The 1,153,433-nt window shown below is 45.4% G+C and overlaps 2 protein-coding genes and 1 pseudogene across 3 annotated transcripts; 1 reads left to right on the top strand and 2 right to left on the bottom strand.

Moving 5' to 3' along the window:
- Window positions 1-331,409: 331,409 nt before the first annotated feature.
- HPGD (15-hydroxyprostaglandin dehydrogenase) lies at window positions 331,410-463,529 on the bottom strand. Of its 2 annotated transcripts, XM_075347195.1 has the most exons (7): window positions 463,306-463,525; window positions 427,278-427,401; window positions 421,572-421,678; window positions 407,797-407,893; window positions 387,770-387,846; window positions 340,699-340,862; window positions 331,410-335,344 (listed from the first exon to the last, which is right to left on the bottom strand). In XM_075347195.1, exons 1-7 carry the CDS (start codon window positions 463,396-463,398, stop codon window positions 335,212-335,214), a joined length of 795 nt encoding a protein of 264 aa, XP_075203310.1. In that variant the 5' UTR covers window positions 463,399-463,525; the 3' UTR covers window positions 331,410-335,211. The 2 variants fall into 2 exon arrangements, with proteins under 2 accessions (XP_075203310.1, XP_075203311.1); XM_075347196.1 differs by lacking the exons at window positions 331,410-335,344; window positions 340,699-340,862 and adding an exon at window positions 381,492-381,864 and having other exon boundaries at window positions 463,306-463,529.
- A 67,335-nt stretch (window positions 463,530-530,864) lies between these two features.
- Window positions 530,865-1,033,262, bottom strand: GLRA3 (glycine receptor alpha 3). Its single transcript, XM_075347194.1, has 9 exons — window positions 1,032,909-1,033,262; window positions 888,250-888,377; window positions 848,781-848,848; window positions 663,551-663,774; window positions 641,684-641,766; window positions 639,363-639,500; window positions 629,573-629,787; window positions 567,118-567,264; window positions 530,865-531,442 (listed from the first exon to the last, which is right to left on the bottom strand). Exons 1-9 carry the CDS (start codon window positions 1,032,977-1,032,979, stop codon window positions 531,167-531,169), a joined length of 1,350 nt encoding a protein of 449 aa, XP_075203309.1. The 5' UTR covers window positions 1,032,980-1,033,262; the 3' UTR covers window positions 530,865-531,166.
- Window positions 900,913-986,239, top strand: LOC142303179 (uncharacterized; annotated as a pseudogene).
- Window positions 1,033,263-1,153,433: the final 120,171 nt, after the last annotated feature.

The following is a 1,153,433-nucleotide window of genomic DNA, read 5'->3' as shown; positions in this document are numbered from 1 at the left end:
TTATTGGTGCCATTTTTGGGCACATACCATTTTAATCGCTTCCTATTCCGATTTTTAGTATGCAGAATGAACAAAAAACATCAATTCAGGGATTGAGTATTTTTTTTGGCTTTCCACTATTGGTGAAAGGGATAAGACCGCTTTATTCTTCGGGTCAGTATGATTGTAGCGATACCCTAGTTATATTTTTTATGTTTTGCGCAATGAAAACTTTTATAGAATAAAGAATTGTTTGTTGGTGATGGGCGAATACTAACTATTCGTGATTAGATTATTCATAATGTAAAGTACTATTTCAGTATTTGTCACAAATAATGAACCTAATGCAAGTCAATAGTGAACCTGTTCATTTTTCTTGCCGTGATAAATCCTGGAATAGTAATTTGCCCATCTCTACTGTTTTTGAATTACTATATTCTGAGAGCTATAACTCTGTTTTTATTTTTCTGCTAATGGAGCTATTTGGCATCTCATTGTTAATGGGACAAGATGACTTTTTTTTAGTGATATTTTATTTACATTTGTCGTTTTGATTGTAATTTATTCTACTTTTTGTTCTGCGGTTTTATAAAAAAAGCACAGTTTTACAGAACTTTTTTAATTTATTGTCTTAATGGTGTTCACTGAAGGGGTTAACCCTTCACCCCTGGATGATTTTCTATCTTTTGTTTTTTGCTCGCCTTCTTCCGAGAGTCGCAACTTTTTTATTTTTCCATCAATCTTGCCATATGAGGGCTTATTTCTTGTAAGACGAGTTATACTTTTGAATGAAAGCATTAGTTGTACCACATAGTGTACTACAAAATGGGAAAAAATTCCAAGTGCGGTGAAGTTGCAAAAAAGGGAAACTGCCCGATTGTTTGGGGGATATTTTATTCACCATGTGCACTATATGGCAAAAGTGATGTATTGGTGTGATGCCTCAGGTTAGTATGATTTTGTAGATACCAAACATGTATACTTTTATTTTTGTCTAAAAGGTTAAAAAAAATTCAAAAGTTTGTCCAAAAAGAGAGTAGCGCTTTTGGCGCCATGTTCCAAGACCCATAGCATTCTTACTTTTTGGGATCTTGGGCTCAGTAATGGCTTATTTTTTGCGTCTTGAGCTATTGTTTTTAATTATACCATTTTTGTGCGGATGCTACATTTTTATCACCTATTATTCCATTTTAAAATGTTTTTGTGGCAACCAAAAAACGTAATTTTGGCATTTGGAAAAAAATTTCGTGCCACACCGTGTACTGATCAGATTTAGTGATTTTATATTTTGATAGAGCAGGCATTTCTGAGCACAAGGATACCAAATATGTGTATATATTCAATTTTGTTTAATTATTTTATTTTTCAATGGGGGAGAATGCAGGGTGATTTGAAGTTTTTATTTTTTTTTTTAATTTTTTTCCTATTTTTTTAAAACTATTTTTAGTTATTTTACTAGTCTCCCTAGGGGACTTTATTCCTGCACAGTCCGATTGCTTGTTCATTTCTACTGATCAGAGCAGCATTGCTCCGATCAGGAGAAATGCATCGTTCCTATGAGCTTACACCTGTCAGTGATGCAGTGACAGAAGCCTTTTAGACCATGCTCCTGCCATGGTCTAAAATGCTTGCCTTAGCTGGATGACCTCGAGGTCGACCTCCGGTTGCCATGGCAATGATTAGGACCTTGCGATAACATCACGGAAAATGGTAAGAACACTCCCTCTCCCAGCCTCCTAAATATTGTGATTGATATCAATTGTGGCATTTAAGGGGTTAAACAGCTTGGGGCAGTTCAGGTACTGCTCCTGGCTGAGATACACCAAAAACCACAACAACCATATAAGGCCTCTATTGCATGAAATCAATATAAACACCAAAGAAGAATATGCAGGCCATATTGTATAATGCAAAACACTTCATCTTTATTGACAATTAATATTTAAAAACACGTAACAATAATGGATCAGCCCAGGAGGGACGGCTGGAATAATGGGGAACACCAGGCACTTGTTGTTCTATCATTAATGGATAACCATATATGGGTAGTATGAAATGTTACTCTGTATCAGAAATCCTTCAAAACTACAAACCTTTCCCAATAGTAAACATTAAGTAATGTGTAAATTATAACAAGGATACAGTTTGCAGTATCAATATATTACTCCATGTAACATGTAACATAACATTACCAAAAGTCCAAAAGCGTAAGACTGCCACGGCCTCCCACAGACACACTGACGTGCGTTTCGCAACTAACCGTGCTTCATCCAGGAGTGATCTGTATTGGAAACGCTGACCTCTTTATAGGTAGGGAATCCCTCATAGATATAAAACCGGTGTGTTACTTAATGACGAAATGTCCGGGTTTGACCATGTGACACGCTCCGGTCACCGTAGCAACGGTTGTAAGCAATCATATTCACTCATGGAAAGTCCGTAACGTCATTTCCGGGTTTGAACATGTGACATGCTCCGGTCACCGTAGCGACAGTTGTAAACAAGCATATTCATTCGTGGAGAGTCCGTAACGTCATTTCCGGGAACGTCACATCGCTATCAGCCGTCCAAGGTGCCATAGAGACGTATCAAACATAGATCTGACACGTTATTTCCGGAGGCACTTCACTCGTAAGTATTAGTCGCCATGGTGAAATGTAAACATCAAGACGTCACCTCCGGATACATATAATAATCCCGTTTTCAAAGGACGCTGTAAAGACTTCCATGAGCATCTACCAGTATAAAACCCTAATATTTGCATCAAATTACAAAAGCATAATAGTGAAAGCTGAGGCAAGAAGAAGTATGTAATAATTGTCTATACTCAAGCGATCATGTATATATATATATGTGCATCTCGCTATCTGTGCATATATCTACGTTAATCACATATCCCTTTCCATATGATATAATATGAACATAAACCACAGTCTTTATAATTTCCATACTATTCATGTATAATTAAATAACAAAATAACAATAATAAGTGAAAAATCGATGAATATGAATGCCAGCCAGCACCCGTCCGAGAAATCTCGGGCGGGTGGTGGGAGCATAATACAGTGCTTACGTGAAAAAATGATATATAATATTTAATATATTCTCAATATATAAAATTTTTTTTAGTTATAATCAATTAGTGATTTTATGTTCTGATCAATGATCAATAGTAATAAAAAGCCCAAAATAAGGGGCCACAAGGGACCCATAAAGTCCATTGTGGCCCCTTATTTTGGGCTTTTTATTACTATTGATCATTGATCAGTACATAAAATCACTAATTGATTATAACTAAAAAAAGTTTTGTATATTGAGAATATATTAAATATTATATATAATTTTTTCACGTAAGCACTGTATTATGCTCCCACCACCCGCCCGAGATTTCTCGGACGGGTGCTGGCTGGCATTCATATTCATCGATTTTTCACTTATTATTGTTATTTTGTTATTTAATTATACATGAATAGTATGGAAATTATAAAGACTGTGGTTTATGTTCATATTATATCATATGGAAAGGGATATGTGATTAACGTAGATATATGCACAGATAGCGAGATGCACATATATATATATACATGATCGCTTGAGTACAGACAATTATTACATACTTCTTCTTGCCTCAGCTTTCACTATTATGCTTTTGTAATTTGATGCAAATATTAGGGTTTTATACTGGTAGATGCTCATGGAAGTCTTTACAGCGTCCTTTGAAAACGGGATTATTATGTGTATCCGGAGGTGACGTCTTGATGTTTACATTTCACCATGGCGACTAATACTTACGGGTGAAGTGCCTCCGGAAATAACGTGTCAGATCTATGTTTGATACATCTCTATGGCACCTTGGACTGCTGATAGCGATGTGACGTTCCCGGAAATGACGTTACGGACTCTCCACGAATGAATATGCTTGTTTACAACTGTCGCTACGGTGACCGGAGCGTGTCACATGTTCAAACCCGGAAATGACGTTACGGACTTTCCATGAGTGAATATGATTGTTTACAACCGTTGCTACGGTGACCGGAGCGTGTCACATGGTCAAACCCGGACATTTCGTCATTAAGTAACACACCGGTTTTATATCTATGAGGGATTCCCTACCTATAAAGAGGTCAGCGTTTCCAATACAGATCACTCCTGGACGAAGCACGTTTAGGTGCGAAACGCACGTCAGTGTGTCTGTGGGAGGCCGTGGCAGTCTTACGCTTTTGGACTTTTGGTAATGTTATGCTACATGTTACATGGAGTAATATATTGATACTGCAAACTGTATCCTTGTTATAATTTACACATTACTTAATGTTTACTATTGGGAAAGGTTTGTAGTTTTGAAGGATTTCTGATACAGAGTAACATTTCATACTACCCATATATGGTTATCCATTAATGATAGAACAACAAGTGCCTGGTGTTCCCCATTATTCCATCCGTCCCTCCTGGGCTGATCCATTATTGTTACGTGTTTTTAAATATTAATTGTCAATAAAGATGAAGTGTTTTGCATTATACAATATGGCCTGCATATTCTTCTTTGGTGTTTATCCTGGCTATGAGAGCCTAATTTGGCTGTCCCATAAGTTGAGCTACTGATGTCGATCACGCATTCACAGCTCCTGTGCACACATGATTGTCAGGATGTCCTGGTGAGTCCAAGGTTGGGAAGGGGTTATATACCAACTGGGGTCTATAGACTTATTAGCATCTCTTGAATTGGGGCATAACAAAGCTAATAAAACAAATTTACATGTCCTTCATCTTTTATATAATATGTGGGAGAAGAAAGGTCAAACAATTAAAGGAAACTGCATTGCACTTAATATCCTCTGACATGGAATAACAGAAATTTAGCAGAATTTAGCTGCATACAAGATCTAAGTAACAGGTAAGTGTTAGGCATCGTCAGAATGTCCCAAATGTTGGATAATATTTTTAAATAATTTCAACAGCTACAAGAAGAATTCCATTTACCCAATAGATGTCTTTATCAAAGTCTACACATTAACCACGTTTCTGAAACCTTAAGGCTGCTTTACACGTTTCAATTAAACGTACGATCGCATTTGCGATTGCACCAGCCCCCATCGTTTGTGCGGCACGGGCAATTTGTTGCCCGTGTCGCACAATGCTGTAACCCCCTGTCACACGCACTTACCTTCCATACGACCTCGCTGTGGGCGGCAAACATCCACTTCCTGAAGGGGGAGGGACGGTTGGCGTCACAGCGACGTCACACAGCGGCCAGCCAATAGAAGGGGCGGAGATGAGCGGGACGTAAACATCCCGCCCCCCTCCTTCCTTCAGCATTGCCGGCGGGACGCAGATAAGCGGTGTTCATCGTTCCCGGGGTGTCACACACAGCGATGTGTGCTGCCTCGGGAGCATTGAACAACTGGACGTTCAATTTTTAGAAAATGAACGACATGTATGCGATCAACGTTTTTGCGTACAATCGGAATCACACGTAGGTTTCACATGCTACTACAACACTAATGATGCCGGATGTGCATCACTTACGACGGGACCCCGCCGACACATCGTTAGATATAAAGTAGCATGTAAAGCCCGCTTTAGAAATAGAAATAAATCAATCTGTGTACAAAACAGTGGAATAATCTTCCCAATGAGATCTAGAGGCACTAGCTTAGGTCTCATTTACAAAATCCATGCTCTCTTAGTAAGTACTTGGATAAATATCCTTTCATAAGTATGCATAAATTGGAAAGAGATGTGTGATGGGTAACAAAAAGCCAATAGGAAATTATCTTGGAGTCAGTTCCTTTACTGTCTTTGAATGATGCGGCCAGACACTTACAGTTGTATACTTGCCATAGGGTTTGCAGATCTCCAGTATTACTGCATAAAATAGGACGGCCAAGTGTCCCAGATGTAATACAGAACCCACAGACTTTAATCATATGCTATGGGGATGTCCTCAACTTCATGGTTTCAAGATAAGATAGACATGATAGATAAAGTGTTTAGGTAAGACTGCTATAAATCAACTATTATACTTGTAAGCTAATTGCTAGATACTGGATTAAAAATTATATGTGCCAATTAAAAGGGAATTTATAAATAAGGTTAAACAAAGTTTGATTTATAAAAGTGCAATTTATGAAAAGAGAGGTACTAGTATGAAATTTGGAAAACTGGTATCAGTGGCTCATAACTCTTGCAGCCACTTCTGGGGTTATGTGAAAAAGTCAAAATTTATTGTGCAGTGTGTCTAACTGATACAGTTTAAAATGTCTTCGTCTTTAATTAAAATAGTAATTTATGCAACATGTGATATCTTGGATGCGATGGTGGGAAGAGGAGATGAGAGGGGAGTAGAGAAGGAGATCTTGTGAGGATCAAAGGTTACGTTCAGGTAAGTACCAGGAGACTAGGTCACAGATATAGGGAGGAGACAGGTTGTGGATGGCTTTGTATGTCATGGTTAGTGTTTTGAACTGGAGTTGTTGGGCAATAGGAAGCCAGTGAAGTGCTTTGCAGAGAGGAGAGGTCGTGGAGTAGCGGGGGGAAAGGTGGATTAGCTGGGCACTATAGTGGCCACAGAGCAGGAGGTTGCAATAATCCAGACAGGAGATAATAAGGGCATGTACTAGGGTTTTTGCAGCTTCTTGGGAAAGGAATGTACGGATCCGGGAAATATTTTTGAGTTGGAAGCGAAAGGAGGTGAAAAGGGCTTGGATATGTGGCTTGAAAGAGAGATCAGAGTCTAGGGTTACTCCCAGGCAGCGAGCGCGTGGCACTGGGGAAAGTGAGCAGATGGATATGTCAGGTGGGGGGGTTGAGTGAGGAGGAGGAAAGACAATGAATTCTGTTTTGTCCATGTTCAGTTTTAGGAATCGAGCAGAGAAAAAGGATGAAATAGACAGACATTGTGGGATTCTGGTTAGTAGGGAGGTGATGTCAGGTCCAGTGAGGTAGATCTGCGTGTCATGAGCATAGAGATGATACTGAAAGCCATGGGACTCTATGAGCTGTCCCAGGCCAAAGGTGTAAATGGAGAACAGCAGGGGTCCAAGAACTGAACCTTGGGGGACCCCGACAGATAGGGGGCGAGATGAGGAAGTGGTGTGAGAGTGGGAGACGTTGAAAGTTTGGTTGGATAAGTATGAGGAGATCCAAGATAGCGCCAAGTCTGTGATGCCCAGAGATGAGAGAATCTGTAGTAGGAGGGAGTGGTCTACTGTGTCGAAGGCAGAGGACAGGTCCAGGACGAGGAGGATAGAGTAGTCTCGCTTGGCTTTGGCGGTTAGTAGGTCGTTGGTGACTTTGGTCAGGGCAGTTTCAGTGGAATGATGGGGTCGGAAGCCAGATTGTAACCGGTCAAAGAGAGAGCAGGAAGAGAGGTATGAGGACAGTTCAAGATGGACATGTTGTTCCAGTAGTTTTGAGGCATAGGGGAGAAGTGATATGGGGCGATAGTTTGACACAGAGGAAGGGTCAAGGGAGGGCTTTTTGAGGATGGGTGTGATTGAGGCATGTTTAAAGCATGAAGGAAATACACCAGTTGTTAGTGATAGGTTGAAGAGATGGGTTAGGGTCAGGAGGACAACTGTGGTGAGATTGGAGATGAGGTGGGATGGGAGTGGATCAAGCAGGCAGGTTGTGAGATGTGATCTTGAGAGTAGAGTGGAAAGATGTTCTTCTGTCATGGTGGAGAAACTGGATTTGGATGAAGAAGGCTGAGTAGTTGTGGGGAGTGGCTGTGGTGATTGTGGGCCAAAGCTTGCTCTGATGTTATCAATCTTCTGGTTGAAGAAAGAGGCAAAGTCTTCAGCTGAGATGAGAGGAGAGGGAGGTGGTGCTGGTGGACGGAGGAGAGAGTTGAAAGTGTTGAATAGCTGTTTAGGGTTGTGGGATAGAGAGGATATAAGGGATGAGAAGTAGGTTTGTTTTGCAGCAGTGAGTGCAGACTTGAAAGTGGTGAGAGCTTGTTTGTATGTAACGAAGGCTTAGTGGAATGAGACCTCTTCCATCTGCACTCAGCAATTCTGGAAGCCCGTCTCAATTCTTTAGTCTGACTCGTGTGCCAGGGTTGCCTGTTGATTGTGCGGGTTTTGGTGTGTGTCAGGGGGGCAGCTGATTCGAGAGCTGCAGAGATGGTGGTGTTGTATAAAGTGGCAGCAGCATCTGCATTGTTTGAAGAAGCAATGTCTGCAAGAGGTAAAAGAGACTCAGAAAGTGCGTGTAAGTCAAGGTGATTGAGATTTCTGCGGGGCTGTGAAAGTTTGTAGAGGGGGGGTTGTGTACTTGGAGAAGAGAGGGATGAGAATGAGAGTAGGTTGTGGTCAGACAGGGGGAGAGGCGCGTTAGGTTAGATAGGGAACAGAGGCGAGTGAAGATGAGGTCCAGCGTGTGGCCATCTTTGTGAGTAGCTGCAGAGGACCATTGGGTGAGACTGAAGGAGGAAGTGAGTGTTAGAAGTTTGGAGACAGATGAGTGGGAAGTGTCAATGGGGATGTTAAAGTCACCCGTGATGATGGTGGGGATGTCGGTGGAAAGGAAATGTAGTAGCCAGGTGGTGAAATGGTCAAAAAAGGCAGTGGCTGGCCCTGGGGGGTGATACATGACAGCCAGTTGAAGGTTGGAGGGGGCGTAGATGCGTACGGAGTGCACCTCAAAAGAGGGGAGAGTAACCGAGGGTGGAATTAGTGGAATTAGTGTAAAGGAGCATTGGTCGGACAGGAGCAAACCAACTCCTCCACCATGCTTGTTACTGGGGCAGGGGCGTGTGAGAGTTGGAGACCACCATAAGAAAGTGCAGCAAAAAGGGGTAGGAGCAAGTGCTACATACTCACCGATCACCGGCACAGCTGTCCCAATGCTCCCGTGGCAGCTCTATGTTCTTCCCGAGCCGTCTGCTCATTAGGCATATTTCATATTCACTGCTTCTCTGCACACCGGCATCTGTGATTGGTTGCAGTCAGACACGCCCCCACACTGAGTGACAGCTGTCTGACTGCAACCAATCACAGTTGCTGGTGGGCGGGTCTATATCGTACAGTACAATAAATAAATAATTAAAAAAAAAACTGTGTGCAGTCCCCCAATTTTGATACCAGCCAAGATAAAGCCACACAGCTGCTGGCTGGTATTATCAGGCTGGGGAGACCCACGGTATTGGGAGCCCCCCAGCCTAAAAATATCAGCCGGCAGCTGATCAGTAGGTCCACAAAACAAACAGGAACTGAATAGGACAGACGTAATGGTCGTCTGAATGAGCCCTAAATGATAGAAGTGATAAAGTGTAAATAATATTGTGTTTATATCTTATATATCTGCATTGCCAAATTTCTTGTTGTAATATAATTAGCTTTATTTATTACATTCGGTGCCATTCCCTTACTGCAGACTCAAGGCACTACCTCTCTACTTGTGTAAAATAAATATTTGTTGTTTGAGTTATTACTAAGTCATCCTTTTCTGGGCTGCTGCATCCTTGAAACCTGTTTACATGTATTTAAATATGTATGCCATGCCTGGACTTTATTAACATTGTATGGAAAAGGGGGTTAGGAAAGCTTCAGGGAAAGGTTTTATTGTTGTGTTTTGTGCTTGTATCTTATGTGAAAAACCAGTATAAAGTATATAAAAAAGGGTAGAGATCTCTTTAATGAGATAGTTCCACCTCTTGTACAATGATTATATTACTGTGCATTTAACAGCAGCCATTGTATCATTAAATCACCTTTTAATACTCCTGATTTGTTATTTGGCTAGCTGGCGTATGTTTAATTTCCTACCTCTAAAATCCCCAATGCTACACCTCCTAAATTAGACCATGAAGATATTCTGGATTACAATCTACGTGCTGGTTTAGTGGATTTTTACCATCTATTGGGTAACATATGTTTCAGCCTGACAAATGTCTGCTTTGTAGCACTTCTTCTTCATCCAAGCTGACAGCGAATGACAGCAGTGATAACTTCAGACTCTCACTGCAGCTGAAGTAATAAGTTATATAAGCTATCTTCTTCCGTGAGATGCACTTTTACATCACATTCCTGCAGATGGATTTGTGATGATCGTTCTCACATGTGTAAAATTTCATTTTTTAACATCACCAAAATGGAACAATATGGAGAATCCATACTCAATGTTCAGACAGTAAAAGGCTGACTTTGTTGGTCAGGCGCAGCGCTCCCATGTTATATTATCTGTTTACAATTTCAGATCAGATCAGATGGGGAAGAGATTGAACGCTCTAATACCGGATTGTTGCCTTGATTGTCTCACAGGAAAGATAGTGGTGATGCCCACAGGAGATGAGCGTATACTGTATAAATTATGTATTCAATTCTTGTATCTGTATGAACTTTTAACTCTTTTTTTTTTACCATTGGTAAATACAATGCTTCACCTATTGTACCATCACCCATTCCCTGTAGACTGTGAGCCCTCGCGGGCAGGGTCCTCTCTCCTCCTATACCAGTCTGTCTTGTACCGTTAATGATTGTTGTACGTATACCCTCTTTCACTTGTAAAGCGCCATGGAATAAATGGCGCTATAATAATAAATAATAATAATAATAATAATAATAAGTAACAATAAAAATGTATAACTAAAATGTTAACTAATTTTTCATGCAACTTGTATGTTTTAGGTCCAAAAGACCCCATTAGCTTACAAATATTGCTATTCTCCCTACCAAATCTATCATAGCCACTGATGGCAATGTACCGGGTGGGCCATAAGTATGGATACATCCTCATAAAATGGGAGTGGTTGCTGATATTACCTTACCATTTGAGGCATATTAGTGTAACGGGGTGCCAGGGGTGCCTCGGGGGTTGTAGTCCTGGCCCCTTTTTCTATCAGGCTAACCCCCGGCTCCGCCGTCACTACTGGGACAGGGGATTGCTTGATGGGGCAGAGTGTGGTGGTACAGAGAACGCTGTCAGACGCAGGAAGACTTTGCAGACGGAGATCAGTTGAATCAGAATGCATGTTTATTGCACGTATCTTCACAACAGAGACAACAATCTAATACCGTCGATCCACAACTTCGGCTGGGGGAAAACTCTTCTTATCGTCTCCTCTAGTGGGGATGTGCCCGGCTACTCCACTTCACCTGGCTCCCACTCCGGCTACCGCAGACTTGACCCACCCAACTCTGTTTCACCTTAGAGGTCACTTTCTCTTTCTCTTTCCTTCGTTAGCTGTCCACCTAGCTCCCACACTCTGCCCCCACTGTTCCTTCTCCCCCGTCCCGGACTCGACTGCCTCCAGACTCAACCTTTTTTTTTCTACCACTCTCTCTCCCTCCCCCTTCTGCTGCCGGCTCCTCCTTTCTCCTGCACTGTTTCTATGGGGACAGCCGTCCCACCCGGCCACTAGGGGAAACCCACTAAAACAGTATAAACACAATTTATCATTAACATTAACATTACAACTTTATCTACCCCAGCATGGGGTATCTTCAGGGGGGGAAAACTACTCCTCTTTGTTAGGGGACCGTCCACCCCTTACATTCCTCCCCTCTTTTTGCCTTAGCCTCCCGGCAAGGCCCGCACCTGCAAAACACAAACTTAGCAGCAAAGTCACTTTTATAAAAACCTTAAAATGTTCACATAAAGGCACACTCAAGGGGCACACAAGTCCGGCGCCCGGAGTCCTTCCAAGGGAGCTCCCGGTCTTTGCAGTAGATTTGCCCGGAGGCCGTTAGCAGGCGCTCCCGGTCTTGGTTGATCTTCTGCCCGGAGGCTCTCACAGCACTCCCGGTCTTTGCAGGCAGGGAACACAAACAATAAAGCTTCCGTCAACATCACGGAGGGGAGTCCTTGAACAGTTCAGCATCAGGCTCCCTCCGGGCTCGGCACCTTGAACGTGGTTACAACTTTAACTCTTCACCGGTTCTTCTCCATAACTCCGGTACTTAACACAAGTATGTCCACCACCTCCGGTCGCTATGATTCACTCGGGGTGGTATGCACGCTGCCATTCAGCCCGCTGAGCCCTCACATAGTCGGACACGGATTGGCCTGGCAAGCGGCGCAGCCTCCGGAACGGTTCATAGTTGATCGGGGGCTCTACCTCCTCTGTCTCCGGTTTGGGCTCCTCAACCCCCGACGGGGGTGATGGGGTAGCTGAACGTGACGGCCGGGGACTACCAACGACGACCACTGGGTGTGTTACCATACTCTGGTGGATCGCTAACACCGCCGGTGTCCCCCTCTCCATCTCAGATGCCGGTCCGGCAACTACTTTGAGTGTTACCGCCAGCATATTTCTCGGCCGGCAAGTCTCAGCCAGCACCGGTCTCGGTTGAGTACGTCTCTGGTATTGGCATTCCTCCCACTCAATCTCTTGTTGCCACTGTGCGGCCTCTTGCTCGGTGGGCATCCGGGTCACTCCCACGGGAATGAGGCCCCGGCATCCCACATCTCTCCGGAATTTCACCTTTTCTCCCGGGTACAGAGTATGAAGGCGTTGTGGCAAGCCCTCAGTGTCCAGGTTAACCCGGTTGTAGAAAAAATGGTCCCTGGTCTCTTCGTCCTCAAGGAACCCGTAGCCTTCAGCCTGGTTGAATTTGACCACAATGCCAACGGTACATTGCCGATCAAACTCCTCGCTGAGGGGACCGGCCATCATCTCACGGGCCACGGTCTCGGCTAGTAACCTCTCCTGCACTGGGTCAGTTTCAGGCGGCGGAGACTGTCGTCGGGTCAGGGGCGTCGGTTTCACCGGCTCCCAAAAGAATCCCCACTCATCTTCTTCTAACTCCGGGGTCGGAACTTCTGTGGGGACTGGGGGACCCACCTTGTCTGGTGTAACCACCTCCGGACTCTGGAGAGGTGTTCCCAGGGTTTCGCTTCCCAGCCGAAGCTGCGCCTTGTAGGTGGCCCGAACTTCAGTAGAGGTTTCACCGGTCGCGGCATCCCAGGAAGTGACCCACGTTACTCCGGACCTCCTGGCACAGCCGGTAGTTTAAGGGTAAGTCCTTCCTCGGCTGCGGTCTGCTTCGGGCGTCCTCTGCCCAGGCTGGTTGCTACCAGCGCGCCCACTGCAGCTCGCTGTTTTCTCTGGGTCTCCATCTCACTCGAAGTCAGTCTCTGAGTTGGCGCTTCTTGCAGCCCTTCTTGTAATGGCGCCGGGGACAGTGGAGATGCTGGAGAAGGTGGAGGCGGGCCTTCTTTTCCCACTCTTGTATACACTCCACCCCCAGTCTCGCACATCAAATCGACCCAGCATAGGCGACTCTTCTTTTTTTCTGTACTGCCGCCCTCTTCACATGTTTTCAGCAACATCTTAGGGCCAGCACCTCCCCTCTTTGGACGGCGTACTCTGTACTTCTTTTTCTTCGCCGGCCAGATCAGGGTTCTTCTTTTGGCGCCAATCTTCCGCGCACCCACTGTGTTTGTGAAGACGGCGGCCATCTTAGCGCCATCTTGTGCCCGGTCCAACGCCTTAGGCACCACTTGTTCTTCCCAATATGGGATCGGGACCCTTCGCAGATAGTCCGGATCCTGCCGACTACGCCACATGTAACGGAGTGCCGGGGGTGCCTCGGGGGTTGTAGTCGTGGCCCCTTTTTCTATCAGGCTAACCCCCGGCTCCGCCGTCACTACTGGGACAGGGGATTGCTTGATGGGGCAGAGTGTGGTGGTACAGAGAACGCTGTCAGACGCAGGAAGACTTTGCAGACGGAGATCAGTTGAATCAGAATGCATGTTTATTGCACGTATCTTCACAACAGAGACAACAATCTAATAGCGTCGATCCACAACTTCGGCTGGGGGAAAACTCTTCTTATCATCTCCTCTAGTGGGGATGTGCCCGGCTACTCCACGTCACCTGGCTCCCACTCCGGCTACCGCAGACTTGACCCACCCAACTCTGTTTCACCTTAGAGGTCACTTTCTCTTTCTCTTTCCTTCATTAGCTGTCCACCTAGCTCCCACACTCTGCCCCCACTGTTCCTTCTCCCCCGTCCCAGACTCGACTGCCTCCAGACTCAACCTTTTTTTTTCTACCACTCTCTCTCCCTCCCCCTTCTGCTGCCGGCTCCTCCTTTCTCCTGCACTGTTTCTATGGGGACAGCCGTCCCACCCGGCCACTAGGGGAAACCCACTAAAACAGTATAAACACAATTTATCATTAACATTAACATTACAACTTTATCTACCCCAGCATGGGGTATCTTCAGGGGGGGAAAACTACTCCTCTTTGTAAGGGGACCGTCCACCCCTTACATTAGTACATGGGAGGGGCAAAATATTTGAGGACGGGTGACTCCATGGGTTTATCAGAGTGTATCCATACTTATGGCCCACCCTGTACATATAGGCTAAGCCTGGACATGGATGTTATGATTTTTTTGGTCCTTGAATTGGTCCGTAATAATAATATCTATTGAAGCCTAAGCTGATTTGAAATTTAAGAGGTCCTGCTTTTGTGTACGGCAGTGTTATGTGAGGCTATTCTCCCTTAGAATCAATAAAAGGTATTCAATTGGACAGGTAACTATTTTTTTCCATTTCAGATAAATATGGACATCAATAAATATTAGCAGAAACTATGAATTTGGAGGTATACAAAGATACATTTTGCAGTATTACAGTTGTATATAACTCAAAGGTTGTATGGAGCCATACCTTGGCCATTTCCATATGTCTTGGCCATTATATGCTTCATTTTTGTTGTTTGTTAAGTTGCATAGTCTGTGCAAATCTGAGAACAAAGGTTGTATTTCTTTTCTCTGTATTTACACTTAGTACTTTAAAGACCAAGCCAATTTTTTAAATCTGAGCAGCATCACTTTTGAGGTAATACCTGTGGAACACTCATCCCATATCCCAGTGATTCTGAGAATATTTTTCATGACATGTTGTTCTTCAAGTTAGTGGTAAGTTTGGGTTGATATTATTTCAGTTCATTTTGTGAAAATATCAGGCAGGGTTTGGAAGGGAAGGAACGTCATTTGACTTTTTGAACGCAAAATTGTCTGGATAGAGGACACCATGTCGTATTTAGAGAGCCCCTGATGTGCCTAAACAGTAGAAGACCTCCACAAGCAACCCCATTTTTAAAACTACACCCCTTAAGGATTTTTCTAGATGTTTGGTGAGCACTTTGAACCTCCAGGTTCTTCACAGAATTTTATAACATTGAGCCGTGAAAGTAAAAAATAATTTTTTACTACAAAATTGTTACTTCAACCAGATAGCTTTTATTTTCCACAAGAGTAAAAGGAAAAAATGCACCATGCTATGTATTGTGCAATTTCGTCTCACTGCGCTCATACCTTATATGTGGTAGAAATCAACTGTCTGGGCATGCAGCAGGGCTCAAAAGGGAAGGAGCGCCGTTTCACTTTTTGAACGCAAAATTTTCTGGGATAGTAGATGCCCTGTCGCATTTAGAAAGTTCCATATGTACCTAAATAGTGGAGCTCCCCCACAAGTGACCCCACTTTGGAAACTAGACCCCTCAAACAATTTATCCAAATGGTTGATGAGCACCTTGAAACTCTGGGTGCTTCACAGAATTTAATAGCGTTGAGCCGTGAATTAACCCTAAAGCTTTCATTTTCATAAGGGCCACAGGACATAATGGACCATTAAATTTGTTGTGCAATTTCTCCTCAGTACGCCAGTACCCCCCATATGTGGTTAAAAGCTACTATAGAGGCACAGTGCAAGGTGAAGAAGGGAAGGAGTACTATATTTAAAATAAGATTTAGATGGAATGGTTTGTGGGTAGCATGTCACATTGGCAATGCCCCTGGGGTACCTAAACAGTGGAACTCTACCACAAATGACCCCATTTTGGAAGCTAGAACCCTCAAAGAATTTTCCTAGATGTTTGGTGAGCACCTTGAACCGCCAGGTGCTTCACAGAATTTTATAAGATTGAGCTATTAAAATTAAAAAATACTTTTTTAATCACAAAATTATTGCTTTAACTCCAAAGGTATCAAATTCACTAGGGTAACAGGAGAAAATGGTATTTGACAATACCCAATATTTGGTCGAAAACTACTTTTGAGGAATAATGCAAAGTGAAAATGGGAAGGAGTGCCATATTTGAGTTTAAATATTGTTGGAATGGTTTGCGGGTGTTATGTCCCATTGGCAAAGCCCCTGAGGTGGCATAACAGCAGTAACCCCCACAAGTGACCCCATTTTACAAGCTGCACCCCTCAGTGAATTCATCCAGGGTGCATGAGCATATTGACACTACAGATGTGTCACAAAATGTTATACTATTGGTGGTAAACAAAAAATAGTTCAATTTTTACCATTAAATTGTTGTTTTAATCCCAGATTTCCAATTTTCACAAGAGAAATAGGTAAAAAAATGCCCCATAATGTGTTACACAATTTCATCTGAAAATGGCAATACCCCACGTGACTGTATAGTACTGTTTGGCCGCACTGCAGGGCTCAGGAGAAAAGAAGCACCCTTTGAATTTTTGGAGCAGAGATTTTCATACAATAGTTTGTGGTATCCATTTGCAAAGCCACTAAGTGCCAGAACTGAAGAAACCCCCTCAAGTGACCAAATTTTGCAAATTTTGGTAATTACACCCCTCTGGGAGTTCATATACAGGTGTAGTGATGATAACACCCATGAGGTCAAACATAGTGACTGTTTCAGAACTAAAAATTGCAAATAAGCCTTTGTTGTGCCCAATACATTGTAGTGACTGTACATTGTGCTCAGCTTGTGCTTTTGGAAACCTGCACCCCAAAAATCAAGTGGGCTCTCTTCACTACAATAATGCCAAACATGTGTGTGCTAACTGTGGTTTAGGCACATTGTGGTGCTCAGAAGGAAGGGGGGCATTTGGATTTGGGAGCTCATATTTTACTGGATTTCTTATTTGACAAGGGGTACCATAGCATTTTTCTAGAGCCTTTGTGCTACCAGTGACGCAAAAGCCCCCTATATTTCCATTAACAGATGATGGACCTGAGTGGGGACTTGAGTTGAGTTAAAAGCTATTTTGGTACAGAACACTTTGAATCAGTTCACATTTATCTTGTGATCTATGCTAAGCACTTACATCAGGGATTCCATTTACATCTCCGAAATATGTGATTCAGGTGAAACCCCCAAAAAATCCATTCACTAATGAGGCAGCAGAGTTACTCCAGACTCTATTTGGTCTCTATTCAGTGGTGTCCGTCTTCTCAAAGGTAAACAAAACTGTTGATGACCGCACTTTTGTGCATGTTTGAAAACAAGCATAAGATGGACACCGCTGGATCACAGGCCAGATGTAAAGTCATAGTGACTCCCTCTGTCTCATTATAGAGAATTTTTTGTTGGGAATTTTGTCTGAATTATGTTTTTCAGAGATTTAGACATAATCCCGCTGTAAGCGCTCAGCGTAGAGCACAGGATAAATTTGAGCCACGTTGTACTGCAATCTTTGGGAAGCAGAATGAACAAATCAAAAACAGTTGAAGATTTGGCTTTATTTATTTTTCACGCCATTCACTTTGCAGTGTAAGGCTAGGTTCACATTTCCGTTGTTTTGCATCAGTCACATGCGTTGCTTAACGCTTGTGACTGGTGCGTTGTACAACGGATGACAAAGAACAGAATTCATTGTCGGACGCCGTTGTGTGCGGGGGGTGGAGTTCGAGTTAGGTGGAGCCGAGCGGGGCCATGGCGCTGAGGACATCACTGCCGCGAGGACTGCAGGGCTGGGGATAGGTGAGTGTGTGTGTGTGTGTATGTGTATATGTGTGTGTGTATATACATGCGGAGGGTGGGAGGTGGCGGACCCGAGCGGGGAAGTGTCGGACTCCCTGCACACGTATCAAGGGTAAATATCGGGTAACTAAAAGCAAAGCACTTTGCTTGGTTACCCGATATTTATACTGGTTACCAGCGTGCACCGCTTAGCGCTGGCTCCCTGCACATGTAACCAGTGTAAATATCGGGTAACTAACCAAAGCACATTGCTTGGTAACCCGATGTGTATCCTGGTTACGGTGTGCAGGGAGCCAGAGAGAGCATGCAAAGTGAAATCCAACGGATTGCGCTGCTCAAAAAACGTTAGATGCTGCGTTCCTTCCGCCCCGCGGTCAGTCGTTCCACGACTGATCAGTCGGGCGGAGGGTGCAACGCAGCATCATCAGTCACAATCCGCCGCTCATACAAGTCTATGGGAACAACTGAATCCGCTAAACGGATTCCGTTGTTTACCAGAGCAGCGGATTGTGACTGATAAAATTTAACGGAAGTGTGAACCTAGCCTAAGCGATCAGGCAGTATTATTCCCCAGGTCAGTACAATTACAGCAACAATAGGTTTATCTTTTTTAGGTTTGGTGACTATCACGCTAAAAACACTTTTGGTTAATGTTTTTTGCATTACTGAATTTTAAAAGCTATAGCTTTTTTTATTTTTCTGATGACAGAGTCATGTGAGGACTTGTTTTTTGTGGGATGAGTTGGAGTTTTTATTGGTTCCATTTTTGGCCACATATTATGTTTTGATCACTTTATATTCCCCTTTTTCACTTTTTATAAGACAGGATCAAGAAGAAATAGCAATTCAGGAATTGTTTTTTCTACGCTGTGCACCATGTTGTAAAAGGGATAAGACCCGCAACACACATCCGTTTAATTTGTACGTGTGCGGTACGTATTTGCACATACCGGAGACACGTACACACGGAGACCCATGCTATTCAATGGTAGATGGCACACACGCGTAAAATCACACGGAACGTGTGTCCGTGTGGTAAGTACATGTGTGCGCTTTTCTACCCGGACGACATGTCCGTTTTTGGCCGGCAGCACGCAGGCACGGACCCGCTTTAGTCTATGGGTCCGTGCCTGCACGGACCGCACACGGTTTATTTTTTTTAATTAAATTCAGTATACTTACCTTTTTTTCTGCTGTTCTCAGTCATACTTACATTGGCTCTCGGTTTTTTTCTTCCCCCGGCTCATACCGCGCCCCGATCACCAGCGCAGTGAGGAACAGCTGTGCAGAGAATACGCGGCAACAATTACTTTGAATATGCCGGCCGCTCATTAATCAATCTCGTATTCCCTGCTTTCTCCACCCACAGATGCCTGTGATTGGTTGCAGTCAGACACGCCCCCCACGCTGAGTGACAGCTGTCTCACTGCACCCAATCACAGCAGCCGGTGGGCGTGTCTATACTGTGCAGTAAAATAAATAAATAAATAATTTAAAAAAACGGCGTGCGGTCCCCCCCAATTTCAATACCAGCCAGATAAAGCCATACGGCTGAAGGCTGGTATTCTCAGGATGGGGAGCCCCACGTTATGGGGAGCCCCCCAGCCTAACAATATCAGTCAGCAGCCACCCAGAATTGCCGCATACATTATATGCGACAGTTCTGGGACTGTACCCGGCTCTTCCCGATTTGCCCTGGTGCGTTGGCAAATCGGGGTAATAAGGAGTTATTGGCAGCCCATAGCTGCCAATAAGTCCTAGATTAATCATGTCAGGCGTCTCCCCGAGATACCTTTATAGTATCCAAATATTCCATCTGAAATACGCAAAATACCACTTACAGAATAACTGCCTGTTCCAAAAAGTTCAGAAACATTTTCATCAAGTCAAGTGAGGAAGAAGATTGTGGTTTCATGAAGCATCTTCCTCTCATGACTCAGACTTTCTGTCAGCAACCTCTACTGAATCACTCCTTATGACACAAAGAGAACTGAATGATCTTGTTAGAGATACGGATCTGCCCAAGAGTAAAGCTGAGCTTTTAGGTTCCAGCTTACGGTAGTGTAATCTTCTAATAGACGATGTTCAGATTTCTGGAGGTTCTTCAACGATTAGTCCAAAACAAGCATAAAAGACGTCTTGCTGCATAATGGCAATGAGCTAACTTCAATTTCAGTTGGTTATGCAGTCCACATGAAATAAATCTATGACAACATGAAACAGCTGTTCACCAACACTTGTGACCCCTCTGTGGGGACTTAAAGATGATTGTTCTCTTACTTGGTCTCCAGGGTTGATGCATAAAGTGCTGCTACTTTCTGTATAAATAGTATAGTCGTGGAAGAGAATATCAATACAATAAAAAAGATTGGCCCCTTCAATATTCACTTCAGCCAGGACATGAAAATGTCCTGCATCCAACACTTGTTGACCCACATAAGATTTTGTTACCATCATTGTATATCAAGTTAGGCCTAATGAACAACTTTGTAAAGGCAATGCATAAAAATGCAAAAACATTCAAGTATAGACAGTTGTGCTCAAAAGTTTACATACCCCGACAGATTTTTTTGCTTTCGTGGCCTTTTTAAGAGAATATAAATGATAACACAAAATTTTTTTCCCACTCATGGTAACTGTTTGGGTGAAGCCATGTATTGTCAAACTACTGTGTTTTCTCTTTTTAAATCATAATGACAACTAAAAACATCCTAATCATCCTGGTCAAAAGTTTACATACCTTGGTAATTATGGCCTGATAACATAGACAAAAGTTGACACAAATGGGTTTGAATGGCTAATAAAGGTAACATCCTCACCTGTGACCTGTTTGCTTGTAATCAGTGTGTGTGCATAAAAGCTGAGTGAGTTTCTGGGATCCATACAGACTCTTGCGTCTTTCATTCAGCCACTGATGTTTCTGAATTGTGAATGATGGAGAAAGCAAAAGAATTGTCAAATGATCTACGGGAAAAGATAGTTGAACTGTATAAAACAGGAAAGGGATACAAAGAGATATCCAAGGAATTGGTAATGCCAGTCAACAGTGTTCAAACTGTGATTAACAAATGCAAAATCAGGGGCTCTGTAAAAACCAAACTAGGATCAGGTAGACCAACAAACATTTTGTCCACAGCTGCCAGGAAAATTGTTCGGGATGCATAGAAAAACCCACAAATAACATCAGCTCAAATACAGGACTCACCGAAAACTAGCGGTGTGACTGTTTCAAGATGCACAGTAAGGAGGCATTTGAAGAAAAATGGGCTGCATGGTCAAATCGCCAGAAGAAAGTCATTACTGCACAAATGACACAAAGTATTTCGCCTACAATACTTCAAGAAGCACAGAGACAAGCCTCAAAACTTCTGGAACAAGTGAATTTGGAGTAATGAGACAAAAATCAAACTTTTTGGCTATAACCATAAACTTTACATGTGGAGAGGTGTCAACAAGGCCTATGATAAAAGGAACACCATTCCAACTGTAAAGCATGGAGGTAGATCACTGATGATGTGGGGATGTGGGAGCTACAAAGGCACAGGAAACTTGATCAAAGTTGAAGGAAAGATGAATGCAGCACGTTATCAACAAATACTGGAGGCAAATTTGCACTCATTAGCCCGGAAGCTGCGCATAGGACATATTTGGACATTCTAACATGACAATGGTCCAAAACACAAGGCCAAGTCAACCTGTCATTGGCTACAGAAAAACAAAGTGAAGGTTCTGGAGTGGCCATCTTAGTCTCCTGACCTCAATATCATTGAGCAACTCTGGGGAGAACTCAAGCACACAGTTCATGCAAGAAAGCCCAGGAATTTACAGGAACTGGAGGCTTTTTGACAAAAAGAAAGGGCAGCTTTACCATCTGAGAAAGTAAAGAGCCCCATCCACAACTACCACAAAAGACTTCAAGCTGTCATTGATGTTAGAGGGGGCAATACACGGTATTAAGAACTGGGGTATGTGAACTTTTGATCAGGGTCATTTGGATGTTTTTGGTTGTCATTATGATTTGAAAAGAGAAAACACAGTAGTTTGACAATGAATGGCTTCACCCAACCACTAACCATGAGTGGTAGAAAAAAAATGTTTATGTGTTATCATTCATATTCTCTGAAAAAAGGCCAAGAAAGCAACAGATCTACCGGGGTGTGTGTGTATATATATATATATATATATATATATATATATATATATATATATATATATATATATATGTATATGTATGTGTATATATATATATATATATATATATATATATATATATATATATATATATATATATAAAAATATATATATATATATTTATGTGTTTGTATACACAAATTTATATGCAAATAGATGCACATGAACACTACAATTTATTGGTGATCCTCCTTTGTGAAAAAAACTTTATTGGATGAAATTGATGAAAAATATTTTTTTCTAGAAATGTATTAACTGCAAAATAAAAACTAAAAGTAAAAAATATTACACAGAATTTTTATTGCCGTTATTCTTTACTTTATTTCATTTCATAACTGAACCTGACAGCTCTTGAAAATATGTAGAACAGTGTTACTGGACATGTGAACTTAGCCTTAGGGCGGCTTTGCACACTACGACATCGCAGGTGCGATGTTGGTGGGGTCAAATCGAAAGTGACGCACATCCGGCGTCACTTGCGATGTCGTAGTGTGTAAATCCTAGATGATACGATGAACGAGCACAAAGGCGTCGTTATCGTATCATCGGTGTATTCTCCGACATTTCCATAATGCCGGTGCAGCGACAGGAACGATGTAGTTCCTCGTTCCTCCGGCAGCACACATCGCTGTGTATGAAGCCGCAGGAGCGAGGAACATCTCCTTACCTGCCGCCGGCCACAATGCGGAAGGAAGGAGGTGGGCGGGATGTTTACATCCTGCTCATCTCCGCCCCTCTGCCGCTATTGGCCGCCTGCCGTATGACGTCGCTATGACGCCGCACGACCCGCCCCCATAGGAAGGAGGTGGGTCGCCGGCCAGAGCGACGGTCGCAGGGCAGGTGAGTGCATGTGAAGCTGGTGTAACGATAATTTTCACCATGCCAGCTATCACAAGATATCGTACCTGCGACGGGGGCGGGGACTATCGCGTGCGACATCGCAGCATCGGCTTACGATGTCGCAACGTGCAAAGCCCGCCTTACTCTTTACCTCTGCTATCTCTTAATAGGTTCTGAGCTTGTGAGCATGTCCCTTACTCCTCTTGTCTGAACGGTTGAATTGAGTCTTATTCTGTAATGTCTAATATTGTTTGTACATTTACCTTGAATTGTAAAGTGCTCTGGAATTTGTTGGTGCTATAGAAATAAAATTACATTTTTTATTATTATTATTATTATTATTATTATTTTGAGTCACCTACTATTTAGCACTACATTCCTCACAGACTGCACATCTTGTCTATTCTTAAAATGGTCACTGATAGTTGAGCATGTAACCAGACCTGTGCATCAGCCTTCTCCGATTAAAAAAACCATGGACTGTTCTGGTGACATGCTCCTCCTCCATCAGCCATTTTGAGAACAGAGCAGCTTTCCATCCATTCAGGAAGGAGGAGAACCTATAATACTTAGATATTGGTGTCCCTAACTTATTTGTAATAATGAAAATAAAATGGACGCCTTGAAAGCTTGGAAAAATTCACACAAAGGTTTCTCCATTTTTAACTGCTGCATTATCCATATACAATGTTTGTAATATACATTAAAGTGTTGGTCACTATTTTTCTTTATCAATGGTCTATCCTTAGGATAGGTCATCAATAGCTGATTGGTGGGGCTGCAACAACCTGCACCCACTGCACCAATCAGGTGTTACCAGCAGTGACCAAAAGTTCCCAGATGTTAAAAGGGGGTGGATCTGAAGTACTCAGTTACGACCATTAGAAATTATGGTGATGCTGTGTTCTAGAAGCATCTGAGAACTTTGTCGCATCCCCACCGATCAGATATTGATGTCCTATCTTAAGGATAGGCCATCTATGAAAAGTAGTGGTCAACCCCTTTAAGCTAGAAAATGTCTTTGACAAACTTGATTTTGTTATAGCAGTTAAAACTTGTCATAAAACAAACTGTTTCTTCTTATTGTTGTATCATTCACATAGCTACATTATTATTCAGGCCCCTTGTGATATCTGCTAATGATAAACTAATGGATATGCCTTGCTCTATAGCAGAGTGACTACAAATTCAGGTTCTGGACAATTAGCATTCTGATATGTGACATATGAGGCATATCAGCACATACCTTGCTCTGAGAAAATAGGTGTCCTCTTTGCTGTGTAAGGGGAGGCCAGATGAGGGTACTCATATCCATTGCTCCACAGCATTTGCACAACAACATTGCTGGAGGACCAGGGTCACCAGGAACTGATCTGTAAGAAGCGTGTTTCCTCGAGGGAAGAGTTAGAAGGGGTGCTTGAGTGATGTGATATCTGTGATGCAGTTAAAAAATATAAAAGGCTGGGCCAGCAGTGAGAAGGTGGAGTTGGCACCAAGATTACCAAGGGAGCAGTTGTGTGCACAGCAGGGCTGGCCCATATTGTCTGTGGGGGAAACATCTGGAAGTGAGCTGAGCCTAGAGGAATCTAAAGACCAAATACTATTGCCAGAAGAATCCAAATACCAAATACTATTGCCAGAGGAACTTGAAGAATGAATACCATCACCAGAGGAACCCCTAGAGTGAAAACCAAGCACCAAATACCGTTACCAGAACATGGAAAAATCTTCATTAAAACTTCATTTTATTCATAACCTTATAAAACAGTCCATGTTATTACAACTGCCCCACTAGAGGACGCGTTTCGAAAAAAACGCGTTTTTTTTGTGGGATTTTCTTGTGAATTTTTCTGCAATGATCTTGTGCTTTTTGTATTGCATGTAGTTTTTGTATCTTGCTGGATACAGAATCGGACAGGAATGAGTATGTGTAGTTTTTCCAGTGCCCTTTTCTTATGAGAAAAAAGAGGGCTACTTTAAAAAAGTTTTTTGGAATTTTGTAAAGAGTAATATATGAAGGTTTTTCAGAGAAATAAGTCTTTTTATAAGGGGTTTTTTTCATCTGAACCGACTTGCGGTTTTTTCCTCTGAACTGGCTTGCGGTTTTTTGATTGGGGGATTTAGTAGATATAGGGATAGGATGATAGAATGAGAAATCCAAAAATTAAAAATCAAAAATAAAATCAAAAATCAAAAATCAAGAGTGAAAATATATAAAACAAAATTAATTTAATTAATTAAAATGTAGGATAAATGGATAAGTAGTGCCGTAGGAGATTGTGGGAGGTTTTTTCTAGAACATTGGACATGTAGGGTTAATAGGAGGACTTCTTTGCTGCACCTTCTGAATTTTTCACTGGTTAATGCTGTTCATGTTGGGGTTTCAGCCCCTTTTTAATGAGTCAATTTTTTTCTCAAAAGAATTAGAGACGGATTAAGAACATGGTCGTTCGAAACGCGTCCTCTAGTGGGGCAGTTGTAATAACATGGACTGTTTTATAAGGTTATGAATAAAATGAAGTTTTAATGAAGATTTTTCCATGGACTTGGTTGCTGGATTTTTTCTAACTTTGACATGAGTTCTGCTACCTTCCATTCCGTGCACGGTCCTGGATAAGTGGTCTCCGGCAAGAATCAGGTGAGCTGGACAAAGTGATTTTGTTGTGTTTCGTTACCAGAACAGTATAAGACTATGTGATAAAACACCAAAGATTGGACATTGAATAAGAGATTGAGAAACTAACATTTGTTTCGGAGCAGCATCCAAGTGAAACGGGCCTTTGCTTTCCACCTTGATGTATGGTACTAAAGAGAGAGAATACTTGATTACTAAAGTTGACTAAATAGTTGATTAAGTAGATAAAGTTATGAAAGTTAAAATTTTTCATGTTTATTTGCATATTGTGACTATAGTTGGCGGCAACACAGGCACTCCCCTGACAGAAGGACCAGGGTTGGGTTATTGTTCAGAGAATTTGTTTATATTAACCCGCAGTGATTGCATGTACCTGATCAGTCGTGTGTAATTGTGAAACGTGCGAAATGTAATTTGATTGACTTAAGCGGGCTTTACACACAGCGACATCGCCCCGTTGGTTGTGCATCACGGGCAAATCGCTGCCCGTAGCGCACAACATTGCTAACAACCGTCACACGTACTTACCTGCCTAGCGACGTCGCTGTGGCCGGCGAACCGCCTCCTTTCTAAGTGGGCGGTTCGTGCGGCGTCACAGCGGTGTCACTAACGACCGGTCAACGATCAACGATTAGGTGAGTAATTTTGATCGTTTAACGGTCGTTCGTGCGTTTCACACGCAACAACGTCGCTAACGAGGCCGGATGTGCGTCACGAATTCAGTGACCCCAACGACATCTCGTTAGCGATGTCGTTGCTTGTAAAGCCCGCTTTACTTTCAGCTTTTGCGTTGCCCTTTTACTTACCCATCAATTCTCCATCTTCCTGCTCCCGCCTAAATAAACATCTGTTTTCACAATTGAGTCGTCCTTGCTGCATATCTGGCCTGGGTCTTACAACTGATCCCTAGAATTCAATGTTACCATGTCATTATGTTTGGTAGGATAATGAGGGAACCATTTTTGAGCTTATGCAAAAATTCTCAAAGTGAAATCAATCAATTAAAGCACAGTGTATATAAGATATTTTGTCAACCTCTATTACATATGCAAACGTCCAATTTATTTGCCATAGCAATGTAACTTCCAACCTGACATTAATTAGTTAGAAAATGTTAGACCCAAAGTAAAAGGATTACTGAATTGTTTTCTCATATATCAACCACAAGAAAACACACTTGTGGAAGGTGCTTGTATCTCATTTATGACAATTTTCCTCGGCTTTTCACAGCTGTATATCTCAGCCCAATTTCATGGTTCATTAGACAACGAGTCTGAAAGAAAACCTGTCACAAAGTTTGCTTTCAGCCATGACGTCCATGCTTTAGAGAATTGGCCTATGCAAACATCTTATGCACTCTAAAAGAAATTCAACCAGATTTGGGCAAGAGCAGTGTCATTTCTGATTACGGAAAGTGGTGTAGAAACACCTGGATACAAGATTTATGAGAATGTGTAAATCCTAAAAGCCCCAAGGTTTTATGGGCCTTTAGAGGAAAGACAGGAACTACATTAACACTTGTTAGTGTAACAGTTAATGGATTGCTTACCTCCAGTTCAAACGACCTTAAATGAATGTCAAAAAATAAATAGGGAAGAGAGGACTTTCAAAGTTAGATTCCCATTTTATGCTCAATAAATCAGTATTCCTCCGACTTCTATACTTACATTTTCACAACTGTATGACATATGTTTAAGACTTTCGATCATGATATTTTAAGATTGCAACAACCCTCTTAGGAGTCATTTTACATCCCTGGAGAAGTGTGTTGTAACCTATAGCAACCAATAAGAATGAAGAAACCAAACACCTGGACAATTTGCTCCAGGTTACTGTAGACTTGTGTATGGAACAATGTTATTTCATATATACACATTTACACTAGAACAATCCTATACATTATTTTTTTAATAATAAATAATAATAATAATTTATTGAAAATTCAAATAGAAATGCCCTCAACTCTATTAATATAGTGATATAGTATTGAGGCTTAAAGGATTTGTCTATTAAAAAAACTCTATTGAAGCTCTGCGACTTCAGCACCACTTTCCCAATGCTGTTTTTTTCTATTTTAACTTAAGGCGTTTTCCTAAGAACAAAGTTCATTTTAAAGTTAATTTTAATCAATAGATCTTGGAATCAAAATAGTTTCTACAATTGAATGTGTTTTAAAAAAAAAAAAAATCCTACACTGAGAAAATCTTATAAATGTGTCCCTGCTATGTACTGTGTAATGGCTGTGTCTGACTGTACAGGGACATGGTCTGGTCTGATCATACCACATCTCCTGGTCCGGGGAGTAAACAAAAAGTATATCTACTGGGCAAGGGAGGATGAAAAGAGTATACAGATAGCACAGTATGGGATCACCCATGATTCTTTTTGTGAGGTAAAACATTTCCCTGCTTGTTTTTTAAAAAATATTTTACCTCAAGTAAATAATTATTTGTGATTCCAAACTATAATGCCTGTATACTTTTTGTTTCCTCCCCTGCCCAGGAGATGTTGTATGATCAGACCATGTCCCTGTATAGTCAGACACGGCCATTACACAGTACATAACAGGGACACATATATAAGATTATCTCACCACAGGATATTTTTCTTAAACACATTGAATTGTGTGAAAATATTATTATTCCAAGATCTATTGAATAAAATGAACTTTGTTTGTGGGAGAACCCACTTTATGGGATTTAGTGATGCCCATCTAAAAAATGTTGCCAATCACCGATCTCAACTGTGATGCCGACATGAGCAATGCTATCAAGGGGGTAAATGACTGCAGAGTTCACAGTTTGTAGATGGGATGTCATTTATAAACACAATTTCTTAGTGTTTTTAAATGCTGGTAAAAAAGTTAAAGAATTTCCATAGCGTTTTAGTGTTATTATTGCTGTATAGAGAAGCCTATAGTAAGTAAAAACTGGAAAAAATATCATACACAGAGCATATTGCGGATTGAAAACAAGCTACAAACTGTTTTTTTTAACTGATTGCTACAATCCCCCCTCCTCCTCAAAAATGGTATGCATGTATAATTTTTAATAATGTGAATGCATAAGGAGAATTGAAAACCAGGGGTGTAATGATCGAAGTCACAGAGGTTGCGACCATTAATGAGCCCCTGCAACAGGAGGGTCCTCCGACATTAGCAGCAATTTCAGCTGCATATGTTTCAGAGGACGCACATTCGGCTGAATTGTATGAGGGCTCAGAGATCCAGCAGGTCCCTGCATTGCTTTACACACCACTGACTAATCAGAGGATGGCAGCCGATGTTGGCGTGCCAGTCACAGGCAGTGTATAACAGTGACATCATGCGTCTCCCATAGCATGCTCACCCATGTAAGCTGCTGTCCTTTGGACACAGGTTTTCAAGAACAGATTACCAAGAACGGGGCACAAGACACTGGACATCAGGAAGGACATCAGTCATCAGGTTGCAGGTACAGGACATCAGGCACAGAACATCTGGGACTGGTGCAAGACGTCAGGCTGGTACCAAGACAAAGAGTCACAGATAGGACAGGTCCAGGAATACAGACAGAACTAAAACAAAGTACTGATTACAAGCAGAACTGGAGCTGGACATAGGCAGACCAGAGCAACAGGCAGGACCAACACACTGGAACTAGGCCAGTGTGTTGGTCCTGCCTGTTGTCCCCCCGAGGAAGCATTTCTGCGAAACGCGTCGGGGCTTCTCCTTTCCTCCTACTGGACCCCTGACATGGCGTTTGCACTGGCACTTTAATATGGGTGAGTGATTGTCCCAACCTTTGCATAGGATATGAATAATTGTTCTGATATATGTCCTGTGGGACTATTTGTTCACCAATGACTCTGTATCATGTGATATCCTTGTAATATTGGGACTGCCCTGTTATTATATGATGCCGTTTGAGGTTCTTGTATGGGATATCTCTGTTTTCTATACACTCCAGCCACTGTTATAATTTTAATAATCCATTCTTGTGACAGTTCCCCTATTTTGTATAATATTGTGATAATAAAAAATTTTCATATATAACTTTTGGGTGCATTGTATATTTTTCTTCTAATTATGTATGGCCATACAAAACTCAGTCTCTTTTTTCTTTGCAAAATACCAGATGTAGTAGTATTTGATGTGGAGTGTATGGATTAATTAGAGTAAATTTTGAGTTTATTTTGCAATGAAAGTTACACTATTATTGTTACCTTCATGTTATGAGGTTAAAAAATGATCTATGAAACTAAAGCGGGCTTTACACGCTGCGACATCGCTAATGCGGAGTCATTGGGGTCACGGATTTTGTGACGCACATCCGGCCGCATTAGCGATGCCGTTGCGTCTGACACCGATAAGCGATTTTGCATCGTTGCAAAAACGTGCAAAATCGCTAATCGGCGACATGGGGGTCCATTCTTAAAAATCGTTACTGCAGCAGTAACGAAGTTGTTCCTCGTTCCTGCGGCAGCACACATCGCTACGTGTGACGCCGCAGGAACGAGGAAGCTCTCCTTACCTGCCTCCCGGCCGCTATGAGGAAGGAAGGAGGTGGGCGGGATGTTACGTCCCGCTCATCTCCGCCCCTCCGCTGCTATTGGGTGGCGGTTCAGTGACGCTTCAGTGACGTCGCTGTGACGCCGCACGGACCGCCCCCTTAGAAAGGAGGTGGTTCGCCCGTCACAGCGACGTCGCCGGAGAGGTAAGTATGTGTGACGGCTGTTGTGCGGCACGGGCAGCGATTTGCCTGTGTCGCGCAACAGATGGGGGCGGGTACCCACACTAGCGATATCGGGACTGATATCGCAGTGTGTAAAGTAGCCTTAAGTCTTACTAAAATTTGGGAAATTGTTCTTGAGATATTGATAGAAATCTTAATCTTCAAAGGTAATGTATGTACTCATGTATTCTGTCCAGTGTATATATTTTTTAATACATGTACATTCATGGCCAAAGGTTTTGGCACCCTTGAAATTATTCCAGATAATTTTTTCTCCCTTAAAATTATTGCAATTACACATTTTGTTATACACATTTTTTCCTCTGTGTGTATTGGAACAACACAAAAAACCTAAGGGGGGAAAAAAGGCAAATTGGACATAATTTCATATACAACTCCAAGCATGGGCCAGTCAAAATTGTTGGCAACCTCAACTTTATATTTGGTGGCGCAACGTTTGGAACAAATAACTGCAATTAATCGCTTCCTATAACCATCAACAACCTTCTTAAGGGCACTTTACACGCAGCAATATCGCTATCGATATTGCTAGCGAGCGTACCGGCCCCCGTCAGTTGTGCGTCACGGGCAAATCGCTGCCCGTGGCGCACAACATCGCTTACACCCGTCACACATACTTACCTGCCTAGCGACATCACTGTGGCCGGCGAACCACCTCCTTTCTTAGGGGGGGTTCGTGTGGCATCACAGCTGCGTCACTAAGCGGCTGCCCAATAGAAGCAGAGGGGCGTAGATGAGCGGGACGAACATCCCGCCCATCTCCTTCATTCCTCATTGTGGGCGGCTGGAGGTAAGTTGATGTTCCTCGTTCCTGCGTTGCACACGTAGCGATGTGTGCTGCCGCAGGAACGACGAACAACCTGCGTCCTGCAACAGCAACGATAATCGGGAATGGAACGACAGGTCAACGATCAACGATATGGTGAGTATTTTTGATCGTTAACGGTCGTTCTTGCGTTTCAGACGCAACGACGTCACTAACGAGGCCGGATGTGCGTCACGAATTCCGTGACCCCAACGACATCTCACTAGCGGTGTTGTTGCGTGTAAAGCGGCCTTTACACCTCTCAACTGGAATATTAGACTAATCTTTTTAAGAATGCTCCTGCTCCAGGTCTCTCATATTTGAAGGGTGACTTCTCCCAACAGCAGTTTATAGATCTCTCCACTGGTGTTCAATGGGATTTAGATCTCATTGCTGGCCATTTAAGAACTCTCCAGCACTTTGTTTCCATCAATTTCTGGGTGCTTCTTGAAGTATGTTGACCCATGACCTTGAATGTAAACTCAGCTTTCTGACATTCTGCATTGTGACCCAAAATCCTTTGGTAATCTTCAGATTTCACGATACCTTGCACACAGTCAAGGCACCCAGTGCCAGAGGAAGAAAAGCAACCCCAAAACATCTTTGAACCTCCACCATATTTGGCTGTAAGTACTGTGCTCTTTTTATGTAATCCTCATTCTGTTTCTGTAAACAGTAGAATGATGTTCTTTACCAAAAAGCTGTATCTTGGTCTCATCTGTCCACAAGACACTTTCCTAGAAGAATTGTAACTTGCGTACGTTTTAGCAAACTGCAGTCTAGGCTTTTTAGGTCTCTGTGTCTTCAGTGGGGTCCTTCTGGGTCTCCTGCCACAGCGTTTAATTTCATTCAAAGGTCGACAGATGGTTTGCGTTGACACTGATGCTATTATAGATGTTATGGAGAAAGCTTGGGACAGGGGCTATTATACTGGCTAGGGGGATCCTAGCTATCTCTGCCCTGTTCTCAGAGTTACCTCTGAAGATGAGGATATCTGAGCTGCCTTTCCAGCTCTGCTTCTGACTAGCCCTGATCTTATACCCACCTCCTCTCCTACCCCAGGGGAGGGCCACAAACAGGGGAACTAAAATACTTTCTCACAGCATGCTCACACACAGGTATAAGACAATAAAAGCTAAGGAGAAAAATAAGAGCAGGGAAGAAACAATAAGGTAATGAAAAAACTCCATAACAACTCCAAGCACCAAGCAATATATACACAAGCAGGACTGGGACACAACAGCACACAGACCAACACAGCAATAAATTATAGTCAGCGGAGAGAGACATATTCCATCATCTGAAAAGGTGGGGAGCAGATGTGATAGGTTTCCAACAACATGTGATCCCAGAGGTAACCATCTGACTATGAATGAGCACATAGCTGGTCAATGCCCGAGCCTGGCTTTTTAACTCAGAGACACCAGGGAAACCATGGGGTGGAGTGTCAGAATCTGTAGTGTGAAACGCGTATAATGCCGCCATGACAATCAGAAAGTTGGAGCAAAACTCCATGTGAAAGATGCATGCTGAGCTTGCAAGACACCTTGATTTTCTTTTAAACTTGATTGGGGCTGCTTATCCACAATTTGGATTATCCTGCATTGCAACCTTTCATCATTTTTTTTTCTGCTGTCAACGTGCAGAGAGATTAACTACAGTGCCAGGGGTTGTAAGCTTCTTGATTATGTTGAGCACCATGGACAAAGGAACATCAAAATCTCTGGAGATGGACTTGTTGATATTTTTAACAATTTTGGCTTTCAAGTCCACAGACAGTGCTCTTCTCCTCTTTCTGTTACCCAACCTTAGTGTAGGACACACAGATATACAATGCACAGATTGAGTCAACGTCTCCCCATTTTATCTGGCTTCCAGTGTGTTTTTCATGTTACCCACAGCTGTTATTTGCCACTGGTGAGTTTGAATGAGCATCACATGCTTTGAAACAAAATTTGAAAAAGTGCCAACAACATTGTCAGTCCCATTTTTAGGGTTTTGTGAAAATTATGTCCAATTTGCCTTTTTTTCTCAGTTCCTTGGTGTTGCTCCAATATACAGTACATAAAGGAAATAAACATCCACACAAGCCTCCTACCATACCTGAACAGGTAAAGGGTGAAATGTGAAAAGGCAGCTAATATTATTAATAATAATAATAATAATAATAATAATGATAATAATAATAATCGTGTACTTATTATGAGGGATTTTAACTATCCAGCCATTCAGTGGGACATAGAATCTTCAGGTTGTGCTAAAAGCTGTAAGTTCTTATCTACAATTCAAGACAATTTCCTCTCTCAGATGGTAGATGAACCGACGAGGGGAGATAATCTGCTAGATCTGGTCCTGTCAAATAGACCAGATACAATTTCAGATCTACAGGTCTGGGAGCACTTGGGCACCAGTGATCATAATATGGTAAGCTTCAAAGTAATATTCAATAAAACATTTAAAAGGGGAAATGCTAAAACCTGGAATTTTAGGAAAGCTGATTTCAATAAACTAAGGGAAGAGCTTAAATGTATAGATTGGGACAATGTCTTGGAAACTGGGGATACCGACCATAAATGGGGTAAGTTTAAGGATATACTCCTAGAGTCCTGTAAAAAACTTTATACCCTCTGGTAATAAAATGTCCAGGAATAAAAAGGAACCACTATGGATAAATAAGAATCTACATAGTAAATATAACAAAAACAAAGGGTATTTAAAATCTTGAAGGCTGAGAATACAGAAATAGCATTTCAAAAGTATAAAGATATCAATAGGAAATGTAAAAAAAAAAATCAAGCAAGCAAAATTCGCCAAGGACATTAAAATAAATCCCAAAATCTTTTATAAATACATTAATGCCAAAAGGAAAACAAAGGATAATATCTCCCCCTTAAAATATTTCAAAAAGTGGGTTATAGAGGACAAACAAAAGACTGAGATAATAAACAGGCACTTCTCATCAGTGTTCACCAAGGAACTGACTGTACCAGGGATCATTCAACAAGTGAAAAATCAAAGTTCACCACCCAATATAATTAATTTAACACAAGAAGAAGTATACCTGCTTCTAGTAAATTAAATATTGACAAATCCACTGGGTCATTTGGCATTCATCCTCGAATATTGAGGTAATTGAGCGCCATAATCGACAGACCACTGAATCTCATCTTTTTAGACTCGCTTGTAACAGGGTTGGTGCCTCAGGATTGGAGGATTGCTGATGTGGTTCCGATATTTAAGAAAGGTAAGAAGGTGGATCCAGGCAACTACCGTCCAATAAGCCTGACATCAGTAGTGTGCAAAACCTTTGAGGGCATTTTAAGGGATGACAGGCAAAAATATATTGCAAAAAATAATATAATAACTGACAGACAGCATGGATTCATGAAAGATAAGTCATGTCTAACCAACCTGTTGGGGTTCTATGAGGGGGTAAGTGCAAACTTGGATATTGGTAATGCAGCTGATGGGATTTATTTAGACTTTGCAAAGGCATTTGATACTGTACCACATAATAGCCTTATACTAAAGCTCAAGAAGCAAGGACTAGGGGAAACTATATGCAACTAGGTAAGGAATTGGCTAAAAGATAGGAAACAAAGACTAGTCATAAATGGTACATTCTCTAAATGGGCCATAGTCAGTAGTGGGGTGCCACAGGGATCTGTGCTAGGACCGATTCTTTTTTAATCTCTTTATTAATGACCTTGTGGATGGAATAGATAGTAAAGTGTCAGTCTTTGCTGATGACACCAAACTATGTAGGATATTAAAAACTGACCTTGATAGTACAATATTACAAAAAGATCTGGATAAGATGTCAGAATGGGCAGACACTTGACAAATGAGATTTAATGTTGATAAATGTAAAGTAATGCACCTAGGACGGAGTAATCCTATAACTGCGTATACATTAAATGGAAGTAAACTCGGGACTACAGAACAGGAGAAGGACTTGGGTATTCTTATTACAAATAAGCTGAGCAGCAGCACTCAATGTCAAGCAGCGGCTGCTAAAGCAAACAAGATTTTAGCGTGTATAAAAAGAGAGATTAGATCCCGTGATCCCAATGTATTGTTGCCCCTCTATAAATCACTTGTAAGGCCACATCTGGAATATGGGATCCAGTTTTGGGCTCCACATTTTAAAAAGGACATTCAGAAGTTAGAGGCAGTTCAGAGGCAGACAACTAGACTACTACAAGGAATGGAAGACCTCACATATGATGACAGGTTAGATATGTTTAGCTTAGAAAAAAGACGTCTCAGAGGAGATCTCATTTATATGTATGAATACATGTGTGGTCAATATAAAAGACTGGCACATGACTTATTCCTTCCAAAGACAATACTAAATATCAGGGGGCACTCACTGCGAATGGAAGAAAAGCGATTCCGGTAGGTAAATAGGAAAGGGTTCTTTGCAGTTAGAGCAGCCAGACTGTGGAATGCCCTACCACAAGAGGTAGTAATGGCAGATACTATACCGGCTTTTAAAAAAGGGCTGGATGATTTCCTAATTGTTAGTTATAAGTGACTTAGTGACAAAATGTAGAACTGGTGGAGGAAGGTTGAACTAGATGGACCTAGGTATTTTTTTATCAACCTAAGTAAGTTTGTAACTATGTAAGAACAAATCATGTGTAATTGCAATAATTTTTTGGGAAAATGCTTCATTTTCTGAAAAATTTCAAGGGTGCCAACACTTTTGACCATGACTGCATATATATACTTATATGTGTATATATATATATTTATATATATATCAGATCCAGGTTCTCTTGCCTTGTTCATTGTTTCCAGTGGTGATAGGAGCACTTGGAGCAGTGACCCCTAAGTTGGAAAAATGGCTGCAACAGATTCCAGGAGCAACATCTGAGCTCTCTGTCCAGAAGAGCGCAGTGCTGGGAACAACTAAGATCCTGCGCATAACCCCTCAAACTCCCAAGCCTCTGGTAGAGGACCCGAGAATGAGGAAGGACAAATAACCACCCACAGGGGGGTGAGAAGGTAATTTTTATTTTTTTAAATTTTTTTTATATATATGCACCTTATTAAATGACATAGCCGGGAGATTAAAAATTGATCACACTATTTTTAAATGTCATCATTATTTGCAAATTGGGATTCTGATCTGGAATATATATCCTAAGTTATATGTAAAGGGTTGTTAAAAATCTACATTTAACTTTTAGGATCGCTACTTCCAATAGGTGGCGCTTCGCTAGAGTTTGTCTCCAGTCCTGGAGAGACAATTTGAATATTTTGCAGAGGGGCGTGGCAGCTATAAGTCCCCTTACTTGAAAGCAGCCAGACTGGCTTGCAAAGTCTCCATAATTATTCATTATTTGAAAAATAATTTGATAATTCAATAAATTAAATATGTTAATTTATTTTATTATGCTTATCCTATAAACAAAGCCTGAACACAAGATTTTTCTGTATTACTTTCCTCATCAGTTATGTGTGTACTCATTTGAATGTGTGAAAATTGATAGCAATGCCTTTAAATTTCTAGATGAAGCACATGATCAGAGAATAACCAGATCCGTAATTACCATAATTAGCAATTATTTGTAATGAACACTGAATGACCTTCATTTGTCAGGATAATTTCACTTGCATTTAACCTCTCAAAAATGAAAACTTTTTAATATTTTACTAACATAATCAAGTACTACAGGGTGTTATGTTAACGAAGCTTAATTATGTTTCCTGATAAACTGAAGTTAATTACTAAACATATTCAGGTTACGGAAAGATTCATAATAATAAGCAGAAATGGGAAACACTCTAAGCATAGTTTACGATATTGCATTTATTCAAGTCCCAATTTTCACTTGGCTGGTTTCACCACTGGCCTGAACTGAGTGCGCAGCTTGCTTGAGTAGGTGGCCACTCTTAAGGGGGCTTTACACGCAGCGATATCGCTGGTGAAAGCACCCGCCCCCGTCGTTTGTGCGTCACGGGCAAATCGCTGCCCGTGGCGCACAATGACGCTGGGAGTAGTCACACGGGACTTACCTGCCTTGCGACGTCACTGTGACCGGCGATCCACCTCCTATTTAAGGGGGCGGTTCGTTTGGCGTCACAGCGGCGTCACGAAGCAGCCACCCAATAGAAGCGGAGGGGCGGAGATGAGCGGGCCAAACATCCCGCCCACCTCCTTATTCCTTCCTCATTGCGGGTGGCCGAAGGTACGAGGTTGTTCCACATGTAGTGATGTGTACTGCCAAAGGAACGACGAACAACCAGCGTCCTGCAACAGCAACGATATTATGAAAATGAACGACGTGTCAACGATCAATGATAAGGTGAGTATTTTTGATCGCTAACACTCGTTCGGAGCTGTTACACACAACGATGTCACTAACGAGGCTGGATGTGCGTCACGGAATCCATGACCCCGGCGATACATCGTTAGATACGTTGTTGCATGTAATGGGGCCTTTAGACCACAGAGTTGCTAGTAATTAATGCCAACGAGCAGCCATATTATAAGAACCGTAACATTTATATTTCCTTCAAAGAAGTTGTGTGAGGACTTATTTTTTGTATCGCTAGTTGACATTTTTGTTAATACCATTTTGCTATAGATATATTTTTATCACTTCTTACGACACGTGCGCAGGTTTGGTGAGTTTTTACCTCACTATTTGTAAGGCTAAACCAGGAGTGGGTGAAAAATACAGACGTGGTGTCCATTTCTATGATACTTTTCCTCTGATTGTTCAATTCCTGGTTTTGGCTTACAAGTACTTAACTAAAAAACTCACCAAATACTCAGTGTGTGTACGAGGCTTTATTGTTTTTTAATGTGTGGTGTCAGATAAAACACAGTTCTAGTGTGTTTTGTTTTTTTCTATACGGTGTTTATTGTATAGGTTATTTAATTTTATACTTTCATAAACTGGATTTTTACAATACCAAATGTTATTATTATTTTTATTTTTTTACAGTTCTTTAATTTTAATGTGGACAAATGGGGAATGATTATAATTTTTAAATATTTACATTTTATTTTTTTTAAATATTTTTTTTTCTTATTTATTTGTCCTCACAGGGAACTGGAACCAGCAATTGTATTAACACATATACTATATACTGCAATACCATGGTATTTCAGTATACAGTAAAAATCTGTCTTTTTTGAAGCTCAGCCTGCATGTCCCCATCTAGCATGGTAATCTATGGTTTCCTGCAATCACTTTGGGGGGAGCAGATGGCAGCGGATACGTGCAAGCAGCAGCGCATGCTACATTGAAATGTCACTGTTAGTGACATCAGGGTGCTACAAGGTTCTGCATCCCCACGAGGATGCAGGGCCTACCCCCTTAGGGACCCAGAACCCCAGTGCCAGTAATACCAAAACCTCAGGTAATCCCAGTTTTCCCCAACAATACCCCATACAATGGTACCTAGCTAGGGTGGGGCCATGGACGGCCGCCTAGAGGTGGAGCCACTCCTATCCACTAGTTGACCAGGTGGGAGGGGCAGACTGTGGAGAGAAGTCAGTAGTCAGAAGGAGAACTGCAGTAACAGTGGAGAGGTGGAAGTGAAGTGACGCCCTGACTCGGGTTGACGGTGACCTGGTACTCAGGACAGGTGGTTGCCGGTGGAGTACGGTGGAGTACTCCCGGAACTACGCTCCGACGGGGGTACAGGACCCTAAGGACAGGAAAGAGCTTCAAGCCGACCTGTTAACACCTGCACAGCAAAGGGGACCATCAAGGACCTTTTGTCCCTAAAGAAAACTCAGTAGCAAAGAGAGAGCCGGGGAAAGAACCAGAGACTCCAACCCCACAGAGATCACGCTACCATCAGGCGGACAGAGGTGGACAAACCACAAACCGGGGACCCCCAGTGTTCCATAGCATGGGGACCCACTTACCAGAGACAGGTGCAGGGGAAGAAGGTACCAGAGAACCAGTCTGTCACTGGGATGAAGGGGACCTGGAGGTGAAACCAGTCGGCCTCGGGCAACCAGTTAACACCCGAAAAGTGTGTAAACCAGTTGCACTGAATACCTGTCTGGGCTCCAGAGTTTAAATGGTTAACAGCCACAGGTGAATATCAGCTGCTGCCGCTGCTATTAGGTACAGACCTTGGCTATTTAATTTAGCCAACCTCTGATGAGTGTGGAGCTCAGTCCACACAACCCCCACCCACTCCATGATGGATATGTTCTTCATGAGCATTAAAGGAAATCTGTCAGCAGGCTTTTGCTACCTCATCTGAGAGCAGCATGATGTTGGCAAAGAAGCCCTGAGTTCAACGATGTATCACTTAGATTATCGTGTCCAGTCGTTCTGACACAGTGAAAGATTTTAGATTTTGTATGTAGCAGTGCTGGGAGAGCTTCCCCTGCCCACACAATGATTTCAGTGTACTTTTCCACAGACAGAAGCTGGTATTCTCTCCAGGGCGTGGAATAAGACTACAGCTCACGCACTGTTCGGACCAACAAATGATAGATTTAAGAGGCTAATACTAACACTGTACTGTAGGTAAACACAAAAAGACTGTGAAATAACAGATGCAGGGTTGAATTCTCTGTTCTAAGGGTAAGTTCACACAGTGCGTTTTTCGCTGCAGTTTTGTGCGTTTTTCAGGTTGTTTTTTTGCTCAGAAAACTGCATGAATTTGCTTCCCCAGAAAAGTCTATGAGTTAATTTTTGCTGTCTGCACACAGCGTTTTTTTTTAGCTGCGTTTTTGTGGGCACCACAAAAACGCAGCATGTCAATTATTTTTGCATTTTTCACTGCGTTTTCCACCCATTGAGTTCAATGAGATGTTCAAAAACGCAATGAAAGCCGCAAATTGCAAATATAGCTGTGTTTTACTGCGTTTTTATGACTAAAAACGCAGCTATAAACGCATGGGGTGGGTAGTAAAGTGACATGTACAGGAAGAGGATTCCTTCTGTCAGTAAACACAGAAGCATGAATCCTCCCGGTACCACCACCACTGCTTCCATTTCCCGCCCGGTGCCATGTCCGCTCCCGTGCAGGAGATGGAAGCGGCTGCTAAATCAAAAGTGAACAGTAGAAAAATCTCATACTCACCTGTCTGCAGACTCCCACTGCCATGTCCACTCCCAGCTCCTCTTCCCGGTACCGCCACTCCCGCTCTGGCTGTGTGCCGGCTCCCAGGCACGTACGATAGCTGCAGGACCTGGCTTTGATCACCTGATGCGGTCACCTGAGGCATCAGCTTATCGTAAGTCTCGCGGTGACGGATTCCCCGGTGCTTGCAGTCAGTTAATGACAGCTGCAGACAGGCCGGGGTGATCTCCGGAGTTCAGGTGAGAGCACTGGAGATTAGCCCGGGATGTCTGCAGCTGTCATGAACTGAACCGCAAGTGCCGGGGAATCAATCAATCACTCGGCGCTCGCTGCAAAGTCAAGGCTGCACGCCGGAGCTCAGGTGAGAGCTCTGGCGTGCAGTGCAGGTACCTGAATCCAGGCCTGGCATTACTGGAATTTCCTCCGGTAGCCAGTCCGACGCTGCACAGACATGTGTAGTTTGTTTTGTTTTCTTTTTTTGCACTGATGCATCAGTTGATTGTATAAAAGCCGTTTATACAATCAGCTGCTGTGTCATGTCATTCAGGCCTTGAACCTGACACATCATCTGATCGCTTTGCCTTCCAGCAAACCGATCAGATGATATTGGATCCGGATTGGACGGCGCGGGACCCTTGACCCTGGATTACTGCGGAGGGGGGTTCTTTATTTCAATAAAGATGGAGTCACTAATTGTTCTAATAAAAATATTTTTCTGTGTGTTGTGTCTTTTTTTTTATCTTTACTAGAAATGCATGTTGGCCATGTCTAATATTGGCGTGACATCATGAATTTCAGGCTTAGGGCCAGCGGATAATACACAGCTAGCCCTAACCCCATTATTACCCAGCGAGCCACCCGGCATCAGGGCAGCTGGAAGAGTTGGATACAGCGCCAGAAGATGGCGCTTCTATGAAAGCGCCATTTTCTGGGGTGGCTGCGGACTGCAATTCGCAGCGGGGGTGCCCAGAAAGCTTAGGCACCCTGCATTGTGGATTCCAATCCCCAGCTGCCTAGTTGTACCTGGCTGGACACAAAAATTGGGCGAAGCCCACGTAATTTTTTTAAAAAAATTATTTCATGAAATTCATGAAATAATTAAAAAAAAGGGCTTACCTATATTTTTGGTTCCCAGCCGGGTACAAATAGGCAGCTGGGGATTGGGGGCAGCCCGTACCTGCCTGCTGTACCTGGCTAGCATACAAAAATATGGCAACGTCCACATAATTTTTTTGGGCAGCAAAGAAATCCTGCATACAGTTCTGGAAGGAGGATGCTGAGCCTTGTAGTTCGTCAGCTGCTGTATTCTCTCCTGCATACACTATTGGATGGAGGATGCTGAGCCTTTTAGTTCTGCAGCTGCTGTCTGCTCTCCTGCATCCACTGGTGGATGGAGTATGCTGAGCCTTGTAGGTCTGCTCCCCCTGACTCTCCTTCCAGCATACAGTCCTGGATGGAGCATGCTGAGCCTTGTAGTTCTGCAGCTGTCTGCTCTCCTGCATACACTAGTGGAGAATGAAGAACATATTGAAGAAGGAAATGACATCAGACCTTTTGTCTTTTTTTTTTTTCAACAATTCTTACAGCATGCAGACATCAGATTATATTGCAGAAACCTGCTGACAGAGTTCTTTAAGGTGCTAATTGAGGCAAGTGAGGCCTGTAGTTATTTAGATGTTCATTTGTTGTTTTTTTTTGACCTTTTAAGTTGTCAACGTGCTTTTGAAATTTTGGAAGGCTAGCAACTAGTGATGGGCGAATAGTGAAATGCTTGAGTTTGGATTATTTGTCTTGAATATTTCATGCTATTTGTGAATTTGTCATGAATAATAAATCTAATGCAAGTCAATGGGAAACTCAAATAATTTTCTGGTGGACCTTCCCAGGATTTCTTGCGGGGCTGTAAAATTGCTGAAATGGATGGAAACGTGCTGAAATTAAATTAGAACTGTACAGGGAAGATGCCTGTACATCTCTCAAACACAGGTCGCTTCTGGAAACAATGTTGTCAGAGTGTTATGCCACTTTGAAGTACGGTCCCCTGCCTATTTCTGATAACTAGTGCAGGTAAAATAGACAGCAGGGGGTTACAGCCTCTAGCTGTGTGCTTTATCTTGGCTGGTTATCAAAAATAAAGGCTTGCCTAAGACTTTTTTAAAAAATATTTAAATAAATAATAAAAAAATGATGTGTTCCTCTGACCACTTTTGATAACCAGCGCAGGTAAAGGATACAGCTGGTGACTTGTATTTTCAGGCTGGTAAGGTCTATGGTTATTGGACCCTGCCCAATCAAAAAATAGCAGCTGTAGACACCCCAAAATGGGCACATTCATTAGTTGAATTAATTGTGGTGCTTTATCTGGCTCATCCTGATTGCTCTTGTGCTATGGGGTTGATGTCAGCTGTGATTTGTAAAAAAAACACACCCTCTTTCTACAAGAAGCTGTGACAAGCCTTGATGTCAGTCAGGTCATCAGAAATCACAGCTGGGTTCCCACAATACTGAGTGTGACCACTGGTGAACCCACTGCCAGATTGTGGGACATGACAGCTTACCAGTCTGGCAATCCGGCAGTCAGTGAATTCAGTTGCACCTGCTGATGGATCGACTGCTGTGCAGCCCTGTCCTACAATCTAACAGTCCAGCAATCCAGCAGCGGGTTCAACGTAGTTCACTGAGAGCAGTGAGGGAGCCCCCAACTGTTAATTCCAGTGACCTGATTGCTGGATTGCTGTGCAGCTGTGTCTTGCTAAACAACAGTCTGGCAATCCGAAAGTGAGGTTCATTTGAGTTCACTGAGAGCAGATGGGGAATCCCCCAGTGTGAACTCCAGTGACCTGACTTCTGGATTGCAGGATACGGCAGCACATCAGTCCAACAGTTCAGTAGCTGTGAGACCCAGAAACCTTGAAGGAGCCTTTAAAGTTCCTGGATTTCCCAGCTGCTGGGATATCTGGTTTCTCTGAACTCCAGTAAGTGTTCACAGCCTTCAGGTGTCCCAACAACTGGAAACTCCAGGAAACTTAAGGCTCCCTTAAAGACTCATTTAAAGTTTCCAAACCTCACAGCTGCCCTGAGACCCAGTGGCTGTCAGCTGTAGTAACCTTTTAGTTTACCATAGCTCACAGCCACAGGTCTCACAGCAGCTGTCAACCTGGTAACTTTAGGGGAGCCTTTAACATTCCTGGAGTTCCCAGCTACTGGGACATCTGGAGGCTGTGAACACTAGTAAGAATTCACAGCCTCCAGGCGTCCCAACAGCTGGGAACTGAAGGAACCTTAAAGGCTGTCTTAAAGGTTCCTTTAAGTTTTCCAATCCTTACATTTACTGGACTGGTGGACTGCTGTGCCGCCGTGTCCTGCAATCTGACGGTCCGGCAGTCAGGTCACCGGAGTTATTAGTGGGTGGGCTCTTCTGCTGCTCTTGGTGAAGTGAATTAAACCCAACTGCCAGATTGCCAAACTGTTGGATTGTGGGACAGAGCTGCACAGCAGTCCAGCAATGAGGTCACCAAGGTTTATACTCAGGGCTCCCCCGCTGCTCTCAGTGAACTCTGTTGATCCCACTGCCAGAATCCAGTAGCCGGTTCAACTGAGGTCACTGAGTGTGAACTCCGGTGACCTGACTGCCGAATTGCCAGACTGCAGTGATGCCATGTCCTGCAATCTGGCAGTCTGGCAATCCGGCAGCGGGTACATCAGTGGTCAGACTTGGTGCTGTGGGAACCCAGCTGTGAACTCTGGTGACCTGACTGATGTCATCGCTTCTCACAGATGGGTCCCCCAGTGCATCCGAGGAGATGCAATCATTGATCGCATTTTCCATCACTGCAGCTTCTGGATGTAGCAGAGCTGGGATGGTTGTGGAATGTCATGTGGATTACATCAGACCTGTGGGGGTGTTTTGGGGTTCATTAATTGGTGAAAGAGGGTTTTTTTATTGTTTAAAATAAGGGATTTTTGTGTTTGTGCTTTTTTGCTTAAAGCGCGACATGCACAACATGCATTTTTTACAAGGATGTGTGAAGGAGGCCTGAAATGTAGCAGACTCATACTGGCGAGCAGCCAGATAAAAGCAAAATAGGAGTGAAGATGTTTGCAACATGGAAAGCTAGCAAGTAAGGGGTGAGTAAAAGAGTGTATTAAAGGCCTGAAGGCAGGAATTCTAGCCTTACAGACTGTGCTGCTTATACCTAAAAATTGTATTTATTCTCTAATAATACTGCTCCTAACTGCATTTGGTATACAGCAAGCTGTTGGAGAAAGATTAGTGTATTACAGATCTGTAGGCAGATGTTCTATCCCTACAGACCTTGTAGGTGCTACCCAAAATTATATTCTATTCTCTAATAATACTGCTGTTAACTGCATTTAGTGTAGAACAAGCTGCTGGAGAAAGGTTTATGTATTAGAGGCCTGTAGGCAGGGATTCTAGCCTTACAGGTGATACCTAAAAATTCTATTCTATTCTCTATTAATACTGTTCGTAGCTGCTTTTAGTGTAGGGCAAGCTACTTGAGTAGGCATAGTGTACTACTGGCTTGTAGGCAGTGATTATAATCTTACAGATTGTGCTGCTGCTGAGTTAAAAATCTATTTTCTAATAATACTTTCTCACTCACTCACTCTTAGCTGCATTTAGTGTAGGGCAAGCTACGGGGGAAGGGTTAGTGTATTAGAGGCCTGTAGACAGGAATTCTAGCCTTAAAGACCTTGCTGGTGCTACCTAAAAATCTATTCTATTCTCTAATAATACCGTTCTTAGCTGCATTTAGTGTAGGGCAAGCTGTTGGAAAATTCTTAGTGTATTAGAGGTCTGTGGTCAGGGATTCTAGCCTTAAAGACCTTGCTGGTACCACCTAAAAATTCTATTCTATTCTTTAATAATACCGCTCTTAGCCACATTTAGTGTAATGCAAACTGCTGGAGAAGGGTTAGTAAATTAGAGGCCTGTAGGCAGGGATTCTAGTCTTACAGACCTTGCGGGTGCAACCTAAAACCAAAGTCCTTTTCAGGCCTACATCTATTCTTTTCCCTATTAATACCTCTATTAGCTGCATTCAGTATAGGGATAGCTGCTGGAGGAAGGATAGTTCTGGATCAGAGGCATATATTGTTTTACAGTAATTCTATAGGTATACTGCTGCTGCAACCTAACTGCATTAATCAGAGCATGGGTGTTGCTATGAGAGAAGTGCAGAGGTAATATGTTGGCAGCTGGGGATTGAGTAATGCAGAATGGCCAACGCCATCATGTTGAGGAAAGACTCGTTTTCCACAAGCCTAAAGGACAATATTTCCAGGGCAAGCAGTCAGGATATGCAAGGACCCTCTGTGTACTTACTACAGCTTCAGTCCCTGACAGAAGTTCTGTCACTTATCCATGTTATGTAAGTAAAAGCTTATAACCTGACTTTAAATTTATCCATTGGTTTCATAAATTACTCTTTTGAAAGCTGAAACCCTCCCAAATTTCGGTTAGGTTATGAAAATAAAGTTGCGGCAAAGCTGAAATAATAAAACAGAAAGGTCAGATTTTGGCAAGACAAAAGTTTTGTTGCCCACAGAAAGTAATGTGAAATTCAAACAAATAATTAGCTTCTAATACAAAGATATGTTCCATAACATTGGTAAATGAAGTTGTGGTGCTATTAGAACCATATTTAATATTTTGTGTGACTTCCACGAGCTTAAAGGATTGCATCCATGCGGTTCAAAAATGATTCATACAATTTATTGATGAAGTCATAAGGAATAGTAAATAATGCCTCCCAGGGTTCATCTAGATTCTTTGGTTTTTGTCTTCCAAGCTACCTCTTTCATCCTACCCCAAACATGCTCAATGATGTTCATGTCTGGTGACTGGGCTGGTCAGTTCTTGAGCACCTTGATCTTCTTTGCCAGGAGGAACTTTGTTGTAGAGATGGATGTATGATATGGAGCACCATCCTGCTGCAAGATTTGACCCTTTTTATGATTGGGAATGTAAGAGGTAGCTAATACTTCTTGATATTTTAGGCTATTGATATTGCCTTCCACCTTGCAAATGTTTTACACACCCCCATACTGAATGTGTGAAGCCCGGTCATCCCAGGGACATCGATCCACCTTCAGGGACGCCACAGGGTCTTCTTTAGTTTATGTCAAGGTAACAGGAATGTCAATTTTTGTATAATATGTGTCGTGACGCCACTCACGGTTTGCGGTCAGGGATATGGGTGGCCACTAGTGCAAATTTAACGAGCGTCTGGGGCTGATGGAGTCTGCAGTCGGATGGTGAGGCCTCCTGTGAGTGAGGCTGGCCCCAGGGGCTCGGGTGTGTAGGGTAGTGGGTCCAGGAATAATCCAGTTAGAGTCCAAAATGTCTTTCAATTGATCTTTACTCACTTAAGTTGTTTTCGTGGGGTACCCGGGCAATGCTGAGATTAACGAGATTGAAACCAGGAGCTCCTTCAGGCCAGTCTAAGGGTAACCATTAAATCACCTTCCTTGCACTTCTCTGTTCGAATAACCCCTGACTTGAAATACCGTGGGGTTCATCCAGGGAGTCGCTACTGCCTTTTCTCCCTTTTTGGCCCATTTGCCGGCAGCGTGGACCAAGTGAGATGGCTCCAGGCTCGATTCCCTTATGGGCCCCCTCATTGCTGCTGAGACTCGGACTCTAGATGGTTGGTGAGGGACTTGTAGTTCCCCTCACCGGCAGGTTTAGCAGATCAATAAATGGACGTCTACTCAAGGGACCTGTACCCCGTGCGTGCCTAATCACCAGCAGTCCCCATACTCAACTGACACTCTCTCTCTGTCTTTCTGACTGACTGGTAACCGTTCTCCCACGCTATCGGCTACTCCACGCGCGCAGAGTCTGACTAGTGGCCACGCGCGTCTCCCTTAGCAACTCCCGCGCTAACCACTATCAGACTGGCTTGCTCCACTCCTTTCCTGACAGCCTCTGCACTTTAGCTCCCAGCCCCTCCACTACACCCCTTGATGAGATATGGAGGCAAGCCCCCTCTTGAGTCTACCAAAGGGTCCCCTCTCAAGGTGTGGGAGACCTGGTTGCTATGTGTCTGTGCGTACACACCCTATTCCAGCCTTTAGGATTACCTGGAAGTACTGCCCCAGCATGGGTGCAGTACTCAGTGGTGCCTGACCAGTTCAGGGGCGCCACAAATGTAACCCCAGACCATGATCTTTTCACCACCAAACTTAACTGTTTTTTGAATCCATATGTGCTCTAGTAGGTCTCTTGCAGTTTTTGCAGCGGCTGTGGTGTAATTCAACTGAAGATTCATCAGAGAAATCCATTTTTTGCCACTTTTCCCGCATCCATCTGTTTAGCAGGCTGTGGGACTTGATAAATGCTACACGGTTTTTTAATTGCCTTTTGATTAGTGATAGCTTCTGGGCACTGATTCGACCATGGAGGACATTTCGAGGCAGAATCCTACGAACTGTTCTAGTTGACACAGAGACTTGAACTGACCAGGCCTTTTGGAGCTCTGCTGCAGTGGAAGAGAGGCTGGCGTTGGATTTTCTAACCAACAAATGTTCCTCCTGCGCAGTTGTCTTGCGGGGTCTGCAGACCTGGGCTTGTCAAAAACATCTCCAGTCTCTTCAATCTTTTTTTAATTCTTTGTACTTGACACTGAGACACATTAACGCCACCTCTGCAGTGGATCTGTTATTCAGCTTCTTGATAATCAATGCTTTGGTCGCAGGGTGGATTTTTGGCATGTTGTCAGAGGTCAAGTTGCAGTTCAACTGAAGGTCTGGGGTGCTGGGTTTCTTTTTATACATACCCACTAATTAACCGATCATTTAGTGAGCACAAGTGAGGATGTAAACTAGGATTGGGTGCAATTTATGACAAGGCAAGAACACTTTTGTCTTGCTAAAATCTGACTTTTCTGTGTTTAATTGTGATCAACGAGCATTTGAGTAGCGAGAGAAGCAGGATGGGGACGTTGATTATGGCATTATATCTGCTCACCATCTTGGTGAATTCCTCAAATTTTTTCAGTTGAGTGAGGGCCAGCTGCTAGTGTGACGCCCCTGGACTAGTCAGGGCGTGACAGTGTACTGCACTTCCTATTCTCTGGTGCAGTATTCAAACCCTCATGGTTCTGGGTTTCCAACCTATGGTACTGCCTCCATTAGCATCCAAAATCCCAACCACACCTTATACCACACCCTGTCAGGCACACCAGTGGGCTGCCTAGCTGGAATAGGGCCACCCACCTAGGAGTCAGGCAGGCTGGTGGGAGGGAAGTAGACAGAGAAGTTGTAGCCCTCGAAAAGTGAGGAGCTGGGGAGTGGTGGCTCCCTGTTTTGTGACAGGTTGGGTCGCAGACGGTAGTCTGGGCCAGAGGAGTCGGAGACCCAGTCGCAGTGTATTGAGGCTGGGTGCCTAGACCTGGTCTTGGAGGACGGGAGGAATCTGAATCTAATAACTGGTCCGGGACCAAAAGCACGGCGGGGTACAGTACCCTAGGTCGGGGAGTAGCTTCAGTCAACCCGGCAATTAACCTGTGGAGGATAGTGACTTTATAGACTGTCCCCAAGAAGCTCAGAGATTAGGGGCACTAATGCAACGAGGGAGATAGGGCTTTCCAACCCATGCAGCCCACAGAAATCCCAAGCATGAGCCCTTGAGAGCACAGCTCCACTACCAACAAGGAGGGAGCGGGGCCCGGACAGCTTTAAGCCAATGGGCCACCAGAACACTTCTAATTTGTCCACGGAGGCAGGCTCCGGATAACCCGGCAGTACTTTAGGGGACGGATACCCGGACGGACTACCCCCAGAGGGCAGCGGCATCCAGAGACTAGATTTACCTTGTTGTCAGAGTCTGCTTTGCGATCACACCATCACCGATACTGCCTGAGTGAGTACATGATCCTCCCCTGCTTCCAACCGGCCCTGTGCACCCCCGATCCACCAACACCCAGAGTCCTGGGGCCTCCCCTACCCATGGAGGGAACGTCATCTGGCTGCCCCACTTCATCTTCACCGGGTACTCCCATCGGCAGTGGTGGTACTCCCTTTCTGCGAACCACGGGTGACATCAAGAACTCTTATCCCTCTTTAAATAGCCCCCTTTATATTTGAGTGGCCGCAAGCCAGAGACCCTCAAGCCACAGCAGCAACCCCAGATCCAAGCGGTTCGACCGCTACAGGGGCGGCACACTAGCCCTCTAAAAATTTAGTGAGGGCCGCCTGCTGGCACTCCAAAAATTATGATTGAGAGCCATCTGTTGGTCCTTTAAAAATTATTCAATGTTTGCATACCTTAGCATCTCAGAGTGCAGCTGTATATTTGTTAGAGTAAATTTCATGTTCAGATTGCATCTCTTTACATTTATCGCTTAGGAATTGCCGTCAGTCTTCTTATGTTAGCATTTTCAGTTAATCATTTATTATACCCCTGGTGTCACTAGAAACCTGTTTTGATAAAAGGCTATCAGCAGGGCAGGCCAGCACCTCCAGGGCATACAGGGTCAGTTCATACATGTGTTCAGCTTGGTTACCCAATAGTTCCACGGCACAGAGTAATCAAGGAGGACGCTTGTACAGTATGGTCGGCTAGGTAACTTGACTATCTTCATAAACATTTCCCTCCTTGTTAACCCCTTAACAACTGCGGGCGATAAAATTACGTCCTAGCGGTCATATTGTTAATCTTCCCTGGCTGCTGCCAGCAGCCGGGGGAGATCGGCGCCCATCTCAGCTGATTTATACAGCTGATATGTGTGCATGCTAGACACGAGCGGAATCGTTATCCGCCCATGCCTTTTAACCCCTTAAATGGCGCTGTTAATAAGTGACAGCGCCATTATAACCGCAATCGCACTGGAACTTTACTTACAGGCCGATACCGAAAGTCACGTGAGGTGATCACATGGATCTGGTGGTTGTCATAGTAGCACAGGGTCATGTGATGACTCCTGTGATCACATGACTAAGGTCCTGTAAACAAACAGCCGAGTACTGGCTGTTACAAGAGATGATCATTTCTCCCAGTCTGAGCGAAACAGCTCTGATCGGGAGAAATAAATGAGCAATCAGACTGCTGATTGTTATAGTCCCCTAGGGAACCTAATAAAGTAAAAAAAAGTTTTGAAAAATTAAAAAAATAAAAAAAAAATAAAAGTTCAAATCACCCAACTTTAATCCCATTGAAACTTAAAGGGTTCAAAAAATAAAAAATATGCACTTATTTGGTATTGCCGCGTTCAGAAATACCTGATCTATCAAAACATAAAATCAATTAACCTGATTGGTAAATAACGTAGCGGCAAAAAAATTCCAAATGCCAAAATTACGTTTTTTGGTCGCAAATTTTGCGCAAAATGCAATAACAGGCGATCAAAACTAAGCATCTGCCCAAAAATTGTACCATTAAAAACAACAGCTCAAGATGCAAATAAAAAGCCATCACTGAGCCATAGATCCTGAAAAATGGAAACACTACGGGTCGCAGAAAATGGCGCAAAATCATACTCCATTTTTTTCGAACAAACTTCTGATTTTTTTTAACCCATTAGATAAAAGTAAACTTATTCATGTTTTGTGTCTATGAACTCGCACTTACCTGAGGCATCACCTCGACACATCAGTTTTATCATATAGTGAACACTGTCAATAAAATATCTCAAAAACAATAGTGCAATCATACTTTTTTTGAAATTTTTCCGCATTTGGAATTTTTTGCCATTCTTCAGTACACTATATAGTAAAACTCTTGGTTTCATTTAAAAGTACAGCTCATTCCACAAAAAACAAGCCCTCACATGACTATATTGACTGAAAAATAAAAAAGTTACGCCTCTCGGAAGAAAAATGGCAAAAAAATGAAAAGCGCAAAAAAAAGCGCATATATTGAAGGGGATAAACTACCCCCACATCAGTCCCTGGGCACTGGATGGATCAAATGAAATTGTCACAGACCTTTGAAAGTGTTCCCCTGCCTTTGATGGACCTAGTGTGTGTATCTCTTATCTCTCCCCTATGTTGCCCAAGGAACTGACATCTGCTGCCAGCATAGTCAGATGGGAAAATTTTGTACAAATTGTTCAACTAGGGTCTTCTGGTATTGCCCAATTTTAGTAGTTTTCTCCACCTCACCGCAGGAAGGAAAGATGGAAAGTTCTTCCTGTAGCATGGGTCAAGAAAGGTGAACAACCAGTAATCAGTGTTGGCCAAAATGTGTATAACGTGAGGGCCACGGGAAAGGCTGTGGGGTATAACTGGGACCCACACGTGGTGTACCTTTACAAGTAGCATCAATCATCAGAGCCATTATCACACACGACCATGCCTGGTTGTAGATTAAGCAGAGCAGCGGGAGTCACAGTTGTTAGGTCTGTTATACCTTTAAACAACTCTATCGCAGTCTGCTGTTTGTTACCTAAATAAATTATTTTCACCATAGCCTGTTGCTGCTTCACCAAGGCAGTGCTGCAGTGCTTCCAACTTATGACTGATATGGACATTGTGCTTGGAAATGACAACTCATAGCTGGAGAAGGAGGAGAACATGTAGTAACTGGTGTAGGAGGTGGAGGGAACCCTGATGGAACTAAAACCGATAGCATATGTACCATTACAGGGTTCGACTCTGTCCTGGCCTCCATAAAGTTAACACAGCGTGTTATCAGGCAAATGTGTCATCCCTGGCCACAAGCACTTGGCCATGTGTTGGCTTTTAAGTGGACCTTCCCAGTAACTTCATTGTTGGGGGCATGGGTGGTGTAATGGGACACGTGCATGTGTAATGCACAGACAGCACCCCAGAAAAAATACTAGTGCCCGTAGAACAAGTACTGAGGGCTGCTGGCCCTCTAACACTGATGATAACGCCCTGGCAGCTGGCCCTCTAAAAATTATGAGTACGGACTGGCTGTTGGCCCTGTAAAAATAAGTAAGGGCCTGTGGCTGGCCCTTTAAAAATTATAAATATGGGACAGCTCATGGCCCTCTAAAAATTATGAAACTCTGTCGGCGGCTGGCCCTCTAAAATTTATAAAAACAGGCCAGCTGCTGCTCCTCTAACAATTGATTGAGGCCCACCTGCTGGGCCTTTAAAAATTATTAGCGAGTGCCACATGATGACTCTGTGGATATGGTGGAGGAGGAGAAGGACAAGAACGTTAAAAAAAAAAATTAACTGTATACCTTTTTTGGGTGGAAAGAAGTGCATGGAAATGCACCAGAAACAAAAGGAACATTTGAATTGTCTTTATGTTCTGCTGCTGTCACCTGCTGCGGTTGAGAAGTCTGGGCCAACCCAGGCCTTGTTAGGCTATGTGCGCACGTCGCGTAAAAACATGCAGTTACGCTGCGCTTTGTAGCGCAGCGTAACTGCATGCGTCCTGCGTCCCCTGCACAGTCTATGGAGACTGTGCAGGGGCCGTGCGCACGTGGCGTTTAAGAGCGCAGCGCTTCGGCTACTGCCGAAGCGCTGCGCAAAAAGAAGTGACATGTCACTTCTTTCCTGCGCTTTGCCAGCAGCTCCTGCTCTGTCTATGGCAGGAGCTGCAGGCAGAGCGCATGGAATCGGCGCTCACTACGGACATTTCTGCAGCGATCTAAAGCGCACATGTGCTCTTCAGATCGCTGCAGAAATTTCTGCAGGGCTTGTACGCAACGTGCGCACATAGCCTTACTTTTGAGAGCAGTCAGCCTGTCAGCTTTTATAGTTTACAGGAGGGTGTGCCTAATAGTAATTATGCCGCCCTATGGCACTAAAAAAAACACAACATCAACTTAAGTGGGTAGAGATTAGTAATATGCAGTCTGCAATTCTCAGATTTGGTTCAACCCCGTGTAAAAAAAAAAAAGAAAGATGCATTCATGCAATGGGAGAAAGGCCCAAATGCACCTCTTGTGTGAATAAAAGGACAAAACTTGTGGTGTTCTTTCCTCTGGAATAGGTTGGAGATGTTTCCCCCACATGGTTCATGAATTTTCATTGGAAAAGGTCTTCACTCTCCAAGGATAGAAAAACTCGATAGCTGAGTAAAATGTGAGGGTCAGTGGCTGGCCCTCTAAAAATTATGAGTACAGGACTAGTGCTGTCCCTGTAAAAATTATCAGTGAAGGCTAGTGGCTGACCTTTTAAAAATTATGACTGAGAGCCAGCAGATGGCTTTCTAAAATTTATAAGTGAGGGACGGCAGCTAGCCCTTTAATGTTTATCAGTATTTTCCGGGTGCTGGCCCTCTAAAAATTGTAAGAACGGGCCAGCTAATTGCCCTCTAATAATTGATTGAGGCCCGTCTGCTGAGCCTCTAACAATTATGAGGTAGTGCTGCATGATGACTCTGTGAACATGGTGTCTGTGGAGGAGGATAAGAAAAATAAAAAAAAAGCATGCACCGTATACCGTTTTTGGACTACACTAGAAAAACAACAACATTTTAGCTGGTTTTATATTCCACTGTTGTCATCCACTAGGTTTGAGAAGTCAGTGCTAACCCAGGCCTTGTTAATTTTTATAGGGGGATGCACCTATTTGTTATTATGCCCCCTTGGAGCTAAAAACCCACAGAATTAACTTGAGCAGGGAGGGAGCAGTGACTGCAGCCTTCATGCCTCAGATTTGCCTCAACTCCTTGTAAAAAAAATAAAAATTATTCATACAATAGGAGAAAGGCCCAAATGCACGTCTTGTGTGAATAAATGGATAAAGGACTTGTGGTGTTTTTTCCTTCGGAATGGGTTGTAGATGTTCCCCCTACATGGTTCATGAATTTTCATTGGCAAAGGTCTCCTCTCTCCAAGAATTGTACCCTAGAGGGGGCTTTACACGCAGCGACATCGCTAGCGATGTCACTCGTGAAAGCACCCGGCCCCGTCGTTTGTGAGTCACGGGCAAATCGTTGCCCGTGGCGCACAATGATGCTGGGAGCCGTTACACATACTTACCTTCCTAGCGACGTCGCTGTGACGCCACACGAACCGCCCCCTTAGAAAAGAGGCTTTTCGCTGACCGATGAACAGCCTCTTTTCAAAGGGGGCGTTCCGTGCGGCGTCACAGTGACGTCACATGGCAGGCGTCCAATAGAAGTGGAGGGGCGGAGAGCAGCCACAGAAAGTCACGCCCACCTCGTTGTCGGCAGGACGCAGGTACGGTGTTGTTCGTCGTTCCAGGGGTGTCACACGTAGCGATGTGTGCTGCCTCAGGAACGATGAACAACCTGCGTCCTGCACGAGCACCGACATTTGGGAAATGGACGACGTATCAACAATCAACGATTTGGTGAGTATTTTACATCATTAGCGGTCGCTCGTACGTGTCACACGCAACGACGTCACTAACGAGGCCGGATGTGCGTCACGAATTCCGTGACCCCAACGACATCTTGTTAGCGATGTTGTTGCGTGTAACAGGGCCTTAAGTAATGGCCTCTGGGACTCCTTGCTGTTGGCCAAAGATGTCCCACTCCTTCTAAATGTAAGTGTTTTCTGAGGCCCTACTGTATGTGTATTCCAGGGTGTATTGCAGCCCCTCCTTTCAATTTGTGATAGGCCTTGCAGTTAGTACATAGGTTTCATTAGTCTAGGAGACCCACTCCTTACAAATAGAAAAAAAAATTGCGAAATCTCATGCACATGATTCCTAAAATGGAAAAATTATGTATTTTTGAAAGGAGCATGTCAATATGTTCACCGTTTTTGCAGCATTTTTGAAGCAGTTTTTTCAATATTGAAAGGAATGAGAAATTGCAAAATTGCACTAAAAATCCTACGTGTGAACATAGCCTAAAGTAATGGCGGCGTTTTTCTTTTTCTCTTGTTTTACTTTGCCTTTTACAGTCATATGAAAAAGTTTGGGCACCCCTATTAATGTTAACCTTTTTTCTTTATAACAATTTGGGTTTTTGCAACAGCTATTTCAGTTTCATATATCTAATAACTGATGGACTGAGTAATATTTCTGTATTGAAATGAGGTTTATTGTACTAACAGAAAATATGCAATCCGCACTTAAACAAAATTTGACCGATGCAAAAGTATGGGTACCTCAACATAAAAGTGACATTAATATTTTGTAGATCCTCCTTTTGCAAAAATAACAGCCTCTAGTCGCTTCCTGTAGCTTTTAATGAGTTCCTGGATCCTTGATGAAGGTATATTTGACCATTCCTGTTTACAAAACAATTCCAGTTCAGTTAAGTTTGATGGTCGCTGAGCATGGACAGCATGCTTCAAATCATCCCACAGATTTTCAATGATATTCAGGTCTGGGGACTGGGATGGCCATTCCAGAACATTGTAATTGTTCCTCTGCATGAATGCCTGAGTAGATTTGGAGTGGTGTTTTGGATCATTGTCTTGCTGAAATATCCATCCCCTGCGTAACTTCAACTTTGTCACTGATTCTTGCACATTATTGTCAAGAATCTGCTGATACTGAGTTGAATCCATGCGACCCTCAACGTTAACAAGATTCCCAGTGCCGGCATTGGCCACACAGCCCCAAAGCATGATGGAACATCCACCAAATTTTACTGTGGGTAGCAAGTGCTTTTCTTGGAATGCCGTGTTTTTTTGCCTCCATGCATAACACTGTTTTGTATGACCAAACAACTCAATCTTTGTTTCATCAGTCCACAGGACCTTCTTCCAAAATGTAACTGGCTTGCCCAAATGTGCTTTTGCATACCTCAGGCGACTCTGTTTGTAGCGTGCTTGCAGAAACGGCTTCTTTCGCATCACTCTCCCATACAGCTTCTCCTTGTGCAACGTGCACTGTATTGTTGACCGATGCACATTGACACCATCTGCAGCAAGATGATGCTGCAGGTCTTTGGAGGTGGCCTGTGGATTGTCCTTGACTGTTCTCACCATTCTTCTTCTCTGCCTTTCTGTTATTTTTCTTGGCCTGCCACTTCTGGGCTTAACAAGAACTGTACCTGTGTTCTTCCATTTCCTTACTATGTTCCTCACAGTGGAAACTGACAGTTTAAATCTCCGACACAACTTTTTGTATCCTTCCCCTGAACAACTATGTTGAATAATCTTTGTTTTCAGATCATTTGAGAAATGTTTTGCGGAGCCCACGATGCCACTCTTCATAGGAGATTCAAATAGGAGAACAACTTGCAAGTGGCCACCTTAACCCCTTCAGCCCCGGGGAACTTTCCGTTTTTGCGTTTTTGTTTTTTGCTCCCCTTCTTCCGAGAGCCGTAACTTTTTTATTTTTCCGTCAATCTTGCCATATGAGGGCTTGTTTTTTGTGGGACAAGTTGTACTTTTAAATGAAACCATAAGTTTTACCACTATATGGTAAAACTGATGTGTAGGTATGATGCCTGAGGTCGGTGCGAGTTTGTAAACACCAAACATGTATAGATTTACTTGTATCTAAGGGGTTGAAAAAAATTCACAAGTTTGTCCAATAAAAGTGGCGCACGTTTTGCGCCATTTTCCGAAACACGTAGCGCTCTTATTTTTTGGGATCTATGGCTCAGTGATGGCTTATTTTTTGCGTCTCGAGCTGATGTTTCTAATGGTAGCATTTTTGCGCAGATGCTACGTTTTGATCGCCTGTTATTATTGCATTTTGCGTAAAACTTGTGGCGACCAAAAAACGTAATTTTGTCATTTGGAATTTTTTTGCCACTACGCCGTTTACCAATCAGATTAATTGATTTTATAGTTTGATAGATCGGGCATTTCTGAACGCGGTGATACCAAATATGTGTATATTTATTTATTTTTTAACCCTTTAATTTTCAATGGGGGAAAGGGGGGTGATTTGAACTTTTAGGTTTTTTGTTTTTTTTTTACATTTTTTTAAAACTTTTTTTTTACTTTTTTTATTTTATTTTACTAGTCCCCCTAGCGGGCTATAGCGATCAGCAATCCGATTGCTGATCGCTATCTGCTGATCACAGCTATACCGCTGTAAACAGCAGAAATAGTCACTTTCTTTTTTCCTCTGCTCCGTGCTGAGGAAAAATGAAAGTGAAACTTCATAGCATCAGGCATCATCACATGACCCTGTGCTACGATGGCAACCACCGAACGTCACGTGATCACTCACGTGACGTCCGGAGGGGCGGCGGTAAGTAAAAAACATGGCCACGCGCATATAGATCTCACTGCCAGACTTTGGCAGCGAGATCTAAGGGGTTAATGTTCCGGGTGGAATGCGATTCCACTCGGAACATGTAGGCACACATGTCAGCTGTTGAAAACAGCTGATATGTGTGCCGATCCACGCTGCCTGCCCGTGGCAGGGGGCGGGGCTTACCGGGACACGATCCATGACGGAAAGATCCATCCATGGTCGTGAAGGGGTTAAATACCTCTTCTCATGATTGGATACACCTGCCTATGAAGTTCAAAGCTCAATGAGGTTACAAAACCAATTTAGTGCTTTAGTAAGTCAGTAAAAAGTAGTTAGGAGTGTTCAAATCAAGAAATTGATAAGGGTGCCCATACTTTTGCACCAGTCAAATTTTGTTTAAATGCGGATTGCACATTTTCTGTTAGTACAATAAACCTCATTTCAATCCAGAAATATTACTCAGTCCATCAGTTATTAGATATATGAAACTGAAATAGCTGTTGTAAAAACCCAAATTGTTATATAGAAAAAAGTTTAACATTAATAGGGGTGCCCAAACTTTTTCATATGAGTGTATGTAAATCATTACCCAGGAAAGAATGTTTCTTAATATTTTTCCAGTGAAATCCATTTTATCTTCAGTTTTGTATGTTTTATTGTCTGTCCGTAAAAGTGGCGTAATACTCTGACAACATTATTTTTAGCAGTGACCTTAAGCGGGCTTAACACGCTGCGACATCGCTAGCCGATGCTAGCGATGGCGAGCGTGATAGCACCCACCCCTATCGTTATGCCGATATGTGGAGATCGCTGCCGTAGAGAACATTATCGCTATGGCAGCGTCACACGCACTTACATGCTCGGCGTCGTCGCTGTGACCGGCAGACCGCCTCCTTTCTAAGGGGGCGGTTCACTCGGCGTAACAGCAACATCACTAAGTGGCCGCCCAATCAAAGCGGAGGGGCGGAGATGAGCGGGACGAACATCCCGCCCACCTTCTTCCTTCCTCATTGCTGGCGTGTGGCAGGTAAGGAGAGGTTCCTTGTTCCTGCGGCGTCACACGTAGCGATGTGTGCTGCCGAAGGGACGAGGATCAACTTCACCCAAGCGACAGCCGCGATAATTGGGAGAGGACCCCCATGTCAACAAGGAGTGATTTTGGATGTTTTTGCAACGATCCAAAATCGCTCCTAGGAGTCACACACAACGAAATCGCTACAGTGGCCGGATGTGCGTCACAAAATCTGTGACCCCAACGAGATCGCTGTAGCGATCTCGTAGCGTGTAAAGCCCGCTTTAGAGTCAAAGATGTGTCCAGGCGTCTTCCCCATGCTGTTTTTAGTCCATTTCAGGAGTGTTTGCATCTTTTCAGTGACTTACAGGTCTCCTCAGACCTTTAGAAGGGTGGGGGGAGGGACCTGAAAAAAAATGTCCATGGTTTTTGTATGATAGCCCAATAGATAATTTTTAGAGGCCTACCTCAAATAATCTCTTTTAGATATATATATACCTGACCTTGAACTGCCATGATTTTAATGCATCACTCTCAATGAAGTCTGGATTAATGTCATGGCGGGTGCCACTTTTTTCTTCTTTCACAGGATTACCTATAGGTGATTTTCCTACTCCTGACTATTCCTTTTACAGCTTGTCCATAGAACCATCCAAAAATAACACTTGCTACCATATTAATGGGTGCATTTGAATTTTGTTATTCTAAAAATGTCCACAAGCTTGCAGTATAAGTAACTCTGATTGACTTGAAGATCACGTTCACTATGTAGACCTGCAGATTGATGTTTTTCTCTCTCATTTGTTTCTTTTGTAACATTTAGTACAATAATTTCTTCCTGCTTCTATTTTGCAAATGTGTAATCAATCTATGAATAATTTACATGGCTTTTGGCGTTTCCATGCAAAGTATATTATAATTTTTCTAAACTGTGAACAAATTTCCATTTCTGCTATGTACCAAAGATTTTCTATTAGAATAGCAGAAAACATAATTGTAAAAGAAGCCAATTATACTTCTCATACATGTCTTAAAACTAGAAAAAAAGAAACTAAATGATATCCATAATCTTTCTTACAGAAAATATATACATTAATAGAGATTATAATTCTAATTTAGATTTTGATCATATCGATTTTTTTCTCACCTTTTATAGTTGTTTGATTTGATTTCTTACAGATTAGCTGTAGCTGAAATGTAGAATCCTATCTCACATAAACACGGTATATACGTAGTAAAATCAGCATTATATTTCATGGATTTATTTGATTAATGTTCAGAATTCTGCCATTTCTATTCTTGCTGCTCCTTTTACTGCATTCTGAGGTCTGTATTAATCCACGTTTGATGATAACTGTTTTTGTCACTTTTTCATTCTATATGTATGTAAGGCACAGAGGTCAGCATAAGTTCTTTCTGATGAATTCTTGATTCTTCAAGAACTTCTTTAACCCCTTTACCCCTGGACAATTTTCCATTTTTCCTTTTCTTTCCCTTTTTGCAAGGCTATAATGTTTATATTTTTTCATCAATATAGCTGTATGAAGGTTTTTTTGGCAGGACTAGTTGTACTTTTGAATCACACCATTCATCTGCAGTATAGTGTACTGGAAAATGTGCAAAAATCTAAGTGCTGTGAAATTGCAAAAAAGTGCAATTCCACAAGGGTTTTTGTAATTTTTTATTTATCATGTTCATTATATGGTAAAATTCACCTAGCAATCGGATTCCCCAGATCAGTAAAAGTACATAGATACCAAAAGTCTAGCTTTTTATTATATTATTATTATTATTATTATTATTAAAGTGGTTAAAAAAATGCAAACATTTGTCAAAAATATTTTTGATTTTGTGGCCATTTTTCAAGACGTGTAACGTTCTCATTTTTGAGGATCTAAGGCTGTCTGGTTGCTTAGTTTTTGAGCTAACATTTTTCTGATACCATTTTGGGGGAGATACAATGTTTTTCCCCTTTTATATTCCATTTTATTGCAACACTGTGGCTACTTAATTCTGGCATTTTGATTGTTGTTATCGTTATGTTGTTTACCAAAGAGATTCATTTACTTGATATTTTGATAGATTGCACATTTCTGAACTTGGTGATCCTAAATATGTTTATTTAAAAAAATAAAATAGTTTGTTTTTTATATGGAAAAAGAGCATGATTCGAACTTTTCTGTTTTTTTTAAATTTTTTTAATACTTTTTAAAATGTTTTTTTTTTTTACATGTTACAGTATTTAATAGTTCGCTTAGGAGACTTGAAGCTGCAATCGTATGATCGCCTGTGCTATACAGAGCAGTTCAGCAGCACTGTGCTATACAGGAGAAATGACGATCTATGAATACTGGCTCCCAGCCGGCGTTCCCAGGAGGATCGTGAGTACTGATGACTACGGGAGTCATCAGTTGATCCCCAGCTGTCATGACAACTCATCGGCGCCCTGTGATCACATGACAGGAGTACCGAGGAGTGGGATCAGTGACATGCTTCCTTTTATCACATGTTCAATGCCACTGTCAATCTCTGCATTTAACTGTTTGAGACAGTAAGGTAGCGGTGAGATGGGAGCGCTAGGAAGCAGGAGGACTGGGTAGGTTAGAATTTAAAACAAACCTTTTATTAAAACCCTCTAACGGTCACTATGCGTTTCAACAGCTGATTGCTTTCTTCTGGTTAACAGACGTGGTTGGATTTCTTATCTACCCAGGGCTGTTATAGACACTTGATGGCTGATTAAATCAGCTGTCAAGTGCCAGGCAAAATGGGGGTTCAGCGTGTGAGCCTGCTTCAAGGGCATGAAGATGGCCAATGTCATAAATATACATCCTCTGCAGAGTCGGGCGAATAGTAACTATTCATGTTTGGATAATGCTTACCGAATACTGAGTACTATTCCAGTATTCATCACAAGAAAAATGCTTGGGTTCCCTATTGATTTGCATTAGATTCATTATTCGTGATCGTGACATAGTACTTTGAGATTCATTACAAATAATCCGAACACGAATAGTTACTATTCACCCATCACTAGTCATCTGTGGTGAATGGGTGAAAAGCCCTCTTGACAGCTGAGAGTATTAGTAGCTTCTGGATACAAAATAAGCAAGGTGATAGAAATGGCAGAAGAACTAACTACTTTATATTCATAAAGCACAAAAAAATAGGCAGTAAACCTTTTCAAGATTTGTGCCAAGCTTTAAATTCATTAAGCATTGTGTCTTAATAAACCCGGCACATCTAATTCCTGCGTGCAACTCATCAAGACTGGAATAGAAAATGCCAGTCTCAATAAATCAGGGCATATGCCTTCTTATTCTAGATAGATTTTGTGCCTATTAAAGTCTTCAAGATGTCCCCCCTCATGGCCAGAGCTCAAGAGTAAGGGTTACTTAGCACACTACGACATCGCAAGCCGATGCTTGCGATGCCGAGCGCGATAGTCCCCGCCCCAGTCGCAGCAGCGATATCTTGTGATTGCTGCCGTAGCAAACATTATCGCTTTGGCAGCTTCACATGCACTCACCTGCCCTGCAACGTCGCTCTGGCCGGCGAACCACCTCCTTACTAAGGGGGCGGGTCATGCGGCGTCACAGCGATGTCACACGGCAGGCGGCCAATAGGAGCGGAGGGGCGGAGATGAGCGGGATGTAAACATCCCGCCCACCTCCTTCCTTCTGCATAGCCGGCGTGAGCCGCGGTGACGCAGGTAGGAGATGTTCCTCGCTCCTGCGGCTTCTCACACAGCAATGTGTGCTGCCGCAGGAACGAGGAACAACATCGTACCGTCGCTGCAGCTAAATTGTAGAAATGACGGACACTACACCGATGATACGATTACGACGCTTTTACGCTCGTTAATCGTATCAATAAGGATTTACACACTAGGATATCGACAGCGATGCCGGATGTGCGTCACTTTCGATCTGACCCCACCGACATCGCACCTGCGATATCGTAGTGTGCAAAGTACCCCTAAGAAATAAAGATCATCCTGCTTCAGAATTTTAGGATTTGATAAAAATGTCATGATTCGCGAAGTCAGGAGATATACACATATAGTCACTGAAATGCAAGATTTGTAAGAAACCCCATGAACAATAAATAACCCCTATCCGCACATTACCCAGCAGATCTATTGCTCCATTTCATTCTATACAATTTTATGGAGTATATAATCATTTTTTATTTAATAATGTAAAACATGGCACTCGTACCAGTTTGTTTTCCTTCTAAAAGACTGTACCTGTTTAAAGGGCTTTCCCACCAATTAGGGACTGCTGTCTATATGGCATACTGTGGCATTTATTAGACCATTCACACGTCTACCTTTTTATTACAGTTTCAACAGAAGAAGCGAAATTTATTGCCTTGGTTTCTGAAAATGTGTCTGGAATTCTTTAGTAAAATGTCTAATTGTTTATTACTGTGTTTAGAAATCTGTGTTTAATGTTTAATGATCTGAATCCTATACAGTATTATACAAGGCGCTTAAGGGCAGTTCAATGACATGTTCATTTCACCGTAATATTGCTTGGCTAGCTCATGAAAATATAGTACGTCGCTGCATCTAATAATGACTGCATTGCATGGCATATATATAGATTATTTACAAACTGTATATTACACATGTTCACATAATTATCCACCTAAGTTTGGATTCACGAGAGCAAACGTAAAAAATGATGTTTCTTCATCTGTATTGTGTTCTGTATGTCTGTTTTTCATATCTATATTGCATCCATAATCCATATACCCTTTTTTACATAATCATGTAATTCATATGTCCATTTTTTTATATGATCAATTTATATAATTGTATAATATAGTTTCCTATCTTAATATTTGTAATGCATCCATGACAATCACATGGCATACAGATGATAACCCATATGTGATCCATTTTTTTCTGCACTCATTGATCTATATTAAGTGAGTCTGATCCAGTACATGGACCAAGGTAGTGGATGCTGCAATGTTTACACATGTAAACCATAAGTCGATATGTAAAAAAACATTCATGCGACTACCACATTGACTTGTATTGCTCCTTGTACTGTCTGTATGCTATTTTGGATAAGAATGGCACACAGACATTGTATACCCATGACTGGATGAGCTGAAAGATGGAAAGATAGAGAGATGGAGAAATAGATGGAGAGATAGATGGAATGATAGATGAAGGGATGGATGGATGGATGGATGGATAGGTAGATAAATAGATAGATAAAGAGATAAATAATAGATAGGTAGGTAGATAGATAGAGGAAAGATAGATAGATACTGTAGATAGATAGAAGATAGATAGATAATAGAGATAGATAGAGAGATAGAGAGATAGATAGATAGATAGATAGATAGAGGAAAGATAGATAGATACTTTAGATAGATAGAAGATAGATAGATAATAGAGATAGATAGAGAGATAGAGAGATAGAGAGAGAGATAGATAGATAGATAGATATTGTAGATAAATGATAGAAAGACAGATGGATAGATAGATAGATAGATAGATAGATAGATAGGTAGGTAGATAGATAAAGAGATAAATAATAGATAGATAGATAGATAGATGGCCTTGTACTGTCTGTATGCTATTTTGGATAAGAATGGCACACAGACATTGTATACCCTTGACTGGATGAGCTGAAAGATGAAAAGATAGATAGATAGATAGATTTAGAGATAAATAGATACCGTAGATAGATAGAAGATAGATAATAGAGAGATAGATAGATATTGTAGATAAATGATAGAAAGACAGATGGATAGATAGACAGATAGATAGATAGGTAGATAGGTAGATAAATGGGTAGATTGTAGAAAAAATGCATATAATCTTGAGACAACTTACACCGAAACACAATGAGCACAATGCATTTGATTTAAGACTTAGGGTCACAGCTTCAGGCGAATTCCATCCTTCTTTAACAAGGTTGATCTCTGCTGCTCTGGTGGTCTTGTAGCTGTGCATTGTGTAAATTATGGCCCTTGTACTTCTCTATGTTGGGCCTTTGCATTTCTCTAATAATCACCCCATTACTTACTAAGCACCTTCAGGCCCATGGAACTGTTTTAAGAAAAAGCCTAATTAATTTAAAGGTAACCCTATTAAAATATATGTCAAAGTAGCCCAAGAGAACTAAAACATGCCAGCCAATAAAACCCTACATATTGGCCATATTAAAGGTAGGGAGCACAAAGTCTCTAATTATCAAGCGCACTAATAGACCACCTACCCAGCCCAGGAAAATTTTAAATGTGTTCACCATTATTGTAAGGCTCACAGCGGGATTTATCACAGATGACAGTACTCTTTAAAGTTCATGAAACTGCTCAATAATTTGCTGAAATGTGTCAAGTATTGTACTGAGATACCTTTGCCCTTCTAATATATTTTAAATTAATATAAATGGAAAAATCCATTAACTTTAAACTTTCAATATTACTATACTGTCTTGGAAATGAGCAAAAAAAGATAGAAACAGCTTTGCAATTTTGCACAAAAACTTGTTCTATTCATCGATTCATTCATTTTGTCTGTGGTTGTCCTAAGAGCAACATATATCAAGTATCCATAGGATCAGGCCCAGATTGGCCAACTGCCCCACTGGGAAAATTCCAAGTGGGCTGCAGCGCTCAGGTTTAAGTACATACTGGGCTGCCCGACCTGGTTTTATTACACCCACTCCAGGGTACTTCCCGCAGCAGCTATCGTCATGTAGAGAGCTGCATCCTTTGCCGATCATTAAATATAGCTTAATTTATGGACATCTAAGGATTGATTTTTTTTTTTTTTACCTGTGTGTATTGGATAAGTTGTTACTGATATCTGGTGAGAAAATCATGTCAATAGCACCTTTAGAAATACATTTGCTTAAAAAATTAGTGACATATTTAGTAGTTATTTCAACCGTTGTATGTGTATTTTTAATTTTTATTTTATTTCCTAATGAAATTAGAGAGGGGTGATTTGAACTTTTTTATATATGTTTTGCACAGTGAAATGAGTACTGTATCAAAATGGGTTGAGAGTAGAGATGAGCAAACCGGTCGCGGTTCGGCTCGAGTTCGGTTCACCGAACGGAGGTCTCGTTCGAGTTCGGTTCAGCGAACCACTCGAACCGCATAGGAAACAATGGCAGGCAATCACAAACACATAAAAACACCTAGAAAATACCCTCAAAGGTGTCCAAAAGGTGACAAACAACTCACAACACAACACAAACACATGGGAAAGTGACAAGGACATATACTCATGCGAAAACAAAAGAGCTGGACAAGGAAAAAGAGGAGGAGACACAGATATAAGCATGGCATGTCCTTCTAAAATCATGTAAAACACCGCAAGGTTACTCCAAGCGGAGTCTCCCTTTTTTTCCAAAAAATGGGCCACACACACATCCACCCCTTCAGTGGCAGCACTTGTGCCCCAGTTGTATACTTCACAGGTAGATTTGCATCAAGCACATTCAAAAATACGCCATCCTTAACCGTCCCCAGGATGACCCCGGGGTAGGTAGCAAAGTCTTTGCTGAACCATGACTTGTTCATCTTGGGTCCTTTTAAAAAATACAGCAAGCAAGGGTTGCTCCAAGCGGAGTCTCCCTTTTTTCCAAAAATTGGGCCACACACACACCCACCCCTTCAGTGGCAGCACTTGTGCCCCAGTTGTACACTTCATAGGTAGATTTACATCAAACACATTCAAAAATACGTCATCCTTAACCGTCCCCAGGATGACACCGGGGTAGGTAGCTAAGTCTTTCCTGATCCCAGCTCTGTTCATCTTGGATCATTTTTAAAAACAATGTAAGCAAGAGTTACTCCAAGCGGAGTCTCCCTTTTTTCCAAAAATTGGGCCCCTCACACACCCACCCCTTCAGTGGCAGCACTTGTGCCCCAGTTGTACACTTCACAGGTAGATTTGCATCAAGCACATTCAAAATCCACAAGCATTTACTCTCCCCAGGATGACACAGGGGTAGTAAATTCCTTGTGGATCCATGACTTGTTCATTTTGATGAACGTTAGTCTGTCCACATTGTCACTGGACAGACGCGTGCGCTTATCTGTCAGCACACACCCAGCAGCACTGAAGACACGTTCAGAGACAACGCTGGCAGCTGGACACGACAAAATCTCCAAGGCGTAAGTGGAGAGCTCTTGCCATTTTTCAAGATTTCAAGCCCAAAATGAGCAAGGCTCCATTTGCAAAGTCATGGCATCGATGTTCATTTGGAGATACTCCTGTATCATCCTCTCCAGCCGTTGACTATGTGTCAGACTTGTTGTCTCTGGTGGCCTTGCAAAGGATGGTCTAAAAAAATTATGAAAAGATTCAATAAAATTGCTGTTACCAGCACCAGATACGGTGCTACTCGTATGGGTAGACTGTTGAAGATGACGAGACTGTCCCATGTTTGTCAAGTTACGTCTGGGAGATTCACTCCCTGCACCACGGTTGTTTGGTGGAAAAGCCGACCTAAGATCGAGTAACAGCTTCTGCTGATACTCCTGCATACGTGCGTCCCTTTCTATGGCTGGAATTATGTCACAAAATTTGGACTTGTACCGGGGATCTAATAGTGTGGCAAGCCAGCACTCATCATCACTTCTAATTTTGAGAATACGAGGGTCATGTTGGAGGTAGTGCATCAAGAAGGCGCTCATGTGTCTTGCGCAGCCATGCGGACCAAGTCCACGCTGTGTTTGTGGCATAGAGGTGCTAACCGTTCTTTCTTCCTCTGACATCTCCCCCCAACCTCTTTCAACAGAAATTTGACCAAGGTCTCCCTCATCCGCTGAGTCTTCCATGTCCATGGACAGTTCGTCCTCCATTTCTTCATGTTCTCCTGCACCTTCCTCAACATTTCGCCTGCTACTATGCACCCTTGTTGATCCCTGTCCCCCATGGTCCCATGCCTGCCGCGTTGGTGATGATGAACGTCTGGACCCTGGTGATGTTGTTGTGTCTTACGCATATGAATCCTCCTGTAGTTCCTCCCCTTCCTGTTGTCCCACCCCCTGACTCCGAATAGTGTTTAGCGTGTGCTCCAGCATGTAAATGACTGGAATTGTCATGCTGATAATGGCATTGTCAGCGCTAAACATATTCGTCGCCATGTCGAAACTGTGCAGAAGGGTGCATAGGTCCTTGATCTGAGACCACTCCATCAGGGTGATCTGCCCCACCTCTGCATCTCGTTGGCCCAGGCTATACGTCATGACGTATTGCACCAGGGCTCGACGGTGCTGCCATAGTCGCTGTAACATGTGGAGAGTCGAATTCCAGCGTGTCGGCACATCGCATTTCAGGCGATGAACCGGCAGGCTGAAAGACTTCTGGAGTGATGCAAGTCGCTCAGCAGCGGTGGTTGAACGGCAGAAGTGAGCAGACAGTTTTCGTGCCCTGTTCAGAAGGCCATCTAGTCTGGGATAGTGTGTTAAAAATTGCTGGACAACAAGGTTCAACACGTGAGCCATACAAGACACGTGTGTCACCTTGCCCAGGCGAAGGGCCGCACCCAGGTTTGCAGCATTGTCGCACACGGCCTTACCAGGCTGCAGGTTGAGTGGAGATAACCATTTATTAAACTCAGTCTCCAGAGCTGCCCACAACTCAGCCACTGTGTGACTCTTATTTCCAAGACATTTCAAGCTAAAGACCGCCTGATGCCGTTGCGCTCTTCTGCCAGCATAGTAATGAGGTGTGCTTGATTCCTTCTGCGCAGTTACAACACTGGTAGCCTGACCAGGCAGGCTTGGGGTGGAGGTGGAGGACCCAGACGAGGTGGAGGGGGCAGAAGCAGTGGCGGAACTTGGACAGACAGAGGATTGACACACAAGTCATGGGGACGGCAAGACTTGTGCAGCAGACCCTTCACCATCTATCACCATAGTTACCCAGTGCCCAGTCAGCGACATGTAACGTCCCTGTCCATGCTTACTGGTCGGTGGTGAAATGCACCCGTTCACACACAGAGTTTCTCAAGGAAGCGGTGATGTTGTGTGCAACATGCTGGTGTAGCGCAGGCACACCTTTCTTAGAGAAGTAGTGGCAACTGGGCATCTGGTACTGGGGCACAGCGACAGACATAAGGTCTCTAAAATCCTGTGTGTCCACCAGGCGGAAAGGCAGCATTTCGGTAGCCAAGAGCTTACAGAGGGATAAAGTCAACCTCTTAGCTTTGTCATGGGTCGCAGGAAATGGAATTTTATTTGTCCACATCTGAGGGACAGAGATCTGGCTGCTGTGTGTAGATGGTGGTGAGTAGGGTGTCCGTGAAAAAAATGCAGGTTTGTGAGGAAAGTGCAGGCATAGACATGATGTTGCCTTCATCCAACGTTGATGCTATCAATGTCAGAGAGAGCTGTTGACACGCACTTGTTTCCCCTTCCAAACCAACTGACGACCTACCAAGCAAACTGCCTGTTGTGGTTACAGTGGTGGAAGTTGTGCGTAGAAAACCAGGTGTGACAGCTATCCCCACAGTCCTAAAAGATGAAGAGCATGCGGATGCACTTGAAGGGGCAGGCGGTGGATGGTTCGCTCTGCTAGACCGCATTGCAGCATGGTGAGCTTCTCACTGGGACATATGATATTTATTCATGTGACGATTCATGGAAGAAGTTGTCAAACTGCTGAGGTTTTGCCCTCTACTAACAGAATCACGACAAATTTTACATATCACATGATTTGTGCGATCTTTTTCTATGTCAAAAAAGGTCCAGGCTAGGCAAGGCTTAGAGGGCATGCGACCTGCTGAGCCCCCCCGACTAGTGCTCAGAGGCACAGTGGTGGCTGAGGATGCAGTTGTAGACGTGCTACCAGTACTACTACTCTGTCCAGGAAGGCGCAAGGTAACTTCGTCATCAGTAGCATCCTCCTCCACCTCCTCTGTTGACCTCCTTGAGTGCCTGACTGTGGGTTGAAAGTAGGTGGGATCTAGAACTTCCTCATCAAGCGTTGTGTTTGCACTCCCCTCCCCCTCAGACTGAGCCTCTTCCTGACATGAACCAATATTTAAGTTGTCATCCCAATCTGGTATCTGCGTCTCATCGTCATCAGTATGTTCCTCATTGTCTAAAACAACAGGTGTTACAGTTTGTGAATAAGGGTCAACATTATGCTCAGAAACTTGGTCCTCAGGCCTGAATCAGAGTCACAAAGGTTCTGGGCATCACTGCAGACCATTTCCTGGTCTGTACTCACTGTAGCTTGGGAGCAGACCTCTGATTCCCAGGCTATAGTGTGACTGAACAGCTCTGCAGACTCAGCCATCTCAGTTCCACCATACTGTGCAGGGCGGATGGAGACTTCAGAGCTGGTAGAAAGCAAGTGTGATTGGGATGACAACTCAGAGGACTGGTGTTTTTTGGATGCGGTAGGCTTATTAACAATGAGTTTGAGTGTGCAATGCAGTGGAGCTGCAAATAGCTTTGCACCAGTGGGACAATAATGGAAGTCCAACAGCCACTTTTAGGATGCCACTAAGTTTACTCGGTGTTTGCTAGTATAATGGCTTAGTAACAATGAGTTTGAATGTGCAATGCAGAGGTGCTACAAATAGATTTGCACTAGTGGGAAACTAATGGAAGTCCAACAGCCACTTTTAGGATGCCACTAAGTTTACTCAGTGTTTGCTAGTATAATGGCTTAGTAACAATGAGTTTGAGTGTGCAATTCAGTGGTGCTGCAAATAGATTTGCGCTAGTGGGACACTAATGGAAGTCCAACAGCCACTTTTAGGATGCCACTAAGTTTCCTCAGTGTTTGCTGGTATAATGGCTTAGTAACAATGAGCTTGAGTGTGCAAAGGACAGTAGGGTACAGTGGCAGGGTTGTGGGTCAGTGTACAGGAAAGGAAGCCTCACTTTCTATCCCTCCTAATGGTGAAATGCAGCGAGGAAGTCCCTGACCTTAGCTACACAGACGCTGTTATCTGTAGCTGTTAAAATCTGTTTCCACGGACCTGAGTGTCACCTATGGCTCTGAGCCTGCTGTTATTAGCCCTTACAAGGGCTAATAGAAACTTCTAGCCCTATTCTGTATAGTGCTGTGTGTAGAGCGTACACAGCAGTATCGGAGACAGGAGCTACGCCAGCGGTGACTGACACCCAGACGCAGAAGAGATAATGGCGTCCGGATGGGCAGATACCCGTTTTTATAATGCAGGGACATGTGACATGGACATCCTATCACACGTGCCGTTGCTTCTCTGGCTAAAAGTCCACTTAGCTGTGTGTGTGTGTCTGAGATTGGCTGACATGCTGGCCCGCCCCACTACACGCGCGCGCTTAGGGAAGGAAGACAAGGAAAAAAAAAAAAAATGGCGATCACCATTATCCCAGCAGCAGTGATCTGAATGCGCTGTTCCCGCACACTATACGCTGAAATTTCATAATAGTGTGAGTCACAGAGTGACTTACACTATTACAGCGGAAAGCCAGCTAGTAATTAGCTTGTCTTTTTGCTGCTAGAACCGTTCTCGAACGTAACTAGAACTATCAAGCTTTAGCAAAAAGCTCGAGTTCTAGTTCGATCTAGAACAGCCCCCAAAATCACTCGAACTGCGAACTGGAGAACCGCGAACCGCGCTCAACTCTAGTTGAGAGGCCACTATGTCAGGAAGAAGTCATTACTCCAAAAGAAACATAAACATCCAGATTGTTTGCAAATGCACACAGGAACAAAGACTTTATTTTTTGTGCAAGTAAAATATATCTTTGTACCGTGTTAGCCAGTAGAGATAAAAAAATTGTTTAAAAGAACAGAGAGTCCTTAGTGGTTGATACCTTTTAATGGCTAACTGAAAAGATGGTAATAATTGCAAGCTTTCGAGACTACTCAGGTCTCTTCATCAGGCATGGTATAACACAAAATTTGAAGAGTCACATATTTATACACAACAGGACTTAGAATAGTGCAGTAAAAAAAAAAACAAAAAAAAAACAAACAAGTTATATAAAACAGAACTATCTCTATGGCAGGGGGGCAAACTGTTGTGGCCAAACAGTTTACCCCCCTGCCATAGAGATAGTTCTGTTTTATATAACTTGTTTTTTTGTTTTTTTTTTACTGCACTATTCTAAGTCCTGTTGTGTATAAATATGTGACTCTTCAGATTTTGTGTTATACCATGCCTGATGAAGAGACCTGAGTAGTCTCGAAAGCTTGCAATTATTACCATCTTTTCAGTTAGCCATTAAAAGCTATCAACCACTGAGGACTCTCTGTTCTTTTAAACAATTTTTTTATTTTTTGTGGTCTGACAAAACTAAAATTGAACTGTTTGGTCATATTAAGCATTATTACTTTTGGAAGAAAAAGGGAGACGCTTTGAAGCCTAAGAACACCATCCTAACTGTGAAATATGGGGGTGGCAGCATCATGTTGTGGGGTTGTTTTGCTGCTGGAGGGACTGGTGCACTTCACAAAATAGATGGCATCATGAGAAAAGAAGTAACATCTCAAGACATCAGCCAGGAATTTAGCGAGCCGTGTGCAGTGTTTGATCTGTTCACTTTTGGGGTAAAATCAGCGTGTTAAGATGTAGTGTGCACACACAAATAAAAAAAAAATTGCAAAACCCCGCCCACTCTGCCCCAAAAGTGTTTTACTTACAGTGCTAATGTGTTATCATGACAGCCAGGGGTCAGCTGATGACCCCTGTCAATGGCGTAGTTCCTGTGAACACTGGTTAAGGGCTGATGTTCACAGGAGATCAGCATTTATGCTGTACAGAGCAGTGCTGAAGCATCGCTCTCTACAGCAGAAGTGATTGGACCATATCAGCTTCAAGTCCCCTAAATGGACTAGTAAAAAAAATAAACAGTGTAAAAAAAGTTTTTTTAACCCCTCTACGACCAAGGATGTAACTTTACTTCCTTGGTCGCCTATCTCCTGTTACCGTAGGCTCCGGTGGTGAGTCCGTGGTAATCCCTGCACATGTCTGCTGATCTTATCAGCAGACATGTTGGGCTGACACTCGCAGGGGAATCGGAGATCCACCCACACCTGTTAACCCTTTAGATTGTGCTGTCAAACACTGACAGCGCAATTACAATGGCTATGGCATGGATCTCACAGTTCCTGCAAAAAATAAGCCCTCATTGATGGAAAAATAAAAACGTTATGGCTCTCGCAAGAAGGGGAGGAAAAAATGAAAAAAAAAAGCAGAAAATCAAATGAAGGGGTTTAAATATGAAAAAATAAAAAAAATCACAAACATTCAAATCAACCCCCTTTTGCCAGATTAAAAATAAAACAAGTAACAAAAAGTAAAAAATATACATTTGGTATCGCCAAGTTCAGAAATACCCAATCTATCAAAATATAAAATAAATTAATCTGATCATACAAGGTGTAGTGAGAAAAAAATCAAAACGCCAGAATTACATTTCTTTGGTTGCCACAACATTGCAATAAAATACAATAGAAGGCAATAAAAACATTGCATCTATTAAAAAAATGGTATAACTAAAAACGCCAGCTCAAGAAGCAAAAAATAAGCCATCATACAACCCTAGAGCCAGAAAAATGAGAACTCTATGGGTCTTGGAAAATTACAACAAAAGTGCAATTCTATTTTTTTCAAATTTCTGATTGTTTTTCATCACTTAAGTAAAAAAAAAACAAAACTACTGTGTAACTACTGCACACACTGGCCAGGGTCTGGGCAGGCACAAGTAACCGACCTCCGTGGAAATCAGCTGCTCACTATGAAAGTTCTTATTGCAGATAGAAAAAGCAAGTCTATTGCAAAGTTGCTTATTTTCAGAAATCTAGCTCCATAAAGTATCTCAGATTGAGAATACACTTCTAGGCCACATTCACATGTCAGTAACTGGTCTGTTTTTTATCTCTGTGTTTGTAAGCCAAAACCAGGAGCAAAGGAAAAGTGTAATTAGTAAGGCCACTTTCATACGTAACATCAGTATTTGTGAGTCAAAATTAGGAATGTGTAAAAAATGCAGAAGTGGTGCCCTTATTTCTATTATGTTTTTCCTCTGTTTGCGCCACTCCTGATTTTGTCTTACAAATACTGATGTAAAAAACTGACCAAATACTGAACATGGGAACATGGCCTTAAATCGAAACTGTTAGGTACTGTGAATGAGCTAAAAGTTCTCAAAATACAGCACATAATGCCACGTACAAAAGAGGTTCATATACAGATGCAAAATTCATTACAATTTAGTCTGGAGAAAAGCTAGAAAGCCATTTCTAAAGCTTTAGAACTTTAGCAAACCAGAGTTAAGACCCTGTCACACACAGAGATAAATCTTTGGCAGATCTGTGGTTGCAGTGAAATCATGGACATATTGTTCCATTAGTACACAGCCACAAACCTGGCACTGATTGTCCACAATTTCACTGCAACCACAGATCTGCCGCAGATTTATCTCTGTGGGTGACAGGGCCTTAAGGGTACGATCACACGAGCGTTGAAATCGTACGAGTGACCAATACTAGTCAATGAGTGAGAGCTGTTGGTCAACTTTTTAGGCATCCATATTCTGGATGCGAGAAAAGCGGCATCATGCTGCGATTTGATCCAGAATACGTCCAAGACTCGCCAATACAAGTCAATGGGTTCAAGGGAAAAACTGATGTCACACGGACGGCACACGGACCATCCTAGTGACATCCATTTTTCTAAATACAATCCTATCATGTAGCATAGAACACTGTAAATGCTCCTGTACATGACTGTAAAATGAGTAACAACTGCTCAGGAAAAAAACGGATTGCACACTGACAGCACACTGACAGCACACTGACAGCACACAGATGAAAAGTGAGAAATAATTGTCCTACTCTCGCAAACGAGAATGGGACCGATTTTTCATACGTTTGTGTGAGTCCAGCCTAAGAGCCCCTATCCACATATGACAAAAACTTGGAACCACAGTAAAACTTCCAAGAAGTCGCTGGTGATGAGCAAATATATTTGGCACTATTCGTTACTCGCACAAATATTGTTTGAGTATTTTGGTAATCGCCTTGTGATTTTTGAGTCCCCTCCACAAATATTTGTGACCTGATTTTTCACCACTGAACATGCAGGGACTGCCTGCTAATCACAGCAATGCCATAGCCATCTTTGCTACTGGCATCACTGTGATTGGCAGGCACAGTGAAAAAAAAATGAAAGCTGGGGACTGGTATTCTCAGATTGGGAAGGTCCATGGTTATTGGGCGCTTCCTAGCATAAAAATAGCAGCCCACAAATAACCCACAATTGGCACATCCGTTAGACTTTCATATAATCATAGAATGGTAGAGTTGGAAAGGACCTCAAGAGCCATTGGGTCCAACCCCCTGCAAGTGCAGGCTTTCCTAAATCATCTCGGCTATATCATCCCAACTTTACCAGGCTCATCCCAATTGCCCTATTGCGGTGGCCATCGGGGTTGATGTCAGTTGTACGTTTTCAAAATTCACAGCTGCCATCCAGCAATGGGTTGGTAGTGGAGAGGTGTTTATGAGATCCCCCATAACCAACACTTTAAAGGGAACCTGTCACCAGTTTTATGGCCTATAAGCTGCGGCCACCACAAGTGCGCTCTTATATACAGCATTATAACAAGAGAAGGCAGAAGTGTGCAAATATCAAAAATAGGTCCAGTCCTCTGTTGAAGTTGGACTATCCTCTGCTCCCGAAAGGGAAAGCAATACCGTGGAGTAGGGCAATATATAGTTAATGCAGGTGAAAATAAGATACAGGGGATATACTGTCACGCTCCCCGGGTCCCCTGCCCTGCTTCCCGGCTCCCCTGCCTCGCTCCCCGGCTCACCTGCCACGCTCCCCGGCTTCCCTGCTTTGCTCCCCGGCTCCTCTGTTAGGCGTCCCCCGCTCCACAGCCTCCAGCCCCCATCACCTGCGGTCCCCAGGCGGCCCGGTCCCCGCTCCCGGCGCCCGTCGGCAGCTCTGCTCCAGGCCGGCTCCCCTGCTTCCTATTCACCGCTCCCTGCCCTGGCTTCTGGCACCCGGGCCTCGCGCATGCGCATTAGGGCGCACAAGCGGTCATTGACCCTCTCTTAAAGGGCCAGCGTCCACTGACAGGATATTGAACACACAGGTACAGGTTATAAAGGGGTTTAATGTCCAAGTGGGCGGGGCCTGTTCTTCGTGTTTTCCTAAGCTAGGAGTCAGGTCTCCTTGCGTTTGCTGGTATACTTACCTATCTCTCTTCTAGAGCCGCTCCTGCCTCGCCATCCGGTCCTGACGATTCCCGAACCCCGAACGCTGACTGTCTGCCATCCCGTCAGTCCGTACCATCTCTGATCCCTGTGGTGATCCGTCCTCTCGCTCCATCGGTTCTGGAATCTGCCTGACAACATCTCGGCCTCCGAACCTGAGCTCCGTCACCCGGACTACCATCAGTGACTCCGTGGTCCCAGGGACTTCTCCACTCCACTCTTTTGAACGGACTGTCCTGCTACCTGTAGTGCTCCGGCTACCGGACCCCTTGCCTTCAGTAAGGTGTTCGGCCCAGTGGATCCACCTCCTGGGTCTGCCCGTCCACCTGGCCCTAACAGTAAGAACAGGCCATGGATCCCGCCGCAGCACTAGCGGCCTTGCAGCAGGAACTCACACGCCAGCGTGAGACCCAGACCCGCATGCTGAACTTCATGACTTCTGTGGATACCCGCCTGAACGCGCTACAAGCAGCGGCCACATCCTCGGCATCTCGGGTTTCCACTGTACAATCCACGGCCACTGCTCCCGTGGCAGCCTCCTCGGATGCCTCCAGTCTTCGTTTGGCCTTACCACCCCGGTACGCCGGAGATCCCAAGACCTGCAGGGGATTCATCAATCAATGCTCTCTCCATTTCAAGCTGCTGCCACACTTGTTTGCCTCCGACCAAGCCAAGGTCGCGTTCATGATGTCCCATCTGGAGGGAGAGGCACTGGCCTGGATGAACCCCTTGTGGGAGAAGGAGGATCCGGTAACCACCAACATCCAGGAATTCCTGCAGGCATTTCGTGGCACCTTTGACGAGCCCGGACGCGCCTCCGCGTCTGCCTCATCTCTCCTCCGGCTACGTCAGGGGACTCTGACGGTGGGCCAATATGCCATCCGTTTTCGCACCTTGGCTTCGGAACTCGGGTGGAACAATGAGTCTCTAACCGCCGCCTTCTGGGAAGGACTCTCGGGTCGAATTAAAGATGAGCTGGCTGGTCGTGACGTGCCGTCCACCCTGGATGCCCTGATTGCCCTAGCGACTCGAGTGGATCTTCGCTTTCAGGAACGATCCAAAGAGGTGTTCCGTGAGAGACGTCCGATACGGCATTCCTCTCCTCCGCAGAAGCCCGCCGTACTTCAGTCAACGTCGTCTGGTGTCTCCGTCCACGAGCCCATGCAGATCGACCGTTTGCGACAGTCCGAACAACGCCGAGCAGAACGGCTCGCCAAGGGTCTCTGCTTCTACTGCGGAGAGGGTACACACCTTCTACGCTCCTGTCCAGAGAGGCCGGGAAACTCCAAAGCCTAGGGTTGGTAGGAGAGGCCACCCTAGGTGCTGGGACTCTCTCAGACCCGGTTACGTGGACTGTTCAAGTGACAACGGGAGAGACGCAGTTCACGGCCGAGGCGTACCTCGATTCCAGGGCAGCAGGCAATTTCATTCAGCAGGCCACGGTGGACAAGTACCAGGTGCCTGTTACTCCACTCGGCAAACCCCTCGTGATTGCCTCAGTAGATGGGAGACCCCTCTCTGACACCATCTCGTGGATCACCAAGCCGGTGGAACTGCGTATCGGTGCCCTGCACACCGAGAACATCGCTCTCTACGTCCTCCCACACATGTCTCATCAAATCCTGCTGGGACTCCCCTGGTTACGGACACACGAACCGTCAGTCAGCTGGGGTACTGGTGAAATCACCCGATGGGGCTCCTCTTGCCACGAGAACTGTCTGAAGACTATACAACCCATCCGACGACCTCCGGTTCCAGAGTCCCTAGCGGGACTGCCCTCGGCCTATTGGTCCTTCGCGGACGTCTTTGATAAAAAGGAGTCAGAGGTACTGCCGCCACATCGTCCTTACGATTGTGCCATCGACCTGCTCCCGGGAACTACACCACCTCGAGGACGGATATATCCGCTGTCTCCTGCTGAAACAAGGGCCATGTCTACCTACATCACAGAGAACCTGGCAAGGGGATTCATTCGGAGATCCTCCTCTCCTGCTGGAGCAGGCTTCTTCTTCGTTAAGAAGAAAGAGGGCGACCTACGCCCATGCATTGACTACCGGGGATTGAACCAAATCACCGTGAAAAATAAATACCCTCTGCCGCTCATCCCCGAATTGTTTGATCGGCTTAGAGGAGCTCGTGTGTTCACCAAGTTGGATCTTCGGGGTGCCTACAACCTGGTCCGCATCCGCTCTGGGGACGAATGGAAGACCGCGTTCAATACTCGCGATGGGCACTATGAATACTGTGATGCCCTTCAGCCTGTGTAACGCACCAGCAGTCTTTCAGGAATTGGTGAACGACGTGTTCCGGGACCTTCTCTACGTCTGTGTGGTGGTGTATCTTGATGATATCCTGGTCTTGTCTCCGGACCTCCAGACCCACAGAGAGAACGTGCAGCTGGTACTACAAAGACTGAGGGAGAGTCGTCTGTACGCCAAGTACGAGAAGTGTGTCTTCGAGCAGTCTTCTCTTCCCTTCCTGGGTTACGTAATCTCCGATACCGGCCTGCAGATGGATCCGGAGAAGGTCTCTTCCATTCTCAACTGGCCCCCTCCTTCTGGACTGAAGGCAATCTAACGCTTTCTGGGATTCGCAAACTATTACCGTCAGTTCATCCCTCACTTCTCTGCTCTGACTGCACCTCTCTCCGCCTTGACCAAGAAGGGGGCTAATCCAAAGGACTGGTCACCTGCGGCCGACGCCGCGTTTGGCTCCCTGAAGCGGGCATTTGCTTCCTCCCCTGTGCTCCACCGTCCGGAGTTAAACCGACAGTTCACCTTGGAGGTGGATGCCTCCTCCTCGGGAGCCGGAGCAGTGCTCATGCAGAAGTCCTCCTCCGGGAAGCTGGTTACTTGCGGTTTCTTCTCCAAGAGCTTCTCAGCGCCTGAACGCAACTACACCATCGGTGACCGAGAGTTATTGGCAGTCAAACTGGCTTTGGAGGAATGGCGCTACCTTCTGGAGGGAGCAGTGTACCCCGTGATCATTTACACGGACCACAAGAACCTGGAATACCTGCGGTCCGCTCAGCGACTGAACCCACGGCAAGCCAGGTGGTCCTTGTTCTTTGCCAGGTTCGATTTCCAGCTCCATTTCCGACCCGCGGACAAGAATGTACGCGCAGATGCCTTGTCCAGGTCATTCATGCCCATGGAGCAGGAGGAGGAGACATCCCAGCCCATCATCTGCCCTAGTAAAATCATTCCGGTGGCTCCTGTCACCCTGGCCCAGATACCGCCCGGGAAGACCTATGTCTCTGAGACTGACAGGCAAAAAGTGTTGCACTGGGGCCATGCCTCGAAAACAGCCGGCCATGCTGGTCAGAAGAGAACATGGAGTACAATTGTACGCCACTACTGGTGGCCATCCCTTCGCACGGACGTCGCTTCTTTTGTCTCAGCCTGCTCCTCTTGCGCCAGGAACAAGACGCCCAAACATCTGCCATATGGCCATCTTCTGCCTCTGCCTATATCCTCTGTTCCGTGGCAACACATTGCAATGGACTTTATTACGGACTTGCCCCTGTCCTCCGGACACAGTCATATGGGTCGTGGTGGATCGGTTCTCCAAAATGGCTCATTTCGTCCCTATGGCTGGACTGCCCTCAGCCCAGGAACTCGCTGACGCTTACATACAGCACATCTTCCGGTTGCATGGCTTTCCATCACACATTGTGTCCGACAGAGGAACTCAGTTTACCTCCCGCTTCTGGAGGGCTCTCTGCAAACATCTGGGAGTGACTCTGGACTTTTCTTCAGCCTACCATCCTCAGTCGAATGGCCAAGTGGAACGAGTCAATCAGATCTTGACCTCCTTCTTACGTCACTACGTCAACGCCCATCACGACGACTGGTCCACGCTTCTTCCTTGGGCTGAATTCTCCCATGACCACCACGTCAGTGAGTCCTCCTCCAGCTCTCCCTTCCATGTCGTTTACGGACTTCAGCCTTCCGTCCCGTTACCTGTATCCTCTTCCTCGGATGCTCTGCTGCTGATGCTGTAGCCCGTGACTTTGCAACAATTTGGGACTCTGTCAAGGCGTCCCTTGGACGTGCTTCCCTGCGGATGAAGAGACACGCAGACAAGAGGCGTCTGGATCCTCCGCGTTTCTCTCCAGGAGATCTGGTCTGGCTTGCTTCCAAGTACGTCCGATTGAAGCTACCATCATACAAGCTGGGTCCTCGCTACATCGGGCCGTTTAAAGTCCTCAGCAAGATAAATGAGGTCTCCTACAAGCTGCAGCTCCCGGCCACGATGAGGATACCCAACTCCTTCCACGTCTCCCTGCTCAAGCCGGTTGTCCTTTGTCCCTTCTCCGCTGCTGCCAGTTCGGCTCCTCCTCCTATTGCTGATGATGACAGCTATGCGGTAAGGTATATCGTGGCCATGAAAACCGTACGGGGCCGGCAGTTCTTCTTGGTGGACTGGGCAGGGTATGGTCCTGAGGATAGGTCCTGGGAACCCCGGGAGAATGTGGGTACTCCTCTGATACGTGCCTTCCTGTCCCGGTTGCGGGAAGGGGGGCATGGGGGGGGGTACTGTCACGCTCCCCGGGTCCCCTGCCCTGCTTCCCGGCTCCCCTGCCTCGCTTCCCGGCTCACCTGCCACGCTCCCCGGCTTCCCTGCTTCGCTCCCCGGCTCCTCTGTTAGGCGTCCCCCGCTCCACAGCCTCCAGCCCCCATCACCTGCGGTCCCCAGGCGGCCCGGTCCCCGCTCCCAGCGCCCGTCAGCAGCTCTGCTCCAGGCCGGCTCCCCTGCTTCCTATTCACCGCTCCCTGCCCTGGCTTCTGGCACCCGGGCCTCGCGCATGCGCATTAGGGCGCGCGCGCGGTCATTGACCCTCTCTTAAAGGGCCAGCGTCCACTGACAGGATATTGAACACACAGGTACAGGGTATAAAGGGGTTTAATGTCCAACTGGGCGGGGCCTGTTCTTCGTGTTTTCCTAAGCTAGGAGTCAGGTCTCCTTGCGTCTGCTGGTATACTTACCTATCTCTCTTCTAGAGCCGCTCCTGCCTCGCCATCCGGTCCTGACGATTCCCGAACCCCGAACGCTGACTGTCTGCCATCCCGTCAGTCCGTACCATCTCTGATCCCTGTGGTGATCCGTCCTCTCGCTCCATCGGTTCCGGAATCTGCCTGACAACATCTCGGCCTCCGAACCTGAGCTCCGTCACCCGGACTACCATCAGTGACTCCGTGGTCCCAGGGACTTTTCCACTCCACTCTTTTGAATGGACTGTCCTGCTACCTGTAGTGCTCCGGCTACCGGACCCCTTGCCTTCAGTAAGGTGTTCGGCCCAGTGGATCCACCTTCTGGCTCTGCCCGTCCACCTGGCCCTAACATATACCAAAAAATCCACAATACAATATATAATACACAGAGTCATACATAAATTTGAGTAAGAGTGGTATATGCACATAAAGCACATAGATTGGAATTAGATATACAATTGCAATTGATTATTATAAAACCACTATTAAGTCACTATAAACTCTGCAAGGAGAGAGTAACCCCAAGCAGGAGCGTAGATCCCCATAGATATAAAGACAACCTGCAGATATTATGCAAATATTATGCCCTAGTCACCAGCCAAAGCCGGATTTACCCATCAAAAAGGTAGCAGAGGATGCAGATCCTCACGTGTATCGTCACCAGCTAGGGTGACTTCATCAGGGGTGGTAGCTAGCTGGTGACGATACGCTTGGGGATCTGCATCCTCTGCTACCTTTTTGATGGGTAAATCTGTCAGCTTCTGATGTAGCAGAGCTGACAGCGTCGAGGGACATGGAAGGGTATTTGGGGACTTGAATAAAGTGGTGAAAGAGGGTTGGTTTTTTTTTGTTATTTATTTCAAATAAAGGATTTTTTGGTGTATGTGTTTATTTTCTTAAACTTACAGGTTAATCATGGAAGGTATCTCGGGGAGACGCCTGCCATGATTAATCTAGGACTTAGTGGCAGCTATGGGCTGCTGCCATTAACGCCTTATTACCTCGATTGCCACCGCACCAGGGCAATTCGGGATGGCCGGGTAGAGTCCCGTGACTGTCGCATCTAATGGATGCGGCTATTCCGGGCGGCTGCTGGCTGATATTGTTAGGGTGGTTGGCTCCCCATAACATGGGGCTCCCCATCCTGACAATACTAGCCTTCAGCTGTGTGGCTTTACCCTGGCTGGTATTAAAATTGGGGGTGACCGCACGCCGGTTTTTTTTAATTATTTATTTATTTTACTGCATGATATAGACCCGCCCACCGGCAGCTGTGATTGGTTACAGTGAGATAGCTGACTCTCATTGTGGGGACATGTCTGACTGCAACCAATCATAGGCACCGGTGGGCGGGTAAAGCAAAAAATATGAGATTGAATTATGAGCGGCCGGCTTTTTCAAAAGAGGAGAAGCCGCCGGAGCAGTGTGAACACCATGCAGCGCCGCGCCCGTTATCGGTGAGTATGAGAGAGGGGTCCGATTTGGACTGAGAAAAAAATAGCACATGGGAGCTGCCTCATTGATTAACATGTGTCCGAGTGCAATGCGAGAATTTCTCGCATTGCACTACAGCGAGAAAGTCGCAAGTGAGAAGCCGGCCTTAGTCTTTTTGTAGATATTAATTTTTAGTAATAGAGTGGCCATGTGCTGAGGTTCTCTTATACCCAATTTTAGGGTTCACGACCATAGTTGTAATCAGGGTTACTGGTTAATGCCCACCTAAGTGCACCATTTTATACAGGATACAGCCAGGCCCCTTAATGTGAGGCCTTGTATATTGGAGTTCCCGTTCCTGTATGGTGTACTTGGATAGTACTGGTGCAGCCCGCCTAGTCGAATAGTATTGGCGTAACTAATAGGCTGCTAGCCAGATATTGTGCACCTACATGTGTAAACAGCACCCTATACAAGCCATCTGTGTGCAATTTTATCATCCAACAATCACCCCCTGCATGATTGGAAGTGTGTGATTGATTTGCTTCTTTTGCACCTGTTATGCCTCCACCTTATTGAGGATCTTGCTGCATCCTGCTAGTGCATTAGTTCCTTGGCCTGGGCAGGTCATAACTGCTGCCCTCTATTTGCTGAACTCCTAGCTATGCCTATGATTAGGCAGTCTGCATTCACATAGAGTGACTTCAGACTTTCTGTCTAAGAGTTCACTCACATTTGCATATAGTATCTGACATAGCGTGTCTATCAATTTGCATTTGTGGAGACAGTATTGTACTTTCTTTCTGCTAGTCAGTGCAGCACATTACTTGTACTGTACCGCCGCACACCAACAGTTTTATTTTAAGCTTAAGTGCAGTTTAATTTGCTTTGTTTTTTACTGTACAGTATTTTGTATTAGTGTACTGTAATTTTATATGAATACAGTACATTATTTTGTATTACTTTAATAAGTTTGTATAAATACAGTAAATATTTTTGGGTTGTGGAATAAATTGTCTGTCTTTCAATTATTTCCTATGGGAAAATTCGCTTTGATATAATTGTAACTTGGATTAAGAGCGCATTCCCGGAACCAATTATGCTCGTAATCCAAGGTTCCACTGTATTCCTTTTAAAATGAAATGGTGAAGATCAGACACTGTGTAAGAACCAGAGTTTATCAGCTAGTTATTCACCTCTATGTTACTCCATTTATACTTAAATATTAGTATAAGAGATGAGTGAATATATTAGAATGAAATTTAATTCTACTCGAATATTGACTAAATGACTTAAAGAGCCATCCTCGGTGCAGTTTCTTATCATCATTGCCAATCACTGAATCTTTGGATGTCTTCACGCTATACTAGGGTTTTGGCTCTGATGAGGTCTGGGTGGGTTGTGGACATGTGCGTGCAAGGTCATGGTGCATGTTGTGACATGATGATGTTGCGGTTTTGCATTGTCATGCTATATTAGGAGAATCTGAAGTTACAAGCAATGTAACTTCAGAGTGCAGTTAGCAGGTAAACCACCAGAGGGCAATAGAGTAGTCAGAATACCGGGTCAGCAGCAGGAAATCTTATCAATAGCACAGGGATAGACAAATTGTGGTCAGGTGATAGCCGAGGGTCAGAAGCCGGGAAGTCACATATGCAACAGAAGGGAGAGATGGAGGTCGGGGTCAGGAACATGGATACAGGTCAAATGCCGTGAAGTCCAAGTACAAACAAGGGAGGAGGACAAACAGGTCAGGACTGGGATAAGACAAACACAGAAGGATACAAAGTAGACAGGAGCGGGTAGTCTGGGACTGGGACAGACGGACGAACATAGGAGTGTATGGGTCAGAATCAGGTAGCAGGGAAGCAAGATAGATCAGGTGACTCACCAGAGCCAGTAAAACACGCTGCAGAGCATAAACTATCATTGGCACTGAACCGAAGGTGCAGCACCAAGATATAGTGTCCCGGAAACCAGAGTGAGGCAGGGAGGAGTTAACCCCTGACATGACCAGGCCGGAGCTGGGAGAAACCCCAGTGGCAGATACCGGCCTGGATCATGACATGTATGCACTTGTGCAAAGTCTTACAAGGACTCATTGGAACCATAAGTTGCAGCCTAGCGAGAAGGCCACGACAATTTGCACTCGCAGCATCAATCAGAAGATGCAATGAGGACCGGAAAGTAGACATTGAAGAGCGGAGAGGCTGGATCAAAGAGGCTAGAGAGGTGAGTATAAAGATTTTTTACATTTTTTTTACATGTTACATTTATCATGCTGTGGGATGTGGAGATATTCCAAAGCATAATAAAGGACATTTAATTTATGGAAAATAAGTCCTCTGTGAATGGAATTTTCCAAGGAAAATCCATGTGAACAGGCGACTTTGAATTTTGCATGATACACTCAGCTACTATCAGAACCTTCATTAACTATAACTTAGTCATACTTGTTTAATAAATGTATATAAAATATATATGACAATGTAGACATCAATTTTGCTGTATTTTTTTTATTCCATGCACATTTTCTAGGAAACATATATTTTGTGGTAACAGACTGAATGAATACACATGTAATAACACATATGGTTTATTGGATAAAGAGACAATGGTCTCTACATCCTGAATGTCTTATTTGGTTATGACATATGGATCAGCTGAGAATTCTATCCTGGATGTGTTGGTAACAAGACAGAGGAACAGATGTTGTGGCTTATCGTAAGTAATGTTTCCTTTGCAGGCAGGTTATCCTTCATTCATACAGGATATTTCCTCACATGATCCTTTTGTCTTACAGGCATTGGAAGCAGTGTGGTAGTTCATTGCAATTTAACAAAATATGAGTGTACATGTAATTTTTGCTTAATTTGTTCATTTTGCAGAATAGGATAAAGCTCTTAAGATTTTATAAAACATTATAAAAAGATGTAAACATCATTTAAGGCGTTTACTTTTTCATTGCTCGTGGAAACTTTAACATGCAATACAATTATATATACAACACAATTGTGTGTGTGTACAGTTGAAACCAGAAGTTTACATTCACTATCTAAAAAGACACATATGCATGTTTTTCTCTCTATTTGACATGAAATCAGAATAATTTTTTCCCATTTTTGCTCATTAAGAATTACCAAAATTATTTATATTTGCCAAATGCCAGAATAATGAGAGGGAGAGAGAGAGAGAGAGAGAGAGAGAGAGAGAGAGAGAGAGAGAGAATGTTTTAAGGCATTTAACTTTCTGTAAAGTCAAAAGTTTACATACACTATGAGTACTATACTTTTAAACAATATGTGACAGCCCATATGATGATGTCATGTCTTTGGAAGCTTCTAATAGGTTTATTGGCAACATCTGAGTTAATTAGAGACACACTTGTGGATGTATTTTAATGCACACCTGAAACACACTTTTTGTGTAGGATCATGGGAAAAGTCAAAAGAAATCAGCCAAGATCTCAAGAAGAGAATTGTGGACTTGCACAAGTCTGGTTCATACTTGGATGCAATTTCCAGATACCTGAAGGTGCCTCATTCAACTGATAATGTCCAGCCAACAGAAAAGAGATGGGTTTGTGTACCAGAGATGAACATGCTTTGTCGCTGGACAACTTTTAGTTTCATCTCCCTCAAAAGATCAGTTAGGTTCAAGTCTGGAGGCTGGCAAGGCCACTCCAGGACCTTGAAATGCTTCTTATGGAGCTAGTCTTTAGTTAGTTGCCCTGGCTGTGTGGTTTTGGTATTGTTATGCTGGAAGAAATAGCCATGACTCATCTTCAATGCTCTTAGGGTGGAAACACATCTATGCGAGTAAAATCGGTCCGACTGGGCTGAAAAAAACTCGGCTGATTTTAGTTCACGTTAGGTGCGAGTGCAACGCAAGTGCGATGCTATTTCTGAGATTTTACTAGCGTGTGTAATGCATGTGTAATGCGTGTGTAATGCGTATTTTTTACTATGTCATCTGCCATTCAGCGCTGCTACATGGCCGCTGACAGCAGACACAGACAGCCATGTAGCAGAGCTGAATAGCCGCTGACAGCAGACACAGACAGAGCCGCACTGTCATAATGAACTCGGGTGAACTTAACCCGATTTCATTGTCATGCTGCGGCTCTGTCTGTGCCGCGTCCTGATTAGCGGTCACCAGTGAAGGACTCACCGGTGACCGCTAATCCCCTGAGTGACTGAAGTTAGCAGCCCTCTCTCATACTCACCGATCCCCGGCGCTGCACGACATTCACACTGCTCCGGCGGCTTTTACTATTTTGAAAAAGCCGGCCGCTTATTAAACAATCTCGTATTCCCTGCTTTCCCCGCCCACAGGCGCCTATGATTGGTTGCAGTGAGACACGCCCCCACGCTGAGTGACAGGTGTCTCACTGCACCCAATCACAGCAGCCGGTGGGCGGGTCTATACTGTGCAGTGAAATAAATAAATAAATAATTTAAAAAAATGGCGTGCGGTCCCCCCCAATTTTAATACCAGCCAGATAAAGCCATACGGCTGAAGGCTGGTATTCTCAGGATGGGGAGCTCCACGTTATGGGGAGCCCCCCACCCTAACAATATCAGCCAACAGCCGCCCAGAATTGCCGCATACATTATATGCGACAGTTCTGGGACTGTACCCGGCTCTTCCCGATTTGCCCTGGTGCATTGGCAAATCGGGGTAATAAGGATTTATTGGCAGCCCATAGCTGCCAATAAGTCCTAGATTAATCATGTCAGGCGTCTATGAGACACCCTCCATGATTAATCTGTAAGTTACAGTAAATAAACACACACACATGAAAAAATCCTTTATTTGAAATAAAAACACAAACACATTCCCTCATTACCAATTTAATAAGCCCCAAAAAGCCCTCCATATCCGGCATACTCCACGGACCTCCAGCGTCGCTTCCAGCATGAAGGTGACAGGAGCTGCAGAAGACACCGCCGCTCCGGTCACCTCCAAGCAGCAACTGAGGTGAGTAGCGCGATCTGCTGAGGTGTCACTGAGGTTACCCGCTGTCACCGCTGGATCCAGCGGTGACAGCGGGTAACCTCAGTGACACCTCAGCTGATCGCGCTACTCACCTCAGTTGCTGCTTGGAGGTGACCGGAGCGGCGGTGTCTTCTGCAGCTCCTGTCACCTTCATGCTGGAAGCGACGCTGGAGGTCCGTGGAGTACGCCGGATATGGAGGGCTTTTTGGGGCTTATTAAATTGGTAATGACGGAATGTGTTTGTGTTTTTATTTCAAATAAAGGATTTTTTCATGTGTGTGTGTTTATTTACTGTAACTTACAGATTAATCATGGAGGGTGTCTCATAGACGCCTGACATGATTAATCTAGGACTTATTGGCAGCTATGGGCTGCCAATAAATCCTTATTACCCCGATTTGCCAACGCACCAGGGCAAATCGGGAAGAGCCGGGTACAGTCCCAGAACTGTCGCATATAATGTATGCGGCAATTCTGGGCGGCTGTTGGCTGATATTGTTAGGGTGGGGGGTTCCCCATAACGTGGAGCTCCCCATCCTGAGAATACCAGCCTTTAGCCGTATGGCTTTATCTGGCTGGTATTAAAATTGGGGGGGACCGCACGACATTTTTTTTAATTATTTATTTATTTATTTCACTGCACAGTATAGACCCGCCCACCGGCTGCTGTGATTGGGTGCAGTGAGACACCTGTCACTCAGCGTGGGGGCGTGTCTCACTGCAACCAATCATAGGCGCCTGTGGGCGGGGAAAGCAGGGAATACGAGATTGTTTAATAAGCGGCCGGCTTTTTCAAAATAGTAAAAGCCGCCGGAGCAGTGAGAAAGCCGTGCAGCGCCGCGCCGGAGATCGGGGAACGGTGAGTATGAGAGAGGGGGGGAAACTGACCGACAGACTGTGAGAGAGGGACAGAGATAGTGACAGACCGACAGAGAGAGAATAGAGACCGAGAGGGAGAGACCGACTGACAGGGAATAGTGATTGACAGACATTGGGAGACATCGCTCGTTTCCAGTGTTTTAGGAAACATGCGAGAAATGTATGTAGAAAATCGGATGACACTAGGATGGTGTGCCGTCCCGTGACATCCGATTATTTACACGCTCCCATAGACTTGCATTGGAGAAACTTGCAGTAGAAACTCGCAAAAAAGCAGCATGCTGCGATTTTTTTCTCGGTCCGATTTGGACTGAGAAAAAAATCGCAGATGAGAGCTGAATCATTCACTAACATGTGTCCGATTCCAATGCGAGTTTTTCTCGCATTGCTCTACTGCGAGAAACTCGCAAGTGAGAAGCAGCCCTTACTGAGGGAAGGAGGTTGTTGGACAAAATCTTGCGATACATGACCCCATCCATCCTCCCTTCAATATTGAGCAGCTGTCCTGTCCCCTTTCCAGAAAAGCACACTCAAAGTATGATGTGTCCAATCCCATGCTTTGCGATTGGGATGTTGTTCTTGGAGTTATACTCATCCTTCTTCTTCCTCAAAACATGGCAAGTGGAGTTGATACCAAAGAGTTCTATTTTGGTCTCATCTGACCACGTGACCTTCTCTCAGTCCTCCTTTGGATAATCCAGATGGTCACTGGCCAGCTGCAAACGAGCCTCAACATGTGCTGCCATGAACAGGGGGACCTTGCATGGAGTCCTAGACCATGTCAGATTGACAGTCATCTTGAGTTTTTTCCATTTTCTAATAATTGCAACAACCTTTGTTGCCTTCTCACCAATATAGACTGCTTGCCTATTGTCCTGTAGCCCATCCCAGCCTTGTGCAGGTCTACAATTTTGTCCCTGATGTCCTTAGACAGCTCTTAAGTCTTGGCCATGGGGGTGAGGTGGGGGTGGGGGTGAGGTTGATTGAGTGTGTGAACAGGTGTCTTTTATACAGGTAACAAGTGTAAATAGGTGCAATAAATACAGGTAATGAGTGCAGAGTAGGAGGGCTTTTTAAAGAAAAAATAATCAATCTGTGGAAGCCAGAATTCTTGTTGGTTGGTAGGTGATGAAATACTTATTTAACGTAATAAAATGCAAATAAATTATTTAAAAATCATACAATGTGATCTTCTGGATTTTTTTTTATTCTGTCTACAATGAAAATTACAGCCCTCTCCATTCTTTGTAGGTGGGAACACTTGCAAAATCAACAGTGTATCAATTACTTATTTTCCGCACTGTATAGATGAAAAGTGAATGAACAAGAGATAAATCTAAATCAGGTAAATATTTGGTGTGACCACACACCTTCCAAACAGCATCTGTGATGCCCTGTTCTATCAGGTCGTCACAGGGTATTGTGCAATCTGCCCTTCTGCACAGTATCCACCTCCTCCTTGGTTACGGGTTCCTGACCTTTAGTGTTGCTAAGAATAAGCTAATCAAAATCCTAGGAACACTCTGCACCACACCCACCAGACACACCAATGGGTAGCCTGAAGGCAATAGGGCCGCCCACTTGGAGGGTTGGATAGGGAGGGTCAGGAGTGTCAGGAGACAGACAGTGTGAAGTGACTCTCAAGTGGAGAGGTCAGGAGCTGGTCTCCTCGTGTACTAGGTGGCAGACGTTGGTCTGGGCCTGGTAGGAGCTGGAACCCCGGTCGCAGGGGATCGTGACAAAGGGCAAGGACTGTCGAGGAGGGCAGCCGGCGGCCTTGTGCCATCTCTGGGCAGGGGCCAGGGCACAACGGGGTACATGGACCCTAGGCCGTGAAGTAGCTTCAAGCATTCTGGTAATTCACCCGACGAGGATGGAGTCTTCAAGATCCGTTCTCCACCCACTCCAAAATCGGGGGAACTAGCGCAACGAGGGGGATAGGACTTTCCCAATCCACAGTCCAGAAAATCCAAAGCCTGAACCCTGAGAGCAAGCTCACTCCATTAGCCATACGGGTGAGCGGGACCCGACTAGTTCTACACTACAGGGGCCAATCAGTAGAAAGGTGCCAAGGAAAAGGTCACAGGCTAACAAGCAACACCAATGGGCACGGGATCCAGGCGTGCTCCCTCCCTGCTGCAGTGGTGCTCAGAACTTTGGTTTACAAGTTGTCGGTGTCAGCATTATTGGACTGATTGAGTACGCAGTGACCCTTACCTCCCCAACGGTATTCCCCACTAGCATCACCGAGCCCCGGGTCATCCCCCCTATCCTCGGAGGGGTTAAACACCTGGCTGCTATTCCATTGCCACCGGGTGCTCCCAACGGCAGCGGTGGTACTTAACCTTACCACACACCGTGGGTGGCGTCACGACCTTTGAACATACAGTCCCCTGTAAATACCCCCCCTCTTTTATTTTGAGTGGCCTCAGGACCCCCGGGTCTGGAGACCCCTCGAGTTACCGCAGATCCGGATCCGAACAGCTCCGGCTGCTGACACAGGGGTGGTACACATCAGTTCTTTACTCTTGTAAAACTGGTATACTTACAAATTGTCTATCATGGTGAAAGGGGAGAGCACAGGGGACTGGGGCTCCTAGACTGGCCCACAGGCTAGAGGTCTCTAGCCATCTCTTACCTCAGAGTTACCTCTGGATGTGAAGATGTCTGAGCCACCACCCTGGCCCTGATACTGACCAGCACTTATCTCATACCCCCCCAATCACAAAGGAGGGCTAGGACAGGAGTGTGATAACACCAACAGAGATAGACAAACCAAGAAAATCAAAACTCTATCTCAAACCATGCTCACACAAAGGTATAAGACAATAGGGGCATAAGAGGAAAATAAGAGCAGGGAGGGAACAAGACAATGGATTTCTCCACAACAATACCAAGTGCAAAGCAACACAATCACCAGCAGTACTGGGACACAACAACACACAGGCCAGCACAGAATAAGACTATAGTCAGCGTGGGAAGACAGATTCTCCCATCTTAAAATGGCGGGGAGTAACTGTGATAGGTTTTCAACAACATATAATTCCAGGAGGTTACCAGCAGGGTAGCAGAGTTTAACTCTTGCTTGCCTGACTATCAATGAACACACAGATGGTCGATGCCCAAGCCTGCCGGTGTAACTCAGAAACACTAGAGAAACCATAGTGTGGAGTGTTAGAATCTGTAGCGTTAACAGTGTCTGATACCACAATGACACTCGGCAACTTTTGAGCAAAACTCCATGTGACATTGTCACAGATTTTGTAGGATTATTGTCAAGTGCATAAGTAACCAATTACACCAATATTTTTGAGAAATACGTTATTTTTAGCCCTGTATCCTATGGCTATCACACACAGAATCGGTCTTTGTGACTAAAATACAAACAATTTTACATGACTCCATCTAATCGCAAAACAGGTGAATGACATAGAACATCTGTACGAATTCCATAACCTAACACTATTGTAAGAGATTCAAGAAAGACAACCTATTTTCCATGTATCACCCTAAAACATTCCTGTGAGATTATAGAGCCAGAAGACAAACTCAGGTATTCTGCAGCTGACAATCTAGAGTGCTTTAAACAGAATGACCTATAAGATTAGAGAATAAGTATATTGACATGATTATGTGATCTGTCCTGAAGATCTATAAACCAACTACTCTATTTTAGGGAGAAAATTGTAGAAATGATGTAGTATCTGTGAAGTAGAACTGCTAGATAAGTGCACATCGTAAGATTTAGAAGCCCTATTTCAGACACATTCACGTCTGGGTTCTTTTATAGGATATTCTGCTGAATGTTATGGTATGTAAATATAATATTGTCTCCTCCATTATACTCATTGAACAAAAGTACATACTTAGAGAGTTATATCCCCCTATGGCTTACAGCCCCAAATTTACAGACTTCCCTCTTATAACTTCACATTATCCTACGGATGATTTCCAGATTTTTTTTTTATATTTTTCTATCCATTAAGATATTAATTGTTATATGAAATTGTCACGGGCGGAGGAGGGGACGCTGCGCTCACCCACTGCTCGGGTCCGGCTGCTGCTCGGTGGTGGCTCAAGCGGTGGGCCGGATTCCGGGGACTCGAGTGGCGCTCCTCGCCCGTGAGTGAAAGGGGGTGGTTTGGTTTAATATTGTCCGTGACGCCACCCACGGTTGTGGTAAGGTTGTGACACCACCGCTGCTCTGGACGGGGATCCCGGGAGCGATGACAGGAGCAGCTTGGATGTTGTTTCTCCCCTCCGTGGGTAGGGGGGTTGGTTGTCCCGGGGCCCGGTGAGGGGTAGGGATGGAAGGTAGGCGGGTTACGGGGCCTGGTGAGGTGCAGGGTCGCGGGGGCAGCGTGGTGCCACACGGCACGGTGGTACTCACTCAGCCAGTAATTTACACGGAGTCTCTGGTCAAACAAACGGCTGGATGCACGGGTCCCACAGGCGGCAGTGGTGTTTTTCCCCTGACCCCAGGTTGGTAGTGTAAGTCCTTTCCTGCACCTTCGTGTACGCTCTTCCTGCGCTCCGGTTTCCAGCTGGCTCCCCGGTTCGGTACCGGTGGGCTACCGCCCAGCCCCGGCTACCTACGGTTCCACCAAGACTGTCTTCCCGGCTCCTGCAGACGGCCACTACCGTCTGCCTGACTGGCTACACGAGGGCCCTAGGCTCCAACCTAGGCCCCTGTCTGCGTCTGCCTCTCTGCAGACCTCCTCTCTCTTCCTCTGCCTGGACTTCACTGCCTTGTTTCCTGCCTCAGACCAGCTAGACTCCTGGGTGGGTGTCTCCATCTGCCTGACTCCGCCCACCTGGTGTGTCTGTCTGAACCCGAGGGAGGAAATCAGGTTTCACTGGGGATGTCTGCTGTGAACTGCTGGGGGTGGGTGTGTGTGTGTGTGTGTGTTGTTACCTGTGGCCCCTGGCTTGTCCAGGGCGCCACAAAATAAATACATTTTTTATTCAAGCAGATTGCTGGAGTACACCTTTTAAAGTTATGCTACTTACTAATAATATGCATAACTCACCATGTTCAGAATTTTTGTTTGCTGATAGTGAATATTATTTCATTTCTACATTCAAAAGGCTTAAAACTAGTGATGAGCAACATGCTCAACACTTCTTGTTACTCAATCAAGCATCAGAGTTTAAAAATGCTCCAGTTTCCCATTGATTTCAGTATTCGAGTTGCGCCCAAGCACCCCAAGGCTCAATGTGGTAACGAGCAGTGGTGAGCATGCTCACTTATCACTAGTGAAAATCTGTCCTGATTCACGGATTAGTGAGGGGGTTGCACTCAGGGATTGACTTGGACTTAAATTCAGTGAGTCAAAAGTAGTTTAGTGAGCTCACCGATCTTCCCATGGATCCTTGGACCAGGGACTGTGTGGCTGGCATCCAGTATGTGAAGCATAAACTTAGAAAGGAAACATCCCGTGATCCATCTTTCATAAAAATTCTTGTCTTTATTGGTTCATATTAAAAAATGTCATGTACATATTCTGGATAACCGTCCCGCCCAACGCGATTTGGACTACGTCTTTTCTCAAAGGCATTTGAAAACGGACGTAGTCTGAAATGCATGGTGGGCAGGTGGGCAGCTGCTCTAGGAACCTTATGTGCTTTGTGTACTGGTCAGTGGTTGGTGGTCTGGGTGTTTTTTCCCTTCAGGCAGCATGGTCGTGAGGAAATATTTATGGTAAATGATTGTGCAGCATGATGTAAGCAAAGAGACCCTAAATCCAACTATGTATCACTTTAGTTTTAGTTTACTTAGTCAGCGGTTCTGACAAAATCAAAGTTTTTAGCCATGCAGCAGAGTTGAGAAAGCTGCCCCCTCCAGCCACACTAGGTTCTCTATATACAATGTCTATAGACTGCTGCAGGTGGCATGTTGTACTACCAGGCAGGAGGCAATGTAATCTGAACAATGATAAGGCCCTGGTGCGAAACTAATCATTGAAAGTAAACAGCAGGCAGCCTGATAAGAGAGGCATCCCTGAAATGTGTGTTTTAGCCCCTACAGCAGACTAGGTGAAGATTACATTGCAAAAAACCTGCTGATAGATTCCCTTTAGTGGGAAGCTACTGATGTATACTGTCAGATAGAGGCCATAAGGACATTCTTTTCGATTCTAATTGACCATATATTCAGTATTAGGTTTTTAGGTGTACATGCTAAGCTTGTGGCAATAATACAATCTGAATATAGCTTAATAGTGTCATTATCCTCAGTAAATGTTGCAGACTGTGGTCTCTTATCTTTATCAGATATCGGACTTCAACAATCATCTTGGGCAGAAGTAAGGTGCATTTACATAGGCCAACAATTCTTTTTAATCTCTTTAGTAATGACCTTGTGAATGGGATTAAGAATAACGTGTCAGTCTTTGCAGATGACACCAGATGTAAGAGATTAAAAATGGACCTTGATAATATAACCCCTTCACGACTGACTTATTTTACGCTTTCCGTTTTTTTTTTTTCACTATTCTTCCGAGAGACGCAACTTTTTTATTTTTCAGTCAGTCTGGTCATGTGAGGGTTCATTTTTTGCGGAACGAGCTGTACTTTTAAATTAGACCAAAATTTTTACTATATAGTGTACTGAAAAAAGTGCGGAAAAATTGCAAAAAAGTGTGATTGCACTATTGTTTTTGAGATATTTTGTTCACTGTGTTCAGTATATGGTAAAACTGATGTGTCACTGTGATGCCTCAGGTCAGTGCGAGTTAGTAGACACCAAACATGAATAAGTTTACTTTTATCTAAGGGGTTAAAAAAATCAGAAGTTTGTCCAAATAAAGTGGTGTACATTTTGTGCCATTTTCCACGACCCGTAGCATTCTCATTTTTTGGGATCTATGGCTCTCTGATGGCTTATTATTTTTATTTTTCTCGAGCTGATGTTTTTATCTAGTATCGGCCTGTAAGTAAATTTTCATCACAATCACGGTTTTAATGGCGCTGTCACTTATTAACAGTGCCATTTAAGGGGTTAAAAGGCACGGGTGGATAACGATTCCGCTCGTGCCTGGCAGGCACACATGTCAACTCTAGAAATCAGCTGAGATGTGCGCCGATCTACCCGGGCTGCTGGCAGCAGCCGGACACTTTGCAAATGAGATATGATATTGATAAATGTAGAGTAATGTATCTAGGACCAAGAGACCAAGTGACAGGACACATTATCTGAAAACAGTGTAAAAGCTATTTACACAAGTCACAAGATTTAACCCTTTTACTGCCAACAGCAAATAAATTGTTTTCTTAGCCAAGGAAGCAAAGTAATAGAAGGTTAACCTCCCTTTGGTTATCCCTTTCATTAAAGTCCCTGCAGCTAGTAAAATGCAGTAAAATGAGAGCTGTATAGCAAAATGGTAGGAGCTTCCAGAGGAGAACAAAGGAAGAGAGATTGACCAAACGTATCCACACACCGAAAAAAGCCCTACTTCCCTGCTGGATTGAGGGAAGAGGCTATGGTAAAGGCAGTGACCATGCTGCTTTTCAGTGTATAAGCTGCCTGCCAAAGCCTGCTCTTGCTATGCTCACTGTGAAAAGGAGGTCACGTCGCAGAGAGGGTGGGAAGTGAATCCCTGAAGCAGCGCAAAGATCTAAATATTCTATTACCTTAGAGACCTACAACGTGACAGAGAAGCCCACTGTTGGCACCGGCCCATCTGGCAATTGCTAGAGTTGCTAGATGGCCAGTATGGCACTGGTTGTAAAGTATATGAATATTTGAAAGTTTCTTTTTTGTCTTGAGACAAAACCACTTAAATCCATGGAGTATGTCTGGTATTGAGCGGGACACGACATGATTGAAGTGGCACTCAATCTGGGAATGTGCTGCATGTGTCATAAATCTCCGGTGTATAATTTGACACACAGTGTGACAGCTCAGTGCTTTGTCCTGTCTTGGATCACAATTAGGCCCTGTGCGTACTAGAAAATGGAATTTTCTTAAGAAAATTCCACAGGCTCTGAAAGATTACCGCACCCGCGGTATAAAACTGCAGCAAACCACACCCAAAAACCGCATGTGGTTTTACCGCGGCTTGCCATGGTTTTGTCGCGGTATTGCTGCAGTTTTGCCGCACATTGGTACATGTGTTTTAATACATTCAATGCAATAAAGCACGTTGAAAAAAAAAATAAAAAAGTGTCATTTCCTTCTGATAGATAAATAGATAGATGGATAGATAGAATAATAGATAGATAGATAGATAGATGGATAAATAAATAATAGAGGGATAGATAGATGGACAGATAATAGATAGATAGGTCCTGAAGTTCTTGCGAGCGGTAATGTGTTGACATCACCGACCGTGAGAATTGACCTGTAGTTACCCCTGCAACCTCGTTACTAGACTGCATTGAGTACTATGTGTCAGACACGGCTGGATCAATATGCAAGCGTCGTGGGACCTCTATGGATTATGCTGGAGCTGTGCGTTTGGGAGGGGGTTAATAAAGTGGTGAAAGAGGCGGCTCTTTTGTTTTATTTCAAACAAAGGATTTTTCGGTATGTGTGTTTATTTACTTTACTTACAGGTTAATCATGGGGGGTTTCTCATAGACGCCTGCCATGATTAACCTAACACTTAGTGGCAACTATGAGCTGCCATTAACTCCTTATTACCCTGATTGCCACCACATCACGGCAATCAGGAAGAGCTGGTGACACGCCGGGACTGTCGCATGATGGATGCGACTTTCTCGGTGCAGCTGCGGGCTGCTATTCTTGGCTGCAGGAGGGAGGGCATTAACCATGGCCCTCGCCCTCCCCAGCCTGAGAATACCTTAGGCTCTGTGCACACACTGCGGTTTTGCTGCATGTTTTTCTGCAGAAAATGTTTATAACCTTGCTGCAGTCCTTCCCCAGCAAAACCTATGGTAAAAAAAAAATTCTGTACGCACACTGCGTGTTTTTATTCACCAACAGGTTTTGCTGCATGTTTTCTGCAGCAAAAAGAATTGCATGTTAATGGTCAAAAACCGCAGGGAGCAACCTGCGGCAAAACCGCAACAAATTGCGGTAAAACCACATGCGGTTTTCGGGTGCGGTTTGCTGTGGTTTTTTACCGCGAGTGCGGTAATCTTTCAGAGGGTCCAGAATTTTCTTAAGAAAATTCCATTTTCTAGTGTGCACAGAGCCTAAAGCGGGCTTTACACGCTGCGACATCGCTAATGCGGAGTCGTTGGAGTCACGGAATTTGTGACGCACAACCGGCCGCATTAGCGATGCCGTTGCGTGTGACACCTATAAGCGATTTTGCATCGTTGCAAAAACGTGCAAAATCGCTAATCGGCGACACGGGGGTCCATTCTCACAAATCGTTACTGCAGCAGTAAAGAAGTTGTTCCTCGTTCCTGCGGCAGCACACATCGCTGCGTGTGACGCCGCAGGAACGAGGAAGCTCCACTTACCTGCCTCCCGGCCGCTATGCGGAAGGAAGGAGGTGGGCGGGATGTTACGTCCCGCTCATCTCCGCCCCTCCGCTGCTATTGGGCGGCGGTTCAGTGACGTCGCTGTGACGCCGCACGGACCGCCCCCTTAGAAAGGAGGCGGTTCGCCCGTCACAGCGACGTCGTCGGACAGGTAAGTAGTGTGACGGCTGTTGTGCGACACGGTCAGCGATTTGCCCGTGTCGCGCAACAGATGGGGGCGGGTACCCACACTAGCGATATCGGGACCGATATCGCAGTGTGTAAAGTAGCCTTAAGAATTAATATTATTATTATTTTCTGGTTTTACCTCTACTATAGTGCTATATTCCTTTTGATGAGTTTTGATCTGCACTTATTATTTAAATTAGGTTACTTACATTTTGTTCATTACATTTTTGAGTACTTTTTTTTTTTACAAGCATTTTCACCTATTTTTTTGTTGTTTTTGATCATATTTTAAATAAAGTTGGTTTGTTTTTTTTATTCTTACTGCTTTTTGGCTTTGAAAAAACTTTATTGACATATTTAGGTGTGGATTATATGCATTTTCGATGCATTTCTGCTGAGGAAACACAATAATATCACGTGTGTCTTTACCTGAAGATTTTCCCCCATCTACAGTAATGACAGTCTATGAGGAAAATCTGCACAGAAAACTCAGCGTACCTGTAAGAAAAATTGAAATTTTGTGGATGTGAATCTTGCACCGTACGTCAGATTACCCTGAGTACAGTAGTGGGCAGGAGATTTCTATAAATCCCATCTACTTTGCTGGAGCTGTAAGACGCTGCATTTTTGACACAGTGAAACTACAAAGCATCAAAAAGTAACCAAAAACTCATCATGGGAGTGTAGCCTAACACCAACATTATTTGGATGGTAATCACAAGCCATATACTGCCCTATCTATGCTCTGATCGCTGCTGCCTGCCTTCTAGATGCCACTGAATAACCATGGCAACCAGGTGCCTGCTCTGTGGCTGCCATTTTGATACTCCTGTGATGCTCAGGCACAAACTGAGGTTTGGAAGAGACAACAAATTACATTATATACAATATAAACTATGGTGTTGCAGAATACCATATGGTATAGCATAAGCCATCCGTCAACTGCAGGTTCCAATCCTGTAAGGGTACTAAGAAATAAAAAAACAAACAGTAAAACAGTTATAAAAGCATAGTCTATCAAAATAAACAATTCTGATCAATAAATGCCTTTTAAAGAGGAAAAAATGAAAATGGCAAAATTGTTTTTTTTTTCAATCACAACACTGCCGTAAAAAATACAATACAAACGATTGTTTGTAACCCGAATGGTATCAATAAAAATGTCTGCTTGTATACTTACAGCAACAAGAGGGCAACAGATCCAGTCAGCCCAGGCCAAAGAATCTACTGCACTGACAGAATGCAGCCAAACCCCTTAATATGATGGAGGCTTCAAGGTGCAAGGTGGAGCAATCAATCACACGCTACCAATCATGGAGGGGGTGATGCTAGATGATAAAATTTCACACTAGTGGCGTGTATAGGGCGCTGTTCACACATGTAAGTGCACGGTGTCCGGCTTGCAAGCTATTAGTGACGCCCATACTCAGCGTCGGACTGGCTACCGGAGAAACTGCAGAAATTCCAGTCCTGGCCGTGGTCACCTGCACTGAACTCCGGAGCTCTCACCTGAGCTCCAGAGTGGAGCCTGGACTGAGTTGCAGGTGTGAGCACCGACTGATTCCCCGGCTATCACAGTTCAGTCCATGACAGCGGGACAGGCCAGGTTCCACTCCGCAGCTCAGCTGAGAGCTCCTGAGTTCAGCGCAGGTAACCACGGCCAGGACTGGTATTACTGCAGTTCCTCCGGTAGCCAGTCTGATGCTGCCCATACTATTTGATCAGGTAGGTTGCCCAGACACTACCTAAGGGCAACATACAGGGACAGGGGCTCTAGTATACATGGCCTATATTAAGGGGCTTGACTCCATCCTGTATAAAAGTGTTCAAAAAAAATATATCAAATATATATGAGGTATGGATTTGTATATTAGCCAAAACACATAAGCTTGCAATCCAACGTCAAGGATCCTCAGTCCCTACACTGATAAATGAAAAAAATGGAATAGTATGGATGTCACTAATAGGTTGCTAGCTGGACACTGTGCACTTACAATATTACACAATTGTGCAATAAAACGTGCATAATTCTATTTTTTCCTTTTTAGTTTCGCCTGTTACCCGACCCCCACCCCCTTTTCCCAGTTATTATTTAAAATCCTTCAATAAAATACCTTTGAAAAAAAAACTTGCACAATTGAGACATTCAAATATCTGATTTTACCAGATAAATATAACATCACTATATAACAGTTTCCTTACTGGGATCTTAGGCTTGAAAATCTGCTTGTGACTGCTAATGCACTTGTAATGTGGGTTTAGTCTCACAAATAACCACTAGATGGCAGTATTGGATCATATCTGTTACTGGCGCATTAAAAAAACACCACTTTTTAGCATCTGCATGGGATGGGTAATTTGAAAATGGATCATTAATAATGATTCATTATGTAAATGTTTGCATTTTGGTGATTGTTATTATATTGTAGTTTTAGTTTCTGTTTAAACGGATTGAAGATTTAACATAAAATATTAGCGGATTATATAAGCCATGAATACGATGAGTATGAATATAGAAGGGCGCTTTATAGAAGAAATTAATATATTGCTTGCTTACCCATTTGTCTTTGGACTGGAGCACGGTGATCAGAGGACATGGCGTTCTGTGTTTTGGAATGTGCCTATGATTTTTTTTTTAATATGATGATTAAAAAAGTCTTTTTTTTTTTTTTTAATAAAACAGCTATGCAAAATTTGGATTTATAAAAACTATTTCAAATCCAATCGCTGATTATTATGTTATTTTATGCCTTTAACGCTTCTTTTTTTAACCATTACCTATGGTTTTTGCACAAATTACCCGTGAATTCACGTCCAACCGAGATTAACCATGAAAATCTTTATCGTAGCCAAAATGTACACAATATTATATATAAGTTTATTAAACATGCATTGTGCAACATTGATGGAAAATAATTCTTGCGCCTTTCCCTTTTCTCTTCAAAGATTCTCTTGATACCTTTTCTCTTATAGAAGTGCGGATCTTCTCTGTGAAGCATCCAGCAGACGTCCTCATCATGTTCACGTTCCATCTACCTTGGTATCGTCGTTCCATCTCCTTGATATCCTGAAGAAATCTTTGTCCTTGCTCTTCGCTAACAGCTCCAAGATTTTCAGGAAAGTAGTTCAGATGGGAATGTAAAAAGTGTAAGTTCAAATTCATCAGACACCCCAAGGCTTTGAAATGTTCCAGCATGTTCTTCACAATGGACTTTAAATTTTACATCTTTGTTGGTACCTAGAAATTTGTTCACAGTTTCTTTAAAAGAATACCAAGCCCTTTTCTCAATAGCTTTCATTTTTGTTCATGAATTTCTGAATATTCTGACCCACAAAAAATACCGTTCTTCTGTTTTACTTCAAATTGTCTCTTCAGGGAAAAAGGAGATGAACTCTAATGCCACCTAATGGAAGTAGCAATCATAAAAGTCAAAAGTGGCACTTTAACAAGCCTTTCCATATGACTTAGGATTTATACCTGATCAAAACCTCAATTTGCAGACACAGTGTTTCAGGATGGTTGCCTCTTGTCAGTGCAAAATATGAGGTCTGATCTGACTGTATGAGAAGCTATAGTGGGGTCTAAGGGGAAATCTTTTGACTATTAGGATTGCTACTTCCAATAGGTGGCACTAGAGTTTGCCTCCTTCCTCCCTGAAGAGACAATCTCCTCCCTGGCAGCCAGAATTGGTTTGTAATGTCTCCACAAGGAAAAAAGATTTTCCCTTAGACCCCACTATAGCTTCTTATACAGCCAGATCAGACCTTATACTTTGCACTGATGAGGGACAGCCATCCCGAAACACCGTGTCTGCAAATTGAGGTTCTGATCTGGCATAAATCCTAAGTCTTATGAAAAGGCTCTTACAGGCACACTTTTGACTTTTAGGATTGCTACTTCCAATATGTGGCACTAGAGTTTGTCTCCTTCCTTAATGAAGAGACAACTTGAATATTTCCCAGAGGAGCATTGCAGCTATAAGGCTGTGTGCACACGTTGCGTTTTTTACCGCGGAAACGCTGCGTTTTGAACCGCAGCGTTTCAGTGGCAAATTGCATGCGTTCAGCTTTCCCAGCAAAGTGTATGGGAAAGCTGAAAAATCAGTGCACACGCTGCGTTTCTTTCCGCAGCGTTTTGGATGCCAAAAATCGGTGCGGAAAGAAAAGCAGCATGTCACTTCTTTTGTGCGGTGCGGCTGCGTTCTCTCCCCCATTGAAATCAATGATGTGGGGTCAGAACGCAGCTACACCGCATGGACCTGCTTTTTTGTTGCGGTCCGCGGGCTTTGTCGGCACGCCAGAACGCAGGCATTTACCTGGAAGTGAGGTCAAGAGGTTTCCTGTTGACCTCACTTCCTGGCAAAGCCCCCGGTGTCGCCAAAGTGCCCGCCCCGATCCCCGACCCCCCTCCCGAAAATCCAACATGGCCGCGCGCACAGTAGCGCACCGGCCGCCCTGCTCCTATGTTATCTGTCGCATGTGCCTTGAGACATGCGACAGAAAAATGCACCCAGGCCCTGCCCGTTCACCCCAATTCCCCCCGGTGTCATACATACCTGTCCGGTCGCAGCGCTGATCCCCTGCGGCCCCCTCCTCCTTCACAGTGCATGCTGGCCGGTCACATGTGCAGAGCAGCTGACAGCCAGCACGGTGTTCAGAGAGCTGTGCTGGCTGCTCGGCAGTCTGCAGCTGTGACCCGGGGAGAGTGGGTGCAGATTTTTGCACCCACTCTCCTCAAATGGAGGGTCTGCCCTCCTAGAAAATGGGGGATACGTTCCCTGAACGTGCCCCCATATTCTAGAAGGTCCAGAGGCGACGTGGGACATCCAAATGGATTTCTGCGGACCCATTTTTTTTATTAAATTGGAGAACAAGGGAATGATTTGGGGAGTGTTTTTTCTAATAAAAAATTTTTTGTTGTCTTTTTTTGCTTTTGTTTACTGTCAATTAGTTATGTCGGGTGTCTGATAGACGCCGTGACATCACTAATTGCTGGGCTTGATGCCAGGTGACATTACACATCTGGTATCAACCCCATTTATTACCCCGTTAGCCAACGCACCAGGGCGCGGGATGAGTTGGGGCGAAGCGCCAGGATTGGCGCATCTAATGGATGCGCCACTTCTGGGGCGGCTGTGGCCTGCTATTTTTAGGCTGGGAAGAGTCCAATAACCATGGCTCTTCCCACCCTGAGAATACCAGACCTCAGCTGTCAGCTTCACCTTGGCTGGTGATCTAATTTGGGGGACCCCATGTTATTTTTTTTTTATTATTTTTATTTATAAATAAAAAAAAAAAACCTGGGGAGCCCTCCAAATTGATCACCAGCCAAGATGAAGCTGCCAGCTGTGGTTTGCAGGCTACAGCTGTCTACTTTACCCTGACTGGTTATCAAAAATAGGGGGGACCCCACGCCATTTTTTTTTTTTTGTTTTTGTGATAAAAACTAGGCTAGGCACCCTTTAGTGCCACATGAAAGGTACTAAAGGTGCCAGCTTAGAATATGCAGGCGGGGGTGGGACGTTGTATATATATTTGACCTCCATTGACGCTTTTTAGGCTGGATGCCCACAATCGGGGTTTGCAGCGTTTTGGACGCAGATTGTTTTCCCTGCGTCCATGACGCTGCGTTGTGCAGTAGAAGCACAGTGGAAGGATTTTTAGAAATCTCATGCCCACTGGGCTTCTTTTCTCCGCAGCATAAACCGACCGGTGGCGCAGCTTCCCGAGCCTCAGCATGTCAATTTATGCTGCGGAGACGAGAGTGTTCTCTGCAGGTAGCATAGAGCTCCACAGCAGCCTGAACCCAAATCGTGGGCATGGGCAGCTGCAGGAAGGCTGACACTGTGTACTAGACGCCGTGTCGCTGGATCATGGCCACATAGCCTTAGGCCCCTTTCACCCGTCAGTGATTCTGGGACGTTTGTGCTTTTTTTTAAACGTACCAGAATCACTGACATACGCAGACCCATTATAATGAATGGGTCTGCTCACACATCAGTGATTTGTCACTGCACGTGTCTCCATGCGGCGTACCCGCGTGTGAGTGATTGCCGCATGGAGACATGTCCATTTTTTTCTGGCATCACTGATGTTCCACGGACCACGCAGTGGTGTGATCTGTGAAACACGTTCCAGAAAAAAACGTGCTTTTAAAATAAAAATCATTTTAACTCACCCGGCGTCCAGCGATGTCCTCTGCAGCCCGTGCAGCTTGCTGCTTCTGAGCCGGCTCATTATTGTCGCGCATATTCATGATGCACGACACAGCCGACCCGGAAGCAGCTGCTGCGGGGGTCAGCGCCGGCCGGATGCTGCACCGCGGGAGCGATCAGCACCATGGAGAGCGGGAGCGGGTGCAGGTGAGTTAATCTCTAAGTGCAATCACGGGCCACGGAGAACGGAGCCCGGATTGCACTTAGACAACCCATGTGTGCCGTGATTCACGGCACATGGAGGGACATGTGCGTGTTTTACACGCCAGTGAAAAAGTCAGTGTTTTTCACTGACGTGTGAAACGGGCGTAAAAGTGAGAATATTGTTGCTACAGCAACATTTTGGGTGAAGTAGCTGTGGATTCAAAATGCTTAATATACTCCTGAATAAAATCCTTGAGGGGTGCAGATTCCAAAATGGGGTCACTTGTGGGGGTTTTCTGATGTATAGGTACCTAAGGGGCTCAGTGCGCGAAGTTTATTTCAACTTTTCCAAAATTCAAATGGTGCTCCTTCCATTCCAAGCCCTCCCATTTATCCAAACAGAATGTGGAGAAGGAAATGACATCACAGGTTTTTTTTTCCCAAAGGTCTGTGTTCAACCAACTTTATTAACACTGACAAGTCTTAAAAAACGCACCTAAAAAAACGCATGAAAAACGCATGAAAAACGCATGAAAAACGCATGCGTTTTCGATGCGTTGTTTCTCAAAAAGCATTGTTTACAATTCTCCCCTCTGCCAGAGGGTGCGTTTTTTTCCTCGCGGAAAAAAAAGCAACGTGTGCACATACCCTAAGACTCCTCATTGGTAGCTATAATTGGTTTGTCAGGTCTCTAAGGAGAAAAGATTTCCCCTTAGACCTCAGTCTTGCTTCTGAGAGTTACTTGGTACACAGGTACTTAAGGTTCTCCTTCTTTTGGTAGAGTTGTCACAAACTGCTTCATCAGTCCAAGCTTGTTCTTGACTTCAGGTTGGAAGGATGTTCTCATTGGCCAACATTTTGGGCTTTAATGATGAGGCCTCTCCCGGCTGTCATGAACTGTGATTAAAATAATCAATCTTTACTTCCCATAACATCCAATCATGGTGCAGCTTTATTTTTTTTATACTGCTGAAGTAAAATTAAAGATATGCTATGGACACCACCACACTCTTTTGAGCATGATTAAGAATATCTTTTCTGCCCAGAGGAGCCCATCACAACATAACGTCGATTAATTTCTATACAATCTAATGACACCAAAATCATCAACCAAAGGTCAAGCATAGGGGTCAATGTATGGTGCAAAAAAAAGCCTATGGAGTCAGTTTCTGTAAAAAAACTGGAAATGGAATTTTATTGATATTTTAAGTGAGTTCAGAGATCGAAAGTATATAAAAATCACCTCATATATTTCAAACAACTTTACTCTTGCAGACCTGTGTTTCAGTTCTATGAATACTTGCTGATCTTGAGAGTCAGTGTTTGTATTATTTGTTCTCATGGACTGGGAATTGTATTTCTACTTCTTGGCTGTATAATAACCATAGAAAGCAATCTTTCTGCATCTGAAGAGTCCACATGATTGACATTTGTAATAAAGCTGTTGTGAGATTATGCTTGCTTGCTCTGTCCCATTATTGGTCTTCATGTCACTCATTGTTCTCTATTAGTGACTGCAATATACTATAAAAACAATAATGTAGTCGGTTAACTGATGGCTAAAATTGTGTCTACTTTTACTAATATGAATTCTGTAGGCCACATCAGACTATCTGCAGTACATGAGGAGGAGAGCAGTAGAATACCTAGCTGTATAAAAGGCAGCACAATCCTGCTCGGTGGGTTCTTCATTAGCAGAGAAGGAGTTGAGTAGAAGTTCCAAATATAGATGAGTGATGGTTTAAGCAATTTCTTTAGCAGTAAGCAGCTAGGCATGTCAGTTTGACTCCAATGCTTCCATTCATGATAGTTTCAGTACTCTTGATGTTTCATCTACCCTGTCCTTGTTGCTCCAAAGCATCACTTTTTGGTGATTTTAGTAGCTCACGGGACATGATGTGGGCATGAGAGGGCATAGTGTGGCCTGTGGGTCACTTTTTTCAGCCCTTCGGCTTTTTCAGAAAGGATGACGGCTGTAGGCCACTCTTTGCCGAGGTCTGGTATATGATATACTGTGACTAAAGACAAGAGATAACATTTAACAAGTTATATTGTATCCGATGTCTGTATCACAGTATGTTACATACCAGTGATACACTAATGTGTACACTGATGTGTTTTACTACAGTCCCTGACAAAAGTTCTGTCGCTTATCTATGTTATGTAAATAAAAGCTTATCCTGACTTTAAATTCATCCATTGGTCTCATAAATTACTCTTTTGAAAGCTGAAACCCTCCCAAATTTGGTTTAGGGGTGCTTCACACACAGCGAGCTCGCTGCCGAGATCGCTGCTGAGTCACGCTTTTTGTGACGCAGCAGTGACCTCATTAGCGATCTCGCTGTGTGTGACAATGAGCAGCGATCTGGCCCCTGCTGCGAGATCGCTGCTCGTTACACACAGCCCTGGTTCGTTTTCTTCAAAGCCGCTCTCCCGCTGTGACACACAGATCGCTGTGTGTGACAGCGAGAGAGCGACAAATGAAGCGAGCAGGAGCCGGCATCTGACAGCTGAGGTAAGCTGTATCCAAGATAAACATCGGGTAACCAAGGTGGTTACCCGATATTTACCTTAGTTACGAGCCTCTGCAGCTCTCACGCTGCCTGTGCTGCCGGCTCCGGCTCTCTGCACATGTAGCTGCTGTACACATCGGGTTAATTAACCCGATGTGTACAGCAGCTAGGAGAGCAAGGAGCCAGCGCTAAGCAGTGTGCGCGGCTCCCTGCTCTCTGAACATGTAGCTGCATTACATATCGGATTAATTAACCCGATGTGTACTGTAGCTATGGTAGGAGAGCAAGGAGCCAGCGCTCAGTGTGCGCGGCTCCCTGCTCCCTGCACACACAGCTGTGCGCTGGTAACTAATGTAAACATCGGGTAACCATACCCGATGTTTACCTTAGTTACCAGTCTCCGCAGCTTCCAGACGGCAGCTCCGTGCAAGCGCAGCGTCGCTTGCACGTCGCTGCTGGCTGGGGGCTGTTAACTGGTCGCTGGTGAGATCTGCCTGTTTGACAGCTCACCAGCGACCATGTAGCGATGCAGCAGCGATCCTGACCAGGTCAGATCGCTGGTCGGATCGCTGCTGCATCGCTAAGTGTGAAGGTACCCTTAGGTTAAGAAAATAGAGTTGCTGCAAAGCTGAAATATTGATCATTTAATGAACACAGAAAGGTCAGATTTTGGCAAGACAAATGTTTTGTCGCCCACAGAAAGTAATGTGAAATTCAAACAAATAATTAACTTCTAATACAAAGATATGTTGCATAACATTGGTGAATGAAGTTGTGGTGCTATTAGAGCCATATTTAATATTTTGCGTGACTTCCCTGAGCTTGAAGGACTGCATCCATGCGGTTCAACAATGATTCATACAATTTATTGATGACGTCATCAGGAATAGCAAAGAATGCAGCCTTACATGCCTCCCAGAGTTCATCTAAATTCTTTGGGTTTGTTTGGTTTCCAAGCTTCCTCTTTCAACCTTCCCAAAACATGCTCAATGATCTTCATGTCTGGTGACTGGGCTGGCCAGTTCTTGAGCACCTTGATCTTCTTTGCCAGGAGGAACTTTGTTGTAGAGATGGATGTATGAGATGGAGCACCATCCTGCTGCAGAATTTGACCCCTTTTATGATTGTAAATGTAAGAGGTAGCTAATACTTCTTGATATTTTAGACTATTGATATTGCCTTCCACCTTGCAAATGTTTCGCACACCCCCATACTGAATGTAACTCCAGACCATGATATTTCAACCACCAAACTTAACTGTTTTCTGGATCCATACAGGCTCCAGTAGGTCTTCTGCAGTATTTTGCGGCGGCTATGGTGTAATTCAACTGAAAATTCCTCAGAGAAATCCACCTTCTGCCACTTTTCCATCTGTTTAGCAGGCTGTGGGACTTGGCAAATGCCACACGTTTTTTTAATTGCCTTTTGTTTAGTGCTGGCTTCTGGGCACTGATTCGACCATGGAGGCCATTTCGAGACAGAATCCTACAAACTGATCTAGTTGACACAGGGACTTGAGGTGACTAGGCCTTTTGGAGCTCTGCTGCAGTGGAAGAGGGGCTGGCTTTGGATTTTATAACCAACAAACGTTCCTCCTGAGCAATTGTCTTGCGGGGTCTGCCGGACCTGGGCTTGTCAAAAACATCTCCAGTCTCTTCAAATCTTTTTATAATTCTTTGTACTTGATGCTGAGACACATTAAAGGTGCCAGCCACCTCTGCAGTGGACCTGGTCTTCAGCCTCTTGATAATTAAGGCTTCGGTCGCAGGGTGTATTTTTGGCATGTTGTCAGAGGTCAAGTTGCAGTTCAACTGAAGTTCTGGGGTGCTGGGTTTCTTTTTATACACACCCACTAATTAACCGATCATTTAGTGAGCACAAGTGAGGATGTAAACTAGGATTGGGAGCATTATATGACAAGGTGACAAACTTTTGTCTTACCAAAATCTGACCTTTCTGTGTTCATTAAATGATCAATATTTCAGCTTTGTAGCAACTTTATTTTCATTATCTAAGCCAAATTTGGGAGAGTTTCAGCTTTCAAAAGAGTTATTTATGAAAACAATGGATGAATTTAAAGTTAGGTTATAAGCTTTTATTTACATAACATGGCTAAGCGACAGAACGTTTGTCAGGGACTGTATGTGCACATAAACTGTACATAGTGTTATATATAGACTTAAGGGTGCTTTACACACTGCGACATCGCTAGCGATCTCGTTAGCGATGTAACACGCCAGATCGCACATACGATTTGCCGAGACCGGCGCTACAAAAAAATGACCTATATGCGATCTCGGCAAATCTTATCTGCGATCTGGCGTGTCACATCGCTAACGAGATCGTCGGAATCGCTTTTCTTCCATTTGCAGTTTATGCCCCCTGGTCCTTAGTACTGTCTTTGGAAGAAATAAGTCATGTGCCAGGCCTTTATATTGACCACACATGTATTGATACATATAAATGAGATCTCCTCTGAGACGTCTTTTTTCTAAGCTAAACATATCTAACTTTTTCAACCTCTCATCATATGTGAGGCCTTCCATTCCTTGTAGTAGTCTAGTTAGCCGCCTTTGCACTGATTCTAACTTCTGTATGTCCGTCTTAAAATCCGGAGCCCAAAATTGGTTCCCATATTCCAGATGTGGCCTTACAAGTGATTTATAGAGAGGTAACAATACATTGGGATCCTGGGATCTAATCTCTCTTTTTGTACACCCTAAAATCTTGTTTGCTTTAGCAGCTGCTACTTGACATTGAGTGCTGCTGCTCAGCTTATTTGTAATGAGAGTACCCAAGTCCTTCTCCTGTTCTGTAGTCCCAAGTTTGCTTCCATTTAATGTATATGCAGCTATAGGATTACTCCGTTCTAGGAGCATTACTTTACATTTATCAACATTAAATCTCATTTGTCAAGTATCTGCCCATTCTGACATTTTATCCAGATCTTTTTGTAATATTGTACTATTAAGGTCAGTTTTTATATTCCTACATAGTTTGGTACAATCAGCAAAGACTGACACTTTACTATCAATCCCATCCACAAGGTCATTAATAAAGAGATTAAAAAGAATCGGTCCTAGCACAGATCCCTGCGGCACCCCACTGCTGACTATAGCCCATTTAGAGAATGTACCATTTATGACTACTCTTTGTTTCCTATCTTTTAGCCAATTCCTTACCCAGTTGCATATAGTTTCCCCTAGTCCTTGCTTCTGGAACTTTAGTATAAGGCTATTATGTGGTAAAGTATCAAATGCCTTTGCAAAGTCCAAATAAATCACATCAACTGCATTACCAATATCCAGATTTGCACTTACCTCCTCATAGAAATCCAACATGTTGGTTAGACACGACTTATCTTTAATGAATCCATGCTGTCTGTCAGTTATTATATTATTTTCTGCAATATATTTTTGCATGTCATCCCTTAAAATGCCCTCAAAAACTTTGCACACTACTGATGTCAGGCTTACTGGAAGGTAGTTGCCTGGATCTACCCTCTTAAGGCCCCTTTGCACACTGAAACTTTCTAGCGATCCCACCAGCGATCCCAACCTGGCCGAGATCGCTACAAAGTCTCTGGTGAGCTGTCAAACAGGCAAACCTGGCCAACGACGCAACAGCGATCCGGACCTGCAGAATGACCTAGCTAGTCATTAGGGACGTTGTAAAGCAGCTTTTTGAAAGGGAAGTCGCTGTAAAGTCCCCTTTACACACTAAAACTTTGCTGCACAGCGGGAAACAAAGGACCAAAGAATGGTCCTGAACGATTTGTAGTGATCACAACTTCACAGCAGGGGCCAGGTCGCTGATGTGTTTCACACACTGCAATGTCGCTGGGGAGGTCGCTATAACGTCACAAAACCGGTGACGTTACAGCGATGTCGTTTGCGATGTTGCAGTGTGTAAAGCCACCTTTACCTTTCTTAAATATCGGTACCACATCAGCAATCCTCCAATCCTGAGGCTCTAACCCTGTTACAAGCGAGTCTAGGCAAACCGATCAGATGATGTGTCAGGTTCAAGGACCTGAATCAAATGACACATCAGCTGATTGTTTAAAAGCCATTTAAAGCCATTGCCAGTAGCAAAAAAACTATGCTCACCTCTCTGCAGAATCCCGGGACATATCCGATCAGCTCCAATATCCACTGGTAAGAAGCTGATGCTGTCACCTGACAGCATCATCTGATCGTTTAAACTGGCTGAGCGGTAAAAAGCCAGCTGGCTTTTATGAACGATCAGCTGATTCATCATCGGATTGTTGAAAAGCCGGGAGGTATAAAGCCAGCCGGCTTTTCACTGCAGAACTTAAATGATCAGATGATGCTGTCGGGTGACAGCATTAGCTGATTACCGGGAGGTCCTGGAACCAATCGGACATGTCCTGGGAGTCTGCAGAGAGGCGAGTATGCTATTTTTTTCCTACTGTTCACTTTTGATTTCGCTTAGCAGCGAATGTACAGGCAGAGAGAAGCTGCCGCACATACGCTACTAAGCGAAAGTGCATGTCACACACGTCACATAAGAGGAGGAACACAGGATTCTTCCTCCCCCTCATTGTTCACAACAGTGACCTGGGAGTCAGAAATGCTTACAGGGGTCTTCCCCATGCTGCTCCATGTCATTTGAGCACTGTTGTTATACATTTGTGTTATTGTTAGGCTTTCTGCAGACCTCCGGGGGTGCAGCCGGAAAAATGCTCGAGTTTCCCATAGGTTAACATTGGGCTCGGTGCTCGGGTCGTGCACCCAAGCATTTCAATATGCTCAAGCCAAGCATTGAGCACCCGAGCATTTTACTGCTTGCTTATCGCTAGTCACTATAATTTAATCTGATATCTCCCATTATGCAGTGCCATTTTTAAGAACCCGAAAGGGGACGGAAACCTGGAGTTTCATTATTAACTTTGTTCTATTATCGTTTTTATAAATGTATTAATAAACATGAAGTTTTACCAATTTTATTTCTATGCAGATGCTGCACTACTCTACTTTATCTTGCATATATGCTTACCTGGGAAACAGCCTGGAATCTGTTCAATATAAACTTCTGAACTATTCTGTGTAAATTCTGAACTTAAAACATAATTTTTCTCTGTTTTCTAGAAGAAAACAAGTCCCCACCCATGTAAGTAACATCACCTCTGGGTACAAACTAAATTGAATACATGCTTAAAAGTTACCATTTTTGTGGGTAAGTGATGGAGCATTACTACTATAAAGCAGAGTGCAGCAGGTTACTCTGTCTTTTAAACAGTTCATGTAAGCCATGTACTATGGATACAGCAAAGTCAAGAACGAGAAAACCGACTCCAACATCAATGCACTCACCAAATATATCTTACTTACATTATGGGAATGCACATATCCAGGAAGTAGAATTAACATTCAAAATATTTTACCAAAACTCAGCCGGGAAGCCAAGACCATTGTGCTGCCATCTGAGAATCCTTGCAATATGTACCAACTACAAATACTATACATTTACCTACTGGTGCACCTCTCTAGACCGGCCTCCGATTACCTATTAACCCCCTTGACTCTGAAATAATTATATGCTTGCAACATCCGGGGTCACCCATGTACCAGCACAATGGTTCAAAACCTTATATTCAGTTATCTCTATAACCAAATCAAATGCATTCCCACCCCAGGTTGACTTCTAGAGAAAACAGACAGCTATTCCTTTCTCAATTACACATAGTATGTCTAACTGAAGAATCAAATTCAGCAGCTGCTAAACAGAAAATGAAGTTTAACAAACTTGAGCAATTATAAAATGTATTTCAGTAACTCACTCCTGGAATAGTTCAGATGTGGCCCAAAGTCCTTTGCGTGTCATGATGCTACCTATGTGTGGGTATTAAGTCCTTTATAACAGGCCAGGAAACAAGGAATGTTGCAGCTACGGTGGAGGATCCAGTCGCTGATCTTGCATTAAACTTTAGCCTGAACTAATCAATATACCTAACTGTTACGAGGGGGACCCGGGCGTGGACCATTTTAGCGCTTTCCCTGTGAGCAGGGACTGGACGAAGGCTACCTTCGCCTTCTCAGTAGCGTAATGAGTCGCGGACAACTCCAAGTAGGTGGTAACCTGGTTTATGAAACCACGGCACTCGGAGCTGTCCCCGCTGAAGCGCTCTGGGAGCGCAAGGCGAGGCGACCTTCCGCACAATTCCACAGCCTGAGTAGCCGCCTGGGTGGCGACTGTCGCTAGAGCAGTCTTATCGGGGGAAGACCGCTTCACTGCTGCCAATCGTGACTCCAACTGCTGCACATAACGCTGCAACTGCTGCTGCTCTTCCACCATAGCCAGACTGTTGGCGCGACCGTAATGTTACGAGGGGGACCCGGGGAAGCGTGCCAAGATGGGAAATGGACAGCTTCCGCCGGTCAAGGTTCACTGTGCGGTGTAAGGGACCGCTGCTATGGTCAGGAAAGAGTGAGCGGGTTGCTACTAGTGATCATCTGGAATGTCACAGACGATCTATGTACACCGGTCCGCCCTAACCCGTGAGGGTTGAATGGCTCGGGGCTCCTCGTTCAGTGTACTTGTTGCACGGGGACGCACGTGTGCTAGCGGGAGTCACAGGAATATGGCACGAGGGTAGCACAGAGGTGCCCACGCACGTGTGCTTCAGTAATAGGTGAGTCCGACAGAGACTCTAGGAGCTCACCTGGGACAGGAACACAGCCTGCTAAACAGAATACTGCCAGAGCAGCAAGGCAGGGGCAAGACCTGCAAACCAGGTGCTGCCTAAGCAGCAAGGGCAAAGCCCACAAAAGACAATGATGTCTGTATAGTGGCGTGGCAGCACGCTGCCAGACATCCAAACATAGGACGGTTGCGCGCCGCCATGAAGGCAGGGGGAGCTTTTAAGGAGGCGTAGCTCCACCCAAGGGCGGGCGCGAGACGGACGTGACGCAATCAGGATTCGTGACGTCCTGGCCCGGCCAGTCAGGATTCAGCAGATCACCAGCCTCGTCATCGGGCCATGTGATATCAGTGAGCGAATCAGAAGACGTCAAGTGGGGCACATGCTCATCTTCCTGTCTCTGGGTCATAAAGGCGGGATCCTCGGTTTCACAATGTGCAGAGATAAGGGAAGTCCTGCTGCTTCCCTGAGCATCCATCCTTTGCACACTGTGCAACCTCTCAGACCCTCTGTGATGCTGAGCAGGAAAGCACGTGGCAGGCAAGGGATGGAAGACTGCTTCATTCCTTGCAAAGGGAGAACCACTAGGTGTCACCCTTCTGCTGTGTCTGTGAGCAGGCATCTCCTGCAGACCGTGCAGTCTCCTAGACCTTCGGCGCTGCTGAACAGAAGGGCTTGTGGCAGACAAGGAATGGGAGACTACCTCATTCCTTGCAACCGGAGAGCCACGAGGCGTAACATTACCCCCCCATCTAGGGCCCCCTACCGGCCTGCGCTCGAAGGCCGCCACCAAACCCAGGGCATGGACATGACCCTCCAATTCCCAGGACCTATGCTTCGGTCCACGACCAACCCACTCTATGAGGAAGTACCTCTTGCCCTGTACGACTTTTGTTTTTACCAGCCTCGCTATTTCAGGGTCGTCGGACGAGGAGTCGGCCGTCGGCCACCAATCATGCCTGGCCTCTAGGACTCTGGCCCTTTTGGCCCAGAAGGGTCCCCCGACCTTGGAGGTATGGTCCCAGGACAGCACATCATTCCGTAGCCCAGGGGGAACGAGGGTCTGGCCAGGTAGCACCTGGTCTAGGGTAGTGGGTGACCCGGAGGTGCTCCCTACATGACCCTGCCCAGGACGAGATCTCCCCTGTTGCCCAGTTGAGTATCGGAGCATGCTGTTTCAACCAGGGAAGTCCGAGTAGGATCTCATCCGTCCCTTCTGGAAGCACCAGAAAGGATACCTGCTCATGGTGGCCTGGTGGTACATCCATCCTGAGAGGGACGGTGATCTGGTTAATGGGATCGACAAGTAGGGACCCGTTGACTTCCCGGATACTGATTGGTTTAGGCAACAGGACCAGGGGAACAGAGTACCTAGTTGCCAGGGATGCCGAAATGAAATTGCAGTCAGCGCCGGAGTCCAAGCAAGCCTGCGCAGAGAAGACAGTGGTGCCAAACTGCAACTGGGCGCTGATGGTTAACCTAGAAGGAGAGGCAGCGTCTAGGATCCCCCCTCTGATGGAAACTAGACGCTGTCTTTTTTTCCCAATGGTTTCGAACATCGGGTAGCTATATGTCCCCTCTGCCCACAGGCAAAGCAAACAACCGAAGGCCGAGAACCTGTGGTAGAGAAGACCACTTTGGACACTTCCATTGACTCCACGGGTTCGTCAACAGGGCTGGATGGGAGACCTGTCTGGTGGGGGAGAGGAGTCAGAGGCTCTGTAGGCCAGGTAGACGTGGGTGCCGAAGAGACATCGAGCCTCCGCTCCACATGGCGGATGTCTATGCGAGAGGCAAGCCGAATCAAGGACTCTAAGGTGGTCGGCACGTCACGCGTGGCCAGCGTATCTTTGACGAACCCTGCCAGACCCTCCCAGAACACAGGGACCAGGACTTTATCTGGCCAGTCCAGCTCTGCAGCGAGTGTCCTGAATTGCACCGCAAAGTCCCCGACTGAAATGGACCTTTGACGAAGGCGTAGGAGCCGCAGCGCGGAGTCGTGGGTGACTTGAGGCCCGAGGAACACCTTTCTCATGGCCTCAAAATAAGTTGGAAGGTGATTCACCACACGATCTCCGCGCTCCCACAATGGCGTGGACCATTTTAGCGCTTTCCCTGTGAGCAGGGACTGGACGAAGGCTACCTTCGCCTTCTCAGTAGCGTAATGAGTCGCGGACAACTCCAAGTAGGTGGTAACCTGGTTTATGAAACCACGGCACTCGGAGCTGTCCCCGCTGAAGCGCTCTGGGAGCGCAAGGCGAGGCGACCTTCCGCACAATTCCACAGCCTGAGTAGCCGCCTGGGTGGCGACTGTCGCTAGAGCAGCCTTATCGGGGGAAGACCGCTCCACTGCTGCCAATCGTGACTCCAACTGCTGCACATAACGCTGCAACTGCTGCTGCTCTTCCACCATAGCCAGACTGTTGGCGCAACCGTAATGTTACGAGGGGGACCCGGGGAAGCGTGCCAAGATGGGAAATGGACAGCTTCCGCCGGTCAAGGTTCACTGTGCGGTGTAAGGGACCGCTGCTATGGTCAGGAAAGAGTGAGCGGGTTGCTACTAGTGATCATCTGGAATGTCACAGACGATCTATGTACACCGGTCCGCCCTAACCCGTGAGGGTTGAATGGCTCGGGGCTCCTCGTTCAGTGTACTTGTTGCACGGGGACGCACGTGTGCTAGCGGGAGTCACAGGAATATGGCACGAGGGTAGCACAGAGGTGCCCACGCACGTGTGCTTCAGTAATAGGTGAGTCCGACAGAGACTCTAGGAGCTCACCTGGGACAGGAACACAGCCTGCTAAACAGAATACTGCCAGAGCAGCAAGGCAGGGGCAAGACCTGCAAACCAGGTGCTGCCTAAGCAGCAAGGGCAAAGCCCACAAAAGACAATGACGTCTGTACAGTGGCGTGGCAGCACACTGCCAGACATCCAAACATAGAAGGATGGTCACGCGCCACCATGAAGGCAAGGGGAGCTTTTAAAGAGGCGTAGCTCCACCGAAGGGCAGGCGCGAGACGGACGTGACGCAATCAGGATTCGTGACGTCATGGCCCGGCCAGTCAGGATTCAGCGCATCACCAGCTTCGTCATCGGGCCGTGTGATATCAGTGAGCGAATCAGAAGACGTCACGTGGGGCACATGCTCATCTTCCTGCCTCTGGGTCATAAAGGCGGGATCCTCGGTTTCACAATGTGCAGAGATAAGGGAAGTCCTGCTGCTTCCCTGAGCATCCATCCTTTGCACACTGCGCAACCTCTCAGACCCTCTGTGATGCTGAGCAGGAAAGCACGTGGCAGGCAAGGGATGGAAGACCGCTTCATTCCTTGCAAAGGGAGGACCACTAGGTGTCACCCTTCTGCTGTGTCTGTGAGCAGGCATCTCCTGCAGACCGCACAGTCTCCTAGACCTTCGGCGCTGCTGAACAGAAGGGCTCGTGGCAGACAAGGAATGGGAGACTACCTCATTCCTTGCAACTGGAGAGCCATGAGGTGTAACACCTAACTATAGGTTTGGTCCCAGTAAACCGTGTTTTGGCACTAAAACATAACATGCTGCATGCAAGGTTACGCACTGTGGCATTAAGCCTTACTGTGCCATGTTTGTTCCACATCTTGCCAATGGATGTAGATGGATCAAGATTTCCTCTGGCAGGTGAACTGTAGCACAAATGGCAATGATCTGGCTCCCTCACAGTGTCTAACACAGCTCACGTTCCTCCTTGGTCTTTTACCGTCTTACAGCGGCATCCCTGGCAGCAATTCTTCTACCATCTGACAAGGATCTGGTCACATCTTATGTTCGCTGGGCGAACAGGGATTTTAGCTAACCCACTGGGCCACAGCACACAGAAAACCCCAAGAGGCTTAACTATGGAACCACACCTGATTTCAGATGTGAGACCAGATGCCACTCGGGAAGACAGGTGCAGCAAGACAACAGCAGCAGCAGGTGTCAAGGTTCCAACCGGGATGGATGGATACGGCAGCAGCAGCTGGAGAGGCAGGTGTAGCGCCCTTGAATACATCAGGGTGCTTCTGGGAACTGCATCCTTTTCCCTCAGGTTGCAGGACCTACCCCCCCTGGTTCCAAATCCCAGAAACCGGTGTCACCTCCATCAGTACCACAAATCCCAATCAACATCTCACGTTATGACCTGTCAGACACACCAATGGGTTGGTATAGCTGAAAAAGGGCCACCCACCTAGGGGTCAGGCAGACTGGTGGGAGGGAGAGTCAGAGAGTCGAGTGAGAGCCCTCAAGGAGACCTCTCCCGGGGAGCTAGAAGGACCAAGGTTGGGTCGCAGACAGTGGTTCGGGACCAGAAGAGTCAGGGATCGGTAGCAGTGACATTGGACAGAGTGTGACGGACATAGTCGTGAAGGACTGTCAGCACCAGGAAGCCTAAAAGAATGGACCGGTACCAAGCACGACGGTTTACAGGACCCTAGGTCAGGAGCCGATTCAACATCCTGACAATTGACCTGCAAAGGAAGGGGACCTTCAGGGACCTTCCCAGAGAGCTCAGAAATCGAGGGTATTAGCACACCGCGGGGGACATGGTTTTCTAGAGAAAGCAGCCCACTAAAGTCCCAAGTTCCATCCCTTGGGAGTAAGTCTTCACTTAAAAACTGAAGAACGGGACCCTACAGCTTCAAGCTATAGGGACCCACACGAACACAAAACTGTGCACGGAGGCAAGCTCCGGATTACTATGTGACACCGGTGGGACCAGGTACTTAGATGGGCTCCCCGAAGTGGCAGCAGCACACAGAGACTTTGGTTTACCTGCAGCGTGTGTGTCTCCTTTATAAACCTCATCCAGCATCACGACTACCAACAGTGAGTACCCTGGTCCTCTGCACCCTGCGCTCCCAAATAGCTACCAACACCCTGAGCCCGGGCCTTCCCTACCTGTGGAGGGACTAACATCAGGCTGCTTAACTCCATCTGCCCCGGTACTCCTTACAGCAGCAGTGGTACTCCTATTACAGTAACCCACAGGTGGCGTCACAACCTTCTCTCCTGTAAATATCCCCTTTATATGGATCAAAGTGTCTGCCAAGCTGCGTCCGGACCCCTCGAGCCACAACGATCCTGGATCTGAGCAGCCCGACTAACACTGGGGCGGTACACAGGTATCATGGTTGGTGGCCAGTGTGGTGCCTTGCAGCAGCAGTGGCAGGTTAGGGAAAACAGCAGCAGTACACTGAAGTATAAACAAATGTCAGCAGTGGATCTAGCACTATACAACAGCAGCAGCAGTAGCAGTACAGTGCTAGTGGACCTGAGAACTAGCAATGTATAGACTCATTGCCCAGGTACCTTAAATAGCTGCAGGCTCTCAACTGACCTGAGAGGCACTTCCGGGTTAAGGGTATGCTGGCCCTTTAAGAAAGGGGCATGGCCACACTAGAGTTCCTAAGGCAGAACCAGGAAGCCTGCTGTGAGTACACAGCCTCTGGGAGACAGCAGCATGGGAAGGGAATGGAGCAGCCACCGCAGGAGAGCCTGATGGGTGAGGGGCCCAATGTCCCCACATGAGGAGGGGGGCACAACAATATTAGGATTGCAGCACTTAGCTGCTGCTCTGCTTCCATAATGATACTTCTCCATGCGGATGACTCTGGATTTCTGTCCGGTACATCCTGCCTCTTTCCTAGATAACAGCAGAATCCTTCTTAAAATGGCCGCACTTCCCTTTCATATGTTTTACAATCATATGTATGCAGTCTTTCTGCTGTACTTTAAGGCAGCGGCTCTTAGTGGCTGAATAATATTAGAAGTGAAACTGAGCAAAGTGTTACATTCATATGAACACAGTCAAGCACATCTGTATAATGCTGGTGAGCCAGTGCATACCTTCAACCACAGAGGATGAGGTTTGATTTATCACCTCACATTCATATGAATGCAAAGTAAATGCCCTAAAATCAGGGAATGCTTTACTCTCTAAGCTGTCAGTAGAGGGCAGTAAGCTGAGAACTGGGGTGGGTCAATCCTCGTCAGTATAGGCCCATATTTTGCTTTGATTATCACATTCAGGAAATTATTTATATACTTTACTAAGAGTTCTGAAAATATGACTATGTATACAATATACTAATACTACAAGTGATACTATGCTTGTATATGTAATATGAATGTAGCAAAAATGCAATTCTGATTTTAACAAATTGTCTTAGAAATGTACTGCAGTCTTCAGACATTCCTCATAGCTCACTGGGAGTATTTAAATCCGACCGTGCCAAGAAATACTGCATATATTTTGTGTCTGTAATGTATTTCAATGATTATCCACACTGCTTAAGTCTTGGATTGGAAATATAAAGGATTTTGTGGAGGAAAATGATTGAGAATATGTTCAATTATTCTATAAGTTGTCCTTTAATAGAATGTGTATTAAGATGTGGAAAGTATTCTATTCACTATATGCCAAACCATGTTCTACCGTATATGTAAAGATGATTGATGATGTTACTTAGAGACACAGGTGGAGACTACAAAGTGATGCAGAACTGCCACCCACCATGGATTTTATCCAAAAAGAGAAAGAAGAAATTGTCCAAAAACTATTTGAAAAATACAAACGTTTTCATATTATTGCTTGGCACATATACTGTATATCATATATCTTATTGGTACTTATATATTTTATAGATGTGCTTGGTACATATCAACTTATCATGTTCCAATATGAGATTCCTTGATGTGAGGTCAGTTCCAGTTCTGCAGGTTGATAGTGTTTTTATTACTCGGCAGCTTCCCTTTAACTGTAGAACTATTTTCTCTACAGCATGTAGCCCATTCTAGTGCCTTTTGGTGGTCATATTGCAGCATAAATAGGTTATTGCAATGTTGTGAAATGAAACAACAGCATTCCGGGGGCCGAATGTAGCTGCATGCTTAAGGGGTTAAAAACACATGAAGTTAATGTAGTTACTGCTACAATTTGTCAGAACAACGGGTCTTAATGAAAAAGAACATGCCATCTCTTCCATCAGACAGAAAATAATATTTTTCACCAACGAAATCGGTAATGTGTATCCAGCATATAACTGATGACCTCAGAAAAGACCCCCATTATAGGAAATAGCACAATGTATTTTGTTGTAATGGGAAAGTAATTCTTCAAAAATTGTCCCTATTATGAAACAAAATAGAGAATGAATCTACCAATGATGGATTTATGGGGCATTTATCTGATTGTGGGAGACACTTTTGTGTAAATTTTCCTTTAGCTGCAATAGTAACAGTGAGCGGCATTGTGTTTCCTACTCTCGTTCCTTCGACATAGGATATCTAGATTGTAAACCTTGCACATTAAGAGAACATTCCCTGAATGTAATGAGATATTGAGTTGTTGGAATGATTAGACAATCTTGAAAAGACGTAGTATGGCCTAATATGTGAAGGAACAATACCAATTACCTAAGTCCTCTAGGAATTCTGATTCCAGGCATATGTAAAACAATCAGGAGCGTTTATATACAATCCCTACTTTCCCAGCTAGGGTTATTCTGTACATCTATAGCGTCAAATGTTCTCCTTTTTCTCTGTAAACAATAGTTAGGATCACATCATTACATTGTGAGCGGAGACGTGAAGCAATTTTGGACAGACTGTTCAATCGAAGTGTTGACGGTCACCACACCTACTAGCCGCTAGAAGTTTTTTTGAGATAAGTGCTTTCCCTCTGTGCATTTTCCTGACTTTCTTTGATAACAGACTGTTCTCAATCAAAAAATAAACATGCACGCATTCAAAGAATGAAGGTCAGTTCAAGGTCACACCATAGCAGGCAGTAGACTAATCCAGACAATTGTTTATGAAGGTCTTTATTTTAATTCTTGGTTTTATTACATCAACTTTAACTATAGAAGCATTTTTAATTGACTTATTTTGACTACAATACTAAACATGCATTTACATTACATTGTTGGTGAATATTTACAGTTGTTTAATAATCTGTTTACACTTGTATAATACTATTCAGATACACACTATGTAATCTGTACCCCAAGGCTGCTATTGTTCTAAGCAGCACAGGTCTTGTTTACAGAGGGCAACAGCTGCCAAGAACAATTATTTTTTTGTGCAACCCAAAAGATCAATTGATCCAATGTACAAGCATTTTGCTGCTTTGTCAGGTGATTAGCAGCCTGTTTACACTACATGATTGTCATGAATGAACAATTCTAGGATCACTGATTTAAAATAATCATAAAGTGCCCACCTTAAGGGTTACCCGCCCTTCTGATGCAAATTCCCAAATAACTTCAAAATCATCAAGAGGAACCTAATTTCCATAGCAGGTATTTGGGGCCAAAATTGTAAAAATTGTTAGGTTATTGTAAATTTTTTTTAGGCATGACAGGATTGCTCACAATTTTGTTTCCCAGTAAAAGATTAGTAAATCTAGACACTTGCCAGTGTAGTACTAACCCACAATGTAAATATATCAATAAGACTTATGCCGGCGTCACACGGGATGATAAATCGTGCAATCGCATAAGCGATCGCACTCGCCTCCGTCGTTTGTGCGTCACGGGCAATTAGTTGCCCATGGCGCACAAAGTCGTTAACCCCCGTCACACGCACTTACCTCCCGGGCGACGTCGCTGTGGGTGGCGAACAGCCTCTTCCTGAAGGGGGAGGGACGTTCGGCATCAAAGTGACATCACACGGCAGCCGGCCAATAGAGGCGAAGGGGTGGAGATGTGCGGGACGTAAACATCCCGCCCACCTCCTTCCTTCTACATTGCCGGCGGGACGCAGGTAAGCTGTGTTCGTCGCTCCCGGGGTGTCACACATAGCAATGTGTGCTGCCTCGGGAATGACGAACAACTGGCGCGCAGAAGGAGGAACGACATTATGAAAATGAACAACGTGTCAACAAGCAACGATAAGGTGAGTATTTTTGCTCGTTCACAGTCGTTCGGAGGTGTCACACGGTACGGCATCTCTGACGAAGCCGGATGTGCGTCATGGAATCCGTGACCCCGACGACATATCGCCGGATATATCGTACCGTGTGACGCCTGATTTAGGGTCGTGTCACACGTATCGACACACCAACGATCCCACAAGCGATCTGACCTGGCAGGGATCATTGGTGCGTCACTACATGGTTGCTGGTGAGCTGTCAATCAGGCAGATCTCACCAGCGACCAGCCACCAGTGACTCGTGTAACGATCCTGCGCTTCGTAACCAGGGTAAATATGGGGTAACTAAGCAAAGCGCTTTGCTTAGTTACCCGATATTTACCCTGGTTACCAGCATACGCTGCTTACACGAGTCGGTGCTCGTTGGTCTCCCGCCGTCAAACATGCCGATGTGTGCTGCACAGTGGGAGACCAACGATCAAAAAAAGGTCCTGATCGTTTTGTAACGATCAGCGATCTCTCAGCAGGGGCCCGCTCGTTGCTATGTGTCACACATAGCGACATCGCTGGTGAGGTCGCTGATACGTCACAAAACCTGTGACGTTTCAGCGATCTCGCTATGTGTGACGGGGGCTTTATCGTAGGTAATCTGACAATGCATAATACATGTTATCTAGCTGTTTATAGGAAACATAGCATCATACAGAGTTTCATGGGCGATTCACGGCACAATTGTCACGCTACAAGCATGGCAAGCACATTCAAGCCAAAATGGAGTCTGATGCACAATGAAAAAACACCAAAACAACACCACAAACAGGGGGGAATGCTGAGAACATAACATAATGGAGGTCCCTGCCGCTAGGGAGAGGGGTGAGGGGGCACCTCCTGAACTCACCTCAAGCTGACTCCCGAGCTCCCTAGCGTCTCTATACAGGTTCTTTCAACCAGTCGGCGAGCAGAATATGTGATGCCCCTGAACTAGTCAGGGTGTCACAGGGTACTGCAGTCCTTTCCTTCTGGTGCAGGACTCAACCCCGCATGGTTCTAGGATCCCAACCATTGGTATTGCTCCATCAGTATGCAAATCCTAGTCACACCTCACACCACACCCTGTCAGGCACACTAGTGGGTGGTCCAGCTGGAACAGGAGGGCCACTCGCCTAGGGGGTCAGGCAGACTGGTGGGAGGGAGGAAGTCAGAGAGAGGAAGTGGAGAGCAAAGTTTAGGCAGAAGAGTAGTAGCTTCCAAAGAGAGAGGAGCTGGAAGTTGGAGCTCCCTGGGGACTTTTCGCTAGGTCGCGGACGGTGGTCTGAGACCAAAGGAGTCGGAGACCCGGTCACAGGGTACTGGAGAAGGGTGCCAGGCTTAGTTTGGGAGAACGTGCGGCACCGGAGTATTTAGTAACTGAATTGGTATCGAGCACGGCGGGGTACTGGACCCTAGATCAGGGAGTAGCTTCACGCAACCAGATAATTAACCTGTGGAGGATAGTCTCTTTATGAACTTTCCACAAGAGCTCAGAGATCGAAGGCATCAGCACAAAGAGGATCATAGGGTTTTCCAGCTTATGCGGCCCAAGTGAAATCACAAGTGTCAGCCATCGAGAGCACAGCTTCCCTACTTAACAGTGGGGAGCGGGACCCCGACAGCTTCAAGCAGAGGGGAGACTCAGAACATCTAAATTATAGTGCATAGAGGCAAGGTACAGATCAACAGCAATACCAACGGGAGCAGACTCCCAGACGGGCTCCCCTGAAGTGGCAGCGGCACCCAGAGACTTGGTTTACTTCTGAGTCTGCTTTGAGGTCGCATCACTACCAATACTGCCTGAGTGAGTATGCTGTCCTCCCCTGCTTCCAATCTGCACCATGCTCCCCTACACCTCTACCATCCAGAGTCCCGGGGCCTCTGGATGGAACATCATCTGGCTGCTCCACTCCATCTCCCCTGGGTACTCCCATTGGCAGCAGTGGTACTCCCCTTACCGCGAACCACGGGTGGCATCACGAACTCTTATCCCCTGTAAATACCCCCTTTACATTTGAAGTGGCCGCGAGCCCCCGGGTTCAGAGTTCCTCGAGCCACAGCAACCACCCTCGGATCCGAGCGGTTCGACCGCTGCAGGGGTGGCACAGATACCTTGGGCCTTGAGCTCACCCTGCGTAGTAAGTAGGCCGATGAGTTCACTAGACTCATCACTACAATACAGAGACACAAGGGAAGGAAAACAAACAGAGGAAATAACGCAACACAAAAGGATAAAGTCCGGCTTCTGGAACACTTAAACAGCAGGGATTTCTGGGTAACACCTCTATTTAAACCTGACGGGCGTGCCTACAAAGTAATTGAAGCAGAAGCACTTGGCTAGAGACTGCTGGAGAAGCTGCCAGGAGCAAAATTGACATTAACCGTTGAGGTACAAAAGGAATTAAAACCACATTTAAATGCGGAGTCCCAGATTCGATAAGGGACTCCAGTCCTTAAACTGCCGCTAGTCTCCAAAAACAGGGAGACAATCATGACAACAAGATAATGTAAAGTAGAGAATGTATTTGTGACACCCTGGACTAGCCAGGTTGTCACAGGTAGACCCCCGCACTACACCTGTCCACTAAAAAGGTGCCATCAACCAACCATTAAAACCTAGTCACCTCCCTCAGTGCTTGATGGACACACCAGGGGGCGGAGCCAGGTGGTTGGCGACGCCCACCAAGGAGTTCCGAGGGCCTGAGGCAGGAAAAACCAGATGATGAGTGGAGTTCAAGTGCAGAGTGGAGAAGGAGTGTTAGTGGAGTGAAGGTGTCTGACAGGTGCCGGGGTCGGAGCCCTGGTGCCTTGGCTAGGAGGCAAACAGTGGCCTTAGCCTGCAGGAGCTGGGAAGATGGCTCAGTGGAACCGTGGTGGACTGAGACAGGGTAGTGGCCCGCCGGTACCGACCCGGGGAACCGACTCAGAAACTGGAGCACACAGAGGGGTACTCAGACCCTGAAACAAGGTCCAGAATCCACTGGACTGAGTTAATTAACTGATTGCAGTCTGGACTATAGGTCCTTTCCCACCCAAGTCCCGACTGAAGACAACAGCCCACCGAGGGGGATAGAAAGCCACCGCACAGGCAGAGAGATCCCACGGGCCAGCGTCTGTGGCAAAAGGGCTCTCCCGACATCTACCAAGCCGGGGAGCGGACTCCTGATGCTGAAGCGCAGGCAGCCCAAGTACACAACACGGTGCAGGCCAAGACCACCGAACCGGGAGGGGGACCAGACGCAGCCGGCTGCGGGCACCGACCACCATCAATTGGTTTACCAGAGACTTGTGTGTGTCAATAACCATGAGTACAACAGTGCCATCCGGCAGCGCACCACCCTGCACCGCCCAGCTATCCCCAACGGGTCCTGGAGCCATCACCCCTACCCACGGAGGGGTTAAACATCTTGGTGCACTACCATCTCCCCCGGGTGCCCAGTAATCAAAGTGGTGGTGTCCAACTTCACCACGACCCGTGGGTGGCGTCACAAACTCAAACACGGTTCCGGCCGTGCACCTACCTAACCCCCACCAAAAGCGCTAGCACCCCCTTTCAGAGTGAAGTGACCCCGGGTCCGGAGACGCTCGAGCCACCCACCAACGAGCCCGGATCCGACCGCGGGGCGGTACATATTTACATTTATTTTATTCATTTTTTCAGCCTGCAGGCGCGAGATTATTGGCGGTGTGAGACTGTGACCGGGGTTATCTATGACGGCCGGTACGTCTCGCCCCGGTTGTGCTCACTCCATGTATAGAGAGCAACTCCACTCCGGGGTTTATGCTGTTTCCCTGCAGGCTGAAAGGAGGGTTAAAAGGAAACAGGAACATGGGCGTGGGGACTTAGTGTGAGGGAGTGAACACAACTCCCTGAGTGTCTGCCAGGGGAACACATGTATATGGTTGTTGGACTTGTGGTTTGTGTAATAAACCGTGTGCTGTGACCATTGGTGCCTGGATCCCGTGTCTTCTGCCGTGCAGCCTACCACGTTACCTCACAGATGGTGGAGAACGCGGGCATGCCAGCCCGGTGAGGTGTAGCATCCATCCCTGGTGACCCGGTAGCACATGTCCTGGATTCGAGCGGCTATACTACAGCCCAAACCCGGTGACGCCATGGAGGACATACTAAAGCAGCTGGCTCAGGCTAATGCACAGCAAGAACAGACCAATGCACACCTGCTCCGGTCGTTGGATCGTCAGCAGCAATCCTTGAAATTGCAGGAACAAAGACACCAAGAACAGATGGTTCTTCTGGCCAAGTCGATCCGTGCCGGACCGTCAGCAACAACCCCGGGACCGGGTGACGACGGCAGCGTCCGGAAAGTGGTGAGACAAGCGTTGCAAAAGATGACCCCGGGGGATGATGTGGAAGCGTTCCTGGCGGTGTTTGAGCGGGTGGCCGAGCGGGAGAAGCTGCCGACCCCCCAGTGGGCAGAGGTATTGTCGCCCTATCTGACGGGGGAGCCCCAAAAAGCGTACCTAGACCTTTGTACCGAGGACGCCATAGAATATGCGACCCTGAAAGCCAAAATACTTGCTCGGTTGGGGGTGAATACCTATGTACAAGCTCAGCGGGTAAATCAGTGGTTCTATGAGGAAGCCAAACCCGTACGCTCCCAGGCCTATGACTTATTGCATCTGGTAAAGAAGTGGTTGCAGCCTGACACTCTGAGCCCTGCGCAAATGGTGGAAAGGGTAGTAGTTGATCGCTTTGTGCGCACTTTACCCGTCACCATTCAACGGTGGGTAGGACAGGGCGACCCAAGTACCCTGGACCAATTAGTGTGCCTGGTGGAGCGGCATGTGGCTACGCAGGACTTGATACGGGACACTGAGACTTTGAGTACCGCCCGTCGGTCCGGCCCCTCCAAGCCTAGGGCCAAGGACCCACCGCTGACACCGGTGCGGGAGTCCGCTACCGTCCCGTCTGAGGCCGCGCCCGTCGTCCCTGAGGTCCGGAAGGCTATGTACCCTAAACGACAACTCATCAAGGGGGTTTCCTTCCCTATTAGATGTTGGCGGTGCCAGCGGGTGGGACATATGGAAGCCCAGTGTCCCCTCACCACGGAGCCCATGGATTGTGGGGTTACCCGGCGGGGTTCAATGTATGCTCAGGTGGTGTGTACCGCTGACTTTGTCTCCCCGGAGACTGCGCCCCACTTGTGCCAAATACAGGTGAATGGATGTCCGGTTACAGGCTTGTTGGATTCCGGAAGCTTAGTGACCCTTGTGCGATCAACCCTAAGGGCTGAAGTAAAGGCCACAGGACGTACCGTGGGGGTGGTTTGCATACATGGGGACCGCCGAGACTATCCCACGGGGATTGTCACCATCACAGCACCCTGCGGTCAGGTGCAACATGAGGTGGGACTTATTAACACTCTTCCCTATGACGTGATCCTAGGAAGGGATCTGCCCTATTTTTGGACTTTATGGAAGGGGCCTCCTAATTCCCCTCAGATATTGGACAGTCCGGGACCTGAGCCCGACAATCCCGAATCCGGGACGCCTGCCGTAGGGGTCCCCATGATAGGGACAGAATGTGAACCCGATAGGTCGCCCCTAGAGGTATTGGCAGGAGAGGCTGAGATGGTCGAGCCCATCCCGGAGTTTGAGGCGTCCCCGGATACGTTTGGGACAGCCCAACTCCAGGACCCTACATTAATACATGCCCGGAGTCGGGTGACAGTGGTTGACGGGGTGGCACAGCTGCCCGGTGCCCAGGTAAGGTACCCCCATTTCGCTCTTAAACAGGATTTACTCTACCGGGTAGATGAAATACGGGGCGTGGGGGTAGAGCAGTTGGTAGTGCCCCAGCCATATCGCCGGCAGGTCCTCGACTTGGCTCATAAACACCTGATGAGTGGCCACCTAGGGGTCAAGAAAACGCAGGAGCGAATATTGCAAAGGTTCTATTGGCCCGGGGTCTTTGGGGAGGTAAAACGGTTCTGCGAAACCTGCCCGGAGTGTCAGCTTACCGCACCCCTGGCCCACTTTCGCAGTCCGTTGGTACCATTACTCATTATAGAAGTCCCTTTTGAACGGATAGGGATGGATCTGGTGGGGCCCCTCGTAAAGTCCGCTCGAGGGCACCAACACATCCTAGTGATCGTTGACTATGCCACCCGGTATCCAGAGGCGATACCTCTCAGACATACTGCGGCGAAGCTTATAGCTCGGAAGTTGTTTGCTGTGTTCTGCCGGGTGGGGTTGCCCAAGGAGATCCTTACGGATCAGGGGACCCCATTCATGTCTAAAGTGACCAAAGAGCTATACCGGCTACTCCAGATCAAGCAGTTGCGTACGTCTGTGTATCATCCTCAGACGGACGGTTTAGTGGAACGATTCAATAAAACCCTGAAAACCATGCTCAAAAGGGGGATTTCCAAAGACGGGAAAGACTGGGATATGATGCTTCCCTATTTGATGTTTGCCATACGAGAGGTGCCACAGGCATCCACGGGGTTTTCGCCTTTTGAGTTGTTATATGGGCGACATCCCCGGGGATTGTTGGACCTGGCAAAGGAAACATGGGAGCAAGAGCCCACCCCCCATAAAAGTGTGATTGAACACATTTTAGGAATGCAGAACCGCATAAGCGCGGTCATGCCAATTGTGAAGGAGCATTTACAGGAGGCTCAGGCCGCGCAAAGCGGCCGCTACAATAGACAAGCCACCGCACCGTGCGGACCTTTAAACCCGGGGATCGGGTGTTGGTATTGATCCCCACGGCGGAGAGTAAATTCCTGGCTCAGTGGCAAGGCCCCTACGAGATAAAGGAAAGAGTCGGGGTGGTCAACTATAAGGTATTGCAGCCCGGTAGGCGGAAACCTGAACAAATATACCATGTCAACCTATTAAAACCGTGGCAGGAACGGGAAAGCCTGATGGTTGCTTTTTCCCGATCTCCCTCCTCTTCGGGTCGTTCAAACCCGGCTCCAGCGACTTCCGGAGAGGACGAACCGGAAGTAAGGATTGGAGAAGCCCTCACCAAGCAACAGAGGCGAGAGGCCAGACGGCTGGTTCAGCAGAACCCTGATGTCTTCTCCGAACTGCCTGGTAGGACCAGTCTGATACGACATGACATTGTCACCGAACCACACCTGAAGGTACGCCTGAAGTCATACCGGGTGCCGGAGGCTCGAAGACAAGCCATATCAGAGGAAGTGAAGACAATGCTACGCCTGGGAGTCATCGAAAAATCCCGGAGTGAATGGGCTAGTCCCATTGTCCTAATACCAAAACTCGATGGCTCCTTAAGGTTCTGCAATGACTTTAGGAGATTGAACGAAGTATCCAAGTTCGATCTCTACCCCATGCCCCGGGTGAATGAGCTGATTGATAGGTTGGGACAGGCGCGATATTTCACCACGCTCGACCTGACCAAGGGGTACTCGCAGGTGCCACTGACGGAGTCCGCCAAGGAGAAAACCGCTTTTGTTACGCCGGAGGGTCTCTTCCACTATGTTGTCTTGCCTTTTGGGTTACATGGCGCTCCGGCCACGTTCCAGAGGTTGATGGACCTGGTGCTGGAACCCCACCAGGCGTATGCATCAGCGTACCTTGATGACATCATTATTTACAGCTCTGAGTGGCAGACCCACTTGGAACAGGTACAAGCGGTGGTGAACGCGCTCCGAACAGCCGGATTGACAGCCAATCCCAAGAAATGTGCGTTGGGGCTCACGGAAGCCCGCTACTTGGGCTACGTAATAGGCCAAGGAGTGATTAAGCCCCAAATTAACAAAGTTGAGGCGATCCAGAAGTGGCCTAGACCCCTGACCACGAAGCAGGTTAGGGCCTTCCTGGGTATCGTGGGGTACAACAGGAGGTTTGTAAAAAATTTTGCGGGACTATCAGCCCCCTTGACGGACCTTCTCTGCAGAACTTCTGGTTTACGGTTGAACACCGGGCCGGTAGGTTGCAGGGCAACGCCGATGCCTTGTCCCGCGGCCCGTGTTTGATGGCGGGAGTTCAACCCCGCTCGCTTGAACTGAGGGGGGGGGTATGTGAGACTGTGACCGGGGTTATCTATGACGGCCGGTACATCTCGCCCCGGTTGTGCTCACTCCATGTATAGAGAGCAACTCCACTCCGGGGTTTATGCTGTTTCCCTGCAGGCTGAAAGGAGGGTTAAAAGGAAACAGGAACATGGGTGTGGGGACTTAGTGTGAGGGAGTGAACACAACTCCCTGAGTGTCTGCCAGGGGAACACATGTATATGGTTGTTGGACTTGTGGTTTGTGTAATAAACCGTGTGCTGTGACCATTGGTTCCTGGATCCCGTGTCTTCTGCCGTGCAGCCGACCACGTTACCTCACAGCGGGTACTTGACTGATGCTGGTGATGACAATGTCATTCAAGTACCCGCCCATAATCTCGCGCCTGCGCAAAACGATCACCGGCACTCGCAATTTGAACTGTTCTCAGTCCCGCGATACTGCCACTGGGCATGCTCCAAACTTCAGGAGCACTGAGTAACAGGAGAGCTGCGGCGTCATCTGTCAACCAACACTGGGGGACGGCGAACAGCGGCAGGAGGGGGAATAACGGACGCAATACAGCCCGCCCCAGTAACCATAAAACATTATTAGAATACCAAAAGGTGAAAAGATGCTAGAAGGTAAGATTTTATAAAGTGTTTATCTGAAAGGGGGGCCAGTAGGAAGATGAACCTTTTTAGACTGCAGCCGAGGAGCTGCAGAAGGGAATTCTTTTAGTTTAATAGCGAAATTTCAGGTGACAGGTTCCCTTTAAGATAGCAGCACAGCCCTGGCCTGTGTCACAGGGTGTGCATGCACAGGGTTATATGCTGGAGTCTTAAACAACTGGTGGCCCACTTTGCTGTTTAATGCTGCCGGCCCTTTAAGTGTGTGTGTGCACGCTTGCTCTGACATGAGCTGCAGCGTCGTGCACTCACAGAAAAAGGCTGCTGCGGTGCCCACAGCGCTCTTTCTGTCTGATGCTGGCCAATGCCAGCAACATACCGCATTTTTGTGGGCGGATTTCGCCCTCTCCTATGCATGGCCCACAGCCATCGCCCTACCCTGGACTTGCTGCAGCTCTCCATCCTCCCCCATCTCATGTATCTCAGTATGAAAACATTTTTATGTATATACAGCAGTCTCATTATTAGCTATATGATGTATATAGACTGCTGTAATTGCATCATATAGATGATACTACAACTGCTGTGTGTACATTACATAGGTGATACTTCCAGCCTGGAGGAGCCAGGCGGTTGGCTCCGCCCACCGAGGAGTTCACAGGCCCTGAGGCAGGAAGAACAGTGTAGTTCCCCGTGGGGAGCAGAGTTGAAGGGAGTGGAGTTGAGCTTTGACAGTGGAGTGGAGTGAATTTCAAGGGCAGACCTGTGCCTAGGTCTGCCATAGTCTACACAGGTGTCTGGGTTGGAGCCCAGTCACCTCTGGCAAGGAGGCAGACGGTGGTGGCCGCCTGCAGGAGCTGGGATTACAGCCGGTGGAACCGTAGGGACGGGCGGTGGCCTGCCGGTACCGAACCAGGGAACCGATTGGAAACCGGAGCACCAGGAGGGGTACTCAGACCCTGTACGAGGCCCAGAAACAACCGGGCTGAGTCAAATCAACTGATTGAGGACTGGACTTAAGGACCTATCCCACCTAAGACAACAGCTCAACCATTAGGGCAGTCATGGCGAACCTTTTACAGGCCGAGTGCCCAAACTGTAGCCCTAAATCCATTTTTTTCCCGAAGTGCCAACCAATCCTATTATGTAAATAATTGATTGTAACCTTACCTTTGCCGTCTTCTCTTCTCTTCAGCAGGGGGCATCACGCTCATGCTTACCACACATTGAAACTGAGCCCCTGCCCTTTCCAGACACAGCAGTTGGATTGATCTTTCTGGAAATAATTGCAGTATATTAGACAGAGATTTTAGCCTGGAATGCAATCAGATGCCACCCTGTAATCCACATCCACATTTCAAAGTCTGAACATCTTGAAATCCCATAAAGACGTGCGAGTTGCTTCCCTCCCCCTTCATTGTGTAGTTCTGTCCCCCTTCCTGGGCCACTTCCTGGTAAACATATCCCCCATCCTGATATATATTTCCTACATTCTGGTATATTTGTCCACATCATGGCCCCATTCCTGGTAAATGTATCCCATCCTGGTAAATGTATCCCATCCTGGTAAATGTACCCCATCATTGTAAATGTACCCCATCATTGTAAATGTATCCCATCCTGGCAATGTTCCCCCATGCTGTCAAATGACCCCATCCTGGTAAATGTACCTCATCCAGGCATGTTCCCTTATACTGGTAAATGTCCCCTTTCCTGGTAAATGTACCCCATCCTGATAAATGTCACCCTTCCTGGTAAATGTACCCCATCATTGTAAATGTACCCCATCATTGTAAATGTATCCCATCCTGGCATGTTCCCCCATGCTGTCAATTGACCCCATCCTGGTAAATGTACCTCATCCAGGCATGTTCCCTTATACTGGTAAATGTCCCCTTTCCTGGTAAATGTACCCCATCCTGATAAATGTCACCCTTCCTGCTAAATGTTCCTCATCCTGGCATGTTCATGTTCCCCCTATCCTGGCATGTTTTCCCCCATCCTTTCATGTTTCCCCCCATTCTGGTAAATGTATCCCCCATACTGGTAAATGTACCCCTTCCTGGCATGTTCCCCTTCCTGCTAAATGTACCCCATCCTTGCATGTTTCCCCCATCCTTGCATGTTTCCCCCATCCTTGCAGTCATGTTTCCCCCCATCCTTGCAGTCATGTTTCCCGCCATCCTTGCAGTCATGTTTCCCCCCATCCTTGCAGTCTTGTTTCCCCCCATCCTTGCAGTCTTGTTTCCCCCCATCCTTGCAGTCTTGTTTCCCCCATCCTTGCAGTCTTGTTTCCCCCCCATCCCTGCAGTCATGTTTCCCCCATCCTTGCAAACATGTTTCCCCCATCTTTGCACGTTTCTCTCCATCTTTGCACGTTTCCCCCATCCTTGCAGCCATGTTTGCCCCCGTGCTCTCCATGTTTGCCCCGTGCTCTCCATGTTTGCCCCGTGCTCTCCATGTTTGCCCCGTGCTCTCCATGTTTGCCCCGTGCTCTCCATGTTTGCTCCATGCTCTCCATGTTTGCTTCGTGCTCTCCATGTTTGCCCCGTGCTCTGTTTGCCCCGTGCTCTGTTTGCCCCGTGCTCTGTTTGCCCCGTGCTCTGTCTGTTTGCCCCATGCTCTGTCTGTTTGCCCCTTGCTCTGTCTGTTTGCCCCGTGCTCTGTCTGTTTGCCCCGTGCTCTGTATGCCCTGTGCTCTGTCTGTTTCTCCATGTTTGCTCCGTGCTCTCCATATTTGCCCCGTGCTCTCCATGTTTGCCCCGTGCTCTCCATGTTTGCCCCGTGCTCTCCATGTTTGCCCCGTGCTCTCCATGTTTGCCCCGTGCTCTCCATGTTTGCCCCGTGCTCTCCATGTTTGCCCCGTGCTCTCCATGTTTGCCCCGTGCTCTCCATGTTTGCTCCATGCTCTCCATGTTTGCTTCGTGCTCTCCATGTTTGCCCCATGCTCTGTTTGCCCCGTGCTCTGTTTGCCCCGTGCTCTGTTTGCCCCGTGCTCTGTCTGTTTGCCCCATGCTCTGTCTGTTTGCCCCGTGTTCTGTCTGTTTGCCCTGTGCTCTGTCTGTTTGCCCCTTGCTCTGTCTGTTTGCCCCGTGCTCTGTCTGTTTGCCCCGTGCTCTGTATGCCCTGTGCTCTGTCTGTTTCTCCATGTTTGCTCCGTGCTCTCCATGTTTGCCCCGTGCTCTCCATATTTGCCCCGTGCTCTCCATGTTTGCCCCATGCTCTCCATGTTTGCCCCGTGCTCTCCATGTTTGCCCCGTGCTCTCCATGTTTGCCCCGTGCTCTCCATGTTTGCCCCGTGCTCTCCATGTTTGCTCCGTGCTCTCCATATTTGCTCCGTGCTCTCCATGTTTTCCCCATGCTCTGTTTGTCCCGTGCTCTGTTTGCCCCGTGCTCTGTTTACCCCGTGCTCTGTCTGTTTGCCCCGTGCTCTGTCTGTTTGCCCCGTGCTCTGTCTATATGCCCCGTGCTCTGTCTATATGCCCCGTGCTCTGTCTGTTTGCCCTGTGCTCTGTTTGTTTGCCCCTTGCTCTGTCTGTTTGCCCCTTGCTCTGTCTGTTTGCCCCGTGCTCTGTCTGTTTGCCCCGTGCTCTGTATGCCCTGTGCTCTGTCTGTTTGCCCCGTGCTCTGTTTGCCCCGTGCTCTGTCTGTTTGCCCTGTGCTCTGTCTGTTTGCCCCGTGCTCTGTCTGTTTGCCCTGTGCTCTGTCTGTTTGCCCTGTGCTCTGTATGCCCCGTGATCTGCCTGTTTGCCCCGTGCTCTGTCTGTTTGCCCCGTGCTCTGTTTGCCCCGTGCTCTGTTTGCCCCGTGCTCTGTTTTCCCCGTGCTCTGTTTGCCCCGTGATCTGTATGCCCCGTGCTCTATATGCCCCGTGCTCTGTTTATATGCCCCGTGCTCTGTGTGCCCTGTGCTCTGTTTATATGCCCCGTGCTCTCCATGTTTGCCCTGTGCTCTGTATGCCCCGTGCTCTGTTTATATGCCCCGTGCTCTGTTTATATGCCCTGTGCTCTGTATGCCCCATGCTCTGTTTATATGCCCCGTGCTCTCCATGTTTGCCCTGTGCTCTGTATGTGTGGCGCCCCTAAGGCTTCCGTCGTCACAGGACATTGCACCCCATCCAGCGGTGTGATGCCCCATTCTGGGTGAGGAAAGGAGTGAACACCGGTCCCCTGGTAAATCTACACAACACCCATTGTTAGGTACATACTGGGACCAGGGACAGTGGCAGTAACCCTCCCATGCTGCATGCTGGGAGGGGCCGTAAGACCCATCCCTGCTCCTATAGGGTACAGCTTAGCAACTGGGGGGGTGGGAGGAGCCACCAGAGAGCAGTTAAGGAAAGGAAGGTCAGAGTTTCAGTTTACCTCAGAGAGTGAGAGAGTGAGGAGACAGCATGTAGCTGTGAAAGAGAAAGGAGCTCTGTGAGCTCAGAGTGTCCGCACAGAGAAAGCAACAGAAGAAAGAGAGAGAGTGGGGAGGCGGAGGAGGTCTGCAGGAGGCAGACGAGAAGGAGGGAAGGAAAGAAAGCTCCAAGTCAGTCAGGAGCTGAGAAGAAGAAAGAGACGCTTCCTGGTGAAGATCCTGGGACTCAGAGGGTCCAGGTGACACCAAGCAGAGAGAAGAAGGGATTCCAGGGCCACGGATAGCTGTAGAGCTGTGGTAGCCTGTTCCACAGGAACATCGGTGAAGGGATCAAGCTGCAACAGGGGACGGTCCCTAGAAACCGGAGGAGTGCAAAATCATCTCCAAACAGTAAAAACCGAGGCCCAGGGAAAGTTGTAAACTCCCCGGGCCACAGCCCACAGCAGAACCTCTAGAAAAGGGAGAATCATCCGACAGGTGACTCCCCAGCCTGGAGGCTGTAGTGGAGGCCGAGCAGGTTCATCCTAAAAGAGCTAGGCTTAGGAAGACAGCTGAAGACAGAGACACCTTAGAGAGAAGGCTACCGGTTTTTACTCCGAGAATCACCCAGAAACGGCGGAGGTCCCTGACAGTGGGTTCTAGTCGTCTGAGGGCACCAGTGTGCACATACCAGGACGTGTGAGTAAAGAACTTGAAACTGCACCCTTAGAGTTGCCTCTGTTATTCCGTCTGCTTAGACTTTCACTACACCATAGACTCTCACAAGCACCAACAGTGCCCCATGCTCTGTTTATATGCCCCGTGCTCTGTTTATATGACCCGTGCTCCCATGTTTCCCCCGTGCTCTCCATGCCCCGTGCTCTGTTTATATACCCCGTGCTCTCCATGCCCCGTGCACTCCATGCCCCGTGCTCTCCATGCCCCGTGCTCTGTTGATATACCCCGTACTCTCCATGCCCCGTGCTCTCCATGCCCCGTGCTCTTCATGCCCCGTGCTCTCCATATATACCCCGTGCTCTCCATGCCCCATGCTCTCCATGCCCCGTGCTCTCCATGCCCCGTGCTCTCCATGCCCTGTGCTCTCCATATATACCCCGTGCTCTCCATGCCCCGTGCTCTCCATGCCCCATGCTCTCCATGCCCCGTGCTCTCTATATATACCCCGTGCTCTGCATGCCCCGTGCTCTCCATATATACCCCGTGCTCTCCATATATACCCCGTGCTCTCCATGCCCCGTGCTCTGTTTATATAGCCCGTGCTCTCCATGCCCCGTGCTCTCCATGCCCCGTGCTCTCCATGCCCCGTGCTCTCCATATATACCCCGTGCTCTCCATATATACCCCGTGCTCTCCATGCCCCGTGCTTTCCATATATACCCCGTGCTTTCCATGCCCCTTGCTCTCCATGCCCCGAGCTCTGTTTATATACCCCGTGCTCTCCATGCCCCGTGCTCTCCATGCCCCGTGCTCTCCATGCCCCGTGCTCTCCATGCCCCGTGCTCTCCATATATACCCCGTGCTCTCCATACCCCGTGCTTTCCATGCCCCGTGCTCTCCATGCCCCGTGCTCTGTTTCTATGCCCCTTGCTGTTTATATGCCCCGTGCTCTCCATGCCCCGTGCTCTCCATGCGGCGTGCTCTCCATATATTCCCCGTGCTCTCCATGCCCGTGCTCTCCATATATACCCCGTGCTCTCCATGCCCCGTGCTCTCCATATATACCCCGTGCTCTCCATGCCCCGTGCTCTCCATATATGCCCCGTACTCTGTTTATATGCCCCGTGCTCTCCATGCCCCGTGCTCTCCATGCGGCGTGCTCTCCATATATACCCCGTGCTCTCCATGCCCCGTGCTCTCCATATATACCCCGTGCTCTCCATATATACCCTGTGCTCTCCATGCCCCGTGCTCTGCATATATACCCCGTGCTCTCCATGCCCCGTGCTCTCCATATATACCCCGTGCTCCCCATGCCCCGTGCTCTCCATATATACCCCGTGCTCTCCATATATACCCCGTGCTCTCCATGCCCCGTGCTCTCCATCTATATCCCGTGCTCTCCATGCCCTGTGCTCTCCATGCCCTGTGCTCTCCATATATACCCCGTGCTCTCCATGCCCGTGCTCTCCATATATACCCCGTGCTCTCCATGCCCTGTGCTTTCCATATATACCCCGTGCTCTCCATGCCCCGTGCTCTCCATGCCCCGTGCTCTCCATATATACCCCGTGCTCTCCCTGCCCCGTGCTCTCCATGCCCCGTGCTCTCCATATATACCTCTGTTATTCCGTCTGCTTAGACTTTCACTACACCATAGACTCTCACAAGCACCAACAGTGCCCCGGGCATTGCTCCACCTGTGGGGAGCAGTACCACCATTGCTGCCATATCATCACCCCGGAGGCCTCACACAGCAGCCGTGGCTTTATAGCCGCATACCACAGGTGGCGTCACGAACACAAACCCCAAGTCACTAGCCATATTTAACTGACACCCACCAGGGCCACGGAGTCGGGCCCCGCCACCACTGACAACCACCGGACTAGTCCGGCCCGGCACCAGGTGTCCCATAGCACTGGGGTGGGCGAGTCATATGCCCCGTGCTCTGTTTATATGCCCCGTGCTCTGTTTATATGACCCGTGCTCCCATGTTTCCCCCGTGCTCTCCATGCCCCGTGCTCTGTTTATATACCCCGTGCTCTCCATGCCCCGTGCACTCCATGCCCCGTGTTCTCCATGCCCCGTGCTCTGTTTATATACCCCGTACTCTCCATGCCCCGTGCTCTCCATGCCCCGTGCTCTTCATGCCCCGTGCTCTCCATATATACCCCGTGCTCTCCATGCCCCGTGCTCTCCATGCCCTGTGCTCTCCATATATACTCCGTGCTCTCCATGCCCCGTGCTCTCCATGCCCCATGCTCTCCATGCCCTGTGCTCTCTATATATACCCCGTGCTCTGCATGCCCCGTGCTCTCCATGCCCCGTGCTCTCCATATATACCCCGTGCTCTCCATGCCCCGTGCTCTGTTTATATAGCCCGTGCTCTCCATGCCCCGTGCTCTCCATATATACCCCGTGCTCTCCATGCCCCGTGCTCTCCATGCCCCGTGCTCTCCATATATACCCCGTGCTCTCCATATATACCCCGTGCTCTCCATGCCCCGTGTTTTCCATATATACCCCGTGCTTTCCATGCCCCGTGCTCTCCATGCCCCGTGCTCTGTTTATATACCCCGTGCTCTCCATGCCCCGTGCTCTCCATATATACCCCGTGCTCTCCATGCCCCGTGCTCTCCATGCCCCGTGCTCTCCATGCCCCGTGCTCTCCATATATACCCCGTGCTCTCCATGCCCCGTGCTTTCCATGCCCCGTGCTCTCCATGCCCCGTGCTCTGTTTCTATGCCCCTTGCTGTTTATATGCCCCGTGCTCCGTTTATATGCCCAGTGCTCTCCATGCCCCGTGCTCTCCATGCCCCGTGCTCTCCATATATAACCCGTGCTCTCCATGGCCCGTGCTCTCCATATATACCCCGTGCTCTCCATGCCCCGTGCTCTCCATATATACCCCATGCTCTTCATGCCCCGTGCTCTCATTATATACCCCGTGCTCCCCATGCCCCGTGCTCTCCATATATACCCCGTGCTCTCCATGCCCCGTGCTTTCCATGCCCCATGCTCTCCATGCCCCGTGGTTTGTTTTTATACCCCGTACTCTGTTTATATGCCCCGTGCTCTCCATGCCCCGTGCTCTCCATGCCCCGTGCTCTCCATATATACCCCGTGCTCTCCATGCCCCGTGCTCTTGTAATGGGGTCAACAAGTCCGACTGTATCCCTTCTGTAGAAATGGCTTTGAATACTGTTCCAGCAATTGCCCACAAGGGGGCAGCGTCGTACTGTACAACGACAAACACAGAGCTGGGAAATTCCCCACAGGAGCTGGTGTGTGAAAAACCAGAAGAGAAGACGCGGGAAAGTGGTGTTCAGCTCCGGAGCTCAGTGAGGAGAGTCCTGCGTGTGGTCTCCCTGAAGAGAGGGCTCGTTTTGCCGCAAAAGTCAGGAAGAAATCACCCGGTGAAAGCAGTTTCTGTCACTCCCAGTCTGCAGAACTTTGTTTTCCTCAGGGAGTTAACCGGAATACCGAGCACCGCCATCTGAGTGTAATTGCAGGGACTGTGACCTGCCTTCTTCTGCCCGGCGTGCTCCGGGACCAAAAGACTACTTATAATCCGTCACCAGCTGGGGAAGATAAAAGAAAAGAAAAGACCGAGGAGCTTCATCTCTCCAGCGCTGCACCGGGACCCATCACCGCGAGACCCCAGGCCTGCGACGTGGGAGCGACATCTTCTTTCGGGATAGACTGGTACGTGTTTGTAGGGAAAGTTAGGGAAAGTTGCCGCCATTTTTTTGTTGTTGTTTTTTTCTTGCTGCATACCCGGAAGGAGTGAAAGTCCAGGGGCTTCCTATACCCATGTGTGCAGATAGCTCAGTTGATTGTATTATAAACATGTTTCCTAGTAAAGAAATGTTACTACCGGTAAAATCTGAGTATGGGGATTTTGTTGGAATAGAGCATACACACACACCCGCGGCCCTCCCATCGGTCGCTTCACTCTCCATATATACCCCGTGCTCTCCATGCCCTGTGCTCTCCATATATACCCTGTGCTCTCCATGCCCCGTGCTCTCCATATATACCCCGTGCTCTCCATGCCCCGTGCTCTCCATATGCAGCACCCTGGGATATGCTTCCCCAGTGATCTGCAGGATCCTAAGGCTTTCTGGAACACCCTATGCTGACAACCCACACCTCAGTACCTCAAACACAGGTAGGGGCACATTCCCTGAGTCCTGGGCACAGCATGTAGAGGGTTAACAGTGATCAGATGTGAGAACCAATCCCTTAGCTGTTAGCCAGGGAAAGGGGTGTGGCTTGTGGGAAGCAAAAGGTGTTGCTAGGCAGAGTTGGCAGACAGGAAAAACGACAGTTGAAGGAGTGACAGTTGAAAGGAGCAAGTGAGTGAGAGGGGTGTGAGGATTGTGAGGAGACCCCCAAAAGACGACAAGGTGGTAGTAGCCTGAGGGTAGACAGATCCCAGGCACTACGCACGAGGGGGTACTGGACCCCATAGTAGACAACAGCTGCAGGCGGTCTGCTGATCCAGCCGTGTGTGGTAACTTCCAGGGTACCACACCACCCATAGGCTCAGGGACACAGCCTCATATATAGTCGGTTGACCAGCCGTGCCAAATTGCACTTGCAACATCAAGTTAGTAAATATCAGTTAATCTGCAAGAACTGTGTCGTGTCTATTACTGGCGAACCACAAGACGCAGCACACCTACATGGGACTTAAGCCCCTACTGGCGGAGGGTGCAAATACACTTGCTGCTATACCATCTGTCCCTAAAACCACAGCAGCGGTGGGACATCTTATTACCGCAACCCGCCAGTGGCGTCACAAGTGACATACAAAATAACCCTATTACCGAGCGCCCCCAGGTAACGGAACCGGACACGGCCACATGTGACGGTGATCCCCATTATCCACCACCCGGAACCGAGTATCCCAAGGGCCTGGGGCGTGGCAGCGCTCTACACATATATACCCCGTGCTCTCAATATATACCCCGTGCTCTCCATGCCCCGTGCTCTCCATATATACCCCGTGCTCTCCATGCCCCGTGCTCTCCATGCCCCGTGCTCTCCATATATACCCCGTGCTCTCCATATATACCCCGTGCTCTCCCTGCCCCGTGCTCTCCATGCCCCGTGCTCTCCATATATACCCCGTGCTCTCCATGCCCCGTGCTCTCCATATATACCCCGTGCTCTCCATGCCCCGTGCTCTCCATCTATACCCCGTGCTCTCTATATATACCCCGTGCTCTCCATCTATACCCCGTGCTCTCCATCTATACCCCGTACTCTCCATCTATACCCCGTGCTCTCCATCTATACCCCGTGCTCTCCATATATACCCCGTGCTCTCCATGCCCCGTGCTCTGTTTATATACCCTGTGCTCTCCATGCCCCGTGCTCTTCATAAATACCCCGTGCTCTCCATGCCCCGTGCTCTCCACATATACCCCGTGCTCTCCATATATACCCCGTACTCTCCATATATACCCTGTGCTCTCCATATATACCCCGTGCTCTCCATGCCCCGTGCTCTGTTTATATATCCCGTGCTCTCCATGCCCCGTGCTCTCCATATATACCCCGTGCTCTCCATATATACCCTGTGCTCTCCATATATACCCCGTGCTCTCCATGCCCCGTGCTCTGTTTATATATCCCGTGCTCTCCATGCCCCGTGCTCTCCATATATACCCCGTGCTCTCCATATATACCCTGTGCTCTCCATGCCCCGTGCTCTCCATGCCCCGTGCTCTGTTTATATATCCCGTGCTCTCCATTCCCCGTGCTCTCCATATATACCCCGTGCTCTCCATATATACCCTGTGCTCTCCATGCCCCGTGCTCTCCATATATACCCCGTGCTCTCCATATATACCCCGTGCTCTCCATATATACCCCGTGCTCTCCATGCCCCGTGCTCTCCATGCCCGTGCTCTCCATATATACCCCGTGCTCTCCATGCCCCGTGCTTTCCATGCCCCGTGCTCTCCATGCCCGTGCTCTGTTTATATGCCCCGTGCTCTCCATGCCCAGTGCTCTCCATGCGGCGTGCTCTCCATATATACCCCGTGCTCTCCATGCCCCGTACTCTCCATATATACCCCGTGCTCTCCATATATACCCCGTGCTCTCCATATATACCCCGTGCTCTCCATGCCCCGTGCTCTCCATATATACCCCGTGCTCTCCATGCCCCGTGCTCTCCATATATACCCCGTGCTCTCCATGCCCCGTGCTCTCCATATATACCCCGTGCTCTCCATGCCCCGTGCTCTCCATCTATATCCCGTGCTCTCCATGCCCTGTGCTCTCCATGCCCCGTGCTCTCCATATATACCCCGTGCTCTCTATGCCCTGTGCTCTCCATATATACCCCGTGCTCTCCATGCCCTGTGCTCTCCATATATACCCCGTGCTCTCCATGCCCCGTGCTCTCCATATATACCCCGTGCTCTCCATGCCCCGTGCTCTCCATATATACCCCGTGCTCTCCATCTATACCCCGTGCTCTTCATCTATACCCCGTGCTCTCCATCTATACCCCATGCTCTCCATATATACCCCGTGCTCTCCATGCCCCATGCTCTGTTTATATACCCCGTGCTCTCCATGCCCTGTGCTCTCCATATATACCCCGTGCTCTCCATGCCCCGTGCTCTCCACATATACCCCGTGCTCTCCATATATACCCCGTGCTCTCCATGCCCCGTGCTCTCTATATATACCCCGTGCTCTCCATATATACCCTGTGCTCTCCATATATACCCTGTGCTCTCCATATATACCCCGTGCTCTCCATGCCCCGTGCTCTGTTTATATACCCCGTGCTCTCCATGCCCCGTGCTCTCCATATATACCCCGTGCTCTCCATGCCTCGTGCTCTCCACATATACCCCGTGCTCTCCATATATACCCCGTGCTCTACATGCCCCGTACTCTCCATATATACCCCGTGCACTCCATATATACCCCGTGCTCTCCATGCCCCGTGCTCTCCATATATACCCCGTGCTCTCCATGCCCCGTGCTCTCCATATATACCCCGTGCTCTCCATATATACCCCGTGCTCTCCACATATACCCTGTGCTCTCCATATATACCCCGTGCTCTCCATGCCCCGTGCTCTGTTTATATACCCCGTGCTCTCCATGCCCTGTGCTCTCCATATATACCCTGTGCTCTCCATGCCCCGTGCTCTCTATGCCCTGTGCTCTCCATATATACCCCGTGCTCTCCATGCCCCGTGGTTTGTTTATATGCCCCGTACTCTGTTTATATGCCCCGTGCTCTTCATGCCCCGTGCTCTCCATGCCCCGTGCTCTCCATGCCCCGTGCTCTCCATGCCCCGTTCTCTCCATATATACCCCGTGCTTTCCATGCCCCGTGCTCTCCATATATACCCCGTGCTCTCCATGCCCCGTGCTCTCCATGCCCTGTGCTCTCCATATATACACCGTGTTCTCCATGCCCCGTGCTCTCCATATGCAGCACCCTGGGATATGCTTCCCCAGTGATCTGCAGGATCCTAAGGCTTTCTGGAACACCCTATGCTGACAACCCACACCTCAGTACCTCACACACAGGTAGGGGCACATTCCCTGAGACCTGGGCGCAGCATGTAGAGGTTTAACAGTGATCAGATGTGAGAACCAATCCCTTAGCTGTTAGCCTGGGAAAGGGGTGTGGCTTGTGGGAAGCAAAAGGTGTTGCTAGGCAGAGTTGGCAGAGAGGAAAAAGTACAGTTGAAGGAGTGACAGTTGAAAGGAGCAAGTGAGTGAGAGGGGTGTGAGGATTGTGAGGAGACCCCCAAAAGGCGACAAGGTGGTAGTAGCCTGAGGGTAGACAGATCCCAGGCACTACGCACGAGGGGGTACTGGACCCCATAGTAGATAACAGCTGCAGGCGGTCTGCTGATCCAGCCGTGTGTGGTAACTTCCAGGGTACCACACCACCCATAGGCTCAGGGACACAGCCTCATATATAGGACCCGGGAGAGGGCACAGAGAAGTAGCCTACCCCACAAGGGACCGCAAGGCCTGTCATACTGGGCCCGGAAAACAAAGGAGCGGAGCTCCGCAGGTCACTAACATCTTCAGGCAATGGGACCATCAGCTCTGCATGTGCACGGAGGGCTCAACTGGGACTCACGTCAGCACCGGGACAAAGGAAAGTCGGTTGACCAGCCGTGCCAAATTGCACTTGCAACATCAAGTGAGTAAATATCAGTAAATCTGCAAGAACTGTGTCGTGTCTATTACTGGCGAACCACAAGGCGCAGCACACCTACATGGGACTTAAGCCCCTACTGGCGGAGGGTGCAAATACACTTGCTGCTATACCATCTGTCCCTAAAACCACAGCAGCGGTGGGACATCTTATTACCGCAACCCGCCAGTGGCGTCACAAGTGACATACAAAATAACCCTATTACCGAGCGCCCCCAGGTAACGGAACCGGGCATGGCCACCTGTGACGGTGATCCCCATTATCCACCACCCGGAACCAAGTATCCCAAGGGCCTTGGGCATGGCAGCGCTCTACACATATATACCCCGTGCTCTCCATATATACCCCGTGCTCTCCCTGCCCCGAGCTCTCCATGCCCCGTGCTCTCCATATATACCCCGTGCTCTCCATGCCCCGTGATCTCCATATATGCCCCGTGCTCTCCATATATACCCCGTGCTCTCCATATATACCCCGTGCTCTACATCTATACCCCGTGCTCTCCATCTATACCCCGTGCTCTCCATCTATACCCCATGCTCTCCATATATACCCCGTGCTCTCCATGCCCCGTGCTCTGTTTATATACCCCGTGCTCTCCATGCCCCGTGCTCTCCATATATACCCCGTGCTCTCCATGCCCCGTGCTCTCCACATATACCCCGTGCTCTCCATATATACCCCGTGCTCTCCATGCCCCGTGCTCTCCATATATACCCCGTGCTCTCCATATAAACCCCGTGCTCTCCATGCCCCGTGCTCTCCATATATACCCCGTGCTCTCCATGCCCCGTGCTCTCCATATATACCCCGTGCTCTCCATATATACCCTGTGCTCTCCATATATACCCTGTGCTCTCCATATATACCCCGTGCTCTCCATGCCCCGTGCTCTTTTTATATACCCCGTGCTCTCCATCTATACCCCGTGCTCTCCATGCCCCGTGCTCTCCACATATACCCCGTGCTCTCCATATATACCCCGTGCTCTCCATGCCCCGTACTCTCCATATATACCCCGTGCACTCCATATATACCCCGTGCTCTCCATGCCCCGTGCTCTCCATATATACCCCGTGCTCTCCATGCCCCGTGCTCTCCATATATACCCCGTGCTCTCCATATATACCTCGTGCTCTCCACATATACCCTGTGCTCTCCATATATACCCCGTGCTCTCCATGCCCCGTGCTCTGTTTATATACCCCGTGCTCTCCATGCCCTGTGCTCTCCATATATACCTTGTGCTCTCCATGCCCCGTGCTCTCTATGCCCTGTGCTCTCCATATATACCCCGTGCTCTCCATGCCCCGTGCTCTCCATATATACCCCGTGCTCTCCATGCCCCGTGCTCTCCATATATACCCCGTGCTCTCCATGCCCCGTGTTCTCCATATATACCCCGTGCTCTCCATGCCCGTGCTCTGTTTATATGCCCCGTGCTGTTTATATGCCCCGTGCTCTGTTTATATGCCCCGTGCTCTCCATGCCCCGTGCTCTCCATATATACCCCGTGCTCTCCATATATACCCCGTGCTCTCCACATATACCCTGTGCTCTCCATATATACCCTGTGCTCTCCATGCCCCGTGCTCTGTTTATATACCCCGTGCTCTCCATGCCCTGTGCTCTCCATATATACCCTGTGCTCTCCATGCCTCGTGCTCTCTATGCCCTGTGCTCTCCATATATACCCCGTGCTCTCCATGCCCCGTGCTCTGTTTATATACCCCGTGCTCTCCATGCCCTGTGCACTCCATATATACCCTGTGCTCTCCATGCTCCGTGCTCTCCATATATAACCCGTGCTCTCTATGCCCCGTGCTCTCCATATATACCCCGTGCTCTCCATGCCCCGTGTTCTCCATATATACCCCGTTCTCTCCATGCCCCGTGCTCTCCATGCCCCGTTCTCTCCATATATACCTCGTGCTCTCCCTGCCCCGTGCTCTCCATGCCCGTGCTCTCCATATATACCCCGTGCTCTCCATGCCCAGTGCTCTCCATATATACCCCGTGCTCTCCATGCCCCGTGCTCTCCATATATACCCCGTGCTCTCCATCTATACCCCGTGCTCTCCATCTATACCCCGTGCTCTCCATATATACCCCGTGCTCTCCATGCCCCGTGCTCTGTTTATATACCCCGTGCTCTCCATGCCCCGTGCTCTCCATATATACCCCGTGCTCTCCATGCCCCGTGCTCTACACATATACCCCGTGATCTCCATATATACCCCGTGCTCTCCATATATACCCTGTGCTCTCCATATATACCCTGTGCTCTCCATATATACCCCGTGCTCTCCATGCCCCGTGCTCTGTTTATATACCCCGTGCTCTCCATGCCCCGTGCTCTCCATATATACCCCGTGCTCTCCATGCCCTGTGCTCTCCATATATACCCCGTGTTCTCCATATATACCCCGTGCTCTCCATATATACCCTGTGCTCTCCATATATACCCCGTGCTCTCCATGCCCCGTGCTCTGTTTATATACCCCATGCTCTCCATGCCCTGTGCACTCCATATATACCCTGTGCTCTCCATGCTCCGTGCTCTCCATATATAACCCGTGCTCTCCATGCCCCGTGCTCTCCATATATACCCCGTGCTCTCCTGCCCCGTGTTCTCCATATATACCCCGTGCTCTCCATGCCTGTTCTCTGTTTATATGCCCCGTGCTGTTTATATGCCCCGTGCTCTGTTTATATGCCCCGTGCTCTCCATGCCCCGTGCTCTCCATATATACCCCGTGCTCTCCATGCCCCGTGCTCTCCATATATACCCCGTTCTCTCCATGCCCCATGTTCTCCATATATACCCCGTTCTCTCCATGCCCCGTGCTCTCCATGCCCCGTGCTCTGTTTATATACCCCGTGCTCTCCATGCCCCATACTCTCCATATATACCCCGTGATTTCCATGCCCCGTGCTCTGTTTATATACCCTGTGCTCTCCATGCCCCGTACTCTCCATATATATCCTGTGCTCTCCATGCCCCCCCCCGTGCTCTCCATACATGCACCGTGCTCTCCATGCCCCGTGCTCTCCATACCCCGTGCTCTCCATATATATCCCGTGCTCTCCATATATACCCCGTGCTCTCCATGCCCCCTGCTCTCCATATATACCCCGTGCTCTCCATATATACCCCGTGCTCTCCATGCCCCGTGCTCTCCATATATATACCCCGTGCTCTCCATATATATGCCCCATGCTCTCCATTCCCCGTGCTCTCCATATATACCCCATGCTTTCCATGCCCTGTGCTCTCCATGCCCCGTGCTCTCCATATATACCCCGTGCTCTCCATATATACCCCGTGCTCTCCATATATACCCCGTGCTCTCCATGCTCCGTGCTCTCCATATATACCCCGTCCTCTCCATGCTCCGTGCTCTCCATATATACCTCGTGCTCTCCATGCCCCGTGCTCTCCATATATACCCCGTGCTCTTCATGCCCCGCGCTCTCCATATATACCCCGTGCTCTCCATGCCCCGCGCTCTCCATATATACCCCGTGCTCTCCATGCCCCGCGCTCTCCATATTTACCCCGTGCTCTCCATGCCCCGTGCTCTCCATGCCGCTGCTCTCCATATATACCCCGTGCTCCCCATGCCCCGTGCTCTCCATATATACCCCGTGCTCTCCATGCCCCGTGCTCTCCATGCCACGTGCTCTCCATATATACCCTGTGCTCTCCATGCCCCGTGCTCTCCATGACCCGTGCTCTCCATATATACCCCGTGCTCTCCATGACCCGTGCTCTCCATATATACCCCGTACTCTCCATGCCCCGTGCTCTCCATGCCCCGTGCTCTGTTTATATACCCCGTGCTCTCCATGCCCCGTGCTCTGTTTATATACCCCGTGCTCTCCATGCCCCGTGCTCTCCATATATACCCCGTGCTCTCCATGCCCCGTACTCTCCATATATATCCCGTGGTCTCCATGCCCGTGCTCTTTATATATACCCCATGCTCTCCATGCCCCGTGCTCTCCATGCCCTGTGCTCTCCATGCCCCATGCTCTCCATATATACCCCGTGCTCTCCATGCCCCGTGCTCTCCATATATACCCCGTGCTCTCCATATATACCCCGTGCTCTCCATGCCCCGTGCTCTCCATATATACCCCGTGCTCTCCATGTCCTGTGCTCTCCATGCCCCGTGCTCTGTTTATATACCCTGTGCTCTCCATGCCCCGTGCTCTCCATATATACCCCGTGCTCTCCATGCCCCGTGCTCTCCATGCCCCGTGCTCTCTCCATGCCCCGCGCTCTCCATATATACCCCGTGCTCTCCATCCCCCGCGCTCTCCATATATACCCCGTGCTCTCCATGCCCCGCGATCTCCATATATACCCCGTGTTCTCCATGCCCCTGCTCTCCATATATACCCCGTGTTCTCCATGCCCCGTGCTCTCCATATATGCCTCGTGCTCTCCATGCCACGTGCTCTTCATATATACCCCGTGCTCTCCATGCCCCGTGCTCTCCATATATACCCCGTGCTCTCCATGACCCGTGCTCTCATATATACCCCGTACTCTCCGTGTCCCGTGCTCTCCATGCCCCGTGCTCTGTTTATATACCCCGTGCTCTCCATGCCCCGTGCTCTCCATACATACCCCGTGCTCTCCATGCCCCGTGCTCTGTTTATATACCCCGTGTTCTCCATGCCCCGTGCTCTCCATGCCCCGTGCTCTCCATGCCCCGTGCTCTCCATGCCCCGTACTCTCCATATATATCCCGTGCTCTCCATATATACCCCGTGCTCTCCATATATACCCCGTGCTCTCCATGCCCCGTGCTCTCCATGCCCCGTGCTCTCCATGCCCCATGCTCTCCATATATACCCCGTGCTCTCCATACCCCGTGCTCTCCATATATACCCCGTGCTCTCCATATATACCCCATGCTCTCCATGCCCCGTGCTCTCCATGCCCCGTGCTCTGTTTATATACCCCGTGCTCTCCATGCCCCGTGCTCTCCATATATACCTTGTGCTCTCCATGCCCTGTGCTCTCCATATATACCCCGTGCTCTCCGTGCCCCGTGCTTTCCGTGCTCTCCATGCCCGATGCTCTGTTTATATGCCCCGTGCTGTTTATATGCCCCGTGCTCTGTTTATATGGCCCGTGCTCTCCATGCCCCGTGCTCTCCATGCCCCGTGCTCTCCATGCCCCATGCTCTCCATGCCCCGTGCTCTCAATGCCCCATGCTCTCCATGCCCCGTGCTCTCCATGCCCCGTGCTCTCCATGCCCCGTACTCTCCATATATACTCCGTGCTCTCCATGCCCCATGCTCTCCATGCCCCATGCTCTCCATGCCCCGTGCTCTTCATATATACCCCGTGCTTTCCATGCCCCGTGCTCTCCATGCCCTGTGCTCTCCATATATACCCTGTGCTCTCCATATATGCCCCGTGCTCTCCATGCCCCGTGCTCTGTTTATTTACCCCGTGCTCTCCATGCCCCGTGCTCTCCATATATACCCCGTGCTCTCCATGCCTCGTGCTTTCCGTGCCCCATGCTCTCCATGCCCCGTGCTCTGTTTATATGCCCCGTGCTGTTTATATGGCCCGTGCTCTCCATGCCCCGTGCTCTCCATGCCCCGTGCTCTCCATGCCCCGTGCTCTCCATGCCCCGTGCTCTCCATAAATACCCTGTGCTCTCCATGCCCCGTGCTCTCCATGCCCCATGCACTCCATGCCCCGTGCTCTCCATATATACCCCGTGCTCTCCATATATACCCCGTGCTCTCCATACCCCGTGCTCTCCATGCCCCGTGCTCTCCATGCCCCGTGCTCTCCATGCCCCGTGCTCTCGATATATACCCCGTGCTCTCCATGCCCCGTGCTTTCCATGCCCCATGCTCTCCATGCCCCGTGCTCTCCATATATACCCCATGCTCTCCATGCCCCGTGCTCTCCATATATACCCAGTGCTCTCCATGCCCCGTGCTCTCCATGCCCCGTGCTCTCCATGCCCCGTGCTCTCCATGCCCCGTGCTTTCCATATATACCCCGTGCTCTCCATATATACCCCGTGCTCTCCATACCCCGTGCTCTCCATATATACCCCGTGCTCTCCATGCCCCGTGCTCTCCATATATACCCCGTGCTCTCCATGCCCCGTGCTCTCCATGCCCCGTGCTCTCCATTCCCCGTGCTCTCCATATATACCCCGTGTTCTCCATGCCCCGTGCTTTCCATGCCCCATGCTCTCCATGCCCGGTGCTCTGTTTCTATGCCCCGTGCTGTTTATATTCCCCGTGCACTGTTTATATGCCCCGTGCTCTCCATGCCCCGTGCTCTCCATGCGGCGTGATCTCCATATATACCCCGTGCTCTCCATGCCCCGTGCTCTCCATATATACCCCGTGCTCTCCATGCCCCTTGCTCTCCTTGTCCCGTGCTTTGTTTATATACCCCGTGCTCCCCATGCCCCGTGCTCTCCATATATACCCCGTGCTCCCCATGCCCCGTGCTCTCCATATATACCCCGTGCTCTCCATGCCCCGTGCTCTCCATGTGACTCGCCCACCCCAGGGCTATGGGACACTCGGTGCCGGGCCGGACTAGTCCGGTGGTAGTCAGTGGTGGCTGGGCCCGGCTCCGTGGCCCTGGTGGGTGTCAGTTGAATATGTGGCTGATGAGTTGAAGTTAATGTTCGTGACGCCACCTGTGGTATGCGGCTATTAAGCCGCCGCTGCTATGGGAGAACTCCGGGGTGATGTTATGGCAGCTATGATGTTACTGCTCCCCACAGGTGGAGCGATGCCCCGGGATACAGTTGGTGCCCGTGAAAGTCTATGGTGTTGTGTGGCTAACACGGTGCAGGGCCGACAGGCGAGGAAAGAACCAGGCACAAACAACAGTCTCTTTACCTTCTCCTCTTTTACTCTGGGAACAGTCCAGTCCTGGGAGACCGTTACAGGTGGTGATGGGGATCCGGTCGGCCTGGAAGTACTTGGGATGATCTTTCTGGCCAGCTGAGTATGAGGCCTACTCCTGTACTTTGCTTTGTGATGATAGGACCCTGCTTCTCTGAATCCAGCAATGGCCCTCTTTGCTGCTGGGACCGATGGCACGTCCCTTCTTTCTGTAGGTGGCTGCGCAGACCCTCTCTCTGGTGCTTCTCCGCTGGAGTCCACACCGGGCCCTGATGCTGCAGCTGTACCTTGGATGTTTCTGGGCCAGGGGCTTGCAGCTCTCCTGCCCTTCGGACTCGGCTACCAGGGACGGATTTTATACCCTGGCAACCACAGACTCCGATGTCTGAGTCTCTCTGCTGCCTCTCAGCTATTCCTGCTTCTCTGGGCCAAGCTGCTCCAGCTCTAGGCCCCAGATTCACAGGACAGCTCACTCTGCGTCTGTTCACTTTCACTACTCCCTTCAGACTGACTCCACTTCCTCCCTCTGGTCAGGTAGAGGAAGGCTCCCTGGAATTCCAGGTTCAGAGCTCCCCCTGCTGGCCGGAGGGAGAACTGTGTTGGGTGTTAAACCTGCTGGCCAATGGATCTCCCAATTACCTCCAGGCTCAGCATTAACCCTTTGAGAGGGCAATGCTGTTGTGGCGACCAGGTCCTAGGGCGCCACACTCCCCCTTAGTTAAATTCAGTACTCCCGGACTGTGGAAACAAAACATAACATGTCATACATTTCATCCCAATATGGGAGGCACATTCTCTTTAACGTTACAAATTCAAACAGTACTATAAGAGTCCAGTGTGGCTCCCTGCCGGGTGTCCATTACACTGCTCCATGGGGGACCCGCCGCGATAAAACCCCCAACGTAGGCTCTGGGCGTGCGTCAGAGCATTGATGACCCCACTCTATGCACGCCGGACGGGTTTTTCTTCAGGGGTGTTGAGCACACTGGTGCTAACTATAAACAATTTAGGTGTTGGCCACCCATAGTCCAGTGGCCCAATTGTCCAATTTCGCAATCACAAAAAAAAAACATTTTGTACACGACATTACAGACTTTTCACATAACTATTTACATTCTAATAAATACTCTTTCTTTATATAGTTGATTCCCTATACCTTAGAGGGGGTTGTCCCCGAGTGCTGCGTTGAGACCTGCGTAGCTCTGGTGTTTGTCCCTGACTACTTAGTGTGTCTCCTATCTCAGCACTACCGGTAGGCCTAACCCCAATAGGTATGCATGATGATTGCCTATGTGGTCTAGGAGTCGCCAAGGGTATGACAGGTTCACCACTGACAGGGGGTTGATCCTCCTGTTCCACTGCTGGCGTGTCACCGCGTGTCGGGGCGGACGGTTCTTTGGGTGGATCCGGAACCTGTTCTGTTTCTGGCTCGACCAACTGTGGGAACGTCAGGACCGGTACCACTACGGCACCATTTATGCGGGTCCAAGTCTTGGGGAATTTGCCGAGGATCGTTTGTATCATCTCTTCCCCTTCTTCTCGAACTTCCTCCACTTCCCTTTGAACTTTGCACCGCTCAGGGCACGTCTTCAGGCGGTCTCTGGATATTGCTTGACAAGTCTTGCCTTCGTCCTTGCTTATGAGGCACACCTTACTGTTGTCAAAGTTGGAGGGGATAATGGTGTAGGGCTCGTTCTCCCACTGATCATCCAATTTATGCGTCCTCCGCTTCTTCTTGAGGACTTGTTCTCCAGGTGCTAAGGGAGTTGCTGGGGCCGTTTGATTGTACTGCTGCTCTTGTCTTGTTCTGGCTTGAGACAGGCTCCTCTCTACGCATTCCTGGACCTTACGGTACTGCTGCTGCCGTTCTGTATCCCAATCCTCTATTTCTTGAACCGCCTCAGGCGACACAGTCCCCATCTCAAAGTCTACAGGCAACCTGCCAGGTCTGGCTCGCATCAGGTAAGCGGGGCTGCAGTTGGTCGAATTTACTGGGATATGGTTGTACAGGTCGACCAGATCTGGCAGCTTCTCTGGCCATTGGTTCCTTTCTTCCAGAGGTAGAGTCTTCAGCATATCAATAACCACATGGTTCATTTTCTCGCACAGTCCATTGGTTTGGGGGTGGTACGGTGTTGTTCTGATTTTCTTACAACCGTACATGTTACAAAACTCTTGGAACACCTCCGCCTCGAACGCAGGGCCTTGATCGGTCAGTACCCTTTCCGGATAACCGTGAGGCCGGCAAAAGGATGCCTGGAACGCTTTAGCTGCTGTTCTGGCTGTCTGGTCCTTCACAGGCACTACTACCAGGAAACGAGAGTAATGGTCCACAATTGTGAGGGCGTACACATAGCCTGACCGGCTTGGTGTTAACTTCACGTGGTCCAGGGCCACCAACTCCAGGGGCTGCTTCGTAACAATTGGCTGTAGGGGAGACCTTTGGCTGGCATCATCCTTCCGCCTCAGGTTACACGGGCCACAGTCTCGGCACCACTTCTCGATCACCTTTCTCATGTGCACCCAATAGAACCGATCACGGAGTAGGGCCTCCAACTTCTTCCACCCAAAGTGGCCTGCGTTATCATGATAAGCTGCTAGGACCATTGGAGCATCCCTCTGCGGAACCACGATCTGCCAGACAAGTTCATTTGTTCGCCAGTTGACGTGTCTCTTGCAGAGCTTGCCTTGGTAGGTGAACAGTCGTCCCCTCTCTTTCCACAACTGCTGGGCTTCTTCTGGAGCATCTGGACCAAGATGAGTCTCAGCTTGTGCTAGCTTTTCTTTGACCAATCGCAGCGCCGGGTCACCGTTCTGTGTCTCTTCCCAATTATGGTGGAGTAATGGGTTAACCGGGACCTCGTGTTGGCTCGAGCGCTTCACTCCCACAGCATGCTCACACTGGGAAACGCCCTGATGATGGAAAGCCGGTAACTCTATCTCTTCGAGTTCATCCAGGTCTTCTCCAGATTCGGGTAAGTGAGGCATTCTGGACAGCGCATCAGCATTGTTATTCTTCTTGCCAGCCCGGTACTTGATGGTAAAGTCAAAGTTAGACAGCCGGGCCATCCATCGCTGTTCCAACGCCCCTAACTTGGCTGTTGCCAGGTGTGTCAACGGATTGTTGTCCGTGAAGATGGTGAACTTGGCCGACGCCAGATAGTGTTTGAAGCGTTCAGTCACTGCCCAAACAATAGCGAGGAACTCCAGCTTGAAGGAACTGTAATTTTCTGGATTCCTTTCTGTGGGCCGAAGCTTCCTACTGGCGTACGCTATCACCTTCTCCCTGCCTCCCTGCACCTGGGACAAAACGGCTCCCAGGCCCACGTTGCTGGCGTCCGTATACAGTACAAACGGCTGGCTGTAGTCAGGGTAGGCCAGAATTTCTTCTCCCGTGAGGGCCCCTTTCAGCTGGACAAAGGAGGTTTCTAGTTGGCTGCTCCATTCAAATGGAGGGCTCTGCTTCTTAGCCTGCTTTGGTTGGCCCACCAGGAGATCTTGAAGGGGCGCTGCTATCTTGGTGAAACCATCAATGAACCTTCGGTAGTAGCCCACCAGCCCAAGGAACTGCCGCACCTCCTTTACCGTGGTGGGTCTTGGCCAGTCCTTGATTACGGTGACTTTCTCCGGATCAGGTGCCACACCTTCTGCGCTGACCACATGACCCAGGTACTGTACCTTTGGCTTCAAGAGGTGACATTTGGACGGCTTGATCTTCAGGCCATATTTTGACAAAGACTCGAACACTTCTGCTAAGTGCTTCAGGTGGTCTTCATAAGTCTTGGAGTAGACTATGACGTCATCCAGGTACAACAGCACGGTTTCGAAGTTGTGGTGGCCCAAGCAGCACTCCATCAACCGTTGGAATGTCCCTGGGGCGTTGCAGAGCCCGAATGGCATGCAGTTGAACTCGCAGAGGCCCATCGGCGTCGTGAATGCAGTCTTCTCCTTGTCCGCCTCTGCCACGGGAACCTGCCAATACCCACTGGTGAGATCCAAGGTGGAGAAATAGTTAGCTGACTTTAAAGCTGTTAGTGACTCCTCTATTCTGGGTAGGGGATAAGCATCTTTATGTGTAATGCGGTTAATTTGCCTGTAATCTACACACATTCTCATTGTACCATCCTTTTTCTTTACGAGCACTAGTGGAGCTGCCCAGGGGCTACAACTATCTCTGATAACCCCAGCCTCCTTCATTTCCCGTAACATTTCTTTGGCACGCTGATACTGTGCGGGGGGTACAGGGCGGTATCTCTCTTTAACGGGGGGATGATCACCCGTGGGGATTTGATGTTTAACCCCTTTCACCTGCCCAAAATCTAGGGGGTGTTTGCTGAAGACCCGCTCGTACTCCTGTACCACCCGGTAAACCCCATTCTTTTGGTGTGAGGGGGTGGAGTCGGTGCCCACATGTAAGTTTTGGCACCAGTCTTCCAGCTGCCCCTTGGAGCCCTTGTCTTCCGCCTGGTCGGACGGGATCAAGGGTTCCACTGCTTTGATGGTGTTGTTGCTGACAGTGTACAGTTTTGCTACAGTGGCGTACCGGGGCAATTTGGCTTCCTCCTCCCCACAATTCAGGACACGGATGGGCACTCTCCCCTTGCGGACGTCTGCTACCCCTCTGGCTATCAGGACTCCAGGCCTACTGTCTGAATACACCGGTTCTACCAAGGCATGGTAATCCTGACCCTTGAGGCCTATTGCTGCCCGACACCATATCAACATTTCACTTCTTGGGGGTATTGCAATGGGTAGGGGGTCACTTACCCTCACACTGCCAATTTCTCCTCCGGCCAGCTCCACCTGCTGCCTCCTCATCAGGGCTCTGATCTCCCTCTGTAGGGCACGCTGCTGCCCGGAGCTGGCAGTTTCAGACGCCTGCTGCAACAAAATTATCACTTCGGCAATACAATTTTCTATCACATTTGTACCAATGGTTACCAGCGGGTCAGATTCTTTGCGATCAATATCTACAATTATCATCCCCTGACATGGCAATTCCACCCGCCCCACTTTAATGGTTACTTCTTTATACCCAATTTGAGGTAAGGGCTGTCCATTACTGGCCACAATTGTTAAATCATCATCTGGGCCATGGTCAATGTCTGAATCAGCCCAATATCTTTTGTACAGTTTATAGGGGATGGTCGTTACCTGGGACCCAGTATCCAGGAGGGCATTCAAAGGGATCCCATCCAGCACAACAGGAAGGACCGGTCGTCCTCCCACATACTTGCTGCGGCTGGGGGTTGAGCCGGGCTTCCTTACACCTGGGGGTCGGCTCCTGGCCCCAGGCTCGGCCCATTTAAAGGACAGTATCGTGCAATGTGGCCCGCCTGGCTGCAGCGGCGGCAGATCGGTTGTCCCGTTGAATCATACCGGTCTGTGTCTCTGCCTCGGGTCGGCGGAACCCTCCTCTGTCGCATCCATGGGACGTCATCTGGGCTGGAGGCCAACTCGATTTTTGCAGGCGATGGGGTCACTTGTAGGGACTGCACGATCTTGGCAAGGGCAGCTACAGTCTTGGTCAGCTCCTGGAACTGCTGTCTGAGCTCTGCAGTGGGATCCTTATCCAGGGACTGCGCCTCAGCCCCTGCAGTGGCTCGTGTTGCAGGCACCACCCCGGGGTACGTGATAGCAAGAGGCCGGAGGGGCACTGGGTCATTCGGTGTAGATTCTCTCAGTACCCGGATGGCCTGGTCCTTAAACTTTGCAAAGTCCAGAGCAGGGTTCTGCAGGACCATGATACGCAGCTGGGTCCTGTGGACATCTGACAGGAGCCCCTCTATGAACTGCTCAGTTAGGAGTTTGTGTTCTTCACGTACACTCTCTGGGTCCACTTGTTTAACCGCTTTCAGGGCCTCCTGCAGGTTTAAGGCATAGTCCCTTATGCTGTCTGTGGGCCGCTGCTTGCACCCAAAGAATCTCATCTTTATCTCTGCTGCGGTGCGGGTGTCAAAAGTACTCTTTAGCTTGGCCAGTATCTGGGTTACTGTCCCTTTATCTGTATCAGGCCAGGACTTCACTTCACGCTGGGCTGCGCCGGCTAGCTGTCCCATTAATATGCCCACCTTCTGGCTCTCAGTCAGCGGATACACCCGGAATAAGCTGTGCAGGCTTTCTCTGAAGTCACTCAAGGTATGGGACTCCCCGGAATACTGCGGCAGCCATTCTGCGCCCGGTATGTACGGCATGGTGATCGGCATTACCGGCGCTACAGCGGGGGATGGGGCGACGGCGACAGGGATCGCTTCGGCGGGCGCTGCGGCGTCTCGGGCTATGGCAGCCACCTGCCCTCCCTCTGCGTCGGACATCTTCCTCCCCCTTAGTGAACCTTACCAGGCTCCGTTCACTTTTCAAATTTCCTTCCGGGTCGCGCGGGGTTAACAGCGCTCTGCTCTGATGGCGCGCTCCCTTCGCGCTCTTTGTCAGGCACGCCCCCCTTCTTCCTGCGCTCAGTGAGGATAATGGCGGCGGCAGTTTTCAAACAGTGAAACACGCAGTAATACAGTCTTTAAAGCGCAATTATTCAGGCGCACAGTACCCGGTGGAACCGGGCACGAAATCCTGTTCGTGACGCCAAAAGTTGACTCGCCCACCCCAGGGCTATGGGACACTCGGTGCCGGGCCGGACTAGTCCGGTGGTAGTCAGTGGTGGCTGGGCCCGGCTCCGTGGCCCTGGTGGGTGTCAGTTGAATATGTGGCTGATGAGTTGAAGTTAATGTTCGTGACGCCACCTGTGGTATGCGGCTATTAAGCCGCCGCTGCTATGGGAGAACTCCGGGGTGATGTTATGGCAGCTATGATGTTACTGCTCCCCACAGGTGGAGCGATGCCCCGGGATACAGTTGGTGCCCGTGAAAGTCTATGGTGTTGTGTGGCTAACACGGTGCAGGGCCGACAGGCGAGGAAAGAACCAGGCACAAACAACAGTCTCTTTACCTTCTCCTCTTTTACTCTGGGAACAGTCCAGTCCTGGGAGACCGTTACAGGTGGTGATGGGGATCCGGTCGGCCTGGAAGTACTTGGGATGATCTTTCTGGCCAGCTGAGTATGAGGCCTACTCCTGTACTTTGCTTTGTGATGATAGGACCCTGCTTCTCTGAATCCAGCAATGGCCCTCTTTGCTGCTGGGACCGATGGCACGTCCCTTCTTTCTGTAGGTGGCTGCGCAGACCCTCTCTCTGGTGCTTCTCCGCTGGAGTCCACACCGGGCCCTGATGCTGCAGCTGTACCTTGGATGTTTCTGGGCCAGGGGCTTGCAGCTCTCCTGCCCTTCGGACTCGGCTACCAGGGACGGATTTTATACCCTGGCAACCACAGACTCCGATGTCTGAGTCTCTCTGCTGCCTCTCAGCTATTCCTGCTTCTCTGGGCCAAGCTGCTCCAGCTCTAGGCCCCAGATTCACAGGACAGCTCACTCTGCGTCTGTTCACTTTCACTACTCCCTTCAGACTGACTCCACTTCCTCCCTCTGGTCAGGTAGAGGAAGGCTCCCTGGAATTCCAGGTTCAGAGCTCCCCCTGCTGGCCGGAGGGAGAACTGTGTTGGGTGTTAAACCTGCTGGCCAATGGATCTCCCAATTACCTCCAGGCTCAGCATTAACCCTTTGAGAGGGCAATGCTGTTGTGGCGACCAGGTCCTAGGGCGCCACACATGCCCCATGCTCTCCATGCCCCGTGCTCTCCATATATACCCCGTGCTCTCCATGCCCCGTGCTTTCCATGCCCCGTGCTATCCATGCCCCATGCTCTCCATGCCCCGTGCTCTGTTTCTATGCCCCGTGCTGTTTATATTCCCCGTGCTCTGTTTATATGCCCCGTGCTCTCCATGCCCCGTGCTCTCCATGCGGCGTGCTCTCCATATATACCCCGTGCTCTCCATGCTCCGTGCTCTCCATATATACCCCGTGCTCTTCATATATACCCCGTGCTCTCCATGCCTCGTGCTCTCCATATATACCCCGTGCTCTCCATGCCCCGTGCTCTCCATATATACCCTGTGCTCTCCATGCCCACTACTCTCCATATATACCCCGTGCTCTGCATGCCCCGTGCGCTCCATATATACCCCGTGCTCTCTATGCCCCGTGCTCTCCATCTATATCCCGTGGTCTCCATGCCCTGTGCTCTCCATGCCCCGTGCTCTCCATATATACCCCGTGCTCTCCATGCCCCGTGCTCTCCATATATACCCCGTGCTCCCCATGCCCCGTGCTCTCCATATATACCCCGTGCTCTCCATGCCGTATGCTCTCATTATATACCCCGTGCTCTCCATTCCCCGTGCTCTCCATATATACCCCGTGCTCTCCATGCCCGTGCTCTGCTAATATGCCCCGTGCTGTTTATATGCCCCGTGCTCTGTTTATATGCTCCGTGCTCTCCATGCCCCGTGCTCTCCATATATACCCCTTGCTGTTTATGCCCCGTGCTCTCCATATATACCCCGTGGTCTCTATGCCCCGTGCTCTCCATAAATACCCCGTGCTCTCCATGCCCCGTGCTCTCCATATATACCTCGTGCTCTCCATGCCCAGTGCTCTCCATATATCCCGTGTGCTCTCCATGCCCCGTGCTTTCCATGCCCCGTGCTCTCCATGCTCCGTGCTCTCCATATATACCCCGTGCTCTCCATGCCCCGTGCTCTGCATATATACCCCGTGCTCTTCGTATATACCTTGTGCTCTCCATATATACCCCGTGCTCTCCATGCCCCGTACTCTTCATATATATCCCGTGCTCTCCATGCCCCCCCCGTGCTCTCCATACATGCCCTGTGCTCTCCATACCCCGTGCTCTCCATTCCCCGTGCTCTCCATATATACCACGTGCTCTCCATATATACTCCGTGCTATCCATGCCCCGTGCTCTTCATGCCCCGTGCTCTCCTTATATACCCCGTGCTCTCCATGCCACGTGCTCTCCATGCCCCGTGCTCTCCATATATATACCCCGTGCTCTCCATGCCCCGTTCTCTCCATATATATGCCCCGTGCTCTCCATGCCCCGTGCTCTCCATATATACCCCATGCTTTCCATGCCCTGTGCTCCCATGCCCCGTGCTCTCCATATATACCCCGTGCTCTCCATGCCTCGTGCTCTCCATGCCCCGTGCTCTCTATATATACCCCGTGCTCTCCATATATACGCCATGCTCTCCATGCCCCGTGCTCTCCATATATACCCTGTGCTCTCCATGCCCCGTGCTCTCCATGCCCCGTGCTCTCCATGCCCCGTGCTCTCCGTGCCCCGTGCTCTCCATATATACCCCGTGCTCTCCATGCCCCGCGCTCTCCATATATACCCCGTGCTCTCCATGCCCCGCGCTCTCCATATATACCCCGTGCTCTCCATGCCCCGTGCTCTCTATATTTACCCCGTGCTCTCCATGCCCCGTGCTCTCCATGCCCCTGCTCTCCATATATACCCCGTGCTCTCCGTGTCCCGTGCTCTCCATATATACCCCGTGCTCTCCATGCCCTGTGCTCTCCATGCCACGTGCTCTCCATATATACCCCGTGCTCTCCATGCCCCGTGTTCTCCATATATATCCCGTGCTCTCCATATATACCCCGTGCTCTCCATGCCCCGTGCTCTCCATATATACCCCGTGCTCTCCATGCCCCATGCTCTCCATATTTACCCCGTGCTCTCCATGCCCCTGCTCTCCATATATACCCCGTGCTCTCCATGCCCCTGCTCTCCATATATACCCCGTGCTCTCCATGCCCCGTGCTCTCCATATATACTCCGTGCTATCCATGCCCCGTGCTCTTCATGCCCCGTGCTCTCCTTATATACCCCGTGCTCTCCATGCCACGTGCTCTCCATGCCCCGTGCTCTCCATATATATACCCCGTGCTCTCCATGCCCCGTTCTCTCCATATATATGCCCCGTGCTCTCCATGCCCCGTGCTCTCCATATATACCCCATGCTTTCCATGCCCTGTGCTCCCATGCCCCGTGCTCTCCATATATACCCCGTGCTCTCCATGCCTCGTGCTCTCCATGCCCCGTGCTCTCTATATAAACCCCGTGCTCTCCATATATACCCCATGCTCTCCATGCCCCGTGCTCTCCATATATACCCTGTGCTCTCCATGCCCCGTGCTCTCCATGCCCCGTGCTCTCCATGCCCCGTGCTCTCCGTGCCCCGTGCTCTCCATATATACCCCGTGCTCTCCATGCCCCGCGCTCTCCATATATACCCCATGCTCTCCATGCCCCGCGCTCTCCATATATACCCCGTGCTCTCCATGCCCCGTGCTCTCTATATTTACCCCGTGCTCTCCATGCCCCGTGCTCTCCATGCCCCTGCTCTCCATATATACCCCGTGCTCTCCGTGTCCCGTGCTCTCCATATATACCCCGTGCTCTCCATGCCCTGTGCTCTCCATGCCACGTGCTCTCCATATATACCCCGTGCTCTCCATGCCCCGTGTTCTCCATATATATCCCGTGCTCTCCATATATACCCCGAGCTCTCCATGCCCCGTGCTCTCCATATATACCCCGTGCTCTCCATGCCCCATGCTCTCCATATTTACTCCGTGCTCTCCATGCCCGTGCTCTCCATGCCCCTGCTCTCCATATATACCCCGTGCTCTCCATGCCCCTGCTCTCCATATATACCCCGTGCTCTCCATGCCCCGTGCTCTCCATATATACCCCGTGCTCTCCATGCCCCGTGCTCTCCATGCCACGTGCTCTCCATATATACCCCGTGCTCTCCATGCCCCGTGTTCTCCATATATATCCCGTGCTCTCCATATATACCCCGTGCTCTCCCTATATACCCCGTGCTCTCCATGCCCCGTGCTCTGTTTATATGCTCCGTGCTGTTTATATGCCCCATGCTCTCCATGCCCCATGCTCTCCATATATACCCCGTGCTCTCCATATATACCCCGTGCTCTCCATGCCCCGTGCTCTCCATGCCCCGTGCTCTCCATATATACCCTGTGCTCTCCATGCCCCGTGCTCTCCATGCCCCGTGGTCTCCATGCCCCGTGGTCTCCATGCCCCGTGGTCTCCATGCTCCGTGCTCTCCATGCCCCGTTTTCTCCATGCCTTGTGCTCCCATGCCTCGTGCTCTCCATATATACCCCGTGCTCTCCATGCCCCATGCTCTCCATATATACCCCGTGCTCTCCATGCCCCGTGCTCTCCATATTTATCCCGTGCTCTCCATGCCCCGTGGTCTCCATATATACACCGTGCTCTCCATGCCCCGTGCTCTCCATATTTACCCTGTGCTCTAAATGCCCCGTGCTCTCCATATATATTCCGTGCTCTCCATGCCCCGTGCTCTCCATATATACCCCGTGCTCTCCATGCCCCGTGCTCTCCATATATACCCCGTGCTCTCCATGCCCCGTGCTCTCCATGCCCCATGCTCTCCATATATACCCCGTGCTCTCCATGCCCGTGCTCTGTTTATATGCCCCGTGCTGTTTATATGCCCCGTGCTCTGTTTATATGCCCCGTGCTCTCCATGCCCCGTGCTCTCCATATATACCCCTTGCTCTCCATGCCCCGTGCTCTCCATATATACCCCGTGGTATCTATGCCCCGTGCTCTCCATAAATACCCCGTGCTCTCCATGCCCCGTGGTCTCCATATATACCCCGTGCTCTCCATGCCCCGTGATCTCCATATACACCCCTTGCTCTCCATGCCCCGTGCTCTTTATATGTACCCCGTGCTCTCCATGCCCCGTGCTCTCCATATATACCCCGTGCTCTCCATGCCCCGTGCTCTCCATATATATCCCGTGCTCTCCATGCCCCGTGCTCTCCATATATATCCCGTGCTCTCCATGCCCCGTGCTCTCCATATATACCCCGTGCCCTCCATGCCCCGTGCTCTCCATATATGCCCCGTGCTCTATATATATGCCCCGTGCTCTCCATACATGCCCCGTGCTCTCCATATATGCCCCGTTCTCTCCATGCCCCGTGCTCTCCATATATACCCCGTGCTCTCCATGCCCCGTGCTCTCCATATATACCCCGTGCTCACCATGCCCCGTGCTCTCCATATATACCCCGTGCTCTCCATATATACCCCGTTCTCTCCATGCCCCGTACTCTCCATATATACCCCGTGCTCTCCATGCCCGTGCTCTGTTTATATGCCCCGTGCTGTTTATATGCCCCGTGCTCTGTTTATATGCCCCGTGCTCTCCATGCCCCGTGCTCTCCATATATACCCCTTGCTCTCCATGCCCCGTGCTCTCCATATATAGCCCGTGGTCTCTATGCCCCGTGCTCTCCATAAATACCCCGTGCTCTCCATGCCCCGTGGTCTCCATATATACCCCGTGCTCTCCATGCCCCGTGCTCTCCATATATACCCCGTGCTCTCCATGCCCCGTGCTCTCCATATATACCCCGTGCTCTCCATGCCCCGTGCTCTCCATATATACCCTGTGCTCTCCATGCCCCGTGCTCTCCATATATACCCCGTGCTCTCCATGCCCCGTGCTCTCCATATATACCCCGTGCTCTCCATGCCCTGTGCTCTCCATATATACCCCGTGCCCTCCATGCCCCGTGCTCTCCATATATGCCCCGTGCTCTCCATATATGCCCCGTGCTCTCCATATATGCCCCGTGCTCTCCATACCCCGTGCTCTCCATATATACCCCGTGCTCTCCATATATACCCCGTGCTCTCCATGCCCCTTGCTCTCCATATATACCCCTTGCTCTCCATATATACCCCGTTCTCTGTTTATATACCCCGTGCTCTCCATGCCCCATGCTCTCCATATATACCCTGTGCTCTCCATGCCCCGTGCTCTCCATGCCCCGTGCTCTGTTTATATGCCCCGTGCTCTCCATGCCCCGTGCTCTCCATGCCCCGTGCTCTCCATGCCCCGTGCTCTCCATATATACCCCGTGCTCTCTATGCCCCATGCTCTCTATGCCCCGTGCTCTCTATGCCCTGTGCTCTCTATGCCCCGTGCTCTCTATGCCCCGTGCTCTCCATATATACCCCGTGCTCTCCATGCCCCGTGCTCTCCATATATACCCCGTGCTCTCCATGCCCCCTGCTCTCCATATATACCCCGTGCTCTCCATATATACCCCATGCTTTCCATGCCCCTTGCTCTCCATATATACCCCTTGCTCTCCATATATACCCCGTGCTCTGTTTATATACCCCGTGCTCTCCATGCCCCATGCTCTCCATATATACCCTGTGCTCTCCATGCCCCGTGCTCTCCATGCCCCGTGCTCTGTTTATATGCCCCGTGCTCTCCATGCCCCGTGCTCTCCATGCCCCTTGCTCTCCATGCCCCGTGCTCTCTATGCCCCGTGCTCTCCATATATACCCAGTGCTCTCCATGCCCCGTGCTCTCCATGCCCCGTGCTCTGTTTATATGCCCCGTGCTGTTTATATGCCCCGTGCGCTCCATGCCCTGTGCTCTCCATGCCCCGTGCTCTCCATGCCCCATGCTATCCATATATACCCCGTGCTCTCCATGCCCCGTGCTCTCCATTTATACTCCGTGCTCTCCATGCCCCATGCTCTCCATTTATACCCCGTGCTCTCCATGCCCCGTGCTCTCCATATATACCCCGTGCTCTCCATGCCCCGTGCTCTCCATATATACCCCGTGCCCTCCATGCCCCGTGCTCTCCATATATGCCCCGTGCTCTATATATATGCCCCGTGCTCTATATATATGCCCCGTGCTCTCCATATATGCCCCGTGCTCTCCATATATGCCCCGTTCTCTCCATGCCCCGTGCTCTCCATATATACCCCGTGCTCTCCATGCCCCGTGCTCTCCATATATACCCCGTGCTCACCATGCCCCGTGCTCTCCATATATACCCCGTGCTCTCCATATATACCACGTGCTCTCCATGCCCGTGCTCTGTTTATATGCCCCGTGCTGTTTATATGCCCCGTGCTCTGTTTATATGCCCCGTGCTCTCCATGCCCCGTGCTCTCCATATATACCCCTTGCTCTCCATGCCCCGTGCTCTCCATATATACCCCGTGGTCTCTATGCCCCGTGCTCTCCATAAATACCCCGTGCTCTCCATGCCCCGTGGTCTCCATATATACCCCGTGCTCTCCATGCCCCGTGCTCTCCATATATACCCCGTGCTCTCCATGCCTCGTGCTCTCCATATATACCCCGTGCTCTCCATGCTCCGTGCTCTCCATATATACCCTGTGCTCTCCATGCCCCGTGCTCTCCATATATACCCCGTGCTCTCCATGCCCCGTGCTCTCCATATATACCCCGTGCTCTCCATGCCCTGTGCTCTCCATATATACCCCGTGCCCTCCATGCCCCGTGCTCTCCATATATGCCCCGTGCTCTCCATATATGCCCCGTGCTCTCCATATATGCCCCGTGCTCTCCATGCCTCGTGCTCTCCATATATACCCCGTGCTCTCCATATATACCCCGTGCTCTCCATGCCCCTTGCTCTCCATATATACCCCTTGCTCTCCATATATACCCCGTGCTCTGTTTATATACCCCGTGCTCTCCATGCCCCATGCTCTCCATATATACCCTGTGCTCTCCATGCCCCGTGCTCTCCATGCCCCGTGCTCTGTTTATATGCCCCGTGCTCTCCATGCCCCGTGCTCTCCATGCCCCGTGCTCTCCATGCCCCGTGCTCTCCATATATACCCCGTGCTCTCTATGCCCCATGCTCTCTATGCCCCGTGCTCTCTATGCCCTGTGCTCTCTATGCCCCGTGCTCTCTATGCCCCGTGCTCTCCATATATACCCCGTGCTCTCCATGCCCCGTGCTCTCCATATATACCCCGTGCTCTCCATGCCCCCTGCTCTCCATATATACCCCGTGCTCTCCATATATACCCCGTGCTCTCCATGCCCCTTGCTCTCCATATATACCCCTTGCTCTCCATATATACCCCGTGCTCTGTTTATATACCCCGTGCTCTCCATGCCCCATGCTCTCCATATATACCCTGTGCTCTCCATGTCCCGTGCTCTCCATGCCCCGTGCTCTGTTTATATGCCCCGTGCTCTCCATGCCCCGTGCTCTCCATGCCCCTTGCTCTCCATGCCCCGTGCTCTCCATATATACCCCGTGCTCTCTATGCCCCGTGCTCTCTATGCCCCGTGCTCTCTATGCCCCGTGCTTTCTATGCCCCGTGCTCTCCATATATACCCAGTGCTCTCCATGCCCCGTGCTCTCCATGCCCCGTGCTCTGTTTATATGCCCCGTGCTGTTTATATGCCCCATGCTCTGTTTATATGCCCCGTGCGCTCCATGCCCTGTGCTCTCCATGCCCCGTGCTCTCCATGCCCCATGCTATCCATATATACCCCGTGCTCTCCATGCCCCGTGCTCTCCATTTATACTCCGTGCTCTCCATGCCCCATGCTCTCCATTTATACCCCGTGCTCTCCATGTCCCGTGCTCTCCATATATACCCCGTGCTCTCCATGCCCCGTGCTCTCCATATATGCCACGTGCTCTCCATGCCCCGTGCTCTCCATATATACCCCGTGCTCTCCATGCCCTGTGCTCTCCATATATACCCTGTGCTCTCCATGCCCCGTGCTCTCCATATATGCCCCGTGCTCTTCATGCCCCGTGCTCTCCATATATGCCCCGTGCTCTCCATGCCCCGTGCTCTCCATATATACCCCGTGCTCTCCATGCCCCGTGCTTTCCATGCCCCGTGCTCTCCATGCCCCGTGCTCTCCATATATACCCCGTGCTCTCCATGCCCCGTGCTCTCCATACATACCCCGTGCTCTCCATGCCCCGTTCTCTCCATGCCCAGTGCTCCCCATGTTTCCCCCATGCTGGCACTGTCCCCACACCTTGGCACAGCCGCACACAGCTTAAAAATAAAAAAAAATAAAAACTCACCTTCTAGCAGCAGCTCCACCGCGCGGCCACAAGACACCGGCGCCGCCTACTGAGTGACGCTCCTTCGTCTCCTAGGCAACAAGCCTGCGGCCCAGGAGAGGAGGAGTGTCAGAGGGAGGAGAGATGTCTCCTCTGTTAAACACCACGTTGATCTGCCGGTGCGATCATATCGGCAGTTCAACGTGGCTCAGTGTGGCAACAGCGTGCGTGCCAACACAAAGGGCTCTGCGTGCCCAGTGTGGCACGCGCGCCATAGGTTCGCCATCACTGCATTAGGGTAACGCCACCGCCCAGGCATAGAGACCCGAGGGGCCAGCATCTGTGGGCAAAAAGGGCTCTCCCGGCACATACCAAGCCAGGGAGCGGACTACTGTTGCTCAGGCATAGGAGTCGACGTTTTCTACATAAATAAGGTGCAGGAGAAAGGCGGAAACCACCAACCTGAAAAGGGGAAAAGCACAGCCGGCTGTGGGCACCATTCACAATCTTGTTTGGTTTACCAGAGACTCCAGCTTGTTTGTAATAGTGAGTACAACAGTGGCTTCGGGCCGCGCACCGCACCGCACCGCACCAACACGCCAGCACCATCCATCCCCCCCGCCTCAGTACCTTCCTCGGGCCCCCGGGACCATCATTCCCCCTAACCACGGAGGGGTCAACACCAAGCTGTGCAACATCGTCCCCGGGAGCCTAGTCAACGGCAGCGGTGGTGTCCATCCATTCACCACAACCCGTGGGTGGCGTCACGAACTCAAATCCCCTACAAACAACCGCGGCTCCGGCCGTGGACCTCCCCACCGAAGTCCCTATGTGTAGCGCCAACCCCCCCTTTCAGAGCGACGTAACTCCCGGGTCCATGAGGAGCTCGAGACACCCACCAACGAGCACGGATCCGAGCGGCTTGGCAGCCGTCCGAGCCCCGGGATGGTACATCTACATTATGTAGTATATTCACAGCTCCACTCTATATTCCTAACCATAATACATAGTGTGGAGCTGTTTATATATTCGATTGTAGAATAAAGTATATTGTGGAGTTGTTTATGTTGTGAACACTTCTCCTTCTGTCCTGTATACAAGGTATACTTTTGAAATTTTCAGTATCTGCTCTAACTACAGTATGTATGTGTGTGTTTGTGTGTGCACCGTGGAATAAATAACACTAATAATAAAGAAATATATATAGACAAAGAGAGAATGGTAGCTTTGAAGAGCACCGGGTAAATGGATCTGTGGTTGATCATACACTGCTGCGCCATTCACATATGGCTCTTCAAATAACTCCTTTAGAACAGTAGTGGGGGCATGACAAAGTAAACTCAAAATTCGCTGACGGGGCTCAGGAGTGTCATGTTAGGTGGGCTAATGGGGTTTGTGTGCCAGGCCTGCTTTTCGGTCCCAGTCCGACCCTGCGTACTACATTGTAGTTGTGAAAATGCAACACTGTCTTTGCTAAAATATTGTTCAAAGTTTCACCTATCATTTTAATTTTGTAGAAATTATAGAACAATAGGAATTTTTGCAGGGTGTTTTTCCAATTAAAGATGACCTAAAAATAAGTTGACCTGCTTCTAGTACCTGCAGCAAACAGCTGATTTTGCCAGATGAATCGTCCAGTGCCTAAGAAATGGAGCATAACATGGCACTTTCTAAGATAAATAACTGTACAGAAAATATATGGATGGTTGGACCCTCATGGGAAACACATGGGACCCTTTGTATAACATCAGTATTCCCTAAAAAGTGCATATTGCCAGGATTGGCCTGACAACTTGTTTATTGGCAAACTGATGTTTTAAGGTGTCTGGCAGTTCCTTAAAGCATGACACAGTTGCTTTGGAGATTAGCTGGATATTGCTGGGAACTTTATAGCTTTAAAGTCCTTCCTACTGACATCTTTTGAAAAGGATTCCTTAAAGATATTACACACTTTGAACTTACCAAAGGGGAATTTATCCACTTAATGAGACTTCAGAGAAACATGAATAAAACCATACCAGTGGGCGACTGGTGTAAAGCTGAGCCAAATTTTTAGATCTTGTAAAAAGTCACAATTGATGAATTAGCCAAAAATGTCTGGAATCATTAAACTCACAAAACAAGAAAAAGCAGGCAAGCACATATAAAAGAGAATTAAAAAAAATGTACAAATAGACTAAATAATTGGGTGCAAACAAAAGACCCCAAAAAATAGAGGGAAAAAAGGAGGCCTTGAATGCCTAATTTGTCATTCATGAAAAGCATAAAGAATTACATTATAAGCCTAATTATTGTAATAAAGCTTAAGGCTAGCTTACATGGCAACTTTGACTGTGACATCTATCGCGGGGCTAATGTAGAGATGAGCGAACCGAAACTCTAAAGTTCAGGGATTGTACCGGACATCCTTTGTCCGTTGCTCAAATCCACAGTGGTGCAGCATTATATCACCCATCATGGCTGCAAAATTGGTGATACAACTGTGGTGGGATTGGATAGCGTTTTGAGCAACATTAGGGGGGTACCCCCATCAAGTCCCTTTTAAGAACTGAATCGTGGTGGATCTTCCAATTTGATTTTGTAATGTCCAATGGCATTAATGAAAATCTGCTCTTTATAGGGCACTATAAAACCTGAGGCTGTGGTGGTCTGGAAAGAAACTTGGGGTCACTATGTGGTCCATAATTACATTATGTATATACTAATGCGTGTTTATAAACTTGTCATTTTCACTTTTCCATTGCTCTTTTTCACTCTGTTTTGTGCCTTGTATTGTATATTTAATTTCAATATGTGATATATTGTGATTGCAGAACTATTCAAATATTGTGCCCATGTTTGTTATTGTTCTAACCATGATCCAGAGTATATTAAAATATCTTTTTAGATCTTATTTGGCAGTGAGGCGCCCAATTGATGTCCACATCTCCTTGTTGGCATTCTTACCTATGTATCCATGAAGACACTGAACGCTAAATGACGCTAATACTTGCCTCGCACTCCTTCTGGAGTTGCGGGGCGGGGCTTGACGTAATTTTCCGTCACATGACCAAATCTGACAGCGGTGCGTTCCATTATTGTATGCACGCTGTGAATTATGGTTCTGGGATAATATGAGAGTTGTAGGTTATGTAATTTCCGGTCAGATGAGCGGATCAATGTGTTCCACTGTAGAGCACACACTACAGCATGATTTCAATGGGACATGGGATTTGCAGGTGACGTCAATACTTCCATCTGGACCTCTGAGTGGTTCCTCACAGCATGTGTATGTAATTAATGTTTAGTTTTCCACATATATATGAAATGCCCTCGCCAGGGCTTGCAGGGATCGCACAGTCACCGGGCCGGTGGTGTTCGGGGTCCGGCTGTGAGTGGCCCGACCCGGCTTCCGTGACCCCGGCGGGTTTCATTAAAAATTTTGACAGTCCGATGTGACAAGGGGGTAATGGAAAGAGGGTGGCGGGGTTCCTAGCAGTTAATGTCATTTCAGGGGTGTGCACGGGTTTTTGCGCCCCGCTGTGGCTCCTCCCACAAAGGGCGGGCAAGTCCAGTCCATGTTGGTACACGTGGCGCCCATCCATTCTCAATGGACACCATTGGTACAGTCCCAGTCCAGTTGCCATCTGGTACCCGCAGCCGCGGGCACCCAAATAAATTGATGACACAGTCCAGTTTGACAGGTGTTATTCTCAAGGCACACGTCACCCGATGTTACTGGGTCTAGTACGGACCCTGCTCGCAGTGCCAAGTTGAAATGCCCACGCCGGGGCTTGCAGGGCTCGCACGGTCACCGGGCAAGTGGTGTTCGGGGTCAGGCTGTGAGTAGCCCAACCCGGCTTTCGTGACCCCGGCAGGTTTCATTAAAAATTTTGACGGTCCGATGTGACAAGGGGGTAATGGAAAGAGGGTGACGGGGTTCTTGGGGAGCACGTCACCTGTTGCAGCGATGACTGGGGTCCCCGCCTTCTGCGCTGCCGGGTCTCCCCCTCCCCCTGCAACTCTTCTCTCTCCCAGGAGCGGCATGGGACGGGAACGGGGGTTGCCTGCAGCGCCACCCATGGTATGCGGCCAGGTGACGAGCCGCTACTGCATAGTCTCTCTCTGGGGCAGCTGTTACATGCAGCCGAGATGGAATTGCACCCCACGGGTGGAGTGGGGGAGCCCCGGGAGTTTAGTGAGAATCGGGGGCGGCAGTCCACGGGAGCACCGGGGCACAGGACGGCGGCATTTTGCTCACAAGAGACACCGGGTGCGGGTTCCAGTTCCTTTATATTCACCGGTCTTTTCCAACATCGCACCCGGGTGCTGGTCCTCGCCTTTGTAGCCTCTGGTCAGTCCCGGGCAGGTCAGAAGCATGGTCCGGTAGGGTAAATCGAGGGTCTCTCTTTCGTGTGCATTCGGTTGCTGTCCCCGTCGCATGGAGCTTCTTGGGGACTCACCGCCTCTCTGTCTCTCTCTAGTACTCTGGTAGTGCTCCCCTTGAAAGAATCAGGGGTTACCCCAGGCATCACCAGGTACATGCTCCACGATCCCCAGTACCTGTACCCGTTCCCTTCCTCCAGGTGTTACTAGCCCTCGTCTGGCTGGTTCCCCTCTGCAGGAGCTACCCCTGCAGAGGTCTGTCCTCTTTCACATTCCAGATGGTTTTAGCTAGACTTCCTGTCTGCTCTACAGCTCACTCCTAGCTCAGGCCGCCACCCTACCAGGAATTCAGTACGTTGTCATGGTGATCTGTCTGTGTGAAGCCACCTGCTTCCTGCACATTTAGGAGACATGATGAGTCATGCAAATCTGAGCTATGTGCTGAAAATCTATTAACCCCTTCCTGGTGGTGTGATGTGTGTGTGTGTGTGTGAACTTACCTCCTCCTGCCCGGGAAAGGATATATTACAATACCCTGTAATGACCACGCTACTGGGGCGTTACATATATATCTCTATATATATATGATCTGGATACTTGGTTTATGTTAGTACACCCCTGCATATTCATAATACAGGCTTTGTGTGGGTACTTTGTGGAGGTACACTTAAAAAGGGTTTGTGGGGGTAATTTTATAAAAGGGTCTTTGTGGTCACTCTGCACCAGGCTCTGTGAGTTTACTCATAAAAAATGGTATCTGGGGGTACTCTTAAAAAGTGGTCTGTGTAGCCACTCTTTACGTAGGCAGTGTAATAATTTGCTGGGCACTTTTTCTCTGTATACAGGCTGTGTAATACTCTGCACTTTTTTTTGGTTACAAAGAATGAGGAGAGCATAAAAAAATGACATGGTGCTGCTGCTGTTGGTGGTGGAGCTGCTGCAAGGAGAGGACGTGGTTGATCTGTGCCAGCTAAGTGCCCAAATGAAACACCTTCCTCCTTGCATTCCTGTGACAAAGTAATTTATTAGGCCCGAGTACAGCTGCATGAAAGGTGAGGCCAAAACAAGTAGAGACGCTTTTAGATTGGATGGCTCCACTTCCTTCTCTTTGTCTTCCACCTGGTCTCCTTCTGAAAGTGCAGAGTTTTCACCTGCAGCTCATGCATATCTGCCTTCCACCTGACCCCCTAGCAAACTAGGCAAGCAGTCTGTGCCCCAAGTCATGCAGCAGTTACTTCTGATTTTTGATGACTCCACTGGCTGTGGTTCTGTGGGCCATCCCCTGGGATCTGACTCCAAAGTGGCAGAGATTAAGTGCACTGATGCCCAACCACTTGTTCAGTTTGAGAATGAGGATGTGGCAGGGCTAGTGCACACTGTCAGCGGACTACAGCAGCATGTCTCTGATGATGATGAAACACAGGTTCCCAATGGGCAAGGGTGAGGAGTGGCTGGAAGATAATGCAGGGTATGATGAGGTTTTAGACCTCACATGGAGTCAAGGCCGTCTGAGTTACTTGACCAGATCAGACGAAAAGGTGGCTGTCACGCTGGCAGACTACCCAGAGAGATGTCAGAGCTGCTACAAAAAGTGCAGGCTGTCTGTATGTGTCGCGGGCGGCGGGGCGCTGTGCTCGCTAATGCTCGGGTCCGGCGCTGCTGCGGCTGCTGCTGCTCGGTGGCTCGAGCGGTGGGCCAGATCCGGGGACTCGAGCGGCGCTCCTCGCCCGTGAGTGTAAAGGATGGTGGTTGGTTTGGGGATTTAGTCCGTGACGCCACCCACGGGTCGTGGTGAAGATGGGCACCACCGCTGCTGGTGACGGGGATCCTGGGAGCAATGGTAGGGAGCAGCTGGGATGTTGTTTTCCCCCTCCGTAAGTAGGGGTCGGTGGTCCCGGGGCCCAGTGGTGAGACGGGGAGGCAGGGCAGGTGAGGTGCAGGGTCGCAGGGACAGCGTGGCGCGGTGCCGGATGGCACGGGTGTACTGACTCAGCAAGAGATGCACAAAATCTCCAGTAAACCAAACGGCTGCATGGACGGGTCCCGCAGCTGGCTGCAGTGTCTCTCCCCGGACAGGTGATGGCGGCTGTCTTTCCCTGCACCTTTGTGTTCTGTTTTGACTACGATGGATCCCCAACGGTAGTCTGCTCCCCGGTGTATGGATGCCGGAGGAGCCCGTTTGCCTGCAGGCGCTGGCCCTTGGGTCTCTAGCCTTAGGCGGTAGCTGTATACCCTCACAGTGCGGACGGTTGCCTTCTAACTGGTCTTTGGCTCTTAGGAAACCCCTGGGGTTCCTGTCACACTCGGATTTGACTGTTGACGGCGACTCCAAGCCTAGTCGGGGTCCGATGGCCCTGCCTGTGTATGCTGGGTTCACTTCGCTCCCTGGTTGGTACCGGCGGGCCACCGCCCGACCCCGGTCCTACGGTTCCGCGTCGATTCACCACTCCTGCAGACGGCCACCACCGTCTGCCAACCTTGTTGTCAGTGCCTGGGCCACAAACCCAGACACTCTCCACTTTACTCCTCTCACTTCAACCTGGTGGGGGTGTGTGTGTGTTACCTGTGACGACCTGGCTAGTCCAGGGCGCCACATTCCCCCTTGGTGAAATGCAGACTGTCCGCGGGCTGCCCGTCCATCACCGGTTTTATTTATTTATTTTTTTTTAAACTGTAAAACATAAATTAACACGTAAACATTGAGAACACAAGCATTTTTGTCAGGTCACTTCAAACGTTACACATAAAACATTTTTAATAATGACGGACAGACGGATGTCTTCCGCTCTCCCACCCAAGCAACCTAGCCCTGAGGCTGCCCCTAAGAAGTGGGCAGCACCCCTTGACCCCAGTCCAGGTTCAGGCTGCCCGAGCGGGAACGGGTACGGTAACTCGCACCTGACTGTCACTTCAGGGGACCCCACATCCAAGGGGGACCCCTGACCCTCGGAGGATGGCCACTGGTCCTGGTGGTGGCCGGGCCCCAGCCTCCTCTGCTGCGGGCCCTTCCTCCAATCTGCCTCTCCGGAGGCGGCAACGGTATCCATCCCACAAAACTATTTACAAACCCACCAGTTTGTGGGTGGCCTGCTAGTTCTCGGCCATGTTCATGAGTAGTTTCTGATGTGGGTATGGCAATGAGCTTATCAACCGGGCAAGTTTAGTCCCAACGGGGACGGTTCTCTTCTCGGACGGCAATCAGATGATTTTTCGGTTTGATTCATTGTCATTCATTCACATATTTAACGGTGCTGGGGGTCCCAACGGGGACAACAGTATGCAACAGCGGACCGCTGCCTTCACTTCAGGTCGACCTCCTCGTGGACTTCCTCCACCTCAACATCCTGCTGGCAAGATGGGGGAGAGAACTGGGACTCCGCCTGGAAACTGCAGCCTACCCTCACTTTTACATCAAGGGCAAACCAGCCCCTCTACCCGCAGTGTCGGGTATAGGACACGAGGTCGCCTGGCAGCAGGTCTCGTCCTGGGTGGCCCGTCGGCAAATGGGCGTGCATGTAACGGCGAGCTACGAACACCTCGGCCTCCAGGCCCGGCTCATAAATAAAGCCATACCCCCGGTGGGGGTCAAATCTTCGGACCTGTCCTTCATACACCGGGCCCCGTACCCGGAATGTAGCATGGCGGAGGTTGTCCTTTTCGCGGATGGTGCGGGCCACCACTTCGGCTCTGTGCCGCTCTCTTTCCGCAATTTCCCGGCCCAGCGGGGTCAGCTCCCTGTCCCAGTAAGGGGTGTCTGCTTGCCCCCGCGCACGGGTCGGGCCCCGCAGAACTTCCTTTACGCTGCCCACAACTGGCGCCCTTTTTGGAAGTTCCCGCGGTGACATGGCCTGGGGTGCTGCCTGACAGTGGCGACCCGGCGCAGCCTCCGCCGAGGTTTGGGGTTTGGGTACAGGGGTCCTTACCGGCTGGGCCTCTGCCTCCTTTGGGGCCGGACAAACTACCGGAGCCGGGACGGATTTAGGTGCGGCCACTTCCGGTGCCGACAGCTCTTCCTCGCGGACGGGCACCTCCCGCTGGATCTTCCACGGTAACGGTGCGGGTCGTCTGCGGACATCACTTGCAGGCTGGTCCTCCAGGGTGGACGGCCGGAACTCCGCTACCGGTGGTGGGGGTAGTATGCCTAGTGGCGAGGCAGCAGCAACCGAAGCGGGTAGCGGGGGAGGCAGCAGGGTGAGTGGGCGTCGACTGGGCCCCTCAGCCGCAGCGACCGGTCCCTCGGGGACACAGGGGCATGGGTCACCTACCCGCTCCTCCAACTCCGTCTCCACCTCGCGTCTCCGCACGGCCGCCGCCACTTCTGCCATGTCGGCCATCCATTCCTCCACAAGGGACTTCACTTGGGCCTGCAGGCGGCTGCACATCTGCGTGGTCCAGACCTCTACCCACTCCGCTGTTCCTGGCGTGGGCTCTGGGGTTTCAGCGGTGCCGGACGGATGGGACATCATGCGCAGCAGTGTTCCAGGAACCAAATGTTTGCAGAGTCCTGGCGTCCCCGCTTTTATAGCCTCGGCTACATTAGGCAGACACACACCCGCCCCCCCTTGGTTCTCTTCAGCACTTCCGCTTGTTGGGGGCAGGGCTTCGCGTTCGCGCCTTCCCTGCTCAGGAAGATGCTCGAGCGGGAGATTTTCGCGCCCAAGATGGCGGCGCTTCAAAATTTTCGGCAGGACGCCGCCGGCGGAGATCACAAGGTGCACTTCTACTGGTAAGTAGATGGGTTCAATCCTGTTCGTGACGCCAAGTTGTCGCGGGTGGCGGGGCGCTGCGCTCACTAACGCTCGGGTCCGGCGCTGCTGCGGCTGCTGCTCGGTGGCTCGAGCGGTGGGCCGGATCCGGGGACTCGAGCGGCGCTCCTCGCCCGTGAGTGAAAAGGGTGGTGGTTGGTTTGGAGATTTAGTCCGTGATGCCACCCATGGGTCGTGGTGAAGATGGGCACCACCGCTGCTGGTGACGAGGATCCCGGGAGCGATGGTAGGGAGCAGCTGGGATGTTGTTTTCCCCCTCCGTGGGTAGGGGTCGGTGGTCCCGGGGCCCAGTGGTGAGACGGCGAGGCAGGGCAGGTGAGGTGCAGGGTCACAGGGACAGCGCGGCGCGGTGCCGGATGGCACGGGTGTACTCACTCAGCAAGAGATGCACAAAGTCTCCAGTAAACCAAATGGCTGGATGGACGGGTCCCACAGCCGGCTGCAGTGTCTCTCCCCGGACAGGTGATGGCAGCTGTCTTTCCCTGCACCTTTGTGTTCTGTTTTGACTACGATGGATCCCCAACGGTAGTCCGCTCCCCGGTGTATGGATGCCGGAGGAGCCCGTTTACCCACAGGCGCTGGCCTTTGGGTCTCTAACCTTAGGCGGTAGCTGTATACCCTCACGATGTGGATGGTTGCCTTCTAACGGGTCTTTGGCTGTTAGGAAACCCCAGGGTTCCTGTCACACTCGGATTTGACTGTTGACGGCGGCTCCAAGCCTAGTCGGGGTCCGATGGCCCTGCCTGTGTGTGCTGGCTTCACTTCGCTCCCTGGTCAGTACCGGCGGGCCACCGCCCAACCCCGGTCCTACAGTTCCGCGTCGATTCACCACTCCTGCAGACGGCCACCACCGTCTGTCAACCTTTTGTCAGTGCCCGGGCCACAAACCCAGACACTCTCCACTTTACTCCTCTCACTTCAACCTGGTGGGGGTGTGTGTGTGTTATCTGTGATGACCTGGCTAGTCCAGGGCGCCACATTCCCCCTTGGTGAAATGCAGACTGTCCGCGGGCTGCCCGTCTATCACCCGTTTTAGTTAATTTATGTTTTACAGTTTAAAAAAAAAATAACACGTAAACATTGAGAACACAAGCATTTTTGTCAGGTCACTTCAAACGTACCTACGGTTCCGCGTCGATTCACCACTCCTGCAGACGGCCATCACCGTCTGCCAACCTTGTTGTCAGTGCCTGGGCCACAAACCCAGACACTTTCCACTTTACTCCTCTCACTTCAACCTCCAGGACAAATCTGTCACTATTCCCGCCTCCAGGCCTGTGAACTCCTCGGTGGGTGGGGCCAACCGCTTGGCTCCGCCCCACCTGGTGTGGACATCAGACCCTGGAGGGAGGCAACAAGGGTTTTGTGTTTGGCTAATGTTACTGTCTAGTGGGGGTGGGGGTGTGTGTGTGTTACCTGTGATGACCTGGCTATTCCAGGGCGCCACATATGTGTTTTCAGCATTCTCACCCTTCTGCTGCTCACCTGTTTGTGATGTAGCATAACGTCTGTCTTTTCACTCACCGCCTTATATGCGATGCAACAAAAAGGTGGAATACCACCTTGCACATGCTGGAGAGACTGTGGGAGCAGCAGCAAGTGATAGTGTAGTTTTAGTTACAGCATGCACGGGTGAGTAGCTCTGTGGAACACCACTACTAGTGGGCCTCCATGTGGGACGTGTGTGAATGTTGTGCAGCTTCTAGTACTCCATGAGCATGGCCAGCACTGATGACTCCATCATCAGCATTAATATCCCAATTAATTGCCTCCTTGAAAAATGCTTCAGGTGATGATGGATGAGGTGGTGTCACAGGAGGAAAAGGAGGAGGAACAAGGACCATTCACATGATTATCATGCCAATCATCCACACATGGCCAGGTCAGACAGGAGTTTAAAGTAACTCCTGCTGCCTCATTACAGTGTCTGTTCCATTTGGAATTTTGTCTGAACCACGTTTTTCAGAACTCTACAGATAAGGGCTCATGTCCACTTACGATTTTCATGTGCGAGTGCGATCCGATAAAAAATCGTTTTTCACCGAGTCTCAGCTCACGCGTGTGTAAAATCGCACTGCACTCGCATGTTATGCGACTGCAGTGCAGTGCACGCATAGACAGACATCGGAGGAGATAGGGAGAAAGTGCTCCCTCCATCTTTTCCACTCCTGTGATGCGATCGCAAGATCGCATCACAGTCGCATGACCCTCGGCTGATGCATGCAGTAGAGGGTCATTAGCATATCGCTTCTGACACTCTTGCATCGGAAGCGGTACGCAAATGGACATGAGCACTAATTTCCAGTGTAAGCCCTCAGCACAGAGCGCAGGTTAAATGTGAGCCACACCTTACTGCAATTTTTGGGAGGCAGAATAAACAAATCAACAGTAGTTGAAGAATTGGCTTTCTTAATAAGGAAATGACCTTTCTTTTTTTTTCCAATGTGCTTCATTGCTTTGAATAGATTAAAACACATGTACCAACCTGAGCCAAAACCGCACCAAAAATGCATGCGGATTTCGGTGCGGTTTGTTTTGCGTTTTTTTTCCGCGTGTGTGGAAATCTTTCAGAGCCTGCAGATTTTTCTTAAGAAAATTCCATTTTCTAGTGCGCACAAGGCCTTAAAATGTGGGCTCTGAAAGGAAATTCTTAAAATTTGGGCTCTGTGAGGGAATTCTTAAAATGAGGGCTCTGTGAGGGAATTCTTAAAATTTGAGCTGTGTGTGGATATTCTTAAAATTTTGGTTATGAGGGGGAACTCTTAAAATTTGGATTTTATTAATTTACTTCATATTTAACCATGATTACTATGGAGACAGAACCCCTTTAAGTAATTTCCCTCTTCACATGTGTTTATCGGGCAATTGTCCTGCTCTTAGCCCCTTTTTTCTTTCTTATGCAGCCCCCCAGCCTTTTATATGACCATTTTACAGAAACAAAATGTGGGTCTCAATTGACTTCTATGAGGTTTGTGGTCCGGGATCAAGTTCATGTATCGAACCAAACTTTTAAGTATAGTTCGGCTAAACCTGGAGAACTCGAACATCCATGGGTCCCTTCATCCCTATTCACTAGATGTCGGAGCTGCATTTGCAGTGCAATACAAGTGAATAGGCTTACATTGTGACACAGAGGGTACTGTGACTACAACAAATCAGCTCTCTAGCAGATCTTTCACTAGTGTGCTGATTGTGAATGATGCCAATCAATAATGCAGTCCCTTTTTTCCAATAAAGTGATATATGTCCATGCTTGTACTGCAAAAAAGTAATTGGGGTATGTAATTGCATTGAGTCAACCAGGATGTCTTCACATGTTAAATCATACTGGTAGCTGTAACATTTGCATCAAGAGTGATATTACTCAATATAGCATTAAACAGTCTGAGAACTGGCAAGTTCATTCATGTAGTTTTTATAAAGCAACATTTCGTCAAAAAGTCAGATTTTCCACAAAGGAGGTTACATAATTCTAAGTCAAATTGCATTATTGATTGTGATTCACAAGTCATGTAATAATTTTAGTTTTCATGTAGAAGAGGTAATATTTGCATTTTAGCAAATGTTACAGTAGTGTTAGTGTGCCGTCACATTCATCAAAAGCTTGGAATAAACAACTTTAGTCTTAAAAAGGTTTGCTGAGTAAGTGAACCAGGCCTATATACTGTATAGTGACTAGAGATGGGTGAATAGTAACTATTCATATTTGGTTCATGCTTACCGACTACCACTACTGAATAATATTCCAGAATTAATCACAACAAGAAAAAAGCTCAGGTCCACATTGACTTGCATTAGGTTCGTTATTCGTAAACAATACTGGAATAGTACTTTTGGATTTATCACTAATAGTGATTGGCGGACCTGGACTCTAAAAGTCCGGATCTACGTGGTTTCAAATGTACCCAAGTAAAGGACCCGGGCTGGGAATTCTCAAGGAATTCTGGCCAATGATCTGGATCCAGTACTTGGGTAATGCAAAAAAATAAAGGTAAAAATATGAAAGCAAGCGACGTGGCTGTAACTGCTCCTGCTGCCGCCCATTCACTTCCGGGGCCGCTCATTAGGCTCATTCATATGCACTGCTTGACATCACTGAGACTGCCCTTGTTAGCTAGCTTGTCAGCTACCATCGTGTTTGCCGATCTCTACCTCCAGTGGCTTTAGTGAAGACTTGGTAACCATTGAGGTATGCTTCTCCAGGTCAGTGATCAGTGCCTTTGGTCCAGTGGATCCATTTATTCCTTTTTCGTCCTACAAGGATTACCACTCCTCAGCCTGGAAAGTAGCTGTTGCACATACTGCAGGCTCTATTGCTTGATCTACTTGGAAACAAGATGTAAACTATGTCAGATAAAAGCTCTCATGGCAGAAGAATAACAGAAGATAGAAAAAGCAGGTCAATTGCAAACTTGCCTTTTTCATGTTGTCTATCTATTTATACCAATTCCATAACATGAGAATACCCCTTCAAGTGTTTAAGTATCATGATAGTATATATAAAATTTAGCAAACACTAGGTGTGGGTTCACCACATCTGACAAAAAATCATGTGAGAAAGGTAAAACAAATTAGCCAAATAAAATATGCGATTTACTAGAGATTTGGGGTCTTATTTATTAAGGGGATGGCTATTCTTTGTCCCTTAACCCAGTGATATTCCCTTTAACAGACAGTGTGCGTGTGAACACAGCCTATATAACTATCACTGTAAAAAGGCCTAAAATAATCATGTGCCTATTGATATAAAAAATAAAATATGAACATAACATAAGATATCTACTATATAAAGCCTACAACCCGTAGTAACCCTCAGTCCGCTATAGCACCGCATGATCATCTCCACCCTCACCTACTGTATCCTCACCCTTCCCCTGTAGATTGTGAGTCCTCGCGGGCAGGGTCCTCTATCCTCCTGTACCAGACTGTGCCATGTATTTTTCATGATTATTGTACTTTGTCTATGTATGTCCCCCCCTTTTCACTTGTAAAGCGCCATGGAATAAATAACGTTTTAATAATAAATAATTATATCCAGTCATTTGTTGAACTTATGGCCCTGGTTTTCATGCAATTAGTATTTTCAAGTCTAAATTAAGAAGAGGTGATGTTCCTGGTATATGAGATCCATTTCCTTATAATAGCATGAATACTTTTAATGCATATCAGTCAAAGCTAATTAAGTTTTAGAAGATTTCTTGCGTATTCTGTGGTTGGTATAGAAAAGTCAGCAAATTGTTGAGGACTTCACCTTATTAGATGTCAGCAGAAAATATTGAAGTCTTGTGTTACATTGTGATCTCATTTACTTAGATATTTAGATTTATGATTTTAATTCTGCTTTTTAGTTTTTTTGAGGTGTGTTTCCCACTATGTCTTGTTGCTACCTGCCTTCATTTTGTAATTCTGGAATGTGAAATAGTTGAACAGTTGGTTCCATTTGATGTTCTGGAATCTCTGCTGGTTATTCCATCTCCTCAAGGGTCAGCGGTGATTTTTTCCTCTTCATTGCATTATGCCACTACAAATATCACAATGAGGTAGATTCTTTCCTTCTTCATCAAAAATAAAATATCTTTAGATAAAATTTTACATGTTTATTTGTATATGTTTATCTGCACTGTTTATATAAGTTTCAAAACATTATTCACAATAATCCTGACAAGACACCTTCAATCATAATACCAAATTTGTCTTTCATATAGTTCATTAAATTTCCATAGTGGAAACTGACCCTTAAAGGGAACCTGTCAGGTGCAATATGCACCCAGAGCCACAAGCAGTTCTGGGTGTATATTGCTAATCCCTGCCTAACCGTCCCTGTATACACTAGAATAGATAAAGAGATCTTTAGAAAAAGTATTTCTAAAGATCTTATATCCAAGGTTAATGAGCGCGGGGACTAGTACCAAGGGCGTTATATCCCCCGACTAGTCCGCCCTCTTAACATGGTAGCTTGCCTACATGGGCATACTAACATGCTATTCAATGCAGCATCATGAGTGGTGATGCTGCATTGAATAGGTCATCACAATTCATAATTCCACCTTTTTCCGAGGTAGTACTGGGTCCCCGTTACCTTTTGTGTGCCCTATACCCAAAAAGTGTCTTGACTAAGGGCTTTGTGCCTGAAACGCGTGTGTTTGCTCTATGCAATGATTTGTTTTTATATTCTGTTTTAACTCTATAATACAAGGTTTGTTTTAATCCATTTTTGCGACTGCTGTAAATTTACTTTGATCCTGCCTGTAAAACATTGTCCTGGGACCGGCCAGTGGCTCCGTGCACTGCACCCAGCTTCAATCATAATTGGCAAGTGAGATAATTCAACAACCTATTTTCCTTCTAGTGAATGGCTGCTTAGTGTGTGAGGTAGTGAGTGACCTAAATGGGGTCTTTTTTTCTTAAGGCCCCCATAAACATTAGACTAATGTTTGATGAACCCGCCCATGGTCTAATGTGTATGGGTGACGAAGGTTAACTAATCATTTTGAGAGCTGTCTATCACACATATCCGATATTGGACTACCGATAGCAATGTTCTCTCGGAACTAAGCTGCCGTCCAAAGGTCAGATGGCAGCTGTCTCAAAGAGGACATGAGCAACCAAGCACTCCTGTGTGTGGGTAAGTTGGTTGAGGTGTCTCTCAGCCGAATGATCTGCTGAAGAATTTCTCAGCCAACATGTCATGCTGTACAAAGGGTTAGTAAGATGTAATACAACGTATTCCCCACTAGGTGGCAGCAGAGTAGTGAAGTAGAGACGAAGTAATACTGTAAGAGATAGGCAGCTGAAGTACAGCAGTGTAACTTCAGCAGGCAGTAAAAAGGCAAACCACCAGGGGGCAATAGAGTAAGTCAAGTCACTGCAAAAGGAGGATCAAAATCAAGTCAGAAAACAGAACCGAGACAGAAGTCGGGAGATCAGGTATGCAGAGGGAAAAACAAACAACAAACAGAAGCGGGAAGTCAGGGACTGGGAAAGACGGATGAATGGGGTAGGGTACAGGTCAGGGCACAGTAACAAGGAGTCAGTTCAAAACAGGAAATCTCACCAGAGCCAGTCACAGACTGCAGAGCAAAACCAGCACCAGAATGCAAGTGCAGAGACCAGATATATAGTGTCTCCTAAAACCAGAACGAGGCTGATGGGAGTTAACCCCTGACATGACCAGGCCGGGTCTGGGAAACTCTGGATCAGGTAATGCTGGTTCTGGATCATGATGCAACAGCCATCTAACATGTGGCCAACCCAGCCTTAGATATGGAGTGACTCTAATGTGTGAAAGTTTGTGAAGAAAGTGTCTTAAGAATTGTGTGATAAAAGATTTAACCCCTTAACGACCGCCGATACGCCTTTTAACGGCGACAAATTAGGGTACTTCTTCCGATCTGCCGCTTTTTAATGGCGGTCAGAAAAAAGGGTCTAGCGCCCCCCAGAGTCAGAAAATTTCCGGGGTCTCAGCTGCCGGGGGTAGCTGAGACCCTGGAGATCATGATTCTGGCCGGTTTTTCCGGTCCCCGCTCACCTGATGACCGGTATACACCGTATACCGATGATCAGGTTACAGTAAATGACCGCGCCGGTAAAAAATCATTTATCTCCCATCTGGCATAAACAAACATGTCAGATGGGAGATAAATCTCATCCCCCGGTCCTCTCCGGTCCCCCGGTGTCGCCAAAGTGTCCCCCCACCCCCCCTTCCTCCCGAAAATCCAACATGGCGCCGCACATACCGGCACGCACAGCAGCGCGCCGGCCGCATTTCCCCCTTTCCTATGGTTTCTGTCGCATGTGCTATGACACATACGACAGAAACCTTCTCCCCAGGCCCTGCCAGGTCACCCCCTATTCCCACCCCGGTGTTCCCTGGTGTCCCCCGTACCTGTCGCAGCTCTGATCCCCCGCGGCCCCCTCCTCCTTCACAGTGCACGCCAGTCACACTGCAGAGCGCGGCTGTCAGCTTCCTGTGTCTGACTCAGAGAGCTGGCTGCTGCTGCTGCACGGAGTCTGCAGCTGTGACCCGGGGAGAGTGGGTGCAAATTATTTGCACCCACTCTCCTCAAATGTAGGGTCTGCACTCCTAGAAAATGGGGGATACGTTCCCTGAACGTGCCCCCCCATATTCTAGAAGGTCAAGAATCGCCGCGGGACTTTCACAATGGATTACAGCAGGGACCCGTTTTTTTTTTGTTTTTTTTTTTTTCAATAAATTGGCCAAAGAGGGAATGTTTTTGGGGAGTGTTTTTTCAAATAAATTTTTTTTTGTTGTCAAATTTTTTTTTTATTACTGTCAATTAGTTATGTCTGGTATCAAATAGACGCCATGACATCACTAATTGCTGGGCTTGATGCCAGGTGACATTACACATCTGGTATCAACCCCATTTATTACCCCGTTTGCCACCGCACCAGGGCGCGGGATGAGCTGGGGCGAAGCGCCAGGATTGGCGCATCTAATGGATGCGCCACTTCTGGGGCAGTTGCGGCCTGCTATTTTTAGGCTGGGAAGAGTCCAATAACCATGGCTCTTCCCACCCTGAGAATACCAGACCCCAGCTGTCAGCTTCACCTTGGCTGGTGATCTAATTTGGGGGGACTCTATGTTTTTGTTTTTTTTTTAATTATTTATTTATTTATAAATAATTAAAAAAAAAACAGCTTGGGGGAGCCCTCCAAATTGATTACCAGCCAAGGTGAAGCTGTCATCTGTGGTTTGCAGGCTACAGCTGTCTGCTTTACCCTAGCTGGCTATCAAAAATAGGGGGGACCCCTCGTCATTTATTTTAATTATTTTTTTTCTTTTTGGGCTAAATACAAGGCTAGGCACCCTTTAGTGCCACATGAAAGGCACTAAAGGGCGCCAGCTTAGAATATGCAGGGGGTGGGACGTTATATATGTTTGACATCTATCCATTCATCCATTGTAGCATTTTAGGCTATGTGCCCACAATCAGGGTTTGCAGCGTTTTGGGCGCAGAGTGTTTTCCCTGCGTCCATAACGCTGTGTTGTGCAGTAGAAGCACAGTGGAAGGATTTTTAGAAATCCCATGCCCACTGTGCTTCTTTTCTCCGCAGCATAAATCGACCTGTGGCGCAGCTTCCCGAGCCTCAGCATGTCAATTTATGCTGCGGAGACAAGAGTGTTCTCTGCAGGTAGAATAGAGCTAAAGTCCACAGCAGCCTGAACCCAAATCGTGGGCATGGGCAGCTGCGTTCTCCCATGGACAACACTCACATCTCTGCAGGAAGGCTGGCACTGTGTACTAGACGCCGTGTCGCTGGATCATGGCCACATAGCCTAAGGCTATGTGCGCACGTTGTGTACTAGCCCTGCAGAAATTTCTGCAGCGATCTGAAGAGCACACGTGCGCTTCAAATCGCTGCAGAAAATGTCCGTAGAGAAAAAAAAAAAGCCGATTCCATGCGCTCTGCCTGCAGCTCCTGCCATATACAGAGCAGGAGCTGCCGGCAAAGCGCACGGAAGAAGTGACATGTCACTTCTTAGAACGCAGCGCTTCGGGCAGCAGCCGAGGCGCTGCGCTCCAAGACGCCACGTGCGCACGGCCCCTGCACAATCTCCATAGACTGTGCAGGGGATGCAGGATGCATGCAGTTACGCTACGCTACAAAGCGCAGCGTAACTGCATGTATTTACACAACGTGCGCATATAGCCTAACAGTGAGAAATTTGTTGCACAGCAACATTTTTGTGAAGTACCTGTGGATTCAAAATGCTTACTATAGTCCTGAATAAAATCCTTGAGGGGTCCAGTTTCCAAAATGGAGTCACTTGTGGGGGGTTTCTAATGTATAGGTCCCCAAGAGGCCCTGCTAATGTGACAGGGTGCGCGCAATTTATTTCAACTTTTCCAAAATTCAAATGGTGCTCCTTCCATTCCAAGCCCTCCCATTAATCCAAACAGAGGTTTTTGGCCACATGTGGGGTATCCCTGCGCTTACAAGAAATTGGATAACAACCTGTGGGGTCCACGATTTGTTGTTGCCTCTTGAAAAAGTGAGGAATGTGATGCTAAAGCAACATTTTTGTGAAAAAAATGAAAATTTTCAATATGGCAACCTAAGCTTATCAAATTCTGTGAAGTATTCGTGGATTTAAAATGCTCAATATACACCTAGATAAAAGCCTTGAGGTGTCTTGTTTCCAGAATGGGGTCACTTGTGGGGGACCTCCACTGTTTAGGCACATTAGGGGCTTTCCAAATGCGACATAGCGTCCACTAATTATTCCAGCCAAATGTTCAGTCAAATGGCACTTTTTCCCTTCCGAGCCCTGCTGTGCACCCAAACAGTTGATTTCCACCACACATAAGGTATCAGCATACTCAGGAGAAATTGCACAATAAATTTTATGCTCCTTTTTTTCCTTTTACTCTTGTTAAAAAAAAGCTATGTGGTTGAAGTAACAATTTTGTGGTAAAAATGTATTTTTTTTATTTTCACAGCTCAACATTATAAACTTCTGTGAAGCACCTGGGGGTTCAGGGTACTCACGAAAGATCTAGATAAATTCCTTGAGGTGTCTATTTTCCAGAATGGGGTCACTTGTGGGGGACCTCTACTGCTTAGGCACCTCAGGGGCTCTCCTAATGCAACATGGTGTCCGCTATTGATTCCAGCCAATTTTGCAGTCAAATTGCACTCCTTCCTTTCCAAGACCTGCCGTGTGCCCAAACAGTTGATTTCCACCACATATAAGATATCACCAAACTCAGGAGAAATTGCACAATAAATTTCATGGTGATTTTTTTCCTGTTACCCTTGTGAAAAAAAGCTACCTGGTTGAAGTAACAATTTAGAGGTAAAATTTTATTTTTTTATTTTCATGGCTCAACGTTATACACTTCTGTGAAGCACCTGGGGGTTCAGGGTACTCACCAAACATCTAGATAAATTCCTTGAGAGGCCTAGTTTCCAATATGGGGTCACTTGTGGTGTTTTTTTTGCTGTTTACGTACCTTAGGGGTCCTCCAAATGCGACATGGTGCCCGCAATCTTTTTCAGCCAAATTTCCTTTCCAAAATTCAAATATTGCTCCTTTCATTCCAAGCCCTCCCATTTGTCCATACAAAGGTTTCAGACCACATGTGAGGTATCACCGCGCTCATAAAAAAGTGGGTAACAAACATTTGGGTCAAATTTTTGGAATTACCTCTTGAAAAAGTGAGAGAATTGATGCTAAAGCAACATTTTTGAGAAAAAAATGTCAATTTTCAATATGACAACGTAACGTTATCAAAATCTGTGAAGTACCTGTGGGTCCAAAAAGCTCACTATACCTCTCGATAGAAGCCTTAAGGGGTCTAGTTTCCAAAATGGGGTCACTTGAGGGGGGTTCCTGCTGTTAAGGTACCTTAAGGGATCTGTAAATGCAACATGGTGCCCGCAATCTGTTTCAGCCAACTTTGCTTTCCTAAATTCAAAAATTCCTCCTTTCATTCCAAGCCCTCCCATTTACCCAAACAAAGGTTTCTGACCACATGTGGGGTATCGGCGCGTTCATAAGAAAGTGGGTAACAAAGTGTGAGGTCCAATTTTTGGTGTTACCTCTTGAAAAAGTAAGAAAATTAGTGCTAAAGCAACATTTTTAGGTAAAATGTTAATTTTTTTTTTTTTCATTCCACATTACTTTAGTTCCTGTGAAGCACCTGAAGGGTTAATAAACTTCTTGGATGTGGTTTTGAGTACCTTGAGGGGTGCAAGTTTTAGAATTGTGTCACTTTTGGGTATTTTCTGTCACCTAGGCCTCTCAAAGTCACTTCAAATGGGATGTGGTCCCTAAAAAAATGGTTTTGTAAATTTTGTTGAAAAAATGGGAAATTGCTGATGAACTTTGAACCCTTCTAACTTCCTAACCCCAAAAAATGTTGTTTCAAAAATTGCGCTGATCTAAAGTAGACAAGTGGGAAATGTTATTTATTAACTATTTTGTGTGACATAACTCTCTGGTTTATGGGCATAAAAATTAAAAGTTTGAAAATTGCAAAATGTTTTATTTTTTTGTCAAATTTCAGATTTTTTCACAAATAAAATAAAAAAATATCATCCTAAATTTACCTCTATCACGAAGCCCAATATGTCACGAAAAAACAATCTCAGAATCACCAGGAACCATTGAAGCGTTCCAGAGTTATAACCTTATAAAGTGACACTGGTCAAAATTGCAAAAAATGGCCTGGGCATTAAGTACAAAACTGGCTTCGTACTTAAGGGGTTAACATTTAGATTTAGGTAACAGTGACAACCTAGTAGACTGAAACCCTTAAAAGCAAAGGACAGTGCCAGATGGACTAATATGTACCAAGAACAAGGGTCGCCAGTTTTTTTTTTTTGTATTGTGTACTGATTTAAATAAAAGGACCAAAGATAAAATATTTCAGTTTATGTAATAAGAAAATGTTATAAATTAAGCTGTTATCAGACTTACATGCTGTGATATTAGACCAACTGTTTACTAATGTGAGTTTCTTGGCAGTTGTGTGTGCAGCCTATATGTTTCCTATTTCTTATCTTTTATTTGGATATTATGCACTTTCATTCATATAACATAGTAATAACAACTTATCATCAGGGCAGAATAATGCTGTATAAGCTGCATTGTACATGTTGTTAATTAGAAATTAAGAAAAGTAGATCTTAATGCCAGCCATTGTGCCAAGCAGAGGGACCCTTTTTTTTTTTTTTACTAGTGGACCACTCCTTTAAGAAGACGTTCATACAATGCAATGCCTTTTTTTTTACACACCTGTTTGTGAATCATTGACTTGTACCTTTTTTTTGGAGAACTAAGATTTCTTAAGGCAACAGTTTGTCCTGTGCTTTCACCCACCTAAAGTACAAGCTTTACAAGTTCCCAATTCCTTACAGAGTGGAAATAGATTTGTATTTCATGTGATACAGTGACTCAGATGTCACGGTGACACAGCCCGAGAATGAAGTGGTGATTACGTCCTATAAATTAACTAAGGAGACTTTGTAACATTCACAGTAGGTTTATGGTAAAATAATACATGTACTCCTAACATTTAATCATATATTGTTTAATAGAAAGGTTTAAAGAATACTTATGAGAAATTACCCCTCTCCTTTTATTTTTCATATATTACAAATAAAAAATAAACCAAACTCTAAATATAAGTCATTAAAAAAATATTATGCAATATGTATATTATTACAGATTTTCCTGCCGCTCCTCAGCTTTACTATGATTGTTACATGCCCCACCAGGACCTGGGGGCACTCGGAACCGGGCCGGTTCTGTTTGGGAGGATGTCATAGCAACAGGGCCTGGCTCCATGACCCCGGCGGTGTTGTTTTTAAGATGGTGGGGGGAAAAAGTTATTTACAAGGGGTGATGATTTTTTGACTCCACCCGTGGTATGCAGCAAGATAGGTGCCACCACTGCTGTTTAGTTTCCTTGGTGATGCAGCAGAGTTGTTATAGCTCTCCACATCTAGAGCTGGGCCCCAGGGCTGTTGATGGGAGATAGGATGTAATGGCGGGGTGCAGGGCCAGAGGCGCAGGCAATAACTGGGCAACACAGGAATGTAGTCACAAGGTTTTTACTCACAGTTAATAGTTACAGGTTACCACGACTAGTCAAAGGCTGCCCTCAGAGTGCTGTGTCCTGCTGTGATGGGATCCAGCCGATCCCCGGATAGTTCGGATGCACAACCCGGTACACCCTTCTGTGTTCCTTCCCTGGTCATCTTCCTGCTCTGTCCTCTTCCGCCTGCCCTGCACCTCACACACAGAGCCCTGAGCCAGTGTCCGCAAATCCCTTTTATGGGTGGCTTTCTTGCCTTGTCCCTTGGTCCTATGTGATCACTTTTTCACTGGATCTGTGTGGATGTGGCTTCAGTACTTGAAGTAGCCTCAGCCTCTGGTTTGCTAGCTGAGTCTTGTAGTTCTCTACTAGTTGAGGGGGTGGTCCCCTTTGCGGCCAAGTCCCTCCACACTGGTATACTGGCTGTGGATGCGAGCCCACGGGTGTATGGCGCACGTCCCATGGTTCTGGGACTCCTTATTCCCTGATCCTGAGATGAGCTGGTCCTGCTCCAGACCCCAGGACCTCTCTCCTCTGCGTCCACTTCCTGACTGACTAACGTTCAACAATTTGTTCCTACTAACTAAATTCCACCTCCAGACTAGCTTCAGGACAGTGGTTTCCCTAAGGCGACAGCTTAGGTTGCAACTCGCCCTAATACGGCCTAATGGAGTGTTGCTAAATTAAGAGTGTTTGTGTCCAACGACTTGTGACGTCCTCCTTACACAGGAATGGGATACCACACCTCTGGCTAAGGTGCAGTACCTCTGTGGTGACTGTAGCCTCCAGGGGCGCCACATTTGTCACTCTGGAGCATTTTCACTCTAATCCAATAACAAACATAACAAGGACGTCTGTATTTATCACACACTCCTGTATTTTTCACTTACATATATTGATGTAAAATACTAACCAAATACTGATTTTGTGAACTTAGCCTTATGTGTGTTTTTAAAATACAGTTTTACGCACAGTCAAAAGCTAGAAAGATAGTTGGATATGTAGAAAGATAGATACTTTGCGTGAGAACAGCCGCGGGCATATAACTCTGTAATGAGTGCAGGCCACCTGCAATGACCTGAGCTAACCTTATTGCGTCAGCGCTCGTCACACCGGCAGTCACTCAAAGGCTGCTGTGTGAGCCCCAGCGGTGCCTTGACCTGACCTCATGAGATTATCTCAGGTCACTGCAGTGCTTCTCACAGCAGTGTGTGAGCTGAAATCACTGCTCTCCGAGCCAATGGGGAAAGTTATTTTCTTCATTGACTGGGACAGTGAGTATGGGATCAATACAAAAACTATCAAAGACCAAAGGGAAGACAATTGAAAAAGCATGATGCAAATGTCAAAATTCTTATAATTCCCTTATGTAAGGATTTAAATTCCGAAAAAAACTCCATCTACATAGTTTCAAAAAAGGATGTGTCGAAAACACACATGCACACCGGAGTACTTTTTTCATTAAAAATGATAAATTTATTAAACATGTAGAAAAAACACACAATTGTTAAAATACAATGATTTCATCAATAGGTAGGTACATATACAGGAGGACTTCTACCAAACAATCATCTCCCACATATAAATAATCAGGTGCCCAAATATATGATTTAAGCAATAAAGTTTACCTGATTCACAAAGGTAAGCAGCAGATATAATCTGGTCAATCACTGCGGCTATGCATATATCCTACAATCTGCTGCATACAAATGAAAACCATAGTGAACCCAGCACTGGCCAAAAACAGGGCTTAGTCAGAGTGATTAACACCGTGACACAAACTATGTATATAAGACTTACCCATATCTTGACAGTGCTGGCAATGGGCACACAGAGTGGGGGAAAGATTGCAGCTCCCAGTCCCGTACACATGTCGCTATCGCTTCCTCAGCGGGGTGGAGGCAGGGGCGGAAGTGCGCTTGTTTCCAGAATAACAAGATTATATACCCAAAGTTAATTAATTAGTCCACAGATGACGTGCGCTCGTCATTACGGCGCACGCGCAGTGATCAGCCCCCGGTAAAAGTGTACAACACACTGCAGCCCTCCAGCCCTAGCGCGCACGCTCAGGGAGAAAACTCCCGATGACGTCAATGGGCATGCGCGCTGGGCATTAGGAGGCCGCAGTGTGTATACACCCGGAAGAGACTGACAGAGAGCGCGCGCACAGACACGCGCACATCATAAGCGGACATATGGCAACACAAAACACCTAAGGTTCGTATAAATACTTTTAATACTAATGATAGTGACAAATAATATGTTAGAAATGATTTTGTAATTGGAAAAATACATTATATGAGAATAGAGAGATTAATATGTATAACCACATCTCCCTTCCAGGAAGGTGTACTGCCCATTTGAAACTGCGTATAATTTAGATATTATAATAATAATATCCAATATACGTGCGCAAACATATACCTACGAACGCACGTATAGAGACATACATATATAAAGGAGTCACTACAAGGGTCGCACTTATAACAAACCGTGGGTGACAGTCCCATAGATTATATAATATGGTCACAATAGAGACCAACATTAATTTTCTCAAGCAGTATTTTGTTATTATTTCATTAATTTCCTAAGAAAAGACTGCAAAATTGTATATTTATTTAAAAATATCACCACCAGGACACTGTAACGTTAACGGTCTTAAGGTGCGACCCCTCATCAAGGGAGAGATGATTACAAACATCATACAGTAAGAAGAGCAACAAAACATATGGGTTCTTCACAGTTTCTATATGCAAATAATAATATCATCAGAAAATGTCCATAAAATTGGTGAAGATTCAAATAGGTGAATGGTGTTCGGCAGATCTCAACTTCCACAAAACTATGGGGGTCTGGATCCATATGATGAATAGTCACTTAAAAACAAAGGAAACAAGACAAAACACAATTAAAATAAATCACAAGACACCAATTTATGTCTATTACTCCTAACTACCTACAGGAAAGGGGCAAAACTAAGTTTCTCATTAAGCCCATTCGGGGCCATAGTGCCTAGGGTGACTATCCATCGGCACTCTAATTGTGCCAGTTGTTTTTTTAGATCACCCCCTCTGATGCCACAATGTATGATGTCAATACCTTTCAATTTTAACCCGGAGGCATCACAATCATGAAAGGTCTTAAAATGCCTGGGGATTGTCCTGAGGGTGGTATCATCAATAACCTGTCTCGAGTTGACAATATCTCGAACGTGTTCTCTAGTTCTTACTCGAAGCTGCCTTGATGTCAACCCAACATACAGCTTCGAGCATGGACACGTAGCGAGATAGATAACAAAAGTGCTCTTACACGTTATATATTTTAGGATCTTAAACTTCTTACCACCATCTGCCGACCAAAAATCAGTACCCTGAACTATATTATTCTCTCTACAGGCCAGGCACTCACCACAGGTAAAACAGCCTTTTCTTTTTATGGGCTGTTGTGCAAGGAACGGATTGGTCACTTGAGCCACATAATGACTATCAACAAGGATGTCTTTGAGATTTCTCCCACGACGAGGTGTCATTAGGGGAATCTCCGAGACATTTTTGGACAGAATTTTATCAGTTTTTAATATAGCCCAATGTTTCTTCAGACAGTCTCTCATTCTATTCCATTGGCAGTTGAAAGTGGAAATGAATCTAATCTCATTACTTTTGATTTTTAAGTTTCTCTGAATCTACTGTCTTAAATAATAAATGTTAATTAATTATAATTAATTATTTATATGTGGGAGATGATTGTTTGGTAGAAGTCCTCCTGTATATGTACCTACCTATTGATGAAATCATTGTATTTTAACAATTGTGTGTTTTTTCTACATGTTTAATAAATTTATCATTTTTAATGAAAAAAGTACTCCGGTGTGCATGTGTGTTTTCGACACATCCTTTTTTGAAACTATGTAGATGGAGTTTTTTCGGAATTTAAATCCTTACATAAGGGAATTATAAGAATTTTGACATTTGCATCATGCTTTTTCAATTGTCTTCCCTTTGGTCTTTGATAGTTTTTGTATTGATTGTATCTGTGTTTTTCACAGCAAGTGATCTCGGAGACATGGATTACAGAGCCCGAGATCAGTCGTGGCTTTGTCAAATTAACGAGGTATTCAAGGAGGACTCCAGTGGGTGTTTTAATCTAAATCACAAGGATCATCTGACCCAGATTAATCATTTAAAATCACTACTCCACAGACGCACCAGAATATGGTGGAATAAAGGATTTCTTGAAAAATATGTAACTAAAGGCCTGATTCCACGTGGCCTACGGATTCAAGTATTCCCATCCTTTTCTGTGGAGGATGAGTGGTTCAGAAGGGGATGGGAAGAAAGCGCCAGTTTATGTTCCAGAAAATTTATGGAACTATTGATTAAATTTAATGATCAAACCATTAAGGAACTGGAAAAAGAAATTGAATCAGGATATCCTTAAAGGAGTTGTCCGACATTACCTTAACAAAAAATTTTGAGTTTATCTGTGCTGTATTGTCATATAAATCACACCTACATTGTTATTTTTTGTTTTCTAACTTCCAGCAAACATGACCACTTCCTGTGCAAAACCTCAGTCAGAGCTGTCACCACCCACCCTAGTGTCCAGCCTCGCCCCCTGCCCGCCCCCTGCACACACATTCCCTGTCAGTATTCTTCCCCAGCACCTGACCTGGTATCACTACAGCATTGCAAATAACAGCCCCACATCGATCTCTGCACCGCACACGCACACATATGGCTCTGCACCGCACACGTATGCTCTGCACCGCACACATATGGCTCTGTACCGCACATGCACACATATGGCTCTGTACCACACACGCACACATATAGCTCTGCACCGCACACGCACACATATGGCTCTGCACCACACACATATGGCTCTGCACCGCACACATATGGCTCTGCACCGCACACATATGGCTGTATACTGTGTACCGCACACGCACACATATGGCTCTGTACCGCACACGCACACATATGGCTCTGCACCGCACACGCACACATATGGCTCTGCACCACACACATATGGCTCTGCACCGCACACGCACACATATGGCTCTGTACCGCACACGCACACATATGGCTCTGCACCACACACATATGGCTCTGCACCGCACACACACACATATGGCTCTGCACCGCACACATATGGCTCTGCACCGCACACATATGGCTCTGTACCGCACACGCACACATATGGCTCTGCACCGCACATGCACACATATGGCTCTGCACCACACACATATGGCTCGGCACCGCGCACACACACATATGGCTCTGCACCGCACACATATGGCTCTGCACCGCACACGCACACATATGGCTCGGCACCGCACACGCATGGCTCTGTACCGCACACGCACGCATATGGCTCTGTACCGCACATGCACACATATGGCTCTGCACCGCATACATATGGCTCTGCATCGCACATGAACACATATGGCTCTGCACCGCACACGCATGGCTCTGCACCGCACACATATGGCTCTGCACCGCACACGCACACATATGGCTCTGCACACGCACACATATGGCTCTGCACCGCACACATATGGCTCTGCACCGCACACGCACACATATGGCTCTGCACCGCACACGCACACATATGGCTCTGCACCGCACACGCACACATATGGCTCTGCACCGCACACGCACACATATGGCTCTGCACACGCACACATATGGCTCTGCACACGCACACATGGCTCTGCAGACGCACACATATGGCTCTGCACACGCACAGATATGGCTCTGCACACGCACACATATGGTTCTGCACACGCACACATTGCTCTGCAGACGCACACATATGGCTCTGCACACGCACACATATGGCTCTGCACATGCACACATATGGCTCTGCACCCCCCCCCATAGGGAACACATGTAGGGAGTACATACTCACCCGTCCTCGGTCCCCGCCGCTCCTGCATGTTCGCCAGCTGTCTTTGCTTTGGACATATCAGCACAGTAGTGACGTCACCGCTGTGCTGAAGAGAGCACAGACAGCTGGAGGGAGTGATGAGAAGCAGCGCTGCGCTGCTTCTCATCAGCACTTTCAAATGTACCGGCATCTGTGATCTGTGATCTGCGATGCCGGTACATTTGAATGTGTGATCCTGAGCAGGGGGCCCGGTGCTGGCGCTGACACCACGGCAGCCGCCGCCAGGCCCCTCCCCCAGGTCACGGACCCCACAGCAAGTGCAGGGGGATGTTACTGGAGAGTAAAAGAGGTGCGGGGGAATGTGTGGGAGGGTGCAGGGAAGGGGGGCGGGGACTCCTCGTACTGTACAGCCCAGCAGGGAGGCGACATGCTGTTCCACATTTGCATGTCAACATGGCCCTGCCCATGTTGACATGAAATGACCGGAAGCAGCAAAATCGCGGGAGGAGCGGTCACATGACCGCTCTGAGCCGGGGGAGAGGGGCTGACAGCAGGGCAGGTAAGTGGTCTCTATCTACTTACCTGCCCCAATGTAGCCCAATAGGGAAATAAAAAAAAAAAGTCAAAGAAGCCGGATAACCCCTTTAAGAAAGAACTGAATCCTACAGAGCTGGCAAAGTTAAATTCTGATATTGAAGCTGATCTCACAAAGTGGGAAGGGGAATTGAAAATTACCAAAATTAAAAAATTCCAAAGGGACTTGACTGACCAACAGAATAATCAAATTTACAGATGGCGGAAAAAGAAATTGCCCCCTTTTCCTAGGAATAGATCAAGATCACAATCCTTTTCCTCAATTACCTCTGGGGAGGAATCTGATATGGAGGGTGCAAAAAGTGGACAAAGTCTTTTCAACACCTATAGAGGGGGTCCTAAAGAAACCTCTAGGATTATTAAGGGGAAAGGCCCTGCCAAAAGGAAAAATATATCCCCTGGGGCTATACAGGAGACTAAAAGAAAGCAAGGCCAACTCGAGGTAATAAACCTTTCTTCACATACCCTCTCTGAGGCCCAATGTCAGGTTTTGAAATTAGGCTTAACGTTTGTGCCGAACAATTCTTTTGATTATTTTACGGCAGTCAAGGACTTATTTCTTTTTTCCCGTAAATTAATCCTGAGGAAGTTACATTGCAAGAGGGAGGTGCCTGGGGTGCGTTTGACTGAGGCTGAACAAGAGGCCATCCACACATTAGAGGAACTATTGAGAGAACAGACAGCTGAACCTGTACAAAGATTTCCAGTTACTTTGCTGCCCAGATCGACTGCTTTTCCCCCTTTGTTGGTATGCTCTCAAATTGAAATATTCACAAAATTGGTCTTGGAAGAGTTTGGTAAGATCTCTAGATTCAACTATAGAGACAATCTGTCTAATGACCAGCGTAAGGCCCTGAGAGAGCTGAGAGAAATGAAGGACATTGTGATCAAAAGTGCCGACAAAGGGGGCAACGTAGTGATCTGGCCAACAACGTTATACGAACGTGAGGCATTCCGCCAACTGGGTAATAAAACAACTTATCAAAAACTCAGTTACAACCCTATCCCTGCATTCAATCTTGAATTACAGGAGATTTTGGATAGGGCCTTTGTACAAGGTATTATCCCTAAAAAGGTGATGGATGGGCTAGTGGTCAGACACCCTAAGGTCCCAACCTTCTACTTATTGACGAAGGTCCATAAGGATGCCACCAATCCCCCTGGACGTCCCATCGTCTCGGGGATTGGTGGCATCTGTGACCCCATCTGCAAGTTTGTGGAATTCTATCTTAATCCCCTTGTGCAAGATCTGCCTTCGTATACACGCGACACCACTGATGTGCTGACCAGGATGGAGGGACTTCACATCGAGCCTGATATGTTGTTGGTGGCGGCAGATGTGGAGTCCCTCTACACGTGTATAGCACATCAGGATGGTCTAGAGGCAGCAAGCCTTTTTCTCAATGGTAGCCGTTTGGACGAACCTACTCGTGGACTGGTTTTGGACTTGCTGGATTTTATTTTAACTCATAACGCATTTTTATTTAAAGACAGGTTTTATCTACAGAGACGTGGCACCGCCATGCGGGCAGCATGCGCACCGTCATACGCAAATCTATTTCTGGGCATGTGGGAGAGGGGGTTGTTCCATGAGGACAATCCCTTCTCCCATCATGTGATATGTTGGCATCGATATATTGATGACGTGCTGTTCCTGTGGCAGGGTGCCGCATCTCTGTTGGATGAATTTATGGTTTTTCTGAATACAAATAATCTTAATATTAAATTAACTTACACTGCAAGTCAGAAACAGATTGATTTTTTGGACATTCATTTTGAAGTGGGGGCTGATGGCGCTTTGCACACTGATATTCATCGGAAGGATACTTCCGTGAATTCCTTGTTGCATGCGTCATCGGCTCACACGAAGTCCACGATTAGGGCCGTCCCAACGGGACAATTTCTGAGGGTCAGGCGTGTCTGCTCAACGGAGCATTGTTTTGAAAGACAGTCACAGGATTTGAGGGCAAGATTCCAACAGAGGGGTTACAGTAACCAGGACATAAAAAGAGGTTATCTTAGGGCCAAACGCACTCCAAGAGAACATTTATTATTTAAGACAGTAGATTCAGAGAAACTTAAAAATCAAAGTAATGAGATTAGATTCATTTCCACATTCAACTGCCAATGGAATAGAATGAGAGACTGTCTGAAGAAACATTGGGCTATATTAAAAACTGATAAAATTCTGTCCAAAAATGTCTCGGAGATTCCCCTAATGACACCTCGTCGTGGGAGAAATCTCAAAGACATCCTTGTTGACAGTCATTATGTGGCTCAAGTGACCAATCCGTTCCTTGCACAACAGCCCATAAAAAGAAAAGGCTGTTTTACCTGTGGTGAGTGCCTGGCCTGTAGAGAGAATAATATAGTTCAGGGTACTGATTTTTGGTCGGCAGGTGGTGGTAAGAAGTTTAAGATCCTAAAATATATAACGTGTAAGAGCACTTTTGTTATCTATCTCGCTACGTGTCCATGCTCGAAGCTGTATGTTGGGTTGACATCAAGGCAGCTTCGAGTAAGGACTAGAGAACACGTTCGAGATATTGTCAACTCGAGACAGGTTATTGATGATACCACCCTCAGGACAATCCCCAGGCATTTTAAGACCTTTCATGATTGTGATGCCTCCGGGTTAAAATTGAAAGGTATTGACATAATACATTGTGGCATCAGAGGGGGTGATCTAAAAAAACAACTGGCACAATTAGAGTGCCGATGGATAGTCACCCTAGGCACTATGGCCCCGAATGGGCTTAATGAGAAACTTAGTTTTGCCCCTTTCCTGTAGGTAGTTAGGAGTAATAGACATAAATTGGTGTCTTGTGATTTATTTTAATTGTGTTTTGTCTTGTTTCCTTTGTTTTTAAGTGACTATTCATCATATGGATCCAGACCCCCATAGTTTTGTGGAAGTTGAGATCTGCCGAACACCATTCACCTATTTGAATCTTCACCAATTTTATGGACATTTTCTGATGATATTATTATTTGCATATAGAAACTGTGAAGAACCCATATGTTTTGTTGCTCTTCTTACTGTATGATGTTTGTAATCATCTCTCCCTTGATGAGGGGTCGCACCTTAAGACCGTTAACGTTACAGTGTCCTGGTGGTGATATTTTTAAATAAATATACAATTTTGCAGTCTTTTCTTAGGAAATTAATGAAATAATAACAAAATACTGCTTGAGAAAATTAATGTTGGTCTCTATTGTGACCATATTATATAATCTATGGGACTGTCACCCACGGTTTGTTATAAGTGCGACCCTTCTAGTGACTCCTTTTATATATGTATGTCTCTATACGTGCGTTCGTAGGTATATGTTTGCGCACGTATATTGGATATTATTATTATAATATCTAAATTATACGCAGTTTCAAATGGGCAGTACACCTTCCTGGAAGGGAGATGTGGTTATACATATTAATTTCTCTATTCTCATATAATGTATTTTTCCAATTACAAAATCATTTCTAACATATTATTTGTCACTATCATTAGTATTAAAAGTATTTATACGAACCTTAGGTGTTTTGTGTTGCCTTATGTCCGCTTATGATGTGCGCGTGTCTGTGCGCGCGCTCTCTGTCAGTCTCTTCCGGGTGTATACACCCTGCGGCCTCCTAATGCCCAGCGCGCATGCCCATTGACGTCATCGGGAGTTTTCTCCCTGAGCGTGCGCGCTAGGGCTGGAGGGCTGCAGTGTGTTGTACACTTTTACCGGGGGCTGATCACTGCGCGTGCGCCGTAATGACGAGCGCACGTCATCTGTGGACTAATTAATTAACTTTGGGTATATAATCTTGTTATTCTGGAAACAAGCGCACTTCCGCCCCTGCCTCCACCCCGCTGAGGAAGCGATAGCGACACGTGTACGGGACTGGGAGCTGCAATCTTTCCCCCACTCTGTGTGCCCATTGCCAGCACTGTAAAGATATGGGTAAGTCTTATATACATAGTTTGTGTCACGGTGTTAATCACTCTGACTAAGCCCTGTTTTTGGCCAGTGCTGGGTTCACTATGGTTTTCATTTGTATGCAGCAGATTGTAGGATATATGCATAGCCGCAGTGATTGACCAGATTATATCTGCTGCTTACCTTTGTGAATCAGGTAAAATTTATTGCTTGAATCATATATTTGGGCACCTGATTATTTATATGTGGGAGATGATTGTTTGGTAGAAGTCCTCCTGTATATGTACCTACCTATTGATGAAATGATTGTATTTTAACAATTGTGTGTTTTTTCTACATGTTTAATAAATTTATCATTTTTAATGAAAAAAGTACTCCAGTGTGCATGTGTGTTTTCGACACATCCTTTTTTGAAAGTGAGTATGGGATCGTTGTGGGACTCCCTTATTGGATTACACCGGACCCGGATTAGGGATTTTGCAGGAGAATAAATTTGTGAAAGAGGGTGTCTTTTGTCTTTATTTCTTTAATAAATTTATTTTTTATGTCTTTCAGGTTCTCTTTTAGGAACGGCGGTATAGATTACGTTAAACCTTTTTGTAAATAATTGTAATAAATTGATGCACGAGGGATGTAGTCAGGGGGTATTTGTCCACATAAAATTTATTTTCCTTTATTCTATTACTGAATTAGTAATTAGTAATTACTAATACCAGGGCTTGATTCAGAGCTGACATCAACCCTATTTATTACCCAGTTTGCCACCGTACCTAGGCAACAGGAAGAAGTGAGACAAAGCGCCAGGACCGGCGCATCTAATGGATGCGCCACTTCTGGGGTGACTGCAGCCTGCTATTTTTAGGCTTGGTAAATAATTTAAAATAACAGCATGGAGTGGCCTCTTTTTTTGGATAACCTGCCAAGGTAAAGCTGCCAGCTGTGGTCTGCAGACTGCAGCTTTCTGCTTTACCTTAGCTGGCTAACAAAAAGGAGGGAGACCCCACATAGTTTTTTCTTTAAATATTGAATTTGAGGCTAAAAACGAAAGCTAAACACCCTTAAGTGCCACATGAAAGGCACTAAAGTGTGCAAGCTTAAGGCCCCGTTACACGCAGCAACATCGCTAACGAGATATCGCTGGGGTCACGGAATTCGTGACACACATTCGGCTTCATTAGCAACGTTGTTGCGTGTGACACCTATGAGCGACCGCTAGCAATCAAAAATACTCACCTAATCATTGATCATTGACACGTCGTTCATTTTCAAAATATCGTTGCTGGTGCTGGACGCAGGTTGTTCGTCATTCCTGAGGCAGCACACATCGCTATGTGTGACACCCCGGGAACGATGAACAACAGCGTTCCTGAGTCCTCCGGCAACGAGGTGGGCGTGTTGTTAATGCTGGTCTCTGCCCCTCCACTTCTATTGGCCGGCCGCTGTGTGACGTTGCTGTGACGGCGCACAAACCTCCCCCTTAAAAAAAGAGGTTGTTCGCCGCCCACAGCGACGTCGCTAGGAAGGTAAGTCTGTTTTACGCGTCCTAGCGATATTGTTCGCCACGGGCAACAATTTGCCCGTGACGCAGAAACGACGGGGGCGGGTGCTTTACAACATGCAGGGGGGTGGGACATTATGTATGTGTGGCACATCTCTCTATCTATCTATGAAAGAAAGAAACAGTTGCACACTATAATGGCAGAGATTTAAACTTCTAATAACAAAAGTTTTTTGAGGTGTTTAGCATATTAGAATGGCCGCTGTATTACCTGCCCAGCAGCCACGTCACAGCAACCTCATTGTGCTGGGTCCTACTCTATATCACCTCTGTCTGGGCTCCTAAAAACCTACATATAAGCATGGTGAGTGACTCTAAAAGTTAAAGGAGTTATCCAACATAAACTCCAATTTTTTTTAAGCTAATCTGTGCCGTATTGTCATCTTAAACACCCCTAAATTTTTTTGTATTCTAACTTTTGTTCCTCTTGAATTATCCTTTTATTCTCTGCAGACACTTTATTTACCTGCAGCTCAAGCAAACATGAAATCTTCCTATGCCAAACCTCACAGTCAGAGCTGGCACTGCCCGGCCTCACTGTCCAGACCATCCTTCTGCCCGCCATCTGCACACTCATTGGCTGTCAGTATTCTGCCCAACACTGACCTCTCATCACTACAGCATTGCAAATAACAACCCCAAATAGGGCTCTGCACCCCACCACATAGGGCTTTGCACCACACCACATAGGGCTCCGCAGGCCCCACATAGCAATCTGCACCCGAACATGGTGCTTTGCACAGCCCACATGGCACTCTTCACCTCCCTCACACATCGCTCTGCACCCCCCACATATCGTTCTGTAATCCCTACACATCGCTTTGCACTCCCCCACATGGTGCTCTGCAACCCCCTCACATGGCGCTCAGCACCCCCCACATCGCTCTGCACCCCCTCACATTGCTCTGCACCCGCCACACATCGCTCTACACCCCGTCACACATCACTTTGCACCCCCACACACAGGGCTCTGCACCCCCCCACACACATCGCTCTGCACCCCCCACACACATCACTCTGCAACCCCCACACAGGGCTCTGCACCCCCCACACACATCGCTCTGCACTCCCTCACACATCTTTCTGCAGCCCATTATAGCCCCACCATGTAGAGAATAAATACTCACCTTTCCTCAGTCCCCACTGCTGCTCCTCGTTCGCTCGCTGTCTGTGCTCTGGCTATATCATATAAACCAGAAAAAACCTCTAAAACATAACATTTATTGTATTACTTAAAGGGAAGGTATCGTCAAAAAAAAAATAATAATAACTGAAAAAATGTAAAGTAATAATGTTTAAATGTTTTGTTTAAATATTATTTTTTTTTTAATTGTGCAAAATATAAAAAAAAAAATTAAAAAGTTTGATATTTTCCACTGTTAAACACTAGGGGGAGCAGATTCTGAAATCCTACTGAATTTCCACTGTATAAAAAGCTCAGATTACAGCCTGCCGTAAAGTGGGCGGAGTCTGCTCTCCTGTGTGTGATGGCACGTCTCCCCCCTCCTAATCTAAGTGTTTACAACAGATAACAGAGAATGACATGTAAGGACACAATGCACAGCCATTTTCCTGGTGACCAGAAATGTCTAAAGTGTCACCAAGGACAGCAGGATAGGATTAGATACACGGCTCTGCAGACAGTATCACACAGGATAGGATTAGATACACGGCTCTGCAGACAGTATCACACAGGATAGGATTAGATACACAGCTCAGCAGACAGTATCACACAGGAGAGGATTAGATACACAGCTCAGCAGACAGTATCACACAGGAAAGGATTAGATACACAGCTCAGCAGACAGTATCACACAGGAGAGGATTAGATACACAGCTCAGCAGACAGTATCACACAGTATAGGATTAGATACACAGCTCAGCAGATAGTATCACACAGGATAGGATTAGATACACAGCTCAGCAGACAGTATCAAAGGATATGATTAGATACACAGCCCTGCAGACAGTATCACACAGGATAGGATTAGATACACAGCTGTGCACACAGTATCACAGGATAGGATTAGATACACAGCTGTGCAGACAGTATCACACAGGAGAGGATTAGATACACAGCTGTGCAGACAGTATCACAGGATAGGATTAGATACACGGCTCAGCAGATACTATCACACAGGAGTATAAGATACACGGCTCAGCAGACAGTATCACACCGGACATGATTAGATACACAGCTCAGCAGACAGTATGACACGATAGGATTGGATACATGGCTCTGCAGACAGTATCACACAGGGTAGGATTAGATACACAGCCGTGCAGACCATATCACACAGCAGAGGATTAGATACACAGCTTTGCAGACATCACACAGGATAGGATTAGATACACAGCTGAGCAGACAGTATCACACGATAGGATTAGATACACAGCCCTGCAGACAGTATCACAGGATAGGATTAGATACACAGCTCAGCAGACAGTATCACACAACATAGGATTAGGTACACAGCCCTGCAGACAGTATTACACGATAGGATTAGATACACAGCCCTGCAGACAGTATTACACAATAGGATTAGATAGACAGCTCAGCAGACAGTATCACACAGAAGAGGATTAGATACACAGCCCTGCAGACAGTATCACACAGGAGAGGATTAGATAAACAGCCGTGCAGACAGTATCAGACAACATAGGATTAGATACACGGCTCAGCAGACAGTATCACATGACATGATTAGATACACAGCCGTACAGACAGTATCACACAGGAGAGAATTAGATACACGGCTCAGCAGACAGTATCACACAGGAGAGGATTAGATACACAACCCTGCAGACAGTATCGCCGGTACACACACAGATACTCACATGCAGTGGCGCGCGCATGCACACACACACACAATCACCCCTGATGGGGACCTTGTGCCACACACACACACACACACACAAAATCACCCCTGATGGGGACCTTGTGCCACACACACACACACACACACACAATCACCCCTGATGGGGACCTTGTGCCACACACAAACACACACACACACACACACACACAATCACCCCTGATGGGGACCTTGTGCCACACACACACACACACACACACACAATCACCCCTGATGGGGACCTTGTGACACACACACACACCTTTCACATCATTCCTCCCTGTGACCTCCGGTGGGCGCTCCAGGCAGCTGTGCTGCATGCCATCCTCCCCTGCGTCCGGCCGACATTTCACACCTCCGATCGCATACACTCACACATCCGATCGCATACACTCACACATCCGATCGCATACACTCACACATCCGATCGCATACACTTACACACACTCACGATATCACACATACCTGTACAATCGCGCGCACACACTCACAACATCCGGAGATATCACATGCTTCCCATGTGATCCTCTCGCAGGTCCTGGAAGCTCACTGCACAGCATCGCAAGCGCCGACACACACTCACAATCACCCCTGATGGGGCAGCGGGCAGAGCGGGGACTTGGGAGAACGGAGGGAGGGGAGTGTCATTGGAGACGCTAACGGCGGGGGGGAGTGGCGGCGGCAGTAGCTGGGGCAGAGCAGGGGCTGGGGAGAACGGAGGGACGGGATGTCATCGGAGACAGTAACGAAGGGAGGGAAGGGGGCCTGTACTCACACATCCCGGCAGGTGACAGGGGTAAAGTGGAGCAAACAGCACACGCTGTGAGCTCCACAATAATGGCGCTGAACTCCTCCCTCTGTTGTGTTCTGGACAGCCCAGGGGGCGCGTCTAGGTCACAGCAGACGCCCACTGTAACGTACTTCATGGGGTCGGAGCCCGACTATCAGAGTCTATGCACAGGGGCTGCCATAAAGGAAGGAGTTACTGTCGTTACACACACGGCAAATCCAGCATGGCAGCCCCCAGTGCCTCCAGTAAAATAAGAATTACATAAAAACTAAATAAACTGTGATTTTCATTTTGTATTAGAAATACTTGATTTCATAATCACTATTTTTAATACGAAAATAAAAAAACGCGATACCTTCCCTTTAAAATAGTCAAAATCTCAATCTAAAAACACTGGAGTAATGCCCATTTGTTACGGTCACTCATCAGGTCGTGAAGTGTAATGATATGTGAGGCCCTGAGATAGGGTAGTGGACAAGGGGCGTGCACCACCCGTTACAAGTAAGTTGTTAATGGAAAATAGCGATAGTGGGATAGGGGGACCTGATATTCCCTAATATTTATCCCTTCCTAGCAACGGAGGTCAGATACACCTTAAGTTTTTGGGTGCCCCCCGTTCCTCGGTAGCTAACCCTATTTGTCCCTGTCCCTATTCCTGGCTTAAAACCACCACCAGGTGCAGTGTGCTGGAGTGCTTAATAGTCATGTGTCGTAGGTCATGGTCCAATAACCCAAATATCATGCAAATATTATAAGTATCAATCCCCGGTTATGCAATTAACTATATAATTATAGCTCTTGGGGAGATACATAAAATCGGGGTATTAACCAAAGATATGATAGGCCTGATTGTCCCAGTACTTATCCTGCCAGGACTGGTCTTGATCCCGACGCGTTGTTTGTGGAGCGCTGTGTGTCTGCAGCGTTGTGTGTGTGTGGTGCTGTGTGTGTTGCGCGGTTTGTGTGGGTGTGTGTGTGTTTTGGGGGGAGGTATGTTTTGTGCAGTGTGTGTGTGTTGGAGGAGTAGTCCTGTGGAGAGAGGAGTATAATAGGAGTAGTAGTCCTGGGGGGAGAGGAGTATAATAGGAGGAGTAGTCCTGGGGAGAGAAGAGTATAATAGGAGGAGTAGTCCTGGGGGAGAGGAGTATAATAGGAGTAGTAGTCCTGGGGGGAGAGGAGTATAATAGGAGGAGTAGTCCTGGGGAGAGAGGAGTATAATAGGAGGAGTAGTCCTGGGGAGAGAGGAGGATAATAGGAGGAGTAGTCCTGGGGAGAGAGGAGTATAATAGGAGGAGTAGTCCTGGGGAGAGAGGAGGATAATAGGAGGAGTAGTCCTCGGGAGAGAGGAGGATAATAAGAGGAGTAGTCCTGGGGAGAGAGGAGTATAATAGGAGGAGTAGTCCTGGGGGGAGAGGAGTATAATAGGAGGAGTAGTCCTGGGGAGAGAGGAGTATAATAGGAGGAGTAGTCCTGGGGAGAGAGGAGTATAATAGGAGGAGTAGTCCTGGGGAGAGAGGAGTATAATAGGAGGAGTAGTCCTGGGGAGAGAGGAGGATAATAGGAGGAGTAGTCCTGGGGAGAGAGGAGTATAATAGGAGGAGTAGTCCTGGGGAGAGAGGAGGATAATAGGAGGAGTAGTCCTCGGGAGAGAGGAGGATAATAAGAGGAGTAGTCCTGGGGAGAGAGGAGTATAATAGGAGGAGTAGTCCTGGGGGGAGAGGAGTATAATAGGAGGAGTAGTCCTGGGGAGAGAGGAGTATAATAGGAGGAGTAGTCCTGGGGAGAGAGGAGTATAATAGGAGGAGTAGTCCTGGGGGGAGAGGAGGATAATAGGAGGAGTAGTCCTCGGGAGAGAGGAGGATAATAGGAGGAGTAGTCCTCAGGAGAGAGGAGTATAATAGGAGGAGTAGTCCTGTGGAGAGAGGTGTATAATAGGAGTAGTAGTCCTGGGGGGAGAGGAGTATAATAGGAGTAGTAGTCCTGGGGAGAGAGGAGTATAATAGAAGGAGTAGTCCTGGGGAGAGAGGAGGATAATAGGAGGAGTAGTCCTCGGGAGAGAGGAGTATAATAGGAGGAGTAGTCCTGGGGAGAGAGGAGTATAATAGGAGGAGTAGTCCTGGGGAGAGAGGAGTATAATAGGAGGAGTAGTCCTGGGGGGAGAGGAGTCTAATAGGAGGAGTAGTCCTGGGGAGAGAGGAGTATAATAGGAGGAGTAGTCCTGGGGGAAGAGGAGTATAATAGGAGGAGTAATCCTGGGGGGAGAGGAGGATAATAGGAGGAGTAGTCCTGAGGGAGAGGAGGATAATAGGAGGAGTAGTCCTGGGGGGAGAGGAGGATAATAAGAGGAGTAATCCTGGGGGGAGAGGAGGATAATAGGAGGAGTAGTCCTGAGGGAGAGGAGGATAATAGGAGGAGTAGTCCTGGGGGGAGAGGAGGATAATAGGAGGAGTAGTCCTGGGGAGAGAGGAGTCTAATAGGAGGAGTAGTCCTGGGGGGAGGTGTCTAATAGGTGGAGTAGTCCGGGGGGAGGTGTATAGGTGCCCAATGTGTGCGGGGGCCGTGGTTGAGCGGCCAATGCGTGCGGGGGGCGGGGTTGGGCCGAGCGGAGCTGCCAATGCGACGGTTGTCACTGTAATGACGTCATTTTGGCGCAAGACAGACAGACAGAATAAGGCAATTATATATATATCTACTTGGTTACGGATATGTGACATTTCGTTGAAACACTCGCTTTTTTAAACCACCTTCCTGTTTGATGCTTTACTAAATGTGACTAGCTAAGGATACGTTTCACATCTTTTATGCGTCTCTCACTATATGCCATGAGTACAGTCACTCTGCTCTATGAACATGTCATTTTGACAGGAAATTGAGATAAAACTACACAAATGGATGCTCAAATTTAATATCCAAAGTTGATATGTTTAGTGATACGTTGGAACCCAACTGTCTTGTGCCTACATAAGCAACATTCTTAGACATTCTCATCAAAATGTAGTAGAAATAACATACTGCTGAAGTTTGTATAACTTTGAATCAGCATAGCTTTAATTGTTACACTAAATCACTGTTTTCATTACAATAATGCGCAGTCTCATGATTCAAAATTCAATATTAATGTGTAATTCTTTACAATATTAGGTTATGAAGATAGCAACAACCAACACAGCAGCTTTCTTCACTGCTCATAATAAAAGGGATGTAACTCACTTACGTATAGTATACCTGTGCTGAGGTTGCTTGCTCACCATAGCTAATAGCAAAAAATATGCCACTACTCACTGATTGTTTTCTTAGATTTTTAATGAGAATATGAACTATTCACAGTGTTCTAAAATAAAGTATACCATATGACTGACCAATACTGGGGAACATTTCTACTTTACCTCCCAAAGACCTTCATCTGCCATTATGTGACTCCATGAAATTTTGATATTGAGATGAATTTGATTAAGTTTATAAATATATGTTCGGTCTACTTTTTGCTATGTAATCAGTCGGAACTTGTTATTTGTTCAGAAACCAGTTAACTACTGATAAGCAAGCACTAAAATGCTCAAGTACTCATTACTTGAATCGAGAGGTTCAGACGCTCGGACAGGCTCAACTTGAGTAATGAGTGTAATGAAAGTCAATGGGAATCTCAAACATTTTTTCAGAAAACCCTAACAGGAGGGCTGGGGAGAGTGGAAAAGTGCTGAAGTGGATGGAAAGAGCCCTCAAATCGAATGGTAGCAGCATAGAGAAGACACCTGGACGCATCTCTGACTCCTAGGTCGCTGCTGGGAACTCAATAAATACATTTTAAAAATAACATAAAGTCCCCCCGCCATTTTTGATAACTAGCCAAGGTAAAGCAGACAGCTGTGGGCTCAATATGAAAGGCCTGAAATTTCAGCATGAGTGGCGTAAATCTGAAGATTCTGAGAGGACTGAATGTGTGGTGGTGAGGAGCAGGGGAGTCAGAGATTTAAGGTGAAGGCATTTTTTTAACATTATATATTTTTATTATGTATAATGAGGGAAATTAAATTTGCACAAAATAACTTCTCAGTAAGTCGAATTTCTGGCAAAAGAGATTCTAATTTTGATTAATCTAATTTCCACTAAATGGAATTATTCATGCTTAATTGTATACAATTTGATACCTATGATTGTTTTGTACATTTCTACACCTTTTGAATTACTTGCTCTTAAAGATGTTGCCACAAAGAGGTTTTCACTAACTTTGCCGACTGTCAAGGTGGTGTCAGGTCTTGTTCAGATTGCAGATTCTGACACTCTGCCCGAGAGGTTCTCAAGTGTCTGGAAGCAACACAGGCAGACTGGGGAATCGACCTGCTGTGTGCTGATTCATAGACAGCCTACCAAGAGTTAATCTCTGCTAGTCTGCATGCTTGCTCTGTTTGATCACCTGTTGGAAGGGAGCCTGTCACATCTGCTAACCACATATATACTGGCTGACTCCATCCTGCTCTGCCAGCTACAGCTTGTCTTAGTTGGTCTGGTGTGATGTCCCAGATTCCCTAGTGCAAGTAGCTCTTGTTACTTTGTACGGCTGTGGAGTTTACCCCAGTTGTCTTTTGTAATTTCCTTCCTGTTCTTGTTTTTCTCCTGAATTTCTTTTTTTCCTATCGTGTGTGTGTGTGTGCGTGCGTGTGTGCGTGCGTGTGTGTACAGTGTGTCAAAGTTTTAGTTTTCCCTTGTCTGTCTTTATCTGTGTTTAACATCACACTCCTACCCTGTACTTCCTGGTGGGAGAGGAAGGGGAAGATCAGATAAGGTCTGGTCACTATAAGGGCCAGGAAGGGGAATCAGGCTTCTCCACCATCAGGAATATCCCTGAGGTTAGGGATAGCATAAGCCCCCTAGCATGAGGGACACCAAAGGGGCCTCTATTTCTTGTTTTCCGACAAGTAACATTGTGACAGAGTAAATTTAGTTTTAATCGTCACATAATCATAGCTCCCAACCATTCCAAATCTAGTGGGACAGTCCCTTTGTCCGGCATGGTCAGCTAATGTCCCTCCCTGCCATCATCAGTGTAACCCTGTGTAGCATCAGCATTAACCTGCTTAGTTCACAGTGTGCGGCATTGTTCAGATAAGCCAACAATACTGCTAGGTGAGGAGCTGCAGTGTCCCTTGAGAAGGTAGAAGCACTTTATCACCGCTTTTGTCTTCTTTTCTGCAGCTACAGCGATGAGCACCAAATACAGCTCTATGAGCACCATATACTGAAGAGAAGTTTCAGCACAGCAAAGGCTTCAATTAGACCCAGTGATCATCTATCCAAGGCTTGGAAAAGGCTTTGTGATGGGACTGAAATCTTGCCTCATTAGCTAATAAAAGCTTACTTTTTTCACAACCTATTTGAGTACTGCCTCCTATTTTTATTATATTTTAGTGCACTGGTGGACACAGACAGAAAAGGACCCTGTGTAAGAACAATATATGGGCACTTTGCAGTCCAATAGCTGACCATAATGCACAATTCCACCTGCTTTGAAGGTAGAAATGGACCCCCTTACCTCTTTAGTAGAGATGAGCGATGTTCGAGGTTCGCCAATTTCATGTTCGAGTGATTTTGGGGGGTGTTCGAGTCGCTCGAGGAACTCGAACGATTTACTAAAAGTTCGGTAGTTCGAGTTACATTCGAGAACGGTTCGATCACCAAAAAGCGTACCTAGTTAGTAGCTGGCTTTTCACTCTAATAGTGTGAGTCACTGTGAATCATGATATTATCAAAATTCAGCATATAGTGTGCGGGGGGGGGGACGGGGTTTAGATCAGTGCTGCTGCTGAGTGCTGAAAGAATGGCGATCGCCAGTTTTTTTTTTGTTTTTTTTTCCTAACCGCGCGTACAGTGGGGCGGGCCAGGCTGTCAGCAAATCACAGACACACACACAGCAAAGTGGATTTTTGCCAGACAAGCAAGGGCATGTGTCATAGGCTGTGCATGTCACATGTCCTTGCCCTATAAGACACGGCCATTTTCCCCATCGCCGCCATTACTGTATCTCTCTGCTGCGGGTGGGTGACAGTCACCGCTCCCGCTCCCGCTGCTGCTGTGTGCACTATAGACATACAGTGCAATATACACAGTGCTTTAGGGATTAGGGACTACTTGTAATTTCAGCCCTTTTCAGGGCTTCATTACAGCCATTCATAGCCATTGTTGCTAGGCAGTTCCGTGCTAATGCTGTGTAGGGTTTTATATAACAGTGTCTGGCTACATCAGCTCAGTGCATTTTTTCATTGGCAGGGATAGAAAGTGAGGCTTCCTTTGCTATCCTGCTACCTACAGCACCTGTGCATTCTACACACCTGCCCATTTTTGCTACGCAATTTTCATTGCCAAAAGTGCTGCCATTGTTAGGGCCATACTTTCATTGTCTGGGATAGACAGTGTCGGTTCTTCAGCTGTCAATAAAGCTAGACCACCTCTGCATTGTACACCACCTCTCCATTTTTGCGACCACATTTTAAGTGTCCAATCTGGCCACAAACAAAATGAGTGGCAAAAGGACAGATGCTGGTGGAAAGGGGAACAGGTGTGTTGGAAAGGGAAAAAAAGTTTGTGTCCGTGGGGGAGATGATAAAGCTACAGTAACATCTGCTGAAGAAAGGCCATCTTCCAGCAAAAGTAAGGCGGGCTTTGCACACTACGACATCGCAGGTGCGATGTCGGTGGGGTCAAATTGAAAATGACGTACTTCCGGCATCGCATGCGACATCGTAGTGTGTAAAGGCTCGATGATACGATTAACGAGCGCAAAAGCATCGTAATCGTATCATCGGTGCAGCATCGGCGTAATCCATGATTACGCTGACGCGACGGTCCAATGTTGTTCCTCGTTTCTGCGGCAGCACACATCGCGTGTGTGAAGCCGCAGGAGCGAGGAACATCTCCTACCGGTGTCACTGCGGCTTACGTAGGATATACGGAAGGAAGGAGGTGGGCGGGATGTTTACATCCCACTCATCTCCGCCCCTCCGCTCCTATTGGCCGCCTGCCGTGTGACGTCGCAATGACGGCCTTACGACCCTCCCCCTTAATAAGGAGGCGGGTCGCCGGCCAGAGCGACGGTCGCAGGACAGGTGAGTCCATGTGAAGCTGCCGTAGCGATAATGTTTGCTACGGCAGTTATCACAAGGATATCGCAGCTGCGACGGGGGCGGGGACTATCGCGCTCGGCATCGCAGCATCGGCCTGCGATGTCGCAGCGTGCAAAGTGCCCCTAAGATGTCTACTACTTTCCGTGGACAATCTGAGGTGATCCCTTTTTTACGGAACCGAACAACTCACTGACTCAACTGACATCCTTTAAAGGGAATCTGTCACCAGGTTTTTGTTGCCCCATCTGTGAGCAGCATAATGTAGAGACAGACAGACAGATTCCAGCGATGTGTCACTTACTGAGCTGTTTGCTGTCATTTTGACAAAATCACTGTTTTCTCTGCTGCAGATCTAGCAGTTATACAGAGCTCATGAATATGCTGGACTACTTGACAGCACACCCAGTAGTCCACTAATGATAATCTCCTGCTGATTAATCAGTGATTTTATCAAACCACACTAAGCAGCCCTATAAGTGAAACACCGGTGGAATGAGGATCTCTGCCCCTACATTATGCTGCTCTCAGATTAGATGGCAAAAACCTGGGGACAAATTTGCTTGTACTTTTTAATTCTGCACTCTAATTTTGAAAGTCTTTGGCATTCTTATGCAAGCTATACAAGGCAAGAATAATTACTTTACTATTCTTGAATTAACCTTCAGTATTGAAGATCAGAAAGAAGACTGTTACACATTTGATATTGAGGACATGAAAGTAACTGCATCACTTCTTAAGTTTGACGACTAAGAAACATTCCTATCATTTCCAAAGGTTTATATGAAAGATAATGCTTAGCAGACTTTGACTCTGTGTTTGTCCCCCGTTCAGTGATCCCATCTGAACCCCCCCCCACATAACGGAATCTGGGCAATGCGCTGACGGGACCATTGACTATAATTGTGGATAGCGTCACCATGTGCCCTGTCATGCATCATTTTCGGGCGTATTCGTCTCCTGGAGGCTGAGACGTAGATGTAGTAAAGATTTTGCGGGGGGTTCAGTTGTAAGTTCTTAGCTTATTTTATCTAAAAACTATGGTAGAGACAACCTACTCTTAAAAGCCAACCTATTGTGCTGCTCAGATCAATCTCTTGAATAAAGGTGAGCATGTGGTCTTTATTTTAACAAAGTGGAAAGCTTTATGCTTAAATTTCCAAATTTGGTGGAAACAGGGTCCTTCTCGTAGCGTAGTCCTACAAAACCCATCCATTCATCATGTCCTGTTTTTTGCCTCATCTTCAATTTCTAGTGGAGCTGGTAGAACTCACAGAAAACCAGGAAGTGCGGGTCTCTGCTCAATTTTTTTAAAAAACCCGGTTCCAGTCCGGAATCTGGTACCCATATGAGTCTATGGGAACTAGAATCTAGAGATTAAAAATGTTGGTGGAAGGGCTGGGGGGGATAGTGTACATGCACAGTGTACTCACAGAAGCTCTATGTCATGGCAGTAAGCTGCTTCCAGGTCGCACATTCACTTCCGGGGCTGTGTGCACTAAAAATAAAGGTATGACATAATTTGTCACATGATAGTGGGGAGCGTGTTCAAAATGCAGCCCGCGATATGTCCTGATATGCTCAGCCTGAGTGGCCTGCTTTCATGAAGCAGGCAGCCCAGGATGACCTGCGCCCACGATGTTTCCCCCTCTGCTCAGCCTGCGCCTCCTGGTGCATGAATCGTGCACCGCCCGCAGACTGTGTCTGTGTGCAGAAACATGAATGTGTGAACATGGACCTACATTACTGCTAAGGAAAATCTAAGAAAAATGAGATATTTAGCATATATAAATGGCCATTTGTTTATCTTCCCAGTTGCCCCTTCACAGCATATCTCGTAACTGGGTACCTACACTATACTGAAGCCTCTCTCTGGGTTAAAAACCTCCTGTGTATGGCCAAGTAGGAACCTGCTATATAGGATAAGATTACCTGTGGCACGTGGGGGAGGGGTGCATGGTCAGAAGGTATGACCCTCTTAATATAGACAAAAAGACTGACGGCACTCACCAAACTGAGGTGTGAACAGGTGCATAACTGAACATGTGCATATCTGACTGTGCACCCCTCCCCCATTTGCCACAGGTAATCTTACCTATATAGCAGGTTCCTACTTGCCCATACACAGGAGGTTTTTAACCCAGAGAGAGGCTTCAGCATAGTGTAGGCACCCAGTTATGAGATGCCGTGAAGGGGCAATTGGGCAGATATACAAATGGCCATTTCTATATGCTAAATATCTCATTTTTCTTAGATTTTCCTTAGCAGTAATGCAGCTCCATTTTTACACATTCATGGTTTCCATACTTTAGCATTATCAGAGTGCAAACTGTCTTTTTTTGTGAGCGGAAGCAGTCAGATGCTGTCACAAAGGCTGGGGGCGCGTCTGACTGCACCAATCACAGATGCCAGGCCTGCCAGTGGGCGGGGAAAGCTGTGCATATGAAATGAGCGGCACAGGGAGGCAGCAGGAGCAGCATACAGCCGGCCGGAGCCTGGGTAAGTATGAAGCTCTTTCTCCATTCTTAATTGCTTTATTTTTTCTATATTTTTTTTATTTTCTCGAGTGCTGGATCCAGATCAAACACCCAGAATCCTGGGCCCAGGTAACACCCATTTAGACTTTTACAGTCCGGCTTCGCTCAGCCCTAATTGTAAATTTATCTTGCACAACCTCTTTAATTATCTGGGGTCCCAGATGGCAGTTAGACTACTTCATCTAATATTTCATATTTATAGTAAAGAAAATAATAGCAAATCCTCAGCAGGAGCCCTTTAATGGATTCGCTACTTTAACCGTGAAACTTTGTAATATTTTTTCAGCTCACAAACAAGAAGCAATAAAAATGTTATTTTCCCATTATGATACAGCTCATCCCATTTTCCTGCCCTGCTAGCAAAAGTACTGCATATATGTTATGGCAATGAAACAAATAAACTAGTTTTCTCTGAATTATTCATTTTAGCACATTTGCATTGGTGTGGATTTCAGTATTAGTCATATTATTAGCATGGCAGCTAGTCCCGATGGTAATTAATTTACACATGGAGACTGTTTTCTCACTGCTTACTCCACATCCTTTCCCTAACAAGTGACTCTAGGCATAAGTAGAAATTAAACAATTCATATAAATGACGAGTGATCATTTATGTAATAAATATGGAACGTTCCAAATCCAAAAAGATATTCAAGATAAAAGGAAAAACACAACTACAAAGAATGTCCCTGTAATATATTTGATGCACCCCAGGGTTTTGGGGTTCTCGGTCCCGGGCTGTATGTTACTGGGATATTTCAATGGGTGGCCGTTGCCCAGTTACGTGACCCTCGGGGTCACTTAAAAGGGGAATTTGTACAGGGGAAAAATAAAAATAAAGCGTTTTTCGTGACACCACTTGCAGTATGTGGCTATATGGGGAAAGCCGCCGCTGCAAAGTCTCTCACTGCTGGGGCTGGTGGTACTGGGCAGCTTAAGGCTATGTGCGCACTAGTGCGTTTTACCCGCGGATTTACCCGCGGATTTGCCGCGGAAATTTCTTGAGAAATGTCTGCAATCTTTGTGCAGACATTTCCCAGCAAATCCTATGGTAAAAAAAAATAGCTGTGCGCACTGGTGCGGATTTTTCTCAAGAAATTTCCTTGAGAAGAATTTCTCGAGAAACTTTCGTGAGAAAATGAACATGTCCATTATTTCCGCAGGTACCCTGCGGATTTCGGTAGTACAGCCTGCAAAAATCCGCAGGGAACCACCCGCGGGAAAATCGCGGCAATTCCGCGGCTATTCCGCGGCAAATCCGCGGCAAATCCGCATGCGGATTTGGTGCGGATTTTTTCCGGAGGTCCGGAAATCTTTCACTCCCAGAAGTTTCTCAAGAAATTTTCTTGAGAAACTTCTCATTTCTAGTGCGCACATAGCCTTAGAGTGATGGCTTTCCGCAAGCAGAGCTAGACCCCAGGGGAGGATGATGGTAGTTGTAGTATATAGGTGCAGCCGTGTAGGAAGAATTCAGACAACACAGAACCTGCGGTTTAACTTGTGCTTTACTCACTGGTTTGGAGTTGCTGCTACCCGGTTTGTGCTGGTCTTTATCAATCCGGTATTCCCTTTGTTCCAGTGCCGGTGTAGTGACCTGGTGAGCTTTACTTCCATGCACCCTGTAGTCTGTAGTAGTCGGTGGGTCCCCGTGGCTTGGAGCGTCTTGGGGGTTCCCTCCTGTTGTTTCCGTCCTGGCCCGTATGGCAGGCAGCTTGAACTTCTCTTGGGTCAGACCTCTGTTCCCCTTCCCAGGTTCCCTCTCGGCTGCTGTGCCCCGGACACTAATGTCGGTAAGGTCCTTGATGGTCCCCTCGCCGGGCAGATTGTTATTAGGTGAGCCTGAAGCGTCTTCCTGAACTAGGGCTCTGTACCCTGCCGGTGATCGGTCCAGTGAGTACTTCACCGTACTCTCCCTGGTAACTGTACTCCTTTTACTCAGTAGTCACTTCACACTTTTTGTCAGCACATCAACTTCTGACTGATTTGATGTCTGGTTACTATTCAACAGACAAGATGTCCGTCGTCCGTTCACTCCACTGACCAACCCCTCCTCCTCCAAGGTCACTGACTAGTGGATTTGATGCATCCCAGCCTATAGGTGACCACCCGTCAAGTCCATCTCAAGCCTGTTACCCAGTCTGGGGAAAAGGGTGTGGTTTTGTATGTGTGTGTGTGTTGGTTTTACCAGCACTGGTCTTCCAGGAATCCGGGGTTGGATGTAGTACCCTGTGGAACCTAACAGTCAGGGGCGCCACATATTTAGCTTGCGAAATTCCTTCAACGAACCCCATTGCTGATGGTAGCACTTTGGTTTTCTTGGCAGTGCTGGTAAAGATGCTGATCAGTACAGGTGCAGACCACTCTTCCACTCAAGTATTTGCGATGCCTATGCCCAGTCAATGAATAGTAAAGCTGACTGGTGAATCAGAGGTCTAATACTGTATCCAATCAATCAGCATGTCACCCTTTTTAAATTTTCAGATTTACATTAATGTGGCCATTATTGTGTGAGCACTAGCGGACGCAGACAGAAAAGGACCCCTGTGAAAAAGCAGTAAATGGGCACTTCCCAGTCCATCATTATTAACAATTCCACCTACTTTGGAGGTGGTCATGGGCCCCCTTACCTCTTGAGCCCCTGTGCCCCTATACCCTTTACTCTTGACTAATCCTATTGCTGCTGCTTCGTTTTTTACCTTAGATTCATTTGGCCTTTCGCTTGCCTTAGCATGCCTCCCAGGTATTCAGACCCAGGTTCACCCCAACTTTGCCCTTATTTTGTTAGAGTGGTTATTCTCTGCCCCCATTCAGCTTGCCTGTGTTCGGGTACACTATTTAGCTTGCTCCACCAGTTTGAGACAAATCTGTAGTAGATGCAACGTGAGAATGCAAAGTCTGATTGTGGAAGGTAATTTTATGCTGAGGGAAAACATTAGAGTCCCAAAATAAAAGTCTGAAATATATTGAACTATCGTTAGATTCTAAGCAGTTTGTAAAAAAAAAAAAGTCAAGATGTCTTTGTATGACTAGACATATGAAAAAAACCCATGTTGAATATTTTCTTCATCTATTTTGTCTGTTTTGTTAAACTGTGGTAACTTTTGAATTTGAGCAACTAACTTTTTTTAGGGAGAAGTTTAAGAAAGCAAAGGTGGGTGAGAAAAGGCTTATGGCCCCATTACACGCAACGACATATCTAACGAGAAATCGCTGGGGTCATGGAATTCGTGACGCACATCCCTTCTTGTTAGCGACGTCGTTGCGTGTGACATTTACCAGCGACCACTAACGATCAAAAATACTCACCACATTGTTGATTGTTGACACGTCGTTCATTTCCAAAACATCATTCCTCGTTCAGGACGCAGGTTGTTTGTCATTCCTGAGGCAGCAGACATCGCTACGTGTGACACCCCAGGAACAACGAACAACAGCGTTCCTGCGTCCTCCGGCAACAAGGTGGGAGTGATGTACATGCGGCTGCTCTCCGCCCCTCCGCTTCAATTGGTGTCCTGCATAGTGACGTCACTGTGACTCTGCACGAACCGCCCCCCCCTTAAAAAAAGACGTTGTTTGGCGGCCACAGCGACGTCGGCGTTGTAAGGTAAGTTCGTGTGACACGTACCCGCGATATTGTAACGATTTGCCCATGACGCACAAACGACAGGGGCGGGTGCTTTCGCAAGCGACATCGCTAGCACTGTCGCTGCGTGTAAAGCAGCCTTTAGATCTGTTCATTGTCAACTGGCAATCAATTCTACATTAACAATGAACACCTAGCCATAAGGGGCATGATTTGCAGCTAAATTGTGCAGACATTTGTCAGCGTGGGTGTTCATGGTTCACTAATGTGCATTTAGCTGCATTTAGTCTAGTTTTACCCTAGTATGTCCTTTTTTCCTGCGTTACCTAACTTTTTTTTTTCAATCACATAAGTTGACTATTTGCATTGTGGTGTGACCGTAACTAACAGCTGCTGTTGGCTGATCCACAATCGTCTATATTGTTAGATCCTGAGTAAACATGAGTTTTATTAGAAGTTAGCAAAAATCCGCATTTTCCAAAATGAGGATTTTTGTGTAATTCACTTCTACGTAGATTCAGTGAAATGTTGACTGCTAGACACCATTTTTAATTAATAAAAGGCCATTAAAAAACTAAAAAAAAAACATATTTTCTTTGTTACCCGCTCTGTCCACACCGCAACTTCAGATCGCCTCTGCTTAAGCGGGGTTTACATGCTGCAACATCGTTAGCATCGGCTAGCGATGTCGAGTGCGATAGCACCCGCCCCCGTCGTACGAGCGATATTGTGTGATCGTTGCCGTAGCGAACATTATCGCTACGGCAGCGTCACACGCACATACCTGCTTTGCCACGTCGCTCTGGCCGGCGAACCGCCTCCTTTCTAAGGGGGCGGTTTGTGCAGCGTCACAGCAATGTCACACGGCAGGCGTCTAATAGAAGCTGAGGGGTGGAGATGAGCGGGACATAACATCCCGCCCACCTCCTTCCTTTCACATTGCCGGTGGAGGCAGGTAAGGAGATGTTCGTCGCTCCTGCGGTGTCACACACAGCGATGTCTGCTGCCGCAGGAACGAGGAACAACATCACTAATAAGCATTAAACTATTTTTTGTTTCAAGACGACCTCTCAGCGGTAAATGATTTTGACAGCTTTTGCGATCGTTTAAGGTCGCTCAAAAGTGTCACACGCTGCAATCTCGTTAATGAAGCCGGATGTGTGTCACAAACAACGTGACCCTGACGATAATTCATTAACGATATCGTAGAGTGTAAACCCCGCTTTACTCTGAAATCCCTGGGCTTTTAATACTGGGCCAGAGCTTCAAGCTTTGATGAGGGAGGATTTTGCCCAAACACACACAAGTTTATGGCATCATCTCATAGTGTGTACCAAGACCTTGTTCTCATGCACAAAGCCTTCCTGGGCCTTCACACGGCCAAAAGTTCCAGCCCAACATGAGAGGCCTGGGGATTTTTGGCGGTGAGGACCAGACAGGTTATGGAGAGAGGTGAAGGGACCGGAGAGTTGAGCGGTAAGGTGATCCTAGGTGTTTTTTTTTTTTACTTTTACATCTCAGGCTACTTTCACACATTCGGTTTGAGCACTGCGGCTCAATCCGGCTGTGAAACCTATGCAACGGATGCGGAGAAAACACCGTATCCTTTGCATAAGTTTTTACATGCGGCCCGTCCGTTTTTTTCCGGTTGCGGCACACTACTGAGCTTGCGCATTGGAAGAAACAGCATGCGGCGGCCGGATGCGTTTTTTGCCGCATCGCGCTGCATCCGGCGTCCATAGGCATGCATTGAAAAATGTGCTGCAGGATGCGGCGCGATGCGGGTTTTTTTGCCGGAGCAAAAAACGTGCCAGGGAACGTTCCATTCGGCCGCCCCATCAGCTAAATCTGCCACATCCGGCAAAAACCGGACCGAACACAAGCCCATGCGGCACAATGCGGCGCCAATGCAAGTCAATGCTGGAAAAAACGAAAACGGCAGCAAAAAAAAGGTTTTATTTTTTCAGCTGAGCGCCGGATTGTGCCGCACTGCTACAGCCGGATGTGTGAAAGTAGCCTTACAATTATTATGCTCTGGGATCTGGTGACATCATGGAGCATAATATAGGACATTAAATTCACAGAGAATAACTTCTTTGCAAAAATAATTTCCCTGGATGATCCATTCAAAGAGGCGCATTTGAATTTTGTCTGATCTGCTCCTCTCGAGTCCTCATAGTTCTTCACCATCATAGAGCAGACAAGGTTGCTTTTATGGGTCAGCAATAAGATGCTGCTATAAAAGTATGATCTCTTTACCCAACCTTTACAGATTTATATTAATAATTGGTAGCTCTAAAATATTATGTCATAAGATCAACAAAGTACAGTTTTATATTACTCTAATGAATACATTTGGATTTTTTTCCTAGTCTGCTTCTTTTAATTTTGAAAACTGTGTTCCAAAACAAGTTTAATAATGTAAGAATATGAGAAGCATTCTGTGATAAATGATGGATGCACACAAAGAGAGCAGCCCTCTTTATATATTCTGTTATTTATGCAACCTTCCCTGGTGGAAAACTCAGTAAAGCAACTACATTAACTTTATTAAAGGAAAATCCCTATGGAGATGCTGTGATTGAAAAAAAAGAAAGCGTTGTTTGTGAGTGTTCTGTTCCTTGACATCTGCTGTCAGAAATTATAGAAGTGCTGAACAATATAGTTTATAACTGTATTAAGCCAGGGCTTGGTAATGAAGGGTTGTATGGATGCATGGAAGGAATACCAAGGTGGTCATAAGACTCAACAAAAGTGAAATGTCTATAAAAATAATGATACAAACATTGCTACAAAAATAATTGTATTTCTCTTAACCTTCAGACGACTTTGTTTCACTCTACTTACTCTCAGTGATGTTTTTATGATTCCCCTGTCATTCACAGCCATGCCTTTAGGCAATCTTAGATGACATGCATTTTATTCCCCATAGAAGGTTAACAAGATCTTCTAAAGAAACAAGGCAATAAAGTGTAAACAAAATGGACCAAAAAATAGATCAATTCAGGAGCAGATTATAAAGGGGCAATCTAGGCTACCCAAGGCTCTGGGGGCCTATGGCCGAATTATCCACATTATAGTATTTTTTTAATCACTATTGGCGCCATACATCACTCGGCAGGGAACATTTGCATGAACAGAGAATTTCGGCATAGCTGTATGTACCAATACTGGCATCCTGCTTGGCGCTTTATCTATAACTCAAATACTAAAGGAATAATCTCGCTTGGGGGAGCCCATGTAATTAGAATGAATGGTAGGAGAGGACATGTAATTAGAATGAATTAGGGGAGGACATGAAACTGTAATGAAATCAGGGGAGAAGGCAAGTATATGATATTATTATGATTTTGGGAGGACATGTAATTAATGAATTGGTGTAGAGGGCATGTAATTGTAGTGAATTGGGGATCAGATGGAATTATAATACATTTGTTATGCGTGTGTAGAAGGAAAGGGCTAACTCGAGTTATCGTGTGGAATGAGGAGATAACTCGGGAGAATATCTTCGTGATTTTATTTTGCAGCGCATTTAAAAGTCAATATAACTCCTTCAGGAATCAAAATCACTGATGTACTGTACATCAGTGATTTTGATTCATGAATAAAGAGTTTATTGACTCTGAAACTCATTGAGGATGTACATCAGCGATTTTGACTCCTGAAGAAGGAGTTATAATAATAAGAATAAACAATAGATCACTTATTTTTTTCTTTGCCATGAAAGAGAGAAAATAAAGATATATACCGTATTTTTTGCTTTATTAGACGCACCTGATTATAAGACGCAACCCCAAATTTGGTAAAGGAAAAGAGAATTTTTTTTTTTAATGTTAAATGGGGTCCATCTTATAATTAGAGATGAGCGAACTGGTCCCGGTTCGGCTCGAGGCCGGTTCGCCGAACGGGGGTCCCGTTCGAGTTCGGTTCGTCGAACGTTCGACGAACCGAACTCGAACGTATAGGCTAGAATGGGAGGCAATCACAAACACATAAAAATGCATGATAAATGTACACAAACAGTTAATAAACATTGCCATAACACTTACCGGTCCTCGTGATCCCTTCTGCACTCTGTCTCCTGCCGCTATTCCATCCGATGATCGCTGAATCCTCCCGGTGACCTGCACTGCCAGCAGAGAAGCAGGACCTATCGTGACGTCAAAATAGCCATGTGACCAGTCACGTGGCTATTATCTCATTGGCTACAGACTGGTCACATGACTATGACACGTCATGTAGGACCTGCGAGTGCATCTCTCCGGTACACGGTGCACATATGTGTATCGCCGTGTACCGGCGACATGCTCTAGCACACGGTCGACTCCCCGTTCCGTTAGGGACCGGCTGACACAGCCGGTCATAATGGAGATCACCGTTGCCATAGCAACGCAGTTAGCGGTGACGTCATCGCTAACCGCGGCTCCGAGAGCACCGTTGCTATGGTAACGCGTCTGTCAGCGTTACCGCTGTTACCGCTAGCAGCCAGCACTGATCACTCACGGAGTGATGATTGTAGTGAGGATGGAGGTTCCCCAGCCCCAAGTGATGAGCTGGTGAATCTCATCCTTCCTCACTACAATCGTCACTACTACTACACTAGTGAGGATTGTAGTGAGGATGGAGGTTCCCCAGCCCCAAGTGATGAGCTGGTGAATCTCATCCTCACTACAATCGTCACTACTACTACACTAGAAAGTAAGAAGACAGAAGAGCAGGATCGTGGAGGGCTGACAGGGGGTAATAAAGATGGAGTCTCTAATGTGTCTGTGTATTTATTTCTATTAAAGTATTTTTTCTCTGTGTGGTGTCTTTTTTTTTAACCCTTTATTGGAGATTCTTAATGGCCGGGTCAAACGTGCCTGACATTAAGAATCTCTGGCTTAATACTGGCTGGTAAAACAAAGCCAGTATTAACTCATGATTACCCAACAAGCCACCCGGCTCCAGGGCTGTTGGAAGAGTTGGATACAGCGCCAGATGATGGCGCTTCTATGAGAGCGCCATTTTCTGGGACGGCTGCGGACTGAAATCCGCAGCAGAGGCGCCCACAAACCTCGGGCTAACCTGTGCTGCGGATTCCAATCCCCAGCTGCCTAGTTGTACCCGGCTGGACACAAAAATGGGGCGAAGCCCACGTCATTTGTTTTTTAATTATTTCATGAAATAAGTGAAATAATTAAAAAAAACGGGCTTCCCTATATTTTTGGTTCCCAGCCGGGTACAAATAGGCAACTGGGGGTTGGAGGCAGCCCGTGGCTGCCAGCTGTACCTGGCTAGCATACAAAAATATGGCGAAGCCCACGTCATTTTTTTGGTGGGCAAAAAACTTCTGCATACAGTCCTGGATGGAGTATGCTGAGCCTTGTAGTTCTGCAGCTGCTGTCTGCTCTTCTCCACACAGACAGACAGCAGCTGCAGAACTACAAGGCTCAGCATACTCCATCCAGGACTGTATGCAGAAGTTTTTTGCCCCCTGAAAAAATTATGTGGGCTTCGCCATATTTTTGTATGCTAGCCAGGTACAGCAGGCAGGTACGGCTGCCCCCAACCCCCAGTTGCCTATTTGTACCCGGCTGGGAACCAAAAATAAAGGGAAGCCCTTTTTTATTATTTCATGAATTTCATGAAATAATTAGAAAACAAATGACGTAGGCTTTGCCCCATTTTTGTGTCCAGCCAGGTACAACTAGGCAGCTGGGGATTGGAATCCGCACCACAGGTTGGCCTGAGCTTTCTGGGCCCCACTGCTGCAAATTGCAGTCTGCAGCCGCCTCAGAAAATGGCATTTTCATAGAAGCGCCATCTTCTGGCGCTGTATCCAACTCTTCCAGCACCTGCCTGCTATACCTGGCTAGCATACAAAAATATGGCGAAGCTCACGTCCTTTTTTTGTAGTTTTTTGGCAAAAAAAATAAAAAATGCTTCCCTGGATTTTACATTGCCAGTGAAGGTAACACCAAGCAGTGGGGGTTATCAGCCAGTAGCTGCTTGGATTACCCTTAGCTAGCAATACAAAAAATGCAGCGGGAGCCCATATATATTTTTTTTAATTATTTATTTAAATAACTAAAAATAAAATGGGCTTCCCTGTATTTTGATTGCTGGACATCACAGTGCTGTAAAAATAAATCTTTAAAAAAATGACGTAGCGCTCCGCGGTATTTTTGATTCTCAGCGCAGATAAAGCAGACAGCTATGGGTTGCCACCCCCATCTGCCTGCCGTTACCTTGGTTGTCAATCAAAATACAGGGAAGCCCATTAATTTTTTCTATTTAAAAAATAGTTAAAAAAAAAAAAATTACGTTGGGTCCCCCCATTTTTGATAGCCAGCTAGGGTAAAGCAGACGGCTGTAGCCTGAAAACCACAGCTGGCAGCTTTACCGTGGTTGGGGATCCAATGTGGAGGTCCCCTCAGGCTCTTTTTTTATAATTATTTTATAAATATTAATAATTACACAATAAAAGTAGGGTCCCCCCCAAATTGGATCACCAGCCAAGGTAAAGCGGACAGCTGTGGTCTGGTATTCTCAGGGTGGGAAGGTCCATAGTTATTGGGCCTTCACAGCCTAAAAATAGCAGGCCGCAGGCACCCCAGACGTGGCGCATCCACTAGATGCGCCAATCCTGGCGCTTCACCCCAGCTCATCCCGTGCCCTGGTGCAGTGGCAAACGGGGTAATAAATCGGGTTGATACTAGCTGTAAAGTCACCTGAGATCAAGCCCAGCAGTTTGTGATGTCATGGCGTCTATTAGATACCCAACATCATAAACTGTCAGTACTAACAAAAACAAAAAATCGACAAAAGAAATTTATTTGAAAAAACAGTCCCCAAAATATTTCCTCTTTCACCAATTTATTGTAAGAAAAAAAATAAAGGGGTCCCACGACGACTCTGGACCGTCTAGAATATGGGGGGGAGACACTCAGGGAACGTATCCCCCATTTTCTAGGAGTGCGGACCCTTCATGTGAGGAGTGTGGGTGCAATGAATCTGCACTCACTCTCCCCGGGTCCACAGCAGCAGAGTCCATGTCGTAATGGTTGCTACCAAAGCTGCAATGCCCTGCTCATGAGGTAAGGGCATGCCTAATCAGGAGAACTACTGTAGAGGAAGCTCTGCTCACTGGTATATAGGTGCTCAGAGGTAATAATAGATAAAATTAGTGAGTAACCTCGGCACTCTATATCTCCCAGACTAAGTCAGTAAGTCACAATGGATAGTAATGCAAAATCACTCTTTATTGGTCCGTATTAAGAAAATTTTTTTTTCATAAGCATATATGTTTTTGTCCAAAACAAGTTACAAATGACGTTTCGGCCTGAGCCTTCGTCAGATTGGACTTATCTGCATGTAATCATGAAAAATGACAATAATCAGTATCACATAAGAGTGAGAGAACAATAACATAAACTCGAACAATGTAGAGGTACAATTGGGATGCAGCAAAAAAATTGCAACACAGCAAGAACTGAAACACATGATACAAATGTCATAATACAGTACAAGGACAATATAGTAATGACAAATATGGGGTCAGAGTAGGCTTAGACAGCTCTGGTACGAAAGAGATGTCAATCATAAAGTAACATGTGCAGTAGGTGTAGAGCTACAGTATGCATGGCAGAGCTAATGGGTAGACCGACCATAGAAAAAGATCGGAGAAAAAGTGGAGAAAAAAGTGGAGAAAAAGTGAAGAATAAGTGGAGAATAAGTGGAGAATAAGTGGAGAATAAGTGGAGAATAAGTGGAGAAAAAGTGGAGAAAAAAGTGGAGAATAAGTGGAGAAAAAGTGGAGAAAAAAGTGGAGAATAAGTGGAGAAAAAAGTGGAGAAAAAAGTGGAGAAAAAAGTGGAGAAAAATTGGAGAAAAAAGTGGAGAAAAAAGTGGAGAAAAAAGTAGAGAAAAAGTGGAGAAAAAGTGGAGAAAAAATGGAGAAACAGTGGAGAAAAAAGTGGAGAAAAAAGTGGAGAAAAAAGTGGAGAAAAAAGTGGAGAAAAAAATGAAGAAAAAAATTCTCCACTTTTTCTCCATTTATTCTCCACTTTTTCTCCACTGTTTCTCCACTTTTTCTCCACTTTTTCTCCATTTTTTTCTCCACTTTTTCTCCACTTTTTCTCCATTTATTCTCCACTTTTTCTCCACTGTTTCTCCATTTTTTTCTCCACTTTTTCTCCACTGTTTCTCCATTTTATCTCCACTTTTTCTCCACTTTTTCTCCACTTTTTCTCCACTTTTTCTCCACTTTTTCTCCACTTTTTCTCCACTTTTTCTCCACTGTTTCTCCATTTTTTTCTCCACTTTTTCTCCACTTTTTCTCCACTGTTTCTCCACTGTTTCTCCATTTTTTTCTCCACTTTTTCTCCACTTTTTCTCCACTGTTTCTCCACTGTTTCTCTATTTTTTCTCCATTTTTTTCTCCACTTTTTCTCCATTTTTTTCTCCACTTTTTCTCCACTTTTTCTCCACTTTTTCTCCACTTTTTCTCCACTTTTTCTCCATCTTTTTCTCAAGTGGAGAAAAAAGTGGAGAAAAAAGTGGAGCACCCTTTGGTGCCTTTCATGTGGCACTAAGGGGTGCTTAGCTTTGTATTTAGCCAAAAAAATGAAAAAAAAATGACGTAGGGTTCCCCCTAGTTTTGTAGCCAGCTAGGGTAAAGCAGACGGCTGCAGCCTGCAGACCACAGCTGGCAACCTCACCTTGGCTGGTAATCCAAAACTGAGGGCACCCCACGCTGTTATTTTAAATTAAATAAATAATTAAAAAAAAAAACACGTAGGGGTCCCCCAAAATTGGATCACCAGCCAAGGTAAAGCAGACAGCTGGGGCCTGATATTCTCAGACTAGGGAGGTCCATGGTTATTGGACTCTCCCCAGCCTAAAAATAGCAGGCCGCAGCCGCCCCAGAAGTGGCGCATCCATTAGATGCGCCAATCCTGGTGCTTCGCCCCAGCTCATCCCGCGCCCTGGTGCGGTGGCAAACGGGGTAATATATGGGGTTAATACCAGATGTGTAATGTCACCTGGCATCAAGCCCTGGGGTTGGTGAGGTCAGGCGTCTATGAGATACCCGACATCATCAACCCAGTCAGTAATAAAAAAAATAGACGACAAACACATTTTTATTTGAAAAAACACTCCCCAAAACATTCCCTCTTTAACCAATTTATTAGAATGAAAAACAAATCTAGGTCTGGTGTAATCCAAGGGGTTGCCATGACGATCCACACTGTCCCAGTCAATGAAGAGCAGGATGTTCCCCATTGGCTGGGAGAGCAATGCAGTGACCTGAGCTAACATCAATGGGTCAGCCCAGGTCACTGCAGGGCATGACAAGTGCTGCTGTCAGCGAGGTACATTTCCTGCGCTGATCTCCAGCACTGCCGACAGCCCCTGTCACTGAGGTCAATGACCGGCGCCTTCACATCAAGTATCGCGAGAGGTCCGTGACGTCTCGGGTCGGAAGCGAGAGGTGATGTGACAAGCGGCGGCCATGGAGGACAGTGACAGCGCTGAGGTCGGGATGGCGGGACTTCATCACCGCAGGTAAGCCGAGCGGGGGGGGGGATGTGTGTGTGTGTGTGTGTGTATGTATGTGTACGTGTGTGTGTGTATATGTGTACATGCCGCGGGCAGGAGGGGGCGGAGTGAGCTGAGCGGGGAAGTGTGGGCTTCCTGCACGTAACTAAGATAAACAATGGGTTACTAACCAAAGCGCTTTGCTTGGATACCCGATGTTTATCTTGGTTACCAGCTTGTGGCAGGCTGCCAGCGATGGCTCCTGCTCACTGTAGCTGTAAAAAGCCCTGCTTTTTGCTGCTAGAACCGTTCTCGAACGTATCTAGAACTATCGAGCTTTTGCAAAAAGCTCGAGTTCTAGTTCGATCTCGAACAGCCCCAAAAATCACTCGAGCTTAGAACTGGAGAACCTCGAACCACGAACCGCGCTCAACTCTACTTATAATGCCAGTGTCCGTCTAACAAATCATATAGGGTATACAGTTAGGTCCAGAAATATTTGGACAGTGACACAAGTTTTGTTATTTTAGCTGTTTACAAAAACATGTTCAGAAATACAATTATATATATAATATGGGCTGAAAGTGCACACTCCCAGCTGCAATATGAGAGTTTTCACATCCAAATCGGAGAAAGGGTTTAGGAATCATAGCTCTGTAATGCATAGCCTCCTCTTTTTCAAGGGACCAAAAGTAATTGGACAAGGGACTCTAAGGGCTGCAATTAACTCTGAAGGCATCTCCCTCGTTAACCTGTAATCAATGAAGTAGTTAAAAGGTCTGGGGTTGATTACAGGTGTGTGGTTTTGCATTTGGAAGCTGTTGCTGTGACCAGACAACATGCGGTCTAAGGAACTCTCAATTGAGGTGAAGCAGAACATCCTGAGGCTGAAAAAAAAAGAAAAAATCCATCAGAGAGATAGCAGACATGCTTGGAGTAGCAAAATCAACAGTCGGGTACATTCTGAGAAAAAAGGAATTGACTGGTGAGCTTGGGAACTCAAAAAGGCCTGGCCGTCCACGGATGACAACAGTGGTGGATGATCGCCGCATACTTTGGTGAAGAAGAACCCGTTCACAACATCAACTGAAGTCCAGAACACTCTCAGTGAAGTAGGTGTATCTGTCTCTAAGTCAACAGTAAAGAGAAGACTCCATGAAAGTAAATACAAAGGGTTCACATCTAGATGCAAACCATTCATCAATTCCAAAAATAGACAGGCCAGAGTTAAATTTGCTGAAAAACACCTCATGAAGCCAGCTCAGTTCTGGAAAAGTATTCTATGGACAGATGAGACAAAGATCAACCTGTACCAGAATGATGGGAAGAAAAAAGTTTGGAGAAGAAAGGGAACGGCACATGATCCAAGGCACACCACATCCTCTGTAAAACATGGTGGAGGCAACGTGATGGCATGGGCATGCATGGCTTTCAATGGCACTAGGTCACTTGTGTTTATTGATGACATAACAGCAGACAAGAGTAGCCGGATGAATTCTGAAGTGTACTGGGATATACTTTCACCCCAGATTCAGCCAAATGCCACAAAGTTGATTGGACGGTGCTTCATAGTACAGATGGACAATGACCCCAAGCATACAGCCAAAGCTACCCAGGAGTTCATGAGTGCAAAAAAGTGGAACATTCTGCAATGGCCAAGTCAATCACCAGATCTTAACCCAATTGAGCATGCATTTCACTTGCTCAAATCCAGACTTAAGACGGAAAGACCCACAAACAAGCAAGACCTGAAGGCTGCAGCTGTAAAGGCCTGGCAAAGCGTTAAGAAGGAGGAAACCCAGCGTTTGGTGATCTCCATGGGTTCCAGACTTAAGGCAGTGATTGCCTCCAAAGGATTCGCAACAAAATATTGAAAATAAAAATATTTTGTTTGGGTTTGGTTTATTTGTCCAATTACTTTTGACCTCCTAAAATGTGGAGTGTTTGTAAAGAAATGTGTACAATTCCTACAATTTCTATCAGATATTTTTCTTCAAACCTTCAAATTAAACGTTACAATCTGCACTTGAATTCTGTTGTAGAGGTTTCATTTCAAATCCAATGTGGTGGCATGCAGAGCCCAACTCGCGAAAATTGTGCCACTGTCCAAATATTTCTGGACCTAACTGTATGTCCCTCATAGCCCCCCATCATAAAATTAGCCCCCCTAATCTGGATATGGCCCCCTTATATTGAATATAGCCCCCTTGTGATGGGACACGTCCCTCTGTGCTGCCCAAGGCCCCTATAGATGGCACACCTCCCCTATGTTTGATATGGCCCCCATACTGCTGCCCATGGCCACTATAGATGGCACATCTCCCCTGTGTTTGATATGCCCCCCATACTGCTGCCCATAATAAAATAAAACACTCTTTCCTTACCTTCTCAGCGCTGTAATCCCTGTGTCTCCCTCCTTGGGGTTGAGCTCCTCCTCCACTTCCTGGATCTTGCTGCCGGTCATGTGATCAGCACAGCAGAGTGATATCATCTCTGCGTGCCTTATCACAGACAACAGCAGCAGGAGACCGGGAGATCAGCGCTGGAGGTAAGTAAAGCTTTTTTTTATTTTACTATGGGCAGCAGTATGGGGGCCATATCTAACACAGGGGGGATCATGTGGGATCAAAGGGAGCACAGGCAGATATAATATGCCCCGCTCCCCAACCACACTGATGGACAGTGGCTGTGCATATTATATGAGCGGGAGCAGGAGATCTAACGCTACCGCCCGCAGCTTTCACCTGCCCCCAGCACCGCTCCAGAGTGGACCCTGCAGTGTATATATATATATATACTAGAAGGTGGCCCGATTCTACGCATCGGGTATTCTAGAATTTTCGTATTGTGTAGTTCATGTATGATTTTTGTTATATATATATATATATATATATATATATATATATATATATATATATATATCTATATCTATATATATATATATATAGATGTTGTTGTGTGTAGTTACCAAGTGTTTGTGTAGGGCGCTGTACATGTTCTGGATGTTGTCTGGGTGTGATGGGGGGTGAGAGCGGTGTTGTTTGTGTGTTGCGTTGTTTGTGGAGCGCTGTGTGTCTGTAGCGTTGTGTGTGTTGCGCAGTTTGTGTGTGTGTGGTGTGTTTTGGGGGGAGGTATGTTTTGTGCAATGTGCGTGTTGTGCGGTATGTGCGTATATTTGTGTGTGCAGCGTTGTCTGTGTGTGTGGGTGTCTGTGTAGGGCAGTTGTTTGTGGTTCCCAGTGTGTGTGTGTGGTGTGGTGTGTTGTGCAGTGCGCGCGCGTATGTGTGTGTGTTGGGGGGAGGTGTGCACTTCCCATCGTGCTCCATCCCCCATGCAGCGCACTCCCCATCGTGCTCCATCCCGTATGCTGCGCACCCCCCATCGTGCTCCATCTCCCATCCTGCGCACTCCCAAACGTGCTCCATCCGCCATGCTGCGCACTCCCAAACGTGCTCCATCCGCCATGCTGCGCACTCCCAAACGTGCTCCATCCGCCATGCTGCGCACTCCCTATCGTGCTCCATCCCCCATGCTGCGCACTCCCAAACGTGCTCCATCCGCCATGCTGCGCACTCCCCATCGTGCTCCATCTCCCATGCTGCGCACTCCCAAACGTGCTCCATCCGCCATGCTGCGCACTCCCAAACGTGCTCTATCCGCCATGCTGAGCACTCCCAAACGTGCTCCATCCGCCATACTCCGCACTCCCCATCGTGCTCCATCCCCCATGCAGCGCACTCCCTATCGTGCTCCATCCCCTATGCTGCGCACCCCCCATCGTGCTCCATCTCCCATGCTGCGCACTCCCAAACGTGCTCCATCAGCCATGCTGCGCACTCCCAAACGTGGTCCATCCGCCATGCTGCGCACTCCCAAACGTGCTCCATCCGCCATACTCCGCACTCCCCATCGTGCTGCATCCCCCATGCTGCGCACTCCCAAACGTGCTCCATCCGCCATGCTGCGCACTCCCAAACGTGCTCCATCCCCTATGCTGCGCACCCCCCATCGTGCTCCATCTCCCATCCTGCACACTCCCAAATGTGCTCCATTCGCCATGCTGCGCACTCCCAAACGTTCTCCATTCGCCATGCTGCGCACTCCCAAACGTGCTCCATCCGCCATACTGTGCACTCCCAAACGTGCTCCATCCGCCATGCTGCGCACTCCCCATCGTGCTCCATCCCCCATGCTGCGCACTCCCAAACGTGCTCCATCCGCCATGCTGCGCACTCCCCATCGTGCTCCATCTCCCATGCTGCGCACTCCCAAACGTGCTCCATTCGCCATGCTGCGCACTCCCAAACGTGGTCCATCCGCCATGCTGCGCACTCCCAAACTTGCTCCATCCGCCATACTCCGCACTCCCCATCGTGCTGCATCCCCCATGCTGCGCACTCCCAAACGTGCTCCATCCGCCATACTCCGCACTCCCCATCGTGCTGCATCCCCCATGCTGCGCACTCCCAAACGTGCTCCATCCGCCATGCTGCGCATTTCCAAACGTGCTCCATCCGCCATGCTGTGCACTCCCAAATGTGCTCCATCCGCCATGCTGCGCACTCCCAAACGTGCTCCATCCGCCATGCTGCGCACTCCCAAACGTGCTCCATCCGCCATGCTGCGCACTCCCAAAGGTGCTCCATCCGCCATGCTGCGCACTCCCAAACATGCTCCATCTGCCATGCTGCGCACTCCCAAACGTGCTCCATCCGCCATGCTGCGCACTCCCAAACGTGCTCCATCCGCCATGCTGCGCACTCCCAAACGTGCTCCATCCGCCATGCTGCGCACTCCCAAAGGTGCTCCATCCGCCATGCTGCGCCAGCATCAGCCTCTCTACCTGCAGCATCAGCCTCTCTCCTCCCAGCATCAGCCTCTCTGTCCCCAGCATCATCTCTGCGTGCCTTATAACAGACAACAGCAGCAGGAGACCGGGAGATCAGCGCTGGAGGTAAGTAAAGCTTTTTTTTATTTTACTATGGGCAGCAGTATGGGGGCCATATCTAACACAGGGGGGATCATGTGGGATCAAAGGGAGCACAGGCAGATATAATATGCCCCGCTCCCCAACCACACTGATGGACAGTGGCTGTGCATATTATATGAGCGGGAGCAGGAGATCTAACGCTACCGCCCGCAGCTTTCACTTGCCCCCAGCACCGCTCCAGAGTGGACCCTGCAGTGTATATATATATATACTAGAAGGTGGCCCGATTCTACGCATCGGGTATTCTAGAATTTACGTATTGTGTAGTTCATGTATGATTTTTGTTATATATATATATATATATATCTATATATATATATATAGATGTTGTTGTGTGTAGTTACCAAGTGTTTGTGTAGGGCGCTGTACATGTTCTGGATGTTGTCTGGGTGTGATGGGGGGTGAGAGCGGTGTTGTTTGTGTGTTGCGTTGTTTGTGGAGCGCTGTGTGTCTGTAGCGTTGTGTGTGTTGCGCAGTTTGTGTGTGTGTGGTGTGTTTTGGGGGGAGGTATGTTTTGTGCAATGTGCGTGTTGTGCGGTATGTGCGTATATTTGTGTGTGCAGCGTTGTCTGTGTGTGGGTGTCTGTGTAGGGCAGTTGTTTGTGGTTCCCAGTGTGTGTGTGTGTGGTGTGGTGTGTTGTGCAGTGCGCGCGCGTATGTGTGTGTGTTGGGGGGAGGTGTGCACTTCCCATCGTGCTCCATCCCGTATGCTGCGCACCCCCCATCGTGCTCCATCTCCCATCCTGCGCACTCCCAAACGTGCTCCATCCGCCATGCTGCGCACTCCCAAACGTGCTCCATCCGCCATGCTGCGCACTCCCAAACGTGCTCCATCCGCCATGCTGCGCACTCCCTATCATGCTCCATCCCCCATGCTGCGCACTCCCAAACGTGCTCCATCCGCCATGCTGCGCACTCCCCATCGTGCTCCATCTCCCATGCTGCGCACTCCCAAACGTGCTCCATCCGCCATGCTGCGCACTCCCAAACGTGCTCCATCCGCCATGCTGAGCACTCCCAAACGTGCTCCATCCGCCATACTCCGCACTCCCCATCGTGCTCCATCCCCCATGCAGCGCACTCCCCATCGTGCTCCATCCCCTATGCTGCGCACCCCCCATCGTGCTCCATCTCCCATGCTGCGCACTCCCAAACGTGCTCCATCAGCCATGCTGCGCACTCCCAAACGTGGTCCATCCGCCATGCTGCGCACTCCCAAACGTGCTCTATCCGCCATACTCCGCACTCCCCATCGTGCTGCATCCCCCATGCCGCGCACTCCCAAACGTGCTCCATCCGCCATGCTGCGCACTCCCAAACGTGCTCCATCCCCTATGCTGCGCACCCCCCATCGTGCTCCATCCCCCATGCTGCGCACTCCCAAACGTGCTCCATCCGCCATGCTGCGCACTCCCCATCGTGCTCCATCTCCCATGCTGCGCACTCCCAAACGTGCTCCATTCGCCATGCTGCGCACTCCCAAACGTGGTCCATCCGCCATGCTGCGCACTCCCAAACTTGCTCCATCTGCCATACTCCGCACTCCCCATCGTGCTGCATCCCCCATGCTGCGCACTCCCAAACGTGCTCCATCCGCCATACTCCGCACTCCCCATCGTGCTGCATCCCCCATGCTGCGCACTCCCAAACGTGCTCCATCCGCCATGCTGCGCATTTCCAAACGTGCTCCATCCGCCATGCTGTGCACTCCCAAACGTGCTCCATCCGCCATGCTGCGCACTCCCAAACGTGCTCCATCCGCCATGCTGCGCACTCCCAAACGTGCTCCATCCGCCATGCTGCGCACTCCCAAAGGTGCTCCATCCGCCATGCTGCGCACTCCCAAACATGCTCCATCCGCCATGTTGCGCACTCCCAAACGTGCTCCATCCGCCATGCTGCGCACTCCCAAACGTGCTCCATCCGCCATGCTGCGCACTCCCAAACGTGCTCCATCCGCCATGCTGCGCACTCCCAAACGTGCTCCATCCGCCATGCTGCGCACTCCCAAAGGTGCTCCATCCGCCATGCTGCGCCAGCATCAGCCTCTCTACCTGCAGCATCAGCTTCTCTCCTCCCAGCATCAGCCTCTCTGTCCCCAGCATCAGCCTTTCTGTCCCCAGCATCAGCCTCTCTGTCTCCAGCATCAGCCTCTCTGTCCCCAGCATCAGCCTCTCTGTCCCCAGCATCAGCCTCTCTGTCGCCAGCATCAGCCTCTCTGTCCCCAGCATCAGCCTCTCTGTCCCCAGCATCAGCCTCTCTGTCCCCAGCATCAGCCTCTCTGTCTCCAGCATCAGCCTCTCTGTCTCCAGCATCAGCCTCTCTGTCCCCAGCATCAGCCTCTCTGTCCCCAGCATCAGCCTCTCTGTCCCCAGCATCAGCCTCTCTGTCCCCAGCATCAGCCTCTCTGTCCCCAGCATCAGCCTCTCTGTCTCCAGCATCAGCCTCCCGCAGCATCAGCCTCTCTGTCCCCAGCATCAGCCTCTCTGTCCCCAGCATCAGCTTCTCTGTCCCCAGCATCAGCCTCCCCATCCCAGCCTTCCCCAGGATCAGCCTCTCTCCTCTCAGCCTCCTCCAGCACGCCGTGCTCCTCTGCCGACACTCACAGATCCGATCGCATACACTCACACACACCCACCCGATCGCATACACTCACACACACCCGATCACATACACTCACACACACCCGATCGCATACACTCACACACACCCGATCGCATACACTCACACACAAACACACACACACTGACGATATTGCACATACGCGCTGATACTCACAACATCCGGAGATATCACATGCTTCTGGCCATGTGATCCCCCGGCAGGTCCTGGAAGGTCACAACAGCACAGTATCGCCGCCGAGAAGCAAGCGATATCCCAGGATGTTGTGAGTATGTGGATGCGATGTGAGGTGTGTGTGAGGTGTGTGTGAGGTGTGTGTGAGGTGTGTGTGAGAGTGAGTGTGATCTGATTTGTGTGTGTATGTGTGTGTGTGTGTGCTGTTATGTGTGTGTATGTTCCGCAGCTGCAGGACCTTGATGTGTGGATGCGATGTGATGTGTGTGTGAGGTGTGTATGAGAGTGAGTGTGAGCCGGTGTACACTGGTAACTATGATACACATCGGGTAACCAAGGGACCTTAGTTACCCGATGTTTATAATGGTTACCAGCGTTCACGGCCTCCGTCAAGATCCCAGCATCGCAAGGTTATGTCTGGCGCTGCTGGGATCGTGACGGAGCCAGTGTAGAAGCAAGCGATATCCCAGGATGTTGTGAGTGTGTGGATGTGATGTGTGAGGTGTGTGTGAGAGTGAGTGTGATCTGATGTGTGTGTGTGTGTACTCACCTGGGAATCGGAGCTCCGTGTCAGTTGGGCCAGAGCGAGCGTGCATTGCGTGAGGGGGGCGGGGCCTGCAGAGAGCCGGGGCGAGAGGCCAATCCGTGTGGGGGGGCGGGGCCATGGCGAGCCCAGCGGCCAATCAGCTTTGTGTCACCGTAAGGACACAATTTCGGAGCATGACAGACAGACAGACAGACAGAATAAGGCAATTATATATATATATATATATATATATATATATATATATAATCACACCCCCCGTATATTCGGTTTATAAGACGCACCCCCTACTTTCCCCCAAAATTTGGGGGAACAAAAGTGCGTCTTATAAAGCGAAAAATACGGTAATTGCTTACTGAGTCTTCTATACACTTTGACATTGAAGAAAATGTATCAATAGAAAATGACTTACTAATGGATTGGTTACTTGGTGGCCATCTGTGACTCCCTGGACTAGCCAGGTAGTCACAGACAGGCCCTTGAACAAACACCCATCCCCCTAAAAAGGTAACAGCAGGCAACCTAAAAACTTTAGTCACCCCTCTCGGGTCTTGACGTTCACACCAGGGGGGGAGACAGGCGGTTTTCCACGCAAACAGAGGAGTTCGGATAGCCTGAGGTGGGAAAAACAGAGCAGATTAGTCTTGGAGATGAAAGAGAGAGGAGTTAAGGGGAGTAAACGTCTGACAGGGGTCTGCGTCATAGCCTGGACACCCTTTGGCCAAGAGGCAGACGGTGGTCGCCGCCTGCAGTAGCCGGGAAAATGGCCTGGTGTAACCATAAGGGACCGGGACAGGGTAGTGGCTAGAGATGAGCGAACCGGTCGCGGTTCGGCTCGAGGTCGGTTTGCCGAACGGACGTCCCGTTCGAGTTTGGTTCATCGAACGTTCGACGAACCGAACTCGAACCGCATAGGAAACAATGGCAGGCATTCACAAACACATAAAAACACCTAGAAAACACCCTCAAAGGTGTCCAAAAGGTGACAAACAACTCACAACACAACACAAACACATGGGAAAGTGACAAGAACAAATTCTCATGCGAAAACAAAAGAGCGTAACGAGGAAAAAGAGGACGAGACACAGATATAGGCATGGCACGCCTTTCTAAAATCATGTAAAACACCGCAAGGTGACTCCAAGCGGAGTCTCCCTTTTTTCAAAAAATGGGGCCCCACACACACCCAACCATTCAGTGGCAGCACTTGTGCCCTAGTTGTACACTTTACAGCTAGATTTGCATCAAGCACATTCAAAAATACGCCATACTTAACCGTCCCGAGGATGACTCCGGGGTAGGTAGCAAAGTCTTTCCTGATCCCAGCTCTGTTCATCTTGGATCATTTTTTAAAAACACAGCAAGCAAGGGTTACTCCAAGCGGAGTCTCCCTTTTTTCCAAAAATTGTGCCCCACACACACCCACCCATTCAGTGGCAGCACTTGTGCCCTAGTTGTACACTTCACAGCTAGATTGGCATCAAGCACATTCAAAAATACGCCATACTTAACCGTCCCCAGGATGACACCGGGGGAGGTAGCAAAGTCTTTGCTGAACCATGACTTGTTCATCTTGGCTCCTTTTAAAAACAATGTAAGCAAGGGTTACTCCAAGCGGAGTCTCCCTTTTTTCAAAATATTGGGCCACACAGACACCCCATCAGTGGCAGCACTTGTGCCCTAGTTGCAAACAGGATGTTTTGATTTGCATCAAGCACATTCCAAATCCACAAGCATTTACTCTCCCCAGGATGACACAGGGGTAGTAAATTCCTTGTGGATCCATGACTTGTTCATTTTGATGAACGTTAGTCTGTCCACATTGTCACTGGACAGACGCGTGCGCTTATCTGTCAGCACACACCCAGCAGCACTGAAGACACGTTCAGAGACAACGCTGGCAGCTGGACACGACAAAATCTCCAAGGCGTAAGTGGAGAGCTCTGGCCATTTTTCAAGATTTGAAGCCCAAAATGAGCAAGGCTCCATTTGCAAAGTCATGGCATCGATGTTCATTTGGAGATACTCCTGTATCATCCTCTCCAGCCGTTGACTATGTGTCAGACTTGTTGTCTCTGTTGGCCTTGCAAAGGAGGGTCTAAAAAAATTATGAAAAGATTTCATAAAATTGCTGTTACCAGCACCAGATACAGTCCTACTGGTAAGGGTAGACTGTTGAAGATGATGAGACCGTCCCATGTTTGTCAAGTTACAACTGGGAGATTCATTCGCTGCACCTGCACGGTTGTTTGGTGGAAAAGCCGAGCTAAGATCGAGTAACAGCTTCTGCTGATACTCCTGCATACGTGCGTCCCTTTCTATGGCTGGAATTATGTCACAAAATTTGGACTTGTACCGCGGATCTAATAGTGTGGCAAGCCAGTAGTCATCATCAATTCTAATTTTGACAATACGAGGGTCATGTTGGAGGTAGTGCAGCAAGAAAGCACTCATGTGTCTTGCGCAGCCATGCGGACCAAGTCCACGCTGTGTTTGTGGCATAGAGGTGCTAACCGTTCTTTCTTCCTCTGACATCTCCCCCCAACCTCTTTCAACTGAAATTTGACCAGGGTTTCCCTCATCCGCTGAGTCTTCCATGTCCATGGACAGTTCGTCCTCCATTTCTTCATGTTCTCCTGCACCTTCCTCAACATTTCGCCTGCTACCATGCGCCCTCATTGATCCCTGTCCCCCATGGTCCTATGCCTGCCGCGTTGGTGATGATGAACGTCTGGACCTTGGAGATGTTGTTATGTCTTGCGCATATGAATCCTCCTGTAGTTCCTCCCCTTCCTGTTGTCCCACCCCCTGACTCCGAATAGTGTTTAGCGTATGCTCCAGCATGTAAATGACTGGAATTGTCATGCTGATAATGGCATTGTCAGCGCTAAACATATTCGTCGCCATGTCGAAACTGTGCAGAAGGGTGCATAGGTCCTTGATCTGAGACCACTCCATCAGGGTGATCTGACCCACCTCTGCATCTCGTTGGCCCAGGCTATACGTCATGACGTATTGCACCAGGGCTCGGCGGTGCTGCCACAGTCGCTGTAACATGTGGAGAGTCGAATTCCAGCGTGTCGGCACATCGCATTTCAGGCGATGAACCGGCAGGCCGAAAGACTTCTGGAGCGATGTAAGTCGCTCAGCTGCGGCGCTTGAACGGCGAAAGTGAGCAGACAGTTTTCGTGCCCTGGTCAGAAGGCCATCTAGGCCGGGATAGTGTGTTAAAAATTGCTGGACAACAAGGTTCAACACGTGAGCCATACAAGTTACGTGTGTCACCTTGCCCAGGCGAAGGGCCGCACCCAGGTTTGCAGCATTGTCGCACACGGCCTTACCAGGCTGCAGGTTGAGTGGAGACAACCATTTATTAAACTCGGACCGCAGAGCTGACCACAACTCCTCAGCTGTGTGACTCTTATTCCCAAGACATGTCAAGCTAAAGACCGCCTGATGCCATTGCGCTCTGCTGCCAGCATAGTAATGAGGGGTGCGTGATTCCTTCTGCGCAGTGAGAACGCTGGTGGCCTGACCAGGCAGGCTTGGGGCAGAGGTGGAGGACACAGATGAGGTGAAGGAGGCAGAAGCAGTGGCGAAACTTAGACAGACAGAGGATTGACACACAAGTCGTGGGGACGGCAAGACTTGTGCAGCAGACCCTTCACCATCTATCACCATAGTTACCCAGTGCCCAGTCAGCGACATGTAACGTCCCTGTCCATGCTTACTGGTCCAAGTATCGGTGGTGAAATGCACCCGTTGACACACAGTTTCTCAAGGAAGCGGTGATGTTGTGTGCGACATGCTGGTGTAGCGCGGGCACACCTTTCTTAGAGAAGTAGTGGCGACTGGGCATCTGGTACTGGGGCACAGCGACAGACATAAGGTCTCTAAAATCCTGTGTGTCCACCAGGCGGAAATGCAGCATTTCGGTAGCCAAGAGCTTACAGAGGAATAAAGTCAACCTCTTAGCTTTGTCATGGGTCGCAGGAAATGGCCTTTTATTTGTCCACATCTGAGGGACAGAGATCTGGCTGCTGTGTGTAGACGGTGTTGAGTAGGGTGTCCCTGGAAAAATGCAGGTTTGTGAGGAAAGTGCAGTCGGAGGCATGATGTTGCCTTCATCCAACGTTGGTGCTATCGATGTCTGAGAGAGCTGTACACACGCACTTGTTTCCCCTTCCAAACCAACTGACGACCTACCAAGCAAACTGCCTGCTGCGGTTACAGTGGTGGAAGTTGTGCGTGGAAAACCAGGTGTGACAGCTGTCCCCACAGTCCTAGAAGATGAAGAGCGCGCGGATGCACTGGAAGGGGCAGGCCGTGGATGGTTCGCTCCACTAGGCCGCATTACAGCACGGTGAGCTTCCCACTGGGACCTATGATATTTATTCATGTGACGATTCATGGAAGAAGTTGGCAAACTGCTGAGGTTTTGACCTCTACTAACAGAATCACGACAAATTTTACACATCACATAATTTGGGCGATCTTTTTCTATGTCAAAAAAGGACCAGGCTAGGCAAGGCTTAGAGGGCATGCGACCTGCTGAGCCCCCCCGACTAGTGCTCAGAGGCAGAATGGTGGCTGATGATGCAGTTGTAGATGTGCTACCAGTGCTCCGACTCTGTCCAGGAAGGTGCAAGGTAACTTCGTCATCGGTTGCATCCTCCTCCACCGCCTCTGTTGACCTCCTCGAGTGCCTGAATGTGGGTTGACAGTAGGTGGGATCTAGAACTTCCTCATCAATTGTTGTGTTTGCACTCCCCTCACCCTCAGATCAAGCCTCTTCTTGCCCTGACCGAATATTTAAGTTGCCATCCCAATCTGGTATCTGCGTCTCATCGTCATCAGTATGTTCCTCATTGTCTATAACCACAGGTGTTAGTTTGTGACAAAGGGTCAACATTATGCTCAGAAACTTGGTCCTCACTGCCTGAATCAGAGTCACAAAGGTTCTGGGCATCACTGCAGACCATTTCCTGGTCTGTACTCACTGTAGCTTGGGAGCAGACCTCTGATTCCCAGGCTATAGTGTGACTGAACAGCACTGCAGACTCAGCCATCTCACTTCCACCATACTGTGCAGGGCTGATGGAGACTTCAGAGCTGGGAGACAGCAAGTTTGATTGGGATGACAACTCAGAGGACTGGTGTTTTTTGGATGCGGTAGTTGAGGTGGCTGAGAGGGCACTTGTTGGACCACTTGAGATCCATTCAAGCATTTTCTTTTTTTGGCCATCATCTACCTTTGTCCCTGTTGTTCGAGTCCGTAAAAAAGGGAGCACATCGGATTGTCCACGGTAAGTAGTAGACATCTTACTTTTGCTGGTAGATGGTCTATCTTCAGCATATGTTAATGGAGCTTTGCCACCTTCCCCACGGACAAACCCTTTTTTTCCTTTTCCACCACGCCTCTTCCCCTTTCCACCAGCATCTGTCATTTTGCCACTTATGTTGATTGCAACAAGATTGTGCACTTAAAATGTGGTAGTAAAAATTGAGAGGTGGTGTAGATTGCAGCGGTGGTCTAGCTTTATTAACAGCAGAATAATAAAGAATAATTATCCCTGACAATGCAACTACGGCCCTTAAACTGGCAGCATAAATTGCTAGTATAATGGCTTACTGTCAAAATAAAATCAGATAGCGCAATCTAAAGAGCACCCGAGATATATTATTGTTAGATAAGTAATTGGGAGCTGCTCACCTGGTTTTGTTGTGCGCCCTCGCACAACCCCGGTGATGAGCGTGTAATCCCTCTGGATTTGAGGAGCTGTAATGTTAGATGTTATCCGATCCTTTTTGGCTGGATGGAGCCGGAGGTTTACCGCTGATAGCTCCTGGTTCACCGACTCCTTTGATCCTGGAGCTTCAGGTCGGCTCTCCGTCCTCCCGCTGGATTAATCAGAGTGAACTGATAGATTCTTTGATCCTCAGCAGCTCTTTTGCCGGATTCCCCTTCGGGAGTAGACAATGTGGATATAGTAATGATTACCGGTCTTTGAGCGCTAATGATGGATTAGAATCTGGATGTTCTTTTGAAGATAAGGCTTTATTGTTAAAAAGCTCTTGTTATCACTTCACAACGCGTTTCAGCAAGATCCCCTTGCTTTGACATCTGAGGAAAGCAAGGGGATCTTGCTGAAACGCGTTGTGAAGTGATAACAAGAGCTTTTTAACAATAAAGCCTTATCTTCAAAAGAACATCCAGATTCTAATCCATCATTAGCGCTCAAAGACCGGTAATCATTACTATATCCACATAGTATAATGGCTTAGTAACAATCAGTTTGAGTGTGCAATGCAGGCAGAGGTGCTGCAAATATCTTTGCACTAGTGGGACGATACAGAAGTCCAATAGCCACGTTTAGGATGCCACTAAGTTCACTCAGTGGTTGCTAGTATAATGGCTTAGTAACAATGAGTTTGAGTGTGCAATGCAGGCAGAGGTGCTGCAAATATCTTTGCACTAGTGGGACAATACAGAAGTCCAACAGCCACGTTTAGGATGCCACTAAGTTCACTCAGTGTTTGCTAGTATAATGGCTTAGTAACAATGAGTTGGAGTGTGCAAAGGGCAGAAGGGTACAGTGGCAGGGTTGTGGGTCTCTGGGTAGAGGAAAGGAAGCCTGCCTTTCTATCCCTCCTAATGGGGAAATGCAGCGAGGAAATCCCTGACCTTAGCTACACAGACGCTGTCATCTTGTGTAGCTGTTAAACTCTGTTTTCACTGACCTGTCACCTATGGCTCTGACCCTGCCGGTATGAGCCCTTAAAAGGACTGATAGAAAGTGCTATCCCTAAGCTGTCTAGCGCTGTGTATGGAGCGTATACAGCAGTATCAGCGATAGGAGCTGCGCCAGTGATGTCTGACACCAAGGACGCAGAAGGGAGATAATGGCGTGCTGGAGGAAAATGTCCGGGTTTATAATGCAGGGACATGTGACATGGACATCCTATCACACATGCCGTTGCTTCTCTGGCTAAAAGTCCACTTAGCTGTGTGTGTGTCTGGGATTGGCTGACATGCTGGCCCTCCCCACTACACGCGCGCAGTTAGGGAAGGAAGACAAGGAAAAAAAAAATGGCAATCGCCATTATCCATACAGCAGTGATCTGAATGCGCTGTTCCCGCACACTTTACACTGAAATGTCATAATAGTGTGAGTCACTGACTTACACTATTACAGGGGAAAGCCAGCTAGGAATTAGCTGTTTTTTTTGCTGCTAGAACCGTTCTCGAAAGTATCTAGAACTATCGAGCTTTAGCAAAAAAGCTCGAGTTCTAGTTCGATCTAGAACAGCCCCCAAAATCACTCGAGCCGCGAACTGGAGAACCTCGAACCACGAACCGCGCTCAACTCTAGTATTGGCCCGCTAGTACCGAACCGGGGAACCGACTGGAAACCAGAGTACAGAGGGGGGTACTCAGACCCTGAAACGAGGTCCCGAATCTACTGGACTAACTTAATTCACTGATTGAGGTCTGGACTTAAGGTCCTTTCCGAACCAAGTCCCGACTGAAGACAACAGTCCAACGAGGGGCGGACACCGACCACCGTCTTTTTGGTATACCAGAGACTCCGGTGTATCTGTCAGAGTGAGTACAACTGTGCCCTCGGGCCGCACACCACCCCGCACAATACCAATCCGTCCGCACCCTCACAACCGGGCCCCGGGACCATCAACCCCCTACCCACGGAGGGGTAAACACTTGGCTGCACAACACTGTCCCCGAGGGCCTAGTAAACAGCAGCAGTGGTGTCTACATTCACCACAACCCATGGGTGGTGTCACGAACTTAACCCAGCCGTAAACCAACCTACCAACCCCCTACGTAGCGCCAGCATCCTTTCAGAGCGACGTGACCCCGGGTCCGGAGGCGCTCGAGCCACCCACCGACGAGCCCGGATCCGAGCGGCTTGGCTGTAGCCGAGCGCGGGGCGGTACACATCCACTACTATGTTCTTATGCTGTACCTCTGTGTAGCTCTTATTTGATAAATAGACATGCAGAGATTTTATGTATTAATGTGCATTGACAATTTTCTGGCTGCTTTTGGTAGTTTTAGTTGGCAGTTTTGATTCAGTTTAAATGTAACTTAGAAACGATTAATATTACAAACACAGGACTCAATATGTTACCTAATTCTGTCAAATACAATAGATAATGACAAAGTAGAATTGTGCTAAGACAACACTGTAATAACTATTCCAATTTCATTTACTTTGATATTTTGTAGAATCATTTTCCAGATTACATTGCATTGTTGTAGTTGTTTGTGAATTGTGTTCTGTGCATGTTTCCCACGTTGCAGTTCAATGTGCTATGAATTAATGTAACTTTATGGAAAATACTAACAGAGATGATCTTACATTTTCAATAAAGTATTTAGAGTAGGTATGAATTTATTCACATGTCCCATTTAATTGGCCATGACAGTTGTCTGTGGCCGCTGGACTGGAGAGAGACTATTGCCTCTTACGTATTGTTGTTCATGGCTGCTCTTTTGATTAGCAGGTCTATTGCAACTTCACATGTACATCATCCCACAACGATGAAGTCATGGCATGAAGGCTAATCCAAAGATCAGCCACGGACTTTGGCAAGTAAGAGGTGGAACTACCTCACCTATTCAGCGGCAACACACCATTCTTGTGGCCTATGCAATTGGACATCAAATGGATTTATATCAATTCTAGTGGTGCTTTGAAATACTTTTTTTTAGTTTTGTTATTTACAAAGGAACACTCAGACCTTTCCCAGGACACCAGATACTAAACGTCCCCCTTTGTTACATGTTAGTCACACTGCATTGTTATGATCCTAAAATTAAATTTATAATGTGGAAAAAGAAACAGTTATTGAATTAGTATCATAGATAAAAAGAAACGTCCCGCACCACTGGGTATTACCTTGCGGTATTGCACGTTTGCTAGGAGTTTAGCTCCAATGTATGGTATCCACCGGCTGCGGGGTGCTCGTCCACATAGAAGGATGAATCCAAATAATCCAGAAAGGAAAAAGACCAAAAGTGGACCAGTTGAAGCGTAATCAAACTCGAAACGGCCGTCGTCCCTTGTGAGGAGCCTGCACCTAGTTCCTCTCCTGCCTTATACCCTGCACGTGTTTGAATAAATAGGATTTTCGGGACAGTGGACGAGTGTGGTCTTTTTCGTTTCTGGATTATTTGGAGTTATTGAATTAGTACTGAGTGTAGTTAAGGAGCTAGCACAAATATACCCTCTAGAAATGTACCTAGCATTCAACATTATATATGGTTTCATCACCTTTTTCAGAATTAATTATAATACTAATTTATTTCAGCTTTCAAATTTATCAGTCAGTAGTGGATCACAATGTGATTTTTAAGTCTCCAAGATTCATTCTATCTTAGTCTGAGGGAGTATATGGCGAAAAGACTTGCCACAATGATGAACCATTCAAGAATGACCAGACTGACAAAATGGCGCTACAGTTCTGCAGCAATAACTCATCTGAGATCCATTTTATAATAATGTCCCAACTCCAAATAAATTTAATAAGAGAAATGGGAGAAATGTAGGGAATGTCCAGTTATTCAGCTTCATAATTTCAGCTATCAATTTTGGAGCACTCCATCATGCCACAATAGTGGAAGAATAAGAAAATGTATCAGTAATTGGAATTCTAAGAAGAAGGAAATTAATAATTGGAAGTCTTACAGTTGAAGCAAAATTCAATTATGAAGATAACATTCTTCATAGCTTCATGGCTCAATCCTTTTTAGATGGAAATAAAGCTCTCCACAATCTCTACTTTCTTCTGCATTATTAGATAGATGATTTCTGCAAAGACCAGAATACTTGACGAAAAACAGAAATAAACTGTTAGATCAGTCTTGGTTTTAACCATATAGATGATATGTCATGAAATGAGTAGTTCATGCAAAAACCCTAAACGGGAGGTAAAGGGATGTCAGTATGATCTTATGGAATTAAGGCCTTGTGCACACATTGCATGTTTTGCTGTGTTTGTGCATTTGTTGGGTGCAGTTTTGGTCCCAAAACTGCATGCATTTCCTTCCCCAGCAAAGTTTATGACATTTCATTTTTGCTGTCTCCATGTTGCAACTTTTTTTGGTTGCGTCTTTGTGGTGACTACAAAGATGCAGCGTGTCAATTCTTTCTGCATTTTTGCCAGCGTTTATGAGCACTTCCAGTCAATAGATTTGACTTAAAAAACGAACTCGGCAAAAACTCTGTAAAAAAAACGCAGGAAAATGCGGCAAGAAATGCATGCCAAGGGTGTGTTTTTTTGGGATCAAAAACATGCCTCCTTGTGGTCACCACAAAGATGCAGCATGCGCACATAGCCTAAGGTTATACATACAGCAAGGCATGGAACAGTTAGGAACCATAGTATACACTAGATGAAGTGTTTGATTTTTAAGACTTTCACAGAGATATTAGTCTTTGGCTTAGTTCTGTGCCCATTTTGGCTGCTGATGTCAATATTATTATAGACTTAAAGGGACTTAGGTATTTACTTTGCCACATAATATGGTTGCAAAAAGACAGATGCCATCAAATGTAACCAAGGGATGGGAAATGGTAAAGGGGATGAGGTGTATATATACATATAGATATACACAATCCTCCTAGTTTTACTTCCTCTGAAACATATGGTGTCCGTGTAAGAGGTGGTTGGATCACCCCACTCTTACGATGTACATATGTTGATAAAATGACTAAGTGCTATTGCTGGAGAGTATGGCTGGTGATGAAGCACAGCTGGAGCAGTGCAGCGGTCGGCGCCCTAAAGCAACCGGCAGTTTTAAGAGTTTGTGTATTTTACTGTGTAATATGTATTTTATAGCATAATCTGTCTAATGTATTAATTGTGAAGTGTTAAGTAGGATGTTAGCATAAAGGATTTTAGTATGTGTAATGTGGAAGATACATCCTGGTTGGTGAGGGAACTAGAGCCAGAATGGGAGGAATGTGAGAGAGCAGAGGGTTGGTTAGGAAGAAGGTCAGTTCTGCCAAGTGTTGCTAAAGCAAGGACGACCTCTGTTCCAGAGTCCGTCGTGGAACCAGGAGCTATCATCCAATGGTTCAAGCCTACGGCTCACCTCAGGATGCGCTTAGGAGTGTCTGGGGAACAGTCAGGCATCAGGATAAGTATACTGTTGGCGGGACCATATATAGGTCAAGAGGACAGAAAGCCATCTGAGGTAGTGAATAGAGTTGAGCGCGGTTCGAGGTTCTCCAGTTCGCGGCTCGAGTGATTTTGGGGGCTGTTCTAGATTAAACTAGAACTCGAGCTTTTTGCTAAAGCTCGATAGTTCTAGATAGGTTCGAGAACGGTTCTAGCAGCAAAAGACCAGCTAATTCCTAGCTGGCTTTCCGCTGTAATAGTGTAAGTCACTCTGTGACTCACACTATTATGAAATTTCAGCGTATAGTGTGCGGGAACAGCGCATTCAGATCACTGCTGTATGTATAATGGCGATCGCCATTTTTTTTTTTTCCTTGTCTTCCTTCCCTAAGCGCGCGCGTGTAGTGGGGCGGGCCAGCATGTCAGCCAATCCCAGACACACACACAGCTAAGTGGACTTTTAGCCAGAGAAGAAACGGCATGTGTGATAGGATGTCCATGTCACATGTCCCTGCATTATAAAAACGGACATTTTCCTCCAGCACGCCATTATCTCCCTTCTGCGTCCTTGGTGTCAGTCATCACTGGCGCAGCTCCTATCTCCGATACTGCTGTGTACGCTCTATACACAGCACTATACAGAAGAGGGATAGAAGTTTCTATCAGTCCTTTTAAGGGCTAATACCGGCAGGGTCAGAGCCATAGGTGACAGGTCCGTGAAAACAGAGTTTAACAGCTACACAAGATGACAGCGTCTGTGTAGCTAAGGTCAGGGATTTCCTCGCTGCATTTCCCCATTAGGAGGGATAGAAAGGCAGGCTTCCTTTCCTCTACCCAGAGACCCACAACCCTGGCACTGTACCCTCCTGCCCTTTGCACACTCAAACTCATTGTTACTAAGCCATTAAACTAGCAAACACTGAGTGAACTTAGTGGCATCCTAAACGTGGCTGTTGGACTTCTGTATTGTCCCACTAGTGCAAAGATATTTGCAGCACGTCTGCCTGCATTGCACACTCAAACTCATTGTTACTAAGCCATTATACTAGCAAACACTGAGTGAACTTAGTGGCATCTTAAAAGTGGCTGTTGGACTTCTGTATTGTCCCACTAGTGCAAAGATATTTGCAGCACGTCTGCCTGCATTGCACACTCAAACTCATTGTTACTAAGCCATTATACTAGCAAACACTGAGTGAACTTAGTGGCATCTTAAAAGTGGCTGTTGGACTTCTGTATTGTCCCACTAGTGCAAAGATCTTTGCAGCAGGTCTGCATTGAACATCCAAGCTCATTGTTACAAAGCTTTTATACTAGCAATTTATGCTGCCAGTTTAAGGGCCGTAGTTGCATTGTCAGGGATAATTAATGTTGTTTATTCTGCTGTTAATAAAGCTAGACCACCACTGCAATCTACACCACCTCTCAATTTTTACTACCACATTTTAAGTGCACAATCTTGTCGCAATCAACATGAGTGGCAAAATGACAGATGCTGGTGGAAAGGGGAAGAGGCGTGGTGGAAAAGGAAAAAAAGGGTTTGTCCGTGGGGAAGGTGGCAAAGCTCCATTAACATCTGCTGAAGAGAGACCATCTACCAGCAAAAGTAATATGTCTACTACTTACCGTGGACAATCCGATGTGCTCCCTTTTTTACGGACATGAACAACTGGAACAAAGGTAGATGATGGCCAAAAAAAGAAAATGCTTGAATGGATCTCAAGTGGTCCAACAAGTGCCCTCTCCTCCACTTCAACTACCGCATCCAAAAAAATACCAGTCCTCTGAGTTGTCATCCCAATCAAACTTGCTTTCTCCCAGCTCTGAAGTCTCCATCCGCCCTGCACAGTATGGTGGAAGTGAGATGGCTGAGTCTGCCGAGCTGTTCAGTCACACTATAGCCTGGGAATCAGAGGTCTGCTCCCAAGCTACAGTGAGTACAGACCAGGAAATGGTCTGCAGTGATGCCCAGAACCTTTGTGACTCTGATTCAGGCCGTGAGGACCAAGGTTCTGAGCATAATGTTGACCCTTTGTCACAAACTGTAACACCTGTGGTTATAGACAATGAGGAACATACTGATGACGATGAGACGCAGATACCAGATTGGGATGACAACTTAAATATTCGGTCAGGGCAAGAAGAGGCTCGGTCTGAGGGTGAGGGGAGTGCAAGCACAACAATTGTTGAGGAAGTTCTAGATCCCACCTACTGTCAACCCACAGTAAGGCACTCGAGGAGGTCAACAGAGGCGGTGGAGGAGAATGCAACCGACGACGAAGTTACCTTGCACCTTCCTGGACAGGGTCTGAGCACGGGTAGCACGTCTACAACTGCATCATCAGCCACCACTCTGCCTCTGAGCACTAGTCGGGGGGGCTCAGCAGGTCGCATGCCCTCTAAGCATTGCCTAGCCTGGTCCTTTTTTGACATAGAAAAAGATCGCCCAAATTATGTGATCTGTATAATTTGTCGTGATTCTGTTAGTAGAGGGCAAAACCTCAGCAGTTTGACAACTTCTTCAATGAATCGTCACATGAATAAATATCATATGACCCAGTGGGAAGCTCACCGTGCTGCAATGCGGCCTAGCAGAGCGAACCATCCACGGCCTGCCCTTCCAGTGCATCCGCGCGCTCTTCATTTTCTAGGACTGTGGGGACAGCTGTCACACCTGGTTTTCCACGCACAACTTCCACCACTGTAACCGCAACAGGCAGTTTGCTTGGTAGGTCGTCAGTTGGTTTGGAAGGGGAAATAAGTGCGTGTGTACAGCTCTCTCAGATATCGATAGCACCAACGTTGGATGAAGGCAATATCATGTCTACGCCTGCACTTTCCTCACAAACCTGCATTTTTCCAGGGACACCCTACTCAACACCGTCTACACACAGCAGCCAGATCTCTGTCCCTCAGATGTGGTCAAATAAAAGGCCATTTCCTGCGACCCATGACAAAGCTAAGAGGTTGACTTTATCCCTCTGTAAGCTCTTGGCTACCGAAATGCTGCCTTTCCGCCTGGTGGACACACAGGATTTTAGAGACCTTATGTCTGTCGCTTTGCCCCAGTATCAGATTCCCAGTCGCCACTACTTCTCTAAGAAAGGTGTGCCCGTGCTACACCAGCATGTCGCACACAACATCACCGCTTCCTTGAGAAACTCTGTGTGTCAACGGGTGCATTTCACCACCGATACTTGGACCAGTAAGCATGGACAGGGACGTTACATGTCGCTGACTGGGCACTGGGTAACTATGGTGATAGATGGTGAAGGGTCTGCTGCACAAGTCTTGCCGTCCCCACGACTTGTGTGTCAATCCTCTTTCTGTCCAAGTTCCACCACTGCTTCTGCCTCTCCACCTCATCTGGGTCCTCCACCTCCGCCCCAAGCCTGCCTGGTCAGGCCACCAGCGTTTTCACTGCGCAGAAGGAATCACGCACACCTCATTACTATGCTGGCAGCAGAGCGCAATGGCATCAGGTGGTCTTTAGCTTGACATGTCTTGGGAATAGGAGTCACAGAGCTGAGGAGTTGTGGTCAGCTCTGTGGTCCGAGTTTAATAAATGGTTGCCTCCACTCAACCTGCAGCCTGGTAAGGCCGTGTGCGACAATGCTGCAAACCTGGGTGCGGCCCTTCGCCTGGGCAAGGTGACACACGTACCTTGTATGGCTCACGTGTTGAACCTTGTTGTCCAGCAATTTTTAACACACTATCCCGGCCTAGATGGCCTTCTGACCAGGGCACGAAAACTGTCTGCTCACTTCCGCCGTTCAACCGCCGCAGCTGAGCGACTTGCATCGCTCCAGAAGTCTTTCGGCCTGCCGGTTCATTGCCTGAAATGCGATGTGGCGACACGCTGGAATTCGACTCTCCACATGTTACAGCGACTGTGGCAGTACCGCCGAGCCCTGGTGCAATACGTCATGACGTATAGCCTGGGCCAACGAGATGCAGAGGTGGGTCAGATCACCCTGATGGAGTGGTCTCAGATCAAGGACCTATGCACCCTTCTGCACAGTTTCGACATGGCGACGAATATGTTTAGCGCTGACAATGCCATTATCAGCATGACAATTCCAGTCATTTACATGCTGGAGCACACGTTAAACACTATTCGGAGTCAGGGGGTGGGACAACAGGAAGGGGAGGAACTACAGGAGGATTCATATGCGCAAGGGACAACAACATCACCAAGGTCCAGACGTTCATCATCACCAACGCGGCAGGCATGGGACCATGGGGGACAGGGATCAACAAGGGCACATGGTAGCAGGCGAAATGTTGAGGAAGGTGCAGGAGAACATGAAGAAATGGAGGACGAACTGTCCATGGACATGGAAGACTCAGCGGATGAGGGAGACCTTGTTCAAATTTCAGTTGAAAGAGGTTGGGGGAGATATCAGAGGAAGAAAGAACGGTTAGCACCTCTATGCCACAAACACAGCGTGGACTTGGTCTGCATGGCTGCACAAGACACATGAGTGCTTTCTTGCTGCACTACCTCCAACATGACCCTCGTCTTGTCAAAATTAGAAGTGATGATGACTACTGGCTTGCCATACTATTAGATCCCCGGTACAAGTCCAAATGTTGTGACATAATTCCAGCCATAGAAAGGGACGCACGTATGCAGGAGTATCAGCAGAAGCTGTTACTCGATCTTAGCTCGACTTTTCCACCAAACAACCGTGCAGGTGCAGGGAGTGAATCTCCCAGTTGTAACTTGACAAACATGGGACGGTCTCGTCATCTTCAACAGTCTACCCGTACCAGTAGGACTGTATCTGGTGCTGGTAACAGCAATTTTATTGAATCTTTTTATAATTTTTTTAGACCATCCCTTGCAAGGCCAACAGAGACAACAAGTCTGACACATAGTCAACAGCTGGAGAGGATGATACAGGAGTATCTCCAAATGAACATCGATGCCATGACTTTGCAAATGGAGCCTTGCTCATTTTGGGCTTCAAATCTTGAAAAATGGCCAGAGCTCTCCACTTATGCCTTGGAGATTTTGTCGTGTCCAGCTGCCAGCGTTGTCTCTGAACATGTCTTCAGTGCTGCTGGGTGTGTGCTGACAGATAAGCGCACGCGTCTGTCCAGTGACAATGTGGACAGACTAACGTTCATCAAAATGAAAAAGTCATGGATCCACAAGGAATTTACTACCCTGTGTCGTCCTGGGGAGAGTAAATGCTTGTGGCTTTGGAATGTGCTTGATGCAAATCAAAACATCCTGTTTGCAACTAGGGCACAACTGCTGCCACTGAAGGGGTGGGTGTGTGTGTGGCCCAATTTTTGGAAAAAAAGGGAGACTTCGCTTGGAGTAACCCTTGCTTACATTGTTTTTAAAAATGATCCAAGATGCACAGCGCTGGGATCAGGAAAGACTTAGCTACCTACCCCGGTGTCATGCTGGGGACGGTAAATTATGGCGTATTTTTGAATGTGCTTGATGCAAATCAAAACATCCTGTTTGCAACTAGGGCACAAGTGCTGCCACTGATGGTGTGTCTGTGTGGCCCAATTTTTGGAAAAAAGGGAGACTCCGCTTGGAGTAACCCTTGCTTACAGTGTTTTTAAAAAGGAGCCAAGATGAACAGAGCTGGGATCAGGAAAGACTTTGCTACCTACCCTGGTGTCATGCTGGGGACGGTTAATTATGGCGTATTTTTGAATGTGCTTGATGCAAATCAAAACATCCTGTTTGCAACTAGGGCACAAGTGCTGCCACTGATGGGGTGTCAGTGGGGCCCAATTTTTGGAAAAAAGGGAGACTCCCCTTGGAGTAACCCTTGCTTGCTGTGTTTTTTAAAAGGAGCCAAGATGAACAAGTCATGGTTCAGCAAAGACTTTGCTACCTACCCCGGTGTCATCCTGGGGACGGTTAAGAATGGCGTATTTTTGAATGTGCTTGATGCAAATCTAGCTATGAAGTGTACAACTGGGGCACAACTGCTGCCACTGAAGGGGTGGGTGTGTGTGGCCTAATTTTTGGAAAAAAGGGAGACTCCGCTTGGAGTCACCTTGCGGTGTTTTACATGATTTTAGAAGGGCGTGCCATGCCTATATCTGTGTCTCCTCCTCTTTTTCCTTGTCCAGCTCTTTTGTTTTCGCATGAGTATATGTCCTTGTCACTTTCCCATGTGTTTGTGTTGTGTTGTGTTGTGTTGTGAGTTGTTTGTCACCTTTTGGACACCTTTGAGGGTGTTTTCTAGGTGTTTTTATGTGTTTGTGAATGCCTGCCATTGTTTCCTATGCGGCGAACCGAACTCGAGCCGAACCACGACCGGTTCGCTCATCTCTAGTAGTGAAGCAGATTAGGGAAAAATCAGTAGCCAGATTTGGTGGAAAACAGGAGTCTAGACTCAGCTATTGGAAGGCTAATACCCAGGGAGAAGGCTAGTATAAGGAAAAGTACCTAAAAGAAAGGCAGCAGAAGAATCTATAGAGAAAGTGGCTATCTTAGTCCAGAAGATTTGAAGACAAATAAAGCATTTGTTGTTGTATTGTAAAAATTCTCTCTGTATGATATGTTGCCCTGCTACGTCTACAACGGTGACCGGCTGTTGGGTGTCGGACGCACCCCTGAAGACCCAATTAAGTATTGCTCCCCCCGGCCAGGGCAGAACACAAACACAAATCCACGTTAGTAAAGTTTAGTAAAGTAGAGCGGAGCCCTGCCAGTCATTCCTTGGCTCCCCTCTACACCCACATATTAACCGTGGCTGACTATCGCTTATAATAATTAATAATCACATATTCCTGTATGTAAACACTTACAAGCCCCCCAAACATATTTTTCTATTATGGTTGTTAAGCATACTTGTCTATAATACCCCATAAAAAGACCTGGAGTGCTTTATGAAAATAGGCACCACATTAGTTTTCCGCCAGTCACTTGATAAAAAATCACATTGATTATGAAGAAATCTGACAGAGACATGAAAATTATTTAGAAAATGAGGCCAAAAGTACAATTATGATGACATGGTTTATCTCAACCTGACCAGACACCTGTGCTTTTTTCGGCGATTAATGAGGGTTTATTTCTGGCATCTTTTTTTATATAAAACACACAATTTGCAAATGGAATAAAATTTCATTTTTTTTACAATGAAATCTGTTGGAGAAGGAAATGTGCACAACTTTCTTTGTATTTTATAACTTACTAACAGATTTCTTCAATTTCCAAGTTAGAGAGGAGCAAGAATAAGGCTATGTGCCCACATAGCGTCGAGCCACTTGCAGTTCAAAATGCACCCATTTGCATAATTGGATTTAGTCAAGAATGTGAGTATTCTTTCCAAATTCTTTAAAACGCATCTATTTTTTGTGCGTTTTAGATGCGTTTCAATAGTGTTTCAATAGCGGAAGCTATGTTGAAACCTTGCGTTTTGTTTGCATCATTTGCTTGTATTTTTACAAAGATTGTGTGTGGTAAATAAAGCTATTCAATGTCCGTGGTAATTTAAATAAAAAAATGATGGCTTCAACTGATGTCATATCCTTTTTCCTGTAAAGACTTGTCTTCGTTACACAAACATGTTTAGCACACCTCAAAAATAAATTGTTCGTACATTTACCAAACTAATCGTAATAATCCATCCACTACCATTTTGTGTAATCTTTTTTTATTAACATTTTTTTATTCACATACATTCAGAACGTAAAAATCAAATATAACATTTTTTATTAATTAACATTTTTTCTCATTCAAAAATGCAATTTAAACATAAAAACCATTGTATCTTTTTTTTAACATTAAATTTATATTAACTAAATATGGAACATGACATGATCATATAATCTGATTTTAGTCATATTATAATATGCCGACAATATAATATTTATTATTTTTAAAAAAATCTTAAAAAAATCTCTTTTAAACAACACAACAATATTTTATTTTTCAATACAGTTGCGTGTCGAAATAAACCATGCATATACAACTAGAAAACAAAATGCTACATATAATTATACCCAAATTAATTTATAATCATTAATTATGAAATAATACAGTAATGCTAATACAATCCATCCCAACATCATGGCTGAGAATACAATTCTTGTGTGTAGTATCCCCTTATTTGATCATTTGTGCGGGTGGGAATATTACCATGAGGTTGGAAGTGCACATTACTATGTGTGTCATAATGTTGCCTTTTTTGGGGCATATATACATGTTTCATGGCTGGTGGTGCATAGGATGCTGGATATTGTGAATGGGTTTGTTCTCTTTGATTAATTTGAGGTATGGATGGTTGCTGGGTCATTTGCTCATTTGGTTTGTTAACATTATCAAAAGATGTTTCAATAATTTTCACCAAATCACCCGATGATGGACTGGTACCCTCATTCTCAAAGCATCCTTGGAACGCACAAATTACAGTCATGCATGTAGATTTTGCTTTCCCATCTTGCATTCGTCTGATCCTTAATGCTATGCTCGTTCCAAAGCTATCATATTCATCTGCTGTTGATGATGTTTTAATTAATTCTAATGTTTGTGTGGTTAATTCATCTGAATCTTAATTATTTTTATTACTCAGATTTTTTTTTTTTATTTTTAGGTTTTTGATGTGTTGTTTTTTTTGGCAAAACATTCTGACTTGTTGCTGCAGTTGCCTCACTGGTATTTTTAATTTCAGGATCAATGTCTTCAACATACAGTTGGGTTGTCAGAGAACATTCTGCTTCTTTTTCTATCTCAGTTGGTTCTGAATTTTCACCTGGTGGATCTTGATTGTCATCGGTTTCAGCTGTGATATTCCCCTGTGTCCTATAATCATATAATTTAAATTTTATGTGTCTGTCGGTTTATTTTCAATATATTTATTTTAAGAAATTAACACAATATTAAACATTCTGTTTTTCATAAATGTGTACTTTATCATTTTTGTATTATGATTTTAGAATAAAATCTTAAATAATATGAGTTCAGGGGTAACATCAAAAAAATTAATTTAAAAAACATTTTTAAACTTACGGTCTCAAATAACGTCCAGTGGTCAGGAATTTCAAATCGTCATAATAAACGAAGTTGGGTCGTACAGGAGATCTGACACTTTTTGTGCCCTCTATACGTATTTTATTATATCGATATTTTACAGACCGCCACCTTTTACGAACATCTTGCTCTAAAAATTTTAAAACAATTTTGTAATCTGTCCTTTATTGATAAATGTAACTTAAAATTGTATCTAATATAAAAATAAAAAATAAAATACATTACCAATCCTAAACTGAAGAGCTTTATCTGCCTCCTCCCACTGTGGATATAGCTCTCTACAAATAGTTATCCAACTATCTGTGCGACGTATTTTTTGCCTATATTCAGGGCATGAGGGGTCCCATATACAGGGCATTGCTTCTACCTATATGGATGTTAAAGCATCACAATGATAATTTTTAAGATCCTGTGCATTGTTTCTATTTTAAATTGTAACTATGTGATTGATATGTAAATTAAATAAAAAAAAGTAAAGTTTATTTTCATTAGATTGAAAATACCAACAGTGACTACTCCATAACTAACGATGTTATTCACATATGAATAAATTGATTGTTCAAAACACATAATATGTTACTTATGGTTTTTTATATAGCAATAGCTGATTTTAGCATGGTTGCTGTAATATATATATGCATGAAGAGCTACTAACAATTTTGACATTAAAGGCTACCGTAATTTTAAGAATATTTAATCGGTGGAAAAACCAAAAACATGATTATACATACCAGATGTATCAGTTTTGGTACATCCAGTTTCAGTCTTTTGTACCAAGCCATTTTGTATAAACACTGGTAATTGCGATATTGAAAAAAGGTTGTTCTGTCCGAAAATCACAAGAAATCCAATACACATGCTTTCCCCTTTTCTTTGTAAAGGATGTGATGTCATTGGTAATGTCAATTGAGGTCACTTCCAGGTTTGATTTAATGCGTTTTTGCGTTGCAAAATGCATTATGAACGCGCATGAAAAGCAAGCAAAACGCATAAATTCTTAAAATATTCGTTACTCCCTGTTTCTCATTGACTTCTATGTTATGTAAACGCACCTCAAATGGCAAATAAGTTGACATGCTGCTTTTAAAAACGCATGGTTTTTGCCCAAAAATATGCAAATTTGACGCTGCATTTTCAAAAGCATGGTGGGCACAGGAAAACCCTATTTCCCATAGACTTTGCTGGGAAATCAAAACGCATGTATTTTGGCACAAAAAAGGTGCAGTTGAAAACGCTGCAGAAAAGCATGTAAAAATGCATCGTGGGCACATAGCCTAAGAAAGGAATGAGAAGCTCTATTTTTGCAATGTAGGGAATTTCAGCATGGCGGCGCAGCGTGCACAGCATTTATAGCCACTACGATGTCATGCTACAGAGCTGCAGCTTCTATACGGGTCTATATTCTGAATGTATTCAATGTTTTAACCCTTTTTACGCCAAGGATGTACATTGTGTACTTGCAGGGAGGAAACTCAGAAGCCAAGGACATCGAATATATGTAATGGCTAAATAATGGCTACTAATAGCCATATCTCAGCCTGTATTGTACTGAGATTCAGATAGATACCAGGGGATACTAGGGTATAAACTAGAACTGTATGAGTGACAGCTCACACTCCCAACTCTCAATTTAACCCATAATATCGCAGAGTGGGTCGTGATGACATTGATGATTCTAATATATTTTTTTAAAGTTTAGAATCTCATTTTATTTTTTATTAAATATATTTTGTAATGATAGTCTTGTCTACTAATGGCCATGTTCAGGCAGTGGGAAAGTGGGAGAAAAGAGGACTGCAGGCAGTGGTGTAACTAGAGATTGAGGGCCCCGGTGCAAAGTTTGGATCTGGAACTCCCTCCCACCCATGTACACAAACATTGAGGGTACGGGATAATGACACCAACACTTGGAGTACGGATTAATGACACTGACACTTAGGGCACGGGACAACGACGCTGACACTTGGCTCTTTTCCTCAGCACCCAGGTTTCCCATGAGCTGAAATCCCTCTTTCTATCGACACCCAGCTTTCATAATAATAATAATAATTTTATTCATTTATATAGCGCTATTAATTCCACAGCGCTTTACATACATTGGCAACACTGTCCCCATTGGGGCTCACAATCTAGAGTCCCTATCTGTATGGCTTGAGTGTGGGAGGAAACCGGAGTACCCGGAGGAAACCCACGCAAACACGGGGAGAACATACAAAATCCTTGCAGATAGTGTCCTCGGTGGGATTTGAACCCAGGACCCCAGCGCTGCAAGGCTGCAGTGCTAACCACTGAGCCACCTTGCTGCCCTACATATGTTCTAATATCCATCTTGTCCTCAGCACCCAGCTTACCCATGCTCTGCTATACATCTTACCTCAGCACCCAGCTTTACCATGATATCAGAGCATGGGAAAGCTGGGTGTTAATGGAAAGATGTATAGCAGAGCAAATGAAAGCTGGGTGCTGAGGGAAAGGCCATGAGGCTCTTTCCCTCTGCACAAAACATTCCCATCCCATGCTTGTCTCATTCCCCCTTGTACTGTATATAGCGCTCCAAATACTATAATGGCAATCCACATAGCCTTCCATACAGTATAATGGGTCTCATATAATCCTTCATATATTAGAAGGCACCCCCCCAGTCCTCCATGTATAATGCAGACCCATAGTCCATGTAAAAGGTAAACTCATTAGTCCTCCATATAATGCAGCTCCACAGTCCTTTATTTTGTATTATTCAGCCCCATAGATCTCCATGTATAATGCAGCCCCATAGATCTCCATGTATAATGCAGCCCCATAGATCTCCATGTATAATGCAGCCCCATAGTCCTCCATGTATAATGTAGCCCCATAGTCCTCCATGTATAAAACAGCTCCATAGTCATCCATGTATAATGCAGACCCATAGTCCATGTAAAAGGTAAACTCATTAGTCCTCCATATAATGCAGCTCCACAGTCCTTTATTTTGTATTATTCAGACCCATAGATCTCCATGTATAATGCAGCCCCATAGATCTCCATGTATAATGAAGCCCCATATTTCTCCATGTATAATGCAGACCCATAGTCCTCCATGCATAATGCAGCCCCATAGGCATCTGGCCACCATGTACTCACTGATTAAAAACAAATAAACAAGTACTTGTACCACCCCGTGCTCGGCTGCAGCCGAGCCGCTCGGATCCGGGCTCGTTGATGGGTGGCTCGAGTGCCTCTGGACACGGGGTCACTTCGCTCTAAAAGAGGATGCTGGCACTTTTGGTGGGGGTTAGGTAGGTGCACGGCCAGAGCTGCGCTTGAGTTCATGACGCCACCCACGGGATGTGTTGAAGGTAGACACCACCGCTGGAGTTACGGGGCACCCAGGGGAGATGTTATGAAGCAAGTTGTTAACCCCTCCGTGGGCAGTGATGGTGACCCCGGGGCCCGTTGGGGATAGCTGGGTGGTGCAGGGCAGTGCGCGGCCAGATGGCACTGTTGTACTCACTGTTATTGACACACACAAGTCTCTGGTAAACCAAGTTAATGGTGTCGGTGCCCGCAGCTGGCTGCGTCTGGTCCCCCACCCGGTTCGGTGATCTTGGCCTTTCTCCTGCACCGTGTTGTGTACTTGGGCTGCCTGCGCTTCAGTGACGGGAGTCCACTCCCCGGCTTTGTGAATGTCGGGAGAGCCGTTTTGCCCGCAGACGCTGGCCCGTGGGATCTCTCTGCCTGTGCGGTGGCTTTCTATCCCCCTCGGTGGGCTGTTGTCTTCATTCGGGACCTGGGTGGGAAAGGACTTATAGTCCAGACTGCAATCAGTTAATTAACTCAGTCCAGTGGATTCTGGACCTTGTTTTAGGGTCTGAGTACCCCCCAGTGTGCTCCGGTTTCCGAGTCGGTTCCCCGGGTCGGTGCCGGCGGGCCACTACCCTGTCCTGGTCCACCACGGTTCCACCGAGCCACCTTCCCAGCTCCTTCTGGGTAAGGCCACCGTTTGCCTCCTAGCTAAAGGTGCCCGGGCTCCAATCCCGGCACCTGTCAGCCTCCTCTCACTACTGACAACTACTCCCTGACTCACTGACTGACTGACTTGTTTCCTGCCTCAGGCCCTCTGAACATCTTGGTGGCCTAACTGCACAGGTGAGAGAGTAATTGCAGCGTGACTCCTATTTAGCATGGAGTTCTGATCAGTCTTGACTCAGACCATGATTAAGACACAATGTAGAAACACGTCGCTCTGAACCCTGGCACAGAAATTATTTTGAATGTCCCGTTTATACTTTTTATGGATCTATTTTAATGAAGATGAATTTTAAAAGATATTACAGGACTGTGCTAGATTTTCAAACTCATTTATCATTATCCTGGTTACCTCTGCCATCCGTGCACCTCCTAACAGGATTGAATTGGGATTCCAACATATCGGTAAGTTGAATATACTTTTTTCCTATTATATAAGAATAGGTGTGCCCCACCCCAGCCAAGTAAGAAAAAGGCTTATATAGAGGAATAAAAAAAATTGTGTAAAAAGTGGAAATATCCCTTTTTCTCTTTTAAGTCCTTAATAATTGCAATTTCTCCCTCCCACCGAACGATCAATTTGGCATTACTGTGTGACGACTCAAACTAATGGACACCATGAAAGAAACCACTGAACAACCTAAAGAAAATCAAAGTCAGAATTGATGTTTTATCATCATTTTACTTTAAAAAAAATTGAACGAAAAGCACAAAAAAAATCTCAATAAATACGGTACTACCTTTCATTAAAGCTTTTACAATAAGGTGATATATAAAAACATTTTTTGGGGAGAAAAATTTTATTTTATTGTAAAAAAAGAAGAAATGATTAGAGATGAGCGAACCGGTCGCGGTTCGGCTCGAGGTCGGTTCGCCGAACGGGGGTCCCGTTCGAGTTCGGTTCGTCGAACGTTCGACAAACCGAACTCGAACCAATAGGCTATACTGGGAGGCAATCACAAACACATAAAAATGCATGATAAATGTACACAAACAGTTAGTAAACATTGCCATAACACTTACCGGTCCTCGCGATCCCTTCTGCACTCTGTCTCCTGCCGCTATTCCATCCGATGATCGCTGAATCCTCCCGGTGACGGCACTGCCAGCAGAGATGCAGGACCTATCGTGACGTCAAAGTAGCCATGTGACCAGTCACGTGGCTATTATCTCATTGGCTACAGACTGGTCACATGACTATGATGCGACATGTAGGACCTGCGAGTGCATCTCTCCGGTACACGGTGCACATATGTGTATCGCCGTGTACCGGCGACATGCTCTAGCACACGGTCGACTCCCCGTTCCGTTAGGGACCAGCTGACACAGCCGGTCATTAACGGAGATCACCGTTGCCATAGCAACGCAGTTAGCGGTGACGTCACCGCTAACCGCGGCTCCGAGAGCACCGTTGCTATGGTAACGCGTTTGTCAGCGTTACCGCTGTTACCGCTGACACGGAGTGAAGGCTGCATGCTGCTTCCCGATTGTAGTGAGGATTGTAGTGAGGATGAGGTTCCCCAGCCCCAAGTGATGAGCTGGTGAACCTCATCCTCACTACAATCGTCACTACTACTACACTAGTGAGGATTGTAGTGAGGATGAGGTTCCCCAGCCCCAAGTGATGAGCTAGTGAACCTCATCCTCACTACAATCGTCACTACTACTACACTAGAAAGAAAGAAGACAGAAGAGCAGGATCGTGGAGGGCTTACAGGGGGTAATAAAGATGGAGTCTCTAATGTGTCTGTGTATTTATTTCTATTAAAGTATTTTTTCTCTGTATGGTGTTTTTTTTAACCCTTTATTGGAGATTCTTAATGGCCAGGTCAAACGTGCCTGACATTAAGAATCTCTGGCTTAATACTGGCTAGTAAAACAAAGCCAGTATTAACTCATGATTACCCAACAAGCCACCCGGCTCCAGGGCTGTTGGAAGAGTTGGATACAGCGCCAGATGATGGCGCTTCTATGAGAGCGCCATTTTCTGGGACGGCTGCGGACTGAAATCCGCAGCAGAGGTGCCCAGAAACCTCGGGCTAACTTGTGCTGCGGATTCCAATCCCCAGCTGCCTAGTTGTACCCGGCTGGACACAAAAATGGGGCGAAGCCCACGTGATTTGATTTTTAATTATTTCATGAAATAAGTGAAATAATTAAAAAAAAACGGGCTTCCCTATATTTTTGGTTCCCAGCCGGGTACAAATAGGCAACTGGGGGTTGGAGGCAGCCCGTGGCTGCCTGCTGTACCTGGCTAGCATACAAAAATATGGCGAAGCCCACGTCACTTTTTTGGTGGGCAAAAAAATTCTGCATACAGTCCTGGATGGAGTATGCTGAGCCTTGTAGTTCTGCAGCTGCTGTCTGCTCTTCTCCATACAGACAGACAGCAGCTGCAGAACTACAAGGCTCAGCATACTCCATCCAGGACTGTATGCAGACGTTTTTTGCCCCCTGAAAAAATTACGTGGGCTTCGCCATATTTTTGTATGCTAGCCAGGTACAGCAGGCAGGTACGGCTGCCCCCAACCCCCAGTTGCCTATTTGTACCCGGCTGGGAACCAAAAATAAAGGGAAGACCTTTTTTTATTATTTCATGAATTTAATGAAATAATTAGAAAACAAATGACGTAGGCTTCGCCCCATTTTTGTGTCCAGCCAGGTACAACTAGGCAGCTGGGAATTGGAATCCGCAGCACAGGTTGGCCGGAGCTTTCTGGGCCCCACTGCTGCGAATTGCAGTCTGCAGCCGCCTCAGAAAATGGCATTTTCATAGAAGCGCCATATTCTGACGCTGTATCCAACTCTTCCAGCACCTGCCTGCTATACCTGGCTAGCATACAAAAATATGGCGAAGCTCACGTCCTTTTTTTGTAGTTTTTTGGCAAAAAAAATAAAAAATCCTTCCCTGGATTTTCCATTGCCAGTGAAGGTAACACCAAGCAGTGGGGGTTAGCAGCCAGTAGCTGCTTGGATTACCCTTAGCTAGCAATACAAAAAATGCAGCGGGAGCCCATATATATTTTTTTTTAATTATTTATTTAAATAACTAAAAATAAAATGGGCTTCCCTGTATTTTGATTGCTGGACATCACAGTGCTGTAAAAATACATTTTTAAAAAAATGACGTAGCGCTCCGTGGTATTTTTGATTCTCAGCGCAGATAAAGCAGACAGCTATGGGTTGCCACCCCCATCTGCCTGCCGTTACCTTGGTTGGCAATCAAAATACAGGGAAGCCCATTAATTTTTTCTATTTAAAAAATAGTTAAAAAAAAAAAATGACGTTGGGTCCCCCCATTTTTGATAGCCAGCTAGGGTAAAGCAGACGGCTGTAGCCTGAAAACCACAGCTAGCAGCTTTACCGTGGTTGGGGATCCAATGTGGAGGTCCCCTCAGGCTCTTTTTTATAATTATTTTATAAATATTAATAATTACACAATAAAAGTAGGGTCCCTCCCAAATTGGATCACCAGCCAAGGTAAAGCGGACAGCTGTGGTCTGGTATTCTCAGGGTGGGAAGGTCCATAGTTATTGGGCCTTCACAGCCTAAAAATAGCAGGCCGCAGGCACCCCAGACGTGGCGCATCCACTAGATGCGCCAATCCTGGCGCTTCACCCCAGCTCATCCCGTGCCCTGGTGCAGTGGCAAACGGGGTAATAAATCGGGTTGATACTAGCTGTAAAGTAACAACCTGAGATCAAGCCCAGCAGTTTGTGATGTCATGGCGTCTATTAGATACTCAACATCATAAACTGTCAGTACTAACAAAAAAAAAAAATCGACAAAAGAAATTTATTTGAAAAAACAGTCCCCAAAACATTTCCTCTTTCACCAATTTATTGTAAGAAAAAAAATAAAGGGGTCCCACGATGACTCTGGACCGTCTAGAATATGGGGGGGAGACACTCAGGGAACATATCCCCCATTTTCTAGGAGTGCGGACCCTTCATGTGAGGAGTGTGGGTGCAATGAATCTGCACTCACTCTTCTCGGGTCCACACCAGCAGAGTCCATGTTGTAATGGTTGCTACCAAAGCTGCAATGCCCTGCTCATGAGGTAAGGGCATGCCTAATCAGGAGAACTACTGTAGAGGAAGCTCTGCTCACTGGTATATAGGTGCTCAGAGGTAATAATAGATAAAATTAGTGAGTAACCTCGGCACTCTAAATTTCCCAGACTAAGTCAGTAAGTCACAACGGATAGTAATGCAAAATCACTCTTTATTGGTCCGTATTAAGAAAAAAATTTTTTTCATAAGCATATATGTTTTTGTCCAAAACAAGTTACAAATGACGTTTCGGCCTGAGCCTTCGTCAGATTGGACTTATCTGCATGTAATCATGAAAAATGACAATAATCAGTATCACATAAGAGTGAGAGAACAATAACATAAACTCGAACAATGTAGAGGTACAATTGGGATGCAGCAAAAAAATTGCAACACAGCAAGAAATAAAACACATGATACAAATGTCATAATACAGTACAAGGACAATATAGTAATGACAAATATGGGGTCAGAGTAGACTTAGACAACTCTGGTACGAAAGAGATGTCAATCATAAAGTAACATGTGCAGTAGGTGTAGAGCTACAGTATGCATGGCAGAGCTAATTGGTAGACCGACCATAGAAAAAGAACGGAGAAAAAGAACGGAGAAAAAGAACGGAGAAAAAGAACGGAGAAAAAGAACGGAGAAAAAGTGGAGAAAAAAGTGGAGGAAAAAGTGGAGGAAAAAGTGGAGGAAAAGTGGAGAAAAAGTGGAGAAAAAGTGGAGAAAAAGTGGAGAAAAAGTGCAGAAAAAGTGGAGAAAAAAATGTAGAAAAAGTGGAGAAAAAATGTAGAAAAAGTGGAGAAAAAATGTAGAAAAAGTGGAGAAAAAATGGAGAAAAAGTGGAGCACCCTTTGGTGCCTTTCATGTGGCACTAAGGGGTGCTTAGCTTTGTATTTAGCCAAAAAAATGAAAAAAAAATGACGTAGGGTTCCCCCTAGTTTTGTAGCCAGCTAGGGTAAAGGAGACGGCTGCAGCCTGCAGACCTCAGCTGGCAACCTCACCTTGGCTGGTAATCCAAAACTGAGGGCACCCCATGCTGTTATTTTAAATTAAATAAATAATTAAAAAAAAAAACCACGTAGGGGTCCCCCAAAATTGGATCACCAGCCAAGGTAAAGCAGACAGCTGGGGCCTGATATTCTCAGACTAGGGAGGTCCATGGTTATTGGACTCTCCCCAGTTTAAAAATAGCAGGCCGCAGCCGCCCCAGAAGTGGCGCATCCATTAGATGCGCCAATCCTGGTGCTTCGCCCCAGCTCATCCCGCGCCCTGGTGCGGTGGCAAACGGGGTAATATATGGGGTTAATACCAGATGTGTAATGTCACCTGGCATCAAGCCCTGGGGTTGGTGAGGTCAGGCGTCTATCAGATACCCGACATCACCAAGCCAGTCAGTAATAAAAAAAAATAGACGACAACCACATTTTTATTTGAAAAAACACCTGAGCTAACATCAATGGGTCAGCCCAGATCACTGCAGGGCATGACAAGTGCTGCTGTCAGCGAGGTACATTACCTGCGCTGATCTCCAGCACACTGACAGCCCCTGTCACTGAGTTCAATGACCGGCGCATTCACACCAAGTATCGCGAGAGGCCCGTGACGTCACCGCTAGTCAGTCTCGGGTCGGAAGCGAGAGAAGGTGATGTGACAAGCGGCGGCCATGGAGGACAGTGACAGCGCTGAGGTCGGGATGGCGGGACTTCATCACCGCAGGTAAGCCGAGCGGGACCATGTGTGTGTGTGTGTGTGTGTACGTGTGTACAATACATGCCGCGGGCAGGAGGGGGCGGAGCGAGCTGAGCGGGGAAGTGTGGGCTTCCTGCACGTAAGTAGGATAAACATCGGGTTACTAACCAAAGCGCTTTGGTTGGATACCCAATGTTTATCTTGGTTACCAGCTTCTGGCAGGCTGCCAGCGATGGCTCCTGCACACTGTAGCTGTAAAAAGCCCTGCTTTTTGCTGCTAGAACCGTTCTCGAACGTATCTAGAACTATCGATCTTTTGCAAAAAGCTCGAGTTCTAGTTCGATCTCGAACAGCCCCCAAAATCACTCGAGCCTAGAACTGGAGAACCTCGAACCTCGAACCGCGCTCAACTCTAGAAATGATACATATTTGGTATTATCATTAATCACAAACTATAAAGTGAGCATGCTATTTAACTGGTGAACACCATAAAAATTATATGAGAATTCCATCTCACTCAGTGAACACCACAAAAATGTCAGAATTGATGTTTTCATATCACGCTGTTTCACAAAAGATAGTATAAAAATTATAATTAAAGTCATACATGCTACAAATTGATACAAATAAAAATCATCCTGCTTTAAATAAACTCAACTTTAAATTTCAATCATTACAGCAGGTTAATTAGTGACTGGGCTAATAAACCTGCTGTAATGATTGTCCTCATTTGGAGATGCCCCTGACGAACCCCTTGCCACCATTGAGGAAGGGGAGAAACGCGTTGGACTATTTTTTCTACTATTAAGCTAAGTATTTGTCATTGTACAGATGCTGGTTGTATTTTTGCTTAGCCTAATTGGTGATTAATGTATATATTTTGGACATAACCATTTTTTGTTATATGCTAGACGATTGATGTTTGGCAATGTGATTGTGTGAGGATTTAAGTTGTGATAGGATGGGCATATTTTCTGTAGTACATCAATACAGCCCAGTATCATTGAGTCTATGCCAAAGAGGTGAATCGGCCTACCCCCATTTTCGAAGTAATATATCTGGATGATGATAAGCATGCGGTCAGAAATTAATTTGTGATTGCTTTTATCCTGTGTGTATTGCCATACAGGTTATGAATTGCTCCTGGAGCTTATCTATGCTAATGGAATTTGACTGTTAATAGATCTAACCCTTAAAAAAGAACATCAGTTGGGGATTGCCTTTTCTATATCATACATTATTAACTTACATCTCACTGTGTATAACTTTGCCCCTGCACTTAGGACAGCAGCTTGTATTAGTCTGCCAGTGTAGGGAAAGGAGGGCCAGCCTTCGGTGAGCGGGGGCGCCATTTCGTACACTTAGGGTGCCAACCTCCGTGGCCAGGAAGGGAAATATTAAGGGAATTTGCCCTGGGTATATAATTACTATTTATGAATGTAGGTGTTATTTTCACATGGGTGTGTGATTTATTAGTATTTTAACTGGAAGAAATAAAATTAAGTTTTAAAAAGGGTAATTTTTGGTTTAGTGTTTGGTAGCACAAAGGCTCTACAAACATGACATGACTCCTCCCCCCATAAGAAATCCAGTGGAATCTGCATTCCGAAATCCAAATGGCCCCTTCCTTCTAAGCCCCACAGTGTATCTAAATCACAGTTAGCTATTATGGGAAACTGCACTCCAAAAGTCAAATAGCACTCCGTCTCTCCCAAGTCTCGCCGTGTGGCCAAACAGTACTGTTCTGTCACATATTATCATGTATTGTCACTTTCACAAGAAATTGTGTAACATTTAGTAAAATGTAAAATCTGGGGCTAAAAAAACATTTTAGTGGTAAAAATGTAATTATTTTTTCTTCACCACCCAATGGTATAACTTTTTGTGAAACATATGTTGTGTCAACTTCACCGCTAGATGATTTCATTAACGTGTAGTTTGTATAATGGGGGTCACTCATAGGGGGTTTCTGCTGTTCTGACACCTCAGAGGCTTTAGCAATGTGACATGGTACCTGCAAACCATTTCAGCAAAGTCTGTACTCTGATATGGCGCTCCTTCCTTTTTGAGCTTTGCACTGTGCCTGAAAAGTAATTTTGCACAGCAAATTTTGAGATCCATTTCTCCTGTTACCCTTGTGAAAATTTAAAATGTGAGCCTTCAGCAACATTTTTGTTGAAAAAAACATAACATTTCATTATGACGGCCCAATATAAAATTCTATGAAGCACCAATGGGTTTCAGATGTTCACTGAACCCCTAGATAAATTCTATGAGGGATATAGTTTCCAAAATGGTGTCACTTTCAAGGGGTTTCTGCTGTTTTCGAACCTTGGCAGCTCTCTAAATTCAACATACCATCCGCAATCTGATCCAGACAATTTTTTGCATTCCAAAAATTAAATTCCCTTCTGAGCCCTGCCGCGTGTCCAAACAAAAGTTTCTGACCCAATATGGGTTATCTTGCTTGAGTCCAGTATCCTGCCTAAGTCCGGTGTACTGCCTGAGACTGGCTGTGCGGCCTTCAGTGTATCAAGGGTCTGGCTTATCCAGAGACCGGTGTGTCCTGCCAGTGTACCTGTTTCCATCTTGCCTTTGCTCCTGAAGTCCCTTCCTGTGCCCCATTACCAGGCTGTATCCTATATCCTCTCCTGATTCCTGGCACTAGCATGTACCCTGCTTGAGTCCAGCATCCTGCCTGAGTCTGTTATCCTTCCTGAGTCCAGTATGCTGCCTGACTGCAGAGTCTTGCTTGAGTTCTGTAGCTCCATTTCTCTCCTGCTGCCTTCCAGCTACACTCAGCTACCACAGTCTCGGACACTGCCCTTGGAGTGGCATCTAGCGTTTACTGGCAGCCAAGCGCAATCTCACAATCAGAGGGTCTGGTGAATACCCAGTAGATGCATAGTTATGCTCCTCCAATGTCAGGATAAGCCCGACTCCTCCTGTGGGCCAGTGGTTACACCCTTGATCATTCGCTTGTGTATGACAAACCAGTATGGAGCATAAGGCTTACTCAGACCTACATGCCCTTATAGATGACGTAAAAGGGTTGATCCTACTGACAGATTCACTTTAGTTATTATCCTTTAGGAACTTCAGTTATGAGTTTATGTAATATCATTTATTAACTTGTTTTGCTTCTTTCTTTCCTAAACATTTTGTTGTAAAGCTGATTCAGCGCTCAGTTCCTGCTTCTTTAGAATTTTCTTTCATCTACTGCTCAGCACTATGCCACGCCTTGTATTAAAGGGATTGTGTCATGTGAAAAAATGCTATTGACCTGCTTATATAGAGTTACTCTGCAGATTAATAGTGTTCTGAACCTGCCTGGCACCTGCACTGAAAGTCCTGCTGCTGGGAGGAAATTAACTTTATTACTCCCAGTAGCATTCAACTTTCAGTCATAGGGGTAATGCTAGCACGGTTTCAGTCACCACTCAGTGTATTGTGAATGGCAGCCATAACCGTGTCCCCGACACTGACTGACAGTCAGCTCTAAGGGTATGTGCGCACGTTGCTTTTTACCTGCTTTTTACCTGCTTTTTTGCTGCTTTTTCTTCTGCGCTGTTTAATGCCAAAATGGATGTGTTCTTCTATTCAAGCAAAGTCTATGGGAATTTGGGTTTCTTGTTCACACTATGTTGTTCAAAATGCTGCCTTTTTGTGGCAGAACTTTGGTCAAAAACTCAGCTTTGCAGTGCAAAACCCAAATGGCAAAAACAATTGACATGTTGCTTCTTTGAAAAGCTGAGTTTTTGACCAAAGTTCTGCCACAAAAAGGCAGCATTTTGAACAACATAGTGTGAACAAGAAACCCAAATTCCCATAGACTTTGCTTGAATAGAAGAACACATCCATTTTGGCATTAAACAGCGCAGAAGAAAAAGCAGCAAAAAAGCAGGTAAAAAGCAGGTAAAAAGCAACGTGCGCACATACCCTAAAGCTGAGATTCAACAGACAGCAAACACTATTTACTGATAGTTGACTTAAAACGCGCTGGCGCCACTCCAAAGACTCAAAGCCGAACTCTGCCGAAAGCCATAAAGTTTATTGCCTCCTGGTCTCAGGGCTCTCAGTTTGGGTGCCAGGCAGGTTCAAAACGTTATTTACCTTCACATTAACCCCATATCAGCGTGTTAATAGCATTTTTTAAGTGACAGGTTCCCTTTAAATAAACCAAATCCCTCAGTTTGAGTACAAGCGGTAGTGAGAAGAGAGGCTCAGATATAGGAAGTCCTGTACGTAGGCTGAATAAATACAGTGTATGGATCTGGCTGCACAGCAGTTTTAATGAACGTCTATCGAGCATTGTCATGTTTTGTACTTGATGAAGTTCACGGTTCAGTGCTGAAAAACAGTTTTTAAATTTTTTTTTACCTATTTTTTATAATTAAGAGAAAAAATATTATATCCACAATGACCTTTAAAGAAGCTTTTATTCCTGGCTATAATACTGATGACAGTGCCAGAAAGTATAGTCCCCATTTGTTATTACTTTTCTGTGACTGCCACAAGGCACTTCCTCCCTGTGTTTGGATGTCCCAGCCGAAGGAAAAAGGCAGCAGTCATTCAAGAGAATTTTGCGCTAGTCTTATTACATAACAATCTAGGTGCACAATTGTGAGCCAACCTAAAAACTCCATTATTTTTCATACTATGAGAGCACTTTTCTTATCTGTTTTAGAATTTGCGATAATGTACAAATCTAGCTGAGCAGCAGCTGTTAGGAGCGTCCAAAGGAGCATTAATTAAGTATTGAATGAGTACTACAGCATAGTGTTTGAGAGTGAACAAATTAAAATAATTGTGATGTCTGCCTGAGACCACAACACTCAGGATGGTTGTCACGGACAGTCTAGAAGCGAATCGCCAACTAAGGATCCCAAGGGCCCCCGAAACCCTTTAACCATTGTACAGGGATGTGGAATTACTAAAGGGCCCAAAATGTGGCTGCCTTCGGAAAGCTGCAATCAGGAGATGAGTAGTTGCCAGGCAAGGTCAAATCCAGGAGATATAAAAGAGATAAAATCAGCAGACAAGAGAGTAGTCAGATCATCAGGCTAATGTGAAACCGGAGATGGAAAAAAAGTACAAAAACAGCAGGCAGGAGAGCGGTCAGGTAATCAGGCTAAGGTCAAAACATGGCAATCAATAGTACAAAGTATTGTGGACCAGGCAGCAGCAGTAAACTACAAGACTATATTTGGCAGTTACCAGCAGCCTAGAAGGCACATGCCACCACAGTCAGTCAGTGGTACTGAAGGTCCTAGTGAAACCCAGCTTTGTGAATGGGCAGAGCCTGCACCCACCAGAGCCACTGACTCCCCCCCCATCACCAGCACTGCCCATGGCGGGAATGCGGCGGTGTCTGGTTATCAAAGCAGAAGTTGCAGGAGCGGACTCTGGTGAAGACGTGACAATAATGCTTTGAAGTACCTTCCAAACATTCGTAACTTTGCAGTGCCAGGATAATTAATTTTAGGCATCTTTAGACAGGTTCTGTATGAGCTGGGGTAACAGATCTTTCTGAAATACAAATAATAAAATCAGTAAAATATGTTGCAAGTTTAGTGACCCTATTAGCCTATAACAAATTTAATGGCTTATTCCGTATAAAGAAAATACTTTGAATTCACTAGTTATAAATCTCCACTATTTCACTTTCCCTGAATTTCATTCCAAGGACAATGTTTTAATCAGTGAATCACTGCACTTTTTGGAATCAGAAATGAATACTGAAGAACAGATGAAAGGAAATCTGACAGCACTTGGCATGGGACTGAGATTTTGTAAAATATTAGCACATGGTTCAGTGAATTCCATTTAAATTCAATAGAAATTGGAAGAAATAATACTATTTCAGACAGAAACTTTGCCAAATGACACCCAGTGGATTTTTGCTATACTCAATCAGAGGTTATGGTTGGATGTGTAATCGGTAATATATGAGCATAACCCTGAGTGCAGTGGAACGAAGAGATTTACAAAGTTAATACAGATGAGGAAACCAACGCTGCTCCATTTTGTAGTAGATGTTATTTAGCAGACCATACAGGAGAATTGGGGATAATAGATGAATTACAGTACATTTCCACTTTAGCTGTGGGTATAAACTCAATGGCATCCCAGTTTGTTGCTACCTTTTTTAATGCTCATGATTAGGCAATTGGGACATGCGATGTGACATGCGTCTTCCATTCAAGTATCAGTTTAGGCTGAATCAGTTGCTTTTTCCAGATGATATGGGACAAAGATTGACCTAAAGGTGGTGTCACACACAGCGACAACGACAACGACGTCGCTGCTACATCACCATTTTCTGTGACGTTGCAGTGACGTCCCGTCGCTGTCGCTGTGTGTGACATCCAGCAACGAGCTGGCCCCTGCTGTGAGGTCGCCACTCGTTGCTGAATGTCCAGCTTCATTTTTTGGTCGTCGCTCTCCCGCTGTGACGCACAGATCGCTGTGTGTTACAGCGAGAGAGCGACGAAATGAAGCGAGCAGGGAGCAGGAGCCAGCATCTGGCAGCTGCGGTAAGCTGTAACCAAGGTAAACATCGGGTAACCAAGGTGGTTACCCGATATTTACCTTCGTTACCAGCCTCTGCCGCTCTCACGCTGCCAGTGCCGGCTCCTGCTCTCTGCACATGTAGCTGCAGTACACATCGGGTAATTAACCCGATGTGTACTGTAGCTAGGAGAGCAAGGAGCCAGCGCTAAGCAGTGTGCGCGGCTCCCTGCTCTCTGCACATGTAGCTGCAGTACACATCGTGTAATCAACCCGATGTGTACTGTAGCTAGGAGAGCAGGGAGCCAGCGCTCAGTGTGCGCAGCTCCCTGCTCTCTGCACATGTTGCAGCACAGCGACGCGTGTCGTTATGATCGCTGCTTCGGCTGCTGTGTTTGACAGCTAAGCAGCGATCATAACAGCGACTTACAAGGTCGCTGCTACGTCACAGAAAATGGTGACGTAACAGCGACGTCGTTGTCACTGTCGTTTAGTGTGACCCCAGCTTTAGGAAGATACTGGATCCTGGCACAATGGATGCATTAAAAAAAATAACTAAAATAACTAAGAGACATGTTCCTTACTCTTTGACTTTCATATCTGATCTTCAAAATTTTTAAAACAAAAGTCACCATAGACAATGATGGAACAAACTCCAACAGGTCTTCCTCCTTTTGTCACATGATGACCTCCCTAGTGGACACAGACTGAAAAGGGTCCCCATGTATCACAATATCGGGGCTCTTTGCAGTTTGATACCTCATCATAATGCACAATTCCACCTGCTTTGGAGACCGAAATAGTCCCTCTTACCTCTTGGGCCCCCATAAGGTCCCCTTAAGGCCGTACCCATAGCACCAATTATATGCCTGCCCCTGGATGAGCTTGCATGTGTTTTTCAATATGGAGAGAGTTGATGCTAGACCATAACATAATTTTATAAAGTAAACTATATCAAAGCAATTTGTGGAAGTTTTGTATGGAAAATTATCTCTGAACTGACTTCCCTTTAGAGTTCAATGGAATATTAAAATCAGATAGCAATGTGGGGCATCGCAGCCATGTTTGTGATGCTGCCCCCTGACTGCCGGCCCTAATATGGTCAATAAAGTGATGTCCCCTTTAAGAAGGAAATATCTCATTAGTTATGCAGTGATGCGCAGGTGATGTCACTGGCCCCGCCCCCTGTAGTATATATATCTCAGCACGTCCCGGGGGCGGCCTCTCTCTGAAGGACCCGGACCTGTCTGGTCAGCCGGAATGATGGACCCGCTTCAGGAAGCGGTAAGAGAGCGTATCACCAGGGAAGGGAGCAACTGGCTCACGGCGCTTTTAGCCGCGGGTGACTCCGTTCCTGCCGAGGTTCAAACAACAAAGACCGGGGGGCGGAGATCTAAAAGGATTGCCCACCCTCCGGTGCGTTTGAGCCCACATTTACAGTCAAAAAAGAGTGGGAGGAAATTTACCTCAGGCTCTGTCCAGGAAGCCACGCCCACTCGGGTCTCTGAGGTAACCACTGCAGCTGTGGGAATCCCAATGGGAGTTTATCAACACAGGCCAGTCATTCAGGGGGACAGGGGTTTTATCGAGTCTGGGCGCTGTTTCACCTCAGAAGGGGCTATTCAAGTGCAGCCGAGTTTGGAATTTTTGGCTCCCATCACTGGTGGCTGCAATTTAAGGGAGGGTATAAACGCTCAGCAGGGTAATTTAGTTATTGTTCCCACATACACTGACCTGGGGAGACCCATAATGGGAAATAACCAGAGTGTGAGTCAGGGTTCCTCAGAATCCACTGGTGACCCTGCGCCAAGGAGAGATAGCCGAGGCACTATGACAGAATCTCAGAGGGAGGTAGGGAGAGGGGGTGGGAGGACCACTACCATATTACAATATGCAGCAAGCCAGCAAACAGAGTGGGTTCCTGGAATTGTAACTCCCCCTATATCTCAGGCCACTCTGCCTATGCTTCCCGCCCCTGTAGGGTCTGCGACGGTGCCTCAGGGCAATAATACCCATGCCCAGGTACTTGTTCAACCGGCTCCTCAAGCATTAGGGGAAATATTTAACCCATCTTTAATGGTACAGAGCGGGGTACAGCAGGTCGCAGCAGCGGCGGTTCATAGTACAGAACGGCAGTCGCAGCGGTCATGCGCAGGAACCCTGGCCGGTGCTATGTCACACGGTGCAGGCAGCCGCCATGATTTCTCGTCATCCTCATCATCAAGTGAACAGTACGGGCATCGTCATTCAGGGCATTACGGGCATCGTCGGCATAGTAGACGTAATAGGAGGTCGAGATCCAGACGGCGTAGTAGACGATCAAGATCGTCGCGCTGGCGTTCTCCCTCTTCTTCGGAAGATTCACTAGCTGAGTCAAGGATCAGGAGAAGATCAACAAGGGAGCAATCGGTCAGGACGGTCGCCCAACCTCCAACACAGAGCGAACCTTTGCAAGAGCTGGTTTCAATGACATCGCCACATGGTGAGTACCCTTATGTGGGTGTATGGAAAGGTGGTTCGTCACAGGGGATGGGGAGTATAGAGCCTTCCGGTCATAAAGTTTTTATAAATCCTAAATTGCTTCATACTGATGGAGTCCCTCCATTGCCCACCCCTTTACGCCCGGATTTATATAAAGAGGGCTTATTTTGTGGAGTCCCTCCATTGGGAGCCCATTTGGACGAACAAGTAAAAGAAGCTATATGGGCTAATAAATATGTGGACATTTGGTCTTTTATATCTACCGAACAGAATGTGGTAGATAGAGAACGGCGTTTCGGGGAGAAGTCTTACGATCGTAAACCTAAGGTCGCTAAGACTATAAACAATTGGTTACAGGCTTTCGCAGTAATGGGTTGTGTTATGGGCCAACGTCATCCGGAATGGTGTTCAGAACTCTTTATTTATATGGATGTTATCTACAATTCATATAAGTCACATGGTGGTTCAGCTTGGTGGAAATACGATGAGGATTTCCACCGGCGCTTGGATATTCAGCCGCACTTAGGTTGGGGTATAAAAGCCACGGATTCATGGCTGAGGCTGATGATGGCGCAAAAAACCTTGCAGCCCTTTCCAGGTTCGGCCGCTGGACACGGGAACCAACATACAGGTCCAGTGGCCGTCCGCCGTCCCGGAACATGTTGGGCTTTTAACGAGGGGTTCTGCAAATTTTCGGGCTGTGTAAGTTCAAACATGAATGTTCAGCATGTGGAGCCCTCCACCCGGTTTCAAAGTGCCCAAAACCGGGACACAAAGTTCCAGGACAAAAGCCAAATACCCATAGTGAACACCACGACCCCGGTGAGCGTAATCAGGATAGGACCGTGGCTAGACAGGTACCCCAATAAACCGGCAGCTGCACAGCTTAGGTTTGGTTTTTCTTTTGGTTTTTTCATCCCTTTTGTTTACTCTAGGTCTCCATCTTCTTCCCCCAATTTGAAATCTGCGGAGGAACATCCGGAGGTTATTCGGAAAAAACTGGATAAGGAAGTTGCGCTTGGTCGTTTTAAAGGCCCTTTTAAGCCAGCTTTACACCTTACAATTAGGTATGCGATCTCGTATGCGATGTGACACGCCCAGGTCGCATATGCGATTGAATGAGATTGCACGTAGGTCGTTCATTTGCTGTCACACGTGCGTTAGTAGCCTATGTTAAATTGATCAATTTTCTGTGTGATCCTTTAGATCACGTGTTCTGTGACGTATGCATTGGGCACCCTTTTTTTTTTTTTATTTATTGACTTGACAAGCGTGTGTAATGTGTAGGGATGCGCTTTTACTATGTCATCTGCCATTCAGGTCTGCTACATGGCCGCTAACAGCAGACACAGACAGCCATGTAGCAGCGGTGAATGGCAGATGACAGCAGACACAGACAGCCATGTAGCAGCGGTGAATGTTAGTTCACAGCAGACACAGACAGAGCCGCACTGTCAGAATGAACTCGGGTGAACTTCACCCGACTTCATTGTCATGCTGCGGCTCTGTCTGTGTCCCGTCCTGATTAGCGGTCACCCGTGAAGGACTCACCGGTGACCGCTAAACTCCTGAGTAACTGAATTGAGCAGCCCTCTCTCATATACTCACCGATCCCCGGCGCTGCACGGCATTCACACTGATCCGGCGGCTTTTACTGTTTTGAAAAAGCCGGCCGCCCATTAAACAATCTCGTATTCCCTGCTTACCCCGCCCACCGGCGCCTATGATTGGTTACAGTGAGACACGCCCCCCACGCTGAGTGACAGGTGTCACACTGCACCCAATCACAGCAGCCGGTGGGCGTGTCTATACTGTGTAGTGAAATAAATAATTAAATAATTAAAAAAAACGGCCCAATTTTAAAACCAGCCAGATAAAGCCATACGGCTGAAGGCTGGTATTCTCAGGATGGGGAGCTCCACGTTATGGGGAGCCCCCCAGCCTAACAATATCAGCCAACAGCCGCCCAGAATTGCCGCATACATTATATGCGACAGTTCTGGGGCTGTACCCGGCTCTTCCCTATTTACCCTGGTGCGTTGGCAAATCGGGGTAATAAGGAGTTATTGGCAGCCCATAGCTGCCAATAAGTCCTAGATTAATCATGTCAGGCGTCTATGAGACACCCTCCATTATTAATCTGTAAGTTACAGTAAATAAACACACACGCCCGAAAAAATCCTTTATTGGAAATAAAAAACACACACACATTCCCTGGTTCACCACTTTAATCAGCCCCAAAAAGCCCTCCTTGTCCGGTGTAATCCAGGATGCTCCAGCGTCGCATCTAGCGCTGCTGCATGGAGGTGACCGGAGCTGCAGCAGACACAGCCGCTCCGGTCACCTCCACGCAGCTAATGAAAACAGCCGCGCGATCAGCTGATCTGTCACTGAGGTTACCCGCTGTCACTGGATCCAGCGGTGGCCGCGGGTAACCTCAGTGACAGATCAGCTGATCGCGCGGCTGTTTTCATTAGCTGCGTGGAGGTGACCGGAGCGGCTGTGTCTACTGCAGCTCCGGTCACCTCCATGCAGCAGCGCTAGATGCGACGCTGGAGCATCCTGGATTACGCCGGACAAGGAGGGCTTTTTGGGGCTGATTAAAGTGGTGAACCAGGGAATGTGTGTGTGTTTTTTATTTCCAATAAAGGATTTTTTCGGGCGTGTGTGTTTATTTACTGTAACTTACAGATTAATCATGGAGGGTGTCTCATAGACGCCTGACATGATTAATCTAGGACTTATTGGCAGCTATGGGCTGCCAATAACTCCTTATTACCCCGATTTGCCAACGCACCAGGGTAAATCGGGAAGAGCCGGGTACAGCCCCAGAACTGTCGCATATAATGTATGCGGCAATTCTGGGCGGCTGTTGGCTGATATTGTTAGGCTGGGGGGCTCCCCATAACGTGGAGCTCCCCATCCTGAGAATACCAGCCTTCAGCCGTATGGCTTTATCTGGCTGGTTTTAAAATTGGGGGGGACCGCACGCCGTTTTTTTTAATTATTTAATTATTTATTTCACTACACAGTATAGACACGCCCACCGGCTGCTGTGATTGGGTGCAGTGTGACACCTGTCACTCAGCGTGGGGGGCGTGTCTCACTGTAACCAATCATAGGCGCCGGTGGGCGGGGTAAGCAGGGAATACGAGATTGTTTAATGGGCGGCCGGCTTTTTCAAAACAGTAAAAGCCGCCGGACCAGTGTGAATGCCGTGCAGCGCCGGGGATCGGGGAACGGTGAGTATATGAGAGAGGGGGATAGACTGACATGGACAGAGAGTGAGGGACAGAGATAGTGACGGACTGACAGAGATTAGTGAATGACAGACATTGTGAGGCGCTTCAGAACGCAGCTTTTCAGCTGCGCTCTGAAGCAGACCTTTTTTAAGCTGCGGTGCAGAGCGCACACCTGCGCACATAGCATCAGATATCAAAATCGTATGAGGGATGTCACACGTTACAATTGACTAGTTTCGTACTACCAAACGTCCAATGTATGAGGAATAAACGACGTGTATGCGATCACCATATTTTCGTTCAATATCGATCGCATGTAGGTTTCACACGCAAATACATCACGAACGATGCCGGATGTGCGTCACTTACAACTTGACGCCGACGACGGATTGAAAGATCTATTGAAGTGTGTAAAGCAGGCTTTAGAGTACGGCCTTTTCGCAATTTAAGGGTATCCCCATTGGGGGTTGTGCCCAAAAAAGACCAAGGCCAATTTCGTTTAATCCATCATCTGTCTTATCCAAGGGGCACTTCGGTGAACGATGGTATTCCGGAAGAGGAATCTGCGGTGAAATACGTGTCTTTCGATAAGGCAGTGGAATTAGTTAGGGAGGCAGGTCCAGGTGCCCTTTTAGCAAAATCTGATATTGATTCCGCTTTTCGGTTGCTACCAGTACATCCTGATTGTTATCACCTTTTGGGTGCTATGCTAGAAGGTGCATATTATTTCGACACCTGTCTTCCGATGGGTTGCTCCATTTCTTGTCAGTATTTTGAAACTTTTAGTACATTCCTGGAATGGGTAGTGCGGAAGGAAACAGGATGTTCTTCAATAACCCATTATTTAGATGATTTTTTATTTGTTGGCCCCGGGAATTCGCCTATATGCGCAAATATTTTGGTTCAATTTAAACAACTCATGAAAGATTTTGGGGTTCCACTGTCACAAGAAAAGACCATAGGCCCAGTGACAGAATTGGCATTTTTAGGGATAGTGATCGACTCCAAGGCAATGGAATTCAGGCTCCCACAGGACAAAATATCTGGTTTACTGCACCTTATTCTGGGTTTTTTGTCCGTTAACAAGGTCACGTTAGTTCAAATGCAATCGTTATTGGGATCCTTGAATTTTGCGTGCAAAGTTATGCCTATGGGTAGAATATTTTCAAGGCGCCTTGCTTTGGCCACCCGCGGGGTAAGATTGTCTCACCATAAAATCAGGTTAACTGTTCCTTTGAAGGAGGATTTATTGGTATGGCGGTCCTTCTTGGAAAATTATAATGGCCGCACATGTTTCCAGGAAAATATGCAATCAAATGACGAGGCGGAACTGTATTCCGATGCGGCCGGGTCAGCTGGATTTGGAGTAATTTTTGGTAACCAATGGTGTTCAGAGAAATGGCCTCAAGATTGGGAAGAGCGGGCATGGACGAAGAACCTGACTTTGCTTGAGTTGTTCCCTATAGTGGTCGCTACGGAATTGTGGGGTGAGGCTTTGAAAAACAGGCGTATAACTTTTTGGTGCGATAACGCCAGCGTCGTACACGCTATTAATCATTTGTCCGCTTCCTCTCCTCCGGTCATCAAGTTAATTAGGTTCATGGTTTTAAAATGCTTAAATTTAAATGCGTGGTTTAGAGCAAAATTTGTACCTGGTTATAGTAATAAGATGGCTGATGCGCTCTCACGTTTCAATTTCCAGAGATTTCGAGAGCTCCATCCTTCGGCACAGGAGGAAGGTCTGGTATGCTCGGCATGGTTGTGGGATGTCCCCATGCACTAACATCCATGGTTCAAGGATCGGTGGCCCCATCAACCTGGCGTGTTTATGGTAAAGCATGGAGTGAGTGGTGTGACTCGGGAGGTGTGGCTGAGGGCAAGCCCTCAAGAGATGTTTTATTACAGCAAACATTGCATTATTTAACATATCTGAATAACCGAAACACATCTGGGACTGTCGCTCGTAACCGATTATCGGGCCTGGCTTTTCATTTTAAATTGCGGAACTGGCCGGATGTGACAAAGGCTTTTTTAGTGACCCAGGTATTAAAGGGCTGGTTAAAGAGTGCCAAGCGAAAGGATCCTAGAAGGCCCATTTTATTCCTTTTGCTGGCAGAGTTAATAAAGGGCGTGGGAACGATTTGTTACTCACAATATGAGTCCATTTTGTTTTCGGCCGTTTTTGCAATTGTGTTTTTTGGTGCGTTGCGAATTTCGGAGCTTATTCCAAGGACACTGGGGTCAGATGGGGGCTTGCGCCAAGATGACGTGCTGATATGTGGAAATGGGTTACGTATCAGGCTGCGTAAGTCAAAAACAGATCAGTCAGGTAGAGGCACATGGTTCCCATTGTTTTCTATGGACGGCCCAGTATGCCCAAAGGCATGCGTTACGGCCTTCTTAGGGGTTAGGAGCAATGGCGAACAATTTTTCATTCATGAGGATGGTTCACCTCTTTTGTCGGGACAATTTTTGGCGGTAATGCGAAAAATTTTAAGCTCATTGGGTTTACCCGCGTCGGAATTCGGCACCCATTCCTTTAGGATCGGGGCGGCTACGGAGGCATCGCGGGCTGGCATGCAAGAACTGGAAATCCAGAAGGTAGGAAGGTGGCAATTGAAATGTTTCATGAGATATATAAGACCTGATTTGATTCTAAGTCCAGTTTTCTCTACAAATGTTGTTTAGTTCCCCGGAAAACGATGTATAGACGGATATACAAAAAAAAAAAGGGGGATTGTCGGACAGATATGACATTCGGTGGTGGGTTTGTAGTTCTGGTATTAACACAGTTTTTATTACAGGTGAAAACCGGCCTAGCGTTTGGATTTTGGGACATTCGTTTGTATATTGGGCCGCAAGGAGAGCCGATTCCTGTCCCGGTGGTCGAAGTCTAGGATTTTTGGAAGAGGACATCAATTGGAGGGGTTATAGGGGCTTGTCATGGCCACAGGTCCTACCGGAAGTCGTGAAGATTGCAAATAGTGTGGCAGCGCCAGTTGTCTTGGTCATTCATGCAGGGGGAAATGACTTAGCCTCTTTTCCCTTGGCAGAACTTTTAACGTTAATGAGGTCAGACATGGATAGGTTTCCATGTTTCTTCCCGGTTTTCAAGCTAGTCTGGTCTGAGGTGATCCCCAGGCTTATGTGGCACGGGGCTAGAGAGGGTAGCGCCATGGAGAGAACCAGGTGCACGCTTAATCAGCGAATTTCGAGGTTTGTCCGTTTCAAGAACGGTGTAGTGGTTCGCCACCATCGCCTAGAAGGGGACAACTCCTTTTTCTTGCGTCCGGATGGAGTTCATTTAAATGATTCTGGTTTGGATATTTTTCTGGAAGGGATTCGTGAAGGTATTGCCCAGGCTCTTATGGGCTTGGGGGGGTCACAGCTCATCAGGATTTTGCTGTTCCTTGGCGGAAGGGGTTGTTAGAGGTGGCTGGAGACACCCGCACCGGACAGCCGGTTTAGGCGGTAAATATCCCAAAAACCCCATTTTTTGTGTGTTGGCCTTGTTAAGGCCTCCTGTTGAGTTTATAAGCTGTGACCTTTAAATTTTTGCCACTGGAGAAAAAGATGAGAGCTTCTAATTATCAGTCTCTCCTTTATATAATAAAATGACATTTAATAAAAAAGTTGGATTTAAAAGAAAAAAGACTTGTTGTGGTGTTTTCTTTTTGAAGGGGACGGTTTGGTGGTGGGTCTGGGCAGTCTGTGGGGCATCGTAGCCATGTTTGTGATGCTGCCCCCTGACTGCCGGCCCTAATATGGTCAATAAAGTGATGTCCCCTTTAAGAAGGAAACATCTCATTAGTTATGCAGTGACGCGCAGGTGATGTCACTGGCCCGCCCCCTGTAGTATATATACCTCAGCACGTCCCGGGGGCGGCCTCTCTCTGAAGGACCCGGACCTGTCTCCCGCCCTCCCTCCCTGGTTATAAAAATGTTTTATTTTGTTCGGTTGTTTTTCTTTGACAAGTCACAGCAGCGGAAGGGGTTGTTAGAGGTGGCTGGAGACACCCGCACCGGACGGCCGGTTTAGGCGGTAAATATCCCAAAAACCCCATTTTTTGTGTGTTGGCCTTGTTAAGGCCTCCTGTTGAGTTTATAAGCTGTGACCTTTAAATTTTTGCCACTGGAGAAAAAGATGAGAGCTTCTAATTATCAGTCTCTCCTTTATATAATAAAATGACATTTAATAAAAAAGTTGGATTTAAAAGAAAAAAGACTTGTTGTGGTGTTTTCTTTTTGAAGGGGACGGTTTGGTGGTGGGTCTGGGCAGTCATATATTTTTAGGTTCTGATTCATTCAATATTTCCAATATAAAAATAAAGGAAAAGCTGTAATGGCGAAAGCCCTAGGTTTTATAAGTATAAAAGGCTGTAGCCATGAATTCAAGCATTAAAAACATTAAACCTAACCTATAAGGATGACTCGAAACATATCAAATGTAAAATTCAAAATGTATCTTTATATTAGGATCCATGGCCTAATAAAGCAATGGTATTATGACAGTCCTGTAGTTTCCGGCTGTAGAAGGTCGCAGGGCTTGGCTACACAAGCTGCTCTCTGACTTTACTTTTTTCCCTGCTTGGGGTTTATCCCTTTCTCTTTAGGACCCTATGAAATTTCTCAGTTTTTAAGGTATTAATTTTCAGCACTTCTCTTTGGGTGTTTACATACCCTAATTTCCCGTTACTCTGTGCTCGTGATAGGTCTTCTACCCTTAAAAATTCTTCAGTGCAAGCAGTCAGCATGTATTCATCTGGAGAAACTTTTGTTGTTGCAGTTCCTCTCTCTGAGTAATCTGGAGTTGTTTACTTTCCCCTGTGTGTTTTCCCTGTGTGTTTTTTACAGCTTAATGGGGGTTGACTAAGTGCTCATCCCATCCGTTCCTCATCTAGGGCCTATTTCGGGTTCATGAATCCAGCGCAAAGATGCGGAACCTATCTAGGGGGGTGAGGTAAGCCAGTGGTAGGTTTGGTCAGGGGTCACCATCTCCCTCTTCCCTAGACACAGGGTTTATCTTACCTTTCGCTGTTTGCTTCGTAATTCCCCATACTTACCGTGACAGATGCCGACATACACATCGGGCATAAATACATGAGCAGATGTGGTTGGTTTAATAAAATATTGGTAGTTTTACTCTGGATGTTTATACTCACTCTGCATCTGCTTGTCATAGGATTTATATACCAATGTGTTGTTAGGGCCAGATGGACGGGTAGACCCTGGAGGTGGATCCACTGGGCCGAACTCCCGGATAAGGGAAAGGAGTCCGGTAGCCGGAGCACTGTAGGTAGCAGGACAGTCCGTGCACTGGGAGAAAACGGAGAAGTCCCTGGGACCACGAGGTCACTGATGGTGGTCCGGGTGACGGAGCTCAGGTTCGGAAGCCGTGATGGTGTCAGGCGGGGTCCGGAACCGTTGGAGCGAGATGACGGGTCACCGCAGGGATCCGAGATGGTACGGACTGTCAGGATGGCAGATGGGCAGCGTTCGGGGTTCGAGGTACCGCAGGACCGGATGGCGATGCAGGATCGGTTCTAGAAGATAGAGAGGTAAGTATCTCACAAAACACAAGGAGACCTGACTCCTAGCTTGGGAAAACACGAAGATCAGGCCCCGCCCCCTTGGACAATAAACCCCTTTATACCCTGTACCTGTTCTGCATCATTTCCTGTTAATGGACGCTGGCCCTTTAAGAAAGGGTCAGTGACCGCGCGCCCTAATGCGCATGCGCGCGGCCCTGGTGCCAGAAGCCAGGGAAGGAAGCTGAGAGGAGGACGCAGGGGAGCCGGCCAGGACCTGGGAAGCCGTCGGACGCCGGGATCGGAGACCAGGGGGCCTGGGAAGGACGGGCACCGGAGGCTGGAGAGCGGGGAGCGTGGCAGGTGAGCCGGGGAGCGGAGCTGAGGACCCGGGGAGCGGAGAAGAGGACCCGGGGAGGGGAGCCGAGGACCCGGGGAGCGTGACAGTACCCCCCCCCCACGCCCCCCTCCCCGCAACCGGGACATGAAGGCACGGATCAGAGGAGTGCCCACGTTCTCCCTGGGCTCCCAGGACCTATCCTCAGGACCATACCCCTCCCAGTCCACCAGGAAGAACTGTCGACCCCGTACGGTCTTCATGGCCACGATATCCCTTACCGCATAGATGTCGTCATCGGCAATAGGTGGAGGAGCCGGACTGGCAGCAGCGGAGAAGGGACCAAGGACAACCGGCTTGAGCAGGGAGACGTGGAATGAGTTGGGTATCCTCATCGTGGCCGGGAGCTGTAGCTTGTAGGAGACCTCATTGATCTTGTTGAGGACTTTAAACAGCCCGATGTAGCGAGGACCCAGCTTGTATGATGGTATCTTTAAGCGGACGTACTTGGAAGCAAGCCAGACGAGATCTCCAGGAGAGAAACACGGAGGGTCCAGACGTCTCTTGTCTGCGTGTCGTTTCATCCGTAGGGAAGCACGCCCAAGGGACGCCTTGACAGAGTCCCAAATGGTTGCAAAGTCACGGGCTACAGTATCAGCAGCAGGGACATCCGAAGAAGGGGATACCGGCAATGGGACGGAGGGCTGGAGTCCGTAAACGACATGGAAGGGAGAGCTGGAGGACGACTCACTGATGTGGTGATTATGGGAGAATTCTGCCCAAGGAAGAAGCGTGGACCAATCGTCATGATGGGCGTTCACGTAGTGACGTAAGAAAGAGGTCAATATCTGATTGACCCTCTCCACTTGGCCATTAGACTGAGGATGGTAGGCAGATGAAAAGTCTAGAGTCACTCCCAGATGTTTGCAGAGAGCCCTCCAGAAGCGGGAGGTGAACTGAGTTCCTCTGTCGGACACGATATGTGATGGAAAGCCATGCAAGCGGAAGATGTGATGTATATAGGCGTCCGCGAGTTCCTGAGCAGAGGGCAATCCAGCCATAGGAACGAAATGGGCCATTTTAGAGAATCGATCCACCACGACCCATATGACTGTGTGTCCGGAGGACAATGGCAAGTCCGTAATAAAGTCCATCACTATGTGTTGCCAGGGAACTGAGGGTATGGGCAGAGGCAGAAGACGGCCGTATGGCAGGTGTTTGGGTGTCTTGTTCCTGGCACAGGAGGAGCAGGCAGAGACAAAAGAGGCGACGTCCGTGCGCAGGGATGGCCACCAGTAATGACGTACAATAGCGCTCCATGTTTTCTTCTGACCTGCATGACCGGCTGTTTTCGAGGCATGGCCCCAGTGTAACACTTTTTGCCTGTCAGTCTCAGAGACATAGGTCTTCCCGGGCGGTATCTGGGCCAGGGTGACAGGAGTCACCGGAATAATCTTACTTGGACAGATGATGGGTTGAGATGTCTCTTCCTCCTGTTCCATGGGCACGAAAGACCTAGACAAGGCATCAGCGCGTACATTCTTGTTTGCGGGTCGGAAATGAAGCTGGAAGTCGAACCGGGCAAAGAACAAGGACCACCTGGCTTGCCGTGGGTTCAGTCGCTGAGCAGTCCGCAGGTATTACAGGTTTTTGTGGTCCGTGTAAACAATGACAGGGTACACTGCTCCTTCCAGAAGATAGCGCCATTCCTCCAGAGCCAGTTTGACCGCCAATAGCTCTCGGTCACCGATGGTGTAATTGCGTTCAGGCGTGGAGAAGCTCTTGGAGAAGAAACCGCACGTCACCATCTTCCCGGAGGAGGACTTCTGCATGAGCACTGCTCCGGCTCCCGAGGAGGAGGCATCCACCTCCAAGGTGAACTGGCGGTTTAACTCTGGACGGTGGAGTACAGGAGAGGAGGCAAAGGCTTGCTTTAGAGCGCCAAACGCGGCGTCGGCCGCAGGTGACCAGTCCTTTGGATTAGCCCCCTTCTTGGTCAAGGCGGAGAGAGGAGCAGTCAGAGCCGAGAAGTGAGGAATGAACTGGCGGTAATAGTTAGCGAATCCCAGAAAGCGTTGGATTGCCTTCAGTCCAGAAGGAGGAGGCCAGTTGAGAATGGAGGAGACCTTCTTGGGATCCATCTGCAGTCCGGTATCGGTGATGAGGTACCCCAGGAAGGGGAGAGAAGACTGTTCGAAGACGCACTTCTCGTACTTGGCGTACAGACGATTCTCTCTCAGTCGTTGTAGAACCAGTTGCACGTTCTCTCGGTGGGTCTGGAGGTCCGGAGAGAAGACAAGGATGTCGTCCAGATATACCACCACACAGACGTAGAGAAGGTCCCGAAACACATCGTTCACTAATTCTTGGAAGACAGCTGGTGCGTTTCACAGGCCGAAGGGCATCACGCAGTATTCATAGTGCCCATCGCGAGTGTTGAACGCGGTCTTCCATTCATCCCCTGAGCGGATACGGACCAGGTTGTAGGCACCCCGAAGATCCAACTTGGTGAACACACGAGCTCCTCTGAGCCGATCAAACAATTCGGGGATGAGCGGCAGGGGGTACTTGTTTTTCACGGTGATCAGGTTCAATCCCCGGTAGTCTATACATGGGCGTAGGTCACCCTCTTTCTTCTTTACGAAGAAGAAGCCTGCTCCAGCAGGAGAGGAGGATCTCCGGATGAATCCCTTAGCCAGGCTCTCTGTGATGTACGTAGACATGGCCCTTGTTTCGGCTGGAGAGAGTGGATATATCCGTCCTCGAGGTGGTGTAGTTCCCGGGAGCAGGTCAATGGCACAATCGTAAGGACGATGTGGTGGAAGTACTTCGGACTCCTTCTTGTCAAAGACGTCCACGAAGGACCAATAGGCTGAGGGCAGTCCCGGTAGGGACTCGGGAACCAGAGGTCGCCGGATGGGTTGTATGGTCTTCAGACACCTCTCATGGCAAGAAGGCCCCCATCGAGTAATATCGCCAGTGCCCCAGCTGACTGAAGGCTCGTGTGTCCGCAACGAGGGAAGGCCCAGCAGAATTTGATGTGACATATGTGGGAGGACGTAGAGAGCGATGTTCTCGGTGTGCAGAGCACCGATACGCAGTTCAAGCGGCTTGGTGATCCAGGAGATGGTGTCAGAGAGAGGTCTCCCATCCACAGAGGCAATCACGAGGGGCTTGTCGAGTGGAGTAACAGGCACCTGGTACTTGTCCACCGTGGCCTGCTGGATGAAATTGCCTGCTGCCCCAGAATCGAGGTACGCCTCAGCCGTAAACCGCGTCTCTCCCGTTGTTACTTGCACAGTCCATGTAACTGGGTCTGAGAGAGTCCCAGCACCTAGGGTGGCCTCTCCTACCAACCCTAGGCTTTGGAGTTTCCCGGCCTCTCTGGACAGGCGCGTAGCAGGTGTGTGCCCTCTCCGCAGTAAAAGCAGAGACCCTTGGCGAGCCGCTCTGCTCGACGTTGTTCAGACTGTCGCACACGGTCGATCTGCATGGGCTCATGGACGGAGACACCAGAGGCCGTTGACTGGAGTACGGCGGGCTTCTGTGGAGGAGAGGAATGCCGTACCGGACGTCTCTCACGGGATACCTCTTTGGACCGCTCCTGAAAGCGTATGTCCACTCGAGTCGCTTGGGTAATCAGGGCGTCCAGGGTGGACGGTACATCACGTCCAGCCAGCTCATCTTTGATTCGACCCGATAGTCCTTCCCAAAAGGCGGCGGTTAGGGCCTCGTTATTCCACCCGAGTTCTGAAGCCAAGGTGCGGAAACGGATGGCGTATTGACCCACCGTCAGTGTTCCCTGACGTAACCGGAGAAGTGATGACGCAGACGCGGAGGCGCGTCCGGGTTCGTCAAAGGTGCTGCGAAAGGCCTGCAGGAACTCCTGGAGGTTCTTGGTCATAGGTTCCTCCTTCTCCCACAAGGGGTTCATCCACGCCAGTGCCTCGCCCTCTAGGTGAGACATGATGAAGGCGACCTTGGCTTGGTCGGAAGCAAACAGATGTGACAGCTGCGTGAAATGGAGGGAGCATTGGTTTATAAACCCCCTGCAGGTCTTGGGATCTCCGGCGTATCGGGGTGGTGAGGCCAAACGCAGTCTGGAAGCATCCGAAGAGGCAGCCACGGGAGCGGGGGTCGTGGCTTGACTAGTGGAGGCTCGGGATGTTGAAGACGTGACTGACGCTTGTAGCGTGGTCAGGCGGGTGTCCACAGAAGTCATAAAGTTCAGCATGCGGGTCTGAACTTCACGCTGGCGTTGGAGTTCCTCATGCAAGGCCGCTAGTGCTTCGGCGGGATCCATGGCCTGATCTTACTGTTAGGGCCAGATGGACGGGTAGACCCTGGAGGTGGATCCACTGGGCCGAACTCCCGGATGAGGGAAAGGAGTCCGGTAGCCGGAGCACTGTAGGTAGCAGGACAGTCCGTGCACTGGGAGAAAACGGAGAAGTCCCTGGGACCACGAGGTCACTGATGGTGGTCCGGGTGACGGAGCTCAGGTTCGGAAGCCGTGATGGTGTCAGGCGGGGTCCGGAACCGTTGGAGCGAGATGACGGGTCACCGCAGGGATCCGAGATGGTACGGACTGTCAGGATGGCAGATGGGCAGCGTTCGGGGTTCGAGGTACCGCAGGACCGGATGGCGATGCAGGATCTGCTCTAGAAGATAGAGAGGTAAGTATCTCACAAAACACAAGGAGACCTGACTCCTAGCTTGGGAAAACACGAAGATCAGGCCCCGCCCCCTTGGACAATAAACCCCTTTATACCCTGTACCTGTTCTGCATCATTTCCTGTTAATGGACGCTGGCCCTTTAAGAAAGGGTCAGTGACCGCGCACGCGCCCTAATGCGCATGCGCGCGGCCCTGGTGCCAGAAGCCAGGGAAGGAAGCTGAGAGGAGGACGCAGGGGAGCCGGCCAGGACCTGGGAAGCCGTCGGACGCCGGGATCGGAGACCAGGGGGCCTGGGAAGGACGGGCACCGGAGGCTGGAGAGCGGGGAGCGTGGCAGGTGAGCCGGGGAGCGGAGCTGAGGACCCGGGGAGCGGAGCAGAGGACCCGGGGAGGGGAGCCGAGGACCCGGGGAGCGTGACATGTGTATTACTAACTGAAATAGGATGGACTATTGTTATTCTTATTATGCTCTGAATTAACTGTGCACTAAGCACTTTTTCTTTTGTGATTATACTGCCATATCACAGTGCACTTTGTTTTCAATTGAATCCCCATTCTAAGAGATATTTCTATATTATTATCATATTTATGTATCGACATTTATCAAGACTACTTTTGCACATTAAAAATACTGTGATATAATCTGGTTCATATATTGCCCTCTCTTTCAGTTTTCTCATTTAAATGAATTTTTATGTCTCTTTCACATCCTCTTTGTTGCTCCTGATATGATCTTTTCAGTTTTTTTTAATCCACAACACACCCGGACGATTTCCATTTTTTGTTTTTATTTTTCTTCCCCTTCTTCCAAGAGCCATCCACTTTTTTATTTTTACATAAATAAGGGCTTGTTTTTTGCAGGACGTGTTGTACTTTTGATTGACTCCATTCATTCTGCCCAATACTGTACTAGAAAATGGGAAAAAATTCCAAGTGCAGTGAAATTGCAAAAAAGTGCAATTGCCCAGTTGTTGGTTTTTTTTTCGTTTTTAATTTACCATGTTTATTGTATGGTAAAATTGACCTGGCATTATGATTCTCCAGGTAAGTCCGAGTTTGCAGATACCAAACATGTTTAGTTTTACATTTTGTCACCATTTAAATTAGTGGTAAAAAATATTCAGACATTTGTCAAAATAGAATTGCGCTTTTGTCACCATGTTCTCCATAGAGTTCTCATTTTTCAGGATTTGGGGCTGTGATGGCTTTTTTTTTGCGTCATGAGCTGACTTTTTTAATTATACTATTTTTGGGTAGATGCAATATTTTTATCGCCTGCATTTCATTGCAATGTTGCGGCAACCAAAAAAAATGTAATTATGGCGTTTTGATATTTTTTTCTTGCAACGCGCTTTACAAATTAAATTAATTGATTTTATATTTCGATAGATTGGGCATTTCTGAATGTGGCAATTAGGGTTGAGCGAGTAGTTAACTCTTCATACTCGCTATGCTGTTAGAGAGTACTGTCCGCTACTCGCATATTCGTTACGAGTAGCGGGCGCAAAGTAAGTCAATGGGAAATATTCGCTAATTAGCAAGTAACCTGAAAGCCATACTAATCACTAGTCGCACGAACAGTATGGCTTTCGGGTTACTCGCTACTTATCGAGTATTTCCCATTGACTTACATTGCGCTGCTACTCATAACGAATATGCGAGTAGCGGACAGTACTCACTAACAGGATAGCGAGTACGAATAGTTAAATATTCACTCAACACTAGTGGCAATACCAAATATGTGTATTTTTTATTGTTTTATTTTACAACTATTCGATCCCTTCTGCTGTACAGAATGTTGCTTCAGCATCCCTCCGAACAGCAAAAATGTTGCTCTCCTGTGAGTGTTGGTGCACTGCTGGTAGTCACAGGAAGCGAGTCATGACAGTGACAGGGGTCATCAGCTGACCCCCACCTGTCATGAAAACCCATCGGTGCCCTGTGATTGCACCACGGGGCTGCCGATGGTGGCGAGGAACACCACGATCCCCACTGGTGTGTCTTAAAGCTTCCTGTCAGAGTTTGACAGCGCCATCTAGCTATTTAACAGGCACAAGGAATAGGCTCACCGCGCAAGCCCGCATTAAAGGGACGCATAGCTACATCCTTGGTCATCAAGAGGTTAAAAAACCTTTTTACTTTTTTTATGTTATATTATGTGACTGATAAAAAGATTGGGTTTGAATTTATTGCATGTAGTTATCCTTCCATGTTTTATATAGACATCAATAATGCTATGACAGTAAATGTTGTAAGGGTGTAAAGCTTTAGAAGGCAACCAAAAAATGGGGTTTAATTGCAGCTTTACCATATCTATCCATGGCCACCTTCAGAGGAAGAGTACAAAGTGGGAAGACCTAATCGTTTCTTGAAAAAAACAGGTGAACTGTGGACTAGCTGAAGTCAGGCCTGGAAACTTGTTGGAACATGAATGAACTCTTTGAGAACTAAGTACAGAGATGGGACAATAGTAAATGTAAATCTAAGGCTTTGGATGTGTACCGCCCTGGGGCTTGGCCGGCTGCCGAGCCGCTCGTATCCGTGCTCGTCGGTGGGTGGCTCAAGCTCTTCACGGACCCAGGGGTCTCGTCGCTCTGAAAGGGGGTTGGCGCTACACGTAAGGACTTCGGTGGAGAGGTCCATGGCTGGAGCCGCGGTTGTTTGTAGGGGATGTAGGTTCGTGACGCCACCCACGGGTTGTGGTGAATGGATGGACACCACCGCTGCCGTTGACTAAGCTCCAGGGGACGGTGTTGCGCAGCTTGGTGTTGATCCCCTCCGTGGGTAGGGGGATGATGGGAGGTGCTGAGGCGAGGGAATGGATGCGTGCTGAGGTTGTTGGTGCGGTGCGGCGCGGTGCGCGGCCCAAAGGCACTGTTGTACTCACTATGACAAACACGCTGGAGTCTCTGGTAAACCAAACAAGATGGTGAACGGTGCCCGCAGCCGGCTGCAGTTTTCCCCTTATCAGGTTGGTGGTTTCCGCCTTTCTCCTGCACCTCACTTATGTAGAAATCATGACTCCTATGCCTGAGCAACGGTAGTCCGCTCCCCAGTTTGATATGTGTCAGCTTTGCCCGCAGAAGCTGGCCCCTCAGGTCTCTATGCCTGGGTGGTGGCTTTACCCCTATGGTTGGGCTGTTGTCTTCAGTCGGGTCTTATGTGGGAAAGGTCCTAAAGTAGAGTCCTCAATCAGTTGATTTGACTCAGCCCGGTTGTTTCTGGGCCTCGTACTGGGTCTGAGTAACCCTCCTGGTGCTCCGGTTTCCAATCGGTTCCCCGGTTCGGTACTGGCGGGCCACCACCCGTCCCCAGTCCCTACGGTTCCACCGGCTGTAATCCCAGCTCCTGCAGGCGGCCACCACCGTCTCCCTCCTTGCCAGAGGTGACTGGGCTCCAACCCAGACACCTGATGTAGCCTATGGCAGGCCTGGACGCAGGTCTGCCCTTGAACTTCACTCCACTTCACTGTCAAGACTAGACTAGACTCAACTACTGTTTTTCCCGCCTCAGGGCTTGTGAACTCCTTGGTGGGTGGAGCTAATTGCCTGGCTCCGCCCCCCTGGTGTGAACATCAAACCCGGAGGGTGGTGACAAGGTTTTGTAGTTTGGCTGCTGTCACCTTTCTAAGGGGGGGATGTGTGTATGGGACTACCTGTGACAACCTGGCTAGTCCAGGGCGTCACAGTTCCACTTGCTATTTTCATGGACGAGTGCAATCCGACAAAACATTGTATTGTACTTGCATCAGTGTAAATCAATTAGGCAGTGTCTTTCTGCTATTTTTTCCTCAACTCTAATTGTGCTGAGGATCAAATCGCAGCATGGTGCATATGGCTGTGTAGAGAGCACCAGACTTGCCAATGCAAGTCTAGGGGTGCGAGAAAAATATTGCGCATTACATACGGATGTCATATGAATGGCATACGGATGGCATATGCATGTCATACATATGTCCCACAGGTGCTATGTGAGAAAAAAATGCGCACTCGCATGACATATGCAAGGCCATACACATGACACTCGTCCACTTTTTGGGACAAGTATTGGAGTGATTATTTGTATGCAAGTGGAACCATAACCTTAGCCTAAGGGGCACTTTGCACACTACGACATCGCAGGTGCGATGTCAGTGGGGTCAAATTGAAAGTGACGCACATCCAGCGTCGCAGGTGATATCGTAGTGTGTAAAGCGTTTTTGATACGATTAACGAGCACAAAATCGTCGTAATCATATCATCTGTGTAGCATCTGTTATTTCCATAATTTGGAAATGACCGATGTTACGTTGTTGTTCCTCGTTCCTGCGGCAGCACACATCGCTGTGTGTGAAGCCGCAGGAAGCGAGGAACATCTTCTACCTGCGTCCTGCGGCTCACACCAGCTATGCGGAAAGAAGGAGGTGGGCGGGATGTTTATGTCCCGCTCATCTCCGCCCCTCCGCTTTTATTGGCCGCCTGCCGTGTGACGTCGCTATGACGCCGCATGACCCGCCCCCTTAATAAGGAGGCGGGTCACCGGCCAGAGCAACGTTGCAGGGCAGGTGAGTGCATGTGAAGCTGGCGTAGCGCTAATGTTCACTACGCCAGCTATCACCATGGTATCGCAGCTGCGAGGGGGGCGGGGACTATCGCGCTCGGCATTGCAAGCATCGGTTTGCGATGTCGTAGTGTGCAAAGTGCCCCTTAGAAATTAGTAAAGATTCAAGAACGGGTTGTCGTGCCCTATGTGTGAGCAAGGCAGGTATTAACTTTGCAACTGCAATAATTAAAATGATGAAAGAATGCCATTCCCTTAGGCTCTTAGCACCTGTAACTGTTTATTTTTTTACATTCAGTACTACAAACACATATAATAGCTGTTATCTTTGGTTCTAAGCACCAATGCCGGTATTACATATTTCACATTCATGGTTTGAGTACAGACTGCAATTTCTGGAACATCTGACCCAAACTCAACAGCTTCATAAACATTAAGGAGTCCGTTGTGTTCATGTCTATAGATCAGTGGACCAGTCTGGAAATTGTGGCCCATGCTCAGACCATGAATGACAAACGTGTGAAACCAGACTAGTCATCACGTAGACTTCATCACTGGGAACTCATCTACAAATTGAATTTTTATTCAATTGGTTTTAAGTTAATGTTATTAATAGCAACATTTTAGTTTGCTAAAAATAATCTAGTCTTACTGATATATTAATATAATTATTATCATATTTACAATTATTATATGACCTGAACCCTGATTGCAGTATCTTTTCCTGGGAACTGCACATTAGCTACAGAAAAGTAAAAGTCTGACATGAAATAAGAGCACTATGGGATAATGATGAGAACATTTTGATAGTTTACTAAATGTGGTTTGATTTAGTATGAAAAACATGTCTTCACAAAGTACATCAAATGTAGTCTTGGCTAAATCCAGCAAAACTCCACCAAAAACCGCACATCAACATAATATATTCCACGACTGTTTCTGATTTTTGGAAAAGTAGACAGCACATATTTTAAAAGGGTTTTTTTTTACAAATCATAGCTCCCCCACATAAGGACCCTGCCACCACTATGTTTCACTGTAGAAAAACACATAGAAGATATTAGATGCATTTATCTGTGCTGGACTATCATCTGTCTCTACTTGGTGGAATGTTATTCATCTATTTGTCCCTTGGGGCTTGGGATGTGGGCATCTTGTTGTTTCAAGGTTTTTATACTGAATATATGTAGGAAAAATGCAGTATTAGTTAACAAAAAGAAGGCTGGAAGAAATGGAGACAATAGCTCATAAATTATACTTGTTTTTCAGGTTGTGGTTTTATATGTCTGTTTGTGGCTCTTGTTTTCTTCTACCGCTAAAGGCAAGTCTTGAGATATACAGCTGTAACATCCTGCTTTTTGTATACTTTTTACTCTGTTACTAGTTTATAACATTAAGATTTGAGGCTCATGGCCAGTGGTGACAGATGTATTCCATTAGTGTTTTGGAGCTTACTGTATGCATATCCGCAAACATACTCAAGGACAAGTTAATGCTTTTTGCAATTCCCTTGCAGTTTCGGTTCCTATTACAAGTCAGTAATTTGTGATAGTGATTCAAATTAAGCTGGTGAGGTTCATCGGATGAATATTTTCAAACAGCCTTCAGCACAATTGTATATTTACTTGGGCAGAGTGTTTGGAATCCGGCATGTAGATGGTCTTTTTGGGATATCAGACCTTTGCTTCATTACTTCTTGCATAGCATTTATTTGCCTTAAAAAAAAAGAAAAAAGATTTATGACTAGGGATGAGAGAGCCTGAACTGTAAAGGTTAGAGTTTGTACCAAACACCGCATGTTTGCGACTCAGACCCAAACACAGAAATTTGTCTATACATCCAGCTCCTGTTTGCTTTTGCCAGATGAATATAGCTTGTTAAAAGGTTACAAAGTAGCCTATCAGCTATCTTTCAGGCTGTGGGCATTTCCAGAGCTATTGTAGCCATGTCAAGTATTGGCATGGCTATGATTGGCCGGCGGACCACGTGATCTGGGCTGTGTAAAGACCGGATCACGGGCCGCACAGCCATTTTACTCTATATAGCGCAGGGATAGGATGCTGTTGGCTTGAGGGACACAGTGTTAGGTTCCAGCGTGTAAAAGTCTCCATGTGGCGACTGTACCATACTGTTTGTCAGCTCACTCTGTGACAAATAGTATTATTTAATTGCATTGCAGCATGCCCTTTGTGGCAAATATAAGCAGCTTTAATTAGCCACTGTGCAGCCCTTACTGTGGCTTGAACCTCACCAAAAGCTGTGTGTGTGTGTGTGTGTGTGTGTGTGTGTGTGTGAGAGAGAGAGAACAGGCCTATTTTTGGCCCCTTGAAACTCAGAAAAAAATATAATTTAACTGTAGTAGGCCCTGTGGGACCATTCTAAAGTGGGCTTTACACGCAGCGACATCGCTAGCGATGTCGCTTGTGAAAGCACCCACCCCAGTCGTTTGGCAAATCGCTGCCCGTGGCGCACAATATCGCTAGTCCCCGTCACACATATGTGGTGCCCTGGACAAGCCAGGTCGTCACAGGTACTGCAACAACACACCCCACACCCCGGCTAGGCACACCGAAGTCAGACAAAAATCCTTGTTGCCTCTCTCCAGGGGCTGATGTCCACACCAGGGGGTGGAGCCAGGCGGTTGGCCCCGCCCACCGAGGAGTTCACAGTCCTGGAGGTGGGAAAAGGAAGTCAGTGTAGTTTGTGGAGTGGAAGAGTGAAGTGGTAGTAGAGGAGACTGACCATGTCTGGTTGCGTGGCCCGGGCACATACAGCAAGGTTGGCAGACGGTGGTGACCGTCTGCAGGCGAGGCAGATTGATGTGAACCGTAAGGACCGGGGACGGGTGGTGGCCCACCGGTACTGGATCGGGGAGCAAAGAGAAGCCAGCACCATTCGGCAGGGCCTACGGACCCCGATCAGGCTTGGAGTCGCCGTAAAACCGGTCAAATCCGTTAGCGAAGGGAACCTCCGGGGTTTCCCTGCAGTCAAGACCCGATTGAAGGCAACCGCTCAAACCGTAAAGGGATATACAGTCACCGCCAAGGCTACAGTTCCCAGGGCCAGAGCCTGCGGGCAAAAGGGGCTCCCTCAGCATCCATCCAAGCTGGGGAGCGGGTTTCCGGTGGGAAGCCACCAGGACCAAGAACTTAACACAGGTGCAGGGAAAGGCAGTCACCACCAACCTACCAGGAGAAGAACCACCGCGGCCGTCTGTGGGACCCGTCCATCCAGCCGTTTCTTTTACCGGAGACGTTACATTCATCATTGGCTGAGTGAGTACCACCATGCCGTGCGGCACCGCGCTGCCCCCCGCGACCCTGCACCTCACCAGGCCCTGTAACCCACCTGCCATTCCTCCCTCACCGGGCCCCAGGACAACCAACCCCCCCTACCCGCGGAGGGGAAGAACAACATCCAAGCTGCTCCCTGTCATCGCTCCCGGGATCCCCGTCCAGAGCAGCGGTGGTGTCACAACCTCACCACAACCGTGGGTGGCGTCACGGACAATAAATCCCCAAAAAAATTCCCCTTTTTCACTCATGGGCGAGGAGCGCCGCTCGAGTCCCTGGATCCGGCTCACCGCTCGAGCCACCGAGCAGCCAGCGAAGCAGCAGCAGTGCCGGACCCGAGCGTGGTGAGCGCAGTGTCCCCTCCTCCGCCCGCGACACATACTTACCTGCCTAACGACCTCGCTGTGGCTGGCGAACTGCCTCTTTTCTAAGGTGGCGGTTCGTACGCCGTCACAGCGACGTCACACAACAGCCGTCCAATTGAAGCGGAGGGGCGGAGAGAAGCCGAAGGAAAGTGACACCCACCTCGTTGCTGGAGGACGCAGGTACGGTGTTGTTCGTCATTCCTGGGGTGTTACACGTAGCGATGTGTGCTGCCTCAGGAACGACGAACAACCTGCGTCCAGCACCATCAACGATATTTGGAATTTGAACAACGTGTCAACGATCAACAATTAGGTGAGTATTTGTGATTGTTATCGGTTGTTTGTACGTGTCACATGCAACGATGTCGCTAACGAGGACGGATGTGCGTCACGACTTCCGTGACCCCAACGACATCTCGTTAGCGATGTCGTTGCGTGCAACGGGGTCTTAACAAGCTGTAATTGGCCACTGTACAGTATTTTCTGTGGCTTGAATCTCACCAAAAGCTCTATGTGTGTACACTCTGGCCCATTTTTTGCCCCTTGATTGTCTGAAAATAAATTTAATTTAAATGCAGTATGACCTGTGGGGCCAATCTAGCAAGCTGTAATTGACCACTGTGCAGCAGTTTCTCTTTCCAGAATATCCACAAAAGCTGTGTGCGTATGTGTCGCCCTGGGCAAGCCAGGGGACACAGATAACAACACACACGCACCCCACATTCCCTGTAGGTACACCAGCTAACCCACAAATCCTTGTTGCCTTCCTCCAGGAGTCTGATGATGCACACCAGGGGGTGGGCCAGGCGGTTGGCTCCGCCCACCGAGGAGCTCACAACACTGGAGGCAGGAGGAAACCAGGCAGATAGCTCAGGGACGAGCTTGAGTAAACAACAGAGTTCTGTCAGGGAGGAGGAAGTGGAAGGAGTCGAGCCCAGGCAGGGCAAGAGTGAAGGAGTAGTCTAGACAGGGTTAGAGTAAACAGCTAAGTGAAAGTGAAGGAAGAAAGCAGTAAAGGAGGAAAGCAAGTGAAGCGACAGAAGAGAAAGAAAGCCTGAAGTTGGTCTGTGGCTGTGTGCCCAGACGGAGTCAGCAAGGTCAGCAGACAGTGGTGAAGATCTGCAGTGGGACTGTCTGGAGGTTGCTGGAAGGGCCACGGAGGCTGTGTGTATCCGGGGCCCTGGAGCAGTATACAAAGGGCAGTCAGCACCAGAGCAGGGGCTTTCGGATCCCAGCAAGGCTTGGAGTCGCTGTAAATTGCTAAATCCGTTAGTGAAGGGGACGTAGATCCCCCAACAAGCAAGTCCTGATTGACGGCAAAGGTCCAACCACAACGGGGAAACACCGCCACCGCCAAGGCACCAGTTTCCCAGGGCCGGCGCCTGCGGGCAAAGTGTGGAGCTCCTCCGGCACAGATTGCAGTCGGGGAGCGGGTAACCGGTGGGAATCCACCGCTACCAAACAGACATTTCAAAGGTGCAGGGAAGAGACCGTCACCGCTAACTGCAGGGAACCGCAGCACCGTGAACCATCCGAGGGACCCGTCCAACCAGCCGTTTGTTTACCGAGAACTGTGTCGTGTTTACTGGCTGAGTGAGTACCTCAGTGCCGCAAGGCACAGCGCTGCCCCTGCGCCCCTGCACCCCACTGGCCCCCGGGATCACCAACCCCTACCCACGGAGGGGCAACACAACAACTGGCTGCTCCACATCACCATCCCCGGGATCCCCACATTGAGCAGCGGTGGTGAAATCACCACAACCGTGGGTGGCGTCACGAACTATAACAATCCCCACACCCAACCACAAAACCCCCCCTTTCACTCACGGGCGAGGAGTGTCGCTCGAGAAACCCCGGGATCCGGCCCACCGCTCGAGCCACCACTGAGCAGCTGCCGGACCCGAGCAGAAGGGGTGAGCGCGGTGTGCTGACACCCTCCTCCCCGCCCGCGACAACTTGGCGTCACGAACAGGATCCTACCGCTCTGCCGTCTGGTAGAGGTGCGCCTTGTTACCGCCGGAGGCATCCGGCAGGAAAATTTCAGAAGCCGCCATCTTTGGCGCGAAAAGTTCCCGCTCGAGCGTCTTCTCGAGCAGTAGAAGCGCGAAGGCCAAAACTCCGCCCCGAGAGAGGAGGGGCCGGAAAGAGCTAAGGGGGATGGAAACAAGATGTCTGCGCCCGACGGAGCCGCTGGAGGAGCGGTGGTCGCAGCCGCAGCGGCACCCGCGGATGGGAATGGGCCTGCCCAGGTCCCGGTCGTACCGGCGGGAGGTGCCACGGCCCCCGCGCTTGCTCAGGTCATGCCGTTTTCCTTGCCCTATGCGCCCGAGCTGCCTGGCTACCGTGGTATGACGGGAAACCGGATGCCCTACAGGCCTTCCGGAAAAAGCTCAACCCGTTGCTAGAGCTGTACCCCCTGACTGATAAGCAACGTGCAGCGATAGTGCTAGGCCAGTTAACCGGTGCGGCGGAGCAGGAAGCGGAGACCTGGGCCGAGGGAGACCGGCTCTCTGTAGCCACCATCTTCGAGAAGCTACAGACTGCCTTCGAGACCCGGACTGAAGCTGAGCTGAGGATGCAGTTTTACCAGTGCCGGCAACGAGCTGGAGATAGCATTCGGGACTATGCTCTACGTCTGCAGACCGCCCTCCGCACGCTGAAGCGGGTGAACTCTATTAATGAGGCGGATAGCAACAAGATGTTAGTGGAGCAATTTGCGCAGGGGATGAGGTCCCCTGAGGATCGTAAACAACTCCGGCTGTGGGCCCTGGAACACCCTGATGTGGACTTTGCTGTGTTAAAGGAGCGGGCTATCAAAGCACTACAGCCCCCAGCTGCTAAAGTTCTGGAACCCGTCCTGTGGCCCGTCGAGACAGCTCCTGTTGTGGCGGCCTCAGCCAAACCAACCTCTCTGATGCCTGCAGCCCCGAGCAGCACAGTAGAAGAGCTGGCAGCCCAGGTCCGTCGCATGGACGGAGACCTTGCCAAGATCCTTGCTGCGCTACAACCTGTGACCAGATCTCAGCCTCCAGTGCAGATACAGCTTGCTGACAGTCCTGAAGATGTTCCCTGGATGCAGCGGAGAAGCGCTAACAACCCACGGAGCAGACCCCCAATCTGCTACAAGTGCCGTAAGCCGGGCCATTATTACCGACAGTGCCCGTTAAACGAGCAACCCCTGGGGCCCCGGGCCAATCCTCAGGAGTAGAACACCGTGGCCCCCCGGACTGGCGAGACCGATATGTCGGGGCCCGCCCTATCATCCCCGTGGCTGTGGACGGCATACCAGTGATGGCTCTCTTGGACACTGGATCACAGGTAACTACCATACCGTACACGTTGTATCAGCAGTATTGGGCCACAGACGTGCTGGCGCCTCCAGACAATAGTATAAATTTGATTGCCGCTAACGGACTTCCATTGACCCAGGTGGGGTATAAACAAGTGGCTATGACAGTGGGGCAAGCTGAACTGCAACACCAGGGTATGATTGTGATCATGAATGAACCCAGTGATCATAACCCGAAAATAGTGCTGGGAACCAATGTGATGGAACACTGCATGGCTGATGTGTTGAACTTATTGCAACAGCTAGCCGCTACAGCGGCGGGGAGCCGGCAGAGGGCTGTGCAGCGTGAGATCCGTGCCCTGATGTACCGCCAGCATGTGAGCTCAACCGGAGGGGAGATTGGTGGAGTGAGAGTGATGGATGTTGCTCCATTGACTGTGCCCCCTAGGAGTGAGATGATGATCTGGTGTAGGGCAGCAGTATGGCCTCAGGGGCGTGACTACCCTGCGATGATGGAGCCCATGCCTTCCGAGCACTGGCCCACTGTAGTGGCCGCCCGCGGGGTGGTAGATGTGAAGAAAGGAAGAGTGCCCGTGAGAGTGTTGAACTGTGGGGAGGAAGAAGTCAGGCTCCCCCGGTATGCCACCATTGCCAAGCTGCTCACCCTGGACCCTCACGCTATCCATAAAGCCAGTCCATCCACACTCCCACCTACCGTCAGCACTCCCCCACCCCAGGGGGACGCAAAGGAGTGGCACCAACAGTTACATGTAGGCACTGATGATACCCCTACACATCACAAGGCAGGGGTACACAGGGTGGTGCAGGAGTACGAACAGGTTTTCAGTAAGCACCCCCTAGACTTTGGGCAGATTAAGGGGGTCCAACACCACATTCCCACGGGTGAACATCCCCCTATCAAAGAGAGGTATAGACCTATTCCCCCTGCACATTACCAGTGTGCCAAAGATATGTTGAGGAATATGAAGGAGGCAGGGGTTATTCGGGACAGCTGTAGTCCCTGGGCCGCTCCGTTGGTACTGGTCAAGAAGAAGGATGGTACCATGCGGATGTGTGTGGACTACCGGAAGATCAACCAGATAACCCATAAAGATGCCTATCCATTACCTCGTATTGAAGAGTCTTTGGCTGCACTGAGAACTGCAAACTACTTCTCGACCCTTGACCTCACCAGCGGATACTGGCAAGTGGCCGTGGCCCCAGAGGGCCGAGAGAAGACCGCCTTCACCACCCCGATGGGGCTCTTCAAATTCAATAGCATGCCGTTTGGGCTGTGCAATGCCCCCGGGACCTTCCAACGGTTGATGGAGTGCTGTCTGGGACATTTAAACTTCGAGACCGTCCTGCTGTATTTGGATGATGTGATTGTTTATTCCCAGACGTATGAAGCCCATCTGGAGCACCTGGCCGAGGTGTTCGCGTCCCTTGCCAAGTACGGGATGAAGTTGAAGCCCTCAAAATGCCACCTGCTGAAACCCAGGGTGCAGTATCTAGGGCATGTGGTGAGTGCGGATGGTGTCGCCCCCGACCCTGAGAAGATCACTGCCATCCAGAGCTGGCCGAGACCAACTACAGTGAGGGAAGTAAGGCAGTTCCTGGGTCTGGTGGGGTACTATCGGCGCTTTATAAAGGGGTACACGAAGATGGCTGCCCCCATGCAAGATCTCCTCGTGGGACAGACCAAGGGTGGTAGACCCAGTGGGGCCCCACTGTCGTGGGAGGACAAGCATGAGGAGTCCTTTTGCCAGTTGAAGGCGGCCTTGACCGGAGAAGAGGTCCTGGCGTACCCTGACTATGGGAGCCCGTTCATCCTCCACACGGACGCCAGTAACGTGGGGCTAGGAGCGGTCCTATCCCAGGTCCAGGATGGAAAGGAGAAGGTGATTGCCTACGCTAGCCGAAAACTCCGGCCGACCGAAAGGAACCCTGAGAACTATAGCTCCTTCAAGCTCGAGCTATTGGCGTTGGTGTGGGCTATCACAGAGCGGTTCCGCCACTACTTGGTGGCAGCCAAATTCACCGCGTTTATGGACAACAATCCGCTGACTCACCTGAACACGGCCAAGTTGGGCGCGCTGGAGCAGCGGTGGGTAGCCCGGCTAGCCAACTATGATTTCACCATAAAGTACCGAGCTGGTCGTGTCAACATAAATGCTGATGCACTCTCCCGGATGCCCCATTTGTTAGAAGAGCAGAAGAGGGGTGCGAGGATGACGACCTCGAGGAGATCGAGTTGCCTGTGTTTCACCAGCTGCCTACTGAGAGGGTACAAGTCTGTCAGCAAAGGGTGGATCTGGACCCGCAGCCCAGTCAAGAGTGGCAAGACGCCCAGGATCAAGCGCCGGCTGTCCGCCTTGTCAAGACTCTAGTGGAACAAGTTGCTATGGGAATAGACCCTGCCGCTCCAGCCGAAGCCCAACGCTTGTGGAAAGAACGGAAACGGCTTTACCTACACCAAGGGAGGCTGTACCGTGAGCTGATCAACCCAAAGACCCATGAGAAAATATGCCAGTTAATCGTTCCTCAAGCTGATGTCGCTACTGTCCTGCGGGCATACCATGATGGTGCTGGCCACTTCGGGTGGAAGAAGCTGGAGATGCTGTTGAGGGAGCGGTTCTATTGGAGTGGGATGCGTGAATCGGTGGAAGCCTGGTGTCGAGAGTGTGGTCCTTGTACACTGAGGAGAAAGGACGAGACTAGCCAGAGGGCACCGTTACATCCCATAGTCACCCATCAGCCGCTGGAGCTGGTTGCCCTGGACCATGTCAAGCTCACCCCTAGCCGAAGTGGGTACACCTACGCATTGACCATGGTAGACCACTACTCAAGATTTATGGTGGTAGTCCCCGTTAAGGACCTAACTGGTCGAACCGCTGCTCGAGCGTTCCAGGCTTATTTCTGCCGACCCCATGGGTACCCCGAGAAGGTGCTGACTGACCAAGGCCCGGCTTTTGAAGCAGAGGTGTTTCACGAATTCTGCCAGTTGTACGGCTGCAAGAAGATCCGGACCACTCCGTACCACGCCCAAACCAACGGCATGTGCGAGAAAATGAATCACTTGGTCCTGGGGCTCCTCAAGACGCTACCGCTGGAAGAACGGAACATGTGGCCGGAAAAGCTACCTGACTTGGTCGACATGTATAATAACATCCCGTCCAGCTCGACGAAGTGCACCCCAGCGTATCTGATGAGGGCTCGGCCTGGCCGCCTGCCGGTGGATCTGGAGATGGGGTTGGAAGCCCCGGAAGCACTCCCCTCAACGGCAGAGTGGGAAAGTCGGAGGAGGGCACAGTACCAGCAAATCCAGGAGTATGTGGAGAAAAACCTCAGTCGAAGTCGAGAGCAGCAGGAGCACCGGTTCAACCAGAAGGCGCCCGCAGGTCCTTTCCAGCCAGGATGTAATACTTATATATGTTCTGAGGATTTCGATAGCGTAGGGCAATGACAATCAGAGACGAGCTCTTGGTACAAGATAATTTATAATATGTAACCACGGTAGATATACAACGGAAAACACAGCGGTACAAATACACAAAATACCTTTCCGAAACGGAGCGAAGGGAATTCCCGGGGCCACGCACCGGACTCCCCCAGGGAGACCACCAGAGCGAACCCCTATACAGGGACTGTCCGGCAATCACCCCCGGAAGGCCTAAATGCGCAGCAGCCGGGACACAAGGGGCAAGCGGTAAAAGTCCAGGAGTGTCCGTACGGGATGATTGTCCAGAGTGGTTACGAACCAGAGAGAACCGGGCAGAGTGCTGACCGAAGATGGCAGAAGGAATCCGGGCACAGCTTTGAGAAACCGGGTAAGGTCCAGAGTTGGTCGGTCGGTAGTCTTTAGGAGGATCCAAAGGCAATCAGGATTAGCAGCAGCAAAGCAGGAGCATACAGCAAGCAGTATACTCAGGCACTGGACTAGGCTTAGAGGCGGCCTTTTAAGCAGCTGGACAGGAAGTAGGGCAACAGAACAGTAAACTCCATGTTAACCGAGGGCAAGCTCATTCAAAAGAGAACTGGAAAACCTGGAAACCTGACATTACTCCCCCCCCCCAGAGACGGCCTCAGGACGGATCAGGGCCAGGCTTGTCCGGGTACCGCCGATGAAACTGAGCAATCTTCCGGGGTGCCCGAATGTTACCCACCGGTTCCCAGGAATCGTCCTCGGGGGCGTACCCCTGCCAACGTACCAGATACTGAAGCCGACGACGATGGAGCCGGGAGTCAATAATGTCCTCAACCACGAACTGCTCCTCGCCGTCGACCATCACAGGCGGAGGAGGAGGCACAACACGACCATGAAACGTATTAGGGGAAACGGGTTTGAGGAGAGACACATGAAAGACCGGGTGTATCTTTAGATGGTGCGGCAACCGTAGCCGACAGGCCACAGGGCTCACAATCCCGGTGATCTTAAACGGACCGATGAATTTTTGTCCCAGCTTCTGCGAAGGAACACCCAATCTCAGGTTTTTGGTGGATAACCATACAGAGTCCCCTACCTTGTACATGGGTGCCGGTTTCCGGTGAGTGTCTACCGACCTCTTGTAACGCTCCTGGGCCGTAGCCACAGTGTCCTTTAAAACCTCCAGATTTTGTCGTAGTTCCGTCAATCTGTCCTCCACCGCCGGCACCGAAACCGCAACCGGTGACCTAGGCAAAACAGTCGGATGGTAACCCAGGTTAGCGAAAAAGGGCGTTACCTTAGTGGAGCTGCTCTGAGTGTTGTTATATGAGAACTCCGCCAACGGAAGCATCTTCAACCAATCGTCTTGGAGATGGCTGACATAACATCGAAGGTATTGTTCCAGGGTTTGATTCGTCCGTTCGGTCTGCCCATTTGTCTGAGGATGGTATGCAGAAGACAAACAGACATCAATCTGGAGTGCCGTACAAAACCCCTTCCAGAATCTAGACGTGAACTGCACGCCCCGGTCAGAGATGATCTCGTCTGGTACCCCATGCAATCGGAATACGTTCTGGATAACCAAATCCACTGTCTCTGCGGCTGAGGGAAGACCGGTACACGGAATGAAGTGAGCAGCTTTAGTCAATCGATCCACCACCACTAAAATGGTATTGTGCCCGCCTGAGACTGGCAACTCCACAATAAAATCCATGGAGATAGACCCCCAAGGGCGAGATGGCACGGGTAACGGTTGGAGGAGTCCCGTAGGAGCCACACGAGGGACCTTGCACCGGGCACAAACCACACATGAGTGGACATAGTCCTTCACATCCTTTAAACAGGTAGGCCACCAGAAAAAACGGCTCAGAAATTCCTGCGTCTTCAGTACCCCCCTATGACCAGCCAACGGAGTCATGGACCAATTTGAGAACCCGAAGTCTTACGGCCTCCGGGACATAAATGCGTCGCTCTCTCAACCACACACCATTCCGAAGAACAAGCGATACATCCTTCGGGGGGGCAGCAAGAAATACGTCACCATCATAGGCCAGCTTGATGTCCTTCCACAAGTCCTGGTCCTGGATTACTCCAACGAAATTGGCATCCGATAACACGGTCTGAGACGGGGTTCCAGGCACGGAGTCCACGGCGTGGATTCGGGACAAGGCATCGGCTTTCCCATTACGTGAACCTGGACGGTATGTAACGATAAAATTGAATTGGTTAAGAAATAGGCTCCAACGGGCTTGCCGTGGAGACAGGCACCTGGCAGACTTAAGAAATTCCAGATTACGATGATCTGTGAGTACTATCACTTGCTGCGCGGCTCCCTGTAAGTGGTGTCTCCATTCCTTGAAAGCGGAAATAATCGCCAATAATTCCTTGTCCGCAATGTCATAGTTCCTTTCTGCAGGGGACAACCGGCGGGAAAAGAAGGCACACGGATGCAAGAGACTCTTGTCCCCGGTCCTTTGAGAAAGAATGGCCCCTAATGCATAGTCGGAAGCGTCGACCTCCACGATAAAGGGAAGTGCAGGATTCGGATGTACTAATATTGGCGCTGAGGTAAAACATACCTTGAGACGATGGAATGCTTCCTGGGCCTGGGCGGACCACACAAACTTCTGTCCTTTCTTGGTTAACAGAGTGATGGGACGAACAATCTCTGAAAAGTTACGGATAAAGCGTCGGTAAAAGTTGGCAAAACCGACAAAGCGTTGTACCTCTTTGATGTTTCCCGGTTCCAGCCAGTCTAGAATGGCTTGTATCTTGCTAGATTCCATGTTCAGTCCCTGAGGAGAGATGACATAACCTAAGAATTGTATTTGTGAGCAGTGGAACTCACATTTCTCCAGTTTAATGTACAGGTGGTTCTCCCTCAGACGGGTAAGTACGGTCTTAACGTGCTCCTGGTGGTCCTGTAGAGAATCAGAAAAGATTAGGATATCGTCCAGATAGATCACCATGAATTGGTCCATGATATCCCTAAAAATATCGTTAACCAGATGTTGAAATGCCGCGGGAGCGTTACAAAGTCCAAAAGGCATCACTAGGTACTCAAAATGTCCGTACCGACATCGGAACGCGGTCTTCCACTCGTCTCCGGGACGTATACGAAGAAGATTATATGCCCCACGGAGGTCTAATTTGGTGAATATTTTTGCCTGTTGGACCCTCTCCAATAGCTCAGGAATCAACGGTAACGGATACCGGTTCCGAATGGTTATCTTATTCAGTTCCCGGTAGTCAATACAGGGTCTCAGAGTCCCCTCCTTCTTTTTCACGAAAAAGATGGGTGCCCCTGCGGGTGAGGTAGACGGACAAATGAATCCCTTGGCTAGGCTTTCATCAATATACTCTTTTAGTGCTTCTAGCTCAGGTGCCGCCAACGGGTAGACATGACCAAACGGAATCTCCGCCCCTGGGAGTAAAGCGGGCTTTACACTCTACGACATCGCTAATGCGGAGTCGTTGGGGTCACGGAATTCGTGACTCACATCCGGCCGCATTAGCGATGCCGTTGTGTGTGACATCGATTAGCGATTTTGCATCGTTGCAAAACAGTGAAAAATCGCTAATCGGCGACACGGGGGTCCATTCCCAATTATCGTTACTTCAGCAGTAACGAGGTTGTTCCTCGTTCCTGCGGCATCACACATCGCTGCGTGTGACGCCGCAGGAGCGAGGAACGTCTCCCTACCTGCCTCCCGGCCGCTATGCGGAAGGAAGGAGGTGGGCGGGATGTTACGTCCCGCTCATCTCCGCCCCTCCGCTGCGATTGGGCGGCGGTTCAGTGACGTCGCTGTGACGCCGCACGGACCGCCCCCTTAGAAAGGAGGCGGTTCGCCGGTCACAGCGACGTCGCCGGACAGGTAAGTATGTGTGACGGCTCTGGGCGATGTTGTGCGCCACGGGCAGCGATATGCCCGTGTCGCGCAACAGATGGGGGCGGGTACGCACACTAGCGATATCGGGACCGATATCGCAGTGTGTAAAGTAGCCTTAAGTCTATGGAGCAATCATACGGTCTATGCGGGGGAAGCCGATCAGCTTTTCTTTTGTCGCATATATCAGCGAAGTCACGGTAAACCGGGGGTAAAACAGGTACCTGTACAGTGCCCTCCGTATTTGATGTTACTGGAACCGGAACAGTTGGACAAATGGTCGGACCACTCTGCGGTGGGAAGGATATTTCTTTAGTCTCCCAATCGATGACGGGATTTGTAGACCGTAGCCACGGAATACCTAGAATAATCGGAAAATGAGGAGAAGAAATTATCATGAAAACAAGGGTCCCCTGCTGACCTGGCTTCATCACGCATTCGAGCGGTACCGTTTCCCGATCCACTGGTCCAGAGATTAACGGGGATCCGTCTACCGTCTCCATGGTAACCGGTGAGGATCTTTGCTGAGTCCGGATACCGTGTTTCCTGGCAAAGGAAGAGTCCATGAAATTTCCCCCTGCCCCAGAGTCTATCATTGCAGAGGTAGGAATTAGCTGTCCCTCCCAACGGATCTGAATGGGGAGTGAGCAATGGGTGTATTTCCCCTCTGAGTCCTTCGGTGAGGTGGACATTACCGTCAAGGGAAATACCGCATCCAAGTGTCCACTTGCCTCAGAGATATCGGACTCTGCGTCCGTGTTGTCACACTCTGCCATGGCTGCCAATACCTTATTTGGGCGATTTGGACGTTTCGGGCAGTCGATCAAGAAATGGTCCGATTGACCGCAATAGAAGCACAAACGCTCACGGAGCCGGTGTTCACGACGTTCGTTGGTCTCTCGTTTTTGCAGAGAGTCCACTTGCATAGGTACGTCCTCGGCCTCCCGTGGCGTCCTGAGAGCGGGTTCTCTGGAAGGAAACGCAATATTGTTTACACGGTTTACAGCTGCCCATTTTTCCTGTCTACGTTCCGTCAAACGGGTATCAATGCGCACACAGTGCTGGAGAAACAGTTCAAAATCCCCTGGAGATTCGGAACGGGCTAACTCGTCCTTGATGGTACCGGACAAACCTTTTCTGAAAACAGACAATAAGGCATTGTTTCCCCAATCGGTGTCTACCACTAACCTCTTGAACTCAGTGGCGTATTCAACGACAGAACGCTTTCCCTGACGTAAGGAAAGGAGAGCCGCTTCAGCGGTAGCACGGCGATTCGGATCATCAAACATTTGCGCCATTGCGTTCAGAAAGTCATCCAGGTGATTCAAACGGATGTCCCGATTCTCTATCATGGGATTAGCCCAAGCCAGTGCTCGTGAGGTTAATAACATGATGATACATAACACCTTTGACCGATCAGAACGGTAATCAGAATGTACATCGAAAAACAGTATACATTGGTTAACAAATCCACGGAACTGACTACGATCACCATTGAAACGGAATGGGGGTAACCTAGGCATACCGGCAGCTGATACGGACGTAGTGGGGATGGCTTCCTGAGCCTCCACTCTGACTTGCAAATCCTGTATAGCCGGCCCCAGTACCTGGTGATCATGGCCCAGCTGTGCCTCCACATCTCTAAGTTTATTCTGCACCGCCTCCATCTCCTGCTGCAGGGAGTTAATCATGGAGAAGAGCTGGTCTGCTCGTGTCTCAGTCATTGCCCCAGCGAAATCCTCTTATGGCCTGAGTATAATGTAATACTTATATATGTTCTGAGGATTTCGATAGCGTAGGGCAATGACAATCAGAGACGAGCTCTTGGTACAAGATAATTTATAATATGTAACCACGGTAGATATACAACGGAAAACACAGCGGTACAAATACACAAAATACCTTTCCGAAACGGAGCGAAGGGAATTCCCGGGGCCACGCACCGGACTCCCCCAGGGAGACCACCAGAGCGAACCCCTATACAGGGACTGTCCGGCAATCACCCCCGGAAGGCCTAAATGCGCAGCAGCCGGGACACAAGGGGCAAGCGGTAAAAGTCCAGGAGTGTCCGTACGGGATGATTGTCCAGAGTGGTTACGAACCAGAGAGAATCGGGCAGAGTGCTGACCGAAGATGGCAGAAGGAATCCGGGCACAGCTTTGAGAAACCGGGTAAGGTCCAGAGTCGGTCGGTCGGTAGTCTTTAGGAGGATCCAAAGGCAATCAGGATTAGCAGCAGCAAAGCAGGAGCACACAGCAAGCAGTATACTCAGGCACTGGACTAGGCTTAGAGGCGGCCTTTTAAGCAGCTGGACAGGAAGTAGGGCAACAGAACAGTAAACTCCATGTTAACCGAGGGCAAGCTCATTCAAAAGAGAACTGGAAAACCTGGAAACCTGACACAGGAGATGTGGTGCTGAAACGGAAGAGAAAAACCCACAAGCTGGATGATCAGTGGGAGCAAGTCCCTTATGTCATACAACCCACAGAATGGGGAGATGGGAAGACCTACCAGATCAGTCGTGACCAGGGGGACACCCTAGCCACAGTTTCCCGGGACCATCTAAAAAAATGCCCCCCAGCGCTGAAGGCAGAGGCTGAAGTACCGGTTCCTCCACCAGTGGAGAAGGCAGCAGAGGTAATCCACACTGTAATGGGTGACTTCCCAGCAGACTGGCCTACACAGAACGGCGCGGTGATCCTTCCAGTGATACTGTTCCCACAACCTGTGGATGAAGAAGTAGTGGAAGCGGTTAACCGTGAGCCAGAACCAGTGCCAGTGCCCAGGGATGAACCTGTACCCAGCCCCCCTGCACCTCCGCCTGCTCCACACTATAGCACGGAGGAGGAACCGATTGTTCCCTCTACCCCACTGTCTAGCACCAAAGACACCGGGCCCCGAAGGTCCACCCGTTCCAACCTAGGTAGACCCCCACTGAGGTACAGGGAGACCGTTCTATGAGTGAAAGGGGTCCGCAAATGTAAGAGTGTTGCTGTTTGTTTGAAAAAGTTTAAAAAGTTTGAAATGATAAGTGAAATTACCGAAGAAGTCACCTGATTTGTTTGTGATTTGAACCGGCAGGAGCCGGCACCGTTGTCCCCGTGGGGACCGTTTAAAGTTTTGCATGGGAACTATCAATGGACAAGCCCGTGAACTTGCAGGGCACCACAAACGTTAAGTGGCTTGTAAATATGTTGGGTACCGTTACCGTTTCCGCAATGCCGCCTCCGGAGAGGCAGGTTGGAGGGAGGGCCCTCAGCAGAGCAGGCTAGGGCCCAGCCACCAAAGGAACCGGTGGCCACCCTCTGGAGGGGAAGGACAGATCCCGCTCGGGTAACTTGTGCTGGACTGTGGGTCAAGGGGTGCTGCCTGGGTTTTAGGGGCAGCATCAGGGCCAGGTTGCTTGGGTGGGAGAGAGCGGAAACCGTGACCGTACACCGTTGTAACGTTAAAAGTAAATGTGCCTCCCGTCTTGGGAAGAGTTGTGATTAAAAATGTATATAATTTACCGTTTATAATGTTATACCGTTTTACCTTTTCAGAAAACAAAAAGGAAAATAAAACCGGTGTTGGACGGGCAGCCCGAGGACGGTCTGCGTTTTGCTAAGGGGGAATGTGTCGCCCTGGGCAAGCCAGGGGACACAGATAACAACACACACGCACCCCACATTCCCTGTAGGTACACCAGCTAACCCACAAATCCTTGTTGCCTTCCTCCAGGAGTCTGATGATGCACACCAGGGGGTGGGCCAGGCGGTTGGCTCCGCCCACCGAGGAGCTCACAACACTGGAGGCAGGAGGAAACCAGGCAGATAGCTCAGGGACGAGCTTGAGTAAACAACAGAGTTCTGTCAGGGAGGAGGAAGTGGAAGGAGTCGAGCCCAGGCAGGGCAAGAGTGAAGGAGTAGTCTAGACAGGGTTAGAGTAAACAGCTAAGTGAAAGTGAAGGAAGAAAGCAGTAAAGGAGGAAAGCAAGTGAAGCGACAGAAGAGAAAGAAAGCCTGAAGTTGGTCTGTGGCTGTGTGCCCAGACGGAGTCAGCAAGGTCAGCAGACAGTGGTGAAGATCTGCAGTGGGACTGTCTGGAGGTTGCTGGAAGGGCCACGGAGGCTGTGTGTATCCGGGGGCCTGGAGCAGTATACAAAGGGCAGTCAGCACCAGAGCAGGGGCTTTCGGATCCCAGCAAGGCTTGGAGTCGCTGTAAATTGCTAAATCCGTTAGTGAAGGGGACGTAGATCCCCCAACAAGCAAGTCCTGATTGACGGCAAAGGTCCAACCACAACGGGGAAACACCGCCACCGCCAAGGCACCAGTTTCCCAGGGCCGGCGCCTGCGGGCAAAGTGTGGAGCTCCTCCGGCACAGATTGCAGTCGGGGAGCGGGTAACCGGTGGGAATCCACCGCTACCAAACAGACATTTCAAAGGTGCAGGGAAGAGACCGTCACCGCTAACTGCAGGGAACCGCAGCACCGTGAACCGTCCGAGGGACCCGTCCAACCAGCCGTTTGTTTACCGAGAACTGTGTCGTGTTTACTGGCTGAGTGAGTACCTCAGTGCCGCAAGGCACAGCGCTGCCCCTGCGCCCCTGCACCCCACTGGCCCCCGGGATCACCAACCCCTACCCACGGAGGGGCAACACAACAACTGGCTGCTCCACATCACCATCCCCGGGATCCCCACATTGAGCAGCGGTGGTGAAATCACCACAACCGTGGGTGGCGTCACGAACTATAACAATCCCCACACCCAACCACAAAACCCCCCCTTTCACTCACGGGCGAGGAGTGTCGCTCGAGAAACCCCGGGATCCGGCCCACCGCTCGAGCCACCACTGAGCAGCTGCCGGACCCGAGCAGAAGGGGTGAGCGCGGTGTGCTGACACCCTCCTCCCCGCCCGCGACACGTACACTGTGGCTCTTTTTTGTAGGCCAAATCTCTGAAACAAATTTAATCTCGGTTCCACTGTAGAGGTGGCCAGTTTACCTCCACTCCGATGGTGTTTACATGATATCTGATGTACTTTATACTGAATGTACTATAATATAGTTGTCTTTTTAAAGTGAATATTTTAGTACTGCTGCTGGAGAACATTTGCTGGCGATTTAGCAGAGCCGTGTTTGGCGCTACCTAGTGGCCACGAGTTTAATGTGCTTTACTGTGTACTGTATTTTACTACCTAATGTGTATTTTATAGTAATTGTATTATATAATGTATATTAACTAAGTATAGTAGTGTCAAGTGTTTCCTGGGTAGTGAGAGAGCTGGGAGCAAAGGTAGAAAGCGTAATAGATGGCCAGGGGGGTTGGCTGTAGAAACAGACAAGAGAGAGATCAGTTTTGCAGTGGGTTCCAAGTGTGTGAACAGTGCTTTGTAACTTGGACCAGTCAGGGAACCTAGAGTTATCCCTCAAGTGTCTGGAGACTACAGCTAACCTTGGGACAGGCTGAGAAGAGTATAGGGAGAGTGTTACTTGGGACAGGCCTTGTGAAGTTGAGGAGCTGGAAGCAGTCCGAGGCAGTGATTGGACACAGGAGGGAAGCGGAGGCTTAGGTTAGGAAACTGGAAGACTAGGTGTCAGAAAGTGTTGGTCTCTAAACTTACCAGGTGTCATGGCGTCTTCTGATTTTATTCACACTGCAGAGTCTGACACACCACCTGGTGCTCTTTAACTTGCTCAGAGCCGTGCATCAATTAGTTGTGAGTTTACTGGTGGATGGTCTAGCAAGAGTTAATTCCTGCTGGCCTTTGAATTGCTGCTTGGGTCATGGGTTTTTGGACGCCTATTACGGCCACCCCGGACCTATTATGGCTGCCTCCTCCCTTTAAAATATGTTGGAACCTGCTCTTCCACGCCGATAATAACAATTTTGGTCATTGTGCATGGTGATCCAGCTTCTGGTTTACTGCTGTATGCAAGTCTGGTGTGTTGTGGAAATACTTTTGTCGCTTATCATTTCCTCCCTTTTCTTTACGTCCTGAGCATGTTTTGTGTATACCACTGCTTAGTGTTTGCTGTGAGTTGAGTTTTGTTTTTTCCCTGTCTGCCTTTTGTGTGGGATTAACCAATCTAGTTCCGGCTCTCTCCTGTGTTGGGGATGAGGAGGTAATAGACTAAAGCTATTCAGGTGTTAAGGCTATGCTGGCGGTCCAGACCTCAACACCATCAGGCATACCTCTGGGATAAGGGACAGTTAAGAATTCCCCTAGCCTGAAGGCAAATATAGGAGTCCCATTCCCAGTTCTATATCACCTATTGTGACACTAGGTCCCAAGAAGAGGGTTAGGTAAGATGAAGTAACAGTGGCAGCAGAACCCTCACGGCCTTACGTCCGAACCTTCCTTCAAGAGGTGCTGCAAGCTGGGTCATTCTCTGTACAGCCTGACAAGACAGACTGCGGGGCAGATGGCTAGGAAGAACAAGTTATGGGTCACGGAAACAAAAGTTATCAGACATGGCCGGGATCTGAGCATTGAGAATGTTCATTGTGGGCGGAACCGAAGTAAAATAGTGCAAAACGATATCTGGTATGCTCGGAAGCTGGAGATTAAGAAACACACCATTTGCAGTGGGCCCTATCCCTGGCAGGTGTACTAGGGCATGAGGAAAAGGCTGCGAAGCGCTATCCTGCATATCCAGAAGCTGGGGATTAAAAAATTCCCCATGATCAGTGGTACCCTCCTCCAGCAGGTTCACCAAAGAGAAATAGCCCACCCTTCCAAAAAAGCTGATTAAGAATGAGAGCCGGCCCTGAGGAAACAGGAGGAGGAATCAGAAGAGGCCCCACTCTGGACTGTGAGGTCCAGAAAATGGAGACTCCTCAACCCTTGCAGACCGGCCATATAATTCTCTGGAGATGGAGAAAGAAGGCCGTATAGAACATGTCCTGGACAGAGACGGCTGAGGGGTTATGGATGCCTCACTGAAGACTACAGTAAGGTTGCACACTTCGCCCAAAATGGTCTACAAGCACCAGCTCTATCTGGCAAAGGGGTGCAGAGCCCTCACAGCCTGGCATCTGCACCTTCCTTCACAGCTACCAAGTCCTGTATGGGCCATCTAATAATTAGTAGTTGGCCACTGTGAGGCAGTTTCACTTTCTTGAATCTCTACAAATACTGTGTGTATATACTATGACTTCTTTTTAGTCGGCCTATTCTCAAAAAAAAATGTAATCTAAGTGCAGCCACCAAGTCCTCTGTGGACCATCTAATAATTAGTAGCTGACCACTGTGCAGCAGTTTCTTGTTCCTGAATCTCCAATAAAGCTGTGCGTGTATAACTATCACAGATGTCTTCCGATATTAGGAGATTTGTGACAGGTTTGGGCTCTGAGTCTCAGTTAACCTTGTGAAATGTGTTTTCCATCCCTTTGGTGTATTAAAGGTTAATTTGTTTTGTTGCTGGCAGCTTTCTAATAGTCCATGTCAGGTGCAGCCGCTCTGTGACCACGCCCACCGCCTTCAACTAGTGACAATACTTATCAACATTTGCTGTTGATAGAATCCATTCTGTCCTGGATGACTTTATGATAGGAGTCGCTAGGATTCTGACCTGAGCTCATCCGTCTGCTGCCTCAGTCTGGCTGCAGCCATGGAGTTTGTGTTTGTATCCTTTTCCCCCCTGTTTGTCTTCTTTCCCTTCGTAATGTATTAGGGCAGTGGTGGGACTAGTGTTCCTTGTCAGCCAGCTCACTAGCCAGGGTTTGCAGGGCCTGCTAGGGTTCAAGGTATCCTGCTCGGCAACAGCTTGAATGAACCTGTATAGGGGTGGCTAGAGGATGAAGGGTACAGCTGCTGGTGTATGCAGGAGGTGTCCCATCTTCCCACTCCCTAGTGCGAGGGCCCACTGTTGTTAAAGTGGTGATTTTGTAGTGTGCCAGGTCTGAGTGTAACTGTCACCATGTAATCGGAGCTCTCCAACTCTGAGCGTGACACTACAGTGGCTCCTTTTCTTGAGCCTAATCCCCGAAAAAACTTAATCTTGTTGAAGTAGGCTATGTGTTTGAACTTATATAAAGAGGCTGTATAGGTACTGTCTATTAATGTGCCCTATTTTGGTGGTCATATAATGAGGAGCACATTAAATAGAGGACACAGCTATGGTGGTGGTGATGGTATGAAGGTGGCTTCAGGCACGGATGTGTAGCTCTATGCCTGCTACAGGGCCTTGCGAAAGTATTCAGCCCCTTTGAATTTTTCAACCTTTCCCCACATATTATTCGGCCCTTTTAAGTAAGTTAATACTTTGTAGCGCCACCTTTTGCTGCAATTACAGCTGCAAGTTGCTTGGGGTATGTCTCTATCAGTTTTGCACATTGAGAGACTGAAATTCTTGCCCATTCTTCCTTTGCAGACAGCTCGAGCTGAGTGAGGTTGGATGGAGAGCGTTTGTGAACAGCAGTTTTCAGCTCTTTCCACAGATTCTCAATTGGATTCAGGTGTGGACTCTGACTTGGCCATTCTAACACCTTGATACGTTTATTTGTGAATAGTGATGAGCGAGTACTAAAAAGCTCGGGTGCTCGAAGCTCGGGCCGAGCCTCCCAAGATACTCGTGTACTCGGCCCGAGCAACGAGCCCAATGTTATCCTATGGGAGACCCGAGTATTTTTGTGAAATGACCTCCCGGCAGCATGGAGAAACCCTAAAAATGTCACAAAAGTCTCAGAAGAGTGCTCAAATGACATGGCAACAGCATGGGGAAGACCCCTTGAAGCATTTATCACTCAAAAGTCACAGCTGTGAACAATTTTGTCCGCGTTTTACGCCATTTTTACGGACTCACCAGAAAACCTTCCAAAATGACCCCAAAATGATTTTTCATGGCGGAAATGTTAAGGGCACATACCCAATAGTGAGATAGATCTGGTGTATGTTACTTTTTGAGATCAATACATGAAAGATTTTACGTGAAAACATTGTGTGGCACTCCGATGTCCCTGAGAAGAGACGTACATGAAGGCCTCTTGAGTCTAATGTGCCCATTTTGAGGAAGTGAGTCTTTGTAGTATTTTCCTTTGCCAGGGCAGTCCTAAATTGTGAGGTTCACCAATGCCCCTGCATACAGACGTGCATGAGGGCCTCAAAACATTAAGTGTCCATTGTCAGGAAGTGGGTGTATTATAGTATAGCCCTTAGGCAGGGCAGCCAAAAATTGGGAGGCTCCACATTGTCCCTGGGTAGAGACGTGCATGATGGCCTTTAAACCTGAAGTGCCCATTGTAAGGAAGTGGGTCTATTTCAGTATAGCCCTTTGCCAGGGCAGCCAAAAATTGGGAGGCTCCACATTGTCCCTGGGTAGAGACGTGCATGAGGGCCTCAAAACATTAAGTGTCCATTTTAAGGAAGTGGGTGTATTTCAGTATAGCCCTTAGGCAGGGCAGCCAAAAATTGGGAGGCTCCACATTGTCCCTGGATAGAGACGTGCATGATGGCCTTTAAACCTGAAGTGCCCATTGTAAGGAAGTGGGTCTATTTCAGTATAGCCCTTTGCCAGGGCAGCCAAAAATTGGGAGGCTCCACATTGTCCCTGGGTAGAGACGTGCATGAGGGCCTCAAAACATTAAGTGTCCATTGTCAGGAAGTGGGTGTATTATAGTATAGCCCTTAGGCAGGGCAGCCAAAAATTGGGAGGCTCCACATTGTCCCTGGGTAGAGACGTGCATGATGGCCTTTAAACCTGAAGTGCCCATTGTAAGGAAGTGGGTCTATTTCAGTATAGCCCTTTGCCAGGGCAGCCAAAAATTGGGAGGCTCCACATTGTCCCTGGGTAGAGACGTGCATGAGGGCCTCAAAACATTAAGTGTCCATTTTAAGGAAGTGGGTGTATTTCAGTATAGCCCTTAGGCAGGGCAGCCAAAAATTGGGAGGCTACACGTTGTCCCTGGGTAGAGACGTGCATGAGGGCCTCAAAACATTAAGTGTCCATTTTAAGGAAGTGGGTGTATTTCAGTATAGCCCTTAGGCAGGGCAGCCAAAAATTGGGAGGCTCCACATTGTCCCTGGGTAGAGACGTGCATGATGGCCTTTAAACCTGAAGTGCCCATTGTAAGGAAGTGGGTCTATTTCAGTATAGCCCTTTGCCAGGGCAGCCAAAAATTGGGAGGCTCCACATTGTCCCTGGGTAGAGACGTGCATGAGGGCCTCAAAACATTAAGTGTCCATTGTCAGGAAGTGGGTGTATTATAGTATAGCCCTTAGGCAGGGCAGCCAAAAATTGGGAGGCTCCACATTGTCCCTGGGTAGAGACGTGCATGATGGCCTTTAAACCTGAAGTGCCCATTGTAAGGAAGTGGGTCTATTTCAGTATAGCCCTTTGCCAGGGCAGCCAAAAATTGGGAGGCTCCACATTGTCCCTGGGTAGAGACGTGCATGAGGGCCTCAAAACATTAAGTGTCCATTGTCAGGAAGTGGGTGTATTATAGTATAGCCCTTAGGCAGGGCAGCCAAAAATTGGGAGGCTCCACATTGTCCCTGGGTAGAGACGTGCATGATGGCCTTTAAACCTGAAGTGCCCATTGTAAGGAAGTGGGTCTATTTCAGTATAGCCCTTTGCCAGGGCAGCCAAAAATTGGGAGGCTCCACATTGTCCCTGGGTAGAGACGTGCATGAGGGCCTCAAAACATTAAGTGTCCATTTTAAGGAAGTGGGTGTATTTCAGTATAGCCCTTAGGCAGGGCAGCCAAAAATTGGGAGGCTCCACATTGTCCCTGGATAGAGACGTGCATGATGGCCTTTAAACCTGAAGTGCCCATTGTAAGGAAGTGGGTCTATTTCAGTATAGCCCTTTGCCAGGGCAGCCAAAAATTGGGAGGCTCCACATTGTCCCTGGGTAGAGACGTGCATGAGGGCCTCAAAACATTAAGTGTCCATTGTCAGGAAGTGGGTGTATTATAGTATAGCCCTTAGGCAGGGCAGCCAAAAATTGGGAGGCTCCACATTGTCCCTGGGTAGAGACGTGCATGATGGCCTTTAAACCTGAAGTGCCCATTGTAAGGAAGTGGGTCTATTTCAGTATAGCCCTTTGCCAGGGCAGCCAAAAATTGGGAGGCTCCACATTGTCCCTGGGTAGAGACGTGCATGAGGGCCTCAAAACATTAAGTGTCCATTGTCAGGAAGTGGGTGTATTATAGTATAGCCCTTAGGCAGGGCAGCCAAAAATTGGGAGGCTCCACATTGTCCCTGGGTAGAGACGTGCATGATGGCCTTTAAACCTGAAGTGCCCATTGTAAGGAAGTGGGTCTATTTCAGTATAGCCCTTTGCCAGGGCAGCCAAAAATTGGGAGGCTCCACATTGTCCCTGGGTAGAGACGTGCATGAGGGCCTCAAAACATTAAGTGTCCATTTTAAGGAAGTGGGTGTATTTCAGTATAGCCCTTAGGCAGGGCAGCCAAAAATTGGGAGGCTACACGTTGTCCCTGGGTAGAGACGTGCATGAGGGCCTCAAAACATTGTTCCCATTGCAAAGGAGCGGGTCTCCTGTCGTTGTAATGTCCATTCTGCAAAGAATGGGCGAAAAAATTTACCACTGGGGGTATACCTGAAACAAAGACCTAACTATTGTAACGGTCATCATGATGGCGCATGAGGAGAAGGAGGAGCAGTCCAGCGATTATCCAAAGTCGAGAAGTGTACCCATGGGTGAGTGGAGGTACATGGCAAACTTTAAATTCCGCTCTCATTTGCTGGTGGTGTGGTGAAGTCTGGCCCAATCCAACCCTTGTTCATCTTTATCAGAGTCAGCCTGTCAGCATTTTCAGTTGACAGGCGGGTGCGTTTATCTGTAATGATTCCACCTGCGGCACTAAAAACACGCTCTGACAAAACGCTAGCAGCAGGGCAGGCCAGGACTTCCAAGGCGTAGAGAGCCAATTCATGCCACGTGTCCAGCTTGGATACCCAATAATTGTAAGGCACAGAGGAATGTCGGAGTACAGTTGTTCGATCTGCAAGGTACTCCTTCAGCATCTGGGCAAACTTAGGATTTCTTGTGGCACTACCCCGCACCTCAGGGGCTGTGGTACGTGAGGGGCTGAGAAAACTGTCCCACATCTTAAAGACTGTTCCCCTACCTCTGGCGGATTGGACTTGTGCCTCTCTCGGCTGTACGCCTCGGTTGTCCACTGATTCCTGACCTATGCCGCTAGCGTTTTGTGAGGGGAATGCTTTGCCTACTTCCGTGAGTATGGCCTTCCGAAACTGCTGCATTTTGGTTGACCTCTCATCCACGGGAATAAGAGACAAAAAGTTCTCCTTGTAGCGTGGGTCTAACAGTGTTACCAACCAGTAATGATTGTCGGCCAAGATGTTCTTAACGCGAGGGTCACGAGACAGGCAGCTTACCATAAAGTCAGCCATGTGCGCCAGACTCTTAACAGCCAGGACTTCAGTAGCCTGACCAACAAGATGACTGAACATGCTGTCCTCCTCCTCCTCCTCCTCCTCCTCCTCCTCATCTACCCTGTCCTCTGGCCAGCCACGCTGAATCGAGGATATGACTGGTGTGCATGTCATATCCTCAATTTGGCCGGAGAGTTGCTCCATGTCTTCATCCTCCTCCTCGTCATAGTCCTCCACTGCACGTTGTGATGAGACGAGGCTGGGCTGTGTGTTATCACCCACACCCACTACTGTTTCTTGCTGCAACTCATCGCGCTCCGCCTGCAATGCATCATGTTTGTTTTTCAAAAGGGACCGTTTTAGAAGGCAGAGTAGCGGTATGGTGACGCTAATAATGGCGTCATCACCACTCACCATCTTGGTGGAGTCCTCAAAGTTTTGGAGGATGGTACATAGGTCTGACATCCATCTCCACTCCTCAGGTGTTATGTGTGGAGTTTGACCCATTTCCCGACGGCTTAGGTGATGCAGGTACTCAACAACTGCCCTCTTCTGCTCACATATCCTGACCAACATGTGCAGAGTTGAATTCCAACGCGTGGGGACATCACACACCAGTCTGTGAGCCGGAAGATGCAAACGGCGCTGAAAGCCGGCAAGGCCGGCTGAAGCAGTAGGTGACTTTCGAAAATGTGCAGACAGGCGGCGAACTTTTACCAGCAGATCAGACAGCTCTGGGTATGACTTTATAAACCGCTGAACCACGAGGTTGAGCACATGGGCCACGCATGGAACATGTGTCAGCTGGCCTCGCCTCAAAGCCGCCACCAGGTTCCGGCCATTGTCACAAACGACCTTTCCTGGCTTTAGGTTCAGAGGTGTGAGCCAGTGATCTGCCTGCTGTTTCAGAGCTGTCCACAGCTCTTCTGCATTGTGGGGTTTGTCACCTATGCAGATTAGCTTCAGCACAGCCTGTTGCCGCTTCGCCGAGGCAGTGCTGCAGTGCTTCCAGCTTGTGACTGGTGTGGAGGGCACAGTGGATGAGGATGCGCAGGAGGAGGAGGAGGCTGAAGAGCATGACATTCCGGAGCTGTAGAGTGTGGGTGAAACACTGACTGAGGTAGGGCCTGCAAACCTTGGTGTGGGAAGGACGTGTTCCGTCCCTCGCTCAGACTGGGTCCCAGCTTCCACAATATTAACCCAGTGTGCCGTCAACGAGATGTAGCGGCCTTGCCCACAAGCACTTGTCCACGTGTCTGTGGTTAGGTGGACTTTGGGTGAAACAGCGTTGTTCAGGGCACGTGTGATGTTTTGTGACACGTGGTTATGCAACGCGGGGACGGCACACCGGGAGAAATAGTGGCGGCTGGGGACCGAGTAACGTGGGACAGCTGCCGCCATCAGGTCACGGAATGCTTCTGTCTCCACCAGCCTAAAAGGCAACATTTCCAGCGCAAGCAGTCGCGAAATGTTAGCATTTAGAACTGTGGCATGTGGGGTGTTGGCAGTGTATTTGCGCCTGCGTTCAAAGGTTTGCTGAATGGATAACTGAACGCTGCGCTGGGACAAGGACGTGCTTGATGATGGTGTTCTTTCTGCGTAGGCAACTGCAGGTGCAGGAGTGGAGGAGGCTTGTTCGCAGGCAGCATGGACAGAGGATTGGCTCGCATGCACAACCAGCGAAGACGTAGCAGTGACATCAGCAAGCACTGCTCCTCGACTCTGTTGTACTTCCCACAAAGTCGGGTGCTTGGCTGACATGTGCCTGATCATGCTGGTGGTGGTCAGGCTGCTAGTTTTGGTACCCCTGCTGATGCTGGCACGGCAGGTGTTGCAAATGGCCTTTTTTGAATCATCTGGATCCAACTTAAAAAACTGCCAGACTCGTGAAGACCTAACATTTGTACAGGCACCTTGTGTCGTCGTGTTGTTACGGGGAACGGTTGCCTGACTTCTGCCTGGGACCACCACCCTGCTTCTTACTGCCTGTTGTGATGCTACGCCTCCCTCCCCCTGTGCACTGCTGTCCTCGCTCTGCATATCCTCCTGCCAGGTTGGGTCAGTTACTGGATCATCCACCACGTCGTCTTCCTCTTCCGCACCCTGCTCCTCCTCCTGACTTGCTGACAATTGTGTCTCATCATCGTCCACCACTTGTTGAGACACGTTGCCAACTTCGTGAGAACGTGGCTGCTCAAATATTTGGCTATCTGTACAGACGATCTCCTCATGACCCACTTCAATATGAGCTGGCGAGAGGCCAGAATGTGTGAATGGAAACGTGAACAGCTCTTCCGAGTGTCCAAGTGTGGGATCATTAATGTCCGAGGAGGACGTGTACTCAGCCTGGTGGTAGGAAGGAGGATCAGGTTCAGAAATGTGCGGTGCAGTATCACGGCTACTGACACTTGACCGTGTGGAAGACAGAGTGTTTGTGGTGGTGCCAATCTGACTGGAAGCATTATCCGCTATCCAACTAACAACCTGTTGACACTGGTCTTGGTTCAAGAGCGGTGTACTGCTGCGGTCCCCAAGAATTTGGGACAGGACGTGCGAGCGACTAGATGTGGCCCTTTGTTGTGGCGAAATTAGAGCTTGCCCACGACCTCGGCCTCTGCCTGCACCACCATCACGTCCACTTCCTTGTTCCTTGCCAATGCCCTTGCGCATTTTGCAATGCTGTGCACTGCTGACGTGTATATTCACTACTTGTGCGTTATATCAAAGTTTCTGGAAATTGCACACCAGTGCACCTGTACGCTGCCACCAACAGGCACACACGTGCGGTTTTAAAAACCAAGCACGGACGCAATAATAACCTAACACAGGTTTTAGGAGCAAAAATTAAGAACTCTGACACTATCAGCCACTGCTGACTGACGTGTATTATACACTACACTTGTGCGTTATATAATAGTTTGGTAAACGCACACCAGTGCACCTGTACGCTGCCACCAACAGGCACACACGTGCGGTTTTAAAAACCAAGCACGGACGCAATAATAACCTAACACAGGTTTTAGGAGCAAAAATTAAGAACTCTGACACTATCAGCCACTGCTGACTGACGTGTATTATACACTACACTTGTGCGTTATATAATAGTTTGGTAAACGCACACCAGTGCACCTGTACGCTGCCACCAACAGGCACACACGTGCGGTTTTAAAAACCAAGCACGGACGCAATAATAACCTAACACAGGTTTTAGGAGCAAAAATTAAGAACTCTGACACTATCAGCCACTGCTGACTGACGTGTATTATACACTACACTTGTGCGTTATATAATAGTTTGGTAAACGCACACCAGTGCACCTGTACGCTGCCACCAACAGGCACACACGTGCGGTTTTAAAAACCAAGCACGGACGCAATAATAACCTAACACAGGTTTTAGGAGCAAAAATTAAGAACTCTGACACTATCAGCCACTGCTGACTGACGTGTATTATACACTACACTTGTGCGTTATATAATAGTTTGGTAAACGCACACCAGTGCACCTGTACGCTGCCACCAACAGGCACACACGTGCGGTTTTAAAAACCAAGCACGGACGCAATAATAACCTAACACAGGTTTTAGGAGCAAAAATTAAGAACTCTGACACTATCAGCCACTGCTGACTGACGTGTATTATACACTACACTTGTGCGTTATATAATAGTTTGGTAAACGCACACCAGTGCACCTGTACGCTGCCACCAACAGGCACACACGTGCGGTTTTAAAAACCAAGCACGGACGCAATAATAACCTAACACAGGTTTTAGGAGCAAAAATTAAGAACTCTGACACTATCAGCCACTGCTGACTGACGTGTATTATACACTACACTTGTGCGTTATATAATAGTTTGGTAAACGCACACCAGTGCACCTGTACGCTGCCACCAACAGGCACACACGTGCGGTTTTAAAAACCAAGCACGGACGCAATAATAACCTAACACAGGTTTTAGGAGCAAAAATTAAGAACTCTGACACTATCAGCCACTGCTGACTGACGTGTATTATACACTACACTTGTGCGTTATATAATAGTTTGGTAAACGCACACCAGTGCACCTGTACGCTGCCACCAACAGGCACACACGTGCGGTTTTAAAAACCAAGCACGGACGCAATAATAACCTACTAACAGGTTTTTTTGGGGAGCGACAATTACAGTACAGACAAGTCAGACACTATCTGGACTGTTTTACACTGTGTACACCAGCCCCAGATATGAAGGCTGGTATACGGTCACCACTACCCTGCCTGCCTGCCTGCCTGTATACTGCTACAATAGTCCTGACAAGGACTCTTTTGGTCACTAGCCTGTATTCAGACCTGGCTATACCCTGCCTGTATATAGCAACAATAGTCCTGAGAAGGACTCTGCTACTGTACTCCGACCTGGCTATACCCTGCCTGCCTGTATACAACTAGAATAGTCCTGAGAAGGACTTTTGGTCACACTGTTTGCAGCCCTGCAACTGAAAAAGCTATAAAGGGCCGCAAAGCTTTCCCTGAATCAGCGACACTCTCCCTACACTCACTGTCAGAATAGCTGTGAGCAGAGCACAGCGCGCCGGCCGATATAAAGGCTCGGTGACGCTGTGCAGGCCGGCCAATCACTGCAATTCCACAACTAACAGGGCTGTGGCATTGCAGTGGTCTGCCAGCCAATCCCTGCATGAGGGCTGGCTCTCAAAAGAGCGCCAACATGCAGAAATGAAGACCACGAGTAAAGCACGAGTATCGCGAGATTACTCGGTCCCCGCCGAGCAGCCCGAGTACAGTGATACTCGTGCGAGTACCGAGTAGTGACAAGCATGCTCGCTCATCACTATTTGTGAACCATTCCATTGTAGATTTTGCTTTATGTTTTGGATCATTGTCTTGTTGGAAGACAAATCTCCGTCCCAGTATCAGGTCTTTTGCAGACTCCAACAGGTTTTCTTCAAGAATGGTGCTGTATTTGGCTCCATCCATCTTCCCATCAATTTTAACCATCTTCCCTGTCCCTGCTGAAGAAAAGCATGCCCAAACATAGTTACATAGTTACATAGTTACTTAGGTTGAAAAAAGACCTAGGTCCATCTAGTTCAACCTTCCTACACCAGTTCTACATTTAGTCACTAAGTCATTTATAACCAACAATCTTTTGTGTACTGAGGAAATCATCCAGCCCTTTTTTAAAAGCTGTTATAGTATCTGCCATTACTACCTCTTGTGGTAGGGCATTCCACAGTCTGACCGCTCTAACTGTAAAGAACCCTTTCCTATTTAGGTGTCGGAATCGCTTTTCTTCCACTCGCAGTGAGTGCCCCCTGGTCCTTAGTATTGTTTTCGGAAGAAATAAGTCATGTGCCAGTCCTTTATATTGACCACACATGTATTTATACATATAAATGAGATCTCCTCTGAGACGTCTTTTTTCTAAGCTAAACATATCTAACTTTTTCAATCTGCCATCATATGGGAGGCCTTCCATTCCTTGTAATAGTCTAGTTGCCCGCCTTTGAACTGACTCTAACTTCTGAATGTCCTTTTTAAAATGTGGAGCCCAAAACTGGATCCCGTATTCCAGATGTGGCCTTACAAGTGATTTATAGAGGGGTAACAATACGTTGGGATCACGGGATCTAATCTCTCTTTTTATACACCCTAAAATCTTGTTTGCTTTAGCAGCTGCTGCTTGACATTGAGTGCTGCTGCTCAGCTTATTTGTAATGAGAATACCCAAGTCCTTCTCCTGTTCTGTAATCCCGAGTTTACTTCCATTTAATGTATACGCAGCTATAGGATTATTCCGTCCTAGGTGCATTACTTTACATTTATCAACATTAAATCTCATTTGCCAAGTATCTGCCCATTCCGACATCTTATCCAGATCTTTTTGTAATATTGTACTATACAGGTCAGTTTTTAATATCCACCATGTTTGACAGTGGGGATGGTGTGTTCAGGGTGATAAGGAATAACGTTTTGAACACCATTCTAAAGCCTGCTTTACACGGTACGACCGATTGTGCGATTTCACAATCGATCGTACCCGCCCCCGTCCTTTTTGCGTCACGGGCAAATCGCTGCCCGTGTCGCACAAAGTTAGTAACCCCCGTCACACATACTTACCTCTCGTGCGACCTCGCTGTGGGCGGCGAACGTCCACTTCCTGGAGTGGGAGGGACGTTCGGCGTCACAGCGACGTCACACGGCCGCCGGCCAATAGAAGCGGAGGGGCAGAGATGAGCGGGACGTAAACATCCCGCCCACCTCCTTCCTTCCACATAGAGACGGCGGCGGCCGCGGGAGGCAGGTGAGCTGCTCATCGTTCCCGTGGTGTCACACGGAGCGACGTGTGCTACCACGGAAACGATGGTCAACTAAAGTAAACGATATTATGGAACCTAACGAGCAGTACCCGACTCACGATTTGTGAGCGATACTGCGTCGCTAGGAGGTGTCACACAGGCCGGCATCGCCACCGATGCCGGATGTGCGTCACAAAAACCGTGACCCCGACGATCTATCGCACGATAGATTGCCTGGTGTAAAGCAGCCTTTAGTCTGAACTGGGTGCAAAAACCTAAAAAAACATCACTATGGGAAGATAAGGTATGCACACCAGTGACTATGTAAGGGGAATACATGAAATAGCAGAAACTGCTGTGTGAATACTGACTTGAAAAATCCAATAGCTATATGTAAGAGTGAAAATGTGAAAAATGGAATCTGCATTACTGCCATGAACATATGAATCAAGAGAAATTTAGCTACTGAATTGATCAATGCAATAGAGCCCCAACACTACGCCAAAGTATTTCTCTACGTTGGGGTCCCTAGCTTGTGTGTGTCCTCTCATGCAGTTAAAAAACTTACCGTGTATGGGAAGCTGAGACCCAGGCTATTTATGCGTATGATATGGATTGGCAATATTCAGGGTGATGAGCTGTGTTGCTTTTACACCAAACATATCGTTTGGCATTGTGCCCAAAAAGTTTGATTTTGGTTTCATCTGAGCAGAGCACCTTCTTTCACATGTTTGGTGTGTCTCCTAGGTGACTTGTGGCAAACTTTAAACAACACTTTTTATGGATATCTTTGAAAAATGGCTTTCTCCTTGCCACTCTTCCATAAAGGCCAGATTTGTGCAGTGTACAACTGATTGTTGTCCTATGGCCAGACTCTCTCACCTCAGCTGTAGATCTCTGCAGTTAATCCAGAGTAATCATGGGCCTCTTGACTGCATCTGTGATCTGTCTTCTCCTTGTTTGAGATGAAACTTTTGAGGGACAGCCGGGTCTTGGTAGATTTGCGGTGGTGTGATACTCCATCCATTTCAATATGATCGCTTGCACAGTGCTTCTTGGTATGTTTAACGCCTTAATGACCACGGGCAGCAATATTACATTATCATAGTGTTACTGCCCGCGGTCTGCTGCCGGCAGCTTGCCGCGATCAGCGCACATCTCAGCTGATTTTCACAGCTGAGATGTGTGCCTGCTAGGCACGAGCAGAATCATTATCTGCGCGTGCTATTTAAACCCTTAAATGGCGCTGTCAATACGTGACAGTGCCATTATAACGGCATCGGCTGTAAACATTTACGTACCGACCGATACCAGAAGTCACATGACATGATGAAATGACTTATGGTGGTTGTCATGGCAGCACAGGGTCATGTGATGACTCCTGTAGCTGACATGAATTACTTTCAGTTTCACCCGGCCCGGATAAAACAGAGCCTCATACACAGATAGTGGGACTCCTACACTCAAAGGTAGGGCTGCCAATATTAAAACAAAGGACTGCAATATCCCCTGGAAAACATGTAGAGGAGGGCATCAGACAACTTTTTTTTTGCCATTTTTAAGGAGTGGGACTTCTAGACTGGTAAAGCCTATGCACGAAGTGCAAGACCAATCCAAAAATTACAAGGATTGACTGCAATACACCCTGGAAGATGTGTAGAGGAGGGATTCAGTATACATTTTTTTCCCATTATTAAGAAGCGGGAGCCTTACACTAGTAAAGCGTATGCACTATGTGCATTGGCTGCCAAAACTTATAAGAGCGGACTGCAATACAACCAGAGACCTGAATTTAATTCTGGTAAAATGTTGAAACATTAGCCCCAATGATTAGCCCCATCATGGTGCACCAAGTGCCTGTTCTTGATTTTAACAGTCATTTTGTGCTGACAAAGTCCCTTTAATGAGTCATGATGCAGAAACTACATGGTCATTAGAGAGGAAGGCAAATTGATATTTAGTGTATAAAAGAGCTGCCTTTAATTGAAACATTAAATATGCCTTGTCATTTCAATAAACGTTGCATAAATCAATATTATTGAATATAGAAATATTTGTAAAATATCTTACTTCATTTACTCTTACCTTATTCCCTGCTCATAAACTGATATAATTTTCTCGAAAAAAAAACAAACCAAAAACCTAAAATTCAAAGACATACTGATAGGGAATTTAGATTGTGAGCCCCAATGGGGACAGTGTTGCTGATGTATGTAAAGCGCTGTGGAATATGTTAGTGCTATATAAAAATAAAGGTTGTTATTATTATTATTATTATTATTATTATGAAAAAGCAGCTTGGGAGACAGAACTTTTTGCAGACTTAAGGATCAGGTTACATGTGAATCTTAAAGGTCTATGGAAAATTGAGAGTGAGGGATAAGGAATAGTGATGAGTGAGCACTTAAATGCTCAAGTGCTTGGTACTCAAATTGAGCAGGTTGGACACTTGGATGGGCTAGACTTAAGTAATAAGTGTAATAGAAGTCATAAGGAAACTAAGAAGACTAACATGAGGGCTGGAAAATTGCTGAAATGGATGGAAACCTCACTCAAATAGAATGGGAACAGCATGGGGAAGATGCCTGGGCACATGTTCGACTCCCAGGTCACTGCTTGGAACTAAATCATTTTAAAAAATAAAGTGGGTTACTCCCATTTTTGATAACCAGCCAAAGGAAAACAGACAGCCGGAAAGGTCCATGCTAATTTGGCCCTTCCCAGACTAAAAATACCAGCCCACAGCCACCCCACAATTGGCGCACCACATTAGATGTGCCAAAACTGGCACATTACTTGGCTCTTGCCTCGGTGCGGCAGCATTCGGGGTAATATTTTTGGGGGTTAATGATATATGTGTAATATCAACTGGCATCAACAGGTTAGTAATGGAGAGGTATCTATAAGATACTCCCATTACCCAGTAATCAAAAAAAAACCACAAACACAGGAAAAAATAATTTATTTGAGTAAAGACTCCCCCACACTATTTCTCGTTCACTCATTCATTATTAAAAATGTTCCCAAAATGTTCCGTTCCCCAAAAGCAGCTTTGAATAGCATTAAAGTCCAGCTATTTACAGGCGCCGTGTAGTGACAACAACTCTCATCAGCATTGCCAGGTCTTGCTGAGTGCAGCGTTGAGCCAGCAGCTCTGATGAGAACTGTCGTCACTACCTGGTGTCTGTGAAATGCTGTACTTTACTTCTATTCCCAGTCGCAGGAGCCGTGTTCAAGAAACGTGGATTACGACAGAATTTTCTGGAAACATTTTTGATAATAAATTGGTAAACGAGGAATAGTGTCAGGGAGTCTTTATTCAAATCAACAATTTTTCCTGTGTGTGAGTTTTTTTCTGTGTAGGTTAGTAATGGAGAGACGTCTGACAGACACCCCCATTACTAACACCAGGGCTTGATGCTAGCTTAGACACCTGCGTTCAACCCCCAAAAATATTTCCTTGATTCCCACCACACCAGGGTAATCCAACATGGCTACGGCATTACTGTGTGTGCCAGGGAATTCCCACATGTTTATTGGCTACCTAACAGCCGCAAGGCATGTGGGGTGGGAACTCAAGCATGGCACTCGAGCACACATGATACTAGACCGAGTGACAAGCATGCTTGAATACCCCAATGATTGGTTGAGTATTGAACACGCTTGCTCATCAGTAATAAGGAGCTGCTGGAGTGAGAAAATCAATCACAAAAACAGAGATGCTGTTTTCTCAACTAAACTGGATTTTCAGCTGTACCACTTAATGCTGTCATAGCAAAGGGAAGACAATATACCATAAGTGATGAGCAAGCACTATCATGTTCGAGTGCTCTTTCCTCAAGTCGTTGGATGCTCTGACAGGTTTGACTCGAGTAACAGGTTTCATGAAAGTCAATTATTGGGCATTCCGGCTCTCTCTACCCACATACAGCCAGCCATAAATAGAAGATTTCTAGGGGAGAATGGACTGGGACGTTTTGCTTTTTTTTTTTTTTTTACACATGGCATCCATACTCTTTTACTCCTACTTAGAGCAATTCAAAGATTGCAAGCTGCTCTCACTTTGTGTCGGATCTTTCACAATCAACACATCCAGGCATCAGCAATGCTCGGCTGAGTACCATACATACCTGAGCACCTCGATGCCCAATCAAGTTTTGAACAGTGGTGAGCACACTCGCTCATCACTACATATCATCAAATGTCTAACCATATCAAATGTCTAGCCACTAGTTTGGGAGAAATGGACAATTAGAGACAGAGATTGCACAGGGGAAAATTGATGACATATGCAGGATGAATTAAAAAAAATAGTAATTACTCATATATACATTATTATTATTACATTATTATTATATACACACATGACAATTTATTCTGCAAAATCATCTGATATGGTTGATATGTGGCGCCCTGGACAAGCCAGGACGTCACAGGTACTACACCAACACACCCCACACCCCGGTCAGGCACACCTAAGTCAAACAAAATCCTTGTTGCCTTCCTCCAGGGGCTGATGTCCACACCAGGGGATGGGCCAGGTGGTTGGTCCCGCCTACCGAGGAGTTCACAGTCCTAGAGGCGGGAAAAGAGAGCAGATAGTTTGCAGTGGAGTTGAGTTGTGGAAGTGAAGTGGCAGTTGAGCAGTCTGAAGTTGGTCCGGGTGTGTGGCCCGGACGGAACAGCAAGGTTGGCAGACGGTGGTGACCGTCTGCAGGAGAGGCCTATTGGAGCCAGCCGTAAGGACCATGGACGGGCGGTGGCCCGGCGGTACCGGACCGGTACGCAAAGAGAAGCCAGCACCATCCGGCAGGGGCTTACGGACCCCGACAAGGCTAGGAGTCGCCGTGCAATTTGTCAAATCCGTTTGCGAAGGGAACCTCCTGGGTTTCCCAGCAGCCAAGTCCCGATAGAAGGCAACAGTCCAACCGTTAGAGGGAAACACAGTCACCGCCAAGGCTAAAGTTCCCAGGGCCAGAGCCGGCGGGCAAAAGGGGCTCCTTCAGCACATATCCAAGCTGGGGAGCGGGTTACCGGTGGGAACCCATTGGAACCGTACACACTACACAGGTGCAGGGAAAGGCAGTCACCATCAACCTGCCGGAAGGAGAAACACCGCAGCCGTCTGTGGGACCCGTCCATCCAGCCGTTTGTTTTACCGGAGACTTTGTGTACATCATTGGCTGAGTGAGTACCACCATGCCGTGCGGCACAGCGCTGCCCCCGCGACCCTGCACCTCGCCAGGCCCCGTAACCCGCCTGCCATCCAAACCTACCCCCTTACCGGTCCCCGGGGCAACCAGCCCCCCTACCCACGGAGGGGAGAACCAACATCCAAGCTGCTCCCTGTCATCGCTCCCGGGATCCCCGTCCAGAGCAGCGGTGGTGTCACCAAACTCACCACAACCATGGGTGGCGTCATGGACAATACCAAATCCCCACAATCAAATCCCCTTTTCACTCACGGGCGAGGAACGCCGCTCGAGTCCCCGGGATCTGGCCCACCGCTCGAGCCACCACCGAGCAGCAGCAGCAGCAGCCGGACCCGAGCAGTGGGAGAGCGCAGCGTCCCCTCCTCCGCCTGCGACAGATACACATTACACAAGCACTTTTCTTGCCTTTACTTTTTTTTCTTGCTTAAAGAGTTCCAATAATGACCAGATTGAGTGGTATGCATTTTTTACTGCACTTCATTTGTCATTTTGTACATACTGGTAATGGTTAAACAATGTAACACAAATTGTTGGCATTTTGTTACTTCAAAAAAATGTATTATGATAAATGATAAGACAAACAAACACTCAGAGAAACGTTACAAAAACTAATCACAGAAAATCACTTACAATCATGAAGAGTATAACTTAATTATTTACATTTGCTACATTGATTCACAATGAATATGACAATTTACGTCTCTGATGGTTGGAAAATGCCATGGCTAATAATATATATATGCCAGGGCGTACACTGCAGGTGTGAATAGAAGAAATATATTGTGTGTTTAATCTCATAAATAGAAACTTATGAGATAACTCTGCTAATTTCACAGTTTATTCAAAGCTCTTTTAAGTTTTTTAAAGCTTTCCAAATATCACTAATTTATGTGCAATGGGAGTACCAATGCACACATTGTATCTGAAGATACAGAGAGGACTGGATTGGTTATGCAGAGGGGCCAGAGATGTGGCCATTGAAGTATTAAGATTTTTTTTTTATTTTTAACATTTGATAGCCTAATATGACTCATAAAACTATTTTGCTGAATCCACGTGAAAGAATTATATAAAAAAAATGCATTTTGGCTATTTTGGATTTTTGTAAAATTCGAGTATTATTCAGTTCCATTTCGTATTTATTTGTTCATCCCTAGGCTGCTGATTTCCTTTCCAAGAGGCCACTGAATAAAGCAAACTGGAAAATGATTGGATGCTTTAACTTAGTGGATGAAGATTTGGTCCTAACAAAAAAAAAACATAGGCTTATGATACAACACTGGTAAAAATGCATGGAGAATTCACTCATCTGTAGAGATGAATGGCTTCGTGAAGATTCGGTTTGCTGGCAGCCAAGGTGCCGAGCCTTCACTGGCTCGAGCTTGACCCAAACTCTGTAGCAAGTAACTGATTGTAGGTGGAGACTCAAACTGCCAATCAGCCAGCCATTAGCAGATCACTTCCGGGGGAGGGTGGGCGGACTTTTTAAAAAGTTTTTTGATTGAACACTACATGTAATTGTGCTGATGTTACCCCTGAGTGCGAGCCATTCAAACACTGCAAGCGGCTCGAACAGAGCTGAGCACAGCATTGCTCGCGCGAGTGAAGATCGCACGTAAAGCATCTGAACCCTGAACCCAAACCTTGATTTTTTAAGTTGGTGTTCGGTTCGAAAATCGAACCTCAGGTTCGCTCTTCTCTACTCGTCTGCTTTATACAAATGTTTTCTTTTTACTTTAGTTTACTTTTAATTTTCACATAGCTAAATTCCCCAAAAATTGTGTATTATATTATAGTTAAAGGAAACCTGTCACCAGGTGTTTCCTATATAAACTACATCCAACACATTTCAGTTGTCTTTAAAAGCACACATGCAACCTGTTCAAAGGATCGCAGCTGTCCCGCATACCTAAGAATGGATTTATAATTGTATGATAACACTGGGGAACGCAATTTTTTAGGAGTTAGGTCAGACAACTGTTCTTAATTAATTTTTGGATGCTGAATCCAGAAATGATCTCAGTTTTTCTCTATCACGTCAAGTTTTTGAACTATAGGATTTTTGTCTTCTCAAAAATATGTAAACTACTGTACCTAAAAAGTGTTTTTTTTTTAAATAGTACAAATATGAACAAAAAATGAAATATATAAGAAATAGGCACTGTCTCAGTTGTGACTACTTTTAGAAGTTGCCACGTAGCTCTATATGAGTCGAATTGTACTCAGATAACAAGTCTTATTACAGAAATCAGTGCAATTGTGCTTCTATGGCAGGTAAGTTGAGGAGGAAAAACTTGACGTGATACAAAAAAACTGACTACATTTTTGGAATCAGCATGCCAATTTTAGTATAAATCAGATCAAAAACCTAACTCAACAGAAATTTTTTTTCAAATTGTTCTCCAGTGTAATTGGTGCCGTCCAATCCAATGGGTGTTTCCTGACCATGCTCTGCTCCCCATGTGTCCCCAAAACCACCAGCTCTCCTGACTCAATGGCTGACATCATCTCCATACCCTGTTGTGCATGTGCAGCTCTTCTTCTCTGTTGTCCAGGTTAGAGGTTTGCAAAGCTTGTGAATGAGTGTCTAAGAGATGGCAGCCATACCAGTCAAAACTGGAAAGATTGCATTTGCAGGGTCAGAGGACATGTCGATGACAATCTGGAGATGCCTGCTGGATCGGATGGCGCTAAATAACATATGGAGAGGAAGAATTATAGAAGGCATTTTCTTTGGTATGTGAGGCAACTGAGCACTTCTGAAGATATTTCAGGAGTGCTTTTATAGACAACTGAAATGTGGAGGTTAGAGGTTATAGCAGAAAAACCTGGTAACAAGTTCCATTTCAATTTATCAATTAAATGAGTTCTGCTTTGAAGGTACTTACTATAGATTCTTCATCTATTTGCTGCCTTTAAATGGGATGACTGATTAAAAAATTATATAAAGATTTGTTTGAAAATAAATATAAAATACTTACTAATATATTTGGTATTCTAATCACCATGTTTGACAAAGGAGAGCTTTCCCATGTCTGCATATAATCAGTGCTTTATTACCTGCATAGAAGGAGAAGGGACCTGGCTACTCTCTAGAAATGACTAAAGGCCCCGTCACACTAAGCAACATCGCTAGCAACATCGCTGGTAACGAACAACTTTTGTGACGTTGCTAGCGATGTTGCTGTGTGTGACATCCAGCAACAACCTGGCCCCTGCTGTGAGGTCGTTGGTTGTTGCTGAATGTCCTGGGCCATTTTTTAGTTGTTGCTGTCCCGCTGTGAAGCACAGATCGCTGTGTGTGACAGCGAGACAGCAACAACTAAATGTGCAGGCAGCAGGAGCCGGCTTCTGCGGAGGCTGGTATCCAATGTAAACATCGGGTAACCAAGAAGCCCTGTCCTTGGTTACCCGATATTTACCTATGATACCAGCCTCCGCCGCTCTCACTGTCAGTGCCGGCTCCTGCTCTGAGCACATTTAGCTGCAGCACACATCAGGTAATTAACCCGATGTGTGCTGTAACTAGGAGAGCAAGGAGCCAGCACTAAGCAGTGTGCGCTGCTCCCTGCTCTGTGCACATGTAGCTGCAGCACACATCAGGTAATTAACCCGATGTGTGCTGTAACTAGGAGAGCAAGGAGCCAGCGCTAAGCATTGTGCACTGCTCCCTGCTCTGTGCACATTTAGCTGCAGCACACATCGGGTTAATTAACCTGATGTGTGCTGTAACTAGGAGACTGGGGGCTGGTCACTGGTTGCTGGTGAGCTCACCAGCAACTCGTGTAGCCACGCTCCAGCGATCCCTGCCAGGTCAGGTTGGTGGTGGGATCGCTGGAGCGTCGCAGTGTGACATCTCACCAGCAACCTCCTAGCAACTTACCAGCGATCAGTATCGTTGTTGGGATCGCTGGTAAGTTGCTTAGTGTGACTGGACCTTAAGTCAGCCAGCTCCTTTCAACTCAGGTTATATCATTCAGCTGTATAATCTGGAAATTTGGAGATGTTTTATCAAAAAGGTATGATTGCTGTAGAAATAATTAGTACAGAATGTTGGACTGGTGATGTTTAAGAATGGATATTTTCTTACATTTCTTCTAATTTAATGGATTTTCTTGAAGAATTTTCATTTTTATTCCATTTATGTAATTTGGTCTTGTGCCTATTCTACTATACATTCGAATTTTTCATAAAAAATGGAGTATTCACTTCAGGTATAGTTCAACAATGAACAATCTTCTGTTTGCAGATTCAAACTTTTGTATTTTGGAGGGCGCTAAATTCTTCAAAATGAATTCCCATGGATGTTGTAATTTTCATTACGGCGCCATTTGCGGTTTCATCTTCTATGAGCCTGACGAGTCCTTCTGCAATTAGTGATGGACTATGACAAAAGAAATATGAAGAAAAAAGTTAGATAATTAAGATAACTAGATTTGTTTTAAAGGTAAATTAAACTTACGGTAAATGTGTTTTTCTTTCAAACAGATTCTTAAAGTATTTAAAGATTATTTGAAATGTAGAATCACCTCGTCGGACTTGTGTGGGGACTTTGCTTCCTAATAAATTGGAAAATGAGGTGCTTGTCTTGTTTATGTTTCTCTCTTTTTATGATTTTCCGGATCCATTTGGGCTCCATGTTGGATTCCCTAGACTATGTCGGACCTGCATGTTTTTTTTATTACATGGTGAACCATGGAAAGTGTTTGGCAGTGTTTAGTTAAATAAAGTATTTTTGTGTGTTTTTTTCCTCTTTACATACTGGGTTAGTAATGAGGGTGTCTGATAAACACCTCTCTATTACTAAAACCAGGGCTTGATGCCAGCTGACACTACACAGCTGACATCAACCCAAAGAACCATTACCCTTACTGCCACTGCAATAGAACAATCAGGAAGATCCAAGGTGAGCCACCAGAATTGGTGCATCTAACGTGATATGCAACTTCTGGGGTGGTTTGCAGGTGATATTTTTAGGCTGGCAAAGGCCCAATAACCATGGACTTTCCCAGCCTGATAATATCAGCTTTTAGCTGTCTGCTTTACCTTTGCTCGTAATCAAAATAGCGGGGAACCCACATAGTTTTGTTTTAATTAATTCATTTAATCATTAAAGCTGTCCAATAAGTTCCACAGACTGCAATTTCATAGATGGTGGTTGTGTAATTATATGTCTACATGTCTGCTGTCCATATGTTTGTATGTCTATATGTTTGTCTGTCCGTATCGATCTATATCTACTCTATCTTAATTTATTATCTATCTCTATAGCATTAATTGGTGTGCAAAAATGCTACAAAAGGGCAGGTGAAAAACACACATACAAAAACTTATCGAAAAAGTGGCAAAAACACACGTTTTACTCGCAGCAATTTGAAGGTCAAGAGTTGCTGAAATGATGCAGAAATTTCTGCATCCAAATACTCAATGTGTGCACAGACCCTAATAGACCTAAAGGATGGCTTTTGGGGAAAGCTGAAGGTAACATGAGTGTTGCAGACTCATTGCAGGATCAGGCTGGCTTGAAGAATTCCTTTAAAAGTCTGTTTAGAGACAATAGTTTACACAGTACATACATTGAAGGTATATTGGTGGGTGTCTGACCACTGTGACTCTAGCTCACTACTAGAACAAAATGGCAGCAGAGCAAGAAGACACCTGTAGAATATGTTCAGCTTGTTAAAGTCTTGAGGTGTATCATAGTGGTGACAATACCATACTAAAATAGACTAAACCAGTCCTTGTTCAAAGCAAATCTTAATAGTTACAATGGCGCTTAGCCTAGCGGTTACGGTCTATGGCACACAGTTTGACCATTTCAATCTTTGGACTAAAGTTTGGCATCTACAGTTACACAATTTGTAGAACTCAGGTACAAGAAAAGCAGATGTTCAATCTTACTTTTGTCTTAGGCCACGTGCACACGTTGAGTATTTGGTAATTTTTTACTTCAGTATTTGTAGCCAAAACCAGGAGTGGAACAATCAGAGGAACACAACACCACTTCTGTATTTGTCACCCACTCCTGGTTTTGGCTTACAAATACGGGAGTAAAGAAACTTACAAAATACAAATGTGTGCACGTGGTCTTACCCTCTGGTCTATGCTCAAAATCAGAAACAAGTACCCTGGAAAATAGTGAAGTCACTCAGCCTCATGTACAGTTGCTCACTGTAAATTACTACTTCTTTCAGGCACACAGGTGTTCTGCAGCTTTTAAACTACTTTGCTGTAGTCTGTACCACTAATGTGACTCATAGACAACTAGTTTAGGCCACGCCACAGCATCACAAATCATGACTAGACAGCTAATGCAATGTGCACACATTGAGTATTTAATGAGCTTTTCATCTCACTAATTGTAAGCCGAAACAGGAGTGGGTAAAAAAAAATGCAGAAATGGTGCGTGTGTTTCTATTATACTTTCTTCTCATTGTTTCATTCCTGGTTATGGTTTACAAATACTGAAGAAAAAGAACTCATCAAATACTCAACATGTGCACGTGGCCTTACCTGTCTTCCCTGCTCAGATACCAACAGTCATCGTTAAAATTTTAAAAGGTAGAGTACCTGCCAAATAAACATAACTAACCTTTGGATAACAAACATAGTGGCATATAATACAAGAACATCAGGTTTATTTTAATTTCACCAGTAAACTAAACAATGGTAAAATATGGTAGGCACACGACGGCCAATAGGAGATCGGTGCTCCGTTGTAGAGTGAGAAGCAGGCACTCCAATTCAAAGCGAATATCTAGGTATTTATTTCATAGCATAATCAAAAGGATCTGTGCAGAGTAATGGGCCAACATTTCAGTCATATATGAATACAGACAGTCATAACTGAAGTCCAGTGGGTCCGATGCAAAATTTGGACCTTGGCCCCCCTTTACCCCAGTATGTTGGTCAGATATATTGGTATATGTAGAGTTCTAAATCCTATATAGCCATAAGTGTTGCCCTCCTCTCCCTCTTCATTATGTATATACAGTATGTCCCCCATTCTGATAAATATGTCCCCCATCCTGGAATATATGTGCCCAACCTGGGCACCTTCCTGTTATATATGTTTCCCTTTCTGCCTGTAATGCATAAAATAAAACCAAAAACAGTCTACTCACCTTCCCCACGTTCCATGGAGTCCATTTCTGTAGTTAGCACAGTGGCTGGCAGCTGACATCAGCATTGCCTGCTATGGCAATGCATGATGTCACTGCCATGCAAGAGCAATACCTAACATCCTGACGTCAGTTGCTGGCCTTTTATTTGGTGGCAGTGTGTATTGGTACAGGTACTCGACGGGTCTTCGGGTGCTCATCCAGCTATAGTAGGCACTGGGATCAATGGGCCCCTTCGACACTGAGACTCAGTGGTGACCTCTGCGACCTCAATCTTTACACCACTGAAACCAGACCAGAGTGGTCCGATGTGGCATTAATCAGACATTGATATATTATTTCTATTCTATTTTAGAATATGAACTTCTAGGAAGGAATGAAACAGGTCATGTTCATATAATTATATCCGGATTGGTCTGTTGGTGATTGCCTCCATATTCATTCCAGAATTTTAATGAACTATAAAACACCAATGACTTCTCTGACAGATATCTATGTAAAGGCGACAAACACTGTACATGGTGTGTATATGTTGTACAGGATACTCCCCAGAGCCAAAACTCAAGAATAAGATAGTATTCTTTACAGTACAAATAATTGAAGGAAGGATGAGATAAAGTTAGATAAAGAATAGTATGTAAACATTGGCTGAAGAGAAGATTAAAAAAGTGGTGAAAAAAAATAACATTTTAACAATTCTTAATTGGTCTGCTCATTCTCCCACCGTGTGAACTATAATTCGCAAACCAAAATAAGCAAATCTGTAATAACTCTCTAGGTTTTAAAATAAACTTCCCTCAAGTGTATAACTAACTACAAATCAAGCAGAAAAGAGTCCCCGGGGAGGAAACGGTAATTGTTGTATGTGCCAAATGATGTTAAACAATATTCACTATTGCTGCACAGAGCTTGCCAAGTATACAATAAATAATGATTAATATACCATACATCCAGCAAACCATGCAGCACTGAATAAACAACCCATGCAGTACAATACTCCTGCCGCTTATAGTGAGAAATATGCCCACATCATAGGTTGTGTTTAATAGACTAAAGTGCTGTGATCAATATATTATTCTGCCATCATAAGACATGCCACGCACTGAATTATTCCTCTCTGTGCTATTAGCATATAAATAGTTTTTTTCTTTCACCAAATATATTAATTCCTATATAGTCATACTTCATACACAACAAAAAAGGCAACATGTAATATGGGTAATATGGGCAACCTGTTAGAAACACGACCCTAAACACTTAGTTTAAACAATTAGTAGTGTGAGATATGGCAGTGCAAAACATTATGAAATACGCCTGTTCCAGCACCATCCACTGTGCCACTGCTCCAAAGTTTGGCTCTCATTTATATACAGGTTAAATTTGCAAGTAAACTGCACATATAAGTACACAAAGAGGCTATGGCTCCTATCCACTTCCCCAAGCCCCTGCCGCCTCCCGTGTCTTAATAGATAGTGGAAAGCAAAGGTTCTGTCACCTTTGCTGTCCACTGTTAGTCAAGAAATGGGGGGGCAGCACCAGCATGGAGAAGTGAGTGGGAGCCATAGACTGCAAGTGCACTGTTATGTCCATCAGTACACTTGCAGACTTAAAGAAAACCTGACATCAAGATTTTATAGCCAAAATAATGGTATGTATATAAATGCGCTTTAATGCTCAGCAAATCCATAGTTTTCTTGTAGAAATCTGTGTTGATGTCTTAGAAAAATCCATGGTTGAAATTGTATGCTGATGAGTTCAGTTAAGTAAATGGCTGAACATATAATTAATGGAAAGATGTGCGTTTTCAACATGTTTTCAAGGGTTGCTCTCTAGTTTAGCTCATAAAAATGGATTTTAAAGAGGGACCCACCCCTATGACTTCAATTCAGCCTAAAATGGCACATGGACATGATTGTTCTGGTACGATAACCTCTTTGATGACCTTGTAGTTTTTACTTCTTAAAACTTAACATGTGTTGCTCTGCGATTTCTATTTCAACTATACTTTGACTCTGAACTATGTTCTTCCCGTGTTTGTGTGAGTTTTTTCCGAAGACATACTGTTGGAAATTTAGACTGTGAGCCCCAATTAGGACTTTGATGATGATGTCTGTAAAGCCCTTTGGCAAGTTCTGGTGTAGAGATGAGGGGACCCATGGAAGTTTAGGTTATGCTGGTCCAGCTGAACTTTCTTAAAGTTCGGTTTGGGACCTGGACTTGACCTGAACTTCATTTGAAGTCATTGATTGCCAGTTTGGGTCTTCACTCAGATGCAGCCAGCCATATACAAAACACTTCCAGTGGGGAGGGGTAGTGTTTTTTTTTCCATATTTTTTTTGTTTGTTGCACACTACATCCAATCATGCTGTTATTACCCCCAGTGTGAGCTGATCAAACACTGCAAGTGGCTCGCACTGGGCCGAGCACTGTGCATACCCAAGCACAGCGATGCTTGCGCGAGTGGTTTACATTTGTAAAGCACCCAAACTTTGTTTTCTTGGAAAAGTCAAAGTTTATAACGAACACCAAAACTTCATGTTTGCTCAACTCTATATATAAGAAAATAAATAATCCTTAAGAAATTTCCACTATATACAACTGTATTATTAATACTTACTCAAGTACACCAAACAATTTCATCATGTCCTTTATGTTATCTTTGTATTGAAAGTATTCTCCCATATTTTCTTCTTTATCAATGGACTCCAGGAGTGGAGTGTCTACAAATGCCGGGCACACCGTGTTTACTCTCACACCATAGTTTCCGATAGATGCTAAGGCCTGCAAAAAGAAACAGGATATATTTAGGATTGAAACTCTCATGTTGGGTTATGGTCTTAAAAAGGATACAATGATAGGCGCTGTGGAGATTATCTAGATGTTCTGAGGGTTTGAGGGCTGAAACTGTGAGGAAACTCACCAAATTCTCCTCCAAGTTTAGCAAACTCATCACAAACTTAAAGTTTCTACTCTAAAAACTTTGCAAAGACTCCATGTACACAAACCCACACATTGACACATATGGTGTATCACAGAAGGGCATATTAAAAAGATCATGATTAGCACATCAATAAAAAATAGAGCAAAATAATACTGTCACAAACCACCGGGGGGGTCACTCAGAAATCCCCCGCGCTGGCTACCAGTACGTCACAATCGGGGGGTAACAAGTGGGGGTCACCCCTCCTTTATACCTCCCGACCGACAGACAGAGCACGTGACGCGCTCTCTAGCGCCCCTCTTATAGTCAGGCCAATTATGGAATTGCCCGACAATAAGCAAGGAGGCCGCTATACTACTTATGCCGATTATTGAAGGGTCCCCGGTGAGAGTAGGGTATATATTCCCCCGACCTCCGCGGGCGGAATATATAAAATCTCCCCGAATCTCACTGGCCTCCCCACAATAATCCTTGGCACAATTCGCTGCCACCAACCGATTTACGGTAACTATTAGCCGAACACACAGACGTGGGATTCAAGATCGAAATAACAGAACAGCCCAAGATTAATTATATAATTTAATCAGCCTAAAGCACACTAGAACTACAATATATACAATAGGGAATCTACAGAATATACATATGTCAGAGTACAGTTACAGATAAAGCATGGTTTACAAACAGGCATACACAGTTCCAGCAGTTACCTTGTTGCGTCTGGCCACAGGGGGGCGCTGTACCCAGGTTTCTAGGATCCTTCCCACAGATGTTTCCTACACGTGCCCCCAGCGAAAAGAACCCTGGAAAATGGCCGAAGTAGGGTTATCAACCTTGGCAAATCCAGGTCCCCTCCTACCTTAGTGACCTCACAGGGAGCACTGCTCCACCCCTGGCTTGAGTTATGGACAATATCCCAACATGGAATATGGGCCATAACTTTGCCTGGGAGCGTCGTAGGCGGACGCCAATGCTCTCATTGTGACAGTTATGAATTTAGCTACAGAACGAGGGGACTCATGACCTGTCTGCCAGTTCCCCATTGGCTGATATCACGCCTGGGGCATTTCCCAATGTCCTGCTCCCATAAAAAGGGTGTGCCGGCATCGTCTGCATGCGGAGACACCATTTTTATGGTTGCCATATTTATCGGAAATATGGCTTGCGAGATATGAACCATTTTTTACTGGAGTCGTTCTGTCTGGCTATTTCCATAGCCTTGCTAACTAGCTAGCAGCCCTACTACAGGGTGACGGCAGGGAGTCATCCTGTGTCCATTGTTCCCACACCACCTCATCTCCATATCACAGGACATGGCCATGGAGGTGTAAGTGGAACACTGAGAACAAGAAGGGAGGGGGCACTGCCAGGGAGTGATGAGGGATTATGACTGGAGTCATAATTCATCTTCATATCCCGGGATTTGCCTCACACCTCCCCCCTTTTGAGGGCGCTAGGGGGCAGCACACTCCGGTGTTCCCCCGTGCGCCCGTCCGCGACCTCTCCTTGTCGGGACAGCCCGTCTGCGTTACCGTGGTCACGGCCCCTTTTGTGGCGAATGGTGAAGTTGTATTGCTGGAGCGCAAGGCTCCATCGCAACAATCGCCCATTCGTCCCAGAGACGGTGTGCAACCAGCTGAGGGGATTGTGGTCCGTCTCCACGATGAAGTGGCGCCCGTATAGATAGGGTTGCAGACGCTGCAGGGCCCACACTATGGCCAGGCACTCCTTCTCCATCGTGGAATAGGCAACTTCCCTTGGTAACAGCTTCCTGCTCAGGTACAAGACTGGGTGCTCTTGGCTCGCAGAGTCCACCTGGCTGAGCACCGCACCGAGGCCGAAGTCACTGGCGTCGGTCTGTACTACAAACGGCCGCGTGAAGTCGGCTGCCTGTAGCACGGGCGGGCTGGACAGGGCGTCCTTTAGGGCCCGGAAGGCTGTCTCGCAGTCCATTGTCCAATCGACTGCAGAGGGCAGCTTCTTCTTGGTGAGGTCCGTCAAGGGCTTTGCCAGGCTACTATAGCATGGAACAAACCTCCTATAGTACCCAGCGGTCCCCAAGAAGGACATCACCTGCTTCTTGGTCCTGGGGGTGGGCCAGGATGCGATGGCCTCCACTTTCTCAGGCTCGGGCTTCAGTGTTCTCCCACCTACCCGGTGACCGAGGTACTGGACCTCGCTCATGGCCAGCTGACACTTTCCCGGCTTGATGGTCAAACCTGCCCGGTGGATCCGCCTGAGCACCTGTGCTAGATGCTCTAGGTGGTCCTCCCAGGTGGGACTGAAGACGGCAATGTCATCCAGGTACGCGGCCGCGTACCCTTCAAGTCCCTTGAGCAGGGTGTTGACCAATCCGCTGGAAAGTGGCAGGGGCATTCCTCATCCCGAATGGCATCACCGTGGACTCGTACAGTCCAAATGGGGTAATAAAGGCAGAGCGTTCCCTGGCCTTGCGAGTCAGGGGGATCTGCCAATATCCCCGGCTCAGATCCATGATGGTCAGGTACTGAGCCCCGGCCAACTGATCGAGCAGGTCATCGATGCGTGGCATTGGGTACGCATCGGCGACCGTGACAGCATTGAGCCCCCTGTAGTCCACGCAGAACCGAGTGGTTCGGTCCTTCTTAGGGACGAGGACTACAGGCGAGGCCCAAGCGCTGTTGGATGCCTGGATCACCCCCAGCTTCAGCATCTCGTCAATCTCCTGGCGCATGTGTTGCTGCACCTCCAGGGAGACCCGATATGCTGAACGCCGGATCGGGGGATGATCCCCAGTGTCCACGTGATGGACAGCCAAGTCAGTCCTTCCGGGCTGGTTGGTAAACAACCCCCGGAAGGGGAGGAGGGTGGCCCACAGCTGGGACCGTTGGTCTTCCAAGAGCTGGTGGCCAACCTCCACATCCTCAATGGATCCGCCTGCCCTAACCTGGGCTAGCATATCCAAGAGGATTTCCGCTTCTCCCTCCTCGGGCAGGTTGCACACGGGGAGCGCACATGCCTCCCGCTCATGATGTGCCTTCATCATGTTCACATGGAAGGGCTTCCGCCTTCCACGGGCAGGGTCCAGGGTGACCAGGTACGTCACAGGGTTGAGCTGCTGGTACACGAGGTATGGGCCTTCCCAGGCTGCCTGAAGCTTGTCCTGTGGTACGGGGACCAGTACCCACACCTCTTGACCCACTTGGTAGGTCCTCTCACAAGCGTTCTGGTCGTACCAACGCTTCTGATCGGCCTGGGCTTGAGCCATATTGTCGTGTACCAGTTGCGTCAAGGCCTGCATTTTGTCCCGGAAGCGCATGACATACTCGATAACCGACACTCCAGGGGTGGCCAAATCCCCTTCCCAAGCCTCTTTCACCAGAGCCAGGGGGCCCCGCACACGTCGCCCGTACAGGAGCTCAAACGGTGAGAATCCTGTTGAGGCCTGTGGAACCTCCCGGTAAGCAAATAACAGGTGTGGGAGATACCGCTCCCAGTCACGCCCATGGGAGTCGACCAACATCTTAAGCATCTGCTTTAAGGTGCCATTGAACCGCTCGCACAGGCCATTAGTCTGTGGATGGTACGGGCTGGCCACCAGATGTCGCACCTGGACTTGCTTACAGAGGGCCTCCATCAGCTGGGACATGAATTGGGTCCCCCGGTCAGTGAGCATTTCCTGGGGAAAACCCACTCAGGAGAAAATCTCCAGCAATGCGGTGGCCACCTTGTCAGCCCGAATGGACGACAAGGCCACTGCTTCTGGGTACCGGGTGGCATAGTCCACTACCGTCAGTATGAAGCGTTTCCCGGAGCTGCTGGGGATGGCCAGCGGGCCGACCAGATCCACAGCCACCCTCCTGAAAGGCTCATCGATGATTGGCAGAGATACCAGTGGGGCTTTGGGGCGTGGCCCCGCCTTCCCCCCTCTCTGACAGGTTTCACACGAACGGCAGTAGGCAGCCACATCGGCCCCCATTTTTGGCCAGTAGAAATGCTGGTTTAACCTGGCCTTGGTCTTAGCGATCCCTAGGTGTCCGGCCATCGGAATCTCATGTGCGATCCGCAACAACTCCGTCCGGAACGGATAGGGTACCACCAACTGTCGGTCCCTGGGCCACGCCTCCGGTGAACCCTGCTGGACCGTGGCCCGGTACAGCCGTCCTTGGTCCCAGACCACTCGCTCCGGGTCCGAGTCCGAGGGAGGCTGTGCCGCCTGCTCCTTAAGAGCTTTCAGGCTGTCGTCAGCTTCTAACGCTGCCTGAAACCCCTGACTAGATGCGGCCAGAATCGACGAGACTGTCACATCTTCGGTCAGTACCCCGGGACCTGTGTCCTGGCCTCCACCTGACTCGGCTGCCACTTGGTCAGAAGGGGAAGAGCTATCGGACCTCCGGGAGGCCCCTTGGCTTCCAGCACTCCCACTGCGGGTGACAGCGGCCACAGCCGCTGCGACCGTGGGTCGTGCCTGCTCCTCCTCCGTTCCTGACCAAGTCGCCGGTTCAGGCAGACCTACCTGGCTTCCTGACATCCCGGTTGTGGGGGAATCATGCACCGAGATCTTACCTGGGAGCACTTCCGCTCCTGGACCGGCCCCAATCTCACCTGCCTGTTCCCCTCCTGCAGCAACAGAACCCCGCTGTGAAATCTCTGGGGACCCCACATTTGCTGTGGTAGCCCCCACCCCACACACTGGTCCTCCCCCTGCAGCACCCTGCTCTCTGCTTATCCCTGCAGAGGGCAACAGATCCCAGCTCACAGGCTGGTTACTTGTAGAGGCATTGTCACACCTTTCTCTGACCCCCTCCCCTCCTGTCACAGCTGCAGCTGCGTGTGTGTCTATGGTGTCTGTGCAAGCAGAAATATCAGAGTTCACTCCCTCCTCCCTTACATCATTCATAGATAACACATTAACATTGTCAGGAGTCATGTCAGTACTGGCTGAAGGTTCAGCCCTTGGGGGGGGCCCAAACTGGGAGGTTATCTGCCCCAAATCTGTCCCAAGTAGCACGTTTGCAGGGATCCGATCAGTTACCCCCACCTCCCTCACCCCTCGCCCTGCGCCCCAGTCCACATAAATGTCAGCAACAGGCAGCGCCGGGTCAGTGCCTCCAATCCCGGAGACAGCGAGGGTTTTTCCAGGGATCAAGTCTTGGGGGGACACCATCTCAGGCCGCACCAGAGTCACCTCCGAGGCGCTGTCTCGCAGTCCTATGGTCACAGACCGGCCGACGGTGACAGGTTGGAAGCTGTCCAGGGACCTACCACCACCCCCACCCACACAATACACCTTGGGCGGCCCTTGGGACGGGGACGGAGCCGGGGCCTTGGGACGCTGAGGGCACATGGCCTTGAAGTGTCCAGGTAGGTTGCACTGGTGGCACCGTCTTGGCTCTGCCACGGGCCTGGAGAGGGGAGTTGAGGGGGACACCCCCTGCAGTCTAGGGGCAGGTGGGGCAGTCGCAGAATTCATCTTACCCCCTCTCCAGGTGCTGCTGGTGGCCGCTCTCCTGGCCTCAGGGGCCCGGTTGTTGGTGTAGTCATCGGCAAGGGCAGCTGTAGCCGTGGACCCCTTTGGCTTCTGGTCTCGGATGAACTGGCGGAGATCCTCAGGGCAGTTCCACAAGAGTTGCTCCGTGATGAACAAGTCCAGGATCTCCGGTCCGGTGGAAAGCTGCAGGCCTTGGGTCCAGTGGTCGGCAGCTCGGGCAAGTGCCCGCCGGTGGTCAGCCCAGGAGTCCTTTGGTCCCTTCTGTAGGCTCCGGAACTTCTTGCGGTAGGACTCTGGAGTGAGGTTGTACTGTTGGATCAGGGCCCGCTTGATGGTGTCGTAGCCCTGATCTGCCTCAGCAGGCAAGTCCCCAAGGACATCCAGGGCCTTACCCCTTAAACGGGGGGTCAGGTATTTGGCCCACTGGTCCTTGTCCAGATGGTGCTGCAAGCAAGTCCGTTCAAAAGCAGTCAAGAAAGAGTCCAAGTCTCCATCCTTCTCCAGCACTGGGAAGTCCTCAACACGGACCTTTGGAAGTTTGGTGTCTCGAAGGTCACATGTGGCTGATGAGGGCCGGAGCTGAGCTAGCTGCAGCTGGTAGTCACGGTCTGCCTGTCGCTCTCGCTCTTCACGCGCTGCCTGCCGCTCTCGCTCCGCAGCCTCACGCTCTGCTTGCCGCTCTGCCCTGCGCTCTGCCAGGAGTTCCTTGTAGCCCTTCTGGTCTCCAGCCTGGAGAAGGGCCATAGCCATTTGAAGAAGGCTATCCGAGCCTCCCAGGCTCGGTGGAATGGCACGTGGTGATCTGCGGCCCGCTGCGGAGCCTGGTGATTCACTGTCCATTTCAGAGCGGAGGGCTGGCATCTGGCTCGTTGAGGACCCTTGGGCGAGCTGCTCCTCATCTTGTCCAGCAGTGCCAGGTTGTGCGATGTCCTCTGCAGAGCTGTTCTCTGGCGTCGAGCTCCTGGAGGACTCGTGGGCAACCTCCTCATTACTGTCCACAGCACCGTCCTCCCTCTCTTCGGCTCCTGCTTTAGCATTGGCCAGTTGCATAGCTCTGCTCCTGGTGCCATCAGCCATTCTTGCAGACTTTTGGTCACTGACACAGAACTGACACCTGATGCCTCCACACACCTTACAGTATCTGCACTCTGACACTCTAGTGTTGAGCTGGTCTGAAGACCCCAGCAGCCACAGCTGCTGCAGGCAGTCTTTAGTGTCTGGGAGTATGGGTCTCACACTCACACACACTATTATCTCGATCCCACCGCTATGCCACCAATATGTCACAAACCACCGGGGGGGTCACTCAGAAATCCCCCGCGCTGGCTACCAGTACGTCACAATCGGGGGGTAACAAGTGGGGGTCACCCCTCCTTTATACCTCCCGACCGACAGACAGAGCACGTGACGCGCTCTCTAGCGCCCCTCTTATAGTCAGGCCAATTATGGAATTGCCCGACAATAAGCAAGGAGGCCGCTATACTACTTATGCCGATTATTGAAGGGTCCCCGGTGAGAGTAGGGTATATATTCCCCCGACCTCCGCGGGCGGAATATATAAAATCTCCCCGAATCTCACTGGCCTCCCCACAATAATCCTTGGCACAATTCGCTGCCACCAACCGATTTACGGTAACTATTAGCCGAACACACAGACGTGGGATTCAAGATCGAGATAACAGAACAGCCCAAGATTAATTATATAATTTAATCAGCCTAAAGCACACTAGAACTACAATATATACAATAGGGAATCTACAGAATATACATATGTCAGAGTACAGTTACAGATAAAGCATGGTTTACAAACAGGCATACACAGTTCCAGCAGTTACCTTGTTGCGTCTGGCCACAGGGGGGCGCTGTACCCAGGTTTCTAGGATCCTTCCCACAGATGTTTCCTACACGTGCCCCCAGCGAAAAGAACCCTGGAAAATGGCCGAAGTAGGGTTATCAACCTTGGCAAATCCAGGTCCCCTCCTACCTTAGTGACCTCACAGGGAGCACTGCTCCACCCCTGGCTTGAGTTATGGACAATATCCCAACATGGAATATGGGCCATAACTTTGCCTGGGAGCGTCGTAGGCGGACGCCAATGCTCTCATTGTGACAGTTATGAATTTAGCTACAGAACGAGGGGACTCATGACCTGTCTGCCAGTTCCCCATTGGCTGATATCACGCCTGGGGCATTTCCCAATGTCCTGCTCCCATAAAAAGGGTGTGCCGGCATCGTCTGCATGCGGAGACACCATTTTTATGGTTGCCATATTTATCGGAAATATGGCTTGCGAGATATGAACCATTTTTTACTGGAGTCGTTCTGTCTGGCTATTTCCATAGCCTTGCTAACTAGCTAGCAGCCCTACTACAGGGTGACGGCAGGGAGTCATCCTGTGTCCATTGTTCCCACACCACCTCATCTCCATATCACAGGACATGGCCATGGAGGTGTAAGTGGAACACTGAGAACAAGAAGGGAGGGGGCACTGCCAGGGAGTGATGAGGGATTATGACTGGAGTCATAATTCATCTTCATATCCCGGGATTTGCCTCACAAATACATAAAGTGCAATAAAATAAGTAAAATGTTCATGGGCCAGCAAAATCAAAATAAAAAATATTGTTCAGTTGGGCAAAAAGAAGGTTCGATCCCAGGTGAATGGGAATCCAGGGAAACCCTTATGTCTGTTTATTAAAAAAAATACAATTATGACCTGGGATGTCATAAAGCGGTATATTTTATACCAAGCTGATACTAACATACTGTATTTCAGGTTAATATATCTTCATACAATTTACTGACACTAACAAATGGCCCTCTCTAACGTGGATGGATGTTGATTGATGGCCATGAAGCCTAGATCTAAGATGAGGCTCAGGTTCTGCTCACAGTTCTCGGTAAAGGTCAAGAATGGCCATGTTAAATCAAGCAAAGTGTTGATGCAATCATTGTAAAAGGGGTCAAAGTTCCCTGAAATGTTGTTTTTTTTTGCCGACACAAGTAAATTACAGAATTCTGCTGTTACTTGTCATAGTATAGGTAGAAATAACACCTCCATGTAAGAGCTAATGAGCATGAAGATATAATGAAGGCTTATTGTGGCCTTTTGCATTATTTATTCTTTAATTACCATGCTAGTAGGCTCAACTGAAATACATCTCAGGATATGTCTATAGAAGTCCAAAAAAAAATAATATAAATAGTATAATATTTTAGACTTAAAGTCAATAGAAGTCTTTTACTGCTAAGGATTGCTAAGTGTATTGACTATAAACTCAATATTATTAATCAATTTATCACATACTAAATAATAAAGGCAAATGTCTGGCTTCTTGCTGATAGCTATTGCTATTGTGTGACTTGTGTTAAAAGAGAAAAGGTCGTAGTAGACAGGAACATGTTTATCTCCGTGCTACTATTCCAAGAAAGGGTGAATGTTTGTGAAGTTGTCACGTGTACACCCTAATCTAAGGCGCTGCAGGCAGAGCAGACGACGCCTATCCCTTATCATAGAGTCAATGAAAAATATTTGCGTACATTTAGTTCTGAACAACAGTCATAATATTATTTTATTTAACAGCACATTGTTCTTGCATAGGCATCAATGAAAAGCATGTGTCTAACCAGAATCCTATGAGCCCTTGTAAAAACTTTACACTTGCATTATATCTAAATTATATCCCCCAAGTCATTTTTACCATAGAGTCCTAATGTAGAGTCAGTTTGCTGCAGATAGTGCTACGGAATCACTGCACATATCACCCTATAAATTAAAAGGACGAATTCCTAGGAGAAAATCTGCCGCATTTCAGGCACATCTTAAGCATGATTTTGATTTGAAGATGAACAGCATGGTCATAATTCTGAATGGAGTTTTTTCTGCTATGTGTAGATTGAATTTCGGAAACATTATCCACATCTAACATGTTGTACATTGCCCCAGACTTATGGCACAGAGTCCACAGTGCAAATTTGTAGCATATCAAGCTCATCTGTAGCGTAGAAATCAATGTTCTATCTATGCTTCTAAAATCTAAGTGACTCATTTTATGACCTAATTCATGCCCTTCCCCTTAAGTAAATATAAGGTGCAAACTTTATGAATTCATCCTCGGTTCATCACATGTAATAAATGACTCTTGTCTGTGCCCTGGTGAAGTATGCCAAACTGCCAGTGCCACAAGGGCTCACGTTCCTGCCTGCCCAGCTCTTGTTCGTCCTCAACTACGTGCTGCACAGACATCACTGCCTGCAATTCTTTTTAACTGCTTAAAGGGAACCTGTCACCAAGTTTTTCCCTTATGAGCTGCAACCACCACCAATGACCTCTTATATACAGCACTCCAGAATGCTGTATATAAAAGGCAAAGCCAAGCTGAATAATGTGAAAAAACACTTTTATAATACTCAGGGGGCAGCCCGCTCCAATGGGTGTTGCTGAGCTTGATCCGATGCCTCCTCCATCTTGTGAGATTGCTGTCCTTCTGCCCAGCCCAGTGTGCATGACACATCCTGGGCACATACCCTAGTTGTTGTTCCTGGGAATGCACCAGTCTCTTATAATAGTGTCCTGGTGCTTCTGAGGTTTTAAAACCGCTAGGCCACTACACAGAACCCTTTTTCGCATTGGCTGCCGTACATGCCATTACTACATGGAGTAGGCTCAACCTTCTATAAACAGCTTGTGTGCTAGGTATATAATGTAGCTGAGAGCTCTAAATGCATCAACTACTTTTGGGTGCTAACTCCAATTGCATTAGTTTAACTGCTTAAGTGCCGCTGTTAAACTTGATACCTAAGTTTAAAAGGTCTCCAAAGGCGGCTGTAATTCTGTAGTCTTTCAGACCCCTTGATCGTCAGTACACATGGTTTACCATGGCAAACGCAGACCCTCTGAAGCCCTCACTAATCAATATGATTGCATTTCATGAAGTTCAGCCCTTAGCTAGACTTCATAGAAAACAAAAAAAATAGCCATTAAAATAAATTGCAATTATGTAGTATTGCAGTATATTTTATGGTGATCAAGCAATCAAAAGTTCAAATTACAAAAAGGACTAATAAAAAGTGTAAAAAAAACAATAAAAAATTTTGTATATATTAAAAAAAGTATAAAACTTTACATCACCAATTTCTCCAAATGTAAATAGAAAATTGTAAAAAACAAAAACTAACATTTTGTCAGGTGTTTAATTGCTCGAACTAATAAAATATAAAACTATTTAACCCATGTGGCAAACACAGAAACAAAGAAACGTGAAATGCTAGAATTATCATTGTTCTGTATTGGCACTTTATCAAATAATGCAACAAAGCAATCAAAACATTGTATGTATCCTAAATTGGTATAATTAAAATAATATCAGCTGGTTGCACAAAAACCAAGCCATCAAATAGATTTACAGATAAAATGGCGACATAAACCAAATTTTTTACAAAGTTCTACTTTTCTTTTTAATAACTAAAGTATAAAGTTTGGTAATCGCACTTATCTATAGAATCATGTAGCCATGTCATTTTAACACAAAGTGAATTCCGTAAAAACAAGGCCTGGAAAACAATGCTGGAATTGCTGTCATGTCATCAAAAAAATAAGAATGTTTGACTGTTGGAAAAGAGGGAAGAAAAAAACGAAAGGACAAAAATGAAATATCAACAAGTCCTTAACCCCTTAACGACCGCGGGCCGTAAAATTACGTCCTAAATGACATAATCTTACTGCCCGCGGTCCTCCGGCGGCAGCATGCCGCGATCGGCACACATCTCAGCTGATTTTCACAGCTGAGATGTGTGCCTGCTAGGCACGAGCAGAATCGTTATCTGCTCGTGCCGATTAACCCCTTATATGGCGCTGTCAATACATGACAGCGCCATTATAAGCGCGATTGCGGTAAGCATTTACTTACCGCCCGAAACCGGAAGTCACGTGACGCGATCACGTGACTCCCGATAGTTGTCATGGTAGCACAGGGTCATGTGATGACTCCTGTACTACACATGAGTTGGTTTCACTTTCGCTGTGCCCGGGGCACAGCAAAAGAGAAAGACAGCGTATCTGCTGTTTACAGCCTTCCAGCTGTGATCAGCAGATACTGCAGAGCGATCGGAATGCTGATCGCAATAGCCCCCTAGGGGGACTAGTAAAATAAAAAAAAAAGTTAAAAAATAAGTTTTAAAAAATTAAAAAAAACCAAAAAAACCTAAAAGTTCAAATCACCCCCCATTCGCCCCATTGAAAATTAAAGGGTTAAAAAAATAAAAAATATACACACATTTGGTATCGCCGCGTTCAGAAACGCCCGATCTATCAAAATATAAAATCAATTAATCTGATCAGTAAACGGCGTAGCGGCAAAAAAATTCCAAACGCCAAAACGACGTTTTTTTGTCGCCACAACTTTTGCGCAAAATGCAATAAGAGGCGATCAAAACGTAGCATCTGCGCAAAAATGGTACCGTTAAAAACGTCAGCTCGAGACGCAAAAAATAAGCCGTCATTGAGCCTAAGATCCCGAAAAATGAGAACGCTACGGGTCACGGAATATGGCGTAAAACGTGCGCCACTTTTTTCGGACAAACTTCCGATTTTTTTTTAACCCCTTATATAAAAGTAAACCTATACATGTTTGGTGTCTACGAACTCGCACTGACCTGAGGCATGACACCCACACATCAGTTTTACCATATAGTGAACACAGTGAATAAAATATCTCAAAAACCATAGTGCTATCGCACTTTTTTTGCAATTTTTCAGCATTTGGAATTTTTTTGCCATTTTCTAGTACACAATATGGTAAAACTGATGGTTTCATTTAAAAGTACAGCTCGTTCCGCAAAAAATGAGCCCTCACATGACCATATTGACTGAAAAATAAAAAAGTTACGTCTCTCAGAAAAAGAATGGCGAAAAAAAAAAAACGGAAAGCGAAAAATCGGCCGGTCGTGAAGGGGTTAAGGGGCTAAGAATTACAACAGATCAGTTACATTGTGCTAGGAGGTTTGCATGGTATCAATGCCCTGTTTCTCTGAGAATAAGACCAAGTGTTTAAGCAGCTAAAAAAGATAAAGAATACAGCAGGACTCTTCATTAAAGAAATCAGACACTCCCAAAAGAAAGCAGAAATCTCCAAAAGAATGGACATGCAGACACACCGTGGCGTCCATTACTATGACGGCGTAGTCTGTTATGCGTCTCATGACCGGCGGCCGGAAGTCACATGCGGTGAAGGTTGTCTTGTGATATATGCGCCGAGAACTCCGTGACCCGAAACAACACATGATCACAATCACGGGTGGCAATTTTAAAATCAGACAGGGTATAAAAGGGCCATTAACTTGACTCCCCTTCAGCACACCCTGAGAAAAAGATCGCTTGAAACGCGCGTCGGGGTATAGTGGTACGCAGGACCTCTTTGACCAATTTGAAGGTATACTAATCCCTAATTGATTTGCACATTACAGCACTTTATATTTTTTTAGGCATCATTCAGTATACCTTATATCTAATTTAAAGATAACTAATCATTACTTTAATATTCATTTTGCACTTTGCACTTTGTTATATAGAATTAATTGATATTTATAAATGGTTGGTCTTTGCACTAAGTACTTTATAACATGATAAACCGTTGCTAATAATTTTGGGAATTTGATTGTCTTGTAGTTTCTATGAATATTTAAAAGATGTTATTTTTAATGAATTAAATAAAAACACTATTTTATCATAAAGTGGTCACCATCCCTTTTATTTTGAATCCTTCACAGTTTCTCTTTTAAAGGCTTTTTGATATTTATGAATATTTAATGGTGATTTTATACAGAATATTTTGATTATTTATCTCCAAGAGAAAGCAGACTCCTCAAGGCAAAACAGACTCCCTAAAGAGAAAGCAAACTGCTCCCCCCAAAAAATTGCACTCATTAGGCCTCAAAGAATTACAGTTGGCAAGTGTGTCATGGGCTCTCACACATAGATTTGTGTCACTGTCCGGTCCTTTGCAATTCTAGCTTCATTGCACTGCAGCTCTCACAAACATATCGGGCACCAGTATCACTCCACATGAGTGACACTGCTTCCAGTGTCCGGGGGACCTGACAGTGACGCAGATTTGCATGTGAGAGCCTATTCACTTGCAGACTCAATTGTTTAGGGTCTGGTAAATGCGATTTTTTTTTTTAGGAGGTGTTTGCTTTCTTTTGGGGGTAAACCTTGCAGTACATAGAGAATAAAACATTTAAGCAAGTAATTTAAACGTTTGTAATTACAGTTAAGTCCAGAAATATTTGGACAGTGACACAAGTTTTGTTATTTTAGCTGTTTACAAAAACATGTTCAGAAATACAATTATATATATAATATGGGCTGAAAGTGCACACTCCCAGCTGCAATATGAGAGTTTTCACATCCAAATCGGAGAAAGGGTTTAGGAATCATAGCTCTGTAATGCATAGCCTCCTCTTTTTCAAGGGACCAAAAGTAATTGGACAAGGGACTCTAAGGGCTGCAATTAACTCTGAAGGCATCTCCCTCATTAACCTGTAATCAATGAAGTAGTTAAAAGGTCTGGGGTTGATTACAGGTGTGTGGTTTTGCATTTGGAAGCTGTTGCTGTGACCAGACAACATGAGGTCTAAGGAACTCTCAATTGAGGTGAAGCAGAAAATCCTGAGGCTGAAAAAAAAAGAAAAAATCCATCAGAGAGATAGCAGACATGCTTGGAGTAGCAAAATCAACAGTCGGGTACATTCTGAGAAAAAAGGAATTGACTGGTGAGCTTGGGAACTCAAAAAGGCCTGGGCATCCACGGATGACAACAGTGGTGGATGATCGCCGCATACTTTCTTTGGTGAAGAAGAACCCGTTCACAACATCAACTGAAGTCCAGAACACTCTCAGTGAAGTAGGTGTATCTGTCTCTAAGTCAACAGTAAAGAGAAGACTCCATGAAAGTAAATACAAAGGGTTTACATCTAGATGCAAACCATTCATCAATTCCAAAAATAGACAGGCCAGAGTTAAATTTGCTGAAAAACACCTCATGAAGCCAGCTCAGTTCTGGAAAAGTATTCTATGGACAGATGAGACAAAGATCAACCTGTACCAGAATGATGGGAAGAAAAAAGTTTGGAGAAGAAAGGGAACGGCACATGATCCAAGGCACACCACATCCTCTGTAAAACATGGTGGAGGCAACGTGATGGCATGGGCATGCATGGCTTTCAATGGCACTGGGTCACTTGTGTTTATTGATGACATAACAGCAGACAAGAGTAGCCGGATGAATTCTGAAGTGTACCGGGATATACTTTCAGCCCAGATTCAGCCAAATGCTGCAAAGTTGATCGGACGGCGCTTCATAGTACAGATGGACAATGACCCTAAGCATTCAGCCAAAGCTACCCAGGAGTTCATGAGTGCAAAAAAGTGGAACATTCTGCAATGGCCAAGTCAATCACCAGATCTTAACCCAATTGAGCATGCATTTCACTTGCTCAAATCCAGACTTAAGACGGAAAGACCCACAAACAAGCAAGACCTGAAGGCTGCGGCTGTAAAGGCCTGGCAAAGCATTAAGAAGGAGGAAACCCAGCGTTTGGTGATGTCCATGGGTTCCAGACTTAAGGCAGTGATTGCCTCCAAAGGATTCGCAACAAAATATTGAAAATAAAAATATTTTGTTTGGGTTTGGTTTATTTGTCCAATTACTTTTGACCTCCTAAAATGTGGAGTGTTTGTAAAGAAATGTGTACAATTCCTACAATTTCTATCAGATATTTTTGTTCAAACCTTCAAATTAAACGTTACAATCTGCACTTGAATTCTGTTGTAGAGGTTTCATTTCAAATCCAATGTGGTGGCATGCAGAGCCCAACTCGCGAATATTGTGTCACTGTCCAAATATTTCTGGACCTAACTGTATGGTACAGTGCTGGCCAAAAGTATTGGCACCCCTGCAATTCTGTCAGAGAATATACAGTTTCTTCTTGAAAATTATTGCAATCACAAATTCTTTGGTATTATTATCTTCATTTATTTTGCTTGCAATGAAAAAACACAAAAGAGAATGAAACAAAAATCAAATCATTAATCATTTCACACAAAACTCCAAAAATGGGCCACACAAAAGTATTGGCACCCTTAGCCTAATATTTGGTTGCACAACCTTTAGCCAAAATAACTGCGAACAACCGCGTCCGGTAACCATCAATGAGATGCTCTGCAGGAATTTTAGACCATTCTTCTTTGGCAAACTGCTCCAGGTCCCTGAGATTTGAAGGGTGCCTTCTCCAAACTGCCATTTTGAGATCTCTCCACAGGTGTTCTATGAGATTCAGGTCTGGACTCATTGCTGGACACTTTAGTAGTCTCCGGTGCTTTCTCTCAAACTATTTTCTAGTGCTTTTTGAAGTGTGTTTTGGGTCATTGTCCTGCTGGAAGACCTATGACCTCTGTGGGAGACCCAGCTTTCTCACACTTACATTATGCTGCAAAATTTGTTGGTAGTCTTCAGACTTAATAATGCCATGCACACGGTCAAGCAGTCCAGTGCCAGAGGCAGCAAAGCAACCCCAAAACATCAGGGAACCTCCGCCATGTTTGATTGTAGGGACCGTGTTCTTTTCTTTGAATGCCTCTTTTTTTTCCTATAAACTCTATGTTGTTGGCTTTTCCCAAAAAGCTTTACTTTTGTCTCATCTGACCAGAGAACATTCTTCCAAAACGTTTTAGGATTTCTCAGGTAAGTTTTGGCAAACTCCAGCCTGGCTTTTTTATGTCTTGGGGTCTTCCTGGGGTCTTCCTGGGTATCCTACCATACAGTCCCTTTTAATTCAGACACCGACAGATAGTACGGGTTGACACTGTTGCACCCCCGGACTGCAGGGCAGCTTGAACTTGTTTGGATGTTAGTTGAGGTTCTTTATCCACCATCCGCACAATCTTGCGTTGAAATCTTTCGCCAATTTTTCTTTTCCTTCCACATCTAGGGAGTTTAGACACAGTGCCATGGGCTTTAAACTTCTTGATGACACTGCACACTGTAGACACGGGAACTTTCAGGTCTTTAAAGATGGACTTGTAGCCTTGAGATTGCTCATACTTCCTCACAATTTGGATTTTCAAGTCCTCAGACAGTTCTTTGGTCTTCTTTCTTTTCTCCATGCTCAATGTGGTACACACAAGGACACAGGACAGAGGTTGAGTCAACTTTAATCCATGTCAACTGGCTGCAAGTGTGATTTAGTTATTGCCAACACCTGTTAGGTGCCACAGGTAAGTTACAGGTGCTGTTAATTACACAAATTAGAGAAGCATCACATGATTTTTCAAACAGTGCCAATACTTTTGTCCACCGTCTTTTTTTATGTTGGTGCGGAATTATATCCAATTTGGCTTTTTGACATTTTTTTTTTTTCATTGAAGACAAATTAAATGAAGAGAATAATACCAAAGAATTTGTAATTGCAATAATTTTCAGGAAGAAACTGAGTATTCTCTGACAGAATTGCAAGGGTGCCAATACTTTTGGCCAGCACTGTATGTACCCACCACTATAGGAATGGTTCTGCACCATGAGAAGAGCAGATCAAGTTAGAAAATGTGCATCTGAACCAGTAATGGGATTAAAGCAATATGTTGATGTTCCATAATGTGATACCATAACTACATTTGAATAAATGTTGATATTTTGTTCAACAATAAATGTGTATTGTTGTTCATGGAAAAATGTTAGACATCCCCTGAATATAAGCCCTAGTGCATCTTTTGGAGCAAAAACAATATAACACCCTGTCTTATTTTCAAGAAACATGGTACTTGTTACAGAGTGTTCCCTTTTAACAAAGTCCATGAGTTCTGATCGTGCCTCCTCAAAAAAAATCTGTCACCAGGTCAAAAGTGGCCAGATCCCCTGAGAAATCCCATTTTTGTTCATATGGTTCCAAACATATGGACCTTTTTATTTCATGCTAATTGTTATCAAGGGAATGTGGCCTACTGGATTCTATAAGGGCATGTCTGCATGCTGCTCTGCATAGTTACACTGTGAGCCATGCCCCCTTGGTAAAGACAATACAAAGTGACACTAAATAAAAAGGTCAATATCTCTAGAACTGTATGATCGATGTAAAAAAACATTAAAAAAAAACCCAACAGAATACTCAGTGGAAGAGTGTGAATAAAAAATGAGCAACAATTGGACAATGTTGATCTGGTGATATTTTCTCTTTAAGTGTATGATTTTATCTTGGGAATAACAGCACGCAATTTAATTTAACAGTAAAGCTGGGTTCACACATAGCGACAGCGACAACGACGTCGCTGTTACGTCACCATTTTCTGTGATGCAACAGCGACCTTGTAAGTCGCTGTTATGATCGCTGCTTAGCTGTCAAACACAGCGACACCGCAGCGATCATAATGTCGCTACATGTGCATAGAGCAGGGAGCCGCGCACACTGCTTAGCGCTGGCTCCCTGCACTCCTAGCTACAGTACACAATGGGTTAATTAACCCGATGTGTACTGCAGCTACATGTGCAGAGAGCAGGGAGCCGGCACTTGGCAGCGTGAGAGCTGTGGAGGCTGGTAACGAAGGTAAATATCGGGTAACCACCTTGGTTACCCGATGTTTACCCTGGTTACAGCTTACCGCAGCTGCCAGATGCCGGCTCCTGCTCCCTGCTCGCTTCATTTCGTCGCTCTCTCGCTGTCACACACAGCGATCTGTGTGTCACAGCGGGAGAGCAACAATAAAAAAATGAACCAGGGCTGTGTGTAACGAGCAGCGATCTCGCAGCAGGGGCCAGATTGCTGCTCAGTGTCACACACAGCGAGATCGCTAATGAAGTCACTGCTGCGTCACAAAAACCGTGACTCAGCAGCGATCTCGCTGTGTGTGAAGCACCCCTTAGGCCTTATGCACACGTTGAGTATTTTGTGAGTTTTTTACCTCAGTATTTGTAAAACAAAACTAGGAGTGGGTGAAAAATGCAGAAATAGTGGCCGTGTTTCTATTAGGCCTGTTTCACACGTCAGTGAAAAACACAGACGTTTTTCACTGACGTGTTAAACACACATATGTCCCTCCGTGTGCCATGATTCACGGCACACATGGGTTCTCCATGTGCAATCTGTGATCCGTGATTGCACATGGACATAAACTCACCTGCCTCCGCTCCTGCTGTCTGTGGTGCTGAAGAGTTCCATGGTGCTGCATCCGTCCGCCGCTGTATCACCTCTGCATCTACTTCCGGGTTAGCTGTGTTGTGCATAATGAATATGCACGACAGTAATGAGCTGGCCAGGAAGCAGCAGCATGCAGAGGCAGAACAGAGCATCGCTGGAAAAAGGTGAGTTAAAAATGTTTTTTATTTTTAATGTCCGAGATTTTCTGGTACATGTTTCATGGATCACACCATAGTGTGGTCCATGGCACATCTGTGCCATAAAAAAAGGACATGTCTCCATGCGGCAATCACGAACACGTACGTACGACGCACAGAGACACGGTCAGTGAAAAATCACTGATGTGTGCACAGACCTATTAATTATAATGGGTCTGTGTATGTCCGTGATTCTGGTACATATAAAAACTAGCACCTATGTACCAGAATCTCTGGCGTATGAAACAAGCCTTATACTTTTGCTCCAATTGTTCCGCCCCTGGTTCTAACTTACAAATATGGAAGTAAAAAGCGCACAAAATACTCAATGTATTACCTCTGGCTGCCACCTGCACCACTTGTTTCCTGCAGGACAAGGGTGAGAACAGATGCTGATATATGATAAACTAAACACACATATATTAGGCACCTTAAATTTCACACAAACTATGCGGCACGGCATTCTCTGTTCTCAAGCAGTGAAAACAATTCAAAATGGCCGCCTTTACCATTTGTAAAGAGGTTGTTACTACGAGTATATTGGTTGTTATTCTTGGGTTAACTGTTTTTTTTTTTCATTTACGTTAAATGCTCATTACAATGTTCACTTGGAGATGAATGTCTAACCATAGATATCTGATGTACTTACCATTAGAGATGAGCGAACTGGTCCCGGTTCGGCTCGAGGTCGGTTCGCCGAACGGGGTCCCGTTCGAGTTCGGCTCGTCGAACGTTCGACGAACCGAACTCGAACTGCATAGGAAACAATGGCAGGCAATCACAAACACATAAAAACACCTAGAAAACACCCTCAAAGGTGTCCAAAAGGTCACAAACAACTCACAACACAACACAAACACATGGGAAAGTGACAAGGACATATACTTATGCAAAAACAAAAGAGCTGGACAAGGAAAAAGAGGAGGAGACACAGATATAGGCATGGCACGCCCTTCTAAAGTCATGTAAAACACCGCAAGGTGACTCCAAGCGGAGTCTCCCTTTTTTTCCAAAAATTGTGCCCCACACACACCCACCCATTCAGTGGCAGCACTTGTGCCCTAGTTGTACACTTCACAGCTAGATTTGCATCAAGCACATTCAAAAATACGCCATAAATAACCGTCCCCAGGATGACACCAGGGTAGGTAGCAAAGTCTTTCCTGATCCCAGCTCTGTTCATCTTGGCTTCTTTTAAAAACACAGCAAGCAAGGGTTACTCCAAGCGGAGTCTCCCTTTTTTCCAAAAATTGGGCCACACAGACACCCACCCCATCAGTGGCAGCACTTGGGCCCTAGTTGCAAACAGGATGTTTAGATTTGCATCAAGCACATTCAAAAATACGCCATAATTAACCGTCCCCAGCGTGACACCGGGGTAGGTAGATAAAGTCTTTGCTGAACCATGACTTGTTCATCTTGGCTTCTTTTAAAAACAATGTAAGCAAGGGTTACTCCAAGCGGAGTCTCCCTTTTTTTCCAAAAATTGTGCCCCCCACACACACCCACCCATTCAGTGGCAGCACTTGTGCCCTAGTTGTACACTTCACAGCTAGATTTGCATCAAGCACATTCCAAATCCACAAGCATTTACTCTCCCCAGGATGACACAGGGGTTGTAAATTCCTTCTGGATCCATGACTTGTTCATTTTGATGAACGTCAGTCTGTCCACATTGTCACTGGACAGACGCGTGCGCTTATCTGTCAGCACACACCCAGCAGCACTGAAGACACGTTCAGAGACAACGCTGGCAGCTGGACACGACAAAATCTCCAAGGCGTAAGTTGAGAGCTCTGGCCATTTTTCGAGGTTTGAAGCCCAAAAGGAGCAAGGCTCCATTTGCAAAGTCATGGCATCGATGTTCATTTGGAGATACTCCTGTATCATCCTCTCCAGCCGTTGACTATGTGTCAGACTTGTTGTCTCTGGTGGCCTTGCAAAGGAGGGTCTAAAAAAATTATGAAAAGATTCCATAAAATTGCTGTTACCAGCACCAGATACGGTCCTACTGGTACGTGTAGACTGTTGAAGATGACGAGACCGTCCCATGTTTGTCAAGTTACAACTGGGAGATTCACTCCCTGCACCTGCACGGTTGTTTGGTGGAAAAGCGGATCTAAGATCGAGTAACAGCTTCTGCTGATACTCTTGCATACGTGCGTCCCTTTCTATGGCTGGAATTATGTCACAAAATTTGGACTTGTACCGGGGATCTAATAGTGTGGTAAGCCAGTAGTCATCATCACTTCTAATTTTGACAATACGAGGGTCATGTTGGAGGTAGTGCAACAAGAAGGCACTCATGTGTCTTGCGCAGCCATGCGGACCAAGTCCACGCTGTGTTTGTGGCATAGAGGTGCTAACCGTTCTTTCTTCCTCTGACATCTCCCCCCAACCTCTTTCAACTGAAATTTGACCAAGGTCTCCCTCATCTGCTGAGTCTTCCATGTCCATGGACAGTTCGTCCTCCATTTCTTCATGTCCTCCTGCACCTTCCTCAACATCTCGCCTGCTACCATGCGCCCTTGTTGATCCCTGTCCCCCATGCTGCCATGCCTGGCGCCTTGGTGATGATGAACGTCTGGACCTTGGTGATGTTGTTGTGTCTTGCGCATCTGAATCCTCCTGTAGTTCATCCCCTTCCTGTTGTCCCACCCCCTGACTCCGAATAGTGTTTAGCGTGTGTTCCAGCATGTAAATGACTGGAATCGTCATGCTGATAATGGCATTGTCAGCGCTAAACATATTCGTCGCCATGTCGAAACTGTGCAGAAGGGTGCATAGGTCCTTGATCTGAGACCACTCCATCAGCGTGATCTGCCCCACCTCTGCATCTCGTTGGCCCAGGCTATACGTCATGACGTATTGCACCAGGGCACGGCGGTGCTGCCACAGTCGCTGTAACATGTGGAGAGTTGAATTCCAGCGTGTCGCCACATCGCATTTCAGGCGATGAACCGGCAGGCCGAAAGACTTCTGGAGCGATGCAAGTCGCTCAGCTGCGGCGCTTGATCGGCGGAAGTGAGCAGACAGTTTTCGTGCCCTGTTCAGAAGGCCATCTAGGCCGGGATACTGTGTTAAAAATTGCTGCACGACAAGGTTCAACACGTGAGCCATACAAGGTACGTGTGTCACCTTGCCCAGGCGAAGGGCCGCACCCAGGTTTGCAGCATTGTCGCACACGGCCTTACCAGGCTGCAGGTTGAGTGGAGACAACCATTTATTAAACTCAGACCGCAGAGCTGACCACAACTCCTCAGCTGTGTGACTCTTATTCCCAAGACATGTCAAGCTAAAGACCGCCTGATGCCGTTGTGCTCTGCTGCCAGCATAGTAATGAGGGGTGCGTGATTCCTTCTGCGCAGTGAGAACGCTGGTGGCCTGACCAGGCAGGCTTGGGGCGGAGGTGGAGGACCCAGATGAGGTGGAGGATGCTGAAGCAGTGGCGGAACTTGGACAGACAGAGGATTGACACACAAGTCGTGGGGACGGCAAGACTTGTGCAGCAGACCCTTCACCATCTATCACCATAGTTACCCAGTGCCCAGTGAGCGACATGTAACGTCCCTGTCCATGCTTACTGGTCCAAGTATCGGTGGTGAAATGCACCCGTTCACACACAGAGTTTCTCAATTAAGCGGTGATGTTGTGTGCGACATGCTGGTGTAGCGCGGGCACACCTTTCTTAGAAAAGTAGTGGCGACTAGGCATCTGGTACTGGGGCACAGCGACAGACATAAGGTCTCTAAAATCCTGTGTGTCCACTAGGCGGAAAGGCAGCATTTCTGTAGCCAACAGCTTACAGAGGGATAGAGTCAACCTCTTAGCTTTGTCATGGGTCGCAGGAAATGGCCTTTTATTTGTCCACATCTGAGGGACAGGGATCTGGCTGCTGTGTGTAGACGGTGTTGAGTAGGGTGTCCCTGGAAAAATGAAGGTTTGTGAGGAAAGTGCAGGCGGAGACATGATGTTGCCTTCATCCAAAGTTGGTGCTATCGATGTCTGAGAGAGCTGTACACACTCACTTGTTTCCCCTTCCAAAACAACTGACGACCTACCAAGCAAACTGCCTGTTGCGGTTACAGTGGTGGAAGTTGTGGGTTGAAAAACAGGTGTGACAGCTGTCCCCACAGTTCTAGAAGATGAAGAGCGCGCGGATGCACTGGAAGGGGCAGGCGGTGGATGGTTCGCTCCGCTAGGCCGCATTGCAGCACGGTGAGCTTCCCACCGGGACCTATGATATTTATTCATGTGACGATTCATGGAAGAAGTTGTCAAACTGCTGAGGTTTTGACCTCTACTAAGAGAATCATGACAAAGTTTACAGAGCACATAATTTGGGCGATCTTTTTCTATGTCAAAAAAGGACCAGGCTAGGCAAGGCTTAGAGGCCATGCGACCTGTTGATCCACCCCGAATAATGCTCATAGGCAGAGTGGTGGCTGAGGATGCAGTTGTAGACGTGCTACCAGTGCTCCGACTCTGTCCAGGAAGGCGCAAGGTAACTTCGTCGTCGGTTGCATCCTCCTCCACCGCCTCTGTTGACCTCCTCGAGTGCCTGACTGGGGGTTGACAGTAGGTGGGATCTAGAACTTCATCATCAATTGTTGTGTTTGCACTCCCCTCCCCCTCAGACCGAGCCTCTTCTTGCCCTGACCGAATATTTAAGTTGTCATCCCAATCGGGTATCTGCGTCTCATCTTCATCAGTATGTTCCTCATTGTCTATAACCACAGGTGTTACAGTTTGTGACAAAGGGTCAACATTATGCTCAGAAACTTGGTCCTCACGGCCTGAATCAGAGTCACAAAGGTTCTGGGCATCACTGCAGACCATTTCCTGTTCTGTACTCACTGTAGCTTGGGAGCAGACCTCTGATTCCCAGGCTATAGTGTGACTGAACAGCTCTGCAGACTCAGCCATCTCAGTTCCACCATACTGGGCAGGGCTGATGGAGACTTCAGAGCTGGGAGAAAGCAAGTTTGATTGGGATGACAACTCAGAGGACTGGTATTTTTTGGATGCGGTACTTGAAGTGGCTGAGAGGGCACTTGTTGGACCACTTGAGATCCATTCAAGCATTTTCCTTTTTTGCCCATCATCTACCTTTGTTCCTGTTGTTCGTGTCCGTACAAAAGGGAGCACATTGGATTGTCCACGGTAAGTAGTAGACATCTTACTTTTGCTGGTAGATGGTCTATCTTCAGCAGATGATAATGGAGCTTTGCCACCTTCCCCACGGACAAAACCTTTTTTGCCTTTTCCACCACGCCTCTTCCCCTTTCCACCAGCATCTGTCATTTTGCCACTCATGTTGATTGCGACAAGATTGTGGACTGAAAATGTGGTAGTAAAAATTGAGAGGTGGTGTAGATTGCAGTGGTGGTCTAGCTTTATTAACAGCAGAATAATAAAGAATAAATATCCCTGACAATGCAACTACGGCCCTTAAACTGGCAGCAAAAATTGCTAGTATAATGGCTTAGTTATAATGAGTTGGAGTGTGCAATGCAGGTAGAGGTGCTGCAAATGTCTTTGCACTAGTGTGACTATAGCAAAGTCCAATAGCCACGTATAGGATGCCACTAGGTACACTGAGTGTTTGCTAGTATAATGGCTTAGTTATAATGAGTTGGAGTGTGCAATGCAGGCAGACGCGCTCTGCAAATGTCTTTGCACTAGTGTGACTATAGCAAAGTCCAATAGCCACGTATAGGATGCCACTAGGTACACTGAGTGTTTGCTAGTATAATGGCTTAGTTATAATGAGTTGGAGTGTGCAATGCAGGTAGAGGTGCTGCAAATGTCTTTGCACTAGTGGGACTATAGCAAAGTCCAATAGCCACGTATAGGATGCCACTAGGTACACTGAGTGTTTGCTAGTATAATGGCTTAGTTATAATGAGTTGGAGTGTGCAATGCAGGCAGACGCGCTCTGCAAATGTCTTTGCACTAGTTTGACTATAGCAAAGTCCAATAGCCACGTATAGGATGCCACTAGGTACACTGAGTGTTTGCTAGTATAATGGCTTAGTTATAATGAGTTGGAGTGTGCAATGCAGGTAGAGGTGCTGCAAATGTCTTTGCACTAGTGGGACTATAGCAAAGTCCAATAGCCACGTATAGGATGCCACTAGGTACACTGAGTGTTTGCTAGTATAATGGCTTAGTTATAATGAGTTGGAGTGTGCAATGCAGGCAGATGCACTCTGCAAATGTCTTTGCACTAGTGTGACTATAGCAAAGTCCAATAGCCACGTACAGGATGCCACTAGGTACACTGAGTGTTTGCTAGTATAATGGCTTAGTTATAATGAGTTGGAGTGTGCAATGCAGGTAGAGGTGCTGCAAATGTCTTTGCACTAGTGGGACTATAGCAAAGTCCAATAGCCACGTTTAGGATGCCACTAGGTACACTGAGTGTTTGCTAGTATAATGGCTTAGTTATAATGAGTTGGAGTGTGCAATGCAGGCAGACGCGCTCTGCAAATGTCTTTGCACTAGTGTGACTATAGCAAAGTCCAATAGCCACGTTTAGGATGCCACTAGGTACACTGAGTGTTTGCTAGTATAATGGCTTAGTTATAATGAGTTGGAGTGTGCAATGCAGGTAGAGGTGCTGCAAATGTCTTTGCACTAGTGGGACTATAGCAAAGTCCAATAGCCACGTATAGGATGCCACTAGGTACACTGAGTGTTTGCTAGTATAATGGCTTAGTTATAATGAGTTGGAGTGTGCAATGCAGGCAGACGCGCTCTGCAAATGTCTTTGCACTAGTGTGACTATAGCAAAGTCCAATAGCCACGTATAGGATGCCACTAGGTACACTGAGTGTTTGCTAGTATAATGGCTTAGTTATAATGAGTTGGAGTGTGCAATGCAGGCAGACGCGCTCTGCAAATGTCTTTGCACTAGTGGGACTATAGCAAAGTCCAATAGCCACGTTTAGGATGCCACTAGGTACACTGAGTGTTTGCTAGTATAATGGCTTAGTTATAATGAGTTGGAGTGTGCAGAGGACAGGAGGGTACAGTGCCAGGTTTGTGGGGTCTGGGTAGAGGAATGGAAGCCTGCCTTTCTATTCCCTCCTAATAGGGAAATGCAGGGAGGAAATCCCTGACCTTGGATACACAGACGCTGTCGCTGTTTTCAGGACCTGTCACCTTAACTCTGACCCTGCCAGTTTGAGCCCTTAAAAAGATTGCTAGAAAGTGCTCTCCCTAAGCTGTCTAGCGCTGTGTATGGAGCGCATACAGCTGTATCAGCGATAGGACAAAGGACGGAGCTGCGACAGTGATGTCTGACACCAAAGACGCAGAAAAGATAATGGCGTCCTGGAGGAAAATGTCCGGTTTTATAATGCAGGGACATGTGACATGGACATCCTATCACACATGCCGTTGCTTTTCTGGCTAAAAGTCCACTTAGCTGTGTGTGTGTCTGGGATTGGCTGACATGCTGGCCCGCCCCACTACACGCGCGCGCTTAGGGAAGGAAGACAAGGAAAAAAAAAAAAAATGGCGATCGCCATTATAGAAACAGCAGTGATCTGAAGGCGCTGTTCACGCACACTATACACTGAAATGTCATAATAGTGTGAGTCACAGAGTGACTTACACTATTACAGCGGAAACCAAGCTAGGATTTAGCTGATTTTTGCTGCTAGAACCGTTCTCGAACGTTTCTAGAACTATCGAGCTTTTGGAAAAAGCTCGAGTTCTAGTTCGATCTAGAACAGCCCCCAAAATCACTCGAGCCCCGAACTGGAGAACCTCGAACCGCGAACCGCGCTCAACTCTACTTACCATAGAACAAGCTACTAATTTAATTGTGTGCAGAATTTTGGTCGTGAAGATTTATAAATTACTATCAGGTAATGAAACTTATTACAGTTCCTCTCTGGGTGTGCGGGAAATTGAGCAGATCGCAAGTGGTTTACATGTGGCTTTTAGAAGCAGGATTCAATATAAACAGCATCAAGGCTGCTATCGCCTTTCTGTTGGGATGTGATGTGTACAAACATCAAGACGCTAATTTGTGTGGAATTGATCGTTGCTATGAGCTGTACTTTGTTTTCAGAGCTAATAACTTTCCATGGTTTTATACACAGTAATCATTTACTTGTTCTGTGAAAGTTTTATTTTATTTGGCACAAAGCAATCAAACAAGGAACAAATTGTTCCCGGTGTCGATTCTATTTGTGAGATGGATGACAATGGTTATATAACCTACATTAAAATACACGGATAAAGTCAGAGAGCATCATTATTATTAGCTCCATTCTGGAAAGGTTATTTCCATCAGTGACACTAGAGTTACAAAGGTTCCTCGCATTATTAATCAACAACCAAATAAGAATCCGCTAACAACTGTGTGTGTCATGTTGATATGTACAGTGTCAACCTGGAGAGCCCTGAGTCCACTAGAAAAATGATTCTGAGAGCCCAACCTCAAGATGCGTCTAATAAGTTCATGCTTATCAGTACGGTATGTTATCAGACCCCACACCAGCCATATATTCCATAAGGATTAATAGATTATTTATTAATGAAAAGGCATAAAGATCAGAAGCATATAAAGAGGCTGAAATGTGTGAATACAATGTACAACCTATGGAGTATGAGGGGCTGTTGATAAGTCTTTGGCTTTACTCAGAAAAAAAAACGAGATAGGATGATGAAACTTTAAATGTATTCCACATACTCTCCACTGATGTCAACACACTTCATCGGTATTCCAAGTTCTGTAAGCCTAGCAAAATGAAGGATTTCGGTTGTGCCTCAAACCAGGCATCTGTAGCAGCCATGGCATCAGAAATGGTGTGAAATTTTGTACCCTTGAAGTGTTTCTTCAGGTTTGGAAACAGATGATAGTCAGAGGGAGCTAGATCTGGTGAATAAGGTGGGTGGTCAACTAGTTGGAAGTCCAGCTCTACCAGTTTTTCTGTGGTTGCTTGTACAGTGTGAGCGGAGGCGTTATCTTGCAGGAACAAGATTCCTTTGGACAGCTAGCTGCACCTTTTGGCCTACAAAGATGCCTTCAATTGGTTCAAAAGTTCAACGTAATACCTTGCATTGATGGTGGAACCCTTTTGAAGATAGTCCACTAGCAGCACGTCCTCCTTATCCTAGAACACAGACACCATCACCTTAGTGGCTGATTTTTGCACCCTGAACTTTTTTGGATGAGGAGAACCACTTTGCTTCCACTCTTTTGACTGCTCCTTGTTTTCAGGGTCATACAAATAAATTCTGGTCTCATCCATAGTGACTCGTCGATCCAGGAAGTTCTTATCAGTCTGGTAACGCTGACAAATGGACCGGGAAGTTTTCACTCGAATGCTTCTCTGATCTGTTGTCAAACATTTGGGAACCCACTTTGCAGATAGCTTCCTTATGTCCAATGTTCATGGATAAGGACACAAACACATTAATGGGAAATCCCTATGATGTCTACTATTGCTTTAGCTGAAATTCGTCGATTCTCCAATATTAGGTTGTGCACAGCTTCGACGATCTCTGGAACGTCAACCACTCTCGGTCATCCAGGACGTTCCTCATCATTGGTGCTGAAGTGGCCTGTTTTAAAATTTGGCAACCCAGGTCTTAACTGTGGAATATGAAGGGCACTGATCCCCCAATGTCTGCGACATATCACCATGAATATCCTTCGTGGACTTTCCTTTCAGAAACAAGAATTTTATCACTCCTATGCTCTCAGTTGCTGTGAATATTGCATTAGACTCCGTCATTTGGTTTTCCCGCGTGCGTAGAACACTGTTGCCATAAGCAACAAACACAACATTTTGACATATAAGGCTTTCATGTGTTGTAACATTTGTTACCATAGAAACAAAAAAAATCACAAAGCCAAAGACTTATCAGCAGCCCCTCATATAAGCTACTGAGAAATCACTCAGACATTTTGGTTATATCATCTGTATACAATGTCTTGAGACACAGTTGAATGAGATCAAGCTAGCCTTGTAATCTGCCTTTACAAACATTTCCAAGAAAATGGCTCGTTCCAAAAAGCTTACTAAATTCGGACTTGGTAATATAAGGACATGGCACCATTGTAACAAGTCAATTAATGATATTTTTTCAACCTAAATATTCTACAATCAACTGTGATTACTATTATTGAAAAATGGATGCATGTTTGAACTCACAACTCTGCCATAAAGGGCAGACGATGTAAAATTATAGAGTGGGGTCGCTAAGTGCAGCGGAGCACAGTGCATACATTTTGCCAACACGATACTGACAATAACTTCTGACTCAAATACCTCCTCTAGCATTAACATCAGCATTATAAATTGATCACCAGGAGCTTCACTGCATGGTTTTCTGTTGCCGAGATGCTACATATAAGGCTAAGTTCACACTTCCGTTATTTTGTATTAGTCACAATCTGCCGCTTTGAGAAACAACGCAGTCTGTTTGGTGGATTCCGTTGTTTCCCATAGACTTGCATGAGCGGCGGATTGCGACTGATGACCTTGTGTTGCATCCGCCGTGCGGCACATCGGTCGTTTACTGACTGACCGTCGGGCGGAACGCTGAATGCAACTTTTTTTGTGGTGGCAAAAAAACGCACTCTGCAGGATTCCGTTGCAATCCGTCAGGAAGCATATGTTTGAAATCATCTAAAATAACTCCTGGTCTCTCCCTCTCTCTCCCCCTCCCTCTTTCTCGGCTAATTAAAAGAAGAAAAAAAATCACCAACGGAAAACGTTGTTTCACAGGAATCCGCAACCTTTATTGTCCCACTATTTACAATGCATCAGTCCCATCCGTCACACAACGCATTGCGACTGATGCTAAAAAACGGAAATGTGAACTTAGCATAAAGGGCACTTTACACGCAGCGGTATCGGCATCGATATCGCTAGAGAGCGTACCCGCCCCCGTCGTTTGTGCGCCTCGGGCAAATCGCTGCCCGTGGCGCTCAACATCGCTTACACCCGTCACACATACTTACCTGCCTAGCGACGTCGCTGTGGCTGGCGAACCGCCTCCTTTCTAAGGGGGCGGTTCGTTCAGCGACACAGCAACGTCACTAAGTGGCCGCCCAATAGAAGCGGAGGGGCGGAGATGAGTGGACCGAACATCCCGCCCACCTCCTTCCTTCTTCATTGTGGGCGGCTGCAGGTACGGTGATGTTCCTCGTTCCTGCGGTGTCACACATAGCAATGTGTGCTGCCACAGGAAACGACGAACAACCTGCGTCCTGCAACAGCAACGATAATCGGGATTAGAACGACGCATCAACGATCAACGGTTAGGTAAGTAATTTTGATCGTTAACGGTCGTTCCTGGGTTTCACATGCAACAACGTCGCTAATGAGGCCGGATGTGCGTCACGAATTCCGTGACCCCAAGAACATCTCGTTAGCGATGTCATTGCGTGTAAAGAGGCCTTAAGTCAGGCTGTGTCCGCACTTTGCGTTTTCACCTGCATTTCAGGTGCATTTTAGGTCCGTTTTGAACTGCAGCGTTTTCATGCCAAAAGGCATGTGTTTTGATTTTCCAGCAAAGTCTATGGAGAATGTCCGCACTTTGCGTTTCCAAATGCAGCGTTTAATTTGCATATTTTGTGGCAAAAACCATGTGTTCAAAGAAGCAGCATGTCAATTGTTTTTGCCATTTTGGTTGCGTTTTGCTAACATTGATGTCAATGAGAAATGGCAAAAAGCAACCGACATTAAAATTCCAGCGTTTTACCTGCTTTTTAGGTGCAGAAACAATGCGTTTTCTACATTAAAAACACATGCTTTTCTGACATTAAAATAATGGAATAATATGTCCCTTTACAAGCACACATAGTCTGGCAATTAAATTATAGAAAATTTTGATTTTATTGCTATTTTAGCAAAAAATATTATAAAACCGCTATAATTTCATGAAATATAACTATTTTCTTTATTAATTCAAAAAATATATGTTTTGGTTTTTTTCACTTTTTTCATTCTATTTGACTGTTTAAACTTTATTTAGCAGCGTCTTGATGTTCAAAACGCATCTGTCAAAACACAAGGGAAAAAGCATGTAAAAAGCGAGGTAAACGCATCTAAAATGCGGTAAATATGCATATGTTTTTAGCGCCCAATTTCTGAAAAAGGCAACTTTGGCTAAATCAATTAATGCCAAAATGTGCGTTAAGAAATGCAACTACGACGACGCAAAGTGCGGATACAGCCTTATATCACCAAGCACAATGCAACGTTTCAGATAGCATGGTGTAAAGTGCACTGACACAGGGAAGAGGCATAATGTAGTGGGTTGTTTTTCAGGCATTGACCTAGCCCCTTCGTATTAGAGAAGGGAAATCTTAATGCTTCAGCATACCAAGACATTTTGAACAATTGGTTGCTTGCCACTTTGTGGTAACAGTTTGGGAAAGATCCTTTTCTGTTCCAGCATGACTGTGCCAAGTGCACGTTGCTGTCAGTGTGTAATGACTGAGTGAGATCCAAATGAGATCCAGTGAGTCACAGACTGAGGCCCAGGCAGAATTGTCAAAAAAAACCCCAGTATTTACTGGAAGGGATAGGGGAGAGGCTCAAAAGAAAATAAGATTACAATTTTTCTCCAGTCACTACTATACTTATACATAGACAGGCAATACGCCGTGGTCGGGGTGTTAACTTCAGAGATCCTTCCAATGTGTATGAAGAACTGCAGGAACAAATTTACCAAAGGACCCTATGTGGCACAAACGCTTCAGCAAAGAGGGTGTAAATTCAATGGGTGTAACTAAGTCAGGGTCTCTGGAATTAACACACTGGCTTACAACGTACCAATAATAAATGTCACTAAAGCAAGTGTCGCGGGCGGAGGGGCCGCGCTCGCTATGCTCAGGTTCGGGGCTGCTGCTGCTCGGTGGCTCGAGCGGTGGGCTGGACCCGGGGACTCGAGCAGCGCTCCTCGCCCCCGAGTGAAAAGGGATGTTGGGTGGTTTTAGGGGAGATAGTTCGTGACACCAACCATGCGTTGTGGTGATAGTGGACACCACCGCTGCTCATGACGGGATTCCCGGGAACGATGGCATGGAGCAGCTACGTGTTAGTTTCCCCTCCGTGGGTAGGGGTTGGTGGTCCCGGGGCCCGGTGATCATTCGGGGAGGTAGGGTAGTTGGGGTGCAGGGTTTCGGAGGCAGCGCGGCGCGGTGCCGGATGGCACTGTTGTACTCACTCAGGCACAGATTCACAGAGTCTCTGGTAAACCAAACGGCTGGATGGACGGGTCCCGCAGCCGGTTGCAGTGTCTTTGCTCTCCCCAGACAGGTTGATGGTGGCTGTCTTTCCCTGCACCGCTGTGTATGTATTGACTCCGATGGTTTCCCACTGGTAGTCCGCTCCCCGGCGTGTATGTACCGAAGGAGCCCGTTTTGCCTGCAGGCGCTGGCCCTTGGATCTCTAGCCTATGGCGGTGGCTTTTTATCCTCACTGTGTGGACGGTTGCCTTCTGTCGGGTCTTGAGTGTGAGGGAACCCCTGAGGTCCCGGTCACTATCTGATTTGACCTTTTTGGCGGCTCCTAGCCTGGTCGGGGTCTGATGGCCCTGCCTTGGTGCTTGGTTCAGATCTGCTCCCCGGCTCAGTACCGGCGGGCCACCGCCTGTCCCCGGTCCTACGGTTCCGCTGACCTGCGCCAACTCCTGCAGACGGCCACCACCATCTGCCGACCTTGCTGATAGTGCCTGGGCTCCGACTCAGACACTAACAGTTTCTCTCCTGTCACTTTTCACCTACAAAACCGAACTAACTGCTTTTTCCCGCCTCCAGGCCTGTGAACTCCTCGGTGGGTGGGGCCATCCACCAGCCTTCACCCCACCTGGTGTAGACATCAGACCCTGGAGGAGGCAACAAGTATTTTGTTTGACTGATGTTGACTATTCAGGGGAGGGTGTGTGTGTGATGTTGTGTTTGTGGCTACCTGGCTAGTCCAGGGCGTCACACAAGCGCAATCTACATATGCCTCAACTGCTTGGATACCCGGTATCATTATTGGTACCATGTTACTGATGAAGTCCAACACAAGCCTGAGGTATTTCCTGGCTGCAGCCACTCCAGATTGTCTTTAGCGCCAAAATCCACGAGGAAGAACCACTAGTCGCCAAAAAAGAATCTGAGTCTCTGCCTGCAGCAGGCCCGTTTAGATTTCCAAAGACCATCCACTCTCAGTTCTGCAGGATTCACACACTGCTCAGGGTGTCACAAATGCTCTGCTCCAAGCTCCTTCTTCCCAGGCAACGATTCACTTGGGGGGCGGTCTGGGTCCCAGCTTCTAGGCTAATCAGTGTCAACTCTCCGCAGCCTTAACCACTATCCTCCACAAAACTCTCAGCTCCTCACATACTTGCTGAAAATCCCTCTGCTGTGCTTCCTGAGCTTCTCTCCTCTCCGAGCAGCTACTGTCCTCCATCACAAACAGGCCGCCACCTTTGGTAGGGAGGAGTTTCCCAGCTCCTACAGCTGCAAAAGCTCTCTCCACACACATGAAGTCACAAAAGGAATGTCAGCATTTGCAGCACCTTGTATTAGTGATGGGCAGTCCGGCTCTTTTTGGTGATCTGGTTCCCATGGCTCCGGTCACCAAAAAGAGCCGGCTCATTCGAATCGTTCTTGGCTTCTTCTTAAATATGTGTTCACCCCAGGTGAACACATATTTAAGATTATAGTGATGCCGCTGAAACCACGCCCACCCGCTGCTAAACCCCGCCCACTTACAAGGGACCAATTAGATTGCGGAGTGGGGGGGGTTCAGCGGCGAAAAGAGCCGTTTAGCGATTTTAGTGGTTCACTTTGGTGATCCGGCTCCTTTCAGTCACAGCAGGGAGCCGGATCTTTGTGTCGGATCGTTCGCGAACGACACATCACTACCTTGCATCCTGGTTACAAGTGCTAATCAGTCAGTGATGACGGATAGTTAGCAAGATGTCCTTATAATGGTATGGTGCCCCATTTTCTGATATTGATGAGTATCTAAACAAAAATACTAAGGACCTCTTGTATATGCACTGTGCAACAATCATTGATTACTATCAGTTTCCAAGATTAACATGCAGCTTAGAATAAGAAACAACATAGTCTGATTTGATGTCCATATTCCATTGGTAGACAAAGAACTCTCCAATTCTGTGCAAGGTTCCTCATCATTGGTACAACAGGTGAACATAAAATTCTTCCAAGTTCCTCTGCTGCTGCATGGCCTTGCTGACTTGTCTTTACTTTTCTGGTTCTTACCAGTGTGAGCTCTCGAGGCAATACGAGGAATTCTAACATATCTAAAGATCTGGAAGAGAATCCTTTTCAGAAGGGGTCATTTTAGAATCAAGTAAGGTTTTGGAGGCTGTCTCTGTCATATGCTCTTTGCTCATGTACCACCCCGCACTCGGCTGCAGCCGAGCGTCTCGGATCCAGGCTCGGGTGTGTCGGTGGCTCGAGCGTCTCCGGACCAGGGGGGTCACGTCGCTCTGTGAAGGGGTTGTTTTGGTGATTGGGCGGGTGCACGGTCGCGGCCGCCATAGAGATTGTTCGTGACGCCACCCACGGGTTGTGGTGATTATTGGCACCACTGCTGCTGGTGATGGTGGGGGCTCTCGGGTGCGGTGTTGTGGTGCAGCTAGGTGTTGACCCCTCCGTGGGTCTGGTATGTGGGTCCCGGGGCCCACTGGGTTAATGAAGATGCCCGAGGGGTGCAGGGCAGGGCGGCGTAGCGCGGTGCAGTGCCAGAGGGCACTGGTGTACTCACTCTGAGGGAACACACTGGAGTCACTGGTAAACCAAAAACGGGATGGTGGTCGGTGCCCGCAGCCGGCTGCGTTGTTCCCCCTACTCGGGTTGATGGTGTCCGTCTTTCTCCTGCACCTCTGTAAGCTGTGTGACTACTATGCCTGAACAACGGTAGTCCGCTCCCCGACTTGTAAATGCCGGAGGAGCCCTTGTGCCCGCAGGCGCTGACCCGTGAAATCTTGGTGCCTGGGCGGTGGCTTCCTATCCCCCTCGGTGGGATGTTGCCTTCTCTCGGGACTTGGGGTGGGAATGGACCTATAGTCCAGACCACAATCAGTTAATTCGACTTGGTCCAGTTGCTTCTGGGCCTTGTATGGGGTCTGAGTACCCTTTCCTGGTGCTCTGGTTTCGGTTTGACTCCCCGATTCGGTACCGGCGGGCCACTACCCTGCCCCGATGCCTTGATGGTTCCGCCGTCTCTACTCCCGGCCTCCTGCAGACAGCCACCACTGCCTGTCTCCTGGCCACAGGGTCCCTAGGCTCCAACCTAGGCCCTGACAGACTTCTTCTCCTCAGCTCAGCACTTCACCTCCTCTCCTTTCCTCACCCTAACTTCAACTCCAACTGTCTCTGTAACTGAAACTGTCTGGTTTTCCCCGCCCCTGACCATCAATCCTCTTCGGTGGGCGTGGCCAATTGCCTGACTCCGCCCCCGGGTGTGGACGTCTGGTACAGATGGGGGTAACTCAGGGTTTATGGGTGACTGTTGGTACCTTTTTGGGGGACAGGCGTAGTGTAAGGGCCTACCTGTGACCCCCTGGCTAGTCCAGGGCGTCACACTCACATTTCATCGCTTATCCTTTTGGATAAGATACAAAAGTCTTGCTGTTGTCATCCCAACTGTCTCTGCTGAACCCACTATCAGGTGACATTTGCAAGAGCAGTATGGAGGAAAGGCTGATCGTTTCTAGGGATGAATTTGTTTTTATGCTGATGCATTGTGTCACCAAATTCTCAGAAGATGGCAAGGGACAGAACAAATCAGGAAGATGTCTGGGATAATCTGAGAAATGAAAACTAACCACTTCAGTGCTGAGGGACTGTGTAGTTAATAGTCCAGGACCTGATCACTAGTTAAAGCAGGGGTCTCAAACTCACCTGGGTGTATGGGCCGCATATAGAAAAAAAAAATTGAGAGGGGCCGCATTCTTTGCAGGACAAGTGACATTTTTAGTGATTCCATGTTTTTTTTCTATTCATCTTTGGATCACTTTTTTGAACATTTTTTGCTTGTTTATTAGAACAAACCTGTACTTTTTTGTTTAGTTAAGCTTATAAATAAAAAAAAGCATTTTTAATGGTACATAAAAAAAATAATTCATGCTTTATTTTGAATTTTATCACCTTCTTGTAATATTATTTTAAAATTAGCAGCATCATATAATAATCTTAGCCAACATACTGTAGTAATGTCCCCATCTGTGTGCCCTGTAGTAATGTCCCCCATCCTTGTGGTATTGTGCCCAGTAGTATTCTGCCCATCCTTTTAGTATTGTGCCCATCCTTTTAGTATTGTGCCCATCCTTGTGGTATTGTGCTCTGTAGTATTGTGCCCATCCTTGTGCCTGCAGTATTGTGACCAGTAGTATTGTGCTCATCCTTGTGGTATTGTGCCCAGTAGTATTGTGCACATTCGTATAATATTGTGCCCAGTAGTATTGTGTTCATTCTTGTAGTATTGTACCCATCCTTGTAGTAGTGTGCCCTGCAGTATTGTGCCCATCCTTGTACTATTGTGCCCATCCTTGTAGTATTGTGCCCTGCAGTATTGTGCCCATCTTTGTAGTATTGTGACCTGCAGTATTGTGCCCATCCATGTGGTACTGTGCTCATCCTTGTAGTATTGTGCCCTGCAGTATTGTGTCCTGCAGTATTGTTCCCTGCAGTATTGTGTCCATCCTTGAAGTATTGTGCCCATCCTTGTAGTATTGTGCCCTGCAGTATTGTGCCCATTCTTGGAGTATTGTGCCCATCCTTGTAGTATTGTGCCCTGTAGTATTGTGCCCATCCTTGTAGTACTGTGGTCATCCTTGTGCCCTGCGGTATTGTGTCCTGCGGTGCTGTGCTCATCCTTGTATATTGTGCCCGGTAGGATTGTGCTCATCCTTGTGGTGTTGTGGCCATCCTTGTGCCCTGTAGTCTTGTGCCTATCCTTCCGTAATACGCAAAAAATAAAAAAACTCTCCTCACTTTTCCTCTGTTCCCTGTTTGCCCACAATCAGTGTTTGCAGAGTTTTGAATGCAGCATGTTTGAGCTGCGTCCAAAATGCTGTGAGGTACAGTACAAGCAGAGTGGATGTGATTTCTAAAAATCCCATGCCCACTGTGCTTGTATGGCCAGCAGTGAAAACTGACCTGCGGTGCGGCTTGCAGAGACCGCAGCATGTGAATTTATGCTGCGGGGTTGCATGCCCTCCCTAGGGAGAACAGAGCAAGGAGACTGCAGCACTCCGAACCCTGATCGTGGGCACAGGCAGCTGCGGTCACCTAAGGAGGGGAGACTTGCTGCCCCACAGGTCAGGACCCGCTGCGTCCAGGACGTTTGAGACCTCTGAGTTAGAGCATGTTTGTTTCCTTGATTGATCTGGTGGTAAAGCTGTAAAATGTGTCTGTGGAGGTGGTTAACTGGAGGCATGAAGTCATAGCTGGGATCCCTGCAGAGCTCTGAAGCGGATGCATAGCTTGGGGTTCAGCTTGGGGGGGGAAGTCAAACATCTTTACATTTAATAATGTCTCCTCATTCTCTCCTTTATATAGTTCTCCTGTACACAGCATGATGATGCAACAGCTCCTATATACACAGCATGATGGACCCCACAGTAGCTCACTCCAACATTATGATGTAATTCAGTAGGCTTCCCACTGTATAATGGCCCCCACTATCCCACCCACTGCATAACGGTCCCCCGTACTCACCCCACACTGTATCATGGTCATCCATCAGTATTCCCTCACACTATATCATGGCTTCCAATATTCACCCCACATTGTAACATGGCCCCCAGTATTTCCCTCACACTGTAATATGGCCCCCAGTATTCCCCCACACTGTAATATGGCACCCAGTATTTTTCCCACACAGTATCGTAGCCCTCAGTTTTTCTCCCACACTGTAATATGATGCCCAGTATTCCCCCACACTGAATTATGGCCCCCAGTATTTTCCCCACACAGTGTCATTGCCCTCAGTTTTCCTCTCACCCTGTAATATGACACCCAGTGTTCCCCCACACTGAAATATGGCCCCCAGTATTTTCCCCACACAGTATGATTGCCCTCAGTTTTCCTCTCACACTAATATGACATCCAGTATCCCCCACATTGTAATATAGTCCCCAGGAAATCATTCCCACTGAAATTTGGCCCCCAGTATTCCCCCCACATTGTAATATGTTCCACAGTATTTCCCCACACTATAATATGGCACTTATTATTACCATAACACTGTATGAAAGCCCTAATTATTTCCCCTACACTGTAATATGGCCCTCAATTTCCCCCCTCACTGTATATGGCCCCCAGTATTCCAATACCCATGGATCCTGAGGAGTCCGCCAAAATGGATCCCAGTGTGATGACATAATCACATCGCTCCATGCCCCCTGCCTCATCTGTGAGGCCCCCTGTTGTTCTGTATCGGCATCACCTGGCACGGCCCCACACTCTACAAACAGGAGCATCTCAGCTGCATAGAAATACATGCAGCTGACCCACTCTTGTCAAGAGAGTGTGCAGCCCTGCCGGTTGATACCGGTGTGAGACTTGCGCGAGTCTCTCGCAAGTGTGACTCTGGCCTATCTGTATCTGTAGCGGTAGTTCTGGGTGGGCCCCTGAAATCATGAGACCCTCTCCTCCCCTCCCCCCACTCCCAAAATAGCTATGTTACTGCTCTGAAGAGTGTAAGTGAGAATTGAAGCTAGAAGCAGAGAGGCTACATTGTCAAGATGGGAATGGAGCACGGAGAACTAGCAAAGAAATCTCTAGTAATCTGGGGCTTATGAAGTTGGCCATCACCGTCGGTAAAAACTGAGATATTGAGGCTGTATAGTAACACATTACTTGGTGTTAATCCCTCTGAAATGAGCAGACCTAAGGAAAAAAATTACACAAATTGCTTTGTGTTTTATTTATTTGTTTTATTTCCCAGTAGTAAGATATTGTTTCTCATAATTCTGTTAAAACACCAAGTATAATGTGCCTGTGTGTGCCTGTATAATGACAGTAACCAAAATGCTTTGTATACCAATTTTCTGTGCAGTTAAGTTGAGTAAAATTTAATGGTCTTACTTTTATTATCCACTGATCTTTTTTTTAATATTTTTTAAAAGTTGTGACTTTAGATGCTAATATTAGAAGTAGAGATGAGTGAACACATTGGAATGGAATTTAATTTTACAAAAATCCACATCTGTCAAAATATGATTTTTTTCTGATACAAGTCACTTATATATGGATTCAACAAAATGGCGACTGCTCTAATTTTCTGAACCATAAAGACTATCAAAAGGTTAAAAAAGAAAAAACTTATACTCACCTTACTGCTCACCTCTTTGGCCCCTCCACTAGTCACCGCCACCTGTCTGTTCCTTGCCGAATCTTCTGATACCCCGCTTTTCACTCTTTAATTTCCTGGCCTGTCATGTCGAGCCTGGATTTCCAGCCCTCATGTGGCCTGGGAGCATGATGCACAGGGACATGGGAGGTCATGAGGCGCACATCATGATGTTGTGACGTGATCACCTTGTGGTGCAAATGGCCGGGGATGAGCAGGTATTGCGAGGACTGAACGAATGGTGGTGAGCAGCGAAGGCGCCTGACAGATGACCGGTAAGATGAGTATAAGGATCTAGTTATTGTTTATATCTTACTTTAATTATGTGTGTAGGGACCTCGAAACGTGATAAGGAACATTAAAATTGTTGAAAACAACGTCTCCGCTAAACATATTTTCCAGGAAAAACTGAGTGAACAGGCAAATTTGAATATATTGCCTGATAAGTTAATCTCCAGGGATGTAATAATCTCCTGGTCTCTGACGCAGGGAATGTGACAGAGACTGGGGCTAAATGGGACCTGCTGACTCCATCACCTGTTTCAGCTGGATGTGTGTCCGAGGGCGCATCCAGCTGAAATGCATTGCTGCACCCGTCGGATCCCTGCACTGCAATGTGCAAGCCGCCGATTAAGGATATGAATATTCACTGCTCCCCATGCCCACCTCTTTGCACTGAAGCCGAAATTGAGAGGAGGGCGAGATTAAGGCTTTGGGGAGCAGTGAATATGCATTTTCTTTAATAGCAGCACACATCAATGCCCAGCAGCCGGTACTATTAGTACTAGATTTTCATGACTTGGCTACCTGTGTTCTACTGTAGCAGAGCTATGCTATTGAGGTTTTTTGTGTTTGATCATCCTTGTGGCTGAGGGTCGTAATTTTAACTATAATATACACCTGAATGTGACTTCTATCATCATCATTGATGCCTCTCAATGTGGTCAGTGTGGTCATCAGGATTTAGGTCAATAATCTTCAAATTTCCTAATGTGTCTGTTTCGAATACAATGGGCAAAACACTTTGTGATTAAGATTTTAACAACAGAAATATAGGGAATCCTTGTTCTAATTTTCTAATTCTAGCCTGTCCTTTCATAGTATCGTTATTGTCATTGAATCTCATCTTGAGTTTTTCTATAAGGTCAACCAGGCACATACTGGTGAAATAAATATATGTAAGACTGGAATGTGGCCATTGTTTTGTTTTATGTAATTTCACAATAAATTACAATAATTGTACAATTATGGTTTTGAAAAGGATATATTGATTTTTAGATGAGAACTTGTAAGGAGTCATGAAATATACAACAGTAACAAGCCGTCCACAGAGGAGAAAGGGAATAATGCTGCCTTTTAAGGTCGATAAAGTGTGGAAAGATAGATTGACTGGGGATCTAAGACTTATTCACTGCCATGAAGTAGACAGAAATTCCTCATCAATGTCTAGAAATCCAAAGGGTCTGGTTAAATGTGACGTCTACGCAATGCATCAGATTGTTCATCACTGAACTGTTAGCCAGCATCAATTTGACATAATATTGATCCTGCCACCATGAGATATCACATGGATTTGGATGAAACTTTGCTATTAGATTAGGGAAGTCGAGAAACTCGGCCATATTCCAGAGTGCAGCTGTGAAGGAAAGAAATGAGGAAATGATGGCACCATAGATACCCACCTCCCCAACTGCATGAATATATCCAATAGATTTTAGAATCTTGTTAGAGCTTGAAAATGGTGGCGAAACAGTTTTAGGCTCTGTTCACACATTTGTTATGAGATTTGTTTTATTTCTGTTCTGTTTAGGGAACAGAAATAGTTTTAACCCTTTAAGGACAAGGGAATTTTCCATTTATGCTCTTATAAATTATTAAGTTATGGCTCTTGGGAGAAGGTGGGGGGAAAAGTCCCCCACTGTCTCCCAAGAGCCATAACTTTTATATATTTTTCAGTCAACAGATATGTTTGGGAGGACTAAAGTTCATTCCCTCCTGGTAGCCAGATGCACATCGAGGTTGCCGTGCAGCCTTAAAATGCTACAAACTTCCAGATTAATCCATATTTGCAGGTAATGGCACTTTTTACACGACAGGTTCCGTTTAAGTGATGGAAAAAAAAGTAATGTATATATTAGCTCTGTGTAGCCATTTTCCAAAACATATAACTTTTTTATTTATCTGTTGATGGTGGTAAGTGAAGGCTTGTTTTGACATTTTTTCGCTTTTCATATGATTAAAACCCTGCAATTCTTGCATTTTCTTTTTTTTTCTTTTTCTGGTGTTTACCATAAGGATTAATTAATTCTATATTTTAATAGATTTTATTGGATATGGAAATACCAAATGTTTATTATTTTATTTAGTTTCCTTTCTTCATTTTTAACACAGGAAAATTGGAATTTCAATATTTTTTAAAGCTTTTGTAACACCACAAAGGAACATGAACCTGCGATCATTTGATCAAATACTATATACTGCAATACCAGAGTATTTAAGATGACACGTGGGCTCTGCCTCCAATGAACACATGTAGGCATCATCCAGGATTGGAACAAGCAATTGACCGTAGCCCAACAGACTATCCGAGTCCATGGGCTCTGTCCGGGATTCCCCTTATGGATACAAGTTTATTGCAGTATATAGTGAAAATTCTGGTCTCATTTGAAGCTCAGTTTGTGACTGAGCTTCACAAGAATATCAAGCTGGCATCGACAAGGGACTTCAACAGACCCATGGTATTTAAAAGTCTGACAGAACCATCTAAATGGTTAACAACCGTAGCCACAGTTCAGTCCGTGTGCTGTCTTTATGCAGAACAGACTGTACATTGGCAACACATGGACCAATCCAAGTGAAATGTTTTTCCACACATATGCATGGTTCTTGTAGTATGCATTTCTAAGGATTGCATGGGCCAAGGTGTCTTGCTGCAACTCTAGACACCAGTGAAATAGGTTCCTCGGGATTTGTATGATTTTAAACTCTTTAGATGTTTCCCTCTCTGGCTGTACCTTGTAAGATAATATAAGAATCCTGGACTTCTAGTACAGAAGAAAGGTTTCAATCCAATTTACAAGAATAAACTTAATTTTAGTGATTAACGTAATGGAACATATACGAGGAGAGTAGTAGGTATATGACTTGTTCATTACATCTTTTGTTTCCAACAGGGGCACAAACATAGTGGTTCCATGAGGTAGCCAACTGGCAGACACAGACAGAAGAGCCCTATGGAAGAACAATATTTGGATTCTTTACAGCCCAAGAATTCATAATACACAATTCCACCTGGAGGTGTAAATTGACCCCCTTACCTCTTGGGCCTTTGTGCAGCCCCACAGGTTTCACCAATGGGGTGTTCGCCCCTGAGTTGGCATAAATCTTATATAATAGTGATCAGTTACACAATTTAGCTGACTATGGCCCTCCATCTTTGATGTTAGTACTTTTCATTCTCTACCAGCAGCCCCCTAATAGTGTACAATTGGTGCTTTGCTATCTACACTTCTTTATCTATATTCCAAGTCAGGATTACACGTGGCCTGTGTCCCGTTGCCTTTGTTGTCTCTGTATCCCCGCAATCTCATGAATGTCCCTTTGGACCTCCAGGTCTGTACCACTGAAACGTCTCCCATAGTCTCTGAATCCCCACAATCCCATGAATATCTCTCTGGACTTCCAGGTCTGTACCACTGAAGTATCTCCCATCTCTTCTGCCCAATATTGCTGTCCTGGCCACAGGTCTTGCCAGCTGAACTCCAGTTTTTCAGGCATGAATCAGTATCAATACCAGGGTCAGTTTAGAAGCACGCTATCCTCCTTCCTTATAACATACAACCTTGTGTGGCCTTGAGCTTGCTTCTCAGTCTCTAAATAGCAACAATCGCCTAGGAATCAGGTCCTTTTGAATCCCAAGACATTTTCAAACTGCATTAGGCATCTTTAATTCCCATGTGTCTATGCACTTCTCTACAATCATATTTCTACTGTAAACTAAAAGCAGATGCATCAATATAGAGAGGCCATACAGTTTAAGAACATATTTTAGCATAATATCAACAGTAGCAGAGGGAAGAAGAGCTGATCGGTCTTAGCAGATAAACATTAGCTATGGTGTGTAGGCAGGAGACTGAATTTTCCCTGTAACTTTTTAATGTGTTAGCGCCAATTATAGGGAAAATCAGCAATAATAAAAAGGTGCTGACAGGCTGGGATGCCCGCTGGAAGGTCTTCTGTGACTTTGTGGGGGGGGCGGGGGCGCAATGTGTGGAATAGGTGGAAAATAAATTAAAAAAAGGGAGCTGCTGCCAATGTTGCTATAATGCTATTTGTAGTGCGGTCCCATTGGAAAAATAAACGTGTTCAACAATTGGAACCAATTGTTATGGAAAGGAGAACACAATCCCAAATTTATTTTTGTGGGCCTTTGTAATCGTAAAAGAAAAAAACAATGTGAAAAGTGGACACATATATTTCCTTCGTCTTCTCTAAAAGAAATGAGAGTCCTCAGTGGTTGATACCTTTCAAAGGCTAACTAAAAAGATGGTAATAATAGCAAGCTTTCAAGACTATGCAGGTCTCTTTATCAGGCTCAATATAATACAAAATCTGAAGAGTCACATATTTATACACAACAGGACATAGAATAGAGCAGTAAAGAAGACAAGTTATGTGAAGCAGAACTATCACTATGGCAAGAGGACAAACTGTTGTGGCCATACATATTGCTGCAGTTCATAGATAAGCAGTCTGAAAGTTTTATTGTCCTCTGATTGAGGTCTGGTCCAGTGTTGTGATGCCCCCAAATGCTCTGAGGAGCACATTTCTTAATTGATGTAAAAAGACATAAATCCATGTGACACATTCATTCCTGCTCTGAATGTGTCAAAGGTCATCATAAGTTTGTACTCCCATAGTCTTCTATCTTTCTAGGACTTGAAATTTCCTTTCAATATCAGCAATTTCATGTCCATGATGCTGTGGTCTGGGTTACAAAACTGTTTGGCCACAGGTAGATCCATCCTTTTTTCTCTAATTGTGTGGCGGTGAGAATTCATCCTTGTCCTGAGCTGTTGTCCTGTCTCCCCTACATACAGACCCCCAGTTGGACATTTGATACATATAATTAAGTACACCACATTAGTTGTGGTGCAGCTGAAGGTACCTGGGATCTTGTAGTTCTGAAGTGATCTGGGAATATTTATCTTGTCCGTTGTCAATATAAATGGACAGGTCTTGCATTTTTTCTGGTTGCAGGGAAATGTTTGTGTTGTTTTGCGGAGAGGATAGGGAGCTTCTGACAATGATGCTTCTTAGATTAGGGGGCTGCCTAAAACACAGAACTGGGGGGTCTAGTAAAAATAGATTTTAATCGGGCATCTTTTTGCAGTAATGGTTGTAGTTTCCGTGCAGCTCCTCTTAACACCTCCAGATTTGGATTGTAGGTGATTACAAGAGGTACCCGGGTGTTTTCTTCTTTAGTTTTATAATGTAGGAGATGGTTTCTTGATATTCTGGTGGCTCTTGCAATCTGGTTTTCAATTGTTCTCGGGTGGTAGCCTTGATTCAAAAAGGTCTTTCTGAGACCCTCAAGGTAATTGTCTTTATCTGTAGTTTTGGAACATATCCGATTGTACCTGATGGTCTGACTGTACACTATAGAGTTTTTTATGTGTTTTGGATGAAAACTGTTTCATTTCAGGTATGTTGGACGGTCAATTGGCTTCTTGTACAGGGATGTCTCTATTTCATTGTTCCATGGTTTAATTATGGTGTCCAAAAAGCTGATTTCAGTGCAGGAGTAGTTGAGTGTTAGATTGATGGTGGATGAAACTGATTAAAGTGTTCATGGAAGGTCTTCAGATGTTCCTCAGACTCTGTCCAGATGATTAAAATATCATCAATGTAACGGTAGTAGGCCAGAGGCCACCAGAATATCAAGAAACCATCTCCTACATTATAAAACTAAAGAAGAAAACACCCGGGTACCTCTTGTAATCACCTACAATCGAAATCTGGAGGTGTTAAGAGGTGCACGGAAACTACAACCATTACTGCAAAATGATGCCCAATATAAATCTATTTTTCCAGACCCCCCATTCTGTGTTTTAGGCAGCCCCCGAATCTAAGAAGCATCATTGTCAGAAGCTCCCTATTCTCTCCAAAATCAACACGAACATTTCCCTGCAACCAGAAAAAATGCAAGACCTGTCCATTTATATTGACAACGGACAAGATAAAGAGTCCCAGATCACTTCAGAACTACAAGATCCCAGGTACCTTTAGCTGCACCACAACTAATGTGGTGTACTTAATTATATGTACCAAATGTCCTACTGGGGGTCTGTATGTAGGGGAGACAGGACAACAGCTCAGGACAAGGATGAATTCTCACCGCCACACAATTAGAGAAAAAAGGATGGATCTACCTGTGGCCAAACAGTTTTGTAACCCTGACCATAGCATCATGGACATGAAATTGCTGGTATTGAAAGGAAATTTCAAGTCCCAAAGAGACAGGAGAGTCTGGGAATACAAACGTATGATGACCTTTGACACATTCAGAGCAGGAATGAATGTGTCACATGGATTTATGTCTTTTTACATCAATTAAGAAATGTGTTCCTCAGAGGATCTGGGGGCATCACAACACTGGACCAGACCTCAATCAGAGGACAATAAAACTTTCAGACTGCTTATCTATGAACTGCAGCAATATTTATGGCCACAACAGTTTGTCCTCTTGCCATAGTGATAGTTCTGCTTCACATAACTTGTCTTCTTTACTGCTCCATTCTATGTCCTGCTGTGTATAAATATGTGACTCTTCAGATTTTGTATTATACTGAGCCTGATGAAGAGACCTGCGTAGTCTCGAAAGCTGCTATTATTACCATCTTTTCAGTTAGCTATTAAAAGTTATCAACCACTGAGGACTCTGTTGCTTTAAACAAACTTTTTTTTAATCTCCACTGGCTAACACGGTACAAAGATATACTTCATTTTCTCAACATTTTTCCCACGCCAGGAAAAAAAACAAAAAACAATATAAAACTAACATAAAAAGTACAACCCATTGCATGCACAGAAAAAAAAAAAAAGAGTGAAAACGTGCTATGACGTGAATGTCTTGAACTGTACATTCTCTGGGTAAAACTGTTATGTTGCATTATGCCTGATAGAAGTACGAGGAGGGATGGGGGTTTGTATGCTGAAGGGGCTGAGGGGGAAAGCGTGCATGACAAAAGGACTCAGGGAGCACTAAAGAAAAAATCACTTTGTCACGTACTGCCCCCTCAGGTCAACTCTCGACACAGCATAGTGTGCCAGGTATGACCAGTTATTTTTATTAATCCAAAGGTTTCGGGGCAGAATAAAAACAATAAATACAGATAACTCTACATTCGGAGAGCAATTCTTACTGTTGACATCCCAGTACACAGTGCATGCCCTTGAAGAATAGATATTTCCTTATATGACTAGATACATATAAGAGCACATTGTCATGAATGATAATTTATACACTACATTCTACTCACCGCTATTGATCTTGTGAATCCAATTACGCCATGCTTGGAAGCAGAGTACACTGGCTGGTAGGCGGCAGGTATCAGCCCTTTGATAAAGATCATAAATATCATTTCAATCAATACCATGCTAAAATGATATGGGTTTTGGTCACATTGATACAAGTGGATTACTGACATGCCCTGATCATTTCACATAATCTTGAATGGCTGCAGACGGCACTTTAGTATTTTATTTCACCAGAAGATTGAAACAGCCATTCGAGATAATGTACATGGCAGGGCAATTTACTAGACACTGTCAATTGCATTGGAAATTTCATTGCACAGAAAAAAATACATATTCTGCTTTCATTTGCACTCGAGCAACCAGTGAAGATGTAATTTTCCAGACTAAATTATTTGGGAGGAAGGAAAAGGCTATTTCGTTTTAAACTTGCACTGGGGGTTTGCTGTAGGAAGTGTTGTTTCCAGCTGATAAGATGTAAGTAATGTACTTAAGGCTTGAAATTGTGGCTTTCACAAACATTGCAGGTACATAACAGTTCAGCAGGATCACGAAGGATTAGCGGATATTTCCCTAATATTAACGGTGTATAACATACGGCTGAGAATATGAACGGCTAACAGAGATACTATACAATGATCAACCCTACAATATAATGCTTTTGGAAGAATGTGTCTGATGTGAGCACCGGCAAACCACCTGTCACTTACCCCAGATAGATACTGCTCCTTAACTCAGTTGCTGTACCCTGTGGTGACCAGAGCCTAAGAGGTGCCACATAAGGCAAGCCTTCTTTTTTTGTCAGAGTTCCCATGATACACTAGCTACTATTGGATATGTATTACTTGTTACTTGTTTCTTATATTAACTTATGAATATATCTCAATAAAATTATGTACATGATGGACACAATCAACAACTTTTCTCTACTTACGCCATTTACTAAAACCAGTAATGTTGTGTCACTACAAAAAAAAACCAAACTACTATTCTAGTTAATCAAAGAACCTACAGAGCTCTAGACATTAGTTGGGACCTGCTAGATCTGTACATAAAGCTCCAGTGTTCTTTTATTTTAGTTCTGGAATGTTGCTTTAAATGTAAGTCCCCAGCCGCCACCCCCTTCCGCCGTCTGCGTCTGTTACTGGCGCCACCCCAGTCGCTCTCTGGTGATTTGTGACCTTCTCGCAGCTCCTGTGTTTCATGGAGAGCGGCAAGGTCACAACTCAATACATCTGTAAGAGAGCCTCGTTATGGCCTCGTTCTGGCTCTCATAGACTTGCATTGACCGCTTGTAACATAATTTCTGACTTCCAGACAGTCAGCAGTTACAGGCACAAGATGGCGCTGCGGGACCGGAGCAACTCTGAAAAAGGATCAAGCCCCAAAGGGTGAGTATAAGACAGTGGGCAGGGAGCTTAGGTGTAAAGCACCACTCCGGTGTTGAAAAAAAAACCAAAAAAATTCTGAAGTGGTGCTTTAAAATAATATTAAGATATTTCCTAAATATGGTTTAATTCATACACACGTGACATTCTGCAATCAGCCTTGTAATATTTCCTTATTGCCTCTCTAACTGTAGCAACTTCAACCCACATGGGAAGCAGCTGAGCATTATTAAGTAGGTGACTAATACCAACCATCTGATAAACGGAGAAATTGGGACTTGTTTTATACTTTACAATAATAAGGCTAATCTACTGTTCACTATAGGCCTCAGTCTGAGACAAAAAAGGGGCCTATCTGCCCACAGCACTCAATTGGGCTTCAGATTTTACTTCAGTTGACTTCAGTAGGTGAAAGCTACATGTTATTTTTTCTTTGATTCTGACACATTGCGCAGGAGTTACTATGCCTAACAATATTTTTTTGATGATATGTGCACTCTGCATACAATGTCTTTCACCTATCCAGTGTTTTATTTTCCAATTTGACCGCTGGAGTGATTTTTCTAATCTAAGTCCCCTGATCCTACTCATAGTCACCCGCCGCCATCTTCACCTTCTTCTACTGCCAGTCCTGTCAGTCTCAGGCAATTAGTGACCTGCTGGATTGCTTTAGTGTTTCATGAAGCACAACTCAATATAAGTCTATGAGAGCCTCTTTCTTGCTCTCATAGACTTGTATTGAGTATCTGTGATGCAACTTCTAACTCTGGCCAGTCACAAGATGGCGCCGCGGGAAAGAAGCAATGCCGTTAAAAGGTGAAAAGACCACAAGATAAGTATAAGACCAGGGGCAAAAACCTTAGCTTAAAGGCAACATTCCAGAGATGAAAAAAAAATTAAGACCCCGGCACGGTTTTATTAGGCAAAGCCGCTTCACAAGAAAGCTGGCGGTCTATCTTTCTGACGCGGCTTCACAGGTCATTTTGCAGTTGTTTTTACAGCGGTTCCAACTCCAGTTTTCTCTGGTGTCTTGTTTTGTTACTTTAACTATAGCTAGCAAGTGGAAGCCACCAGAAGGATGAACTTGCTACTTCTTTTGTTTCAAGGTTTCCAAACCCTGAGCGGTTAAAAGAAGTGACAAAGGATAGAACATGTGCACAGCATTGTCGTTGTTAAGGCCCAGTCACACTAAACAACTTACCAGTGATCCCAACAATGATACAACCTGATAGGGATCGCTGGTAAGTTGCTAGGAGGTCGCTGGTGAGATGTCACACAGTCAGATGCTCCAGCGATCCCACCAGCAACCTGACCTGGCAGGGATCGCTGGAGCGTCGCTACACGGGTTGCTGGTGAGCTGTCACACAGGCAGATCTCACCAGCAACCAGTGACCAGCCCCCAGCCAGCAGCGACACGTGGAAGCGATGCTGCACTTGGTAACTAAGGTAAATATTGGGTAACCAACCCAATATTTACCTTGGTTACCAGCGCACACCCCTTAGCGCTGCCTCCCTGCACTCCTAGCCAGAGTACACATCGGGTTAATTACCCGATGTGTAGTCTGGCTATGTGTGCAGGAAGCAGGAGCCGGCACTGACAGCGTGAGAGCGGTGGATGCTGGTAACGAAGGTAAATATCGGGTAACCAAGGTAAGGGCTTCTTGGTTACCCGATATTTACATTGGTTACCAGCGTCCGCAGAAGCCGGCTCCTGCTGCCTGCACATTCAGTTGTTGCTCTCTCACTGTCACACACAGCAATGTGCGCTTCACAGCGGGAGAGCAACAACTAAAAAATGGTCCAGGACATTCAGCAACAACCAACGACCTCACAGCAGGGGCCAGGTTGTTGCTGGCTGTCACACACAGCAACATCGCTAGCAAGTTGTGCATCAGCAGCGATGTTGCTAGCGATGTTGCTTAGTGTGACGGTACCTTTATACTGCAGGCATTATGTTCATGTCTTGCAGAAGCTTTACAGCTCATTTTCAGGTGGGTTCCAGGTAGAATGTCTCCAAATTAACGTAAGACTCTGACGTACACAGAACCTAATAATATATACTAGATTTCTGGGGATGGTTTGCTTATCCAGGGATTTATTAGGAATCAGGATTAACCTAATTTTTCTATGGTGATTTTTACCTTCCCCTGAATCAACATTGGAGGTGTAAAGTCTGAAGTGACCGGACTTGTGTGTTTTACTAACAAACTATAATGCTCAGGGCGGTTACGTAACACTTGTAGTATCTCCAGTGTTAGGGATTCTTTACATACCTTGACTTACAAATGTCTACATTCAGTTGCTGATAATGCTATGAAGTTTTAACAGCCTAAAACATTTTAGAGTATTCTCCCCCTGAACAGTTTCAGATCTTTTGACCAAATATTAGACAAAGTGAACCTGAGTAGTCTCATACAACATGTAAAAACCTAATTTAAAACTATCACATTGAAATTATTGTGTCATCAAGAAATCATCTATTGTTTCGATCAGGATATTATGGTAAATTGATTTTTTAAAACGTTTTATAAACTTTTGTTTTCCAATTTTGTGTTTCCCATCCCCCTGCCATGCTTCGGCGTCTTTACTGTGTTGGCGCATGGGTGGGAGACCGGCAACGTGTCCCAGCTCCCGCGCATGCGCCTGAACACTTTGACTGCTGGCGCTGCGTCATGGGGGCCGGCTGACGTGCCCGTGCACGTGTCGCCTTCGTCCCTGACACTTGAATTCTCTCCACGGCAGTTTAATGTTGCTGGTGAAGGTATTTAAAGATCGCACCAAAGGAAGTGTGCACTACCTACTACTTTCCCCTATGATGAAGCGGCCAGCTATGTGCTGAGGGATACGAAACGGATGTCGGGGCCTTTTTTGCACCCTCGGACCTTGGTAATGCTTCCCTGCTTTTAGGTATACGGTCTCACCTTTGCCTTTTAATACTAGTTAATTAATGAATCATTTTTGAATGTCTCCTGGATCTCTCTGTATTTGCATTTTGCATGTATTGTGGCCACTCGCTAAACGGTCACTTTTCTTACTACCACTTGATAAAAATTGTGTTCTGAAGGGTCATATGTGTGAGTTGTACTATATTAACATTTGCATTGCAGTAGGTCTGTACCCAATATTTCTTACCATCCCCATACCCCTCTTTTTGTATTACCATTTTATGCTTTACAACGTTTTGTATGCTTTTGCAATGTGCACTTTGAATTTCTCTAATAAATCTCAAATTAATTTCAGCAATTTTGCTCATGTTTTTATCTCCTCAGACAACTTGCAATTATTTTACTACTGGAAAACTAAGATTTATACTTTATTTGTACAGATTACTTTTTGGCAGTCTCATTATCATCTCTGACAGGGTGACAATTAAAGACACAAACTATATATCAGGTATACAACTTTCTTATGACACATGCCCTTTTATTTGTAAGATATGACTATAACTAGTTGCTAGAGTATTACTGGCCTCTTTCTAGTTGATAACAATTTTTCACACATTATTGCGAAAAAATGAACACTCCACAATCATCAAGCAATTATCAGTCACTTATATGCAATCTAATCGACAGCAGGAAGTGGCTAGCTGCCTCAAAGATTGTAGTAGGCCCCTGCAACTTTAGGACAATGGTAGAATGGTGCAATGCTGCGCATATATTGTTTATTCACCCCTAAATATTGCCATGAAAATAATTCGTCATATCACATGTATACAATGACCCTAATATTACCATAGATAATGTCACAGTTACATAATATACATTCTATCCATTGCTCATGGCTGGTTGACCTCTCGTCAAGACAAATATCCCTATTTTGTCATCTGCAATTATCTGTCTGACACACTCGCTCATAACAGTGATAACTGACTTTGGATGATCTCTAAAACACCCGTGGTGCTATAACCCAAGAATTACCGTTTAGTAATGTTGGCTTTGCTCCAAAACGTATATATGTAATATGACCTTTTCCATGAGTGTAGCAATGAGATAAAAGTTGAGCTGAGGTCATTTTGACAGAAAGAACATAATTAGTGATAAGTTAAAGATGCAGTTCATAAAAAGCAAGCACAGAAAAAAAGACCTATACTAGTCATGTGTGGATAATGGTTATCACTTCCATGACCTAGGATGCTGAATCAATATTTTACTGCTGGTAATAATTGCAGGTAGATTATTATATGGGCAGTTTGGTTGGCTAAATGATCTCCAGGGGCCCATGGTGTCTGAATGGAAATCAGCCTTTTTCAAGCTGACGCAGGGTTGCCATAAGGCAGTAAGCCCTTCAGGAGCCCATCCACAAGTATTATAAATGGTGATGTGGCGCCCTGGACAAACCAGGGGCCACAGATAACAACACCTACACACCCCACACTCCCGGTCAGGCACACCGAAGTCAGACACAAAACCTTGTTGCCTTCCTCCAGGGGCTGATGTTCACACCAGGGGGGTGGGCCAGGCGGTTGGCCCCACCTACCGAGGAGTTCACAGTCCTGGAGGCGGGAAAACCAGGCAGATCAGTTTTGAGTAGAGTTGAGAGAGGAGTAAAGTGGCAGTTAAGCAGCCTGAAGTTGGTCCGGGTGTGTGGCCCGTACAGATCAGCAAGGTTGGCAGACGGTGGTGACCGTCTGCAGGAGTGGCCTATTGGAGCTAGCCGTAAGGACCATGGACGGGCGGTGGCCCGGCGGTACCAGACCGGTACACAAAGAGAAGCCAGCACCATCCGGCAGGGGCTTACGGACCCCGGAAAGGCTAGGAGTCGCCGTGAATTTGCCAAATCCGTTAGCGAAGGGAACCTCCTGGGTTTCCCAGCAGCCAAGTCCTGACAGAAGGCAATCGTCCAACGGAGAGAGGGAAACACAGTCACCGCCAAGGCTAAAGTTCCCAGGGCCAGAGCCTGCGGGCAAAAGGGGCTCCTTTAGCAATCTTCAAGCTGGGGAGCGGGTTACCGGTGGGAACCCATTGGAACCGTTACACTACATAGGTGCAGGGAAAGGCAGTCACCATCAACCTGCCGGGAGAAACAACACCGCAGCCGTCTGTGGGACCCGTCCATCCAGCCGAGTGTTTTACCGAGAACTGTGTCCTCATCATTGGCTGAGTGAGTACCACCGTGCCGTGCGGCACAGCGCTGCCCCCGCGACCCTGCACCTCACCAGGCCCCGTAATCCGCCTGCCATCCATCCCTACCCCATCACCGGGCCCCGGGACAACCAACCCCCTACCCACGGAGGGGAGAACTAACATCAAAGCTGCTCCCTGTCATCGCTCCCGGGATCCCCGTCCAGAGCAGCGGTGGTGTCACCAATATCACCACAACCGTGGGTGGCGTCTCGGACAATATCCAATCCCCACAATCAATCCCCACCCTTTTCACTCACGGGCGAGGAGCGCCGCTCGAGTCCCCGGGATCCGGCCCACCGCACGAGCCACCACCGAGCAGCAGCAGCCGCAGCAGCCGCGGCTGGACCCGAGCAGTGGGAGAGTGCAGCGTCCCCTTCTCCGCCTGCGACAACTTGGCGTTACGAACAGGATCTTACCGCTCTGCCGTCTGGTAGAGGTGCGCCTTGTAACCGCCGGAGGTGTCCGGCCGGAAAATTTGAGAAGCAGCCATCTTGGGCGTGAAGAATTCCCGCTCGAGCGTCTCCTCGACTAGTGGAGGCGCGAAGGCCAAAACCCCGCCCCTGTAGAGGAGGAGCCGGAAAGAGACTAAGGGGGACGGAAACAAGATGTCTGCACCCGACGAAGCCGCTGGAGCCGCGGACGCAGTCGTGGGAGCACCCGTAGATGGGAATGGGCCTGCACAGGTCCCAGCCGCGCTGGCGGGGGGCGCCGCGGCCTCAGCTCTCGCTCAGGTGATGCCGTTCTCTCTGCCCTATGTGCCCGGAGCTGCCTGGTTACCGCAGTACGATGGGAAACCTGATGCCTTGCAGGTTTTCCGGAAAAAGCTTAGTCCGCTACTAGAGCTGTACCCCGTGACTGATAAGCAACGTGCAGCGCTAGTGCTGGGGCAGATAACCGGCGCGGCTGAGCAAGAGGTGGAGACCTGGGCCGAGGGGGACCGGTCCTCTGTAGCCACCATCTTTGAGAAGTTGCAGACTGCCTTTGAGACCCGTACCGAAGCAGAGTTGCGGATGCAGTTCTATCAATGCCGGCAACGGCCCGCAGATAGTATTCGGGACTATGCCTTGCGCCTGCAAACCGCACTCCGCACACTGAAGCGGGTGGACACCATCAACAGTGCGGACAGTAACAAAATGTTAAGTGAGCAGTTTGTGCAGGGGATGAGGTCCTCAGAGGACCGCAAACAACTTTGGCTGTGGGCCCTAGAACACCCTGATGTGGATTTTGCCGTATTAAAGGAACGGGCCATCAAAGCTCTGCAACCCCCCGCATCGGAAGCCCCTGAGCCAGCCCCGTGGCCAGTGGAGACTGCTCCCGTCGTGGTGGCCCCTACCCCACCAGCACCTCCAGTGCCTGCAGCCCCAAGCGGAACGATGGAAGAACTCGCTGCTCAGGTTCGCTGCATGGATGGGGACCTCGCTAAGATCCTCGCCGCAGTCCAGCCTCCGACCAGATCCCAGGCCCCGGTGAAGATGCAGCTCGCCGACAGCCCTGAGGACGTCCCCTGGATGTAGCGGCGAAGGGCCAATGACTCACGGTATGGACCCCCAATCTGTTACAGGTGCAGCAAACCCGGCCACTACTCCCGACGGTGTCCGTTAAACGAGCAACCCCTGGGGCCACGGGCCAATCCTCAGGAGTAGATCCCCATGGCCCCCCAGACTGGCGGGAACGGTACATCGGAGCCCGGCCCATCATCCCCGTGGCTGTGGACGGCATACCGGTGATGGCTCTCCTGGACACTGGATCACAGGTAACCACCATACCATACACACTGTATCAACGGTATTGGGGAAAAGATGAACTGGCTCCCCCAAATGCTAGTATGACACTGATTGCTGCTGATGGACTCCCATTGACCCAAGTGGGGTACAAGCAAGTGGCCATGACTGTGGGACGAGCTGAACTGCAACACCAGGGTATGATTGTGATAATGAATGAACCCAGTGATCATAACCCGAAGGTAGTGCTAGGGACTAACGTAATGGAGCACTGTATGAGTGATGTGCTGACCCTACTGCAGCAGCTGGCTGCCACGGCGGCGGGGAGCCGACAGAGAGCTGTGCAGCGTGAGATCCGAGCCCTGATGTACCGCCAACATGTGAACTCGACAGGAGGAGAGATTGGTGGGGTGAGAGTGATGGATGTTGCCCCTTTGATTGTACCTCCCAGGAGCGAGATGATGATTTGGTGTAGGGCAGCGGTAGGGCCCCAGGGGAGTGACTACCCCGCCATGATAGAGCCCATGCCCTCTGAACACTGGCCCACAGTAATGGCCACCCGAGGGGTGGTAGATGTAAAGAAGGGGAGAGTGCCCGTAAGGGTGCTGAACTGCGGGGAGGAAGAAGTCAGGCTTCCCCGGTACGCTACCCTTGCCAAGTTGTTCACTCTGGATCCCCACACCATCCGCGAGGCTGTTCCCCCAACCTCACCACCTACTGCCAGCACTCACCCATCCCAAGGGGAGTTAGATGAGTGGTGCCGACAGCTACATGTAGGCACTGACGATACCCCTACACATCACAAAGAAGGGGTATACCGGGTGGTACGGGAGTATGAGTGAGTTTTTAGCAAACACCCCCTAGACTTTGGGCAGATTAAAGGGGTCCAACACCATATCCCCACCGGTGAGCACCCCCCTATCAAAGAGAGGTACAGGCCTATTCCCCCTGCACACTACCAATGTGCCAAGGACATGTTGAGGAACATGAAGGAGGCAGGGGTTATTAGGGACAGCTGTAGTCCCTGGGCTGCCCCGTTGGTACTGGTTAAGAAGAAGGATGGCACCATGCGGATGTGTGTGGATTACCAGAAAATTAACCAGATAACGCATAAGGATGCTTACCCTCTGCCCCGCATTGAGGAATCTCTGGCTGCGCTGAAAACCGCTAACTATTTTTCCACCCTTGACCTCACCAGTGGGTACTGGCAGGTGGCTGTGGCGCCAGAAGACCGAGAGAAGACTGCATTTGCCACCCCTATGGGACTCTGTGAGTTTAATAGCATGCCGTTCGGGCTGTGCAATGCCCCTGGAACCTTCCAACGACTGATGGAATGCTGTCTGGGCATCTAAATTTTGAGACCGTCCTGCTGTACCTGGATGATGTGATTGTGTACTCCCAGACATATGAAGCCCACCTGGAGCACCTAGCCGAGGTGTTCGTGTCCCTTGCCAAATATGGGATGAAGTTGAAGCCCTCAAAGTGTCATCTGCTGAAACCCAGAGTGCAGTACCTAGGACATGTGGTCAGTGCAGAGGGTGTCGCCCCTGACCCTGAGAAAATCTCCGCCATCCAGGACTGGCCGAGGCCGACCATGGTGAGAGAGGTGAGGCAGTTCCTAGGCCTAGTGGGGTATTACCGTCGCTTCATCAAGGGGTACACGAAGATGGCCGCCCCCATGCAAGACCTCCTCGTGGGACAGACCAAAAGTGGTAGACCCCTAGGAGCCCCATTGGTGTGGGAAGAAAGGCATGAGGAATCCTTCCATCAGCTGAGAGCGGCCCTGACCGGAGAAGAAATCCTAGCATACCCTGATTACAACCACCCCTTCATCCTCTACACCGATGCTAGTAATGTAGGCTTGGGGGCAGTCCTATCCCAGGTCCAAAACGGAAAAGAAAAAGTGATTGCTTATGCTAGCCAAAGGCTTCGACCAACCGAGAGGAACCCTGAGTACTACAGCTCTTTCAAGCTTGAACTCCTGGCACTGGTGTGGGCTATCACCGAGCGGCTCCGCCATTACCTGGCAGCGGCTAAGTTTACCGCTTTCACGGATAATAACCCGCTGACCCACCTGGACACAGCCAAGCTGGGCGCGTTGGAACAGCGGTGGGTGGCTAGGCTAGCCAACTACGATTTCACCATCAAGTACAGGGCCGGCCGTGCCAACGTTAATGCCGATGCACTCTCTCGGATGCCCCACCTGTTGGAAGAAGGGCCCGAGGATGACGACCTCGAAGAGATTGAGTTGCCCGCATTTCATCAGCCACCGACTGAGAAGGTGCATGTCCATCAACAACGGGTAAACCCGGACCCGCTGCCCAGCCAGGAGTGGCAAGAAGCCCAGGACCAGGCACCCGCTATCCGCCTAGTCAAGATCTTGGTGGAACAAGGCACTGCTGGGATAGACTCTGCCGCCCCAGCCGAAGCCCAACGCCTGTGGCGAGAACGGGCCCGGCTGTATCTACACCAGGGGAAGTTGTACCGTGAGCTGATTAACCCGAAGACTCATGAGAAGATCCACCAGTTGGTGATTCCCCAAGCTAACGTGCCCACCGTCCTGCAAGCATACCATGATGGTGCTGGACACTTCGGATGGAAGAAACTAGAGATGCTGTTGAGAGAGCGGTTCTATTGGAGTGGAATGCGGGAATCTGTAGAGGCCTGGTGCCGAGAGTGTGGCCCTTGCACGCTGAGAAGGAAGGATGAGGCCAGCCAGAAGGCGCCCCTACACCCGATCGTTACACATCAACCACTGGAGCTGGTTGCCCTGGACCATGTAAAGCTCACCCCCAGCCGAAGTGGGTACACCTACGCTCTAACCATTGTAGACCACTATTCAAGGTTCATGGTGGTTGTCCCAGTCAAAGACCTAACTGGCCGTACCGCCGCTAGAGCGTTCCAGGCTTATTTCTGCCGACCACATGGATACCCTGAGAAGGTGCTTACTGACCAAGGCCCGGCGTTTGAAGCGGAGGTATTCCATGAATTTTGTCAGTTGTATGGCTGCAAGAAAATCCGGACCACGCCTTACCATGCCCAAACCAACGGCATGTGTGAAAAGATGAACCATCTGGTCCTGGGCCTCCTCAAGACGTTGCCGCTAGAAGAGCGGAACCTGTGGCCGGAGAAGCTACCTGACTTGGTCGATATGTACAACAATATCCCTTCCAGCTCAACGAAATGCACCCCAGCATACCTGATGAGGGCTCGCCCCGGCCGGCTACCGGTGGATCTGGACATGGGATTGGAAGCCCCAGAAGCACTCCCTTCGACAGCTGAATGGGACACTCGGCGGAGGGTGCAGTATCGACAAATTCAGGAGTATGTTGAGAAGAACTTGAGTCGGAGTCGTGAACAACAGGAGCAGCGCTTCAACCAGAAGGCGTCTGCTGGCCCTTTCCAGCCTGGAGATGTAGTGCTGAAGCGAAAGAGGAGGACCCACAAGCTGGATGATCAATGGGAGCAAACCCCATATGTCATACAGCCCACTGGATGGGAAGATGGGAAGGCCTACCAGATCAGTCGTGACCAAGGGGGCACTTTGGCCACGGTTTCCCGGGACCATCTAAAGAGGTGCCCACCAGCATTGAGGGCAGCGGCTGAAGCTCCGGTTCCTAGACCGGCGGAGAAGGCAAAAGAGGTAATCCACACCATAATGGGTGACTTTCCAGCAGACTGGCCTACACAGAATGGCGCGGTGATTCTTCCAGTGATACTGTTCCCACAACCCGTGGATGAGGAAGTGATGGAAGTGGTCAACCATGAGCCAGTGCCCAGGGATGAACCTGTACCCAGCTCCCCTATGCCTCTGCCTGCCCCACACAATAGCATGGAAGAGGAACTGATTGTTCCCTCTGCCCCACTGCCTGTCACCACTGACACCGGACCCCGGAGTTCCACTTGTCCTAACCTAGGTAGTCCCCCACTTAGGTACAGGGAAACTACTCTTTAAAGAGGGGGAATTGTGTCTGTGTGTGTTAAAAGTACCATTTAAAAGTTGAAAATGAATGATAAGAAAGAATGATAACCGAAGATTCACCTGATTGACAATCCGTGATTGAAACCGGTCGTTGCCGGCACTGTTGTCCCCGTGGGGACTGTTTTCAAGTTTTGCGTAAGGGACTCCTTATGGACAAGCCTGAGAACTTGCAGGGCAACCACGAACTTGTGGCTTGTAAATATTAATGTTTGTGGCTTTCACCGTTGCCGCCTCCGGAGAGGCAGATTGGAGGAAGGGCCCGCAGTGGAGCAGGCTGGGGCCCAGCCACAACCGGAACCGGTGGCGATCCTCTGGGGGTTTCAGGGGTTCCACATGGACGTGGGTCCCCTGAAAAGGACAGAACCCGCTCGGGTAACTTGTGCTGGACTGGGGTCAAGGGGTGCTGCCTGTTTGCTTAGGGGCAGCATCAGGGCCAGGTTACTTGGGTGGGGGAGAGCGGAAGCCAACACCGTTAGCAACGTTTAAGTAAGAGTACCTCCCGATGTGGGAAGATGTTATTATGCTTGTAATATGTTTACCGTTATCTTTTCCAGTTTGTGAAAATAAAACCGGTGATGGACGGGCAGCCCGCGGACGGTCTGCATTTTACTAAGGGGGAATGTGACGCCCTGGACAAGCCAGGGGCCACAGATAACAACACCTACACACCCCACACTCCCGGTCAGGCACACCGAAGTCAGACACAAACCCTTGTTGCCTTCCTCCAGGGGCTGATGTTCCCACCAGGGGGGTGGGCCAGGCGGTTGGCCCCGCCCACCGAGGAGTTCACAGTCCTGGAGGCGGGAAAACCAGGCAGATCAGTTTTGAGTAGAGTTGAGAGAGGAGTAAAGTGGCAGTTAAGCAGCCTGAAGTTGGTCAGGGTGTGTGGCCCGGACAGATCAGCAAGGTTGGCAGACGGTGGTGACCGTCTGCAGGAGTGGCCTATTGGAGCTAGCCGTAAGGACCGTGGATGGGCGGTGGCCTGGCGGTACCGGACCGGTACGCAAAGAGAAGCCAACACCATCCGGCAGGGGCTTACGGACCCCAGCAAGGCTAGGAGTCGCCGTGAATTTGCCAAATCCGTTAGCGAAGGGAACCTCCTGGGTTTCCCAGCAGCCAAGTCCCGACAGAAGGCAACCATCCAACCGAGAGAGGGAAACACAGTCACCACCAAGGCTAAAGTTCCCAGGGCCAGAGCCTGTGGGCAAAAGGGGCTCCTTCAGCAATCTTCAAGCTGGGGAGCGGGTTACCGGTGGGAACCCATTGGAACCGTTACACTACATAGGTGCAGGGAAAGGCAGTCACCATCAAACTGCCGGGAGAAACAACACCGCAGCCGTCTGTGGGACCCGTCCATCCAGCCGAGTGTTTTACCGAGAACTGTGTCCTCATCATTGGCTGAGTGAGTACCACCGTGCTGTGCGGCACAGCGCTGCCCCAGCGACCCTGCACCTCACCAGGCCCCGTAATCCGCCTGCCATCCATCCCTACCCCATCACCAGGCCCCGGGACAACCAACCCCCTACCCACGGAGGGGAGAACTAACATCAAAGCTGCTCCCTGTCATCGCTCCCGGGATCCCCGTCCAGAGCAGCGGTAGTGTCACCAATATCACAACAACCATGGGTGGCGTCACGGACAATATCCAATCCCCACAATCAATCCCCACCCTTTTCACTCACGGGCGAGGAGCGCCGCTCAAGTCCCCGGGATCCGGCCCACCGCTCGAGCCACCACCGAGCAGCAGCAGCCGCAGCAGCTACGGCCGGACCCTGCACCTCACCAGGCCCCGTAATCCGCCTGCCATCCATCCCTACCCCATCACCAGGCCCCGGGACAACCAACCCCCTACCCACGGAGGGGAGAACTAACATCAAAGCTGCTCCCTGTCATCGCTCCCGGGATCCCCGTCCAGAGCAGCGGTAGTGTCACCAATATCACAACAACCATGGGTGGCGTCACGGACAATATCCAATCCCCACAATCAATCCCCACCCTTTTCACTCACGGGCGAGGAGCGCCGCTCAAGTCCCCGGGATCCGGCCCACCGCTCGAGCCACCACCGAGCAGCAGCAGCCGCAGCAGCTGCGGCCGGACCCGAGCAGTGGGAGAGCGCAGCGTCCCCTCCTCCGCCCGCGACAGTGCCTGATGTCAATACCTGGTACAGACATCAGACATGGAGGACTACAATGCCTAATGATGAAAGAACGCAAAGAAGATAACAATGAGGAGCTCCTGAACCTGCTGCCGTCCTGTGCTCTGCACAGACTGCCAGGTGAATGTTCTTTCCTATGCTTCAAACTAGTCTCCCTTCCACTGTCAGAGCCCTTGCCATTTTAGCTCACACGTCCCCACAGAGCCCCTGCAAACTTCTTCTCCCCCTCTTCCAACCACAGTGTCCCTGTCAACTCTTGTATCATTGTTTGTCGTCTTGCTGAAGCAATCACTGCTACATCGTGTCCCTCACTGCCTACCTTCTAGTTACTTCACTATTGCCCCTCACAGTACTCATGTCCCCCACTTAAATGGAATCTGTCAGCAGGTTTTTGCTACCCCATCTAAGAACAGTATCATGTAGGCAAAGAGATCCTCATTCCAATGATGTATCATTTAGTTTACTGGGTGCACTAGTTGTGACACAATCAGAGTTTTTAGATTTAGCGTGTAGCAGAGCTGAGAAAGTTAATCCGCCCACATCAAGCTCTGTATGTACAAAGTATATAGACAGTAAGGTGCTGATCAGAAGAGGAGGGGGTGTCATCAGCCTAGTGTAATCCGACAGGCAATGACAATCCCAGGTGATATAACCTTCACTATAAGTAAACACTACCAGCAGGGCAATAAATCCCACATCATTGAACTCTGTTTGTCAGCCTCTATCCCCTACTGTTTTCAAATTACATAGCAAAAACCTCCTAACAAATTACCTCTAAAAAAAGTGTGGGAATATTCACAGTATTAGAATTAGACTCCGCTTGTCTGTAACATTAGTCTGCAGATGGACTATTTTCTTTACAATCCCATGTGGACTGGATTGTCATACAGGTATAGTTAAGGGGCAGAAGAGATGGTAGTGCAAGACATTAGAATCAAATTGCTCTTTACAAGGAGCTTTCAAATGGACTTAAAGGGAAACTGTTAGATTGGCATGGGCAGCATGAACCAGACGCTGTATCATTTCAGTCAGATATTACTTTGTGGGGACCATGCGGTTTGGTTGACTAATCCAAGAAGCCTGCCCCAGGTACACTACACTCCCTAGGTTGCTTCACCGCATAGTAATAATATGTATATTTAGGAAATCAATTCAGTTCACTGAAAAAAAATACCTTTAAAATATACCTTTTTAATTACCGTATTTTTCGCTTTATAAAACGCACTTTTGTTCCCCCAAATTTTGGGGGAAAGTAAGGGGGTGCGTCTTATAATCCGAATATACGGATTATATACTGCAGGGCCCAGGGGAGGTGGGGGCAGCTCTGGAGCGGTGTTGGAGGCTGAGGCAGGCTGAGGCAGGCTGGTGAACGCTGAAGGAGGCAGCGGGAGATCTCCTTCTCCCGCTCATATAATATGCACTGCCGCTGTCCATCACCGTGGTGCTGAAACCGCACCGCGGTGATGGGCTGGGGGAGCGGTGCATAGTATATGTGCCTCCGCCCCCTTTGATGGCACATGCCCCCTCTGTGTTAGATATGATCCCCATGCTGCTGCCCATAGTAAAATAGACTCTTTACTTACCTCCTCCAGAGTCTCCGCAGTCTCCCTGCTGCCGCTGTGATCAGGCACGCAAAGATGATGTCACTCTGCTGTGCTGATCACATGACCGGCACCGAGAACCAGGATGTGCAGGAGCTCAGCAGCATGGAGGGAGACACGAGGGAGGACAGCGCTGGAGAAGATAAGTAAAGAGTTTTTTATTTTTCCATGGGCAGCAGCATGGGGGCCATATCCAACACAGGGGGACATGTGCCATCCATAAGGGGCCATGGGCAGCACAGAGGGATGTGTGCCATCCATAGGGGGCCATATCAAACACAGGGGGACGTGTGCCATCCATAGGGGGCCATGGGCAGCACAGGGGGACATATGCCATCCATAGGGGGCCATGGGCAGCACAGGGGGACGTGTGACATCCATAGGAGACCTGTGCCAACTGTAAGAGACATGTGACATCTATAGGAGACATGTGGCATCACTGGGGGACGTGTGCCAGCACAAGGGGGCTATATTCAATATAAGGGGCCATATTCAGATTAAGTGGGCTAATTTTAGGATGGGGAAGCTATGAGGGACATATACCTTATATGATTTGTTAGCATTATAAGATGGACCCCATTTAACATTAAAAAAAAAATTCTCTTTTCCTCACCAAATTTGGGGGTGCGTCTTATAATGAGGTGCGTCTTATAAAGTGAAAAATATGGTATATCCTTTTAAAAAACTATACTAGCCACACAGAAAAATATCCTTCTACACAATTAGATATTGTACATGGAAAAAGAAAACAAAGCACACTTGTAGTCTTTGAATGGCTCTCACTGGGGGTTAAAGCAATGTTTTAGGATTTAGTGTGTCCAACAAAACCCTTGAAAATGCCCTGTCTCCATGCGGAACACACGAACATGCTTGTACACCGCACGGAGACAGGTCAGTGAAAAATCACTGATGTGTGCCCAGTCCCATTGATTTTAATGGGTCTGTGTATGTCCGTGATTCTGGTACATATAAAAACTATCAACAACCGTACCAGAATCACTGACACTGAAACAGGCATTAATGTGAAGTCATCAAACTATTTCTGGTTGAGCCACGGAAGGTTCTGGTATTGTGACCATAATACAGACATTAAAATTAGCACATATTATATCCTTCTGAAAGTCACTTAGTTTGACCGGAAGCTACATTTTTTGTTCCTGGAATAATGCTTTAACCCCTTCACGACCGGCCGATTTTTCGCTTTCCGTTTTTTTTTTTTCGCCATTCTTTTTCTGAGAGACGTAACTTTTTTATTTTTCAGTCAATATGGTCATGTGAGGGCTCATGTTTTGCAGAACGAGCTGTACTTTTAAATGAAACCATCAGTTTTACCATATCGTGTACTGGAAAACGGCAAAAAAATTCCAAATGCAGAAAAAATGCAAAAAAAGTCCGATAGCACTATTGTTTTTGAGATATTTTATTCACTGTGTTCACTATATGGTAAAACTGATGTGTGGGTATGATGCCTCAGGTCAGTGCGAGTTCGTAGACACCAAACATGTATAGGTTTACTTTTATATAAGGGGTTAAAAAAAATCAGAAGTTTGCCCGAAAAAAGTGGCACACGTTTTACGCCATATTCCGTTCTCATTTTTCAGGATCTATGGCTCAGTGATGGCTTATTTTTTGCATCTCGAGCTGACGTTTTTAACGGTTCCATTTTTGCGCAGATGCTACGTTTTGATCGCTTCTTATTGCATTTTGTGCAAAAGTTGTAGCGACAAAAAAATGTCATTTTGACGTTTGGAATTTTTTTTGCCGCTACACCGTATACTGATCAGATTAATTGATTTTATATTTTGATAGATCGGGCGTTTCTGAACGCGGCGATACCAAATGTGTGTATATTTTTTTATTTTTTTAACCCTTTAATTTTCAATGGGACGAATGGAGGGTGATTTGAACTTTTAGGTTTTTTTGTTTTTTTTTTAATTTTTTAAAACTTTTTTTTTATTTTACTAGTCCCCCTAGGGGGCTATTGCGATCAGCAGTCCGATCGCTCTGCACTATCTGCTGATCACAGCTACATAGCTGTAAACAGCACATATGCTCACTTTCTTTTTCACTGGGCCACGGGCACAGCGAAAGTGAAAGCAATTCATGTGTAGTACAGGAGTCATCACATGACCCTGTGCTACCATGACAACTACCAGAAGTCACGTGATCGCATCATGTGACTTCCGGTATCGGGTGGTAAGTAAACGTTTACCACGATCGCGCTTATAATGGCGCTGTCACATATTGACAGCGCCATTTAAGGGGTTAAACGGCATGAGCAGATAACGATTCTGCTCGTGCCTAGCAGGCACACATCTCAGCTGTGAAAATCAGCTGAGATGTGCGCCGATCGCGGCATGCTGCCGCCGGCAGACCGCGGGCAGTAACGTTATGACCGCTAGGACGTAATTTTACTGCCCACGGTCGTTAAGGGGTTAAAGATAACAAATAATTTGTATCAGATTACATTTATGATGGCTAAAAAATAATAAAATGAATTCATATATGATATATTATTTACTTGCTTATGGGAAGATTTTTTTTTTTTACTTTTTGTGTATTTTTCACACTACTTGCATAATAAAAAGATAGATTTATCTGACAGGTTGAATCGTATAGTGTTTTATCATTTTCAAAGCAACTTCTTTACTGGTATTTATTATCTTGAATTAACTGTATACCTGAATCCAATGAGCAAACACTGGCCAATAGGTGGCCAGACCAGCCATATACTGTGCTTATGCACATACATGAAATCAAATTCAAGTCACATTTTCTAAAATGCCTGGCATAATTTCACACACTGCTGAAGAGTCACAGGGCAAGCTAATGACCACCGGCACAACTAGTTGGGCTAACATATCACATGATCTAGCTCAGAGCTCAGCCAATCATGGGGAAGTATCATAACCAGTATAAAAAATGGGGGGTGACAAAGCATCAGTAATTTATGCTTTTTCTTTCTCTCGGCCATGGTGGCATGCTTACACCAAGCATGCTTAAAATGGCATGAGGAACCTACTGAATGACTTTGTTGTCTTGAAAAATGGCTCCTTCTGAGAAATGTCCATACCATCAAGGCCACTTTGATCACTTATACCAACCCACACGATAATCCCAACATAACCCATAGAGTAGGACCAGTGGGACGTTCCCTCATAAAGGTCTCTTCATGGTGTTGTCCATGTGGTCTACAGACCAATCTCCTGTTATCATTGCATCCAAGACAAAAGCGGAATCTATTGCTGAAGAGGATAGACCACCCTTAATTGCTGTCTTGTTCTGCACTTGAAAACCTTTGAAAGAGATGATGGTTTGTTTCCTCTCTCATAACTTGCATATCCTTAACATGTCAATGCATTCAGTGAATTCCACAATTTCATGACTTGTCCTTCTTAAGGCCCCGTCACACGCTACGATATATCTAACGATATGTCGGCGGGGACACAGAATTTGTGACGCACATCCGGCATCGTTAGAGACGTCGTAGCGTGTGACATCTCCGAACGACTGTTAACGAGCAAAAATACTCACCTTATCGTTGCTCGTTGGCACGACGTTCATTTTCATAATGTCGTTCCTTCTTCTGTGCGCCGGTTGTTCATTGTTCTTTAGGCAGCACACATCGCTACGTGTGACACCCCGAGAATGACGAACACAGCTTACCTGCGTCCCGCCGGCAATGCGGAAGGAAGGAGGTGGGCGGGATGTTACATCCCGCTCATCTCCGCCCCTCCGCTTCTATTGGGCGGCCGCTGTGTGACGTCGCTGTGACGCCAAACATCCCTCCTTCTTCAGGAAGAGGATGTTCGCTGCCCACACGTCATTAGGTAGGTAAGTACGTGTTACGGGGATTAACGACTTTGTGCACCACGGGCAATGAATTGCCCTTGACGAACACAAACAACGAGGGCGGGTGCGAACACTCATGCGATCGCACGATATATTGTCGCGTGTGACGGGGCCTTTAGAGTTGCAATTTCAATGTTGAGGAGGGTATTTCTATCTGTATGTAATTTACTTATGGAAGATGATACTAAATTAGCAAATTCAATATCTTACCAGCCAGAGATGATATATTTATTATGACTCCTCCTTGGCCACCATTCTTTTTGTTCATAAGTTCTAAGCCAATATAGGTTCCTCTAATCACGGAGATCTGAAACAGAAAGGGTGGGATATGAGAATTGCAGAACAGCAATGAAGGGGTTTGAAGCAATTTGAAGGGGTTGTCCAGGCTCATCACATCAGTACTGGCGGCGAGACCGAGCAGTCATGGAACCACAAATATGCATTCTACCAACCACATTCCAACTTAACGTGCACAACCTTGTACTGAGGGAGGAGGCACACGTCAAGTCTGAATGTGGCTGGGTGTATGAATATTGCATAACTACGATCACATTACCATTCGGTTTCGCCATTGGCACCGGTGAATCCTCACAGCGTGAGCTGCACACGATGTAAGGATTCATAAATCTGCAATCACGTAGATTTACTGAAGACTTTCATAATTAGCCTGGAAAAACCCCTTAGTAGAGATTTCAGATTGAATTACTAAATACGGCACATTTAGTGTTGATTTCTGATATTCGTTTTAATTCTAATTTTATTCAATTTATTATCGTATCTTTAAAGTTTCTTGATCTTGCGCCAAATGGTGCCACTCATCAGGAACAAAAGTAATGACATTTGTGAAAAAATTCAACGTGATCTATTAATTTTGCTCAAAGAAGCGTTACAGATTCCGTACACATGAGATCTTTTATGGCTTCAATTTGTAGATGGGTTTAGTGTTATTTATGTTGCTGGCAAGTTTATCCTCAGTAAACACTTTTTAATGTGCTCTGATGATATCGACATTTAGTATGTTGTATGGTGATGACGCAGTAGCCACCCAGTCTTACGTAAGTGCCAGCTTTCTTCAATGCGTGGAGTATACATTTTCCAAAGTATTCTGATGACTACACGGTTATTAAAAATCATTCATGTCTTTCAGAAGCTGTCACAGATTGCCCAGGATTGGTAATTCCTTACATGTCTGAACAGAATGTGTTTTTGGCGTGGTAACCTTGTTGATACAGACATTCAAGTATTTTAGAAAACTAATGACAGCGCATGGATCAACAATCATTCTATCTGGAATTTGCTCTAACTGGGTTAAAGTTAACTTCTTCAAATTTTATTCACAACATCAGCTTAACAATTTACAACCCCCGCTGTGCTCTTTGGGAGACATGACTCTCACATGACTTTTGAGCTATTTTGAGCTATTCTCATTCAAAATAATCTATACTGTCTACATTATATATATATATATATATATATATATATATATATGTATATATATATATATATATATATATATATATATACACACACACGCATTATAAATATATATATTAGTGTGTGCTATATATATATATATATATATATATATATATATATATATATATATATATATAGAGTGTGCGGTATATATACATAGTGTGTGATATATATATATATATATATATATATATATATATATAGAGATATTAGTGTGTGGTTAATTTTTATCACAATAATAATTCATTGGAAGGATTTGGGGAATCAACAAACTTGTGTTGCTCGAGGTACATTATGATGATAAACAAAATCTTTGTAGATTTTGTTAAAAACGCCATCAATATAACTAGTCCGTGGTGCTAATGAGGCTTTGTTGGATGTATAACGGTTTGTCATTTGGCAAGGTAAGCATCTGTATATGCAGATCTGTAGACATCTGAGCTCAAAGCCATCAATATCGCAGGCATAACCTTTTCATAGTTCTATTACTATGAGTTTGTTTACATGGACTGACTAGCGGCATGATAGCACTGCCAATCGGAAAACATTTATGGATCGGTGGGCATTTCAATGCCTGTTTACAGAGGTAGAACAAACAATGCGCACGGAGTGATCTTTTTTAAATCACTCGGTGCGCCTGGGCTGCCATTGTTCTCAGCATTTGGAGTCTTGTTTACATGGGACGATTCATCGCTGAGAATGATGATCTCCGGAAAAGATAATTTCTCCCCATGATGAAGAGTTTTGCTGATACAACAGGTAAGACTGTTTACACTACAAGACAATCGTGAAACAGACATAAAAAGGTTTTTGCCATCTAATCTGAGAGCAGCATAAGGGTATGTGCGCAAGTTGCGTACTAGCCCAGCACCGTAAAAGGTGCGCTTCAGAGCGCAGCTGAAAAGCTCCGTTCTGAAGCGCATGGTGCCGGCGAGAACGTGCGCTCTGCCTGCAGCTCCTGCCATAGACAGAGCAGGAGCTGCCGGCAAAGCGCACGGAAGAAGTGACATGTCACTTCTTTTTGCGCAGCGCTTCGGCAGTAGCCGAAGCGCTGCGCTCTAAAACGCCACGTGCGCACGGCCCCTGCACAATCTCCATAGACTGTGCAGGGGACGCAGGACGCATGCAGTTACGCTGCACTACAAAGCGCAGCGTAACTGCATGAATTTACGCAACGTGCGCACATAGCCTAAAGTTTATAATGTAGTTCATGGAACCTGGATCCAGTGATTTGTCACTTACTGGGCTGATTAGTTTTGATAAAATCACAGTTTTATCAGAAGGACATCATTCAAGGACTTGTAAACCTGCTGCCAGGTAGTCAAGCATATTCAAGAGTTCTGTATTACCCCGCCATCATGACTGATTGGCAGCATTCTGTGTACACTGTTCATGGGCAGAAATCAGTGGTGTGGATGGAATTATACAGAGTTCAGCATTTATATAACTGGTAGATCTACAGCAGATAACAGTGATTTTATCAAAATGATATCAATAAGTTCAGTAAGTTACACATCGAAGGAATCAGGGTCTCTGCCCCTTGGCTAAAATTTGATGACAGGTTTTAATCCTTCAGCGTTAATGTAGTTGAAAATATTGCTTCATTCTATACATGGCAGTGACAACTTGAAACATCTGTTAAGATTTTATATATTTCTTAAAATTTGGAACTCATGGGCTAAAACTAAATCCATCATTATTTACCACATTCTCTGAATATATTTTTTCATTTAAAGTTTGTTTAAATCAAAGCTAAACTATGAAAAGGTCAAAGGAAGAACTTTTCTTAACCTAATAGAAGGATAAAGCAAACATCACAGATTAAAACAAACAGTTTGCAAAAAGAATGCCAAAAACAGCCATCTGGAGGCTCTGAACCTTTTGTAAGTATTCGGACAAAAAATGAAGCAGTCGTTAGTGTCAATGTTCTATCACTAAATGTACTGATGCATAACACCAATACTAACATACTTCCAAAATGTGTTACTAAAGCAGCGATTAGATCTTCTATTGGAATAGCAAATAAAGTGGAGACATGAAGGCGCAGAGAGCGGTGTTGGAAGTAAACCGCAACAATACACTGAAAAGCGATCTTTACAGAACAGGCAGTAGCCGACTAACATACATACCGTATATAATATAGTGTATATAGTATATAGAAGTTGGGCATGTAATGTATATATAATGTATACAATAACATGTAGTGTATAGAGTATCCTTGTGAACATGATATATAGTGTATGTAACATTGTGTATACTACACTGTTGCATATACAGTAGTATGTATGCACAGTATATAGCATATGAGTGCACTGAGATGTACTGTGAGTGTATATAAATGCTAAACATTATTCCACAGGTTAGTATGGCTCACTACAGAAGTGGTCAATTGCAAATCCTAATCCCTGTGCACGTATGGTCAGAGCTGGGGTCACAAATGGCCTTCCATCCTCACAGATTCCTAGTGAGCCACCTCCGTTGTGAGCCAGATAACTGGTAAATAATGCTTTGCATACATCTGACATGACGTAACATGTATGCAGGACATTGTGTGCCAAAGCAGCTGTTTTGGAGCCTTGAAGAGTGCATACCGCAGGCCCTATTCATCACTGCTGGAGTAAGGTGTGAGTATCCTGTGTTTTTTTCAGGGTGCATGGTGCTGCTATATGTCATTTTTTCAGTGCCAGGTGAAATCACATTGGTAATCTGCTCAGATGTAGCAGAGCCGGGATTGTCATAGGAAGTCATGTCTGTGGATTACATCAAATGTGTAGGGTGTTTTAGGAGTTAGTAAATTGGAGAAAGAGGGTGGTTGTTTGTTTTTTTTTTTAAATAGAGGATTTTTCTGAGTGTGTTTTGTGTTCATTTCTTTTTACTTACAGGGTTAGTAATGGAGGGCTCTCAAACAACCCTCCCAATTACTAACTCGGGTTTGATGACAGCTGTGATTTTTGAGAAATCACGTCATTAACCCCATATATCAGGATGGGCCGTGTAAAGTACCAGCATTGGCACATATAATGGATGCAACAATTCATGGGTGGCTGCAGGCTGCTATTTTTAAGCTTGTGAGGCCCAATAACCATGGACCTCCCCAGCTAGAGAATACCAGCCCCCAGGTGCCCCCTTTATCTTGACTGGGTATCAAAATTGGAGGGAAGGGGACCGCATGACATTTTTTTAAATTATTTATTTAAATAATAACAAAAAGCTGCATGTGTTTTGATACATAACCAAGATAATGAACACAGCTGAGGGCTGCAGCCTGTAGTCATCTGCTTTATTTGTGCTGGGTATCAATATACGGGGAACATAATTTTTTCCAATTATTTGTTTATTTTTACACTCCACAACCAATCACAGACACTGGCACACCAGCATTCTAGCTACAACCAATCACACACCCTGTCATAGAGGGAGGGTGGGGAAAGCAGTGAATGTGCATGAGAGCTAATGAGTAGATCCAGAAGTAGTGTGACAGTCACACGGAAGACTCGGTAGGTATACTTCTCCTGCTTTGCAGCCCCCTAGCCCTTACTAATACCATTTTACAGCACACATGTTTGGGTCCCCATAGACTTATATGGAGTTTGGCATCCGGGCTCATGTTCGGGTTCAAGTCCAATTCTGAACCGGACTTTTTTTTTTATGTCCAGCCAGACCCATCGAACCTGAACATTTGTGGGTTCACCCATCTCTAGTCACAAGCAGAGATATTAATGCCACCACAAGTCTTGCTCTATTTTTTTACCGGTGAGGAGAATATATTTTATGAAAGCTGGTCGGGTCCTTTGTGCCAGGGCTGTATTTTATGTCCAGCCCTAATTCACATGTTGAAACGGGAAGCTGTGTAAGCCGAGTACTGAGGAATTTGTTTCAGGATACAGCAGGTCATAGATCAGAAACAAAATCAGACAGTTTTGGAGACGTTTGGTATTGACGTTTGGTATTTTTACTAAAAGTCTCTAACAAAAAAGCAAGGAAATCCGCAAACAAAATATGACATACAATTGGTCAGAATTGACAAGGACCGATGTGCTGCCCTGGCAACACAGACAACCAATGTTACTGGAAACACACAGCAAATTTATCAGTAATACACCCTGTGTAGTATAGAAGTGCGCAAACTACTCTAGAATCGAGGTGAAGATTACTGAGTTTGTGAAAAGGCCTCTTGGTGGAACTGCACAATGGTTCACAAACTTAAATGCCTCCCACCAGAACTCCCACATGGCAAAAGGTTACTCAGGTACCAAACATGAACATGTACTGCAATTGCAATGCCCTTATTGGCGTCCCCGCGTTGTTCCATCTCCCAATGGGGATGCTGGCACTCTCACTTTCCCAGCTTTGCTGTTCTATTCCCGGGCCCTGCTGTTGTCTCCTGTGGCCTGCAGATGCTGCACAAGTCTCCTGGGAGTAACCTTAATGCAAGAGTGTGGACACACCCCTTTTCTTAAAGGGCCAGTATGCCATAACCCGGAAGTACCTCTCAGCCTATTGCTGATAGGCATACAGTATTTAATGTACCCTCCCTTTAAGGGAGGTGCCTGGGCAACATGGTCTATACAGTACATTGCTAGTTCTCTGGTACTATTCTGCTGCCGCTACTGTGTTGTGTACTGTACAGCTGTCTCTTATCTGTGCTCCAGTGCATATCAAGGCTGCTGCTGTGGCAACTACCCATTTCAGCGGCTGCTGCTGCGACTATCCACACCGGCCACTCTACGATGCTGTCCAGTGCTTCTGCAACTATCCAGTCTGGCCGCTGCTGCTATGTCCATTAATTCTGTCCAAAACTAAGATACCGGCTGCTGCTTCTCTTACTGTCAGAGACTGCGTCCATAACTGATTCACCAGCTGCCGAGGTATCGTGATTCCACGTGGATCCTCTACCTACCAGCGCTAGCCTTTCTCCACCACCAGTAGTATTAGTGAAGACTCGGTAGCCATTCAGATATGCTCCTCTAGAGCAGTGATTGGTGCCTTGGTTCTGTGGATCCACTAACCCTTTGCTCATCTTGTGAGCATTACAGCAATCTGCACTAATGCAGAATTTAGTTCTCCTCACAGGGACTGCAGCCTCTCTAACATGGTTTGGTGACAAACAATAATTTTGTGTGCATGCTTTCCACCAGTGCTGTCCACAGCGGGGCCTGAGCTCAGGATTTATGTGGGGAAGAGTTCAGTTATTTTTCACTCGTCTGGGAACTGTGGAACCAAACTGGATTATGTAGCTTATACTAAAGAGACGAGGTCTTCTGTCAGCCTGTTGGTGATTCCTTCAACCGTGTTAATGCAGAAACTTGAGGGGAAGTCAACTCCAAAAAAACACCACACAGCTCCCAGGAATAGATTTTCACCACAGTAAATTTCCAACACCCAGGCCTGACTTCACTGATTCTTAGCAAACTGGAATATAGGACAGTCTATCAAACAGCTTTAGCTTCACTGGTTCTCAAGACACCGGCATATAGGACAGTCTTGGTACATTTTGGCACGGATTTCTCAAAACAACAGCGATCACTTTCCCACATGTCCTCGTCTCTTCCAGTCTGCTCCTTCTATCAGCACTACCAAATAGTCACCTGGCCAGTCTTAACAGAGACCCCTGGTGGATGGATGCTAACACTGTCTGTGTATCCTTCTCCACCTTACAGCTGCAGCAGAAAAAAGTTGTGAACAAAGTCTAAGGGGCACTTTGCACACTGCGACATCGCAGGTGCGATGTCGGTGGGGTCAAATTGAAAATGACGCACTTCCGGCATCGCATGCGACATCGCAGTGTGTAAAGGCTGGATGATACGATTAACGAGCGCAAAAGCGTCATAATCGTATCATCGGTGCAGCGTCGGCGTAATCCATGATTACGCTGACGCGACGGTCCGATGTTGTTCCTCGCTCCTGCGGCATCACACATCGCTGTGTGTGAAGTCGCAGGAGCGAGGAACGTCTCCTACCGGCCTCACTGCGGCTTCCGTAGGATATGCGGAAGGAAGGAGGTGGGCAGGATGTTTACATCCTGCTCATCTCCGCCCCTCCGCTCTGATTGGCTGCCTGCCGTGTGACGTCGCAGTGACGCCGCACGACCCGCCCCCTTAACAAGGAGGCGGGTCGCCGGCCACAGGGACGTCGCACGGCAGGTGAGTGTGTGTGTGAAGCTGGCGTAGCGATAACTTTCGCTACGCCAGCTATCACTACATATCGCTGCTGCGACGGGGGCGGGCACTATCGCACTCGGCATCGCAGCATCGGCCTGCGATGTCGTAGTGTGCAAAGCCCGCCTAAGGCTGGGTTCACAAAGTGTTTTTGGCAATGGTCAGTGACTCGGGACGAAGCCATTAATTATACTGGTGCAAGCGGAGTGCCGGTGTGCTGTCGTATCCCTGTCTAAGGCTATGTGTCCACGGGACTCTGTAACCGTAGGTTTTCCGCAGCAAATTCCACGGATTTATCTGGATTTTCTAGATAAATCCACAGGTTTTAGCAAGTACAGACACTTCCCATGTTATCCTATAGGACATGTGGAGTGTCTGTGTCCATACTGCGGAATGTGCGACTGCAGAATATGCTGCGGATGTCCCGCAGCCGCACATAACTGCATGTCAATTATTCCTGCGGATTTACCTGCGGAAATCCCGGCCCTCCACTATGGAGATAGAGGCCGGGACTTCCGCAGGTAAGCTGCATGAATGTCCGCACGTTTACCGCAACAATTCCGCTGGAATCCCGCAGCTATGCATAGCTGCGGATTCCGGGGAGCTGCTGCGGAAAACCTGCGGCAGTACCTGCGGATATGTCGGCAGGACCAAGCTCCCATGGGCACATAGCCTTAGAGTCAGGCTCTAAGACGTAAGTTGTTAAATATAGAAGTGTATTGGTTATGTTTTATACTTGTGTTTTCAAATAGTAATAATATGTAAAATATGTTTAGATAACTTTGTTGTTGTATGGAGGGATGGGGGACCACACACATTATGGCTGGAGGAAAACTGCCTAAAGTGACAGAAAGTCTGTTCTGTTTCCAAATCCCTAGTTGGCCTTATTAATGCGGGATGACACAAACGTTTTGTCTCTCTTTTGGGTAGTGGGTGGTAGGCCTCCAGTATAGTCAGGGAAGGGGACGTCTGGTTAGTGATCACCTGGCAGGGAGTAATTTGTATTTTGTGTCAGGATTTAAGGGTTTTGCATTAATTTTGTATATGACTCCTAAAGAAAAGAAGAAGCCCTGCATGAACTGAATACCTGTGTTACTGCCTCTGACGGCATTCATCCTGTTTTTCCTACCACTACAGCTAATATTCCACACTAGATATAAGAAATTAAAATAAGTTACTAAGAAGTTTGAAAAATAAATGTTTAATATACAAATTTGATAGGTGTTTTTCAGCGGCGATGGTTTCTTCAAAAGTTTAAAGTTAAAAGGTTAAAGTAGTCTAACAGGAATAATTCAACAGGGAAGACAATTTTAGTCTGAATATTTTACTAATATTATTCCATTATCTGATTATTAATCCACACACAACACACCTTCCAAGAATCTACCTTCTTCCTTCTCAGAAACCGGTAAATCCATTTTACAAGAATAGATCCCTGCACACCCACTTACTTTACCTCCCTTTTCCAGTAATTACCTCACATTTCCAATGTGGCTATATTTGATATTAATTACCATGTATCTCTATTTCTAGTTGTTGGATATTAATTACCTTCTGTACCTGTAATTATTACTGGGCTGTACCTGTATATTTGGCACTTGTATGGTAAACCAACTGAAGGGACAATCTTACCTGGAGTTTCTGTGTTTTTGTTGGTTTTAATGGTGGGTGTAACTTTTTTTAAATAAAATATATATTATTCACATGTGAATTTGCCTGATGCCACAATCCTATTTTTTTATCTTTAGCTTTTTGCAGATCATTATGTATACTCTTTGTTAGCATATATTTTTATATGTTTTTTAGAATTTTTTCACCCCATTTGCTAATCGTAGTTATGTAGTAACTCGATGTAACTAGTCAGTACATTTAAATGACCTGTGTGGACAATGGTCTAATAAAGAAAACCAGTGTTAATGTTTTTTAACCCTTATTTGTCTCTAACTTGACACAAATTACACAGCTTTTTCCAGCAAATGAGCAATATTTGTCCATGAACCATCTAAAAATATGGGTTGTCAACATCTGCAGAAAGTCTACAAAAAACAGGATTTTTTTTTACACTCCTAAGTGTTCAGCGAAAAAAAACCCACCCATCTATGATATTATGATGTTTCCCCAAAGTCTGTAATTTACTTGTACCAAAATTTAAAGCGGTTTCCCACAAACAAAGTTAATTTTAAAGTTGATTTTGATCAATAGATCATGGAATAATACGAATTCCACAATTGGATGTGAATGTTCCTGTGCTGAGATAATCTTATACATGTGTCCCTGCTATGTACTGTGTAATGGCTGTGTCTGACCGTACAGGGACATGGTCTGATCTTACCACATCTCCTAGGCCGAGGGAGGAAGCAAAACAGTATACAGACATTACAGCATGGGATCATATCTGATTCTTTTTGTGGGGTAAAACATTTCACTGCCAGTTTTTAAAAAATGTAAGAAAAATAATTTGTGATTCCATGTTGTAATCTTTATAGTCTATGTTCTCTCCTGCCCAGACAAAAATTAGATTCAAGTGTTTTTTCTGAGGAGATTCAAATTTAAAATTAACAGGAATAATTTAAAAAGAGGACAATTTTAGTCTGAATATTTGATATTATTCCATTTTGTTATTATTAATCCATAAACAACACACTTTCCAAGAAACTGCCTTCTCTGTGAAAACATGTAAATCCATTTTTACAAGAATAGATCCCTAGACACCCAATTACTTTTCCTCCCTTTTTCCAGCAATTATCCCATGTATTCCATGTGCCAATAATTGATACTACCAAAGAACTACATGACATTGACATGCTCCTGTTAGGAGAGCCATCATTTAGTCTGGGCAGTGCGATACGATCCTCACCAAGTGTGACTCCAGCCTAACAACAACTGTGACCATAGGGATGAGATGGTAAAAACACTTAAACCCGCATATTTGATATGTAAAATACATCACACAGATATAATTAAACAAGAAATGATGTCTTCAGAAAGGTGAACATGACCACAGGTCCACCTCCATACCCATAGGTTTAGTCTTTTGAGCTGCTTTCAACACCTTCAGGTTTACAAAGCTTCAAAGTGGTTAAAAGAAGTGATGACCATTGTAAAGGTGGCTTCTGCTTGGAAATCGTTGACTATAAGTGCAAGCAGGGTCAGATTAAGAGTAGTCAGGGCCCCGGACAGTTTAGAAGGCATGAACCCCCCCCCCCCCCCGCCCCTGAAGTATCATGTGACATGTCACACAATCCCCTTGATAAATCATGTGATAGGTCATGTGATTAACACACAGGTGCACATCTTCAGACTTAAATTGAGAAGGATAGGGACAAGCTACGTGTGTCATGCAATTTATTTTTTTGCTTTATGTACAGCGCTATTCATAATAAAGCCCTATACATAATAGAGCAGAGGTGGAAAATTAATTTTCCCGAGGGGCCATGGGATTATTGGGGAGGGCTGAACCAAAAGGCTTAAATTGATTCTGCTCAATATTAACAAATTAATTATAACTGTTCACTTAATATTGAACAGGATTAAGCATGCTATCATCCCCATAAAAACTGTATGAGTCCACATACAGAATCCCATATATAGAGCCCTTAATTAGCTCCCCCAGATACAGTATGAGCCCCCAGCGCCATACATGCAGCATTTGCTTCCACATAGTCCCTATATACAGCATGAGCCTCCCCATAGCATCTTATATACAGTATGAGCCCCCACATAGCCTCCTGTAAATAGTAGGAGCCTGCACAAAGCCTTCTATATATGGCATGAGTCCTCACATAGCCTCATTTATACATTTTGGGCCCCCACACATAATCCTTTATACAGTATGAGCCCACACATAGCCTCCTATATACAGCATGAGGCCCCACACAGCTTCCTATATACAGCAGGAGCCCCCTCATAGCCTTCTATACATAGCATCCTATACACAGAATGAACCATCAGATAGCCTCCTGTGCACAACAAAAGCCCCATAGCCTCCTATATAAAACATAAACCCCACAGAGCCTCCAATATACAGTATGAGCCCACAAATTGCCTAATCTATACAGCATGAGCCCCCACATAGTCTCCTATATATAGCATAAGCCCCCACACATCTTCCTATATACATTATGAGCCCTCACATAGCCTCCTATATACTGTATGAGCCCCCACATACCCTCCTATATATAGTATGAGCCTCACATAGCCTCCTATATACAGCATGAGCCCCCTCATAGACTCCTGTATGCAGTATACTGCATTGGCTGATGCCGTCATTGTGCCAGTGACGTGAGCTCCCCTGCAGCTGTGCTGCCGTTCTGTATTGCTGGCGGCATAGCTCCAAATAAGCTCTCTGCCTGGAGATCTGCGCCGGGGGAACGGAAGTGAGTATGTGCTGCCATATGTAGGCCCCATGGAGCTTTGGTAGTAGCCCAGATTGACCTTATTATACTCTGCCTAAGCATGCAAGTAAAAACAAAAAGAAGTGTCAGCAGCAAAGCTGCTAAATTTACACAATACAATACAATACACAAGTGTCTATTATTTTATTATAGACACTCCTGCTGTCAGCAGTCCCAGAGGCTGCAGACTGCTGACAGCAGGAGTGTCTATAATAAACTAAACTAAACTAGTTGCTGAAGGCCCTGAGGTTTGCATGATTAAACATATTACATTGTTCTAGAGAACACTGACGCTGCACCATGAAGAATGGAAATGAGCGCGTTATTGTCCGTCCTATTCCAAAAATAAATATAACATTCAATAAAAGATGACTTAAGGTTGCTTTACACACAACGATATCACTAGCAATCTCGTTAGCGATGTGACACGGCCAGATCGTTGTTACGATTTGCCGAGATCGCTCATAGGTCGTTTTGTAGCGGTCACATGTACACATCTCACAAACGACGCTACATCGTTCAGCGATATATTGTTTGACCAAGGTGGTCGTGTGGATGTTGTTCGACGTTGGCAGGGTGTCAATCGTAGCAATATGTCTAATGTGTTCCAAACGACGAACAATATTTTGAAACTGAACGTGTTAACGATCAACGATTTTTACCCTATTTGCGATCGTTTAGAGTCGCATGTAGGTGTCACACGCAACGACGTCGCTAACGATGACGGAAGTGCGTCACGAAAACCGTGACCCCGACAACATATCGTCAGATAAATCGTAGTGTGTAAAACAGCCTTTAGACTCTATTCACATTGGTTATGATGAAAAGAGAGTCCAGTTATTGCTGCGCTACAAAAAAGTGGCAAAAACAAACTGCATTTTTTTATCACAGTTTTATCACTCTCATGGTTTTGGTTTTGAATAGAAAGTGTCATACAAGATTCCAGGAAATTAATTTGGAACAGAAAAAAATGTGTTGGTGTTTTGTGAATTTTTGTAAAGGAAGTAATTAAAGTGATCGTTCATGCTAAGAGGTCTACAAAGATTTTCAAACATATATAGATAAAAGCACAATTAACGAAGCACTCCCATGAAGGTTTTTTTTGCCCTAAACCTGTAGAAATCTATATCTAATGCAATTTAGGTGTCTTAGTATACTTACCCATCACAGTATTCCATTGTTTCTGGCACTGCTAGAGTGGTGCTTTAAGGCCAGAGTCACTCTTGCGAGAGACTCGCGCGAGTCTTGCAGCGCATCACCCGGCATGGCCACACTCTCCGAACAGGAATGTCTCAGCTGCATAGAAATACATACAGACGACCCGCTCCTGTCAGGAGAGTGTGCGGCCATGCCGGGTGATGTGATACGAGACTCACGTGAGTCTTTCGCAAGTGTGACTCTGGCCTAAATCTAAGTCCCCAACCCCCTGTCTTATACTCACCTTTACCTTTTTCCAGCACTGCTCCAATTGGTCTCCAGTGATTTGTGTTTCATGGAGCGCGCCGGAGGTCACAACTCAGTACAAGTCTATGAGAGCCTCCTTCTGGCTCTCATACAATTACACTGAGTGCTTGTGACGTAACTTCTGACTTCCAGGCAGTCAGAAGGTAAAGACACAAAAGGTGCCAAAAAAGTATGAAAATGTTGGAGGAGGAGTATAACACTAGGAGAGGGAACTTACATTTAAAGCTCCATTCAAGTGCTCAAAAAAATAAATCGCAGGAGTGGTGCTTATAATCACAATTAATACATATAGCCATTTTTCTTTCTACAGCTTTTGCAATTGTAAGAACTATAAAAAGTACATTTATACAACTTTTAGACATTTCACCCTTACTATAAAATTAGATGAGGCATAAGGTTTTTGGACAGTTGTGATTACAATGACCTTTTCTAGTTTTTGGGCTTCGCAGTTTAATAGTCCAGCTTCATTCATAAAGTGCAGCACACAACTTACCAAGTTAACTTCAATAGTCTTCTCCCAGTCTTTTTCATTGTTTACTCCAGCATTGTTCACCAGGATGTCCAGTCTTCCAAAATGTTCCATGGTTTTCTGAAATGCATCTAGAATAGAAAAAATAGCACATGAAAAAAAAATCTAACTTCTATGAAGATCTAGATGGATTATATGACACATGTACATAATTATATGCTTGCCAATGCCACTTAAAGGGAACCGGTCAAAACAATTTGGTGACTATAAGCTGCAGACAGCACCAGTGACCCCTTATACACAGCATTCAAATATGCTGTATATAATAGCCCAGGCCGCTCTGTATAACATAAAAACACTTTTATAATAATCACGTAAGGGTAGTCCGGTCCAATGGGTGTCGCTGGTCTCCAGTCTGGCACCTCCTCTCTGCAGTGATTACTGTCCTCCTATCCCGCCCAGTGTGAATGATGCATGCTAAGTCTTCCACACTGTCCGGCATTGCAATACAGCGCATGCACACTTTGATTTGCTCTTGTGATTCCATATCACAGTACTATATTGCGCTAGCGCTAGGAAAGGGTATAGATCGCATGCGCACTACAATACTTTGATCTGCCCTGAGCAGGGGGGATCAAAGTGTGCCTGCGCAGGACCGCAATGCTGGCCGGTGTGGAAGATGTAAATCGTGTCATCCACGCTGGGTGGGATAGAAATGGATGGCGATTGCAGCAGAGAGGAGGTACCAAACCGGAGAGCAGCATTATAAAGAAGGGGGTATGAGGGCACTAAGGCAGTGTGAGTGGGATCATGCGAATGCACACCTGAAGGTAGAACAAGTGAGAAAAGAGAGTGTGCTATGAAGGAGATCACCAGAACAATAATAGCAAAAAATACACAAATTTTTATTGTAGAAAAAAGACATAAAGTGCAAAAAATAGCAGGGGTTTGCTATAATGCAGCACAAAACCCTAAAGCTATCCACCTCAAAAATGTAGACCATGTGCTGTGATCACTAATAACCAACAATAATACATAATGGTACAATTAATGAAGGAACTGCCTATTACAGAGGTATGCAAAAATAACCATGCAAAAAAACCCTCAGATATAAATATCAATCCTGCCAGAATAACAAAGCAGGATTAAAGCATGTAAGAAATACCTATAAGGTGGAATAAAGCATGCATAAGCACAAAAATGCATGCAAAACGCTGTGATCCTTACCAGGGTCACAAGTAAAGAAAGACCATGCAAGATAGTTCCTTAAAGGCCCTAACGTTGTCGTTGGGGTCATGGAATTTGTGATGCACATCCCGCCTTGTTAGCGACGTCGTTGTGTGTGACACGTACGAACGACCGCTAACGATCACAAATACTCACCAAATCGTTGATCGATGACACGTCGTTCAAATCCCAAATATTGTTGATGTGCTGGACGCAGGTTGTTCATCGTTGCTGAGGCAGCACACATCGCTACGTATGACACCCCAGGAATGACGAAGAACACCGTACCTACGTCCTCTGGCAACGAGGTGAGCGTCACTTTCCTGCGGCTGCTCTCCGCCTCTACGCTTCAATTGGACGGCTGCCGTGTGACATCATTCTGATGCCGCACGAACCGCCCCCTTAGAAAAGAAGCAGTTCGCCGGCCACAGCGATGTCGTTAGGCAGGTAAGTACGTGTGACTGGGATTAGCGATATTGAGCCCCACAAGCAGCGATTTGCCCATGACGCACAAACGACGGGAGCGGGTGCTTTCACGAGCGACATCGCTAGTGATGTCACTGCGTGTAAAGCTCTCTTAAGGCATGGAGAGTAGTAATGGAATTGCAGTCATGGTGGAGAAGGATATGCAAAAGAAGAATGCTGCGGAGACACCATCACATGTTTCTCAACACTGGCAGTCTTCGACTAGGCATTGCTCCCACTAGCCAGTTTCCTACTCCACACTGATGAGGGGCAAATGCCCCAAAACTGCTGTCTGTGGATGGATACCATGTTTTGGTATAGGCGGTTTCCTTGACTGGAGACTGCCCTTCCCATGGTTGTTCCTTTCCAGTGAAAGACCTGACTAGTTTCCTGCCAGCATTGAGAAACATATGATGGTGTCTCCGTGGCATTCTTGTTTTGCATATTTTCCCAGGGGGCCTTGTTCTAGTGTCACTGCGGTGAGAAACACGTGAAGGTGTCTCCGCGGTGTTGGATATTGATCTCCCTGAGGTCAGCCATCCTTACCTATGTAGTCTTCTACTAGGCATTGCTCCCACTAGCCAGTTTCCTACTCCACACTGATGAGGGGCAAGTACCCCGAGACAGCTGTCTGTAGATGGATACCATGTTTTGGTATAGGCGGTTTCCTTGACTGGAGACTGCCCTTCGCGTGGTTGTTCCTTTCCAGTGAAAGACCTGACTAGTTTCCTGCCAGCATTGAGAAACATATGATGGTGTCTCCGTGGCATTCTTGTTTTGCATATTTTCCCAGGGGGTCTTGTTCTAGTGTCACTGCGGTGAGAAACACTTGAAGGTGTCTCCGCGGTGTTGGATATTGATCTCCCTGAGGTCAGCCATCGTTACCTATGTAGTCTTCTACTAGGCATTGCTCCCACTAGCCAGTTTCCTAGTCTACACTGATGAGGGGCAAATGCCCCAAAACTGCTGTCTGTGGATGGATACCATGTTTTGGTATAGGCGGTTTCCTTGACTGGAGACTGCCCTTCCCATGGTTGTTCCTTTCCAGTGAAAGACCTGACTAGTTTCCTGCCAGCATTGAGAAACATATGATGGTGTCTCCGTGGCATTCTTGTTTTGCATATTTTCCCAGGGGGCCTTGTTCTAGTGTCACTGCGGTGAGAAACACGTGAAGGTGTCTCCGCGGTGTTGGATATTGATCTCCCTGAGGTCAGCCATCCTTACCTATGTAGTCTTCTACTAGGCATTGCTCCCACTAGCCAGTTTCCTACTCCACACTGATGAGGGGCAAGTACCCCGAGACAGCTGTCTGTAGATGGATACCATGTTTTGGTATAGGCGGTTTCCTTGACTGGAGACTGCCCTTCGCATGGTTGTTCCTTTCCAGTGAAAGACCTGACTAGTTTCCTGCCAGCATTGAGAAACATATGATGGTGTCTCCGTGGCATTCTTGTTTTGCATATTTTCCCAGGGGGTCTTGTTCTAGTGTCACTGCGGTGAGAAACACTTGAAGGTGTCTCCGCGGTGTTGGATATTGATCTCCCTGAGGTCAGCCATCGTTACCTATGTAGTCTTCTACTAGGCATTGCTCCCACTAGCCAGTTTCCTAGTCTACACTGATGAGGGGCAAATACCCCGAAACAGCTGTCTGTGGATGGATACCATGTTTTGGTATAGGCGGTTTCCTTGACTGGAGACTGTCCTTCCCATGGTTGCTCCTTCCCAGTGAAAGACCTGGCTAGTTTCCTGCCAGCGTTGAGAAACACGTGATGGTGTTTCCGCGGCATTCTTGTTTTGCATATTTTCCCAGGGGGCCTTGTTCTAGTGTCACTGCATTGAGAAACACATGATGGTGTCTCCGCGGTGTTGGATGTTGATCTCCCCGAGGTCAACCATCCTTATCTATGTAGTCTTCTACTAGGCATTGCTCCCACTAGCTAGTTTCCTACTCCACACTGATGAGGGGCAAGTACCCCGAGACAGCTGTCTGTAGATGGATACCATGTTTTGGTATAGGCAGTTTCTTTGACTGGAGACTGCCCTACCCGTGGTTGTTCCTTGCCGGTGAAAAACCTGGCTTTTTTCCTGCCAGCGTTGAGAAACATGTGATGGTGTCTCCGTGGCATTCTTGTTTTGCATATTTTCCCAGGGGGCCTTGTTCTAGTGTCACTGCGTTGAGAAACATGTGATGGTGTCTCCGCGGTGTTGGATGTTGATCTCCCCGAGGTAAACCATCCTTACTTATGTATGGTGGAGGAGGAGACCCAAAAATGGTGATCGCAGCAGAGAGGATGCACCAAACCGGAGAGCAGTGACACCCATCGGATCAGACTGCCCCTTAGGTGAGTATTTTAAAAGTGTTTTTATGTTATACAATGTGGCTTGTGCTCTTATATCCTGCATATTAGAATGCTGTATATAAGAGCTCACTGGTGGTGGCCACAGCTTAAAGGGGCCAAATCTGGTGACAGGTTCCCTTTAAAGCATCACTGCAGTGTTGGTAATTTTTCACTTCTGGAGTGTCACTTTAAATATAAGTCCCCTGTTTTACAGATGTTGCCCTGTAAATCTGCACTCAGAGAGAGGTAGTAGAACGGGGCTTTAAAGAACCGCGCCAAGGATCCCAGATGTAATCTTGAATTAATGTAAACTTTTTATTTTGGCACAGGTCTACGCGTTTCAGGAGGCTCAGCTCCCTTCCTCAGGACCAGCAGGCACAAGATACATCAAATCTACAGAAGTATATGTGTACAAACCATATATACCCAGTATAACATCAGAGAACCGCCCTCAAAAAGAAAAAAATCGGCGGGAAAAACACTTCTATAGCTGCATAGTGTGACGTAATGCAATGAAAAACAAAAGAAATTAACCTGTGTCCATTGAAACAGTATCAATGCCATTAAAATTAGAAGCCATCTTAGACAATCTTTGATACAGATATACATATATATGTATGTTTATTTTTATTCAGTAACGACACAATTATTTGTTTTTATGAATTTTATTTTTATTTTTTATTGATTGCGATGTTCATTTAATTTTAATCAAAATGCTGTGGAGAGAAAAGCGCACATAGGGTCTTATCTGGCAAACAATGCAGGCTTAGAAAATGAAAACAGGTGCTCACCTATGGAAGTTGTGACAGGCACAACTCCTATGTATGCAGTAAATGGTCAAGCAGCAGCCCCGATGATGCAACAGGGAATCATGAATGGATAAGAAAGTCGGGTTTAACACTGCGCTAAAACCATGAAGCCAAACGATGTGATGAATTCTTTGCTATATTTAGCAAAATATAGCAAAGAATTCATCACATCGTTTGGCTTCATGGTTTTAGCGCAGTGTTAAACCCGACTTTCTTATCCATTCATGATTCCCCATTTAATTTTAATGGCATTGATACTGTTTCAATGGACACAGGTTAATTTCTTTTGTTTTTCATTGCATTACGTCACACTATGCAGCTATAGAAGTGTTTTTAATTGGTTAATTGGCTCACAGCTTGGAGTAGGACAACATGTATAAAAAAGTATCATATGATCAAAATACTCATTTGCCTAATAATTCTGCACACAGTGTATATATCTACGTCCTTCTCCTCTCTGTCGATATCTACGTCCTTCTCCTCTCTGTACATATCTACGTCCTTCTCCTCTCTCTCGATATGTACGTCCTTGTCATCTCTGTGCATATGTACGTCCTTCTCCTCTCTGTAATTATGTTACTTTAGGGCTTAGTGTACCTACATCATATCTACTTTGTGTGTCTGATACATATGTGTGATTTTCCCATCAAGAAAGTAAACTGTACATCCCTCGGAGAAGCCTGGTTGTTCCTTTGAAGTGTTCTCCCATTTTAGTAATTTGCTAACATATTTTAGTACACCCAGAGAGGGCATTTTTACTGTGATTTTCTGTCTTTCATATATCCATTGCTGATAATTCTAATTGCCAGTTTAGTATTCTCTGCACTCTGATCTGTTGTTGCAGGGTCCGGAAGATTCCTCTTACACCTCCTCCTCACACTTATCTTTACCTCTCAGCTGTTCTTGGTCAGTGACATCACACTGGATAAACAATGTCCTGTTACTTCCAAACTGCTCGTCAAGGGAAGCTTTACACTGCTCACCCGCTATACGATTTTGGTCCACCATTGCCAACTAGAGAAAATAGCATACAAAGACACATGAGTAATTCTACAACATGAATACATGAATGCTTGGTTTTCATTACATCGGTAGGTGTGATCCTTGTATCGGCCGGAGCAGCACCCAAGATATGGAAAAGTGTCAGGGAACATTAAGTATCAGCACATTTCTAGGAGATCAATATTCATCTCACCAACATAAACAGTGCAGGTATTACGACGGTAAATATGGTAGCATACACTAGTATCAATCACATTTTGAGCCACAATTAAAATAAAGAAACTAATCACTGCCAACTTTTAGGTCTTTTTCACAGAAAATAAACTAATTTCAGACTATTATATGCCCAGGCCAGATGTATATTGGATTATGACCTTTGTAGTAATCCCACTATTAATGTGTATGATCATACAGAATACAAATAAGTATAACATAGGCTAAAATCAGAAGTACCAAATGTCATGGTGCTCAAATAAACGTGGTGTGAAATATACAGAACCTCTACCACTATACAAAGCAAAGATAATATAGTGTACTGTGCCCAAAAAGCAGTGCCTACATACAGTGCCTTGAAAAATTATTCATACCCCATGAACTTTTCCACATTTTTTCATGTTACACTCACATTAATGTGTTTTACTGGGATGTTATGTGATATAACAACACAAAGTAGCAAGTCTTTGTGAAGTGTAAAGGAAATGATACATGACAAATGGTTTTCTAAATATTTTTAAAATCTAAATTTGAAAGTTGTGATGTGCATTTGTATTAACCCTCCGAGTCAATACTTTGTAGGACCACCTTTTGTTGCAATTACTACTGCAAGTCTTTGGGGTATTTGTCCATCAGCTAACACATCTAGAAAGAAGAGGGCACCACAGCAGGTAATCAGGATAAATCCAAATAACACACCAAAAAATAGTAGCATACCAAGAGAGAAAAAGTGGTGTGCAATAATTTGGGATCACCGGTAAGTTTTCATGAGACAAACATATTTTATTTGATCATAAATATGTTTGTCTTATGATAACTTACCAGCAGAATCAGACTGGCTACCAAAGGAACCGCCAGTAATACCAGTCCTAGCTGCGGTCACCTGGATTGAACTCCGGAGCTCTCACCTGAGCTCCAGAGTGCAGCCTGGACTGAAATCAGGGTTTGCAAGACTGAACCGCGAGCACCAACTGATTCCCCGGCGTTTGCGGTTCAGTTCATGACAGCTGCGGACAGGCCAGGCTGAACTCCAAAGTTCTCAACTGAGCTCCGGAGTTCAGCCTGGCCTGTCCACAGCAGTGACATGAACTGAACCACAATCACCGTGGAATCATTCGGCGCTCACGGTTCAGTCCTGCAAACCCTGAGTTCAGTCCAGTCTGCACTTCAGAGCTCAAGTGAGAGCTCCTGAGTTCAATCCAGGTAACCGCAGCCAGGACTGGTATTACTGGCATTTCCTCCAGTAGCCAGTCCGACACTGCTTACCGGTGATTCCAAATTATTGCACACCACTTTTTCTCTCTTGGTTTGCCACATCTAGAGGCTGACATTTTTGCCCATCTTTGTTTGCAAACTAGAGCTAGCTCAGTGAGATTGATCTCTCTCTAGGCCACGTCCACATGTTAAGTATTTGATGAGTTTTTTACCTCAGAATTTGTAAGACAAAATCAGGAGTAGGTAATAAATACAGGAGTGATGCTCGTGTTTCTATTATACTTTTCGTCTGATTGTTCCACCTTTGGTTTTGGCTACAAATACTGAGGTAAAAAATTCACCAAATATTCAATGCGTGAACATGGTTTTATACTTCACAAACACTTGGTACTTTGTGTTGGTATATAACCAGTGGCGTAACTTGAAATCCAAGGGCCCCAATACAAAAAGCTCCAGAAGCCCCCCCCCCCCCAATTATTGCAAGTCTTTAAGAGCACTAGTCTTTTCATAGAGGCCAAAAATACTTTTGGGGCCTCCTAGGCTCCAGGGCCCGGGTGCGATTGCAATCCCTGCACCTATTATAGTTACGGCCCTGCATACCAAACAAAATACCAATAAAATGTAGTTAAGTTTTTGCTTGTAATGTGAAAATATATGGAAACTTTCATGGGATATGAATACTTTTACAGGGCACTATGAATATGGTGAATATGGTGCTCAAGTAAAACTGACATACAGTAACTATATGAGAGCTCCAAACATTAAGTGGTTTAATAATAGTGCTATAAATGTCTAAGTGAAACATATATTCCATTAATATTAAAATATCAACATTATTTTTAAAAACTTAAGTTTAATGTACTTAGGCCTGATTCAGACGATCCTGTCGCACGATCGTCTTCTGAGTTTTTCATGGATACAAACCTATTGTAGTCTTTGGGGCTGTTCACATGTCCATGTTCTTTAATGGACTGTGTGTCAGCAAAACTCATAGAGGCATGTCTGGTTCTTTTTCCAGCAGCATGAATGAAAAGTGACAATAGAAGTTTATGGGTCCATGAAAATCACGGAGAACTCAGGGATGGACAGATGAGAGGATGTCTACTGTCCATGGTTAACCATGCAAAAGATAGGAGAATCTTAGACATTAGTGAAAACACTGATAACACATTGACCAACCAGTGACGATACTGATACCATTTTATTGCATACGGAAAAAACACCAGTATCTGAATGAGACCTCAAAAATTGTCATCCTCACTTTTGTACAAACATGTCAGCAAAAATAGTTTAATTTCCGGAATGTAATGGTCTAATCAGTGACTAATAGATACTACATGTTCCCTGTTATTTTATTTTTGTTGAGTTGCACAAGACGAACACAAGATGTTTGCTGATGACATGTCCTCCTGCACATATCACTTATTTAGAATTGCAGGAGGACCGAATCATACTTGGAAGCGCTCCACCACCGCACCTGCAGAAGCTTACAAACATTGATGCTCGGAATTTATTAGCACAGACAAGACCATATAATTCTTCCTACTAATGAAGATAACTGGTTCTTCCAGTAGGATTCCTAAGCTTCAGCACAACATTGTCTATTTATAGTGTACATGAAATATGTTCTTCACAAAATAGTTTATACTGGATATTTATAACAAAAAAGGAAGAAATGAACACATTAAAAAGGAAAGCGATAAAACTGAAAACCCCAACTGATATCTTTAGCTACAAACATTATTTTTTACAAGATTTGGCCAAAATGCCTGAATTAAAGCAAATTAGATTGTGATTGTGCCTGGAAAAAATAACTTGTGTGAATGATGGTAATCTCTATGCAATACTGCCCAACATGCTGGCACTATACTGTATATTGTATGTAATACTAAATATATAAAATAAATGTATACCATCAATCTAGTATAGATCACATTAATATATTACAGGCCAATAATCACTTAGAATCTCCTTCCCCCTACATTCCCTGACACCATTAGGTATGACTTGAGCTTTAGTGGATTTGGCCCAACTATATAGAGTCATGGCTGAAAGTGTTGGCAGACTTAAAGGGAACCTGTCAGGTAATTTATGTGTTCGAACCTAGTAGCAGTGTTATGTGTGTGCTAGTAACCCCTTCCTACCCATCCCTGTGTTGTAATATTGTGTAATGTGCATGTATAAAAATATGTTTTATTACTTATGTGTACTCTGTGTAAATGAGCAGGAGCTCTAGCCCAATGAGCATCGCATTGCCCTGTGGGCGTTTGCATGTTACCATGGATTTCCTTGAGCGACGTCCCGTCACTCCTTGAGATCCCGCATGTGCGCACTTACCATTCCCGCTGCTTTGTTATCTGGGTGCTTGCTTCTCGTCTTAAGACGTGCACTGCACATGCTCAGAAGACTCCTGCGGTTCCTGTCATTCACAGAGTGCGTCTGAAGACGAGAAGCAAGCACCCAGGTAACAAGGCTGCGGGAATGGTAAGTGAGCTCGTCTGGGATCTCTAGGAGCTGACGGTGACGTCTCTCGAGTAAATTCATGGTATCACGCCCACAGGGGCATGATACAACGGAAAACATGCAAACGCCCACAGGGCAATGCAACACCCATGGGGCTAGAGCCCCTGCTCATTTACATAGGGAACACGTAAGTAATAAAACCTATTTTTATACATGCACATTATACACTATTACAACACAGGGATGGGTAGGAAGGGGTTACTAGGCCACACATTACCCTGCTACTAGGTTAGAACACATAAATTACCTGACAGGTTCCCTTTAAAATTGTTTCAGAAAATGAAGTATCTCTACCAGAAAATTATTGCAATTAAACATTTTTTCATCCAATTTTTTTTTCCTTTCTGGTGTTTATTGGAACAACAACAACAAAAAAGAAAACAGAGAAAAAAGGAAAATTGGACATAATTTCACACAAAACCCTAAAAATGGGACAGACAAAATTGTTGGCGCCTTTCTAATATTGTATATAAACAACTTTTGTTTCAAGCATGTAATGCTCATTCAAACTCACAAATGGCAAGTAATAGGTGTGGGCAATATGAAAACACACTTGAAACCAGATAAAAATGGGAGAAATTGACTTTGCATTGTGTCTGTGTGTACCACATTAAGCATGGAGAAAAGAAAGAGCAGAGAGAACTATTTGAAGATTTGAGAACCAAAATTGTTAAAAAATATCATCAGTTTCAAGTTTACAAGTTCATCTCCAGAGATCTTGATGGTACTTTGTCCATGGTGCTTAACATAATCAAGAAGTTTGCTACCCATGGCACTGTAGTTAATCTCATTGGAGGTGGGCGATAGAGAAAGGTTGAAATGCAGGATAGTCCAGATGGTGGATAAGTAGCCCCAATAAAGCTGTGCTGCAGTCTCAGGGTACATCAGTATCAGCACAAACTATCTGTCTACATTTGAATGAAATAAAATGCTATGGCAAGAGACCCAGGAGGACCCCACTGCTGACAGGCATAAAACTGCTAGACAGCAGCTTGTGAAAATGTAGAAACAAGATAGAGCCTTTTGGTCAATCATATCATTTTACTTTTTTATCAAAAACTGAATGAGACCTACAAAGAAAAGAACACAGTACCTACAATCAAATATGGTGGAGGTTTAAAGATGTCTTGAGGTTGTTTTTCTGCCCCTGGCACTGGATGTCTTGACTGTGTGCAAGGCATCATGACATTTAATTACTAAAGTATTTTGGGTTGCAATGTAGTTCCCAGTGTCAGAAATCTGTCTTTGTATACTAGGTCATGTGTCTTCCAGCAGGACAATGACCTTAAACATATTTCAAGAAGCACCAAGAAATGGATGTAAAGAAATCGCTGGAGAGTTCTGAAAGTGCCAGCAATGAGTCTGGATATAAACCCCATTGAACACTTGTGGAAAGATCTTAAAATCTGTTGGGAGAAGGCACGCTTCAAATATGAGAGACCTGGAGCAGTTTGCAAAAGATACTAAACACACTCTTGCAAAGTCTTGTGGTAAGGCTTTATGAAAACATGCTGTACACTGTGAAAGATGAAACCAATGACAGCAGATAAAAAAGCAAGTCAATTGCAAACTTGCTTATTTTCATTCTAACTAATTAAAGCAAGTTAATAACTTGAGAATACCTCTTTAAGACCACAGTGCTTTAAACTACCCCTCTTATTCAAAGAACGTTTTCATTGCACTGAAAATTGTAACGTAATGATGTAATATACTGCATTGGTAAATTAATTACACTAGGGTATGAGCAATGCATGAAAATGGTATTCTCAATTAATTTCTGGTCATTAAGAATTCAACAAAACATTGAATTTTGAAACACAAATGGCAAGGACCTTGTAAACTTTTCCTAATAAGGAACGTGATATAATTACTTGCTCAGAGGAAAAGTCAAAGGCCCTGGTTCATTAAGACTGGTATTTTGTATATCAGTCTTATTGAGGAGTGTGCAGGATTAGATACGCTGGATTCATTAATTAGTGCACACTACTTAAAGGGACTCTGCCAGCACAAAATGACTGTTCAATCCAAGTACAGGCTCTTGGCGCATCATGGTGTGGCCAAACCTTTACGTGCACCTACCCACCTGCTTTTTGTCACTTTTCCACTTGTGCATCTTGGACCCAAAAAGGGGACTGTTAGCTGCAATATAAATTTTGAGTGTGCTAAGCTGTTGGTATGCTGATTGACCGCTCAGTTGTCCAACCTAGTTCAGAGGTGTGCTGAAGTGCTGATATGTTCGGTGACAGATCAGCTGTCCAATCTGAGACTGGGTGGTGCTGGGTTTTCCAGCTGTGACCTGCTCGGTTTGATTGCCTATCTATTTAGCTGTAAATTCTGATTGGCGTGAACTCGGTCAAGGTGGGGTGCTGGTAGAGGGGATGATAATCCCACGTAATCAATGTCTCAAAAATCATCACACTCTCAGATGTAATTAGCAATGGTGTTGAAAATGTATTAACAAACATGTGGAACAAATAGTAGGTGATGCCAAAAATAAGCAACAAAACAACGTTTTGACCCTGATGGGTGCTGTTCACGCTGTAACTCAGGTATGCTATGCAGAGGGCGCTCCAGCTCCCACATCTATCTGGAGTAATCAGCATTAAGCACCTTGCAGGTCTTGGTTAATTCAGCGCATCAGTGCTTATTTGTGGCTAGGTTCCTTTTGTGAGTCAGTCACAGAGATGGATCCGCCATCTCTGTGACTGACTCAGGAGCGGGAGCGCAGATCTTCACTAAGATTACATAAGCAAAAAGGAACCTAGCAACATTCAAGCGTTGATGAGCTGAATTAACCGAGACCTTGAAGGTGCGTAATACTGATTTCTCCAGATGGATGTAGGCGCAGGAGCACCCTCTGCAGAGCATACCTGAGCGATAGCAGGAACAGGACCCATCAGGGTCGAAACGTTTTGTCACTTATTCCCAGCATCACCTACTATTTGTTCCACATTTTTGTTAATAAAGTTTGAACACCATTGAAAATTATATCTGAGATTGCGGTGATTTTTGAGACATATCTATTTAGCTGAGCAGTCAGTCCCAGTACACTGCCAGTCTTAGTCTTCTGCTCAGTTGTCCTAGCTGACCTTTTGTATCTGTGCTCTGGGAATTGATCTTTTGCTCCATGCTCATTGACTTTGTTTGACCTTCCTTTTGGCTTGTACCTATGCGCTGATCTACTTCCCCCAGGTATTCTGACTTCAGACCGAGACCTTACTACACCTCTACCTATCCCCTTAATCTTGACATGCTCTCCTAGTACCTGATCCCGGAATGTTTGACTATCCTGCCTCATGACTTTTCTGTGTAGTGACCAATGTCAAACTTGTTTTCATCTACCTCCAAACTTCTCTGGTTCTATGAAGCCAGTGCTATTTAATAGAAGCAGTGGGGGGGGAGACCAGAGATAGATGAAAAATAATTAGGTGGAAAGGTGCACATAACCGTTTGGCCCAGCCATGATGCACCAAGCACCTGTGCTTGGTTTGAACAGTCATTTGTGCTCACAAAGTCCTATTAATCAACTCAGTGTATCTATCAGTGATGTGCGCTTCGTCAGATATGTTACCCCAGTTAGAGCCTGGTATAACATTTTTTGGTATAAGAAACTCTGCCAATTTGACTAGTGGGCATAGCCATGTTTCTCCTCGGCTTCAACCCAGCTCTGCCTAAACCTACTGTTAAAATGTCACAAAATGTTGTGCAACTTAAAAAATTTGGCAACTTTTCAAAGTATTTAAACAAATTAATGTAATTTCTTTGAAAGTCTTAAGCCTTTTGGACTCTTCTCCCGACAGTTATGGTTTATGCAACATGGCTATGCAAGGACACGTGAAATAATTACTCATCCAGGTAATACATACAAGAGCGCTTAACTAACATGATGTAATAGTTATTCATCCACTAATGCTTGCATCCTGTCCTGCCAACAACAAATGAGCAAAAGGCTATATATCTCACTAGAGCTCTATATTATAAATGTATTAAGAGACTCCCAGGTCTACATACAACACACGGGGTGTGATTAGCTTCAAAAACTCAAGTCAGCCTAGTCGTGTACAATATGTACATCCCGTCAACTCAATTAAAGGCATTCCTCATATTTATCTTATGACACACGTCTCCATACACAAGATAAATATCTCTCCGATGTCTCAGTGTATTTCGCTCGTAAACAATGGCTTTGTGCCAGCTGTGTATCTTTGTTGTCTCCTGACTTGGTCGTGTTGTTCTCCAGTTTCTCATAACTATCAGATAAGTCCACATTCCTTCCTGCAGCTTATTCTTGTCTTGAGGGCTCAGCATTTTGTACTAGCATGCTTCCAGATGTGATAACATGAAGATGACATATATTTACTTATGCAAAAGGAAGCATAATTCACTGTGTGCAATGTTTGCTCTTTTAGCTTATATCTGAGTAGTTCAGCTCCAAAGAATTTTCAGACTCACCAAACTTCCTCCACTTCTCTGAGGACTGTGCCATGTGGACTGGTTTAGTAAATGCTTGCCTTTTGGTTAACAGAAGTTACCAATTCCTATAACTAGTTCAGTTTATTTTTGTGTTTTAACACCATTTTTGCTGAATCTAGGGTACATTCACATTGACGCCTGGTCCCTTAAAGAGCCAGATTGCATTTTAGTCCATCTTGTCCAATTAATCCTTAGTTGACCCAGGATACTTAAGGAATACTTTCCGAATACTTACGGTATCTATGCAGAATGGTACTTTTGGTCCTGTTCAAAGTGTACCTGTGTAAAGGTGTATTTCAGTACGATCTTTAAGTTAATAGAAGGTCTATATCCTGACCACTACTCCAAACTGCTGCTAGTCCTGCCCAAATGATTGTCCCCATGAGTGAACTTTGCATCCCTTGACCTTCTGCATGACAGCTTTATTGATTGAACTCTGTATGCCTTGATCTGTAATGCCTGGCAGCGCTTTACAGATCTCATCTTGACTCTACTTCCTGTTATCCATCATGTGTCAATTCTTCCTAATGTGTCTACTCAGAGTTTAGATAACAACACAGAGCCATGTGTGATGCCCATGAGGCTACCGTCGCCACAGAGGTACTGCACCTCAGCCAGATGTGTGGTGCCCCTTTCAGGGTAAGAAGGGGGCCATCTACCGCTTCACGTAGCAAAAACCTGCAGACACCCAATTGTTAGCTCACACATAAGATTAGGGCTGGGGCAGGTCCCATTAATGCTCATCGACCAGTAGGCTGGTTATAGCACTTAAGCCACGTGCACTCTTTCTGGAACCAGCCTGTGGTGGAGCTTGGTGGGTGAGGTGTCTGGGGTAAATGGGCAGAGCTAAGTTTGAAAGTTGACAGTTGACAATTGACAGAGTCAGTCAGGAGCGGGGAGGAGACAGACTAGGGGTCAAGACACTGGGGGTCTTCCTCGACCCTTGGTGACGCTGAAGAGAGAATCCCAGAGACTTAGGGGAGGGGTGTCAGACTCTCCTATAGTCTTGTTCCACAAGCAACATCCCAAAGTGGAGGGTCCCGGGCCCTAGGCTAGAAAAAGACTTTATGACTTTCTGATAACACGGAGGCCAGGGTGGCTGTACGCACCTTTGGGCCACAAGCAACATACGAATCCGCTAGAAGGGGCTCATAGAGGATCAGGGAGCCAAATAAGCAGAAGTCCCTTTAGAGGTCCACGACCCCTGGCTCAGGGCACTGTGTGTGAAGGCGCAGGACTGGCGTGAGAGAGTCAGCGCAGACGAGACGACCAGGAAAGGCAAACGAAGACAAACCGGTACTGGCCTCAGACTTACTCAGGATCGGTGGATGCCCATCACTGGGGATCCCAGCATACCATGGGTGGACTAAGCTGGCTGTCAATATAAAAAGAGATCAAGAAATACAGCCGTACAAAACACCCGAGGGGAGCAAGGAACTTGCATCACCAAAGTGTGGTATATGGGTGGATGGGCTGAGTAGATGTAGTGAGACCCACGGATGAAATGACATAAAGCACCAAAAAAGTAGAAATTAATTCTACAAAAACCGAATTAAGGTCAAAAAGAATTCATTTATTAGTTACACAAAGGTAAAAAGATACAGTGTTAAGCCACAAGGCAGGAAAACCAAGCAAAAAGACGGTGTCACATGTGAGTAAATACATAATGTGGGGGCAGAGGCTCCATGTAAGACATACAATTTTGTGTGAGCAGGAAAAGAGGGGAGATCAGAGTTCAGTATAGTATTGTGTGGGGGAGGAGATGCCAGTGCACAAAGGTGAAGCATCAAATGGCAGGAGCGCACTGGTATCACATCACGTAACCCACACTACAGCAAGGTTAGAGTTATAAGAAAAATGATGCACAAATTACCTGATCACTGAGGAGACCTGGCCCACATGTGACACTAAAAAAACCCCGACGCGCACGTTTCGGCGTCACCTTCGTCAGGGGCCGAAACGTGCGCGTCGGGGTTTTGGTGTCACATGTGGGCCAGGTCTCCTCAGTGATCAGGTAATTTGTCCATCATTTTTCTTATAACTATAACCTTGCTGTAGTGTGGGTTACGTGATGTGATAGCAGTGCGCTCCTGCCATTTGATGCTTCACCTTTGTGCACTGGCATCTCCTCCCCCACACAATACTATACTGAACTCTGATCTCCCCTCTTTTCCTGCTCACACAAAATTGTATGTCTTACATGGAGCCTCTGCCCCCACATTATGTATTTACTCACATGTGACACCGTCTTTTTGCTTGGTTTTCCTGCCTTGTGGCTTAACACTGTATCTTTTTACTTTTGTGTAACTAATAAATGAATTCTTTTTGACCCTAATTCGGTTTTTGTAGAATTAATTTCTACTTTTTTGGTGCTTTAAGCTGGCTGTCAACCTGGAACTGGTACAGTGAGTAAAAGACTATTATTGCAAAGCCATGGTGTCGTCTCCATTCAACCTGGAACTGGTACCGTGAGTAAAAGACTATTATTGCAAAGCCACGGTGTCGTCTCCATTCCTCCTTGTTCACATCCTGCCCTCATAGAATTTTCATATTTCAAACGGTCGCCCCGGGGTCCCGCTCCACCTGTGGGGAGCAAGATTACCTCAGCTGCGCCATCATCTCCTGCGCTGGGGAATACGCTGCGCAGCGGCGACCCACATAGCCGCAAAACCACAGGTGGCTTCACGAACTTTAAAATCTCTGAAAATACAACTCCCATCATCATCCCCTTTATTATTTAAAAGACACTGCCAGGGTCATGGAGCCGGGCCCCACCACCGCTGACATCCCCGGACTAGTCTGGCCCAGTTCCAAGTATCGCCTAAGGCTCTAGGCCTGGGCATGTCACATGCACCTATTCACACTTGCTTCATTATGTTAGGGGGCACTGGCCAGATTATTTCTATGTAGTATACACTTGGAGGCAGTGATTATTTCTATAGTGAACTGAACAAGCTGTTTTTAATTAGTTCTGAATCCTACTTGCCCTTTAATTTTGAGAACATTTCTCGAAACATGAGCCATAAGGTAGATGCGCCACCAGCACACTTGTACTAGTGGCATATATGCACCACTCGCAATGGAATGCAGAAAAAGGAGAACAATCGAGTGTATATGCAAACAAATTGTTTATTATAGAAAAGACACACGCAAAACAGCAATTAGAGATAGATTAAAAACAACTACCACTGAATAAGGGGGGGCATACAGTGTGACAAGGATGATACAATATAATATATATATTAAGTACATATTAAGTACCAGTAGCCGTGGGAGAGGTGAACAAGTAGTAATATTATATTGGGAAAGCCAAAATAAATATAGTATGGCATAAGACCCAATGTTCACAATCCCAAATAGTCGTGGGAGAGGTAAACTGTTTGAAGGGATTGTTTGGATGGCACAATCAGCAAAATTAGGTAACAAATAGCCGTGGGAGAGAGGGGGAGTATGGGTTATGATATCACACTATAATCGTGGGAGAGGTGAATACATGCAATTGAATAGAGAGTAGTCAACACACCGGGGTGAATAGACACTACCAGCAATCCATTTTACTAAATGTCCCAGTATGCAGAGTAAAAAAAAATGTTTTTGCAGTGCCAGGAAGGGTCCAACCACGACCGGAGTGTATGGAAATACATGTAAAAAACATCATAACCAAGGGCTATAAGGTGCCGAAAAATACTTATAGTTAATGGCCCAAGATGTAAAATATACATGCCAAGAGACCCTTGGAAGGCATGTCATCAAGGGACATAAAGTGCAAATGCATAAAGATAAAGAATCCCAATAACATTAAGAGTATAGTAAAAAAGTACCCACAGGTAAAACCAGCCACTGGCAACAAGTAAGGAATAACAATCACATAATGCACATACCCAGAGAGAAGAAGAGGGATCATGATGGGATAGGCATGGTCACTAGCAAGCCTGGGACCACTGGGATATCAGAGGCTGAGGGCACAACTGGGGTGGACAGGCACAGTCTCTAGTATGGCGAGGGCCACCGATGTAGCTGAGGTCAGAGGCATGGCCGGGGCAGACAGGCACAGTCTCTGGTATGGTCTGGCCGGGACACACAGAAAAATAGTACACTGTAACAAGGCACAGTGGACAGCGGAACCTGACAACTAGCTGGCTAGGGCACAGGAACACTAGCTAACTAACCATGTTGATCAAGCACCTCCCCTAGTGGGAGATGACCTTACAGTGCCTACAAGTAGTATTCAACCCCCTGCAGATTTAGCAGGTTTGATAAGATGCAAATAAGTTAGAGCCTGCAAACTTCAAACAAGAGCAGGATTTATTAACAGATGCATAAATCTTACAAACCAACAAGTTATGTTGCTCAGTTAAATTTTAATAAATTTTCAACATAAAAGTGTGGGTCAATTATTATTCAACCCCTAAGTTTAATATTTTGTGGAATAACCCTTGTTTGCAATAACAGCTAATAATCGTCTTTTGTAAGACCTGATCAGGCCGGCACAGGTCTCTGGAGTTATCTTGGCCCACTTCTCCATGCAGATCTTCTCCAAGTTATCTAGGTTCTTTGGGTGTCTCATGTGGACTTTAATCTTGAGCTCCTTCCACAAACTTTCAATTGGGTTAAGGTCAGGAGACTGACTAGGCCACTGCAACACCTTGATTTTTTCCCTCTTGAACCAGGCCTTGGTTATCTTGTCTGTGTGCTTTGGGTCATCGTCTTGTTGGAAGATGAAATGATGACCCATCTTAAGATCCTTGATGGAGGAGCGGAGGTTCTTGGCCAAAATCTCCAGGTAGGCCGTGCTATCCATCTTCCCATGGATGCGGACCAGATGGCCAGGCCCCTTGGCTGAGAAACAGCCCCACAGCATGATGCTGCCATCACCATGCTTGACTGTAGGGATGGTATTCTTGGGGTCATATGCAGTGCCATCCAGTCTCCAAACGTCACGTGTGTGGTTGGCACCAAAGATCTCGATCTTGGTCTCATCAGACCAGAGAACCTTGAACCAGTCTGTCTCAGAGTCCTCCAAGTGATCATGAGCAAACTGTAGACAAGCCTTGACATGACGCTTTGAAAGTAAAGGTACCTTACGGGCTCGTCTGGAACGGAGACCATTGCGGTGGAGTACGTTACTTATGGTATTGACTGAAACCAATGTCCCCACTGCCATGAGATCTTCCCGGAGCTCCTTCCTTGTTGTCCTTGGGTTAGCCTTGACTCTTCGGACAAGCCTGGCCTCGGCACGGGAGGAAACTTTCAAAGGCAGTCCAGGCCGTGGAAGGCTAACAGTAGTTCCATAAGCCTTCCACTTCCGGATGATGCTCCCAACAGTGGAGACAGGTAGGCCCAAATCCTTGAAAAGGGTTTTGTACCCCTTGCCAGCCTTGTGACCCTCCACGATCTTGTCTCAGATGGCCTTGGAATGCTCCTTTGTCTTTCCCATGTTGACCATGTATGAGTGCTGTTCACAAGTTTGGGGAGGGTCTTAATTAGTCAGAAAAGGCTGGAAAAAGAGATAATTAATCCAAACATGTGAAGCTCATTGTTCTTTGTGCCTGAAATACTTCTTAATACTTTAGGGGAACCAAACAGAATTCTGGTGGTTTGAGGGGTTGAATAATAAATGACCCTCTGAATAAACTTTTCTCAATTTAAAAAAAATAAAAATAAAAAAGAAATAACATTCTTTTTTGCTGCAGTGCATTTCACACTTCCAGGCTGATCTACAGTCCAAATGTCACAATGCCAAGTTAATTCCGAATGTGTAAACCTGCTAAATCTGCAGGGGGTTGAATACTACTTGTAGGCACTGTAGATATAATTGAGATATATATATCTCAATTATATCTATCTATCTATCATCTATCCCTCTATATAGCTATTTATCTATCCTTCTATCTATCTATCTATCCTTCTATCTCTCCTTCTATCTATCCTTCTATCTATCTATCCTTCTATCTATCTATCTATCTATCTATCCATCTATCCTTCTATCTATCTATCAATTATATCTATCAATCCTTCTATCTATCCTTCTATCAATTATATCTATCTATCAATTTATATCTATCTATCCCTCTATCTATCCTTCTATCTATCTATCCATCTAGTTATTATCTATCATCCATCCATCCCTCTATCATCCATCCATCCATCCCTCTATCATCCATCATCCCTCTATCATCCATCCCTCCCTCTATCATCCCTCTATCATCCATCCATCCCTCCCTCTATCTATCATCCCTCTATCATCCATCCATCCCTCTATCATCCCTCTATAATCCATCCCTCTATCATCCATTCATCTTTGCAGCTGAATAATCTGCTTCTGGTTTCTCAAGAGCAATATAGAGGTCAAGATAACTAAAACTGCCTATGCTTTTCAATATAGGCAGTAGGTCAGTGGTAGAGCTGCTGCCTATACAATCAATGAGCTTTCATAGTTCACGGGTTCGAGTCCTGGCCGCTCCGATAATACAGAGCTGATGATAATTTAATTTAATTTATTCACTGCACTGAGGGGAGGAGCCGGGACATCAGATGTGAGCCACGGGAGTGCGGGACACACCTCTAAAATCATCGGGGCAGTCCTGCAGAATCCGGGATGGTTGGAAGGTATGTTATGAGTATTTGGTAAGTTTTTTACCTCAATATTTGTAAGCCAAAATCAGGAGAGGAACAATCAGAGGAAAAGTACAATAGAAACGTTTCTACATTTTTTACTCACTCCTCATTTTGGCTTACAAATAGGGTACTTTCCCACGATCAGTGTGTATTGAGTTTTTAAGGCTGCAGAATTTCTGCACCAATTCCATACCTTTGTCCATTGGTCCATTGTCTTGGTGGAAGGTGAACCTCCATCCCAGTCTTAAATCACTGACAGACTGAAACAGATTTTGCTCAAGAATATCCCTGTATTTTGCATCATCCATCTTCTCTTCAACTTGGACCATTTTCCCTGTCCCTGCTGCTGATAAACATCCCCACAGCTGTCATGCTTGCTGAGTGTAACATGCATGGCAAGGTGCATTCAGACCCATGTGCGTTTGATGCACAACAAAAAAACACAAGAAAAGGGGGGCACCAGAGACACAAAAAGCCCTGGTGAGAGGGGTTGGCGGGCACCTGCAGCTGTCCTTCCTCTTCTCACCAGTCCCTATACCGTCTCCACAACTGTTGCCAAACAGGAACCTGAGACCTTCGGAAGCCTGACTAGTGAGGGGCAGGTGGGGTTCACTAGACATCACTGCTACTGTACTGCCCTGAGAGGGGCCCGGCCGCATCCTCCGCTTGCTCGGGCCGAGCCGCTCAAGGTCTGGGCTCGGGTGGTTGGTGGCACGAGCGCCTCCGGACCGGGGGCCACGTCGCTCTTGTTAAGGGGAGTAGGCGGTGGGAGGATGGTGGTCGTGTAACGGGTCATGACCCCACCCACGGGTCGTGGTGACGGGAGAAGCACCACCGCTGCGGCTGAAGTAATGGCGGGCTCGTCCAGGATCGGTGTTGCAGCCGCAGCCGAGATGTTGGCCCCTCCGTGGGTAGGGGCGGTGTGTCCCGGGGCCCGGTGGGGGACTGGGGTGACTGGAAGGGTCGGGGGTTCTTGTTGTCGGGGTGCAGGGCGCTGTGCCGCGGTGTAGTGTGTCGTGCCCGGATGGCACTGGTGTACTCATGATTAATTCACACTGAGTCACTGGTAAACCAAAGTTCGGTAGTGGTCGGTCCCCGCGGCCGGCTGCTGATGTCCCCTGTGGGGTTGATGGTGGCCACTTTTCCCGTGCACCTCTGGATGTTTGTGTTTCGGCCCCCCTGCCTAAGCAGTGGTAGGCTGCTCCCCGGCGTTGAGCTGCCGGAGGAGCCCTCGGTTGCCCGGAGGCGCTGGCCCGTCGTGTATTTGGCCTTTGGCGGTGGCGCTCACCCGGTCTCGGTGGTCTTTTGCCTTCTTTCGGGACTTTGATTTTGGATGAACCCGTGAGGTCCGGCCAGCAATCAGTCAATTCGCCTATTCTCAGTGGCTTCTAAGCTAGGACGGGATCTGAGTACCCTTCTTTCTGGTGCTCTGGTACACGTTTGACTCCCCGGTTCGGTACCGGCGGGCCACAACTCAGGCCCGGTCCGTACGGTTCTGCCGGTTGCTGTACCGGTACTCCTGCATACGGCCACCACCCTCTGCCTGCCTGACGTTATCTAAGGGGCCCAGGCTCCTACCCGGGTCCCTGACAGTTTCTCTCCTGTTTCACCTTCTGTCACTGTCGCTCTCTAAACTGTTCTAACTCCTTGAACTTCCTGCCCCAGGACAGTAGTCTCCTCAGTGGGTGTGTCTTTCCACCTGACTCCGCCCACCTGGTGTGCTCTACTTGCCCTGGGGGAGGCATCAGGTCTCCCATTCGGGTGACATGTGTGTGACCTCACAGGGGGTGGGGGTGTGTGTGTATGTGGCTGTTGTAATTACCTGTGACCCCTGGGGTCCAGGACGTCACACTACACTAGCACACGAGGGAACTAAATACAAAAAGGGGGGAAAAACGACCAAAAGGATATAGCCCGAGAGCAGAAAACTTCTACTGCACATCTACTTAATCGAGGAATGTCATGGGAACCGCTAGACTTTGTCAGACCTGGGAACTTTGCGTTCAAATCAATTAGTGATTATTGAAAGTGTTTTGTTTTTATTTGTCTCTTTTTCTGTCTTTCTTGTTTCCATGTGTGGACTATGATGGATTGCTTGGACTATTGCAAAAAAGATTTATTTATATACATATAAAATGGTGAGCCATGGAAAGTGTTTTTTTCAAATAAAATATTTTTGTGTGTGTTTTTTTTTTTACTTACTGGGTTAGTAATAGGGGTTTCATTCCAATGCATTGCTAATGCCAGGACTAGACAGCTGACATCAACCCCAAAAACCATTACCCTGGCTACCACTATACCAGTGTAATCGGGAACAGAAAAAGCAAAGTACCAGAATTAGCACATCTAATGTGATGCGCTACTTCTGGGATGGCTGCTGGCTGGTATTTTTAGGCCAGGGAGGGACCAATTACCTTGGACCTTCACAGGCTGATAATTAGCCCACAGCTGTCTGCTTTACCTTGGCTGGTTTATAAAAATAAGGGGGACCCCATGTCGTTTTTGTATTTATTTATTAGGTTAAACCAGGCGCTATAGGGTCCAAGTGAATAATATGTAGGGGGTTGTGACATTATATAGCTGCAGGACATCTTTCCCTATCTAATCGAATGTATTTCTATGATCTATCTAGCTAAATCTTTTTTTGTGTGTGTGTGTCTGTAAGACCTAAGGGTACCTTCACACTTAGCGATGCAGCAGCGATCCGACCAGCGATCTGACCTGGTCAGGATCGCTGCTGCATCGCTACATGGTCGCTGGTGAGCTGTCAAACAGGCAGATCTCACCAGCGACCAGTGAACAGCCCCCAGCCAGCAGCGACGTGCAAGCGACGCTGCGCTTGCACGGAGCCGCCGTCTGGAAGCTGCGGAGACTGGTAACTAAGGTAAACATCGGGTATGGTTACCCGATGTTTACATTAGTTACCAGCGCACACCGCTTAGCTGTGTGTGCAGGGAGCAGGGAGCCGCGCACACTGAGCGCTGGCTCCTTGCTCTCCTAGCTACAGTACACATCGGGTTAATTAACCCGATGTGTACTGCAACTACATGTGCAGAGAGCAGGGAGCCGCGCACACTGCTTAGCGCTGGCTCCTTGCTCTCCTAGCTGCTGTACACATCGGGTTAATTAACCCGATGTGTACAGCAGCTACATGTGCAGAGAGCCGGAGCCAGCAGCACAGGCAGCGTTAGAGCTGCAGAGGCTGGTAACTAAGGTAAATATCGGGTAACCACCTTGGTTACCCGATGTTTATCTTGGTTACAGCTTACCTCAGCTGTCAGACGCCGGCTCCTGCTCCCTGCTCGCTTCATTTGTCGCTCTCTCGCTGTCACACACAGCGATCTGTGTGTCACAGTGGGAGAGCGCCTTTGAAGAAAACGAACCAGGGCTGTGTGTAACGAGCAGCGATCTCGCAGCAGGGGCCAGATCGCTGCTCATTGTCACACACAGCGAGATCGCTAATGAGGTCACTGCTGCGTCACAAAAAGCGTGACTCAGCAGCGATCTCGGCAGTGAGCTCGCTGTGTGTGAAGCACCCCTAAGACATGGCATGAAAATTGGTGAGAGTGGAATACGATAAAACATCACATTCCACTCAGACCAATATTACTCTATGTGCCAGCAACCATGAGCGATAATTTTCTCAGCCCTAATTGGACCAGAAAACAGTCACAGCATGCTGCGCGTGCAATGCGATCCTCTTCTCTCACACCCATTCAAGTCTATGGGGAGAGAGAAACATCGCACTGCACTCACATTACACCGGTGTAATGCGAGTGCAGAGCAAGAATGGCAATAGACGGCAACGGAGGAGAGAGATAAATCCCTCCCTCTCCTCCTCAGCGCTGGCCCTCCACTCCTCAGTGCTGGCCTGGCCCTCCTCAGCGCCGGCCTGACCCCCGCAGCTGTAGTCCGATTGCACGGTCGGACCTCAGTCGTAGTGACACGCGCATGACACTCGCCTCACACTTTCCTGCCAGCGTGAGCCGAGTGTGATGCGAGGATCGCAGTAGTCCCCGTGTGGCCTCGGCCTAAATGTGTTTGCATGTATTGGGACATTGAACTCTTTGCTTTAGACAACTTCCTGTTTGTTCTGCTGTCTGTGCTACAACCAACTTTATTAATACCTAATATGTTTTCTTTTGATGCGTATTTTGATGCATTTTGCCTATGGATTTTCTGCATCTAATGCAAGTCTATGGAGAAATTCTGCACTGAAACAAGATAAATTGACGTGGTGTAGCTTGGAAAAATGCACCTGAGGTGAGTTTACGCAGCATAAAGAAGAAGTAGATTTCTATTAATACCATCCACTTTGCTTGTAACGTAAAATCATGCATTTTTGAAATAGTGAAAACGCATAGCATTGAAAACACGAGTAACACTTATGGGCACATGACCATACTAAGATAGCAACCTTTCTCTTATGGCACAAAAAATTTAAAATGTAACTTTTAATAGATCCTCTACAATTGTGATCAGTACTCAAACACATATATTAACAAACACATAAAAGGTTTGGCCCCTCCTGTCTATACAGAGGATATGTGCAAACCAAAACTATATCTGGACTGCCACCGTTATAACAATAGGACTTATCTCACCTCATTCAATGGTGCCACTAACAATAAAGTCCACTGCTTAATAGAAAAAACGGATTTGTTTCACCAGATCTCATAGATGCCGCTTTTCAGTCGTTAGGGTCCAAGAAATCTCATAGTGGAACCCCTTAAAATTAGATGTACCTCCCAACGCATTTCGTTCAGGAAAAACTCTTCAGGGGAGTCATAAATACAGCAAATCCCTTTCAGCTCTCATAACACATGAGCCTGTTATTTGCATCACTTGCTGAAACAAACATACAGGATAACAATAAGTATCAGCATGTCAGCCATTGAATCACATCTTCATATGTAAGAAAACTCACCAATTTAGCATAGACTCAACACAGAGTCAAATTGTGGCATACCCAATTCAGGTCCTCTAAAATATGGACCTACATCTGAATAACATGGTGAAAGAAATGTGCAAGTTCACAATCACTATCAGCACGTCAGATCCTTTTACACATACACTCCCCCTTACCCTGGCGTGTGACGTAATTTCCGCCCACCCGATCACATGACAATGGCCGGGTGTACCATGACGCGGTTACCATGGCGATACGTGCCGCCGGGTCACGCCATCTGACGTTGTTTCCGCCCACTCGGTCACATGGCAACAGCCAGGTAACCGCGTCATAGCATTTGTGCGGTTACCATAGCAGTGCACGCCGCCCTCTCTCTAAAAAGTTATGTGACATAACGTCACACGTCCAGAAACCGATTCTTTATCTTATATAGAAAGGAACAGCGTCACTCTGTTTAACTAAATGCGCAACCAAAACATACCAACGTCCTATCCAAAGGTAAATATACAGGAGGGCATTCTCATATTTTGTACAAACAAGAAACTACAATAAGAACTGATTGCAATTTGGAACCTGCTCCCGCTCAAACAAGTCGGTTTAACCAATGTTTATCACAAACAGTTTTCAGGTGACTGCCTATTGTGCCAAACACAGATCCTAGCCATATCACCAATTAGTCTAGGATAAACTCCTGGGGAACAATGACACCATAATTAAAAGTATATCACCCAGATACATGGTGATTTCACTAATAGTTCCATGATTATCATTAAACTCAAAAGGCCAGTTTTACAAAAGAACTCAAAAATGATAAATTTTAAAATTAAAATAAATAATAAATTTTTTTTCTTATCTTAGAGGGATTCCAGTAGTGCATTGATCATCACAAACCTTCCATACCTTCATTACACAATCAATTATCAAAAGGATAACAATCAGAGCTCACCATAGAAAGTAAACCAATATTATAGAATAGAAGAGGCTATCCTTGCCCTAAGACACTAGCTAATAAATGCTAGCCCTACCTATCACGTGGGGGACGGCGCCATAAGATAGAACAGTGCATGGGCGCCCCCACTCGGCCGACGTCTAGCCCTCCTTGCTAAGATTCACCTACACCACCATTAAATAAAGGATGCGAAAGAAAGCTCCTCATTCAACCCGTTAGAGTAAAGGGTCTTCAACCAATATATCCATTTTGATTCCTGTTGCAATAACCTCCTATCCCAATTTCCTCCTCTAGGTAGAGGTTTAATACGATCAATGCCCTGGAACATGACAACAGTGGAATCCTCATTATGTACACTATTTACATGCCTTGCTAATGGCGTATCATTATTCAATCTGATGTCTCTAAGATACTCTCCAATCCGTCATCTTAGTTCTCTCCGAGTCTTACCTACGTATTCTAATTTACGTATACAAGTTGCCTTATATATTACACCCTGCGTTCTACTGTTTATGAGGGACCGGATATCATATTCCTTCTTGGTTACCTGGCTTAGAAGTTTTTTACCAACAACAATCGAATTACAGGCAATGCAATCACTACACTTGTAGCAACCCCTCAATGTTGGAACAGCACTAAAGGGATTACTTGGAGCGAGGTAGCTGTGAACCAGCCGGTCCTTCAGCGATCTCACTCTCTTATATGTAATGGACGGTCTGTCCGCAAGTAATCCTCCTATATCACCATCCATTTTTAGTATGGGCCAGTATTTTTCAAGGATTTTTTTCACATCCTCCGCTCCGTTATTAAAGGTTGTTATGAATCTTATCACATCCTTATTGTCATCCCTTGCCATTTTTTTGGGGGGGGTACAACAGGTCTGTTCTCTTGACCTTCTTAACATCGGCAGCCGCCTTCTTCACCACTTCCCTTGGATATCCTCTTTCTAAAAATCTCCTCTCTAGATCCTCTGACTGATTCCTGAAATGCATCTCATCAGAACAGTTCCTTCGTATTCTAGCGAACTGTCCTTTCGGAATGCCTCTCTTAAGGCTCAAAGGATGACTGTTTTCCCATTTAAGTAACAAATTTGTCGAAGTGGGCTTACGATAGGTACTTGTCATGAGATTACTATTTGAGTCTTTCTCAATCGTCAGATTTGGAAAGGATAGCTTCGATCTATCCATTTCAAATGTAAAAAAGAGGCCTAAATCATTTGTATTCAGATCTTTCATGAACCTTCTTAATTCATTTTCACTGCCTTTCCACACCACAAAAATATCATCAATGAATCTGTACCAGATTCCGATGTTCCCATTAACAGATTCACGATCTTCTCTGAAGACCACTGTTTCCTCCCACCAGCCCAGGAGTAGATTTGCATAGGATGGGGCACATGGACTCCCCATCGCTGTACCCCTGAGCTGGTGGAAGGTGTGGCCATCAAAGGAAAAGATATTGTGTGTCAGGCAAAATTTGAGAATATCCAAAACGAAGCTAGTGTGCTCTTCACATTGCACCCCCCTGGTTTTCAAGAAGTATTTGGCTGCCATCAATCCCAAATCAAGGCATATGGATGAATACAAAGATTCAACATCAATTCTAACCAGGAACGTCTCTTCCTCAAAGGTAAGCCCTTCCAACTTTTTCAGCATGTCAGTTGTATCTGATAAGTACGATCCCAAACCGACAACAAATGGCTTCAAGATGTCATACAAATAGACCCCCAGATTCTGTGGTAAATTATCAACACCAGATATTATAGGTCTACCCTTCAAGGGATCAACACCTTTATGCAATTTGGGCAGGCTATAAAATGTAGCCATAACCGGATGCTTTGGAAAAAGCAAATCAAATTCAGACTAAGAGGGATCTGCAAGACTTTAGAGAGAATAAGATCTATCATTTCACTCAACCACGCTTTGTTAAACCTAGCGAGACCGATTGCTCAACAACGGATTCTGATATGTCTGACTCAGAGGGGAGGAATTCAGGAGCAAGAGGTAGGAAGAAAAATAATTTAGGGAATGGTAGAGGTAGATTCAATCAACCCTACCAGAACAGCCATTTTTTAGAGCCAAGGGAGTATTTCCTCAGGATCCGAACAAATCGAGGGGGATATCAAAATCAAGATCCTCTGGATATCAACAAGTAGTTAACCTTTCAACTATATTGACTGCCACAGAGATAAGTGTATTAAGTTAGGGGTGCTTCACACACAGCGAGCTCGCTGCCGAGATCGCTGCTGAGTCACGCTTTTTGTGACGCAGCAGTAACCTCATTAGCGATCTCGCTGTGTGTGACACTGAGCAGCGATCTGGCCCCTGCTGCGAGATCGCTGCTCGTTACACACAGCCCTGGTTCGTTTTCTTCAAAGGCGCTCTCCCGCTGTGACACACAGATCGCTGTGTGTGACAGCGAGAGAGCGACAAATGAAGCGAGCAGGGAGCAGGAGCCGGCGTCTGGCAGCTGCGGAGGCTGGTAACTAAGATAAACATCGGGTAACCAAGGTGGTTACCCGATATTTACCTTAGTTACCAGCCTCCGCAGCTCTCACGCTGCCTGTGCTGCCGGCTCCGGCTCTCTGCACATGTAGCTGCATTACACATTGGGTTAATTAACCCGATGTGTACTGTAGCTAGGAGAGCAAGGAGCCAGCGCTCAGTGTGTGCGGCTCCCTGCTCCCTGCACACACAGCTAAGCGGTGTGTGCTGGTAACTAATGTAAACATCGGGTAACCATACCCGATGTTTACATTAGTTACCAGTGTCCGCAGCTTCCAGACGCCGGCTCCGTGCAAGCGCAGCGCCGCTTGCACGTCGCTGCTGGCTGGGGGCTGTTCACTGGTCGCTGGTGAGATCTGCCTGTTTGACAGCTCACCAGCGACCATGTAGCGATGCAGCAGCGATCCTGACCAGGTCAGATCGCTGGTCGGATCGCTGCTGCATCGCTAAAGTGTGAAGGTACCCTAAGGGTCTTTCATTTGTACCTATAACAGATTACAATGACTTCGAAAGTGTCAAGGATCTTAATCTCTTCATTAGAAAATTGAAGTGGAAGAAATATTTCATTAGAGCCAACAAGAAAACATGTGCTGATCTGGGAATTTCAGATGACATCCTTGAGGATGTCCTACTCTTATATAATTTGGATGTGATGGGACCTGATTTGACTGGTCATGGACCCTTCACGGATTTAAAGTTGTAGAGCACAAGGATGCCACCAGCCCAGGGTGACCTCAGTGCGATTGATGTGTTCTGTAATCTTGTGTCTCATGAATTGGAAGAATTAAAACCTAATCACAAGGTAAAATTTAATTTGACTAGGGAGGAGATGGGGAGCCTTGACACTTTGGGAAGGGCAACAGACATCATTATCAAGCAATCTGATAAGGGGGGAATACTGTTGTGATGGATCGTGAGAAATATTTGGAAATGTATTATAACATTTTAGGGGACCAAAACAGGTACACCAAGTTGAGGTCCAATCCATCACAACAGTATTCGAAGGAATTAAAATCGATCCTTGTGATCGCCCTCGATAAAAATCTAATAAGCAAGTATGAATTTGATTTCCTTTTTCCAAAGCATCTGGTTATGGCTACATTTTATAGCCTGCCCAAATTGCATAAAGGTGTTGATCCCTTGAAGGGTAGACCTATAATATCTGGTGTTGATAATTTAACACAGGATCTGGGAGTCTATTTGGATGACATCTTGAAGCCATTTGTTGTCGGTTTGGGATCGTACCTATCAGATACAACTAACCTGCTGAAAAAGTTGGAAGGACTTACCTTTGAGGAAGAGACGTTCCAGGTTGGAATTGATATTGAATCTTTGTATTCATCCATATGCCATGATTTGGGATTGACGGCAGCCAAATAATTCTTGAAAACCAGGGGGGTGCAATGTGAAGAGCACACTAGCTTCGTTTTGGATATTCTCAAATTTTGCCTGACACGCAATATCTTTTCCTTTGATGGCCACACCTTCCACCAGCTCAGGGGTACAGCGATGGGGAGGCCATGTGCCCCATACTATGCAAATCCACTCCTGGGCTGGTGGGAGGAAAAAGTGGTCTTCAGAAAAGATCGTGAATCTGTTAATGGGAACATCGGAATCTGGTACAGATTCATTGATGATATTTTTGTGGTGTGAAAAGGCAGTGAAAATGAATTAAGATGGTTCATGAAAGATCTGAATACAAACGATTTAGGCCTCTTTTTTACATTTGAAATGGATAGAACGAAGCTATCCTTTCTAAATCTGACAATTGAGAAAGACTCAAATGGTAATCTGATGACAAGTACCTATCGTAAGCCCACTTCGACAAATTCGTTACTTAAATGGGAAAGCAGTCATCCTTTGAGCCTTAAGAGAGGCATTCCGAAAGGACAGTTCGCTAGAATACGAAGGAACTGTTCTGATGAGATGCATTTCAGGAATCAGTCAGAGGATCTAGAGAGGAGATTTTTAGAAAGAGGATATCCAAGGGAAGTGGTGAAGAAAGCGGCTGCCGATGTTAAGAAGGTCAAGAGAACAGACCTGTTGTACCCCCCCAAAAAAATGGCAAGGGATGACAATAAGGATGTGTTAAGATTCATAATAACCTTTAATAACAGAGCGGAGGATGTGAAAAAATCCTTGAAAAATACTGGCCCATACTAAAAATGGATGGTGATATAGGAGGATTACTTGCGGACAGACCGTCCATTACATATAAGAGAGTGAGATCGCTGAAGGAACGGCTGGTTCACAGCTACCTTGCTCCAAGTAATCCCTTTAGTGCTGTTCCAACGTTAAGGGGTTGCTACAAGTGTAGTGGTTGCATTGCCTGTAATTCGGTTGTTGTTGGTAAAAAATTTCTAAGCCAGGTAACCAAGAAGGAATATGATATCCGGTCCCTCATAAACCATAGAACGCAGGGTGTAATATATAAGGCAACTTGTATATGTAAATTAGAATATGTAGGTAAGACTCAGAGAGAACTATGACGACGGATTGGAGAGCATCTTAGAGACATCAGATTGAATAATGATACGCCATTAGCAAGGCATGTAAATAGTGTACATAATGGGGATTCCACTGTTGTCATGTTCCAGGGCATTGATCGTATTAAACCTCTACCTAGAGGAGGAAATTGGGATAGGAGGTTATTGCAACAGGAATCAAAATGGATATATTGGTTGAAGACCCTTTACCCTAACGGGTTGAATGAGGAACTTTCTTTCGCACCCTTTATTTAGTGGTGCTGTAGGTGAATCTTAGCAAGGAGAGCTAGACGTCGGCCGAGTGAGGGCGCCCATGCACCGTTCTATCTTATGGCGCCGACCCCCATGTGATAGGTAGGGCTAGCATTTATTACCTAGTGTCTTAGGGCAAGGATAGCCTCTTCTATTCTATTATATTGGTTTACTTTCTATGGTGAGCTCTGATTGTTATCCTTTGATAATTGAATGTGTAATGAAGGTATTGAAGGTTTTTTATGATCAATGTACTACTGGAATCCCTCTAAGATAAGAAAAAAATTTATCATTTTTGAGTTCTTTTGTAAAACTGGCCTTTTGAGTCTAATGATAATCATGGAACTATTAGTGAAACCACCATGTATCTGGGTGATATACTTTTAATTATGGGGTCATTGTTCCCCAGGAGTTTATCCTAGACTAATTGGTGATATGGCTAGGATCTGTGTTTGGCACAATAGGCAGTCACCTGAAAACTGTTTGTGATAAACATTGGTTAAACCGACTTGTTTGAGCGGGAGCAGGTTCCAAATTACAATCAGTTCTTATTGTAGTTTCTTGTTTGTACAAAATATGAGAATGCCCTCCTGTATATTTACCTTTGGATAGGACGTTGGTATGTTTTGGTCGCGTATTTAGTTAAACAGAGTGACGCTGTTCCTTTCTATATAAGATAAAGAATCGGTTTCTGGACGTGTGACGTTATGTCACATGACTTATTAGAAAGAGGGCGGCGTGCACTGCTATGGTAACCGCACAAATGCTATGACACGGTTACCTGGCTGTTGCCATGTGACCGAGTGGGCGGAAACAATGTCAGATGGCGTGACCCGGCGGCACGTATCGCCATGGTAACCGCCTAAACATTATGACGCGGTACACCCCGCCATTGTCATGTGATCGGGTGGGCGGAAACGACGTCACACGCCAGGGTAAGGGGGAACATTTAAACTCTGGCATTATGCGGTGGCTCTTTGATAGAGCGAGAAGCATGGCCGCTCCTGCCACGTGGCGAGTTCCCAATAGAGTGTATGTGTAAAAGGATCTGACGTGCTGATATTGATTGTGAACTTGCACATTTCTTTCAGCATGTTTTGAAATGTAGGTCCATATTTTAGAGGACCTGAATTGGGTATGCCACAATTTGACTCTGTGTTGAGTCTATGCTAAATTGGTGAGTTTTCTTACATATGAAGATGTGATTCAATGGCTGACATGCTGACACTTATTGTTATCCTGTATGTTTGTTTCAGCATGTGATGCAAATAACAGGCTCATGTGTTATGAGAGCTGAAAGGGATTTCCTGTATTTATGACTCCCCTGAAGAGTTTTTCCTGAACGAAATGTGTTGGGAGGTACATCTAATTTTAAGGGGTTCCACTATGAGATTTCTTGGACTCTAATGATTGAAAAGCGGCATCTATGAGATCTGGTGAGACAAATCCGTTTTTTCTATTAAGCAGTGGACTTTATTGTTAGTGGCATCATTGAATGAGGTGAGATAAGTCCTATTGTTATAACGGTGGCAGTCCAGATATAGTTTTGGTTTGCACATATCATCTGTATAGACAGGAGGGGCCAAACCTTTTATGTTTTTGTTAATATATGTGTTTGAGTACTGATCACAATTTTAGAGGATCTATTAAAAGTTAAATTTTAAATTTTTTCTGCCATAAGAGAAAGGTTGCTATCTTATTATTTGACATTTGAAATTTACCCAGTGGCTATTTGCACATGACCATACCGAGGAAAAATATTCACCAAATAATCAACTTGTGCACAAGGCCTAAACTAATGTCCTTAGTAACCCTGAACCAAAATTCAGATCTCTCTACAGAATTACTGGGGAAAAGCAGAGCGTCCCAGGATTTTCCACTTTGCAGTTTGTAGCTGTAGTTGTGCAAGCATATTGCATGAGGATGAGGGTCCAATAACCTGAAAGAACCTATCTGAATGAACTGCATGGACTTGTGATTGTCTTAAAATAATTAATTAATGTGCTCACATCCCCACATAACAGATAGACATAGAAAAGTTCACTATATATGCAGGAGCAGTATTTTTGAGACTAGAACAATTTGCAATCAGCTGTAGACAATGTTACCAATATTGATTGTGGTTGCTGAGATCACATAATTCACAAATCCAGAGTTGCTGAGGTCATTATAAAGTACATTTAGTAACAGAAGACTTGCGGATGTCATTCCATTGTTACTAGATAACCAGTGTAAAGGCCCAGTCACACTAAACAACTTACCAGTGATCCCAACAACGATACAACCTGATAGGGATCGCTGGTAAGTTGCTAGGAGGTTGCTGGTGAGAGATCACACAGTCAGACGCTCCAGCGATCCCACCAGCAACCTGACCTGGCAGGGATCGCTGGAGCATCGCTACACGGGTTGCTGGTGAGCTGTCACCAGCAACCAGTGACCAGCCCCCAGCCAGCAGCGACGCACTGAAGCGATGCTGCGCTTGGTAAGTAAGGTAAATATCGGGTAACCAACCCGATATTTACCTTGGTTACCAGCGCACGCAGCTACACGTGCACAGAGCAGGGAGCAGCGCACACCGCTTAGCGCTGGCTCCCTGCTCTCCTAGTTACAGCACACATTTGTTTAATTACCCGATGTGTGCTGTCGCTACATGTGCAGAGAGCAGGGAGCAGCGCACACTGCTTAGCGCTGGCTACCTGCTCTCCTAGCTACAGTAAACATCGGGTTAATTACCCGATGTGTACTCTGCTACACGTGCAAGGAGCAGGAGCCGGCACTGACAGTGAGAGCGGCGGAGGCTGGTAACGAAGGTAAATATCGGGTAATCAAGGACAGGGCTTGATTCTTGGTTCACAGCGGGAGAGCAACAACTAAAAAATGGCCCAGGCCATTCAGCAACAACCAACGACCTCACAGCAGGGGCCAGGTTGTTGCTGGATGTCACACACAGCAACATCACTAGAAACATCGCTGCTACGTCACAAAAGTTGTTTGTTAGCAGCGATGTTGCTATCGATGTTGCTTAGTGTGACGGGGCCTTAATTCCACCGCTGAAATGATACCATCACAAGGTCAATACAGAATACAATGCAGAACACTGAAGAAAATCTTTATGTGCATGACTAGCTGGCCATACACATTAGATGTCTATCGCCAAATGATACTTTGGCCAGCTGTTTGTCCGACAGCCATCTCAGCCCACTCTGCCACGTACATGAATGCTCGTTTGGTCAAGAGTTCTCTATGAGAAATATGCCAACTAACATGTTGGCTGACAGCTTATCTCCAAGAGATCAATGTGATCGACAGTCCAAAGTCGGACATACACAATCGATATTTCTCCCAACGATCAATCGGCTATTGTCCAGATATACATTCGCCCGTCAATATAGGTGAGTTAATTTGAATTTAGATACAAGAGAATTTGGCACACCAAGAGAACCAGGTGTGCCAAGTTCTCTTGTATCTAATGACGGTTTTGAACCCTTCTTGAGCACACATAATTCCAAGTGTACCATAAACCTTATTCTACTTATGAATTTGAATTTAGCCTAATATGTAAGGGGCCTTTACATTACACTAGTATACAATGGTTAAAGTCAGCAAAGATCATTCTATTGCTGATCACTATAAAATAAATACAAATCTGAAAATACTTAAAGCCCTACTCCAGCATTTCTTTTTATTTCACTCCTGGAGTGGTGCTTTAAATGTAATTCCCCTGCCGCTTGTCTAATACTACCCTTACAGCATCTTCCTCTGTTTCCAGCGTCACTACGGTGGGTCTCCAGCAGTTTGTGACCTTCCGGCAGCTCCAGTATTTCATGAAGTGCGCCGGAGGTCGCAACTCAATACAACGCTATGAGACCCTCGTTCTTGCTCTCATAGATTTGTACTGAGTGCTTGTGACATAACGTTTGACTTCCGGCCAGAAGTTACGGGTACAAGATGGCACCGCAGGACTGGAGCGGGGCTGAAAAAGGATGAAAGAACCAGAGGGTGAGCATAATACCGGGGGAAGGACTTAAAGCACAACTCAAAACACTTAAAAAAAAAACCTGCAGGAATGGTGCTTTCACTAAGATTATTGGAAAGGTGAGAAGTATAGTTATTTCTACCATGTATACTTCCTGCTTGTTGAACACCTGTCATTAAGCTATTACCTGTAATTGTGTACTATTCCAAAACATGTAAATCTTTTAATGAGAACGTAGCTGCTGTCCACGGACTGAGCTGGCAATTTGCATTCCAAATAACAATGTTGTTGTTGCCAAATAGATGACAAAAGACAATTGCTAATCTTCATCTTATTCTGTTTCCTTATATACTGTATCTCTCTGCTGAATAGTAAAAAAGTACCCTGACCATGAAAGTATCAGAAGAGTAAGAATCACTGAGTCTTACATGTTGTGACGGGATCCTTCTCCCATGTCACACAATCAACAGAGTGAGAGATGGCTGTACAATCCAAAGAACATTTATTCCAAGCATGTCAAATGGTTCATAACATAATCCACAAAACAGAGGGTAAAATTAGTCCAGAAACACAAATATAGTCCAGCGATAAATGTTCAGGTCTGTCTGAGGAGTCCCAGCTTCTCTCAGAGGATCAATCCTTCTCTCTTCAAGTTCTCAAAACAGACTGCCTGAATCTCCCAGGTAAGCAGAGAGTTTACAGTGGGTGGACTCTAGGCCCACCTACCCCCACACCCAGGGATGGAAGTGCCTCAAGAGGCTATAACCTTGCACTATAGGGGGTGATTACTTACAAACAATACAATGTTCACAGAAGCGGTACAAATAATGGATAGTGAACCAAGCATAAAATAGGAATCTGTACAGCAAGATACACCTCCCCCCATATCCCACCATCACACATGTCCTCACTATTACGTAATGTGTGTCGCTGCCGGGTACACACGTTGTGTGTTAGTCTATGTTCACACAGAGCATCTTTTATTGCGTTTTTGGTGCATTTTTGAAGTCACAAAGATGCACATAAATGCATGCATTGCCTTCTCCCAGCAAAGACCATGAGATTTCTATTTTGCGGTCTACACAATGCATCTTTTTCTTTTTTCAATTCTTTTTGCGCTTTTCCAGCATATTTGAGCCCTTCCAGTCAATAGATTTGCTTTAAAAACGCATTGGGCAAAATGCGGTAAAAACACGTCAAAAACGCGTGAATTTTTTTTATGCGCTTGCATTTTTTGTGCGTTTTTTTGGGCCAAAAATGCTGCATTTTTGTGGTTAGAAAAGATGCACTATGTGAACATAGCCTTATACTAGTTTTTCAGATAGGTAAGTGCACGGGAGAATCAAAACTCATTTTAAATTCCTGAATATAACATTTTGAGTTTATAGAAGGAATATCCCCTTTAGGATTGCCATGTAAAAACCAGCGAGAGACACAAACTGCAAAGAAGCAGCTGGAGCAGAGAGAAAATGCGGGTTTTGCAGCACTGATCCATTACCTGAATGGAGTAACCAGCACACGTAGTACAACCGGGATGAAGGAAACAGAGGAGGCATCAGTGCTGGTTATGTGCCACAGTGACTAGAAACAGCTGATCACTGCAGTTGTTGAATCTCTGACATCCCATACTGATGGCCAATTTTAAGGATAATTCATTAATATTCTCAACCATGACAACTAATAAACCATACATTACCAATTGTACAAAACTATGGCTAGACCTTTTTTCTTAGGCTACTTTCACACTGCGTTTTGCCTTACAATTAGTGGTCCCGTCGGGGCATCCATCCAAACCGCCCCTCCCCGCAAAACGTGTTTCGGAAGCATGCGTCGACCGGGCCATTGACTGTAATGGAGCAGACTATGCTAGTGTGTGCTCTGTTTTGTACCATTTTCAGGCATATATTTTCTGCAGGCGTACATGAAAACTACTCCCAACATCCCCATCATCTTTATTGACACCTTGGGGCCACGAAGACGGGCAAGGGCAACTGTGACATCCCCAAACCACCACCACAGGCCCGGTGAAGAGTACAACTCCTGGCCCTGTTGGCACGTCAGAGGCACTGGGGAATAATAAGGCTGGTTTCACACTGCGTTATTACCTACGTTCATTGGTCCCGTCGGAGCTTCCGTCCGAATCGCCCCACAAAACATGTATCGGACGCATGCACTGACGGAGCCACTGACTATAATGGAGCAGACAGAGTCAGCATGTGCTCGGTTTTGCACCATTTTCGGGCGTTTACGTAGCAGACTGTCTGAGTGTCCGCCTGCAGAAAGTGTATTCGCCCCAAAATGGTGCAAGACAGAGCACACAGTGACTCCGTCTGCTCCATTTTAATCAATGGCCCCGTTGGCACCTGCATCCGAAACCCGTTTTGCAGGAGGATTCGGACGGAGGCACCGACAGGACCAGTGAATGTAGGTAATTATATTCCCAGTGCCTCCATCAGTATGCTTTGTTTTTTTTTGTTTTTTTTAAAGAAAGCCAAATTAAAGAGCCCAGACTATAATGGATACCTTCATTTTCTGTACACAATTGTGAATGTAATCCTTTGTGACTATCTGAGCTTGCTGATTGCATTATGTCAATAGCAGTTTTCAGCACTCTATTGTTTTCCAATTAACTACTTACTTCTAGACAGTCAATGTCTGGAGGAGGGCAGATAAGTAGCTATACCAAGCTATCAATCCGAGAGCTCTGAGCAAACTTATTGCAGAAAGTTCTGTGTGTCCTAAGGCCCCTTTCACATTGCGTTTTACCTTCCGCTCACAGGTCCCGTCGGAGCATCCGTCCGAACCACCCCTCCCCCACTCTGCAAAGCGTGTTCCAGACGCATGCGCCCGACAGGGCCATTCACTTCTATGGAGCGCACTGCGTTAGTGTGTGCTCTGTTTTGTGCCATTTTTTGCACATATACGTTTCTGCAGACGGACACCCGAACGTAGTCCACCTCCGACGGGACCTGTGAGCGGAAGGTAAAACGCAATGTGAAAGGGGCCTTATTTCTCCTTCACACATTGTATCAGTTTTTTCAGACACCACATGTCTCCATTATAACCTATGGTGATCTTCACCTGTCCGTGCTTTCACATGGACCACAAGTCACTTGAAAACACACGAAGACATGTCAGATTTTTTCCAGTAGCACTGGTCTATTGGTCTGTGAAAAACACGTACAGTACACAGATGCCATCCATGTGCCATTTATGTACTATACATTAAACACTGCAAATTATAAAGGGGGCTTTACACGCAATGATATCGCTAACGATATGTTGTCAGGGTCACGGAATTTGTGACGCACATCCGGCCTCGTTAGCGACGTCATTGCGTGTGACACCTATGAGCGAGTGTTGACAATCAGAAATACTCACCTAATCGTTGATCATTGACACGTCGCTCATTTCCCAAAAATCATTGCTGGTGCTGGACGCAGGTTGTTCATCCTTCCTGAGGCAGCACACATCGCTACGTGTGACACCCCGGGAATGACGAACAACAATGTACCTGCGTCCTGCCGGCAACGAGGTGGGCGTGTCGTTAATGCGGCTGGTTTCTGCCCCTCTGCTTCTATTGGCGGGCCGCTGTGTGACGTCGCTGTGACGGCGCACGAACCTCCCTCTTAAAAAAGAGGATGCTCACCGCCCACAGCGACGTCGCTAGGAAGGTAAGTCCGTGTGAAGGGTCCTAGCGATATTGTGTGCCACGGGCAGCGATTTGCCCGTGACGCACAAACGTCGGGGGCGGGTGCTTTCGATAGCGACATCGCTGCGTGTAAAGCTTCCTTTAGAGAAGCTTTGTCATTTATTTAGCTAATGATTCACCTATTAAAACCACTGATGACAGTGATGGTAAAAATGGACACACGGATGCCACAGTGATGACACTGATCCAAAACACAGATGACACCGGCAACATTGTTTTCCATATGTGTTTATACACGTGTAGGAGGCGGTAGACTGAGGCTCGCAGGAATCCATGAGCTGAGCCGGGTATGAGCTGCGGTACATGATCGTGTCCAAACACAACTGTATTGGGAAATGCAATGAAGATACATTTCCTATTATTCGCTGAACTGTGCAACTTCTCCGTCCATCCATCTACACTTTATCCTGCCTGTAACCTGAAACTCTGAAGCTTGCACAGATATTTGGGACAATGTCATGGGGGGGGGACAATTTCCTACAATTCTCACATAAATTGGCAATGAGCTGATTGATGGACTCATGTTTTTAAAGGCCGTTCTATTTTCACAATTGAATGAAACTTCCTTTTTAAAACATGATCCTGCCAATCTGGCCCTCATCCATCCTGGTCTTCCAAATTATGTGAACTATTTATCAACAATGGTGAATGTAACCAGATCGTGGAGATGCAGATTAGTGTTTTATTCCCTGCTCTTACGGTAATATATATTGTACTAGACATGGGGCAGGCATTCTGTTCTGCCAGAAGAGTTTAATCACAACAATGAAAGATTGAATTACATGGCTCGCCAGCTGGTGAGGAACTACAAGTCTCAGCCAGCACCCTCCACATTGAATATGTTCCTCTCCAGCTGTAAAGATTCCACATGCAAAGAAAGTAAACATCTCCGCACTGAAATTTCAGAGAAGATAGAAAAGCCTCTGGTGGGAACTTCTACATTCTGCAGCTCCTCACAGGTTCTGGAATTTTAAGTGTCAGTAATCATGGCTGAGAGGGGAAATACTGCACAGGTCTCCCATCTCATAAGGAACCACAAGTCTCATCCATTCTGAGAAGGAATCTAGAGCTGCTCAGCTGGGGGACTACAAGTCTCAGCAATGAACTCTTAAAGGAATCTGTAACTACTCACCTGAGGGACTACAAGTCTCAGCAATGAACTCTGAGAGGGAATCTATAGGTACACACACACTTATGGAACTAAAAGTCTCATCAATTCTGAGAGGGAATCCAGAGCTGCTCACCTGAAGGACCACAAGTCTCAGTAATGATCCCTGCTAGGGAATCTATAGCTGCACACTACAAGTCTCATCAATGAAGTCAGAACTCTATCGATCTCCAACTTCGTGAACTACAAGTGTCAGTGACAAACTCCTAGAAAGTACATCCAGCCGGTCATCCTGATCAGCTGTGCTATGTACTGTCCATCAGCTAGAAAGCCAGAGAGCAGGGGCAACTCTCCCTTATGTGGAACTACAAAGCTCAGCAGTGACCCCCTCATTGGGTATAGGTCTCATCAGTAATCTCTACATTTCTAGAGGAACTACAAGGCTCAGCAGTGGCCCACTCATTGGGTATAGCTGTCTTCAGTAGCTCTACATTTCTAAAGGAACTATAAAGCTCAATAGTGACCTCTCATTGGGTATAACCGTCATCAGTAGCTCTGAATTTCTAGAGGAACTACAAGGCTCAGCAGTGACCCCCTCATTGGGTATAACCGTCATCAGGAGCTCTGAATTTCTAGAGGAACTACAAGGCTCAGCAGTGACCCCTTCATTGGGTATAGCTGTCATCAATCAGTAGCTCTAAATCTCTAGAGGAACTAGAAAGCTCAGCAGTGACCCCCTCATTGGGTATAGGTCTCATCAGCAGCTCTGAATCTCTTGAGGAACTATAAGGCTCAGCAGTGACCCCTCATTGGTTATAGATCTCATCAGTAGCTCTGAATCCTCAGAGGAACTACAAGGCTCAGATACGCAGGATAGTTCTGAAACTGCTGGACGTGTGAGCTGAGCCCCGGACTGCTGATACTGGAGGGTCCCAGTCAGTGGCGATCAGTCCCTGTATAGCAGGGGTATGCACTCACCGCTGCTCCCTTGCTCAGAAGTTCCTCCACCATCGCCCTGCCGATCCCCTGTGCGGCTCCAGTGACCAGTGCCACCTTCCCATTGGCATACATGATGTCTGCAGATGCGTGTGCTGAGCTCCTTCCAGTGCTGTGCCTGAGCAGTCCTGCTGTCACCTCCTCCCAGCCTGGATCAATGTGTCTCCCAGCTCTGCTACAGCCACTCTTATCTCTCTCCTTTCCTTCCCTTCAATCTTTTTTACAAGTGGGAGGAACAAGTGCTGAGTGCAGATTATAGGTAACTGGCTGTGTTCAGACTATCATACCTGCCCTTTAACTCTTGAGTTACCGGAGAGTAGTTTAACAAGCATGACTGATGCTTATTAGATTATTACTGTCTATATATCTATCTATCTATCTATCTATCTATCTATCTATCTATTTATCTTCCTCTCCTTTTCTCTCTCTTTTCTTTTTTCTTACCTGTTTTCTTTTTTTCATCATTCTAAATCTATCTCACTCTCCTTTTTCTCTTTCCTTTTCTTTCTTTTCTTTACTTGACATTCTTTCTTCTTTTCTATTTCTTTACTTACTTTTAGTAGCTCTCTTTTTTCTCCTTCATCTATCAGTCTATCAATCGATCCATCCATCCATCCTCCTTGTATTCATACTTTCTTTCTTCCTTTTCTTTTTTTCTATCTTTCTTTCTTTCTTTCTTTCCTCATATATTTATTTATGTGTTGATATATGTATATAAAGATTTGATATGTATAAACTTTGATACATCCTTTTTGTATACGGTGGCTCAGTGGTTAGCACCTGCAGCCTTGCAGCGCTGGGGTCTGGGTTCAAATCCCACCAAGGACACCATCTGCAAGGAGTTTGAATGTTCTCCCTGTGCTTAGGCTATGTGCGCACTAGTGCGTTTTACCCGCGGATTTACCCGCGGATTTGCCGCGGAAATTTCTTGAGAAATGTCTGCAATCTTTGTGCAGACATTTCCCAGCAAATCCTATGGTAAAAAAAAATAGCTGTGCGCACTGGTGCGGATTTTTCTCAAGAAATTTCCTTGAGAAGAATTTCTCGAGAAAATTTCTTGAGAAAATGAACATGTCCATTATTTCCGCAGGTACCCTGCGGATTTCGGCAGTACAGACTGCAAAAATCCGCAGGGAACCACCCTCGGGAAAATCGCGGCAATTCCGCGGCTATTCCGCGGCTAATCCGCGGCAAATCCGCATGCGGATTTGGTGCGGATTTTTTCCGGAGGTCCGGAAATCTTTCACTCCCAGAAGTTTCTCAAGAAATTTTCTTGAGAAACTTCTCATTTCTAGTGCGCACATAGCCTTACGTGGGTTTCCTCTGGTTTCCTCCCACACTCCAAAGACATACAGATAGGGACTCTAGACTGTGAGCCCTAATGGGGACAGTGTTGGCAATGTATGTAAAGCGCTGTGGAATTAATAGCGCTATATAAATGAATAAAATTATTATTATTATTGTATACAGTACTTTGCCCTCATGTCCTTGCTCTCAGCCTTTCACCCCACATGAAAGAAGTCACTGGTTCACCACACCTCAGGGAATTCCAGTCATATTTCTACATTTGTCCCAGGATGGTCATGTAATTCTGGTATACCACAGTAGATAGGTATCTTTGCATCCCAGGGCCTGGTAAAACTGTCAGGCAGTTGTGATTAAATACACAGGGAGATTATGGTTATCATTCACAAAACCAATTCTTTTGTTTACCCATATCACACCTGTTGTAGCAAACTGGGAATAGCCATAAATGGCAGAATACAATCAGGATGGACACATTATAGTCTGTGACTAAAATGTAGATTAAAAAATAGCCCAAGAGATACGCAGCACCTATAGAGCTCAGGACACCTAGAGAACTTAGGACACCTAGAAAGTTCAGGCACCTAAACAGCTCATGACATCTAGAAAGCTCAGGACACCTAGGAAGTTCAGGACACCTAAAGAGCTCAGGACACATAGGGAGTTCAGGACACCTAAAGAGCTCAGGACACCTAAAGAGCTCAGGACACCTAGAAAGCTCAGGACACCTAGGAAGTTCAGGACACCTAAAGAGCTCAGGACACCTAAAGAGCTCAGGACACCTAGAAAGCTCAGGACACATAGGGAGTTCAGGACACCTAAAGAGCTCAGGACACCTAGAGAGCACAGGACACATAGGGAGTTCAGGACACCTAAAGAGCTCAGGACACCTAAAGAGCTCAGGACACCTAGAAAGCTCATGACACATAGGGAGTTCAGGACACCTAAAGAGCTCAGGACACCTAAAGAGCTCAGGACACCTAGAAAGCTCAGGACACCTAGGAAGTTCAGGACACCTAAAGAGCTCAGGACACCTAGAGAGCACAGGACACATAGGGAGTTCAGGACACCTAAAGAGCTCAGGACACCTAAAGAGCTCAGGACACCTAGAAAGCTCATGACACATAGGGAGTTCAGGACACCTAAAGAGCTCAAGACTCCTAGAGAGCACAGGACACATAGGGAGTTCAGGACACCTAAAGAGCTCAGGACACTTAGAGAGCACAGGACACATAGGGAGTTCAGGACACCTAAAGAGCTCAGGACACCTAGAGAGCTCAGGACACTTAAAGAGCTCAGGACACCTAGAAAGCTCAGGACACATAGGGAGTTCAGGACACCTAAAGAGCTCAGGACACCTAGAGAGCACAGGACACATAGGGAGTTCAGGACACCTAAAGAGCTCAGGACACCTAGAGAGCACAGGACACATAGGGAGTTCAGGACACCTAAAGAGCTCAAGACTCCTAGAGAGCACAGGACACATAGGGAGTTCAGGACACCTAAAGAGCTCAAGACTCCTAGAGAGCTCAGGACACTTAAAGAGCTCAGGACACCTAGAGAGCTCAAGACAGCTAGCGAGCTCAGGACACCTAGGGAAGTCAGTAAAGAGCTGAAGAAAAGATGCAAGAGATAGAAGAGAATCCAGCAGAACCATCTTCTGTACCACAAGCAGACCTAGATCCTCATAAGTATCTTACTCTACTTGTTCCCTTACCAGTGGTGTAACTAGAGTTCAATGGGCCCCGCTGCAAATTTGGACTTGGGCCACCCCATCCCTGCCCCCCTCGGGGTACAGGATAATTATGCTGACACCTGCCTCTTAACCTTAAAATACTCTGATATCTCGATGTAACATCCGATATTATAATGCATCCCATAGTCCTTCATATATTTTAATACACCCTCCATAGTTATCCATATATTATAATCCACCCCTATAGTTATCCATATATTATAATGCATCTCCCATAGTCTTCATATCATATAATGCATCTCATAGTCCTCCATATATTATAATACACTCCATATAGTCCTCCACACATTATAATGCATGCCCCATAGTCATCCATATATTATAGTACACTCCCCATAGTCCTCTATATATTATAATACACTCCCCATAGTCCACCATGTATTATAATGCATCCCCCATAGTCCTCCATATAGTATTATGTAGCCCCCATATAGTATCATGCAGCTGCCATATACCATTATGCAGCCCCCATAAACCATTATGCAGCCCCCATATTCCTCCCTAGTAGTATGCAACCCCCCTATCATTTAATGCACCCCCTTAGTCATCTGGCCACCATGATAAAATGCAGAAATACTTCTCCTCGTTCACCCGTTGCTTTTGTCTCCTCAACATGTCCACTGTTCTGCTGCTGTGCACATATCAGCACAGCAGGCAAGCAGTAGTAATGTCATCGCACTCTGCTGAGCGCGATGATATTACAATTGAATGTGCGATCGTCGGTGGGGGGCCAAGAGGGGGGCCTGTCGCCATTGGTGGTGCACAACTGGCTGAGGTCCTCGGGCCCCCTGAACCCCCCGGCCGGTCTCGATGGTGACCCCTGTGAATGCGATGGTTCAGCCCCTGTCCCTAACCCTTTTGTTATACCCATAACCCTTTTTGTGTTATATCTCTGAGTCTCGTTATGAGCAAGCACAGTTAGTATTGTCAGGGAGAAAAAGGCTGCTTGTGTTTGTTATTGTGCACAAATGAAGAGTGGTCGTGCACCACTGCCTGTCACCTGTGGTACCGCATATGCCCGGCGTATTTACTTGCCGGTGATTCAGTCCAGAGTGGGGTGTGCATCACAGAACAAGATCCAAGGATGATGATAAGGTAAGAAAGAGGACCGCACTCCTTCGCTGTGCTGGAAACTTTATTCAGACAGGTGCTAGGTAAAAAGCTGGAGGCAACCTGTATGCCAGCTCCTGCTTCTTACCTTATCATCATCCTTGTGTTTGTTACTGTATGTGTCTTTATTGGTGAGGAGTAAATATATTTAGCACTATTCGTTACTTGCACAATTATTAAGGTATTCAGGGTATTCGCTACTTGTCGAGTATTTTAGTATTCATGAGTTTCGAGTCCCTTCCCCATATGGTGCCTGATTTTCAGCCACAAAACATGCGAGGATTGCCTGACAATAATAGTGATGCTATAGCCATCTTTGCTACTGGCATGACTGTAATTAGCAGGCACAGAGAAAAAAAATGACACACTGTCCACCTCCTATTTATGATAACCAGCGGAGGTAAAAGGCCAGCTGGAAACTAGTATTCTCAGGCTAGGAAGATCCATGATTATTGGGCCCCCTAGCCAAAAAGTAGCAGCCAAATCTGGCCCCCCAATTAGTACAAACATTAGATGTACCCATTGTTGCACTCTACCTGGCTTATTCCAATTGCCCTGTTGCAATGGTAATCTGGGTAAAATATGGGGTTGGTGTTAGTTGTGATTTGTCAAAAATCACAGCTGACATAAGCCCTGGGTTATTAATGGAAAGATGTCTATGAGACCCCCCTATTACCAACCATATAAGTAAAAATAAACAAAAGACAAACACACAAAAATCCTTTATTTTAAATAATAAAAAATACACACCCTCTTTCACCAATTTATTAACCCCGAAAACACCCACACAGGTCCGACGTAATCCACACGACATTCCATGATGATGCTGGCTCTGCTAAATCCAGAAATTGCAGTGATGGAAAACTTGACTGATCACTGCAGCTCCTGGTACACACTGAGGGCAGCAGAGGATCTGGCAGTGAGAAGTGGTGACATCGGTTAGGCCACCAGAGTTCACAAGTGGGTTCCCACAGTACCAAGTGTGACCACCAGTGAATCTGCTGCTGGATTGTTCAACTGCCAAATTGCGGGACACTGTGACACAGCAGTCCTACAAACTGGCACACAAGTCACTGGAGTTCAAACTCGAGAGCTCATCCACTACCCTCAGTGAACTCAATTTAACCCACTGCTGGATTGACGGACTGCTGTGCAGCCGTGTTCCGCAATACGACAGTTCGGCAGTCTTGCAGTCCTGCAGCGGGTTCAACTGAATTCACTGAGAGCAGCAGGGGAGCCCCTGAGTGTGAACTCCAGTGACCTGACGGTCGGATTGACAGACTGTCAGATTTCAGGACAGAGTCCGACAGTCCGGTAGCTGTGAGGCACGAAGACCTTAAAAGAGCCTTTACGGTTCCAGGAGTTCCCAGCTGCTGAGACATCTCAAGGCTGTGAACTTTAGTAAGCTCACAGAAGGCGGTCATGTTCTATGCCCGCTTGCTGTCACTTCAGATGTAGCAGAGCTGAGATAGTCATTGAACCTTGTGTGGATTACATCGGATCTGGGTGTTTGGGGGGTTAATAAAGGGGTAAAAGAGGGTGTTTTTTGTATTTTATTTCAAATAAAGGATTTTTGCAGTGTTTGTGTTTATTTGTTTTCACTTACAAATTAGTAACGGGGGGTCTCTTACACACCTCCCATTACTAATATAGGGCTTAGTGACAGCTGTGATCTGTCCTTTATTACAACGATTGCCATCACACCAGGGCAATCGGGATGAGCCAGGTAAAGTTCAAGGATTTTCGCATCTAATGGATGTGACAATCCTGAGTGGCAGCAGACTTCTATTTATACATTGGAGTGGGGGGGAGGGGACAAATATGCATGGGTCTCTCCAGCCTGAGAATACCAGTCCTCAGCTGTTGGGCTTTATCATGGCTGGGTATAAAAATTGGAGGGAACCGCACGCCATTTTTTAAAAATTATTTTTAAAATATGTGATTCCTCTTATTTTGATAGACAGCCAAGATAAGTGCACTGTTGGGGGCTGCAGCCTATAGCTGTATGCTTTATCTGTGCTGGGCATCATAACATGGGTACCCTTTGCCAAGTTTTTTATTTTTTTTACACCACGATAGAGGTACAGACAGGCTCTGTGATTGCAAGCAGTCAGACACGCTGGCACAGGCTGAGGGCACATCTGACTGTAATCAATCACAGATACCAAGACTGCCGATGGGCAGGGAAGCGGTGAAAATGTATAAGCAATACTGAGCGACTCTGGAAGTAGCGTTAGAGCCGTGTCAGAGACTGGTAAGTATAAAGTGCTTGCTCCAATCCCCTATCGCTTCTACCACCATTTTTAAGTGCTGGATTCTGGTCCCCATAGATTTATATGTGAGCCGGGGTCTTGCCAGATATCCGGGATCAATTCCAGGCTGAGACTAGGTTTTCTTTTTTAAACCTGGTTAGACCCGCCGAACCCGGGTATCTGCGAGTCCTCCCATCACTAACAATCTAATATAGAAAGCTGAGCGTGTGTATGTATGTCCGCTAAAGGAATCTTTACTGTTGTATTTACAATCACGAAATTTTGCACAACCACCTCACTTGATCCGGGGAACGTCGTAGGCTATTTAAATTTAACCCTTCACTTTACAGTTATTCGCCAAAAAGCCTGCTTAAATTAAAGTCAATGGAGCTAGGAGCTACAGGTCATTAATAGAAACTGATTGGTTGCTGTAGGCAATAAAGGACATTACACTGTGTGCAGAATTATTAGGCATATGAGTATTTTGATCACATGATAATTTTTATACATGTTGTCCGACTCTAAGCTGTATTAGCTTGAGAGCCAACTACCAATTAAGTAAATCAGGTGATGTGCATCTCTATAATGAGGAGGGGTGTGGTGTAATGACATCAACACCCTATATATGGTGTTCTTAATTATTAGGCAACTTCCTTTCCTTTGGCAAAATGGGTCAGAAGAGAGATTTGATGGGCTCTGAAAAGTCCAAAATTGTGAGATGTCTTGCAGAGGGATGCAGCAGTCTTGAAATTGCCAAACGTTTGAAGCGTGATCACCGAACAATCCAGCGTTTCATGGCAAATAGCAAACAGGGTTGCAAGAAGCGTGTTGGGCAAAATAGGTGCAAAATAACTGCCCATGAATTGAGGAAAATCAAACGTGAAGCTGCCAAGATGCCATTTGCCACCAGTTTGGCCATATTTCAGAGCTACAACAGTACTGGAGTATCAAGAAGCACGAGGTGTGCCATACTCAGGGACATGACCAAAGTAAGGAAGGCTGAAAAATGACAACCTTTGAACAAAAAACATAAGATAAAACATCAAGACTGGGCCAAGAAATATCTTAAGAATGATTTTTCAAAGGTTTTATGGACTGATGAAATGAAAGTGACCCTTGATGGGCCAGATGGATGGGCCAGAGGCTGGATCAGTAAAGGGCAGAGAGCTCCACTCTGACTCAGACGCCAGCAAGGTGGAGGTAGGGTACTGGTATGGGCTGGTATCATCAAAGATGAACTTGTGGGACCTTTTCGGGTTGAGGATGGAGTAAAGCTCAACTCCCAGACCTACTGCCAGTTTCTGGAAGACAACTTCTTCAAGCAGTGGTACAGGAAGAAGTCGGTATCATTCAAGAAAAACATGATTTTCATGCAGGACAATGCTCCATCACATGCATCCAACTACTCCACAGCGTGGCTGGTCAGTAAAGGTCTAAAAGATGAAGAAAAAATAATGGCATGGCCCCCTTGTTCACCTGATCTGAACCCCATAGAGAACCTGTGGTCCCTCATAAAATGTGAGATCTACAGGGATGGAAAACAGTACACCTCTCGGAACAGTGTCTGGAGGCTGTGGTGGCTGGTGCACGCAATGTTGATCGTAAACAGATCAAACAACTGGCAGAATCTATGGATGGTAGGCTGTTGAGTGTCATCATAAAGAAAGGTGGCTATATTGGTCACTCATTTTTTGGGGGTTTGTTTTTGCATGTCAGAAATGTTTATTTATAAATTTTGTGCAGTTATATTGGTTTACCTGGTGAAAATAAACAAGGGAGATGGAAATATATTTGGTTTTTATTAAGTTGCCTAAAAATTCTGCACAGTAATAGTTATCTGCACAAACAGATATCCTCCTAAGATCCAAATCTAAAAAAAAAAACCTCCAACTTCCAAAAATAATAAGCTTTGATATTTATGAGTCTTTTGTGTTGATTGAGAACAAAAAATCCTCTAAGGTACTACTTGCCTAATAATTCTGCACACGGTGTAGTATAAAACAGCTTATTTATCAAGTTAATATGATTTTGGTGGAGAGAGGGATAGAGAGAGAGACAGAGAGAGGCAGACATAGAGAGAGAGAGAGATAGACAGAGAGAGGCATACAGGGAGAGACACAGACAGAGACAAAGAGAGAGACAAAGAGAGATGGATAGAGAGTGAGGCAGAGAAAGACAGACAGACCACTCCGTAAATGTAACACTTGTTCCAAGAGTGCACAAAGAATCTCCCCCACCTCTGTACAGAGAAGTCAGGGCTCAAGTGAGCACACAGCGACCGTGGATTCTGCAGCAGTGCATTCAGGCTGGTATAGTAGCCTAGAAATTGCTGTACAGTCAGGTTGAGGATGTGAGCCATGCAAGGCACATGTATATTGTCACCCAGGCGTAGAGCCACCATTAGATTCACATTGTTATTACACGTGGCCTTCCCTGGCCACAGGTTCATTGCAGACAACCATTGATTAAACTGGGCCCGGATAGTGGTCCACAACTTTGCAACTGTGTGACTGCGTTCTCCAATGCATATTTATTTAAGCAATGCCTGACTGCATTGACTTACACACAGAATGTGGCCTGGCATTTTCATTTTACAAAATCAAGAGATGCATGAGTGACAGGCGTAGGCCTCTTGCTCCCAGAACCCTGGCACTACAGACAAAAGACAATTTGGAGACCCTCCTTGGAGTCTCCATATTTCCAAAAATTAAAGTGAGTCAACAGGAAAAGTGTCAATAAATGGCACAGACTATAAATTGTCCAAAAAATCAACTTGGATGCTTGGAACTGGCCCTGTAACAAGGGGTGAACCAACATTTCTACCTTCACCAGAGACAGCAAGAAGACAGACAGGCATAGGCTTCTTGCTCCAAGAACCCTGGCCCTGCACCATTGCATAGTCTGCATAGTCTGGAAATGGGGTGGCAAAGTCATTGGACATCCACGACTTGTTCATCTTTATGAAAGTTAGGCGGTCTATGCTTCCCGGGGTCAGCCACATATGCTTATCTGTCAATACACTGCCAGGAGCGCAGAAGATATGTTCTGAGAAAATGCTGGTGGCGGGGCAGGCCAAAACTTGTGAGGCCACTTATCCGTTTTTGAACACCAAAATGCAAAAGGGTCCAAGCCCCCATTTATGGTATCAGTATTGAACTCTAGATACTCCTGCACCATCCTCTCCAGTCGTTACCTATGTGTCAGACTTCTACTCTGTTCTGCTGGTGCATGCGATGGTCTAAAAACTGTGGTCCACACCTCACAGAAATTGCTTCTGCCACTTGAACTGCTGCTGCTGCTAATGTTTCTGTGATGACGATGTGACGTTCCTATGGTTTGAATTCTAGAACTGCCATGCGCGCTGTGTGCCTCACTGCTGTCTCATGGAAAACTACTGTTAAGATAGTCTACAAACTTGATTCAATACTCCAGCATCCGTGTGTCCCTTTCCAGGGGAGAAAGCATCTTGCTAAATTTACTCTTGTACCATGGATCTAACAGAGTGGCAACTCAGTAGTTGGCACTATTTCTAATACTAACAGTTCGGACATCATGTTGCAGATATTGCAGCAAGAAGGTGCTCATGTGCTTCAGTTTTCCATAGCCTGTTTGCACAGCAAAAAAGTAGGGTCTATGCAACACATAGGATGTGGGCTGGCATTTCCATTTAAAATATCAAAAGATGAATGAGTGCCAGGCAAAGGCCTCTTGTTCACAGAACCCTGCCACTACATAAAAGACACAACTTGGAGACCCATATTGGAGTCTTCATATTTAAAAATCTTTCATTCAGACAGCAGTACAGCAAGACTATGGTCCATGCAACACACAAGATGTGGCCCTGGTGTGTCACATGGGTCAAAAACACCATTCATGGTCACTTCCGTAACAGCTGATGGGCTCTCACTCACACCTACTGTAGCGGGTAAATAAGTGAAGGTTATGCGGTTGGAGACCTGTGTGAAAATAGTTTCAACAGGGATGCAGGAGGAGGTTGATTTGGCGGCCAGTGGTTGGGTAGGCCCAATAGTAAGCAATTTAGTGCAGTAAGATTCCCACAGTAAAGCTGGCTTTACACGCTACAATGTATCTTACGATGTGTCGGCGGGGTCACGTCGTAAGTGACGCACATCCGGCATCGTAAGGTACATTGCAGTGTATGACAGGTACGTGCGATTGAATGGTAAAACGTTCATCGCACGCACGTCGTTCATTCCTCATGGATTGAACGTCAGATTGTTCATCGTACCCGGGGTAGCACACATCGCAGTGTGTGACACCCCGGGAACAGATCTTACCTGCATCCTGCGGCTCCCGGCCGGTAATGCGGAAGGAAGGAGGTGGGCGGGATGTTTACATCCCGCTCAGCTCTGCCCCTCCACATCTATTTGCTGCCTGCCACGTGACGTCGATGTGATGCCAAACATCCCTCCCACTCCAGGAAGTGGACGTTCGCCGCCCACATCGAGGTCGTATGGAAGTAAGTATGTGTGACGGGGGTTAATCGTTTGTGCGGCACGTTCAACAAATTGAACGTGCCGCACATACGATGGGGGCATTGCAAATCGCATACGATATCGTATGCGAAATTGCAACGTGTAAAGCTGGCTTTAGGCATGTTGCTTGTGCAGTTTCATCCATGTAGTACGCAATTTATTTTAATTTTTGCCTCTACTGACTCATTGTTTACATCGTTGGCAGATAAGGAAAGTTGGTTCATCCTTTGCACTTTCAAAAAATGCCCAGGCTCAGCAACCCTTCCTGAGAACTGCATACCCACGACCGCTGCTGGCCAGAGCCAGAGTTGTGTCTGGGGTTGCAGTGCTTCTCATGGTTGTATCACTACATGTTTGTTTGGGAATTGCCAACGTAACCTCCTCGGCTTCCTCCCCCTCCTTATCTGCAGAGCTACACAATGGGATCTACAACTTCATCATCAGGCGCTATAATGTCCCACTTGTCCTCTTCCTGACCTGACATCACATAACCGCATGTGTGCACCTCAGGTACCTGAGTCTCATTATCATCACCTCCACTCCCAGGGGTTAGCATCAGTTGATGTGGGTGGGGATCCTGCTCAGAACCTATTTCATCCGGGCCAGGATCCAAATGACAAAGATTTTGGGCATCGGTGCAGATGCTTTTCTGCTCTTGAGTCTGGGAATTATTGAAGCAGAACTCTAATACCCATGGGATATGTGTGAACAGCTATGCAGACTTGTTCATATCTGGTTTATCACAGTCATTTGGGCGGTTGGAGATTTGTGACACAGGGGGAAACAAGTGTGCATGTGGTAACACCTCTGAGGAATGAATTATTTGTGATATTGAGGTGCAAGAAAATGAGGAGAGGCCACTTGATGCAGCGCTTGCCATCCACTCTAGCACGTGTTGTTTATCAGCCTCATTTGGACGTTGAAATGATGTACGGCTGCCATAGAAATCTAGTGGAGTAGGCTGTTCAGAAACTGAAGTTGTTCTCACTTCTCTTCAGAAAGGAAGAGCAGGTGTTTGCTCACTAGATCTTTGTCACACGAGACAATATATCATGCGATATGTCGGCGGGGTCACGTCGTAAGTGACGCACATCTGGCATCGTTTGATATATCGTAGCGTGTGACAGCTACGAGCGACGGTGAACGAGCAAAAATACTCACCTTATCGTTGCTCGTTGACACGTCGCTCACTTTCAAAAAGTCGTTCTCTGCGCCGGTTGTTCATCGTACCCGGGGTAGCACACATCGCTCCATGCGACGTCCCCGGGAACGATGAACACAGCTTACCTGCGGCTGCCGGCTAAGCGGAAGGAAGGAGGTGGGCGGGATGTTTACGTCCCGCTCATCTCCGCCCCTCCGCTTCTATTGGCCGGCCGCTGTGTGACGTCGCTGTGACGCCGAACGTCCCACCCCCTTCAGGAAGCGGATGTTCGCCGCCCACAGCAACGTCGCTCAGCAGGTAAGTGCGTGTGACGGCGGTTTAATGACTTTGTGCGCCACGGGTAACTAATTGCCCGTGACGCACAAACGACGGGGGCGGGTACGATCACTCGTGCAATCGCACGATAGGTCATAACACAAGTTCCCACATTAACACCTACAACAACCCACTGATTCACTCTACCACCACAACCTTGTCGGGATTTACCACTTATGGTAGACGTATTTTTCCCCTTTCAAACTGATGTTTTGCAACCCTACGGCCACACCTGTCAGACACCTGACTCAAAAGATAAATTATTTATTTCATGCCTGAGCTGGCAATATTGTGAAAGCACTGAAAAGTAGCAATAACTCCAAATGTGGTTCACTATGTAATTTTCAGCAGACAATGAAAAGTGCCGAGACCTTTTTAGCTACTTCAGTAGCAAATTAACAGCAGGCACTACTAAATAACAATAGCTAGATCCCTTTTACTTAAGAGGGAGGCATCATGGATCCTGAAGTTGGAAAATAGACATAAACATGGTTTAACCCCTTAACGACAGCGGGCCGTACTGGTATGTTCTAAGCCATATAGGTGTAATCACCTGCAGCTGCTGAGGGCAGCCGCCAGTGATTCCTGCACATCAGCTGATTTGAACAGCAGAAATGTGTGCCTTGCAGGCACGGGTGGATCTGCTATCCACCCGCACCTGTTAACCACTTAAATCGTGCTGTCAAAATGTGACAGCGCAATGCAAATCATCACTCATCCAGCTCCATCAGCGGCGCTGTGATGTGATCACTGTGAGCCGATGGTTGCCATGGTAGAACAGGGTCATGTGATGACTCCTGCAGCTCACATGACTCACTTCTTGTAACACTCGGCAGAGCAGCCAGTGTTACAGAAGATGAGCATTTCTCCTGTTCTGATCTATGCAGCTTTGATTAAGAGAAATGAACCTGCCAATCAGACTGCTGATCCTTATAGTCCCTAGGGGGACTAGTAAAATAAAAAAGTTTTCAAAAAATTAAGAAATCCTAAAAGTTAAAATCACCCCCCTTTCGCCCATTGGAAATTAAAGGTTTAACAAAATAAAAAATATACACATTGTGATTGATTGGCTTATTGGGAGCAGGCTGTAACAAATAGCAATAGCTATTTAGATTGTTCACTGCCAACTCTTTACCTGGCACTGACAAGTACCTATCCCTATTTCTATCATTAAATGCAGATTTGTGGCACACTGCACTACATTGCACGTTCCTATTTTACATTATCGCTCTCCTATCTATCTATGAACTACCTATCATTAAACCCATAGCTAAGCTAACTGTCCGGCAGCATCAGCAGCAGCACCTTCCCTAAAGTTTCACATTCACAAAATGGTGCAGGCGCCGCATGTCCACAATTTCTATGCAGATGGCCGTGTGACTTAGGCAGAAAATCACACAAGCCCATGTGAGTGAACCTTGTGGATGTTTGCCGTGCCATGATTGACTGCAGGAACATCTGCTAATAAAGTTAAGAAAAACAAAATGGTGCCGCACACATCTGGCTTTTCTCGAGTCCCCACCCCCGCCACTCATTAAACACATCCCCCCATTCATCATACAGCACCACAATCCTATACAAAAGCATAACATGTTATTAAAAAAACCCCATTTTTTTAAAACATGATCAGGAATTGAACAAAACTGAACATTACTGATTTTTTGGGCTAAGGGCTCGGGGTTACCGAGCCTGAACATACAAGCTCATACCAAATTTGAAATTACCGAACCTTTATCGAATAGGTTTGTTCATCTGTACCCTTAGCTTCTTTTGGCTGCATTTAGAGTAAGGCGAGCTGCTGGAGAAGGGATAGTGTATTAAAGGCCTGTAGGCAGGGGTGGTAGTGTGCCGCCCCTGTGCCAGCAGCCGACACTGCTCGGGCCCGGACCTTCAGGGGTGGTGGCTCAAGGGTCTCCGGACCCGGGGGCGTCTCGCGGACACGCCGAATAAATAGGGGGGACATAGATGTACGGGCTAGGCCGTAGTAACTTCGTGACGCCACCCACGGTGTGTATTGGGGTGGGACACCACCGCTGCTGTTACGGGGCACCCGGGGAGATGTTGTGCAGCAAGTTGTTAACCTCTCTGTGGGCAGGGATGGTGGCCCTGGGACCCGGTTGGTGTGTGCAGGGGAGATGGCGACCGCAGAAGGTGATGGTGTACTCACTGTTAGTGAAACACACAAGTCGCTGGAAAACCAAGGTGGCGGTGGCCGGTGCCATGACCAGTTGCATTCGGGATCCCCCACCCGCCTGGTGGTCTCTATCCTTTTCCTGCACTGTTGTGTAAGATGGACTTTCACCGTATAACACTCTAGAGTCCGCTCCCGGCTGGATGTGGCCTAAGGAGCCGTGCCCGGAGATGCTGGCCCGTGGGATTGATGGGCCCTGGCGGTGGCCTCTTATCCCTAATCGGTGGGCTGTTGTCATCTATGAGGGACTTTGGGTGGGACAGGAACTCTAGTTCTGGCCTCAATCGGTTAATTAACCAGTTCTACTTGTTTCTGGTTCCTGGCTTCAGGGTCTGAGTATCCCCCTTTGTTTCCGGGTCGGTTCCCCGTGTCAGTACTAGCGGGCTACAACCATGGCCCGGTCCACCTCGGTTCCACTGAGCCATCTTCCTGTCTCCTGCTGACGGAGACCACCGTCTGCCTCCTAGCCAGAGCACCAGGGCTCCTACCCTGGTACCGTTCAACTTGAACTTCACTGCTGGAGCTACCCCTAGCTCCAGCCCACACTCCTCTCCAAACTGAACTCTAGACAAAACTGTTTACTTTCCCGCCCCGGGCTGTCTGGACCCCTGGGTGGGCGTGTCCCAACCACCTGGTCACGCCCACTGGTGTGTCTATCTTTCCCTAAGGGGGGTGACTAGGGTTTACTGGTTGGCTGTGTGTTTCCTAGTGAGGGAAGGTGTTATGCGGGGGCCTATTTGTGACTGCTTTTGCCAGGGCGTCACAGTAGCCTTACAGACTTTGCTGCTGCTACCTTAAGGCTATGTGCGCACGTTGCGTTCAGTAACTTGCAGAAATGAATGCATCCTCTGGCAGAATTTGTCATTATCGAATTTGGTTTTGACCACATAAACGCAGGAAATACGTAAGCGTTTTTATAGCGTTTTTGCCGCGTTTTGACCGCGTTTTACATGCATTTTCAGTACTTAAATTGAGATGCATTTTCAATACAAATACACAACTAAATAAAGTTTGAACATTCAAACAGTAGGAAAAAAATGAAAAAAAAAAAAAATAACCTTTAAATCATACACTATAATGATAATTTACAGAAAATTAATGAGGTTTAATAATTATGTTCAAAATAAAGTAAAAGTATTGTTTGACTCATTTTTTAAAGTAGGAATCGATGTGAGGGCAAATGGAAACCTCTTGACCTCACTATAATGCCAAAAACGCATGCTTTGATTTTGACAAAAAAGCATGCATTTAGCATAAAAAAAAGCATGTAAAACGCTAGAAATTTCTTTTAGGATGCATTTTGATAATTCTCATTGACTTCAATGTTACCAAAACGCTGCCAAAACGCTCAAAACAATTGACATGCTGCTTCTTCAAACGCAAAGATTTTGACAAATTTTTTGTCACAAAAAACACAGCATTTTTGGACGCATAGTGCGCACACAATATGCCTATTTTCCATAGACTTTGCTTAGAAATCAAAACGCATGCATTTTTGCATTAAAACTGTGCAGTTCAAAACGCTGCGGAAACGCATGAAAAAACGCAACGTGCGCACATAGCCTAAGAATCTATTCTGTTTTCTAATAATATAATATACAGTATATATATGTCTATATATTATATTTTAATATATAAGTTCATAATCATTTCAAATCAACAATACTAATGTTTTAACTCAGAAAGCGTTCAGAAATCAATATTTTGTGGAATAACCATGATTTTTAATCACAGCTTTCGTGTGTCTTGGCTGCACCAGTCTTTCACACTGCTTTTGGGTAACCTTATGCCACTTCTGTCACAAAAATGTAACCAGTTCTTCTTTGTTTGATGGCTTGTGGCCATCCTTCTTCCTCTTGATTACATTCCAGAGATTTTCAAAGGGGTTCAGGTCTGGAGATCGGGCTGGCCATTACAGGGATTTGATGTGATGGTCCTTTATCCACACATTGATTGACCTAGCTGTGTGGCATGGCGCATTGTCCTGCTGGAAAAACCAGTCCTCAGAGTTGGAGAACATTGCCTGAGCAGAAAGAAGCAACTGTTTTTCCAGGATAACTTTGTATGCGGCTTGATTCATATGTCGTTTGTAAAGATGTTTGTTGAATTTTCTTTACCTAATTTTCAGCTTTGCCCAACACCTGGTTGTCTAATCTTTAGATGGAGATCGGAAGAGGCATACAAGCCAAAGTGTTTTGCACCCACTGTAAAATTTGGTGGAGAATTGGTTATGATCTGGGGATGCTTCAGCAAGGTTGGAATTGGGCAGGTTAATCTTTGTGAATGATGTATGAGTCAAGTCGCATACAAAGTTATCTTTGAAAAACATAAAATGAGAAAAAAAAACAATAACTGAGCCATATAGTAGACATGCGGCCAGCATGAATATACTGGCAGCATGTATGCACTACTCACACTAAATACATGAACAGAGGAAGCCGAGTATCTGTGCAATAGAATTAATTTTATTAAAGGACAAGACAAGCAAGACAGCAATACATGCAGTTTTAAAAACAACTACCATAAGATCAGAAGGGCATGGAGTGTGAATACAATGTGTGAATCAATAAACCAATAGCCGTGGGAGAGGCAAAAAATTCATACAATGTACTAAGGACGTCCAAGTAGGTAAAGTGAGTATTAACACCTTTAGTAGCCATGGGAGAGGTGGATGAGAGTATACAAACAAGGGTCAGTAAAAATGCGGTAAACAGCAGTGGGACACAAGTGAGCAATGTATAGCCGTGGAGGAGGTGACCGCTATAGAGTATTCATAGGAGTAACACTCAAATACAAAAATAGCCGTGTGAGAGGTAAACGATAGTCACCAACAATCATGGTGTACACTGGTCACTAATATGATGTAAAGTGTCGACAACAAAGTGTCCAAAAGTATAATCATAAATACAGACTCAGGTGCACACCATGATAACCAGGAGTACCTATTCATAGGAGTAACACTCAAATACAAAAATAGCCGTGTGAGAGGTAAACGATAGTCACCAACAATCACGGTGTACACTGGTCACTAATATGATGTAAAGTGTCGACAACAAAGTGTCCAAAAGTATAATCATAAATACAGACTCAGGTGCATACTATGATAACCAGGAGTACCTAGAAAAAGGTTTCACATGATGCAATATAAGGTGCAAATGCATTTGGGTAAAAAGGATCCCAAGGAAACCATGGAAAAATAAAAAAGTCCCACAGATACACACAGCTAGAGGTATAAGTATACTATCAAAACATAATGCACATACCCGGAAGGAGGGGGGGGTCACCACCAACGCGCGTTTCACGACGGTATTATTGCTTTCTCAAAGGGGAGAATCCTGAAACTGACCCTTGTTTGTATACTCTCATACACCTCTCCCACAGCTACTAAAGGTGTTAATACTCACTTTACCTACTTGGACATCCTTAGTACATTGTATGAATTTTTCGCCTCTCCCACGGCTATTGGTTTATTGATTCACACATTGTATTCACACTCCATGCCCTTCTGATCTTATGGTAGTTGTTTTTAAAACTGCATGTATTGCTGTCTTGCTTGTCTGTCCTTTAATAAAATTAATTCTATTGCACAGATACTCGGCTTCCTCTGTTCATGTATCTTTGAAAAACAGTTGCTTCCTTCTGCTCAGGCAATGTTGCCCAGCTCTGAGGACTGTTTTTTCCAGCAGGACAATCCACCATGCCACACAACTAGGTCAGTCAAGGTGTGGATGAAGGACCACCACATCAAATCTCCAGACCTGAACCACATTCAAAATCTCTGGAATGTAATCAAGAGGAAGATAGATAGTCACAAGCCATCGAACAAAGAAGAACTGCTTACACTTTTGCACCAGCAGTGGCATAAGGTCACCCAAAAGCAGTGTGAAAGACAGGTGGAAAGCATGTCAAGACGCATGAAAGCTGGGATTAAAAATCATGGTTATTCCACAAAATAATGATTTCTAAACTCTTCCTGAGTTAAAACATTACTATTGTTGGTTCTAAATTATTATAAACTTTTTTTTTTTTTTGCATTATTTGAGGTCTGAAAGTAATGCATTGTTTTGTTATTTGACCATTTCTCATTTTCAGAAAATAAATACAAAATGTTTTGCTTGGAAATTCAGAGACAGGTTGTCAGTAGTTTATAGAATAAAATAATTTACATTTTACTCAAAAATATACCTATAAAGAGAAAAATCTGAAAAACTGAAAATTTGGAAGTGGTCTCAATTTTTGCCAGAGCTGCATATAAATAATATTTTTTATTTATGTAACATATTATGCAGAACTTTACAATTCAAAGGGGAAATATACAGGCAATATGAGACATTACAGAATAGCAAAAATTCAGATACCAAGAGGAGTGAGGGCCCTGCTCGCAAGCTCACAAACTATGAGGAAATAAGGGAGGCACATAAGGTAAAATTGTGTGAGGGGCTGGAGAGGAAAAGCTTGTCATATATGGTCCAGCCCTCAATATAATAGGAGATTCAAATACAACTGCATGAACCAGTCACCAGACAGAATTTATACAAGTACAGAGTGTAAAAAAAACATGAAGAGTAATGTAACCAGAAGATACAGGGAACAAGAATTGGAATACTTAGATGAGTAAGGTGAAGTGATAGGCTAGTCTTAAGAAATGAGTTTTTAAGGCACACTTAAAAGTGTGGATGTTGGAAATTAATCGAATTGTTCTTGGTAGTATGTTCCAGAGAGTTGGCCCAGCTCGAGAGAGATCTTGGAGACAGGAGTGGGAAGCTCGAATTATTGAGGATGTCAGTCTTAGGTCCTTAGTAGAACAGAGGGCATGGGTAGCATGATAGAGAGAGAGGAGATGTAGGGCAGTGCAGAACTGTGGAGCCCTTTTGGATCAGAGTGATAAGTTTATATTGGACTCTGTAATGGATAGACAACCAATGCTGTGTCTGGCACAGGGTGGATGTATCGGTGAAGCGGTTGCAGACAAAAATAATATAAAATAATATAATATTTATTCTCATATATAGCACCATTAATTCCATAGAGCCTTCCATACATCAGCAACACTGTTGGGACTCACAATCTAATTTCCCTATTAGTATGACTTTGGAGTGTGGAAGGAATGTAAATATTTTTAGAGGCTCATCTTTATAAAATTAAGGTCTTTGTTCCTGTGTGTATTTGCAAACATTAATCTGGCTTTTTTTGTTTCTTTTGGAGTAATGGCTTCTTCCTGGCAGAGTGGCCTTTCAGCCCATGTTGATACAGTACTTGTTTCACACTGGATAATGGCACAATCTTACCAGTTTCCTCCAGCATTTTCACAAGGTCTTTTGCTTTTGTTCTTGGGTTGGTATGCACATGTCTGATCAAAGCATGTTCATCTCTGGCACACAGAACTTGTCTTCTTCCTGAGTGGTAGGATGGCTGGACAGTCCCATCTTGCTTGTACTTGCGTATAATTGTTGTACATATGAACTAAGCACCTTCAGGTATCTGGAAATTGCACCCAAGGATGAACCAGACTTGTGCATGTCCACAATTCTCTTCCTGAGATCTTGGCTAATTTCTTTTGACTTTCCCATGACGCTACACAAAGAAGCAGTGTGTTTCAGGGGTGCATTAAAATATATCCACAGTGTCTCTAACTAACTCAGATGTTGCCAATAAACCTGTCATAAGCTTTCAAAGAGATGACATCATCATATGGGTTGTCCCATATTGTTTAAAGGCATAGTAGTCTAAAGGCGGCGTCACATGGTACGATATATCGGGCAATATGTCGTCGGGGTCACGGATTCCGTGACGCACATCCGGCATCATTAGAGATATCGTACCGTGTGACACCTCTGAATGACTGTGAATGAGCAAAAATACTCACCTTATCGTTGCTCGTTGACACATCGTTCATTTTCATAATATCGTCCCACCTTCTCTGCGCCGATTGTTCATCGTTCCCGAGGCAGCACACGTCGCTCCGTGTGACACCCTAGGAACGATGAACACAGCTTACCTGCATCCCGCCAGCAATGCGGAAGGAAGTAGGTGGGCGGGATGTTACGTCCCGCTCATCTCTGCCCCTCTGCTTCCATTGGGCGGCCGCTGAGTGACGTCACTGTGACGTCGAACATCCCTCCCCTTTCAGGAAGATGATGTTCGCCGCCCACAGCGAGGTCGTTCTGGAGGTATGTGTCATGGGGGTTACCAACTTTGTGCGACACGGGCAACAAATTGCCCGTGACACACAAACGACGGGGGCGGGTGTGATTGTTCAAGCGATCGCACGATAAATCAGTGCGTGTGACGCCGGCCTTAGTGTATGTAAATTTTTGACGTTTCAGAAACTAATAAAAATGCCTTCAGACCTGACAAGAATGTATAAAGAAGGGTTTGGTCAAACTGGGTGGATGATGAGAGTGTCTGCATTTACTATGCTATTATGTATTCTGTTATTGGTTGTTATCTTGTGAACACATTCATTTATGCATGAACTATGTTAGCTATATAATAAAGGGTCCACCCTCTAGGGATTAGATTTGGATCTTTGAAAGACAAATTTAAATTCTTAACCTGATTTTTTTATGTCATGGTGGATTCCTGCACTATATCCCCATGTTTGCTGCCAAATCGCCGACTGATGTTATAGCTGAGACCTGGCTCTCAACTTAGACAAGACGTTTTGTGCTGTAAAATTATCTCAGTAAGGATTAGGGGGCTTCAAAAGACCACAATAGGTATACATAGCGTGTTTCACGGAAGATAACACAACAGACTCTTCTCTGGGCCTACTCATTAAATTTCATGAATATTCACTGCTTCTCCCTCCCATCCTCTGTGCCAGCATCAGTGATTGGTACCAGACTGCTATACACGCCCCCCCACACTCTGTGTTGGCATCTGTGATTGGCTACAGACCAGTTGTAGTGTAAAAAGAAATATTTGTGATAGCCATTAATATATCAAAAAAGACACCCACACATCCATTAAGTGTGAACAGGTGCCAGCTGAAAACACAGTATAACTACAAAAATACATCCAGCTGTACTATAGGATGGTAACAATGAATAAGGGAACTCTGGTATTGCATTACTGCTATAGGAATATTTGAAAAAAGATAGCGGCATTTCAAGCTAGGGTCCCAATATATAAGAGATCACCTTGTCGTGGTTCGGGCTCACATGCATTGGAACCTCCAGCTAAGCTAATTATCTCTTTTTTTCAAATATTCTTATAGCACTAATGCAATTCCAGACTTTGCTTCTTCATTGTTAGCATTCTAAAATGCAGCTGTATGCATTTTTGTAGCTATTTGTGATAACCAGCAGAGGTATAACAGATGGCTACAGGCTGAAACCCCCAGCAGTTTTCTTTACCTTCGCTGGTTATCAAAAATAAAGGGGATTCAATGTTTTTCTTTAAAACTATTTAAAAAATAATTTTGAAAAATGGCGTGGGGTTTCCCCTATTCTTTTAGAACCAGCAAAGGTAAAGCATATAACTGGGGGCTGGTAATATCAGGGTGGTAAGGGCCATGGTTACTCGGCCCCTCCTAGCCTGAAAATAGCAGCCCACACCCGCTCAGAATTTGCACATGCATTAGATGCGCCAATTCTGGAGGGTCATCCGGCCCTTCCCAACTGCCCTGGAGTGGTGGCAATCGGTTTAATATATGAGGTTGAGGACGATTACAGCTGTAAAGTGTCAAAAATTACAGTTGCCACTTAGCCCTAGGTAGTAACAGGGAGGTGTCTTTTGAGCATGTAAGTCAAAAGAAATAAATACAAACACACAGAAAAAAATCTTTATTCGAAATAAAACACACATCCTCTTTCATTCCTTTATTAACCCCAAAACACCCCTGCAGGTATGACGTAATCCAATTGTTGTCCCACGACGATACCCAGCTCTGCTACATGCAGAGGCTTCACTGATGGAAAATGCAACTGTTCATTGCAGCCTTTGGGACACACTGAAGGCAGAAGGGGATCTTCTCACAATACCAAGTGTGACCGCCGGTGAAAGCACTGCCGAATTTCCAGACTGCCAGATTGTGTGACATGGTGGCAGATCAGTCTGGCAATCCAGCATGGAGTTCAGCTGAGGTCACAGAGGGTAGTATGGTAAGGAACCTCCAGCTTTGGCCTCTAGTGTCCTGACTGATATCCCCGCTTCTCACAGTCAGGCTCCCCCGCTGCCCTCAGTGTATTCCAAAGGCTGCTATGAGCGGTCGCGTTTTCTGTCATTGCAGCCTCTGCATGTAACAGAGCCAGGTTAATAATGAGGTGAAAGAGGGTGAGGGTTTTTTTATTTTGAATAATGGATTTTTCTGTTTTGTAATTATTTCTTTTGACTTACATGGTTAGTAATGGGTGTGTTTCTGACGCCTCCCCATTTATTAACCTGGGACTTGATGGTAGCTATGATTTTTGACAAATCACAGCTATCATCAACCCCATATATTAATTTGATTGCCACTGCACCAAGGCAACTGGTAAGAACTGAATAAAGCACCAGAATAGGCACATATAATATGATGCACCAATTCTGGGGAGGCTGTGGGCTGATATTTATAGGCTAGGAGGAGTCCAATAAACATGGACCTTCTCACTATGAGAAATACCAGCCCCAGATGCTGCTTTATCTTGGCTAGTTATCACAATAGGGGGGACGCCATGCCATTTTTTCAATTATTTTAATTAGGATGTAGGGTCCCATCTTATTTTGAAAACCAGTTAAGCTAAAGCAGCAGCCGGTGGCTGGTATTATCCAGTTGTAAGGCCCATGGATATGAGTACAGGCTACCGGCAGATTCCTATGATAAAAGAAGCAAAAGATAAATCTACCTTTTTTACATCCTTTGGGTTGCATGAATTTAATGTACTGCCCATTCGGATGAAGAATGTATACAAATTTCAGCACCAAATCTGCATCTGTAGGCAAAAAAATGCAGTTTTCTGCCATGAGATGTAGGTCTGTTAACTCAGTCAGAGTTCATTGAGGTTACCTGGGGTCAGGTTACTTGCAGTCAAAGGTGGAGGATCATGGGAACCTCCAGCTGTGACCACAACTAACGTAAGTTACATCACCCCTCATCACGGCTTTGTCTCTGCCTGAACCTCACAGAATTTAGTCATGTTCCATGATCACGCTATGCCTTCAGTAATGTAGCAAAGCTGGAAGTATTTTGGTACCTCGTGTGAATTACGTCGGACCTGCAGGGTGTTTTTGGGGCTAATAAAGTGGTGAAAGAGGGTGTTTGTCTTTTATTTCAAATAAAGGATTTTTTTGGTGTTTGCTCACTTACAGATTAATAATGGGGAGGTCTCATAGACGTCTGCCGTTACCAATCTAGGGCTTAGTGGCAGCAGTGGGCTGTGACTAACCCCTTGTTACCTTGATTGCCACCTCACGAGGGCAATCGGGAAGAGCCAGGTAAAGTGCTGGGATTGTCGCATTTAATGGAAACGGAAATCCTGGGCAGCTGCAGGCTGCTATTTTTAGACTGGGGACTCCCAATAACCATGGGTACTATCAAAATTGGTGGGACCACACCCTGTTTTTATTTATTTTATTTATTTATTTATTTATTTAAATAATAAAAAAAAGGCATGCGGTTCCTCTAATTTTGATACATAGCCAAGATAAGCGCACAGCTGAGAGCTGCAGTCTGTAGCTTTATCTGTGCTGGTGTAATAATATGGGGTGACTGTACGCCAATTTTTTTTAAGAAAATGTATTTATGTTTACTGTACGAGTGACCTGCACATTCGGTCTGTGATTGGAAGCGTCAGACACGCTGTCACTCAGCATGGGGGCATGTCTGACTGCACCCAATCACATGACGATGGGTGGGCAAAGGAGTCCATATGCATGAGCCTAATACACAGCCCCAGAAATGAATGGGCAACTGCGGGAGCAGTTGCAGTGCGCCGGAGGTTCAGTAAGTATAGCACTGCTTGCTTTATTATTTTTTTCTTTACTTTTCCTTTTTTTTTGTATTAGCTGAGTGCCGGACCCGGATCATTAGCTGGAATTCCCTGAGCACTCCGGGCCCGAGTCTAGCACCCAGAAATTTTGAAACAGCGTAGATCCACACTTTTAGGGGTACTTTGCACGCTGCAACATCGCAAGCCGATGCTGCGATGTCGAGAGCGATAGTCCCTACCACCGTCGCAGCAGCGATATCTTGTGATAGCTGGCGTAGCGAACATTATCGCTACGCCTGCTTCACATGCACTCACCTGCCGTGCGACGTCGCTCTGGCCGGCGACCCGCCTCCTTCCTAAGGGGGCGGGTCGTGCGGTGTCACAGCAATGTTACACGGCAGGCGGCCAATGACCGCGGAGGGGTGGAGATGAGCAGGATGTAAACATCCTGCCCACCTCCGTCCTTCCGCATTGCAGCAGGGACGCAGGTAGGAGATGTTCCTCACTCCTGTGGCTTCACACACAGCGATGTGTGCTGCCGCAGGAATGAGGAACTACATCGTACCTGTCACTGCACCGGTATTATGGAAATGTCGGACCCTACACCGATGATACGATAATGACGTTTTTGTGCTCATTAATCGTATCAAAAAGGATTTGCACACTACGATATCGACTGCAACGCCGGATGTGCGTCACTTTCGATTTGACCCCACCGACATCGCACCTGCGATGTCGTAGTGTGCAAAGCCCGCCTTACAGTCCAAGTCTGCCCATCACTAATACCTGAATAATTAATTATTATTATTATTATTTATTTTTAGAATAGTCCATGATTCCATGATTGATTCCATGCTGCTGTACATCAGAAGGGGTTACAAACAAAATACGGATATAAGTTATATTGAACAAACTTACAATGACAGATTTCTACAGAAAGGAGAGTGCCCTGCCCTTGCGGGCTTACAATCTACAAGGTAATAGTGAAGGAAAGAGTGGGTTGAGGGGCTGCAGGTGCTCTGGTGGTGACAAGGTGTAAGTTTTCATGAAAAAGAAAATATCTGAGAGCCCTCAATGGTTGATACCTTTTAATGGCTAACTGAAAAGATGGTAATAATAGCAAGCTTTCAAAACTACTCAGGTCTCTTCATCAGGCTCAGTATAACAAAATCTGAAGAGTTTGTGTTAGGCCCTCTTCACACGCACGTGTCTCCGGTGCGTGCTAGGTCTGTGCCCGCATGTACCGGAGACACGGGCACACGGAAACCCATTAAAATCAATGGGTTTATGTGCATGCATGTGTGCAGCCATTGGCCCGTGCCTCCGTGTGGAGCAGACGTGTGTCCGTGTGCTCCACATGGATGCATGTCCGTTTTTCTAAGGCAGCACGAGTGTCACATGGCCCGCACCCGTACCACACGGATGTAGTGTGGATGCGGTCCCGTCTGACATGCGCTGGAGAAACACACATGTCAGAGAAAGAAAAAAAAAAATCTTTACTCACTTTCTCCTGCCCTCCTGTCTCCGCCGCTGCTGTCACTTGCTGCCGACCCCCACTCATTATCCTCATTTAATGTTCACTTCACTGCGGCTGGAAGGAGCAGCAGCGGGGAGTCGGCAGGGCTGGAGACCGAAGATCAGCACCACAGACAGCGACGCCAGTGAAAGGTGAGCAGAAAGTTACGTTCTCCGTGTGTTATCATGGATAACACACGAAGAACACACGTAGTGCCATAAACACGGCACACGGAGGGGATAACGCACCTTTGACATGTCCGTGAAACACGTGCGTGATTTTCACGGACGTGTGAAGGGGGCCTTATACTGAGCCTGATGAAGAGACCTGAGTAGTCTTGAAAGCTTGCTATATATTACTATCTCTTCAATTATCAACCACTGAGGATTCTCAGTTTTTTTAAACATTTTTTTTTATCACTACTGGCTAACACGGTACAAAGATATATTTTACCAGTTTTCATGAAGACATTTGTTTTCAGGTTCCGTTTGCAAGTTCTGAGTGTGCATTTGACATGTTGGGGTACCGAATTCCAGAGAAAGAGGAATACTCTCAAAACCTCAGACTGATCAGACCAAGAAAAACAACCTCCACAATTAGTTGCATAGAAAGCTGAGTATGAATAGCTTTCACTGTCCTAAAAAACAGCCCTAGCCAGATCCCCAATTTTTCAAGCCCATGACTTCACTCGACAGTTTGCAGTGCAAAGAGATGCTAGTAGCTTTGGTTTGTGTGTATGTCCTAGCAAAGTAAATGAGAATGGGGAGGAGCACCTAGAGGTATATTTGAGCTGAAAGCTCCCGACAAGGGAAGTGGTCTATGCCACATTGGAAAAGAGTGTCTTACAATTTTGTTGGCTCTGCAGAAGCTTTAACCATATGTTTATGGGTGCAATATCACTGTAATCACAGACCATAATCATTTTAAACAGAATATATAGGAAACTGCTCCAGTGAAGCCTGACCTTGGTGCAGATTGACTTTACTATTCAGCACAAGAAATGAAGTGATCATAGCAATACAGATGAGTTATCACACCAAGAAGAACCCCTTAAGAGCATGTGCTGGGAAAATGACCTGTAGGTCAGTTTCCCATGGCACAATGTAAAAGAGGGAGGAATAGTGAAGAAAGGCCACTGTGATTTATGAGTGTACTCCTGTTTACCAATATGTGATGTCTTCTTGCACGGATTCCTGAATGTCTAATGATCCCTGTGATGTGTAAATGTCTCCCTCATCCTGCTTTGTGGGAACACAATAAGTACATGATTTTCACCTCTGACACCTCCTGCACCACTTTTACTATAGTAATTCAGCGTTCAATCTAGGGAAATCAACATCTTCATGCAAGGTTAATAAACAGGGATGCCAACTTGACTTTTGTTTTTCTGGACAGCTTATCAAAAAATCACGGACAAAGAATATTTTTTACGGACTCATTGGAAAACCATATTAAATAATCATAAGTAATACATGTCTACAGCCTATAGTTCTGATATGAAGACATCAGCTGCATTCACTGAGTTTTTGCCTTGTTTTTCCTTGCAGATTTTCAAAAGTTTGCAAGGAAATCCTTATGCTATCAAAATCTATGAGAATCTTGAAATGTTGTGCAAACATTCAGGGCTTTTTCCTTGCATATTTGATTGTCAAAAAAATTTGCAGCATGTCAATTCATTTTTCATTTTTGAAAGCTTATTGCCATTGAAAAAAACACATTAAAAATGCATTAAAAACATAGAAAATAATGCGTCGAATCATTTCATGTTTTATTTTTGTCTATATTAAAGTTATGGTTGGATACTATCATATTTCAATGGGGAAGTGGTAGAATTCCATCAATGTTTATGTTGTCTTCCTGTATTGCAACAGATGTTTTATACTAAATGTATTATATGGTGTTGATTGTCATGAATGTGTGTGTGTTAACATGTAAATGCTGCTAGCAGAGTGTAGCTGGTCCAGCCATATAGTGAGCGGGCTGGACCAGCAGTAGATTAGAAATCAGATAGGATAGGGTTAAGTCAAGGAAGAGGAGGAATAACAAATGGCAAGTGGGTTGGCTGGAAATGCGGGCCTCGTGGGGTGCAGTTCTGGATAGGGTTTGAGTAAGAAAAAGATGTGGTTATGGTATCAGGGCCAGTCAGGAAATCCTGAGGTAACCTCAAGAGATCCGGAGCCTATAGCTTACAGAGTCGTGCGACTAGAGTGCCACGACTAGAGAGCCATTGGGGCCATGAAGCGAACGATGGTGTGAGTCAGAGAGCGGGAATGGAGACGCAGACCTGGCAGCTTGAGTACAAATTCCAAGATAGAAGGTAATTGGTCAAGAAAGAGTATACCAGAAACAGTAGAAACAGAATTGTGAGGAGTGAGGCCATGTCTGTTATAATGGTATGAGAAATAAACTGAACAAGTTTGGTTGGCAAGTGATCTTTGTTGTTGTGTGGGTTACTATTTCATCTACATTAAGGACCGGCAGTGGGGTGATGGACATCAGCCTGAAGAAACCTTTAAGTGTTGCGCATCCCACCAGAAGTCACACCCATACACGGAGTCTCCTTGGTGAAGGAGCAAGGTGTCCATATGGACTTGGCATCCATGGCTCTCTTCAGGGGGTACATGTTGTATGTAGTCTATAGCCTGAATGAGGGGAGATATAGCTGAGGTGGAAAAGGATTCCTTATATTCACCAACCCATGTCACAGGGCGATGGTCCTGTCTGTGACAGGCTATATTAATCTTGTCACAATATTTAACGTACCTATACATCATGGTCGGATAGGTTTCTATGACATATAGGTATGTCACGGCGATCATGCTGGCACCATGTCTGCACAGTTAAACACAGTACTTTCAATGTTTCTGCAAAATAAATTGCCTGAAACATTGAAATCCAGCTATGATTGGTGCCATAACAGCTCTGATCATAGGCTGGTGCTAGGGAACAGTGGCCTTCAGAATCCCCAATGCTGATTGGAATGACTGAACGATGACATCCAACTGACCAATCAGTGAGCAGGAGTGCAGGCTGATTGGTCGATTGGATGTCATTGTCTGATCATTCCAATCAGCGCTGGTGACATGAGGAGAACAGTTATTTTTGTTGTTCTGCTGATCTGCTGGGATTTTTGATGCCACAGACTATTTTAGCCTGTGCCACCACTTCTGCTGCTGCTGAGTGAAGATTTGACGATGATCTTTTCCTGACCTGTTTCTGTCCCCTTCTTTTTTCTTCACTGCAATCCCTCTCAACCGCTTTTCACACCTTCCCCCTCTCCGTAACCCCTTTCCCAACTCCCCTTCACAAAAAAAAATATAATATATTGTCCCAAATTTACCACCAGTATTTTGTTGAGTACGTCATGAATAAACAATCTCGGAATCACTGGGATCTGTTGAAACATTTCAGAGTTACAACCTCAGGGGTTGAACCGCTCGGATTTGGACGTCACTACTCGTAGCTCGAGGGTCTCCGGACCTGGGGGCTAAAGGGTCACACCTGAAAGAAGAAGAGGGGTATTTACAGGGGAGATATATTGTTCGTGACGCCACCCATGGTGTAATAGGGAGTACTGCCGCTGCCGTTGGGAGTACCTGGAGTGATGGATTGGGGCAGCTACATGACGTTACCCTCCACAGGTAGGGTTAGGCCCCAAGATGGTTGGGGGCAGTGCAGGGGCGGCGCAGGCTCACTGGTTGCAGGGGTTGATCAGGTACTCACTCAGCAAGAAAGCAGATGCTGACAACGTGGTAAACTAAGTCTTTGGGTGCCGCTGCCCTCTTGGGGGAGCTCGCCTGGGTCCTGTCCCCTACAGCACAGCCTAGTGGTCCGTGGCCTGCCTCCTGGCACTGTAATTTAGAGTGTTCAGTTGGCCCGTCAGTTTGGAGCTTTCCGGGCCCCGTTCCCTGCTAAGGGTAGCAAAGGAGCTTGCTCTCAGGAGCTCTTGCTTGGGATTTCAGTGGGCTGCTTTGCTTGGAAAGCCCTATCCCCCTCGTAGCGCTAGTGCCCCCAATCTCTGATCTTCGTGAGAACAGCCCATATAGGCCCTGTCCTCCGCAGGTTAATTGCCTGGTTGCTTGAAGCTTCTTCCCGACCTAGGGCCCATGTACCCCGATGTGCCTTCGGTCCCAGCCCGGCTATTGAACTGCGGCTGATGGCTATCCTCCAAGACTAGCCAAGCACCCAATGCCAATCTCCCACGACCGGATCTCCGACTCCTCTGGGTCCAAATCACCGCGTGCGACCTAATCTGCTTCTCCCCTGGGAGCTCCAACTCCCAGCTTCCTCCGAACTCCTCACAGCTCGAGGGCTACCACTGTTCTGATTTGTCACCTCCCACCTCCCTGCCTGACCCCTAGGTGGGCGGCCCTATTCCAGCCTAACCAGCCCACTGGTGTGCCTGACAGGTGTGGTGCGAGGTGTAACTAGGATTTGTGGATGCTGGTGGAGGCTGTACCGCAAGATGGGGACCCAGAACCATGGGGGGTTGAATCCTGCACGGGGAGAGAAAGATTGTGGAGAAACCTGTGACGACCTGACTAGTCTAGGGCGTCACATTTGCATGGGCTGACATCACGCGCTGTTAACCCATTACTGACATAGGATGTAGTAGTATGTCCTATGTCTGCTCCCTGACTATGATGCAGACTCTAAATCTGAGCCCACATCATTTCCTATACACATCATCTGATCTGATCAGCCGACACATGCCTCTAACAGGCGTGGGTAGGTCAGAGATCCGCGTACTTGTGTTAACTAGTTTAGTCCTGCGTTCAATGTCTGATGGTGGGGTTTACTGTGCACTGGCGAAGAGAGTGTCATTCCGCGCTCCCATCGGTAGCCCCGTGCTGTGATAACAGGGTGCCAATGAGTTGCCATGATATGATGACTCCTGTCACTGTCTTGATGAACTTCCTGTGAATGCCAGAATGCATAGGAGGTCAGTATTTCTCCTGTACAGAGCAGCGCTGATGCTGATGCCCTGCTCTGTACCGCACAAGCGATCTGAATATTGCAGCTTAAAGTACCCTCAGATAATTAATAAAAACAATAAAGTGTGAAAAAAAGTTTTAAAAATATATATATATTTTTTTAAATAAACACAATTTCAAATTACCTTCCTTTTACCTCATTGAAAATAAAACAATTAAGAGAAATATACATTTGGTACCTCCGTAATTATTCAGAAATGACCGATCCATCAAAATAAAAAAATGAATCTCCTCTGTAAAGAGCGTAACTAAAAAGATAATCAAAACACCAGAATTACATTTTTTTTGATTGCTGCAACAGTGCGATAAGAGGCAATCAAAATATCAAATCTACACCAAAATGGTATAATTAAAAAGGTCATCTGAAGCCGCAAAATATAAACCCCAGGTCCCGAACAGTGAGAACTTTATGGGTCTTAGAATATTTCCGAAAAAGCACCGATTTTTATTTTTTTACAAATTTCAGAATTCTTTCACCACTTAAGTAAAAAATATATATATATATACACGGTTGGTATTCATGAACTCATACTGACCTGTGGAATCCTATTGGCAGGACAGTTTTATGATTAGTGATAGGCAAACGCACAGATATCCAGGATCGGCGGGACTAAACAGATTTAAAAAAAAAGAGGACTCTGGCCCAGAATTTATCTTGGATATCTGGCTGGATGCTGGTCTCCATAGTCTATGGGTACCAGAATATGGTGCTTAAAAATGGTGGTAGAAGGGATATCGGTATTAGAGCAAGCACACTATATTTACCAATTCTCTGGCATGGCTGTAACTCATTCTTCTTCTGGGGCCACACATACCTTCATGCATATTCACTGCTTCCACAAACCTAAATGTATTTTATTGGGATTTTCTATGATATACTGACACAAAGTAGCAAGTTTTATGAAGTGTAAAGGAACTGATACATTCTTTTCTCAATATTTTAAAAATATACATTTCAAAATTGTGCCATTAACATATTTAGCCCCTTGTAGTCTGATACCCTTAAACAAAATTCTGAGTGACCCATTTCCTGCAGAAGTCACCTAATTAGCGAATTAAGTCCACCTATTTATAATTTATTCTCAGAGGTTTGTTTGACACAGTTAGGTTTTACAAATATCGCCAAATATTCCCAATATAAACAATTATTTATTCAATAAAAAGTTCCACACCACAGTGTAAGTAAACAAGTGATCACAAGATCATGTACATATAAAATATATTCCAGATGACAATGAAATATAAACAGGCAGACAAGATTCACAAGAAACTTCGAGCAAAGGACTTAACTTAGGCTGAAAAAATGGCAATATTCAACATCCAAACTTTGGAGTCTAACAGTCCATAAGGTCCAGGCACATATATGCTGTTGCTCTTTCAGAAGTCTTTTTAATAAAGATGAATCGTCCACTTAGGTGTCATATAATTATCCCTTCTTAGTTCCTCCGCCTCGACGCGTTTCCCCACACGGATAGTGCGGTTCATCAGGAGGCTAGAATGAAGGATAGGTGTACAGGTCCATGGCACCAGATAGACAGGATCAGCAATGGTACAGACAATGCTGTGTAGATGACCACCACTGTCCAAGTGATCGCCAATGATACCACCATAATCCTAAGAATGGGACCAAAGTAACGTTCCCGTGTGAAGGCCAAGTGTCAGACTAGCACAGAGCTTTCATTGATTATATAATCTAAGGACATATAAATTAAAATTATAATTTTGGACAAACCTTTTTATGAATTGAGAAGAAGTATGCACTCACCCTTATGCATATTTCAATACACCCTGCATTGTCCACATTTCTTAGAGGACTTAAAGGGAACCTGTCAGGTCCAATATGCACCCAGAACCACGAGCAGTTCTGGGTGCATATTGCTTATCCCTGCCTAACTGTCCCTGTATACACTAGCATAGATAAAGAGATCTTTAGAAAAAGTATTTCTAAAGAGCTTATATCATATGCTAATGAGCGAGGGGACTAGTCCCCTGGGCATTAGTTCCCCTTGATAATCAGCTCCATTAGCATGTTAGTGCGCATGACCCCGGAGTTTTGGTCATGTGCACTATAAAGCCGGGTGTATGCATCATGGCTTCAAACTGACAGGTTCCCTTTAAAGGCAGCTATTGAAAAGTACTGGTCTTCATTGTAGAGACTTAGCTAGTGCAAAAGCCTTAGAGTATGTTTACACAGTGATTTTTTTTCTCAAAATATTTCAGCACACATTGTGCACTAAAAATAGTGAAAAATATTTGAATTGTCTTCAGGTATGCAAATGAGATTTCACCAATCCTATTTACATCCAACAGCAATTCTAAAGGGTGCTTTACACGCTCCGACATCGCTAACGATATATCGTCGGGGTCACGTCGTTAGTGATGCACATCCGGCGCCATTAGTGACATCGCAGCGTGTGACACCAAGAAGCGCCGATCAACGATCGCAAAAATGTCCAAAACCATTGATCTTTGACACGTCGCTCCTTTTCAAAATATCGTTACTGCTGCAGGTATGATGTTGTTCGTCGTTCCTTCGTCACCACACATCACTATGTGTGACACTGCAGGAACGAGGAACATCTCCTTACCTGCGTCCACCGGAAATGCGGAAGGAAGGAGGTGGGTGGGATGTTACGTCCCGCTCATCTCCGCCCCTCCGCTTCTATTGGACGGCTGCCGTGTGATGTCGCTGTGACACCGCACGAACCGCCCCCTTAGAAAGGAGGCGGTTCGCCGGCTATAGCGATGTCGCAGGGAAGGTAAGTCCATGTGATGGGTGTAAGCGATGTTGTGCGCCACGGGCAGCAATTTGCCCGTGTCGCACAACCAACGGGGGCAGGTACACATTAATGCGAGTCAATGGCATGACACTCTGCTCCCGCTCTGGAGTGTAAGCCGAGTGTCATGCAACTGTCAAGGACAGGGCAGGCGCTGCGGAGGAGAGGGAGGGATTAATCTCCCCATCTCCTCCATTGTCAGCTGATGCATATATTGCACTGCACTTGTTAGGGCCAGGTGGACGGGCAGACCCAGGAGGTGGATCCACTGGGCTGAACACCTCACCGAAGGCAAGGTGCCCGGTAGCCGGAGCACAACGGGTAGCAGGACAGTCCGTTCAGAGGAGTGGAGTGTAGAAGTCCCTGGGACCACGGAGTCACTGAAGGTAGTCCGGGTGACGGAGCTCAGGTTCGGAGGCCGAGATGACGTCAGGCAGAGTCCGGAACCGACGGAGCGAGAAAACGGGTCACCACAGGGATCGGAGATGGTATGAACTGACGGGATGGCAGACCGTCACCGTTCGGGGTTCGGGTATCGTCAGGACCGGTTGGCGAGGCAGGAGCGGCTCTAGGAGAGAGATAGGTAAGTATACCACAAGACACAAGGAGACCTGACTCCTAGCTTAGCAAAACACGAAGAACAGGCCCCGCCCACTTGGAAAGGATCTCCCTATATACCCTGTACCTGATTCTTCAATATCCTGTTGGAGGACACTGGCCCTTTAAGAGAGGGTCAATGACCGCGCGCGCGCCCTAATGCGCATACGCGAGGCCCAGGTGCCAGAAGCCAGAGCAGGGAGCGGTGAACAGGAGGCAGGAGAGCCGGGCTGGAGCAGAGTTGCCGACGGGCGCCGGGAGCGGGGACCGGGCTGCCTGGGGACCGCAGGTGATGGGGCATGGAGGCTGTGGAGCGGGGGATGCCTGGCAGGGGAGCCGGGGAGCGTGGCAGGGGAGCCGGAGGGCGTGACAGGGGAGCCGGGGAGCGTGAAAGTACCCCCTCCCCCACGCCCCCTCCCCGCAACCGGGACAGGAAGGCACGTATCAAGGGAGTACCCACATTCTCCCGGGGTTCCCAGGACCTATCCTCAGGACCATACCCTGCCCAGTCCACCAGGAAGAACTGTCGGCCCCGTACGGTTTTCATGGCCACGATATCCCTTACCGCATAGATGTCATCATCAGCAATAGGAGGAGGAGCAGAACTGGCAGCAGCGGAGAAGGGACCAAGGACAACCGGCTTGAGCAGGGAGACGTGGAAGGAGTTGGGTATTCTCATCGTGGCCGGGAGCTGCAGCTTGTAGGAGACCTAATTTATTTTGCTGAGGACTTTAAACGGCCCGATGTAGCGAGGACCCAGCTTGTATGATGGTAGCTTCAATCGGACGTACTTGGAAGCAAGCCAGACCAGATCTCCTGGAGAGAAACACGGAGGATCCAGATGCCTCTTGTCTGCGTGTCTCTTCATCCGCAGGGAAGCACATCCAAGGGATGTCTTGACAGAGTCCCAAATTGTTGTAAAGTCACGGACTACAGCATCAGCAGCAGGGACATCCGAGGAAGAGGATACAGGTAAAGGCACGGAAGGCTGAAGTCCGTAAATGACATGGAAGGGAGAGCTGGAGGAGGACTCACTGACGTGATGGTTATGGGAGAATTCAGCCCAAGGAAGAAGTGTGGACCAGTCGTCGTGATGGGTATTAACGTAGTGATGTAAGAAGGAGGTCAAGATCTGATTGACTCGTTCCACTTGGCCATTCGACTGAGGATGGTAGGCTGAAGAAAAGTCCAGAGCCACTCCCAGATGTTTGCAGAGGGCCCTCCAGAAGCGGGAGGTAAACTGAGTTCCTCTGTCGGACACAATGTGTGATGGAAAGCCATGCAACCGGAAGATGTGCTGTATGTAGGCGTCAGCGAGTTCCTGGGCAGAGGGCAGTCCAGCCATAGGGACGAAATGAGCCATTTTGGAGAACCGATCCACCACGACCCATATGACTGTGTGTCCGGAGGACAGGGGCAAGTCTGTAATAAAGTCCATTGCAATGTGTTGCCACGGAACGGAGGGTATAGGCAGAGGCAGAAGACGACCATATGGCAGGTGTTTGGGCGTCTTGTTCCTGGCACAAGAGGAGCAGGCTGAGACAAAAGAAGCGACGTCCGTGCGAAGGGATGGCCACCAGTAGTGACGTACAATGGTACTCCATGTTTTCTTCTGACCAGCATGGCCGGCTATTTTCGAGGCATGGCCCCAGTGCAACACTTTTTGCCTGTCAGTCTCAGAGACATAGGTCTTCCCGGGCGGTATCTGGGCCAGGGTGACAGGGGCCACCGGAATGATTTTACTTGGGTAGATGATGGGCTGGGATGTCTCCTCCTCCTGTTCCATGGGCATGAATGACCTGGACAAGGCATCTGCTCGCACATTCTTGTCCGCGGGTCGAAAATGGAGCTGAAAATCGAACCTGGCAAAGAACAAGGACCACCTGGCTTGCCGTGGGTTCAGTCGCTGAGCGGACTGCAGGTATTCCAGGTTCTTGTGGTCCGTGTAAATGATCACGGGGTACACTACTCCCTCCAGAAGGTAGCGCCATTCCTCCAGAGCCAGTTTGATGCTAATAACTCTCGATCACCGATGGTGTAGTTGCGTTCAGGCGCTGAGAAGCCCTTGGAGTAGAAACCGCAAGTAACCATCTTCCCGGAGGAGGACTTCTGCATGAGCACTGCTCCGGCTCCCGAGGAGGAGGCATCCACCTCCAAGGTGAACTGTCGGTTTAACTCAGGACGGTGGAGCACAGGGGAAGAAGCAAATGCCTGTTTCAGGGAGCCAAACGCGGCGTCGGCCACAGGTGACCAGTCCTTTGGATTAGCCCCCTTCTTGGTCAAGGCGGAGAGAGGTGCAGTCAGGGCAGAGAAGTGAGGGATGAACTGACGGTAATAGTTTGCGAATCCAAGAAAGCGTTGGATTGCCTTCAGTCCGGAAGGAGGGGGACAGTTGAGAATGGAAGAGACCTTCTCCGGGTCCATCTGCAGACCGGTATCGGAGATTACGTAACCCAGGAAGGGAAGAGAAGACTGCTCGAAGACACACTTCTCGTACTTGGCGTACAGACGATTCTCTCTCAGTCTTTGTAGTACCAGCTGCACGTTCTCTCTGTGGGTCTGGAGGTCCGGAGAGAAGACCAGGATATCATCAAGATACACCACCACACAGACGTAGAGAAGGTCCCAGAACACGTCGTTCACCAATTCCTGAAAGACTGCTGGTGCGTTACACAGGCCGAAGGGCATCACACAGTATTCATAGTGCCCATCGCGAGTATTGAATGCGGTCTTCCATTCGTCCCCAGAGCGGATGCGGACCAGGTTGTAGGCACCCCGAAGATCCAACTTGGTAAACACACGAGCTCCTCTAAGCCGATCAAACAATTCGGGGATGAGTGGCAGGGGGTATTTATTTTTCACGGTGATTTGGTTCAATCCCCGGTAGTCAATTCATGGGCGTAGGTCGCCCTCTTTCTTCTTAACGAAGAAGAAGCCTGCTCCAGCAGGAGAGGAGGATCTCCGAATGAATCCCCTTGCCAGGTTCTCCGTGATGTAGGCAGACATGGCCCTTGTTTCAGCAGGAGACAGAGGATATATCCGTCCTCGAGGTGGTGTAGTTCCTGGGAGTAGGTCGATGGCACAGTCATAAGGACAATGTGGCGGCAGTACCTCTGACTCCTTTTTATCAAAGACGTCCGCGAAGGACCAATAGGCCGAGGGCAGTCCCGGTAGGGACTCCGGAACTGGAGGTCGTCGGATGGGCTGTATAGTCTTCAGACAGTTCTCGTGGCAAGAGGAGCCCCATCGGGTGATTTCACCAGTACACCAGCTGACTGACAGTTCGTGTGTCCGTAACCAGGGGAGTCCCAGCAGGATTTGATGAGACATGTGTGGGAGGACGTAGAGAGCGATGTTCTCGGTGTGCAGGACACCGATACGTAGTTCCACCGGCTTGGTGATCCACGAGATGGTGTCAGAGAGGGGTCTCCCATCTACAGAGGCAATCACGAGGGGTTTGTCGAGTGGAGTAACAGGCACCTGGTACTTGTCCACCGTGGCCTGCTGGATGAAATTGCCTGCTGCCCCGGAATCGAGGTACGCCTCGGCCGTGAACCGCCCCTCTCTCCCGTTGTTACTTGAACAGTCCACGTAACCGGGTCTGAGAGAGTCCCAGCACCTAGGGTGGCCTCTCCTACCAACCCTAGGCTTTGGAGTTTCCCAGCCTCTCTGGACAGGAGCGTAGCAGGTGTGTGCCCTCTCCGCAGTAGAAGCAGAGGCCCTTGGCGAGCCGTTCTGCTCGGCGTTGTTCGGACTGCCGCAAACGGTCAATCTGCATGGGCTCGTGGACAGAGACACCAGACGATGCTGACTGAAGTACGGCGGGCTTCTGCGGAGGAGAGGAATGCCGTATTGGACGTCTCTCACTGGACACCTCTTTGTATCGTTCTTGGAATCTGAGGTCCACGCGGGTGGCTAGTTCGATCAGGGCTTCCGGGGTGGAAGGAACATCGCGGCCTGCCAGCTCGTCCTTAATACGGCTGGAGAGTCCTTCCCAGAAGGCGGCGGTGAGGGCTTCATTGTTCCACCCCAATTCTGAGGCCAAAGTGCGGAAGCGGATGGCATACTGCCCCACCGTCATGGTCCCCTTACGTAGCCTGAGGAGTGATGAGGCGGATGCGGCGGCACGTCCGGGTTCATCAAAGGTGGTTCTAAACGCCTGCAGGAAGTCCTGGATGTTAGTGGTCACAGGGTCCTCCATCTCCCACAAGGGGTTCATCCAGGCCAGTGCCTCACCCTCTAGATGGGACATCACAAACGCCACCTTGGCTTGGTCGGAGGCAAACAGGTGCGGAAGCAGCTTGAAATGGAGGGAGCACTGGTTTAAGAATCCTCTGCAGGTCTTGGGATCTCCGGCATATCGGGGTGGAGAGGCCAAGCGGAGTTTAGAAGCTTCCGAGGTAGCTGCCACGGGAACCGTGGCCGTGGACTGTGCAGTAGTAACCTGAGATGCCAGGGACGTGGCAGATGCGTGCAGCGTGTGCAGGCGGGTATCCACCGAGGACATGAAGGCCAGCATGCGGGACTGGGTCTCGCGCTGTCGTACGAGTTCCTGCTGCAAGGTGCCCAGCTGGGTCGCTAGTGCTTCGGCGGGATCCATGGCCTGTTCTTACTGTTAGGGCCAGGTGGACGGGCAGACCCAGGAGGTGGATCCACTGGGCTGAACACCTCACCGAAGGCAAGGTGCCCGGTAGCCGGAGCACAACGGGTAGCAGGACAGTCCGTTCAGAGGAGTGGAGTGTAGAAGTCCCTGGGACCACGGAGTCACTGAAGGTAGTCCGGGTGACGGAGCTCAGGTTCGGAGGCCGAGATGACGTCAGGCAGAGTCCGGAACCGACGGCGCGAGAAGACGGGTCACCACAGGGATCGGAGATGGTATGAACTGACGGGATGGCAGACCATCACCGTTCGGGGTTCGGGTATCGTCAGGACCGGTTGGCGAGGCAGGAGCGGCTCTAGGAGAGAGATAGGTAAGTATACCACAAGCCACAAGGAGACCTGACTCCTAGCTTAGCAAAACACGAAGAACAGGCCCCGCCCACTTGGAAAGGATCTCCCTATATACCCTGTACCTGATTCTTCAATATCCTGTTGGAGGACACTGGCCCTTTAAGAGAGGGTCAATGACCGCGCACGCGCCCTAATGCGCATGCGCGAGGCCCGGGTGCCAGAAGCCAGAGCAGGGAGCGGTGAACAGGAGGCAGGAGAGCCGGGCTGGAGCAGAGTTGCCGACGGGCGCCGGGAGCGGGGACCGGGCTGCCTGGGGGCCGCAGGTGATGGGGCATGGAGGCTGTGGAGCGGGGGACGCCTGGCAGAGGAGCCGGGGAGCGAGGCAGGGGAGCCGGGGAGCGTGGCAGGGGAGCCGGGGAGCGTGGCAGGGGAGCCGGAGAGCGTGACAGGGGAGCCGGGGAGCGTGACAGCACTCCAGTGTAATGCGAGTGTAATGCGATGTTTCTCTCACACCCATAGACTTGTATGGGTGCAAGGGAAAACAAATCAGATTCCACCTGCAGCATGCTGCGATTGATTTCTTGGTCCGATTGGGCCTGAGAAAAAAAATCGCTCATGGGAGCAACCTCATAGAGTAACATGGGTCCGGGTGGAATGCAATTTTTTAACGCATTTCACTCACTCCATTTTTCTCGCCTTGTGTGCTCTGCCTAAATATTGAAGATAATGTAAACAAAAGAAACACAAAAATGAGTTGCATTCTACATATTCCCCTTGATTCTGCATAGAAAAGCCAGCAGAGTACCAAAACATTGATTGACTCCTCATAAATGGGATAATGCTTATGTGAATTTGGAGAAGCGTGAACTACAAATCAGTGGCACTTATATGTCAGAAATCTGAGAGTTAACCTCAGATCTCAGCAGTAAATATTATATATCAGTTTTTAATCATGTATGTGAACATACCTGGGAAAATGTATACAAATAGATGGAATAAAGCTGTCTCTCAAGAGAAAACGACTTACTTAATGACATACAGAAAAGCTATTACCAGAAACAGCATAAAAATAATTATATTTATAAAAGCATGTCATTAGTAAAAGTATAAGAAAGAAATCAAGTCTTGCATCTTGTATCCAACAGAGACGTAACTGGCAATATCCGCTGTAATAATGCTGCAGGCAATGCATGCTTAGTTAAAGCTGTGAGATGTCATGATAACACAAAATCTAACATTCTGACTTCATATGCAGTCATGGGGAATTTGTCAATCTTCGTTACGTGCCTGGAAACACCTAGCCAGGAGTTTAAGTTTTAGGTGCAGGCAGCAAGCTCTTATATTAAACTGGAAGATTTATTAAAGTCCATAAACCTCTAGGGTAAATAAATAGTCCATAATTCAAATACAGATTCAAGGACAACCTTTGGCAAGGACTAAGATCTAATCACCTTCACGCACAGACAACTTTTAAATCAAGCTGCAAAGCTGAGCTTGGAGCTATAGGAAAAAAATAGTCCCCCCCAGCTCCTCTGGTCGGCCGAAAAAACCTGGACCCAAAAATCTAGACCAATTAAAAATACTTCTCGGACTTCACATCACTGAGGCTAACCACCTCAGTGATACATTTCTCCCATCCAGGACCGATACAGTTGCAACCTTACTACTTTAAGGGTCAGTAAATTGTTGTAGTCCAGATTATTCCTGGTTATGACATCGAAGGCATAATGTGATATAAGAAACACCTTGGTGAGAACGCACATGCCATAAAATATGTCAGCAATCAAGGGTAGACTCCCTTTGTGTATTATGAAATAGGCGTTTTCGATCCTGAAACTATAAATATTAGCTACTGCTCTCACCTAATAACGTGGCAGATTATAAATAGATCTTTCAAAACCATAGAGATCATTTTATCAATGTAACCAGTTGTTCCACCTGTATATGATGACTGCCTTACTTTTTCTAATCCTTAGGGCACTACTTTTTTAGCTAAAATGCTTCTTCTATCTGACTCACTGATTATTATTGTTTTAATTGCTACCAAGCTAAACGCCTTAAAATGAAGTTAATTCTTAAAGATAGTACTGTACCTTTATATCAACTTGTATTACCTGTGTTTCAAGTAATATTGTAGCTATCATCCATGGATTACACAATTACTGCATGCACGGGAGATATTTACAATAGTAACCCACAAATAATAAACTCAATTAAAAAAACAACATTAAAGAAACAAAAATAGCTTCATCGCTGATTGATTTTTATCTACTATGAATAGTAGATTTACTAAGCAGTACAACAATAAGGGAAAGGTTCATGCACTTTTAATACAATTTTTATCAATGGGGTCCAGGTCATGAGACCACTCCAAATGTAGCTATATATTTACAGGTGCATCTTAAAAAATTAGAATATCATCAAAAAGTTAGTTTATTTCAGTAATTCAGTCCAAAAAGGAAACACATATATTAGTCATTACACACAGAGTGATCTATTTCAAGTGTTTATTTCTGTTAATGTTGATGATTATGGCTTACAGCCAATGAAAACCCAAAAGCATTATCTCAGAATATTAGAATACAGTGGAAAATTAGTTTGCGAGAACAATCTGTTCTGGGAGTGTGCTTGTAAACCAAGTTACTCGTCTAGCAAAGCAAAATTTCCCATAGGAAATAATGCAAGTTCAGTCAATTCGTTCCACAACTTGTTCAATGCCCCATCCTGGTGCCCTATTGGGCCATTCCACACACACACACACACACACACACAAACATACACAACACGCACACACACACACACATTATTCTCACCTCACCTTCCATTCCCTCGAAGGCCTCCTGGTTCTTGTAGTTCATTGGTACAGCATGTGTATTGGGTAAGCATTGAGACCGATGCCGGAGCTTCCGCTGCCAGCGTGCTGATGTCAAAGGCATGAGCCGCTTGCCTCTGATTGGTCAGTGCGCTGCCTTTTAGAAGTGGCTGACAGCGGAAGTTCCTCCATCGTTGCGATCGTTACCCGATGCACATCCTGTACCAATGAACTACAAGAACCAGTAGGCCGGCGAGGGAACGGAAGGTAAGGTGAGCATAATGTGTGTGTGCATGTTGTGTGTGTTTGTGTGTGTTTGTGCGAACTGCAAGAGCGGGTCAGAGCGCGGTGAAAGTACGGAACCAGAAGTGTGTGTGATGAGTATTTGCTTGTACAGCAAAGCATGCTCGTAAACTGAGTTACAAATTTACAGCAAGCTTTGTTCGCATAGTGAAATACTCGCACCGAAGTTACTCGTAAACCGAGGTTCCACTGTAATTACCAAAACAAACCTGCAAAGGCTTTCCAAACTTTTAGTCTGGGTCAGTAGGCTACACAATCATGGGGAAGACTGCTGACTTGACAGATATCCAGAAGGCAGTTATTAACAAACTTCACATGGAGGGTAAGCCACAAAAGGTCATTGCTAAAGAAGCTGGCTGTTCACAGAGTGCTGTATTCAAGCATATTAATGAAAAGTTGAGTGGAAGAAAAAAGTGTGGTAGATAATGGTGCACAAGCAACCGGGATAACCGCAGCCTAGGATTGTTAATCAATCAGGGAGCATAGACATTTTCTGCTGCTTCCCAGGAATAATCTTCAGGGCCGTACACTTGCAATTTTATTAAGTACTACAACTTTTTTCTTAATTTTTTAGAGTCCAGGACCTTTTCAACCGTGTAATGCTCTTATCCATCCACTTCAATAGGCTCAGGAGGAGATTGATTAAAATTTTTGGGGGAATCATCTCATGTTAGTTAATTTTTGAGGGCGCTAGAGTGTCCATTCTTAAAAAAAGATAATTTTGCATCATTATTCCACTCGGTATCAATCACCCACCATCTAATTTCTGTGGCGTGTTCCACAATAATCACTTACCCGGATGTGGAGCCATCAATATAGCTGCAGCTGTTGCACAATGATAAGGGTCATACAACACTTGGTTCATGCCTATTAGGAAGGCTTCCAGATCATTAAGGCGATCATCATGGGCTTCAATAAGGGGACTTGCCCAGGATAAAGCTTTATTTGTCAGTATCATAATGATACACAGATCTATTCGTAGGGAATTCAGCAGAGTGTATCAAGGTAAAATCTGCACTGGTTGAAGAATCCATGATATTGTTCACGATTTCCACAGAACCTGAACAGTGAAAGTGGAAGGGTGGGTGGAAGGGCTGGCATGAAATATTGGTTTTGTAATTGAAGAATTTGCTCAAACTGCTTTGCAATCTTATTGCTTATGTCTTGTACAATATTCTGTAGCTCCTGTGCAGCTTGTCCAAAAATGTGAATGTTATGGGATGTCTGGGCCTCAAATGCTTTGTATTGTGTTTTTGTGTTTGCATGTCTGCTCTGCATAAATGTTGGTAAGTAATCAGTTCATTTTGATTACACAAACATCCATTTTACCTCCCTTTGCAGATTCCATGATGATGACTTGAGTATCATTTTACGATACTGATGGAAGCGCGGCTGGAAACCTATGACTGGGGGAGTAAGATCAGGCATTAGCAAGTAGTAGGAGAACTTGTTCGATGTAGCACTGGGAGTTGTGAAACAATACTGAGATAAGTGGGAACAGTAAGAGTAAGACAATTCTGGAGCTTGGAGACTGGAACTAGACAATAGCAAGACACAATCCTCAAGCAATGATTGAGTGGTCCATGTGACATTAAAGGGAATCTGTCAGCAGGTTTTTGCTATATAAGCTGAAGCCAGCATGCTGTAAGGATTAAGTCAGAAAGTACAGGTATGGCTGTGCTTTCACAGACCGATCTTTTGTTTCTTTATTTTGTTTTATCAGCCGGCCCCTTATCATGGCTGTGGCAAGCTCCCTCATGCCATGTAGTCCGGCAAGCCTCCTCCTTTGATTAACACCTCACAGTCAATGTACAATCTCTAAACAGAGCTCGGTGTGGATGAGAACAGCCCTCTGGACTCTGCTAAAAATGCACAATGTGTCACAACAGCTGCACCCAGAAATCTAAGTGATAGCTAATCAAATTCAAAATTAAAGATGAGTGTACCCGTGGAAATGGAAATTCGGTTTGGTGGGTACTGCTGAACCGACCCTCCACCTGCTCAGACTGGATCCGAACTCCTATGGAAGTCACTAATTGGCTATTCTGGTCTCCACTCACATGCAGCCAGCCATAAGAAGAACACTTCCGGAGGATTGTGGGCAGGTTATATTTTGGGGGGTGTTGGACATCAGATCACACTATTGTTACCCCTAGTTTGAGCTATTCAAACACTGCAAGCGGCTCTCACTGGTCTGACCAATGAACGAGAAAGCTGTGGACAAACAAGCGCAAATAGGGTCTTACCCCAAAGAGTGTAGGGTGGGGAGGGGGGAGTAATGCTACTCACCAGATGTGGTTGTGAGAGTCACAACCACTATATCAGCATGTATAATCGATCCACGGCTGCAGCCACCCAGAGGCAGATAACGGAGAACAATAGAGAGGGGTGTTTGATGCCGCGCCAACAGATCACTCGCTCAGATAGTCAGACCAATATCACTTTATTTTCATCCAGGTCTACGCGTTTCAGGAGCACCTGCTCCCTTCCTCAGGACCGTCAGTATACAAATAACATCAAAATTTGATGTTAGATGTTGGAGATTTGATGTTATTTGTATACTGACGGTCCTGAGGAAGGGAGCAGGTGCTCCTGAAACGCGTAGACCTGGATGAAAATAAAGTGACATTGGTCTGACTATCTGAGCGAATGATCTGTTGGCGCGGCATCAAACACCCCTCTCTATTGTTCTCCGTGGTCTGACCAATGAGCATATCCTAGCACAGCAATGCTCGTGCAAGTGGTCAGCATATGTAAAGCACCTGAACTCCGAACCCGAAGTCAGTGTTCAGCCCGAAAACCAAACGTTAGGTTTCCTCATCTGTATACAGAATCTCCTTGACTACATCATGCTGCTCTCAGATGATGTAGCAAAAACATGCTGACAGATTTCCTTCAAGTAAGCCCAAACAGGAAACAGCATGGCTTCCACTTCCACAGGTTTGGAATCTGCCATCTTTGTAAAGAGCAAATCCAGAACACAGCAGCAGCCTCCAGTGGTAAGAAGTAGAAATGCAGCACAATTATCAAGGTGAACAATAGCAGCCACTAGCGGTCAATCCGCAGATGTACAACAGAATCCTGTCAGTGCCTTAGTTGTATTGAATATTTCCTCCTTATCTGTTTATTGTATGAAGAACTATTGATTCAGTCACTTCGTCACTTCTTTTTCTGCTCATTTATTTTTATCCTCTCCACCATCATATACCCGAAGTCCCTCTTTGACCCTTTCTCCCCTCACCCTCTCTCTCACTTATTCTCTATCCCTTATATAAAACTTCAAAAACATATTTCAATAAAAACTACTGGAGTTAAAATATTTACATGCCTTTGTATGTGTACCGCCCCGCGACCTCAGCTTCGACCACCGAGCCGCTCAGGTCCGTGCTCGTGTTCTACGGGTGGTGGCTTGAGCCTTTCACGGACCAGGGGGTCACGTCGCTCTGCAAGGGGGGTTGGCGCTACGCGCGAGGGATGCGGGTATTTGGTTTTGGGATGGTAGTTCATGACGCCACCCACGGGTTGTGGTGATTATGGACACCACCGCTGCGGTGAAGGTACGGGACTCCCGGGAGTGGTGTAGTGGCGCAGCTAGTTGTTGACCCCTCCGTTGGTAGGGGGATGTTGGTCCCGGGGCCCGGTTGGCAAAGGCCGGGGTGCAGGGCGCAATGTTGCGGTGCAGCGCGGTGTGGTGCCTGAGGGCACTGGTGTACTCACTCCGATACAAGACACTGGAGTCGCTGGTAAACCAAATGGGGGGATGAACGGGGCCCGCAGCCGGCTGCAGCTTCTCCAGTCAGGTTGGCAATGTCCGCCTTTCTCCTGCACCTGTGTGTGCATTTGACTACTGTGCCTTGGCACCAGTAGTCCGCTCCCCGGCGTATAAGTGTCGTAGGAGCCCGTTTGCCCGCAGACGCTGGCCCTTTGGATCTCTGGCCTTTGGCGGTGGCACCTATCCAGACGGGTTGGGCTGTTGCCTTCAATCGTGACTTAGGTTTGAATGAACCCCTGAAGTCCAGACTGCAATCAGTTGATTTGACTATGGTGGTGGCTTATAGCCTAGTTCGGAGTCTGAGTACCCTGCCTGGTGCTCCGTTATCCAGTTGGCTCCCCGGTTCGGTTCCAGCGGGCCACTACCCTGTCCCGGTCCCTTACAGTTCCACCTGTTGTATTCCCAGTCTCCTGCAGGCGGCCACTACCGTCTGCCTGCCTGACTGATCGGGGGTCCTAGACTCCAACCCAGGCCCCACACAGAACTGTCCTCCTCTCACTCCTCTCTCCAAACTTAATCTGCTTGTATATCCTGCCTCAGGCCAGCAGACTCCTCATGGGGCGTGTCTATCCACCTGACTCCGCCCACCTGGTGTGCCTGCCTGACTCTGAGGGAGGCAATCAGGTCTTTGGTTGACTGATGGTACCTTACTGGGGTGGGGGTGTATATGGTGTGTGTAGTGACCTGTGACACCTGGGGATGTCCAGGGCATCACATATATATCCTACCACATCATAAAAATATCTACTACAAAGTGTGGGAGATGTAAACCAAGGATATCCCTAGTATAAGCCATATGAGAAAAAATGATTCTCAAAACTGTGGCAACTGCTTCTATGATTATAAAGAGCCAAAGTGGTTTTCTTTAGTAGTGCAAACCAAATTATTTAAGGGGTGGTTGACCCCTTTTCATTACTGCCACATCAATATTATGTTGAGAATCAATGTTTCTCTAAAATACCTTGTGTTGCCAATAGTGCCCGTGAGCGGTGCTATTGCAGTCATCTCACCCCCTTAGCTTGACCCTTGGGCTCTGTGACCTCTGGGATCTGGTGAAGTCAACTGAGGTGGGCCCTAGTCTTCATGAGGGCCCACCTCAGGAAAGCAGGAGGGATGCTGGGCTGTGATGAGCGGGGAAACGCCGCCCAAAGCCCAGTCACTCAGGGAGACTGGGGTCAGCAGCGGTGATATTAGGTCAACAGGAAGTTGATGGGACATCACCGGACATCAGAGGACACAGAGCCCGATGGACCTGCGATGGGGATGAGTGATCCGCATTAGTGCCGTTCACAGGCACTATTGGCAACACAAGGTATTTGAGGGAAACCTTGATTCTGAGCATAATATCGATGTGGCCAGTAATGAAGAGGGGTGAACCACTACTGATTCAGAGACACCTTGTACTATATTGGGGTCCATATTACTAGCAATTCCTTAATATTATTTTATTAGAAACATCTCAGACAAACAAAACCTAATGTCTCCTTCCCTTTTTGTCCAAAATTTCTGAACTAATGTAATGATGCCTTTCTTTTTTTTATTACCTGCATGGTCTATAATGCTTTTCATACTTTGTGAAATTTTGTAATATGAACAAAAGTCTACCAACATATCTCAAAAATGCCATACTGACCCAAGACAGTGCAACATAACTCCAACCCCATAATTGCTGTGCCAGTGGCCATATTCATCAAATATCTGACTGTTGTGGTTTGTGATAAAAAAAAAAGTGAAATCCCCCCCACCCGCCTCAAAAATGCCACCAAGACCTAGTTAACACCCTAGATGTACAACAGTTCTCAAAGGTTGTTTTTTATGTGTCTTTTGCTGTGATCTGTTTTTACATTGAGTATCATCTGCTGGGTGGGAGAATGTAGTAACTAGCAAAAAATAAAAATAAAAAGTGCTGAAAAGTCATGATGACCAATTGCAGTTATGCAACTCAAGAGACGCAACCAATGAGATGAAACTCTCAAGCATTATCTTCTCTGTGTACATATAATTACCTATGAATAGGTCGGGGATGTTATCTGAAAGCTTACACAATGTTCAAGTGTTATCCATCAATGCCATATTTACTTGGTTGTAGATGTTCTCTATAGTCATTATAAATATATTTACATTCAAGAAATCATTACTGCTGACTAAAGAATATCTGAGCTGACTCATATTTTCCTGCTATAGAAAAACAAGTGATTACAGCCATGACTGGTTTAACGTTAGATGATACATAGGTATATTTGCATGGGCATGTCTAACTAGGCTTCATTGAAAGGTGACTGCGTGACACTTCTATCTTCTATGACATGTTAAAAACAAAGATCTCTACTGTATATGACAATTATTAGCTTTTTAAAATAGTAAAATGATTACACCTTGTCTGTTGGTTACACGCCACTGCAATGTAGCAAGTTTACTCTGTTATTGCTGTGTATACATTATACTTTTTTTCAGACAACGCCACAATTTGTATCAATAACTCTTTTATTCATTAATTCATTAAAGGGGTATTCTTAACTTATTGAACTGCTTTAATTAGTTAGACAACATGACAATAAGCAAGATTGCAATTGACTTGCTTTATCTAGCTGCTGTTTTTCTCCAGCTATGAGAGCTTTTTATCTTTCATAGCGTACAGCTAGTTTTCATGGAGCATGGCCATTTGTGCCTGTCCAGACCCTTGCCAATGTGTGCATTAGTTACATTGCAGAAGAGGAGTTAACTCCTAACAACTAGGCTAATTCCCATCTTTGTGCTTGTTCAAAGCTCTTTTATGTTGAAAACGTATTCATGCCCATTTTAGTGATGAAAGCAAATTTAATTTATTTGGGTCTGATGGGAAACATTATGTTCGTCGACAAATTGGGGACCTACTGAACCCAAAGTGCAGTGGCGTAACTAGAGTTCGATGGGCCCAGGTGCAAAATTTGGACCTTGGCCCCCCCCCCATACACTGACACTGGAGGGTACTGGATAATTACACTGACACCCGAGGTACGGGATAATTACACCAACACTCAAGGTACGTGATAATGATGCTGGCACTCGGCTCTTTCTCTCAGCACATACCTTTCCCATGCTCTGAAATCCCTCTTTCTATCGGCATCTAGCTTTCCTATGTTCTGATATTCATCTTGTCCTCGGCACCCTGCTTTGCTATACATCTTTCCTTATATACCAAATAAAGATGCTCAAAGTAGATATTTACCACAACCAAAAGATTACTACTTTTATATAAAACCGTATAATTTTATTAGTATCAAAACTACGTACATAACAAACAATTAAAAATAATGAAGGAGAGAGGAAAGATAATCTTACCCTGTCCTTTCCCTTCCTACATACGGGGGTCGGCGTCCTAGATGTGAAGACGCCCCCGTTCCACGACGATTGACCCTGGGTAATGCCCTCCCTGCTAGGTTATGAGAGTATTCCCTCTCAGAGATGAAAAACAACCCCTAAAGCAGTAACACCACAGTGAGGAAGAAGTGCTCAGTCCACAGTGGCTAATTTGTCTGTATCACCACTCAGACGAGTAGGGGTTTGGGGCCTAGGGGTTCGTCAGATATCCATAAGTCTGTGTGCTCAGTAGCAGAGACAGATAAGTAAGTCACATAATTTATGAAACAAGATAATGCTGGTCAAGAAATGCCCGACGCGTTTCGCCCTTGTCAATATCAATATTCAGGGGCTCATCAGAGGCTTTTCAACATTTTCTTGAAAGAATTTTTCGCAAATCTGTGACAAACACAACAAAATAAAACCCTCATTAGTTATAGGTCCAAAAATTTAATTCAATAACAAGTGTAGGTGTTCATAGAAAACACCGATACTGACCAGCAGTAGGTAATCTAATATTGGGGACCTAATATAGAATTATCACAATGTACTTAGTTGCTTAATTGTCTCCAAATACCAAAATCAGGGAGCAAATCGGTATCTTATTCTCTTGATAGAGTCCAGTAGTGTTGTGGATACCATTGATTTTTGACTGACACAGGAACCATCATTCAGAAAGGTACTGTCTCTTGAAGCATGGTTCTCACCCCAGGGGGAATGGTTTTCAATTTTGGAAAGTGTAATAATAATGTGTTTACCTACAAAGGTGATAAATTCCTTCTGATATGCCCCATGATAGACCGACTAAGTAGGCAGCACATTATTTTCCTATCCTATATTTTCCTATATACCCCTGAAGTGGCAAATCAACTACTGCTGGTAAGTATCGGTGTTTTCTATAAACTACATACACCCTCATACACACTGTATACACTATATACTAATGACATACACACTCATACACACTGTATACACTATATACTAACTACATACACACTCATGCATACTATATACCACCTACATACTATATACACTATATACTACCTACATGTACACTCATGCACACTATATACTATATACTACCTACATATACGCTATATACCACCTACATACACACTGATACACACTATATACTACCTACATACACACTAAATACTACTTAAATACACAACTTATACTACCTACATACACATATACACTATACTTACATGCACACTATATTCTACCTACATTCACACTCATACACACTCTATACTACCTACATTCACACTCATACACACACTATATACTACCTACATATACACTATATACTACCTACATTCACACTCATGCACACTATATACTACCTACATATACACTATATATTACCTACATTCACACTCATACACACGATATACTACCTACATACACACTCATACACACTATATACTACCTACATACACACTAAATACCACCTACATACACACTTTGTACTACCTACATACACGTATACACTATACCTACATGCACACTATATACTACCTACATTCACACTCATACACACTATATGCTACCTACATTCACACTCATACACACTATATACTACCTACATTCACACTCATACACACTATATACTACCTACATTCACACTCATACACACTATATACTACCTACATTCACAGTCATACACACTATATACTACCTACATTCACACTCATGCACACTGTATACTACCTACATACACAGTCATACACACTATATACTACCTACATTAACACTCATGCACACTATATACTACCTACATACACACTATATACTACCTACATACACACTTATACTCACTATATACTACCTACATACACACTATAAACTACCTACATGCACACTCATACACACTATATACTACCTACATACACACTATATACTATTTACATATACACTATAGACAACCTACATATACACTATATACTACCTACATATACACTATATACTACCTACATATATACTATATACTACCTATATATATATTATATTCTACCTACATACACACTCATACACATTATATACTACCTACATACACACTATATACTACCTACTATTACACTATATACTACCTACATATATACTATATTCTACCGACATACACACTCATGCACACAATATACTACCTACATACACACTCATACACACTATATACTACCTACATACAGTACATACTATATACTACCCACATACACATTGATATACACTATATACTACCTACATACATACTATATACTACCTACATGCACATTCATATACACTATATACTGCCTACATACACAGTCATATACACTATATACTACCTACCTACATACCGATATACACTATATTTTGCAGATACACTAATACATGTTCTTACCTACGCTGAAGTCAGTCTCCAGGAGCAGTGGGGCCTTCTCATCCCTAGCCCATCATAGGGCAGCAGCCATGACCAGTGAAGTCCCTAGTCTACAGGAAATGGAGGACATAGCACAGAGCAGGACTGAGAGCTGAGCTGCTTATGTCATAGCTTCTGCTACTACAGCTGTCATGCTCCCTCTCCCTCCGCTCTCAGTCCTGACTGCATCTAGTGACAAGAGGGAGGGATAGGAAGGGCTGCACTGACCAATAGGTTTCCTGCAGCTCATGATGCCAGCAGTACCACACTCCACACTGTAGAAGACAATGACGTGGCAGAGCAGAGCCAAAGAACCTGGGTTAAAGGCAGGAAGAGGCTGTAGGGGGTGGAGCCAATCACTGTTTAGTACAGGAACAGCACTCTCTCACTGAGCAGAGCCGGCTACTTGTCTGCAGGGCGGGCGCTGGGCCTCTAAACCTGCTGGGCCATGTCGCTGTCAAGATCTCTGCAACCGCTATTGTTAGTCAAGTAAAGTTAGTGGAAGGTGGTGGAGAAAGTGTCATGGTTTGAAGAATGTTTTCTGCAGCAGTTGGCCCTCTCATACAGCTACATGGCAGAGTGAATGCAAATGTGTATCAGAACCTCTTTCAACAACACGTGGTTTCTTACTTGCGTTCATCACTCAGTTAGCCAGCAATTTTCATGCTGGACAATGCCCTTGTCACACAGCAAAATGGGTAAAGCAGTTCCTTGAAACAGAAAACACTGAAACAATGAAATGGCCAGCCCAGAGTCTAGATCTAAACTCGATATAAAACCTCTGTAAAATCCTTGATGACAAAGTTATGGCCAAGAAACCCACAACAGTCAAAGAACTGTGCAAGAGACTGGAAGCAGAGTGGACCAAAATCACACCAGAGCAGTGTGAGAGACTACTGATGTCATGTGGCTGCAGATGTGATGATGTCATTCAAAGCAAAGGCCTGTACACTTCCTACCGATTGGTGACTGTTGTTAACTTTAGTAAGTGTAGTTATAATCTTTCTCTGTGCTACAGTCATTGCTGTTCTCTAATTATGATCATCACATTTTTGGCAAAATAAAGGTTTAATGTTCATAAACTTTGGATCTTCTGTAAAACACTGTTCTAGTGGCATGGTGTACACCTTACAAAAAACTTTCAAATGTTGATCAATGTAGATTAATCTAATTTTGATCTCCAGAGTATTTGGAAGGGATGAGGGAATAAAATTTACCTGGATGTGCTTAATTTAGAATGAAAGAGAATAATTGCCAGTATTTGACAAGAGTTGTCCAGATAGCCATCTCGTATATGTGCCTAAAAAAATGCTCTCAGAGTCTATGGATAGATAAACTTGGACTGTGTACGTGGTCTTAAACCTATAACGCTTCCTCAATGCTATAACTATCAGGATATGCCGGGAGTTGTAGCTTTGCAGCATCTGGATAGCCTCAGATGGAAACCAACTATGCAGTGTGGATGCTACAGATGCTCTTGCTTAATTCCCTACTTTTTATACCTAGTGACATAATTAGAACACATAAAAACAAAACATTTAGTAATAAAGAGAATTTATTTTTACATTAAAATATTTACAGTCATCAGTAAATAAGTTAGAGTATTTGTTTAGACGTTAACTTGAGGCTTGGTCAGCTAGCAGTAAATGGAAAAATTACATCATATAAAGCATGCAGTGTCCCTAGCACAGGAAAATGAACAAACACCAAAAAATAAATTCCCTCAAAAATTCATCCTCCAACATGTTATAGGCCTCAACGAGCTCGATAAATTACATATATATATATTTAAAATACAATTTTCTTAATGACCAAACCTGTCATTTATCTGTGGTCTTCAGAAGTTTTGTGGCACGTTTCTACAACACATAAATATTTAGAATTTTTTTGAAAATGCCATTTACAGTGCTCTTGCCAATAGACGCCATTTATATATATTTATATATTTATATGCATACATGATGATGAAAACATAATTAATGCCTTTTTTTCTTGCATATTTCGCCAACATAATATAGAAGTGCAATAAAAATTCAAGCATAGCAAGCATGGTACAGAATTTTTTTAAGCATTTTTTTTATTTTTTTTGCTACAATTGAAGCAAATGCTCCGTAACACATTCACCAGATTTAACATCTTCCATTCCATTTTTACAACAGTACGGTAGAAATATCAAGAGTGCTTCAACTTTATTTGATGGTGAAAATAGTATAAATTGCGCTAAATGTCTCATTCGACATGGCAGATACTCTTTTTTCCCTATACTACCTCAGCTGTTAATCATTTGGGGTCAAAAAGGTACAGCAGGTTAACGGATTTGGTACAGTGTATAACTCTATTTAGTTCTGCCCCCTTTTTTGCTAAAATTATTTCAGGAAATGTATTTAAATATATTAGTTTTTTTTAGTTGTAGAGTTTTTTTGGCAGATTTTTGGGGATTTTAATATTATGAGTACATCATATATTCCTACAATTCCATCATATACTAATTATTCAATGGTACAATAATTATGAAAAAATATCTTAACTTTTGCTTATTGCGCTTACATTTTTGTAATAGATCCTACCAAAAATATTTTACTTTACAATAAGTGGAGATAAACAGATGCAGCAAGTATACCACTTACTACAAGCTATTACATGGGGTTTCAACTTCATTTTTCCCCTGTAAAACAGAGACCTGTAGAGACAAAAATTAGTAAATAAATAATTGTACTCACCTAATGATTTTCCACCACTGTTCCATAGCGCTACCGAGTTTCACGGTATAACAGGCCAGAGTATACCCATAGTCCAGACTATACCTGGGGTTAAAGTGAACTGGGCTAGATTATACTCAGGAGTATAAATTACCCTAGGCCAAAATATACCTCCCAGGCCACATTATACTGTCGTCAGTAGTATTGAGTGACATGTACAACAATTACTTCATTTTTTAAACATTTTATAGGGGATTAACCTCTGTTTGTCTAAACTGGGACTTGACATTTACACGTTTCTCTGGAGGTAGATTACAGATCCACTGGGGGTACTTTTGTTGTGTTTCAGTGTAGAATCTCGAAAGCTGGTCATACAGTTTGTCTTCCATGGTTGTCAGAATTGGAAAAAGTTTGGTGTCATGTTGTAAAAAAGTTTGGTGTCGTAGAGATCAGAGAGAAAGATACATAACAAGTCTCAATACATAACATTAACTATGTACTGATAGGACAACACCATCGACTGTCAGTTCAATATAACTATTGTACTATTTTATACCCCCAAGTATATTATTTACTCAACAGGGTATACTGTCTCCTGGCCAGACTGTACACGGTTTCCACTTTAGATGAGTATATTCTCGCCGGAAGGCTATAATTTGGAATAGGCTATTTTACACCCTGGGGTATAGTTTGGCCTAGCACAGTTAATGCCCTGGGTATACTCTGACCTGGGCCAAACTATACCCCGGGCTTAATCTGGGAAGAGGTTAATTTGGCCTGCTATATCGGTGGTCTCCTCGTTGTGCATTCTGGTGGAAACAGATCTGGCCAGTGACCTGCTGGATTAGTTATGCAGCGTCCAGGCCAGAAATGAAAGCAAAGCATCTGGATGGGAAATAATGTAGTGCAACATAAGAGGGAAATTGGAATTAGTAGGTGAGTATAGGGATATTTTATTTTCATACCATCATGTGTCTGGTTTTAAAAGAGAAAAAAGTGGGAATAACCCCTTTAATTACTTTATACATTCCACAAACATATCGGTTTCACATCTTTTTCAATGTTACATTTAATTGCAAGAATAATTTGGTAAAAGAGTTTAATTTTTGTGAAATATACAGTTATTGCTGAGATAATAGAAGAGAATATATTATATCTATACACGTTTAATTTTACCTACGCAAATTAATTTTAGGAAGACAATTTTGCTCATTGAAAAGAATATTTTTTTCATTAAGCAGTTATAATTTGTTAGGAATTCAATTATAATTAAACTTTCTATTTTAATAATTTTCTCTTTTTCTCTTTTTGATATATGACTTTAAATATTTGTACAGCAACATTATTTTATGTGTAGCCTCTCTCTACTGCTAAAGTCACTAGAACTAATAAGTAGGCGAGTGAGTGATATTTACAATGACGGTTCAGTTCCCAGATATCCTGTACATCTCTCTATGATACCATTATACTTGCCCTTTGAATTTTGAGTTAGTGAAAATGAAACTTTTTGTTTTTTATGATGTGCTTTGAATAATTGCTCTTTTGATTTTATATAGATATATATATATATATATATATATATACATATATATATATATATATATATATATATATATATATATATATATATATATATTGGGATACAGGCCCTTGACATTCAATATACCCTACTGGTTTTTTTTCCATGACAAGATCTGTTTGGGGAAAGTCAGAAGGTCCTATACTTAAAATCAGTAGGTTCAGTAGACGTTAATCTGTATATGCATGGGGACTTCAAACCTACAAGCTTGTAGTCAAAGAAATGTCAGCAAAGTACCTTCAAAACTAAGCCTATTATCAATTGTTCAGCTGACAGTTTATAACAGTGTTCTGCTGCTGCTATTATTTCTGAAGTTACAGATGTGGAATACATCCACCGGATATCAGTCATCTATATACTATATATTCTACTATGGTATAAAATATGTATGCATGACCAGGACTAGTTTGTATCCACTGAGAGTACATTTTAAAGAGAATCTATCAGTACAATCAACCTTCCTAAGCTGTCTCCATAGGCATTCAGGTCATAGAACGTTAAATAAAATTATAACTTATCTACAATTTGATTTCTTATTCCAGCAAAATACTTAATTGTATCAATATGTAAATGAGCTTTTACACTCTATGGGCTGGACATAGCTCTCCCACAGCATTTGGCTCCAGAGCTTATTTTAAATGAAAGGGGACAATAGTAGTATGAGACATGTAATAACTAGCAGTCTACTTTCTTGGTCTCACTGCAGAGTTATGTGTGATTATAATAACCCACACGGTACAACAGAGTCGAGCTTTGTCTCACTACAAACACTTCTTCAGTTCTGTTCTCACACTGCTTTCAGCTATGCTGCAAAGCTGTGCTTGATTACAGCTAAGACTTCTTCAGCTTCTATTTCATAGGCAGCCATTTTGACAAGGAGGAGAATACTACACAACTTTCTCTCATTTTAAACACATCTGCAGTTATAGCTCTCCTCTAATAATGCTGCCAGCTCTGCTGTACTCCTCTCCTTTTATACTAACTACCTGTGAGATGTAAGTTGAAGAATGGTTAGCTGTAATCAGCCACAGCTGTTCAGTAAGATTAGGAGAGCAGACTGGAGAAGACTGTCCTGTGTGAGACATGTAATGACAGACAGTCTGCTCTTCTCACTGAGCTTTGTCTCATTTAAAACACTTATAGCAGCTCTCCTTACAGTGTTTTTATCTCTACTGTACTGCCTCTCTCCCCTCACACAGTGGTTGTAGGAAATGAAAACTAAAGAACTGTATGTATTAAGACTTACGTCTGCACTGCTCCCTACTCATTGTAACCAGACACAGTTCTGCAGTGAGCTCAGGAGAGGAGACTGACACTCAATACAAGGCTCACCTTGGTAATGTCACCTTTTTATTTAAAATAAGATTTGGGGCTGTTGCTTGGGGAGATCTGTGTTTAGCTCATAGATCGTAATTTTAACTGCTCATTAACATATTAAGAAAACCATGGATTTCTCTGGATTAAGACAAAAAATTGCAGATATCTATTTCTCATTTTTTCAGCTTTCTATTTCTTGTTTTGCCATGTGGACGACTTAGGAGGATTGATGCCACTCACAGATTCCCTATAAAGGTTATTAATAAATGGTAGCAAATATCCTAATCCCATGTTGATCTGATCCATAGAGTATATTAGAAAATTGCACACCTTTTTATAATTCAAAATATAAATTAAAACCATAATATTCTTTTAGAAGTACATGTTCGTCAGTGATAAATGTATTTTTATGTCATAGAAAAAGAGGTCAGGTATGAAAGACTGAAAGTTTACTCCATGCTACATAGTAATAAAAGGTCGACTAAAGTTGTTGACCATCGTAATTTCTGACCAGATGTTTTGAGTCTTAATGCCAGGGATGGGGAACCTCCGGCCCGTGGGCCGCATGCAGCCCGCCATGATCTTTTATGTGGCCCCCGGGCAGATTCCCGAGGGAGGCAGTGCTCGTGCTGTCACCGCGGTCTTGCTGCCGCCGGCCCTTTAAGTCCACACATTGCTGTTTGTGCTGCAATGTGTTCTCCCGTTGGCCAGTGCCAATTGTGGGTGGGTCCACAGCAGCCTCACAGCTTCCAGCGTTGTGTGTCCGCCCCCTGCCCTCCGGAGATCAGTGCCTGTCTTCTCCTTCTGATGCAGTGTGTCCGGCTCCTGCACTCCGGTGATGTGAATGCGATGCTGCTGTGAGTCCAGCGCTGACCCTCTGCTGCTATGTGCCCTGCCCAATGCTTTGTGCCTCCCCACACCAGTTCTGTAAACCTTCTCCCCCAGAGTTGCATGAAACTCTCAGCGCAGTGTGCCCCCCAATGTCCTGTGTGCACCCCTCCCCCAGTCCTGTGTGCAGCCCCCCAATGTCCTGTGTGCAGCCCATCACCCAGTAGTCCTTTTTGCACCCCCCCAATCCTGTGTGCACCCCTCCCCCAGTCCTGTGTGCAGCCCCCCAATGCCCTGTGTGCACCCCCACACAATCCTATGTGCAGCCCATCACCCAGTCCTGTGTGCACCCCCCAGTCCTGTGTGCACCCCCCAGCCCTGTGTGCACCCCCCAGTCCTGTGTGCACCCCCCAGCCCTGTGTGCACCCCCCAGTCCTGTGTGCACCCCCCAGTCCTGTGTGCACCCCCCCAGTCCTGTGTGCACCCCCCCAGTCCTGTGTGCAGCCTCCCCAGTCCTGTGTGCAGCCCCCCCAGTCCTGTGTGCAGCCCCCCTGTCCTGTGTGCAGCCCCCCCCGTCCTGTGTGCAGCCCCCCCGTCCTGTGTGCAGCCCCCCGTCCTGTGTGCCAGCCCCCCCAGTCCTGTGTGCAGCCCCCCCAGTCCTGTGTGCAGCCCCCCCAGTCCTGTGTGCAGCCCCCCCCAGTCCTGTGTGCAGCCCCCCCCAGTGATGTCTGTGCCTCCCCCCAGTGATGTCTGTGCCTCCCCCCAGTGATGTCTGTGCCTCCCCCCCAGTGATGTCTGGGCCTCCCCCCAGTGATGTTTGTGCCTCCCCCCAGTGATGTCTGTGCCTCCCCCCCAGTGATGTCTGTGCCTCCCCCCCAGTGATGTCTGTGCCTCCCCCCAGTGATGTCTGTGCCTCCCCCCAGTGATGTCTGTGCCTCCCCCCAGTGATGTCTGTGCCTCCCCACAGTGATGTCTGTGCCTCCCCACAGTGGTGTCTGTGCCCCCAGCCCCTCCAGTGGTGTCTGTGCCCCCAGCCCCTCCAGTGGTGTCTGTGCCCCCAGCCCCTCGTGTGGTGTCTGTGCCCCCAGCCCCACGTGTGGTGTCTGTGCCCCCAGCCCCGCGTGTGGTGTCTGTGCACCCAGTCCCGCGTGTGGTGTCTGTGCCCCCAGCCCCGCGTGTGGTGTCTGTGCCCCCAGCCCCGCGTGTGGTGTCTGTGCCCCCAGCCCCATGCCCCCAGTTAATTAATTGCTTCACCCAATATAGCAGGGTCATTTAAACATTGATAATTTTGTGCGGCCCCCGAAGGTTGGTAGAAATTTCCAAATGGCCCCCGACAGAAAACAAACGGAGGACGTGAAGGACGAAATGATAAGGAAGAGAACACAGTGCTTTAAAGAACTGATAGGCCATGTGCTGTCTTTTTTTGCTATTAAGACCTTTCATTAAATAGACACATTTCAATAAGGAAACCTATATTATTATATCTACTCTATTATATATAATTATTTATTTTATTTTTTTTCATTTGCTTTCTATATTGCTTTTATCATTCAGTTGTATGTAGTACAGCACAGATGTATAATATGGCACGCTTTTTATACGACATCAAAATTCAGAGATATTCTCCCATTTAAGTATTGCTTCTACGGGAGAGTATGTTGCTATACAAAAAATTCAATAAATCTCCTTATACGTTATTAATGGGGTTTTTTTTCAATTATATATTGCTATTTATTTTGTACATGCTTAAATGTTCTTTTAGGATATTAGGGACTTTTGTGTTAAGCAACTATAAACTTTGGTTGAAAATATATTTTTGTTACATTTTGCCCGTTTAAAATAATTAAATCTAATATTAGCAAAACAATTCAAGCAATGCATTTTACATTACTTATAAAGAACATTGCAAAGTATGTAAGAAGTCATATTCATTCAGGCTTTTAAATTTATATTGGATGATGATGGCAAGATAAGTCACTCGAATACAAAGCAATTCGATATGAATAATCTAGCTACATGGTGCAACTGGCAATAGTGATGGTTACATAATGTTTCTGTAGTTATAATACTTGTATCGTGTTACAGCAAGTAATAAGACAGGCAGAACAACATTTCTAAGTAAGAAAAAGAAAGAAAAAGATAACATTACTGCACAATTAAAGTAGTTGAAAGAAGTAGAATAATTGCTAGGTATTGCGTATAACAGACAATTTCTGAAATCTGTGTTAGTCATGGTGGAAAGACATCTTGCATCATGACCTACATGATCATTGTATAGAGTAAAGAATATATTTATAGCTTGAAATGGCTTTTTGTGATTTAATTTGTTTTATACCACAAGCACACATTAGTAAAAACAAAAATTACCAAAATGACACTTGCATGTCCCCTACCTCTCCAGTGTTGTTGTCATGCAGTGGTGAGATCACAACTACAGCATGTAGCTCTTATAGCCAAACACTGAGCTCAGAAGTCTGTTCCAGTAATTGGCGTCCATTGCTGTACATATGACATCACCACTTCAGTCATGTAAAGACCGAGTGCAAAGGAGAAAAAACATTGCTGTACAGCAGGGGTCCACAGCTTGTGGCTTGGGAGCCATACGTGGTTCATGGTCCCGTGAGGTGTGGCTTGCTGTTGTCTTCCAGCTTGGTGCATTAACACCAGTTCTACCAAACAGCTATAAAAATCAGGTTTCCAGATGGTGACTTTTGTGATTAGCTCCACACAGAAGAACAAATCTGAATAGTGGTTAGGCAGGAACCCCTGGATATTTGTATAATGCCACTGTGTGATTCCTATGGAAAAGCTTTGGCTGCCATCATACCTCTAAGGGAGGCTCTGGATGTGACAACCGTGAGGAGGTGAGAGGTTTATGGGGCTCGATACCTTCTATCAGGGCTGAATGTGGATCGCATGCCCCTCTTAGAGCTGAATGTGGCTCTCAAGGTCAGATAGGTTGAAGACCTCTGCTGTACATCATGGGGTAAGTCTCATTTTGTTATTTTCAAATCAAGAAAGCCTATAGAAAAAAAATTAAACCTTTAAAACTCCTTTCAATAAGAATAATTCTGTGTACTAGTAGAATCTGTAGTAAAAGTAACATATACTGTGATATATTAGCTCACTTAATAGATGTTAAAAACTGTATCAAAGAAGCAACCAATCACAGCGCAGTTTTCATTTTAACACCATTTTAGAAAGTAAATCTGATCTGTGGTTACTGGGGACAAGAACAGTCTTAATTTTAAACAATTTTGATAAAAGAAAAAGGTTCAATGTTCAATTCACTGCTTCATATTTCTCTCTATCACTGTAATATTACGTGTGACACCAATCTCTCCAGACTTGGTCTCGTGTTTTGCATTTTCAATAGGGGACAGAGAGGACGAGCTGCTGTCAGACTCATGTGACAATTGTTTTTCTTCCAACAAACGGATATGGACTTGTTGCATTCTTACATGTCTAATCTCCATTTCATATATGTTGCTTTAGATTTCAGTAGGAGCCACTTATTTGATAAACAACATTACACAAAAATACTCTGATAACATATATAGATGAATACATTAAGTTTGAAAAACAAACATTTATAAAAAAATAAAAAAACAACATACATATTCTTACAAGTAAAATATAGTGAGTAGAGATGAGCAAGTACATTAGAGAGGAATTGAATTGTACTTGACTATTAGAAAAATCTGCATTCACCAAAATGCAGATTTTTTGGAATTCTCTTTAGTGCAGATGCAGGAAAATATAGCCACTGGCTGACATTTTTCTATAACATATTAGGCCAGCAAAAAGTGAAAAAAACCAAAAACCCAGAGAGTATAAAAGTATTGTTATTGTACACAAATTTAAGGTAATGTATTAAGTTCTGGGGTCTGTCTAAACCCAGAACGTAATAAATGTAAGATGTAAAAGCTAGAAAAAAACACTTAAACTTAACCTAGCACTCACTTCTCAAGCTGCTCTGCTCCTCACTATCACCACCCATCCAGTTCTTGTCGCATCTTCTTATCACCTCTGTGAGTGCTGACATTTTTGGGTCTCTCATACTACACCGGGACGTTTGGTTGTGTTGAGGCTCAGGACGGTGCTGCATATGTGCGTACAAAGTGATGGTACACATTCTGAAGTTAAGTTTTCATCAATTTACTCATGCTTCCACAGAACCCTCTCTGGCCTCTTCAGAGCCTATAGGCCCTTTACACACTGCAACATTGCTAGCGATATCGCTGTAACGTCACCGGTTTTGTGACGTAATAGCGATCTCCCAAGCGACATTGCAGTGTGTGACATGCATCAGCGACCTGGCCCCCGTTGTGAGGTTGCTGATCGCTACAAGTCGTTCAGGACCATTCTTTGGTCCTTTGTTTCCCCCTGCGCAGCATGTATCGGTGTGTTTGACACCGTTACAACAACATCGTTAGCGACTCAGCCCATAGGCTTGCTAATGTTCCCTTTCCAGCAAGGTCGTTCTGCAGGTCCATATCGCTGCTGCGTTGTTGGCCAGATCTGTCTGTTTGACAGTTCACCAGCGACTGTTAGAGACTTTCCAGCAATCCCGGCCAGGTCGAGATCGCTGGTGGGATAGCTAGAAAGTCTCAGTGTGTAAAGGGGCCTCAAAGTCCAGGTATTTAGTGCTCTTGGCAGTGCTAAGAAAATGCTGTGAGAACCCAGACAGGTGATAGTGAGGAATGGAGGGTCCGGAGAGCTGAGCAGTAAAGTGAGTATATGGATTATTTTAGTTTTTATATCTGATCTTTATTATCCTTAATAGTTTCAGACATCCCAGAGCATTATCAGGGATGTTAATTTGTGGCAAATAATTTCTATACAAATTGAATTTGTCATGAAAATCCACTCAGACAAATTCAAATTTTGCCTGATCTTCTGATCCGTAAAAGTGAGGCATCTCTACTTATTATATTCCATCCTTTCATAGTACAGTGATGTTTTAGAAAACATTAAAATTGTGCAATTTGCTAAAAGTAAAATTCCTCTTTTAGAGATCCATTGGGGAGCGACCAGCATCAGCAACATCAATGTTTGCTATGGACATTTCCTTCACTTTTTCTTTTGCACTTAGTTTGGATTTGTCATTATTAGTATTCCTTTACACATAAGTTTTTGTTCTTTTTTTGGTTTGTAGAAAAAAATCTTAAGTTTTGGGAATGTTTCTGTGTTTTTGTGTTAATACATTTTACAGGAAATTTTTCAGCCATTTTTTTTCCATAGAGAACCTTATAGAAAAACACCTAAAAAAGGCATGCTGATTTTTTAAAAAGTGCCAGAGTCCTAAGAAACACATCGAAACTGATTTAAAAATGGCACAAAAATTGTACTTTTTGTAGCGTATTCATACTTGTCTATTAACTTATAGTTAACAGTAGGCTAAGCCTCATCCCGCCATTCTAACTGAAATAACAAGGATAAAGCCCCTCAAATAACCACTTTTTCCACCCTTAAAAACGCTGTTTACTCAAGAACCTCTGCCACAAAGTAATACAACCCTGAAATTGTAGGATACAATATTTGTAAACGTAGTGTTACCCTAAGATATACATTAAAATTAAATAATACAAAGACAGAAGTAGAAAACTTAAAATAAATTAGACATTAAAAAATTGTCAATTTTCCGCTATCAGAAGAAAGGAAGTAAAAAGGGAAAGAAAAGAATTTTCAGCGCACTGCGCAGCTGACTAAGGGTCACTTACAGAAGAAATTAAGTTTTTTCATTTTATTAAGAAATATTTGGATTGTATAAAATTGTAAAATTGTCTAAAACTTTTATAGCCCAACCGGTATCTAGGGAGTTATATGTGAAGCCTGGAGGACCTCCATGCAACTCCCAGCGGTTGGTAATTACTTTTGTGCATCTATTACAATGGAATACGAAAGAATTATTAAACCTTGGCACATACAGTATATGACTGGCAGTTATTATCAGGACTGGTTTACCTGAGTACATTTTTTTTGTGCAGCTTATCCAGACTGATTAATAAACTGATGCATAAAGCTGTAATAATTGGCACCAGCTTTTTGATCAGTTTTTTTAATCTACTGTAGTTTTTTTTTTTTAAGATTCTAAGACGTAGATATTTTTGTTTCAATTCTTTAAACTTTTTTCTTCAATATGTCCCATAGATATGTATGCTAGTTGTTAAAAGATTCAACAAAAACAAAAGTTTGGAAAGAGCCAAGTAAAAGTTTTCATTATGTATAAGTTAGATTCTGATGGGTCTAATAAAAACTGATTTAATTAAAAAAAATGGAAAGACAAACATATCAGAAAACATTGGTGTAGACATAAACGTAAAGCCAGATTTCTATCTATATGCTTTGCTTTTTGGTTTCAAAAATATAACTTGCATTTTGGAATAGAGCCAGCACCGCTGAACTGGAATGTTCTCCAGGATTGGAGCCGTTTACTAATATTCATTATATTTTTATTAGGGATGATCGAATACCACAAATATCGGACTTCGCGAATATTTGCCGAATAGGTTGCCGCTATTCGACTATTCGCGAATATTCGATGCGCAATGTAAGTCTATGGGAAACCCGAATAACAATTATTCGGGCTTCCCATATACTTACATTATGCATGGAATATTCACATAGTGGCAACCTATTCGTCGGAAATTCGTAAAGTCAGATATTTGTGGCATTCGATCATCCCTAATTATTATTATTGTTACTATTATGTGCTCTTTAGACATTAGTTACAGCTGTGTTTTTGATTAAATTATTATTTGTGTAATGCACCTTACAATTAGCAATGTCCTTTTTTATTTTAGAATACTTTTACAGTTTTTCTTTTTATTGATAATTTCCCTGATAGTCAACATCCCTATGATACTTGTTCGATTTATAGGATAATTGTATTGTAGTTATGAGCTTCTGCTCAGTAATAAATATAAATTTTAGGGTTATATCTGCAGACTGAACAATTCTCAAACTTCTGCTCTTATTAATCATGAGCAAAACCTAAAATCTCCATGACAAGAACATACAACAAAATTGTGATCCCAAATTACTAAAAATAAGTAACATATAAACAGCATTTAAATATTCTACCAAATCTATAAATTAGATATACGAATATAAATATGGTCAGTATTGAATTGTGAACATCCTACTATATATTCTACTTCTGTAGTTATATGAACTTTAAAAAGGTTGTCAACTACTTTAATATCGATGGCCTAGTTTTAGGATGGGTCAACAATGTCTGATCGGCCGAGGTGCGACACCACGCCGATCAGCTGTTTTAAGTGACGGTGGTAGCAGCAGGTGGCAGTGAATACTAAGTTCTGGAGCTGCTCCATTTTCTGATAGTGGTGGTGGCCGGGTACTGCACATTCGCTTTCTATTCCAATCAATAGTAGACAGATGTGTAGTACCCAGCCACAGCCGATATCAGAAAATGAAGCAGATCTTGAACTGAGCAATCCTAGCCACCTGCTGCTGTCTACTGCACTTACAACAGCTGATCGGGTGTCGGGTGTCAGACCGCGGCCGCCGTAAAGACATAGATGGCCTATCCTAAGGATAGGCTATCAACGTTAATCTAGTGTATAACCTCTTTAATCTTCATTAAAAAGGCTTTCCCATAATCAATACTAACCTTCTATTCCTAAGATAAATGATAAGTATCTGAACGCCACGAGTCCCACTGCCGAGCCCCCAATGTTCATAAAAAATGAAGTTCCTGTGTCCAGCAACTAACCAAATAGCTCTCATACATGCCTGCTCCGTCTTCTAAACTTTGAACTAAGCAGAACTGCAAACGCATGTAATGGACTGGCCACCTCTGCTGTCATGTTCAGTGGTGGGTTCTATTAATGGGACCCCTAGCTGTCAGACACTTATTACTTATCCTATGGAAAGCTGGTAAATGTTGATAATGGGAAAACTTTTTTTGTTTTTGTTTTGTCATATTCTAAAACACTTAAGAAGCTTATCGAAGATGGCAAAAAGAAAGTGAACTGTTTGCCGAAAGTGACAATTTGAGCCCAATTCTCATTTTTCCTTTTGAAAATGAAAGTAGCAATCTGATGTGTGTATTCAATGCTTTAATTTTTCTACTTTATTTTAACTAGTTTTTACATATTTTCTGGTAACTAAGGTTCTTTGCCTGCTTCACTTATTTATATAAAAATTATTATGTTTTTTAAAGTGGCATCACACAAGTGTCCCCATACTTTAGTTTCCTCCTTGACAGTGCATATCTTATAATATTTTATGATTTTGTATTTATCGTAATATATTGTCTCCATTACTCACATACAAATATTAACTTCCATTACCACGATGGCGGTAACTGGGCTTTTAATAGTGGTGCATTGAAGTTTACAGTTTTTTAAAGTCTAAAGGCCGCTTTACACGCTGTGATCTCGCTAGCGAGATCGCTAGCGTGCGTACCCGCCCCCATCGATTGTGCGTCATGGGCAAATCGCCTACTGTGGCGCAAAAAATCGCGCGGACCTGTCACACTACTTACCTGCCTAGCGATGTCGCTGTGACTGGCGAACCGCCTCCTTTCTAAGGGGGCGGTTAATTCGGCATCACAGCGACGTCACTAAGTGGCAGCCCAATAGAAGTGGAGGGGCAGAGATGAGCGGGACGTAACATCCCACCCACCTCCTTCCTTCCTCATTGCCGGCAGCAGCAGGTAAGGTGAGGTTCCTCGTTCCTGCGGTGTCACACATAGCGATGTGTGCTGCCGCAGGAACGACAAACAACATCGTAACTGCAGCAGCAATGATAATTGAGAATAGGGGGGCATGTCACTGATTAGCGATTTTGAACATTTTTGCGACGATTCAAAAACACTCATAGGTGTCACACGCAACGACATCGCTAACGCGGCCGGATATGCATCACAAATTCCGTGACCTCAATGACATCGCTTTAGCGATGTCGTAGCGTGTAAAGCGTCCTTAAGCTGATGTGATCTCAATGGACAAGACTTGAATCCATTGTATGATATGAGGCTTTTTATGTTTACTTGGTTTAATGTTATTCGCTAGTTTAAAGGTAAGTAGATTGATTATAATTTCAACATTGCTCTTGTTCTACAAAATGTGACATTAATTATACTTTAAAAACAGTTTTTACTACTCAAAAATAGAAGGTAAAAGTTTTCGCAAATTTGAAATAAAAAGGTAAATAAATTTGTGGTCACTTTAAAATCTACAACCAATTTAGCTGTTTGGTCCTGTTGTGTATAAGAGAATACAGTAAAAAAAAAGCACGTAAAAAACAGTAAGCTTTGTGTACTGACACCTCTGAGTAATAACAGTAAAAACAGTTGGCAGTGTAGTGTAGCTGTGATTGTGTTATTTTCAGATTGATTGGAAAAGCTTCTATTTATTAGTGAAAAATGGAATTAAGACGTTGATGTTCATACTTTTGTGGACAACCTTACTGTTGACATACCAGCACTTAGTCTTTTAATCTTGCTGCTGGTGAAAGTCCTCATGTCTTAGAATTTTGTAGATCACCCAGTAGAAGATGTTGAATATTAAAAAGGCCAGTGGGAAACAAGCACGAGAAATTGTGTCTATCTTTTTTGCTCTGTCAATAAACACTTTTCTCATCTCTTCATGGGTTTTTGGTGCTGCAGGTGCTGGGTTGGGTCCCTTTGGAGTCACTCCATCTTTTGCTTGTAGACAAGGTCCCATACCATAAGCTGTAAAGCTGAAACGACTTTCTCGCACATCCTCATCCTGCAATGAGAGAGTTAGGCAACTTTTAGTCAGGTGACTTTCTTTAGTTGGGAAATGTCTTTGGAACCCAATTGCACAATTTTCTGTGCTTTTGGCAGAAATATTAACAATAATGTTCTCTGTTTTATTAGCAAGTCTGTTTGAAAAAAACAATTGCCACAAATGTTATCACCAAGTCATCCATCTGCGCGTGTTACATCCCACTAAGAGATGTCAGAACATCCTGAGCAAAGTGTTTCCCGTGATCCAACCTGTGTCTAGAATAATGAGGATAAGATACGAATCTTCAATATAGTGATGTCTTACAGTGACTTTAACGTGCCATGGTCCTTTCCACATCTCTTAGTGACATACTGTATAGATTTTTCATTGGTAAATACACTTATTAGGTATGTACACCTCTGAAACCATTTTATTACTTTAATGTATCTAAAAAGCTAAACAATTTTGTGGCTAATCTCCATTTAAAATGTATTCCTTGTTGTATACACAGTTCCTATGCATACCTACATGTCTTCATGATTACAGACTATAAACACTGTCTAATATTCTAGTCATAGTCCCATTTACCTGGACATTATTTTTTCTTAAAATTAATGAAAACATGGCATTAAAGGGTATCTGTTAGCACAGAGTTCCCCATCTCCAGTCCTCAAGGCCCACAAACAGTGCACACTTTTAGGATTTCCTGAGCATTACATAAGGGCTGAAAACACCATCTGTGCAGGTGATTACATTTTCACCTGTGCTATACTAAGGAAATCTTGAAAACATGCACTGTTGGTGGTCCTTGAGGACTGGTGTTGGGGAACTATGTATTAGCAGGTTTTGCCAAGCTATCTGAAGACCGTATGCTACAAGGGTTATCACAAAGAATTCAGGTATGTGTCTCTTATTGCCCCTCAGGTTACCAGTAGGAGGCACCACACATTTCCGAAGCAAGGACCTGTGGACAACGTCATGGGTGTTAAGGGCAAGGAGTAGCTCCAGCAATACAGTCATAGAATTAAGAATGTTAGTAACTCTAAAGGGACTGATAAACCTCGAGCCTAGAGCACCAGATGCACTCTTCCACCTGGTGTTTTTAGTGGACACCCACACATTCTTAGACAGGTCTGGACCTGGACATTTATTACCATGCATGCACCTGGTAGTAGAGAAAAATCTCCTGGCCGAACAAACAACAGAGGAGTCTTTCCATCTATTCAAAAGTCTTACGCTCCAAAACCGCACATTTAGTGGGAACAACTACCCTTCTCCAATCATCTCTACTGGGGCCGCACTGCGGTCTAACCTTCCCCTTAGCAATCCCTCTCTTTCCTTAGACACATTGGTGGTTACTACTAGCGGACAGGATGGTGAGCTTTTAATAAGTACCTCAGAAATTATAGCACACAGGTACTTTGTTTCACAGAAATTGCCCCCACTAACTAAATCCTCAGACTGCCAGTCAATCAGAGGGTTTTGCCTTTTCAACCTGAGAAGTCCCAAGACGATGGTAGTGTGCAGACCCTCCAAGACATACCAGGAGAGACATTCACTATACACTGAGCCCACTCACAAGTTGATATTAGGCACAGTATGGGTGAACTCTCTCAAGCTGAGAGGAGCTGAGTCAATAGCCTGGATGGAAATGGATCTTGTCAGTGCACTACAAGTCAGACCCTGAGTCTGAGCAAAGCAAGAATCCACCAAATTAGCACCCACTCCGCTGTCCATCAGCACAGAGATCGTCTCAATTTTACCACCAATAACCACCTCTGTTGTTATGGTAAACTGGAAAGTGTAAATATAGGAAATATACACTGCCTGGTCGCTTCTCTTCACACAACCAGGAGGACATGGCTTATTACTAGATGGACTCTGCTTAGGTTTTAAGGACAGGCCCCAACATAATGACCCCTCTCTTCACAGTACAAGCAGTACCCAGAGCCACAACGAACTGCAAGCGATTCTGTCTGAGGAGAGGCTCCCTCAACTGCAGAAGTTCATCAACTAGCACCAGTGGGAACGCCTCCCTGGGGAGAATAAAACAGTACAGGGTCTTAGAGGGTCTCTCCTTGAGGTGTCAATCCACTCTGATAGTAAGGGCCATAGTGACCTCCAATGACTCCAGGGTGGCATATTGTACCAGAGAGCTGCCAAGCCTACCTGACAAACCGTGACAGAAGTGACTCCTAAGTGCAAGGTCATTCCATTGAGTGTCAGTGGCCCACCTACAGAACTCCGAGCAATGCTCCTCCACTGGCTGCACCCCATGCTGGAACGTTCGGAGTTCAGACTCGGCGAGCATGACGCCATCAGTGTCGCTGTATACGGGGGTCAAAGCCATGAAAATTCATCCACCGACCAGAACTACTGAGAATCAGATGGCATGGAGATGCCTAGGACTGGGGATTTTCCCATAACAGAGAGACAACAATCCCCACTTGCTGTTCTTCTGGGAGGGCTATCTTGGGTTTTGGTTGTGCCTGGATGTGCGCCAAGACAAAAACCCAGTAATATGTTGCAGATGCTGCACAATATGAGAGCGCATGTCAGAAACCTCTTGAGAGAGGGCCGGCACAAGTTGTGTGAGTGCTGCAGCCTGAGTCATAGTGACATATGAAAAAAAGTAAGGCTGAAGATAATGTCACGCTTGCTGGGTATGACAAGCGTGGCGAGGCATTCAGACCTATGTGCATCTTATGTACAACAAAAAAACACAACAAAAGGGACATCAAGGACACAATTACAGAGGGAGGCCCTGGAGCTAGTAAGAGAGGTAGGTGGGACACCCCCTATCCTCACCTGCAGCTGTTCCTACTCTCCTTTCCAGTCCTTATACAGTTTCTGCAACTGTTGCCGAGCGGGAACTCGAGACCCTGAGAAAACCCTATAGATGCCCTGGCTAGGCTAGTGAGGGGCAGGTGAGGTTCACTAGACCCACCGATGCACTAACAAGAAACAAGATAAGGTAAAACAGGGGAGAAAAGGATAAAGCCTATGTACAGGAAAATTCCACAGCAGAACCTTCCTCCAAGGCGGGCAGAGAAAAATGAATTTGTATCTTCAGTAAGCATTGCTGGGAAACACCTCTACTTAAACCTGATGGGGCATGGCTACAAATCATCTGCAGCTGAAACACTCAGCTAGGAACCGCTGGAAAAGCTGCTAGCAGCAAAACTGACATTAACCGTTTCAGTGCCTAGAAAAACAGATGGAGATGAGAGGCTCCAGTCCTAAAGCCATCACTACGACCATAACAGGAAGGTGTCTATGAGACCCCCCATTACTAATCTGTAAGTGAAAAGATATAAAACACCAAACACAGAAAAAATCCTTTATTTAAAATAAAATACAAAAATATCACCCTTTTCCACTTTATTAACCCCTAAAACACCCAGTTCCAACATATTCCACATAAGGTCCTACTACGATTCCAACTCTGCTACATACATATTGAAGACACTGTTAGGGCACAGAACATGTCCGCACGCTGTGGGCTTCAGGCAGAGAGTGACTGAGCAACAGCAATGAGCGGTGATGCTCAGTTTATCTTCGATCATAACTAGAGGTTCCCACAGTACTCCGGCTTTGATTGCAGGTAAACTGACCTCAATTGACCTCATTAAACTCCGTGACCTCACCTCAGATGAAGTCACTGAGTTCACAGATCTGAATCTCCTGGCTCCTGCAAATTTGGTGCTAAAATGTCTGCACCAAACTTCAGCACCAAATTTGCACCTCCTGGCAGAAAACTGCTCTGAAATTGCATGAAAACTGTTTTTGTGCTTTTTTTAACAACATATGCAAATTTGGTGTTAAATAATGTTTATACACCATATTTCTGCACCAAATCTACATCTCCTGGCAAAAAAAAAAAAACCACATCGAAAACATATGTGCTATGATGAGGTTTTGATGCATTTTTTTGGCAGCAGATGCAGATTTGGTGCAAGAATATGGTGTATAAATTACACTTTACTGAGGTCACTTGTAGTCAGTTCATCTGTGGTCAAAACTGGGGTACAGTGGGATAAACTGAGTGACGTCACCACTCATCACTGCGGCTCAGTCACTCTGCCTGAAGCGCACAGTGTGTGGACATGTTCTGTGCCTGCACGCAGGGCCTTCAGTATGTATGTAGCAGAGCTGGAATCGTTGTTGGACCTCGTGTGGATTACATTGGAACTAGGTGTTTTGGGGGTTAATAAAGGGGAGAAAGGGAGTTTTGTTATATTTTTTTGTCAAATAAAGGATTTTTTGTGTTTGTTGTTTTATTTCTTTTCACTTACAGAATACTAATTGGGAAGGTCTCATAGACGCCTCCCATTACTCATCTAGTCTTAGTGGCAGCTATTAACTGTCATTTACCTCTTATTACCCTGATTGCCACTGAAGCAGGGCAATAGGGATTACCCAGGTAAAGTTGTGGGATTTTCGCATGTAATGGATTCGACAATCCTGGTCGGCTGCTATTTTAGGCCAATAGCCATGGGTCTTCCCCAACCTCAGAATACCAGCCCCCAGCTGTCCCATAGAGCTCACTCACCGGCGCAGACTGCACAGATCCATAGGAGGTCCGCACTCAGGCTCATAGCCAGTACCCCAGATTACCAAGGAGTAGTTTTTAAGATACACAGGGATCCACTATAACCCTTTCCCTTCTCCCATAAACTGAACATCAGCTGTGGGATCAAAAATAATCCCTGAAATATAAGGACAAGTACTACAGCCAGCTCACTTTAAGGGACAGAGGGCATCGGGACACATCAATCACCCTAACCCTGATGCATACTAGGCTGATTATAGGTTAAATCTAAGGTTCCCTGCGGTCTTCATCTACGATCGTGACATTTAGATGGCTCATGCCCCCTTTATATTACTATCATAGTCTATTGACAGTTTTGTCTGCGACAGAGATATTCTCCTGCTGTAATACTCAGATTTACATCATCTACGCATCATACTATATAGGACTGCAACATTAAAGTCTACATTGGAGCATATCACACTCCACTTACATTAGAGGGAATAACAGACTTTTTTCCCTTCACGGGAACATCCCCTATCCATTATACTTTCCTATATAAAGATTCCTTGATAAAGGCCGATTTATAGGCTGAAACGTCAATGGACTGTATCGGTAATTATTTTGTTGCCACAAGAACACATTAAAAGCATTACTAAAGAAAGCAATTCTCATCATTTTTTCCATAACATTTTTTCTTTGAACGTTTGATGTGCCAGAGTTTAGTATCTTTGTACAACACAAAAATTAGCAGAAATACAAACCTCTTGAATTTCAATGCTTCCCTATAAGTTCCATATTTAACAGTATGAGATTGTAATTTTAATATCACACATCCAAGCTCCTTGAATATGTCTAATATTAAATCTGTGTGGAACTTTAAATAAATGAGCAAGGGCAGAATGTTTTTTTTACATAACACCAGACCTCCACATTACCGTTACTGGGGTGATCACCAAGAATTTTTTTTTTCTTACTTTTTTAACGCCTTTATTGTGCTTAGCTCCATTAGTAAGTTCTGGATGACCCCTTGATTCTGAAATGTTTATAAACTAATATGTGACTTACAATTTTACAGTGAACTATAAAACAATGCTTATACTGTATTCAAGATTAAGACCAAAAAATGCGAAATAGCAGAAATTGCAATTTTCATATAGTTATCAAATATAATTTGTATATAATGTTGTTTCTTTTTCAGGGTAACCACAAGTAAATATAAACAATTTAATTCTCCAGTATTAGTTTCCACCTCATTGACAATGTACAATCTTTGGCAATGTTTTTCTTGCTAAAACACATGACATTAAATGTTCGAATAAGCTGTTTTAGCTTGAAGGAACAACATATACATTTATTGGGGTGTTAAAGCAAGAACACAGCAAAATCAATTACAAGAATGCCTAAAGACAAATGCATATGTATTTTCTAAGGAGCCAGAAGGTTCCTCTCCTGTAAAAGTCATAAGCAGCAATGTTCTCAGAAAAAAAAACTTTAGCTCTAGAAATTATAGGATAACTTGGAAATAGACAATTCAGATTTATAAATTAGCCTCTTGTGCCCTCTGCTGCTTTGTAGGTAAAACTAATTTTTGCAATTCTTTTAGATTACCCTATAGGTTCTTTATTGTTTAGCAGTATTAGGTAACATTTTGTAAATGTTCTAAAAATTATGGCAACATCATATATTGAATTTTACAGCAACAGTCAATTGAACTAAAATCTGCTGATTTCCTGCCTTGAAACAAGGGAAATAAAATAAAGTAAACAAAAAAAAAGGGGGGACATATTCTGTTAAATATTATGTGTGTGTAATGTAGTGTGGCTTGGGGTGAGTTCTTCTGCTTTAACAGCCCGGCACACTACAGAAATAAGGGGGTCCTGGGTGTGGGCGTGTTGGTGGTGGGGGCACTGGGGACTCTTCAATCTTCAGGTCAGTCACACTCTGAGTGGCACCAGACCTTTTTACCCCCAAGATGAAGACTGCAGACAAGTAGTTGCAAACAAAGTTCATTTTACTTGAAACCAAACTTGAGTACAACGGGCAGCAGGCAATACAATACAAAAAACTCTTCTGCATCATACAGAGGCACAATGGTGATGGATTTTGGTGATGGCACTTTACTTGTGATTATTTCAAATGAATAGCATGACTATAAGGGTAATTCCAAACTTGAAGAAACTAACGTAAGAGAGCTCTTGCTAGCTACTACCCTAGTAAGTGCACCACTGGTCTGTCAGATTCCACCATCCCTTTATGGCTGTTCAAAGAGTCCAGCAGATTATTGATGGCTATTCTAAAACCCAGTGCACCCTACTCTCCTGCTTATGGAGCTGTCACCACAAAAGGTTAATTTTTGTTGATTTTGCTTTTTTGTACTGGTCAAACACCCAACTCTTGACTGCACTTATCAGATGTCTCCACTGAGCTGTCCTAAAACCAAGAACTCTCTCCCACTGGTCCCTAACACGTCTTCTCGCTATGGTCTGGCCTTACGTTAAGCCTGTAACACCTTGCTAACAGGACCTGCAGCCTAGGAGGATAAAACATGTAAAACCACAAAAAGTATCAGAAACAAAAACATCACATTAGTACAACTGGTGTCTTCAGGGGGAATGCGACATTCTGTCTACCTCCATTCAGAAACTACCCTGAGAAATTAAAATGAAGAAGCCACACATGCAGACCTGCTAATAAAAAAAAGCTGTAGACAAAACACTCGTTGGGGAACTGGGCAGTGTGATCTTTAATACTGGAACATGTACTATGGCATATCCTGGTAAATAAAAGGTATGATTGCACTAGGGCTTTTCACATGTCTTATATGGCAGCAAAGAATTTGTTTTTCAAGAGGTCCCATGGGTTACAATAATACTGCATGCTATTTATTATTTTTTTATGTCTTATGTCTAGTGTGAACATGAGCTTACAAGCTGCATGTACACCAACTCATATTCTGGCTCACTTTTATGTTTTCTTTTGTAGTCCCCCTTCTAATTGAGCTGGGCATTTCATCTAGTGCTTCCGATGGCTGTGTGTCCAGTTGTGACCCAGCCACTCTCTGCCCTTATTCAGATTGATGTCTGTTGACATATGGTGTGGTTTTAGTATTATAGAGTGTAGCTACTGTCCCAATTAGGATGGATTTATGCTTTATTGATCAAAAGCAGTGTTTGCTAAGTACCCTATGTTTATTTATATGCATTATGCTTTTAATTAGTTACAGCAGGGTATATGTTCATATTATTTTCACCTTTGTTTTTTTATGTCTTATGGCCAGTGTGAACATGAGCTTAAAAGCTGCAAACCACCAACTCCTACTCCGGCTCACTTTTTTGTTTTCTTTTATTTATTATTAGTAGTGATGGCCGAACCCAAACTGTAAAGTTCAGGGTCTGTACCGGACACCTAATATCTGTGTACAGACCTCAAACATGGACTTTCCTTTTTGGGTTTGGCTGTCCAGATAAAAAAAAAAAAAATGGTGATTAAAGCAGGAAAATTATATTTACCGAGTTTCCACGCAGTTGTCACAACGTTTCCGGGCCCACTCATTAAATCTTATGAATATTCACTGCTTCCCCCTCTCACCCTCTATGACAGCATCTGTGATTGGTTGCAGTTAGACTGCACCCCCATCCTCTGTGCTGGCATCTGTGATTGGTTGTCCTCACATGAGATGTCTGGGTCCCCAAAGTGGAGTGTAAAAAGAAATAAATAATTGGAAAAAATGGCATAGGATCCCTTGACTTTGGATACCCAGTGCAGATAAAACAGACAGCTGCATGGTATCGCAGCTGTGACTTCTGATGGGAACTCATTGAACTTAGTGAACTCATTTTAGGTGAACTCATTGAACTCAGTGCCGGGTTACCGGATTAGGCTATGTCCGCATGTTGAGTATTTGGATGCAGAAATTTCTGCACCTAATCTGCATATGTGATGCCCCTGGACTAGTCAGGTCATCATAGGGTACTGCATGCTCTTTATCTCTAGTGCAGGAGTCAACCCCTCTTGCTTCTGGGTTCCCAACTTGCGGTACTGCCTCCAACAGCATCCAAAATCCCAATCACACCTCACATAACACCCTGTCAGGCACACCAGTGAGCTGCTAAGCTGGAATAGGGCCGCCCGGCCAGGGGTCAGGCAGGGAAGTGGGAGGTGACAAGTTAGTTCAGTGGTAGCCCTCGAGCAGTGAGGAGCTTGGGGAAGCTGGGAGTTGGAGCTCCCAGGGGAGAAGTAGATTGGGTTGCAGACGGTGGTCTGGACCCGGGTTGCAGACGGTGGTCTTGACCCGGAGGAGTCGGAGACCCGGTCACGGGATATTGGGACTGGGTGCCTGGCTTATTCTAGGAGGTCGATCAGCAGCAGTACAATAGCCGGTCTGGGACCGAAAGCACGTCGGGGTACTGGAGCCTAGGTTGGGGAGAGGCTTCAAGTAACCCAGCAATTAACCTGCAGAGGATAGGGCCTTTATGGACTGTCCCCAACAAAGCTCAGAGATCGGGGGCACTATCGCAACGAGGGGTATAGGGCTTTCCAACCAAAGAAGCCCACTGAAATCCCAAGCGTGAGCTCCTGAGAGCACAGCTCCTTCACACCAAAAAGTGGGGAGCGAGGCCTGGACAGCTTCATGCTTACGGGCCACTTGGACTACTAAAATAATCTGTGTACAGAGGCAGGCTCCGGACCATCAGGCAGTACTGCAGGGGATGGAACCTGGATGAGCTCCCCCAAGAGGGCAACGGCACCCACAGACTTGGTTTACTACGTTGTCAGCATCTGCTTTCCTCCTGAGTGAGTTCCTGAGCATCCCTTGCCCCAGCGAGCCTGTGCTCCCCTGCAATCAATTCCACCATCCATAGTCCTGGGGCCTTCCCTACCTGTGGAGGGTAACGTCATCTAGCTGCCCCCATTCCATCACCTCGGGTACTCCCAATGGCAGTGGCGGTACTCCCTATTATCGCACACAACGGGTGGCATCACAAACTATCTAATACTAGGCTACAAATAGACCCCCCCAATACGTTTTTAGAGTGTCCCCGTGCCCCCGGGTCCAGAGACCCTCGAGCCACGAGCAGTGACACCCGGACCCGAGCGGTTTGACCGCTGCTGGGTCGGTAGACATACCCTGGCAAAAACATTTTCGTTGCATTTTCCTGCCAAGAGATGCAGATTTGTTGCAGAAATTTCTGGACCCAAATACTCAACGTCCGGACATCACCTAATCCGGTAATTCGGCATTGAGTGCAATGAGTTCACCTAAGGTCACACCTGTGACCTTAGGTGACCTCCTTGATCTCAATTCTGGTTTACCAGATTAGACTATGTGTGCACATTGAGTATTTAGTTGTAGAGATTTCTGCAATAAATCTGCATCTCCGGGCAGAAAAAAAACACCAAAAACGTGATGCATTGTTCACTAGTTTTTTATCTCTTTTTTTACCAGTAATTTCAGATTTGGTGCGGAAATTTCTGCAACCAAATACTCAACGTGCACACATCACACTGTGTGAAGCAGAACTGGAATCGTCATGGAACATCCTGGTATGGATTACATTGGACCTGCAGAGGTGTTTTGGGGGTTAATAAATTGGAGAAGGAGGGTGTTTTTTTTGTTTTTTTTTTAAATAAAAAACAATTATCTGTGTTTTGTGTTTATATCTTTTTACTTACCTGATTAGTAACAGAAAGTCTAAAAGACCTGTCCCCATTACTAATCTAGTGCTTTGTAGCAGCTGTGAGTTTTTGACAAATCACAGCTGTCATTAACCCTTTATATTACTCTGATATCCACCACTCCTGGCTATCATAATGAGTCGGGTAAGATTCAAAATTGGTGCATCTAAGGGATGCACCAATTCTTGGGCGGTTGTGGACTGCTATCATTTGGCTGGGGAAGATTTAATAATCATAGGCCTCCCCAGCCTGAGAATACCAGCCCCCAGCTGTCTGCTTTACTGTGGTTGGGTATCAAAATTGGAGGGAGGATCCCACACCATTTTTAAATATTATTTATTTAAATAATTTTAAAAAAGCCAAATGGGATTGCTCGTATTTTGATACACAGCCAAGATGAAGTAGAACACATCTAGAGGCTGCAGCCTCCACCTGTCTGCTTTATCTGTACTGGATATTAAAATACAGGGGACTCTATGCAATATTTTCAATTATTTATTTATTTTTAGACTCTACTTTGTAGACCCAGGCAGCTAGTGTGAGGGCAACCAATCAAAGACTCTAGCACAGAGGGTGGAGGCGCAGTCTAACTGTGACCTATTACAGACATTATGATAGCGGATGGGCTGGGAAAGCATTGAATATTTATAAGATTTAATGAGTGGACCCGGAAACAGTGTGATAGCTGCGCGGAAACTCGGTAAGAATTATTGTCCTGCTTTAATCCCAGTTTTGCTTCCTTTTGCAACCCCATAGCCCTACTACCACCAGTTTAAAGCAGTTATGTTCAGGTCCCCGTAGATTTGTATGGGGTTCGGGGTTTGGGCTCAAGTCCAATCCTGAATCAGACTTTTTTTCTTAATCCAGCCGAACCTGAACATCTGCAGATTTGTGCACCTCTAATTATAAGTTGAATAATGTATTTTTGTTAAGATAGTTTTATTAATTTTATTTTGTGCATGGGTACCCTTTTATACTGCATGTATTATAACCACTATGTTATGTTTATTTATATGTATCATATTCCCATTATTATTTGGATTTTTGATGCACATATTTTTCATTAGCCATCATATGATTTTCCAACTGACCACACTACCTTCTTGATCGTTATGAATGGGGTTCATTTTATGTTCATCTTCAGTAGTGTGTAAATAAATTAATTAATAAAACCTATATTTAATATAAACATTGGTTATCATTAGAGATGAGCGAACCAGCCGCGGTTCGGCTCGAGTTCGGTTCGTCGAACGGAGGTCTCGTTCGAGTTCAGTTCGGCGAACGTTCGACGAACCGAACTTGAACCGCATAGGAAACAATGGCAGGCAATCACAAACACATAAAAACACGTAGAAAACACCCTCAAAGGTGTCCAAAAGGTGACAAACAACTCACAACACAACACAAACACATGGGAAAGTGACAAGGACATATACTCATGCGAAAATAAAAGAGCTGGACAAGGAAAAAGAGGAGGAGACACAGATATAGGCATGGCACGCCCTTCTAAAATCATGTAAAAACACCGCAAGGTGACTCCAAGCGGAGTTCTCCCTTTTTTCCAAAAATTGGGCCCCACACACACCCACCCATTCAGTGGCAGCACTTGTGCCCCAGTTGTACACTTCACAGCTAGATTTGCATCAAGCACATTCAAAAATACGCCATAATTAACCGTCCCCAGGATGACACCGGGGTAGGTAGCTAAGTCTTTCCTGATCCCAGCTCTGTTCATCTTGGCTTCTTTTAAAAAACACAGCAAGCAAGGGTTACTCCAAGCGGAGTCTCCTTTTTTTTCCAAAAATTGGGCCCCACACACACCCACCCCATCAGTGGCAGCAGTTGTGCCCCAGTTGTACACTTCACAGGTAGATTTGCATCAAGCACATTCAAAAATACGCCATAATTAACCATTCCCAGGATGACACCGGGGTAGTTAGCTAAGTCTTTGCTGAACCATGACTTGATCATCTTGGCTCCTTTTAAAAAACACAGCAAGCAAGGGTTACTCCAAGCGGAGTCTCCCTTTTTTCCAAAAATTGGGCCCCACACACACCCACCCCTTCAGTGGCAGCACTTGTGCCCTAGTTGTACACTTCACAGCTAGATTTGCATCAAGCAGATTAAAAAATACGCCATACTTAACCGTTCCCAGGATGACCCTGGGGTAGGTAGCAAAGTCTTTCCTGATCCCAGCTCTGTTCATCTTGGCTCCTTTTAAAAAACACAGCAAGCAAGGGTTACTCCAAGCGGAGTCTCCTTTTTTTCCAAAAATTGGGCCCCACACACACCAACCCATTCAGTGGCAGCACTTGTGCCCTAGTTGTACACTTCACAGCTAGATTTGCATCAAGCACATTCAAAAATACGTGGAAGGGAGAAAAAGATTCAGCTCACCTGCTAGCCAAACTGCTCAAATCCTTAGGGTGCAAGGGTCCGCTGGTAGGTCCACGCCAGCATGGGATAAGCAACAGCAAAATGGAGAGGAAGGATCCAGCACAAATTCCTTGTTGATAAAAAGTTTTTCTTATTCTTTATTGAAGTTTTAAAAGCAAAAACAAAAGGAGACCGAAGATGGGAAACATACATTAAAGCATGGGTGCTCTTAACGCGTTTCGGACTTTAAATAAAAACAAACTAAGTCCTTAATCATAAGTGACCCATACTGTGCAGAGCACTGCTCTTATAGACTGACTAACAAGCTCTAAGTTAGGGGTAGAACGAAAATGCAGTAATTAATTAACAAAAGGGTGTAATTGAGTTAAGCTAATTGAGAGGCAGTGAGTGAACCATGGGGATTGCAAGGTATATACCGTGGCGATGTTGAAATATTTCAGACATCTACAAAAAGTCCACATAACGAGTGAGATCCATAAATGCCTATATACAAACCTATACACGTATAAAAACATATTGTTATAAAGACTATATGAAAAAAATATATATATATATAAAGAAAGGAGGATATATGTATCAGTAAATATATATACATGTATATGCATTTAAACGAACCCAATCGTGTGTCAAATAACCCAAATGTATGACAATATAACATAAATAAATAAATAAATAAATCACACAGCAAAACTACAAATGTGTAAATAAATAAATAAATAGATAGATATGATAGAGATGATGCATGTTGTAACACCCAGTTCATTGTAAATTAGGTCCATGTGTATTTCATTATAACATTTATACATTTACAAAATTGACTAAGATCCTTGGTTATAATGAATATAACAAATATCATAAAATGGATAAATAAATATATGATAGGTGTATGCCTGCATGATCCCTATCGTAAATAAAAAATTTGAAATATGTGAAGAATGTATATGAAAAATATACAAAAAATATATATATATATATATATATATATATACAAAAAAATATATAAAAATATATATATATGTTTATATATTTTTTTGTATATATATATATTTTTTGTATATTTTTCATATACATTCTTCACATATTTCAAATTTTTTATTTACGATAGGGATCATGCAGGCATACACCTATCATATATTTATTTATCCATTTTATGATATTTGTTATATTCATTATAACCAAGGATCTTAGTCAATTTTGTAAATGTATAAATGTTATAATGAAATACACATGGACCTAATTTACAATGAACTGGGTGTTACAACATGCATCATCTCTATCATATCTATCTATTTATTTATTTATTTACACATTTGTAGTTTTGCTGTGTGATTTATTTATTTATTTATTTATGTTATATTGTCATACATTTGGGTTATTTGACACACGATTGGGTTCGTTTAAATGCATATACATGTATATATATTTACTGATACATATATCCTCCTTTCTTTATATATATATATATTTTTTTCATATAGTCTTTATAACAATATGTTTTTATACGTGTATAGGTTTGTATATAGGCATTTATGGATCTCGCTCGTTATGTGGACTTTTTGTAGATGTCTGAAATATTTCAACATCGCTACGGTATATACCTTGCAATCCCCATGGTTCACTCACTGCCTCTCAATTAGCTTAACTCAATTACACCCTTTTGTTAATTAATTACTGCATTTTCGTTCTACCCCTAACTTAGAGCTTGTTAGTCAGTCTATAAGAGCAGTACTCTGCACAGTATGGGTCACTTATGATTAAGGACTTAGTTTGTTTTTATTTAAAGTCCGAAACGCGTTAAGAGCACCCATGCTTTAATGTATGTTTCCCATCTTCGGTCTCCTTTTGTTTTTGCTTTTAAAACTTCAATAAAGAATAAGAAAAACTTTTTATCAACAAGGAATTTGTGCTGGAACATTTTAAATACGCCATACTTAACCATCCCCAGGATGACCCTGGGGTAGTTAGCTAAGTCTTTGCTGAACCATGACTTGTTCATCTTGGCTCCTTTTAAAAAACACAGCAAGCAAGGGTTACTCTAAGCGGAGTCTCCCTTTTTTTCCAAAAATTGGGCCACACAGACACCCCATCAGTGGCAGCAGTTGTGCCCTAGTTGTACACTTCACAGCTAGATTTGCATCAAGCACATTCCAAATCCACAAGCATTTACTCTCCCCAGGATGACACAGGGGTAGTAAATTTCTTGTGGATCCATGACTTGTTCATTTTGATGAACGTTAGTCTGTCCACATTGTCACTGGACAGACGCGTGCGCTTATCTGTCAGCATACACCCAGCAGCACTGAAGACACGTTCAGAGACAACGCTGGCAGCTGGACACGACAAAATCTCCAAGGCGTAAGTGGAGAGCTCTGGCCATTTTTCAAGATTTGAAGCCCAAAATGAGCAAGGCTCCATTTGCAAAGTCATGGCATCGATGTTCATTTGGAGATACTCCTGTATCATCCTCTCCAGCCGTTAACTATGCGTCAGACTTGTTGTCTCTGGTGGCTGTTGTGAATGTTACTTATGTCTTGGCTGCTGGGAGGCTCCCTCTGGTGGCCAGGAAGGGTTTGGACAGAGACCAGGTGGGTTGTGCAGTGGGTGTTTCTTTTCCTAACTCTCTGCTTATTTAAGTCCTGGTCTGATTGCAGGCTGTTGCCGGATGTCAGTTGTTCTTTGTATCTCCAGCCTGCTTAATCCTGCTCTACATTTCATCCACTCCAGATAAGTTCTTGCTCTTTATTTATTGCCTGGTTCTTTTGCTTATCTGGGTTTGTCATTTGTTGGGGTTGGTTTCAGTTTATTTCCTTCCAGGGATTTTCCCCCTCAGTGGATTGTTGAGGAACTTCCTGCAGTTCTGTGTGGAGTATAGCTCCTTTGGGTCCATGTGTTTGTGGCTTGTTGAAATTGTTATAATACTTGTTTTCTGTTCATTGGTATGACAAGGGCACCTGGTATAGGACGGAGTTCAGATCGAGCGATCTGAGGGCCTTTTTGTACTATCAGGAAGTTGGTATTTTGCAGGGTTTTTCTCTGGCTACCATCAGTCCCTTTCCTGTCCTTTCCTATTTTAGTCAGCGGGGGCCTCACCTTTTACTAATCCTGTTATCTACCTGTGTATTGTGTTTTTCCTATATCACCGCAGTCTTTGAATGTGGGGGGCTTGCTATTCTTGTCTATTTTCTGAGGCAGAGAGTTATTCATCTTTCCTACTTTTAGGATAGTTAGTTCTCTGGCTGGGTTCGCGGTGCACAGGATGTTAGTTCACCCCTCGGCTACTTCTAGTTGTGTTGCTTAGTAAGGGGATGGCGGCCAGATTAGTTTCCAATGCTCTTGTCACCTTTTTGCCAATGATTTGTGGTGATCTTCCATGGTTCCGGATCATAACAGGTGGCCTTGCAAAGGAGGGTCTAAAAAAATTATGAAAAGATTCAATAAAATTGCTGTTACCAGCATCAGATACGGTGCTACTGGTACGGGTAGACTGTTGAAGATGACGAGACCGTCCCATGTTTGTCAAGTTACAACTGGGAGATTCACTCCCTGCACCTGCACGGTTGTTTGGTGGAAAAGCCGAGCTAAGATCGAGTAACAGCTTCTGCTGATACTCCTGCATACGTGCGTCCCTTTCTAAGGCTGGAATTATGTCACAAAATTTGGACTTGTACCGGGGATCTAATAGTGTGGCAAGCCAGTAGTCATCATCACTTCTAATTTTGACAATACGAGGGTCATGTTGGAGGTAGTGCAGCAAGAAGGCGCTCATGTGTCTTGCGCAGCCATGCGGACCAAGTCCACGCTGTGTTTGTGGCATAGAGGTTCTAACCTTTCATTCTTCCTCTGACATCTCCTCCCAACCTCTTTCAACTGAAATTTGACCAAGGTCTCCCTCATCCGCTGAGTCTTCCATGTCCATGGACAGTTCGTTCTCCATTTCTTCATGTTCTCCTGCACCTTCCTCAACATTTCGCCTGCTACCATGCGCCCTTATTGATCCCTGTCTCCCATGGTCCCATGCCTGCCGCGTTGGTGATGATGAACGGCTGAACCTTGGTGATGTTGTTGTGTCTTGCGCTTATGAATCCTCCTGTAGTTCCTCCCCTTCCTGTTGTCCCACCCCCTGACTCCGAATAGTGTTTAGCGTGTGCTCCAGCATGTAAATGACTGGAATTGTCATGCTGATAATGGCATTGTCAGTGCTAAACATATTCGTCGCCATGTCGAAACTGTGCAGAAGGGTGCATAGGTCCTTGATCTGAGACCACTCCATCAGGGTGATCTGCCCCACCTCTGCATCTCGTTGGCCCAGGCTATACGTCATGACGTATTGCACCAGGGCTCGGCGGTGCTGCCACAGTCGCTGTAACATGTGGAGAGTCGAATTCCAGCGTGTCGGCACATCGCATTTCAGGCGATGAACCGGCAGGCCGAAAGACTTCTGGTGCGATGCAAGTCGCTCAGCTGCGGCGGTTGAACGGCGGAAGTGAGTAGACAGTTTTCGTGCCCTGGTCAGAAGGCCATCTAGGCCAAGATAGTGTGTTAAAAATTGCTGGACAACAAGTTTCAACACGTGAGCCATACAAGGCACGTGTGTCACCTTGCCCAGGCGAAGGGCCGCACCCAGGTTTGCAGCATTGTCGCACACGGCCTTACCAGGCTGCAGGCTGAGTGGAGACAATCATTTATTAAACTCAGTTTCCAGAGCTGCCCACAACTCAGCCGCTGTGTGACTCCTATTTCCAAGACATGTCAAGCTAAAGACCGCCTGATGCCGTTGCGCTCTGCTGCCAGCATAGTAATGAGGGGTGCGTGATTCCTTCTGTGCAGTGAGAATGCTAGTGGCCTGACCAGGCAGGCTTGGGGCGAAGGTGGAGGACCCAGATGAGGTGGAGGAGGCAGAAGCAGTGGCGGAACTTGGACAGACAGAGGATTGACACACAAGTCGTGGGGATGGCAAGACTTGTGCAGCAGTCCCTTCACCATCTATCACCATAGTTACCCAGTGCCCAGTCAGCGACATGTAACGTCCCTGTCCATGCTTACTCGTCCAAGTATCGGTGGTGAAATGCACCCGTTGACACACAGAGTTTCTCAAGGAAGCGGTGATGTTGTGTGCGACATGCTGGTGTAGCGCGGGCAAACCTTTCTTAGAGAAGTAATGGCGACTGGGCATCTGGTGCTGGGGCACAGCGACAGACATAAGGTCTCTAAAATCCTGTGTGTCCACCAGGCGGAAAGGCAGCATTTCGGTAGCCAAGAGCTTACAGAGGGATAAAGTCAACCTCTTCGCTTTGTCATGGGTCGCAGGAAATGGCCTTTTATTTGTCCACATCTGAGGGACAGAGATCTGGCTGCTGTGTGTAGACGGTGTTGAGTAGGGTGTCCCTGGAAAAATGCAGCTTTGTGAGGAAAGTGCAGGCGGAGACATGATGTTGCCTTCATCCAACGTTGGTGCTAGCGATGTCTGGGAGAGCTGTACACACGTACTTGTTTCCCCTTCCAAACCAACTGACGACCTACCAAGCAAACTGCCTGTTGCGGTTACAGTGGTGGAAGTTGTGCGTGGAAAACCAGGTGTGACAGCTGTCCCCACAGTCCTAGAAGATAAAGAGCGCGCGGATGCACTGGAAGGGGCAGGCGGTGGATGATTGCAGCACGGTGAGCTTCCCACTGGGACATATGATATTTATTCATGTGACGATTCATGGAAGAAGTTGTCAAACTGCTGAGGTTTTGCCCTCTACTAACAGAATCACGACAAATTTTACAGATCACATAATTTGGCCGATTTTTTGCTATGTCAAAAAAGGACCAGGCTAGGCAAGGCTTAGAGGGCATGCGACCTGCTGAGCCCCCCCGACTAGTGCTCAGAGGCAGAGTGGTGGCTGAGGAAGCAGTTGTAGACGTGCTACCAGTGCTCCGACTCTGTCCAGGAAGGCGCAAGGTAACTTCGTCGTCGGTTGCATCCTCCTCCACCGCATCTGATGACCTCCTCGAGTGCCTGACTGTGGGTTGACAGTAGGTGGGATCTAGAACTTCCTCATCAATTGTTGTGTTTGCACTCCCCTCACCCTCAGACCGAGCCTCTTCTTGCCCTGACCGAATATTTATAATTATTTATATTTTATTAATTTAATAGTTATCATCCCAATCTGGTATCTGCGTCTCATCGTCATCAGTATGTTCCTCATTGTCTATAACAACAGGTGTTACAGTTTGTCAAAAAGGGTCAACATTATGCTCAGAAACCTGGTCCTCATGGCCTGAATCAGAGTCACAAAGGTTCTGGGCATCACTGCAGACCATTTCCTGGTCTGTACTCACTGTAGCTTGGGAGCAGACTTCTGATTCCCAGGCTATAGTGTGACTGAACAGCTGTGCAGACTCAGCCATCTCAGTTCCACCATACTGTGCAGGGCGAATGGAGACTTCAGAGCTGGGAGAATGCAAGTGTGATTGGGCTGACAACTCAGAGGACTGGTGTTTTTTGGATGCGGTAGTAGAGGTGGCGGAGAGGGCACTTGTTGGACCACTTGAGATCCATTCAAGCATTTTCCTTTTTTGGCCATCATCTACCTTTGTTCCAGTTGCTCGTGTCCGTAAAAAAGGGAGCACATTGGATTGTCCACGGTAAGTAGTAGACATCTTAGTTTTGCTGGAAGATGGTCTATCTTCAGCAGATGTTCATGGAGCTTTGCCACCTTCCCCACGGACAAACCCTTTTTTTCCTTTTCCAACATGCCTCTTCCCCTTTCCACCAGCATCTGTCATTTTGCTACTCATTTTGATTGCGACAAGATTGTGCACTTAAAATGTGGTAGTAAAAATTGAGAGGTGGTGTAGATTGCAGCGGTGGTCTAGCTTTATTAACAGCAGAATAAACAACAATAATTATCCCTGACAATGCAACTACAGCCCTTAAACTGGCAGCATAGTTTGCTAGTATAATGGCTTAGTAACAATGAGTTTGAGTGTGCAATGCAGGCAGACGTGCTGCAAATATCTTTGCACTAGTGGGATAATACAGAAGTTCAACAGCCACTTTTAAAATGCCACTAAGTTTCCTCAGTGTTTGCTAGTATAATGGCTTAGTAACAATGAGTTGGAGTGTGCAATGCAGGCAGACGTGCTGCAAATATCTTTGCACTAGTGGGACAATACAGAAGTCCAACAGCCACGTTTAGGATGCCACTAAGTTTCCTCAGTGTTTGCTAGTATAATGGCTTAGTAACAATGAGTTTGAGTGTGCAATGCAGGCAGACATGCTGCAAATATCTTTGCACTAGTGGGACAATACAGAAGTCCAACAGCCACGTTTAGGATGCCACTAAGTTTCCTGAGTGTTTGTTAGTATAATGGCTTAGTCACAATGAGTTGGAGTGTGCAATGCAGGCAGATGTGCTGCAAATATCTTTGCACTAGTGGGACAATATTGAAGTCCAACAGCCACTTTTAGGATGCCACTAAGCTTCCTCAGTGTTTCCTAGTATAATGGCTTAGTAACAATGAGTTGGAGTGTGCAATGCAGGCAGACGTGCTGCAAATATCTTTGCACGAGTGGGACAATACAGAAGTCCAACAGCCACGTTTAGGATGCCACTAAGTTTCCTCAGTGTTTGCTAGTATAATGGCTTAGTAACAATGAGTTTGAGTGTGCAATGCAGGCAGACGTGCTGCAAATATCTTTGCACTAGTAGGACAATACAGAAGTCCAACAGCCACGTTTAGGATGCCACTAAGTTTCCTCAGTGTTTGCTAGTATAATGGCTTAGTAACAATGAGTTTGAGTGTGCAAAGGGCAGGAGGGTACAGTGGCAGGTTTGTGGGTCTGGGTAGAGGAAAGGAAGCCTCCCTTTCTATCCCTCCTAATGGGGAAATGCAGCAAGGAAATCCCTGACCTTAGCTACACAGACGCTGTCATCTTGTGTAGCTGTTAAAATCTGTTTTCACGGCTCTGACTGTCACCTATGGCTCTGACCCTGCCGGTATAGACTTCATCTAGAAGCCAAGAGAAAACCAGAAGAGAATAGGTACAAGTCCCACATTCTAGCAATTGGAAAGATTGTCGTGGTGGGGGGGGTAATTGTTTAATTTTGCCATGTGATTGGAAGACCCCTCTAAGCTATGAACTCTGCAAAAAATTAAGATAGAACCTTCAAACTCTAAATACTGATACAACTGGTATTGGGGTCATTGGTCTTCACTGCTTCTTGCTCTTCTGTTCCTATACAGAGCACAAAGCAAATAGACAAAAAAGGATAGGAGTATTGAATCCTCAGGTTATCTGAGACTTTATTATTGATTACCTCTCCCTTTGATAGTTCATTTCATCAGAAAGAACTGTGGAAAAAAGCGCACATAGGGTCTTATCCGATGATAAATGGAGATATAACAAACAGGACAGGTACTCACCTGCTGTGGTTGTGACAGGCACAACTCCTGGGAAAGCCAAAACAATTGAATGTAAAGAAAGCGGTCAGCTGCAGCCCCGATAAAGCCGTGGAGAAAAAACAATTGAGATAAAGAATCGGGTTTGATGCTGCGCTAAAAACCACAATGTCCAAGGTTGTAAAAAAACTTTTTCTTTATTTCCAAAGGTCTACGCGTTTCAAAGGCATGTCCGCCTTCTTCATCAGGACAAGGAAAAAAGTCCTGAGGCTGTTCTTTTATTTTTCCTTGTCCTGATGAAGAAGGCGGACATGCCTTTGAAACGCGTAGACCTTTGGAAATAAAGAAAAAGTTTTTTTACAACCTTGGACATTGTGGTTTTTAGCGCAGCATCAAACCCGATTCTTTATCTCAATTGTTTTTTGATAGTTCATTGATATAAAAAAATTGCTGTGCCATTTCTGGTGTGCTACAATACCTTCAATCAGTTGATACATTGGAGGCCGAAGTCAGATCCGCGTTGGTCTACAATTAATGGTCTGACTTTTACACTATTATAGATTTTAAACTTCTTCATATTTATCTTTATCTTAATCTCAATTTATGCAAATGTGCATAATCATTAGAGCCAAACCAAATTGTGTAACAATAGCTTTTAATGGCTATAAAGCAATTGGATATCAAAGAAGGAGGCCGTCCTTTCATGACTCCCTGGATGTTGTCCAGGGCCACTCTAACTCCATCATACTATGATGGCTACCTACAACATGGGCATGAAGGTAAAATCTATGGTCAATTACAAATTATGGCAATAGCAGCTGATTTTTACAGTTGTCGAAGTGGCAGTGATCAAGTAAACTCCTAGCTTACTTAATTTATAAAAATTTTTGTCATGATTAAAACAATTACTTCAAACTCTGTATGAGACTGAGAAAAAAGTATAGTTGAGTTCACATGTCCAATATTCATCACTAAAGGCCCCGTTACACGCTACAATTTATCTGACGATATGTTGTCGGGGTCACGGTTTCCGTGATGCACTTCCGTCATCGTTAGCGTCTTCGTTGCGTGTGACACCTATGTCCGACTCAGAACGATCACAAATAGGTTCAAAATCGTTCATCGTCATTCAGTTTCAAACTATTGTTCATCGTTTGGAATGCAGCAGACATATTGCTACATTTGACACCCTGCCAAAGACGAACAACATCCACATGATCGCCTTGGTCAAACAATATATCGCTAAACGATTTAGCATCGTTTGTGAGATGGGTACGTGTGACCGCTACAAAACGTCCTATGAGTGATCTCGGCAAATTGTAACTATGATCTGGGCGTGTCACATCACTACTGAGATCATCAGATAAATCGTTGCGTGTAACAGGGCCTTTAGAAAAGGATCCATCATCAATCAACTATTTTAGCAGGGCTTTTTTTTCTAGATACTAAACAGATTGCAACTAGATCCATTTTTTTTAACATTGAAGTCTATGGTAATGGATCCATTAAATGGCTATCATATTTTCTTCCATTTAAAATTAATTAGATTTTTTGATTACTGGATGATTACTGAACATGTGATCTTAGTCGGAGAGCTTTCATGTAACCTATCGTACGCCTCTGACAATGCTTGTTAAATAAATGTTAATGACAGCTCTGTACACGGTTAGAAGCACATGAAATTGTTAGCACATGTACCTAATAAATATTTCATTAAAAAGCATTGACCGTAATTTTGTTTGGCATGGAGACCTTAACAGGACAGGACAGGTACCTTGGAATTAGAGATAGGCACATATGGAAAGCAATGAAGGTTAGGCCCAGCTAAAACCTTCATCTATACATATTGGATTTTCATGAAACGCACATAAATTACCCTACATGTGCACTGTTTTCTTGAGCCAATGTCCCATAGGTTGGTCCAGCACTTCTCATGCCATTGCTACAGCACAAATTGCCTAAGTTCTCATGTTCACCAAGCACTGGCTTAGCATTGCAACAAAGAATTATTGCAAAAGAAAAAAAAAAATGATTTTCACATATAACTCAGTTGTTACAATACATTTCTATACATTTCAAAAATAATATATACACAATTTTAATAAAGAAACACAAAGTTAAATATCTGTAAAAGTAACAACCATTATTGAATATGTTTATATGAATAATTAATTGCAAATTTGCTTGCAATTTATTGCTCTTTACTCTTAAATGCTCGCTCATATATGCCTATTTTAGGCCGGGTACACACACATAGTGGTGCTGTGACAATGTTTTGCCATTGGTACAATGGGCTTTTTGTACAACCAATAAGTGCTTTAAGTGATGGAGGGAGATACACAAAGCCCCATAGCTCGACTGGCTAAGCCAACCAAGCAAGGGGTGTGCTTGCGAACATTTATTGAATCAAACCAAAACTTTTATTTCAGTCTTTATACCTTTAGCTTGGATGACCTCCTGACGACAGCCCTGCAACACCTGGTAATGCTGGTGTTGTGGTGATGTTGTCGGGATGTCATTCGATTTCATTAGATACTCTGATTACCTCCTGACATCACTGCACACACACTGCTGGATACTCACCTGTCACCGGCGATGCTGTCTCTGGCGATGCTGTTGCTTCTGGGTTCTTGACTACTACATCTGCTATGGTAACGTTTGAATCCCAGTGGCTAGAAGGATCTTTGCTGATGTCATCCCCAATGCAGTCAGACAGTTGTCACTCAGCATGGGGGCGCATCTGACCGAAACCAATAACAGAAGGCGGTGAGCAGGGGAAGCAGTGAATATGTTTGAGCCTAATGAGCAGCCTGAGAAGAAGAATGAGAGGCTGTGGAAGCAGTGTGATTCAGTAAGTAGAAGCGCTTGCTCCAACATCTTTGCGCTGGATTCTAATTGTATTTTTGGAAATGTTGTGTTTGTGGGAAAACCAAACCAAACGCCGAATTTTAAGTGTAATACTCATGTTTGCCGAGCCTTTGTCAAACAGTTTCGCTCATCTCTACACATTACCACTTGTGTGAACCAAGTGTCACCAAAATGCAAGTCTTAATGAAAACAGATACTATATTTGTTCTATAACCTAAAATATAAGTGCTAAGGACATGACACCATTCATATGAATTCTAACATTCAAAGGTCAAGAAAGGGAAACAATATCAGATCTGTTGTATGAGCTAGTAAAACACTGCACCATAATGCTGTGCGCAATTTAATCTTTGTTATGGGGCTTCCTTTAAATTTTACAGTAAGTGAAATCCTCCTCCCATGCAATGATCTAAGGTGACCTTCTGTTAACCTTGTTGCTTACATATTGCGAACAATCTGAGCAAACAGAACTACATTGTAAAGTGTGGAGAGAAATAAAGAAGTTGCTAAAACTAATCAGGTATTACATACCTTTCAAATTATAAATCAAAAGCCACTCTTTCTTACAAGTTTAAGGTTTTGACTTCTGCTGAGCAAATTGTGCTCTTGAATGACACCAATAATTTTCCCACATTTTGTACTGGAAAATAGGCAAAAAATTCCAAGAGTGGTGAAGTTGCAAAAAAAATGCAATTCTGACTTTTCTTTTTACAGCGTACATTGTGTGGTAAAAAAAAACCCCAAACACTTTTATTGATTTGGATATAACAAATGTGGGTATTTTCCTATATTTTTGAATATCCATATTTTTAATGGGGATTTGAACTTTTATATTTTTTATATAACTTTTCTTCATTGTATATTTGTTAGTTCCCAAGGTGGACTTGTATTTGCGATCCTCTGATTGCTTGTGCTATACTGTATTTTTGCTGTATAAAAAAAATCACAGTCTCTATTGAAGCCCAACCACAGGCTGGTTTTCAATGAAGCTCTGTGATGACAGGCATGGAAGTCTCAACAGACCACAAAATGTTATAGCAACCCAATCAACACCCTGCGATAATATTGCTGATTGACACTGAGAATGACGTGCCCCCATGCCAGCGGCACTGTTAATGTCAGAGTCAATGTGCATTAAAGCTGTGCAATTATTGATAATATTAATTATCCAGCGCAAATAGGCTGCCGGTTAAACCAACAAATGAGCAAAACACTCGTTCGTCGGGTGAAATGATTCTTTAACTGACTGAAAAGATCATTGTTTTTGGAAGAACACTGTCCGATGTAACAGAACCTGCCCTGCTGAAAACAATGGCAGCCAGTGCACACTGAACTGATCATTCCTGATCCATCTGTGCATATCTGAAGTACAGTCCGCCTGTGTGAACAAGGTATTGACTGACCACCGATCAGCAAACATGTACCTGAGTGGTAGTCAGTTAGTGCAGCAGATTATGTAAATGGTACCTTAGGCTTCTTAAATTTCAACATGGTCTATCTTTTTGGTCCCTACTATGATAAGCTGTCACCACAAATATCTGGTAGTTGCTTACTTTCCTCTCCCTATTCATAATAAGAAAGCATCTGAAGTAAGGGTGCCAGGCCGCTTGGGTGCCGCACTCCTTTACCAAGGAGATTCTGTCTGCAGCTGTGACTTTTGGGTAGGGGGCATGACACTTACTGGTTTCTTCAGTCTGGTGTCCATCACCCCTCTGGCTGTCACTGTACACAATTAGTAACACATGCAACACCAAAGTTTGCTTAGCCTCCTAGAATCGTTCACTTTTATTCTGCACATCGTTATGACAGACATAGCCTTCCTTTACTTCCTTCTTCTCAGTGTGGGGTACTGATCCTCGACCTGTCCCCCACTATCTTGGATCTTGTCTTCAGGCTCCAGGGTCTGTGCCTCCTTATCCCTAACTCCATTTAACTTCGTCTGATTCTGGGCCCCGATGACTCTCTAAGCCCATCAGGATGAGCCATTGGCTCCTAACCTCTCGAGGTTATCTCAGGGTTCCCTGACTGTCCCTAGCACCAAGACGTATTCTCACACTTGAACTCTATTCTCTACTGGTCCCCTATTGAGCCTTCCCTCTTGTTCTTTTTACCACCATCTGTCACTCCTCCCTTCCACTACCTTCACCCTATCTTATTTAACATCTAATCTAAAGGCGACTCGCCGCTAGATGGCAGCCATTGATACAAAAATATATATCTTATAGTATTGAACAGTCTATAAAACATGGTACAAGTACATGGTGTGGTGCAGCCCCCCCACTATACATGTGTGAAGAGAGGCTCAATTCGGCCATTAAATATCTAATCTGTTGGACACTTTAGAAGAAAAAGAATTTCCTTTTAAGAGTCATCAGTGACATGAACCTGGCATAAAAATAGAAGGGAAATGCGGTAATTTACTAGATGACACATCTCAGGCATGTCAAGTTTGGGGGAAACATGGGTGGCACGTCCTCCTAAAAAAGGATTTACAATTTGCGATTAAAATTATGATTTACTGTGTAGATTTAAAGTAGCTATAGGCTTAAAATGCTATTTTATGTTTTTTTTTTCATTCTTGGAAACGACTTAGCTTGCAATGCATGCTATTACTCGCTCCTATGATGATATGATAAGCTTTGTGAAATGGCTCGTTCGCACACACTTCTCTGCCTGCTGCGTGGTATTAAACAAATCAATATTTTATTCAACTGTGGGATTTTGATAAAAAGCAATTTAGAGAAAAATATTTTCATTTCTTGAGTATTGTATCATAAACCTTTGACTAAACACTTGATAACATCTCGCTGGGTCTTTCTAGAAAGACAGCCACTATAAAGATTTCTCTAGCGATTATTTTCAAGGACAGAGAGTCAGTCTATTAAATACAAATCAATTGCTTGACAGTTTGTACAGAAAGAAGAATGTAGCATTGCTTTCCAATACACTTCTAAATACAGAACCCTTTTTTATTCAAGTGGAGGAATAGAGATTGATTATGTACCAAGCTGGCATATTTGAAAAAAGAGTTATGCCTTTTGTATGGATGCAAGGTTACTGTGTCTTACAGGAATTCTCCAACCGTTCAAATACACACAGTAACAAAAGTTTTAATTAAAATCAGCCTTGAAACATTGAAAATTAACATTTAATAGAGATGAGCGAATCTTTTGAAATTCAAATTCTCCTGCTTTGCCAAATTCCCCCCCCCCCCAAATACCAATTTCCGGCAAATTGGTTTGTGGCAAATCACAAACCCTTCACTTGTGCTGAAGGGAAGTGTCTAGCACTTTAAGGTCTTCTAAAGAACATTCAAATAATTTCAAGCTCTTTAACGCAAATACAGACTTAAGCGGGCTTTACACGCTGCAATATCGGTACCGATATTGCTAGCATGGGTACCCGCCCCCATCTGTTGTGCGACACGGGCAAATTGCTGCCCGTGCCGCACAACATCGCCCAGACCCGTCACACTATTTACCTGCCCGGCGACGTCGCTGTGACTGGCGAACCACCTCCTTTCTAAGGGGGCGGTTCGTTCAGCGTCACGGCGACGTCACAGCAGCGTCACTGAACCGCCACCCAATAGAAGCGGAGGGGCGGAGATGAGCGGGACGTAACATACCTTCCACCTCCTTCCTTCCGCATTGTGGCCGGGAGGCAGGTAAGGAGAGTTTCCTCGCTCCTGCGGTGTTACACGGAGCGATGTGTGCTGCCGCAGGAACGAGAAACAACTTCGTTACTGCTGCAGTAACGATATTTGAGAATGGACCCCCATGTCACCGATGAGCGATTTTGCACGTTTTTGCGACGATGCAAAATCGCTCATAATTGTCACATGCAACGGCATCGCTAATGCGGCCGGATGTGCGTCACCAATTCCGTGACCCCAACGACTTCGTATTAGCGATGACATAGCATGTAAAGCCCCCTTTAGTAATGTGAAAGTGACCTCTACATATATGGCTAGAGGTAAATGGATGGTAACCGTTCTTCACTACTGTGCTGTCATACACTATCTGTACAGTTTGTTTTGGGATTTTCTTTTACTACCTCTTTTATTGAGCTGTGAACTCTGACATCTTCTTGCTATCCTAAATAACATTAAAATGGCTGCTGCATTCCTTACCTCTGCTTTTCTACTGGCTATGGTCATCCTTGCTCACTGGATGTGTGATTCCAGGTGAAGTCATTGCTATTAAGGGTTAGGGCTTGCACACATGAGTGTATAAAATGGCTGAATGCTATCCAATGTTTATTAGATAGCACTCAGACAAGTGCTATACTTTGGGGCAGTGCAGATATGCTATTTTTTTCTCATGCCGATTCAGCATGAGAAAACAATTGCAGCATACTGTGAGTGGCTCCGATATTTGGATCACATGCACCCATACAAGTCTATGGGTGCGTGTGAAACATCAGACTGCACTTGAATGACATCCAAGTGCCGTCCAATTGCTGCGGACATATATAAAGGTGATGATGGATAACTTAATCTTTCCATCTTATTTGTACCTGTGCTCTGGTTCTCACATGCAAAAGAATCTGATCACAGTATAATGACACTCGGCTCACGCTCACAGAAGAGTTTAATCTGAGTGGCATTTGCATATCGTACCTGATTCTACCACCTGACAGCATCATCAGATGCTATATGCTAGAAGGAACCTAGCCTTATGGGGAAATATGCTCAGCCATGCCTGAGATCATGTGAGCATATCTGGCTGGTGTAATCTTTTGCAATGTCATATTGGTTTGTGATACTTATTGCTCACTCCTTACATCACAGCTCTTGGATTGTTATATGTACATGGCTTTTTGGGTTATCGCTAGATGCAATTATTGCATTAGTTTTGCATTTTTGTATATAGGTATTGGCTGAGGGACTAGCACCAATTTTTAGCTGCACTATCAGTCATTTCATACAGGCACCTCATTTTGCCTTTTTTGCACTATTAGTGATTTGGTACCTGCTCTTCTGTGCACAATATCTTGAGGGGATACTAGGGATCATTGGGGTCAACTGGTGTACAGTGTGTGTGCCATCTCCTGCGTTGCCTTTTTAGGGTGCCAACCTCCATGGCTTAGACATATTAGGGTCACTGTTAGGTGAGGTTTAATCCACCCATAATTTCCCTTCTTACCCCTCTTTTGTGAAAATGACAGGATTGGTTTTAAGCCTGTTACCTATCATTGTTTCCAAATTATTGTTTGGGTCTTCACTGACATTTGTCAGTTTTGTATGTATATCCAACAAATTTGTATGTTTTGGCGGGATATTTTTTTTGTTAGCCCTTTCTGGTACATCACGCACAATTTCATTAAATTGGTAACCATATATGTCAGTTTTAACCTGTCCTTATAGGGGAAACTCGCTCACCCATGCTTTAAGAATACTTTACACGCTGTGACATCGCTACCAATATATCGTCGGGGTCACATCGCTAGTGACACACATCCGGCACCAGTAGAGTTATCGCAGCGTGTCACACCAAGGAGCGACGATCAACAATCGCAAAATCATTCAAAAACGGTGATCGCTGACACGTTGATCCTTTCCTTAATATCGCTGCTGCCACAGGTACGATGTTGTTCTTCGTTCCTGCGGCATCACACATCGCTATGTGTGACACCACAGGAACGACGAACATCTCCTTACCTGCGTCCAACGGCAATGAGGAAGGAAGGAGGTGGGAGAGATGTTACGTCCCGCTCATCTCCGCCCCTCCACTTCTATTGGCCGGCCGCTTAGTGACGCCGCAGTGACGTCGCTATGACGCCGAACGCATCTCCCCCTTGAGGGAGGGATTGTTCGGTGGTCACAGCGACGTCGCTGACAAGGTATGTGCGTGTGACGCTGCTGTAGCGATAATGTTCGCTACGGCAGCGAGCACCAAATGTCGCACGACATTGTTAACCTTTTTTCTTTATAACAATTTGGGTTTTTGCAACAGCTATTTCAGTTTCATATATCTAATAACTGATAGACTCAGTAATTGTTCTGGATTGAAATGAGGTTTATTGTACTAACAGAAAATGTGCAATCTGCATTTAAACTAAATTTGACCGGTGCAAAAATATGGGCACCCTTATCAATTTCTTGATTTGAACACTCCTAACTACTTTTTACTGACATACTAAAGCACTAAATTGGTTTTGTAACCTCATTGAGCTTTGAACTTCATAGGCAGGTGTATCCAATCATGAGAAAAGGTATTTAAGGTGGCCACTTGCAAGTTGTTCTCCTATTTGAATCTCCTATGAAGAGTGGCATCATGATCAGATTATTCAACATAGTTGTTCAGGGGAAGGATACAAAAAGTTGTCTCAGAGATTTAAACTGTCAGTTTCCACTGTGAGGAACATAGTAAGGAAATGGAAGAACACAGGTACAGTTCTTGTTAAGCCCAGAGGTGGCAGGCCAAGAAAAATATCAGAAAGGCAGAGAGGAAGAATGGTGAGAACAGTCAAGGACAATCCACAGACCACCTCCAAAGACCTGCAGCATCATCTTGCTGCAGATGGTGTCAATGTGCATCGGTCAACAATACAGCGCACTTTGCATAAGGAGAAGCTGTATGGGAGAGTGATGCAAAAGAAGCCGTTTCTGCAAGCACGCCACAAACAGAGTCGCCTGAGGTATGGAAAAGCACATTTGGACAAGCCAGTTACATTTTGGAAGAAGGTCCCGTGGACTGATGAAACAAAGATTGAGTTGTTTGGTCATACAAAAAGGCGTTATGCATGGAGGCAAAAAACACGGCATTCCAAGAAAAGCACTTGCTACCCACAGTAAAACTTGGTGGAGGTTCCATCATGCTTTGGGGCTGTGTGGCCAATGCTGGCACCAGGAATCTTGTTAAAATTGAGGGTCGCATGGATTGAACTCAGTATCAGCAGATTCTTGACAGTAATGTGCAAGAATCAGTGACGAAGTTGAAGTTACGCAGGGGATGGATATTTCAGCAAGACAATGATCCAAAACACCGCTCCAAATCTACTCAGGCATTCATGCAGAGGAACAATTACAATGTTCTGGAATGGCCATCCCAGTCCCCTGACCTGAATATCATTGAACATCTGTGGGATGATTTGAAGCGTGCTGTCCATGCTCGCAACCATTAAACTTAACTGAACTGGAATTGTTTTGTAAACAGGAATGGTCAAATATACCTTCATCCAGGATCCAGGAACTCATTAAAAGCTACAGGAAGTGACTAGAGGCTGTTATTTTTGAAAAAGGAGGATCTACAAAATATTAATGTCACTCTTATGCTGAGGTGCCCATACTTTTGCACCGGTCAAATTTTGTTTAAATGCGGATTGCACATTTTCTGTTAGTACAATAAACCTCATTTCAATCCAGAAATATTACTCAGTCAATCAGTTATTAGATATATGAAACTGAAATAGCTGTTGCAAGAACCCAAATTGTTATGAAGAAAAAAGGTTAACATTAATAGGGGTGCCCAAATTTTTTGATATGACGGTATATATATATATATATATATATGTATGTATATATATATATATATATGTATGTATATATATATATATATATATATATATATATATATATATACATACATATATATATATATATGTATATATATATATATATATATATATATATAATTTCTTGACATTGAGTGAACCTCACTCATCAATGATTACTGGCATATATACAGTATATATATATATATATATATATATATGTATATATATATATATATGTATATATATATAAAAAATACTTCAGGAATCTCATTCACTTTGCTGGTACTGCAAACTGCTTCAATTTTTGTTACAAAACTGTGTGAGAAAATGCGACAGCAATGCAACAAATACCATATTTTCCAGATTATAAGATGCACTTTTTTTTCCCACAAACTGGGGGAAAAATAGGGGTGCGTCTTATCCGGATATGCATTACCCGAGTGGTGCAGGGTTGGCGACACTGAGAGCTGGGAGGAGGGGGGAGTGTCACTGCAATGGAGCAGCTCAGGAAGGTCATAGGAGAGAGGGTCGGCGATAACTGTGGACCCAGGGGTATCGCAGTGATGGGCGCCATTGATCTGCTGGTGCACTGCAGACTCCATTGAACTGCCAGTGCTTGACATGATGTGTCGCAGGCGGAAGAGGGGACGCTGCGCTCTCCCACTGCTCGGGTCCGGCTGCCGCTGCTCTGCGGCTGCTGCTGCTCGGTGGCGGAGCGATGGGCCGGATCCCGGGGACTCGAGCGGCGCTCCTGGCCCGTGAGTGAAAAGGGGTGGTTTGGTTTTGGGGATATTGTCCGTGACGCCACCCACGGTTGTGGGGATTTTGTGCACACCACCACTGCTCTGGACGGGGATCCCGGGAGTGGTGACAGGGAGCAGCTTTGTTGTTATTTCTCCCCTCCGTGGGTAGGGGGTTGGTTGTCCCGGGGCCCGGTGATGGGGTAGGAGTGGATGGCAGGCGGGTTGCGGGGCCTGGTGAGGTGCAGGGTCGCAGGGGCAGCGCTGTGCTGCACGGCACGGAGGTACCCACTCAGCCAATGATGATGACACAGTTCACGGTAAAACAAGCGACTGGATGGACGGGTCCCTCGGACGGTGCGGTGTTGTTGTTCCCTGCAGGTTAGTGATGACTGTCTCTCCCTGCACCTATGTTCTATGTTGATTCCGATGGGTTCCCACCGGTAACCCGCTCCCCGACCTGGATGTGGGCCGTAGGAGCCCCTTTTGCCCACAGGCGCTGGCCCTGGGAAACGGTTGCCCTTGGCGGTGATGGTGTCTCCCCTTCACGGTTGGACGGTTGCCTTCTGTCGGGACTTGACTGTTTGGAAACCCAGAGGTCCCCTTCACTAACGGATTTAGCAAATTCACGGCGATTCCTAGCCTTGCCGGGGTCCGAAAAGCCCCTGCCAATGGTGCTGGCTTCTCCTTGTGTACCGGTCCGGTACCGCCGGGCCACCGCCCGTCCACGGTCCTTACGGCAAACTCCGATAGGCCACTCCTGCAGACAGTCACCACCATCTGCCAACCTTGCTGCTCCGTCCGGGCCACACACCCGGACTCACTTTAGTCTGCTCTCTTGCCACTTCACTACTGCTCACTTTCCCTCCTTCCACTTTCACTGTCAAAACTGAACTCCTCTCTCCTTCACTTCCCTAGCTTAACCGAACTTCCTTTTTCCTGCCTCCAGGACTGTGAACTCTTTGGTGGGTGGAGACCAACCGCCTGGCTCCACCCCCTGGTGTGGACATCAGCCCCTGGGGAAGGCAACAAGGGTTTTGTGTCTGACCTTGATGTGCCTGCAGGGAGTGTGGGGTGTGTAGGTGTTGTGCTCTGTGGCCCCTGGCTTGTCCAGGGCGACACAGATGGACTTCAGAATATGGCCAAGGAAGCCAATCTGCACACGCGCCACCTCTGCGAGCAATTTTCTTGAAATACAGTGGGTACGGAAACTTATCAGACCCTTTTAAATTTTTCACTCTTTGTTTCGTTGCAGACATTTGGTAAATTCAAAAAATTTCATTTTTTTCTCATTAATGTACACTCTGCACCCCATCTTGACAGGAAAAAAAAGAAATGTAGAAATTTTGGAAATTTTTTAAACAAGAAAAGTGAAATATCACATGGTCATAAGTATTCAGACCCTTTGCTCAGACACTCATATTTTAAGTTACATGCTGTCCATTTCATTTTCATCCTCCTTGACAGTTCTACGTTTTCATTAGAGTCCAGCTGTGTTTAAGTAAACTGAGAGGAGTTGATTTGGAAAGACACACACCTGTCTATGTAAGACCTCACAGCTCACAGTGCATGTCACACCATATGAGAATCATGAGGTCAAAGGAAGTGCCAAGGAGCTCAGAGACAGAATTGTGGCAAGGCACAGATCTGGCCAAGGTTACAAAAGAATTTCTGCAGTACTCAAGGTCCCTAAGAGCACAGTGGGCTCCATAATCCTTAAATGAAAGAAGTTTGAGACCACCAGAACTCTTCCTTGACCTGGACGTCCAGTTAAACTGAGCAATCGTGGGAGAAGAGCCTTGGTGAGAGAGTTAAAGAAGAACCCCACGATTACTGTGGCTGAGCTCCAGAGATGCAGTAGGGAGATGGGAGAAAGTTGCACAAAGTCAACTATCACTGCAGCTCTCCACCAGTTGGGCTTTATAGCAGAGTGGCCAATGGAAGACATATAAAATCCAGCATAGAGTTTGCAAAAAAACACATAAAGGACTCCCAGACTATGAGAAATAAGATTCTCTGGTCTGATGAGCTGAAGATAGAACTTTTTGGTGATAATTTTAAGCAGTATAATTGGAGAAAACCAGGTACCACATCACAATGAAACATGGTGGTGGCAGTATCATGCCAGGGGGGTATTTTTCAGCTACAGGAACAGGACAACTGGTTGCAATTGAAGGAAAGATGAATGTGGCCAAGTCCAGAGATATCCTGGAATAAAACCTCTTCCAGAGTGCTCTGGCCCAGCTAGAGCCCTGACCTAAACCCAATTGAGTATCTCTGGAGAGACCTGAAAATGGCTGTCCACCAACGTTCACTATCCAACCTGATGGAACTGGAGAGCATCTGCAAGGAAGAATGGCAGAGGATCCCCAAATAAAGGTGTTAAAAACTTGTTGCATCACTCCCAAGAAGACTCATGGCTGTACTAGCTCAAAAGGGTGCTTCTACTCAATACTAAGCAAAGGGTCTGAATACTTATGACCACCTGATATTTCAGTTTTTTCTTTTTTATAAAATTTGCAAAAATTTCTACATTTATGTTCTTTTTTTGTCAAGATGGGGTGCAGAGTATACATTAATGAGAAAAAAAATACCTTTTTTGAATTTACCAAATGACTGCAATGAAACAAACAATTAAAAATTTAAAGGGGTCTGAATACTTTCCATACCTACTGTACATCGCGTTAAAAGCCGACAGATCAATGTAGCTGCAGTGCACCGTGAGATCAATGCCGCCTGCCACAAGTATCACTGACTCTCCTGAGCTGTGACATTCCCTCCTCTGAGCCCGCAGCTTTGCCGACCCTCTGTTCACTGACCCTCCTGAGCCACGACACCCTCTCCTATGAACCCGCAGCATTGCCAACCATGCTACCTGTGTCCCTCCTGAGCCATTGCACCACTGCCACTCCCCCTGGGGAGCTATTATATAAGACACACTAGGATTATAAGACGAACCACCATTTTAACATTAATATTTTTTTTCCCATTTTCCGCCTCTAAATTTGGGGTGCGTTTTATAAAATAAAAAATTCAGTACTTAACATTTGCACATACCCATATGAAAGATTTAGCGCACTGTGACACTCAGTATGAGATAAGCATTGCATGTTTGTGTTTTCCTAGAGTTCATAATTTTTTTTCTCTTCAACTTTGAGCTTTCATTTTAGTGTTATTTCCCCCTGACCCCAAAAAAAAGAAAGTTATTACTTTTCCTTCTGGGACTCCAAAGATCCTGAGATCAGGGCTCTGGAGTCAACCTCTAGATGGTGCAAAGGTGCATGTGCTTGACGTTAGCTCCTTTCATTGTCAATGAGACTGTGGAAGGAAGCCAAATGATGTGTAGTAAACCTTCTCTGGAAGTCCCATTGACCATGAATGAAGCCAAGCACACACGTCTCTGTTCCATATAAAATAGAGCTTCAGAGCTCTGATCTCAAGATCTTTGATGTTCCAGCAGTCAGACTCCCAGTGATCAGAAAGGGATCTAATTTCTCTTTTCCCTACTTGTTTATTAAATTTTAAAGAGTAATTCCAAAAATCTTTCACATATAATCATATGTTAAGACTAGTGAAAATAATGCTGAAAATACCTTCTCCTTCTTCCTCTTGCGTCGAAATCTTAAAAGTTCTTTGTGCTGTCTGGACACAAAATTGACGGCTGCATACTCAAGTAAGGCGGAAAATACAAACAGCAGACAGACGGCCATCCAAATGTCAATAGCTTTAACATAGGAAACCTGTGGTGAGGAAATAAATGGTTATAGGTAAGTGGAATCAATTGCGCATATGTATTAAAGGGAAGGTGCCATAAAAAAAACAAACATTTTTTCAACAATTATAAAAATGTGAAGTATAAATTTCAATAATTTTTTTTAAAATATTAATTCTTTTTTGTGATGTAACATAAATAATCATTTATTTTTTATAATGTCCAATTTTAAACACTAGGGGGTGCAGTTGTTGAATTTTGCCATGAAAACCTAGTGGGTCTGCTCACATTGTGTGATGTCACCTCCCCTTCTGGGCATTTGCAAATGGATGAGGATGACGTGTAGGACCACAGTGCCGATATATATTGTTAATGATTATAAAATGATACTGAGATGAGGATAGTGACACTGAGGATGGCTTGCAGGAATTATTCTATTAGCTGGTGCTACTCACTCTGTCCTTCGCTGGGATGACACACGCGGTCTGGATCATATATGATGGGATTAGCTACAGGGCTCAGAATTATGTATCACATATGAGGGAATTAGACACAGAGCATAGCGGAGTGTATCACCTATGATATGATTAGATACAGCGCTGAATAGAGTGAATCTACAGGATAGGATCAGATATGGACTGTACCATGTGCTAAGATTAGATATGCAGACTGTATCACAGAAGATGGGATTAGATATGTGTGACCACTGCTCCATCCACTTGTATGGGAGCAGTAGAGTAATGTGTGATCCCGCTCCATCCACTGTTATGGGGGCAGTAGTGTATATATGATTGCCATTCCTTCAACTCTATGTGCTGGGATTAGATACACATTTCTATGGGCTGTATCAAATTATGTGCATTCAATATTTGGCTCTGGGTTATACTGCACATGGTGGCAATAGTTAAGCAGCTTTGTGTTATATCACACATGGTGGGATTAGATACATTGCTCTGGGTTGTACCACATATGATGGTATTATGCGGGCGTCACACGGTACGATCTATTGAGCGATCGTTCCCGCCCCCGTCGTTTGTGCATCACGGGCAATTAGTTGCCCGTGGCGCACAAAGTCATTAAACCGCCATCACACGTACTTACCTTCTGAGCAACGTTGCTGTGGGCGGCGAACATCCACTTCCTGAAGGGGGTGGGACGTTCAGTGTCACAGCGACGTCACACAGCGGCAGGCCAATAAAAGCAGAGGGGCGGAGATGAGTGGGACGTAAACATCCCGCCCAACTCCTTCCTTCCACATAGCCAGCGGGAGCCTCGGGACGCAGGTAAGCTGTGTTCATCATTCCCGGGGTGTCACACGGAGTGATGTGTGCTGCCCCGGGTATGATGAACAACCGGCGCAAAGAAAAATAAACTACTTTTTAAAAATAAACGATGTGTCAACGATACACTATTTTCGAACGTCACATGGGACGATGTCGTAAATGATGCCAGATGTTCATCACGAAAACCGTGACCCCGGCGACATATCGCACGATAGATCGTTTCGTGTGACGCCCGCACTAGATACACGGCTCTGGGTTGTATTCGATATGATGTCATTTGATACATAACTCTTGGTTTTGACACACATGATGGCATTAGATGCATGTCTCTACTATGTCAGTCTTAAGGCCGCTTTACACGCAGCGACATCGCTAGCGATGTCGCTAGCGATCGCACCCGCCCCCGTCATTTGTGCGTCACGGGCAGATTGCTGCCCGTGGCGAACAATATTGCCGGTACGCGTCGCACGTACTTACCTTCCTGGCGACGACGCTGTGGCCAGCGAACAACCTCTTTTTTAAGGGGGCGGTTCATGCGGCGTCACAGCGACGTCACACAGTGGGCCGCCAATAGAAGCGGGGGGCGGAGAGCAGCCGCATTCACGTCAGCAGGAACGCTGTTGTTCGTCATTCCCGAGGTGTCACATGTAGCGATGTGTGCTGCCTCAGGAACGACGAACAACCTGCGTCCAAAATGAGCAATGATATTTGGGAAAGGAACGACGTGTCAACGATCAACGATTTGGTGAGTATTTGTGATCGTTACCGGTCGCTCATAGATGTCCCATGCAACGTTATCGCTAACGAGGCCAGATGTGCGTCACGAATTCTGTGACCCCAACGATATCTCATTAGCAATGTCGTTGCGTGTAAAGCGGCCTTTATCCTCCTTCAGATATCTGAATAAGGCTTACACAGATATAGCAGACCTCAGTCGGTGTTCAGAGCACAGAGCCGTGATAATTAAACTGCGGTGCTCGGAACACTGTGGTGACAGTAGCAGTGAGTGGTAATCAGCCGCGTGTTAATGTACTACTAGTATCAGGTTGCCAAATATTGCTTGCTCACCCCTGATGCTCACCACAATCCGGCAATTCTGCCTTCTGGCATCTCTGCACCCCAACATCTCCTGTCACTGCTCGCACTGAGTACTGTGAGCGGTGATAGGGGGAAATTAAAACTCACAGTATAGCTGCGAGCTTAAAAATATTGCGCGTTTCTCTTACAGCTGTGAACTGGACAGCCACAATACCGGAGATGTGGTCAGACACCAACTAGAGTCCCCTATGTACAGAGCTGCCGTATATGAGTGCTCAGGCACTTACACACCCACAAATGAAATGGCAGCCCCCAGTGTCGGCAGAAAAAAAAATATAAAAACCTGTTAAACCAGTGCTTTTATTTTTTTATTAAAAACAATGGATTATATTATCAATAATTATTAATAAACAAATAAAAAGCATGGCACCTACTCTTTAAAAACCCCATAAATGCGAGCAAGAAGCACAAGTGAAATCTCCTATACACAGACATTGATGGTAACAATAAAGTAGATATACCAAAACTGTCTTCAATTTCCATTAACATGTGGTTAAGTGACATTACACAGCAGCAAGCACTGGGTGCAGAAGTTTTTGTTGTACGAAACTAGGGAGGAACTAAAACCGTTTGTCCAGGACTAAGGGGTACTTTACACATTGCGACATCGCTAACATTTGCTAGCGATGTCCAGCGCGATAGCACCCGCCCCCATCGTACATGCGATATCTTGTGATTGCTGCCGTAGCGAACATTATCGCTATGGCAGCTTGACATGCACTTACCTGGTCGGCGACGTCGCTGTGACCACTGAACAATCCCTCCTTCAAGGGGGAGGTGCGTTCGGCGTCACAGCGATGTCACCGCAACGTCACTAAGCGTCCGGCCAATAGAAGCGGAGGGGTGGAGATGGGCGGGACATAAAATCCTGCCCACCTCCTTCCTTCCGCATAGCCGGTGGACGCAGGTAAGGAGATGTTTGTCGTTCCTGCGGCTTCACACACAGCGATGTGTGACGCCGCAGGAGCAACAAACAACATCGTATCTCCTGATGTAGTGACATTATGGAAATGAATGACATTACACAGATCAGCAATTTTTTATGCTTCTTTTACACGTTGCGATGTCGCTGCCGGCGCCGGATGTGCGTAACTAACGAACGTGACCCCGATGATATATCGGTAGCGATGTCGCAACTTGTAAAGTACCCCTAGGACATCCATGACAAATCCTTAGTATAGCTCAGCAATATTGGATCAATTAGATTCTGAAATCAGATACAGTGCCTTGAAAAAGTATTCAAACCTTGTGAACTTTTACACATTTTTTTCACATAATAACTACAAACTTAAATTTTATTGAGGATTTTATTGGATATGCTAACTCTAAAGGCCCCGTTACATGCAACGACATCGCTAACGAGATGTCGCTGGGGTCACGGAATTCGTGTCGCACATCTGGCCTCGTTAGCGACGTCATTGCGTGTGACACGTACGAGTGACCGCTAACGATCCAAAATACTCACCACATCGTTGATTGTTGACACGTCGTTCATTTTCAAACTATTGTTGCTCGTTCTGGACACAGGTTGTTCGTCGTTCCATCGCTACGTGTGACACCCCGGGAATGACGAACAACAGCGTTCCTGCGTCCTCCGGCAACGAGGTGGGAGTGACCTTCATGCGGCTGCTCACCGGCCCTTCGCTTCTATTGGTTGCCTGCTGTGTGACGCCGCACGAACCGCCCCCTTAGAAAAAAGGTTGTTTGCCAGCCATAGCAACGTCGTTAGGCTGGTAAGTATGCGTGATGCGTACCTCCGATATTGTTCGCCACGGGCAGCGATTTGCCCATGACGGACAAACGATGGGAGCGGGTGCAATCGCTATCGACATCGCTAGCGATGTCGCAGCGTGTGTAGCGCCCTTTAGCGTGCCTCCAGTGCTTTGCACTGCACAACTGTTGTGTTATGGTTCTACTGAGGAAGTAGCTTGCTTACTTCAAAATGGTTTGAAATTAAAACCACACTGACATCGCTACAATTACCTTTGGATCTTTTTTGTAGATATTAGTACCAGCAGCACAGATTTACCAGTTCCTTCTCAACTATTTGAAAAGATACGTAACAAGTATTTGTGAAATGTACAGGAAATTATAGTTTTCCAAACACTTGAAAAATATAAATCTCAAAATTTTGACGTGAATTTGTATTCAGCCCCTGCTGTCTGATACCCCTAAATAAAATCCCAAGTGACCAATTGCCTTTAGAATTTACATAATTAATAAATTAAGTCCTCCTGTGTGCAATTTATTCTCATTAAAACTAAAGCTATTCTTTAAATTCCTCAGGGGTTTGTTTGAGAACATAAGAAACCAAACATCATCATGAAAAGCAAGGAACACAACAGACAGGTCAGGGATAAAGTCATGGAGAATAGTAAAGCAGGGTTGAGGTTATAAAGAAATAAACCAAGCTCTGAATGCCTCACAGAGCAACCCAGCTTCCAAAAATGGAAGGTCCATGGTGTGACGCCCTGGACTAGTCAGGTCGTCCCAGGTAGTCACACACAACACCACACCCTCTCCCAATTAGGTGACATCAGTCAAACTAAAAACCTTGTCACCACCCTCCAGGTTTGATGTCCACACCAGGGGGTGGAGCCAGGCGGTTGGCTCCGCCCACTGAGGAGTTCACAGGCCTGGAGGCGGGAAAACACAGACACAAGTTCACAGAGAGTCGTTTTGACAGTGAAGGAGGGAGGACGAGTTCAAGGGCAGTCCTGTGCCCAGGCCTGCCATAGACTACTCCGGTGGCTGGGTCGGAGCCCAGTCACCATTGACAAGGAGGCAGACGGTGGTGGCCGCCTGCAGGAGCTGGGATTACAGCGGGTGGAACCATAGGGACTGGGGTTGGGCGGTGGCCCGCCGGTACCGAACCGGGGAACCGATTGGAAACCGGAACACCAAGAGGGGTACTCAGACCGAGACGAAGCCCCGAACCGACAGGGCTGAGTCAAATCAACTGATTGCGGACTGGACTTTAGGACCTATCCCACACAAAACCCGTTAGAAGACAACAGCCCAACCATACAGGGTAAAGCCACTGCCAAGACACCGAAAGGGCCAGCATCTGCGGGCAAATGGGCTCCTATGGCATATACAAGTCGGGGAGCGGTCTACCGGTGTCTAGGCATAGGAGTCAAACATTTACACACAGAGGTGCAGGAGAAAGGAGGAAACCACCAACCTATACCGGGAGAAGCTGCAGCCGGCTGCGGGCCCCGTTCATCACTCTGGTTTACCAGAGACTCGAGTGTATTGTGTCAGAGTGAGTACACCAGTGCCTTCGGGCCGCGCACCGTGCTGCACCGCACCAGCGTCCAACCCGCTTTCCCGCCTCAGCACCTCCCTGGGGCCCCCGGGATCATTGCTCCCCTACCCACGGAGGGGTCAACACCAAGCTGCGCAACACCATCCCCGGGAGGCCTAGTTAACGGCAGCGGTGGTGTCCATCCATTCACCACAACCCGTGGGTGGCGTCACAAACTTACAATCCAAACCAAACAACCGCGGCCCCGGCCGTGGAACTCCTCACCGGAGTCCCTGCGTGTGGCACCAACTCCCTTGCAGAGCGACGTGACCCCCGGGTCCATGAGAGGCTCGAGCCACCACCCGCAGTACGAGCACGGATCCGAGTGGCTCGGCGGTCGCAGCCGAGCCCGCGGGGCAGTACAATGGTACAATCACAAACCTAGCAAGACTTGGCCATCCACCTATACTGATATTCCAAGCAAGGAGATCACTAATTAGACGTGTAGCCTAGAGGCCCATGGTCACTCTGGAGAAGCTGCAGAGATCCACAAAACAACTATTATTTCTGGAGTAAATGTCACAAATTAAGTATAAAAAAATCTATTTTTTAAATCAAACAATAAAGGCTGCCCGTGGCGTACAACATCGCTCGGACCTGTCACACGTACTTACCTGCCCAGCGACGTCACTGTAGCTTGCCAACTGCCTTCTTTATAAGGGGGCGGTTCATGCGGCACCATAGCGACGTCACATGGCAGCCGTCCAATAGAAGCGGAGGGGCGGAGAGCAGCCGAAAGAAAGTGACGCCCACCTCATTGCCGGAGGACGCAGGTACGGTGTTGTTCCTCGTTCCTGGGGTGTCACACGTAGCGATGTGTGCTGCCTCAGGAATGACGAACAACCTGCGTCCTGCAACAGCAACGATATTTGGAATTAGAACGACATGTCAACGATCAACGATTAGGTGAGTATTTTTGATCGGTAGCGGTCGTTCGTACGTTTCACACGCAACGATGTCACTAATGAGGCCGGATGCGCGTCACGAATTCCGTGACCCCAACGACATCTCGTTAGCGATGTCGTTGTGTCTAAAGCCACCTTAAGAAGTCCCAGTTGCATTTGCATAAAGCCATGTAAGGCACACAACTAACATGTGGAAGAAGGTGCTCTGGTCAAATGAGTATAAGTAGAGATTTTGGTCTGTATGCAAAAGACTATGTATGGTAGAAAACTAACACTGCACATCACCCTGAAAACACAATTCCTGCCATCAAACATGCTGGTGGCAGCATCATGCTGTGGGAATGATTTTCTTCAGCAGGGACAGGAAAGCAGGTCGCGGTTGATGGGAAGATGGATGGAGCTAAATACAGGGCAATACTGGAGGAAAACCTGTTAAAGCTTGCAGCAGACTTGCTGCCTGTCTTTAACCCACTAAGAAATGTATTACCACTACATGAATAGCTTAAAATAATTAACAATAATCAATATCATTATTTACTTATAGAGCACCATTGATTCTATGGTGCTGGAGATGTGAAAAGTGTTCACATACAAATATAACCTACAATGAATAGACTAATCATGACAGACTGGTACAGAGGGTAGAGGGTGCCCGTCACATGGGATTGCAGTTACAGGGTAATGAGAATGAGACGGTAGGTTGGTGTTGGGTTGCAGCAGGCCTTGTAGACTAGGGAGATAACAGTTGGGTCATTGCAGGCTCTACGATTTATTGAAGAAATGCGTTATCAAGCTGTGTTTGAAGGTTGTGAATTCTGAAGACAATCAGATGAGGGATACTTGAAGAAAGTCCTGGAGGCGATTAGGTGAGAAACATACGAGAGTGGAGCTGAAAAGGAGGTTTTGTAAGGTAATATTAGAAACATTAGGCCTCATCTGAAATATGCAATAGTAAAAATGTCCCTTTTGCCTATAGCAACCAATCAGGGCTCAGCTTTCTTTTTTTACAGTGCAGTGTAAAAATTAAAAGTTATGCTCAAATTGGTTGTTTGGGGTATCTGTCGCGGGCGGGGAGGAGGCCGCCGCCGCTGCGCTCTCGCTAACGCTCGGGTCCGGCGCTGCTGCTGCTGCTCGGTGGCTCGAGTGTGGGCCGGATCCGGGGACTCGAGCGGCGCTCCTCGCCCGTGAGTGAAAAGGGGATAGTTTTTGGGGTTTGGGAAATCGGTCCGTGCCGCCACCCATGGTTTGTGGTGAGGTTGGGACACCACCGCTGCTCTGGACGGGGATCCCGGGAGCGATGACAGGGAGCAGCCGAGATGTTTCTCTCCCCTCCGTAAGTAGTGGGGTTTTGGTGGTCCCGGAGCCCGGTGAGGGTAACTGGAGAGTGGATGGCAGGGTTTGGTGAGGTGCAGGGTCGTGGGGGCAGCACGGTGCCAGACGGCACGGTAGTACTCACTCAGCCAATAACGTATACAGCGTCTCTGGTAAAACAAACGGCTGGATGGACGGGTCCCGCAGCCGGCTGCGGTGGTCACTCCCGGTAGGTTGGCGGTGACTGCCTTTCCCTGCACCTGTAGTGTGTTTTCGGCCCTGATGGCTTCCCACCGGTAACCCGCTCCCCAGCGTAGATAGATGCCGAGGGAGCCACTTTTGCCCGCAGGCTCTGGCCCTGGGAATTTTAGCCTTGGCGGTGACTGTATTTCCCTTCACAGTTGGGCGGTTGCCTTCAATCGGGTCTTTGCTGCTGGGAAACCCGGGAGGTTCCCGTCACTAATGGATTTGACCGGTTTTACGGCGACTCCAAGCCTGGTCGGGGTCCGTAGGCCCTGCCGGATGGTGCTGGCTTCTCTTTGCTCCCCGGTTCGGTACCGGCGGGCCACCGCCCGTCCCCGGTCCTACGGTTCCGCGTCGATCGGCCCCTCCTGCAGACGGCCACTACCGTCTCCCAACCTTGCTGTATGTGCCCAGGCCACGTACCCGGACACGGTCAGACTGCTCCTCGCTTGCCACTTACTCCTTCACTCTCCCTAACTCCACTCTCCTCTCCTCCACTGCTTCTTTTCCCGCCTCCAGGACTGTGTACTCCTCAGCAGTTGGGGCCAACCGCCTGGCTCCACCCCACCTGGTGTGGACATCAGCTCCTGGAGGGACGCGACAAGGATTTGTGTGCTGATGTGCCTAACCGGGGTGTGGGGTGTGTTGTTGCAGTACCTGTGACGTCCTGGCTTGTCCAGTGCGCCACATATCTAGCTATGTTTCTATATTAGGCAGATTTAATAAATAAGAAGCACAATATTCACAGCTTTGCTTGACCAGCACAAAAGTTATAATGGAGTTACAAAAGTGTCACCTGACTCCTTTTTATGGTATCTACACTGCTGCTCTGCCTGCCACTGTTTCTACTCTTCCCCATGCTCTACAGTGCTGTTCTGCTCTTATAGCATGTGTGCTGTGTGATCTCACTTATGAAAAGAAAAAAAATAGTGCTATACAACAGGCAACAAATGGTGAGATATCAAGTTCAGATTACAGTACAATGGAATATCAGAAATAAACACAAATGAAGCATAACAGTCATTAATTTTTATTAGATAAATCAATAGTAGACATGAAAATAAGTGCCTTTGTAATATATCTAAGGGAAATCTGCTTCTTTCTCTGCCAGAATTGATCAGTCATTATCAAAATTCTGAATTCTGAGGTAAAATCTGTATTCAGTGAAGACTTTCCCATTACTGAGATAGAAGATTACTGATGAGCTTCTATGTAGAAAGCCATGGAACCCCTGGGGTGGAGGGGTGACATGACCAAGGGGGAGGTTAGGGAGTGATGGGGTTAATAGGTACAGTTTGTGCAGGGATGCCAAATATGGCATTAGTGGGTGGTTTAGCTGGGGATATAGAAGAGGAGTAGGGAAATGGTTAGTCCGGGAACTTGAGGGGTTACCTCCTCTCTTCTTCCGGACGCCGAACGATCCCCACCCACCCTCTCGTTTTGTGTTGTTGTCTGGGGGACGTTGTTTGGAAGTTGGGGTGCTATTTGTCACAGCAGCGGGGAGTAGGTCTGGTCCAGAGGTTTGGAAGTGATTGGTAACTGGAACGGGAGTCATCGTCTTGGTATGGTGGCTCTCGGTTCTGGGTTGTGACAGGCACGGGGTCCTGCTAAAGTGTGGGGGTGTCAATCCGTGGGTGATTGGCACCTCATCCCTGGGTTGGTGTGTTGCAGCCAGGGATAGGGGGAGTAGTAGTTCATGGACTGGGGCTGCCCCGGGGGTCATGTGAAATGGTATTGTCTATTGTTACCTTTATGCTGTTGTTTGGGGTCGCCCGTTGGACGGCGTCCCCAAGGTGTTAGTATGTAAACAATAGGCAATAAAGGCTGCTGTGGCCATTTGAACCAAGTCGCATGCAATCCGTGTGTTTATTTCCATATGTTAATGGTTTGGTAACACAGACATCACGACCGGGGAATCCTCCCTCAGCTGGTCATGATAGAAGAGGAACAAAGGGTGGTTGAAGCTCTGCCTCTAGCTACTATCTTTGCTTATAGCTCCTCTCTCTGTCTCTAGCGCCTCCTTCTGCCTCTAGCACCTTCTTCTGCCTCTAATGCCTTCCTCTGCCTCTATTTCCTTTCTCAGCATTTAGCTCCTGTCTCAACATCTAGGTCCTCTCTCAGCATCTAGCTCCTCTATTTGCCTATAGCTCCTCCCTCTGCCTCTAGCACCTTCCTCTGCTTCTAATACCTTCCTCTGCCTCTCTCAGCATCTAGCTCCTCTCTCTGCCTATAGCTCTTCTCTCTGCCTATAGCTCCTCCCTCTACCTATAGCTCCTCTCTCTGCCTATAGCTCCTCCCTCTGCCTATAGCTCCTCTCTCTGCCTCTAGCTCCTCCCTCTGCCTCTAATGCCTGCCTCTGCCTCTAGCTCCTCTCCCTGCATCTAGATCCTCTCTCTGCATCCAGAGCTCCTTTCTGCCTCTAGCTCCTCTCTCTGCCTCTAGCTCCTTCCTCTGTCTCTAGCTCCTCTCTCTGCTATTAGCTCCTCTCTGCCTTTAGCGCCTCTCTCTGCTATTAGCTCCTCTCTCTGCCTTTAGCTCCTCTCTCTGCATCTAGCTCCTGCCTCTGCCTCTAGCTTCTCCTCTGTCATCTATCTCAGTAATGGGAAAGTCTTCACTGAATACAGATTTTACTTCAGAATTGTGAATTTTGATAATGACTGATCAATTCTGTCAGAGAAAGAAGCAAATTTGTCTAATAAGATATATTACAAAGTTACTTATTTTCATGTGTACTGTTGATTTATGAAATAAAAATTAAAAGGACAGTTACTCTTTAACATTTGGTTGGGATGTTATTCTGTCTGATATTAAAAGGGTTATGAGGTTAAAAGAAGTTATCACTTATCCACAATGATAGATAAACTAATGGATTGGTGGGGTCTGACCTCTAGTAACGGTGTTAATATTGTCCTCTTCTGACGTAGGATAGGTGATAATTTATAGATTGATAGGAGTCATAGCCATTGGACTATCATCTATCCTATGGATTACGGAAAACTTCTTTCCCCAGATAACCCCTTTAACCTTCTTAAGACTATTAAAATTACTATTTATTCAAAGTAATATGTGTTCACTAAGCTTTGTTTTTTTCTTCAATATTCTGTAATGCGTTTTCCTTATTATAGCTTTAGGCTGTGTAGAAGCAATTTCCACTTGCAATATATGGATGCTTTGCTATAACCCTCATGCTACCTTTTATAACTTGCAACTGCTTTCTGTATTTTTTCTTAATTGAGAGTGAAAGTAGCAAAGAATAGGTTATTCATCAACATCCAACCTTTCCTTACCCAGTGCCTAACCGTAATATAGGCACACACATATGTATACATACATATATAGCCACATCTGTTGAGAAATTGATGTCAATAGAACCTTTAGACATATTTTTACTTTAAAATTGGTGTTCAATACTTATTTCCAGCTGTATATACATACACTGATGAGCAAAAGGATAGTAATGTTTTGATCTTTTAAATTTTAGGCTTTATATATCACCATCCACTAGAGCTTTGAAGGTGACACTACCCTCATTTTATAGACAATCATCTTGGGTATCTCATACATAAACTTGACTTCAACTATTTAGTATACGATTAGATATGCAGATTCTTGTCATGTTGCTGTATTGTTACTATTTTCCTCCTAAAAATTTAAATTACATTTTTTATTATTTTGTAAATCCACCTTTGACCTTAATCCTTCTCGGTATGCTCTGGATCAGATTCAAGCATATCTTGACAGATATTTGATCGCATGTCTCTTCACCTTCCCAGTGTTGATGCAAACTGGTTAGCTCACTTGGGTTTGGGTGTGTATACAGCTTTTTCTTCAAATTTACCCAAAAGTGTTAGTTGGGTTGAGCTGGGGACTGTCGGGGCCAATCCAGCACCTCTACTTCATTTAAATTGAACCATTAATTTGACAATCTTGACGTATGCTACCAGTTGTTTTCCTGATGAAACACTAAGTCACCCTTTTCATAACCAGGGTACTCAAGTGTATGAAGTAACTCGTCTTGTAGAATACTCACATAAGAGTCAATAATGAGACCACCACCATTACCCTGGTCTAGTATCCAATGTATTTGGCTGTGAAACAATCCCATATCATCAAGTTACCTCCACCAAATTTAACATTTCCTTCAATTTCACGATCCGTTAACCCCTTTTTCACCTGTTTCTTTTTTGTTTCTTCAAGGCCTATTTGCAGTCATCAGAGCCTAGTCTATTGAATTTCGTCTGTTTACTCATCAACCGCTTCCAATTTTCAACTGTCCACTTTTCTGCAAACTTCAGCCAATGCTTCGTATGACGACATTGAAGTTGAGGTATCTTCACTAGAGTTGAGCTCGGTTTGCGGTTCGAGGTTCTCCAGTTCGCGGCTCGAGTGATTTTGGGGGCTGTTCTAGATCGAACTAGAACTCGAGCTTTTTGCTAAAGCTCGATATATCTAGATACGTTCGAGAATGGTTCTAGCAGCAAAAAGACAAGCTAATTACTAGCTGGCTATCCGCTGTAATAGTTTAAGACTCACACTATTATGAAATTTCAGTGTACAGTGTGCGGGAACAGCGCATTCAGATCACTGCTGTTTGGATAATGGCGATCGCCATTTTTTTTTTTTCCTTGTCTTCCTTCCCTAAGCGCGCGTGTGTAGTGGGGCGGGCCAGCATGTCAGCCAATCCCAGACACACACACAGCTTTTAGCCAGAGAAGCAACAGCATGTGTGATAGGATGTCCATGTCACATGTCCCTGCATTATAAAAACGAGTATCTGCCCGTCCGGACGCCATTATCTCTTCTGCGTCTGGGTGTCAGTCACCGCTGGCGTAGCTCCTGTCTCCGATAATGCTGTGTACGCTCTATACACAGCGCTATACAGAATAGGGATAGAAGTTTCTTTCAGCCATTGTAAGGGCTAATACCGGCAGGGTCAGAGCCATAGGTGACAGTCAGGGCCGTGAAAATGTGGCGCCCCTGACCTGGTCAGGCACCACTGAGTACTGCACCCATGCTGGGGACAGTACAATACAGGTAATCCAGAAGGCTGACAGGGGTGTGGTACACAGGCGCATAGTAATCAGCTCTCACACATGTACCCATGAGAGGACCCCTGGGGATCCCAGGAGGGGGAAAAGCCTTGACCTTCACTGGAATAGTGGAGGGGGCCAAAAGCCTCCATCTCCTCTCAAGGGGTGTGGTAAGAGAGTCTGGTTGCTAGGTGGCGTAGGCAAGAACAGGAGAGGAGGGGCAGTGAGTCGGTTAGAGCAGAACTCCATAGGGCTCAGTGAGGAGCAGACCTGTGGGGCTGTTGCTGTCTAACAGCGCCCGCGCAGTGGCTACTGACGGGGGAGAACGGTCAACTAGGAGTGCTACCCGAAATCCATCTTCAGCTAAAGAAAGGGCACGGAGTGGGAAGTAAGGAGACTGCTAGAGAGTACCAGGCCCAAACGGGCGGCAGATCCCGAAGCGGAGATAGATCCAGCTTTCTTTTGCTAAACCTGCCGGTGTGGGGCTCTCAAAGCCCACGCCACAACACCACAAAAGCCGCAGCCACGTAGCCACAGTTAGGGCCCATAGCTCACAGGAGGCAAGAAGCTGGAGTGATCTGGCCCAGGCAACAAGCACACGGCAAACGAAGGGGAGTGAGGCTTCAGCAACTTCCCTGGGTGACCCCCATAGGGACTCAAAGTCGGGGTCACCCCAAACCACCAAGGGCTAAGGAAGGCGAGTTAGTAGTCACCCTCACAAGTCAGCCTGAAGGACACCTGGTTCCCGCCTGGTTCATCCCAGCTACGCCCGGGTTACTCACCCTGCCACCTGAAGTGAGTAAAAACCCTGAAAGACATTCTGCCTGTGTGGAGTTATTCTGCGCCTTGTGGTACTACGCACCTACATCGGGCCCTGGGGCTTGCCTCACTCTCAGGGGGCTATTCCAACTAACTGCACATACCATCAGCCCCAGGCGACCCTCAATCTGCAGTGGCGGTCCCTACTGGCCGCAATACTGAGAGTGGCGTCACGACAAGAAGAAGATCTCCTACCTGTGACCAGATCCAGCTACGTGGAGTCCCTGAAGGTAATGCACCGACACAACACCTGTGGGGCTTCACATCTGGCGTCACGAACAGGATAAGGACTAGACCTGTCCAGACAGGTGACCATGTGCCTGGGCGGTCCGCTTGAAAAATTGGAAGCGCCGCCATATTGCCACCATGAAAAGCGCGCTGAAAAACAACAGCAGCCCGCGCTGGAAGAAGTTACCGCCCACGAAGAGGTGTGGCTACCCAGAGAGCCCCTGCAGAGTTCTGACCTTGCCAGCTATGAGAGTGGAAGCGTCCAGAGACGTCGGGACAGAAAGGGAGCCAGAAGCCTGCTGCTGGGAGAGGAGCTGCTGAAAGAGGCAGAGCGGAAACTGAACAGCTTGCTACTAGAGGCAACGGCGAGTCCACTGCTGGGAAATCGCGCAGAAGAGGGCGCAGAAGAAATGGCGTCTGACTGCAGAAACCCAGAACCGGGCTCCGCTGCCTGGTGGTATCGGGAGCTGGCCCAGTTCTGCGACCGACTGGAGACCCGGGTCGTGGAGCAGATCCGAGAAGAACGCATGGAACTTCTGGAGATGGCTGCCGCGGTTCAGGCCTATGAGAGGGGAACCGCACGACGAGTGCCAGACCGGACGGCGACGACTCAGACCCCGATGCTGCCACCGATGGGTGAGTCCAGTATTACCCCTGCCGGCCCGGATGCCCCGACCCCTGCTGCCACGCCCGCGGTCCCTGAAGAGGCGCCCGGCGCGGCGACGCTGAGCCAGGCCGCAGCCACGCCAGGTGCGGCCCGCCAAGACCCGGCCGCCGCAGCGATGCCCTGCTCGGCCCGCCAAGCCCCGGCCGCCGCAGCGATGCCCTGCTCAGCCCGCCAAGCCCCGGCCGCCGCAGCGATGCCCTGCTCGGCCCGCCAAGCCTCGGCCGCCGCAGCGATGCCCTGCTTGGCCCACCAAGACCCGGTCCCTGCAGCGACGCCCAGCCCAGCCTGCACCGATTCCATCGCGACAGCGACGCCGATCCAGGCCGCCGCCAAACAGGGCGCGGCCCGCCAAGACCAGGCCGCCGCCAAACAGGGCGCGGCCCGCCAAGACCAGGCCGCCGCCATGCCGGGCGCGGCCCGCCAAGACCAGGCCGCCGCCAAACAGGGCGCGGCCCGCCAAGACCAGGCCGCCGCCAAACAGGGCGCGGCCCGCCAAGACCAGGTCGCCGCCATACAGGGCGCGGCCCGCCAAGAGATTGCATCACCATTTACCCCGGCCTGCAAGGCCAGAGCAGACACCGCTCCCCAGTCCAAAGAGGTCCCTGCTGGAAAGCCCACGCTGGGGGAGGACCCCGAATACTGGCGGCTGAAGGCTGACATGGAGGCCAAGTTTCCACAATGGTTGGTGGACCGGTACATGCTCCCTCCGCACACCCCCAAGAGGATTCCAGCAATCCCTGCAGCAACCACGCCAAAGAGTCCCCTGCCTGAGCCTGCTGAAGAAAGCCCATCCCCAGCACTGCCACCAAAGGAGTGCCAAGAAGAACTAAGGGGGAGAGGAGGCCAGGAAGCTGAGGAGCTGACTCAGGAGCCACCAGCAGTGGATCCATACCCCGAGCCAGAAATGCTGCCGTATTCCCGTTGGGATGAGGAAGACCTGACACCGTCCGCTGACGAAGATCTGCCTAAAAGTCTCACCTGGGAGCTTGCAAGCTGTACCACGCAGAGTTCAGGCCGCAAGACCAGGCGTCGCAACAGAACAACGCTGTCCCCTGCACCACAGTCTCCAGAGCAGAGAGAAGTCACGGCCAGAGACCTACAAGAAAAAAGGTTCCTGAGAAGAGCCAAAGCACAGGCCAGAGGACCCCTTTGCAGAGGAGTAGTGGAGGATTTCAATTTGAGAAGTGGATATGGATTCATTGTAGCACCTGGTGTGAAGGAAGGGATATTTGTCAACCGAAGAGATGTGAGCGCTCATCTGCCTAGAGGACACCCTGGCAGAAACCTAAAGATGGGGGATTCAGTACAGTTTACCATGCATCAAGGCGAAAGAGGACTGTACGCGCTTGACGTAGCACTATGTACCAGCAAACCTTACAGCCACCCCATGCTACAGGAAAGAGAAACAGATACAGGAAAGGAAACAGATGAAGATAGAGAAAGCAGAGACAAGGAACCTGCAGATGAGACAACAACAGATGAAGAAAGAGGCCAAGAAAGCAACAGGTGCCGCAGCCCTACAGGCCCAAGCCCTGGTGAAATGGAGGAGTAAAGTAAAGAAAGAAGTTCAGCAGTTAGAAAGTTAAAGTTTTGAAAAGTTTGTTTTGCAACGTTTACGTTTAAGCATGTGCCCACAAAAACTATTGTGAGAAAACCATAAACCTTAAGGCTATGAACTGGCTATAGCCACAAACTCTCGCAGTGTAAATAGTTACACCAAAAGGGCACCACCACCACCAGAGTCAGCCTGTTTAGGGGCTTGGCTCGTCTGCAACCAGGAGGAGCCCGTCCGTATATAGGGCCTTGGCTCACCTGCGACCAGAGAGCATGCCTGTTTATGGGGCCTGGCTCTCCACCACAAAGAGGGTACCTGGTCAGCACCAACTGTGGAGGCCGCCTCTAAATCCTGCCAGAAGAGGCTGAAGGCGCGGATCCACCAGGCCAGGTATACCCTGAAACCACCAGCCCATGAAAGCCGCCTCTACATCCTGCCAGAAGTGGCTGAAGCCGCGGCCAACGTGAAAGGGTTTTGGGTGGGTTAACGGACTTGTGGGTGGAGGGTGGTGATGTATGGTACCTGGTGCTTTTAAAAATGTTTTACATGTTTTAATGTTTTATGCATTTTAAAATGTTGTCTTGCAGCCCGAGGACGTGCTGGTGATAACTAAGGGGGAATGTGGCGCCCCTGACCTGGTCAGGCACCACTGAGTACTGCACCCATGCTGGGGACAGTACAATACAGGTAATCCAGAAGGCTGACAGGGGTGTGGTACACAGGCGCATAGTAATCAGCTCTCACACATGTACCCATGAGAGGACCCCTGGGGATCCCAGGAGGGGGAAAAGCCTTGACCTTCACTGGAATAGTGGAGGGGGCCAAAAGCCTCCATCTCCTCTCAAGGGGTGTGGTAAGAGAGTCTGGTTGCTAGGTGGCGTAGGCAAGAACAGGAGAGGAGGGGCAGTGAGTCGGTTAGAGCAGAACTCCATAGGGCTCAGTGAGGAGCAGACCTGTGGGGCTGTTGCTGTCTAACAGCGCCCGCGCAGTGGCTACTGACGGGGGAGAACGGTCAACTAGGAGTGCTACCCGAAATCCATCTTCAGCTAAAGAAAGGGCACGGAGTGGGAAGTAAGGAGACTGCTAGAGAGTACCAGGCCCAAACGGGCGGCAGATCCCGAAGCGGAGATAGATCCAGCTTTCTTTTGCTAAACCTGCCGGTGTGGGGCTCTCAAAGCCCACGCCACAACACCACAAAAGCCGCAGCCACGTAGCCACAGTTAGGGCCCATAGCTCACAGGAGGCAAGAAGCTGGAGTGATCTGGCCCAGGCAACAAGCACACGGCAAACGAAGGGGAGTGAGGCTTCAGCAACTTCCCTGGGTGACCCCCATAGGGACTCAAAGTCGGGGTCCCCCCAAACCACCAAGGGCTAAGGAAGGCGAGTTAGTAGTCACCCTCACAAGTCAGCCTGAAGGACACCTGGTTCCCGCCTGGTTCATCCCAGCTACGCCCGGGTTACTCACCCTGCCACCTGAAGTGAGTAAAAACCCTGAAAGACATTCTGCCTGTGTGGAGTTATTCTGCGCCTTGTGGTACTACGCACCTACATCGGGCCCTGGGGCTTGCCTCACTCTCAGGGGGCTATTCCAACTAACTGCACATACCATCAGCCCCAGGCGACCCTCAATCTGCAGTGGCGGTCCCTACTGGCCGCAATACTGAGAGTGGCGTCACGACAAGAAGAAGATCTCCTACCTGTGACCAGATCCAGCTACGTGGAGTCCCTGAAGGTAATGCACCGACACAACACCTGTGGGGCTTCACAAAAACAGATTTTAACAGCTACACAAGATGACAGCGTCTGTGTAGCTAAGGTCAGGGATTTCCTCGCTGCATTTCACCATTAGGAGGGATAGAAAGGGAGGCTTCCTTTCCTCTACCCAGACCCACAACCCTGCCACTGTACCCTCCTGCCCTTTGCACACTCAAACTCATTGTTACTATGCCATTATACTAGCAAACACTGAGGAAAATTAGTGGCATCCTAAACGTGGCTGTTGGACTTCTGTATTGTCCCACTAGTGCAAAGATATTTGCAGCTCGTCTGCCTGCATTGCACACTCAAACTCATTGTTACTAAGCCATTATACTAGCAAACACTGAGGAAACTTAGTGGCATCCTAAAAGTGGCTGTTGGACTTCTGTATTGTCCCACTAGTGCAAAGATATTTGCAGCACGTCTGCCTGCATTGCACACTCAAACTCATTTGTTACTAAGCTATTATACTAGCAAACACCTGAGGAAACTTAGTGGCATCCTAAAAGTGGCTGTTGGAGTTCCATTAGTGCCCCACTGGTGCCAACCTATTTCTAGCACCTCTGCATGACACCCTTCTGCTCTGTTTTTAATAAGCTATAATGATAGCAAAAAATGCTGCCATTTAGTGGCATACAAGAAGTGGCTGTTGTACTCCATTAGTGCCCCACTGGTGCAAATCTATTTGCAGCACCTCTGCATTGCACACTCAAACTCATTGTTACTAAGCTATTATACTAGCAAACACTGAGTAAACATAGTGGCATCCTCAAAGTGGCTGTTGGACTTCCATTAGTGTCCCACTGGTGCAAAGCTATTTGCAGCACCACTGCATTACACCCTCATGCACATTTTGCTACTCTAATTTTATAGCAAACTCAGGGAATTCCTTACTGCATTTGATCATTCGGAGGGATAGAAAGTGAGGCTTCCTTTACTGTCCTGGTACCCACAGAACACGGCCACTGTACCTACCTGTCCACTTTTGCCACGCTATTTAATTTGCCCAAAGAGCTGACTCTTTTTCTGCCTTCCTAAAATTGTCTGTAATAATAAGTAAGTGTTCCTTTGCTGCCAAGCAAGGTACAACACATGTGCATTCTACACTCCTTTCCATTTCTGGAATGCAATTATTAACTGCAGGTGGTCCAGCCAATCTGTGACGAAGTTGCAGGTGTGGATATAATGTAGCCTGCATCCAATGTTGGTTTTCTCAATGTCTGACAGCTCAACAATACCATCTGTTTCCACTTCCAAAACAAGTGATGACCTGCCAATCACACTCCCTGTTGCGTGTAAAGGGGTGGAAGTTCAGTGTGAAAAACCATGTGAGACTGCTGTCCCCACAGTCACAGAGGATGAAGAGCACGCAGATGCACTTGATGGGGCAGGCGGTGGTTGCACAGGCACGCTAGGCCGCATTGTAGCACAGTGAAATTCACATTGCGGCTTATGCTTCATTTTAAGTCGTGTACAGGGTGGGCTCCCCAGTATGCAGCAAAACCAGGCAACAGGAAAAGGACTCTAGGCAGTTGGGTTGATAAATGATTGTTTAACTTTACCAAAACAAACAATAAGAACCATGCATAGAATTTAAATAATCGAACAATCTATTCTGTTGCCTACTACCTGCTAATCCCTCTGCGTAGCAGTAATTGTGTGTTTGTGCGTGCGTGTGTGTGTGTGTGTGTGTGTGTGCGAACACGACTTACCAGTGTCGCATCACAAGAGCTTCCAAGTTATCTACCTAAACATAGACAAAACACATTACCCCCCCCTGAATACCCTTGTTAGCTGAAGCCTCACAGATAAGGCAGATGATAGCAGTGTGAATGCAAACCACACAGCTTTGCAACACAGTCATGGAAATCTTGAAAAGCAACAGTCAATGCAAACATGTGTCGCTGTCCCTCTATGATTTAAACTGTATGTGACAATTTGACAGTGCAGAGGCAGCAAGTCTTATTGTCTATATAGTCGGCCTACCCAGAACAGATATGTGTTTTACTAATAAAACAAAGTGTTGCATGCCCGCATTATTGTCTGGACACAGCCTACCGTACCCAGGTACTGTGATGTCTAGTTGCCAGAAATACAGACTTTACGCTCCTCTCACGGTAAGCAGTATAGACAGCACCGTAAGAATGTTGGTCTGTGGCACAGGATGCTGCTCACTGGCGTTACGGTACTCCTCACCAAACTCCAAAATGACTCCCCTCACAATTGAACGAAGTGTTTCCGCGGTGGCTCCTTGCTGTAACACACACCTTTAGCTTTTCCTTCTGTTAATAGACAGCATCTCCAAGTCCACACCCGAAGAGCAATTTCTCCTCCACGTCTAAGTGTGGAGAGGCAGCTAGTGCAAATGCATGTGCCGATTTACCCCAGCCGCAGCCTAACTACAGTGTTTCGCCTAGTGAGTATGCTCAGCCTGACTGTGCCATTCCTGAGGCTAAGTCTTCATTTCGGGATACAGCGCATGCTCCCACACTTATTGCGAAAAGCCTCTTTGCACAGGTACTTGCACTCCATGCCGGGTCTAAGTCCTGTGTTGTGCCTAGACACCATGCTAAAGCTGATAGTCTTTTTTCAGAGACTATATTTCATGCTACTGAGCATGCTCAGGCACTTACTGCATCAGAGACTAGGTCCGGTAATGAACTCTTTTGCCCTGCCCCTGATGTGGGGGGCCCATATAGACCACAGGGCATCAGGTGTCCTGACGATGTGGCCAGGCCACTCCCAAATGGCTTGCAGAGGCCCGCCCCTATGACTTGTCACCTCATTATTGATGGTCAGACGATGACTGGTGAGGTGTTTGTGTCGTGGCAGCTATGAGGTCATTATTGAAGTTGTGGTTCCAAATAGGACGCTAGTTATGCCACTCATGACGTGTCACTCTGCTTTTGTCTCCAGGAGGTGCATTGTGGTCCACCCTGGTTTGGGGCGGACCTAGGTTATAAAACGGGCTGGAGCCAACAAGGAGGTGCACAGTCTTCTATTATGCTCAGAAAGAGCACACCTCCATGTGTTGAACCCATTGCGGCTTTAGGCCAGAGGTAGGCAGGGATACGGCGTCGATGCAGGCTGCCACCACAGTTGGTAATGCAGAACGGTTAAGACCAGCTCCTGTCCTACCATTCTTGCTTGTGCAGCCCAGTGGCATTAACAGGCCTGCTGCTGCTAATGCGCCTGCTGTCCACAGGTGTGGCCCCAATGCACACGGTCAGCGTACTCAATGGCCCCTGTGATGTTAACAGGGAGTTCCTGGGCTGGGTGGGCGTGTTGACCCTGTGACTCTAACAGGGCTCCCAGTCTCCAGATCCGAGTGGCGTCTAACTCGGTTCAGGCTACTATTAGTTTCATAGCCACACAGCTCTGTATCCTCCACCTAACCTTCCTGTTGCCAACCTCTCCTTTTCCATCTGGGAGCACGGTGGACACTGACTGCTGATGGGGATATATACCTTTCTCTTTCTTTTCTTATTAATTTTCGTTATATAGCGGTAGCATAGTATATACCACCTTATCCAAATCTGCCAGTCCCACCGTAACAGATGGTGTTTCTTCAGCAAATGTTACTTTTGCTTAACCACCAAACCCACGGACAAAAACTTTTTTCCCCTTTCCAACACACCTGTTCCCCTTTCCACCAGCATCTGTCCTTTTTCAACTCATTTTGCATATGACCAAAAGTGCAACTCTGCAGGGACACCGTACTCAATGCCATCTCAGCACAGCACAGACTCTGCTGAGTCTTCCATGCCCATTGCCAGTTTGTCCTCCATTTCTTCATGGGCTCCTGCACCTTCCTCAACACTTTTTGCTGATACTATTCGCCCTTGTTAATCCCTCTCCCCCACCATGACTGCCGCCTAGGTGCCGCTGACCATCTGGACCTCGTAGATCTTGTTATCCCTTCCGCATATGACACCTCCTGTACTTCCTCCCCTTCCTCTTGTCCCAACACCTGACTCCGAATAATGCTTACAGTGTGCTCCATCATGTAGATGACCAGAATTGTCACACTGAGAATGGCATTGCCAGTGCTAAACATCTTCGTCGACATTTGTAAACTGTGTAGAAGGGTGCATAGGTCCTTGATCTGACACCACTCCAGCAACGTGATCTGCACCACCTCTGGATCAAGTTAGGCCAGGCTATATGTCATAACGTATTGCAGCAGGGTTCGGCGGTGCTGCCAGAAACGCTGCAACATGTGCAGATTCAAATTCCTGCGTGTCGGCACATCGCATTTCAGGCGTTTAACCACCAGACCTAAAGACTTCTGTAGCGACAAAAGTTGTTGAGCTGCTGTGTGCGAACGATGGAAGTGAGCACATAGCGAGCGTGCCCGCTGCATAAGGCCATGTAGGCCGGGATGGTGTTTTAAAAATTGCTGGAGAATTAGATTCAACACGTGAGCCATACAAGGCACGTGTGTCACATTGCCCTGACGATGGCCCGCAGCCAGATTTGCATCACTGCCGCACACTGCAGTTAAGTCATCAACGGAGTACGCTCCGTCAATTTGTACTCCGGTCGCCAGGTAACAACGTGTTCCTGTCATGCATAGTGCTGATGATGGGAGAGAAGTTGATGCCAGCGGCACAGGTGGACGCAGGTTATGCTCACCCACTGGGCTGCATTACCTTGACAGATGCAGAATCTCTGGCTTAATGTAGGTGATGGGTATCACACAGATGAAGTACCATCATTCAGCTACAACCAATGGGAAGACACCACACCCTTTTTTATGCCCATCCTGTCTGCAGACCACTGCCAGACATAGCTATGAACCTCTGGTTACTTTTACCCCCAGTTCAGTTTTATGATTTTGTGTGCTTGTTACCTGACTACTTTTCCTGCTTGCTGTTTATGTACCTTGTTGGCCGATCCGCATTTCACCTCTGCTTGTTTTCTGATTAAGTCCTGGCCGTCCCATTCTGTTCCTGTTCCTCAATTAATGTTTTGTCCCTGCCTGACTACTATTCTCTGGAAATGCAGCCTTCCACAGGTATTAATCACCTTGGGCCCTGTGTAATTCCTAATCCCTGTATAGGGCTTAAAGGGTTTCAGGGTTCTGGAGGTCCTGCTTGGTGAGTGGCTTCCCTCTAGCCTATCCTTTACAGCCCATCTGAGTGTGTGGATTAAGGAAGGCGTTACACCATGCCCTCTGCAGAAGGCCATGTAGGCCAGGATAGTGCTTTAAAAATTGCTGGACAACCAGGTTCAACACGTGAGCCACACAAGGCACGTGTGTCACATTGTCACGGCGAAGGGCCGCACCCATGTTTGCATCATTGTCACACCCGGCCTTCCCTGGCTGCTGGTTGAGTGGAGACAACCATTGATGAAACTTGGTCTCCAGAGCTAACCGTCCACAACTTCTCAGCGGTGTGACTCACATTTCCCATACATTTCAAAGTAAACATTTGACCGCATGATGGCATTGAGCTCTGCTGCCAGCATAGTAAGGAGGTGTGTGGTTCCCTGACCACACAGGGTTTGGGCCGAGGTGAAGGACCCACACGAGGTTCAGGAGGCAGAAGCAGTGTATTAACTTCTACATACAGAGGAAGGATTGATACAACTCGTGGGGACAGCAAGACTAGTACAGCAGACCCTTCTCCATCTCTCCCCATAGTAACCCATTGCCCAGTCAGCGACATGTAATGCCCCTGTCCATGCTTACTGGGCCAAGTATCTGTGGTGAAATGCACCCTGTCACACAGTTTCTCAAAGAAGCGGTGATGTTTGGTGCGACATGCTGGTGTAGCGCGTGCACGCCTTTGTTGGAGAAGGAGTGGTGCCTGGGCATCGGCTCTTGGGGCACTGCGATGGGCATAAGGTCTCAAAAATCCTCAGTTAAAAAGGTTGGAAAGGAAGCATTTTGGTAGCCAACAGTTTGCAGATGCTGAAAGTCAACCTCTAAGCCATGTCATGCCCTTCTAAAAGCATGTAAAACACAGCAAGGGGACTCCAACCATAGTCTCCCTCGTTTCCACTAATTGGGCCACACACACCCCACTTGACTGGCATCAGTTGACCCCTATTTTCAAGATGAAAAAGATGCTTTGCATGAAGCACTCTCAAAAATACACGTGCCTTTCGCCTCCCCTGGCTGAGCCAGGGGAAGAAAAGTCCTCTGAGAGCCATGACTTGTTAATCTTGGTTCTTTTGGAAACACAGCGAGGGGACTCCAACCACAGTCTCCCTCGTTTTCATTAATTGGGCCACACACACCCCACTTGACTGGCATCAGTTGACCCCATTTTCAAGACGAAAAAGATGCTTTGCATGAAGCACTCTCAAAAATACGCGTGCCTTTCACCTCCCCTGGCTGAGCCAGGGGAAGAAAAGTCCTCTGAGAACCATGACTTGTTCATCTTGGTGAACGTTAGTCTGTCCACATTGTCAGTGGACAGATGCGTGTGCTTAGCTGTCAGCACACCCCCAGCAGCACTGAGGACACGTTCCGAGAAAATGCTGGCTGCGGGACACAACAAGATCCCCAAGGCATACGTGGTGAGCTCAGGCAATTTATCCAGATTGGAAGCCTAAAATGAGCAGGGCTCAAGTTGCACAGTAATGGCATCGACGTTCCCTTGCATATACTCATATCTGTGTCTCCTCCTCTTTTTCCTTGTCCAGCTCCTTTGTTTTCGCATGAGTATATGTCCTTGTCACTTTCCCATGTGTTTGTGTTGTGTTGTGACTTGTTTGTCACCTTTTGGACACCTTTGAGGGTGTTTTCTAGGTGTTTTTATGTGTTTGTGATTGCCTGCCATTGTTTCCTATGCCGTTTGAGTTCGGTTCGTCGAACGTTCGCCGAACTGAACTCGAACGAGACCTCCGTTCGACGAACCAAACTCGAGCCGAACCGCGGCTGGTTCGCTCATCTCTAATCTTCACCTTTGTTAGAGCCACCATTCCAGACTTGTGTAGCATATATCACATGGAGCTTGAATAGACATTTGTGATCTCACTATTACGAAGCATGTGAGACACCTGCACAACTGTTGTGCTTGAACTGATAAACCTCGGGATGAGCTGACTTGTTGACTCTGATATTTTGGCTGGACATCCAACTTGCGTTTGATTGGATGGACAGATTTAATTTTGTATTCTTCTAACTGTCATGGCACTCACATGATGCAGTTTGGCAATTTTCTTGGTCAAGAGACTGCAGCTGATGAGCTAGATGATGCTCTTCCTATGTCCTTGGGATATCTTCATGTCTGCTCCTCAATTTGAACCAGTGACCTTTCATTTGGGAATCATTCTAATAGTGTGCTGTTTCTACCTGTTTTTTTTAAAACCTTTAATGATCATATCCACTGTTATTTAATTAATGGTATTCAATGTCTTCTATTATATATATGTTCATGCTTGTCCTTTGCTCCCATCTACTGGTTAGGCCCTTCTGTTCCCTTTGTTCTTTTTAGTCCAGCCTGTGGGAGTGTTTCAGCCCTACATGTAACCTCACATCCTGCTTCGATCTTAGTTTCACTTTTAGTCAGTGCATTTATGAGGAGCTCATCTATTTCTCCTTTGGGCTGCAAAAAGCAAAGTTTTTGACCAGTAGCAGCTCTGAAACAATCATCACAAGACCACCACAGTTACAGCCACTTGATCACTGTACTGCTGCACATTTTGTTCATGGAGGAAAAAATAAACCACCGTTGCTTCATCTCAGCATGTGTATATTTGAATCCATCCACCCTGGAGCGCTCTGGTCATGTCTGCTTCACCTAGTGGAAACAAAGGCAAGACTCCTCACACCTCTACCTAACTACTTGCCTTCAATCGCCTCTAAGTGGGGGCAGAACAAGTAGCACAATGTGCAATTAGGGAATGTGAGAATAATTTATAATTTGTAGTATACAGGAAGCATCATGATCAAAACAGTAATAATTGAGTAGCATGGCAAGAATCTGCATAACTTATCATATGCTAAATAGTTGCAGGTCAAATGTATGTATGAGTTGGCCAAGAAAATTGTCTATAAAATAATGGTACTTTCACTTTTGAAGTTGTAGTGAATGGTGAGATATGGAGCCTAAAAGACAAAAGTTCAAAACATTGTTACCCTTTTGCTTATTCTGTATATATACAGTCATGACTAAAAGTTTTGGCACCCTTAAAATTGTTCCAGAAAATTAATTATTTCTCCCAGAAAATTACTGCAATTATACATGTTTATTTCCTTTGTGTATGTTGAACAACATAGAAAACTGAGGTAAAATAAGGCAGATTGGGCCAATTTCACACAAAACTCCAAAAGTGGGCCTGGCAAAATTGTTGGCACCCTAAACAGAATGTTTGGTTGCACACCTTTTAGAATAAATATCTGCAATCAATCACTTCCTATAACCATCAACAAGTTTCTTACACCTCTCAACTGGAATTTACGACCAGTCTTCTATTGGTAACTGCTCTAGGTCTTTCAAATATGAAGGGTGCCTTCTCCTGACAGCAATCCTAAGATCTCAGGTGTTGAACAGGATTTTGATCTGGACTCATTGCTGCCACTTCAAACTTTCCAGCTCATTCTTTCCATCCATTTGTGTGTGCTTCTTGAAGTATGTTTGGGGTTATTGTCCTGCTGAAAGACCAAGGACGCAAACACAGCTTTCTGACACTGGACACTACATTGGGCCCAAAAATCCATTGGTAATCTTCAGACTTCATGATACCTTGCACACAGTAAAGGCACCCAATGACAGGGACAGCAAAACAACCCCAAGACATGTTTGATCATCTGCCATATTTGTTTGTAGGTACTGTGTACTTTCATTTGTTACCCCTAACCCATTTTCAAGTAAACAGTAGCATGATGTGCTTTACGAAAAAAGCTCTATCTTGGTCATATCTGTCCACAAGACCCTATCCCAGAAAGATTTCTGCTTACTTGCATACATTTTGGAAAACTGCAGTTTAGTTTTTTTTGCCTCTCTGTCAGCAGTAGGGTCGTTCTTGTTCTCTTGCCATAGTGCTTCATTTCATTCACATTTTGATGGATAGTTTGCTTGACACTGATGCATCCTGAGCCTGAAGGAAAGTTTGAATTTCTTTGGAACTTGATTGAGGCTGCTTATCTACAATAGGAACTATTCTGTATTTCAACCTTTAATCAATTTTTCTCTGCCGTTAATATCCAGGGAGATTAGCTACAGTGCCATAGCTTGTAAACTTCTGGATTATGTTGCACACCATGGACAAAGAAACTTCAAGATCTCTGGAGATGGGCTTGTAAACTTGAGATTGTTAACATTTTTCAACAATTTGGTTCTCAAGTCTTCAGACAGTTCTCTTATAATCATTTTGTTCTCCATGATTAGTGTGGCACATACAAACGAGCAATGCAAAGATTGAGACAATGTTTCCCCTTTTTATCTGGTTTCAGGTGTGATTTTCATATTGCCCACACCTGTAACTTGCCACAGTTAAGTTTGAATAGGCATCAAATGCTTTAAACACAGCTTACTCACAATTTTGGAAAGGTGTCAACAATTTTGTACAGCCCATTTTGTGATTTTGTGTGAACTTATGTCCAATTTGCCTTTTTTCTCTTTTTTGTGTTGTTCCAATACTCACAAATGAAATAAATGTGTATAACAAAATATGTATTTGCAATAATTACATTCTGGCAAACTATTGTCCAGTAGTTGAGAGATGTAAGAAGCTTGATGGTGGTTATAGGAGTCAATTGGTTGTAGTTATTTATTTACTTGATTCAAATGTCTTTCGCAAAGATGTTTGTTGAATTTTCTTTACCTAATTTTCAGCTTTGCTCAAGACCTGGTCCTCCAATGGTTAGACGGAAACCTGGAGAGGCGTACAAGCCACAGTGTCTTGCACCCACTGTGAAATTTGGTGCAGGATCGGTGATGATCTGGGCATGCTTCAGCAAGGCTGGAATTGAGCAGGTTAATCTTTGCAAAGGATGTTTGAATCAAGCCGCATACAAGGTTATCCTGGAAAAACAATTGCTTCCTTCTGTTCAGGCATTGTTCCTCAACTCTGAGGACTGTTTTTTTCCAGCAGGACAATGCGCCATGCCACACAGCTAGGTAAATCAATGTGTAGATGAAGGACCACCACATCAAAACCCTGTCATGGCCAGCCCAATCTCCAGACCTGAACCCCATTGAAAACCTCTGGAATATAATCAAGAGGAAGATGCCTAGTCACAAGCAATCAAACAAAGAACTGCATACATTTTTGCGCCAGGAGTGGCTTAAGGTCACCCAAAAGCAGTGTGAAAGACTGGTGGAAAGCATGCCAAGACGCATGAAAGCTGTGATTAAAAATCATGGTTATTCCACAAAATATTGATTTCTGAACTCTTCCTGAGTTAAAACATTAGTATTTTTGTTTTAAAAAGGAGTATGAACTTGTTTTCTTTGCATTATTTGAGGTCTAGTAGTAATGCATTTTTTTTGTTATTTAGACCATTTCTCATTTTCAGTAAATAAATACAAAGTTTTTCGCTTGGAAATTTGGAGACATGTTGTCAGTAGTTTATGGAATAAGAGAACAATTTAAATGTTACTCAAAAATATACCTATAAAAAGAGAAATCAGAAATACTGAAAATTGGAAGTCTCTTAATCTCTTAATGTTTACCAGAGCTGTAAATTATATATATATATATATATATATATATATATACAGTATATATATATATATATATATATATATATATATGCACTCACTAGAAAGCCAGGGTGGTCAGTGTTAAATCCTAGCTCTGAAGGTCCTAACTAGAATGCAGCTGCGGTGAGTTATATACAGTAAAGCGGGCTTTACTCGCTGCGATATCGGTACCAATATTGCTAGCGTGGGTACCCGCCCCCATCTGTTGTGCGACACGGGCAAATCGCGGCCTGTGCCACACAACATCGCACAGACCCGTCACACGTACTTACTTGCCCAGCGACGTCGCTGTGACCGGCGAACCGCCTCCTTTCTAAGGGGGCGGTTCGTCCAGCGTCACAGCGACATCACAGCTGCGTCACTGAACTGCTGCCCAATAGAAGCGGAGGAGCGTAGATGAGCGGGACGTAACATCCCGCCCACCTCCTTCCTTCCGCATAGCGGCTGGGAGGCAGGTAAGGAGAGCTTCCTCATTCCTGCGGTGTCACACGGAGCGATGTGTGCTGCCGCAGGAACGAGGAATAACTTTGTTACTGCTGCAGTAACGATATTTGAGAATGGACCCCCATGTCACCGATGAGCGATTTTGCACGTTTTTGCGACGATGCAAAATCGCTCATAGCTGTCACACGCAACGGCATCGCTAATGCGGCCGGATGTGCGTCACCAATTCCGTGACCCCAACGACTAAGCATTAGTGATGTCGTAGCGTGTAAAGCCCCCTTAAGGCACATGTTTGCTTTACAGGTAGCTGCTTAGAGAGAGGGAATGCGAGAGACTCTCTCTGAATGGAGACTGCATAAGTTAGCTGGGGAGTAGTGGCCTGTGGAGGTTGAGATGAAGATGGATCACTTAATAGGAGATCAATTGGTGCTGACTAAAACTTAGCAAGGAGAAATGTTGGAGTGTGAGAAGTGGAAAGACCTCTTGGTGTTGGAGGTGTTATGAACTTTAATAAACCTTCCAGAATGCCATTAGAACTTTGTGCCTGTGTGAACCACTGCCAGAAAGGGAGTATTTTTTATTTTTATTTATTTATTTTACTCACTTATACAGTGCTATTATTTCCACAGCACTTTACAGACGTGATCATTACTGTCCTCATTTGACCGTACAATCTAAATTCTTTATCAGTATGTCTATGGAGTGAGGGAGAAAACCAGAGAACCTTGCGGAAAACCACGCAAACAAAGGGAGAACATACAAACTCCTTGCAAAACTCCCTATAATATGTGTGTATTTATATATATATATATATCTATATATTATTTTTTTTTTCTAGGCAATGTTTTTTAGTATCCCTCCCACCAGAAATAGATATACAGTGCCTACAAGTAGTATTCAACCCCCTGCAGATTTAGCAGGTTTGATAAGATGCAAATAAGTTAGAGCCTGCAAACTTCAAACAAGAGCATGATTTATTTAACAGATGCATAAATCTTACAAACCAACCAAGTTATGTTGCTCAGTTAAATTTTAATAAATTTTAAACATAAAAGTGTGGGTCAATTATTATTCAACCCCTAGGTTTAATATTTTGTGGAATAACCCTTGTTTGCAGTTACAGCTAATAATCGTCTTTTATAAGACCTGATCAGGCCGGCACAGGTCTCTGGAGTTATCTTGGCCCACTCCTCCATGCAGATCTTCTCCAAGTTATCTAGGTTGTTTGGGTGTCTCATGTGGACTTTAATCTTGAGCTCCTTCCACAAGTTTTCAATTGGGTTAAGGTCAGGAGACTGACTAGGCCACTGCAACACCTTGATTTTTTCCCTCTTGAACCAGGCCTTGGTTTTCTTGGCTGTGTGCTTTGGGTCGTTGTCTTGTTGGAAGATGAAATGACGACCCATCTTAAGATCCTTGATGGAGGAGCGGAGGTTCTTGGCCAAAATCTCCAGGTAGGCCGTGCTATCTATCTTCCCATGGATACGGACCAGATGGCCAGGCCCCTTGGCTGAGAAACAGCTCCACAGCATGATGCTGCCACCACCATGCTTGACTGTAGGGATGGTATTCTTGGGGTCGTATGCAGTGCCATCCAGTCTCCAAACGTCATGTGTGTGGTTGGCACCAAAAATCTTGATCTTGGTCTCATCAGACCAGAGAACCTTGAACTAGTCTGTCTCAGAGTCCTTCAAGTGATCATGAGCAAACTGTAGACGAGCCTTGACATGACGATTTGAAAGTAAAGGTACCTTACGGGCTCGTCTGGAACGGAGACCATTGCGGTGGAGTACGTTACTTATGGTATTGACTGAAACCAATGTCCCCACTGCCATGAGATCTTCCCGGAGCTCCTTCCTTGTTGTCCTTGGGTTAGCCTTGACTCTTCGGACAAGCCTGGCCTCGGCACGGGTGGAAACTTTCAAAGGCTGTCCAGGCCGTGGAAGTCTAACAGTAGTTCCATAAGCCTTTCACTTCCGGATGATGCTCCCAACAGTGGAGACAGGTAGGCCCAACTCCTTGGAAAGGGTTTTGTACCCCTTGCCAGCCTTGTGACCCTCCACGATCTTGTCTCTGATGGCCTTGGAATGCTCCTTTGTCTTTCCCATGTTGACCAGGTATGAGTGCTGTTCACAAGTTTGGGGAGGGTCTTAATTAGTCAGAAAAGGCTGGAAAAAGAGATAATTAATCCAAACATGTGAAGCTCATTGTTCTTTGTGCCTGAAATACTTCTTAATACTTTAGGGGAACCAAACAGAATTCTGGTGGTTTGAGGGGTTGAATAATAAATGACCCTCTGAATAAACTTTTCACAATTTAAAAAAAAAAAAAAAAAAAAAAGAAATAACATTCTTTTTTGCTGCAGTGCATTTCACACTTCCAGGCTGATCTACAGTCCAAATGTCACAATGCCAAGTTAATTCCGAATGTGTAAACCTGCTAAATCTGCAGGGGGTTGAATACTACTTGTAGGCACTGTACATACACTGAACAAAAATAAAAAATATAACTGTCTAAATGTTTAAATTTATGTAAACATTTCCTCTTTGCCGAGAACATCCATCTACTTCACAGGTGTGGCATATCTGTGGCGCCCTGGACTAGCCAGGTCGTCACAGATAACACACAAACACCCCCACCCCCATTAGACAGGGACACCAGCCAAACACAAAACCCTTGTTGCCTCCCTCCAGTGTCTGATGTCCACACCAGGTGGGGCGGAGCCAAGTGGTTGGCCCCACCCACCAAGGAATTCACAGGCCTGGAGGCGGGAAAAGTGATAGATAGAGTTTGGAGTTTGAGGAGTGAGGAGTGAACACTTGGGTGTCTGGGTTTGTGGCCCAGGCACTGACAGCAAGGTTGGCAGACGGTGGTGGCCGTCTGCAGGAGTGGTGAAGCAATGCGGAACCGTAGGACCGGGGTCGGGTGACGGCCTGCCGGTACCGACCGGGGAGCGAAGTGAAGCCAGCACACCCAGGCAGGGCCATCGGACCCTGACCAGGCTCGGAGCCGCCGTCAATAGTCAGATCCGAATGTGACTAGAACCCCAGGGGTTTCATAACAGCAAAAGTCCCGATTGAAGGCAACCGCCCACACCGTGAGGGTATACAGCTACCGCCTAAGGCTAGAGACCCAAGGGCCAGTGCCTGCGGGCAAACGGGCTCCTCCGGTACCCATACACCGGGGAGCGGACTACCGTTGGGAATCCATAGTAGTCAGAAGGAGAACATCAAGGTGCAGGGAAAGATAGCCGCCATCACCTGTCCAGGGAAAGACACTGCAGACGGCTGCGGGACCCGTCCATCCAGCCGTTTGGTTTACCAAGGACTTGGTACCTTTCTTGCTGAGTGAGTACACCCGTGCCATCCGGCACCGCGCCGCGCTGTCCCTGCAACCCTGCACCTCACCAATCCTGCCTCCCCGTCACATCATCGGGCCCTGGGACCACCAACCCCTACCCACGGAGGGGGAAAACAACATCCCAGCTGCTCCTTACCATCGCTCCCAGGATCCCCGTCATCAGCAGCGGTGGTGCCTATCTTCACCACGACCCGTGGGTGGCGTCACGGACTAAATTCCCCAAACCAACCACCCCTTTCACTCACGGGCGAGGAGCGCTGCTCGAGGCCCCGGATCCGGCCCACCGCTTGAGCCACCGAGCAGCCATCGCAGCAGCGCCGGACCCGAGCGTTAGCGAGCGCAGCGCAGTGGCGTCCTCCCCGCCCGCGACATATCAAGATGCTAATTAGACAACATGATTACTGCACAGGTGTGCCCTAGGCTGAGCACAACTAAAGGTCACTCTAAAATGTGCAGTTTTATCACACAGCACAATGCCACAGATGTCGCAAGTTTTGAGGGAGTGCGCAATTGGCATCCTGACTGCAGGAATATCCACCAATCCACCACAGCTGTTGCCTGTGAATTGAATGTTCATTTCTCTACCATAAGCAATTTCCAAAGGTGTGTCAGAGAATTTGTCAGTACATCCAACCGTCAATACAACTGCAGACCACAAGTATGCACAGCAGCCCAGGACCTCAACATTCAGAATCTTCATCTCAAAGAACATCTGAGACAAGTCACCTGGACAGCTGCTGCAACAATTGGTTTGCATAACCAAAGAATTTCTACAAACTGTCAGAATCCATATTAGGGAAGGTCATCTGCTGCTCGTCATCCTCACTGGGGTCTCCACCTGACTGCAGTTCGTCGTTGTAACTGACTCGATTGGGCAAATGCTCCCATTCAATGGTGTCTGGCATGTTCTCTACAGGTGTTCTCTTCATGGATGAATTCCAATTTTTACTGTACAGGGCAGATGACAGGCTGCATTCATGGCATTGTGTGGGTAAGCGGTTTTCTGATATCAACATTGTAAATCGAGTAGCCCATGGTGATAGTGGGCTTATGGTGTGGGCAGGTGAAGGTTATGGATAACAAGCACAGGTGCATTTTATTGATCTCATTTTTAATGCACAGACATACCTTGATGAGATCTTCAGGCCCATTATTGTTCCACTCATCCATGACTATAACGTCATGTTGCAACATGATAATGCATGGCCCCTTGTTGCAAGGATTTGTACACATTTTCTGGAAAACCTCCCAGTTCTTGTATGACCATACTCACAGAACATGTCACCTGATGAGCATATTTATGATGCTCTGGATTGGCACATATGCCAGTGTGTTCAAGTTGTGCCAATATCCAGCAACTTCGCACAGCCATTAAAGAGGAGTGAACCAACACACTGCAGGCCACAATCAAAAACCTGATCAACTCTATGCAAAGGAGACATGTTACACCGTGTGAGGCAAATGATGTTCACATCAGATACTGACTGGTTTTCTGACCTCCGGAACACCTAAAACTGTAAAACTGCACATTTTAGATTGGTCTTTTATTGTGGCCAGCCTAAGGCACACCTGTGAATAGTCAGCATCTTGATATGCCACACCTGTGAGATTAATGAGTTATCTCAGCAAAGGGGCACTGCTCACTAACACAGATTTAGACAAACTTGTAAACAATATTTGAGAGGAAAAAGCCTTCTGTGTACATAGAAAAAGTCTTAGATTTTAGGATTTAGCACATGAAAAATGGGAGCAAAAACAAGAGTGTTGCATTTACATTTATGTTCATTGACATAAATAAATATATTTCCTATATTTTTTGTTGGCTGAAAGACTGAGGCGAGGGGTATACATTTATATGTATATGGATATATATATATATATATATATATATATATACATATATATATATATATATATATACTAGCTACTTTCCTCTCCTTCACCAATGTCTGATCTTAACAGTGCACAGTGCAAATTAAAAAAGTTCTCAGAAAATGAGATAAAATGGAGTACCTATTATAATTCAAAGTCCATCCTGTCCTAGCCATTTGTCAGAATGGGCTGCAGAGTGAGGGCATACAGCTATTGAGACCTTTGTGTAAACTGACAAAAGCTATGACATACATACGTACAGCTGTCATATGTGAAGAAATATATCTCTTGCTCTGTAAGAACAAAGAGGGTTAACTCCAGGATCAACCTCCTCAAGCTCCATCAGGGTGACCAGCCAGCGGAGGAGGGTTTTCTAGATTCTGAAGATGGGCTACTGATTGCAGTATATTCTAATGCACAGCTTCCCACCCAAACAACGGTAAACAGCCATTGTTTTGTTCCTTTTTTGAGTCCTCCTCCTTCTTGTTCACCATAAAAACATGGTAATGATGCCACCCTCGCTAAAGTTGAGTATGTTGGCGTAATAGATAATTTTCTGAAGCGTACCTCAGAGAATCTCATATATATATATATATATATATATATACAGTACAGTCCAAAAGTTTGGACACACCTTCTCATTCAAAGACTTTATTTTAATGACTCTGAAAACTGTAGATTCACATTGAAGGCATCAAAACTATGAATTAACATGTGGAGTGAAATACTTAACAAACAAGTGTGAAACAACTGAAAATATGTCTTATATTATAGGTTCTTCAAAATATCCACCTTTTGCTTCGATTACTGCTTTGCACACTCTTGGCATTTTCTTGATGAGCTTCAAGAGGTAGTCACCGGAAATGGTCTTCCAACAGTCTTGAAGGAGTTCCCAGAGATGCTTAGCACTTGTTGGCCCTTTTGCCTTCACTCTGCAGTCTAGCTCACCCCAAACCATCTCGATTGGGTTCAGGTCTGGTGACTGTGGAAGCCAGGTCATCTGGCGTAGCACCCCATCACTCTTCTTCTTAGTCAAAGAGTTCTTATACAGCCTTGAGGTGTGTTTAGGGTCATTGTCCTGTTGAAAAATAAATGATGGTCCAACTAAGCACAAACTGGATGGAATAGCAAGCCACTGCAAGATGCTGTGGTAGCCATGCTGGTTCAGTATGCCTTCAATTTTGAATAAATCCCCAACAGTGTCACCAGCAAAGTACTTCCACACCATCACACCTCCTCCTCCATCCTTCATGGTGGGAACCAGGCATGTAGAGTCCATCCATTCACCTTTTCTGCGTCGGACAAAGACACGGTGATTGGATCCAAAGATCTCAAATTTGGACTCATCAGACCAAAGCACAGATTTCCACTGGTCTAATGTCCATTCCTTGTGTTGTTTAGCCCAAACAAGTCTCTTCTGCTTGTTGCCTGTCCTTAACAGTGGTTTCCTAGCAGCTATTTTACCATGAAGGCCTGCTGCACAAAGTCTCCTATTAACAGTTGTTCTAGAGATGTGTCTGCTGCTAGAACTCTGTGTGGCATTGACCTTGTCTCTAATATGAGTTGCTGTTAACCTACGATTTCTGAGGCTGGTAACTTGGATAAGCCTATCCTCCGCAGCAGAGATGACTCTTGGTCTTCCTTTCCTGGGGCGGTCCTCATGTGAGTCAGTTTCTTTGTAGAGTTTGATGGTTTTTGCCACTGCACTTGGGGACACTTTCAAAGTTTTCCCAATTTTTCGGACTGACTGACCATCATTTCTTAAAGTAATGACGGCCACTCGTTTTTCTTTATTTAGCTGCTTTTTTCTTGCCATAATACAAATTCTAACAGTCTATTTAGTAGGACTATCAGCTGTGCATCCACCAGACTTCTGCACAACACAACTGATGGTCCCAACCCCATTCATAAGGCAAGTAATCCCATTTATTAAACCTGATAGGGTACACCTATGAAGTGAAGTGAAAACCATTTCCAGTGACAACCTCTTGAAGCTCATCAAGAGAATGCCAAGAGTGTGCAAACCAGTAATCAAAGCAAAAGGTGGCTACTTTGAAGAACCTAGAATATAAGAGATAGAATCAGTTGTTTCACAATTTTTTGTTAAGTATTGAATTCCACATGTGTTAATTCACAGTTTTGATGCCTTCAATGTGAATCTACAATTTTCAGAGACATGAAAATAGAGAAATCTCTTTGAATGAGATGGTGTGTCCAAACTTTTGGTCTGTACTATATATACACATATATATATATATATATATATATATATATATATATATATGTCACACTCCCCGGCTCCCCGGCCACGCTCTCCGGCTCCCCTGCCTCGCTTCCCGGCTCCTCTGCCACGCTCCCCGGCTCCCCTGCCTCGTTTCCCGGCTCCTCTGCCAGGCGTCCCCCGCTCCACAGCCTCCATGCCCCATCACCTGCGGTCCCCAGGCAGCCTGGTCCCCGCTCCCGGCGCCCGTCGGCAACTCTGCTCCAGCCCGGCTCTCCTGCCTCCTGTTCACCGCTCCCTGCTCTGGCTTCTGGCACCCGGGCCTCGCGCATGCGCATTAGGGAGCGCGCACGGTCATTGACCCTCTCTTAAAGGGCCAGTGTCCTCCAACAGGATATTGAAGAATCAGGTACAGGGTATATAGGGAGATCCTTTCCAAGTGGGCGGGGCCTGTTCTTCGTGTTTTGCTAAGCTAGGAGTCAGGTCTCCTTGTGTTTTGTGGTATACTTACCTATCTCTCTCCTAGAGCCGCTCCTGCCTCGCCAACCGGTTCTGACGATGCCCGAACCCCGAACGGTGACGGTCTGCCATCCCGTCAAGTTCATACCATCTCCGATCCCTGTGGTGACCCGTCTTCTCGCTCCGTCGGTTCCGGACTCTGCCTGACGTCATCTCGGCCTCCGAACCTGAGCTCCGTCACCCGGACTACCTTCAGTGACCCCGTGGTCCCAGGGACTTCTACACTCCTCTGAACGGACTGTCCTGCTACCTGTAGTGCTCCGGCTACTGGGCACCTAGCCCTCGGTGAGGTGTTCAGCCCAGTGGATCCACCTCCTGGGTCTGCCCGTCCACCTGGCCCTAACAGTAAGAACAGGCCATGGATCCCGCCGAAGCACTAGCGGCCCAGCTGGGCACCTTGCAGCAGGAACTCGTACAACAGCGCGAGACCCAGTCCCGCATGCTGGCCTTCATGTCCTCGGTGGATACCCGCCTGCACACGCTGCAAGCATCTGCCACGTCCCTGGCATCTCAGGTTACTACTGCACAGTCCACAGCCACGGTTCCCATGGCGGCTACCTCGGAAGCTTCTAAACTCTGCTTGGCCTCTCCACCCCGATATGCCGGAGATCCCAAGACCTGCAGAGGATTCTTAAACCAGTGCTCCCTCCATTTCAAGCTGCTTCCGCACTTCTTTGCCTCCGACCAAGCCAAGGTGGCGTTTGTGATGTCCCATCTAGAGGGTGAGGCACTGGCCTGGATGAACCCCTTGTGGGAGAAGGAGGACCCTGTGACCACTAACATCCAGGACTTCCTGCAGGCATTTAGAACCACCTTTGACGAATCCGGACGTGCCGCCGCATCCGCCTCATCACTCCTCAGGCTACGTCAGGGGACCATGACGGTGGGGCAGTATGCCATCCGCTTCCGCACTTTGGCCTCAGAATTGGGGTGGAACAATGAAGCCCTCACCGCCGCCTTCTGGGAAGGACTCTCCAGCCGTATTAAGGACGAGCTGGCAGGCCGTGATGTTCCTTCCACCCTGGATGCCCTGATCGCACTAGCCACCCGCGTGGACCTCAGATTCCAGGAACGATCCAAAGAGGTGTCCCCTGAGAGACGTCCGATACGGCATTCCTCTCCTCCGCAGAAGACCGCCGTACTTCAGTCAGCGTCATCTGGTGTCTCTGTCCATGAGCCCATGCAGATTGACCGTTTGCGGCAGTCCGAACAACGGCGAGCAGAACGGCTCACCAAGGGGCTCTGCTTCTACTGCGGAGAGGGCACACACCTTCTACGCTCCTGTCCAGAGAGGCCGGGAAACTCCAAAGCCTAGGGTTGGTAGGAGAGGCCACCCTAGGTGCTGGGACTCTCTCAGACCCGGTTACGTGGACTGTTCAAGTGACAACGGGAGAGACGCGGTTCACGGCCGAGGCGTACCTCGATTCCGGGGCAGCAGGCAATTTCATCCAGCAGGCCACGGTGGACAAGTACTAGGTGCCTGTTACTCCACTCAACAAACCCCTCGTCATTGCCTCTGTAGATGGGAGACCCCTCTCTGACACCATCTCGTGGATCACCAAGCCGGTGGAACTACGTATCGGTGCCCTGCACACCGAGAACATCGCTCTCTACGTCCTCCCACACATGTCTCATCAAATCCTGGTGGGACTCCCCTGGTTATGGACACACGAACCGTCAGTCAGCTGGTGTACTGGTGAAATCACCCGATGGGGCTCCTCTTGCCACGAGAACTGTCTGAAGACTATACAGCCCATCCGGCGACCTCCGGTTCCGGAGTCCCTACCGGGACTGCCCTCGGCCTATTGGTCCTTCGCGGACGTCTTTGATAAAAAGGAGTCAGAGGTACTTCCGCCACATCGTCCTTATGACTGTGCCATCGACCTACTGCCGGGAACTACACCACCTCGAGGACGGATATATCCGCTGTCTCCTGCTGAAACAAGGGCCATGTCTGCCTACATCACGGAGAACCTGGCAAGGGGATTCATTCGGAGATCCTCCTCTCCTGCGGGAGCAGGCTTCTTCTTCGTTAAGAAGAAAGAGGGCAACCTACGCCCATGCATTGACTACCGGGGATTGAACCAAATCACCGTGAAAAATAAATACCCCCTGCCGCTCATCCCCGAATTGTTTGATCGGCTTAGAGGAGCTCGTGTGTTTACCAAGTTGGATCTTCGGGGTGCCTACAACCTGGTCCGCATCCGCTCTGGGGACGAATGGAAGACCGCATTCAATACTCGCGATGGGCACTATGAATACTGTGTGATGCCCTTCGGCCTGTGTAACGCACCAGCAGTCTTTCAGGAATTGGTGAACGACGTGTTCCGGGACCTTCTCTACGTCTGTGTGGTGGTGTATCTTGATGATATCCTGGTCTTCTCTCCGGACCTCCAGACCCACAGAGAGAACGTGCAGCTGGTACTACAAAGACTGAGAGAATCGTCTGTACGCCAAGTACGAGAAGTGTGTCTTCGAGCAGTCTTCTCTTCCCTTCCTGGGTTACGTAATCTCCGATACCGGTCTGCAGATGGACCCGGAGAAGGTCTCTTCCATTCTCAACTGGCCCCCTCCTTCCGGACTGAAGGCAATCCAACGCTTTCTGGGATTCGCAAACTATTACCGTCAGTTCATCCCTCACTTCTCTGCTCTGACTGCACCTCTCTCCGCCTTGACCAAGAAGGGGGCTAATCCAAAGGACTGGTCACCTGCGTCCGACGCCGCGTTTGGCTCCCTGAAACAGGCATTCGCTTCTTCCCCTGTGCTCCACCGTCCTGAGTTAAACCGACAGTTCACCTTGGAGGTGGATGCCTCCTCCTCGGGAGCCGGAGCAGTGCTCATGCAGAAGTCCTCCTCCGGGAAGATGGTTACTTGCGGTTTCTACTCCAAGGGCTTCTCAGCGCCTGAACGCAACTACACCATCGGTGACCGAGAGCTATTGGCAGTCATACTGGCTCTGGAGGAATGGCGCTACCTTCTGGAGGGAGCAGTGTACCCCGTGATCATTTACACGGACCACAAGAACCTGGAATACCTGCGGTCCGCTCAGCGACTGAACCCACGGCAAGCCAGGTGGTCCTTGTTCTTTGCCAGGTTTGATTTTCAGCTCCATTTTCGACCCGCGGACAAGAATGTACGAGCAGATGCCTTGTCCAGGTCATTCATGCCCATGGAGCAGGAGGAGGAGACATCCCAGCCCATCATCTGCCCTAGTAAAATCATTCCGGTGGCCCCTGTCACCCTGGCCCAGATACCGCCCGGGAAGACCTATGTCTCTGAGACTGACAGGCAAAAAGTGTTGCACTGGGGCCATGCCTCGAAAATAGCCGGCCATGCTGGTCAGAAGAAAACATGGAGTACAATTGTACATCACTACTGGTGGCCATCCCTTCGCACGGACGTCGCTTCTTTTGTCTCAGCCTGCTCATCTTGTGCCAGGAACAAGACGCCCAAACACCTGCCATATGGTCGTCTTCTGCCGCTGCCTATACCCTCCGTTCCGTGGCAACACATTGCAATGGACTTTATTACGGACTTGCCCCTGTCCTCCGGACACACAGTCATACGGGTCGTGGTGGATCGGTTCTCCAAAATGGCTCATTTCGTCCCTATGGCTGGACTGCCCTCTGCCCAGGAACTCGCTGACGCTTACATACAGCACATCTTCCGGTTGCATGGCTTTCCATCACACATTGTGTCCGACAGAGGAACTCAGTTTACCTCCCGCTTCTGGAGGGCCCTCTGCAAACATCTGGGAGTGACTCTGGACTTTTCTTCAGCCTACCATCCTCAGTCGAATGGCCAAGTGGAACGAGTCAATCAGATCTTGACCTCCTTCTTACGTCACTACGTTAACGCCCATCACGACGACTGGTCCACACTTCTTCCTTGGGCTGAATTCTCCCATAACCCCACGTCAGTGAGTCCTCCTCCAGCTCTCCCTTCCACATCATTTACGGACTTCAGCCTTCCGTCCCTTTACCTGTATCCTCTTCCTCGGATGTCCCTGCTGCTGATGCTGTAGTCTGTGACTTTACGACAATTTGGGACTCTGTCAAGACGTCCCTTGGACGTGCTTCCCTGCGGATGAAGAGACACGCAGACAAGAGGCATCTGGATCCTCCGTGTTTCTCTCCAGGAGATCTGGTCTGGCTTGCTTCCAAGTACGTCCGATTGAAGCTACCATCATACAAGCTGGGTCCTCGCTACATCGGGCCGTTTAAAGTCCTCAGCAAGATAAATGAGGTCTCCTACAAGCTGCAGCTCCCGGCCTTGATGAGAATGCCCAACTCCTTCCACGTCTCTCTGCTCAAGCCGGTTGTCCTTGGTCCCTTCTCCGCTGCTGCCAGTTCTGCTCCTCCTCTTATTGCTGATGATGACATCTATGCAGTAAGGGATATCGTGGCCATGAAAACCGTACGGGGCCGACAGTTCTTCCTGGTGGACTGGGCAGGGTATGGTCCTGAGGATAGGTCCTGGGAACCCCGGGAGAATGTGGGTACTCCCCTGATACGTGCCTTCCTGTCCCGGTTGCGGGGAGGGGTTACTGTCACGCTCCCCGGCTCCCCGGCCATGCTCTCCGGCTCCCCTGCCTGGCTTCCCGGCTCCCCTGCCTCGCTTCCCGGCTCCTCTGCCAGGCGTCCCCCGCTCCACAGCCTCCATGCCCCATCACCTGCGGTCCCCAGGCACCCTGGTCCCCGCTTCCGGCGCCCGTCGGCAACTCTGCTCCAGCCCGGCTCTCCTGCCTCCTGTTCACCGCTCCCTGCTCTGGCTTCTGGCACCCGGGCCTCGCGCATGCGCATTAGGGCGCGCGCGCGGTCATTGACCCTCTCTTAAAGGGCCAGTGTCCTCCAACAGGATATTGAAGAATCAGGTACAGGGTATATAGGGAGGTCCTTTCCAAGTGGGCGGGGCCTGTTCTTCGTGTTTTGCTAAGCTAGGAGTCAGGTCTCCTTGTGTTTTGTGGTATACTTACCTATCTCTCTCCTAGAGCCGCTCCTGCCTCGCCAACCGGTTCTGACGATACCCGAACCCCGAACGGTGACGGTCTGCCATCCCATCAAGTTCATACCATCTCCGATCCCTGTGGTGACCCATCTTCTCGCTCCGTCGGTTCCGGACTCTGCCTGACGTCATCTCGGCCTCCGAACCTGAGCTCCGTCACCCGGACTACCTTCAGTGACTCCGTGGTCCCAGGGACTTCTACACTCCTCTGAACGGACTGTCCTGCTACCTGTAGTGCTCCGGCTACCGGGCACCTTGCCCTCGGTAAGGTGTTCAGCCCAGTGGATCCACCTCCTGGGTCTGCCCGTCCACCTGGCCCTAACAATATATATATATATATATATATATATATACTACCTGTACTACCTGGCTTCGCCCGGGTTAATAACTGCTGTTAACAAATTAGAATGTATTAACAAAAATGTATTCTGCACACAAAAAACAAATAGATATAAATGTAATTATAATGTCTATCTTCCCCTCTGTATGTATCTCTCTTTCTTTCTCTCTCTTTGTCTGTCTGTCTCTTTCCCAGTCTGTCTCTGACTGTCTCTGTCTCTTTCTCCGTCTGTCTCAATCTCTTTCCCTGTCTGTCTATCTATCTCTGTCACTTTCCCTGTCTGTCTCTTTCCCTGTCTGTCTCTTTCCCTCTCTTTCCCTGTCTGTCTCTTTCCCTCTCTTTCCCTGTCTGTCACTTTCCCTCTTTCCCTCTGTCTCTTTCCCTGTGTCTGTCTCTTTGTCTGTCTCTTTACCTGTCTTTGTCTGTCTCTTACTCTGTCTGTCTCTTTCCCTCTCTTTCCCTGTCTGTCTGTTTCCCTGTGTCTGTCTCTTTGTCTGTGTCTGTCTCTTTACCTGTCTGTGTCTGTCTCTTAACTTGTCTCTCTCTTTCTCTTTCTTTCCCTGTCTGTCTCTTTCCCTCTCAGTCTGTCTCTTTGTCTGTCTCTTTGTGTCTGTCTCTTACCTTGTCTATGTCTGTTTCTTACCCTGTCTGTGTCTGCCTCTTTCCCTGTCTGTGTCTGTCTCTTTCCCTGGCTGTATTGTGACACGCCAATATTCCATATAAGGGCGTGGCTGCGCATTCTTCTGAAGTTCTGGCTGCACTGTGGCTCCCAGCTCCATTCGCTTTAATGGAGGCAGGTTTTTTGGCGAATAACTGTAAAGCGCGGGGTTAAAATTTCCCCTCGAAACATAGCCTATGACGCTCTCGGGGTTCAGAAGTGTGTGTGCAAAATTTTGTGGCTGTTGCTGCGACAGTGCAGATCCCAATCCCGGACATACATACACACATACACACACACACACACACACACACACACACACACACACATTCAGCTTTATATATTAGATATATATATATATATATACATATATACTGCTCAAAAAAATAAAGGGAACTCTAAAATACCATTGTGCTGTTTCAGTGTTCCCTTTATTTTTTGAGCGGTATATATGTGTGTAGAATTATTAGGCAAATTAGTATTTTGATCACATGATAATTTTTTTACATGTTGTCCTACTTCAAGCTGTATAGGCTTGAGAGCCAACTACCAATTAAGTAAATCAGGTGATGTGCATTTCTGTAATGAGTGTGGTGTAATGCCATCAACACCCTATACCAGGTGTGCTTAATTATTAGGCAACTTCCTTTCCTTTGGCAAAATAGGTCACAAGAGAGATTTGACGGGCTCTGAAAAGTCTAAAATTGCGAGCTGTCTTGCAGAGGGATGCAGCAGTCTTGAAATTGCCATACTTTTGAGGCATGGTCACTGAACAATCAAGCGTTTCATGGCAAATAGCCAACAGGGTCGCAAGAAGCGTGTTGGTGCAAAAAAGGTGCAAAATAACTGCCCGTGAATTGGGGAAAATAAAGCGTGACCCTGTCAAGATGCCATTTGCCACCAGTTTGGCCATATTTCAGAGCTGCATCGTTACTAGACTATGAAAAAGCACAAGGTGTGCCATACTCAGGGACATGGACATGGTAAGAAAGGCTGAAAAACAACCAGCTTTGAACAAGAAACATAAGATAAAACGTCAAAACTGGGCCAATAAATATCTTAAGACTGAGTGATGAAATGAGAGTGACTCTTGATGGGCCAGTTGGATGGGCCAGAGGCTAGATCAGTAAAGGGCAGAGAGCTCCACTCCGACTCAGATGCCAGCAAGATGGAGGAGGGCTACTGGTATGGGCTGGTATAATCAAAGATGTAGAGTGAAGCTCAAATCCCAGACCTACTGCCAGTTTCTGGAAGACAACTTCTTCAAGCAGTGGTAAAGGAAGAAGTTGGTATCGTTCAAGAAAAACATGATTTTCATGCAGGACAATGCTCCATCACATGCATCCAACTAGTCCACAGCGTGGCTTGCCAGTAAAGGTCTAAAAAATGAAAAAATGAAAAAATAATGACATGGCCCCCTTGTTCACCTGATCTGAACCCCATAGAGAACCTGTTGTTCCTCATAAAATGTGAGATCTACAGGGAGGGAAAACAGTACACCTCTCGGAACAGTGTCTGGGAGGCTGTGGTGACTGCTGCACGCAATGTTGATTGCAAACAGATCAAGCAACTGACACAATCTATGGATGGTAGGCTGTTGAGTGTCATCATAAAGAAAGGTGGCTATATTGGTCACTAATTTTTTGGGGTTTTGTTTTTGCATGTCAGAAATGTTTATTTCTAAATTTTGTGAAGTTATATTGGTTTACCTGGTGAAAATAAACAAGTGAGATGGAAATATATTTGGTTTTTATTAAGTTGCCTAATAATTCTGCACAGTAATAGTTACCTGCACAAACAGATATCCTCCTAAGATATCCAAATCTAAAAAAACCACTCCAACTTCTAAAAATATTAAGCTTTGATATTTATGAGTCTTTTGGGTTAATTGAGAACATACTTGTTGATCAATAATAAAAAAATCCTCTAAAATACAACTTGCCTAATAATTCTGCACACGGTGTATGTGGTGTGTGTGGGTGTAAGGTGACAGCCATTGGAAACAGTGCAATTTCTATACTGCACGTCTTATATATCGCTGGCTCCGATTGGAGCTAGATGTGGCAGCAGCTATAATGCGGGCTTTACACGAGACGAGCTATCGTGCGATGCATCGTCGGGGTCACGGTTTTCGTGACACACATCCGGAATCATTCGCGACGTTGTCTCGTGTGACACCTCCAAGCGATGCAGTATCGCTCACAAATTCTGAGTCGTGTACTCGTCGCTCAGTTTTAAAAAATTGTTTAATTCAAATGGAGCCGGTTGATCATCGTACCAGGGGCAGCACACATCGCTCCGTGTGACACCCCAGGAACAATAAACACAGCTTACCTGCATCCAGCGGCTCCCGGCGGCTATAAGGAAGGAATGACGTGGGCGGGATGTTTATGTCCCGCTTGTCTCCGCCCCTCCGCTTCGATTGGCTGGTGGCTGTTTGATGTTGCTGTGACGCCGAACATCCCTCCCCCTTCAGGAAGTGGATGTTCGCTGCCCACAGAGAGGTCGCTCAGCAGGTAAGTATGTGTGACGGGGGTTTCACGACTTTGTGCGACACGGGCAGCAATTTGCCCGTGACGCACAAACAACGGGGGTGGGTACGATCGATCGTGAAATCATACGATTGGTCAACTCGTGTAAAGCAGGCATTAGAGATGTATGTTAGCTGTGTAAAATAGCTGTCATATGCTGTTTTACTGCGGGCTCAGATCCTGAGCCTGCTCATTCTATCAGTAAACTCTTTACATCGGCATTGTTGAGAAGTGGGTTAATTTATGTTTAACTACACTTGTGAGTTTAGTATTAGATCTCTTTTATTTATGAGCATCTTAACATATTAGGGCATTTATTCATGGAAATTAAGACATTGCTAACATGGTAAGTTATTTTTGTGAACTGTGAAAAATAAAACTGTACTGTAACATGCAATTACCATCTAGGGAATAACGATTAAGCTATCCACAGTTACCCAACCAAGTTACATCTGTAAATCTAAATGATTTCAGCTCTTGTAGCATAAATGCCCCATCTATTATTTATAAATCATACATCTAGCCTAAAGAGTGCTAGTTCAGCAAACATTTGTAACACCTCCTGTTCTAGCTCACAAAGCAACATTAGCAAGAAAGGGAAAACACGACTATAAACCACGACAAAAGAGTATATGTAGTGAGGGTCAGGGAAGGCTATAAGAAATGAGATCTGAGGAGGAAAGATAGGCATTAGTTTATGGTTGCTGTACTGAAAATAAGCCCTGATACATTAGAGGGTAGTCACCAAGTGGTAAATTCTATCTTGTAAAATAAAAATAACCTATACTCACCACTCATACCAATGCTATTCCAAGTTATGGACACCTGGTTTCCCAATGCTCCTGTGACATTATTACACAATGTGAACCTTGCAGCAGTTTCAGGGTCATTCAGAGGAAGTAAGAGCATAGCAGGAAATAGTGGCAAGTGATGCACTGATGCACTGCATGCACCCTATAGTACTTTGCGCTGCCTTCTGTAAGGCAGAAAGATGTCCGCTTGAGCAGGAGCGTGATTGTGGGACACTGTGTGGATGCCATAGGACCTTCCTTCCACAAGAAGCAAGCTGGAGGACAGCCATTTTAGGAAGATAGGAGTCGCCAGATGAAGACCAGAGATGTCCATCGGACTGGACCGCACCTTGTGTGGATATAATAAAAGGTCTTTTTTTGGGTAATGTAGAGTGGGTTGGGGCTTTTTATACAGCATTCTAGTATGCTGTAAAAGGGGCATTAAAGGTGGTGTCTGTAATGTATATGGGGAAAATTTGGTGACAGGTTCCCTTTAAAGGGAACCTGTTAAGTTCTCTGGCACTTTTAAACTATGCCCCTGATTCTTTAGTCCATTTATCCATTTATTTCTCTACTTTTTTAGTGTTTTATTAAACTACATATATTTGAGTAAATTATATTATCTAGCGGAACATTTATATATAGCACTCAGAGTCGCTGCAGTCCGATTGGGCATGTACTCACTGAGACTAGTCTAGAGTCAATAGCTCCAGTTATGCCCCCTGGATGTTATTGGCAGTCCATGCACTGCCTAGATCTTCACAGTTTGTGCTCCTTCTGGCATCTTAGTTCCATTGTCACAGCTCTCTCAATAGACCCTACAAAGCAGAACTGTGACAAAAGAACCAAAGTGCCAGCAGGAGCCTACTGTGAAGACGTAGGACTGTCAAACACTGGTCAGTGAGCATTTCTACAGCTAATGAATGCAGAACCCAGGCTAGTCTCAGTGAGTAAATGTCTTACTGGACTAGTCCTGGTTCATTAGCAGATATCAAGCTAATGTGATGCCAAACACCCAGGTGTAATGAGATATTACACCACTAGGTGTTGCCAGACCCACTAATGGAGGATGTCTGCAGGGAGTGTACAGTAGGTGTCACTAGACACACTAGTGAGGGATAGTAAAACAAGCCAGCAGTCAGAAGCCAGATGGTAATGTGACATCCTGGACTAGCCAGGTAGTCACAGACAGGCCCTTAAACAAACACCAGTCCCCTAAAAAGGTAACATCAGCCAACCTAAAAACCCTGAGTCACCCCTCTCAGGTCAAAACGTTCACACCAGGGGGTGGAGCCAGGTGGTTGGCCATGCCCACCGAGGAGTTCGGATAGCCTGAGGTGGGAAAAAGCAAGCAGATTAGTTTTGGAGGTGAAAGGGAGAGGAGTAAAACGCCTGTCGGGGATCTGGGTTGTAGCCCGGCTACCCTGTGGCCAGGAGGAAGATGGTGGTTGCCACCTGCAGGAGCCGGGAAGACGGCTGGTGGAACCGTAAGGGACCGGGACAGGGTAGTGGCCCGCCGGTACCGAACCAGGGAACCAACTGGAAACCGGAACACCAGGAGGGGTACTCAGACCCAGAACGAGGCAGAGAAACCACTGGACCGAGTCAAATTCACTGATTGGGGTCTGGACCTTAAGTTCTTTCCCACCCAAGTCCCGACTGAAGACAACAGCCCAGCGAGGGGGATAGAAAGCCTCCACTCAGGCAGAGAGATCCCACGGGCCAGCGTCTGCTGGCAAACGGGCTCTCCCGACACACACACACAGCCGGGGAGCGGACTCCCATCGCGGAAGCACAGTCAGTCAAAGTCTACAAAATGAGGTGCAGGAGAAACAACAACACCGGGTGGGGGACCAGACGCAGCCGGCTACGGGCACCGACCACCATCTTTTTGGTTTACTAGAGACTCTGGTGTATCTGTCATAGTGAGTACAACAGTGCCCTCGGGCCGCGCACCGCCCCACATCGAACCAACACACCCGCACCCCCGCATTCTAACCCCAACAACCGGGCCCCAGGACCATCAACCCCCTCCCTATGGAGGGGTCAACACCTGGCTGCGTAACACCGTCCCCGGGAGCCTAGTCAATGTTAGTGGTGGTGTCCACACTCACCACGACCCATGGGTGGCGTCACAAACTTAAACCCAAACCACGGCTCCGGCCATGAACCTCCCCACCGAAACCCCTCATGTAGCACCAGCTTCCCTTCAGAGCGACGTGACCCCCGGGTCCGGAGGTGCTCAAGCCACCCACCGACAATCCCGGATCCGAGCGGCTCAGCTGCAGCTGAGCCCCGGGGCAGTACAGTAACATCAGTGACAGAGAGAGAAAGACAAGCCAAAGTCCAATTGAGAGCCAAGTGTCTGAAAACCAGAAAGTCATGTCAAGAACCAGGAAGAAGCAAAGCCAGAGTCAGGAGATGAGCCGAGGTCGGGGAGCCAAGAGGACAAGTCGGGTACACAGGAGCAAAAGGTGACAGGGTCAAGAAACTTAGCCAAAGCTCAGGGAGACAGGGAGTCAGATCAGGGAAGGGGAAGAGACGAGATGAGGTATAACGAACTAGGCAGCGGGACAAGAGCATGTCAGTCACTTATGGGTACCAGAAATGTACACTGCCGAACAGGAACTATCACTGGTGGTGTTCTGGGTGAAACAACTCCCAGATAAAGCAGAGCAGTCATCCGGAAAGAGGCGCCAACGTACAGGCACCTCCCACACCACACAGGAGTAGACAGCGAACCAGAGGCAAATATGAGGCCCAGCATAGGTTCTGCAGGATAACAGAGCACCGATAACCAGACTCATGACAAGCTGATGTACATAAATTAGAATTTAATAAAACATATGCAGTTGTAGAATAAAAATATTACTGAAATATTTGTATAAAGGAAAAAAGTAATGAGTGAATTTTAAAAGCATTAAGGTGCTAACAGGATGTCTTGAAATTAATTTTTGGCATCATTATTTCAATTAACCATTTAAAAATGTCAACTACTAATGGCTCAATTTTTATCTTTTCAAATTTCTGAAGTTCTCAGCAGCTTAGAATAATTTTGTAATAAGAATAAACATATTATGCATTTTAGTATTTATTAATGACAACATAATAACAGGATAATAGGATAACAGAGCTCTTTAACTGATCCAGGCATATACGGTAGACAAGTCAACATCAATCTTCATGCATATGCAATTTATTTGGCTAATGTCTTTTTACAACGTGTACTGAAATGACATGTATAATATATGTATCTGTATATTTCTTCATATTCATAATTAATTTTTAGACCCTCCAAATAACTGATCACTTGGGAAATTTACATTGTAGGCTGAGACTCCATTTTTCCTCTGCTCCTCTACTATAAACTACATATTAAATTTATTGTTGGTAAATTGTCACAATAAAAATCACAATTATTAAACTTATAATTGAAATGCTGTTATATTTTTATGTTTTTGTCATTAATGTACTTGCAAATTAATTTCTATTATTTTCAAGCTAATTTCCATGCTTGATGCAATTTAAAGGGGTTTACTCAAGTTCAATTGCAAAGTGCTTGCAAAAACAACAAGCTTTGCAATTTATCTTGTTAAAAGTCCACTCTGTTCTCAAGAATGGAGGGATTTCTAATTTTGTAGTGCGCAGCTGCTGTCTAGCTTACTGGCCACCCTATTGTACCAGCTTAGCTCATTACCTAGGCAAGGAGCATGGAGCACAAACAGGCTCAATATATTACAGCCTGCTCGCTCCACTTTAAAGCACACCAATCACCAAGACTTTCCTATATAATCTAAAGCCAGTGCTATACTGGTACTATCAGACTGATTCTATACATACCTTTAGTTGTCAGCTAGCTTGGATGTATAGGTTTTGAAATACAGGCGAGTAAAGTTTGTAAAATGAGCAGCTTTTTGAATGGCAGCAGCTGCCGATTAGCTGATAGTTGGGTTGGGTATTCATAGTGATTCCCACCCCCCTGCCTGCTTTTCCTCCCCCTATCTGTTATTTTTCCTAATTCTATTATAGAATCGGTTTACTAAGTGACTAGAAGGACCTTTGCTGATGTCATACCCATGTGACCAGAAGGGACGGGGCCTCAGCCAACATAGCTGATACCAGGAAGCAACATTATTTTTCTGTTGGCTGAGGCCCCACCCCTTCTATTTACATGGGTATGACATCAGCATAGTCACTTAGTAAAACGATTTTATAATAGAATTAGCATAAATAACAGGGAGTTGACTGACAGGCAGGCATGAATACCCACCCCAGCTCCAGGGGATCTGCAGCTGCTGTCAATAAAAAAGCTGTTTATTTTACAAACTTTACTTGCTTGTTTTTCATAACCTATGCATCCTAGCTGACAACTAAAGGTATGTATTGAATCAGCCTGATAGTGCCTGTATAGCACTGGCTTTAGGTTTTATAGGAAAATCCTACTTTTGCTCCCAGTATGCTCTACCATGCTGCAAAGGCAGATGTGCTTCAGCTAGCAGCCTGTGATAGAGCACAGCTCTGACCATGAGTGACCATGCTGCCGGTCGTGGCCATCAATATTCAGGAGCACGCTGCACCTGGCTAAGCAGGAAGCTGATGAACAGTAGAGTTGAGCGCGGTTCGTGGTTCGAGGTTCTCCAGTTCGCGGCTCGAGTGATTTTGGGGGCTGTTCTAGATAGAACTAGAACTTGAGCTTTTTGCTAAAGCTCGATAGTTCTAGATACGTTCGAGAACGGTTCTAGCAGCAAAAAGACCAGCTAATTACTAGCTGGCTTTCCGCTGTAATATTATGTATAGTGTGCGGGAACAGCGCATTCAGATCACTGCTGTATGGATAATGGCGATCGCCATTTTTTTTTTTTTTCCTTGTCTTCCTTCCCTAAGCGCGCGCGTGTAGTGGGGCGGGCCAGCATGTCAGCCAATCCCAGACACACACACAAAGTTCACTTTTAGCCAGAGAAGCAACGGCATGTGTGATAGGATGTCCATGTCACATGTCCCTGCATTATAAAACCGGACATTTTGCTGCAGAACGCCATTATCTGCCTTCTGCGTCCTTGGTGTCAGTCATCACTGGCGCAGCTCCTATCGCCGATACTGCTGTGTACGCTCCATACACAGCACTGTACAGCATAGGGATAGCACTTTCTATCAGTCCTTTTAAGGGCTCATACCGGCAGGGTCAGAGCCATAGGTGACAGGTCCGTGAAAACAGAGTTTAACAGCTACACAAGATGACAGCGTCTGTGCAGCTAAGGTCAGGGATTTCCTCGCTGCATTTCCCCATTAGGAGGGATAGAAAGGCAGGCTTCCTTTCCTCTACCCAGAGACCCACAACCCTGCCACTGTACCCTCCTGCCCTTTGCACACTCAAACGCATTGTTACTAAGCCATTATACTAGCAAACACTGAGTGAACTTAGTGGCATCCTAAACGTGGCTGTTGGACTTTTGTATCGTCCCACAAGTGCAAAGATATTTGCAGCACCTCTGCCTGCATTGCACACTCAAGCTCATTTGTTACTAAGCCATTATACTAGCAAACACTGAGTGAACTTAGTGGCATCCTAAACGTGGCTGTTGGACTTCTGTATCGTCCCACTAGTGCAAAGATATTTGCAGCACCTCTGCCTGCATTGCACACTCAAACTCATTGTTACTAAGCCATTATACTAGCAAACACTGCTGCCAGTTTAAGGGCCGTAGTTGCATTGTCAGTGATAATTATTGTTGTTTATTCTGCTGTTAATAAAGATAGACCACCACTGCAATCTACACCACCTCTCAATTTTTACTACCATATTTTAAGTGCACAAGCTTGTCGCAATCAAAATGACTGGCAAAATGACAGATGCTGGTGGAAAGGGTAAGAGGCGTGTTGGAAAAGGAAAAAAAGGGTTTGTCCGTGGGGAAGGTGGCAAAGCTCCATTAATATCTGCTGAAGATAGACCATCTTCCAGCAAAAGTAAGATGTCTACTACTTACCAAGGACAATCCGATGTGCTCCCTTTTTTACGGACACGGACAACTGGAACAAAGGTAGATGATGGCCAAAAAAGGAAAATGCTTGAATGGATCTCAAGTGGTCCAACAAGTGCCCTCTCCGCCACCTCAACTACCGCATCCAAAAAACACCAGTCCTCTGAGTTGTCATCCCAATCAAACTTGCTTTCTCCCAGCTCTGAAGTCTCCATCCGCCCTGCACAGTATGGTGAAACTGAGATGGCTGAGTCTGCAGAGCTGTTCAGTCACACTATAGCCTGGGAATCAGAGTCTGCTCCCAAGCTACAGTGAGTACAGACCAGGAAATGGTCTGCAGTGATGCCCAGAACTTTTGTGACTCTGATTCAGGCCGTGAGGACCAAGTTTCTGAGCATAATGTTGACCCTTTTTCACCAACTGTAACACCTGTTGTTATAGACAATGAGGAACATACTGATGACGATGAGACGCAGATACCAGATTGGGATGACAACTTAAATATTCGGTCGGGGCAAGAAGAGGCTCGGTCTGAGGGTGAGGGGAGTGCAAACACAACAATTGATGAGGAAGTTCTAGATCCCACCTACTGTCAAGCCACAGTCAGGCACTCGAGGAAGTCAACAGAGGTGGTGGAGGAGGATGCAACTGATGACGAAGTTACCTTGCGCCTTCCTGGACAGAGTCGGAGTACTGGTAGCACGTCTACAACTGCATGCTCAGCCAGCACTCTGCCTCTGAGCACTAGTCGGGGTGGATCAACAGGTCGCATGCCCTCTAAGCCTTGCCTAGCCTGGTCCTTTTTTGACATAGCAAAAGATCGCCCAAATTATGTGATCTGTAAAATTTGTCATGATTCTGTTAGTAGAGGTCAAAACCTCAGCAGTTTGACAACTTCTTCCATGAATCGTCACATGAATAAATATCATATGTCCCGGTGGGAAGCTCCCCGTGCTGCAATGCGGCCTAGCGGAGCGAACCATCCACCGCCTGCCCCTTCTAGTGCATCTGCGCGCTCTTCATCTTCTAGGACTGTGGGGACAGCTGTCACACCTGGTTTTCCACGCACAACTTCCACAACTGTAACCGCAACAGGCAGTTTGCTTGGTAGGTCGTCAGTTGGTTTGGAAGGGGAAACAAGTGCGTGTGTACAGCTCTCTCAGACATCGATAGCACCAACATTGGATGAAGGCAACATCATGTCTACGCCTGCACTTTCCTCACAAAGGTGCATTTTTCCAGGGACACCCTACTCAACACCGTCTACACACAGCAGCCAGATCTCTGTCCCTCAGATGTGGACAAATAAAAGGCCATTTCCTGCGACCCATGACAAAGCTAAGAGGTTGACTTTATCACTCTGTAAGCTCTTGGCTACCGAAATGCTGCCTTTCCGCCTGGTGGACACACAGGATTTTAGAGACCTTATGTCTGTCGCTGTGCCACAGTACCAGATGCCCAGTCGCCACTACGTCTCTAAGAAAGGTGTGCCCGCGCTACACCAGCATGTCGCACACAACATCACCGCTTCCTTGAGAAACTCTGTGTGTCAACGGGTGCATTTCACCACCGATACTTGGACCAGTAAGCATGGACAGGGACGTTACATGTCGCTGACTGGGCACTGGGTAACTATAGTGATAGATGGTGAAGGGTCTGCTGCACAAGTCTTGCCGTCCCCACGACTTGTGTGTCAATCCTCTGTCTGTCCAAGTTCCGCCACTGCTTCTGCCTCTTCCACCTCATCTGGGTCCTCCACCTCCGCCCCAAGCCTGCCTGGTCAGGCCACCAGCGTTCTCACTGCGCAGAAGGAATCACGCACCCCTCATTACTATGCTGGCAGCAGAGCGCAACGGCATCAGGCGGTCTTTAGCTTGACATGTTTTGGGAATAAGAGTCACACAGCTGAGGAGTTGTGGTCAGCTCTGCGGTCCGAGTTTAATAAATGGTTATCTCCACTCAACCTGCAGCCTGGTAAGGCCATGTGCGACAATGCTGCAAACCTGGGTGCGGCCCTTCGCCTGGGCAAGGTGACACAGGTGCCTTGTATGGCTCACGTGTTGAACCTTGTTGTCCAGCAATTTTTAACACACTATCCCGGCCTAGATGGCCTTCTGACCAGGGCACGAAAACTGTCTGCTCACTTCCGCCGTTCAACCGCCGCAGCTGAGCGACTTGCATCGCTCCAGAAGTCGTTCGGCCTGCCGTTTCATAGCCAGAAATGCGATGTGGCGACACGCTGGAATTCGGCTCTCCACATGTTTCAGCGACTGTGGCAGCACCGCCGAGCCCTGGTGCAATACGTCATGACGTATAGCCTGGGCCAACGAGATGCAGAGGTGGGGCAGATCACCCTGATGGAGTGGTCTCAGATCAAGGACCTATGCACCCTTCTGCACAGTTTCGACATGGCAACGAATATGTTTAGCGCTGACAATGCCATTATCAGCATGACAATTCCAGTCATTTACATGCTGGAGCACACGCTAAACACTATTCGGAGTCAGGGGGTGGGACAACAGGAAGGGGAGGAACTACAGGAGGATTCATATGCGCAAGGGACAACAACATCACCAAGGTCCAGATGTTCATCATCACCAACGCGGCAGGCATGGGACCATGGGGGACAGGGATCAACAAGGGCGCATGGTAGCAGGCGAAATGTTGAGGAAGGTGCAGGAGAACATGAAGAAATGGATGACGAACTGTCCATGGACATGGAAGACTTAGCGGATGAGGGAGACCTTGGTCAAATTTCAGTTGAAAGAGGTTGGGGGGAGATGTCAGAGGAAGAAAGAACGGTTAGCACCTCTATGCCACAAACACAGCGTGGACTTGGTCCGCATGGCTGCGCAAGACACATGAGCGCCTTCTTACTGCACTACCTCCAACATGACCCACGTATTGTCAAAATTAGAAGTGATAATGACTACTGGCTTGCCACACTATTAGATCCCCGGTACAAGTCCAAATTTTGTGACATAATTCCAGCCATAGAAAGGGACGCACGTATGCAGGAGTATCAGCAGAAGCTGTTACTCGATCTTAGCTCGGCTTTTCCACCAAACAACCGTGCAGGTGCAGGAAGTGAATCTCCCAGTTGTAACTTGACAAACATGGGACGGTCTCGTCATCTTCAACAGTCTACCTGTACCAGTAGCACCGTATCTGGTGCTGGTAATAGCAATTTTATGGAATATTTCATAATTTTTTTAGACCCTCCTTTGCAAGGCCACCAGAGACAACAAGTCTGACACATAGTCAATGGCTGGAGAGGATGATACAGGAGTATCTGCAAATTAACATTGATGCCATGACTTTGCAAATGGAGCCTTGCTCATTTTGGGCTTCAAATCTTGAAAAATTGCCAGAGCTCTCCAGTTACGCCTTGGAGATTTTGTCGTGTCCAGCTGCCAGCGTTGTCCCTGAACGTGTCTTCAGTGCTGCTGGGTGTGTGCTGACAGATAAGCGCACGCGTCTGTCCAGTGACAATGTGGACAGACTAACGTTCATCAAAATGAACAAGTCATGGATCCACAAGGAATTTACTACCCCTGTGTCATCCTGGGGAGAGTAAATGCTTGTAGATTTGGAATGTGCTTGATGCAAATCAAAACATCCTGTTTGCAACTAGGGCACAAGTGCTGCCACTGATGGGGTGTCTGTGTGGCCCAATTTTTGGAAAAAAGGGAGAGTCCGCTTGGAGTAACCCTTGCTTACAGTGTTTTTAAAAATTATCCAAGATGAACAAGTCATGGTTCAGCAAAGACTTTATCTACCTACCCCGGTGTCATCCTGAGGACAGTTAAGAATGGCGTATTTTTGAATGTGCTTGATGCAAATCTAGCTGTGAAATGTACAACTGGGGCACAACTGCTGCCACTGAAGGGGTGGGTGTGTGTGGGGCCCAATTTTAGGAAAAAAGGGAGACTCCGCTTGGAGTAACCCTTGCTTACAGTGTTTTTAAAAATGATCCCAGATGAACAAGTCATGGTTCAGCAAAGACTTTATCTACCTACCCCGGTGTCATCCTGGGGACGGTTAAGAATGGCGTATTTTTGAATGTGCTTGATGAAAATCTAGCTGTGAAGTGTACAACTGGAGCACAACTGCTGCCACTGAAGGGGTGGGTGTGTGTGGGGCCCAATTTTTGGAAAAAAGGGAGACTCCGCTTGGAGTAACCCTTGCTTACAGTGTTTTTAAAAATGATCCAAGATGAACAAGTCATGGTTCAGCAAAGACTTTATCTACCTACCCCGGTGTCATCCTGAGGACGGTTAAAAATGGCGTATTTTTGAATGTGCTTGATGCAAATCTAGCTGTGAAGTGTACAAGTGGGGCACAACTGCTGCCACTGAAGGGGTGGGTGTGTGTGGGGCCCAATTTTAGGAAAAAAGGGAGACTCCGCTTGGAGTAACCCTTGCTTACAGTGTTTTTAAAAATTATCCAAGATGAACAAGTCATGGTTCAGCAAAGACTTTATCTACCTACCCCGGTGTCATCCTGAGGACGGTTAAGAATGGCGTATTTTTGAATGTGCTTGATGCAAATCTAGCTGTGAAGTGTACAACTGGGGCACAACTGCTGCCACTGAAGGGGTGGGTGTGTGTGGGGCCCAATTTTAGGAAAAAAGGGAGACTCCGCTTGGAGTAACCCTTGCTTACAGTGTTTTTAAAAATTATCCAAGATGAACAAGTCATGGTTCAGCAAAGACTTTATCTACCTACCCCGGTGTCATCCTGGGGACGGTTAAGGATGGCGTATTTTTGAATGTGCTTGATGCAAATCTAGCTGTGTAGTGTACAACTGGGGCACAACTGCTGCCACTGAAGGGGTGGGTGTGTGTGGGGCCCAATTTTTGGAAAAAAAGGGAGACTCCGCTTGGAGTAACCCTTGCTTACAGTGTTTTTAAAAATGATCCAAGATGAACAAGTCATGGTTCAGCAAAGACTTTATCTACCTACCCCGGTGTCATCCTGGGGACGGTTAAGGATGGCATATTTTTGAATGTGCTTGATGCAAATCTAGCTGTGAAGTGTACAACTGGGGCACAACTGCTGCCACTGAAGGGGTGGGTGTGTGTGGGGCCCAATTTTTGGAAAAAAGGGAGACTCCGCTTGGAGTAACCCTTGCTTACAGTGTTTTTAAAAAGGAGCCAAGATGAACAGAGCTGGGATCAGGAAAGACTTTGCTACCTACCCCGGTGTCATCCTGGGGACGGTTAAGGATGGCGTATTTTTGAATGTGCTTGATGCAAATCTAGCTGTGAAGTGTACAACTGGGGCACAACTGCTGCCACTGAAGGGGTGGGTGTGTGTGGGGCCCAATTTTTGGAAAAAAGGAAGACTCCGCTTGGAGTAACCCTTGCTTACAGTGTTTTTAAAAATGATCCAAGATGAACAAGTCATGGTTCAGCAAAGACTTTATCTACCTACCCCGGTGTCATCCTGGGCACGGTTAAGGATGGCGTATTTTTGAATGTGCTTGATGCAAATCTAGCTGTGAAGTGTACAACTGGGGCACAACTGCTGCCACTGAAGGGGTGGGTGTGTGTGGGGCCCAATTTTTGGAAAAAAGGAAGACTCCGCTTGGAGTAACCCTTGCTTACAGTGTTTTTAAAAATGATCCAAGATGAACAAGTCATGGTTCAGCAAAGACTTTATCTACCTACCCCGGTGTCATCCTGGGCACGGTTAAGGATGGCGTATTTTTGAATGTGCTTGATGCAAATCTAGCTTTGAAGTGTACAACTGGGGCAGAAGTGCTGCCACTGAATGGGTGGGTGTGTGTGGGGCCCAATTTTTTTAAAAAAAGGGAGACTCCGCTTGGAGTAACCCTTGCTTACATTGTTTTTAAAAATGATCCAAGATGAACAGAGCTGGGATCAGGAAAGACTTTGCTACCTACCCCGGTGTCATCCTGGGAACGGTTAAGGATGGCGTATTTTTGAATGTGCTTGATGCAAATGTACCTGTGAAGTGTACAACTGGGGCACAACTGCTGCCACTGAAGGGGGTGGGTGTCTGTGTGGCCCAATTTTTGGAAAAAAGGGAGACTCTGCTTGGAGTCACCTTGCGGTGTTTTACATGATTTTAGAAGGGCGTGCCATGCCTATATCTGTGTCTCCTACTCTTTTTCCTTGTCCAGCTCTTTTATTTTCGCATGAGTATATGTCCTTGTCACTTTCCCATGTGTTTGTGTTGTGTTGTGAGTTGTTTGTCACCTTTTGGACACCTTTGAGGGTGTTTTCTAGGTGTTTTTATGTGTTTGTGAATGCCTGCCATTGTTTTCTATGCGGTTCGAGTTCGGTTTGTCGAACGTTCGACGAACAGAACTCGAACGAGACCTCCGTTCGACGAACCGACCTCGAGCCGAACCGGGACCGGTTCGCTCATCTCTAATGAACAGTGCTTGAAACATCTCCTTTAAAGGAGTTGTCTTTTTTGGGAATCCAATTTTCAAATAGCCTGTAAGAAAATGTTACGTTAATAAAGGGGGTTGTCTAATTCATGACCTTCATCTATAGGCAAGAGAAATTACAAAAAGAGTCTGTAAGAATGGATTACCCTGACACATTTAGGTATTACATAGGCAGCCATTAAAGATAACTTTATGGAATTTCAGAAGAATTGACATCTTATCATGAGGTATGAATTTTGTTCCTGCACGGGACTTTAATCTATTTTCGACATTACTGGACATTAACAGGTTTATGAGAATTCTTACTGTTAAAAAACATTTTTTTCATAATGCTACTGATGAAAGTTTTTCTAATGTGAATAATCCTATCAATATTAACCCTTATCGTTCTTATGACTTTTCAGAACAAAGTGCAGTATTGTGCTTGGAGGATTTAAGTGTGAATACTGTTGATGATAGTTTCATTGATCAAGCTACTCAGTTTTTTCCAAAAAACCCTGCATTTTATCCAATAAATTCACGGGTTGAATGCATGGATAGATTTCAGGACTTATTAGAACAGGATTTAAAAAAGCTGCATGACAGTGTTCACACTCTACCCACCAGGCACAATTTATCCAAAACACACAAGGGAATATCACCTCCCCCAATGAGACCAATAGTCTCAAGTATCAGCTCTTCTAATGAACACATGAGTGAATGGCTGGATTCAATACTGCAGCCTTTAACCCTTAGAACTCCAGGGTAAATTAAAGATAGTATTGATATTCTTGATCAGTTCTCCAATAAAATTTGGCAAACAAGCTTCAGCTGGCTTAGTTGTGATGTTATATCGCTGTATACTACCATTCGTCTATCTGTAGCTATACAAACTTTGATTTTTCATTTGAATAAACACAGCTCCTATTCTTTAGCATTTCAAAATTATATCATCCAAGTTGCGCATAATTTTTTCGTGTTTAATAAACAATTTTACTTACAGCACCATGGAGTTTCTATGGGTGCTAAATTTTCACCTTCAATTGCGAATTTGGTTATGGCTCATTGGGAGGAAAAATACTTATATTGCATTAATAACCCTTACTGTAAATTCATCCACTGGTACGGTAGATTTATCGATGATCAGTTATTCATTTGTAATGGCCCTATCTCATTAATTCCGGAGTTTATGAATTATTTAAACAATAATAAATTCAATCTAACATTCACTCATTTTTGTGATAATAATAAAATTAATTTTTTGGATTTGACTTTCACAGGTATGCCGAACCAGATTATATCTACTTGTATTTATCGTAAACCACTGGCCGGCAATACAATTTTACATGCTAAGAGCAGTCATCCTAATCATACGATCAAAGCTGTACCAGTGAGTGAATTTACTAGGGTTCTGCGAAATTGCAGTGAGCACTCTGTATATAGCAATGAAGTCAGATCAGCTGAATCCAGATTAAGTGTAAGGGGTTATCCATCTTGGACACTTCAGAGAGCACGTAAAATAGTAGAAAGCAAAAAACGCGATCATTTAATAGATTTTTCAAATAAAATTTCTAAACGGAAAAATAACAAGAATAATAATACAGAATTGCATAATAAAATAGTGCTATCTTTACAATTTAGCACATCAAAAATATTATCAAACATTATTTACCCATTTTAAATGAGAACCCTGTTCTTGCAACCATACTGCAATCAGGTTGCAATGTAGTTGCCAAAAAAGCACCTTCACTGGGCAACATTCTTTCACCTAGTTTTTTTGTAAAAAATAAACCTCTTTCCACCTGGCTTGAACACAAGGGATTTTTTAGGTGCAGCACCTCACGATGTCGCATATGTGATTTTGCCTTACCTTGTAGCCATTTTTAACACTGGTGAGACTGCCACATATCCCATTTCTAGGTACATTAATTGTAATACCACTAATGTGGTTTACTGCATTAAATGCACCAGCTGCAATTTACTTTATATTGGCTGTACAGTGAGAAAGTTCAAGGTGCGTTTTAATGAACATATCCGGGATATTTATAATTCTAAGGGCACTGTCATTCCAGTCAGAAATTTCTCATCGGCATCCAGGCATTTTATTTCACATCACAATTGCAACACTGATTCCTTGTGTGTTTTTGGTTTAGAAAAAGTGAAAATTTCTCCTCGTGGTGGGGATATCCAACATCAGGTTGTCACACGTGAGGCCATTTGGATATTTCATTTGGGAACTAGAATACCCAATGGTCTTAACTGAGACGAGATGTCATGTTCCATTATTAAATCTTGGTAGATAATGCTTGCATGTACATTTCGATTGAAAGAGTGTTTTATGTGAAATTTTTAATAACAAAAATGTTTTTCTTTTCTTTTGTATATAAATTTATTTTTTTTTGTTCACTCATTGTTGGATTTTTGTATTGTTGTTTTGTATGTTATCTACCCCATGCTGGCACATGTGCTTTCTGATTAAACTCACCCCTCCCATTGGTAGGAGTGAGTTTAAATACTTATGAGTAACATATGCTCACTCAGGCTTGACAAAGAACGCAGGCAGCGTTCGAAACGCGTAGCCTTATGCCGTATATGGGCTCCCTATTTTTGTCCTTGTCATCACATTAATTTTGACGTCCTTCAATAAAATTTTGAAATAGTTTTACTACAACTCCGGAAGCTGGATTTTTTCTTCTTCTATAAGAATGGATGACTCTGACACATTTAGGTAGTACATAAGCAGCCATTAAAGATAACTTTATGGAATTTCAGAACAATTGACATCTTCCATCCGAGAATCCCAGCAGAAAAAAAAAATTATCATTGGGGCTTCTGGCAGCAAAAAACTTTAAGATCAACAAACATATCATTAGGTGATAATTCTAACAAAAAGAGATTGTGTAAAGCAAACTTTCAATGCAATACATTTTCCAAATGAACCATTGCTAGTATATTTTAGAAAAGGCTACAACTGTTTTACATAGATGTTCCAAGGAGTTATTTTTTGTTATATGCCATTTATTTTAGAGCATTTCAGATTGAACTGCTCTAAAATAATAAAAAAAATGAAAATCACCCTCCTCCCTTTCTCTCAGGCTGTGGGCCCTTCAGGTCTTCTCTGGTCTACTCAGTAGTTTCATACAGGAAATGGCTGGCAATGCTCACTAAGCAAATCACTGGTTGAGGTGAGTTACCGCTACAAAAAATTATGTATTGAGTGGACATTTACAGTGTGTCACATGTGACCAGGAAGTAGAGACCAGCAAGAACCAGGTGAGTGTCAGTTCAAAACCATTAGGGAAGCAAGGAGGACAAGTCTACATAACAATACATCATGTATTTTAGGTTACTTACCTTTGGCAGTGAAGCTCTGGAACCAGAGCTTTGGGTTGTCATAGTCAGTACAGTAGTTATCCCTAAGGCAACTCTGGCTGGAGCTGCATCCATGTTGATCCAAAAGGAAACCCATGATAAAATAACAATCAAAAGACTGGGAATGTACATCTGAATCAGGTAGTAGCCCATCTGCCTTTCTAGATGGAATCGAACTTCAATGCATGTAAACTTTCCTAGAGGAAGGGAAAACATTTAGAAAAACTGTAAATTAACTGAAAATATATCTAAAAATCAGTTATGCGGGTCAAGATTTGAACATTTCTGGAGTTACAGAATCCAGGAATTTAATAACCAGTTTAAAATGCAGAAAGCAACCATAAAAGTCTTTGTTGGGTCATTTCCATAACCTAGATAGGTATTTTTAGGATTTTAAGAAATTAAAAAACTTCATAACTGTTAAAATGTTGTTCTGTTCCTGATTAGTCATATTGCTATGTGATATCTAATAGGGATGATCGAATACCTCAAATATTCAGCTTTGCGAATATTCGACGAATAACTCGCCGCTATGCGAATATTCGATGCTCAATGTAAGTCTATGGGAAGCCCGAATAGTTGTTATTCTGGTTTCCCATAGACTTACATTGCGCATCGAATATTCGCAAATAGTCGAATAGCGGCGACCTATTTGGAAAATATTCGCAAAGCCGAATATTTGAGGTATTCGATCATCTCTAATATCTTACTCTTTATTTCATCCTACAGTCAGTTCAAAGCTCAGAGTACAGTTATTACCTATCTGTGCTTTTAACAGATCATATATAGCCTGTCAGTCAAGCACAGCCCCGCATGGTGAGGGCATAACGTAGCCAGCAGATCTCAGATCAGTGAGCTCTGAATTGTAATGTCACGGGGATCTGTGACCCCTGATCCTAGCCAAATTGTGAGCGACTCGGGATATGTATGCAGATGAATGGCATAGAGGCAGTGCTGGGTCCACAGAGAAAAAATTATGAAGTATTGACTTTGGACTAAAGAAATGGTAGATTAAATTATAATAAATGAATATATTATTGTTCCCTTACTACCCAGTGATGCTGTGTTGTGCCAATGTCAGCGGCTGTATCATTATTTACTGCAAGAAAGTTTAATTTCAAGAAAAAGTCCGTATTCGCGTGGTTTCAAAGTTGCCCGGGTGCTGAATCCAGACCAGGTACTCCAGGTGTTTGATCCGTATACGGCACTCGAGAAAATAAAAAAAAGAAAAGAAAAATAAACAAAATAACAATAAAGCGAGTGATTCATACTTACCCAGGCTCTGGCCGGCGGCTGTACGCTGCTCCCACACTGCTGTAGGCTGCTCGTGCTGCCTTCCTGTGCCACTCATTTCATATGCACCGCCTTTCCGCCCACCGGCCGGCCTGGCCTCTGTGATTGGTTGCAGTCAGAAGATGCGCCCCAGCCTGTGTGACGCATCTCCCTGCATCCAGTCACTGTTCATCGTGGCTCATTCATTCTCTAGAGTGCACAGCAAGCGGTCGTGCTCTATGGCCAATTGCTGGGAGGTTCAGATGTAGCAGAGCTGAATCGCTGTGGGATCTTGTGTGGATTACTTCGGACCTGCAGGGTGTGTTGGGGGTTAATAAAGTGGTGAAAGAGGATGTTTTTTTGTATTTTATTCCAAATAAAGGATTTTTTTGGTGTCTGTTTATTTACTTTACTTACAGATTAATGATGCAGGTGTCAGATACACCTGTGACATCATTAATCTAGGGCTTAGTAGCAGCTGTGCGCTGTTAATAGCCCCCCATTACCCCAATTGCCACCAGATTAGGGCAAATGGGAAGAGCCGGTAAAGCGCCGGACTAGTCACATCTAATGGATGTGGCAAAATACGGGTGGCTGGAGGCTGATATTCTTAGGATGTACCTCCCCAGCCCGAGAATACAGCTCCAGCTTTCACCTTTATCTTGACTGGGTATGAAAATTGGGGGGAATCGCACGTCAGTTTTTTTAACTATTTATTTAAATAATTAAAAAAACAACCTGTATGCATGCAGTTCCTCTTAGGCTGGAGTCAAGTCACACTTGCGAGAAACTTGCACGAGTCTCGCATTGCATCACCCAGCATGGCTGCACACTCTCCTGACAGGGTGGGTCGGCAGCATGTAGTTCTGTGCAGCTGCACGCTCGTGTCTGGAGAGCATCAGGCTGTGCTGGGTGATGCGATGCAAGACTCGAGTGAGTGTGAACCCGGCCTTATGGTGCGCTCACAAGAACGATACAATTTACAGGAGTATCGGATCGCATCATCTGCACACTGTCCGGACACGCGTGTGCAGCTGCATAGAACTACATGCAGATGCACTCTCATGTCAGGAGAGTGTGTGGCTGCCGGGAGATGCGATGCAAAACTTGCGCAAGTGTGTGACTCCGGTCTTACGGTGCCGCTCCCACGAGTCTCGCATAGCATTACCTGGCAGCCGCACACTCTCCGGACACGAGCGTGCAGCTGTAAAGAACTGCATGCAGATGCATGCTCCTATCAGGAAAGTGTGCGGCTGTGCTGGTGATGCAATGAGAGACTCACGCAAATGTGTGACTGACTCTGGCCTTATTCTGATACACAGCCATGATAAAGCCCGACAGCTGGGGGCTGCAGCCGTGGGCTTTATCTGTGCTCGTATCAGAATATGGGGACCGTGCACCAATTGTTTTATTTATTCATTTATTTTTTTTATAGAGACAGCTGCACTGCTTTCTCCGCCCACCAGCTGTCCTGTTGCTTGTGATTGGTTGCAGTCAACTGACAAGCTGCCACTCAGGGTGGGGGGGGTGTCTAACTGCAACCAATTACATGCGTCGGTGGGTGGGGAAAGCAGTGAATATTAAATTAGGGTTAATTGTGGCTCCAGAAGGGAAAGCGTGACCTGGAAGTAGCTTGCCGCCATGATGGAGGTTCAGTGAGTACACTGCGCTAACTCCTACCCCCATATCCCTTCTACCAACATTTTTAATCTCCGGATTCTGGTTCCCATAGACATATATGAGTACCAGATTCTGGACTGCATCTGGGTTTTTATAAAATTCAGCAGGAACCCGCCGATCCCAGTTTTCAGAGATTTTGACCAGCTCTAAACAGGAGTTTCAGGACAGTGCTTTGCAGGTGGAGTGTGTCGGTACTGAAAGTGTAAAAGATGGAGCTGTGGGGAAGCAAACAGCTGTGTCTCTTGGGAATGTAGACTAAAGGCACAAAGAGAAAATAAGCAGGAAGTTCAGAATAGAAACAATACGAGACCATAGGGATGGCTGAACTGGAGCTAAAAGACAGTAAAGTAACATGGGGGTGGGGGACGTGCACTCATTACAGGCAGAATCATATCTCTTTGTTTTCTTTTGCCTTGAAAACCCTATTAAAGATTTATGCCATTGTTGCGATACCAGTGTAATTGTGTTTTATTTCTGAAAATTAAGTTTCTTTCACAATACAATCACACTGGAGATCATTAAATCCGCAACAGATGTAAATCATTCAATGGGAAATTAAAATTATATTAATTAACTTGAGTTAAATCACTTGATTTTATTATTTAATGTATAATTTATTTTTTTTCCACAACCAATTGGAACTAATTTTTATTTTTGCGCTTTCATTTTTTTCTTCGATACTTTCAAAAGTTATACTTTTCCATAAACATAGCCATATCAGGCTTTTTTATGAGATGAGTTGTGATTTTGAGTGATATTATTTATTTTAATGTATAATGTATGGGAAAAAAAAAATCCAAGTTGGGTGAAATTGAGAAAAAAGGAATTTCTACCATGTTTTGTGGGTTTCATTTTTACTTTCTTTCATTACATGGTAAAAATTTCTCTAAACCATGATTCTGCTGTTCATTACAATTAGGACACGTGCACACGTTTCGTATTTGGTGAGTTTTTTACCTCAGTTTGTCTACGCAAAAACCAGGAGTGGAACAGAGGAAAATATAATAGAAACAGGATGCCATTTCTGCATTTTTTACTCACTTCTTGTTTTGGCTTATAAACACTGAGGTAAAAAACTCAATAAATACTCAACGTGCACACGAGGCCTAACAGAAATATTACCAATTGCTATATTCCCACTTCTAGAATAATGATACCTGCACTCACCTCCAGTGTTAGTGCTGTTCCAGTGATACCTGTGCCAGGCTTCCCATGGCTTGCATGATGTAGTTGTGTCACGCTTGCCATGAATACAATCAGAGGCCACTAATTTGCCACTTTAGGAGGTATTTATTTTACACAAAATTCTGTTTTTTGTTTTGTTTTTTTTTAAACAAACTTGATGATAGTTTGATATCTCCGTAATTGTACAGACCAGAAGAATCATGTTTCCAGGCCAAATCTACTGCACAATAAATGTAAAAAAACAAATTCACCATTTGATCCCAATTTGCAATTTGAATAGTGTCATGCAAAACCGTAGCTTGTCCCATAAAAAACAAGACCTCATACATCCACACATAATATAAAAGTTAGGACTCTTTAAACATAGTGACGAAAAAACAAAAGCATAAAGAAAACAATCTCTGGTCTTTAAATGGTTAAACAAAGCTGAGAGGCACTGAAAACATTGACTTTAGCTCTTGCAGATTTGGCTTGCACATTTAGTACATGGAATGGCCACCAAGTCATTACAGCAAACATGTCCAGCTAAAGGTGTATCACTGAAAATTTAACAGTCAAATTTACTATATGTAATTCCCTTTCAATATTCATAGCTCATCGAAGCTCTTATGCATAGCGTTACCGGATCAGCACTGTTCTTTATGGAAGGTTTAGGTCTCATTTACACTGCAAACCAATGGACCTTTATCATGTGTGAGAGCGCACAAAGTCCCTTCAGAACTGCTTCTAGCCTTAAATACCCTATACCAACCCAATAACCTTCAACTCTGACCAAAACTTAACAATAACTCATATCCCAGACTGATGTTGGGTAGGCATATGGCCACAGCTTTTAGTTAACCAATATTTGTAAAATCTTTTATATATCGCCTTATTGGGCCCTGACCTCCACCAACCACCCCTTCTTTCCCCATGCCTGGTCACTGCACAAGGCAGTGAGCATGTGACTCTTTAAGGGCTCAAACAACCCAAACAACCCAAACAACCCACAACGACATACCTCAAAAACTGAGTATGGACCGAAATACCAACCAACAGGCGGAGGAAGGGAGGGTGTTAATCCACGATCCAGGGGTAAGAGGCAGGGATCCTGTACCCCACAAACTTTTATACCCATTTTTACCCCTTCCTCGTATCCCCCATACAATCACAGCACCTGTACATCCACCATATTTATAAACACGCCAATTTTGCAACATTTTCTAACTTATTAACCCTTTGCAATCCTTGGCCCCTGTGCTATCTGCTATGGGGCCTGCTATTCTACATACTGGTCTTGAAAGTACTCTATGAGGAGTTGCCATTTTGGAGGTTTTTTTGTAGTCCTCTCTGGCTGGTATTTTAATTAATATTGGTATTGATGTATCTAGGGAGTTTGAGTGGGAATTTGAAGTTTTCCATACCAATGTTTGTGATTAGATCTGTATAGAATTAGTTTGCTGAATAATCATAATAATGTTAGACAACTTTTTGAAGAGTTTCACTTTGACAATAAGGGGCATTTTTTTAAAAAAAATCTGTATCGAAATTGTAATTTAATTTTAAGGTTTCATGGTGTGAGAGAGGAACTGTCATTATAAGCATTGAATTCATTGCCTCCATTTTTACTTTTCATTCCATGTCATGTACCATTATGATATTTGCTCTGTGATGCAGCACCACAACATCTTCTGTTCCACCTAGCAGCATGCTCCATCTGGTACAGTAGTACATCACACATCTGTATTCTTCAAGTTCAACATACTGCATAAAATTTCACTGATTAAATCATCTTCTATAATAAATAAAATTCTTTATCTTTTAATGTTCTGTTTACACGCTAAACCATACAAAAAGAACATAAACATAAAAAATGTACCAATCCAACTGTTGAGATTACTGACATGTCTACAAATATACTGTATTGCCAAAATACTACATGGCAATCATAGCAGTCCATTTTCTAATCTTCAACATATCTAGGCCTCATATTTTAAATAGTAATGGTAATGTGGAGTTCAAAGGGCTTTTTTACTGCTTCACCTAGAATCAGAAATTGCGCATGTACTATGAGGTATTCTCACTAAAAGCCATTAGGACTTTATTTATCATGTTGTCATAGGGATTTTGGGTATCACTGTGCAGGCTCCATGTTAATGGCTTTGTCACAGCCTAAGAATTTCTACATGATGTTTAACATTATTTCATATTTTAGAAATTATGTAAGAATTAAAATACAATCATATGGTAGGTTCCCTTAAAGGGGTTGCACAGTACCAACATTCCAACCTGTACTTTGAAAAATGAGATTTTTGGCAAAAAATTGCAATTTTTCGAGCTACCTCGCCACGTCACGGCAAATCTCTTGAGGCAGTCCTACACTAAAATATTTTTATTTAAAGTGTGCCAAACGGCCTCACATATGCAAAAATAGGACTGCACAGCACGTACCTGGTGCTTTTCAGTCTCGTCTCCATGACTAATTCATGGTTGTGGGCGGGACAGGCCCAGGGAGATACTTGGAATATATAGCCTGTGGACAAGGCTAGATGGCAATGTGTGAACAGCCACCAATCGCCAAAAATCAAGACAGATGGAAAAATAACAATGAAGTGCACTGCAATATGGGGACCAACCAAAAACCTATATAGCAATTAAAAACAGCATAACAGCAACCTCTACTCAAAATATTATGTTTTGCAAAGTGTGCACAGTACCAACATTCCAACCTGTACTTTGAAAAATGAGATTTTTGGCAAAAAATTGCAATTTTTCGAGCTAGGACTGCCTCAAGAGATTTGCCGTGACGTGGCGAGGTAGCTCGAAAAATTGCAATTTTTTGCCAAAAATCTCATTTTTCAAAGTACAGGTTGGAATGTTGGTACTGTGCACACTTTGCAAAACATAATATTTTGAGTAGAGGTTGCTGTTATGCTGTTTTTAATTGCTATATAGGTTTTTGGTTGGTCCCCATATTGCAGTGCACTTCATTGTTATTTTTCCATCTGTCTTGATTTTTGGCGATTGGTGGCTGTTCACACATTGCCATCTAGCCTTGTCCACAGGCTATATATTCCAAGCAGCATGTGCCTGGGCCTGTCCCGCCCACAACCATGAATTAGTCATGGAGACGAGACTGAAAAGCACCAGGTACGTGCTGTGCAGTCCTATTTTTGCATATGTGAGGCCGTTTGGCACACTTTAAATAAAAATATTTTAGTGTAGGACTGCCTCAAGAGATTTGCCGTGACGTGGCGAGGTAGCTCGAAAAATTGCAATTTTTTGCCAAAAATCTCATTTTTCAAAGTACAGGTTGGAATGTTGGTACTGTGCACACTTTGCAAAACATAATATTTTGAGTAGAGGTTGCTGTTATGCTGTTTTTAATTGCTATATAGGTTTTTGGTTGGTCCCCATATTGCAGTGCACTTCATTGTTATTTTTCCATCTGTCTTGATTTTTGGCGATTGGTGGCTGTTCACACATTGCCATCTAGCCTTGTCCACAGGCTATATATTCCAAGCAGCATGTGCCTGGGCCTGTCCCGCCCACAACCATGAATTAGTCATGGAGACGAGACTGAAAAGCACCAGGTACGTGCTGTGCAGTCCTATTTTTGCATATGTGAGGCCGTTTGGCACACTTTAAATAAAAATATTTTAGTGTAGGACTGCCTCAAGAGATTTGCCGTGACGTGGCGAGGTAGCTCGAAAAATTGCAATTTTTTGCCAAAAATCTCATTTTTCAAAGTACAGGTTGGAATGTTGGTACTGTGCACACTTTGCAAAACATAATATTTTGAGTAGAGGTTGCTGTTATGCTGTTTTTAATTGCTATATAGGTTTTTGGTTGGTCCCTTAAAGGGGTTGTCCACTACTCATTCCTTGTGTTTGCTCCTGTAAAAATAAAAAGGCTTATATTCACCACCACTGCATCCGAGGTCCCTCTATTTTTGATAGCTAGCCAAGGTAAAGCAGACAGTTGTGGGCTTGTATTACCTGACTGGAAAGTCGCATGGTTATTTGGCACTTACCAGCCTAAAAAAGTAGCCATCAGCTACCCCAAAAGTGACACATTCATTAGATAGCCAATTCCGGGGCTCTTATTGATTGCCTTGGTGTAGTGGCAGGTGGGGTAATACTTTTGGGGTTTATTTCAGCTGTGAATTGACAGCTGGAACCAAGCGTAGGGGTTAGTAATGGAGAGACATCTATCAGACACCCCCATTACTAAGCCGGTAAGTGTAGAATTAAAAAACACACAGAAAAAAAAGTTTATTTGGAAAAAAACTCTCCCCCACTCCCTTGTTCATCAATTTATTTATTAGAAAGAAATCCTTAAATTTCCGATGCAATCCAATTGTGAAATCTCCAATGATGTCCATAGCACCAGATAGAGCCTCATTCTGAGAACAAGGCCTTGTAGGTCACTCACAGTTAGCGGCAGACACAGAATTTTTCACAAGCATGAGACAATCCGTGTCTGCTGCTGACCAGGAGTGACTTATGGAGCCTCATTCTGTGAACATTTTCATAATGAGGCTCCACAGGTGACTCCAAGTCAGCGGCAGACAGACAGTTTCTCACACTTGCGAGAAATTCCATACCGTCCACTGACAGTTACTGACCTGTGGAGCCTCATTCTGAGATCATTCACAAACAACACTTCATAGATCACTCCTAGTCAGTGGCAAATTCCGTGCCTGCCACTCACCAAGAATGACCTATGGAGTCTCACTCTCAGAACAAGACTCCATAGGATTCAATAGATGTCATGGGACATTACACCATTGTATTACGTCATAATTTCAAGGATTTCTGTTTAATTAAAAATTAGTGAATGAGTGTGGGGAGTCTTTATCCAAATATACTATTTTTTTCCTGTGTGAGTTTTTTAACTTTACACTTATCGGGTGGAGGTGTATGATAGATGCCTTTCCATTATTAACCCATGGGCTCGATGGCAGCTGTCAATCCACAGCTGACATCAACCCCAAAAGTGTTACACAATTTCTACTGCATCAATTTCTTTTTAGACATCTGAGCAAAGTGTCAGAATTGGCACATCTAATGCATATTTTTAGGCTGGGAAGGGCCAAGTAACCATGGGCTTTCCCAGCCTGATAATACTAAACCCCAGCTGTCTTCTTTACTTTGGCTGGTTCTCAAAATAAGAGAGACCCATGGGGTTGTTTTTTTTTTGTTCACAGCAGCGTCCAGTAATATTCCCTATGCTGAAAAGCTTGTTTCAAGAAATTTTATTCAGTGTCCAAACAGCACCCGAACTCTGGACGCCAAACAGACTTCCTTTAGAAGGCCATATTGAAGTTCAAGCCCCAAAGTTCACAGTTCGAGTTTGCTCAACCCTAGTTGTGACCTGCAAATTTAAACAAATTAGACTTAAAGTCCCTGGCAGTGGGTCAATGTAATTGGTATACCCATTTTCTCAATAATAATAATAATCTAGTGTAAAAAGTACATTTTGCACAATTGATTAGTCCTCAAGAATCTTTTAGCTGACATTTTATTTTTTATTTTATAAACTAGATCACAACACAATGCTCACAATATTCAAAGACATCTAAATGTCAGTAAATAAATAGCAAAGGAAAAAAGTGCAATAATAAGATCAGGCAAAGGGATCAGGAGAGGATTACCTGTGTTATAGTGCTTGGTACAATAACGCAAATCTTTTTCTTCTTTTAGGACAAACTGTGGAAGAGTCAGGCCATCTGCTATCTGTACAGGTGCATTTTCTTGCCATTCAAAAATGAGATCATTCATTGTGTATCCAACTGGAAAATATAAAAGCATAACTTAAAGATAAATATGTGATATGACAGTTCTGTGACATGACAACTTAAAATAATCTGTCCATTTGGACTGTTTCTGAAGTAGAAATAAAGATTTCCCCTTTTTTTTATAAATGTTAATGAAAATTTTTTACAGAAATTAAAATGTCAAATCCTATATTTAATTGCTCGATAAAGGTCTCCATTATGGCGTCAAGGACTTGTTTTCTGGGTCTGTGAACACTGTCTTGGGATTATATCCTTGACTCCATATAAAATACTTGGATACTCAATAGTATGGTGTGTATTCAATTGTAAAACAGCTGTGGGTAATACTGATTATCATCTGAAGCATGTCAACAGTTGCCAGAAGAAACATCCCAAATTCAAAGACATTAATCTGACAAGAAACAACTGCTATGTCAAAATCTGTTCTGCCGACGTGAATGTGCTCATCTAGGATGAAAACTTAATTACACAGGTTTATTGTATAGTATTTATCAGAAATATTAATAAAGTTTACATTATAGAAAGATAGTTTTTTTTCATGGGCTCACATTTATAATGATGTAAATAAAATACTTCACTTTATTATCTCTGTTGGAAATAGTGAATGATTTTGTGTAAAACATAAATTATGTAAATTATAGATTTTTTTAGTCTTTTGTAAATAATTCTTAACCATTATTAAAAATGATTAAATCTCCTGAAATTCATTTTAGGCAAATTTTCTTGATTAGGGTGACATATTTTATCCAGGCTGAAAAAAACAGTCCAAATTGAAATTGCCAAATTAATTGAGAGGAGGAAAGGGCAAAAAAATAGTGAAACATATTATATTCTACTGTCCTAGACCCTCAGTTGACTCCTTTGCGGCCCCTACTGAAGCTTTCTGTGTGATGTTATTCACTACTTACGGATAGTATAGACGGAAGGATAGTCAGACAAGCTAGAGTCAGAAAACAGGAGGACATGACAAGATAATATACTTACAGCAAAAAAGAGGGCAACTAGTCCAGTCAGCCCAGGCCAAAACATCTAATGCACCAACAGAATGATTCTGTGAGTCAAGAAAGAGTGGCTTTAACTCTCAACCCAACTCTTATCCAGGTATTACACTATCTAGAATTCATTGTAATAAAGCATATACAGTACAGACCAAAAGTTTGGACACACCTTCTCATTCAAAGAGTTTTCTGTATTTTCAGGACTGTGAAAATTGTAGATTCAAATTGAAGGCATCAAAACTATGAAGTAAAACATGTGGAGTGAAATACTTAAAAAAGTGTGAAACAACTGAAAATATGTCTTATATCCTAGGTTCTTCAAAATATCCACCTTTTGCTTTGATTACTACTTTGCACACTCTTGGCATTCTCTTGATGAGCTTCAAGAGGTAGTCACCGGAAATGGTTTTCCAACAGTCTTGAAGGAGTTCCCAGAGATGCTTAGTACTTGTTGGCCCTTTTGCCTTCACTCTGTGGTCCAGCTCACCCCAAACCATTTCGATTGGGTTCAGGTCTGGTGACTGTGGAGACCAGGTTATCTGGCGTAGCATCCCATCATTCTCCTTTTTAGTCAAATAGCCCTTACATAGCCTGGAGGTATGTTTGGGGTCATTGTCCTGTTGAAAAATAAATGATGGTCCAACTAAACGCAAACCGGATGGAATAGCATGCCGCTGCAAGATGCTGTGGTAGCTATGCTGGCTCTGTATGCCTGAAATTTTGAATAAATCCCCTACAGTGTCACCAGCAATGCACCCCACACCATCACACCTCTTCCTACATGCTTCAGGGTGGGAACCAGGCATGTAGAGTCCATCTGTTCACCTTTTCTACAAAGACACGGGGGTTGGATCCAAAGATCTCAAATTTGGACTCATCAGACCAAAGCACAGATTTCTACTGGTCTAATGTCCATTCCTTGTGTTCTTTAGCCCAAACAAGTCTCTTCTGCTTGTTGTCTGCCCTTAGCAGTGGTTTCCTAGCAGCTATTTTACCATGAAGGCATGCTGCACAAAGTCTCCTCTTAACAGTTGTTCTAGAGAGGAGAAGGTGTGTCCAAACTTTTGGTCTGTACTGTATAACAATTATGCCTGCATTATTGGATTGAGAAACGTATGGTAAGACAAATCTTTCCTTTCATAGAACTATGAAGCAAAACCCTTTTACTTTTATACTTACAGCTTTCTAGTTGCATTATACAAGTTTGCACATCCATAGGAAAATTTTTTAGATCCATAGGGCAAGAGAGTGTAAGCGTCAATCTGAAATCAAAGGAAAATAGTATTAAAGCTACAAACTGAAGAGCACTAGATATCCGTACAGAAGTCATAAAAACAAAGACTGTAGTATTATTAGTACATTAATCTTGTAATACTATAATCAACGGACATTTATAGCAGTTCTGTGCCTGACTACTGAGCCTTTTTCCTCTTTTTGCTTACTGGTTTTAGGCCCCATGCACACGCTGCAGTTTTTGATAAGTCTTTGGTGCATTTTGTTTTGCCCAGAAACTGCATGCTTTTCCTTCCCCGGCAAAGTCTATAAGATTTCAGATTTGCTGTGTACATGTTGCTTTTTTCTTGTCAGCAGTTTTGTGGTGACCACAAAAATGCAGCATGTAAATTCTTTTTGCATTTTTGCTTGTGTTTTTCACCCACTGGTGATAAAAAATGCATAAAAGAGGCATGGTAGAGAAAAGCTTTAAAAACGCATTCGATGATGTGGTTTTTGCCACAAGATGCTTTTTTTTGGCCACAGGGTACATTTTTTTGGCCACAAGATGCATTTTTGTGGTTTCAACAGAACTGCAGCATGCGGACATTTTATAAAAAAACCTTTTCTCACTTTTTTCAACTATTTATTTGTAAAATAGTTTTTGAGGATTTTTATTCCTCTTTTTGTTGCTATTTTTATATTTAGTGTAGGGACCTACAATCATTAGGTTTTCGTGACGAGGTTGTAGGGTTCCATATTCTGGCCATAATACCAACTAAAACCTCATATTTTTTTGTACAGGATGCAGCCAGGCCCCTTTCTGTTAGGCCTTGCATATTAGAGTTCCTTTCCCTGTATGATGCACAGGTGGAGTAAGGCTTGTCAGCCCGCCTGATCTAATAGTATGGGTGTCACCTAATAGACTTTGGGCTTGTGACTTTACATCTGCATATGTGAACAGCGCTCTATGCAATCCATCAGTGTGCAGTTTTATCATCCAGCAATCGCCCCCTCCATTTTTTGGAAGTGTGTGTGTGATTTGCTCCTTCTGCACCTGTGATGCCTCCACTTAGTGGGGGTTTAGCTGTATCCTGGTATAGTCCTAGTTTTTGGCCTGGGCGATGTACAACTACTGCCCTTCTTTGCTGTAAGTAATGTTTAATTTTTGGAGGAGATTTATTGCTCTTTTAGTTGCTATTTTTGTAAAATATATTAACAATTATCTCAATATTTTCATTGATCAGAAAATAAAATGTAAACCTTATGACATTGTACAGCAAAAGTGATCTGCGTCATTAACTACTATCCACTATTCATTTTAGATAAGGTGTAAATCAACATTAAAGAGGTCAGTGTCCACTACATGTCCACGCATCCATACAAGTCTATGGGTGCGATGGAAAAATCGGACTGCACTCGGATGATATCTGAGTACAGTGCGATAATCGCATTAGCAGACAATGGGTGACATTGGGAGATTAACCCCTCCTTCTCCTCTACAGCTGTGATCCAATTGCAGGATCGGATTGGAGTCGCATGACACGCAGCTCACGCTGGCAGCAGAGCCTGAGCCAAGGGTCATTAGCATATCGCATCCGATGCACTTGCATCGGATGCCATATGATCGTGTGTATCCAGCCATAAAGGGAATGCGTCATCAAAAAAGAATCTGTTGTTTAAATTAGGCCTTTGTGTTACATGTATTTAAAAAAATGGCAAGGGTCTTTATTTAATACTATAATCTATATTAAAGCATCCCTACAGCGTTTTTGGTTCTTCACGACTATAGTTTTGCTTAAATTGAAGCCCCCCACCAAGTGTCTTATACTAACCCTCCAGCGTTTTCATACTTTACCAATGCTGCTGCAGTTTCACGGTGTAATCTAGTGTCCATAGCTTCTGACTGGCTGGAAGTTAGAAGATACATCACAGGCACTTACTGCACCTCTATGACAACCAGAACAGGACCAGAATGGAGCCAGAACAAGGCCAGAATGAGGCTCCCATACAGTTGTATTTGACTTGTGACCTTCGGCGTGCTCCATGAAATACTAGAGCTACTGGCAGGTCACTTTTCAGTGAAGATCAACCGATATGACACTGCAAAAGCATGAAGGTTGTGGAAGGGGAGTGTAGGACGAAGCTCATGGAACTTAAATTTAAAGCAGTACTACATCAATGCAACTAAAAAAACACTGTAGTTGTGCTTTAAAAAACTAAATTATTATTCATGTATTTTTCACACTGTCCACTGGGGCTCTTTTAGACTCATACTTTCTGTCTTTTCAGGATGAGTTTTCAGCATCTCCTTTTCAGCAGAGGCAGTATTAGAATAACACATCTATATACACAGCTGGAAACTCAGGATTCATCATTCACAATAGATGATGACTCTACTCCCCGTCCTCTCATAATGACCTTTGCACATGCTCACTAGAGGCTTCAATAGAAAGGATAGGGTCTAAGGCAGTCTATTGTTATTGTAAGTAGGAGTTTAAAAAAGTCATAGAAGTCAGTGTACGAGACTACTCATTTTAATATAATTTGTGATATGGTAAAAAAATCAATTTTAACATAAAAATATGATTTAAACAATATACATTTTCTGATTACATATTCCCTTTAAGGAACAAAACAGGAAGTGATTAAAAGTGCATTTTTTAGCAAAATAAGCGTTTACTATAACTGAAATACCATACAGTAATAATTGTATCAATTCTGTATTTCTGCATCAGTTCTGCACTATGTTCATATATATTTGCTAGAAGTCATAGAAGCATCATGTAAATCTGAATGGTACTTCACATATACAAATCTGTAATTGCAGATTTTGCTGCTGATCCATACCAAAGTGGCATCAAATGCAGAGAAAATATTTGTGCATTGTAAAGGGTAGCATCAATGTTGAAAATCTGCAGGAAATTTTTTTTGTATTTAGAGTATTTAAATTTCAATGTTTTCTTGTGGAGCGTTGTTGCGATTTATCAAAATCTTATCCACTTTGTTATTGGTGTAAAACACTGCACACAGCAAAATCAACCAGAAATTGTGGGACTGACTCTTTATTGCTTATAAATATAAGGGTGAAAACTTTTCCCAGTCATGCATTGATCAAACCCATCCACAGTTCAATACAGCACAGTTATCAGAGTCTTGTTTGGTAATTAGCCCCTTGTAGCTGTGTGTCCATCATTTTGACCAGGACTGATTATCTTTTTCTAGTAAATAATGAATGTTTCCATACACCAACAACTAGAAAAGAGCTTGGAAACTATGAAGCATTTAAAAACAAAGTATATTGGAAAATTGTTTAACCCCTTCACGACCTTGGACATAATAGTAGGTCTAAGGTCGTGTCCCTGCTTTGATGCATGCTCGCACGCTGAGCTCACATCTTTTCCCTCACATGATGACTGATCTGGTCAGCCGACATGAGGATCTACCAGCTGCGGGTGGATTGGAGATCTTCCCGCGGCTGTTAGCCAGTTAAATTCCACTTTCAATCTCTTACAGTGAGAGTTAACACGAGCCAATGGGCAGTACTGTCATTTCCTCAGTTTGTCATGACTGTTTCTGTTATAATGTATTTCCTATGAACATTGTAAGGCTGGAATCACACAATCACATGAAAATACAATCCCATTCTCTTCTAGGAGAGTCGGACGAGTGGTATCCATGTGGTAGTCCTTGTGTACTGTTTGTGCTATGGGAGTGGTGACTTTTTCCTCACTTGTCATCCATATGCTGTCCGTTTGCTGTCAGTTTGCTGTCCATGTGCAATCTGTTTCCTTCTTAGCAGCTATTACTCATTTACAGTCATTTACAGGACCATTTACAGTGTTCTATGCTACATGATAGTAATGTATCCATAAAAACGGACGTCACAAGGATGGTCTGTGTGGCGTCCATTTTTTTTCTCGTAACCATTGACTTGTATTGGCGAGTCTCGCACAATTTCGGCAACAAATAGCAGCAGATTGTGACTTTTTGCTCATCCAGAATCTGAATGAGAAAAAAAAGCTAACCCTCTTCTCTCCCTCATTGAATAACATTGATCAATGTGACATTTTCTCGCATTGCTCACGAGTCATACGCTCATGTGAGCGTACCCTAAAAGTCAGCATTTCTGCTGTACAGAGAGGTGCTGATGCGGAGGCCTGGCTCTGTACAGCACAAGCTCTCAAAAAATGACAACTTTCCAAGACTGGGAAAATGGTGCCAGAGGCTAATTTTGTTTTTATTTACAGACTTCAGAATTTTTTCACCACTTAGATAAAAGTAAAACTATACATGTTTGGAATCTACAAACTCATACTGACCTGGAGAATCATACTGCCAGGTTAGTTTTTTCATATAGTGAACATGGTAAACAAAATCCCCAAAAAACACTTTGGAATTGCACCTTTTTTGAAATTTCTCCACACTTGGAAATTTTTTTTTCCCATTTTCTAGTCTACTGTATGATAAAATCAATAGGCATTCAAAAGTACAACTCATTCCACCAAAAACAAGCCCTCATATGGCTATATCGACAGAAATATTAAAAAGTTATGGCTCTTGGAAGAAGGAGAGGAAAAAACTTAAAAAGAAAATTGCTTGCTGGAGAAGGGTTAGCATTCTATATTGAATAATCTTTATTTGCAAAAAAATGTTGCTCCCAATGATAAGCCAGTGTGAGTATGTTTTTTTTTACAGTGATCCACAGTTTACTTATTTATATGTGGCTGTAATATTAAAACAAAAATATTCTGTGCTCATTCAAAAACAAGTATTTTCATCTAAGGGAAGTGGCCTATTGAATTCAATATCTATTAACTCGATGTTTCTATTTGTGGCTACGTAGATGATTTACCAACCATACAACCTATAATGTTGCCAGTGGCTAGAATCATAAACATGGCCAATAAGCTTGCAGCCTCAAAGTGGTTGCAAGAATACTGATACATAAAGAGAATTTATAGATGAGATGGAATTAACTGGCTATTTTACATGAATATGAATGTGTGATTGAAAAGTGGCTGTAGAAAGAAAATGTAAAGATTTATGGTCATTGTGGCTAAATAAACCAGGGCATCTTATGGGACAGAATTTCCATTTGAAAGTTATATATAAGTGATAACAGAGGCCATCAATTCATTGCTCTTCTCTATTTTACTGCTCTTGTTTGGGTCTCACACAGAGTTTTTTATGGTACAAAAAAGGATTTTTATGGTGATGATATGTTCTCTGTTCTATGTGTGATAATCGATTGTCTCTTCAGGGAGGAAGAAGACAAACTCTGGTGTCACCTATTGGAGGTAGCAATCCTAGAAGTCAAAGTGACCCTCCAATGAGTCTTGTCGTATAACTTAGGTTTTATGCCAGATGAGAACCTCAATTTGCAGACACGGTGTTTCAGGATGGTTGTTCCTCGTCAGTGCAAAGTATGAGATCTGATTTGGCTGTGTAAGAGTCCAACACGTAGTCTAAAGGGAAACTATTCTCCTTACAGAAGCTGACACACCATTCCAGTATGCCAGTGAGGAAACTTTTAAGCTGCAATGCTCCTCTGGGAAATAATAGGAGTTATAATAATAGGTGTTTTACTTACTGGGCTGCTTCTTGTAATCACTGTTTAATCAGCAGTAGATTAACATTAGAGGACTACTTAGTGTGCTGACAGGCAGTCCAGCATATTTATGAGCTCTGTATAACTGCTAGATCTGCAGCAGAGAAAACAATGATTTATCAAAATGACAGAAAACAGCTCAGTAAGTGACACATCGCTGGAATCAGGATCTCTGTCTCTACATTATGCTGCTCTCAGATCGGGTAGCAAAAACCTGGGGACAGATACCCTTTGACAGAGAAGATGTGATTTAGACTATGCTCCATTGGTGTTTCTCTCTGAAGCCCTGAAAAAAATGGGATTCAGATATAACTGTCGACAGGGCCATTGACTGTAATAAAGCAGAGAGAATCAAGTTGCCTTTTGTGATGGGTGGACCCAGACTCTAAAAGTCTGAATCTGTGTTGGCTCAAAAGTACCTGAGCATCGACCTCAGAACCAGAGTTTTCAGGGAACTTTGGTTAAGGATCCATTCGGGTAATTAAAAAAAAATATAGGAAGAATAAAGAAAAAAAAAGGGAAAGCCAGTGCCTTATACTTACCGAGTCTTTCATATGAGTGTACACAGCTGCCGGGGCTACTCATACTACTTCTGGGGCTGCTCATTAACCTCATACATATGCACTGCTTTCCTCGCCTACCAGCAGTCCTGGCATGTCTTGTTGCAGTCAGATGCGCCTCCACTCTGTGTGACAGCAAGTCTGACTGCTTTTAATCAGAGGCATTGTGTGTGCATACCTGTGGTGTAACAATAAATAAGTTAAAAAAAAAGAGTAGGGTACCCATATATTATGATACCCAGTGCAGATAAAGCATACAGCTACAGACTACAGCCCCAAGATGATCGCTCATCTTGGCTGTGTCTCAAAATAAGAGCTGCATGAGACTTTTTAAAAATTAATTAAATAAATAACTTCAAAAATGGATTGCATTCCCCCAATTTTATACCCAGCCATGATAAAGTCAACAGCTTGGGGATGGTATTCTCAGGCTGGGGATACCTATAAATATTGGGCCCCCAGCCTAAAAATAGCAGCCTGCAGATGCCAAGTACTGTCGCATTCATTAGATCATAGAATCATAGAATCATAGATTAGAGTTGGAATGGACCTCCTGGGTCATCTAGTCCAACCCCCTGCTCAAAGCAGGATTCACTAAATCATCCCAGACAGATTAACGTCCAACCTCTTTTTAAAAACTTCCATCGAAGGAGAACTCAGAACCTCTCGCAGCAGCCTGTTCCACTCATTGATCACCCTCACTGTCAAAAAGTTTTTTCTAATATCTAATCTGTGTCTCCTCCCCATCAGTTTTATCCCATTGCTTCTAGTCTTTCCTTCTGAAAATGAGAATAAAACTGATCCCTTTACAGTGTGACAGCCTTTAAGATATTTGTATTAAGTATTTGTATTATTATTACTGCTATTAAGTCTCCTCTCAGTCTTCTCTTTTGCAAGCTAAAGAATCCTAAATCCTGTAACTGTTCCTCATAGGACATGGTTTGCAGACCAGTCACCATTCTGGTCACTCTTCTCTGAACTTGCTCCAGTTTGTTGATGTCTTTTTTAAAATGTGGTGCGCAGAACTGGACACAATATTCCAGATGAGGTCTGACCAAAGAGGAGTAAAGGGGGATAATGACTTCACGTAATCTGGACTGTATGCTTCTGTTAGTACATCCTAGAATGGTGTTTGCCTTTTTGCTGCCACGTCACACTGTTGACTCATGTTCAGTCTGTGATCTATTAGTATACCTAAATCTTTTTTACACATGCTGTTGGATAGCTCTATTCCTCCCATGCTGTATATGCTCTTTTCATTATTCTTGCCAAGATGTCTGACTTTGCATTTCTCCCTGTTAAAAACCATTCTATTAGTTGCTGCCCATTTTTCCAGCTTGTTTAGATCTTGTTGAATCCTCTCTCTCTCTCTTTCTAGTATTAGCTATTCCTCCTAGCTTTGTGTCATCGGCAAATTTAATCAGTTTATCCTTAATACCTTCATCTAAATCATTAATAAAGATGTTGAACAACACGGGGCCCAGGACAGAGCCCTGTGGTACCCCACTTGAGATAGTCTTCCAACTGAATGTGCAGCCATTTATGACCACTCTTTGACTCCGATCACTAAGCCAGTTACGAATGCATCTAACAGTTGCCTTTTCCATTCCACACTTGGTCATTTTTTCAATAAGGATTGTATGAGATACTTTGTCAAATGATTTACTGAAGTCAAGATATACTATGTTTACTGCATTTCCCTGATCCACCCAGTCAGTGATTTTGTCATAGAAGGAAATTAAGTTAGTCTGACATGACTTATTAGTTACAAACCCATGCTGGCTCTGGTTAATCACTTCATTCTCATCCAGGTACTTGCATAAATGTTGTTTAGTAATTTGTTCAAAGATCTTTCCTGGTATGGAAGTCAGGCTCAAAAGCCTGTAGTTCCCTGGGTCCACCTTCTTCCCCTTTTTGAAGATAGGAACAACATTTTCTCTTCTCCAGTCTTCTGGAACTTCTCCTGTTCTCCAAGAATTTTCAAAAATTATGAAGAGTGGTTCTAATATTTCCTCTGCTAACTCTTTCAGTTCTCTGGGGTATAATTCATCTGGTCCTAGGGATTTGAATTCATTAATGTTAGCTAAGTATTCCCTCACTATCTCTTTGTTTATTGATGGCCTGGATTCTTCTAATCCTACAATAGAATGGTGAAGATCAGTTGAATTTACTTTTACGTTTTCAGAGAAAACAGATGCAAAATAACAATTTAAAAGTTCGGCCTTCTCAACATCATTTTTTACAACTTCACCATTTTCATCCTGTAAAATTCCTACAACATCTTTGACTTTTATTTTATTTTTGACATAACTCCAAAATGCTTATTTATTGCTTTTGACATCTCTTGCAAACCTTATTTAATTATCAGCTTTAGCTAATCTGATGTGTGCCCTGCAGGTTTTGTAGACTGTATTATATCCTTCTTTAGATATGCCTCCCTCTTTCCATTTAACCCCTTCCCGACCTTTGACGCACCATATGCGTCATGAAACCTTGTGCCTTCCCGACCTTTGACGCACCGTATGCGTCATGGCAGGTTTCCGTTCCTGCAGCGCTGGTGACCGGGTTTACTGAAATGTCACCAGCGCTGCAGGTACATAAGGACTTGTAGTTGAGCCCAGGGGGGTGGCTTTGCCCCCCCGTGGCTACGATCACTCTGATTGGCTGTTGAAAGTGTCACTTTCACTTTCACATTCAATCAGAATGATTGCAATATTTCACCAATCAAACTTGGTGAAATATTACAATCCAGCCATGGCTGATGATGCAATATCATCAGCCATTGGCTGGAGCAGGGAGAGCTCTGTGTAATGCTCCCCACCCCCCCATCTGATTGGAGGTAGCGTCCATGTGACGCTATCCCTCCAATAAGATGTGAAGGAGCGATGTGACCGGTGGGTGCCCTCCCCCTTCAGCTTCATCCTGACCGTGGACTGCGACGCTGAAGAGGAGGATCACCTGCTGCCGCTGCCACCGCGATCTGCCGCCACCGATCACCATCCGGTACGTTTTTTTCCCCTCTTTGCTGTCTTTCCCTTCGTTTATGTGCTGTCTTCCCCCTCCCTTCTGTGCTGTTCCGCACTCCCCTCTGCTGTCTTCCGTTCCCCCCTGCTGTCTTCCGTTCCCCCCCCCCCGTTGTCCGATCCCACCCACACCCCGACCTCCGCTCCCCCCGCCATCCGATTCTACCCCCCCAACCCACACTGACCTCCACTGCCTTCCCCGACCTCCGCTTCCTGTGATCACTCTTCGCCGGTGTCCTGCTTCTGACACCCGGCTGGTGTGAGTGACTGCTGCTGCTGCCAGTGATCAATCCCCCGCCCTGGTGATCACTGGGCAGCAGGGAGCCGATCACTCGGCAGCAGGGAGCTGATCACTGGGCAGCAGGGGGCCGATCACTGGGCAGCAGGTGGGTGATCACTGGGCAGCAGGGGGCTGATCACTGGGCAGCAGGGGGGTGATCACCTGGACCCCCCTGCGCCCCTGCGATCTGCTCCCCTGCAATCGCCCTACCTGCGCCCCTGCGATCTGCGCCCCTGCGATCGCCCACCTGCGCCCTTGTGATCTGCGCCCCTGCGATCTCCCCACCTGCACCCCTGTGATCTGCGCCCCTGCGATCTGCGCCCCTGAGATCTGCGCCCCACCTGCGCCCCTGCGATCTGCCTCCCTGCGATCGCTCCATCTGCGCCCCTGCGATTGCCCCACCTGCGCCCCTGCGATCGCCCCACCTGCGCCCCTGCGATCTGTGCCCCTGCGATCTGCGCCCCTGCGATCGCTCCACCTGCGCCCCTGCGATTGCCCCACCTGCGCTCCTGCGATTGCCCCACCTGCGCCCCTGTGATCTGCGCCCCTGCGATCTGCGCCCCTGCGATTGCCCCACCTGCGCCCCTGCGATTGCCCCACCTGCGCCCCTGCGATCGCCCCACCTGCGCCCCTGCGATCGCCCCACCTGTGATCTGCGCCCCTGCGATCTGCGCCCCTGCAATCGCCCCACCTGCGCCCCTGCGATTGCCCCACCTGCGCCCCTGCAATCGCCCCACCTGCGCCCCTGCGATCTGTGCCCCTGCGATCTGCACCCCTGCGATCGCCCCACCTGCACCCCTGCGATTGCATCCCATCTGCACCCCTGCGATTGCATCCCCCTGCTATTGCGTCCCCTTGCGATTGCGTCCCCCTGCGCCCTGGTGATTACGCCTTTGTGATTATGCATCCCTGCGACTGCGCTCCTGTGATTATGCTTCCCCCTGCGCCCCGGTAATTACACCCCTGCGATTGCATCCCTGTGATTGTATCCCCCTGTGATTGCATCCCCCTGCGTCCTGGTGATTGCGCCCCAGTGATTACGGCTCCTGCATCTCCTCAGCCCTCTCCTGTAGTAGAACGTTTCACCAAACACTTGCACATACACACGCACACTAAAATAAAGTTTAGGGTTTGGGGTTTTTTTGCACACGCGCACACAAATGTCCTGCTTGTCCCTCCGTAGCTGACAGTGAGGGAGAGGGTCCCACTTTTCTCTATTTCTCCCACTCTTCCTCCTCCAGTGACACAGACTTGACGTCGCAGGACAAGAAATCGTCCGGAGGCCGGGAGGAGAACAGCCGGAGGCCGGGAGGAGAAGAGCCGGAGGCCGGGAGGAGAAGAAGACGGAGGTCATGGAGGAAGACCCACAGTAAAGTGTGAGTAACCCCCAACCTAGCGCTAGTGCACTAAACCACACACACCAAACTGAAGTACATTACACCACACTAACCTGAAATACACTACGTCAGGTTGGTATGCGGTGTGGTATAGTGTACGTCAGGTTGGTGTGTGTGTTGTAATGTACATCAGGTAGTGTGTGCGTGTGTGTGTATGTGTGTGTGTGTGTGGTGTATACTACACCCCACATCAACCTGACACACACCAACCTGAGGTACACTACCCTATACCACACTGCACACCAACCTTACTTAGTGTATGTTAGGTTGGTGTGTGGTGCATGTCAGGATGGTGTGTGTGGTGTATACTACACCACACATACCAACCTGACGTACACTAAACCACACACACACATCAACCTGACCTACACTACACCACATACCAACTTGACATACACTATGTCAGGTTGGTATGTGGTGTAGTGAAGGTCAAGTTGGTGTGTCTGTGTGGTGTAGTGTACATCAGGTTGGTATGTGTGGTGTAGTATACACCACACATATAAAAATCTCATTTTTCAAGATGTCCCATCCTTCCTGGACATTTCTGTCCTTAAGAACATTTGGCCATTGAATCTCTGCTATCCTCTTTCTGAGTCCCTTAAAATCTGCCTTTCTAAAATCCAGCCTTGAAGTCTGAGTTTTCACCGGTCTTCCTCCTCTAGTTATCCAAAACTCTATGATAGCATGATCACTGCTTCCCAGGGTCCCAGCCACCCTTACCTCCTCAACCATTTCTTCCCTGTTTGTAAGGATTAGATCCAAGGTAGCAGATCCCCTTGTTTTATCCTCTACCTTTTGGAAGATAAAGTTGTCAGCAACAGAGGATAAGAATTTGTTGGAACTGTTACTTTTGCCTGAGAGAGATTCCCAACAAATGTCTGGATAGTTGAAATCTCCCATGATCACAACATCATATTTTTTTGAGAAATTGGTCATCTGATGTATAAAGAGTTTATCCATATCCTCCGCTTGTTGAGGCCGCCTGTAGTAGTAGATGCAACAATCCCGACAGTTTACCCAGCTGATCCCGATTGCCCTGGTGTGCTGGCAATTGGGGTAATAATTCACCCCTCTCCCACTAGCCACGGATTATTTTATTCTCTATAGCAGGTTCCTACTTGCTCATACACAGGAAGTTTTTAAACCCAGAGAGAGACTTCAGTTCAGAGTAGATACCCATTATATGAGGTATACCTTGACATAGCTACTGTGCAGATATAAAAATGGCCAATTTCGCATGCTAAATATTTTAATTTTTTCTTAGATTTCCTTTAGCAGTAATGCATATCTATATTCTTACATTCATGATTTTCATGCTTTAGCATTTCAGTGTCCAACTGTCTTTTGACATTCTATGTCATGTTCAGTTATGCACCTGTTGACATTGCAGTTTTGGGAGTACTGTCAGTCTTTTTGTCTAAATAAATTAGGGTCATGCTTTCTGACCGTGGACCCCTCCCCCATTAGCCACAGGTGATTTTATTCTCTATAGCAGGTTCCTACTTGCCCATACACAGGAGGTTTTTAAACTCAGAGAGATGCTTCAACTCAGAGTAGGTACTCAGTCTACGAGATGTGCCTTGATGTGGCTGCTGCGAAGATATAAAAATGTCCATTTTTGTATGCTAGATATTTCCTTTTTTTCTTATACTTCCTTTAGCAGTAATGCATGGTTTTCATGCTTTAGCATTTCAGGGTGCAACTGTCTCTCTTTTTTATTTTATGTCATGTTCAGTTTTGTACCTTTTCACATTGCAGTTTTGAGAGTGCCGTCAGTATTTTTGTCTAGACTAATTGTGGAAACATCATACTTTGGCAGTGCTTTTCTGCAAAGTGGACAGGACAACAGCACCATATTGGAGAGAAGATAGATGAGGTCATGTATCACAAGATTTTGGCCAAAAACCTCCTTCCCTCAGTAAGAGCATTGAAGATGGGTCGTGGCTGGATCTTCCAGCATGACAATGACTGGAAACACACAGCCAGTGCAACCAAGGAGTGGCTCCGTAAGAAGCATTTTAAGGTCCTGGAGTGCCCACTTACTTACCTGGGTGACGTGGGCCTTGAAAGCGAAGACTGCAGGTCCAAAGTCCTTTTCCCACCATTTCCGCCATTGTCCGACATCTTTTCGCGCCAAAAAGCTGTCTTCATCGGAAAAGCACACAAAGCCTAAGCCCCGCCCTTCATCTTCCTTGTGAGGCCGGAACCGGAAGTTCGCAGAGGGCCATGGTCAGCGAGAGAGTGCTGTGAAAAGACCGAGGGGGCGGGCCAGGATGTGTTACTAGCAAAAGTGGAGCAGGGATGCCAGGACTCTGCGACAACGTTCCTGGAAGATGCAGTGGCAAGATGGCGGAGCAAGACTGGTCCCCAGAATGTGCTGTCCCTGAGACCGCAACATGGATAGAGGAGGAAACAGAGAAGCTGTGCAGGAGAATGCGGATGCAGTTCCTTTTTATTCTGAATCATTGGAGGGAAGAGATGAGAAGCCTGGCAGTGGTGCTGCGAGCCCGTGAGATTGAAAACCCACGTGAATAGAGGGTAAGCGGTTACCCAGTCCTTATTGATTGCCGAAATCCGGCCACAGCGGCTGAGGGATCCGGACCATTCCCGCTCGCGGTGAGCGCTCCACCATCAACTACCCCGACCTCGGCGGACGCCAAGCTGCCCACACCAACCCCGGCAGTGGAACCTTCTGTGTATCTACAGGAAGCTCCAGCTGCAGAGATCCAGACCACAACCCTCATTCCAGTCACAGCAGCGGTCATCCAGACACCGGCCAGACCAGACCTGGCCGCATCACCGGGCCTGTCCTCAGAGGCAGAGCACCTGGGCCCTGCAACCCTTGTTGCGGAGCAGTCGGTTCATCAGTTTACACCTGTGGGAGTGGAACTGAGATTTCCACCTGTTCTGCAACCGTGCGGCATTCCGACGGTTGTTGGGGCCGCCAGAGTCCAAGTAAAGCCAGAGCCAGATGGGGAGCTGAGGCCGGATGCTGATGCCCCCTACTGGGAACGACAACAGTACCATATGCAGACGGAGATTGCAACCCGAGACCGGCGACGATGGGAGCTTGCCGCCCGTGATCATGCAGAGAAGAAGCGGATAAGGAGCGCTGTTTCTCAAGTTAAAGGGCCACAGTGCCGTGGCCTTGTGGAGTGGTTTGACCCTGAACAACGATGGGGGTTTATCTGCGAAGCGAGCCTCACAGCGGGGGCGTATGTGTCTCAACGAGATGTGGCGCAGCACCTTCTTTGGGGCCACCGGGAGTGTAATCTTCAGCCGGAAGAGATGGTTACCCATACCCGGCATTGCGGAAAGCGGGGCTGGTATGCCCTGGAGGTAACTAAGCATGTGATGTTTGAGGAAGGGTATGTGTTGGCGTCGGTAGCACGTAGTCGCAAGGAAGCGTGGCTGCGGGACCCGACAGTCTATTACTAGAAAAATGTTACAGTACCAGTAGTTGTGATGCTATAGAATTGTTAGGTATCGGTGCTTTCGTTTGTTATTTTTCATAGTTTGTTATTTTCCATATAGAAAATGTTAGTAAATAAGTGCCTAATCAACCAGTTTTAATGAAAAGAGTGAAAGTTGCCAGATTTGCAAGTACATTGTTAAAAATGTACAACCGGTACATGGACTTCGTTTAAGTTTCTATATATAAGTAAACATGGACCACAGTCACAGGACTGGCGTGACCTTCACAAACTTGTGTTTTGTATAATAGTTGCACCTCCTGTGCCAACCAGAGTCGTCTAAAATACAACACCCAGGACCTTAACCTGGTCACGGACCCACCATAGGTTTCCAGGAGGAACAGGTTGTTTGGGTGGCAGGTTATTGGGATCCGGGATGTTGGGACTGGACTGTCGGAGGAAGGGGCTGCAACGGAGTAGGTTGAGCCTCCGTTACCATATAGCCACCATTGGGCGACGAACTCTTAATAATTTTAGTAACATTTAAGTGAAGTGCCTCCCCTGTGATGGATGGAACCCGTTAATAAAAATGCATAATGTTAAAATGTTCCTTTCTCCTTTACAGTTAAAAAAAATAAATAAATAAACCTCTGGTGTCCTGTAGCTCGGGGACGAGCTACGTTTAACCAAGGGGGAATGTGACGCCCTGGCCTATCAGGCGGTCACTGGGTATTGTGCAATCTGCCCTTCTTCACAGTATCCACTCCTTCTTGGTCACGGATCCTGGTCCTTTGATGTTGCTAACAGCTTAGCCAATCAAAATCCAAAGAACACTTTACACCGAACCCACCAGACACACCATTGGGGGGCCTGAAGGGAATAGGGCCGCCCACATGCGGGGTTGGTAGGGGAAAGTGAGAAAGTGACAGAGAAGTGAAACAGGAGTGAAAGGAGTAGAGGTGGAAAGTGACTCTCTGGGAGAGAGAGGTCACCGTTCCAGAGCAGGGCTTCTGGAGTTTACTAGGTGGCAGATGTTGGTCTGGGCTTGGTAGAAGCTGGAACCCCGGTCGCAGGGGATCGTGTCAAGGGGAACGGACTGCCGAGGAGGGCAGCCAGCGGCCTTGAGCCATCACCGAGCAGGGGCCAGGGCACAACGGAGACAGTGGACCCTAGGCCGGAAAGTAGCTTCACGCGTCCTGGTAATTTACCCGACGGGGGTGAAGACTTCAAGATTCATCCCCAAGCCGCTCCAAAATTGGAGTACTAGCACACCGATGGGATAGGACTTTCCCAAATACAGTCCAAATAAATCCTACGCGTGAACCCTGAGAGCAAGCTCACTCCGTTAGCCATACGGGTGAGCAGGACCCGAAAAGTTTCAAGCTTGAGGGTCCAACTAGTGAGAAGGTGCTACGGAAAAGGCCACAGGCTAAAAGCAACACCAAGGGCACGGATCCCAGCGTGCTCCCTCTATGCTGCAGTGGTTCTCAGAATTCTGGTTTACAAGCTGTCGGTGTTATTATTCCTGGACTGAGTGAGTACACTAAAAAGCCCCTTTTCCTCTACCTAATGGCACCCCAAACACCAACACCCAGCGGGCCCCGGGGCACAAACCACCTACCCAAGGAGGGGTTAAACATCCTGCTGCTACACCATCGCCACCGGGCTCCCCCAACAGCAGCGGTGGTCTCCTACATTACCACACACCGTGGGTGGCGTCACGAACTTCCTAATTAATTACCCTGTACATACTCCCCCTCTTCTTTTAATTCGAGTGTCCACGCGGACCCCCCGGGTCCGGAGACCCCTCGAGCCACCGCGGCTCCGGATCCGAGCGGCTTGGTCACTGGCAGGGGGACGGTACATATGAAATACTTATTTCCCCACTGTAACACCAGGGAGGGAAAATGAATGGCTATTTGGGCACAATTTAATCATTTTCACTTAGGGGGTGTACTCGCTTTTGTTGCCAGCGGTTTGTACACTGACTACTTTACATTGTATCAAAGTGTCCTATCTATAGTGTTGCCCCATTAAAAGATATAATAAATATTTATAAAAATGTGGAGGGTTTACTCATTTTTGTGATCTACTAGATGTAAAGTATCTGGTTACACCTTTGGTGCTACAATTATTATTCTAAGGACAAAAAGAGGTTGAATTAGCTTAATAGAAAAGATTAGAGCAATGTTTTTTTTAGGAATAAAACATGTAGTTTATATTATAGTGTATATATTAGATTTTAGAATGCAATGGACAGAACCTTTTTTGAAATATATATATAAAAAAAGACAGTCCATGTTAGATTATATACAGTCATATGAAAAAGTTTGGGCACCCCTATTAATGTTAACCTTTTTTCTTTATAACAATTTGGGTTTATGCAACAGCTATTTCAGTTTCATATATCTAATAACTGATGGACTCAGTAATATTTCTGGATTGAAATGAGGTTTATTGTACTAACAGAAAATGTGCAATCCGCATTTAAACAAAATTTGACAGGTGCAAAAGTATGGGCACCTCAACATAAAAGTGACATTAATATTTTGTAGATCCTCCTTTTGCAACAATAACAGCCTCTAGTCACTTCCTGTAGCTTTTAATGAGTTCCTGGATCCTGGATGAAGGTATATTTGACCATTCCTGTTTACAAAACAATTCCAGTTCAGTTAAGTTTGATGGTCACCAAGCATGGACAGCACGCTTCAAATCATCCCACAGATTTTCAATGATATTCAGGTCTGGGGACTAGGATGTCCATTCCAGAACATTGTAATTGTTCCTCTGCATGAATGCCTGAGTAGATTTGGAGCAGTGTTTTGGATTATTGTCTTGCTGAAATATCCATCCCCTGTGTAACTTCAACTTCGTCACTGATTCTTGCACATTATTGTCAAGAATCTGCTGATACTGAGTTGAATCCATGCGACAATCAACTTTAAAAAGATTCCCGGTGCCGGCATTGGCCACACAGCCCCAAAGCAAATTTTACTGTGGGTAGGAAGTGCTTTTCTTGGAATGCCGTGGTTTTTTGCCTCCTTGCATAACGCCTTTTTGTATGACCAAACAACTCAATCTTTGTTTCATCAGTCCACAGGACCTTCTTCCAAAATGTAACTGGCTTGTCCAAATGTGCTTTTGCATACCTCAGGCGACTCTGTTTGTGGCGTGCTTGCAGAAACGGCTTCTTTCGCATCACTCTCCCATACAGCTTCTCCTTGTGCAACGTGCGCTGTATTGTTGACCGATGCACATTGACACCATCTGCAGCAAGATGATGCTGCAGGTCTTTGGAGGTGGTCTGTGGATTGTCCTTGACTGTTCTCACCATTCTTCTTCTCTGCCTTTCTGATATTATTCTTGGCCTGCCACTTCTGGGCTTATTACGAACTGTACCTGTGTTCTTCTATTTCCTTACTATGTTCCTCACAGTGGAAACTGACAGTTTAAATCTCTGAGACAACTTTTTGTATCCTTCCCCTGAACAACTATGTTGAATAATCTTTGTTTTCAGATCATTTGAGAGTTGTTTTGAGGAGCCCATGATGCCACTCTTCATAGGAGATTCAAATAGGAGAACAACTTGCAAGTGGCCACCTTAAATACCTTTTCTCATGATTGGATACACCTGTCTATGAAGTTCAAAGCTCAATGAGGTTACAAAACCAATTTAATGCTTTAGTAAGTCAGTAAAAAGTGATTGGGAGTGTTCAAATAAAGAAATTGATAAGGGTGCCCATACTTTTGCACCGGTCATATTTTGTTTAAATGCGGATTGCACATTTTCTGTTAGTACAATAAACCTCATTTCAATCCAGAAATATTACTCAGTCCATCAGTTATTAGATATATGAAACTTAAATAGCTGTTGCAAAAACCCTAATTGTTATAAAGAAAAAAGGTTAACATTAATAGGGGTGCCCAACCTTTTTCATATGACTGTATGTCTATATTTTTATCAAACCCATGGCAGTATATGGCATATAAATACAAAGTTGTCTATAGGGCACTGGAGCCACTTGGCATATTTGTCAGGCAGGATGATTGCACAGAATTTATAGCTGATCCTGTGCCATCAGCAGGAGGTATTGTGCTGTAATATCTGAGATTAGCAAAAGTTAAGATCCAAGAAGTCTAGATTCTTACATACAGAAATTTAGTGCAATAGCGTCATTTAGTACAAGCAAGCTTTATCTTTAATTTTATTTTCTATCAGGGCTAGTATGTAGAAAAAGCTAATATGTATGGTGCCCATACACAATACGCAGAGACAGCGATTCAGCACAAGTTCAGAGGCAGAAGTGCATGGAGAACAATATAGAAAATTGTAAGTAGTAGACCAAGGTATATGTGAATCCAGCACTCATGGAAAATAAAAACAGAGCTGCAGCACAAATTGTTTCTACCTTTTTCACAAAATTAACACTCTCCACTCTGTTTTTTTCAGATTGAGAGGGGAGCCAGCACGATCTGGAAATGGCATGCATCATATAAAAAGTGCAAATTCACAGATCTTAAGAGATCAGAGTTAAAAGCAGAACCGGAGCACACATATCTGTAACCTATATATAACTGCTTCTATGTTGCAAAAAATGGTTCTGCTATTAATTTTATCTAGGAGGCCGCATGGCACATGAAATACATAATATAGAGTAGGACCCCCCTATTGAGATTTACTGTGACGTTGGCAGGGGTGGCTCAAAGAGTTGATCAATTATTTGCTAAAAATTTCATTTTTTTATTGTAGTAAAGTTGGAATAAATCTGTGAATTTGCACTTTTTATATGATGCATGCCATTTTCAGATCGTGCTGGCTCCTTTTTCTCTGTTTTTTTTCATATTGTATGATCAATTTTGGAGGCAGAGGGAAAGGAATGGAGGATTGGAATGGAGAAATAGAGGTATATTTCTCTGAAAAATTACACAATATACTACAAAGTTTAATTTATTTGTTTTGATTCATGATTTATGCAAAGTTTGTTGTCAATTTCATAAAATTCTCTTCTATGGCCTACCTACCTGGATTTCTACACTCCATGAGTATTTTGGGCTCTCCCCAAACACTAGTCTTTACCATTCTGATGTAACCTCTTTGGCCACATTGCATGAAATCTTGGAGATATTTTATCTTGTTTAACTTGAGATTATTATTCAAAAAACCCAATAAAAGTAATAGAGACTATGTCTAAATTAGGCTGACTTTCTGCTATGTTACACAAATTGAAAGTAAATAATATGATGATTTATTTGAAATACATTTATATCTTCCAATTTGCAGCATTTTATAATCAGTATTAGGCTAAATCCCATTAGTGCTCATATTTTTATTTCAATGCCAGTAGGTTTTCTCTTTTGCCATTGATACTAAAGGACACATTGAATGGCATGTTGCAATTGCTTCTGTTTCTGTAAAGCCATAGGCTACTTCTGACATTTCCTATACAAGGCCCTCTTTTGTAATGATGTCCTTCTAATGACATTGAGTCTTTTTTACTGGAGGTAAAATATATTATATCATCAAATATCCTGAAAGGTAAAAGCCCTCGCTAAATCCTCATTAGTCCACAGTATAGTATGATAACATATTCATACCTCGTAAATGTATGTTCTATTTATAACAGTCTCTTGTGTCTTTTCGTATGATACAGTATGTGTCCTTAGATCTATTCTTTATAAACATCTTAGCTCAAATATGATTTCTTTCTCTACTAGCTTGTTCAGCTTTCTTGGCTGCCTAAATTACATAAAATAACAGATACGTGGTTTCATAAGACAGCACAACCCCAAAAAATTTTGGGCTGCTACTTGCTACTGGGCAAAAATCATATGTCCTATACTATATCGAGTGTGCATATTCCAAATCTGGTCAGAATTGTAATATGTAAGGAAATGTCGTTATGTATAAGTTTGCCAAATGTTTTATGTGTCCTAAATTGGGTGGAAAAAAATTGCAGATGGGTAGTAAGAAATTTATTTTTAATGATATTCGGCATTGTTGTTCACATGTTATCTACTCGTTCAGCAAAGCTTTCAGCTCATCTATTCCAAAGGAAGTTCTGCACTACTAGTAGAAATCCATCCCAAGTGGCAAGTACCAGAGGGTTAAGTTTTGTTCTGAATTTGTCATCATACATTAAAATGTTGATTTCAGGGACAATAAAAATTCTGGCATTTAGTTTAACCTCATTTTTGAGGCTAAATTTCTTCAAATCCTGGAAACTATTTCCATCATGATCGACGGTAACTACAAAATTTTTATTAAGCCAATTTTAAAGTGAAGTTGTGGAAGATAAACTTGAAGTATATTGATCAGTGAGTTGTGCTGTACATTGTACCGTCCAACTGTGTGCTTGACTCTTAGAGGCCACTGTCTTATTTTATACATATGCTTCATGTATCCAAATTGTAGGACAAGCAACAGTGCAACCACTTTCAGGTGAGCACAAATTTTCCATTTATGTTCTGAGTATTTGATCATTTTAAAAATTAACTCCATAGAAGAATGGGTCAGTGGAACAGATAGTTTTTCAATACCATTGTGCAACAAGACAGCTTTCAAACTCGTTTTGCCAGAGTCTTTGAATAGCCTCCATTTATCATGTGTACCATCTAACTCAATCATAAGACCATTTACATGAGTACAGACACAGACATCGCTTTCAATTGCATAGCATTCAGCTTACCTGGTGTCTCAATGATGAAAGTGTGAAGTTGTGGTGCGTTGTTGTAGCAAATTCCATTCCCGAAGTTTAGAAGCTAGCAGTTCTGACTTTTCTTTTTATAAAGACAGATCTCTTACTAGATCATATAAATCAGACTAAGTCATTTGAAAGGCTCATCCGTTCATCAATACATTGTGATACCCTAGAGGAAACCTGTCTTTTGCTTCATGCTGGCCAAACCACAGGCAGCATGATTCAGAACCTGGCAGCATGAGTGAAGGTAGGCATAATTTTATCTCAAAAGCTGGAGTGTTTTTGTACTATTTTGGAAGAAATTGTACTTTGTAATTTTCAGAGCTTACACAAACATTAATACAGAGAGCTGGACATACATACTGAATTCCCTGTTTTTGAGAGTATGTGCCCCTTTCTTGAGATAGATGCAGATCTTTTATGGTGTTAGGGCTGCTGTTATTCAAAGAGATAAGCTTCTGTCAAAGATATCTCTCCATGAAATGTCTTGGATAGTTCAGATAAGAGGTTTAAGTCATGAAGAACAACTAAGTACACCCTTTGGATTCTATGGGTTTACATATCAAGGCATAATATAAAACAATGGTTCTTAGAAGGTTGTAGGTAGAATTAGATAAATATAACTTCAGTTGAAGAACAACACATGAGAACATTACACCATTTCATTAGCAATTTATCAAAAACAAGAACAAAATGCATTAAGCTGTTGTAATTGAGACACAAACAGTATTTTAGATGGATAAAACTAAGTCTAAAAGTAGATTTCATAAATTTTCCCATTATTCTCCAGAGTCTAACAGCACTGAAAATAGAGAATCTGCCCAACCAAGTCTATCTCAATGTGTAACTCACCGAATAGAATATAGCACATTTCCATCTTTGAAGATTCTCAGAAGTTTGTTATCTGTTGTTACTTCATGAAAGTTTGCTCCCTTTTCATTAGCAAAAAACAAATCTGGTTTCCATATAGAATCCAACATAGAAGGATCTAAATCTAAGGAGTCATCTGGATATTCACTATACGCGAGACGGGGGTCGTTCCACTTCTGCCTCAAAAAGATATTTAAGCGATAATCCTGTGGAGATAAAACATTCTTAGTACAGGTTATGCACACTTAGGTGTAACAACAGCGATATAACAAATAAGCACAACAAATTTCATTAGCTCAAGGGCAATATATCACTCATGACCACAAAATGTAATACTGTATTTTATGATGAATTTAGATGCCCTTGGTCTCTGACGTAGATGTCCTTGGTCCTCAGTTCCATATAACCACAGGCTTTAGACAGCATCAAACAACTCACTTCCCCTCAAAATTCCCCTATAAATATGTCGTAGACATATTTATTTTAAAATGACAGAAGGATAGGCCGCTGTCAGGCAAATCTGGCAATGCTTTCCAACAGAATAAAGGATGGGCACATTAAAATAAACATTGACCCAGTAGAAAGTTGGCAGAAGACAGTGGGTATTGCTACCAAATATCTAATCATCCAACTTATATAGCAACCTCACATACATTTTCCTAATAGCAGAAGATACCATTTTTTATGGAACTGCCAATAATTGTTTTTGGACTATATGACTATACTTTACTTTTATGTAAGTCTTGAAATGTGAATATCAGATTGTACTATTTGCATTGCATCTTTACAAATAGTAAGTAAAATATCTTGTTTTCTGTTTAAAATATTGCTGCTTTTTTATATATAACTGTAACATGGTCAGCTATATAGCTGTATAATTATACAATAAATACAGAAATATACTGTGCCATAACTTTTTAAGGATCTATGACATGCATATGTACGTTATATACAAAACTATAACTGATATGTTTACTATTTGTTAAAGCATTTAGGGAATAAATAGGAAAACCAATTTATAATAACTCCTGGTGACCACAAAACTAAACCACTATTCTGCTAAAATATTCCAGTTCTTACATAAAATACAGGGTCTACCTTTCACTATACATTATTCCTGGTCTTGCTTGCATCTTGTCCCTTAGTAAGTACTCTATTTTTCCCTGCTTGGAAGTGTTACAGGGTTATTGTTAGAGTTGTAAGAGGCCATATTATGATACCGAAAGTGGCCTACAAACTCATTGTTTCATACAACCCCTGGCAAAAATTATGGCTGTGATGATGTTCATTCAGTTGTTTACTTTTGTTTAAAAAAAAGCAGATCACAGACATGGCACAAAACTAAAGTAATTTCAAATGGCAACTTTCTGGCTTTAAGAAATACTAAAATAATCATGAAAACATAATGTGCTAGCCAGTAACGGTTACTGTTCAACCCAAACAGGAGGAAAAATTATGGAATCACTCAATTATGAGGAAAAAATTATGGAATGACCCTGTATATTTTCATTCCCAAAACTAACACCTACATCAAATAAGATCTGCTCCTTAGTCTGCATCTAAAAAGGACTGATCACACCTTGGAGAGCTGTTGTACCAAGGGGACTGACATGAATCATGGCTCCAACATGAGAGATGTCAATTGAAACAAAGGAGAGGATTATCAAACTCTTAAAAGAGGGTAAATCATGACGCAATATTGCAAAAGATGTTGGTTGTTCACAGTTACCTGTGTCTTAAATTTGGACCAAATACAAACAACATAAGAAGGTTGTTAAAGGCAAACATACTGGTAGACCAAGGAAGACATCAAAGCGTCAAAACAGGAAACTTAAAGCGATATGTCTCCAAAACAGGAAATGCACAACAAAACAAATGAGGAAAGAATGGGAGGAAACTGGAGTCAATGTCTATGACCGACCTGTAAGAAACCACCTAAAGGAAATGGGATTTACATACAGAAAAGCTAAACATTAAAAAGATGAGTGCCTGAAGAAAACATGTAAATTTCCAGTCATTGATGATATGTCTCTTTAATGCGGGTTCACCCAACAAACCCACATGTTTCTGATCAACTGACGTGTGTAAGGGGTGTAGCAAGAAAAAAAAAATCAAAACTCCAGAGTTAAGTTTCTTTGATTGTCGCAATAGGGCAATAAAATGCAATAAAAGGTGATCAAAACATTTGCCCAAAAATTGTATAATTAAAAATGTCATCTCAGGACACAAAAGAAAAGTCATCGTATAGCCCCAGGTCCCAAAAAATAAGAATGTTATGAGTCTTGGAAATTGGTGCAATTCCTTTTTTTTGACAAATTTCTGATTTTTTTTTCATCACCTCAGTAGTAATAATAAAACTATACATGTTTGGTATCTACGAACTCGTACTGATCTAGGAACTCCTACTGCCTGTTCAGTTTTACCATATAGTAAGCATGGTAAATTAAAGTCCAAATATCAATAGTGGAAAAGCAGTTTTTTTCCAATTTCACTTCACTTGGAATTTTTTTTTCAGTTTTCTAGCAAAAGATGTGGCAGAATGAATAATGTAATTTAAAAATACAACTCATCCTGCAAAAAACAACAATGCGTATGGCTAGATTGATGACAACATAAAAAAATTATGACTCTTGGAAGAAAAGGGGAAAAACAAAAATGAAAAACGGAAAATTGCTGGGTAGTGAAGGGGTTAATCATCTGGTTTCCGCATGCCCATCTGAAAGTTCTCCCACATAAATAATAGACGACATCCTGTGTGCTCGGTTTTCTAATGCCTTTTATTTACACTTTTCAGTATTTGCTAAAGCAAATCTGCTTCACTGGGCTTAAGAAGTGGATTTTGATTATGTGTGTCACAACCATTTTGCTTTTCAGCAGTAATTGAAATCTGCTCATATTCTGTAAACCCACAAAAGATTACTTTATTTGCCATTGAGTGTAGCTAACTTAATATTTTAAGATGACAGTGAGGAGAGATATATTAAATCAGAACAATTAGGATTTACATTTTGTGTTGATTGAACATTCTGCTTTTCGCCTGTATCCTTAATACAGTCTATGAAATGAATCCGCAAATCTGATGTCTTATGTAAATGATATCACTCACTAAATAATGGAGTTTTAAAAAGAAAAAAAATTGGTGTTAATGTAATAAAGCACATAATTAAACCAAACATATACATTTTAGATAAATGGAAATGGAGGAAGATTCTGTATGTCATATACTCAGTGCTAAATGACTGAAAAAAATAATATTTAAATGCTGAATACTATACATTACTCGGTGAGACAGTGTCTCTCACTTGGAATTAAAGGGCAAATAACATCTTTTTCTGAGAAAGTAACAAGACTAATGAGAAGATTATCAGGATGTGTCAAACAGAGAATTGGCCATGCAGAGATTTAGGCAGTCCATAAGGTCTATAGCCAAAAAGGATTCAAATCCTATGAGTCAAATGTATTAAAGTTACCAAAAAATAAGAAATACATTGAATAAATACATCAAAAGGTTGCTTTTTTGGAAATAAATGTTAAACAAAAAATGTCATTATTATAAATAAATTGTGATAAATACTTTTAATTATTTATCTATGTTCTTCTTATCTAGGGATAATCATGAGGTTTTCCAAGTGGCTACATTACTGAACACAAACACATCCTAAGCACAGAACAAGAGTTGTGTGATTAAAAAAAGCTCTCCTAACATCTCTTGCTGTGAACTATGAGGTAAGACAGGAAGGAATGGGTGTATATTAAAGCTGAGATAACAACTCAGCTGAAGCACAGGTACCTAGGTCGGACGTTGTAAGCAGAGACGAGATATCTGTAGATGTTTTCTAACAAAATGTATATGAGCAGCAGCTCTTAAGCGGGCTTTACACGAGACGATATGTCGTCGGGGTCACGGTTTTCGTGACGCACATCCGGCATACCGCACGATGTCATCTCGTGTGACACCTCCTAGCGACGCAGTATCGCTCACAAATCGTGAGTCATGTACTCGTCGCTAGGTTTCATAAAATTGTTTAATTAAAATGGCGACAGTTGTTCATCGTTTCCGTGGCATCACACGTTGCTCCGTGTGACACCACGGAAACGATGAACAACAGCTTTACCTGCCTCCCACGGCACCCGACGGCTTAATGGAAGGAAGGAGGTGGGCAGGATGTTTACATCCCGCTCATCTCCGCCCCTCCACTTCTATTGGCCGCCTGCCGTGTGACGTCGCTGTGACGTCAAATGTCTCTCCCACTCCAGGAAGTGGACGTTCGTCGCCCACAGCGAGGTCGTCCGGAAGGTAAGTATGTGTGACGGGGGTTAAACGAGTTTGTGTGCCATGGGCAAATAATTGCCCATGATGCAAAAACGAAGGGGGCGGGTACGATCGATCTATCGTCTCGTGTAAAGCAGGCTTTACACTTTGTTAGGAAACAACATCCCCCGCATTCCTTATCTCATACTATTCCTAATAGACTCTCCCAACAATTTCTGACCTAAGGGTACCGTCACACTTTAGCAACGCTCCAGCGATCCCACCAGCGATCTGAGCTGGTCAGGAACGCTGGTGCATCGCTACATGGTCGCTGGTGAGCTGTCAATCAGGCAGATCTCACCAGCGACCAGTGACCAGCCCCCAGCCAGCAGCGACGCTGCACTTGGTAACTGAGGTAAATATCGGGTAACCAAGGGCTTGGTTACCCGATATTTACCTTTGTTACCAGCGCACACCGCTTAGCGCTGGCTCCCTGCACTCCTAGCCACCGTACACATCGGGTTAATAAGCAAACCGCTGAGCTTAATTACCCGATCTGTACTCCAGCTACATGTGCAGGGAGCAGGGAGCCGGCACTGACAGCGTGAGAGCAGCGATGTTAGTAACTAATGTAAATATCGGGTAACCAAGGAAAGGGCTTCCTTGGTTACACGATATTTACCTTAGTTACAGCTGACCGCAGGCTGTCAGAAGCCGTCTCCATGCTCCCTGCACATTCAGATCATTGCTCTCTTGCTGTCACACACAGCGATGTGTGCTTCACAGCGGGAGAGCAACGTCAAAAAATGAACCGGCACTGTGTGTAACGAGCAGCAATCTCACAGTAGGGGCCAGATCGCTGCTCAGTGTCACACAGGGCGAGATCACTAATGAGGTCACTGGTGCGTCACAAAAACCGTGACTCAGCAGCGATCTCGATAGCGATCTCGCTATGTGTGAAGCACCCCTAACTGCCTGTGCTTCAGTTGAGATGCCAATCTCTCAGCTTTGATATACACACTTTCCTTACTGTTTCTCCTCATAGCTAATAGCCAGAAGTAAGCTGGAGAGCTTTCTGTACTCATATAACTCTTCCTACTGTGTATATAGGGAGGGTCTTGTATTCAATAAAGTGAAGACAACCTTGGGATTCTAGATTCAAGAGTTTTCTCCTATGGTCTCCACTAGTAATGAGCGAACCCATGGATATTCGAGTTCACTGAATGTAACAATTATGTGAATACACTGGAATCTAATTGCATGGAATATAACGAAACTGAGACAAGGGTTGGGAGAATGCTCTGTATGTAACAAACAATAAACACAGTGAAAAAAGGCAGCGTCTAAGAGAGTACAACTACAAATAGAATGTAAATACACTCGTACTATATGTAGCTGTTCAGACAGCAAATACAATAACGCGCACAGCAACCGACACGACGAAGTCCAGAATAGATACAAACTAGAGCATGAATGTCCAGAATATTGTAAGCATTACAAGAAGAGGTGAAATCTCCAGAGAAATAAACACAGCAAACAAAAAGTTAAAGTCCAGGGTAATATTTGTAGCAAACAGGTGGTAAATGTCCAGGGTAATGTTTGCAGCAAACAGATGGTGAATATCCAGTTTTATGAGCACAGCAACAAATGGTGAAATGTCCAGGATATTATCAGCACAGCAGCAGGTAATAAATGTCCAGAACAATGTGCACAGAAAACAAGCTGTTTCAGTATACTACCTAGGACAAAAGTAAGCCCCGCAAAAGTCAAGTGCACAGTCCGTGATGAATGAGACGTGGATAAGCACAGTACTGAGGCAGAGCACAGGTTTAAGATGCTTCAGGCCGTCCAGAGCAAGCCAGAATAACTAGTAGCCAGTAGCACAAAATACTCAGGCAGGGATTGGACCCCGGACAGGGACTTATAAGCAGGGCAGACAGAAAGTTCAAGGGCTGGACAAAGCAACAGACTCCATTTTGGACGTGGGCAAAAAGACAACAAATTTCATGAAGAACATGGAGCCTTAGGGGCACTTTGCACACTGCGACATCGCAGGTGCGATGTCAGTGGGGTCAAATTGAAAATGACGCACTTCCGGCATCGCATGCGACATCGCAGTGTGTAAAGGCTGGATGATACGATTAACGAGCGCAAAAGCGTCGTAATCGTATCATCGGTGCAGCGTCGGCGTAATCCATGATTACGCTGACGCGACGGTCCGATGTTGTTCCTCGCTCCTGCGGCATCACACATCGCTGTGTGTGAAGTCGCAGGAGCGAGGAACGTCTCCTACCGGCCTCACTGCGGCTTCCGTAGGATATGCGGAAGGAAGGAGGTGGGCAGGATGTTTACATCCTGCTCATCTCCGCCCCTCCGCTCTGATTGGCTGCCTGCCGTGTGACGTCGCAGTGACGCCGCACGACCCGCCCCCTTAACAAGGAGGCGGGTCGCCGGCCACAGGGACGTCGCACGGCAGGTGAGTGTGTGTGTGAAGCTGGCGTAGCGATAACTTTCGCTACGCCAGCTATCACCACATATCGCTGCTGCGACGGGGGCGGGCACTATCGCACTCGGCATCGCAGCATCAGGCTGCGATGTCGTAGTGTGCAAAGCCCGCCTTACACTTAACCAGCTTGGACTAGAAAAAAAAATCAGGTTCGGCAGCAAAACTTGATCCCAGATGTCAAATTCCATATAAGTCTAAAGAACCCAAACTTACGTGTTATAAAATGGTGTTAGTAAGGGCTAAAAGGGGTACAAAAGAAAGAAAATAAGGAATAAAGCAGAACAGTTATACTTACAGACCTTCTCCACGGCTGTAACTCTACTTCTAGGTCTGATAATTGGCTCTCATGCATATTCACTGCTTCCCCTGCCCACCATCAACCTCAGTATCTGTGATTGGTTCCAGTTAGACTACCTCCCCACCCTCTGTGTCAGCATCTGTGATTGGTTCTAATCAAAAACACTATCTGTGTCCCTATAGTGGTGTAAAATTAAATAAAGAAATTTAAAAAAAGACATAGGGTAAGTTCACACAGTGCGTTTTTCGCGGCATTTTTGCACAGTTTTCGGGTGCGTTTTTGCTCAGAAAACTGCCATGACTTTGCTTCCCCAGCAAAGTCTATGAGTTTTCATTTTTGCTGTCTGCACACAGCGTTTTTTTTCAGCTGCGTTTTTGTGGTGCCACAAAAACGCAGCATGTCAATTATTCCCGCGTTTTTCACTGCGCTTTTCATCCATTGAGTGCAATGGGATGTTGAAAGACGCAATGAGAAACGCAAATAGCTGCGTTTTGGTGCGTTTTGGTGCGTTTCTAAGACCAAAAACGCAGCTATAAACGCAGGAGTAAAGTGACATGTACAGGAAGAGGATTCCTTCTGTCAGTAAACACAGAAGCGTGAATCCTCCCGGTACCGTCACCGCCGCTTCCACCTCCAGTCCTGTGCATGTATGCTGCCGTGCGGCGCCATGTACGGGCAGGAGGTGGAAGCGGCTGCGAAAACAAAAGTTAACAGTAGAAAAAAAAAAAAAAGTTATACTCACCTGTCTGCAGGGTCCCGGTGACATGTCCGCTCCCAGCTCCTCTCACGGTATCGCCGCTCCGGCTGTGTGTAGACGGCCGGGACACCTCCGATGGATGCAGGACCTGGCGATGGATCACCTGATGCAGTCACCTGACGCATCAGCTGATCGTAAGTATCGCGGTGACGCGGGCGCCCGGCTGGTTTAAGCTATCAGCGGATGCGTCAGGAGACTTCATCCCTGATTACCGGCAGCTGCTGCAGCGATCGGACAGGATCAGACTCCCGCCCCATCCTCCAGGAGCTGCCGGTAATCAGCACATAAGTGAGTATTTTTTTTTTTTTTTGCACCGATGCATCTGCTGATTGTATAAATGGCTTTTATACAATCAGCTGATGTGTGATGTGCTTCAGCCCCTAGAACCTGACACATCATCTGATCACTTTGCCTTCCAGCAAACCGATCAGATGATATTGGATCCGGATTGGACGGCGCGGGACCCATGACCCAGGATTACTGCGGAGGGGGCGGTTCTTTATTTCAATAAAGATGGAGTCCCTAATTGTGTTGTGTTTTATTTCTAATAAAAATATTTTTCTGTGTGTTGTGTTTTTTTTTTATCTGTACTAGAAATTCATGGTGGCCATGTCTAATATTGTCGTGACACCATGAATTTCGGGCTTAGGGCCAGCTATACAGCTAGCCCTAACCCCATTATTACCCAGCGAGCCACCCGGCATCAGGGCAGCTGGAAGAGTTGGATACAGCGCCAGAAGATCTGGGGTGGCTGCGGGACTGCAATTCACAGCGGGGGTGCCCAGAAAGCATGGGCACCCTGCACTGTGGATTCCAATCCCCAGCTGCCTAGTTGTACCCGGCTGGACTCAAAAATTGGGCAAAGCTCACGTCATTTTTTTTTAAAATTATTTCATGAAATTCATGAAATAATTAAAAAAAAAGGGCTTCCCTATATTTTTGGTTCCCAGCCGGGTACAAATAGGTAGCTGGGGTTGGGGGCAGCCCGTGGCTGCCTGCTGTACCCGGCTTGCATACAAAAATATGGCGAAGCCCACGTCATTTTTTTGGTGGGCAAAAAACTCCTGCATGCAGTCCTGGATGGAGGATGCTGAGCCTTGTAGTTCTGCAGCTGCTGTCTGCTCTCCTGCATACACTATTGGATGGAGTATGCTGAGCCTTGTAGATCTGCTCCCTCTGCCTCACCCTCCAGCATACATTCCTGTATGGAGCATGCTGAGCCTTGTAGTTCTGCAGCTGTCTGCTCTATTGCATACACTAGTGGAGAATGAAGAACATATTGAAGAAGGAAATGACATCAGACCTTTTTTTTTTTTTTCAACAATCTTTAATGGCATTGTTCACTGATAAAAAACGCATAAAGACGCAATGAGCAAAAACGCAGCAAAACGCAGCAAAAAAACGCACCAAATCGCGGCTAAACGCGCGCGTTTTTTGCCACGTTTTTTTGCCGCGGGTGCGTTTTTGTGCGGTTTTTGCCGCAAAAAAACGCACAAAAATGCAGCATCAAAAAAACGCAGTGTGTGAACCTAGCCATAGGGTCCCTTGTATTTTGATAGCCAGCACAGATAAAGCAGATGGCTGCAGGCTGTGTGCATTATCTTGCCTGTGTATCAAAACACAAGTGACCCCATGCGGCTTTTTTAATTATTTAAATAAATAATTTTAAAAAATGATGTTCAGTCTCCCCAATTTTGATACCCAGCCAAGATAATGCCGACACCTGGGGGCTGCTGCTCTCAGCCTGGGGAGGTCCATGGCTATTACCACCCACTCTAAAAATAGCAGTCCATAGCTGCCCAGAATTATTGCATCCATTAGATGTGACAATTCTGGCACTTTACTCAGTTCATCCTGATTGCCCTGGTGCTGTGTCATTCTGGGTAATAAGTTAATGACAGCGTACAGCTGCCTCTAAGCCCTAGATTTGCAATGGGGAGGGGTCTTTGAGACCCCCATTACTTATTCTGTAAGTAGAAATAAACACAAAACTGAGAAAAAAAATCCTTTATTTAAAAAAAATCAACACCCTCTTTCTCCAATTTATTAACATTCAAAATACCCAGGTCTGATGTAAGCCACACCATGACGTTCCACAACAATTCCAGGTCTTCTACATACTGAAGTCACAGCACACGGACACATTAGGGAACATAACTGTGGCTTCAGGCAGACACTGAGCTGCAGCTGTGAGCGGTAACATCACTGAGTTTACCTGCTGTCACAGCTGAAAGTTCCCATGGTAATTTCTCCTCAGGTGAACTCAATCAACTTAATGAACTCAATGAGACCTGCTAGTGCTGTATTTTATAGACCAAATTCCTGCACCAATACTGCATCTTCTGGGGAAAAAAACGCATCAAAATGCAATGCAGTTATGTTGCGTTTTTTGCCAAGAGATGCAGATTTGGTGCAAAAATGTTGTGCAGACATTTATGTGCCAAATCCGCATCTCCTGGTAGAAAACCAAACCTATATTTTTACAAACTGACTCTGTTCATAACCATAACATGACATTCATAAAGGCTAAATAGACCAAAAAATTATTATGAATATATAAAGGTTTTATTGTGCGCAACACGGACAGGGTCACACAGACAATGATAGTTAAAATCAATACACAAGACAGAACAGGGCAGTGTGGATGAGACAGGGCTTTATATATTATTCTTGCAGATGAAAAGAGCATAGGGGAGCTATGCAAACATAATGTAATTACCAAAGACAATGACCTACAACCACTATATAATAGTATACAAATTGTATAACATAAGTTCATGCAGCATCAAATGGTGAAAGACTAAATATTAGTTAATCAATTGACATTATATGGTAATAATAATCACAGACCCAAGGTCATATAACATTAAATATAATGCCACCAGCACTAAGTTAATACCTGATACCAAGAATATCCTGGCATCAATTTTGCTGGCATCAATTACCAATATGCCTCCTTTAAGTTTGAGAAGGCAGTTAAATACTGCTTAGTAAATGCTGCCCATGGAAATAAAGAACGAACGAAATTTGGTGGATCAGAATCCTGTAGTTGCTCCCATGATGGATACCAACCTAGTAGTCCCCTGACCAAACACACCGCCCTGCACCTTAACGCGCGTTTCACAGTAGCTTCATCGGGAGGTCGAGAAAACCACACCTAAACTGCATTTTTTTGCATAAGATGCAGATTTGGTGCTTAAATTTATACACCAAATTCCTGCACCAAATCTTCATCTTCTGGCAAAAAACCCCCCATCTAAACACGATGCTGGTGTTCAGGATGTATACTGGTGTTTAATGCGGACAGCAAACTTTACAGTTCAGGTTAGCTCAGCCCTAATCCCCCCTCATACAACTTTGGAGAATTTTTCTTTTGAAGCACTAGTTAGCATGTGTGAACACTGCTCCATTAACTGTCGATAACTCCATTAGTTTAGTCATGGGCAATTATCGCAACATGAAGTGTTTGTACATGCTCTCAAATGTTTCATTCACATGGCGAATATAAAAATACTAGAAAAAGCCCTAACTTATGTATGTTGAAGACTATAGAAATGAATAATGTATTCATTATCTTGATAACTCTTCAGAGCATTATCACAGATAAAATTAGTAAAAAATAAATTTCAGAAATTGAACCATGGGTAGAACATACAGATTACTGATATGTATAGCAGTTTTATATTCAGTGTGTTTACAACTGTTAGAAAAATGTCACGGTAATTATAACTTTTTAAAGGTCTTTCATCAATAAAATTGTTAGTTTTAAGCATGTTAATTTTCCTTTTTAGGCTTTGCCTTTAAGTCTCTGCTTGAGATAGTTGCCTTAGGATGCCTCATTATAGGCACAGATACACTGTGTAATTATTTCTTGCTCCACAGTTGCTGGAATCCTTTTTTTATGATGTGCTAAGATTATACTGACGTTCTGTATGACAAATATTTGTATAATGGAGATGTGGCTGAAGGCAATCTTTTCTACATTCAAATTAGACTGAGTCACACAGCCGTATATTTCTACATACATCATACACTTTGGTTTTTAACATGTTCTACTTTATCAATTCTTCCAAAGTCTCTCCTTACAGATATAATGGACTGCATTAAAAATATATGAGAGGTTTAGAAGATATAACACAAAAGCTTCTGCTTCATATATTAACCATATTATCCTTTCATCCAAAATTGCTTATTATTAGGGATGATCGAATGCCTCAAATATTCGACTTTGCGAATATTTTCCAAATAGGTCACCGCTATGGGAATATTCTATGCACAATGTAAGTCTATGGGAACCCCGAATAGTTCCAAATAGTTGTTATTCAGGTTTCTCATAGACTTACATTGCGCATCGAATATTCACAAATAGTCGAATAGCGACGACCTATTCGGAAAATATTCACGAAGCCGAATATTTGAGGTATTTGATCATCCCTACTTATTATCCAATACTGGTGTAGATGACAGCAATTTTGTCTACACAAACTATCATAGAGATATCAAGTCTTTGGTTTGTGTCCCTATACTCTGAGACCAAATACTTATTTTTCTGTAAATGGAGGTGTCTTAGAGCTTTTTTACATGTCAAGTAAGCTGGAGGCTTTATTGCTGTTATTTTCAGGTAAATGATACTTTTTGATCCCTTTTTTTATTATATTTTTGTGGGAGGTGCAATGCCGAAAAAAAATCCTGCAATTTTGGAGTTTTGATGTTTTTTTTATTTCAACTTTTTTTTCATTATGAATGTTTTCTGTTTTGCCATTTTTTTCATATTTTTAAAAACGTTTTTGCTTTTATTTTTCACTTTTCTTTCAGTCTTGCAACTTCAACCTGTGATCATCTGATCGATTATACAGTATACCATAGTATACTATTATACATTTTGTGCACAATTATTATTTTTATGATTAAAGGGGTTGTCCACTCATAGGATAAGCCCTTCTCACTCCCAATGTTTGACCCAATTAAAAAAAGAAAGATTATACTCACCTCCCATGGTGGCATGGTTCCAGTGAAGCCAGCGCTCACTTTTTCGGAGCTCAGATGAGGTTATGATGTCATCCTATCCCCGCGTCAACGCTGGCTTCTGTCTTCCCGGATACAGACATATGAGTAATCAACAAGTCGGAGGGGAGTATAAGCTGTTTTATTTTAATGAAGCCAAACATGGGAAATGAGAAGATGTTTTCCTAGTAATACACAACCCCTTAAGTTTTACTATTGAACAACTACAGTGCTGTCTGTCAATTCAAAAGGTTAGTAATCCTGAAACCTGAACATTTAAGAAAAGAAAAAGGAGGTTTTGTGCTTTCTATTAGTATATCTATGTGTGCAGAATTGTGCAGCTAAATGATAAAGAAATGTTTACATCTCAATTGTTTAATTTCAAATTTTAAAGTACAAGCCAAATAACTCAAAATCTACAAAAATGCATTAAAAAAATACAATGAGTATTTTAACCCATTCACAACCTATTATGTACCCATACATTGTGGGTGGGAAGGGTTTCTCAATCTATTACTAATGGGTACATTATAGCAATCATGCGGGGCACAGGTGCTGTGCCCGCACAATCGCCGCTGTGAGCTCAGCTTTCATGACAGCTGAGTCCTGGGTCTCACAGCCAGGAGAGTTGTCTGCCCCATGCTGGGCTGTTTACCATCTAAATGCCAAGATCGATATTGATTGCAACATTTAGGAGGCTGGGAGAGAAAGTGGGCTTTCTCTCACACCAATCGGGACAAGATCATGGGACCTGATAGTTGCTATAGCCACTTAAGGTTGTCATGATGACTTTCAAGTCATCCAGCTATGGAAAGCCTCTTAAGCTGGTGTCACACATAACGACGACGACAACGACGTCGCTGCTACGTCACCATCCCGTCGCTGTCGCTGTGTGTGACATTCAGCAACGACCTGGCCCCTGCTGTGAGGTCGCCGGTCGTTGCTGAATGTCCAGCTTCATTTTTTGGTCGTCACTCTCCCGCTGTGACACACACATCGCTGTGTGTGACAGCGAGAGAGCGACGAAATGAAGCGAGCAGGAGCCGGCACTGGCAGCTGCGGTAAGCTGTAACCAGCGTAAACATCGGGTAACCAAGGGAAGACCTTTCCCTGGTTACCCGATGTTTACGCTGGTTACCAGCCTCCGCCGCTCTTGCTGCCAGTGCCGGCTCCTGCACTGTGACATGTAGCTGCAGTATGCATCGGGTAATTAACCCGATGTATACTGTAGCAAGGAGAGCAAGGAGCCAGCGCTAAGCAGTGCGCGCGGCTCCCTGCTCTCTGAACTGTGACATGTAGCTGCAGCACACATCGGGTTAATTAACCCGATGTGTGCTGCAGGAGAGCAAGGAGCCAGCGCTAAGCGCGGCTCCCTGCTCTCTGAACATGTAGCACAGCGACGTTATGATCGCTGCTTCTGCTGTGTTTGACAGCTAAGCAGCGATCATAACAGCGACTTACAAGGTCGCTGTTACATCACCGAAAATGGTGACGTAACAGCGACGTCGTTGTCGCTGTCGTTTAGTGTGAACCCAGCTTTAGTCCATGACAGGTGCATGGTCTAAGAGGTTTCTGTCAGTGTCTTACTAAGGCTGGAGTTACACTTGAGTATGACTCGCATGAGTGCAATGTGAGAAAATCTCACATTGCACTTGGCCCCATGTATGACAATGCTGCAGCTCAGATCTGCATGTTTTTCCTCAGCCCTAAACGGACTGAAGAAAAAAATCACAGCATGCTGCGATTGTTAGCGAGAGCCGTATCCCTCACACCCATTCAAGTGTATGGGTGCGAGAGAAACATCGGACTGCACTTGCATGTTATCCAATTGCAGTGTGATATACACACATGCTGACAATAGAGGAGATAGGGAGATTAACCCCTCCCTCTCCTCTGCAGCACCACCTTCTTTTTCGCAGCTGTGACCCGTTCGTGAGATCGAGTCACAGTTGTATGACACTTGGCTCACGCTCGCACAAGAGCCTGAACCAAGGATCATTAGCATATCGCATCCATTCCTCTCGCATCAGATGCCATACGCTAATGTGACTACAGCCTTACAGGTATAATCCAATCTAATGCTTGTGCATTTCAATAGATTGTATCAACACTTAGAGTAATAAAAGTTAAAGTCCCATATAGGGATGAAATAAAGTATAAAATGAATTGTAAAAATATTTTTTTAAAAAATAAATTAAAAAAATCACAAAATAAAGAACAAAAAAAAAATACCAATAAATATGTATATTTACGTAAAAACAATAAATCAACAAAAAAAACCAATACATATTTAGAATTGCTGCATCTGGAATGACCCAATATATATAACTATCACACTATTTAACCCCTTAAAAAATGAATAAAAACTTGGCAAACTTATTTTTTTTAACATATTGTCAAAAAGGTGAAAAAAAATGTGATCAAAAAGTCGTAAGAAAATAAAAATGGTATCACTGTAGCACTAAAACATCTTCTTGTCTTGGAAAAAATAAGCCACAAAACAGCTGTGTCAGCAGATAAATAAAAAAGGCTATAGCTCCCTGAATGCAGCAGTGCAAAAACAATTATTTTTTCTATAAAATAGTTTTAATGTGTAAAAGCGGCAAAACATAACAAAGATATAAATATGGTATCACTATAATCGCACTTGAAGAGTAAAGCTGTGTTATCACTTTTGCCAGATGGTAAACGGCATAAAAAACACCAAAAACAATTCCTGAAATGCTTATTTTGTCCATTCTACCTTCCAAAAAATTGGAAGAGAAAGCAATCAAAAAATGTTGTGTCCAAAAATGGTACTAATAGAAATGTAAAAAAAATAAGCCCTCACATGACTCTAATTACCAGAAGTACAGACAATTTGTAGCTTTGAGAATATGGTGATGCAAAAACTTTTTTTTTGCAAAAAAATAGTTTTTAGTGTGTGATAATAGCCAAACATAAAAAAAATTATATAAATCTGGTATCACTGTAATCATACAGACCTGAAGAAGAAATCTGCCTTGACATATAGCTTGGTGAATGGCGTAAAAAGTAAATAGATCCAATTCTTAACTTGCTGCTGATTTTTTCATTCAGCTTCATAAAGACCACAGTCAAGCTCAGCTCACATTTATCCTGTGCTCTAGTTTGAGTACTTACACAAAAATTTTCATATGAATCTCTAAAATACCTGAGAAACGATCAGAGTGTGAGAATCTGCAATTTGAACAGAGCTTAATGCTGTAATGACAATTGGCGAAGTTTGTGCAAAACTCTGTTTGACAGTTATTGCTAATAAACTTTTAACCCTTCTAACTTACTAACAAGAAAATTGTGTTTTTGAAATTATGCTGATATAAAGTAGACATGTGGTACATGTTATTTTTTAACAATTTTGTGACATAACTCTAATTCAAGGGCAGAATTTTTAAAAATGTTTAAAATGTTGCCACATTTCCAGTATTTTTACAAATAAAAGCAAAAATATCGACATAAATTTAACACTATCGCAAAGTACAATGTGTCTCAAAAAACAATATCAAAATCACTGTGATTTGTTGAAGGAATCCACAGTTATTTCCTCATAAAATGACACTAGATAGATTGTAAAATTTGGCCTGATCAGGAAAGTGAAAAAAGTCTGGGTCATGAATGGGTTAAACAGTACCAAACACAGCCTCTTTGAGAGCTCATGCACACGTTGTGTAATTTCATGCATTTACGCTGCGTATTGCACTGCAGCGTAAATGCATGCATCCTGCTTCCCCTGCACAATCTATGTAGATTGTGCATGATACGTGCGCACGTTGCTTGTTTTGAACGATTTGGGTGCTAAAATTTTGACCCAAATCCGTGTGTACAAAAAAGCAGCATGTCAACTAATTTGTGAGCTTTGGATGATGGTCCCACTCTGTCTATAGTGGGGGCAACATCCCAAGCGCATGAATTCGGCATTTATTCTGCTGAAACGCTGCATCCATTATGCAGTGTTACTGCCGCGATTTGAAGCGCACATGTGCTGTCAAATCACTGCAGAAATTTCAGCAGGTACGTGCGAACATAGCCTGGCTGACAATGTTCAGAGAGGTGACTGGTTTTCTTCATCACAAATATCCCATTAAATAAGGACCCACAAATTGTCAGGAGGGTTAACCCTTTCAGCCCCCCAATCTTGCCATGTGAAGGCTTGCTTTTTAGAGGACAAATTGTAGTTTTAAATGAAACCATAAGTTTTATCACTTAGTGCAGTCGAAAACAGCAAAAAAAATTTCAAGTTTGGAAAAACTGCAAAAGTGTGATCGCACAATAGTTTTTGGGATATTTTATTCACCAGGTTCACTATATGGTAAAACTGATGGGTTGCTGTGATGCCTCAGGTCGGTGGGAGTTTGGAGACACCAAACATGAATAGGTTTACTTGTATCTATGGGGTTAAAAAAATTCACAAAAAAAGTGGTGCACGTTTTGTGCCATTTTCCCAAACCCGTAGCGTTCTCATTTTTCGGGATCTATGGCTCAGTGATGACTTATTTTTTGCGTCTCGAGTTGACATTTTTAATGGTATCACTTTACCATTTTATGCTATGTTTTGATCGCCTGTTATTGCATTTTGCGCAAAATTTGTGACGACCCAAAAACTTAATTTGGGTGTTTGGAATTTTTTTGCTGCTATGCCATTTACCGATCAGATTAATTGATTTTATATTTTGATAGATTGGCCATCTCTGAATGCGATGACACCAAATATGTGTATATTTTTTTATTTTTTTTACTTTAATTTTCAATTGGGAGAAAGGGAGGTGATTTAAAATTATAGTTTTTTTATTTTTTAAAACTTTTTTTTTTACTATTTTTATTTTACTAGGTCCCTTAGGGGACTATAACGATCAGCAATCTGATCACTCTTCCATATCTTCAGATCACAGCTACAGAGCTGAGATCTGCAGATATGCTGCTTTACTTTAAATGCCGACACTATGCTGGCATTGAGAGAAAGTGACTCATGTAAGCTACAGGCATCATCACATGACCCTGTGCTACCATGGCAACCACCGGAAGTCACGTGACATGTCACGTGACTTCCGATGAGGGCGAGATAAGTTATCCTAATGGCAGCGCGCATATACATCACGCTGCTGGATTTTGGCAGCGAGATGTACGGGGTTAATAGTCGTGGGTGGAACGCGATTCCACTTGCGACTAGCAGGCACACATGTCAGGTGATATGTGCGCGAATCACCACAAACTGCCCACGGCAGGCCGCGGAAATTAACCTCACATGATCCATGACGTATCCAGTACGTCATGGGTCGCTAAGGGGTTAAGGTTAGGTGAGGAATATGGCTATGTCATTATTTTTTCATCTTTAAGATTTTTACTGGCTAGCCAAGCAGAGGAGTATTTGATGCATGTCATGGAACATTGTCCTGCATAGAATTCATGGTTTTATTGAAAGACGAAGCCTTTTTCCTGTACTACTGCTTGAAAAAAAAAGAGTCTTCTAAAAACTGGTGTTAGGTTTGGGAGTTGATATTGAGTCTGTCTTAAGCCCAACAGGTCCAACAAGCTTATGTTTAATAATACCAGCCCATAGGAATACCCCACCTCTAATTTGCTGGCATCTGAATTAAAGTGAAGGTCACTCTGATCTCATCAGGTACTCCTTGATAGTTTTGCAGGAGGTGGGGGACAACAAACTGAAAAATGTCCAGGAAGATCACAGCTTAAATGTTAATGAAAGTGATTCATAGCAGCATTTACATGGTTAACAGCAGCAATTGATATATGATGCAGCTGACATCAGTCTTGTGTGGAGCCAGCTCTGATCTTGAGCCTGCTCCAAACGCCCTGATTCATTCCATAATGTAAATATTCATTATTGGGCATTAAGGGGTTAAAGCTGGATATCTCATAACATACATCTTGGACAAATTTAACAAAAAGGATGGACACATCTGTGGTTTTTGTTGACATCCCAGTTTTACATTATTGTGCTCAGCTTAATCTTAGGGATCTTTCTTTTTTACCACTGTAAGAGCCCCATTCTTTTTTTAAATTGTCAAAAAAATAAGCTGAGGCCCTTCTCTATGTGTATTCCATTGTGTATTGCAATCCTTACTTCAATTTTTTTTGCTTAGGCTTTACTACTATATGAGTCCCACTCTTTCTAAAATTGTAAAACCAATTATTCTGAAACCCTTCTTGATGTGTCTTCCAAGGTGTATTGCAGTCCTTCCTTTAAATAAATACAGTGAAATATGGTGAGAGATGGCCTGGCTATTAAGGCTATGTTCACATGTTATTTTGGCAATTGATGGCTGTTCACATTCAGTCATCAAGCCCTGCCCACAGGCTATTTACTTCAAGCAGCATTTGCTTGGGCCTGTCCTGCCCACAGCCATGATCAGTCATGGGTATGGGATTGAAAAATACAAAGTAAGTGCTGCTAAGAACAGTTCTACTTTTTCATATGTGAGGCCGCATGGCACATTTTATATAAAAATATTTTAGAGTAGAACTGCCCCAAAGAGATTTGCCATGACGTGGTGGGTAGCTGAAGAAATTGCAATTTTTTACCAAAAATCTCAAATTTTAATAATAAGTACAGTTTGGATTTTTTAGTGCTGTAGTGCACATTTACTGCTGGCTTTCTTGTTTTTTTTTACGTTGCATTTTTTGCAGCAATTTTCATGAGTTTAATGCAAACTAAAATCTGATTTTTGCAGCACCAACAAAAGCTAAGAGATTTCATAAATCTAATGCACAAACTTGGTTTCTTTATTGAAATAGGAAACTGTTGCGCTTTTAAAAGAAGCTGCATGCCAATTCTTTCAACATTTTTGCAGTGTTTGAAACGACAGTACAAACAAGCAGCAAAATACTACGTGTGAACATAATATAAGAGGTGGAGGAGGCAGTCTGGTTTGTTTTGATTTTTTAAAGAAAAAAAAAATCTTCACTAATTGCCATATATAATATCATTGTCCCACCCCAGGGCTATGGGGAAGTCCAGTGTTTCAGGGGATATGTCCCGCTTACTGGCCGATGCCCGGTTCCGTGACCCTGGGGGTCGCTTGAAAGGGGAGATTTTAAAAGGGAAAATAAAAAGAATAGTTCACGTGACAACACGGTATGCGGATAGGTGAGAGAAGCTGCTGCAGAGTTTCTCACTACTGGGGCTGGTGGTAGTTGGCAGCTTAGGTGTTGTGGCCCTCTGCAAGTAGGGCTGAGCCACAGGGGATAACAGGTGGAACAGGTATGAGAAGAACTCAGGCGAGAGTAGAGCTGTGGTTTACCTTGTCTTTTACTAACAAGTTTGGTGAGCAGCAGCCCGACTGGTACTGGTCTGTCACAAATGGGGTCTCGGTACACCCTTTGTCCCAATGCCGGTTCTGTGACCTGGTGAGCTTTTCTTCCTTGCACCCGTCTCTGGTTGGTGTGTCCCTATAGCCTGAAGCATTTTAAGGTCTCCTCCTGGTCTTTCAGTCTTAGCCTGTATGCAGGCAGCTTGAACCTTGTCTGGGTTGGACCTCTGTCTCAGCTCCCTGGGTTCTCCCTTTGCTGCTGTGCTCTGGGCTTTTAGGTTGGTGAGGAACCAAACCGTGGAGATCCCCTCACTGGGCAGAGTTATCAGATGAGGCTGGAGCTTCTGTCTGACCTAGGGTTCTGCACCCCGCCGGTGCCCAGTCCTGTGAGTTCTTCTCGTACTCTCCTAGCGACTGTACTCCTTTTTACTCAGTCAAGTCACTCCACACTTGTCGTCTGTAAGTACGGTAACTTCAGACATCCTCTTTATCCTTGAAGGAAAAGGACATGACTACATGTGTTTGTTTGGTTACTACTGGCATTGGTCTTCCAGGAAACCGAGGCTAACACTGCATCCATGACTAGATGCAATACCATATGGCACCTGACATGTCAGGGGCGCCGCATCATTATAAAAGAAAGTATGTTTCCTTACATTTTTCCTATAAAATTCATTTTATCTTCAGTTTTGTAAGTTTTACTGTTACTCTGTATAAGTTGCATAATACTCTTAAAATGTTGTTGCCAGCAGAGACCTGGTCATTAGAGATGTGTCCAGGCATGATCCCTATGTTGTTTCCATTCATTTCAGCAATTTTACTTAAAAGAAAAAAAGTTTGGTACCATGTTAGCCAGTTGAAAAATGATTGATTACTCTCCATGAGAGAAACAAAATTATAAACTTGTAGTTGTGATACCTTTTAATGATTAACTAATAGAAAATAAATGATGTTACAAACCAAGCTTTCGAGACTTCTCAGGTCTCTTCATGGACATTGGGACAATAAAACTTTCACACCACTTATCAAAGCTAATTAAAGGTGGTGTCACTGCTAAGTCATCATTTTCTGTGCTGTAGTAGCGACATCCCGTTGCTGTCACTGTGTGTGACATCCAGCAATGACCTGGCTCCTGCTGTGAGGTCGCCGATCGTTGCTGAATGTCCTGCTAGATTTTTTGGACGTTGCTCTCCCGCTGTGAAGCACACATCGCTGTGTGTGACAGCGAGAGAGCGACGAACTGAAGCGAGCAGGGAGACGACTTCTGGCAGCCTGCGGTAAGTTGTAACCAAGGTAAACATCGGGTAACCAAGCAAAGTGCTTTGCTGGTTACCCGATATTTACCTTAGTTACTAGCGTCCGCCGCTCTCAGGCTGCCAGTGCCAGCTCCCTGCTCCCTGCACGCATAGCCGGAGTACACATCGGGTAAATAAGCAAAGGTTTGCTTATTAACCCGATGTGTACTCTGACTAGGAGTGCAGGGAGCCAGCGCTAAGCGGTGTGCGCTGGTAACCAAGGTAAATATCGGGTAACCAGTGAAGCATTTTGCTTGGTTACCCAATATTTACCTTTGTTACCAAGCACAGCATCGCTTCCACGCGTCGCTGCTGGCTGGGGGCTGGTCACTGGTCGCTGGTGAGATCTGCCTGTTTGACAGCTCACCAGCGACCATGTATTGACGCAGCAGCGATCCTGATAAGGTCAGGTCGTCAGTCGTGATCGCTGTTGCATCGCTACGTGTGACCCTAGCTTAAGGATTCACTCTCTAAGCTCAGTGTTTGGTTATTTAAATGTCCTTTTATTATACCATGCCTCTGCTCTGTTTGTGCATATATTTGTGTTTCTTCAGATAGTTTGTTATACCATGCTTGATAAAGAGACATGAGAAGGGTCAAAAGCTTGCTTTGAAACACCATTTTATTTTATTTTAGTTAGCCTTTAAAAGGTATCAGAACGACAAGATTATACTTTTGTTTCTCTCACTGAGAGCAATTTTACTGTTTTCCTAAATGTCCTCTTAGGGTCTGCCAGAAAAATGTTTGCGTTTCCCATTGACTTACATTAAACTCATTACTTGAGTCGAGCTTGACCAAGCATCCGAGTTGCTCGATTCGACTAATGAACAAACAAGCATTTTAGTACTTGCTCATCACTAGCAGGGAATAGAAGATTGGGGTAGGGAGTTAAGATACAGGGAGCACAGGATCAGAGAGAGTCTTCAGCAGCAGGGAGCACAGGATCAGAGAGAGTGTTCAGCAGCAGGTAACCCAGCAGAGAGAGCCTATTAAACTGAAATGTATTTGAGAGACGCCCACGCAGTCCTTGCCTGACTAATAAAGTCCCACTATGTGTAAAATGGTGATGAACAATTTTAACAATTTGCGTGAATCAAACCACACATTGTTCAAATTCACTGGATTGGCGCAGTTCAGGAAATTCATATGCAATTCAATTTGTATCAAATAAATTTCAAATTTCATCAACTTTTGTAAATATACAGTATATGAAGGAACATTTCCCCCTTTATTTGCCAAACAATTAAAAAAACAAGATGTAAAAAGAAAATTCAATAAATTCATAACCCCTCCAGTAGACGTTGAAGATAATATTTATTATTTATTTTCATGGACATACTGAGTATTGGAAACTGAATCCAACCCTCTTTGAATGTAACTGAAGTTTTAACTCTTTTTCTTTCTTATAGTGATTTATAAAAAAAATCACTATAAGAAAGAAATGAACTTTCATACCATTATGTAAGAAAAATCTACTACCAAAAACAATCCTTCTTGCGATGACGAATATCCCCCTAGCTCACCATCCAGCTGTTTCAATCCTCATATAGATGTCTATCCAAGTTTAGTTGTCATGCTAATTTTGCAATGAATAGAAAGTATCCAGAAATAATACAAGTACAAATCATTAATACCAGAGTACAGGGAATATATCAGCTGTCTTGAAGGATCTGCAGATGATATGACTGATATAAAGCTATTATTGGGAATGTCAGTTCAATGTTTCATTCATGTAGCCTAATCTGGCCTTTCAGTCAATCAGTCCAGCATGTGTCACTCCTCATTACATATAGCAATATCCCCACTGCTCACACTTATGGTTACTTTAGACTGTTAAAATTACAGCCTCACATCTTTCCCATGCATCATTGTGAAATGCATAATTTACTGTAACACGCCAAATGCAGCATGACATCCATAATTCATCCTTAATAGACCTGTAGTATGAATTTGATTATTTTTTTTATTCATATCCAGCAGTTTTTAAAATCCAGAATATATTATTCATATTCATTATCCAGTTATACGTCAACATGGACTCTGGAATCAGAGGGAAAGATGAGAACTAATTAATGCAAATATTTTATAATATTTATCAATCAAGAAAGTAAAATATTCAATTCCCCAAAATATTTTTTTGCAATGGTAATTGTTAAATGTGAACTTTTCATCAATGGGAACTGCTGCTATTGTTATGCGGGAACTAATTCTATAGTTTTAGAGCATATATGTTATGACTGAACCCTTCCACTCACATGGGTATGAACAAACTAGGAAAGATGCTCACCACAGGTCCCTAAACAGTCTAGGAGTACGCTAAACCTGACTCTGTTTTGTCCCTACACAGACTAGGAGTACGCTAAACCTGACTATGTTTTATCCCTACACAGAATAGGAGTAGGCTAAACCTGACTATGTTTTATCCCTACACAGACTAGGAGTACTTAAACCTGACTCTGTTTTGTCCCTACACAGACTAGGAGTACTTAAACCGGACTCTGTTTTGTCCCTACACAGACTAGGAGTACTTAAACCTGACTCTGGTTTGTCCCTACACAGACTAGGAGTACGCTAAACCTGACTCTGTTTTGTCCCTACACAGATTAGGAGTACGCTAAACCTGACTCTCTTTTGTCCCTACCTGACTGCTGAGGTTGGCACCCTAAAATTATGCAATGGTGCACCCACTCATCATCGGCTGACCCGGAGCTTCCTTAACTATGCCATAAACTTTAAACCAAGTGAAACCAAGCCATAAGCAGAAAACCAATAAACATAAAAGAAGTGCACACAGGCAGATGATGAGACACAGCTAAAGACGTGTTCATACAGTTATACAGGGAAGATGGTAAAAGCTATAAAAAAAACAACAGCACTTATGGATTAAGGTGGATCCCTCTAAATTCCAAACGAAGCAGAATGGGAGAATTCTGGGAAGGGAAACACAACCATCCAGGGAAAGCAAAAGTGATAGCTCAAAAAGATTATCCTGAATTAAGGAGCTAAGACTTCAAACATCCATCAACCTTGAGTTATAGCCAGCACTGAAGCATGTGCATAGCGAGTATAAAAAGTCCCTCCCAAGATGTGATCAGGCAAAAAAAAACAAGGAAGTGAATACACCTAAGTGGAAATAAAACTGAAAGGAAAAGCAAAGGAAAGACAAAAGCAGTTGGACTGATACAAAACATGATGTGGTCCAACAGAGGGAAACCGACCACCAGAGGTCACCTAATCAAGCCCAGGAGCTGAGCCATATTGCTATGTTAGGTTATAGTCTAGAGTACAAAAAATGAATTGCTGATTGTATTGAAGACTACAAATCCATTGTAATCATGATGAACAGTTATTGATTCTTTAAAGTGGTTGGCGCTACATAAAATACATTTATGTTTTCTCCAAAGGATAGTTTATAAATGCTTTAGGTGTGATGGCTGGCACCCAAAGTAATAATGAGATGAGTGTCCACAATTCCTTTGTGTGAATGGATTAGTAGTACATATGAGTGATAACATCTTTATTCACTTCTATGAAAATTATAGTCAATCCCCTCTTATACAGTTAGGTCCAGAAATATTTGGACAGTGACACAATTTTCGCTAGTTGGGCTCTGCATGCCACCACATTGGATTTGAAATTAAATCTCTACAACAGAATTCAAGTGCAGATTGTAACATTTAATTTGAAGGTTTGAACAAAAATATCTGATAGAAATTGTAGGAATTGTACACATTTCTTTACAAACACTCCACATTTTAGGAGGTCAAAAGTAATTAGACAAATAAACCAAACCCAAACAAAATATTTTTATTTTCAATATTTTGTTGCGAATCCTTTGGAGGCAATCACTGCCTTAAGTCTGGAACCCATGGACATCACCAAACGCTGGGTTTCCTCCTTCTTAATGCTTTGCCAGGCCTTTACAGCCGCAGCCTTCAGGTCTTGCTTGTTTGTGGATCTTTCCGTCTTAAGTCTGGATTTGAGCAAGTGAAATGCATGCTCAATTGGGTTAAGATCTGGTGATTGACTTGGCCATTGCAGAATGTTCCACTTTTTTGCACTCATGAACTCCTGGGTAGCTTTGGCTGTATGCTTGGGGTCATTGTCCATCTGTACTATGAAGCGCCGTCCGATCAACTTTGCCGCATTTGGCTGAATCTGTCTGGGCTGAAAGTATATCCCGGTACACTTCAGAATTCATCCGGCTACTCTTGTCTGCTGTTATGTCATCAATAAACACAAGTGACCCAGTGCCATTGAAAGCCATGCATGCCCATGCCATCACGTTGCCTCCACCATGTTTTACAGAGGATGTGGTGTGCCTTGGATCATGTGCCGTTCCCTTTCTTCTCCAAACTTTTTTCTTCCCATCATTCTGGTACAGGTTGATCTTTGTCTCATCTGTCCATAGAATACTTTTCCAGAACTGAGCTGGCTTCATGAGGTGTTTTTCAGCAAATTTAACTCTGGCCTGTCTATTTTTGGAATTGATGAATGGTTTGCATCTAGATGTGAACCCTTTGTATTTACTTTCATGGAGTCTTCTCTTTACTGTTGACTTAGAGACGGATACACCTACTTCACTGAGAGTGTTCTGGACTTCAGTTGATGTTGTGAACGGGTTCTTCTTCACCAAAGAAAGTATGCGGCGATCATCCACCACTGTTGTCATCCGTGGACGCCCAGGCCTTTTTGAGTTCCCAAGCTCACCAGTCAATTCTTTTTTTCTCAGAATGTACCCGACTGTTGATTTTGCTACTCCAAGCATGTCTGCTATCTCTCTGATGGATTTTTTCTTTTTTTTCAGCCTCAGGATGTTCTGCTTCACCTCAATTGAGAGTTCCTTAGACCGCATGTTGTCTGGTCACAGCAACAGCTTCCAAATGCAAAACCACACACCTGTAATCAACCCCAGACCTTTTAACTACTTCATTGATTACAGGTTAACGAGGGAGACGCCTTCAGAGTTAATTGCAGCCCTTAGAGTCCCTTGTCCAATTACTTTTGGTCCCTTGAAAAAGAGGAGGCTATGCATTACAGAGCTATGATTCCTAAATCCTTTCTCCGATTTGGATGTGAAAACTCTCATATTGCAGCTGGGAGTGTGCACTTTCAGCCCATATTATATATATATATAATTGTATTTCTGAACATGTTTTTGTAAACAGCTAAAATAACAAAACTTGTGTCACTGTCCAAATATTTCTGGACCTAACTGTACATGTCATTCTTATAGAATTATATTGGGAAATTGGAGCCACCATTTTTGTCAATGTTGGGAGTCAATGTTGGGAGTAGTTGGCCAATAAGCGATCATACAGTCCTGTGATTACAGAACAAACTTATTTAAAGGGTCTCTGTCTCAAGGTTTTTGCCACCTAATCTTAGAACAGCAAGATGAAGGAAAAGAGACCGGGAATTCAGCAGTTTTTCCACTTACTGGGCGGCGTAGTATAGTTTCTATTAAATCACTGCCTAATTAGCAGGAAATCACCATTAGAGGACTACTTGACTACTGCCAGATAGTCCAACAGATGCATGAGTTTGTTATTATAACCTTGCTCTACATTCAAACTCCTGCTAGAACTGCAGGAGAGAAAACAATTATTTTATCAAAATGACAGCAAGCAGCACAATAAGTGATACAACACTGGAATCAAAGTCTCTGTCTTTACATTATGCTTCTCTCAGATGGGGTAGGAAAAACCTGATGACAGATTCCCTTTAATGGGACAAGATCATTAATGGTGCACATATTACAAAGTTAGGACCCACTTTGATATGGACCCCAATAAAATGAGTGACTTAATGGCCATCTGAACTAATAGTACGGGCAATACTAATAGGCAGTGAAAGGTGGACTCCCAGATACCCAAGATCGGTGGGTCTATCCAGGTTAAAAAAAAACCCTGGTTCCGGCCTGGAATTGATTCCAAATATCTGGCCAGACGCTGGTCCCAATATAAGTCTATGGGCATCAGAATCTGGTGCTTAAAAATGGTGATAGAAGGGGTAGAGGATTGGAGCAGGCATGTTACAATAACCAGTCTCCGACATGACTCTATCGCTACTTCCAGGGCTACTCATTACCACTCATACATATTCACTGTTTCCCCAACCCACCAGCAGTTCTTTCATCTGTGGTCGGTTGCAGTCAGACGCTGCCCCAGTCTATATGACAGTGTGTCTGACTACTTAAAATCAAAGTCCCTGTCTGTGGCTCCATCGTGGTGTACAAATAAATAAATAAATAAAAGCGCCATTGGGTATCCCTTATATTATGATACCAGCACAGATAAAGCATATGGCTACAGGCTTCAGCCCCGTGCCATGCACTTTTCTTGGCCGTGTATCAAAATAAGGAGATTAGGATGCGGCTTTTTTAAAATTATTTAAATAAGTAATTAAAAAAAGGCATGCAGGCTCTCCCAATTTTGATACCAAGCCATGAATAAGACCGATAGCTGGGAGCTGGTATTCTCAGGCTGGGGAGAACCATGTTTATCGGGCCCCCAGCCTAAAAATTGCAGCTACCTGGGATTTTTACATCCATTAGATGCAACAATCCAAGAACTTTACCAGGCTCTTCTCGATTGCCCCGGTGCATTGGCAATTGGATTGGGGTAATGAGGGGTTAATAATAGCTCATAGCTTCCACTAAGCCCTAAATTAGTAATGGTAGGCATCTATGAGACCCCATTACTAATCTGTAAGGGAAAAGGAATAAACACAAGCACCCCAAAAATCCTTTATTTGAACTAAAATATACATACCCTCTTACACCCCCAAAGCACCCAGGTCCGCCGATATTTACACGAGTTCCCACAATGATCCAAGCTCTGCTACGTGACAGTGCGCGGACAGAGAACATGACTGCCCGCTGTAAGCGTCATACAGAGAAAGCACGCTGCGAAACAACTGTCAGGAGGCTCTTCTTGCCTCCAGAACCAACCATCAGGTATTGTTACTCTAATTTGCCCCCATTCATTGTTGGCTCCCCCTGGTTGCGCAATCCCCCAGGCTTGGACATACAGCATGCATACTTATGCCTGGATACGTGCAGTCAGGTTGTTCCATGCCTGTGGTCCTGTGCAGCGGTCGAGTTAACCCTTTACTGTGGCTGTGGTGAGTTCCATAGGAGAATTATACTCATGTATTCTGCTCATTAGCAGACACTATATTACTTCTCTATAGCTTCTCCCTTGGTCTGTCACCCTGCTGCAATTCTACCATACGAAATGTTCCTATGAATATGGTGGCATATTAGGTTCTAGACCACACACACTTGGTTGGTTCTGTGCGGCAAGTAGCTGCTCCCACACAAACCATTTTTCAATTCCTACTGAATTGTCAGACCTATTTCAGACTCGCAACACACATCCGTTTTTTTTGTACATGTGCGGTACGTATTTGCACTTACCGGAGACACGGAGACCCATGTTATTCAATGGTAGATGGCCCACACACGTAAAATCACACGGAACATGTGTCCGTGTGGTAAGTACGTGTGTGCGCTTTTCTACACGGACGACATGTCTGTTTTTGGCCGGCAACACGCCGGCACGGACCCGCTTTAGTCTATGGGTCCATGCCTGCACGGACCGCACACGGAGTATGTCCGTGTTCAGCACGTATCGTCCGTGTCTGTTTTTCATCACAAAATCTGAAACACTTGTTACCAATCTATCAGGTCAATTAATGGCCATTAATTCTGACGCCAAACATACATTTCCTGTCTCATTTGCACGCCAGACAGCAGCTGGGCACCTGTCCTCTCACTGCAGGGGAACTTTGAGCACAGAGAACACCACAGGTACTGAACATGGCGCCCAGAATCGATACAAAGAGGCTGATTGGAGAAGTAGAGAGGCATCCAGAGCTGTGGGACACACGTGTTGATAGCTACCATGACAGGTTAATGGAGGAACGAGCATGGATGTCTGTGGCAGAGATAGTCTACCCTAGGAATGGATGGTCTCAATGTACCTCTGGAAGGAAAAATAGATATGGTGAGTACAGATATTTGCATTGCTTCTGTCTTTACCTACATGTACTCATTCTGTAGGCAGATTATATCCATATTTGTATAGTTTGTTTGGCATGTATTAATGGGCCTGACTCATTTTGAGCTACACTGGAGACTCACAAACAGGATAGTGTAGTTTTTTGGCCTTTTTGAACTATTCATTGCAGTTTTCTAGTAATGTCAACATGTGTATATGTGGCCTGCAAAGCATTTTATGCATGTACAAAAGGCATTTCAGGGTGAGCAAGCAACAATTAAACATGTTTGAAATATATTTTTGTTTTCAATTTTTTGCTATTTCTTTTGCAAATGTGCTGTGAATTGTCTATACATTTTGAGTTGTATTTTTATGTTTGGTTTATTATGCATGTCCCTTGGTGTCACCATGTCTGGAATGGTAACAGTAATGTGTAGTGTATAATGGAAAATCTTTGAGGAACATATGGCACTTCATGGGTTTATAGACATTTTGTTTCTCATGGCTTACTGAAGGTTTTTTTTTAATTTTTGTAAGTAAAAAAGGAGATAAATGATTATACAGTGGTTTAATCTTTATACTGGAGATCTTGTTTACTTTGTCATGCTTATTGTGTTATTATGTCACTATATGAGTGTCATGGGTTGTTGTGTTCATACACATGGATGTGTGTTCCAATTTATTTAAATTGCTGCAATACAAGAATAATGTTTTATTTTTTTATTGTTCAATTGTTATAATTTGTGACCTTATTATACAATTTTTTGTTTTTAAACAGTGGATCTTGTTAAACGGCGATGGCGCTCAGCACGTGACCAGTTCAGAAGAGAATATAACCCAGTGGCAACCACAGCTACCGCAGCCAAAAAGAAAAAATATGTCCATTATGAAAGACTCAGCTTCCTCATGCCCATTATGGAAGTACCAAAGTAAGTTTAAACCATTACATCACATGGCGGTTTTTTTTTAAATGCACACATTAATTGTTTTGTTTTTTTTCTTTCTTCAAAGTACAGAGGATAATCTAGAAGATAGTGAGGAAGCCCAGTCAGCAGTATTAACAGCGACCTCTGCTTCTGAGATGGAGCCTACCTCATATCAACCTCCACCAATCCCCAACACCAGCCAGCCAGACGCAGAAGAAATGTCCTCTGATTTGGGTTTGGGCACAAGTCAATCCACTAATGTAATTCCAGGCCAGTCTACAGGGCAACAAAGTGGCCCTTCACCAGTTCTTGCATAGAGTAGTCCACAGCAACATGCAGGCACACAGCCAAGAATAACAACTAATACCATGCGCACAGTAGCCCAATCTATCCATGGTTGCAGACATAGGCGTTATGAAGATTTACGTTCCCTGCCAGATATCATTGATACCAGAATAATACACATGATGAATTCACTGATACCAGAGAGTGATGGAGAGAGATTTTGCCGCTCCCTTTCTCCCTCTCTTGCATTGGTTCATGCTGATAGGCAGGACAGATTGAGGGCATCCTTAATAACACTAATATCTGCTACCCAACGTGAGCCAGAACCCATATATTGTTTTGAAGTGATAGAGCAATGGAGAGCTAATCCACGTGGTCCACACACAAACACAACCAAACAAACTGTGGAAACCCAAACTGATGAACATTACTCTAATTTTCAACTAAATCCTGTAGTGCAACAAACACATATACAGTGTCCATCTTCTTCTATGGGAAGTGATGTACAAATTAGGCCAACAATTGTCCCACACCAAACAGGTACATTAATGACACAATGGCCATCTCAACAGCCATCATTTGTCCCACAAGTACCCCAACAAACACCAATGCAAACCTCTTTTAACTATCCTAGTATTGTTAGTAATGTTCATAGACTATCTCAAAAATATATTATAAACCCCAACTTTTTAAAAAAATTCCTTTATTATACCAAAAGCTAAACAGACTCATAGACATAAAAACATACAATGTCTCTGCTGGATTCAACCAATAAGGGGGTAGATACATTGCAATATACAATTCATCCTTCTTTCACGATTCGATATCTATTTCCCCTCATCAAAAAATTCCTCAGAGGGAAAAATTGCAATTTTTCAAAGATTTATATACTTCATACCATTATTCACATTATATATATTTTAATAAATATCTATTAACCCCTTCACGACCGGCCGATTTTTCGCTTTCCGTTTTTTTTTCGCCATTCTTTTTCTGAGAGGCGTAACTTTTTTATTTTTCAGTCAATATGGTCATGTGAGGGCTCATTTTTTGCGGAACGAGCTGTACTTTTAAATGAAACAATCAGTTTTACCATATTGTGTACTAGAAAATGGCAAAAAAATTCCAAATGCTGAAAAATTGCAAAAAAAGTGCGATAGCACTATGGTTTTTGAGATATTTTATTCACTGTGTTCACTATATGGTAAAACTGATGTGTGGGTGTGATGCCTCAGGTCAGTGCGAGTTCGTAGACACCAAACATGTATAGGTTTACTTTTATATAAGGGGTTAAAAAAAAATCGGAAGTTTGTCCGAAAAAAGTGGCGCACGTTTTACGCCATATTCCGTGACCCGTAGCGTTCTCATTTTTCGGGATCTTAGGCTCAATGATGGCTTATTTTTTGCGTCTCGAGCTGACGTTTTTAACGGTACCATTTTTGCGCAGATGCTACGTTTTGATCGCCTCTTATTGCATTTTGCGCAAAAGTTGTGGCGACAAAAAAACGTCGTTTTGGCGTTTGGAATTTTTTTGCCGCTACGCCGTTTACTGATCAGATTAATTGATTTTATATTTTGATAGATCGGGCGTTTCTGAACATGGCGATACCAAATGTGTGTATATTTTTTATTTTTTTAACCCTTTAATTTTCAATGGGGCGAATGGGGGGTGATTTGAACTTTTAGGTTTTTTTGTTTTTTTTTAATTTTTTAAAACTTATTTTTTAACTTTTTTTTTTTATTTTACTAGTCCCCCTAGGGGGCTATTGCGATCAGCATTCCGATCGCTCTGCAGTATCTGCTGATCACAGCTGCAAGGCTGTAAACAGCAGATACTCTCTCTTTCTCTTTTGCTGTGCCCCGGGCACAGCGAAAGTGAAACCAAGTCAGGTGTAGTACAGGAGTCATCACATGACCCTGTGCTACCATGACAACTATCGGGAGTCACGTGATTGCGTCACGTGACTTCCGGTATCGGGCGGTAAGGAAAATATTACCGCAATCGCGCTTATAATGGCGCTGTCATGTATTGACAGCGCCATATAAGGGGTTAATCGGCACGAGCAGATAACGATTCTGCTCGTGCCTAGCAGGCACACATCTCAGCTGTGAAAATCAGCTGAGATGTGTGCCGATCGCGGCATGCTGCCGCCGGAGGACCGCGGGCAGTAACATTATGTCATTTAGGACGTAATTTTACGGCCCGCGGTCGTTAAGGGGTTAAACTCACCGTCACACAGTGGTTTAGGAGCTGAATACAGAGACAAAAAGATATTTCGTCACTATATCCAGTTCCAACCCCTATCCAGTTTTTGAGACCATTAAAACACACTTATGATAATGTCATCCCTGGTCACTCTTTTTGATGTTTTTTTGACAACTATTCGACATCCAAATCACATCCTCAACTGGTCAATTGAACAGAGGAAAAAACAGGGATAACGTTTTTGAAAAAAAGCACATCCTGGAATACCCTAGGTTATTCCTAACAGAACCAACACCCAATATATGGTGCAAACTCATCTACCGAACTGTTATTTTGGATACCATGCACCCTATAGAATGCCAAAGGTCATTCTCTACAGAACAGAGACTTAATATCAGCCCAAGGCCATCATCTGAACTGTTAAAAAAAAGATTTTTTCAGCAAAGCAACAAACACATATCTGCCAAAGATAATACAGAAATAGAAAAGTCCAGTAACAATAATTTGTTCCTTAATAAGATTCTTGATAGATGAAATATTTATCACATATCCACTTGAGATTGTCATATAAAATAATATCCTTCTTCATAGAGGTAGTTGATTTCAGACATGTGAAATGTCACAAGTTCCTTTTGGTAATGGTTAGACACTCTGTGCTTGATAGCTTCACAATCTTGGGATACAATTTACACCTTACACCTCGACGCGTTTCCCCCCTTGTATGATAGAGCCAAAGGGTTCATCAGGAGGTTTTATTGATCCATGAGTTTAATATCAATATTCAATATGGATCTAAAAGAGGAAGAGAGAAATATATACAATCTCTCATTATAGATAAGAAACGCTTCCCAACATACACATAAGAAGACTACACCGTCAAGATCTTACTCAAAATGAGGCTATAAATGATCCCATTAGATACCAATTGCCCCATTCCGTATACATATTCACTACATCAAAACAGGTCTACTCCTTACAAATGAAAAGGAGAGCACTAATATGTATGCATATATCTAAATCAGTAACCCCAAAAACAATCATATAGACCAAGTCAGTCAGCTGATTTTAAAAAGATACAATAGATATAGACAATGTCACTTACCCCAAAATCACCTCAGGTAAAGTGTGGTATGCCAAACCGGACCACTACAGCAATCGTTTAGGGGTCCAAGTAAGATGAGACAGTAGAAACTGGCAAAACGCCATGATAGCCTCCGTCCCAAAAAATCCCCAAATGAGGACACCAGCACGCCAACCAGCAACCATGCGGCAACCTTTTAAATGAGTGCGGGAGCCAATACATTTCCGGTCCCAGCCGCCTCCCATCATTCATTGCGACCGCGCACACGCACAGTCACGTCATTCACCCTGCTTCATACACAAACCTGATGTCACGTACACGTACTTAAGAGATACATCGGACCTTCTATTGAAATTAGAGGGGATGACAGTGGATCGGGGAACGTTCTTGGCGTCGATCGACGTGGAGGCGCTCTATAGTAGTATCGTGCATGAGAAGGGTTTACAAGCTGTCCGATACTATCTATCTGGGAGGGCCGTCCACTTCGGCCGGCAAAATGATTTTGTCCTCGATCTACTGTCATTTGTCTTGCACCATAACTATTTTTGATACGGCGGTAAGTACTTCCATTAACTCAGGGGGACTGCAATGGGCTGCTCATGTGCGCCCAGCTATGCAAATCTCCTCCTGGGTTGATGGGAGGAAACCGTCGTATTTTCTGGGGAATATAAATGGTGGCAAGATAAGATAAGTGCGTGGTACAGATATATAGACGACGTTTTGATCATCTGGACTGGGACTAGGGATGAATTTGTGCAAATGGTGGAGGAATTAGGTGTGAATAGTTTTAATCTAAGGTTCACATACGAGATAGACCAGCAGAAAATATCGTTCCTTGATCTTCTTATCTCATTGGATGAGAGAGGCTCTATTCACACAACCATATTTAGGAAACCTACATCAACTAATAGTTTATTGCGATGGGAGAGTCATCACCCCTTGCCCCTTCGGAAGGGTATTCCAAAGGGACAATACCTTAGAGCAAGGCGCAACTGTTCTGAGATTAACTCTTTCAAATTGGAGGCTTCCAATTTGAGGGAAAGATTTAGAAACAGAGGATATCCTGAGATGGCCCTGAATGGAGCTTTTCAACATTCTCTCCATAAACAGAGGAGTTCCCTGCTAGTCCCAAATACACAGAGAATTAACCCGGATGAAATCAGGGTTATTGGTACTTATAATGTGCAGGCGGAACGAATTTTTGGAATTTTGAGGAGACGCTGGGGCATTTTGAAGGCGGATGAATCTATAGGGGATAATATCTCGGCGGTCCCCAGGATAACTTTCAGGAGAGGTAGGTCATTAGCAGACCGATTGGTGCATAGCCACTATAAGAAACCACTACCGGAGGGGACGTGGCTGAACCGTCGGATTTGCAGCACTTTTCGATGTGGTAGATGCCACTTCTGTGATTGGATTAATGTTTCTAAGTATTCGGTTAGTGTAGCCACAGGAAATAAGTATTTTCTGAGGGACTTTGCAGATTGCCTGACAAAAGGGGTAGTATATGTAGCAACATGTACATGCCCAAAGAACTATGTTGGGAAAACGCGACATGTATTTTGATGGCGTATAGGGGATCATTTGGGGGATATCCGGCACAAACGGGATACCCCCATATCCCGTCATATTTGGGAAAATCATGGAGGTGACTCAGGCATACTTAAATTTGAGATCCTAGAAGTAATCATACAAAGTGAAAGAGGAGGGAATTGGGACAATAAGATTCTTAGGAAAGAAACGGAATGGATTTTTCGTTTGGGGTCGGTACAACCAATGGGTCTTAATGAAAACCTAACATATGGGTGTTTTCTGGATTGATGTATATTGGGATATGATATATCTGGGGATGATTTGAGATGGTTCCACTGGGGGGGAGGGTGTTTTCTTCCTTTACTGGCTTTGGTGAAGGTCCGGTAATATTGGAAAGACTAGAGGAGGATAGAATGATAACCTTCATAATTTAAACCCCCACTATTGGGTTTGGTTTTTATCAATAAAGCTAAATGTCAATAATTGGTAAAGAGAGGGGTGGTAAGTGTAGATTTAACAATGTTGGTGGGGTAGGAATGCTCCCTTTTCTTTGGAATTGGTCCTTTATTTATTATAATTACTACATCAATATATGTATGCAGTAAGGCCCCTTTATTTTAAGCATTTTCTCTTATATATCCTTAAGTTCTAGTCAGTTAGTAGGCATTAACCCTCTGTTTGTGACCTTTTTGCTATGTGGAATTTTGTTTCATGGTGAATTCAGCCTGTGTATGTCTTATGCTTCGGGCTTATTCGCGGCGCTGCGCTATGGGAATCTTCGTGGTGCCGCTTAGAGAATAGGGCGGCTGCGTGGTTGGCGCAGGATTGCGCAAGCGCGGTGGCTTTGATTAGGTATACGTTTGGGACGCAAGCGCGGCGCTGCGCTATGGGAATCTTTGTTATGCCGCTTTGAGAATATGGGCGGCTGCGTGGTTGTCGCAGGTATGCGCATGCGCGGTGGCATTGATGAGATATACGGGAAGTGACATCATGTTTGTGTATGAAGCAGGGTGAATGACGTGACTGCGCGTGTGCGCGGTCGCAATGAATGATGGGAGGCGGCTGGGACCGGAAATGTAATGGCTCCCGCACTCACTTAAAAGGTTGCCGCATGGTTGCTGGTTGGCGTGCTGGTGTCCTCATTTGGGGATTTTTTGGGACGGAGGCTATCATGGCGTTTTGCCAGTTTCTACTGTCTCATCTTACTTGGACCCCTAAACGATTGCTGTAGTGGTCCGGTTTGGCATACCACACTTTATCTGAGGTGATTTTGGGGTAAGTGACATTGTCTATATCTATTGTATCTTTTTAAAATCAGCTGACTGACTTGGTCTATATGATTGTTTTTGGGGTTACTGATTTAGATATATGCATACATATTAGTGCTCTCCTTTTCATTTGTAAGGAGTAGACCTGTTTTGATGTAGTGAATATGTATACGGAATGGGGCAATTGGTATCTAATGGTATAATTTATAGCCTCATTTTGAGTAAGATCTTGACGGTGTAGTCTTCTTATGTGTATTTTGGGAAGCGTTTCTTATCTATACTGAGAGATTGTATATATTTCTCTCTTCCTCTTTTAGATCCATATTGAATATTGATATTAAACTCATGGATCAATAAAACCTCCTGATGAACCCTTTGGCTCTATCATACAAGGGGGGAAACGCGTCGAGGTGTAAGGTGTAAATTGTATCCCAAGATTGTGAAGCTATCAAGCACAGAGTGTCTAACCATTACCAAAAGGAACTTGTGACATTTCACATGTCTGAAATCAACTACCTCTATGAATTTATTTTTGTCTCTGTATTCAGCTCCTAAACCACTGTGTGACGGTGAGTTTAATAGATATTTATTAAAATATATATAATGTGAATAATGGTATGAAGTATATAAATCTTTGAAAAATTGCAATTTTTCCCTCTGAGGAATTTTTTGATGAGGGGAAATAGGTATCGAATCGTGAAAGAAGGATGAATTGTATATTGCAATGTATCTACCCCCTTATTGGTTGAATCCAGCAGAGACATTGTATGTTTTTATGTCTATGAGTCTGTTTAGCTTTTGGTATAATAAAGGAATTTTTTTAAAAAGTTAGGGTTTATAATATATTTTTGAGATAAAATTAACCCCTGGTATATATCAAATTGGATTTGAAAAGTAATGTTCATAGACTACCTCAAATGTTTCAACAACCAACATCCTACCATGTTCCTAATAATCAACAACAACAGTACTTTCAACATCAGACTTACCCAACTAACTTCACATACACACATACTCAGCCTCTTCCAACACATCAATATGTACCACCTACACTTGGTCTTCCATCTGCTCAAACAACTGTATCATTATTTGTTCCAAGTACAACAACTGTTACTAGTGGAAACACTAATCAGTCACTCACTGCAACATCTAGTGTTGTGCAGCAAACATATTCCGTACGTGTCAATGCAATGGAGACTACACATTAAAGCATCACTAGCCTAGAGGATTTAGTTGAATCATAATGTGATCTTGTATGTATTATTTTACATTTTGGTATGTTTTCTAGGGTATTGCTGGTCGGAAAACATTTCAAAATGTAACACATTACTTACTCTATATGCATGGGGTCATACTTGTGTTTTCCTTTCCAAAGATTCAATAGCAATTACTCTATCACTTCAAAAACATTACCTGCCTGTTAGAATGTTGCCTTGCTCTGGACATGTTGTTTGGACCATCCATTAGAAAAAACTGGGTTTAGGGAAAAAATGCATGCACGTAAACTACTACACTAATATTCAGACACCTTTATTATTAAAAATCCAGCCACTATGCAGTATCTGCATATGGTCTGGTCCCATACTTGTATTCCAATAGTGTCAAACAAATTATGTTTGCGTGACATTATTGCATAATAAAGTATGGTGTTTTGTATGGGCTAATGTCCCTGACAAAATTCTGTAAAAAAAATAATAGAATACAGGGTGTTTTGCAAAAGATAACAGACATACATAGGTTCAATAAAAAATCTGGACTAATTTTTTCAAATCCAATTTGCCATATTTTTATTAGTCATGTACATTCAGTAGTACTGTTACTTGCAAAACAAAAATTCCTGATTTTATAGCAATAAAGTTAAATCACAATAGCTTATTGGGACCACAAACACAACCAACCAACAAAAAAACCCACAAATTATACCTATGTATGGTAATTTTCTCTTTTGTATTACATATGTGTTTGTGATTATGTAACCAAGTGATAAAAAACTATAATAATGTCAAATATATACATGACTATGGCGATTTAAACTAAAATAATCTTTAAACTGATTCCTCACTTGTAGACTAGAAGTGGACACAGTGGTTCTAACACTACCATTCTCTACAAATGGTGCATTTAAAGCTGGCAACTCCTCAATGTCTTCGTCATTGCTTTCATGTAATCTACAGTAATTATGTAACACTACTGTAGCTTTAATGACAGCCTTGACGGTGGTTGGGTGGAGTTGGATGGTGGTTTGATAAATGCGCCATCTTGAGGCCAAAATGCCAAAGGCACGTTCAACATAGCAACGTGCTCTGGCCAATTTGCTATTAAATAGGGCTTTTGATCTGTCCAGCCCCCTTCTGGGATATGGACGCATCAAATGCCTAGACAATGCAAACCCCTGATCTGCAACCATGACAAAAGGAACAATAGGGTCATTAATACCAGGCAATGGTCTTGGTGCAGGCAAACTTAAACTATCAGACATTAATCGTCTTGCTAAACGTGAGCTTCTGAAAATGCGTGTATCTGAGGCACTGCCATAGGCCCCAATATCAGCAAATAAAAAGCAGTAGTTTGTATCTACCATGGCCAAAATAACTACAGAAAAAACTTATGATAATTAAAATATCTTGATGCAGAGTTAGGTGGTTTTTTCACTCTAATGTACTTTCCGTCAATGGCGCCAATACAATTAGGGAAAGCTGTTTTCTCCAAAAATTCATCTGAAATGTGCATCCATTCCTGTGTTGAAGGCAGCTGCATGACATGATGCCTAAGGGTCTCCCATAGCACAGTGCAGATATGCAGGATAATCTTGCCAATTGTAGACCTTCCCAATAAGAATTCGAAATGTAGACTGCTGATGGATTGCCCAGTTGCAAGGTAACTGAAATAGAAAAAAAAACATGACATTACTTTGAATATTCATGAAAGTTGTTTTTCAAAACAAATATTTGTGTCATCCAATGACTGGCGAGATACTGTGTATGACTATTATTTTATTGCTTTTGTTGGAAAAACCTATGTGATCTTTACTTTCCATATTGGAAAAATAATTACTTTTCTGTTTAATAAACAAGATTGTTTGATTTATGACTCTTGTTTCTTTAATTTTGGTAGAGATAGAATGGTAGATGTGAGCATTCAGATCATATTTTAAGATTACAATGAGGTTATGTGATCTATATAAATTTTCAGCAAAACAAATACCTAAATTTAAAATTACATAATTTCTACAAAATGATGACTTTGAGATTTAACATGTATTTCAAAATAACAGATAAAGCATGAGTATACATGACAACACCTACCGTAAAGTCACCAACAGTCGTTCCTCAGGGGAGATGCTGAGGCGCATAGAGGTGTCCTGATGCTTCAAACGATGAGACAGAAGGCCAAGGATGTTGTCAAATGAATTCATGGTGAGATGGCAGTAGGCTTGGAATTTTGGTGGAAATTTCCGCATTTCGTCATAGAGAATATAAAAATGCCCATGTGTTTTCCTGAGCTTCACAAGGGGGTGAATCCACATCCTTCTCTCCAGTGGTGGCTCTTCTTCAATCATATGTCGCCCAACCCCAAATCTCCTAGATATCAACCAGAGCAAATACATGGTTGCTTCATTGGAGAGAGACATTTTGGAGTGTGTATAATGTGAGAATGAGCTCAGAAGCCATGTTTTTAAAGGTTTTTTAAGCAAACAAACCAAATTGGGTAGTCAATTGACCAATGTAGCACACCAGGAGCACATTATCATGGGCTAACAAGGTTATTTGTGTGAAAATACGGATCTGAAAAAATGGACAGCACACGGACTGCACACGTACTGTCACGCTCCCCGGGTCCTCGGCTCCCCTTCCCGGGTCCTCTGTTCCGCTCCCCGGGTCCTCAGCCCCGCTCCCCGGCTCACCTGCCACGCTCCCCGCTCTCCAGCCTCCGGTGCCCGTCCTTCCCAGGCCCCCTGGTCTCCGATCCCGGCGCCCGATGGCTTCCCAGGCCCTGGCCGGCTCCCCTGCGTCCTCCTCTCAGCTTCCTTCCCTGGCTTCTGGCACCCGGGCCGCGCGCATGCGCATTAGGGCGCGTGCGCGGTCACTGACCCTTTCTTAAAGGGCCAGCGTCCATTAACAGGAAATGAGGCTAAACAGATACAGGGTATAAAGGGGTTTATTGTCCAAGGGGGCGGGGACTGATCTTCGTGTTTCCTAAGCTAGGAGTCAGGTCTCCTGGTGTCTCTGTGCATATACTCACCTATCTCTCTTGTAGAGCCGTGCCTGCCTCGCCATCCAGTCCTGCCGTATCCTGAACCCCGAACGCTGTCCATCTGCCATCCTGACAGTCCGCACCATCTCGGATCCCTGCGGTGACCCGTCATCTCGCTCCAAAGGTTCCGGACCCCGCCTGACATCATCTCGGCTTCCGAACCTGAGCTGCGTCACCCGGACTACCACCCTTGACTCCGTGGTCCCAGGGACTTCTCCGCTATACTCGTGTGCACGGACTGTTCTGCTGTTTATAGTGTTCCAGCTACCGGACTCTTTACTACCATCTAGGAGTTCGGCCCAGTGGATCCACCTCCTGGGTCTGCCCGTCCACCTGGCCGTGACAGTAAGATCAGGCCATGGATCCCGCTGCAGCACTAGCAGCCGTACAGGAGGAACTCCAACGCCAGCGTGAAGTCCAGACCCACATGCTGCAATTCATGTCTTCTGTGGACGCCCGCCTGAACACGCTACAAGCGGCAGTTACGACTTCAACATCCCGGGCTTCCACTAGTCAATCCACGGATCCAGCTCCTGTGGCGACTTCTTCAGATACCACCAGACTTCGGTTGGCTTCACCACCCCGGTACGCCGGAGACCCCAAGACCTGCAGGGGATTCTTAAACCAATGCTCCCTCCATTTCACGCAGCTGCCGCATTTGTTTGCCTCCGACCAAGCCAAGGTCGCCTTCATCATGTCCCATCTAGAGGGTGAGGCACTGGCGTGGATGAACCCCTTGTGGGAGAAGGGGGATCCTGTGACCACGAACATCCAGGACTTCCTGCAGGCATTCCGTGGTACCTTTGATGAGCCCGGACGCGCCTCCGCGTCTGCTTCGTCTCTTCTCCGGTTACGTCAGGGGACTCTGACGGTGGGTCAATACGCGATCCGGTTTCGCACCCTGGCCTCAGAACTTGGGTGGAACAACGAGGCCCTAACCGCCGCCTTCTGGGAAGGACTCTCAGGGCGAATTAAAGACGAGCTGGCGGGTCGTGACGTACCGACCACCCTGGATGCCCTGATTGCCCTAGCGACTCGAGTGGACATTCGCTTTCAGGAGCGATCCAAGGAAGTGTCCCGTGAGAGACGTCCGGTACGGCATTCCTCTCCTCCGCAGAAACCCTCCGTACTTCAGTCATCGACAGCTGGGGCTCCCGTCCACGAGCCCATGCAGATCGACCGAGTGCGTCAGTCTGAACAACGTCGAGCAGAGCGGCTCGCCAAGGGTCTCTGCTTTTACTGCGGTGAGGGCACACACCTGCTACGCTCCTGTCCAGAGAGGCCGGGAAACTCCAAAGCCTAGGGTTGGTAGGAGAGGCCACCCTAGGTGCTGGGACTCTCTCTGACCCGGTTACATGGACAGTGCAAGTGACAACGGGAGAGACGCGGTTCACGGCTGATGCCTACCTCGATTCCGGGGCAGCAGGCAATTTCATCCAGCAGGCCACGGTGGACAAGTACCGGGTGCCTGTTATTCCACTCGACAAGCCCCTAGTGATTGCCTCGGTGGATGGGAGACCCCTCTCTGACACCATCTCCTGGATCACCAGGCCGGTCGAACTGCGTATCGGTGCCCTTCACACCGAGAACATCGCTTTCTACGTCCTCCCACACATGTCCCACCAGATCCTGCTGGGACTTCCATGGTTGCGGACACACGAACCATCAGTTAGCTGGGGCACTGGCGAAATCACCCGATGGGGCTCTTCGTGTCATGAGAGGTGCCTAAAGTCCATACAACCCATCCGACGACCTCCGGTTCCAGAGAACCTACCGGGGCTGCCCTCGGCCTATTGGTCCTTTGCAGATGTCTTTGATAAAAAGGAATCCGAGGTACTGCCGCCACATCGTCCATACGATTGTGCCATCGATCTGCTCCCAGGAACAACACCACCACGAGGACGGATATATCCTTTATCTCCAGCCGAAACAAGGGCCATGTCTGCTTACATCTCAGAGAGCCTGGCAAGGGGGTTCATTCGGAGATCCTCCTCTCCTGCTGGAGCAGGTTTCTTCTTTGTCAAGAAGAAAGAGGGCGACTTACGCCCATGCATAGACTACCGGGGTTTGAATCAAATCACCGTAAAAAACAAGTACCCTCTGCCGCTCATTCCCGAATTGTTTGACCGGCTTAGAGGAGCTCGTGTGTTCACCAAGCTGGATCTTCGGGGTGCTTACAATCTGGTACGCATCCGCTCTGGTGACGAATGGAAAACCGCGTTCAATACGCGCGATGGACATTATGAATACTGCGTGATGCCCTTCGGCCTGTGTAACGCTCCTGCCGTCTTTCAAGAACTGGTGAACGACGTGTTCCGGGACCTTCTCTACATCTGTGTGGTAGTGTATCTAGATGACATCCTTGTCTTCTCTCCGGACCTCCAAACCCACAGAGAAAACGTACAGCTGGTTCTACAAAGACTGAGAGAGAATCGTCTGTACGCAAAGCATGAGAAGTGTGTCTTTGAGCAGTCTTCTCTCCCCTTTCTGGGGTACATCATCTCTGATACTGGACTGCAGATGGATCCCAAGAAGGTCTCCGCCATTCTCAACTGGCCTCCTCCTTCTGGACTGAAGGCAATCCAACGCTTCCTGGGATTCGCCAACTACTACCGCCAGTTTATCCCTCACTTCTCTGCCTTGACTGCTCCTCTCTCCGCTTTGACTAAGAAGGAGGCTAATCCAAAGGACTGGTCACCTGCGGCTGACGCCGCGTTTGGCTCTCTGAAGCGGGCTTTTGCTTCCTCTCCTGTACTTCACCGTCCGGAGTTAAACCGCCAGTTCACCTTGGAGGTGGATGCCTCCTCCTCAGGAGCCGGAGCAGTGCTCATGCAAAAGTCCTCCTCCGGGAAGATGGTGACTTGCGGATTCTTCTCCAAGGGCTTCTCAGCGCCTGAACGCAACTACACCATCGGTGACCGAGAGCTCTTGGCAGTCAAACTGGCTTTGGAGGAATGGCGCTACCTCCTGGAAGGTGCAGTGTACCCCGTGATTATTTACACGGACCACAAGAACTTGGAATACCTACGGTCCGCTCAGCGTCTGAACCCACGGCAAGCCAGGTGGTCCCTATTCTTTGCCAGGTTTGATTTCCAGCTTCACTTCCGACCCGCGGACAAGAATGTACGCGCTGATGCCTTGTCCAGGTCTTTCATGCCCATGGAGCAGGAGGAAGAGACTACCCAACCCATCATTTGTCCTAGTAAAATCATTCCGGTGGCCCCTGTCACCCTGGCTCAGATACCGCCCGGGAAGACCTATGTCTCCGAGGTAGACAGGAAAAAAGTGTTACACTGGGGTCATGCCTCGAAAACAGCCGGTCATGCTGGTAAGAAAAAGACATGGGGTGCGATTGTACGTCATTATTGGTGGCCATCCCTTCGCACGGACGTCGCTGCTTTTGTAACCGCCTGTTCCTCTTGTGCCAGGAACAAGACGCCCAAACACCTCCCATATGGCCGTCTTCTGCCTCTGCCGATACCCTCAGTTCCGTGGCAACACATAGCAATGGACTTTATTACGGACTTGCCATTGTCCTCCGGACACACAGTCATATGGGTCGTGGTGGACCGGTTCTCTAAAATGGCCCATTTCGTCCCTATGGCTGGACTGCCCTCTGCTCAGGAACTCGCGGACGCCTATATACAACACATCTTCCGCTTGCATGGCTTTCCATTACACATCGTATCCGACAGAGGAACTCAGTTCACCTCCCGCTTCTGGAGGGCTCTCTGTAAACATCTGGGACTGACTCTGGACTTTTCATCTGCATACCATCCTCAGTCTAATGGCCAGGTAGAGAGGGTCAATCAAATCTTGACCTCTTTCTTACGTCACTATGTTAACGCCCATCACGACGACTGGTCCGCTCTTCTTCCTTGGGCTGAATTCTCCCACAACCACCACATCAGTGAGTCGTCCTCCAGCTCTCCCTTCCATGTCGTTTACGGACTTCAGCCTTCCATCCCATTACCTGTATCCCCTTCTTCGGATGTCCCTGCTGCTGATACAGTAGCCCGTGACTTTGCAACCATTTGGGACTCTGTCAAAGCGTCCCTTGGGCGTGCTTCCCTGCGGATGAAAAGACACGCAGACAAGAAACGTCTGGACCCTCCGTGTTTCTCTCCTGGAGATCTCGTCTGGCTGGCTTCCCAGTACGTCCGCCTGAAGTTACCATCATACAAGCTGGGTCCTCGCTACATTGGGCCGTTTAAAGTCCTCAACAAGATCAATGAGGTCTCCTACAAGCTACAGCTCCCGGCCACGATGAGGATACCCAACTCATTCCACGTCTCCCTGCTCAAGCCGGTTGTCCTTGGTCCCTTCTCCGCTGCTGCCAGTCCGGCTCCTCCACCTATTGCCGATGACGACATCTATGCGGTAAGGGATATCGTGGCCATGAAGACCGTACGAGGTCGACAGTCCTTCCTGGTGGACTGGGAAGGGTATGGTCCTGAGGATAGGTCCTGGGAGCCCAGGGAGAACGTAGGCACTCCTCTGATCCGTGCCTTCATGTCCCGGTTGCGGGGAGGGGGGCGTGGGGGGGGGGGGTACTGTCACGCTCCCCGGGTCCTCGGCTCCCCTTCCCGGGTCCTCTGTTCCGCTCCCCGGGTCCTCAGCCCCGCTCCCCGGCTCACCTGCCACGCTCCCCGCTCTCCAGCCTCCGGTGCCCGTCCTTCCCAGGCCCCCTGGTCTCCGATCCCGGCGCCCGACGGCTTCCCAGGCCCTGGCCGGCTCCCCTGCGTCCTCCTCTCAGCTTCCTTCCCTGGCTTCTGGCACCCGGGCCGCGCGCATGCGCATTAGGGCGCGCGCGCGGTCACTGACCCTTTCTTAAAGGGCCAGCGTCCATTAACAGGAAATGAGGCTAAACAGGTACAGGGTATAAAGGGGTTTATTGTCCAAGGGGGCGGGGCCTGATCTTCGTGTTTCCTAAGCTAGGAGTCAGGTCTCCTGGTGTCTCTGTGCATATACTCACCTATCTCTCTTGTAGAGCCGTGCCTGCCTCGCCATCCAGTCCTGCCGTATCCTGAACCCCGAACGCTGTCCATCTGCCATCCTGACAGTCCGCACCATCTCGGATCCCTGCGGTGACCCGTCATCTCGCTCCAAAGGTTCCGGACCCCGCCTGACATCATCTCGGCTTCCGAACCTGAGCTGCGTCACCCGGACTACCACCCTTGACTCCGTGGTCCCAGGGACTTCTCCGCTATACTCGTGTGCACGGACTGTTCTGCTGTTTATAGTGTTCCAGCTACCGGACTCTTTACTACCATCTAGGAGTTCGGCCCAGTGGATCCACCTCCTGGGTCTGCCCGTCCACCTGGCCGTGACACGTACGTATTTTATGTCAATACGGACATTCCACATGCACACACGGCTCGCATATGCCATCACATGGATGCTATACGTACCGGAGAAACGCCCCTAAAAAACGGAACACGGACCCAAAAAACGGACCATAAGACACGTACTTTTTTTTGCGGAAGTGTGTTTTAGGCCTTAAATAATGTAATTTTGTACTAACTAATGTTATGTGATTTTAAGCAATAAAATGTAATAACTTTTTGAATGCAACTATTGCCTTATCTACCTTCTCTGGATATTCATACAGAGAATGTCTGAGCTGCGCAATGAGTGGAGATGTCACTCAGGTGATTTGCTGTCACAGCTGGAAGCTCCCATGGCCCTCCACCTGTGATTTCAGGTAACCTGACCTCAGGTGACTCATTTAACAGACCTGCATTTCCTCTTTTTGCCAAGAGATGCAGATTTGGTGCTGAAATTTCAATAGCATATCTACAATCTGCACCTCCTGGCAAAAAAAACGCATCAACAACCATTCAGTTTTGATGCAATAGTGATGCAATTTTTTGCCAAGAGGTGTAGATTTGATGCAAGAATATAGTGTAAAATTTTCAGCCCCATATCTGCATCTCTTGGCCAAAAATGCACAAAAATGATTTTGATGCCATTTCAGTGCAGTTTTCTGCCAGGAGGTGCAAATCTGGCGCTGAAATGTCTGCATCAGATTTCAGCACCAACTTTTTACACCTCCTGGCAGAAAAGCTCACCACAACGGTGGGAAAACCGTATTTGTGTCTTTTTTGTCATGAGATGCAGATTTGGTGCTGAAATTTTGATACCATATTCCTGCACCCAATATACAGGTCCTGGCAAAAACGTCACATCATTAACACATTATACGACATGCGGTTTTGATGCATTTTTTTGGCCAGGAGGTGTAAATTGGGTTCAGGAATATGCTAAATAAATTTCAACACCAAATTTGCATCTTTTGGCAAAAAAAACACAGTTTTCTGCCAGGAGATGCAGGTGTGTGAACCTGAGGTCAGGCAACTGGCAATCACAGGTGGAGTGCCGTGGGATCCTCCGACTGTTACCACAAATAATCTGATTGATGTCATCGCTGATCACATGGCTCAGACATTCTCTGTATGAGGGCTCTTTTCCACTTGCAATAAAAAAATCACTGTGATATTCATCCCGAAAGCATAGATGAGTGTCATGCGTATGGTCTTCGTTTTTTTCTCACCTAGCATCCTTATGACATGCAAGTGTTCTGCGAGTGCCGTGCCAGTGCTGTGCGAGTGTGTAGATTTTTCTCAGCAAGGATCCATGTGACATGCATATGCCATCTGTATGACATGCGTATATAATGCCGTGCGATATTTTTCTCGCACCCATAGCAAGTCTGTTGTGAGTTAGGGCTCTTTTCCACTTGTGTACTGCTTCTGATGCAAGAGCATTGGAAGCAATATGCTAATGACCCTCTGCTGTGGGTGTCAGCTGAGGGTCATGTGACTGTGATGCGATATGGCGATCGCATCACAGGAGTGGAGAAGATGGAGGGAACACTTTCTCCACATCTCCCCTGTTTGTCTTTGCGTGCTCCACACTGCACTTGCATAACATGTGAGTGCAGTGCGATGTTTCACATGCTCCCATAGGCTTGTATGGGGGTGCGTGAGCTGAGACTCCCTGCCAACCACAGCATGCTGCGATTGCACCGAGAGCATGATTGTCGAGAAATAACAGAAAAGAGGAAACTGCCTTATTGATTGACACTGGTGCGAGTGCGATCCGTTTTTCTATCGGATCGCACTCACACATGAAAATTGCAAGTGGAAAAGAGCCCTGAAGCTCACAGTGGGCTCGCTCGCTGTCACTTCAGATGCAGCAAATCTAGGGTTGTCGTGGGACTTCATGTGGATTTTTTCGGACCTGGGTGTTTTAGAGGTTAAGAGAGAGGTGAAAAAGGGTTATCTTTTGTATTTTATTTCAAATCAAGGATTTTGTTGGTGTTTATCTCTTTTCACTAGCAGGTTAGTAATGGGGGCTCAAAGACACCTCTAATCACTAATAAAGGGCTTAGTGGCAGTTTTGAGCTGTAATTTACCTCTTATTACCCCAATTGTCACCACACCAGGGCAATCAGGAAGAGCCATGTTTATCACATCTAATGGGTGCGGCAATCCAGGCAGCTGTAGGCTGCTACTTTTAGGCTAGGGGGACCCAATAAGCATGGGTCTTCCCAGTCTGTTACCAACCCCCAGCTGTTGGGCTTTATCTTGGCTGAATATCAAAATTGGGGGGGGGTCGCATGCCACTTTTAAATTACCATATTTTTTGGATTATAAGACACACTTTTCCTCCCAAAAAGCTTCAAATGATGGTGCCGGAAGTCAGCGTGTGTGCAGATGGCTCGGCACACGCGCTGCTCCAGGAATCAGCACGTGCACAGATGGAACCCTTGGATGAGAGCTACATCTGAACATGCGCCGCTCCAGGAGCCATTATTTGAACCAGGATCGCGGACAGACTGGGACACTCACCACACCGGCCTGCTCCATCACACACCCGCCACTGCTGCCACCTCAGATGCCGCCACCACAGATGCCACCGTGGCTGCTGCCACAGACGCTATCGCTATGGATGCTACCGCCACTGACACCACTGACTCGCCGCTGCTACCACGGACCCGCCGCAACTGCCAGCACTATCTCTGCCTCCTGTGACCCCGCTTCACCACCACTGCTGCCCCCCTCCGGTAAGACAACACTGGATTATAAGACGGACCCCATTTTTATTTTTTACCTTTTTTATCTCTAAATTTGGGGTGCGTCTTATAATCCGGTGCATCTTGTAAAACAAAAAATATGGTATTTATTTAAATGATTAAAAAAAGCTGCATGCAATTCCTCCTAATTTGATACACAGCCAAGATAATCTCAAGGCTGGGGCTGCAGCCTGTAACCAAATGTTTTATCTGTGCTGGGTATCATAATGCGGGGGGACCCTAAGTCATTTTTTTAAAAAAATGTATTTCTTTTTACTGTACGCTATAGACCCACGGACCAGGTCTGGGATTGAAAGCGTCAGACACACTGGCATTTAACATGGGGCGCGTCTGCCTGCATCCAATCACAGGTGCCGGTGGATGGGGGAAGCAGTGCATATACAATGAAGGTAATGAGCAGCTCTGAAAATAATTGAGAGGCCGTGGGAGCAGTTACAAATACGTATAGAAGCTCCCTTTATTATTTTTTCTTTATTTTTACCTTTTTTTTATTTCCCGTGTGCCAGTTTTAGATCAATACCCATAGTTCCCTGAGAATTCCTGCCTGGGCCTAACAATCAGGTGCCCTTGAACCCACAGGGGTGGGACTTTAAACTCTGGGTCCGCCCTTCACTATTTTTCATCCATTGAATAAAAAACACATCAAAAATGCATCAAAAATGCATGTGTATTTTGGATGCATTTTTGAGCCCCAGGCTGTGTTTTTGTGACCACAGGCTGCATCTTTGTGATCACCAAAAAGATACAGCGTGCGCACGTGGCCGTATGATATGTATTCATTTTCTGCTTGCTGCTTGACTCAATGACCATCCTTCTGTTACCTAATGTATGCACCATTATATAAAAAATTCTGGAAAAAGTCTGTGCGTGACATAATAAAAGCATCTTTTAAAAAAATCTCTTGTATATAAAGCACAATAAATGCCAGAAAGTGAAGTAATAATGAAATCACATTTATAAATTGCTTGGAACCCAAGTTCAATTTAAGAGAAGCACCGTGGTGATTATTTTGTACCTGCCACGAGTTGTGTGTACTTTGATAATGGTTATCTATTCTTTCTTTCACGGGGATTGCCAGCCCTTTTTATCCCTAATTGTATGGCTGTCTCGTCTCGCTGCCTGCTAGGATTAGTGTTTTGATTAGAATTTAATTGAGAATTAAAAGCAGTTGAGTCTATTAACATTGCCTTTTTATCACCTCATCCTACACTCAAGAAGCAGAATGAAATGTATTTCTGAAAAAATACAAGTTTGTACATCCCAAGTGCTATTTGTTTGTATGTAAATATAGTGAAGGTATAATTAAAATGTATTATCCAATTTGCAGGGGAATACATTAACACTTTTAGCACTGAATTGAGTTTGATAGTGACTCCATTTTGGGATACATATGATTAATACTGAACTTTTTTTTAACTCTTAATGAGGAAATAGGAAAAAAAAACAGCATTTCTGTGTTTTAAATATTACTCTCTTTGCATGCTACACAAAAAAAGTGTTTTTTCTTTGTGTCACTCTGAATATGATTATACCAAAGCTATTGAGTTTTATATTGTTTTATTATTTTTATACAATTAATATACCATTTGAAAAAAAAATTGTTTTTCTATGATCATATTCTAATATTCCCTCAATAGAGCTGTATGGCTTTTTTTTTGTATGACAAGGTCTGGGTATTAGTGGTATTATTTTTTGGCGCATATCTCCTTTATCATGTTTTTATGACAATTTGTGGGAGATGGAATTTACAAAAGAAACAGTATTTTTCAAATATATCTAATATATAAAGCTGAATGTGTGTATGTGTGTGTGTGTGTGTGTGTGTGTATGTCTGGGATTGGCATCCGCACCGTCGCAGCTACAGCCACAAAATTTTGCACACTCACACTTCTGGACCCCAAGAGCGTCATAGGCTATGTTTTGAGGGGAAATTTTAACCTCGCGCTTTACAGTTAATCACCAAAAAACCTGCCTCCATTAAAGCGAATGGAGCTGGGAGCCACAGTGCAACCAGAACTTCGGAAGAATGTGCAGCCACGCCCTTATATGGAATGTTGGCGTGTCACAATGCAGCCAGGGAAAGAGACAGACACAGACAGGGAAAGAGGCAGACACAGACAGGGTAAGAAACAGACATAGACAGGGTAAGAGACAGACACAAAGAGACAGACACAGACAAAGAGACAGACTGAGAGGGAAAGAGACAGAGGGAAAGAGAGGGAAAGAGAAAGACAGGTTAAGAGACAGACATAGACAGGTAAAGAGACAGACACAGACAAAGAGACAGACCCAGGGAAAAAGACAGGGAACGAGAGGGAAAGAGACAGACAGACAAAGAGACAGACACAGGGAAAGAGACAGAGGAAAAGAGGAAAAGGGACAGAGAGGGAAAGAGACAGATAGGGAAAGTGACAGAGATAGATAGACAGGGAAAGAGATAGATAGACAGACAGGGAAAGAGATAGATACAGACGGAGAAAGAGACAGAGACAGTCAGAGACAGACAGGGAAAGAGACAGACAGACAAAGAGAGAAAGAGAGAGATAGAGAGATATATACAGATGGGGAGGCAGACATTATAATTACATTTATTTCTATTTGTTTTGTGGTTTTTGTGTGCAGAATACATTTTTGTTAATGCATTCTATTAAGTTATTAACCCGGGCGAAGCCGGGTAGTACAGCTAGTATATATATATATATATATATATATATATATATATATATTTACTTATATAGTGCTATTATGTCCACAGCGCTTTACATACATTGACAACACTGTCCCCATTGGGGCTCACAATCTAGAGTCCCTAACTGTATGTCTTTGGAGTGTGGGAAGAAAGCGGAGAAAACCCACACAAACACAGGGAGAACATACAAACTCCTTGCAGATGATGTCCTTGGTGGGATTGAAACCCAGGACCCCAGCGTTACAAGGCTGCAGTGCTATCTCCATTTAGTTTTACTGAGATTTCAATTTTTTCTGCGGGTCAATATAATATTGACATCAATCTATTTATATAGGTTTTTTTTTGCATTTTACTACACTACATTTTACACATAACAAAAAAATCCTCTGTTTTCTTAAATTATTTTTGGGAGGTTCCCCATATATTAAGACCTATCATTTTAATTTTTCCATAGACAGAGCTGTATGAGGGCTGAATTTTTCAATGTTTTCATTTTTAGGGGCATACAACTTTAAGATAACTTCTTGTTTTATACTTTTTGTGAGTCTAAATGAGGAAACACCAGCAATTCTAGTATAGATTTCTCATATTTCTTTCGGCATTCATCCCATGGGATGAATAATGGTTTTGTCTTATAGTAAAGGTCAATATGATTAAAGTGATACCCAATTTATATGATTGTTTTGTTTTGCTACTGTTGTAAAAAAAAATCACTTAATTAAATATATTTTTTACATTATGTTCTCCGACCCATGGGATTTTCTTTTTTTCCACATCATTACAGGGCTCTTAGAGAGCTCCTTTTTTAAGCCAAGCTGCACATTTTATTGGTATCATTTTTAGATACATAAAACTTGCTTTTTTTATTCCTAACACCAGAAATTTGATATTTACAAACATTCAGGCAAATAGCAGGATAGTGGCATCAATTGGCACCCATCTCTTCATAGTCGCTTTAGACAACAGGAAGGTATGGTCCATGCAACACACAGGATGTGAGCAAACAGTGAGCAAACAGTAAAGGGGGCTTTACACGCTGCGACATCGCTAATGCGAAGTCTTTGGGGTCACGGAATTTGTGACGCACATCCGGCCGCATTAGCGATGTTGCTGCGTGTGACACCGATGAGCGATTTTGCATCGTTGCAAAAACGTGCAAAATCGCTCATCGGTGACATGGGGGTCCATTCTTGATTATCGTTACTGCAGCAGTAACGATGTAGTTCGTCGCTCCTGCGGCAGCACACATCGCTATGTGTGACGCCGCAGGAACGAGGAAGCTCTCCTTACCTGCCTCCCGGCCGCTATGAGGAAGGAAGGAGGTGGGCGGGATGTTACGTCCGCTCATCTCCGCCCCTCCGCTGCTATTGGGCGGCCGCTCAGTGACGTCGCTGTGACGCCGCACGGACCGCCCCCTTAGAAAGGAGGCGGTTCGCCGGTCACAGCGACGTCACCGGGGAGGTAAGTATGTGTGATGGGTCTGGGCAATGTTGTGCGGCACGGGCAGTGATTTGCCCGTGTCGCGCAACAGTTGGGGGTGGGTACCCACACTAGCGATATCGGGACCGATATCGCAGTGTGTAAAGTAGCCTTAACTGTACCTTCTGCAGCAATGTGTCCAGGCCGTAATAGTGCCCTTGAAATTTTTGTATAACCAGTTTGAGCACGTGAGCCATGCAATGCACATATGATATTACCCAGGCATAGTTTTGCCATCAGGTTTGCACCGTTATCGCACACGACCTTCCCTGGCTCTAGGTTCAGTGGAGACAATCATTGATCAAACTGTGCCTGGATAGTGAGACACAACTCTGCAGCTATGTGACTGCGTTCTACAATGAATATTATTTTAAGCACTGTCTGATTGTATTAATTTACACACAGGATGTTGCCTGACATTTTAATTTTAAAAATCAAGATATGCATGAGTGACAGGCGTAGCTCCCTGAATCCTAGCACTACAGACAAGACACATCTTGGAGACCCATCTTGAAGTCTTGAGATTTAAAAACCATTCAGGCAGACCACAGGACAGTGGCATGAAGTGCCCTCAAATTTCCCCATAGTCTGTGTACACAGCAGGGAAGTATGGTGCATGCAACACACAGTATGTGGCCTGGCATTTTAATTTTAAAAGTAAAGAGATGCATGAGTGCCTGTATAGGCCACTTGCTCCCAGAACCCTAGCACTACAGACAAGACACATCTTGGAGACCCATCTTGAAGTCTTGAGATTTAAAAACCATTCAGGCAGACCACAGGACAGTGGCATGAAGTGCCCTCAAATTTCCCCATAGTCTGTGTACACAGCAGGGAAGTATGGTGCATGCAACACACAGTATGTGGCCTGGCATTTTAATTTTAAAAGTAAAGAGATGCATGAGTGCCTGTATAGGCCACTTGCTCCCAGAACCCTAGCACTACAGCCAAGACACAACTTGGAGACCCATCTTGGAGTCTTGAGATTTAAAAACCTTTCAGGCAGACAGCAGGACAGAGGCATCAAAATTGCCCCTCCATCTCTTCCCATCTCCCCATAGTGTGTTTGCACAGAAGGGAAGTATGGTGCATGCAACACACAGGATGTGGAATGGTATTTTCATTTTGAAACGAAAGAGATGCATGAGTGACAGGTATAGACCTCTTGCTCTCAGACCCCTAACACTACAGACAAGATATAACTTGGAGACTCAATTTGTAGTCTTGGTATTTAGAAAAATTGCAGGCAGACAGCATGACAGCAGTACAGGGGCATACATTGTCCACCCAATTCCCCATAGTGGCTTTTCACATCAGGGAGGTATGGTCTATGCAACACACAGGATGTGGTCTGGTGTTTACATTTTTAAAAATAACAAGTGGAACGAGTCACAGGATTAGGCCTGTTGCTCTCACACCTCAGTACAGACAAGACACAACTTGGAGATCCTTCTTGGAGTCTTGATTTTTAAAAACATTGCAGGCAGCCAGACAGCAGAACAGCAGGACAGTGGCATCAATTGCCACCCCCATCATTTCCCAATAGTAGGAGGCATTGTCCATGCAACACACAGGATGTGGCCTGGCATTTCAATTTTACAAAATAAAGAGTGGCGTCTTGCTCCCACACCTCTGCCAGTACAGACAAAACACAATTTGGAGACCCATCTTGGAGTCTTGATATTTAAAAACATTGCAGGTAGACAGCAGAACAGCAGGACAGTAGAAAAAGAGGGAGAGAGATGGGGTCACACTACTGAAAAGGATTAAATAATATAATAATATAATAGCCTAAGGTTCTGTGTGCCACACAATTACACATGTAAGAAGAAAAAAACGAGCCAAAATTGTGCCTACAGGGCACTGGAACCTTATATATACTCAATTTATTAGTACCCGCAAATATTATCAATAGAGTTTATTGAATATAAACACTATTAAAACCAGAACACAAGTGTGTGATGTGCACTGTCTCCCCAGCCAAAATCCCTCATCAATACATACGTACATGTTAGAGACTAGATACAGGGACAAACCTGTGAATATTAAACAGGTCAGAAGAAAACAATGTAAGTAGATACGCGTATTAAGTATACATCATTAAAAAAATATATAAGTGATAAATGCACTAAACTTTATGAAACTACCCATGGTTTTGATTAAGGTGCATGTGTATAATGTGTAATTATATCCTGTAAATGTATAGATTTTGTAAAGCCCCAGTTTGGCTTTGCTCCTTTTGTGCTCACTGTGGGACTAAATATTCTCTTTTGCCTGTCCATGCGTGCATGGCCAGTGGCCAGGTCAGGCATGCATGAACATACATTGATTATGGATGATAGCAGGACAGTGGCAACATATGCCCACCCATTTTCCCATAGTGGCTTGGCACATCAGGGTGGTATGGTCTATGCAACACACAGGATATGGCCTGGCATTTAATTTTTTTAAAATAAAAAAAGAATGCATGACAGGATTAGTAGTTTTGCTCCCCCACTTCTGCCAGTGCTGACAAGACACAACTTGGAGAACCATCTTGGTATTTTGAGATTTAAGAACATTGCAGGCAGACAGCAGGATAGACGCATCAATTGACCCCCATATTTTCCTAGAGTGTGTTTGCACTGCAAGTAGGTATGGTCCATGCAAAACACAACCTCGGTGTATCCCATGGGTCAAAAACCCTTGGCATGCTCATTTCCATAACAGCTGATGGGCTCTCACTCACCCTGACTGTAGCAGGTAAACAAGTGGAGGTTCTGTGGTTGGGGACCTGTGTGTGAATAGTTTTGAAGGTGATGCAGGAGGAGGAAGAAGCAGCCTACTTGTTTGATTTGGCAGCTGGTAGTTGGGTAGGCCCGGTAGTCCACATTTTAGCCCAGTAAGATTCCCACCGTAATGCATGTTGGTTGTGCATGTGCCAGTTCATGCATGTAGGGGTAAAATTATTTGAATTTTTGCCTCTACTGAGTCTAGTTTACAACGCTAGCAGATAACAAAAGTTGGATCATTCTTCGCGGTCTCAAAAAAGGCCCAAGCTAGGCAACCCTTCCTGAAAACTGCAGACCCACTACCACTCCTGGTCACAACCAGAGTTGTGGCTCAGGATCCAGTATTTCTCACTATGTGTTTGTGTGGGAATCGCCAGTGTAACCTCTTTGTCTTCCACCTCCCACTCCTCATCTTAAATTACTGAGCTACGCAGCTGCGTGCCTCTGGGTTCACAACAAGAGAGATCTGCAACTTCATCAACAGGCTCTATGTTGTCCCACTCTTCCTCTTCCAGACCTGACATCACATAACAGTATGCATGTATCTCAGGTATCCGAGTCTCATTATTATCACCTGCACTCCCGGGGGTTAATGTCAGTTGACAAGGGTTGGGATCCTGCTCGGACCTTACTTTGTCCGGGCCAGGATCCAGCTGACAAAGATTTTGGGCATCAGTGCAGATGCATTCCTCCTCTTGATTCTGGAAATCTTTGGAGCAGACCATTGATGCCCATAGGATAGAATGTGTGAACAGCTCTGCAGATTTGCCCATGTGTAGTTCTCCACAGTCAGTTTGCCAGTTGGAGATTTATGACGCGGGAGGAAACAAGTATTATTGAGGTGCACCTGTGAGTAATGAACTGTTTGTGATGTTGAGGTGCAGGAAAAGGAAGAGAGGCCACTTGATGCAGTGCTTGACTCTAGCACATGCTGTTTATCAGCTTCATTTGGAAGTTGAAATAATGTGCAGCTGCCAAAGACATCTAGTGGAGTAGGCTGTCCAGTTCTTCACATTTCTCTTGGGATAGGATAATCTAATGTTTTCTCACTAGAGTTTTGACTAACTTCCCACAGGTACACCTCCAACACACCATCTATTCACTTTTCAACCACAACCTTAAGTGATTTACTACTCATGGTTGATGTAACCTTCTCCTTTCAAATAGATGTTTCACAACCCTATGCCCACACCTGTCAGACACTTGACACTAAAGATAAATTATTTATTTCCTGCCTGAGTTGACAATATTGTAAAGGCACTAAAAAGTAATAAATAACTTGAAATTTGGTTCCCTGCATAATTTAGAGCAAACACTGAAACGTGCCAAGACCTTTTTAGCTACTTCACTAGCAAACTTACAGCAGGCAGTACTAACTAACCATACCTAGAAATTGGATTGACTGGGTAGTATTGAACAGGCAATGAAAACTGCCAAGACCTTTTCACCTACTTCCCTAGCAACTTTAGAGCAGGCAGTACTAACTGACAATACTTAGAAATGTGTTTCACTGCCTAAATTGAAGCAGGCAGTAATATGTAACAATATCTAGAAATATGTATCACTGCCTAATTTGGAGCAGGCAGTAATACGTAGCAAATGCAATACCTAGAAATGTGTTTCACTGGCTAATTTGGAGCAGGCAGTAATACGTAGCAATACCTACTTACATAGTTCACTGGCAACTCTTTAGCAGGCACTGACAAGTAGCTATTCCTACTTCTATGATGAAATGTGGATTTGTGGCACACAGCTGTCGCTACACTGCACGTCCCTATTCTACACTATCGCTCTCCTACCTATATCAACTACCTATCATTAAGCCCCTAGCTAAGGTCACTGTCTAGTGAATGTTTTACATTCACAAAATGGCACCGACGCTGCATGTCTGCATTTTATATGCAGAGGCACATGTGACTTAGGCAGCCAATGACACAAGCCCTTCTGTCTGAACCTTGTGGATGTTTGCTGTGCTATGATTGGCTGCAGCAACATCCGCAAATAAAGATAAGAAAAAAAATAAGTCCCAACCAGCTCCACCGATTGAATACATTCTCCATTCATCATACAACAACACAATCATATACAAAAGCATAACATGTTATTAAAAAAGCATTTTAAGAAAATGTGATCAGTAATTAAACAAAATCGAACATTGTCTACTTTTGGTGAAAGTGCTCGGGATTACCGAGCTTCAGCCGAACAGACGAAAGGGGGCTTTACACGCTGCGATATCGTTAATGAATTATCGTCGGGGTCACGGTGTTTGTGATGCACATCCGGTGTCATTAACGATATTACAGTATGTGACAAGTACGAGCGACCTCAAACGATCGCAAAAGCGGTCAAAATCGTTTGCCGTGAAGAGGTCGTCCTGAAACAAAAAATCGTTTTCTGCATGTTAGCGATGTTGTTCCTCGTTCCTGCGGCACCACACATCACTGTGTGTGAGTCTGCAGGAGCGACGAACATCTCCTTACCTGCCTCCACCGGCAATGCGGAAGGAAGGAGGTGGGCGGGATGTTACGTCCCGCTCATCTCCACCCCTCTGCTTCTATTGGACGCCTGCCGTGTGACATCGCTATGATACCGCACGATCCGCCCCCTTAGAAAAGAGGCGGTTCGCCGGCCAGAGCGACGTCGCAGGGCAGGTAAGTCTATGTGACGGGAGTAACCGAGGTTGTGCGCCACGGGCAGCGATTTGCCCGTGTCGCACATCCGACGGGGGCAGGTACGATCGCTTGCGATCTCACTAGCGAGATTGCAGCGTGTAAAGTCCGCTTAAGGCTCATATTGAATTTTAAATTGTGAACCTTTATCTAACAGGTGTGCTCATCTCTATATCCTAATATTATAGGGGCCCTATTTCTTAAACAATGCATCGCTTGTTACTGAGTCGTGCTCCATTACCAGAGGCAGAATATATATATATATATATATATATATATATATATATATATATATATATATATATATGTACAGTATATATTATATATATATATATATATATATATATGTATATATAAATATATGTGTGTGTGTGTGTGTGTACACTGTGTATATTGTATAAATCCTAAGACTGTATTCACTGAGGAAAGCAAGGAATTGTTAAAGGTGGAATACTGATAGGAGATGAATCGAATAGTCGTTCTAAATAAATATCACTCTACTATTCTTTGTGATGCTGTTTTGAACTGCAATAAATCTAACATTACACCCTGAATGGTAGGAACGAATATTAACAGTTTTTTTTATATTACATGAGCCTTCAGAGAAGATCTGAGTAAACTCAGTGTCCATTTGAAGAGGACAAAGTGACTCATATTTAATTGTTCCAGACAATATCTTTTTCATTACTATTTTCTGTTACTAAGGGAAACAAGGGCTTAAAATATTGTATGTGTTGTCAATAGCAGCATAGGTCATTTTTTTCCAGAAGCTGTTTTGTGAAAGAAATGAAAACAACCCTAACCTACAGCTATATATAAGAAATAATAAACTGAAGAGAGTACTAGTAAAATCAATAAAATGTGAAAAAAGAGAAAGATATTTTACGGATATTTTCTTTTTCAAAATATAACAGAAAAGTAAAATTCTACAAAATGATTGTGTGTTATTGTGGCACCCCAGGGTTCAGTTGCCACAAATATACCTGTACCTGGGCAGGGAAGGATCTCCACATTAGGTAATCCCACATACAACATTTCCACTCCAAGCCTGGAGGGGGAGCTCTACAAGTCGAGTTCAGGTGAGGTCCCCTTTAAAGCCAGGTTTGGAGGCGGAGTCAGAGAGACAGTTGACAGTTAGACAAAAGGAGTCTGTGCGAGCAGAGAGTGAGGGAAGACATTAAAATGGAGAGGGCAGTGCTTAGCCCGCACAAGTAACTGTGTGACCGCCTGAGGGATCAAGAGTGAGGCAAAAGAAGAGTGACCGGGGAGGTGGAGCCAGACCGGTTCATCCCCAAGGAACAGCGCTGATTATCGGACACCGGCGTCCGAGATTGTGAGGGATCTAATCTGCCCAGCAATAAAGACCGGGGGCAAGGGAGACTGCAGATCTCCTGGCCGCAGCAGCACCTGAAGGCAAAGCCGCTACACAGAGCTTAGGGATCGCAGTGAGTACAGCAGTGCCCCTTAGAGAAGCTCCCGCCGCCTGCCATACAGGTGAAGACAGTGAGAGAGGGACAAGGTATAGCTACAGGCAGCCTAGCACCAAGGAGAAACATAGCGCAGCAGGGAGGCCACACAACTGACCTGGTGCAGAGATCCTGAACTGTTCCCAGATCACCAAAAACTGTAACATCAGAAACTGAACCCCTTTTTAACACCTGTGAGTAAAATCTGGTCAGAGTTAATGAATTGGTGTGATGCACTTTATTTCTTCATCTGAGGAGCCATAGGCTGCTGCACTAAAGTGACAGTTGAAAAGGCTGTGAAGAAAAACCGCCATATCTGTGTACTACTAAAACTGCCCTGGGGACCCCGCTTCACCTACGGGAAGTGTAAACAACTGGCTGCCTAACCATCACCCCAGAGGTCTGACCTGCAGCCCCAGTAACTATACTGGAACCATAGGTGGCGTCACAAAATACTTTTATTTATTTATTTTATTATTTTTTTTATTTTATTTTTTTTTATTTTTATTATTTATTGACTTTCAGCGACCACCAGGGCCACGGAACCGGGCACAGGCCCCCGTGACATAATCCCATTAACCAACACCCGGAACCGAGTACCCCACGGCCCTGGGGCGGGTCAGCTTTTGGCGTCACGAACAGGATCTGGACAAGGCCCAGTAACCCTGGGTAACGTGTGCCTTGAAAACTGTTTAATAACTGAACTTTGCCGCCATTTTGAGCATTTGAAAAACTAACTGCGCCACAGTGAGGATGGAGATGCAAGGCGATGCTGATGCCGCTGGAGCAGCTGCAGCACCTGAAGCTGTAGCCCCAATCATGCCGCTTGCTCTGCCGTATGTCCCAGGGGCGGCATGGTTACCGCAATATGCTGGGGAGCCCAATACCCTAGCTGAATTTAGAGAAAAGATGTGCAATTTACTGGATATATACTCTATGACTGACAAGCAAAAAGTGTCTGTTTTGTTGGGGCAACTGACGGGTGCAGCAGAGCGAGAGGTTAAATCCTGGCTGAATACAGATAAAAGGACAATAACCCAGATATTTGCTAATTTAAAAGCTGCTTTTGAAACTCGTACTGTAGCTGAGCTAAGAATGAGGTTTTACAACTGCAAACAAAGACCGCAGGATAGCATACGGGATTATGCATTGAACCTTCAGGAGGCGCTGCAGGCTGTAAAGCAGGTAGACCCTGAAAGTGCACGAGAGGAAGATAAAATGTTAATTGAACAATTTCTTGAGGGGCTACATTCACCAATTCATCAAACACAGCTGCGTCTATGGGTCATGGAGCATCCGAGTCTAGACTTTGTAACTCTGAAAAACTGGGCCATTAGAGCACTGTGAGTCCCTGTGACTACAGACCCCACACCTCAACCGCGGCAAGCCATCACCTCTCCCTCAGAGGTGGCGTCCCTTTCCTTAACTCCAGCAGAAATCAATGGACAGGCTTTAATACCTGGTGCCTCTGATGACTTGCGTTCCCAGGTACAGCAGCTGACAAAAGATGTGGCCATGCTCATAAAGGCCATGCAACTCCAGCAGAAACCACAGTCGTCGGAGAGGATTCAGTTGGCTGACAGCCCTGAGGACATCCCGTGGATGCGAGGAAGGAGGAACCCACCGCCCAGAGGAAGACCCAACGACCGCTATGACTTGTCAGGACAACCTATCTGCCGCCGTTGTAACGAGGCAGGCCACTTTGCCAGGTCATGTCCTTTAAACCAGCGACTCCTGGGGCAGCGGGCCGGCCACCAGGAATAAAACAACCAGGCCCATCGAACTGGCACGATAGATATGTGGGAGGACGACCATTCCTATCTATCGTGCTAGATGGCATTCCCACACTTGCTCTATTGGACACTGGCTCACAGGTGACGACGATCCCGCATATCCTTTACAAAAGATTTTGGGCCGATTCTGAGCTCACTCGCCCAGACCCAGACCTTACTATATATGCTGCTAATGGACAGCCGGTATCACAAGTAGGGTACAAGGAGGTGATGATAAAGGTGGGGAGGGAGGAGCTAAAGGGCCAAGGACTTATTGTGGTGGATACTGATTGTCGTGAAAGAAATCCAACAATGATATTAGGTACTAATGTTGTTGAAAATTGTCTAGGAGAAGTTCTTTTCTTGCTCCAGTAGGTTGCAGAAACTGCCAGCATCGGGCAGCAGAGGGTCCTACAGAAAGAAATCAAAGCCCTTCTGCAGAGACAACAGGTAGAGTTGTCTGGTGGAGAAATCGGCAGTGTACGGGTAAGCGACCCATTCCCCATTGTGTTACCCCCAAGAAGTGAAGTGATGATTTGGTGTCGGGCAGCTATAGGCCTCAGAGGGCAGGATTACCAGGCAATGGTAGAGCCCATGTACTCAGATAGTAGGCCCACAGTCCTGACAGCCAGGGGGATAGTTGATGTACGCAAAGGGAGGGTACCTGTACGAGTTTTAAACTGTGGAGAGGAAGAGGTCAAGCTACCCAGATATGCTACTGTTGCCAAGTTGTTCACTGTTAACAACAACTCAATTCAGGCAGTGGAACCCTTGACCCCGTCCGACCAGGCGGAGGACAACAGCTCCAAAGGACAGCTGGAGGACTGGTGTCAGAAGCTGCATGTCGGCACTGATTCCACCCCTTCTTACCAAAGGCACGGAGTTTATCGGGTGGTGAAGGAATATGAACGGGTCTTTAGTAAGCATCCATTAGACTTTGGGCGGAAAAAAGGGGTACACCATCGCATACCCACGGGAGACCATCCACCTATAAAAGAGAGATACAGGCCTATCCCACCAGCTCACTATCAGTGTGCTAAAGATATGTTATTGGAAATGAAGGAAGCTGGGGTTATTGGAGATAGTTGTAGCCCCTGGTCAGCTCCACATGTCCTGGTAAGAAAGAAAGATTGCACAATGAGGATGTGCGTTGACTATAGGCAGATAAACCGCATAACACACAAGGATGCTTACCCGTTGCCCCGCATTGAGGAATCACTTGCTGCACTGAAAGCTGCTAATTTCTTTTCCACCTTAGATCTTACCAGTAGGTATTGGCAGGTTTCCATGGCAGAAGAAGATCGAGAGAAGACCGCATTCACGAAGCCGATGGGTCTGTGTGAGTTCAACAGCATGCCGTTTGGACTCTGCAATGCACCCGGCACATTCCAAAGGCTGATGGAGTGTTGCCTGGGGCACCGAAACTTCGAGACTGTACTGGTATATTTTGATGACGTCATCGTGTATTCCAAGACGTATGAGGAACATCTGGAGCACCTGGCCGAGGTGTTAGAAGCATTGTCAAAGTTTGGTATGAAACGAAAGCCTTCAAAATGCCATTTGCTGAAGCTGAAGGTTCAGTATCTTGGGCATGTGGTCAGTGCGGATGGTGTGGCACCAGACCCTGAAAAGGTCACTGCTATCAGAGACTGTCCAAAGCCAATAACCGTCAAAGAGGTGCGTCAGTTCTTGGGGCTGGTAGGATACTACAGGAGGTTCATAAAGGACTTCACGAAAATTGCGGTGCCTTTGCAAGATCTCCTGGTAGGCCAGACCAAAAAGGGCAAGACTTCCGGTCCTCCGTTTGAATGGGGTGAGAAAGAAGAAGACTCCTTCAAGCACATGAAGTGGGCCCTGACCGGTGAGGAAATCCTGGCCTACCCTGATTATAATTTGCCATTCGTGCTGTACACAGATGCCAGTAATGTGGGATTGGGAGCTGTGCTGTCGCAGGTGCAGAATGGCAAAGAACGTGTAATTGCCTTTGCAAGCAGGAAGCTCCGTCCTACTGAGAGAAACCCAGAAAACTACAGTTCGTTCAAGCTGGAATTCCTAGCCTTAGTCTGGGCCATCACTGAACGGTTCAAGCACTACCTGGCGGCTGCGAAGTTTACCATATTTACGGATAACAACCCGCTTACTCACTTGGACTCCGCAAAGCTTGGTGCACTAGAGCAGCGATGGATGGCCCGTTTGTCAAACTATGACTTCACCATCAAATATCGGGCAGGCCGCAAAAACGCCAACGCTGATGCATTGTCGAGAATGCCCCATTTACCAGATGCAGGAGAAGACTCGGATGAGCTAGAAGAGATAGAGCTGCCGGCTTTTCACCGCAACAGTGCATCCCAGTGTAACCAAGGTGTTAAAGGCAAATGCCAAGAGGCCACGCTGAACCCGTTACCTTACCACGGGTGGGAGGAAACGCAAGACAGCGATCCGTCTGTTCACCTAGTTAAAGAGCTAATAATCCAACCAGACTCAAGTCTTAGACCAGATGCCCCACCGGAAGCGCAGCACCTGTGGAAGGAAAAGAGCAGATTGTTCATCTACAGGGGTAGGCTATGCAGACATTACATCAACCCCCGAACCTATGAGAGGGTGTGGCAAATAGTGGTACCGAAGAGAGATGTTCAGATGGTGCTGGAGGCGTACCATGACGGAGCAGGACACTTCGGGTGGAAGAAGCTTGAGGTACTGTTATGCAACAGATTCTATTGAGTTGGCATGAGAACTACCATTGAGAACTGGTGCCAAAACTGTGGCCCATGCAACCTGAGAAGAAAGGATCGTGACAGTCAAAGAGCTCCACTACAACCAATTGTCACCAAGTAGCCGCTGGAACTTGTAGCCTTGGACCATGTGAAATTGACACCCAGTAGATCCAGTTATACATATGCCCTCACTATGGTGGACCACTATTCCCGGTTTCTGGTGGTAGTACCTGTAAAGGACTTGACAGCAAGAACCGCAGCGAGAACCTTTCAAGCCTACTTCTGCAGACCACATGGCTACCCGGAACAGGTGTTGACGGATCAAGGTTCTGCATTCGAAGCTGAAGTGTTCCAGGAGTTTTGCAACCTGTATGGATGTAAGAAAATCCGAACCACACCGAATCACCCACAGACAAACGTCATGTGTGAGAAAATGAACCAGGTGGTTATAGACCTGTTGAAAACCTTGCCCTTGGAAGAAAGAAGCATGTGGCCAGAGAAGTTGCCTGATTTAGTGGACATGTACAACAACATCCCTGTGAGTTCCACCAATTGCACGCCAGCATACTTGATGAGAGCAAGACCCGGGAAGTTACCAGTTGACTTAGAAATGGGAATTGTTGTTCCTGAAACCAGTTCACCTGAAGCTGATTGGGACACTAAGCGCCAAGAGCAGTACAAAAAGGTACAGGAGTGCGTAGAAAGAAGCCTAGACCAAATTAGAGAAAGGCAAGAGAAAGATTATAACAAGAATGCACCAGCTGCTCCTTTAATACCTGGAGAGATGGTTCTAAAAAGAAAAAGAAAAACCCATAAGCTTGATGACCAGTGGGAAGCAGAACCATACACAGTATTGCCCTCTAAATTTGACAACAAGAAAATCTGCTTAATCAGCAAGGATAAGGGAAAAACGTCAGCGGCAGTTTCTAGAGACCACCTTAAAAAATGTCCTGAACAGTTGAAGCAAAAAGAAGTAATCCCCTGTATACCTCAACCTAAAGAGGAAAAGAAAGAGAAGATGATAAGAAGACAATGGAGCCATAATTATACCATTATTGACTGGCGCTCAACCAGTAGAAGTCCCAGAAAGACTGGAAGAACCGGTCAACATTTCAGAAGAACTACCTGTCGCAGTAGAACCAGAGAACCCTGCTATTGGTGAACCTGCCAGTCCTATGGTAAGACTAAGACAACATTCACGCATACCAATATTGCATAGATCCTCATGCAGACTAGTAGATAGTGCACGCATAGCACCAGCACTAGGTACCAGTACACTGCACCGACGAGTTGTGACACAGGCATTACGTAGGTCTAACCGTAGCAACTTTGGTCAGCCCCCGTCCCGTTATATAGAAGAATATTAAATAGAAAGTGTAGTAGTTAGTAAAATGTAAAAATATTTTATTTATTTGTTTATTGCAACTAAGTAAATCCGTAACCGTCAAGCGTGTTGAGCCTGCAGGACTTTTTGCATGAACTTTTGCATCTTCTTGAACTTTTATGGATCAATGGACCACAGGACTGGTAGTGGTCAAAAACTTTCTTATATATACCATACTCACATTTTGCAGCGGAAGGACTGCATTTTTCTGTTTTATTGGTTTTTGTAATTTTTATTTTTTAAGACTTTGTACTACTCTTTATTGTTGCTAATGTTTTATAAGTTTGTGTTTCCAGTCCAGGAGTACTGAATTTAGCTAAGGGGGAATGTGGCACCCCAGGGTTCAGTTGCCACAAATATACCTGTACCTGGGCAGGGAAGGATCTCCACATTAGGTAATCCCACATACAACATTTCCACTCCAAGCCTGGAGGGGGAGCTCTACAAGTCGAGTTCAGGTGAGGTCCCCTTTAAAGCCAGGTTTGGAGGCGGAGTCAGAGAGACAGTTGACAGTTAGACAAAAGGAGTCTGTGCGAGCAGAGAGCGAGGGAAGACATTAAAATGGAGAGGGCAGTGCTTAGCCCGCACAAGTAACTGTGTGACCGCCTGAGGGATCAAGAGTGAGGCAAAAGAAGAGTGACCGGGGAGGTGGAGCCAGACCGGTTCATCCCCAAGGAACAGCGCTGATTATCGGACACCGGCGTCCGAGATTGTGAGGGATCTAATCTGCCCAGCAATAAAGACCGGGGGCAAGGGAGACTGCAGATCTCCTGGCCGCAGCAGCACCTGAAGGCAAAGCCGCTACACAGAGCTTAGGGATCGCAGTGAGTACAGCAGTGCCCCTTAGAGAAGCTCCCGCCGCCTGCCATACAGGTGAAGACAGTGAGAGAGGGACAAGGTATAGCTACAGGCAGCCTAGTACCAAGGAGAAACATAGCGCAGCAGGGAGGCCACACAACTGACCTGGTGCAGAGATCCTGAACTGTTCCCAGATCACCAAAAACTGTAACATCAGAAACTGAACCCCTTTTTAACACCTGTGAGTAAAATCTGGTCAGAGTTAATGAATTGGTGTGATGCACTTTATTTCTTCATCTGAGGAGCCATAGGCTGCTGCACTAAAGTGACAGTTGAAAAGGCTGTGAAGAAAAACCGCCATATCTGTGTACTACTAAAACTGCCCTGGGGACCCCGCTTCACCTACGGGAAGCGTAAACAACTGGCTGCCTAACCATCACCCCAGAGGTCTGACCTGCAGCCCCAGTAACCATACTGGAACCATAGGTGGCGTCACAAAATACTTTTATTTATTTATTTAATTATTTTTTTTTATTTTATTTTTTTTTTATTTTTATTATTTATTGACTTTCAGTGACCACCAGGGCCACGGAACCGGGCACAGGCCCCCGTGACATAATCCCATTAACCAACACCCGGAACCGAGTACCCCACGGCCCTGGGGCGGGTCACTAAAGTGACAGTTGAAAAGGCTGTGAAGAAAAACCGCCATATCTGTGTACTACTAAAACTGCCCTGGGGACCCCGCTTCACCTACGGGAAGCGTAAAAAACTGGCTGCCTAACCATCACTCCAGAGGTCTGACCTGCAGCCCCAGTAACCATACTGGAACCGTAGGTGGCGTCACAAAATACTTTTATTTATTTATTTATTTTATTATTTTTTTTTATTTTATTTACTTTTTATTTTTTATTTTTTTATTTTTTTTTTATTTTTATTATTTATTGACTTTCAGCGACCACCAGTGCCACGGAACCGGGCACAGGCCCCCGTGACATAATCCCATTAACCAACACCCGGAACCGAGTACCCTACGGCCCTGGGGCGGGTCATTATCACCATAGCAAACACACAATGGTGTAGAATACTACGGTAAGATTAGGAGCTATACGGCAGTTATTGTAAGCACTGCCATACACAATACATACTGTAGCTATCAGCTTATGGCGATCTCTCCTGACTTTCAAATCCACAGAAATATTGAGAGCTCCTCTGTTCTCTATAAGATATATATATATATATATATATATATATATATATATATACATACACTGTGTATATATATATATATATATATATGTAATAAATACAAATGGATGTAAATTTTTCTTGAGATCTTCAGTGCTCCTGTGGCTTGATTTCATAACTCAGCTAGTTGTTTCATTTATAGAAAGCACACCTTCCCATCTGACCTGCTCCTGCCTCTCATGAATATATATTGTTACAGTTATGGCCAAAAGTGTTGGCACCCTTGAATTTGTTCTAGAAACTTATTGCAATTTCACAAGTCTTGTTATACACATGTGTAATGTAATGTAATGGAACAACACAAAAAAAGCAGAGAAAAAAAATTTCAAATTGGACACAATTTCATATAAAACTCCCCGAAAAGGGTTTAAAAAAAATTGTTGACACCTTTCCAAGATTGTGGGTAAACAACTATGCTTCAAGCATCAGATGCTTGTTCAATCTCACCTGTGACAAGTGACACGTGTGAGCAATATGAAAAATACCAGATAAAAAGGGGAGAAGTTGACTCAATATTTGCATTGTTTGTCTGTGTGCCACACTAATTATGGAGAACAGAAGAAGGAGAATAGAACTGTTTAAGGACTTGAGAACCAAAATTGTTGAAAAATATCAATAAGCTCAACATTACAAGTCCATCTCCAGAGATCTTCATGATTCTTTGTCCACGGTGTGTGACATAATCAAGACGTTTACAACCCATGGCACTGTAACTAATCTCCCTGGATGTGGACAAAATATTTCTTGGTAAAGCACATTATTCTACAGTATACCAAAAATGAAATGAAGCCTACAAAGAAAAGAACACAGTACCTACAGTCAAATATGATGTAGGTTCAAAGATGTTTTGAGGTTGTTTTGCTGGCTCTGCATGCCTTGACTGTAAGCAAGGCATCATGAAATCTGAAGATTACCAAATAATTTTGTGTCCCAATGTAGTGCCCAGTGTCAGAAAGCTGGGTTTGTGTCCTAAGTCACGGATCTTCTAGCAGGACAATGTCCCCAAACATACTTCAAAAAGCACTTAAAAATTGATGTAAACAAAGCACTGGAGAGTTCTGAAGTGGCAGCAATAAGTCTGTATTTAAATCCCATTTAACACCTGTGGAGAGATCATAAAATTGCTGTTGAGAGAAGGCATCCTTCAAATATGACAGACCTGGAGAAGTTAGTAAGAGAGAAGTGGACCAAAATTCCAGTTGAGAGGTATAAGCAGCTTGTTGAGGGATATAGGAAACGATTAATTGCAGTTATGTATTCCAAAAGGTGTGCAACCAAATATTAAGTTGAGGGTGCCAACAATTTTGTTTGGCACTGTTTTGTGTGCAATTACGTTCAATGTTGTTGTTTAGCATATTGGAATGAGGGCTTAATTACCATACAGTATTCAACTTAGTGGAGGAGAAAATATCACAGGGGGATTTGGGAAAGATGGAGGCTTTGGCTGTAAAATAGCATATGATGCTTAATGTGGATAGTACTTGGGCTAAAACATAATATAAAGCTGTATTACAGTAATACAATGGACAAAACTGTCAAGGAAAAGAAATATTTGGTGATATTGGTGGACAGCAAACTTAACTTTAGTGGTTAATGTCTGTCAGTTGTTGCCAAGTAAGATTAAATCATAAGATTCATAAAAAAGACATTGACGCTCAACAAAAGATACAGGTAAAATATATCTTTGTACTGTGTTAGCCAGTAGAGATTATTTAACCTGATGAAGAGACCTGAGTAGTCTCGAAAGCTTGCTATTATTGCTATCTTTTCAGTTAGTCATTAAAAGGTATAAACCACTGAGGACTCTTAGGGGTATTTTGCACACCACGATATCACAGGTGCGATATCGGTGGGGTCAAATTGAAAGTGACGCACATCTGATGTCGCTGTCAATATCGTAGAGTGTAAATCCTTTATGATACGATTAACGAGCGCAAAAGCGTCATAATCGTATCATCGGTGTAGTGTCCGGCATTTCTATAATGTAGCTGCAGCGACGGTACGATGTTGTTCCTCGTTCCTGCGGCAGCACACATCGCTGTGTGAAAAGCCGCAGGAGCAAGGAACATCTCCTACCTGCGTCATCACGGCTCACGCCGGCTATGCGGAAGGAAGGAGGTGGGCGGGATGTTTACGTCCCGCTCATCTCCGCCCCTCCGCTTCTATTGGCCGCCTGCCATGTGACGTCGCTGTGACGCCGCACGACCCGCCCCCTTAGTAAGGAGGCGGTTCGCCGGCCAGAGCGACTTCGCAGGGCAGTTGTGTGCATGTGAAGCTGCCGTAGCGATAATGTTCGCTACGGCAGCAATCACAAGATATTGCTACTGCGATGGGGGTGGGGACTATCGCACTCGGCATCGCAAGCATCGGCTTCTGATGTCGTAGTGTGCAAAGTACCCCTTAGTTCTTTTAAACAAATTTTTTCAATAAAAGATAATACTTTTGCCTATATAAACATGCTAGTCACTCTTGCAATACTGTAAACTAAAACAACAGTGAATGCAGAGACTACAGACCCAAGACATTTAGGGTAAATTGTTACTAGGATTGCTACTAAGCCCTCAGCATTATGTAGTTGACGATTAACATTCAAAACATGTCCATATCAAAGCTAAATGGTTCTGTAGTAAAAAGATTAATAAATTATTGACATGAGTTGAGAACATGAGTCCAGTGGCAGCAGGTGTATATGCATTGTGCATATGAAGCTGAGGAAATTACTTATTGCTTCACTGCATTCACATGTAGGTCAGGAAATATTTGACACTGACACACGTTTTGGCATTTTAGCTGTTTACCAAAACATATTCAAGATATTATGTGATGTTATATAATGTTATTTTAGTCTATCAATAAGAACTTAAAGATCAAACGCTCAGCTTTAATTCGAGGCTGCATAGGGACTATTTCTATATATTGATAAATGTGTGCTACACTTTGTTACAAGAAGGGAACATTACACTCTAACTGACTTGAATTTGTGAACGCAATACTTATGATCCGATCATGGGACTTCCATTTACCTAAATTATTGTTTGTGGTTCATGCACTGAATATAATGGTTTTAAATTGTTGCAGTTTCAATAAAAAATTGTAGTTTTTATAACTTTATGTGAAGAGATTCCTCATTCCTATAAATGATTTTATTTGAGGGTATTCACATCCTATTTACTGTAAGGGTTTAGGAAGTACAGGTCTATAATATTTAGCTGCCTATTTTTAACGTGACCAAAAGTAATTGGACACATATCTCAAAAGATCTTTAATGGGCTCCAGGGGCTAGTCCCTCAATAGTACATAAACAATTTAGCAGGTAAAGGTCTGGAGCTGATTTCAGCTGTGGCATTTCAGTTTGGAAGCTGTTACTGTGAAGTGTACAGGTCTATGTTTTCTGCTCAAATGCAACCAAATGTAGCAAGGTTGATTGGGGCTTCACAGTACAGATGAACAATGACCCAAAACAGGCAGCGAAAGCAACTCAGAAGATTTTTGAGGCAAATAATTGGAATATTCTGTATTGGCTGCATTAATTCCCAGATCTCAACCCCATCGAGCATTCATTTCACATACTTAAACCCTTTACCAACTGGTAATTTTTCATTTTTTGTTTTCGTTTCTTCCTCCTTTTCTTCTAAGAGCCATCATTTTTTACTTTGCAATCAACATAGCTATTTAAGTTTTTTATGTGGGAAAAGTTGTATTTTTGAATGAAACAATTAATGTTTCCATATACTGTACTAGAAAACAGGAAAAAAAATCCAAGTGCGGGTGAAACTGCAAAAAAAAATGTGCAATTCCACAATGTTTTTTTTTATTTACCATATTCACTACATGGCAAAACTGACCTGGCAATATGATTCTCCAGGTCTTTACGAGTATGAAGATATCAAAATGCAATATCTTTTCTTTTACTTAATAGGTGCAAAAAAGTTAAGAAGTTTGTAAAAATGGTGCCATTTTCCAAGACTCATAACGTTTTGATTATTCGTGCTCTGGGGCTGTGTCATGGATTATTTTTTTGCCTGAGTTGGTGTTTTTACTAACACCTTCTTTGGGTATTTTATAATAATGTTGTGGCGACTAAAACACAAATTCTGGCATACTGAATTTTTTTCCGTTACACAGTTTATCAATCAGATTAATTTATTTTATATTTTGATAGATCGGAAATTTCTGAACTCAACTATACCAAATATGTGTATTTTTTATTGTTTTATTTTCAATTTGGCAAAACAGATTGATCTGAAAGCTTGTGGGTTTTTTTTTTTTTTAAACTTTGTTACTGTATTTTTTTATTTACTGGTCACTTTAGGAGACTTGAAGCTGTGATAATCTGATCACTTTTTCTGTTCAGAGCAGTGCATCAGCACTGCTCTGTATTGAAAAAAATTATCATCTCCTATAAACATCACCTCGCAGCCAGCGTTCACAGGAAGTTATCATGACAAAGACAGGGGTCATCAGTAGAGATGAGCGAACCGGTCCCGGTTCGGCTCGAGGTCGGTTCGCCGAACGGAGGTCCCGTTCGAGTTCGGCTCGTCGAACGTTCGACGAACCGAACTCGAACTGCATAGGAAACAATGGCAGGCAATCACAAACACATAAAAACACCTAGAAAACACCCTCAAAGGTGTCCAAAAGGTGACAAACAACTCACAACACAACACAAACACATGGGAAAGTGTCAAGGACATATACTCATGCGAAAACAAAACAGCTGGACAAGGAAAAAGAGGAGGACACACAGATATATGAGTATAAGCAAGGAAACATCGATTCCATTATTGTGCAACTTGAGCCCTGCTCATTTTAGGCTTCCAATCTTGATAAATTGCCTGAGCTCGCCACGTACGCCTTGGGGATCTTGTCGTGCCCTGCAGCCAGCGTTCTCTCGGAATCTGTCTTCAGTGCTGCTGGGGGTCTGCTGGCAGACAAGCACACGTGTCTGTCCACTGACAATGTGGACATGGCTCTCAGAGGACTTTTCTTCCCCTGGGTCAGCCAGGGGACGGGAAAGGCACGCGTATTTTTGAGAGTGCTTCATGCAAAGCATCTTTTTCATCTTGAAAATTGGCTCAACTGATGCCAGTCAAGTGGGGTGTGTGTGGCCCAGTTAGTGGAAACGAGGGAGACTGTGGTTGGAATCCCCTCGCTGTGTTTCTAAAAGAACCAAGATGAACAAGTCATGGCTCTCAGAGGACTTTTCTTCACCTGGGTCAGCCAGGGGACGGGAAAGGCACGCGTATTTTTGAGAGTGCTTCATGCAAAGCATCTTTTTCTTTTTCAAAAGGGGGCTCAACCGATGCCAGTCAAGTGGTGTGTGTTGCCCAGTTAGTGGAAACGAGGGAGACTGTGGTTGGAGTCCCCTCGCTGTGTTTCTAAAAGAACCAAAATGAACAAATCATGGCTCTCAGAGGACTTGTCTTCCCCTGGGTCATCCAGGGCAGGCGAAAGGCACGCATATTTTTGATAGTGCTTCATGCAAAGCATCTTTGTAAGTTTGAAAATGGGGGTCAACTGATGTCAGTCAAGTGGGGTGTGTGTGGCCCAGTTAGTGGAAACGAGGGAGACTGTGGTTGGAATCCCCTCGCTGTGTTTCTAAAAGAACCAAGATGAACAAGTCATGGCTCTCAGAGGACTTTTCTTCACCTGGGTCAGCCAGGGGACGGGAAAGGCACGCGTATTTTTGAGAGTACTTCATGCAAAGCATCTTTTTCATTTTGAAAAGGGGGGTCAACTGATGCTAGTCAAGTGGGGTGTGTGTGGCCCAATTAGTGGCAACGAGGGAGACTGTGGTTGGAGTCCCCTCGCTGTGTTTCTAAAAGAACCAAGATGAACAAGTCATGGCTCTCAGAGGACTTTTCTTCCCCTGGGTCAGCCAGGGGACGGGAAAGGCACGCGTATTTTTGAGAGTGCTTCATGCAAAGCATCTTTTTCTTTTTCAAAAGGGGGCTCAACCGATGCCAGTCAAGTGGTGTGTGTTGCCCAGTTAGTGGAAACGAGGGAGACTGTGGTTGGAGTCCCCTCGCTGTGTTTCTAAAAGAACCAAAATGAACAAATCATGGCTCTCAGAGGACTTGTCTTCCCCTGGGTCATCCAGGGGAGGCGAAAGGCACGCATATTTTTGATAGTGCTTCATGCAAAGCATCTTTGTAAGTTTGAAAATGGGGGTCAACTGATGTCAGTCAAGTGGGGTGTGTGTGGCCCAGTTAGTGGAAACGAGGGAGACTGTGGTTGGAGTCCCCTCGCTGTGTTTCTAAAAGAACCAAGATGAACAAGTCATGGCTCTCAGAGGACTTTTCTTCCCCTGGGTCATCCAGGGGAGGCGAAAGGCACGTGTATTTTTGATAGTGCTTCATGCAAAGCATCTTTGTAAGCTTGAAAATGGGGGTCAACTGATGTCAGTCAAGTGAGGTGTGTGTGGCCCAATTAGTGGCAACGAGGGAGACTGTGGTTGGAGTCCCCTCGCTGTGTTTCTAAAAGAACCAAGATGAACAAGTGATGGCTCTCAGAGGACTTTTCTTCCCCTGGGTCATCCAGGGGAGGCGAAAGGCACGCGTATTTTTGATAGTGCTTCATGCAAAGCATCTTTGTAAGCTTGAAAATGAGGGTCAACTGATGTCAGTCAAGTGGGGTGTGTGTGGCCCAATTAGTGGCAACGAGGGAGACTGTGGTTGGAGTCCCCTCGCTGTGTTTCCGAAAAGAACCAAGATGAACAAGTCATGGCTCTCAGAGGACTTTTCTTCCCCTGGGTCAGCCAGGGGACGGGAAAGGCATGCGTATTTTTGAGAGTGCTTCATGCCAAGCATCTTTTTCTTTTTCAAAAGGGGGGGTCAACTGATGCCAGTCAAGTGGGGTGTGTGTGGCCCAATTAGTGGCAACGAGGGAGACTGTGGTTGGAGTCCCCTCGCTGTGTTTCTAAAAGAACCAAGATGAACAAGTCATGGCTCTCAGAGGACTTTTCTTCCCCTGGGTCAGCCAGGGGACGGGAAAGGCACGCGTATTTTTGAGAGTGCTTCATGCAAAGCATCTTTTTCTTTTTCAAAAGGGGGCTCAACCGATGCCAGTCAAGTGGGGTGTGTGTGGCCAAGTTAGTGGAAACGAGGGAGACTGTGGTTGGAGTCCCCTCGCTGTGTTTCTAAAAGAACCAAGATGAACAAGTCATGGCTCTCAGAGGACTTTTCTTCCCCTGGGTCAGCCAGGGGACGGGAAAGGCACGCGTATTTTTGAGAGTGCTTCATGCAAAGCATCTTTTTCTTTTTCAAAAGGGGGCTCAACCGATGCCAGTCAAGTGGGGTGTGTGTGGCCCAGTTAGTGGAAACGAGGGAGACTGTGGTTGGAGTCCCCTCGCTGTGTTTCTAAAAGAACCAAGATGAACAAGTCATGGCTCTCAGAGGACTTTTCTTCCCCTGGGTCAGCCAGGGGACGGGAAAGGCACGCGTATTTTTGAGAGTGCTTCATGCAAAGCATCTTTTTCATTTTGAAAAGGGGGTCAACTGATGCCAGTCAAGTGGGGTGTGTGTGGCCCAATTAGTGGAAATGAGGGAGACTGTGGTTGGAGTCCCCTCGCTGTGTTTTACATGCTTTTAGAAGGGCATGACATGGCTTGGAGGTTGACTTTCAGCATCTGCAAACTGTTGGCTACCAAAATGCTGCCTTTCCAACCTTTTTAACCGAGGATTTTCGAGACCTTATGCCCATCGCAGTGCCCCAAGAGCCGATGCCCAGGCGCCACTCCTTCTCCAACAAAGGCGTGCACGCGCTACACCAGCATGTCGCACTAAACATCACTGATTCCTTGAGAAACTCTGTGTGACAGGGTGCATTTCACCACAGATAATTGGCCCAGTAAGCATGGACAGGGGCGTTACATGTCGCTGACTGGGCAATGGGTTACTGTGGGGAGAGATGGAGAAGGGTCTGCTGTACAAGTCTTGCCGTCCCCACGAGTTGTTTCAATCCTTCTTCTGTATGTAGAAGTTAATACACTGCTTCTGCCTCTTCAACCTCGTGTGGGTCCTCCACCTTGGCGCAAACCCTGTGTGGTCAGGCCACCCTTCCTTGTAACTGCGCACAAGGAATACCACACACCTCCTTACTATGCTGGCAGCAGAGCTCAATGCCATCAGGCGGTCAAAGGTTTACTTTGAAATGTAAGGGAAATGTGAGTCACACCGCTGAGAAGTTGTGGACGGTTAGCTCTGGAGACCGAGTTTCATCAATGGTTGTCTCCACTCAACCAGCAGCCAGGGAAGGCCGGGTGCGACAATGATGCAAACATGGGTGCGGCCCTTCGCTGTGACAATGTGACACACGTGCCTTGTGTGGTTCACGTGTTGAACCTGGTTGTCCAGCAATTTTTAAAGCACTATCCTGGCCCACATGGCCTTCTGCAGAGAGCACGGTGTAACGCCTTCCTTGATCCACACACTCAGATGGGCTGTAAATGATAGGCTAGAGGGAAGCCACTCACCAAGCAGGACCCCTAGAACCCTGAAACCCTTTAACCCCTATACAGGGATTAGGAATTACACAGGGCCCAAGGTGATTAATACCTGTAGAAGGCTGCAGTTCCAGAGAATAGTAGTCAGGCAGGGTCAAAACATTAATTGAGGAACAGGAACAGAATGGGACGGCCAGGACTTAATCAGAAAACAAGCAGAGGTGAAATGCCGATCGGCCAACAAGGTACATAAACAGCAAGCAGGAAAAGTAGTCAGGTAACAAGCACACAAAATCATAAAACTGAACTGGGGGTAAAATTAACCAGAGGTTCATAGCTATGTCTGGCAGTGGTCTGCAGACAGGATGGGCATAAAAAAGGGTGTGGTGTCTTCCCATTGGTTGTAGCTGAATGATGGTATTTCATATGTGAGATACCCACCAGCTACATTCAGCCAGAGATTCTGCATCTGTCAAGGTAATGCAGCCCAGTGGGTGAGCATAACCTGCGTCCACCTGCGCCGCTGGCATCGACTCCTCTCCCATCATCAGCACTATGCATGAAAGGAACACGTTGTCACCTGGCGACCGGAGTACAAATTGACGGAGCGTACTCTGTTGGTGACTTAACAGCCGTGTGCGGCAATGATGCAAACCTGGCTGCGGGCCATCATCAGGGCAATGTGACACACGTGCCTTGTATGGCTCACGTGTTGAACCTAATTCTCCAGCAATTTTTAAAACACCATCCCGGCCTACATGGCCTTGTGCAGCGGGCACGCTGCTATGTGCTCATTTTCATCCTTCGCACCCAGCAGCTCAACAACTTTCGTCGCTACAGAAGTCTTTAGGTCTGGTGGTTAAACGCCTGAAATGCGATGTGCCGACATGCAGGAATTTGAATCTGCACATGTTGCAGCGTTTGTGGCAGCACCGCCGAACCCTGCTGCAATACGTTATGACATATAGCCTGGGATAACTTGATCCAGAGGTGGTGCAGATCACGCTGCTGGAGTGGTGTCACATCAAGGACCTATGCACCCTGCTACACAGTTTACAAATGTCGACGAAGATGTTTAGCACTGGCGATGCCATTCTCAGCGTGACAATTCTGGTCATCTACATGATGGAGCACACTGCAATTATTATTCGGAGTCAGGTGTTGGGACAAGAGGAAGGGGAGGAAGTACAGAAGGAGTCATATGCGGAAGGGACAACAAGATCTACGAGGTCCAGATGGTCAGCGGCACCTATGCGGCAGTCATGGTGAGGGAGAGGGATTAACAAGGGCGCATAGTATCAGCAAAAAGTGTTGAGGAAGGTGCAGGAGCCCATGAAGAAATGGAGGACGAACTGGCGATGGGCATGGAAGACTCAGCAGATGAGTGAGAGCTTGCTCACATTTCGGTTGTGCGAGGTTGTGGGGAGAGGGCAGAGGAAGGAGGCACGATTCTCACCTCTCTGCCACCAACACACCAAGGACTTGGTCCTCCTGGATGCACAAGACACATGAGCGCCTTCTTGCTGCACTACCTACATGACCCTCGGATTGTACGAATTCAAAGTAATCCTGAATACTGGGTTGCCACACTGTTAGATCCCCGGTACAAGACAAAATTTGGCGAAATAATTCCTGCCATAGAAATGGACGCACGTATACAGGAGTATCTGCAGAATGTGGTACGCAATCTTAGATCTGCTTTTCCACTAAACACCAGTGCTGCACAGAGTGAATCTCAACGCTTTGTCATGGATAGGAGGAAATGGTCTTTTACTTGTCCACATCTGAGGGACCGAGGGCTGGCTGCTGTGCTGAGATGGCGTTGAGTACGGTGTCCCTGCAGAGTTGCACTTTTGGTCATATACCAAAATGAGTTGAAAAAGGACAGATGCTGGTGGAAAGGGGAACAGGTGTGTTGGAAAGGGGAAAAAAGTTTTGGTCCGTGGATTTGGTGGTTAAGCAACAGTAACATTTGCTGAAGAAACACCATCTGTTACAGTGGGACTGGCAGATTTGGATAAGGTGGTATATACTATGTTACCGCTATATAACGAAAATTAATAAGAAAAGAAAGAGAAAGGTATATATCCCCATCAGCAGTCAGTGTCCACCGTGCTCCCAGTTGGAAAAGGAGAGGTTGGCAACTGGAAGGTTTGGTGGAGGATACAGAGCTGTGTGGCTATGAAACTAATAGTAGCCTGAACCGAGTTAGACGCCATTCGGATCTGGAGTCTGGGAGCCCTGTTAGCGTCACAGGGTCCACATGCCCACCCAGCCCAGGAACTCCCTGTTAACAACACAGGGGCCATTGAGTACGCTGACCGTGTGCGTAGGGGCCACACCTGTGGACAGCAGGCGCATCAGCAGCAGCAGGCCTGTTAATGCCACTGGGCTGCACAAGCAGGACTGGTAGGACAGGAGCTGGTCTTAACCGTTCTGCGTTACCAACTGTGGTGGTGGCCTGCATCGACACCCTATCCCTGCCTACCTCTGGCCTAAAGCCGCAATGGGTTCAACACATGGAGGTGTGCTCTTTCGGAGCATAATAGAAGACTGGGCACCTCCTTGTTGGCTCCAGCCCCTTTTATAACCTGGGTCCGCCCCAAACCAGGGTGAACCACAATGCACCTCCTGGAGACAAAAGTAGAGTGACACGTCATGAGTGGCATAACTAGCGTCCTATTTGGAACCGCAACTTCAATGATGGCCTCATGGCTGCCATGACCCAAACACCTCACCAGTCATCGTCTGACCATCAATAATGTGGTGACAAGTAGAGTTGAGCGCGGTTCGTGGTTCGTGGTTCTCCAGTTCGCGGCTCGAGTGATTTTGGGGCATGTTCTAGATCGAACTAGAACTCGAGCTTTTTGCAAAAGCTCGATAGTTCTAGAAACGTTCGAGAACGGTTCTAGCAGCCAAAAAACAGCTAAATCCTAGCTTGGTTTCTGCTGTAATAGTGTAAGTCACTCTGTGAATCAAACTATTATCACATTTCAGTGTATAGTGTGCGTGAACAGCGCCTTCAGATCACTGCTGTTTCTATAATGGCGATCGCCATTTTTTTTTTTTTTTTTTCTTGTCTTCCTTCCCTAAGCGCGCGCGTCTTGTGGGGCGGACCAGCATGTCAGCCAATCACAGACACACACACACCTAAGTGGACTTTGAGCCAGAGAAGCAACGGCATGTGTGATAGGATCTGCATGTCACATGTCCCTGCATTATAAAACCGGACATTTTCTTCACGAACGCCATTATCTGCCTTTTGCGTCTTTGGTGTCAGACATCAGTGTCGCAGCTCCGTCCTCCTGAGTCCTATAGCCGATACAGCTGTATGCGCTGCATACACAGCGTTAGACAGCTTAGGGAGAGCACATTTTAGCAGTCCTTTTAAGGGCTCAAAGCGGCAGGGTCAGAGAGCCATAAGTGACAGGTCCTGCAAACAGCAACAGCGTCTGTGTAGCCCAGGTCAGGGATTTCCTCCCTGCATTTCACCATTAGGAGGGAATAGAAAGGCAGGCTTCCATTCCTCTACCCAGAGCACCACAATCCTGCCAATGTACCCTCTTGTCCTCTGCACACTCCAACTCATTCTAAGTAAGCCATTATACTAGCAAACATTCAGTGTACCTAGTGGCATCCTATACGTGGCTATTGGACTTTGCTATAGTCCCACTAGTGCAAAGACATTTGCAGAGCACGTCTGCCTGCATTGCACACTACAACTTTTTTAAACTAAGCAATTTTACTAGCAAACACTCAGTGTACCTAGTGGCATCCTATACGTGGCTATTGGACTTTGCTATAGTCCCACTAGTGCAAAGACATTTGCAGAGCACGTCTACCTGCATTGCACACTACAACTTTTTTAAACTAAGCAATTTTACTAGCAAACACTCAGTGTACCTAGTGGCATCCTATACGTGGCTATTGGACTTTGCTATAGTCCCACTAGTGCCAAGACATTTGCAGCACGTGTGCCTGCGTTGCACACTCCAACTAATTATAACTAAGCCATTATACTAGCACACACTCAGTGTACCTAGTGGCATCCTATACGTGGCTATTGGACTTTGCTATAGTCCCACTAGTGCCAAGACATTTGCAGCACGTGTGCCTGCGTTGCACACTCCAACTAATTATAACTAAGCCATTATACTAGCAAACACTCAGTGTACCTAGTGGCATCCTATACGTGGCTATTGGACTTTGCTATAGTCCCACTAGTGCCAAGACATTTGCAGCACGTCTGCCTGCGTTGCACACTCCAACTAATTATAACTAAGCCATTATACTAGCACACACTCAGTGTACCTAGTGGCATCCTATACGTGGCTATTGGACTTTGCTATAGTCCCACTAGTGCCAAGACATTTGCAGCACGTCTGCCTGCGTTGCACACTCCAACTAATTATAACTAAGCCATTATACTAGCACACACTCAGTGTACCTAGTGGCATCCTATACGTGGCTATTGGACTTTGCTATAGTCCCACTAGTGCCAAGACATTTGCAGCACGTCTGCCTGCGTTGCACACTCCAACTAATTATAACTAAGCCATTATACTAGCAAACACTCAGTGTACCTAGTGGCATCCTATACGTGGCTATTGGACTTTGCTATAGTCCCACTAGTGCCAAGACATTTGCAGCACGTCTGCCTGCGTTGCACACTCCAACTAATTATAACTAAGCCATTATACTAGCACACACTCAGTGTACCTAGTGGCATCCTATACGTGGCTATTGGACTTTGCTATAGTCCCACTAGTGCCAAGACATTTGCAGAGCGCATCTGCCTGCGTTGCACACTCCAACTAATTATAACTAAGCCATTATACTAGCACACACTCAGTGTACCTAGTGGCATCCTATACGTGGCTATTGGACTTTGCTATAGTCCCACTAGTGCCAAGACATTTGCAGAGCGCATCTGCCTGCGTTGCACACTCCAACTAATTATAACTAAGCCATTATACTAGCACACACTCAGTGTACCTAGTGGCATCCTATACGTGGCTATTGGACTTTGCTATAGTCCCACTAGTGCCAAGACATTTGCAGCACGTCTGCCTGCGTTGCACACTCCAACTAATTATAACTAAGCCATTACACTAGCACACACTCAGTGTACCTAGTGGCATCCTATACGTGGCTATTGGACTTTGCTATAGTCCCACTAGTGCCAAGACATTTGCAGAGCGCATCTGCCTGCGTTGCACACTCCAACTAATTATAACTAAGCCATTATACTAGCACACACTCAGTGTACCTAGTGGCATCCTATACGTGGCTATTGGACTTTGCTATAGTCCCACTAGTGCAAAGACATTTGCAGCACGTCTGCCTGCGTTGCACACTCCAACTAATTATAACTAAGCCATTATACTAGCAAACACTCAGTGTACCTAGTGGCATCCTATACGTGGCTATTGGACTTTGCTATAGTCCCACTAGTGCCAAGACATTTGCAGCACGTCTGCCTGCGTTGCACACTCCAACTAATTATAACTAAGCCATTATACTAGCACACACTCAGTGTACCTAGTGGCATCCTATACGTGGCTATTGGACTTTGCTATAGTCCCACTAGTGCCAAGACATTTGCAGAGCGCATCTGCCTGCGTTGCACACTCCAACTAATTATAACTAAGCCATTATACTAGCACACACTCAGTGTACCTAGTGGCATCCTATACGTGGCTATTGGACTTTGCTATAGTCCCACTAGTGCCAAGACATTTGCAGAGCGCATCTGCCTGCGTTGCACACTCCAACTAATTATAACTAAGCCATTATACTAGCACACACTCAGTGTACCTAGTGGCATCCTATACGTGGCTATTGGACTTTGCTATAGTCCCACTAGTGCAAAGACATTTGCAGCACGTCTGCCTGCGTTGCACACTCCAACTAATTATAACTAAGCCATTATACTAGCAAACACTCAGTGTACCTAGTGGCATCCTATACGTGGCTATTGGACTTTGCTATAGTCCCACTAGTGCCAAGACATTTGCAGCACGTCTGCCTGCGTTGCACACTCCAACTGATTATAACTAAGCCATTATACTAGCAAACACTCAGTGTACCTAGTGGCATCCTATACGTGGCTATTGGACTTTGCTATAGTCCCACTAGTGCCAAGACATTTGCAGCACGTCTGCCTGCGTTGCACACTCCAACTAATTATAACTAAGGCATTATACTAGCACACACTCAGTGTACCTAGTGGCATCCTATACGTGGCTATTGGACTTTGCTATAGTCCCACTAGTGCCAAGACATTTGCAGAGCGCATCTGCCTGCGTTGCACACTCCAACTAATTATAACTAAGCCATTATACTAGCACACACTCAGTGTACCTAGTGGCATCCTATACGTGGCTATTGGACTTTGCTATAGTCCCACTAGTGCAAAGACATTTGCAGCACGTCTGCCTGCGTTGCACACTCCAACTAATTATAACTAAGCCATTATACTAGCACACACTCAGTGTACCTAGTGGCATCCTATACGTGGCTATTGGACTTTGCTTTAGTCCCACTAGTGCCAAGACATTTGCAGAACGCATCTGCCTGCGTTGCACACTCCAACTAATTATAACTAAGCCATTATACTAGCACACACTCAGTGTACCTAGTGGCATCCTATACGTGGCTATTGGACTTTGCTATAGTCCCACTAGTGCAAAGACATTTGCAGCACGTCTGCCTGCGTTGCACACTCCAACTAATTATAACTAAGCCATTATACTAGCACACACTCAGTGTACCTAGTGGCATCCTATACGTGGCTATTGGACTTTGCTATAGTCCCACTAGTGCCAAGACATTTGCAGCACGTCTGCCTGCGTTGCACACTCCAACTAATTATAACTAAGCCATTATACTAGCACACACTCAGTGTACCTAGTGGCATCCTATACGTGGCTATTGGACTTTGCTATAGTCCCACTAGTGCCAAGACATTTGCAGAGCGCATCTGCCTGCGTTGCACACTCCAACTAATTATAACTAAGCCATTATACTAGCACACACTCAGTGTACCTAGTGGCATCCTATACGTGGCTATTGGACTTTGCTATAGTCCCACTAGTGCCAAGACATTTGCAGCACGTCTGCCTGCGTTGCACACTCCAACTAATTATAACTAAGCCATTATACTAGCACACACTCAGTGTACCTAGTGGCATCCTATACGTGGCTATTGGACTTTGCTATAGTCCCACTAGTGCCAAGACATTTGCAGCACGTCTGCCTGCGTTGCACACTCCAACTAATTATAACTAAGCCATTATACTAGCAAACACTCAGTGTACCTAGTGGCATCCTATACGTGGCTATTGGACTTTGCTATAGTCCCACTAGTGCCAAGACATTTGCAGCACGTCTGCCTGCGTTGCACACTCCAACTAATTATAACTAAGCCATTATACTAGCACACACTCAGTGTACCTAGTGGCATCCTATACGTGGCTATTGGACTTTGCTATAGTCCCACTAGTGCCAAGACATTTGCAGAGCGCATCTGCCTGCGTTGCACACTCCAACTAATTATAACTAAGCCATTATACTAGCACACACTCAGTGTACCTAGTGGCATCCTATACGTGGCTATTGGACTTTGCTATAGTCCCACTAGTGCAAAGACATTTGCAGCACGTCTGCCTGCGTTGCACACTCCAACTAATTATAACTAAGCCATTATACTAGCAAACACTCAGTGTACCTAGTGGCATCCTATACGTGGCTATTGGACTTTGCTATAGTCCCACTAGTGCCAAAACATTTGCAGCACGTCTGCCTGCGTTGCACACTCCAACTAATTATAACTAAGCCATTATACTAGCACACACTCAGTGTACCTAGTGGCATCCTATACGTGGCTATTGGACTTTGCTATAGTCCCACTAGTGCCAAGACATTTGCAGAGCGCATCTGCCTGCGTTGCACACTCCAACTAATTATAACTAAGCCATTATACTAGCACACACTCAGTGTACCTAGTGGCATCCTATACGTGGCTATTGGACTTTGCTATAGGCCCACTAGTGCCAAGACATTTGCAGAGCGCATCTGCCTGCGTTGCACACTCCAACTAATTATAACTAAGCCATTATACTAGCACACACTCAGTGTACCTAGTGGCATCCTATACGTGGCTATTGGACTTTGCTATAGTCCCACTAGTGCAAAGACATTTGCAGCACGTCTGCCTGCGTTGCACACTCCAACTAATTATAACTAAGCCATTATACTAGCAAACACTCAGTGTACCTAGTGGCATCCTATACGTGGCTATTGGACTTTGCTATAGTCCCACTAGTGCCAAGACATTTGCAGCACGTCTGCCTGCGTTGCACACTCCAACTAATTATAACTAAGCCATTATACTAGCAAACACTCAGTGTACCTAGTGGCATCCTATACGTGGCTATTGGACTTTGCTATAGTCCCACTAGTGCCAAGACATTTGCAGCACGTCTGCCTGCGTTGCACACTCCAACTAATTATAACTAAGGCATTATACTAGCACACACTCAGTGTACCTAGTGGCATCCTATACGTGGCTATTGGACTTTGCTATAGTCCCACTAGTGCCAAGACATTTGCAGAGCGCATCTGCCTGCGTTGCACACTCCAACTAATTATAACTAAGCCATTATACTAGCACACACTCAGTGTACCTAGTGGCATCCTATACGTGGCTATTGGACTTTGCTATAGTCCCACTAGTGCAAAGACATTTGCAGCACGTCTGCCTGCGTTGCACACTCCAACTAATTATAACTAAGCCATTATACTAGCACACACTCAGTGTACCTAGTGGCATCCTATACGTGGCTATTGGACTTTGCTTTAGTCCCACTAGTGCCAAGACATTTGCAGAACGCATCTGCCTGCGTTGCACACTCCAACTAATTATAACTAAGCCATTATACTAGCACACACTCAGTGTACCTAGTGGCATCCTATACGTGGCTATTGGACTTTGCTATAGTCCCACTAGTGCAAAGACATTTGCAGCACGTCTGCCTGCGTTGCACACTCCAACTAATTATAACTAAGCCATTATACTAGCACACACTCAGTGTACCTAGTGGCATCCTATACGTGGCTATTGGACTTTGCTATAGTCCCACTAGTGCCAAGACATTTGCAGCACGTCTGCCTGCGTTGCACACTCCAACTAATTATAACTAAGCCATTATACTAGCACACACTCAGTGTACCTAGTGGCATCCTATACGTGGCTATTGGACTTTGCTATAGTCCCACTAGTGCCAAGACATTTGCAGAGCGCATCTGCCTGCGTTGCACACTCCAACTAATTATAACTAAGCCATTATACTAGCACACACTCAGTGTACCTAGTGGCATCCTATACGTGGCTATTGGACTTTGCTATAGTCCCACTAGTGCCAAGACATTTGCAGCACGTCTGCCTGCGTTGCACACTCCAACTAATTATAACTAAGCCATTATACTAGCACACACTCAGTGTACCTAGTGGCATCCTATACGTGGCTATTGGACTTTGCTATAGTCCCACTAGTGCCAAGACATTTGCAGCACGTCTGCCTGCGTTGCACACTCCAACTAATTATAACTAAGCCATTATACTAGCAAACACTCAGTGTACCTAGTGGCATCCTATACGTGGCTATTGGACTTTGCTATAGTCCCACTAGTGCCAAGACATTTGCAGCACGTCTGCCTGCGTTGCACACTCCAACTAATTATAACTAAGCCATTATACTAGCACACACTCAGTGTACCTAGTGGCATCCTATACGTGGCTATTGGACTTTGCTATAGTCCCACTAGTGCCAAGACATTTGCAGAGCGCATCTGCCTGCGTTGCACACTCCAACTAATTATAACTAAGCCATTATACTAGCACACACTCAGTGTACCTAGTGGCATCCTATACGTGGCTATTGGACTTTGCTATAGTCCCACTAGTGCCAAGACATTTGCAGAGAGCATCTGCCTGTGTTGCACACTCCAACTAATTATAACTAAGCCATTATACTAGCACACACTCAGTGTACCTAGTGGCATCCTATACGTGGCTATTGGACTTTGCTATAGTCCCACTAGTGCCAAGACATTTGCAGAGCGCATCTGCCTGCGTTGCACACTCCAACTAATTATAAGTAAGCCATTATACTAGCAAACACTCAGTGTACCTAGTGGCATCCTATACGTGGCTATTGGACTTTGCTATAGTCCCACTAGTGCAAAGACATTTGCAGCACGTCTGCCTGCGTTGCACACTCCAACTAATTATAACTAAGCCATTATACTAGCAAACATTCAGTGTACCTAGTGGCATCCTATACGTGGCTATTGGACTTTGCTATAGTCCCACTAGTGCCAAGACATTTGCAGCACGTCTGCCTGCGTTGCACACTCCAACTAATTATAACTAAGCCATTATACTAGCAAACACTCAGTGTACCTAGTGGCATCCTATACGTGGCTATTGGACTTTGCTATAGTCCCACTAGTGCCAAGACATTTGCAGCACGTCTGCCTGCGTTGCACACTCCAACTAATTATAACTAAGCCATTATACTAGCACACACTCAGTGTACCTAGTGGCATCCTATACGTGGCTATTGGACTTTGCTATAGTCCCACTAGTGCCAAGACATTTGCAGAGCGCATCTGCCTGCGTTGCACACTCCAACTAATTATAACTAAGCCATTATACTAGCACACACTCAGTGTACCTAGTGGCATCCTATACGTGGCTATTGGACTTTGCTATAGTCCCACTAGTGCAAAGACATTTGCAGCACGTCTGCCTGCGTTGCACACTCCAACTAATTATAACTAAGCCATTATACTAGCACACACTCAGTGTACCTAGTGGCATCCTATACGTGGCTATTGGACTTTGCTTTAGTCCCACTAGTGCCAAGACATTTGCAGAACGCATCTGCCTGCGTTGCACACTCCAACTAATTATAACTAAGCCATTATACTAGCACACACTCAGTGTACCTAGTGGCATCCTATACGTGGCTATTGGACTTTGCTATAGTCCCACTAGTGCAAAGACATTTGCAGAGCACGTCTGCCTGCATTGCACACTACAACTTTTTTAAACTAAGCAATTTTACTAGCAAACACTCAGTGTACCTAGTGGCATCCTATACGTGGCTATTGGACTTTGCTATAGTCCCACTAGTGCAAAGACATTTGCAGAGCACGTCTGCCTGCATTGCACACTACAACTTTTTTAAACTAAGCAATTTTACTAGCAAACACTCAGTGTACCTAGTGGCATCCTATACGTGGCTATTGGACTTTGCTATAGTCCCACTAGTGCCAAGACATTTGCAGCACGTGTGCCTGCGTTGCACACTCCAACTAATTATAACTAAGCCATTATACTAGCACACACTCAGTGTACCTAGTGGCATCCTATACGTGGCTATTGGACTTTGCTATAGTCCCACTAGTGCCAAGACATTTGCAGCACGTCTGCCTGCGTTGCACACTCCAACTAATTATAACTAAGCCATTATACTAGCACACACTCAGTGTACCTAGTGGCATCCTATACGTGGCTATTGGACTTTGCTAAAGTCCCACTAGTGCCAAGACATTTGCAGCACGTCTGCCTGCGTTGCACACTCCAACTAATTATAACTAAGCCATTATACTAGCACACACTCAGTGTACCTAGTGGCATCCTATACGTGGCTATTGGACTTTGCTATAGTCCCACTAGTGCCAAGACATTTGCAGCACGTCTGCCTGCGTTGCACACTCCAACTAATTATAACTAAGCCATTATACTAGCAAACACTCAGTGTACCTAGTGGCATCCTATACGTGGCTATTGGACTTTGCTATAGTCCCACTAGTGCCAAGACATTTGCAGCACGTCTGCCTGCGTTGCACACTCCAACTAATTATAACTAAGCCATTATACTAGCACACACTCAGTGTACCTAGTGGCATCCTATACGTGGCTATTGGACTTTGCTATAGTCCCACTAGTGCCAAGACATTTGCAGAGCGCATCTGCCTGCGTTGCACACTCCAACTAATTATAACTAAGCCATTATACTAGCACACACTCAGTGTACCTAGTGGCATCCTATACGTGGCTATTGGACTTTGCTATAGTCCCACTAGTGCAAAGACATTTGCAGCACGTCTGCCTGCGTTGCACACTCCAACTAATTATAACTAAGCCATTATACTAGCACACACTCAGTGTACCTAGTGGCATCCTATACGTGGCTATTGGACTTTGCTTTAGTCCCACTAGTGCCAAGACATTTGCAGAGCGCATCTGCCTGCGTTGCACACTCCAACTAATTATAACTAAGCCATTATACTAGCACACACTCAGTGTACCTAGTGGCATCCTATACGTGGCTATTGGACTTTGCTATAGTCCCACTAGTGCCAAGACATTTGCAGAGCGCATCTGCCTGCGTTTCCAACTAATTATAACTAAGCCATTATACTAGCACACACTCAGTGTACCTAGTGGCATCCTATACGTGGCTATTGGACTTTGCTATAGTCCCACTAGTGCCAAGACATTTGCAGCACGTCTGCCTGCGTTGCACACTCCAACTAATTATAACTAAGCCATTATACTAGCACACACTCAGTGTACCTAGTGGCATCCTATACGTGGCTATTGGACTTTGCTATAGTCCCACTAGTGCCAAGACATTTGCAGCACGTCTGCCTGCGTTGCACACTCCAACTAATTATAACTAAGCCATTATACTAGCAAACACTCAGTGTACCTAGTGGCATCCTATACGTGGCTATTGGACTTTGCTATAGTCCCACTAGTGCCAAGACATTTGCAGCACGTCTGCCTGCGTTGCACACTCCAACTAATTATAACTAAGCCATTATACTAGCACACACTCAGTGTACCTAGTGGCATCCTATACGTGGCTATTGGACTTTGCTATAGTCCCACTAGTGCCAAGACATTTGCAGAGCGCATCTGCCTGCGTTGCACACTCCAACTAATTATAACTAAGCCATTATACTAGCACACACTCAGTGTACCTAGTGGCATCCTATACGTGGCTATTGGACTTTGCTATAGTCCCACTAGTGCAAAGACATTTGCAGCACGTCTGCCTGCGTTGCACACTCCAACTAATTATAACTAAGCCATTATACTAGCAAACACTCAGTGTACCTAGTGGCATCCTATACGTGGCTATTGGACTTTGCTATAGTCCCACTAGTGCCAAGACATTTGCAGCACGTCTGCCTGCGTTGCACACTCCAACTAATTATAACTAAGCCATTATACTAGCACACACTCAGTGTACCTAGTGGCATCCTATACGTGGCTATTGGACTTTGCTATAGTCCACTAGTGCCAAGACATTTGCAGAGCGCATCTGCCTGCGTTGCACACTCCAACTAATTATAACTAAGCCATTATACTAGCACACACTCAGTGTACCTAGTGGCATCCTATACGTGGCTATTGGACTTTGCTATAGTCCCACTAGTGCCAAGACATTTGCAGAGCGCATCTGCCTGCGTTGCACACTCCAACTAATTATAACTAAGCCATTATACTAGCACACACTCAGTGTACCTAGTGGCATCCTATACGTGGCTATTGGACTTTGCTATAGTCCCACTAGTGCAAAGACATTTGCAGCACGTCTGCCTGCGTTGCACACTCCAACTAATTATAACTAAGCCATTATACTAGCAAACACTCAGTGTACCTAGTGGCATCCTATACGTGGCTATTGGACTTTGCTATAGTCCCACTAGTGCCAAGACATTTGCAGCACGTCTGCCTGCGTTGCACACTCCAACTAATTATAACTAAGCCATTATACTAGCAAACACTCAGTGTACCTAGTGGCATCCTATACGTGGCTATTGGACTTTGCTATAGTCCCACTAGTGCCAAGACATTTGCAGCACGTCTGCCTGCGTTGCACACTCCAACTAATTATAACTAAGCCATTATACTAGCAAACACTCAGTGTACCTAGTGGCATCCTATACGTGGCTATTGGACTTTGCTATAGTCCCACTAGTGCCAAGACATTTGCAGCACGTCTGCCTGCGTTGCACACTCCAACTAATTATAACTAAGCCATTATACTAGCACACACTCAGTGTACCTAGTGGCATCCTATACGTGGCTATTGGACTTTGCTATAGTCCCACTAGTGCCAAGACATTTGCAGAGCGCATCTGCCTGCGTTGCACACTCCAACTAATTATAACTAAGCCATTATACTAGCACACACTCAGTGTACCTAGTGGCATCCTATACGTGGCTATTGGACTTTGCTATAGTCCCACTAGTGCAAAGACATTTGCAGCACGTCTGCCTGCGTTGCACACTCCAACTAATTATAACTAAGCCATTATACTAGCACACACTCAGTGTACCTAGTGGCATCCTATACGTGGCTATTGGACTTTGCTTTAGTCCCACTAGTGCCAAGACATTTGCAGAGCGCATCTGCCTGCGTTGCACACTCCAAACTAACTTATAACTAAGCCATTATACTAGCACACACTCAGTGTACCTAGTGGCATCCTATACGTGGCTATTGGACTTTGCTATAGTCCCACTAGTGCCAAGACATTTGCAGAGCGCATCTGCCTGCGTTGCACACTCCAACTAATTATAACTAAGCCATTATACTAGCACACACTCAGTGTACCTAGTGGCATCCTATACGTGGCTATTGGACTTTGCTATAGTCCCACTAGTGCCAAGACATTTGCAGCACGTCTGCCTGCGTTGCACACTCCAACTAATTATAACTAAGCCATTATACTAGCACACACTCAGTGTACCTAGTGGCATCCTATACGTGGCTATTGGACTTTGCTATAGTCCCACTAGTGCCAAGACATTTGCAGCACGTCTGCCTGCGTTGCACACTCCAACTAATTATAACTAAGCCATTATACTAGCAAACACTCAGTGTACCTAGTGGCATCCTATACGTGGCTATTGGACTTTTGCTATAGTCCCACTAGTGCCAAGACATTTGCAGCACGTCTGCCTGCGTTGCACACTCCAACTAATTATAACTAAGCCATTATACTAGCACACACTCAGTGTACCTAGTGGCATCCTATACGTGGCTATTGGACTTTGCTATAGTCCCCACTAGTGCCAAGACATTTGCAGAGCGCATCTGCCTGCGTTGCACACTCCAAACTAATTATAACTAAGCCATTATACTAGCACACACTCAGTGTACCTAGTGGCATCCTATACGTGGCTATTGGACTTTGCTATAGTCCCACTAGTGCAAAGACATTTGCAGCACGTCTGCCTGCGTTGCACACTCCAACTAATTATAACTAAGCCATTATACTAGCAAACACTCAGTGTACCTAGTGGCATCCTATACGTGGCTATTGGACTTTGCTATAGTCCCACTAGTGCCAAGACATTTGCAGCACGTCTGCCTGCGTTGCACACTCCAACTAATTATAACTAAGCCATTATACTAGCACACACTCAGTGTACCTAGTGGCATCCTATACGTGGCTATTGGACTTTGCTATAGTCCCACTAGTGCCAAGACATTTGCAGAGCGCATCTGCCTGCGTTGCACACTCCAACTAATTATAAACTAAGCCATTATACTAGCACACACTCAGTGTACCTAGTGGCATCCTATACGTGGCTATTGGACTTTGCTATAGTCCCACTAGTGCCAAGACATTTGCAGAGCGCATCTGCCTGCGTTGCACACTCCAACTAATTATAACTAAGCCATTATACTAGCACACACTCAGTGTACCTAGTGGCATCCTATACGTGGCTATTGGACTTTGCTATAGTCCCACTAGTGCAAAGACATTTGCAGCACGTCTGCCTGCGTTGCACACTCCAACTAATTATAACTAAGCCATTATACTAGCAAACACTCAGTGTACCTAGTGGCATCCTATACGTGGCTATTGGACTTTGCTATAGTCCCACTAGTGCCAAGACATTTGCAGCACGTCTGCCTGCGTTGCACACTCCAACTAATTATAACTAAGCCATTATACTAGCAAACACTCAGTGTACCTAGTGGCATCCTATACGTGGCTATTGGACCTTTGCTATAGTCCCACTAGTGCCAAGACATTTGCAGCACGTCTGCCTGCGTTGCACACTCCAACTAATTATAACTAAGCCATTATACTAGCACACACTCAGTGTACCTAGTGGCATCCTATACGTGGCTATTGGACTTTGCTATAGTCCCACTAGTGCCAAGACATTTGCAGAGCGCATCTGCCTGCGTTGCACACTCCAACTAATTATAACTAAGCCATTATACTAGCACACACTCAGTGTACCTAGTGGCATCCTATACGTGGCTATTGGACTTTGCTATAGTCCCACTAGTGCAAAGACATTTGCAGCACGTCTGCCTGCGTTGCACACTCCAACTAATTATAACTAAGCCATTATACTAGCACACACTCAGTGTACCTAGTGGCATCCTATACGTGGCTATTGGACTTTGCTTTAGTCCCACTAGTGCCAAGACATTTGCAGAACGCATCTGCCTGCGTTGCACACTCCAACTAATTATAACTAAGCCATTATACTAGCACACACTCAGTGTACCTAGTGGCATCCTATACGTGGCTATTGGACTTTGCTATAGTCCCACTAGTGCAAAGACATTTGCAGCACGTCTGCCTGCGTTGCACACTCCAACTAATTATAACTAAGCCATTATACTAGCACACACTCAGTGTACCTAGTGGCATCCTATACGTGGCTATTGGACTTTGCTATAGTCCCACTAGTGCCAAGACATTTGCAGCACGTCTGCCTGCGTTGCACACTCCAACTAATTATAACTAAGCCATTATACTAGCACACACTCAGTGTACCTAGTGGCATCCTATACGTGGCTATTGGACTTTGCTATAGTCCCACTAGTGCCAAGACATTTGCAGCACGTCTGCCTGCGTTGCACACTCCAACTAATTATAACTAAGCCATTATACTAGCAAACACTCAGTGTACCTAGTGGCATCCTATACGTGGCTATTGGACTTTGCTATAGTCCCACTAGTGCCAAGACATTTGCAGCACGTCTGCCTGCGTTGCACACTCCAACTAATTATAACTAAGCCATTATACTAGCACACACTCAGTGTACCTAGTGGCATCCTATACGTGGCTATTGGACTTTGCTATAGTCCCACTAGTGCCAAGACATTTGCAGAGCGCATCTGCCTGCGTTGCACACTCCAACTAATTATAACTAAGCCATTATACTAGCACACACTCAGTGTACCTAGTGGCATCCTATACGTGGCTATTGGACTTTGCTATAGTCCCACTAGTGCAAAGACATTTGCAGCACGTCTGCCTGCGTTGCACACTCCAACTAATTATAACTAAGCCATTATACTAGCAAACACTCAGTGTACCTAGTGGCATCCTATACGTGGCTATTGGACTTTGCTATAGTCCCACTAGTGCCAAGACATTTGCAGCACGTCTGCCTGCGTTGCACACTCCAACTAATTATAACTAAGCCATTATACTAGCACACACTCAGTGTACCTAGTGGCATCCTATACGTGGCTATTGGACTTTGCTATAGTCCCACTAGTGCCAAGACATTTGCAGAGCGCATCTGCCTGCGTTGCACACTCCAACTAATTATAACTAAGCCATTATACTAGCACACACTCAGTGTACCTAGTGGCATCCTATACGTGGCTATTGGACTTTGCTATAGTCCCACTAGTGCCAAGACATTTGCAGAGCGCATCTGCCTGCGTTGCACACTCCAACTAATTATAAGTAAGCCATTATACTAGCACACACTCAGTGTACCTAGTGGCATCCTATACGTGGCTATTGGACTTTGCTATAGTCCCACTAGTGCAAAGACATTTGCAGCACGTCTGCCTGCGTTGCACACTCCAACTAATTATAACTAAGCCATTATACTAGCAAACACTCAGTGTACCTAGTGGCATCCTATACGTGGCTATTGGACTTTGCTATAGTCCCACTAGTGCCAAGACATTTGCAGCACGTCTGCCTGCGTTGCACACTCCAACTAATTATAACTAAGCCATTATACTAGCAAACACTCAGTGTACCTAGTGGCATCCTATACGTGGCTATTGGACTTTGCTATAGTCCCACTAGTGCCAAGACATTTGCAGCACGTCTGCCTGCGTTGCACACTCCAACTAATTATAACTAAGCCATTATACTAGCACACACTCAGTGTACCTAGTGGCATCCTATACGTGGCTATTGGACTTTGCTATAGTCCCACTAGTGCCAAGACATTTGCAGAGCGCATCTGCCTGCGTTGCACACTCCAACTAATTATAACTAAGCCATTATACTAGCACACACTCAGTGTACCTAGTGGCATCCTATACGTGGCTATTGGACTTTGCTATAGTCCCACTAGTGCAAAGACATTTGCAGCACGTCTGCCTGCGTTGCACACTCCAACTAATTATAACTAAGCCATTATACTAGCACACACTCAGTGTACCTAGTGGCATCCTATACGTGGCTATTGGACTTTGCTATAGTCCCACTAGTGCAAAGACATTTGCAGCACGTCTGCCTGCGTTGCACACTCCAACTAATTATAACTAAGCCATTATACTAGCACACACTCAGTGTACCTAGTGGCATCCTATACGTGGCTATTGGACTTTGCTATAGTCCCACTAGTGCCAAGACATTTGCAGCACGTCTGCCTGCGTTGCACACTCCAACTCATTATAACTAAGCCATTATACTAGCACACACTCAGTGTACCTAGTGGCATCCTATACGTGGCTATTGGACTTTGCTATAGTCCCACTAGTGCCAAGACATTTGCAGCACGTCTGCCTGCGTTGCACACTCCAACTAATTATAACTAAGCCATTATACTAGCAAACACTCAGTGTACCTAGTGGCATCCTATACGTGGCTATTGGACTTTGCTATAGTCCCACTAGTGCCAAGACATTTGCAGCACGTCTGCCTGCGTTGCACACTCCAACTAATTATAACTAAGCCATTATACTAGCACACACTCAGTGTACCTAGTGGCATCCTATACGTGGCTATTGGACTTTGCTATAGTCCCACTAGTGCCAAGACATTTGCAGAGCGCATCTGCCTGCGTTGCACACTCCAACTACTTATAACTAAGCCATTATACTAGCACACACTCAGTGTACCTAGTGGCATCCTATACGTGGCTATTGGACTTTGCTATAGTCCCACTAGTGCAAAGACATTTGCAGCACGTCTGCCTGCGTTGCACACTCCAACTCATTATAACTAAGTTACATTGTCAGGGATATTTATTCTTTATTATTCTGCTGTTAATAAAGCTAGACCACCACTGCAATCTTCACCACCTCTCAATTTTTACTACCACATTTTCAGTCCACAATCTTGTCGCAATCAACATGAGTGGCAAAATGACAGATGCTGGTGGAAAGGGGAAGAGGCGTGGTGGAAAAGGCAAAAAAGGTTTTGTCAGTGGGGAAGGTGGCAAAGCTCCATTATCATCTGCTGAAGATAGACCATCTACTAGCAAAAGTAAGATGTCTACTACTTATTGTGGACAATCCGATGTGCTCCCTTTATTACGGACACGAACAAGAGGAACAAAGGTAGATGATGGGCAAAAAAGGAAAATGCTTGAATGGATCTCAAGTGGTCCAACAAGTGCCCTCTCAGCCACTTCAAGTACCGCATCCAAAAAACACCATTCCTCTGAGTTGTCATCCCAATCACACTTGATTTCTCCCAGCTCTGAAGTCTCCATCAGCCCTGCACAGTATGGTGGAACTGAGATGGCTGAGTCTGCAGAGCTGTTCAGTCACACTATAGCCTGGGAATCAGAGGTCTGCTCCCAAGCTACAGTGAGTACAGAACAGGAAATGGTCTGCAGTGATGCCCAGAACCTTTGTGACTCAGATTCAGGCCGTGAGGACCAAGTTTCTGAGCATAATGTTGACCCTTTGTCACAAACTGTAACACCTGTGGTTATAGACAATGAGGAACATACTGATGAAGATGAGACTCAGATACCCGATTGGGATGACAACTTAAATATTCGGTCAGGGCAAGAAGAGGCTCGGTCTGAGGGGGAGGGGAGTGCAAACACAACAATTGATGATGACGTTCTAGATCCCACCTACTGTCAACCCCCAGTCAGGCACTCGAGGAGGTCAACAGAGGCGGTGGAGGAGGATGCAACCGACGACGAAGTTACCTTGCGCCTTCCTGGACAGAGTCGGAGCACTGGTAGCACGTCTACAACTGCATCCTCAGCCACCACTCTGCCTATGAGCATTATTCGGGGTGGATCAACAGGTCGCATGGCCTCTAAGCCTTGCCTAGCCTGGGCCTTTTTTCACATCGAAAAAGATCGCCCAACTCATGTGATATGCAACATTTGTCATGATTCTGTTAGTAGAGGTCAAAACCTCAGCAGTTTGACAACTTCTTCCATGAATCGTCACATGAATAAATATCATAAGTCCCGGTGGGAAGCTCACCGTGCTGCAATGCCGGCTAGCGGAGCGAACCATCCACCGCCCGCCCCTTCCAGTGCATCCGCGCGCTCTTCATCTTCTAGGACTGTGGGGACAGCTGTCACACCTGTTTTTCCACGCAAAACTTCCACCACTGTAACCGCAACAGGCAGTTTGCTTGTAAGGTCGTCAGTTGGTTTGGAAGGGGAAACAAGTGAGTGTGTACAGCTCTCTCAGACATCGATAGCACCAACGTTGGATGAAGGCAACATCATGTCTCCGCCTGAACTTTCCTCACAAACCTGCATTTTTCCAGGGACACCCTACTCAACACCGTCTACACACAGCAGCCAGATCTCTGTCCCTCAGATGTGGTCAAATAAAAGGCCACTTCCTCCGACCCATGACAAAGCTAAGAGGTTGACTCTATCCCTCTGTAAGCTGTTGGCTACCGAAATGCTGCCTTTCCGCCTAGTGGACACACATGATTTTAGAGAGCTTATGTCTGTCGCTGTGCCCCAGTACCAGATGCCTAGTCGCCACTACTTCTCTAAGAAAGGTGTGCCCGCGCTACACCAGCATGTCGCACACAACATCACCGCTTCCTTGAGAAACTCTGTGTGTCAACGGGTGCATTTCACCACCGATACTTGGACCAGTAAGCATGGACAGGGACGTTACATGTCGCTGACTGGGCACTGGGTAACTATGGTGATAGATGGTGAAGGGTCTGCTGCACAAGTCTTGCCGTCCCCACGACTTGTGTGTCAATCCTCTGTCTGTCCAAGTTCCGCCACAGCTTCTGCATCCTCCACCTCATCTGGGTCCTCCACCTCCGCCCCAAGCCTGCCTGGTCAGGCCACCAGCGTTCTCACTGCGCAGAAGGAATCACGCACGCCTCATTACTATGCTGGCAGCCGAGCGCAACGGCATCAGGCGGTCTTTAGCTTGACATGTCTTGGTAATAAGAGTCACACAGCTGAGGAGTTGTGGTCAGCTCTGCGGTCCGAGTTTAATAAATGGTTGTCTCCACTCAACCTGCAACCTGGTAAGGCCGTGTGCGACAATGCTGCAAACCTGGGTGCGGCCCTTCGCCTGGGCAAGGTGACACACGTACCTTGTATGGCTCACATGTTGAACCTTGTCGTGCAGCAATTTTTAACACACTATCCCGGCCTAGATGGCCTTCTGAACAGGGCACGAAAACTGTCTGCTCACTTCCGGCGTTCAAGCGCCGCAGCTGAGCGACTTGCATCGCTCCAGAAGTCTTTCGGCCTGCCGGTTCATCGCCTGAAATGCGATGTGGCTACACGCTGGAATTCAACTCTCCACATGTTACAGCGACTGTGGCAGCACCGCAGAGCCCTGGTGCAATACGTCATGACGTATAGCCTGGGCCAACGAGATGCAGAGGTGGGGGCAGATCACCCTGATGGAGTGGTCTCAGATCAAGGACCTATGCACCCTTCTGCACAGTTTCGACATAGCGACGAATATGTTTAGCTCTGACAATGCCATTATCAGCATGACGATTCCAGTCATTTACATGCTGGAGCACACGCTAAACACTATTCGGAGTCAGGGGGTGGGACAACATGAAGGGGAGGAACTACAGGAGGATTCATATGCGCAAGGGACAACAACATCACCAAGGTCCAGACGTTCATCATCACCAACGCAGCAGGCATGGGACCATGGGGAACAGGGATCGACAAGGGCGCATAGTAGCAGGCGAAATGTTGAGCAAGGTGCAGGAGAACATGAAGAAATGGAGGACGAACTGTCCATGGACATGGAAGACTCAGCGGATGAGGGAGACCTTGGTCAAATTTCAGTTGAAAGAGGTTGGGGGGAGATGTCAGAGGAAGAAAGAACGGGTAGCACCTCTATGCCACAAACACAGCGTGGACTTGGTCCGCATGGCTGCGCAAGACACATGAGTGCCTTCTTGTTGCACTACCTCCAACATGACAGTCGTATTGTCAAAATTAGAAGTGATGATGACTACTGGATTGCCACACTATTAGATCCCCGGTACAAGTCCAAATTTTGTGACCATAATTCCAGCCATAGAAAGGGACGCACGTATGCCAGGAGTATCAGCAGAAGCTGTTACTCGATCTTAGCTCGGCTTTTCCACCAAACAACCGTGCAGGTGCAGGGAGGGAATCTCCCAGTTGTAACTTGACAAACATGGGACGGTCTCGTCATCTTCACCAGTCTACCCGTACCAGTAGGACCGTATCTGGTGCCGGTAACAGCAATTTTATGGAATCTTTTCATAATTTTTTTAGACCCTCTTTTGCAAGGCCACCAGAGACAACAAGTCTGACACATACTCAACGGCTGGAGAGGATGATACAGGAGTATCTCCAAATGAACATCGATGCCATGACTGTGCAACTGGAGCCTTGCTCCTTTTGGGCTTCAAACATAGAAAAATGGCCAGAGCTCTCCAGTTACGCCTTGGAGATTTTGTCGTGTCCAGCTGCCAGCGTTGTCTCTGAACGTGTATTCAGTGCTGCTGGGTGTGTGCTGACAGATAAGCGCACGCGTCTGTCCAGTGACAATGTGGACAGACTGACGTTCATCAAAATGAACAAGTCATGGATCCAGAAGGAATTTACTACCCCTGTGTCATCCTGGGGAGAGTAAATGCTTGTGGATTTGGAATGTGCTTGATGCAAATCAAAACATCCTGTTTGCAACTAGGGCCCAAGTGCTGCCACTGATGGGGTGGGTGTCTGTGTGGCCCAATTTTTGGAAAAAAAGGGAGACTCCGCTTGGAGTAACCCTTGCTTACATTGTTTTTAAAAGAAGACAAGATGAACAGAGCTGGGATCAGGAAATACTTTGCTACCTACCCCGGTGTCATCCTGGGGACGGATAAGAATGGTGTATTTTTGAATGTGCTTGATGCAAAATCAAAACATCCTGTTTTCAACTAGGGCCCAAGTGCTGCCACTGATGGGGGTGGGTGTCTGTGTGGCCCAATTTTTGGAAAAAAAGGGAGACTCCGCTTGGAGTAACCCTTGCTTGCTGTGTTTTTAAAAGAAGCCAAGATGAACAGAGCTGGGATCAGGAAAAGACTTTGCTACCTACCCCGGTGTCATCCTGGGGACGGATAAGAATGGCGTATTTTTGAATGTGCTTGATGCAAATCAAAACATCCTGTTTGCAACTAGGGCCCAAGTGCTGCCACTGATGGGGTGGGTGTCTGTGTGGCCCAATTTTTGGAAAAAAGGGAGACTCCGCTTGGAGTAACCCTTGCTTACATTGTTTTTAAAAGAAGACAAGATGAACAGAGCTGGGATCAGGAAATACTTTGCTACCTACCCCGGTGTCATCATGGGGATGGATAAGAATGGCGTATTTTTGAATGTGCTTGATGCAAATCAAAACATCCTGTTTTCAACTAGGGCCCAAGTGCTGCCACTGATGGGGTGGGTGTCTGTGTGGCCCAATTTTTGGAAAAAAAGGGAGACTCCGCTTGGAGTAACCCTTGCTTGATGTGTTTTTAAAAGAAGCCAAGATGAACAGAGCTGAGATCAGGAAAGACTTTGCTACCTACCCCGGTGTCATCCTGGGGACGGATAAGAATGGCGTATTTTTGAATGTGCTTGATGCAAATCAAAACATCCTGTTTGCAACTAGGGCCCAAGTGCTGCCACTGCTGGGGTGGGTGTCTGTGTGGCCCAATTTTTGGAAAAAAAGGGAGACTCCGCTTGGAGTAACCCTTGCTTACATTGTTTTTAAAAGAAGACAAGATGAACAGAGCTGGGATCAGGAAATACTTTGCTACCTACCCCGGTGTCATCATGGGGACGGATAAGAATGGCGTATTTTTGAATGTGCTTGATGCAAATCAAAACATCCTGTTTGCAACTAGGGCCCAAGTGCTGCCACTGATGGGGTGGGTGTCTGTGTGGCCCAATTTTTGGAAAAAAAGGGAGACTCCGCTTGGAGTAACCCTTGCTTGCTGTGTTTTTAAAAGAAGCCAAGATGAACAGAGCTGGGATCAGGAAAGACTTTATCTACCTACCCTGGTGTCATCCTGGGGACGGATAAGAATGGCGTATTTTGGAATGTGCTTGATGCAAATCTAGCTGTGAAGTGTACAACTGGGGCACAACTGCTGCCACTGAATGGGTGGGTGTGTGGGGCCCAATTTTTGGAAAAAAAGGGAGACTCCGCTTGGAGTAACCCTTGCTTGATGTGTTTTTAAAAGAAGCCAAGATGAACAGAGCTGGGATCAGGAAATACTTTGCTACCTACCCCGATGTCATCCTGGGGACGGATAAGAATGGCGTATTTTTGAATATGCTTGATGCAAATCAAAACATCCTGTTTTCAACTAGGGCCCAAGTGCTGCCACTGATGGGGTGGGTGTCTGTGTGGCCCAATTTTTGGAAAAAAAGGGAGACTCCGCTTGGAGTAACCCTTGCTTGCTGTGTTTTTAAAAGAAGCCAAGATGAACAGAGCTGGGATCAGGAAAGACTTTGCTACCTACCCCGGTGTCATCCTGGGGACGGATAAGAATGGCGTATTTTTAAATGTGCTTGATGCAAATCAAAACATCCTGTTTGCAACTAGGGCCCAAGTGCTGCCACTGATGGGGTGGGTGTCTGTGTGGCCCAATTTTTGGAAAAAAGGGAGACTCCGCTTGGAGTAACCCTTGCTTGATGTGTTTTTAAAAGAAGCCAAGATGAACAGAGCTGGGATCAGGAAAGACTTTGCTACCTACCCCGGTGTCATCCTGGGGACGGATAAGAATGGCGTATTTTTGAATGTGCTTGATGCAAATCAAAACATCCTGTTTTCAACTAGGGCCCAAGTGCTGCCACTGATGGGGTGGGTGTCTGTGTGGCCCAATTTTTGGAAAAAAAGGGAGACTCCGCTTGGAGTAACCTTTGCTTGATGTGTTTTTAAAAGAAGCCAAGATGAACAGAGCTGGGATCAGGAAAGACTTTGCTACCTACCCCGGTGTCATCCTGGGGACGGATAAGAATGGCGTATTTTTGAATGTGCTTGATGCAAATCAAAACATCCTGTTTGCAACTAGGGCCCAAGTGCTGCCACTGATGGGGTGGGTGTCTGTGTGGCCCAATTTTTGGAAAAAAAGGGAGACTCCGCTTGGAGTAACCCTTGCTTGATGTGTTTTTAAAAGAAGCCAAGATGAACAGAGCTGGGATCAGCAAAGACTTTGCTACCTACCCCGGTGTCATCCTGGGGACGGATAAGAATGGCGTATTTTTGAATGTGCTTGATGCAAATCAAAACATCCTGTTTGCAACTAGGGCCCAAGTGCTGCCACTGATGGGGTGGGTGTCTGTGTGGCCCAATTTTTGGAAAAAAAGGGAGACTCCGCTTGGAGTAACCCTTGCTTGATGTGTTTTTAAAAGAAGCCAAGATGAACAGAGCTGGGATCAGCAAAGACTTTGCTACCTACCCCGGTGTCATCCTGGGGACGGATAAGAATGGCGTATTTTTGAATGTGCTTGATGCAAATCAAAACATCCTGTTTGCAACTAGGGCCCAAGTGCTGCCACTGATGGGGTGGGTGTCTGTGTGGCCCAATTTTTGGAAAAAAAGGGAGACTCCGCTTGGAGTAACCCTTGCTTACATTGTTTTTAAAAGAAGACAAGATGAACAGAGCTGGGATCAGGAAATACTTTGCTACCTACCCCGGTGTCATCATGGGGACGGATAAGAATGGCGTATTTTTGAATGTGCTTGATGCAAATCAAAACATCCTGTTTGCAACTAGGGCCCAAGTGCTGCCACTGATGGGGTGGGTGTCTGTGTGGCCCAATTTTTGGAAAAAAAGGGAGACTCCGCTTGGAGTAACCCTTGCTTGCTGTGTTTTTAAAAGAAGCCAAGATGAACAGAGCTGGGATCAGGAAAGACTTTATCTACCTACCCCGGTGTCATCCTGGGGACGGATAAGAATGGCGTATTTTGGAATGTGCTTGATGCAAATCTAGCTGTGAAGTGTACAACTGGGTCACAACTGCTGCCACTGAATGGGTGGGTGTGTGGGGCCCAATTTTTGGAAAAAAAGGGACACTCCGCTTGGAGTAACCCTTGCTTGATGTGTTTTTAAAAGAAGCCAAGATGAACAGAGCTGGGATCAGGAAATACTTTGCTACCTACCCCGGTGTCATCCTGGGGACGGATAAGAATGGCGTATTTTTGAATGTGGTTGATGCAAATCAAAACATCCTGTTTTCAACTAGGGCCCAAGTGCTGCCACTGATGGGGTGGGTGTCTGTGTGGCCCAATTTTTGGAAAAAAAGGGAGACTCCGCTTGGAGTAACCCTTGCTTGCTGTGTTTTTAAAAGAAGCCAAGATGAACAGAGCTGGGATCAGGAAAGACTTTGCTACCTACCCCGGTGTCATCCTGGGGACGGATAAGAATGGCGTATTTTTGAATGTGCTTGATGCAAATCAAAACATCCTGTTTGCAACTAGGGCCCAAGTGCTGCTACTGATGGGGTGGGTGTCTGTGTGGCCCAATTTTTGGAAAAAAGGGAGACTCCGCTTGGAGTAACCCTTGCTTGATGTGTTTTTAAAAGAAGCCAAGATGAACAGAGCTGGGATCAGGAAAGACTTTGCTACCTACCCCGGTGTCATCCTGGGGACGGATAAGAATGGCGTATTTTTGAATGTGCTTGATGCAAATCAAAACATCCTGTTTTCAACTAGGGCCCAAGTGCTGCCACTGATGGGGTGGGTGTCTGTGTGGCCCAATTTTTGGAAAAAAAGGGAGACTCCGCTTGGAGTAACCCTTGCTTGATGTGTTTTTAAAAGAAGCCAAGATGAACAGAGCTGGGATCAGGAAAGACTTTGCTACCTACCCCGGTGTCATCCTGGGGACGGATAAGAATGGCGTATTTTTGAATGTGCTTGATGCAAATCAAAACATCCTGTTTGCAACTAGGGCCCAAGTGCTGCCACTGATGGGGTGGGTGTCTGTGTGGCCCAATTTTTGGAAAAAAAGGGAGACTCCGCTTGGAGTAACCCTTGCTTGATGTGTTTTTAAAAGAAGCCAAGATGAACAGAGCTGGGATCAGGAAAGACTTTGCTACCTACCCCGGTGTCATCCTGGGGACGGATAAGAATGGCGTATTTTTGAATGTGCTTGATGCAAATCAAAACATCCTGTTTGCAACTAGGGCCCAAGTGCTGCCACTGATGGGGTGGGTGTCTGTGTGGCCCAATTTTTGGAAAAAAAACGGGAGACTCCGCTTGGAGTAACCCTTGCTTGATGTGTTTTTAAAAGAAGCCAAGATGAACAGAGCTGGGATCAGCAAAGACTTTGCTACCTACCCCGATGTCATCCTGGGGACGGATAAGAATGGCGTATTTTTGAATGTGCTTGATGCAAATCAAAACATCCTGTTTGCAACTAGGGCCCAAGTGCTGCCACTGATGGGGTGGGTGTCTGTGTGGCCCAATTTTTGGAAAAAAAGGGAGACTCCGCTTGGAGTAACCCTTGCTTGATGTGTTTTTAAAAGAAGCCAAGATGAACAGAGCTGGGATCAGGAAAGACTTTGCTACCTACCCCGGTGTCATCCCGGGGACGGATAAGAATGGCGTATTTTTGAATGTGCTTGATGCAAATCAAAACATCCTGTTTGCAACTAGGGCCCAAGTGCTGCCACTGATGGGGTGGGTGTCTGTGTGGCCCAATTTTTGGAAAAAAGGGAGACTCCGCTTGGAGTAACCCTTGCTTACATTGTTTTTAAAAGAAGCCAAGATGAACAAGTCATGGGTCAGCAAAGACTTTGCTACCTACCCCGGTGTCATCCTGGGGATGGATAAGAATGGCGTATTTTTGAATGTGCTTGATGCAAATGTAGCTGTGAAGTGTACAACTGGGGCACAACTGCTGCCACTGAAGGGGTGGGTGTGTGTGTGGCCCAATTTTTGGAAAAAATGGATACTCCGCTTGGAGTCACCTTGCGGTGTTTTACATGATTTTAGAAGGGCGTGCCATGCCTATATCTGTGTGTCCTCCTCTTTTTCCTTGTCCAGCTGTTTTGTTTTCGCATGAGTATATGTCCTTGTCACTTTCCAATGTGTTTGAGTTGTTTGTCACCTTTAGGACACCTTTGAGGGTGTTTTCTAGGTGTTTTTCTGTGTTTGTGATTGCCTGCCATTGTTTCCTATGCAGTTCGAGTTCGGTTCGTCGAACGTTCGACGAACCGAACTCGAACGGGAGGTCCGTTCGGCGAACCAACCTCGAGCCGAACCGCGACCGGTTCGCTCATCTCTAGTGACAAGTCATAGGGGTGGGCCTCTGCAAGCCATTTGTAAGGACACCTGATGCCCTGTGGTCTATATGGGACCCCCACATCAGGGGCAGGGCCAAAGAGTTCATTACCGGACCTAGTCTCTGATGCAGTAAGTGCCTGAGCATGCTCAGTAGCATGAAATACAGTCTCTGAAAAAAGACTATCAGCTTTAGCATGGTGTCTAGGCACAAAAAAGGACTTAGACCCGGCACGGAATGCAAGTACCTGTGCAAAGAGGCTTTTGACACTTAGTGTGGGAGCATGCGCTGTATCCCGAAATGAAGACTTAGCGTCAGGAATGGCACAGTCAGGCTGAGAATACTCACTAGGCGAAACACTGTAGTTAGGCTGCAGCTGGGGTAAATCGGCACACGCATGCGCACTAGCTGCCTCTCCACACTTAGACCTGGAGGAGAAATTGCTCTTCGGGTGTGAACTTGGAGATGCTGTCTATGAACAGAAGGAAAAGCTAAAGGAAGCCTCACTTTCTATCCTTCCGAATTATCAAATGCAGCAATGAATTCCCTGAGATTGCTATAACATTAGCATAGCAAAATGTGCATGAGGGTGTCATGTAGAGGTGCTAGAAATAGCTTGGCACCAGTGGGGCCCTAATGGAATACAACAGCCAGTTCTATGATGCCACTAAATGGCAGTATTTTTTGCTATCATTATAGCTTATTAAAAACAGAGCAGGAGGGTGTGATGCACAGGTGCTAGAAATAGCTTGGCACCAGTGGGGCTATACAGAAGTCCAATAGCCATGTTTAGGATGCCACTAAGTTTCCTCAGTGTTTGCTAGTATAATGGCTTAGTAACAATGATTTTGAGTGTGCAATACAGGCAGACGTGCTGCAAATATCTGTGCACTAGTGGGAATATACAGAAGTCTAATAGCCACATTTAGGATGCCACTAAGTTTCCTCAGTGTTTGCTAGTATAATGGCTTAGTAACAATGAGTTTGAGTGTGCAATGCAGGCAGACGTGCTGCAAATATCTTTCCACTAGTGTGACTACACAAAAGTACAATAGCCACGTTTAGGATGCCACTAGGTACACTGACTGTTTGCTAGTATAATGGCTTAGTTAAAAAGAGTTGGAGTGTGCAATGCAGGCAGACGTGCTGCAAATATCTTTCCACTAGTGTGACTACACAAAAGTACAATAGCCACGTTTAGGATGCCACTAGGTACACTGACTGTTTGCTAGTATAATGGCTTAGTTAAAAAGAGTTTGAGTGTGCAATGCAGGCAGACGTGCTGCAAATATCTTTCCACTAGTGTGACTACACAAAAGTACAATAGCCATGTTTAGGATGCCACTAGGTACACTGACTGTTTGCTAGTATAATGGCTAGTTAAAAAGAGTTTGAGCGTGCAATGCAGGCAGACGTGCTGCAAATATCTTTCCACTAGTGTGACTACACAAAAGTACAATAGCCACGTTTAGGATGCCACTAGGTACACTGACTGTTTGCTAGTATAATGGCTTAGTTAAAAAGAGTTGGAGTGTGCAATGCAGGCAGACGTGCTGCAAATATCTTTCCACTAGTGTGACTACACAAAAGTACAATAGCCACGTTTAGGATGCCACTAGGTACACTGACTGTTTGCTAGTATAATGGCTTAGTTAAAAAGAGTTGGAGTGTGCAATGCAGGCAGACTTGCTGCAAATATCTTTCCACTAGTGTGACTACACAAAGTCCAATAGCCACGTTTAGGATGCCGCTAGGTACACTGACTGCTTGCTAGTATAATGGCTTAGTTAAAAAGAGTTTGAGTGTGCAATGCAGGCAGACGTGCTGCAAATATCTTTCCACTAGTGTGACTAAACAAAAGTACAATAGCCACGTTTAGGATGCCACTAGGTACACTGACTGTTTGCTAGTATAATGGCTTAGTTAAAAAGAGTTTGAGTGTGCAATGTAGGCAGACGTGCTGCAAATATCTTTCCACTAGTGTGACTACACAAAAGTACAATAGCCATGTTTAGGATGCCACTAGGTACACTGACTGTTTGCTAGTATAATGGCTTAGTTAAAAAGAGTTGGAGTGTGCAATGCAGGCAGACTTGCTGCAAATATCTTTCCACTAGTGTGACTACACAAAAGTACAATAGCCACGTTTAGGATGCCACTAGGTACACTGACTGTTTGCTAGTATAATGGCTTAGTTAAAACGAGTTTGAGTGTGCAATGCAGGCAGACGTGCTGCAAATATCTTTCCACTAGTGTGACTACACAAAAGTACAATAGCCACGTTTAGGATGCCACTAGGTACACTGACTGTTTGCTAGTATAATGGCTTAGTTAAAAAGAGTTTGAGTGTGCAATGCAGGCAGACGTGCTGCAAATATCTTTCCACTAGTGTGACTACACAAAAGTACAATAGCCATGTTTAGGATGCCACTAGGTACACTGACTGTTTGCTAGTATAATGTCTTAGTTAAAAAGAGTTGGAGTGTGCAATGCAGGCAGACGAGCTGCAAATATCTTTCCACTAGTGTGACTACACAAAAGTACAATAGCCACGTTTAGGATGCCACTAGGTACACTGACTGTTTGCTAGTATAATGGCTTAGTTAAAAAGAGTTGGAGTGTGCAATGCAGGCAGACGTGCTGCAAATATCTTTACACTAGTGTGACTACACAAAAGTACAATAGCCACGTTTAGGATGCCACTAGGTACACTGACTGTTTGCTAGTATAATGGCTTAGTTAAAAAGAGTTTGAGTGTGCAATGCAGGCAGACGTGCTGCAAATTTCTTTCCACTAGTGTGACTACACAAAAGTACAATAGCCACGTTTAGGATGCCACTAGGTACACTGACTGTTTGCTAGTATAATGGCTTAGTTAAAAAGAGATGGAGTGTGCAATGCAGGCAGACGAGCTGCAAATATCTTTCCAATAGTGTGACTACACAAAAGTACAATAGCCATGTTTAGGATGCCACTAGGTACACTGACTGTTTGCTAGTATAATGGCTTAGTTAAAAAGAGTTGGAGTGTGCAATGCAGGCAGACGTGCTGCAAATATCTTTCCACTAGTGTGACTACACAAAAGTACAATAGCCACGTTTAAGATGCCACTAGGTACACTGACTGTTTGCTAGTATAATGGCTTAGTTAAAAAGGGTTTGAGTGTGCAATGCAGGCAGACGTGCTGCAAATTTCTTTCCACTAGTGTGACTACACAAAAGTACAATAGCCACGTTTAGGATGCCACTAGGTACACTGACTGTTTGCTAGTATAATGGCTTAGTTAAAAAGAGTTGGAGTGTGCAATGCAGGCAGACGTGCTGCAAATATCTTTCCACTAGTGTGACTACACAAAAGTACAATAGCCACATTTAGGATGCCACTAGGTACACTGACTGTTTGCTAGTATAAGGGCTTAGTTAAAAAGAGTTTGAGTGTGTGCAATGCAGGCAGACGTGCTGCAAATTTCTTTCCACTAGTGTGACTACACAAAAGTACAATAGCCACGTTTAGGATGCCACTAGGTACACTGACTGTTTGCTAGTATAATGGCTTAGTTAAAAAGAGTTGGAGTGTGCAATGCAGGCAGACGTGCTGCAAATATCTTTCCACTAGTGTGACTACACAAAAGTACAATAGCCACGTTTAGGATGCCACTAGGTACACTGACTGTTTGCTAGTATAATGTCTTAGTTAAAAAGAGTTTGAGTGTGCAATGCAGGCAGACGTGCTGCAAATATCTTTCCACTAGTGTGACTACACAAAAGTACAATAGCCACGTTTAGGATGCCACTAGGTACACTGACTGTTTGCTAGCATAATGACTTAGTTAAAAAGAGTTGGAGTGTGCAATGCAGGCAGACGTGCTGAAAATATCTTTCCACTAGTGTGACTACACAAAAGTACAATAGCCACGTTTAGAATGCCACTAGGTACACTGACTGTTTGCTAGTATAATGGCTTAGTTAAAAAGAGTTTGAGTGTACAATGCAGGCAGACGTGCTGCAAATATCTTTCCACTAGTGTGACTACATAAAAGTACAATAGCCACGTTTAGGATGCCACTAGGTACACTGACTGTTTGCTAGTATAATGGCTTAGTTAAAAAGAGTTGGAGTGTGCAATGCAGGCAGACGTGCTGCAAATATCTTTCCACTAGTGTGACTAGACAAAAGTACAATAGCCACGTTTAGGATGCCACTAGGTACACTGACTGTTTGCTAGTATAATGGCTTAGTTAAAAAGAGTTTGAGTGTGCAATGCAGGCAGACGTGCTGCAAATATCTTTCCACTAGTGTGACTACACAAAAGTACAATAGCCATGTTTAGGATGCCACTAGGTACACTGACTGTTTGCTAGTATAATGGCTTAGTTAAAAAGAGTTTGAGTGTGCAATGCAGGCAGACGTGCTGCAAATATCTTTCCACTAGTGTGACTACACAAAAGTACAATAGCCACGTTTACGATGCCACTAGGTACACTGACTGTTTGCTAGTATAATGGCTTAGTTAAAAAGAGTTGGATTGTGCAATGCAGGCAGACGTGCTGCAAATATCTTTCCACTAGTGTGACTACACAAAAGTACAATAGCCACGTTTAGGATGCCACTAGGTACACTGACTGTTTGCTAGTATAATGGCTTAGTTAAAAAGAGTTTGAGTGTGCAATGCAGGCAGACGTGCTGCAAATATCTTTGCACTAATGTGACTACACAAAAGTCCAATAGCCACGTTTAGGATGCCACTAGGTACACTGACTGTTTGCTAGTATAATGGCTTAGTTAAAAAGAGTGGGAGTGTGCAATGCAGGCAGACGTGCTGCAAATATCTTTCCACTAGTGTGACTAGACAAAAGTACAATAGCCACGTTTAGGATGCCACTAGGTACACTGACTGTTTGCTAGTATAATGGCTTAGTTAAAAAGAGTTTGAGTGTGCAATGCAGGCAGACGTGCTGCAAATATCTTTCCACTAGTGTGACTACACAAAAGTACAATAGCCACGTTTAGGATGCCACTAGGTACACTGACTGTTTGCTAGTATAATGGCTTAGTTAAAAAGAGTTTGAGTGTGCAATGCAGGCAGACGTGCTGCAAATATCTTTCCACTAGTGTGACTACACAAAAGTACAATAGCCACGTTTACGATGCCACTAGGTACACTGACTGTTTGCTAGTATAATGGCTTAGTTAAAAAGAGTTTGAGTGTGCAATGCAGGCAGACGTGCTGCAAATATCTTTCCACTAGTGTGACTACATAAAAGTACAATAGCCACGTTTAGGATGCCACTAGGTACACTGACTGTTTGCTAGTATAATGGCTTAGTTAAAAAGAGTTGGAGTGTGCAATGCAGGCAGACGTGCTGCAAATATCTTTCCACTAGTGTGACTAGACAAAAGTACAATAGCCACGTTTAGGATGCCACTAGGTACACTGACTGTTTGCTAGTATAATGGCTTAGTTAAAAAGAGTTTGAGTGTGCAATGCAGGCAGACGTGCTGCAAATATCTTTCCACTAGTGTGACTACACAAAAGTACAATAGCCATGTTTAGGATGCCACTAGGTACACTGACTGTTTGCTAGTATAATGGCTTAGTTAAAAAGAGTTTGAGTGTGCAATGCAGGCAGACGTGCTGCAAATATCTTTCCACTAGTGTGACTACACAAAAGTACAATAGCCACGTTTACGATGCCACTAGGTACACTGACTGTTTGCTAGTATAATGGCTTAGTTAAAAAGAGTTGGATTGTGCAATGCAGGCAGACGTGCTGCAAATATCTTTCCACTAGTGTGACTACACAAAAGTACAATAGCCACGTTTAGGATGCCACTAGGTACACTGACTGTTTGCTAGTATAATGGCTTAGTTAAAAAGAGTTTGAGTGTGCAATGCAGGCAGACGTGCTGCAAATATCTTTGCACTAATGTGACTACACAAAAGTCCAATAGCCACGTTTAGGATGCCACTAGGTACACTGACTGTTTGCTAGTATAATGGCTTAGTTAAAAAGAGTGGGAGTGTGCAATGCAGGCAGACGTGCTGCAAATATCTTTCCACTAGTGTGACTAGACAAAAGTACAATAGCCACGTTTAGGATGCTACTAGGTACACTGACTGTTTGCTAGTATAATGGCTTAGTTAAAAAGAGTTTGAGTGTGCAATGCAGGCAGACATGCTGCAAATATCTTTCCACTAGTGTGACTACACAAAAGTACAATAGCCACGTTTAGGATGCCACTAGGTACACTGACTGTTTGCTAGTATAATGGCTTAGCTAAAAAGAGTTTGAGTGTGCAATGCAGGCAGACGTGCTGCAAATATCTTTCCACTAGTGTGACTACACAAAAGTACAATAGCCACGTTTACGATGCCACTAGGTACACTGACTGTTTGCTAGTATAATGGCTTAGTTAAAAAGAGTTGGAGTGTGCAATGCAGGCAGACGTGCTGCAAATATCTTTCCACTAGTGTGACTTCTCAAAAGTACAATAGCCACGTTTAGGATGCCACTAGGTACACTGACTGTTTGCTAGTATAATGGCTTAGTTAAAAAGAGTTTGAGTGTGCAATGCAGGCAGACGTGCTGCAAATATCTTTGCACTAATGTGACTACACAAAAGTCCAATAGCCACGTTTAGGATGCCACTAGGTACACTGACTGTTTGCTAGTATAATGGCTTAGTTAAAAAGAGTTGGAGTGTGCAGAGGACAGGAGGGTACAGTGCCAGGATTGTGGGGCTCTTGGTAGAGGAATGGAAGCCTGCCTTTTTATTCCCTCCTAATGGGGAAATGCAGCGACGAAATCCCTGACCTTGGCTACACAGACGCTGTCTATGTTTTCAGGACCTGTCACCTATGGCTCTGACCCTGCCGGTACGAGCCCTTAAAAGGACTGATAGAAAGTGCTCTCCCTAAGCTGTCTAGCGCTGTGTATGGAGCGCATACAGCAGTATCGGCGATAGGACAAAGGACGGAACTGCGCCAGTGATGTCTGACACCAAGGACGCAGAAGAGATAATGGCGTCCGGACGGGCAGATACTCGTTTTTATAATGCAGGGACATGTGACATGGACATCCTATCACACATGCCGTTACTTCTCTGGCTAAAAGTCCACTTAGCTGTGTGTGTGTCTGAGATTGGCTGACATGCTGGCCCGCCCCACAAGACGCGCGCGCTTAGGGAAGGAAGACAAGGAAAAAAAAAAAAAATGGCGATCGCCATTATACAAACAGCAGTGATCTGAAGGCGCTGTTCCCGCACACTATACACTGAAATGTCATAATAGTGTAAGTCACAGAGTGACTTACACTATTACAGCGGAAAGCCAGCTAGGAATTAGCTGTTTTTTTGCTGCTAGAACCGTTCTCGAACGTTTCTAGAACTATCGAGCTTTTGCAAAAAGCTCGAGTTCTAGTTCGATCTAGAACAGGCCCCAAAATCACTCGAGCCTAGAACTGGAGAACCTCGAACCGCGAACCGCGCTCAACTCTAGTCATCAGCTGAGCCTTGGCTGACATAACAACTCATCAGCGCCCCGAGAACACATCACAAGGCCACTGATAGAAGTGGGGAATGGAGTAATCACCTCCAGAGCATGGTAAGCCTGTCAGATACTTACAGCTAAATTTAACTGGCTAACAGCTGTGGGTGTATCTATAACACTGGTTAACGCAATTTTTCTGGCAAAAGGTTTTAAAACATATTTTAAGTCAATTTTGCCTGCTGACTATAACTATGAACTCCGTTTTTAGCTATCACATCAGGATTTCGAGATTTTTTCAATTTTTGATGAAAATTACTCATATCGAATGTTTTAAGATAAAAACACGATTTTAGGCACTACATTTTGTATATTTTTAATCAAAAAAGAATCAAAGATTGCAAAGACTCGTACTTAAACAATTAAACAACAAAATATAAAAACACATATATATGACACAGATGAATGGCAAATGGCAGTTATTTGAACTTTCTTTTCTTGGCTGATCTGTGATGTACAGCTTCTTGGTTGTTTCTCATCAAGCTCCAACAATAGTTAGCCATCATATGTGAGTCCCACCGGCCTTGATACCATTCTTCCATTGTTTTAATGTCCTGATGAAAACGCTCCCCTTGTTCCTCGCTCACATCCCCAAGGTTCTATGTAAAAAAGTCCAAATGGCTGTGTAAATAGTGAATCTTGATACTCATTCTACATCCAAGATTTCGGAGACTCATTAGTAGCTCTTCCACAATCTCTTCGTAGTTGTCTGCTTTCTTATATTCTAGAAAATTCTGCGCCACATTACAAAATGCATTCCAAGCTCTTTCTTCTGTCTCATTCTTTGATGTGATAAAATTTGGGTCTCTCATAAGTGTTCTTATTTGAGGTCCATCAAATATTCCAGCCTTTTTCTTCTCTTCACTAAGACCAGGAAAAGTTGAACATATATAGTTAAAGCATTCTCCACTGAGATTGAGAGCTTTGACGAACTGCTTCATCAATCCATGTTTTATGTGCAAGGGAGGAAAGACAATGTTCTTCCTATCCACTAGAGTATAATGGATGACATTCTTATCCTCAGATGTCAAACTCTGTCGCTGAGGCCATTCAGTTTTCACCCAATGCTCTGCTATAGCTCTACTGTCCCAGTAGCACAGAAAACAAGCGTGTTTTGTGTACCCTCCTTGCAGACCCAAAAAAAGTTAACCATTTTAAAATCAACACAAATTAACCACCCATGAACATTATATTGTAACCTCTCTAGAACAATCTTGATGTTTTTATATTCTTCTTTAAGTTTTACAGAATGACCTTTTGGTAAAGAGCCATACTTATTTCCATTGTGTAACAGAACACATTTTAAACTTCTTTTGGAACTATCAATAAAAAGCCTCCAATCCCTTGAATCATATACTGGAAGTCCCATAAAGAGAAGTAGCCCTTCAACATCAGTACAATAGACAAGCTGGCCATCTGAATGGAAGTACTTACGCAGTTCTGCTTCCCTGTTACGATAAAATGAGACACTTGTTCAGGGGTTTCAACATTTGATTCTCTTGTAGTCTTGAAGCCAATAGTTCAGCAGACTCTTTTGGTACATAAAGATCTCTAACCAGATCATTCAAAGCAGACTGAGTAAGCAGAATTGGTTTGTCACTACCTTCATCACATGGCTGAAAAATATCTGGACTGTCTTCTTCATCAGTATAACAATGTGAAGCGAGATCTGTGTCAACGTTTTCTGGAAGCGCAGTATATTTTGTAACAGGTATGTCTTCACTATGGGCAACTGGTCGAATAGCTGAAGGGATACTCAGGTATTGAAAATATTGCTTGTTTTTCTTATTGAAACCTTTTACATCAAAAAGGCAGAAATAGCAGTCTTCTAAATGATTGCTTGGTTCTCTCCAAACCATAGGAACTCCAAACTGAAGTTTAGCATTCTTTCCTTGAGACCATGATCTTAAGCTCTCAATACAGGTTTTGCACACTTTGTGAGGAGCCCAATGCTTGTCTTGGTCTCCAAGTTTTACTTTGAAGTACGCAAAATACACCCTCTTAACAAAGTCAGCAATATTGCGCCTCTGAGTCTTCACAGTAAAGTTTCCACAGATGTAACAAAAAATATTTGGATCATTTGAGCACTGTCTTCTGCGAGATGTAGAGGCCATTGTTAGATCAGCAAAACATCCTGCAGAGAAATACAAGATAAAAGTTGTTAGCTACCTGAGTTATTCATTGAATTTCTGTCCCCCGCCCCACACCTAAGGCTAAGTTCCCATTTCCGCTAAAATGTATCAGTCACAATCCGCTGCTCTTGTAAACAGCGGAATCCGTTTAGCGGATTCCGCTGCTCCCATAGACTTGTATGAGCAGCGGATTGTGACTGATGATGCTGCGTTGCACCCTCCGCCCGACTGATCAGTCGTGGAACGACTGACCGCCGGGCGGGGGGAACGCAGCATGTAACGTTTTTTGAGCAGCGAGATCCGTCGGATTTCGCTGCGCATGCTCTCTGGCTCCCTGCACACGTCACCAGCTTTGGTTGGTTACCCGATATTTACCCTGGTTACGGTGCAAGGAGCCAGCGCTAAGCGGTGTAGGCCCGTAACCAAGGTAAATATCGGGTAACCAAGGTAAACATCGGGTGCTTTGCTGTTACCCTATATTTAGGCTGGTTACGTGTGCAGGGAGGCCGACACTTCCCCGCTCGGCCCCGCCCCCTCCCGCACTCCGCACATGTATCTACACACACACACACACACACACCTGTCCCCAGCCTTGCAGACAAGCGCTGCCACTGACACCCTTGTCTGGCCCCGCCCCCTGCTCGGCTCCGCCCCCTCCCGCACTTTGCATGTGCACACACACACATACATACATACATGCACATACACACACTCACACATACACTCACCTGTCCCCAGCCATGCAGACCGCAGCACTTCTACTGACATCCTCAGCGCCTGGCCCCGCCCCCTGCTCGGCTCCGCCCCCTCCCGCACTTTGCATGTGCACACACATACATACATACATGCACATACACACACTCACTCACACATACACTCACCTGTCCCCAGCCATGCAGACCGCAGCACTTCCACTGACATCCTCAGCGCCTGGCCCCGCCCCCCGCTCGGCTCTGCCCCCGAACTCTGCCCCCCGCACACAACGGAATCCGACAAAGAATTCTGTTCTTTGTCATCCGTTGTACAGCGTTGAACAGCGCATCAGTCACATGCGTCAAGCGACGCATGTGACTGATACAAATCAACGGAAATGTGAACTTAGCCTTAGGTATTGATTTACAAACAAAAAAACAGAATAACAGCAGGATAAAAACAATAAATATCAAAATTCATTGAAAATTTAAATAAATAAAACAGTACCTGCACACGACTGTTGTGTACGTTGAAAACTGTTTGTTTACTTTCTTATAATAACAAATGGGAATTATGCATGTTCAAAGAAAACAAAGATATTCTCACATTTATTGGAAGGTTCAAAGAGGAAAGCGCTGGGCACTGCTGTTCAGACCATATCACTGGAGGCTCCGTTAAACCATCAAAAATACAAAGGTATCAAATGCCAAAGTTCACAGCTGGTTAATACCTTCAGCAGCCAGGCAAAAAAAAACACCGTGGTGTACTTTTAAAGCAAAAAAACATGCATATGGCAATAAAAAAAGATGGACAACGTCAGTTGTTCAACGTGTTTGTGTGTTTTCCCTCCCCTGATGCCCTGATCCGTAACCCGCTTTCTAATAAAGGATTTTTGTACAGCTTCACCAGTGAGTGCCTTTTCAGCTTTTTTTATTGCCTTGTCTCACATTTATTGGGAGACTAAATGAAAACTAAATTGACCTTAGTGAACTGTATAAAACGGCACTTTTGATACACTACTTATATTTTTCACCTATAGCGCAAAAACGTGATGTGATAGAGAAATTAAAAGGTCAGATTTGAATTCAGCACCCTCAAATTAGTCAAAAACTGTTCTTAAAGTCCATGCCAGAATTGTTTTTGTTTTGTAAACCAGTGTAATCTACCTGCATATGTCAGGGGCATATGTCGGCTGATCAATTCAACCAACATATGCAAGGAAACATGCACACTTGGTTGAACTGAAGCCTGCATCAAAGGCAGGGATATGACCTTGGTTGTATCAGTACATCCAAGATCGTGAAGGGGTTAAGACAAAACTTAAGGAAGAAAGACCCAAAAACAAGCAACAACTGAAATCAGCAGCAGTAAAGGCCTCTCATATCATCATAATGGAGGAAATCTAGCATTTGGTGACTCCCATGGCTTCCCAACTGCAAGTGCCCTTACCTACACAGTATTAAAAATTAACATTTTATTTAAGGTAAAGTAAATTTGTCCAATTACTTTTGAGACCCTGAAATACGGAAGCTTTATAGAAAAATAGTTGCAATTTCTAAACTCTTAGTAGAAAAAAAACAAAGAAAAGAGCTCCACATGATAAAGAGGTCAAAGGTGCTCACCTAGGGGAGTTGTGCTCAACCATGCAGAATACTGGAGCAGGTTTATAAAATACCCAGATTGCCGCTGCACCGACTGAAGGCTCACACTGCCCAGGCCACTGAGCTGTAGAAATGAAGTTGGAAAAACAAGTAGAGTGGTATTATCCAGGTGCTGCCAGAAGGAGACATGCTGGTAAGCTGGGTCCAGATATAAAATACTTTATTAGGTACACATTTGAAGGACAGTCCCTCCTCTTCCTCAGGCATAGCTACAATGTGTCTTCTTCCTGCAATTCCTGGATGATACCACTCTCCTTGTTTTTCTCTCTTCATAAACATTTCCCAGGATATTTTTGTTCAACCCCCTTAAGTAAGCCTGAAAGTCTACACTTCAGTTGCATTTCAGTTGTTTCATTTTAAATTAAAAATAGTGGCAAGCAGATCCCAAACATGAAGATTCAGTCACTCTCCAAATATTTCTGTACCTAACTATGATCTGTAGCAAGACGTTATGTAATTGACCCATTTCGGCGGTATATGTGTTCCCTCCTGCTGGACTCCTCTCTCGAGTAACCTTTAGACAATTTTAGCACATAATGTGGAAACAGTTAGTACATGGTCATGTTTGGTATAGTAATAACCTGCTGCATATTAATATCTAAGCAGTTTAGTAGCCCTAAATCAATTGAAAGATTTCATTTAAGAAATACAGTATGTTGGCTTACACTATGTCAAGAAAGGTTCTTTTTGGAAAAAGATGGCCTCGGTGCAATCTAATTTTATTTAAATATATGATTGGACAGTCCAAAAATCTTTTCGTATTAATTTTCTTACACCTCCAGCTTGCAACTCTGGATTTTTAGTACTATGTGTAAACAATACTTTAGTGGTATATAGAGCTTGCGAGAATGTGCAATTGTGGTTATATGGGTTCATGCTGAAAAGTTTAAAGGAAACATCAGAAAATGCCAGAACACTATGCTACAAACTTGACAACTGATTTAAAAATGTAATTTATTACAAAATAATATTAATATTAACTACCGTATTTTTCGGACTATAAGACGCACCGGACTATAAGACGCACCCTTGTTTTAGAGGAGGAAAAAATAGAAAAAAATAAAATTAAAGTAAAAGAATGTGGTCATGACACACTGTTATTTTACTGCTGACAGTGTTACTGAGGTAATAATATCCCCAAATTCTGTCCTCATATCCTCCATTCTGGGTACCTTCCAGTTATATATGGCCCCCATCGTGGAATATGTATGTTCCCCATCATTATGTGTGTGATCCTCCAATCTGGATTGTGTGTGTGTGTGTGTGTGTGTGTGTGTGTGTGTGTATATAGTTATAGTGTGTGTGTGTGTGTATATAGTGTGTGTATATAGTGTGTGTGTCTGTGTGTATATAGTTATATAGTGTGTGTGCGTGTGTGTAAAGATTATATATATATGATCCAACCCCATCCAGGTGTACAGTAATGCCTTTATATACTATATTATTTATTGCCTTACTTTTACTGATGTGCTGCTCACCATGCTTCAGTTTGGTCCTGGCATTACAAAGGCTCACATATCTCAAGGACCTGCAGTGATGTAAGAAGAGGCGGGCACTGTGTTGTTCTGTGCTGCTCTGGCCACCCCTCTGCATTACATCACTGTAGGTCCTTGTCAGCTACGGGAGACTGAGCAGAGGCAGCAGGAGCAAAGTGAAAGTAATTTGAGCCCTCAGCACAGAGCCTGCGGCTGTGCTGTGAAGGTATGCCGTGCTCTGGCCCGGACACTGCAGTGATCTGCACTTCCCCCCGGGCCATACATGAGTGCAGCGGCACCCTGCTCCTGCCTCCTACACAGCGGACACAGTCTCCTCAGCCGCTGCAAAAAGCCGGGGGCTGGAGAACCCACGTGTGACCGCTGTTTACATTAAACAAGTATTCATAGCTGCTCCTCACACCCACTGACTGCAGAGAGAGGTGGGCGGGGAGCAGCTAATGAATTATTATTATTATTATTTATTTATAGAGCACCATTAATTCCATGGTGCTGTACATGAGAAGGGGGGTTACATACAAAATACGTATACAAGTTACAGTAGACAGACTAGTACAGAGGGAAGAGGGCCCTACCCTTGCGGGCTTACATTCTATAGGATTATGGGGAGGAGACAATAGGTGGGGTGTAGGTCAGGCGGCGGCTCCGCACGGTAGTCGGGCGGCAGCTCCGCACGGTGGTCGGGCGGCAGCTCCGCACGGTGGTCGGGCGGCAGCTCCGCACGGTGGTCGGGCGGCAGCGAGTTCATTGTAGATTGTAGGCATTTCTGAACAGGTGCGTTTTCAGGTTCCGTTTGAAGTTTGCAAGGGTAGGGGATAGTCTGACGTGTTGAGGCAGCAAGTTCCAGGAGACTGGGGATGCTCGGGAGAAGTCTTGGAGTCGGTTGCGTGAGGAGCGAATGAGAGAGGAGGAGAGGAGGAGATCTTGGGAGGACCGGAGGTGACGTGTTGGAGTGTAGTGGGAGAGTAGTTCGGAGATGTACGGAGGGGAAAGATTATGCACAGCTTTGTAGGTCAGTGTTAGAAGTTTGAATTGGATACGGTGGAGGATTGGAAGCCAGTGGAGGGACATGCAGAGGGGAGAAGCGGGGTGGTATTGAGGAGAGAGGTGGATAAGTCGGGCAGCAGAGTTAAGGATGGACTGGAGAGGGGCGAGCGTGTTGGCAGGGAGGCCACAGAGGAGGATGTTACAGTAGTCGAGGCGGGAGATTATGAGGGCATGCACTAGCATTTTAGTAGATTGCAAATTGAGGAAAGGGCGGATTCTGGAAATATTTTTGAGTTGAAGACGGCAGGAGGTGGTGAGGGATTGGATGTGTGGTATGAAGGATAAGGCAGAGTCAAAGGTCACTCCGAGGCAGCGAACTTTGGGTACTGGCGAGAGCGTGGTGTTATTTATTGTAGTAGATAGATCAGGTGGAGAGTGTAGGTGAGACGGAGGAAAGATGATTAGTTCAGTTTTGGCCACATTGAGCTTTAGGAAGCGAGAGGAGAAGAAGGAGGATATAGCAGATAGACATTTCGGGATTTTGGACAGCAGAGATGTAGCATCTGGGCCAGAGAGGTAGATCTGGGTGTCGTCGGCATATAGGTGGTATTGGAAGCCATGGGACTTTATGAGTTGTCCCAGGCCAAATGTGTAGATAGAGAAAAGTAGGGGTCCTAGGACAGAGCCTTGAGGGACGCCAACAGAGAGATGGTGGGATGAAGAGGTTGTGTGAGAGTGGGAGACACTGAAAGTGCGATTTGAGAGGTATGAAGAGATCCAAGAGAGGGCAAGATCTCTGACACCAAGGGAAGAGAGGGTCTGTAATAGGAGGGAGTGGTCAACGGTATCGAAGGCTGAGGACAGGTCTAGGAGTAGGAGTATAGAGAAGTGCTTGTTCGCTTTGGCAGTAAGCAAGTCATTTGTGATTTTAGTCAGGGCAGTTTCGGTAGAGTGATGTGGACGGAAGCCGGACTGTAGGTTGTCAAAGAGAGCGTTAGAGGAGAGGTGGGAGGAAAGTTCAGCATGGACATGCTGTTCCAGGAGTTTTGAGGCAAGTGGGAGTAGTGATATGGGGCGATAGCTGGTAGTAGAGGTTGGATCGAGGGAAGGTTTCTTTAGGATAGGTGTGACTGTTGCATGTTTAAAGGCAGAGGGGAAGGTTCCAGTCGTTAAAGATAGGTTGAAGAGGTGGGTTAAGGCTGGAATAAGGATGGTGGTGAGGTTGGGAAGGAGGTGGGATGGCATGGGGTCAAGTGCGCAGGTGGTGAGGTGCGCTTTTGAGAGAAGACGTGCAAGCTCTCCTTCGGTGATGGTGGGGAGGAAGTTTATGGGAGAGGGGCAGTGGTCAGCTACATGAAGGGGTTGTGGTGGCTGAGCAGAGAAGACTTGCCTTATTAGGTCGATTTTTTCTTGGAAATAGGTGGCAAAGTCTTCTGCAGAAATGAGGGAGGTTGGAGGGGGCAGTGGCGGGCGAAGGAGGGAGTTGAAAGTGTTGAATAACTGTTTGGGGTTGTGTGTTAGAGAGGATATGAGGTTTCTGAAGTAATCGTGTTTAGCGGAAGTGAGGACTGAGCGAAATGTGTGAATTGCATTTTTGAATGTGGTGAATATTCACTGACTTTAAGCAGCGGGCACATGTGGTTTCTCCAGCAGCCGGCATCCTGCAGCAGCGACCCTCCCTGCCTACTGTGATTCCACTGCATAGCGCTGACTCCCCCACAGCTCCCTACCCCGCAGCTTCAGACCATAAGACGCACCCCACACTTTCCTCCCAAGTTTGGAGGAAAAAAAGTGCGTCTTATGGTCCGAAAAATACGGTAATATTAGGCTACTGTGAACCTCCATCATGGGTTCTGCTGTGGTTTTCACCACGTTTGGTAGCAAGAATACCACAGCCATCAATGCTATTTTATCAAAATTATGGAAACATTAACGGACTACCACAAGACTCCACTAATGGAGCTGATCGCTCAGTAAATCATGGTTTTCTTTATAAACAAAAGCAAAAATGCTAGTGTGAGTTATTTGTATTGCGGCCATTACATTTTGTTAGTGGTTGATAATATAGTCTGTCTTAGCTTCTTATATCATCAGGCAGAAAATTTGCTTTAAACAAAAATGCTTATATTCTACAGTGATCCCCCTAGAGGCTGCATGCTGATTAATTATTATAGATGATGATAGATTACTTGAACTGCTAGCATTAGCTCCTGTAAAGATTCCCATAATTGTTCCAATACATTTTGATATGGGTGTTGTCAAGGAAAGGAAATGCATAGAACACATTTTCTTCAAAATAAATCACATTGTCCATGAAAAATTATTTAAATCCTGAAAAGGTTGTCTATAAGCATTGCTTTAAATGTACGATTTTACTGTCAAATCCATTCATTATAGTGGATTCACACATTGCGAATGAGTTCGAAGATTAGTTCTGGATCAGCACTGAAATTCTCTAAATAAGTATAATGCAATAAATAAAAAAGTATTCAACAAGGCTGTTTTTAATAGTTTATTGAGGGGCACAACTTATTTTGTAATACATGCATACATTAAGTATTTGCCTATGCTGAGAACCCAAGTCAGCTCACGGCTACAGATGAGCAAACCTGAGGTTTGGCGGTCGGTGTTCGCATCGAACACAGACTATATTAAAAGCACAGAGTTCAAGTTTGGAGATCGGGTGATTTATGTAAGCAGACCACTCACGCGAGTGTGAGCCGCTTGCAGTATTTGATCGGCTTGTACTGGGGGTAACAACAGCGTGATCAGATGCAGTGTGCAACAAAGAAATGGAAAAAACACGCTGTATGGGGGCAGAGACCCGAAATGCCCAATTAGTGATTTTCATTGGGGTTCAGATCAAGTCCGGGTCCCAAAATGAACTTTTTCAAAAGTCCTGCTGCACCTGCCAAAATAACTTCCATGGGTCCACTCAGCTCTACTCACGGCCACATTCCCAGCTCCATATTAAAAGAACTGTAATCCAGTAGCTCATATTTACAAAGTGCATAAAGCTGTTGCTGTGTCTTTGTATTCAACTCAAAAGCAGTCAGACCTTTTTTTTTGTCAGATTCAAACTTAAAAAAATGATGGCGTGCCCTGTCAAATGTTGTATTTTAGAAGCATTTCCCTACAAAATGATTTCTTCTAGTAGGGAACCAGGATCTTAAATGCTACAGTGCAGTACACACCTGCACAAGAAACCTTGTGAAGTCTTAGGTGGGCTTTGCACATTACGACATCGCATGCCGATGCTGCAATGTCGAGTGCGATAGTCCCCGCCCCCGTCGTACGTGCGATATCTTGTGATAGCTGCCGTAGCGAACATTATTGCTACGGCAGCTTCACATGCACTCACCTGTCCTGCGACGTCGCTCTGGCTGGCGACCCGCCTCCTTCCTAAGGGGGCGGGCCGTGCGGCGTCATAGCGACGTCACACGGCAGGCGGCCAATAGCAACGGAGGGGCGGAGATGAGCAGGATGTAAACATCCCGCCCACCTCCTTCCTTCTCATAGCAGCCAGGACGCAGGTAAGGTGATGTTCCTCGCTCCTGTGGCTTTACACACAGCGATGTGTGCTGCCGCAGAAACGAGGAACAACATCGTACCTGTCACTGCACCGGTATTATGGAAATGTTGGAGACTACACCGATGATACGATAACGACACTTTTGCGCTCGTTCATCGTATCAAAAAGGTTTTACACACTATGACATCGCAAGTGACGCCAGATGTGCATCACTTTCGATTTGACCCCACCGACATCGCACCTGCGATGTCGTAGTGTGCAAAACTGGCCTTATAGTACTGAGTCAGACAAGACTATGTGCTGTCATACAAGCACTTTTCCATCTTCAAGAGACTAAAATGGAAACTGTTCTTTCAACAAACTTTGCATAAATCGACAATGCGGTTGAATATAGAAAGCTTTTTAATGTAGCTTATCAAAAAATTCTCCACTTATGAGACAATTCTTTTCCATACCTCCCCCTGTCTCCTGAAATTATCATCCACTCTAAAAAAAAATGCTCAACTCCATGTTGCTCAAGACAATAAAAACTGCCAAGACAGTGAGACTACACACTTTTTTTATACTCTTTAGAGAGGGGAGGGGAAGAGAACAGCAGAGTTATGCACAGTCAAAGGAAAACATTGAAAGGTGGTGATGAGCTTTCTAAAAAGTCTTTTATCTCACTTCATACCTAGATACACATCTACACTAATCAGTACTGCTGTATCATTTCCTCTAAACCTTTGTTGCTTCTGTTGACGTGGAAACTAAAGCTGGGGTCACACATAACGACAACGACAACGACGTCGCTGCAACGTCACCATATTCTGTGACGTAGCAGCGACCATAGATGATCGTTAGTAAGCTGTCAAACATGTTATAAAAAGCAGCAACGGAGCAGCGATCATAGCGACGTCGACGGTCGTTGTGTGGTTTCAGACGTAGCGTAGCGTCGCTGCTGCGGTGTCAAACACAAGGATTATCAGCTTATCAGCATGGCGCAGCGGGATAGCAGCGATCAACAAATGACCTGGAGCATTCAGGAGCGAGCAACGATTTCGCAGCAGGGGTCTGATCGTTGTTATATGTCACACACAGCGACGTCGCTGTTGAGGTCGCTGCAACGTCACAGAATATGGTGACGTTGCAGCGACGTCGTTGTCGTTATGTGTGACACCAGCTTTAGGAATGAACAGGAGAGATCCCTCTGTCAAGGGGTTACCTGTTGAAGTGGATTCTCTAAGCCTTAGTATATGCATATTAATCTGATATCTTCCAGCGGGGATAAAAGAAATGATAGAAAAGTATTTGCATTCTGGTATCTTCAAGCAAGAATGCAGTTGATGATATGTATAATAGAGAATATATGCAGTCTGGTAGTAGAAAGAGGTATGTAAATTTCTACAGAATTATATTACCATGATTGTAGAATATGTAAGCGTGAAGTGCACCTATAAATGCCACACTAGGCTTAAAAGTACATGTTAAGTTGCAGGCTTGGAACCAGAAAATGTCTTTGAAGAATGTTTCAGCCAGCCGTGGAGCAGATACTGTAGAAGTCCTGGAAATGGCAAAAACAAGATATTTTGGAGAAATGGACCAGCATAAGTCAGAAAGCAGTGAAACCTTATATTTTAATTATATTTGTAAAAAAATTCCACAGAGATTTCAGCAAAAAGCTTTTATGTATATTTGCAAGGGTAAACAACATTGTCACACAAAGTTTTGCTCAAAACTTGCCGATTGTTATGGCAGCATCGAAGGCTGTTCATACCACAAATTCTGATACTCCACCTTACAGTTAGGCGGGCTTTGCACACTACGACATCGCAGGTGCGATGTCGGTGGGGTCAAATTGAAAGTGACGCACATACGGCATCGCATGCGACATCGTAGTGTGTAAAGCCTAGATGATACGATTAACGAGCGCAAAATCGTCATAATCGTATCATCGGTGCAGCGTCGGCGTAATCTATAATTACGGTCCGATGTTGTTCCTCGCTCCTGCGGCATCACACATCGCTGTGTGTGAAGTCGCACAAGCGAGGAACATCTCCTACCGGCGTCACCGTGGCTTCCGTAGGATATGCGGAAGGAAGGAGGTGGGCAGGATGTTTACATCCTGCTCATCTCCACCCCTCCGCCGCTATTGGCCGCCTGCCGTGCGACGTCGCTATGACGCCACATGACCCGCCCCCTTAGGAAGAAGGCGGGTCGCCGGCCAGAGCGACGGTCGCAGGGCAGGTGAGTGCATGTGAAGCTGGCATAGCGATAATTTTCGCTACACCAGCTATCACACGATATCGTACCTGCGACGGGGGCGGGGACTATCGCGTGCGACATCGCAGCATCGGCTTGCGATGTCGCAACGTGCAAAGCCGCCCTTACTCTGGTGTAGCTGAGTTACACAGGTGGACAGCTGAGTGCTCCTTCATGGTAAGGCTAGCAAGAGTTAACCTCTGCTAGCCTGCTGGTTACCTCTGGGATCACATGTTATTGGAAACCTATCACATTTGCTCCCCACTCTTTTAAGATGGTGGAATCTGTCTTCCCATGCCAACTATAATTTATTACTATGTTGGTCTGTGTGCTGTTGTGTCCAAGTCCTGCTGGTGATTATATTGCATGGTGCTTGGAGTTTTTGTCGAGTTCTCCTATCATCCTGTTGTTTCCTTCTTGCTCTAATCTTCCACCTCGTTGTGAGATAGAGTTTTGGTTTCCCCTGTTCGTTTTAACACACCTTGTCCCAGTCCTCAATCCATCATCCAAAAATAAAAGGAGTATGGCACTATTGCAAACCTACCAAGACATGGTTGTCCACCTAAACTGACATCCCAGGCAAGGAGAGCACTAATTAGAGAAGCAGCCAAGAGGCCCATGGTCCCTATGGGGAGCTGCAGAGAGCCACAGCTCACATGGGAGAATCTGTCCACAGGACAAATATTAGTCATATGGTTCACAGTACTGGCCTTTATGGAAGGGTGGTAAAAAATGGCCATTTTTGAAAGCAAGCCTTAAGAAGTCACATTTGCAGGTTATAAAAAGCCATGCAAAGGACACAGCTAGTGTGTGGAAGAACATGTTCTGGTCAAATGAGACCAAAGTTTAACTTTTTTGGGTAAATGTAGAAAGAAAACTGCACATCACCCTGAAAACACCATTCCCTACCAGCAAACAGGGTGGCTGCATTAGCTGTGGGGATGCTTTTCTTCAGTAGGGATGGGAAAGCTAGTCAGAGTTCATGGGAAAATGAATGGAGCTTAATACAGGCCATCCTAGAGGGAACCTGTTAGACGCTCCAAAGGTATAAGTTCATCTTCCAGCAATACAACAACCCTAAACATACTGCCAGAGTTAAAATGGCATGGTTTAGGTCAAAGCATTTTCATGTGTTTTAGTGGTCCATTCAAAGTCCATAACTAAATATCCTTGAGAATCTGTGGCAAGACTTGAAAATTGCTGTTCACAGACACCTCCATCCAATTTCACTGAGCTAAAGTTAACGTGCAGAGAAAAATGGGCAAGAGTTTCAGCCTCTAGATGTGAAAGCTGGCAGAAGACATACCCCAAAAGACTGGTAGCCATCATTTTAGAGAAATTTGGTCCGACAAAGTATTGACTCAGGGAGGCTGAATGCAAAGAACTTGATAATTTTCAGATTTATATTTTTAAAGTATTTAGAAAATCATGCATCCTTTCTTTTGCACTTCACAAATATTGCTATATGCTATGTGATATACTTTGTGGTATATCACATAGCATCACAAAATAGTAAAATTAAACCTTTCACGACTAAGGACTTAATGGTACATCCTAAATCATGAAGGAGTGATCACCATCAGCTGCTGCACTGGTGGTAATCCCAGCACATGTCTGCTGATTTGAACAGCAGACATGTGTGCCTCACAGGTGCAGGTGTATCCGCTATCCACCTGCACCTATTAACCCCTTAAATCGTGCTGTAAAAATGTGATAGCATGACTTGAATGCCCGCAGAGGGTAATGCTCAATTACCCACCGCCATCAAAGGCCCCGTGACTAGTGATGGACGAACCCAAATTGTAAAGTTTGGGGTCCATACCGAACACATAGTGTTCATGCACACGATCTCGAACATGAGTTTTCCTGAGAAGCTCGTGTCACAGTTCGGGTCCAGGTGCAGTAAAAAAAAGCACATTAGTAAAAAACCATTACTTACTGCTCCCGCAATGCATCCTGCAGACTCTGTCTCCCAGCCGCTTCTGCTTCCGGGTCCAATCATTAACTAAGTAAGCACTGCACTGTGCTCGTCACTAAGCAGTTTTCAGCTTTTATCGGCCATGTTCACGGTGACGTCAGGGTTCACCCAAGTCCATGAGCCATGGACTTGATTGAACTTTGACTGTCACTGTGCGAGTCTCGCATCAGTATCACTCGGCTCGCCGCATATTCTGCTTACATGAGCGGGTCGGCTGCATGTATTTCCATGCTTCTAAGGTGCTCCTGTCAGGAGAGTGTGTATCATGCTGGGTGATACAGATGCGAGACTTGCAGGAGTCATATGCATGCCTCAGCTGTACACTCGGGTGAAGACTCTGACAGTTCTCACGAAGAGTCTGTGTGAGCAGATCTGTGTTTGGCTTCTTGCACAGATGTAGCAGAGCTGAAGATGCTCACCCGCCTTTGGACTACGTTGGAGGTTTTTTTTTGGTAATAAAAATGGAGTCCTAAATGTCTTCTGTTTTATTTCCAATAAAATATTTTTTTCTCTGTGTTATTGTTTTATTTCACTGTTAAAATAACAGACAATCACAGATGCTGTCACAAAGTGGACATCTGTGATGGATGCTGGAGTAACTTGAAACCAGCCCATAACATCTAGAATATATGGGCAGATTCCCAGTTACTCCAACAGCCAATTAAAGACACCCATTCTGCGTGACCGCATCTGAGATTGGCTGTTGGGTCCCTCACACATATAAATATCAAAAATACCTTCAGATAAAAAATTCGTTAGAATTAAAAAAATAAAGGGAATGATGGTGCAAATAGCATTAAAATTATTATTTTTATTCAACAATTAAAATAAATATTTTACAGATCCATATAAATATTAGGCAGGAAAAAATGTCCCATAAATTATAGCAGCGGTTTTACTAGGAAAGTAAAGTGCATAATGCCAAGATCACTTAAAAAGTCAATCCCTAATATATGACAAAGTGCACAGTGCAAAATTGTATCTAAATCCTATGTCATATATAAATAAGGTTATGGTATAATGATCCTATGTAAAAAAAAATGTAACAATTATTTAATTTGCAAGGAAAAAGATACCTTAAGTACCCCCTGAGGAAAGGATCGCTGAAACACGTGTCGGGGCTTTGCGGTACACTTTGGAGCTTTTACAGATCACTTAAGGTATCTTTTTCCTTGCAAATTAAATAATTGTTACATTTTTTTTACATAGGATCACTTTTTAAGTGATCTTGGCATTATGCACTTTATTTTCCTAGTAAAACCGCTGCTATAATTTATGGGACATTTTTTCCTGACTAATATTTATATGGATCTGTAAAATATTTATTTTAATTGTTGAATAAAAATAATAATTTTAATGCTATTTGCACCATAATTCCCTTTATTTATTTAATTCTAACGAATTTTTTATCTGAAGGTATTTTTGATATTTATTGAAATTTAATGGTGATATTTATACGGAATTTTTGATTATTACCCTCACACATATAGTAGTGTAAAAATAAATAAATAATTTAAAAAAATGACGTAGTGCTCCATGGTATTTTTAATTCTCAGCGCAGATAAAGCAGACAGCTATGGGTTGCCATCCCCATCTGCCTGGCTTTACTTTGTTTGGTAATCAAAATTCAGGGAAGCCAATTATTTTTTTTTTTAATTTAAAAAAATAATTAAAAAAAAATGTGTGTGCTCCTGCCGTATTTTTATCGCTAGTCAGGAAAAACCAGAAAGCTAGGGGCTGGGATTCTCCACAGCCCAGAGCTGTTCCTGGAAATGGTGTTTGTTTCTTAGCGCCATTTCCAGGTGCTTTACCCAGCTTGTCCAGCAGCCCTGATGGCGATGGCATGCTGGGTAATAAAGGGGTTAATACCAGCTTTGTATTCTCAGCTGGTACTAAGCCCAAAATTCATGGTGTCACGCTAAATTAGACATGGCCACCATGAATTTCTAGTAATTAGTAAAAAGAAAAACACAACACATAGAATTTTTTTTTAATTAGAAATTAAACAAAAAAAACCATTAAGAGACTCCATCTTTTTTATAAAAAAATCCTTTATCCGACGTAGACCACAGGTAGAGCAATGTCAGCTCTGCTTCATTGCTCTGTACAGACAAATGTCTATACAAGCAGGCTGACACGGAGGTAATGATTCCACTTGCGTATGACTCCTGCAAGTCTCGCATCTGTATCACCTAGCATGATACACACTCTTCCGAGAGGAACACCTCAGCTGCATGGAAATACATGCAGCCGACCCGCTCCTGTAAGGAGAGTGTGTGCCGTGCTGGGTGATACCGATGCGAGACTTACACAGTGATAGTCAAAGTTCAATTGAGTCTATGGCTCATGGACTCGGGTGAACCCTGACGTCACCGCGAACACGGCCGAAAACAGCCAAACACTGCAAAGTGACAAGCAGTGCAGTGAATACCCCCAAAAGTTGGTGATTGGACCCGGAAGCAGAAGCGGAAGCAGAAGCAGCCTGGAGACAGAGTGTGAATTACGCGTTGCGGGAGCGGTAAGTATAATGACAATTTTTATTATTACCTATATTCTTTATTTTACAGACCCCCCCCGCCCAATCTCATAACTGTAAAGTCAAAATTCGGGGTTTAGACGCAGGTTTGCGTTATCCCAGATGCCGAACACGAACTTTTACTAAAAGCTCAGGTCAGTCTCCCGAACATGATTATTGGGGGGTTCGCCCATCACTACCCATGATGTGATCATTGCGAGCTGATGGTTGGCATGGTATCACAGGGTCATGTGATGACTCCTGTTGCTATCATGACTCTCTTCCTGTTACAGGTGGCAGAGTGCTGCCTGTAAGAGAAGACTAGCATTTCTGCTGGTCTGAGGTGTGCAGCTCTGTTCAGGAGAAATGAATGAGCAATCAGACTGCTCATCCTTATAGTCTCTTGGGGATTTAGTAAAATATTAAAAAAAAAAGTAAAAAAAAGTTGTTATAAAAATTTTTAAAAAAATCCTAAAAGTTCAAATCACCCCCAATTTGCCCCATTGAAAATTAAAAGGTTAAAAAAATAAAAAAATACACACACATTTAGTATCGTCGCATTCAGATATGCCCGATCTATCAAAATATAAAAACAATTAATCTGATCGGTAAACTGGTGTATTGGCAAAAAAATTCCAAATGCCAAACTTACGTTTTTTGGTCACCCCAAATTTTTCGCAAAATGCAATAACAGGTGATAAAAATGTAGCATCTGTGCAAAAATGGTACAATTTAAAACATGAGCTCCACATCCCAAAAAATGAGAACGTTACGGGCTATGGAAAATGTCGCAAAAAGTGCATTTTTTTGGTCAAACTTCTGAATTTTTTTAAACCTCTAGATAAAAGAACCTATACATGTTTGGTGTCTACAAACTTGTACTGATCTGAGGCATCATACCGAGACATCAGTTTTACGACATTGTGAGCTCGGTGAAAAAAATATTCCAAAAACAATTGTGCAATTGCACATTTTGTAATTTTTCCACACTAGGAATTTTCTTGCCATTTTCCAGTACACTATATGGTAAAAATTATGGTTCCATTTAAAAGTACAACTAATCCCACAAAAAACAAGCCCTCATATGGCAAGATTAATGGAAAAATATAAAAGTTACGGCTCTTGGAAGAAGGGGAGCAAAAAAAATCAAAAACGAAAAATGGAAAAATCACCCAGGGTTAAGAGGTAAATTTTGTTTGTGTAAGATGAAAATATTTGGTAAAGTTCCCAAGGTTTGAATACTTTTTCAAGGCACTATATAAGTAAAAAGTAGATACATGAAAAATGTTTTCCTAGCTGCTGCCCACATACTGTACAGAAGAAATGTATGGGATGAAGGAGCTTTCAATGTAATGGTCAAACATTTTTTTGTCATCATTTGCCACCTATTTGCACTGTTATCTAGATATTCAGTTAGAGAATATTGGTTTTCACTCAAATAGAGGAGGAGCCGTTGGTTGAATGGGATATTACCCCCAAATATTATAAAATAATCATTCACCACACTGTTGGGGGTTATATTTGGAATTCAATTTTTTTTGTGAAGTAAACAAAAGATTGTAGTAAAAAGTAAGGTGTCAGACCATAGAGTGACAATGAAAAGTTGTTGTGACCTGTTCCATGTCTTTATTGTGTAGTTGTTGTGTCCGGCGTGTGTTACGGAGAGGTTATAGCTAGAGCTCCAGATTGTCGCTCAATGTCCTCATACCTTATGTATGACATGATCTTTGGTGAAGGAGTCTTCTGCAATTTAGACAATAGAATACTTACATTCAAGCATCTTTTTTATTATTTAGTAATTAGTTCCACAAAACCACTTAGCTGTCATGCTGCCTTCATACAAAAATAGATGCAAACAGTTACAAGAAATAGATGCAATAGTAATCTGAGAACAGATAAGTCTAAAATGAAAATGTTAAAGAAAGGGAAATAATGCAGTGTTATGTATATGACATTGAGAAGATAATGTCAATTGTTAAGGGTGCTTTACATGCTGCGACATCGCTAGCGATTGCTAACGATGTCGTGAGCGATAGCACCCGCCCACGTCATTCGTGCGACATGTGGTGATCGCTGACGTAGCGAACAATATCGCTATGGCAGCGTCACACGCACAAACCTGTTCTGCGACGTCGCTGTTGCTGCCGAACCATCCCACCTTCAAGGGGGAGGTGCGTTCGGCGTCACAGCGACGTAACAGCGGCATCACAAAACCGCCACCCAATAGAATAGGAGGGGAGGAGATGAGCGGCCGGAACATGCCACCCATCTCCTTCCTTCCTCCTTTCTGATGGACGCAGGTAGGATGATGTTCATCATTCCTGTGGTGTCACACACAGCGATGTGTGGTGCCGCAGGAACGACGAACAACCTGTGGAATGAAACACCAACGACATTATGATTTGGAGTGACATGTCAACGATCAACGATTTTTGCCGTTTTTGCGATTATTGATCGTCGCTCCTAGCTGTCACACACTGCGATGTCGCTAACGGCGCTGGATGTGCGTCACAAACACTGTGACCCCGCCGATATATCGTTAGCGATGTCGCAGCGTGTAAAGCACCCTTTACTGTGTTTCTCAGAAGATCTGCTTTGAATCATCACAAGCAAATAATAAACTGAAAGTCTGGAAATATGCTATTTGTTTCCTTGTTTTATTTTGACACAAGTCAGCATTTATGGCATCCAGTAACTCAATAACAGCAAGAATGTGTTTCTTTATAGCTACAAAAAAACCCCAAAAAAACAAAAAAAACATAAATAATTCAAGGGGTTTGTCTCAACAAAAGCAAGGTAAAGAAAAGCTCTCCCTATAACAAAAAGGTAAAAATGTGCATTAAAAATAATGCCAAAGATATATTACATAAAACATAAAGAGCAAATACATTCAATGGCAATCTTATGGCTATCTGAGCCAAAATTTTAAGACTTCCACCCCAGAGACAAAATTTTAAGAATGCCTCCACATAGCCTGTTTTCAGAGTTATACAATAGTGCTCACACAATTGCTTTAAAATAACATAGAATAAAATAAATAAATAATAATCTTGAAGCAGGAGGAAGAGGTCCAAGTGGAGAAGGAGGTTGAGACAGACAACAATTTATACTATACTCTAATTATAGTTATATCAATGTATTACATTTCACCAACTACATCTAATGAAAAATATATGAAAATACTAATTCTTAAGGCCCTGTCACACACAGAGATAAATCTGTGGCAGATCTGTGGCAGATCTGTGGCAGATCTGTGGCAGATCTGTGGCAGATCTGTGGCAGATCTGTGGCAGATCTGTGGCAGATCTGTGGTTGCAGTGCAATTGTGGACAATCAGTGCCAGGTTTGTGGCTGTGTACAAATGGAACAATATGTCTATGATTTCACTGCAACCACAGATCTGCCAAAGATTGATCTCTGTGTGTGACGGGGCCTTTAGTCCTTCTAAATGATCGATAGCTTACTAATGACTCAATAATGTATATAGAATTGCAAATGTGTTTGTGATCACAATATAAAAAAAAGCACCAACCACCAATTTCTAAAGTATTTCTACCTCTACTGTTTTATGCAGAAGCCTGAGATAAGCAGGTTAAAGATGGGCTACTGCAACTCCTTGGTCAGTGCTATGTGCTTGCCCCTAAGCTAATATTTGCCAGTCAGACCCTAGTCCTCCTAGATAATCTCCATTTCTGATGTCATCTCACATATGTTCTGCTTGATGAAAAACTGGTATGGAATCCAAATTAAATTCAAATCACTAACTTCTACATTTTTAGCAATCAAGCAGATTAAATAATACATTGTAAAGAATAAGCACGTTATTGAAGTAGACAGAAATCAGAGTGTGCGGTAAAGCACATAATATAAATGGCCATAGCTTCTATTCTAAGTAAATGACTTAGAAATATATTAAAAATATAGCAGTGATATGCTGAGGTTTGTATACCGCTTTTTGCAAACTTCAGGGAAGAAAAATGCAGAAATAGCTTTCCCTTACAGAGTAACTGTACTTGTAAGTAACTTTTCAGAATTATAATGTATGTGAATGTGCCGCCTTAGCGCCAGCAGCCGGGCTGCTTGGATCCGGATCCGCGGTGGCTTGAGGGGTCTTCGGAACCGGGGGTCGTGCGGCCACTCAAATGAGGGGGTATTTAAAGGGGATGTGTTAAGTGGGCTTTACACGCTGCGACATCGCTAGCGATTGCACCTGCCCCCGTCGTACAGCCGATATGTGGTGATCGCTGCCGTAGCGAGCATTATCGCTATGGCAGCGTCACATGCACATACCTGCTCTGCAACGTGGCTGTGACCGGCGAACCGCCTCCTTTTTAAGGGGGAAGTTCGTTCAGCATCACAACGACGTCACAGCAGCATCACTGAACCGCCGCCCAATAGAAAAGGAGGGGAGGAGATGAGCAGCCGAAACATGCGGTGGACGGAGGTAAGGTGATGGTTGTCGCACCTGCGGTGTCACACACAGCGATGTGTGGTGCCGCAGAAGCGACAAACCACATCGCTACTGGGCAGAAAACGATATTTTGTTTTAGAACGACCTCTTCATGACCACCGATTTTTCCCTCTTTTGCGATCGTTTACGGTCGCTCAGAGGAGTCACATGCTGCGATCTCGCTAACGAGGAAGGATGTGCGTCACAACCACCGTGACGCCGACGATATTTCCTTAGCGATATTGCAGCATGTAAAGCCCCCTTTAGAGTTCATGACGCCACCCGTGGTATGTGGTAATTTGGAGTACCACCGCTGAAGTTGGGGGTGATGGAATGGGGCACCCATGTCATTTCAACAAACTTTATTAGCATAGAAACAGCACCCAAACTCGGACACAGACATTTTGAAAAATTCTGTGTTCGAGCCCCAGACACTTGGTATCCCATACAAACCTTGAAGTTTACTGTTTGGGGTCTCTCATCCCTGGTATAACCAATGACCGATCATTCTTTTTTAAAAAGAGTTCCTGTACATTTAGAAGATCAGTCTGTAACCTATCTATAGTTATCTAATTTCATCTATATTATTTATTTATTTTAATTCGCCCCTCAGAAAAGATGTGCAATCCTCCGATTATTATTTCTATAATTGACAATGTTGTATAGAAAATTGCCATATTGACAGTCTTGTAATAAAGTGCCACCATGTCATTTTCATGCACCCTACAACACATTATGTATTATATAAACAGAAGTTGCTTAATATACAGGAGGTTCTGGTCTCTCCATCACAATCTGTTTTCCAATGTAATTGCTTTAAAATGTCAGTGTAGATAATGATATCGTAATTTTCTCACAAGGTCGTGCTTTCATATGATTACACTAGTGCAGTGCTGCTCACTATTATTGGCATCCCTTCATTTTTTTCATACACTGTACAATATCTTCAGATATAAATGGAAATGTACCAAAGTTATATCCTCAGAATTTTTTAATTAGTGTTCCAATGTAATACAACAATAAAACATTGTTTGCCAACTTACATGTTGGAATTTCAAAGAAGAAACAGAATAAACAGCATGTGCAGCAATGAAAGGCACCCCTAATTAATATTTGGTTGCACACCTTTTGGCGTTGATGTCAGCCTCCATTTCTTGTAGCCATCTGTAAGTGTCTTGCACTTCTCAGCTGGTATTTTCTCCCACTCATCCTTTGCAGTTTGTTCAAGCTCTTCAATGTTTGCAGGGTTCTTTTTCCCAATGGCAGATTTCAGCTCACCCCAAAGATTTTCAATGGGGTTCAAGTCGGGACTCATTGCTGGCCATTTTAAAACAGTCCATTTTTTCTTTTTAAACCATTCCTGTGTACTTTTGGATGTGTGCTTTGGGTCATTGTCTTGCTGTAGGACACATGATCTTAAACTAAAACTAAGTTTTCCTACACTGTGTAGGACATTTTGTTCTAAAATTTCTTGATAATTCTCTGATTTCATGATTCCTGTGATACGGTTAAGGCTTCCAGTACCAGAAGCATCAAAGCCACCCCTCAGTATTATGTATCCTCCACCATGCTTAACTTTTGGTAGGATGCTCTTTTCCTTATAAGCGTCATTGCACCGTCTGTAAAGAAACTGTTGCTCTGCAGAGGGATTGTCGATTGTCAAGGTAAAAATCAGTCATTACTTTTTATGTTTTTTCTTCAACAATGGTTTTTTCTTTGGCCTTTACCCATAAAGCTCTGCTTGGTTTAGTGTATGGCATATCGTACTTGTGGAAACCATTATCCCAGACTGTTCAGGTCTTTGATTTGATGTTTTTTTCACCATCCGCACCAACCTTTGAAGACATCAATTTTCCTCTTTCTACCATATATAGGGAGCTTCTTGACGGCTCCATGCTAGGCAAACTTCTTAATTACATTGTGCACTGTTGCAACTGGGATACAAAGGTCTTTTGAGATAGCTTTATACCCTTTATTAGTTTTTTATTTGCTAATTAGAGCAGTTCTGATGTTCTCAGACAACTACTTTGTCTTTACCAGTGTGACAAAGGAACAGGGCCTAATGTGGCTTTAAAAAAACAAAACACTGAAGTCATTATTCATTGGCTAATTCATGTCACATGGGCACTGACAAATTATCACAGGTGATTCTCATTTGTGATTTAGCACAGGCGAATCAAAATGTGTTTCCATTCTAATTTAATGTAAAGGGTGCCAATACCAGTGTCACAACAGCTTTAGTTTTTTCTCTTTTTCCCTCCCATTGATTTTTGTATTAAATTGATTATCATTTTCTCTTTTGTATTTAACACAAGTTCTTTATACAAAAGAGCTGTTTCACATGATTCATTTTTTTCAGGAGATATTCCACTTTATGTTTTAAACTTCCTGGGTGCCAATAACGATGAGCAGGACTGTATACAGTGATTTAGGTGCCAACAATGTCTGAACGGTTTTATATTAACCCCTTAACGACCGCGGGCAGTAAAATTATGTCCTAAATGTCATAATGTTACTGCCCGCGGTCCTCCGGCGGCAGCATGCCGCGATCGGCACACATTTCAGCTGATTTTCACAGCTGAGATGTGTGCCTGCTAGGCACAAGCAGAATCGTTATCTGCTCGTGCCGATTAACCCCTTATATGGCGCTGTCAATATGTGACAGCGCCATTATAAGCGCGATCGCGGTAAAGTTTTACTTACCGCCCGATACCGGAAGTCACGTGACGCAATCACGTGACTTCCGATAGTTGTCATGGTAGCACAGGGTCATGTGATGACTCCTGTACTACACCTGACTTGCTTTCACTTTCGCTGTGCCCGGGGCACAGCAAAAGAGAAAGAGAGCGTATCTGCTGTTTACAGCCTTGTAGCTGTGATCAGCAGATACTGCAGAGCGATCGGATTGCTGATCGCAATAGCCCCCTAGGGGGACTAGTAAAATAAAAAAAAAAAGTTAAAAAAAAGTTTTAAAAAATTAAAAAAAAAAAAAAAAACCTAAACGTTCAAATTACCCCCCATTCGCCCCATTGAAAATTAAAGGGTTAAAAAAATAAAAAATATACACACATTTGGTATCGTCACGTTCAGAAACGCCCGATCTATCAAAATATAAAATCAATTAATCTGATCAGTATACGGCGTAGCGTCAAAAAAATTCCAAACGCCAAAACGAAGGTTTTTTGTCTCCACAACTTTTGCGCAAAATGCAATAAGAGGCGATCAAAACGTACCATCTGCGCAAAAATGGAACAGTTAAAAATGTCAGCTCGAGACGCAAAAAATAAGCCATCACTGAGCCATAGATCCCAAAAAATGAGAACGCTATGGGTCACGGAATATGGCGTAAAACGTGCGCAACTTTTTTCGGACAAACTTCCGATTTTTTTTTAACCCCTTATATAAAAGTAAACCTATACATGTTTGGTGTCTACGAACTCGCACTGACCTGAGGCATCACAGCCACACATCTGTTTTACCATATAGTGAACACAGTGAATAAAATATTTCAAAAACCATAGTGCTATCGCACTTTTTTTGCAATTTTTCTGCATTTGGAATTTTTTTGCCATTTTCCAGTACACTATATGGTAAAACTGATGGTTTAATTTAAAAGTACAGCTCGTTCCACAAAAAATGAGCCCTCACATGACCATATTGACTGAAAAATAAAAAAGTTACGTCTCTCAGAAAAAGAATGGCGAAAAAAAAAAACGGAAAGCGAAAAATCGGCCGGTGAAGGGGTTAAGTTTATGGTACTGATAAGAAATATGACTTTGGTTTTACCAGATTGGCTCTAGTTTATGAGATATTTAATAGTTAATTAAGTAACTCAACATAACTGAAAAGCATTCAGAATTGTAAGAATATTAGTATTTTTGTTACAACTAGAGATGAGCAAGCCCAAGATTCGGTGTTAGGTGTTCGGACTTTGATGAAAAAATCTGAGTTCAGGTTCGGCTTTCGGGTGCTTTACATATGAACTTCACCCGCATGAGCATCGCTGTGCTCAGGTGCGGCCGGTGCTCAGCCCAGTGTGAGCCGCTTGGAGTTTTTACATGGCTCGCACTGGGGGTAATAACACTGTGATCTGATGTAGTGCTCACAAATAAAAGGAAAATCCCTGCCCACCTGACCCTGGAAGTGTTCTATTTATGCTGGCTGTATGTAGGCGGAAACCCAAACTGCTGAATTAGCGACTTCAATTGGGGTTCAGGTCAAGTTCAGGCCCCAAACCGAACTTAATTTAAAGTTCAGCTGACCCGAACTAACTGAAATTAAACGTCTCTGCTCATCTCTATTTACAAACTAGAAAGTGAAAAGTTTGTAAACATACAAAAAAACTTAAAAATCTAATGGTGACATGAAAAAGTTATATATGATTTGATTAATTAATACTATATTAATTAGTTATTAATAGTTATTAATGTCTTTGCTTCAAAAAATACTGTTTATGTGCTTTACTTTTATGGGTGTCATCAGGCCAATTACTTTGGAGACTTCACCAGTAGTCTACCATCATGTCTATGTCCCATTTGCCTTGATATCTTGAAATCTCTCTTCTATCACGTTCATATTTTGGTGCAACCTCTCACCTCATTCCTCGCTGAAGTCTCCAATGTTATCTGGATATCTGTTTAAATGGCTATGGAGATAGTGCATCTTTATCCTCATATTAACTCCCAAATTTCTGAAGTTAGCAAGCATATCATGCACTAATTCTTCTTAATTGTCTGCTCTGTGATTACCCAAGAAGTTCTTCACAACAGACCAACCTCTTGAGGCCAAAGCCTAAAGGCTGCTTTACATGCTGTGATCTCGCTAGTGAGATCACTAGCGTGCATACCCGCCCCATCGTTCGTGCATCACGGGCAAATCGCTGCCTGTGGCGCACAAAATCGCGAGGACCCGTCTCACTACTTACCTGTTTAGCAACATCGCTGTGACCGGAGATCCGCCTCCTTTCTAAAGGGGCGGTTCGTTCGGCGTCACCGCGACGTCACTAAGCGGCCACCCAATAGAAGCGGAGGGGCGGAGATGAGTGGGACGCAACATCCTGCCCACCTGCTTCCTTCCTCATTGCCGGCGGCTCCAGGTAAGGTGAGGTTCCTCGTTCCTGCGGTGTCACACATAGCGATGTGTGCTGCCGCAGGAACGATGAACAACATCGTACCTGCAGCAGCAGCAATAATTGAGAATGGACCCCCTATGTCACCGATTAGAATTTTGAACGTTTTTGCGACGATTCAAAATCGCTCATAGGTGTCACACGCAACGACATCACTAACGTGGCCGGAAGTGCATCACAAATTCCGTGACCCCAACGACTTCGCTTTAGTGATGTCGTAGCTTATAAAGCGGCCTTTAGTGTCATTCATTCATGTGGTAAAGCTGGAATTGTTCATGAGTTAACAAATATGAGGACCATCAAAGATTACAGCTTTTAGTTTTTTCATCCTGAGTCCAGGGAATGATCTACAAATGTACTTCAAGCAATTACCCGATTTGTCCAAAGACTTAACAAGTTGCTTCATTAATAGTAGCTTAATATGAATCGCTAGGACACTTATTTTGTTCTTGTCCACCATTGGCTTGTTGATGATATTTGCAGTACTAACAATTATTTCTTTCCTTGTAGGCCATGACACCAATGTCCAATGATCTTGCTTTGCCTTGCTGTGCAAGAGGCACATAAAGCATGTATTTTGTGAATCTAGATTGCTGTCCAAGCAAGAAGTTTTCCATCTTCCATCCCTCATAATTCAACTACTGATCTTCATGATAACGGATTTTCTGTAATACGATTTTTACATTTTCATATTCTCTCAGTTTTGTTGAGTGAGCAATGGCAAGAGATGCATATCGGTTACTATTATGCAAGAGAGCACATTTTAAGCTTCAAATGGAGCGGCCTATAAATATCCACCAGTCTTGAGGTCAATATTTCATTAGTCTGATTTGAAGTACAATTCCTGGGACATCATTGCAGTATATACATTTTTCCTCTTGGTTAAAATATGGGAAAAGCCTCTCTTCTCTTGCCCGATAGGCTGTAAATTTAGCTTCTGCCCTTATATATTGTACATTCAAATCTGTTCAGAGAATGATGAGAGAAAACTATATTTGCTATCAAATGAGAAATACATTCCTTCAACAAGGATACCATCCACTGATAGATGAACAAATTCACAAAGCTTCAAGAACCCCGAGAAGCTGCCTCCTGGATTAGAAACAGAGGGAGGATAACAGCAGGGTGCCTCTTGTGGTCACATAAAACCTCCACATTAGAATCCTAAGGAAAATTGGTTCTCATCTTAACCAATATTCCACTTGACCACAGACTAAAATAAATACTCAAACTTCTTTTCTAGAAACAGCCACCAAACTTAAGGAATCTCCTTGTCAGAAGTGTTCTCACATCACCATCAGAGTTGGGCACATTCCCCTGTAAAGTAAAAATTGCAAGACCTGTACCCACATTCATGGGCATACTCAGGGTCAAAACTAGGGGGGGGCAAGCCATGGTCGTTCAGGTTGTAAAATATTAGAACAGAAAAGGTGAATGAAATGAACATTTTAAGAGAATTAAATGTAATTATATCAGTGCTTTATTAGTTATTACAATTATTTGTTGCAAATAAATTTAGATTTTTATTCTGATTACATGTCTTATACGGTACTAATATAATTTTTCTTGGGTTTGAAAAAAACTTGCTCAAAACATTTGTTTCAATCCAGTCCCGATTTTCCTTGAAGAATTTCCGATGGACGCTCATCAAGCACAACTCAGTCAGTCTGTCCTCTCCCATTGTACTTCTGAGCCAGGTCTTTACCCTTCGAAGGGTACTAAAAGATCTTTCAACAATAGCTGTCTCTCATATAAATCTCATATACAACCCCCCATAGGACTCCTATCTCATATATAGCCCCCCATAGGACTCTAATCTCATATACAGCACCCCCATAGGGCTCCCATGTCATATACAGCCCCTCATAGGGCTCCCATATCATATACTGCCCCTCCATAGGGCTCACATGATAGGAGCCCTATGGGGGGCTATATCTCATATAAGGCCCCCCATAGGGCTCCCATAATCAACCCCTCATCATATACAACAGCTCCCCAGACCCCCAGACTGTCTGATTTAATATTTACATTTTTTTTTACTTGTGGCAGCAGCTCAGCCTCCCAGCAGTCACCCCAGCTTGTGACTGTGCCGCCCGCTCTGAACTGCAGGACTCAACACAACGGGGCGCAGAGTGATGATGTCAATGTCATCACTCCAGTCCAGTCCCTGCTGTGCTGATTTTCAGTGCAGAATGGCCGGCAGGCACTGAGAACGGGATTTTACAGCTCCTACTAGGAGCAGCTGCGGGAGCAGCGTTCAGCCTGCCCAGCGGTACTAGGGGGTGACGGGTGCTGATGCACCATGCTGCCCTGTAATCTCCTCACGACCCGTGCTGCCTGACGCAGCCACTACCTGACAGAGACAGGTCATAATAGGTGCTTGCCCCTGCTTCTGGGGGGCGCAGCTGGCCCCCCTGCCCATCGCTGGGTACGCTAATGCCCACATTTTGCCAACAGACACAGTCAGCATCACAAAACAAATCAGGACTATACAATTATGGATTTCTTTTTATGTGCATCCTCCAATGTGGTATACATGATACAATGCACAAGGTGCCCTGGCGCAATATTGGTGAAATTAAGCAAAAACTGCAAATGAGGATGAATCTACAATGGTATGCTATAAGGAATTAACTTGATACACCTGTGGGAAAACATTTCTGGGGACAGGACACAACATGGCAGATTTAAAAGTCTTAATACGGAAAGGCCATTTTTAGAGTGATAGAGAGCGAAAAATCTGGGAATTCAAACTGATAAGCATGTGTAGGTCTTTGACAGAAGGACTCAATATAACATCTGGATTTCTGACTCACTACATCGACACACTTCACTCGTCTACCAGACTGACTCCAGATCACTAGTCATTACTTCCACCACGTCCCCATTAGTAATAAAAACCTTAAATTGATTTCTTTGGCTTATCTTTAGGAGGAATCATCCCCTCTTACTCATGTACAATTGTCCTATTGTAACAGCTCTTAAATTAAATGTTGTGCCTGTGTCTCAGTAATTCATTTGGAAACCCACCTGACGAAAGAGCATTTTGTGCTCTGAAACCTTGGAAATATAATTTTTCTGGTTAGCCAATAAAGGTATCACTCCTAGAATACTTTTGTCATTCTTGGGCATAACACTATTTGCATATATTTATGTAAAAACAAAAATAAAAAAAGTACACATATTTGGTATCATTACATACAGAATTACCCAGTTATAAATCAGTCACATTATTTAACCACTTCAGTAAACACCATAAAAAAAGTGTCAAAAAGTATGCTATTTCATTGTACTGTTGGAAAAAAAGTTGAATAACATGAAATAAAAAGTCCCTGCAAATTAAAATGATATACCAAAAAAGTTATTTTTGCCCCGCTAAAAAAAACCTGTCACTCAGGTCAGTCAGAGGAAAAATAAAAAGCTATACCTTTTACAATATAGCCATGCAAATTGATTTACTATAACATTGTTTTTATTATGTAAAAGCTGGAAAACATAAAAAATGATATAAAGGTTATATAGCTCTAATCATACTGACCTGCAGAGCAAAGTTTTCTTATCAACCTTACTACACGGTGAACAGCGTATGAAGAAACTAAAAACAATTCCTGAATTTCTGCTTTATTTTAATTCTGCCTCCCAAAAATCAGAATAGAAAGTGGTCAAAAAACATTGATGTCAAGCCGTGACTGCCGGATCAGGCCAGGTATAAGTGGACTCCTGGCGAGCACCGCAAACCAGAGGGTACACCGGAATCACAATACAATGGTGAGACCTGGTGCTAGGGAGAGGGGAGCGGGGTCACCTCCTTGCAGTCACCTAAGGCTGATCCCTCCATGTCCTAATGTCCGTAATGGGTCCTTTCTCAAGTATGCCGATAGCATGCCTAGGCCCTCAGTGGCCCTAAACTTTGCCCTACTATTGCACACCAGTGAGACGCTAGTCTTGCTACTGATATAAGACAACAAGAGGTAGGAAAGACAAACAGGGGAGAAAGGTACAACAAACAGAACTCTGGCAGGAACTTCTCAGCTCAACTTCCTCCAAAGGCTGCATCCTTCCAAGTGGACAGGATAAGTGTGAGCTATAGCCACCATAGAGAGGAATGTGGAGTGGATATTTATACCACAAGATAGTGGCTGCAGGGGAGGTTATAACTACCTGTTAGATCATAATATATTTAACATATAACACATTGAGTACATTTGTGGATAAGACTATATGATACATGCATTCTTAATCATTTGAAATATGGATATTATGATACATTTCTGTAACTCACTGAACAAGTTTAACACTTTTCTCTCAATTGTGTCACCTTTCACTAAAATATTGCACTTCCTTAGTAAATTTGGAACATTTTTAATCTTTATTTTCAAGCTGCATCCATTTTTAAGATATTATCTGATATATAAAGCTGAGTGTATGTGTGTGTTTGTATGTGTATGTTCACTAAAGAAATCCGCACCTTCGCATGTACAATCCTTAAATTTTGCACAGACACCCCGTTTGACACAGGGAACGTCATAAACTATGTTTTGAGGAGAAATTGTAACCCTGCACTTTACAGTTATTTACTAAAAAACCTGCCTCCATTAAAGTCAATGGAGCTGGGAGCCAAAATGCAGCCAGAACTTCAGAAGAATGCGCAGCCACGCCCTTAAATGGAATGTTGGCATGTCACAATGCAGCCAGGGAATGAGACAGGCAGCCAGACACAGACAGACACAGACAGGGAAAGAGAGGGAAAGACACAGGGAAAAATACAGACAGACAGGGAAAGACAGACAGACAAAGAGACAGACAGACAAAGAAAAAGACTGACACGGACAGGGAAAGAGACAGGGAAAGACACAGGGAAAAAGACAGATAGACAGGGAAAGACAGACAGAAAAAGAGACAGACAGACAAAGAAAAAGACAGACACAGAGACAAAGAGACAGACAGGGAAAGAGACAGACAGAGACAGAGAGGGGAAGAGATAGAGAGACAGACAGGGAAAGTTACTACACCTAGTTAAAAATATTCATCACTGCAGGAATAAATATGTATAAAAGAACTGTACCCCATTTTCCATTTTTCTACAATTATAGCTTAATTCTGGTACACTTTGCAGTACAGCTCTATGATTCTGTTGTACTGTACATTAATTTACCACATCCATGTATGCTTTATTGTTTTCACAATGCAGATAGAGATAATCCATATTTATATGTTAATGGATGTCATTAGTGGCTGTCCCTGAGCATATGTTACCTATGCAGCATAAAAGATAGCCAGGAAATACTGAACAGAATAATAAATTAATACAAGTCAGAACCTTTTATTTCCAGGAGGAAATAAGGATATCAAACTCATTTCTCTGTATCACAGAGTAACAATACAAGCGGTATTCAACAAGAGTAGAACATACAGAACAAATGTGTCCCCTGGTAGTCAATCATTTGTAAATCTATTATGTGCTGTCATTGAATGGAAAGCCATCTACTTGTGAATATTGGAACATACCCTGACCCATAGAAGCAATTTGTTTTCTTGCTATGATTTGCCTTTAGTTGAATGCATAAACATTACATGCATTGATTTTCTTCAATGCAATTTTCTTCCCTGCTCCGCTCAAAAATGATATCTGATCCTTTTGCATGATGAGAACATTAGAATGAACTGCATGGGAAATAATGATTGCTCTGTAAATCTCAGCAGTGAGAGGGTTAGTATGCTTGTATGCCTGTATTATGGTGTAGTCAGCTTAAAATGCAGAAGGGGAGATTCAGCTGTGGGATTTGAATAGATTAATTTGCCCATGCAGCAACTAAGCAGCTGTTGTTCAGTAGTATCTGAAAGATTTGTGTTCAGAATTGATTCAATGATTCAGGGCCTCGGTCTAGCTACAATATGACGCCTGTAGTAGCAGGTTACACACAGCGTATTCGGTAAATAGCACAAGACAATATGTCATGGAATGGCATATCAGCACTTTCGAGGTTTATGCTAATGGATTCAGCGATTAGAGACAATTAATTTATTAAACATTTAATTGATAAAAGGCCATACCCTTTGTTTTACAATGTATGTTAACATCCAGCATCATTACCAGCCTTATGGAGTAGCAATGATTTATGCATAGAAAATCCCTCAAACCTCAATGCTTGGTTGATTTTCAAATAACCTTTAGGAGTATGAGCGAAGGGAAAAAAATCTTAAACCGCACAATGTTATATTCAATGCATTATTTATTGACTTATATATGTTTAGCTTTCCCGGTTACAAAGATTCAAAGACAAATGATAAGCTGAGTGATGGATGGCAAAGACAATCAGTTAAGTTGCATATTGAGACCACAAATCCAGCGAGTAGAAGTAAATGGATTTAGTGGGCGCGAATATAAAGAGTGTACGCCATCTGCAAAATAAAGTAATGTTAGCATAGTTCTAAAATAATAAAGTAATGACAACAATGGTACATTATGAATCCTTATTGTATTGTATTCCATCAACTGTTAATGGGTGCATATGTTTTCTTTAGATTTAAAAGCTATGAACATCTTTGCACAGAGATTTCTTTCTATATTCAAAATTAAACTTTTTTTTTATTTAATCTTCATTTAAAAGTTAAGACTGTTTTGTAGCTGCTGTACAATATCATTAACTCCATCATGCAGCTGGTTGTCTCTGGTTGGGGCAAGCGGTTCCTGCTACGCCCAGGTGCCAGCCACCATTTTTTGCCATGGCTCGGGTCATCCAGCTGGCTGCTTATTCCTCCATGCCTAAGTGGGGAAAAGCAGCTAGGGCACATTTGCATGCCGATTTACCCCAGCCAGAGCCTAAGTCCAGTACTTCACCTGGTGAGCATGCTCAGCCTGTTAGTACCATTTCTGAGGCTAAGTCCTCAGTTCAGGCTACTGAGCATGCTCCCACACTTAGTGTGAAAAGCCTCTTTGCACATGTATTTGGACTTCGTTCAATCTCTAAGTCCTGTGTTATGCCTACTGAGCATGCTCAGGCTGATAGTCTCATTTCTGAGACAAAGTCTGTGGTTCAGGCTACTAAGCATGCTCAGGCAGTTAGTGCATCAGAGGCTAAGTCCGGTAAGGAATTCACTGGGCAGGGCCATGAGGTGCAGGCCCTGATAGGCTGGTCATTGTCAGGTGTCCTGATGATGTGGCCACTCCGGACTGGCTCGTGGAGGCCCGCCCCTATGACGTGGCACCCCACCATTGATCCTCATACAATAACTGGTAGGATGTTTGGGGTGGTGCTGCCATTGTGTCATCAGTGACATGGCGGTTCTGGATAGGCCGCTGGTGACATTCCTGATGATGTGGCAATCTGCTATTGGCCCCTGTAGGTGCCATTGTGGTTCACCCTGGGTGTGGGGCAGACCCTAGGTGATAAAAGGGTGTGGAGACTGCATGGAGGTGCACAGTCTTCACATATGCTCAGGGCATATGCCCATGCTCATGATTAGAGCCCATTGGGCTACAGCCTTAGTTCTTGAAGCAGTAGGTAGGGTTGGGTGTCTGGTGCCTGTCACGCCAAGATTCGTGGCTCAGTATGATAGGGTAAAGCACTGCGCTTCCTCTCCTACCATCCAGTCCTGTTTGGGCAGCCCAGTGGAGTTAACTGGGCTGCGGCTGCTGCGCTGACTGTCCTGGGTGTGCCCCCTATGCACACGGAAAGTGAACATCAGGACCCCTGTGGTTCCAACAGGGGAGTTCCTGGCTGGGGTGTGTGAACTCTGTGGCGAGAACAGGGTTCACAGTTATCCTGATTCAAGTGACGTTTAACTCGGGCAGTGACCTGCGGTGATATCATAGGGTCACCTCAGGTCACAGCATGTATTTCACAGTACCTTTTGACCCGCCACTGGTGACGTCATGAGTTCCACTCAGTTCACTGCCGCGGTGTCAGTGAACTGAGTTGAACTCATGACATCAATGCTCATTACTGCCCATGGCAGCTGACATGCTACTGTGAGAACCACATGCTGTGAGAACCACATGCTGAAATTTATAACCAAATTCCTGCACCAAATCTGCATCTTCTGGAAAAAGAAAACGCATCCAAATTTCAGCACAAAATATGCATTTTCTGACAAAAAAAAGCACAGTTTTCTGCCAGGATATGACATGCAATCTGACATTCTGGCAGCAGTTTCAAAATGAAAGTGCTGCCGGATTGTCGGACTGCGGGACATGGTCATGACCTGCAATACAACCCAACAGCAGCATGAAAGTATTGGATCGGCACACTTTCCTTTTACTTCGAAGCCGCTGTCCGGCTGTCGGATTGTGGGTCACAGTCATGTCTCGCATGGATTACGTCAGATCTTCAAGGGTGCTTTGGGGATTAATAAAGGAATGAAAGAAAGTGTGTGCATTTTATTTCAAATGAAGAATTTTTTTCAGCGTTTTATTTCTGTTCACTTACAGAATTAGTAATGGGGAGGTTTCATAGATGCCTTTAGTACTAATCGCGGGCTTGACGGCAGCTGACAAATCACAGCTGTCATTAACCCTTTATATTACCCTAATTTTCACCGCATCAGAGAAATCAGGATGTGCTAGGTAAAGCGTGGAATTGTTGAATCTAATGGATGCAACAATTCTGGGCAGTTGCGGCCTGGTATTTTAAGGCTGGAGGGCCAGTATCCATGGCACCTCCCATCCTGATAATACTAGCCCTTACCTGTCTGCTTTAACTTGGTTGATTATCACAAATGGGTAGACCCTGAGTCTTTGTTTTTTCTCTGCTTTGATATTCAGCCATGGTAAGGCTCACAGGTGGGGGCTGCACCCTTTTGCTGTAGTTTTGCCAGCACTGGCGATCAAAATAAGGCAGGAGCATAAGTCTTTTTTTTTAATTATATATTTATTTTTACACTATTATACAGCAAACTGACTGCAACCAATCACAGATTCAGACACAGGATGAAGGCATTAATAGCAGTCTGCAAGCAATCACAGACACTGGCACAGAGGGTGGACAGGTGGAGCAGTGAATATTGATGACCCTTAATTAGCCGGCCTGGAAGATAGTCTGACTGCAGCATGATCCTCCTGGAAACACAGGAAAACATGGTATGTATACAGTGGCATAACTATAGTTGGATGGGCCCGGTGCAAAGTTCAGACCTGCCTCCCCCCTTCCTCCACATACACCGACACTTGGGGTAGGGGATAATGACACTGACACTCGGGGTACTGGATAATGACGCTGACACTTGGCTCTCACCCACAGCACCCTGAAATCCCTCTATCAGCAGCCAGCTTTCCTATGTTCTGATATTTATCTTGTCCTCAGCACCCAGCTTTCCGATATCAGAGCATGAGAAAGCTGTGTGCTGAGAGATGTATAGCAGAGCATGGGAAAGCTGGGTGTTGAGGGAAAGAGCCTTTTTCCCTCAACACAAAATGTTCCCATCCCCTGATTGTATCTTTGTCCCCCTTGTATAAAGTTCTCAAAATACTATAATGGCCCCCACATAGCTTTCCATGTAGTATAGCGGGTCTCACATAACCCTTCATATTAGAATGCAGCTCCATAGTCCTCCATGTATTATAATGCATTTCCCATAGTTCTCCATGTATTATAATTCACCCCATAGTACTCCATATATTATACTGCACCACAGTCCTCCATGATTTATAATGCACTCCCATAGTCCATGTATAAGGTAGGCTCCATAGTCCTCCATATATTATAATGTAGCCCCCATAGTCCTATATGTATTATAACGCAACCCCATAAAATTTCACATTGTATTATGCAGCCCCATACTGCTCCATGTATAATGCACCCCTATATTCCATGTAAAAGGTGTCCTTCATTTTGTATTATGCAGCCCCATAGACCTCCATGTATAATGCAGCCCTAGAGACCTCCAGTATAATGCAGCCTCATAGACCTCTATGTATAATACACCCCTATAGTCCATGTATAAGGTGTCCTTCATGTTTATTATGCAGCCCCCCCAGGCCTCCATATATAATAATGCAGCCAACCTCTCCAGGCCTCCATGTATAATATACCAGCTAGTCTCCCCAGGCCTCCATGTATAATATAGCAGCCAGCCTCTCCAGGCCTCCATGTATAATATACCAGCTAGTCTCCCCAGGCCTCCATATATAATATAGCAGCCAGCCTCTCCAGGCCTCCATGTATAATATACCAGCTAGCCTCCCCAGGCCTCCATGTACAATATAGCAGCCAGCCTCTTCAGGCCTCCATGTATAATATAGCAGCCAGCCTCTCCCGGCCGCCATGTATAATATAGCAGCCAGCCTCTCCAGGCCTCCATGTATAATATAGCAGCCAGCCTCTCCAGGCCTCCATGTATAATATAGCAGCCAGCCTCTCCAGGCCTCCATGTATAATATAGCAGCCAGCCTCTCCAGGCCTCCATGTATAATATAGCAGCCAGCCTCTCCAGGCCTCCATGTATAATATAGCAGCCAGCCTCTCCAGTCCTCCATGTATAATGTAGCAGCCAGCCTCTCCAGTCCTCCATGTATACTAATGCAGCCAGCCTCTCCAGGCCTCCATGTATACTAATGCAGCCAGTCTCTCCAGGCCTCCATGTATACTAATGCAGCCAGCCTCTCCAGGCCTCCATGTATACTAATACAGCCAGCCTCTCCAGGCCTCTATGTATACTAATACAGCCAGCCTCTCCATGTATACTAATGCAGCCAGCCTCTCCAGGCCTCCATGCATACTAATGCAGCCAACCTCTCCAGGCCTCCATGTATACTAATGCAGCCAGCCTCTCCAGGCCTCCATGTATACTAATGCAGCCAGCCTCTCCAGGCCTCCATGTACACTAATACAGACAGCGTCTCCAGGCCTCCTTGTATACTAATGCAGCCAGCCTCTCCAGGCCTCCATGTATAATGAGCCTCCCCAGGCCTCTGGCCACCGTGTATTCACTAATATATATACATATATATATATATATATATATATATATTAAAAAAAAACCAAGTACTCACCCTCTCTCTTCCTGCTCTGTCTTCACGTCTCCTCATTCCACTGCTGCTGTCCTCACTGCTCCCCTCATTCCCCAGCTGCTGCTCGTCCTCACTGCTCCCCTCATTCCCCAGCCGCTGCTCGTCCTCACTGCTCCCCTCATTCCCCAGCCGCTGCTCGTCCTCACTGCTCCCCTCATTCCCCAGCCGCTGCTTGTCCTCACTGCTCCCCTCATTCCCAAGCCACTGCTCGTCCTCACTGCTCCCCTCATTCCCCAGCCACTGCTCGTCCTCACTGCTCCCCTCATTCCCCAGCCGCTGCTCGTCCTCACTGCTCCCCCTCATTCCCCAGCCACTGCTCGTCCTCACTGCTCCCCTCATTCCCCAGCCGCTGCTTGTCCTCACTGCTCCCCTCATTCCCCAGCCGCTACTCATCTTCACTGCTCCCATCATTCCCCAGCCGCTGCTCATCCTCAGTGCTCCCCTCATTCCCCAGCCGCTGCTCGTCCTTACTGCTCCCCTCCTTCCCCAGCCGTTGCTGTGTCCTCACCGCTCTCCTCTTCCACTGCTGCTCGTCCTCCCCCCTTCTCGTTCTCCTGGTGCTCCGGTCGGCATCCTCCCGTCCTGCGCTCTGTGCACTCTGAGCACAACAGTCGCACAGGAGTGACGTCACCGCGCAGGCACGGAGGGGGGGGAAGAGAATGATGATGCATAGAGTGCCGCCGGCAGCTCTATGCTTCAACATTACTGTGCGCGGTGACGGGGGAGGGGGCCACACTGCCGCCGCTGACACCAGGCAGGGGGGCCCAGTGTCGGCCGCGGCAGCGGGTCATATAGTTGCCGCGTGGTTTGTGACAGATCAGCGCAGCTCCTCCCACACTGACAGGAGCTGGCTGTTGAACTGCCGGGCGGCCGCCGGGCACCTAAGCTCCCGGGCCCGGTCGCAATCGTGACCGCGGCGACCGTGGTAGTTACGCCCCTGTATGTATAACTATCCTGCTTTTACTATCATTTTAACTTCCCTCACAGTCCCTTAAATCTTAGTATGGCCGTTTTACAGCCTTGAACGTTACATCCTCATTGAGTTATATGGGGTTCATTATTCAGGGTTAAGTTGATAGCTATGTTCGTTTGTCAATCTGGAAATTTTTTTTCCCATGCTGGTTCAACTGAGCTGAATATCCATGGGTTCACTCATCACTAGTCTTGAGTTAAAGGGGTTATCCGGCTTATTTTGAGTTTTTTTCATTATTACCCTATTGGGTTACATTGGGGCAGGTAAATAGATAGTGACCACTTACCTGCCCTGCGGTCAGCCCCTCTCCCCTGGCTCAGAGTGGTCATGTGACCGCTCCTGCCGTGATTTTGCTGCTTCCGGTCATTTCATGTCAACATGGGCAGGGCCATGTTGACATGCAAATCTGGAAACAGCATGTCGCCTCCCTGCTGGGCGGGTACAGTGCGTGAGTCCCCGCCCCCCTTCCCTGCACCCTCCCACACATTCCCTCGCACCCCGTACTCTGCCCACAACCTCCCCCTGCACTTCTGTGGGACCCGTGACCTGGGCGCGGGGCCTGGCGGCGGCTGCCGGGGTGTCAGCGCCAGCACCGGGCCCCCTGCTCAGGATCGCACATTCAAATATATCGGCATCACAGATCACAGATGCCGGTACATTTGAAAGCGCTGATGAGAAGGAGCGTTGCGCTTCTCATCATTGCCCGGCTGTCTGTGCTCTCTTCAGCACAGTGGTGACGTCACTACTGTGCTGATATGGCCAGAGCACAGACAGCGTGCGAACGTGCAGGAGCGGCGAGGACCGAGGATGGGTGAGTATGTACTCCCTATGGGGGGGTCGGTGCACAGCCCGATGTGTGTGTGTGTGTGTGTATATGCGGTGCACAGCCCGATGTGTGTGTGTGTATGCAGTGCACAGCCTGATGTGTGTGTGTGTGTGTGTATGCGGTGCACAGCCCGATGTGTGTGTGTGTGTATGCGGTGCACAGCCCGATGTGTGTGTGTGTATGCGGTGCACAGCCCGATGTGTGTGTGTGTATGCGGTGCACAGCCTGATGTGTGTGTGTGTATGCGGTGCACAGCCCGATGTGTGTGTGTGTGTATGCGGTGCACAGCCCGATGTGTGTGCGTGTGTATGCGGTGCACAGCCCGATGTATGTGTGTGTGTATGCGGTGCACAGCCCGATGTGTGTGTGTGTATGCGGTGCACAGCCTGATGTGTGTGTGTGTATGCGGTGCACAGCCTGATGTGTGTGTATGCGGTGCACAGCCTGATGTGTGTGTGTGTGTGTGTGTATGCGGTGCACAGCCTGATGTGTGTGTGTGTGTGTGTATGCGGTGCACAGCCTGATGTGTGTGTGTATGCGGTGCACAGCCTGGTGTGTGTGTATGCGGTGCACAGCCTTATGTGTGTGTATGCGGTGCACAGCCTGATGTGTGTGTATGCGGTGCACAGCCTGATGTGTGTGTGTATGCGGTGCACAGCCTGGTGTGTGTGTATGCGGTGCACAGCCTGATGTGTGTGTATGCGGTGCACAGTCTGATGTGTGTGTATGCGGTGCACAGCCTGATGTGTGTGTGTGTGCAGTGCACAGCCTGATGTGTGTGTATGCGGTGCACAGCCTGATGTGTGTGTTTGTATGCGGTGCACAGCCTGATGTGTGTGTATACGGTGCACAGCCTGATGTGTGTGTATGCGGTGCACAGCCTGAAGTGTGTGTATGCGGTGCACAGCCTAATGTGTGTGTATGCGGTGCAGAGCCTGATGTGTGTGTATGCTGTGCAGAGCCTGATGTGTTTGTATGCGGTGCACAGTCTGATGTGTGTGTATGCGGTGCACAGCCTGATGTGTGTGTATGCGGTGCACAGCCTGATGTGTGTGTATGCTGTGCACAGCCTGATGTGTGTGTATGCAGTGCACAGCCTGATGTGTGTGTATGCGGTGCACAGCCTGATTTGTGTGTATGCTGTGCACAGCCTGATGTGTGTGTATGCGGTGCACAGCCTGATGTGTGTGTATGTTGTGCACAGCCTGATGTGTGTGTGTGTATGCGGTGCACAGCCTGATGTGTGTGTATGCGGTGCACAGCCTGATGTGTGTGTGTGTGTGTGTGTGTATGCGGTGCACAGCCTGATGTGTGTGTGTGTGTGTATGCGGTGCACAGCCTGATGTGTGTGTGTATGCGGTGCACAGCCTGGTGTGTGTGTATGCGGTGCACAGCCTTATGTGTGTGTATGCGGTGCAGAGCCTGATGTGTGTGTATGCGGTGCACAGCCTGGTGTGTGTGTATGCGGTGCACAGCCTGATGTGTGTGTGTATGCGGTGCACAGTCTGGTGTGTGTGTATGCGGTGCACAGCCTGATGTGTGTGTATGCGGTGCACAGTCTGATGTGTGTGTATGCGGTGCACAGCCTGATGTGTGTGTGTGTGTGGTGCACAGCCTGATGTGTGTGTATGCGGTGCACAGCCTGATGTGTGTGTATGCGGTGCACAGCCTGATGTGTGTGTATGCGGTGCACAGCCTGAAGTGTGTGTATGCGGTGCACAGCCTAATGTGTGTGTATGCGGTGCAGAGCCTGATGTGTGTGTATGCTGTGCACAGCCTGATGTGTGTGTATGCGGTGCACAGCCTGATGTGTGTGTATGCGGTGCACAGCCTGAAGTGTGTGTATGCGGTGCACAGCCTAATGTGTGTGTATGCGGTGCAGAGCCTGATGTGTGTGTATGCTGTGCAGAGCCTGATGTGTTTGTATGCGGTGCACAGTCTGATGTGTGTGTATGCGGTGCACAGCCTGATGTGTGTGTATGCGGTGCACAGCCTGATGTGTGTGTGTGTGCGGTGCACAGCCTGATGTGTGTGTATGCGGTGCACAGCCTGATGTGTGTGTATGCGGTGCACAGCCTGATGTGTGTGTATGCGGTGCACAGCCTGAAGTGTGTGTATGCGGTGCACAGCCTAATGTGTGTGTATGCGGTGCAGAGCCTGATGTGTGTGTATGCTGTGCACAGCCTGATGTGTGTGTATGCGGTGCACAGCCTGATGTGTGTGTATGCGGTGCACAGCCTGAAGTGTGTGTATGCGGTGCACAGCCTAATGTGTGTGTATGCGGTGCAGAGCCTGATGTGTGTGTATGCTGTGCAGAGCCTGATGTGTTTGTACGCGGTGCACAGTCTGATGTGTGTGTATGCGGTGCACAGCCTGATGTGTGTGTATGCTGTGCACAGCCTGATGTGTGTGTATGCTGTGCACAGCCTGATGTGTGTGTATGCGGTGCACAGCCTGATGTGTGTGTATGCGGTGCACAGTCTGATGTGTGTGTATGCGGTGCACAGCCTGATGTGTGTGTATGCGGTGCACAGCCTGATGTGTGTGTATGCGGTGCACAGCCTGATGTGTGTGTATGCGGTGCACAGCCTGATGTGTGTGTATGCTGTGCACAGCCTGATGTGTGTGTATGCGGTGCACAGCCTGATGTGTGTGTATGCTGTGCACAGCCTGATGTGTGTGTATGAGGTGCACAGCCTGATGTGGTGTGGGGTGCAGAGCCCAATGTGGGGCTGTTATTTGCAATGCTGTAGTGATGAGAGGTCAGGTGCTGGGGCAGAATATACTGACAGGGAATGCGTGTGCAGGGGGCGAGGCTGGACACTGGGGTGGGGCTGGACACTGAGGCCGGGCGGTGCCAGCTCTGACTGAGATTTAGCACAGGAAGAGGTCATGTTTGCTGGAACTGAATGTAAACAAGAAGCTGCAGAGAATAAAGGGATAATTCAAGAGGAACAAAAGATAGAAAACAAAAAATAACAATGTAGGGGTGTTTTATATGACAATACAGCACAGATTAGCTTAAACTCAAAAATTTTTGTTATGTCGGACAACCCCTTTAAGTGAGACCACCTTGGAATGGATAACAGGTGTGAGTGTTGTCTGGACTGGGAGACAAGAGATTGACTTTGACAGTTTTGTCAAGTAATGGTAGTGGTGGTGTTAGGGATGCGATTATGAGTATATAAGTATATAAGAGTTACATGGAGATATCCATAAAGAACAGGATTTAAGATGGTGTTTGAACTGTACCCCACATATCTCTTGGCATAAAACTCAGACAGTCTGGGCTATTCTTGTGACCAGTGAATCATGCTGACATTGCTTAATATAAATGAGGAACCAAGCACATTACAGTAAATTGTATATCACAGAATAAGCTGTTCTACTTTATCCAATAGGAGACGTGTTACGTATTCTTGGCACCTAGCCAATAAGGTTATATATATTTGAACAACTTCCGGAAATAAATCAGTCTTACTTTCTATTCATATCTGAGCACATCTCTGGTGTGTGTGTGAAAGATAGTGGTTATGCATGCTACCACGAGTGACTCATAATTTGGACTGCAGACAGTTTAAGAGGGATGCATGATTAGATTGCATCAACCTAAATTACGGCCTTATCATTTGGCGCCCAACGAACCTTAGGACGGAGCTCTGGATGGCGGAAAGCCGTGCTGACACCTTCAGTCGTAAGGCAACTACGCGAGAGGTGGAGGTGCACACTCCAAATGCAGGTGAGAAAATTTGTATAATCTCACCTTGCACACCTCATGCGTGTACTTGCATTTCGAAGGGGGGGTTGGGCTGTCCCAGTCTAGACACCTAATGACCGCCATCTCGCATGAGATAAGCCGTCCTAAGAGATCCCACACCAAGGTGGTCAGGTTCACCTTAAGCTGTCTGTAATTTATGTAATGTGGTTTTTGTCTGCTCTTTGAGAAAAGCAGAAGTTCTATAGTTTTGTTTTTCTCTGAGTTGAAGGTAGAGGAAAATGAGGAAGTTGTGATATACGCTGGATATATATATATGGATATATATGGTTATATCTGCAGGTGAGATCAGCCACCTGGATGGTGTATATAGTGTCCTTATCGTTATGTCATTGTATTGTCTACCTGTTGAAATGTCTGTCTATTTGCAGCAGGTGGAGTACTTGCTGGTTACGAGAACCGTGAAGTTCTATGTGCTTTGTTCGTATGGTTGCCAGAAAGAGGAAGTGTCACGTAATGTAGTGAGAGCTGTCTTTGAGTGAAGAGAAAAAAAAAGGAAAAATGTACTTTGAAGTATGCTGTCTGAGTATATAGTGTAACGTGTCCGGTTGATAGTCAGTAATTGATAAGACTGAAGGCTAGGTACAGAGTTACGGTAAGCACCCTGACTGTATCCTAGTGCGTCTTCCACAGAGAGGAGACGATAGGGGGATTGGTTTTGGCCAATACAGTGTCATGGTAAGAGTCCTGACTGTATTTGGTGGAATTTGATGTTCTCTCCGCGATCCTAGGTAGGAGGAACATCGGCAGAATCCCGTGACTTTGGTTTTAAACAGTATTATTGATGTTCTGGACGGATTTGTTCAAAGAAGGTGTATATAGTGTGAACAGAGGTTACTAGTACATGAAGTAAGAGATAGTGAGATAGTGAGGGTGAATTTAGTTTCTATCACCCGCGTGACACTACTTCCTGGTAGGACAACCCGTTTGTGTTGTGGTTTGTGGACTGAGGTAGAAATTCTGTGTATTCTGTGGATGTGGATAGTCGCTGGTCTAGGAGAGAAAGTGGATAGCTCAGTCGGTAGAGCATCAGACATCCAGGTTGACGTGTTAGTTTTAAGTCGTGTACCCTTGAAGCATGGGGTCTAATCAGTCCACACCTGTCAAGTTTTGTTAAACAAGCGAGGGATCTTGAAAGATAAAGATCTCCTTATGGATGCTGAAGCATGGTATAGAACGTCAAAGGACGTTAAAAGATTGGCCTGGAAAGAGGAATGGGATAGAGATGGTAGATATTTCTATATTGCACCAGCTCAGAAAATGGCTCCTCAGGAAGTGGCCAAGCCCATTAGAAAGCAATGCCCACCACCCTATATGTCATCCTCAGAGGGTTGGACTTGTGTAGTTTGTCCCCCTGCCCACCAAACGCCCTCCCTAGCCTGCCCAGACGTCATTTCAGGTTGGGCCGCACCTAGTTCCCTTTTCCAGCCATCTTCAGTCCCAAGGCCACTGGCCTATTTGTTGCTGGGGCAACAGAAGACACCGAGGGGGGGCAGGAAGATGACAATGATTTAACAATGATCCACCCCACCACCAACACTGTCCTCAGGCTCTTCTTCTTCCACCAACACTGTCCCTAGTAGAGGTAAACCACAGGTGCTGTCCTTATTTGAGGACGTCAGGCCACACATGGCATTGCACCATTATTCCGATAGTCCCAGACAAGAACGCCCTAAATATGTGACATGGAAGCCTCAAGAGGCTGCAGTCCTTGTGAAGGAACACTGAGATATATACACCTATGAGTGACGTGTCATCAATGATTGATGTTTGATACCTTGGACCTGATGTACAGGTGCAGTGTTAAGGAAAAAGTGGGTGAAAGAGCCCTGACTGTTACCTGGTACGGTTTTCCTGCTAAGCAGTGAGTTGAACGTTGTATGCGTATTCACTGGTCTTGTTTTAGTGGATGTCAATGTATTCTTATCTAGAATTGAATACATTGGGGAAGACCCCTAAACTTTGGTCTTAATCGGAATTATTGATTATTCGATAGACCGTTCTCATGGAGGTGTATGTATATCGTGAATTCTCTCTCTGACATAATATCTCATATATAGTTTTCCCTGAAAGATGTTTTCACCCAGATGGCTGGGGATTCTTTCTGGCCAGTAATGGAGCCAGGTTTGCAGTGAGGGTGCGTGTACCTTATCACCCAAGTGACACTGGAAGATGTTTTCCGAGTCACAGAACTGACTCTACACACCCCATACCAGCCACAGAATAGAGGGAAGGTTGGGAGGATGGGGCAGTGTAGAAGGCAAGGGCATGAGAGTCTTCGCTTGCATTGTTCAGTGTCAGACACACCCCAGCAGGGATCACTAGGTTGAGACCCTATGAAATCCTGTTTAGAAGTACCCCCAGATACTTCAACTAAGCTTGTTGTTTGTTTAAACATGTGCCTAATACACGTTTTTGAGTTTTCTCCTCCAGATCCAACCAGATCTAGATTTCTCTCTCTTTTCTCTTTCTCTCACTCCTCTTTTTCTCTCTCTTTTTCTCTCTCTTCCTCTCTTTCCTCAAATCTTTCTCTCTCTTCCTCTCTTCTCAATCTTTCTTTCTCTCTCTTTCTCTCTCTCTTCTCTCACTCTTTTTCTTTCGGACGAAGATCCATGCATTCCACTACAAAGAGATGTCGGACCTGCCTGAGACCAGGAGATGGCTGTCTTCCCTCTTCTACCCGATACTTTGTGCCAGGATGATGATATCTAAGCATGTGGACTGGAAGACGACTCTACATCCCACCTTTGATGTCTCACCATTACCGCCTGAGGACTGAGGAGCATGAGACTCTGAGTGAACCCAACCCTGATAAATATTAGCCAATTAAAGGACTACTGCCACGTTCCCCCTTCCTGAATAACGTGTGCCAGCGGAACATAGCCATGAGGACAGTCTAGAGAATACGGTCAGGATCTGGCTTCCTATGCATAGTCTGTTGGGTGGGAAGATTCATCCACAAGGGATGGGTTATCTCGTATGTGAGTGAGGTAACCATCGGCATTAGGACAGATCAATAGACCTGGAAAAGCAAGGAAAGACTTTTTGGCTATCTCCAAAGGGGGGACTGTTAGGGATGCGATTATGAGTATATAAGTATATAAGAGTTACATGGAGATATCCATAAAGAACAGGATTTAAGATGGTGTTTGAACTGTACCCCACATATCTCTTGGCATAAAACTCAGACAGTCTGGGCTATTCTTGTGACCAGTGAATCATGCTGACATTGCTTAATATAAATGAGGAACCAAGCACATTACAGTAAATTGTATATCACAGAATAAGCTGTTCTACTTTATCCAATAGGAGACGTGTTACGTATTCTTGGCACCTAGCCAATAAGGTTATATATATTTGAACAACTTCCGGAAATAAATCAGTCTTACTTTCTATTCATATCTGAGCACATCTCTGGTGTGTGTGTGAAAGATAGTGGTTATGCATGCTACCACGAGTGACTCATAATTTGGACTGCAGACAGTTTAAGAGGGATGCATGATTAGATTGCATCAACCTAAATTACGGCCTTATCATTGGTACGAGGCGCAAAAAAGAAACCACAAAGTGGGAAAAGGCAACTTACGTTTTTTATGAGTTTTGAAATTTGGAACCTTTGAAGGATCATGCATCCATGATGGATGTTTGTAAATACAGCCACATTAAACTATTTGTATTGTTTGGTTGTTTTTTGTTGGATAGCTTGTGTATGATTGGGAAACACTATACAGGGCACACTGACATCTGGTCTTTAAGACCTACTTATTCACAGTATGTAAAAGTTAGAAGCAGATAAACATCAGAGCAACCTGTCTCTTGCTATTTGTAGCATATTCACTGTCTGTTCTATCACTTCTCTAGATGACCAGTTTAGTAAAAATGTGGCCAGTAAACTTTCTTCTGGAGTGAATTAGGCTTGGGTGATGAGCTTGAACTTTCCACTCCCATGCAATAAGGATAATCTAGCAGATATATGAATACTGTGGTAAAATTAGATACTAAAAACTAAACCAAAGATGCAAAGACTGTGCTTAATGTATCCCAATAGTGCACAGTGTAACAAGTGTGACAAATGCACATTACTCACTGGACACATCGTACATTTCTCTACCTTATGTCACTTCTTGACTAGCATGTTTTGTTCCAAAAAGTGTCACAATTTAATAAATCTGGCACAATTATGAGTTATCTAAGACATTTCCTTTTTTAGACATATTTCATACCTGTAGAGGGAAATGTAAAAAGTATCACTTGGCAAATTTGGCACTCATTGTGTACACCACTTTTTAGCACCAAGTAATAAAATTCTGGTGCATATGTGAAGACATTTCTTACAAGCTCAACCTGAGAAGGTTATATTTTGCTAAAGAACCTTACCTACACTCAAACACAGATGGAGGGGACTAAATGGCAAATTGATATCTGATTGATCATGCGCACCACCGCTTCATTTGAACAGAAGAACATCGGACCCATGTCTTTTGATGAGTGAGGGTCATACATTTCTAAACTATGCTGTAAATATCTAATAAATAAAGCAGTTTCTTAATGAATTAAAGAGAAGTGCCTCAACATTCAATCGCCAGTAATTATTTTTTATATAATGCAGCTTTGAAGGCTGAATATCCTTTATTTGCCTGTGTTCCAACTAATCTAAAATGAACTAAAGCTGCTTTGCATACAGTATAGTAATCATTAAAAATGTCATACATCTATGTATTTCAACTTATTATGTGCAACTATGCTTTTTCAAGGCTCCAGACTCCAAATCAAATGTACTGTACATTTGCAAGATATAAGACATTGGCTACATATAAAATATAGAAAAAGCCAATAATGCATGAATAATGGTGCACAGTAGTCTTAAATTTGTACATGGGTGTATATGAAAAGTATTTTTTTTCCATTTGTGATCACGAAAAGTATTGCTACAATCTGCACCAAGTTCTATTGCGTTAAAAAGTTGCAACCATCTTCTTTTTTTCAGGAACACACCATAGTTTCTCGACTTCCTGGGAGCAGGTAATGCAAATTGATTAATAGTTCAATCACTGCTGGCCTGAACTTCAAATTCCTGATGCTGCTATAAAATTTTGCCTTTGCAGCATTGGAAATGCAGCCATTAGGGGCTAACAGGGGTGTAATGATCACAGTCTGAGAGATCACGTCCAAAATCTAGTACATACTGCAATGGGGCCTCTTGAACTCCGTTGCTAATCCAGCGGGATGTGCATCTGTGGTTTCACATTTAGCCGAAATGTATTGCAGTGCAGAGACCTGTCAGAACCTTATACTGCAATACATGCCACTGGTCAATAATACCTGCAGCTAACGCCAGCATGCCATGACTGTGGATGCATGTCAGTGATGTCAAGTTCCATGGCATGCACACTGATGTTTTATGAGAGGTAAAATGGGAAACAAACTGTATATACCAGGATTTAGGGCATATGTACCAGGTTGGGCCCAGAATGAGGACATATATACCAGGATGGTGGAAATATACACCAGGATGGGTTCAGGATGGGGGACATATATACCTTGAAGGGGGGCATGTATTACAGGATGGGCCCAGGATTGAGGACTTATTTACCAGAATGGGCCCAGAATGAGGGACATATATACCAGGATGGACCCCAGAAAGGGTGACATATATACCAAGATAGGCCCAGGATGGGGGACATACAGTATATAAGATAGTAAAGTGAACCCCAGCACTCGAATGAAGACAAAAATGGAATATGCGTAAGTGAATTTATTTACTGACACACTGCAAAAGGAACCTAACCAGAGCAACAGCACCAACGTTTCGGCATAGAGCCTTTCTCAAGGTTGTTGCATCACTGGTCAGAGTAAGGAAACACGGGTCTCGGAGGACAACCGGAGGTGGACAAATAGAGGTAAGGTTCCACACGTATTGCAGAGTGTGCTCGTAGGTGAAGGGGTGACAGGATCACAATGTGAGGTGAATGGACGCCTGCAGTGGAGGTCCGGAGCTGGCACAGTGGTAGGGAGAATGGCTGCAGCGGCGCCTGTCACTCTGCAATACGTGTGGAACCTTACCTCTATTTGTCCACCTCCGGTTGTCCTCCGAAACCCGTGTTTCCTTACTCTGACCAGCGAAGCATCAGCTCGAGTTTGCAAAAAATTATGAAAAGTGAGAGTAAAGGATTGGAAACAGATGATTTGAAGTAATGAGATGAAAGTTAGCACATTAGGCTCTGATAGGTGCAATTGGGTCTGGAAGAAACAAGTGGAAAAGGAGCTATTGGATCACAAAATTGAAGAAACTGTCAAGTTCAGTGGAGGAAACTTAATAATAAAGGGTTGTTTTACAGTCTAAGGCATTGGATACTTGACCAGGATCTATGATGATCTCAAAAATGAGCTATTTGATAGTATCCTATGAGTTACTTTGTACACTCAAGTACTATGGGTATGAAAAGGATAACATAGTGTTCCATTAGGACAATGACCCAAAGAACATGTTGAGATTGGCAAAGAAATGTTTCAATGATAATGAAGTAGAGAGGCAATTTACTCCATACAGTCCTCAGACCTCAACCCACTTGAACATTTGTGGGTAGAGTTGAAGAAAACACTATATACATACAAAAGTGAGATGACTATTATGAGACTAAAGGGGGCTTTACATGCAACGGCATCGCTAATGAGATGTCGTTGGGGTCACGGAATTCGTGTTGCACATTCGGCCTCGTTAGTGATGTTGTTGCGTGTGAAACGTACTAACGACCGCTAACGATCAAAATTACTCACCTAATCGTTCATTCTAATCCCATATATCATTGCTGTTGCAGGATGCAGGTTGTTCGTAGTTCCTGCGGCAGTACACATCGCTATGTGTGGCACCGCAGGAATGAGGAACAACACCGTACCTGCGTCCTCCGTCAATGAGGTGGGCGTGTCTTTCTTTCGGCTTCTCTCCGCCCCTCCGCTTCTATTGGATGGCTGCCGCTTGACGTTGCTGTTAGGCCGCACGAACCGCCTTCTTAGAAAGGAGATGGTTCGCTTGCCAAAGCAACGTCGCTAGGCAGGTAAGTATGTGTGACAGGGAGTAACGATGTTGTGCGCCATTGGCAGTGATTTGCCCGTGATGCACAACCTACGAGGGCAGGTACGATCGGCAGCGACATCGCTAGCGATGTCGCTGTGTGTACAGTGGCCTTAAGGATCAGATTTTGGTCGAGACATACTTGAAGCTGAACAAGAGCATGCACAGAAGAATTCAGGCAGTGTTGAAAGCAAAAGGTGGATATACAAAATACTAGCAAAATAATACAAATTTAATTTAGACTTTTAGGAGCAAAACAGTAAAAATTCAGTGGCATGACAAGAATGCATATAATAATACGTTGAATAGTTAAAAAGTTAAATTTATGTATAAAATAGCCAAGACAATTATCTATAAAATGAAAGTAGTCTCACGCTCAATGCTGTAGTGGATGGTGAAAGCCTGAAGTGAATAGTTCAAAGAATTGTTACCCGGACATATACACCCAAATGGAGGACATATATTCAAGGATAGTCCCATGATGGAGGATATATATACCAGGATGGGAACATATATATCAGGATGGAGGACATATATACCAGGATTGACCCAGGATGGGGGACATATACACCAGGAAGGGCCTATGATGGGGAACACATAGCCCAGGATGGGAGACATATATTAGGATAGCCTAAGAATGAGGGACATACATATCAGGCTGGAGGCACATATATACCAGGATGTGCCCATGATGGGGAACATATATACCAGGATGGGCTAAGAATAAAGGACACAAACACACCAGAATGGGGGATATATCCCAAGATGGGTCTATGATTTGAACATATATTTCAGGATTAGAGGACATATATATCAGGTTTGGGAACATATTTACCAGGATGGACCCAGGATGGGGGCATATATATCAGGATGTGGGAGAGATATACCAGGATGGGGGATATATATACCTGGAAGGGGAATAGGATGGGATGCATTACTACTTAATAGGGGAGAACAACAAGTATGTTTTTATAGGATTTTGAATGCTACAATGGCCCATGCATCTGAACAACATGCAGGGATCTGGATGAGTAGGGTCCAAATCTTGCACCAGGGCCCATCTGACTCTTGTTATGCCATTGGAAGCTAACTCCGTGCTCCAGCCATCCTTGCCAGCAGGAGGGCAGTACTTACAAGCTCACTATGGAACAGCATGTTCAGCTACTGCTTTTAGAATTCAGAGGTACAATCTGGCAGAATTGGGCAAAATTATAAGAAAAGTGCAAAGTTGCTTATTTTTTTAAGCACTTTGCAAATTAACCCATTATAAAATCTGGAAATAACCTTTTACATTTTTACTCGAAAATGTTAATACATTCCATTAAATAACATTATGATTACAATTATATCTATTCATTCATGCATATGACATGATTTAGAAATTTTCTAAGCCAAATAGGAAATTCTATAATTACATAGTCACCTTATTTTCCTTGAGACACATGTGTAATATTTAGGCCGAAATGTATTACCGCACTTGGTTTGCTGCCTGCATAATCATTTGGTTCCTACTAAATTGAAATGACCAGAAAAATCAACAGCTGTGTCCTTTCTGACTGTTTCCCTGTTTAATGTGAAAATAAACACATTTTTATAATGAGATTTGGATAATGTGTGAATGAAAACAAGAGCGACTAAGTCATAGTGAGAAAAAATGAGGATGCCTTCAAGTGATTGATATTCTGACAAATATTGTCATTGTTATACTACCGGTATGTTTAGTATTAACTAGTGTTGAGCGAGTATGCTTGTCACTACTCGGTACTCGCACGAGTATCACTGTACTCGGGCTACTCGGCGGGGACCGAGTAATCTCGCGATACTCATGCTGTACTCGTGGTCTTCATCCCTGCATGTTGGCGCTCTTTTGAGAGCCAGCTCTCATGCAGGGATTGGCTGGCAGACCACTGCAATGCCACAGCCCTGTTAGTTGTGGAATTGCAGTGATTGGCCGGCCTGCACAGCGTGACTGAGCCTTTATACCGGCGGGCGCGCTGTGCTCTGCACACAGCCATCCAGACAGTCAGTGCAGGGAGAGTGTTGCTGCTTCAGGGAAAGGTTTGCAGCCCTTTATAGTTATTTCCGTAGCAGGGCTGCAAACAGTGTGACCAGAAGTCCTTCTCAGGACTATTGTAGTTGTATACAGGCAGGCAGGGTATAGCCAGTGTGAGGTAGCAGCGTTGCTTGGGCAAAAACGTGAGGCAGTGAGGCAGCAGCGTGTTCACACCAACAGTCTATTTATTGTTGCAGCATAAATAGATCCAATTTCCCACTGTCAAAGTCTCTTCCGGATCACAGCCGGTGCATATAGACAAATCCTTTGCATCAAAAAGTCTTGTTACCTTAGGACCCCGTTAACCGCAGGGATCTGTGTAAGGTTCTCCTAGGCTCACACTCTTGGCCTGTGTTCACTCCACACAGAGCCAGCCCACACAGCATGTGTTAGCTTCACCAAGCCTGGCTCTCAACTGAGACACACCCTGCTGTGCTCTGCATGATTTAAACGAAAATGCCGGACATGAGGATTGCTACAAAACCTGGACTGGGAGGAGGGATCTGTCTCCCTGTTACCCTTTGTGCTATACTCCCAGTAATAGCTATAGCAAACTCAGAGGGTTTCCAGACACATTCTGGGGGACACATAGCGGTCTTCAAATATTACCCCTGTCACTGCCTCACATATCCCCCCCTCAGTTCAAACGGGCGGGGTTGAACTTTTGCCAACATACAGGGACCTCTGGACAGGGCATCCGCATTGCCCTGCAACCTACCAGCCCAGTGTTCCACAGAAAAGTGAAAGTTCTGCAATGAGAGAAACCACCTGGTGACTCTAGCATTTCTCTCCTTAGCATTCCTCATCCAGACCAAAGGGGAGTGGTCTGTCACCAGGCGAAAGTGTCGTCCCAGCAGGTAGTAGCGTAGGGATTCCAGAGCCCATTTTATGGCCAGGCACTCCTTCTCCACTATGCTATAGTTCTTCTCTGCCGGGGTGAGTTTTCTACTCAAATAGGTGACCGGGTGCTCTTCTCCATCTACCTCCTGGGACAGAACTGCACCCAGACCCACCTCAGAGGCATCTGCCTGTACTATAAACTCCTTTTGAAAGTCAGGGTTGACAAGGACAGGCTGACCACATAGGACTACCTTTAGCACCTGAAAGGCTTCCTCTGCTTGTGTATTCCAGTGGACCATGACCGACTTCTTCCCTTTTAAAAGATCGGACAAAGGTGCCGACCTTCCAGCAAAATTGGGTATGAATCGTCGGTAATACCCCATTATACCCAGGAAGGCTCTTACCTGTTTTGTGGTAAGGGGACGAGGCCAGTTTTGAATGGCTTCGATTTTGTTTACTTGTGGCTTGATAACCCCTTGGCCTATCACATACCCCAAGTAACGGGCTTCTTTGAGACCCATAGCACATTTGCTTGGATTCGCCGTCAGACCAGCAGCTCTGAGCGAATCCACTACCGCTTGTACCTGAGATAAGTGGGTGCTCCAGTCACTGCTATAGATGATGATGTCATCCAAATGTGCGGAGGCATATGGTTGATGGGGTTCTAACACTATGTCCATTAATCTCTGAAACGTGGCCGGAGCCCCATGTAAACCAAATGGCAAGACGACATAGTGATAGAGCCCCCCTGGCGTGACAAAAGCGGTCTTTTCTTTTGCCGCCTCTGTCAGCGGCACCTGCCAGTAACCTTTAGTGAGATCGAGAGTCGTGAAGTACTGGGCCCGTCCCAGTCTCTCTATCAGCTCGTCGACCCTGGGCATGGGATACATATCAAATTTCGAAACCTCATTTAACTTTTGGAAGTCATTACAGAATCTTAAAGAACCGTCTGGTTTCGGGATCAGCACAATGGGACTGGCCCATTCGCTCGTGGATTTTTCAATAACCCCTAGTTGGAGCATCTTTTTTACCTCCTCCGCAATGGCTTGCCTACGAGCCTCTGGTACCCGGTATGGCCTCAGGCGTACCCTTACTTGAGGCTCGGTGACAATATCATGGTGGATTACGGTTGTTCGGCCTGGTAGGCTTGAGAACACATCCGTATTCCGCTGCACTAACCTCCGAGACTCCCGTCTCTGCTGTTTTGAGAGAGAATCCCCTATCCTCACTCCCAATTCATCATCAGGGGACTCCTGCTTTGTTGTTGTCAAGGCACATGAAAAGGTTAGGTCCAACGTTACGTCAGCCACCATACATTCCCTGTCTTTCCATGCCTTCAGCAGGTTTACATGGTAGATTTGCTCTGGTTTTCTTCTACCTGGCTGATACACCTTATAGTTTACTTCCCCCACTTTCTCCCGGATCTCATAGGGACCTTGCCATTTGGCTAAGAACTTACTTTCTGCAGTAGGTATTAGGACTAAGACACGATCTCCCGGTTTAAAAGACCTGATGGAGGCCTTTCTATTATACTGAGTACTTTGGGCTGCCTGAGCATCCAGCAAATGCTCTTTAACAATGGCCATTATTGCCGTGATACGATCCTGCATACCCATAATGTATTCCACTGTGCTTTTGTGAGGGGTGGGCTCCTGTTCCCAAGTTTCCTTAACTATATCCAGCAGTCCCCGCGGATATCTGCCATACAGTAACTCAAATGGCGAGAACCCGGTGGAAGATTGTGGGACCTCGCGGATAGCGAACATTAAATAGGGCAATAACATGTCCCAATCTTTCCCCTCTTTGGAGACCACCTTTTTCAACATAGCCTTCAGAGTTTTATTAAAACGTTCCACTAGACCATCAGTCTGGGGATGGTACACTGACGTGCGTAGCTGCTTGATCTGGAGGAGTTTGCACAGTTCCTTTGTAATTTTAGACATAAAGGGAGTGCCCTTATCGGTCAGGATTTCTTTGGGTAACCCCACGCGACAGAACATAGCAAACAACTCCCGAGCAATAAGCCTCGCCGAGGTGTGACGTAGTGGAATGGCCTCCGGATAACGTGTCGCGTAATCCATCACTACCAGGATGTGCTGGTGACCACGGGCTGATTTTACAATGGGTCCGATCAGATCCATAGCAATCCGCTCAAAAGGCACCTCTATAATGGGTAAAGGTATCAGAGGACTACGGAAACGGTGCGTTGGTGCGGTCAACTGACAAACTGGGCAGGACTCACAGAACCTCTTAATTTCTGCGCTGACCCCTGGCCAGTAAAACTGCTGAAACATGCGTTCCCGCATTTTCTCTTCACCTAGGTGCCCACTCATTAGGTGGTTATGAGCCAATTCCAAGGTCTGACGGCGGTACGGCTGAGGGACCACCAACTGTTCCACTATTTCCCCCAGGATTGTATCAACCCAATAGAGCAACTCTCGCTTTAGAGCCATGTAGGGAGTTTCCAGCCTGGCACCAGGCCGCTGGGGTACCCCATCAATTACCTGTACATTTCCACGTCCAGGAGCCAATGTGGGGTCCCGGAGCTGTGCTGTTCCGAAATTATCTGGAGACACGTTCAACTCCGGGATTGCCTCGGGTGGCTCAACCTCTCCTGTCATTACCTCTAGGGGGAACCTGGCAGGGTTACACTCTGTCCCTATACTGGTGACCCCTACGGCAGGTATCCCTGAGTCGGGATTGTCCGGCTCAGGGCCTGGTTCAATCATACACCTCGGAGGGCTAGGTCGCCTCCCACATAATGCCCAGAACAGGGGCAAGTCTCTTCCCAAAATAACAGCATATGGAAGTCTTTTCAACACCCCCACTTCATGTTGAACCTCTCCACACGAGGTAGCAATGGTGACCCTTTCCATAGGGTATTCACGTAGGTCTCCATGAATACAAAGTACCCCTACTTTATGTCCCGTAGGGTTTTCCCCGGAGACCAAGGAAGCATGTACAAGAGTCACTACACTTCCTGAGTCCAACAAAGCCTCTGCTGTATAGCCATTAACACGTACTTTGCAGAGATGGGGCTCCTCCCCCATAGTAACAGTGCTTACGGTACAAACAGTATGGGCATACATTGATACCCGGTGAGCGTACCGGCAGTCCATGGGTTCTGATGTGAGTGGGCACTGTGCCATCACATGCCCGAGCTGATGGCACCACCAGCACATAACAGCAGAGGTGTCCCTGTTTCGGGTGTCTGACTTTGGGGAACCGGGACTCCGGCTGACCTTAGTCTGGGGTTTACTCTCTGCCAGGGCTGAAGACGGGGCAGCACCCGAGGAGGGATGGGAGTCTTTTACCAACTGTGAAGGGGGCGTATCCCTACGGAGTGCCCGCTGTGAAGCAGAGTCCCGGACCAACTCCTGGGTAGCTGTGTAGCGTTCCACCAAATTCACTAGCTGGTCTAGGGTACCGGGGTCCCCCTGTCCCACCCACCGTTGAATGGGGGCTGGCAAAGTCCGCACAAACCGTTCAATCACCACCCGCTCAATCATCTGTCCGGGGTTCAAGGTCTCCGGCTGCAGCCATTTTTTTACAAGGTCCAGTAAGACATGGGCCTGTGAGCGTGCAGGTTTTCCCTCCTCAAAGGACCACTGATTCACTCGTTGGGCCCGGAGATAAGTGTTAACCCCCATTCGTGCAAGGATCTCACCTTTCAGTGTGCCATAGTCCTTGGCATCCTCCGTGCTGAGATCCAGGTAGGCTTTTTGGGGTTCACCTACCAAGAACGGGGCCACGACATCAGTCCAACGGTCGATAGACAATTTCTCTCGCTCAGCGGTCCTCTCAAACACGGAGAGAAAGGCTTCTGGGTCATCCTCTGCACTCATCTTCGTAAGTGCCGCCCTTACTCTGTCCTGGGCCGCAGGAAGGACTGGATGACCTGGAGTTACCGCTGGGAGCACTTCTCGCAGAGCAGAAAGCTGCTTAGTCAACAAGCTGTTTGTCTCCTGTTGCTGAACTAACGCCCGCTGGAGCTGGACATTGGATTGTTGCTGCTGAGCATTAGCCTGTTGCTGCTGAGCATTAGCCTGTTGCTGTTGTGCACTGGTTTGTGCAAAAGCCTGCTGTAGTTGAGCAGTAGACTGGGCCAGCTGCTTTACAAGATCCTCCATAGTGGCTGCTGAGTTAAACTGTAACTTTGCAGGCTTGATCATAAACATGTGAAAACTGGGTTGTTGCCCCTAGCAACCAGGCTGCAACGCCTGTAAGCTTCGTGGACCCGCCAATCCACCGCAAACAGTCAGTAAAAATTTTTTTTTTTTTTTTCCGGGTAAGTACCTCTTAGGCCATTGCCCTTTCAACCAGGCTGCAGTGCCCGCATTCTCCACCATAATGTGAGGTAGCAGCGTTGCTTGGGCAAAAACGTGAGGCAGTGAGGCAGCAGCGTGTTCACACCAACAGTCTATTTATTGTTGCAGCATAAATAGATCCAATTTCCCACTGTCAAAGTCTCTTCCGGATCACAGCCGGTGAATATAGACAAATCCTTTGCATCAAAAAGTCTTGTTACCTTAGGACCCCGTTAACCGCAGGGATCTGTGTAAGGTTCTCCTAGGCTCACACTCTTGGCCTGTGTTCACTCCACACGGAGCCAGCCCAGCCCACACAGCATGTGTTAGCTTCACCAAGCCTGGCTCTCAACTGAGACACACCCTGCTGTGCTCTGCATGATTTAAACGAAAATGCCGGACATGAGGATTGCTACAAAACCTGGACTGGGAGGAGGGATCTGTCTCCCTGTTACCCTTTGTGCTATACTCCCAGTAATAGCTATAGCAAACTCAGAGGGTTTCCAGACACATTCTGGGGGACACATAGCGGTCTTCAAATATTACCCCTGTCACTGCCTCACACCAGGTTGGAGTACAGGAGCAGAGTCCTTCTCAGGACTATTGTTGCTGTATACAGGCAGGGCAGGCAGGGTATAGCCAGGTCGGAATACAGGCTAGTGACCAGAAGAGTCCTTCTCAGGACTATTGTAGCTGTATACAGGCAGGCAGGCAGGGTATATAGCCATTCCTAGTGGTGACCGTATGCCAGCCTTCATCATATCTGGGGCTGGTGTACACAGTCTAAAACAGTCCTGATAGTGTCAGACTTCTCAGTAATTGTCGCTCCTAAAAAGCTGTTAGGTTCTTAGTGCGTCCGTGCGTGCATTTAAAAACCGCACGTGTGTGCCTGTCGGTGGCAGCGTACAGGTGCACGTTTTGCACAAACTAGTATATAACGCACAGGTCTAGTGAATAATACACGTCAGTCAGCAGTGTCTGATAGTGTCAGACTTCTCAGTAATTGTCGCTCCTAAAAACCTGTTAGGTTCTTAGTGCGTCCGTGCTGGCATTTAAAAAACGCACGTGTGTGCCTGTCGGTGGCAGCGTACAGGTGCACGTTTTGCACAAACTAGTATATAACGCACAAGTCTAGTGAATAATACACGTCAGTCAGCAGTGTCTGATAGTGTCAAGCTTCTCAGTAATTGTCGCTCCTAAAAACCTGTTAGGTTCTTAGTGCGTCCGTGCTTGCATTTAAGAACCGCACGTGTGTGCCTGTCGGTGGCAGCGTACACGTGCACTTGTGTGCGTTTTGCACAAACTTGGATATAACGCACAAGTCTAGTGAATACACGTCAGCACAGCATTGCAAAATGCGCAAGGGCGTTGGCAACGAACAAGGAAGTGGACGTGATGGTGGTGCAGGCAGAGGCCGAGGTCGTGGGCAAGCTCTAATTTCGCCCCAACAAAGGGCCACATCTACTCGCTCGTACGTCCTGTCCCAAATTCTTGGGGACTGCAGCAGTACACTGCTCTTGAACCAAGACCAGTGTCAACAGGTTGTTAGTTGGATAGCGGATAATGCTTCCAGTCAGATTGGCACCACCACAAACACTCTGTCTTCCACACGGTCAAGTGTCAGTAGCCGTGATACTGCACCGCACATTTCAGAACCTGATCCTCCTTCCTACCACCAGGCTGAGTACACATCCACGGACATTACTGATCCCACACTTGGACACTCGGAAGAGCTGTTCACGTTTCCATTTGCACATTCTGGCCTCTCGCCAGCTCCTGTTGAAGTGGGTCATGAGGAGATCGTATGTACAGATGCCCAAATATTTGAGCAGCCACGTTCTCACGAAGTTGGCAACGTGTCTCAACAAGGGGTGGACGATGATGAGACACAATTGTCAGGAAGTCAGGAGGAGGAGCAGGATGCAGAAGAGGAAGACGACGTGGTGGATGATCCAGTAACTGACCCAACCTGGCAGGAGGATATGCAGAGCGAGGACAGCAGTGCACAGGGGGAGGGAGGTGTAGCATCCCAACAGGCAGTAAGAAGCAGGGTGGTGGCCCCAGGCAGAAGTCAGGCAACCGTTCCCCGGAACAACAACACGACACAAGGTGCCTGTACAAATGTTAGGTCTTCCCGAGTCTGGCAGTTTTTTAAGTTGGCTCCAGATGATTCTAAAAAGGCCATTTGCAACACCTGCCGTGCCAGCATCAGCAGGGGTACCAAAACTAGCAGCCTGACCACCACCAGCATGATCAGGCACATGTCAGCCAAGCACCCGACTTTGTGGGATGTACAACAGAGTCGAGGAGCAGTGCTTGGTGATGTCACTGCTACGTCTTTGCTTGTTGTGCATGCGAGCCAATCCCCTGTCCATGTTGCCTGCGAACAAGCCTCCTCCAGCCCTGCACCTGCAGTTGCCTACGCAGAAATAACACCATCATCAAGCACGTCCTTGTCCCAGCGCAGCGTTCAGTTATCCATTCAGCAAACCTTTGAACGCAGGCGCAAATACACTGCCAACGCCCCACATGCCATACTTCTAAATGCTAACATTTCGCGACTGCTTGTGCTGGAAATGTTGCCTTTTTTGGCTGGTGGAGACAGAAGCATTCCGCGACCTGATGGCGGCAGCTGTCCCACGTTACTTGGTCCCCAGCCGCCACTATTTCTCCCGGTGTGCCGTCCCCGCATTGCATAACCACGTGTCACAAAACATCACACGTGCCCTGAACAACGCTGTTTCAGCCAAAGTCCACCTAACCACAGACACGTGGACAAGTGCTTGTGGGCAAGGCCGCTACATCTCGTTGATGGCACACTGGGTTAATATTGTGGAAGCTGGGACCCAGTCTGAGCGAGGGACGGAACACGTCCTTCCCACACCAAGGTTTGCAGGCCCTACCTCAGTCAGGGTTTCACCCACACTCTACAGCTCCGGAATGTCATGCTCCTCAGCCTCCTCCTCCTGCGCATCCTCATCCACTTTACCCTTCACACCAGTCCCAAGCTGGAAGCACTGCAGCACTGCCTCGGCGAAGCGGCATCAGGCTGTGCTGAAGCTAATCTGCATAGGTGACAAACCCCACAATGCAGAAGAGGTGTGGACAGCTCTGAAACAGCAGGCAGATCACTGGCTCACACCTCTGAACCTAAAGCCAGGAAAGGTCGTATGTGACAATGGCCGGAACCTGGTGGCGGCTTTGAGGCGAGGCCAGCTGACACATGTTTAATGCATGGCCCATGTGCTCAACCTCGTGGTTCAGCGGTTTCTAAAGTCATACCCAGAGCTGTCTGATCTGCTGGTAAAAGTTCGCCGCCTGTCTGCACATTTTCGAAAGTCACCTACTGCTTCAGCCGGCCTTGCCAGCTTTCAGCGCCGTTTGCATCTTCCGGCTCACAGACTGGTGTGTGATGTCCCCACGCGTTGGAATTCAACTCTGCACATGTTGGTCAGGATATGTGGGCAGAAGAGGGCAGTTGTTGAGTACCTGCATCACCTAAGCCATCGGGAAATGGGTCAAACTCCACACATAACACCTGAGGAGTGGAGATGGATGTCCGACCTATGTACCATCCTCCAAAACTTTGAGGACTCCACCAAGATTGTGAGTGGTGATGACGCCATTATTAGCATCACCATACCGCTTCTCTGCCTTCTAAAACGGTCTCTGCTGAAAAACAAACATGATGCATTGCAGGCGGAGCGCGATGAGTTGGAGCAAGAAACAGTAGTGGGTGTGGGTGATAACACACAGCCCAGCCTCGTCTCATCACAACGGGCAGTGGAGGACTATGACGAGGAGGAGGATGAAGACATGGAGCAACTCTCCGGCCAAATTGAGGATATGACATGCACACCAGTCATATCCTCGGTTCAGCGTGGCTGGCCCGAGGACAGGGTAGATGAGGAGGAGGAGAAGGAGGACAGCATGTTCAGTCATCGTGTTGGTCAGGATACTGAAGTACTGGCTGTTAAGAGTCTGGCGCACATGGCTGACTTTATGGTAAGCTGCCTGTCTCGTGACCCTCGCGTTAAGAACATCTTGGCCGACAATCATTACTGGTTGGTAACACTGTTAGACCCACGCTACAAGGAGAACTTTATGTCTCTTATTCCCGAGGCGGAGAGGTCAGCCAAAATGCAGCAGTTCCGGAAGGTCACGGAAGTAGGCAAAGCATTCCCATCACAAAACGTTAGCGGCATAGGTCAGGAATCAGTGGACAACCAAGGCGTACAGCCGAGAGGGGCAGAAGTCCAATCCGCCAGAGGTAGGGGAACAGTCTTTAAGATGTGGGACAGTTTTCTCAGCCCCTCACGTACCACAGCCCCTGAGGTGCGGGGTAGTGCCACAAGAAACTTTTATTAATTCCTCTAAAAATAAGGATCACCTTGCCTCTGCTTAAAAAATATACATGCAGGGAATGAATCACCTGCTGGAATTCTCCCAACTTCAAGGGGAAACCAGCAGACCCTGTGAGGTAGCAAACACACCTTAAATACAATTGGTGTTATAGCAATATGAACTAATCAACCGGATGTGCAGTTTATATAACACAGCTGCTTATTCACACTCTGTTGATATCACTAACAGCAGCGTCATCCACCAGTGAAATAATAGCAAGAAGTCCTAATTAGACCCCAGCTACCAGTGCAATTAATGATTATTTCACAACCGGTTGATACTGAAAAACAATAACCAGGAATGCAATCTCCATAGGTTAACCTGATGCTCTCTATCAGGGAACAATCTCACCCAAATCCTGGTGTCTTGTTTCCCAGAGTGTCAGTGTGTCATCATATTCGGCGTAATCCAAAAAGACCTTCATCAAACCGGTCTAGGACCCCTTATGAATAGACCCACTTCTCCTCTCCCAGACTCTCCTCCTCCCGACGCGTTTCCTGTGTATCATTCATCAGGGGAGCTTAAAGGAGTAGACCTGAACTGGGTTCACTTCTCCTCTCCCAGACTCTCCTCCTCCCGACGCGTTTTAGTGCCACAAGAAATCCTAAGTTTGCCCAGATGCTCAAGGAGTACCTTGCAGATCGAACAACTGTACTCCGACATTCCTCTGTGCCTTACAATTATTGGGTATCCAAGCTGGACACGTGGCATGAATTGGCTCTCTATGCCTTGGAAGTCCTGGCCTGCCCTGCCGCTAGCGTTTTGTCAGAGCATGTTTTTAGTGCCGCAGGTGGAATCATTACAGATAAACGCACCCGCCTGTCAACTGAAAATGCTGACAGGCTGACTCTGATCAAGATGAACAAGGGTTGGATTGGGCCAGACTTCACCACACCACCAGCAAATGAGAGCGGAATTTAAAATTTGTAACGGGAATTTTCCATGTACCTCCACTCACCCATGAGTACACACTTCTGGACTTTGGATAATCGCTGGACTGCTCCTCCTTCTCCTCATGCACCACCATGATGACCATTACAATAGTTAGGACATTGTTTCAGGTATACCCCCAGTGGTAAATTTTTTCGCCCATTCTTTCAGAATGGACATTACAACGACAGGAGACCCGCTCCTTTGCAATGGGAATAATGTTTTGAGGCCCTCATGCACATCTCTATCCAGGGACAATGTGGAGCCTCCCAATTTTTGGCTGCCCTGCCAAAGGGCTATACTACAATAGACCCACTTCCTTACAATGGGCACTTCAGGTTTACAGGCCATCATGCACGTCTCTATCCAGGGACAATGTGGAGCCTCCCAATTTTTGGCTGCCCTGCCAAAGGGCTATACTACAATAGACCCACTTCCTTACAATGGGCACTTCAGGTTTACAGGCCCTCATGCACGTCTCTATCCAGGGACAATGTGGAGCCTCCCAATTTTTGGCTGCCCTTCCAAAGGGCTTTACTACAATAGACCCACTTCCTTACAATGGGCACTTCAGGTTTACAGGCCCTCATGCACGTCTCTATCCAGGGACAATGTGGAGCCTCCCAATTTTTGGCTGCCCTGCCAAAGGGCTATACTACAATAGACCCACTTCCTTACAATGGGCACTTCAGGTTTACAGGCCCTCATGCACGTCTCTATCCAGGGACAATGTGGAGCCTCCCAATTTTTGGCTGCCCTGCCAAAGGGCTATACTACAATAGACCCACTTCCTTACAATGGGCACTTCAGGTTTACAGGCCATCATGCACGTCTCTATCCAGGGACAATGTGGAGCCTCCCAATATTTGGCTGCCCTGTCAAAGGGCTATACTACAATAGACCCACTTCCTTACAATGGGCACTTCAGGTTTACAGGCCCTCATGCACATCTCTATCCAGGGACAATGTGGAGCCTCCCAATTTTTGGCTGCCCTTCCAAAGGGCTTTACTACAATAGACCCACTTCCTTACAATGGGCACTTAAGGTTTACAGGCCATCATGCCCGTCTCTATTCAGGGACAATGTGGAGCCTCCCAATTTTTGTCTGCCCTGCCAAAGGGCTATACTACAATAGACCCAGTTCCTTACAATGGGCACTTCAGGTTTACAGGTCATCGTGCACGTCTGTATGCAGGGGCATTGGTGAACCTCACAATTTTGGACTTCCCTGGCAAAGGAAAATACTACAAAGACTCACTTCCTCAAAATGGGCACATTAGACTCAAGAGGCCTTCATGTACGTCTCTTCTCAGGGACATCGGAGTGCCACACAATGTTTTCACATAAAATCTTTCATGTAATCTCAAAAAGTAACATACACCAGCTCTATCTCACTATTGGGTATGTGCCCTTAACATTTCCGCCATGAAAATTCATTTTGGTGTCATTTTTGAAGGTTTTCTGGTGAGTCCGTAAAAATGGCATAAAACGCAGACAAAATTGTTCACAGCTCTGACTTTTGAGTGATAAATGCTTCAAGGGGTCTTCCCCATGCTGTTGCCATGTCATTTGAGCACTCTTCTGAGACTTTTGTGACATTTTTAGGGTTTCTACATGCTGCCTGGGGGTCATTTCATAAAAATACTCGGGTCTCCCATAGGATAACATTGGGCTCGGTGCTCGGGCCGAGTACACGAGTATCTTGGGATGCTTGGCCCGAGCCTCGAGCACCCGAGCTTTTTAGTACTAGCTCATCACTACTATTAACCACTTCCCACCATGTGCAATTTTTGTTTTTGCGTTCTGCATTCAACTTTTTAAGGTTTTGCTTTGACATACCCACATTAGAACTTGTTTTTGTGGAATAAGTTGCAGTTTTGAATGACATCATTCATTTTAGTCTACCATGTATTGGAAAACAGAAAAAAAAAAATCACAATTCTATCATATTTTGAATTCCATTTTTATGTTGTTCATTGTGTATTGTCCAGGTCATTACATATTTTTACAACATCAAACCTTATTTTATTTAAAGGGAACCTGTCAGGTGCAATATGTAGAACCACGAGCAGTTCTGGGTGAATATTGCTAAACCTGACTAACCGTCCCTGCATCTAGTAGCATAGATAAAGGGATCTTTAGAACAAGTATTTTTAAAGATCTTTTATCATACGCTAATGAGGTCAGCGACTAGTCGCAAGGGCGTTAGTTCCCTTGGCCAGTCGGCCCCCTTAGCATTTAAGCACGCCCTTGTGGGCGTGCTAACGTGCTAATGTTTGTGTAGCGTCATAGGTATGGTCGATCTCACCCCTCTCTGTTGCCACTGCCCCGAGGCTGGATTTTGGCTCAGTGTGCATGATCTCAAGTACCGGCACATCCAGTCATGCGTAATATGAAACCGGGTGTACGAGTCCTGGCTTCAAACTGGTGTAGTGCGCAGGACCGAAATTATGGAGACGTTCTGATCATGCACACTGAGCCAAAAACCAACTGTGCCAGCCATACCTCTGATACTTCGCATTCATTAGCATGTTAGCACGCCCCTGTGGGTGCGCTATCATGCTAAGGGCGCCGACTAGCCAAGGGAACTAACGCCCTTGCGACTAGTCCCTGGCCTCATTAGCATATGATAAAAGATCTTTAGAAATACTTTAGAAAGTTTACTTTTTTTCAGATACGGTGTTTTCCTTACTGTTCAATTAATTTCACATTTTGATATATTAGAAAATATTAAATAAGGTTATGTTCTGTTACTTTGTGTTGAAAGTGTGAAAATTAGGGTAAATTGAAACCTGTATATTTTTCATTTTTTATAGTTATGAAAACTTTTTACTTTATTTTTTAGGCCTTTTAGAGGATTTGAACCTGAGATTATTTGATTGCTTGTTTTAGAGACTGCTTTTGTGTTGCAGCATAGAGCCAAAATAATGTTCTGCTATGAAGTTGAGCCAAAAGACTAAAATGACAGCTATGACAATCCCAGCTAGCATGACAAACCATCAGCAACTAATAATTGAATCATAGAGGGAAAAATGAGAGCCAGTGCATGCGAGCCATCGCAACAATTAAAATAACTTTGTCAATGATTGACAGTGTCATTCAAATTGTTAAACAGCAATGATTGGAGCAAACTCCAGTTGTTTCTCTTGCAAGTAGAAGCTGATTTTTTTAAACCACTAAAAGTATTTAAAAAAAACCTTGCAAGTTTGATATTAGAATCATAGAATGGTGAAGTTGGAAAGGACCTCCAGGGTTATCTAGTCCAGCCCCCTGCTCACAGCAGGATTCCCTATATAATCCCCCACAGTTGTCTACCCAGTCTCTTTTTAAGGATTTCCATAGAAGGGGAAATCGCTACCTCTTGCGGGAGCCTGTTCCACTTGTGGATCACCCTCACTGTCAAAATGTTTTTTCTAATATCTAATCTGTGTCTCCTCACAATCAGTTTCATCCTATTGCTTCTAGTCTTTCCTTGTGCAAATGAGAATAGGGCTGATCCCTCTGCAGTGTGACAGCCGTTGAGATATTTGTGCACAGCTATTGTCTCCTCTGAATTTTTTTTTGCAAGCTAAACATTCCCATATCCTGTAACCATTCCTCATAGAACATGGTTTGCAATCCGGTCACCATTCTAGTCACTCTTCTCTGAACTTGCTCCAGTTTGTTGATGTATTTATTAAAATGTGGTGCCCAGAATTGAATATAGCATTCTAGATAAAGTATGACCAAAGCAAAGAAGAGTAGAGGGCAATAATTATTTCATGTGATCAAGACTGTATGCTTCTGCTAATACATCCCAGAACTGTGTTTGCCTTTTTCGCTGCAGCATCACATTGTTGACTCATGTTCAGTCTGTGATCTATTAGTATATCCAAATCTTTTTCACTCATGCTGTTGTTTAGCTCCCATCCTTCCATTCTGTATGGGCTTTTTTCTGTTTTATTATCCAGATGTAGGAGTTTGCATTTCTCTCTGTTAAAAACTATTCTGTTAGTTACTGCCCACTGTTCCAATTTGTTTACATCTTTTTTGAATCCTCTCTCACATCTCTATTACTAGCTAAGCCTCCTAGCTTTGTCTCATCAGGAATATTAATCAGTTTATCCCCAATTCCTTCATATAAATCATTAATAAATGTTTAACAACACAGGCCCTGGAAAGAACCTTGTGGTACCCCACTTGAGATCCCCACTTGAGATCTACTTCCAACTACATGTGTAGTGAATACACCTAACAGTTGTGTAGCGCTGGCGTCCCTGTACCTCTTCCTCCTCTCCCCTCAGGAACGCACGCTCACTCACCACCATGACCAGCTCTCTCCAAACTACCCAGCGTCTCTGTGAAGCTTCACATGGGTGCCTTCTGCTTTCCCCTCCTGGGGCTTATGTATGCAGCACAGATCCACCCAGAGTGCTCCTATGGCGTGTGCACTTACCGCTGCCCTTCTCTTAAAAGGCCAGCGGCTCACTCCCAGGAAGTGCCTCAGCCTATCTGTGAGAGGCACTGGGTACATAAGTTCAATGCCTAATTTAGTTAGTTAGTGTTCCGTAACCTAGCCAGCTAGTTGTCAGGTCACCCTTGTCCATCCCATCCTGCGTGTACCTGGTTCCTGTCCATTCTGTCTCATTGGTACCTGGCTCCAGTCCGTCTTACCCTGTTGGTACTTGGTTCCAGTCCTGTCCTGACTGTACCTACTACTAGTCTGTCCTGTCCTTTTGGTACCTATTATCTGTCTTTCCTGCCCTGTTGGTGGTTGGGATACTGTTGTTCATCCTGGCCGTGCCATCTCTCATAGCCACTCTGGTAGTCCAGCATTGCTAGGGAATCTGCCTGTCCATCCTGGCCATGCTGTCTGCTTCAGCTACCCTGGTGATTCCTGTCTGCACTAGAGACTCAACCTGTCTGCACCTTGTCTGTCCCTGCCCTGGGGGTAAGCTGCCACAGTTCTGGTCTTTGACCTGGGTGTAGCACCTGGCATACGCCTTGTGGTGGGTGCTTAGTCAAGCCCCTCCAACTAAAGGGTAAGCCTAGGGTTCCCCTGTGGTTTAATTGGTCCACTTCAGCTTGCTGCTTTGCCATCTCCAGTGGTGAGCGTTACAAGTTGCTTTGTCCATTCCAAACTTGGTCATTTTTTCAATAAGGATAGTATGACATACTTTGCCGAATTCTTTGCTGAAGTCAAAATACACTATAACCACTTTATTTCCCTGATCTACCCAGTCAGTGATTCATAGAAGAAAATTAAGTTAGTCTGACATGAATTATTAGTTACAAAACCATGCTGGCTCTGGTTAATCACTTCATTCTCATTCAGTATACTTGTGGTTTATTAATTTATTCAAAGTTCTTTCCTGGTGTAGAAGTCAGGCTCAACAGCCTATAGTTCCCTGGGTCTACTTTCTTCCCCCTTTTTGAGACAGGTACAGCATTTGCTCTTCTCCAGTATTTTGTGACTTCTTTTGTTCTCCAAGAATTTTTAAAGATTATGGAGAGTGGTTCAGAAAATTTCCCTGCTGTCTCCTTCAATATCCTGGGGTGTAATTTATCTGGACCTGGAGACTTGAATTAATTTATGTTAGCTAAGTATTTCTTCATTTTCTCTCTATCTATAGATAGCCTGGATTCTTCTATTCCTTCAAAAGTATAGGGAATATCAGATGATGTTATATTTACTTACTGAGAGAAAACAAATGAAAATAGCAGTTTAACAGTCTTTAGCAGTCTTCTCTACATAATTTTTTACCATGTAATTTTTTTTTCAACATTTCATCCCATTGGATATTTTTTTTCAAAATTTTCAGCATATTTGATATTAAAATGAATAGCATTATTAAAAACTACAACTTGTCCTGCAAAAGACATGTCCTCACTCATATGTTGACACAAAATAAAAACATTATGGCTCGTGGAATAAGGAGAATAAAAAACAAAGCTCAAAAACAAAAAAAGTCCTTAAAGAGTTAAAGTTTTTTTTATCAAGTAAATACTTATTCTATGAACTCTCAGTGAAGGGTTTTGGTTTTTGGGCAATTTGTTTAAACTTTAACTTGTAATGTCACATCACCAGTGCTAAGCTACAGCAATTACTTTTTCACACCATAATGATATCTTATTTTGCAGCTGCACCTTCTAATTGACCCAGTTTTAGATGAGTTTCACTAATTGTACTTAAATTGAAGTAACTATTATTAAATAATAATCTTCTAAATATCCTTAACAGTAGAACTTTACCTAAAGGGTAATAACTAATGATGGGCAAATTAACTCAGCGCTGTGTGGTACTCGATCAATCATTAGGATAATTGGGTACTCGTAATGCTCAGCCGAGTATTGTGGGTGCTCAAATGTGTTATCCGCAATACAATGAGCACAAAGCACAGGCTTCCTACACTGCATGATGTGTGCAAGCATCCCAAGGAGAGCCATTTGAAGTCTCTGAATTTTCTCAATTTTTTCAGACATAGTGTGACCAAAAAAACCCTTCCCTCGCTCCGTAAATGCTCTCCTTATTTGGCCAGAGACCCGAACAGGCCAATCATTGACTTTTCATAATGCTCTTTACTCATATCAAGTTTGTCTGAGCATCTAACCAGCTCGAATCGAGCAACAAGCATTTGGGGATTTTAATGTTTTCCCAACCCTAGTTATAATACCAAAAGAATGGTGATAAAAAGCTGATCACTGGGGATTCAGCCCATTGGATCCCAATTGATCCTGGAAAAAAGGCTCTGAAACGCTGATCGAATTAATTGGTGACCATGCAATCTACAGGTAAATCATTGCCTATGGGATGCCTATGGGGGTTGATTCTGGATTGACAGAGCTCATCAGTGAGAAGAGGAGCAAAACTGCAGCAATGTTATTAAAACTACAGTAGAAAGCCCAGGAAGGGACTCATTGCTGGTGACCTCATGATGGAAATTATAACCTTGGTAACTACTTCTTGGTACAACTTCAATATCACATTTCACGAGTGCCATGTAAAAATGAAAGAATTACAACTTGTGAATTTTTGGAACACTTTTAATTGTGTGAACATTGTTGTTGAATACATATTTTCACACAATTTATAATCTGCTGTTTCTATGTTATATAATTCTGGAAATATTCCAAATTTTACATTACTGGCACAGCTATTTTTTGCTAATTGTAAAATATTGAGTTTTTTCATTCATCTAGTTTAAACAATTTATGAATTGAAATCTAAAAGAGTATGTAGTTCATATTTCATCAGCTGAGGATTCCTATGCCAGTGCCTACTGCATTACATAACACAGATGATAGCTCCGTACAGACACTACAGAATTTTCTTTGTTGCTAAAGATTTTTTTAAAAAAATTTTTTCTAAAAAAAAAAGCTGATTTGAAAACATAAATCTAAGAGCTGCTCAGTGAGATCCGTACACTATGAAGCCCATGGAGAAAGGACTGTACTACATTTTTCTTAGATTCTCTCTCAATCTTCATTGAGCTATAAATAAATGTGCCTCAAAATGTTTTGTGTTTTCACCATTTATCTATAATGCATAGAACCATTTTGAATAAATTATTAATATGAATGCTGAACATATTTGTTTTTAACCTCTTCAGAACTAAATAGCCATGTCCTATCATATCTCCTGACAAAACTCCTATATAATCTTTGGTTAAAACTGAGTCAGAAGTGATTTTCAAATAATGTTATTGAATGGATCACATACCTCTTTACTACAATTTAGGAGACAGGAGCTCATCTTATGTCTTTATATCAGTCATAGCTGCAATACTGAAATAATACAATATAAAGTAATTGCATATGGTGTTTTGTGTTTTTTTTCATATTTATATTATAAAATGTCTACTTACACAAATTAATGTCCAACTGGTAGACTTATACTGACAGATATTAAGAAATTGAAGACCTTTTCTAAGTAAAATATTATTGACTGATAATATTTCTTCATCTATATTCTTATACTCAAAGCAAATATTGTGAAGATCAGGGGTGTGGAAGCTTTTTTCTCCCAAGGTTCATTTGGATATCTAAACCATCATTTGAGGGGAGGCGCACAAAATTGTCATCTTGAAAACTACCCTGCTATATTTGTTCAAACATTTAATTAACTAACCCTTACTGTAATAGCTGGAATTGCTTCTCTTTGGTGCCGTGGATGACGTTATGTGGAATTTATGTTGCTACTCACAACTGCTTTTCCAGATTTGCATCAGTTTGGAGTGCAGTCAACTCTTTGTTGACTTTGGAGACTATATATCAATATACATCACAAAACTGAGGCGGATGTATGTACAGTACACAGGAGACACTGGGGCTATAGCATATATATAACATAGGAGACTGACGTATGTACATCATATGGGAAACACTAGAGCTGCAAAATATAGATCACATAGGAGACACTGTGGCAGTAGCATAATGTCACATAGGAGATGCTGGTGCACGAGAATAAAAGTCACATAGCAGACGCTGGGACTGGAGCATATATGTCATATAGAAGATGCTGGAAGTGATTTAATGTATATACATCACATAGGAGATGCTGGGACTGAGGTATGATCATAACCTAGGAGACTGTATGGCTGCAGCATATACATCATGTAGGAGACACTTGGGCTGAAGCACATAAGATAGGAGACACTGGGGCTGGAACATGTATATCTCAGGAGACATTGTGGCTGAGCATCAGCACATACATCACAGGAGACATTAAGCTGGAACATGTATATCACAGGAGACATTGAGGCTGGAGCATGTACATCACATGAAACATGTACATCACAGGAGGCATTGAAGCTGAAACACATACATCAGAGAAAACACTGGGCTGTAGCAAATACATGGCAAGAGACATTGGGGCTGGAGCACAAACATCACAGGAAACATTGAGCTTCAGCATACATCACAGGAGACATTAGGCTGAAGGATACATCACAGGAGACACTGGGTTTGATCATACATCATGTCACATTTCACGGGACATGCGGGGCTGCTGCTGCTTCCATCTTTATCTATGGGATGGGTGTGCATTGTGCATTGTGCTTTCAACCCACAAAGTATGTCCTGGTGCTAGCACCAGCCAGGGTTAGGATGTAATCCATTAATGGATGCATTGCAGCATACATGAGCCAACACTCTGTGCTTGTGCTCACAGAGAAAGAAGGGTTTAAAGCGCTGGTGGCCGGTAAAACACAGCGGCTGGCACAATCACTGCAGTCCACAGGAATCTGCTCCTGAGGGGCTACAGAAAAGTTAATTGTGGGCTGCAAGCAGTACTAGGACCAGAGGTTCCCCATGCTGGCTTTATATAGTGGGTAAACGCTTAACAAACACTTGAAATACCATTCCTTTTGCACTGTTAGAGCAAACATCCATATTATCATGTACATACCATGGTGGTTTCTGCTATTGACCCAAAACTGTTAACAAATATGTTGCAGGTAACATTTACTGGAGGTCCTGTAAGACAATAAAAAAAATACTCAGATAATGAATCATACCATAAATGAATAAATTATATTAAATATATTTGTTTATTATGGTCTAATATTTTTTATATTAGTAACCTTTAATTAGTCAAGTATAGTCCACTATAGTACAAGCAAGTTTACTTTTGTCCTATTTTCGCAAGTAATGGAGGTAGGTAACTGTTTCAGATGCTCAACGCCACTCCCTTCTCAGTACATTGTGAGATGCAGCGTCAACTGCACATAACGCAGTGACCCCATGCGAATAATAGTGAAAATATTTTTGAGCAACTAACTGAAGCTTAATGTGAATGCAAAAACATTTTATTACACTTCAAATGCAATAAAAAAAACAATTAGCCTTTTTGGCAATTTTTTTGAAAGTACCATCTAGTAAAGCAAGTAAGTAGGCATCAATGTTGTGGGTCATGTTGCTTGTTGTGTTGTTAGATAATAACAATGTAGAACAAATCACAGAAATAAAGATAAATACTGTTGTCATGTCACAGATAAAGAGCACAGACTATGAATTAAAGCAAATATTATTTTAACCCCAACAGGATGTGGGACTATTTGGACTGCCAGCTTTATGGGTGAGAGTGGTAGATTGTAATATTCATCCCAAAATGTCAATGCCGTGCAATTGTTCATTAAGGTGTGTAACGCTGGTGAATAGCAAAGCAACTAGTCATATCATATTTCTATTACAAGAAAATAAAAACAAAGAAGTGACACCATTATCATTAATGATCCATCACAGTGCCCTTACCACACCTAGACTTCTGAATGGGTGCCTTAGCTCTCCAGATGTGCGCACCACTTTTTATCTGTATTGATGTCAACTTATGTCAAATACAGTTGAGGCTTGTGGAAGACCATAGGCTTCCTGACCCACTATTTTCTATTCTGTATGCCACAGACAGGACTTTGGCCCACATGATGTGTGCACTGCAGCACAGGCACTGCAGCACTACAATTCTGTAGCAGTAATCATCTGTCCTGTCTTCAGGGACAAGCTTTGCTCGCTTAGGGTGGTGTCACACACAATGACGACGACAACGGCGTCGCTGCTACGTCACCATTTTCTGTGACATTGCAGCGACGTCACGTCGCTGTCACTGTGTGTGACATTCAGCAATGACCTGGCCCCTGCTGTGAGGTCGCCGGTCGTTGCTGAATTTCCAGCTTCATGTTTTGGTCATCGCTCTCCCGCTGTGATGCACACATTGCTGTGTGTGACAGCGAGAGAGCGACGAAATGAAGCGAGCAGGGAGCAGGTGCCGGCATCTGGCAGCTGCGGTAGGCTGTAACCAGGGTAGACATCGGGTAACCAAGGGAAGACCTTTCCCTGGTTACCCAATATTTAGCTTCGTTACCAGCGTCCGCCACTCTCGCTGCCAGTGCCGGCTCCCTGCTCTCTGCACATGTAGCTGCAGTACACATCGGGTAATTAACCCAATGTGTACTGTCGCTAGGAGTGCAGGGAGCCAGCGCTAAGCAGTGTGTGCGGCTCCCTGTTCTCTGCACATGTAGCACAGCAATGCGTGTCGTTATGATCGCTGCTGCTTCTGCTGTGTTTGACAGCTAAGCAGCGATCATAACAGCGACTTTCAAGGTCGCTGCTGCGTCACAGAAAATGGTGACGTAACAGCGACGTCGTTCTCGCTATGTGTAAACGCAGCTTTACTCAAAACCGCCACCTTTGTTGTACTTAACATTGTTTTTTTCAGGTGGCCCGGTGTGTCTCAATATCATTATCTTTCAAGGACTTTTAAGGTCCATTTGGACACACTTATTTGGGTGACTCTTAAGACTATAATGTAGTCAATTTGTTTGGATATTGCCGCCATCCAGTTTCTACTGTTGCCATCATCCCCTTAGATGACTATGATTGCTACTATTTGTATCTTGCTTCTATTTGCTGGTAAACTCATTGTTTTGAGAAAATGATAAATGAAAAAAGAAACTCTTCACATAATGCTAAAGTTTGCTGTTTATTATGCTACCAGCATTTGGGTGCTGCTTCTGATCTTTTCATCTACCTCCCTGATTCTGTGGCTGCCAGTGTGAAATGTCTTACTTGCTTTGTCTACTATCCAGCATAGACTGTTGTCTGTCCATGTTGTTCCTTGTGCCTTCTAAACTGTTGTGCCATTGCCATGTCTACATGTGTGTGGGCATCTTTGCCTGGGGTTTTGTGAATCCACCTCATCAGGTGATCCCTAAGTGTCAGCACACATGGCGAGTAATACAGAGTGAGTGGAATGCGATTGAAAAACACATTTCACTTGGACCAATATTACTCTATGGGGCAGCCCTAATCGGACCAAGAAACAGTCGCAGCATGCTGTGGGTGGAATACGATCTTGTTCCACGCATATCCATTCAAGTCTATGGGGTGAGAGAAACATCGGTGTAACGCAAGAGCAGTGCTATTCTCGCATCAGCCGGCAACGGAGGAGATAGGGAGATAAATGCCTCCCTCCCCTCCGCAGCGCCAGCCCGCCCCTCCACACCTGTGGTATGATCGCATGATTGGACCACAGCCACATGACAGTCGCTTGACACTCGGATCCCGCTGTGCTGCGAGCGTGTGCCAAGTGTCATGCGAGCACTTTCAGTATTCCCTCTTTGGCCTCAGCCTAAAGGTGGCTTTACACGCTATGAGATCGCTAAAGCGATCTCGTTGGGGTCACGGAATTTGTGACACACATCCGGCCGCTTTAGCGATGTTATTGCGTGTGACACCTATTAGCGATTTTGAATCATTGCAAAAACGTTCAAAATCACTAATCGGTGACATGCCCCCCTCTTCCCAAATATCGTTGCTGCTGCAGTAACGATGTTATTCCTCGTTTCTGCGGCAGCATACATCGCTATGTGTGACGCCGCAGGAACGAGGAACTTGGAAAGAGGAACTTCTCCTTACCTGCGTCCCACCCGCAATGAGGAAGTAAGGAGGTGGGATGAACATGTTCATCCCGCTCATCTCCGCCCCTCTGCTTTGATTGAGCGGCCGCTTAGTGACGCTGCTGTGACGTCGCTGTGATGCTAAACGAACCGCCCCCTTAGAAAGGCGGTTGTTCGCCGGTCACAGCGACATCGCAGAGCAGGTATGTGCGTGTAACGCTGCCATAGCGATAATGTTTGCTATCACGCTTGACATCGCTAGCATCGGCTAGCGATGTTGCAGCATGTAAAGCGGCCTTAAGAGTTACATTGTCATCTCCACTTCTGTCCCAAAGGGAATAATCAGTTGTCTGTAAAAATTGGTCTGAGATAGGAACACATTGCACTGACTGGCCATGGGTCTCCAGACTCTAGCATAACAGGTTCACGGTAACTTATAGAGCTAACATGCTTGGGTCAAAATACCCACAGCTATTCCGAGCGTTATGGTCCAATCTCAGACTGATTTGTATGGAAATATGAATTTTCTTCTACACTGTGTGCAGAATTATAAGGCAAATGAGTATTTTGATCACAGGATAATTTTTATACATGTCCTACTTCAAGATGTATAGGCTTGAGAGCCAACTACCAATTAAGTAAATCAGGTGGTATGCATCTCTGTAATGAGGAGTGATGTGGTGTAATGACATCAACGCCCTATATAAGGTGTACTTAATTATTAGGCAACTTCCTTTCTTTTGGCAAAATGGGTCAAAAGAAAGATTTGACGGGCTCTGAAAAGTCCACAATTATGAGATGTCTTGCAGAGGGATGCAGCAGTCTTGAAATTGCCAAACTTTTGAAGTGTGATCACCGAACAATCAAGCATTTCGTGGCAAATAGCCAACAGGGTCGCAAGAAGCGTGTTGGGCAAAAAAAGCGCAAAATAACTGCCCATGAATTGAGGAAAATCAAGCGTGAAGCTACCAAGATGCCATTTGCCACCAGTTTGGCCATATGTCAGATTTGCAATGTTACTGGAGTATCAAAAAGCCCAAGGTGTGCCATACTCAGGGACATGGCCAAGTTAAGGAAGGCTGAAAAATGACCACCTTTGAACAAGAAACATAAGATAAAATGTCAAGACTGGGTCAAGAAATATCTTAAGACTGATTTTTCAAAGGTTTTGTGCTCTGTTAAAATGAGAGTGACTCTTGATGGGCCAGATGGATGGCCCAGAGGCTGGATCAGTAAAGGGCAGAGAGCTCCACTCCGACTCAGACGCCAGCAAGGTGAAGGTGGGGTACTGGTATGGGCTGGTATCATCAAAGATGAACTTGTGGGTCCTTTTCGGGTTAGGGAGGGAGTGAAGCTCAACTCCCAGACCTACTGCCAGTTTCTGCAAGACAACTTCTTCAAGCAGTGGTAAAGGACAAAGTCGGTATCGGTCAAGAAAAACATGATTTTCATACAGGACAATGCTCCATCACATGCATCCAACTACTTCACAGCGTGGCTGGCCAGTAAAGGTCTAAAAGATGAAAAAAAAATGACATGGCCCCCTTGTTCACCTGATCTGAACCCCATAGAGAACCTGTGGTCCCTCATAAAATATGAGATCTAAAGGGAGGGAAAAAACAGTACATCTCTTGGAACAGTGTCTGGGAGGCTGTGGTGGCTGCTGCACACAATGTTGATCGTAAACAGATCAAGCAACTGACAGAATCTATGGATGGTAGGCTGTTGAGTGTCATCATAAAGAAAGGTGGCTATATTGGTCACTAATTTTTTTGTGTTTTGTTTTTGCATGTCAGAAATGTTTATTTCTAAATTTTGTGCAGTTATATTGATTTAGCTGGTGAAAATAAACAAGTGAGATGGGAATATATTTGTTTTGGATTAAGTTGCCTAATAATTCTGCACAGTAATATTTACCTGCACAAACAGATATCCTTCTAAAATAGCCAAATCTAAAAAATCCCCTCTCCAACTTCCAAAAATATTAAGCTCTGATATTTATGAGTCTTTTGGGTTGATTGAGAACATAGTAGTTGATCAATTATAAAAAAAAATCCTCGAAAATACAACTTGCCTAATAATTCTGCACACGGTGTAATGTGTGATTTAGGATATCTTGTTCTACTTTTATTTTTTTCTTCTTGTGATTATGGTGTGGTTTAAATATTCAAGGGCATGATAAATTATAAAATATTTTGGATTGGTACATAATGGGTGAAATTCATTCAGCTAAGAGCACCAACAGTTTGGATAAAAAAATGTCTTTCATAAATTGCACTACATTTTTTATTTTTTTAGAAAATGTATGTGCCTTTGCCGATAATGAGGCATAGCCTCAATGGAAAGGAGGGGTGTTATAGAGGATAGGAGGCACAGTCTATATGCAATACTGCCCGTCAAACAGTATACTGCACATTTCTGCCGTATGATAAGCCTACTAATTGAGAGTCACAGTTTTAACATGAGTAATGTTTTTCAACTTAATAAATCTGACAAACTGTTAAATCAGCCTAGTGTAAGTTTTCTACTTTGTAACTAAAATTTAGACAGTATTGTAAATATGCCCTTTTGTGATTAGACATTCACATGTGAGTTCATTTAATGTTTACTCTGTTAGCAAAATTCTTTAGAAATGACCCTGCAGGGCGCTATTGTAACAGCACGACATGATATTGATTTATGCAATTGTAGACGATATTAGCACTGGTAACAATGGCATAATTATTTTCAGAACTTTATTATGAAACCTCAGAGTCAATTGACTTTTATACTATGGTCATTTGTGCATATACATAATATTCCTCTGTGGCTGACGACTGCAGATATTACTTAACTGACCTCATAAATGTTACAAAATGGAAATTATGCCTTCATATTTAATTAGGTAATATATAAAAAAAATCTAGACCCTTACGGCTTAAACAAGTAATTAGAAGAAAATAATCTAGCTATGAGGCTGTTCTTATTTCCTGATGCTGGAAATATTTACTAACAAACATTTACTGGAACTAATAATCCATGAATCGTGAAGTTCAATATCGATATTCGCATTTGTGTCTGAATTTACAGAGCAGGAATCTATTAATTTACTATAAAGCAGACACACTTTAATCCATCTCACTTTTTCTTGATCCACTGGAGCTTACTACTAAATTTTTTTTATACCTGAATAAATGTCCATAAAAGGTTATGAGGACGATATAAAAGCATTGGAGCATCTGACAGCTTCTTATTAAGCAAATGAATACTAAGGCTAGGTTCACATTTGAATTTATGCAGATGTATGATGCATGCATCAGATGTATATGCTTCAAGTATATGCAGACCTTCAATTTGTCAACCTACAGTATGTCTGCCTATATCTATTTACCGTATATACTCAAGTATAAGCCGACCTGAGGATAAGCCGAGGCATGTAATTTTACCACTAAAACTGGGAAGACTTATTTACTAGAGTATATATATCTATGGTGGGAAATGCAGCAGCTAATGGGAAATTTCAAAAATAAAAATAAATACCAATAAAAAGTAATATGCCTATCCTTGTGCCCTGGAGTTGTGGCGCCCCTGACCTGGTCAGGCACCACTGAGTACTGCACCCATGCTGGGGACAGTACAATACAGGTAATCCAGAAGGCTGACCGGGGTGTGGAACACAGGCGCATAGTGATCAGGTCTCACACATGTACCCATGAGAGGACCCCTGGGGATCCCAGGAGGGGGAAAAGCCTTCACCTTCACTGGAATAGTGGAGGGGGCCAAAAGCCTCCATCTCCTCTCAAGGGGTGTGGTAAGAGAATCTGGTTGCTAGGTGGCGTAGGCAGGCACAAAAGGGAAAAGAGGAGGAGGAGTAAACAGTCTAGAGTCTGCAGCAGAGTGTGGAGGAGTGAGGAGCAGAAAAGTGAAGCTCAGACAGGAGCAGCAGTGAAGGTCCCAGATGTGAGCCGGTTCAGAGCAGAGTCCAGGGAGCTCTGAGGAGAGCTGACCCCTTCCCCTGGGCTGCTGTAGTCTGACAGCGTCCGCGCAGTGGCTACCGACGGGGGAGAACGGTCAACTAGGAGTGCTACCCGAAATCCATCTTCAGCTAAAGAGAGAGCACGGAGTGGGAAGTAAGGAGACTGCTAGAGAGTACCAGGCCCAAACGGGCGGCAGATCCCGAAGCGGAGATAGATCCAGCTTTCTTTTGCTAAACCTGCCGGTGTGGGGCTCTCAAAGCCCACGCCACAACACCACAAAAGCCGCAGCCACGTAGCCACAGTTAGGGCCCATAGGTCACAGGAGGCAAGCAGCTGGAGTGGCCTGGCCCAGGCGACAAGCACACGGCAAACGAAGGGGAGAGAGGCTTCAGCATCTTCCCTGGGTGACCCCCATAGGGACTCAAAGTCGGGGTCACCCCAAACCACCAAGGGCTAAGGAAGGCGAGTTGGTAGTCACCATCAGAAGTCAGCCTGAAGGATACCTGGTTCCCGCCTGGTTCATCCCAGCTACGCCCGGGTTACTCACCCTGTCACCTGAAGTGAGTAAAAACCCTGAAAGACATTCTGCCTGTGTGGAGTTATTCTGCGCCTTGTGGTTCTACGCACCTACACAGGGCCCTGGGGCTTGCCTCACTCTCAGGAGGCAATTCCAACTAACTGCACTCACCATCAGCCCCAGGCGTCCCTCAACCTGCAGTGGCGGTCCCCACTGACCGCAATACTGAGAGTGGCGTCACGACAAGAAGAAGATCTCCTACCTGTGACAAGATCCAGCCGAGTGGAGTCCCTGAAGGTAATGCACCGACACAATACTTGCGGGGCTTCACAGAGTCATGTGCCCATATTGTCCCCTGTAGTAATATGCCCATATTATCCACTGTAGTAATGTGCCCACATTGCCCCAGGCTCTTCCTGAGTGATGTTACCTCTCATCACTGTGGCCAAAGGGCAGTTTACACACAGCGACATCGCTTGCGATGTCGCTGGTGAAAGAACCCGCCCCCGTCGGTTGTGTCACGGGCAATTCGCTGCCCGTCGCGCACAACATCGCTAAGAACGGTCACACGTACTTACCTGCCTTGCGATGTCACTGTGGCCGGCGAACCGCCTCCTTTCTAAGGGGGCAGTTTTTGCGGCGTCACAACAGCGTCGCAAAGCGGTCACCCAATAGAAGCGGAGGGGCAGAGATGAGCGGGCAGAACATCCCGGCCACCTCCTTCCTTCCTCATTGCCGGCGGCCGCAGGTAAGGTGATGTTCCTTGTTCCTGCGATGTCACACATAGCGATGTGTGCTGCCACAGGAACGACGAACAACCTGCATCCTGCAACAGCAATGATAATTGGGAATAGAACGACGTGTCAACAATCAACGATAAGGTAAGTAATTTTGATCGTTAATGGTCGTTCGTGCGTTTCACATACAATGACGTTGGTAACGAGGCCGGATGTGCGTCACGAATTCCGTGACCCGAACAACATCTCGTTAGCGATGTCGTTGCATGTAAAGTGTCCTTAAGTCAGTCTCTGTCTGAAGCTCACAGTGTGTGGTCATGTTCTGTGCTCACGCACTGTACCTTCAGTATGTATGTAGCAGAGCTGAAATCTTTGTGGAACCTTGTGTGGAATACATTGGACCTGCAGGGTGTTTTGAGGGTTACTAAAGAGATGAAAGAGGGTGTTTTTTGTATTTTAATTGAAATTGAGGATTTTTTTGGTGTTTGTGTTTATTTATTTTCACTTACAGATTAAAAATGTTGGGGTATCATAGATGCCTCCCATTACTAGAATCTAGGGTTTACTGGCAGCTGCGAGATGTCATTAACCCCTTTATTACCCTGATTGCTGCTGCCCTAGGGCAATAGGGAAAAGCAGGGTAAAGTTCTAGAATTGTCACATCTAATGGATGCGACAATTCTGGGTGGCTGAAGACTGCTATTTTTAGGCTGAGGGAGGCCCAATAACCATGGGTCTCCCCAGCCTGAGAATACTAGCCCCCAGATGTTGGCTTTATGGCTGGGTATCTAAGTGAGGGGGACCACTGTTTTTAAAAATTATTTATTTAAATATTTTTTTTCAAAAGTTGCATGCGGTCCATCTTATTTTGATATACAGCCAAGACAAGCACACGACTGGGGGCTGCAACCTGTAGCTGTATGCTTTTTCTGTGCTCTGTATCTATATATGGGAGGCCTCTATGCCAATTTATTTATTTATTTTTTTGCCAATATGGACACACAGCATCTGGTGCTAGTAAGCAGTCAGACACGCTGTTACACAGGATGGAGACGTGTTCTGACTGCAAACAATTAGAGACATGACTGCCAATGGGCAGGGGAAGCAGTGCATATGTATGAAGGATAATGAGTAGCCCTGGAAATAGTGTAAGCAGCCCAGAAGCAGTGTTACAGTTGTGATGGAGATTCGGTAAATATAACGCGCCTGCTCTAATCCCCCACCCCTTTCTACCACCATTTTAAAGAGCCTGATTCATGTCCCCATAGACTTATATAAAGGAAGGATGGATCCAGCGAGCCAGGCTTGTGATGAATAAAAAAACTTTTTCTGTACTTCAAATATGGATTAAAATTCTTTTCAATGGCAGCATAATACAAATACAGGCAGAGATGAAAAAATTACTGCTGTAGAGCGCACGGCAAGACGCGTTTCAGCTAAACCTTTATCATCGCATCACAAGCCTGGCTTGCTGGATCTATCCTTAGTTTATACCAATTACTGGCAAGTGCTCCTGCCATTTATCCGTTGCTGAGCATCTATATGGAATAGCAGCCTATTCATTAAATCAAGCTGGCATTTTGTTTTCTTTTTTCATCATAGACTTATATAGGGACCTTCATCCAGCCACATATCCGGGATCAATTCCAAGCTCGAACCTTTGATTTTTTTCATCGATCTTGAGTATCTGCGGGTCTACCCACGGCAATCCTTTACAGATGGGATCCTCACTATCCCCATTCGGGCTCACAATGTACATTCCCTATCAGTATGTATTCGAAGAGTGGGATGAAACCAGATGAAACCCGCGCAAACAGAAGGAGAACATAGAAACTCCTTACAGACGTTGTCGTTGTTGAGATTTGAACTTAGGACCTGAGCACTGCAAGACTGCAGTGCTAACCACTGAGCCACCGTGTGATGTATAAGTTTAATATACTGTATGTAATACATCTGTCTGTCTGCATACATTTTTAGAAAAAAAACATGTCCATTTTTTTCCAACTTCTTTTTACTAGTTTACATAGGTCCACCCTCGTTGATTTATGTTTCAACTCTGAGGCCAATTGCAGAGGATATGTTTAGAGGGGTAAACTTTTCTGTTCATCAAACTAATTAAAAATGTTTACACTTTACACATAATGAAACGTACTGCTTTCAAACTCTTTAAGATCCAATTTTACACACTGCGGAAGTATCGGAGAACAGTTAATGATGGTTTTCCCAGTGTACCAGGTTGGTTACACTGGCCAACTCACATTTTAACATTTCAAATGTTTCTGGTTGTATTAACCTACTAAATCCAAAAATAGCAAAAATGTTCCCTTTCCCCTATAACCTCTAGTTTTTAGGTATATACATAACATATACTACTCTGCTCACCCATATATTTTTAGTGTTTAAATTAATATATTTTAAGAGTGATCCACAATGAAGAGATGAAAGGTCGCACTCCAAAGGTCGAATAAAATATTTTTCTTTTTATTCCACGATCACATCAGGGGTACAGGTAGTGAGGGAGGATGAGGGTGTGCCACGTCGGACGACGGCAGCCGTTTCGCAAGTAACCTTGCTTCTACGGGTCCAGTTGGCACTGGACCCGTAGAAGCAAGGTTACTTGCGAAACGGCTGCCGTCGTCCGACGTGGCACACCCTCATCCTCCCTCACTACCTGTACCCCTGATGTGATCGTGGAATAAAAAGAAAAATATTTTATTCGACCTTTGGAGTGCGACCTTTCATCTCTTCATTGTGGATCTTGTATCGCCTTTGCTTTGGGACACGCACCCAGGTCTCCACCTGCCTGAAAGCACAGCTTTGTCAGCCATACAGGGATCAGCGGTGCCCGGTATCCTCCACTCAGCTTTATTTTAAGAGTGAAGGAAACATTATTAAAAATTAATAGAAAAGTATCTATATATTTAATTGCCTTATTCTGTCTGTCTGTCTGTCTGTCTGTCTGTCTTGCTCCAAAATTGTGTCCTTACGGTGACACAAAGCTGATTGGCCGCTGGGCTCGCCATGGCCCCGCCACCCCGCACGGATTGGTCTCTCGCCTCGGCCTGGCCCCGCCCTCCGCATGGACTGGCTGCTCGCCCCGGCCCTCCGCACGCATCGCCAGACATAACCTTGCGCTGCTGGGATCGTAGCGGAGCCGGTGTACGCTGGTAACCATTATACACATCGGGTAACTAAGGTCCCTTAGTTACCCGATGTGTATCATAGTAACCAGTGTACACCGGCTCCGTCACGATTCCAGCAGCGCCAGACATAACCTTGCCATGCTGGGATCTTGACGGAGCCGGTGAACGCTGGTAACCATTATACACATCGGGTAACTAAGGTCCCTTAGTTACCCGATGTGTATCATAGTTACCAGTGTACACCGGCTCCGTCACGATCCCAGCAGCGCCAGACATAACCTTGCGATGCTGGGATCTTGATGGAGCCGGTGAAAGCTGGTAACCATTATACACATCGGGTAACTAAGGTCCCTTAGTTACCCGATGTGTATCATAGTTACCAGCGTACACTGGCTCCCGGTACACATGTGCAGGGAGCCGGCATTATACTCTTCTCCCCCCAGGACTACTTCTCCTAATATAGTCCTCCTATTATACTCCTCTCTGAGTATAATAGGAGAACTATTATAGCATGGGGGATGGAGCACGATGGGGTGCGCAGCATGGGGGATGTAGCACGATGGGGGGTGCGCAGCATGGGGGATGTAGCACGATGGGGAGTGCGCAGCATGGGGATGGAGCACGATGGGGAGTGCGCAGCATGGGGGATGGAGCACGATGGGGAGTGCGCAGCATGGGGGATGGAGCACGATGGGGAGTGTGCAGCATGGGGGATGGAGCACGATGGGGGGTGCGCAGCATGGGGGATGGAGCACAATGGGGGGTGCGCAGCATGGTGGATGGAGCACAATGGGGGGTGCGCAACATGGGGAATGGAGCACGATGGGGAGTGCGCAGCATGGGGGATGGAGCACGATGGGGAGTGCGCAGCATGGGGGATGGAGCACGATGGGGAGTGTGCAGCATGGGTGATGGAGCACAATAGGGAGTGCGCAGCATGGGGGATAGAGCATAATGGGGAGTGCGCAGCATGGGGGATGGAGCACGATGGGGGGTGCGCAGCATGGGGGATGGAGCACGATGGGGGTGCACAACATGGGGAATGGAGCACGATGGGGAGTGCGCAGCATGGAGGATGGAGCACAATGGGGAGTGCACAGCATGGGGGATGGAGCACGATGGGGAGTGCGCAGCATGGGGGATGGAGCACGATGGGGGTGCGCAGCATGGGGGATGGAGCACGATGGGGGTGCGCAGCATGGGGGATGTAACACGATGGGGAGTGCGCAGCATGGGGGATGGAGCACGATGGGAAGTGTGCAGCATGGGGGATGGGGCACGATGGGGGGTGCGCAGCATGGGGGATGGAGCACGATGGGGGGTGCGCAGCATGGGGGTTGGAGCACGATGGGGGGTGTGTAGCATGGGGGATGGAGCACGATGGGGAGTGCGCAGCATGGAGGATGGAGCACGATGGGGAGTGCGCAGCATGGGGGATGGAGCACGATGGGGGGTGCGCAGCATCGGGGGAATGCGCAGCATAGGGGATGGAGCACGATGGGGGGTGGGCAGCATGGAGGATGGAGCACGATGGGAGGTGCACACCTCCCCCCAACACACACACAACACACCACACACACACTGGGAACCACAAACACCGCCCTACAAAGACACCCACACACACAGACAACGCCGCACACACACAACACCCAACACACAAACACCACGGCATACATAAATATACGCACATACCGCACAACACACACATTGCACAAAACATACCTCCCCCCAAAACACACCACACCCACACAAACCGTGCAACACACACAGATACAACGCTACAGACACACAGCGCTCCACAAACAACGCAACACACGCAACACACATACAACACCGCTCTCACCCCCCCGCCACACCCAGACAACACCCAGAACATGTACAGCGCCCTACGCAAACACTTGGTAACTACACACAACAACATCTATATATATATATATATATATATATATAACAAAAATCATACATGAACTACACAATACGTAAATTCTAGAATACCCGATGCATAGAATCGGGCCACCTTCTAGTACTACATAAAAATCTACTTATTTCATACCAAAAGCACTGATTTCTGATACAAACTTTGCAGTCATTCAACATACAAGACATACAAGAAGCTCCTTTTGAAAGACTTCTGTGCGTGGTATCTTCAACATTTTTAGGTGAATTTATGTTTTATGTAGTATAAAAAAAATCATCATCCTCAGCAGTGCAACATCCTGTGTAATCAGGATTTGTACCATCAAGATCAATGGTAGCATATAAGCTATCTAGTATAGATTGCTCAGTGTTAATAATGAGTGAGCACTAAAATTCTCGAGTGCTCAGTACTCAAATCAAGCAGGTCAGATGCTCAGATGGGCTCAACTCAAGTAACGAGTATAGTGAAAGTCAATGGGAAACTCAAGCAATTTTCCACCAGACCCTCCTAGGATGTCTGATAGTGCAGTAATATTGTTGAAAAGGATGGAAAAGGCACTCAAATGGAATTAGAATAACATGGGGAAGATGCCTAGATGCTGTTCTGACTCCCAGGTGGCTGTTGGGAACAATATTGTTAGAGTATTATGCCACTTTTACTAATAGACAAATCAACACAAAAACGAAGATAAAATGGATTTTAATGTAAAAAATTCTAGGAAATATTTTTTCCTGTATAATGACATGTATATTAGCCAAATTTAAATTTATATTATATTCACACGTGCCATTTTTGCTGTGATTTTGCTGTTTCTCATTGCTTTCGATGTTGAAAAATGCTGCATAAACTGCTGAAAAACATGGAAAGAGTTTACATGATGGTTCTTTAAAAAACACAGCAGTTTTCCATTTCAGATTTTTTTTTTGCATTAGGTTTATGAAATCACTTAGCTTTTGATGGTACTGTAAAAATCAGTTTTTAATTTTCCTAATATAAAAAAAGCTGCAAAAAACGCACCAAAAATGCAACATATGAATATAGCCTTAACAGCCTAACAGTCTCCCACCATAATTCACTATATTTATTTAAAGGAGAGATTGCAAGAGTGGGACTCCTACAGCGGTAATCCTATGCAATAAGTGCAAAGCAATACACCCTAGAAAACATATAGAGGGGGGCCTCAGAATATATATTTTTTTAAATTTTAATAAGAGCAGCTCTCCTACAATGGTAAAGCCTAGGCACTAAGTGCAAATGTTTAGTATTTGGGCCTGTGAGTGCATGGCTACATATTTCTATTTATGTTCCAAGGCCTAGGGTCAGGACAGCTGCATGCTGCTGTAGGGCAAAGAACTGAACATGGTTGCGTATTTTGCTTGCAGCAGATGCAGGGTAGGAAGCATCCTCTCTTGCATCTTGGATATGAGATTGGTCAGGAACCTGCTGAAATTGGTATAACACAGTTTGCAAATGACTGTTTTTTTTATTGTTTACACTTTCTTTAAAGGGAACCTGTCAGCAGAAATTTCGCCCAAAACCTAAAAGATTCCCCCTCTGCAGCTCCTAGGCTGCATTCTAGAAAGGTCCATGTTATTATTGTGCCCCATGTGAGACCAAAATAAAGACTTTATAAAGTGGTACCTTTTTGTATTCAGATTCTGCAAATGTGACACGGGGGCGGGCTGCCTGATGGCCGTTAGTCTGCCTCCTGCCGCTTTAGGCCGTCCCCCATCGCTGATTTCCATAGCTGTGGACGCCGCCCAGTGCTCCACAGGTCCCCGCGCATGCCCAGTGCTCATCTCTCGTGCACGAGCACTGTGCCCAGTGTCATCGCTGGTGACGTGCGCGCACGCATTAGATTATGGGCGGTGCTGTGATGTTTATTACCAAGCAACCGCCCATAATCGCGGGACCGCACTTTCCCCCTCGGCGTCCTTCGTTCTGCGCAAGCGCGGTGTTGCTGACCCCACGTCACCTCCTTCCCATCTTGCCCTGAGGCAGGAAATAGATAGAAGGAGGTGACGTGGGGTCAGCAGCACCGCGCTTGCGCAGAACGAAGGACGCCGAGGGGGAAAGCACGGTCCCGTGATTATGGGCGGTTGCTTGGTAATAAACATCACAGCACCGCCCATAATCTAAAGCCTGCGCGCACGTCACCAGCGGTGACACTGGGCACAGTGATCATCCACGAGAGATGAGCACTGGGCATGCGCGGGGACCTGTGGAGCACTGGGCGGCGTCCACAGCTATGGAAATCAGCGATGGGGGACGGCCTAAAGTGGCAGGAGGCAGACTAACGGCCATCAGGCAGCCCACCCCCATGTCACATTTACAGAATCTGCATACAAAAAGGTACCACTTTATAAAGTCTTTATTTTGGTCTCACATGGGGCACAATAATAACAGGGACCTTTCTAGAATGCAGCCTAGGAGCTGCAGAGGGGGAATCTTTTAGGTTTTGGGCGAAATTTCTGCTGACAGGTTCCCTTTAAAAAGATATCAGATTTGGGAAGACTTGGGAACACATAACCCCTTTGTCTGGGAACTTGCCACATGTGTGTGGTATGGGGAACAGTTTAACTCCTACTACTTTTGGCCATCAAGCTGCCTTTTCCTGCCAGTTGCAGTGCTGCGTATCCCTCTCCAACTCTGTAGTGCTGTCCCCTCATTGCATGCCTACTTTCCAGATTGGGTCATTTACTTCATTGTTCACCAACTCATTTTCCAGTTCTGCTCTTTTGTCCTCTTCCTGATTTGATTACTTAACCACATGGCTTATTGGCAACTGTCTCTCAGCATCATCAACCTCTTGAGACAATAATTGGCATTCCCTTTTATAATTTTCTTCTTATATTGGCTGCACAAGTATTTGGGCATCACTGCACATGATCTCTACATGTCCCACTTGAGTAGTGTAGGGCAGGAGGCCAAAATCAGTAAATGCAAAACAAAGAGCTCCTTGGAGAGCCCCAATGTGGGATCACTTGTCTTCTGGCTTCCTCCATTGTGGGAGGAAGGATGATCAGGGTGAGGATTGTGTGGTTCAGGCTCTTGGCTAGTGAGACTTGACTGTGTGGAAGACAGAGTGGTGCTGGGAAAAAAACTGGAAGCATTATCTGCATCCAACCCACCACCTGTTTGCACTGTTCTGGCTTCTGGCTTCATCAGTGGTGTCCCGCATCCCCCTGCAAAGTGGGAAAAGAAGCAATATCTAGATAAAAAGTGTGTTCATTGGGCTCCTGCAGTAGGCACAGCTTTCCCTGCCCACAGCCTCTGTATGCATCACCATCAATCCTGTCCACTTCCCCATTCCTTACTACACGCCTTGCACATTTTAAATTAGGTATGCAGCTAAAAGCGGTTTTAATAGTGACTGGAATAGAATAGATGTAGGCCTGAAAAGTACTTTTCATTTTACAGAAGCAAGGACTGCAATGCAATGATCCCTTTCTAGATGCCTTTAATACACTATCCCTTCTCCAGCAACTCTCCCTACACTAAATACTGTTAAGAGTGGTATTATTAGAAGATAGAATAGATTTTACTTAGCCCTGAAAGGGACTTTTTGTTTTCAACGTTGCAGCAGCAAGGACTTTAGGGTAATTAATAGGGATGAGCGAATCTATTTGCCACTATTCGGTATCCGATGGATAACAAGCAATTCACACCATTCAGTATCCGATGAATAAAACAGTATCTGCTCCGATACTTTCAGTTTCATTTCTGACTTCCTAGCGCCTGTTTTCCAGCCAATGAACACATCTGATGTTGATTGCCTTCACAGTAATGCTGCAGACATTTTTGTTGTGGTGTTACTGTGATTGGCTTGGCCACACAGCGTCATAGGGGCTATATAAGCCAGTGACCATTTTGTCAACACACAGTCATAGGGAGCTGGTGGTGTACATAGACTGTATTGTGTGCGGGAAAGCAATCGTAGACCAACTAATAAATAGTACTTTTAAGGGCTGAAGACAGTGTTCATTAGCTGCTTGCAGCTCCATAAATTGCCAGACCGCAAATCTGTGAATTCGGACCCAGCTATAGGGCCAGTGCCTTGTAAGTGATATCGTTCATGCAGCAAACTCCTAAATAGTCCTTCTAAGGGCTGAAATTAGTAGTCAGTAGCTACTCTCCTCCCCTCTCATATTCACCGATCACTGACCGATCGTTGGCGCGGCGCTGCACGGCTCTCACAAAGCTCCAGTGGCTTCTCCTGTTTTTGAAAATGCCGGCCGCTCATTACTTTATCTCGTATTCACTGCTTCCCCCTCCCACCAGCGCCTATGATTGGTTGCATTCAGACGGACCCCCACACTGAGTGACAGCTGTCTCACTGCAACCAATCACAGCCGTCGGTGGGCGGGTCTATGTAGTGCAGTAAATTAAATAAATAATTTAAAAAAAACGGCATGTGGTCCCCCCCAATTTTGATACCAGCCAAAGTAAAGCCACATGGCTGAAGGCTGGTATTCTCAGAATGGGGAGCCCCACGTTATGGGGGGCCTCCCAACCTTAAAATATCAGCCAGCAGCCACCCGGAATTGCCGCATCCATTTGATGTAACAGTCCCGGGACTCTACCCGGCTCATCCCGCATTGCCCTGGTGTGGTGGCAATCGGGGTTATAAGGAGTTAATGGCAGCCCATAGTTGCCACTAAGGCCTTGGTTAATCATGGCAAGCGTCTATGAGACACCCCCCATGGTTACTCTGTAAGTAAAAGTAAATAAACACATACACACGAAAAAATACTTCATTTGGAATAAAAGGCAAAAAAACACCCTCTTTCACCATTTTATTAAAATCCCCAAATACCCTTCCAGGTCCGGCGTAATCCACACGAGGTCCCACGACGCTTTCAGCTCTGCTTCATGAAGCTGACAGGAGTTGCCGTAGAACACTGCTGCTCACTGTGAGATCCATGCAGCAACTGAGATGAGTCACGCTGTCAGCGATGACGTCACTCAGGTTACCGCTCTCAGGTGGAGGACTCCAGCTGTCTGCGGTTAACCTGAGTGACGGCACCGCTGTTCGTGCGGCTCATTTCAGTCACTCAGGGGATTTGCGGTCATCAGTGAGTCCTTCACCTGTGATCGCAAATCAGGCCGCGGCACACAGACAGAGCCACGCGATGACAGAAGTTGGGTGAAGTTCATTAGAGTTCATTCTGATCGCGCGGCTCAGCCATGCTCTATGGGGATTTCAAAAAGAGGAGAACACGAGCAAATTTGCTGAAAAAAGTTCATGAATTTTCTTAAATAGAATTTTAAGGTGCAAGTGCAGAGAATCACAATAATGATATACAAATTGGAAAGAGGAGGGGAGAAACAGATGGTAAAGGGCAGAACAATGGCCTGGTACAGACAACAGGAAAATAGTAGTATTCACAAACAGTAAAGCCAGAATCACTGGCAGATAAGCATCAGGATGAGTGAATATAGTTAGTGATGAGCGAGCATGCTTGTAACTACTCGGTACTCGCACGAGTATCGCTGTACTCGGGCTGCTCGGCGGGGACCGAGTAATCTCGCGATACTCGTGCTGTACTCGTGGTCTTCATTTCTGCATGTTGGCGCTCTTTTGAGAGCCAGCCCTCATGCAGGGATTGGCTGGCAGACCACTGCAATGCCACAGCCCTGTTAGTTGTGGAATTGCAGTGATTGGCCGGCCTGCACAGCGTGACCGAGCCTTTATACCGGCCGGCGCGCTGTGCTCTGCTCACAGCTATCCAGACAGTCAGTGCAGGGAGAGTGTCGCTGATTCAGGGAAAGCTTTGCGGCCCTTTATAGCTTTTTCAGTTGCAGGGCTGCAAACAGTGTGACCAAAAGTCCTTCTCAGGACTATTCTAGTTGTATACAGGCAGGCTGGGTATAGCCAGGTCGGAGTACAGTAGCAGAGTCCTTCTCAGGACTATTGTTGCTATATACAGGCAGGGTATAGCCAGGTCGGAATACAGGCTAGTGACCAGAAGAGTCCTTGTCAGGACTATTGTAGCAGTATACAGGCAGGCAGGCAGGCAGGGTATATAGCCATTCCTAGTGGTGACCGTATACCAGCCTTCATCATATCTGGGGCTGGTGTACACAGTGTAAAACAGTCCAGATAGTGTCAGACTTCTCAGTAATTGTCGCTCCTAAAAACCAGTTAGGTTCTTATTGCGTCCGTGCTTGCATTTAAAAACAGCACGTGTGTGTCTGTCGGTGGCAGCGTACAGGTGCGCGTTTTGCACAAACTATTATATAACGCACAAGTCTAGTGTATAATACACGTCAGTCAGCAGTGTCTGATAGTGTCAGACTTCTCAGTAATTGTCGCTCCTAAAAACCAGTTAGGTTCTTATTGCGTCCGTGCTTGCATTTAAAAACAGCACGTGTGTGTCTGTCGGTGGCAGCGTACAGGTGCGCGTTTTGCACAAACTATTATATAACGCACAAGTCTAGTGTATAATACACGTCAGTCAGCAGTGTCTGATAGTGTCAGACTTCTCAGTAATTGTCGCTCCTAAAAACCAGTTAGGTTCTTATTGCGTCCGTGCTTGCATTTAAAAACAGCACGTGTGTGTCTGTCGGTGGCAGCGTACAGGTGCACGTTTTGCACAAACTATTATATAACGCACAAGTCTAGTGTATAATACACGTCAGTCAGCAGTGTCTGATAGTGTCAGACTTCTCAGTAATTGTCGCTCCTAAAAACCAGTTAGGTTCTTATTGCGTCCGTGCTTGCATTTAAAAACAGCACGTGTGTGTCTGTCGGTGGCAGCGTACAGGTGCGCGTTTTGCACAAACTATTATATAACGCACAAGTCTAGTGTACAATACACGTCAGTCAGCAGTGTCTGATAGTGTCAGACTTCTCAGTAATTGTCGCTCCTAAAAACCAGTTAGGTTCTTATTGCGTCCGTGCTTGCATTTAAAAACAGCACGTGTGTGTCTGTCGGTGGCAGCGTACAGGTGCGCGTTTTGCACAAACTATTATATAACGCACAAGTCTAGTGTATAATACACGTCAGTCAGCAGTGTCTGATAGTGTCAGACTTCTCAGTAATTGTCGCTCCTAAAAACCAGTTAGGTTCTTATTGCGTCCGTGCTTGCATTTAAAAACAGCACGTGTGTGTCTGTCGGTGGCAGCGTACAGGTGCGCGTTTTGCACAAACTATTATATAACGCACAAGTCTAGTGTATAATACACGTCAGTCAGCAGTGTCTGATAGTGTCAGACTTCTCAGTAATTGTCGCTCCTAAAAACCAGTTAGGTTCTTATTGCGTCCGTGCTTGCATTTAAAAACAGCACGTGTGTGTCTGTCGGTGGCAGCGTACAGGTGCGCGTTTTGCACAAACTATTATATAACGCACAAGTCTAGTGTATAATACACGTCAGTCAGCAGTGTCTGATAGTGTCAGACTTCTCAGTAATTGTCGCTCCTAAAAACCAGTTAGGTTCTTATTGCGTCCGTGCTTGCATTTAAAAACAGCACGTGTGTGTCTGTCGGTGGCAGCGTACAGGTGCGCGTTTTGCACAAACAATTATATAATGCACAAGTCTAGTGTATAATACACGTCAGTCAGCAGTGTCTGATAGTGTCAGACTTCTCAGTAATTGTCGCTCCTAAAAACCAGTTAGGTTCTTATTGCGTCCGTGCTTGCATTTAAAAACCGCACGTGTGTGGCAGTCGGTGGCAGCGTCAGGCTCCATATTGTCCCTGGATAGAGACGTGCATGATGGCCTGTAAACATGAAGTGCCCATTGTAAGGAAGTGGGTCTATTGTAGTATAGCCCTTAGGCAGGGCAGCCAAAAATTGGGAGGCTCCACATTGTCCCTGGATAGAGATGTGCATGAGGGCCTCAAAACATTGTTCCCATTGCAAAGGAGCGGGTCTCCTGTCGTTGTAATGCCCATTCAGAAAGAATGGGCGAAAAAATTTACCACTGGGGGTATACCTGAAACAACGGCTTAACTATTGTAACGGTCATCATGATGGCGCATGAGGAGAAGGAGGAGCAGTCCAGCGATTAGCCAAAGTCCAGAAGTGTGTTACCATGGGTGAGTGGAGGTACATGGCAAATTCCCGTTACAAACTTTAAATTCCGCTGTAATTTGCTGTTGGTGTGTGTGGTGAAGTCTGGCCAAATCCAACCCTTGTTCATCTTGATCAGAGTCAGCCTGTCAGCATTTACAGTTGACAGGCGGGTGCGTTTATCTGTAATGATTCCACCTGCGGCACTAAAAACACGCTCTGACAAAACGCTAGCGGCAGGGCAGGCCAGGACTTCCAAGGCGTAGAGAGCCAATTCATGCCACGTGTCCAGCTTGGATACACATTAATTGTAAGGCACAGAGGAATGTCGGAGTACAGTTGTTTGATCTGCAAGGTACTCCTTGAGCATCTGGCCAAACTTAGGATTTCTTGTGTCACTACCCCTCACCTCAGGGGCTGTGGTATGTGAGGGGCTGAGAAAACTGTCCCACATCTTAAAGACTGTTCCCCTACCTCTGGCGGATTGGACTTGTGCCCCTCTCGGCTGTACGCCTTGGTTGTCCAGTGATTCCTGACCTATGCCGCTAGCGTTTTGTGAGGGGAATGCTTTGCCTACTTCCGTGACTATGGCCTTCTGGAACTGCTGCATTTTGCCTGACCTCTCCGCCTCGGGAATAAGAGACATAAAGTTCTCCTTTTAGCGTGGGTCTAACAGTGTTACCAACCAGTAATGATTGTCGGCCAAGATGTTCTTAACGCGAGGGTCACGAGACAGGCAGCTTACCATAAAGTCAGCCATGTGTGCCAGACTCTTAACAGCCATCACTTCAGTATCCTGACCAACACGATGACTGAACATGCTGTCCTCCTCCTCCTCCTCCTCATCATCTACCCTGTCCTCTGGCCAGCCACGCTGAACCGAGGATATGACTGCATGTCATATCCTCAATTTGGCTAGAGAGTTGCTCCATGTCTTCATCCTCCTCCTCGTCATAGTCCTCCACTGCACGTTGTGATGAGACGAGGCTGGGCTGTGTGTTATCATCACCCACACCCACTACTGTTTCTTGCTCAAACTCATCGCGCTCCGCCTGCAATGCATCATGGTTGTTTTTGAGCAGAGACCATTTTAGAAGGCAGAGAAGCGGTATGGTGACGCTAATAATGTCGTCATCGCCGCTCACCATCTTGGTGGAGTCCTCAAAGTTTTGGCGGATGGTGCATAGGTCGGACATCCATCTCCACTCCTCAGGTGTTATGTGTGGAGTTTGACCCATTTCCCGACGGCTTAGGTGATGCAGGTACTCAACAACTGCCCTCTTCTGCTCACATATCCTGACCAACTTGTGCAGAGTTGAATTCCAACGCGTGGGGACATCACACACCAGTCTGTGTGCCGGAAGATGCAAACGGCGTCTTAAGCCGGCAAGGCCGGCTGAAGCAGTAGGTGACTTTCGAAAATGTGCAGACAGGCGGCGAACTTTTACCAGCAGATCAGACAGCTCTGAGTATGACTTTAGAAACCGCTGAACCACGAGGTTGAGCACATGGGCCACGCATGGAACATGTGTCAGCTGGCCTCGCCTCAAAGCCGCCACCAGGTTCCGGCCATTGTCACACACGACCTTTCCTGGCTTTAGGTTCAGAGTTGTGAGCCAGTGATCTGCCTGCTGTTTCAGAGCTGTCCACACCTCTTCTGCATTGTGGGGTTTGTCACCTATGCAAATTAGCTTCAGCACTGCCTGTTGCCGCTTCGCCGAGGCAGTGCTGCAGTGCTTCTGTGTCGCCCTGGACGAGCCAGGGGCCACAGAGCACAACACTTAAACACCCCACACTCCCTGCAGGCATATCATAGTCAAAACACAAAATCCTTGTTGCCTTCCCCAGGGGCTGTTGTCCACACCAGGGTGTGGAGCCAGGCAGTTGGTCTCCACCCACCGAGGAGGAGGGAAAACACAGGCAGTGAGAGTTAAGCTAAGGAAGTGGAAGGAGGAAAGTAGTAGAGAGGAGAAAAGTGACAGCAAAGAGCCTGAAGTTGGTCCGGGTGTGTGGCCCGGACAGGACAGCAAGGTTGGCAGGATGTGGTGACCGTCTGCAGTGGAGGCCGATTGGAGTCTGCCGTAAGGACCGTGGACGGGTGGTGACCCGGCCATACCGGACCGGTATACAAAGAGAAGCCAGCACCATTGGCAGAGGACTTTCGGATCCCGGCAAGGCTTGGTGTCGCCGTGAATTTGCCAAATCCGTTAGTGAAGGGAACCTCAGGGTTTCCAAACAGCCAAGTCCAGATAGAAGGCAACCGTACAACCGTGAAGGGGAGACACCGCCACCGCTAAGGGCAACCTTCTCCCAGGGCCAGCGCCTGTGGGCAAAAGGGGCTCCTCCGGCCCATATCCAGGTCGGGGAGCGGGTTACCGTTGGGAAACCATCACTACCAACACTTAACTTAGGTGCAGGGAGAGACAGTCATCACTAACCTGCAGGGAGGAACAACCGCAGCCGTCCGAGTGACCCGTCCATCCAGCCACTTGTTTTACCGTGAACTGTGATATCATCATTGGGCTGAGTGAGTACCTCCGTGCCGTGCGGCACAGCGCTGCCCCTGCGACCCTGCACCTCATCAGGCCCCGCAACCCGCCTGTCATCCATCTCTACCCCATCACCAGGCCCCGGGACAACCAACCCCCCTACCCACGGAGGGGAGAAATAACAACAAAGCTGCTCCCTGTCACAGGCTCCCGGGATCCCCGTCCAGAGCAGCGGTGGTGTCCACACAATCACCACAACCGTGGGTGGCGTCACGGACAATATCCCCAAAACCCAAACCACCCCTTTTCACTCACGGGCGAGTAGCGCCGCTCGAGTCCCCGGGATCCGGCCATCGCTCGAGCCAACGAGCAGCAGGAGCCATAGAGCAGCGTCAGCCGGACCCGAGCAGTGGGAGAGCGCACCGTCCCCTCCTCCGCCCGCGACACTTCCAGCTTGGGACTGGTGTGGAGGGTAAAGTGGATCAGGATGCGCAGGAGGAGGAGGAGGCTGAGGAGCATGACATTCCGGAGCTGTAGAGTGTGTGTGAAACCCTGACTGAGGTAGGGCCTGCAAAACTTGGTGTGTGAAGGACGTGTTCCGTCCCTCGCTCAGACTGGGTCCCAGCTTGCACAATATTAACCCAGTGTGACGTCAACGAGATGTAGCGGCCTTGCCCACATGCACTTGTCCACGTGTCTGTGGTTAGGTGGACTTTGGCTGAAACAGCGTTGTTCAGGGCACGTGTGATGTTTTGTGACACGTGGTTATGCAATGCGGGGACGGCACACCGGGAGAAATAGTGGCGGCTGTGGACCGAGTAACGTGGGACAGCTGCCACCATCATGTCGCGGAATGCTTCTGTCTCAACCAGCCTAAAAGGCAACATTTCCAGCGCAAGCAGTCGCGAAATGTTAGTATTTAGAACTGTGGCATGTGGGGTGTTGGCAGTGTATTTGCGCCTGCGTTCAAAGGTTTGCTGAATGGATAACTGAACGCTGCGCTGGGACAAGGACGTGCTTGATGATAGTGTTCTTTCTGCGTAGGCAACTGCAGGTGCAGGAGTGGAGGAGGCTTGTTCGCAGGCAGCATGGACAGGGGATTGGCTCGCATGCACAACCAGCGAAGACGTAGCAGTGACATCAGCAAGCACTGCTCCTCGACTCTGTTGTACTTCCCACAAAGTCGGGTGCTTGGCTGACATGTGCCTGATCATGCTGGTGGTGGTCAGGCTGCTAGTTTTGGTACCCCTGCTGATGCTGGCATGGCAGGTGTTGCAAATGGCCTTTTTAGAATCATCTGGAGCCAACTTAAAAAACTGCCAGTGTCAGAGTTCCGGGTTTTCCAGTTTTCTTTTGAAAGAGCTTGCCCTTTGTTAACATGGAGTTTTCTGTTCTGTTGCCCTACTTCCTGTCCATCTGTTTAAAAGCCGCCCCTAAAGCTTAGTCCAGTGCCTGAGTATACTGCTTCCTGTGTGCTCCTGCCCTGCTGCTTTTGGTTCCTGATTGTTATTCGGATCCTCTTGGAAAACAACCGACACCGATTCTGGACTTCATCTGGTATCATCTAGCTGTGCCCGGACTCCGTTTGCCGTCTTTGGTCGGCACTTCTGCCCGGTTCCTTCCGTTTAATACCACTCTGGACTCACATCACGTACGGACATTTTTGGACTTACCTATTGCCCTTTTGTGTCCCGGCTGCTGCGCATTTAGGGCTTCTGGGGTGATTGCCAGACAGTCCCTGTATAGGGGTTCGCTCTTGGTGGTCTCCCTGGGGGAGTCCGGTGCGCGGTCCCGGGAATTCCCTTTCGCTCCGTCCCTGGAAGGTATTTCCTGTATTTATGTTCTACTGTGTTTTTGTTCCGTTTATGTACATATTTGCTGGTTGCATATTATAGACGTCTTGCACCAAGAACTCGTCTCTGGTTGTCATTGCCCTAACGCAATCGAAATCCTCAATACATACAATAGTATTACAGCCAGACTCGGGAAGACCTAACATTTGTACAGGCACCTTGTGTCGTGTTGTTCCGGGGAACAGTTGCCTGACGTCTGCCTGGGGCCACCACTCTGCTTCTTACTGCCTGTTGGGATGCTACGCCTCCCTCCCCCTGTGCACTGCTGTCCTCGCTCTGCATATCCTCCTGCCAGGTTGGGTCAGTTACTGGATCATCCACCACGTCGTCTTCCTCTTCCGCACCCTGCTCCTCCTCCTGACTTCCTGACAATTGTGTCTCATCATCGTCCACCCCTTGTTGAGACACGTTGCCAACTTCGTGAGAACGTTGCTGCTCAAATATTTGGGCATCTGTACATACAATCTCGTCATGGCCCACTTCAACAGGAGCTGGCGAGAGGCCAGAATTTGTGAATGGAAACGTGAACGAACAGCTCTTCCGAGTGTCCAAGTGTGGGATCAGTAATGTCCGTGGACGTGTACTCGGCCTGGTGGTAGGAAGGAGGATCAGGTTCTGAAATGTGCGGTGCAGTATCACGGCTACTGACACTTGACCGTGTGGAAGACAGAGTGTTTGTGGTGGTGCCAATCTGACTGGAAGCATTATCCGCTATCCAACTAACAACCTGTTGACACTGGTCTTGGTTCAAGAGCGGTGTACTGCTGCGGTCCCCAAGAATTTGGGACAGGACGTGCGAGCGACTAGATGGGGCCCTTTGTTGTGGCGAAATTAGAGCTTGCACACAACCTCGGTCTCTGCCTGCACCACCATCACGTCCACTTCCTTGTTCGTTGACAACGCCCTTGCGCATTTTGGAATGCTGTGCTGATGTGTATTCACTAGACTTGTGCGTTATATCCAAGTTTTTGCAAAACTCACACAAATGCAGCGGAAAGCTGCCACCAACAGTCACACACGTGCGGTTTTTAAATGCAAGCACGGAGGCACTAAGAACCTAACAGGTCTCTATCCAGGGACAACGTGGAGCCTCCCAATTTTTGGCTGCCCTGCCTAAGGGCTATACTACAATAGACCCACTTCCTTCCAATGGGCACTTCAGGTTTACAGGCCATCATGCACGTCTCTATCCAGGGACAACGTGGAGCCTCCCAATTTTTGGTTGCCCTGCCTAAGGGCTATACTACAATAGACCCACTTCCTTACAATGGGCACTTCAGGTTTACAGGCCATCATGCACGTCTGTATGCAGGGGCATTGGTGAACCTCACAATTTTGGACTGCCCTGGCAAAGGAAAATACTACAAAGACTCACTTCCTCAAAATGGGCACATTAGACTCAAGAGGCCTTCATGTACGTCTCTTCTAAGGGACATCGGAGTGCCACACAATGTTTTCACGTAAAATCTTTCATGTATTAATCTCAAAAAGTAACATACACCAGCTCTATCTCACTATTGGGTATGTGCCCTTAACATTTCCGCCATGAAAAATCATTTTGGGGTCATTTTGGAAGGTTTTCTGGTGAGTCCGTAAAAATGGCGTAAAACGCGGACAAAATTGTTCACAGCTGTGACTTTTCAGTGATAAATGCTTCAAGGGGTCTTCCCCATGCTGTTGCCATGTCATTTGAGCACTCTTCTGAGACTTTTGTGACATTTTTAGGGTTTCTCCATGCTGCCGGGGGGTCATTTCACAAAAATACTCGGGTCTCCCATAGGATAACATTGGGCTCGTTGCTCGGGCCGAGTACACGAGTATCTTGGGAGGCTCGGCCCGAGCTTCGAGCACCCGAGCTTTTTAGTACTCGCTCATCACTAAATATAGTATTCAAAAAACGATATGGCCCAAAACTCACTGGCAAATAAAGATCACAATAAATAAATAGTAGTATTCACATACAATGTAGCCAAAATCACTGGCAGGTAAACATCAGGATGGATGAGTGGTAATATATACAAACAGTATAGTCCAAATTACTGGTAAATAAGCACCATAAAAATGGGTAGAGAGTGTCTTATCTCTGATAGGGATATGTATCTCTAAATCACCGGCATGTAAGCAGGGAGGAAAATTTGAATAGACCAACAGATGTAGGCATGATACCCGTGAGAGGGAAGAGGACTTAACCCCAAATCCGCATTGGCCAGATGCAGACAATGAGGAAAAGAAGATTTCACCAAAAACACGGTACCAGTCATAGGTCTATATGGTGAAGGGATGTACCCAATTATAAACTGAGAGAATCCCCAGCAGAGATAAAGAACTCAAATCACTGGCCAGTAAGCAAGGGGGATAGGTGTGAAGGGACAACAACAGGAGAAAAGCCTGTATAATAAGCAATGTCTGCAATAGTGTTATATAATCAATTTGAGGGAGTATAAAAGACATGCAACCCCATCAAGAACGGGGGGTTATACCATAATATACTAGTATCCATCAAAAACACTGTAGCAGAAAGGCAGAGTATTTAGCCTAAAGAAAGTATAATCAGGATTGCTAAAGCCAAATCAATTTGTCCCATAGAGAATGTAGGGGAGGCTAAAGAATCCATACAGGTATTTTCTGAGGTTAAATCAAAAAGGTATTCAAACAATCCCAGATAGGGTAGTGACTGCGGAATACATTATACCTGAGTCCGGTGGTACAAGGAGGCCCGACGTACGTTTTGCGGCTTTAAGAAGCAGTCGCTTGCCGCTTCATCATGGGGGAAGGTGAGGGAAGGGATGTAGCAGAGTCGTGTGGGAACATAATGTCAAACATGCATACAAAATACATTCAAAATGCATCCAAAATGTAGCGTTTTGAATGCTTTTTGAAGCGCACATGCAGTGACAAAACGCTGCTCTTTATTTGTCACGCCAAAACGCAATGTGCGCAAATACCCTTAAAGTGCTGTCAAATATGTCCCAAAAAAAGGAGGTGTGAAACAGACACCAATATAATGTATAAGTTAGAGCCCTTTCTAATCGAAAAGGGAGAAAAATGTAAAAAACTAAACGTGTAAACATATGCTAAAGTGGGTTTTTTTGAGGTCAGGCCTTGATTTGACATTTTATTACAAACTGTTTCTTAGCAATTTCCCCTCTTTTACTTTGGTTTGAGAGCTGTTCTGGTGACTATGTAAACGGCGCGAGCTGCTCTGATCACGTTATTCCAAGACACCAGAAATGCAGTCACGCACCTTCTACAGGCTGTGCCCATACTGTTTCAGCCTTTTCCCGTCCATTTCAGCCTTTTCCTCAGTCACCACAGCTCGCCGTTAGGTCCAACGTGAAATTATTCAGGTTTCCCATAGACTTACATTGCGCATCGAAAATTTGCGAATAGTCGAATAGCGGCGACCTATTCGTCGAATATTCGCGAATTCAGATATTTTGGTATTCGATCATCCCTAGTCATTAACTTAGATGCGTCTAACACACTAAACTCTCTCTAATGGCTCTCCCTACACTAAATGCAGCTAAGGGCAGAATTATTAGACAATTGAATAGATTAGACTTAAGGGTGCTTTACACGCTACGACATTGCTAGCGATCTTGTTAGCGATGTAACACGCCAGATCGCACATGTGACCGGCGCTACAAAAATGACCTATGTGTGATCTCTGCAAATCTTATCTGCGATCTGGCATGTTACAACGCTAACGAGATTGCTAGCGATGTCGCAGCGTGTAAAGCACCCTTTAGCACTAAAAATGACTTTTAAGTTGCATCAGCAAGGACTATAAGGCAATAATCCCTGCCTATTTGCCTGTAATATACTATTTATTTTCCAGCAGCTAGCCCTACACTAAATGCAGCTAAGAGCGGTAGTATTTTAGAGTAGAATATATTTTTTACATTGCAGCAGCAAGGACTGTAAGTCAATAATTCCTGCCTAGATGTCTCTAATACATTATCCCTTCTCTCAGTAGCTTTCCCTACTCTAAATGCAGCTAATAACGATATTATTAGATAAAAAAAAAAGATTAGATTTAGCTCTGAAAAGGACTTTTGGTGTTACATTGAAGTAGCAAGGACTGTATGGCTATAATCACTGCCTAGATGCCACTATTTCTTCTACAGCAGCTAGCCTTAAGGGTACTTTGTACACTACGACAACGCAGGTGCGATGTCGGTGGGGTCAAATTGAAAGTGACGCACATCCGGCATCGCAGGCGACATCGTAGTGTGTAAAGTCTAGATGATACGATTAACGAGCGCAAAAGCGTCGTAATCGTATCATCGGTGTAGCGTCGGCGTAATCCATAATTACGCTGACGCGATGGTCCGATGTTGTTTCTCGCTCCATCAGCAGCACACATCGCTGTGTGTGAAGCCGCAGGAGCGAGGAACATCTCCTATCGGCGTCACCGCGGCTCCCGTAGGATATGCGGAAGGGAGAAGGTGGGCGGGATGTTACATCCCGCTCATCTCCGCCCCTCCGCTCCTATTGGCTGCCTGCCGTGTGACGTCGAAGTGACGCCGTACGACCCGCCCCGTTAATAAGGAGGCGGGTCGCCGGCCAGAGCGACGTCCCAGGACAGGTGAGTCCATGTGAAGCTGCGTAGCGATAATGTTCGCTACGGCAGCTATCACAAGGATATCGCAGCTGCGACAAGGGCGGGAACTATCGCGCTCAGCATCGCAGCATCGGCTTGCGATGTCGCAGCGTGCAAAGTACCCCTTACACTAAATGCCGGTAACACCAGTATTGATAGACAATAGAATTGATTTTTTTTTACCTTTCACCAGCAATGACTGAAAGGCAATAATCACATAATAAGGGCTCTTTTCCATCTGCGATTAAATAAGCATTTCGATACTCGCCCAGTAAAGTGGGGTGAGTGTCATGCGTATGGTGTGCGTTTTTTTTCTCACCTAGCATCCGTATGACATGTGAGTGTCATATGAGTGCCATGTGAGTGCTATGGAAGTCTATAGATTTTTAACACCACGGATGTGTGACCTGCATATGCCATCTGTATAACGGTGACCAGAAAAATGCCCACAGGAAAATTGCCCACAGGAAAAATGACCAAATTAATATTGCCCATAGGAAAAATGCCCACAGGAAAATTGCCCACATGGAAAATTGCCCACACGGAAAATTGCCCACACGGAAAATTGCCCACATGGAAAATTGCCCAAATGGAAAATTGCCTACACGGAAAATTGCCCACATAGATAGTTTCCCACATAGAAAGTTGCCCACGTGGAAAATTGCCCACACGGAAAATTGCCCACATGGAAAATTCCCCACACAGAAAATTGCCAATTGCAGCATCAGAAAGTTTCAGATCTATGATATTTGAGGTGCAAGGTGAGGATGTTCACATGATATGTGAAAAATGTCCACAGAAAATTGCCAACAGACATGAATGCCCACTAGGATTGAGGATCATGTAACCCAGGATGGGAACATATATACCAGGATGGAGACAACGTGGACCATACATACCAGGATGAGGACCTTATATACCAGCATTGGGTCATATACACCAGGATGAGGACATATTCACCAGGATGATGGGCATATATACCAGGACGGAGGACATTACTACATAATGAAGGGGGAGGGGAGGCAGTTCATAAGTCTTGATAGAAGTTAGAACACTACAAGGGCCCGCACATGTGAGAGCATGTGTGAGTGGGGGGGGGGGGAAGGTCCAAATTTCACACTGGGGCCCATTGGACTCTAGTTACACCACTGTAAAAACATATCATACATTCCCAGCATGAACACAAGGTGGTACAAGCGACAGAGTCTCACCTCTCTGCTGTGCCTTTGGGGCTTTCAGGACCAGCTATGGCTACTTTCACACTTGCGTTGTTTGGCATCCATCACAATGCGTTGTGTGACGCATGTGACGGATGCGTTGTAAATAGTGTGATAAAGGCAACAGATTCCTGTGAAATATCACGTTGTGTTAGTTTTCTTTAGCCGAGAGAGAGAGAGCCCCCATCATCACCGCACACACACAGGCACTACCGCCCCATCATCACCGCACACAAACAGGCACTACCGCCCTCATCATCACCGCACACATGCAGGCACTACCGCCCCCATCATCACCGCACACACCCCGGCACTACCGCCCCCATCATCACCACACACACGCAGGCACTACCGCCCCCATCATCACCGCACAAACACCGGCACTACCATCCCCATCATCACCGCCGCACACCCCGGCACTACCGCACCCATCATCACCGCACACACCGGCACTACCGCCCCATCATCACCGCACACACGCAGGTACTACCGCCCCCATCATTAATGCACACACCAGCACTACCTCAGTGACATCCCCGCTGACAGCGCAATTCACTTCAGTTGCTGTGTGGAGCTGACAGAGAGCGGTAATGGTCTGTGACCGCTCCTGTCAGCTTCATGTAGCAGAGCTGAAAGCGTCATGGGACCTCTGTGGATCACGTCGGATCTGGAGGGGTATTTGGGGATTTTAATAAAGTGGTGAAAAAGGGTGTATTTTTGTCTTTTATTTCAAATAAAGGATTTTTTGGGTGTATGTGTTTATTTACTTTCACTTACAGGTTAATCATGGGGGGATTCTCAAAGACGCCTGCCATGATTAACCTAGGACTTAGTGGCAGCTATGGGCTGCAATTAACTCCTAATTACCCCGATTGCCACTGCACCAGGGCAATTTTGGATGAGCTGGGTAGAGTCCCGGGACTGTCGCATCTAATGGATGCGGCAATTTTGAGCGGCTGCTGGCTGATATTTTTAGGCTGGGGGGCTCCCCATAACGTGGGGCTCCCCATCCTGAGAATACCAGCCTTCAGCCGTGTGGCTTTACCTTGGCTGGTATCAAAATTGGGGGGGACCGCACGCCGTTTTTTTAAAATTATTTATTTATTTATTGTACTGCATGATATAGACCCGCCCACCGGTGGCTGTGATTGGTTGCAGTGAGATAGCTGTCACTCAGTGTGGGGGCGCATCTGACTGCAACCAATCATAAGCACCGGTGGGTGGAGGAATCAGGGAATACAAGATGGAATAATGAGCGGCCGACATTTTCAAAAGAGGAGAAGCCACCAGAGCATGGTGACAGCTGTGCAGCGCCGCGCCCATGATTAGCGAGTATGAGAGAGGGGGTGAGAGGGAGAGACTGACCGACAGAAAGCGATAGAGAGACCAGGAGTGATTTTAAACAATTTAGATCGTTCTGCTGGACATGCTGAGCATGTGTGACGTCCTGGATTAGCCAGGTAGTCACAGGTAGGCCCTTGCACAAACACCTTCCCCTAAAAAGGTACCAGCAGCCAACTTTAAAACCCTGAGTCACCCCTCTCAGGACTTGATGTTCACACCTGGGGGGTGGAGCCAGGCAGTTGGCCACGCCCACCGTGGAGTTCGGAGAGCCTGATGCGGGAAAAACAGAGAGTTCAGTGACAGGAGTGGAGGAGAGTGGTAGCAAAGTGTGCATGTCTCTCAGGGATCTGGGTTGGAGCCCGGATACCCTGTGGCCAGAGGGCAGACGGTGGTGGCCGCCTACAGGAGCAGGGATTACAGCCGGTGGAACCATAAGGGACCGGGACTGGGTAGTGGCCCGCCGGTACCGAACCGGGGAACCGATTGGAAACCAGAGCACCAGGAGGGGTACTCAGACCCAGTACGAGGCCCAGAAGCTACTGGACCGAGTTGAATTCACTGATTGGGGTCTGGACTTTAGGTCCTTTCCCACCCAAGACCCGACTGAAGACAACACCCCAACCAGAGGGATAGAAAGCCACCGCCCAGGAATCGAGATCCCACGGGCCAGCATCTGTGGGCAAACGGGCTCTACCGGCACACACAAAGCTGGGGAGCGGACTACTGTTGCTCAGGCATAGGAGTCACCATTCTACTAAAAGTGAGGTGAAGGAGAAAGGCGGAAACCACCAACCTTAAAAAAGGGGAGAAGCGCAGCCGACTGCGGGCATCGTCCACCATCTTGTTTGGTTTACCAGAGACTCCAGTGTGTCTGTAATAGTGAGTACAACAGTTCCCTCGGGCCGCGCACCGCATCGCACCAACAAGCCAGCATGCATCCCCCCTCCTCAGCACCCTCGGGCCCCCGGGCCCATTACCCACTACCCACTGAGGCGTCAACACCAAGCTGCGCAACACCATCCCCGGGAGCCTAGTCAACGGCAGCGTTGGTGTCCATCCATTCACCACAACCCGTGGGTGGCGTCACGAACTTAACCCCCAAAAACAACCGCGGCCTCGGCCGTGGACCTCCCCACCGAACACCACCCCTCACTTAGTGTCAGCATCCCTTCAGAGTGATGTGACCCCCGGGTCCGGGAGGAGCTCGAGCCACCCACCGATGAGCCCGGATCCGAGCGTCTCGGCAGCCGGCCAAGCCCCGGGGCGGTACATATGCTCTGTAGAATGTGATGGAATCCATCAGCGGATCCCGCTGCTTAGCGCATAGCGGCGGAATCCGCCACCATAGACGATCATTAGACACTTTGGCGGATTCCAACGGAATCCGCCAAGGTGACTTGTTTTAACGACACCAAAAATGCTACATGCTGCGTTCCCTCCTCCCGGTGCTCAGTCAAAATAATGACTCAGCATCGGCCAGCGGATGAAATGCAGACACTGCGTCACAGTGCGTCGTCAATATAAGTCTATGGAGAATAGCGCAGTCCGTTAACGGACTGCGCTATTTTCCATAGTGGCGGATTGCGATGAACGCAAGTGTGAAAGTACCCTATCTCTGCCAGCAGCACCCTGCTTTTGGTGGGCTCCCCTGAGATGATAATGTATTAGATGTGACCAGCAGTCACATGTAACTCAACAGATAATACAGTGATACTTTTGTGAGTACAGATAGTAGTGATTGCTCCTCTGGATCACACTGCTGCTGCTTCTGCATGTGCTGCTGTTTTGGGCTGGAGGAAGAATCAGTGAGATTAGAGCAGACTGTATCTATCTATTGCTGATAATGACAGACTGCTATAAACCACAGATTTTCAGTATTTTTGCAGTTCTGCACTAGGTCAACTGTAAATCACAAGTTGATGACCTATTATGTGAACATCCTCACCTTGCACCTCAAATATCATAGATCTGAAACTTTGTGATGCTGCAATTGGCAATTTTCTGTGTGGGCAATTTTCCATGTGGGCAATTTTCCGTGTGGGCAATTTTCCATGTGGGCAATTTTCCATGTGGGCAATTTTCAGTGTGGGCAATTTTCCATGTGGGCAATTTTCCGTGTGGGCAATTTTCCATGTGGGCAATTTTCCATGTGGGCAATTTTCCTGTGGGCATTTTTCCTGTGGGCAATTTTCCTGTGGGGAATTTTCCTGTGGGCATTTTTCAGGGAACCCTGTATAACATGCATATGCCATCTGTATGACATGCATATGCCATCTGTATGACATGCATATGCCATCCATAGTGCGATTTTTTTTCTCGCTCCCATAAGCTTGCATGGGGGTGCAAGAGCTGAAACTCGGTACAAAACGCATCATGCTGCGATTATACCGAGAGAACGATTCATGTGAAGAAATAATAGGACAGAGGAAACTGCATCATTGATTAACACTGGTGTGAGTGGAATCCAATTTCTTCTCAGATCGCACTCGCACCAGAAAATTGCAGATGGAAAAGAGCCCATACACACCATCCCTTCTCCAGCAGCTATCCATACACAGTAATTGGGGTAGAGTGAGCAGAGTGGCGAGTCACCGAGTTTAATATAGACTCGATTACGCGATATGGCCGTCAATCATAGTAATGGCATTATCGTGATTAGCAGGCAATCGTCGCATGTTTAGTGGCTTCAAATCAGCCACAAAACATGCAGGGCAGGGTCTTGAGCATGACGGATACTCGATTGAGTATCAAGTGTGACTGAGCAACCCGATGCTCTTTCGAGTATTGAGCAGCGATGAGCACAATTGCCTATCACTACTCATTGTGCATCATTTGCTTTCGTCTTCTTGTGTAAACAGTGATTCAAAAAATCATTGATTGGTAAAAGTTTACCGTTCAGTGATCAAATTGTGCTGCCTGTCAGTCTAAAAAGACTGCAAAGGCCTCGTGCACACATTGAGTATTTGGTGAGTTTTTAAACTCAGTATTTGTAACCCAAAACCAGAAGTAGAACAATCAGAGGAAAAGTATAATCGAAACACGAGCACCACTTCTGTATTTTTTACCTACTCTTAATTTGGGCTTAAAAATAAAGAGGTAAAAAACTCACCAAATACTCATTGTGTCCATGTGTTCTTAATAACTGTGCAGATAATGGACTGTAAAGCCACATGCACCACTGAGTATTTGGTGAGTTTTTACCTCAGTATTTGTAAGGCTAAACAAGGAGTAGGAAAAAAATGTAGAAGTGGTGCCCGTGTTTCTGTGATACTTTTCCTTTCATTGTTTTACTCCTGGTTTTGGCTTACAAATAGAGCTGAGTGAACCCGAGTTTTAGTGTTTGGTGTTCATACCAAACACACTTTATAAAAAAACAGGGTTCGGAGTTCGGGTGCTTTACGTATGTGTGGTGCCCCCGACCCGGTCAGGCACCACTGAGTACTGCACCCATGCTGGGACAGTACTTCCAGGTAATCCTAAAGGCCAGAATGAGGTGTGTATGCACAGACATATAGTAACCAGTTCTCCCACACTATTAGATGGGACCCTTGAGCAGTCCCTGGAGGGGGTAGGCCTTCAAATCTTGTCAAGGGGTGTAGTGGAGGGGCTGGGAGCTAAAGTGCAGAGCCTGTCAGGAAAGGAGTGGAGCGAGCCAGTCTGGTAATGGTGAGCGGTGGTTGCTAAGGGATACGCGCGCGGCCACTAGTCAGACCCTGAGCGGTGTAGTGACAGTTGGCAGAGGAGAACGGTCACCGAGTCAGTCAGTCAGTCAGATTGGACAGGGGCTGCCAGAGACTAGGCACGTATGGGGAACAGGTCCCTAGAGCAGACTTCAGTTTTAACTATCTGCTAAACCTGCCGGTGGGGGGAACTACAAGTACCTCACCAACCTTACAGAGTCCGAGCCTCAGCAGCAACGCAGGAACCCATAAGGGGACAGAGCTTGAAACCGTCTCACTTGGTCCACGCTGCCAGCAAATGGTCCAAAAAGGGGAGAAAAGGCAGTTGCGACTCCCTGGATAAGCCCCACGGTACTTCAAGTCAGGGGTTATCCGAACATAGAAGTGCTAGGAAGGCGAGCCAACTAGTTACACTCAGACTGGTCCGAAGGAACCCTGGTTCAACCTGGTTTATCACAGCATCGCCCGGGTTTGCTCGCCATAACAACAAAGTGAGTAAAAAGCAGTTGAAAGACTTTTAAACTGAGCATGAGTTCTCCTGGACCCGCTATCCTACACACCTGAGCCCCTGGGGCCTGCCTCACTCATGGGAGGCCACACCATCTGGCTGCAGACTCCATCAGCCCAAGACGCTCATAACATCTGCAGTGGCGGTCATCCATATCCCTGACCGCAAGCCGTGAGTGGCATCGCGACACATTTATAAAAACTGACATACCTGTTGCCATATTAAAGAAGACCGGTGGCGTCCCTGAAGCTGGATCCATGTCCCTGGGGTGACACATATGCAAACCACTTTCACGATCATCGCTGTGCTCAGGTACACTTGGTTCTCAGCTGAGTGTGAGCTGCTTGCAGTGTTTGAATGCCTTTCACTTGGGGTAACAACAGCGTGATCAGATGTAGTTTGCACCAAAAAGGAAAAATCTTTCCCACCCTCCACCGGAAGTGATCTGTTTATGGCTTCTGCATGTGGGTCAAAATCCAAAGTGCCCAATTAATGAGTTCCAGTGCAGTTCAGGTCAAGTCAGGTCCCAAACTGATCTTTATCTAAAGTGTGGCTAAAGTCTGGTTGAACGTGCCAAACCAAACTCCCACAGCTCTACTCATCTCTACTTACAAATACTAAATTAAGAACATTTAACAAATACTGAATGTGTGCATGTGGCCTAAAACTCATGTTACAGCCAAGCCTGTTGAAATGAAAGTGCATATCCTCTACTAATTGTGTGAAATTGTCGGCTTTCTTGGTGCCAAGAAACTTTTTCACAGCAATAATATTTGAAGATCAGGCACAAGATTTGTTTTCATTCATTGATGGTATGAAATATGTATCTTCTATAAATTGTCCGATCTGTGAACCATCTTAAATGTTTACCTTTTGTTTTGCAATTAGTTATTCAATACACAAACTCTCTCTTTTCAAAGCCTTTACTACTTGTTTTATCAAGCCTAGCTTTATACTCTATGCAGTGGTGGCAGTATGTTGTATCTCATGCTATCAAAGGTATATTGATTACCTTTTGTCCTCCAAGCATATTTATTCCCTTGAAAGTCGATCTTTTTTTGCCCTGTTTTCTTGTTTGGCGCCCTGTGTTCTTGTTTAGCCCTTCTATCCCAAAGGCATAAAAAGCAAGAATATTTTATGCAGCCACTTCTTTGTGTAGAACAGGAAGAACATTATCTTCAAATCTACACAAATGCAGTTTTGTAACTTAACCATGTCACAACCTTGAACATATACATACATCCTAGGTCATGTCCCCCGGTCCCATGGGCTCCAGCGGCGAGCCCGCGGTAATCCCCGCACATGTCTAGTAATCTGATTAGCAGACATGTGTAGGTAACAGTTGCACAAGAATGCTATCACGGGGCACCAATGTATTGCCATGGTAGGGTGGGCTCAGCTGATGACCCCTGATGCTACCATGACGTATTTCCTGTGAGAGCAATGCTGCTCAGATCAGCAGAAATGCACAGGCAATCGGACTGTGCAGTGATAAAGTCCCTCAGGAGAAGTAGTAAAATCAATTTAAAAAGTTAAAAAAAAAGTTTTAACAAATATGAAAAAAATAAAAAAACTTTAAGGTTCAAATCACCCCGCTTTTGCTCCATTGAAAAAACAATAAAAAAAGAAAAAATATACACATATTTGGTATTACTGTGTTTGGAAATGCCCGATCTATTAAGATAAAAAAAACAACATTTAATTTGATTTCTTACATGGCATAGTGAGAAAAAAATTCCAAACGTCAAAATTATGTTTTTTGGTTGTCGCAACACTGCATTAAAATGGATTACCAGGCAATCGAAATACTGCATCTACACAAAAATAACTTCATTAAAAACAACAGCTCAAGATGCAAAAATGAAGCCATCAGTGTGCCCTAAATCCCTAAAAATGAGAACACTACGGGTATAAGAAAATGGAAACAAAAGCTCTATTCTTTTTTTGGAAACATTTCAGATTTTTTTTAACCCCTTAAATAAAAGTAAAAGTATACATGTTTGGTATATACGAACTCGTACCTATGTGAGCCATCATACTGGCATGTTGGTTTTACCATAAAACAAAGAGATTTATACATGTGCTTTCCGAGCAATTATAGGCTTTCCAGCAATGAGATTTGAGGTGAATTTAATCAATGCAAATTGAATCTTTGGGGAAAATTTGGTGGTTGTCAAATGAACAGCTCATATCTACTACTGAGGCAAAAGAAAAAAAATAATATTATACATTTTATAAAAAATAATTCTAACTTTACCCCCAAAAAATAAAATAAAAATTCAATTTTATAGAAAGAATTGGGTTATAGTACAGCACACATTTATCTCAAAAAGTCCCATAAAGAATCAATATAGCATCAGATCCACTGAATAGCCTGTATATGAATAACATTTATGGCACAAGCCATGTGGACACCTGCAAGAGCTTTGAAAGGAATAGTGGCAGCATTCTAAATACAGTAGTATTGGTGCATTTAATTTGCTGAATGTAAAAATATATTACCTTTGAAGTTAGGTCTTATTCTTGCATCATAACCAGAAGTTCTGCCCATGAGCTTGTCCAGAAAATCAGATGGTGACATTGGTGAATTACGGGATCGAGCACTGTCTGTTTCCTTGGTGGCAACCAAACTAGAAAATAAAATAAGAATTTTATTAAAATTAGTAAATGTTTCTGCAAGTACTTATAAACAAGTATAGTTATGTTTTCAAGTCCACCAGATAATAATCAAAATCCATAGCTCCCAACCATACAGGATTAAGAGGGACTGTCCCAACACGTCAGGGCCTTGTCCCAGCTTCTACTCACTTTCTCTTTGTACCATGCAACCTCTTTTTTCTTTAATTAGATAAACAATTCTCCTCATGATCTTGTCTCCCCAAGAATCAAACTCACAACCAAGATCACTGCAGGAGTAGCTAGAGTTATAAGCCAGAGCCTGCACTGACAAACTTGGGAGGATTTTGTATATTTGAACCTGTGTTGCAGCTTCTGAACCTACAGGCAGATTGTACAGGTACATAGAGATACATTGTTTATACCAGTATATTTCTATGGACCTGAATTGTAGTAGTAAAATAAAAGTAAGGATATAGTTGAAGAAATGGCACATATTATTCGTGTCTATATACCTCAGACTGTGACTTTACAGAAGATGAGATTGAACAGTATATTGATGCTCTTCTTCTCCCCAAACTGACTGATGAGGATAGAGAGCTGTTTAACAGGGATATTCTGTTGGAGGAGTTGGAGGAAGCACTTGGCCAGATGCAAAACGAAAAGGCTCCAGGAATGGACGGTTTGCCTGGGGAGGTTTTTTTAAAACGTTCGCTCCTCTATTATTACACAAATTGCTTAAAGTATTTGATGAGGCCGAGAGGCAAAAGGTTTTACAACCTTCTATGAAAGAAGCTCTAATAGTCCTGATTCTGAAGCCAGGGAAAAATCTAGAAAACCCAGAATCGTACCCCCTGATCTCCATTCTATCAATGGGCGTTAAGTTACTCGCCAACAGAATGTCCTGAGTTGTCTCAACTATTGTGAATAATGATCAAACAGGTTTCATTCCAAGGACAGCTACATCCCTGAACATTAGGAGACTATATCTAGGACTGTCACTTAGCTCTGAGAATCCAGAGGAGAAGGCAATTTTGTCCTTGGATGCTTTAAAGCCTAGAGTCGAGATTTTTGTGAGCGGTCCTTGGGAAAAGGGGATTTGGAAATAGAGTTATAAATTGGGTGAGACTTCTATATGACTCACTGTTGATGAGGGTTAAGGTGAGTGGTCGGGTCTCTGTTTTTTTTCCTATGAGAAGATGTACTAGACAGGGGTGCCTGCTCTCCCACCTTCTGTTTGCTACTGCAATTGAGCTATTGGCAGTTGCAATACGGATGTTCAGTGAGGTTGTGGGATTTAAATGCAGAGCTGTAGAACAGAAGTTATCCTTATATGTGGACGATTTGCTTTTGTACCTAGACAGAGTGCACTCTTCCATTTCGCTGGTGATTTATCTGCTTTGGGAGTTTGGGCGGAGATCCGGTCTTAGCATTAACTGGTCCAAAGAAAAAGGAACCAGCACGATCTGAAATTGGCATGCATCATATAAAAAGTGAAAATTCACAGATTTATTCCAACTGTACTATAATAAAAAAATGAGATTTTTAGCAAATAATTGATCAATTCTTTGAGCCACCCTTGCCAACGTCACGGCAAATCTCAATAGGGGGGTCCTAACCTATATTAAGTATTTCATGTGCCATGCGGCCTCCTAGGTAAAGTTAAAAGCAGAACCTTAATGGAGCACACATACCTGTAACCTGTATATAGCCGCTTCCATGTTACAAAAAAGGCAATTGTGGATAGAGACCAGCCCAGGTCCCAGCATGTGGAGCAAGCTCTACACATACCAGGACTATATCAGAACTGACCCTCCCAGTGCCAGACAGCAACCATTGATAAAGGCGGACCAGATCCAAGAATGGTGCTTAATTAGCATTGCCTGTGGAAAGGGGTGAGGTAACTGAATCTGAACAGCCACCAACAGGAGGAATACATTGCAAACCAAAATCAGGCGTGCATGGTATGGTGATGGTCAGTCCCCAGAAATTGTAGCATAACTACAGTCAGTTCTGATATAGTCCTGGTATGTGTAGAGCTTGCTCCACATGCTGGGACCTGGGCTGGCCTCTATCCACAATGGCCTCTTTTGCAACATAGAAGCGGTTATATATACAGGTTACAGGTATGTGTGCTCCATTATGGTTCTGCTTTTAACTTTATCTAGGAGGCCGCATGGCACATGAAATACAGAATATAGAGTAGGACCCCCCTATTGAGATTTGACATGACGTTGGCAGGGGTGGCTCAAAGAATTGATCAATTATTTGCTAAAAATCTCATTTATATTACAGTACAGTTGGAATAAATCTGTGAATTTGCACTTTTTATATGATGCATGCCATTTTCAGATCGTGCTGGCTCCCCTCTCTCTCTGGTCCAAGTCAGCCCTAATGCCAGTGGACACTCTACGAACGGGTTTCTCTGACCTGCATATACCAGTTCCCAAAGTTTGAGAGTTCAAGTATTTGGGAATAACTGTTAAGGGTGCTTTACACACTGCGATATCGGTAACGATATATCATCGGGGTCACGTCGTTAGTGACGCACATCCGGCGCCGTTACCAACATCGCAGCGTGTAACACAAATAAGCGACGATCAACGAGCACAAAAACGTGAAAAATCGTTGCTCGTTGACACATCACTCATTTCCTTAATATCGTTGCTGCAGCAGGTACGATGTTGTTCGTCGCTACTGCGGCACCACACATCGCTGTGTGTTACGCCGCAGGAACGACAAACATCTCCTTACCTGCCTCCACCGGCAATGCGGAAGAAAGGAGGTGGGCGGGATGTTACATCCTGCTCATCTCTGCCCCTCCGCTTCTATTTGCCGGCCGCTTAGTGACGTCGCGTGACATCGCTGTGACGCCGAATGCACCTCCCCCTTGAGGGAGGGATTGTTTGGCTGTCACAGCGACATCGCTGCACAGGTATGTGCGTGTGACGCAGCCGTTGCAATAATGTTTGCTACGGTAGCGATCAACACATATCGTGCCACCGACTATCGCACGCAACATCGCTAGCAATTGCTAGCGATGTCGCAACGTGTAAAGCACCCTTTAGTCCGAACCCAAATGATTTTTGAGCTCCTAATCTTGATTCCCATCTGACACAATTTCGAGGAAAGATTAATATTTGGTGCCAACTCTCATTATCAAATATTAGTAGAACTAACTTAATTAAAATGGTATTCATTCCACAACTATTATATTTTATACATAATTCACCATTATGGTTACATATGGATTTTTTTACCAAAATCGACCAATATAGAAGAAAAAAGTGCTAGAATCTGATTAGAGGTGTTGCAATGGGGAAAGGAGGAGGGAGGATTGGCAATACAGAACCCGTATTTATACGATATTGCTTCTCAGATGCAACACTTCAGGAGTAGAGGAAAGGAAGGGACATACGATGTTAGTTGCGATCTGGTGAGAGAGGGATCAGACTGGAAATACCCGGTATGTTGGCTAGAGGTGGGACAGAGGCAGGTGAATAGGGAACGACATCCAACATTAGCCATGATCTTTAAGGTATGGAACGGGGCAAATCTCTTCTGAAGATAAATTGGCCAGCGGCATTCTGCCACTATGGTGGAACACGGACATACAAGAAATTCAGAAACTTGAAGGATTTAGAGGGTGGAAAGATAGAGGGATCTATTTGGTATCACAGGTTCTGCAAAATAATGTTTTTAAGAGTGTTGAGCAATTATGAATGAATTTCATCTCCCACATGTATTTTTCTACCAATATTTACAGCTGTGACATGCATTGGAGTGACAGAAGAGGACAGGCCCTGTGAATATGAGATGTAATCCTATGCTGCGCACTTTGGCTATGTCTTAGTCTTTTAGAGGCCTTATATCTGAAATACAGTGCTTTGCGAAAGTATTCGACTCTCTTGAATTTTTAAACCTTTTCCCACATTTCAGACTTCAAACATAAAGATAAAAATGTTATTGTTATTGTGAAGAATTAACAACAAGTGGGACAAAATTGTGAAGTTGAACAAAATGTATTCCTTATTTTAAACTTTTATAAAAATAAATAACTGAAAAGTGGGGCATGCAATATTATTCGTCCTCTTTAATTTAATACATTATAGCGCCGACTTTTGCTATGATTACAGCTGCAAGTTGCTTGGACTATGTGTCTATCAGTTTTGCACATCGAGAGACTGAAATTCATGCCCATTCTTCCTTTGCAAATAGTTTGAGCTTAGTGAGGTTGGATGGATTGCGTTTGTGAAGAGCAGTTTTCAGCTCTTTCCACAGATTCTCGATTGGATTAAGGTCTGCACTTTGACTTGCTTTATGTTTGGGATCATTGTCTTGTTGGAAGACAAATCTCCGTCTTAGTCTCAGGTTTTTTGCAGACTCCAACAGGTTTTCTTCAAGAATAGTCCTGTATTTGGCTCCATTCATCTTCTCATCAATTTTAACCATCTTCCCTGTCACTGCTGAAGAAAAGCAGGCCTAAATCAGGATGCTGCCACCACCATGTTTTACAGTGGGGATGGTGTGTTCAGGGCGATGAGCTGTGTTGCTTTTACGCTAAACATATTGTTTGGCATTTTGCCCAAAAAGTTAGAATTTGGTTTCATCTGACCAGAGCACCTTCTTCCACATGTTTGGTGTGTCTCCCAGGTGGCTTGTGGCAACACATTTTATGGATATTGTTGAGAAATGACTTTCTTCTTGCCACTCTTCCATAAAGGCCAGATTTGTGCAGTATACGACTGATTGCTGTCCTATGGACAGACTCTCCCACCTCAGCTATAGATCTCTGCAGTTCATCCAGAGTGATCATGGGCCTCCTGGCTGCATCTCAAATCAGTCTTCTCCTTGTTTGAGATGAAAGTTTGGATGGACGGCCGGGTCTTGGTAGATTTGCAGTGGTAAGATACTCCTTCCATTTCAATATGATCGCTTGCACAGTGCTCCTTGGGATGTTTAAAGTTTTGGAAATATTTTTGTAACCAAATACAGCTTTAAACTTTTCCACAACAATATCACGGGCCTGCCTGTTGTGTTCCTTGGTCTTTATGATGATATCTGCGCTTTAAACAGAACACTGAGACTATTAAAGAGCAGGTGCATTTATACGGAGACTTGATTACACACAGGGGGCTTATATTTATCATCATAAGTCATTTAGGACAACATTGAATCATTCAGAGATCCTCAGTGAGCTTTTGGAGTGAGTTTTCTGCACTGAAAGTAAAGGGGATGAATAATATTGCACATACCACTTTTCAGTTATTTATTTTTTTAAAAAAGTTTAAAATAAGCAATAAATTTTGTTAAATTTCACAATTGTTTCCCACTTGTTGATTCTTCAGCATAACAATAACATTTTTATCTTTATGTTTAAAGCCTAAAATGTGGTAAAAGGTTGAAAAATATAAGGGAGCTGAATACTTTTGCAAGACACTGTATATAGGAGACTACTGCCCGCCCACCTAGATAGATACCCGTTAACTGTCAAAAATAAATGGGAGCGGGACCTAGGACCCTTAACTGATGATTAATGGTCTGACATATTGGAGCAGATTCCTAAAATGGTGGTCGCAGAGTGTCAAAGGCTATTTCTCATCCATAGGGTGAACAAGACACCTGGTCTTTTATTCAAGATAGGACTTAAACCAAATGTACAATGTGTCAGATGTGGGCAGGATATGATGCCCATTTAATGTATGTCATGTGGGAATGTGGACATATAGGTAAATTTTGGAAGCAAGCCCTGGGACTTATAAATCAGGTGTACCACATTAAAATACAGCTCTTGTCCTGTATTTGCTCTGTGAATTTATGGGAGGGAGGAGTGGACCCAGATTCTCCAACGGCCCTGGGTATAACACGTATTCTTTACCAAACAAGGAAGCTGTTAGTATACAATTGGCTAGGTCCTTTGCCCCCAAGTTTAATGGAGCTTAAAAACAAGAAGAATAACGTCCTGAGACTGGAAAGTGGAGTCTATATAAAGAAGAAAGCACTGAGTAAATTTTATAAAATTTGGCAGCCGTGGATGGAGGTGCCAGGCCTTCCCTCTCGTGTGTTGGTCCAGGACGCTATGCTGGATCGCCTATTATTATGCCTACAGTAAAGGGAAATATCCTGGAAAAAAGAGTCTAGCTCCGCAGGATGACACAAAATCTTGAAGAGTGCTGCGGGGAGAGGCTGGAGGGGACGATCTGATGATTCGTTGTGAAAGAGAGGGGTGGATACGACTGTTAAATAATCTTCCGACTGGACAGATGTACTATTATAAACTTTATTTCTTTGAAATTTTTTGTTTACTCATAAAATAATGCTGTTTAATTGCTTTGTTTATGAAAATCAGAATGTGACACAAATTCATACTGGTAATGGATTTGTACTGCTGAACAATATTATGCCATTAAGTTTGCTTTGATGTCGGTATATATGCCATACAATGTATATTTCCATTCACTCTGTACCGATTGTTTTATGTTCAATAAAAATGACCTGATTAAAAAAAAAGTAAAATAAAAGTCAGACTTTTTTTACATTCTATAAAACTGCTAAACAATAATGAAAAACATTTACAATAACGATATTTTTAATTTACTTTTTTTTTTTTTTAAATAAATGTCACAAAGCACAGATATATTTGGTCTCCCCAGGAATCAAAACCACAACTGATAGGATTGCAGGCAGCAAGAAAACTCTGAGCCATAGCCTGTACTGGTAAATACTGTATGGCAGATAAAACTAAACAGTGTTAAAACTTGAAAATGCTGAATGCCCAAGGCAAAATCTATAACACGGCCCCCACTTTCCATGTACCATTAAAACCACATGTCTCTTTGTATGTAGCAGAGAGGTATTTCGTAACCCCCTCCACCTCCCTCAGTCTACATGATCCGACTTCAAACTGAACCTTTGCATTCTCTTTAGTTAAGTGTTAGTTAATTCTTACAGCAAAGATGGGCTGCAGTGTGTCCATCGCCCAGGCCAAAAACTACTACCCCAGCAGGATACAGCTGAGGCCCCACTAGGGGGAGACATCACAGGTGCAGGAGGAGCAAATCACACACACGCTTCCAAAACATGGAGGGGGTGATTGCTGGATGATAAAACTGCACACTGATGGCTTGCTTAGAGCACTCTTCACACTGTATGATGCGCAGTTGGGGTACGGCTTGGCAGCCCGCCTGATCTAATAGTATGGGAGTTGTCTAATAGGCTGCGGGTTTGTGACTGTGCATCTGCATGTGTGAACAGTGGTCTATGCAAGCCATCAGTGTGCAGTTTTACCATCCAACAATCACCCCCTCCATGTTTTGGAAGTATGTGTGTGATTTGCTCTTCATGCACCTGTGATGCCTCCAACATGTGGGGGTTTAGCTGTATCCTGGTAGAGTATTAGTTTTTGGCCTAGTTAATGTACAGCTGCAGTTCCATCTTTGCTGTAAATAATGATATTTATTCCTCTTTTTTGTTGCTTTTTTATATTAAGTGTTAGTTAAGAAAGATTAATTCACCATTCATGGAAAGTTGTTTTCTCTTTTAATTTGCCTGCTAAATCCCCCTTCATTTGCATAGTTCTTGGAGAAATACTTAAGTCAAGATTGTAAATGTTTCCAAGAAAAAGACATTCCGGCAGCTCAATAATACTTACATTTTTTTTTATTCTTTTCTATAATTGAAAAACATAGTACAGCTTGTTTCGAGTCGCTCTTCGTCATATTCTATGACATATTCTATGAATGAGAGTCACTTGCATTTGAAAGGCGTTAGGTGATGTAAACCACGGTACGTTTTTAAATGATTTGCAATAAAAAAACAATGTTTTATTCACTTGCTGATCTGTCTTTTTCTTGAAAACTCCATTTTAAATATATGCTAATTATAACTTTATCAGAAAAAAACCCAAATACTGAATATTAATTTTAATGCATTGTTTTATGGCTCCAATGTAAAATCCATTATTATTCTAAGATTCTGTTCACATCTGCATTTCTGGTTTCACTTTATAATAAAAAAAACAAGTAACATGGCTGGATATATTGCACCAACTCACATAAAGTGAATTAATTCATTCCTCTCAGAATAAAGTGCTTCACAGATATGACCATTCTGACTTTCAGATTGTGTTAAGTTTTTCCACAGAGAGGATAATTATTTTTTTTATTTACTGTATATTCTTGTTAGAACAGCATATATTACTTTTATGATAAATGATGTTACAACTGTTTCAGGTCAATGGTATTATTATTATTATTTATTATTATAGCGCCATTTATTCCATGGCGCTTTACAAGTGAAAGAGGGTATATGTACAACAATCATTAACAGTACAAGACAGACTGGTATAGGAGGAGAGAAGACCCTGCCCGCTAGGGCTCACAGTCTACAGGGAGATGGTGATGGTACAATAGGTGAGGACAGAGCTGGTTGCGCAGTGGTCTACTGGGCTGAGGGCTATTGTAGGTTGTAGGCTTGTTGGAAGAGGTGGGTCTTGAGGTTCCTCTTGAAGCTTTCCACGGTAGGGGAGAGTCTGATGTGCTGAGGTAGAGTGTTCCAGAGTATGGGGGATGCACGGGAGAAATCTTGTACACGATTGTGGGAAGAGGAGATAAGAGAGGAGCAGAGAAGGAGATCTTGTGAGGATCTAAGGTTGCGTGCAGGTAGGTACCGGGAGACTAGGTCACAGATGTAGGGAGGAGACAGGTTGTGCATGGCTTTGTATGTCATGGTTAATGTTTTGAACTGGAGTCGTTGGGCGATGGGAAGCCAGTGAAGGGATTGGCAGAGTGGCGAGGCTGGGGAGTAGCGAGGGGAGGGGTGGATTAAGCGGGCCGCAGAGTTTAGGATAGATTGGAGGGGTGCAAGAGTGTTGGAAGGGAGGCCAGAGAGCAGGAGGTTGCAGTAGTCGAGGCGGGAGATGATGAGGGCATGCACTAATGTTTTTGCAGATTCTTGGTTAAGAAAAGCACGGATAGTATTTTGAGCTTTCAAGACCCGGCACAGTTTATTTTTTTTTTAGTATGTGTTGGTTTAATCAGTTTAACGTTTTTATTTTTGAGGTTATCAATTCTATTTTTGAAATTTTCTTTTTTTATATAAAAAACTCTTCACTAAAGAATTCCTACAACAATGGTACAGGTTTTAAACACCTGCATTGATGGTTGTAAATATGTAGCAAGTGGTCTTTCAGCAATTTGCGTCAGTAAGACCATGGAAGAACAGTCCATGCTGTCCCATTCTTTCCCATGTAGGCTAATAAATTATAGATTGCTTTCTAATTCATAAATAATGTACATTTTATATTTACATTCCCAAAAATTTGGGAAATCTGAGTGTGATGCTAGTCACTACTTACAGATAGTACAAATGGTAGAGTAGTCAGGAAAGCTGGGGTCTGGTAACAGGAGGACACGAATGGACACAGGCAGTACACAGAGGCATAGTCAAGTCACGATCCAAGGGTCATAATTTTGGGAAGGCTTGTAATTAGATTCAGGGAGAAAACTTAAAAATGGTTCAAAATCCAGGAGGTCAAGACAGGAACAGGTAGCTGGGAGAGAGGAGTCAAATACCAGTCTGGGGTCAGGAAACAAAGATCAAAACACAGGCAGGAACACAGGCCAACATCACAACAACAGAACCAGAATGTATGACTGGCAAGGTTCTGGGAGAGCATGCTCAGTAAAGAAGCAGAGCAATTACCCAGAAGATGGAACACCTGAGCAATCAGCACCTCCCAGAACCAGCAAGAAAGCCTGATTGTCAATAAACCTGCCAGCCAGTAGGCATCTCCTAGTGTGCAAGATGCTCTGCACAGAGGAGCTGTGACACTGAGAACTACATGAAAAGTTTGACTTTTGTGGGTGGGATTAAAAAAAACAAAAAAAATCACATGGTTGTTCATTTTTGTAAAAAATGATGTTGTTTTGATTGTATATGGCATAAATAGACTGGAATTTAATGGGCTACACAATTTTTATATATTGGATTCTGTTTAGGGTTCTCTTTTCACTGATTTTGTCCGCTATGCTAATTGTAATTTAAGTGGACAAAAATCTTGAAAATTTCAGTTTTTATTAGAAACACTTAGCACACACCATTTTTTCTGGGTATTTGAGAGAAAAACAATACCTAGCTGCAGTCAAGCAGCAAGGCTTTGATTCATCATGGCTGTAGCATTGGGCAGCTGACATGTTCCTTTTAAAGCCTTCTAGATGCCTGTGAACTAGACAACTTTGCCATGTGCGGATATAGTCACTGTATTCATGTGCATAGAAGATTGATTGTGTGGCGCCCCTGAGGCTTCAGTCGCCACAGGGTACTGCACCTCACCAGAGGTGCAGTATTTATCCCGGGTACAGAGGACGTCATTGCCGGTAAACCACCACAATCCACTAAAACACACAGTTAGTCTCCCTCTCACCGGAACTGGGTTAGGGTTATTTGAATGGTCACCACAAGGTATGGAACATCCAACCCACTAGTTCAGGATTCCGAGGGGTGGAGCTACAGAATCGGGAGCAAGGTGACATGCACAGACAGACATTTTTTCAGTAATGATTAGTCAGCAACAAGGGAACAAGTGAGACATGGGGAGAACACGGTTGCTAAGGGGAGAGCTGCTCCATAGCTCCCTCAGGACCAAGAGCACAGAGCAGGGTGCAGAACCCTAGGCTGGTGGGCACTGCACGTCCCGCCAGCAGAATCCACCGGGCAGAGGATTTCAAGTTTTCTTGCCCACACAAAGCACCAGGGGCACAGCAGCATATAGAGCCAGGAGTCGTGACAAAAGAGCGGCACCAGTAATGGATTCGCGCTGCCTGCCATACGGGACAGGAACAGAGCACATCCAAGGACTCAGGTCTCAGTGTACTTTCAAGTCACAGAGACTCACGCAACACAGCACAAGGAGGAAGGACTCACGTAAGGAAACACCAGTTCTAGCCTCCGAACTATCCGGGATCGGCTGGAGTCTATGACAGCGGAAGTCTGTCTGTCCAAAGGCGGTGATATCTCAGTGAGTAAAGAACATTAACTGCAATCTCTGTGTTATCCAATCCTTCCCGGACCCTGCGCTCCTTCACTAGAGTGGACTAGTTCTCCCAACTTCCCTGTTGGCCTGAGCTCTGCCTGTGGAAAGTTGTACCAACCTAGCTGCACTACCATCTGCCCTCAGAGGAAACCTCTGGCAGCGGCGGCTCTTATATTAGCCACAAACCACAAGTGGCGTCACTAATAAAAACTCTACTTCCCTGTAAATATTCCCTTCATCCATCTTTATTGACACCACTGGAGTCATGGAACCGGGCCTGGCCGCTGTGACATCCTACTCCCTACACTGGCCCAGTGACGAGTAACCCCCCCCAGACCCCTTGGGCAATGCTCTCGGTAAAATAAGCAAAATAATATTAAAGGCTCCTGAGGACCAAGCTGCTCTGGAGGCTAGTCACACCAGGCGCACTGTGTGTGTCAAGTAAACTGCATAGCAATATGTATATCATTTCTATCATGTACTCAGCTCAGTTTTAGGTTGAATTTCAGCATTGCATCAACATGGTCCTGCATAATCTTTTTCACACTGAATTTCATTAGCAAAAATAACTTTCTGTTTAGACTGGATATCTCATGCAGCTTTTGGAGTGTATTTCACAAGTCATTAGCAGCATTTCATGTTTTATGTGGATTACCTAGCCTATTTTTCTTTCATGAACCATTCCTCATTTTTAATTGGTGATCTTGCTGTAGTAATTAACTACCATGAGTCAACCTTGGACAGTAACACTTCAACTTTAAATTTCCATACCTGGTAGTTGCCATTATTCAGTTTGGCCATTGTAAGTTTAAATTCTGAACTGCTTGCCATTTTCCTTCTTTCTTGTGTTTGTACAGTTCATTCACAACTGTTCTGAGCCAAAATATGGCAAGAACCACTCAAGTAAGTAAAGAGAAATTACAGTCTAGTATTACTTTAAGACTTAATGTTCTCGGATCCGGTGATGGCAGCAGGCAACCGGAAATGCTCAGTTCTCTTATTGATTCGATTAGGAGGCGGAGGACCTGTGGTGACACAGTTCCGGTTGCTCACGGTCACGTGATCTACCTGGAAGTAAGAATCTCCACGGCGGCCCCCAAGTGTGTCCAGCCAGTACATGACATCACCAGCTCCCGCGGAGTGTCCCTCTGCCTTGACAGGGGTTGTGCAAGGATGCACAACCCAAATAGGTGAGCATCCCCGGGCTTTAACTAACCCACCGTTACCACCAGGTGCTACACAGCACGTCTCTCTTTTCCTTTTTCCACATATATGTAATGCCTGTGATTGTTTTAGGTAGGGACATGTCAGTTGAGCAGGATCCAGAGGAGGTGTAGGTAAAGAGAGATAACCACAGATGTAGGTTAAGTATGAATTATGTATGGTCCCTGCCCATAGTTGTTTCTGCAGGTATCTACAGTGCAGTGCACTTTGGAGCTCAAAGACAAGTTGCAAGAGTGGTTTATGTTCTCCTGCAGATTAGAGCAGAGAGCAGACACGCCTTCCTGTAAAAAATAATGGTGGCAGCCTATTTTCCAACAAGCTTAAGTGCACAAAATAATTTTTCAAAGACAGCCAACTCCATAAGGTGGTATGACAGAGAGTTCACCACCAGCAACTTGACCAGGTGAGAGTATAGTTGGCAAACCAAAGGATGACTGGCAGTGTATGCACGTTTCCCCAATACAAGGTCAGTGATGAATATTTTCAGTTGTGACGAATAAGGAGGAGGAGGAGTACTTCAACTAAAACAAGTAGTACTAGTAGTAGTGCATGATAATGAAGATGGTGATGAAGATGAAGATGCTGACGTGAACTGAGTATCCCTTGATGGTACAGCCTCGCTGAGAGAAAAATAAACCTAGTGAGAAAGGGGTGGAGAATAACAAATTGAGACATTTCCTAATATACTTTATTGTGATCTGGGATGTCTATGGCTTATTTTCTTCTTGCAGGGCCAGCAGACTGCCAAAGAATTGTCTGGTGGTAACTTGCAAAAGAACTCCCATATATAAGTTTCCCACATGTGTTATCTGTTGATCCTCCTACAGCCTACACTAATAGAAGGTGCAGCTGTATTTCTTAAGATACACTTTTTTGAGCTGGGATGTCCATGGCTTATTTTCCTCTAGCATGGCCAGCAGACTGCCAAAGAATTGTCTGGTGGTAACTTGCAAAAGAACTCACTCAAAGGTCCTCACATGTGTTACTATCCACCATCACAAACATTTCAAGTGCTGTTGATCCTCCTACTCTAATAGAAGGCACAGCAACACCTCATTTAGACTTCATCAGAGGTAAAGCTTAATTTTCCCCATAGGATAGTTTAGGCACATCACCTGCTTTGTGTATCGGTAAGGACAACACCTTCCTCCTCTGATGACCTCAACTCCCCAGCATCCCTGTCCCAGGTCTTGTCAAATTCATAATCATCTTATCATCATTGTCATCCCTGACTCAGCTGATGGTTGCCTCTATTTGGAGAACGGTGTGAGCTACTTGTCCCCTTCTCCATCTCAATTCCACCTCTAGATTTGACCTAGCTAAGAGGGCTACTATCAACGCTAGTGCCCCTACCACCACAGCTCGCAAAGCCAGTAACACAGTTTGGTGATAAAATCGTAGTCTCCATTGCCTCTGACCTCATGTCTGCCAAGTAAAGACTGACTGTTTATCTCCACGAGTAAATCAACTCGAAGAAATTGTTCTGGTGTAGTAGGTGTCTTAGCCCTGAGCTGCTGTGAGTTAGGCAACTATAGGACAGAACAGAAACAGGTGTCATTGACGGAATTGAATTTCTGTTCAGTACAACTTTAAATGCTGTGGTGGTGGAGAACTGAGCAGAATACTAACTACAGCTGATAAAGTGACTGACAAAGTCTACATCATTCTTCTATGAATGAAATGAGTGATGTCACATATATTCTATTATACCCTCCACTTCCTCCCCAATAATTTGCTTTCAGAGACAAAGGAGGCCAAATGTGACCTGTGTTTGGTACTTCTACTGCCGGGATGGTTGCTGACAGCTGTGCTGGTTTGTTTGGTTACGGGTACGCTCACACGAGCGACAAATACGGACGAGAGCAATGTGAGAAATTCTCGCATTACACTCGGACCAATGTTATTCTATGAGTGCGAGCTTTTGGTCAGCTTTTTTCGCATCCAGAATCTGGATGCGAGAAAAGCGGCAGCATGCTGCGTATTCATGCGTGAAATGGCCGAGAATCGCCAATGAAAGCCAATGGGTGCGATTAAAAAACGTAACACACACGGACCGTCCGTGTGTTTCACGTATGCTGTGCAATTTTTATTTGAGTGAAAAAAAAAAAAAAGGAAATTACATCATATAGATTCAGTTTGCATGTGTTAAAAAACAAACAAACAGGAAGTTCAGCCTCCACGGACAACTTCCAGACAACATGTCCAGGCACATCAATGTAGAGCTGGTGCTGGTGATGGTGCAGGAAAGGCCTGAAATTTGGGATACAAGACACCCAGGCTACTGTGACCGTGATAGACATGATGCCAGCTGGATAAACATATGTCAACAATTATTTCCCATTTATAATGAGTCATCTTCTGAAGTTCGTCAAGAGATAAGTAAGTGCAAATGTAAAATTCTATTTGGAGATGTTTTATATCACACATGCCAAAAATGTATGTTAGGATAATTTTTAATGTATGTGGTTTCTCCATAATATAGTGTCTGATGTAACTCGGCGCTGGCGTAGTTGCCGTGATCAATACCGACGGGAAAGGCAACAGCAATGTCGTAGTAGATCTGAGGCTCAGCGGAAAAAATAATATATATATTTTGATCGTTTGAATTTTTTGGCACCAATAATGGATTTAAGGCCGTAAGTAAACATATATATTACTTTAAACTAAAATTAAAAATGCTTGGAATTAAGATTATTTATTTAAAATATTTCAGAACAGACAGTAATTTAAGAAGTCGTTCAACATCAGAATCTGAGGCACAAGTTGAACAAGCAGCGGAGCAGAGAGAAGAGGGCACCTCTTTGGCAAATCCACTAAACAATGATAATGAATCGCAAGATTTCAATAACACACCAGCATTGTTTCATAATCCTGATGAGGAAGCTCAACAACAGAGCAGCAGCCCTACAGTGCCTTTAGACCACTCCCCTGTTGCCCTGCCAGTGTCACACAGACCACGACGACGTCGAGAACTCCCCATCATCAATACACGGCGCGAGGTAGATAATGGAGTTTTACAATATCTATCTCGCACTGTTAATGATGATGGGGAGGAGGCATTCACAAGAAGTATGGCAAACTATCTTAGGCAAATTCCAAGAGAAGTGCGTTTCCGTGCTAGAGCAGCCATGCAAATCGTCATAGATGCATGTACCTCACCAAACAACCCACAAATAGTGTTTAATTCACTAGAACAATGGCAACAGTCAAATAATAATCAGCTGAGAATGCCACAACCTGATAATGCAGGTAGGCAGCAAGCCCAACCTGAAAATCAAACCATTCCACAAACAGTCATGCATCCACCACAATTTCAAACAAACATTACAATCAACTTGATTGATGCACCTGGATCACGTGTCCAACACGGTAATCAATCCTGGAATTTTGTAAGGCCTCATCAAGGTTCTAATTTGCCTCAACATATGCCCTATCATGTACAACCACATGGTCAAGCATCAGGATCAGCCCATAGTCAACCAACAAATCAATACATCACATCAAATTCAAACATATCAACACGCCAGCCACTGAATGTTAACATTCCCCATTCACCACACACATATCAGAATTTATGAGCATAATAGTTTGTATGTTACATGTTTTTTTTTTATTTTTTTTCCATATAAAGCAAATATGAAAGCAATATGTTTTTTGCTAAAATATAAACCAATGGGTTTTTTTTTTTCAAAGTAATATGAAGCTAATCTAAACAAATCAAAAATGTTTGGTCAATATCACACATAGTTGTGTCAAGTTAACTTCTGAAAGCATTATTTATGCAAAATAAACGAAAATTCTGGTTTCATCATCACTGAATATGTATTTTTTAAACATGAACAGCTTATTTCAAATTTATTTAAAAAATAATTTCGGACTAGGTCATGTTTGTTTACATGCTCAATCAAAACATGTTGTGGTAAATCTATTTCACCCTCTGGTCAAACAAAGTAATTTGTGAAAATTTCTCTCACACATATGGCAGAAGGGGCACGTATGTTTCTTGCCATGACTTGGCTGCCATGTGTTTCATTTGGTTCCATTGAAGATGTAATATTATCTTCAATGTTATCATATTTTCTGACAAAATTATGCAACACAACACACCTATATATATAATTGCCTTATTCTGTCTGTCTTGCTCCAAAATTGTGTCCTTACGGTGACAAACGCCTCGCCTTGGCTCCGCCCCCACACGGATTGGCCGTTCGCCTCGCCTCAGCTCCGCCCCCCCGCACGGATTGGCCGCTCGCCCAGGCTCCTCCCCCCACATGGATTGGCTTCTCGCGCCGGCACACTGCACGCATTAGCAACTCGGCTACGCCCCGCCCCCCTCACGCATTGCATGCTCGCTCTGGCCCCACCCCCTGCACGCATTCCCCGAAAAGACACGGAGACCCGACTTCCAGGTGAGTGCTGTACCCCCGGGAGCCCACATCAGCGTACGCCGCCAACGCAGCTGACACATACTCTCGCATTGCTGGGGTTGACGGCATACGCTGGTGTGGGCTCCCGTGCGAGCGGGGGGCAGGGTACGCTGGTAACCATGTAATATTGTCTAGCATGGTTACCAGTGTACACCGGCTCCCAGGTGAGCGCATCAAGGTCCTGCAGCGGCGGAACACACACACACGCACACACATAAGAACACACACACACACAACAGATCACACTCACTCTCACACACACCTCACACACACATCAGATCGCATCCACACACTCACAACATCCCGTGATATCTCTTGCTTCTCGGCGGCGATACTGTGCGTGCAGTGACCTTCCAGGACCTGCCGGAGGATCACATGGCTGGAAGCATGTGGTATCTCCGGATGTTGTGATTGTGTGAGCGCGTATGTGCGATATCGTCAGTGTGTGTGTGTGAGTGTATGCGGTCGGATGTGTGTGAGTGTATTCTGATGTGTGAGTGTGTGTGTGAGTGTATGCGATCGGATGTGTGTGAGTGTATTCTGATGTGTGAGTGTGTGTGTGTGAGTGTATGCGATTGGATCTGTGAGTGTCGGCAGAGGAGCACGGCGTGCAGCACAGCTGCTGGGACCGCCCACCGGTGGGCACAGGGAGAAGTGGGGTGTGTGTGTGAGTGTATGCGATCAGATGTGTGCGTGTATACTGTCTGATTTGTGACTGTGGAGCTTGATGGGGGGTGCACAGCATGGGGGATGGAGCATGATGGGGGGTGCACAGCATGGGGGATGGAGCACGATGGGGAGTGCGCAGCATGGGGGATGGAGCACGATGGGTGTGCACAGCATGGGGGATGGAGCACGATGGGGAGTGCGCAGCATGGGGGATGGAGCACGATGGGGAGTGCACAGCATAGGGGATAGAGCACGATGGGGAATGCGCAGCATGGGGGATGGAGCACGATGGGGAGTGCGCAGCATGGGGGATGGAACACAATGGGGAATGCGCAGCATGGGGGATGGAGCACGATGGGGAGTGTGCAGCATGGGGGATGGAGCACATTTGGGAGTGCGCAGCATGGGGGATGGAGCACGTTTTGGAGGGTGCAGCATGGGGGATGGAGCACGATGGGGAATGCGCAGCATGGGGGATGGAGCACGATGGGGAATGCGCAGCATGGGGGATGGAGCACGATGGGGAGTGTGCAGCATGGGGGATGGAGCACGTTTGGGAGTGCGCAGCATGGGGGATGGAGCACGTTTGGGAGTGCGCAGCATGGGGGATGGAGCACAATGAGGAATGCGCAGCATGGGGGATGGAGCACGATGGGGAATGCGCAGCATGGGGGATGGAGCACGATGGGGAGTGCGCAGCATGGGGATGGAGCACGTTTGGGAGTGCGCAGCATGAGGGATGGAGCACGATGGGGAGTGCGCAGCATGGGGGATGGAGCACAATGGGGAGTGTGCAGCATGGGGGATGGAGCATGATGGGGGGTGTGCAGCATGGGGGATGGAGCACGATGGGGGGTGCGCAGCATGGGGGATGGAGCACGATGGGGGTGCGCAACATGGGGGATGGAGCACGATGGGGGGTGCGCAGCATGGGGGATGGAGCACGATGGGGGTGCGCAGCATGGGGGATGGAGCACGATGGGGGTGCGCACCTCCCCCCAAAACACACACACACACCGCCACACACGCACTGCACAACACACCACACACACTGGGAACCACAAACACCACCCTACACAGACACCCACACACGCAGACAACGCCGCACACACACAACACCCAACACACAAACACCGCGGCACACACAAATATACGCACATGCCGCACAACACACACATTGCACAAAACATACCTCCCACCAAAACACACACACACACACCCCACACCCACACAAACCGTGCAACACACACACACAATGCTACAGACACAGCGCTCCACAAACAACGCAACACACACAACACAACACACAAACAACACCGCTCTCACCCCCCGCCACACCCAGACAACACCCAGAACATGTACAGCGCCCTACACAAACACTTGGTAACTACACACAACATTTAAACATATATATATATATAACAAAAATCATACATTAACTACACAATACGTAAATTCTAGAATACCCGATGCGTAGAATCGGGCCACCTTCTAGTGCTTTTATAATGGTGCTGACATTGTTTTCACTCAATTGCAATGGTGTGATCAAGACTCTCCATTTGGCTGTCAGGATGCCAAACGCGCATTCAACAACACGTCGTGCTCTGGTTAATCGATAGTTAAAAATACGGCGTCTGTTATCCAGAACACGACGTGGATAAGGCCTAAGGACTTCTCTATGAAGTTGGAAGGCCTCATCACCTACTATTACAAAAGGTGCCTGTGTGTCAGATGTGCCAGGCAATAGACGCGGGGGTGGTACAGACAAATCATTGGACCTTAGTCTCCGACCCATTACTGAATTATTAAAGATTCGGGAATCTCCTGTTCGACCATACGCACCGATATCTACAGCCACAAAATTGTAATTAGTATCAGCTATGGCCAGGAGAACAACTGAAAAATATTGTTTGTAATTAAAATATTGTGATCCAGAGTTTGGTGGTTTTTTAACACGTATATGTTTTCCATCAATGGCACCAATATAATTAGGAAATTGTGTTTTTTCATAAAAGCCATTTGCTATCCGGTACCAATCTTCAACACTTGGCTCTGCCATCACTAGAGGTTGTAATTTCTCCCAAATAGCATTACATGTTTTCCTTACAATGATTGAAATAGTAGATTTGCCAAGTAAAAATTCAAGATGTAAGGCAGAGTAGGATAATCCAGTTGCAAGGAATCTATATCATAAAGGGAAAAAGTGGAGAAATGTAATAAATTTTAGTGTTGTCAATATTTTGAAAGTAAAACATTTTAAAAAAAAAATACCTTATTGTGATTAGCAAACGTTGCTCAGGAGATATGGCACAACGCATATTTGTGTCCTGGTATGTCATCATTGGCCTAATCTCATCTAACAAACGATCAAAGATAGTTATAGTCATGCGGGTGTTAGCATGGAATTTGTCTTCATTTCTCCTTAACTCAATATAAAGACGATTGAAATGTCCTCTGCTGTATCGTTTGCATAGTAGAGGATGGACCCAAAATCGACGACGCCTCAGCGGGACATGTTCTTCTGGGTATTGCGTGCCAAACTCTCTGGACAATAATCATTGGTATAAAATTCTTTCAGTTGTGTTGAAAGTAAGATGCAAAGACATTTCTCCAAAGGACATGACACAATGGGTTCACAGGACTGAAAACACAGTTGGACAGTGTAATGTGTAGGAGTCCAACTGTCTCATTGTTCTGCCGTTCATTTATTAGGTAGCCCAAACAACTTACTCATGATCACAATTAAAAAACATTGACAACATATGTTAAATGTCAATTTAAAGGTTAAAAAACGCATTCCACACGTATTACACACGGAATGCACACGGACTGTAATACGGATGAAGGTTTGACACATGCATTACACACGCAGTACACACAGAAGACCACATGGATCACTATGGCACGACTATCGCACACGATAATGGGACCGTTTTTTCATACGTTCGTGTGAGTCCAGCCTACTGCTGATGCTCCCACATTTTTCTGTCTGATTTATTTTTTACCTTAACTATTCCCCATGCCATGCCATATTTTACTTTAAAATACATTTTTTACACAAGTATTACATTTAGTTCATAGTCAAATATGAAATCAAACAGAAATGCTGGGTAGTGTTCACGAGAAAAGAATAATTAAGCAACAGAGTTGCCATAATATCGGTGTGATGGGTCTGTGCCTCCATTTTCCAAAATGTAAACAGGTTTGTCAAAATAGTTGTGCAGTTAAATGTTTCAATTTGCTATAGTGATTTGTTTGCAAATGTGTTAAAGCACAATAATTTCCCATGTCCTAAAAGGACCACGTAAAAACAAATTGCAGGATTTAGGAATATCACATAAATATTCCACAACAACCCACAAATGTATTTGTCTAGTGTACTATTGCCTAAATGGAATATTAAAATATGTATGAAAAAAGTAATATCGTTGGTCATTTTTTAAAAATATTTTGTGGGAGGATAGATTTTTTTTTTTGTTTAAAAAGAATCTGTCAGGTACAATTTGCACCCTGAACCACAAGATGTTCTGGGTGCATATTGCCAATCCCTGCCTAATTGTCCCTGCATCAAGTAGTATACAAAAAGAAATCTTTAGAAAAAGTATTTCTAAAGATCCTTTATGATTTCCCCTAACTGGTGAGGAAGGCGCATTAGCCAAAACGTGTTATATTCATAGGACTGCACCAGACGCATTGCCAGTTTTTATATTGTAATTTTGAATGGATTTGAAATAGAAGCTATTTTTTATATATCCACATACAGTACGTGGATCCTTTCACTGGAACAACCCTTCTATTTTTTATATATTTGTGGTTGCCTATACCTTTCCGAGCGTGGAACCAGGGCCGGATTATAGGCGGGGCAGGCGGGGCTTCAGCCTCGGGGCCCCCACCAAAAGAGCTTCCAAGGGGGCCCCCACCACCAGGGCCATACTTCCCACCCGTCAGCAATTTTTTTTTCTTTTCTTCACACCCGCTCCCCCTCCGTAAAGACAGTCTAAATCAGCTGTGTTTCCGGGGGGGGGAAGCACCTACATTTATTTGTATCTGTGTCTCTAAGACGCAAAAACAAACTGCGGGCACAGGACGCTGATTGACCTCGGAAGTACCATCGCCTGTAGTTCCGGGGTCAGAGGTGTGCCTGCTCCCTGCTCTGCTGCGGCGTCCAATGCTGCGGACGTCACAGCAGGACGCCGCGGAGGAGAAGACCCACGCGCGCGGCCGGCCGGACGTGGAGGAGAAGACCCACGCGCGCGGCCGGCCGCGGAGGAGAAGACCCACGCCGCGGCCAGGAGAGGAGACTAACCGGAGCAGGAGGATGGCCGCGGCACCGGAACAGCAGCAGGAGGATGGCGACATATACCGGAGCAGCAGGAGGATGGCATCAGAGCAGGTAGGGGCAGAGCTGAAGAAAGATGTGTGGTGTGATGCAGAGCTGTGTGTGTGAAAGAGAGCTGTGTGTGTGTGAAGCAGAGCTGTGTGTGTGTGTGAAGCAGAGCTGTGTGTGTGAAAGAGAGCTGTGTGTGTGTGAAGCAGAGCTGTGTGTGTGTGTGAAGCAGAGCTGTGTGTGTGAAAGAGAGCTGTGTGTGTGAAGCAGAGCCGTGTGTGTGTGAAGCAGAGCTGAAGAAAGATGTGTGGTGTGAAGCAGAGCTGTGTGTGTGTGTGTGTGTGTGAAGCAGAGCTGAAGAAAGATGTGTGGTGTGAAGCAGAGCTGTGTGTGTGAAGCAGAGCCGTGTGTGTGTGTGAAGCAGAGCTGAAGAAAGATGTGTGGTGTGTAGCAGAGCTGTGTGTGTGTGTGTGAAGCAGAGCTGAAGAAAGATGTGTGGTGTGAAGCAGAGCTGTGTGTGAAGCAGAGCTGAAGAAAGATGTGTGGTGGTGTGAAGCAGAGCTGTGTGTGAGAAGCAGAGCTGTGTGTGTGAAGCAGAGCTGAAGAAAGATGTGTGGTGTGACGCAGAGCTGTGTGTGAAGTAGAGCTGTGTGTGTGTGTGTGAAGCAGAGCTGTGTGTGTGTGTGTGGGTGTGAAGCAGAGCTGAAGAAAGATGTGTGGTGTGAAGCAGAGCTGTGTGTGTGAAGCAGAGCTGTGTGTGTGTATATATGAATCAGAGCAGTCTATGCGGCACCCCAGTACTATATGGGTCCCCCAGAGCGCTAAGCCACCCATCCCAGTAATGTGTATGCCACCAGAGCGGTTTGCCACTCCAGTAACGTCTATGCCCCCCCAGTAATGTCTATGCCCCCTGCCCCTCCTGTAATGTATATATTGTAGGCCCCAGCCCCTCCTGTGATGTATATACATCAGTGCTGTGTCAGTGTGCGTGGTGTGCAGTCATGTCTGTTATTGATGGCCATCATGCAACACAGCCATATGTCCTGGAGGAGCTGAAAACAAGCGGGAGAGGTGAGTGAGGCTGCTTGTGACTTCTCCATATTAGCACCTGTAATGCATCTGTGTCTGCATGTATGTCAGTGTATATGACTGTGCATATATTTGTCTGTTTAAATGTATTTTTGTGAATTTGTCTTCAAATATGTATATGTACGTATGCCTGTATGTGTATGTGCGTGTCTGTGTGTGGATGGGGCCCACTGAGACTCAATCGGGGACCACAAAAACCTGGAGCCGTCCCTGGCTGCCTTAACATTGGGATCAATTAAACATATGTGAGTAAAGGCTACTTTACATGCTGCGATATCGGTCCCGATATCGCTAGTGTGGGTACCCGCCCCCATCTGTTGCGCGACACGGGCAAATCGCTGCCCGTGCCGCACAACATCGCCCAGAGCCGTCACACATATTTACCTGTCCGGCGACGTCGCTGTGACCGGCGAACCGCCTCCTTTCTAAGGGGGCGGTCCGTGCGACGTCACAGCGACGTCACTGAAGCGTCACTGAACCGCCGCCCAATAGCAGCGGAGGGGCGGAGATGAGCGGGACGTAACATCCCGCCCACCTCCTTCCTTCCACATAGCAGCCGGGAGGCAGGTAAGGGGAGCTTTCTCGTTCCTGCAGCGTCACACACAGCGATATGTGCTGCTGCAGGAACGAGGAACAACCTCATTACTGCTGCAGTAACGATTTTTAAGAATGGACCCCCATGTCGCCGATTAGCGATTTTGCACGTTTTTGCAACGATGCAAAATCGCTTATCGGTGTCACACGCAACGGCATCGCTAATGCGGCCGAATGTGCGTCACGAATTCCGTGACCCCAACGACTCCGCATTAGCGATGTCGCAGCGTGTAAAGTCCCCTTTACTCTACTTTCTTTGTATAAGTGACGGCTGTGAGTGATCCTGGACTGTACTTGTATTGTACTGTGTGTTTGTATAAGTGACGGCTGTGAGTGATCCTGGACTGTATCTATATTGTACTGTGTGTATAAGTGACGGCTGTGAGTGATCCTGGGCTGTATCTGTATTGTACTGTGTGTATAAGTGATGGCTGTGAGTGATCCTTGACTGTATCTGTATTGTACTGTGTGTATAAGTGACCGCTGTGAGTGATCCTGGACTGTGTCTGTATTGTAGTACTGTAAATCTGAATGTGGCAGAACAGGGTAAGATACATGTTCATTGGATTTATATCTAAATGCTACAGTTCATGCTCTACTGTTATGGCTAAAAATGTTAATGTTTATGGGGCCCCCACCAGATTTTCTGCCCAGGGGCCCCCACCAACCTTAATCCGGCCCTGCGTGGAACACAGGAGAATAGGACTTGTGAAACCATTGCAAGACTTGTGAGCTGACTACAATTCTTTCTTTTTGCTTGATTACTGAAGTAACATATCAAATTCAGATTAGGCCATTTTTGTATCCCTAAGTGGAATGAGCTGTGCTTTTTGAGCTCTTATCCCTACACTGTTAAAGCATAAACTGGTTCTCCTTTTCTGAACCCCATATTTTACACTGGCTGTGTTAGTCCCCACTTTTAATTGACTGACTAGATACTAGAAGAAAACATGCACACTCAAGAACAAGCTATACTAGTACCAACCATGGGCTGAAGAAATTAGGGAACACTCCATCCTGCTGTCCATTACAATACAATGCCCAAACTTTTAGGTAAATCCACTATCACATTAAATGAGCCAAAGTGAGTTATAACCATAGAATATAAATAGAAATACAGGCTTAACCTATATCTTGCAGGATTTATAATAATTAATAATCGAGAAACTAGCTTAAATGTATCAGCACAAAAGTAAAGTAAGTGTAGTTTCCTTTAAAAAACAAGATAATATGAATAAAGTAAAAAAAAAATACCTGTAAACTGCAAAATGGCACCACTTTAAAACCCCTGGGCAATTTTCAGTTTTTTGTGGGTTTTTTTTCATCCCCTCCTTCCAGGAGCCGTAACTTTTTTAATTTTTTGTCAATATTGCAATATGAGGGCTTGTTTCTGGTGGGGAAAGTTGTACTTTTAAATTGAACCATAAGTTTTACCACATAGTGTACTGGGAAATGGCGAAAAAATTCAAAATGTGGAAAAATTGCAAAAAAAGTGTGATTGCATGATTGTTTTTGGGATATTTTACTTACCGTGTTAACTAAATGGTAAAACTGATGTGTCAGTGTGATGGCTCAAGTCGGTACAAATTCCTAGACACCAAATATGTATAGGTTTACTTTTATCTAAGCTTCTCCAAAAAAAAGTGGTGGACCCATAGTGTTCTCATTTTTTGGGATCTATGTCTCAATGATGGCTTATTTTTTTAATCTCTAGCTGACGTTTTATAAAAGGTTAAATATATATATATATATATATATATATATATATATATATATATATATATATATATATATAAATTTAACCTTTTACTTTTCAATGGGGTGAAAGGGTGGTGATTTGAACTTTTAGGTTTTATTTTTTTGCTTTTTCATTTTTTAAAACTTATTTTTTACTTTTTTTTATTTTACTAGTTCCCTTAGGGGGTATAAGGATCAGCAGTCTGATTGCTCATTCATTTCTGTACATCAGAGCTGCACAGCTCAGATCACCACAAATGCTCATTTCTTGTAACAGCGGCTGCTCTGCCGGCTGTTAAAGGAAGTGAGTCATGATAGCTACAGGAGTCATCACATAACCTTTTACTAACATGGTAACCATTGGCATCCCATGATCATGTCATATGGCTCCCTATAGTAGTGAATAAGTGCGCATTACCTGCTTCGGGCATTTAAATTGTGCTGTCACATTTTGAAAGCGTGATTTAGGGGCTACAGGCACGGGTGGATCGCGGATCCACCTTTGCTGGCAAGGCACACATGTCAGCTGTTCAAATCAGCAGACGTGCATGAATCACCACCAGTTCACTGCAGCAGCTGGAGGTGATAACTCCTTATTGATTTAGGACATACCAGTACATCCTCAGTCATTAAGCAGTTAATAGCAGGCAAAAAATTTATAAAAGAGTTGGTTTAGATATAATAACATACTTTCAAAACATTTCTGCAAGTATTTTCACAAAGATAAAATGATGTACAGCAGGGTAAATAAACTTTCCACATATATCACCACTACCAAAGTGGCTTTCTGAAGGTTAGGATACTAATGCTCAGAAAATGTCAATATATGTATGTGTAGCACCCTACGGGGCAGGTGGTTAACCTACCCATCGCCGGGTCGAGTCAAGCATTGTCACGGGGCGGCCTTGCCTGGTATCGTTATCCCGAGGCATACAGTCAATGGTGGGGGAAGCGGGGTAATGGGGAGAGTTTGTCATGATGCCACCTGTGGTACGCGGCCAGTAGTAGCTGCCGCTGCAGGATTTCCTCTCTGGGGCAGGTGTTAAGGCAGTATGGTGTAGCTCCCCACAGGCAGAGCGGGCCCAGGGGGGATGATGAAGGTTGTAATGGCCAATGGTGCCTAAAACTGGGCGGCGGCACCGGTAAGGACGAGCCAACACAATGTCTGTGGGTTCAGGGTGTAGTTTACTCACAACTTCAGCTGCCAGCCCAGTCACACTGGTCACTGCCGTGAGGGGCTCAGGTCAATCCCAGATCTGGTCACCACCAGTGTGTTGAAGAGAGAAGGAGAGAGAGAGCCTTATTTCTAGGGTGTCCCCCTCAGCAGTTAGGTACCCCGGCTGAGCTTTCGCTCCAAGCATCAGGGCCCAGTAAAGTACAAGTTTTCCAGAGAGAGATCTTGCCAGAACTATGGTTCCGATTTGACTGACTATGTGAGTGTGTTGCGCCTTCCTTTACCCCAGGTGGAACCCACCCCCCAGGTGACTGGCTTCAGTGACCAGGAAGTCCCACGACCGTTATGACCACCCCCCTGCCTACCCTGAGTCAACCCACCCTATGTGAAGGCTCCAAAGCTGTATGTAGTGTGTGAATGTGGAACACCAGTGATTAATCCCCTGCTTACTTGAGATAGATACCACACCTTAACTGAGGTGCAGTACCCTGTGGCAACCTGAACCTCAGGGGTGTCACATATGGATAATGATAGCAGAATCTGTATGAATATTTAGGAACAGTAGGTAGGTAACAGGAAGAGGAGGCTGCTATCAATACTTCAAGTATCTATATAGTTTGGGTGTGAGTCCCTTTGATTAGCTAGACACTGTGATGTAGGGCAATATAGGGAAGCCCATGTGGCCACACCTCATGTCAGTAGCTAACAATCTAAGTCTTTAGCACTTGCTGAATGGCAGCACATTTTTTTTACTGCTTCCCGTGAGTTGAGTAAATGAGTGTTCAAACTCTGAAAAGTTGATCCTACGCTGATCGATCCACTCACTTCAAATGCAAGTAACAGACACATCTCAACATAAAATGTCTAGAAGAAGTTGCAGCAATTTAACCAGTATGTCCAAAGTCGTGTCTGTCCCTTTAATGAGGGTTCGTGTTGAAAACCCACGTTTCCCAGTACATGTTGGCTGATCTGATCATATACAGCTAACAAGTGCTGATGGATCAAACATCTACCCTCACCTGTTAACCAGATAATAAAGATTGAAAGTGGGATATAACGCACGCCGGCAGGGAGTTGAAAATAAAACAATAAACACAAAAATACACATTTTTGGCACGCCGCATTCAGAAATGGCCAATTTATCAAGATATATATATATATATATATATATATATATATATAGTACTATGTAAATACAGTATATACTGTACATAAAAATTAAACTGATCAGTAAAAGGCACAAGCAGAAGAAATTGAAATGAAAAAATTTGGGTCACTGCAGCATTACAATAAAATGCAATAAGAGGCAATCAGAACATCTCATTTACCAAAAAATTGTATCAGGCTGCAAAAACTAAGCCATCACACAGCCCCAGATCCAAAAAAATGATGTTACGGGTCCTGGAAAATGACGACAAAAGCACAATTTTTATTTTTTTTTTTTGCAAATTTCTGATTTTTTCACTACTTAAATAAAAAAAATTATACATGTTTAGTATCTACAACCTCATACTAACCTGGAGAATCATATCGAAAGGGTAATTTTTACTAAACAGTGAACATGTTAAATAAAAAATAACCCTAAAAGTTGAGAAATTGCATTCTATTCCAATTTCATCACACTTGGATTTCTTTCCCTTTTTCCAGTAGAATATATGGCAGAATGAATGGTGTCATTCAAATGCACAACTTGTACCTGAAAAAACAAGCCCAAATATGGCTATATTGAAGGAATAAAATAATTATGGCTTTTGGAAGAACGGGGGGAAAAAACGAACACGAAAAATGGAAAATCACCGGGTGGTAAAGGGGTTAAACATAAACTCCTGCTTCTCACAAATAAGCACTAGTGAGGACTGTAAGCAATTAGAGAGGCTTGTTTGGGCCAAACAATGGAAGGAATGGACATAGATTAGTCAAAATATGAACTGTATTTTAAGAGTCAAAATTTGAAATTTTTGGTATCCAACCGCCATATTAGTAGATCAAGAAAAAATAGCAGATGGATTATACATATGTGGTGCTCACCAGGAAGCATTGAGGTGAAGGTGTGATGATACTAGTGATATTGTTGGTTATTTAGTCCAAATTCAAGGAATACTTTCTTAGCATGGCTTCCACATTATTATGCAAAAACATGCAATCCCATCCGGTTTCCTTATACACTAAAGAGCAAAAAGGTAACAATGTCTTGAACTTTTGACTTTCAAGCTCAATATCTCACCAGTCAATATAGTTTTGACATGAGATTAGATTAATTTTTATAAACAATCAATCTTGGCTATCTCATACATAATTTTGACATGCAGCTATTTAACACGTGATCAGTTATTCAGAATATTGTCATGTCACTGCATTGTTTCTCATATCATCAGGCTTTCTCCACCAAACTTATAGTTCCTTCAATTTCTCGATCCATTAGTCCTTTTTTTTTTCTTTCTTCCAGAGCCAGTTGCACCCATCAGAGCCTAGTCTATTGACTTTTGTCTCATCGCTCCAAATCACTTTTACAATCTTCTACTGTCTATTTTTCATACTTTTTTCCAAGTTTGAGGCGACACTTCTTATGACGATATGGAATTGGTCCTAAAATTAGGCAAATGCAACGTCAGATGAACAACAACAAATGACAAATTATACCATGTCATATATTTAAGGCCTGCGACACACATCCGTGCCTCCGGTACGTGTGTGCCTTTTTTTTCCACGTACCGGAGACACGGGCCCACGTGGTCCTATGTATTGTTATTGTTTTAGACACACGTAAGTATTCAGGAACGGAACGTGTGTTATTTCCATACTTACGTGGGTCCGTTTTTTAAAAATGCTGACATGTCCGTGTCGCTCCAGCAGCACGGGTGTCACGCGGCCCGCACCCGTACCACACGGATTTAGTGTGGATGCGGGCCCGTGTGACACGTGCCCAAGAAAGGCATGTGCCAGTGTAAAAATAATAAAAACACATACTCACCTCCACCATACCTGCAGTCTCTGCCGCGGCTGTCCCCTGCATCCGTCCCCCAGTGAATTTGAACAACGCTTCTCCTTCACTGGGGGCCGGAAGCAGCATCAGCGGGGCATGGCTTTGGCCGGACGCTGTAATTCAGCACCACAGACAGCGCCGGATGATGCAGGTAAGGCGGGGATTTCCGTTCTCCGTGTGTTATTATGTATAACACACGGAAAACACTTACGTGCCATAAACACGGCACATGGTGACAAAACCACCCCTTTAACACATACGTGAAAAAAAGTTACGTTTTGTCAAATAAGTGTGGCAGAGGCCTAAAGCAAATTTTTAATCTGACAGACTGCTGTTTGGACCATGGCATCATAAACCAAAATCTGGTGGCATTATTACAGTTGTGTATGTTTTACTATGAAATGATGGGGCATTTCAGAGAAACATACAAAGTTGGACAAATAATATATGCGTTAAAAAATTTGTTTGATGCAGATTCTTGGTGGCTTCTACCCACTCTGATCGCTTTCAATGACAGATCTCTCCCTATGGGATACTTGACATCCATGAAACAGATGATACTAAGCTCTACTTAGTAATAAAGAAAGAGAAGGATAGTTTAATACTGCATTTGGGGAAGCTGAAGGCCTAAACTGAGAAATGGCAATAGAGAATAAATGTGGATACATGTAAAGTCATGTATTTGGGCCAAGGAAACAAAATGTACAATAATATACTAAATGATAAAACAATGGGCAAAACTGTGACAGAAAAAGTATGTGTATTTTGGTGGAAAACAAATTACCTTTTAATGACTAGGACTATGAAAATACATTTAGCTTTGTAATCGAACCCTTTCTCAACGCTAGCAGTTCACTATTTATGCACAACCTCCCAATACATTAAACTTTTGTGTCCCTATTTATTATATCAGTTTTTATAATCCACTATCCAACATTTCATGTACATTTACGTCATGGTCGAGAAGGCGTTCCCACAAAATTAAGTAAATGTGCATCATGGCAGTTATAGCTGAGCCCCGACTGTCCCGGGCTTGAATGATTAACAGGTTGCCCCTGGCTGTTTAACCCCCTAAATACTGCAATCAACAGTGATCAAAGCTCATTGGAGGCTGGGAAAGGGAGTGGGCTCTTTCTCCCATCTGATTGAAATCCCCGCAACATGATCATTTCCATGGCAATCTGAGGTCATCACGTTGAACTTTGTGTCAGCCAACTATAGCAAGCCTATTAAGGCTGCTTTACACGCAGAGACATCGCTAGCGATGTCGCTGGTGGGATGTTATGTCCCGCTCATCTCCGTCCCTTCGCTTTGATTGGCCGGCTGCTTAGTGACGTCGCGGTTACGTCGCGGTGACGCTGAACGTCCCTCCCCCTTGAGAGAGGGCTTGTTCGGCAGTCACAGCGACGCTGCCGACCAGGTAAGTGCGTGTGACGCTGCCGTAGCAATAATGTTCTCTGCGGCAGCGAACACATGATATTGCATGTGCGACGGGGGCGGGTACTTGCACGCTCGCTATCGCTAGCAATTGCTAGCGATATCGTAGCGTGTAAAGCCCGCTTTACAATGTGTTGCATTGCTTGTGCATTACAATATATTTTACCATCAGAGTATTAAAATTTAATGTCCCATATTGAGACTAATTAAAAAAGATCAAATAAAGTAAAACAATTATTGTAAATTTAAAAAACAAAAAAAAAAGAAAATAAACAACACAAATGAATAATAATAATAATAATAATAATAATAATAATAATAATAAATCTTTATTTCTATAGCACCAACAAATTACGCAGCGCTTTACAATTAAGGAGGTCTTATACAAACAAATGACAGTTATAGAAAATACAATAATTAGAGTAAGGAAAAAAAAAAGAAAGAAAGAAAAAGAGACAACCCTGCTCACACATTTGGTATCGACGCATCCAGAACAACCCGATCTGTAAAACTGTCACACTAGTTAACCCCTTCAGTCAACATGGCAGAAAAAATAAATAGAAAACACAGCAAAAACTATGTACTTTCATCATACAGCTGACATCAAATGGAATAAAATGCAATCAAAAAGTTGTATGTAAATAAAAATTATATTGCTGAAAACATCATCTTGTCCCACAAAAAGCAAACCACAATATAGCTTTGTCAATAAATTTTAACAAAATTAAAGAGCACTCAGAATACAGCAATGCAAAACTTTTTTGTCTTTTTTTTAAATTTTGTTGTGTAAAAGCAGCAAAACATAAAAAAATATAAATGTGGTATCGCTGTAATTATACTGACTTGAAGAATAAATTGGTTTTCTCAGTTTAATAACACTGTGAGTGGCGTATTAAAAAAAACTACCTGATTTGCTGTTTTTTCTTGATTCTGCCTCAGAAAAAGCAGATAAAAAGTGATCAAAATGGTACCAATATAAACTACAATTTATTGCACAATAAACAAGCACTTATATTACTTTGTCTGCAGAAAAATAAAATAATCTAGTCTTGAAAATTCCGTTATGCAAAATAACCTATATTTTGTAAATCTGGTATCGCTGTAATCTTACTTAGCTAAGAAATGAAGCTGCTCTATCACTTATACCACAAGGTAAACTGAGTAAAAAAATAGTAATAAAGTAAATTCTTCAACTGCTGTTGATTTGTTTTTTCTGTCTCCCAAGAATCGCAGTAGGGCCAAGCTCAAATTTATCCTGCACTCTACACTGAGCGCTTACATGGGAGTTTATGTGTAAATCTCTGAAGAAGTGATTCAAACAAAATTCTCAACAGAAAATTTACTGTAATGAGGTACAAGAAGTCACTTTGAACTCCTGTTTGCTCTGTGGTCTGGCGGTGTACATCTTTTTCGTGTGCTTTTAGGCGTGCAGAAAAATGTAGTAAAAAACAGCTTTTGGCACTTTTGAAGAGAAGGCCATCACTGAACAAAGGCCACGTGGAGTCCGGAGTAACTCTGCTTCCTCTAAAATTGATCCATCTAGGGTTTCACCTGAATCATGTATTTCAGAGATGTAGATGTAAACCCTAATGGAAGTGCTCAGCATAGAGTACAGGATGGATATGGGCTGATCCAATGTTCTGTATCTCAAATTTCCACCCAATAGTATTCAATTCAACCCACAAAAACACAAGTCCACACTCAGGTTTGTCATCTAATTATGGAAATATTGGAGGCTTCAACATTACTAGTAACACAAAGGCTCTGAAATAGCACTATGGTTCTCCCTGAAAAAGAAATCCAGCAAAATCTGTGCATCTTCTCCTGTTACCCTTGAAAAAATTCTAAATTTGGAGCTAAAACATCACTTTTGGAGAAAAAATATGATTATTATTTATTTTAAAATTCTGTGAAGCACCTGGGGATTCAAGATGCTCACCACATTTCTAGATAAATTTCTTGAGGGGTGTTAATTCCAAAATGAGGTCCCTTGTGGGTGGGGTTTACTGTTTAGACACATGAGTGGCCATGTAAACACAACATGGCTTCTGTTATTGATTCCAGTCAATTTTGTGTTCCAAAAGTCAAATGGTTCTCCTTCCCTTCAAAGCCCTGCTTTGTGCCCAGACAGAAGTTTTCCTTCACATATGGGGTCTCAATGTACTCAGGAGAAATTGAACAATGAATTGTATGGTGCATTTTCCCTTTTGAAAATGTAAAATTTGGGACTGAAATATCATTTTGAGAGGCAAAAAAGTAACATTTTCATTTTTCCCTTCCACATTGCTTTAGTTACTGTGAAGCACATGAAGGGTTAATAAAACATTTCTTGAATTTGATTTTGAGCAGTTTGAGGGGTGCAATGTTTAGAATGGTGTCAGTCTGGGGTATTTTGTGCCATAAAATCAATTCAAATGTGACATGGTCCCTAAATAAAACATTTCTTTTTTTAATTTTGAGGGACAAAAAAGAAATTGCTGATGAAGTTTGAAGCCCTCTAACTTCCTAACAAAAAAATTATGTTTCAAAAATAATGTAGACATGTGGTAAATTTTGTTTATTAATAGGGATGATTGAATACCTCAAATATTCAGCTTCGCAAATATTTTCCGAATACCTCACCGCCATTTGACTATTCGATGCGCAATGTAAGTCTATGGGAAGCTCGAATAGTACTGAATAGTTGTTATTCAGGTTTCCCATAGACTTACATTGCGAATCGAATATTCGCAAATAGTCGAATAGCGGCGAGGTATTCGGAAAATACTCGCGGAGCCGAATAATCTAAGTATTTGATCATCCCTATTTATTAACTATTTTTGTGACATTACTCTGGTTTAGGAAGTCAAAGTTTTAAAATTGCAGCATTTTAAAATGTTTTGCAAAATTTCCAATATTTTCCCAAATAAACACAAAAAATATTGCCCTAAATTTTCCAGTAACATGAAATGCAACATGTCATGAAAAAAATAACCTCAGAATCACTATGAGCCGTTGAAGCGTTCCAGGGTTATTACCCCATAAAGTGACAAAGTCAAAATTAAAAAAAAATTGTCCTGATCAGGAAGGTGAAAACAGGCTTGGGGGTGAAGGATTTAATATTTGACAGATACATTTCTAAACACAAAGGAAGGTAGAGTAGCTTAAGCACTGAAAGTCCTGAAGAACACCGTTATTTCCACTATTTTTAACTATAAGAAGTTCAGAACGATTAGAATTTTCTTTTTACGTGGCAACATTTTAAAATTAAGCAATTAGACGAGAGGGGCTTTGGTCAGAGAAGTGAAGAAGAATCAGAGGTCTAGAATACATAATTAGAAAGGAGAGAACCTTCTACAAAAAAACTAGACATATGTTGCATTCTTCCCATTAAAAGCCACTCCACAGTAAAAGGAACATGATAACCTGCTTGCAATTTATCTGACTCTCAGTTCATAAGAAACAAGAAAATCTTTATTAATAAAAATAATAATAAAACTTATAAATTTTAGCCTGAATGCCAAGTGTCATCACCAGAAGTACACATGGTCAATAGAAGCATTATGGTGAATCACAGTAGTGGCAACATCTATTTCTGTGAAGGTTTTTATACTGTAGGTATTGAGAAAATTCTTATTATTGAGGAAAATATGAACAAAGAAAAGACAAGACAAATCCTTAATGAAAATCATCTGCCTCAAAGCTCTGTTGACCTCAGACTGGAGCTTCACCTTCCAACAGAATAAAGATCACACAGCAAAGACAATGCAGGCATGGCTTCAGGACACGTTGGTAAATGTCCTTCAACATGGCTATGTTTTATGACAGAGCTAAGAGCATTTGCAGAGAAAAGTCAGAAAATTACCAAAATTACAAATGTGCCAAGCTCATAGCATCACACCAAAGAAGATGTTAGGCTATTATGGCTGCAAAAGGTGCCTAAAACAAAGAACTGCAAATCATATTAAGTTTCAAGTATCATATCTCAGGTTTTTAGCTGTACTAAATTTACAAGCATGTTTACGGAACTGATGATACTATTTTAGAATAAATCTATGAAATGAGAAAATGTAGACTAAAATAAACAAGTCTGAATCCATTTTGAATTTACAATATAGGTAGTCCTTGATTTTCTGTCAAAAAAGAACAGATTATGTAACTCATGCAATTTCATATTCAATTCTATGTCGAAGCTCAATTACGAGACCATAGCTAATACAAAAATATAACCATGATAATTCACATTTTCTATTTGGATAAAAGTACTGAAGAAAAAAATAGGACTCATGTAAGAAATATGTTTTCATTTAACAAAGCAATCTCACATAATCTACGTGGTTCTTCTCCTTAAAGGGAACCAGCCACCAGGATTTTGCTATTTAAAGTAATGGCAGTGCCATACTGGCACTAGGATGCTGAATCCAGGCATTGTTGAAAGATCAGATGCTTGGTTGCTGAAATATCTCTAATCAAAGTTAGAGAAATGCACTGCACCTTTGATTTATATGTGCAGCGGTGCAGGCCTTTGTGAGTCAGGTCCTCACTGTAAATTCCTCCTCCTGTGTCCTCTTTGGAGTGCCCTCTCTTCTTTATTTAAATATTGTGCCATGTCACCATTGCTGCAGTGGGTGGCCCGTGCACATTGCCACAGTAATGATGTCTTCATTAAAATTGTTCTGTGATCTCCAGCACCATTTTATTGAATACCCTGTACTGGAGACTATGAGCGGCAGGGGCACATATGCATATGTAAAAAAAAAAATCTGTGCACGCGCCAATTGTGCACATATTTGAAGTGACTTTGAGGGTCCTATGTGACATAAAATACCCAAAAGTGATACCTTTTATAAAAATTGCACCCCTCAAAATTCTCAAAATCACATTCAAGAACTTTATAAACTCTTTAGATGTTTCACGGGGATTAAAGCACTGTTGCAAAAAAAAAATATAAAATTTTACTTTTTCAACAAAAATATTGCTTTTGCCCCAAATTGTGCATTTTTACAAAGATGACAGGATAAGATGGATCTTCCAATTAGTTGTGTCATTACCTGAGTACACTGATACCCCATGTATGGTGTAAAACTATTCTTTAGGCACACAACAGGTCTTGGAAGGGAAGGAGAGCCATTCAACTTTTGGATCACAAAATTGGCTGAAATAAATACCGAATGCCATGTCACGTTTGCCAAGCTCCTGATGTACCTAAACAACAGAAACCTCATTCTCACACAAATGACTCCATTTAGAAAACTTTACCCCTCAAGGAATTTATTTAGAGGTGTGGTGAGCAACTTGAACCCACAAGTACTTAACAAAATTTTATAAAGTTGAGCCATGAAAATGAAAAAGTACATTTTTACGGGAAACATGTTGTTTTGCCCAAAATTTTTAATTTTCACAAGGGTAGCAGGAAAAAATGGACTATTCAATTTGTTGTGCAAATTATCCTGAGTACACTGATACCTCATATGTGATGGAAAACTACTGTTTGTGTATACAGCAGGTCTCGGAAGGGAAGGATATTCATTTGACTTTTGGAACACAAAGTTGTCTTCTTGAATAGATAGTGGATGCCATGTCACATTTGCACATCCAGTGTTGTACCTAAACAGTGGAAAATCCCCACAAGTGACCATATTTTGGAAACTACACCCTTCAATGAATTTATTAAGAGGTGTGGTAAGCACCTTGAGCTCACAGATGCTTCACAGACATTTAAAATGTTGAACCATAAAAATTAAAAAAGACATTTTTTTTTCCACAACCTAAGAAACCCCATTTTGGAAACAACCCCTCTTCAGGAATTCATCTAGAGGGTGTAGTGAGTGTTTTAACCCCAGGTAATTTACAAAATTGTATAAAATTGGACTTAATAAATTAAAATTTCCAATTTTTCCAATAAAATATTGTTTTGGAACCACATTTTTTATTTTAAAAAGGGGTATTAGGAGAAAAAAAATCATACAATTTGTTGCACAATTTCTCCTGAGTACCCCAATATCCCATATGTGTTGAAAACAACTTTTGAGGCAAAATGCAAATCTCATGAAGAAAGGAGTGCAAAATTAGAATGATTTAAGGAGGGTGCTATGTCACATTGGCAGAGCCCTTGATATGTAAGAAAAACAGAACCTCTCCATAAGTATCCCTATTTCAGAAACTACAACATCCTATAAATAATCTAGTGGTGCAGTGGGCATGTTCACACCACACATACCTCATAGAATTTTATACTATTGGATAGTGAAGAGAAATAATTACGTTTTTACTACTAAAATGTTGTTTAGTCACAAGTTTTTAATTTTTATCATGACTTATAGTTACAAAATGGAACACACAGTTCTTGCGCAATTTTTCCTGAGGTTGACAATACCCTACATCTAATTGAGAAGTACTTTTCAGGCACATTGGAAAGGTCAGAAGGGAAGGAGTGCCATATTATAGTGCAGATTTTGCTGTTATGGTTTGTGGGTGGCAGGTTACATTGGCAGAACCCCAGAAGTGCCAGAATAGTAGAACCCCCATATGTGACCCCATTTTACAAAATACACATCTCAATGAATTTATCTTGGAGTGCATTTTATACCATTTGGCTTTGAAGAAACAATAATTTAATTTTAACCAAAAAATGTTGTTTTAGCCCCATATTTTACACTTTTACACAAGAAAATGGATAAACATTGCATTAAAATTTGTTGCACAATTTCAACTTAACTTAGAAATGCCAAACATGCAGCTGTTCTAGTCCTGAAAAAGAGGAACAGGGTTAATGCTCTACTGCCACCGAGAGAATAAACTGTTGATTATTAAACATTCTTTTTTATTTTATAGGTCTATGTCTTTTAGGGATCCAGTCCCCTTCTTCAGGACAAAAGAAGAAACCTATGAAATAAAAAAGAATATTTAATAAACAATAGTTTATTTTCTCGGCGGCAGCGTGGCATCAACCCCGTTCCTCTTCTCCAGCACTGAAATTTAACCCATGTGGGGCTGTGGCAGCCGCCATTACCTTGAGCCTTCTTGTGACTCTAACAACTCTAATAGGTGAATTTTAAGCGGGCTTTACACGCTGCGATCTCGCTAGCAAGATCGCAAGCGATCGTACCTGCCCCCGTCGATTGTGCGACATGGGCAAATCGCTGCCCGTGCCGCACAACCTCGCTTAACCCCGTCAAACGCACTTACCTGCCCTGCAACGTCGCTCTGGCCAGTAAACCGCCTCCTTTCTAAGGGGGTGGTTCATGCGGCGTCACAGTGACGTCACACAGCAAGCGTATAATAGAAGCGGAGGGGCGGAGATGAGCAGGACGTATCATCCCGCCCACCTCCTTTTTTCCACATTGCCGGTGGAGGCAGGTAAGGAGATGTTCGTCGTTCCTGCGGTGTCACACACAGCGATGTGTGGTGCCGCAGGAACGACGAACAACATCACTAATAAGCAGAAAACGATTTTTTGTTTCAGGACGACCTCTCCACGGCAAACGATTTTGACCACTTTGGCGATCGTTTAAGGTCGCTCAAAAGTGACACATGCTGCGATATCGTTAATGACACCGGATGTTCGTCACAAACAACGTTACCCTGACGATAATTCATTAACGATATCGTAGCATGTAAAGCCCGCTTTATTTTGTGCACATTGCACTTTACTCCCTGAGAATACTCTATTTTGCGCTCTGTTTTTCTTAGCTTTTAAACATGTTGTTGTACAATACTGTTTAGCCACATGGTGAGACTCGGAAAGGAAGGAATGCTATTTAACCCTTGGAAAACAGATTTTCCTAGAATAGTATGTGGACTGCATATACAGAGCCTCTATTTGACAGACAAATCCCCCTCAAGTGTTACTTTTTTAAAAATTATACCCCTCTAGGAATTTATGCAGAGGTGTAGTGTCTATTTTGACTCCATGTGTGTTTTCCAGAAACAAGCAGCAATGTACGTTGCTGAGTGAAAATTCCAAATCTGCCATTAGAGTGCCCAGATCATTGTAGTATCTATACATTGTAGTGTCTATACATTGTGCACAGCTTGTGCTTCTGAAGAGACCCACCCCATAAATTAAGTGGGCTTTCTTACTACATAATTGCCAACATGTGGATGCTAAATTTGGTTTAGGCACACTGTGGGGCTCAGAATGTAGGAGGCATTTAGAATTGGGTGCACAGATTTTACAGGATTAGTTTTTGGTGAAAGCCATGGTGCTTTTCTAAAGTCTTTGTGTCAACAGTAACATAGAAGCCACCTTCAATGACAGATAACTGACATGAGTGGAGACTTCTTTTTTATGGAACAAGTTAAAGTTTTTATTGGGAACATTCTACATGACATTTTGGATACCATTTATCATGTGCTCTATGCAGAGCACTTACTTTTAGATTTACATCTAAGGCGGGCTTTGCACGTTGCGACATCGCAAGCCGATGCTGCGATGTCGCACGTGATAGTCCCCGCCCCCGTCGCAGGTACAATATATTGTGAAAGCTGGCGTAGCGAAAATTATCGCTACGCAGGCTTCACATGCACTCACCTGCCCTGCGACCGTCGCTCTGGCCGGCGACCCGCCTCCTTATTAAGGGGCCGGGTCGTGCGGCGTCACTGCGACATCACACGGCAGGCGGCCAATAGGAGCGGAGGGGCGGAGATGAGCAGGATGTAAACATCCCGCCCCCCTCCTTCCTTCCGCATATCCTACGGAAGCCGCGGTGACGCCGGTAGGAGATGTTCCTCGCTCCTGCGGCTTCACACACAGCGATGTGTGCTGCCGCAGGAGCGAGGAACAACATCGGACCGTCGCGTCAGCGTAATTATGGATGACGCCGACGCTGCACCGATGATACGATTACGACACTTTTGCGCTCATTAATCGTATCATCTAGGCTTTACACACTGCGATGTTGCATGCGATGACGGATGTGCGTCACTTTCAATTTGACCCCACCGACATCTCACCTGCGATGTCGTAGTGAGCAAAACCCGCCTAAGTCTTTGAATGACATAATTCAGATAAAACTCCCAATGGATCCATTCAATATGATGTGTCAGGCAATGATACTTTGGACTCTGATCACTGTTCAGCAGTGTCCATCTTTTCAGATTTGCAAAAAATGTGGTCGACCACGCTTTTATGTACCAATGAAAAGAAGGACACAGACAGATCATAGGACAGACAGAGTAAATGTGACTTACACTGTCTCATTATTCCAATGAGAGTTCCATCTAAATCACATATTTCAGAGATTAAATATAAATCTAGATGTAAGTGCTCAGCGTAGAGTTCCTGATAAATGTGAGTAGAGCCTTACTGTGATCTTTGGTAGGCAGACAAAACAAATCAACACAAGGTCAAGAATTTATTTTATTTATTTTTTATTCTATGCACCATGCAATATAACTGATAAGATGGCTTTGTTCTTCTGGTCAGTCAGACTATAGCAGTACTACTTTTAGAACGTGTTTTTTGTTTTGCTGCTATTACACACTAACACAACGCTCTAAAATAGTTTTTGCATGACCATATTTTAGGAGGTATAATTTTTTTTTATTTTTCTACTGACAGTCATGTGAGTGCTAGCTTTCTGTGGGATGAGTTGACATTTTTCTTGATCCTTTTGACGGGGGACATAACATTCTTTGATCACTTTTTATTCAGGTTTTTGTGAACCAGAATGAACATAAAACAGCAACTCAGGAGTTTTTAGGATTTTATTTATGGCTATCACTGTTTGGTAAAAGGGATAAAATGGCTTTATTCCTCAGCTCAGTACAATTGCCTCTTTCACACAATAAAAAACATTTCACTGATATATTTTGACAATTATAACTTTTTTATATTTCTGCTGATGGTGCTGAATGGAGGCTTGTTTTTTTTTTTGGATGAGATCATCTTTTCAGCAATACCATTTAAATTTACATTTAACTTTTTGAATGCGTTTTATTCTACTTTTTCCAAGTTTGATGAAAAATCCTAATTTCTGCCACATTTTTATGGTGCACACTAAAGAGGTTAACTTTTGTGAGAGATTTAGAGATATTTATAGATTGGATTGTTTTCAATGTGGTGATACCAAATATGTAATATTTTTTTTTTACTTCTAAGTGTGTATAATACCGTATTTTTCGGACTATAAGACGCACCGGACTATAAGACGCACCCTTGTTTTAGAGGAGGAAAAAATAGAAAAAAATAAAATTAAAGTAAAAGAATGTGGTCATGATACACTGTTATTTTACTGCTGACAGTGTTACTGAGGTAATAATATCCCCAAATTCTGTCCTCATATCCTCCATTCTGGGTACCTTCCAGGTATATACGACCCCCATCGTGTAATATGTATGTTCCCCATCATTATGTGTGTGATCCTCCAATCTGGATTGTGTGTGTGTGTGTGTATATAGTTATAGTGTGTGTGTGTATATAATGTGTGTGTGTCTGTGTGTATATAGTTATATAGTGTGTGTGCATGTGTGTGTAAAGATATATATATATATATATATATATATATATATATATATATATATATATATATATGTATATGATCCAACCCCATCCAGGTGTACAGTAATGCCTTTATATACTATACTATTTATTGCCTTAGGCCGGGGCCACACGGGGACTACTGCGATCCCCTTGCATGAGACTCGGCTCGTGCTGGCAGTACAGCAGAGCCGAGTCTCATGCTTGTGTCCTTGCAACTGAGGTCCGTTCGTGCGAGCAGACCTCAGCTGCGGGGGGCGGGCCGGCACTCAGGAGGGGAGGGAGGGATTTCTCTCCCTCTCGCCTGTGTAGCCGGCTATAGACATTCTCGCATTGCACTGGCAGTACACCGGTGTACCGCGAGTGCAGTGCGATTTTTCTCTCGCCCCATTCACTTGAATGGGTGCGAGAGAAAGAGTCTCGGATTACAATCGCAGCATGCTGCGATTGTTTTCTCGGTCCGATTAGGGCTGAGAAAATAATCGCTCATGTGTGCTGTCACACAGGCTAGAATTGGTCCGAGGGGAATGCGATGTTTTATCGCACTCCACTCGCACCGATTTTCTCGCCGTGTGGCTTAGCCCTTACTTTTACTGTTGTGCTGCTCACCATGCTTTAGTTTGGTCCTGGCATTACAAACAAAGTCTCACATATCTCAAGGACCTGCAGTGATGTAATGAAGAGGCAGGGCACTGTGCTGTTCTGTGCTGCTCTGGCCCACCCCTCTGCATTACATCACTGTAGGTCCTTGTCAGCTACATGAGACTGTTTCTAGTGTAAAGGAAGCAGGAGCAAAGTGAAAGTAATTTGAGCCCTCAGCACAGAGACTGCGGCTGTGCTGTGAAGGTATGCCGTGCTCTGGCCCGGACACTGCAGTGATCTGCACTTCCCCCCAGGCCATACATGACTGCAGCGGCACCCTGGTATTCATTAGCTGCTCCTCACACCCGCTGACTGCAGAGAGAGGTGGGCGGGGAGCAGCTAATGAATATTCACTGACTTTAAGCAGCGGGCACACGTGGTTTCTCCAGCAGCCGGCATCCTGCAGCAGCGACCCTCCCTGCCTACTGTGATCCCACTGCATAGCGCTGACTCCCCCACAGCTCACTACCCCGCAGCTTCAGACCATAAGACGCACCCCACACTTTCCTCCCAAATTTGGAGGAAAAAAAGTGCGTCTTATGGTCCGAAAAATACGGTACTTCTATTTATTGGTGTAATATTTTTTTTTATTTTTTTGCTCTTTATTTTGTGTTTTAAATATGTTTACATTTTTTTAACTTTTTACTTAGTCCCTCCTTTGGGACTTTAACTTTTAATAGTCTGATCACTGGTGTAATTCATTGCAATGCGCATGCGCATTGCAATGCATTAGGTCTGTCGTTGTTACACTGGCAGAATGCTTGTTATATCATTCTCTTGGCATGGTCTAACAGGTCACGATAACTGACAGATATGGAGGTCATTTTTTACCTCCTGCTCTCAACGCAACCATCGGGCCCCCATGATCACGTCATGGTGCTCCTGATCAGGTGAGAGAGGGAGCCCACTCACTCTCTTAACCTCCTAAATGCTTTAATCACTATTGATTGCAGCACTTAAAGGGTTTAATAATAGGGGGAGGTGAGGAATAGAGTTGAGCGCGGTTCGCGGTTCGAGGTTCTCCAGTTCGCGGATCGAGTGATTTTGGGGGCTGTTCTAGATCGAACTAGAACTCGAGCTTTTTGCTAAAGCTCGATAGTTCTAGATACGTTCGAGAACGATTCTAGCAGCAAAAAGACCAGCTAATTACTAGCTGGCTTTCCGCTGTAATAGTGTAAGTCACTCTGTGACTCACACTATTATGAAATTTCAGTGTATAGTGTGCGGGAACAGCGCATTCAGATCACTGCTGTATGGATAATGGCGATCGCCATTTTTTTTTTCCTTGTCTTCCTTCCCTAAGCGCGCGCGTGTAGTGGGGCGGGCCAGCATGTCAGCCAATCCCAGACACACACACAGCTAAGTGGACTTTTAGCCAAAGAAGCAACGGCATGTGTGATAGGATGTCCATGTCACATGTCCCTGCATTATAAAAATGGACATTTTCCTCCAGCACGCCAATATCTGCCTTCTGCGTCCTTGGTGTCAGTCACCGCTGGCGCAGCTCCTATCTCCGATACTGCTGTGTACGCTCTATACACAGCGCTGTACAGAATAGGGATAGAACTTTCTATTAGTCCTTTTAAGGGCTAATACCAGCAGGGTCAGAGCCATGGGTGACAGTCAGGGCCGTGAAAACAGAGTTTAACAGCTACACAAGATGACAGCGTCTGTGTAGCTAAGGTCAGTGATTTCCTCACTGCATTTCCCCATTAGGAGGGATAGAAAGGCAGGCTTCCTTTCCTCTACCCAGACCCACAACCCTGCCACTGTACCCTCCTGCCCTTTGCACACTCAAGCTCATTGTTACTAAGCCATTATACTAGCAAACGCTGAGTGAACTTAGTGGCATCCTAAAAGTGGCTGTTGGACTTCTGTATTGTCCCACTAGTGCAAAGATATTTGCAGCACGTCTGCCTGCATTGCACACTCAAACTCATTGTTACTTAGCCACTATACTAGCAAACACTGAGTGAACTTAGTGGCATCCTAAACGTGGCTGTTGGACTTCTGTATTGTCCCACTAGTGCAAAGATATTTTCAGCACGTCTGCCTGCATTGCACACTCAAACTCATTGTTACTAAGCCATTATACTAGCAAACACTGAGTGAACTTAGTGGCATCCTAAACGTGGCTGTTGGACTTCTGTATTGTCCCACTAGTGCAAAGATATTTGCAGCACGTCTGCCTGCATTGCACACTCAAACTCATTGTTACTAAGCCATTATACTAGCAAACACTGAGTGAACTTAGTGGCATCCTAAAAGTGGCTGTTGGACTTCCATTAGTGCCCCACTGGTGCCAAGCTATTTCTAGCACCTCTGCATGACACCCTCCTGCTCTGTTTTTAATAAGCTATAATAATAGCAAAAAAAGCTGCCATTTAGTGGCATACAAGAACTGGCTGTTGTATTTCATTAGTGTCCCACTGGTGCAAATCTATTTGCAGCACCTCTGCATGACACCCTCATGCACATTTTGCTACGCTAATTTTATAGCAAACTCAGGGAATTCCTTGCTGCATTTGATCATTCGGAGGGATAGAAAGTGAGGCTTCCTTTACTGTCCTGGTACTCACAGAACACAGCCACTGTACCCACCTGTCCACTTTTGCCACGCTATTTAATTTGCCCAAAGAGCTGACTCTTTTTCTGCCTTCCTAAAATTGTCTGTAATACTAAGTTAGTGTTCCTTTGCTGCCAAGCAAGGTACAACACATGTGCATTCTACACTCATTTCTATTTCTGGAATGCAATTATTAAATGCAGGTAGTCCAGCCAATCTGTGACGAAGGTGCAGGTGTGGATATAATGTAGCCTGCATCCAATGTTGGTTTTCTCGATGTCTGACAGCTCAACAATACCATCTGTTTCCACTTCCAAAACAAGTGATGACCTGCCAATCACACTCCCTGTTGCGTGTAAAGGGGTGGAAGTTCAGTGTGAAAAACCATGTGAGACTGCTGTCCCCACAGTCACAGAGGATGAAGAGCATGCAGATACACTTGATGGGGCAGGCGGTGGTTGCACAGGCACGCTAGGTCGCATTGTAGCACAGTGAAATTCACATTGTGACTTATGCTTCATTTTATGTCGTGTACAGGGTGGGCTCCCCAGTATGCAGCAAAACAAGGCAACAGGAAAAGGACTCTAGTCAGTTGGATTGATAAATGATTGTTTAACTTTACCAAAACAAACAATAAGAACCATGCATACAATTTAAATAATTGAACAATCTATTCTGTTGCCTACTACCTGCTAATCCCTCTGTGTAGCAGTAATTGTGTGTTTGTGCTTGTGTGTGTGTGTGTGTGTGTGCGAACACGACTTACCAGTGGCGCATCACAAGAGCTTCCCAGTTATCTACGTAAACATAGACAAAACAAATTACCCCCCCTGAATACCCTTGTTAGCTAAAGCCTAACAGATAAGGCAGATGATAACAGTGTGAATGCAAACCACACAGCTCTGCAACACAGTCATGGAAATCTTGAAAATCAACAGTCAATGCAAACATGTGTCGCTGTCCCTCTATGATTTAAAGTGTACGTGACAATTTGACAGTGCAGAGGCAGCAAGTCTTATTGTCTATAAATAGTCGGCCTACCCAGAAAAGATATGTGTTTTGCTAATAAAACAAAGTGTTGCGTGCCCGCATTATTGTCTGGGCACAGCCTACCGTACCCGGGTACTGTGATGTCCAGTTGCCAGAAATACAGACTTTACGCTCCTCTCACGGTAAGCAGTATAGACAGCACCATAAGAATGTTGGTCTATGGCACAGGATGCTGCTCACTGGCGTTACGGTACTCCTCACCAAACTCCAAAATGACTCCCCTCACAATTGAACGAAGTGTTTCCGCGGTGGCTCCTTGCTGTAACACACACCTTTAGCTTTTCCTTCTGCTCATAGACAGCATCTCCAAGTCCACACCCGAAGAGCAATTTCTCCTCCACGTCTAAGTGTGGAGAGGCAGCTAGTGCCAAGATCCCCAAGGCGTACGTGGCAAGCTCAGGCAATTTATCCAGATTGGAAGCCTAAAATGAGCAGGGCTCAAGTTGCACAGTAATGGCATCGATGTTTCCTTGCATATACTCATATATCTGTGTCTCCTCCTCTTTTTCCTTGTCCAGCTCTTTTGTTTTCGCATGAGTATATGTCCTTGTCACTTTCCCATGTGTTTGTGTTGTGTTGTGAGTTGTTTGTCACCTTTTGGACACCTTTGAGGGTGTTTTCTAGGTGTTTTTCTGTGTTTGTGATTGCCTGCCATTGTTTTCTATGCGGTTCGAGTTTGGTTCGTCGAACGTTCGACAAACCGAACTCGGGCCGAACCGGGACCGGTTCGCTCATTTCTAGTGAGGAATTCTGCCCTGGCTGTGACAGCAGATTTCAATCTCAGATATCACTTAAACTAAGCTCCCGCAGCTATCATGTGGGCACAGCTTTTGTGCCCACATGATGTCCTTGACATACCGGCAGATCCATTTCCAGAAACGCACTGCAAAGTAGAATATACCAACATGTCCAAAGTCAGGAAAGGGTTAAAGTAGCACCCATTTACCTCTGATAATAGCTTTACATACCATTGATATTCTTTTCAAGCAGCTACAACAGGTTGACTCTCCTGAAATGACTTTCTAACACCCTAAAGGAGTTCCCAGAGGTGCTAAGTACTTGTGGCTGCTTTGTCTTCAATCTGCCATCTTAACTGTCTCAGTTGGGCTGAGGATGGGTGATTATAGAAGCCATCTCATCTGATGAAAATCTCAAGCTTCTTCTAGGTCAAGTAGCCTTTCGATTGCTTGATGGTTGTTGTGTTTTGGGTTATTTTCCATTTGAAGCAAAAGTGATTCTCCCAATACAGTAAGTGTAAACCATATGGCAAGTCACTGCAGTATGCTTTGGGAGCCATGATGAGTAAATATGCCTTAGGAAAAAATGACCAAGTGTGTTACCAGTAAAGCACCTACACACCATCACATATCTCTTTTCATTTTTCATGGTGAACCTCACACATATAGAATTCCTCAGCCTAAATGTTCTACTTCTCACAAACACATGATAGATGGTACCAAGAATCTCAAATTTTGACTTGTCCAGGCCAATTCCTAGTTCTTGTGTTGTTTGGCGCAAAAAAGTTTCAAATTCCAATTGTTGCAGTCTCATCTAGACAGTTGATGTTGGGATACATTGACTGCTTGATGTCTGTGCATCATTTATGAGGGCTTTGAGCTGTCAATTTACTGTTTCTGAGGAAGGTACCTGTGATGAATTCATCCTTTGCAGCAGAGATAATTCTTGGTCTTCCTTCTCATGGGGCAATCTTCATAAGAACCAGTTTCATCATAGCAGTTGATAGTTTTTATGAATGTACTTGAGAATACATTCAAGGTTCTAGCAGTTTTCTGAATTGACTGACCATTTCTTAAAGTAATGATGAACTGTCATGAGCATTTACTTAGTTGAGTAGTTCTTAACATATGTTGTCTTAAGGCCACGTCTCAGTAAGCAACATCGCTAGCAACATCGCTGCTGAGGCCCAACTTTTGTGACGTAACAGCGATGTTGCTAGTGATGTTGTTGTGTGTGACATCCAGCAACAACCTGGCCCCTGCTGTGAGGTCGCTGGTTGTTGCTGAATGTCCTGGACCATTTTTTAGTTGTTGCTCTCCCACTGTGAAGCACAAATCGCTGTGTGTGACAGTGAGAGAACAACAACTGAATGTGCAGTGAGCAGGGAGCCAGCTTCTGCGGATGCTGGTTCCCAATGTAAATATCGGGTAACCAAGAAGCCCTTTCCTTGGTTACCCAATATTTATCTTCGTTACCAGCGTCCGCTGCTCTCACGCTGTCAGTGCCGGCTCTCTGCTCCCTTCACACATAGCCAGACTACACATCGGGTAATTAACCCGATGTGTACTCTGGCTAGGAGTACAGGGAGCCAGTGCTAAGCGGTGTGCGCTGGTAACCAAGGTTAATATTGGGTTGGTTACCTGATATTTACCTTAGTTACCAAGCGCAGCATCGCTTCCACGCGTCGCTGCTGGCTGGGGGCTGGTCACTGGTTGCTGGTGAGATCTGCCTGTTTGACAGCTCACCAGCAACCTGTGTAGCGATGCTCCAGGAATCCCTGCCAGGTCAGGTTGCTGGTGGGATCGCTGGAGCGTCGCTTAGTGTGACGGTACCTTTACAGCGATTAGCCTTATCACTATAGGAAAATGTCTGCCAACACTGCCTCTGCAAAATACACCTAATGGTCACAAACACTTTCTAAAGGTTGATGATTCCAGAAATAAACTTTTCATAACCAATGCCTGTTTATTAAAATCAATTCAAATTGACTTCCTGATGAATCTGCTTAAGAGAGTACAAAGGTTGGATGAAATTGTCATCACAGTGTAATCGTGGTACTACAGAATGTAAAGTTTAACAAATATTCTGGCTTCTTTCAAACATGCTTCAGTTTCATTACTCTTTGTTTCCATTTGAGTCTGTTCATGGATTTGCTGCCATAAATCTGAATCAACAATATGCACATTCCAATAAGAACAAGGAAACTGATTGAATGAACACGTGAACTTATACTTTTGACCGGTACTGTACATGTTGACATTCAATGACATTTGTTGTTATACTCTATATAAAAAGGTTAGTAACTATTTATTCCTGAAGAAACCAAAGTGTATATCAATACACGTGGTGGAGTTTATGAATGCTGCCAAATGACGTTGAGAATTATTAATATATGATAGGTTTTAGAACTTCCAATCTTTGTTATATTGCATTTCCGATATTTTTTGAGCATTTGACATGTTGCTTTTATTTGCTCAACTATTACTGGTTCCTATGTTGCCCCCTGAACAGGACAGGATTGCACTCATGTAAATTGATCATGCACCTTTAGTGCTCTTAAGTGTCTTCAATTACTTTATTTGATTTCTTGCATAATTTCCTATGGACTATATATATATATATATCTCTTGACATATTTTATGGTGTCTCAGCGAATATTGTGCAATTTAACATTTCAGCTTTTCTCCTCATTATATATAAATGTAGTAATCAAGTTTGTAGCTGTATCACACTGTCTTGTGTGTTTTTGTTTTGGACGTGTAATAAAATCTTTATTTTATGGAATATCGAACACTGGAGCTATTCTATTTATGCATTCTTCAATGTATTTCAATGTTTTACAATCATGTGCATTAAAAAATAGAGGACATCATTAAAAATACATGCAGGTACATTACATAAAACTTTCGTCAAAATTAAAGACAATTTATACAATGCATTTTTTTGATTCATAAACACTATATTTTATTATAATGTGTATATTCAGCATATTGCTTAAATCCAGCTAATGTATATTTCAATGATATTTCTTTAGGTGAATGAATGATCACCATAAATAACTAACCCCATTACAAGTCTACTTAACACTAGAACTACTGGACTCGTGACACCTATATAGAAATACATGGTGCAAAGTAGTCAAAATGACTACCTCAGTAGTTCTAGTGTTAAAAGGGTTGTTCATTACTTGGATACTTGGACAACCCCTTCTCATTCCCCATGTTTAGCCCCATTAAAATATGAAAGCTTATACTCAACTCTTGTGCTGGCGATGTTCCAGAGATGCCAGCGCTCATGTTCACTAAGTTCATGTGAGGATGCTACATCATTCGATGCTTGAACTTATTCACCTCCAGATTATCTCTCAATGCCTTTGGACGTAATAGGATTTATACTTTCTTTAAGAGAGGGGGGGCGAAAAGGTGTGCAAAAGGAGGGATACACCTATATCACATACAAAAATAGGTCTTTATTAATTTGAAGACACAAAAACACACATTTAAAATCCTTTAAAACAGGCCAATAGCCACAATAAACATAATTTGTCCCTATAGGAGGCAAATTAACACCTCCTTCTCAAAAGGCAAAATAAATATATAAAATCTTTATAGGAGTGGTTTCCCAAGGCATATGTTGTGTACACAAATCAAATTAACCTGTTATACAATAAGGATCATATTATATGATATAGCACAATACAGACAATATGCTTATGCATACAATTATGTATATATACAATCAGTATAACATTCAGTACAAAGATATATATGCCAAGCTAAATCCTTATAGATAGATGACCCAGTAGATGTTAATTCCTAGTCAATATCAAAACCAAGGAAATAGTAACCACCTACAGTAAAGGCCCAGTCACACACAACGACTTACCAGCGATCCCGAAAATGATGCGACCTGATAGTCGGTGGTAAGTCGCTGGGAGATCGCAGGTGAGATGTCACACAGTCAGATCTTACCAGCAATGCAGGAACAATACAGGTGGCAGTAGCGACCTATATAACGATCTCAGCAGTCACTGTGACCCTGTCACACAGTGTCAAACACAGCGATGAGTCCTGCCAAGCAGGACATCGCCTTTGAAGAAAATGGCTTAGGCGGGCTTTGCACGTTGCGACATCGCAGGCCGATGCTGCGATGTCGCACGCGATAGTGCCCGCCCCCGTCGCAGGTACGATATCGTGTGATAGCTGGTGTAGCGAAAACTATCGCTACGCCAGCTTCACACGCACTCACCTGCCCTGCGACCGTCGCTCTGGCCGGCGACCCGCCTCCTTCCTAAGGGGGCGGGTCGTGCGGCGTCACAGCAATGTCACACGGCAGGCGGCCAATAGGAGCGGAGGGGCGGAGATGAGCAGGATGTAAACATCCTGCCCAGCTCCTTCCTTCCGCATATCCTACGGAAGCCGCAGTGACGCTGGTAGGAGATGTTCCTCGCTCCTGCAGCTTCACACACAGCGATGTGTGCTGCCGCAGGAGCGAGGAACAACATCGGACCATCGCGTCAGCGTAATTATGAATTACGCCGACGCTGCAACGATGATACGATTACGACGATTTTGCGTTCGTTAATCGTATCATCAAGGCTTTACACACTACGATATCGCATGCGATGCCGGATGTGCGTCACTTTCAATTTGACCCCACCGACATCGCACCTGCGATGTCGTACTGTGCAAAGCCGCCCTTAGACCATTCTGCAATGACTAGAGATCTCACAGCAGGGGCCTGATCGCTGGTAGGTGTCACACATAACAAGCTCGCTAACGGGATCGCCATTGTGTCACAGAAACCATGACTCAGCTGTGATCTCCCTAGTGATCTCGTTATGTGTGATGGTACCTTAATAGATTACCAACCAGGCTGGATTTACCAGGTAGAAAAAGCCATATGATAAGGGAAGGCAGGAGATAAGACTCTTATCTCCTGCCTTCCCTTATCAGATGACTTTTTCTACCAGGTAAATCCAGCCTGGCTGGTAATCTATTACTGTGGGTGGTTACTATTCCCTTGGTTTTGATATTGACTAGGATTTAACATCTACTGGTACATCTATCTATAGGGATTTAGCTTGGCATATATATATATATATATCTTTGTACTGAATGTTATACTGATTGTATATATACATAATTGTATGCATAAGCATATTGTCTGTATTGTGCTATATCATATAATATGATCCTTATTGTATAACAGGTTAATTTGATTTGTGAACACAACATATGCCTTGGGAAACCACTCCTATAAAGATTTTATATATTTATTTTGCCTTTTGAGAAGGAGGAGTTAATTTGCCTCCTATAGGGACAAATTACGTTTATTGTGGCTATTGGCCTGTTTTAAAGGATTTTAAATGTGTGTTTTTGTGTCTTCAAATTAATAAAGACCTATTTTTGTATGTGATATAGGTGTATCCCTCTTTTTACACACCTTCTCGCCCCCTCTCTTAAACATGTATAATTGGGTGTGCTGAGGTGATCCCTCCTTTATTTCATTTATGGGTTTATTGGTTCCCATAGGTGGTGCCCTCCTACAGCTTGCTTCTAGGAATTATACTTTCCTATTGATTACTCAAACAGCTGAAGGCAGTAAGAGAGAATCTAATTAAGAGTGGAGCTCGCGAGATGTAACAACCTCACGCTAGCCCCGGGAATGTGAGCTCTGGCACTGGAAGTAAGCATAAGCTTTTTTTATTTTAATGGGGCCAAAAATGAGGAATAGGAAGGGGAATAAGAAAGGAGTATTCTAGTAGTGGACAACCTTTAAAAGGAAACTGAGCATTTAAACTATATATTTTTCATAAATCAGCAGTATATGCAAATTATATATATATATTACAAAGTTTTTTTTTATATATATATATATATATATGTATATATATATATATATATATATATATACATGTACACATAAAAAAACCTTTGTAATATATTTTAAATCTTAGATTTTCTCCATTGATGAACAGCTTCCCCCCCCATCTCCTGAAATTGTTCTGCATGGTAAAAAAAACAGCTCTGCTCCATCTTGTTCAAGACAAGACAGAGTGCTGTACAGTGAAGTGTCAGATTACGCAGCCTATTATAGTGTAGTTTGGAGTAGGAGTAAAGAGCAGAGTAAGAAAACAGAGGATGAGACAGAAAAAATGCACTGAGCTTTCTAACAAGTCTTTTCCTACACCCAATGGCTAATTAATATAGACAGCTGAGAACTACTATTTATTGTAATCAAAGTTGATACTGGTTCTGTGTGCTAACTAAGAATGAACAGCAAAATATATCTCTGTGTCTACGTAAGTTGGGAAAGTAGTGGAATTTTTCAGAAAAATAAATAAAACATGAACACATTTAACTCTGCATATTTTTTTTTGGGCACTTTTTTTTACTAGTGCAGTTTGATAACTTGCTGCCACATTTTGCTTTCTGTAAATTTACCTATCTAGCTGTGTAAATATTGTATTTTTATTCAAAGGTTAAAAAATTGGGATTGAATATATTGGTACAAATATTGTTGAAAGGTATATAATTATACTGTTGTACAAAATGTATAGTAAAACAAAAAGTGGAATTGGCTATGGACAGAATTGAGTAAATGAAAACAAAAACAAACTATTGTTAATTATATGAGCGGCACTAGCTGCAACAAGACCACCCCTGCCATCATGGGCTCCAGCCATCAAGGCTACTAAATACAGACCTCAATTGCTTCCAGCAAGTGTACTAATGGGTAGACACATCACTTGTCTCAATCGCATCAGGATAATGTTTCCTATAATAGTGATAATAGAGTTAATGCACTCTGCGTGGAAATGTATGTCTGATCACAAATTAAAAAAAGAGGGATCATTTTTAGACTATTTTTTATTTAAAAAAACATGAAAAGACTGTTATGCACTGTGTTATTATATAGTGTGTTGGCTACTAACGAGATACTATCCATTTCTATGGTGAGGTAACGTTGACATTAACAAAGGCTGTGTTTGTATTAAAAAGCTTTAACGGAGTTAGATACATACATATAGACATCATTGTGTTAGAAACATATTGTCAGGGCAATTGAAGTACCTAAGATTGGCAACAAATTTATTTTCTTCAAATTGAATTTTCTGAAAAAATCATGGAGAATTGCAAATTTGAATCTTAAAAAAGTCAATCATCTCTTCTTAATAGTGAAGAAGTCTGTATTTTGTTACAGTAACGCATGTAAGTTCAGTAAATCCAACACCTTTTTTTGCACTATAAGCGAATGTTAATGTCTATCAATAGTTGTTCTACAGCTGCAAAACAGACAGGCATCATAATATATAAAAGAAGAACACATCTAAGCACTGACAGTTAATCAAAACCCTGTCTGTACCTGTCATGGCCACAAACAGACATTTCATATCACTGGGTGAAAAGAATTTCTTGAGATCATGTGTAGAAAACAAGTGAGGACTTATGAAACTACATTGGCTAGAAGCAGAAAATAGCTTATATTTTTATGAAGAATGCATTATAATTATAGAGTACCCTGTAGCATTAAAAAAATAATAAGGATTATGATAGAATGGAGATAATTAGACATTAATCTAATGAACAAACTTCTTTGTCTCAAGACAGCTGTTCTTTATATCAGTTGGCAAGGAAATGTAGTATTAGGTGAAATTATTGTGCGACCAAATAATATATGGAATTACCAGGCCCTCCATAGTGGGAATCTGCTTACATGGTGACCCTCTATTAATAATAATAATTTTATTCATTTATATAGCGCTATTAATTCCACAGCGCTTTACATACATTGGCAACATTGTCCCCATTGGGGCTTACAATCTAGAGTCCCTATCTGTATGTCTTTCAAGTGTGGGAGGAAACTAGAGAACCCGGAGGAAACCCACGCAAACACGGGGAGAACATATAAACTCCTTGCAGATGTTGTCCTTCTTACTTTTTTTGTTTTTAGTAAACTTGTATAATTTTTTACATGAAATGGGCACATGTCCATCAGGTTTGTAGAATTTCTAAATTTGTTTGTTGACTTTTTCTTTTTACCTAATTCTTGCTACTCTTTGCAATTTAAATTCTAAAAAATGAAGTTTGAGTTTAATCTTACTAGGTGTATTTGAAAAATGTTACACAATACATAATTATACATTGATAAAAATGTATATGGGACTTCAGTCAAATTTAGGTTTTATAATTCCAGGGAATATATATTTTAGTTCTATAATTTATACATGATTCATACACTATGTTTGCTTTTTTCTTAAAATGTCCTGCCTGGTTTGAAACTTTGCCATCACAATACTATGTATATCTTACACATTCTACATACAAAAAATGTGCAACAACCCAAAAGTAGAAAAAATATTAAAAAAAAAATACTTTATTTACAGGTAATCTGTCAGCAAAATTTTACTCCCTAAACCAATCATATATCTATGTAGCTGCTTAAACGACAAGTCCAGCAATACAGGACTAATCTAATCCTCTATTACTGATAAATCAGAATTTGAATTGATGTTCAAATGAGGCTGTAGATTTGAAGCCCCTGTCACTCCAGCTCTATTCCTTACCCAGCACTGCCTCCTCATGATTGACTGTTAACTACTTTGCCTGAAATCTCACAACATAGTGTCTGTCAGACAAGCAGGAGAAAGTACTGCTGGGAAGGGAATTGAGCTAAAAACTACAAATATTTCTTCAGCCTCATTTGCAGATCAATTAAATTGCTGATTTCTCAGTAAGGCCCATTTCACACGTCAGTGAAAAACAGTGACGTTTTTCACTGGTGTGTAAAACACGCACATGTCCCTGCGTGTGCCGTGAACTACGGCACACGTGGGTTGTCTAAGTGCAATCCGGGCTCCGATCTCCGTGGCCCGTGATTGCACTTAGAAATCAACTCACCTGTGCCTGCTCCCGCTCTCCATGGTGCTGAATCCTCTCGCGGTGCAGCATCCGGCCGGCGCTGACCCCTGCAGCAGCTGCTTCCGGGTCGGCTGTGTCGCGCATAATGAATATGCGCGACAGTAATCAGCCGGCTTAGAAGCAGCAGGGAGGACGGGCTGCAGAGGACATCGCTGGACGCCGGGTGAGTTAAAATGTTTATTATTTTACATGCACGTTTTTTTCTGGCACGTGTTTCACGGACCACACCACTGCATGGTCCGTGGAACATCAGTGATGCCAGAAAAAAATGGACATGTCTCCGTGCAGCAATCATGCACACGCGGGTACGCTGCACGGAGACACGTGCAGTGAAAAATCACTGACGTGTGAGCAGACCCATTCATTATAATGGGTCTGCGTATGTCAGTGATTCTGGTACATTTAAAAAAAAGCACAAACGTACCAGAATCACTGACGTGTGAAAGGGGCCTTATGGAGCAAACATATGGCCATATAAAGATACTGCTGGAGTACTCACGATACCCCAGCTGTGACATCAGGTGGACTGACCTCTGGTGAACTCATTGAACTCAGTTACCTCACCTCAGGTAAAGTCATTGAACTCAATTCTGGATTACGGGATTAGGCTATGTTCATCTCCTGGAGAAAATGCACCAACACTGAATCAAATGACATGTGGCATCAGTGTGTTTTTTTGCTAGGAGATGCAGATTTGGTGCAGAAATGTCTGCAACCAAATATTCAACATGTGCACATAGCTGTTAATGTCATTGAGTTCAATGACTTCACCTGAGGTGAGGTCACTGAGTTCAATGAGTTAATCAGAGGTGAGTTCACCAGAGGTCACTGATGGGGTACTGTTGGAACTGTCAGCGGTGACCTCAGGAGAGTTCATTGAACTCAATGCTGGACTACCAGATTATTGTTGCAGACATTTCTGTACCAACTCTACCTCTTGGGGCAAAAAAACCCAACAAAACCGCATGTGTTTTAATGTTGTATTGGTGCATTTTCTTGCCAGGAGATGGGAGATCAGTGAGTTCAATGAGTTTCCCTTCAGTCAGTTCACTTGAGGTCACAGCTGGGGTACCATTAGAACCTCCAGCTGTGATTTCAGGTGAACTTAGTGAAGTCACTGCTCACAGCTGCTGCTTCATCAAAGTGTCCTTGATGTTGCAGTGATCAGTCTCATTTTCTAATGTGACTGCGTACTGCGACCTCAGATATGGCACAATGGGGATAGTTGTGGGAGCGGGACCTTGTGTGGATAACGGCAGACCTGTAGGGGTGTTTTGGGGGTTAATACATTGGAGAAAGAGGGTATTTTTTGTTGATTTTTTTATAAAATATTTGTGAGTTTTGTGTATATTTCTTTTTACTTACAGGTTTAGCAATGGGGGTGTCTTATAGACCCTTCCCCATTACTAACATCAGGAGTGATGACAGCTGTGATTTTTTTGGTAAATCACTGCTATCATTAATGTCTTATATTACTCCAATTGGCACCGCTCCAGGGATGAGATGGGTAAAACACCACAATTGTTGCATCTAATGGATGTAACAATTGCGTATCAGCTGCGAGCTGCTATTTTTAGGCTGGGGGGCCCCAATAAGCATGGGTCTCCTATTATGGTCATGAGACCGCTGACATTCCCATAAATATCCCATTCAAGGGAAAATATCTTCCCTTATCTAGGGATAGAGGCAACCCAAGAGCTATGAACTACTACCCCAAGAATCCAGGAGGAAAAAGCCATGTAAACCCCAAAAATAGAGCACAAGAGCGGTAGGAAACTAACTAGCAGCAACCCCCTGACTATATAATAGCAGTGGAGCATGCCTACATTACCTAGATGCCTTGTCACCGCCTAAAAAACTAGGTAACCTAAAAGATGAAGAAAGGATTCCTAACTTGCCTCAGAGCAGCCCCAATAATTAAAGCCCCCAACATATATTGACAACGATATAAAGTATCACAGCAGGAGGTAAAATACAATATGTAAAATCTTATTTAGTGAAGATCAAGTGAACAGAGGGAATCCCTAGAAAAATACTAGGTGTAAAACATGATAGTAGAGAACAATGTTACATTACTAGGCATACTTCAATGGGTAAATGATGTAATCATCCAGGTATCAAAAAGATCTCATATACCACTAAATGGCAGAATAGTTACTATATTATCTAAATTGATCTTCCCTAAATAAGATTTTTTCATATTTTATTTTACCTCTTGCTGTGATAACTTTTTCTAATAAAGATTTTCTCTAATTTTTTGATGAGGTCTTATGTGATTTATTTATATGTGAGTCATTTATATGGCTCTGACTACCATAACCCCTAGTTCTCTTGTTTTTTAAAAAATTCTTCAGGTTGTGGTGTAGTCTATATACACAAATAATATGGTACCATTTATATCCAAATTCAGACTTGGTGTCATGGTGGCAGACTGCTTCCGGGTGGCACATTAACTTCCTGTACTGTCCATCGAATACACACAGCTTTCTGTGTTTTCCCTGCCCACCGGTCATCATCTCGTCTTTGATTTGTTGCAGGCTGACGCGCTCGTGACAGTGTCATCGCTTATCGCGGCTCAGTTATAGGCTACACTTAGATCTGGCAGTCTTCTCTATGGCTTCTCGCTCTGAGGTGTAGCAGAGCTGGATGTGTCGTTGTGTACTTTATTCCAAATAAAGGATTTTTCTCTGTGTGTGTGTGTTTATTTACATTCATTTACTGGTTTGTGATGCAGGTATCTGATAGATGTCTGTGCTATCAAAAACCCAGGGCTTAGTGCTATTAACCCTTTATTACCCCGATTGGCACCACACCAGGCCAACAGTAAGGGCCAGTAATGCACTGGGATTGTCACATCTAATAGATGCGGCAATACCGGGTGGCTGTGGGCTGAGAATACCAGCCTCCAGCTGGCATTATCATTGCTGGGGATGAAAATTAGGGGGGACCGCACATTGTTTTTTGTTTTAATTATTTATTTTAATAAAGTAAAAAGCTGCATGTGGTTTTTATTAGGCCGGAGTCACACTTGCGAGGGACTCCCGTGAGTCTGACATCGCAGCACAGTCGCGCACACTTCTGACAGGAGTGTGAATGTGTTTCTAGGTACATGCACGCTCATGCTCAGACAGCGGGTAGCCATGCCGGGTGATGTCATGGCAGACCCACATGAGTCTGACATCGCAGCACAGCTGCACACTTCTGACAGGAACGTGCATGTGTTTCTAGGTACATGCACGCTCATGTTCAGAGAACAGGCTGTGCCGGGTTATGTCATGCCTGCACACGCACTAGTCTGACAGCGCAGGCTCAGACAGTGGCAGGCTGTACCGGCGGATGTCATGGCAGGCTCGCACGATCTGACATCGCATCATCGGCTCAGCCATATACTTCTGACAGAAGCATGCATGTGTTTCTAGGTACATTCAGGCTCATGTTCAAAGAACGGCAATGGTATGGATCGTCGTCCGACCACCTTATTGGATTACACCAACCCCGGATTTGATTTTTTAATAAATTGGTGAAAGAGGGAATGTTTTGGGGAGGATTTTTTTCAAATAAAAATTTTTTTGTTGTCTATTTTTTTTTCGTAGTGACTAGGTTAGTGATGTTGGGTATCTAATAGATGCCGTGCCATCACTAATGCCAGGGCTTGATGCCAGGTGACAGTACATGGCTGTTATCAACCAAATATATTACCCCGTTTGCCACCGTATCAGGGTAACGGGATCAGCTGGAGCGAAGTGCCAGGATTGGCGCATCTAATGGATGCGCCACTTCTGGGGCGGCTGCAGCCTGCTATTTTTAGGCTGGGGAGTTTCTATTAACCGTGGACCTCCCTAATCTGAGAATACCAGACGACAGCTGTCCACTGTACCTTGACTATTGATCCAATTTAGAGGGAAATCCACAATTTTTGCTTTAAAATATTTATTTAATTTAATTTAAAACAACAGTGCGGGGTGCCCCCTGTCTTGGATTACCAGCCAAGGTAGAGATGCCAGATGCAGTCTTCAGGCTGCCACTGTCTGATTCACCTCAGCTGTGTACAAAAAATAGGAAGACCCCACATCGTTTTTTGGGGGAAAATAATTAATTTGTGCCTAAAAACAAAACTAACACCACATGAAATGCACTAAAGGGTGCAAGAATACAAAATGCAGGAGAGTGGAACATTATATATGTTTATCTATCTATCCAGCTATCTATATTTCTATCTTTTGACTGTATGTAACCCTCCTTCCATTTTTTTGCAGTACTTGAAAAAAAACAGAAGGCACACAGATGTTAAATGGACCGGATACAGAACGGAATGGATGCGGTTGTCACACAGGTGTGCATTGTTTAAAAAAAATTAGCCCTATGGCCTGAGTCATGGTTGGCACAGGGATTCACCATCACCATTTCCTCCAATGACAAATAGTAGTTAGGCTGGAGTAGAAGTGCTGTCCTGGTTTTTCTGCCACTGCACAATGTGCACAGTGTTTACAAATATTAACCCTATGGGCTGAGTCATGGTGGATGCAGGAAAGAAATGGCTTTATATGGGAAGAGGTGGACGTTAACAGCAATAGTGAAAATTAACATTTTGGGGGAATTTAGTTTGGCTTGCTCTCATCTAGAGGGACTGCAAACTGTGGAGAAATCCAGCTCTTGGTTAATTTAATCAGAGTAAGTCTGTCTGCCATTTCTGTGGAGAGGCGTGAGCACCTATCAGTGATGTTTGCCCCAGTAGAACTGAAAACACGCTCTGACATCACACTAGCAGCTGGGCAGGCCAGCACCTCCAAGGCGTATAAGGAGAGGTCGGGCCAAGTGTTCAGCTTGAACCCAATAATTAAAGGGACTTGAAGTGTCAGAATGGACGCAGGTATGGTTACTTAAGTATCCCTTGACCATGTTGTGCAACTTCTCCTTCCTTGTCATTGTTACAGGCACAGATATCCCTTGCTGATGTCCTGGTTTATTGAAAATGGCCCAGTTTGCACACATTTTCCCCCACCTCTTTTGGACCTGGTGTTGGTGTCTTTCCCCATTAATCCATGATGTTGAAAAGAGCTGGTAACTCTGCCATCTAATCTCAACAACTGATCTACAATGACCCTCTTGAAAGATTGCATTGTGCAACTCTTTGGTGACTCCAAAAGGGGAGAAGGAAATTTCTCTTTGTGCCATGGGTCCAGAAAAGTAGCCAACCAGTATAGGTTGTTGCATAAAATGTGTATCATGCGAGGGTCTTGCCACAGACACTTACACATGAACTGTATCATGTGGGCCAAGCTGGAAACAGACAAAGGTTCTGTGTCCCCACCAGGAGGAACAGTACCTATCCTCTCCTCATGCTGACTCACTTCCTTCTCCTCCACCTTCTCCTCCCAGCCCATCTATGCTGGACAGACAGAAATCTGGGGTTGAGAGTCCCCTGTGTAGCATTAGGAGTAGAGATGAGCGAACCGGTCCCGGTTCGGCTCGAGGCGGTTCGCCGAACGGGGGGTCTGGCTCGAGGTCGGCTCGTCGAACGTTCGACGAACCGAACTCGAGCCCATAGGAAACAATGGCAGGCAATCACAAACACAGTAAAACACCTAGAAAACACCCTCAAAGGTGTCCAAAAGGTGACAAACAACTCACAACACAACACAAACACATGGGAAAGTGACAAGGACATGTACTCATGCGAAAACAAAACAGCTGGACAAGGAAAAAGAGGAGGACACACAGATATAGGCATGGCACGCCCTTCTAAAGTCATGTAAAACACCGCAAGGTGACTCCAAGCGGAGTCTCCCTTTTTTCCAAAAATTGGGCCCCACACACCCACCCCTTCAGTGGCAGCAGTTGTGCCCCAGTTGTACACTTCACAGCTAGATTTGCATCAAGCACATTCAAAAATACGCCATTCTTATCCGTCCCCAGGATGACACCGGGGTAGGTAGCAAAGTCTTTCCTGATCCCAGCTCTGTTCATCTTGGCTTCTTTTAAAAACACAGCAAGCAAGGGTTACTCCAAGCGGAGTCTCCCTTTTTTCCAAAAATTGGGCCCCACACACACCCACCCCTTCAGTGGCAGCACTTGGGCCCCAGTTGTACACTTCACAGCTAGATTTGCATCAAGCACATTCAAAAATACGCTATTCTTAACCGTCCCCAGGATGACACCGGGGTAGGTAGCAAAGTCTTTCCTGATCCCAGCTCTGTTCATCTTGGCTTCTTTTAAAAACACAGCAAGCAAGGGTTACTCCAAGCGGAGTCTCCCTTTTTTCCAAAAATTGGGCCACACAGACACCCACCCCATCAGTGGCAGCACTTGGGCCCTAGTTGCAAACAGGATGTTTTGATTTGCATCAAGCACATTCAAAAATACGCTATTCTTAGCCGTCCCCAGGATGACACCGGGGTAGGTAGCAAAGTCTTTGCTGACCCATGACTTGTTCATCTTGGCTTCTTTTAAAAACAATGTAAGCAAGGGTTACTCCAAGCGGAGTCTCCCTTTTTTCCAAAAATTGGGCCACACAGACACCCACCCCATCAGTGGCAGCACTTGGGCCCTAGTTGCAAACAGGATGTTTTGATTTGCATCAAGCACATTCAAAAATACGCTATTCTTAGCCGTCCCCAGGATGACACCGGGGTAGGTAGCAAAGTCTTTCCTGATCCCAGCTCTGTTCATCTTGGCTTCTTTTAAAAACACAGCAAGCAAGGGTTACTCCAAGCGGAGTCTCCCTTTTTTCCAAAAATTGGGCCACACAGACACCCACCCCATCAGTGGCAGCACTTGGGCCCTAGTTGCAAACAGGATGTTTTGATTTGCATCAAGCACATTCAAAAATACGCTATTCTTAGCCGTCCCCAGGATGACACCGGGGTAGGTAGCAAAGTCTTTCCTGATCCCAGCTCTGTTCATCTTGGCTTCTTTTAAAAACACAGCAAGCAAGGGTTACTCCAAGCGGAGTCTCCCTTTTTTCCAAAAATTGGGCCACACAGACACCCACCCCATCAGTGGCAGCACTTGGGCCCTAGTTGCAAACAGGATGTTTTGATTTGCATCAAGCACATTCAAAAATACGCTATTCTTAGCCGTCCCCAGGATGACACTGGGGTAGGTAGCAAAGTCTTTGCTGACCCATGACTTGTTCATCTTGGCTTCTTTTAAAAACAATGTAAGCAAGGGTTACTCCAAGCGGAGTCTCCCCTTTTTTCCAAAAATTGGGCCCCACACACACCCACCCATTCAGTGGCAGCAGTTGTGCCCCAGTTGTACACTTCACAGCTAGATTTGCATCAAGCACATTCAAAAATACGCCATTCTTATCCGTCCCCAGGATGACACCGGGGTAGGTAGCAAAGTCTTTCCTGATCCCAGCTCTGTTCATCTTGGCTTCTTTTAAAAACACAGCAAGCAAGGGTTACTCCAAGCGGAGTCTCCCTTTTTTCCAAAAATTGGGCCCCACACACACCCACCCCTTCAGTGGCAGCAGTTGTGCCCCAGTTGTACACTTCACAGCTAGATTTGCATCAAGCACATTCAAAAATACGCTATTCTTAACCGTCCCCAGGATGACACCGGGGTAGGTAGCAAAGTCTTTCCTGATCCCAGCTCTGTTCATCTTGGCTTCTTTTAAAAACACAGCAAGCAAGGGTTACTCCAAGCGGAGTCTCCCTTTTTTCCAAAAATTGGGCCACACAGACACCCACCCCATCAGTGGCAGCACTTGGGCCCTAGTTGCAAACAGGATGTTTTGATTTGCATCAAGCACATTCAAAAATACGCTATTCTTAGCCGTCCCCAGGATGACACCGGGGTAGGTAGCAAAGTCTTTCCTGATCCCAGCTCTGTTCATCTTGGCTTCTTTTAAAAACACAGCAAGCAAGGGTTACTCCAAGCGGAGTCTCCCTTTTTTCCAAAAATTGGGCCACACAGACACCCACCCCATCAGTGGCAGCACTTGGGCCCTAGTTGCAAACAGGATGTTTTGATTTGCATCAAGCACATTCAAAAATACGCTATTCTTAGCCGTCCCCAGGATGACACCGGGGTAGGTAGCAAAGTCTTTGCTGACCCATGACTTGTTCATCTTGGCTTCTTTTAAAAACAATGTAAGCAAGGGTTACTCCAAGCGGAGTCTCCCTTTTTTCCAAAAATTGGGCCACACAGACACCCACCCCATCAGTGGCAGCACTTGGGCCCTAGTTGCAAACAGGATGTTTTGATTTGCATCAAGCACATTCAAAAATACGCTATTCTTAGCCGTCCACAGGATGACACCGGGGTAGGTAGCAAAGTCTTTCCTGATCCCAGCTCTGTTCATCTTGGCTTCTTTTAAAAACACAGCAAGCAAGGGTTACTCCAAGCGGAGTCTCCCTTTTTTCCAAAAATTGGGCCACACAGACACCCACCCCATCAGTGGCAGCACTTGGGCCCTAGTTGCAAACAGGATGTTTTGATTTGCATCAAGCACATTCAAAAATACGCTATTCTTAGCCGTCCCCAGGATGACACTGGGGTAGGTAGCAAAGTCTTTGCTGACCCATGACTTGTTCATCTTGGCTTCTTTTAAAAACAATGTAAGCAAGGGTTACTCCAAGCGGAGTCTCCCCTTTTTTCCAAAAATTGGGCCCCACACACACCCACCCATTCAGTGGCAGCAGTTGTGCCCCAGTTGTACACTTCACAGCTAGATTTGCATCAAGCACATTCAAAAATACGCCATTCTTATCCGTCCCCAGGATGACACCGGGGTAGGTAGCAAAGTCTTTCCTGATCCCAGCTCTGTTCATCTTGGCTTCTTTTAAAAACACAGCAAGCAAGGGTTACTCCAAGCGGAGTCTCCCTTTTTTCCAAAAATTGGGCCCCACACACACCCACCCCTTCAGTGGCAGCAGTTGTGCCCCAGTTGTACACTTCACAGCTAGATTTGCATCAAGCACATTCAAAAATACGCTATTCTTAGCCGTCCCCAGGATGACACCGGGGTAGGTAGCAAAGTCTTTCCTGATCCCAGCTCTGTTCATCTTGGCTTCTTTTAAAAACACAGCAAGCAAGGGTTACTCCAAGCGGAGTCTCCCTTTTTTCAAAAAATTGGGCCACACAGACACCCACCCCATCAGTGGCAGCACTTGGGCCCTAGTTGCAAACAGGATGTTTTGATTTGCATCAAGCACATTCAAAAATACGCTATTCTTAGCCGTCCACAGGATGACACCGGGGTAGGTAGCAAAGTCTTTCCTGATCCCAGCTCTGTTCATCTTGGCTTCTTTTAAAAACACAGCAAGCAAGGGTTACTCCAAGCGGAGTCTCCCTTTTTTCCAAAAATTGGGCCACACAGACACCCACCCCATCAGTGGCAGCACTTGGGCCCTAGTTGCAAACAGGATGTTTTGATTTGCATCAAGCACATTCCAAATCCACAAGCATTTACTCTCCCCAGGATGACACAGGGGTAGTAAATTCCTTCTGGATCCATGACTTGTTCATTTTGATGAACGTCAGTCTGTCCACATTGTCACTGGACAGACGCGTGCGCTTATCTGTCAGCACACACCCAGCAGCACTGAATACACGTTCAGAGACAACGCTGGCAGCTGGACACGACAAAATCTCCAAGGCGTAAGTTGCGAGCTCTGGCCATTTTTGTAGGTTTGAAGCCCAAAAGGAGCAAGGCTCCAGTTGCACAGTCATGGCATCGATGTTCATTTGGAGATACTCCTGTATCATCCTCTCCAGCCGTTGACTATGTGTCAGACTTGTTGTCTCTGGTGGCCTTGCAAAAGAGGGTCTAAAAAAATTATGAAAAGATTCCATAAAATTGCTGTTACCGGCACCAGAAAAGGTCCTACTGGTACGGGTAGACTGTTGAAGATGACGAGACCGTCCCATGTTTGTCAAGTTACAACTGGGAGATTCACTCCCTGCACCTGCACGGTTGTTTGGTGGAAAAGCCGAGCTAAGATCTAGTAACAGCTTCTGCTGATACTCCTGCATACGTGCGTCCCTTTCTATGGCTGGAATTATGTCACAAAATTTGGACTTGTACCGGGGATCTAATAGTGTGGCAATCCAGTAGTCATCATCACTTCTAATTTTGACAATACGACTGTCATGTTGGAGGTAGTGCAACAAAAAGGCACTCATGTGTCTTGCGCAGCCATGCGGACCAAGTCCATGCTGTGTTTGTGGCATAGAGGTGCTACCCGTTCTTTCTTCCTCTGACATCTGACCCCAACCTCTTTCAACTGAAATTTGACCAAGGTCTCCCTCATCCGCTGAGTCTTCCATGTCCATGGACAGTTCGTCCTCCATTTCTTCATGTTCTCCTGCACCTTGCTCAACATTTCGCCTGCTACTATGCGCCCTTGTCGATCCCTGTCCCCCATGGTCCCATGCCTGCTGCGTTGGTGATGATGAACGTCTGGACCTTCGTGATGTTGTTGTCCCTTGCGCATATGAATCCTCCTGTAGTTCCTCCCCTTCATGTTGTCCCACCCCCTGACTCCGAATAGTGTTTAGCGTGTGCTCCAGCATGTAAATGACTGGAATCGTCATGCTGATAATGGCATTGTCAGAGCTAAACATATTCGTCGCCATGTCGAAACTGTGCAGAAGGGTGCATAGGTCCTTGATCTGAGACCACTCCATCAGGGTGATCTGCCCCACCTCTGCATCTCGTTGGCCCAGGCTATACGTCATGACGTATTGCACCAGGGCTCTGCGGTGCTGCCATAGTCGCTGTAACATGTGGAGAGTTGAATTCCAGCGTGTCGCCACATCGCATTTCAGGCGATGAACCGGCAGGCCGAAAGACTTCTGGAGCGATGCAAGTCGCTCTGCTGCGGCGCTTGAACGGCGGAAGTGAGCTGACAGTTTTCGTGCCCTGTTCAGAAGGCCATCTAGGCCGGGATAGTGTGTTAAAAATTGCTGCACGACAAGGTTCAACACGTGAGCCATACAAGGTACGTGTGTCACCTTGCCCAGGCGAAGTGCCGCACCCAGGTTTGCAGCATTGTCGCACACGGCCTTACCAGGCTGCAGTTTGAGTGGAGACAACCATTTATTAAACTCGGACCGCAAAGCTGACCACAACTCCTCAGCTGTGTGACTCTTATTACCAAGACATGTCAAGCTAAAGACCGCCTGATGCCGTTGCGCTCTGCTGCCAGCATAGTAATGAGGGGTGCGTGATTCCTTCTGCGCAGTGAGAACGCTGGTGGCCTGACCAGGCAGGCTTGGGGCGGAGGTGGAGGACCCAGATGAGGTGGAGGATGCAGAAGCAGTGGCGGAACTTGGACAGACAGAGGATTGACACACAAGTCGTGGGGACGGCAAGACTTGTGCAGCAGACCCTTCACCATCTATCACCATAGTTACCCAGTGCCCAGTCAGCGACATGTAACGTCCCTGTCCATGCTTACTGGTCCAAGTATCGGTGGTGAAATGCACCCGTTCACACACAGAGTTTCTCAAGGAAGCGGTGATGTTGTGTGCGACATGCTGGTGTAGCGCGGGCACACCTTTCTTAGAGAAGTAGTGGCGACTAGGCATCTGGTACTGGGGCACAGCGACAGACATAAGGTCTCTAAAATCCTGTGTGTCCACTAGGCGGAAAGGCAGCATTTCGGTAGCCAACAGCTTACAGAGGGATAGAGTCAACCTCTTAGCTTTGTCATGGGTCGGAGGAAGTGGCCTTTTATTTGACCACATCTGAGGGACAGAGATCTGGCTGCTGTGTGTAGACGGTGTTGAGTAGGGTGTCCCTTGAAAAATGCAGGTTTGTGAGGAAAGTGCAGGCGGAGACATGATGTTGCCTTCATCCAACGTTGGTGCTATCGATGTCTGAGAGAGCTGTACACACTCACTTGTTTCCCCTTCCAAACCAACTGACGACCTTACAAGCAAACTGCCTGTTGCGGTTACAGTGGTGGAAGTTTTGCGTGGAAAAACAGGTGTGGCAGCTGTCCCCACAGTCCTAGAAGATGAAGAGCGCGCGGATGCAGTGGAAGGGGCGGGCGGTGGATGGTTCGCTCCACTAGGCCGCATTGCAGCACGGTGAGCTTCCCACCGGGACTTATGATATTTAGTCATGTGACGATTCATGGAAGAAGTTGTCAAACTGCTGAGGTTTTGACCTCTACTAACAGAATCATGACAAATGTTACATATCACATGAGTTGGGCGATCTTTTTCGATGTGAAAAAAGGACCAGGCTAGGCAAGGCTTAGAGGCCATGCGACCTGTTGATCCACCCCGAATAATGCTCATAGGCAGAGTGGTGGCTGAGGATGCAGTTGTAGACGTGCTACCAGTGCTCCGACTCTGTCCAGGAAGGCGCAAGGTAACTTCGTCGTCGGTTGCATCCTCCTCCACCGCCTCTGTTGACCTCCTCGAGTGCCTGACTGGGGGTTGACAGTAGGTGGGATCTAGAACGTCATCATCAATTGTTGTGTTTGCACTCCCCTCCCCCTCAGACCGAGCCTCTTCTTGCCCTGACGGAATATTTAAGTTGTCATCCCAATCGGGTATCTGCGTCTCATCTTCATCAGTATGTTCCTCATTGTCTATAACCACAGGTGTTACAGTTTGTGACAAAGGGTCAACATTATGCTCAGAAACTTGGTCCTCACGGCCTGAATCTGAGTCACAAAGGTTCTGGGCATCACTGCAGACCATTTCCTGTTCTGTACTCACTGTAGCTTGGGAGCAGACCTCTGATTCCCAGGCTATAGTGTGACTGAACAGCTCTGCAGACTCAGCCATCTCAGTTCCACCATACTGTGCAGGGCTGATGGAGACTTCAGAGCTGGGAGAAAGCAAGTTTGATTGGGATGACAACTCAGAGGACTGGTGTTTTTTGGATGCGGTACTTGAAGTGGCAGAGAGGGCACTTGTTGGACCACTTGAGATCCATTCAAGCATTTTCCTTTTTTGCCCATCATCTACCTTTGTTCCTGTTGTTCGTGTCCGTAACAAAGGGAGCACATCGGATTGTCCACGGTAAGTAGTAGACATCTTACTTTTGCTGGTAGATGGTCTATCTTCAGCAGATGATAATGGAGCTTTGCCACCTTCCCCACGGACAAAACCTTTTTTGCCTTTTCCACCACGCCTCTTCCCCTTTCCACCAGCATCTGTCATTTTGCCACTCATGTTGATTGCGACAAGATTGTGGACTGAAAATGTGGTAGTAAAAATTGAGAGGTGGTGAAGATTGCAGTGGTGGTCTAGCTTTATTAACAGCAGAATAATAAAGAATAAATATCCCTGACAATGCAACTTAGTTATAATTAGTTGGAGTGTGCAACGCAGGCAGACGTGCTGCAAATGTCTTTGCACTAGTGGGACTATAGCAAAGTCCAATAGCCACGTATAGGATGCCACTAGGTACACTGAGTGTTTGCTAGTATAATGGCTTGGTTAGAATGAGTTGTAGTGTGCAACGCAGGCAGACGCGCTCTGCAAATGTCTTTGCACTAGTGGGACTATAGCAAAGTCCAATAGCCACGTATAGGATGCCACTAGGTACACTGAGTGTTTGCTAGTATAATGGCTTGGTTAGAATGAGTTGTAGTGTGCAACGCAGGCAGACGCGCTCTGCAAATGTCTTTGCACTAGTGGGACTATAGCAAAGTCCAATAGCCACGTATAGGATGCCACTAGGTACACTGAGTGTTTGCTAGTATAATGGCTTGGTTAGAATGAGTTGTAGTGTGCAACGCAGGCAGACGCGCTCTGCAAATGTCTTTGCACTAGTGGGACTATAGCAAAGTCCAATAGCCACGTATAGGATGCCACTAGGTACACTGAGTGTTTGCTAGTATAATGGCTTGGTTAGAATGAGTTGTAGTGTGCAACGCAGGCAGACGCGCTCTGCAAATGTCTTTGCACTAGTGGGACTATAGCAAAGTCCAATAGCCACGTATAGGATGCCACTAGGTACACTGAGTGTTTGCTAGTATAATGGCTTGGTTAGAATGAGTTGTAGTGTGCAACGCAGGCAGACGCGCTCTGCAAATGTCTTTGCACTAGTGGGACTATAGCAAAGTCCAATAGCCACGTATAGGATGCCACTAGGTACACTGAGTGTTTGCTAGTATAATGGCTTGGTTAGAATGAGTTGTAGTGTGCAACGCAGGCAGACGCGCTCTGCAAATGTCTTTGCACTAGTGGGACTATAGCAAAGTCCAATAGCCACGTATAGGATGCCACTAGGTACACTGAGTGTTTGCTAGTATAATGGCTTGGTTAGAATGAGTTGTAGTGTGCAACGCAGGCAGACGCGCTCTGCAAATGTCTTTGCACTAGTGGGACTATAGCAAAGTCCAATAGCCACGTATAGGATGCCACTAGGTACACTGAGTGTTTGCTAGTATAATGGCTTGGTTAGAATGAGTTGTAGTGTGCAACGCAGGCAGACGCGCTCTGCAAATGTCTTTGCACTAGTGGGACTATAGCAAAGTCCAATAGCCACGTATAGGATGCCACTAGGTACACTGAGTGTTTGCTAGTATAATGGCTTGGTTAGAATGAGTTGTAGTGTGCAACGCAGGCAGACGCGCTCTGCAAATGTCTTTGCACTAGTGGGACTATAGCAAAGTCCAATAGCCACGTATAGGATGCCACTAGGTACACTGAGTGTTTGCTAGTATAATGGCTTGGTTAGAATGAGTTGTAGTGTGCAACGCAGGCAGACGCGCTCTGCAAATGTCTTTGCACTAGTGGGACTATAGCAAAGTCCAATAGCCACGTATAGGATGCCACTAGGTACACTGAGTGTTTGCTAGTATAATGGCTTGGTTAGAATGAGTTGTAGTGTGCAACGCAGGCAGACGCGCTCTGCAAATGTCTTTGCACTAGTGGGACTATAGCAAAGTCCAATAGCCACGTATAGGATGCCACTAGGTACACTGAGTGTTTGCTAGTATAATGGCTTGGTTAGAATGAGTTGTAGTGTGCAACGCAGGCAGACGCGCTCTGCAAATGTCTTTGCACTAGTGGGACTATAGCAAAGTCCAATAGCCACGTATAGGATGCCACTAGGTACACTGAGTGTTTGCTAGTATAATGGCTTGGTTAGAATGAGTTGTAGTGTGCAACGCAGGCAGACGCGCTCTGCAAATGTCTTTGCACTAGTGGGACTATAGCAAAGTCCAATAGCCACGTATAGGATGCCACTAGGTACACTGAGTGTTTGCTAGTATAATGGCTTGGTTAGAATGAGTTGTAGTGTGCAACGCAGGCAGACGCGCTCTGCAAATGTCTTTGCACTAGTGGGACTATAGCAAAGTCCAATAGCCACGTATAGGATGCCACTAGGTACACTGAGTGTTTGCTAGTATAATGGCTTGGTTAGAATGAGTTGTAGTGTGCAACGCAGGCAGACGCGCTCTGCAAATGTCTTTGCACTAGTGGGACTATAGCAAAGTCCAATAGCCACGTATAGGATGCCACTAGGTACACTGAGTGTTTGCTAGTATAATGGCTTGGTTAGAATGAGTTGTAGTGTGCAACGCAGGCAGACGCGCTCTGCAAATGTCTTTGCACTAGTGGGACTATAGCAAAGTCCAATAGCCACGTATAGGATGCCACTAGGTACACTGAGTGTTTGCTAGTATAATGGCTTGGTTAGAATGAGTTGTAGTGTGCAACGCAGGCAGACGCGCTCTGCAAATGTCTTTGCACTAGTGGGACTATAGCAAAGTCCAATAGCCACGTATAGGATGCCACTAGGTACACTGAGTGTTTGCTAGTATAATGGCTTGGTTAGAATGAGTTGTAGTGTGCAACGCAGGCAGACGCGCTCTGCAAATGTCTTTGCACTAGTGGGACTATAGCAAAGTCCAATAGCCACGTATAGGATGCCACTAGGTACACTGAGTGTTTGCTAGTATAATGGCTTGGTTAGAATGAGTTGTAGTGTGCAACGCAGGCAGACGCGCTCTGCAAATGTCTTTGCACTAGTGGGACTATAGCAAAGTCCAATAGCCACGTATAGGATGCCACTAGGTACACTGAGTGTTTGCTAGTATAATGGCTTGGTTAGAATGAGTTGTAGTGTGCAATGCAGGCAGACGCGCTCTGCAAATGTCTTTGCACTAGTGGGACTATAGCAAAGTCCAATAGCCACGTATAGGATGCCACTAGGTACACTGAGTGTTTGCTAGTATAATGGCTTGGTTAGAATGAGTTGTAGTGTGCAACGCAGGCAGACGCGCTCTGCAAATGTCTTTGCACTAGTGGGACTATAGCAAAGTCCAATAGCCACGTATAGGATGCCACTAGGTACACTGAGTGTTTGCTAGTATAATGGCTTGGTTAGAATGAGTTGTAGTGTGCAATGCAGGCAGACGCGCTCTGCAAATGTCTTTGCACTAGTGGGACTATAGCAAAGTCCAATAGCCACGTATAGGATGCCACTAGGTACACTGAGTGTTTGCTAGTATAATGGCTTAGTTATCAGTTGGAGTGTGCAGAGGACAAGAGGGTACAGTGGCAGGATTGTGGTGCTCTGGGTAGAGGAATGGAAGACTGCCTTTCTATTCCCTCCTAATGGTGAAATGCAGGTAGGAAATCCCTGACCTGGGCTACACAGACGCTGTTGCTGTTTGCAGGACCTGTCACCTATGGCTCTCTGACCCTGCCGGTTGGAGCCCTTAAAAGGACTGCTATAAAGTGCTCTCCCTAAGCTGTCTAACGCTGTGTATGCAGCGCATACAGCTGTATCGGCTATAGGACTCAGGAAGACGGAGCTGCGACAGTGATGTCTGACACCAAAGACGCAGAAGGCAGATAATGGCGTCCGTGAAGAAAATGTCCGGTTTTATAATGCAGGGACATGTGACATGCAGATCCTATCACACATGCCGTTGCTTCTCTGGCTCAAAGTCCACTTAGCTGTGTGTGTGTCTGGGATTGGCTGACATGCTGGCCCGCCCCACAAGACGCGCGCGCTTAGGGAAGGAAGACAAGAAAAAAAAAAAAAAAAAATGGCGATCGCCATTATAGAAACAGCAGTGATCTGAAGGCGCTGTTCACGCACACTATACACTGAAATGTGATAATAGTTTGATTCACAGAGTGACTTACACTATTACAGCAGAAACCAAGCTATGATTTAGCTGTTTTTTGGCTGCTAGAACCGTTCTCGAACGTTTCTAGAACTACCGAGCTTTTGCAAAAAGCTCGAGTTCTAGTTCGATCTAGAACATGCCCCAAAATCACTCGAGCCGCGAACTGGAGAACCACGAACCACGAACCGCGCTCAACTCTAATTAGGAGTCCCCTAGGTGGCACAGAAAAACAAGTCTTTTTCCTCCTCATTCTCCTCATCATCACCCAATGTTGCCTCAGAATTTTGACTGGGCTGGGTTGCATCGCCCATTGGGAAATCTGGCTCCATAGCCACATGCTGGCCACTCAAAGCTTCCTCTTTGAGATTATGCTGTGATTGTTTTAACAGACACAGCAGCGGGATAGTTAAGCTGGTAATATCCTGATCACCGCTCACGTGCTTGGTTAATGTACTCAAGGTTCTCAAGAACTTCACAAATGTCAGCAATCCACACCCACTCAACAGTTGTTATGTGTGGTGGCTGACTCTCAGTCTGACGGGCAGGTTGAAGCTGGTATGCAGCTACTGCCCTCTGCTGCTCAATAATCTTCGCCAACATATAGAATGTACACTTCCACCACGTGGGCAATTTGCACATGAGTCGGTGACTTGGCAAATTTTAGCACTTTTGCAGCACTGTTACACAAGCAAAAGTGGTAGATGACTGGCGGAAATGGGCAAAAATACGGCACACCTTCTCAAGTAGGTACGGAAAGTCAGGGTATGTTTTCATAAATTTCTGAACAACTAGGTTCAGCACGTGAGGCATGCATGGTACATGTACCAGCTTGCTGACCTTTAAAGCCACCACAAGCTTATGCCGATTTATGCAGCAAACGACCAGGCCGGGTTGGAGGTGCAGAGGGGAGATTCACTGATCGGTCTGCTCTTTTAAACCTTGCCACAGCTCTGCTGCAGTATGTGTTTGTGACCTAAACAGATCAGCTTCAGCAAAGCGTGTTGCCACCCTGCCGATGCACTGCTACACAGCTCCCAGCTTGGCAGTGATGTAATTCAGTGGTAATTCAGCAGAGGGTGAGGAGCAGGAGGAGAAGGAGGAGGGGAGACAGGATGTGGCATATGATGAGGGGGAAATGCTGGTAGAATTTGGGCCTGCTATTCTTGGTGTGGGTAGGATGTGTGATGTTACAGTTTGAAACTATTTCCCAGCCTCCACCAGGTTCACCCAGTGTGCCATGACATATATATATTGTCCCTGTCCACAACTACTTGTCCACGTGTCTGTTGTTAGGTGGACCTTCCCGGTTACAGCGTTGGTTACAGCACGGTTGAGATTTTTTAACATGTGCTTGTGTAACGCGGGGACAACACAACAGGCAAAATAGTGGCGGCTGGGAACTCTGTATTGTGGGGCAGCCACAGCCAAGAGATCATGGAAACACTGTGTTCTCACAAGCCTAAATGACAACATCTTTACGGCTAGCAATTTGGCAATGTGTGAGTTTAGGTTTGTGCCTGTGGGTGCATGGCTGGATATTTACACTTCCTTTCCAAGATCTCAGGCACGGACAACTGGACACTTCCCTGGGACAAGGAAGTGGATGTGGTTGATGTTTGCTCTATCTGTGCAATTGCACCTTGTGGGCAGGATGTATGAATGCCTGCTTCCTGGACAGCAGTTTGTGAAGGATGTAACACAAGTAACATGGCAGTAGTTTGACCTACAGACACAAATTTGGTACCCTGCTGTTCTGCCCACCTACTGGGGTGCTTGGTTGCCATGTGGTTCCGCATACTGGTGGTGCTCAGGTTGCCTTTGCCCTGACCTCTGCACAACTTGGTATGGTACATGCTACAGAATACATTGTTTTTTTCTGAAGGACTTTGGGGAAAAAATTCCAGACAGTGGCTGAATGCCTCTTTGCCCTGACTTGGGCAACAGTGGGGGTGCTCTTGGGAATAGTTGATCCAGTTCTCACTCAGGGCAAACCACTACGCCTTGGTGCATGTATTGGTGCTACATATCCATCTTCCTCTGTGTTGCTATCCTGGCTATGCTTGTCAAACTTCCAAGTCAGATCAGTGGACTCATCATTGACTACCTCATCTTCCATCTCATCCTCCTTCCCACTTGAGATTGTAGGCTGACCTGATGGCAACTGTGTCTTATCGTCATCAGCCTCCACCTCTGGGGATAGTAAATTATGTTCCTCTAAGTGGTGTTCTTCTGGCTGTAGGTCCTCAAATACTTGCGCATCAAAGCATGCCACCTCCTCACGTCCCTCTTTAATGCTGAATGGAAAGAGGCCAGAGCCAACCAAAGGATATGTATATAACAGGTCATCAGAGTGGCCAAGCTTGGGGTCATGTCTCTCCTGTGACTGATAAAGAGGTGGAAGGAGGACCAGGTTGAGGACGGGATGGGCCAGCCTTTTGTATATCCACAGTAGACTGTGTGGTTGTGGAAGATTGCTACTGCTTGACAAATGTGAAGATGCCTTGTCTTCCACCTAAGACAGATTCTGTTTTTGCTCTTCTGGCTTACACACACGTTTACGTTCCAGACCCGAAAATTAGGCAAGGAACATGGTGGATGCATCAAGCTTCTTCTGACTTGACACAAACTCAGTGCCTCGTTGCCCACTACTGACAATACCACGCCTACGTCCATGTCCCTGCCCCTTAACAACTGCTTTATTTGTCATTTTCAGTTTTGCTAACATATTTGCAGATGTTGAAAGCCCAAGCCATGCAAACTTTGACCCCAAAAATATTGTGGAGAAAGTAAAAGTGAATACTTTGTACCAGGCAGCACAAAATTGTAGAGTCCCGCTTTGTATTTGCAAAAGCCACTAGCAACGTGTTGATGTGGCTGATCTAGATGCCACCAGGCAGGCTGTGAACTCCTAAATATTGTGGAAACAGGACCGGTGCATTCACTGTATCAGGCAGCACTAAATGGTAGAGTCCTGCTTTGAATTTGCAAAAGCCATTGGCAAAGTATTAATGTGGCTGATGTGGATGGTTGGCACAAATCAGGCTGTGAACCCGTAAATAGTGTGGAAACATTAACGGTGCTTTACTGTATCAGGCAGCAGTAAATGCTAGAGTACTGCTTTGAAACTATTTGCCAAAGCCACTAGCATCCTATTAATGTGGCTGATGTGTACAGCACAAGTCAAACTGTGAACCCCTAGATATTGTGGAAACAGGAACAGTGCTTTACTGTATCAGGCAGCACTGATTGCTAGAGTACTGCTTTGTAATTATTTGCAATAGCCACTAACAAAGTATTAATGTGGCTGATGTGGAAGAATGACATAAGTCAGGCTGTGAACCCCTAAATATTGTGGAAACAGGTCCCAATTCCCTACCTAATCCACAATCTCTCCCTCCCTTCTGTAATTTTGTTCAGTGCTATCAGCTCTTAAAAGAGCTTTTGTTTTCTGGTTTCTGAACTAGAAAAAAAGATGCTATCAAACACCCATGTATTTAATTAAATGGTAAACTTTATTAAACAGGTGGACAGTGATGGTAGGTAGCACAAAAAAACAAGAAGGGGTGCAATTCCAGAAAGTAACCCAATGTGTGAGTAGCAACAATGCTTAATAAAAAAGCATATAATGTGTCAAACCCCAAAATATAAGTCAGTAGTACACTCACATATGGAAAAAAGATAAAAGACCAGCACAAGGTTGAATAACTTGCACAAATTAAAGACATGATGTACTGGAAGCTCACCTATGCAAGACAAACGGGGTATACCGGCAGGATTGGCGTCCTCCCCTGGTTTCTGGATGGTATAATAAAGGTAGTGACACACACTGCTTAAAACATTATAACATTTTCCCTGCTCAGAAATCTGGCCCTCCATATGCTACACTGACCTACACTGCAGGTAGCCCTGAAAAGGGCTTTTTGTGTTATTAAGAGGTCTACACTCTCCCTAGCAGCTGGTTGCTCTATCCCTATGCTCATAAAATGCTGGCTCCAGACGCAATGTATGCAAAATGGCGGTGAACGGACTTTTATAGACTCTATGATGCTGAGCGGCCAGCCAATCACAGTAATGCCAGAATCAAGATGGCTGGGACATTACTGTGATTGGTTAGTAAGCCCAGCATGTGTATTGGCTGCAAATCAGGCGCCAAAACGGCTGGTCGGGACATCTGAATATAGCAAGGTGAATACACTATTACTCACAATATAACGAATAGCCCGAATACCGTACTATTGTGCGAATAACGAATAGTGATGAATACATTTGCTCATCACTTACTATGTGCTCATTTCACTTCAGTCCCAGCATCTGTGGCTGCTGTAACCTTATAGTGCTCAGTAATACAACAGACATCCCAAAGAGATGTGTCACAGTACTCAAGGTTAAAATACCATCCTGATGCAAAAAAGATGAGATGCACTCACTCACCCCTTTACAGTAAATACAGCTACATTTATTCACTTACATAACAGAGACAGGGATACAAACACATGAAAAAACAAGTATAAAAAAGCTGAACTTATTTCTAATCACATCTAGTGATAATGGCCGTCCTGATGTGGTGGTTCTCAAGTGAGGACAATTATTATTAGAATAGAAGTGTATCTGACGAGATAACATTTTTGTCAGCAGAAAAGTTAATTGTGGAGACAGTTGATTCTAGGTTGTGTGTCAATTACCAGAATAACATCACAATGTGAAAGTACCTGTAATGTTATATAAAAACAGAAATCATATGAAAATAATTCAAACTAAAAATTTCCCTTGAACAGTTATCCAAAACCAAGCAAGCGCTTCATAAAAAGGAAACCAAAACTTACATATATCTATATAAATATATGATTTAGGTGAAATACTGTTATATTATATAAGCTGATTTTGCTACAAATGGCTTAAAGACATATTTGTCCTGTACTTCAGCTAGCTTGACCTCATTTTTATTACAGTGAATACATTCCTCTATAAATTGGTCTGATCTTCACCTACAGTACGTGAGAGACGGATTGAACAAATGTTTATTGTCTTTATCTAGGTAAATTCAGTTTCTAACACACAAGGTCTTAAAATTTCCACCTCCCAATAAGCGACTTTGGTGGACAGAGCTGGGAAAGAAGATTTACAGCTTTCAAAAATCCTGTATATGGCTACATCATGACTTGGTGTGTACAGTTAAAGTATTTAGATTTAGCCTCTATGTGTACAGCTTATTCCTTTGGTTAGATAAGTTAGTGCAATGTTTCACAGTCCAGTCCTTAAGTAACCTCAAAAGGTCAGCATTTATTTTGAAGAGGTGATTTAATCAATTTTGCTAAATAAATACATAACTAGCACTTGTGTTTTCTCTATGTTAAGGCTCTTTGTATTGATGAACATTGGGGACATTTATTAAATTAAATTAAATGCTACCAATTTCTGGAGCAATTAACCTTACTTGTGTGGCGCCCCTGACCTGGTCAGGCACCACTGAGTACTGCACCCATGCTGGGGACAGTACAACACAGGTAATCCAGAAGGCTGACTGGGGTGTGGTACACAGGCGCATAGTGACCAGGTCTCACACATGTACCTTTGAGAGGACCCCTGGGGATCCCAGGAGGGGGCAAAGCCTATACCTCCACTGGAATAGTGGCAGGGGGTCAAAAAGCCTCCATCTCCTCTCAAGGGGTGTGGTGGAGAGTCTGGTTGCTAGGTGGTGTAGGCAAGAACAGGAGAGGAGGAGCAGTGAGTCAGTTAGAGGAGAACTCCAGAGGGCTCAGTGAGGAGCAGACCTGTGGGGTTGATGCTGTCTAACAGCGCCCGCGCAGTGGCTACTGACGGGGGAGAACGGTCAACTAGGAGTGCTACCTGAAAGCCAGCTTCAGCTAGAGAGAAAGCACGGAGTGGGAAGTAAGGAGACTGCTAGAGAGCACCAGGCCCAACCGGGCGGCAGATCCCGAAGCGAAGATAGATCCAGCTTTCTTCTGCTAAACCTGCCGGTGTGGGGCTCTCAAAGCCCACACCACAACACCACAAAAGCCGCAGCCACGTAACCGCAGTGAGGGCCCATAGGTCACAGGAGGCAAGCAGCTGGAGTGGCCTGGTCCGGGGAACAAGCAAACGGCAAACCAAAAGGGGGAGAGAGGCTGCAGCATCTTCCCTGGGTGACCCCCATAGGGACTCAAAGTCGGGGTCACCCCAAACCACCAAGGGCTAAGGAAGGCGAGTCAGTAGTCACCCTCATAAAGTCAGCCTGAAGGATACCTGGTTCCCATCTGGTTCATCCCAGCTACGCCCGGGCTACTCACCCTGCCATCAAATGTGAGTAAAGCCCTTGAAAGACATTTCTGCCTGTGTGAGTCATTCTGCGACTTGTGGTACTACAAACCTACACAGGGCCCTGGGGCTTGCCTCACTCTCAGGAGGCTACTACATCCGACTGCACCCACCATCAGCCCCAGGCGTCCCCTAACCTGCAGTGGCGGTCCCCACTGACCGCAATACTGAGAGTGGCGTCACGATCAAAACCGAAGATTCCCTACCTGTGACCAGATCCAGCCGAGTGGAGTCCCTGAAGGTAATGCACCGACACAACACCTGTGGGGCTTCACATCTGGCGTCACGAACAGGATAAGGACTAGACCTGTTCAGACAGGTGACCATGTGCCTAGGCGGTCCGCTTGAAAAATTGGAAGCGCCGCCATATTGCCACCATGAAAAGCGCGCTGAAAAAAAACAGCAGCCCGCGCTGGAAGAAGTTACCGCCCACGAAGAGGTGTGGCTACCCAGAGATCCCCTGCAGAGTTCTGAGCTTGCCAGCGAAGAGAGCGGAAGCGTCCGGAGACGGCGGAGCAGAAGAGAAGCCAGCAGCTTGCTAATGAAGATGGCGTCTGAGAGCAGAGACCCAGAGCCAGGCTCCGCTGCCTGGTGGTGTCGGGAGCTCGCCGAGTTCTGCGATCAACTGGAAGCCAGGGTCGGAAGGCTGATCAGAGAGGGACGCGAGGAGTTTCTATGGATGACCGCGGCGGTTCGGGCCTACGAGGAGAGAGCCGCGCACCGAGTGCCAGATCGGGCGGTGACAACTCAGACCCCGATGCTGTCAACGGAGGGTGAGTCGAGTGATGCCCCGGCTAGCGCCAGTGCCCCGACCCCTGCTGCCACGCCCGCGATCCCTGAAGAGGCGCCCGGCGCGGCGATGCTGAGCCAGGCCGCAGCCACGCCAGGTGCGGCCCGCCAAGCCCAGGCCGCCGCAGTGATGCCCTGCTCGGCCCGTCAAGCCCCGGCCGCCGCAGCGATGCCCTGCCCGGCCCGCCAAGCCCCGAACGCTGCAGCGACGCCCGGCCCAGCCTGCACAGAGCCCCCTGCAACAACGACACTGATCCAGGCCGCCGCCATGCCAGGCGCGGCCCGCCAAGACCAGGCCGCCGCCATGCCAGGCGCGGCCCGCCAAGACCAGGCCGCCGCCATGCCAGGCGCGGCCCGCCAAGACAAGGCTGACGTACCATTTACCCCGGCCTGCAAAGCCAGAGCAGACAAGGCTCCCCAGGTTCAGGAAGTCCCTGCTAGGCAATCCCTGGTAGGTGAGGACTCCGCATACTGGCAGCTAAAAGCCGACCTGGAAGCTAAGTTCCCACGGGAGATGGTGGAGCGGTACATGCTCCCTCCGCACACCCCAAAGAGTATCCCGACAACTCCTGCAGCAACCACGGCAAAGAGTTCCCCACCTGGGCCGGCAAAACGAGGTCGGTCCATCCCCAGCACTGCTACCCAAGGAGTGCCAGGAAGAACTAAGGGGGGGAGGAGGCCAGGAGGTTGAGAGGCTGACTCCAGAGCCATACCCAGAGCCCGAGATGCTGCCTTATTCTCGCTGGGATGAGGACGACCCGATACCCTCGGCTGAGGAAGAACTGCCCAAAAGCCTTACCTGGGAGTTTGTGAGCTGCACCCTACAGAATCCAGCTCGTAAGACACACCGCAACAGAACGCAACTATCCCCTGCACCGTCATCCCCAGAGCAGCGGGAAGTCACCGCCAGAGACCTGCAAGAAAAACGAGCCCTGAGAAGGTCCAAAGCCCAGGCCAGAGGACCCCTTTTCAGAGGAGTAGTGGAGGATTTTAATCTGAGAAGTGGATATGGATTCATCGTAGCACCTGGTATCAAGGATGGGATATTTGTCAACAGAAGAGATGTGAAAGCTCATCTGCCTAGAGGACACCCTGGCAGAAATCTAAAGATGGGAGATTCAGTCCAGTTTACTATGCATCAAGGCGAAAGAGGATTGTATGCTCTGGACGTAACACAAAGTCCTAAAGAAAGAGAAGGAAGACAAAGCAGAGAAAAAGAACCTACGGATGAGACGACCACAGACGACGACAAAGAGTAGGAAAGCAGCAGGTGCCACCGCCATACAGGCTCAAGCCCTGGTAAAGAAGAGTAAAGTAAAGTAAAGAAAGAAGTTACCAGTTGAAGTTTTGAAAAGTTTTGTTTTGCAACGTTCACGTTTAAGTATGTGCCCACAAAAACTATTGTGAGAAATAAACCTTAAGGCTATGAACTGGCTATAGCCACAAACTCTCGCAGTGTAAATAGTTACACCAGAGGCACCACCACCAGAGCCAGCCTGTTTAGGGGCTTGGCTCGCCTGCAACCAGAGAGCACGCCTGTTTATGGGGCCTTGGCTCACCACCACAAAGAGGGTACCTGGTCAGCACCAACTGTGGAGGCCGCCTCTGCATCCTGCCGGAAGAGGCTGAAGGCGCGGATCCACCAGGCCAGGTATACCCTGAAGACCACCAGCCCATGAAAGCCGCCGCTACATCCTGCCAGAAGTGGCTGAAGTCGCGGCCAACGTGAAAGGGTTTTTGGGTGGGTTAACGGACTTGTGGGTGGAGGGGGGTGATGTCTGATACCTGGTGGTTTTAAAAATGTTTTACATGTTTTAATGTTTTATGCATTTTAAAATGTTGTCTTGCAGCCCGAGGACGTGCTGGTGATAACTAAGGGGGAATGTGGCGCCCCTGACCTGGTCAGGCACCACTGAGTACTGCACCCATGCTGGGGACAGTACAACACAGGTAATCCAGAAGGCTGACTGGGGTGTGGTACACAGGCGCATAGTGACCAGGTCTCACACATGTACCTTTGAGAGGACCCCTGGGGATCCCAGGAGGGGGCAAAGCCTATACCTCCACTGGAATAGTGGCAGGGGGTCAAAAAGCCTCCATCTCCTCTCAAGGGGTGTGGTGGAGAGTCTGGTTGCTAGGTGGCGTAGGCAAGAACAGGAGAGGAGGAGCAGTGAGTCAGTTAGAGGAGAACTCCAGAGGGCTCAGTGAGGAGCAGACCTGTGGGGTTGATGCTGTCTAACAGCGCCCGCGCAGTGGCTACTGACGGGGGAGAACGGTCAACTAGGAGTGCTACCTGAAAGCCAGCTTCAGCTAGAGAGAAAGCACGGAGTGGGAAGTAAGGAGACTGCTAGAGAGCACCAGGCCCAACCGGGCGGCAGATCCCGAAGCGAAGATAGATCCAGCTTTCTTCTGCTAAACCTGCCGGTGTGGGGCTCTCAAAGCCCACACCACAACACCACAAAAGCCGCAGCCACGTAACCGCAGTGAGGGCCCATAGGTCACAGGAGGCAAGCAGCTGGAGTGGCCTGGTCCGGGGAACAAGCAAACGGCAAACCAAAAGGGGGAGAGAGGCTGCAGCATCTTCCCTGGGTGACCCCCATAGGGACTCAAAGTCGGGGTCACCCCAAACCACCAAGGGCTAAGGAAGGCGAGTCAGTAGTCACCCTCATAAAGTCAGCCTGAAGGATGCCTGGTTCCCATCTGGTTCATCCCAGCTACGCCCGGGCTACTCACCCTGCCATCAAATGTGAGTAAAGCCCTTGAAAGACATTTCTGCCTGTGTGAGTCATTCTGCGACTTGTGGTACTACAAACCTACACAGGGCCCTGGGGCTTGCCTCACTCTCAGGAGGCTACTACATCCGACTGCACCCACCATCAGCCCCAGGCGTCCCCTAACCTGCAGTGGCGGTCCCCACTGACCGCAATACTGAGAGTGGCGTCACGATCAAAACCGAAGATTCCCTACCTGTGACCAGATCCAGCCGAGTGGAGTCCCTGAAGGTAATGCACCGACACAACACCTGTGGGGCTTCACACTTGCATCATATTTATTTGGCGTTTTAGTTTTTTACTTCTTGCATTGTAACTGGGATGGCCTCACAGGAAAGAGGTCTGGTTTTATCGGGGACAGTATGACTTAACCCTGCTGTTCTGTATCTGTTTGATATTGTTTTAAATATTCATTCTGCAGTTCTGAAACTTGTGGTTAATTGACTTATCCTCATTTGAGGAGTTCTTTCTATGAGTAGGTTTTGTTTTTGTTTACTTTTTGCTCCACGGTTTTTTTACACTTGTACTGACAGGTCAAAAATGACCGTTAGCCTTTTATACTAATCTCCAGCCATTTTTGGAGTGACATAAAGGAGTTATAATCTCATTTTGGATTATATATTGCATTTACATCTACTACTATTTATCAATTTATCCATGTCCTTTTGGTCCGTACAAATTTACATATACATACATTTTCAAATTACGATACTGCAAATGGATTCGCTTCCAGTATAGTTATGTGCAAATTTTTTTTCGCTGTATCTTATTTACCCTGCTGTTCACTAGAGTTGAGCGCGGTTCGTGGTTCGTGGTTCTCCAGTTCTAGGCTCGAGTGATTTTGGGGCATGTTCTAGATCGAACTAGAACTCGAGCTTTTTGCAAAAGCTCGATAGTTCTAGAAACGTTCGAGAACGGTTCTAGCAGCAAAAAACCAGCTAAATCCTAGCTTGGTTTCTGCTGTAATAGTGTAAGTCACTCTGTGAATCACACTATTATGACATTTCAGTGTATAGTGTGCGGGAACAGCGCCTTCAGATCACTGCTGTTTCTATAATGGCGATCGCCATTTTTTTTTTTTTTTTCCTCCCTGCATTTCCCTATTAGGAGGGATAGAAAGGCAGGCTTCCATTCCTCTATCCAGAGCCCCAAAATTCTGGCACTGTACCCTCCTGTCCTCTGCACACTCCAACTCATAACTAAGCCATTATACTAGCAAACAGTCAGTGTACCTAGTGGCATCCTATACGTGGCTATTGGACTTTGCTATAGTCACACTAGTGCAAAGACATTTGCAGCACCTCTGCCTGCATTGCACACTCCAACTCATGATAACTAAGCCATTATACTAGCAAACACTCAGTGTACCTAGTGGCATCCTATAGGTAGCTATTGGACTTTGCTATAGTCACACTAGTGCAAAGACATTTGCAGCACCTCTACCTGCATTGCACACTCCAACTCATTATAACTAAGCCATTATACTAGCAAACACTCAGTGTACCTAGTGGCATACTAAACGTGGCTATTGGACTTTTGTCTATTCACACTATTGTAAAGATATTTGCAGCACGTCTGCCTGCATTGCACACTCCACCTTTTTTTAACTCAGCCATTATACTAGCAAACAGTCAGTGTACCTAGTTGCATCCTAAACGTGGCTATTGGACTTTTGTCTATACACAATATTGTAAAGATATTTGCAGCACGTCTGCCTGCATTGCACACTCCACCTTTTTTTAACTCAGCCATTATACTAGCAAACAGTCAGTGTACCTAGTGGCATCCTAAACGTGGCTATTGGACTTTTGTCTATACACAATATTGTAAAGATATTTGCAGCACGTCTGCCTGCATTGCACACTCCACCTTTTTTTAACTCAGCCATTATACTAGCAAACAGTCAGTGTACCTAGTTGCATCCTAAACGTGGCTATTGGACTTTTGTCTATACACAATATTGTAAAGATATTTGCAGCACGTCTGCCTGCATTGCACACTCCACCTTTTTTTAACTCAGCCATTATACTAGCAAACAGTCAGTGTACCTAGTGGCATCCTAAACGTGGCTATTGGACTTTTGTCTATACACAATATTGTAAAGATATTTGCAGCACGTCTGCCTGCATTGCACACTCCACCTTTTTTTAACTCAGCCATTATACTAGCAAACAGTCAGTGTACCTAGTGGCATCCTAAACGTGGCTATTGGACTTTTGTCTATTCACACTATTGTAAAGATATTTGCAGCACGTCTGCCTGCATTGCACACTCCACCTTTTTTTAACTAAGCCATTATACTAGCAAACACTCAGTGTACCTAGTGGCATCCTAAACGTGGCTATTGGACTTTTGTCTATACACAATATTGTAAAGATATTTGCAGCACGTCTGCCTGCATTGCACACTCCACCTTTTTTTAACTCAGCCATTATACTAGCAAACAGTCAGTGTACCTAGTTGCATCCTAAACGTGGCTATTGGACTTTTGTCTATACACAATATTGTAAAGATATTTGCAGCACGTCTGCCTGCATTGCACACTCCACCTTTTTTTAACTCAGCCATTATACTAGCAAACAGTCAGTGTACCTAGTGGCATCCTAAACGTGGCTATTGGACTTTTGTCTATACACAATATTGTAAGGATATTTGCAGCACGTCTGCCTGCATTGCACACTCCACCTTTTTTTAACTCAGCCATTATACTAGCAAACAGTCAGTGTACCTAGTTGCATCCTAAACGTGGCTATTGGACTTTTGTCTATACACAATATTGTAAAGATATTTGCAGCACGTCTGCCTGCATTGCACACTCCACCTTTTTTTAACTCAGCCATTATACTAGCAAACAGTCAGTGTACCTAGTGGCATCCTAAACGTGGCTATTGGACTTTTGTCTATTCACACTATTGTAAAGATATTTGCAGCACGTCTGCCTGCATTGCACACTCCACCTTTTTTTAACTCAGCCATTATACTAGCAAACAGTCAGTGTACCTAGTGGCATCCTAAACGTGGCTATTGGACTTTTGTCTATACACAATATTGTAAAGATATTTGCAGCACGTCTGCCTGCATTGCACACTCCACCTTTTTTTAACTCAGCCATTATACTAGCAAACAGTCAGTGTACCTAGTGGCATCCTAAACGTGGCTATTGGACTTCTGTATAGTCCCACTAGTGCAAATCTATGTGCAGCACCTCTGCATGACACCCTCCTGCTCTGTTTTTAATGAGCTATAATGATAGCAAAAAATACTGCCATTTTGTGGCATCATAGAACTGGCTGTTGTATTCCATTAGTGCCCCACTGGTGCCAAGCTATTTATAGCACCTCTACATGACACCCTCATGCACATTTTGCTACGCTAATGTTATAGCAAACTCATGGAATTCATTGCTGCATTTCATAATTCGGAGGGATAGAAAGTGAGGCTTCCTTTAGCTTTTCCTTCTGTTCATAGACAGCATCTCCAAGAGCAATTTCCCCTCCACGTCTAAGTGTGGAGAGGCAGCTAGTGCGCATGCGTGTGCCGATTTACCCCAGCTGCAGCCTAATTACAGTGTTTCGCCTAGTGAGTATGCTCAGCCTGACTGTGTTATTCCTGACGCTAAGTCTTCATTTCGGGATACAGCGCATGCTCCCACACTAAGTGTGAAAAGCCTCTTTGCACAGGTGCTTGCATTAAGTGCTGGGTCTAAGTCCTGTTTTGTGCCTAGACACCATGCTAAAGCTGATAGTCTTTTTTCAGAGACTGTATTTCATGCTACTGAGCATGCTCAGGAACTTACTGCATCAGAGACTAGGTACGGTAATGAACTCTTGGGCCCTGCCCCTGATGTGGGGGTCCCATATAGACCACAGGGCATCAGCTGTCCTCCCAAATGGCTTGCAGAGGCCCACCCCTATGACTTGTCACCGCATTATTGATGGTCAGACGATGACTGGTGAGGTGTTTGGGTCATGGCAGCCATGAGGTCATCATTGAAGTTGCGGTTCCAAATAGGACGCTACTTATGCCACTCATGACGTGTCACTTTACTTTTGTCTCCAGGAGGTGCATTGTGGTTCACCCTGGTTTGGGGCGGACCCAGGTTATAAAAGGGGCTGGAGCCAACAAGGAGGTGCGCAGTCTTCTATTATGCTCCGAAAGAGCACACCTCCATGTGTTGAACCCATTGCGGCTTTAGGCCAGAGGTAGGCAGGGATAGGGTGGTGGATGCAGGCCACCACAACAGTTGGTAACGCAGAACGGTTAAGACCAGCTCCTGTCCTACAAGTCCTGCTTGTGCAGCCCAGTGGCATTAACAGGCCTGCTGCTGCTGATGCGCCTGCTGTCCACAGGTGTGGCCCCTACGCACACGGTCAGCGTACTCAATGGCCCCTGTGTGGTTAACAGGGAGTTCCTGGGCTGGGTGGGCATGTGGACCCTGTGACGCTAACAGGGCTCCCAGTCTCCAGATCCGAATGGCTTCTAACTCGGTTCAGGATACTATTAGTTTCATAGCCACACAGCTCTGTATCCTCCACCAAACCTTCCAGTTGCCAAACTCTCCTTTTCCAACTGGGAGCACGGTGGACACTGACTGCTGAAGGTGATATATACCTTTCTCTTTCTTTTCTTATTAATTTACGTTATATAGCGGTAACATAGTATATACCACTTTATCCAAATCTGCCAGTCCCACTGTAACAGATGGTGTTTCTTCAGCAAATGTTACTGTTGCTTAACCACCAAATCCACGGACCAAAACTTATTTCCCCTTTCCAACACACCTGTTCCCCTTTCCACCAGCATCTGTCCTTTTTCAACTCATTTTGGTATATGAACAAAAGTGCAACTCTGCAGGGACACCGTACTCAACGCCATCTCAGCACAGCAGCCAGCCCTCGGTCCCTCAGATGTGGACAAGTAAAAGACCATTTCCTCCTATCCATGACAAAGCGTTGAGATTCACTCTGTGCAGCACTGGTGTTTAGTGGGAAAGTAGATCTAAGATTGCGTACCACATTCTGCAGATACTCCTGTATACGTGCGTCCATTTCTATGGCACGAATTATTTTGCCAAATTTTGTCTTGTACCGGGGATGTAACAGTGTGGCAACCCAGTATTCTGGATTACTTTGAATTCGTACAATCCGAGGGTCATGTTGTAGGTAGTGCAGCAAGAAGCCGCTGATGTGTCTTGTGCATCCAGGAGGACCAAGTCCTTGGTGTGTTGGTGGCAGAGAGGTGAGAATCGTGCCTCCTTCCTCTGCCCTCTCACCACAACCTCGCACAACCGAAATGTGAGCAAGCTCTCACTCATCTGCTGAGTCTTCCATGCCCATCGCAAGTTCGTCCTCCATTTCTTCATTGGCTCCTGCACCTTCCTCAACACTTTTTGCTGATACTATGCACCCTTATTAATCACTCTCCCTCACCATGACTGCCGCCTAGGTGCCGCTGACCATCTGGACCTCGTAGATCTTGTTATCCCTTCCGCATATGACTCCTCCTGTACTTCCTCCCCTTCCTCTTGTCCCAACACCTGACTCCGAATAATAATTACAGTGCGCTCCATCATGTAGATGACCAGAATTGTCACGCTGAGAAGGACATTGCCAGTGCTAAACATCTTCGTCGACATTTGTAAACTGTGTAGCAGGGTGCATAGGTCCTTGATCTGACACCACTCCAGCAGCGTGATCTGCACCACCTCTGGATCAAGTTAGGCCAGGCTATATGTCATAACGTATTGCAGCAGGGTTCGGCGGTGCTGCCACAAACGCTGCAACATGTGCAGATTCAAATTCCTGCGTGTGGGCACATCGCATTTCAGGCGTTTAACCAGCAGACCTAAAGACTTCTGTTGCGACGAAAGTTGTTGAGCTGCTGTGTGCGCACGATGGAAGTGAGCACATAGCGAGCGTGCACGCTGCACAAGGCCATGTAGGCCGTGATGGTGTTTTAAAAATTGATGGAGAATTAGGTTCAACACGTGAGCCATACAAGGCACGTGTCACATTGCCCTGCTGATGGCCCGCAGCCAGGTTTGCATCATTGCTGCACACGGCTGTTAAGTCACCAACGGAGTCCGCTCCGTCAATTTGTACTCCGGTCGCCAGGTGACAACGTGTTCCTTTCATGAATAGTGCTGATGATGGGAGAGGAGTCGATGCCAGCGGCGCAGGTGGACGCAGGTTATGCTCACACACTGGGCTGCATTACCTTGACAGATGCAGAATCTCTGGCTGAATGTAGCTGGTGGGTATCTCACAGTTGAAATACCATCATACAGCTACAACCAATGGGAAGACACCACACCCTTTTTTATGCCCATCCTGTCTTTTGACCACTGCCAGACATAGCTATGAACCTCTGGTTAATTTTACCCCCAGTTCAGTTTTATGATTTTGTGTGCTTGTTACCTGACTACTTTTCCTGCTTGCTGTTTATGTACCTTGTTGGCCGATCCGCATTTCACCTCTGCTTGTTTTCTGATTAAGTCCTGCCCGTCCCATTCTGTTCCTGTTCCTCAATTAATGTTTTGACCCTGCCTGACTACTATTCTCTGGAAATGCAGCCTTCCACAGGTATTAATCACCTTGGGCCCTGTGTAATTCCTAATCCCTGTATAGGGGTTAAAGGGTTTCAGGGTTCTAGGGGTCCTACTTGGTGAGTGGCTTCCCTCTAGCCTATCATTAACAGCCCATCTGAGTGTGTGGATCAAGGAAGGCGTTACACCGTGCTCTCTGCAGAAGGCCATGTGGGCCAGGATAGTGCTTTAAAAATTGCTGGACAACCAGGTTCAACACGTGAACCACACAAGCCATGTGTGTCACATTGTCACAGCGAAGGGCCGCACCCATGTTTGCATCATTGTCGCACCCGGCCTTCCCTGGCTGCTGGTTGAGTGGAGACAACCATTGATGAAACTCGGTCTCCAGAGCTAACCGTCCACAACTTCTCAGCGGTGTGACTCACATTTCCCATACATTTCAAAGTAAACCTTTAACCGCCTGATGGCATTGAGCTCTGCTGCCAGCATAGTAAGGAGGTGTGTGGTATTCCTTGTGCGCAGTTACAAGGAAGGGTGGCCTGACCACACAGGGTTTGCGCCAAGGTGGAGGACCCACACGAGGTTGAAGAGGCAGAAGCAGTGTATTAACTTCTACATACAGAAGAAGGATTGAAACAACTCGTGGGGACGGCAAGACTTGGACAGCAGACCCTTCTCCATCTCTCACCATAGTTTGCCAGTGCCCAGTCAGTGACATGTAATGACCCTGTCTATGCTTACTGGTCCAAGTATCTGTGTTGAAATGCACCCTGTCGCACACAGAGTTTCTCAAGGAAGTGGTGATGTTGTGTGCGACATGCTGGTGTAGCGCGGGCATGCTGTTCTTGGAGAAGCAGTGGTGATTGGGCATCTTGTACTGGATCACAGCGACAGACATAAGGTCTCTAAAATCCTGTGTGTCCACTAGGCGGGAAGGCAGCATTTCGGTAGCCAACAGCTTACAGAGGGATAGAGTCAACCTCTTAGCTTTGTCATGGGTCGCAGGAAGTGGCCTTTTATTTGACCACATCTGAGGGACAGAGATCTGGCTGCTGTGTGTAGACGGTGTTGAGTAGGGTGTCCCTGGAAAAATGCAGGTTTGTGAGGAAAGTGCAGGCGGAGACATGATGTTGCCTTCATCCAACGTTGGTGCTATCAATGTCTGAGAGAGCTGTACACACGTACTTGTTTCCCCTTCCAAACCAACTGACAACCTACCAAGCAAACTGCCTGTTGCGGTTACAGTGGTGGAAGTTGTGGGTGGAAAAACAGGTGTGACAGCTGTCCCCACAGTCCTAGAAGATGACAAGCGCACGGATGCACTGGAAGGGGCAGGCGGTGGATGGTTCGCTCCGCTAGGCCGCATTGCAGCACGGTGAGCTTCCCACCGGGCCATATGATATTTATTCATGTGACGATTCATGGAAGAAGTTGTCAAACTGCTGAGGTTTTGACCTCTACTAAGAGAACCATGACAAATTTTACAGATCACATAATTTGGGCGATCTTTTTCTATGTCAAAAAAGGACCAGGCTAGGCAAAGCTTAGAGGCCATGCGACCTGTTGATCCACCCCGAATAATGCTCAGAGGCAGAGTGGTGGCTGAGGATGCAGTTGTAGACGTGCTACCAGTGCTCCGACTCTATCCAGGAAGGCGCAAGGTAACTTCGTCGTCGGTTGCATCCTCCTCCACCGCCTCTGTTGACCTCCTCGAGTGTCTGACTGTGGGTTGACAGTAGGTGGGATCTAGAACTTCATCATCAATTGTTGTGTTTGTACTCCCCTCCCCCTCAGACCGAGCCTCTTCTTGCCCTGACCGAATATTTCAGTTGTCATCCCAATCGGGTATCTGCGTCTCATCTTCATCAGTATGTTCCTCATTGTCTATAACCACAGGTGTTGGAAAGGCAGCATTTTGGTAGCCAACAGTTTGCAGATGCTGAAACCTTCTAAAAGCATGTAAAACACAGCGAGGGGACTCCAACCACAGTCTCCCTCGTTGCCACTAAGTGGGCCACACATACCCCACTTGACTGGCATCAGTTGACCCCCCTTTTGAAAAAGAAAAAGATGCTTTGCATGAAGCACTCTCAAAAATACGCGTGCCTTTCGCGTCCCCTGGCTGACCCAGGGGAAGAAAAGTCCTCTGAGAGCCATGACTTGTTCATCTTGGTTCTTTTAGAAACACAGCGAGGGGACTCCAACCACAGTCTCCCTCGTTGCCACTAACTGGGCCACACACACCCCACTTGACTGGCATCGGTTGACCCCCCCCTTTTGAAAAAGAAAAAGATGCTTTGCATGAAGCACTCTCAAAAATACGCGTGCCTTTCCCGTCCCCTGGCTGACCCAGGGGAAGAAAAGTCCTCTGAGAGCCATGACTTGTTCATCTTGGTTCTTTTAGAAACACAGCGAGGGGACTCCAACCACAGTCTCCCTCGTTGCCACTAATTGGGCCACACACACCCCACTTGACTGGCATCAGTTGACCCCCCTTTTGAAAAAGAAAAAGATGCTTTGCATGAAGCACTCTCAAAAATACGCGTGCCTTTCCCGTCCCTTGGCTGACCCAGGGGAAGAAAAGTCCTCTGAGAGCCATGACTTGTTCATCTTGGTTCTTTTAGAAACACAGCGAGGGGACTCCAACCACAGTCTCCCTCGTTGCCACTAATTGGGCCACACACACCCCACTTGACTGGCATCGGTTGACCCCCCCCTTTTGAAAAAGAAAAAGATGCTTTGCATGAAGCACTCTCAAAAATACGCGTGCCTTTCCCGTCCCCTGGCTGACCCAGGGGAATAAAAGTCCTCTGAGAGCCATGACTTGTTCATCTTGGTTCTTTTAGAAACACAGCAAGGGGACTCCAACCACAGTCTCCCTCGTTGCCACTAACTGGGCCACACACACCCCACTTGACTGGCATCGGTTGACCCCCCCCTTTTGAAAAAGAAAAAGATGCTTTGCATGAAGCACTCTCAAAAATACGCGTGCCTTTCCCGTCCCCTGGCTGACCCAGGGGAATAAAAGTCCTCTGAGAGCCATGACTTGTTCATCTTGGTTCTTTTAGAAACACAGCAAGGGGACTCCAACCACAGTCTCCCTCGTTGCCACTAATTGGGCCACACACACCCCACTTGACTGGCATCAGTTGACCCCCCTTTTGAAAAAGAAAAAGATGCTTTGCATGAAGCACTCTCAAAAATACGCGTGCCTTTCCCGTCCCCTGGCTGACCCAGGGGAAGAAAAGTCCTCTGAGAGCCATGACTTGTTCATCTTGGTTCTTTTAGAAACACAGCGAGGGGACTCCAACCACAGTCTCCCTCGTTGCCACTAATTGGGCCACACACACCCCACTTGACTGGCATCGGTTGAGCCCCCTTTTGAAAAAGAAAAAGATGCTTTGCATGAAGCACTCTCAAAAATACGCGTGCCTTTCCCGTCCCCTGGCTGACCCAGGGGAAGAAAAGTCCTCTGAGAGCCATGACTTGTTCATCTTGGTTCTTTTAGAAACACAGCAAGGGGACTCCAACCACAGTCTCCCTCGTTGCCACTAATTGGGCCACACACACCCCACTTGACTGGCATCGGTTGACCCCCCTTTTGAAAAAGAAAAAGATGCTTTGCATGAAGCACTCTCAAAAATACGCGTGCCTTTCCCGTCCCCTGGCTGACCCAGGGGAAGAAAAGTCCTCTGAGAGCCATGACTTGTTCATCTTGGTTCTTTTAGAAACACAGCGAGGGGACTCCAACCACAGTCTCCCTCGTTGCCACTAATTGGGCCACACACACCCCACTTGACTGGCATCGGTTGAGCCCCCTTTTGAAAAAGAAAAAGATGCTTTGCATGAAGCACTCTCAAAAATACGCGTGCCTTTCCCGTCCCCTGGCTGACCCAGGGGAAGAAAAGTCCTCTGAGAGCCATGACTTGTTCATCTTGGTTCTTTTAGAAACACAGCGAGGGGACTCCAACCACAGTCTCCCTCGTTGCCACTAATTGGGCCACACACACCCCACTTGACTGGCATCGGTTGAGCCCCCTTTTGAAAAAGAAAAAGATGCTTTGCATGAAGCACTCTCAAAAATACGCGTGCCTTTCCCGTCCCCTGGCTGACCCAGGGGAAGAAAAGTCCTCTGAGAGCCATGACTTGTTCATCTTTGTTCTTTTAGAAACACAGCAAGGGGACTCCAACCACAGTCTCCCTCATTGCCACTAATTGGGCCACACACACCCCACTTGACTGGCATCAGTTGACCCCCCTTTTGAAAAAGAAAAAGATGCTTTGCATGAAGCACTCTCAAAAATACGCGTGCCTTTCTGTCCCCTGGCTGACCCAGGGGAAGAAAAGTCCTCTGAGAGCCATGACTTTTTCATCTTGGTTCTTTTAGAAACACAGCGAGGGGACTCCAACCACAGTCTCCCTCGTTGCCACTAATTGGGCCACACACACCCCACTTGACTGGCATCGGTTGAGCCCCCTTTTGAAAAAGAAAAAGATGCTTTGCATGAAGCACTCTCAAAAATACGCGTGCCTTTCCCGTCCCCTGGCTGACCCAGGGGAAGAAAAGTCCTCTGAGAGCCATGTCCACATTGTCAGTGGGCAGACGCTTGTGCTTATCTGCCAGCAGACCACCAGCAGCACTGAAGACAGGTTCCGAGAGAACGCTGGCTGCAGGAAATGACAAGATCCCCAAGGCGTACGTGGCGAGCTCAGGCAATTTATCCAGATTGAAGCCTAAAATGAGCAGGGCTCAAGTTGCACAATAATGGAATCGATGTTTCCTTGCATATACTCATATATCTGTGTGTCCTCCTCTTTTTCCTTGTCCAGCTGTTTTGTTTTCGCATGAGTATATGTCCTTGTCACTTTCCCATGTGTTTGTGTTGTGTTGTGAGTTGTTTGTCACCTTTTGGACACCTTTGAGGGTGTTTTCTAGGTGTTTTTCTGTGTTTGTGATTGCCTGTCATTGTTTCCTATTGGCTCGAGTTCGGTTCGTCGAACGTTCGACGAACCGAACTCGAACGGGACCTCCGTTCGGCGAACCGACCTCGAGCCGAACCGGGACCGGTTCGCTCATCTCTACTGTTCACATAGAAATAGTTCAATTCAGTTGTCAACATTTAACATTGTAAATTAAAAGATTTTCTTCTTCTCCTTGTGTTAGCTGATCCTATTACTGTGTAATGTTGACCTGAAAAGAGCACTAATAAATTCTGTCTGACAATTGTGTTTGTTTTAAGGCCCCGTAACACACAACGAGATCGCTAACGAGATCGCTAATGAGATCGTTGATGCAACAGAGATATCGTTATGTGTGACACCTACCAGCGATCAGGCCCCTGCTGTGAGATCTCTAGTCCTTGCTGAATGGTTGGGACCATTTTCTTCAAAGGCGATGTCCTGCTGGGCAGGACACATCGCTATGTTTAACACTGTGTGACAGGGTCCCAATGGCAGCAGAGATCGTTATACAGGTCGCTACTGTGACCTGTATCGTTACTGAGTTGTTGGTAAGGTCTGACTGTGTGACATCTCACTAGTGACCTCCCAGCGACTTACCAGCGATCCTTATCAGGTCGCATCATTTTCGGGATCGCTGGTAAGTCGCTAAATGTGACAGGGGCTTTACTGTAGCCTTTCTTATGCTAAAGGATTGTGTTTTCTCTGATCTTATCAGTAGACAATTACCATACTAGTCTATACAGTTACTTCACTTTCAGTTCAGCTGGTGAGAACTGAGAGCACATGTATAGACGTCAGAGCTCTGAAAACTCATCTTTACAGGCATGCAGCAGATAAACTATTATTTTATTCTCAAATTATTTAATTCTTTTGATTAGATTGTATAGTGTAAAGCAGGATTTTTTTTTTTTATTTTGCTCAGCCATTGGCTGATTACTGTGTCATGATGTAAGACAATGGTCACTGCCTACTTGTTGAAATAATGCCCAGCACTTATTTCATCATGCATTAGACTTGTCCTTTTGATGACCCATTCTTTGGTAAGCAAGGGGGGTGTCACGCTGTACTCTAAGATGTACAATAGCAGTACAGGGCAGTAATGTGGGACAGAGAGGATTCATTAAACTACCTGAAAAGGCAGATAGCTGGTAAACCACTAGGGGGCATTAAAGTGGAGAAAACGTATGAGCAGAGAATTCCCTAGCAGAGGTAATACTAGTCAAGCCCACCAGATGGCAGTAGAATCGTCAGAAAGCCGAATCACAACATGAGGTCTTGTAAATACACAGGGGCAAAGTCTAAAAGTAGTCAGAGGGAAGCAAATAGTCAGTAGCCGGGAAATCAGAACTCAGAAGCAAGGGAGAATGGGAAGACAAGAACGGAATCAAGGTAAACAGATGAGGAACGAACAGGGAGACAGACAAGCAGGGAGCTGAAAAGAGACAGTGGGAGAGAAACTGACAAAATGAAAACAGAGAACAGAGGAGATTAACAACAGGTCAGGTGAACACGGAGGTCAGGAGGGGGCAGGGCAGACAACAGGTTACTCACGAGCAGAACACAGCAGAGCCAGAAAAATCACTGGCGTAGTCCCAGAGAAACAGTGCCCTAATAAAGTAGCCTGACCTCCAGAATGAGGCAAGAAGGATTAACCCCTAACGTGACCTGTATCAGAAGTGAAACTAAAAATAAGGCTCAGCTGCAGCTGAGCCAGGAGTAAATCATAACATGGGGGGAGGATTAGGGCTGTGTAGACTGTATGCAAGTGGGTGGAGCATTAGGGCTCTATAGACTCAATGTCTGCATATGAGGAGGATATATTCTCACTGCTGTGATAGAATGAGTGCATACTTATATGGATGATCTCCTTTGTGTCACTCTAGCATCGCAATCACAGGGTATATCTCATTGTATGATGGTGCCCTTATTGTGTGTATTGTTGTGAAACTGGTAATAGTTTGTTCATTTTATTATCATTGTTTATGTATATATTTTATTTTTTCATTCCACAGTGTTGCCTTTTTGCAGGATGAGAAAATAGATATTGACTGAAGTTGAATTGGAGGAGCTTGTATATGCTTCTGAATCAGATGATGATGTCCTGCTTGAAAATGTGTCCGAAGAGGAGGACCACATAAGTGATGGAGAAACCAATGCACAGAAATCTGATTCTGAAGTAAAATCTGATGAGGAAACTCAGACAACTAGTCGGATGCAAGAAATCCATTCGAAAAACAAAGATGTAGTTTGGAACTTGCAGCCTTCTACTCAGGCTGGTAGAAGATCTTCTTCAAATGTCATAAAAGATATTCCAGGCCCTACCAGGTACTCTATATCAAGAATTCATTACATACAATCTGCATTCAAATTGTTCATAAATATAACCATACAAAACATCATAAAACAAATGATAAACATTGAGGGACAACAAGTTTATGGTGAGAAATGGAAGAATTTTGATTTCACAGCTTTAAATGTTTTCATAGGTTTACTACTGTTAGCAGGCGTGTACAGATCATATGGTGAATCAACCAAAGGTTTATGGAATTCCAAAACTGGACGCCACATATTTAGGGCCACAATGTCTCTTGAAAGATTTTATGAGATTTCAAGAGACCTTCAGTTTGATAATTAAACCAATCAAATTGAAAGAAGTGCCACAGAAAAACTTGCCTCTAATAGAGATTTGTGGAATACCTGGGTAGAGATTCTACCAGTATTTTATAATACTGGTGAAAATGTGACTGTAGATGATCAACAGGTGCCATTCAGAGGTAGGTGTCCATTTAGACAATATATTCCAAGTAAGCCTGCAAAGTACGGCATCAAAATATGGACTCTGTGCGACAGCAAAAATTCATATGCTGTAAACACTCAGGTATACATAGGAGAAAACACTGGAGAAAGAGCTGAATAAATCAAGGTATGCAAGTAGTTTTGGGTTTGACACATGGACTCAAAGCACAAAACGTTACATGCGACAATTTTTTCACATCATACCAACTGTGCCAGAGGTTGCTGAAAAGAAAAATGACCATGATGGGTACTATTAGAAAAAATAAGCCAGAACTGCCGTAAGGTATCATCAGTAAGAGAGACGTTTATAGTTCTGTTTTATTTTACTAAGGATACAACAGTAGTTTCTGAAATTGCCAAAAAACACAAGGTCATTCTGATGAGCACAATGCACCATGATAATGCAATAAGTAATCGAGACGGCAAAACAAATCCATGGCCAATGGTTGCTTTTTACAACATTCTTGATGTGTCGGCATACAAAGCATTCGTAATATGGTGTGAAATAAACCAAAATTGTAACAAAAATAAACTATATCAAAGAAGAATTTTTATAGAGGAGTTGGGAAAATCACTGGTTACCCCATATATCGAAGAAAGAAAAGTTAAGCAGGCTTTACACACAGCGACATCGCTACCAATGTCACTGGTGAAAGCACCCGCCCCTGTCAGTTGATGCCCGTGGCGCACAACATCGCTTACACATACTTACCTGCCTAGCTACGTTGCTGTGGCCGGTCAACCGCATCCTTTCTAAGGGGGCAGTTTGTTTGGCATCAAAGCGGCGTCACTAAACGGCCGCCCAATAGAAGCGGAGGGGCGGAGATGAGCAGGCCAAACATCCCGCCCACCTCCTTTCATCCTCATTGCGGGCGGCTGCAGGTACGGTGATGTTCCTCGTTCCTGTGGTTTTACACTTAGCGATGTGTGCTGCCGCAGGAACGACGAACAACCTGCGTCCTGCAACAGCAACGATATTCGGGATAGGAACGACTGGTCAACAATCAACGATTAGGTAAATAATTTTGATCTTTAACGGTCATTCCTGCGTTTCACACACAACGACATCGCTATCGAGGCCGGATGTACGTCACGAATTCCGTGTCCCCAACGACATCTCATTAGCGATGTCGTTGCGTGTTAAGCCCGCTTAACACCCAGAGATGATAGAGCGTCAGCCATTGTCCACAGGATCCAACAGCATGCTAAAGAAAGTGAACCAACGGTTTTCACAAGCACTGCTACGATACCCACGGCCTCCATCAGCACTGCTACGATACCCACGGCCTCCACCAGCACTGCTACGATACCCACTGCCTCCACCAGCACTGCTACGATACCCACTGTCTCCACCAGCACTGCTACAATACCCACTGCCTCAACCAGCACTGCTACAATACCCACTGCCTCAACCAGCAATGCAACCAGCCTAAAACGGAAATGATGCACCTTCTTTCCAACATCAAGTAATCACAAAAAACATGGGATATGTTGCATTTGTGCAAAGTACTTATGCAAAAGACATGTAAATTATACTTGTGACGAATGCAAACAATCAATTTAGCACCGTGAAACTTATTTACCATTTGATATAGAAATAACAGTACTTTTTATTTATTTTGTACTTTCTTTTTGAAGAAAATAGATTTACATACAGTTTGATGTTATTAGTTGTAGCTTACAGTTATATAAAGACTATCTTTTATGTGAAAATGGGCAATATGCATGAATATTGCATAAGGCCATGTAAAAATTTTTGACTGAATAAAAATTAAAATTAAATTTTTTTATTCCATTTTTCATTTGTTTATGAACAACTATGTTCACATACAGTATAATAATGCAACAGGTATTCAAATAAAACACATAAATTAGCTAAAAATGAAGACTTTAATAGGTCTGATCAAAAATTACCAGAATATTATAAGTGTATAGTAGACCCGAACAGAACAGCAGGGTTAATGCAACCTCAGATGCCAAAATTATGAGAACATTTTGATTCAAATTCATAGCACAAAGTAAGCCCACTAGTAGGATATGAACTTCGGTTACACAGCCATTAGACTTTTATTGATTAACTAGAAGGTGGCCCTATTCTAACGCATCGGGTATTCTAGAATTTACGTATTGTGTAGTTAATGTATGATTTTTGTTTATATATATATATATAGATGTTGTTGTGTGTAGGTACCAAGTGTTTGTGTAGGGCGCTGTAAATGTTCTGGGTGTTGTCTGGGTGGGGTGAGAGCGGTGTTGTATGTGTGTTGCGTTGTGTGTGTTGTGTTGTTTGTGGAGCGCTGTGTGTCTGCAGCATTCTGTGTGTGGTGCTGTGTGTGTTGCGCGGTTTGTGTGGCTGTGGGGTGCGTGTGTGTGTTTTGGGGGGAGGTATGTTTTGTGCAGTGTGTGTGTTGCGCGGTATGTGCGTATATTTATGTATGCCGCGGTGTTTGTGTGTTGGGTGTTGTGTGTGTGCGGCGTTGTCTGTGTGTGTGTGTGGGTGTCTGTGTAGGGCGGTGTTTGTGGTTCCCAGTGTGTGTGTGGTGTGTTGTGCGGTGCGCGTGTGGCGGTGTGTGTGTGTGTGTTTTGGGTGCAGGTGTGCACCCCCATCGTGCTCCATCCCCCATGCTGCGCACCCCCCATCATGCTCCTTCCCCCATGCTGCGCATCCCCATCGTGCTCCATCCCCCATGCTGCGCACCCCCCATTGTGCTCCATCCCCCATGCTGTGCACCCCTCATCGTGCTCCATCCACCATGCTGCGCACCTCCCATCGTGTTCCATCCCCCATGCTGCGCACCCCCCATCGTGCTCCATCGCCCATGCTGCGCACCCCCCATCGTGCTTCATCCCCCATGCTGCACACCCCCCATCGTGCTCCATCCCCCATGCTGCACACCCCCTATTGTACTCCAACCCCCATGCTGCGCACCCCCTATCGTGCTCCATCCCCCATGCTGCGCACCCCAATTGTGCTCCATCCGACATGCTGCGCATCCCCATCGTGCTCCATCCAACATGCTGCGCACCCCCCATCGTGCTCTATCCGACATGCTGTGCACCCCCCATCGTGCTCCATCCCCCATACTGCACACTCCCCATCGTGCTCCATCCTCCATGCTGTGCACCCCACATTGTGCTCCATCCTCCATGCTGTGCACCCCCCATCGTGCTCCATCCCCCATGCTGTGCACCCCCATTGTGCTCCATCTCCCATGCTGCCCACCCCCTATTGTACTCCATCCCCCATGCTGCGCACCCCCCATTGTGCTCCATCTGACATGCTGTGCACCCCCCATCGTGCTCCATCCCCCATGCTGCACACCTCCCATCGTGCTCCATCCCCCATGCTGCACACCCCCCATTGTGCTCCATTCTCCATGCTGCGCACCCCCCATTGTGCTCCATCCCCCATGCTGCGCACCCCCCATCATGCTCCATCTCCCATGCTGCACATCCCCCATCGTGCTCCATGTCCCATGCTGCACACCCCCCATCGTGCTCCATCCCCCATGCTGCGCACTCCCCATCGTGCTACATCTCCCATGCTGCGCACCCCCATCGTGCTCCATCCTCCATGCTGTACACCTCCCATCGTGCTCCATCCTCCATGCTGTACACCCCCCATCGTGCTCCATCCCCCATGCTGGGGCCGCCGGGGGCGGGTCCGAGCGTGGCAACGTGTGCCGGGGGCGGGGCTGAGTGGGCGAGGCATCAGCGTATGCCGGCTCCTTGCACATGTGTACCAGGTGCCGTTGTACGCTGGTAACCATGATACACATTGGGTAACTAAGGGAAGCGCTTCCTATAGTTACGCGATGTGTATTATGGTTACCAGCGTACATCGGCTCCGTCACGATCCCAACATCGCAAGGTTATGTCCGCCAGGGGCGGGGCCGAGTGTACCAACGTGTGGCGGGGCGAGCGGGCGAGGCGTCAGCATATGTCGGCTCCCTGCACATGTGTACTGGGAGCCGGTGTACGCTGGAGCGGGCGATGCGTGCGGAGGGCCGGGGCGAGCGGCTAATCCATGGGGGGGCGGGGCCAGGCTGAGCCCAGCGGCCAATCCGACAGTTGTCACTCTAACGACACTGTCACGGTGACACTGTCACGGTGACACAATTTTGGAGCAGGACAGACAGACAGACAGACAGACAGAATAAGGCAATTATATATATAGATTTGCTGCATATTATTACTATCTGGATATTGTATGTAAAATACTTTCTCTAATAGTAACAGATTTGGAGGTAACTTCCACATTATTTTCTGTCAAATTTATATGGAATTCAAGTAGAAACGATTTTGCACATCCATATAAAATGAGAGGCATCTGAGAGCTTAACGGGATTGTCCACTTTATCTTACAAAATGTGTTGAAGTCATAAAGTTGCCCAATTTATAAGTATTACAGGTTTTCCTCCTTTGTGAAGCACTCATTTATGAGTGCAGCCTACCTTACAAATTCTCTCCTGTTTTCAAAATGAAAAATGATGGAGGAGCATGTGTCCAGACCTGTCCATCGGCCTCTTCCAATCGAAAAACATCTTTCTAGTTGGAATGTTTTTAATTTGGAGGAGCTCTGTGCTAACAAGTGTATGGCTAAAGGCCCCGTCACACACAGAGATAAATCTTTGGCAGATCTGTGGTTGAAGTGAAATCATGGACATATTGTTCCATTTGTACACAGCCACAAACCTGGCACTGATTGTCCACAATTTCACTGCAACAGATCTGCCGCAGATTTATCTCTGTGTGTGACAGGGCCTTTAGACTTATACATTAGTAAATGACACAAATTATGTCCCCAACACATTTGTTAAAATAATGATAAAGTGATGAAACCATTTAAAAGAGTGAATAAAGTTGTCATTTATATAATCTTTCAGAAGTCCAATGTGGAAACCTATCAGCTACTCACTGTTGGCGTTCCATGGTTTCTACTCTCCCAATGTTCATCATGTAACAATTTATATGAGATTTTCAAATTTACTATCACATGGCTGCTTCCTTTGGATGTATGTTTTATTACTTTATTTACTACCTTAAAAACCCCTTAAAGGTCTTATATGCATAGCGTTTTTATGGTAGCCCACAGTAAAAAGTAACCATATTTACTTATCAGATATATCAGTATGTGGTCATTTTTGAATACCATTTTACAGCTTACATATTAATGTAATTTACATGAAAGTATGAGTAAATACATAATACCGCATTATATATATTTTACCAATCCTGAATTACAGCTTAATAGGACTTATAGTTACATAGGTTGAAAAAAGACCTAAGTCCATCTAATTCAACCTTCCTCCACCATTTCTACTTTTTGTCCCTAAGTCACTAATAAACAGGACTCTATCTACCACCTTATATTATTAAGTGAGTCGGATAAACCTGTCAATGTAGTTGGGATCGACCAGTAGTCTAACATATATGGAACCTCCCAACTGTACCCAGACAGAAGATTTCAGAATAGAAAAGGATCTGACCTGCTGAATTTCCAATGGCTGATCCATTTTGTTCTCTTAGAAATAAGCCCTTACCAGAGACATCTGAGAAAACATTTCTCATAGAGGACACAAAAGCCCTCAGCTGAACATTCCTATGAAATAGCAGTCAGGGGAGATAGCTGTCATCCAAGCAACTGGTTGGCTGACAGCTGTCTAATATATATGAAGGTCTTTAGGCTGTACCAACTATTTGTTGATGAGATGCAACTTGGGTACGAGTCTTCATACAGGGGACCAAATGCTGCACACTCCATTCTATGATGGCAGCAATATTTTCAATGTGTTTTCCTTGGAGTTCCAATACAGGCAGTAAGGACCAGACATCTTGATCTATTTGGCAAAACCATGGCATTAGCTTGGTCTTTCCAGTATAAAAATTTTGTAAAGCCCTGTTATAAAATGTGTAATGATCATTACGATCTTTCACTCATTATACATTGTATTTCCAAATCAGTTTTAGCAATAAAAGCTGTACTCTGATAGTCAGATTGAATAAATCTCCCATAATGTCTTTACATTGAGCTGTTTAATGAGCATTGCAAGTATTCCATGCCTTTCTGTAGGTTTATGATTTAGGCTTTTCAAGAAAACGCTACTAATTAGAGCCAAAGTCAATTAAGAACAGGTGACCTAGGGATCCTCTGCTTGTGGTAGTAATCAGATTATGGATAGTGACCCAGTGTGATAACACTTATGTAGGAAAAAATGATATTTGAAATGTTAAACATCTTTTAACTCTTCAAACTGAACAAGTATCTTAGTCCTATGCTGATCTAATTTCACAGCCTGTAGCGTTAAGGACAGATGTACACTCTATGGATCAATAATCATTATCATTCACTTGGATGGCTATAAAGAATAATTGCTATCACACTTCAATGACTCCCCACATAGAAATGTTCAGTCTGGCCTTTCATGGCCTTGTTTGCCCAGTAGAAATATTAATCTGTCGTTGTGTCGCTTTGCCATTTCTTGATAATTCAAAAATTCTAAATTAAACTGTTAATCTTGTTTTAGACCGTAAGGGCTCAATATTCATTATATTGAAAACGTTAATATGCAAACAAGTCTGCTCCCAAAAAGAAGCTTAGCACAAAATATTAATATATTATCGAAGAAATAAACATCGCCAGAAGATTATATAGCTCTTGTTTTATTCTTTACTTTAGTTAATATCACTTTTGTTTATACTCATGTGTCCTATATTATGGCTTATGAAAGAATTTAATGAAGATGTTAATATTTTCTGTTTCTTGATACTGAGGTTGTTATTCAAAGGAAATTTTAATAAACAGTTATGTTTGAAATTTCAGCGAGCGGCATATTAACAATGGAGGGATCGATAGCATGAACAATGTAACAAACCTGCTGTTTTAGGGCCTGAAAACTTTGCATAACCATCCTAAGAAGGACAACTTGGAATTAACTGCCTCTGAGACATTTTTCATGTGTCAATCAGATGAAAGGCATCATTTGTTTCATGTGATTGACAACTTTATGGAATCTATGTAAGAGGCTCATAGATACTCCCTATCTCAAAGGCCCATAGCAGCGCCAGCAGCAAAGGTTTTATCTAATATATGAACACCATTTAAAAAAAATAAGTATCTTCATAATTGTAGCTCTACTTTTTATACACATATGCCCAGTCTTTCAGATTGGCGGAGGAAAGAAAGATTTTTACAGAACATTGGCATTCCTGAACTCAAAGCTGCCACAAATATAACTCCAAAAAGTTATTTGTTCACTTACAACAAATTACAATTGGTTTTTACAGATATAACATTGATCCCTGATGCAGTGTGAAACCTCATCCGGGATTTCCAAAATATACCGAACCTTTAAAAGGAATGTGTCAACAAGTTTTTGCTACCCCATCAAAAAGCAGCAGGATCTTGGGTAAGAGACTCCAACGATGTATTTTGTGCTGAGCTGCATTCTGGTCACTTTGTAAAAAGTCAATGTTTAGACTGGTTTCACATCGTATTCTGCCGCACTGCTGGATCCGGCACGAATGCGGTACAGTTCACTGGCATCGTGGCAAGCTCCGGCCACAAGCTGTCACATGCTCGGGTCACATGACCGCATGTGACCGGAGCTTGCTGCGATGCCTGTGACCTGTATTGAACTGTACTGCATTTGTGCTGGATCCGTCAGTGCAGCATAATACCGCTGATGTGAGAGCAGCCTTATCTGTTGAAGATCAAACAGTTCTCTGAATGTTAAGCTCTATGTATCCCAAACCATACCACTGATTGGCATCTTTCTGTCCATGGATAGTATGCACAGAAAACTGTCAATCAGTGGTGGGGGTGGGGTTATACAGAGCTCATGAAACTGGATGACTACATGGCAGCAAGTTTTACTAGTCCTCCAGTGATAATGTCCTGCTGATAAAATACTTCACTGGAATAAGGATCTCTGTCCCTACTTTATGGCACTCTCAGAATAAGTGGCAAAAAGCTGTTGACATACTGTATCTTTTTTAAATTTTATTTTGGATTCATATACCGTTTTTTGCAGCATTTTTGGGATAATTTCCTCAGCATTTCAAGGTCTGAAAACCTCTACCCACACAGTTTTTAACAGCATTTTTTTGGGACAGTGGTATTTATTTCATAATCTAAGAATTCTATTTTTGCCCATATTTTACCAAAGACTTCTCTATGTGATGTTAAACTATTATAGTAAAGAGCACATTTCAAATGATGAAAAATAAAGAAAAATGCCACCAAAACACCAACTTGACAAATATATTTTATCACTCTATCTTATATGAATAAAAAGATTGCTGATATCTGATTCAAGACATTCACTTCTATCTGTCAGGATGTAAAACACAGTGTATGTGTATTTTGGATGTGTGGCCATTTCTTTTTTTCTATCACATTTTTGCTATGCATAATGTTTCCCTTCATTTTTTTGTTTTTCTTGGACCAGCTCTCCTCGCATTTAGCACAGGTGATTTTAATTAGCAGGAGACTGCAAGAAGGGTCTGCCTTTTCTTTGCTCCCAGTTTAGATACTGGGAGCTGGTGTAAGGTGACTTAATGTGCTCCCTTCATGGGGAATTTGCGCTGTGTGGCGGCCATTGTTGCAGTGATTTTGTGTCTGTAGGCGGTGTGACTTGGAGTCATGTTGACCCAGCCTTGCAGTATGGGTTTTGTGAGGCACCAGTTCACCTGCCCTGTTGATGCATTGTCGCTGTGGTTATGGTTGACGCACAGTTCCGCACCATTAAGGCGTCAGAGTAGAGAACCACTCAGAGGTTCATCATGACGTGGCAGTGGGCTTTATACAGTTTGATCAGAATGTTAAACTAAGAACCTTATGATCAGGAATTTAATTTTTTGCCTAGCGGCATTAGATCAACTTTTCAATTTTGGATGTGCGGCCATTTCTTTTTTCTACCACATTGTTGTAAAACACAGTGTATGTTTATTAGGGATAAGCAAATTGATTCCAGGAGCATCAAATTTACTTTAAATTTCATAATAAAATTGATTTTTTCAAAATTAAGAAATTTTCCAAATTGATTAACTTGAATCAATGAAAACAGTGGACTGCAAGTCAATATACTGATTAATTTTAGGACTACAAAGGAGATTAAAAATTAAAAAAACATTATGCTCATCTCAACCTTTAGCTATCTTGGTGCTGCAGCTTACCACATTCTCTTTTTCTGGTTTGTTTTCTCGATCTGTCACCAATCTGTTCCTCTGTTTTTCTGTAATGCAGAATGATGGGACGAGAACCACTACATGCTAGCAAGCGCAATGTGTTGATCGCACTTGGGGCTAGCTGTCGCACTGCCGCACACCCTTAAGGGGTGGTGATGTCCTTCACCCGCCTGCCGGTCCTGGCGAGGAGGGACTTTAACAGAGCCCTTCCCAGGCAGCAAACAGTACGGCGGCTGGCGACTGATCAGAAAGTGGCTGATGGGAAAATCACAGCAAGAAAATAACTAAACGGAAAAGGGAACAAAAACCTAAGGCTGTTACAACAGCAGAAACCAAATGGGAGATGAACCAAAATGTAAATAAAGAAAAAGATGACTCCTACAGCAGGAGATGCTAGAGGAAAACCTCAGAGAACTAACACAAATGAAACAAACCAAACCAGCCACACAACTGACTTAACCAGCAACTAAAGCCCGCTTTACACGTTGCAATATATCTTACAATCCGTCGTTGGGGTCAAGTTGTAAGTGACGCACATCCGGCATCGTTCGTGATGTATTTGCGTGTGACACCTACATGCGATCAAGATTGAACGCAAAAACGGTGATCGCAAACACATAGTATCTGTTACGGGGGGGCTGTCTGATAATAAAACCTAAAGGAATGTCAGACAGTCAGGGTCCACTATGCAAAGACTCTGCTGCAGACTATGGCTGAGGATAAGGGGTATATAAGTGTGCCACTGTAAAAAATAATCGCACAAGTGCAGAGTGCAATACCTCTGTTAAACTCACAGAGGAATATAATTAGAAAATAAAGCAATTCCTCCCTTACTTGGAGTGTGTGTGGAATGGTCTCTGTTAAAGATCACAGAGACAAAAGCAGTGAGTGTGAAATGGCACCTACCTAGGTTTGTTCCTCTAGTGGTGCCAGGAGACGGACAGCAGCGTAAGCCGCACAAAGCTCCTACCTGCGTTCGCTCCACTAGTGTGCGAGGACACGAACCACTAGATATGGCACCTGCCTAGGTCCGCTCTTCTAGTGGGGCAAAAGAGACGGACAGCAGCGTAAGCCGCACAAAGCTCCTACCTGCGTTCACTCCACTAGTGTGCGAGGACACAAACCACTAGATATGGCACCTGCCTAGGTCTGCTCTTTTAGTGGTGCAAAAGAGACGTACAGCAGCATAAGCCGCACAAAGCTCCTACCTCTGTTCGCTCCCCTAGTGTGCGAGGATACGAACAACTGCCAGACGCAGTATAAGGAACGTTACCCTAGCAGCAACATCCACCTATGAATAGAATCACAAGGCCCAGCCGGACCATGTGCCTCAGGCACCTGCCTATGTCCGCTCTACTAAGAAATAAGGATACGGACTGCAGCCGAAGCTGTAAGGTATAAGAACGCTACCCTGCCGGTAGCGCTCACCTAACATAGACAGAGAGATGCCTAGAGGGACGTGCACAGGGCGTCTACCCTCATGCATGAACCAAGAGGATTGAGCGCCAGGTGGCGTGCGTCAGGGTCTTATATAGACTCTGTGCCTCATCCAAGATGGAGGACACCAGAGCCAATCCGCTGCCAGAATGACAGCAATGACGTCACGCTGGCCTATCACCGAGCAAAGCGTCACAAGCACATGACCAGCGACCAATCGGCATAGAAGGTGTCAGAGACATGTGACCACGTGTCACAAGCACATGACCAGTGGCCAATCAGCTTAGAAGGTGTCAGAGACATGTGACCTCGTGTCAGCGATGATGTCACCCGCACATGTGCAATGGCTCCAAGATAGGACTAAAGGCTACTTTACACACTGCGATATCGGGCGCGATATCGTCGTATGTGCGGCACGCCCTGTTCGTTAGTGCGATGTGTGTTCATCGCTGTGTGTCCATGTTTTAGTCGTGTGCTTACGGTCACATGTCACAATCTCTTTTATAGTCACCTTCCAAGCTATCTCGTTTCCCGATGTAATGAGGAACATTAGCATCGTTGTGTAGCGGTCTCACCGCATGGATTTCAAATTGTCATGGCGATATGGGCGTTGGTTCCCCACACAAAGTGCATCTTGATGTAGTAGAATTGTAAACTCGCTACACCCCTTCTTGCCTCGACTAATTTTTTTAATCAGCACTATCGATTTTCATTGGATGTTGGTAGTATAAATGTGCGCAGATGCGTGTTCATTCTTGCAGCTTTTGTCTACCCATCAGCGTTTGTCCTCGCACAAGTGAATTTTGAAAACAACTGTAATCTGGACTTGCGAATCTTTGCTGCAAGGTATGTGTTATAGTTTTTACTCAATTTGTGTTTTTTTTTTTTTATGTTTAAAATAATACACCATTTTTTTTGAGTCTCACAATAAAAACCTTTAACAGATATGAATCATATTCTTATTGGTCACAGTAATGTTTGACGGCTTTTAAACTTTAAAGTTTGGATGCCTGCAATCTTGATTAACATACAATAATGGTTAATATAATATATATAACTGTCATGTATTAAAGAAACACAAATACAGTCATAATATAGGCTATTTACTAAATTATGATAAACCCAATTTAAAAATACTAACATATTTAAATGGTATAATACAAAGGAAGACATAAACCAAAAAAAAAGAGGAAAAATATACAACAATTATTGAAAAAAAAAAAAATAAATAAAAAAACCAAACAAACTCAAATGCGAAGTTTATCTCACGGACGAATGACGCCAAACTATACGCCGGACACGGAGGCAGCAGGACACGTCCAAAACCTACGAAATTAACCTAGGAAATGAACCCACCAAATGGATAAACGCTAAAAGGATGTTAGCGTATTACATATATTATGGTCCAATCATGGAGCAGATGCGTTAGCAAATAGGAAACAAGTAGGCGTATTGAACATTTAAAACACCATACACGCCCGTATCGATGATGACGCTAGAGGCAACAATTTTTTAAGTCGCTTTAGTAGTGTCACACGTAACGAAAAGTATGTTGAAAGGAACGAGCAACGATAGTTACAACGAAATAACAACGATTTTTAGGAATTAGGACCCGTGTAGCCGATTAGCGATAAATCACGCTTTTGCGACGATTTAACATCGCTGAACGCTGTTACACAAAGCTATATCGCTAACGATTGCGGAAGTGCGTCACTAAAACCGTGACCCCAACGACAAAGCTCGGGCGATATCGCAGTGTGTAAAGCCCGCTTTAGTCTCCAGCGCTTGCACATGTGCAGTAGCAAGAAATCCGGACATAGTCTCCAGAGCCACAGCAACCGTAACAGTACCTCCCCCCTCCCGGCGACGCAGGTAATCGGCAACTAAGTCGGGAGCATGGACAGCCTCCTCAGGCTCCCAAGAGCGATGTTCCGGGCCGTAGCCCTCCCAATCTATCAAGAAGAACCTGCGCCCTCTAACCATCTTAGAACCAACTATGGCTCGTACCTTATAGCTAGAGCGAGAGGAATCAGAGGCAGGAGAGTGCACTTCACGAGCGTGAGGTAAAATAGCCGGCTTTAGCAGTGAAACATGGAATTTGTCATGGATCCTAAGATGGACGGGTAACTTCAATTGGTAGACTACAGGATTTACCTGTCGAAGAACCTCATAAGGACCTAGGAAGCGAGGAGCAAATTTGACAGAGCTCACTCTAAGTTTCACATGTTTTGCAGAGAGCCACACAAAATCCCCTGGAGAAAAGACAGGAGCCGGGCGACGAAACCGATCGGACACCATCTTCATACGGTCCTTAGCTGCTTGAATCGACTCTTGAGTCCGATCCCAAACCTCTCTGGCATTAGTTGCCCAGTCGGCCACAAGAGGAGAAGGTGCAGCAGCGGGAAACGGTACAGGTACCCTAGGGTGTTGCCCATTATGGAGTACGAATGGTGTCTGCCCAGTGGCCTCAGCCAGCGAATTGTTAAGGGCAAATTCTGCCCAGGGTAGGAGGGAGGACCAGTTATCGTGGTTCTCAGCAACAAAGTGTCGAAGGTATATAATCATGGATTGATTGGTACGCTCAACCAAACCATTGGTCTCCGGATGGTATGCCGAAGAGAGATTCAACTCAATTTGCAGAAGGCTACAAAGATCTCGCCAGAAACGGGAAGCAAATTGCGGGCCTCTATCACAAATGATACGATCTGGCATCCCGTGAAGCCTAAAGACATGCTTGAGGAATAGTTTGGCTAGTACCCTGGAAGACGGGATTCTCGATAACGGTACGAGATGAACCATCCGGGAAAAATGGTCCGTAATGACCCACACAAATCTATGTCCCTGTGAACATGGAAGATCACCCACAAAGTCCATGCCTACCACCTCCCATGGTCTATCTGGCACTGGTAAAGGATGCAAGAGCCCAGCCGGTCTCTGCCGTAATGGACGGTTGCGAGCACACGAGTAGCAGGAACCGACATATCTCTTGACGTGGCTGGCTAAGTGTGGCCACCAATACCACCTCTCCAGTAACTCTCGTGTCCGCCTAATACCAAAATGTCCACCCACCTTTGAGGTGTGGGCCTACGACAGTATATCATTCTGTCGATCAGGCGGAACAAAGGTCTTGCCTGGTGGGATTTGGTCTAACGTCACAGGGGAGAGCGTATGAAAAACCCTGGAGGGAAGAATAAGACGAGGTTCGTCAATCTCTTCCTGGGTAGAAACCATAGAGCGAGACAGAGCGTCTGCCTTGTTATTCTTACTCTCAGACAGATAGTTGATGGAGAAGTGAAAGCGGGAGAAAAACAAGGACCAGCGGGCTTGGCGAGGATTCAGACGCTGAGCGATTTGTAAGTACGTCAGATTCTTATGGTCTGTATAGACCTGGAAAGGATGTTTCGCTCCTTCCAGCAAGTGACGCCACTCCTCCAAGGCTAATCTCAGGGAGAGCAGTTCCCTATCCCCAATGGTATAGTTTCTCTCTGCCAGTGAAAAGGTTTTAGCAAAGAAGAAACACGGCCTTTTTCTACCTGCACCATTCTTTTGATACAAGACCGCACCAGCACCCACTGAAGAGGCATCAACCTCCAAGAGGAAGGGCTTATTCTCATCGGGTCTTTGAAGAACGGGAGCAGTTGAAAAGTGTCTTTTTACTGCCTCAAAAGCCTGGGATGTCTCAGTAGACCAGACTTTTGGATTAGCACCTTTCTTAGTCAAGGCCACCAAAGGGGCCACCAAAGTAGAAAAATGGGGTATGAACTGCCTGTAATAATTTATGAATCCTAAGAAGCGTTGCACCGCCTTCAAGGAATGAGGTTCGGACCATTCCAGGACAGCAAAGAGCTTCGCAGGATCCATAGCCAGACCCTCTTGTGAGATAATGTAACCCAAAAAAGGCAAGGATGACTGCTCGAATACACATTTTTCGAATTTAGCAAACAAAGAGTGCTCCCTTAAACGGGAAAGGACACGAACGACATCCTGACGATGAGTCTCCAGATCAGGAGAAAAAATCAGGATGTCGTCCAGATACACCACGACGGAGGATAACAGTAAATCCCTGAACACATCGTTTACGAAGTCCTGAAATACTACGGGTGCATTGCATAAGCCAAAAGGCATGACGAGGTATTCATAGTGACCATCTCAGGTGTTAAAAGCGGTCTTCCATTCGTCACCCTCTCGAATTCGTACCAAGTTATACGCACCCCGCAGATCCAACTTCGTAAAAACCTGAGCTCCCCTCAGTCTGTCAAAGAGCTCCGAAATAAAAGGTAACGGGTATTTGTTCTTTATTGTGATTGCGTTGAGACCCCTGTAATCTATGCAGGGACGCAAATCACCCTCTTTCTTCCGAACAAAGAAAAACCCAGCTCCCGCGGGAGAGACAGACTTACGAATGAACCCCTTCTCTAAACTCTCTCTTATATAGGTCGACATGGCCTCCGACTCAGGTATCGACAGGGGGTAAACCCTGCCCTTAGGTGGAACCGAACCTGGGATAAGGTCTATGGCACAGTCATACGGCCTATGGGGTGGAAGAACCTCAGCACCCTGTTTGGAGAACACGTCAGCGAAATCCAAATAGGGTGTAGGTATGGGAGAGAGATCAGTTGATGCAACCGCAACGACCTTAGGTGGTAAGGGAAGACATCGGGACTGATATTTTGAACCCCAACTAATAATGCTGTCGGACTCCCAGTCAATGTGAGGAGCATGAGTCCGAAGCCATGGGAGACCCAGAAGAACGTCGTCTATACCCTCAGGCAAAACAAGAAAAGAAATCTCCTCTATGTGACCCTGAGGCAGGGAAAGGCGCAAGGGAACTGTCCTCAATGTAATGGAGTCAGACAACATAGTCCCATTAACAACACGGACAGGAATAGGCGCCTCTAACATGATAGAAGGAATATTGTGTTCCTTTACAAATCCTGAGGACACAAAAGTCCCGTCAGCTCCGGAATCCACAAAAGCCATAATAGGCCATGTATTCTCAGAGAATGAGAGCTGACCTGGGATACTACACTTAGAGGGTGCAGAAGACGTCTCTAGTAACCCCCCTCTAATGGTTACTAGGCCTGGGAGTTTCCCTGACGACTAGAACACTTGTTGGCATAGTGCCCAGCCTGACGACATACGTAACATATAAAATATATAACATATAACATATAGGAGGACCAGACTTGCGTAGTCTGGAGGACGTATGACCTAACTCAATAGGAGTGGGAGATGTTTCAGATGCTGAGGAAGATGGTAGTGGACCCTCAACAACTGGAATAGCCCGATGCTTAGGGCGTGAGGAAGAGACCTCGAGTCTATGTTCCCTATGGCGTACGTCGATCCTCGTTGCTACTGTGATCAAGTCCTCCAGAGAAGCAGGGACCTCACGAGTAGCAAGGGCATCCTTGACATAGCCTGCCAACCCTCTCCAGAAGATAGGAATCAACACCTTCTCTGGCCAATCTAGTTCTGCCACCAGAGTCCTAAAAGCAATCGCATAAGAACTAGTGGATAACGAACCCTGAGATAGATCTAAGAGTCTCAGGGCTGCATCATGGGTAACCTGCGGACCCATGAATACCGCTTTAAGAGCATCAAGAAAGTGTTGATGTCTCAGCGTAACCACATCAGAGCGCTCCCATAAGGGAGTCGCCCATTCTAAGGCTTGGTCCTGAAGTAAGGAGATGATAACGCCTACTCTGGACCTCTCCGTAGAGAAGCAAGAAGAGTTGACCTCTAGGTGTATCTGACACTGACTAATGAAACCACGACATGATCTGGCATCGCCAGAATATCTGTTTGGCAGAGCAAGTCGAGGATCATGTGCAGATGTCACCATGGTCTGAGGTTTATCCTCTATACTCTTGAGCCGCGACTCAAGTACTTGTACAGTTAGGTCCAGAAATATTTGGACAGTGACACAATTTTCGCGAGTTGGCCTCTGCATGCCACCACATTGGATTTGAAATGAAACCTCTACAACAGAATTCAAGTGCCGATTGTAACGTTTAATTTGAAGGTTTGAACAAAAATATCTGATAGAAATTGTAGGAATTGTACACATTTCTTTACAAACACTCCACATTTTAGGAGGTCAAAAGTAATTGGACAAATAAACCAAACACAAACAAAATATTTTTATTTTCAATATTTTGTTGCGAATCCTTTGGAGGCAATCACTGCCTTAAGTCTGGAACCCATGGACATCACCAAACGCTGGGTTTCCTCCTTCTTAATGCTTTGCCAGGCCTTTACAGCCACAGCCTTCAGGTCTTGCTTGTTTGTGGGTCTTTCCGTCTTAAGTCTGGATTTGAGCAAGTGAAATGCATGCTCAATTGGGTTAAGATCTGGTGATTGACTTGGCCATTGCAGAATGTTCCACTTTTTTGCACTCATGAACTCCTGGGTAGCTTTGGCTGTATGCTTGGGGTCATTGTCCATCTGTACTATGATGCGCCGTCCGATCAACTTTGCGGCATTTGGCTGAATCTGGGCTGAAAGTATATCCCGGTACACTTCAGAATTCATCCGGCTACTCTTGTCTGCTGTTATGTCATCAATAAACACAAATGACCCAGTGCCATTGAAAGCCATGCATGCCCATGCCATCACGTTGCCTCCACCATGTTTTACAGAGGATGTGGTGTGCCTTGGATCATGTGCTGTTCCCTTTCTTCTCCAAACTTTTTTTTTCCCATCATTCTGGTACAGGTTGATCTTTGTCTCATCTGTCCATAGAATACTTTTCCAGAACTGAGCTGGCTTCATGAGGTGTTTTTCAGCAAATTTAACTCTGGCCTGTCTATTTTTGGAATTGATGAATGGTTTGCATCTAGATGTGAACCCTTTGTATTTACTTTCATGGAGTCTTCTCTTTACTGTTGACTTAGAGACAGATACACCTACTTCACTGAGAGTGTTCTGGACTTCAGTTGATGTTGTGAACGGGTTCTTCTTCACCAAAGAAAGTATGCGTCGATCATCAACCACTGTTGTCATCTGTGGACGCCCAGGCCTTTTTGAGTTCCCAAGCTCACCAGTCAATTCCTTTTTTCTCAGAATGTACCCGACTGTTGATTTTGCTACTCCAAGCATGTCTGCTATCTCTCTGATGGATTTTTTCTTTTTTTTCAGCCTCAGGATGTTCTGCTTCACCTCAATTGAGAGTTCCTTAGACCGCATGTTGTCTGGTCACAGCAACAGCTTCCAAATGCAAAACCACACACCTGTAATCAACCCCAGAACTTTTAACTACTTCATTGATTACAGGTTAACGAGGGAGACGCCTTCAGAGTTAATTGCAGCCCTTAGAGTCCCTTGTCCAATTACTTTTGGTCCCTTGAAAAAGAGGAGGCTATGCATTACAGAGCTATGATTCCTAAACTCTTTCTCCGATTTGGATGTGAAAACTCTCAAATTGCAGCTGGGAGTGTGCACTTTCAGCCCATATTATATATATAATTGTATTTCTGAACATGTTTTTGTAAACAGCTAAAATAACAAAACTTGTGTCACTGTCCAAATATTTCTGGACCTAACTGTATGTAACGGTGTAACTGCTGATATTCTGCCATAACTGCCAGACCCTGAGCTCAGTCCTAATGATACGGGGGGCTGTCTGATAATAAAACCTAAAGGAATGTCAGACAGTCAGGGTCCACTGTGCAAAGACTCTGCTGCAGACTATGGCTGAGGATAAGGGGTATATAAGTGTGCCACTGTAAAAAATAACAGCACAAGTGCAGAGTGCAATACCTCTGTTAAACTCACAGAGGAATATAATTAGAAAATAAAGTAATTCCTCCCTTACTTGGAGGGTGTGTGGAATGGTCTCTGTTAAAGATCACAGAGACAAAAGCAGTGAGTGTGAAATGGCACCTACCTAGGTCCATTCCTCTAGTGGTGCCAGGAGACGGACAGCAGCGTAAGCCGCACAAAGCTCCTACCTGTGTTTGCTCCACTAGTGTGCGAGGACACGAACCACTAGATATGGCACCTGCCTAGGTCCGCTCTTCTAGTGGTGCAAAAGAGACGGACAGCAGCGTAAGCCGCACAAAGCTCCTACCTGCGTTCGCTCCACTAGTGTGCGAGGACATGAACCACTAGATATGGCACCTGCCTAGGTCCGCTCTTCTAGTGGTGCAAAAGAGATGGACAGCAGCATAAGCCGCACAAAGCTCCTACCTCTGTTCGCTCCCCTAGTGTGCGAGGATACGAACAACTGCCAGACGCAGTATAAGGAACGTTACCCTAGCGGCAACGTCCACCTACGAGTAGAATCACAAGACCCAGCCAGACCATGTGCCTCAGGCACCTGCCTATGTCATGCTGCTTTTGTCGGCCGGTCACTATCTCTGTCCATCTCTCTCTGTCCATCTCAGTCAGTCTACCCCCCTCTCTCATACTCACCCATCCCCGATCACCAGCGCGGCGCTGCACGGCGTTCACACTGCTCTGGCGGCTTCTGCTCTTTTGAAAAACCCGGCCGCTTATTATTCAATCTCATATTCCCTGCTTTCCCCACCCACTGGCGCCTATGATTGGTTGCAGTCAGACACGCCCCCACGCTGAGTGACAGGTGTCTCACTGCACCCAATCACAGCAGCCGGTGGGCGTGTCTATACTGTGCAGTGAAATAAATAATTAAATAATTAAAAAAACCGGCGTGCGGTCCCCTTTAATTTTAAAACCATCCAGATAAAGCCATATGGCTGAAGGATGGTATTCTCAGGATGAGGAGCTCCACGTTATGGGGAGCCCCCAGCCTAACAATATCAGTCAGCAGCCGCCCAGAATTGCCACATACAATAGATGTGACAGTTCTGGGACTGTACCCGGCTCTTCCCGATTTGCCCTGGTGTGGTGGCAATCGGGGTAATAAAGAGTTAATTGCAGCCCATAGCTGCCACTAAATCCTAGATTAATCATGTCAGGCGTCTCCCCGAGATACCTTCCATGATTAATCTGCAAGTTACAGAAAATAAACACACACAGCCGAAAAATCCTTTATTTGAAATAAAAAACACTAACAAATTCCCTCGTTCTCCAATTTAATAAGCCAGGAAAATCCCTCCATGTCCGGCGTAATCCAGGATGGTCCAGCGTCGCTTCTAGCTCTGCTGCATGAAGGTGAAGCAGAAGACTGAGGTGAGGAAGACAGCAACTGAGGTGAGTAGCGCGATCAGCTGAGCTGTCACTGAGGTTACTCGCGGCCACCGCTGGCCGCGAGTAACCTCAGTGACAGCTCAGCTGATTGCGCGGCTGTCTTCAGTTGCTGCGTGGAGGTGACAGGAGCGGCGGTGTCTTCTGCTGCTCCGGTCACCTTCATGACCGGATTTAAAATTGGGAGGGACCGCATGCCGGTTTTTTAAATTATTTATTTCACTGCACAGTATAGACACGTCCACCGGCTGCTGTGATTGGGTGCAGTGAGACACCTGTCACTCAGTGTGGGGGCGTGTCTGACTGCAACCAATCATAGGCGCCGGTGGGCGGGAAAAGCAGGGAATACGAGATTGAATAATGAGGAGCCGGCTTTTTCAAAATAGTAAAAGCCGCCGGAGCAGTGTGAACGCCGTGCAGCGCCGCATCAGGGATCGGTGAGTATGAGAGATGGTTGCTCAATTCAGTCACTCAGGAGATTAGCGGTCACCGGTGAGTCCTTCACGGGTGACCGCTAATCAGTAGGCGACACAGACAGGGCCGCGGTATGACAATGAAGTCGGGTGAAGTTCATCCGACTTCATTCTGATCGTGCGGCTCTGTCTGTGTCGGCTGTCATCTGCCATTCATCTCTGCTACATGGCTGTCTGTGTCTGCTGTCAGCGGCCATGTAGCAGAGCTGAATGGCAGATGACATAGTAAAAACGGATCCCCTACGCATTACACACGCTTGGCAAGTCAATAAATTAAAAAAAAAAAAAAAAGGGTGCACAATGCATACGTCACAGAACACATGATCTGAAAGATCACACAAAAAATTGATCAATTTAACATAGACCTCTAACGCATGTGTGAAAGCAAATGAATGACCTACGTGCGATCTCATTATATCACATATGTGATCTGAGCATGTCACATCGCAAACGCTATTGCACAACAAATTGCAACATCTAAAGCAGGCTTAAGGAAGGCAGATTGCAGATTTATATCTGCCTCATAGAACAGAGACTCGCTGAGGCAATGCCCATTCCCCACCTTCTGTCCTCAGAACATCGGAAGGAGAGGAGAAGAGGCTATGTCAAAGGATATGACATCCTGTATCCACTAGCAACAGCTCACATGAGGGGACCCGGTGTCCCGGGGCCCCTCAGTGACACCTACACTGGAAGCAGCAGCGTCACACCTCCCAGTGACCCCTAAAGTATGACACACTTGGTCAGAGCAAGCACTCATGCAAGCTCTGCCCCCCAAAAGTAACACTCCACCCCGCATGACCAGTAAAGGGTGACGGGTGACCCATTGGGGAGCCAGGGCATGCGTAGGAGCGCGGACCAGCTCAGGTTCAGAACCACCAGACCTGACATTTCCATTTACAATATCTGTGGAGCTGACTAGGACTTAAGTAATGTCACAATGTCATGGGGTGATGCACATTAAGATACTGCATGAGGCTTAGTGAGTGCCAGAGGCACTAAAATGTGTAGGAGACAGAAGAGAAGAATGGCATTGGAAGTAGAAAGTGATCAAGTACAGGACCAGGCGGTGAGCCATGGTGCCAGGACAGATAAGAGGCGAGTATCATTTTTAAAATTTTTGAATCCTTGCATTTATTATGCTCGGGGGTGTGGCGAAACCTCAGCATAATAAGCAGGTTTTACCAACAATTTGATTAATTTGGAATAAATTTGATACACATCAAATTTCCAGGACAAATTTGAGAAAATCTGCTATGTTGTATTTCATCATATTCACTCATCTCTTGTATGTAATGTACACTTTCACAAGAGAATTGGAAAAAGCAGACAATTCTAGAAAAAGTGCATGTAGTAACACTAATTACGTTAGCTTTGGATTTGATAGAATATTTTTAGTGTTAAAAAATCTTGAACGTGCAGAAATTGTTTGCAAACACGTTAAAAAAATGTCCTATTTGTTAACTATCACATAACAAATTATATAACTAGCATTCTGACTGCCGTAAAAGAATGGTTCTACAAACTAATGATATAAAAATAAAACCTTGGTGACAGTTTTCTTACTGGACCAGTTGATGATTTCAATAGATGTTGAGTATAACCCCTGAAGATTATTTGTTCTTCATGGTCCATCCATAAAATAATGTCCTATCATGTCACATTGACGAATCCAAAGACAGTATGCAAGGGGTTTTGTGAGCTTGGACTTCTGCCAACTTCCACATTAATGATGATTCAGTGCCCTACAGAGTACCCAGATCATAGCAGATAGAGATGGAGATTTATGAGAAACTTCAGCCCTCACCGTACTGTACTATTGAATTGATGGTACAGTAGCACAATGATTATTTTTTAGATTTCAAGTCACAAAAATCCCCCTTCCAATTTTGCCTACAGGGATTGTGTCTCTAAAGAAGGCCACAGCCTCTTCAATTAGGAAACTGCCCGAAGTACAATACACCGATGTTATTCTGTGATGTGTTATTCTACAAATGTGTTACTGTGACAAGTCAAGGGATTACTTTATGCCTGATTTCCCTTTTATTTACACAGATAAAGTTAGGTGAACTCGGAAATGGTATTTAGCAATGATTCCCCAAGCTTGTAAAGATGTATGTTCAGTCAACACACAAAAAGTTATAAATGACATAAATCAAGGTATACACTTGTGAAATAGTAGTCTTACTATATAAAACATGTTTGGTTCTTAGGGTTTTGTTTTTAATTCTTTTGAGATGCAAAGATATTTTTATTACTGGAGTAAAATGTACCAAGGGTTCATTTATTTTCACCATTCTAGGGAACCAATATTAAATATTAAAAGGAATCTGTCAGCAGGATTTCACCCCCAAACTATTTATATGTGCATGTATCTCATCCAACAACAAATTCTAGCAATGCCTTTACATGGCCAGTCTGTTCCTCCATTACTGAGAAATAAATGTTTTAACTAATATGCAAATGTGGCTGCAGATCTAAAGCCTATGTCACTCCAGCTCCATTTCTCACTAATTAGTGCCTCCTCCTGCTTGACTGACCTCCTCTATGCTGTGTGACTTCAGGAAAGGAAGCTGTCATCAAGCAAAAGGAGGTGGCACTGGGCAGGGAATAGAGCTGGAATGACAGAAGTTTCAGAACTACAACCTCATTTGCAAATCAAAGCCCTGACTTCTCAGTAATTTATGAAAGGACAAGCCATGTAAATGTGGCGCCCTGGGCAAGCCAGGACGTCACAAGCACTACACCAACACACCCCACACTCCCGGTCAGGCACACCGAAGTCAGACAAAAACCCTTGTTGCCTCCCTCCAGGGGCTGATGTTCACACCAGGGGGTGGGCCAGGTGGTTGGTCCCGCCCACAGAGGAATACACAGTCCTGGAGGCGGGAAAAGAGTCAGATGAAGTTGGGGAAGTGAAAGGGAGAGGAAGGAAAATGGTAAAGGAGCGGACAGAAAGTGGTCCGGGTGTGTGGCCCGGACGGTTCAGCAAGGTTGCCAGATGGTGGTAACCGTCTGCAGGAGAGGTCTATTAGTTCCTAGTTCCTAGCCGTAAGGACCGTGGGTGGCCGGTGGCCCGGCGGTACTGGACCGGTATGCAAAGAGAAGCCAGCACCATCCGGCAGGGGCTTACGGACCCCGGCAAGGCTAGGAGTCACCGTGAATTTGTCAAATCCGTTAGCAAAAGGAACCTCCTGGGTTTCCCAGCAGCCAAGTCCCGACAGAAGGCAACAGTCCAACCGAGAGAGGGAAACACAGTCACCGCCAAGGCTAAAGTTCCCAGGGCCAGAGCCTGCGGGAAAAAGGGGCTCCTTCAGCAACCTTCAAGCTGGGGAGCGGGTTACTGGTGGGAACCCATTGGAACCGTTACACTACACAGGTGCAGGGAAAGGCAGTCACCATCAACCTGCCGGGAGGAGAAACACCGCAGCCATCTGTGGGACCCATCCATCCAGCCGTTTGTTTTACCGGAGACTTTGTGTACATCATTGGCTGAGTGAGTACCACCGTGCCGTGCGGCACAGCGCTGCCCCCGTGACCCTGCACCTCACCAGGCCCCGTAACCCACCTGCCATCCATCCCTACCCCATCACCGGGCCCCGGGACACCCAACCTCCCTACCCACGGAGGGGAGAACTAACATCCAGGCTGCTCCCTGTCATCGCTCCCGGGATCCCCGTCCAGAGCAGCGGTGGTGTCACCAATCTAACCACAACCTTGGGTGGCGTCATGGACAATCTCAAATCCCCACAATCAATCCCCACCCTTTTCACTCATGGGTGAGGAACTCCGCTCGAGTCCCCGGGATTCGGCCCATTGCTCGAGCCACCACCGAGCAGCAGCCGCAGCAGCAGCGGCCGGACCCGAGCAGTGGGAGAGCGCAGCGTCCCCTCCTCCTCCCGCGACATAAAGACATTCCTGTACTGTATTTTCCCCTTGAAAGAGCAACATGTGCATAATGTTTGGAGCGAGCTGACAGATTCTCTTTAACTTTTGGTTTCAAGTGATTAACTTAATTTTTTTAGAGAGTGTTAAAAATGGTTCTGCCACTTTATGTGTAAATACCACTTTTTAACAATGTAATATAAATAACATGTTTATATTATTCTTTAAGTCAACATGAATATGGTGAGTAACACAAGTTTCATGATAAAAAATTGATGTTTTTAAGCTGAAGCATCTGAAATTTCTATAACTTTATTACTATCTCAGAAGGAATGTATGAGAGCTTAATTTGTTTATTTAGACTTTAGTTTTATTTGTTCTATTTATATTGCAATATCAAATGAGCTGATAATGTTGGGACCTGAGGTTGGTCAACACTTTGAGGCTTCTATTGTTGATTTTGTGGGCACAGCTTTTGTATTTGTCCAATCCTCCTGACATATGAGAACATCATAAAGCTTGTAAGCAAGACGATCCATGGCATAAATGTTAATAAAATACATTTTAATAAATTGTTTATAATTTGTAGATCATTAAAATGCCAGATATGTGCCACATGTTGTATATCAGAGTAAAAAAAAATAAGCAGTTGACAAGCACAGGATAGGATGGCCCATTATCATATTATTTATGAAAAATTTGATTGTTTCAAAGCAGTAAAATTAAATAATGATAAAATACACTGAAGTATTGCAATAGAACTGTTTGACCATAATAATGGAAGAAATCATTGTGACACCGATCGTGACCATTTGGGAGAGTGACCCTTGCCACTTTTCCTCAAGCTAAGGGGGTGCCCAAGGCTTACCCTCAGCCCTTAAATTATGCTTGAAGGTAGCAACGTCTGAGTCTTCAGCCTCTCCCTATCTCCTGTTTTGGCCCTGATGATAATGTCCCCTCCACACCCACCACCCAAGGAGACAGACCGTGACAGATATTATTATTATTATTATTATTATTGTGCTATAGAGAGATCTCCAAACCTCACCAACAAATAAAGACAAACAACACAAACACATGCACAACTACAACAAACATCAGGGGACTACTAAAGGTGAGCACAAACAACTAAGGAAAGAGGAAGGTTACAAAATAACAAGTAACTTCCACACGACCAAACGGACAACAGCAGCGGCTGCCAGGACATGTCCTTCCACCTTCAGACCAAGGGGTACTTTGCACGCTGCGACATCGCAAGCCAATGCTGCGATGCCAAGCGCGATAGTCCCCACCCCCGTTGCAGCTGCGATATCATTGTGATAGCTGCCGTAGCGAACATTATCGCTACGGCAGCTTCACATGGACTCACCTGTCCTGGTACGTCACTCTGGCCGGCAATCCGCCTCCTTATTAAGGGGACGGGTCGTACGGCGTCACTGCGACGTCACACGGCAGGCGGCCAATAGGAACGGAGGGGCGGAGATGAGCGGGATGTAAACATCCCGCCCACCTTCTCCCTTCCGCATATCCTACGGGAGCCACGGTGACGCCGGTAGGAGATGTTCCTCGCTCCTGCGGCTTCACACACAGCAATATGTGCTGCTGCTGGAGCGAGGAACAACATTGGACCATCGCGTCAGTGTAATTATGGATTACGCCGACGCTACACCGATGATACTATTACGACGCTTTTGCGCTCGTTAATCGTATCATCTAGGCTGTGCACCACTTTCAATTTGACCCCACCGACATGGCACCTGCGATGTCGTAGTGTGCAAAGTACCCCCAAGTCTCAATATGAATGCTGATTAACCCACACCCAATGTTGGAAGAAGAGGGCTTTTATCCAGGCTGGAAGTGGTAATCAATGAGGACAGCTGATAACCACTGTGGAGTCTGCTGCTGCAACAAAAACTGACATTAACTCTACATGTGCCAAATGAAAAAGGTGCGTTTAAACAACATTGTCTCAGAAGGCAAAGAGACAACGGCCCTGAACCTGTCACAAGTCAAACGGCATACAGAGACAATCGTGACAATCTTTTGCATTAAGGTGTACTTCTCACATAGCGAGCTCGCTAGCGAGATCGCTGCTGAGTCACGGTTTTTGTGATGCACCATTGACCTCATTAGTGATCTCACTGTGTGTGACACTGAGCAGCGATCTGGCCCCTGTTGTGAAATCGCTGCTCGTTACACACAGTGGTGGTTTATTTTTTGGATGTTGCTCTCCCGCTGTGAAGCACACATCGCTGTGTTTGACAGCTAGAGAGCAACGATCTGAATGTGCAGGGAGCCGGCTTCTGGCAGCCTGCGGTAAGCTGTAACCAAGGTAAATATCAGGTAACCAAGCAAAGCCCTTTGCTTGGTTACCCGATATTTACCTTAGTTACTAGCTTCCGCCACTCTCAGGCTGCCAGTGTCGGCTCCCTGCACACGTAGCCGGAGTACACATCGGGGAAATAAGCAAAGCGATTTGCTTATTAACCCGATGTGTACTCTGGCTAGGAGTGCAGGAAGCCAGCGCTAAGCGGTGTGCGCTGGTAACAAAGGTAAATATTGGGTAACCAAGCAAAGTGCTTTGCTTGGTTACCCGATATTTACTTTAGTTACCAAGTGCAGCATCGCTTCCACGCGTCGCTGCTGACTGGGGGCTGGTCACTGGTCGCTGGTGAGATCTGCCTCATGGACAGCTCACCAGCGACCATGTAGCGACGCACCAGTGATCCTGACCAGGTCAGATCGCTGGTGGGATCGCTGAAGCATCGCTAAAGTGTGACGGTACCCTAAGAGTAGAAGCTAGAAGCTTACATACACTATCTTAAAAGACACATCTGCATGTTTTTCTCACTATCTGACATGAAATCAGAATAAACCTTTCCTGTTTTAGGTCAATTAGGAACCAAAATTATTTATATTTGCCAATGTTTTAAGGCATTTTTATTACTTTCTGCAAAGTGAAACATTTACATACATTCCATTAGTATTTGGTACCATTGCCCTTAAAGTGTATGACTTGGATCAATCGTTTTGATTATCCTTCAACAAGCATCTCACAATGGTTAGTAGGAATTTGTGCCAATTCCTCCTGACAAAACTAGTGTAACTGAGCCATGTTTGTTGGTCGACTTGCTCGCACTTGCCTCTTCAGCTTTGCTCATAAATTATCAATAGTATTTAGATCAGGGTTTTGTGATGGCCACTCCAAAACATTAACTTTGTTATTGTAAAGCCATTTTGTAATCAGTTTGCAGTATGTTTCAGGTTATTGTCCATTTGGAAGACCCTTTTCCGCTCAAGCTTTAAGTTTCTGGCTTATATTCACTGATATTCACTGGGAAAGTTAAAAAGTCAAAAGAAATCAGCTAAGATCTGAGGAAGAAAATTGTGCATTTGCACAAGTTTGGTTCATCCTTGGGTGTAGTTTCCAGATATCTGAAGGTGCCTCATTCATCTGTACAAACAATTATATGCATGTACAAGCAAGAAGGGAATGTCCAGGAATCATACAGCTCAGGAAGGAGATGGGTTCTGTGTACCAGAGATGAATGTGTTTTAGTCAGACATGTGCATATCAACGCAAGAACAAAAGCAAAAGACCTTGTGAAGGTTCTGGAGGAAGTTGGTAAGATTGTGTCATTAATCACAGTAAAAGAGCACTGTATAAACATGGACTAAAAGGCCACTCTGCCACAAAGAAGCCATTACTCTAAAAGAAACACAGGTTTATTTTTGCAAATGCACACATACAAAGAGTAGTGATGAGCGAGTACTAAAAAGCTCGGGTGCTCGAAGCTCAGGCCGAGCCTCCCAAGATACTCGTGTACTCGGCCCGAGCAACGAGCCCAATGTTATCCTATGGGAGACCCGAGTATTTTTGTGAAATGACCACCGGCAGCATGTAGAAACCCTAAAAATGGCACAAAAGTCTCCGAAAAGTGCTCAAATGACATGGCAACAGCATGGGGAAGACCCCTTGAAGCATATATCACTCAAAAGTCACAGCTGTGAACAATTTTGTCTGCGTTTTACGCCATTTTTACGGACTCACCAGAAAACCTTCCAAAATGACACCAAAATGAATTTTCATGGCGGAAATGTTAAGGGCACATACCCAATAGTGAGATAGAGCTAATGTATGTTACTTTTTGAGATCAATACATGAAAGATTTTACGTAGAACATTGTGTGGCACTCCGATGTCCCTGAGAAGAGACGTACATAAAGGCCTCTGAGTCTAATGTGCCCATTTTGAGGAACTGAGTCTTTGTAGTATTTTCCTTTGCCAGGGCAGTCCAAAATTTTGAGGTTCACCAATGACCCTGCATACAGACGTGCATGAGGGCCTGTAAACCTTAAGTGCCCATTGGAAGGAAGTGGGTCTTTTGTAGTATAGCCCTTTGGCAGGGCTGCCAAAAATTGGGAGGCTCCGCGTTGTCCCTGGATAGAGACGTGCATGAGGGCCTGTTAACCTGAAGTGCCCATTGGAAGGAAGTGGGTCTTTTGTAGTATAGCCCTTTGGCAGGGCAGCCAAAAATTGGGAGGCTCCACGTTGTCCCTGGATAGAGACGTGCATGAGGGCCTGTAAACCTGAAGTGCCCATTGGAAGGAAGTGGGTCTATTGTAGTATAGCCCTTAGGCAGGGCAGCCAAAAATTGGGAGGCTCCACGTTGTCCCTGGATAGAGACGTGCATGAGGGCCTGTAAACCTGAAGTGCCCATTGTAAGGAAGTGGGTCTATTGTAGTATAGCCCTTAGGCAGGGCAGCCAAAAATTGGGAGGCTCCACGTTGTCCCTGGATAGAGACGTGCATGAGGGCCTGTAAACCTGAAGTGCCCATTGGAAGGAAGTGGGTCTATTGTAGTATAGCCCTTAGGCAGGGCAGCCAAAAATTGGGAGGCTCCAGGTTGTCCCTGGATAGAGACGTGCATGAGGGCCTGTAAACCTGAAGTGCCCATTGGAAGGAAGTGGGTCTATTGTAGTATAGCCCTTTGGCAGGGCAGCCAAAAATTGGGAGGCTCCACGTTGTCCCTGGATAGAGACGTGCATGAGGGCCTGTTAACCTGAAGTGCCCATTGGAAGGAAGTGGGTCTTTTGTAGTATAGCCCTTTGGCAGGGCAGCCAAAAATTGGGAGGCTCCACGTTGTCCCTGGATAGAGACGTGCATGAGGGCCTGTTAACCTGAAGTGCCCATTGGAAGGAAGTGGGTCTTTTGTAGTATAGCCCTTTGGCAGGGCAGCCAAAAATTGGGAGGCTCCACGTTGTCCCTGGATAGAGACGTGCATGAGGGCCTGTTAACCTGAAGTGCCCATTGTAAGGAAGTGGGTCTATTGTAGTATAGCCCTTAGGCAGGGCAGCCAAAAATTGGGAGGCTCCACGTTGTCCCTGGATAGAGACGTGCATGAGGGCCTGTTAACCTGAAGTGCCCATTGGAAGGAAGTCGGTCTATTGTAGTATAGCCCTTAGGCAGGGCAGCCAAAAATTGGGAGGCTCCACGTTGTCCCTGGATAGAGACGTGCATGAGGGCCTGTAAACCTGAAGTGCCCATTGGAAGGAAGTGGGTCTATTGTAGTATAGCCCTTAGGCAGGGCAGCCAAAAATTGGGAGGCTCCACGTTGTCCCTGGATAGAGACGTGCATGAGGGCCTGTAAACCTGAAGTGCCCATTGGAAGGAAGTGGGTCTATTGTAGTATAGCCCTTTGGCAGGGCAGCCAAAAATTGGGAGGCTCCACGTTGTCCCTGGATAGAGACGTGCAAGAGGGCCTGTTAACCTGAAGTGCCCATTGGAAGGAAGTGGGTCTTTTGTAGTATAGCCCTTAGGCAGGGCAGCCAAAAATTGGGAGGCTCCACGTTGTCCCTGGATAGAGACGTGCATGAGGGCCTGTTAACCTGAAGTGCCCATTGGAAGGAAGTGGGTCTTTTGTAGTATAGCCCTTTGGCAGGGCAGCCAAAAATTGGGAGGCTCCACGTTGTCCCTGCATAGAGACGTGCATGAGGGCCTCAAAACATTGTTCCCATTGCAAAGGCGCGGGTCTCCTGTCGTTGTAATGTCCATTCTGCAAAGAATGGGCGAAAAAATTTACCACTGGGGGTATACCTGAAACAAAGGCCTAACTCTTGTAACGGTCATCATGGTGGCGCATGAGGAGAAGGAGGAGCAGTCCAGCGATTATCCAAAGTCCAGAAGTGTGTACCCATGGGTGACTGGAGGTACATGGCAAATTCCCATTACAAACTTTAAATTCCGCTCTCATTTGCTGGTGGTGTGGTGAAGTCTGGCCCAATCCAACCCTTGTTCATCTTGATCAGAGTCAGCCTGTCAGCATTTTCAGTTGAAAGGCGGGTGCGTTTATCTGTAATGATTCCACCTGCGGCACTAAAAACACGCTCTGACAAAACGCTAGCGGCAGGGCAGGCCAGGACTTCCAAGGCGTAGAGAGCCAATTCATGCCACGTGTCCACCTTGGATACCCAATAATTGTAAGGCACAGAGGAATGTCGGAGTACAGTTGTTCGATCTGCAAGGTACTCCTTGAGCATCTGGGCAAACTTGGGATTTCTTGTGGCACTACCCCGCAACTCAGGGGCTGTGGTACGTGAGGGGCTGAGAAAACTGTCCCACATCTTAAAGACTGTTCCCCTACCTCTGGCGGATTGGACTTGTGCCTCTCTCGGCTGTACGCCTTGGTTGTCCACTGATTCCTGACCTATGCCGCTAGCGTTTTGTGAGGGGAATGCTTTGCCTACTTCCGTGACTATGGCCTTCCGGAACTGCTGCATTTTTGTTGACCTCTCCGCCTCGGGAATAAGAGACATAAAATTCTCCTTGTAGCGTGGGTCTAACAGTGTTACCAACCAGTAATGATTGTCGGCCAAGATGTTCTTAACGCGAGGGTCACGAGACAGGCAGCTTACCATAAAGTCAGCCATGTCCGCCAGACTCTTAACAGCCAGGACTTCAGTAGCCTGACCAACACGTTGACTGAACATGCTGTCCTCCTCCTCCTCCTCCTCCTCCTCATCTACCCTGTCCTCTGGCCAGCCACGCTGAACCGAGGATATGACTGGTGTGCATGTCATATCCTCAATTTGGCCGGAGATTTGCTCCATGTCTTCATCCTCCTCCTCGTCATAGTCCTCCACTGCATGTTGTGATGAGACGAGGCTGGGCTGTGTGTTATCACCCACACCCACTACTGTTTCTTGCTGCAACTCATCGCGCTCCGCCTGCAATGCATCATGTTTGGTTTTGAGCAGAGACCGTTTTAGAAGGCAGAGTAGCGGTATGGTGACGCTAATAATGGCGTCATCACCACTCACCATCTTGGTGGAGTCCTCAAAGTTTTGGAGGATGGAACATAGGTCGGACATCCATCTCAACTCCTCAGGTGTTATGTGTGGAGTTTGACCCATTTCCCGACGGCTTAGGTGATGCAGGTACTCAACAACTGCCCTCTTCTGCTCACATATCCTGACCAACATGTGCAGAGTTGAATTCCAATGCGTGGGGACATCACACACCAGTCTGTGAGCCGGAAGATGCAAACTGCGCTGAAAGCCGGCAAGGCCGGCTGAAGCAGTAGGTGACTTTCGAAAATGTGCAGACAGGCGGCGAACTTTTACCAGCAGATCAGACAGCTCTGGGTATGACTTTAGAAACCGCTGAACCACGAGGTTGAGCACATGGGCCACGCATGGAACATGTGTCAGCTGGCCTCGCCTCAAAGCCGCCACCAGGTTCCGGCCATTGTCACACACAACCTTTCCTGGCTTTAGGTTCAGAGGTGTGAGCCAGTGATCTGCCTGCTGTTTCAGAGCTGTCCACAGCTCTTCTGCATTGTGGGGTTTGTCACCTATGCAGATTAGCTTCAGCACAGCCTGTTGCCGCTTCGCCGAGGCAGTGCTGCAGTGCTTCCAGCTTGGGACTGGTGTGGAGGGTACAGTGGATGAGGATGCGCAGGAGGAGGAGGAGGCTGAAGAGCATGACATTCCGGAGCTGTAGAGTGTGGGTGAAACACTGACTGAGGTAGGGCCTGCAAACCTTGGTGTGGGAAGGACGTGTTCCGTCCCTCGCTCAGACTGGGTCCCAGCTTCCACAATATTAACCCAGTGTGCCGTCAATGAGATGTAGCGGCCTTGCCCACAAGCACTTGTCCACGTGTCTGTGGTTAGGTGGACTTTGGGTGAAACAGCGTTGTTCAGGGCACGTGTGATGTTTTGTGACACGTGGTTATGCAACGTGGGGACGGCACACCGGGAGAAATAGTGGCGGCTGGGGACCAAGTAACGTGGGACAGCTGCCGCCATCAGGTCGCGGAATGCTTCTGTCTCCACCAGCATAAAAGGCAACATATCCAGCACAAGCAGTCACGAAATGTTAGCATTTAGAACTGTGGCATGTGGGGTGTTGGCAGTGTATTTGCGCCTGCGTTCAAAGGTTTGCTGAATGGATAACTGAACGCTGCGCTGGGACAAGGACGTGCTTGATGATGGTGTTATTTCTGCGTAGGCAACTGCAGGTGCAGGACCGGAGGAGGCTTGTTCGCAGGCAGCATGGACAGGGGATTGGCTCGCATGCACAACCAGCGAAGACGTAGCAGTGACATTAGCAAGCACTGCTCCTCGACTCTGTTGTACTTCCCACAAAGTCGGGTGCTTGGCTGACATGTGCCTGATCATGCTGGTGGTGGTCAGGCTGCTAGTTTTGGTACCCCTGCTGATACTGGCATGGCAGGTGTTGCAAATGGCCTTTTTAGAATCATCTGGATCCAACTTAAAAAACTGCCAGACTCGGGAAGACCTAACATTTGTACAGGCACCTTGTGTCGTGTTGTTGTTCCGGGGAACGGTTGCCTGACTTCTGCCTGGAGCCACCACCCTGGTTCTTACTGCCTGTTGGGATGCTACGCCTCCCTCCCCCTGTGCACTGCTGTCCTCGCTCTGCATATCCTCCTGCCAGGTTGGGTCAGTTACTGGATCATCCACCACGTCGTCTTCCTCTTCCGCACCCTGCTCCTCCTCCTGACTTCCTGACAATTGTGTCTCATCATCGTCCACCCCTTGTTGAGACACGTTGCCAACTTTGTGAGAACGTGGCTGCTCAAATATTTGGCCATCTGTACATACGATCTCCTCATGACCCACTTCAACATGAGCTGGCGAGAGGCCAGAATGTGCGAATGGAAACGTGAACAGCTCTTCCGAGTGTCCAAGTGTGGGATCATTAATGTCCGAGGACGTGTACTCAGCCTTGTGGTAGGAAGGAGGATCAGGTTCTGAAATGTGCGGTGCAGTATCACGGCTACTGACACTTGACCGTGTGGAAGACAGAGTGTTTGTGGTGGTGCCAATCTGACTGGAAGCATTATCCGCTATCCAACTAACAACCTGTTGACACTGGTCTTGGTTCAAGAGCGGTGTACTGCTGCGGTCCCCAAGAATTTGGGACAGGACGTGCGAGCGACTAGATGTGGCCCTTTGTTGTGGCAAAATTAGAGCTTGCCCACGACCTCGGCCTCTGCCTGCACCACCATCACGTCCACTTCCTTGTTCCTTTGCAACGCCCTTGCGCATTTTGCAATGCTGTGCTGACGTGTATTCACTAGACTTGGGCGTTATATCAAAGTTTGTGCAAATCGTGCACCTGTACGCTGCCACCGACAGGCACACACGTGCGGTTTTTAAATGCAAGCACGGACGCACTAAGAACCTAACACAGGTTTTAGGAGCAAAAATTAAGAACTCTGACACTATCAGCCACTGCTGACTGACGTGTATTATACACTACACTTGTGCGTTATATAATAGTTTGGTAAAAACGCACACAAGTGCACCTGTACGCTGCCACCGACAGGCACACACGTGTGGTTTTTAAATGCAAGCACGGACGCACTAAGAACCTAACACAGGTTTTAGGAGCAAAAATTAAGAACTCTGACACTATCAGCCACTGCTGACTGACGTGTATTATACACTACACTTGTGCGTTATATAATAGTTTGGTAAAAACGCACACAAGTGCACCTGTACGCTGCCACCGACAGGCACACACGTGCGGTTTTTAAATGCAAGCACGGACACACTAGGAACCTAACACAGGTTTTAGGAGCAAAAATTAAGAACTCTGACACTATCAGCCACTGCTGACTGACGTGTATTATACACTACACTTGTGCGTTATATAATAGTTTGGTAAAAACGCACACAAGTGCACCTGTACGCTGCCACCGACAGGCACACACGTGCGGTTTTTAAATGCAAGCACGGACGCACTAAGAACCTAACACAGGTTTTAGGAGCAAAAATTAAGAACTCTGACACTATCAGCCACTGCTGACTGACGTGTATTATACACTACACTTGTGCGTTATATAATAGTTTGGTAAAAACGCACACAAGTGCACCTGTACGCTGCCACCGACAGGCACACACGTGCAGTTTTTAAATGCAAGCACGGACGCACTAAGAACCTAACACAGGTTTTAGGAGCAAAAATTAAGAACTCTGACACTATCAGCCACTGCTGACTGACGTGTATTATACACTACACTTGTGCGTTATATAATAGTTTGGTAAAAACGCACACAAGTGCACCTGTACGCTGCCACCGACAGGCACACACGTGCGGTTTTTAAATGCAAGCACGGACGCACTAAGAACCTAACACAGGTTTTAGGAGCAAAAATTAAGAACTCTGACACTATCAGCCACTGCTGACTGACGTGTATTATACACTACACTTGTGCGTTATATAATAGTTTGGTAAAAACGCACACAAGTGCACCTGTACGCTGCCACCGACAGGCACACACGTGCGGTTTTTAAATGCAAGCACGGACGCACTAAGAACCTAACACAGGTTTTAGGAGCAAAAATTAAGAACTCTGACACTATCAGCCACTGCTGACTGACGTGTATTATACACTACACTTGTGCGTTATATAATAGTTTGGTAAAAACGCACACAAGTGCACCTGTACGCTGCCACCGACAGGCACACACGTGCGGTTTTTAAATGCAAGCACGGACGCACTAAGAACCTAACAGGTTTTAGGAGCAAAAATTAAGAACTCTGACACTATCAGCCACTGCTGACTGACGTGTATTATACACTACACTTGTGCGTTATATAATAGTTTGGTAAAAACGCACACAAGTGCACCTGTACGCTGCCACCGACAGGCACACACGTGCGGTTTTTAAATGCAAGCACGGACGCACTAAGAACCTAACAGGTTTTAGGAGCGACAATTGCTGAGAAGTCTGACACTATCAGGACTGTTTTAGACTGTGTACACCAGCCCCAGATATGATGAAGGCTGGTATACGGTCACCACTAGGAATGGCTATATACCCTGCCTGCCTGCCTGCCTGTATACTGCTACAATAGTCCTGACAAGGACTCTTTTGGTCACTAGCCTGTATTCCAACCTGGCTATACCCTGCCTGTATACAGCAACAATAGTCCTGAGAAGGACTCTGCTACTGTACTCCGACCTGGCTATACCCTGCCTGCCTGTATACAACTAGAATAGTCCTGAGAAGGACTTTTGGTCACACTGTTTGCAGCCCTGCTACTGAAATAGCTATAAAGGACCGCAAACCTTTCCCTGAAGCAGCGACCCTCTCCCTGCACTGACTGTCTGGATAGCTGTGAGCAGAGCACAGCGCGCCCGCCGGTATAAAGGCTCGGTCACGCTGTGCAGGCCGGCCAATCACTGCAATTCCACAACTAACAGGGCTGTGGCATTGCAGTGGTCTGCCAGCCAATCCCTGCATGAGGGCTGGCTCTCAAAAGAGCGCCAACATGCAGAAATGAAGACCACGAGTACAGCACGAGTATCGCGAGATTCTTCGGTCCCCGCCGAGTAGCCCGAGTACAGTGATACTCGTGTGAGTACCGAGTAGTAACAAGCATGCTCGCTCATCACTAACAAAGAGCTTAATTTTTGGAGACATGTCCTGTGGTCTGACGAAACTAAAATTGAATTGTTTGGTCATAATGACCATGATTATGTTTGCCGATAAAAGGGAGAAGCTTTGAAGCCTAAAAACTCAATCCCAACTGTGAAACACAAGGATGGCAGCATCATGTTGTGGGACTGTTTTGCTGCAGGAGTGATTGGTGCACTTCACAAAATAGATGGCATCATGAGGAAAGAACATTATGTGGCAATACTGAAGCAATATCTCAAGACCTCAACTAGGAAAATAAAGCTTGAGTGGAAAAGGGTTTTCCAAATGGACAATGACCTGAAATATACTGCAAACTGATTACAAAATGGTTTTAGAATAACAAAGTCAATGTTTTGGAGTGGCCATCACAATGATCTCAATCCTATTGAAAAATTATGAGCAAAGCCAAAAAGGCAGGTGTGAACAAGTTGACCTAAAAGCATGGCTCAGTTACAGCAGTTCTGTAAGGAGGAATAAGCCCAAATTCCTAACAATTATTGTGAGAAGCTTCTGGAACGATATCCAAAATGTTTGACCCAAGTCATACAGATTAAGGGCAATAGTACCAAATAGTAATGAAATGTATGTAAATTTTTGACTTTGCAGAAAGTAATAAAAATGCCTTAAAACATTCTCTCTCTCTGTCTCTCTCTCTCTCCCTCTCTCTCTCTCTCTCTCTCTCTCTCTCTCTCTCTCTCTCATTAATCTGGCATTTGGCAAATATAAATATTTTTGGTTCCTAATTGACCTAAAATGGTAAAGGTTTATTTTGGCTTCATGTCAGATAGTGAGAAAAACATGGACATGTGTCTTCCTAGAAAGTGTATATAAACTTCAAGTTTGAACTGTATATGCCTCCATGGTGGTGTGCATGATGGATAAATATTTCTGTCTGTGTTTCTCAGGTTTGAGTATGCCATTAATCCTGAAAAAATCACCAAGTCCACTTGCTAATATGGAGTCCAAAACTCGTAGGTACCTCCACCGTGCTTCACTATTGACTTCAGAAAGGTATTATTGTACTAAAAAACCTGCTGTCTTTTTTTCTGTATTTGCAGTTCCTATGTTTTCATGCTTAATTAAGTCATTTGGCTCTGTTTCCATATTGATGGTCTGGCTTTTTGGCTGCAATTCTTTCATGAAGGCAAGTTCTGGCCAGGCTTCTCTGAATAATAGATGATTGTAGCTAGGTCCTACTGCATTTAGCTACTTCTAAGCTGATGGCATTGCTGTTAGCCTTGAAATATGAAAGGAAGGAAGCATAATGTGTCACTCATTTTCTGCGCTGTTTCCTCGGCTGATCCTTGAGTCTACAGTCCTCAATAGAGCACATTTCTTAGTGATTACTTAAAAAAGCTTGAACAGCACATACTGAAACCATAGCTTTTTGCTGGTAGAGACCTTGATGTTGCAGACCAAATAATGATTTAGTTTAGATTTATTTTTTAAACTATTAACTAAACTAAACTTTTAATGAAAACATTATTCATTTTCAGCTTTATTTCCACACATGTCTATAAAACGTTTGCACATATAGATATCTGGATATTTACAAGAGTAATATTTAAAGGGTACCTGTCTGTACCTCAAAGTGGACTACAACTGATTACTTGACTTTGTCGAAATTTCTGACTACCTAACAGTTTGTACCCTCTGCTGTGTTTGTGATGACTCTTTTTCCTTTAGTTTTGCATTATCTGGATGGTTTACAATGCTACTTGTGCATGAAAGCCCACTGCTAACAGAAACCTACACACACTAAGGTTCTGGGACTACAATATCCTGAGATCCTAAATAATGTTATGGAAAAGACAGTGGACTAAATCAAATATTCCATTAATTTCTTTTTCTGGAAGACAGAGAAATAGTTTTGTTTATTTTAACAGAATGAGGAGAGTACATTAACCAACTATAACCAGCCTGAATGATTCTTCTTTTCTCTGGTGGTAGGCAATAACTATCCACCTAGGTATGGTTAGCTTACAACTGGGAAGAAAATGATCAATTATTATTAGGGATGAGCGAACCTGAACTGTAAAGTCTGGGTTCTGTACCGGTGTTAAACCCCAAACACAGACTTTTGACTGTACGTCCGCTTCTCGTTCGAATTTTTCACTCAAATAAAGCTTGATGCAAGGTTGCAGAGCAGCCATTCAGCAAGCTTTTAGGCTTGGGCACTTCCAAAGCCATCACAGCCATGCCAAGTATTGGCATGGCTGTGATTGGCTGGTGCACCCCGTGACTCGACCAGTATATATGTTGGATCCCGGGCCGCAGAGCCATTTTTCCTTGACTAGAGAAGGGAGAGTACGCTGTTGGAGTGAGGGACAGTGATAGGTGCAGTTAGGAAAAAAATACATTGTAGAAAAAGGATGCTATAGGATTGAAGGATAGTGATAGGTGCATATAATTCTAAATCAAACACAGCACTGCATCACGCAGCTTTTCATAGTGGTCAAAAACAGTAGCGTACAGGCAGAGTAATCTATTAGCTTAGCTCAATCTAGAAAAAAACAGTGCTTTCCAGCTTGCCTTTCTGTGTGGATATCTCTGAAACCTTTATTGCATTGAATCACGCAGCTTTCCGTAGCGGTCAAAAACAGCAGCATACAGGAAGTGTAACTGTGAGGTCAATCTAGCAAAAAAAAAACATAACAGTTTTTTCCAGCGTGCCTTGATATTGGAATATCTCCAAAACCTTATACTTTTTGCCTTGTGGTGTGAATATTTCTGAAACCTTATAATGCGTTGCACCACGCTGCTTTCTGTAGCGGTACAAAACAACACCGTACAGGCAATATAATCTATTAATGGCCACAATACCACCAACCCCAAGAATGGAAACAGAGTCTTATTCCATTATTCAATGCTGTCATATTCAGTCAGAGCTGCTGACTTTGAACAATCATTTTTTCAAAATAAATGTTTTGAGTACCCAGGATAGACACCAAGCAGCATGGGTGAGCTGTTTTGAGTATAAATGGCTGGAACTGGTGGTAGTAAGTCTAGCTGGCATAACTCTGGTTCAATTCCAAATCCAACTAAAAGCACTTTAAATGCAGCAACAAGACTGTCCACCACTGGGGCAGAAAATTGGCTCCTGTGTGGAAACTGTTAAAACAGGCAGTCTAAGTGGTACTTTGCACACTATGACATCGCAAGCCGATGCTGCGATGCCGAGCGCGATAGTCCCCGCCCCCATCGCAGCAGCGATATCTTGTGATTGCTGCCGTAGCGAACATTATCGCTACGACAGCTTCACATGCACTTACCTGCCCTGCGACGTTGCTGTGGCTGGCAAACCGCCTGCTTCCTAAGGGGGCGGGTCGTGCGGCGTCACAGCGACGTCACACGGCAGGCGGCCAATACGAGCGGAGGGGCGGAGATGAACGGGACGTAAACATCCCGCCCACCTCCCTCCTTCCGCATTGCAGCCAGGACGCAGGTAAGGTGATGTTCCTCGCTCCTCCAGCTTCACACACAGCAATGTGTGCTGCCTGCTGGAATGAGGAAAAACACCGTACCATCACTGCTGCGGAATTATGGAAATGTCGGACCCTACACCGATCATATGATAACGATGCTTTTGCGCTCTTTAATCGTATGTAAAAGGATTCACATACTGCGGTGTCGACAGCAACGCCGGATGTGCGTCACTTTCAATTTGACCCCACCAACATCGCACCTGCGATGTTGTAGTGTGCAACGTACCCTTTAGAATCAGTGCCTTGCTGAAAGTGCAGCGTTGGCACCTGAGGAGCATAGGCATCTTTTGTCAATGTCACCCCCTTGAAAATGAGCAAAGCAGTGGGAACCTAAACAAGTCAGGCACCTGTCACTTATGGTTTTTGAACACTCTGTTGGATGGGATTCCTTGGCCCATCTCTGTATTACATTGGGTGCTGTGTGGTGGATCTCAGCCAATGAGCGCTGTGATGGTGAACCAGGTAAAAAGGGCCTTTTTTTACAAATCAGTGGTCTGTAGGGAAACTTTGTCAATCTTGGCTGTGTGAGTGAACTGGGAATATGGGCTATATAGGGGACATTATTTGTCAAATTTGGTGCTCTGTGGGTAAACTAGGCCAGTGTTTTATGTCTGCCTGCTTTAAACAATATTTTTTTCAAAATAAATGCTTCGGATTCCCGGAAGACACACTGAGCAGCATGGGTGACCCGCTTCAAATCTAAAAACCAAAACAGTGTATGTACAGCATGTCTTGCTGTGTGAATATCTCTAAACCCCCATACTGTGTTGCATCACGCAGCTTTGCTTAGCTGTCCAAAACAGCAATGTACAGGCAGTGTAATCTGTTAGCTCAAACTAACAAAGAACAGTGTGTGTACAGCATGCCTTGCGAATATCTTTGAAAAAACTTCATACTGCGTTGCATCACTCAGCACAGCCAGGGGTTGAAATTCTCCACGAAGCTGAAGCTATGGACAGAATCCGTATAGGCCTTTTTAAAATTGTTGCTCGGCGGTGCAACTTTTCCTATCTTGACTGTGTGAGTGAACCAGGAATAAAGACTACGACTACATAGGGGAAATTTGTTAAACTTGCTGCTCTTTGGGGGAAGTCTGGCAATATTGACTGTGTGGTTGAACTGGGAATACATGCGCCAGAAGGGCCCTTTTTCAAATTGTTGGTCTGTGGAGAATCTCTGAAATCCATATCTGTGGGATCACTGTAATAATTTTTAGTTTCTTAATTTACTTGCTATGTAACCATAATTGCTATGGCGACAGAAGCCCTTAGAGTCATTTGCCTAGCCACATTTGTTTGCAGGGCAATTGGTTCCTTCTGCAGCCTCCTAGCCCTTAAAACAACCATTTTACAGCCTCATACTTGGGCTCTCCATTGACTTGTATGGGGTTTGTTGTTTGGGTTCAAGTTCCCTTGCCGAACATGATTTTTTTGGTGGTCCGTGCTGGTTTGGCAAACCTGAATATACACAAGTTTGCTCATCACTAGTCATAATGATTTTTTGAATGCCCAAAGACTCACTCTTCTTCTTCTTATTATTATTTATTATTATAGCGCCATTTATTCCATGGCGCTTTACAAGTGAAAGAGGGTATACATACAAGAATCATTAACAGTACAAGACAGACTGGTATAGGAGGAGAGAGGACCCTGCCCGCGAGGGCTCACAGTCTACAGGGAATGGGTGATGGTACAATAGGTGAGGACAGAGCTGGTTGTGCAGTGGTCTACTGGGCTGAGGGCTATTGTAGGTTGTAGGCTTGTTGGAAGAGGTGGGTCTTGAGGTTCCTCTTGAAGCTTTCCATGATAGTGGAGAGTCTGATGTGCTGAGGTAGAGCGTTCCAGAGTATGGGGGATGCACGGGAGAAATCTTGTACACGATTGTGGGAAGAGGAGATAAGAGAGGAGCAGAGAAAGAGATCTTGTGAGGATCTAAGGTTGCGTGCAGGTAGGTACCGGGAGACTAGGTCACAGATGTAGGAAGCAGACAGGTTGTGCATGGCTTTGTATGTCATGGTTAATGTTTTGAACTGGAGTCGTTGGGCGATGGGAAGCCAGTGAAGGGATTGGCAGAGTGGCGAGGCTGGGGAGTAGCGAGGGGAGAGGTGGATTAAGCGGGCTGCAGAGTTTAGGATAGATTGGAGGGGTGCAAGAGAGCAGGAGGTTGCAGTAGTCGAGGCGGGAGATGATGAGGGCATGCACTAATGTTTTTGCAGATTCTTGGTTAAGAAAAGCACGGATCCGGGAGATATTTTTGAGTTGTAATCGGCATGAGTTGAAGAGGGCTTGGATGTGTGGCTTGAAGGATAGAGCACAGTCGAGGGTCACTCCAAGGCAACGAGCTTGTGAGACTGGGGTGAGTGAGCAACCATCAAGTTTGATGGAAAGGCTTGTTGGAGGAGATGAGTGAGGAGGAGGAAAGACAATAAACTCTGTTTTGTCCATGTTAAGTTTTAGGAATTGTGCAGAGAAGAAGGATGAAATAGCAGACAAACATTGTGGTATTTTGGTTAGTAGAGAGGTAATGTCAGGTCCAGAGAGGTAGATCTGTATGTCATCGGCATAGAGATGATACTGGAAGCCGTGGGACTCTATGAGCTGTCCCAAGCCGAAGGTATAGATGGAGAACAGCAGGGGTCCAAGAACTGAGCCTTGAGGGTGCGAGATGAGGAAGTGGTGTGAGAATGGGAGACGCTGAAAGTTCGGTCGGTTAGGTATGAGGAGATCCAAGATAGGGCCAAGTCTGTGATGCCCAGAGATGAGAGAATCTGTAGTAGGAGGGAATGGTCTACTGTGTCGAAGGCAGAGGACAGGTCCAGGAGGAGGAGGATAGAGTAGTGTCGCTTGGCTTTGGCGGTTAGTAGATCATTGGTGACTTTGGTTAGGGCAGTTTCGGTAGAATGATGTGGTCGGAAACCAGATTGAAGCCGGTCAAAGAGGGAGCAGGAGGACAGGTATGAGGACAATTCAAGATGGACATGCTGTTCCAGTAGTTTTGAGGCGTAGGGGAGAAGGGATATGGGGCGATAGTTTGACACAGAGGATGGGTCAAGGGAGGGCTTTTTGAGGATGGGTGTAATAGAGGCATGTTTAAAGCATGAAGGGAATACACCACTTGCTAGTGATAGGTTGAAGAGATGGGTTAGGGCTGGGATGAGGACTGCGGTGATGTTGGGGATGAGGTGAGATGGGAGCGGGTCCAGTGCACAGGTGGTTAGATGTGATCTTGAGAGTAGAGTGGAGAGATTGTTTTCTGTCATGGTGGAGAAGCTGGATTTGGAGGAAGAGGGATGAGTAGCTATGATGAGGGGCTGTGGTGATTGTGGGCCAAAGCTTGCTCTGATGTTGTCAATCTTCCACTTGAAGAAAGAGGCAAAGTCTTCAGCTGAGATGAGAGGAGAGGGAGGTGGTGCCAGAGGACGGAGGAGAGAATTGAAAGTGTTGAATAGCTGTTTAGGGTTGTGAGAGAAAGAAGCTATGAGGGATGAGAAGTAGGTTTGTTTTGCAGCAGTGAGTGTGGACTTGAAAGTGGTCAGGGACTCTTTATATGCAATGAAGTGCTCAGTGGAATGAGACCTCTTCCATCTGCGCTCAGCAATTCTGGAAGCCCGTCTAAGTTCTTTAGTCTGCCTTGTGTGCCAGGGTTGCCTGTTGATTGTGCGGGTTTTGGTGTGTGTGAGGGGGGCAGCTGATTCGAGAGCTGCAGAGATTGTAGTGTTGTATAAAGTTGCAGCGGCATCTGCATCATGTAGAAATGCAATGTCTGTGAGGGGGAGAAGGGACTGAGAAAGGGCGTGTAAATCAATGTGTTTGATATTTCTGCGAGGGTGTGAAAATTTGTGGAGGGGGAGTTGCATACTTGGAGAAGAGAGGGAAGAGAATGTGAGTAGGTTGTGGTCAGACAGGGGGAGAGGCAAGTTAGAGAGGTTAGATAGGGAACAGAGGCAAGTGAAGATGAGGTCCAGCGTGTGGCCATCTTTGTGAGTAGCTGCAGAAGACCATTGGGTGAGGCTGAAGGAGGAAGTGAGTGTTAGAAGTTTGGAGACAGATGAGCGGGAAGTGTCAATGGGGATATTGAAATCACCCATGATGATGGTGGGGATGTCGGTGGAAAGGAAGTGTAGTAGCCAGGTGGTGAAATGGTCAAAAAAGGCAGTGGCTGGCCCTGGAGGGCGGTAAATGACAGCCAGCTGAAGGTTGGAGGGGGCGTAGATGCGTACGGAGTGCACCTCAAAAGAGGGGAGCGTGACAGAGGGTGGTAGTGGAATTGGTGTAAAGGAGCATTGGTCGGACAGGAGCAAACCAACTCCTCCACCATGCTTGTTAGTGGGGCGGGGGGTGTGAGAGAGTTGGAGTGTGTATGAGTTCCTCTCTGAACTCATACACACACTGGTGAAGCAGACATGCATGTATATGGTGAGTTTACTAGAAACTTGCTTATTCTTCTGATAGCTATTGAATGTTTATTACAAGTAGAGATGAGAGAATCAGGCAAAATACCAATTTATCTGTTTGTATAAATTTGAGTGTCCTTTTCATTTTCTTGGGCCTCTCCAAATCCCATAGCATAAAAAATGTGGTCTGTAAAAAAAAAAAAAAAACTTATTCTCATCACTTCTCAACAGCTTCTGCGCCTCTCATCGCCATGCGTTTGGTGCTCAAAGCATCTTTGGATTGCCATTAGCCAGAAATTACCAGGCCTCTCATGCTAGGCTGAGACCTTCACGTTTGACAGGTTTAAGAGGGTTCTGTGCATGTGCCTGCAAAAGTCATCCCATACAGATTCTCCCCAACTCCACCTATTTGGGTGGAATTCTGCCTTAAACGAGTGGAAAACGTCAAAATTCACAAAATGTTTAAATAACGCTATGCTGCATAAAGATTTTGCAACTTTTCAATGTGTTTCACAAAAATTTTCATGTGTAAAAGGTTTGATGAATCACTACTAATGTAATTTATAAAATCTCACATACCAAAAAAGGAAATGGAATACCAACAAGCCTTCTTTAAGAAATGTAATGCAGTGAAATATGTCAGATTAATCTATTTAATAATGTAAGTGTTACATAAGAGGTTTAAATTTATGATAGAATCACAAAGTGGCAGGTTAAATTATGCAAATCCACCATGAACCAATAATTTTTTGGTGTACAAGATATTAGTCTGAGTATATATACAGTCATATTCGAAAGTTCATGCACCCTTGAAATTCTTCCAGAAAATGAACTATTTCTCCTACAAAATTATTGTAATTACACATGTTTTGTTATAGACGTTTATTTCCTTTGTTTGTGGTGGAACAACACAAGAGAAAAAAAAAAAGAAAATTGGACATAATTTCACACAATACCCCCAAAATGGGTAAGACAAAATTGTTAGCACCTTTCCAAGTTTGTGGGTAAACAACTTTGTTTCAAGCGTGATGCTCGTTCAAACACCTGTGGCAATTAACAGGTGTATTCAATATAAAGATCACACCTGAAGCCATATAAAATGGGAAAAGTTGACTCACTTTTTGCATTTTGTGTTGGAATGTGCCACATTTAGCATGGAGAACAGAAAGAAGAGAAGAGAAATGTCGGAGGACTTGCCAAATTGATGAAAAATATCAACAATCTCAAGGTTACAAGTCCACCTCCAAAAATCTTGATGTTCCTTTGCCTACAGTGCACAACACAATCAAAAAGTATACGATCCATGGCACTGTAGCTAATCTCTTTGGATGTGTACAGCAGAGAGAAATTGATGAAAGGTTGCAAAACAGGATAATCCGGATGGTGGATAAGCTGTTCCAATCAAGTTCCAAAAAAGTTCAAGCTGTCCTGCAGGTTCCAGGTGCATCAGTGTGAGCGGAAACAAAACTCTTCACTGACAGTTGAATAAAACGCTAAGGCAGGAAGGAGACCAAGAAGGACCCCACTGCTTAAACAGACATAATACAACTAGAGTTTAGTTTGACAAAGCTTTTTGGTAAAGAACATCATTCTACTTTTTACTGAAAATGAAATAAGTCCTACAAAGAAAAGAACAAAGTACATACAATCAAATATGATAGAGGTTCGAAGATGACTTGGGGTTGTTTTGCTGCCTTTGCACTGGGTACCTTGACTGTGTGTAACGTATCATGAAATATGAAGATTACCAAAGGAATTTGGGTTGCAATGTACTTCCCAGTGTCAGAAAGATAGGACTGCATCCTAAGTCATGGGTTTCCCAACAGAACAATGACCGAAACATACTTCAAGAAGCACCCAGTAATGGATGGAACAAAGCGCTGGAGAGTTCTGAAGTGGCAGCAATGAGTACAAATCTAAATCCCATTAAACATCTGTGGAGAGATCTTAAAATTGCTTTTGGGAGAAGCCACCCTTCAAATATACGATACCTGGAGCAGTTTGCAACAGAAGAATAGCTATAGGAAGCGATTGATTGCAGTTATTTATTCCAATGGGTGTGCAACCAAATTTGATGGTGCCAAAAATTTTGTTCAGACCATTTTTGTAGTTCTGTCTGAAATTATATTCAATTTGCCTTTTCTTCTTTTCTTTGTGTGTTATTCCAATACACACAAAGGAAATAAGCATGTGTATTATAAAACATGTGCAATTTTCAGGAACAATTTCAAGGGGGAGAAGAGTTTCGGCCATGACTGTATTTACCTTTAAATTTAATGTCCCAAGGTAGAGCTTGCTTAATAACCTGCAGCAAATCAGTATGTTGCATTTAAAGTGCCGTTGCATTGAATTTAACCCACCTTCTAATATTATCTTTGGAATTACTTAAAAGTCCCAGAGAGAATTTCTAGAGCTGTTAAAATTAATAGTTTATTGATTTATCACCCTATAGTAAGTCAGATGTTTATTATTGCTGTGTTTATTGGAAAGCGTCTCTCTTAGCACTTCCATAGTTAGAATAACAAACTCTTCACTTAATAACCAGTGACAGCTTTTGGAATAACCACATATAACCATATAATAATCACATATAGTATTTTTTTCAGCAAATGCTATGTATATGCATGTAACCCTATATATTAGTTGAGAGTATTCCTTTAGCCTGTCCATTTCATTGCGATTCATAGTGGTGGTCATGGTCATGGAATAAGATTTTTATGACCCTTTATATATAAAGTCACCTAATACATAATTACATTCTTACTAAATGCCTTACCAATTCAAAATTGATAACCAAAGAAATATTAATTCTTCTTCATTATAGTCATTGACACATAAAAAAGACAATTGTATTGCACCTTTCAGTTATGCTTAGGAATTAAAGTGGATTTAGACTGAAAGCACTTTGTGACCTTGAATCTCTATTAACATATTAATTGTAGTACACAATTAGATTATAAAGGCACTAAAGCATTCAATCATTGTACATTCATTACTTATTAGGAATGTTAGAAAAAAAATATGAATGTAAAAACAAATTATATTTATTGAAATTCCCTCTTTTCCATAATAATTCTATGAGCAAAACATATGGGATTAAAATTCACAGCCCCACATGAGAACACTTGCATGGAGTTACACTAGTTTATCCCAAATGTTCAGATAAAAGCATTTTCTATGTAAACAAGGTGGCAATATAACCAGATGAAACAGAATGTGACTGGTGCACTCTGGGATTTGTAACTGTGCGTATGAAGGAGGTTTACAGCTTGTCACTCATGGGTAAGTGATCTTGTCTAATTAAAAGCAAGTGGAAAGCGACCTTTGAAAAATATTTAGCTAAGTGCTCTTCTAATCAGGGCTATATTATTGAATTATTGATTTAAGCCACAAATAAGTTAAAGAAATAACTACACCACTAATATCAAAGTGTAGATGAAAAAAATAAATTATATATATATATAGTTGGAAAACAGAAGGGAGCACTCCACAGTAAAAAAAGAAAAAAATTGGACTTTACTAGCCCATTTTGCCATGTGGGCTTTTAAATTTGGGCTAATAAATAATATGTGGGCTAATAAATAAGAAACCCACATTTTTTCCTACTTTGGAGTGCTGCCTTCTTCTTTTCAACCATTCATTTGCCTTGGATAAAGCCTGCTTGGAGGGCATTGCACCCACATTTTTGTGCTGTTCTAGTTTTTGTCTCACACACACATACACACACATATACATACATACACACACAGACACACACACACACATATATAAATATATAGTTATAATGTCAAAGACTGTTACCCAAGTAACAATGCAAAAAGTTAGCAGTGTCTAACGGTGCCACCTCCCCCTCATCTTCAAATTACATTGTACTGATAGCAATGTATATATATATATATATATATATATATATATTTTCACACACTGTTATTATTACGCTGTAATTTGAAGACAGAGGGGGGAGTCACTGTTAGATACTGGTAACTATTACTTGGCTAGCAGTCTTTGGCATTATAATTCATTATAGTATCAGATTGAATATATCTGTTGGTCATAACTTACATTACATTGATATTTAATAAATGTATATTAATATACTATATATATATATATATATATATATACAGTATATATTTTTTTATAATTTAATAAAATATATACAATGTGTGTGTGTCTGTCTATCCATCATCATTCCCTCCTCTGTTTCTAATATTACATAGGTTACATTACTTATAGAGTTGAGCGTGCCATACCTTAACAAGAGTGCAGCTTCCCAGAAGTAAAACCCAGAGACAGCCGTCAGTATGCACCTGATCCGGGCCATTTTTTCTTGTGATGGGCTGGGAAATTAAAATCATCAAAGTGATAGATGACTGTAGCTGGCAGTAGAAAACAGCAGGACACTTAATTCAGCACCAAGAACAGCTCCACAATGAAGACTCTGTAATCCCAGATGAATAGGCAAGCTTCCCCCTACTTGTCTTGCTAGACAAGATAATGGGGATGATGATCATGTATTGTATGCATGATAGAAAATTTCAGATCCACAACAGAAAGGTTGACATGTAAAGCAGGCAGAAGTGCAGAGTCCACTCGGAGCCGCTGCATTCCTATACACTGAAATTTGCTGAAGCCCTGCTAGGAGGCTGGACTGGACCAGGGGTGGATACAGGCTCGTTTGCAGCCAATGAACAGCCGAGCTCTTTTGATGGCGAAATAAGCAGTAGTAACCCCTTGTGTGCTGATGTTGCACGTGGAGCCATTACATTGAATGCAATCGTTAAAGTTGTCTTCCACAGATCACTGATACAATACTGATTCGCTCTCTTGTGTCTGGAGACTGATTGCAAATAATAGATGTTATATATATTATTTCTCTGCGTTATCTCCCACAGATACTCGTATACATGAAAAGGAATGTCTTAACAGCTTTCTTCACATTTCATCATAAAGAATTTGCTATTTACCTTTGGGTCTAGCTCCGGTAAAGAATCAATGGTTTCTCTATCAATACATTTCACTCTTGCATTTTCAAAGTAATATGTAAAATAAATTTTGCCTTCACAGTTCTGACATACATCACAAGGGAGGATAGAGATACAATGGAGAAAAGAAAGGGAATGTCCTCTGGCAGCATAAAGATGGCTTGTACGCTGCAGTCTGTCACAGTGATGGGTAGCATTGGCTGCAGGACTGACACAAAGCTCACTCCTTACAGAGGCTCCATCTGATTAGCATGCAGCTAAACACGCTGCCCACCCAGCCTGATATCAATAAGAGGACTGGATGTGATATGCTTACAATGCAATGCTACAATAATCCCCATTCACACTGCAGTGAAGGTGCCATCCCTCTCTTTTAGATTGATATTTTAGAAAACTTGCTAATATGTTATATATTATTAACTGTAATTCAATTGCTCATGGGTAGAAGAACTGACCTTCAAAGCAAATGGAGTCTAATGAAAAGGAGAAGTATTTGAAGCAAATTATTATTATTATTCATTAGAGGTTACAAGAACATATTCTGTACTGCAGTGATTAAAAAATACATAAACATGATACATTTTCTAAATAGGCAAAATATTGATGAATCATATCTGGGTTATGCTGCAATGTATCTGTTTAATGTGATGTCATATTGACCTTTTGAGGGGTTTCATACATTTGTAACAGACTTAAATGTGCTGTTAGATATATCAATTAATTCATCTAGAATTAGAGATATAAATTCAGCTTTAAGGTATGTCCACCTTGGCAATTCCTTTTTTATTTTCTCTTTGCATCTAACATAAAAAATGAAGCAACGGTGCAAATGGTTTTGATTAGTGATGGGCGGAATCCACGCAGTTTCAAAAGTATCCGGATGCAAGTCTCAGGCCCCAAGTTCTCAGGGAATTCAGGCTAATGATCAGGGTCTAGGAACTCGGGAAATGAAAAAAACAAAGAATAAAAATAAAGCAAGTGCGCTATACTTACCAGGTCTATGGCGCAGCTCTAACTGCTTGTGGGCCACTCACTCTTTTTTCAGGGCCGCTCATTATTGCTCATCCATGTTCACAGCTTCCCCCAGCAAGCAGGAGTCCTGACGTCTGTGATTGGTTGCCGTCAGACGTGTCCCCAGCCTGTGTCACAGAGTCTGACTGCTTGAGATCACAGATGCTGTCTGCGTGTCACTATCATAGTATAAAAAAAAAAAAAATTGGTGAAGGGTCCCCCATATTATGATACCCAAAACAGATAAAGCATATGGCTAAAGACTGAAGACCCCAGCTGTGCTTATCGTGGCTGTGTATCAAAATAAAAGGTTCCACATGCAGCTTTTTTAAAATTGTTTAAACAAATAATTTAAAAAAACAGCATGCAGTCGCTCCATAATTTTGGTACCCAGTCACTATAAAGCCTGACAGCTGGGGGCTGGTATTTGTAGGCTAAGTAGATCCATGCTTATTTGGCCGCCTATTCTAATAATAGAGGCCTGCAGCCTCCCAAGATTGTCACATCCATTAGACGTGACAATCCCAGAACTTTACCCGGCTCTTCCCGATTGCCCTGGCAATTGGGGTAATAAGGGGCTAATAGCAGCTCACAGCTACCACTAAGCACTAGATTTGTAATGAGAGGGACTTATTAATCTGTAAGTGAAAGTAAATAAGCCAAAACGCCAAAATTTTTTATTTCCTTGAAATAAAATACAAAAACCATCCTCTTTCACCAATTTATTACCCCCAAAACACCCAAGTCCACCTGAGAATACCAGCCCCCAGCTGACGGGATTTTTCATGTCTGGGTATCAAAATTGCGGAGCACCCCATGCCATTTTTTAAAATTATTTATTTAAATAATTAAAAAAGATCCATGTGTTTCCTCTTATTGTGATACACAGCCAAAAAAAAGCGCATGGCTGGGGGCTGCAGCCTGTAGCTGTATGCGTTATATGTTCTGGGTATGATAATATGGGGGGGACCCTATGACAATTTATTTCTTTTTATACCATGATATCGACCCATAGACATGGCCTGTGATTGCAAGCAGCCAGATACTGTCACACAGGCTGGGAGCACTTCTGTATAAAGCCAATTACAGAATCAAGGACTGCCAGTGGGTGGGGGAAACAGTGAATATGGATGAAGGTAAATGTGCAGCTCCAGAAGAAGAGTGAGCGTCCTGAATTCAGTTACAGCCATGTTTTGGAGACTCGGTAAGTATAGCTTTATTTTTATTGTTCCCTTAGTTTTCTTAATTTCGTTGAGTTGCCTGACCCCGATTATTAGCCGGAGTTCCCTGAGCACTCTGGGCCTGGGTCCAGCACCCGAATACTTTACAAACTGTGCGGATCCGTATGTTTACAGTCCAGGTCCACCCATCACTAATTATATGAGAATAGCTTTGCTGAATTTTTTCCAAAAATTTGATTTGTGGCAAACTAATTTGTGCAAATTTCAAATCTAGAAAGCTTGTAGTAACTCAAAACATACACATGGGGAAGAGGAGAGAGAATCTTTCCGACCATAAGAGCTTACACTCTACAAAAGACAGAGACTCAATGACTCTGGAGATGGAACAATACTCTGCCCTAAAGACTGTGCTCCACTTGGAACCATTGATATATGATGGCCCAGGTACTGACCACCACTGTAGAAGATAATCTATAAGATGTCATAGTTGCAGGGCATCATGGGGAGGCAATGCAAAATTCTGTTTTCCTGCTCGGATGCTTTGGTTAGTGAATAATGCTGTTTTTTCTTTTTGCAAACAATGAGTCAATGAAAATTAATAAATTTGTGTGAATCCATAAATTTTAGGAAATTCAATATAAACTTGATCCTCTGTGAATCAATCTGATCTCTCATTTCAACTGCTCAAAAATGGATTTTCAATATATTAATTTATAGTCCTTACATTATATCATTACAGTGCTCTTAGCTGCATACATAACTTAAAATGAGCAAGGCTTGCGGTAAGGAAAAGGGAAGTGGATGTCCCGCTGATGGTGGTGCAGGGCAAACTGGGCCTGTTACGGAAGCTCACCAAACACATGCATCATCTAGGCCTAGCTTCCTGTCTCACTTTGCAGGGAGCATAGGACAACACTGTTGAAGCCATAATAGTGCAAACAGGTCATGGATTGCATGGCAAATATGCTTCCAGTTTGTTTCCTAGCACCACTCTGTCATCCACATTGTCCAGTCTTACTAGCCAAGGGTCTGGACCACATAATCCTCACAATGTTCTCCTTCCTCCCAAAAAGTCAGTCCTAGGAGACAAGTCAACCTACACTTGGACACTCTATGGAGCTTTTTACATTTCCTTTTATGGCTTTTTCTGGCCTCTCACCATGAATGTTTCAAGAAGGACATGAGAAGATCAGGTGTGATGATGCCCAAACATCTCAGCAGCCACGAACAGAAGAAGCCAATGGTGGGGAACAGCAATTACTATTTGAGTAGGTGGATGATGATCTGTCACAGTTAGCAAAAGTAATGGTAAGTCAACAGGTTAGGAGGATACCAGAGTGCAGAAAGTGGAAACAAGGTAGTGGAAGATGAAGTCACTGGCCCAACTTGGCAAGGGGGTATGCAGAGTAAGCACGGAAGTGCAAAGGGGCAGAGGTCCACGGCAATGTCACAAACAGGAAAAGGAAATGGGGTGTCCACAGTGAGAAGGCGGGCAACTGGTCCCCAGAACGCCCACACACAGCCAGATCCCAGGCCATGGGCTAAGTGTTCCTCAGTCTGACTGTTTTTTATAATAAATGCAGAAGAGTTGAAAGCCTGGGTCCACGGTCAGTGTCTGCAAGTGAAACCATTGTCTCTTGCCCTGTGCTACATGCTAAGCCCTGTCCAGTATGTATGCACTGATTCCTCCCATCTTGGAACCACCATCAGCAACTATATCCACTTCCTTGTCACAGCGCAACATTCAGCTGTCTCTACCCCAAGCCTTGGAATGCAAGTGGAAATACCCAGCCACTCACCCACAGGCCCAAATGCTAAATGGCCACATTTCCAGGATGCTTGCCCAGGAATTGTTGCTCTTTAGGCCTGTGGAAACAAAGGCTTGTTGCAACCTGATGTCTGCGGCATTCCCATGGTACTTGGTCCCCAGCTGCCACTATCTCTCTGAGTGTGCCTTCCCTGCCTTAAAGAAGCACGTGTCCCATAACATCACACAAGCCCTGACCAATTCTATTTCTGGGAAGGCTCACTTAACCACTGACACATGGATAAGTGCTTTTGGTTAGGTATGCTACATTTAATAGATGGCACACTGGGTGACCTTTGTGGAGGCCGGAACTGAGTCCGACTAAGGGATGGCACATGTGCTATTGACAGCTAAAATTCAGGCCCTAGTTCAACAAGGTTTTCTCCCCACCTCCTATGCCAGTTCCTGCACCCTCTCCTCCTCATCCTCCATCTCTGAATTGATGTCACTATCAGTAAAAGCTGGAAGCACTGAGGCACTGCCTCGGTGATGCAGAAACAGGCTTTGCTGTAACTAATATCTTTAGGTGACAAATATCAAATTGCCAAAGAGTTGTTGAAGGGTCTAACAGAGATCTGTGGCTCTCGCAATTGAATCTTTAACCAGACATGGTTGTGTGTGATAATGGCCATATCCTGTTGGCGGCACTGAAGCTTGGCAAGCTGCCCAATTACCATGCCTGTCCCACGAGCACAACTTAGTGGTTCAGTGCTTTCTGTAAACCTAACCAGATTTGCCTGAGCTACTTGTCAAGGTGTGCCGCATGTGCGCCAATTTCGGCTAGTCAGCTACAGCTTACACCAGTCTGGCAGTGCCAGCTCATTGACTGGTTTGCGACCTGACTATGAATTGCAACACAACATGACATATGCTGTGTAAGCAGCAGAATGCAGTACTTGAATGCCAGCTACAACATGCTCTTTGATATTCTAATATGCCTCTACTCATAAGAAGCAATGAGGGCCATGGATGTCTGACATCTGTGTGCTTCTCTAAAACCTTGAGGGATCAACCATGATGTTGACCATCAAAGAGACTGTAATCAACTTAACCATCCTCTTTCTATGTCTACTCAAATGCTCACTGCTCACAATTAAAGAGAAAGCTTTGCGTGCAGACCAGGTGGAGATGGAGGAAGAAAGTACACAGGGTTATACTCCCCAGTAGGGATGAGCAAACCAAAATTGTAAAGTTCAGGATCCACACTGGATACCAGATGTTTGGGTCCCAGGCCTGAACACAAACCTTTACCTGTAGAAGTCCTGGAAACCTGGAAATCACTAAAAAAAAGGAAGCAAAATGGTTATTGCAGAACATGCTTACCAGTGTCGGCGGCTGCTTCCAGGTTCGCACATTACATCTCATGCATATTCACTGCTTTCCCCACCTACTATTTAGGACAGCTTCTCTGATTGGCTGCAGTCAGACTGCTGGCATGATTGGTTGTCCTCCCAGAGGCTTTCTGTCTGCCTGAGTGAAGTGAAAAAATAAATAAAGCAGGTGGCTACAGGTTGCAGCACCCAGCTGTACATGATGATGTACATGATATCAAGGCTGTGTATCAAAAGAAAGATCCCATGCATTTTTTTTTAAATTATTTAAATAAAATAGTAAAAAAAAATGATGTGCAGTTCTCCAAATCTTAACAGCCAGCCAAGATAAAGCTGAGAACTCGAGGCTGGTATTCTCAGGATGGGCAGGCCCATTGTTATTAGGCACTCTCCAGACCAAAAATAGCAGCCCACAGCCACCTAGAATTGTTGCATCCATTAATTGCGACAATTCTGGTGCTTTACCTGGCTCAACCCAATTCCCTTGGTGCAATTGCAATCAGGGTAATAATAGGGGTTAATAACAGTTATCATTTGTAAAAAAAAAATCACAGCTGTCTTCAAACCCTGAATAAGTAATGGATCAGTCTATGAGACTACCCCAAAACTAATCCTGTAAGTAAAAAGAAATAAACACAAACAGAGAAAGATCCTTTATTTAAAAAACACCCTCTTTCACCAATGTATTAAACCCCAAAACACCCCTGTAGGGGTTCAATGTAATCCACACGTGGTCCCATGATGATTTCTGCTCTGCTAAATTTGAGGTCACAGTGAGCGATCATATTAAAAAAAGTGACTGCTCACTGTGGCTGTTAGGGACACACTGACTGAGCCATAGCTGTGAGCAGTGACATCACTGAGTTTACCTGAGGTCACACCTGGAGGTTCTCAAGGTACCACAGCTGTGACATCAGGTGAACTGACCTGAGGTGAACTCATTGAACTCAGTGACCTCACCTCAGGTGAAGTCACTGAACTCAATGCCAAATTACCAGATTAATCAATGTGTGCACATTGAGTATTTGCAGAAATATCTGCACCAAATTTTCAGTTTTCGTCAAAAAAGCATCAAAACCACATCAAAACCAAATCCCGTTTAGATGCGTTTTTTTGCCAGAAGATGCAGATTTAGGGCAGGAATTTGGTGTATAAATTTCAGCACAAAATCTGTATCTCCTGGCAAAAAAATGCAGGTTAGATGCCGTATTGTGCCAGAAGATGCATATTTGGTGTAGAATTGTTTGCACCACATTTTAGCACCACATTTACATCTTCTGGTAGAAAACCGCAGCAAAATGGCGTCAAAACCACAATTTTGGTATGATTTTCTGCCAGGGGATACAGATTTGGTGCTTGAATTTATGCACCAAATCTGTACCAAATCTGCATCTGCTGGCAAAAAACCCGCATCAAAACCGCATCTCATTTAGATCTGTTTTTCTGCCAGAAAATGCAGATTTAGTGCAAGAATTTGGTGTATAAATTGCAGTACCAAATCTGCATGTCTTAGTAAAAAAAATGCAGTTTTCTTCCAGGAGATGCAAATCTCATTGAACTCAAAGAGTACTCTTAGGGGTACTTTGCACGCTGCGACATCGCAAGCTGATGCTGCGATGCTGAGCGCGATAGTCCCCGCCCCCTTCGCAGCTGCGATATTATTGTGATAGCTGCCGTAGCGAACATCATCGCTACGGCAGCTTCACATGCACTCACCTGACCTGCGACGTCGCTCTGGCCGGCAACCCGCCTCCTTATTAAGGGGGCGGATCGCGCGGCGTCACTGTGACGTCACACTGCAGGCGGCCAAAAGGAGCGGTGGGGCGGAGATGAGCGGGATGTAAACATCCCGCCCACCTCCTTCCTTCTGCATACCGATGGGAGCCGCGGTGACGCAGGTAGGAGATGTTCCTCACTCCTGCGACTTCACCCACAGCGATCTGTGCTGCCGCAGGAGCGAGGAACAACATCGGACCATCGCGTCAGCGGAATTATGGAATTCGCCAACGCTACACCGATTATACGATTATGACGCTTTTGCGCTCGTTAATCGTATCATCTAGGATTTACACACTACGATGTTTTTTCTCTTCTTCCCCCCCCTTTTTTAGGTGGGTTGTCACTCTACTGCAACTTTATACTATTACATCTTTTATAAATATGGTGGCACATTAAACTTTTACCCTTTTATAACAATTGGCTGGCTTTGTGAGGCAAGTGATCGCTCCCACATGACTATCCTTGTATTCTCACATAACTGTTAGACGCATCCCATGACCTGATTTTGTAGTACAATATTAATACTTGATTTATATCAATAAAATGTACTTTTCTAAACCTAATTGTTGCCTCATTTCCCTTTATCTCCGGTTGCACATACTCCATGGAGTAGGCTCTTACCCTAGGGGGCACCACTGAGTGGCTCCCCTAGGTGTGATATATACATTATGCCTAATAATTTTTTGTATCTTACTGTCATTTAACTTATTTTTGCAGCCCCCTAACACTTACTATGGCCATTTTACAGCCCAGAACTTCTCGTCCCCATTGGCTTGTATGGGGTTCATTGTCCAGGGTCATGTTTGGGGTCTAGCTCAGCTGCCAAACCGAATTTTTTATTCCTTCTGTGTTGGTTTGGTGAACCCAAATTTCCAAAGGTCCGCTCATCACTTCTGCCCAGCCCAGGCTAATTTCATCTTCTCAACGCAGATTGGGTGAAAATGAGGAGGAGGATAAGGAGGAGCAGGAATTGATTGCCTGTGCTACATAAGATTCTACTAACACCAGCTTCTCATCTAGTAAGCGTGGATGCCTTGAGAAATAAGAGCAGGAGGAGGAGAATGAGGAGAAGGAGGAGGAGATGGAGAGTCATCCTTCTGGTGGGGACAGGGAAGTCTTGCCTGCTGGGTGTCTGACACAGATGGCAGACTTTGTCCCACTGCTTTTCCCATGACCCTCACATTATACATGGTCATTTTGGCCAACACTGATTGCTGGCTTTGCATCCTTCTTGACCTACTCTAGAAGGAGAACTTTCCATCTCTCCTTCCAGAGGTGGAAAGGAGTACTAAAAGGGTGCATTACCAGAAGGTCATAGTTAAAGAATTGGTCAACTAAAGGGTGCTTTACACGCTGTGATATCGGTAACGATAAATCGACGGGGTCATTAGTGACGCATATCCGGCGCCGTTACCGACATCGAAGCGCGTGACACCAAGGAGCGATGATCAACGAGCACAAAAACGGGAAAAATCGTTGCTCGTTGACACGTTGCTCCTTTCCTTAATATCGTTGCTGCTGCAGGTAAGATGTTGTTCGTCATTCCTGTGGCATCACACATCGCTATGTGTGACACCGCAGGAATGACGAACATCTCCTTACCTGCGTCCACCGGCAATGAGGAAGGAAGGAGGTGAGCGGCATGTCCCAGCCGCTCATCTCCGCCCCTCCTCTACTATTGGACGGCCGTTTTGTGATGTCGTTGTGACGCTGAATGCACCTCATCCTTGAAGGAGAGATTGTTCGGCATCAACAGCGACGTCACAGAACAGGTATGTGCATGTGACGCTGCCGTAGCGATAATGTTCGCTACGGCAGCGATCACCACATATCGCACCAACGACGGGGGTGGGTGCTATTGCTCGTGACATCGCTAGCAATAGCTTGCAATGTCACAGCGTGTAAAGCACCCTTAATTCCCATCTGACAATGCTAGTGGCAGAGTTTAGAGTTGTTTGGACAACCAAGGAGTAGAGAGGAGGGAGGCACACAGGAGAACCGACAGAGGCAGGGTAACACTGTCAAAGGTCTGGGACAGTTTTATTAAACCCTCCCACCACCCAGGCCTTGATGTGAGGAATATGACAAGGAGGGAAATGTTTATGTGGAGATTGAAGGATTACCTAGCCAACCATACCATCATCTTCCTCGATGCCACTGTGCCGTACAGCTATCGGGTATCCAAGCTGGACTCATGGCATAATCTGTTCCTTTACTCCTTGGAAGTACTGACCTGCCCTACCACTAGCATTTCGTCTGAGTCAGTTCTTTAGTGCCGAAAGAGACATAATAACCCATATTGTTATGCACCATCCTTCTGTCAACTGAAAATGCTGATAGGCTGTCTCTTATCAAAATGAACAAGGCATGAATTAACCTAGACTTCTCAATATGCAGGCGAACCTAAAGACAATTGTAATGTTTATTTTATCACAATGTATTGCTATGCAATACTTTCCACCCAAACAAGTGTATACAGTCTTTTTCTACATCTTTTTGTGTCTTCCTCATCCTTCTCACCATATCAACAGTGTCATAATACGACCCTCGGACTTACATTTTAAGGATTTGAATGATGTCCTAATACATAATTTGTAGAGGACTACCTCAAATAATCTCTTACGTACAGTACATATATATGTATACCTCCAGGTGTAAATGTTTTTCAGCCATTGAACTTAGTGCATTGGCTTTACCTTTGCAGGAGTCTCAATCCTACCAAATGGTGAAAAAAATGTTTTCTGAGGCCCTCCTCTATGTCTCTTCCACTGTGTATTGGAGAACCTCCTAATTTTTGCAGTCTTTGCACACAGTGCATATCCTTTATAATACTAGGAGTCCCACTCCATCCAAATGGGGAAATATGCTTTCTAAGGCCCTCCTCTACGTCTTTTCAGGGTGTGGTGCAATGCCTCCTTATAATTTTAGCCTGGCCTCGCATTAAGTGAGTCTTTCCTCGTTTCTAAGTCAGAATGTTTTTCCAATTATTCCAGAATTGAATCACAGTCTCCCTTCTACGTCTCTTCCATGGAGTACTGCAATGCCTCCTTGTAATTATAGATAAGCCACTCACTGAGTGCATAGATTTTCCCAGTTTCAGAGTCAGAATGTTTTTAAGATTGTACCAGAATTGAATCAATCTTTCCTCTACATCTCTCGCCGGCTGTTTTGCAATGCTTCTGTGTAATTTTAGCTAGGTCTTGCACTGAGTGCATAAGCTTTCCCTAAATGGAAGTCAGAATGTTTTTAAAATTTTACCACGAATGAATCTCTCCTCTCCTCCTCATCTATTGCTGGTTGTTTTGCAATCCATCTTTGAATCAGAGTCTCTACTCTACATCTCTTGCTGACTGCATTGCAGTCCGCCCTTATAATGTTTGACAGCCCTTGCTCATAGTGCACAGGCTTTACTAGTAGAGCAGTCACACTCCACATGTCTTCAAAGCAGTATTGCAGTCCCTCCTTTTATTTTTTGGATAGGTCTTGCACTTAGTTCATAGGCTTTACCACTCTACGAGTCCCACTCCTTAAAAATTGTAAAAAAAAATGTTGGCAGAGGCTCTCCTCTACATGTCTTCCAGAGGGTATTGCAGTCCCTTCTTTCTAATTTTTGGGAGCCTTTCCACTTAGTGCATAGACTTTATGAGTGTAGGAGTCCCACTTCCTAACAATTATAACAGAATATTTATGACACCCTCCTTTATGTCTAATACAGGGTGCAACAAAGTCCCTCTTCCTTTCACTTTTGGCCAATTCTTGGATTGTGTACATATGCTTTGTGAGTTTCAGAGTCCGTCTTTCATAAATTAATCAGGATGTGTCTGACAATGTCACACATAGCACATACCCAGATAAAGTAATAAAATGTTAAAATTACATTTACTAATGAATATGTTTTTTTACCATTGAAAGCAATGAGAAAGTTCAAAAAAACAGTAAAAATGCTACGTGTGAACATAGCATAAAGAGTAGAGGAGGTGGGGTTTTTTTTCATTTTTTTCCTCCTTTTTAATTTTTTTTACATATAAGTCCTTATACTAGAAAGAATGTGTCTTTCCTAACATTTATTCCTGTAAAATGTTATCCTCGGTTCTGTATGTTTTATTGTCAGTCTGAAAAAGTGGCATTCTGGTATCTTCCCAATGCTGTTACTATTCCATTTGAATGGTATTTCCATACATTTCAGTGATTTTCATGCCCCTCCCTCCCTCAAACACCCTGGGAGTGTCTTCCGGAAAAATGCTCAAGTTTGCCCTTAACTTCCATTATACATGTTACTCGAGACGAGCACCTGAGAAATCCGATATGCTCAATTCGAGTAATGTGCACCCAAGCATTTTAGTGCTTGCTCATCACTACTGCTTAGACTTGCCATTGGCTGCTAGTCAAGTGATACCACATATCAAAATAATCAGAATGTCAGTGATGGGTGAAATGTAAGTTGTAAGAACAATTGTCACCATGACAGTAACAGGACATTAGACTTGTAGATCCCGTCTTATTGGAATAGTTCTCTACATGGAGATACTGCTGTAACAGAACCAACTTAGATTTGATCAGAACAACAAGCCATCCATTACACCATGAACATTTTAATAATGTTTAGACATCTATTATTATATACAGTACAGAACTGATTTACTTTACCATTTATATAAGTTAACTAGAAGGTGGCCCGATTCTACGCATCGGGTATTCTAGAATTTACGTATTGTGTAGTTCATGTATGATTTTTGTTATATATATATATAGATGTTGTTGTGTGTAGTTACCAAGTGTTTGTGTAGGCGCTGTACGTGTTCTGGGTGTTGTCTGGGTGTGACGGGGGTGAGAGCGGTGTTGTATGTGTGTTGCGTTGTTTGTGGAGCGCTGTGTGTCTGTAGCGTTGTGTGTTGCGCGGTTTGTGTGTGTGTGGTGTGTTTTGGGGGGAGGTATGTTTTGTGCAATGTGTGTATTGTGCGGTATGTGCGTATATTTGTGTGTGCCGCGGTGTTTGTGTGTTGGGTGTTGTGTGTGTGCAGCGTTGTCTGTGTGTGTAGGTGTCTGTGTAGGGCAGTTGTTTGTGGTTCCCAGTGTGTGTGTGTGTGTGTGTGGTGTGTTGTGCACTTCCCATTGTGCTCCATCCCCCATGCAGCGCACTCCCCATCGTGCTCCATCTCCCATGCTGCGCACTTCCTATCGTGCTCCATCCGCCATGCTGCGCACTCCCAAACGTGCACCATCCGCCATGCTGCGCACTCCCAAAACGTGCACCATCCGCCATGCTGCGCACTCCGAAACGTGCACCATCCGCCATGCTGCGCACTCCCAAACGTGCACCATCCGCCATGCTGCGCACTCCCAAACGTGCTCCATCCGCCAGGCTGCGCACTCCCAAACGTGCTCCATCCGCCATGCTTCGCACTCCCAAACGTGCTCCATCCGCCATGCTGCGCACTCCCAAACGTGCTCCATCCGCCATGCTGCGCACTCCCAAACGTGCTCCATCCGCCATGCTGCGCACTCCCAAACGTGCTCCATCCGCCATGCTGCGCACTCCCAAACGTGCTCCATCCGCCATGCTGCGCACTCCCAAACGTGCTCCATCCGCCATGCTGCGCACTCCCAAACGTGCTCCATCCGCCATGCTGCGCACTCCCAAACGTGCTCCATCCGCCATGCTGCGCACTCCCAAACGTGCTCCATCCGCCATGCTGCGCACTCCCAAACGTGCTCCATCCGCCATGCTGCGCACTCCCAAACGTGCTCCATCCGCCATGCTGCGCACTCCCAAACGTGCTCCATCCGCCATGCTGCGCACTCCCAAACGTGCTCCATCCGCCATGCTGCGCACTCCCAAACGTGCTCCATCCGCCATGCTGCGCACTCCCAAACGTGCTCCATTCCCCATGCTGCGCACTCCCAAACGTGCTCCATCCCCCATGCTGCGCACCCCCCATTGTAATCCATCCCCCATGCTGCACCAGCATCAGCCTCTCTACCCGCAGCATCAGCCTTCTGTCCCCAGCATCAGCCCCTCTCTGTCCCCAGCCTCAGCCCGTCTCTGTCCCCAGCCTCAGCCCCTCTCTGTCCCCAGCCTCAGCCCCTCTCTGTCCCCAGCCTCAGCCCCTCTCTGTCCCCAGCCTCAGCCCCTCTCTGTCCCCAGCCTCAGCCCCTCTCTGTCCCCAGCCTCAGCCCCTCTCTGTCCCCAGCCTCAGCCCCTCTCTGTCCCCAGCCTCAGCCCCTCTCTGTCCCCAGCCTCAGCCCCTCTCTGTCCCCAGCCTCAGCCCCTCTCTGTCCCCAGCCTCAGCCCCTCTCTGTCCCCAGCCTCAGCCCCTCGCATCCACTCACACACACCCGATCGCATCCACTCACACACACCCGATCGCATCCACTCACACACACCCGATCGCATCCACTCACACACACCCGATCGCATCCACTCACACACACCCGATCGCATCCACTCACACACACCCGATCGCATCCACTCACAGACACTGACGATATCGCACATACGCGCTGATACTCACAACATCCGGACATACCACATGCCTCTGGCCATGTGATCCTCCGTCAGGTCCTGGAAGATCACAACAGCACAGTATCGAGGCCGAGAAGCAAGCGATATCGCCGGATGCTGTGAGTATGTGGATGCGATGTGTGTGTGAGGTGTGTGTGAGGTGTTTGTGAGAGTGAGTGCGATCTGATGTGTGTGTGTATGCGTGTGTGTGTGCTGTTATGTTTGTGCGTGTGGAAGTCGCGCCGCTGCAGGACCTTGATTTACTGGTAACTATGCAAGCATGGTTACCAGCGCAACACGTCCCCCGCTCGCACGGGAGCCCACACCAGCATACGGCGGCGGCGTACGCTGATGTGGGCTCCCGTTGGGGAGGGGGGAAAGGGGGGGGGAGTACAGTACTCACCTGGGATTCGTGGCTCCGTGACCGTGTCAGTTCGGGCAATGCGGGGGGGGGGGGGGCGAGAGCTAACGTCTATTGCGTGAGGGGGGCGGGGCGTGGCGTGGGCGAGTTGCCAATGCCTGCAGGGTGCCGGGGCGAGAGGCCAATCTGTGGGGGGGGGCAGAGCCTGGGCGAGCGGCTGGCCAATCCGTGTGGGGGCGCAGCCGGGGCGAGAGGCCAATCCGTGTGGGGGGGCGGGGCCATGGCGAACCCAGCGGCCAATCAGCTTTGTGTCACCGTAAGGACATGTCACGGTGACACTGTCACCGTGACACAATTTTGGAGCATGACAGACAGACAGACAGAATAAGGCAATTATATATATAGATTGTATTTCATGGAAATTTCCATCTGAAGATAAAACAATTTCCCACAGACTTCAACTGTGTCATTGTGCTGATTGCTAAAAGCAGAGACAATTATTTTAGATGCCTAAGCTACACTAGATGAGGTTCTAGAGGATTTTTCTACCATCATCTCTGGATTAATCCTGCTTTTTAAACCTTTTGTCTAGCTGCAGTGAAAGCACAATATAATATAACAAATAGGTTTTATTTGATTATTTGGCTGTCTCAAGTAGAACCAAACAAATTGAGATTGTTAACTTTTGGAACTTCAAGTGAGTTTAACTGCAATTGCTATATCGCGTATAGCAAACTAAAGCTATATGACATATATCAGTTATAAAAACATTATTTTGTATGCTGTGACAGAGATATATGTCATGCTGATCGCACAGAATTAACTTCGGTAACCCTACTGATATACAGTACAGACCAAAAGTTTGGACACACCTCCTCATTCAAAGAGTTTTCTTTATTTTCATGACTTTGAAAATTGTAGATTTACATTGAAGGCATAAAAACTATGAATTAACACATGTGGAATGAAATACTTAACAAAAAGTGTGAAACAACTGAAAATATGTCTTATAGTCTAGGTTCTTCAAAGTAGCCACCTTTCGCTTTGATTACTGCTTTGCACACTCTTGGCATTGTCTTGATGAGCTTCAAGAGGTAGTCACCGCAAATGGTTCTCACTTCACAGGTGTGCCCTGTCAGGTTTAATAAGTGGGATTTCTTGCCTTATAAATAGGGTTGGGACTATCAGTTGGGTTGTGCAGAAGTCTGGTGGATACACAGCTGATAGTCCTACTGAATAGACTGTTAAAATTTGAGTTATGGCAAGAAAAAAGCAGCTAAGTAAAGAAAAACGAGTGGCAATCATTACTTTAAGAAATGAAGGTCAGTCAGTCCGAAAAATTGGGGAAACTTTGAGTGTCCCCAAGTGCAGTGGCAAAAACTATCAAACGCTACAAAGAAACTGGCTCACATGAGGACTGTCCGAGGAAAGGAAGACCAAGAGTCACCTCTGCTGCGGAGGATAAGTTTATCCGAGTCACCAGCCTCAGAAATCGCAGGTTAACAGCAGCTCAGATTAGAGACCAGGTCAATGCCACACAGAGATCTAGCAGCAGACACATCCCTAGAATAACTGTTAAGAGGAGACTTTGTGCAGCAGTCCTTCATAGTAAAATAGCTGCTACAAAACCACTGCTAAGGACAGGCAACAAGCAGAAGAGACTTGTTTGGGCTAAAGAACACAAGGAATGGACATTAGACCAATGGAAATCTGTGCTTTGGTCTGATGAGTCCAAATTTGAGATCTTTGAATCCAACCACCGTGTCTTTGTGTGACGCAGAGAAGGTGAACGGATGGACTCTACATGCCTGGTTCCCACCGTGAAGCATGGAGGAGGAGGTGTGATAGTGTAGGGGTGTTTTTCTGGTGACACTGTTGGGGATTTATTCAAAATTGAAGGCATACTGAACCAGCATGGCTACCATAGCATCTTGCAGCGGCATGCTATTCCATCCGGTTTGCGTTTAGTTAAACCATCATTTATTTTTCAACAGGACAATGACCCCAAACACACCTCCACGCTGTGTAAGGACTATTTGACTAAGAAGGAGAGTGATGGGGTGATACGCCAAATGACCTGGCCTCCACAATCACCAGACCTGAACCCAATCGAGATGGTTTGGGGTGAGCTAGACCGCAGAGTGAAGGCAAAAGGGCCAACAAGTGCTAAGCATCTCTGGGAACTCCTTCAAGACTGTTGGAAGACCATTTCTGGTGACTACCTCTTGAAGCTCATCAAGACAATGCCAAGAGTGTGCAAAGCAGTAATAAAAGCAAAAGGTGGCTACTTTGAAAAACCTGGAATATAAGACATATTTTCAGTTGTTTCACACTTTTTTGTTAAGTATTTCATTCCACATGTGTTAATTCATAAGTTTTGATGCCTTCAATGTGAATCTACAATTTTCAGAGTCAGGAAAATTAAAGGGAAGGTACCGTAAAAAAAAAAAAAAAATCATAACTGAAAAAATGTAAAGTAATAATGTTTTAATTTTTTGTTTAAATATTATTATTCGTTTTTAGTTGAGCAAAATATAAAAAAAAAATAAAAAGTTTGATATTTTCTACTGTTAAACAATAGGGGGAGCAGCTGCTGAAATCCTACAGAAATCCCACTGTAAAAAAAGTCACATTACATATGCAGTAAAGTGGGCGGAGTCTGCTCTCCTGTGTGTGATGGCACGCCTCCCCCTCCCAATCTGAGTGTTTACAACAGATAACAGAGAATGACATGTAGGGACACAGTGCAGAGCCATTTTGTTGATGACCACAAATTTCTAACGTGTCACCAAGGACAGCAGGGGTATCACACAGGACAGGATTAGATACACGGCTCTGCAGACAGTATCACACAGGATAGGATTAGATACACAGCTTAGCAGACAGTATCACACAGGAAAGGATTAGATACACAGCTCAGCAGACCATATCACACAGCAGAGGATTAGATACACAGCTTTGCAGACATCACACAGGATAGGATTAGATACACAGCTCAGCAGACAGTATCACACAGGAGAGGATTAGATACACAGCTCAGCAGACAGTATCACACAGGATAGGATTAGATACACAGCCGTGCAGACAGTATCACACAGGAGAGGATTAGATATACAGCCATGCAGACCATATCACACAACAGAGGATTAGATACACGGCTCAGCAGACAGTATCACATGACAGGATTAGATACACAGCTCAGCAGACAGTATCACACGACAGGATTGGATACACAGCCGTGCAGACAGTATCACACAGGATAGGATTGGATACACAGCCCTGCAGACAGTATCACACAGGAGAGGATTAGATACACAGCCGTGCAGACAGTATCACACAGGATAGGATTAGATACACGGCTCAGCAGACAGTATCACATGACAGGATTAGATACACAGCTTAGCAGATAGTATCACACGACAGGATTAGATACACAGCCGTGCAGACAATATCACCCAGGTTAGGATTAGATACACAGCTCAGCAGACAGTATCACACAGGATAGGATTAGATACATGGCTCAGCAGACAGTATCACACAGGAGATTAGATACACAGCTATGCAGACAGTATCACACAGGATAAGATTAGATACATAATCCTGCAGACAGTATCACCGGTACACAGACAGGTACTCACATGCAGTGGCGCGCGCACACACACATACACACACACACACACCACCCCTGATGGGGACCTTGTGCGCCACACACACACACATACACACACATACACACACATCACCCCTGATGGGGACCTTGTTCCACACACATACACACACACACACATCACCCCTGATGGGGAGCTTGTGCCACACACACACACACACACACACATCACCCCTGATGGGGACCTTGTGCCACACACACACACACACACACACATAACCCCTGATGGGGACCTTGTGCCACACACACACACACACACACACACACACACATCACCCCTCATGGGGACCTTGTGCCACACACACACACACACACACACACACACACATCACCCCTGATGGGGACCTTGTGCCACACACACACACACACATCACCCCTGATGGGGACCTTGTGCCATACACACACACACAAACATTAGCGGCGGGCAGAGCAGGAGGAGCTGCGGCGGCGGGCAGAGCTGGGGGAGCTGCGACGGCAGGCAGAGCTGGGGGATCTGAAGCAGCGGGCAGAGCGGGGGGAGCTGTGACGGCGGGCAGAGTGGGGGCTTGGGAGAACAGAGGGAGCAGGGTGTCATTGGAGATGGTAACGGCGGGGGGAGGGGCAGTGGTGGCAGTAGCTGGGGCAGAGCAGGAGCTGGGGAGAACGGAGGGATGGGATGTCATCGGAGACGGTAACGGGGGAGGGGAGGCGGCCTGTACTCACACATCCCGGCGGTTGACAGGGGTATAGTGGAGCAAACAGCACACGCTGTGAGCTCCACAATAATGGTGCTGATCTCCTCCCCCTGCTGTGATCTGGACAGCCCAGGGGGCGCGTCCAGATCACAGCAGACGCCCACTGTAACGTACTGCATGGGGTCGGATCCCGACTTCTGTTCTCTATGCACAGGGGCTGCCATAAAGGAATGAGTTACTGTCGTTACACACACAGCAAATCCAGCATGGCAGCCCCCCGTGCCTCCAGTAAAATAAGAATTAAATAAAAACTAAATAAGCTGCGATTTTCATTTTCTATTAGAAATACTTGATTTCATAATCACTATTTTTAATACAAAAATAAAAAACCATAATACCTTCCCTTTAAGAAAACTCTTTGAATGAGAAGGTGTGTCCAAACTTTTGCTCTGTACTGTATACAGTCGGATTTCTGCTAGGATCAGTATTTTTGACAATTCTAGCAGTTTAAAGGGGCATTCTACTAACTAAAGTAGTCCCACTAGCAAAATAAGGAAACAAATCTTCCCTTTTGCACCAGCACAATTCTGGCAATGTTATTGCCAGGGTTCGCTTACCACTGGTTTGGCACCTGAGGCCTGCAGAAAATCTGTGGCTGTTATATTACTGCTTCACTCTTTCTTCTCTCAGATGAATGTCAGACAAGCTGAGTGAGAGCACAGCAGTGTAATAGCAACCGCTGATTGACTGCAGGGCTCATGTGGCATCACCATGACATTCGAACCTCAGAAGACTTGGAGCCTATATTACTGAAAAATGGCGCTGCTGTTAATTTATTTTTATTTTACAAGGGTAACTCTTTAACCCCTTCACGACTGGCCGATTTTTCGCTGGTTTTTTTTCGCCATTCTTCTCCTGAGAGATGCAACTTTTTCATTTTCAGTCAATATAATCATGTGAGGCCTCATATTTTGCAGAACGAGCTGTACTTCTAAATGAAACCAAGAGTTTTACCATATAGTGTACTGGAAAATGGCAAAAAAAAATTCTAAATGCGGAAAAATTGCAAAAAAAGTGCTATTGTTTTTGAGATGTTTTATTCACTGTGTTCACTATATGGTAAAACTGATGTGTCAGTGTGATTCCTGAGGTCAGTGCAAATTTGTAGACACCAAACATGTATAGGTTTACTTTTATCTAAGGGGTTAAAAAAATGTGAAGCTTGTCCGAATAAAGACCATATACAGCAAAGAATACCTAAAACATAACCTTTAATACCGTAAGTCTCTTAAAAAAGAGGTTCATCTTGCCTCTGTTAAATCCAGTATCTGTCACAGAGACTGCCGTGCTATGGTACCTACTGCTCCATACAAGGGATCAATGCACTCTGTCACAGAATAAACAATCACTGACCACCAGGCCACCAATTCGGTACAGAATAGTAATTTGACAACACACTTGGAAAAAATAGAAGTCTCCTCTAAGGTGTTGTCTACACAAATAGGCAGTAGTCCTTTCAAACAATTATGAGGGACCAATGCAAACTATTACATGAAGTAAATGATTGAATATCACACACATCATTTCTGACCAACAAGAACCAGTGGTTCAGAACAGAAGTTACAATGCTCAAAAATATCCAAACTTCACCAGAGCATTGTACATATAAAATGGAACGGGCTCACCGGTTCTGGTGCATTCAGTTTCCATAGTTTCCAACCAGACAATTTCCCATCATTATAGGCACCTCCACAGTCCATTTTACTCTGGATCTGGGATTCCTTTAGATTGGGGTCACTGTCTTTCCCAGATTCTCCTTCTCCCGACGCGTTTCATATGTCCCATAATCATCAGGGGAGCTTGAATGAGGAGATACAGGTTCCTGTTATGAAACCTGTCATGGGTTAACTATAATTAAAGAAAAAATGGAAGGGAATAAATGGGGGATATAGGTAGAAATAAACCCTTTGAATGAGGCTTTCCCAGTAAAGGAACAATAAAGAGCAGGTGACTTACCAGACGGTGACAGCACGCATCATCCAGGCTGCACACCGCTGTTCACAACCACCATGTTTAAATAGTCACCGCTCTTTTGCTGGCGTGTGACGTCATGTCCGCACATGCGCTCCCCGCCTCCATATTACACGGTGGAACGCAGCCGTGGAATGCAAGGTCCCTCAGGAAGTGACGATCTATCTCCCAGCGCCTCAATGACGTTCCCAAGCTGGGACGTCTGAGTAGAACGCACGTGCGTCCACAGCGCCCGCCTCCATGACGTTATGAGAGCCGAGGCACCCAGATGGAACGCAGATGCGTCCATAATGCCCGCCCCATTAACAGAACAGCAAACTCGCTCTGCTAGCATTTTACTACACATGCGTGAGGTTCATATTTAAACGAACAGTGCTATCCATATACTATAAACCGGCCTATTTATATGCAGTAAATATAGATAAAGAGCAGGGCAACTTACTACCAGATAACATGTGCAAGTTTATAAAACCCAGGAATTCATTTATCAGTAACTGGATCTTTTTAGAAAGTGATAATCCCAGAGAAAAACGAAGAGGGAAACGTGGGGAGATAGATCGTCACTTCCTGAGGGACCTTGCATTCCACGGCTGCATTCCACCGCGTAATATGGAGGCGGGGAGCGCATGTGCGGACGGGATGTCACACGCCAGCAAAAGAGCGGTGACTTTAAATATGGTGGTTGTGAACAGCGGTGTGCAGCCTGGATGATGCGTGCTGTCACCGTCTGGTAAGTCACCTGCTCTTTATTGTTCCTTTACTGGGAAAGCCTCTTTCAAGGGGTTTATTTCTACCTATATGCCCCATTTATTCCCTTCCATTTTTGCTTTAATTATAGTTAACCCATGACAGGTTTCATAACAGGAACCTGTATCTCCTCATTCAAGCTCCCCTGATGATTATGGGACATATGAAACGCGTCGGGAAAGGAGAATCTGGGAAAGAAAGTGACCCCAAACTAAAGGAATCCCAGATCCAGAGTAAAAGGGACTGTGGAGGTGCCTATAATGATGGGAAATTGTCTGGTTGGAAACTGTGGAAACTGAATGCACCAGAACCGGTGAGCCCGTTCCATTTTATATGTACAATGCTCTGGTCAAGTTTGGATATTTTTTGAGCATTGTCACTTCTGTTCTGAACCACTGGTTCTTGTTGGTCAGAAATGATATGTGTGATATTCAATCATTTGGTCATGTAATAGTTTGCATTGGTCCCTCACAATTGTTTGAAAGGACTACTGCCTATTTGTGTATACAACACCTTAGTGGAGACTTCTACTTATTTTTTCCAAGTGTGTTGTCAAATTACTATTCTGTACCGAATTGGTGGCCTGGTGGTCAGTGATTGTTTATTCTGTGACAGAGTTCATTGATCTCTTGTATGGAGCAGTAGGTACCATAGCACGGCAGTCTCTGTGACAGATACAGGTTTTAACAGAGGCAAGGTGAACCTCTTTTTTAAGAGACTTATTAAAGGTTATGTTTTAGGTATTTTTTGCTGTATATGGTCTTGATATTCTATAAATACCATACCAGTGGCTACAATGACTTGTCCGAATAAAGTGGCGTACATTTTGCGACATTTTCCGTGACTCATAGCGTTCTCATTTTTTGGGATCTATGGCTCAGTGATGGCTTATTTTTTGCATCTAGAGGTGAGGTTTTTAATGGTACCATGATTGTGCAGATGCTATGTTTTGATCGCCTGTTATTGCATTTTGTGCAAAATTTGTGGCGACCAAGAAACGTAACTTTGGCATTTGGAATTTTTTTTCCACTACGCCATTTACCGATCAGATTACTTGATTTTATATTTTGATAGATGGGCATTTCTGAACGCAGCGATACAAAATGTGTGTATATTTTTTATTTTTTTTATACTCTCATTTTCAATGGTGCAAAATAGGGATGATTTGAACTTTTAGGTTTTTTTTTTTTTTTTTTTAAATCTTTCAAAAAAATGTTTAAACTTTTTTTTATTTTACTAGTACCTCTAGGGGGCTATAAGGATCAGCTGTCTGATCGCTCATTCATTTCTCGCGATCAGAGCAGCATGGCTCAGACCGGGAGAAATGATCCTCTGTTGTAACAGCCAGTACTCGGCTGTTTCTTACAGGACTGAGTTATGTGAGCTACAGGAGTCATCACATGACCCTGTGCTATCATGAGAACCACCAGATCCACGTGATCACATCACGTGACTTCTTGTATCATCCTGTGAGTACAGATCTACCGCTATAGCCGTTAACATGGAGCTGTCATATCTTGACAGCGGCATTTAAAGGGTTAAAAGGCATGGGCGGAATGAGATTCCACAAGTGCCTGGCAGGCACACATGTCAGCTGTACAAATCAGTTGACATGTGCTCTGATTGCCACAGGCTGCTTGCAGCAGTCCGCGAGGATTAACACTATGACTGCTAGGATGTAATATTAGGGGTTAAAGAGTTAATTTAAAAAGGGGTTGCTTAGTTAATGGACAACCCCTTTAAACTTTCAAATGCCTTTGCCAATAGCAGCACATGAGGAGTTGAAATCAATCCTTTAGTCCGCCAAGAGTACCACCACAATGAAAAAATAAGGTATCGATAAGTTGCTATGGCATAAAAAGGCCTGACAGAGACCTCAAGATTTGCCCCACACCGCCTATTAAATTCCACTGGAGGGATAGGGAAATACACTGCACTACTGAAGTAGTACTCTGCATTACTAATGCAATCATATGAGCTCATGTTCAAGTCCCCTTGATAGACTAACACATTTTGTAGAAAAGAAAAGTGCATAATTAGAAAATTACATTTTGTTCAAATCAAAATTTTGTGTTACATGTATTTTGAAATATTTTTGTAATTGTTTTGTTGTTTTATATTACAAACTCATTAAAAAAGGGAGTTTTCAGCAAGACTCAATAGGCAGGATTACAATGACAGGTAACACCTCTATATATAGCTGAGCACACAGGTTCCATCAATAACAATAGAGAATGTCACTGCTCACACTGCTCCCTTTATGTATACAATGATCTTTGCACAAGCTCATTTCACTGACCATTGTTGCTATGTACACTGGAGATCAAATTAAAGAACAATACGATCACTTGCTTTTTTTCAGAAATAATGTAATCTAATGATTACGATTACCCATGGAGATTCTCCACATTATCCTGTCCTGTCTTGCATTTGTCTTTCATGTGTGACCAGCCTTCTTGGGTGACTTGAGTTTGTGATGTTGTAAAGATGCAATATACTCAAAATTACAGACTTGGAATAATCAATTTCTCTTGCTATGGGTGATAGGGTCACTCCTTTGGCCTTCACCTGGACAACCTGCTGCTGGAGGGTTTCAGTCACTTTGGAATGCACACCATTTTTGCAATGTCAGTGCAAACTGGAAATTTAAGCTGCTAGAAACATAGGGTTTGTCAGATAATTAAGAAAATTAGCACCAGGTGCCAGATTAACACCAAGAACTTGCAGGTATCTGAAAGTGTTCTCTAATTTGGATCAGTGTTATTTTTCATTTATCTCATTTAAATTTTTATTATGTGCTTTACAATAAATTCAATTTATGAAATAAGCTTAAAATACTGCTACTTTTCTCATGGTAGGGTATAATCACATAGGACTACACAATGACCTTAACTTTTAGGAAATTGTGTGTTGTTCTCTAGTTTATGATCTCCAGTGTACATATGTTATTTCCTGAAACAATATGAAGTTAATGTCTGAAATAGCCCCAGTGACAAGTGTGAACTTTCTAAGAAATCTTTTTATATTTTTAATGAAAATTGGGATATGTAAAAAAAGACATAGCCAATTAAAAAAAAAATTGAATATTTTACACAAAAGTCTGTTTCAAAATATGTTTTTTAAAAAAAGTTCTAAAATGAAAAAATGGTTCAATCTTAAAACAATATACATACCTTAAAAATGACACATATTTGTTACATACTGCAGAGTACATAACATGTGAAATAAAAAAAAAAAACAAAAAAAAAGCTACAAATAAAGTTTCAAAACTATCCAGAGCACAAAAAGACATCTATGCAGAGACGTAGTCAAATAGAAAAGATAAAATCTAGCAACAAAATTTTTTAATTGTTGAATAAAATAAAATCCAAAGTTCATCATGAAATTTAAAATCAATGACAAATTGAAACAAACTCTATGATAAGTGAGCCTGAATAAACGGCAATCAAAAATTGATTCTATTCCATGGAGCTGGATTTCATCTTTTTTAGTATACATAACAACGTGTACTATAGCACTATATTATAATTTATCCTCAACTGTAAATGCCACAAAAAAGTTGAAAAAGCTATGTCAAAATTTCGGTTTTTGTTTATCCCGCTTAACAAAAAATGTTATAAAAAGTGTTCAAAAAGTTATACCTATCCCAAAATGTACTTTTAAATACTAATGCGTGTTACGCAAATAGAGAGAAAGAGACAAGCCATCACAGAGCATCCATGTACCCTTGCCCTAGGCCATCTCAGAGTCCCACGGCTTTCAGTATCACCTCTACACTGATGATACGCAGATCTACCTCTCTGGACCCGACATCTATTCCCTGCTAACCAAAATCCCACAATGTCTGTTTGCTATTTCATCTTCCATCTCTGCGCGATTCCTAAAGCTTAACATGGACAAAACCAAATTCATTATCTTTCCTCCTCCTTTCTGAAGCCCTCCAACAAGCTGATTGATGGCTGCTCACTCTCCCCAGTCTCGCAAGCTCATTGCCTCGGAGTAACCCTCAACTCTGCTCTCTCTTTCAAGCCACATATCCAAGGTGATTTTCTGGATTTGTTTTCTCATTTTGTCTCTGATAGTTGTGGTCTACGTATGATGTCAATTACAGGCCTCTCTCACCTTTTTAAGTGAGAGAACTTACACAATTGGTGGCTGACTAAATACTTTTTTCTCACTATATATATATATATATATATATATATATATATATCTATATATATATATATATATATATATATATATATATATTTCTATATAATATATATATATATATATATATTTATATATAGATATATATATATATATATATATATATAATACTGCTGTATCGACACATTATATAAAACTATATCCTTATTTATCTTGTATGCTGGAGAGCAAAAAATAGAGAAATAAAATACCAGAATTGCTGTTTTTTACTTATTTATCTTCATATATAATGAATGAAAACAGTGATGATAGTTATTTCTACCCTAAATGGCAACAGTGTAAACTACAGCGTCTTCAAAAATATGTAATCACACAACTCTATGAAAAAAAAAAATATGGGTCTATGTGATGCCCTGGCCTATCAGGTCGTCACAGGGTATTGTGCAATCTGCCCTTCTGCATGATAGCCACTTCCTTCTTAGTTACGGGTCCCTGACCTTTGGTGTTGCTAAGAACAAGCTAATCAAAACCCTAGGAACACTCTGCACCACACCCACCAGACACACCAGTAAACAGCCTGAAGGGAATAGGGTTGGCCACTTGGGGGGTTAGTTAAGAGGAGGTCAGGAGTGTTAGGAGAGTTAGTGCGCAGTGACTCTAGAGAGAAGAGGTCAGGAGCTGATCTCCGTGAACTACTAGGTGGCAGACATTGGTCTAGGCCTGGTAGGAGCAGGAGCCCGGTCACAGGGGATCGTGACAAGGGGCACGGACTGTCGAAGAGGACAGCCGGCGGCCTTGTGCCACCACTGGGCAGGGGCCAGGGCACAACGGGGTACATGGACCCTAGGCCAGGAAGTAACTTCAGGCGTCCTGGTAATTCACGCTCCAAAATCGGGGTACTAACGAGGGGGATAGGACGTTCCCATGCATAGTCCAGAAAATCTCAAGCGTGAACCCGGAGGGCAAACTAACTCCATAAGCCATACGGGTGAGCGGAGTCCGTTTTAGTTTCAAGCTGAAAGGGACCAACACAGAAAGAGGCGCCAAGGTTAAGGTCACAGGCTAACAAGCAACACCAACGGGCACGGGATCCAAGCATGCTCTCTCCCTGCTGCAGTGGCATCAAGAACTTTGGTATACTACGGTTGTCAGCGTCAGCGTTATTGGACTTAGTGAGTACATAATTAACCCTTCGCGGCCCGACGGCACCTTCCCGACACCAACACTGAGTCCTGGGGCATTTCCCCCTACACGTGGAGGGGTCAAACACCTGGCTGCCCACACCATCACCAACGGGTACTCCCAGTCGCAGTGATGGTACTTCACCCTTACCACACACCACAGGTGGCATCACAAACTGTCTACACCATCCCCTGTACATAGTCCCCTTTATTCCAGTGGCCGCATGACCCCTCTGGATCCGGAGAGCCATCGAACCACCGTGGATCCGGATCCAAGCAGCCCGGCTGCTGACGTGGTGGCGGCACACCTTGAATTTCCTGGCGTCACGAACAGGATCCGAGCAGGACCCACTTACCTGGATGACGTGTGCCTTGAAGTCGAAAACCACGAGCAAAAATTCCTGTTCCCGCCAATTCCACCATTTTTGGCCATCTTTTCACACCAAAACGCCATCTTCCCCGTGAAAGCGTGCGAAGCAGAATCCCCACCCTTCGTCCTGCGTGTGAGGCCAGAACCGGAAGTTCTCAGAGGACCACAGGGCGAGAAGAATTGCTGAGTGAAAACCAAGGGGGCGTGCCAGAATGTAACAACAGCGGAAGTGAAGCAGGGACATCAAGGCTCTGCTATAATGTTCCTGGACAACGCATAGGCAAGATGGTGGAGCGAAGCTGGTCACCGGAATGTGCTGTTCCCAGGATAGCGACATGGATAGAGGAAGAGACGGAGCAGCTGTGCAGAAGAATGTGGACGCAATTCTTGTTCATCCTAAGCCACCGCAGGGAAGAGATAAGGAGCTTGGCGATGGCGGTGCGAGCCCGTGAGATCGAAATCCCCCGTGAAGAGAGGGTAAGCAGTTAACCAGTCCGTATTGATTGCCAAAATCCGGCCACAGCGGCTGAGAGATCCTTACTGCCCCCATTCACGGTGAGCCCTATATCATCACCTACCACGTCCTCGGCAGACACTGAGCTGCTCACACCAATCCCGGCAGCGAAACCTTCAGTGTCTTAAAAGGAAGCTCCAGTTGCAGAAACCACGGTGCTGTCCCTCATTCCAGACCCGGCAGCATCACCAGGCCCGTCCTCAGAGGCGGAGCACCCGGAGCACCCTGCAACTCTGGCTGCGGAGAAGTTGGTCTTTCTACCTGCAGATGCGGAAGTGGAACCTAAAGATCACCGGTTCCACTGCCGCGCGGCATCCCGACGGCTGTTGGGGCCGCAAGAGTTCATGTAAAACCAGAGCCTGCTAGGGAGCTAAAGCCGGACACTGACGCCCCCTACTGGGAATGACACCACCAGCGAAAGCTGACACCAGCGAGGCAACTCCAGACCAATGGCAGCGGGAGATCGCTGCACGTACACAGAGGGAGAAGGAGAATTTGAGGAAAGCCATCTTTCGTGTTCGAGGGCCGCATCGAAGGGGCCTCGTGCGGCGCTTTAACCCTGAGAGGGGTTGGGGTTTCCTCACGGAAGCAGGTCTCCCTGATGAGGTGTTTGTGGCTCGAAGAGATATCAAGCAGCATCTCCCGAGGCATCACCTGGGCTGTATTCTGGAGCCGGGGAGGGTGGTCACTTACACACGGCACTGGAGCGAGAGGGGCTGGTATGCCCTGGAAGTGAAATGGATCGCTATGATAAATGAGCAAGTGGTGCCAGCTGCTGCGGTCGACTACCGGCCTCTTAGTGAGTGGTACAGAGAAAAGTGTTGACAAATTTAAATGCCAGTAGCTTAACGATGCCATAGAAATGTTAGGTATCGGTGTTTTCATTTGTTATTTTTCATAGTTTATTATTTTCCATGTAGAAAATGTTAGCAAATAAATACTTGATTAACCAGTTTAATGAACAGAGTGAAAATTGCAAGATTTGCTAGAAAATTGCTAAAAAAATATTTACACCCGGTACATGGACTCCATTACGTTTTATATACAAAAAAACATAAACCACGGTCATAGGACTGGCGTGACCAACACGAACTCGTGTATTGTATATAGTTGCACCTTCTGTGCCCACCAGAGTCGTCTAAAACAACACCCAGGACCTTAACCTGGTCACGGACCCACCATAGGTTTGCAGGGGTTCAGGTTGTTTGGATGGCGGGTTAACGGGATCCGTGACATTGGGACTGGACTGTCGTGCGTAGAGGTTGCAACAGAGTAGGTTGAGTCTCCACTACCACTAAAACTGGTAGCGTCCCATCGTTGAAGAGATGAACTCTTTAAACAAGTAACGTTTAAGAAAAGTGCCTCCCCTGCGTGGGATGAAAATGTCAATAAAAATGTTAACCTTTTTATTATTTTCTACAGTTAAAAAAAAAATAAATAAATAAACCTCTGGTGTCCTGTAGCTTGGTGACGAGCTACGTTTAACCAAGGGGGAATGTGAATCTATATATGGCAACCCCTTTCAAAAAATTATTATTTATTTATTATCTGTGGGAGTACTTAAGCATAAAACACTACATAAACTGGCTATTGTCCTTATATTAACATGAACAATAAAGTTAATTTGTCAATTACCATATTTTTCAGATCATAAGATGCACTTTTCCTCCCAAAAATTAGGGAGGAAAATAATAGCTGCGTCTTATAATCTGAATATAGCTTACCGAGGGGTGGTGGAAAGGCGTAGCAGGAGGCAGGAGCAATTCTGAGGGTGCTGTGCTGCGGCAGCTGTGCTGGGGCTGCAGCAGCTGTGCTGAGGCTGTGGGCACTGTGCTGGGGCTGCAGGCTGCTATGCTGCAGGCGATGAGGGCTTCAAATAATGGTGCCTGGAATAGGCACGTGCGCAGATGAAGCTCTCGGCTCAAGATCTCATCTGTGAATGTGTCACCTCTCGCCCATTGATTTCCCAGCAGTGGACTTAAAGAAAATGGCACCCGGGGGTGGCACATGCCCACATGAGATCTTGGCTTGCAATTCAGCCGACAGCTCAATCTGCGCACGTGCCGACTCCGGCCACCATTTCTTTGAAGCCCGCACTGCCAACAGTTTCTGGGACAGCATTTGGGACACTCGCCGCACCACCCGCAGAATCGCCGTGCTCCACCACCACCCCTGCCTCCTGTGACCCCGCTCCACCACCTCTGCTACCGCCCCACAGTAAGATACCACTGGATTATAAGACGGACTCTATTTTTTTTCTTCACCTTTTTTTTATCTAAATTTGGGGTGCGTCTTATAATTCGGTTTAAATTATAAACCATGCAAGAAAAAAAGCATATTTCCAACTCCAGTGAGGGAAAATTGTAAAACTTTTAGCTCTCAGAGCATAGTGATAATTTTTTTTGCACAGTGCATTTATTGTACGAAATAATTCAAACATACAAAAAAGATAACTTCATATTTGTGCAGAATGTAAATTAAGGAAAATGTAAAACATCAAAAAAGAAAATCAGAACAGCTGTTTTATTCTATTTCTCAACATTAAGAGTAAATTAATGTTAGGTCATAAATTATATGTACCCCTAAATGCTACCACTGATTCAACTGATCATGAAAAAACAAGACATCATATAATAATGTTGATGAAATAATGCAAATACTATGGCTCTTAAAAATGAAAAATAGAAAAAAAAAAAGAAAATGGGAGGGAGAGAAAAAAAGAAGAGTAAGGGAATAAAGACGACAGGGAGAATAATGATAGTAGAAAAAGAAAGGAAGATATTATACAATTGAAATGTATAAAATATGTTTTGTTTAAACCTAAAAAAGAATAAAAAACTAAAAAGCCTAAAAAGGAATAACATGAAAATGTTATACTTTACCTTAAAAATATACAACATATAAAACCAAATAGAGAAAAATTTTGTTAAAAAAATGCTCTCTGGGAGGAACCACAGAACAATTTTGTGAGTTACCCTCGTTTTTGGGGGCTAATAAGTTTGTGGAACATCACTCCAGTGAACCATCTCCAAAGTAAAAAAGAAATATTTAAGAACAGAAGTGAAGAAATGTCTTAAGGAAGTAGTCCTAAGATCCTTTGTTAGAAGGTAATGCAGGATATTTGTAGTTCATTGTGAAGGAGATGATTATAATCTTGAGTCTTCCACATGTGACTAGTATGATAGTGGGACTACTAGTGTTGTAGTCCACTAAATTCATAAACCTAAAATGTCTTTAACAAAGAAAGCTTAACAGCAGTTTTAATTTTCTTTTTTGAGACGTGAGCCGAGATATTTGTAGTCCATTGAGAAGGAGACATTTATAATCCAGAGTCTCTCAAGTGGAGTTTTTCTATCCAGAAAAGGAAGTCTGATATGTTAGTAATCCATAATTGTAGGCCAAGGAGTGGAGTATGAATTGAAATCTTCTAATCCAGTCTAGAGGTACTTTTATGTTGGTGAGGAGTCTCTGTTGAATGGGTCTTCGTCTTTTTGAAAAGGAAGATATGGCTTTTTCTCCTTCTTCCAAAGTGAGGATTTGAATTATTTTTACTTTCTAAGAGATAAACTCTCCCTAAATAGCGGTTTCCATGGCAATAGTAAACCAACAAATAATTGACAGTGCTTCTTTTCATTAAAAATGGAAACAAATTTATACAGAAGTGATACAAACTGACATAGTTATATGAAGGAAAGAATATAAGGGATTTTACGGTCATGGAAAATCCCTTTCACATGGCTTTATTTTGTTTTTCAAATAAAACAAGTCATGTTGTCCTCCCCCATCCCTGGACTCAGCCCTGTGTTTCTGATGATGCTCTCGATGTCTGTTCTTGTCTGCAATGCTGGTATCTCATCGAAAATGCTACAGGCAATAACTCAGCTCATGCATTAAACTGAGCTTAGTTACTGGCCTCAGCACTGTCGAGAAGACGTCAATGATGGAGACAATAACAAATTACAGGAGTAGTGATGGAGACTCATCGTTGGACCTATGGAGGGTAAGTAAAAAAAATTATGTTTTTAAACAATCTGCAGCCAGAGAACACAGGTTTTTTTAAAACTGTAATATCCTTCTAAGTACTCCGTAAGTGGTCATCCCTAACACAAGTTAAGCATCTTTGCAAGTAGCAAAATTGCAAAATAATCTTGTCATGTGTTATGAATTATATTGCAGGGATATCCACCCTACAGGAGCCCAGTATTGGAGCTCAAATGCTAAACTAGACTTTTCCTCCTGATATACTGTACGTCCAAAAAGCTATGGCATTCTTTAAGATGATGTCTAATTAATCCCTTCGCCCTAAAGCCTGTTTTCACCTTCTTGCCCAAGCTTATTTTTTTCAATTCTGACCAGTGTCACTTAATGACTTAATAAGCTTATGACATAAGAACACTTCAACGTACCCCAGTGATTCTAAGACTGTTTTTTTCATGACATATTGTATTTCATGTTAGTGGTAAACTTAGGATGAACTTTTTTACATTTATTTGTGAAGATATTGGAAATTTGACTAAAATTTTGCACTTTTCAAACTTCTAATTTTTAAGCTCTTACACTAAAAAATTATGTCACACAAAATAGTTAATAAACAACATTTACGACATTTCAACTTTACATCCACATCACTTTTTGAAACATAATTTTTTTAGGAACTTAGAAGAGTTAATTTCTAGTGATCGGCGAATAGTGAAATATTCAGGTTCAGATTATTTGAGATGAATAATATCTATAACTGTAGTATTTGTTACAAACAATGAACACAATGCAACTCCAGGGGAAACTCAAATAATTTTAGAAGGACCTTGGAAGTGGGTCTGGGAGGGCTGTAAAAATGCTGGCATGGATGAAAAAATGCTTAAACTGAATGGGAACAGCATGGGGAAGATGCCTGGATGCATTTCTGACTCACATTTTGTTTATGGAAGTAATGCTGTCAGAGTATTACGTGGATTAATGCAGGAGAATTATGCTTACTGAGATTCCCTAGAGCTGTCACACTACTTCTGGGTTTCCTCATTAGATCTCATACATATGAATGCTTCCCCGCCCATCCTCTGTGACTTCATCTGTGATTGGCTGTAGTCAGACTGGCGACATGCCAGCGACTCTGGCTGCCCTCACCGTAGCTGTATGGGTCTCCGAATGGAGTGTAAATATAAATAAACAAAAAAAAACTGTTGCAGAGTCCCTCATTTATAGATACCCAGCACAGATAAAGCAGATGTCTACAGGCTGCGGCACTCGGCCGTTCACATAATCTTGGCTGTGAATCAAATTACGAGGAACCCCATGCGGCTGTTTTTAGCCACATGGTGAGAGGGAGGGAGTTGCTATTTCCCTCTTGGAGCACAATTTTTTTTATACAATGGTTTGCCGACTCCATATAAAGAGCACCTAAGTGCCAAATGCAGAATTCCTCCTCAAGTGACCCCTCTGGGAACTTATCTGAATGTTTAGAGATGATTTTGACTCCAATGGTGTTTTCCAGAAACATGCAGCAGTAGATATTGCTGAGGTAAAATTACAAATCTGTCATTGTAGTGCCCAAAAAAAAAAAAAAAAAGAAAATAATCTGAGCATATACCTTGCTTTAACTAAATAGAAGCATGATGCATATAAACATAGGATACTTAGTAAACACTATTTTTGATCAAAAAAGAGTAAAACCATCCCACCGCGACAAGGTGTACCCAATAGGGACAGTACCTACACTCTGTAATATTAAAACTTCACCATGTGTCAACAGACATCAATCTGAATAAGGGCAGAGAGTGGCTGGATCCCAACTGGACACACAGTCATGGCTAGCATTAGATGAAATGTAATGCCCAGCTCACTGAGAAGGGGACCACACACTATTTATACTGAGTATAAGAGACTACAAAAAAAACAAAGAAAGTGAGCCGGATTATGAGTTGGCATACATGTAGCTTGTAAGCTCATGTTCACACTGGCCATAAGACATAAAAAAAAAAGAAAATTATATGAACATATACCCTGCTGTAACTAAATAGAAGCATAATGCATATAAATGAACATAGGGTACTTAGTAAACACTGTTTTTGATCAAAAAAAGAGTAAAGCGATCCCACCGCGACAAGGGGGACAGTACCTACACTCTCTAATACTAAAACTTCACCATGTGTAAACAGACATCAATCTGAATTAAGGCAGAGAGTCCCATGGCTGTGTCTTGCTGGGTCCCAGCAAGACACAGCCATGGGAAGCATTAGATGAAATGTCCAGCTTTTTTAAGTAGTCTCTTGTTTCATTGTAGTGCCTAGTACATTCTAATGCTAGTACGCTATTGTTCCTAATAAGTTGTAGTGCCCATACATTGTGCCCAGGTCTTGCTTCTGGATACATGCACTCCATAAATTAAGCTGGCTTTGCACTACAGAAATGCAAACCTGTGGATGCTACATGTGGTTTAGGCACACTTTAGGGCTCAGAAGGGAGAAAAGAATTTGGATTTGGGAGCACAGATTTTGCTGGATTTCATTTTGAGAGGGAATCATAGAGCTGTTCCAGAGTCTTTGTGCTACCAGTAATGTGGAAACCCCCTATATTTTTCATTTAAAAATGATGGACCACAGGGGGACTTTCTTATGGATTGAGTGGAAGCTTTTATTGGGCCCATTTTACATAACATTTTTGATCATATTTTTCTTGTGCTCTATGCTGACTACGTACATTGGGGTTTCCATCTAAATTGCTGAATGACTAGATTCAGATGATACCCTAAAGTGATCCATCACTATAATGAGGCAGCAAAGTTACTCTGGACTCCATCTGGCCTTTGTTCAGCATTGTCCTTTTCAGAAGCACACAAAACAGTGGTCAACTGTGCTTTTATGCATAACTGAAAAGAAAGACACTCCCAGATCATAGCAAAAACTAAGTCCAAGTTGACTCCATCTGCCTCATTATACGGAATCTTTCATAAGGTTTTCTGTCTCAAAGAAGTATTTCAGACATTTAGGCCTCTTTCACACATCAGTGAAAAACACACACACATTGTTCACTGATGTGTTAAAAGGTACATATGTCCCTCCGTGTGCCAAGATTTTGACACACATGTGTGCTGTCTGTGATATAATACACAGAGATCAGGCACTTATACTCACCTGTCCACGTTCCTGCTGTCCGTGGTGCTGATATCTTTTGCTCTCATATGTCTGACCGCTGCTGTCTTCCCTCTGCAGCTATGTCGGGGTCGGCTGTGCATTGCATACTAACGACCATAATTTTTAGCCGGCCTGGAAGCAGGTGACAGCAGCGGCCAGGGACAGCGTCGCTGGAGACAGGTGAGTTTAAAAAGCTTTTTATTTTAATTGTACATGTTTTTCTGGTATGTTTCATGGATCACACCATTGTGTGGTCCATGGGACATCAGTGATGCCAGAAAAAAATGGACTTTTCTCCATGTGGAGCACATGGACATGCGCGTACTCTGCACGGAAACATGTCAGTGAAAAAATCACTGATGTGTGCAAAGACAAATTGATTTTAATGGGATTGCGTAGGTCTGTGATTCTGGTACATATAAAAACAGCAACATACGTACCTGAAGCATTGACGTGTGAAGGGGACCTTCAACAGAAACCCAATGTAAGCACTCAGCGTAGTGCGCAAGATAAATGTGAGTCAAACCTTACTGCAATCTTTGGCAAGAAAAATGAATAAATCAACAGCAGGTCCAAAATTGTTTTTATTTATTCTGTATATCATTCACCAAGCGATATAAATTAGTAGGCAGCTTTTTTTTTTTTCAATATTTCTTCAATACTAGATTTATTCAGTTGTTTGTATGTTTGGCTATTATCACAAACTAAAAAAAATACACTTTTTTTTACTAAAAAAAAGTTTTTGCATTACTATATTTTGAAAACTATAACTATCATTTGAGGCTTGTTTTTTGCGTGATGGGTTGCATCTTTATTGGTACAATTTTGAGGCACATGATTTTATTTTAGCTCTTTTTATTATGGTTTTTAGGCGGCAGAGTGAACATAAAACAGCAATTCAGGAATTGGGTTTTTTTGCTTGTTTTTTGCTTTTCACCATGTGGTAAAAGGAATAAGACAGCTTTTTTCCTCAGGTCAGTATGATTACAGCAATACAGCATTTATGTCATTTTTTTATGTTTTAACATTTTACACAATAAAAATAATTTTATAGTAAAAATATTTGTTTTTGCATCACTACACTCTGAGAGCTATAGCTTTCTTACTTTTCTGTGCATGGAGCTGAGTGGGTCCTTATTGTTTGCACGACAAGATGACATTTTCAGAAATCTAATTTTTATTAACATGCATCTTTTGCATTACATTCCACTTGTTCTCAGTGGTATGATAGAAAAGCATTATTTTTTGCCAATTTCTTTATAGTGTTTACTGAAGGGGCTAACTAGGGTGCCGGTAGTTTACACAGCAGGTCATTATGAATGCTATCATACCAAATAGTTGTTCTGTTTTGGTTTATTTTTTGTGTATACAAAAATATGTATGTATTTGTATAATATTTTTCGATTTTTTTTTTTATTTTCTGAATTTTTTTTTTTTTTTTTATTTTTTAACTTTTTTACCGAGTCCCAGGATGGCACATCAAGTTTCCCTGCCCTGATTGCTGATGTAATGCCCCACAATGTTTTTCCATTGCAGGGCATTAGATCAGTGACTGGCACAGACAGGAGGCATGTTAAGTCCTGCTCAATGCAGGAATTTACAGGCCTCCGTACCTGGGTTATTCCTTGACTGGGAAGACCATTGCGATCGTGTTGTGCCAATTGGAGCATTAAGGAAACCTCCTCCCTCTACAAGCAGATCGATGCCACTGTCACTGTCAACAAAGAGAGAGGGGAGCCAGCACGATCTGAAAATGGCATGCATCATATAAAAAGTGCAAATTCACAGATTTATTCCAACTGTACTGTAATATAAATGAGATTTTTAGCAAATAATTGATCAATTCTTTGAGCCACCCCTGCCAACGTCACGGCAAATCTCAATAGGGGGGTCCTACTCTATATTCTGAATTTCATGTGCCATGCGGCCTCCTAGATAAAGTTAAAAGCAGAACCATAATGGAGCACACATACCTGTAACCTGTATATATAACCGCTTCTATGTTGCAAAAGAGGCAATTGTGGATAGAGGCCAGCCCAGGTCCCAGCATGTGGAGCAAGCTCTACACATACCAGGACTATATCAGAACTGACCCTCCCAGTGCCAGAGAGCAACCATTGATAAAGGCGGACCAGATCCAAGTATGGTGCTTAATTAGCAATGCCTGTGGAAAGGGTGAGGCAACTGAATGTGTACAGCTACCAACAGGAGGAATATATTGCAAACCAAGATCAGGCGTGCATAGCATGGTGGTGACTTTTCACTTTTTATATGATGCATGCCAATTTCAGATCGTGCTGGTTCCCCTTTTTTTCTCTGTTTTGACCGTAGTTATGCTACAAATCTGGTGTCTGACCAACACCATACCATGCACGCCTGATTTTGGCTTGCAATATATTCCTCCTGTTGGTAGCTGTTCAGACTCAGTTACCTCACCCCTTTCCACAGGCAATGCTAATTAAGCACCATTCTTGGATCTGGTCCGCCTTTATCAATGGTTGCTGTTTGACACTGGGAGGATCAGTTCTGATATAGTCCTGGTATGTGTAGGGCTTGCTCCACATGCTGTGACCTGGGCTGGTCTCTATCCACAAGTGCCTTTTTTGCAACATGGAAGCGGCTATATACAGGTTGCAGGTATGTGTGCTCCATTATGGTTCTGCTTTTAACTTTATCTAGGAGGCCGCATGGCACATGAAATACAGAATGTAGAGTAGGACCCCCCTATTGAGATTTGCCGTGACGTTGGCAGGGGTGGCTCAAAAAATTGATCAATTATTTGCTAAAAATCTCATTTTTTTATTATAGTACAGTTGGAATAAATTTGTGAATTTTCACTTTTTATATGATGCATGCCAATTTCAGATCGTGCTGGTTCCCTTTTTTTCACTGTCAACAAAGTAGCATCAGAGGGGTTAAACGCCCATGATTGGTGCCATCACCAATTGTGGGTGTTACAGCAGGGTATCAATTATAATACATAGCTGACACCTACTGATGATCTTGCCAGTGCTGCATGTGAGTGTGAGCTGGTGCGGTTTTAATGCAGTTTGCATGAACACAACTCTCGCAGCTCCATACAGCTACAGAAGATGTCGTGAAGGAGTTAATAATGCAATTATTAAAATGCTTTTTCTACCAATAATAGTGAATATATTAAAATTGGAAAAGTGCTTGGATGAGAGTATCTAAGGTAAGTCGTTAAAAACATCCTTGGGAATTTTCTAGAATAGGCCATCAATGTTTAATCAGTGTGATCCTGACCTTTGAACTGAGTACACAGGAAAATCAGGTGGATTGGATAAGTCACAGCGCTAAGCGCAGATACTCATATTGACAAGGTGAAATACGTATTTACAAAACCAGCATTTTTTAACCCAACACAAATACCATGCTACAGCAAGATACTGTGCCTTATTTGAGAAGATTAAAGAGAACCTGTCATCAAGGTTAGGCTGGAGTCACACTTGCACTATCTATAGTAAAATGGTATGCTCATAGTGGCGCTGTTATACTGATTTAGCATTGTGAAGAAATCTGAAGCCTTTATTTCCTTTTAAATCATCACTGTTGGTAGGGTATTTGGCTCTGTTACACCCTGCTATTCTATTCTTGTGGCTGAGATAGCGGCGCATGCACCCTCACATCTTCTGCTCTTAAAGTAAATATACAGTCGTTAGCGTCCACTCCTATCGCGCATATTGTCTATATATATATATGACTGTATATTTAATATAAATAAACATATAATTTAATATAATATACAACTGTATATTTAATTGGTGAGTGTTGTATTCTAACTAGAGATGAGCGAACCGGTCCCGGTTCGGCTCGAGGTCAATTCGCCGAACGGAGGTCCCGTTCGAGTTCGGTTCGTCGAACGTTCGACGAACCGAACTCGAGCCAATAGGAAACAATGGCAGGCAATCACAAACACAGAAAAACACCTAGAAAACACCCTCAAAGGTGTCCAAAAAAGGTGACAAACAACTCACAACACAACACAAACACATGGGAAAGTGACAAGGACATATACTCATGCGAAAACAAAACAGCTGGACAAGGAAAAAGAGGAGGACACACAGATATAGGCATGGCACGCCCTTCTAAAGTCATGTAAAACACCGCAAGGTGACTCCAAGCGGAGTCTCCCTTTTTTCCAAAAATTGGGCCCCACACACACCCACCCCTTCAGTGGCAGCAGTTGTGCCCCAGTTGTACACTTCACAGCTAGATTTGCATCAAGCACATTCAAAAATACGCCATAATTAACCGTTCCCAGGATGACACCGGGGTAGGTAGATAAAGTCTTTGCTGACCCATGACTTGTTCATCTTGGCTTCTTTTAAAAACAATGTAAGCAAGGGTTACTCCAAGCGGAGTCTCCCTTTTTTCCAAAAATTGGGCCCCACACACACCCACCCCTTCAGTGGCAGCAGTTGTGCCCCAGTTGTACACTTCACAGCTAGATTTGCATCAAGCACATTAAAAAATACGCCATAATTAACCGTCCCCAGGATGACACCGGAGTAGGTAGCAAAGTCTTTCCTGATCCCAGCTCTGTTCATCTTGGCTTCTTTTAAAAACAATGTAAGCAAGGGTTACTCCAAGCGGAGTCTCCCTTTTTTCCAAAAATTGGGCCCCACACACACCCACCCCTTCAGTGGCAGCAGTTGTGCCCCAGTTGTACACTTCACAGCTAGATTTGCATCAAGCACATTCAAAAATACGCCATAATTAACCGTCCCCAGGATGACACCGGAGTAGGTAGCAAAGTCTTTCCTGATCCCAGCTCTGTTCATCTTGGCTTCTTTTAAAAACAATGTAAGCAAGGGTTACTCCAAGCGGAGTCTCCCTTTTTTCCAAAAATTGGGCCCCACACACACCCACCCCTTCAGTGGCAGCAGTTGTGCCCCAGTTGTACACTTCACAGCTAGATTTGCATCAAGCACATTCAAAAATACGCCATAATTAACCGTCCCCAGGATGACACCGGAGTAGGTAGCAAAGTCTTTCCTGATCCCAGCTCTGTTCATCTTGGCTTCTTTTAAAAACAATGTAAGCAAGGGTTACTCCAAGCGGAGTCTCCCTTTTTTCCAAAAATTGGGCCCCACACACACCCACCCCTTCAGTGGCAGCAGTTGTGCCCCAGTTGTACACTTCACAGCTAGATTTGCATCAAGCACATTCAAAAATACGCCATAATTAACCGTCCCCAGGATGACACCGGAGTAGGTAGCAAAGACTTTCCTGATCCCAGCTCTGTTCATCTTGGCTTCTTTTAAAAACACATCAAGCAAGGGTTACTCCAAGCGGAGTCTCCATTTTTTCCAAAAATTGGGCCCCACACACACCCACCCCTTCAGTGGCAGCAGTTGTGCCCCAGTTGTACACTTCACAGCTAGATTTGCATCAAGCACATTAAAAAATACGCCATAATTAACCGTCCCCAGGATGACACCGGGGTAGGTAGATAAAGTCTTTGCTGACCCATGACTTGTTCATCTTGGCTTCTTTTAAAAACAATGTAAGCAAGGGTTACTCCAAGCGGAGTCTCCATTTTTTCCAAAAATTGGGCCCCACACACACCCACCCCTTCAGTGGCAGCAGTTGTGCCCCAGTTGTACACTTCACAGCTAGATTTGCATCAAGCACATTCAAAAATACGCCATAATTAACCGTCCCCAGGATGACACCGGAGTAGGTTGCAAAGTCTTTCCTGATCCCAGCTCTGTTCATCTTGGCTTCTTTTAAAAACAATGTAAGCAAGGGTTACTCCAAGCGGAGTCTCCCTTTTTTCCAAAAATTGGGCCCCACACACACCCACCCCTTCAGTGGCAGCAGTTGTGCCCCAGTTGTACACTTCACAGCTAGATTTGCATCAAGCACATTCAAAAATACGCCATTCTTATCCGTCCCCAGGATGACACCGGAGTAGGTAGCAAAGTCTTTCCTGATCCCAGCTCTGTTCATCTTGGCTTCTTTTAAAAACAATGTAAGCAAGGGTTACTCCAAGCGGAGTCTCCCTTTTTTCCAAAAATTGGGCCCCACACACACCCACCCCTTCAGTGGCAGCAGTTGTGCCCCAGTTGTACACTTCACAGCTAGATTTGCATCAAGCACATTCAAAAATACGCCATAATTAACCGTCCCCAGGATGACACCGGAGTAGGTTGCAAATTCTTTCCTGATCCCAGCTCTGTTCATCTTGGCTTCTTTTAAAAACAATGTAAGCAAGGGTTACTCCAAGCGGAGTCTCCCTTTTTTCCAAAAATTGGGCCCCACACACACCCACCCCTTCAGTGGCAGCAGTTGTGCCCCAGTTGTACACTTCACAGCTAGATTTGCATCAAGCACATTCAAAAATACGCCATTCTTATCCGTCCCCAGGATGACACCGGAGTAGGTAGCAAAGTCTTTCCTGATCCCAGCTCTGTTCATCTTGGCTTCTTTTAAAAACAATGTAAGCAAGGGTTACTCCAAGCGGAGTCTCCATTTTTTCCAAAAATTGGGCCCCACACACACCCACCCCTTCAGTGGCAGCAGTTGTGCCCCAGTTGTACACTTCACAGCTAGATTTGCATCAAGCACATTCAAAAATACGCCATAATTAACCGTCCCCAGGATGACACCGGGGTAGGTAGATAAAGTCTTTGCTGACCCATGACTTGTTCATCTTGGCTTCTTTTAAAAACAATGTAAGCAAGGGTTACTCCAAGCGGAGTCTCCCTTTTTTCCAAAAATTGGGCCCCACACACACCCACCCCTTCAGTGGCAGCAGTTGTGCCCCAGTTGTACACTTCACAGCTAGATTTGCATCAAGCACATTCAAAAATACGCCATAATTAACCGTCCCCAGGATGACACCGGAGTAGGTAGCAAAGTCTTTCCTGATCCCAGCTCTGTTCATCTTGGCTTCTTTTAAAAACAATGTAAGCAAGGGTTACTCCAAGCGGAGTCTCCCTTTTTTCCAAAAATTGGGCCCCACACACACCCACCCCTTCAGTGGCAGCAGTTGTGCCCCAGTTGTACACTTCACAGCTAGATTTGCATCAAGCACATTCAAAAATACGCCATAATTAACCGTCCCCAGGATGGCACCGGAGTAGGTTGCAAAGTCTTTCCTGATCCCAGCTCTGTTCATCTTGGCTTCTTTTAAAAACAATGTAAGCAAGGGTTACTCCAAGCGGAGTCTCCATTTTTTCCAAAAATTGGGCCCCACACACACCCACCCCTTCAGTGGCAGCAGTTGTGCCCCAGTTGTACACTTCACAGCTAGATTTGCATCAAGCACATTCAAAAATACGCCATAATTAACCGTCCCCAGGATGACACCGGGGTAGGTAGATAAAGTCTTTGCTGACCCATGACTTGTTCATCTTGGCTTCTTTTAAAAACAATGTAAGCAAGGGTTACTCCAAGCGGAGTCTCCCTTTTTTCCAAAAATTGGGCCCCACACACACCCACCCCTTCAGTGGCAGCAGTTGTGCCCCAGTTGTACACTACACAGCTAGATTTGCATCAAGCACATTCAAAAATACGCCATAATTAACCGTCCCCAGGATGACACCGGAGTAGGTAGCAAAGTCTTTCCTGATCCCAGCTCTGTTCATCTTGGCTTCTTTTAAAAACAATGTAAGCAAGGGTTACTCCAAGCGGAGTCTCCCTTTTTTCCAAAAATTGGGCCCCACACACACCCACCCCTTCAGTGGCAGCAGTTGTGCCCCAGTTGTACACTTCACAGCTAGATTTGCATCAAGCACATTCAAAAATACGCCATAATTAACCGTCCCCAGGATGACACCGGAGTAGGTAGCAAAGTCTTTCCTGATCCCAGCTCTGTTCATCTTGGCTTCTTTTAAAAACACATCAAGCAAGGGTTACTCCAAGCGGAGTCTCCATTTTTTCCAAAAATTGGGCCCCACACACACCCACCCCTTCAGTGGCAGCAGTTGTGCCCCAGTTGTACACTTCACAGCTAGATTTGCATCAAGCACATTCAAAAATACGCCATAATTAACCGTCCCCAGGATGACACCGGGGTAGGTAGATAAAGTCTTTGCTGACCCATGACTTGTTCATCTTGGCTTCTTTTAAAAACAATGTAAGCAAGGGTTACTCCAAGCGGAGTCTCCCTTTTTTCCAAAAATTGGGCCCCACACACACCCACCCCTTCAGGGGCAGCAGTTGTGCCCCAGTTGTACACTTCACAGCTAGACTTGCATCAAGCACATTCAAAAATACGCCATAATTAACCGTCCCCAGGATGACACCGGAGTAGGTAGCAAAGTCTTTCCTGATCCCTGCTCTGTTCATCTTGGCTTCTTTTAAAAACAATGTAAGCAAGGGTTACTCCAAGCGGAGTCTCCCTTTTTTCCAAAAATTGGGCCCCACACACACCCACCCCTTCAGTGGCAGCAGTTGTGCCCCAGTTGTACACTTCACAGCTAGATTTGCATCAAGCACATTCAAAAATACGCCATAATTAACCGTCCCCAGGATGACACCGGAGTAGGTAGCAAAGTCTTTCCTGATCCCAGCTCTGTTCATCTTGGCTTCTTTTAAAAACACATCAAGCAAGGGTTACTCCAAGCGGAGTCTCCATTTTTTCCAAAAATTGGGCCCCACACACACCCACCCCTTCAGTGGCAGCAGTTGTGCCCCAGTTGTACACTTCACAGCTAGATTTGCATCAAGCACATTCAAAAATACGCCATAATTAACCGTCCCCAGGATGACACCGGGGTAGGTAGATTAAGTCTTTACTGACCCATGACTTGTTCATCTTGGCTTCTTTTAAAAACAATGTAAGCAAGGGTTACTCCAAGCCGAGTCTCCCTTTTTTCCAAAAATTGGGCCCCACACACACCCACCCCTTCAGTGGCAGCAGTTGTGCCCCAGTTGTACACTTCACAGCTAGATTTGCATCAAGCACATTCAAAAATACGCCATAATTAACCGTCCCCAGGATGACACCGGAGTAGGTAGCAAAGTCTTTCCTGATCCCAGCTCTGTTCATCTTGGCTTCTTTTAAAAACAATGTAAGCAAGGGTTACTCCAAGCGGAGTCTCCCTTTTTTCCAAAAATTGGGCCCCACACACACCCACCCCTTCAGTGGCAGCAGTTGTGCCCCAGTTGTACACTTCACAGCTAGGTTTGCATCAAGCACATTCAAAAATACGCCATAATTAACCGTCCCCAGGATGACACCGGAGTAGGTTGCAAAGTCTTTCCTGATCCCAGCTCTGTTCATCTTGGCTTCTTTTAAAAACAATGTAAGCAAGGGTTACTCCAAGCGGAGTCTCCCTTTTTTCCAAAAATTGGGCCCCACACACACCCACCCCTTCAGTGGCAGCAGTTGTGCCCCAGTTGTACACTTCACAGCTAGATTTGCATCAAGCACATTCAAAAATACGCCATTCTTATCCGTCCCCAGGATGACACCGGAGTAGGTAGCAAAGTCTTTCCTGATCCCAGCTCTGTTCATCTTGGCTTCTTTTAAAAACAATGTAAGCAAGGGTTACTCCAAGCGGAGTCTCCCTTTTTTCCAAAAATTGGGCCCCACACACACCCACCCCTTCAGTTGCAGCAGTTGTGCCCCAGTTGTACACTTCACAGCTAGATTTGTATCAAGCACATTCAAAAATACGCCATAATTAACCGTCCCCAGGATGACACCGGAGTAGGTAGCAAAGTCTTTCCTGATCCCAGCTCTGTTCATCTTGGCTTCTTTTAAAAACAATGTAAGCAAGGGTTACTCCAAGCGGAGTCTCCCTTTTTTCCAAAAATTGGGCCCCACACACACCCACCCCTTCAGTGGCAGCAGTTGTGCCCCAGTTGTACACTTCACAGCTAGATTTGCATCAAGCACATTCAAAAATACGCCATAATTAACCGTCCCCAGGATGACACCGGAGTAGGTAGCAAAGTCTTTCCTGATCCCAGCTCTGTTCATCTTGGCTTCTTTTAAAAACAATGTAAGCAAGGGTTACTCCAAGCGGAGTCTCCCTTTTTTCCAAAAATTGGGCCCCACACACACCCACCCCTTCAGTGGCAGCAGTTGTGCCCCAGTTGTACACTTCACAGCTAGATTTGCATCAAGCACATTCAAAAATACGCCATAATTAACCGTCCCCAGGATGACACCGGGGTAGGTAGATAAAGTCTTTACTGACCCATGACTTGTTCATCTTGGCTTCTTTTAAAAACAATGTAAGCAAGGGTTACTCCAAGCGGAGTCTCCCTTTTTTCCAAAAATTGGGCCCCACACACACCCACCCCTTCAGGGGCAGCAGTTGTGCCCCAGTTGTACACTTCACAGCTAGATTTGCATCAAGCACATTCAAAAATACGCCATAATTAACCGTCCCCAGGATGACACCGGAGTAGGTAGCAAAGTCTTTCCTGATCCCAGCTCTGTTCATTTTGGCTTCTTTTAAAAACAATGTAAGCAAGGGTTACTCCAAGCGGAGTCTCCCTTTTTTCCAAAAATTGGGCCCCACACACACCCACCCCTTCAGTGGCAGCAGTTGTGCCCCAGGTGTACACTTCACAGCTAGATTTGCATCAAGCACATTCAAAAATACGCCATAATTAACCGTCCCCAGGATGACACCGGAGTAGGTAGCAAAGTCTTTCCTGATCCCAGCTCTGTTCATCTTGGCTTCTTTTAAAAACAATGTAAGCAAGGGTTACTCCAAGCGGAGTCTCCCTTTTTTCCAAAAATTGGGCCCCACACACACCCACCCCTTCAGTGGCAGCAGTTGTGCCCCAGTTGTACACTTCACAGCTAGATTTGCATCAAGCACATTCAAAAATACGCCATAATTAACCGTCCCCAGGATGACACCGGAGTAGGTAGCAAAGTCTTTCCTGATCCCAGCTCTGTTCATCTTGGCTTCTTTTAAAAACAATGTAAGCAAGGGTTACTCCAAGCGGAGTCTCCCTTTTTTCCAAAAATTGGGCCACACACACACCCACCCCTTCAGTGGCAGCAGTTGTGCCCCAGTTGTACACTTCACAGCTAGATTTGCATCAAGCACATTCAAAAATACGCCATTCTTATCCGTCCCCAGGATGACACCGGAGTAGGTAGCAAAGTCTTTCCTGATCCCAGCTCTGTTCATCTTGGCTTCTTTTAAAAACAATGTAAGCAAGGGTTACTCCAAGCGGAGTCTCCCTTTTTTCCAAAAATTGGGCCCCACACACACCCACCCCTTCAGTGGCAGCAGTTGTGCCCCAGTTGTACACTTCACAGCTAGATTTGCATCAAGCACATTCAAAAATACGCCATAATTAACCGTCCCCAGGATGACACCGGAGTAGGTTGCAAAGTCTTTCCTGATCCCAGCTCTGTTCATCTTGGCTTCTTTTAAAAACAATGTAAGCAAGGGTTACTCCAAGCGGAGTCTCCCTTTTTTCCAAAAATTGGGCCCCACACACACCCACCCCTTCAGTGGCAGCAGTTGTGCCCCAGTTGTACACTTCACAGCTAGATTTGCATCAAGCACATTCAAAAATACGCCATTCTTATCCGTCCCCAGGATGACACCGGAGTAGGTAGCAAAGTCTTTCCTGATCCCAGCTCTGTTCATCTTGGCTTCTTTTAAAAACAATGTAAGCAAGGGTTACTCCAAGCGGAGTCTCCATTTTTTCCAAAAATTGGGCCCCACACACACCCACCCCTTCAGTGGCAGCAGTTGTGCCCCAGTTGTACACTTCACAGCTAGATTTGCATCAAGCACATTCAAAAATACGCCATAATTAACCGTCCCCAGGATGACACCGGGGTAGGTAGATAAAGTCTTTGCTGACCCATGACTTGTTCATCTTGGCTTCTTTTAAAAACAATGTAAGCAAGGGTTACTCCAAGCGGAGTCTCCCTTTTTTCCAAAAATTGGGCCCCACACACACCCACCCCTTCAGTGGCAGCAGTTGTGCCCCAGTTGTACACTTCACAGCTAGATTTGCATCAAGCACATTCAAAAATACGCCATAATTAACCGTCCCCAGGATGACACCGGGGTAGGTAGATAAAGTCTTTGCTGACCCATGACTTGTTCATCTTGGCTTCTTTTAAAAACAATGTAAGCAAGGGTTACTCCAAGCGGAGTCTCCCTTTTTTCCAAAAATTGGGCCCCACACACACCCACCCCTTCAGTGGCAGCAGTTGTGCCCCAGTTGTACACTTCACAGCTAGATTTGCATCAAGCACATTCAAAAATACGCCATAATTAACCGTCCCCAGGATGACACCGGAGTAGGTTGCAAAGTCTTTCCTGATCCCAGCTCTGTTCATCTTGGCTTCTTTTAAAAACAATGTAAGCAAGGGTTACTCCAAGCGGAGTCTCCCTTTTTTCCAAAAATTGGGCCCCACACACACCCACCCCTTCAGTGGCAGCAGTTGTGCCCCAGTTGTACACTTCACAGCTAGATTTGCATCAAGCACATTCCAAAATACGCCATTCTTATCCGTCCACAGGATGACACCGGAGTAGGTAGCAAAGTCTTTCCTGATCCCAGCTCTGTTCATCTTGGCTTCTTTTAAAAACAATGTAAGCAAGGGTTACTCCAAGCGGAGTCTCCCTTTTTTCCAAAAATTGGGCCCCACACACACCCACCCCTTCAGTGGCAGCAGTTGTGCCCCAGTTGTACACTTCACAGCTAGATTTGCATCAAGCACATTCAAAAATACGCCATAATTACCCGTCCCCAGGATGACACCGGAGTAGGTAGCAAAGTCTTTCCTGATCCCAGCTCTGTTCATCTTGGCTTCTTTTAAAAACAATGTAAGCAAGGGTTACTCCAAGCGGAGTCTCCCTTTTTTCCAAAAATTGGGCCCCACACACACCCACCCCTTCAGTGGCAGCAGTTGTGCCCCAGTTGTACACTTCACAGCTAGATTTGCATCAAGCACATTCAAAAATACGCCATAATTAACCGTCCCCAGGATGACACCGGAGTAGGTAGCAAAGTCTCTCCTGATCCCAGCTCTGTTCATCTTGGCTTCTTTTAAAAACACATCAAGCAAGGGTTACTCCAAGCGGAGTCTCCATTTTTTCCAAAAATTGGGCCCCACACACACCCACCCCTTCAGTGGCAGCAGTTGTGCCCCAGTTGTACACTTCACAGCTAGATTTGCATCAAGCACATTCAAAAATACGCCATAATTAACCGTCCCCAGGATGACACCGGGGTAAGTAGATAAAGTCTTTGCTGACCCATGACTTGTTCATCTTGGCTTCTTTTAAAAACAATGTAAGCAAGGGTTACTCCAAGCGGAGTCTCCCTTTTTTCCAAAAATTGGGCCCCACACACACCCACCCCTTCAGTGGCAGCAGTTGTGCCCCAGTTGTAAACTTCACAGCTAGATTTGCATCAAGCACATTCAAAAATACGCCATAATTAACCGTCCCCAGGATGACACCGGGGTAGGTAGATAAAGTCTTTGCTGACCTATGACTTGTTCATCTTGGCTTCTTTTAAAAACAATGTAAGCAAGGGTTACTCCAAGCGGAGTCTCCCTTTTTTCCAAAAATTGGGCCCCACACACACCCACCCCTTCAGTGGCAGCAGTTGTGCCCCAGTTGTACACTTCACAGCTAGATTTGCATCAAGCACATTCAAAAATACGCCATAATTAACCGTCCCCAGGATGACACCGGAGTAGGTAGCAAAGTCTTTCCTGATCCCAGCTCTGTTCATCTTGGCTTCTTTTAAAAACAATGTAAGCAAGGGTTACTCCAAGCGGAGTCTCCCTTTTTTCCAAAAATTGGGCCCCACACACACCCACCCCTTCAGTGGCAGCAGTTGTGCCCCAGTTGTACACTTCACAGCTAGATTTGCATCAAGCACATTCAAAAATACGCCATAATTAACCGTCCCCAGGATGACACCGGAGTAGGTAGCAAAGTCTTTCCTGATCCCAGCTCTGTTCATCTTGGCTTCTTTTAAAAACAATGTAAGCAAGGGTTACTCCAAGCGGAGTCTCCCTTTTTTCCAAAAATTGGGCCCCACACACACCCACCCCTTCAGTGGCAGCAGTTGTGCCCCAGTTGTACACTTCACAGCTAGATTTGCATCAAGCACATTCAAAAATACGCCATAATTACCCGTCCCCAGGATGACACCGGAGTAGGTAGCAAAGTCTTTCCTGATCCCAGCTCTGTTCATCTTGGCTTCTTTTAAAAACAATGTAAGCAAGGGTTACTCCAAGCGGAGTCTCCCTTTTTTCCAAAAATTGGGCCCCACACACACCCACCCCTTCAGTGGCAGCAGTTGTGCCCCAGTTGTACACTTCACAGCTAGATTTGTATCAAGCACATTCAAAAATACGCCATAATTAACCGTCCCCAGGATGACACCGGAGTAGGTAGCAAAGTCTTTCCTGATCCCAGCTCTGTTCATCTTGGCTTCTTTTAAAAACACATCAAGCAAGGGTTACTCCAAGCGGAGTCTCCATTTTTTCCAAAAATTGGGCCCCACACACACCCACCCCTTCAGTGGCAGCAGTTGTGCCCCAGTTGTACACTTCACAGCTAGATTTGCATCAAGCACATTCAAAAATACGCCATAATTAACCGTCCCCAGGATGACACCGGGGTAGGTAGATAAAGTCTTTGCTGACCCATGACTTGTTCATCTTGGCTTCTTTTAAAAACAATGTAAGCAAGGGTTACTCCAAGCGGAGTCTCCCTTTTTTCCAAAAATTGGGCCCCACACACACCCACCCCTTCAGTGGCAGCAGTTGTGCCCCAGTTGTACACTTCACAGCTAGATTTGCATCAAGCACATTCAAAAATACGCCATAATTAACCGTCCCCAGGATGACACCGGGGTAGGTAGATAAAGTCTTTGCTGACCCATGACTTGTTCATCTTGGCTTCTTTTAAAAACAATGTAAGCAAGGGTTACTCCAAGCGGAGTCTCCCTTTTTTCCAAAAATTGGGCCCCACACACACCCACCCCTTCAGTGGCAGCAGTTGTGCCCCAGTTGTACACTTCACAGCTAGATTTGCATCAAGCACATTCAAAAATACGCCATAATTAACCGTCCCCAGGATGACACCGGAGTAGGTAGCAAAGTCTTTCCTGATCCCAGCTCTGTTCATCTTGGCTTCTTTTAACCCCTTCACGACCATGGACGGAAAGATCCGTCCTTGTGCCCTGGGCCTTAACGACCAAGGACGGATCTTTCCGTCATGGCGGAATCGCGGCACCGGAGCCTCCGGTGACTGCGATCGGTTAACATAAACCGCAGATTCGGGGAGGAGGGGACCTGTTCCTGACCTTAGGAGGGGTGGTGCCTCCTCCCCGGACCTATGGAGGCTGTGATTGGCTGACGAACGCCGCTCAACCAATCACAGCCACTGTAATGTTCCAGCCATTTAAAATGACTGAAACATTGAATTCCAGCCCTGGCCAGTGCAGCTGTAGCACTGGCCATTGGCTGGAGCTGGGTGACCTCACTGGATCACCCTCCCCCAGCTCCACTGCTCTGATTGGAGAGATCGGTCTTGTGACCGATTTCTCCAATCACAGTGGACCTGTTGCCGGTGACCGCCCCCGTCATCGTCCCTGCAGCACGCCAGCACACAGTGAGTGTACACAGTGCAATGGCAGGGCGACAAGCTCCGGTCCCATGCTGTTCTGAGACCGGAGCATGGGACCCGGAAGTTGCCGCGCTGCCATTGCACTGTATGAAAAGCGTCCCGATCCACCGCCGCCGCTGCCCACCACGATCTGTCACCTGTCTCCCCGATCTCCTGCCCGCACCCTCACCCCCACACCTCCCGATCCGCTGCCGCCCTCCATCTGCCACAGTGCCACCGCTCCCCCCCAATCTGCTGCCCGGCCCCTCACCTCCGTGCAGCAGATCGGAGGGAGCGGTGGCACTGTGACAGATGGAAGAGGACTGGGATCGTGCACCCTGTCCTCCTCCATCTGTCATAGTGCCACCGCTCCCTCCGATCTGCTGCCCGGCCCCTCCCCCTCGTGATCGGTGCTCGCCCCCTCCCCTCCGTGATGTGCTGCTTCGCCCCCTCCCCTCCCCTCCGTGATGTGCTGCTCGCCCCCTCCCCTTCCCTCCCCTCCGTGATGTGCTGCTCGCCCCCTCCCCTCCCCTCCGTGATGTGCTGCTCGCCCCCTCCCCTCCCCTCCGTGATGTGCTGCTCGCCCCCTCCCCTCCCCTCCCCTCCGTTATGTGCTGCTCGCTCCCTCCCCTCCGTGATGTGCTGCTCGCTCCCTCCCCTTTCCTCCCCTCCGTGATGTGCTGCTCGCTCCCTCCCCTCCCCTCCGTGATGTGCTGCTCGCTCCCTCCCCTTCCCTCCCCTCCGTGATGTGCTGCTCGCCCCCTCCCCTCCCCTCCGTGATGTGCTGCTCGCCCCCTCCCCTCCCCTCCGTGATGTGCTGCTCGCCCCCTCCCCTCCCCTCCGTGATGTGCTGCTCGCCCCCTCCCCTCCCCTCCGTGATGTGCTGCTCGCTCCCTCCCCTCCATGATGTGCTGCTCGCTCTCTCCCCTCCCCTCCGTGATGTGCTGCTCGCTCCCTCCCCTCCCCTCCGTGATGTGCTGCTCGCCCCCTCCCCTCCCCTGCCCTCCGTGATGTGCTGCTCGCCCCCTCCCCTCCGTGATGTGCTGCTCACCCCCTCCCCTCCGTGATGTGCTGCTCGCTCCCTCCCCTCCCCTCCGTGATGTGCTGCTCGCTCCCTCCCCTCTCCTCCCCTCCGTGATGTGCTGCTCGCTCCCTCCCCTCCCCTCCCCTCCGTGATGTGCTGCTCGCCCCCTCCCCTCCGTGATGTGCTGCTCGCCCCCTCCCCTCCCCTCCGTGATGTGCTGCTCGCCCCCTCCCCTCCCCTCCGTGATGTGCTGCTCGCCCCTCCCCTCCATGATGTGCTGCACGCTCCCCCCACCTCTCACCCCCGTGGTCAGCTACCCGCCCCCTCCCCTGTCACCGCCGTGATGTGCGCTCCCTCCCCTGTCACCGCCGTGATGTGCGCTCCCTCCCCTGTCACCGCCGTGATGTGCGCTCCCTCCCCTGTCACCGCCGTGATGTGCGCTCCCTCCCCTGTCACCGCCGTGATGTGCGCTCCCTCCCCTGTCACCGACGTGATGTGCGCTCCCTCCCCTGTCACCGCCGTGATGTGCGCTCCCTCCCCTGTCACCGCCGTGATCTGTGCTCCCTCACCTGTCACCCCCGTGAACTGCGCTCTGCTCACCTGTCTCCCCCGTGATCTGCGCTCTCTCACCTCTCACCCCCGTGATCTGTGCTCCCTCACCTGTCACCCCGTGATCTGTGCTCCCTCACCTGTCACCCCCGTGATCTGCTGTCCGCTCTCCCTCACCTCTCACCCCCGTGATCTGTGCTCTGCTCACCTGTCTCCTCTGTGATCTGTGCTCTGCTCACCTGTCTCCTCCGTGATCTGCGCTGCGCTCCCTCCCCCACCTCTCACCCTCCCCGATCTGCTGCCTCCTTCATCTCCTGTGATCCAGCTGCCTAGATCCATCCTGTAGGGTAACTATCCCCAATCTCACCTCCCACTCCCCTTCCCACCCATCCCCCCCACCCGCCCCCTCCCCCCATGCTCTGCCGCTCCTGCATCCACTGCGCCCTCTCCCATCCGCCCCCACCCTATCCCAGCCGCCGTCTCACAATCACAGATGCTCCCTTTATATGCCGCTGCCCCCCAACTGCTGCCGCCCCATCTGCCCCCCCCCCCCTCCCATCTTCCGCTGTTTTTTTTTTCTATGCCATGGGGGTCCAGTTTCCAAAATGGGGTCACATGTGAGGGAGCTCCACTGTTTCGGCACCTCAGGGGGTCTCCAAGCAGCATGGAATACGCTAATTGTCCCAGACAATTTTGCGTTTGAAACGTCAAATGACGCTCCTTGCCTTCCGAGCCCTGCTGTGCGCCCAAACATTTGAGTTCCACCACATATGAGGTATCTGCGTACTCAGGAGAAATTGCACAATACATTTTATGCTGCAATTTTTCCTGATACCCTTGTGAAAAAAAAAGCTACCTGGTTGAAGTAACAATTTTGTGGTAAAAAAGGTTTTTTTTATTTTCACGGCTCAACTCTATTAACTTTTGTGAAGCCCCCAGAGGCTCAAAGTGCTTAATAAACATCTAGATAAATTCCATGAGGGGTCTAGTTTCCAAAATGGGGTCACATGTGGGGGAGCTCCACTGTTTCGGCACCTCAGGGGGTCTCCAAACGCAACATGGAATACGCTAATTATCCCAGACAATTTTGCGTTTGAAACGTCAAATGACGCTCCTTGCCTTCCGAGCCCTGCTGTGCGCCCAAACATTTTATTTCTACCACATATGAGGTGTCTGTGTACTCAGGAGAAATTGTACAATACATTTTATGGTGCAATTTTTCCTGATACCCTTGTGAAAAAAAAAGCTACCTGGTTGAAGTAACAATTTTGTGGTAAAAAAATTTTTTTTTATTTTCACAGCTCAACTCTATTAACTTTTGTGAAGCCCCCAGAGGCTCAAAGTGCTCATTAAACATCTAGATAAATTCCATGAGGGGACTAGTTTCCAAAATGGGGTCACATGTGGGGGAGCTCCACTGTTTCGGCACCTCAGAGGCTCTCCAAATGCAACATGGTGAGGATAAAGATTCCAGCTAATTTTCTGTTCAAAAAAGTCAAATGGCGCTCCTTCCCTTCCGAGTCCTGCCGTGCGCCCAAACAGTGGTTTTTCGCCACATATGAGGTATCTGCGTGTTCAGTAGAAATTGCCCAACAAATTTTGGGGGTTCATTTAATCCTGCTACCCTTGTGAATATGCAATATTTGAGGCTAAATTAACATTTTTGTTGCAAAAAGTAAAATGTTCATTTTTTCCTTCCACATTGCTTTAGTTACTGTGAAGCACCTGAAGGGTTAATAACCTTCTTGAATGTGGTTTTGAGTAGCCTGAGGGGTGCCGTTTTTGGAATGGTGTCACTTTTGGGTGTTCTGTGTCATGTAGACCTTTCAAAATTGCTTCAAATGTGATGTGGTCCCTAAAAAAAGTGGCTTTGTAAATTTTGTTGTAAAAATGAGAAATTGCTCATAAACTTTGAACCCCTATCACTTCCTTAAATTTTTTTTTTTTTCCCAAAATTGTTCTGATGTAAAATAGACATGTGGGAAATGTTATTTATTAATTATTTTGTGTCATATGTCTCGTTGGTTTTAGAGCATAAAAATTCAAAGTTTGAAAATTACAAAATTTTCTAAATTTTCGCGAAATTTCCGTTTTTTTCACAAAGAAATGCAAAAAATATCGGCCTAAATTTACCACTAACATGAAGCCCAATATGTCACGAAAAAACAATCTCAGAATCACCGGGATCCGCTGAAGCGTTCCAGAGTTATAACCTCATAAAGTGACACTGGTCAGAATTGCAAAAAATGGCCTGGTCTTTAGGGTCAAAATAGGCTTGGGGCTGAAGGGGTTAAAAACAATGTAAGCAAGGGTTACTCCAAGCGGAGTCTCCCTTTTTTCCAAAAATTGGGCCCCACACACACCCACCCCTTCAGTGGCAGCAGTTGTGCCCCAGTTGTACACTTCACAGCTAGATTTGCATCAAGCACATTCAAAAATACGCCATAATTAACCGTCCCCAGGATGACACTGGAGTAGGTTGCAAAGTCTTTCCTGATCCCAGCTCTGTTCATCTTGGCTTCTTTTAAAAACAATGTAAGCAAGGGTTACTCCAAGCGGAGTCTCCCATTTTTCCAAAAATTGGGCCCCACACACACCCACCCCTTCAGTGGCAGCACTTGTGCCCTAGTTGTACACTTCACAGCTAGATTTGCATCAAGCACATTCAAAAATACGCCATTCTTATCCGTCCACAGGATGACACCGGAGTAGGTAGCAAAGTCTTTCCTGATCCCAGCTCTGTTCATCTTGGCGTCTTTTAAAAACAATGTAAGCAAGGGTTACTCCAAGCGGAGTCTCCCTTTTTTCCAAAAATTGGGCCCCACACACACCCACCCCTTCAGTGGCAGCAGTTGTGCCCCAGTTGTACACTTCACAGCTAGATTTGCATCAAGCACATTCAAAAATACGCCATAATTAACCGTCCCCAGGATGACACCGGAGTAGGTAGCAAAGTCTTTCCTGATCCCAGCTCTGTTCATCTTGGCTTCTTTTAAAAACAATGTAAGCAAGGGTTACTCCAAGCGGAGTCTCCCTTTTTTCCAAAAATTGGGCCCCACACACACCCACCCCTTCAGTGGCAGCAGTTGTGCCCCAGTTGTACACTTCACAGCTAGATTTGCATCAAGCACATTTCAAAAATACGCCATAATTAACCGTCCCCAGGATGACACCGGAGTAGGTAGCAAAGTCTTTCCTGATCCAAGCTCTGTTCATCTTGGCTTCTTTTAAAAACACATCAAGCAAGGGTTACTCCAAGCGGAGTCTCCATTTTTTCCAAAAATTGGGCCCCACACACACCCACCCCTTCAGTGGCAGCAGTTGTGCCCCAGTTGTACACTTCACAGCTAGATTTGCATCAAGCACATTTCAAAAATACGCCATAATTAACCGTCACCAGGATGACACCGGAGTAGGTAGCAAAGTCTTTCCTGATCCAAGCTCTGTTCATCTTGGCTTCTTTTAAAAACACATCAAGCAAGGGTTACTCCAAGCGGAGTCTCCATTTTTTCCAAAAATTGGGCCCCACACACACCCACCCCTTCAGTGGCAGCAGTTGTGCCCCAGTTGTACACTTCACAGCTAGATTTGCATCAAGCACATTCAAAAATACGCCATAATTAACCGTCCCCAGGATGACACCGGAGTAGGTAGCAAAGTCTTTCCTGATCCCAGCTCTGTTCATCTTGGCTTCTTTTAAAAACAATGTAAGCAAGGGTTACTCCAAGCGGAGTCTCCCTTTTTTCCAAAAATTGGGCCCCACACACACCCACCCCTTCAGTGGCAGCAGTTGTGCCCCAGTTGTACACTTCACAGCTAGATTTGCATCAAGCACATTCAAAAATACGCCATAATTAACCGTCCCCAGGATGACACCGGAGTAGGTAGCAAAGTCTTTCCTGATCCCAGCTCTGTTCATCTTGGCTTCTTTTAAAAACACATCAAGCAAGGGTTACTCCAAGCGGAGTCTCCATTTTTTCCAAAAATTGGGCCCCACACACACCCACCCCTTCAGTGGCAGCAGTTGTGCCCCAGTTGTACACTTCACAGCTAGATTTGCATCAAGCACATTCAAAAATACGCCATAATTAACCGTCCCCAGGATGACACCGGGGTAGGTAGATAAAGTCTTTGCTGACCCATGACTTGTTCATCTTGGCTTCTTTTAAAAACAATGTAAGCAAGGGTTACTCCAAGCGGAGTCTCCCTTTTTTCCAAAAATTGGGCCCCACACACACCCACCCCTTCAGTGGCAGCAGTTGTGCCCCAGTTGTACACTTCACAGCTAGATTTGCATCAAGCACATTCAAAAATACGCCATAATTAACCGTCCCCAGGATGACACCGGAGTAGGTAGCAAAGTCTTTCCTGATCCCAGCTCTGTTCATCTTGGCTTCTTTTAAAAACACATCAAGCAAGGGTTACTCCAAGCGGAGTCTCCATTTTTTCCAAAAATTGGGCCCCACACACACCCACCCCTTCAGTGGCAGCAGTTGTGCCCCAGTTGTACACTTCACAGCTAGATTTGCATCAAGCACATTCAAAAATACGCCATAATTAACCGTCCCCAGGATGACACCGGGGTAGGTAGATAAAGTCTTTGCTGACCCATGACTTGTTCATCTTGGCTTCTTTTAAAAACAATGTAAGCAAGGGATACTCCAAGCGGAGTCTCCCTTTTTTCCAAAAATTGGGCCCCACACACACCCACCCCTTCAGTGGCAGCAGTTGTGCCCCAGTTGTACACTTCACAGCTAGATTTGCATCAAGCACATTCAAAAATACGCCATAATTAACCGTCCCCAGGATGACACCGGAGTAGGTTGCAAAGTCTTTCCTGATCCCAGCTCTGTTCATCTTGGCTTCTTTTAAAAACAATGTAAGCAAGGGTTACTCCAAGCGGAGTCTCCCTTTTTTCCAAAAATTGGGCCCCACACACACCCACCCCTTCAGTGGCAGCAGTTGTGCCCCAGTTGTACACTTCACAGCTAGATTTGCATCAAGCACATTCAAAAATACGCCATTCTTATCCGTCCCCAGGATGACACCGGAGTAGGTAGCAAAGTCTTTCCTGATCCCAGCTCTGTTCATCTTGGCTTCTTTTAAAAACAATGTAAGCAAGGGTTACTCCAAGTGGAGTCTCCCTTTTTTCCAAAAATTGGGCCCCACACACACCCACCCCTTCAGTGGCAGCAGTTGTGCCCCAGTTGTACACTTCACAGCTAGATTTGCATCAAGCACATTCAAAAATACGCCATAATTAACCGTCCCCAGGATGACACCGGAGTAGGTAGCAAAGTCTTTCCTGATCCCAGCTCTGTTCATCTTGGCTTCTTTTAAAAACACATCAAGCAAGGGTTACTCCAAGCGGAGTCTCCATTTTTTCCAAAAATTGGGCCCCACACACACCCACCCCTTCAGTGGCAGCAGTTGTGCCCCAGTTGTACACTTCACAGCTAGATTTGCATCAAGCACATTCAAAAATACGCCATAATTAACCGTCACCAGGATGACACCGGAGTAGGTAGCAAAGTCTTTCCTGATCCAAGCTCTGTTCATCTTGGCTTCTTTTAAAAACACATCAAGCAAGGGTTACTCCAAGCGGAGTCTCCATTTTTTCCAAAAATTGGGCCCCACACACACCCACCCCTTCAGTGGCAGCAGTTGTGCCCCAGTTGTACACTTCACAGCTAGATTTGCATCAAGCACATTCAAAAATACGCCATAATTAACCGTCCCCAGGATGACACCGGAGTAGGTAGCAAAGTCTTTCCTGATCCCAGCTCTGTTCATCTTGGCTTCTTTTAAAAACAATGTAAGCAAGGGTTACTCCAAGCGGAGTCTCCCTTTTTTCCAAAAATTGGGCCCCACACACACCCACCCCTTCAGTGGCAGCAGTTGTGCCCCAGTTGTACACTTCACAGCTAGATTTGCATCAAGCACATTCAAAAATACGCCATAATTAACCGTCCCCAGGATGACACCGGAGTAGGTAGCAAAGTCTTTCCTGATCCCAGCTCTGTTCATCTTGGCTTCTTTTAAAAACACATCAAGCAAGGGTTACTCCAAGCGGAGTCTCCATTTTTTCCAAAAATTGGGCCCCACACACACCCACCCCTTCAGTGGCAGCAGTTGTGCCCCAGTTGTACACTTCACAGCTAGATTTGCATCAAGCACATTCAAAAATACGCCATAATTAACCGTCCCCAGGATGACACCGGGGTAGGTAGATAAAGTCTTTGCTGACCCATGACTTGTTCATCTTGGCTTCTTTTAAAAACAATGTAAGCAAGGGTTACTCCAAGCGGAGTCTCCCTTTTTTCCAAAAATTGGGCCCCACACACACCCACCCCTTCAGTGGCAGCAGTTGTGCCCCAGTTGTACACTTCACAGCTAGATTTGCATCAAGCACATTCAAAAATACGCCATAATTAACCGTCCCCAGGATGACACCGGAGTAGGTAGCAAAGTCTTTCCTGATCCCAGCTCTGTTCATCTTGGCTTCTTTTAAAAACACATCAAGCAAGGGTTACTCCAAGCGGAGTCTCCATTTTTTCCAAAAATTGGGCCCCACACACACCCACCCCTTCAGTGGCAGCAGTTGTGCCCCAGTTGTACACTTCACAGCTAGATTTGCATCAAGCACATTCAAAAATACGCCATAATTAACCGTCCCCAGGATGACACCGGGGTAGGTAGATAAAGTCTTTGCTGACCCATGACTTGTTCATCTTGGCTTCTTTTAAAAACAATGTAAGCAAGGGATACTCCAAGCGGAGTCTCCCTTTTTTCCAAAAATTGGGCCCCACACACACCCACCCCTTCAGTGGCAGCAGTTGTGCCCCAGTTGTACACTTCACAGCTAGATTTGCATCAAGCACATTCAAAAATACGCCATAATTAACCGTCCCCAGGATGACACCGGAGTAGGTTGCAAAGTCTTTCCTGATCCCAGCTCTGTTCATCTTGGCTTCTTTTAAAAACAATGTAAGCAAGGGTTACTCCAAGCGGAGTCTCCCTTTTTTCCAAAAATTGGGCCCCACACACACCCACCCCTTCAGTGGCAGCAGTTGTGCCCCAGTTGTACACTTCACAGCTAGATTTGCATCAAGCACATTCAAAAATACGCCATTCTTATCCGTCCCCAGGATGACACCGGAGTAGGTAGCAAAGTCTTTCCTGATCCCAGCTCTGTTCATCTTGGCTTCTTTTAAAAACAATGTAAGCAAGGGTTACTCCAAGTGGAGTCTCCCTTTTTTCCAAAAATTGGGCCCCACACACACCCACCCCTTCAGTGGCAGCAGTTGTGCCCCAGTTGTACACTTCACAGCTAGATTTGCATCAAGCACATTCAAAAATACGCCATAATTAACCGTCCCCAGGATGACACCGGAGTAGGTAGCAAAGTCTTTCCTGATCCCAGCTCTGTTCATCTTGGCTTCTTTTAAAAACACATCAAGCAAGGGTTACTCCAAGCGGAGTCTCCATTTTTTCCAAAAATTGGGCCCCACACACACCCACCCCTTCAGTGGCAGCAGTTGTGCCCCAGTTGTACACTTCACAGCTAGATTTGCATCAAGCACATTCAAAAATACGCCATAATTAACCATCCCCAGGATGACACCGGGGTAGGTAGATAAAGTCTTTGCTGACCCATGACTTGTTCATCTTGGCTTCTTTTAAAAACAATGTAAGCAAGGATTACTCCAAGCGGAGTCTCCCTTTTTTCCAAAAATTGGGCCCCACACACACCCACCCCTTCAGTGGCAGCAGTTGTGCCCCAGTTGTACACTTCACAGCTAGATTTGCATCAAGCACATTCAAAAATACGCCATAATTAACCGTCCCCAGGATGACACCGGGGTAGGTAGATAAAGTCTTTGCTGACCCATGACTTGTTCATCTTGGCTTCTTTTAAAAACAATGTAAGCAAGGGTTACTCCAAGCGGAGTCTCCCTTTTTTCCAAAAATTGGGCCCCACACACACCCACCCCTTCAGTGGCAGCAGTTGTGCCCCAGTTGTACACTTCACAGCTAGATTTGCATCAAGCACATTCAAAAATACGCCATAATTAACCGTCCCCAGGATGACACCGGAGTAGGTAGCAAAGTCTTTCCTGATCCCAGCTCTGTTCATCTTGGCTTCTTTTAACCCCTTCACGACCATGGACGGAAAGATCCGTCCTTGTGCCCTGGGCCTTAACGACCAAGGACGGATCTTTCCGTCATGGCGGAATCGCGGCACCGGAGCCTCCGGTGACTGCGATCGGTTAACATAAACCGCAGATTCGGGGAGGAGGGGACCTGTTCCTGACCTTAGGAGGGGTGGTGCCTCCTCCCCGGACACCCGGAGGCTGTGATTGGCTGACGAACGCCACTCAACCAATCACAGCCACTGTAATGTTCCAGCCATTTAGAATGACTGAAACATTGAATTCCAGCCCTGGCCAGTGCAGCTGTAGCACTGGCCATTGGCTGGAGCTGGGTGACCTCACTGGATCACCCTCCCCCAGCTCCACTGCTCTGATTGGAGAGATCGGTCTTGTGACCGATTTCTCCAATCCCAGTGGACCTGTTGCCGGTGACCGCCCCCGTCATCGTCCCTGCAGCACGCCAGCACACAGTGAGTGTACACAGTGCAATGGCAGGGCGACAAGCTCCGGTCCCATGCTGTTCTGAGACCGGAGCATGGGACCCGGAAGTTGCCGCGCTGCCATTGCACTGTATGAAAAGCGTCCCGATCCGCCGCCGCCGCTGCCCACCGCGATCTGTCACCTGTCTCCCCGATCTCCTGCCCGCACCCTCACCCCCACACCTCCCGATCCGCTGCCGCCCTCCATCTGTCACAGTGCCACCGCTCCCCCCAATCTGCTGCCCGGCCCCTCACCTCCGTGCAGCAGATCGGAGGGAGCGGTGGCACTGTGACAGATGGAGGAGGACTGGGATCGTGCACCCTGTCCTCCTCCATCTGTCATAGTGCCACCGCTCCCTCCGATCTGCTGCCCGGCCCCTCCCCCTCATGATCGGTGCTCGCCCCCTCCCCTCCGTGATGTGCTGCTTCGCCCCCTCCCCTCCGTGATGTGCTGCTCGCCCCCTCCCCTTCCCTCCCCTCCGTGATGTGCTGCTCGCCCCCTCCCCTCCCCTCCGTGATGTGCTGCTCGCCCCCTCCCCTCCCCTCCGTGATGTGCTGCTCACCCCCTCCCCTCCCCTCCGTTATGTGCTGCTCGCTCCCTCCCCTCCGTGATGTGCTGCTCGCTCCCTCCCCTTCCCTCCCCTCCGTGATGTGCTGCTCGCTCCCTCCCCTCCCCTCCCCTCCGTGATGTGCTGCTCGCTCCCTCCCCTCCGTGATGTGCTGCTCGCCCCCTCCCCTCCCCTCCGTGATGTGCTGCTCGCCCCCTCCCCTCCCCTCCGTGATGTGCTGCTCGCCCCCTCCCCTCCGTGATGTGCTGCTCGCCCCCTCCCCTCCCCTCCCCTCCGTGATGTGCTGCTCGCTCCCTCCCCTCCGTGATTTGCTGCTCGCTCCCTCCCCTCCCCTCCGTGATGTGCTGCTCGCTCCCTCCCCTCCCCTCCGTGATGTGCTGCTCGCCCCCTCCCCTCCTCTGCCCTCCGTGATGTGCTGCTCGCCCCCTCCCCTCCGTGATGTGCTGCTCACCCCCTCCCCTCCGTGATGTGCTGCTCGCTCCCTCCCCTCCCCTCCGTGATGTGCTGCTCGCCCCCTCCCCTCCCCTCCGTGATGTGCTGCTCGCCCCCTCCCCTCCCCTCCGTGATGTGCTGCTCGCCCCCTCCCCTCCCCTCCGTGATGTGCTGCTCGCCCCCTCCCCTCCCCTCCGTGATGTGCTGCTCGCTCCCTCCCCTCCGTGATGTGCTGCTCGCTCCCTCCCCTCCGTGATGTGCTGCTCGCCCCCTCCCCTCCTCTGCCCTCCGTGATGTGCTGCTCGCCCCCTCCCCTCCGTGATGTGCTGCTCACCCCCTCCCCTCCCCTCCGTGATGTGCTGCTCGCTCCCTCCCCTCCCCTCCGTGATGTGCTGCTCGCCCCCTCCCCTCCCCTCCGTGATGTGCTGCTCGCCCCCTCCCCTCCCCTCCCCTCCGTGATGTGCTGCTCGCCCCCTCCCCTGCCCTCCGTGATGTGCTGCTCGCCCCCTCCCCTCCCCTCCCCTCCGTGATGTGCTGCTCGCTCCCTCCCCTCCGTGATGTGCTGCTCGCTCCCTCCCCTCCGTGATGTGCTGCTCGCTCCCTCCCCTCCCCTCCGTGATGTGCTGCTCGCCCCCTCCCCTCCCCTGCCCTCCGTGATGTGCTGCTCGCCCCCTCCCCTCCGTGATGTGCTGCTCACCCCCCTCCCCTCCCCTCCGTGATGTGCTGCTCGCTCCCTCCCCTCCCCTCCGTGATGTGCTGCTCGCTCCCTCCCCTCCCCTCCCCTCCGTGATGTGCTGCTCGCTCCCTCCCCTCCCCTCCCCTCTGTGATGTGCTGCTTGCCCCCTCCCCTCCGTGATGTGCTGGTCGCCCCCTCCACTGCCCTCCGTGATGTGCTGCTCGCCCCCTCCCCTCCCCTCCGTGATGTGCTGCTCGCCCCCTCCCCTCCATGATGTGCTGCACGCTCCCCCACCTCTCACCCCCGTGGTCAGCTACCCGCCCCCTCCCCTGTCACCGCCGTGATGTGCGCTCCCTCCCCTGTCACCGCCGTGATGTGCGCTCCCTCCCCTGTCACCGCCGTGATGTGCGCTCCCTCCCCTGTCACCGCCGTGATGTGCGCTCCCTCCCCTGTCACCGCCGTTATGTGCGCTCCCTCCCCTGTCACCGCCGTGATGTGCGCTCCCTCCCCTGTCACCGCCGTGATGTGCGCTCCCTCCCCTGTCACCGCCGTGATGTGCGCTCCCTCCCCTGTCACCGCCGTGATGTGCGCTCCCTCCCCTGTCACCGCCGTGATCTGTGCTCCCTCACCTGTCACCCCCGTGATCTGCGCTCTTGCTCACCTGTCTCCCCCGTGATCTGCGCTCTCTCACCTCTCACCCCCGTGATCTGTGCTCCCTCACCTGTCACCCCGTGATCTGTGCTCCCTCACCTGTCACCCCCGTGATCTGCTGTCCGCTCTCCCTCACCTCTCACCCCCGTGATCTGTGCTCTGCTCACCTGTCTCCTCTGTGATCTGTGCTCTGCTCACCTGTCTCCTCCGTGATCTGCGCTGCGCTCCCTCCCCCACCTCTCACCCTCCCCGATCTGCTGCCTCCTTCATCTCCTGTGATCCAGCTGCCTAGATCCATCCTGTAGGGTAACTATCCCCAATCTCACCTCCCACTCCCCTTCCCACCCATCCCCCCCACCCGCCCCCTCCCCCCATGCTCTGCCGCTCCTGCATCCACTGCGCCCTCTCCCATCCGCCCCCACCCTATCCCAGCCGCCGTCTCACAATCACAGATGCTCCCTTTATATGCCGCTGCCCCCCATTTGCTGCCGCCCCCATCTGCCGCCCCCCCCATCTTCCGCTGTTTTTTTTTTTCTATGCCATGGGGGTCTAGTTTCCAAAATGGGGTCACATGTGAGGGAGCTCCACTGTTTCGGCACCTCAGGGGGTCTCCAAACAGCATGGAATACGCTAATTGTCCCAGACAATTTTGCGTTTGAAACGTCAAATGACGCTCCTTGCCTTCCGAGCCCTGCTGTGCGCCCAAACATTTGAGTTCCACCACATATGAGGTATCTGCGTACTCAGGAGAAATTGCACAATACATTTTATGCTGCAATTTTTCCTGATACCCTTGTGAAAAAAAAGCTACCTGGTTGAAGTAACAATTTTGTGGTAAAAAAGGTTTTTTTTATTTTCACGGCTCAACTCTATTAACTTTTGTGAAGCCCCCAGAGGCTCAAAGTGCTTAATAAACATCTAGATAAATTCCATGAGGGGTCTAGTTTCCAAAATGGGGTCACATGTGGGGGAGCTCCACTGTTTCGGCACCTCAGGGGGTCTCCAAACGCAACATGGAATATGCTAATTATCCCAGACAATTTTGCGTTTGAAACGTCAAATGACGCTCCTTGCCTTCCGAGCCCTGCTGTGCGCCCAAACATTTTATTTCTACCACATATGAGGTGTCTGTGTACTCAGGAGAAATTGTACAATACATTTTATGGTGCAATTTTTCCTGATACCCTTGTGAAAAAAAAAGCTACCTGGTTGAAGTAACAATTTTGTGGTAAAAAAATTTTTTTTTATTTTCACAGCTCAACTCTATTAACTTTTGTGAAGCCCCCAGAGGCTCAAAGTGCTCATTAAACATCTAGATAAATTCCATGAGGGGTCTAGTTTCCAAAATGGGGTCACATGTGGGGGAGCTCCACTGTTTCGGCACCTCAGGGGCTCTCCAAACGCAACATGGTGAGGATAAAGATTCCAGCTAATTTTCTGTTCAAAAAAGTCAAATGGCGCTCCTTCCCTTCCGAGTCCTGCCGTGCGCCCAAACAGTGGTTTTTCGCCACATATGAGGTATCTGCGTGTTCAGTAGAAATTGCCCAACAAATTTTGGGGGTTCATTTAATCCTGCTACCCTTGTAAATATGCAATATTTGAGGCTAAATTAACATTTTTGTTGCAAAAAGTAAAATGTTCATTTTTTCCTTCCACATTGCTTTAGTTACTGTGAAGCACCTGAAGGGTTAATAACCTTCTTGAATGTGGTTTTGAGTAGCCTGAGGGGTGCCGTTTTTGGAATGGTGTCACTTTTGGGTGTTCTGTGTCATTTAGACCTTTCAAAATCGCTTCAAATGTGATGTGGTCCCTAAAAAAAGTGGCTTTGTAAATTTTGTTGTAAAAATGAGAAATTGCTCATAAACTTTGAACCCCTATCACTTCCTTAAATTTTTTTTTTTTTTTCCCAAAATTGTTCTGATGTAAAATAGACATGTGGGAAATGTTATTTATTAATTATTTTGTGTCGTATGTCTCGTTGGTTTTAGAGCATAAAAATTCAAAGTTTGAAAATTACAAAATTTTCTAAATTTTCGCGAAATTTCCGTTTTTTTCACAAAGAAATGCAAAAAATATCGGCCTAAATTTACCACTAACATGAAGCCCAATATGTCACGAAAAAACAATCTCAGAATCACCGGGATCCGCTGAAGCGTTCCAGAGTTATCACCTCATAAAGTGACACTGGTCAGAATTGCAAAAAATGGCCTGGTCTTTAGGGTCAAAATAGGCTTGGGGCTGAAGGGGTTAAAAACAATGTAAGCAAGGGTTACTCCAAGCGGAGTCTCCCTTTTTTCCAAAAATTGGGCCCCACACACACCCACCCCTTCAGTGGCAGCAGTTGTGCCCCAGTTGTACACTTCACAGCTAGATTTGCATCAAGCACATTCAAAAATACGCCATTCTTATCTGTCCACAGGATGACACCGGAGTAGGTAGCAAAGTCTTTCCTGATCCCAGCTCTGTTCATCTTGGCTTCTTTTAAAAACAATGTAAGCAAGGGTTACTCCAAGCGGAGTCTCCCTTTTTTCCAAAAATTGGGCCCCACACACACCCACCCCTTCAGTGGCAGCAGTTGTGCCCCAGTTGTACACTTCACAGCTAGATTTGCATCAAGCACATTCAAAAATACGCCATAATTAACCGTCCCCAGGATGACACCGGAGTAGGTAGCAAAGTCTTTCCTGATCCCAGCTCTGTTCATCTTGGCTTCTTTTAAAAACAATGTAAGCAAGGGTTACTCCAAGCGGAGTCTCCCTTTTTTCCAAAAATTGGGCCCCACACACACCCACCCCTTCAGTGGCAGCAGTTGTGCCCCAGTTGTACACTTCACAGCTAGATTTGCATCAAGCACATTCAAAAATACGCCATAATTAACCGTCCCCAGGATGACACCGGAGTAGGTTGCAAAGTCTTTCCTGATCCCAGCTCTGTTCATCTTGGCTTCTTTTAAAAACAATGTAAGCAAGGGTTACTCCAAGCGGAGTCTCCCTTTTTTCCAAAAATTGGGCCCCACACACACCCACCCCTTCAGTGGCAGCAGTTGTGCCTCAGTTGTACACTTCACAGCTAGATTTGCATCAAGCACATTCAAAAATACGCCATAATTAACCGTCCCCAGGATGACACCGGAGTAGGTAGCAAAGTCTTTCCTGATCCCAGCTCTGTTCATCTTGGCTTCTTTTAAAAACACATCAAGCAAGGGTTACTCCAAGCGGAGTCTCCATTTTTTCCAAAAATTGGGCCCCACACACACCCACCCCTTCAGTGGCAGCAGTTGTGCCCCAGTTGTACACTTCACAGCTAGATTTGCATCAAGCACATTCAAAAATACGCCATTCTTATCTGTCCACAGGATGACACCGGAGTAGGTAGCAAAGTCTTTCCTGATCCCAGCTCTGTTCATCTTGGCTTCTTTAAAAACAATGTAAGCAAGGGTTACTCCAAGCGGAGTCTCCCTTTTTTCTAAAAATTGGGCCCCACACACACCCACCCCTTCAGTGGCAGCAGTTGTGCCCCAGTTGTACACTTCACAGCTAGATTTGCATCAAGCACATTCAAAAATACGCCATAATTACCCGTCCCCAGGATGACACCTGAGTAGGTAGCAAAGTCTTTCCTGATCCCAGCTCTGTTCATCTTGGCTTCTTTTAAAAACAATGTAAGCAAGGGTTACTCCAAGCGGAGTCTCCCTTTTTTCCAAAAATTGGGCCCCACACACACCCACCCCTTCAGTGGCAGCAGTTGTGCCCCAGTTGTACACTTCACAGCTAGATTTGCATCAAGCACATTCAAAAATACGCCATAATTAACCGTCCCCAGGATGACACCGGAGTAGGTAGCAAAGTCTTTCCTGATCCCACCTCTGTTCATCTTGGCTTCTTTTAAAAACACATCAAGCAAGGGTTACTCCAAGCGGAGTCTCCATTTTTTCCAAAAATTGGGCCCCACACACACCCACCCCTTCAGTGGCAGCAGTTGTGCCCCAGTTGTACACTTCACAGCTAGATTTGCATCAAGCACATTCAAAAATACGCCATAATTAACCGTCCCCAGGATGACACCGGGGTAGGTAGAAAAAGTCTTTGCTGACCCATGACTTGTTCATCTTGGCTTCTTTTAAAAACAATGTAAGCAAGGGTTACTCCAAGCAGAGTCTCCCTTTTTTCCAAAAATTGGGCCCCACACACACCCACCCCTTCAGTGGCAGCAGTTGTGCCCCAGTTGTACACTTCACAGCTAGATTTGCATCAAGCACATTCAAAAATACGCCATAATTAACCGTCCCCAGGATGACACCGGAGTAGGTAGCAAAGTCTTTCCTGATCCCAGCTCTGTTCATCTTGGCTTCTTTTAAAAACAATGTAAGCAAGGGTTACTCCAAGCGGAGTCTCCCTTTTTTCCAAAAATTGGGCCCCACACACACCCACCCCTTCAGTGGCAGCAGTTGTGCCCCAGTTGTACACTTCACAGCTAGATTTGCATCAAGCACATTCAAAAATACGCCATAATTAACCGTCCCCAGGATGACACCGGAGTAGGTTGCAAAGTCTTTCCTGATCCCAGCTCTGTTCATCTTGGCTTCTTTTAAAAACAATGTAAGCAAGGGTTACTCCAAGCGGAGTCTCCCTTTTTTCCAAAAATTGGGCCCCACACACACCCACCCCTTCAGTGGCAGCAGTTGTGCCCCAGTTGTACACTTCACAGCTAGATTTGCATCAAGCACATTCAAAAATACGCAATTCTTATCCGTCCCCAGGATGACACCGGAGTAGGTAGCAAAGTCTTTCCTGATCCCAGCTCTGTTCATCTTGGCTTCTTTTAAAAACAATGTAAGCAAGGGTTACTCCAAGCGGAGTCTCCCTTTTTTCCAAAAATTGGGCCCCACACACACCCACCCCTTCAGTGGCAGCAGTTGTGCCCCAGTTGTACACTTCACAGCTAGATTTGCATCAAGCACATTCAAAAATACGCAATTCTTATCCGTCCCCAGGATGACACCGGAGTAGGTAGCAAAGTCTTTCCTGATCCCAGCTCTGTTCATCTTGGCTTCTTTTAAAAACAATGTAAGCAAGGGTTACTCCAAGCGGAGTCTCCCTTTTTTCCAAAAATTGGGCCCCACACACACCCACCCCTTCAGTGGCAGCAGTTGTGCCCCAGTTGTACACTTCACAGCTAGATTTGCATCAAGCACATTCAAAAATACGCCATAATTAACCGTCCCCAGGATGACACCGGAGTAGGTAGCAAAGTCTTTCCTGATCCCAGCTCTGTTCATCTTGGCTTCTTTTAAAAACAATGTAAGCAAGGGTTACTCCAAGCGGAGTCTCCCTTTTTTCCAAAAATTGGGCCCCACAAACACCCACCCCTTCAGTGGCAGCAGTTGTGCCCCAGTTGTACACTTCACAGCTAGATTTGCATCAAGCACATTCAAAAATACGCCATAATTAACCGTCCCCAGGATGACACCGGAGTAGGTTGCAAAGTCTTTCCTGATCCCAGCTCTGTTCATCTTGGCTTCTTTTAAAAACAATGTAAGCAAGGGTTACTCCAAGCGGAGTCTCCCTTTTTTCCAAAAATTGGGCCCCACACACACCCACCCCTTCAGTGGCAGCAGTTGTGCCTCAGTTGTACACTTCACAGCTAGATTTGCATCAAGCACATTCAAAAATACGCCATAATTAACCGTCCCCAGGATGACACCGGAGTAGGTAGCAAAGTCTTTCCTGATCCCAGCTCTGTTCATCTTGGCTTCTTTTAAAAACACATCAAGCAAGGGTTACTCCAAGCGGAGTCTCCATTTTTTCCAAAACTTGGGCCCCACACACACCCACCCCTTCAGTGGCAGCAGTTGTGCCCCAGTTGTACACTTCACAGCTAGATTTGCATCAAGCACATTCAAAAATACGCCATTCTTATCCGTCCCCAGGATGACACCGGGGTAGGTAGCAAAGTCTTTCCTGATCCCAGCTCTGTTCATCTTGGCTTTTTTTAAAAACAATGTAAGCAAGGGTTACTCCAAGCGGAGTCTCCCTTTTTTCCAAAAATTGGGCCCCACACACACCCACCCATTCAGTGGCAGCACTTGTGCCCTAGTTGTACACTTCACAGCTAGATTTGCATCAAGCACATTCCAAATCCACAAGCATTTACTCTCCCCAGGATGACACAGGGGTTGTAAATTCCTTCTGGATCCATGACTTGTTCATTTTGATGAACGTCAGTCTGTCCACATTGTCACTGGACAGACGCGTGCGCTTATCTGTCAGCACACACCCAGCAGCACTGAAGACACGTTCAGAGACAACGCTGGCATCTGGACACGACAAAATCTTCAAGGCGTAAGTTGATAGCTCTGGCCATTTTTCTAGGTTTGAAGCCCAAAAGGAGCAAAGCTCCAGTTGCACAGTCATGGCATCTATGTTCATTTGGAGATACTCCTGTATCATCCTCTCCAGCCGTTGACTATGTGTCAGACTTGTTGTCTCTGGTGGCCTTGCAAAGGAGGGTCTAAAAAAATTATGAAAAGATTCCATAAAATTGCTGTTACCAGCACCAGATACGGTCCTACTGGTACATGTAGACTGTTGAAGATGACGAGACCGTCCCATGTTTGTCAAGTTACAACTGGGAGATTCACTCCCTGCACCTGCACGGTCGTTTGGTGGAAAAGCGGATCTAAGATCGAGTAACAGCTTCTGCTGATACTCCTGCATACGTGCGTCCCTTTCTATGGCTGGAATTATGTCACAAAATTTGGACTTGTACCAGGGATCTAATAGTGTGGCAAGCCAGTAGTCATCATCACTTCTAATTTTGACAATACGAGGGTCATGTTGGAGGTAGTGCAACAAGAAGGCACTCATGTGTCTTGCGCAGCCATGCGGACCAAGTCCACGCTGTGTTTGTGGCATAGAGGTGCTAACCGTTCTTTCTTCCTCTGACATCTCCCCCCAACCTCTTTCAACTGAAATTTGACCAAGGTCTCCCTCATCTGCTGAGTCTTCCATGTCCATGGACAGTTCGTCCTCCATTTCTTCATGTCCTCCTGCACCTTCCTCAACATCTCGCCTGCTACCATGCGCCCTTGTTGATCCCTGTCCCCCATGCTCCCATGCCTGGCGCCTTGGTGATGATGAACGTCTGGACCTTGGTGATGTTGTTGTCCCTTGCACATATGAATCCTCCTGTAGTTCATCCCCTTCCTGTTGTCCCACCCCCTGACTCCGAATAGTGTTTAGCGTGTGTTCCAGCATGTAAATGACTGGAATCGTCATGCTGATAATGGCATTGTCAGCGCTAAACATATTCGTCGCCATGTCGAAACTGTGCAGAAGGGTGCATAGGTCCTTGATCTGAGACCACTCCATCAGGGTGATCTGCCCCACCTCTGCATCTCGTTGGCCCAGGCTATACGTCATGACGTATTGCACCAGGGCTCGGCGGTGCTGCCACAGTCGCTGTAACATGTGGAGAGTTGAATTCCAGCGTGTCGGCACATCGCATTTCAGGCGATGAACCGGCAGGCCGAAAGACTTCTGGAGCGATGCAAGTCGCTCAGCTGCGGCGCTTGAACGGCGGAAGTGAGCAGACAGTTTTCGTGCCCTGTTCAGAAGGCCATCTAGCCCGGGATACTGTGTTAAAAATTGCTGCACAACAAGGTTCAACACGTGAGCCATACAAGGTACGTGTGTCACCTTGCCCAGGCGAAGGGCCGCACCCAGGTTTGCAGCATTGTCGCACACGGCCTTACCAGGCTGCAGGTTGAGTGGAGACAACCATTTATTAAACTCGGACCGCAGAGCTGACCACAACTCCTCAGCTGTGTAACTTTTATTCCCAAGACATGTCAAGCTAAAGACCGCCTGATGCCGTTGCGCTCTGCTGCCAGCATAGTAATGAGGGGTGCGTGATTCCTTCTGCGCAGTGAGAACGCTGGTGGCCTGACCAGGCATGCTTGGGGCGGAGGTGGAGGACCCAGATGAGGTGGAGGATGCAGAAGCAGTGGCGGAACTTGGACAGACAGAGGATTGACACACAAGTCGTGGGGACGGCAAAACTTGTGCAGCAGACCCTTCACCATCTATCACCATAGTTACCCAGTGCCCAGTCAGCGACATGTAACGTCCCTGTCCATGCTTACTGGTCCAAGTATCGGTGGTGAAATGCACCCGTTCACACACAGAGTTTCTCAATGAAGCGGTGATGTTGTGTGCGACATGCTGGTGTAGCGCGGGCACACCTTTCTTAGAGAAGTAGTGGCGACTAGGCATCTGGTACTGGGGCACAGCGACAGACATAAGGTCTCTAAAATCCTGTGTGTCCACTAGGCGGAAAGGCAGCATTTCTGTAGCCAACAGCTTACAGAGGGATAGAGTCAACCTCTTCGCTTTGTCATGGGTCGCAGGAAGGGGCCTTTTATTTGACCACATCTGAGGGACAGAGATCTGGCTGCTGTGTGTAGACGGTGTTGAGTAGGGTGTCCCTGGAAAAATGCAGCTTTGTGAGGAAAGTGCAGGCGGAGACATGATGTTGCCTTCATCCAAAGTTGGTGCTATCGATGTCTGAGAGAGCTGTACACACTCACTTGTTTCCCCTTCCAAAACAACTGACGACCTACCAAGCAAACTGCCTGTTGCGGTTACAGTGGTGGAAGTTGTGGGTGGAAAAACAGGTGTGACAGCACTGGAAGGGGCAGGCGGTGGATGGTTCGCTCCGCTAGGCCGCATTGCAGCACGGTGAGCTTCCCACCGGGCCATATGATATTTATTCATGTGACGATTCATGGAAGAAGTTGTCAAACTGCTGAGGTTTTGACCTCTACTAAGAGAACCATGACAAATTTTACATATCACATAATTTGGGCGATCTTTTTCTATGTCAAAAAAGGACCAGGCTAGGCAAGGCTTAGAGGCCATGCGACCTGTTGATCCACCCCGAATAATGCTCAGAGGCAGAGTGGTGGCTGAGGATGCAGTTGTAGACGTGCTACCAGTGCTCCGACTCTGTCCAGGAAGGCGCAAGGTAACTTCGTCGTCGGTTGCATCCTCCTCCACCGCCTCTGTTGACCTCCTCGAGTGCCTGACTGGGGGTTGACAGTAGGTGGGATCTAGAACTTCATCATCAATTGTTGTGTTTGCACTCCCCTCCCCCTCAGACCGAGCCTCTTCTTGCCCTGACCGAATATTTAAGTTGTCATCCCAATCGGGTATCTGCGTCTCATCTTCATCAGAATGTTCCTCATTGTCTATAACCACAGGTGTTACAGTTTGTGACAAAGGGTCAACATTATGCTCAGAAACTTGTTCCTCACGGCCTGAATCCGAGTCACAAAGGTTCTGGGCATCACTGCAGACCATTTCCTGTTCTGTACTCACTGTAGCTTGGGAGCAGACCTCTGATTCCCAGGCTATAGTGTGACTGAACAGCTCTGCAGACTCAGCCATCTCAGTTCCACCATACTGTGCAGGGCTGATGGAGACTTCAGAGCTGGGAGAAATCAAGTGTGATTGGGATGACAACTCAGAGGACTGGTGTTTTTTGGATGCGGTACTTGAAGTGGCTGAGAGGGCACTTGTTGGACCACTTGAGATCCATTCAAGCATTTTCCTTTTTTGCCCATCATCTACCTTTCTTCCTGTTGTTCGTGTCCGTAAAAAAGGGAGCACATCGGATTGTCCATGGTAAGTAGTAGACATCTTACTTTTGCTGGTAGAGGGTCTATCTTCAGCAGATGATAATGGAGCTTTGCCACCTTCCCCACGGACAAAACCTTTTTTGCCTTTTCCACCACGCCTCTTCCCCTTTCCACCAGCATCTGTCATTTTGCCACTCATGTTGATTGCGACAAGATTGTGGACTGAAAATGTGGTAGTAAAAATTGAGAGGTGGTGTAGATTGCAGTGGTGGTCTAGCTTTATTAACAGCAGAATAATAAAGAATAAATATCCCTGACAATGCAACTACAGGCCTTAAACTGTCAGCAAAAATTGCTAGTCTAATGGCTTAGTTATAATGAGTTGGAGTGTGCAATGCAGGCAGACGCGCTCTGCAAATGTCTTTGCACTAGTGGGACTATAGCAAAGTCCAATAGCCACGTATAGGATGCCATTAGGTACACTGAGTGTTTGCTAGTATAATGGCTTAGTTATAATGAGTTGGAGTGTGCAATGCAGGCAGACGCGCTCTGCAAATTTCTTTGCACTAGTGGGACTATAGCAAAGTCCAATAGCCACGTATAGGATGCCACTAGGTACACTGAGTGTTTGCTAGTATAATGGCTTAGTTATAATGAGTTGGAGTGTGCAATGCAGGCAGACGCGCTCTGCAAATGTCTTTGCACTAGTGGGACTATAGCAAAGTCCAATAGCCACAGATAGGATGCCACTAGGTACACTGAGTGTTTGCTAGTATAATGGCTTAGTTATAATGAGTTGGAGTGTGCAATGCAGGCAGACGCGCTCTGCAAATGTCTTTGCACTAGTGGGACTATAGCAAAGTCCAATAGCCACGTATAGGATGCCACTAGGTACACTGAGTGTTTGCTAGTATAATGGCTTAGTTATAATGAGTTGGAGTGTGCAATGCAGGCAGACGCGCTCTGCAAATGTCTTTGCACTAGTGGGACTATAGCAAAGTCCAATAGCCACGTATAGGATGCCACTAGGTACACTGAGTGTTTGCTAGTATAATGGCTTAGTTATAATGAGTTGGAGTGTGCAATGCAGGCAGACGCGCTCTGCAAATGTCTTTGCACTAGTGGGACTATAGCAAAGTCCAATAGCCACGTATAGGATGCCACTAGGTACACTGAGTGTTTGCTAGTATAATGGCTTAGTTATAATGAGTTGGAGTGTGCAATGCAGGCAGACGCGCTCTGCAAATGTCTTTGCACTAGTGGGACTATAGCAAAGTCCAATAGCCACGTATAGGATGCCACTAGGTACACTGAGTTTTTGCTAGTATAATGGCTTAGTTATAATGAGTTGGAGTGTGCAATGCAGGCAGACGCGCTCTGCAAATGTCTTTGCACTAGTGGGACTATAGCAAAGTCCAATAGCCATAGATAGGATGCCACTAGGTACACTGAGTGTTTGCTAGTATAATGGCTTAGTTATAATGAGTTGGAGTGTGCAATGCAGGCAGACGCGCTCTGCAAATGTCTTTGCACTAGTGGGACTATAGCAAAGTCCAATAGCCACGTATAGGATGCCACTAGGTACACTGAGTGTTTGCTAGTATAATGGCTTAGTTATAATGAGTTGGAGTGTGCAGAGGACAAGAGGGTACAGTGGCAGGATTGTGGGGCTCTGGGTAGAGGAATGGAAGCCTGCCTTTCTATTCCCTCCTAATGGTGAAATGCAGGGAGGAAATCCCTGACCTTGGCTACACAGACGCTGTTGCTGTTTTCAGGACCTGTCACCTATGGCTCTCTGACCCTGCCGGTTTGAGCCCTTAAAAGGACTGCTAGAAAGTGCTCTCCCTAAGCTGTCTAACGCTGTGTATGCAGCGCATACAGCTGTATCGGCGATAGGACTCAGGAGGACGGAGCTGCGACAGTGATGTCTGACACCAAAGACGCAGAAGGCAGAAAATGTCCGTTTTTATAATGCAGGGACATGTGACATGGACATCCTATCACACATGCCGTTGCTTCTCTGGCGAAAAGTCCACTTAGCTGTGTGTGTGTCTGGGATTGGCTGACATGCTGGCCCGCCCCACAAGACGCGCGCGCTTAGGGAAGGAAGACAAGAAAAAAAAAAAAAATGACGATCGCCATTATAGAAACAGCAGTGATCTGAAGGCGCTGTTCCCGCACACTATACACTGAAATGTCATAATAGTGTGATTCACAGAGTGACTTACACTATTACAGCAGAAACCAAGCTAGGATTTAGCTGGTTTTTTGCTGCTAGAACCGTTCTCGAACTTTTCTAGAACTATCGAGCTTTTGTAAAAAGCTCGAGTTCTAGTTCGATCTAGAACAGGCCCCAAAATCACTCGAGCCGCGAACTGGAGAACCTCGAATCACGAACCGCGCTCAACTCTAATTCTAACCCCTGCTGTGTGGTCACATGGATAGCTATTGTCTCTGACTCACCAATGTAATATCCTTTTTGTACTGTTATCTATGCTTATTTTCAACATGACGCTTGTCTATTTACTTATGCAGGCTTTCATCTGGGCACATTAGGTCACATATTATTAAAGGGCAGGACTATTACTTAGGACATTTACTGCATATTATATGTTTTGCGTTCTCCAGGGGGTTATTTAATCCTTACTCTTGCACTAATATAACAAGGGACAGATATTGCACTTTGCACTCTTTATTAGATAAATCCCTTGTGCAGTCAACTTTATTAACCTATTAACACATGCAATAGTTACCTTATTTTTTGTACTTTATACCTCTCGAAGCCGTTGCATTTGGTTCTTGCACTTATACAATTAGAGGTTTATTTTGCACTCTGCACTTTTATACTAGATAATACTCTAAGTGCAATATTTGATATATATTAAGCCCTTTTTTACTTAAACAGCAATATATGTATTAGTTATCTGTGCACTTTAGCATTTGATACTTTATCCCTTTGTCAAAATAGTCTTTTATAAGGAATATATACTTTATGCACTAGAACTTTGGGAATTTTTTGAGTAATATTTTTTCTTGGTATATATTTTGTAAATGGTAATTTATTTTTTAAAAAATAATTCATATGTTGCATGTGAAAATAACTTTCTATATGTTCTACATTTAATATCAGCTAATTTTATACAGTCTTTATTTGTCCATTCCTATACCTGTACCGCCATTTTTAGATATATCATATAATTTTTCTGATTTTTAGATAATCATATCATTTTTCTGATTTTAATTTGTTCAATAAAATTATTTTAGGCCTTATACTTTTTTCTGTCTTGTTGTTTTACTTTGGTAAAGGGTGTTGTATTCTAGGCCACACTCTTCCTCATTGCACAAATACATACAAGTGAATCTCAATAAATTAGAATATCATCGAAAAGTTAATTTATTTAAGCAATTTAATACAAAAAGGAAAGGCATATATTATATAGAGTCATTACAGAGTGATCTTATCCAAGTGTTTATTTCTGTTAATGTTGATGATTATGGCTTAAAGCCAATGAAAACCCAAAAGTCATTATCTCAGAAAATTAGAATATTATATAAGACCAATTGAAAAAATGATTTTAAACTCAGAAATGTTGGCTCCTACTGAAAAGAATGTACAGTAAATGCACTCAATACTTGGTTGTGGCTCCTTTTGCATGAATTACTGCATCAATGCGGCGTGGCATGGAGGCAATTAGCCTGTGGCACTGCTGAGGTGTTATGGAAGCCCAGATTGCTTTGATAGCCGCCTTCAGCTCGTCTGATTTGCTGGGTCTCGTGTCTCTCATCTTACTCTTGACCATACCTCAAAGATTTTCTATGGGGTTTAGGTCATGCAAGTTTGCTGGCCAATCAAGCACAGTGATACTGGGGACATTAAACTTGGTATTGGTACTTTTGGCAGTGTGGACAGGTGCCAAGTCCTGCTGGAAAACAAAATTTCCATCTCCGAAAAGCTTGTTGGCAGAGGGAAGCATGAAGTGCTCTAAAATTTCCTGGTAGACGGCTGTGCTGACTTTGGTCTTGATAAAACACAGTGGACCTACACCAGCAGATGACATGGCTCCCCAAACCATCACTGATTGTGGAAACTTCACACTAGACCTCAAGCATATTGGATTGTGGCCTCTCCACTCTTCCTCCAGACTCTGGGACCTTGCTTTCCAAGCTGGCTGGAGAATTGTCTCCATTACCAATTCCAGAACAATCATGGACTTATTTCTCAAATTTGCCTTTGTCTTGTGGGAAAACTGTGATTTTGTGGCACTTGAGCGTTTCAGTAAAAAGGCTCATTTTGTTCCTTTATCAAGAATGACCCTGAATGCTGATAAATGTTCCAGATCGTTTATCAGTCATGTGGTGATACTGCATGGAATCTCTTTGAACAGATAAGAGTACAATTTGTGTAAAAATTCTAGAGCGGGTTTGTAGGGAATTCGGGATTGCGATCGATGTCATGTTCTTATGCTTACCACCCTTAAACTAATGGTCAAACAGAAAGGACCAATTATTGGAACAAATTTTAAGGTGTTTCGTTGCAGCTCAGCAGGAGGACTAGTCCTCATATTTACCTCTTGCTGATTTCGTCTTTAACAGTCGGGTCAATCAATCCACTGGAACCTCACCTTTTTTTGGCAATTATGGTTTTCATCCTCATTTTAGTAAATTCTCTAGGATCAGTTCTGGAGTCCTGGAGTAAAGATTGTCATACAGAAACTTGGGGATGTCTGTAGAGAGGTTTGGAAGAATATTGGGATGGCTCAGAGTTGCCAAATATTGAAGGCCAATAGGAAACATTTGGCAGATCCCATTTTCAATGTAGAAGATAATGTGTGGTTATTATACAAAAATGTTAAGCTTCAAATTCCATCAGCGGATTTGGATCCTAAATTTATTGGTCCGTATGAGATTTTGAAGGTTGTTAATCCAGCAGAATTAAGATTAAAGGCCCATTTACACACAACGATATCGCTAACGAGATATCGTTGGGATCACAGTGTTGGTGGCACACATCCAGGCTCGTTAGCGATGTTGTTGTGTGTGACACCTTTTTGCGATCAGTAACGATCGCAAAAAGGTGTCAAATCGTTCATCGTGTACACATCGTTCATTTTTAAAAAATGATTCCTCGTTTGGAACGCAGGTTATGTGTGAAACCGCAGGAACGAGGAACAACATCATACCTGCGGCCGCCGGCAATGAGGAATGAAGGAGGTGGGAGGGATGTTCCGGCCGCTCATCTCCGCCCCTTCACTTCTATTGGGCAGCCGCTTAGTGACGCCACTGTGATGCCGAACGAACCTCCCCCTTAAAGGAGAGATTGTTCGGCGGCCATAGCAACGTCGGTGAACAGGTAATTGCATGTGACGCTGCCGTAGCGATATTGTTTGCTACGGCAGCGATCACCCCGTGACGTGTCACTGACGTGGCTGGGTGCTATCGCTTGCGACATCGCTAGCGATGGCGCAGCGTGTAAAGCCCGCTTAAGGCTTGCTCTGATGCTTCTCATACCAAATAGGTTTGAAAAATCCTTACTAAAAAAGTTTGTCCAGTAGGTGTTGGCTATCTCATTTCTGCCTCCCCATGTTTTTGTTGATGGAGATTTGGAGTACGTGGTGGAGAGGATCTAGGATTCTTGTAGGTTTCTGAAATCTCACCAATATCTTGTTCATTGGAAAAGATATGGAGAGATCCTGGGTGCTGGCTCATTCTATGAAGGCAGAAAGTCTAGTCAGCACTTTTCAATCATCAGTTTCCAGGGAAACTCTGTGGGTCCAGTTTCATACTTAGAAGAGGGAGTACTGTCATGATTCCTCCTACCAATGTGTTTGGATTAAGTGAGTAAGAGTTCAGCCATCCTATCCTGGGCAGGGGTGTGCTGAGCTGTCAGTATGGTGATGGACAGTTCAGTCATCCAATTAGAGACAAGAGTATGCTGAGCTGTCAGTATGGTGACCACCCAATCAGTGCTGGCCATGCAACATTTCCTCCATGTGTCTCATTTTTGGAGTGATTATCTTGCTATTTAGCTGCCTCTATACCTTCAAATACTGCGAGTCATAGCTTTAGCTTGGTGTTTTCTGCATACCTATTGTTCCTATGCTCCGTCTGAGCTATTATTCTCTTGACTTTGGACCTTGTTTCTGACTATCCATTTGCCCAGTCCCTTTGTTCTGATCCGCTACCTTCCTGGCCTGAACCATGACCTTTCTATGCCTTTCTCTCACCCCTTTGTTTACTGCTTGTTCCCTTGGTATCTGACCTTGAACCTCTTGTCTACCCAACCTTACGGCTAGCCTATGAGTATAGTCATGGTGGTTCCTTTTTCTTTTTACAAGAATTACAATAAAAATGTAGAATTTTGAACATCAGTGCAAAACAGCGCTTTTGCCACAATTGCAGCAAAAAAACAAAACAAAAACAAAACACATTGCCACAAGGAAGGCAGCCGAGGAAACTATTTGGCAACTCTTCACTTTAGTATATTTTTCTTTAATTATCAGAACTCTAATGCACAATGGTTTTGGTTGTCTGGAATAAGGATACATATTTTTTTCCTAGCACTATATGAAGGTTTCAATGTTTCCTTCTTTTTAACTCATCTGATTCTTTTTTAACAATGGTCAGAATGGGTGTAATTAGCATTTGAGGTTATAATGGTCTCCATTCGCCAGCCCTAAATAAAGCATGTTTTCTGTTCTCTTAGGAAACAGATGAACCAGTATAATGAGTGGCACACATAGAACCGCCACTTCAAGTAAACAAACCAGATTATCCAGATGTAATATCTATGGAGACAGTTTATTATGCTGGTTGTCTTAGCTTTGTATTAATGTTAAGATCATTATGTTATTTTGCACATAATGTTTTTCTTTTTTTTTTTTTTTTAAAGACTTACATAATTTACTTTTTTTAATATTTATTATCAGTAAGGGTAATTGCAGAGACAGAGTAATATTAGAAATGATCAGCTCATTGTTGGAGAACCTGCTGCACTACAAGGGGTTGATTTGATTCAATAGTTTCTTGTAAAAATAAAAACTGTTTAAATGCTAATAGAAAAAAGTCTCCGAGTCTTGCTTCACCTACGCACACAGTGGGATAGACTGAACTAATTATATAAGAAACTATAAGAAAATTTATCAATTACTCTCCATGTGGTCAGTGGATGTTCTATCAGCATCTTAAAGCAACCCTCAACTATACATTCAAAACTTAACTTTTACTTTGTAATGCTAAGTAAATGCGCCAAGTGCCCTGTTTCTCCCTTATTATGCTACAAACCATAAATTCTCCAGCACATTTTATTTCACGATAGGTGGTAGCACTGTGCTTCTTAAACAGTGTGCTTTGTTAGTCTGAAACAACCTTTTTCTCTCAGATTGGCCACTGCTGGTCACGTTAGCATCCTATTTAAAGCATAACCATCGTTTACATATAAATTTCATATATCAAAAATAAGCATGAAAATAAGAAACTTTGTAATATATCTCATCAGAGAAATTTGCTTCTTTCTCTGCCAGAATTGATCAGTCGTTATCAAAATCCTCAGTTCTGAGATAAAATCTGTATTCAGTGAAAAATTTCCCATTACAAAGATAGGAGATGGCAATTGTTACCTTTTGAGGTTCTTTGAGGACGGGAGGAGGGAAGAACAAAATGCAGTGGGAGGAGCTAGAAGCAGTGGGAGGAGCTAGAAACAGTGGGAGGAGCTAGAAGCAGAGCTCCACCACCCCATTTCACTTTTATTTACATAGAATATGCTCAGTAACAGCTGCCATCTCTTATCCCATTAATGGGAAAGACTTCACTGGATACAAAATTTACCATAGAACTGAGAATTTTGATAATGACTGATCGGTTCTGGCAGAGAAAGAAGCAAATTTGCCTGATAAGATATATTATAAAGTTGCTTATCTGCATGTCTGCTATAGATTTATGAAATATAAATTTAAACAACGGTTCCACTTTAAATCAGTATTGTACAGTGATACCTTGGTTTTTGTTAATAATCTGTCTTAATACAATCAATGAAAACCGAACCCAATGAAAACCGAGGCAGTTATTTCCATAGGAATCAATGTAATTTCAATTAATTATTTTTAGACACTCTAAAATACTTACCAAAAACACTCAATATCACTCAGCAGCTGCTAAAGCAAACAAGATTTTAGGGTGTATAAAAAGAGAGATTAGATCTCGTGATCCCAACGTATTGTTACCCCTCTATAAGTCACTTGTAAGGCCACATCTGGAATATGGGATTCAGTTTTGGGCTCCACATTTTAAAAAGGACATTCAGAAGTTAGAGTCAGTTCAAAGGCGGCTAACTAGACTACTACAAGGAATGGAAGGCCTCCCATAAGATGAGGGGCTGAAAAAGTTAGATTTGTTTAGCTTAGAAAAAAGATGTCTCAGAGGAGATCTCATTTATATGTATAAATACATATGTGGTCAATATAATGGACTGGCACATGACTTATTCCTTCCCAAGACAATACTAAGGACCAGGTGTAAAAATAGCAACAAAAAGAGGAATAAAAATCCTCAAAAAATGAAGTATTACTTACAGCAAAGATGGAACTGCAGCTGTTCATCACCCAGGCCAAAAACTAATACTCTACCAGGATACAGCTAAACAACCACTAAGTGGAGGCATCACAGGTGCAGGAGAAGCAAATCACACACACACTTCCATGGAATGGAGGGGGCGATTGCTGGATGATAAAACTGCACACTGATGGCTTGCATAGAGCGCTGTTCACACATGCAGATAATACAGTCACAAGCCCGCAGAATATTAAGTGATGCCCATACTATTATGAGGTTCCCATGATGAGGGTTGTAGGTTTCCGTTTTATGGCCATAAATACCCAATAAAACCTCATTTTTTTTTGTATAGGATACAGCCATGCCCCTTTCTGTTACGCCTTGCATTTTAGAGATTCTGTCCCTACATGGTACACAAGTGAGGTATGGCTTGGCAGCCCGCCTGATCTAATAGTATGGGCATCACTTAAAAGGCTGCGGGCTTGTGACTATGTTATGTGTGAACAGAGCTCTATGCAAGCCATCAGTGTGCAGTTTTATCATCTAGCAAACGCCCCTTTCATTCCATGGAAGTGTGTGTGTGATTTGCTCCTCCTGCACCTGTGATGCCTCCACTTAGTGGGGGTTTAGCTGTATCCTGGTAGAGTATTAGCTTTTGGCCTGGGCGATATACACACTGCAGCCCATCTTTGCTGTAAGTAATAAGGACCAGGTAGCATACACTGCAAATGGAAGAAAAGCGATTCTAGCAGCTAAATAGGAAAGGGTTCTTTACAGTTAGAGCAGTCAGACTGTGGAATGCCCTACCACAAGAAGTAGTAATGGAAGATACATAACAGCTTTTAAAAATGGGCTGGATGATTTCCTCAGTACACACAACATTGTTCGTTATAAGTGACTTAGTGACAAAATGTAAATTGGTGGAGAAAGGTTGAACTAGATGGACCTAGGTCTTTTTTCAACCTATGTAACTATGTAACATTTTATAGTGAAAAAAGATAGTGTTTAATACTAAAATCAATAAGAAATGAATATAAAATAAATAAATATTAAATGAATATAAAATACTAATACATAGAGTAAATACATTTTATCTTACATTTCTTACATACATTTTGAAACTGAGGAGCAGAGTGATACTCACATAATACCCCACACAGAGGCGGAGAATGCATGGATCACCCTTTGTTGTCGCAAAATTAGCAGCGTAGTGATGTGGGCATGCTGACAAAAACAAACGAAAACTCAGGCAAATTTTTAGTGGAAAAAAATCAACGAAAACTGAAACCAACAATAACCGACGTCAACGAAAACTGAGGTACCTCTATACTTTAATATGTATTGTTTAAAGAATAACAGTAAAAGTCTCCTTAAAGGTCTAACAAAACAATAAAATAATAATAGTTAACATAAACAGTGTCTACTGAATATATATTAGACAAAAAATGTTGACTAATGCATATTAGATGTCACTAATTATAACCCTTGAAATAATGTTGTGCTGTCTCAACAAAAAGAATCAAACACTTTTTTATGCATTATGGCGTTATAATAAAACATGTTTCCGATCAAACGCTAGCATACATGTCCATCTAACTTTTTAATTAAATACATTACTTCTCCCACAAAACACTTCAAAAACGTATATAGGCCTTAACAGACAAGTGGCCTCTAAATACATTACTACTGGCAGAACAAAAAAAGGCAAAAGCAAAAGAGGAAAAACAAAAAAAAATAGTTTCGACCTTCAGCAACTATTAATGTATGACAGATAAATAACTAGTAAAAGTTTAAGGAAAAAACACATTGTTGTGTATTAGTCTTTCTTGGTTTATAGGAACATATAAATGGAATGTTCTATAATGTGCCGCTATTTCCCTACATCTCTAATAAACTCGGCCATTGTGTTCCAGTTCCAATTTCTTTTTCCTCTTGACATCATCATGTTGTTTGCATGGCTGTCCGCATAAGCCCTATTGTGTTTAATACATGAGAAGATGAAAATCCTGTATCACGTATCACCACCTGTGACCACATGACAAATCTTTTATCTTTAAGCCTTTAATCAGAATTTTCTATTATATTGTCATTCTGTAGAAAATGCGAAAAGCAAATGAACCATTTTTCTTCTTTTAAATATGTAAAATGTAACAATGTCATTATCTGTTCAGCCTTATAGTGTAATATTAACAATGATTTATCCCTTGTAAGATAGAAACATTTATTTTCTTGTAGGCAAACCTGATGAAGGTACAGTATATGTCTGTACGAGGCAGATATATAGAATGATCTTCTGTGACTGTAAATATTAATACAGCTTGTAAATGGTCATATTAGGTTAAAATCAAAAAGTATTTTTCAGCCTCTACATCTGCAGGTTATTCACTTCTCCAGATCTGGTATAATGGAGACAGCACTGATAGGGAGAATCCAGCTGGTTCCTTGGGTAAGTCAGTAATTGAAGTGAAAAAAATCCAGCAATCCCACAAAACAAAATTTTTAATTGCAAGTATTGAAAACCATGATGAACATAGAGAAAAGAATGTTAAGATTAAAATAACATTGTATAAATGACGCGTTTCGGACTTAGTCCTTAGTCATATCTAACATTATATAGCAAAGCTACTAAACTTAATTAGACCCTGTTAGAGTGGATGTCTCCTCCCATGGATATCCAGCAACACATGGTACCAATCAGTAAGAATATGTCAAACTTGGTCCACACTAGTTAGACCTTATGTGTGCATATAGAACGCATCCAAAATGGACTAAGCAAAAGGGACAACCAGTCATACATATGGACTGTGCACACACGGAACAAAGAAACACATGGCGCCATTGCAATCTAACATATCCATTCATCCCTGTAAAAACGCATATGTACCTAGAAATTCAAATTGTCTGCAGATAAGTAAAACAATTATTCTTACATATGTATCATGCGCATATGGAACAATAATATTATTGCATCAAAATGATCTGGCATACTCAGTTCATAAAATCCCAATGTGCATATGAAGAAACAATTGATCATACATATACGCTCTGTACACATGGGACAATAATATAACACCAAATCGACCTGATATAATCTTTTCTTGCTGATAAAAGCACATGTGCATAGGAATAGCGTTCATATATGTAAGATGTGCATACATGGAACAATGAACATATACGCCCATAACCTCACATTTTTAAGGCAAACATTAGAAATATAGTATTGATTCATTCTTACTATAAGTACATAAGATCTGTTCTATAGTTTAACTCTTTTGTGGCACTTGATTCCAGGTCAAGAATCCACTTAGCCTCTCTCATCAAAAAGACAACGACCTCACTCTCCTCCTCTAGTTTGTCTATTGACTCTCTCAATACCCATGAAAAAAAAATTGGTCAAGTCTCCCAAGTGCAGTTCCCAGAAATGTCTTGAGGCACCTGAGATGGATTTGTTAAATAGATTGTTCTGGGGTTGTGTACTATAAATATGTTGAGAAATACATTTTTTCAACTTTCTGGTCGTATTGCTTATATATTGTTCTTTGCATGCTGTACACCTGATAATATATATTGCATGTATAGTCTCACAGTTAACAGGACTTAACGTGATAGGTTTTTGTTGGAGAAGAAAATTGACCTGCTTCCTTGCAAATTTTCACATATTGCACCTAGCTGTAGCAAAAGGAAAAAAACCATTGACAGATAACATGTTGTTTGAGATTTTTTTGGAAAAAAAAAAAGACTTGGAGAAATCATATATCCTACCGTGGCTCCTGACTAGAGATGAGCGAACCGGTCCCGGTTCGGCTCGAGGTCGGTTCGCCGAACGGAGGTCCCGTTCGAGTTCGGCTCATCGAACGTTCGACGAACCGAACTCGAACTGCATAGGAAACAATGGCAGGCAATCACAAACACATAAAAACACCTAGAAAACACCCTCAAAGGTGTCCAAAAGGTCACAAACAACTCACAACACAACACAAACACATGGGAAAGTGACAAGGACATATACTTATGCAAAAACAAAAGAGCTGGACAAGGAAAAAGAGGAGGAGACACAGATATAGGCATGGCACGCCCTTCTAAAGTCATGTAAAACACCGCAAGGTGACTCCAAGCGGAGTCTCCCTTTTTTCCAAAAATTGGGCCCCACACACACCCACCCATTCAGTGGCAGCACTTGTGCCCTAGTTGTACACTTCACAGCTAGATTTGCATCAAGCACATTCAAAAATACGCCATAATTAACCGTCCCCAGGATGACACCGGGGTAGGTAGCAAAGTCTTTCCTGATCCCAGCTCTGTTCATCTTGGCTTCTTTTAAAAACACAGCAAGCAAGGGTTACTCCAAGCGGAGTCTCCCTTTTTTTCCAAAAATTGTGCCCCACACACACCCACCCATTCAGTGGCAGCACTTGTGCCCTAGTTGTACACTTCACAGCTAGATTTGCATCAAGCACATTCCAAATCCACAAGCATTTACTCTCCCCAGGATGACACAGGGGTTGTAAATTCCTTCTGGATCCATGACTTGTTCATTTTGATGAACGTCAGTCTGTCCACATTGTCACTGGACAGACGCGTGCGCTTATCTGTCAGCACACACCCAGCAGCACTGAAGACACGTTCAGAGACAACGCTGGCAGCTGGACACGACAAAATCTCCAAGGCGTAAGTTGAGAGCTCTGGCCATTTTTCTAGGTTTGAAGCCCAAAAGGAGCAAGGCTCCATTTGCAAAGTCATGGCATCGATGTTCATTTGGAGATACTCCTGTATCATCCTCTCCAGCCGTTGACTATGTGTCAGACTTGTTGTCTCTGGTGGCCTTGCAAAGGAGTGTCTAAAAAAATTATGAAAAGATTCCATAAAATTGCTGTTACCAGCACCAGATACGGTCCTACTGGTACGTGTAGACTGTTGAAGATGACGAGACCGTCCCATGTTTGTCAAGTTACAACTGGGAGATTCACTCCCTGCACCTGCACGGTTGTTCGGTGGAAAAGCGGATCTAAGATCGAGTAACAGCTTCTGCTGATACTCCTGCATACGTGCGTCCCTTTCTATGGCTGGAATTATGTCACAAAATTTGGACTTGTACCGGGGATCTAATAGTGTGGCAAGCCAGTAGTCATCATCACTTCTAATTTTGACAATACGAGGGTCATGTTGGAGGTAGTGCAACAAGAAGGCACTCATGTGTCTTGCGCAGCCATGCGGACCAAGTCCACGCTGTGTTTGTGGCATAGAGGTGCTAACCGTTCTTTCTTCCTCTGACATCTCCCCCCAACCTCTTTCAACTGAAATTTGACCAAGGTCTCCCTCATCTGCTGAGTCTTCCATGTCCATGGACAGTTCGTCCTCCATTTCTTCATGTCCTCCTGCACCTTCCTCAACATCTCGCCTGCTACCATGCGCCCTTGTTGATCCCTGTCCCCCATGCTCCCATGCCTGGCGCCTTGGTGATGATGAACGTCTGGACCTTGGTGATGTTGTTGTGTCTTGCGCATATGAATCCTCCTGTAGTTCATCCCCTTCCTGTTGTCCCACCCCCTGACTCCAAATAGTGTTTAGCGTGTGTTCCAGCATGTAAATGACTGGAATCGTCATGCTGATAATGGCATTGTCAGCGCTAAACATATTCGTCGCCATGTCGAAACTGTGCAGAAAGGTGCATAGATCTGAGACCACTCCATCAGGGTGATCTGCCCCACCTCTGCATCTCGTTGGCCCAGGCTATACGTCATGACGTATTGCACCAGGGCACGGCGGTGCTGCCACAGTTGCTGTAACATGTGGAGAGTTGAATTCCAGCGTGTCGCCACATCGCATTTCAGGTGATGAACCGGCAGGCCGAAAGACTTCTGGAGCGATGCAAGTCGCTCAGCTGCGGCGCTTGAACGGCGGAAGTGAGCAGACAGTTTTCGTGCCCTGTTCAGAAGGCCATCTAGGCCGGGATACTGTGTTAAAAATTGCTGCACGACAAGGTTCAACACGTGAGCCATACAAGGTACGTGTGTCACCTTGCCCAGGCGAAGGGCCGCACCCAGGTTTGCAGCATTGTCGCACACGGCCTTACCAGGCTGCAGGTTGAGTGGAGACAACCATTTATTAAACTCGGACCGCAGAGCTGACCACAACTCCTCAGCTGTGTGACTCTTATTCCCAAGACATGTCAAGCTAAAGACCGCCTGATGCCGTTGCGCTCTGCTGCCAGCATAGTAATGAGGGGTGCATGATTCCTTCTGCGCAGTGAGAACGCTGGTGGCCTGACCAGGCAGGCTTGGGGCGGAGGTGGAGGACCCAGATGAGGTGGAGGATGCAGAAGCAGTGGCGGAACTTGGACAGACAGAGGATTGACACACAAGTCGTGGGGACGGCAAGACTTGTGCAGCAGACCCTTCACCATCTATCACCATAGTTACCCAGTGCCCAGTCAGCGACATGTAACGTCCCTGTCCATGCTTACTGGTCCAAGTATCGGTGGTGAAATGCACCCGTTCACACACAGAGTTTCTCAAGGAAGCGGTGATTTTGTGTGCGACATGCTGGTGTAGCGCGGGCACACCTTTCTTAGAGAAGTAGTGGCGACTAGGCATCTGGTACTGGGGCACAGCGACAGACATAAGGTCTCTAAAATCCTGTGTGTCCACTAGGCGGAAAGGCAGCATTTCTGTAGCCAACAGCTTACAGAGGGATAGAGTCAACCTCTTAGCTTTGTCATGGGTCGCAGGAAATGGCCTTTTATTTGTCCACATCTGAGGGACAGAGATCTGGCTGCTGTGTGTAGACGGTGTTGAGTAGGGTGTCCCTGGAAAAATGCAGGTTTGTGAGGAAAGTGCAGGCGGAGACATGATGTTGCCTTCATCCAAAGTTGGTGCTATCGATGTCTGAGAGAGCTGTACACACTCACTTGTTTCCCCTTCCAAACCAACTGACGACCTACCAAGCAACCTGCCTGTTGCGGTTACAGTGGTGGAAGTTGTGGGTGGAAAAACAGGTGTGACAGCTGTCCCCACAGTCCTAGAAGATGACGAGCGCGCGGATGCACTGGAAGGGGCAGGCGGTGGATGGTTCGCTCTGCTAGGCCGCATTGCAGCACGGTGAGCTTCCCACCGGGCCATATGATATTTATTCATGTGACGATTCATGGAAGAAGTTGTCAAACTGCTGAGGTTTTGACCTCTACTAAGAGAACCATGACAAATTTTACAGATCACATAATTTGGGCGATCTTTTTCTATGTCAAAAAAGGACCAGGCTAGGCAAGGCTTAGAGGCTATGCGACCTGTTGATCCACCCCGAATAATGCTCAGAGGCAGAGTGGTGGCTGAGGATGCAGTTGTAGACGTGCTACCAGTACTCCGACTCTGTCCAGGAAGGCGCAAGGTAACTTCGTCATCAGTTGCATCCTCCTCCACCACCTCTGTTGACCTCCTCGAGTGCCTGACTGTGGGTTGACAGTAGGTGGGATCTAGAACTTCATCATCAATTGTTGTGTTTGCACTCCCCTCCCCCTCAGACCGAGCCTCTTCTTGCCCTGACCGAATATTTAAGTTGTCATCCCAATCGGGTATCTGAGTCTCATCTTCATCAGTATGTTCCTCATTGTCTACAACCACAGGTGTTACAGTTTGTGACAAAGGGTCAACATTATGCTCCGAAACTTGGTCCTCACGGCCGGAATCAGAGTCACAAAGGTTCTGGGCATCACTGCAGACCATTTCCTGTTCTGTACTCACTGTAGCTTGGGAGCAGACCTCTGATTCCCAGGCTATAGTGTGACTGAACAGCTCTGCAGACTCAGCCATCTCAGTTCCACCATACTGTGCAGGGCTGATGGAGACTTCAAAGCTGGGAGAAATCAAGTTTGATTGGGATGACAACTCAGAGGACTGGTGTTTTTTGGATGCGGTACTTGAAGTGGCTGAGAGGGCACTTGTTGGACCACTTGAGATCCATTCAAGCATTTTCCTTTTTTGCCCATCATCTACCTTTGTTCCTGTTGTTCGTGTCCGTAAAAAAGGGAGCACATCGGATTGTCCACGGTAAGTAGTAGACATCTTACTTTTGCTGGTAGATGGTCTATCTTCAGCAGATGATAATGGAGCTTTGCCACCTTCCCCACGGACAAAACCTTTTTTGCCTTTTCCACCACGCCTCTTCCCCTTTCCACCAGCATCTGTCATTTTGCCACTCATGTTGATTGCGACAAGATTGTGGACTGAAAATGTGGTAGTAAAAATTGAGAGGTGGTGTAGATTGCAGTGGTGGTCTAGCTTTATTAACAGCAGAATAATAAAGAATAAATATCCCTGACAATGCAACTACGGCCCTTAAACTGGCAGCAAAAATTGCTAGTATAATGGCTTAGTTATAATGAGTTGGAGTGTGCAATGCAGGCAGACGTGCTCTGCAAATGTCTTTGCACTAGTGGGACTATAGCAAAGTCCAATAGCCACGTTTAGGATGCCACTAGGTACACTGAGTGTTTGCTAGTATAATGGCTTAGTTATAATGAGTTGGAGTGTGCAATGCATGCAGAGGTGCTGCAAATGTCTTTGCACTAGTGTGACTATAGCAAAGTCCAATAGCCACGTTTAGGATGCCACTAGGTACACTGAGTGTTTGCTAGTATAATGGCTTAGTTATAATGAGTTGGAGTGTGCAATGCAGGTAGAGGTGCTGCAAAAGTCTTTGCACTAGTGTGACTAGACAAATGTCCAATAGCCACGTTTAGGATGCCATAGGTACACTGAGTGTTTGCTAGTATAATGGCTTAGTTATAATGAGTTGGAGTGTGCAATGCAGGCAGACGTGCTGCAAATGTCTTTGCACTAGTGGGACTATAGCAAAGTCCAATAGCCACGTTTAGGATGCCACTAGGTACACTGAGTGTTTGCTAGTATAATGGCTTAGTTATAATGAGTTGGAGTGTGAAATGCAGGCAGACGTGCTCTGCAAATGTCTTTGCACTAGTGGGACTATAGCAAAGTCCAATAGCCACGTTTAGGATGCCACTAGGTACACTGAGTGTTTGCTAGTATAATGGCTTAGTTATAATGAGTTGGAGTGTGCAATGCAGGCAGACGTGCTGCAAATGTCTTTGCACTAGTGGGACTATAGCAAAGTCCAATAGCCACGTTTACGATGCCACTAGGTACACTGAGTGTTTGCTAGTATAATGGCTTAGTTATAATGAGTTGGAGTGTGCAATGCAGGCAGACGTGCTCTGCAAATGTCTTTGCACTAGTGTGACTATAGCAAAGTCCAATAGCCACGTTTAGGATGCCACTAGGTACACTGAGTGTTTGCTAGTATAATGGCTTAGTTATAATGAGTTGAAGTGTGCAGAGGACAGGAGGGTACAGTGCCAGGATTGTGGGGCTCTGGGTAGAGGAATGGAAGCCTGCCTTTCTATTCCCTCTTAATAGGGAAATGCAGGGAGGAAATCCCTGACCTTGGCTACACAGACGCTGTCGCTGTTTTCAGGACCTGTCACCTATGGCTCTGACCCTGCCGGTTTGAGCCCTTAAAAGGAGTGCTAGAAAGTGCTCTCCCTAAGCTGTCCAGCGCTGTGTATGGAGCGCATACAGCTGTATCAGCGATAGGACAAAGGACGGAGCTGCGACAGTGATGTCTGACACCAAAGACACAGAAGAGATAATGGCGTCCTGGAGGAAAATGTCCAGTTTTATAATGCAGGGACATGTGACATGGACATCCTATCACACATGCCGTTGCTTCTCTGGCTAAAAGTCCACTTAGCTGTGTGTGTGTCTGGGATTGGCTGACATGCTGGCCCGCCCCACTACATGCGCGCGCTTAGGGAAGGAAGACAAGGAAAAAAAAAAAAAAAATGGCGATCGCCATTATAGAAACAGCAGTGATCTGAAGGCGCTGTTCACGCACACTATACACTGAAATGTCATAATAGTGTGATTCACAGAGTGACTTACACTATTACAGCGGAAACCAAGCTAGGAATTAGCTGTTTTTTTGCTGCTAGAACCGTTCTCGAACGTTTCTAGAACTATCGAGCTTTTGCAAAAAGCTCGAGTTCTAGTTCGATCTAGAACAGGCCCCAAAATCACTCGAGCCTAGAACTGGAGAACCTCGAACCACGAACCGCGCTCAACTCTACTCCTGACACGCAGTTGACTCCATTTTTTTAAAAATATTAGATATATCCTCATCCTGATATAATATAGGGAGATGAAGTATTACACATTTGGTAATTTGATTGAAATCTACAATAAATGGAGTGAAAAAAACTATTTGTTCTGTTATTTTCCCTAGAAGTATTTGAAAGATATTCATCTGATTTCTTTAGTCAAACCATATTTTGGGCTCTAACAAGATGAATATCTTCGGACCTTCTTTGTTTGAATCTCACCCTATTGTTTGCTTCCAAATCAAAATCATCCTCACTAGTGCACAATCTTCTGGCCCTAACAAATTAACTTTTTGGAAGATTCTGAATTATGTGTTTTGGATGACTGCTGCTAACATGGAGAAAAGTGTTCCACTTACTGGCTTCCTGTAGAAAGAAGTCAGCATCCTGCCAGATGTAGCATCTAGCATTATATAGACATCCCAAAAAGGTACGCCATTTGTAAATGTTGCATAGTAAATTTAAGGTTCAAGTTGTTAATAATAACATATATAGACAAATCCATAAGAGACATTTCACCCCTACACCAAATCACCAAGATGTCATCTATATAGCGACGGTACCATTTCAGATTATTACCTAATGAGTTTACAGCCATATATAGATGTGTGGATTCCCACCATGACACTAATGAGCTTAGGGACATCGATCTTCCGTCTGTTGTACCACGCCATGGCCCAGAGAAGATTCCTCACGAATGGCGATTCCTCGGTAGTCGGGACAACAGCAAACCGGCTTTCCAGGACTTTGCCAGGAAGTGAGGTCAACAGGAAACCTCTTGACCTCACTTCCAGGTAAATGCCTGCGTTCTGGCATGCCGACAAAGCCCGTGGACCGCAACAAAAAAGCAGCTCACTGCGTTGTAGCTGCGTTCTGACCCGCATCATTGATTTCAATGGGGGAGAGAACGCAGCCACAACGCACAAAAGAAGTGACATGCTGCTTTTCTTTCCGCGCCAATTTTTTGGCATCCAAAACGCTGCGTTTAGAAACGTAGCCTGTGCACTGATTTTTCGGCTTTCTCATACACTTTGCTGGTAAAGCTGAACGCATGCAATTTGCCACTGAAACGCTGCGGTTCTAAATGCAGCGTTTCCGCGGTAAAAAACGCAACGTGTGCACACAGCCTAAGACCTATCATCAGCACAGAGTAATGGGGAAAGAGGGTATTTAAAGACGCAAAGAGAAGTGCTGAAGATTAACAGTTGAAAAGGTGAGGAAATCTGCAGAGTCCTAAACAGAAAGGGATAAACCCCAAGCAGGAAAAAACAGAAAGTCAGAGAACAGCTTCCGTAGCCAAATGGTGCAACCTTCTACAGCCGGAACTACCGGACTGTCTGTCAAGTGTTACACACCCATGACAGTACATACATTATTTACCTTGTTATGAAAATGAACCATACCATTTCTATCTGCAGGACCTGGTCCAGTGACTAAGTCAGTAATTATTTTGCCATAGAAAGGGAGCCCTAAGAATCCTCTTCCTACATCCTGGCATCCGATGCTCTTCTTGTGATTAGTCAGCTTTGTGCAATGTCACATGTGCATCATAGAGTATCGATGACATCATACCAGGCTGTCTAATCAAAATAGCAGTTAACAATGCCATCAGGAAGAGAGCAGTTTGCAGTGTTTCTGTCCAACAACCACAGATTACTGACCTGATTGATAAACCAATTCCTGCAAATTCATTTACACCATTACTAGTGCCAACAAATTTAGAAAAACTTTCAAAAAACAAAATCCTCGTTACAAAGACTAACCAATTATGCAGATTTCATGCAAAATATTCTTTTGTTCTTGTTCAGCTCAACATCTTTTCAGTTCTTTGAGAAGACCAACCCCTAGAAGACAACTTTTGATACAATTTTGGTGGCTGTCTAAAATACATGTCACTTTACATAGAACTCAGCTATGCACATTTATAGCAAAGTAAAGAGCTCAGCATGGTAGAGAGAAAAAGTATAAATACTGTAAATAGGCCAGTGTGTATATGGGTCATTAGCTAGTTGGGGCAGCATTGCAAGACTATTACAGATGAAATACCTTGTAAAGTATAGAGACCTCCTCCCTACTTAAAACCTTTCACAAGAAGAAAAGGCTGAAGTAGGGAGGATGCTAATTCATTTTCTCAAGGGAAAAATTGATAGAACAGTACAGAGAGATGAAGGAGAAGATAAGAAAGGTGTAATATTGTACTTTGTAAATATATAATATATTATTGACTCATAAGATATATAGTTTCTTATTGTCTTACAATATTACACATTGAATTTCAATTCAATATTTAGAACTCTCCACATGTTTGGGATTGCAATTGTAGTCGCACTCTGAAGGCTCAGAAAGTATCCGGTTGGCTTTAGCTGTGAGAGAAAGTGAGACAGAGAGGAAGGAAAGAGCCAAGAAGAAGAGATAGGAACTACAGTGGTGTGTAGAAACAAGAGAAACATAGTGCTGGTCCAGCGCAGAAGAATTATTTTAATATGAACAAAATAAATCAAATATTTACAGGTTTAAAAGAGAGACACATTTATCAAGATGTCTATTCAATTAGAACCAGATCTATCTGTTCCATGTGCAATAAAGTAATATCAGGACAACTGACTTATCACCATAATTTTGAATAAGGACACTTACAATGATCACAGGGCTTTAACTCTCGCTGCAGGAGATGGTAAAGCGGTGAGCAGGAGTGGACCCACTGGGCTTACCATTTAGTGGAAGGCACCACATTGCAGACACCAGGTGCCACTCCCAGGGCAGTGACCAAGACTGTGGCAGCAAATCCCCAGGGCAGGGACGGATATAGGGAAAAACAGGCAGAGTCAATAGTGTAGCTGGGACCACCACGGTAGCTGAGGCAGGTGACACAGCTGGAGTGCATGGACTGAATCTCTAGTATAGCTGGGACCTCCGGGGAGGCTAAGGCAGGTGGCATGGCAAGTAGTAGTATAGCTGGGACCTCAGAGGTAGTTGAGGCTGATGCCATGCCCAGGGTGGACGGACACACACTCTAGTGTAGCTGGGACATCCATGGCAGCTGATGCAGGTGGCATGGTTGGAGTGGACAGACACAGTCTCTAGTATAGCTTGGCCCTCCGGGGTATCTGAGACAGGTGGCATGGCCAGGGTGGACGGACACAGTCTCTAGAATAACAGGGAGCATCAGGGTAGTGGAAGCAGATGGCATGGCTGGGGTGGACAGACACCTGGGTCCCGACGGGACTGGGAGATAGGAAAAGGACACAGCACACTGTAATAGAGATGCACAGCGGAGCTGACCAGTGGATCTGACAACCAGCTGGCTAGGGAACAAACCACTAAATCAACACATTTATCAAGCAACTCCCCCAGTGGGAAAGTGACTGAAGTACCCAGTGACTCTGAACGATAGGCTGAGAGGCACTTCCAGGGAATGATGCGCTGGCCCTCTAAGAGAAAGGGTGCATGCATGCCCTAGTGGCACTTCCTAGGGGCCTGTGATTCATGCACAGGTCTTGGGGAGAGACACAGGAAAACCCATGTGGAGGCCTGCGGGGAAGCCGCGGTGGTGAGTGAGTGGGCGTCCCTGCAGGAAGAAGTGCGAATGGTGCATGGATGCTACAAGGGCCATCTGTTCTACTGAAAACTCTGTAGAAGTCTCTTCCGTTGGGTCTGAGGGAGAATTTTCAGATCTGTCTAGTTTCACTACACACATGGAAAATTGGGATGATTCAGAGAACATGTTCCTTTCCAAGTTAGATAATTTGCAAAAATATATTAATGAAGAAATAATTGGTCAATCTGGGATCATTTCAAATAAAATAATCACTAATAATCAGTCATCTCTGATCATTAAAAAAGTCAACACTGTGGCTAAAGGACCAATACAGGTTACTAGTTGCGCATCCCCTCTTCTTTTTAGCAGGAGATAATAAAAAAAACCTGCAGTGGGCTAATGCCCTTCAATATAACAGAACAGTAAAACAAAATCACAATTTTTTTTCCAGCTGTCAGGGTTTATGCGCACGTTGCTTATTTTTAGCGTTTCTGCAGCATTTTGAGCAGCAGCGTCCCATTGTCAAAATGCATGCGTTCTGGTTCCCCAGCAAAGTCTATGAGAATCATGCAAAATCCGTGCGCACAATGCTTTTTTAAATGCAGCGTTTTGATTGTCAAAAATTTGACAAAATCTCTGCATTTAAAAAAGCAGCATTTCAATTCTTTTGTCCGTTTTGGCAGCGTTCTACACCCACTGAAATCAATGAGTTGTAGAAAAACGCTACCAAAATGCTAAGCACTGCATTCTTGTTGCGATCCGCATGTTTTTTTAACATAACAAATGCAGTTCTCTCTCTTAGGCCCCCTTCACACGTCCGCGTCTCCGGTACGTGTTAGGTCCAATTCCGTATGTACCGGAGACACGGACACACGTATGTTATTCAATGTATGAAGTTACACGTGCGTTTTTCCATAAGGTGCATGTGTCCATGTGCATGATACGTTTGTTTGTCCGTAAAACACAGATGCATTTCCGTTTTCTGGACGGAACACGCACACACGCACCCAATGAAAGTCTATGGGTCCGTGAGCACACGTACGTGAAACGGATGCATCTCCGTATGGTCCGTGAATGTTTTGTGCTTTTTTGAAGCGATGTCAGTCAATTTTTTTTTCTGTGTATGTTAGTCAATCTCCCTCAGTTTGTCGGTCGGTCTCTCTCTGTCTGTCGGTCAGTCTCTCTCTCTTGTCTGTCCCTCTCTCAGTCCGTCGGTCAGTCTCCCCCCTCTCTTATACTCACTATTCCCCGATCACTGCAGCGACGCTGCACAGCTGTTAAAAAAACTCCGGCGGCTTTTACTATTTTGAAAAAAGCCGGCCGCTCATTATTCAATCTCGTATTCCCTGCTTTCCCTGCCCACCGGCGCCTATGATTGGTTGCAGTGAGACACGCCCCCACGCTGAGTGACAGCTGTCTCATTGCAAAGAATCACAGCCGCCGGTGGGTGTGGCAATATCGAGCAGTAAAAAAAAAAAAAATTAAAAAAAAATGACGTGCGGTCCCCCCCTGATTTTGATACCAGGCAGGGTAAAGCCAAACAGCTGAAGGCTGGTATTCTCAGGATGGGGAGCTCCACGTTATGGGGAGCCCCCCAGCCTAACAATATCAGCCAGCAGCCGCCCGTAATTGCCGCATCCATTAGATGAGACAGTCCCAGGACTGTACCCGGCTCATCCCGATTTGCCCTAGTGTGTTGGCAATCGGGGTAATAAGGAGTTAATGGCAGCAGCCCATAGCTGCCACTAAGTCCAAGATTAAGCATGACAGGCATCTCCCCGAGATACCTTCCATGATTAACCTGTAAGTTAAAGTAAATAAACACACACAAGGAAAAATCCTTTATTTGAAATTATAAACAAAAAAAACCACCCTCATTCACCCCTTTATTAAGCCCCAAAAACCCCTTCAGCTCCGGCGTAATCCACAGCGGTCCCGCAACGCTCTCAGCTCTGCAACATGAATGTGACAGGAGCTGCAGTAGAACACCGACGCTCCTGTCAGCTCCACACAGCAACTGAGAATACCAGTCTTCAGCCGTTTGGCTTTACCCTGGCTGGTATCAAATTCAGGGGGGAACGCACATCATTTTTTTTTAATTATTTTTTTTTTTTTTTACTGCTCGATATTGCCACACCCACCGGCGGCTGTGATTGGTTGCAGTGAGACAGCTGTCACTCAGCGTGGGGGCGTGTCTGACTGCAACCAATCATAGGCGTTGGTGGGCAGGGGAAACAGGGAATACAAGATGGATAAATGAGCGGCCGGCATTTTTAAGAGAGGAGAAGCCGCCACAGTGTGAACGCCATGCAGCGCAGCGCCGGTGATCGTGGATCAGTGAGTATCAGAGAGGGGGTGAGAGGGAGAGACCGACATGGACAGAGAGAGAGAGATGCAAAACAAGAATGCCGCGGAGAAACCATATATGTTTCTCAACGCTGGCAAAAAACTAGCCAGGTCTTTCACCGGGAAGGAACAACCACGGGGAGAGCAGTCTCCAATCAAGGAAACCGCCTATACAAAAACATGGTATCCACCCACACACAGCTGTTTCAGGGTATTTGCCCCTCATCAGTGTGGAGTAGGAAACTGGCTAGTGGGAGCAATGCCTTGTAGAAGACCACATAGGTAAAGATGGCTGACCTCGAGGAGATCCAACACTGCAGAGACACCATCATGTGTTTCTCAACGCAGTGACACTAGAACAAGGCCCCCTAAGAAAATATGCAAAATAAAAAAGCCGCAAATATCCCGAAACAGCTGTTTGTAGATGGATACCATGTTTTGGTATAGGCGGTTTCCTTGATTGGAGACTGCCCTTCCCGTGGTTGTTCCTTCCCGGTGAAAGAACTGGCTAGTTTCTTGCCAGCATTGAGAAACATGTGATGGTGTCTCTGCGGCATTCTTGTTTTGCATATTTTCCCAGATGGCCTTGTTCTAGTGTCACTGCATTCAGAAACACGTGATGATGTCTTCGCGGTGTTGGATGTTGATCTCCCCGAGGTTAACCATCTTTACCTATGTGGTCTTCCACTAGTCATTGCTCCCACTAGCCAGTTTCCTACTCCACACTGATGAGGGGCAAATACCCAGAAACAGCTGTCTGTGGATGGATACCATGTTTTGGTATAGGCGGTTTCTTTGACAGGAGACTGCCCTTCCCATGGTTGTTCATTCCCGGTAAAAGACCTGGCTAGCTTCTTGCCTGAGAAACATGTGATTGGTGTCTCCGGGGCATTCTTGTTTTGCATCTCTCTCTCTCTGTCCATGTCGGTCTCTCCCTTCCACCCCCTCTCAGATACTCACCGATCCACGATCACTGGTGCTGCGCTGCATGGCGTTCACTCTGTGGTGGCTTCTCCTCTTTTGAAAATGCCAGACGCTCACTAATCCATCTCGTATTCCCTGCTTCCCCCGCCCACCGGCGCCTATGATTGGTTGCAGTCAGACACACCCCCATGCTGAGTGACAGCTGTCTCACTGCAACCAATCACAGCCGCCGGTGGTCATGTCTATATCGAGCAGTAAAAATAAATAAATAAATAATTTTAAAAAAAACGACGTGCGGTCCCCCCAATTTGGATACCAGCCAGGGTAAAGCCACACGGCTGAAGGCTGGTATTCTCAGGATGGGAAGCTCCATGTTATGGGGAGCCCCCCAGCCTATAAATATCTGCCAGCAGCCACCCAGAATTGCCACATCCATTAGATGCGACAGTCCCGGGACTCTACCCGGCTCATCCCGAATTGCCCTGGTGTGGTGGCAAATGGGGTAATAAGGAGTTAATGGCAGCATCCCATAGCTGACACTAAGTCCTAGGTTAATCATGGCAGGCATCTCCCCGAGATACCTTCCATGATTAACCTGTAAGTTAAAGAAAATAAACACACACATCCAAAAAATCCTTTATTTGTAATTAAAGGCAAAAAACACCCTCTTTTACCACTTTATTAACCCCTCAAAAACACCTCCAGGTCCAACGTAATCCACCCAAGGTCCCACGACGCTTTCAGCTCTGCTATATTGGAAGCAGTAGAACACCGCCACTCCTGTGAGTTCCATGTAGCAACTGAAGTGAGTCGCACGATCAGCTGTGCTGTCACTGAGGTTTCTCGTGGCCACTGCGCGAGGAACCTGAGTGAAAGCACAGCTGATTGCGCTGCTCACTGCAGTCACTCAGGGGATATGTGGTCACCGGTGAGTCCTTCACCTGTGATTTCAAATCAAGCTGTGGCACATGCACAGAGCCGTGCGATCACAATGAAGTCAGGTGAAGTTCATCCGAGTTCATTCTGATCACGTGGCTCTGTCTCACAGCCAGCCATGCTCTTTTTGACAGTGCGGTCCCACTCGGCTCTGCTCCAAGTCTATGGGGATGCTGCAGAGCCGAGTGTGACCACACTGTTAAAAATGTGCGTTCTGGGAGCATCCAGAACGCATGACTTCAGCAGGAATTTTGCAGTAACAATGCGTCTCAGAATGCAGCTTTTCGGCTGCGTTCTGAGACGCACATGCAGTGACTTACACTCTGCGGAATAGAACACAACGTGCGCACATATGTCAATGTCCCTCAAAATCAGCAGTTGTTTTCAAAAGAAAAGTAGATTTTGGGGAGCTGTGTGGGAAGAAATAGAAGGGACAAATCACAAACTGGTTGTGTCAAACAATCCAAAAAGGAACAGCAAATAAAGGATTTTCAATTTATCAGGTCACAAATTATTTGAATATGAGGTACAATTATTTAACAATAGACTTTTGCTTTGTCCATCAGTTTGGGCAAAGTTTCCAATTATTTTTAGATGCCAGTGAATATATACTTAAATTGACTCCAAATAGACACTTTTTCTTAAAAGTAAAAAAAAAAAAGAGGAATAAAAAATACTAATCCCCAAGGTGATTGATCAATGTTATACTCAACTCTTTAGAACAAGAGTATGTGTCCCTCCTCCCCCCTCACTGATGTCAGGGCTCCGCAAGTGATATCTGTGCCCCCCCAGTGGTGCCTGTGACCCAGCCCCTCTTGTGTGGTGCCTGTGCCCCAGCCCCTCTTGTGTGGTGCCTCTGCCTCAGCCCCTCTTGTGTGGTGCCTGCGCCCCAGCCCCTCTTGTGTGGTGCCTGCGCCCCAGCCCCTCTCTTGTGGCACCTGCGCCCCAGCACCTCTTGTGTGGCGTCTGCGCTCCAGCCCCTCTTGTGATGTGTATGTCCCCAGCCCCTCTTGTGATGTGCATGTCCTCAGCGTCTCCTGTGACTTATACATCACAGGAGGGATGGGGGGCATATATATCACAGGGGAGGCTGGGGGCACATACATCACAGGAGGAGCTGGGGGCACATACATCACAGGAGGGGCCGGGGTCACATATTCACAGGAGGGCTGGGGGCATGTACATCACAAGAGGGGCTGGGGCATATACATCACAAGAGGGGCTGGGGGCACATACATCACAAGAGGGGCTGGGGGCACATGCATCACAAGAGGGGCTGGGGGCATATACACCACAAGAGGTGCTGTGGGCACATACATCACAGGAAGGCTGGAGGCATAAACATCACAGGAGGGATGGGGTATATACATCACAGGAGGGGCTGGGGCATATACATGTCCCCAGCCCCTTGTGTGATGTATATTCCCCCAGTGTCTCCTGTGATGTATATACAGCGTCTGTTATGTGATGTATATGATTTACCAATCTTATCACAAAGAGTTGACTGCGCTCCAGACCCAGACAAAAATGAAAAACCAGCTGTGAGAAGCAACATGATTAGTATCCCCAAACATCACAGACGCACCAAAGAGAAGCCACTCCGGCCGCCACAGTAGGGGTAAGTTAATTAATTGTTTGACCAAATATAGCAGGGTCATTTTCACATTGATAATTTTGTGCGGCCCCTGAAGGTTGGTAGAAATTTCCATATGGCCCTCGGCTGAAAAAAGGTTCCCCACCCCTGCCTTACTGGGTCACATGAACGGAAGGGTAGTCAGGAGAGCCGAGGTCTAGTAACAGGAGGTCCCAAATAATCATAAGGGGTAAACAGAGACGTAGTCAGGGCACAATCCGAGCATCACAATACCAAAAGAGCACGTGGTGAGGAAATGGTCCAGGGTCCAAGACAGGAATGCATGACAGGAATAGGGAGCAGGCAAAGTGAAGTCCAATAACAGTCCAGGGTCAGAATACCAAGATCAGAATACTAGCAGACACACAAACTATGGTAACACAGCAGAGCCAGAGAATACCACTTGCAGAGTTCTGGGGGAGAATGCTCAGTAAACCCTGAGCAATTACCCGCAAGATGGAATAGCTGAGTAACCAGCACCTCCCAGAACCAACCTGGACTCCAGTATAGTGACCAAACTGCTAGTTAATTAACAAGGACGGTGCCGCAGAGCATCTCCAAGGACAAGATGCTCTGCACAAGGAATGGAAACACAGTCAGATCTGTAAGCACTGCAGAGCATCTCCAGATCTATGAGATACCAATGTGTTCAGTAAACCTTTACTGACCAGTAATCGTTCGAGTGCAGACCAAACTAAATAATCTTCACTAGATCACTCACTGAGCATAGGCTGTCATTATTCTGCGGAGAACAATAATATTTTGTGCTGCATAAAATATTTCACTCAATCAATGACCGCTTTGCTCGTTCATCATTCATTCATTGTCAGCCTGTTTATATAACGAGATAATTATGAAGTGAGTGTTTTAAACAAGGCTCATTCACTATTACCTTGCAGTGTAAATGCCTTTCAACTCTACTGATCACATTTTTCTGAGCAGATAGGATATATAAAAATATGCTTTTTCATTTCCTACTGTGTAATGCTTTCTATGACGTTGAATATTGTTCTGTTGAAATCTACATGATTCTCTGCCCCTTGTTTGTAGCTTACAGGCTGTAGACAACTGGAGTCACCACTGAGCACTAAGTAATCCAGGCTGCAGAAACTCGTCCATGTGAGGTCTCCCTGCCTTGTTATGACAAAATATTTCTGAGAAGTGTTGAGCAGTATTATTTTCATCTTTGTATACCTCAGTGACTGCTGAACTGGAGAATAAACTGTACAGCTTTGAGTTTTTACTTCGCTGACCACATAGAAAGCTTCACGAGGATTCTGCTATTACACAAATTTCAAGGCAAATCTCAGTGGATTGTCAAAATGCTGGCACTGAGAATTCACATGACATAATGCTCCTGCTGATCTCAGGAAAAGATTACCCTAGACATTAAATCAGCAACTTACTGCAGTAGTTAATCTATTCTGTAGTCCAATTATTGCAGGATACTAAGTTTTCTGGAACCCTAATGTGTGCGTAGTCCTCTTTTACTCCAATCTTCACATGTTCAAAAAAACTGACATTATAAAATGGGATATCAGATTCAGCCAGTTTAATTCATAATGTAGTAAGTCAGCTGTAAAGTAGAACCAATGAGATAGACTACATATGGAAGGCCATTAATTGAAACATTAAGTGGAGAATTCAGTTGTTTGTCAAGCAGAACACAATCCCATAACTTTACTAATGGCCTAAGTTAAGATGTTTTAGTCTTTTACATGACCCTGGAATTGTAGATTCCGGCCAATAATAATTAGGCACACACACCCCTTTTCCAATTCCCCCTTATCTGCTAATAACCACTCAGACACCAATTTATCTTTGGATAATTTTGGCCATAGCAGCCATTTATTAAACAAATACATAACATGTAAAATTTTGCATTGTGGTAAGGTCCTTGAAGCTAAAACCCTGGTGATTCCCATAACCAAGCCATATAACCAAATTGCTCCCAGCCGTTACCCACACTGGCTCAGGAGCACCAAAGTGTAAGGGTTATTCCTTCATTAACCACCAAAAACACCCACGGGGGCCCCGACATACCCCGTCAGGATCCCCCAAAAATCACCAGGTGACCAACCATTCTGCCAATGAGGGGATCCATACCCGGATGGGTTCCCCGAACCAATTTAGAACCAACTTCAAGGACCCACCAAAAACCTGCCACCAGGCCACTACGACCCGATAAACTTCCATATCGCCTCCCACAAAACTTGCAGCCCATTGCGAACTCAAAGTCTTTAGGGAGGGCGGGTGGGACTCTCACTGGTGTCCCAGAGCGGGAAAAGTGCCGCTCCTCCCCCAGCTTCACCTTTTTACTATACCCTGACTTACTCCCCCTCCCCTACCCGTGACATCATGACCTCCACTCCAATCAGTGTCATGCTGGCCTCCACACATGCCCGGGGGGAGGGGGGGGTCAGTGCTCCGGCCATTCTTGACCCTGGAATTGTAGATTCCGGCCAATAATAATTAGGCACACACACCCCTTTTCCAATTCCCCCTTATCTGCTAATAACCACTCAGACACCAATTTATCTTTGGATAATTTTGGCCATAGCAGCCATTTATTAAACAAATACATAACATGTAAAATTTTGCATTGTGGTAAGGTCCTTGAAGCTAAAACCCTGGTGATTCCCATAACCAAGCCATATAACCAAATTGCTCCCAGCCGTTACCCACACTGGCTCAGGAGCACCAAAGTGTAAGGGTTATTCCTTCATTAACCACCAAAAACACCCACGGGGGCCCCGACATACCCCGTCGGGATCCCCCAAAAATCACCAGGTGACCAACCATTCTGCCAATGAGGGGATCCATACCCGGATGGGTTCCCCGAACCAATTTAGAACCAACTTCAAGGACCCACCAAAAACCTGCCACAACGAGGGCACCTTGATAACCTTCAAGTGCCTGAGACCCCCCCTCAATAGCAAAGCTCGCTCAATACCTCCCTGCAATCCAAGTGCCCACAATCAATCTGTACTGCATTCAAATGCACCCCATCCGCCTACCAAAATTCGTCATCCTCTCGCTCCAGCTCAAAAAGCCGAGCTGCGACTCCCACGTTGCAGCCCCCAAATTTTTTGAGATAACCCTATTAACTTCCACCCGCACCTTATTCAGCTTCTCCACAGACCATGCTTTCCGCCCAAACCCTTCTTGGAACAATGTCCCACCACACAATTATCACGCCTGGAAAAGACACCCATAACCGCAACAAGTCATGCTTAGTATCTTTATCAAAGTCCGAGAAAGCCGCTCACCCAAATAGGTCCCTCGACGCGTAAAACCAAAATGTCAGGGGGCCTGCCCAAATGAGCATAGTTATGCACCCCCTGCAACACCGTATTCCACCCCATACCCCTGATTCCAACCCATCCGACAGGAGCCCTATCCCTCCGACAAAATTTAGCTGTCTCCTGTTCCTTCTCGTATCCGCTCTCTGTGTTCCCCACCACACATTATAATGGCCCAAGATCCAGACCAGGCCGGAAAAACGGGGGGGGGGGGGTGTCTGAAAAACAAAGCACTAACAAAATTACCAAGTAGCTCCAATACCACCCCAAAGAATGACACCCCCCCACCCCCCCTCCATCAGAACCAGTCGTCCGATCAATTGCCCCTGAAACATTGCGAACCCACGACTTACAACGCTGAGACTTCCATCGACCAATCTGTTTAACTGTCTTAGCAGGGAGACCACACCCAGAGGTTTCCACTGCCGTCCCAAGACGAAAAGAATGCAACGCAAACCTCGCCAACCAGACCCAATGATTTCAAACATGCCCACAAAACACTAATGAACTAATATCTGGACAAAAAGACCCGTCCTCGAGACATAACAATGGGCCATCCTGACTCGGGTGGACCTTTGCAAAGCTCAAAACGCACTGCCAATGGCACATACCTGATGCCATAACCTTCCCTAAACGAACCCGCCTGCCCCCACTTTATCCATTTTTGATTTCTGGATCCAAAATTCGATCCCCATGCTCCAAAAATAGGACGTCACTATTACCCAAGCCCCCGGGGCACGTCACCCTGGGAACTACCAATTCGCCAATACACCAAGCCCTGAAAAACCGCCAACGAAAAGCCAACCGCAACAATGATACCTTAATTCCCTACCCAAACATTCCAATAAGCTAATTCACACACAGGCCGTCTACCTATGGCCCCTATGCACACCCTTCAACGCCTGAACAACCCAAAAATTTGTTCCCAATCCTGTACACCTCGCAACCAGAAACCAAATGCCAACCCTGTAATCAAATGACTCAACTTCGTGGAAAACCAACCTGTTATCGCCACTCCCCCGATTTCCCAGGAACAGTCCTAACTGGGAATCCTCATTCATCATGCCACCACCCAACCACCACTCCCAGGAACCCATGTGGCCTAATACGCCGCCCACGTGGTACCAGTCAAACTGCCTGAATCCGTGGTCTTGCTGCTTGAAGACCACGCTCCAAAGCTGCGCAGGGGACTACAAGCTGCTGCCGTCCGCCACTACCGCAAAATCCCGGAAACAATCTCACTGAAACAGGAAAGGAAATCCGCTATTAGGTCCTCTATACCTGGTACCTGAGCTGCTGTGACCCGTATTAATTTCCCAACAAATAAAAACCCAACCGCCGCAACACCCGAACAACTTGGGTAAAATATGCCGAGCCGTTATTAATCACTAGCACCACCCCCATATCGTCCCAGTTGAACCGGATCTACTTATTCCACAACTGGTCACTCCCCAAATGGAGTGCGACCATCATCGGAAAAAATTTCTAATAGCGACACATTCCTTGTCAACCCCTCCGCCATCCAACTTTCTGGTCACCAATCCGCACATCACTGACCCTGAAAAAAAGGCCCCGAAACCTGAGTCACCCGCAGCATCCGTAAACAATTCCAATTTGAAATTAACCACTACCTCATCCTTAAGCAACGAACCACCATTGTCCTGCTCCTCAAAAATTCTCCCCAAACCAACAAGGCCGCTCAATGTTCCTCCGACAAACTTATGTAGGGGTGAAGAGCAAGCACTCCAGCTGTCGCGCAAGCTAGCCGACGTGAAAACTCGGCCCATTGACCTTACCCGACACGCAAAATTAAGTTTCCCCCAATAGCGATTAAACCTCCTTTAATTGTAACTTCCTCACCCGGCATGCCCTTGCTACCTCAACCTTAAGCGTGGCAACCTGTCGTCAGGAAGCCGAACCTCCCAAATCACTGAGTCAATTACAATGGCCATAAACTAAATACCTGTATTTGGCCGAACAGTTCTTCCCCAGGTGCCAAAGGCACCCCAAAGCCTCTCGCTATCCATTCCATTGCTGCTAGAATTCTTGTGCCTGTGCCGAAACAGCCAATCCCACACACCGACAATTCATCCCGGTAAGGTACCAGTGATGCCAAACCAGAAACATCACGCCCCCCCCATTCTAAAAAAGAACAAAAGGTTTCAACAAATGTGCACGATACTGCACTACCCATTGGCAAGCAGGGGTCTCCAAAACAATTTCCCTTCCAAAAACAAACTAATAACGAACACAATTTTGGATGAACTGGTAAGAGCCGGACAGCTGCCTCAATATCCATCTATTGCCATCAACATACCCCTCCCACAACTCTTTACCTACTTTGTAGCCTCATCAAACGACGTATACAACACCTAACGAAGCTCAGCCAGTATACCATCATTCGCTGACCTACCCCTGGGATGAGACAAATGGTGGATTAGCCGAACTTTACCTGGCTCCTCCTTGGGCCCCCCCCGAATGACGAAACCACAAAATAAGAAAAGGTAGGGGGGTGACTAACTGTGCCCCCCATTCTCCCCAACGCCACCTCCTTTCCTAACTTTCCACCTATCAGCGCCAAATGCTGATACACCGAGGGAGATTCCTGGTTGTCCCTGGAACTTCAAAAACAGGGGAAGGAATCCTGAAACCCTCCCCAAAACCCAACCTCAAACCTCAGCTTTGGCCCTAACAGGATCCCTATTTAAGTACGGCAGCATCGCAACTAAGCACACCGGTGTCTGACCCTTGGACATCCCATGGGATGCTCCGTTACAATAGGTGCGGAGATGTCCAAACAACGACAAGTGTCACTGACTTGCCTTCCCCCTCATTAACTTACCAACACGAACTTGACTTCTAGGACCCTGTCTGTCCGTACTGACCACCGGCACCCCAACTTCCTGACCGGCCGGGGAACCCTGCCCCGCCCTGAAATGACTGCCCATATCTGGCTGCCGCCATCACCCGCAACCACAAGCCTATATCCTTCTGATCCCATCTTATGGATGGACGGTCGCCATCCTCTGAAGACACTGCTCCTCATAACGGATCCAGGTCTACCCCCCATAAATCCTATAGGCCTCACCAATCGAGCCCATATAGCAAAACCACTGAAAACTATTCTCTGGCGCCTGTCGCCAATTACTCTTGCCCAAACTGCAACGCCTTAAACCTATTAGCATAAGTCCGAGGAATCAAGTGCCATCGCCACTTCTCCCCATCTTCCTTCTTGCTATCATCTTTTCCCCCTTTGTCAAAATAAATTTTTGCCACCTCCTTACTCCTTTCAGTCTGAACTGCCACTAATACTGGGGAAGAGACACTCCCAACTGGACTCACTAGCCGCAATGACGGACAAATTAACCCAAGCCGCCACTGGCGCCGGGGTTTTCCTGGCCCCTAATCCGGGCCCGCAACTGGCGAACGCAACTTCAATTCTGACAACTCCCCACTCAACGCATTCCCCCTAACACCCGCTGGCACCCCCAAACCGAACCCCAGCTGACCCGTCTCCCCCCCTTTACTGTGTACCTAAACAGCATGTGAAGACAAACAAAACATGTAATCATACTCACCAGGCTGCACAAAGGTATAACCTCGCCAGCCGGACCACCTGTATCCTGACGTCCCTCCTGCCGATCTAGCATGACTTGGCTCCTCCCATCCGACTCTGCTCCATTGCTGTTTTAGCCGCGCGGCCCGAGGCCCCGCCGGCCGCATATCCTGGACATGACGATCAGTAGCGCCGACCAACAGGGGGAGCTGCATATTATCCTCAGGGCTCTCCAAGCACGGCCCCCCCTGCTCCGCTCCATGTGGCCCCTCTCCCAGACAGGGCCTCTGTAGCCGCAGGCCCTGAATGCCAGGCCCGATGTAGTTCCGACCGCAGCCGCCTGGCTCCGCCCACCTCACAGGGATCCATCCGGGATACTATCGCTGCAGGGAGGAGAGGCTCAGGGCGCTCGGCCGGTACATCACCAGAGCGCCCCGCCGCACCGCCGACGTCACTCGCCGACAAGGCAGCAGCAGGCCCCGCCCCCAACTCCAGCGTAGGCCTGCCGACTGCCGCCGGGCCCAGCCGCCCGTCTGAATTCCTCCCAGGCCGGGGCCTGCCGGCCTCGCAGCTCGCGGCGTCCGGCCTGGAGGGTCCCCGGAGGGGGCTTCTGTGGCGACGCTGGGCCCTGGGAGTCAGGTCAGGTGACCGCCTCTCTGCCAGTCCAGACCTCCGGGGGCGCCGCTGTCGCAGGGGTGCCGTCCCTGCCCCCCCCCCGGACTCCCACCGATGATCCTTGCTATCAGGCTCTGCAGCCACCTGGGGGGATGGTCCCAGCAGCAGCTCTCAGCCGCTCCAGGAGCTGATCCCCGGCGTCCATAGCAGGTACAGGGATGGGGACTCTCACTGGTGTCCCAGAGCGGGAAAAGTGCCGCTCCTCCCCCAGCTTCACCTTTTTACTATACCCTGACTTACTCCCCCTCCCCTACCCGTGACATCATGACCTCCACTCCAATCAGTGTCATGCTGGCCTCCACACATGCCCGGGGGGAGGGGGGGGTCAGTGCTCCGGCCATTCTGACATTTCAGTTTACACATTAATTTCCATATAAGAAAATATAATGATTTTCAAGGAACCTTCCTATATTCCTCCTTGCACTTATTCTTAATTTTCATGTTAAATGCTATTTCATTATGTTATTCATAGAATCATAGAATCATTGAATGGTAGAGTTGGAAGGGACCTCAAGGGCCATCGTGTCCAACTCCTCGTGAATGCAAGCTTTCTTAAACCATTCCAGCTATATGTTTATCCAGTTTCCGCTTGAAGATTTCCATTGATGGAGAGCTCACTACCTCCCGTGTTCGCCTGTTCCACTCCCTGACTGCCCTCAGTGTCAGAAAGTTTTTACGAATGCCTAATCTGAATCTCCATCCTTTAAGCTTCATCCCATTATTTCTTGTACTTCCTTGTGCTAATGAGAATTTCCAGTTCCAGTTCCCTCTGCACTGTGACTACTTTTCAGATATTTGTAGTCCGCTATTAAGTCTCCTCTCAGTCTTCTCTTTTTCAAACTAAATATCCCTAGTTCTTTTAGCCGTTCTTCATATGACATGGTTTACAGACCTTCTACCATCTTGGCTGCTCTTCTCTGGACTTGCTCCAATATATTGATGTATTTCTTGAATTGGGGGCCCAAAACTGTACACAGTATTCCAGGTGGGGGTCTGACCAGGGCAGAGTATAGGAGAATGATTACCTCTCTTGATCTAGATTCAATGCTTGTCTTGATACATCCCAGAATTGTGTTGGCCTTTTCAGCTGCAGCTCCGCATTGTTCGCTCATGTTGAATTTGGCATCCACTATTATGCCCAAGTCCTTTTACCCGGTGCTATCACCTAGTTCTATTTCTCCCATACTATATTTGCTTTTTACATTTCTTTTACCCAGATGTAGGACTTTGCATTTGTCCCAAATGATTCAGAGCACCAATTTGAAGTTTACTTTAAATAATACATAGGGAGATAGTTTAAATAATACATAAGAAATGAAGAATTTGTATACTTTTGCAGTTCTCTCATATTTTATCACAAAAAAAAAATAATTGCACCTCTATCCAGTAGGAGCAATCTGAAGCTAAGGTATTTCAGCTGTCGGGAAGTAAAATTCCCTATGGCATCCCTACAGACCATCAAGGTGTTTTACAATAACCTCTGCCCTGTGATTCACAAGTAAATTGTAAATCATTGCAATAGTGGTCTATAGTTGGCTTTGACATTTAACAGCACTGCACCATATAAATATATGAAGCAGCATCTATATATATATATACAGACCAAAAGTTTGGAAACACCTTCTTATTCAAAGAGTTTTCTTTATTTTCATGACTCTGAAAATTGTAGATTCACATTGAAGGCATCAAAACTATGAATTAACACATGTGGAATTAAATACTTAACAAAAAAGTGTGAAACAACTGAAAATATGTAGTCACCGGAAAGGGTTTTCACTTCAGAGGTGTACCCTGTCAGGTTTAATAAGTGGGATTTTTTGCCTTATAAGTGGGGTTGGGACCATAAGTTGTGTTGTGCAGAAGTCTGATGTATACACAGCTGATAGTCCTACTGAATAGACTGTTAGAATTTGTATTATGGCAAGAAAAAAGCAGCTAAGTAAAGAAAAACTAGTGACCATCATTATTTTAAGAAATTAAGGTCAGTCAGTCTGAAAAATTGGGAAAACATGGAAAGTTTCCCCAAGTGCAGTGGCAAAACCCATCAAACGCTACAAAGAAACTGGCTTACATGAAAACCGCCCCAGGAAAGGAAAACCAAGAGTCACCTCTGCTGCGGAAGATAAGTTTATCTGAGTCACCAGCCTGAGAAATAACAGGTTAACAGCAGCTCAGATTAGAGACCAAGTCAATGCCACACAGAGTTCTAGCAGCAGACACATCTCTAGATCAACTGTTAAGAAGAGACTTTGTGTAGCAGGCCTTCATGGTAAAATAGCTGCTAGGAAACCACTGCTAAGGTCAGGCAACAAGCAGAAGAGACTTGTTTGGGCTAAATAACACAAGGAATGGACATTAGACCAGTGGCAATCTGTCCTTTGGTCTGATGAGTCCAAATTTGAGAGCTTTGGCTCCGACCACTGTTTGTTTGCACGACACAGAAAAGGTGAACGGATGGACTCTACATGCCTGGTTCCCACCGTGAAGCATGGAGGAGGAGGTGTGATGGTGTGGGGGTGCTTCGCTGGTGACACTGTTGGGGATTTATTCAAAATTGAAGGCATACTAAACCAGCATGGCTACCACAGCATCTTGTAGCGGCATGCTATGCCATCCGGATTGTGTTTAGTTGGGCCATCATTTAGTTTTCAACAGGAAAATGACCCCAAACACACCTCCAGGCTGTGTAAGGGCTATTTGACTAAGAAGGAGAGTGATGTGGTGCTACGCCAGATGACCTGGCCTCCACAGTCACCAGACCTGAACCCAATCAATATGGTTTGGGGTGAGCAGGACCGCAGAGTGAAGGCAAAAGGGCCAACAAGGGCTAAGCATCTCTTGGGAACTCCTTCAAGACTGTTGGACGACCATTTCTGGTGACTACCTCTTGAAGCTCATCAAGAGAATGCCAAGAGTGTGCAAAGCAATAATCAAAGCAAAAGGTGGCTACTTTGAAGAACCTAGATTATAAGACATGTTTTCAGTTGTTTCACACTTTTTTGTTAAGTATTTCATTCCACATGTGTTAATTCATAATTTTGATGCCTTCAATGTGAATCTACAATATTCAGAGTCATGAAACTAAAGACAACTCTTTGAATGAGAAGGTGTGTCCAAACTTTTGGTCTGTGCTGTATATATGAGAATATATATATATATATATATATATACACAGTCATATGAAAAAGTTTGGGCACCCCTATTAATGTTAGCCTTTTTTCTTCATAACAATTTGGGTTTTTGCAACAGCAATTTCAGTTTCATATATCTAATATCAGATGGATTGGAGTATTATTTCTGGATTGAAATGAGGTTTATTGTACTAACAGAAAATGTGCAATCCGCATTTAAATAAAATTTGACCGGTGCAAAAGTATGGGCACCTCAACATTAAAGTGACATTAATATTTTGTAGGTCCTCCTTTTGCAAAAATAACAGCCTCTAGTCGCTTCCTGTAGCTTTTAATGAGTTCCTGGATCCTGGATGAAGGTATATTTGACCATTCCTGTTTACAAAACAATTCCAGTTCAGTTAAGTTTGATAGTCGCCGAGCATGGACAGCATGCTTCAAATCATCCCACAGATTTTCAATGATATTCAGGTCTGGGGACTGGGATGGCCATTCCAGAACATTGTAATTGTTCCTCTGCACGAATGCCTGAGTAGATTTGGAGCGGTGTTTTGGATCATTGTCTTGCTGAAATATCCATCCTCTGCGTAACTTCAACTTCGTCACTGATTCTTGCACATTATTGTTAAGAATCTGCTGATACTGGGTTGAATCCATGCGACAATCAACTTTAACAAGATTCCCGGTGCCAGCATTGGCCACACAGCCCCAAAGCATGATGGAACCTCCACCAAATTTTACTGTGGGTAGCAAGTGCTTTTCTTGGCATGCCGTGCTTTTATACTTCCATGGATAACGCCTTTTTGTATGACCAAACAACTCAATCTTTGCTTCATCAGTCCACAGGACCTTCTTCCAAAATCTAACTTGCTTGTCCAAATGTGCTTTTGCATACCTCATGCGACTCAGTTTGTGGCGTGCTTGCAGAAATGGCTTCTTTCGCATCACTCTCCCATACAGCTTCTCCTTGTGCAACGTGCGCTGTATTGTTGACCGATGAACATTGACACCAACTGCAGCAAGATGAAGCTGCAGGTCTTTGGAGGTGGTCTGTGGATTGTTCTTGACTGTTCTCACCATTCTTCTTCTCTGCCTTTCTGATATTTTTCTTGGCCTGCCACTTCTGGGCTTAACACGAACTGTACCTGTGTTCTTCCATTTCCTTACTATGTTCCTCACAGTGGAAACTAACAGTTTAAATCTCTGAGACAACTTTTTGTATCCTTCCCCTGAACAAATATGTTGAATAATCTTTGGTTTCAGATCATTTGAGAGTTGTTTTGAGGAGCCCATGATGCCACTCTTCATAGGAGATTCAAATAGGAGAACAACTTGCAAGTGGCCACCTTAAATACCTTTTCTCATGATTATATACACCTGCCTATGAAGTTTAAAGCTCAATGAGGTTACGAAACCAATTTAGTGCTTTAGTAAGTCAGTAAAAAGTAGTTAGGAGTGTTCAAATCAAGAAATTGATGAGTGGCCATACTTTTGCACCGGTCAAATTTTCTTTAAATGCGGATTGCACATTTTCTGTTAGTACAATAAACCTCATTTCAATCGAGAAATATCACTCAGTCCATCAGTTATTAGATATATGAAACAGAAATAGCTGTTGCAAAAACCCAAATTGTTATAAAGAAAAAAGGTTAACATTAATAGGGGTGCTCAAACTTTTTCATATGACTGTATATATATATCTAATATATGAAGCTAAATGTGTGTATGTATGTATGTATGTGTGTATGTCCGGGATTGGCATCTGCACCGTCGCAGCTACAGCCACAACATTTTGCACACTCACACGTCTGCACCCCAAGAGCGTCATAGGCTATGTTCTGAGGCGAAATTTTAACCCCACGTGTTCCAATTTACCAATCAATTTTGCCCCTATCCACATAATGGGGAAAAAGTGAAACGAAAAGTGTATCCGCACCGTCGCATTTACAATCACGAAATTTTGCACAGACACCTCATGTGACCAAGGGAACGTCGTAGACTATGTTTTGACAGGAAAATGTAATTCCGCCTTTACAGTTACTCTCCAAAAAACATGCCTCCATTAAAGTAAATGGAGCCTGGAACTACAGGTTATTTGTAGGAGCTGTGGTTGGTTGCTATAGGAACAAAAGACATTCATAGTATAAGAAGCTTATATGTGAGGTAATAAGCTGTCGGTGGGGAGACGGATAGAGAGAGACAGACAGGGAGACAGACAGAGAGACAGAGAGACAGACAGAGAGACAGACAGGGAAAGAGACAGACCTGGAAAGATGGGGAAAGAGACAGATGGGGAAAGAGACAGACAGACATGCAGACAGGGACAGAGACAGGCAGACAGGGAAGGAGGAGACAGCCAGAGAGACAGACAAAGATAGATGGGGAAAGACACAGACCTTGATAGAGACAGATGGGGAAAGAGACAGAGAAATAGAGACAGACAAGGAAAGAGACAGACAGAGACAGGTAGACAGGGAAAGAGACAGACAGGAAAAGACACAAAGAGACAGGGAGACAGACGGGGAAAGAGAGAGACAGACCTGGGAAAGAGACAGACCTAGAAAGAGACAGATGGGGAAAGAAACAGAGAGATAGAGACAGAGCAAAAAAAGAGACAGACAGAGACAGGCAGACAGGGAAAGATGCAGACAGGGAAAGAGACAGATGGTAAAGAGACAGACCTGGAAAGAGACAGACCTGGAAAGAGACAGACCTGGAAAGAGACAGACCTGGAAAGAGATAGACGGAGCACATTACTTGGCCAATTTAGTTAAATCTGTGTGGAATATCTGTGGTGATGAAATATATGTTGTGAAATTTTTCTATTAGCTTAGTTTTTGCCTTTTAATAATTACATTTCTATCTATTTGTTTTGTGGTTTTTGTGTGGAGAATACATTTTTGTTAATACATTCTATTTTGTTAACAGTTATTAACCCGGGCGAAGCCGGGTAGTACAGCATATATATATATATATATATATATATATATATATATATATATATATATATATGAAACTATATATATATATAGTGTATATAGATATATATATATATATATATATATATATATTTTTTTTTTTTATATGTATATATATATATATATATATATATCTCTATATATATATTTTATATAAAAAACATATACATGTATTTCTAAAACATGGAGTGATTCGTGGTTAAAAACAGCTACATATAGCCCGAAACTACATCTTGGACCACAGAATTGACCAGATCAACCATAGGTCCATATATATTTGTACAGAGACAACATTTTTCATATTTTTGTTCTATACATTACCCCAATGGATTTTGAACAAAACAATTCATCTGAGGTTCAATTTGAGACTTTCAGCTTAAATTCAGTTGAACAAAATGGTTACATAAAAATGTGAAGAACTAAAGAGCATTTTTTAAACTCAATCCCTTCATTTAAGGGGCTCAAAAGTAATTGGACAAATTAAATATTTGGATATAAAATGTTAATTTCTAATACTTCGTTGAAAGCCCTTTGTTTGCAATGACTACCTGAACTCATAGACATCACTAGTAGTGATGAGCGAGTATGCTTGTTACTACTCGGTACTCGCACGAGTATCACTGTACTCGGGCTACTCGGCGGGTACCGAGTAATTTTGCAAAACTCGTGCTTTACTCGTGGTCTTCATCCCTGCATGTTGGCGCTCTTTTGAGAGCCAGCCCTCATGCAGGGATTGGCTGGCAGACCACTGCAATGCCACAGCCCTGTTAGTTGTGGAATTGCAGTGATTGGCCGGCCTGCACAGCGTGACCGAGCCTTTATACCGGCCGGCGCGCTGTGCTCTGTACACAGCCATCTCATATTCCCTGCTTTCCATGCCCACAGGCGCCTATGATTGGTTGCAGTGAGACACGCCCCCACGCTGAGTGACAGGTGTCACACTGCACCCAATCACAGCAGCCGGTGGGCGGGTCTATACTGTGCAGTAAAATAAATAAAGAAATAATTAAAAAAAACGGCGTGCGGTCCCCCCAATTTTAATACCAGCCAGATAAAGCCAAACAGCTGAAGGCTGGTATTCTCAGGATGGGGAGCTCCACGTTATGGGGAGCCCCCCACCCTAACAATATCAGTCAGCAGCTGCCCAGAATTGCCGCATACATTATATGCGACAGTTCTGGGGCTGTACCCGGCTCTTCCCGATTTACCCTAGTGCGTTGGCAAATCGGGGTAATAAGGAGTTAATGGCAGCCCATAGCTGCCACTAAATCCTAGATTAATCATGTCAGGCGTCTCCCCGAGATTCCTTCCATGATTAATCTGTAAATTACAGTTAAAAAACACACACACCCGAAAAATCCTTTATTAGAAATAAAAAACACTAACAAAGTCCCTCATTACCAATTTATTAACCCCGACAAACCCTCCATGTCCGGCGTACTCCACGGACTCCGGCGTCGCGTCCAGCTCTGCTGCATGGAAGTGACAGGAGCTGCAGAAGACACCGCCGCTCCGGTCACCTCCACGCAGCTAATGAAGGGAATAGCGCGATCAGCTGCTGTCAGTCAGGTAACTCCCGGCCACCGCTGGATCCAGCGGTGGCCGCGATTAACCTCAGTGACAGCAGCTGATCGCTATACTCACCTCAGTTGGTGCATGGAGCTGACTGGAGCGGCGGTGAGTAGCGCGATCAGCTGAGCTGTCACTGAGGTTACCCGCGGCCACCGCTGCATCCACCGCTGGATCCAGGTAACCTCAGTGACAGCTCAGCTGATCGCTATACTCATCTCATTAGCTGCGTGGAGGTGACCGGAGCGGCGGTGTATTCTGCAGCTCCTGTCACTTCCATGCAGCAGAGCTGGACGCGACGCTGGAGGACTGTGGAGTACGCCGGACATGGAGGGTTTGTCGGGGTTAATAAATTGGTAATGAGGGACTTTGTTAGTGTTTTTTATTTCTAATAAAGGATTTTTCGGGTGTGTGTGTTTTTTAACTGTAATTTACAGATTAATCATGGAAGGAATCTCGGGGAGACACCTGACATGATTAATCTAGGATTTAGTGGCAGCTATGGGCTGCCATTAACTCCTTATTACCCCGATTTGCCAACGCACTAGGGTAAATCGGTAAGAGCCGGGTACAGCCCCAGAACTGTCGCATCTAATGTATGCGGCAATTCTGGGCGGCTGCTGACTGATATTGTTAGGGTGGGGGGCTCCCCATAACGTGGAGCTCCCCATCCTGAGAATACCAGCCTTCAGCCGTATGGCTTTATCTGGCTGGTATTAAAATTGGGGGGACCGCACGCCGTTTTTTTTAATTATTTAATTATTTATTTCCCTGCACAGTATACACACACCGGCTGCTGTGATTGGGTGCAGTGAGACAGCTGTCACTCAGTGTGGGAGCGTGTCTCACTGCAACCAATCATAGGCGCCGAAAAGCAGGAAAGCAGGGAATAGGAGATTGATTAATGAGCGGCCGGCTTTTTCAAAAGAGGAAAAGCCACCGGAGTTTGAACAGCTGTGCAGCGCCGCGGCAGTGATCGGGGAACGGTAAGTAAGAGAGAGGGGGGGAACTGACCGACAGACTGTGAGAGGGGGACAGACAAGACAGAGAGAGACAGACCGACGGACTGAGGGAGATAGAATAAAAAAAAAAAAATGACCGACATCGCTAGTAAAAAGCACAAAACGTGCGTTTTGGACATCGGAGTGCCACACAAGGTTTTCATGTAAAATCTTTCATGTATTAATCTCAAAAAGTAACATACACCAGCTCTATCTCACTATTGGGTATGTGCCCTTAACATTTCCGCCATGAAAATTCATTTTGGTGTCATTTTGGAAGGTTTTCTGGTGAGTCCGTAAAAATGGCGTAAAACTTGGACAAAATTGTTCACAGCTGTGACTTTTGAGTGATAAATGCTTCAAGGGGTCTTCCCCATGCTGATGCCATGTCATTTGAGCACTCTTCTGAGACTTTTGTGACATTTTTAGGGATTCTACATGCTGCCGGGGGGTCATTTCACAAAAATACTCGGGTCTCCCATAGGATAACATTGGGCTCGGTGCTCGGGCCGAGTACACGAGTATCTTGGGAGGCTCGGCCCGAGCTTCGAGCACCCGAGCTTTTTAGTACTCGCTCATCACTAATCACTAGTAGTGATGAGCGAGCATGCTTGTAACTACTCGGTACTCGCACGAGTATCGCTGTACTCGGGCTGCTCGGCGGGGACCGAGTAATCTCGCGATACTCGTGCTGTACTCGTGGTCTTCATTTCTGCATGTTGGCGCTCTTTTGAGAGCCAGCCCTCATGCAGGGATTGGCTGGCAGACCACTGCAATGCCACAGCCCTGTTAGTTGTGGAATTGCAGTGATTGGCCGGCCTGCACAGCGTGACCGAGCCTTTATATCGGCCGGCGCGCTGTGCTCTGCTCACAGCTATCCAGACTGTCAGTGCAGGGAGAGTGTCGCTGATTCAGGGAAAGCTTTGCGGCCCTTTATAGCTTTTTCAGTTGCAGGGCTGCAAACAGTGTGACCAAAAGTCCTTCTCAGGACTATTCTAGCTGTATACAGGCAGGCAGGGTATAGCCAGGTCGGAGTACAGTAGCAGAGTCCTTCTCAGGACTATTGTTGCTATATACAGGCAGGGTATAGCCAGGTCTGAATACAGGCTAGTGACCAAAAGAGTCCTTGTCAGGACTATTGTACCAGTATACAGGCAGGCAGGCAGGCAGGGTAGTGGTGACCGTATACCAGCCTTCATCATATCTGGGGCTGGTGTACACAGTGTAAAACAGTCCAGATAGTGTCTGACTTGTCTGTAATTGTCGCTCCCCAAAAAAACCTGTTAGGTTCTTATTGCGTCCGTGCTTGGTTTTTAAAACCGCACGTGTGTGCCTGTTGGTGGCAGCGTACAGGTGCACTTGTGTGCAATTTCCAGAAACTTTGATATAACGCACAAGTAGTGAATATACACGTCAGCAGTGCACAGCATTGCAAAATGCGCAAGGGCATTGGCAAGGAACAAGGAAGTGGACGTGATGGTGGTGCAGGCAGAGGCCGAGGTCGTGGGCAAGCTCTAATTTCACCACAACAAAGGGCCACATCTAGTCGCTCGCACGTCCTGTCCCAAATTCTTGGGGACCGCAGCAGTACACCGCTCTTGAACCAAGACCAGTGTCAACAGGTTGTTAGTTGGATAGCAGATAATGCTTCCAGTCAGATTGGCACCACCACAAACACTCTGTCTTCCACACGGTCAAGTGTCAGTAGCCGTGATACTGCACCGCACATTTCTGAACCTGATCCTCCTTCCTACCACCAGGCTGAGTACACGTCCTCCTCGGACATTAATGATCCCACACTTGGACACTCGGAAGAGCTGTTCACGTTTCCATTCACACATTCTGGCCTCTCGCCAGCTCATATTGAAGTGGGTCATGAGGAGATCGTCTGTACAGATGGCCAAATATTTGAGCAGCCACGTTCTCACGAAGTTGGCAATGTGTCTCAACAAGTGGTGGACGATGATGAGACACAATTGTCAGGAAGTCAGGAGGAGGAGCAGGGTGCGGAAGAGGAAGACGACGTGGTGGATGATCCAGTAACTGACCCAACCTGGCAGGAGGATATGCAGAGCGAGGACAGCAGTGCACAGGGGGAGGGAGGCGTAGCATCACAACAGGCAGTAAGAAGCAGGGTGGTGGCCCCAGGCAGAAGTCAGGCAACCGTTCCCCGGAACAACACGACGACACAAGGTGCCTGTACAAATGTTAGGTCTTCCCGAGTCTGGCAGTTTTTTAAGTTGGATCCAGATGATTCAAAAAAGGCCATTTGCAACACCTGCCGTGCCAGCATCAGCAGGGGTACCAAAACTAGCAGCCTGACCACCACCAGCATGATCAGGCACATGTCAGCCAAGCACCCGACTTTGTGGGAAGTACAACAGAGTCGAGGAGCAGTGCTTGCTGATGTCACTGCTACGTCTTCACTGGTTGTGCATGCGAGCCAATCCCCTGTCCATGCTGCCTGCGAACAAGCCTCCTCCACTCCTGCACCTGCAGTTGCCTACGCAGAAAGAACACCATCATCAAGCACGTCCTTGTCCCAGCGCAGCGTTCAGTTATCCATTCAGCAAACCTTTGAACGCAGGCGCAAATACACTGCCAACACCCCACATGCCACAGTTCTAAATGCTAACATTTCGCGACTGCTTGCGCTGGAAATGTTGCCTTTTAGGCTGGTGGAGACAGAAGCATTCCGTGACCTGATGGCGGCAGCTGTCCCACGTTACTCGGTCCCCAGCCGCCACTATTTCTCCCGGTGTGCCGTCCCCGCGTTGCATAACCACGTGTCACAAAACATCACACGTGCCCTGAACAACGCTGTTTCACCCAAGGTCCACCTAACCACAGACACGTGGACAAGTGCTTGTGGGCAAGGCCGCTACATCTCGTTGACGGCACACTGGGTTAATATTGTGGAAGCTGGGACCCAGTCTGAGCGAGGGACGGAACACGTCCTTCCCACACCAAGGTTTGCAGGCCCTACCTCAGTCAGTGTTTCACCCACACTCTACAGCTCCGGAATGTCATGCTCTTCAGCCTCCTCCTCCTCCTGCGCATCCTCATCCACTGTACCCTCCACACCAGTCACAAGCTGGAAGCACTGCAGCACTGCCTCGGCGAAGCGGCAACAGGCTGTGCTGAAGCTAATCTGCATAGGTGACAAACCCCACAATGCAGAAGAGCTGTGGACAGCTCTGAAACAGCAGGCAGATCACTGGCTCACACCTCTGAACCTAAAGCCAGGAAAGGTCGTGTGTGACAATGGCCGGAACCTGGTGGCGGCTTTGA

Source organism: Anomaloglossus baeobatrachus, chromosome 1, assembly GCF_048569485.1.
Source record: "Anomaloglossus baeobatrachus isolate aAnoBae1 chromosome 1, aAnoBae1.hap1, whole genome shotgun sequence".
Classification (NCBI taxonomy): Eukaryota; Metazoa; Chordata; class Amphibia; order Anura; family Aromobatidae; genus Anomaloglossus; species Anomaloglossus baeobatrachus.
Note: the sequence above shows the minus strand (reverse complement) of the source record. Positions and strands in the feature narration are given on the sequence as shown.

Excerpts from the sequence above, each read along its gene's own strand:
- HPGD (XM_075347195.1), bottom strand. The coding sequence starts at position 463,398 with ATGTATGCCAATGGGAAGGTGGCACTGGTCACTGGAGCCGCACAGGGG. Across the intron at positions 427,402-463,305 it reads TTCTGAGCAAGGGAGCAGCG|TTGGCAATGGTGGACCAAAA; the intron begins GTGAGTGCATAC and ends TATTTTCTCTAG. Across the intron at positions 421,679-427,277 it reads TGACCAAGAACAGCTGAGAG|ATGCATTTCAGAAAACCATG; the intron begins GTAAAGATAAGT and ends TTTCTATTCTAG.
- GLRA3 (XM_075347194.1), bottom strand. The coding sequence starts at position 1,032,979 with ATGGCCCGGATCAGGTGCATACTGACGGCTGTCTCTGGGTTTTACTTC. Across the intron at positions 641,767-663,550 it reads AATGTGCTATATTCTATTCG|ATTGACGCTTACACTCTCTT; the intron begins GTGAGTTACACA and ends CTTTGATTTCAG. Across the intron at positions 639,501-641,683 it reads TATAATGCAACTAGAAAGCT|TTGGATACACAATGAATGAT; the intron begins GTAAGTATAAAA and ends TATATTTTCCAG.